Source organism: Lynx canadensis, chromosome B2, assembly GCF_007474595.2.
Source record: "Lynx canadensis isolate LIC74 chromosome B2, mLynCan4.pri.v2, whole genome shotgun sequence".
Lineage (NCBI taxonomy): Eukaryota > Metazoa > Chordata > Mammalia > Carnivora > Felidae > Lynx > Lynx canadensis.
The window spans coordinates 7,860,423-9,013,855 of NC_044307.1; the positions used below are offsets into that span (position 1 = coordinate 7,860,423).

At 42.3% G+C, this 1,153,433-nt stretch overlaps 2 protein-coding genes, 1 long non-coding RNA gene, 1 other non-coding gene and 2 pseudogenes across 9 annotated transcripts; 3 read left to right on the plus strand and 3 right to left on the minus strand.

The window, feature by feature from the left end:
• Positions 1 to 227,110: 227,110 nt before the first annotated feature.
• On the minus strand, positions 227,111 to 941,592 carry CDKAL1 (CDK5 regulatory subunit associated protein 1 like 1). Of its 5 annotated transcripts, none has more exons than XM_030314751.1 (16): positions 941,495 to 941,586; positions 940,646 to 940,689; positions 921,514 to 921,688; positions 920,015 to 920,127; positions 828,167 to 828,251; positions 763,626 to 763,722; positions 747,046 to 747,094; positions 712,643 to 712,763; positions 633,178 to 633,281; positions 538,638 to 538,804; positions 503,979 to 504,124; positions 442,435 to 442,615; positions 401,179 to 401,241; positions 314,587 to 314,670; positions 311,505 to 311,669; positions 227,111 to 227,387 (listed from the first exon to the last, which is right to left on the minus strand). In XM_030314751.1, exons 3-16 carry the CDS (start codon positions 921,681 to 921,683, stop codon positions 227,370 to 227,372), a joined length of 1,563 nt encoding a protein of 520 aa, XP_030170611.1. In that variant the 5' UTR covers positions 921,684 to 921,688; positions 940,646 to 940,689; positions 941,495 to 941,586; the 3' UTR covers positions 227,111 to 227,369. The 5 variants fall into 5 exon arrangements, with proteins under 5 accessions (XP_030170611.1, XP_030170610.1, XP_030170609.1 ...); XM_030314748.2 differs by lacking the exon at positions 227,111 to 227,387 and adding an exon at positions 277,804 to 279,091 and having other exon boundaries at positions 941,495 to 941,592; XM_030314752.1 differs by lacking the exon at positions 227,111 to 227,387 and adding an exon at positions 277,804 to 279,091 and having other exon boundaries at positions 941,472 to 941,521.
• On the plus strand, positions 663,730 to 663,836 carry LOC115515077. The gene has a single exon (XR_003969143.1). It is a non-coding gene; the product is annotated as a U6 spliceosomal RNA (small nuclear RNA).
• LOC115513533 lies at positions 741,564 to 742,591 on the plus strand (annotated as a pseudogene).
• LOC115513534 lies at positions 794,708 to 795,291 on the minus strand (annotated as a pseudogene).
• A 39,982-nt stretch (positions 941,593 to 981,574) lies between the features above and the next one.
• E2F3 (E2F transcription factor 3) lies at positions 981,575 to 1,057,843 on the minus strand. Of its 2 annotated transcripts, none has more exons than XM_030314754.1 (7): positions 1,057,595 to 1,057,843; positions 995,097 to 995,208; positions 993,174 to 993,375; positions 991,458 to 991,616; positions 988,351 to 988,465; positions 986,511 to 986,646; positions 981,575 to 985,240 (listed from the first exon to the last, which is right to left on the minus strand). In XM_030314754.1, exons 1-7 carry the CDS (start codon positions 1,057,610 to 1,057,612, stop codon positions 984,978 to 984,980), a joined length of 1,005 nt encoding a protein of 334 aa, XP_030170614.1. In that variant the 5' UTR covers positions 1,057,613 to 1,057,843; the 3' UTR covers positions 981,575 to 984,977. The 2 variants fall into 2 exon arrangements, with proteins under 2 accessions (XP_030170614.1, XP_030170613.1); XM_030314753.1 differs by having other exon boundaries at positions 993,174 to 993,393.
• Positions 1,057,844 to 1,113,250: 55,407 nt separating this feature from the next.
• On the plus strand, positions 1,113,251 to 1,115,725 carry LOC115515050. Its single transcript, XR_003969122.1, has 3 exons — positions 1,113,251 to 1,113,260; positions 1,114,287 to 1,114,289; positions 1,115,624 to 1,115,725. It is a non-coding gene; the product is annotated as an uncharacterized LOC115515050 (long non-coding RNA).
• Positions 1,115,726 to 1,153,433: the final 37,708 nt, after the last annotated feature.

Here is a 1,153,433-nt window from a genome sequence, read left to right on the forward strand (position 1 = left end):
GTTCTTTGTGACTGTGGATAGGACACTATGGTACTCAGAACCAAGAGAACTCACCCAGAAAACAAAACCTTTCTTTAATCCCGCAGTAATGCCCAAGGATACTTAAAGAGTTAAGAATATATGTTTGAGTAAAGGAAAATGAGATCCTGGAGAGAGAGTATAAGACAAAAGGAAGGTTTTCATGAGCTACTCAAGCAAGGTGATGCAGGGCAATAAACACTGGCTGTGAAAATATGGGGTGAGAGCCAGCTCTAGAACTTGCTGGAAGCCTGAGTTGGAACAAGGCATCTGAGTCCCCGGGAGTTGATCAGGACACGACCACTTTTGGTTTTTACAAATCTATACCCAGGGCCCACCACCTACCCAGAAGACACAATCTAGACCACCTAATCATGGAGACAAGACTGACACAGGTACAGTTATCACCTAGAGACAATTTTTGCAAAGTAAGATATTCATGGAAGAACAATCTATATGTGCACAGAAAATCAGCACGTTTGTTCACTTAAACTTGCACAATGTTATACGTCAAAAGTATCTCAACAAATCTGAAAAAAAACAAAGTGGAGGATGTCTGTAATGAGATGCTACAGTGTTCTATCTTTAGCTCTGTTCTGAGTAGGTTTCTTTTCCTGTCCCCAGATATTTAGATGGGACTGCAGATGGCACCTGTAGCAGGTAGAAGTTGTGTCTGCCGAATGTAACAGAATCCTGATGCCAGAGGCTTAACCCAATAGGGGTTCTTTCTGTCACACGACAGGGGCTCTGGTGACGCACAGTGAAGGGCAGGCTACTCTTCCTTCTCCATCGTTCTTAGCATCTGGCTTTCTTTCTCCTGGGGCTAGTCTCCTTAATAAACACACCCGGATGCCCACCCAGTGACTTCTGCTTTTACCTTACTGGCCAGAACTGTGTCACGTGACCAGCCCTAGCTGCAAGGGATGCTGGGAGACACACTGCTTTGGATGAACCAGATCAAGCGTCTGTCAGTAGGGAAGAAGGCAGATGTGGATGCTGGGTATGCAACAGCAGTGGCTGGCACAGGACTCAAGAGATTCACAGGTCACCCAGGCTGGAGAGGGCAGTGAATCCACGGAATGATGGAGCCACACCCCCCAGAAGGATCTTAGGAGAGTGGCTTGATAAAATGGATCTAACATGCACACTTCAATAGGGTTACCCCGAGTCTAAAAAAATCAACTGTATTATAGATAGAATGGGGGAAATGTTTCTTCATAATCCTATAAAAACATCTATGAATTTTCATTTACCACAAGAGCAGTAACAGCAGTCAAAATAACATCTTGTATTTCCCGGATGTTTACTATTGGTTATCTTCCCTTTAGTGCTCAGAGTAATTCTCTGAGGCAGACTTGTTGTTATTATTATTATTAATATCCCTATATTATTTTTCGAAAAATTGAGAAATATAAGTAACTTGACCAAAATCCTATAGCTAGTAAGTAGGTGGGCCAGGATTTGAACCTAATGCCAGAACCCTTATTATTTACTTCTATATTATATTATTTCCCAAGGAAAATTGACTTAGTTCTAAAAGGGCTAATTCAATATTTTTTTCTTTTTTATTATAGTATATATTTTATTTTATTTATTTTATTTTTATTTTTTTAAATATAACTTACTGTCAAGTTGGCTAACATACAATGTGTACGGTGTGCTCTTGGTTTTGGGGGCTAATTCAATATCTTTTAAAAGGATTTTTTTATTTTTAATTTTTTTTTTCAACGTTTATTCATTTTTGGGACAGAGAGAGACAGAGCATGAACGGGGGAGGGGCAGAGAGAGAGGGAGACACAGAATCGGAAACAGGCTCCAGGCTCTGAGCCATCAGCCCAGAGCCTGACGCGGGGCTCGAACTCCCGGACCGCGAGATCGTGACCTGGCTGAAGTCGGACGCCTAACCGACTGCGCCACCCAGGCGCCCCTTAAAAGGATTTTTTAAGTGATCTCTACACCCAACATGGGGCTCAAACTCACAACCCTGAGATCAAGAGTCACATGCTCCACCAACTGAGCCAGCCAGGCACCCCAAAGGCGAACTGGATCTTGGACGGCATTACTAGTATTATAATATCTATAACAGCCTCTGTCTCTGATCAGAACATATTTGTGGCATTACTCTTAATTCTGGAAGCCACGTTCTCCAGACAGACGAGATCAGCTAAATCCTTCCTGTACCCCTGCCACCTTTACATCAGTTTCAGAGGGTAAGAAAGATGCTCAAGGCCAACACCCCACCTTGCTCTTGGCCTTGTCCCATGTCTTTCTGGAGCTCCAACACCTGACTCTTCTGTGTCCCATACCTCCAACTGTCACTTTCTACCAGTTCCTTTTTCTTCAGCCAATAAATTTATTTTAAACGTTTCCATCCTAAATAAAGACCCCTCCAAAACCTCATTTGTAGAAATATGTACCTTTTTAACTATGGCTTTGAATGAGCCCTCGTTCACCACACTTCTTAAAAGAATATTTAACATAGGCTCTCTACCTCCTTCCTTCCCATTTATATGCCCTTTTCAATTTCCAACTATGTTGAACATCCTCAGCGATTTAAAAATCCAAGTCCGTCCTCAGCGGCAGCCATCTTTAGAAGTCAAACAAGCGGACAAACTGGATGCTTGTTGGAGGCTCATACTCAAGGGCTGCTCATTTTTCTGACATTCCTCTTTACATTTTTTTAAAACGTTTGTTCATTTTTGAGAGACAGAGAGAACAGAGCATGAGCAGGGGAGGGGCAGAGACAGAGAGAGGGAGACACAGAATCCGAAGCAGGCTCCAGGCTCTGAGCTTTCAGCACAGAGCCCGACACGGGGCTCGAACCCACGGACCGTGAGATCATGACCTGAGCCGAAGTCGGCCGCTCACCCGACTGAGCCACCCAGGCGCCCCCGGATGTGCCTCTTTAAGGCATTCATAAATCTTTTAAGTCCAGTTTTCACAAACGTGTTCTCCAACTAAATCAATAGGACTTTTAATTCACTACGAAATGGTGAACTCTGTAATGATTTTGTTGGTTTGCTGTTCATTTTCTCTTCGTGTCGTGCTTACCATAAGAAGGCTGACTACTTCTATTCTTTTATACTGAAATAATTTTGGTGCCTGTGACCGTAGTTAATTCATCGTGGAAATGAAGGCATATTGAGTGATAAAATAAATGAAAAATGGCTCTTCCGTTTTTAGTTATCAGCGGAATAAGCATCAGTGACAGGAAGGGTCTGGGAAAAGAAAATTGGTCATCCTCTTGCATCCACACCAGTACTGTCACTCCCCAGCACCAAAGCCTCTCGGGACAGAAGAGACCTGAGTCACTTTGGAAGTAGGTAATTTCACAAAGCCATGGAAAACCACAACAATTAACCACAAGTGTAATGTAACTATATTTCTAACTGCAGCACCTAGAGTTGATTAAGCACACTGGTGGTGTTGGGAAATTCCAATTCTTGCCAATTTTAGGCCACGTCTGTATCCAGTGGATTGTAGCAAACAATATCCCTCATGGAAAAACTCTAAAATTTCCTGGAAGTAGAAGTAAAACCGTACAACTGACCCTGGGAACAACACAGGGGCCAATGCCCAGCCCCCCAACCCATGCAGACAAAAATCTGTATAAAACTTTTGACTCGCCCCCAAAAACTTAACTACTAATAACCTACTGTTGATCAGAAGCCTTACTGATAACAGTTGGTTAATACATGTTTTGTACATTATGTGCGTTACATACTATAGTCTTACAATAAAGTAAGCTAGAGAAAAAAAATGTTATTTAAAAAAATCACAAGGGGGCTGCCTGGGTGGCTCAGTGGTTTGGGTTTCCGAGTTTGGCTCAGGTCATGATCTCATGGTTTGTGGGTTCAGGCCCCGTGTCGGGCTCTGTGCTAGCAGCTCAGAGCCTGGAGCCTGTTTCGGAGTCTGTGTTTCCCTCTCTTTCTCCCCCACTCATGCTCTGTCTCTCTCTCTCAAAAATAAATAAACATTAAACAAATTTAATTAAAAAAATATGGAAGAGAAAATACATTTATAATGTAAGACAATAAAAAAACTCCACATTTAAGTGAACCCATGCAGTTCAAACCCATGTTGTTTAAAGGTCAACTGTAATTGATTTGATCTCTTATTAAAATACAAAGAAATAATTTTCCTACCAGATACCTATTTGCCTCTTTGTAGTTTTTCAGTCCTGACCATTTGCAAAGCATGGTTAAAACAAGAAGTTGCCAAAGGCAGGAGGGAGGGAGAGGCAGGGTCTAGGAGCAGTAGGGGCGGAGGTGAGCGGTGGCATACAACTAGATCATTCCAGATCACGGGGGGGTCCCCAAATCACGATGGTTTGACTCACGAGTTTTTGGCTTCACAGTGGTACAAACGCAGTACCAAATCAGTAGAGACTGTACTTCTCCCAGGCTAGCGATACGTGGTCCGATACTGTCTTGTGATGCTCTGCAGCCGCAGGAAGTTTTACTCCTGCTCAGCCACACGCTCACGAGGGGCAACACCTGGTACACGCCACAGTCATTCTGTACACATCCAACTGCTCTGTGTCGGTAGGGTGTTCAACAAATTCCATGATATATTCAACGCTGTTATTTACCGGCTTTTCAAGTTGATCGTAAATGCAGTGTGTTTTGGAAGAATGCATATCGGTGCAAGTTTCCTGTGTGTTTATTAACGTGGGGGCTCTCGCTAGCTTCTGTAGGTGCTTGTGTGATGTTTTCCAAGTATCCCCAACTTCTGGTTCTACTTCACTCTAACAATAAGTCGGCCAGCACTTCCTTCCTTCTCCCTTTTTCCTCTCTCTTTCTCATCTTACCTCAGGAATGGAAACATGAATGTAAGTGCGTGATGTATGTGGTATGGGGGGAAATCTTTGAGCCAGGAGATAGAAGACATTGGGCAAATTATTACCTTCTCTCTCTCAAGACTATCACTTTTAAGCTGAGTAATGCTCACAAATGCATGATGCGTGTGAACGTGCTTTTTTAAAAGTTTGAAGTGCTCTTTAAAATCCAAAGACTAACCTAGGAGTGCCTGAGTGGCTCGGTTGGTTAAGCATCTGAGTCTTGATATCAGCTCAGGTCATGATCTCATGGTTCATGAGATCCAGTCCCACGCTAGGCTCTTGGCTAACAGCATGGAGCCTGCTTGGGATTCTCTCTCTCCCCTCTCTCACTGCCCCTCCCCTGCTCATGCTCTCTGTCTCTCTCAAAATAAAGAAATAAACTTAAAAAAAATCCAAAGACTAATCTAATAGTATTCTTCGGGGTGCCTGGGTAGCTCAGTTGGTTGAGGGTCCCACTTTGACTCAGGTCATGATCTTGTGGTTGGTTGGTTGGTTGGTTCAAGCCCCACGTTGGGCTCTGTGCTGACAGCTTGGAACCTGGAGCCTGCTTCTGATTCTGTGTCTTTCTCTCTCTCTCTGCCCCTCTCCAGTTCATGCTCTCTTTCTCTCTCTGAAAAATCAATAAATAAACTTAAAAAAATTAATAGTATTCTTAAACTTTTTGAGTAATTCTAGGGGCACCTGGGTAGCTCAGTCTGCTGAGCGTCTGACTTCAGTTCAGGTCATGATCTCATGGTTCATGAGTTCTAGCCCCACGTTGGGCACTCTGCTGTCAGCACAGAGCCTGCTTTGGTTCCTGTCTCCCTCTCTCTCTATCCCTCCCCAGCTCATGCTTTCTCTCTGTCTTAAAAAATAAATAAAAACATCAAAAGCATTTTTTTTGAGTAATTCTAGTACCAATCTTCCTCGACTTACATCCTGCTAAACCCATCATGACTTGAAAATATCCTGAGTCAAAAATGCAGTTAGTACACCTGACCTACTGACATCATAGTTCAGCCTTGCCTACCTTGAATGTGCTTAGAACACTTACGTTAGCCTACAGCTGGGCAAATCATCTAACACAAAGGCTATTTTATAATAAAGTACTGAATAGCTCATAAATTCACTTTATATAATATAGGGGAAAAATAAAGCTTTATACTGAGTTTCTAACCTACACTTACAGCCTATACTTTAGTATATTTCACCAAACAACATTCTTCAAAAGAGTTAAGGAAAAAGAATAACCTTAAGGTGTTCCACAGGTACAGAAACAGTTTAGGGGAACATTCTATTAAGCGTGTTTTCATGGAGGGATCAAATAGCATGCAATTATTTTGTAATTGCCTTTTAGCCCCTTGCTATGTAATTATTCATTTGGTTATATATGCTTTACAAATTAGCACCCCCAAAGATCTAAAAAAAATTACACAGAACATGGTGATTATCCTTAGAGTTACATTGTTTCTCAAAGGGTAACTGCCATTTAGTGTTCTAGGTCTGAGTTCACATCATGACCTCATGGTGATCATGTACTTACAGAGTAACTTGCCTGGATGTTGGGGCCTCAAAATATCGTGCACAGCTAGAGCAGGAAAAGTGGTTGGGAACAGGTGCAAATCCAAAATGGTGAGCGTTGTGTGTTCAGACAAGCTCCAGGCTGCCTAGGGTTCACAGTAAATAGTGTTGAATGCACGTGTGTGTGTGTGTGTGTGTGTGTGCGCGCACACTCGTGCACATGTACACATACACCTGCACGTTTCTTAGGTCTCCCAAAGGCCGACCAATTCACAGAGAAAAGCTTTTACCCAACCAAGAGTCATTCCCACTTAAAAACCCACACACATTTGTTGGATTTCTTAGAAGATCAAGGGAAGAGAAATATAAATGTCTCACTTCCTTTTCAAATTAAGAACAACAAAAGTAAAAACACCTTTCATTAAATATAAGAAGTGACAACACATAGCTTGGGAGGGAGAGCAAGAAAGATACGGGAGACTGCCTAAAATCACAGAAAATCCCGGAAAATCACAGAGCTGTGTGTTCAGTATGAAGGCTGTCCCGAATGCATAGGCATTATAAAATGATATGGTTTCTGGAGTGAACAGAGGAAGCCTCAGAGAGTCAATTTACTACCATACCGATGAGTTCAAGTATCTTCAAAGGAATGCTTTAACGAAAAGCTCATTTTGCTAATATTCTTATGGGACAGGGTCTCCCTGGTCACAAACTCTTAGATTGTAACCCTTCCCTCAGTGACTCCAAGACTAGTTTCTATTTTTCTCTTTCTCTTGGGCTCTTTCAAACCATTTAAAGACCGTCGTAGGAAGCCCATGTTTGAATATTAATGTGTAAGAGCACAAGATTTAAATTTGAACCCAGATTAGACAATGCGGGTTTGAATCCACAAGCCTGTATTTACCAGATGTGTGGTTTGAACACTACTCCTCTCTTTGTGCTTCCGCTTTCCCAGTTGTGACCTAACAGTTCCTACCTAATGGAGTCGGTATGAGAATACCTTCCTCACAGGGTTGTCGTAGGGATTAAGTAGGTTATTACATGTAAAGCCGTTGGCACTCTGGCCATAGTAAGCCCTATGCATGCGTTTATTTTTATACTTATTATTTTATTTATTTACTTTTATTATTGTGCTTATGATTGGGAAGATATCATGCGTACTTGGCACTTTGTAAACTCTCAATAAATGGTAATTATGTCTATTCTTTTTTTTTTGCAGTTCTGTTATTATACATTAGTATTTGGGTTAAAGCATCTTTTTCTTCAGGGACTGGGAGGCTGATGTCTCCTGGGCCATAGCCTGGCTATTTAGAGGGTTCCTGTTGTCCCCGCTGATGCCATTTTCTGGGAGTGGAACTTTAGCTCTGAAAATGAGCAAACCCAAAGTAGGTGGGCCAGGAGACCCACAACCCTTGAAAGGAGGCAGGGCAAGGAGAGTCAGGTGACCCGTCGTTTCTAATAGAACTTACTGCCTAGAAAACTCAGTCTAGAAGAATGGCATGACTTCATTTTGTATTCCCTTGGGATTTTGTTTGAACCTAGGGTACCATGGTGATAATCCTGTCCCCCTTTTGCTCTTTTTAAAAAAATTTTTTTCTTAACATTTATTCATTTTTGAGAGACAGAGACAGAGTTGAGTCGGGGAGGGGCAGAGAATGAGGGAGACACAAGACAGAATCCGAAGCAGGCTCCAGGCTCTGAGCTGTCAGCACAGAGCCCAATGCAGGGCTTGAATTCATGGCCCGCGAGATCATGACCTGAGCTGAAGTCAGACCCTTAAGCGACTGAGCCACCCAGGCGCCCCCCACCTATTTTTGCTCTTTTGTGGTTGGGGTGGGATGAGTGGAAGCAGGGTGGTTCTGCCCCACTGCTTCCAAGATTCTTCTCTACCTTCTCCTTGTAATGGTGGTCCCGTGTCCAAGAACACTGAATTCAGAGAAGCCCAAAAGATGGGACAGCTAACATGAGCATTCCTGTGCAGTTCCTGCGGGGCGCCTTCCATGAGCATTGCCCATGCCAACAAAAAGGGGGAGGGGACATCTCCTTGGCTTGTTGCCCTCTAGATAGGGCCGACTTGACATTCCAACACCTTGGCTCTGTGGACTAAGTCCTTCAGAGCCTGCAGGCAGAGCCTCTTCCCTTAAAGCTTGATCTTATTAGTGGAAGAATTCTTAGCTCTGAAAAATACACGTCTCGGCAGGTGTGCAAATTGGCCATGAGACTCGGCAAATGAAAACACACCCGTGAAGGGGGCTACATGACCGCAGGCCGAGAGGCCTGACTGCCTGTCTGTGTACAATCTGCAACTTGGTCTTTGCCCAAAGACCCCTAATACAGTGTATAGTCTTAATTCGTCTTCTCTAAAACCTCTAAAATCATGCTGAAACCATGTCCCCCAATAATCTCTCTGTTGAATCATGATGCTCTCTTGGATTACAGAATTTATGCAAAAAAGACACCGGTCCTTCGAATCTCTGGTTACCCACATGAGTCAGGAACCACAGGGTAACCCTCCATTCTCCCAAATCCCGAGTTGGTTGGACAGGGTTTTTGTTTTTTGCCTGTAATCTCTTAAACATAGCTTTACCCACCTCAGTGCAAATAATGTCAATCTGCCATGATGACCAACTGAATCAGAAAAAGGAGGGAGAGGTGAGAGAAGAGGAAAATAATCACAGTTAACAGCCACTGGGAGCTCAGTGTGCGCGAGTCTGCTAAGTAGCTCATGTGCACGGCTTCACGAATACACATAACCTGTGTGCACAGGCAGTTTATCTTTGTTTTACAGAAGAAATTGAATCCCAGACTGAACTTGGGGACTGAACTTACCCCAAGGTCACACAGAGAATCAGGGGTATAGGATTAAAGGCCCTCTGACCTGAGAGCTTTAGGCTTAACCATTATGCTTCATATTCTTAAGCACTTTGGATTCTGGAGTTGAAATGAAAGTACACATAAAACTTATGTAAATTGGCATGATTAAATATATTACAACATGTAAGGCAGCCCTCCAGAGGAAAAACAACAACCCAGATTTTAGTGTCTGCCCACTTTTGTGGTGTAAATATTCTCACTGCGGTTGATTCAAGCTGCCGATGGTTTGGTCCCCAGCTTTTACAATCCCTGCACACGGCTGACTAAATGTGTACAAGGAGGGGGTGCTGATGCAGGTGTAGGAGATTTGGGTCCTGGGATCTACTGCCTCTTTACTTACATGCTGCTGTAAGCGAGACTCCATCTTTCTGAGCTTCAATTTTCTCCCTCACTTGTAAAACAAAAAGATGAAAGAATAAATTGCCTCCACATATATATTTTTTACGCCTTAGGAAGGGTCTATCTAATGTGAGTTGGCGGTTTGGAAAGTATGGTGTGTTCTTTTAAATGTGAAAATGGGGAATGTGCTAGTCATTAGAAAGGTCACTTTTGAGAGGAAACACCATTTCAAGTTTAATGAAATTCAATAAATACAGTCATCTATTCTCCTTCCCACCCCTTTATCTTGTCTCGGCTCTTCCTGAACTTGTTTTCTTATTAGACAAAAGTCGGACCAGAGACAATCGGAGTCACTTTGTAATTTCACTTTGGAGGGATTTTGATTTTCCAAGGCAAGAGTTCTTAAGCTAGAATCTTTAATACAATTAGTTTCCTTGATAATCCTATTTATTGTATTGCATATGCGTGTAGAAGCATGGAGAAGTGATCCCAAGACTTCTAGAGAGTGGATGGCAGAAGAAAAAAAAGTGCACGTATCAGAGTGGAGATTTCCGGAGAGCTTAGGAACAGACTTTTTTCCTCGTCTAGGCTGGGGACGGCAGAGGGCTAGCCAAGGCAAGCAGGGTCACCACCTCACTGGCCTCATCGTGCCAAATGCAAAGCAAAATGAAATGTGTGCTTTCGATTTCTGAATACCTGAAACGAAGGGAGATTTAGTCATTAAACACATACAGGGCTTTGACTGACCACACACCCTTTCTAAAATTGCTATGTAGGTTTTAAGTCAGTATTTGTGGTTGGGAATTAGTGTTCTTTTAGTCCTTGGGAGCATGATAATCTGCAAGGAAAGCTTGCTGTTCTCATGGTGGAACCCTGGATGTCTCTGAGCTTTCTTCTCTAACCGGGAGACGTCTCTCGGCATTCTGTCTTTCCTTCTGCAAATACTGAAGAGGCACCCCTTGCCAGGCAGAGAGAAAGCACTGGGGCCATCAGGGTGACTGTGTCATGCCCCTGCCCTCGAAGAACTCTCAAGTCCACCGAGGAGGATACTAGGTCAACAAAAAGTCTCAACACAAGGCGGCCGGCACTGCAAGAGAGGAAGGAACAAGGCGCCGTGGGAGGGTGTGACTACCGCGTGTAACTAGACTGTCCCCATTACAGATATGTGGGTGTGTCATAACCATGTAGATTTTCTCTGTTAAAATCACTTCCTTTTTGGGGCGCCCAGGTGGCTCAGTCGGTTGGGCGTCCGACTTCGGCTCAGGTCATGATCTCACGGTCCGTGAGTTCGAGCCCCGCGTCGGGCTCTGTGCTGACGCCTCAGAGCCTGGAGCCTGTTTCAGATTCTGTGTCTCCCTCTCTCTCTCTGACCTTCCCCCATTCATGCTCTGTCTCTCTCTCTCTCTGTCTCAAAAACGAATAAACGTTAAAAAAAAAAATGAAAAAAAAAATCATTTCCTTTTTGGGCTTCCTGGGTGGCTCAGTCAGTTGAACACTGGACTTCAGCTCAGGTTATGATCTCATGGTCCGTGGGTTCGAGCCCCACCTCTGGCTCTGCACTGACAGATTCTCTCTCTCTCTCTGCCCCTCCTTTACTCTCTCTGTCTCTCTCCTTCTCTCTCTGCTCCTCCCCCCCCTCAAAAATAAATACATAAACTTAAAAAAATCATTTCCTTTTCATTGATTTGTACAGAATGTTAACAGTACAGAGAGGCAAACTGAAGCCCTCGTTTTTATCTTTTCATTCTTGCAGTCAACTATAATATGCACCGTATGAATTTACAAACAACAGATTCACACATTGCAAAACAGGAGTGCATTTCATCTTTAATCAGTAGTTCCCAATCTTGGGCACATGGTGGAATTAATCGCCTGGGACGCTTTCTAAAAACACCAACGCTTGAGTCTCTTTTCCTCAGTGGGCAAGGACCTGAGAGAAATCACGAGCAAAGGTGGGACGCCCTAGATGCCAGTGAGAGATGCTGCTGGCGTCTCTACCGCCTGCCCCAGGGCCCCACACGGACCACCCACACTCACAATGCGTGCTGGCTTGAGGAGATTCGAGGCTGAGCCTTACCTACGCCAAGGGGAGGTCAGCCCCACGGGCACAGATCTGCCCTATGGTGAAGGAGAAGACCTCCTTGCCCCTCGGAAATGAATTAGTGCTTGAAATGCCACAATTGATAGCCATAACTTTGCTGGAAGTTTTATTTTCCTCAAAATGATAAATGTCTCCGAAGAAGGACGCTAAACCTGATTGGTTATTTGTATCCTTTGGGGCTCATTACCTGGTAACAAATTCTGAAACAAGGGAGCAAAGGCCAACTTAAGAGGTTTGGATCCTCTAATGAGAGTCTGGGAAGGAAAGAGCTATGTTGGGCTCAGTGCAGGTAGCAGCCCTCAGCTGGGGCCACAGCTCCTCCCACCAGCCCACCGCCTCCAAGTAGAATCAGTCCTTCATTTAAGTACTTATAGTAATTCTGGTTTTGATACTCGTAGTATTCCTAATACAATAATTCTGTAATTACACGGATGATGTTTTTTTCATCTAGGTTTGGCCTTCTGTTTGTTTCCGGGGCGGGGGGGGGGGGGGTTCATGTCAACACAACCAGATAAGAAGGAGGCAGAAAAATAAAATTCCTAAGACACAAAGAGGGAAAAAAACAAAACAAAACCCTGCTGAATCCTGACCAAGTGCCTAGCATAGGCCCATGGAGCAATCCCCTGTATGCTATTCGCACCACAGGGACGCATCACTGTGGCTCAGAATGACAAGCACCTGTCCTCGGAGAGGCTGGCCCATGGATTGAAGCACTTAGCACATTCTGAGTGCTCTGTAAACGCGGAGGGTATGAGATGATCTTCAGAGGATGTCTCCTCAGAGGAAGGTGCTATGCAAATACTAGCATTGTTATTCTTCTAGCACAAATTTATAATTGACTTTCTGTTAAACATTGCAGCAAGTTAAATTAATTCAGGATGATTACAGTCATTAAACAAATGCCTGGTAATGACTGCTTTCTTCTCTCGGCATTCCTCAAACCACTGGGGTAATACCATATAAGGCTTTGGCTCCATTGTCAGATTAATTGCGATGCACAACCCGCGGTTCGTAACGGCGCATGCGCACTGCTTTCTAGCAACCGGACCGTGATTTAGGGTTACTGGCTGATCTCCTTCACCTCCGAGATTTTCCTATCGCTCTTGCCATTTGGTTAGGTACAATTTATGGGTTCACTACAGCATACAAGTGGCTTAAGGCAACTTCTACCTGTTTAAAAAAAAAAAAAAAGGAGAAGGAGAAGAAGAAGAAGTTGTGCTTTTAAAATCAAAACGCGGGGCAGGAATTCTCCCCCATTGACTCATCTGATGCTGGAGCCAACCAGCACGATAGGGGCAGTGACGATTTGCAGCCTCTTTGCGCCTCGGGACGGTCACGCCAAGAATCACCTGGCATCTCACAGCAAGCAGGACAGAAATGGTTAAGTCCCCAAGGCTGCGAGTAAAACACTGTGCCCGAGAGCAAAGCGACGGGAGGTGTCCCCTGGCAGGTGTGGACGCACAAAGGCGGCCCTCCTTCAGCCAGGCGGTGCATTCGAGGTCATCTGACCGGTGCCCCACCCTGGAGACTGGCCTGACTCCGCGGAGGCCCCTGCGTGATAACACCCTGCGAGTCAGCTGACGGCCGCGTCAGAGCCCCTGCCTCTTTGCACGCTCACGCCTGCCGGAGCCCGGCTCCCGCAGCCTCCTAGCCGCAGTGCAGCAAAGCCGAGGCCGCCAGCTAGGCACAGGGTGCCGTCCTGCTGCCACCACTCAGCATGCCTTACGCGAGGAGTATTTACCTTTGGCTTAGCCAGGAGCAGAGAAGCAGTCTGAATGTGCACGGGGGCTTCTAAGTTGGCAGCGTGAATCTGCAGCAGAGCGGGTACTGCCGGGAGCCTGGTGGCCAGACTGCCCCTCGTGGAGCGCGGCTGGGTCCCCGTCCCCTGCGGGCGCGGCCTGGGGGCGCGGCTCAGGCTCAGGCCGCGCTGCTAGACCCGCAGGAGTAAAGGCTAGGACAAAGGAGACGATGCTGGCCGAGGTCCGGCCGGCCGGGGCCCGTGCAAAAGGCTCGTCCACCCAACCGAAGCCAGGGGACAGTTGAGGCTGGTCACAGGGGCTGCCGCGGGTCCCCCCTCCTCAGTTAGAACACGGTGTCAAGGAGGAAACCAGAGTCACTGACCTAATTCAATCCCAGTCCTCTCTGGATGCGGGGACGGCTGCCGAATAGCAGTGACACAACCAGCCATCAGTGGAGAATTACTGTGAGTGCAGCCCGAGACAAGGACAGCCCGATTCCGGTCATCTGATGGCTTCTTCTTATTTTCCTAACTAAGCGTGCTCGCCAGAGCACACAGTTGCGTGCATGAGCCTGCCTTGCGTGCGGTCTGCGTCTGCTCTGGTTGGAAATCAGGGTGCCAGGCGAGCCCGCCTTCGTGCTGGCTCCTCTCTGCCGCTAGGAAGGGGCACGCAGACAACAAAGAAGGAAGCAGAAAGCATCACTTTATCTTCACTCGTGATGCTGGCGGGACATAACTTCTTCGCAGTGATGCCCTCCCGTGTGCCTGTGTGTGCGTGTGTGCGCGCGTGTTTGAATCCATCTAATCGAGGAGCCTCACAGATACCATCGTGGATGTGGCTTTTAATGATCTGGAGGAGAGAAAAAAAAAAAAAAAAAAAAAAAGGCAGCCCGTGGAGACGGCCGCACGTTTAGGTGATTGCCAATTCGAAATACTTTGGTTTGTGAAGCCCGGCCCTGAGGGACCAGCTCGGTAACTGAGAAAGAGATCGTAGATAAAGAAATAAAAATGACAAGCGTAATAATGCAGGCTCTGCGAGAAGGCTGTCAGAGCGTGAGTTCATGGATGGCAATTTCACCAGGCTGAGACTGAATAATTCATAGATTGAAATTACCCTGCTTTTCACCTTTCCATTTAAGCCGGCATGATCTGAATCTCTAATAAATGTTCGAGATAAAGTAAAACGCCAATTTGAATCTGAAGAGCTTTTAAAACCAGATGCGGCACCCCGAATCTTTCGGTATCTTTCACAATTATCCTGTGAGGACCGCACTTCATCACGAAGCGCCATTACCAGGGAAAATGACTGTGATTACAATAGCAACAATAGAAGGCCACCAAACGATCTCTCGTTTACCTAATTTGCTAAGACTGACTGTGTGCTGTGAATGCCCGTTGTGAGTCACCTTGCCTCACACCCGTGGATCTGCCTCGCGCCGGAACAGAAGCGAGGCGGTGCGTGGAATCAATACCCGAACTCTGAGAGCCTAGCAGAGGGCTCTCTCTTGGGTTGCAATGCGTCTTTGGTTTGTGTTTTTGCGTTCTTCCCCACCCCCCGGTGCTTACACTCCAAGTGGCTGTTTGGGAGAAGTGGTGAGCCTGTGGTGGACTGGGGGGTGATGCCTTGATGCCGGACGGCACAGACTTGTTCATTTACATACCCCCTTCACTTGAACGTACACCCGCATGCGTTTACTAGAAGGGAGGAAAGATTCTGTTTGGGGAGAGTGGCTTAAAAATGCAGCCCGGATGAAGGCTAGGTCTCTGTTTCTTCCTCGAAACCCCTGTCTGCTCTCAGGTGAGAGATCCCTTCAGGAAACTCTAGTCCTGGTGTGATGTGTTAAAAACCTCTCGGCTCGAAAAGGGGCTCCCGGGACACATCCACTAATCAGTCTGTGCAGCTTGTATTAAAAGCACGTATTTCCAACTGAGTGATTAAATGAAGCTTTCTTTGGCCGTGGCTGTGTCTGCTGGCCCTCCAGTGGAGTCTAACCTAAAGAGGGCTCTTTCTGACAGCCTGCACGGTCCTTGTCAGGGCAGCTGTGCCCCCGCGAGAAGGAGGCAGGGCTCAGAAAGCCTGGCCGGAGAACGGACGTTGTGCCGTCATTTAGGAGGCCCGGCGACCCCCAGAGTTTTGCTCTCAGGGGCATGAAGACAGTGTGTGCGTTCTTGCGCAGTCAAGTGATTTAAGTTTGATGAGCTAAGGCAGGGTTTCTGAGGGATGACGGTCCTCGGGGAGGAAGGCAGGTTTGAAACACAACCTGTCTAATATTGTTGAGTGCTCTGCTTGAGACCCTGAGCTCTGATACGCTTCTTAATCCATCATGGTGGCTTTGGCCCTTCCCATACACCCCCAAATACCTTTGTCAGAAGGAGGTAAGTCATATTTCTAATCATTAGTCTAACTGATTATGTTCTTCTCGTCTGGTTTCGGGGGGCATATGTTTTTTTTTATGCCGTACTTTCCACGTACTGTTATTCTCACCACCCTCAGGATAACTAACAACTTTTTTCCCTGTGTTTTTTCTCTAAATATAAATGAAAACATAGCATTTTAAAAGGTGATTTAAATATGGTGTCTCTTCCCTTTATGTAAATACGTTCCAGGTTCTAATGCTTTTCAAAGGAAAGGGGGAAACAGTTTTACTTAGGAAATAATGTTTTTTAAATCGTAAGCAACTCACTAGATATCAATCATGTTACCATATTGTTTTCTTTAGATAACTCACATTTCTAATACGGAACCCATTATTCTTATCTTTCAAGAAAGAGGCTGTTAGTGACAAAGGGCTTTTCACAAACCCGCACTGTCTCTGGGCCAGTGTTTTCTTTTTTATTAAAACAGAGTCTTGATGCTCTGTAAAGGGTTTTTCATTTCTGCACTTTAAAGCTCTTTAATAGTCAAAGTTTGAACAGGGTAATCATTCAACAAACTGGTTTATGTGTCTGATGTTTAAGTAATGCAGGTATACTAAAATGATCTAAGTATAATTGGAAATCAGACTGTTACCTTTTTGGGGCTCAGAAACATAATGAGTTTCACTTGATAAAAACAGCAAATTAGAAGCTCGTAGTTTTCTGATTTAACTATGTATCCTTTATATTCTTGGGAAATGAGGTGTTTCTTTCACTTTTTCAGGAGGCAGGTGCCTATCGTGCGTTAATGCTATCGTGTGTTAGTGCTTGATGATCTTGCAATTTACTGGTTTTGCCACAAGAAACAGGTAAAGAGCTGTACACAGCTAAAAATCTCGAACTCCAGTCTTTCCCTGAAATTGGATTTTCTTTTCAAACTCTGTTTAAGTAATTGAAATTGTATATACATCATTAAAACAAATGAGTTCACTAGATAACTTTTCATCTATTATTGACAATTCACTCATTGTCTATGGATGCATCTTACCTAGAATGCTCTGGACAAGCATCACATAGGTGAAAAAGACTACAAGGGTAAGTACAGTTGCAGGTGACTTGAAAAATAATCAACTCTGGAAGTATACCGTTAGGGCTTAACTTGGGTGAATCTCAGACAATCATGGCTCAACACTATTTTGTAGTGCTTTCTCTGGGTTTTTTTTTTTTTTTTTTAGGTGGGCATGAGAAAGACAAGTGAAAAGTTAACCCCTCCCCCCCTACTTCTAACTGCCCGTCACTATGGAGCATCAAGTGTAGTTACAAGGAGTGACTTGAGATTTAAACACCCAGAAGCACACTCGTAGAATCCAGCAAACTGTCTTGTGCTTTAAGACAGAATGGGTATCATAGATACAGAGAACACATCGGCAGTTACTAGAGGGGTGGGCAAGATGGGTGGTGATGGATGGCAACTAGACTTTTGGTGGCGATCACTTTGTAGTTCATACAGACGTCAAATTATAATGTCGTGTACCTGAAACTTACATACTGTTATGTACCATTTTTTTTATCTTAATAAAAAACCTAACTATATAAACTAAGTAAAAAAAGGATGTATAAATTTTACCACTTAATCATTGAAGTCTTTTCTGGACATTCGTGTATTTAATTTTATTTACTTATTTACTTTAACATTTATTTTTGAGAGAGAGACAGAGCATGAGCGGGGAGAGGGGCGGAGAGAGAGGGAGACACAGAATCCCGAGCAGGCTCCAGGCTCTGAGCCGTCAGCACAGAGCCCGACGTGGGGCCTGAACCCACAAACCGTGAAATCGTGTCCTGGGCTGAAGTCAGACGCTCAACCGACTGAGCCACCCAGACGCCCCTGTGTGCTATCTTTTTAAAGAGCCTCTTCTCTCCAGAAAGAATCTTTCCAACATTTCAGTATGCAAATTTGCAAACACACAGAAAAGCTGAAAATGTGTAAATACCCTTATACCAAGACTCTGTAAATAATACTTTTCTGTACTTGCTTGGCCACATACATATCCAACAATCCACCTCTTTGTCCATCCATCAATCCATCTTAGTGTTTTGACGCATTTCAGAGTAAGTTGCAGACGTAAATACACTTGGCCGCTAAGGATATACCTGCTGAAGTGTTTAACTAGAATTCAACATTTGTTTATAGAGCTTTCCTTTAAGTAAAATTTACATATGATGAAGAAAGATGGGCACCTGGCTGTCTCAGTTGGTGGAGTGTGTGACTCTTGATCTCGGGGTTGTAGTTTCGAGCCCCATATTGGGTGTGGAGAGGACTTAAAAATAAGATCTTTAAGGGGCGCCTGGGTGGCTCCGTCGGTTAAGCGCTGATTTCGCCTCAGGTCATGATCCCAGGGTTGTGGGATTGAGCCCAGCGCTCAGCGTGGAGCCTGCTTAGGATTCTCTCTCTCTCTCTCTCTCTCTCTCTCTCTCTCTCTCTCTCTCTCCCTCTGCCGCTCTCCCCTGCTTACGTGCTCTCTCTCTCAAAAACAAATAAAATCTTAAAAAAATTATATATGATGAAGCAAGAATTTGGAAGGACAGTGTACTGTTATTTCTTAAAAGGCAGTAACAGTTTCTTTAACATGATGCACGGTTTGATACAAACCCCAGTGACGCTGTGATTTAACTTGGAATGTACAAAGCCCGCATCTATGGTGGAAGGAAGCGGGCTCTTCCCAGTCCCCGTCTCCATCGCCAGGCCAACTTTCACCCACTGTGCCTGGGGAACACGGGTAACGCGGCATCACTATCAGGATGGAGGGGGTGTCGGGGCACTCATAATTAATTTCCAGGGTCGATTTCTGTTCTTGGAGCAGTTTTCCCTTCTCTCTCCTGCAGGTGAGCGGTGACCCATGCCCCTTGAACAATCACCACCTGCCCTTCCACATGGGCTCTTCTCTGCCTCTCCCTCTGCTCCCCTGTGTGTCCCACTCAGTTTCCTCCCTTCCATGTTCCCCCAACTCTTAACTTTTTTTTTCCCTCAGAACAAGGGAACAAATCTCATCATTTTGCAAGTGATTCTACGGCATCAGGGAAATTCTTACGGAAAGCAAAAATAGAGAGTTGAGGAATCACAAGAACTCTTCAAAGGATTAGTTTCTCTTGGTCTTAATAATAAAAATGAGTCAAGGATTGCCCTCTCAAGGCCTCTTCACGACTTCGCCTCTTGGATCCAGCCTTGTGGATGAGATTCAGCCGTTCTTCTCCTAACTGAGCCCTAGACCAAGCCTCTCTAAGATTTGCACTGGTAGGGTTGAAGGCTCCTGCTGTGCTTCCAAAGTCTGCCATGTTTTGTAGACCACAGCGTCCGGTCACTAGTTCTGGTCCATAGCATCTCCTTTCAGTAGTCACACAAGGTCTTCTGCCCTCGGCCCCGCCCCTTGGTGGGGGTCCGGTCACTAGTTCTGGTCCTTAGCATCTCCTTTCAGTCACACAAGGTCTTCTGCCCTCGGCCCCGCCCCTTGGTGGGGGTGCAGGGATTGTCAAAGCTTTTTTCCCCAGGCTTTGGTCCACCTCCCCATGTCAGTCACTTTCTAGGTGGCTTCTCCCTCAGGCCATCTTTCTTCATTGGGTTCAGCATGCTTAAAGCTTCCATTAGATATTAGAGATATTCAATAGTTCAGGCTGGGACTGTCTTTTTTTTAAATTTTTAATGTTTATTCATTTTTGAGAGAGAGAGGAGGAGGAGGAGAGAGAGAGGGAGAAACAGAATCGGAAGCAGGCTCCAGGCTCCGAGCTGTCAGCACAGAGCCAGACGCGGGGCTCGAACTCACCAACCGTGAGATCGTGACCTGAGCCGAAGTCAGAGGCTTCACTGACCGAGCCACCCAGGCGCCTCAAGGCTGGGTCTGTCTTTGGCTGGGATTCCACTGATGTGCCTGTTTTGTTAAAGTACTAATTCGTCCTAATGGACTGGTTAAGAGGCTCTATAGTACGACAAACCTGGATTGTAATCCGTGTTGTGACTCTACCAGCAACATGACTCCGGGCCAAGTTAAGGAAGTATTCTGAGCTTCACGTCCTCAAAAATTTGCTAAGTGTTTGGCGGTGCTTGGCAGCTACTTTGCATTCACCACATGTCAGTGTCATCATCATCAGCGCCATCATCATGTCAACAGAAGGCGCCATCATCCTAGAACTCAGCTGGCCCTCCTTCCACCAGGGCTATTTAATAGATCCCAGCAGGGACGTCCGGCTGGCTCTGTAGGTAGGGCATGTGACTCTGGATCTCACGGTTGTGAGTTCAAGCCCCACACTGGGTGTGGAGCCTAATTAAATAAATTAATTAAATAACTAACTAAATAATAATAAAGATTTTTTTAAACGCCCTAATTAAAAAAAGAAAATAGATACTAGCGGACTGCCTTCTCTTCTTGTGTCCAAATTTGCTCCTCTTGAGGGACCTCCTATTAAGGTTCTCTTTTTTTTTTTTAAGGTCTAAAAATGCCCCCAGCTTTTAGCTCAGTGTGATACAGAATCAACCAATAGAACTCACTGAAGGCTTAGCTGGAGGAAGATCAGAGGTAGCATCGTGGAAGATTAACTTTCTGCCACATCATCTCCTAATCCTTTCCATCCCACAAAACACAGCAGATGACTGAGGATATTCCAGAGAAATACAGCCTTTAGACGCAGCAGGAGGGGCCGCTGCCCCGGGCCCACACTTTTGAGAGCTGCACTCGGGGGGCCCAGATTTGCCCCTTTGTTGTCATTCCCTGTTACAGGCTTCCCCACAGGACAAGAAGTCAGTGCGTCAAGGGGACGTGTCCACCCAGAGCCTGTGTTTTACCTTGCGCCTACAGCACGCATCCTGGAGTCTGAATCCCCACCCAGACACATCCTGAATCCCCACCCAGACATTGCTGCGCCCCGGGGCCTGCGTGGCTGAGTGAACTGTGCTGCCGGCTCAGGCACTGGTAGGCCTCGGAGGTGAGCAGAGGAGGCCGGGGGAGCAGCTTCATGGGGGTCGGATACCCACAGGTGTGGCAGAAGCCTCTTCTAATGCCACAAAGAGCTGGGAGTGGGCAGAGGAGGGAGTCAGGCCAGAGCCGGCCAACCACATTCTGGGATGGACCCCAGAGCAGGGGAGGATCCCAAGGTCCGTTCTGGCCTTGGGTTTGTCAAGGTGAGAGAGCAGACTCTATTTTATTTAACAACACGTTGGCTTGATTTGTACCTTTTAAATATTTGGAGGCACGGTATAGAGGCCACCTGAACTCCTGCCCAGGCCCTGCAAATGCTGGGGCAGGCCAAAACCTGAGCTAGTTTTTGGAGGTCTCTGTTCTCCAAAAGCCTGACTGCTTGGTAGTTGTTGCACTGGTGGGCAAATAAATTTTTACTCGCAATGCCGAGGGAGGAAGGCTGTTACCCACTGAAGTCTGGCCAGCCCATTCTTCGGTTGAAGTTTTTAATCCAAAAAATTTTAAGTTAGTCAATTCCAGCAGTATGAAAGTTTCATTTTGTATTTGCATATGTTCTACCAAGTGAAATAGGTCTTTCTCTCTCCTGGCAAATCGAAGAGGTAAACAGTGCTGGTGGTGTTTTCATTTTGTTTTGTTTTGTTTTTCACCTGACCTAGTCCAAAAGCCAGCAGTCGGCTGAATTAGACATGCGACCACAAGGATTGCCATATGGAAGGACATGGACTGAAAGGGGCTATTTTACTGAGCCAGCTAAAGACGTGATCTCTGTTTCATTGCCCTGAAGTCAATATTCAGTACTGAATAGGTGACTTTAAAGATTTTTTTAAATGTTTTTTATTTGTTTTGAGAGACAGAGAGAGGGAAAGAGAGTGGGGGGGGGGGGTAGAGGGGGACAGAGAGAGGAAGAGAGAGAGAATCCTAAGCAGGCTTCTCACTGTCAGCACAGAGCCCGATGCAGGGCTTGAACTCATGAACCACGGGATCATGACCTGAGCCGAAACCAAGAGTTGGATGCTTAACTAACTGAGCCACCCAGGTGTGCCCCATATAGGTGACTTTAAAACAGAGAAGTTAAGAAATTACTATATGATAGGAGAAGAGTCATTATTTCAGAAAATAAAACCTGGCGTGAATATGATCATTTTCTGAATTGGATTTCTGTAAGAAATTTCAGGAGACAGAGAGGAAGAGACGTGAAGTCTGGGCAGGGAACGTGCCTGGGACCGAGCAGGGGTTTTACACACAGCACATGGCAGACGTTGTCATTTAGTTCGGCAAAGCACAGCACACGGGCTAACAGAGCCTGTGGCCAGACAGCGAGGGTTTGAATCCTGGTTTTTTTTTTTTTTTTTTTAACATTTGTTTATTTTGAGAGAGAGAGAGAGCAGGGTAGGGAAAGAGAGAGTTGGGGAGAGAGAATCCCAAGCAGGCTCTGTGCTGTCGGCACAGAGCCAGACTCGAGGCCTGATATCGTAAACCCGTGAGACCGGGACCTGAGCCAAAATCAAGAGTCAGAGGCTTAACGGACAGAGTCACCCAGGCGCCCCTGAATCCTGGTTTTGTAGCTTCCTATCCATGGGACCTTTGATGAGTTTCGAACCTTTCTTTGTTTCTCAGTTTCCTCATACACAAAGCAGGGATAACAGTGCTCTCCTTGTAGGGCAGGAGCGAGGATCAGCTCAGTTAATATTTGCAGAAACACTTAGGAGAGTGGCTGGCGTGTAGCAAGGGCTATAGAGGCATTTGTTGAGTAACATTAAAAACGCAAGATGAAGAAATGAAGGTCCAAAGAGATGACCGACTTATTTTTAATCACACAGTGAATAAAAGACCCACCATCCAACAGATACTCAAGCATCAGGCCTATTTCTGAAAGCTGCACATCGCCCAGGAGCTCATGTTGGCCAGACTCAAAACGATATTTGTGTCACTTACATTTCCAAAGGAGAAACTAAAAACAACCTAAAAAAATACTACAGTACAGCTATCCTGATAAAATTTGAAGTTTTGTCCTACCTCTTCTGTATTTTGCTTTTCACAGTGTCATTCCCTTTCCAAGTTAACCTCTTATGCCCAACCAAGAAGTCTGTCAAGATCGCTCACTGCCTCACTTGAGTTAACTACTCCAGAAAAAGGGCCAGTGCCATGCGTGTGTGCACACACACGCGCGCACACACACACACACACACACACACACACACCATTGTACCGTGCAGTGTCATTACAAACGTAATACAAATAGAGGCGACTGGGTGGCTCAGTTGGTTAAGCATCCAACTCGGGTCACGATCTCGTGGTTTCATGAGTTCAAGCCCCATGTTGGGCTCTGTGCTGGCAGCATGGAACCTGCTCGGGATCCCCTCTCTCTCTCAATCTCTCTCTCTCTCTCTCTCTCAGTCTGCCCCTCCCCCATTGGTGCTGCCTCTGTCTCTCCCAAAATAAATAAATAAACCTAAAGAAAAGTAATACAAGTAGATAAAAGGAATTGAAAAAATGCACAGAAGCGTAAAGAGGAAAATAAACCTCAACTATCATCCCACTCCTCTTGAGATCAGCACTGCTGTGTGTGTGTGGAAACAAAGTCTAAAGATTGGATTTAAATTGCATACTCTTCTCTGTAACCTTTTTTAAACAAGTCTATATAGAGTATTTTTCCAAATCACTGAAACAGTTTTTAAAAACAGAGCCCTTTAATCGCTGTGTATTATTCTAATATACAGTCCTTTCAGTGGGAATTTAAGTTTTTCCAGATTTTTACTAGTATGGATGTAATTGGATGACATTAAAGGTTTAATATGGTAGAATTCATGGGGACATAAAGTAGCCCTGTTTTCTCGGCTGTAGGTTCATTACAAAGCAACAGAGGTCCTCCCTTCTCTTCCCAAGGACCCACGGAGCGCTTTGAGTTGGGGCCATCTGGACTTTCCTTGGTCCCAGGAGCAAGTTAACAGGCCTCTGCTTTCAAAAGTATTTGCTCAAGAAGGAAAGTCAACTGAAGTCCAATAAACTAAGAGTCCTAGATAGAAAATGATTAAAGGTGTTTTTTTTGGTTGTTTTCTTTTTAAGTTTATTTTTGAGACAGAGAGAGACAGAGCATGAGCAGGGAAGGGGCAGAGAGAGGGGGAGACACAGAATCTGAAGCAGGCTCCAGGCTCCGAGCTGTCAGCACAGAGCCTGATGCAGGGTTTGAGCTCATGAACCATGAGATCGTGACCTGGGCCAAAGTTGGACACTTAGCCGACTGAGCCACCCAGGCGTCCCAAAGGTTTGTTGTTGTTGTTGTTGTTGTTTTAATTAATTAATTTATTTTTTAAATTAAATTCAAGTTAGTTACCATACAGAATATTCTTGACTTCAGGAGTAGAACCCAGTGATTCATCCCTTACCTATGACACCCAGTGCTCATCCAGAAAAGTGCCCTCCTTAGTGCTCATCACCCATCTAGCCCATCCCCTGCTACCCCCTCCAGCAAGGGGTTGAAGGTTTTGAATTCCTAGAGCCCAGAGGGATAGGGCCGGACTAGAAGCAGAAGGGTAGAATACTCTGCCACTGGGAACGAGGGGCAGATACCTCAGGAGGGAAGGAATCGTCAGGACGCTGGTGGTGGTAGAGGTAGCAGAGCTTTGGGTAGGGGTCTTGGGGAGACCGGGGACTCTTCTACATTTACTCCTGTGGCTGAGTTTGATCCAGAGGGCTGTGAGGTCCGTCCAAGCCTAGATAATAAAACTCACAGGAAATATACCTGTCTTAAATTCCAGCACTGCCTAAACCCAAGGTTTCTCCACAATCCCAAAGGACCAGAAAAATGATTGACTGAGCTTCCCACCAGCCAAACTAGACTTAATTTGTTTAGAGAGAGTATGTGGTACCCAGGCATCAGGTGTACTTCATGACCGGGGCTCCTGGTTGGCTCAGAGGCTGTGAGCTCAAGCCCCGCGTTGGGTGTAGAGCTAATTAAAACACAGAGTGCTAAGGTCTGTTCATGTCTGTTACTGAACTAACACTATTCTTATATGTGCAACTTAGTACGCCACATTATCTGCTTAGGATAAATTCCTACAAATGAAATTACCATAAAAAAAAAAAAAAACCAGACAGTTTGAAGTTTTTTTTGTATATACGGTGTCTTATTTATAAGTTTCTGTATTGCTGAGGTCCACTGATTCTGTTTATCCCACACAAAAGACTATTAAGGAAAGGAGGAAAAGCAAAATTAGCCAGGTTAATTGATCATTAAGTATAATCGACCATTAAGTATAAATTTCCATTTATAATCTCCCCGGTCCCAGAAGACTTCAATTACTGGGTTACTTTATTGAGAAGCCCAAGAGATAATCATTACGTATTTAAGCAAAACAACACACGTTGCCCTGGAGAGAAAGGGCTGTATATCAGTTATGCGGGCTGTCATGAAACGATCTAAAAGACTGGAAACAGACACTAGAATAACTAGAAGTAAATCTGAACCAACCCCCCCACCCCCACCCCAGCCCCCGGGAAATGCTTAAAATCTCAGTATCTTCTCAGTGGTCCTAGGACAAAACCCAATTCCCTGGTAGCCATTCGAGTCGTAGGATGTTGGCCAAGTTGCTTAACTTGTCTGAGCCTCACCTTCTCCTTCCACAATGAATGGGTAACAAGGACTGACCTCACGGAGGAGGCAGGAGCATTAAAGAGTCGATACCCGTGATGAGCGAGAAAGGCGCCCTGCTCGTCGTGAGCTCTATATGAATATGACCCTCATGAGCCCACAGCATGTCCCCCTCCCCTTGCTCCAGGGTCACCTCTCCCTCACACTGGGCCCCAGTGTGTGTCATCCTCTGACCTTTCCACCATGTCATTTCTCTTGCCTTGGTGCATGCTGCTTTTCCGCCTGGAAGGACCTCCACCCCTTCTGTTCCTAGCAAATCCTATCGTCCCTCCAGATTTAGCTCCTGGGCAACCCCTCCCCCTGCAAAACCCCTTCAGTGTGAGCTGGGCACCCTTCTTACGTTCAGTTATGAGATTTAGCAGAGTGTATTTTAACTGCCTGTTGCACTGTCGTATCCACCCTGGGGGTGAGCTCCCTTGAGCCCAGGGGGACACGCCATATTGATTGTCATATCCCCAGGGCCCAGCCCAGTGTGGCCCATCATAAACACTCAATCATGGTTGGCTAGATGACTACATTTGTCATAGGGTCACTGCGGGGGAAACGGGACTGCTCATGTTTATAAAGTGTGTTCAAACATTTCCGCAAACGTCTCATCTGATTTACATGGCACACACAGCAGAGATAACTCCCGCTTTTACTCATGTAGAAACTGAGGCCCAGGGTGCTGCCTGGTTCCTCCCGCCCCCTCCTGGCAGGCTGTTCTGGGCATTACACGCTCTGTCTCCCTGAAGCGGTCTCTAGAAGGCATTGCGTGTGCTTCTGCCTAAGGGCTGACATCTCCAAGAAGGCTAGAAAGGGCAGCATATGTCCCTGAGACAAAGCAGCTGGATGTGGATGTGGATGTGGAGTGGGCTGATGGAGCAAAGGAACGCAGAAGACTGAACAGTCTGGGGAGGTGCTTTGGGAAGGTGAAGGAAGGGGCTGGCTGACAGGCCCTGCCTCTGGGTTGGAGACGTGGACAGAGAGAACCTCTATCACTTCCACAGAAGGCTCTGGGCCAACAAAACCACGCAGGTCCTCTTTCCCCCATCAACTGCGTCTTTAGGCCTCCAGAACTTTCAACCTGCCTCCGTGACTCTTGCCCATGGCCACGTGGATGTGATTCAGGGTTTGCAAACCAAATGGAAATGGCTGCATGCCCTCTGTTCTCCAACTCCGAGGAACTTTCCACTCTGAGGCTGTGAGCAAGACCCCACCAGTTCTCTGTCTCTGCTAACCTATCCTACAGGCCTTGAGAAAATCGGTGGGGCAAGACAACCCACTCTTGACCTCAGCGGCATTTGTGTCTAAGAAGGAGGAATGCTCTTGAGAATCTCATTCCACAGATACCAGTAAGCAAGTGGCATGGTCTCATTACCCTCCTCGGAGCCTCCTAATTAAATGACATTTTATTAGAAGTTGTGTGACATTGAGCTGAAGTGCCATGTGCCCTGGTGTTTGGTCGCTTCTGGGTGTGAGCTAGGAGGGTGATCATTCTTTTTTTTTTTTTAATTTTTTTTAAATGTTTTATTTATTTTTGAGACAGAAAGAGACAGAGCATGAGCAGGGGAGGGGCAGAGACAGAGGGAGACACAGAATCCGAAGCAGGCTCCAGGCTCCGAGCTGTCAGCCCAGAGCCGGACGCGGGGCTCGAACTCCCGAACCGCAAGATCGTGACCTGAGCCGAAGTCGGACACCCAACCTCCTGAGCCACCCAGGTGCCCTAGGAGGGTGATCATTCTTGACACATCACTTTCCAATTTTCCAGATATTACCTCATTTGTTTCTCTCCACCCTGAAGTTGGAACACACCGAATTGAAAAACACAGAATGTTGTCGGGGTGGTGAGGAAGCGAATCAGAAGCTCAGGGGCTCCTGACAGCAGAGTCAGGGTTCTTTCCTCGCCCCTCTGAGGCTATTCCAACCAGGACCCACAGGACTCCCAATCCAAGGCTGGCCTGCCAGGAGTGGAAGTATCAACTGGCCGGCCTCAGAACCAAAGGCTCCTGAAATCGAATTTTGAAGACTGAGCAGTTTGGAAAGAAAAGGGGCGAGTGAACTACTTTTATACCAGGTTCAATAGAGGCAGGGACCCCTTTGCATTTCCATATCGTGAGCGTGAGCTCTTTTGCCACAGGAATTGTAAATGTTCATGAATTGTAGTCTAGAAAAAGATGCCATGCATTTACAATGATGGCCCGTTATAATAAGGCCAGTCAACAGCAGGAAGGCAGGAAGATACTGCTTCAAACTCACGGAGTGTGGAGTGGCTCAGACCTGGCTCTAAACCCAGCTTTGCTGTGCACTTGGCTGTATGACCTTGAGAAGTTGTTCATTCTCTTTGGGCCTTAGTTTCTTAAGTTTTACAAGGTAGATAATAACTACCTCGTAATATTGTGAGGGGTCATGACAGCATGTGTCTCTGACACTTAGAACACCAGCTCGTGAGTAGGTGCTCAGTACAAATCTGCTAAGCGGATGGGATGAATTTGACGTACCGTATGGTACACCTCATGTGGAGCCTGGTGCATGATGGAAACCAGAGCTTTCAGCTAGCAAAATCCGTGGAAGTCCCGGAAGCTAGTAAGTTTCCCTAAACTAAGGCGGCCATGTAATAAACATAAATGTGTATGAAAGAGATGATTTGTTTGATGACTGTGAAACCAAGCCCAATTCTCACTCTGGCCATTTGAAAGGCTAGAGGGGAAGAAAGTGTCTTTTTGACTGTCTTTAAACGCAGTTAAGAAAGGGGACTTTTCCCCAGTCTTCCTCATGCTTTTGGCTGACAAGCAGAGGCTAGCTGGAATCTTTGGTGGGTTTGTGAAGTTCAGACTGCTGGAACACCAAAATTGCACCATATTTGCAAATCTTGTGTAAGTTCACAATGGGGCATTGTCTTCTCCGCTCCGGGGCACGAAGGGATGTCTGGAAAAGGTTAGTCGTTGCCATCAGGGAACCGTGGAGCCAAGACTTCAGCGCAACGTGAAGCAGAAATAAACCGTGGGCTCTCGACACTTTTGCCAAATGATTTACAAATGTGTTTACTTACAAAGTAAGCATAGCACATAATCTTGTATAATATTATGTCTGGGGAAGTTTTGTGACTCTACTATAAAACTCGAGTCATTGCTTCACGTCTAATAGGATCTTAGACCAATTTTTAGTTTTATCTGAATGCATTTCAGTAAACTAAATAAATCTTGATGTTCTGATTTTTTACTTATACCTCATTTATCAAATTCTTTTATTTTTTCTTGGCATACCTGAAATCAGTTTTGATTAAGAGGAACAGCATTAGCCTTAGAGCCTCTAATAGCAAAGTGCCGGTGGAAATTTTCCAGTGAGGTAGATGCAGGAGGGGCGGGGGGGCGGGGGGGGGAACGCGGTTGATGAAGAGGGATGACCATCTTGTATTTTTGGGCATCTCACAATGAGAGGTAGGGAATGTGTAGCTTGGAAGAAGTGAATCAAACAATCATAGACCTAATGAAACAATCTGGTCCAGTCTCCAGGCTTTTGACAACCGAATGTCTAAATCTTCGAAGACAGAGAATCATGAATATTTCTCAACATGAAGATCTGAACATTGCTGTCTGCCTCAGTGACCTTTTAACCAGAGGGTTAAAAATGCTTTTCCTATGTCCAATTGAAACTTTTGTTTCCTAAATAATAAGTGGAAAATAATCGATCAGTCCTTTTGTGTCAGACAAATAGACTGATAGACCTGAAACCCATTTCTAATCACTTTTTCCCTTCTTGTCTCTATTATAAAAGCTGGGAACGTTACTACTCACTTTTCCAGCTTTCTTTGTAGACAGAAAGGATGATGTCAAAATGCAGGCTAGGGGTGCCTGGGCTCAGTGTATTAAACATCCAACTTTGGCTCAGGTCATGATGTCATGGGCTCTCTGCCTGCTTCAGATTCTCTGCACCCCCACCCCTCCCCCGCTCACACACACTCTCTCTCTCACACACAAATAAATTAACATTATAAAAAATGTAGGCTAATGCTCAGCAGAGTAATATCTTCTGAGGGTGGTGATGGAGTGAGGCACTGGATAAGCTTTTGTTTTCCTTTTTTCCTGTTTTATATGCATACATGATGCCGGGAGTTACAGCTGCCATCTTGGAATCATGAGGGAAAGGCCACGAGAATCACACAGATGCTGGCTCTTCATTTTTGAGCTATTGAATCACTGCCAGGAAACACCAACCTCCAAACTTCTAAGAAAATAAATCCATCCTTAAAACCACAATGAGATACCACCTCACACTTGTCAGAATGGCTAAAATTAAAAACACTAGGGGCGCCTGGGTGGCTCAGTCAGTTGGGCGTCCGACTTTGGCTCAGGTCATGATCTCACGGTCCGTGAGTTCGAGCCCCGCGTCGGGCTCTGTGCTGACAGCTCAGAGCCTGGAGCTTGCTTCCGATTCTGTGTCTCCCCCTCTCTCTGCCCCTCCCCTGCTCATGCTCTGTCTCTCTCTGTCTCAAAAATAAATAAAAACATTAAAAAAAATTTAAAAACACTAGAAACAACAGACGTTGGTGAGGATGTTGGTGAGGATGTGGAGAGGGTTCCCCTCTTACACTGTTGGTAGGAATGAACACTGGTGCAGTCACCCTAGAAAACAATACAGAGGTTCCTCAAAAAGTTAAGAATAGAACTACCTTATGACCCAGCAATTGCATTACTAGGCATTTACTCAAAGGATACAAAAATACTGATTTGAAGGGGCGCATGCACCATAAAGTTTATAGCAGCTTTATCAACAGTAGCCAAATTATGGAAAGAGCCCAAATATCCTTTGACCGATGAACGGATAAAGACGATGTGGGGTATGTACACACACACACACACACACACACACACACACACACACACGCACACACACACCAGAATATTACTTAGCCATCAAAAAGAATGAAATCTTGCCATTGGCAACAACATGGATGGAGCTAGAATGTATTATGCTAAGCAAAATAAGTCAGTCAGAGAAAGACAAATACCATATGATTTCACTCATAAGTGGAATGCAAGAAATAAAACAGATGAACATAGGGGAAGGGGAAAAAGAGAGGGGGAGGCAAACCATAAGAGACTCTTAACTACAGAGAACAAACTGAGGGTTGACGGAGGGAGGTGGGTGGAGGGCAGGGATTGAGGAGGGACTTGTCACAGCACTGGGTGTTATATGGAAAGTGATGAATCACTAAATTCTACTCCTGAAACCGTTATTATACCGTATGTTAACTAATTAGAATTTGTATAAAAGCTAAAAAAAATCTTTTAAGATAAATGAGTAGTATAAACCGTATATGTTTAATGAATGCAAGTTGTCTCAAGCTTTATAAAAGTTCATCTCTTTGTTCATGGCTCTGACGCAGGTTGGAATTTTCAGACAGGGCCAACTCTTACCCAGAGGGGAATCTGACACAACCTTTCATGCTCTGGAGGAGAAAAGCAAATGGAAGAGGTGAATCTGTAGAATGAATGACTAAATAAAAACTGTCCTTCCAAAAACAAAAGGTAAATCCATCCCTATTCCCTTAGGCCACCATGGTTGCAGTTTTCTATCATCTGCAGTTGACCTCAGTCCTGTCTGAAATGCGTCATTTAAAAGACTCCATGTGGCCAAAGAGACAGAAGTCCATTCCACTTCTCAAGACAGGCTCTGTTCTCTCACTGCACCCTTGAGAGTTCCTCTCTTCCCCAGTGAAATCAGGCTCCTGAAGGCATTGGCTCCTCAGTGGCTTTCCTCCACTGATCCTGGGTCTACTTTCCTCTCTGCGCCTCATCCCTAAATCTGTATCTTTAAAGGCACAGCCTTGTCAGTAGTCTTTCCTACAGCCTGAGCCCCATGTAACTTCCCAGCAAGACACTTAGCGGTGGCCACTGTCGCTGCCTACGCTTTCCCACGCAGTCTCCACTGTAGAAACATTGTCTCGGTAAATGCGTTTATACTTGCTAAACCACATGTCCTGGTGTGTGTGTGTGTGTGTGTGTGTGTGTGTGTGTGTGTGTGGTGGTGGTGAGACAGTAATAAAATTAGTTTCTCTTAGCTCAACATCAGTCTAAAGAACGAAGTCACTGCTGCTTTTGTTTTAGCTTCTTCACCAAACAAATTCTCCAGCTATAGTTCTGCTCCAAGTCTCTCTACTGAAAACACAAAGGAGGGGCAGGAGAAACACAATGAATGGGATGAATAAAGCATGTTTTTTGTTAATTAATTAATTAATTAATTTAGAGGTGGGGGAGGAGCAGAGAGAGAGAGGGAGGGACAGAATCCCAAGCAGGCTCCACACTGTCAGCCCAGAGCCCAATGTGGGGCTCGAACTCACGACTGTGAGATCATGACCTGAACTGATATCAAGAGTTGGATCCTTAACCGACTGAGCCACCCAGGCGCCCCTGAAGAAACTATGTGAAGTAGCCCATGTTCCTTAGAAAACACCATGTAGCAGAGTTTCCCATCATGCCAGTAACCAAGGAGCTTCTATAAATAAGAAGGAGTTTCTACAAAGCAGTGGTTCTAACTCCAGAAACTTCTTTATAATCTCAGCTCCATTAAATGCAAAATACTTCTTACAAGACGCAGTTTCTGTTTAAAATAAGAAAAATTTTAAAAATGAGAAAAATTATCCCTAGAAATCAAATAGTTACCAAATAAAATAAGATGGTTATAGATTATCTCTAAGGTTCCTTCTACCTTCAAATGTATTACTATAGTGAACTTTGTAGACTTTTGCTTGATAAAACCCTTCTCCCCAAATAATCAGGTGATAGTTTAGGGAACTAAGCAAAATCTGTTTCCTTCTCTTCCTGAGGAGGTCAGCTCCGAAGCCATTAGATGAAGCAGAGGTGAACAGAAGTTCACGGTGTGGGGAAGGAGCGGGACACGATGGCACAGAATGGGAAATCAGAGCCCAAGGAGGGTGAGCAGGGGGCATCCCCGTGGAGAGGTAGTCCAATGTGGAGGGCCAGGGGCCCCAGTGAGGGACACCGATAAAATAAATACATATATTAGGAACAATGGAAACCATGTATATTAATCTGGTTGGGCTGCCACAACAGAGTCCTATAGACTGAGTGGCTTAAACCACACAGCTATATTTTCTCACACTTCTGGAGACTGGAATTCTGAGATCAAGGTGCCAGCATAGTTGGGGTCTCTTTGCAGCTCACATACAGCCACCTTTTCGCTTCGCCCTCACACGGCAGACAACTCTGCTGTCTCTCCCTCTTCTTCTAAGGGCACCAAATCCATCACAAAGGTACCACTGTCATGACCTGTTCTAAATCTAACGACCTCCCAATGGCGCCATCTCCAAATACCATCACCTTGGGGGTTAGAGCTTCAACATATGAATGGGGGAGAGACACAACTCAGTCCCTAATACCATGCTTCTCACTGCCAGAGAAGGGAGGTACAAATGACAAATTCTAGAGAAAACTAGAGTAAACCTGTGGGGTTGGAAGTGCAAACATTGGTACGAGCCCATGGTTTTCTCCGTATAGACAGATACAGAAATACAGATGTAAGCGTATGTGTGGACATGAGTATGTGCACATATAGTCCCTACCTCTGTCCCCTGTGGGTGACGAGAAGCAGCGATGCCAGTTGAAATGAGTACATACAGGGTCCAGACCTTGGCCTCTCCACTACTCAGGACCAGAGCTCCTTGAAGAAGTGGCTAACTCCAGGGCTGGGGCAAGCGAAACCCAGTATTTTTGCACGAGACATTAAAGAGATGCTCCAAGAATGGTGGAGTCACGTAAAATAGCACAGAAGCTACTGGCCAAGTTAGAATAATTTGAACATTAAGAGAAATTTTAAAGGTGGATTTAACCCGTTAAATAAAATAGCAAACTAGGAATCCTTACATACGATTCACTTACAATTTGATGAGGGATGGAACATTTACATGGTTTCAAAATATCACCCAGGAAATCTTATTCATTAGAAAGTGGCGGGGGGGGGGGGGGGGCGGGGGGAAGCTGGGGAGGCAGGTGAAGAAGGCTGGCAAATGTTATCTTAAGCAGTTGGACCGAACGGTGCCTGGAAGGCGGCAGGATGAAATCGCACATCACCTAACAGGAGGCAGAGAGAACAGAGGGCCACTTCCGTTATTTCTGCCAAAGATGCATAATCTGAATCTAATCGTGGGAGACTAACCAATAATCCAAATCGAGGTGGGCTCCATAAAGTAACGGTCCGGGACACTTCAAAATATGTCAGGTTCATGAAAACCCAAGCAAGACTGAGGAACTGTTGCTGACAGAAGAAATGTGATTCTGGACTAGATCTTTGTGCTGGAAAATTGAGACATTGTTCAAACAATTGGAGGGGTGCCTGGCTGGCTCAGTCGGTAGAGCATGCCGCTCTTGATCTCGGGGTCGTGAGTTCGAGCCCCACGTTGGGGGTAGGGATTATTAAAAACAAAAACAAGGGGCGCCTGGGTGGCTCAGTTGGTTAAGCGTCCAACTTCGGCCCAGGTCACGATCTCACGGTTCGTGAGTTTGAGCCCCACGTTGGGCTCTGCACTGATAGTGCAGAGCCCAGAGCCTGCTTTGGATTCTATGTCTCCCTCTCTCTCTACCCCTGCCTTGCTTGTGCTCTGTCTCTCTCTGTCTCTCAAAGATAAATAAACATTAAAAAATAAATTAAACAAATAAACAAACAACAACTGGAGAATCTTGTATAGACCCCAAGGATTGGAGGGTGGTAGTGCATCAGTGTTAATTTCCTGACGTTGATGGAAGTGTCCATGATGGATGGTTGATCTATCCTATAGGAGGACGTTCATGATCTAGAGAAAAAAATCTACACTAAAGTATTTGGGTGATGGGGCATCAGGGCAGCACTTACCTTCAAGTGTCTCAGAAAGGAAGGTTTTATAAAAATTTATGTTTATTTACTTTGAGAGAGAGGGAGAGTGGGCAGGGGAAGGGTAGACAGAGAAGGAGAAAGAGAATCCCATCCATACAGGCTCTGTGTTGTCAGCACACAGCCTGGCACGGGGCTTGATCCCATGAACTGAGAGATTGTAACCTGAGCCGAAATTAAGAGTCAGATGCTTAATTGCCCGAGCCACCCAGGCACCCCCAGAAAGGAAGTTTTATACTGTAGCTGCAATTTTTCTGTAAATTTGTGATTGTTTTGGAATTAGAGAGAAATTTTAAAAAGGGTTTTAGGAGTCTAAAACCAAACCCAATAAATCTTTTTTTTTAAGTTTATTTATTTATTTTGAGTGAGAGAGAGTGAGGGAGAGGCAGAGAGAGAAGAAGAGAGAGAATCCCAAGCTGTCTCCACACTGTCAGCACAGAGCCTGACATGGGGCTCAATCCCACAAAGCATGAGATCATGACTAGAGCAGAAACCAAGAGCTGGACGCTCGACCAACTGAGCCACCTAGACACCCCCAAACCCAATAAATCTTAGGGCAAAATCACTAAGTGGCCATTATAAAAAAGCTGCCAGCCCAAACCCATGAATGCGCAAGAGGAAGAGTGGACCCGAATGTCAACTATGGATTTTGGGTGATTATGACAGGTCAGCACAGGTTCATCAGCTGTGACACAGGAACTACTGTGGGAGACGTTGATTAATTGGGGAGCCTATGCATGTGTGGGGGCAAGAAGGATACGGGAAATCTCTGTACTTTCTTCTCAGTTTTGCTGTGAAGCTAAAAGTACTCTAAAAAATAAAGTCTTTATTAAAAAAAAAAATCAGACCACAATCTTTTGGAGAGCCTGCACCAATACAAACTTAGCCTTATTACCAGATACAAATATATACTAAGCCTACTTGACAGGCTCTTACTAGACACCTATTTAATGCAAAGCTTAAATGTCATAAGGATTTTTGAAAAACTAGCCCAACGTGCACGCTGCCTGCAAGGAACTTACAAGCTGGTTACAAATGCATGCCCCTAACCACAATTCCATCCCGTGTGATTCTGGTGAATAAAGCATGTATTTAAACCTTTCCCTACACATGTGTTAACAACTAACTGCAGAAAGGAAAGGAAATTGAGCTAAGCGTCCAGAGCTGACTTAATAACACAAAAGCAAGCAGTCACCTTCATGGGCATTGTCGATTCTTAGAGCTGGGCTCTCGAGGCATTTGTGGACGTGTGGGCGCAGCTCACACCATTGGAGTGCCTACCACATAGGTATGGGTGTCTACTTGATAAAATCTCTCTGGTGACTTTTTTCTTTTATCTTCGCTGTGGAATGATGACACATACCCTGAGATTAGACTTGCCAAATAAGAACTGGTTATTTTTTGAAGCAATGGATGCTTCCTAACAGTCCAGTTGCTGGATGGGTGATTACACTTCAAGGACGAACATGCACTTCTTCAAGTAGCCTCTTGCTACATAGGCGACTTGCTCTGAAGCACATGTCCACTGCTCCTTCACTGGAGGTTTCCACTTGGAAAAGCCAAGTCCAGATGCCAGCATACCCCCAGCCAAAATTCTCCAAAAGCTGCCAATTTAAATTTCGTCCTTCACCAAAAGAATGGATTAGGAGCAGTAATAAAACAGGAAAACAAAAAGAAACCTAAGGATTTCAGCTTAAATATACAGGGAAGAGTTATTTTCCATTTTTGAATTTAGACCTCAGATAAACCTAGGCCACATGGTTAAGGCTGTACAACCAGATCTCGGGGGATAATCCTTCATGTGACTGGCTAAAGCAAGGGTTTCATCCATTTTGGTAAAACCACACTCATTTCTGTGTTTATTGGGTGATCTTTATCAGCGGTCACAGACTCTTTAACTTTATCTATTTGTTTAACAAATGTCTCTAATAGCTTCTTGCCTTCCGCACATCAAACTAGGCACTGAGATCCATGAATTAACAAGATGGTCACGGTTCCTGCCCTTCCAGAACCTCACCTTGACCTGTGGATAACCTAATGCCGGACTGACCGAAGGGCCATATGCAAATATGGGGAAATTTGGTATGTTTATCTGCCGGCAGGGGTACTCAGGAAACAAATTACCACAGGACATTGTGAAAACCTTTACTGGATATCACTGATGTTGTAAGACTGATAAACACTTAACCTTGGTTGGGTTACAACCACGTTTTCTAGAAAAATAGAGTAGACAACCTTTTTGTTGTTTTTGTTTAATCTACGTCCTACAGGAAAATCTTGCTTGGTTTTCATACATAATGATGACTCTGTGAGCCAATCAATGATCTGGTTTGCTTTTTCCGGAAGTTGGGATACGTCTGCCCCCTTCGGTCCACATTCTCCCATCAGGTTTAACGATGACATCCATCAGGTGCTTGGTCCAGAAATCTGGGGAGCTTGAGGTTAGTGACCAGTGGGAAACGGGGAAGCTCATTACCTGCTCAATACGATCAGGAGGGAACAGTCTAGATGAGCATCCTGGGAGGCAGCAAGGAAAGAACGTGGTCTTTGGCATCGCACTGGCCACTTTTACGTGATCCTAGGCAAGTCACCTGAGCTCTGTGATTCTCCATCCTTGGTCCTCCCATCCGAGGAAGGCAGGTGGTAGTAGCTATCAGTCGGTGCTGTCGTGAGAGTTCGAGTGAGCTCCTTCACGTGATGTGCTGCAGGCCTGTATGGCAAGGGCCTTCGCACGCACAGAGCTCCCCTGAGCTGACTCCTGTGTGTCCGCCCCACCTCGGGTGTATGCGTTCTCATCAGTTCCAATCTCTTACATGTGAACGCACTCAGTAACAGCTAATCAGGGGCTGCGTTCGTTAGAACAGTCTGGGTCATCCTGTGGTAACAAGCAACCCCTAAGTCTCAGTGGCTCTCAAAGACTCTCAAAAGGTTTTTGTTTTCTTTCCTTTGGTTTTCTTTCACGTAAACAGAGGCCACTGCAGGTCTAGAGGGAAACTATCCTCCTTCGGATGGCTCAGCGAGACACCTCCTTAGAGAGGTTTCACCTCCTACGGAGGCAGGAGGACCGTGTAAGTGAGCACTTGTGATTAGAATGCTTTGGATCAGATATGAAGCCACTGACACTCACTTTTCATTGGTAAAAACAAAACCCAGACTCAAGGGGCTAACACAATCCTCTGTGGTCCCAAAAAGAGAACCGTAAATACTGGTGGGCAGCAACGAGGGCACCAGTCGACCACCCTGGGCGATCAGGGCAGGGCGGGGGTGTGCCTGTTGTAGTCTCAAAGTTACTAGAAAAGTTATTTGAATTCTAAACTTCGTAAACTGCTGCAATTTCTTTTGTGGCCCTTCCAGTCGTTTCTGGAAACGATACTGTTTAAAAATAACAAGGCTGTTTCCCTTACTTATATGGCTCTTGACATGTTTTCTGTTCCCTGTTTTTCCATCTTTTCTACACTGTTGTGAGTCAGAGAAGTGGCAATAAATAGGACCAAGCATACAGTGAGTGCTTACAATTCATTTGCAGATTAACGCCATCCTCAAGAAACCATACTTGCAAAGGCAACGAGTTGACAGATTACGTTTCGTGTCCAAAGTCGCAAGGCAGGGAGGAAGCTGGAAAGAGACTTCCACGCTTACTGTCATTAGCCACAAGGGTACATTTATTACTTCCTTGAGAAAAGTTGGCCCCGGAACAGTTATTCCTGTTTGTTGGCAGTTTCCAAAGGTGATTACCGCTTTTAGCCTTGGACTATAGTCTTGCACAGAAGGCTAGGAGCAACAATGGTGCAAAGCAATGTCAGACACAACCAGAGATCCTGACTGCAGGTGACCTCCCAGTATCTGCCCGAAGAGTGAAAGCACACGTCTACAACTCATCTTTCATTATTTTTTTTAACGTTTATTTATTTTTGAGACAGAGAGAGACAGAGCATGAACGGGGGAGGGTCAGAGGGAGAGGGAGACACAGAATCTGAAACAGGCTCCAGGCTCTGAGCGGTCAGCACAGAGCCCGACGCGGGGCTCGAACTCACGGACCGCGAGCTCGTGACCTGAGCGGAAGTCGGACGCCTAACCGACTGAGCCACCCAGGCGCCCCTACAACTCATCTTTCAAAACTCAGCTCAGATGTCACCCCCCGCCCCGTAAAATCATGGCTAATCCCCAACCAGAATTAGTAATGTCTACAGCTCTTTATCCTTTGGGTGCTAGGTAGTCAAATTTGTATTAATATCGTTTCGAAAGTAACTGCATTTGCGTCTCGCTGAAAATCTGGTCTCATTCCGACCTTACTGCCTCATTGCCCCAGCACCTACCTGAGAGACTTCTCAACAAAAGAAGGACAAAGTAAGTCTTTCCTGAATTCAACAGAAGCCCTGCATTCACTTTAAAAACCCAGGCTGTAGTTCCTGCTTTACCCCTTGCTGTGTTTTCAAATTACAAATGACAACATCTATATGCAAAGGAGGAAGACGGGGACGGTCTGTGTTTTTGTATCCTCAGTCCGACACATGCCCAAGATAGACTGGGATTCCATTTTAGAGCCGAGGTCTCGGGTCCAATTTAATTTGATCCCCAAATGACCACACTGATTAATTGTGAGCGCCAGCCTTTCTTCGAAGTAAACCTTAATCCCTCGTAACGTGCCATGAAATTAGTGGGAGTTGGCTGTTTTAGGCATGAATAGCGTGGGTCTTGTTCCAACCTCCCCAGGCCTTATTTAGGCAAGGTGGGGATGGGGCCGGCCGCCCCGCCCCGGAGAGGAGCAGATGTCATGAGCACAGGGTCACATGGTGGAAAGGGGGCTGCAGTGGGCAGGCAGCTGGTGAGATCCCAGGTGTGTGTGAACTGGCACGGGTACAAAGACAGGAGAGCTGCAAACAGCTCAAAGTCCCTGGGCTGTGCAGCTGCTTGTTTGGCACTTGCTTCGGACCCACCTGTAGTGTTGACGGGTGGGCGCAACCCACTCCCAGGAGCGGGGAGACATGAAAGGTCTCCGGGGAGCTAGGGCGCCCCGCCCCTCCCAGGCCGAGGGGGCAGGAAGCAAGTTTCCCTACCGCCTGCTGGGGAAACAGCTCTCTCGCGCTTTGTAATCTCCCAACGCTCTGGCTTTTCTTTCTCAAAAGGCAGCCCTCGGAGGACTAAGATAAAGATATTTATTTTCTTTGCAATCCGGGGCTTAGTCCCAAATTCACCTACAAGGTAGGTGAAATACTCCCTGAGCTGGAGAGTAAGTCAACAGGCGGAGATACGCAGCAGGGGGAGAAAACAGTCTCAAGGCCGAGAGGCAAAAATAAGTGATGATCCCTTCTCTTGGGCTGCAGGGAGCTCATGTAAACAAACTCATCATGACAAGCCTCTCTGAATCTCTCTCTGTCCCACTGCTAATCGCTTCTGTGGTTTGTGCAGGACGGAATACGTTCTCGCTGCCGAGCTTAGGGCTTCAGACTGAGTTACTGTGAACTGCGGAATTTCTCTTGAGCTCCAAGGACAAAAGGGAGATGCTGGCCGCAGGATCTGAACTGCCGTTCACACCAGGTGAACTACCGCCCTCTCTCAAGTGCCTGGGCTCATAAAGGGTGGTGATCACCCTTCCCTCCCTAGGAAGGCTTGCCTCCTGACCAGTTGTGAAGCAGGGTAAGCTCATCTTGAAGTGCAAAATGCAAAACCTGCCCATCCGCCCGCTCACCACAGCAATCCCCCCACTTGTCGCACTGACGGAACATCAGCTGGGGAGCAGAGGGCCAATGGCCATCTGCAGTTACCACATACTCACGGTCAGACTCTGCAGCGTCTGGAGATGTCAGCAGAAGATGTCTGGGAGAGAGGTTTGTTTTCTCCATACAGGCTCAACCCACTCTGAATTTGCCCTTTTGCCTACCTGGAGTGCAGATGTGGCATCAAACATGAAAGCCATGTACTAACGATGCCAGGGCAGGGGGAGAGAAGGAGCCGGGTCCTCCGTGGCATCATTGCACCATAGTACCGGCCCTGGCTGCTTACCCCGGACTCTCTGTTACAAAGGCTGACCCTGTGGTTCCCAAACTCCAGCGGGCATCTGAATTACCTGGAGGGCTCATTAACGCACGGGGTTCTGGAACCTTCCTCCAGACTGATTCAGAAGGTCTGAGGTGAGGGCTCGAAACAGGTTCGTAGGTCATGCTGACTGCACTGGTTGGAGGCCGGGCTTGAGAGCCACTTGGACAACACAACCGCCCTCTGGTGAAGCCTCTGTTTTCATATATTCATAGCAGAATACAGTCCCAAATGATACGCTGACCTCTAACCCTTCAGTAGCTACGACAGCTCACCTAATCCTTCCCCTCCAGAGAGGGGTTGAAAACTCATTTAACCACAAGGCATAAAACCAACAAGGCTTACACTCTATTTGGGTTCTGATGAAAGAAGAATCATTCATTCAAAGAAAAGAATCTCTGCTTTCAACTTTGAGGCAGCAATGGAGCTGAAAGGGGGAGAAAACCTGGGAGCAGTAGAGCTCTCCTGGGACGTCTGAAATCATACCACAGAGACACCTTTATTACTCACCTATGGATGTGCTCAGGCATTCTTATTTCTAGAGGCCATTAACCTAAGGCAGTAGAGCATATTAGCGATAGGACCGGGGTTGAGCTTTTAAACTTCTCTAATCCTCAGTTTTCCTCTCTCAAGGTGTGTGTGGGGTAATACCTATCACCCAGGCTCCTTGTCAGGCATTAAGTGATGCTGGAGAATTAGAAGCAACCTGGTGTCCATGATCGGGAAGGATGGACAAGTGAGATGTGTGGGCGGAAATCACAGAATGTAACAGTCAGAAGGAACACGCTAGGTGCACACAGAGCCACGTGAATGGGCCTTAAAAACGCATTGCTTAACGAAAAAAAGACATACAGTGCAACTATCTTACGAATCAAAGACTTAAAAATAGGCACATACCAAATAATAGCCATTATGCATAATAGAAAACACAGATATATGTTAAATACATTAGTCTGGTTGTCTGTGAAGGGGAGAGAATGGGAGTAGTTTATGGATATAAAGAGGTTTTTTAACATTTATTTATTTTTGAGAGAGAGAGACAGAGCATGAGCAGGGGAGGGGCAGAGAGAGGGGGAGACACAGAATCCGAAGCAGGCTCCAGGTTCTGAGCCGTCAGCACAGAGCCCGATGTGGGGCTTGAACTCACAACCATGAGATCATGACCTGAGCCAAAGTCAGACGCTTAACCGACTGAGCCACCCAGGCGCCCCTATAAAGGGGTTTTTTGAAAAAAAAAAACAAAACAAAAAAAACAAAACAAAACATGAGTGTCCATCAGATGGACAAAAATCAAAGTGACCGACAATAACCACATTTTATTGAAAACATGGAGAAAATGGAGCTCTCAGATGCTCTTAATGGGTGTGTAAGTTGGTACAAGTCTCTGGTACAGCCTACGAGTCAGTCTTGACACCTATCTCCCAGTCTTCCGCAAAGCTGAATCCTTGGCACATGGCTGCTCAGATGAACCCTTCACTTCCCTGACTCCTTTAAAGTTAGGTGTGGCCACGTGAGTAAGTTCTGGTCAATGGTGTATGATTGGAAATGCCATATGAAATTTCTGGGGAGTGTCCTTAAATGAAGGGGTCTCCATAAATGATGGGTGATGAAAGAAGATGGCGGAGAAAGATGGGAACGATTTGCAATGTCTAAAGCCCACCCCTTGCCTGACCCAGCCCCAGACCGGGCAGTAAGTGATCCCGAACGTTTATGCTGTCCTCGAAGGAAGAGGGAAAGAGCCCTGGAATACGCAAAGTGTCTACAGTATGTAATGTACCCTAAGAGGGTGAAACTGCTGGAAGGGGTAGCCATAAATAAATTTAAAGTGGAGAGGTCTGAAGCTTTAGCACAGTGGTAAGAGAAGTTTCCAGACTTACTCTCCAAGCCTCTGCTTCTGCCTGGAGACACGTTAACAAAAACAGTGCCCCCTGTTTGTGCACTATTCAGCATAAGCATAAACAAATATCTTAAGAGTTCGTTTTTGGTGATTGGGCCATCCCTTGAAGAAAAAGATAACAGATTCAACTTGTTAATATTTCTCTTTTCTGGAAAAAGAAGATAATATGGCTCGAAGCTGCTTGTTTCAATAATAGTTTGTCTACCACTAAAAGCCATAGCCCCACATCTGTTCCTAATCAAAATCTATAATCAGCAATACCCATTGCCTTTCAAAACTTATTTTCTTCATCCCCAAACTATGCGCGGACCTGGCCAAAGCTTACTTCGGTTGTCACCAAGACATGATGGCATCGCATTTATTCCAGGATAAATAAATCAGCTGTGATTCCAAGTAGAACCAGGGTCAGCCAATTAGGCCGTTGCAAATCTGAGCCCTGACGACAAATTGACATTTTCACTTACTAAAATGCCGGAGTAGGCAGGGTTTTGTTTTTTGTTTTTTGGTTGTTGTTGCTTTTTAAGTTTATGGCATTCAAACCGTTGTGATACTTTGTTTCAGGTCACAAGGCTAAAAGACATTTGATAAGAAAAACACATTTTCTGGCAAAACAGATTCTCAGAGCAGCGACTTTAAAACACCCTTTCTACAAGAAACATTTTCTTTTTTTAAAGAGACATCTCTTTATACAAATGTTGCACTGGAAGTTGAGTCTGTGCGCACAGGGCTTGGGCGGGGGCTAGCCTGGGCCCTGCAGGCCCCCTGGGGGGGGGGGAGATTCAGAAGCTCTCTGCAGACCCGCTTGGATGGACGGTCTGGTGGCTGCGTGAGAACCAGCTGGGGTGTTGAGGAACAGCCTTTAGACGAGGATTGTTAGTATCCGGTTCTGGGTGAGCGTTGAGTGTCACTTTCCCCGGCAGTGACAAATCCTACATATTTTCTTCTTCCTCCGAGAACAGCTGATCGCCAATGTTTTTTCAGCTTTGATCCGTTTAAAGAACGAAGCACACATGGATTGGGAGCCTCGGCAAACTTCTGTTTGTCCTCAAGCCACGGCAAAGTAGGGCAAGTGTGGAGCACAATGACAGGAGCCGAGGCAGGCACAGCACAGGGAGACGCGGGCAGATGGAGCTGGGGTCCGGGGGCGGCCACACAGCCTCAGGGGCTCACTGCCGAGGACTTATGACTCCAGGGCCGCGGTCTCTCACGGTTCAGGGGTCGGCACCAAGCATCGACCACTTTGGACGGCAACATCTCCTAGTCCCCCTGCTTGTATCAATAGGCCTCTTTTGGTGACAAGCCAATCATTAAAAGACGCAGGGGAAAAAAAGCATATTTCTTTTGAAGGCTATGCATTATTTTGTGAAGATCCATATTTTTTTTTAATTTTTTTAACGTTTATTTATTTTTGAGACAGAGGGAGACAGAGCACGAGTGGGGGAGGGTCAGAGGGAGGGAGACACAGAATCCGAAACAGGCTTGAGGCTCTGAGCTGTCAGCACAGAGCCCGCACAGAGCCCGACGCGGGGCTCGAACTCACGGACCGCGAGATCATGACCTGAGCCGAAGTCGGCCGCTTAACCGACTGAGCCACCCAGGCGCCCCAAGATCCATATGTTTCAAACCCAAGGCCGGTAAGGTGTCACCATCTGGCCGAGGCTTTCTGTGGGTAAAGGGAGGGGGACCAAATGCACAGAAGGTATGTGGAAAAGGCATCATCTTGGATCTTAAAAGGAAAGGAAGACACTATAGGAAGATGACTTTAGGGTGATATTTTTTCTCTAACCAAGAAATTTTTTTTTTAAGCTTATTTGATTTACTTTGAGACAGAGAGTGCACGTGGGAGTGTGCGTGCGAGCGGGAGAAGGGCAGAGACAGGGAGACAGAGAATCCTAAGCAGGCTCCGCGCTGTCAGCGTGGAGCCCATTGTGGGGCTCGAACTCACGAACTGAGATCGCGACTTGAGCCAAAATCAAGAGTTGGATGCCCAACCGACTGAGTCAGCCAGGCGCCCCTATAACTGCTTTAATTCTAATTCCAGTGTAGGTAACATACAGTGTCCTACTAAATTGGTTTCAGGTGTGCAATATAGTGAATCAACAATTCTATACATTGCTCAGTCCCCATCCTGATAAGTGCGCTCTTAATCCCCTTCACCTATTTCACCCATCTGCCCACCCACCTCCCTTCTGGGAACCATCAGTTCTCTATAGTTAAGAGTCTGATTTTTTGGTTTCTTAAATTCCACATGTAAGTGAAATCATATGATATCTGTCTTTCTCTCATTTCACTTAGCATTATACTCTCTAGATCCATCCAGGTTGCCAATGGTGGCAGTAATTCATTCTTAAAAAGCAAGATGACCGATTTGAGGTGTCAAACACACACACACACACACACACACACACACACACACACACACACACAGAGGCAAGTGCCAGAGATTGTATAGTAACGCGCAGCACACAGGAGACCGGAAGGGTGGGTTCTCATTCTGGTCCCACTCCGTAGCAGCACCCCAGATGTAAGATGGTTCCAATACCACAAGTCCTGTCTTCTGCTCCCCAGGAACATTGGGAAGAACATAAAATGATTGTTAGGAACGTCTTTTGAAAAGAACAAATGCTGTTGAGATTAAAACTATTATAGCTATGGATGACCACTATAGTTTTTTTTTTTTTTTTTTTTAAACGAAACTTTTCTTTGAATTACTCATGAAGCAGCAGCACCATAATCCTCCCCCATCAAGACCGGGCTCTGTTCAACGAGACGATGGTAGGCATGGTGGCCCGTCAGAATCACCGCCATGTAGTAAACACAGGTTCTCAAACATCTTCAATCATCTGTGAAGCTTGAGTTTTCTGAGTTGATATAAAGAAAATGGTATTGAAAAAGAGTTCACCAAAGGACGTTGGTCACTTAGCCTTAGGATCCACTTTTTTTTTTAATATTTAATTTTCGGGAGTGTGCAAGTGGGGGAGGGGGAGACAGAGAGGGGGGCAGAGGATCCGAAGTGGGTTCTGCACTGATAGGCTAACAGCGGTGAGCCCAGTGTGGGGCTGGAACTCATGAACCACCACATCATGACCTGAGCCAAAGTCAGACGCTCAATGGACTTGAGCCACCCAGGTGCTACAGGATCTGCTTTTTAAAAACAAATTTTTGGGACTGAAAAAACTAAAGTATGACTCATGCAACTGTTTCTATTATTTCCCTGGTTGATGTGATGTATCACGTTCATTGATTTATGAATACTGATCAACCCTTGCATCCTGAATAAATTGCACTTGATTGTGGTGAATGATTTTTTTTTCAATGTATTGTTGAATTGGCTTGCAAATATTTTGTTGAGGGATTTTGCATCCATGTTCATCAGAGATCTTGGCCTGTAGTTTCCTCGTGGATTTTCTGTTTGGATGATCTGCCAATGATGTAGGTAGGGTGTTAAAGTCCCCTACTATTATTGTATTACTATGAGTTACTTCCTTTATTTTATTATTAGTTGCTTTCTGTATTTGGGTGCTCTCATGTTGGGTGCATTCCATGTGCATGATAAACGCTTTTCCATCCCTTCACTTTCAATCTTCAGGTGTCTTTAGGTCTGAAATTAGTCACTTGTAGGCAGCATATAGATGGTCTTGTTTCTTCATCCATTCCCTCACCCTACGTCTTTTGATTATAGTGTTTAGTCCATTTGCATTCAAAGTAACTATTGATAGGTATGTACTTTTTGCCGATTTGTTACTTGTTTTATGGTGTTTTTTTGTAGTTCTTCTCTGTTCTTTTCTTTCCTTGCTGTCTTATGATTAGCTGGCTTTCTTTGGTGATATGCTTGGATTCCTTTTTCTTTATTTTTTGCATATATATTAGTGGTTTTTGATTTGTGGTTGCCATTAGGTTTGTTCACACAGAAGTCTGTAAGAAGTTGCTGGTCACTTAAGTTTGAGCCCATTCTTTATTCCTCCCCCCACATCGCACTTTAGGTATATGGTGTCATACCTTTTATTTTGCGAATCCCTTCCTTGATTTTTATAGATACACTTAATTTTACTGTTTTTGTGCTTCCTACTTTTCCTACTCCTAAGAATATAGGAAATTATACGTGCAATGTTAAATGGGATGGTCAGGAAAGGTGTCACTTGAGAAGGTGGCATTTGAGTGCAGATGTAAAGGAGGTGTGAGTCGAGGTCTGCAAATATCTACAGAGGGGCATTCCAGGCAGAGGGCAGAGCCTGATGCAGGGGCATACCTGCCATGCCAGAGGGACAGCGAAGAGACCACTGAGGCTGGAATGGAGTAAGAAAGAGGGAGAAGGCATGAGGTGTAAGAGGGGACAAAGGCCAGAGCACCCAGAGACCTGAGACCATTTTAATCACTATGCATTTTACCAAGATGTGAAAGTGTGGAGCAGGGGACTGAAGGATGTAATTTGAGGAAGGCATTTTTTTGAGGAGGGAGAGAATTTGCACTTTATATCAGAACTCCTCTCTCCGTTGGAATGTTTCTTTTTTTTTTTTTTAATTGTTTTTAATGTTTATTTTTGACAGAGAGAGAGAGAGAGAGAGAGATCATGAGCGTGGGAGGGGCAGAGAGAGGGAGACAATATCTGAAGCAGACTCCAAGCTCTGAGCTGTCAGCACAGAGCCTGATGCAGGGCCTGAACTCACAGACTGTGAGATCATGACCTGAGCTGAAGTTGGACGCTCAACCGACTGAGCCACCCGGGCGCCCCAGAATGTTTCCAAGGAGAGGTTCATTAGGAAAAAGTCACGGTGCCGCAGTACCTTTGGAGGTTGGGAACTTGCATTTTTAGAGCCTTGGGCACTCATCCCAACTTCTCCCTGAGTAGTAAGCTACCTAAAATCAAAGTTCCCCAAGGATAGAGCAGTTTCCAAATTGTGTTAAATATGGAGGTCTGAACATGAGAGGAATCAAGCTGATCTAGTCAACAAAAGCCCAAGGAAAAGCAGTGGGGGCTTGAAGCCACCCAGGGACTCTGCCCTTTGACTCCCAAACATGAGCTGTGTAGAGTGTCCCCGTCCCCACGAGGGGATTCAGGCACTCGTTCCTGCTAAGCATGTGACCAATGGCCAGAAGCCCACAGCTGGCATCTGAGGAGATTATGACAAGAACAAGGAACAGGGCACTTGAGTGCACTCAGATCTGGCTCAGACTCTGAAGCTGCGACCAGCTGCCTATTTTCTTTAAAGTTGCGGTGATACTTCCGGACCTATGTTTTTGTTTTGTTTTGTTTTGTTTCATTTTTTAAAAATGTGGTAAAGTACACATAACACAGTATTTGCCATCTTCACCTGCCTTAAGTGTACAACTCAGTGTTATTAAATATATTCGTAATGCCATCCATCTCGTAACACTGAAAGTCTACACCCATTAGATGATAATTCTCCATCTTCCCTCCACCCAGTCCCGGGAAGCCACCATGTACTTTCTTTCTGAACCTACTTTAAATCACTAAATTTAGAAGAGGGAAAACCTCTTCTAAATCAATGGATTCATTCTCCAGGGTTCTAAGGTAGAGTTCTACAGGGCCCACACCTTGACCGAGGGCTGCTGGTTCCACTGCAGCAGAAAAGCAGGGAAGAGGTCCATAGGCATACCCCCAGTCTTCCCACTGTGCTTTTTCTCCAGGGAGACCGGCCAAGGCCCAGAAAACTGCAAAAGGGCCCTCTGGAGAGACCTTTGAACTCTTACTACAAAGTAAGAGCCCGTATTAAAATATGGGATATTTCTATTTCTTAGATTCCTTTTCACTGGAAAAACAAACTATCTGGGGAAAATTGTGGCCGATACAACAGCAAAGAAGATTGGACTGTTGGAATGCAACTGATGTCAACTACCAAGCAGGATGAAACTTGTCTTTATTGAGGGAAGAGTTTGAGGCAAAGAGGTCAGGTGTGCCTACGGGTTGAGATTTGCACACAGAATTTCCAGAGTGCTGGATTTTAGTCGGGAGAACAATGAAGAGGCTGGAGCTCATCGTGTGCAAAGCTCTCAGGTGAGGAGGGACTGGACAACTGAGACTCCACTAATAGGTGACAAAAATTATGTGGGCAATAATTTGACATTTTTAGCGTTAACGTGTCTGCTGAAATAGAATGCATAAATTAATACTCTTAGGAGATCTGCTTGGTGGAAAAACAGAATGGGGATCACAAACCCTATTAACTCCTATGTCTCAAGCCTCTAATGGAAGATTCCCGATGGGATGAGGAGGATGCTTCGAGTTCATAGAAACTTTGTAAAGCTCACAAGCATGTGTTTTATAAAGTCATGTAGCAGAGTCCCCCAACTGATTTTATAACTGAGATTTATGTCCTAACAAAACAAGATACACAGCAAATGAATGACTCTGCTGGCCTTTTCTGGAGAGCGGATGATAAGTTCTCTAAAGATATTGTTTACTTTGCCCAGTTATCTGTTTTTATTCTGTAAATTCTCCACAGTGCCCCAGGCCGGAACTCCAAATCTACTGTTTCCATCAAATCAATTTCCCCACAGAATGAAGAATGCTGTAAATACTATGCTTAAAATTCATTGTTATCTGTGAAGAACCCAACTCAACAGGAATCATTGAGATTAAGAGGGTCTATGCAGTGAAGGTGGATAGAATGTGTAGAAAAAAGAGATCTACACACTGATTATTTTCTAATAAAACTGTTCCTTCTATCAGAAAGTGGAGGGAATTAATATAAACAGACAGATTTGTTTAAACCCAATTTCACTACCATTCTGTAGGTTGCTTTAACCCTGTTCTGACATCACTTATTAAACAAATGATGGTATTTTCACAGATATGAAACCACTGAGCTAAAGTTATCCATTCCTACAGGATGGTCCTGCATTTAATTTTACTGTACAAAGGCTGAGAAAATTATATGACTATCGAACATGTTCACAGATTGTACGAGCTTGGAATTCCATCCAACAAAATGACTATTTGTCAGAAAGCGCACCAGAGTTTTTAAAACATGAAAACAGAAAACGAAAACAGTAACAGCAAGACTTTGTGGTATCGCTGATACGTGACAGGGCCTTTACATGTCCTTTATATTTCCAGTTCTTCCAACAACCCTACAAAGTACTATTAATATTCCCATGTTACAGACGGGAGACCTGAAACTCATAGAAATGATCCAAGTTTACATAAAGTCTCATCCATAGTTAAAGAAAGTGTAGAACCAAGGTTTAAGCTGTATCTAACTCCTAAGTCCCGTGTACTCTGTACCACGGTGCTGTGTCCCATATTACCATTAGTTGTCAACCAGAAATTCAAAGATGCTAGCTCTCATAAATAAAATGTCAAATCCATAATTAAAGGATGTAAGATTATTCCAAATGTATTTTTGTGTGCATGCCTCCCTAATCAACTTCCTTGACTGAATTCCAAATTAATGGACTTATTTTATTCTAACCCTAACCCTAACCCTAACCCTAACCCTAACCCTAACCCTAACTGCTTTCTCCCACAGACCAAATGCCTTCCTTGCCAGCATGGCTGTTTGGTTGCTTATCCAGGACAGTCCTGCACCCCCTGGCCTATAAAAATCTCCTCCAGTTGGAACCTTCTCCCTGATACCCCTGGTCTGAAGGGAGACCCCTCCCCCGCCTTCGCTCTCCCATAGCACCTAGCCCTTACTTCTATCAAGCTTCACTTCTCTGCGAATGACAGACTTTCGTCTAATCCTGTCCTCATCCTTCCTGCTCCCTTCACAGTGGCAGAACAGTGCTCTACAGAGTGGTGCTCAATCAACGTTGGCCGAGTAACTGAATCGATTTTTAATTAGCACGTGGAAGGGGTTAAGGAAGAAGGTCCTTTTCCTTAGCCAGGCTCCATTCAGTGATGATTTCAGTCATCAGAAAGACGTATAGAATACAGGTAATTACAAAAATTTTTTTTTTATGTTTTATTTTATATTTGAGAGAGTGAGAGATGGAGTGCAAGCGGAGGGAGGGGCAGAGAGAGAGGGAGACACAGAATCCGAAGCAGGCTCCAGCCTCCGAGCTGTCAGCACAGAGCCCGATGCAGGGTACAAACTCAGAAGCAGTAAGATCATCACCTGAGCCAAAGTCAGAGGCTTAAGTGACTGAGCCACCCAGGCACTCCTAGAAAAAAGGTAATCTTAAACAGCACATTTTCCAGTGAGGATATGCTTCTCCACACTTGAAATCTCTCACAAGACGCCAATAAGGAAGTGATTTTGAGGGAAGATAATCAGTGATCTCCAAAAGTTTTGATTGTGTACTCCTATCATGAAAAAGGTATTTTTTTTTTAAGTTTGCTTATGTATGTTGAGATGGAGAGAGCATGTGAGTAGGGGAGGAGAAGAGAGAGCGGGAGGGAGAGAGAATCCCTAGCAAGCTCCGCACTGTCAGCACAGAGCCTAACGCGGGGCTCAAACCCACAAACCACGATAATATGACCTGAGCCGAAATCAAGAGTTGGACACTTAATTGACTGAGCCACCCAGATGCCTCATGATAAAGGTATTTAAAAAAAAACTTAAAAAAATACATACCTTGTATTTTGTGTGTAAATATAACACAGAATTTTATTTTACCTCAATACACATATATTTATGTATTTATAAAACATGTATATATCCTACTGTGTTAATATAATATATAAGATATATACAGAAAATATAACTTTCAATGAATCAATGAAAAGAACATTTTAATATTTTCTTTTTGCACCCCAATAAATAGTCTGGCACGAGAAAAGACTAATCTTGGCTGAGCAGCTATATTTTCTGGTAGAAGAAAGGAAATCATGTTTTTCTTTTCCTAGGCTATTCCCCAACATTGGCCTCTTCCTCTCTTTATTCAGATTCTCTTACAAGACCACCAACATACTTCAAACATCAGTGAAATAAAACAGGAGGAAGGTTTAGGGCTCTGGATCCTCAGTCTGGAAATGTCACGATTTAATCTCAGAGATTTGCTGTGAAGTTGTAAGCATGACAGTGTGAAACCCAACAGATTACTCTTGAATTCCTTGTTTGTTTTCATTGTGACCAAACTCTCATAAAATTTATTTTTTTTTAGCTTCAAAACTCAAAGGATGTGTGGACACATGACTTAAATGGAGAAAAACATCATCAAAACAATATTAAGAACTAATTACTTTTATATTGTTTTCATTAAATAAAAACCCCTCATATTCAGATAATCACATAGTATAGTTTTTATCTCTTTTAAAGAAAAAAGTCAATAAATATTAAAAGGGTTTGGAAATGATACGTGCAGTGCCCACCACATTAAAACCATTTTAACTGTTTTTAAACACACACACACACACACACACACACACACACGCACACACACACACAGGAAAAAATATCAGATAGATATTCTCCAAAAAAATGAACAAGCTATATCCCAAAATGGTGAGAATAAGTTTAATTTTCTTTTCTCCTTTAGGCATTTCTGTGACTTTTCAAACACCCTTTAGTGGCCACGTATTTTTTTTGAAAGAGTATAAATATAACCAATTGTAAATAATTTACATAGATTTCTATATTTTAATAGAATGAGAATCCTATTCTTCGAATAGAACATTTTAACTCCTTTTGGAGTTACTAGCATTCGGAAGAAAAGTGCCTACTATTTCCATGTTTTAGAATTCATTTTGACTTCAGCACAATTTTTAATGTTACTTTGGTTTCACATAAGAAAGTTGCACTTTTAATAATCAAAACAGTATGGTACTGGCACAAAAATAGACACATAGATCAAGAATAGAATAGAGAGCCCAGAAATAAACCCACACTTTTATGGTCAATTAATCTATGACAAAGGAGGCAAGAACATACAATGGGGAAAACAACAGTCTCTTCAATAAATAGTGCTGGGAAAACTGGACAGCTACGTGCAAAAGAATGAAACTGGATGACTTTATTATGCCACATATAAAAATAAACTCAAAGTGAATTAAAGGCCTAAATGTGAGAGCTTGAAACCATACCCCCAAAAGAAAACTTAGGCAGTAATCTCTTGGACATTGGTCTTAGCAACATATTTGTGAATGTATCTCCTCAGGCTAAGGAAACAAAAGCAAAAATAAACTATTGGGACTACACCCAAAAAAGCTTCTGCACAGCAAAGGAAACCATCAACAAAATGAGAAGGCAACTTACTGAGTGGGAGAAGATAATCTGTAAATGACATATCTGATTAAGGGTTAGTATCCAAAATATATAAAGAACTTACACAACTCAATGCCAAAACAAAAACAAGAATAGCCAAACTGATCTGATCAAAAAAGGGCAGACAACCTAGATATTTTTCCATAGATGGCCAACAGTTACATAAAAAGATGTTCCACATTGTTAACCATTAGGGAAGTGCAAATAAAACCACAGTGTGATATCACCTCACACCTAATGCAATGGCTAGTACCAAAAAGATAAGGAATAACAAGTATTGGTGAGGATGTGGAGAAAAAGGAACCTCTTTCACTGTTGGTAGGAATATAAATGGGTGCAGTCACTGTGGAAAACAAGTATGGAGTTTCCTCAAAATATTAAACATAGAAATACCATGTGATCCAATAATCCCACTACCAGTTATTTACCCAAAGAAAACAAAATACTAATTTGAAAAGATATCTGCATCCCTGTGTTTATTGCAGCATTATTTACAATAGCCAAGATATGGAAGCCACCCAAGTGTCCATCAATAGATGAATGGGTAAAGCAGATGTGATACACACACACACACACACACACACACACACACACACACACAGTGGAATATTACTCTGCCATAAAAAGGATGAGATCTTGTCATTTGCAACCATATGGATGGACCTACAGGGTATAATGTTAAGTGAAATAAGTCAGAGAGATCAAGACAAATACCATATGATTTCACTTCTATGTGGAATCTAAAAACAAAACAAAGAAACAAAACAAACAGACTCTTAAAAAGAACAAACTGATGATTGCCAGAGGGGAGGTGGCGGGGGGTGGGGGATGGGGATGGGTGAAATAGATAAAGGGAATTAAGAGGTAGCAACTTCCAGTTATAAAATAAATAAGTCACAGAGATGAAATGCACAGCATAGGGAATATAGTCAATGGTATTGGAATAGCATATGGTGACTTATGTAGTTACACTTATGGTGAGCATAGCATAATGTATGGAGTTGTTGAATCATTATGTTGTATACCTTAAACCAATGTTACACTGTATGTCAACTACTCTTCAATAAAAAAAGGAAAATGGCACTATCCACAATAGCCAAAGTATGGAAAGAGCCCAAATGTCCGCTGATGGATGAATGGATAAAGAAGATGTGGTATACATATATATATATAATGGAGTATTACTGGGCAATCAAAAAGAATGAAATCTTGCCATTTGCAACTACATGGATGGAACTAGAGGATATTATGCTAAGCGAAATTAGTCAGAGAAAGACAAATATCATATGACTTCACTCATATGAGGACTTTAAGACACAGAACAGATGAACACAAGGGAAGGGAAGCAAAAAATGATATAAAAACAGGGAGGGGGACATAAGAAACTGTTAAATATGGAGAACAAACAGAGGGTTATTGAAGGGCTTGTGGGAGGGGGGGTGGGCTAAATGGGTAAGGGGCATTAAGGAATCTACCCATGAAATCATTGTTGCACTATATGCTAACTAACTTGGATGTAAATTAAAAAATAAAATAAAATAAGAAAAATGACATTTTAAATCAAATGCTTCATAACAGAGACCCAGTTATCCAGAATACAGATACGTTTTAGATTGAGGATACAGAGAGAGGCAGCGAATGGGTCCAAAGGAACTCGTAAATTAATGGAATCAAGGCAGAAAGGGAGGGTAAATTAGGAGGTAGGTCTGTCTGGAGAAGATTAAGATTATGGAGAGCCCGTGCAATCTAAACATGTGACAGTTCTTGTAAGGAAACCCATCATCATCTAAATAAATAATATGGAAAATAAATAAATAATATAGAATCCTAGTTTCTGCAATTATTTTCTGGCAGAGTCTCAATTTTGCTCAGGTGTTCACCTTTCCATGTGCCCAAGTGGGTCTAACCTATATATGATGGTCTCATTCCCCTTGTCATTGACTCTTTTAGTCAATCCCTGCCATTGAGATGTCAAGAATTCTGCTGGGGGCATTCTGGATAGATTCTTCCCTCCTTATCAAAGCTGAATAAGGGGCACCTGGGTGGCTTAGCTGGTTGAGCGTCCAACTCTTGACTTTGTCTCAGGTCATGATCCCAGGATTGTGGGATCGAGTCCCGCATTAGGCTCCGAGCTCTTCCCTCTGCCCCTCTCCCCCATTTGTGCTCTCTCTAAAATTAAAAAAAAAAAAAAAGTTAAAGCTGAATAAGAAATTTAAACCAACTATTGAAAGGCACAAGAGAACAACTAAGGCAGACAGAACTTGATTGGCCAGAATCCTGGAGAGAGAGGGAGAGAGATACTGAAAGAAGCCTCATGTTTGCCTCTATTTCCACCTAGTATGGGATGGAGAATAGAGATGGGCAAAAAAGTGGGCTGGGGATAGGGACAATTTTTCTGGGATGGAAAATGGCAGGGTTTGGCGTTCCCAAAGGGGATGGACAGATAGAGTTTGAAGTGTGGGGCCTAGAAAGATTGAAGGGCTCTGGCACCATTGAGACTGCAGAGGACTCTACCATGAGAGCAAGAGCAAACCATAAAAAGGTCAAGTCTGGGGCACCTGGGTGGCTCAGTCGGTTAAGCATCTGACTTCGGCTCAGGTCATGATCTCATAGCCCGTGGGTTTAAGCCCTGCATTGGGCTCTGTGCTGACAGCTCAGAGCCTGGAACCTGCTTCGGATTGTGTGTCTTCTTCTGTCTCTGTCCTTCCCCCCCACCTTTCACTCTGTCTCCCCCTCTCTCAAAAATAAATAAACATTAAAAAACCCATAAAATATGTGTTTATTGAGTACGTCATTAGTAAGGCTTCTGGTCTATAGTAGACTATTAGCAGTTAACTTTTTAGGGAGTCAAAAGTTATAGGCGGATTTCTGACTGTGTGGGGGGTTGTTGCCACTAACCCCCATGTTGTGCAAGGGTCAACTATATATCCAAGTGCAAAGCATGGTTGTGTTAGGGTAATAGGAGTGCAGAATTTTTTGGTTGTTTCTTTTCTCTGTATAGCAAGTAGAATTATATTAGTTGTATTAGTGGAAATTTTTCAAATTAAATTAATTAAAAATAATATGATTTGAATATATTGTGTATTCCTGGAAATATGAAACGAAGGGCCACAGAACTGAAACAAAGTTATGTGTATTCTGAACACTTCATATAAATCTCTATCAGCTGCCTAAATCCTATGCTATAAATTCACCTTTTATTAATTTCAGTGACACCCCATTTAGATAATCAGCTTAAATCTCTGGCATGTGGTCAGGAAACAGATAAAAGTAAAAAGTAAAGTTTCTTACAAGCAAAATGACTGTCAATGCCCCTATGCGTTATTCACAGGTACTTACTGAGAGCCAGGTAGGCTCATTATTGCCATAATTCGAACAAACTAGAATTTCTAGTCCAGGAAACGGAAAAGTGGATGGGGTTGCAGAAAGTGACATCTGCCAGCCTGACAGTAAAGTCCAGAGGTAGAAAAAACAACCCCAAAGCAGACCAAAATATATTGAAAACGATTTAATACTGGGTACCGAGCATAACTATATTCCAGCATTTTCTATGGCAGTTGGCTCTAATAATGACTAGAGCTCTCAATAGCAACACACTTACCCTACTTGGGAGGCTATCTAGTCAGAGAAGCATGTGGAATGCACATTTTGGAAAGGATTCCACTTAATATGGTTTCTTTTTAAAATATATTTTTGGTTGTTTTGCCTGAACACACACGTGTGCACTCTGCACGCACACACACGTATCCCTATAAGGAACTGCTCACTTTTCCTTAACAGGCAATAAATGAGGAGATCTACTCAAGCTTTTCTGGAGAAAAAAAAAAAAAAAAGGTGACAATTTATCAAAGCAACTCGCTCCTCAAATTTCCCTCATTTTGCTGTGTTACTAAATGAAGCACTAAGAAAACATTTTTCAATCTCAAGGCTTGTCTCCTGTTCCATACTCGCCTCCACCCACCCCTTCTTCCCTCTACCCTCCGTCCCCCCACTTGCTTATCGCAGCCTCGAGCTGCACCAGTGGGGGGGGGGGGTGGGAATTAACTCGGAGATATGTAAATGTCAGTTGCTATTAGAGCCAACGAGAAACTCTTCCGCCAGGGTCCCCGCAGCACTGCGGGCCCGGCCGTGGGAGCTGCGTTCCACCGGAGCTGGGCTGCCTGTGGCTCGAGACAGTCAGGGCTGTCTGGAAAGTTTTCAGGTTGTTTGCTTTCGTGGATTCGCTCCAAGTGAGGCACATGTTTTTCAAAAATGAATGCCAAAGATAACAAAAAAACGCAAAGGAGAGGAGAAAGGGAGGATTATCCCGAATATACGAGTGAACCAGGATAAGGCTTAGCAAACGACACAACGGTTCAAGGGCACTTGGCTCCCCACCACATTTAGAACGGCCCACAGAGACCGAGGTTAAAAACAATGTACATAATGACTTGAAAGACAGTTATTTGGGCCCCTGGATGTGTTTTACATCTTCTTCATATTGCTTGGGGCAGAGGTCACTGAATTATTCTGTTATTTAAGCTGTTTACAGCTATATTTGAGTGGTCTTTGTTGACAATTTTGCTTCCAAGTAATTTTCTAAAAACATCCTAATTACTGTTCCCTGTCATTAGCTACTGTAATTTGTTTTCAGGGCTGATGGTCAGCACTGTGACTGCATTTAGAACACCGAATGGGTTTGCATGATCATTCAGTGCGTGTCCCTGTTAAACCTATTGCTGTTTCTTCAAACCACTTCAGGTTTGTGGGTTTTTGTTTTTTAAGTATGCCATTTACATCTTTAAAGAAGAAAATGGAAGATGATTCTTTTTGTGTCATTATAATTTACTGTTTCCATAGGACTTTCATTTCTAAAGGCATTACAATCATTTATTAATTACCCAGCCCTGTGCCCTTAAGCTCTCAGCCATTTGGAGTCTCTCTGATTTCTAGATAAGCCACTGAGACTAGGGAAGGGCACTTGGCTGGGGAGAGGTTCCTCCCTTCCTGTTAGGATTCCCACCCTTTTTCCAGGCCACCCCACCCAAGGGGGATCTGCACAGGCTGGCTTCATTGCTGTATTTGAAGTTTCGTGTTTGATGTTCCCTGAATGTGTGTATAAAATACATACCAAAGGAACATATAGATTATTTTTGGGTTATTTGATGTTTCGGATTTTCCCTGTTACTATTCACTTCTGTTCATTCATTTACCCCTTCATGGAACCCTGTGTTGGGCTCCCCCTCTACGTCAGTCAGTGAACCGGGCTCTGAGGAGAGGAGAGCCACAGTCTCACCACGCAGTTAAGAATAGGGCTGAAGATACTGTTAGACGAGGTGCGTGATGGCATCTGATGAAGATGCCATGGGAGGGGGGAGTGTGCAAAAGAGACGGAGATAAATAACATTATTCCAGGGAGATAAACCAACATGGAAAATGGGAATTCAGGGAGCAACAGGTCACTTAGTTGCCCTACCTGGAGGGTTTACTGTGAAGACTAACGGTAAATGAGGCTGGGATCGTGGTTTAGAGGAAGATTTCGGATGGTGCTGAACTGCCTGCTGGGTGAACCTCTCCAGCCAACGCAAAGTCTCCCCAACCGGACTGTAAGTGATCACTAGTAGCCAGAAAGACAGAGAGAGCAAGGGGCATAATTGCATTCACTCTATGGCGGAAAAATTCACAGAGAGATTAATTAATTGTATGGCTGAAAGACCAGTAGGCAAACGACCAGGTGATCTAAAACAAGGCCAAGAAAATGGGCTTTAGGAAGGAAAACGGGTAATTATGCAACAGATTAATTATACTGAAGAATGTCGAAAGCGACCAGATTGTGGGAAGTTTTCTGATTTTACAGCAATAGAAAATCGTACCTGAAACCACACGGGCTTCACACACTCATGTATTCATTTATTTGTATCTGTGAATTTCCGATCTTATTTACTTACAGGGTCCTCTGTCTCTACTCCCTTCTGACTTTCTGTCTCCACCCTGTAGTCAATACCAGACTCATGCCAAGCTTCATTTCATGCCAACTTCCACAGGAAATCCAGTCGTATCAACAATCCTATGATTTCTGCAGTTTACAGATACATACGGGATGTTGGGGAGTGTGGGTCACATCACAAGCCTCTATCATGTCCCTCTCCTCAGCATCACCCTGCTTGTAAAGCCTCCCTCTGACTCACAAGGCTCCCTTTCATGACAAGTGACCCTCGCCTCCTACTCTCAGTCTGTGGACACTGAAGATCTGGCCCCGATCCACAACTGGATGTGCATAATGATCCAAAAATACAAAAATAAAGTAGTAGAAACTCCCATTTACTGGGCATTGACTATGGGCCAGGTCCTAAACTGAGAGCTTACCCGCATGACGTCATCTGACTGTCCAGCCCCATGGTGGGTATTATTAAGCCATGTCACAGATAAGGAAAAAGAAACACAGAGACCTTAAGGGATGTGCCCAAACGAATCCGAATGTTAAGAAGCAGATCAGTTGGCTGCCAAAGCATGGCATCTTAACAAAGTATCATTCGAGTTGTCTTCCAGACCCAATGCGAAAGACGTATTGTTCTAGGCATCCCCTGGATAAGAGCGAAAGAGACCACAGCACAATTTTAAACACAGGAACACAGAGGACTTCATCTGACTGCTTCTAGACGGCTTGTCTTTGAGACATTGAAAGCATTTGTTATTGTACTGAGTGTAGCAGGTGAGGCTGTCAGGGATCAGTGCCTTTACGGCAGCATGCGGTTCTCACATGGGTTTTCGCTAAATGCCACACCTCTGCTCCCCAATTATGGGTTGAATTTTGCACCCCTGAGATTCACATGTTGGAGTCGTAACACCCAGTACCTTAGAATGTGACCTTATTCGAAGACAGGGTCTTTCCAGAGGTAATCAAGTTAAAATGAGCTCATTAGGATGGGCCCTAACCCAGTATGACTGGTGTCCTTGCAAAAGGGGGAAACTTGGACCCAGGAACACTCAGAGAGGGAAAACCTAGGGAGGAGATTGCTATTGACGAGCTAAGAAGAGAGACCAGCTCCAGATTCTCCACCAGCCTTGGAAGGAACCGACCCCACTGACACTTTGATTTCGAACTTCCCAGCCTCCAGAACCATCAGACAATAAATTTCTGTTATTCGAGCCACCCGTTCTGTGATACTTTGTCACCGCAGCCCTAGCAAACGGAAATACCCCCCATTCCATACTGCCCCAGTTGGAATTCTCTCTCCTTTCCTCAGGTTCATCAACACCAAAAAGAACCAACAGAACTAAGTGTTCCAGGACTTAGAACCAACAGAACTAAGCTGCTACATTTTGAACAAGGTACCAGATAGTGAGCCTGTCCCAAAAGAGTTCCCTTTGATTTGATCCGCTCGACTGATTGAGTATATAAGAACAAACATTTGAATATTACTTCCTCTGGGTTAAAAAAAAAAAAAAAAAAAAAAAAAGGAGTTCTTTAGGGTCCGTAGCAACTTCAGGGTATTAGGCGCTGACCCTGATCATAGGGGGACTCTTCTGGAAGACAGCTGGGGAGTGCCAGTAGTATTCCAAACAGATCTTAAAACAAGTATATGCAGCTTCTTGTTTAAGATGTGTAAATAAACTGTCAGCCAAGTCAGCAGCCCCTTGTCTGTTCCTTTTTTTTTTTTTAAGTAATTTTCAAGACAAGCTCAAACATAACTCTCACAGTTGGTTACTAGAGGAGTTAATGGCTTTAAGCTCAAAAGGAATGACTTTTTTGAATTATCCATTTGACAAAACTCTCCCTAAGGCAACACTTTTACCCCCTGCCCGCTCCCCTAGTTGAAGTTAGCAACCATGTATTAATTAACTGAAGCCAATCTCAGGAAACACTAAACCTCTGTCTTTTCTGTTTAAGAATACAGAGTTTACATTAGAAAACAAGTAATTCTAAATTACCTGAGAGCTTCTTGTTATGTGAACGGAAAGGTTTCCTGGTAAATGTTTTCCACAAACCACCTGAATTAAGGGGCTCTCATTTCAGTAGGACTGATGCTCTAGGAAGGCAGTCAGTTGCCTACGTGAGATGATTAGAGAGTTAAAAAGAATGTGTTTCTCTCCAAAACATTTCCTCTGCTGGCTTGTTGCAAATGTCTGAATTTCACAACGAATACATCAACTTTAGAGTTCGTCATTGCTTTTGCTTCTGCATCAAAATGTACCCCTGAAAGAAGTAACTTCTGGTTCCTACCTGAACTCAGCCATGTGGCGGGGTCCAGCGGAGACAGGCCACGAGGGCCACACCAGGCCCTGGACACGAGGCATAGTTTCGCAGGAAGCACTGGGGCAACTGGTAGCAGAGGGTCACTCCCTTGGCAGTGTCTGAAGATAAGGTTGGCTTTCCAGAGCTTCTTCCTGTTGGGAGTCAAATACACGCAGTTGATGGTTTGGTGGTACTCTCTGGGTAAGAAGTCCACTGTTGCATGAACATGTAACTTTTTTTTTTTTTTTTTTAAGACATATAGACAGAGTAGGGGAGGGGCAGAGAGAGAGGGAGACACAGAATCTGAAGCAGGCTCCAGGCTCCGAGCCGTCAGCACAGAGCCCAATGCAGGGCTCGAACCCACGAACTGCGGGATCATGACCTAGGCCTAAGTTGGATGCTCAACCGACTGAGCCACTCAGGCACCCCATGAACAGGTAACATTTTAAGTTGCTTGCACATTAGTAAGAATTAGGCTTTTGTGTCTAATGTTCTATGTGATCAAAATGATGCCAGCTGGATAAGAGGACTGTTCCCCAGAGGAGGCCGGGGGAAGGAGGGAGTGTTGGGAGGGGGGAGGGGTGGAGACACCAAAGAAGGGTAACAGAAGAAACTAAAGACAAACATCTAGCCTCTAGAAATGTGAAAAAATAAACTGCTATTCTTTAAACCATCCAGGTTGTGGGACTTTGTTACAGCAGTCCTAGCGAACTGATGTATTTGCCTTGTTTTCAGTCTCTTTATTTGTGTGAAGTTCTATACAAGATTGGAAATGCCTTTTGCCAAATACTTTGCTTCTTTCTGGGGTGAGCTACAACAATACATTCATCTGGGGCGCCTGGGTGGCTCAGTCGGCTGAGTGTCGACTTCGGCTCAGGTCATGATCTCACAGTTCGTGGGTTCGAGCTCCAAGTTGGGCCATGTGCTGACAGCTCAGAGCCTGGAGCCTGCTTTGGATTCTGTGTCTCCTTCTCTCTCTGCCCCTCCCCCACTCACGCTCTCTCTCTCTCTCTCTCTCTCAAAAATAAATAAACATGAAAAAAAATTAAATTCAGCCCACATCCAACCCTCTTGGAACATTCAAGGTACATTAAAATCTATCTGCTAAGGCTTATTCATGATAAGACACTTATCAAGTCTGCTAGTGAAAAGATATACCCAGAGGAGATGATGGGATAGTTCTAAATGTAAGTAAAGTTCACAGAGCCAGTGATGACGATAACTAACAATCAATGCTTACTGTGCATCTGCACTTTAAATGCACAGACTCTGTTTCTCAGGACAATTCTAGAATTTGATTTTAATGCACACGAGTGAGGTAGTTACTGCCTATCCCCCTTTACATACGGGAAAGGTGAGGCATGGAGAAATGAGGGAACTTTCCTTAAGATCACACACCTTGTAACTGGAGAAGGGAGGTTGTTTTACAATACAGCAGCTGGACGCTGGAGCCTGAGCTTGTCATCACTCTGTTGTTCTAGCAAGACATTTAATTCTAGTGATAGAAAAACAAAATGAAGTTGGAACCCTACCACACGCCATATAAAAAGAGGTATTAAAGAACTAAATGTAAGAGTAAACTCTAAAACTCTGAGAAGAAAATATACATCTTTTGGACCTGGGATTAGGCAATGGTGGTTTCTTAGACATGATACCAAAGCATAAATGACAAAAGAACAAGTGAATAAATTGGACTTCATAAAAATTAAAAACCTTTGGGCTTCAAAGGACACTATCAAGAAAGTGAAGACACTCTAAAGAATAGGAGAAAATATTTGCAAATCACATATGATATAAGGGGCTAGTATCTAGAATATATATATATATATATTTTTAAATTTTTTTTAACGTTTATTCATTTTTGAGAGACACAGAGACAGCATGTGAATGGGGTAAGGGCAGAGAGAGAGGGAGACACAGAATCCGAAGCAGGATCCAGGCTCCGAGCTGTCAGCATAGAGCCTGATGTGGGTTCGAACCCATGAACTGTGAGATCATGACCTGGGCCGAAGCTGGACACTCAACCGACTGAGCCACCCAGGCGCCCCTAGAATATATTTAAAAAAAAAAAAAAACTCTTGAAACTCAACAATGAAAAGACAACACAATTTAAAAATGGGCAAAGGACCTGAACAGACATTTCTCCAAAGCAGATATACAACGGCCAACATGTGAGGTGCTCAATATCACCTCAATTTCATCAGGGAAATGCAAATCAAAATCACAGTGATATACCATCTCTTACCCACGGTGATGACTGTAATTAAAAACTACAATAGAAAGGAGAATAATGCGTGTCAGGGAGGATGTGGAAAAATTAGAGCCTCACACCTTACTGGTGGGAAAGTACAAAGGTATAGCTGCTGTACAAATCACAGTGCGACAACTCTTCAAAAACTGAACATAGTTTAAACCAACCAATTTCGTTCCTAGGTATATGCCCAAGAGAATTGGAAATGTACTTGCACACAAAAAGTTATACGTGAGTGTTTGTAGCAGTATTATAATAGAAAGTGAGGGGGACTGGGTGGCTCAGTCATTTGGGCATCCAACTCTTGGTTTCAGCTCAGGTCATGATCTCACAGTTTGTGGGATGGAGATCCGGGTAGGCAAATTCTGTGCTGACTGCGTGGATTCTGCTTGGGATCTCTATCTCTCCCTCTCTCTGCCCCTCCCCAACTCACTCTCTTTGTCTCTTTCAAAATGAATGAGTAAAAAAACGTAAAAAAAAAAAAAAAAAGATTCCCTCTCACCTTCTTCCCCATGCTCTCCCTCTCTCTCTCTCAAAACACGAAACCCACAAAAACCACTGAAGTGCACACTCTAAAGGGTGAATTTAATGGTATGTGAATTATATCCTTCTAAAAAATTTTTTAGGTCTCACAAATTTTAGCCACGATGTAAAGAAAATGATTTTAGGTGCTACTTGATTAAGAAGTGCCTTTTGTTCCTCGCCTTTGCTATAGGTAGCACATTAAAAATTTTTTTAAAGCTCTAGAGACGACTTTCAAAATGACTTAAAAAAAAAAGCTGTCACACATACGGATAATATGGTTAAATGGAAGTTCCGGGAGAAAGTTTCTAAGTTGTTTTCCAGAAAAGATAAATTTCTGCTGGCTTTGAACTAAAAGTTCCTCAAAATAATTGAGAACAAAAATGAACGAGGTTTAACAGATTATTTTTAAAAACTCAGCAAGTTCTAATAAGATTTATAGATATTAAATCATATAAAATTTTGGGTTTTCAACTTAAGATGGTTGTGTTGATTATTTGAGTGATGAGGACTAAGATACGACCACCTGATTTACCTTTCTGTTAACTGAATAATGGATGCAAACGGAAAATGCTGACTCTGTCTTCTTGGTCTTTATTGTAGTTAGGGAAAACTGGTCAAACCAATGGCCCACAGTTGCCCAGAATTCAACAACTCATGTTTCATACAACCCTACACGTTCACACACTTAGGCACAGACATTCAGTGCGGTACACTGAGAGGGCTGTGTGGTCCCACGTGGGCTTTCCTCTTCACTCTGCCACTGGGAATAGACGCCGGGCAAGCTTCTTCATCTCTTCCAACGTGATTTCCCTATTTGCAAAATGAGCAAAACCGTGTCTCCGGTGCAGGGGATTTGCTAACATTCAAAGAACGCACCGAAAGTGCCTGACACACTTTTTGTTACACGCTGCCTGCGTGGATGATGGCAGTGGCGTTGGTGTTGAACAGTGCGAGGATCCCTGAATGAGGTAAGTTCCTGCAGACCAACAGGCCCGGGCACAGGGCTACACATGAAGTAGATCCTAAATAAATCCGTGTGAGTTGATGAATTACTTCCTACTGGAAACCACACAAATCAAAAACATTTGTCTTCTGACTTGTTGCCTTTCCTCAAGTGACGTCCAACCCCCGGACTTCGGTAGATGCCCTCTCTGACTAGCAAACCCACCTTCCCATTCATGAATAGTGGCTAAGGTCAGGCTCCTCATGACATTATTTTCTTTTGATAATATTTTCCCCACCGAAGAAAGTTTACTCATTCTGTATTATGCCAAACCGCATCATCTGGGGGGACGAGCTACAACTCCAGTTGGAAAGACCTGATTGGGTTCCAGCCATTTGCTGGGGAAGTTGTAGTCCTTGTTTAAAATTATTATTTTAACTGGCCAAGTGCCTTTTGTTCTCAGATTAATAATCTCTGCATCGTGCCTGAAGCCTTGATGTTATTTTCACTTCTACACTAAATATCGCCCAATTAAAAAAAAAAAAAATAGCACAACTCTCAATTTCAGAAGTCAAAACTCCTGTTTTTCTAATTGCCTATTTCAGAGGTCTGAGCTTTTGAAAATAAATCTCATCACACTGGTTTTAGTTTTCTTTGGCTGGTCCATCCAGCCGGCTACTTTCACTGGCAAAAGGAAACAATATTTGGTTATTGTTCATTTATTTGTTTCAGGGAGACTTTGTCATGCCTCAGTTTTAACCATACATGTTAACACTGGTCCAGTAAGAAAAAAAAAGCAATGTTTTGGGGTTCAATTGGTCTCAGACTGCGGTGTTGAGATATTCTAGCACAGCGAGTTATGTACAACAGGGTACAGCCTACAAATGGTCTTGCCTGCAAATTGTAAATTACTACAAAATCTAAAAGCAAAAACATAAGCTGAAGTCAGAGTGGAAAATGGAAGTGTTGTTTCTTCAATAAGGTGTTTAAAGTTTTGAAACTATTGGGCTAATTCTCAAATGTTCCCTGTTAATTAACTGGGCTATTGAAAACCTGAGGTCACCCAGAACTTTACTTTTGCCTCCTCCAAGATAAAATTCAAGTTCATTCTCGGTAACAAGGGAAATAATTTACTGGTCTCCATGCCTCTGCCTCCCTCTCTCATGCTGTCACCTCCAGGCTCTGAAATAACTCAAACTCAGGAACACATTAATGCTCAACCCAAGGGCAAGTTCATTGAGAATTTGCAAAATTAGGCTCTGAAAATCTGAAGCTGACTGCAATTCCAGAGAGGTCTGTTTGGAAGAGACAGTCCAGTCGATCAGTCCAGGAGGCTGCCGTTAACGTGTCACCGTGGGGCCCGCTCTTGCCGGCCCCGTGTGCGCCCTGACCAGGGGTATCTGTGGGCGAGAATGGGAATTGCCCTCGGATGTTAACTCCTGTCCCCTGCTTCCTCTCAACTGTCTGTTATTGATTTATTGTCTGTATCTTTGTCTAAACCCTAAAGCTATTTATCTTTTCACCAGGGTAACAAGTTTTGTATGTATCTAATCTGCTCCATAAAATAGAACTTCTTATTTTTTCCCCTAAACTGGCTCCTTTAAGCTTCAAAAAGATTCCTGGATTCAGGGAGCAAGTTCTTACACAGATTTTCCCTACCTTTCATGATTTTATGGACTTTCGGCAGTGCCCCTCAGCTTTAGTCTTTTACTGCCAACACTTTCATCCCAGTGAGCATGCAGAAAGGGGTGGGACACATGGTAAACCCTGAGAAGAAGCGTAATGGGAGACACGAGGTGGGGGTGCTGGGGGAGAGACGAAGGCTTGAGCGATTGGCCACAGCACAAGTAAAGGCTTCTGGTCAATTACCAGTGGTAACTCGGAAGAAAGTTTCACGTGAGTTTATTTGTTGGCCTTTTCAAGTGGTAGGTCCTTGAAGGAAAGAGATACAGGTTGAGCCTATGGCCACACATGCCAAAAGGATTAAAAATAGTCTTGCTGATATAAAACCTTTCGAAGTCACATACAGTTAAACCACACTGACCGAAGAGGTCTCAGAGTGTATGACTCCATTTACACGAAATATTGAGAGTAGATAAAGCCCTAGAGATGGAAAGCAGATTAGTGGTTGCCAGGAGCTGGGGTTGAGCTGAAGTATGAGGGTGACTGTTTACTGGGTGTGGGGTTTCTTTCTGGGTTGATAAAATGCTTGGAAACTGGAAAGAGGTGGTGATTTCGCAACATTATGGATGTAAAAAATGCCCCTGAACTGCATGCAGACTTTAACGTAGTTAATTCCGTATCATGTGAATTTTAACTCACTAAATTATAATCCTGTCTTGTGTGTGTAAGTATGTGCGTGTGTATTCAATTTAACAAATATTTCAGTGTGCTGACCACTTTGCAAACACTACTGGAAACAGCTGTAGAGGGACATTCCACCCAGACTTAGAGGATCATGGGAGGTTTCCTCCAAAAGTAACATTTAAAGGGAATATAAAGCTGCCATTCGTTTCACAAATGTGTACTAAGCACCTGGGATCTATCAGTCATTGATACAGGCCCTGGGGATATAGGAGTGAACAAAACAAAGCCCTTTCCCTCATAAACCTTACATCCCTGCAGTGAGAGACAAAAGAAAGCAAGCAAATACAATCATATCCACGAAAACGCCTTGGAGAAAAATAATATAAGGAAGGCAGATGGAGAGTTGTGAGTGGAAAGTTCCAAGTGCTGCTCAACATTTGGGTCAAGGTCCCCCTCGCTGCCGAGCTGATGTCTGAGCAGAAACCCGAAGTTAGCGAGCCAGGCAGCCAGGCTGCTATCTGGGGAAATGGCAGTCTGAGCAGGGCAGAGCAAGTGCAAAGACCCGGATGCAGTAGAATTCTTGGTGGGCTCATGGAAAAACCAGGAGGGCAGTGGGTCTGGAACCCAGTGAGAGAGAGGAAGAGGACAGGGAATGCCACTGGGAGGATCAGTGTGGCCTTCTTGTCCATAGGACATTGGTTTGACTCTAAGATGGGAATACTTTGGGCAATTTTAAGCACAGCAGCAATTTTAAAAGAACTCCTCTCGCTGCTGTGCTGAGAATATCAATGCTAAAGGCACAAGTGAGGAAGCAGGAAGATGAGTTAAGAAGCTGTTGCCATTTAGGGGCACCTGCATGGCTCCTTCAGTGGAGCATGCAACTCTTGATCTCAGGGTTGTGAGTTCAAGCCCCATGTTAGGTGTAGAGATTATTCAAGGGTAAGACCTTTAAGAAAAAAAAAAAAAAAGAAAGAAAGAAAGAAAGAAAGAATAAGAAGCTATTGTATTTAACCGGGCAAGAGGCAAAGGGTCCCTTGGGCCAGATACAGACACACAGGCAGTAAGAAATGACTAGATTGGGGATAGATGTTCTTTGAAGTTGGAACCAATCATTTTTGCAGATAGATTAGATATACTTAGTGAGAGATGGGATGACACCAAGGTTCTCGGCCTAAACGAATGAGGAGGGAGGTAGCATTGACATCTGCTGAGATGCGTAAGGCCGCAGGAAGAACAGGTCTGCTGATTGGAAGCCAGGAATCAAGGTTCTGGACATGTGAGGTCTGAGATGCCTATGGGATATCTTAGTGGGTGATAGTGAATGAGAAGCAGGAGTTTATGTAGAAGTCTGGACTGGGAGACATTAGCAAGCAGACGGTATTTAAGCCGGGGAACTGAATGAGATCACCTCAGTAGCATGTTACCTGATGCTTAAAAGTAACTGAAAAACAGAGGACCCCAAGTCTTACACTAAGCAGATCATTTATGTGGGGGGGGAAGAAGAAGCAGTCATTACAAACCTTTTCACCAGACATCTCAAAAATGGCTCAGGAAAGAGAGTCCATGCACAGGTACAGACAGGAAAGGCAACGGCTTATCTCCAAAGACAGACAGGAGTTGATTTAAAAGGGAGAAGTCTGACAGTCATTGATCACAGCATGTTTGTTTTACTGCCCCCCCCCCCACTACAGGTTTCAGGGAAATTGGGCACCTCACAAGAATAGTATCTCAGCCCAAGAAAGCTGGAAGCACAAAATGGATTGCCTATGAATTTGTTCTCTTTCATTTCATTATTTTGAATAAACACTTGTATTTCTAGTAGGGCAGTTGAAGGAACTTCTCAGAATATTTAGCCCGAGGATTTTCAAGCAAGAAGATCATTTCTTTTTCACTCTTTACAACTAGCAGAATGGTATGGAATAGACCAACTTTTGCTATTGGAGGGACTGGTTGGTAGACAGGGCTCGGTCATCAGACAGACCTAGGTATCAATTTCCCCAAATGTTCATTCCCTCCTAGAAGACCCTTACAACAGAGATGCCCTCTAACATGCACCTGATGATCCCAGACACATTTGCAACACTATACTAATGCAGGTAGAAATTTTACTTCCTGTTCTCATCAAGTGTTCAAGTGAATGGTTCTTTATGTTTACCCTACAGGTTACTGTTGATTTGTCTGTCTTCCCAATTCTTTGGCTCTCACTCACCCCAGTTCCCCATTACTGACCCCGAACTCCCACAATTAATGGTAACCTTATTAAAGTTAGACTCTGCATTTCATAATCTATGATGGTAACACTTGGTTCACTTTGCTGACACACTTAACCTCACCAAAATTACTTGGGCAAAGAGCTCTGTAACAACCATTGGTTACAATTATTCCTTTCCTGGGGCAAAAAGTTTCCATTTCCGTTGAGACAAGATCCCTGTCTTCAGCACCAGATCTGTTTCCCAGGAAAGCTACCAAAAATTCTGACTCTTGTTGCCAGTTGTTGGGGAATACCAAGAACATGATCTGCTCTGACAGAGCCAACATACAAATAGAGGGATTCGGTAGCCTCTGCCCGGTATGATTTGAGGCTCCCTTGCAGAATTCTCTTCTGGACTACCTGAGCCCTGCTACCTGAGTCTCCACCACTAGTGAATCATGTCTTTGCATTAAGCATTGCCTTCTGGAAAACACTCTTCAAAGAGTTATCATATTTAAGTTAGCTGGTGGTCAAAGGGGTGGGAGGGGAGACAGCAAGGAGAGGAAAAAGGAAGAGAGCTGAAATAAAGGTGGTAACATAAAGCTTTGTGTGTTGAGAGTTTTATTCAGGACTGCATTGCAACATTAGTGCAAACAGAGTAGGTAATAATTATGACAGAATGATTCTAGCACAGCTCAAACCTACAGGCTTATGCCTAATGGGGTCTTATTCTTTATTTACAGGAAGCTTAGTAAATAGTGTAGATTTCACCTGATGTGTAGTTGGCCTACTGGTTCAGTATGAATTATAAGTTCCTTTAGGAGAGTGACTCTCAACTATGGGCAATTCTGCCCTGCTCTCCCAGGAGTTCTTGGCAATATCTGGAGATGTTTTTGGTTGTCACAGTTGGGGGAGAGGGTGCTACTGGCATTGACTGGGTAGAGCCCACGAACGCTGGTAAGCATCCTACAATGCACGGGGCAGCCTCTCCCAGAAAAGACCTGTCCAGCCCAGAGTGGCGATCATGCTGCAGTTGAGAGACCGTGCTTTAGGGTTATAGGCCAGCAGCCAGGGTTGTGGAAATGATAGAACTGTAGTGTAGTAGCTTCTAGTTATGTCTTGCAGAGGAACAGGAATCCACGGGTGTAAAAGCATGAATGCAAAGAGTGGCCCTGGAATGTTGTCCCTCTTCAGAAACCCCCTGTTACGTTCAGCCCCGTGACCTGCTATTGGGAGAGTTGTTTTGTGGACCTTATACTTGACTATCCATTGCCATTTCAGTAGCCAGAAGGCTACGAATCTTTACCAATTCATTTTAAGAGTTTTATGGGGGAAAATGTCCTAGAAATGAACCGCTCGGTTGACGTATCTTGAAGAGTGGCAAACACGCTTTCGTTCCCAGCTTCTAGCTGTTCCAGCCAAACCAATAGCACATAGGTGTCCCTCGATGCCATCTCCCCTGGCCCCTCCTGAGGGCAGTCACTGCCTCCTACCTTCCTGCCAACAGTGTATACTCTGAAGCCCTCCCCTGCTCTCCTTCTCCTCTATCCCACTCCATCCTTCCCAAAGAGCCACAGCAGCTAAGAACAGAGAAGGTCCCACCATCACCTACTTCCCTCTATTGACTGATGCACTTGAATGGCTACTCACCCTTAGGAAACGGATTACCTCACAGGATTTTATTTGTGGAATAAAAGGGTTTCTCCATTCCACCCTCCACTTTGGCAAAGCCACTCCAGACATTAAAGGTAACAGGGAGGGGCGCCTGGGTGGCTCAGATGGTTAAGGGTCCCAGCTTTGGCTCAGGTCATGATCTCACGGTTCGTGGGTTGGAGCCCCGCGTCGGGCCCTGTGCTGACAGCCGGGAGCCTGGAGCCTGCTTCGGATTCTGTGCCTCCCTCTCTCTCCGCCCCTCCCCTCCCTCAAATATAAATAAACATTAAAAAAAACCACACACACAAAACTTTACAAGTTGCAGGGAGACCTCGGGCGAGGGCAAACCCAATCTGGAAATTTCATGAAGCACAGGTAAGTCCGTGTTAGTCCCGAAAGCTTACCTGGGGAAGGGGAGAGGTGTTACGACTGGTTCGCGCCCAGGAGGGACCCGGCACGGTGAGCCTGCACCATTGGACACTCTCTGAATCAGGGAGGACCCGCCAACTTGGCCGACCTGGGAAGAAAAGAAATTTTCTTCAGCGTTTCCTGAACCCAACAGAACCATACTCTATTTTTAAAAATATGTATGTATGTATGTATGTATGTATGTATGTATGTATGTATTTATAAATTTACATCCAAGTTAGTTAGCATATAGGTTTTTAAAAAATTATTTATTTATTTATACATACACACATACATACATATATAAAAGAACCATGCTCTTAAACAGTGGCCTCTTCTGGTGACCCCCTGCCTTTCTCTGGTTTCTGTCGGTCGGCCAACCAATCCATCGATTGTTCCCCTTAGCGTGGAGGCTTCTAGATACCCATTTCATATCTTCTGGCACATAGCTGCTGGAACCGACATTCATACTGGAGGACTGCTATTCCTTTGGTGCCGCAGGAGCCCTGAGATAGCGCCACAGAGCCCGTCTTTAACCCTCCTGTATTCTGACTCTGATTGTGTGCTTTCTGATAATCTGTGTCCCTGGAATGCACCCTCGTGGCTAATGGAAGCATCATTTTCTGCAGTCACGATCCCTTTTCAGGAGACTCTGGTTTTAACCTGACTGGTATCTGCAGGATAAAAGAGAAATGTTGCTGAGTAGTGAAGAGAATATGTGCAGACCTCCAGCCAGAGGGAGAAGAGGAGAGGGGGAGGGAGGGAACCCAACTAATCTTCATTCTCCCAGCAGAGATATAGAGGCTGGGAAACATCTCTGTAACAACCAGCCATGGCTCGCTCCCTTTTACTCTCCTTTCCATAAAGCACTTAGAGAAGAGGGAAAAAAAAAAGAAAAATTCAGTCCGCCTATTTCCCCGAGGCTGTATTCTCTCAGCCAAGTTGTGACAAGCCACTGATTTCTACCCTATAAATTATTTAAAATTCCACCTTCACACTGGGATTGGAAAATCAATCTCCCTGATTAAAAAGTGACCAGCTTCACATTTCCAAATGTCTCTTTAATCTTTTAATTATGTCTGGTTACAGACAGCACGAGTCTCCAAGAAGCGGAGAGTGGCATTCTGTGCTAACTGAGCTCCAAAGATCTATACGCCCATCAGCCTTTCTACTTAACCATCTGGCATTGCTACCGTCAGGTGGGGCTGCTTTTAGAAATACTGCCAGGAGAGCAGAATCTTGATACACTCCTATTTCAGTATCACACGTAAAGTGTTGTTGTGTGTAATCTCTCAGCTAAATGAAATATTATGGGACTAGCCGGCGACTTTGCAGATATGAATGCCAGTTTAATAACAAGCATCGGGGCATATGGACGTTTGGGCACTGGCCTGAGAATTCAACCCAAACTCACCGTCATACATAGGGCTAGCCAAAGTAACCCAGGCAAGTGTATACGTTTGTAAATCGATGCTGCGCGCCAAGATTTCTGGGAGAAGAATTACAATCAATTCACCAACACAATTCTTCATGAAAAAAACCCAAAAAACAAAAAAGCCCTGCTTCTCTCTAGTAAGCCAGATGAAAAACAGTCTCCAGAAGACGTCGAAATGTAAGCAACAGATTACTGAGTGCAAAACGAGGAGGAAGGGATCCAGGTAAGACTTAAGAGTGATTCCTGGAGAAGTCGTTTATGGTGTGCACTGTTTAAAAACGCAGCGAAGTCTGCGATGATGTGGCCTGAGAAACCAAACCACTTTAAAACCCAAAACAAAGACATGTAGCCAGTTATTCTTAACTTTATACCCTGAGGACCATCAGCAGAGATCCCTGCTGGCCAATCAGCTCGCCCGAACACTGTTTTAAAATCTCCTTGCCATGGTATGAACCGCACTATAAATCTCACTGCCCCTTTCCCAAGTGTCCAGTGGAGAAAAAGCACCACACTGGGCATTTCAAGGTCTAGTCTAAACAGAGACCAGGTCAGAGGCTCCAGGGAGACACCTCAGAGCTGACACGGCAAATTCCAGTTCCCTCCCTTGTAAGTCTTCATGGCTGGGATGTCCGGGAATTATTAGAAAACACTGGTGAATCTGAACAATAATGATGTGCTCCATGGTCTTGCCATGGTGTGTGTATGGGAGTCTGGACAACTCTTGAACTTAAAAGACCTTATCTAGCGTTGTGCTTCAAGAGCCACACCTGACGTCTCTTAGAAGTAACGAAAACTTGTTATTTTCCAAGGCTATTCTGAAAGAGATGATTTAACTCCTGCCCTCTACAAAATTGCACAAAATTGCTCAAATCTCTGCACTAGATATCTCAAAAGTCTAAACTTGAGCTAATTTAGACACTTCAGTTGAGCTGATTGTGGTAATGTGATGGGTCTGATATTTTCCCTTACAAAATCAACTTTTACATGTTGTGTATTTATGCCCTTAAAATTTTATTTTAAATTCGTTTTGTCTTAAGTCCTATAATCTTCTCTGGAGAACACACTGGACCCATTCCTCCCTTTGGGATTGGAAGGATCATCAGCTCAAAGCACTGCCCTCCCGACTAGACCTTATTTAATTGTAAAGGCCAAAACAGTGACTCAAGATAAACCATCAAACATTCATTAGGCATCTACATTGGCCAAGTGATAGGGGGTAATTTGTATAAATACACATAGTGGTGCCTGGGTAGCTGTTCGTTGGGTGTCCGACTCTTGACTTTGGCTCAGGTCATGGTCCCAGGGTCGTGGGATCCGGTCCCACGTAGGGCTCCACAGAGCCTGCTTGAGATTCTCTCTCTCTCTCTGTCTCTCTCCCTCCCTCCCTCCCTCCCTCTGCCACTCTCCTCTGTTCATGCTCTTTCTCTAAAAACAAAACAGATATTTAAAAAATATACAGAGATATCAATTTGATATATATTTCGATCTACAGAGTTTAAAATGAAGAGAAGCATACTAAAAGTAACTAAATAAATACAAGATAGAATAAAAAAAATCCAGAAGACAGGAAAACCCATTTGGGCCAAAATAGAATACATTTCCTTTTAGGTTCATTGATTATGAATTTCCTAAGAGGTGCAAATAAATGAATGTGCCGATTGGCTGTCAGTTGCACAGACGTCATAATCCCAGTCCTGGGGGTCGATGGGATGTCCCCTGGGGGAAAAATGAAGGAAGGAGACCCGACGAGCAACCATACCAGAGAGTGCGAAGTGGGGCGCCTGGGCGCGCTGACAGTACAGGGCCTGCTTGGGATTCTCTCTCTCTCCCTCTCTTCCTCCCTCTCAAAATAAATAAATAAAGCTTAAAAGGGGGGAGGGGCAGAATAAGCTCAGAGAAATCTTCGGAAGAGAGTTGAATCCAAACAGGTGTTGCAGAGAGAGCGGTGCGGCAGAGAGGCTCGGGGGTCACTCACCATCAGATAAGAGCCCTCCGGCCGGGCGGTGGGTCTCTTCCGAGCAAGGTGCGCGCCCGCCAGCGAGGAAGGCACGGTCTCGGCACACGACAGGCCCTCCGCAGACCCCAGGGCAGGACGAGCCCGGCCAGGAGCGCGGTACGAAACCTCAGGGCCAACGCGCGCGGGACGCTGACTGCAGGAGCCGGGGCGTCTGCGACGGTCCCGGGCGTCTGCCGCCAGGGGGACGGGAGCCCAGGGCCAGCAGAGGCACGTGCTGCTCGGACCGCTCGCGGTGACGACGCCACTGAGGCTTGTTTCGTTTTGTGTACAAACAGCCCTGACGCACTGTCACCGCCCCAGCCACAAAGTGCCGGACGGTGGGTTAGCCAAACACGGCTCCCGCTCTCGTGAACGCAACGGTGGATGGACGATCTGGCCGGGGGCCACTCTCCAGCTCTGTGCAGGGAGAGCCACCACCATCACGTGCAACGCACAGAACTCCTCGCCTCACCCTCTCCTCTGCCTTTGAGTCTCAGCGCGGAGCCTCACGACCGAAGATTCTCCTATCCGGGAGGCTGCCGAGAGACATGATTGCCAAATGGCCTTTTAAACTAAGAAAGCGGAGACAATCTGCTGCTTCAGACACCTCTTTTATTTCAGGGTCACTTCTTTATATGCCCTACCGCGGGGTGCATAAGCCGGTTTGAATTTCCAGTGTCATTTGGGTGTTTAAAGATCGTGTTAGTTTTTCTTTTTTTTTTTCTTATTTATTTAAAAAATTTTTTAAATGTTTTTATTTATTTTTGAGACAGTGAGAGACAGAGCATGAGCAGGGGAGGGGCGGAGAGAGAGGGAGACACAGAATCTGAAGCGGGCTCCAGGCTCCGAGCTGTCAGCACAGAACCCGACTCGGGGCTCGAACTCACAGACTGTGAAATCGTGACCTGAGCTGAAGTCGGACGCTTAACCGACTGAGCCACCTGGGCACCCCCCGTGTGAATGTTTCTTAGCTCTGTTTGCAGCACCACAGAACTTGTAATCCAGGAGCTCAGAAAAGAATACTGGCTTATTAGTATCAGCAAATAGTTAAGAGCAGTCTAAAGGAAGAAACCTCAACCCGTGGAATCCAAACATCCTTTTATTTATTCCTTCATTGAATAAATATGCATTAAGTGTCAGCTGTGTGCCCCGCCTTGCACTAAGGGTGGGATTACACATAATAACAGCATATGTTCTCAGGGGCACCTGGGTGGCTCAGTCCGTTGAGTGTCCGACTTCAGCTTAGGTCATGATCTCACAGTTGGTGAGTTTGAGCCCTGTGTTGGGGCTCTGTGTGGACAGCTCAGAGCCTGGAGCCTGCTTCGGATTCTGTGTTTCCCTCTCTCTCTCTCTCAAAAATAAATAAACATTAAAAATATATGTGTGTGTGTGTGTGTGTGTGTGTGTGTGTGTGTGTGTGGAGAGAGAGAGAGGGAGGGAACAGCATATGTTTTCTACATTTGAAAGGATCACTGTCTGGTGGGAAAGGAAGAAAAAAATACTATCTATCATTCTGCACCTACTTCCATTAAGAACTGCCCTTGGCCCTTTATCTGTTTTTGCTTATTTAACAGAATAAATCTGTGAGGTATTATGATCTCAGTCTGATATAGTGGGAAATGTAGACGTAGCGAGATCAAGTAACTTGATGAATATCACACAGTTAATATGTGGAATTCAAACCCAGCTCCCCTGGCTTCAAAGTTCATGCTCTTTGCAATGCACCACTGGACCTCCTTGAAATGAGTAACACCTTCCACCTGCCCCCAAAGATTCTGCACATGTGTTTACAAACAATAACATGATTACTGCAATAAATAGAATCACATTCAAGGCTTACCTAGGTCTCTTCTCATGGAGGAACAGTTTTGAACCCAGACATGCTACTGTATCAGCTCTGAAGGGCAAAGCTTGGGGAGTCTCCTAAGAAGAAGACGCATTTAGAGCTTCTGTCTATCTCTGGTGACATTTCTGTAAGGTACAGGGCCCACTAAAATAGAGCATCTATCGGTTTCTCTATGTATCCATCTATAGCATCTAGCTATATATCTAAAATATAGCAGATAGCTATATGAACTGATTTCTAACCTTTCCACTAGCCAGAGTCTTGGATTCCCACATGAAGAGCATCAAGAGAATATTAACTAGGCATTTTTATCACTTTCGGGGGAATGGCGCTCCCAAATTGCTAAGCCAAGATGTATTACCTGGCCTTGTAGTTACCTGTTTTCTTGTTAGCCTCTCTCACTAGCAGTGAAGCCCTCCAGGGTAAGGACCTTTGTTCATTCCCCGTGGTATCTCCAGTTCATACGGCTATTTCACTACACTTCATAGGTGACCACTAAAATGTTTATTGAAAGAAGAAAGAAAACTGTAGCCTAGTGATTCACTGTTTTGTTGCTGTTGCTGTTTTTAAGTTTCTTTGCAAAAGTATGTACTAAGTCCTAAGAGAATGGTCAGCACAGAACTGGATAACACAAACCCTGGGCCTGGTCTTTTTAAAAATTATTTTATTTTAATGTTTGTTTATATTTGAGAGAGAGAGAGAGGCAGAGCGAGAGAGACAGAGACAGAATCTGAAGCAGGCTCCAGGCTCTGAGCTGACAGCATAGAACCCAATGCGGGGCTCAACCTTACGAGCCATGAGATCATGACCTGAGCCAAAGTCAAACACTTAACCGACGGAGCCACCTAGGTGCCCCACCCTGGGCCTGGTCTTACCTTGGTTAGCATATCCAACTTTAGCATATTATTATTTTTAAAGTTTATTTTATTTATTTTTGAAAGGGGGGGCAGAGAGAGAGGGAGGGGGGAAGAATCTCAAGTGGGCTTCGCGCTGCCAATGCAGAGCCCGATGTGGAGCTTGATCTCACAAACCTGTGAGATTATGACCTGAGCTGAAATCAAGAGTTGGACGCTTAACCCACTGAGCCACCCAGGTACCCCTAGAATATTATTAGTTTAATTTATAAGGGAAGACCCAGTCCTTGCAGGTATCAATACTAAAATAAATGATATGCTAATATGATTTACTTATCAGTATGTTAAGGTCCAAAATTCCTTTAAAAATAAGCTGTAGCTCAGAAGTAATCATCAATTAAATCACAAAGTTCATGTTCATTTTATATACTATTCATCTCCACTCCTTCCTGGAAACCCACTTAAATGTCAGTAAAAGAATGCAAGTGTATAAACCTACAAGAATGAACAGAACAAAGAGGACAACAGTGGGCAAGAATGTCAACAAATGCCAACCTTACGCAAGCTATTAGAGCAATGATAAGAGTTTAAGCAGAACACAGATGGTTGGAGTCTATGCCTCCCTTCGGGGCAACCCAATAAGAAATAAGCTAGTGATCCTTCAGAACTTGGAGGGCTCAGGAACTGGAGCCATAGGGACCACAGAGGATACTGGTATGAAGTCAGTGGTGGACTAAAAACCCACGTAGAGTGCGGTTAGCTCCTTAGGTCCGTTTGTCATCATCATCTCCAACCCTCAAAGACAGCTGACTTATTCTGAACCAGACAGGCTCTGGACCAGGGACCCAAGGCACAGAAGACATAGAAACAGGGGCTATTAGCAAAAGTCTGATCATCAAACTCTTTTAACCTCCTTTTTTCACCTACTACTCAGAAGGCCACAGCCAGGCTTATAATCCCTAGGAAGATGTTTGGAAGATCCTTTTGTGGAGAAGTTAAAGGGCGTTCAGGAAAAACCCTGTAGAATTCAGTGGTATTCTAGTAAAAATGTTGGCTCACTGCCCTATAATTCTATAGTGAATCCCTCAGTGAGCCTTACACATGCACACAGAACATTCAGTTGGCAAGGGACAGCCTCCAACATGAAAGACAGAGACAAAACAAGCAAACAGAAAACAAAGAAATCAGAGGGAAGATAGACAATACAGGGATTAGAAGAACACTTTCAATAAAATATGATGAATTTTCACAGAGAGGCTGAAAAACATATTTCATCCTTGCAACAGCAATCTTAGAACACGAAAGATTCCTTGGAAATTAAAAATATGAGCCATGGTATTTTAAAAAAATCTAGAAAGTTTGGGAGATGAAGTAGATAAAATCTTCCAGAAAATAAAACAAAAAAAATAACATGGGCATTAGGCGAGAAGAAAAAAGAAAACATGAGATTAATCCAAAAGTTTCAATAGTTGCCCAATATGAGTTCTATAAGAGAAACTGGGGTTGTGAGAAGGGAGAAGAGAACAAACTATTGAAGAAACAATACAAGAAAATTTCATAGACTGGAAGGATAGGGACATTTAAAGGCTATGACCACTTAATGCCCAACACAATAAGTAGGAAAAGACTCAACCAAAGCATATCATTTTGATATTTTAAGTTCAGAATGAGAATTATTTTTAACCTAGAATTAATTTCCAGCCAAATTACCAAAAAAATTGCAAGGGTAGAATAAAGACATTTTCAGGTAGGAAAGTTCTCAGTAAATTTACCTCACATGCACTCTTACTCAGGAAGGGTGTGCCACTCAAATGAGGGAACAAAGCAAGAAAGAGGAAAACACGAAAACCAGGAAGGAGAGCCTCTAATACAAGAAGGAGGTACAGAGAATCACTGAGATGATGACAGAGAGAAGTTCTGGGATAACAGTGATACTATGGCCCAAAAGAAACAGTGGTCCAGGTTGGAAAAAAAGAATAAAGGGGCCCCAGGAAGGAGGCCTTTAGATTCTCATAGATTATCTCTTCTATATTACTATGTGGAAAGTTTTGGGAAGACTGTTGGATGTTGTGGCAGAATTTAGGGACAGTTATATACAAAGTCAGGCTGATGAAAAACAAGGCAATTATTAACTCCAAGAAAAACAAAAAGGTGTACAAGAAAGGAAAGGTAATTATAGTGTAGTGTTAGCTCAGTAGAGAACATTATTTACATAGTTATAATAATATACACTCTGAATATTGATTTAACCAAAAAAGGAAACAAGAGGAAGCAGTGTTATGGGATAGCAGACTTAAATCCTCCCCAACTGTTATTTATTAAATAATGATCTAGTAGAACATATATATTACTTAGATATATGCAGGTAAATACCAGAAGAAACTGCTAAAATTAATTAAAAGTAGCTGCCTGCAGGGACTGGTGGTGAAAAGGTAGAACAGGAGAATTGCTGTGGGTTTTTTCCCTTTATGTAAAAAAGCTTTTTAGTAATATTTGGTTATTAAGATGTATATATTTATCTGGATAATTTTTAAAGACGACAAACTGCCATAACTCTGATTTTTAAAAAACGTGCATTTATTTTTGAGTGAGAGAGACAGTGCACAAGTGGGAGAGGTGCAGAGAGAGAGGGGGACAGAGAAACCAAAGCGGGCTCCATGCTGACAGCAGAGAACCCAATGTGGGGCTTGAACTCACGAACCGCGAAATCATGACTTGAGCTGCAGTTGGCCACTCAGCTGACTGAGCCACCGAGGTGCCCTCATAAGTCTGATTCAAATGAGGCTTACGGTCAACAAATTAGATCATATAATTTAAAGGATCATATAATTTAAACACAAACCTCAGAGAAATCAGACTATTTTCTAATGTAAAGAAGCCTAGGACATTTCAGAACCAATCTGAATGCATTTGCTCCTTCTTCTTCCATCTGTAGAAATCCTTAAAGTGTTAAAAAGTTGCACGAGTAGATACTCCCATATTTTCCCAAGATGTTTAAGAGATTAATTACGAAACCGTCACCACAATCTGGAGTGAATATTTGTGCACCATACCACTCGCTAACCAAGGCTGAGAAACCGACTGATGTTGGAAGAATTTGTACTGTCTTTTTATCTAAGTTCAGAGAAGGCACCGCGGATAGACGGGGTTGGAGCCAAATCTTCAAGCAAAATAGATGTGCAATGTGGCGACTAGGAGACAGTTTGTCCCTGATTTGAATAGAACAGCTTGGAAAGGAGTATGTAGGTCAAATTGAGAGTCAGAATGGCCCTGGGGGTTCTCAGAAACCTGCAAGGTTTGGTGAAATTAGACACTCAGAAGTCACAGAGAATGTAACCTGCTAATTCGTCCCCAAACTGGAATTTCTTCCTCACAGCAGAAATCCCTGGGAGACTAAAAAGGACTTTTCGCCTAAAGTGGCATCTCCGAGACCAGGCAATAGCTAGCCTCCTGACAACAACAATAACGTGTTAATGACTTTGATAAGGGAGGACGCATATCATTATCACCTCTTAATTACCTTTTGCGCAAGGGGAACGCAGCTGTAGAATACACAGATGGAGGAGGCCGGGGAGGAAGTTTCCCGTAAAGTGGTCCCTGCGATTCTCTGCCTCCATTTTGTATTATTCTGCCTCCATTAATTATCTTATTTTTGAAAAAGGTTACCATTAGTCAGGAAGCAAGGTACAGGTTGCGGGTGGTTCGGTTTTAATTACAAACATGGTGCTTACCTATAGGAAGATCATTTCCTCTGGGCTTAGTGTGTAGGTCCCCCGCTGATATCCCTCCCCATCTTCACATTCATGGGCAAACCAAGAACCAGGAGACACTTTGTAGGGCTGTGATTCCTTAAGAAGACAAGCTCCACTTTTTATGTGCCATGGCACCTTGCCCTACAGAAAGCCCTAGAGTAAATATTAGGTGAGAAAAATACATATGTCTACTGCAGGGATTAGGGAGGTTTCACTGTTTTCATTTGGATATTGCTTTGAGATCCCTATTAATACACTGTATTTGTATGGATACGTCTACAGCACTGCTGTTTGTTCCACAACACAGCAAACTTCCTAAGCAGGAAAAGGATCAAAACTTGCTTCCATGGGTCACACACATTTCCAGGTAAGAGGAGGAATGGCTTTGATTCTTTTTTTTTTTTTTTAATTTTTAATTTTATTTTATTCTAGAGGGAGAGAAGGAGCACGAGTCGGGGAGAGGGGTGGAGGGAGAGAGGGAGGGAAGGAGGGAGGGGGAGAGGGAGAGAGAGAAAGAGAGAGAGAGAGAGAGAGATGATCTTAAGCAGACTCCACATTGAGTGCAGAGCCCTATGTGGGGCTCCATCCCACGACCCTGGGATCATGACCTGAACCAAAATCAAGAGTCAGACACTCAACCGACCGAGCCACCCAAGTGCCCCTGATTTTTATTTAGCAAGCTTTTCAAACTCTTGCCCGTCCTTTATACATGTGGGATGTGAGTCCCCAAAACTTCAGTTCTGAGGTGTCTTGTTCCCCAAAACTCTGCTCAGTGGCCAGCCAGGGAGTAATTCTTGTGCAGTAAATCAATACTTCTCTCCACACAAAAGGCAGTCATCAACTTTACATTTCCTTTGCAACATGCTCTCTGGGAGTTGAAGGTTACCTGAAAGCAATTCCCATTATCACTCCAGAATTCCTCTGTCTTAATGTTATCTAGCCCTCAATGGAATTATTTTTCAGCTGTACAAAATTCCACCCCAATTCCCTGTTCATTTTTCACTGTTATCATCTATAATATTTAATGCTTCTGTGACAATTCATTTCAATTTATCTCTCTCAACAGGTTTGCAAAATCACTGCCCACAAGAAAGAAAGATAGGAGAGGGAAGAAAGAAAGAAGAAAGAAGAAGAAAGAAGAAAGAAAGAAAGAAGAGAAGAGAGAGAAAGAAGAAAAAAAAGAGAAAGAAAGAAAAAAAAAAAAAAGAAAGAAAGAAGACGAAACGAAACGAAAAAAGACCACAGGAGAGAAGATCATGCCGCAAACCATGATCGACAAAGAGCAAGAGAGGCTGTCTTTCTGTCTTTCTGTCTGTTCTTTCTTGCTTCATTCCTTCCGTCTCTTTCCCTTTTTTCTCGTTTCCCTTCGCTAATGCAAGAAGAGTCAAACCAAGAATTGGCCTGTAATATTTTCATTCTAAAGCTTGTCTTGCTCTGTTATTTTTACTTTTACAGATTTTATTCTACTTAACTGTTTCTGGCCTACAGGCAGAGGAGTTACAGAGGCTCTTTATATTCATGAACTCAGAGCAATCTAAATCTAAGATGATCCCTCAAATATGAAGTTATCATAAAACCACAAAGGAGCAGTGGGCTCATTTTGAGATGACCACAGATCCCATTCTTTGGACGGGATAAAATGAGATTAGAGAAAGTGCTGTCTAGATTAACAGTCATCCTGATTTTCCTATAGTGAGTCTGCGTTGCACGTCTAATTTTCAAAAGCTCAATGGGGCATCTGAATTTTGTGAAACGTAGTTCACCGGTTTAGACGTATTCCTCACACATAAGCGGAGGGAGAGCCCCTGCTCCAGCCTGCTACCCTCGTGGCCCTCTGGCTGCTGGGGTCAGGCGCGCCCCTTACGTCACCCCAGGTACACGGCAAAGAGGGGGGAATGAGACAGAAAGGAGAGAGAACGCTCCTTTCTCTTCCACCCCACCTGTGGCGGCCTCCCCAGCTTCACCAAACCCGCAGCCTCACTTCCCAAAAGCCCCTGATCCTTCTTTTTCTTGGTCCTAGAAATCAGTCCTCAGTGGTGCTCCGAGGCTGGGACTCTACTACAACAAACGGTAATTTTTACTATAGACAATGGTGTTTAGGAGTAACCTAACCTATTATCTCACGCATCTATCTCTGTCCCGGGTTGAAGTTGAAGTTGCAGGGCAAGAGCGTGGGGGGGGGGGGGGCGAAGCCCCGCGCTGCTTCTGTGTTTGCTCTCAGGGCGGCAACATAAGACAACCGGGGGGGGGGGGGGGGGGCGGGGCAGACAGGAGCCCCGGCTTCCAACAGGTGTGCAAGGGAACACCGCAAGTCCCATAATGGGCCAGTGGAGCGGGAGAGAAGGGGGTGCCTCAGAGCTCACGCGGCCCCAAGCAGGTGTGTGAGTGGGTGGGCGTGGGCGAGCAGAGACTGCAGACGGGTGGTGCTGGCCCCCAGCGCTCTTGGTCCTCCCACCGCCCCTTGTCCGCTTTCACGCGTCATCCTCCGGCCCCTCTCCTCAGCCCACCCACTGGAAACTACCAAAGCACATGTCTGGAGCTTTCCATGACGGCCTCTGTTCCGGGTGTCTGTTCTACTGACCCTACGAGCAATAACAGCAAAAGCCAGGGTGCTGGGCTCTGGCCTCAGACTGCCCAGTTGTGAACCTCAGCTTTGTCCTTATTTACTGGGTGGCCTTCCTTAACCTTCTGTCTCCGTTTCTCATCCGTAAATGGTCTAGAACAGCCCCCTGGGGTGCTGTGAGAATTAAAAGTGACATCGAATAAGAAGCCCTATCGAATAGTATCTCATTATTCTCTCCTAGTAAGAGTAAGCTCTCAGTAAATACTAAACTTACTCTACTCAGAACTGTCATTCGCCCATAAGTAGAAACCTTACATACACTCTCTCTAATCCTCCTCTAAGCCCAGGAGGGGGTAAAAGGTCTGAGAAATTCCAGAACTTGGTGACAAATCGTCATCTCCCAGACTGCCTCTCCTACCAGGGGAATGTCCAAAAACCTTCTGTCACACTGCTTATCTCCATTTCCAACTGACGAAATGTGGCTGCGGTACACAGAGCTCTCTTAACCTGCCCCCGTGTTCTCCATGCTCCTCCGGGAAGCCTCACTCCCAGCCACCATGGGAGAGGCTGCATGATCACTCATCCCCAGGTAGTTTGCATGGAGGGAACAGGGAAAGAGGGTACCCCCTCCTTCTGGAATGGTAGGGTAAGGGGAGCGCGGAGAAGCAGGTGAGAGGGGGTGGGTTGCCATGGTCCCAGTGGACAGATGTGGAGCTCTGCCGCTTTCTGAAAAAAATCCATTTACATCTGGTTAGATTTTATAACATTAACATTATGCTGTGCTAAACTTCAGGTACACAGTGGATATAACCAGCTTTCATGTGTAGCCCAAGGACAGAATCACTATGCAAAACTGTGTTTGAATTTGAAAAAGGTGTCCCAGAGTTCCAAAGAATATTCTTAGCAATGAGCTCTTAGGACATAACTGGTATAATGTGCAAACTCTCTGTATGAATTTAAGTCAACCTTAGTCATTTTCTTCTAAGAATTTGTAGCAAATCACCACAATTGGATCAATGAGAGTTAAACCTCAGTAACCATCTGTTTTGACCTCACAGGGCTGCAGAGCTGTGGCCTTCAGAGGGAGGGAGTTGCTCTCTGCAGTTTTAAGGGTCTCCTCAGCTTAATTCTTTCCACATTGTATCACTGGTTTGTCTTTTCCAAGAGACCTAGCCAGGTTGTAGTTACTTTTACATCTCCATAGCCTAACATGGTCCACCTTTCAGTAGGTGTCTGAGAATTCTGGTTAAATGAATACATTGATAAAAGTCATAGTTGAAGAGATATCAACTCTGCAAGCATGTGGAGGCTAGGGAAGGAAGGAAAGAGGGAGGGACCAGAGGATGAAGGAAAGGATGGAAAGAAGAAAGTAAGGATTAGGGGAAGGAAGGAAGGAAGGGAAGGAAGGAAAACTGGATGGAAGGATGGAAGGAAAGACGGAAGGGCTATGGAAATGGTTCTCTCTCTAACACAGCAGAGTTCATTTGCCCACCTATTAGCTGAATTTAAAAGTTCCAACTCTAAGATCTTAGGAATTATTGAACATCTATTAGTGGACTGAGCACTTGATGGCTACTGAGTGTCCATCCCACTGGGTGAGGAAAGGGAGAGTGAGGAGAGTTTAGCAAGTAGACATTAGTCACAAAAGTTATGCTAATTGGGGAATTAAAGTTAACTCATGACACAAAGGACGGTACATGCTAGCTCCTAATTAGGTTCTAAATGACTTGTTATGGGTGAAATTGTGAGGTCAGAGGGGAGGAATGGTAGTAGGTATTATAAGCTGGAGGAATCAGGGAAGATTTCTCGAAGATTTGACACTTGGGCCGTCCCACCTGGAAGGATCATGGGGAAGAGCAAGAATCTCAGTGAAGACCGAGGCTGAGATGACTCTGTTTGTGGATCATGGGGGCCAATTTGGCTCTGGAGAGAAATTGGCAGGGCGGGGCCAAATCAGCAATGGCCTTGGAAGTCAGCCTGAGGAATGTTAGCACAGGATGTGGTGGCAAATAGAAGCAGGCTGGGAGGTTTCTGAGCAAGACTCCTTCCCCATTATTTCTCTTCTCTTCCTCTTCCCAGTGGATGAGGTGACTTGAATTGGCCAGAGTCACCCCGTGGGTGGTGAATTTCCCAGAATGTGGCAGATTAAAGTGGTGGTGGCATCACCAGGCATCTCATTGTGGTTCCCAGATGGTGATAAATCTAGGCCAGGAAGCGCCACTATTTCCTCCCCAAGTTCTGTGACTTCACAGAAGTTGCAGGAAACAGGGTGGAGATGGGAATAGAGAGCTTTTCTCCACTGCCTCAGAGGGTGGTATTTTACAAGATGCATATGGAGCTGGCTTAGAGCTGAGATGGTTTCCACATGTATGCCACTGCTCATGACAGATAAGAAACTCATCAGAGAAGTATCCTCTCGGCAACACAACTCAACGTTGGGTGATACTACGTTCCATCTTTCTAGATCATCAAGATTTTGTATGGATAGAAAAGTTGTCTCTGAAGACAAATCCTAAACGTTACTCGATGGATTACATAATAATGGCTATCCAGGAAAATAAATTCACCACAAAAATTGAGCTATCATAACATCCTGATTATCTCAGAATAATAACTGTTTGAAGCCATTGTGATATTCATAAAGCATCTGAGCTTTCACAAAATGAAAATATGCCAGAAAGTAAATTCCCTTCAAAATTTATGCAAATTACTCGATTTGAATAAAATAAATGTTAATTAAGTTTACATATGCAGATTAATTCTAGCTAGCCATGTTTTCATACTTAGTTATTAACCACAGTTTTCTTTTTATGTCTCATTGAAATTAGTCTTATTATTTAGAAAATATTGATGAAAGAATGCTTTAAATTTCTGTGCGTTAAATGTGAAATATTATCCAAATAAGAAAAAAAGACATATTTGAAAATATACTATGAAACAATAAGAAATGACTTTATGGGATGAATTTTACATTAATTTGAGATTTTACTGGCGATCAGAGAAGCCATGTGTATTTGCGCCTATCTTTATTGTATATATTATATAGCTGTGGTCCTACTGGGTCTGTATCTCCATCAACTCAGTCTTAGGATGATTTCTTATGGGAACAATACAAGGGATCTTCTATCAGTGAATAAAGTAGCAAAAACATGTTTGGGGGTAAGTACTGAGAAGCAAATTTGATCTTTTGTTTTATATGCCAATGAATAACCATAGCGGTTTTCATCCATGTACCCCCTGCAGCCTAAATACATTTCAAATCACATTTGCAACCAACATAAAGGATCACTGCTTACAAAATCTATTTTGTAGGCAGAAAAAAACTCATCGCAAGAATAGACGAGGTGTTTGAAAAGGGATTGTTACTAGCAGATAAAATCAAATCTGGCTGTCTTCACTTCAAGCTCAAAGTACTTCTCATTGACCTCATGTACCACCTACCACTGGACAAGATCTTAGCCCAGAGAAAGGCTCACAGAAGGAAAACAAAGGATCTTAGGATAAGACTCCCTATCATATACCACCTCTTTTGATTCATACAGGAAATTAAACCACTGGTTCCCAAATATGGTTGATCATTAAAAATCGCCCATGAGGTTTAAAAACATGCAACGATCAGGGCCCACACTAGAGCTAGTGAAATATAACCTCTGGGGGTGGAGTCTTTTCAGACTTCTTTTTCCAGAAAAATAACATATGTTTACTAATCAACTGCCTGACACACTTCTGTATTGCTTTTTATTTCCTGTTTCTCATCATCCTCTTATTTTTATTTATTTATATATAAATAATAGATATATAATAATAAATATATATATATATATATAAATATAAATTATAAATATATAAATTTTCTACATTTTCTGGGCCCTTAGTCTTTTAAAAAGCTCCCTCCAAAGGATTTTGATAATCTTGCAGGTTTGGAAAGCAGCAACTACTACTAAAAGGTCTCAAGAACACTGTGTTTTAGAATGAAAAAAAGGGAAATAATTTGGGCTGCGGGTGTCTTAGTCATCATCTCAGCAGTGTTTATGGAGATGGTTGTCAGGGCAAGAAGGTTCGTGAATGAAACAACACAAAGGGAAATATATACAAAGAGGAGATCGTTCTTACCCCAGAAGAAACAGACCCAGCTACACTAGTTCAATATTCAAGTCTTACTCTGAGGCCTGTTTCCATTCTCTATAATGGTAGTCTTGAATGAAAAAACGCTCCCTACAGGGAAGAATGGCTATCAAAGAAGTTTCTTTTATCTTCTTTGCTGCACACAGTTCTATTAACCACTGTTATAATAGGATTCCTCTGAAAACCGAATACAACGGCAAAAAACAACAAAATCACAAACTTAATATTCCTCCCGAATGTTTGGTAGAGAACTTTAATTAATCTAGCATTGTGATACACGGGTAATTAGGATGTTTACCATTTCATATAATGTATTTAACAGTAAACACAGCCTGAATATAATTTTTTTGTGATAAAGCAAAGAGCATGGTGGATGGTTAGTCATGACTTTAGTTCTCATTGTGCCAATTCTTTAAGTGCAAATGCATGCACACAAAATTGGCATGAAGTGACTAAATGGGAATACGTGAGTCCTCTCTGCCTTTCCATCATGACAACATGTAAGAAGACACAGTCAATGGGGAGAAGGCATCATGCATGGGTGCACACATATTTGTCTAAGCCACTGGTGGCCTACACAACAGACATTTATTTCTCACAGTTCTGGAGGCTGACGTCCAAGATCAAGGCTTTTGTATGTCTGGTAGGAGCACTCCTTGTGTTTGCAAATAGCAGTCTTCTTGTTGTACCCTCACATGGCTGACAGAGCAAGCTCCAGTCCCTCCCTGGAAGGACACTAATCCCTTCATGGGGCCTTCATCCTCATGGCCTCGTTTAAACATAATTACCTCCAAACTCACTGGCTAATACCATTCCTCATGGGTTAGAGTTTCACCATATTAATTTTGTGCAGCTATTGAGATGATCCTAGAATTTTTATCCTTTGTTAATGCGGTGTATCATGTTGATAGATTTGCAGATGTTGAACCATCCTTGTATTCCTGGAATAAATCCGACTTAATCATGGTGTATTTGTTGAATACCATTTGTTCTGATGTATTTGTTGAATTTGGTTTGCTAAGATCTTGTTGAGGATTTTTACATATATGTTTCTAAGGGATATTGGCCTGTAATTTTCTCTTATTGTGGTATCCTTTTCTGGTTTGGGTATCAGTGTAATGCTGATTTCATAAAATGCATTTGGGAGCATTCCTACCTCTTCAGTTTTTTAGAAGAGTTTGAGAATGATAGGTATTAACCTTCTTTGAATTTTTGGTAGAATTCACTGATGACTTGGTCCTGTCTTGGTCCTGGACTAATGTTTTTTGGAAGAATATTGATTACAGATTCAGTCTCCTCACTAGCAATTGGTTTATTTAGTTTTTCTCTTTCTTCATTATTCTCTTTTGGAAAACTGTATGTTTCCAGGGATTTATCCATTTCTTCTACATTGTCCAATTTGTTGGCTTATAATTGTTCATAGGTCTTTTACAATCCTTTGCACTTCTGTGGTATCAGTTGTAATTTCTCCTCTTTAATTTCTGATTTTATTCAAGCCCTCTCTCTTTCTCTTTGTGAATCTGGCTAAAGATTTTCCCATTTTGTTTATCTTTTCAAAGAACTAGCTCTTAGGTTCACTTCCTTCTACTAACATGGGGCTTCATTTGTTCTTCTTTATCTAATTCTTTTAGGTATCAAGTTCATTTGAGATTTCTCTTGTTTCTTGAGGTAGGCCTGTATCACTATGAACTTCCCTCTTAGAATTGCTTTTGCTTCATCTCATAGACTCTGATATATTGTATTTCCATTTTCATTTGTCTCAAGGTTTTTGTTTTGTTTTTTTTTTCTTTTCTCCTTTGATTTCTTGATCTATTGATTGTTCAGCAGCATGCAGCTTAATCTCCACATATCCGTGATTTTTCCACTCTTCTTTTTATAATTGATTTCTAGTTCCATACCATTGTAGTCAGAAAAGATGCTTAATATGATTTCAGTATTCTTAAATTTATCAAGACTTGTTTTGTGGCCTAGCATGTGATCTATTCTAGAGAACATTCCATGTGCACTTAAGAAGAATGTATATTCTGCTGCTTTGGATGGGATGTTTTATATATATCTATTAAGTCCATCTGGTCTAATGTGTCATTTAAGACTGATGTTTCCTTATTGATTTTCTGTTTAGATGATCTATACATTAATGTGAGTAGGGTATTTAAGTTTCCTACTATTATTGTATTGCTGTCAATTTTTACCTTTAGGTCTGCTAAGATTTGCTTATATATGTTTTGATGATCCTATGTGGGATGCATAAGTATTTCCAAATGTAATATCTCTTGTTGGATTAACTCCTTTTTGTTACGTAATGCCCATCTTTGTCTTTTATTATAGCCTTTGCTTTAAAATTTAATGTTTTTTTTTAATTTATTTTTGAGAGATAGAGAGAGACAGAGCATGAGCGGGGGAGGGGCAGAGAGAGAGGGAGACATGGAATTGTGTCTGATGCAGGCTCCAAGCTCTGAGCTGTCAGCACAGAGCTTGATGTGGGGCTCAAACCAGTGAACTGCAAGATCATGATCTGAGCCAAAGTCAGATGTCTAACTGACTGAGCCACCTAGGCACTCCTACAGCTTTTGCTTTAAAGTGTATTTTGTCTGATATAAATTTAGCTACCCCAGCCATCTTTTGGTTTCCATTTGCATGAAACATCTTTTTCCATCCCTTTACTTTTAGCCTGTGTGTGTGTCCTTCCACCTCTTGTAAATAACATATAGATGAGGCTTGTCTTTTTTAGCTATTCAGCCACTCTATGCCTTTTGATTGGAGAATTTAGTCCTTTTACACTTAAACTCATCATTGATAATTATTTTAATAATTTAGCTTAATAATTAATTTAATAATTTAATAATAATAATTAAAATAATTATTGATAGTTACTTTATGGCTATTTTGTGGAGCTACTCTGTTCCTTTTTTCTTCTCTTGCTTTCTTCCCCTGTGGTTTGATGGCTTTCTGTACTGTTGTGCTTAGGTTCTTCTCTCATTATCATTTTTGTTTAGAGAGAGGGAGTACAAGTGGGAGAGAGGAAAAGAGGGAGAGAGAGAGAGAAAGAGAGAGAGAGAGAGAGAGAGAGAGAGAGAGAATCCTAAGCAGGTTCCATTCTCAGTATGGAGCCTGATGTGGGGCTCAATCCCATGACCCTGGAATCATGACCTGAGCTGATATCAAGAGTCAGACACTCAACTGACTGAATCACCCAGGCACCCCTTTCTCTTTATCTTGTTTTTGTTTTTTTTAAACATAGTTTGCACAGATCTTTTTTTTTTTTAATTTTTATTTATTTTTGAGAGATAGAGACAGAGAGAGACAGAGCATGAGCAGGGGAGGGGCAGAGAGAGAGAGGGAGACACAGAATCTGAAGCAGGCTCCATCCAGACTCTGAACTGTCAGCACAGAGCCCGACATGGGGCTCAAACTCATGAAATGTGAAATCATGACCTGAGCTGAAGTCTGCCACTTAACTGACTGAGCCACCCAGGTGCCCCTATCTTCTGTGCATCTATTATAGGTTATGAATTTGTGGTTACCATGAGGCTCACGTATATGTGTGTGTATATATGTGTGTGTGTGTGTGTGTGTGTGTGTGTGTGTGCGCGCGCGCCAATATACACACAGATCAGTCTATTTTAAGTTGATATCAAGTTAAATTTGAATGCATTTTAAAGCTCTGCATTTTTACCCTCCCCATCCCATGTTCTGTTTTTGATTTCACATTTTACATCTTTTTAAATTGTGTATCCTTCAGCTAATTACTATAGTTAACATTTTTACTACTTTGTCCTTTAAATTTCATAGTAACATTATAATTAACCTCCTTTCCTTTAAATATAGATATTTGCCTTTACCAATGAGATTTTTACTTTCATATTTTTTCTTATTACCAACCAGTGCCCTTTCTTTTCTGCTTAAAGAAGTTCTAACATTTCTTGTAAGGCTGGTTTAGTGATGATGAACTCTTTTTAGCTTTTGCCTGTCTGGAAAACTCTGTGTCTGCCCTTCAATTCTGAATGATAACTTTGAGGTAAAGTTCTCTTGGTTGGAAGTTTTTTTCCTTTCAGTACTTTAATTTATCATGCCACTCCCTTCTGGCCTGTAAAGTTTCTGCTGAAAAATCTAATGACAGTCTTACAGGGGTTCCCTTGTATGTAATAAGTTGTTTTTCTCTTGCTGCCTTTAAGGTTTTTTCTTTATCTTTGGACATTTTAATTGTAATATGTCTTGGTGTAGGTCTTTTTGGATTCATGTTATTTGGAACTCTCTAGGATTACTGAATCTGAATGTCTGTTTCCTTCTCCAGGTTAGGGAAGTTCTCAGCCATTATTTCTTCAAATGAGTTTTCTGCCCCATTCTCTCTCTCTTCTTCTTCTGGGACTTCTATAATGCAAATATTACCCTACTCGATGTTGTCCTGAAGGTCCTTTAAGGTATCTGAACTTTTTAATTTTTTTTTGTTGTTGTCCTTTTTATTGCTCTATTTGGGTGAATTCCACTTCCCTGTCTTCCAGATCATTGATTCTTTCTTCTGCTTCTTCTAGTCTGCTGTTGAACCCCTCTAGTGTATATTTCAGTTCAGTTATTGTAATCTTCAGCTCTGTGACTTATCTTTGGTACTTTAATATATTTTCTAACTCTTTGTTGAAGTTCTCTCTGTGTCCGTCCATTCTTTTCCCCAATTCAGTGAGCATCTTTATGACCATTACTTTGTATTCTATATCATGTAGATTAATTTATCTGTTTCATCGAGATTTTGGTTTTTGTTTGTTTGTTTTTAGAAAGAGAGCACCAGCAGTAGAGGGAGAGAGAGAATCTTGAGCAGGCTCCACACCTATTATGGAGCTTTATCTCATGATCCTGAGATCATGACCTGAGCCAAAAGCAGGAGTTGGACGCTTAGCTGACTGAGCAACCCAGACACTCCACATCCAAGGTATTTTTTTCCTGGGGTTTTATCTTATTCTTTCATTTGGCAGGTATTGCTTTGTTCCTTCATTTTGCTTGACTCTCTGTGTTTATTTGTATGTGTTAGGCAAAACGGCCATCTTTCCCAGTCCTGAAGGGTTGGCCCTGTATAGATGATGAACCTTATCATTTAACCTTGCCCAAATTCTTGATTGTCTCTCCAATCATCTGTCCAATTGTTCACATGTGTGGGGCCCAGAAACACAATCCTCCATGGCCACCAGACCCTCACAATCAGGAGGCATCCCCTGTGTGGGCTGCATATGCCTGCTGGCTCCGGGAAGGTGGCGTGCTTGCCCACTGGGAACCTGGGCAGCAGTTCAGTGGAGGGGAACTTACCCACTACCTCTGATGGGTCCACAAGCAGGTGCTAGTAAATTAGAGTGAGCACGCAAAAATGGCTCCCTCCAGCATGGACACTAGCAAGGTAAAGGGAAACTGTAACAATGGTGCCTGCCAACATGGGTCCTAGCAAAGTAGAGAGAGACTGTAAAAATAGTACCTGTCAGCTATCCAACCCTGAAGAGTTTCCCAACAGGCTTTTGCTCCTCTGGCAGATGCCAAATGAATCTCCTTCGCATATGGTCTGGGCTCTTTTCAAACTGCTGCTTTTGCACTGGGTCCTGGGACAAATGAGTCTGCATATGAGTTAAGAGTGGGCACATTATTTGCTATATCCCTGTGGTTCTCCTGGATATAATAAGTCCCATTGGTTTTCAAAGCCAGACTTGGGGGTTTGCCTCTCTAGTGCATGTCCCAAGGGTTGGGTGTGCTTGACGTGGGGCACGAAGAACTCTTCAAGGGGGAGTTCCATATTTGTAAGGCCCCTCTGTCGGTGGGTTGCTGCAGTAGGGGTTTGGGTTTTTGGTAAAAGTGCATCTCTGTCTTTTTTACTGGTCTCGATGTGGCCCTTTTATCCTTCATTGTGGAGTAGCCATTCAGCTAGTTCTCAGGTTCTTTCCAGAAGGAAATGTTCTATATGTGGCTGTAGATGTTTCATGTTCATGGGAAGAAGTGAGTTCAGGAGCTTCCTATGCTGCCATCTTGGAATTGCATCATCAACATAGGAATCTTGGAGGGACACAAACTCACAGTCCATAACAGCCATCTAGTCCTGTGCTGTCCTGTTGGTAGACAGCCATTAGCCACATGTGACAACTGAGCACTTGTCCAAGTTGAGGTGTGATGTGAGTACAAAATCCACACCAAATTTCACAGATTTGGTAAGAAAATAAAGAAAAACAACTATGGAAAAGATGTCATGAATAATTTTTACATTGTTACATATTAAAATAATATTTTGAATATATATGGTTAAATTAAAAATCATTACAATTCATTTTGCTAATTTCTTTTTACTTTTTTTAATGTTTATTTATTTTGAGAGAGAGACACAGAGAGTGAGAGCACACGAGTGGGGGAGGGGCACGCTCTTGCTCCCCCACACGAGTGGGGGAGGGGCACGAGTGGGGGAGGGTCTACCCTGGTGGTTCTCAAATGAGAGTGATTTTGGCAGGGCACCTGGGTGGCTCAGTTGGTTAAGTGTCTGACTCTTGATTTTGGCTCAGGTCATGGTCTCATGGTTTGTGGGCTCAAGTCCCATGTAGGGCTCAGTGTGGAGCCTGCTTGGGATTCTCTCTCTCCTTCTGCCCCTCCCCTGCGCATGTGCGCATGCTCTCTCTCTCTCAAAAGGAATAGGTGAACGTTAAAAAAAAATATTCACTTCAAAAAAATGCTGGCAATTTAAAAAAAAAATGGGAGTGATTTTGGCCCCCAAGGGACATTGGCAATGTCTGGAGGCATTTTTGTTTGTCACACTGGCATCACTGACATCTGCTTGGTAGAGGCCTGGGATGCTGCTGAACATCTTCTCACTCATAGGACGGCCTCCACTCCATTACAAAGAATTACCCATCCAAAATGTCTAGCACCATGGTTGACAAACCCTGATCTAAACAATCAATGAAACAAGTACAAAAGGAGCTTAAAGTGAACAAGTGACAAATCTATATCTATATGATGGCATATATATGATATAGTAATCTACAAGCAGTAAGCTGCCATTTGCAGTATAAAGGGCCTGAGGCCAGAAGCATCTTGACTACAGAGAACACATAGATGGTTCCCAGAGGGAAGGTTGTTGGGGGGGATGGGTGAAACAGGGGAAAGGGATGAGGAGTACACTTATCTGGGGGCGCCTGGGTGGCTCAGTGGGTTAAGTATCTGACTCTCGGTTTTGACTCAGGTTACGATCTCACAGCTTGTGAGTTCGAGTCCCGCATCAGGCTCTGCGCCGGCAGTGTGGAACCTGCCTGGGGTTCTGCCTCTCTCCCTCTCTCTCTTCCCCTCTGCCACTCATGCTGTCTCTCTCTCAAAATAAATAAATAAGATAAACTTAAAAAAAACAAAATGAAAATTTAAGTAAAACATACATACATACATACATACATACATACATAAATAAATAAATAAATAAATAAAAATAAAATAAGGGGGCTGAGGTCAATAGCATCCTGGTTGTCTTATGTCACCAGCATGCTAATGAGGGACGAATGAAAGGTGCTCTCAGGACCCATAATAGATGGTTGGAAGTTTACGGCATATACTTGCGGGTATGAATATTCCCAACAAATCTTCACAACAGATCTCATTAGGTCCCACGTTGAAGACCACGTTACTTATAATTCAGGCGAGTTGGAACCTTCTATAATACGGATTTCAGATTTCAAAATGAGCGAAGTCAGGTAAGTGGTTCATCCTGGTGGAGTTTATTCCTGCCTGAATGTGCCATGTGTTTTAGAGAGGTTAAGAAATGGGCTGAAATCAGTCCCAACCCTGTAATGTTCTGGATCTGCCTTTCTTCTGAACGTGTTCCTGATTTCAACTGGTTTACTTGCCATGCGTGTTTTCTTCCTCCGATGCAGTGACGAGTTCTGATTATTTCAGCCTTCTGCTTGTTTGGATTTTCAGCAAAGAGGTGTAACCAGACTTGGATATGATGCACGACATATTTGCAGCTGCAAGATCAAACGGGTTTGGGTCTGTGGCTAAATATCTGGATCCCCTGCTTCTCTGTTTCCATCTTTCCGCAAGAGAGAGGCCCAGTGCTGTCACTGCGGTTCTTCCCAAATAACTGCTGGAAAATAGGTTTCCTTCCTTAGTCCCCAGAGGTGTACACATACTCTGCTCCTTCCCCGTTCCACATGTCTCATCTGAAGGCTGTACTTAGATCCTCTAGATCGATAGGCCCTGCTCACCTTAACCTCTCCTCCTGGCAGCACAACTGTTGCCCTGAGATTTAGATGAGTAAGTTTTTCTCGTTCATACATTAGCATTAGGAATTAGGAATTTCTACTTCCAGACCACCTTGGGTCATTTCCTGGGCAGAAAGTGGTGTTTGCTTAAATTCACAATCTTCAGAAATTGGGCAAAAAGAAGGCTGCACTTGGAAGCAAGAGTAAATTGGTTAGTGATTAGGTGAAATAAAATTATCTTGTTATAGAAACCACTTAAGGAAGACTGGTATTGGTCTGTAAATCCTGTGCTGTGCCATTAAACCGCAAGAAGAAGAAAAAGGAAACCACATTACTTTACATAACTTTCGTACCTCATATAACCTCCCAGGCCCTCCCTCTTTAGCCAGCTTCATGATCTTGCCTTCAAAGTACAATAATTTTCTGGGGTAAACCATGTCTAGGGAAAGTTCCTACACTTTGGATAAAAATAAACATAACTAGTTTATATTCCAGGTGAGGTATGAAAATGTTGACTAGCAGGAAGAATCCCAGATTGAGTTGGAATGCGTCCCAAATGCTCCACTTCTCCTCCTGGGCACATGGCGGAATGGCATTTTCTCCCTCTTTCGAATACAGAGAGAGCCCTGTGAAGATGGCGAATGACATACGATGAACATCACTTCCGGTCAGCTTTGAGAGGAAGCGATCACGGCAGCACAGATCAGGACGGATCCCTGAGTGACTTGCACAACGAGGGTCCTCCCGAAGACTCAACGTTGGGTATGTAGCCTGAAATGTTAAGTCACAGAGGTTTGGGGGTTTCCGCTGCTACGACATTCCCTAGCCCATTCTGACTGGTAAACACATCGCGTGGTATTTAGTCTCTTGCTTTTACCTTCTGTGTATCTTTTCTAGGTATCGCTTAATTCTTCCCAACCTAACACAGGAGAGAGAATTTCATAAACACATGTGATAATAAGAATTGCAAAGAGAAAAATACACGTAAGGCAAGAGAGTAGTATCAGGGAAGAAGAGAGTGATTATCTGATGACAGCCATTTCTGCTGCCACAGTGCGTGTGTGTGTGTGTGTGTGCGTGCGCACGTGTGTGTGTGTGTGTGTGTGTGTGTGTGTGGAGTGTTTGGTTTTTACAGCACCGCTGCTCCGTGTTGAATAATGGTGATTTGCTCCACTTTTTAATCATGCCCATTCAACAGTGTTACCACAGAATAATCTTTTTTTTTTTTTTTAAACCACAGAATAATTTTTAATGACCAATTTTTCCAGGCCCCGATTTTGGCGGCGGCCAGCATTCCATTATTTTTGATGTTTGCGGTCCTTAGTTGCGTCCATTAGAATGGAGACTACCAGCTTGGAGAACACCTGCAGTGTCTGAGACCCTGCATCCAACTTTTCCATGTGCTGTTTTCAATTCTCCCGCTGTGTACTAACCACAAGTATGTGAGCACGAAGACTGAATACTAATCAAAAGGGAAAATGGGGCTGGTTGTGGGAATGTCTTAGCAGGAAATTCCTCTAGCCACCAGGGCATGTGTTAAACACATGACTATCGCTGGCAATGGCGAACGCTCTACACCAGCTGACTATCAATAACTTGGGAGTTCAGTTACTTTTCTGTTTCCACTTGGTTGGCAGTTTTATCCAAGTGAAATGCGTACATAATTTTCAGAACTCAAACCATTCTAAAAAGCCTCTGATGAAAACGCACAGTCCTCTGCTTGGCCCCTCCTGACATCCCTCGGACATCCACTTGAGAACCTACTCACTGTTTTGTCCCCGTGTTCCTAAATGACCTGCTTCCACTGTATGGCTTGATTTTCCAGACTTAGGTAGATGTAGTGATTCCCCGTTACAGAACACGAAAACTTAGTCTGTGCGTTAACGGCTTCCCGTAGACACACACGCACATACGCACAACATCAATTAGTCTTTACCGTGCAACCGAGCACTTCGAAACATACTGGCTTAAAGCACCCATGTATGTACTTACAATGCCGAGGATCAGCAGTTGAACCGGGCTGGGCTGGGCTGGGCTGGGCTGGGCAATCCTTCTGAACTTGGCTGAGCTCATTCATGCAGCTGTGGCCCGTCACTGGGCTGGCTGGGGGCCGGCCGGCGTGAGTGGCCTCAGCTGGGGTCGCTCTCCCGCACTCCACTGGGGCCTCTTATCCCCTGGCAGGCCGTGCCGGGCTCGCTCACACAGAGGACGGTCACAGCTCCCAGGCGCAGGTGCCCACGAAGCTTCTTGAGGCCCAGGCTCAGAACTGGTAGTCCCCACTGCATTCCGACAGAAGGCCAGCTGGGTTTGAGGGCAGGAAAAATAAACTCCACCTCTTGACGGAGATGCTGCCTCACGCTGTGAAGGACACAGGGAGAAGACAATTGCGGTCACTCTCACAATCTAGCGCGACAAATGGAATATACACACATCTGCGCCCCCACCACTGTTCTCTTTGCACAGCCATGAGCATATCAGGCATCATCAACTGGGATTAAACCGGTGTTCCCCCACCACTGTTCTCTTTGCACAGCCATGAGCGGATTAAACCGGTGTTCAGTATTTGCCCTATTGTCACGGTGGACATTTCACTAGATCTCATACCCAACTAGGATTACATTTTCTTTTACATGTACGGATTTCTGCTCTGATCCTCGGAGTAAATAATTGTCTTGTTTTGAGTTGTTTGCTCAGTCTTCCAAGGTGCTTACCACTAATTCAGCTCCAAGAAAACTCTCTTCAGTAAGTATGCATCTCCTAAGGGCAAGCGAAACAGATGAACTGTCGGATGCCTCTCCCTCCACCACCCCCTTGGAGTCATCCCTTCTGAGCTCTCTGTCCTTCTATGCCAATCTGGACTGGGTGTTCTCTGGGCCTGCAACACAGTAATCATTCCGACCTTCCCTTGGCTACTGTTTTATTTAGAATGCCCTGTTTCTTGGCTAAGAATGTCTTCTTTCTTGGAGGAACATCCCGTCTAGTAGATAACTGAAAAACAAGTGCATGGGAGGCAACTTTTTGAGACTTTGAATGGCTGAAGAAGCTCTCCTACTTGGATGGAAATTCCATGGGGAAACTACTTTCTTCAGAAATGTTCAGGTGCTTTTAAGCCTCTGGGATCTGATGCCCGATCCTTGGTCCCTCATCAGGTTTTCTTCTTGAGAAGTTTCCAGAGGAATCATCTGTATTACTGGACTTCTGAAAAAATACAATGATGTATCTCATTGGGGGTCTTCTGTTCCTGCTGTAGGCTTGTAGACGCTGGGTCCAATAAATTTTCCACCTTATTCTGGGACACCTGTTGGGTATCCTTTACAGAGACACTTATTTTCTTACTTTTCTCTTATTTTTAAAACTGTTTTATGGGGGCGCCTGGGTGGCGCAGTCGGTTAAGCGTCCGACTTCAGCCAGGTCACGATCTCGTGGTCCGTGAGTTCGAGCCCCGCGTCGGGCTCTGGGCTGATGGCTCGGAGCCTGGAGCCTGTTTCCGATTCTGTGTCTCCCTCTCTCTCTGCCCCTCCCCCGTTCATGCTCTGTCTCTCTCTGTCCCAAAAATAAAAATAAACGTTGAAAAAAAAAAAATATTTAAAAAAAAAAAAACTGTTTTATGAAGGCTTTTCTTTCTTTTCTTTTTTCCTTTTTCCTTGTTCTTTTTACTTAGCTGCTTGGTCAATAAGTTTGCCTTTATCTGAACAATCTTCCCAGAAAATTGTGGTTTGGCTGGCTCCTGAGCTCTGAGGAAGCGTGCCCGCTGAGGTTCATGATCTCTCTTCGGAGCCAGAGGTACTTTGGAAGACTTGTACCTCTTCTTTGGAACTTCTTTCTTAGGCTTCTTCTCATGGACTCTCCCGTCATAGGGATTTTCTCATACAGTAGTATGAGCTGTCTTGTGCACATCCTCCACCGTGTCTGGAGTCTATGCTGCTCTTTATGTAGCAACAGAATTGTTTCCTTAAGAATCTTTGTTCCCTTCTAATAGGGGACACATGTCATCTCCAATGACTGGACCCATGGTGTGCCTTCAACGTACTTCTGCACTGAATTCCCTGATTCCTGCTTTCTGAATCACAACCAGGGAATCCCGCAGTAATGTGAGGGCCTCCAAAACTATTTCCGGGAGCAGTTCTGGTGAGGCCTGCATTCCAGCAGCAGGTGAAAGTGCCAGGTTGACCATCAATGCTTTCCTCGTTGTTTTGCCTTTAATGTTAGATATTTCCGGGGCGCCTGGGTGGCGCAGTCGGTTAAGCGCCCGACCTCAGCCAGGTCACGATCTCGCGGTCCGGGAGTTCGAGCCCCGCGTCGGGCTCTGGGCTGATGGCTCGGAGCCTGGAGCCTGCTTCCGATTCTGTGTCTCCCTCTCTCTCTGCCCCTCCCCCGTTCATGCTCTGTCTCTCTCTGTCCCAAAAATAAATAAAATTTGAAAAAAAAAAATAATAATTTAATGTTAGATATTTCCTTCACATATCCATTATTCCTTGGATGTTCTAAAAAGCTAACGGCAGCCCAGAGAATATGGGTGGGATTTGCAACTGATGGAATTCACTGATCTGGTATTGGGAGCCCCCCCTTAGTATCTGCATTAGTTTTCTATTGCAGCGTAGGAAGCCCCCAGTGATTCGGCCCCTTAAAGCAACACATTTGGGGTGCCCGGGTGATGCAGGCGGTTAAATGTCCGACTCTTTTTTAATGTTTATTTATTTATTTATTTACTTTTGAGAGAGAGAAAGAGAGAGGATGAATGGGGAGGGGCAGAGAGAGAGGAGACACAGGATCCGAAGCAGGCTCCGTGCTGTCAGCGCAGAGTCTGGCTTGGGGCTCAAACTCATAAACCATGAGATCATGACCCGAGCCTGAGTCAGATGCTTAACCGACTGAGCCTCCCAGGTGCCCCTAAGCCTCCAACTCTTGATCTTGGCTCAGGTCGTGATCTCAGTTTGTGGGCTCAAGCCCCACATTGGGCTCTGCGCTGATCGCGTGGCATCTGCCTGGGATTCTCTCTCTCCTTCTCTGTCCCTCCCCTGCTTGCGCTCTCTTTCTCTCTCTCTCTCTCAAAATAAATAAACTTAAAAAAAATTTTTTTAAAGCCACCTATTGTAATTATCTTACAGTTCTGGAGGTCAGAAGTTTGACACGGTCTCGCTGGGCTAAAACTAGGAGGTGTCGGGAGGACTGCATTCCTTTCTGGAGCCTCTCGGGAAGAATCCTTTTCCCAGCTCTAGAAGCCATTCATATTCTTTGGGTTTGGGTCCCTTCCTCCATCTTCAAAGCCATCAACGGTGGGTCCATGCCTTTCACGTCACATCACTCTGACCCCTTCTGCCTCCCTCTTTTACTTTTAAGAACCTGGTGATTACGCTGGGTCCCCCTAGGTCACCCAGGACACCCCGTATGTCAAAGGCGGCTGATTAGCCACCTTAATTCTTCTTTGCCATGTAATTAACACACTCACTGACTTCGGGGACTAGGACGCGGACACTATTCTGCTCACCCTAGTTGCCACGGTATCTGTAGACACTTTCTCCTGGGAAGATTAGCTTATTCAAAAGGAAGCCTCCTTTCTCCTGCCAGTGCATGTGCCCGGCTGCCCGCAATCCAGGAGCAGGAGCACAGTGGTGCTGGTGATGCCAGTGTTTGGTCTGCACATGCCCCCTCGGTCTCCTTGGGGTGCCAGCTGTGCCCAGTGGTCCCCAGTCCAGGAGCTTCTTGCTCAACCTCTTTTGAGAATGAACCTCCTGTCTTACACGAGGTAGGGAAGGGACACTCTAGAGGATCTAGGTGGATCTACCCCTTAAACAGACTTTTCACCTCTCCTCCCGGTTCCAGTCCTGCCCGCGCCCCTTCCGAGGCGGCCAGTGCCATATTGCTGAGGCTCTCCAGACGTCTGCGGCCCCATCAATCCTGGAGTTCGACTTCACCCCTCCTGGCACTCGCCCTCCAGCTTTCGCTTGCCCTGGTCAGTCAGTCATTACATATCCTGCTCTCTGGCTTTCAAAATATCGCATTTCCTCTTTTGTTCACATAGTCCTTTATTGATGTTTGCCTTTTCTTTCTGTTACTGTCATCTTAGTGGGAGTTTGAGAGGGATTGGACGTATAGTCATTTTTTTTTTTTCCATCTGCCACGTTTAACTACAAGTCCCTATGGTTTGTTTTTTAGGAGCATTAAGTAATTGTGAAAGCAATTATATTCTTTGTGTTCTGCATCACAGTTTCTATTAGTTTTCATTAAACACTAGTGACAAGAGTTCAGAAATTTTTGTATTCCTTGTGAAGGAAAAAAAAAAAAAAGAAAAAAATGGAGTGAAGGTGGCAATTACCAAGTGGCGATCTCAAAATAGGAATGTCAAAACTGCCTTCTTCGCCTGGACCAGAATTGGTCCTCAATGGGGCATTTGTATGAATTTGCACGATGCCTTAAATGTACTCCAAGAATCGTGCAGGTGCAAACTCTCGTCCCCGAATCTGAGCACAGGCCCGTGCCTGTTGAGTTGGTGCTGAATAAATACCGGGTGTTTCTCTGAGGTGAAGCTCGAGAAGCAAGCTCATTGCTCATTCTCAGCGTCTAAAACGAAAAGTGAAAGCAGCTACATTCTAATCAATTTCAGTGAAGGTAACATATTGAATTCCCTGGGATGATCAAAGGGAACTTTGATATCTGATGTGCCCGTGATCCCACAGTAGTAGATCAGATAGATTATGCAGCCTCGACGTGGATTTGATCACCTCCTCGTTATCTTACATTAATTCCACAGTATCTCTCCTCTTCCCCGCAAAGCATGCCATTTCATTAATCGTTGCACTCTTGCCTGATGACTTCCGCCCCAGGAACGAAAAGCCCGGCCAAATACAATACTGACAGTGCAGGGGGATGGGGTGGGGACATCCCCCCAGCTGCAGGTAGAGTGGTGGGACAATTCAGTTTCTTTCTCTTGGCTCTATGGTTCTTTTCACAAGTACTTGCTGTTTCTTTCAGTGCCTGCCGTTTGTTCCATGTGAATAACTGTCCGAGGGGTTGGGAGCTAGTGCTGGGTGACCAGGGGCCTTCAGGCATCCAGTGGGTTGCTCAGACCAGTGGCCAACACAGCGACTTGGCAGGCTCCAGATGAGTCGTTGGCCTCTCTCAGGAGACTTCTCCCAGCCCTGGGTAATGTCTCCACTGTGTTGGGCTTTGTTGACGCCTAAAAGCAGCAGCTGTACCCTGCATCACGGCGACACAGAAACTTGGTTGTGTTAGCAAGGTCTACTTCTGCTCTGAAATGCTACTAATTAGCCATTAACACATGACATCTTCAAACACACACCTCAGTGCAAAGAACAGCCAGTTCAACCCATGCATAAAAAGCTGACAACAAAAGTGCAAAAGAATGAGTGGTTATGATACATTCTGTTCCTACAGGGTAAAAAAAAAAAAAAAAAATCATCAGTTGATAAATTGTATATAGTGGTACTTTGTTATGCCATATTTATGATTCCAACCATGGGGGCCTCATCTGGAATGCCTGGTGGCTGGGAAAACAGAAGGGGAGGAAAAAATATTTCTTTTTAATCTGTCCTGCAAAGACATGAAAGGAATGGAAGAGATACTTATTAAAACCTCAACCAGCTTTGTGACCTTGGGCACGATCTTCCTTCTCTCAAGACCTCAATTTTCCTCATTTACAAATGAGGGGATTGGATTATTTATATATTGAACTAAGAGGTTTCTTTCAGTGTTAAAAACCTGAGATTCTGAGACGGACCACTTTTCCTGAAGCGCTGGGGCAGAGAGCCTGGGAAGAAGCGTATCTCCCGTTCCATAGGATTTCTTGCAGCCGACTCCATTTCAAAACGACAAACGTTTTGAAAGCCAACCTTCTCTTTTGTGGGTGGTAGATGAGAGTTCGGTGTTTGGTTACCCGTGACCTTATGGCAAAGAGGAATGTTCCATTCCACTTCCCCCCCGGTTTTCCATGGCACGACCAATATTCCTGTTGGACAGGGAATTAGGGGCTGATAAAATGGTACTGACGAGAACTGGCTTAGGAGCCTCCAGGGGGGAGTTTAGAGCCTAATCCTGTTATTAATGAAGGAGGTGGGTGGTTTAGGGTAAATCACTTTCCTTTCTGGACCTCGGTTTCTCTACCGGAACATAATGCCCGTGTCTCTACACTGTTGGAAAGAGTTTCTGTGAGCAGAGTTCGCTCTGTGGAATAATGCCAGGCTGGAATTTTTTTGTTTTCTTCCTTCTTTTTTTAATTTTTTATTTATTTATTTATTTATTTATTTATTTATTTATTTATTTATTCAGTTTTTTTTTCTTTAAAACTCCTGGGAATAGCTTAAATAAGTAGAGGTATTATAATCAAAAACTTATTTTTTAAATTTATTTTAAGAGAGAGAGAGAGAGAGAAAGAAGCAGTGGGGGAAGGTCAGACAGAGAAGGAGACAAGATCCGAAATGGGCTCCACCCTGTTAGCACAGAGCCCGACAGCGGGGGGGGGGGGGGGGGGGGGGGGGGGGGGGGTGGTGTCGAACTCCCAAACCACAAGATCATCACCTGAGCTGAAGTCGGACGCTCAAACCACTGAGCCACCCAGGCGCCCCACTAAAAACTTATATTGGTATGTTAATTGCCATAAACAAAATTATTAGTTCTGTAGTTGAGGAATGAAGGGACCATGTGATCAAAATCTCCGTCTCCTATGTTTTGAAGTCTCTTCCCGATAGCCTAAAAGGCCAGTACACATTACATTCTGGCTTCCTGAGTACCTTCTGGTTTTCCTCTTGCTCACACTTCAGTTCTCTGGTACTCCCTGCCCTTCCAGAGTATTAGAACTGCACTGGGGGCACATTCTCTGCTCTCACCAGGGAGAAGGGAAGATGCCCTTTAGCCCACAATTTTTGATCTTCTTCCTCTCCCTTGTAATGATTTGTATATTATTATTATCTGGGCAGAGCATCAATTTGGGTCTTGCTCAAGGGTTCTTTGTAATTCTCTAGCCTCTGCTCTTTCCTATGACTATATTCAATTGGGATTAGGTTTGGCTGTGAATAATGAAGCCCTAAATCATGAAGACCTACACAACACGCAGAAGCCTTCCTTCTCTTTCATGTGTGAGAAGTCTGGAGGCAGGGGGCACGCGGCTGGCTCAATCGGTTAAGTGTCTGACTCTTGGCTTCATCTTAGCTCATGATCTGACGGTTTCGTGGGTTCAAGCCCCACATCGGGCTCGGCACGGACAGTATAGAGCCTGCTTGGGATTCTCTGCCTCCCTCTTTCTCTGCCCCTCCTGCATGTGTGCTGTCTCTGTCTCTCTCAAAATAAATAGATAAACTTAAAAAAAAATCTGGAGGTAGGTAGTCTGGAAGTGCATCTTCAGAAAGTCATCATAGACTCAGGCTCTTTGTATCTCGTTCCACGGTCATTTTTAGCATAGGGATTCCACCTCAGCATCTAAGATAGTTGCTTAAGCTTCACGCATTACCTTGGCATCCCCCTTGGCTGGAAGGAGAAAGGGTCCAAAAGGGCGAAACTTCTGACCTCAGAAGCCATTTGGGTTTACATCTCCTTGACCAGAACTTAGTCACATGGCCGTACCTAGACGCAAGGAAGCCTGGGAGATGTAATCTCCATTCCAGGCGGTCATGGAGGAGGCGGGCTCTGCCCTGTTCACATAGCCTGAAGAATTCTTTCACAATCAAATATTCGTGAGCTATTTCTCTAGAAAGGCTACAAGATTAAATAGGAAATTCTATCAGAAGGGACAATCCAAAGAGGAGATGAGATGGACAAAAGACAGCCTCACGCTGTATTAGACTGCATCAATAATGCCTTCACATGCCCACACAGAACATATTAACCTATCAGAGTGATGCCAGGTGGCTGGTGGTGGTGAGTTCACTAGAAAAGTTTTCATGGATAAATTTTATCCAAAATCAGAAAGATGGGAAAGATATAATTTGGAAGGACAATGAGGCAGACTACTTCAGAAATGAGCAGAGATGCTTTTTGGCAAAATGTTAGGTGGAAGGTGTTCTCCTGGGTGCCCCTCAATTCTAACCTCTACACATACTTTCCCTCCCTCTCAATATTGTTCCCCTCCCACGAGCATGTCCTCTCTCACACACACACACATGCACGCACACGCACAGACGCACACACACTAATGTTTCCACGAACCATAATTTGAGGAAAAACCAACTCTGCTAAACTAACTCTTACCTACCTACGTCATAAATTGCTACCCCATCCCAGGAGTCAGTATTGCTTCACTTCTGGCCGACAAATGCCTTAGAGACTATTTCATACAGAACCCTCGGAGGATGTAAAAAGAATACCTTTCTGCCCTCAAAGAGATCATACTCTCTGGTAGACAGAGAACCACGCACATACCTCCCAAGAAAAACACAGGGGATGACCTTTTTTCTTCGTAAAGTATTGTGAGGGTTTTAGGGAAGCAGAGTTCAATCCCAGCTGCAGAGAAGGATGGTGAGAAACGGGAAATACTTTGTAGGGACAATTAGATGGGATAGAAGGAGGACATGCCATGTCGAAAGAGCAGCCTGAGAAGGGCGTCGAGGTGGATGAAGCAAGGAGTCCACGTGATGGAACGAAAGGTAGCAGCGAGAGCATAATGAGATGCATTTGAGACCTTGTCTGGAAGGGACCTGAAAGCTTAACATTGAACGAAACAGGCAATACAAGAAAGTTAGATGAGAAAGGGCCCTGATCGAGACTATTCTATAAGAAATGTCATCTGGAGGCAGCATATGGGCTGGAGGTTGGAGAGACAGGATCCAGGCAGACAAACTTGGAGACAGAAGACTTGAACAAAGTTAGTGGAAATTAAGACAGAATGTGAATTTATCACTGATGGCGGGTGCCTAGGTGGCTCAGTCGGTTAAGCGTCCAACTCTTGGTTTCAGCTCAGGTCATGATCTCACAGTTTGTGAGTTTGAGCCCTGCATCAGGCTCTGCATTGGCAATGTGGAGAATGCTTGGGATTTCTCTCTCCCTCTCTCTGCCCCTCCCTGGCTTACTCTCTCTCCCTCTCAAATTATATATATACACACACACACACACACACACACACACACACACACACACACACATATATTTTTAAAAATGTATCACTGACGGTGAAATTTCAAATGAAAATTAGGTGGAATACTTGGGGAATGGAGCCTTTCTAGGTACTTCCCAGGTAACATTATGTTAGGCCCCACACTTCCCAATGGATGTGTGCCCCAGAACCGGAGCTCAGGGAGGCAGAGGGAGGGGAAGGCAGAGGAAACTTAGTAAACCAGAATGTAAGAAAATAGTACTGGAGACTTGCAGAGACAAGGGGGCTCTGGAGACCACCTATAACACAGCTCACATTTTTTTAACAGATTAAAAACTAATGTTTTGCGTCACTAATAGTGACGCCAAAAGAGATGTGGGACTTGCCCCCTGCCCCAGTATTAGGGTCTTTGCAGGGGAAGTAAATACTAACTATCCCAAATCCCCATAGGGAAAGTCATATGAGTGACAAACTGGGAGAAATATTGGCAATACATATCACAGAGAAATGGCTAATCTCTGTAAGAGAAGGCACCCAGATAACAGGAAGGAAGAGATTAATCACCCCAATAGAAAATGGGCGGGGAACCTGAAGATGCACTTTCTGCACAGAAACACTACCAATGGTCCCGAAGCACCTGGAAAGATGGTCAGCCTTACTCAAAATCAGAAAGATGCACATTAAAACCGCACTGACACCCCTTCTCACCTCCCAATCACAAAGTTGGACAACATGACTGTGAAGCTGTGGGGAGAAATGGACAATCCTGTTCTGCTGATGAGGCCACAATAGGAAACCGCTCGCCGCTCACAGGGAGGGTGGTACGCTGAGAGCCACCAGAATTACCGATGCGTTTATCCTTGACCCGGCAATCCTACTTGTGGGTCTTTGCTCTACAAGGAACCTGCATACGCATAACAGGGAGACACATGCGTGCACACAAAGGGTCATTAACTGCAGCACTACGTGTAACAGTAAAAAACCAAAAACAGGGGCGCCTGGGTGGCGCAGTCGGTTAAGCGTCCGACTTCAGCCAGGTCACGATCTCGCGGTCCGTGAGTTCGAGCCCCGCGTCAGGCTCTGGGCTGATGGCTCGGAGCCTGGAGCCTGTTTCCAATTCTGTGTCTCCCTCTCTCTCTGCCCCTCCCCTGTTCATGCTCTGTCTCTCTCTGTCCCAAAAATAAATAAACGTTGAAAAAAAAATTAAAAAAAAAAAAACACAAAAACAATTTAACTGCCAGCATAAGGAACTGGTTCCATAAACATAGCGGAATTCTATGCAGCTATAAAAAAAAGGAGAAAGGTTCTTTATGTCTCAACACAGAATAAGCTCCAGAGTATCTTGTCAGGGAGGAAAAAGCATGACATAGACCAAGTGCAAAGTATGTTATCTTTTGTGTTAGAAAGGAGGAAAACAAGATATATATTTAGGATATACATTTGCATTTGTCCTTGCAAAAAAAAAAATGTTGGAAAGATAAATAAGAAACTAATAAAAAAAAGTTTACCTCTAACGGAGATGTAATGGAATATATGAGAATGGGGATCAAAGCAAGACAGCCTAGTATAAGCCTTTTTATTTCATTTTAATTTTTGTAACCATGAAAACACATTAAAAATTAAAAATTGTTTTTTATTAAAAATGTCAACTGCGACAAATATTTAAATCTTTTTAATGTTACTTATTTTTTGAAAGAGACCGAGCGCAAGCAGGGGAGGGGCAGAGCAAGAGGGAGACACAGAATCCGAAGCAGGTTCCAGGCTCTGAGCTGTCAGCACAGAGCCCAATGCGGGGCTTTAACTCACAAACTGCTTATGAAAAATGAAAAGCAAGCACTATAGCGAGCCAGCTATGAAGAGGGCTGGACCAATAGGCTAGGCAGACCCGACCACGTGGGGGTTGTAGACCATGCTGAGAAAAGTTTTTCTATCCCAAGAGCAATGAGGGGTTTTTTTGTTTGTTTTTGTTTTGTTTTGTTTTTTTTAAGCAGGCAGGGAGGAGGAGGTCCAGGGAAGTTCGTACCTTGTTCAAGGGAATATCTGTAGTCACTTAAGATTTAGAGGAAAGGTATGGCATGGCCACTACATTTGTTCTTTATTTTTTTTTCTTTCATTTGTTCTTAGAACTGTCAAGTCCCACCCATCTCACAAACTCTCCTGTAAAATCACAGCCAAGGCTTGCTAACAACATTCCACGTATTTCAATTATGACCCATCAGTTGCTATTTGCTAAAAACATTACACAAATTGCACAAAGGATAAAGTTGTTATAGTCTAATTTACATTGGAACTTATCTCCGTTTCTAGGCAACATCATCGCACTGGATAACGATGGCTCCGACCCTCAGAATCTTTCACAATCTGGTAAGTGGAATGAACGAAGGAACCAATTTCTGTGTGTTCAGGCCAGTATCTCAAACTATTAGATCCAGCCTGGGAATAAAACCCATTTTTAATGCACCATTTGATAAGAACACTTAACCTCAGTATGTGTTGTAATTAGAGAGATAATTAGAACTTCAGTAGAACGTCTGAAGATGAGGAATCCATTTGAAATTCACCTAGAATGAAAATCGCATTATCTAACACCAATCCAAGTTATTTTTCCTTCCACCTTTACCTTGCCTCCCCCCACCCTCACTCCAAAGATTTTGCAGCCTAAGGAGTGCGAGAAGATAAGAATTTTATAGGTAGGGCATATTACAGACGGCTAATGGATTCCGTTGAAAACTGCTCTACAGTTACTTGAAAGGAAAAAAAAAAACACCTTAATTTTGAAAATGAGCTTCGGAGGGCGAGCATGAAGACGAACTGTGAGTCATGTGTGCAGACAGAAAAAAACTGCTCTTGCACGAATCCACTCATAAAATGTTAATATATGCATAAGAAAATTGTGTTCCTTAATCTCTGAAGAAACACTTATCACTAAGAACCCTTTAATTCCTTTCCTGTGCTTGATTTATTAGCTTATGAAATTATGTTAATAACCTTCATGTTAATGGTTTGGGGGCTCAAATGACCTGATTTTAATAATGAAGTAATTTATGCAATAAATGTAATCAGCATCTATGAATCTCACTTAACAGAACATATTGGTGATTAGCCAATGCTAAAACAAGTGACTGTCAGCATGGGGCAATGCATGTGCTTCTGTAGAGAAAATAGATCTCGCTGATGGGCGCAGAGGTGGGGGCGACTGGGGGCACGTGATCTGAGCTGCCGCTCTTGGCCGCAAAAGCTTTGCCAGAGACTGAATCTGAAATTAATTTACGAGCTGTAAAATGAGTCTGATACTTCAGAGTGAATCTACATGTGAGGTGTATCCATGACAAGGAAACCGTCTGTCTTTCTTGGAGCGAAGTGATTTCCTGGAAGGAAATTGGGCAGTACAGAAACGGGGGCTGAAGGAACAGACAGCTTCCGGAGGGGAGAGAGGAGCACCAGGCGGGGAGACACCCATCCGAGGAGGAGGTGGATGGAAGCCTAGGAAGAATGAAGGGTTTCCAATCCTTGCATCGTGAAATCCACATCCTAGGATAGCCCGGGTGCTAGTGTTACTCAACTTTGGCTTTTCAGAGTATCAGGCTGAGTTACCCTGCTCGCTTTGCTTTGTTTGTTTGTTTGTTTGTTTTTACTTGCTTTTCATTTCCTATAGGTCTAAAGCTTAGGAACAACTAATTGCCACTCTTATCTACTCATCTGAGTGAAGACACACTTTAATCTTGCTAGATGGATGAGACTTTCTCCTGTCTTCAGAGATCCCCAAGGAAATGAGTTTCCATTTCTTTTCCTTATTATTTAAACATTGAGTCAAGAATGCTGTCTCCTCCCTCCCAACCAAAACCTACTAAATCATCCTCTGACTTCCTATAAAGAAAGACAGGTGTGGTCCTTGCCCCTCCTACTGACTCTGCAAAACCCTAGCCCAGGTTGAGGAGAGCGGGTCCTTGCACAAAAGCTGTGTTTCCAGCAGGGACCAGATGCCACAGTGGAGTCCCCTGATCCTTGACCTCCACCTTTGACAATGATGTTCCACAAGACATCACTTTTAGAAGTCCAGAAACACTTCTGGAGTATGAGATAGAATGTTATGCCTCCCTCTAAGGAAGTTTTACATCAAACATCCTTTTGGCACAATGTTAAATGAAAAAAAAGCAAAATGTTAAAATAGTTAAACTCTAAGGTATGATCCAGTGAAAACATTAGCTTTGAAATCAGAGTCTGTGGATTCCTAACTTGGCTTCCGCCTCTGACTACTTGCAGAACTGGTTGAGGTCCTTGACTCTTTAAAAGAAATTTGTATGCGTTCCTGTTTTCCCTATATTTTAATGAATGGGCGTTAATTTAATGATAAAATCATGAAATGCGTACTTTTGGAAACTATAGACTGAACACACCTTGCAAAAATTGAAATCTTTAGAATTTCAATTCCTCACCCCCTGCGGTCCGTTGGCATGGTACCGGCCAGAGCAGAAGCCAGAGGCAACCTCGTGTCTCGCACGAAACAAAGTTCTACTCTTTATTGGGATTTACATAGAGTTGATCATAATCTTACTACACCGTAAAGCATGAAATAAAATGCCTTTGGGAGGCTTTGTGTGCAATCCGCCATAAGGGCTGCTCTGTGTAATCCCATAATTTAAAAAATGACAAGGGGTAATAATGGTTTGCACTCTGCGGCATCTAAAAGTCTCCAATCCCTTGGGGCGCCTGGGTGGCTCAGTCGGTTAAGCGTCCGACTTCCGCTCAGGTCACCATCTCATGGTCTGTGAGTCCGAGCCCCGCGTCGGGCTCCGTGCTGACAGCTAGGAGCCTGGAGCCTGTTTCAGATTCTGTGTCTCCCTCTCTCTCTGCCTCTCCCCCATTCATGCTCTGTCTCTCTCTGTCTCAAAATAAATAAACGTTAAAAAAAATTTTTTTTTAATAAATAAATAAATAAAAGTCTCAAATCCCTACATGCAGGCCGTCAAGCCTGGTGCTGTGTCGGTGCTGAAGGAACGGTCAACACCACTGTCTCATGAATCCCCACTGCTGGAAAGCATCTGCAAATGTTGTTGCATTTCATAAACAGAGATATCTGCGGGAAGGCCTTGTACCGGCCGTGCCCATATCTCTAGGTACATAATCTGGATTCTTAGCCCACCTTAAGAATCACCACACGGCCATATTTTCGTCTCCCACGATTCTCGGCAAACATGGGTTTAACCTGTGACCTCACAAGTAAATAACTTAAAAAAATTGCAACTGCACTGTCCCCTCCCAGCAGAGGTAACATCTGAAGTTATGTAAGCCATTTCTCCTCATGCAAGATTGCGAGGAGTTCTTATCACATAGCCAGAAACTATTGTAAAAAGAGAAAAAACCATACCTTTCCCTCATATCGATGTAGAAAGTAGAGATCTAAGCTAAGCTCTCCTTGGACCCTAAGTGACGGCATCCAAGATGCACAGCCGTTGCCATTCTTGTGGGATTCCATGGCTTTTAATATTTTTTTCCAAGCTCTTACTTCTGTGTTTAGGTGCCCTCCCCCCTCACCAGTTAGGGCTTTCAGAATCACCAGGGCATTTTCTTCCATTTTTGTGGCAAACGTGGTACCTTGCAAAGCGGGAAGGAGAAAGGGAGGGGTGTTAACAGTAGTTGGGTTGGAGGTGGCCATTCCCGGGCTTCTTCTTTTATCCCTTTACTGGGTCCCTGATTCTGCACAACGCTCCACTTTACTGGGGTTAGGGGAGGGGACGGCGAATCTCTTCCTCTTTGCTTCAACCTCCTCTCCAGTCTGCCCACCTGCACTCTCTACCCTTCAAGGAACACCGGCTAGGTCACAACCATGTGGACAGGCTGTGTAAATCATTCTTTGGGTGGCAGAAACAGATGCTACTTCTAACCCCGTGGTGCGGGGACATCCATCACGTCAAGAGACACAGTGCTTCCCTTTGCTCTGAGTGTGGCGACCAGCTCGTTCTTCTCCTCTCTGGGCAGCTTGCTCTTGGTACACAGGAGCCGCTCACACCTGACTTCGGGGTTCAAAACACGTTTCTTCCGCGCTCTTTGTTAAAGCATTTCTTTTTTATCACTCCCCGCTGCTGGGTAAATTAAACCAGCCATTATGTCGCAGAGAAGAAAATGAATGAAAAAAATAAAAACCAGTTCCTTAAATTTTATTTCCATTTTTTTTTCCTCGAAAGGAACATATCATACTTGATCCGTGTCGGACCAGGGAGATAACAGTCTCTTCTCAACGTGTGCTTTTCTTCCTCACCCTCCCCACACCTTACTGCAATCTTTTTCGCAGTGTGAAGACTGACTTGGTTTGTATTGAAACTCATTTTACGAAATGAATGGGTAACAGAGAGGAGGCTTCCTCCTGCTAACACAACTATTCCCCCGGTAAATGAATATATCTTCCCACCAATGGCCAGAAATAGATTATTTAAAAAACTCCGGTATCTTCATATAATGGGACCACCACAGTATTGTGGTTGTTGAGCGTGGATTCTGGAGGCAGAATAAGTCAGATATGGATCCTGCCTCTCTTGTTAAGAGGTGTGTGACCTCAGGCAGTGACCTAGCCTTGCTGGTCTCATCTTTAAAATGGGGATAATAAGAATAGCTCCACCTTTGATTGTAGGGAAGACTAATTGAATTTGTACATATAAAGCACCTAGAATGGTGTTTGGCATTGAGAACAAATGCTCAATTGCTGTTATCTGTTATTCACGGGATGTAAACAGTCCATGAAAAATCCCATTGATAAAAGGCCCTCCACCCACTGCAACTCCAGGAGGATTCTGGGAATCTCCAGGTAGGATCATGAATGAAGAAAATGTCTTGCATCTTATTTCTTCTCCAAGACGTTTTCCCCCTTTCTACTCAAAAATTCTTTTGACTCGGCATAGTCTTGTGCCGATAAAGATAACAGTTCAAGGAAGTATATCCTTTAAATATGATAACTAGCGTCAGCTAGATAAGCGTTGGACTCATAATGTTTAGAACTCTTAATAACTTGGGTTTAAGCCCTCTGAAATCGAAACAATCCAAGTGGTGGCTGTGTCAGCTTCTCGGCAGAAGCAAAAAATCATCAGAGGCCAGAGGAAGTTAAGACATTTGCCTTTCTCCTGCAAGGATTTCTCATCTTACGTATAAAATACAGATTACTGGTCAAAGCATCACGCTTTAGGGAAATTAAGATCTGGCTTGTGGAAGGAATGAAAAAGTATTCATCTGAGGAGTTCTGCAATGCTCCACGAGGGTAGGGGAAGGGCACTGCTTCTCTTACGTCCACCCCATCAAGATTACCCTCCAATCTGACATTTCTTAATCTGAGTTTATTTTCCAGGCCATTACGTTGAGTTCTCAATGTTTCACCCCCTTTAAAATTCTCAGTTAAAATAGCATATTGACACTAATCATTCCTTTTCCTTAGTTCCTTATTTTTTTTTCTTCTCTCCCACTATTTTTGTTGATTTCTTTCTTTAATGCTTTTTCCATCACTATTTTTGAGTAGACTCGGACATTTCTTTGCATCAACCCAAGCCGATCGAACTTAATAAATGAAGTTTGAGTTTCCCAAAGGAGACAAACAGAGAAACAGGCAGGCCTGTATCCTGGATTGTGGAAACCAAAGGAATAGCAACGTGGAAGCAGATATTGATCTTTACAGTATTTTTCCTGAAAAACCACAAACTAGGCTACCAACCAAGAAGATAATAGCACACATGCAAAGCAGATCTCCTAAGCACATCGTGCCACCAACTTCCCTTTCATTTGCCATCGGTGTCGTAGAGCTGAACCATGAAGATCTTTCTCTCACCAGTGAACATGCTCTTTCTGGTTATAAACAGAGAGAGCTTCTCTTGACCTCGTTTTTAGGCAAATCAGATCTCCCAGAATCCTGAAACCTCTAGGTGAACTGGGGTTTAAGTTCAGAAGAAAGAAAAATACGAAGAAGAAAAGGTAAATTCCAGGAATTTTGTGGCCCCATTATCTGAAACAGAAGTTCAGTTAGTTCAAGTGAATGTACTTAAGTCTTAATATCGCCACTTAATAGTTCCATGTCCGGGATCTCAAGTTGAGGGTGTATGCACATATTTGTTTAATTAGTATGTCTGGGTGCATGTAAAACTGGGGCCACTTATCCAAGAACAGACTTTTGGGGTTTTCTTTAAAAATGCTCTCAGCTCTCTCGCAAATTTCCCTCATTTGTATTGTCTGGTGTCAGGGGAGCCTTGACTATTTAACATCCACCTGCAGGTGACCGTTCCTAAAAGGCCATGTGAAAGCATTTCCATGGCTCTCCAAAACAGAAGAGATGCTTTCTTCTGCTATGTATCCTGGTGTTCGATCATCATTTTTTAGGCATTCAAAAGCTCCCTTTCCACATAGAACCCTTCCTAAGTATTGCTGTCATGTGTTAAGTCGTTTTGTGCTTGGGCTGATGAGATGCATATGAAGGATCTGGCTAGAAATATCTTTGCAAGGTTTTCCTCTGTTTTTGTTTTAAATCCAGAATGCATTTGCTTTTTCTGAAAAATAGAATTCTTTGGGTGGTTAGGTTTCTAGGTCAGTCCTCTGAAAATTTATTTAAACTTCAAGGCAGCTGAATTGGAGTGTTAAAGTCATTCCCAATTGTTTCTTTGGGAAAAACAATGAACTGGTCCTAATGAATTTTGAAAGCAGGCTGAGAACTCTGCTCTAAATACAGCTCCAGTCTCCAGAGTTGAATTTCCCTTACATCTCTCTCCTCCTTTTCCACTCAAGGATGAGTTTTCTCCTCCCTTTCCCATTTTAACTCTTTCCCAGGGAGTTAGAGTGGATTTCTCCTTCCCGCTCATGTCTCTTCACATAACAACAGGACCCTCGGAGGGTACTGCCTAGCGGCAGGAACAGTGAATCCAATTGTGAACAATGACAGCGGGGTCAAGAGACAATCTTCCCACAGCCCATTCCTAAAAAGGGAATATCTGATGTCAGTCATGTAGTCCTTAGGGACCATTGGTAATAAAGGACAGCAGTGGCAAAACTATGAAGACAGTAAAAAGATCAGTGGTTGTCAGAGGTTTGGGAGGGACGGATGAAAAGACAGAGCAGAGAGGATTTTTTGAGCCGTAAAAATACCCTGTATGATATCGTAATGGTGGATACATGTCATTAAACATTTGTCCAAATTCACAGGATGTACAACACCAAGAATGAACCCTAATGTAAACTATGGATTTTGGATGATCATAATGTGTCACGGAAGATTCATCAGTTGTAACAAATGTGCCACCCGGATGATGATTATGGGGAAGACTGTGCATGTGCGGGGGCAGGGGGTATACGGGAAATCTCTGCACCTTTTTCTCAACTTTGCAGTGAACCTTAAACTGCTTTGCAAAAAAAACATCATCTTAATTGTTTTAAGGAAAAGAAGGGGGAGAGGGAAGAAATACTGAAAGTGGAGCAGTTCTGGAAAAAAAAATATAGTCGCTCACATTGTAGAATAACTATAACCTTGCAGGGTAGATATGATTTCACCTCCATTTCACAAAGAAGGTGACTGAAATAATGAGAGGGTAAATGACTTAAACAAGGTCCCTTGGTTCACAAGCGACAGAGCTTAGGATTCTAAATTCTGTTCATGTCAACAGTATCAGCTCAGTCTTTAATGTACAATTGTCAACAAGTATACTTCAATAAAACATGCAATTGCCTTAAAAGCACGAGGTCAGAAATGCGGTACAAACTTCTTTTCACTGTTAATAATCAACTTGCCTTTGTACATTTAAGAAAAACAAAGTGACTGAAACAAGTGGTTTTGCTTTTTTTTTTTTTAAAGCATGCTCTATTTTAAAGATTATTCTTCTACTTTAGCAATTTGAATGTTAAGGTCCTGAAAATTTGAAAAGCATACCTAATATTATATAAAATAAAAGTTTATTATAGGAATCAAGGAAGGGCTGAGCATTAGGACTTTTATCAACACAATTTATTCTATTAATAACTTAGGGGGAAAATACAGGATTATACTATTACATGATAAGAGAAATTGATATAATTCAGTAGGCATTTTTGGTAAAATCTCTAGGTAAAATGAAAATGGAAGAAGATTCCTAAACAAGATAGAGTATTTATTGGAAAGTAACAAATAATGAATTATTAAAGAAATTCTTGTTAAAACCAGAAACAAGAAAGAGCTGCCCAATATTACTGCTATAGTTCAAAAAGTGTTTTGGAGGCAGCTAGAATTAATGGGAGCATGGCCAGAAAAAGGAGGGAGTTACACAGAACTGGGGACCAAGAAACCTGCATGGAGATTCCCCTCAGATCCTGGGCCAGGAGCTGAGAGGTGCATGGATTAGTCTTGACTCTGTGAATCCTGCTGGTGGGAGGCTGAGGGCTGAACAGAGATATCAGAGATCACACCGAGCTTGAAGATACTGGGACTGCGGCCCAATCAGAGTGGAGAATCCTCAATGAAAACAAAAGGCATTCATTAGATCGAGACCCTAGAAAGCCAAATCTTATGAGTAAAATCTATATCCTAGAGTCAGGGCCATACCCTAGAACACAGAATAAAAACAGCAATAGACCACCTTCAGAAAGCCTCAGCAAAGTCTGACTAGATCAAGATCGACTAATTATGTAACTACTACCAAAACAAAACTCAATAACCTTTAAAAGAAGACAACATAATCAGTTCTCCCTATGATGTATCATCTACAATGTCTAACATGCGATAAAAGATTACTAGACTTGCAAAGAAGTAAAATGGGAAAAAAAAATGGGAACAGATCCGAAAATGACTCCGATGTTAGGATTAGCGGATGAGGATTTAAAAACACCTATTATAATATGCTTAAGGATGTGATTTTGAACATGAATAAACGTGAAGAGATGAGGAATCACAGTAAAGATAAAATCTATAAAAAAGAGCCAATGGAAACACTAAGCTGAAAAATACAATGTCTAAAATAAAAGATTCCTGGGATAAGCTTAACAGCAGATTGGACACTACAGAAAAAAGTACCAATAACCTTGAAAAAAGCCCAACAGAAATTTTCCAAATTGATGAACACAGAAAAAGAAGATTGAAATAAAAATAAACAAAGCATCAGTGACCTGTAGGACAATATAAAGTGATCTAACAGAGTGTAACTGAAGATATAGAAGGAGAGGGGAAAGAATAGGAAACAAAAAATTAAGCAATAGTAGCTGAGAATTTTTGAAAACTGAATAAAACACATGGATCATCAAGAAAATCAAACCTAGGTATATCATAGTCAAAGAACTGAAAATCAAAGATAAAACTGTAAAGCAGAGAGAAAAGAAAGACACATTGTCTACTAGGGGACAGAGATAAAAATTATGTATGAGTATTCCTTCTGGAAAACGGTAAAGGTCAAAAAACAATGGAATGATATCTATAAAACACAGAGGAAACACTGGCAACCTAGAATTCTACAGCCAGTGAACATATCCTTTAATAAATGAGGTTTAAAAAAATTGCTAGAAAAAAGAAAGCTGAGAGAATTTATAACCAGCAGATCTTCACTCCAAGAAATGCTAAAGGAAGTTCTTCAGACTAAAGGGAAATGGTAACAGATGGAAACTTAGTTATACAGAGAGAAATCAACACTACCAGACATAGTAAATATGGTGGTAAATTAAGAAAAAAAAACCTGCCTTTTGAAATTTAAAAAATTTCTTTAAAAGAAAATTGACTCTTTATAATAACACTGGGTTGTGAATTTTATAATATATATAGAAGTAAAATATATGCCAATTTATAAAGGATGTAAGGGAAGTGTGTGGAATCATACCACTGTAAGATACTCACAGTTTACATGGTTTACATGGTACAATATTAATTTAAGTGGACTGTGACAAATTAAGAATGCATAATGTGAACCTAAGGGCAACAATTAAAAAAAAATACAAAGAAGTATACATTTTAGGTTATGTTAACAGATGATCAATAAATGTTGCTCTCACAATTGGAAATCCATATGTAAAAAAAAAAAAAAAGAGCTTCAAGCAATACCTCACACATATACACATATCCACGATACCTACACACATATCCACTCAAAGTGGATCATAGACATAAATATCAAAGCCCGAAATCTAAAACTGATAGAAGAAAAAAAGGAGAAAATATCTGTGACCTTGGGTAAGGCAAAGGATTCCTAGATAAGACACTAAAAGAGAGACTCATAAAAGAACAAGCTAATAAATTAGACGTAATCAGAAATAGAAATTTCTACCATATATAGGGAGAAAATGAAGAGTGCAAAAAGACTGGCTACATCCTGGGGGAAAGCACTTGCAAATGATGTATGTGATAAAAAGACCCGTGTCCAGAAAATACAAATTCAATTGAGAATTCAAAATCAAATATTCAAAATTCAATATGGATTTTAATAAGAAAACAACAACCCAATTTTTAAAAATGGTCAAAATTTGAATATTCCCATCACCAAAGAAGATATACAGACAGCAAATAAGCAGATTTTTTAAAATGCTCATCTTAGTCATTAAGGAAATGCAAATTAAAACCACAATGAGATGCCATCAAACATCTATTACAATGGCTAAAATTACAATGACCATATCAGTGTCAGTGGAAATGTAGAGCAAATGAAACATTCGTACCCTGCTGATGGCAATATAAAATGACATGACCTCTTGGGAAAACAGTCTGACAGTTTCATAAAATGTTAAATATACACCAGCCATAGGATCTAGCCATCCTGCTACCAGATATGAACCCAAGAGAAAAGAAAGCATGTGTCAACACAAAGCCTTGTGCACAAATATTCATAGAAGTTTTACTAGGAGTAGCCAAAATTTGAACATGATCCAAATGTCCATCAGTAGGTGAATGGATAAACAAATAGAATACTTCTCTGTGATAGAAAGGAATGAACTACTGACGTGCACCTGAAGCACGAACCAAAATTCATCATGCTGAGGAAAGAAGCTAGATTAAAAAGGGTATGTATGGTATGATTCCATTTGTATAAAAGTCTAAAAAAATCTAAATAATCTCCAGTGACAGAAAGTGGATAGGTAGTTACTGTGTGGGAATTTTTAAAAAGGTGGGGTGGGGGTGGGGAGGAGAAGAAATGGGGGAAAAGATTACAAAGAAGCATCAAGAAAACTTTTGAAAGTGATGGGTATGCTTATTATATTGGTTATGGTAATGGTTTTACTAGTGTATACATGTGACAAAAGTTATCAGATTGTATACTTTAAATGTGTGTAGTTTACCTGTTGTCAACTATGCTTTAATAAAGCTGTTTTTAAAAAATGCTAAAAGAAAAAATAAAATAGAATACTAATTATATGTGTGTGTATATGTATATATAAAATATATTTTAAGTGTATTTATTTTGAGAGAGAGACAGTGGGAGAAGGGCAGAGGGAAGGAGAGAGAGAATCCCAGGCAGTCTCTGTGCCCAGCCAGAGCCCAAGGTAGGGCTCAGTGTCACCACCATGAGATCATGACCTGAACCAAAATCAAGAGTCAGACACTCAACTGACTGAGCCACCTAGGCGCCCCAATACTAAAATATATTTTATTAACCCAAAAGAAAGCAGAAAGGAGAAATTAAAATTAAATATTTGTACTAATCAAAATATACCATTAATACAAAGGCAAATGATAGGAGGAAAAGATCTCTTTCTCTTTCGATAGATAGATAGATAGATGGTTTGAATCCAGAATATGTAAAATTTTGTATAAATCAATATTTTAAGAAAAGAAAGCTCATTTCAAATGGGCAAAAGTACTTAAATAGACACCAAGGTAGATTAAAATGGTCAAAAGACATGAAAAGGTGGTCAATATTCTTCATCAAATGCAAATACAAATTAAAACCACCATGAGATACTACTTCATTTCCACTGAAAAGTCTACGACCTCAAGTGTTGGCAAGAATGTGTTGTACTGGCACTCTCATACATTGCTGGGAATACAAAATGGTTCAAGTACTATGGAAAAATTTTGTCAGTATCTTATAAAGTTAACTATGTACCTCCCTATGACTCAGCAATTCCATTTTAAGTATTTAACTACAATCATCAACAACAAAACAAACCCCAAAAATGAAAAACAAAAAACCCCCACAAAAACAGATATCCACAGCTCCATTCCAAGATGGTAAGATAGGGAGTCGCCTGGGTGGCTCAGTTGGTTGAGCTTCTGACTCCGGCTCAGGTCATGATCCCCTGGTTTGTGAGTTTGAGCCCCACGTGGGCCCCTGTGCTGACAGCGCAGAGCCTGGAGCCTGATTCAGATTCTGGGCCTCCCTCTCTCTCTACCCTTCCCCCACTAGCACTCTGTCTCTGTCTCTCAAAAATGAATAAATGTTTAAAAAAAAAAAAAAAAAAGGAGAAGGCCAGGTAGGAAGACCCTGAACTCACCTCCTCCACAGAACACACCGAATTACACCTGTTAAGAGAACAATGCCTCCAGAAGAAGAACTGAGGAATGACTGAACAGCTTGTGAACAACCAAAGACAGAACAGCAAGAATGACAGAGACACAGTGACACGGGGAACCCCCACCTGTGACACTGTGAACTACAGTGCGGAACTGCAGCATTGAGGGACCAGGAACAGATCCCTCTGTCCTTGGGCACAGAAACAAAACAAAACCAAACAAACAAAACAACCCATGGCTTAAAAGTGCAACTAGCATATAAAAGAGACAACTCTAGAACTCTGCCAAGCAGAGCTGCAGGAAAGCTCTCCAGGTCAGAGGGACTGGAGAATTACACATTAATGCTCCCACCCCACCCCACCCTAAAAACCTTGATCTGGACGTTGTAATAGGCGAGACTGGTCTTCACAGTGAGCTTGTGACCTCAGCTAGCCCAGTGTCCACAAGCCCACACCAGCCCCAGTAGCACTGGGGCATGAGAAAAAAAAAAAAAAAAAAAAAAAAAAAAAAAAAAGCCAGGGCTTAAAAGGGCTGAGCAGCGGAGCTGCAGTAATGTTCTCTCCCCCTCACTTTAAAAGCCCAGAACAGAGCAGGGTATGGATGCCGTAACTAGTGGGTCTGGTCATCACAGTGAGCTTGTGACCTTCCCAAGACAAGGATCTGCAAGCCCACACTGGCCCCAGGGGTGCTGGGTCATAGAAAATAAGCTGTCTTTTTTAAATTATTATTAAAAAAGACTTAATTTTAAAAATTTTAATTAATTTTATTTTCTTTGTCTTGTTTTTATTTTTTGTTCTTTTTGGTTTTTCCTTTTATTTTTCTCTCATTTCTTTTTTCTCTTTTTTTTCTCTTTTTTACTTTTTTCTTTAATTTTTTAAATTATTATTCTTTCTTTATAAACAAGCAAGCAAACAAACAAAACACCCAAAACTGTGGTTTACAAGAGTAACTAGCATATACAGCCACAGCTCTAGCCAGTCAGCAAACATCACCATGCACACATTGTCTACAGAGGGGACACCATACACAGGACCATTCTGTTAAATTTAGGAGAAGTAGCCATTCTACCTAATCCAAGGAAAAAACACATAGTCAAGCAAAATGGGGAGAGAGGAATATGCACCAAAAGGAAGAATAAGAAAAAAAAAAAAACTCCGAAAACAAACTAACTGAAACAGAGATAAGCAACATGCTGGATAAAGAACTTAAAGTAATGACTGTAAGGATACTCACTGGACTGGTAAAAAGAGTGGGAGAACTCAGTGAGACCTTCAATAACGAGATAGAAGATAGGGGCGTCTGGGTAGCTCAGTCGGTAGAGCGACCAACTTCGGCTCAGGTCATGATCTCACAGCTCGTGGGTTCGAGCCCCGCGTCGGGCTCTGTGCTGACAGCTCGGAGCCTGGAGCCTGCTTCTGATTCTGTGTCTCCCTCTCTCTCTGCCCCTAACCCACTCACATTCTGTCTGTGTCTCTCTCAAAAATAAATAAACATTAAAAAAAAAAAAGAGATAGAAAATATTTAAAAGGACTAATCAGAGTTGAAGAAAACAATAACTGGAATAAAAAACATCCTAAAGGAATGAACAACTGATAAGATGATCCAGAACACATCAGCAATTTGGAAGACAGGGTAATGTACAGCACAGCACACAAGCTGAAGAGCAAAAAGAGAAAAGAATTTTTTTTTAATGAGGATAGATTAAGAGATCTTTTGGACAACATCAAGCAAAGAAATATTCACATTATAGGGGTCCCAGGAGACAAAGAAGAGAGAGAAAGGTGTAGAAAACTTATTTGAAGAAATAATGACTGAAAATTTCATCAGGGAAGGCAATTAGGGAAGTAGGGAAGGAAATAGACATCCAAGTCCAAGAAGCACACAGAATTCCAAACAAGATGAACACAAGGAGGTCCACACCACAGCACATAACAATTAAATGTCAAAGGTTAAAGATAAAGAGCATCCTGAAAGCAACAAGAGAGAAACAAAAAGCTACATAAAAGGGAAACCCCATTAGGCTATCAGGTGATTTTTCAGCAGAAATTTTGCAAGCCAGAAGGGTGAGGCATGAAATATTCAAAGTGTTCAAAAGAAAAACCTGCAACCAAGAATACTCCACCTGGCGAGATTATCGTTCAGGTTTAAAGGAGAGGTAAAGAATTTCCCAAACAAAAGATAAAGGAGTTTATCACCACTAAACCAGCCTTACAGGAAATGTTAAAGGAACTTCTTTAAGTGGAAAAGAAACGGCCAAAGTTAGACATAAGAAAACTATGAATGGGCATCTGGGTGGCTCAGGTGGTTAACTGTCTGATTCTTGACTTTGGCTCAGTCAGAATCTTACAGTTCATGTGATTGAGCACTATGCCAGGCTCTGTGCTGACAGCATGGAGCCTACTTGGGATTCTCTTTCTCCCCCTCTCTCTACCCCTTCCCTGCTTGCATGCACTCTTTCTCTCTCAAAATAAATAAACAAACATTAAAAAAAGAAAAATATGGGGCATCTGGGTAGCTCAGTCAGTTAAGTGTCCAACTCTTGATTTTGGTTCAGGTCATGATCTCACAGTTCGTGGGGTTGAGCCCCACACGGCTATACAATGACAGAGTGGAGCCTGCTTGGGATTCTCTCTCTCCATCTCTCTCTGCCTCTCCTCTGTGTGCTCTCTCTCTCTCTCTCTCTCTCTCTCAAAATAAATAAAAAACGTAAAAAAAATAAAACTATGATAAAAAGATGTAAAATATTAATACATATACATAAAATATGGAGAAGAAAGTAAAAAGGGAAGAGAAGGGGGAAAATAAAAAGAAAGAAGTTTTTTTCCCTTTTCTTGTCTAGAATGTGTTTGAACTTAAATGACCACAAAATTAATATAGACTTCTATTTATTTAGGATGTCATATGAACATCATGATAACCACAAACCCAAAACCTATGACAGATACACAAAAAATAAAGAGAAAGAAAGCCAACACTATAGAAACTTATCAATCACAAAGAAAGAGAAGAAGAGAAGAGGAGAAAGAGACATAGAAGAACTACAAAAACAACCAGAAAACAAATTTTTTAAATGGCAATTTTACCTATCAATAATTACATTAAATGTGAATGGCCTAAATGCTCCAATCAAAAAACACAGAGTGGCAAAAGTCATAAAACAATAAGACTCATCTGTATGTTGCCTGCAAGAGACTCACCTTGGACCTAAAGACATACAGACTGAAAGTATAGAAATTGAAAACATTCACTATGCCAATGGAAGTGACAAAAAAGCTAGGGTAGCAATGCTTATATCAGACACAATAGACTTTAAAACAAAGACTGTAACAAGAGACAAAGGAAGGCATCACATGATGGTAAAAAGATCAATCCAACAAGAGGATATAACAATTGTACATAAGTACATATGTAACACTGGAGCACTTAAATACATAAAGCAAATATTAATAGACAAAGAGAGAAATTGATAGTAATACAATAATAGTAGGGGAATTTAACACCCTACTTATATCAATGGCTAGATAATCCAGACATAAAATCAAAAAAGAAACAATGTCTTTGAATGATATATTGGAGCTGATGGACATAACAGATATATACAGAACATTCCATCCAAAACAACAGAATACAAATTCTTTTCAAGTACATATGGAACATATTCCAGAATAGATCAATATTAGGCCATAAAACAAACCTCAATAAATGTAAGAAGATGGGAATCATACCATGCATCTTTTCTGATGACAATGGCATGAAATGAGAAATAAATCACAAGAAAAACAAAACTGGAAAAAACAAACATGTGGAGAATAAGCAACATGATACTTAACAACCAAAGGGTCAACAAAGCAATCAGAGAAGCAATTTAAAAAAATACATGGAGACAAATGAAAATGAAATCACAATGGTCCAAAATCTTTGGGACACAGTGAAAGCAGTTCTAAGTAGGAAATATATGGTGATACAGGCCTACCTCAAGAAACAAGAAAGAGCTCAAATAAACAATCTAACCTTACACCTAAAGGAACCAGAAACAAAGAACACATAAAGCTCATGGTGATTAGATGAAAGAAAATAATAAAGACCAGAGCAGAAATAAATGACATAAAGAAAAAAAATCAATGAAACCAACAGCTGGTTCTTTGAAAAGATAAACAAAATTGAAAACCCTTAGCCACACTAACCAAGAAAAAAACAAAGAGCCCAAATAAAATCAGAAATGAGAGAGGAAAAGTAACAACTGATACCACAGAAATACAAATAATTATAAGAGAATACTACAAAAAAATATAAGCCAACAAACTGGAAAACCTTGAAGAAATGGATAAATACCTGGAAACATATAATCTTCCAAAACCAAACCAGGAAGAAATAGGAAATCTGGACAGACCAATTACAAGTAACAAAATTGAATCAGTAATCAAAAAACTACCAAAAAATAAAAGTCCAGGAGCAGGTTGATTCACAGGTGAATTCTACCAGACATTTAAAGAGTAGTAATACCTATTCTCCTTCAACTATTCCAAAAAATGGAAGAGGAAGGAAAGCTTCCAAATATATTCTACAAGGCCAGCGTCACCCTCATACCAAAACCAGACAAAGACACAACAAGAAAAAGAAAAGTACAGGGCAATATTCCTGATAAACATAAATGTAAAAATACTCAACAAAATATTAGCAAACCTCATACAACAATACATTAAAAAGATCATTCACCATGATCAGATGGGATTTATTCAGGGGATGTGAGGATGGTCCAATATTTGCAAGTCAATCAAGGTCATACACCACATCAACAAAACGGGATAAAATCATATGACCACCTCAACAGATGCAGAAAAAGCATTTGAAAAGATTCAACATCCATTCACGATTAAAACAGGGAACATATCTCACTATAAGAAAGGCCATATATGAAAAACCCAGAGCTAACATACCCAATGGTAAAAAAACTGAGAGCTTTCCTTCTAAGGTCAGGAACCAGACAAGGATGTCCACTCTCACCACTTTTATTCAACATAGTACTGGAAGTCCTAGCCACAGCAATCAGATAAGAAAAATAAATAAGAGGCATCCATATTGGTAAAGAAGAAGTTAAACTGTCACTATTTGCAGATGACATGATACTATACATAGAAAATCCTAATGACTCCACCAAAAAACCACTAGAAGTAATAAACAAATTCAGAAAAGTGGCAGAGTACAAAATTAATAACCAGAAATTTGCAGTGTTTCTATACACTAATAATGAAGTAGCAGAAAGAGAGAATTTAAGAAAACAACACCATTTACAATCGTGCCAAAAAAAAAAAAAAAAGGAAAAAGAAATACCTAGGAATAAGCTTAACCGAAGAGTTGAAAGATCTATATTCCCAAAATCATAAAACACTGATGAAAGAAATTGAAGATTACAAACAAATGGAAAGGTATTCTGTACTCATGAATTGTAAGAATTAATGCTATTAAAATTTCCATATTATCCAAAACAATCTACAGATTCAATGCAATCGCTATCAAAATAGCAAAAGCATTTTTCACAGAACTAGAACAAATAATACTAAAATGTGTATGTAACTACAGAAGTCCCCAAATAGCCAAAAAAATCCTGAGGAAGAAAAACAGAGGTGGAGTCGGATTTCAATATACACTACAAAGGAGTAGTAATCAAAACAGTATAGTACTGGCACAAAAGTAGACACATAGATCAACAGAACAGAATAGAGACCCCAGAAATAATCCCATACTTTTATGATCAATTAATCTATGACAAAGGAGGAAAGAATATACAATGGGAAAAAGACAGTCTTTTAAATAAATGGTGCTGGGAAAACTGGGTAGCTATATGTAAAGGAATGAAACTGGGCCACTTTCTAACACTATACACAAAAATAAGTTCAAAATAGATTAAAGATCCAATGTGAGATTTGAAACCATAAAACTCCTAGAAGAAAACATAAGCAGTAATTTCTTTGACCCTGGCCTTAGCAACATTTTTCTAGATATATCTTCTCAGGAAAGCAAAACAAAAGCGAAAGTAAACTATTGGAACTACACGAAAATAAAAAGCTTTCACAGTGAAGGAACCATCAACAAAACCAAAATGCAACCTATCAAATGGGAGTAGATAATTGCAAATAATATATCTGATAAGGGCTTAATATCCAAAATATATAAAAAACATCTACAACTCAACACCAAAAACCCCCAAATAATCCAATCAAAAATAGGCAGAGGATCTGAATAGGTATTTCTCCAAAGAAGATATACAGATGGCTAGCAGACAAATGAAAAGATGCTCAGTATCACTCATCATCAGGAAAATGCAAATCAAAACCACAACGAGATATCACCTTACACCAATTAGGATGGATAAAATCAAAATGATAAGAAATAACAAGTGTTGGTGAGGATGTGAAGAAAAAGGAACCCTCATGCACCATTGGTAGGAATGTAAATTGGTATAGTCACTGTGGAAAACAGTATGAACGTTCCTCAAAAAATTAAAAATAGAAATACCATGTGATACAATAATTCCACTGCTGGGTATTTACCCAAAGAAAATAAAAACACTAATTCAAAAAGATATATGCACCCTTATAATTATTGCAGCATTATTTGTAATAGCCAAGACATGGAAGAAACCTATGTATCCATAAGTAGACAAATGGATAAGGAAAATGGATATGGAAAGCGCACACACACACACACACACACACACACACACACACACACACACACACACGGAATATTACATGGCCGTAAAAAAGGTTGAGATTGTGCCATTTGAGACAACATGAGCCTCGAGGGTGTTATGCTAAGTGAAATAAGCCAGAATGAGAAAGACAGATACCATATGAGTCCACTCATAAGTGGAACTTAAAACAAAACAAGCAAGCCAATCAACAAACAGAAAACAGAATCGGACCTATGAATACAAAGAACAAACTGATGGTTGCCAGAGGGGAGGAGGCCAGGGGGATTGGGCAAAATGGGTGAAGGGGAGTGGTAGACACAGGCTTCTGGTTATGGAATGAATAAGTTATGGGAATAAAAGGCACAGCATAAGGAATACAGTCAATGATATTGTAACAGGGATGTGACAGGACAGATGGGAGTTACACTTGTGGTGAGCACAGCGCAACGTATGAGGTTGTCAGACCACTAAGGTGTACATCTGAAGGTAACCTAACATTGTGTGCCAACTATACTCAAATTAAAAAACAAACAAACAAACATGTCCACAAAAAGACTTTGCATGAGAATATTCATCCCAACTTTATTCATAATAATCTCCAACTGAAAGCAATTCTAAAGTCCACCAGGAGGAGAATGGGTAAAGCCATTGTGTCATATTCGTAAGTTGAATACTACTAAGCAACATAAAGACCACTGCTAATGTGCAACAACATGGATGAATCTTAAACCCGTTATGTTGTCAGACACAAATCAGTGCGCACCATACGAATTCATTTAAATGACACTTAAGAGCAGGCAAAAATAATTGTGATAGAACAGGATTTGCCTTTCGAAGGGCAATTTGACTGCAACATGGCACAAATGAACTTTATAGGGTGATGAAAATGAACATTTCTATTGCGATGTTGTTTACACAGGTGTATATATTTGTCAGAAGTCACTGGACTTGGGCGCTTGGGTGGGTCAGTCAGTTAAGTGTCTGACTCTTGATTTTAGCTCAGGTCACGGTCTCGCAGTTCATGGGATCAAGTCCCATGTCGGACCGTGCACTGAGAGTGCAGAGCCTGCTTGGAATTCTCTCTCGCTCTCTCAAAATAAATACATTGCAAAAAAAGAAATCACTGGATTTACACTTACTCATTGTACATTTTACTCTCCAAATGTTGCCTATATAAAAAATAAAACTTAAAAAATCTTAATAAATTACTGAATTCAGAGCTTGAGCAGAAATTTATCCTGAGTATCACAATGTGAATTGTGGTAAATATTGCAAATGTGGCAAAATGTTATCACGTCAGGAAGCTAGGTATATGGGGTGTCTAAAATCCATCTTCTTTGAATTTCTGCATGTATAACATATTTCAAATTAAATTGAAATGAATACAATATGATGTTTAAAATACCTCTCCAACCTTAGTTGTATGTTTACAGTGAGACTTGAGTCATGATGCCGTTGTTTTAAAAGACTCAAGAAAAGAGAACTTCAGGTTTCATGACCCATGATTTCTGCAAGTGAAAAGTCATTATTCTGTGGCCTCTTCCCAGTGTGGAATATAACCTTTGTCTCAACCCAAGATGGCAACTTCCTAATTTGTTAGGTTTATCATAGTATCCTAAATTTTATGAGCCAATGTTTTATCGGCTGGGTTGGTTAAGAGAGTTTTATCGGATGGGTTGGTAAAACAATTTCTGGCCTGTCTTTTTTTTGGCTGTCAATTTGCCCTTGGAATTTGGGTATCTGACTGTCTCATTCAATTGAAAAGCCAACACCAAGCCCTCTGGGTGATTTACTTTTCCGTTTTAAATGCAAAGAACTTGCCAAGCGAATTGATACTTTGTTTACAATGTCATTCCATTGTTATCATTAAATTTCACTCAATTGGACCTACCAGAGGGATCGGATCCTTAAGATTTCATTTTCTGTACATTTCTCACATGGAGGTGACATTTTAAAAAATCAGCTGCATAATTAGTGTTCTTACTCTATGACTACACCAATTAGTGTTTGCTGAGTTCTCAGAGGGTGGGTGGTAAATCAGTCTAGCAATATCTGATTTTTTCCCAACAAACTCTCATCGCTTTTTGTTAAACACAGACTCTATTCCATGCGGGAGATATGTATGATAGAGCCCCTATTCTCCAAGACTTTCCAGTTAGAAAAAGACACGTGGTTCACACAAATAACTATGATGTCTGAAGGAATGTACAAGTAAAGGGCTTTTGGATTCAAAGGACCAAGCACTTTCTGGCACCTGGGAGGACAGTGTGGGTTATCAGAAAAGACATTTTTACTAAGGCTTTTAAGAGCTAGGATCTCAGTAGCTGGGCAGATGGAGGGAGTTATGGGGGGCATTTATGGAGAAGCATAGGTGCGCCTGGCTAAGGATCCTGAGGTGTAAACATCCAGGTTGGAGTTAGGCTGGATCAGAAAATGAGAGTGGAAGGTTGTGCATGACGCTTTTAGCTGCAAGTAGTTGAAAAGCTGACTCTGATTTAAAATGAGAAGTTGTATCATCTCATCTCATCTCATCTATCACGTCATCGTATCAAATCATGTCACAGCATCTCCAGAGGCAGAGCAAACTCGAGACTTAGTCGCTTCGGCAGCCTGGGGATGCCTTAAGGACCCAGGTTCTTACCATCTCTCTGTTCCTCCATCCTTGGGGTTGGCTTATTTCCAGGAATCATAGCCAAACATGCAACACCCAAAGACAGACTCTGCCTCTACCCGAGACTCTCTAATGAGCAAGGAAGTTTTTCCAGAGGCTTCTAACACACTTCTGCTCACATCTCCTTGGCCAGAACTGAGTTACCAGCGCATCCCCGAAGTGAGCACTGGTGAGGGGATTCGGATTATTCTTAGATGAATCAGGGCCTTCCTCTCCCCCTGAGATATATCTCTCCCCCTGAGATATATCTCTAAGTGTGGGATAAATGGAGATCTGAGCAAAATAAAGGCTCTCTTAAGATAAAGGAAGGAGGAAAGGACGGAATTTGGATGGAAACCATTATATCCACTATGAGGACCAAGAGTTGTCACATGCATGCCCTCTGTGCACAGCCCGGGACTTGCTATACATTTTAGTTTAACCTGTGTGTGGATCTAGGTATCGAAGCGCTTTTGCAAGTACCAGGCTGAGATATCTGGACTTTATTCCACAGACATAAAATGACTTACAGGATTTTGAACAGGGAAGCGATATAGCCAGGCCATGGTATTTAGAGACTTAGAAGAAAGAATTTGTGAGAAATGGAGAGAACGCATATGTACCCAAAAGCGGTTCAGCTATTTGTCAAAAAATACGACGTCAGATTTTCACTAGCTTTCTTTAGCCTCCATCCCTAATAGCAATGCCCCCCAGCCCCCCGCATCCTTCCACGTGGCGTCTGGTCAGTTCAACTGTACATGTTCAGCTTTACCATCATAGGAAGAAAATCTGAGGGGCAAATGGGAGGGGACAGAATATAACCCATAAAGTTCCATGCTACTCTGACTGGCATCGTTTCCAAGCAAAACCAGTACCTTTCTCTGCCTCTGGCACAGATCCGAGTTCCGAGATTCTGCTTTTATCTACTTCGTGGGGTATTCAGTTACCCCGAGTTCAACTTCCACGACCCTCCAAAGTTTCTGAGCTCAGTTCTCCCAACAACTCCCTTCATTCCATCTCTCATCAACCCCCTTCTTCTACTCTTGCTATTAAGACTTCCCCAGGGATGGCCTGTGGTCCTACTACGTCAGGTCTCTCCCCTTCTTCTCATTTGGGGTTCTCCATATGCCATCTTGCCACTGAAGCCAGACGCACCACATCCTGGCTCCTGTGTGCACCAGAGGGAGTGAGGTTATTTACATAAATGTTTTGGTTTGTTTTTACTTCTGGGGCACCAGGGTGGCTCATTCCATTTAGGTGTCTGACTCTTTTTTTTTATATATATAATAATTTATTATATATTTTCTTAAACATTCATTTATTATTAAGAGACAGAGAGAGACAGGGTACGGGCATGGGAGGGGCAGAGAGAGGAGGAGACACAGAATCCGAAGCAGGCTCCAGGCTCCGAGCTGTCAGCACAGAGCCCGACGCGGGGCTCGAACTCACAAACTGCCAGATCGTGACCTGAGCCGAAGTCGGACGCTTAACAGACCGAGCCACCCAGGCGCCCCTAGGTGTCTGACTCTTAATTTCAGCTCAGGTCATGATCCCAGGGTCATGGGATTGAGCCCCCTTCTCTTTCTCTCCCTCTTTCTTGGTCCCTCTCCCCTTCCTCAAAATGAATAAATACCAAAAAATGTATTTTTACTTCTTAATCATATCTCTGAACTCATCTTTAGGAGTCAATATTTTTATCTTTTACCTCCAGACTTTAAAAGGGTCCAAAACAATAAAATTTAGAGGTTAGGTCACTAACAATGCTCAAATATAAAGAGACAGAAAAAGCCTTGAGAAATGAAGTCGGTAACTCATCTTTGAGGTGGGGAGTAACTATGTATGTTCAAATAACATTTCAAGTGCTTCTGACGTTGGTATCCCCGTTACATCCTAGAGACACGTAAGGGGAGTCCCTTCTCTTGGGTGCTTTCTTTTCTCCAATGGCTCCCGTCCTGGGCCAGTCTCCAGTGGGAACTCACCAGTGGTGTCTTCGCTTGGGAAGAAAGGAAGCAGAGAGTGAAGGCCAGTGTCAGGTCTAGTGGGAACCCTTGTACTCCTTTTCCATGTCCCCTAAGCAATGACATCAGTACTCGTGTTACTGTTAGTAGTATGAGGAAGTGCGTCTTGGTGTTTCCAAGGGACTAAGGGAGTCTCCAAGGGATACTGGGAATGAGTGATGGCCATGGAAGAGAAGCAGGACAGCTAGACCCAAGGCCAGTGAAACAGAAGCTTAACTAGGGAACTAGGAGCTTTTCCCTCCCATCAAGGTCTGACTTCAGGGTTTGCAAATGTAGAACAATCCCCAATTCTGCCTCCTCTCTAAGTCCTCATCAGCCTTTGGCCAGCCCACTGGCAACAGAAGGAGCGTGGGAGGGACTGTGTTTCCAAGAAGGATGGTCCCACTCAGTGCCACCGTCCTGGGGGCAATGCGTTCCTACCATCATCCCCTATTAGGGTTTTGAACTGATTCCCCCCAGTGGAAGACGTTACCTGGGCAAAGCAGGTTTACTGTGTGGCCGAGACTCGTGTGTACCTATGGTACACGTGGCCTAGAAATGGAAACCCAGAGAATCGAACCCATTGTCCCAAACCACACAGCACTTTAGTTCCAGACCCAGGACTTACAACCCAGTCTCCCAACGGCCAGACCCCTATTCCCTTGTAATCAGGCCCATTAGGAACCAACTGGGCCTTTACAGGGTGAATCTGAAGCCCTGAACACTTGTGCTTACATAATTTATATGAGAGGAAAAAGTAGGTAAGATTTCAAACGATCGACTCTGCTAACAGTATAAATAAGGGACATCTTGTACTGAGCTTTAAGCTTTCTTTGTTGGGCTTTTCCCTTAAATGCCTCTAGCACGTCTTCCTAGTATTGAACAAACATCCACTCTACCTAGGTCGTGGATTTTTGTCCATACCAACTGAAAATGTGCCGGCTTTTTTTTTTTTTTTTTTTTTAATCATCACTAACAGCTTTCTTAATTAACCTGCTGCTAGAGTCAACAGCACAGTTCACTGTGCTGTTTGCTCTCCAGCCACTCTAGAGTCAAGATGCTCTTTGAGAAGTACAGAACACTTGCCGGAGGCTGTTTTGATTTCCAGAAAGAAAGAAAGCAGGGGAGGGGGGGTATGGTGGGGGTGGAATCCTTATAACCACAGTGAATTTGACTTAATTGCTCAAACTTCCTTCTGATTGTTTTGCCCCGAGTAACAGCCCTTCCTTAACTAATAACTTTAATTATAGCAACCACTAGTTGCAAAACTGTACCTCCTTTCTTGACTTGCTCTGTTCCTGCAGACTTCTCATGACAAAACCAGGGATCGGCAAGTCACTTTCCTAGGTTTTCATTAGATGGGATGCAGGGTCCTGGAACCATACACACACCGCATGTTCCGTGCTCTGTGCATCAGTCTGTTGTGGCTGAAGTCGATCTGTGGGGTTCTGTCCTTGAGATTTGCCTGACAGGATGAGTATGAAGTGAAAACAGGATCCTGACTCTCAGAGAACTCATCTTCAGAGAATAACAAAGTTGAGGATATTGTGTACCATATATATATTTTTTAGTTTATTTATTTTGAGAGAGAGAGATAGCACAAGCAGGGGAGGGGCAGAGAGAGACAGGGGAAGAGACAGAGAGAATCCCAAGCAGGCTCTGCACTGTCAGCGCGGAGCCCGAGGCAGGGCTCGAACTCATGAACCAGGGGATCATGACTTGAGCTGAAACCGAGAGTCAGATGCTTAACCGACTGAGCCACCCAAGTGCCCCAGAGGACACGGTGATGATGTACTATCTTTAAGACGAATGTAGGTTTCCCCATAAAACCTAAGTCCCTCGTTTCATCCCAAAAGGTTTACTAGGATGCTGCAGTGATTGTAAAAAAAAAAAATAAAAAAAAAAATACGGCTGTTTAACTTGAAGTCACCAGAACACATCCAACACAAGCGTGCTCTCTGGCTCTGAACCCACAACATTTTCGTCTGATGAGGAAGGAAATAAACGTTTCCTGCACTTCAGACTATTCGGCCAGGGTTCTTGTTATGGGATGGTTATCGGGCAAAGCCACACTGGGTTCAGGAACAGCGAGACTGCTGAAATGATCTGTTTCAGCTGCATTACTGCCAGGTGAGGACGATCTCGTGTTTGATGACGACACATATTCAGCGGTTGATTGTGCAAGAAATGGCACTGTTTTTCCAGTTTGTTTTTGCCTCCTGATGCGTGAATCCGGCTTGCGTTCCCTGTGCCGCCCTGCGGAGCTGACCTTCCTCTTGAAAATCACTCAGCTATTCCCAGAGGCCTCCCCACTTGCTGGCGCAGCCCCGCCCACTCTCCTGTAATGCTGGGGAGGGGGGGGCATTCTCACCCCCCAGCCCGACCTCCACCCGCCAGGCGGTCGTGGTGGCCCTCACTTTCATATCCAAGTTGGGAGAAGCAGGAAGGGCGGTTCACCGCACGTGGCCACCATATGTGGAGGGGCTGAGGGCTGGGTGGGTGGTGGTGCGCTGGCCATCCCTTCTATCGTGATGATGGACACCGCCCCCCCCACACACACACCACAAGAATTTCCCACAGCCTCAGTTGAAAAGCTGGATCCCGGGAGATGATTTCCAACCAGCGACTGTATCTACTTAATGGGATGCTGACTGACAAAAGTTTCACAGAGTTCTTTCCCGGTCCCTCCTCCGGTGACTCCCTTTCTCTTACTGCTGTTTGTCATTTTATAGGGACATATAATATTAAATGGGAACCTGGTTAATCGGCATTGTTAACGTTTCTTCTTCAATGGAACTAGGTAGTTATTTAAAATTTGCAAGCCACTTCTCTATCCTAGAGATGGCAAGTCCCCCTGGGGGTCTCCTGGCTCTGAGAACAACTTTAATGCAAACGGGTAAGTCTGCACAATAGTCTCTGGTGGACTGAAGTAGACTGACCGAGGTCTGCCGTCGGGAAAACATGCCAAGGGCCACCAAAGGGGACTCACCATGATGGCAAAGGAAAGGTCTAGAAATGTACTCAAACTCTAGAGCCAGGGGGTGAGGGAGAGGTGGTTCTAGGGTAGGGGGGACAAGGTGGGTGTGTGGCGACACAGGGGTGCAGATGAGCAAATGCAAACCAAGAGCTGTGCGCCTTGACAGTGTGGCCATCGTCCTGCCTTAAAGACCCACTCAGCACAAAGATCTGGGCCAGCAATGGCTTCGTTACAGGACAAGATGGGGGCACTGAGCTGTGACTCTGCAGGTCTACAGTGAGGCAGCGACGGAGCAGAAGCAACCACAAGTGGGCTATGTAGCGGGCTGGTCATACGTGGCAGGTCTCTCTCCAAAAGGCGCTTATTACCAGAACGGAATGTAGACAGAGGCATTGGATATCCTGCCAAGCTCTGGAGACCCAAGTTAGACTTAATTTGAAAGATAAGAGAATGTGGCTTCACAGGTACCCAAGGTGGGACTCCGGTCATACAGGCTTATTTAGAACCGAACAAGGACCTCAGAGATCATTAGCTCTCGTTTTGCAGAGAAGAACTGATCAAGTGCAGATCCCTTTACCCCATCACCAAGCAAGTAATGGGTAGAATTTGGATAGGAGCCACATTGCTGACTGCCACCCAGGGTCTTTGCCATGGTCAAAACTTGTTAACTCTCCCTAGATGCAGTATGGTTTCTTTAAACCATCTGAGATTTAGGAGGGTGCAAACTTTAGCTCCTACTCTGGAATTTAGTGGCAAAGACTGGATTCTCCAGTTTCACACATTGGTATGTATGTTATTAGGTTTTAGTAGCCACTAGGAGGGCCTTACCACTTGATTGGTGAGATAACGACAGAGATGCACCTCTTAATTTTTACCCTAATCCTGGAGCTCTGGTCCTTTATTTTATTTTATGTATGTCTGTATGTCTGTATTTATAATTTTATTTGAATCCAAGTTAGTTAACATATAGTATAATAATGATTTCAGGAGTAGAATTTAGTGATTCGTCACTTACATATGACACCCAGGGCTCATCCCAACAAGTGCCCTCCTTAATGCTCATCACCCATTTACTCCATTCCCCCACCCACCTCCTCTCCCTCAGTTTGTTCTCTGTATTTAAGAGTCTCTTATAGTTTGTCTCCCTCTCTGTTTTTATCTTATTTTTCCTTCCCTTCCCCTATGTTCATCTGTTGTTTCTTAAATTCCACACGAGTGAAATCATATGATATTTGTCTTTCTCTGCCTGACTTATTTCACTTAGCATAATACACTCCAATTCCATCCACGTTGTTGCAAATGGCAGGATTTCATTCTTTTTGATTGCTGAGTAATAGTCCATCGTGTATATATACCACATCTTCTTTATCCATTCATCAGCAGATGGACATTTGTGCTCGTTCCATAATTTGACTATTGTTGATAGTGCTGCTATAAACATTGGGGTGCATGTGCTCCTTCGAATCAGCATTTTTGTAAACTTTGGATATATACCTAGTAGTGCAATTTCTGGTTGTAGTGTAGCTCTATTTTTAATTTTTTGAGGAACCTCTATACCGTTCTCCAGAGTGGCTACACCAGTTTGCATTCTTACCACCGGTACAAAAGCATTCCCCTTTCTCCACATCCTGGCCAACATCTGTTGTTTCCTGAGTTAATTTTAGCCATTCTCACAGGTGTGAGGTGGTATCTCATTGTAGTTTTGATTTGTATTTCCCTGATGATGAGTGATGTTGAGCATATTTTCATGTGTCTGTTACACATCTGGATGTCTTCTTCGGAAAAGTGTCTGTTCATGTGTTTTGCCCATTTCTTCACTGGATTATTTGTTCTTTTGGGTGTTGAGCTTGATAAGTTCCTTATAGATTTTGGATACTAACCCTTTACCCGATATGTCATTTACAAATATCTTCTCCCATTCCATAGGTTGCCTTTAAGTTTTCTTGATATTTATTTATTTTTTTAAAGATTTTATTTTTAAGTTATCTCTGCCCTCAACTTGGGGCTTAAACTCATCACGCTGACATCAAGAGTTGCATGCTCCACTGACTGACACAGCCAGGCGCCCCAGCTCTGGTGTTTTATGTGTGACCACCTAGATAACCAGCGTGGTTAAGGCCTAATGTGTATCTTCAGTGCCACCCAACCAGCCCCTTCTCCTCCAGATAAAATCCTATTGCTCATCCTGAGTTCTCTGTTTGGGGAAAAGCATCCACCAGCTTTCCCCTCAGCCATACAAAGTCCCATAGATTCCAGCTCCTGAGGAGTTATTCTACTTCCTCTTTTCCATTCCCAATGTTGCTGCAGTACTTAGTAGGATCTTACCACCTGCTATGTGGACTGCAGTAATTTCCTACCTGGTCCCCTGGGTTTTGATCCCATTCCAGATCTTTTACCTCACTGCCACCAATGCGATTTTTTCATAACCGTTAAGTCTGATCACGTTATTCTTTCAATGGCTCTGTAATCCATTCAGAAAAGCTCCAAACCCCTCTGTGTGTGCCAAGGTCCCCCCACGACCCACCTTCTACTTTATTTCATCTAGGCCTTCTTCCACCCAGTCCTCCAGCTTCCCCCTGTACCATGCTCCCAAGACCCTACGAGCTGGCTACTCCAAGCTCTCGGAGTTTCTCTGGCCAGCCACCTCTTTTTCATGGCCCCCATTCTCTCATTGTGAGTTCACCCTCACTGGGGAATGTCCCTCTACCTTTTCACCTGATGACCACTTACATGTTTGAAGACTCAATTCAGGTGCCACTATCCCCATGGAGATTTCTCTAACCTCTCAGTTCCTCAGGGTAAAGATGAACATTCCACCTTGTGTGCCCTGATGGAACCATATTTAGATTTCTATCCTGGCACCTCTAACACTGTAGACAATTATTTGTTTCATTTCTGTCTCTCCCCCAGGATGTTGGGGACCACTTGATGGTAAAGAGCATATCTTATTTATCTTTGATTTTCTAGGACCAAACACAGTTCCTGGCATATAGTAGGCATTTGATAGTGTTTTTAGGATGGAGAAAGGAAGGAAGGAGGGGAGGGAGGGAGAATTTATGTCACAATATTGTTCCATTTTTTATTTCCAGAAAAAAAGGCATGTGGTTAAACTTTGACCACTATTTCTATAAAACACTTAAGCTAATTACTCAAGGAAGTCCAGGAATTCAATTAGTAGTATTAGGAAAGCTAAATATTGGGGCATCGGGTGGCTCAGTCAGTTAAGCGTCCGAACCTTGATTTTGGCTCAGGTCATGATCTCACAGTCTGTGAGTTCGAGACCCGCATCTGGCTCTATGCTGAAAGTGTGGAGCCTGTGTGGGATTCTCTCTCCCTCCCTCCTTCTCTGCCCCTCCCCCACTCACTCACTCACTCACACACACACACTCTCTCTCTCTCTCTCTCAAAAATAAACATTAAAAAAGAAAAGACAAATATTATTCATTTTCATGTTGTACTATGTGGCTGTTGGTGAGATACCTCCATCTTAAGATTTAAAATTAATCTTAGTGACTATAGTGGACATTGGTCATGCTTTTCGCTGTCCAGATGCCCTTCCTATGTTTGGAGAATTGCCCCGTATGTCAGTCTTTGGGGGAAGGAGAACCCTTGACTGTCTACAACAGCTGCAGATGTGGGCTACCCACCTTGTCAGTATCCCTTGCAGACAGACTTATGGGTGCACAGGGCCCACTCATTACATACGCCCATAAGGAATTGGGAGCTGATGACAGTAAGGTTTAGAAACAAGAGGACAGTTCTTCTCTGGTGGCAGTGATGGCACCAGTAGCCTCAGAATTCAGCACCAGTGGTCACGTGGACCACAGTGACCAGGGGGCAGAAGGAGGGGGTCAGGAGCAGTGTCTCCACTGGAATACTCTGCATACAGACGTTAGCCAAGGGTCTGAGCTATCGTCTCCTGTTTCTGTCCAGTTCCCAAATCTGGTCCTCCAGCTGTTCTAGTGGTTCTCTACAGCAACTAATCTTTTCAATAAATTCCTTTTCTGCTTACAGTCTTTTTTGTTGCCACTAACAAACCCCAAAGATCCAGAACTCTTTGGTGAGTCACAAATGCTTCTGGCTTCCAGGATTTGGGTCTACAAGTGTGTATGATTTGTAGGAGTCTGGCTGATAAAATCTCTCATCCACAGGTGACTCAATGGTACATTCATTCCATGTTATTAGATTTTTCCAGGCAGACTTTTTTCCATAAAAGCTTTCTTGGGGAAGGTTTTCTTGCCCTAAATCACACCCCTTTGTGTTAGCACAGTGCCTGGCATATCTTAGGTACGTGACAAATGCCTGCTGAAGGAACTGTGGATGAATATTTCAAATCCAGGGGACTCATTTTACTATATCAAATTTGGTGATGTTAAGGTAAAACCTTACAAGAAGAAGCAACAAAGATGGTCTTTAAAGAACCTCTTCCCACATGTGATTTGATGATGAACCTACTCAAGAGTAATGCTTGCAGATATTCTAGAAGGAGTTCAATTCAACAAATGTTTTTGATCCTTACAGATCCTTTCCTGGAACTGTTCTAGGATGTTCCTGCTGAAACCCTCTCTTGATCTTAATCTTAAGAGATTAATCCCAAACTTGATCTCTGTGACCCTTAGTTTCCTCTTCAGAAAAACGGAGATGATAATCCTTCCTCGAAGGGTTGTTACGAAAAACAAAATGTTACCGGTGCTCATTTCTTTTGGTCTTTATTGTTCCTGTCTATATTCCCAGCATCCTCCCTTAAGTTCAGTCTAAAAACCCTCATGAGTACCTTCTCTGCTCCACCATCGACTAAGTTACCACGGATACGAAGTCGAGTAAAGGGATGTGCCTACTTTCAAGGAGTTTACAGTGTAGTCACGGAGATGGATGGGCAAAACAAACAAACAAACAAACAAACCTGTAAACATGGTGAGTGATGGCGGCCAACATGGGTATTGCTAACGAAGTACAGGAAGGGTAGCCGAGGGATGGAGAGACAGCAAATTCGAAAAGATTCCTGGAGATGTCCTCAAGGGGAGCCTCTAAGAGGGAAAGCTGAGGGAAAGAGAAAGGAATGGGCTTCCAAGAAAAATGAACTACCGGGGTAAAGGCAAACCTGGAAAACTGCATTTCAGAATTTGTGGAAGGTGAAGTTAAAGATGCATTTGGAAGGAAGCCTAGCCTGTAGAGGGAGGTGGATCAGATCACGGTGGCTAGGTATGTTAGAAAAGGGGCATGGGACTCTGGGTGATGGGGAGCCTCTAGAGGATTCTGAACAAGTAGGTATTTTCAAAAGTTCCGTCTGGCAATAGTACGGAGGATGAATACCGGAAGCCACAAGACTGAGAGAAGGGAGGTGCAGTAGGAAGTCATCATCCCCCGTCCAGGTGAATGACTGTGTCAGTCCAAACTGGGGAAATGGTGGAGGAGACAGGAAGGGAGGAAGGGAGAGAAACAAAGTTTAGAAGACGTTAAACATGTTATGAGAAGGCCTGTTAGTGTCCTCAGGGTTCACCTTTGTTCTGCTTCCTAAATATTATCATGGTGCAAAGGGGTTGAGCTGATGATGATAAATGGTCCCTTGGCCGCCACATTCCCCACCCCTCCATCTTCAAATAGGATGGCATTACCACTGACCAGACACTGTGCCCAGCACCAGGCTGCGACGGCATGATTCCAAACCACCTTTGATCTACATTCAAAGATCACACACATGATGGAAAGCCTTCCAATATTTTCCAGGTCAGGAAACATTTCTGACCTGGTGAAAATTATTCACCTTTCTGGAATCCCTTGTAAGGTATTTTACATTTTTCAGACAATCCTATTCAGAAGCTCCAAGGAATCTTTAACCAGGATTTCTTTTCATATTATTTTCACCGGACAGCCTACAGACATTTAAATGAAACAGGAAAAAAAGCAGCAAAGAGGATACGAAGGTAAACACATGATAACATTGACCAAAAATGTCGGGAATGGCTTCCCCATTCTGTCAAACAGAAACGAGGCCAGACGGCTATTTCATTGGGATTTACATTCTCCACCCCAAACAAATCTAATCTCATCCTGGTGTTCACAGGCTCGGCCAGCAGGAAAACAGTCTAAATGTGGAGTGCAGAGATGTAGATATTCTGGCTCTGTTCCCAGGAGGCCAGGTCAGGATGAGAATCAATATTTCAATAGCTTGGGATTAGGAAACACACACATCAAATCTTGTCCATTAAGGAAACGCTGAACCCACAGACATTCTGCATCTCTCATGGACTGATAGGGATGAACCGTTCGACTCATCTGTGGAAATGTACCCCGTTATTCTTGCACTTTATGTGGAGTAGTACAAGTTGTGGAAACGATTCTCAGAATGAGACCTAGGTTGCTTAACAGGACTGCCATAAATAAGATCTTAAAGCCCCTGATAAGCAGCTTTTCGGGGCAAAGGGAAGGCAGAGCAGGGCTCTAAATGCGGTTGTGTTATTTAGAAAATAAAGCGCACAGAATTCAAAAGAGGTAGCATTTGGCTTGGGTATGCAGCAGGCTTTGCTCAGATTTGACAGACCTCCCCTGGGGACCCCTTGCCCCCAAACATTTGGAAAATCCAGGCAACCAAAAGATAGTCCCAGCCAATTGGTATCTTTCCTGTTTGTATCAAAGGAAAAGCACTGAAACCACAGGATGATGAATATCAGTTCCCACACTGGGACGTGTGTCTGCAGGTACAACTGAGTGGGGGTGGGGTGGGGATTTCACATTTACCCCTTTTCCCCTCAAAAATAATGAATGAAAGCAACTGTAGTTAGAAAAGGGGTTTTCCTCCAGCGGAGATTATGTCTCTCGTGTCCTAGGCTGCGCTCACATTTCCCATAGCCACACAGGCTTTTTCTTAGGACATGCCTTGGTCTAACACTTCCAGGTGCCCATGAAAGAGAAGAAATGTGAGGGAAGGGGGGCGGGGGTGCGGGGTGTGGACCCGAGCAGAGTCTCAAAGATCTAATTTCGACTCTGACAAGCATCAGATCAAAGGAGTCTCTCCTTGGTTCTTTGATCTCTTGATAACCACATTTAGCACCCTCCCCGGGCTGTGCCTGAGGCAGGCAGCCCTCCCTTCAAACTCCCTCATCTTTTTCTCCTTTAAATAATTCAACTGCTAAACATTTTCAAAGGGGTGGAACTCAGCAAGCGCTTAAGATCCGACTCGTTTGCTAGATTTAGTAAAGCCTCTCGTTACCGTACCCACACCAGATTGGAAAATAAAAATAAGCACCACGGAATCCTAAAAAAAAGGATGCTTACCGCTTTCAATACCTTCTCTGACTTCCAGTGGTGCAGCAAGTGCACAGATATGGGCCATTGAACACAACTTCACCTCCAGAGATGCCTGGTGGTGCAGGAAGGGGGAGAGGTGGTCCCTGGTCCTTGTGCTGGTAGAGGCAAGGATCTGAGGTGCAGCCACCTCCACGAGAGCCCTCGCCCCTCCTTCCTTCCCTCCCCCATGTCCCCAAGGTGAAGAGATGGGCCTCCCCGCCTCGGGCCCCACATCATCCGGTGTCTTCCGGTGCTGAGTGTCCTTCCGAGGCGCACCCAGCATGTTCCACTCAGAAACAGCCTTTGTTAAAGCATCAGGCAGGGAGCAGAAACGCCAAGCCACCGAACTTGCTTCTGCCGTCGGATGATCCTAGGTTGCCAGATTTAGCAAATAAAAATACAAGACAGCCAGTTCAATCTGAATTTCGGATACATGACGAAAATACATATATATTTTACCATGAGTATGTCCTAAATGTTGCATGGGGCACATTAATAGCAACTAAAAAGAATATTCATCGTTTAGCCGAAATTCAAATTTAATTGAATGCACTGTATTTTATCTGGCCACCCTCTGTCACCAAAACTTGTGAGAACATCTCAGGGTAGCCTGGCTTCAGAGAACAACAAAGATTGATTTGTGAGTGTGGCCCCGGGGGAGTCCTTTTACCAGGGGGGTGGGAGAAAGGAAAGGGACTATCATTTGCTGAGCCCCCGTACACATTGTGTCCCATGTGATCCCCCCCCAACACCCCCACGGGATAGGGGCTACAACACCCTTTTCACTTGGATGGAACTAAAGCCCAGGAGAGTCAAGGAGTTTGTCAGCTTCCAAGTAGTGCAGGTAGGATTCTCCCCCAGGCATTCCTAACTTCGAGTCCAAGATCAGTTCCATTACCTGCCACTCTCTCCTTCTCTCTCCCCAACAAGGCACGACACATCCGGAGCCTAACATAAGCAGGCCCTTTTCATTCCAGATATATCTTTTCATGTTAATCCAAAGTTCTAGATCTTATCATCTAGAACTCTCTGTTTTGGCATTAGGAACTGAGGGGTGTGGGAAAGCTGCTGTAAGAGAGGTAAGGAGATCTGAATGGGGGTAGGGGATGAGGGCGTCTTAGGTACTTAGGCCAACTGAAGACAGTCACCAGCGATTTTCCTCCCACCAGTGAGCCTGTGTAAACTCATTAATCTGTCCCGAATTCAAGCTGGGACACCAGCATATTGTGGAATGCTGACTTTCTCACTCCCTAGGGCAGTAGTTCTCAAATTTAAGTGTGCTTCAGAATCACCTGGAGGGCTTGTAAAACAAATTGCTGGGTCCCGGCCACAGCCCCAGAGTTTCTGCCTTAGTAGGTCTCGGGTGAGGCCCAAGAATTTACAATTCTTCTTTTTTTTTTTTTTTAAGTTTAGTTTTATTTATTTTGAGAGAGAGAGAGAAAGAGAGAGAATCTCAAGCAGCCTCCACACTGTCAGCACAAGAGTCCAGTGTGGGACTCGAACTCACAGGACTGTGAGATCATGACCTGAGCCGAAATCAATAGTTGGACGCTCAACTGACTGAGTCACCCAGACGCCCCCAAGAATTTACATTTCTGACATTGCTTCTGGTCACCCTGATGCTGCTGGTCTGGGGACCCTACTCTGAAAACCACGGCTCTGGAACAAAAAAGGAGGCTTCCCTAAAAATAATACAGGTATGCACTTTTCCCAAAAGTTTGCGTTATGTCGCTTCGCTTTTACGAAAGACCTATTTTCACTCACTGAAAGAAATCCTAAGAGGATTTTCACTTTTACGCAAAAAGCGTAAATAGCATTCAGCGTGTGTTTTGCAGGGAGCCCCTTCTAGAAGAGGCAGAGTGCCCCGAGAAGTGAGAGAGACCTCACGGAGCCCCTTCCCCGAAAAATGTGCTCAGCATCAAGTCCCCAGGGCTCTGAACCGCGTCTGTGAGCATCTGTGTCTCATCTCGGTTTATTCTGTGCACCTGCTAGCAAGGTGTGTCCCAAGGTGTCAGAAAAGCCTAACAGGTAGAGGTCTGAGAATGCTCAGAAAAACTTTCTTGATAAATTAATGGTAATTGCTTCTTTGTTTTACACCACCTAGAGAAAGTTTCACAGGAACAGTCTACTTTCGGATCATGGGAGAAACCTGTACACGGTAATTGCTCTTATCCACGTACCCTATGGAAGTCAAGGCCATTTCTATACCTGTCATAGCCAGCACTTGAAAGTCTACCCCTTTAATGAAGTCTACCTGCATTCCTTCACTCAGTCGTCCCCACGGGTAGGACTTAGGCACCCACAACGTAACAGATATTATGTGGGAGCCCAGGACACACGGATGGGCTCTGCCCAGTTTCTGCAAGTGCACAGGAGACCAGCACGTAAACAAAATAACACCAGTGGAATGAGAGGTGTAATCATCAAAGCAGAGAAAGTCAGTCACAAAGGAAGAGACAAGTGGAAGGAAGGGTCCTCAGTGGACACAGCCCTTGGGCTGAGTTTGGAGCACTGAGTTTGGAAATGAAGGAAGACAACAGGAGGAGGGGCAGTCCATGCAGAGGGAAGAGCATCTGCAAAAGCACAGGGGTGGGAAACAACATAGGAAGTTCAAGAGCTGCAAGAAGTTTACCATGATTGATGTATATGGTCAACTTGGTGACGGGCGGAGAGTGGGTGCTGTGAGGGAGCCCAGCAGGTAGATCCTGATGAAAGGCTTGAGTTTCTTTTCTGTTAAGATGACTGACGATGAGGCACTACGTGGCTTTTAGGGGAGGGATGTCATTCAGACCTGCGCTTTGGAAAGGGGTCAGGGATGTGAAACTTGAAGCCTGTTTCAGTAGGACCCACTGGAGGTAGAGAGTGTGAATAAGGGTAAGGGCTCTCGGAGGAGGATAGAAAAGCAAAGACTGATGGTCTGAAAAGAAACTTCCATGCTCACTCTTGCTAGTCTCTGGTGCCAGAAGGATCCTGGGTAAATTTGGGGGAATAGATGCAAACATTTCTGTGTGGTTTTGTACTGCTATCTTAGTAAGTCTGTGCCTTCCACTCTGCATTTCTGTTCCAGCAATGACCACCCTTTATACAACATTTTTTAAAAATGTTTATTTCACGACTGGGGGAGGGGCAGAGAGAGGGTGACACAGAATCCCAAGCAGGTTCTAGGCTCCGAGCTGTCAGCACAGAGCCTGACGTGTGGCTCGAACCCACGGACTGTGAAATCATGACCTGAGCCGAAGTCTGATGTTTAACCAACTGAGCCACCCAGGTGCCCCAAACTTCTTTAAGTCAGTATTGATTGTTCAATTTTACTGTCCTTCCTATCACCATGTATTTATTCACCCCAAATTATTTAGTAGCTTACTGGCAAATAAAGGTACAGCTGAAATTCAGTATGAAACACAAAACAGTGGAGAGATCTCCAAAGACCTGTGAGACCACAGAGGAAAGAAAGTTGAACCTAAAAACCGTCAATTGTACAATTAATTTTCAAATCACTTTGCAATTAACTTGTGGACTTGAATAGAAAATATCAATTCATTCCCTAGATTGAAAATGACTTCCCAGCAGATTACGTATTTTTTTTTTCTTTATATGATGCCTAACAGAGCCCCTGTAGCGCTGGCACTTGATAAATCCAGTTGGTAATTGAGAAGAGTAATTAACCTGTTTTAGCCTATTAATTTCACCAGACTATCAAAATTCTAAAATAAATAGAACAGTTTTCATTATTCAACTTTCCCCAAATAATGAATATTTTATTCGATTTTTTTAAAAAAATGTGGTTTTACATGTAGTAATATCAAGAGTGTAATATCGAGTTATCACATATGGAAACCTGGCTTTGGGGTTGGGGAGATCTTGACTTTACAGAGGCCACTGGTGATCGACACAATCAGAGCTCACTCCTGAGGACACAGGAGGAAAATAAACACAAATGTTCAAAATATTTTTAATGTTTATTTACTTCTGACAGAGAGAGAGAGAGCAGGGGAGGGGCAGGGAGAGAGGGAGACACAGAATCTGAAGCAGGCTCCAGGTTCCGAGCTGTCAGCACAGAGCCCGACTCGGGGCTCGAACTCGCGAACCATGAGATGGTGACCTGAGCTGAAGTGGGACGCTCAACCGGCTGAGCCCCCTGAGAATGAGCAAGAGTCACAATTTCAGGAGATGAAAATCTCTTACAGAGATCACCCTCACTCGTATGTTGGGAAAGTGACCCGGCAGCCAGGGAATGACCAGTCATTGCAATCTCTTTAAATCATCTTAAGGCAATTTGATGCCAGAGGCTTAAGGTGGAGAGACTTTACACCAAAGTGCAAACCCTTCCCTGGGCTTTCTGCGGGCTGTGGGGTCAGCCGGATGTCCCGAGGATGGCAGCTTTCCTCTGGAGAGTCACCCGCTGCGGGGTCCATGTCTCTGTCTGCCTTTTGAGAGTTGCCAGCGGCTGTATCCACTGGGAGCCCAAGAAGGTAAAAGTCCTCCCCAAGCCCAGGACCTTGACCTCAAGGGGTGGGGGCGGAGGGAACCCATGCCTTTGCAGCCGCAGGAACTTCTGAGATAAAACCGAAAAAAAAAAAAAATTAACTGGGAAAAAAAATGAGAGAAAAGAAATTAAATGGGATGATTTATGATGTCTTCTCCTTCTGGCTTTTCCACGGAGGTCATGATGGCTCTTGTTGCTGATAAACGAGTTCAAGATTGGCCCTGAGAGTCTGTAGTGAAGTGAAGGCAGCTCCAGGGTGTATCACGGATCTGCCCGGAGGCCCCAGAGCCGCGGTGAGGACCCGGCAGACTCCCTAAGGTGCCCGGGCCCGTCAGTTCCTCGTCTCCTCCCCCCAGCAGCCTTGCCTGTGCCCCGGGTTGCTCGCATGTCTCTTGGTCACCTGGAGATCATGGGCATGTGTGTTTCCAGCAGGCATCTGTGAGGTTCAGTTTGGACGTCAAAGAAAGCACGTGGAGGGGCGCCTGGGTGGCTCAGTCACTTAGGTGTCCGACTCCTGGTTTTGGCTCAGGTCATGATCTCAGGGTCCGTGGGTTCGAGCCCCACATCGGGCTCTGTGCTGACGGTGTGGAGCCTGCTTGGGATTCCCTCTCTCCCTCTCTCTCTCTGCCCCTCCTCCACTTGCGCTGTCTCTGTGTCTCTCAAAATAGATAAGTAAACTTAAAAAAAAAAAGAAAGAAAGAAAGAAAGAAAGAAAGGCAGGCACTGGAGAATATTTTTAGAAACTAGTGCACCAGAAAGATTGTCAATTCTGGGAAAATTACAAAATAAATTGGGTTCATCATTGTTGCCATTCCTTTCTGCTTTTATTACCCCTGTTGGATGCTGGGGCCCTATTTCTACCTCGGGGCCTCCAACTGTCTGGCTGTTTTCCATCTGCACAGCAATCTGCACTTTGAACTCCTCAGAAAACCATTTTCTTGTGTGTTTTTAATTATTTTTTAAAATTAAGCTTATATATTTATTTTGGCACAGAGAGAGAGAATCCCAAGCAGGCTCCATGCTGTCAGCACAGAGCCCAATGTGGGGCTTAATCTTACAAGTCATGAGATCATGACCTGAGCAGAAACCAAGAGCCTGGCACTTAATCGCCTGAGCCACCCAGGTGCCCCAAACCCGTGTTCTTTTTTTTTTTTTTTAATTTTTTTTTTTTAACGTTTATTTATTTTTGAGACAGAGAGAGACAGAGCATGAACGGGGGAGGAGCAGAGAGAGAGGGAGACACAGAATCGGAAGCAGGCTCCAGGCTCTGAGCCTTCAGCCCAGAGCCCGACGTGGGGCTCGAACTCGCGGACCGCGAGATCATGACCTGAGCCGAAGTCGGACGCTCAACCGACTGAGCCACCCAGGCGCCCCCAAACCCGTGTTCTTAAAGCACACTGTCCATTGAAACTATCCTTCCTTTTCCTCACCCTGGGTCTATTTCTAGTCTGTGGACCTCTCCAGATTGCTTTCTCACAGCATAACTGATTTCAGGCAAAAAGCAAACTGACCAGTTATTTTTACTAAGGTGTGAACAGCAGCGGCCAGTGGACACAGTCACTCGCTCGCCGTGCTCGTCTTCCTTGGAGCCATCAGCCAGCTGACTCGCTTGTTTGCCCAGTCTCCTTTTTAGCCCGGCGTGACCGCGAGTTATGGAGACACAAGCCCCCGACCGGGGGTGGGGGGGTGTCTTTGAGAGGGTTCTCCTGACAGGAGGGGACAGACACGTCTGGTAATCTTCTGAAATCCTTCTACCTGCACGCAGCTACGTCAGCCGGAGGTGTGGAAGTGATGCTGCAGCCAGCAAGAGGGAAAGGCCGAGAGAATCGGGCCAAGGCGAGCGCTGGCCTGACTCCCCCATCTCCCTGTGTGGGATCCTGGATCCTTCCAGCATATGCTCTTGCTGAAGCACTCCATTCGCTGTGACCCCCGGCCCCAACCCTCTGCCCCTCAAACCCACCACTCAGGCTCTATCCCTTTGAACAGAACAGATTTTTAAACATCCGACACAGCACTGTGAACTGTAGACACAGTGTTGCACAGATCTCCGGAAGGTACTCCTCTTGTACGACTGAAATTTTGTGTCTTCTAGAACAGCAATGCCCCCGCCACCCCCCCCCCGCCGCCGGCCACCCCCGTCGTCCTGTTTCTAGGAGGCTGACTGCGTTAGATTCCTCGTGTAAGTGGGATCATGCAGTGGATGCTCGTGTGCGACCAGCTCATTTCACTTAGCACAGGTTCATCCATAGTGTCACATATGGCAGGATTTCCTTCCTTCCTTGAGGCTGGATGATATTCCGTTGGGTGCACCCATTTGACCTTTTAGCCACAGTTTTAACTTTCCCCCAGGCCCCGTCTGCAGCGAGGAACACACCTGTCCTTCCCCGAGGCTGAAGGAAGGTGGGAAGTACTGGAACTCAGTGACTTTCCCTGGCACTCCCAGCTCCCGAATCTTGAACAACCCTGCTTTCAAGAACACTCCGTGATCTCCGCCTCCCTGTTCTCCCGGTTCTTCCCCGCTGGTTATTACATAGTAACGGTTCCGGTTTTGGTCAGAAAGTCCCCGGTTCCTATCTCAGTTTTGCCAGGAGAACTGGGTAACGTGTGATTTCTTTCACCCTCCAATTCCTCCCTTGTAAAATGAAATCATGGCGCATTTCATCGCGGGTCATCATTACATAGAAACGACTTAACGTGTAAGCGTGTAATACGTGTTTAATGACCATGAGCCATGACTGGTAGGGCTCATACCAGTAGGCAGAAACACCTGTGCCACCCGGGGCCACCTGACTTGACAGCAGGGATGCATTCCCTGGGTCGAGCATCTCCTAGTCCCCCAAAATCCCTTAATTCTGGAGAGGGGAAAAGCGCATTGTCACGAAGACAGATTAAATTAGTTTTTAACTTTATTTTTAATGTTTATTTATTTTGAGAGAGAGAGAGACAGACAGACAGACTCCAAGCGGGTTCCAAGCTGTCAGCACAGAGCCTGTTGGGGGGCTCGAAACCACGAGCCCTGAGATCATGACCTGAGCCGAGATCAAGGGTTGGATGCTTAACCCACTGAGCCACCCAGCCGCCCCAGTTTAAATTTGTTTTTAAACGTTCGTGTCTTTGGTGGAAGAAGCTGGGATGGAATGAGAACCCGAGAGCTACAGCAAGAGAGAGGAGAGGAGGCCGGGAGTGTTGGGAGGGAGACAAAGGACATGCAGAGGGAAAGCAGAAGGAAGTGGGGCTGATATGCAGTATGTCCCCGAGACAGCCCTAATTACACTCTTTTCTTCTCTGTTGCTTTTTTTGCTTCCTTTGGTTTAAAAATAAAGTGTCCTGTTTTAGCTCTAATTACGCCTTTTAATTTTCATATTTATAAGATTAAAATTGCATAACCTGCCCGGGACAAACTGTGATCTGAGGCATTTGATATCCCTTAAAAAGGGAAGGGGGGAAGAAAAAGCCCCAGGCTCAACCCGATGAGGCAAAATGCTTCCGTACTAGGAGAACCTTCTTGACTTCAGTTTCTGGATTGTTCTCCCAGGCAAGGAAAACCATCTTAAAAAACAAACAAACTTGTATTCTCGGGCATTTCCCAGAAAAGACGCAGGTACGGTTTAGTAAGACGGGATTTGGTTTTGTTTTTGGAGCTTCGGCGGGGTGGTAAAAGGTCAGCGCTGTGTTGTAATCCTCTCTGGTGCCTCGCTCCCGTAATCCTAACCACAGCCCTCTGCAGCGTGGCAATTAGTAAAATGAAATTTCGTTTTCTAAACATCTTCTCCTCGGTGCCTTAAAAAGTTACTGCTGAGTTTTGAAATGCCCTGGAAAAACTCTGGTGGTCGAAATTCCAGAATAATTTCCTTAGGAGGAGGATGCTAAAACTATTTCCCCCTAAAATAAGTTAATAGGATGGAAAGATGGGGGCAAAACAGCGTGTCGAACATGACATGTTGAGAAGGGGTTAGGGGGCAAAGGAGGCAGTGATGTGTGGGGACGAAGAGGTTTTTTATTTTTATTTTATTTTATTTAAAACAATTTTCATGTTTGTTTATTTTTCAGAGAGAGAGCATGAGCAGAGGAAGGGCAGAGAGAGAGGGAGACACAGAATCCGAAGGAGGCTCCGGGCTCCGGGCTGTCAGCACAGAGCACGACGCGGGGCTGGAACTCGTGAACCGTGAGATCTTGACCTGAGCTGAAGTGGGAGCCTTAACTGACTGAGCCACCCAGGCGCCCCCGGAGGTTTTTAAAAATAAGGGCTGTTTTGCCTTCTGGCCTGCAAACAGGGCTGTTCGTGGGTAGGAAAGCCCACCTTCTCATGCCCTCGTCTGCTCAATGCACCACCATCCTGGGCCCTGGGCCTCCACACAGGGCTGCTCCCTGGAGTGAGGGCGTCCTCAGGTCAACCTGGAGCAGAGACAGCCCCCTACACACGTGAAGGTGTCGAACACACAAATCCCGCGGCAGCGAGCACCGTTAGAACAAGACACGTAAGGCGCCCCTCCTGACTTCAAACTGGATGACGGTGCTTCCTTCCGCGTTGGTACTTACAATTAGTTCTGACTCTTTCGTACTCGGTCACCACCTCATTCTTCATCATTGTGATGGGGAGCCACCTATACCCACTATGAACTAAAAGCCTCATTTGACCCCCAACCTGTTACCAGAGCTTTAGTGCAACAAAGTAAGATATAGGGGCTTGAACTTTATTGTTTTCCCCTTTATTTATTGACTTTTTTTTTATTTGAGAGAGAGAGAGAGAGGGCATAAATGGGGGAAAGGGGGAGAGAGGGAGATAGAGAGAGAGAGAGAGAGAGAGAGAGAGAGAGAGAGAATCTGGAGCAGGCTCCATGCTCATAGCATGGAGCCTGATGCAGGGCTTGATCCTATGACCCTGGGATCATGACTTGAGCAGAAATCAAGAGTCAGATGCTCAACTAACTAAGCCACCCAGGCACCCCTATTAACTTTTTAAAAAGTATGATTTTAAGTTTGTATTTATTTATTTTGAGAAAGAGAACGAGAGAGAGAGCAAGTGGGGGAAGGGTCAGAGAGAGAGAGGGAGACACAGAATCCGAAGGAGGCTCCAGGCTCTGAGCCGTCAGGACAGAGCCCCACGCGGGGCCTGAACTCACAAACCGCAAGATCGTGACCTGAGCCGAAGTCGGACACTCAATGTCCTAAGCCACTCAGGTGCCCCTGTTAACTTATTATAAGCAGTTTGGCAGCAAAATAGAAAAGAGGGTCAACAGCCTGTATTATCTATAAACCCTTTAATAAACTCCTAAGTTAAGAGACCAACTCTTTTGTTATGGCTTGAATTGTGTCCCCCCTGGTTCCTATGTTGATGTTCTAATGCACAGCTCCTCCGTATGGGACCTTATTTGGAAAGGGGATCATTGTAAAGATAATTGGTTAAGATATTGTACTGGAGGAGGGTAGGCCCTACTGCAGTATGACTGGTGTCCTTATAAAAGCAGGAATTTGGACACAGACACAGGCACACAGGAGAACGCCGTGTGAAGGTGAAGGTCGAGGCCAGGGTGCTGCTTCTCAAAGCCAAGCAACGCCAAAGATCACCAGCAATCACCAGAAGCTAAAGGAGAGGCCGGGGACAGGTTCTCACTCCCGGCCTCAGAAGGAGCCGGCCCTCCCCACACCTCGATCTTGCACTTCCAGCCTCTAGAACTGGAAGGCAGGAAATTTCTGCTGTGTGAGCCACCTGGTCTGTGGCCCTTTGGACCACAGCCCTAGAGAACTCAGCACGTCTTTGTATGGAAAAAAAAAAAGAAATCACAGGATTTATACACAGGGCCCTCTGATCATGAAGAGTGTGGGCACCCACGTCACTTCAGACAGCTTCCTGGAGGTCCCCTAGTCCGCCTTGTGTTTGCAGAGTGACGTGTGAGGTTCTCCTGGTCTCAACGGGAATGTTCACCATGATTAAGAGTGTCATTTCTCAGTCATTGGCCCCTGGGTCAGGTCATTAACAGGCTAATTTAGTTCCTGTACAGCTGAGGTCTGATGAAGACGAGAGGGATCCTAATCACCGTCTCCAGCGCCTCCTATAAAAACAGCTCACTGTATTCTTCCTGCTACTTTAACTTGCCCAACACGTGCCGTCCCCACTCCAAGACCAAGGAAAGACAGCTGACGGGGCCTTGACATCCACATTTCCTCTGCCACGCGACAGCGATTCTGCGTTAAACCCTTAACTATATGGAAGTCTATTACCGACCAGACCAGCTACTAAGGGCGCAGCAGGAGTCAGGAAAGGAGGCGGGAATCTTCCGAAGCACCGATTGATTTCGTTCGGTTTCATGAATGTAATTGCCAGCAGATCCCAAATGGGACCGTCCCTACGTTACCCAAAGCAGACCGATGTGGGAAGGCTTCCAGCCTCGGATCGCACCTCCTTGTGGCTTGGGGGCACCTGCCTATGCTGGGAAACACTGGCATCAACGGGAAAGCAACGCAGGTTGAATGACTATTATCAGGCAGATTTTTTTTTCTCCAAATGTTTTATTTATTATTTTTTTAATTTTATTTTTTTAAATTTACATCCAAATTAGATAGCATATAGAGAAACAATGACTTTAGGAGTAGATTCCTTAATGCCCCTTACCCATTTAGCCCACTCCCCCTCCCACAACCCCTCCAGCAACCCTCGGTTTGTTCTCCATATTTAAGAGTCTCTTCTGTTTTGTCCCCCTCCCTGTTTTTATATTATTTTTGTTTCCCTTCCCTTATCTGTTCATCTGTTTTGTCTCTTAAAGTCCTCATATGGGTGAAGTCATATGATTTTTGTCTTTCTCTAATTTCACTTAGCATAATACCCTCCAGTTTCATCCACCTAGTTGCAAATGGCAAGATTTCATTCTTTTTGATTGCCGAGTAATACTCCATTGTATATTTATACCACATCTTCTTTATCCATTCATCCATCAATGGACATTTGGGCTCTTTCCAAACTTTGGCTATTGTCGATAGTGCTGCTATAAACATGGGGGTGCATGTGTCTCTTCGATACAGCACACCTGTATCCCGTGGATAAATGCCTAGCAGTGCAATTGCTGGGTCGTAGGGTAGTTCTATTTTTAGTTTTTTTGAGGAACCTCCATACTGTTTTCCAGAGCGGCTGCACCAGTTTGTATTCCCACCACCAATGCAAAAGAGATCCTCTTTCTCCACATGCTCTCCAACACCTGTTGTTGCCTGAGTCATTAATGTTAGCCATTCTGACAGGTGTCAGGTGGTATCTCATTGTGGTTTTTGATTTGTATTTCCCTGATGATGAGTGATGCTGAGCATTTTTTCATGTGTTGGTTGCCCATCTGGATGTCTTCTTTGGAGAAGTGTCTATGCATGTCTTTTGCCCATTTCTTCACTGGATTATTTGTTTTTTTGGTGTTGAGTTTGATAAGTTCTTTATAGATTTTGGATTCTAACCCTTTGTCTGATACATCATTTGCAAATATCTTCTCCCATTCTGTCGGTTGCCTTTTAGTTTTGCTGATTGTTTCCTTCGCTGTGTAGAAGCTTTTTATTTTGATGAGGTCCCAGTAGTTCATTTTTGCTTTTCTTTCCCTTGCATCAGGCAGATTTTCTGAACTCACTTTTGCCAAAATAATCCATCCGGGTGGCTACTTACAAGTGAACCGATCACGCAAATACGTTTCTTCTTGGAAATACACAGTGAGATGGACTCGAGTTTCATCATCCTCTCCAGGCCGTTTCCTTATGTTTACATTTCCTCACATTACCTCACTTTGATCTTACTTTTTCCTCCCAAGCTCCCAAGCTGGAATTTCAACAAATTCGCACCCCCACCCCCCCCAGAAGCTGCTCCGTGCACAACCGGTCCTAATGATTTTTATAAACAGAAAGACAGAAGTCGGGTATAACATGAAGCAGGCAGAAAATTATGGTTTTCACTCTATGCCCCTGAAGGCAGCACCTTAAGTCCAATTTGCAAAGTTGCCAAAGAGAGCATTCGGTGCTAAAAAGGAGAGAAAGAATGACCCCAAATGGGATCCGATATGTGGTTCTTCCATGAGGGTTTTCCAATCGAGTCATTGCGAAAGGAGAGATTTCTGGGCAAGGTCGTTTTAAGCAGTCGTTTGCAAAAGAAAAGATGGAAGTGATTTGGCAATTAGATGCTGCGCAAGGGATCGAGTATTTGCCTCACATGGGCACGCAGAAGATACGCCTTCTGTAAACCTTCTGAGGGTCTTGCCTTCATTTCGCTTCCCCGTGACTGCTTTGGAGCCCTCTGCTCAAGAGCAGTGACCAGGAACGGGAAGCCAGTGCACTGGGTAACAGTGCTGGAGACAGAAGAGCTCAGCAGCTGCAAGCAGAGAGGCCTGGGTGTAGCTGGGGCTCTGCCGCCTTGCCCCCTGCCGATCCTCAGGAAATGACTTAACCGCACAGGGTTGTTGTGGAGGATTAAAGGAGCTAATGTGTCAAATGCAAGCGTCGATGGGGAGCAAGTACTCAGCAGTAGCTTTCATGCTGCTGTTCCAGGCCCTGTCGGCACGGCGGGAAATCCGGGCGGGAGCGTAGTGGGCTCTTTGGCCTGACCCCTCTCGGTCTGCCGCGCGGAGCACAAGTGTGACACAAGCACGAGTATCTGCATCTGTCCCCTGTTTGCGTACTTGCGTCTCAGACGGTCTATTCGATGTCCTAGCGGATTCATACATGCATGTCTCTTGAAGCTGCTGGGTCCCCCTCTGCCGGCCGCAGCTTCTCATGCACAGTCCCAAGTGCCATTCCCAGCCCTAGGGAATTCTCACCATCCTCTGCTTTCTTTCTCTCGAGCCCAGGCTGCCGGGCACTGTTGCAAAGAGCCAAGAGATGGATCATTCATTCATTCATTCAACAAGCATATACTGAGCTCCTTGTACGTGTGGAGGGCACTTTGTGGGGGTGGACAGGACAGCCACTGTGGTCTTCATGCTCCCCACACTCACAGCCTAGTGGGGACAGCAAGCAGACGCACAACCACATGCTCCGTGTCACGGAGTGACAAGTGCCATAAAGGAAACGGCCAGAGGCTGTGACTCGGGCTGACGAAGGCAGAGGGAGACCACTTCGCCAAGCAGCCTAAGAAGGATGAGTGGGGCTGTTCACAGGGAACAGCGTGTGCAAAATCCCCGGGGAGGGAATGCACCCGGCACACTGGGGGACCCGGGGAGGCCTGTGTGGCAGGGGTGAGGATATTGGGGTGAGGAGAGGGATACGTCAGGGTAGCGAGGTACACAGGGTTCAGGTCGCACCAGGCCCGCAGGTCCTGGGATGCTTAGAATTTTATCCTCAGAGAAACAGGGAAGCACAGGCAGATTTTAAGCAGACATTGGACATGACTAGAACGCTAACCTATGCATCATACAAACCACTGGCCACGCAGGGTTGGGAGTAAATTTCGCTCGACTTGAGGCACCGGGCAACGAGGAACATTTATGAGCGTCAGCCCATGTCCCGCGCAGAGCAGACAGGCTCCTTTGCCTGGGCTCGTGGCCCTTCTGGCTGAGGTGTCCTGTCTGCTTTTCAGGGAAAACCCACATCTTCTCCCAGGTGGCTCCTCGCTGGTGGTCAGTCGCCTTTCAGTTCCTCCCGGGCTCCTCAGCTCAGCCATGGAGGCCTGTGCTGACCCAGGGCTGCTCCCATCGCCACATACTCAGTCTTTCCGAGGCCCTCGCTGCCCCAGGAAAGACTGATTGCGAATAAATCTGGTTCCCAATGGGTCTCCTGGGCAGACTTCCCAAACCCTTGGTCACATTTTCAGTCCTACTGTTCCTCACCGCGGAGCGTCTGTGCCCCAGACCTCCCGGGGTACATGACCCTGCTGAAGGACGGATGCGAGGGCACGTGGCCCCCAGCCATCCTGAAGGTTATTCAGGTGAATGCTCTCCAGATCCAATGCTGCAGACATCTGCTCACCGACTTGCAAATGGAAAGGCTTTGAACCCTCTATCCCAGTAAACAGCCATCCCAGACTAGGAGCCTATATATACCGTACTTAAGAAGGCGAAGAGGGGCTCCTGGGGGGCTGAGTCAGTTAAGCATCCAACTCTCTCGGTTTCAGCTCAGGTCATGATCTCACAGTTTGTGAGTTCAAGCCCTCCATCAGGCTCTGTACTGGCAGTGCAGAGCCTGCTTGAAATTCTCTGTCTCCCCCCGCCTCTCTCAAAAGAAATAAACATTAAAAAAATAATAAAAAAGGCAAAAAGATTTTTCTACTCCCTGGCATTTGTTTCTACAGTAAAACCTTGGTTTGAGAGCATAATTCATTCCGGAAACATGTTCGTAATCCAAAGCACTTGTATATCAAAGTGCATTCCAAGAACCATCGGCTCAGTTGTGATCGGGTGACATTTGGCTTCACATACGACTCGTCGTGCAAGACATTGCTCGTTTATCAAGTTAAAATTTGTTAGAAATGTTTGCTCATCGTGCAGAACACTCACAGGACGAGTTACTCACAATCCAAGGTCTTACTGTATATTTTACATGTCTGCCTAGTACCTATGACGCTCAAGGGCTAACCTTAAGGAGAACGCGAAGGAGGTATTGTCACGGACCGTGCACGCATGTCCCCTGCCCTACTGCTGTGTACCTGCCCAGCACCCCTCTTCTTCTGGAGAAAGGATCGGACTCGGGCCACACACAGCTGGATGCAGAATGGCCCAGGCCGGAGTCCATGTGGCACCCCCATCAGGAAGCCCTTGGGTACTTATCAAGTTGCAAACTCGGCCTCACCCAGACCCACGGAATAAGGATATCAGGGACTGTGCTCGGAGGGCTGTTTCTTGCACTTAGCATGCACTTTTGTTCATGTGCTAACATATGTCAGGGATTTTTTAGTGGAAGGCGCTATGGGGGGTTGGGGATTCATGGCCAATTAGCATGGAGGGTGTGGGAGGCTGGAGATGTGTGGGGGGCATATTTTGAAAACCAGGGGTCTTATTAATAATGTTGAAGTCTCACTGCCTTTGGGTCACAGCACCTGAGTTTATTCATATATTCTGCTCTCGGTAGCTGGCACCTCAAATCTGTGCCAGTTTAGAAATTCTGAAAATAGTTCTGTCGCTGAGCTTTTGAAATGAGCTGTTGGCGTCACGAATGTGACACCCTTCTTTCAGGGGTTTTAACTTCTCCCCACATTCAGTTATAACAATTATATTCATGCACCGTTGGAGGAGCAAATGGCCAATTAAAACTATTCAGAGCTCTGCTCCCTCTCCTCTCCCTTATATGCACACAACCAATATATATCCCCTATCTGCACACAATTTCCTTATATAACACAGGGACGTTCAGCCACAAGAAGCCTTCACAACAGATTTGAGTGATTTTTAGAATCCAGCTAAAAGAGTTTGTGGAACAGCCCCATGCTGCATTTTTTTTCCAAAAATAATTCTCATGTGATACAAAAATACTCTTTACTAAGGAGCACTAATATTTTCCAGCCTTAAGTGAAAATTGTGTCTGTATGTACCTTAATTTTATTCATACAGACATGTGTATATGTATATTTAAAGTGTAAATATTAGGTACATAAAATATACACATGCATGTATATATGTATGTGTGTATATATGTGTGCATGTATACGTATATGTGTATATGTATGTGTGTCCGTGTATGTATGTGTATATATGTGAGTGTGCATATGCATGTGTGTATATGTGTACCTGTATGTATGTGTATATATGTCAGTGTGTGGGTGTGTACATGTGTGTATGTGTGTATACATATGTATGTGTATACATGTGTGCCTGTGTATATGCAGATATGTGTATATGTATGTGTGTGTATATGTGTACATGTATGTGTGTATATGTCTACATATATATATGTGTATATGTATGTGTGTGTCTATATATGTGTATATGTATGAGAGTAATATATATGTATGTATATATGTGTATATATATGTATGTGTGCATATATGTGTGTATGTATGTGTATATATTATATGTGTGTATACGTATGTGTGCATGTGTGTGTATGTGTGTATATGTATGTGTGTGTCTATATATGTGTATATGTATGAGAGTAATATATATGTATGTATATATGTGTATATATATGTATGTGTGCATATATGTGTGTATGTATGTGTATATATTATATGTGTGTATACGTATGTGTGCATGTGTGTGTATGTGTGTATATGTATGTGTGTATATGTGTGTGTCTGCGTATATACGTGTATATGTATGTATGCGTACATGAATGAAAGTGTATAATATATATGTATATGTGTGTATATGTATATGTGTATACATGTGTGTATATGTACGTGTGTGTATATTCATGTATGTATGTGTATGTGTACATGTATGAGTGTGTATATGTATGTGTGTGTATGTATGTGTGTGTATGTATGTGTATATATTATATGTGTGTATACGTATGTGTGCATGTGTGTATATGTATGTGTGTATATGTGTGTCTGCGTATATACGTGTATGTGTACGTATGCGTACATGTATGAGAGTGTATAATATATATGTATATGTGTGTATATGTATATGTGCATATATGTGTATATATGTATGTGCATATATGCATGCATGTATGTGTATGTGTGCATGTATGAGAGTGTGTATATGTATTGTGTATATGTATGTGTGTATATGTGTGTGTACGTGTGTGTGTGTGTATATATCTCTGAGGCTGTCTTTCAGTGCATGGGGTGTGAGAGAATCTTCTTAGCTGGGGCCCGTCTTTCCTGACTAACAGTTTTTTTAACAGATGAAGCCTGGTATAAATGACAGCTTTGATTGGTTGCATCCAGAAACCATGGGTGCTCATGAGAATGCATATTCCTGGGCCCTGAATCTCACTAACTACATCAGAATCTCGGGGGGTGAAGTGCAAGGGACTTTTTAATAAGCTTCCCAGGAGACGGTCACCGTCGTGATGTCCTATTCCAGAGCATAACTATCACCAACCTCTCCGTTGGAAGGTAGACGTGCTCTTGCCAGGCTGAGTTCATGAGAAAGTGCCTTTGTTTTCTAGTGGGGCTGGGTGGCAAGGTAGGGAGCCACTCTTTCCCTTTGGAAATACCTCACAGCGTATAACAGGTGCCCCAAATGGATGTGTGCATCATTGTTTCCCCTGCTTTTGATGGAGAAAAGAGGGGTCATGAAATGTTAGTAAGAGAATGGCTGGGCGGGGGGCCTCGCGCTAACAGCATTTAACCTATTGACCCTTATTTTATCAGCCAGCGAATGGTGATTTCTGCCCCATGTCCCAGAGCCCCTCGGACTTGGGATGGAAGGATGGTCCCATTGTGCTCTTCCGGGGGCTGGTTCTACTGTCCCTGTACCAGTAGCAGACTTTACCCTGAACCTTCGCTTTAGTTTGAATTCAAGTACCACAGACTTCTTTTTTTAATATTTATTTATTTTGGGGAGAGTGCAAGCGGGGGGAGGGCGGGGGGGGGGGGGACAGAGGATCTGAAGTGGGCTTTGTGCTGACAGCAGCAAGCCCGATGTTTGGCTCAACCTCACAAACCGCGAGATCACGACCTGAGTTGAAGTTGGACGCTCAACCGACTGAGCCACCCAGGCGCCCCAGTACCACAGACTTCTATTGCATCTTTTCTATTGGCTAAAGACATTTGGACCTCAGACTGACTGTAAATTCTTTCTAGAAATCAAACAACACTTTGCCAAGTAAGTGTAAGAGTATGACTTGATGGTGTCCACCACACCCTCTTCAGAAAAGGGAATACTTGCTTAATGGCACTTGCAATCACCCTCATTTTAATTAACCCTCCATGGCCTATGGAATTAAAGGCTTAGAAAAGCAGTATCACAATGTATCTGGCGACTGAAAACACCCTTCAGAATCGGGAAAGGACATGGGAAGACAGGGAAAAGGACTAAATAATTCAAGAAGTAGTTTTTCATATTACTGATATTAAGAGCTGTAGCAATTATTATAAAGTGTTAGGATTTGAATTTGGGACACTATACACTATAAAAAAAAAAACATTGAGTTTATTTTTTAATTTTTTTTACAGCCCAACTCCAGGCACCATCTAAAGCTACGTATTTCAAAATAATAATGCTGGGGCCAAGTTTTTAACAAAAGAAATTCTTTAAAACTATCATTTGGAGTAACAACCATGCATATTCCAAATAAAAATCTCATTTTGGTTTCCCTTCGTTGCAAGATTCTAGGCCTGGCTAGAGCTAAAGTTTTCCTTTCCTGAGTTGGTTGGAATTTCCATGAAGGTCAGGGTGGATCCCTGCAACAGAGGGTTAGACAGGTCAGTGATTTGGCAGTAGAATAAAGAGTTCGGGAGGGACCAAAAAGCAAGATCACAGAGAGCATTAAAGTACAGTCTTACTCCCCAAAATGGAAAACAGTTTAGCATACCATGCACATACATGATGCAGATGAACAGAAATGCTTAGAAACCAAGGAAAGGAGGAAAACTGTTTTCTTTCGCGGCTATTTTCCCTCCCAAAGATCTTGGAGTCTGCACAGACACGCCCAACACATCTGGCTTGTTCCCAAAACTCCAGACTCTAGTGCTGCTGTAAAAATAGCTGTGAGCTAGGAGGAATGAAGGGCAGCAAAGGTCTGTGTTTCTGAAAGGGACCTTTTTCGGCTTTGGCCTCAAAGGTTCTTACGGTGTACCAACTCATTTGTCCATGTGGATGAATGCAGTCACGACGAGAATCACATTTACAGGGCAAATAGTCACACGAAGTGAAAGTCTCCGAGAGTTGTTCACGCTTTGAGGGGAAAAGAGGGAGCGTCCTTCCAGATGTTGCTACGATAATGCTGAGTTGTTGCCATAAAAAGCTGCAGGAATGGCATTAGCTCACATGGAAGTAATGTTTTAACTAGCTGGGAGTGGCTCCTGGAGCTTGCCCCGATTCTGCCCAGATCTAATGCACCCTGGGTCATCGCAGAAACTGTCCTCGGGAACCGAGCTGGTAGAGATCGTCCGGCACAAATTCTGGCAGAAAGAGACACCACTGCCAGCCTGGGCAGGGGTGAAGATGACTCGGGGACCAGGAAGAGAACTCTTAGGACAGCTCTCAGTCACGAGAAATGCTCGGATGTCACCACAGAGATGTAACCGGGGAGCCCAGTTTCAGAGGACCCGGTGGAACCCAGTACCTCTGCGGCCAAGAAATCATCTTCTCCCTCCCGTAACCATTGGGTGAAATCTGCCACTGTTCAGTTATATATGTATTTGTATCCATTCTCTGTAATAAACAATCTGGGTGACATGAATTGATTTTACATGATTTTGGTGCTAATGAAATGTCGAGATTGTCAGCTCGAATTAAAATCTTTTTTATTTCAGGGTGAATAAATATGAAAGTGCTCTTTGGAATTAGACTTTGAGCTTGAGTCTAGAGCTCCTGAGGAAATTATGCGACACCCCTACCCGCCCCCCCCCCCCAATCCTAGTACTGTATTGTAACATAAAACAGTGTAAACATGCTCTCAGATGTGCCTCTGCCTTAACCACATGATGCTAAAGAGCTCACTCCTCACTCCCCACAGGGCCTGTCCGAGCATCCATCACTGAGCACCTTGTAGAACTCAGCCTTAGAGAGGCTCACTGTAAGGGACTTCTCTCCTCAGCTCGGCCACTGTGGGCACGACATTCTTGACGTGAATACTTTAGGCAGGATCTACCAGATCTGTCTTGCAATTAGGGGTATTAGCAGAGAAGGGTGTAGAGAACCATCCGGGCCTCAATCCCAAGTCAGCTGCTACTTGCAAGGAGGCAAGGCTGGCTCCCAGCTGTGGGTTGGGAAGCAGAGGAAATCTACAGATGACAGGAAGGGGTCGCCTTGGGAAGCAAGAAACCATCTGAAAAGCCAAATGGTGGAAGAGTGGGTAGAAGGAAGAGGAAAAAACTAGAAGAAAAGGGTAAGAATAGAAAACCACCTGAAGGACCCAGCCGGTTTGGAAGGTGGGAATCTGGGAGTGTTTCTTGCAGCCACTGGGATTCAAGGGAATGAGATTTTACAGAGAAATTGGAGAAACATGTGGCGAAGCTATTGAGGACATTAAGTCAGTTCAGAGGACCACAGAAATACCTGGATGGCCTTGAACTCAAGTCCTTACGAGGAAAACAGCAGATTTGGTTGAGAATGTTGAATAGGATGACTCTCTAATGAGAATTAGGCTCAGTTTACACTTGTCCTGCAAGATACAGGGTAGATACTGCATAGGACAGATGCACACGAAACAGTTATTCACTGCGGATCTGAAATTCACATTTAGCTAGGCATCCTGTATTTTTATTTGTGAAATCTGGCAACCCAGATTCAGTTTACAATGCATCCCTGTGATTACTTGTACAAAATCAACTACAAAGTGTACACAGTGGGGTTCACACATGCCTCCGATCCTGTTTCCTCTAAGGAACCAGGGGGCAGGAGGAGGGTAACCTTTAACATGATGCAGCTTCGGAAATAGTTCCCCATGATCTCCAGTCTTCATGCTACCGTGCACACCACATGTGGCTTGTGAACCACAAACCACACCAACTGCACTATGGCGGCCCCTTACTGTCCCCAGGCCCTTACCGCCAACTCTTCATCTCCCTGATGCATTTCCTCTAAGTACGGTTCTTCAGCACCAAGTCTATAAATCGTTATAAATTAACTTCTACAGAAGGCTTTGTTTGCCTTTGTTTGTAAGCCTCCAAAGGCTTAATAACTTACATTCCTCATTAACTTAGGAAAAGCGGCACAAAATGGCACAGCATCCGTTTTCTGTGCCATAGTCATTCTCTACATGGTACAGCTTCCCAATTGCTATACTTTCTTCTCTGTTTTTTCTTTCTCTCAGGTGCAGGAGAACAGGCCCCATAGAGCTTTTCTATACCTTCTAGAGGATTCAGGGTGCCGTGGGATCCTGTTTCCATTTTCCAGGCCCGTGGCTGACAATCTTACCCTCTGCCATGCTGCCAACTAATAGCTCTGTGGGGATGACCGAAACCCCTGTCTCCAGCTGTGGTCTCTCTCCTAAGTTCCAGACCTACATATTCAACTGCCCGCCCCACCTGGCACAAGGGTGCTTCATCAAAAGACCCAGAAAAACATCTTGGACCCATGGACTGCAGGCCATTCCTAAAAAGGCATGACAGGAGACGAAGCACCCTGTAATCACAGGAAGTGGTTTTACACTGGAAAGAAGACTGCTCTGCAGGTGGCCTTTTTCCAGGGGCCTTTGAAGGATAAAAGACCATGGACTCACGGACGGGAGCTCTACTTTGAAGAGTAGATGTGGGGCAAACAGCCCCATTTTCTGAGACGGAGGGGCCACGGAAGAGTCTCTGTGGTTCAAGGAAAGTGAGAGAAGCTCCCCAAGGCTTGATGGAGGAGTGAGGGACAAAGAGGGGCAGAGGAGAGGATGCCACATGGGACCGGGGCTGCGCCCAGCTGGAAAGGAGCTTCTCTTTCCTTCGTTTATATGAATGAGGTCAGGCGAGTTTGGGGTTTGTTTTGTTCTTTCCACAGTCTTATGCAGGCTAACATTTCACGGGTGGTAACTAGAAGTTCCATAGCACCCTCCTTAAGAATAAGAGTGGTAGCATTTCGCCAATAGTATGATATGCAGGGACTGGTGGTGAACCAGCTCTGTGGTTCCAATTAGCTCTGGCTTTGGGTGATATAGGTGACTCTCCTCTTTAAGGCAAAAGCATCTGAAAAGGCAGATGTGGTCAGTGCACCGGAATGTTCTCACAGCTTAAAACTTCAAATTAGATTATTGACTAGGTTAATTTTCTGTGGGATATTGGATTCGGTTTGCATTTCAAAATAAGAGTTCATTAAATTTGCAGTGCAGTTGAGTATCTCCCATTAAGAACCACATCTTGGACTGTCATTACAGGGAAATGTGTGTGTGTTGACTTGTCCTCAGTTCCAATGCTAAGTATGCAAATATAGGCGCTTGCTGTTGCTTTCACTAAATTCCACTAGGCAGCCTACACCCATATTTTATTTTAAATCCCCATTCCAGTTTCTTGAAAAATTAACATCACTCCTTACATGTAACTCAAAGCAAGGCTAGCCTTAGAAAACTGCTGTTAAATTTTATGGGTCCTTCACATAACGAACAAAGAGTAATTTAATGAATAAAGATGCTTGAAACAGTATCTCTGCCTAACTTAGCAAATATATGATTCAATACCTTTTGAGGACAACTTAACTTATAAGTCTATTTGAGAGTTGGGTTTTGTTTTTGTTTTAAATACCACCATCCTTCTGCAGGTTTTTAAAGCTATATTGCAGATTGATAATCCAGGGGTGGTGAGTCAGATCACAGAATCTGAGCTCAGGAAAACCATCACTTGAAATCATAAAGTCAAAAATATACTTAAGACCAAAGAAATAATCCTATGAAACACCAAGTCAGCTTTGCAGAACTGAAAATCTCTTCCAATTAGCTCTGGCTTCGGGTGATACAGGTGACTCTCTTCTTTAAGGCAAAAGAGTAGGTTCAAAGGAAAATGAAAATTTCAAAGGAAGAGCTCACAACTTGCAAACATTTTTTTTTTAACCTCTCACTTGCAAGAGACCAGGACTCCTGGAGGTTTTAACCAAAGCTGCTGAGATCTGGGAAGTTCTCACTTTTTTTTTTTTTTTTTCCTTTAACAGCCATACTGGAGACCCCATGCCTCAGGGTAATACAGGATAGACGCAAAGTGGCTAAGTCCTAATAAAAGTGTACAACTGTTCTACCTTACTTCTAAATTCTAGAAGCCATACGTTGTCCTTTCTGTTTTCTCAATAGTCAAATGAGGAATTTTAGACAACACACAGGAATCCCACGGTAGAGGCTAGGTTTTTTTTTTTTTTTTTTTTTCCGCCTCATGTGGAAAATTTGCCCCATAAGGCAGTACAATTTACTAAGGCAAAGTGTGAACTGTGGTCACACCATCTATCCACCTGTTCAAAGGGGCAAGGAGTTCTACGTCTGGTTACTGTCTCGTTGGAGACCCCTTACAAACACCACCTTCCAGCTTCCTCCCAGGTCTTAAGCTCAAGAAGTCATGAGGACAGCAAGAACCCTGAATACATGTTTTTACAGCCTTGGGGTTGTGATCCCAGATGCTCCCCATGACCACATATCCTCTTTGTTTAATGTATCACAGCCAGAAACTAAAGGAGGAACCAGAAAACCACATCCTGGTCACTAGAATCAAAAGTTCCACTAACATGCTTTCGACACGATTGGGTTTTTCTCTAGGAAAAGCCATATCCAAGAAGGCTTGCATAGGAAAATGCAAGTTTCAGAGGCCAAGTAGGCAGTAAGTTGGGAGAGAAGATAGTTACCAAAGGTTAAAACCCAGGCAGACTGGAGAGTCAGCACAAGGCCAACTCAATAGAAGTCAATACAACAAAAGTATAAGGTTAACCCTACAGAGAACCCAGATGTAGATTCAGGCGAGCATTGATTCTCAGCTCTGGCTAAACATTAGAATCAACAGGGCTATGTTTTACTCCAAATTAAATACCCAACCATTCCCCATACCAACTGAGTTCAAATTTGGAGCATGGGTATTTTTATGTTTAAAATAGGCAGAATAAAAAAAAATACTTTAAAATAGGTAGAATTGAAAAGCATTACGCTAAAGATTTCTTAAAAAGGCAAGCTGGGGCACATAGTGGTCTCATGTCATGGACAATGAGAGCTCAATCCTATGTAAGAACAAGAATAGATCATACCTGGCTGGAAACAGAGTGGGAGAAAGTAGATGAAAGTAGAACTTGATATAGATGCTCAAGCAACTGTAACTAACCTGGTTATAAAACATGTTGGGGCCAAGGAAAATAAAAGAAAGCCGGATCCTCAGTCTGTGGTCATCACGTGGCAATCACCTGGCTATTGTTCCCCAGGTCTACACACACAATTCCTTCAACGTCAAGTGGCTTGGCTGTTGGCTCCACTCCCTCAGTGCCAGGTTTGTCAGTAGGGATCATGGCACTCTAGTCTCCAGTTAAACCCCCACACTCCCAAGGTCCTGTCACCTCAGAGGCCCTGAATGTGCCTGAGCTCAATTATCTACCTCCAGAAGTACCTGCATTCCCCCATCATCCTTCCCAGTCTCCATGCATCCAACACAAGGATATTTCAGATCTGCTCCATACCTAGCAGGAAGGAAAGTTACCACATGTATAATTCTTCCAAAAATATCTTTGAGTGTTGTATTAAAATCTTGCCACCTTCTTTCTTGTCTGATTATGAATACCTTGAGAAGCACTAAGTCCTATCAAAGCCATCTTGCAGAAGGCAGTCATTGAGAAGAGATATATAATTTCCTGGTCAAGTTCAAAGACGGCATGACTTCCTCCTCGGGTGGCTCAGTCTACCCTCTAACAATAAACACAGTCAATCCCCAGGTGATTTCTCTGTTTCTACAATAATCTTCCAGGATTAACAGATTGTGGATACTTTCCCACATAACTGGAACCATCCTGACTTTTACCGTCTTACCTTCTGGGCATCATTTTAGATTAAAACGGTTTAGTAGTTGAAGTTCCTTTGTGTGATAATTCTGGGTTCTATTATTCAACCAGTATAGGAAACCACCATCTGTTTTTAGTGTTGATGTCAGCACTTCCTAGGTTAGGGGTAGAATATATCCGTCAGAGGGATCCTTCTGGCTGTATCGATATTCCCCAAATTGACCACTGCAGTTAAGAAAACCAGCACTAATAGAATTATTTTTCCCTTGACAATCATATTCCCTTTCATGCTTCTCTCTTGCTTTCATTCTCTTAAACCTTCAAGAGTTGTCCCTGTTACACCCTAAGACTCCCAGAACACGAAACTTAGCCTGCTCTCCCATTACTTTAATAAATTCACTTAAAGGGGGCACTTTATGATGGTTTTTTCTCTACAGATCTTACTGGAGATTTGTGGATTTGCAGGAAGTAGTCACCCTGCAGACCACCTGGCCTTTGACTATCTCATTTGCTCTGCCTTTATTCCTCTTCTCTATTGCACCTCACTGAAAAGATCTGATAAAGGGTTAATATCCAAAACCTATAAGGAACTTACAGACTCAACACCCAAAAAAAACCCAAATAACCCAGTTAAGAAATGGGCAGGAGACAGGAATAGACACCTTCCCAAAGAAGACATCCAGATGTCTAACAGACACATGAAAAGATGCTCAACATCACTCATCATCAGAGAAATACAAATCAAAACCACAATACCAGTCAGAGTGACTAAAATTAACAAAAGAAACAACAGGTGTTCGTGAGGATGCAGAGAAAGGGTAACCCTCTTGCCCTGTTGGTGGGAATGCAAATTGGCACAGCCACTCTTGAGAATAGTATGGAGGTTCCTCAAGAAACTAAAAACAGAACTGCTCTAAGATCCAGCAATTGCATTATTAGGTATTTACCCAAAGGATACAAAGATACAGATTTGAAGGGGTACCTGCACCCCAATGCTTATAGCAGCATTAGCAACAATAGCCAAACTATGGAGAGACCCCAAAAGTCCACTGACCAATGAACAGATAAAGAAGATGTGGTATATATATATATATATATATATATATATATATATATATATACACAATGGAATATTACCTAGCCATCAAAAAGAATGAGATCTTGTCATTTGCAATGATGTGGATGGAGCTAGAATGTATTAGGCTGAGTAAAATAAGTCAGTCAGAGAAAGACAAATACCATATGATTTCACTTATATGTGGAATTTAAGAAACAAACCAGATGAACATAGGGGAAGCAAGGGTTAGAAAAGAGAGGGAAATAAACCATAAGAGACTCTTAAAGATAGAGAACTGAGGATTGATGCAGGATGTGGTTGGGAAACGGGCTAGATGGGAGATGGGTATTAAGGAGGGCACCTGTTGGGATGGGCACCGGGCATTGTATGTAAGTGATGAATCACTGAATCCTTCTCCTGAAACAAGAATCTCATTGTATGTTAACTAAAACTTAAATTAAAAAAAAAAAGAGAGAGAAGAATAAGTCTTCTAAAAACAGTGCTCTCGAAGGAACCATAATGAAAATGTGGTATCTCCCTCTCATTGCTTTTAACAGAAAACTTTTACAAATCAACATTTGATGTGTTTGTTGGAAACAAAGCCTTTCAAATGAATTTTTTCTTCCTTTCCTTTCTTTCTTTCTCACCTTTCTAAAAAGTCATTTCTAATAACCCAAGGTCCAGAGCATCCCCAAATGCATACTTCATAAATTCATTAGTTCATGGTACCCATCAGGAACGCTATAGCTTTGGCTTTGGAAGTTGACTCTCCCCACAGTGGGAATGGTTTCCTGAGAACTTGTAAGTTTGTTTGTTTGTTTCTTCCCCCAACAGACTGTTTTTCACAGCAGTTCACAGCAACATTAAGCAAAGCACAGAGAGTTCTTACATATCCCCTGCCCCACATAGGCACAGCCTCTACCACTATCAACATCCCACACCAGAGGGGTACATTTCTTACAAGTGATGGATCCACACTGATACAGAATTGCTATGCAGAGTCCATAGTTGACATGAGGCTTGCTCTTGGTGAACGGAAGCATTTTTGGCAAAGGGTTTTATGATACCTGCTCTGTGAGTTGGGCTCCGCTAGGTTTTATGAACTAATGAACTTACGAACTGCTAGGTCTTATGAGCTAATCTTGTATCCCCCATCAGAGGCCAGACAACCTAAGGGCAGTGACCTTAACCCTAACTTCAGTCTAATTCCAACTGCCTTCAACATCCTGCATAGCTCTTGCTATGAACTGACCTTAAAGTTCTGGAACAGAAAAATGAACCGATCTTAAAGTTCTAGAACTGTCACAGGAATGACTTTATTAGACAAGCCCTCAGGGGCTGTTTCCATGACACCATTTGCGTGAGCTGTCAGGACAAGGGCGTCTGTGGCGCCCTATACGGTTAGGTTATACGGTGAGCCAGAAGAATCCACTGATACTCGGGCAGGGCCCGGTGCGGGCTGTTCAATTCACACCCGCAGTGTGACAGCATTAAGATGTGGGTAACAAGTTTTAAGTGTTGTTGAGAAAGAAGAGAGAGCCTGGTCCTTGCTTCTTCGGTTACATCTGGATCCTCAGCTTATTTCTAAAACAGTCTTCGTTCCGAAGCAAACGCATCTCAGTTAACGTGCCCTGATGCGTGCCTCTGAACCCGACCAGGCTCCGGCGGTCACTCTCTGAGGAGTCTCGAACACACCACAGCTAGTGCTGACTTTCCCACTGTGCGATTGGCAGAGGCCTTGGTTGTCAAATGATTCCGAAGACTGAACTCGTTTGAGAGGACGCTTTCTCAGGGAGCTCAAGGATAACAAACTGAGAATTCTGAGGACGGTTCAGCGTATTTGTAACCCCTAAACTTCCTGCTAACACACTAAGCGGGAAAATAATCGTAATTTTTTGGACACTGGAATCCAGGACAACAGGAGAGCAACTGCTACTTGTTTTAAGTTTGTGGAAAAGCAGCTTTTCTTTTTTCCGTCTTTTAAGTGACCGTCTTTTTCTTTTTTCCTGGTCTTTTAAGTGACCAGGAAAGAATGGAAATTAACCTTTCCAAGGGGCCTTTTCCACAGTGAATGAGGGTCATTTTAACATAATCAGGAGGAGCCCTTAGCTTTTGTTGCTTGCTCTCTTAAAAATAAAGCTTGATCACTCTTAAATACAGACAGCAAGCTGAGGGTTGCTGGAGGGGAGCTGGGTGGGGGGGGATGGGCTCGATGGGGATGGACATCAAGGAGGAGACTTTTTGGAATGAGCACTGGTTGTCTGTGTAAGAGATGAATCACTGGGTTCTAGTCCTGAAGCCAAGACGACACTGTATGTTAACTAACTTGAATTAAAATTAAAAAAAAAAGCAATTAATAAAAAAATAAAGTTTGGTCAAGCAACTTTGTAAAGTTGTAAAAATTATCATCTTTAGGGCGCCTGGGTGGTTCAGTGGGTTAAGCGTCTGACTTCGGCTCAGGTCACGATCCACAGTTTGTGAGTCTGAGCCCCGCATCAGGTTCTCTGCTGTCAGCACACAGTCTGCTTCGGATCCTCTGTCCCTCTGGCTCTCTGCCCCTCCCCCACTCATGCTCTCTTTCCTCTCTCTCTCTTTCAAAAATAAATAAATATTTAAAAGACTATTAAGAAAGTAAAAATGATCATCTTTGGAGGATAGAATAAAATGAGATAACATTTTCATCTTTTTTTTAAAAAAAATTGTTAGCATTTATTTATTTTTGAGACAGAGAAGGACAGAATGTGAGTGGAGAAGGAGCAGAGAGAGAGAGGGAGACACAGAATCCGAAGCAGGATCCAGGCTCCGAGCTGTCAGCACAGAGCCCGATGCGAGGCTTGAACTTATGAACCATGAGATCATGACCTGAGCCAAAGTCGGATGCTTAACCGACGGAGCCACCTAGAAGCCCCAGCTTCTTTTTTTTTTTTTTTTTTTGCTTCTCTGTAGCATCTTAATATCCCATAATAAATATGTGTTGCTTTTATCATTTTTAGACCTTGTTTGTAAATAAATACACATATATTGACAAATTCTAGGGGCGCCTGGGTGGCTGAGCCAGTTAAGCATCCGACTTCGGCTCAGGTCACGATCTCATGGCTTGTGGGTTCGAGCCCCGCGTCAGGCTCTATGCTGACAGCTCAGAGCCTGGAGCCTGCTTTGGATTCTGTGTCTCCCTCTCTCTCTGCCCCTCCCCCCTCTCAAAAACAAACAGACATTAAACAAAAGAAAAAGAAAAAAATCCTTTTAAGACGAATTAAAAGCTTTCTTGCGCATCGATAGGGACTAAAAATAGGGGTGAGAAGGTTGACTTATTTTAAGGATACAGCAAACTCTCTTAGATCAATTTGGCCACTCCCTACACACCTCCAGAGGCTGGAGGCAGCGGTGTGCAGGTAAATGTGTGCCAACCAGCCTTCCCACAGGAAAGAAAAAGCCCTGATTGGTGGCACTATTCATTTTCGTGGTGGACGTCAAGCTGCCGTGTGATGTCACGAAGGCAGAGGAGAAGCAAGGTGTGCACGCTGACCTCCTCTGAGCCCACGTTTCCTTGCCAGTGGGTACCAGGTAACAGAATCAGGGCCAACCTAGATGGCATTCCAAGAGTATAAGTGACCGGGCTTGCCGCATCCTTAATGCCTGTCTGTACGGGGACAGAGGTGCCAGGACACTGGTGCCAGCCGGCCCCGGGCATCTGGAACATCACTTGGCTTGACAATGACAAACGCGTTCTCGCATCTCCTGTGCCAGGTCGCAAAGCTGCTGCTGCTGGACACAGCCAAGAAGTGAAGCGTCGAAGGAGCTACATGTGGATGCGGGACAGAGGACAACAGACGGCCGGGAACCACCTCTGGGTGGGTGTTCTTGCCCAAAGTACATACTACCCACTCCATAGTAGAGACTGAACACCCACGTCTGTAGATCTCATGCTGTGCTTGTGGAATGAATACGCCCCTGGGGCTAAGGAAAGCTGGTGCCAGCCTGGCCCCGCAGCGATCCTTCCGTCCCACTTCTGATCTGCCTCTGTGAAGGAAGAGAAGCCAGGATGAAGGCCTTTGGGCAACTGGACCACTGGTGGCTCCATTGGCCATGCTGACCTAATGTCCTGGTCTCTAGATTTGCCTGCAGGACAAGTCTATTTGTTCAGTCCCATGGGCTTGGGTTAGCAGCCAGGCTTTGGGGGTTACTTGGGGGAGGGAGGTGGTAAAGACAGAAGATAGCCAAGCAGCCCACAGAACACTCAAGGCAGGACATCGGCATTGAGACACATGATGCTTCCGCGGGCTCATTTCATGGGATCTTGGCCAATGTCCACAGCCACTGGTCACGTGAGCTCGGGCAAGTCACCTAGTCTTTGGGGGCCCCTATTTCCTCGTCTGTAAAACAGGGAGATAGCGTGATCGAGTAGCTGATGAAAGAGAGCCCATATAATGCTGCCACAGACATTGCAGCCACTCAAATTTTGAATACTGTAATTAAGCTTGACTAAGTGACCTCAGGCGAAAAAAATCATCGTTATTAATCTTCACTAACTGACCTCAGGCGAAAAAATCATCGCTGATGTCATGTGACAAGAAACTCTGTCTTTTTTAGTTTATTTTGAGAGGGAGAGAGGGAGAGAGAAAATCCCAGGCAGCCTCCAGGCTGTCAGTGCAGAGACTGATGCAGGGCTCAATCCCACGAACCGTGAGATCATGACCTGAGCCGAAGTCAAGAGATGCTCAACCGACTGAGCCACCCAGACGCCCCAAGAAACTCTTTAAGGACACAAAATCGTGTCTTATATCCTCGTTGCCACCTTCCTCCTCCCTCATTCCCGTCATTTATTCTGAACCCAGTTTCTTGAATCAGTTTATCAATCTACCAATTAATGAACCCCCTTATTTTGTTTCTTCTTTTTTTGTTGTTTATTTGTTGTTGTTGTTTTGAGATTATATTGATTCCTGACTTGAGAACGATGGAGAGGGTCTGGGCAGGAAATGGGAGAAAACGCCCCGTTAGCACCTTTACACACTAACAAAATAAGAGCTAAAAATAGTTCATCGATTATTCAGGAACAGAAGATCGGGATTTGGCAATCTCAGCCTGTCATTTCTATTTCTGCTTGACTATCATGCCTCCTACTGTTTTAACCTAGTTTTTAAAAAATTTCTTTTGCGCTCCAGAAGCATCCTGCCTGTCACGAGTAGTTTTTTATTGCTGTGATATGTCATGCCAGGAGATTTGTTGCTGCTGAGAACATCTTTAGGGATAACATGATTTAATGATCAAGCCCCTGTAAGTAGATGTGTAAGCACTAACATATGCAGGAACACATCATCCGTAGACACTCTCGTGTTAACAAAGATTTTCCAGTTCCGAAAAACTGGCCCAAAACTCAGGACTTTGTGCTTTCCGTTCAAGTTCCCTCTGACGCCCTGATTACACACTCCGCAAAAAGTGTCAAGTGGGGTCTGGCGGGCAGGCCCATGACCGCAGCATCCTTCCGCCCTGTCAGCGCCGCCTGCTGAAGGCCTGGCTGACAAGGGGTGAGCCAGGGCACAGCGCCGAGGCGGCCGGCCAGGGAGGGGCAGGGGGAGCTCACGCCTTCCCTGCTCCCTCTGCCCTCTCCTCACAAGCCTGCAAGGCCAGCGAAGGCCTCGTGCCCGGCCCGAAGCCCCCCCCCCCCCCGGGGCCCCCTGTGCATCATCTTCTGGGGCTGTGCCTGCTGCACTTGTGTCCTTGCCTTGTAACCAGGCTTCCCTTAGGACCGCCCCCCGGGCAGGTGCCCCAGGGTCGGCGGGTCCCCGTCACCAGAGGGCGTCACCAGCATTCTACGCCCCCCCCCCCCGTTTTTCCCCAAGGCCCATATTAGTGTGTAAAGACCGAGAGGCAGATATTAGTCTAATTCCTATTTCATGGCGGAAAAGATGATGCTCGTACCAAATAAAAAAGGGAGGTGATTGCTCAGTGGGGGTATGTATTTAAAAGAATCTTTTTAATGTTTATTTATTTTGAGAGGGAGAGAGAGCGAGCTCATGCAGGCCAAGAGTGGGGGAGGGGCAGAGAGAGAAGAGAGAAGAGAGAAGAGAGAAGAGAGAGAGAGAGAGAGAGAGTCCCAAGCAGGCTCTGTGACATCGGTGCAGAGCCCGACGTGAGGCTCAAACTCCATGGCCTGAGCTGAAATCAAGAGTCAGATGCTTAACAGGCTGAGCCGCCCAGGCGCCCCTCGGTGGGGCTATGGAAACATTCGCTCAGGCAGAGGCAGGTGCCTATGGCTCTGATGGACACAGTTCTGGACAGTCGTGCAGAGCTGTTGCAGCCAGAGGGCATCAGTGCCGCCTGGAAGCATCGCAGACTCTCCACCCTCCACTCCTTAGCGGGAGGGGGAGAGCCCGAGGGCAGGAGGGATTCCCCTTCCACCCACAGCCACAACAGGATGCCCTGGTGGGGCAGATTCACGAATGCCCCGAGTATGGAGGGAAGCAGAGCCATGCATCCCTGCACAGACACAGAAAATCCTCTTTTCCCTCTTAAATAAAATGAGCTGGCCCGCTCCTGGAACGAGGAAGAGGGGGGAAGGTGGGATACTGAAGCAACAAGGAAGCTGTTCTGCAGAACAAAGTGCTGGGGGTTTGGGAGTGGAGGAGAGCCTTCAAAGCAGGTAGGAAGGGAGGGAGGAGCCCCTTACAGTCCCCACTGAGGTCTGACTTCCCTCTGGGTACTTAGGAACGGTCACCTTGGCCTCTCTTCCCTGTTCAAGCCCCCGCTCCTGCTGTCGTCTCGCCCCAGGTGTAGATGGGCCCACCTCTACTCAGACTGGGCTGTAGGTTGGGTTCGAACAGGCTCTGGGCTCCAGGGAGAAAATCTCCATCAGCTTCTTGTACTTCACTTACAGTCCCAAAACAGTATTATAAGCACATAGAGATAATAAACGTATCCAGATAAGCACATATAGATAACAAATGTATATACAATCAAAGCATATAAACCAATGTTTTATTTTAAAAAAGTCTACTTCTATTGACTTTTCTTTTCAAGGGCTTTATTTAGCTCAGTGCCTAAAGAAAAGAATGATATTGAAGACTGACACATACGTCTCTATTAAAGATGCCTTTGTTATGGGTTGAGCTGTGTTCCTAAAAAAGATGTGCTGATGTTCTAATGCCTGTACTTGTGAATGTGACCTTATTTGGAAGTAGGGTCTTTGTGGACGTGATTGAGTTAAGATGAGGTCATTGGGCTGGGCCCCCCTTTTTTTCTTTTAATGTTTATTTTTGAGAGACAGAAAGAGCATGAGCAGGGAAGGAGCAGAGAGAGGGGGAGACCCACAATGTGAAGCGGACTCCAGGCTCTGAGCTGTCAGCACAGAGCCTGACGTGGGGCTCGAACTCACGGACCATGAGATCATGACCTGAGCTGAAGTCGGACGCTTAACTGACTGAGCCACCCAGGCGCCCCTAGGCTGGGCCCTTAATCCAATATGACTGGTATGTTTCTGAGAGAGAGAAGGGTATGTGAAGACAGGGACAGAGCTGGGAGTAATGGAGCCACAGGCCAAGAATGCTTGGTGCTACCAGAAGCTACAAGAGGCAGGGGAGGATCCTGAAGGATTCAGAGGGAGCACAGACCTGCCGACATCTTGACTTCAGACTTCGGGCTGTAAGGAAACCAATTTCTGTCGTTTCACACATCCCACTCTGTGATACTTTGCTCTAGGCAGCAAAGGAGACAAACCCCTCCATCTTTCACGGGCCTAGAGGCCTTGTCCGAGTATCATGACCCTTTACCCTCTGTTCCCTGAGGATGAGTTCCTTCCCAAGACACCGGCTCCTTGGGTCAAATGCAAATGGACCTTGGCGGGCCCACCCCTGGCCTTCCAGATGCATCTGAGTCCTAGAATGAACACGGCTAACACTCTCCAGCTAGAACTTCTGCTTTTTTTCCTCTGAAACATGTCTTCCCCCTCGCCCCCCGCCCCCCGCCTAAATGTTGTAGACAGAAAGACCCCCCTCAAAACCTATCTTCATAATTTCTCATTTCCAACCGCGCTTACTGATGAACTACCGAATTCCAGCTACGACTTGGGATCAGTGGGGCAGGTTCAAGTGACGTAGACAGTCCCTGCCTTCGAGAAGCTAATGTTCTTCTTAGAGGGAAGAGAGTGTATATATTTATATGTTTTCAGTGGGCCCTAACTAATAGCATCTAATTCAATGTGAAATAAATACGGTGTAGACCTCAGGTTCTCAGAGTTCTGAGAACAGGCTCCATGAGGACGGGCTTGGCGAACAGGAGGGTAGCAATATGAGGACGGGGAGAAGAGGGGGAATACTGCGGGACAGGGATTCAGCCACCTGCCCCCAGCAAAAGACCAGAGAGTCATGAACAACAACATGCTCCCAAGATCGTAGAGGGTCTTGGAGCCTGAGCAGGGGGAGGTCCACTTGCCTTCAAATCACTAAGGGAAGTTGACTGGTCTGCAGGGTAAAACGGGCAGAACGATAATCAGCTAGGGTGCCCCCGAGTTATGATGATTTTTTTTTTTTTTTTTTTTTTTTTACCCTCTGTTTCTATGCGTTTCCAAAATCCTTAGGGACCGGCTGTAAGTAGTCACTCGTCAGAGCAATTCTCGAAAGATTAACAGAGCACTGAAATGTCACGGTGACTCTCCCAAACATTTCGTCCCTCCCTGCCATAAACAGAAGGGCAGCACGTGGTGGGGAGCAAGGCTAGGAATGCACGAGGTGTCTTAAGTGTGCTCTCGGAGACAGGCTCCACAAATAGCCCCGCAGGCGTTCGTCGGCCAAGAGCCGTGGATGCCAGATGCTGTTAGCAGCTCGAGACTGTGAAGACCAGAAACGGGCTGTAGCGATACGGCCACAATCTAGCTCCCGGTGGTAAGGCTCTTATCACACTTACTCACCCACCTACTGAGTGGAGAACATTCTTCCTCCCAGGAACGGCTCCCGGCTTTTAGCTCGGCTGTTGGCGTGCCTGGTCTGTGAACACCGGGCAGCTGAGTGGAGGGGGCCGAGCTCCAGAGAGTCGTTGAGATGGATTTTCGGAACGCTGGCCTCCCTGAGTGCTCCGGACCGTCGAAGAGTGGAGACCCAGCGGTCCCAAACACCAGCCGTCCACCACGGGGGCCAAAGGGTGAAATGTTTGCGAGTGTCACCCAGACGTTTCAGTGCTCTGTTAACCTTCTGGGAATTACTCTTGCAAGTGAATACCTGTCTCTGGTTCCTAAGGATTTTAGAAAACACGACGCCTCTCTCTGCCTGTTCCATAGGCCCAGGGCTGCGTCCTCTTCTGCCCTTCCTTCTCCTCGGGTGGAACTGGGCAGTCTTCCAGGATTTGCTGCAAGTGTCCAGACAGGTTCATCACCCAAGTTATTATCTGGAGAAAGTCTGTGTGTGGGTATTTTGCTACCTGCCTGCTAGGTCTGGAGACCTTCCCATTTGATGTACCTGGTGAGGCAGGCCAGGCCACCCGCACCCTGAGACAAGGATCCATGCCAGGGCCCCTGCCCAGGTTCCCAAATGAAGGAGAAACACATCTGGCCATCTCTCCTTCCGCAGACACAATGTGTCCTTGAACAGAAATTATTTCTCATTACAGAAAAGGGGTCGGCACACTTCTTCCGCGAAAGGGTCAAATAATAAACATTTCAGGCTTTGCGAGCCCCATGGTCTCTGTTTCAACTACTCAGTTCCCCACTGGAGTGCGACAGCAGACGCGGACGATGATAAACACGTTAAGTATGGCTGTGTGCCAATAAAACTTTATTTATAAAGGGCAGTGGGACAGAGTTAGTCCACGGGCCGTTCTCCTGTCACAAATGTACATACACATAACTCTTTTTGAACGGCCTACTGTAATGTTAGGTGAGCTCTTATGGATACCTTTATTTCTCCCTACACCGGAGGCAGGTAGGCCAGTGTCATATACATTCATTTTTTCTTTTTCAACTTTTTTTTTTTTTTTTTTTTTTTGGGACAGAGAGAGACAGAGCATGAACGGGGGAGGGGCAGAGAGAGAGGGAGACACAGAATCGGAATACATTCACTTTTTCTATAAGGCAGTTGAGGCTCCCTAATAACTTATCTGATGCCAACAGTTAGTAAGTCACAGAGTAGAAGATTCAGCCCCAGGCCTGTCGTTTCAGAGTCCCAACACGTCTTGAAGCACACCAGTATGTTCCAGAATGTGTCTCTCCCTACTAATACAGGTTATGTGAAAGAGGAATTCCGGAGTCAAATAAGTTTGGGAAACTCCACTTTAACGGAGGTTAAGGAGGCTTTTAGTGTTTATTATCAATTTCCAAGCGGGGATTACAACATGCTGAGTTTTCCAAACATAGTAGACGCCAGACCCCTTTTATTTTCCTGTCAAAGCAGCTCTTAGGACTCCATGCTTCTTGGATCAGCGTCTAGGAAATCCTTTACGAAGCATAAATGCAAGCTACAGAGAAGAAGACGTTAGAGAGAAGAAATGTCAGATGGGGAAGTGGGACAGGGTGAGGCCCCATGGCAGCCCGCTTCGGACAGACCTAGATTGTGATCAAACACGGGGGCAGCACAGAGATAACTGAACGAAACAGAACCCCCTGCACCCCGGACTCAAGCTCGGTGTAACCCAGGTAACCAGAAAAGTGAGGAGGGAAATGTAGTTGGCTTTTCCCACACCAGATGTGCCTCTGCTTTTTCTCCTCGCTGGGAGGGGTTACTAATCTGATTAGTCACCATCCAAGTTGATGACTGGGCCTCTTTTCCCTTGCCATCTCGTGAGTAGAGGGCACAGGACCCAGTCAAGATGCAGCATGGGATTTGGGTACAGGCCATAGTTTCTACAGAAATGCTCCTTTTTATGATGCCAGATGCCAGTTCCACTGAATACAATATTTCATTGAGCCAATCCTAGAAGTGAGTGTTCCCTGAGAAAGGTTTTGATGATGTTTTAAAGGCATTTTGACTAGAAACCCAGGAACGTCTGAACCCCGTCTGCAAACACCACATTGCCCTCCAGGATTCTGGAAGGAGTGATACTAACGGAACAATAAAGAGTAAGAATCCATATTAATGTTATTTTTTATTGCTATTAAAATTTTTTAATGTTTATTTTTCAGAGAGTGAGAGAGAGAGAGAGAGAGCGAGCATGAGCAGGGGAGGGGCAGAGAGAGAGGGAGACACAGAATCCAAAGCAGGCTCCAGACTCTGAGCGGTCAGCACAGGGCTCAAACTCATGAACCGCGAGATGATGACCTGAGCCGAAGTCCCATACCCAACTGACTGAGCCACCCAGGTGCCCCTCCAACTCTTTTAAAAATATTTATTTATTTTTGAGAGAGAGAGAGAGAGAGAGAGAGAGAGAGAGAGAGAACACAAGTGGGTCAGGGTCAGAGAGAGAGGGAGACACGGAATCTGAGGCAGGCTCCAGGTTCTAAGCTGTCAGCATAGAGCTGGATACAGGGCTCAAACTCACAAACTGTGAAATCATGCCTTGAGCTGAAGTGAGACGCTCAACAGACTGAGTCACCCAGGAGCCCCCGTATTTATGTTCTTAATAATGGCACCAGTGCTCCCAAATCCCCAGTGCTGACTTCCTCTGGTGAAACCAGGACTGGGGCCCACAGCCGAGGCTCACGGTCTAAGTGAGGGCTCTGCTCACCCTTTTCCATCAAATCCACTCAGATGTGTTTGTGAGGAGCTAGAGTTTAAAACATGGCAGGGCCTGCCCTCACAGGGATCCTGGCTCAGTTTACCAGTGATGCTGCATGTAGTAAAAGAAGATGGGCAAGAGAGGGATGGCTTGCGAACTTCAGACCAGGGACAAGGAGACACAGAAGAGGGGAATGTGGCTTTCAAGTCTCACTGGAGCTTGTTGGCCGCACTGCCTACTGCAAGGCAGAGAAGTTAATACTTGTCACCAGACGCCCTCTGTCTCTTCATCTCCGGTCACCTCACCAGGGAGTATTCTGGAATGCTGAGGACATCTCTCCCCTTCAGTCCTCAGGAGCACTATACAACAAGCAGTCGATGAGGGTCTATGACTGCATGAAGGCAGAGTCACTGCCTCTCAAAGAGCACGTGGGAGAAGCGTGCTGGGAGGGGAGGCCCCACTGGGATGAGGAGGTCCTCGACGGAACGCGGGCAAGACGGCAAAAATACCCGCCCCCTCCTTTTGTGAACGGGTGCTCCTCATGCTTGGGGGTGCCCGATAAGGGCTTGCAATCCCCAGAGACCACAGGGTCTCGTCGCAAGAAACATACAGAATACACATGACTTCTCTTCATGAGCAATGTGTGACCTCGCGCATCTATCTCAAAACCTCTCTGGAGCAAAGTGAAGTGTACCAAAGAAATAAATACATCTATGCCGTTCAGTATAACATTATAATATTACAATAAGGCACCTACTTCTAAACATTTTGCTGTGGGCAATCAACCAGTTTTGGCTACTACAGTGGCAAGGTGGTGTGTCCCCTCCCCCGCAGAAGAGATGTCCAGGTCCTAATCCCCAGAACCCGGGATGGCGATCTTATCTGGGTTATTTAGACAGGTGTAGGTGGAATCTAAGCGATCAGCAGGATGCGGGGAGCCCAGCATCCTCCTACACCGCCATCTTCCCCAGGTCCCCGCGATCTTATCTGAAAAGAGGGTCTTTGCAGACGGAAGTAAGTAGTGGATGTTGAGATGCAGAGATGGTTATGGGTTATCCAAGTGGGCCCTGAATCCAATGACAGTTGTCCTCAGGGAAGACACACAGACGAAAAGGTGATATGAAGACGGGGGCAGAGATGAGAGGGATCTGAGTGCAACCAAGGCAAGCCAGCCGTCCCAGGAACCAGAAGAGGCGAAGGACAGATTCTCCCCCAGAGCCTCAGGGGAACACAGCCTCACGGACACCTTGCATTTGGACCGGTAGCCTCCAGAACCATGAAAGAATGAATTTCTGTGGTTTTAAGTCTCCAGAGTGTGGTGATTTGTTATATAGCAGGAACAGGAAAGGAATAAAAGTACTCATTTTTTAAACGCATTTTGTGTCATTTCAAATGTGTGTGCGCGCGTCTGTGTGTGAGAGAGAGATTCACTCATATAGGGCTTCTGCAAGTCTATACCTCTCAGGATCAAGACCTCACAGGTGGCCCGTCACACAGACCCAGTCTCAGCCCCTCTCTCGGCTCTGGAACAGGCAAGAAGCATCCTCCTTGGCTGCAAAGTGCAGCACTGTTAGGTGGGAGAAAGATCTACAGGTGGAAAGGACGGGATCCTTCTCAGAGGGCCACCCGAAGGAGCTGGAGGTGGTCGCAAACGTTCACCAGGGACTCGACTTGTGTTTCAGAGAAAAAGTTAAGGTGACCCCACCACACTCAGATTCGCCTTCCCTCTCTGCTCAGAACAGCTGGGGACACCTCACTGACAGCTCCTTTCTGAGTCCTGAGATGGGGTTCCACTGAGCTGACTTATCTAGTGCAAACCTCCTCATCCCCTCGTCCCAGTCAATCCAGGGCGCTGTTACAATTGTGTCTCAGTTCACCACCTTGGAAGAAGTTGCTGTTTCACCCACAGTGGATTTTTGTCCCCCTTGAGAAACCACAGGGTGAGGGTAGAGCCTGGGTGAACCAAGGCAGACGGTTCAGTTGAGAAAATTATCTGGGTGCCCGACTTGCACAATTACATGGAAGGCTTTTTGTGTTTTAATCAATGAGGCCAAAAGGCATAGCAGATTTGAAAGAAATGAAATGACCAAAAGGCACCTCCCCCCGGGGTTTGAATAAGCCCATTTCAATTAAGTTTGTGACAGGAAGGCACTTGATTTTTTTCTAATAAACAGGTATCCAGCAAGAAGGCAGCTGTAAGCAAATTGTAGGAAGAAGCAATGGGCAGTGTTCTCAGCAGTCACTTTTTGACTTTTAGGGTCTGGTGCTGTATTTTTCCATTACCAAAAAAATAAAAAAATAAATAAAATAAATAAAGACTAGGCATAGAAAAAAAAGAAAAAAAAGGAAACTGGAAGTTACTGCCAAAACAGATCAGTTCCACCAAAAATGCACCAACGAGCACTCTTTTCCCTGCCCTGGAAATTATGTGGCTCTCTCCACCCTTCTAAATTACACTGTCCTGATATACTTTATTTTCCCACTAACTATACAGAGTGGAGATATTAGCTGATAACATGGCCTGTGCTACTTTTGGTAGAATGTGGGTTGTGTGTGTGTGTGTTTTTCTTTTTTTTTCCAAGAGCACAACCAAGTTCTGGATCACAAGGCCTTTAGACATTATGGCCAGTATTTTTTTTTTTTTTTTTTTTTCAAAACTGTGGTGCCTGACTCTTATAGCATACCACAGATGGGACCCAGAGGCTGCAGCAATAATCCATACAAAATTGTTTCAAAGAAATCACAGCTGAAGGAGGGGTGCATTAATACCGCATTTGGATTTTACCCAATATCAGTGTGTCCCTCTATTTGTGGCAGATGATATTCCATAAATCATAAATATTCCAGAGCCTTAGAGAAAAGAGTGACAGTGGCATCGGTTTCCAAGTTGAAAGCAACTACAGTGCTGATGTGAAAACAGCGGCCAACAGCCTCAGTGTTGGTCACGATTTGGGTTCAGGTCGGCCTGCAAAGAAACCCACCAACATGAGAACCCTGCCTGGTCCCGACACTTACTTCCCACAGAAATGAGAGTGTACGACTCCTTAATGGTAGTTTCAAATAAAGGCAATAATTTGTTTCCAGCTGGTACAATTGTTTAATAAAATGCCGGCTGAGTCTCCCCAAGTAATATTCTCCTCTCCTCAGCAACAATGAAAATTACCCCATCTTGGGGACCACTAACTCAATCCATACAAAATGTTCTCGACTTGAAGTACCATAAGATTTTCAATGACAGTCATTTGCCATATGGAGGAATGAGAAAAAAAAGGTTTCGGAGATACATGGTAAACTGGAGAAGGAAAAAAAATCTTAACAGAAGGCTGAAGCCATTTCGCTATTGTAATAATTATTCCGGTAATGTTTTAATCAAAGGAAGCAGCCTGTGTCCCTCCCCTCATCTATATTCAAGCCATCACACTTTGTAGGTGTTAATCTCCACGCCTTCAGGCTGTTACAAGGCAGCGGATATTGGCAGTCCCTGAACTGTAGAGGCCCCGTATGATAACAGTACCTGGCACTGCCCTTAATTATCTCAATTATGTTAATATGTGTTGTTTGTCAACAGCTAGAAAGCGGACGAGACCTTTAGGCTGTTGGGAGAGATAGGTTTGTAGATGTAGGTTTGGGCGAGAAGGTTTCCTTTCTGCTAGGATTTTTCTCAACTTTTTAAAAAAGGATTTTATATTTATGAGAGTAAAAGAAGAAACTAAAAGATCACTCATAATCTCAGCTAGCACGCATTTCCTTAAAGTCATTCGTCCAATGTGGTTTCAGTAGTTTTTATTTCTTCTTCCGCCTAAGTGACCGAAAACAATATAAATATATAACAAACATAAATGAATGGATGGATGAATGAATCAGTACAACAAATGTTATATACACAGAATATAGGGGATAACTGATTTGTTTTCTAAATAAATAAATTTTAGCAATTAAATTTAATGCGATAGCCCAGTAGCACATACTTTTGAATGCAACAGGGAAGCATTGTGGGCTCTCCGTATAAAAGCAAACGATGCTATTCAGTATTTAAAACCCTAAAACTAGCTGATCTTTTTTCAGAGCAGGATAGTGAAGCTTGTCCAATAAGCATCCTGGTCATTTTTCTAGTTTCCTGGCACAAACTACCATAGAACCCAGCCTAGTCTACCCACCCAGAAACCACAGAAGTGAATTTGCTTAATGGCAATTGAATTATTGTTAGTCACTGATGAAACACACACAGGGTATGTTCCCATATCAGCAAGGGAAGAGAGAAAGAAGTATGTGTTGGTTTTCTTTTCTTTTCTTTTTTATTTGAGAGAGAGAGAGAGAGAGAGAGAGAGAGCACGATAGAGCAGGGGAGAGGAGTGGGGGGGGGGGGGGAATTTTAAGCAGCCTCCATGCTTAGGAGGGGCTCAATCCTACCATCCCTGGGATCATGACCTGAGCCCAAACCAAGAGTCAGACGCTTAACCTGGGACTGAGCCACCCAGGTGCCCCAGAAAACCCAGTGAAATTCGAGTTTCAGATAAACAACGAATACGTTTTTAGAATAAGTATGCCCCAAATATCATGAACTCTGGCCATCCTAAACTGTTGCCGCAGGAACCACAGCAGTCCTCCAACTCAGTCTTCATCTTATGTATGAGAAAGAGGAGGCCCGAGAGCTAAGGCTGCTTGTCCCCTAAACAGCCGCAGGCCCAGGAGTGCCCAAAGGAGCCGACTGTCCACCTCCAGCAATCTTATGACTGTTCTTTTGTAAAAAAGGCATTGAATACACAGCACCCTCAATTTTTCTGACTGTCTGTTCACATAAACCCAGGAAACTACTGAGCTGTGATTAGTGGTTTTGCTGTTTTTATACCGAAGCCTTTGTGTGTTTGTGGCCAACAGAAACAGCAAGCGCTAAAAGGTTAATTAGTGACCGTCTACACCTACCCCTGCTGACCACAGGAGGCAAGAACAGGAGGGAGCTTTGTCTAAGATCAGTGATTTCACAGGATTTCCACCATGAGCTAACTTGAGACAATTTGGCCATCAAGCCAGAAAGGGGCACATTAGAGAGAAGGAAGAGAGGGGCAGACCAGGAATGGGCTTTTACGTCAGAGTGGAGAATCGGGGGCACCCGGGTGGCTCAGTCGGTTAAAGCGTCCGACTTGGGCTCAGATCATGATCTCACGATTTGTGGGATTGAGCCCCACGTCGGGCTCTGTGCTGACCGCTCAGAGCCTGGAACCTGCTTCGGATTCTGTGTGTCCCTCTCTCTCTGCCCCTTCTCCACTCGCACTCTGTGTCTCTCTCTCAAAAATAAGACAGAACAAAACGAAAAAGAACTGAGAATCCAAGTATATGTGTTTGGTCACAGTCCCACCCTTTTGACCTTCGTCCTTTGACCCCGATCTACGTGCCGACCCAAGGATGCCCTTGTCTCGTTCCCCTTGCACAGCTGGGGTACTTGTGGGTGCGCCCATCCCTCTGTGTGCCTCCATTTCTTCTCTAAGAAGGACCAGGGAGAGAGCGTTTGCACACAGATTTCTACCTCAAGGTCGAAGCATGCAACAAAAAGCTGCGTGGCACAGTTCGAGCTGGGTCTGAAAGAAGGCTGGAAGGCTCACCGTGCTTTAGGTGGATACAAGGGGATAGACGTGATACTCTAAGGCTTCCATTTCATGCATATAAACCAGTACTTTTTTTTTTCCTTTTCCTTTCAAATATTTTCACCTTGTGCTATGAGACACTTGGTACACACAGAGCATTATAAAAAGAACGCTAGGAGACAAGCTTTGTCTCTTCAGTTTTTCTCCCCACACTTCAGAGCTGGCCAAAACACTCTGGCTCTGTAATTGGCCAAGTCTCAACGCCTGCAAAGTGTTTTTGGAACTGATATTTATTGTACCCTCTTCTGCGACTTTCCTTTCACAGCTCACACGGCCCACCAAGGGACTTTCCCTTTCGCGTTCAGCAGTTAGCACCGAATCTCCCTGGCAAGGCTCTCGGTGACTGCACAATCTCACACCTGCCAGTGCTGGAAAGTTCTGGAAATAAGGGCTCTGTGCCAGACATTCCTTTGGAGCACTTCACCTCAGCCAGTTCCTCATTCTCCCGGCTGTTAGACAAGCAACCAACTTCTCGAACTTAGTTAAACTTTTTGCAGCGACAGTGCGCACGGAGCATATCCAAGATCCAAAGTGGACGCCAAGGTCCCCGGTTCTAACACTGGCTCTCACGCTGCCTTTCTTAATGCCTCCCTTTTTTATGTCATGCCTCACACTCTCCAGAGGGCCCTCGCATCTGTTCCTCCTTTGTTCTTGGTGACGGTTCTGTAGGATGGAATGGGCAGGTTCAGATCAAGGGGCACATTCGGAGGGTTCACCTCGCGCCAGGCTCTGTGCCGGGCATTTTCGCGTAGTCTAGCTCATGTGATTCTGCTCGCAGTCCTGCAAGGTGGGCAAAAGGAAGGTACCCCCCATGCAGAGGAAAAAACTTGAGCATCGGAGAATGGGATGCCCCAGGGCTGAAAGTTGACCCTTTTCTGCACTATATATCCTCTGCTTTAAATTCTGTGCCTCCGTTACAATCCTCTCCCTAATTACAGTGAGCCTAAGAAATGGCACCTGCTCAAGTGAATGGCATCTTACTTGCATAGATGTGCACTCACGTTAGACTTAAAAACAAAGACCACAACTTGTTACGCATGCCCATGCACGGCCTCTTTATTCCTGGACAAGGGAACTTTATTCCCTACCGGGCCCACTGGATGGATAATGCTTCTCGAAGTTAGAGGAACAGTGCTGGGTGCCTCTGCTCTGAGCTCTTGGAACCCCCTCAATCTTCTCTGCAGCATTTTATTAGTAATAAAACCGCTGATGTTAAAATTCTCTATGTTTAGTATTTTACCGGAGTAACACAATATGAGGCGTACGAGAAAAAAGCTAATCATCTACCCAATCCCATCTTCCCGCAGTAACCAGATTAAAACTGTGCTAGATATCTGTACACACATTTCCCCTTAATCAGATAAATACATAAGAGCTTATACTTATATTTGAGTTTGCTGGCTTTTCCCTGAAAGAGACTCATGCATTTTTCATTACTGTAAAACTCTTTGTGTCTTTCTTCTTCATGGCTTTTTGTTTTGTTTTGTTTTTTGGTTCATAATATATCACGGATATTCCTAAATCTAATTCTTCCCTAATTTCTTTATGCATACACACACACTCACACACACACAATACCACCTAATGGGGATATCGTACAAGAAATCATGATAGCACAAAAATTCCCATGTAGTGGCTATACTGTAACTCCCTTTTGATCTGTTTCTGGCTTTTGCCACTGTGAGCAAAGGTGCCATGAACACTGTCGAATGTGCAGGGAAGGGATAAAAGCCCAATTTTTTCCTCTTCCCACTTAGGTGACTGTGGCCTGCTCACAAAAGTGATGAAAGACAGATTCACAGGAAAAGAGTTCACTTCACGAGCACACAGGAGTTTGACAGGAAAAGAGGGAGAGGCACAGCAATGGTTAAGGCCCCAGAGTGTATATACTATTTTAACAAAGGGCGATGAAGTGTGGAAAAATGACCGAAGGTGAAGGGGTTTGGGTTTCCCAAACGGTAAGCTGTAGGCGGCTACGCATATGTGGAGACTAGTGGAAGACGGCGGTTGGGCTTGTTTATGTAGCATCAAGGAAACGCTGTCCCCAGTGACAAGGAGGGAGTATAAGGAGACCTCTACGAAGGGAATACGTACCCTGTTTTAGGAGAGAAAGGGAGGGCAGGGTTGCTTCCGTGACTCCTCAAACTCAAAATAATGCTTCTGTCACAGTGGCATATTTTGGGGATGGCATACTCTGATCTTGTTCAGACGTATGTTCTTAAACACAATTTCTATGGCATAAATCCGCCCCCCCCCCCACCGCCGACTGCCGACCGCAGTGTTGAGTTAAAAGTATATGTGCATTTTATATTTATAGATGTGGTCAGATTACTGCCCTGGAAGGCTGTAATAATTCACCTTTCACCCAGCAAATGTGAATCTGTAAGCACCCCAGTCTTCCACATCCTGGCTGGCTTTGGTGTTTGTTGGTTAGTTCGGGTCAACCTGATGGACGGAAAGTGGCACCTCCTTGTGATTTCAATTTGCATTTTGTTCCCTACCAGGGAAGACTGAACGTCTTTTCACATGTCTATTAACCATTTGAAGTTGCTTTCTCTGAGCTCCCTCTAATTGTTTAACCGGTTTCCCTCTCTCCCTGGGGTGTAAGCTCCACTACAGCGGGTCCCACGTATGTCTTGGTATTCTGATATTTCTTTCCGGCTCCTAAGAGAGTTGCTGGCAAATAGTAAGCACAAAATAAAGAGTCGCTTAATGAATTAGTGAATAATCCTTCTACCTAGCATTTCTTCTCATAGGAACTATATTAAAGAAATAATAATGGCTATATATAAGGCTAAAGTCATGAAAATATTCATTACAGGACTGTTTATAACTGGAAATAAAATAGGTAATGATATTTGATAGAGAAGGAAAGTAATAATAATGACTTTTATTTAGTGTAAACTCTTAGGTAAAAAGTTTTTTTATATAATTTATCCTGTTTAATCCTACTATAGTACATTTTAAAAAGCTACTGCAACACTGCATGCATAATAAAATCCTAATTGTTTAAAGAAATGCTTCTGCATGCATAAATAACTGGAAAGATACATGCTGTTGGCAGTAGTTTATTTGTGTGATTAAAAAACAACATATTATTTTTATTTTTGTTTTGCCTACACCTACTTTTACCTAAGTCTTCTCCACCTCCTGCAAGAAGAAAAAGCATGTAAGAAAAGCTAACCCTTAATGATATTCTAGTATGTAGTGCTTTCTTCTTGGTTTTTTTAATAAGGCGCTGTATGTATACAGACATATGCATAATATACATCATTATATGTAATAAAGTATATATAAGTATATACACACAAAATAATATATATCATATATAACAAAGTGTATATATATTCTAAATGTATCTGTATATTCATAGAGACCTCTCTTCAAACACCCATATATAAATATATACGTATATAAAGGCCAAATAAAGTGTTATAATAAAAAACTGAAGCTGATAAATACCCAATGAAATAGCTCATTGGCCATCTCATTTTTCCTAGGTAATATATGTCCCGGGGCTTGCTTCCCCATGAATGAGGTATATTTGTCTCCTCAGTCTTGTAGGGTCGGCTCGAAGGGCCATTAATCATCCTGTCTGGAGCTCAGAGAGAACCCTCTGGAAACAGGATCAGGCCCATCCAGCCTCAGCAGCAGTGATGGAGGTGCCCAGCCACTGCAACGGAACTGGGCACAGGCATGAACGTGATGATGAAGAAGGTCATTTCCTGCCTCACTGGCCTGCACTGCAGGTGAGGTCCCCACGCGCCCCACTCACACCCTCAAAGCAGATCTATTCCCTCATGTCAAACGAAAGCGAATGAGGTTTTCCTCCCGGTGGAAATCAAGACTGGGATCCAGACAGCAGAACTGAAATGAATAGTGAGCACTACAACATGGAAACCAAGAAGCAACTGTGTATGATTATACACAAGGAATCTTTCTCTTTAGAGGGAAAAACACCCCAAAACCAAACCTAAATAAATCAGAAAAAAAAAAGCCTACTCTAGTACTTTCAAGCCTTTCACCCAAAATTCCCTTTCTGGGGAGCAGTGACCTCAACGGAAACTGCTGTGAGCAAACCTCCCCATTCCCTGTCCCCAACCTCGGGCTGGTTGATTTCAGTTACCTCTAAGGACCTCGTGGGCATGAAGCAAAGCCCAGACCCTGTCCAGAGGCTCAAGGAAACCTGGGTGGAGACAGTGCAAAGGACGCAGGTCAATCCCCAAAGAATCCAAGTAAAAGCCGTAACCTAAGTATGGGAACTGATCAAACCATATCTTCCTTCATGGCCTCTAGGTCAGCGAGACTCCGCCCCCAACCGTCCTGCTGTGCATGTTTCTGACAGTTCAATGACAAGATACCCTGGCCTCTTCTGTGAACCACAGTCAGGTGTCAATGGAAATCAGCCAGGAGGGGGGGTATTCCCACATGTCCTTACTGATCCGCATAAACTAACTACAGCTCCCTTGACCCAGGTAGTTATTCCTAGAGAGGCAGGTCCTCAGCTGGACAAGGAGGGGCAGAGCCGAGCTGGTGTCAGGTGCCCATGAGCTCCGAATGGCTATCGTCTCTTCTCCTTTGTGGCTTAGCCCTTCTCTTCCTTATCCCGAGTGTGTTTATTTGCCCTTCTACACCTGACCTGACAGGGAGCCTCGCCTGTTCCTGACTCCCTGGGCACCGCGCTGCAGAGGCACGAAACCTCCCTCCTGGCCACAGAGGGAAAGTGCCAGAAGTCAGGGAGGGGCGGGAGAGGCAGGCACAGAAGCAGACAGCCCAGTCCCAGAGGATATTTGGGGAGGCGGGTGAACCAGCACACAGAACCCCCTTCAGTTGCTGCGGGAGAAAATAGAGAGATTCCGTCTGGAGCATCGTCGGCTCACGAAAGCCCACGATTCAGCTTCTCGGCAGGTCCGGGAGCCAGCTGGGTTCCCGCTGGAAGTCTCAGCTCTGCCAGAGAGGGAGCACTGAACCACGGAAATCTGCAATGACTATCTGCTGCGAACGAGGGCTCTTTTGGGGGATGTCGGAGAACTGGTTGTGAAAACATTCGCAGGTGGCAGGTGTCGGTCGAGGGGAGGCCTGGGTCCCCTCCCGGCTCTCCCACTGGCTGCGGGGTCCACACTGGGGCGTCCCCAGCCTCCCTGTGCTCCCTATGGAAGGACTAAAGGAGTAAATGGAGTTAAAATGCTGGAAATCCTGCCTGGCGCCACGTATTTTCCATTATTACCTATTTTTTAATACTTTAGGGCACAGAATGGATGAAGACTGATTAAAACACAAAAACACTTCCCTCCCATGTCCCCTGAACCTGAAGGTTTAACAAACTAGTTTCGGGGTTCAAGTGGGGCCTGCTACTTGAAGATGTCTAGGTACTAGAACTTTTCAAAGTGAGCTGAGAAAATGAGCAGAAGAGAAACAGGACTCCTCAAAGACGCAAAGAAGAGGGAACACGTAGATGTCAAAATGCACGACGGCCTCCTCGGCTCACCGCCCGTCCAACACACACAGTGGGGGTGAAGAGACGCGACCGTGGTCAGCTGACAGCCTTTCAAGTCCACCTGAGAGGCCGAATTCCTTCGTAGCAATTATCCCCATGGTGTTTTCTCTGCGTACAGAAAAAACTCCCGGAGCACTGAATTTTCAGATGCAGAAACCTCAGGGACTTCTCACGCGTTTCTCAAAGCTGCAGCTGGAGCGAAGCATCACCGTGAGGTGCGTGGGGACCAGTACATATCTGGGCTTGGGTTTTTTTCCCCATATGAAGACAGTTTTATCTTGTCCAAGTCTTCACTCGCCTGGCAGTCATAGACAGAGATTCAAGTTCGGATTCCTGGTTCCCGCTTTTCTTCCTAGAGCACGTGGCCCCCTGCCTTCTTTTGGACTCTTTGACTTCAGATGTTTAGCATTTCGGGGTGGGGTGGGGGGGCTTTGCCAAAAGTATTTTGTTCTCACGCAGAACACAAAAAATAGCTGCATTTCGAAAATGACCCAACTGTTAGGTTTCTGATTTTTGAATCCCTCCAACCGGTTTAAAAGAAAATGCTGCCATTTGAAATAATCGCCTGAATCTCCTGAGCAGCTTTACGTCATGATAGGCAATTAAACGGATCCCCGGCTTCGCCAAGGCCATCTGTGTGTGTGGGTAGCACGTAAGCAGCAGAGTGGAGCCAGAGGTAATAAGAGGAGGACACGTGCAGGTGTAAGCGAGGTCTCTTCCCCAAGAAGAGACCGCATCTCCAGGGAGCTCTGATAACATCCCCACGACTCTTGTCAGCATGATGTGTCCAGCACACTTTTGTTGAGACTCGAGGCCTTTTGTGACGGCAAGACCACGTGGGCTCGGAGCCCACCCTTGCTTTCTCACATTTAAGAAGTTAGAAGAAAACGGAGGTAGAGAACATTACTTCTAAGACATAAACTTTCTTTTCCACGATTATTTAGAGCAGAGCGGGTGCCTGAGAACACAGCCAGTGGGGGAGGGGGGAGGCTACCGTCATGGGATCACCCTGGTACCAAGGAGAACAAAGGGGTCATCGGGCCCCTGAGCATCGACATCTACTGGACCTGGTGACTTTGAGGCACAGAACGGATGGCCAAGAAGAGGAACCACAATGCACGTAGGCAGAAAAGAATGCTCCAGCCTCAAATACATACCCTGATCGAACACAGCTTTTGACTTGGAATCACTTCACTTACCAACCTGACAATTCCTTCTGACGGAATAAAAAAGGCTGGTGAGGAAATCGGGACAGACCTGCGCGAGGCTAGGCAACAGGCGAGCGAGGTCTGTAACTTTAGTGCGTGCGGTACCTGTGGTGACGCCCAGTGCCTTGCGAGAGCTGGGTGACAGACCTCCCTGGAGGCCCTCCGGTAGCAGACGTGAAGAGAGAAAGACGAGCGGTCATGGCAACCGAGGGCAAATCCACTGCTACTCTCTTGAGAGCAGCCAGGAAATGAGTTTCAGGAAAGGCAGTGGCTGAGGGTTACGGGCAAGGAATGTACATGAGGTTCAGACAAAACAGGCAGGAGGCGAATGGACGCGGATGAACCCAGGACGGGAGTTGAGAGCATCTAAACGAAACTCGAGGATCCTTCTAGACTTCACGAGTGGAAAGGCGGCATGCAAGGAGCTTGAGTCAGGTTGGGGGTGAGGGATGAAGACAGGACAAAAGATCCTAATCATGGACTCCAGAGCAGCGGACGGTGAGCTAACTCAGAGCAAGGTCAGGAGAGAATGCTGTGTTAATGTGGGGAGATGCCTCTCCAGAAAGGACCTGCTTTATACCCAAGCCAGTGGCTGTAAGAGGAAAACTCACCCTCAGATCTGTTTCTAAGCTGAGCGCCCGGAATCATATCCCGGTGGATAACTTACACTTCTGTATTCCCCATTCCATACTACACATTGCACTTTAGAGGGTTCCAAGATTATATCCGAAAGAGGAAAATCCTTTGGGTGCTGGCCCTAGAATCTACTAGAAGAAAATAGAGAGAATTTTTGCTAAATTTCAGGCATAAACAGAGATGAGAATCTGTCTCTTAGGAGTGATGGCATGGATGGTGTGGAAGAGAAGGTTTTCTCAGATTCTCAGAAGATGCTTTTAGATCCACGGAAGAGATGTTCCTGACAGCATCTCACAGCTTTACTTGGGAGAAATGTTAGCAATGTTTTCTGAAATTTGGAGAATTTTCAAATTCATATTCTGTAGCTTTTTTATATATGTGTATATAAAGCTATATTCTGTAGTGCTGGAATATTACTCGTCTACCTTGTAAAAAACGTTACACTTTGGCTGCATGAGGTGCCAGGCTGCAGCGGAGGCACCTTTGGGAGGTCCCAGGACAAGTTCCATTATTTATTAGCTACGCGACATTGGGGAAACATCGCTCCAACTCTCCAGCCTTCAGTTTTCCATCTGTAAGCGGAGGGTGACGATACTGTCTTATGGAAATCATCGGGAGGGATGTGGATCAAATCGGATGCAAGAAGGTGTTAAAAGGATTTAAGAACATAGTATGGAGCTTCAGCGGCATAGCAGATGAACCTGATGTCGCCTGGGACGACGGTTACGGAGAGACCCAAACGTTGGGTGAAACAGAACATTGAAAGATGTAGAGGAAAATAAGGGAAACTGCTGGGTGCCAGAGACAAAAGAAACCTAAGCCCTCGGGGGAGTACACACGAGCTGAGGAGAAGCAGCGCCCGGAGTCTCCACGGGATGGGTTTCCAGTGGCCACGAGGTAAGAGGTGGAGGCTTTGCCCGCAGAAGGTGATGGGGGGATAACGCCCTGGGTGAAGCGCCACCGCCGCCTTTCAAAGGGCTGTATTCATTTGCCCAAGCTGCCATCACCAAACACCACAGAGCGGGTGGCATATGGGAAACTGATTTTGTCATAGTTCTGGAGGCTGAAAGGCTGAGCTGCTGGCAGACTGGGAGTCTCCCGAGGCCTCTCTCTGGGGTCCTCACGGGGACTGTCCTCTGGGTGTGTGCGTCCCGGGTGTCTCTTCTTACAAAGGACACCACTCGCATTGCACCACGATGGCATTGAACCTTAACTGCCTCTTTAAAGCCTTCCCTCCAAACACAGTCCTATCCGGGGGCTCAATGTATGAATTCTGGGCGACACAACAGAATCCGTGACAAAAAAGCTCTACGTGTCAGGGAGGCAATAAGAAAGCTAGAGAAAACTTGCCATTTTATCAGGGCCCTTGGTGGGAAGGGGCACAGATCACCAGTAAGAAATAAAAGCCCAACCTTGCGGCAGGTACTGGTGTGGGCTTTGAACCCATCAACCCTACGCGTAAACTAAAGAAACTACTATAACGTGCTGGTCTAGGGGCACTGAAGTTTCTGGAACCCCACCCGAAACTTAAAAAACAAACAAACAAACAAACAAACAAACAAAAACAAACCCATCCCAGAACAACTAATTGGAACAAAAATTTTACAAGTCAGGCTATAACACGCATTTTTTTTTTTTTTTTAATCCTGCTGAAAAGTGAATTCATTGAAAATACGTACCCAGGGTGGCTGGCTAGCTCAGCTGGCAAAGCAGATGACTCTTGATCTTTATGTATGATCTACAAACACGCACCACACAAAGAAAGTACGAGACACCAAATTGCGTCAAGTACAATAGGCCCATCATTCTCACGGTGTGTTCCCTGGGCCAGCAGCACTCCGTCACCTCGGAACGTGGTAGATGTACGAATTCCTCGGGTCCCATCCAGACCGGCTGCATTCAAAACCCTGTGAGTGGGGCCCAGGGATCTGTATTTTCACAAGCCCTCCAGGGGATGCTGCTGGCTGATGAAGGGCGGCGAGCACCGACGCAGGGGGATGGGCACCCCGGTGGCTGCGGAAGGTGGCACTCCCAGACAGCAGCCCCGCCCGGTCCCCAGGAGCTGCCAGCCTAGACCGCCAGACGCGCCGTCACTCCCCCACCCCGCCCCGCCTCCCGTCAGCCTACGTTTCAAGCCCGGGTCACTCGCCTGCTTTCCGGGAGGGATTTGCCCCAGCTCACTCGACTCCCCTGTGCTCTCCTCAGGGCTTGGCGCAGAGCTGGTACTCAGCACATTTTTTTATTGAATGAAAGAAAAAATGAGAGCTGCAGATGGCACTGGGCTATGTGTTTTGTTTTTGTTTTAAATGTTTACTTATTTTGAGAGAGAGAGAGAGAGAGAGCACGGGGGAGGGGCAGAAAGAGAGGGGGAGGCAGAGAGAATCCCAACCAGGCTCCATGCTGTTAGCCCAGAGCCCGACGCGGGGCTTGAACCCACGAACGGTGAGATCATGACCTGAGCCGAAACCAAGAGTCGGACGCTTAACAGACTGAGCCACCCACGTGCCTGTTTTCTTTAAAAACAAAAACAAGAACAACAAAGACAACCACAAAAACCCCTTGAATCCAACATTTGGTATTTAAAATGGGGACGGTAGGCTGCCACCCCCAACATGGCCATGTGTAGAGAGACAGCGTATCAGTGGGGCGAAGAAAGCCGACTTGGCAGAAGGATCCTGAATTCACCCTCTTGGGCTGTCTAAACAAAGTACCATGGTTGGGGGGCTTAAATGACAGAAATGTGTTCTCTCACAGCCCTAGAGGCTGGAAGTCCAAGATCAAGGTGTCCGTAGGGCTGTTTCCTCCTGGGGAGGTGTCTCAGACTCCTCCCCCAGTCCCTGGTGCCTCGGGCATTTCTTGGCTTCCTGGAGGTATTCACCCTCTGTCTTCACATCGTCTTCCCTCTTTAGGTGTTTCTGTCTCTTCCCATGGCATTCTTTTCATGAGGGCACCAGTCACGGGGACTCCCCCTCCCCCGGATCGTGACAGTTAATTACACCTGAACTGGCCCTTTTCTCAAAGAAGGTTGCCTCGTGAGGAAATGAGCGTTAGAACTTCAACGTATGAATTTAGGGGGACAGAACTCAACCCACAACAGACACATTCAGCATACTATGTAAAATTTTAAATTACATAAAATTTTTAAAATACAAAACAATGCAGTGTATAATTTATGGGCATATAAATGCTTAGTGGAAGTATAAAAACATGTGTGGGAGAAAAAAAAAAACACCTGCAGCATGGTGCGTCCCTCCAGGGAGGGAGAAAAAGGAGTGAATGGGTACCTAGAGGGATCTGGAAAGGGGATTTGACTGTATTCTGCACCACTCAATTCTTTTATAATATGAACCAAAGACAGTTCAGTGTCAACATTTGCTAATGTCAATGGGGGGTATTATTTTATTCTCTGCGTTTTTTTTTTTTCACATCTGAAATATTTCCAAGTATTTGTTTGAGAAAGTAGATCAGGGAAGAAGCACTCCTTGCTGTGATGAACACGATGTTAAGACAGACTCACATGCAAGGCAATATCGACCCAGTGCAGGCGAAGACAACTTGAAGGGACAAACGGAAGGGCTTGGAACGAAGATCCGGGCCAGACTGCAGGAGGTGGAACGGGCCCCCCCGTCAGGCCGCGAGTCTCAGGACATGGAGGACCAGGCAGGTGCACACAGGGGAGCCCCAGGGGAGCCAGGTCCGGAGACGCTACCCAGACAGAGGAGCATCCGAGATTCAAACTTGCTGCAGGTGGTAACTCATGCTGGTGCAGGAACAGGAAGTGTAACCTGTGAAGCAGGGCTGGACTAGAAAGTTTACCACAGAATTCTAGAGCGAGAATTCCGCAATTTCCCAACTGAAGCTTGGAAAGCGAACGACCACAGTTTAGCACAGGCCCCCAAGCAACCGGGGTCTGGGGAGGGCGGGGTATTAGCCTTGACCCCTCTCTGCCTAACATGGAAGAGCTCATGTTCTCCAGGCTTGCAGCTGGGTGCTTTACAAGCACCATCTCGTTTAATCTTACCCCATGAAGGTGGTACTATTATTTCCTTGTTACAGACGAAGACGCTGAGGCCGGAAAAAGGGACACAGCTCGTCAGGGACGCAAGGCCAGTAGGTGGCAAAACAGGAATCCAATCCCGGGGTGGTCGGATCCAGAACCCGCAATCTCATTCCTGTGTTTCATTCCCATCAGAAATACCTGCCTGACTCTGTGGCTCGTGCTGGACGTACAGCACTGAGTTTAAGTCCGATGAGGTCTCTGTGTTCACGGCACTCGTGTTCTCGAAAGGAGCTGACCACCCCCGTCTTAAGTAGCATATGCAGGATGAGAGGCTTTTGGAGAACACGCCCCAGTAACCTTGGCCTGACATTTTTTCGTCAAGCGGGGGAGGAGGGGAGTTTGAGGGAGGAAGTGTAAGCAAGAGGTTGTACAGGCACGAGGTCCTGCTACGTGGAAAGGCCGGGATTTCTAAGAGATACTTCTAATCGCTTTTGATGTGACAGGACTCTAACGATGACCTTTGAGCTAAGAGGAAGAGAAGGAGGCCCATCCCGACGGGATGCCCACTGACAGGGAGGCCCTGGTCTGGCCGAGGTGCACAGTGACTATGATTCCAGCCCGGGGAGAAAAAAAAAAAAAAAGTCAATTCAAAAATTGCTTGTTCATGTCATGGTAAATCCTTAATGCTTTTAATGAAAATTCTGCTCCTTCATGAAATATTTTCTATTTTAAAGAAGAATAGCAAATTAATACAGCATTTCCAATAGCCTTTAAGTCAGGTTTAATTGGGGCAATTCCCTCCAGTGAATCGAAAGATGACATTTGTCTTCATTGCCTGGGTGGAATGTTAAACTGGAAGCAGGGATGAAATGTCAAGGTAAAATAATGCTGATAATTATTCTGAATGTTACATTCCCCTTGACCTTGGAATTTAAAGGGCCAAGATGAAGGCTTTTTGTCAAAAGTCAAGAAGTCATCTAGAGACGCTGCTGACATTTATGATTAATGTAATCTGGGATTATTAGGGGAGAAATGCAGAATATGATTAGCTTCTAGTATCTCGGTAATTCATTTTTATATCATTATAGAAACCGTATAGTATATGGACGTAAAAAGAGCTGACATGCTGTGGATAATCCTAATCTCTAGGAATTTAAAAGGGAAACCTCTAAAGATAAGTAAGACTTTTTAATTAAAGCAGCAGTGACCAAATAATTAAATTTATAGGTCTGTAGGAAAAGAGGGAAGAAAATGACCCCCATCTAAGGCAAGATAATGATTTCCTCTGCATAATACACATGTACACACAAAAGAAATCAAGCCCCTATCTGCTGGGGCCTGTCGCTTCAGAGAATTTTCTGGTTCATTTGCAGTGACAAGAGAAAGTGCAGCTCCGGGAAGGTTCCCCCGGCACTGTGCCCTGAGCTGGCAACTCAAGCGGCCCCTGAAAAATGAGACTCTGGGTTACAGCGAGGCACCTAATGGGAAAGAGGGCTCTCTGTGTTTGCTGAGGGAAAATGCAGCTCCCGTTTTAAACAAAGCTTTTGGTCCAAAGCGCGAGCTGGGAGAAGTGCAAAGGTGCGGAGGAAGCCCCACTTGGTGACCGGGGCTTTCCTGCCCCGCCGCCCAGCCCAATACATCTCAATTCTTCCTGTCCCCTCTTCTCGCTCAGCCTGAAGCAGGAATGCGGGGTGGGGTGGGGTGGACGGGATGGAGTCTTAGAAAGAAGAAAATAAATAAACAAGAAAGACTCACATATAAACTAAAAACAAAGCATGATGGGGAATAAAAAGGGCTTTTGAGAGAGAAGAACATAGTTCCATTCTGAAGTGAAAAGCTGGAAACCTGAAGCTGTATGCCACAGTCATGGAATCCTAGACTTCGAACATACGTCCAAACGGCGTATATGCACGTGAAGGGTAATACGTGATGTGCAAGGCGGTCATTTCCTCCGTGGTTCTTTCCCCTGCCAGGGACAGATGAGGGGTAGTGAGGTGAGGAAAGGCGAGGAGGTGATAGAGCCAGAGAAGGGCATGGAAGGGAGAGGGAGGAGAAGCCGGGGCACAACAGAGAGAGGCCCGCATGCAGGGGCTTTTGTTGCGTCCTAGGACCGCGGGGGCGCCGCGGACAGTTTGTGATCCGCTCTCTGGTAACCGGAAGCGGATTGCCTGGTTTCAAGTCTCGTCTCCAGGTGTGGCCAGCGGGGCCCCAGGCCCGGTAGGTTTCTATGGGGGTGCGCAGATCAATACGCCCCACGTGTGAAAGCTGCGGGGGCCAGAGCAAGGCTCGCTCTTCTGTGGGTCTGTGCCGTCCGCCTCACCCTGCGGGCACTTGGCATCCCCCTGATAAATAATATTTCAGGGGAAGTTAAGACAGCGCTGTTTGAAAAGGAATCACGTGAGCATTTCTTACGTTGTACTGGAGCTCCCTATGAAGACAAACGAATGGACTTGCAAGATCCCAATAAGGTTGAGAAAATGGTGATGGAAAATCCCACTGAATACGGGGGCGCCTGCGTGGCTCAGTCGGTTAAGGGTCCAACTCTTGGGTTTGGCTTGGGTCATACCTCACAGTTCGTGGGTTTGAGCCCCACATCGGGCTCTGTGCCAAGAGTGCAGGGCCTGCTTGGGATTCTCTCTCTCTCACTCTTTCTCTGCCCCTCCCCCCCCTTCTCTCGCTCTCAAAATAAACTTTTTAAAAAATTAAAAAAAAAAAAAAAAAGAAGAAAAGAAAATCCCGCTGAATCGATCTAGCCAACACGAGGACCTGAGAAACCTTTGAAGCATTTGAAACGAGACAATAATCACAGTGTATTCTACTCGGCCCAACCCCCTAGATGTTGCAGTCTTAAATATGCATGCTTTAAATGGACATCACCAGCACCTTCAAAAAAGCACAGTCATGGTCCAAGCTGAAAGAGGCAAGTGGGAAAAGCCTCCAAGTGCCACAATTCGCCGTGGCCAACAGGCAGATGGGGGCTGTAACGGTGACCACTAAAACCTCAGAAGTAGCTTCATTTCATTTCAACAAACCTTCTCTGTGGACCCCGTGCAGACACTGTTCCAGGACCTGAAACATGGCGGGGAGTAAGCCACGGTGCTCGCTGTGCTCGTGGTCTAATGGAGGAGACCGACAAGCAAACCGACCACGAACGGGTGGTACAGGCATCAACACGCAGTGCTAAGGGGTGTGGAGGAGCGACCCCCACCCACTATGTCCCACCACTGGGTGGGAGGAAGGGGGGATCGAGTTCCCCGAGGAGGTAACTCTTGAACTGAAGTTTCTAAGAAGGAATGGGAGTTGGCCAGGACGAGGAGGAGGGGATGTCTGAGTGGGTGTTGGGGCGGCTAGGCTGTGGGGGTGCCCCAGCGGCAACTCCCGCCACAGGGAGACGATGCACGAAGACCACTTCTCCGTAAATGGCACTGCTGTCCATCCAGTGGCTCAAGCTAAAACCCGTGGAGTCACCTTGATCCCTTTCTTTCCCTCACTGCCCGTATCTAACCACGGAGCCCTGTTGACTTTACTCCAAAATATGTCCCAAATCCATCTAGTTCTTTCTCCAGGCTGCTTCCTAGCAGAAGCCCTGTCCTTTCCCCTCTGGACTCTGCAATGGCTTCCTAACTTGTTATGAGCTGAATTGTGTCCTTGGCCCCCACTCCACCCCCTAATTCATATACGGAAACCCGAACCCTCAGTATATCAGAATGTAACTACATTTAGAGATGAAGCCTTAATTACCTAAGTTAAATGAGGCCATTCGGGGGCTCTAATCCAATGTGACTGGTGTCTTCACAAGAAGACATTAAGACACACGAAGAGATACCAGGGGTACAAACGTAGAGGAAAGACCACGTGAAGACTCAAGGAGAAGGTGGCCATCTGCAAGCCAAGGAGAAGCCTCAGGAGAAACCAGCCCTCTGACAACTCAGTCTTGACTTCCAGCCTCCAGGACTATGAGAAGTAACTTTCTGTTGTTTAAGCCACTCAGTCCGCTTATTTTGTTATAAACCGCCTGAGCAGACCAGCACACCTGTCTTCCTGCCTCCACTCAGGCCTTCTAAGATCCACTGTCGGGCAGCTAGACCATCCCACACCGCCACCTGGTTTAAAAATCTCCAGCGTCGGGGCGCCTGGGTGGCGCAGTTGGTTAAGCGTCCGACTTCAGCCAGGTCACGATCTCGCGGTCCGTGAGTTCGAGCCCCGCGTCGGGCTCTGGGCTGATGGCTCAGAGCCTGGAGCCTGTTTCCGATGCTGTGTCTCCCTCTCTCTCTGCCCCTCCCCCGTTCATGCTCTGTCTCTCTCTGTCCCAAAAAATAAATAAACGTTGAAAAAAAAAATTTAAAAAAAAAATAAACAAACATTAAAAAATTTTTCAATTGGATAAATTTTGTATACCAAGCAATTCGTTTTTAGATCTTTCCTTAAAAAAACAAAAACTGGGGCGCCTGGGTGGCGCAGTCGGTTAAGCGTCCGACTTCAGCCAGGTCACGATCTCGCGGTCCGCGAGTTCGAGCCCCGCGTCGGGCTCTGGGCTGATGGCTCAGAGCCTGGAGCCTGTTTCCGATTCTGTGTCTCCCTCTCTCTCTGCCCCTCCCCCGTTCATGCTCTGTCTCTCTCTGTCCCAAAAATAAATAAACGTTGAAAAAAAAAATAAATTAAAAAATAAATAAATAAAAATCTCCAGCGGCTTCCCCTACATTTAGAATAAAACACAAACTCCCTGTCCTGGTTCAAGAGGCGCTCCGGGTAAGCTGATGTCCTTCCAATTTCAGATTAAATGTCATTTCCTGGGGCGCCTGGGTGGCTCAGTTGTTAAGCATCCGACTTTGGCTCAGGTCACGATTTCGCGGTTTGTGAGTTCAAGCCCCGCGTCAGGCTCTGCAGAGCCTGGAGTCCGTTTCAGATTCTGCGCCTCCTTTTCTCTCTGACCCTGCCCCCTCACACTGTGTGTGTGTGTGTGTGTGTGTGTGTGTGTGTGTGTGTGTGAAAAATAAATAAACATTAAAAAAATTATTTTAAATGTCATTACCTCAGAGAGGCCTTCCCTGGTCCCTGGTATGTGTGCTTTCTTTTCTTCATAGCATCCATCACTATCTGGTAGTTTCTTGTTTATGCAGTAGTTTTATTTCTGTGCCTCCTACTGGAATGTAAGCTCGTCCCTCTCCCTCCGGAACTTTTATCTGTCACATCCTGTCTCTTGAGCTCAGAACACAGAAGACGCTCAAATATTGTTTGGATGAATGAACGAGAGCAGAGTGCATGACCTGTTAGAGAAATGCAGGTAGTTCAAGGACGGGGGAAAGGGAAGGGCCTGGAGAAGTAGACAGGAGCCAGGATGCCAGCAATATCATGGCTGAACAGAACTGATGCCCCCCTACTCACACCCAACACCTTCTGTACGTTCTGGTCAATGTCTCCTTAATTGCTATGGAATAATTATGTAGTCACAGACTGTTTTATAAAAGGGCTAAGGAGCCCCACGAAGAGGGACCCAAATCTTGTCCACAACTGGGGATCAACAGCCACTAACATGGTTGATGGATCCTGGGAATGGGTCAGGGCTGGAGCTGGCAGATGACACAGGAACAGACAGCCACTGACAGAAAATCACCAAGCCAAGAATGAACCTGGAGGAATGGGCTAAAGAAGGTGACTGATGGTGCGTGACAAAAGGTGGAGGTCAGGATGCAGGGTGAGGTTCACATTTGCAGCATCCCTACCTGTCCCAGAATATCTGTGTGCCATGGAGGGGAAGAGGGCTTTAAAGGAAAGCGGCAAATTTTTCTCACTAAGGACTGGCTCCTCTGCAGCGGTCCTTTCCTCTCAAAGAGATGGGCGCTTCCAGCGGGAGAAAGAGTGGGACCCAGAGATGGGAAACAAAGGGTATTTGTGGGGTAAAGTCGCTCAGCAATGGAGAGTCAAGGTGAGCCGTGACAGCCCTTCTCAGAGACCTGGAGATGTCAAAAGAGACAGGACTGACCAGCAGAGAATCACAGCTGGAAGGGAGGAAGGCGGAGTGGTGGCACTGGGTCCACGTGAAGCGTCTTCCTCCTGCCGGTGACTGGGAGAAAGAAATGGAACTCTGGGGACCCCACTGAAGACTCAAGTTTAGAAAGCCAACAGGTATGAGCTTTTAGACTTCAGGGAACCAATGAAAATGTCAAAGTGGGAATACACCAACTCGCCATTTTAAAAGATCACTCGATGCCAAACAGGATAGAGTGCAGGGAAGAGAAAGTCAGTGCTTCGGCTCCCCACAGATGGAGGGCTCTGACCCTCTCCAACTCTCCAAGAATCCTGAAAAACTCATCAGGGTGTCTAAATTTCAACTCAGTTTGACAACGTGACTTTTATAATTCCCAAGAATTACACGGTGATTAATTGCGAGACTAAAAGATTTCTCCTACTCAATGTCACTAGAAAACCCATCTCCGTAAAAAGAAAGCAGTGCTCTGATATCTACAGACACTGCAATTTGTTAAAAATTGGTCAATCACATAAGTAAAAACCTCAGTACTCAATTAGGGTATTCTGTTTTCAATTAAAAATTATATTTCCCAACCTGATAGACCATCTTGATCATCAAATTTGGCCCCGAAAGACCCCCATTTGTTTCCAAACGTCAAATCATCCCTCTTAGGGCAAAGATTTGTTGAAAAAAATCCTGAGACAAGTCTTGGCACTGTTTATTTTAAAAAGTCAGAATAGGTTTGAGCAACAGAAATGTTTGAGCAACATTGTTTTAATAAGCTTACGGGCTCAGAAAGTGCTGAGGTGACAGAGGTCACGGGGATGTAGTTTCTAGCATGTGTGTGTTTTAAAAATCAGACTTATGATTTTACATCATATATTTGTGTGCATTGGAGTGACAAGAGACAAGGCAGAGAATATATGTATATGTATTTCGTACATGAAAGCCATTGTCAAGATTCTAATGGAATCCTCCTAGAATCTCATTATTCTTGAAATGGGCCAAACAAAATGTATTTCTGGTGCATGCAAACCAGCTATATTATAATCAACCATTCTGTTCAGTTTCAGTTCTATAAAACAAAGGAAGTAATAGACTTTCTTTGGTTCAGTTTCTAAATTTCTGCTGCGTAAAAAAATGACACTAATTTGGATACACTAATACACATTTATGCAAGAGCCCATTAAATAGTCCCAGAGAAAGGCCAATTACTCTTGCTTCTGACAACACATCTTTTCCTGGCTAGCCCACACTGGCTCGAACCAATTCAGAGGACAAGATAACAGTTACAGTCTGCAGCACTAACTCTCCTCTTCTCCACTAAATATATTCTCCTACCAAGTTGCAAAAGGTCATTTTTAAAAATCTGCAGTGAAATTCATGAACTATTGGGGGTAGGTGATGAATATTCTGTAAGAAAATCTACCGTTGGAATTAAATGTATTTCATCAGCACAAGTACCAATTACCCAATTACACGAATACATTTTGAAACACTGTTGGCTGGCTATTCTACTTACTGCAGTATAAGGGTTGGTGCCAGAACCAACCTCAGATACGTTCAGCATTTGAAAAGTCAACCAAGAGACAAAGGGAATCAGAGATTTCTCTTTTCCAACTTTACTGAGATATAACTGACAGACAACACTGTGTTAGTTGAAGGTGTACAACGTGTTGATTTGATGTATATTACAAAATGATTACCACTAGGGCACGAGCTAACACCTCCGTCACGTCACGTAATTACCAATTCTCTTTTGCGCTGAGACATTTAAGATCTACTCTCTTAGCAACTTTCGGGTATGCAACTCAGTATTATTAACTATAATCACTATGCTGTATATTAGGTCCTCACAATTTATTCATCTTATAACCGGAAGTTTGTAGCTTTTGACCAACATCTCCTCAACCCCAACCACCAACCAAAACCAAAACCAAAACCAAAACCAAAACCAAGGCCAAAATCCTGGTAACCACCATTCTATTCTGTTCCTAGGAGTTCAGCTTTTTCTAGAGTCCATATATAAGTGAGATCACACAATATTTGCCTTTCTTGGCTGACTTATTTCACTTACATAATGTTCTCAAGCTCCATCCATGTTGTTGCAAATGGCAGGACTTCCTTCTTTCTCATGACTGAATAATTTTCGTGTGTGTGTGTGTGTGTGTGTGTGTGTGCATGTATCACGTGATCTTTATCCATTCCTCTGTTGAAATATACTTACGTTTCCCCCCATATCCTGGCCTTTGTGAATAATGCTGCAGTGAACACACAAGTACAGATATATCTTTGAGATCCTGTTTTCACTTCCTTTGGATGTATACTCAGAAGTGGAACTGTTGGATCATATGGTAGTTCTAGTCTTAACTTTTTAAAAAAAATTTTTTTTTTCAACGTTTATTTATTTTTTGGGACAGAGAGAGACAGAGCATGAACGGGGGAGGGGCAGAGAGAGAGAGAGACACAGAATCGGAAACAGGCTCCAGGCTCTGAGCCATCAGCCCAGAGCCCGACGCGGGGCTCGAACTCCCTGACCGCGAGATCGTGACCTGGCTGAAGTCGGACGCTTAACCGACTGCGCCACCCAGGCGCCCCTGAAAAACCTTCATACTGTTTGCCATAGTGGCTGAACTAGTTTACGTTCCCACCAAAAGTGCACAAGGGTGTATCTTCTTTGGTAAAATGACTACTTAAATCTGCCTATTTTTAAATTGGGTTTGTTATTTAGCTATGAGAGAGTTTTAAAATACATATTCCATATAAAATCTGTCAGATTTGCAAATATATGATTTGCAGTAAGATTACATATGATGTATATAACGTGTGTGTGTGTGTGTGTGTGTGTGTGTGTGTGTTGTGGACACAAGTCATCTATCAGATTTGCAAATATTTTCTCGGTCTGTGGCTTGTCTTATTTTCTTTTTTAAATCTTAGAGCATACGACCAGGGGAGAGAGAGACAGAGGAAGAGGGAGGAAGAGGGAGGGAGAGGGAGGGAGAGGGAGAAGGTGGGGGGGGAGGGAGAGAGAGAGAGAGAGAGGGAGGGAGAGAGAAAATCTTAAGCAGGCTCCACACTTAGCATGGAGCCTAGGGTGGGGCTCGATCCTACTGGGATCATGACCTCAGCCGAAATGAAGAGTCAGATGCTTAACCAACAGAGCCACCCAGGCACCTCATTGTCTTTTTATTCTCTTAATGGTATCTTTTAAAGGGTAAAGATTTTTAATTTTGGTGACGTCCAATTTATCCATTTTTTTTGGAAAAAAAATGGAAGGTGACTTTTTTATGGAAGGTAACTTGGGTATTTATCTAAGAAACCACTGGCTAAACCAAAGTCAAAAATACCTTTTCCTATTTTTTTTCTGTACTTTTTCCTATTTTTTCTGGAAGTTTTAGAGCTTTAAATCTTATATTTAAGTCTGTGGTCTATTTTAAGTTCATATTTGTGTGTGTATAAAGTTTAGGTGGAGGTTTCTTCTTTCCTACAGAAAAAAAAAATTGCTGAGGCACTTGGGCGGCTGTCAGTTGAGCATCTAACTTGATTTCAGCTCAGGTCATGATCTCATAGTTCATGGGATTGAGCCCTATGTCGGGCTCCACATGGACAGCATGGAGCCCACTTGGGGTTCTCTCTCTCTCCCTCTCTCTGTCCCTCCCCCATTCATGTATGTGTGCGCTCTCTCTCTCAAAATAAATAAATACAAACTTAAAAAAAAGATAAAAATTGCCAATTCCTTCTGCAACATTTGTTGAGAAGTCTGTCCTTTCTCCCACTGACCTGCCTTTGTACTCTTATCAAAATCAATAGATAAACTTAAGAGATTATTTCTGGAGGGGCTCCTGGGTGGCTCAGTCGGTTAAGCATCCAACTTCAGCTCAGGTCATGATATCATGGTTTGTGGGTTCAAGCCCCGTGTCAGGCTCTGTGCTGATAGCTCAGAGCCTGGAGCCTGCTTCAGATTCTGTGTCTCCCTCTCTGCCCCTCTCCCACTTGCACTCTGTCTCTCTCTTTCTCAGAAATAAACAAACATTAAAAAAAAAAAAGAGATTATTTCTGGATACTAAATTTTGTTCCATTGATCTATATGCTCTTCCCATGCCAAGAGTACAGTCTTAGTTGCTATACCTCTTTAGTGAGTTTCAAAATTGAGTAGTGTGTATCATCTAATTTTGTTCCTTTTCAAAATTGTTTTGGCTGTTCTAGACCCTTTGCATATTCACCTACATTTAGCCAATTCCTACCAAAAAACTCAAACACAAAAACAAAAACAAACCTGTTGAGATTTTCATATGGAGATTGTTGAATCTACAGATTAGGGTGGGCGGGGGGAGCAGACTCTCATCTTAACAATATTGATTGTTCCAATCCACGTTCATGGAATGTCTCTCCCTTTACTTAGGTCTTCCTACACTTCTCTCAGCAATTTTTTTTCAAGTTTTCAGCATAAAACATTTGCTCTTTTATATTTTTCCTAAATATTTTCTTCTTTTGTAAGCTACTACAAATGAAATAGTTTCCCAATTTCATTTTTGGATTGTTTGTTGCTAATACATAAAAAAAAAACCCAACTGATTTGTGTATAATGATCTTTTATCCTGGAAATTTGTTAAACACGCTTACTAATTTTGGTCGTGTTTTTGTAATTTCCTTAGTATTTTCTATAGAGAATCATACTCTCTATAAACAAAGCCTTATTTCTTCCTTTTCATTCTACATACCTTTAATTTCTTTTTCTTGCTTTATTTCATTAGCTAGAACCTCTATATGATGTTAAATGGAGTGATGAAAGAATTCAGTTTATTATGAAGTATTTTGTCAACTGTAGATTTTTCATATATGTCCTTTGCCAAGTTGATGAAGTTCCCTTTTATTCCTTGAGTTTTTATAATAAGTGGGTGATGAATTTTGATAAATGCTTTTTCTGCATTTAATGAGATTATCATTAACTAATCATATGAGGTTTTTTTGTGCTTTATTATATTAAATATGGTATGCTACATTGCTTGATTTTGGATGTTTAACCAACCTTGCATTTTGGGGATGAATCTCACTTGCTCATACTATTATCATCTTTGTTGTTGTTGTTGTTTGTTTGTTTGTTGACATTACTACACTCACTTTGCTAATTTTTTAAAAAGATTTTTGTATCTATGTTAGTGATGAATACTGACGTGTGGTTTTCTTTTCTTGTGATGTCTTTGTTTGGCTTTGATATCAGAGTAACACTGGATTCAAAGAATGAGTTTGGAAGTGTTCCTTTCTATTCTATATTGTGAAAGAATTTGTCTAGAATTGGTATCATTTCATCTTAAATAGTTAATGGAATTCACCAGTAAGCCATTTGACACTGGGATTTTATTTGTGGGAAGATTTTTGTTACTATTTCAGTCTCTTTACTTGTTATATATCTATTCAGATTTTCTACTTTTTTCTTAAGTTAATTTTGATAATTAATGCCTGTCTGAAAATTTGTCTATATTATCTAAGTTGTCTAATTTAGTGGCATGAAATTATTATATTCCATTTGTAATTTTTATTTCTGTAGGGTCTGTAATGTCCTTTCTTTCATTTCTGATTTTGATGATGTGAGCCTTCCCTCTTTTTCTCTTGGTCAGTCTGGCTAAAGGTTTATCAATTTTCTTCATCTCTTCAAAGAACCAACTTTGACTTTACTGATTTTTCTTTACTGTGTTTTTGCTTTCTATTTCATTGATTTCTACTCTATTTCCTTCATTTTCTTTTCTTTGGTTTTAATTTGGTCTTCTTTTGCTGGTTTACACTGGAAGCTTAGTTTATTGATTTGAGAACCTTTCTCTAACACAGAGAGAAGTTATTTAAACCTACAAATTTCTTTTAAGTACTACTCCAGCTGCATCCATAATTTTTGGTATGCTGTGTTCTCATTTTCACTCAGGTCAAATATTTCCTAGTTGCCTTTTTGATATCTTCTTAGATCCATGTATTATTTATAATTGTGTTAATTCCCAATAAGTTGCAGTATTCCTCAAATTCTTTCTGCTATAGATTTCTACTTTAAGTCTGTTATGGTTAAATGGTTATGGTTTTTAAAATTATTAAACTTGCCTTCTGATACAGCATATAGTCTATCCTGGAAAATATTCCTTTTGCATTTGAAAAGAATGTGTATTATGCTGTTGTTGGGTGGAGTTCTATAAATGCCATTTTACCCCAATTAAGGTCAAATTTGATAGTGTTGTTCAAGTCTTCAATGTCTTCGCTGATTCTCCGTTTAGCTATTCTATCAATTATTGAAGTGGGAGTATGAAAATCTCTAATTGTTGAATTTGACATTTCTTCTTTCCTTCCCTCAGTTTTTGGTTCATGGATGTGGGGCCACTGGTGTTAGATATATATACATTTATCAACTGTAGTATCATCTTCATGTATTGATGTTTTTATCATTTTATCATTATATTTTATCATTTACAATTATCTTATTCTTTTCTACATACTAGTAATTCTTTACTAAAGTCTATTTTGTCTGATACTGATATATTTACTCCAGCTCTCTTAATGGTTACTATTTGCATGGTATATCTTTTCCTACATTTTTACATTCAACCTATTTGTACCTTTCATTTGTTGCAAACAACATATTGTCGGACCTTGCTTGTTCATCCAATCTGGGAATCTCCGCCTTTTGACTTGGGTGTTTAGTCCACGTACCTTTAATAAAGTCATTGATTTGACTGGATTTACATTTGCCATTTTGCTATTTGTTTTCCAGGTCTCAGGTCCTTTTTTTATTTTGTTTTTCTTTTTACTTTTTTATTTTGTGCTAGTTAATTTTAAATTTTTTTTAAAAATTTCTATTTATTTTTGAGAGAGACACAGAACATGAGTGGGGGAGGGGCAAAGAGACAGAGGGAGACACAGAATCCAAAACAGGCTCAGGGTTCTGAGCTGTCAGCACAAAGCCCAACGCGGGGCCTGAACTCACGAACCTGAGATCATGATTTGAGCTTAAGTCGGATGCTTAACTGACTGAACCACCCAGGTACCCCTTAAATATCTATTTTCTAGTGTGCCATTTTGATTCCTTTTTTTTTTTTTTTTTAATTTTAACTCTCTTATTGGGCTATTTTCTTAGTGGCTGCTCTGGGGATCACAGTATGCATCTCAAATTAGAACAGTCTACTCCAAGTTGATTCTGACCAAATTCTAGTAAAATACAGAAATTTGACTTCACTATAGTTCCATTTCCACCTTCCTCCTTTGTTATTATTGCCACGCATATTTCATGTATGTATAACATAAACCCAGCAATACAGTGCTATAAGACACACTATGCAATTTTAAATGTCTTTTAAGGAACTTAAGAGAAAAATTATCAGTCTTTTATTTTTACCCATATATTTGCTATTTCTAACCCTCAGCTTTATTTTCTTCCCATATGTTCTCTACCTCAACCTTCTCTTCTACTTCCCACGAAGTGGCCCAGCCATAGGAAATATCGTAGGTTATCATAGGTGATAAACACAGAAAACATCCCGAAACTAAAGACTGTCCAGAAATAAAATTTCTGAGATAAATCACGAAGGGAAGAAACTTTTCCAAAAATGACTTAAGTACCATCGTCTCACGCAGCCTCTTAGAAGCAATCTTCCAGTGTGAAACAAAAGAGGATTTCAGCCTATGGCCTCACGTTTTTCTGTTTGGAAGGTAACTTACTACAAGTCATGAACCTCATCCTTGAGTCATTGCTGACTTCTTCTTTCCCACAGATATTTCTTGTAGTCTCATGTGTTGTACAGTTCTAAAATCCAGGTGTTTCCCTTTACGTCTCAATGAGCTGGTTCATTTCCTTGGTGTGATTCCTTGGAATGATCTTCCTCGGTATTTTTGAATGAGGAGGTTAGCAGGAGGATATCTTTCTGACCTGCAGCAACTAAACCCAGACTTAAATTTATATTGAACACCGTGCTAGGGGGAAAAATCCTTCTACGTGCAAACTGTTTCAACTGTAGGATAATTAGAACTCTTAGATGTCTAAGTTTGCATTCACCAAACAAGAGTAAAATAATTATTCTTGGACCTGTTAGAACTTGACCATATATTTCATTAAGATATAATTATGGTTTCAGAACATCGCTAAGGAAATATTCTAACATGCCATATCCGTTTCATTGTATGTATAAACCTATGTATGCAATTGCTTCATAAACATAAATACGTGTTTGCTTTATATTTATTTTTTGTTGCTCTTGCTGTCATGCTGGTGGTTTGGGTTCCTTAAAATACTGCCGATATAGCTTCTCACCATTTCCAAGTAGGAATAGAATGTTTGTAGGTAGGAGGTCACTGACAGTGGGGTCTGCTTAGTACAGTTGAAAGGAAAACAAATGAAAAAAGGAAAAAAAAAAAGAGAGAGAGAGAAAGAAAATAGAAGCTAAGAAATGCTGGTGAGAACTGGAAAGAAGTTATCGGTGTCTGAGTCCTTTGCTTGATCTAATTATTGCCTAGGAGAGCAAAACCTTGGAGCCTGAAGAGAAGGAAGAATAGAGAATGAGGTTCAGAGGAAAGTCTAAAGAAATTGTATGTTAGTCACCAACGTGCTTTAATTAAAAAAGGTAAAAAGGACATTCCTCTCCCTCTAAACAAAAGGCCCATTGAAATGGAAACTAATGACATCTTCAGGAAAACAGAAAGGGTTTGATGCGGAAAATAACTAACATCCTACACAGTAATATTTTGTGATTGGCAAACAGAAAGCAATAGTTCAAAATTTATCAAGCTTATCAGTTCCACCTAATTAAGGATAGAGCCAGAGGGTATCGTAAACAAAACCCTAATAACTCACTTTTCAGCTCTGGCCCCAGTGAAATCTAATATCCTTCTTGAAATGTGCTCAGTGGTCTCTGCTCATCTTGACCTTTGTCAAAAAGGCGACCACATGGAAACACTGCGCTCTGTGGAGGCTAAGGACAAAATTATTTGTAGATTACATTCTGGTCGTTTATGACCAGACTCTTGTCTCCAGCCAGAACACTGCCAGAGGATGCATGAAATTTGTATGTGGTTCCTTGAGAACCTGGAGGATAATGTAAGAATTTCCATTTCCATTATTGCCGCCATCTCCACTCCATTTGCTTCAAAATGAAGCCCAGCATTTCCCCAGAAACCACCCCTCTCAACTTAGATGCTGCACAGTGAAAGTTGTATGTTCATCAGGGTGCTTCAATGAGGGTCACGAAAGGTTCTCTGAAGCTTAAAATTATTCGGTGAATGCAAATCCAAAGACACTCAGGCTCCTTACTTTTCCTCTTCCACCCGTGTCCCAAATTCTCTTTTCTTCCGAAGTCACTTTGTATCCCCTTTCAGTCTTCTTTCGGCCAGAGAGAAGAGTGTTATGACTAGATGTTTGTGTCTACCCAGATTCGTATGTTGAAGTCCTAACCCCCAAAATGTGATGGCATTTGGAGATGGAGCCTTTGAGAGGTGATTCAGTTTGGTGGGATTATAAGGGTGGTGCCCTCATGATGGGAATAGTATTCTTAGAAGACAAGGAAGAGGCCACAGCCCCTTATTTCTCCATCATGTGAGAACACAGTGAGAAGGTGACCATTTGTAAGCCAGGAAGAGAATTCTCAGCACAACCCAACATGCTGGCACCCTGATTTCACTCTTGCAGACTCTAGAACTATGAGAAATAAATATCTGTTGTTTGAGCCACCCCATCTATGTATTTTATTGCGGCAACCCACACAGACTGAGAAAGGGAGATGTCCTTGAGAAGAGACGGTTGTCCTTAGACCACATCTCTGTGTCACACTGAGATAGGGGTGGCCATAGGAGCCAGCAGCCAAGGGGAACAGGGCAACATGAGTCAGGCAGGTAAGACATTTCTGGCAAGAGTGCTTGTGACTGGAGGGCCAGGTAGATAAATGAGTCAGACGCAGGAACCCCACTTCTCAAAGGCATCAAATGCAAGAGGGAGTAGGCAAATGCTGGATATACCGGGTGATAAGTCACTGCGTACTCTTTGGCCAAGAGTTCAGAGAAGCAGAGAGAGAACTAGAAAAGGCCTGAAGGGGATGCATCCTGGATCTGCCTCCCTACAGGGTGGTCAGGGTCCTATGCTCCATAGCTTTGATCTTCTGCAATGTCCTCCCATCATAAGTAGCCTAATAAGTGATCCCTGGGAGTGGGACTGGCCCCACGCGAGGTGGTCATAAGCTGGAATGATAAAGTCTAAGAACTCAGAGGTAGGAGAAATAAGAGAGATCAGTGAGCCATCCTGAATTATGCAGAGGCCAAGGAGTCCCCAAAAGACTAGATGATATTTTTTCTCCAAGGTTATATAACCTGAGGAGTTACAAAACTAGTTAAGTTACAAAACTTAATGCCCACTTCAGAGCTTTGCCCATTACCCCACGATGTCTTGTGTTACACAGTGTTTGAGACTATCACACAGCCTTTTGGCTTAGATCTCAGCATACTGTCCAGGCACAATCTTGTCTCAAAGAAATAATTCCTTAATGGAAAAGTACTTTGGGGCCAATAATGGAAGACCCAGAATGCAAACTTATGGTACTGGATTTTTCTAGAACTCAAGTGTCTTCATATGAAAATGTTAAAGGCTCCGGAAAATTATAAGTAAGGAGTGTATGTGTGTGCATGCACGCACTCACACATTTTCCTGGAAAGAGCTTTTATTTAAAAAAAAATTATCGGGGTGCCTGGGTGGCGCAGTCGGTTAAGCGTCCGACTTCAGCCAGGTCACGATCTCGCAGTCCGTGAGTTCGAGCCCCGCGTCAGGCTCTGGGCTGATGGCTCAGAGCCTGGAGCCTGTTTCCGATTCTGTGTCTCCCTCTCTCTCTGCCCCTCCCCCGTTCATGCTCTGTCTCTCTCTGTCCCCAAAAAAATAAATAAACATTGAAAAAAAATGTTTAAAAAAAAAAAATTATCATGCAGGTTAAGAACCAATGTTGTAGATAAAAGGGAGTTTAGCTGGAGAATGCCATGGCCCAGAATCTTTCCTCCTTCCTCAACTTCTAAAGAAGTTGAAATTCCATTTATAAAGTATTACTTTTAACAACCATCGTTACTTTCAAAGAACGTTAAGGGTTTGTTTTTTGTTTTTTTTTCTGTCTCTTATACCCTCTCAAAGAAATATATTATGTTACTGTTAGAAACCCCTTGTGAGCAAATACTTCCAGGAATGTAACTCCCATTCTTTCCAATTAGAGCCATGTTGTCAAGATGAGGAAACCCATTCACAGGTCTGAGAGTGCCAAGGAACTCGTTCTGTGCAGGCAGAGGAGAAAGGAGAGTTACCCCGTCTACCCCAGCCTTCACCCAGTGTTCTGGGAAACCATACTTCAGGGTCCGGTTTGCTACTGTGCCATTCTGCCCTTCCACCATGCGTGACAGGAGAGTTGCCCGTTCCCAGTCCATCTGCAGGGATCGCCCTCAGCAGCACTGAAAAGTAGGCAAAGTTTGCCTTCATTAGTCTCTGCAAACTTTCTGGCTTTGGGCTTCTAAAAATTGAACCTGACAGTTAAGCACTTTGTGGTTTTCAAATCATACTGCCTGTCTCGCCATAAAATCCTCCTTTTAACCAAGCCCCTTCTTCCTGTTTCATTGACATCTTCAGTGCCTCCTCTCTGTCGCTGCCTTCCTAAGATACAGATCCGCAACTGGGTCTGGGACATTTGCGCCTTTGGAAATTTCTATCAGTGTGCTACTTCTCCCAAAGCTTGCTAAAGTATAGAATTTATATCTAGATGTGGAACAAAAGGCTTTCTCGGGGAGTAATATTGTGAATAAACTATGTGGAGAGCTAGGGACATTTCCTGAGTGCCTACAAATCATGCCAGAGGGTCCTGCCTGTAGGAAAAAGCCGTCTTGCCCATATGCACCTGTAAGCTGGGGTACTGGGAATTTTCCCTTAACACAAAATGTTCAGAACGAAAGTGAAGAATCCTGGCTCCAAAACAGTTACACAGAAATCACCACAAAATCTCCTCAAATACGTATTAAAATTTTTTTTTAAATCTGTATTTTTGAGAGAGGGAGAGATGGTGTGAGCAGAGGACAGGCATAGAGAGAGGGAGACCCAGAATCCGAAGCAGGCTCCAGGCTCCGAGCTGTCAGCACAGAGCCCAACACGGGGCTCGAACCCATGAACCGTGAGATCATGACCTGAGCCAAAGTCAGATGCTTAACAAACTGAGCTGTCCAGGTGCCCCTCAAATATGTATTTTAAATCTGTTGACAATTTCTCTCTAAGTACTTGTGTGCATATATGATGAATCAATCTATTTAGCACTAAAAAAAAAAAAAAGGCTGAAGAAGAAATTCTCAGTTCTACATGCAAATGTTTATTTTTTAAAAAAATGCAGATGTTGCTTGGCTCACAGATCCGCCAGGCATGTAGAAGATCACTTGACACTAGGACTCCCACAAGGAACTCTGAGGGGCCAGGGATTGTGGGCTCATTTTTCATACAAGCCAGAGAATTGTTTTAAATCCCTTCCACACAATTTTATTTGCAGAAGTCCTGCTAATGCAAACCATACTGTCTTGAGTTCGGTAAATAGCAAACACAAAATGACTCAGCCTTTTTAAAGATATTATTCCTTCGCTAACTTTGAGAGAGGAACCAGAACACCATTTTGAACGCTGGAGAAGCCCAAAGCCAGCTTCCAGATCTTTCCCCACGGCCACTGGGGAACGCAAGCCTTCACCTTGATTGCCTTGGAAAAGGGGCAGCATTCTACCATTTTTAAATCTGATGTGGTCATTTCCAGTCTGCTCTGTCCTGGCCAGAAGCACATCGCCAAGTTCTCTGTTTTTCTAAAGGCTGAACAAGTATGGCTTACAAAAATTCATTCTGACAGGGAGTTTGAGGACTTCAAATCACATGGTATGCCTTGCTGTAGAATTCTAACATTGTAATCAAAACGGTCTGTTTTCGTGAAATCTAATTTTGACCAACTAGTTACAGGCAATGGGCATTATCAGACGGGAAATTCCATAATCCAAACAGACCAGTTATCCATCTTCTGCATTTCAGAAGAATCCTTGATGGGAGTTGAGTTTTTCCAGTTTTCTTCTATATCCATCGATCTGCTGTGTGACGTGCAACATCCCTCTCCCAGCTTCAAGTTCCATTATCTGGACAAGAGACTCAAAAATGCCTGCCCCTCCCACCAAGGAAGTAGGAAGAACATTCTAACATGATCCTGGGTGATTTGTGGCCCCCTTCTCATGAAAGTAATCCCTAGAACCACCCCAAAACACCAAAGATGAGGGAATTCTGGTTCTGAAACCAGAAGATATCTATAACTCACACAATAACAGATAAAGACAGAAAGAAAACAGAGGAGTGGTCAATATCACAGAAGAGGGAAAATTCAAACTTAAATGTTGGCAGGGATGGCCATGGTGAGAAATAAGCCATTCATTATCTCAGGAATCTGGCAAAGGTACTAGAGATAATCACTTTTCAGCATGAAGGAGGTACATATGCAATAGGAGATAAACACAGGGAAACTGTTTGGAGTTTTGCATGGAAAACAAGTTGCCCCTGGTCTCCTTCTCAACATTTATTGAGGGAAACTTCCAAAATAGAGAAAACTATAAATAAATACCCCTCCCCCCAAAAAACTCAGAGGAAATTAAAGTAATGCAGAAAGAAGAAAACTTCACGATACTACATGCATGAAATAATAAGATGCCATTTAATCATAATCATAATAATCAGCATTTAAGAGCTCCCAGAAGTTAAAAACATGAAAGCCAAACTTGCAAATTCAATGCAGACTTTCACAAAATGATAAAGATGGACAAGAGGACATAAAAGGCAAGAAAATTAAGGGTTAGATGAGAATGTCCAACATCCAAATGATAAAAGTCCCATTCAAGCTGAAAATGTGCATGAGTGAATATTTTTTAAATGACCTACATCAAGATGCATTATATTGCAGAACTCTAGAAACAAAGAACAGGTCCTAAATATTTCTAAAAAGGGAATCTACATTATACCCAAAGAGCAGGAGTCAGAGCAGCACTGGGCATTGTGTTAGTCTGCTCAGGCTGCCGTAACAAAATAGCCCTGACTGGGTAGTTTAAACAAAAGAGATTTATCCTGCCATAGTTCTGGAGGCTGAAAATCCAATATGGCGGTGGTAGCATGGTCAGGTTCCAGTGACAGCTCTCTTCCTGGTTTGTCAATGGACACCTTCTTGTTGTTGCCCTCACGTTCTTCTGTGCATGTAGAGAGAGAAGGAGGTCTCTCTCCTCCTCTTTTTATTAGGAGCCCACCCTTGTGACCTTCTTTAATCTTAATTACCTCCTAAAAGCCATATCTCCAAATATAGCCACATTAGGGGTTAGGGCTTCCACATATGAATTCAGTACACAGCAGGCATCTGAACATCAATATCAGAAGCTGGAAGATAGTGGACAATTGCCAGGGATGGGACAGGGAGGGGAATCACTAGGCAGGTAATTCCTCAAAAACAGCAACAGTGTTCAAAGGAGACTCTGCAGGTACAAAATATGACAGATGTCCACCAACAATTTACATGACATATTAAAGTTTCACACATGGCTTGAATTTTTTAAAAGTGGGAAAGAGAATGGAGAGGAAAGGAAGCATAAGGGCTAAAATACTATGGATCCCAAAAGGAACTCAGTAATATCTAAAATTGATTGATCAAATACAGTAAAACATTGGATTGCAAGTAACTTGTTCTGTGAATGTTCTGCAAGACGAGCAAACATTTCTAATAAATTTTAACTTGATAAATGGGCCGTATCTTGCAATACAAGTAGTAAATGGCGCTGAATGTCACTGAAGCAATCGTTCTCTCTCACTCGCTGCGAGATCGTGGGTGATCGAATCCCATGCTCGGATGCTGGGTCTCAGGCTGCGGTGTTTGGCAGAAATCAGTGATTTTTCAGAATGTTGGAAGGCACTCACAATAGGCACTAGTGTATTTTTTGTTACTTCCAAGCACCTGTGGACAGTCCTTTGCTTTTCCAGAAAGAGTGAGCTTAGGAACACTTTGCTTCATTCTAGGTCAGGCTGCCTACAGACAAAGACCCTTTCCTCTGCTGCCTTATTGCCAGTTACACTAAATACAGCATAGGACAAGAGTTTATTAATATTGTACAGGAGTCAACATCCATTAGTGACAGTGAAAGTCGTCCTACACAATAACCCTCTTCTCTCTTATCTTCCTGACACTAGCCACGAAGGTTTTCAAAGGTAAATACAGGTTACTTTATTTTTCTTTATATTTTGTATTTTATTTATGATTTTGTGTTATATTACAGTACGGGTATCGTTTTTTATATGAATATTTTAGGGTTGTGGAATGAATCATCTTAGTATTTATTCCTTATGGGGAAATTTGCTTTGATATACAAGTGCTTTGGATTACAAACATGTTTCTGGAACAAATAATGCTCACAAACCAAAGTTTTACTGTATAGCTTTATAGATTGTGACACAGATACTCTATGGTGACCTCATTGTGTGATGCCCTTGGATACCTCCTCCTCTTAAGAGAGGCTAGAAACTGACTTGATAAACAAAAGGGAGATTGTCCTTGGTGGGCCTGAATTAATCAGGTGAAAGTCTGTGAAGAGAGAGGCCGAAAGAAGTGAGAGGCCCAAGTGGCAGCAAACATTGGGTGGCCTTGAGGAGCTGAGGGGAGGCCATGGTGGACAGCCAGCAAGAAAATGAGGACCTCAATCCTACAACTTCGGCCAACAGGCATGTGAGCTTGGAAGAAGATTCTGAGCTCAAGTGTAACACGGCTCAGCTGACATCTTGGTTGTGGTGTCGTGAGACCCTGAGGAGAGCACACAGTAAGGCTGTGCTTGGACTCCTGACCTACGGAGATAATGAGCTAAGAAAAGTATATCATGTTAAGCCACTAAATCTGCAGCAACTTACTATGCAACAGTACTTAATACACAGTTGTAGGATTTAGAAATATGAAGAAATGTGCCAAAAGGCATTACCATAGTTACCTTCGATATGCTGAACCAAGAGGGGTGGGGTGAGGTGGCTGACTGGTGAACAGGGACTATTTCAACTGTTGTTGTTATAAGGTTTTTATTACTTGACCTTGAAAACCATATCCATGCATTACTTGGGGGAAAAACAAGACCCTAATTTTCACAGAAGCTAACGTGAGGGAAATTTGAAGATTATAGGACTCATTTTCAAATGAAACGGGACAATGTATGTAAAAGTGCTTAAAAAATTAAAAAGTACTGTACAAAGATAAGGACTTATAATTAAGTTTCAAGATCTCAGTTTGTCATTAACTGAATATTTGTGTTCCTCTAAAACATTCATATACTGAAACCCTAACCTGCAGTGGGGCTGTATTTGGAGACGGGGACTCTACAGAAGTAAATAAGTTCAAGTGTGGTCATAAGGGTGGGGCCCTGATCCAATAGGACTAGTGTCCTAATAAGAAGAAACACCAGACAGCTCCTTCCCTCTCTCTCTGAGTGTGTGCAAACCAAGAAAAGGCCATGCGTGGACACAGTGAGAAAGAGCCTGTCTGCAAGCCAAGAAGAGAGCTCTCTCCAGAATCTGAAATGGTCAGAACCTTGATCTTAAACTTCTAGCCTCCAGAACTATAAGAAAATAAATACCTCTTGTTCAAGCCACACAGTCTATGATATTGTGTTATGGCTCCCTGAGCAGACTAATACGCAGTCGAATATTCCAGCGTGTTTTGTAGATGAATATGACAATGTTTAAAGTTCATTCTAATTATTAAATTTAAGTAGTGCTTTTAAAATGGAAAATACCGTTTCATGGGTGGGAGCAAATAAAACAAGGGCTTCCTGAATGTAACACATGAGTTCAACTTGAAATTGCTATTGCTAAGTGACGACACATGTATCCAGAAAACAACAAAAATACGGAAAAGGACACAACAAAGCAATTATCTGATAAGGATGTGCACTAACGGTTTCACACAAGGATGCTTCCTGTGGTATCACGTGTCATAGTGAAAAACTGGAGACAAGCTAAATGACCAATAATTGTAACATTAGTTAGATAAATTATGTCACTGCCACCCGATGAAGTATAATGTGATCATTTTAAAATCAGTTCTACAGGAGTAATTAACACCTTAAGAAATCATGAACAATATAGTTCAGGGGGACGTGTTACAAAACAGTGTGAGCAATACAATTCGAGTTGGGAGTGTGTATATATTTGTGAATGATCCATGCCAAGATGCTAATAGTTATCACTAGGAGTAGAAGTAGTTTTATTTTCTCATTAGGGTTTTTCTACATGTTCTAAATATTCTGTAATACACATGCTTGCTTTTGTACTGTATATATATGCATATATTTTTTACTTGGAGACCCCATTATGATAATTTGCCTTTCATTAGTTCTCAGAGAATTTGACAAGTTGGTTCTTATATTTTAATGCAGCAGATAAACTCAAATTCAGTTCTGTCTAGCTGATTCTCTTCTAGTAGATGAGAAATGCCAGGGGGTTCCAAGTCTTGCTAATCACAAAAAGCAAAGGAAGTTGTGGTCACAAGCAATCAGCGGACAGTGTAGAGATCCATTCTGGGGCTTTGCAGCTGCTGATGCACTAGGTTGCCCACCATGTCCACCCTATGGCACATGGCTTCCGAGACTGGAAAGTGTGTTCAGAACATAGCAAATTCTTCTGGGGCAAACTTACTCTGTTCTTCTAGGGACAGAGGGTTTAGGCAATGCTTTCTGCCCAAGATTTAAATGGAGTTCCCAAAGGAGAAGTGGATAGGATACTCAGCTCTCTTAGCCTTCTTGCCTCCCTCATTCCTTCTCTTCAGTTCCTTCTCCTTACAGCAAAAAACTCACTTCACTCAAAGAGGGGGACACTTGACTCTTGAAGCAGTGGGTGAACCACCTCTCAGTGCAGGGCTGAGAACTGTGTAGGCAGAGCCCTCTTAAAGGAAGCAGATGTTCCCAGGAGTTGGTAAAACTGTGGAATTATAGTGGTAATAATTAATCTGTTGTAATTTTTCCCTCACCAGCATTTGCTGAAACTATTCCAATAAGCACAGATTTGACTCATTAATTCACCATTTTTTTTTAAAAGGAACCATTTCCATTAAGAAAGGAAAATGAATGGTGTTGACAATCATTGATAAGCCTGTAATTAACTGGAAGTGATGCTTCTTCCCTCTACAAACAAGGGAGGGAGATATACCATAATCAGGGATACTCTAAAATTTCTGAGCCACCCAGCGAATGAGGTCTTTGTCTCTAGACCTCCTCAGTCACCAGTATCCCACGCCACCTCCATTTGGGACTCTTTCTGCTCCACCTAGAATCCTACCATAGAACTGCCTGGCAGATAATTCTGGTGACCAAGATGTAGGTGATCAAGGTGGAGGCCTCTCATTTCAAGGGCCTCCAGGAGTCATCCAGACAATTCTGAAGATTAAGGTGGTCTTCCCTTCTCGCCGCTCCATTTCCTGCCTAACTCCCTCTCTTTCTCTCCCACCACCAACTGTCTCTTACGAAGCAGCAACCTTAACTCAACTTGTACAGGTCCATCCGGCCTCACACAGGGGAGGTAATACTGGGTTGAGCTTCAGAGAAGGGGATGTGGGCAAGTCCTTCAACCATCTCTGCACTAGCCGCTCCTTACCTCACAGCAGCACATACTACTTCAGTGATCCTCAGGTGGGGTTGGCGGAAAGAGTATGTCCCCTCTCAGGAGAAGGCATCAGAATAGAGACCAGATGTGTGGAAGGTGGCAAAGCATACTTCATTGATCTAATGTTTATTGACAAAAACTCCAAAAGCCAAGTTCAATGACACTGGTTTAGCTGGTGGGGATCCACAGAGGATAAAATAAGGAAGTATTACATGAGTTTGAAAAGAATGAGAAACACAGAAGCATTGCAACTCAAATTGAACCAAAGAAAATCTAATAAGAACTCCTGGGGAATAAAATCAGAACACTCAATGGGCAATCATTTAATCATTAATGTTGTATCTTTTTGCAAAACCTTCTGTGATACCGCTGGGTATAAGGTAAGGACTCCAGGTGACACCCTCACAGCTCTCCTAGTGCTTAACAATTCTTGACACATCCTCTCTCTAGACACTCAGCAGGGCTGAGTTCCTTTTTGGAAGACAGAAAAATAGATTGAGTGGCGTTATGGGTTGAATCGTGTCCTACCCAAAATATGTTGAAGTCCTAACCCTCTAGTATCTCAGAATATAAAAACTTTGAAAATAGAGTTGTTGTAAATGTAATTAGTTAGGTCAGGATAAAGTCCTACTGGGGTAGCATGGGCCCATAATCCTGTATGACTAGTGTCCTCGTAAGAAGAGAGGAAGAGACACAGACACACAGAGCGAGAAAGCCACGTGATATTAAAGGCAGAGGTTGAAATGATGCATCTATAGGCCAAGGAACGCTAGGGTCTACCAGAAGCCAAGGAAGAATCCTCCCCTAGAACCTGCAGACAGAGCATGGCCTTGTCAACTCCCTGATTCAGATGCCTAACCTCTAGAACCGTAAGAAAACACGTCTGTTGTTTCAACCCGCCCAGTTTGCGATACTTTGTTATGGCGGCCCAATACACTGGGTGACAGGCTATGGCAACTTTCCTCCAACAATCTGTTAGGAATGCAGTCGCTCCAGCATGCACTTGGTCTGGTTGAGGATGAGGAGGACTAATGGCAGTGGGTGGGCTTCCTGGGCGTGAAGTACAGATGAGGCAGGTGTTTCATTTTTACAAAGAAGAGTAGTGGGATCCTGTCGGTGGAGATGTTCAAACGTAGACGGACGCCCGTTCAGCAGAGATGTTGAAAAGGATTTAGTTTGGGGCACCTGGGTGGCGCAGTCGGTTAAGCGTCCGACTTCAGCCAGGTCACGATCTCGCGGTCCGTGAGTTCGAGCCCCGCGTCAGGCTCTGGGCTGATGGCTCGGAGCCTGGAGCCTGTTTCCGATTCTGTGTCTCCCTCTCTCTCTGCCCCTCCCCCGTTCATGCTCTGTCTCTCTCTGTCCCAAAAATAAATAAACGTTGAAAAAAAAAATTAAAAAAAAAAAGAAAAGGATTTAGTTTTCTATATGAGGATATGGACTCTAGAATTATCTTGAACTGTCTCGCCTCCATCCAGAAGGTCCCCCATGAGAGGTATGCAAAATCCACATGGAACCACGCTAAATCTTTTTTGGTCACGGCCCAGTCAAAAACAAAAATGTTTCTTATTGGGCGCCTGGGTGGTTCAGTCAGTTACGTGTCTGACTCTTGATTTAAGCTCAGATCATGATCTCACAATTCATGAGTTTGAGCCCTGTGTTGGGCTCCATCATGCGGAGTCAGCTTGGGATTCTCTCTCTCTCCCTCTCTCTCTGTCCCTCCCCTGCTCTCTCTCTTAAGATAAATAAATAAATAAACTTAAAAAAAAAAAAAAGAAAATGCTTTGCAGGTTGTACCAAAAAGCCTGGAATATTGCTTAGTTGTTTCTATCTTTTCCACCTAGAAAATATTCTAGGCCTCTTGACATAGACTTTTGCCGATGCTTTCAAATAAGTATCATGTGTTGAGCACTAACCATGTTCCAAATTCTAAGTTAGTTTCCTTTTACACTTAGAGTCATATTTAATCACGTGCATTTACTCCAAGATGTGCCACATACTAGCATGACTAAGGTAGCATAACACCCTTCTAGAAACACGAGGCAACTTTTCTCAAGAACCATCCTGCACAGGTAGATAACTCACGCTCAAGGTTCATGAATCACTTCAACTTTGACCCATCCAATGTTCACTTGCAGACATAAACCAGTGTAGGATCTTGTCCTAGTAACTGCAGAGGTGGGCCAGGGAGAAGTTCCAATACCAGAAATGGCAGACCACATCTGGGCTCTGCAGCAGTGGAGGATGCAGGACATTATTATTCAGCATCACTCATTTAGACTCATTGAGACCAAACAGATGCTGTGTGGTATACACAGTGATCTCGTTAAGGGTATGGGCCCTTTTTTTCTTTAAGTATAAGCAATTATTATCCATTTTCCTTGCAACCACTTAGCTTCTGTAGAGCATTTTAAGAATTTGTAATAAAATCAGGAGATAATATGACTTTTAATAACATTCATAGAAGGTATAAAGATCATCATGCAATGACTAACACCTATGTTCCCATGTCCCCAGTTTAAGAAGTTGGCCGTTTTCTTCTCCTCCGATGTAACTACACGAGTTTGAGAGCTATCTTGAAAGGGGCTCTGATGTAAGTCTCCAAATACACAAGGCTGAGCTGATTCACATGAGTGCAGACCTGTGCAAACTGCGGAGCTAAGTGTGACCCCATTCCTCTGGTCTGTGACACCTACCAACCCTCAGAAATTTCTAAACCTACCCCCTTCCAAACCAAGGTTTCTAATTACACACCAGAATAGCATCGTTGTCATGTGAGCATGGGTTAGAGATGCCTCTGCCCATGCAAAGCCAAACTCTTTACCTGTTCTACATTCCATCCCAGCCTCTGAGCTCAACGGTGCCAGGTGCAGCAGCAACACTGGGAGTCACAGTGAAACGCTGCAGTGACAGAAACCCCAACCCGTGGAGTGTCTTTGATAGGGGATGGCTGTTTGCATGCCTGAGGTAGAAATAATTCATGAGTATTGACAACACTCTAGCCAGAAAGGCAGAGGGAAAGTGCGTCCACATACACACATAACACAGGAGACAGCTCCTGGACCTCCTTCCCAGAACCTCCCAGAAAGCTCTCCACAACCAGTGGGCCCAACTCTTCCCCATCGTAACTCTAATCTGCCAATGCCAGAACCCATAAAAATATCCTCCAGCTTTCAGTGGATCAGTTTTCTCAGGATAATCACATCTTTCAAATACTTTCCTGCCTGTCAGCATTTTAAAGGATAAAGACGAACCATGAATCTTGCTTTCAGAAAAGAGTCCATTCCTGCGATCTGTTGGCTAAAACACATAGCCCCTTTCTGAAGCTTAATCTAAGCGATTACTACTAATACAGTAGTATTAATCTATTAATTGGTTGTAGATACTTAAAATTTTAGTTCATGTTGTTAATTAATGTGAAAACCATTTAACCCGTGTCCATCAACTGATGAATGGATAGCCCAAATGTAGTATATCCACCAATGGATAATAGACATAAAAGGGATAGAAATACTGATAGAAGCAGACACAAAAGTCACATATTATATGATCCCATTTATGTGAAATACACAAAATAGGCAAGTATCTATAGAGACAGCAGATTAGTGGTTACCAGCAGCGAGGTGGAGAGACGGCAGGGAGTGCTTATTTAATAGGTAAGGGGTTTCCTTTCGGGGTGATGAGAAGTTCTGAAACTAGACGGCGTTAATGGTTGCACAACATCACAAATGTAATGGCCACTAGATCGCATCCTTCAAGATAGCCACAATAGTCAATTTTATGTTCCACATATTTTATCACGATATTTAAAAAGGATTTAACCTCTGGGTTCCCATTTCCTCATTGATATTCTCAGATGTATTTTCTTTGGTACGTTATAGAAAACATAGAATACACTGCTTTGTGAAAATCGTTGCAGATAGAAACCCATAAGTAAGCGCAACTCAAGAATCACCACGCTGAGCACACACTCAGTGGCTGACACCGCCCAAGACACCAGGTCACTGGGACAAGATGGTAAAGGCACCCCCCACACATCGCGAACCCTACAACTTCCTTATTCTCTCTCAACCCCCATCCCGGGAGAACAACGGCTCCTACGATAAATGGCTGGTCACGATTCACAATCAGAACACTATTTAAAGGCGGTTGTGGTTGTTCCTAATGTATTCCAGGTACCTGATATGCTCAGAGCACAAGACAATTTTTTCACATGATTGAACTCCTTAGGGCCTGTCTTCTAGATCATTTTATTGGTTTAAAAAACACCATTGCTCAATCATTGCCAAGTGTGCCCATGTGCCCGGTGGGGAAAAGAAGGGAAATTTGGTTCACTGTGCTAAGATTTGCCTTTTAAATTTCAAACTACATCTTTTATTTCTTTCAGCAACATCAAACGTTAGCATGCCACTTGCCTCTCTTTTTGTAGGAATGAAGACTAGAAATCTTAATACGAAACATTCACTCAGTGGGCTGGTCCAGCAGAGTAATAGATCTTTGGAACTACAGGGACAAAACCCTGCCTGGGCTTCCTCAACTCACAATAAAGCGCCGTGGTTCTTTTATTGAACCAATAGCATTTAAGTCCCAAATATATCTATGCAGAAAATAATGGCAGCTCCTCAAACAGAAGACTGAAGGAACGATTGGGTACCAGCGCTGAAGGGCCCTGGTGCTAAAGGTGAAAATAACAGGTTGGATTAGAGAGAGCTGCTGAGACCGAAAGCAATCAATGACACCTCAGAAGTGCTTATCTGAGCTGGGATCTGTCCTATTTTACATGCAAAGCACGCTGCATTAGCAACCAGATGGTATCTTCCTTTTCCTGGTGGACTTCCTAGAATTCCCGGAAGATTCCTGCCTGAATTAGTTCACTTTCTCTGGCCAGCCTAATAAGATTTCAGCTAGCTGACAAGTCTGAAGTGCAAGGAAAAATGAATCCCAACAGATAAGCACAACTATTTATTGGGCTTATTAAGAAGAGAGGAGAAAGAAAAGAACAACGTGGGCATCAATATAGTTGATACCTTTGAGCCTCATTCCTTTTTTTAACCCCGGAGAACTCGTAAAATCCCAGGTCTGGGAGGGATACCAGAGGTCAACAATTCAACATGCTGGATTAGTTATCTACCGCCACCTAACAAATGACACCAAAACTTGGCTTGAAACGGCATCATTTATAATCTCACAGTTTCTAACCGTCAGGAATCTGGGTGCAGCTTACCTGGGTCTTCTGCCTCAGGGTTGCTGAAAAGCTGCAATCCGGGGGTGGGGACAGAGGTTGTGGTCATCTGAAGGCTGGACTGGGGAAAAATCTGCCTCCAAGTCCACTCTAGCGATTGTTGGCAGGAGTCAGTCCTCATGAACTGTTGGCCGGGGGCCTCCCTCTGTTCCTTCCAATGTGAGTCTCTCCACACAGCAGCTCACAATATGGCGGCTGACTTCATCCAACAAAGAAGAGCACAAGAGAGGGAATACAAACAACACAGAAGTCACCATCTTTTGCAAACTAGCATTTTTGGGAAAATAAGTAAAGTTATGCACCATAAGATGGCCGACAGGACTAACATAAGCTCTAGTCCCCAGCTTAGAGATTCCTCTTCCGGGTTCTTCTTTCTGCCCCACTTGCTGCATATACCAAATTACTACTAATGCAGAATGCAGAAGTAACAGATGATAAATTGTTCCCCATGCTTGTGCTCGGGACTCAGAGCTCTGCAGAAGGATCTCCTCTGAGCCCACTGGTGTGAAATAAAACCCCGATCCGCCAAGATCTCTGAGTGTCGTTTGGTGGTTCCCCTCCAGCAATCCAGCCTGGTTCCATAACAATATCAGACATGATATCCCATTACGTCCTCTATTTATTAGAGGCAAGTCATAAGGTTCAACCCACACTTAAAAGGGGGGATTCCACAAGGGCTGGAACACCAGGAGGCGGGGTCCCTGGGGGCCATCTAAGAGGCTGCCTGACATCTATGCCCGTTAAACCCTTTTATGTTCCCCACAGACTCCTCAGTGGCTTTTGCTTTAACTGCTTCTGCCATGGAGAGCTAACTCACAGCCATCTGAGAGCCCTAACTAGTTAAGGAGCTCTCCTGGTTAACCTACCTGCTACTGTTTGGATTCAGGAGATTCTGTTTACTACCCAGAAACTCTTCAGAGACCCTTGAATTTGAGAGATTTATAAGGGAAAGGTTTAGAAATGTGCACTCTGCTCGTGTGACAAGATCTGGGAGTTGCAATAGCGTAGTTATTGTAAGGGGAAGTTTTAACACACCATTTAGGGTAATCTCAAGCATCATAGATATTAGAGACCAGCTGAGTTAAGGGAAAGCCAAGAACCTTGACCTCCCCATGGCCAAGTTCCTCTTAATCAGCCCCATCCTGGGCTTTCCAAACCATTTTAGAGATGCATACAGTTTTGTCTGCTTGTCCTTAAAGCTTTTAGGGAACGTTTAAAACAACTCTGGACTGTGCTGTCCCTAGAGAGGGTCAAAGGCAGGGGGCCAAGGATGGTTGCCTGAGTTCTGAATCTGAATCCCAGAGCTATCTGTAAAAGGGGTGGGGGCCTCAAGACAGCTGTGGTGATAAGCTGGAAAGGCCTCCCAATGAATCAGGAAAGAAAAAAGCCAAAGAACCTGAGGATACAGTCACATCATAAGCCTCGGAGGTCTTGATTTCCTAAGAGACTGCATTGCATCTGGTCAGAAGGGGTTAGACAGGCATAGGTATGGACTGAAGACAGGCAGTAGGAAGGGCAAGAGGGGTCAGAGGCCTAGGGCCTGGTCGGCTCCTTTCTACCACATTTCAGTGGTCACATTCATCCTTTCTGGCAGAACGCCAATATGCCGCATTTAAAATAAGGAATACATGGGGTTCCTGGGTGGCTCAGTCAGTTGGGCATCCGACTCTTGATTTCGGCTCAGGTCATGATCTCATGGTATGTGAGTTCTTTGCTGACAGTGTGGAGCCTGCGTGGGATTCTCTCTCTCTTTCTCTCTCTCTCTCTGCCCCTTCCCTGCTCACTTGTGAGCCCAAGCTCTAAGTAGATAAAAACTTTAAAAAATAATAAAATAAAATAAAATAAAATAAAATAAAATAAAATAAATAAAATAAAATAAAATAAAATAAAATAAAATAAAATAAAATAAAATAAAATAAACCAAGGCACCCGTGTGGGAGCTGGGTGGGATGGGTGAGGGAGGGAAAAGTGAAGGGTAACTCATCATGAGTCTGTTCCTTGCTCCATCACCTCCATGTTGTCTCAAGTTCCGTGATGGCATCCTGAGGCCTAAACTGGGGGACGGTCACATTATTCATGGATTCAGAGTGTTTGTAGCCAAAATCTAACTGACCAACTTAAAAAAAAAAAAAATCACCTAATGAATTAGAAAGCAGAGACACCCGGACAGACATGGTTGCAAATGGAACGCTGTACCGAGGTGAAGGTAAAATGCCCCCGAGCCCATCTGCTGAAAAGGTTATTTCCAGTTAGTGCAACGATAAGATAGCTGGTTGAGGGTGCACTCATGTGCTGTCATGTTTTAGCTTCTCTCTTTGCCATTTACACTCTTCTCCAGCAGTGGACCATGACCGCTCCATGGGGCTGTCCTCAGCTTCCCAGATGATAGCACCCACCAACGGGAGTTAGATTTTTGTCTCTGGCTGAATCGTAAGGACAAGAGGCAAAAAGTGCAAGGGCTGTAACAGCTCTCTAACCCCAATGCTTCTCAAAATGCCCTGGAGCAAATTCAGCGTGCTCATTCAGCCTCCGATGCTGAGTCACTCAGATGAACTCAAATCCCAAACCGATGCAAGAAACACCTTTCCAGAGCTGATGAGAACGCACAGGGTGCACTTCTCCAAGATGTTCTATTGAGAACCTGTCAGCACTGGCCCTCTGGAGACACATGAATGATAGTGGGTGCAGGGATATAACGAACCAGAACCCAAACTTGCCCAATAAACCTAAATAAACACATAAGCTGCAGAATGAAGGCTTCCAGAAGCCTAAGAGCCTCTAGGCCAGTCAACTAGTGTCTCCAGTCAAAATGAGCAATCTACATCCATACTTTCCACCCTGTATTGCACGCGGGCCTGCAGTATAGGTCAAAAAAAAATCAAGAAAGGGGAATTATATGTTTCAAGATTTAATTTCAAGGAAAATGAAGGTGCCTTCTACCAGTCCAATTTACAACTGATCAATCTTCACTCATTACAATGTCAATGTTTCTTTTATGAACCTCAGACTCTGTGGTTTACAAGTAACTCAGCTAAGGATAATACAGCAGTTTATACTCTCAAAAGATAAATGCTTTAAAGAAAAATCCGTTACCACACTAGGAGAAGGGGGCCATGATGGTTTCTTCCCCAGTCTTTTTCTACTAGGAGAAAATGCATGGTGGGTTTCTCCAAATGTGGGCTGCATAAATCTCCCATGCAGTGTGTCTGCTGGCCTCTTGTGAGATTCAAGATTACAATGAGACCAACCCATGCTTCTGTTTCTGGCCTGACTTAATAACTTACTAATTATAATTGACTGAACACCAGGCTTCAACCCACACATGTCAAGACTCATTTCTATCACCATTTTGGAGCTATTGTATTCTACAGAGAAGCATACTGGTAAGAGACCAATGGGTCACCGGAACATGGCAGACCTGAGGTCGATATCACGATCCAGAATATGAAGCCAGATGGTCTGAGGGCCTGGGGATAGGAGTGGGGATCTGGGGTCACGCAGGCACCGCAGGATGCGGGAACGAGGTCACTGAGCCCTGGTCACTGGAATTGTATGCTCTTAGTGATAAGTGAGTGAGCACAATGCTCTGAAGGGGGATCGCATTAGGGGTTTTTTAAATAGGGGTGATTTCACACCCAGGCCCACTGCCCAAACCATCTGAATACTTTCATGTCTAGATGCCTCTGGTCTAATCCCCGTAATTGGAGTTCATTGCACTGGGGATAAAGGAAGGGGGTAGTGGCATGAGATAGTTTTCTAAAAATATGGATTTATCTCGGTTTAGGTATGATGACGGTGTAAAGGGGCAACACAGCCCACAGCAGTTTGACTAGCCCATCCTTAGCCTCTGTCATCACGAAATAGGATTGTCCTGAGAAATCGACACAGACAGAGGTTAAGTTCCTTTGACAAGTGTCTTCTTTAAAAGGTGGACTGCAAACAGAGCTCAGGACTCCGGACTCCTAACTCAATGCTCTTTCCAAGGATACCCATCGATCTTTCCATGCAAAGTGCCAGTAGGAAATATCTCTTTCCATGGCCTTCCAGCAACATATGTGAGTCTGTGCCAGTGAGAGGCATCTACGAAATGAGGCCCAAGAAACATTTATGGAGATTGTTGTTGGCCTCAAGAAGCTTGAGGGCTGACCCCTTAATCCAGCCCCTGCATGGAGATACATTCTCCACAGGATGCAATTTCTTCAGGGCTTTCTGGAACGGCCATGGGGTTAATCTCCCAACCATAGGAAACCTAGTTATTTACAAGTCCCAGTATCTCTTTCCCACCTCTTTCCCTTCTCCAGCTCACGTGGAAGAATGCTGGGCCCAGCCAACAACCTTTGCCTCAAATCTCATCAAGGTGGAAAAGCCAGCCTGTTAGCAGAGTCTGTCCCCACCCCCACACGTTTGCCAGGACAGATTTCTTCTCTCAACACTGTATTTATTACTGGGGCGTGAAACACAAATCTGCAGATGTCTTTTCCACTCGCCTGCTGTTAAGAGTCTACTCAATAATTTAGCTCTCTCTCCCTTAAGTACATTTGGTTTCTGTTGGCTGTTGCGTAAGACAGCGCGGGATGAATTCGGAGGTAGCCTGGATTCCTCCCACCCTCTCCTGCCTCCTCTGTGCTTGGCTCTTGCGAGCATCGGTTTGCAGCTGCAGGAACAGAATCTCCTTAACTCTTGGGCAGCCACGACCATCACGCTGCTCGTTCAGAGACATAGCGCTCTGCTGTCTCTCCGTTAGATTCTCACAGCAAATGGATAGTTACTTACAAAAACAAAAACCAAAAAACTATCACAAGAGGAGACCAGACGCTGGCAACGGATAAAACAAAAGGAGGCACCGAGCTCTTTAATTAAGGTTCACGGAGGCATGTGAATCCTAGCTTTTAGTTACCCTGCTGCGCCTCTGCCTGATTAGCCACAATGCATCTGCTCGGTTTCCTGGTATCCATCTGTACTGCTAGGGCGAAATGTATTCTGGTCACCCTGCTCCTCAATAAGATGGCTTAGAGGCATCAGCTGTAGACGGACTCACGGTTATGCGTGTCGACAGAGTGTTTCCTGCACTCCTTGTGGTGTTGACGTGTAAGATCACACCATCTTACATGTACCTGGGATTAACTCAAATCCACATAGCCAGCCCAAATGAAATGCCTACCCCCGGGAAACCCGGATGGTTTGGGGATGACTCACTTCTCCGCGGACGCACTGCAAGCTGGAAATACACCTCAATCGTATCCCCTTTCTTAAAGTCCACCTGTCTCTTCTTCAATGGCTCATGCCACAAAATTCCTCCTTGAGTAGATTAAAAAGACCGTGAGAATCGGGACCTTTCTACACGTTACAACGTAAGGAACTTTTCATTTCGATGTGGCACGAGTGTATTATCTGTATACGAGGATTCTTTCTCACTATGGTGAAGTGACCACCATTTGGAGTCATTGGGTAGAGCGTGCTATGTATAACTAGTTATGTCGGCCTGTGTAATTTTAGTTTCCCCAAAGAGCTTATTTACCTTCTTCATAAAAATGTGTAGGCACTGGGGCGTCTGGGTGGCTCAGCCGGTTAAGCGTGTGACTTTGGCTCAGGTCATGATCTCACGGTTCGTGAGTTCGAGCCCCACGCTGGGCTCTGTGCTGACAGCTCGGAGCCTGGAGCTTGCTTCGGATTCTGTGTCTCCCCCCTCTCTGCCCCTCCCATGCTCATGCTCTGTCTCTCAATAATAAACAAAAATGTTTAAAAAAATGTGTAAGCACTATGTAGATTCTAAAATTCTTTACTAATGTGGCATTCTGTGATCCAATAACATTGATCCCATAAACTCAGGTTCACAGAATTTGAAACAGCTGAGCTGACCTCATATACAAACTCAGACATCTGAGACTTAGAAATGTTTTCCTAAAACTGGTGAAATCCAAATAAAGTCTAGAGTTTAGTTAGAAGTAATGTATCAATAGTGGTTTTTTAGGTTTGACAAATGTATGATAGTTAACATAAGATGTTAACATTAGGAAGAGCTGGGTGAGGGGTACGGGAACTCTCTGTGTTACCTTTGCAAATTTTCTGTAAATCTAGAAATTATTCCAAAAGAAACCATTCGTTTAAAAACATTTAAAAAAAATATATATATATATGTGTATTTCCTCACTTGGGTATAAATAAAATCAACAGTTAGTTTAAACTGGGTATTACCAAAGTAATATCTTGCTACACCTCCATCAGAAAAGATGATGTGTGATAGGGGCAGCTGGGTGGCTCAGTCAGTTAAGAGTCCAAACCTTGATTTCAGCTCAGGTCATGATCTCACGGTTTGTGAGTTCAGGCTCTACGATGACAGTGGGGAACCTGCTTGGGATTCTTTCTCTCTCCCTCTCTGTCCCTCCCCTACTCATGCATGCAGGTTCTCTCTTCTCTCTCAAAATAAATAAACTAAAAAAAAAAAAAAAAGACAAGATAATAAAGAGATATGCGTTGAAATCTTGTCATAGCTACAAATCTGATGTCAGAACTCATTAGATCATTCAGTTACTCACTGAGCACTTCATTTCCTCCAGTGTGGTAGAAAGGACCTCAGCCTTTGAAGAATATCACATTCTTTTTTTCTTTTTAACGTTTATTTATTTTTGAGACAGAGAGAGACAGAGCATGAACGGGGGAGGGTCAGAGGGAGAGGGAGACACAGAATCGGAAGCAGGTTCCAGGCTCTGAGCCATCAGCACAGAGCCCGACGCGGGGCTCGAACTCACAGACCGCGAGATCGTGACCTGAGCCGAAGTCGGACGCTTAACCGACTGAGCCACCCAGGCGCCCCTCTTTTTTTCTTTTTAATGTTTTTTGAGACAGAGAGACAGAAAGAGCACATGCACACAGTGGGGAAGGGGCAGAGAGAGAGAGAGAGAGGGAGAGAGAGAGAATCCTAAGCAGGCTCCCCACTGCTGCTACAGAGTGTGATGCAGGGCTCCATCTCACCAACTGTGAGATCAGGACCAAAGCCAGAACCAAGCGTCGGACGCTTAACCAACTGAGCCACCCAGGTGCCTCAAACAATTTCACATTCTTTCGAGAATCTCAGACTGCATGTCTTGAACTATGACGATGGAACTGGTATAAAATGTGAGGAATAAGATAAGCTACAGGAGGGATTTCTCTTGTAAAGTGACCAAACCAGGAAACCTAAGTGGAAAGCTTTATAAATTCTGAGAGTTCATTTACTGGCGAGCATGGACTGAACATTGTTTCACCAGTGCACACTAGCTTTCCCACTACTTGTTCACACTAGCATCTCAATTAGGGTGACGCGTGGGCAGTCATCATTAGTCTAGCCCTTTCTTTTTTTAATCCCCACTTAAACACCTTATGGAACTCAAAAATGGTAGCTCCAAAGGGGACCTAAAAGGGGCCTGACCCATTCTCCTCCTGAGGCCCAGAGACAGTTTTCAAATTAAACGAGGACACACAGGCAGAAGTACTGTGAATAAACTGCAGCATAATTAGAAAGGATAATGACTATTGATGACCAGCCACTTGGCCAAGATCACCCGGCTACTTAGACCACGGAAGATTCTAAATGCCAAGGAGCCTGGCATGAGTCTCTGTAATATAATTATGGACTGTTCTGAATCCCACATGAGTAAGTGTTTAATAAATAATCAACCGATTGCAACGTGGACTCTAACCCCGAGCCAGTAGAGAAGTTCCCTTTCCTTCTCAGAAAGGGTGAAGCCCGAAGAGAGAGCATTTGTTTGCCACTGTGAAAAGGAAACAGAAAGAAGCCTACATTTATTCCTGGGGGAGAATAATGTAACTGTTATAAGCTGCTGTGTTACATCAATTTAAAAGTAATTTTTTCTAAATTAAGAGAAGATTGAGTGGGGAAAAGGCTTCCTTTTGGAAATTTAATTCCCAACGGAGTATTTATATGCTGATACTCTTTGAAAATATACAAGCCATAAGCTGCTTCATGTGCCAGCAACATCAAGCAGGACAGGAAAGAAGTCATTCTTCACACAGTCGTCTCCCTCTCACTCTTACCCTTCCCCTCCTTAGACAGCCCCCCCCCCAACTCTCCTTGATCTCACCAAAATCCATGCCAACTCCTTTAAAAACAGATAGGCATAAAATAATCAAGTTCCATGCTGAATATCAACAAAATCCATGGCAATGAATGGGAATGAAGGAGAACATTTCATTTCATATTTAAAAATGTTAAATTGGGTGCTTATAATTCCCCTGATTTAGCTTTTTTAATTAAAAAATTCAAGCTTTATTCAACATTTGCATATTCATGCCTCCATAATGTGCACTGATTGCATTAAAGGCAGAGAAAAAGCATGTAAGTGCAGCACAAATATAGTTACTCATCAAGTGCACCATCTATGTATGCATAGATAAATATTTCCAAACAAATTAACATATACCCCAGCACAGGTGCTCTGGCCTTACAACCCCCCTCCCACCCCCCAGCCTCCAGCTCCTTCAACCCTACTCTTCCTTCCATCAAGTTTCAAGAGCCAGAGCATCAGTTTAGAAATTTTATAATTTGGTGTTTTGTAGAATTAGCGAGTCCCTTTGCCAAAAGTCTCTGATCGGTGACTGTCTACTACTGGCAACAGTCAGGGGGAAAAAACATTCCACTGCACTCTTTATTAAACACCAAAAAAACATCTTCCAAAATTCAACAAAGGCTTCCAATAGTTTGTAGTTGCCGGCCATCGGGAGGGGCAGTTGTCATGTCTGAGACGTGGGTGTCGCAGACCAGGAGAGGGGCACCGTTAATGGCCCACCGAGAGCCAGGCTCCTCTAACTTCTTGCTCACAGAATCAGGACTGTTTGAAATGACAGTGTGCCCACCTCTTAGAAGGAGTCTGTGTTTCATCTAAGCCAGAGGTTGGCAAACTACCCCTGGGCCAAATCCAGCCCATCACCTGCTTGTGTAAATAAAAGAGTGATGGAACACAGACATACCCATTCACTTACTTATTGTCTATGGCTGTTTTCATACTCCAAGGATAGATGAGAGGAGCTGCAACAGAAAGCATATGGCCTGCAAAGCCTCAGATATTTACTACCTGGCCCTGTACAGAAAATATTTCCCAAGCCCTGGTCCAAGCCAACCCTGGCCAGTTTCTCAGCCTCCCTTTCAGCTAGGAAGATGTTGGATTGTATGCAGTAGGTGAGGAAGAAGTTGTTACCAGTGGCTACTTTGGGATAACCCCATAGATGATAGACACATTCACTGAAATAAGAATGTTGGAGGGGCATCAGATTTGGGGACTGCAGTGTAGAGAGGAAGACAGAACTTCAGGACATATGAATCTACAACTTGAGGTACTTTTGGGAAGTCAAGTAAACATGTCAAGTATACAAGTATAGAACTCAGAAAAGAGATCTAGCTATTTAATTCAACGGACACTTCTTGGGTCTTATCCCCCACAAACTGATATCTTCAATGAAACCCTCCTGACCACCTTTTTCTTCTTATGACTCCATCTTAACTTAGTTTCTACAGCACTAGCCCTTACTGGTTTCTCTCCCTACCTCTCTGACTGCTCCTTTTAGGTCCTTTGCCTACTCATATTTTGTCCTTCACTCCCTAAATATAGTTGGGAGTGATATACCTTTTCAGGGTTTATCATCACGTTTTTGCTTCCCTCATTCACATCGGCCTCATAACTTTCAAGCAAATGACTTCCAAGTTGACATTACTAGCCTAGACTTTTCTCTCCACCTTGACCCATTATTACCTGTTGTGTATCCCCCAAATGGGTGCCATGTTGGCAGCTCAGACTCTGTGTACCTAAAATGCTTTCTTATCTTCCCCCACATAGAGAAAAGACACTGGCCATACAGTTGGAATTCCTAGTGTTGAGTCCTGGCTGTGAGTCACCCTGACTGTGTGAGTGTTAGCAAATTTCTTCATTTCTGAGCCTCAATTTTGCCATTTCCACGGGCCTCAGAAAAGGTACAAAGTCCCATTCCTGGCTGTACATGAGAAGAAACTGATGACTTGGAATATATGGTGAGGAAACCTGGACAGACTTTGAGAGGATAATATTTGAGCTTGAGAAGTGGGGGAAACTTCAGGAATCCACATGTCCCCCTTTTATAGACCCGCCTGATCTAAATCTGAGTATACCCAGAGGGGGAGCATATTCTGGCTCCCAGCCCTCTGTTGGGAAGCAGAAGACTGGAACCTCATTCGACCTCTGCTCGGCTGGCTAGGGACTGCACGGAGCACTGTGGTTCTAGTTCACCTTATTCCCTAACTATTCCTGAAAGGGGGGCTTTCAAGTCAGCTCAAACTTGATCTCAGGTTTGCATCTACTTTTCTTAGGCTTTAATCTTCTTGATTTAGAAAATCACGACGACGATGAGGACGGCAAAAACTGACTGCAAATGAGCTTTACAAAGAGGCAGGCGTGTAGAGCGGGTTTACATCAAGCAAATCAGGGAACACAGGCTGCAAGGGGAATGACGTTCAGGGGTGCTCACGGAGGGGACAGCCCGAAAGGTGCACTCAGGCCCTTCCTCGCTGAGATGGGGCTCCTGCCGGTCCCGGATGCTCACCAAGGCATCCTTTCTGGTTTTCTACACCATATATCTACTTGGCGTTTGCTCAAGGATCAGCTCCGAGCCTTTGTGTTTCACCTGAGATGAATCCTTTTACCAAAGGACGCATCTTCTGACTTCATAAGCACTCAAAGGCCAGAGTCAGAATATTCATCATCTCCCTTGTAAAACCTTTTCGCGAGGGCTACCATTCCGGAGATCTACAACGTGGTCTGTGTATTCCTACTCCTCAAGAACATGGGAAAGCCAACTGGGTATTAGAAGAAAAAAGAAAAGAAACCACTTCCAAGCTGGTGTGGTTCCAGGAAACAGGAAGTGAAGAAGGGATCCCTCGTTGCTCTCTCCCAACTGTTGCCCCGGGACTCAGAGCTGCCCAGGAAGACTGAGTTAACACGGGAGCCAAACTCCCCTCCGAGCGTCTAGGGGCAGAGTTCTTTCTTTGTAGTGATGACTAGATCTAGCTGTGCCAGGGAGTGTGGGGCCGTAGGCCCGGCATTTGAACAGGAAGGGAGGCCAATCCTAAATGAAATCAAACTGTGAATAAAGGAGGATTAAAATAAAAATTGACAGCCCAGTTCACAGAGCTAGTGTGCAGCTCAGCTGCCGGAGAGTCTCTGCCATCATATGCCTTGGAGACGAGACATGAAAAATTGCCGACAGAGCTACTGGCTGAGGAGCTTGTGAGAAGCGCGTCTGCCCGCACGTTGTCGTGCCTGTGACGCTCGGAAGGTAAGAGGGGCTGGTGAGAATGTTGACAGGCCGAGAAGTTTCTTTGAAAACAGCCTAGAAAGCCTGCCAGGAGTGCGGGAAGCCCAACATTCTCATTCGAAAGCTCTGCTCCCCGTGCTTTATAACCGCAGTGATACTATTTTAAAATAACCATTTCAGAGAGGACGCTGGATTCGGAAGCAGGAACTCTGAACCCCAGCCCCGCCTCTGCCAACTCGATGTGTAACCTTGGCAAAATGCTTTTCCCTTCTCAGCGCCCATGTGGCGAAAAGTGTATTTTCAGCTTGGAAGGGAGAGAGAGCCTGGAGGCGGGAGACTGGGCAGAGGGGCGCGGGGAGGGACGAGACTTGGTTCCTGGGTTTCTGGGCTGAGGTTGGGAGACCCAGGGCCCAGAGAACAGAGAAGTGCAGAACAGGATATGGCCAACACTGCTCCAGGGAGGTTTTAGCCATTCACCTCCCATCACCAGTGAAATACGTCCATCGGCAGTGGGTTGAAGAGGGTCCAAGTCCTGAGCATCGGAACCTGTGAATGGGATCTTATTTGGAAGAGAGATTATTTTTGTAGATGTAATTAAGGATCTCAAGATGAGATCATCCTGGGTTTGGGGCGGGCCCTATATCCAACGACAAGTGTCCTTACAAGAGAAACGCAGAGGGAGGTTTGAGAGACTCGGACACAGGGGAAGCCATGTGAAGACAAGGCAGAGACTGGAATCTATATCCCCCAGTCAAAGGATATCTGGAGCCGCTGGAAGTTGGGAGAGGCAGGGAACGGTTCCCCTGTAGAGATTCAAGGGGTTACACGTTGACTCTGCCAACACGTCGACTTCTGGCCACCAGAACCGAGAGAGACTAAGCTGCTGTTGTTTTAAGCCACATGATTTGGAGTAATTTGTTAAAGCAGCTCTAACGCCGCCCTTGTGAATGGAATAGCCTAGCATCTCTAAAAATACTTCCTTACTCTAAGCCTTGGGGTCTCAAAGATGTTCATCTAAACCAGCTTCAAACCCCGACGTAAACACGGGCAGGGGGTTGGAATAGATCTCTCTAACGCCAGGCTACTCCCAGAAAGGAGAGAATTCACTGCTTTAATTCAACTCCGAGATGAACACCAAAGGGGCAGAGTGCTTCAAGTCGTCTGGTGATGTTGTCTGGAGGAGACACCCTTCCTACAGGCACCTGCTGAGAGATGAGGTAGGTTGACGCCACAGGAACGGCCAATGAGGAGCTGTCGGTGCTGGACGTTTCCAGCATGAGTGCTGCATTGTGAGGATGGGGTACGCAGTTAGCACCTGACGCGGGAGGCCTCCTTCCATGCCCGCAATACTCCTCAGCCTTCACATGGGTGTGCTGTTCATCCTCAGGCCTCATTCATCCCCTGACTCATTAATGGGGCATGTGCATTCTGAGCCCTGACAGTGGGTGGCCACCCCACACGTTCACCCAACTGCCCGGTGACCCATGACATGACTTACGAAAGGAACGGCAGATATGCGGCAGGAAGTAGAGGGGATGGGTGTGGCCCTGGAATAACTTGAAGCCAACTGGTTGACCAGCAACCCAAGGGGGGCGGGAGGGGGAGAGAGAGAGAGGGAGGGAAAGAGAGAGAGGGGGGTGGGGTGGGGGGAGAGAGAGGCAGACAGACAGACTGCAGTACAAATGTTGCAACAATGAATGTTCAATTGGTCAAGAAAACTGAAATGATTACTAATTTTAGAAACCCATAAGATTTTCATTACTGAATTCACTGCCTCTCTGAGCCAAGACCAAAGAACTTCCACACAGACCTTCTCATTCAGGTAGAATAACTTTTTTTTTTAAGCTCTTAGGAGAGAACTTTGAGAGGAATCAAATGCGCTTCACAGTTTATAGAAATGTAAGTGTTAAAACCACTTACGAGGGTGCGACAGAAATGCTCTAGGAGGCATTTTCCTTCACACAGAAATAAGTTATTAAGATTTTAAGTGCACATTTCGATTTTGATGGGTTAAATGTTTTATTTATTTGTGATTTTTCAAATTGTGGTAAAATACACATAATACAAAATTTACTATTGTAACCTTTTTAAAAAAAATTTTTAAATGTTTTTATTTTTATTTTTGAGAGAGAGAGACATACACACACAGCACAAGCAGGGGAGGGGCTGAGAGAAAGGGAGACACAGAATCAGGCTCTGAGCTGTCATCACAGAGCACGATGTGGGGCTCGAACTCATGAACCGCGAGATCATGACCTGAGCCGAAGTCAGACGCTTAACCGGCTGAGCCACCCAGGCGCCTCATCATAACCATTTTTTTTAAATTTTTTTAACATTTATTTATTTTTGAGACAGAGAGAGACAGAGCATGAACGGGGGAGGGGCAGAGAGAGAGGGAGACACAGAATCAGAAGCAGGCTCCAGGCTCCGAGCCATCAGCCCAGAGCCCGAGGCGGGGCTCGAACTCACGGACCGCGAGATCGTGACCTGAGCTGAAGTCGGACGCTTAACCGACTGAGCCACCCAGGCGCCCCTCATCATAACCATTTTTAAGTGTAAAGTTTAGTAGTGTTAGTATCTACACGATGCCGTGTAACCTGCCTCCAGAACTGAAACACCCTATCAAGCTCCCTATTCTTGCCTTCCTCAAACCCCTGGCAACCACCACTCCACCCTCTGTCTCAGTGAATTTGCAGTTGGTACTGCACAGGAGTGGAATCACACAGTATTGGTCTTTCTGTGGCTGGCTTACTTCACTTAGCACAACGTCTTCAAGGGCCATCCATGTTGTAGCATGTGCCAGAATTTCCTGCCTTTTGTAAAGCTGATTGTATTCCGCTGTATGGACGGACCACGTTTTGTTTATTCATTTATCCACTGATGGACACTTGGGTTCCTTCTCCCTGTGCACAAACTAATTAAACGCATAAGTCTTCTTTTGTGGCTAAAATTCTAGTGCTTTTCTTTGCATCCTTTCATATGTCATTTAGAACTACAAGACACAGTGTAATTGGTAGTTATGAATGACTTTGACGAGATTCCTGGAGGTGTGAACCAATCCTTCTCAAGTGGCTCCTCTTCTAGCCAGAATTTCACCCAAGGGGACTCCACTACACATTGATGAAACAATTTTTAGCACTTGTATTCTTGTTTGATCATGAAGAATGCATGTGGTCTCTGCCTCTTTGCCAAAGGGGCTTATTATTCACATACTTGAATTGAAATTTGACATCCATCTTCTACTGGCAGACATTCACTGGCAAATGCTTCAGTATCCTAAGACATTGTTCCCCGGACCTTCCAACCTCTCAGGTTCTAACGAATTATCAATTCTGCAAGAGGAAGGCTATATTCCTCATCCTTAAATTCCAGATGAAGATCTCTATTACCTCAGCCTAGCTTGAAATAGAGATTTGGGGTCCACATTTCCCACAAACATATCCTACAGGTCTGTGAGCATTATAATGCCACGTCACCTTAATTTTTAAAAAAAGATGGTCCTTGGGGTGCGTAGGTGGCTCAGTTGGTTAAGCAACCGACTTGACTTCGGCTCAGAGCACGATCTTGTGGTTCGTTGTGACTGGGCCCCACAGCTGGGCTCTGCGCTTATCGCGTGGAGCCTGCTTGGGAGTGTCTCTCTCCCCATCTCTCTGCCCTTCTCACACTCATGCACGCTCTCTCTCTCAAAATAAGTAAACATTAAAAAAAGACGGTCCTTCATTTCGGGTGAAAAGCTAAACCCATTTTTATGCCAGGCAGGGGGTCCCAGGCCAGGTAGCATCTCTGACCAACTACTTCACTGCAAAGACCAAGGAGAATGCAGCCGCCACCATGGGAATACAGGACCCAGTCCCTTCTCTGTCCTCTGTACCTACATCACTGTATTATAATTATTAAATGAGTTGACGTTTGTAAAGGAAGAGCATCTTGTACGTACTTGGTTCTCAGCAAGCTAGCTGGTTCTCGCATGCTAGCTTGCCTATCATTATTATTAGATTACTAGTCTGGACAGGATTAGAGCCATTCTTTCCTTTCTTCTCACTCTTTCTCCCTCCCCCGATTACCCAATGAGAACCCCCCAAAGATTTCACTAGTTTTCACCCCACAGGTATTGCTTTTCATTGACCCCAGCCCCCTGAGTTCCTCCTGGCTTCCTACCATCCTCCCCACCCATCCCCACCAGAATCAGTGAGGACCAGCAGCCCCCTCAAGCCTCTGCAGCTGCAGAAATGCAAGATACCAGCCCAGATCCCCGCGGCTGACCTCCACCACCGTGTGCGTGCTGGGGCTAACCCCTCCAACCCTGCACTTGCAACAGCCTCACTCCTATCACCAGCCTCCGCTGTCAGGCGTGCCCCCACGGACGTGCACACCAACAGCCAAAGCCCCTCCTTTGTGGGCTGCTTGTGGGCCCAGATTCAGCCCTGTCTCCTGTCACTGGCCTCCACCGCCGGCCTCAACTGAACTAGATCCCCTCCCCATCCAAGCCAACATTCGCGCACCCTTGACTCAACCTCTGTCCCTGGCCTCCACGGCCATGTGCGCGCCCATGGGGAGACCACGTAGCTGCAGGAGGAACTACTGACAGCCAGGGCCTCTGCCCGCCTGTGAGCCCAGTTCCAGCCTGTCTTGTGTCACAGGCCTGTACTGTACTTACCTGCAACTAGCCCCTCTGGCTCTGTACCTGCTTCTGGTTGACTCCCAACACTGGCCTCTACTGCTGTGCTCCCATGGCAAGAACCAGCAGCTATAGTAGCATATGCTGACAGTCAGGGCCACCCCCACAGCCAACACTGTGCCTGAAGATGGCCCCGGTTCTTGCTGTCCGCCCTGGTCCCTACCACTACGTTTGTGTCTGTATACCAGCCACACACGGGAACCCAGGGCTGCCCCCTACAGCCAGGTGTGTGCGCTGCTAGCTCTGGCCACAACTGCTGCCTGCCCTGACCCCTAGCTGATAGACCTGGACGTGCTGCTGGGGACCTAAACAGTCCTTGTAGCCTCTTTGGACCCTTCCCAGCACTCATCAAGGACAAAGCAGTTGTGACTGCTGTGGACCCCGGCGGCCCGACCTGACGAGGTACCACACCCCCTAGACCCAGAGCTGCCACACACATCCCCGCACTTGGTGCCTTGACCCCCCAGAATCTGTGTCATGGCACACGCCACCACAATGTCACCCACAGGAAAACATCTTTCTTTACTGAAGTCAGTCCGTAAAGTCTGCTAGAGGTGGCTGTTTCTTCAAATGTGCAGACACCTACTCAAGGCCCCAGAATCACGAAACAGCAGAGAAATATGACTTCGTCAAAGGAAACAGTGAACTGCCAATAACTGATCCCGAAGAAAAGGATACAGGGATTGCCCCAAAGAACTCAAAATAATTGTTCTAAAGATGCTCAGAGAGATATAAAAGAACACAGATAAACAATTTAATGAGATCAAGAAACAACACAAGAAAAAAAATGAGAAGTTAACACAGAAAACATAAAAAAGTCGAACAAATTTTGGAGCTGAAGAATTCAACGACTGAACTCAGTAGAGACCTTGAACAACGGACTGCCCCAAGCAGAAGAAAGAACCAGTGAGCTCAGAGACAGATCACTTGAAATTAGCTAGTCAGAGGAGCCAAGGAAAAACAAAAACAAAAACAAATGAACAGGAATGAAGAAAACCTATGGGAATTACTGGATACTATTAAGAGAAACAATCTATACGTCACTGGAGTTTCAAAATAAGAGACAGGGGTAGAAGGCTTATTTAAATAAATAATGGCTGAGAACTTCCCAAACCCAGCAGATTCAGACATCCAAGTTTGAGAAGTTCAAAGGGGACCTCAAAATTTCAATCTAAAATGATTTTCAGTAAGACACATTGTAACAAAACGGTCTAAAATCAAAGACAAAGAAAAAAATTAAAGCATCAGGAGAAAAATATTTCTCTGATACAAGGGAAACCCATAACACCATCAGCAGATTTCTCAGCAGAAATCTTTGCAAGCCAGGAGAGAATGGGATGACATACTTCAAGTGTTGAAGGAGAAAAACCTGCCAAACAAGAATGCTTTACTCAGAAAAGATGTCCTCCAGAAATGAAGGAGAGATAAGGACTTTCCCTAATAAAAGCTGAGGGAGTTCACTGCAGCGACCTGCCTTATAAGAAGTGCTGAAAGGAATTCTCAAGCTGAAACAAAAGGGCACTAGCTAGTAACCTGAAAACATATAAAAAATACAATACCAATAGACGATACACTGGTGCAGTTTACAGCCGGATTCAGAATACTCTAATACTATAATATGGGGGTGTGCTAACCATTTAACTCTAGTAAAAAGAGTAAGGAACAAAACTATTAAAAACAGCCATAGCTACACCAATCTCACAATGGATACACAATATAAAAAGATATAACTCATGACATCAAAACACATAAATGTGGGGGGAGGGGAAGTAAAAAGGTACTGTTTTAGTATGTGATCACAGTTAAGTTGTTATCAGTTTATTACTTTTTTTAAAGGCAATCTTGTTTTTAATTTATTTCAGATTTATTTTTTGAAGCTTTTAAAATTTATTTTGGATGAGACAGAGACAGCATCAGTGGGGGAGGGGCAGAGAGAGAGGGAGACAGAGAATCTCAAGCAGTCTCTGCACCATCAGCACAGAGCTTATGTGGGGCTTGAACCTACAAAACCATGAGATCACGACCTGGGCCAAAACCAAGAGTCAGACACTTAACTGACCGAGCCACCCAGGCACCCCAAGTTGTTATCAGTTTAAAATAGACTGTTCTCTATAAGATGTTTCAAGTAAGCTATGGGGTAACCACAACCTAGAGAACACAAAATAAAAAGAAGGCAGGGACACGTGGGTGGCTCAGTCAGTGAAGGGGCAGACTCTTGATTTCGACTCAGGTCATGATTTCACAGTCATGAGATTGAGCCCTGAGCTGGGCTCCGTGCTGAGCATCGATCCTGCTTAAGATGCTCTCTCCCTCTCTATTTGCCCTTCCCCCGCTTGCACTTTTTTTCTCTCTCTCGCTCTCAAAAAAAAAAAAAAAAAAGAAGGGAATCAAAGTATACCACTATCAGCTCACAAAGGAAGATGGAAAGTGAGGAAGAAAGAAATGAAGAAACTACAAAACAGCCAGAAAACAATTAATGAGAAGGCAACAGTTGGGTGGTAGATGGGGGGATGGGTGAAACAGGCGAAGGGGATTAAGAGTACACTTACCATGATGCACAGTGAGTACTGTACAGAATTGGTGAATCACTATTTTGTACACCTGAAACTAATACAATACTGTAGGTTAATGACCTTGGAATTAAAAACATAATTGTTTTTTAAATAAGAAGGCCAACAGTCAGTCCGTACCTAGCAATAATTATTTTAAATGTAAATGGATTAATGTCTCCAATCAAAAGGCACAGAGTGGCTGAATGTATAAAAAACAAAACCCAACTATATGCTGCCTACAAGAGATACACTTCAGCTTTAATGACACACACAGGCTAAAAATTAAGGGATGGAAAAAGATATCCTACAAAAATAGAAACTAAAGAAAGCAAGAACAACCATACTTATACCAGACAAATAGACTTAAGTCAAAGACTGTAACACAAGACAATGAAGGTCATTATATATTGACAATGGACTCAATTCATCAAGAAAATGTAACAACTAAATATATATGCACCCAACACTGAAGCACCTAAACATATTAATCAAAAACTAATAGGTCTGAATGGAGTAAAGGACAGCAATACAGTAATAATAGGAAATATCACCACACCACTTTCAACAATGAATAGCTTATCCAGACAGAAAATCAATAAGAAAATATTGGACTTGAACTGTACTTTAAACAAAAAGGACCTCTTAGATGTATATGGAATATTCCACCCAACAGCAAGCAGAATGTACTTATTTTCATGTGCACACAAAACATTCTCCAGAACAGATCATATGTAAGGTCATGAAACAAGTCTCAGCAAATTTCAAAAGACTGAAATCATACCAAGTATCTTTTCTAAGCACAATGATATGAAAGTAGAAATCACTAACAAGAGGAGAACTGCAAAACTCGCAAGTATGTGAAAATTAAGCAACACACACTGGAACAACAAGTAGGTCAAAGATAAAATCAAAAGGGAAATAAAAAAGTATCTTGAAACAAATGAAATGACAACACAACATACCCCAACTGACAGGATGCAGCAAAAGCAGTGCTAAAGGGGAAATTTCCAGTGATAATTGTGTGCCTACATTAAGCAAGGAGAAAGATCTCACATAAACAGCCTGACTTTATAGCTCAAGGGACTAGGAAAACAAGAATAAAACTAAGCCTAAAGTTAACAGAAGGAGGGAGATAACAAAGACCAGAGCAAAAATAAAAGAAACAGAATAGAAAATAATCAAAAAGATCCACAAAACTAAGAGTTCCTTTTTGAAAAGATCAATAAAATTGACAAACATTTGACTATGCTTACCAAGAAAAAAGAGAGAAGACCCTAATAAATGAAATTATAAATGCAAGAGGATACATTACAACTGATAGCATAGAAATACAAAGGATCATAAGAGACTGATATGAAAAATTATACACAGACAAATTGGGCAACTTAGAAGAAATGGATACGTTTTTGGAAATATGCAACCTACCAAGTCTGAATCCTGAGGAACTAGAAAATCTGAACAGATCAATAACAAGTTAGGAGATTGAATCAGCAATCAAAAACTTCCCCCCAAAAAGAAGCCCCAAACAAATGGCTTTATCAGTGAATCCAACCAAACATTTAAAGAAGAAATAACACCAATTCTTCTCAAACTCTTTCAGAGACATTGAAGAGGAGGGAACACTATCAAACTCAGCACTACAAGGTCAGCATTACTCTGATACTAACGTCAGAGAAGAAAACTGCAAGAAAGGAAAACTACAGCCAACATCCTTGATAAATATAGATGTAATAATCCTCAACAAATTACCAGCACACCAAATTCAACAGCGTATTTACAGGATCATATATCATGATCAAGTGTGATTTATCCCTTCTATGCAAGGATGGTTCAACACGTGAAAAGCAATCAATGGGCTACACCACATAATAGAATGAACGATAAAAATCATACGATCATCTCAAGAGATGCAGAAAAAAGCATTTGACAAAATTCAACATCCATTCTTGATAAAAACTCAGCAGATCGGATATAGAAGAAACGTACTGCAACATCATAAGGGCCTTATGTGACAAGCCCACAGGTAACATCATGCTCAATGGTGAAAGGCTGAAAGTTTTCTACTTAATATCAAGAACAAGACAAGGTTGCCACTCTCACCACTCCTATTCAACATAGTTCTGGAAGTCCTAGCCAGAGCAACCGGGCAAGAAAGAGAAACAGAAGGTATCCAAATTGGAGAGAAAGAAGTAAAATTGCCTTTGTGTGCTGATGACATGATCTTGAATATGAAAATCCTAAATGCTCCTGAAAAAAAAAAAAAAAAGAAAAACAAACAAAAACTGTTACAAGTAATAAATTCAGTAAAGTTGCAGGATACAAAATGAATGTACAAATATCAGTTGCATTTCTGTGCACCAACAGCAAACTATCTGATAAAGAAATAAATAAAGTAATTCCCTTTACAGTAGCATCAAAAACAATAAAATACTTAGGGATAAATTTAACTGAGGAAATGAGAGATCTGTACACTGAAAACTGTAACTTTTTATTTTTTAATGCTTATTTATTTATTTTGAGAGAGAGTGTAGGGCAAGGGCAGAGAGAGAGGGGAGAGAGAAAGAATCCCAAGCAGGCTTTGTGTTATCAGCACAGAGCCCAATGTGGGACTGAAACTCACGAACCATGAGATTATGACCTGAGCTGAAATCAAGAGTCAGATGCTTCACCGACTGAGCCACCCAGGTGCCCCTAAAAACTATAAGATATTGATAAAAGAAATTAGAGAAGACACAAATAAATGGAAACATATCCCATTGCTCATGAATCAGAAGAGTTGATATTGTCAAAATTTCCATACTACCAAAAACCATCTATAGATTCAATGCAACGCCTATCAAAATTCCAATGGTGTTCTTCAGTTCTTTACAGAAACAGAACAACCCTAAATTTGTATGGAACAAAAGACCCCAAATAGCCAAAGAAATCCTTAGAAAGAATAAAACTGGAGGCATCACACCCCCTTATTTCAAACTATATTACAAAGCTGTATTAATCAAAGAGTATGGTACTGACCTAAAAACAGACACGTAGATCAATGGAACAGAATGGAGAACACAAACCTATGTACATATGGTCAATTAATTTACAACAAAGGAGAAAGGAATGAACATCGAGGAAGGGACAGTCTCTTCAATATATGTTGGGAAACTTGAACAGCTGCATGCAAAAGAATGAAACTACCTTACACCATACATGAAAATGAATTAAAGTGGATTAAAGATCTGCACATAAGACCTGAAAAAATAAAACTCCTAGAAGAAAACATAAGTGGTAAGCTCTTTGTCCCTGGTATTTGTGATGATTCTTCTGAATCTGACACCAAAAGCAGAGGCAACAATAGCAAAAATAAACAAGTGGGACTATATCAAACTGAAAACCACTGGGGACATCTGGGTGGTTCAGATGGTTGAGCGTCCATCCCACTCTCGATTTTGGCTCAGGTCATGATCTCACGGTTTGTCAGATTGAGCCCCACGTTGGACTCTGTGCTGAGCATGAAGCCTGCTTAAGGTTCTCTGCCTCCCTCTCACTCTCGCCCTCCCCCCACTTACGTGAGCTCTCTCTCTCAGAAAATAAATTAAAAATTAAAAATAAATAAAGGGGCGCCTGGGTGGCGCAGTCGGTTAAGCGTCCGACTTCAGCCAGGTCACGATCTCGCGGTCCGTGAGTTCGAGCCCCGCGTCAGGCTCTGGCTGATGGCTCGGAGCCTGGAGCCTGTTTCCGATTCTGTGTCTCCCTCTCTCTCTGCCCCTCCCCTGTTCATGCTCTGTCTCTCTCTGTCCCAGGAATAAATAAAAACGTTGAAAAAAAAAATTAAAAAAAAAAAAATAAATAAAAATGAAAAGCTTCTGTACCGCAAAGACAAAACAAACAAACAAAACAAAACAAAAAACCTTCGACAAAGTGAAAAGGCAACGTACCAAATGGGAAATAATAGTTGAAAGTCACTGTGTCCTCCATCTGAAACCTGGTCCCACGTTAGCGACACGAGTTAGTTCCAGGAGAAATAAAGTGCTAATTTTTCTGTCTGTAGGCCCCTTGTCTCAGTAGTCTGTCCCCCTTCCTGTTATTCCTTCCTGCTAGCCCCTCCCACTAATTCTCATGAGTACCCTGGGCCGGATGAGATGGACCTTCCCTTATCTTTTATGTAAACAGCCTTTCAAGGTCGTGAAAGTAAGATGCTGACCAGCTCCTGAAGCTGGTTGCAGACCTTCAACTTAGCACAACCCACTCCCATTAACAATTCTTTCACACCAAGGTGACCTTAAATTTTCAACAGCCAGTGATGAACCCCAAAGGGGCTGTAACGTGAAGAGGTGTGCTTGTAAATCCAAGGTTTTTGTTCCACGACCGAAACCTGACATCTTCAGAAAATGACAAAGATCGTCTTCTTGAGAATCGTCACAGAACAAAGGTGGAGATGTGTGATGTTTTGGGGGAGTGTATTCAAACTAAGGCTGATGTGGAATCCCTCTCAGCCTCTGTCTTCTCATCTGGACAATAAGAGGGTTGGGATTATTGGTTTCTGGGTCCCTTCCAGAAGCTTCCAGTCCTTTCTATAATTCTGCTAACATTGGAGGGCCTGTGGCCAGGTTACATTTGGGAAATCCTTCACAAATTTGGATGAAGGGGGAACCGGCCCAGACACTTGTGGCTATTTTCAGACTTGACACAGGACCGACCCGTTCAACCCTCTGAGGGGTCCTGCTGCATCCTTCGGAAACATCTCTTCTGTCTGCCTCTAAGCAGGACTATCCTGCCATCAAGACACACATCAACCCTTTCTCGTGGGTGCTGCTCCGGAGCTAAGGGTCTGAAAGTCAGCCTCCCCCCGTCCAGTTCCCAAGGCCACACACAGCCCCAGTGTCTTCACCTTCCTGCACCAGCCTCTGCCACCCCCGGGACAGCTGCCCTCCACCCCAAGCACACCTGCTCAGCACATCTTTTGCAGAAATGATACACCCACTCCACCTCTCACCTCCACTTCTGCAGACGGGAAGGGAATCAACCCTACCACCAGGGAGACTACAGCGTGGGGTGAACGCCGGTGGGCCCCTCTTCCCACACCCTGGCTCACCTCTCCAAAAAAGAAGTGTGCATATCTGATCGGGCTACTGTGGCACCAGTGGGTGAGGTCATTTTGGTTCCAGAGTAGGAAGGAAGCTACCTCTCTGTCCCCCCTTTTCCCTCAAGTCCTCCCACAGATTGGTGAGGATGGCAGAGAGCCTGCCTTTCTTCCAGGTTGCGTGGTTCTCCCTCTCGTGCAGGGCCCTGGGCCTGGGGTCCAGAAGCAGCCTTGGGAGCCCAAAGTTCTCTCCTCCACTCTCCAGCGCACTGTGTTGTGCTCAGGGACTGGGCTCCATACGTGATTGTGACTTTCTGTGCTGGCTGAGCATCTCTGCTGCGGACCCGGCTCTCCAAGAGAGGGGGACCAGCCTCCAGCTTTGAGTCTTAGGGAGCGGGAAGTCCATTTGGGGTTGAGGTGTTAGGCTTTGGTTAAGGAAGTGGAGGAGGGCACAATGGCCACAGTTTTTCAGGAAAGGCATGCTTTGGGTGACGAAGCTGTGATCTCTGCTCCTCATTTGACCCGTCGTGTTTGTTCTTGATTAGCTGAACGCTGAAGTGGACAAGGGATGTGTGGTGGATGCTCCAAATTTCCAGCCACATCATGCGTTCACCGAGGACCTGCCAACGGCCAGTCAGCTTAGCCACACGTTTGGATTCATGCTTCTTCCTCAGTGCAAATGGCTTTCCGGGCCCATTTCCCATCAGCTGAAGACACCTGCCCACCTCTCAAGCATAGGCTTAAAATTGACCTTCTCCATGGAGCCTCCAGAAATAATTTCGAGTTACTACATACCACAGCTCTACTTAGAATTTCTCTATATTTGTAAATGCCGTGTAGTAGATTCATTTTAAACATGTCTAAATACCCTAGCTATCTCCCTCATAGTCACCATCTCTCTCCAGACCTATAATTAAACGTTGCATGTTTAGAAATGAAATTTTTTTCCAACGTCTCTCCCACCCTTTATAAACACTCTCACTACCTGAGTTATCTGACAGTTTTAGTTTTGCATAATTTTATTAACTTATGGAGCAAAACTACTACTAAACTCCTAAGACAGGCAGGCCTGAAGGAGACACAGATAAATGAAACACAGTCCCAGCCTTTGGAAACATGCATTTCCTGAGAATTCCACTGGCAGAGAAATTCCAGTAGGAAATATTGTCGTAGAAGTGTGAACAGAGTTGCTAAAACACAAGCTAGAGGAACTCGCTTTGTCTGAAAAAGAATCAGGAAGGCCTTTCGGGGATGCAGGGGTATGTGTGAGTAGGGTTTTGAAGGACGAACAGGAGTGCCTCACATAGATTAAAGGAAAATGTATTCTGAACAGAAGACATTGTATATGGAAAGGCACAGAACCATTAGTGGACCAAATACAAACCCAGAAAATAATGAAATGTCAGAAGCACCGGAATGAGTTTACATCAAAATGACTGGCAAAGGATTGTTAGTTTGGCAAGGTAGATTGGCAGCTTGTAGCAGAACTTCGTATGCTGAGCTAAGGTGTTTTAGACATCACGGGTTCAGCAACCGGCAACAAATAGTGATCATAGAATCACCTTTAGCGTTAGATTTTTTTAACAGAAATACACCGAGGATAAATTTCTGGTTTGAAAATTACCGTCAGGATATGCCCAATGCCCAGGAGAACGTTGGACACACAGAAGGCGCTAAATAAGTTCCTACTGAATACGAATTCAAAGAGAGTCAGGAGGGAGGAACCACGAAAAGAGGTGATGAGACCACATTTACAACTTTCCAAACCTCAGGTGCCATTGATCATTCCACTGAAAATAGGAGGCTCCCTGAGGACACAAACAGAAGTTATTTCCTTTCCCCAACGACTCTGTGCTTACAGGTGCTGCCCACGCCTCAGTCATCACTCTGAAAACTGCACACGTGCTAGCTGGTCACGGGTCTACGCGGGGTTCAGCACGTCTATTCTGGCCCCGCAGGCTCTCCCCACGTAGCTGAGGGACGGGGCAGAAGCCACGCTCAAGCATTCACTTCCTACCTAGAGAAGGCCTGTTACGATGCTCCCGTGTCACCGTGGCTGATGAAATGACTCTATCTAGGTGTGGAAGTGGAGGAGGAGTTAGCAGATGAAAATATTTTGAAACATTGGGCGGTTGAACGTTTCTTTAACCCTTCTCAGATTTCTCCTCCCTCCTCCTTCTCTTTTCACCCCTCCTCCTCATTCTTTGAAGAAAAGAAGGCAACTAATGAATCCCTTAGCATGAGACCTGGTTTCAAATCCCAGCTCTGTCACTTACTGGCTATACGACTTCAGTCAAAGTCAGTTTACCTCCTCCGAGCCTCAATTCTTTGTCTGTAAAATGGGCTGATGTAAGGATTACCTAAGACAATGTGCATAGAGGGCCAAGAACAGCACCTGTTACAAAACAAACAGGTGCTTAATACGTGGTACCTACTTTGATCACAAACTCACTCTGATATTCCAATCTCTAAAGCCTCTGGATGAATTCTAAGAAGGACCAAGGGTACAGAATGCGTCCGGGTGACAAGTGGGGGATTAGCCAGAAAATTCCCCTTCTTACATTTGGTTTCACTGGACTCTGAGCCAGATCTAGGTTGTCAACTTCAAAACTTCCTTTCACAGTAATTACCAGGGTCTCCAGTCTTCTCTCTTTCGTCTTTGCCGCAAAACTGACCGTTTCCCAAAGTGGCCTTAGCTTAGCCTACCCATGAGCAAGCTTCTGGGTCAAGGGCTGAGCTCTGGAAAAGCTTTTAAAAAGCATTTTCAAAATCACTAACAAGTCTCTGAAATGATACGTGCTGCCATAGGTGAAACCATCCAGCTCAAACAGAAATGAAGCCATAATATTAAATTATTAATTGCTATTAATTATAGATGAGTGGAAAAAAATAATCTCGTATTTGTTCTGACCTCTTCGTAACTCAAAGCAGGCAGATCATGAGCACAACACATTCTCTTTGCCCTTCCAGAATCAGCGGGATAGTATGAACACAGGCAAGGATGCACGGAAGACAAAATCCCCAGTAAGAGTGTGAACGACTCACAGGCCGGCCCCAGGAAGGAAACTGATTAAACCCAGAAGGGCTGCTCCCTCCTCCCACCCAAGCACCCTCCTCCCCTACTCCTCACAACCGAGAGGTGACATCTCACCCAGCTGTTGGGTGAGAAGAGACGGGAGATGTAAAAATGTCCAAGGAGGATGAAAATCCCTTACATCAGTTACTCGTGTTGTGCCGGCCTGTGAAGATGGAATTATTCCTTTTTCTTAATCACTGTCTCCGAACAGCTTCCACTCCTCTCCGTGGTCTGTCTACAGGCCCAAGAGATACGGACTCTACGGTTCTAGCTGTTAAGAACAGGCAAGGCAGCCCACAGTGGCTCTGTCCCAACCCCCCCTGTTCCCCTAAAAAGGAAGCTGCCCTCATGTAGTGGTTCCCAGTGCTGGCTGCACACTGGGAGCACCTGGGGAGCTTTGCAAACTCCCAGTGCCCGGGCGGCACGCCAGACCAATAACCTATTTTCTCAGGAGGCACATCAGGTATCGATAGTTCTTAAATCTTCTCAGCGGTTCGGAGTGCAGCCAAGGTCGAGGGCTAGGGGTTCTGATGTGAGGGGTCTGGCATGGGACCTGGCAGTGGCCACAGTGCCCCGGGAGATGCTCAGGGACACAGCTCTTCCCCAGGGGCAGCCCTGAGGAATGGGATCAAACAAGGACGACGGAGATGATGCAGATCGAGACAGAGACACATGAAGGAATACTGCAAAATGGGAAGAATTCTCCTGGGTGATCTGCGGGACTCACGGCGAGCACATTGCTGGCATCCACGGCCGGCTGCCTGTACGACCGCCACATTCCCTCCCTTTCTTTATTTAAAAAACAATATTTTTTAATGTTTTATTTATATTTGAGAGAGAGACAGAGCATGAGTGGGGAAGGGGCAGAGAGAGATGGAGATTGAATCTGAAGCAGGCTCCAGGCTTTAGCTGTGTCAGCACAGTGCCTCACGCAGGGCTGGAACTCACGAACCGTGAGATCGTGACCTGAGCTGAAGTCGGACGCTTAACCGACTGAGCCACCCAGGAGCCTCAATGCCCTTTCTTTACTAACAGAACACCCGTGCTGCTCTGGTGACAGTATGCTCAACTTAAAACCCTGCATTCCTCAGCTTCTCGAAACTATGAGCAGATGTGTGATGTATCTGTGACTAATGAGATTTAAGTGGAAGTCATAGAGGATTCTGGAAAGATCTTTACATATAATATATACATAATATATAATATACGAAATATGCATTTTATATGTATATTATATACACGAAATGTGTATTTATATCATATATATTTATAGATGATTATAATATATATCACATATATATATACTTTTCCAAAATATGTGTGTATTATATTCAAAACAAAGTGAACTATTGTTGAACTTTGAACACATATGCACTTTGAACGCATTTTGAACACTGAACATTTCTCTACCCGTCCCCACCCCCGCAATGGTACGTTTACGTGGGTTTCTTTTCCGCTGAAGGCTATTAGCTCCTGAGGATGAAACTAGGCCTCTTTTGCATCATATCCTCATGACTTAGCAGAGCTTAGCACATAACAGATGCCATCAAATGGAAGAAAGGAAGGAGAAATTATAGGTATGTCAGGAAGGGGGACAGGAACCCTTCCTTAGGGGGACATTTCAAGGCAGAACAGTTTTTAAACATTTCTTGTGCCGGCCACTAGGTGTGAAGTTGGCTTAAGACAGTCTTGTTATCCGGCCTGTGTAGGAAATGATTCATTACCTACGGCCCTTTGGAAACAGTAGTGTTACATTATGGAGTAATGGGAATTCCTCTCCACTGTAGGTTTCTTCTCTGAGCTTTATCAAGCCTCCTGTCAGCTAGCCAACCTGCACAGCAACCAGAGAGGAGCACACGGGACTCCGGGCCCCGGGCTGCTGCCCCGGGAGGTGAGAAGAACCCTGCATCAGTGGGGACTGGTTCTGCCCCCGTCTCCATGCAGAAACTTTACCTCCCCTGAAGAGACCACACAGGCAGCTTTACTGAGCACTTACTATACGCTGAGCTCTGTGCCAAGTGCGTGAGACACACTAGCGCCTTCTGCCTCTCACATGTGTCCTAAGAAGATTACATTCAACCATCCCCATGTGCAGAGGAAACAGGGTCTGAGAAGAGAGGCCCGCACCCTAGGTCAGGCTGGCAGCAAACAGCAGAGCTGGATTCAGGGTCAAAGGGCTCTCGGCCAGCAGAGCATAACCCTTGAGCAGCGAGTGCCACTGTCTCCCCCGCACCTAACCCGGCCCTGGACTCTTGAGGTGCTCCCGCAGTGTGACGGCTGTCGCCACTCCCGGCTCACGCGTCTCCGTAAAGAAAATGTGGACATCTTTCATTTTCGTGGTTTCAGTATTATAGTTCTGGGTCTCAACTCTGTGTAGTGAACGATTTCCAAATTTGATACCCTAAGATGATCAATTATGTTCAGTGAAAAGACTCCTGCAAAGTGCCTACTCTCGTGCGTGGGAAAATGAGAAGCTTATGTAGGTCTCTTCTTCCTTTTGATTAGTAATCGTGAGGACTGAGACACATTAAGATACTCTCTTCTACTCTTGCCATGTGTTACTCCAAATCCCAAAAGCAATTATTGAAATTAAACAGTGAACTGGAATCCGCCCCCCCCCCAAATTCCAATATTTTCCTTTCCCCTCTTTATCTCCAATCCTTTCCTTTTCTCTAATCCTTTCTGACAACAAGATGGCCAGCTGCAGTCCAGTGACAACGTGGGGAGAAGGGAGAGGCTCACAGTGGTGAGGGGACCGTCCTGGCGTGTCTTTTTGGATGACAGTGAGGCCTGGGTCTCGCTCTCCTGTGTTTCCTCAGGTGAATGGGCCAGTGAACTGACAGCCTCGTTTTCCCTTAATTAGTGTTTTGTGGCTCGTGACATCAGAAATGTGCTGATATTGAAGAGTCTTAGGAAGAAGTTAGTGACGAACGAAAGAAGTAAGTCCATTATTTTGAAAATGCCTGGAGGATTGTGAAGACCCCAGAACCCCAGATTCTTTTAGGAAGTAGGTAGAAGAAGTACTTCTCAAAAATTCATGGTTAGACAGTAATAGCAAATGCCAACCCGGGTCTTTTTCTATATGACTCTAAAATATAAATTCTGATGTCCAAGAAACTTACTTTAGAGAATCTGATTAATCTTAGAGCTTATCAAAATAAATTTTTCTGCCTAGACAAGTGAATCGCAATTCAAGCAATCTCCACTGGTAATTTGAAAGTTACCCTCAAAGATATTTTAAAGCTGTCATGAGCTCAAATACTGCATGCATTCATGGAAGAAGAAAAATAAGATTAGTGTTTGTTAAGTAAATCATTTGAGTGGGTAATTTGGGATGAGGCAATGAGTTAATAAATTAAGGAAGGAACAATAGTTGCTAGGCAATTAACACTATAGCTTTGTAATAACGATATGGTTTTTTTTTTTAAATTTTTTTTCAACGTTTATTTATTTTTTGGGGACACAGAGAGACAGAGCATGAACGGGGGAGGGGCAGAGAGAGAGGGAGACACAGAATCGGAAACAGGCTCCAGGCTCTGAGCCATCAGCCCAGAGCCTGACGCGGGGCTCGAACTCACGGACTGCGAGATCGTGACCTGGCTGAAGTCGGACGCCCAACCGACTGCGCCACCCAGGCGCCCCAATAACGAATATGGTTTTGTTAAGATACTCCAAATAATAAAATATGACCCTTGAGCAACACAGGTTTGAACTGCGCGGATCCACTCATACACGGATTTTTTTTTCAACATACACGGATTTTTTTTTCAATAGATACAGTACAACATTATAAATGTATTTTCTCTTCCCTATGATTTTCTTAGTAACATTTTCTTTTCTCTTACTTTACTATAAGAATACAATATCTAAGATAAATAACATACAAAATATGTATTAATCTACTACCTATGTTATCAGTAAGGCTTCTGGTCAACAGGAGTCTATTAGTGGTTAAGTCTTTGGGGACTTAAAAGTTATACCCAATTTTCAACTATGTGGGAGGTCGGTCCCCCTGACTCCTTCATTGTTCAAAGGTCAACAGAATATGTTACAATGCTAACTTTTCCACTATTGGGACATGGACATAAAGATGTAAAACTCCCCCAGACCACTGACGCTTACCATTGCTAGTTACGAACACTCAGACAAGAACACTGAATATATACCAACGTCCAAAATAAAGCATCCGTTGTCCACACTGATTAACATAATCCGCCTATTGATTACTATTTATTTTCATGGGGAATGAGAGTGAAAATTAGTTAGCAACTTTGGTCCGTCACATGTCGATTTAGCACCCTCTCCAGGGCCTTCTGACCGATCTGACACCAACACATGCAAAGATGACAGAAACAGACAAAATTATAATATTGGCACAGCACATGGGCGGCATGAAGCAGCCAGGTAAGCCCACGCTTCTATCCCAGGCCTACCCTACACCCTGCAAGGCGAGGAAATCAATGCTTTGGCAGGCCCGCGGGGGACCTGAGTTTAACCATTTTATTGGATAATGAACTTGTGGGTACCTTAACGTTGCCTCAGAGCAAGGAATGCTGGGTGCTTACTTCTGGTTCACCTAGGGAAGCATTATAGAAGCACGCTCCACTCTCACTCCATCAGTTATTTGCTAATTGTTAAAGTTGAGGTGGAAAAAAAAATGACTTTAAAATAGCCAGAGCATTTTCCTCGGTCATGAGACTACTGACTGGAATCATCTTTCTTGTATAAACCACATATATAAGCACCACCTTCAATTTCCAGCTTCTGTTTCTTTTATTTATTTTGAGAGGAGCACAAGGGAGGGGCAGAGAGAGAGAGAGAGAGGAGAGAGAGGGAAACAATCCCAAGAAGGCTCCACATTGTCAGCACATTCCCCACTGTCCAATGATGGGTTCCATCCCACCAACTGTGAGGCCATGACTGAGCTGAAATCAACACATGGATGCTCAACCGACTGAGTGACCCAGGCGCCCCCGTTTTTGTTTCTTTAAAGAGGAGTGAGAATTTTGGTCCCTGGTGGTAAAGAAATCTGGGTGGAAGGTCCTCCTGCCCTTGCACGTTTTTTTACACTATTACAGGTATCTTGCTCACCATTTCTGTCAATCACCGAGACATTCCGTCACTCACCTACATCACGGCTTTCCAAACCTTTCAACTTAGTCTCCAACAAAATCATGACTACACATCTCCTTCTTTTCCAACTCACATTTCACTTTCATAATATGCATATATTATGCATATAATTAATATATTAATTAATGCATATATGCATTAATAAATTACAGAGCTATAATAAGTAAAATGTCATTTTGGGAACAACCCATGTGCCTCTTGGGGGCAGAGGTCCCAGCATGCTACGCAGAAGCTCCCAGAGCTGTTTCATGGCGTACAGGGGCAGGAGAGCCAGTCAGGGGTGTCTACTAAGTCATGGCTTGCTACAAGAACTTCTACTGGACTTCCCAGTTTGGATATGTATTTTTTCCTTGACAGCGTTTATCGTTTGTGGGTGTCGTGTTCTACACATTTCCTTCTCTTGATTTTTACATTTTTTCACACAGTGTGCAGATGACAGAATGATTTGTCCTGTAACTGCTCAAAGGGTGCACATTCTGGAGAAAATTGTGGAGGGCTGAGAGAACACTGGCTGTTCGGCAGAGCATTTCCACATTTTCCAATATCTTTCCTTTGGGATTTGTTGTTTCGTCCTAGCATAAGAGACTTCTAATAGAATTGCTAAACAGGCTACAGGGACCACTGGGGGTCTTCTGTGAGTCTACTGCAATTGATCTGTGATACAGGGCTATTGTCTTCCTTTGGTCATTCTGATATAAATGTCTTCAGGCATTTATATATTAAATGTGTGCCATATTTAATAACAGACCTATTTAATAATAAGTTTCCTTAGCGACGAGAACCCACTTCCCTTGGTGCTGTTGGAGGTGTGAGGTGTGAGAGGAGGGCCGGTGGTGGGGGTCACACTCATATTGACTCAGTTTCCAGAACTCATGAATTATTCATGAACCCACTATGCCATTACTGCAGAAATAGAATGTTTACTTTGCGAGAGGATGTAAACACCACCACAAGGAAGAAATTAGTCCATTTCATAAACATTTAAAAAATTTTTTTTAAACACTCATTACTGAGAGACAGAAAGAGACAGAGCATGAGCGGGGGAGGGCAGAGAGAGGGGAAGACACAGAATCTGAAGCGGGCTCCAGGCTCCAAGCCGTCAGCACAGAGCCCGACGCGGGGCTTGAACCCGCGAGCATTGAGATCATGACCTGAGTCGAAGTCGGACGCCTAACCGACTGAGCCACCCAGGTGCCCCAGAAATTAGTCCATTTCAAATGGGGACATTCCATAAGATACTGAGCCTGGTTTCTTTCACAAGTCAGTGACATAGATAAAAAGGAAAGAGATCAACATCAACTTAAAGGACATTTCAGACATAAATGAATCAAATACGGTGAATCTTGTTTGGCTCCTGATTCAAGTAAGTCAGAAGTAACCCAGTATCTTAAGACTATGGGGGACATATAGACTATGTATTGGTTGATATTAAAGAATTAGTGTAAGTTTTATTGCGGTTATGTAAGAAGATATCCCTCCCTAGTTTTAGGAGTATACTTAAGTTTTGGGGGACACATTACATGATGTCTAGTATTTGTTTTAAAATTCTCTGACAAGGGGCGCCTGGGTGGCTCAGTCTGTTGAGCGACTGACTTCGGCTCAGGTCATGATCTCACGGTCCGTGAGTTCGAGCCCCGCGTCAGGCTCTGTGCTGACAGCTCAGAGCCTGGAGCCTGCTTCGGATTCTGCGTCCCCCTCTCTCTCTGCCCCTCCCCTGCTCGTGCTCTCTCCCTCTGTCTCTCAAAAAATAAATAAATGTTAAAAAAATTAAAAAAAAAATAAAATAAAATTCTCTGACAAAAATTTAAAAGTGAGGCAGCAGGTAGGGAAAATAGACCAAACAGGTATGGCCGCATGGCCGATGGTTACTGAAGACGGGTAATAGGTACATGAGATTTGTTGTACTCCAAACTTGCAAATATGTTTGGAGATTTTTATAGTAAATTGTTAAAAAGATCTAAGGAAACAGGAATGCATAATCCAACAGAGTGAGTTGCCAAAGATGGACTTCTAGGAAAACAGTTTGGTGGCTCCTCAAAAAGTTAAACATAGAATTACCATATGACCCAGTGATTCCGCTCTATGTACATACCCCGAAGCGCTGAAAACAGAGACTCAAGCAAATACATGTACAGGCACGTTCTTAGCAGCACTAGCCACAGTGGCCAAAAAAGAGACACAGCCCAAATATCCATCAGATGAGTGGAATACAGGGATAAATAAAATGTGGTACACACACACACACACACACACACACACACGAATATTATTCAGCCGTACAAGTTATGAAGTTCTGATACATGGTACAATCATTATTCCAGGTGAAATAAGCCAGACAAAAAAAGGAGAAATGTTGCATGGTTCCACCTCCATGAGGTGTGTAGAGTCATAGAGACCGAAGGTAGGACAGAGGTTCCCAGGGCTGGGGGAAGGGAGAAGGAAGAGATCATGCTTAAGGGGTACAGTTTCCGTGATGGAAAAGTTTTGGAAATAGAAGCGGTGGTTGTAGAGCATTGTGGATGCAGTAAACGCCACTGAAACGTTGACGTTAAAATGGTTAATGTTGTGTTATGTGACTTTCACCTCAATTTAAAAACGCAAGGTGGAATTCTAACCATCAGGAGGAAGGATTTTGAAGGGCAAAGTCAGGGTCCCTCGCACGACCTCCTGGAAACATCAGCGAGCGAACTGGAGCTCTACATTTAGCCATTTTCTCCGTGACCAACAGAAATGACGTGTGATCAAGGGAAAATGTAATAAATGACCCTTAGCATTTAGAGGATACTATATTTTATAAGCCTACACAACATTTTACTGAAATTAGCTTCTTTGATTCCTTACAGGGGAATTTTTCATGTGATTATATTAACTCAGGTCTAGAGTCCTTACTTAGGAAAAACTCCTGTTGGGGCCTAATTGAATTAAATCCCCAGAATCAGACTGAATTTTAATACATTATAGATCATCACTGACATCATCATTCTGGTTGACAATTAGATCTGTCAGATCGTGGAGTAGGGTGGCGATAACTGTCAGCATAAATGCCTTCCTTGACATAAATAAGCCTTCTCCGAAGTCTGGAGAGTAATTTGACACTAGGTTAGTAAAAAGAAAAAAACAAGTTGAAACATAAAAGGTGTCCTACCTCTCCACTTACTGAAACCACTGGCCCAAGACACCACCGGATGGTAAAGTGATCATTCCACACGTAAAAGATGAATCCAAGGACTACATTCCATTTCCTCCTTCATCTCAGCAACTTCTTTGTCTCTGTACGCCTTCCTGCGGACAACTTTATTAACCTTTCTTTTCCTTCCTAAAACTAATTTTTATTCAATGTCATAAGTACTTTCATCCCTTTCCATGATGCTCTCCTCCTGGATTCACTCTGGGGTCAGACCGTGGATGGTACAATGGAGAACGAGCAGATGGTACTTTCCGAGGGGTCGGCCTTGGTGGGAACCTGGGGCGCGTGAGCTGCCAGAACATTCCGAGAGGTGACAGCATGGGCAAGAGAGAGAGGCTGCAGGAGATATTCAAATTCCTCAGCATCTGAATCCGCTCCTGTCCCAGGAATACTGATGTGGCGTGCCTCAGGCTAGCCTTGGATTTCTGCCTGTTGCCGATCATTTCATTAGAGTGTTAAAAATGGAGTCTGAAACAGGTCTCCTCATTCCCGGGCTGGACATGTGCCGAGTAGGGAACACTTAGCAGAACTCTTTCATAAGAGGAGACCAGAAGCTGATGAACTCACACGGTGTCATTTAGTGGATGTAGACAAAAGCCCCGCTTCACGATTGTCCTCTCCCAAACCGGCCAGATAAAAAGTAACAAGACGAAAATGAACGAGAAGCTTCCATGTTTCTGTATCGCAGAGCTGGGCACTCACGAAGGAGGGAAGGACACCGGGCCCGGGGTGGAACCTCCACCGGCTGTGCCCCATCAAGGTCCTCAACCACCGAGAAATTCAGGGGTGAAATGGGTGCGGATGGATGACTACCAACTCTCATTCCTGGGGGTCACACATTTCTTCACCAGAAACAAAGAAAATGAGCTTCACCCTTGTGTTTTCACTTGTAAACTCATGTCAGGGTACAGAGAATGAAATGAAGAAAAACTCAGAGGGGTCGATGCACTTCTCTGTTGGGTGCTTCTCCATTTTCAAATGTGAGAGTGGCTACAGGAAACAGGACAAGTGGCCTAATAGACACGGACCGGGTCCCTAAGTATGGTGGGGGTGGGGGGGGGTGGGGCAGCTGGTGAGGAAGGCTTAACCTGGACGGCTGTGGCCTTAACACTTCTCCATCGTTTGTCTCCTCTTTTTTGTTTTGTTTTGTTTTGCTTTTTAACTGGCCACTGGAACCTCACTCCAGAGGCTTTGTCAAGCAATGCTAAGTAGATTTGGACACTTCTTATTTTTCATCGTTTTAAGTGGTAACCACGTTTGTATGGCTGGTGAAACGGTTTTCCACTTTTCTAAAATGCATTTATTTATTTAATTAGAGAGTGGGGGAGGGGCACAGAGAGAGGGAGCCAGAGAATCCCAAGCAGGCTCCACATTGTCATTGCAGAGCCTAACACTGGACTCGAACTCACGACCCATGAGATCAATAGTTGTTGCCTCTGGTAGAGTCGACTGTGCCAGCCAGGTGCCCCTAAAAACTTTCCTTTAAAATCGAACATAGGGGCGCCTGGGTGGCTTGGTCGGTTAAGCGTCTGACTTCGGCTCAGGTCATGATCTCACGGTCCGTGAGTTCGAGCCCGCGTCGGGCTCTGTGCCGACAGCTCAGAGCCTGGAGCCTGCTTTGGATTCTGTGTCTCCCTCTCTCTCTGCCCCTCCCTGTTCATGCTCTGTCTCTCTCTGTCTCAAAAATAAATAAACGTTAAAAATAAATAATAAATAATAAAATAGTATAAATAGATAAATAAGTAAACAGATAAATTTTAAGTTTGCAAAGTAATTGACTGGAGGCAAAGTACTGAATAAACAATTCTGCCAGGGGTACTAGGCTGGGACAAGCTCCTGAGGGTTCTAGATTGGACACAGCTTTTTGTTGCTGATGACAGCTAATGCTTTATTCAGCGTCCACTAAGGATAGGCCACTGTAAAGAGCTTTTTCACATCTGGCCCCTCACAACCCTGCGAGGTGGGTATCATGAGTGCCACTGAACAGAAGGGAGTTGTGTCCATGAGGTTAAACACCCTTGTGTCAGATCACATGGTAAGAGAAGCCAGGATCTGAACCCAGGTCCAATGGCCAAAGCGCTACCGAAAAAGTTCTAACTCTCAGGGCGCCCAGCTGGCTGGGTTGGTAGAGCATGTGACTCTTGATCTTGGGGTTGTGAGTTCAAACCCTATGTTGGGCTTACTTAAAAAACACTACTCCCTGGTTCCTCCTTGCACAGCGGGGGCTGTTCCCTCTGACCTCTGAGAAGACCTTCCAGGGAGCGGCCATAACGTGCACCTGCCCGGTGTCCTTCCCCCGGTTAGAGATCAGAACTTGTCCCCTCCTTCCTTCCCTTCTCATTTGAGCCGTACAGGGGCTGGGGCCCATTTCCATGACTTTCGCTTCCAGGCTGAGCACTGCTTCTTCTTCCCCGGAACCCTGAGCTTCGGCTCCAACCTGATGAAAACACCCCTCTTCCGCAATCTATAACCAGTTCTGCTGGGAGGGGGCCGTGCCCACCGACCTCAGTGCAGATTCAAACATATCAAAGATTCCAAGTTTTAAAGTTGTCGGACTTCCGTTTCCATGAGGAGGAACTCTATTTCCACTCGCACCCCGGCAGGAGATTAGCAGCCTGAAATCACTTTGACAGTGTGGGTGCCCTACTGCATATACCACGGGGAGTTTTAATTCCAGCCTGTGAAATTGTAATTGCTTCTCCAGGAGAAGCGAGGAATCCTGGGTAATGGCCACAGCCGAGCTCAATGTCAGAGTTGCCAGTCGCTGCCACATCAGATATTACTTGCTGTTATTCAAAAATCACTCCAGCTTTCCATATGGGAAGTCGAACTGGGGAGCGAAAGTAAATTAACAGCAACTGTCAGCTGTTCAGAACAGCACAGACAGCGGTGTTGACAGGGGTGGGTGACCTCCCATCAAAAAAGGTAACTTTTTCTCTTCTTTTGGTTACGATAAAGAGTTTCACAAACAAATTTCATTACTTAAGGTATGCAGCCAAATGATGTCATCGTGAAGCAAAAAATAATCTGGTCCAAACGGCACGGTAAGAGGAAAGCTGCCAATTTCTATTCACTCCTTCCTGGAAAGAATGGATGGGGCGGGGAGTGGCCCAAAAGAGTAATTCAAGTAATGAAGATAGCAAGTCCGTGTCAGGTTGATGTTCGCAATGGATTAAAATTACCTGCTATCAAAGTTAAACTGTCTGAGAAATTGCTTCCTGGCTATGTTTGGAATAAAGAAAATTTGGAGCCACCGCATCTGATTACAAGACATTGAGAGGCAGAGAAAATTATCTGCAAAGGGAAGGACTTGTTCTCTGCCACCTCTGAAGACGGGGGAGGTTCTGAAGTATCCTAAGTGGTTCTGAAATTAATTCTTTTGCTACTGACGGTCAGAGAGGAAAAAGAAGGGGCTGAACATAACTGTTTATAGGGAAAGAGACACAGTTTGTGGCATTGCTTTTTTTTCCTTTGTTTTTTAAAAATTTATTTATTTTGAAAGGGTGTGTGTGCATGTGCAAGCAGGGGAGTGGGAGAGAGAGGGAGAGAGAGGATCCCAAAGCAGGCTCTGAGCTGTCAGCACAGAGCTGGACAAGGGGCTCGAGCTCATGAACCGTGAGATCACGGCCTGAGCCGAAATCAAGAGCTGGACGCTTACAAACTGAACCACCCAGGCGCCCCGCTTTTCTGTTTAAGTCATGACAGAAAATTCACATGAAGGCCTCACTTGTCTTCATTTGATGATTTTTAGGGCAGATATCAAGTATTAGATTTCACTTTTCCAATCAGAGAAAACCTGCCCTTGGAAGGTCCTTCTCTTAAAGACGACCCCGCCCCAGTCACATCTCCACCCACCTCTCTGCCTGGCTAAATCAACTCCTTGGCAGCAATCTGCTTTCTACTCCTTGCTTGTCCCACCTGGCACCTGCCCGTGCCCTTTCAATGTACTTAGCATCCTTTGCCTCCATCTTTACGGGGCTCACCCTTCCTAGAGAAAGCCTTTGTGGACCTCCCCAGTCTGGGTTAGATGTCCCTCCTGGGCTCAGACAATTCCCTGTATTTCCTACCTCGAGTAGCTGGATTCCAACTGCCTCCGGGCTTCCCAAAGGTAGGGATGGTGTCTGTCCTGTTTGCTTCTTTCATCCCAGTGCTAAGCACAGTTGCTTGGCACACAGTTAAGTACTCGCCAACCACATGCCAAGTTGTCCTCCCCTTGAGAAGTCTCCATCCCACTTCTGGAAGGGATTCTTTTTCTCCCAGTGTCCTCACGTTGCCTTAAGTATCTCCTAAAGCTTAGCTACCTGTGTTCATGGTCTCAGCACGTCTGCCGGTGCCCTGCCCACCCCTTTCTGTGACACCAGCTAAGGTACACTGCAGGCCCACAGACTCTAGCCTGAGAGCGGGAAAGTGCACTGGTTAAGAACAGGACTCTAGAACCAGACTGCCTGGTTTATAACCCTGGCTCTGCCACCTGCCAGCTAGTGACCTTGATGGGTCACCGCTCTGTGCCTCAGTTTCCCCATCTAGAATAATCATTCCTTCTTCAGAGTGGCCATAAGGTGTTACATATGCTAACATATTTACAGTGCTTGGGAAGGGACCTGGCTCTATATAAATGGCAGCCATGATGATGAAGAGGTGAGGAAGGGGAGGCTGTTACTCGTAATATTATGGCTACAGACATCAAAAGTGCTTTTGGCCACTACTTCTATTTGCCTTGACTCTTGTGCCAACCGACCCTTGAACGAGATTTCTAAAACCAATAATGGCAAACTACAGTGACTTCAGCTTCTTCCCAAGTGGTCACCCGGGACCCATCTCCTTATTTCTGTTCCATTCCAGGTCCTCCTACCGTGTCCACTCCTGGATTTTTGCATTGGCTTCCTGTTCCTGTTCCAATAGTAGAACACAAAATCCAGCTACTATGGCTTAGACTCATCGTCTCATTGCCTCAGAGAGTGCTGCCTAGCTCCAGTCACAAAGGCCATAAATCTTAAACCCAACTACCAAGAGTTGAGAAATTTCCCTACTGGTAGAGGATGAGTTAGCATGTTTTCTCTCTTAAAGTCATGCACAATGAAAGGAGGCGCTTATGGTAACAGTCGTGGAGTGACATAGCCAGCCGCTGGAGCACTGGGTCGTTCCGGGACCTTGGGCTATAAGTGACTCTAGTGGATGGTCAATAACCTGTGTGCACTGAACAGTCACAGGCTGAGGCAGAAAATCCGGCCCAATCAAAGCTACCAAACCTGGTAGAGAGTAAACAGCGCCCCTGGGTCAGTCTTAGGAGGAAAAGGTGAAGGTCTGCACTGCTCCAGAGAAGAGAAGGCAGAGATTTCAGATCTGGTTCTGGAAATCAAGGATAATGATCCGTATGTTACAGAATACAACACAGTTGTAACAAGAAGTCTATAAACTCAGTATGATGAGTATGGATTCCTTCTTATAAATTCCACTCAAGCTTCTTTCTATGACTCAACTTTCCATAACCCCATTCCAGTGGAGAAACAAAAGTCAGTCTAGGTCAGTGCGCACACAGTGCCCCTAGACTCCCACCCCCAACCTCTTCCTGCTACCTTCTCTCTGGGACTGGGACTAAGAGCTCAGGGGATGGAGACAGGTGCAGGGGACACCTCTGACCCAAGCTGGCACTGGGCTGCAGAGATATTCTTAGCTGTGACGGGAGCCTTAAGACACGCACTCAGTGATGACACATTTCTGGACACAGGTAAGTCCAGAGTTCCACCCCAAAGCATCTCTTCACCAAACACATCACTTGGGATGCCAGTTTAGAAAAGTTCCAAACTAGAGAGATGGCCTCAGACAAAGTCACTTAACTCCTCCTAACCTCAGTGTCTCCATCTATAAAATAAGTGGGTCTTTTCAAACTCTATGCTTTCCATGAGCCCCTCTTGCCCTTATTCTAGGCTGATCTGTAGGGTTCTCCACGCTGGCAATTTCAGGCAAAACCAGGTCCTCAGTGAAACAGAGAGAAACACACTCATCCCCTTCTGTCAAGCACTGAGAAAGAGCAGCCTTTCCATGTAACCTACTTAAATCTCAACTCAAATTTCAAGTATTTCTGTACGAAAGTTTAAATTGTCTGCCACACTGGGGAGAAACAGAGGCTGTTTAAGATTGATTACCAGAAGGCAGCCAGCGGTGAGTTTCTAGGAGTTGACATTTGTGACTTTAGTGTTGGGTTGCCACAGGTTTTGCTTTTAATATTAATTGAAGTTACCACAGCTCCCCGGATAGACAGGCTGACTGCCACACAGCATGAGGAAAAGCTGGTGTTAAATTGCTTCCCCCCCCCCCCCAACTTGCCTTTTGATTTACGTGTCTAAAGGCATTAAAAATATTCTTCAACCTGAAATGCAGCATTTTTAGCTACTGAATTTTCTTGTAGCTTGTATAATTCTGATTGCCCGAGGCAATCTGGTTTGATGAGATTACATTTTTTTAGACTGCCATCTGACCAATTTCTGCCTTTTGTAAGACTGCTTTGGAACTTTTGACCTTTCTAACTTCAAACATCTTGGAGGGTGTTGTGTTAAGAGGGAAAGAGAGAAGAGGGAACTTAATTGGAGACTTTAGAATCTCGTTCTGAGCAGATGAGGTTAGAGATCTTACACACAGAAGGAATGTCTGAGAAGAAAAACTATTGGAGAGTCAGACACAAAAAAAGATATAAAAACAGGAAAGGTGGGAAGTGGTCAAGGACGACAGACACAACAGATGTTCCTTCGAAGGTTTGAAGATCATGCTCTTAAATGAGACAAAATCCAACCTATCCTGAATGTCTCTCCAGGTAAAAATTTAAAAGTAAATTTCAAAAGATCCTTTACTCCCACTGGATGGGACCCAGACTTTATAAGCTCTGTCTCTTGGTTCATTTTCCATTTGACTTCTGATTTCACTCTTGTAACAAAATGAGACAGGATATTGACTATTCACCACTGTTTCCTGGGAGAGAGACTAGGCTGTGGGTAGGTTTACTTACACCCAAAACAGGGAGCGGAGACCAAATTATAGTCCAGTTTTTCTGGTCTCATAGATGTGACACGTTTTAATATGGCAGTGGGCCAATAATCAGGAACTTAGCCTTTTCCTGTGAAGGTTGGAACTGAGGGTAGTGGGCCAGGACTTGGTGTCTGTGGGCAGCAGAAGCCCTTCTCTTATATCTCAAATGACACCAAGTAGGGCTGCAGAAGTCATACTGGCTAAAAACAAAAACACAAACAAACAAAACAAGACAAAAAGCCAGGAATATTTGTTCTCTAAGCATCACAGCCTGAGATGGTTATCACAGGTGGCTTTTGGGTTAAGTATTCACATAAATTTATCGAGAAGAGAGCATATGAATCCTTGACTCAACAGGAGTATTAACAGGATCTGAGATGCAGAAGATCAAAACCAGAAAGCTGGAGTCACTCACTTGAATCACAGCAGATATACAGGGAAGGTAGCAGGTGCTGGAGGATATATGGTCGCTGGGACCCCGGAAGCTATTCGACGTGAAAATGCCAAAGCAAAGATTAAGGTTCAAAGATGCTGCACTACAAAGAGAGGGGGCTGCCTCTTATTGAGGCATTTTCTTTGTTAAAATAACGATGGGCTCCCCACATCTGGTTATGCGGTATGTGTGAGAGCAACAGGCGTGAGACCAACTAACCCCTGGTATCAGCAATACCCGTGTCAGTGACAGCGGTGACAAGAACCACCACCCGCTGGCTAAGCTGAGGTCGGCTCTCAGTTCTCCTGGAAATGGACAAGTGTAGTGGCTTAGCAGCAGATGAAAAACTCAAGGTGAAGCCTTGCTTCGTGGTCCTGAAAAAGTGGTTATTCCATTGTGCATTTCTAAAAATGTCCGTATATGGTACCAGAAGAACCCACTGGTTGGAGCATCAACAGGAGAGCCAACTGTCCCCCACGCTGTCAACGCGTATCTTTCCAAACAGGCATCTCTTCAGAGCCTGCAATGCTTAGAAGTCTGTTTAGAAGCCTGGAGTGGCTCTTCCTTGACTATCGGCTAAAGTCTAGATTCCTTAGAACTGCATCAAAACTGGCATCAAAAAACTTCACAATGTGACCTGAGACTTAAAAAAAAATTTTTTTAATCTTTATTTTTGAGAGAGAGAGAAAGAGCACGAGTGGGGGAAGGGCAGAGAGAGGGAGACACAGAATCCGAAGCAGGCTCCAGGCTCCCAGCTGTCAGCACAGAGCCCGACGCGGGGCTCGAACGCACAAACTATGAGATCATGATCCGAGCCTAAGTCAGACGCTTAACTGACTGAGCCACCCAAGCACCCCAACCTGAGCTTATTTCTTAATATCTAGCTATACTCTTTCTCAAATTCACAGTGCACTTTTATACTGTAATTTGGCGAAATAAGTAAGCATAACAAAACATTGATCACTGAAACCATTTCTAAGTGCACAATTGAGTGGCATTAAATAAATCCACAGTGCTTGTGTATGTAAGCATCACCATTATCTTTTTACAAAATTGTTTCATCATACCCAACATAAACTCTGTACCCATTAAACAACAACTCCCTCGGGGCGCCTGGGTGGTGCAGTCGGTTAAGCGTCCGACTTCAGCCAGGTCACGATCTCGAGGTCCGTGAGTTCGAGCCCCGCGTCGGGCTCTGGGCTGATGGCTCAGAGCCTGGAGCCTGTTTCCGATTCTGTGTCTCCCTCTCTCTGCCCCTCCCCCGTTCGTGCTCTGTCTCTCTCTGTCCCAAAAATAAACGTTGAAAAAAAAAGAAAAAAATTCAAAAAAAAAAATTTTTCAAAAAAAAAAAAAAAACAAAAAAACAACAACTCCCTCTTTCCTCCTCCCCTCAGCTCCTGGCAACTTCTATTCTCCTTTCTGTATCTACGTACTTGTCTAGTCTAGGTAACTCCTAGAAGTGGTATCACACAGTATTTGTCCTTCTGTGTCTGGCTTATTTCACTAAGCATAAAGTTTTCAAGGATCATCCATGTTATAGCATGTTGTCGGGATTTCACTTCTTTTCAAGGTAACATTGCGTACTACGTTTTATTTATGCATTCATCTATCAATGAAAATTTGAGTTGTTTCTACCTTTTGACTACTGTGCATAATGCTGCTAAGAACACTGGTGTATAGGTATCCGTTAGAGTCCCTACGTTCTTTTGGACTATGTACGTAACTAGAACAGAACTGCCAGTCATATGGCAGTTCCAGGTTTCAATCCTGAAGAACTGCCAAGGTATTCTCCACAGTGGCTGACCCATTTTACATTGTCACCAGTAACATGCAAGCGTTCCAACTTCCCTACACCGTCAACATTTTTTTGATGGCAGCCGTCTCAACAGGTACGAAGTAATAACTCACTGTGATTTGGGTTTGCATTGTCCTAATGTCTTAGCATATTGAGCATCTTTTCCTGTGCTTCTTGGCCACGTGTGTATCTTCTTTGGAGAAATGTCTACTCAAGTCCTTTACACAACTTTTAATTGGGTTGTTTAATTTTGGGTTGTTGAGTAATATATATTCTGGCTATTAATCTCTTGTCAGAGATAGGATTTGCAAATATTTTCTCTCCCATTCTGTAGGCTTTGTGCTTTCTTGATAGCTTGATAGCTTTGTGCTTTCTTGTGCCCTTTGATGTACAAAGTTCTTAATTTTGACGAAGCCCCAAATTATTTTTGTTTCCTGTATTTTGGTATCACACGTATGAAATTATTACCAAATCTAAAGTCATGAAGAATTTCCCCAATGTTTTGTCTTCTAGAGGTTTTATAAATTTGGCTCTTAAGTTTATGTTGGTCGTTTAGCCCCTTTGAGTTAATTTTCATATATGGAGTAAGGTAAAAGTCCAACTTTATTGTTTTGTATGTGGATATACAGTTTTCCCAATACCATTTGTTGAAAAGACCGTCCTTTTTTACTGGTCTTGTCAAAAATCAATTGACCATATAAGTGAAAATTTTTTTCTGGGATTTCTATTCTATTCTATTGATCTGCATGTCTGTTCTTGTGCCAGGACCATACTGTTTTAATTATTGTAGCCATATTGTCAGTTTTGAAGTTATTAAGTATTTGTTAGTCTTTGAATTTTATTTTTCTTTTTCAAGATTGTTTTGGCAATTGCATTCCATATGAATTTGAGGGCTGGTTTTTCCATTTCTGCCAAAAAGGGGGGGGAGTTGTTTTGATAGCAATTACATTGAATCTGTAGCTTGCATTAGGTAGTGTTGATATTTTAACATTAAGTCTTCTAGATGTGAACATAGGATATCTTTACATTTATTTAGATATAAAAAAATTCCTTTCAGCAATGGTTTATAGTTTTCAGCATGCAAGTCTTTTAACTCCCTTGTTAGGTTTATTCTTCAGTATTTAATTCTTTAGATGTTATCGTAAATGGAATTGCTTTCTGACGTCTTTTTAAATGGCTCACTGCTGTGTATAGAAACACAACTGATTTGTGTGTGTTGATCTTACAATCTACAACTATGCTAAATTTATTAGGTCTAACAGCTTTCTTGTGAATTCTTCTGGATTCGGTATACATGGGATCATGTCATCTGCAAATACAGTTTTACCTCTTCCTTTCCAATTTGGATGACTTTTATTTATTTTTCTTGGCTAATAGCTCTCATTAGAACCTCTCGCACAATGTTTTATAGCAGCAGTGAAAAAAGGCACCCTTGTCTTGTTCCTGATCTTAGGGAGAAAACTTTTAGTCTTTCACCACTGAGTATGGTGTGGGCTGTGTGTTTTCATAAATATCCTTTATGTTGAGGAGTTTCCCCTCTACTCCTAGTTTTCTAAGAGGTTTTTGTCATGTAAGGGTGCTGGATTTTGTCAAATGCTTTTGCTGTGTCAGTTGAGATGATCAAATGCTTTTTCCCTTCATTTTATTAGTGTGATATGTAATGTTGATTGATTTTATGTTGAACCACCCTTGCATTCCTGGGATGAATCCCACTAGGTCATGGTAGATAATCCTTTTAATATGCCATTGAAATCAACTTGCAGATCTGCTCAGTATTTTTGCGAAGTATTTTTGCATTTATATTCATGAGGGCCATTGGCTTTCAATTTTCTTTTCTTTATTTGGCTCTACCGTCAGGGTAATGCTGGCCCCAAAGAATGAGTTAGAAAGTATTCCTTCCTTTTTCATTTTGTTAAAGTGGATGAGAAGTACTGGTGTTAATTATTCTTTTTACGTTTGGTAGAATTCACTTGTGAATCCATTTGCTCCTGGACTTTTTTTTTTTGTTCATGCTGTTCAGGGGAAAGTCTAGCGTTTAAGGGAAGAAAGTCCTGCTGCGAGGCATTTTCTTAAGAGGGCCGAGTTCCACAAAAGAATTTTCCCAGGGACACCTACCAATACACTTAGTTCAATCTAATCTTCACTCACCAGATGTTTAAATTACTTCTGGCTATTTCAAAACAGATCACACCTGCAAGAGTAAAGGCATCACGCAAATTCATCCTGCAAGGGCAGAGACTCACAAGATAGCACCAGGAACTACATTCAGGAGTGAGTGCCATCAGAGTCATTCTAAAGTGACTCTGAGGGAGATAACACAACTTAAAAAGTAAGCTGTGGTTTGGAAGTAGCCTCAATACTTATGCATACAGTATGTGGATGGTATGCTTTAGTTCACAAAGGTTGGACCTAAGTAAAACAAGTCTTAACTAAACAACATGCTTTATATTTATTTGAAATTCTCTTGCTCTGTTTAAAAAACCACATGTGTCTTATTCCCTTTTATGGAAATTGGGGGTAAAAACAAGTTAAAAGCTTGGATGTTGGACTCAGTCTGGAATAACATCTATAGTTACTGTTATTAAGTAGGCATATTAAAAGCAGATTACATAAACCTAGGTGTTAAAATTTGTAGTTCTTTAGGCTTTTCTGAATTCCAAGTTTTCTCTGACCTTGATCCAAGGTTGTATTTTTTACAATGTATATTGTATTTTAAAAATACAATGTAAAATGTATTTTTAAGTGTATATTTTAAATATATATGCATGCATATATATATGTATATTTACATAAATATTTTTTTTCTGGGCACTTGCCCATCAATATTCATAAGTGCATTCAGATGTCCATAAACCAAGAGGACTGCAAGAGGCCAAATGAAACTCTTTGCTTCAAACTCTACACAGTTGGGATGTTTTGGCTATGGAACCCCAGGAAACAGTACTGGTAGGAAATAATTGACAGAAAACTAATGAAGAATAATAGTGTCTGCATTTCCTTTTACCCCCAAGGCAGGGTGGGGGAGGGTATGACTTCTAGGTCTCCTATTAGTCTGCTTGCTCTTTTCATCTTTGGCCGCAGAAAATCTCCTTCTTGATCTCAGATCGGCCACCCAAATCTGTGCCCCACACCGTTCATTAATTTGATCTCCTCAAATACAGCTGCGATCCATTTTCTTTGAATTTTTCTTCCTTTGCTGCATTTGTTAGAATTAGAGCTTAAGTCCCTTGAGGCAAGAATCTTTTTATTCCATATATAATTCTTTTGGGTGGTCGTGAGTTAATATCAGAATTGAAAACCACCTAACCCTATTTAAAAAATTGGTTTGCATGCTTAAATGGCTAAAGCAATCATGAAAAGGGAAAAAAACTGTGTGTGCCAAGGACATACTACTTGATATACGTGATCCCATTTCAGCTTTCAATGACCCTGCGGTGGGATCATGTCCCTATTTTACATGAGCTTCAGAAAGTGACCTGGCTGCAACTTAACCAGAACTTTTGCTGATGTCAAAAACCTCACGTTCTTTCCCTAAACTATCTGCCTCCAATTTGTACTGAGGTCTGAAACTAGTTGGTTCAGATCCTTGACTCCTTTATGGTTTCTTAACTCAAATTTTATAGTTTCAACACCATAAATGCTAGCTCGATGGAAAGGCAAGTGCAAATTCATCAAACACGTGCTATTAATAAATTAAAAAACTAAAAAAAAATATTTTGACAAATAGTTAGGACCCCAGATTAAATATAAATTTGGCATGGATCCCAAAAATGTTGCCCCATAGAGCTGAGGTTTTCAAGCTTTCTTTTCTTTTTTTTCTTTTCTTAACATTTATTTTTGAGACAGAGAGAGAGAGAGACAGAGCATGAGCAGTGGAGGGGGGAGAGGGAGGAGACGCAGAATCTGAAGCAGACTCCAGGCTCCGAGCTGTCAGTACAGAGAGGACACAGGGTTCGAACCCGCGATCCGTGAGATCATGACCTGAGCCGAAGTTGGACACAACAGAATGAGGCACCAAGGTGCCCCGGTTCTCAAGCTTTCTTGACTCGTGGCACCCTAGACCAAAAGAAACAGCTAACCATTCTCTTTACTAAGTAGGTAGGTACTAACAACTTAGTACATACTTGTGTCTTACTATCTTACAAAATCTGTGTGAAAAAAAATACAAGTATATTGAAATACATAGTTCTTTTATTCCAAACTTACCATAATTACTTATTAACGGAAGCTGTACATCTATGGGGCACTGCACAACTTCTCAAACCTTGAAACAAAATCATCTACAGTTCTTGTTCCACATTTTCACTTGATACTTGCTTTTTGTCACAGCAACTGCCTAAAATCCAGCCTTAAACATGGCACCTTCAAAAAGCGTGCACCCCAATGTTGAAACTGAACCATTTTGAGCGAGTAGTTTGCGCAGTATCTGACAGATGTCGGTGTTTCCCTCAAAAATTTAAAATATCCTGGGGTGCCTCAGGGGCCAGGCAAATCTTAAGAATATCTTTTTCCCTCTCTTTTTTCCTCTCTCTCTCTTTTCCTCCCCTCCCCTCCCTCCCTCTTTCCCTTCCTTTGCTTTCTTCTGTTTGTTTTATACTGATAAAACCTCTTAAAGCTTCATTTGTAACTCCAACCCTCTCTTTATGACTAAAAATTTCAACCTGGCTTGAAGTCAGCAGAAAAGCATGTTTTGACTGAAAGACATATGGGAATCTGATGTTTAGACACATTTTCCCAGAAACAGAGCAAAGTTTTCACCAAAGAATATTTTACATGATCCTAATGACTACCTTACACTTGATGAACCAAGGAAGATGGAATGAAAGAGGGAGAGGGAGTGGAAGGAAGGGAAAAAAAACTTGATCAATAAATCTTTATGTAAACACGTGATGGTGGGAGGTGGGGTCTCTGGGAGCTGAATGGGTCCCGAGGGTGGAGTCCTCACAAATGGGAGACTTGGAGAGCTCTCACCCCTTCTGCCGTGGGAGGTGCACAAGCAGACGATGAAGCAGGAAGTGAGCCCTCACGAAATACTAAATCTCCCCAGGGCCCTGATCTTGGACTTCCTAGTCTACATAATCAGGAGAAATAGATTTCTGCTGGTGAAAAGCTGCGCAGTCTACGGTGGTGTTAACGGCAGCCTGAATGAACCGAGACGGATCCCTTCAGAGTTTCCTTTTCGGCAGGAGGGATGACATTAAAAAATCCAAAAAAGACTTTGGTCCTAAAAGCAAACATGAAAAGAAAATAGGCACAACAGGAGCTATGCTTACAAACTGCAAGTCGACTGTCCTATCGTGGCTGACTTTTTTTTGAAGTTTCTTTCTTTCTTTGGAGAGAGAGAGAACAAACAGGGGAGGGGCACAGAGAGAGGTAGAGAGACTCCCAAGCAGGCCGCACACCGTCAGCGCGGAGTCTGATGAAGGTTCGAACTCAAGAAGCGTGAGCCTTAGTTGGCCACCCAGAGGCCCCGTGGCTGACTTTTTGTTTGAATCGGGACAGTCTATGTTATGCTATGCTGACAACTCCCAGTCTCAGTGGCTTAAGCCAACAAAAGTTCCTTTCTTGTTCTACACCTGTCTAGCACGTCTACACCTGCTCTTGCACTCCCTCGGGGACCTCATCGTGACACGTGTGCCTGTAATCACCCTCGTGGCGGGAAGAGTGCATGGCCACTCAACACGTCCGCCTCAAAGACACGACCCTTCCGCTCCCACTGCCTTGGCCACGGCCAACGCCGGTCATGAGGCCAGGCTGAACTCCAGGCCGATGGGAGACGCACGGCAGCCGTATGGGCTGGGAGGAGAGGACGTGGAAAGGTGAGAGCTTTCCTGCCGTCCAAACCTGCTCCTGCAGCACCCCCCCCCCCCCCCACCGCCGGGCTCGTCCTGCCCACAGGAGAACGGTCTCGTCAGCGACCACCACACCGCTTCTCCCTCCCTCCCTCCAGCAGGACGTCATGGAAAAACCGCAAGCTGGATTTTCAGACCACAGCCACCCCGCTGGCCAACTGGTCACCAGGACGGTAAACGAGATCACGTGCGGTCTGGTCCCCACTGCAGGGCTTTTTATGCTTTCTGAAAACCGAGAGGAATGAGGTTGCATCCCGACTGGGGGGAAGGAAACAGTGGAAGTGGGGAGGGGGGCACCCTGTGTGGCTGAAACAATTCTTGAGAATCCCCGCCGCGGCTGGTGGGGCGCTGGGGCTGTTACAGGACGGCCGTCATGCTTTCACGGAAAGGACAACTGAAGGAAGGAGAGTGGAGGCAAGAAAAAGCATACAGCAGGAGGGGGGAGTAGGAGGGCAAGAGTGGGGAAAGGGTGGGGGGGGGGGGGGACAGGAGCACCGTTCTGGTCTCCAGTGACAGGCGCAAAGTTCTTCTTAAGCCCCGTACCGCGTGACTCCAGGCTGTCGCACAGGGTGAGCCCAAATGCATGCTCCGCTGGGGACCCTGGGAGGGACACGGGCAGGTCCTCCGCATTTGAAACCGGACTTCCTCTTAGAAGCACATGCTGGGTTTGGAGAAATGTACTGACACCGGTTTTGTTTTCCAAACTCACCAACTGATGACATAATTAAATTTTATTTGGATGCCTCGGAAGACATAAAAGGCTGAAACATTTTGACATAAAAAGAAGAGCTGAACAGGGTATGAGTTTAAAGATGAAGCGTCCTATGGTAACCAGAGGGCACCCGATTTCCCTGTGACTCCATACCGTCCAAGTAACATTTAAATTCTGACGTTCGTAAGATTGTTTAATAAGTCAACTCCTTTCACGTAAGTGAAATAAGTCACTGTATTTAGTAAAGGCCAGTGATGTCAGGTAGAAATAAATATTTGATGTCACCGATCAGAAACGTCAGAAAAGGGGCACAGCTGGTTTTAGACAAATCGTTTTTGAAAGTTTGCGGGTGCTGAAGACGTGGGGGGATTCCTTGCACTTGTCAAAAACGTCTCTGAGAGCCCTGGAACTGGCGACTCTCCCTGCGCCTTCCAAAAGAATTCTTGCTTCCAAATGCAGGTTTGTCTATAAACTTTTCAGGAACACATCTGCTGTGAAAAATAAGATGTTCGTAGCACCGGGACTCCAACAAAGCAGAGAGAGAAAGATACATTTTTAAAGGTTTAATGAAGTTCAAAATTCTTCCCACACAAGGAAAAGAGGACTGTGTAATTAGGTTCTGACTTGAAGACAAGAGGTTGAAAGAAAATGCAACCGCTTGCATTTCTTGCCGCAAATAAACCAAAAGGAGCTTAATTTAAAGGATATGCCATGGCAACAGTTAGTAGGTTTTAGGTCAAATAACCAATGGCCCAACTCCACGAGAGACACAATCAGCCTCATTAAAAAGTGTGGCTGGAGCAGAGGCAGGGAGACCAGGATAAATGACGGCTCTTGGAGTACTGATGTGATTGCTGTTCTGTTCATTGAAGATTTTAAATTAGAAACTTATTCTTCTTCTCCAATGTTTCATTTAGTTGTGTTTTCATTAGAGATTTTGACAAAAAAAGGCGAGAAGAAGAGCCAACAGAGCCAGGCCCACGGACACCCTCAGTGCACGGTCTCGACGGAGATTTTGCAAGCGGAGGGCCATCCTGGAGCTCGCGAAGTCTCGCCCGACGGCAGAAGTGTGGGATACTGAACTCGGGTGATTCCCAAGCCTATTTCTGAATTCCTAGGAAGACGGAAACATAGAGGGGGGAAAAAAAAGATTTAAAAGATGCAAACAAGCCCTACTGTGATGTCAATCAAATAATGAGTCCCTATACAAGGAGCTTTTTTGTCTTTATTGAGATGCAACCGACACAGAACATTGTTATCGTTCAGGTGTACAACCTCATCGTGTTTTGTATGTTCCAAAATGGCTACCACAAGAAGTCTAGTTAACATCGACTACCACGCATAGTTACAATTTTATTCTTGTGACAACTTTTAGGATTTACTCTCTTAGCAACTTTCAAATATCCAACTCAGTATTGTTAACTACAGTCACCACGCTGCACAGTATGTCCCCAGGGCTCATTCACACTATAACTGGAGGTTTGCGCCTTTTAACCACCTTCGGGCATTTGCCCATCCCCACCCCAATCCATCTGTTCTCTGTAATTATGAGCTTGTTTTGCTTTTTTAAAGATTCCACATGTAACTGAGCCCATACAGCATTTGTCCTTGTCTGACTTATTTCACTTACCAGATTGCCCTAGAGGTTCATCCATGCTGTTGCAAATGGTAACATTTCCCTCTTTTTATGGCTGAATAATAGTTACATACATATATACATCATCCCACATCTTCTTCATCCATTTATCCACCGATGGACACATAGGCTGTTTCCATACCTTCGTTACTATAAATAAGGCTACAGTGAACACAGGGGGGTTAGTGTTTTCATTTTCTTCAGATAAACACACAGAAGAGGAACTGCTGCTGGATCATATGGCAGTTCTGTTTTTCATTTTTTGAGGACCCTCCAGACTGTTTTCCACAGTGGCTGCACCAGTTTGCATTCCTACCAACAGTGCCCTTTTCTTCACATCCTCGCCAATGCTTGTTATTTCTTGTCTTTTTGATATAACAACCGTTCTAACAGGTATGCGGTGTCACTGTGGTTTTCATTTGCGTTTCCCTGATGATTAGTGATGTTTAAGTGCCTCTCATGTACCTGTCGGCCATCTGTATGTCTTCTGTGGAAAAATATCTACTCAGATCCTCTGCCCCTTTTGTAATCAGATTGGTTTTTTTGCTAGTGACTTGTAGTTCTTTATATATCTTGGTTATTATTCCCTTATCACATATCAGATAGATGATTTGTAAATATTTTCTCCATTTAGTAGGTTGCCTTTTTGTTTTGTTGATGGTTTGCTTTGCTGTGCAGAAGCTTTTTAGCTTGATGTAAGAAGCAGCTATCACTTAGTTACTCCTTCAACAGAGACACATTCAGACATGCACCATGGGCCAGATGGCCTCAAGTTAGGTATGGGGAAATCACATTTCCTTTCCTGGAAGCGTCAGACCAAATTGATGATTTTCCAGATTATACACAACATATACGAGACAGAGTGTGAGTTTATGGAGAATCAAGGCAGAATTCATGAAGCATAACGTTTATGTAGAGTGGAATCATAGGAAAAACGTTAACTTTTAGGGATGCGACCACATCCACTCGGCAAAGAAGGACAGAGGACAAACTGTGGAAGCCATTTGATTCCACAAACGTATCCCTCAGGGTGGAGATTTCCAGCCGGGGCCCTGCTGCAGGAGGGCTGCCCCAAGCCTGAAGAGGGGTCTGAAGGGGTCTCGGCGGCCAGAGGGACGGGCCCTCCACATGCGGCTCCCTCCGTTACTCCGCTGGGCAGTGTAGCCACTACCACTTTCTCTGTGCGCCAGGCATGGACAAGGTCGGAAAGTCCTGCTTGGAAGGAGCACGAAGAGTGAGGAGTCACCACCACACTGCTTTTTAGGTGGTCTCTGTTCCCTGATGCTTCTTCCTGGGGGTGCAGAGGAGTGGGGGAGGCACCTGGCTGCTCTCAAGATGGCTCTGGTTTTGTAAAGTGTAATTTTAATTCTATTATATAAGATTTCGCCTTGTGTACAGGCTTTAGAATCGGTGCCTCCCCTTCTGAAACGTGAAACAACATTTTGAGGGAGGGGGTGGGGGCAGGGGAGGAGGGGAAGGATGTGGGGAAGAAGAGCATGGGGGGAGGAACAAGGTAGGGGGAGGAGGGGCGACCCAGAGGCAGGACAGCATAAGGCATGTCCGTGGAAGAACGCGTGGAGAAATACACAAGCACACATTATTCTGCTTATTCTTTCCTCCCAAGCTCCCCAAGAACCCCCTGGTGACACCTTCGTCCTCTGCGTGGGAAGTGCGGGCTGCAGCTGGGCCAGCAGAGGCACTGGAACCGCAAGTTCCGGAAAGGAACAGAGGCAGGAATGGGCAGGGTCTGTGGAAGGGAGGGGAGAGAACGAGAGGAGAGGGTCCAGTGACAAGCTGAGGTGGGGGTGACGGACACCTTCGTTAGGATGCTGGCAGGAGGCATGGATAGGATGGACGGTGGACTTTGGGTGGAGAACCAACAGGACCTGTGTTCAGATGAGTTAATGAGAGGTGCCAAGACTAGGAATGGGGAAATAAAAAATCACCTTTACAATCCAGCCTCCACTGCCTAATACTTCCATGTGACGGATGTGCAACAATTCTTGCTTTGACTGTAGGAGGCCAATTGCAAAGTCACCGAAACTGTTAGCCACAAGGATAAATCTCTTGACCCAATGGCAGTCGAATCGCTATTTACTTCGGCGCCCCATAGGTACCTGGGCTGATGCCCTGCGTGGTCCGTCCCTCAACAAGGGACGTGCACCCCAAAAGATGGAGCTCTCCTCCCCCGAGGCAGTGGGGGCGGCGGCCAGAGCACAGAGGTGCACCCAAACCTGCCTGCACCCCAGAAGACCATCCTCTTGTGCATCCGGCTTTCTGTGTGATGTGCTAGGGTTAAGAACCTGTGGACAAACTTTTATTTTGACTAAAAGTAGTCTTGGGGCGCCTGGGTGGCTCAGTCAGTTGAGTGTCTGACTTCAACTGGGTCATGATCTCACAATTCGTGGGTTCGAGCCCCGCATCAGGCTCTGTGCTGACAGCTTGGAGCCTGGAGGTTGCTTCAGATTCTGTGTCTCCCCCTCTGTCTTGCCCCTACACCACTCACACTCTGTCTCAAAAACTAAACATTAAAAATTAAAAAAGTAAAGTAATAAAACTGAAATTAAATAAAAAAAAATAAAAGTCATCTATCTCAAGGACAGCACTCATATGGATGCACTACAATGACATCAACAATGGGACTTCTTCCAACGAAGGGAGGCTGTCTAACTCACCTCTGGCCTCTTGAAACTGCACAACTACAGGTATAGAGCAGGGACTCAGTAAATGTTTAGCAGTGAATCAGTGAATGAATGAATGAATGAATGAATGGGGGGTGTGTAATCCAGATGAGATCCAACCGGTCAGAAAGATGCCTTTCCGTGTCCCTGGTAACCGACGTGGCCTATGATGTGTTCAGGGAACTAATCTACACGAATCCTAAAACCTCGCCTCTAGACATTAAATCAACGCTTCTTCAGTTTGGGTTTAGAAGACCATAACTAAGACTACAGACCGTTCCCCCAGAGAAATGTGGAGGTCCCCGTGCACACCTGCACGCAGCCCCCCGTCACGCTTCACGCTGTATGACCTCAGGAGGATCACAGACACCCTCACCCAGGAGTAGATCTGGATAACACAGAGACGGAAGCTTTCTTTTTAAGAAAAAAATATGAATACAAAATTAAGTACAGGGCCCTGGAAGGGGGCCCTCAAAGAGAGGCTCTGAAACGAAACCTCTCCCAGCTTCTAGAAATATCCACCTCTGTTCCACCCCAGGCTCTGAATGCTGGACCTTGGTGCTGCACCTGCCATTCAAGGAGCTGTCACTTGGTGATCGCTGCTGCCAGCTGGGGCAGGGGTCAGGCTGACCTGGGCAGGGCGAGGTGCGTCTTAAAGCCTTACGCATTTAGTTGAGCTTAACACATTCTGCTTTACAAAGCTGCAGTGCAGGTAACGTGCCTGTGCTCTCAGCCTGAAAAAAACCCCTCGGCTTCTGACAGTTTCACGACATTTCTTCTTCTAACTCATTTGCCACAAAATTGCTCAAAATATGAAAGTTACTTATTAAACGACCATAGTGGGTCAGCTGTAGTTGTAGTCAACATAGCCATTTTTCCCCCTGGGTATTACTCAACCCCCTCCCCCCAACACCTCCATCACATACCAAACACACCAGAATATAAAGTGCTCTGGTGACAGGCCGCCCTCCTGTTCCTAGTGGCCACGTCTGCACCACAGAATCGCACACGAGCTCCAGGAAGCCCACCTCACCTGCCAGTCTCCCTCAGATCAAAACACAGCAGGAGAAGGAAGATTTAGTCTGTCTACCGCACTGTGCGTCTTTTATTGTCTTCACCTTTTACCGATTCAAGACCTTGATTAAAAGAGTCCGATGATGTATTTTTAAATATAAGGTTGAAAACAAAAAAGGTTTCTCAGAAGACAGTAATCAGCAGGCAGCGAGCTCTGCGTATTTCAGCTGTCACTATTGCTGTGGCACCGAAAGAAAAGAAACTTGAAAATACAGGAAACAGAAGGACTTTCTCATCAAGTCCAAGATGCTCAAACACAGCAGACCTCTACACAGTGAGAAGGAGCATTCACGAGTAGGAAAACACGGCATTCCTAGCACGCAGTTAAAATAAAAAGTGCTTATAGGTGAGGTGACGATCAATACCCAATCGTGAGGTAAAAGTTTACGTGTGTGCGCGTGCACGACTGCACGCAGAGAACAATGCGTGTAAGTGACTTAGAGAAAAAGTTAGTATGGTCATTAGTTCTGGAAAGTAGACAGAAGGCTCCAACCCTCCCTAAACTTCTTTTAAAAAAAACATTTTTTTAATGTTTATTTATTATTATTTTTTTTTTTTGAGAGACAGAGCACAAGCAGGAGAAGGGAAAGGAAGCACGACAGAGAGGGAAGACACAGAATCCAAAGCAGGCTTCAGGCTCCGAGCTGTCAGCACAGAGCCTGATGTGGGGCTCGAACTCACAAACCATGAGATCATGACCTGAGATGAAGTCAGATGCTTAACCGACTGAGCCACCCAGGCGCCCCATTCCTCCCTAAACTTCTTTAACATTACTGCCAAAAGTCAGTGGGGCTCCTGGGTGGCTCAGTTGGTTGAGTGTCTCACTCTTCATTTTGGCTCAGGTCACGATCTCAGGGTTGTTAACTTGAGTCCCACGTCGGGCTCCGTACTGAGTGTGGAGCCTACTTAAGATTCTCTCTCTCTCCCCCTTCCTCTCCCCCCCTCTCCCTCTCTCTCTCTCCCCCTCCCTTCCTCTGCCCCCTCCCCACCTTGCTCACTCTCCAAAAAAAATAAAAAGAACTAAATCTTTAAAACAACATTATTACCAAAGCTTATTAATTCTTGAAGTTCAAGACACACTTCTAACTATAACGCACCCAATATGAGAAATTTTACTGCATATTAAAACTAAACAAACACCAACTCTCAAACTTACACTTTTTAAGAAATAAAACTCCACTTACAAATGCCTTTTTTGAAACAGAAATTTGAAAGGAGGTAGGATGTGACCTTTGTTCAATAAAGATCCTTATATTTATCCAGTTATAACAAACTAAGGACAACTCTGAGAAAGTGTTAACTTGGATTAACATGGGCTCTTTCCCCCCCTTGTAAATCTCACTGCTTCCTTGATTAATTTCTAAACATGTTGCTAATTCTTTTTTTTTTTTTTTTAGTTTTTATTTATTTTTTGGGGGGGGGGGCAGGGCAGAAAGAGAGAGAATCCCAAGCAGGCTCTGAGCTGTCAGCACAGAGCCTGATGTGGGGCCCGAACCCACGAACTGCAAGATCATGACCTGAGCCAAAATCAAGAATCAGATGCTTCGCCGACTGAGCCACCCAGGCGCTCCTATACTTGCTAATTCTTAACGTATCCTACTAGTTTTCAAAAGTCTAGTTTGTTAAATCCTATTAATGTAAGAAATCTGTGAATGTAGAACCAAGTACATATTCTGAAAACGAAGCCAAACAAAAAGAACGTTGATGTTCAGGAGCTTTACAGATCAGATCAACCGGGTGGAGATAAACGAAGGCTTTAGAGACAAAACTCAGTCTAGTCAGATGGTGACAACAGTCCATCCTGAATTATCCCCTTCTTGGGCGGTTACCCAGGCATTGCTAGGGAAGGGAGAGACCCCCACACACGGTCACACTGCACGCACCAATGTCAAATGACACCAGTTCTGGGGACAGGAAGTACGCTGGTCCCAGACTCTAATCCCATCTCTACTGGAGGATTTGGGGACAAATGATTCATCCTCTCTGTTTCCACATAAAATCACCTAAAAAAACGGAGGTACTATTAGTATTTTCACATCACGGGGTTGTTACGGGGATCGAATGAGATTTGTATATTCAGTTTTTGAGCACATAAAACTCAAGATTAACAATATTCCGTGGTAGTTTGCGGTTCTAAATACCAAGCTGCCTCAAGATGTTCTCTTTGTAAAATGATAAGGTCACTATGTTATCTATTTCTCAAATACGATTAATTGATTTATGCTACTTTTGTCCCTTACGCATCATCAGGGGACACACGGTGTGTAACGAAGGAGCATGGGTTTCGAATTCTGACAGGGCAGAAACCGAATCCAAATTCAGACACTTAGCAGCTGTGAGACCTTGGGCAAGCAGTGGAAACTCTCTAAGCCTTGCTACCTCTCCTATGAGGCAAAGGTATCTCAGTATCTACCTTTAGGTGATGTGGAAAGGGGGGAAAATACCACACCCAGCGCCCTGGTGGATGCCTGGGATACAGAAGGTCTGGAGAAAGGGCTATTTTACCCCAGCCCAGCAGTGGGACTTGGGACGTGGGGAAGGCCAGAGCCTCCCCAGCACTGAGAAAGTACCAAGTGAGACGGACACGTGCGGCCCTGAGTACCATCCTCAAGCACTCACCCACAAGAGAGGGACTGTGCCTCGCTTGCTCCGGCATCTTTTCCCCTCTGGGCTCTTACTCTGTGGAATGAGCCTTCTGGAACGGCTCTTAACTAAAACCATCTCATACATGAAAAGAAACTCGAATTCCACAATTTATGACACGGGATTCAGCCATAAGATGTGCCAGGGGCCCATTTTTACATCTGCTTTCTCCTTTGATATTTAGTTTTGTCGTAAACTTTTTTTTCAAAGAATCTAAAAACGAGGAAAAAAAAGTCACTGTCGATCCCACAGAGGTACATATAACCTTCTTGCCCTTGCTCTGTGCCCAGCCTGAACCAGCCAGCTCCCCCCCACCCACGGTCTTCCCCCTGCCTCCTTATTGTTCTCCCAGGGCCCTGTCAGACAGGACCTCCTGTAGGAAAAGCTCTCTCAACCATCGCCCCACTCCAGAGGACAGAGGACTCAGGTCCTTCCCTCTGTGGGGCTGGGTATCCTGCTGGCTGGCCCTCACCATGGCACCCGTCAGTGGCACCTCTCTACTCCTGCGTGATCCTGTGTATACTCCTTGAAAGGGGCCTCTCCAATTGCGCCCTGGCCCAGCATGGAGGGGGGGCAGTGCTAGCTGAAGGAGTATTTGCATTTCTACCTCTTCCTCAGTGCTGGGGATTCACATTTTATACGGGTGCAGACAGTCTTCCATACAAAGTGCCATGTGCCTGTTCTTGTATTTATAAGATTCTTGGGTAAATGGAACAGGGGGTCAAACATTATCTATACACACATAAATATAAAATAGTAGCAATGGGGAAAAACTTACCAGTGGAGAAGGAGTGTGGTATATTAGCTTTCTATTGCTACTTGAATAAATTACCGCAAACCTCAGGTTTAAAAAGTTTTTTAAGTTTATTTGAGACAGAGACAGAGACAGCAAGCTGGGGAGGGGTAGAGACAGAGGGAGAGAGAGAATCTTAAGCAGGCTCCATGCTTAGCTCAGAACCTGACATGGGGCTCGAACCCACAAACCTTGAGATCATGGCCTGAGCCGAAATCAAGAGTTGGACACTCAACCGACTGAGCCACCCAGGTGCCCCCAAACCTCAGGTGTTTTTTTTTTTTTAATGTTTTTATTTATTTTTGAGAGAGAAAGACAGCGCGAGCAGGGGAGGGCAGGGAGAGTGGGAGCCACGGAATCTGAAGCAGGCTCCAGGCCCTGAGCTGTCAGCACAGAGCCTGGTGCAGGGCTCAAACTCACGAACGGCGAGATCATGACCTGAGCCGAAATCGGATGCTTAACTGACTGAGCCCCCCAGGCACCACAGGTTTTAGTAACATTCATTCTCTTGCAATTCTGGAGGTCAGCGATTCTAAAATCAAGATGTCAGCAGAGCTGCGTTGTTCTGGCGGTTCTGGGGGGTTGACGGGGAGGGGCGCTGGTTTCCTTGCTCTCTACCTAGCTTGTAGAGGCGGCCTGTATCCGTTGACTTGTGGCCTCTTCCCTCCATTTCCAAAGCCAGTAGTATCGGCTTTTCGATGAGGATCCTTGTGATCTACATTGGGCCATGGGGATAATCCAGGATAATTTCTCCATCACCACCTTTAATTGAATCCCATACCTGAAGTCCCTTTTGCCATGTCAGGCAACATTCACAGGCTGCTGGGATCAGGACGTGGGTTGTTGTGTGTGCGCGTGTGTGTACATTATTGTGCTCACCACTCCTGGCACGTGTGAATCCCCATTTTCTCATCCCACCAGGTGAGCTCAGTGCAGGCAGTGCCGAATGGCTGCACGAGAGAGTGCAGTCCACGTTTACAGGGAAGAGGGGTGCAGGGCACCTCCCTTCATGGCTGGCTGGCCGTGAAGCTTCCTGGAGGAGGAAGAGGGGGGCTCCAGGACTCAGCCTCTGCTGAGGTCTTTTCCTTCTGCCAACACAGACCTGTGAAGCCACCACGTTGGTCCTACTCGTGGCTCTTACAGCTGAAAGAGAGAAGGACCTGAAGGACGTAGTTGATTAATGTTCTCTGAAAAGACACTTGTGTTCCTTTGCATTCTATATTATATTTTTATACAGATGCAAACATCCTGTCCTTTTCTTGGGAGCTGAGTGGGCTTGGCCTTCCAATGGAAAGTCGTGCTGTTCTGAGGCCTCTCCTGCATTTCCTCCTCTTTATCAAAAATATTTATAAATTAATACATATGACCACAGAACCAGAAGCATGAGGATCCAGGAGGTCAGGGGGATGACAGCCTCTACATAGAAACATAAGTAGAAGGAGAAACGTTTATGCATTGGTCACCATGTGGCCGGCAGGACTGTGAGTATTCCGTATGCATTCTTTTCTTCCTCCCCAATTCCCAGTGAAGCTGTTCACAGGACTTCATCCCGGCTTGCCCAATTTACACAGAGCAGGTATACCGGCGAAGCAGAGGAGAGGCCTGGCTTCGGTCATGGTGAATTTAGCATTGGTCGTAATGCAGCGCAGGTGCCCTTATAATGCGATGGGAAGAAAAACCAAGCGCTCCACAGAAAATGACGGTCTGGGTCAAGACTCCAACCCGGCAGACTTCATCCATTTTGCTTACTACTGCATCTCATGGAGATACTGGTGACATTTTGTGTCTCTACAGATGGCCATTCCAGGAAAGCCAGCCTCCCGTCTCATAGAGGCGTTTCATGCTACCTGTCTTACAGTTCTGAACCACATGCTGAGATTCTTCAAGTGTGACCTGTAGATGGCACCTTGCTGAATTTTCTCTGAACGCGCGCACACACACACACACACACGCACGCACACATACACGCACACACACACACACACACACACACACACACACACTTGATCTGCTCACATTAGGACGTGCTGCAAAATGTGTTTTAATGAGGAACAGTTGGTCTGGTTCTGCTCAAATAAAAGACACCCCTGTAAGAGACTTGCCACCTGTCTTCCCATCTTGCAGCGCAGCGTCGAAGGGAGTTCTTCTGTCCCTGACACCTGCAGGTATTGCCAGGGTGCCCTCCACGTGCCAGCTCCCTTCCTCCGACTGACAGACACCCTCCCCTCCGAGCCCCGTGTCATCACCAGATACGAGGACATACAGTGGATGACGGGTGCCAAGCTACCTCTCTCCACTGCTCCTCCACACAATGCCTCAAACTGGGAGCATCTTGATACCCTATCGTTCTGAGTCCCCGATTATCTCCGAACCAAAGGTCTTTGTATTCTCTAGTTCCTGAAGTCTGTAAAGAATATTATATGCATACTCCATCAGTACACTGGCCTGTAGCTGGATCCACAAATTAAACCTGGGATCAATTACACCTGTTCATTTATTTGGGGGAGACTATTTACATTTTTAACACTTCTGTCACAGAGTTACATGATGAGAGCACAGTACTGTCAGCCTTCCTGTAGCACTTTTGGGCACGGGCAATTCTGAATCAGATATTATTCTTACATGACTTTCCCCACACCCCCTCACCTCAAATGTGTCATTGCTATCAGGTCATTAAAATCGCAAAGGGAAAATCGTAAACCAGAACATGCCCACACACACACACAAAATCACTACAATCTTGTTTTCGTGACAGCAGAGTAAATATGAGGCTTTGCGAATAGGGCCAAAGATACATTATTAAACTATGTACTGTATGACCAAATGCATTTCAGACTATATTCTGAATAATGTTGCCTTGACGTTCAGCAAAGGGAGAGCTCTGATGAGCCTCTGCTTGGTCTGGGTGACTCCCCTCTTTCAGGGTGTCCAAACCCTGGCTTGAACTGAGGCAAATGAAAGAAAGGGATGATCATACCAAAAATCAAAGCACAGCAGCCACCCATCACTTATTATTTTCTGTGAGATCGTAATTCATCCGACTCGAGAGATACGAAAACAACTCTTAAGCTCTGAACTTCTTTTAATGGATTCAAAATATTATGTGTAAATTTTCTCATGGCTCAAAGGCACTGTGAGTGCTCCAAGTGGAAGTTAACAGGGATGAAGGAAAAAATGTTTGATGGCTCATAACTCAAGATAAATTAGAGCTTAGAAGCACCTTCTTGTTTTTTTCCAACTGAGCCTGAACATACGGCCTATGCAGAAAATCTATCGAAACCAAAGATGTGATCAATGCAAGCAAATCGCGTTAAAATATACATGATGCGGTGCAATATACTGTAGAAAAGAACCTCAAAATCTGATTCTGTAAAGATTACTTTAAGTACAAAATCATCTTCATATCTGAAAGTTCTCTCTATCATGATTGTCTTTTAATTCCAAAATACAAACTTAAGGAAGCACCTCTTAAAAATTTTTTTTAATACTTTCAAGAGAGAGACAGAGTGTGAGCGGGCAAGGGGAAGGGGCGGGGGGGGGGGGGAGAGGGAGACACAGAATCCAAAGCAGGCTCCAGGCTCTGAGCTGTGAGCACAGAGCCCAACACTGAGTGCGAACCCATGAACAGCAAGACCGTGACCTGAGCTGAAGTCGGGTGCTTAACCGGCTGAGCCACCCAGGCACCCCAGGAAGCACCTCTTAATGTAAGTATCTCCAATGTAAACTGTTGCCCCGGTCCCTGAAAATAAGGAATGCATACAGGTGGCTGCCCAGACTTTGTTATTCCTTCTCAGCCCTACGGTTGTGGGGTTCTAGCTGAATTCTGTCATCTTCTTTAAAGTTCCCAACCTTTCACTTAGCACCCAGTTTCCATTTGAATACCTTACACTTGCCTAATTCTGGCTTGTTACACTTCCCGAAATCAGTGGGTGAAGTGAGGGCAGAAGAATCTGATCTAGAGAAACACAGTATAAAAGCCTTGGCCAACAGTGGTGTTTGTCATTTGTTTACATATAACCTCTTTAGTTCTACAAAAACCAAGAGGTTGCAAGCTTTGCCAAAAGGTATGTTATCTGAGGTCTGGCATCTTAGCGGGAGAGACACTTACAGTTTTACTTCTTATTCATCGTGAGAAGATTTTCTTACTCACCACACTTAAAAACCAAGCTATTTATTTACAATGTCACGATTTGGCAATTACTCTAGAACATATATGTAGGTCTCTCTTTTGTTAACTAAGTATCAGCCACAGATGTATACAGAAGTACACACACACACACACACACACACACACACGGGGGTGGAAAAAAAGAGGGAACCAAGAGGCGCCCTTAGAATCATGAAGTCAGTAATCACAATGTTCATGACGATGGTGGAAGTCTGAACCCCTCCATTCTGAAATACTGGCTAGAAATCAGAATCCACGCAAACTCAGGCTGCCCCACAGGTGTATCAAAGCTGAAGACAGGACAGGTGAATTGGACCCAGATGCTTTACTGATAAAAAAAAAAAAAAGATCAGAAAGACTTCCTTATGTTTTTATTTATTTTTTGAAGGAGAGAGAGAGAGAGAGAGACAGCATGGGTGGGGGGAAGCAGAGAGAGAGAGGGAGACACCAAATTCGAAGTGGGCTCCAGGCTCTAAGCTGAGAGCACAGAGCCCAATGCAGGGCTGGACCTCACAAACCACGAGATCATGACCTGAGCCGAAGTCGGACGCTCAACTGACTGAGCCACCCAGGTGCCCCCAATCATCTCTTAAGCTACAACACAAACCAACCCTCCTTCCACGGAGTGTACTCTGGAAGCCGTGAACGAGGGTGTTGACAAACGGAACAATCAGGTGTAGGAAAGTTAATCTTTAAGCAAGCAATTCAACTCAAAATAATTACTCCTAAGGATTTCTTCCCACTAGGTAACCGTGAGAGTGTGTTGACAGATATTTGTGTTTAAAATGACAAAGAAGTCGTGTGTGATGCTAACTGTTCTCACCATGCAACCCTCCCCTGTTCTAAGAAGCACCTTCTGTGATACTGGGAATATGGTTTGGGCATCAGTGAGTTCCATGAACTGCAAGAAAGGAATAAAGTCGATGGCAGGCGCTTTGTTCTGTCTCAAAGAATCTCGTAAACGATGAGCTAACACGTAAAACGTTTCCTAGAGATCACCATGATGGTGATTCAGCTTGGAAGATGCAGATAAACTAGTTAAGAAAAATTACATGGTATGTATTTAAACTCAGCCATCTGAACAAAGTTCACATCTCCATTTTCCTCTCACTTCCAAAGTTCCAAAATCCATTCCAAGGCATTCTCATTTCCCCTTTCTATTTTGAATATGGAAAGTTATCAAAAAGTTAAAAAAACAGCCCTACCAAATTTCACTTAACAGCGAAGAGGGGCGCCTGGGTGGCGCAGTCGGTTAAGCGTCCGACTTCAGCCAGGTCACGATCTCACGGTCCGTGAGTTCGAGCCCCGCGTCGGGCTCTGGGCTGATGGCTCGGAGCCTGGAGCCTGTTTCCGATTCTGTGTCTCTCTCTCTCTCTGCCCCTCCCCCGTTCATGCTCTGTCTCTCTCTGTCCCAAAAATAAATAAACGTTGAAAAAAAAAAACTTAAAAAAAAAAGATAACAGCAAAGATTAATAGGAAGAGACTTCATTATTTATATCACTATACAAGTGTGGCGGGCAACCTCCAAGATGGCTCCCAGTGATCTTCGCCTCGGGGCGTTCACATCCTTGTGTAACTCTTCCCTTTCCCCTTGACTCTGAGCTGAATCTGACTTGCTTCTAATTAACGGCACTTGACATAAATGATGGGCTTCCACTTCTGAAGTTAGATTACAAAAACCTGTGGCCTCCATGTTTTTCACTCTCTGCTGGCTTGCTCTGAGGAAAGCCGGCTGCTATGTTGTGAGCCGCCCTACGCTGAAGCCCGCGTGAGAAGACACTGAAGGAGACCTCTGACCAACAGCCACCAAGGACCAAGATCTCAGTCTCACAACCCATGGGAAACGGAATCGCCACCACCGCACGAATGAACTTAGAGGCAGGTATTCCCTCAGCTGACCTTCCAGTTAAGGCTACCCTCCTGGTCAACCCCCAACGGCAGCCTCATCATAGGCAATGAGTCAGAGGCACCTAGTTGAGCTGTGCCCAGATTTCTAACCCACAGAAGCTCTGAGACGATAAATGTTTGTTTTATGTGCTAATTTTTGAGGTAATTTGTCACACGGCAATAGACAACTAACATAACAAGATGCCCGGTGGAGGGCTAGAAACTGATTCACATGTGTGTTGAGACGTGATTTTTATAACAGAGGCATTTCAGACCACTAGGAAAGATGGACTTTCAATACAATTTTCTGGAACAACTGATTATACACACAGAAAATAATGAAATTTGACCCCTACCTACCATCCTTAAAAATCAATTCCAGGTAGATTATTTACCTGGGAAAGGCAAAACTAGAAACATGTAGGTAATATGGGCAGAAAACCTTTCTAACCCCCAAGGCAGGGAAATAGTTCTTAGATCACAAAAATACATGAAATTCTAAAGGCACAACGGAGAGGTTAAAAGACAAGCCACAAACTAAGAAAAGACACGTGCTTCACAGATAGCTCACTTTTAGACTTTTATAATATAAAGAAATCCTAAAAATCAGTAAGGTATTAATTCAACAGAAGAAAATGGACAACAGACTTACACAGACTCCTTATTGAAGAGGAAATCTAAATAAATAAAGGAATCCAACAAATGTATACAAATATGCCAGCCTCATTTGTAATTAGAGAAATCCCCTCCCCCGTTCATGCTCTGTCTCTCTCTGTCCCAAAAATAAATAAACGTTGAAAAAAAAAAAATTAAAAAAAAAAAAACAAGTTAAAAACAATGAGACACTGATTCACAGACACTAGATTGTCAAAGGTAAAAAGCCTGTCAGTATCAAATGTGGGTGAGGATGTGGAGACCCCAGAGCCCCGCGACATGCCGCTGGTGATGACGTACACGAACAAGGCTACTTCGGGACACAGCAGTGTGTTATCAGGAAAAGAGGAAGCAACACACAGCTGACAATCCACCGACTCAGCTCCAAGGTGCGGTTGCTCAGACCAGGGCAACCACTGCATGTACCTGCCAAACTCCAGTCTCCGTCCTGGCTTCCACGTTATGTTAGGAGCTCTAGCAGGGTTTGGGCTACAGACGGGGGAGGAGAAAACGTTGGTCTAAGTAGAAAAAGCAGCCCCAGGAGGTGGGGCTCAGAGCTGTGGGGCCAGGACTTCCTGAGAACGTGAGCTAAGTGTCTCCCTCACAACCTCCTCCTTTTCTCTGATGGGCCCCAGCAACAACCTACCTCTCCCCTGAGCGTTTCTCCTGTTCCACCTCTCCACTGCGAAGGTGTTTCCCGCACCTCTTAAAAAATTCCTGGCCCATGTGGAAAACAGAGGAGACGTAAACAGCCTCTCAGTAGCCAGTACACATCTTCTCACTTTTTGCTTGGATTCCACAGGATAAAGTCAGTCCCTGTATTCGTTTCCTGTCACTGCCGTAACACATAACTGAAAACGAATGGCTAAAACGACACAAATTTATCATCTTACAGTTCTGGAGCTCAGGAATCCAACGTGGGTCTCATATGCTGTCCAACTTCCAGGGGCACTAGGGGAGAGTCCACTTCCTTGCCTTTTCCAGCCTGCATTCCTTGGCTCATGCCCTCTGCCTGCCCCTATCCCCCCAACACCTTCAAAGGCAGCTTTCTTGATGATCTGACCTCTGATTCTCCTGCGGCCCTTCTACTTGTAGGGACTCCCAGGATTATACTGGGCCCACCTGGATAATGCAGGATAATCTCTTATCTGAAGGCCGGCTGATTAGCAAATTTAATTCCATCTGCAACCTTACTCCTCCTGGGCATGTGACCTAACACATTCACAGAGAGGTCAGGACTTGGACGGCTCTGGGAGACAGTTATTCATTCTGCCTACCCCATGCTCCAAGGTTGACGATGTTGCGTTGTTGGGTACGTACACTTCAGAGGACGCCATCCAAACTCTCGAGTCCTTTAGGTTTCCTTAATAGAAGACCACGGGAAGACCTTTAACTTCTACTAACTTCTACTATCCTGGAGGCTCTGTGTGAAAAATGAGGGTTGTTTTGCTCTGTGTCGTTACTAGTCCCCATCCTTCCAATACCAGAACCGAAAAACAAGACACTGAGTTGGAGAACTAGAAGAAGTTGATCTCGAGTCAAAGCAGGATGTGATTTCTGGTGGGGCTACAGAAAGAGGATGAGAAGGTAAGCAGCACCCAGGCCAGGACCTCACAGGGCGTGGCAGACTGAATACATGAACGGCCCCGACTCTCCACACTCCCCGTGTCTGCGCCTTCTGCCACATCACTTCACAGTGCTCTCCCTGGTCTTGTCCATGTGACTTACTTTGGCCAGTGGGATGTTATCAAACATGATGCATGCCCCGGCTTGAGAAGTACTTTTGTATTTCTGCTTTCCGTTCTTCTTCTCTGCCTTTACCATGAGAAGACGCCAGGCTAGCCTGATAAAGGAGGAGCCATGCAGAATAGAGCTGATTCACTCAAGGAGTCCCAGATGAAGCCATCTTTACCCGTCGGGTCCAGAAGCCCCGAGCTGCTTAGGCACCTTACAGCTCACTGCAGATGTCTGAGCAAGCCCAGATGACGTGAGCCTAGTGGCTCTAAGGTTGTGTCATGAGGCATTTATAGTGGCAATAGTTCACTGATATATAAGATGACCAGGTATTTGGTCTTGCAATCCTTTTTAGTAAGGATGTCTATGTCTATCTCCAACACAAACACATTCATGCATTCACTCAATAGACGTCTCCTAGGCATTTGCTATGCCGTGCCATGCACTGTTCTAGACATTAAATACAAAGACATGAATGAAGCAAAATATCTCAGCACTTACGGATGGAGTTTCCATTTTAGTACCTGGAGACAAAGAACCACAAATATTTTGTGTGTCTGCTGGTGAGATTTCCATGGGAAAATGGAGTAAGAATGGTGGGGGGTAGCTATTTTATAGAGAGCTAATCAGGAAGGACTCACTTATAAGGCAGTATTCAGCAGACGCTTGATGAAGGAGAGGACGGTTGGGTCACATAGGCATCTAAGAGAAGTGTTTTCCAGGCAGAGGGCCCAGCAAGTGCAAAGGTCCTCCTAAGGTAGTAGAGCTGATGTGTCCACATTCAAGAGCTGATGTGTTCAGCATGTAGACCCAGTGTGGCTGGCCCAGAACATTCAAGGGTGAGAAAGGTCAATGATGGCGTCAGAGAGCCAATGGTGGGGCCGAGACACTAGGACTTGACACTTTTGTTTCCACTGTGAGCATGAGGAAACTCAACATTAAATTTTTTTTTTTCTGGTAAGATAATAATGTAAAATTCATTATTGTAATCATTTTCAAGTGCACAAGTCAGTGGCATTAATTATACTTGTCACATTGTACATCCATCACCACTATCTCCAAAACTTTCCCATCCCTCCAGAGACTCTGTAATCAATAAGAAATAACTCCCCAAATAAGTCAGTCAGAGAAAGACAGACACTGTATGTTTTCACTCATATGTGGATCTTGAGAAACTTAACAGAAGACCATGGGGGAGGGGAAGGGGAAAAAATAGTTACAAAGAGAGAGGGAGGGAGGCAAACCGTAAGAAACTCTTAAATACAGAGAACGAACTGAAGGTTGATGGGGGGTGGGGAGAGGGGAAAGTGGGTGATGGGCATTGAGGAGGGCACTTGTTGGGATGAGCACTGGGTATTGTATGGAAACCAATTTGACAATAAATTATATTTTAAAAAAAAGACAAGAAATAACCTCCATTTCTACCTCTTGCCCCTGATAACCTCTAATCTACTTTCCGCCTCCATAAATTTGCCTATTCTAGATCTTTCATATAAGTGGAATCATATAACATTTCTCCTATTGTGCCTGGCTTTTTCACTTAGCATAGTTTTCAAGGTTTGTTCATTCACACGGTGGTATCGAAAATTCGTTTCTTTTTATGGATGATTAAATTTCCATTATATGTATGTATCGCATTTTGTTTATCCATTCATTTGCTGATGGACACTGGGGTTCTTTCCACCTTTTGATTATTGTGGATAATGCTGCTATGAATATTGGTGTACAAGCATTGGCTTGAATGTCTGCTTTCCATTTTGGGGTACATATGCTAGGTCATATGGAATCCTTGATAGTTTTAAGCATAAGGGAGACACGATCTAGTTTATTAGAGGGTAGAAACAGGGAGACCAATTAGGCAGATTGTGTTTATTTTCAGATAAAATAGTACAACACAGAAGAGGAAATTCCCTCCTACAAGAATATCTAGAAGAAAACGATCTATGGCAAATAACACTATCCTGGACCATAGATGTTCTGTAATTGCTCAGAGGAACTGACCTCATCTGACGGGATAAGAGAAAAGAATAGCCACTCAATGTCAATGAAAAAGGGAAACTTAAATCATCATCATGAAGTATTTTAGGCAACCGGACTTCACAAATGCTGTCGCTGGTGATATATGTGTCTGAAGAGACCAACGACCAAGTCTTCTTCTCATGGTACATACGTGATTTGGGCAAAACATAACCCATGCCCATGGAGCATCTTGATTAACTAGGCCCAGATAAATCTTCACGGACTGTCACCAGGCCCCCAATTTCACACCGCATATCCATCAGTCACTTCCTATGTGCTGGGTGGTGCTCAGTGCTTTCCACATTATCTCATCTGTCAAAATCACCCTACCAAGTAGACTCCGTTACCCCCAATTTATAAAAGAGGAAACACACCTAGGGAGGAGTAAGTGACCAGCCAAGGATCATGCAGTTAATAAGGAACAGAGCCAAGAGTCCAAATCCACACTGTATGACTCCAAAGCTCATGTGCATAGATACTCGATCTTTCAAAATGGATGTCTGCAAGAAAGAAGCCCGGGAGCCAGGAGCTTCTGGAAGGAAAGTGTTGATCATGATAAATTACATTTGCGATGATTCTTTGCTTTTGTGGTCCTTCAGATTTCTCTGTTGAGTGGTGGCAAATCTCAAGGGCACCGCATCCTATTTTTATTGGTGGACTTCCTACCAGATAAGCGTTGACCTGACATATGGCTCGAATGTTTACATTTACCAGTGATTTTATAGAATTGCATTGAGGAGACACAGGGGCAGAAATCTGTTTCTACAAAACCCTTTAAATTTACAACACCTCAAACTACATTAGAAAACAGAGATCTCCATGGCTCTATCATTTGAGGCACATCTCACAGTCAATATTCAGTAGTATGATGAGAGAAACAGGCTGTCAGTTTCATCATTAGAAAGTAAATGGGAAGAAAACTGAAATCTGTGGTGAGCAGCATGCCCGGCTCTAAAGTACTCATCCCTACACTTTCCATGGAAGGAACTTAAATTTGCAAGATGGTTATCAGTTTAAAAGGGGGCTTTTGCAATCTGTTTATCGAGATGTCAGATGACTTCAAAGATCAGGCTGTGGGGCATGAGTAGAATTTTTTTAGCCACTGAACTACACTGGCTTAGTTGAGGTATCCTAAGTTGAAGTAACGGATTCTCAACTTCCCTGTCTTTGGTCGAGAAACTATCCATTCCAGCTTGCATGTCACTGAAAGCCAAGTTCATTCAACAAATACGTACTGAGCACCAGCTACGTGCCAGGCGCTGTGCTAGGGCCTGGGGCTGGTGGGTACACAGGACACACGGGGTGGCGTTTTTCCTCACATGGGTGACTTTTTTTTTTTAATTTTTTTTTTCAACGTTTATTTATTTTTGGGACAGAGAGAGACAGAGCATGAACGGGGGAGGGGCAGAGAGAGAGGGAGACACAGAATCGGAAACAGGCTCCAGGCTCCGAGCCATCAGCCCAGAGCCCGACGCGGGGCTCGAACTCACGGACCGCGAGATCGTGACCTGGCTGAAGTCGGACGCTTAACCGACTGCGCCACCCAGGCGCCCCACATGGGTGACTTTTACTGTTATGCTCACGCTTAAAAACTTTCCAACAGGTCATGGTAGAAACTTCTAGTATTCACCCATATCTTCTCCTTATTTACTCATAAGTGTGTATTTCTCAAACATTTATTTTTTTTTTTTTTTAAGAGAGAAAGCATGCATGAGCGAGTGTGAGCAGGGGAGGGGCGGAGGGAGAGAGAGAGAATCCTAAGCACGTTCTGCACGGGGGCTCCGTCCCAGAATGCTGGGATCATGACGAGGCAAAATCAAGAACTGGACGCTCAGCTGACTGACTGGGCCACCCAGGTGTCCCTCCCAAACTCTTGAAGTAGGTGGGGCCATGTGGGTATTCTGGTCAGTAGATGTGAACAGAAACGCCATGTGGGATTCCTGTGCTGAGGCAGGAAAAAGCTGGGCTCTCGCAGCCATCCTCTGCTTGCAGGCAACCTGCGTGCGTCCCAGGACTGTGTGCTACAGACGATCCCTGATTGCGAACTGCCCCCTAAAAGGTACTAGATGTGTTGCAGGGTATGCAGGAAGGAGAACTTTGCTAGGTTAAGCCTGAGATCTCCGAGTTCATGTGTTACGGAAGCAAAGCCTAACCTCTCATGGGCTGGTTCCGTGGGCTGTATGTCTCACGTATTAGGGATGAGTTCTATTCGACTTCAAACCCAGAGGTCTTACGCTTCACAGCGAATGTCACTTTCTGCAGCCTCCCAACTGCCCACAGCAGCTCACAGATGCCCAAACGAGGCCAGATTTGTTCCTGCGCCTTGTCACCTGACCGGTGTTCCTGTCACATGGAGAAAAACGTCCATCTTCACTTGCCTGATGAGGTCCTCTCCGCCCCCCAAGTCCAGTTCCAATCCCACCACGTCCGCGAAACCCTCTGAAGTCCAAATTGTTTGAACAGCCTCCCCGCACAGCCAGGCCTCCACACGGAGCGTTCTGCCGTAGTCATGCAGATTCCAAGGAACCTCTCCATCCTCCTCCGTCCCTAGGCTGCAGGCTTGGCAGGCTCCACGCTCAGGTGCCACGTGGCGAGACGCTGCGTGTGAGGTAAGCTTCACGGGGAAGCAGGCGGGGCCTGGGTCCGCCCGCCTTCGGGTGCAGGGTCGGGCAGAGGGAACGCTTCTCACCGGCAGCTTCCATGTGGCTCTCGGTGTCATTTCTGTCTTTCCAGCAGAACCTACTCGCCAGCCCTTCCAAGAGCCCTGGGAACTGTGCCCCTCTGCAGACCCCTTCCTGTTTAAACTAGAGGAACACTCTTCTGTTGTCTACAAAGAACGTGACCCCCACCTCCCCTGATACCTCCAACCTTCAGAGGCTTCCTATCTTCCAATTTTTCATTTAGCACTTGATAGATTACACACTTTGTTGAATATGCACGTATCTTCCCTTCCCAGCTAGACTTTCTCCTCCTTGAGGGCAAGAGACCACATCTCAGACTTCTGCACCCCAAGCAGGGCTTACTTACACAGTACTGGGTCTACTTTAGAAATTGACAGGACGATCACATAATTCATCATCCAAACCAGGACATTTTGGGGAGTGGAAAAAGGGGACCGTTATTAATCACATCAGGACAACAGGCATAAACCAAGATGGTCCCAGACAAACTGAGACACATGGTCATGCCTGGCACTGATAAGGGCCGACCAAGGAAAACGGGAAAGACATCTGAAGGGAGTGTAACGTAGTCAAAGTGAGAGCATGAGAGAGCAGTTCGGGATACCTGAGTTCCAATCATCACAGGAGCTAAAACCCTCCTGGAGTCTCCCTCCCTCCCTGTCAGCAGGGACAGGAGGTGGGGCTTACGTGACCTTTCATGTTTGGGTGTGGCTGAAATACCCCTTTGGTTTTCATAAGAAAGCTTTTTCCATTTGACGCTTTTATGATGAAGAATACCTTTTGTTCTAGATGAATTCACTGGGGACCTGGTAAAAATCATCCATAAAACTTTAACCCTGAGAGCAATGACATTGCACAGGCAGCCAGTACACCTACACGGGACCCTCTCCCTCACCCCAACCCTGGCCTACAAGGGGTCACACCAGAAGAGCAGCATTACCAGAACCCCCCGACTGGAACCCTCCTCGCCAGGGCCCCATTTGTTATTTCCCTGTCCGATATCTAGTCCGATCCTAGATGATATTACGGTCAGTTGATGTTGAAACACACCGTGAGAAGCCAGGCATCACCGGCATGTTGTTAGGTGTGACCAGTCTCCTCTCGGGGGTACTAACCTTTCCTCTTGTCCTCAGCCCTTCCTTGCTCTGAGCGTCTGCCCAGATGCCTCCGACCTCAAGCTCGCCGTGCCTTCCCCTCCCTTCCACGGTGTGGACGGTGGGTCGGGAGGGCGGGCCAGTGCCTGCCCCTGTGGTGGCTCTTGGTCACTGTGCACGGCAGCGTCCACGTGTGCTGGCCCCTGTGCCCTGGCCCGGGCTAGAAATACTACTGAGGTAATACGGGGAAAAAGCCTTGCCATCACGCACGTGGTAGAGGATCACCAAACGGGAGGAACTATTGTTATGAAGGCACAGCGGGCTCCCTGACGCATGCAGTTGCCCTCACCGAGCCCGGGTTCGAGCCTCAGGAGGAGCCACTCCACAGCAGCAACCTCGCGAGGCAAGTGGAATGCAAGCCAACTGCTGAGCCTCCTGTCTGAAGGTGGCACTCAAACAGGCCCACGGAAGGGACCGCAGACCTACCGAACATGCCCTGAACGGACGTAACCACACCGGCTCAGCTGGAATGTACTTCACACAGCTCAGCAGCATGGGATAAAATCTGCGTCTCTAGACTGAGACCCAAAAACGTCCAGACGGGTCTGCAAAAGAAACTAGTTCGACACACTATGAAAGAAATGGACTGAATGTCCAACCTACTAGGGTTTTCATTGCGTGTGATGCCAATTTAACATATGGGCAGTTGAAGAATTCAATCTTATATAAAGTTTAAAAAGAAGGAAAAAAGAAAAAAAAAAAAGAAACCAGAAAAACTGCTTGGGGTTGGGGCCAACATCTGAGGGGTGGAAGGGAAAATAGGAAGGGACACATCCTCATTCGCGTCTAACACGGTTAGCTGATCTGTTTGAAATTAGACCCACTTTCAACTGTTTTAACTTAATTATTAAGCCATTTCTTAACCTCATGAATGCAGTTTGCATGTGCTTTCAGATCTGGCCCTGAACTAATAGACCCTTTCACTTCAGTGGTTTTGGAAATGAATGTTAGATGGAGAGGAAAGCACTGTAAGAGTGCTTTTGTAAGGGTCAGAGCTCTGAAAATATAGCGTAGTTTGTACATAAAACTCAGGACACCTGAATATCCTGCTGGCCCGTTGTCGGGCACCGAAGGCCAACCACGCCACCCTTCTGCTTCCGTTCCGTGGGCAGTCGGCTGTGTTGGTGCTGAGCTATCTAACTGCTCAAGTGAATCCATCATTGGGATCAAAGTCCCAACAGATAAGAAACAGGTGGCAGCCAGGCACCCCGGGGGCAGCCTTCCCATCACTTGTGAGAAACAGAAGGGTAGGTTGTGCTCTCTGTTCTAGAATATTCTCCTTTATTTTTTTATTTATTTTTCGTAAAATCTATTGTCAAATTGGTTTCCATACAACGCCCAGTGCTCATCCCAACAGGTGCCCTCCTCAATGCCCACTTTCCCCTCTCTCTCACCCCCCATCAACCCTCAGTTTGTTCTCAGTATTTAAGAGTCTCTTATGGTTTGCCTCCTTCCCTCTCTGCAACTTGAAGAGGCATAAGAGAAAGAAATGTCTGTCAGGAGGAACAGCCAATGCTACACGATTTGCTGTTGAATCTCCTGTTGAGTTGTTATTCTTATTAGGTGCAGAAGCCTCCGAATTTGTCCATTTCTATCCGTCATTTTGCAGGAAATCCACAGCTCAGGATTACAACTTTGCGGTGACAGAAGGTCGTGCAATGTTTTACCTTCATTGATTGCTTTATTGCTCGGCATGTGTCACAAATTAATAATGATAATACGAAGAGTAGCCAACCTTTACTGACCGTTAAAAACCATTTCTATGTAAATCCTATGACAGGTACTATCATCATCCCCGCTTACAGAGGAGACGGCGGAGGTGGGGAGAGGCAGAAATAATATGCCCAAGGCCGTATTTCTTGTACATGGTAAAACAAGGATTCAACCCCAGGTAATCAGAATCCAGAATCAATATTCTTTTTTTTTTTTATAAAATTTTTTAACATTTATTTAAAGAGAGACACAGAGCGCGAGCAGGGGAGGGGCAGAGAGAGAGGAAGACACAGAATCCAAAGCAGGCTCCAGGCTCCGAACTGTCAGCACAGGAGCTGGACGCGGGGCTCAAACCCACGAACTGCGAGATCATGACCCGACCAGGGAAGTCAGATGCTTAATGAACTGAGCCACCCAGGCACCCCCATAATCAATGTCCTTAACTGCTGTACAATAATGTAGAATGGAAGTAAAGTACAGTAAAAAAAAATTCAGAGCAGGAAATCACTGAGTTTAAAACTACACTTAATCCCTTAATCAAATTTAATATACCTACTATGCACCAGGCACTCTGTCCACAGTATCTAAGTTAATGCTCTGTGAACCATTACTTCCCTTTTACGGATGAAGAAAAGGTGATTCAAGGAAAGCTCTACCAGACAGAGGCACATGTAAACCCAGACTGAGCCCAAACACGACAGACTCCAAATCTCAAGCTCTTTTCACAAAGCCACCCTACCTCTTCTTTCTTTAAGGCCAACCCTTTGCTACCAGGAATAACCAGAAAGAGAAAAACTTTGAAATAAAACCACTAACTTAGAAGTTAGAAATGCAGAGAAGTTTCTTCTTTTCTCCTTTCTCCCAGGCACAATGGCTCTGACTTCATAAGTGTCCAGTCTTAGTATGTAGGATTCAGGGCGCCTGGGGTGGCTCAGTCGGTTAACTTCCGACTTCAACTCAGGTCCTGATCTCACAGTTTTTGAGTTCGAGGCCCCGCTATGGCTCTGTGCTGACAAGCTCAGAGCCTGGAGACTACTTCAGATTCTGTGTCTCCTCCTCTGTCGTAATCCACGCCCCTCCCCTGCTCATGCTCCGTCTCTCCAAAAATAAATAAACATTAAAAAATTTTTTTAAAAAAAAAGTTAGACTCAAGTGATTTGTTAGAAAGAACACCAGAAGTGAACCAGTTACCCTTGTCAGCGGTGGGTAGGTGTTGGTATTCTCCTGTCTTCCTAACAAGACTTATAACTTGAATACCAGCTTTCACAGAGACACAGGGAAGATGGTTTAACGCTGACCATTGTTCGTCCTAGTCTGGATCCAGGTGTGAGCCTGCACTGGAAGTATGAAACTACCTGCCCCACAATGATCAAGTGAGACTCACACTCCAAAGGGAGGTGGTACGAGCCTGGGCTAAAGACCCAGGCCTGTACCTCATGCACATCATAATGGCCACGACCCAAAAAACCCAGAAAATAACCAGTGTTGGTGAGGAACGTGGAGAAGGCAGAAACCCTTGTGCACTGTTAGTAGGAATGCAAAATGGTGCAGCTGTTGTGGAAAATACTAAAAATAGGATGACCATATGATACAGTAGTTCTGCTTCTGGGTATATACTCAAAAGGTCTCAAAGAAGTATTCGGATAACCATATTCACACCCACGTTATTATTCACAACAGCCAAAATGTGGAAGCAACCCCAGTGTTCGCTAACAGAATAGGTAGATAAACAACATGTGGTAGCAGACATATAATGGACTATTGTTCAGCCTTCGAAAGGAAGGAAATTCTGAGACCTGGTTCACAGTGGATGAACCTTGAGGACACTATGCTAAGTAAAACAAGCCAGTCAGAAAATGACAAGTATAGTATGATTCCTCCTGTATAAGGTATGGCACCCAGAGTAGTCACTTTATTGAGACAGGAAACAGAACGGTGGTGGCTAAGGGCTGGGGCTAGGGTGAATGAGGAGTTGCTTAATGGGAATGGAGTTTCAGTTTTACTGGAAAAAAAAGTTACGGAGATTCGTGGCACATCGATGTGAATATACAGTACTTAACCCTTCTGAACTGTACACTTGAGATGGTTAGATGGCAAGACTGATCACATGTATATCTTACAACAATTCAAAAACAAGAACCGCAGGCTTGCACGTTGGTAAGAACTGCACATAAGTCCTGGCGTGCCTCTCCCACCTTCTGAATTTGTGACTTCAGTTATTTATGGAGTTACTGATGCTCAGATGTCCTGATCTGTGGAATAGGAATCACCACAGTACCTTCCTCACAGGGTTATGAGGTGAGTGCAGGTAAGATATTTGGCCTAGGACTTGGTCCCATAATAACACTCCACGAAGTGCTGGTTTTGAGTCACAGCAGTAGGCACGGAATATTTAGCCAATGGCAGAAATGAGTATTAGGAGAGGAAAAATCCCTTGTTGCCCTCTGAAGATGTCACATGAGGTGGCATTTGTTGCCTTGTGGGATCTAATGGGGCCCAGGGCTGGCCTCACAACCTTTGAAAGGCTCAGAAACTGTCCTGCACCTACAGAAAAGACCACATGGACAGGACAAAGGAGAACCAGTATATAAAACTAGAATGCCAATTTATTAACAGCACACTTAAGAGGACTGAATATCCTATTTTCTTCCTGTAGGCAGATCTGTATAGGAAGGCACATTATCATCAGAAATTGCCTGGTGAAATGTGACTCCACAACGGGAAGTAAATGAAATCAAATTATAATGGTACCAGGCTAAGGGAATAGGATGGTGTTCATTTCCAAATAGGGATGGTCCTTCGGCGGTTTTGAACTCCATCGGCCAAAGCATCCTCTCTTCTGGATGCACTCTCCTGCCAGTGTTGGGCTTCTGGACTTTGTTGTGCTCGCACGGCTGACCATTCCTAACCTCTGACTGGCCTACTGTTTCTCTGGCTACCTTGAGGCTTTGGGGTAATTCCGCCTATCTTTTTCTTTGACCAAAAGATGTTGGGTTCATTTGGATATTATTTAACTTAGGTACTAGAGCAGTATAAAGTCTCATGTATTCTGTTAGAAGCCTAGAAAAATCATTAAAAACATTCATTGAATTTTTATACACTGCTAAGGCAGGTAACTGTCAAGATACACTGTCAAGTGAAAAACAGAGAAAGTGTCTACAATTTAAGAAGGAGGTGACAAAAAATATGTGCATGTATTTGTTTCTAATCTTTAAAACCAAAAAACCATGGGAAGAACAAACTGAAAACTGAAACAAACAAATTCCTTAAATAGGTAAGAGAAGAAACAGATGGAGAAGACAGAAGTGAACTTCTCAGAACATACTTCTGTAGATTTGATTTGTAAAGTACTTACATAATTTTAAAACAAAATTAAGATTTTAAAATTCCAAAAAAAATGAAAGCAAAGTGGAACAAATGCTCCCCAAAGGAGTATCCATTTGTTTGGGAAAGCTGTACAGAGAGGAACGATTTCGGCTGACTTAAAACCTCTATTGGCCAGGTGCCTGGGTGGCTCGTCAGTTACACAGCTGACTTCGGCTCAGGTCATATCTCACAGCTCGTGAGTTTGAGCCCTACGTTGGCTCTGTGCTGACAGCTCAGAGCCTGGAGCCTGCTGTGGATTCTGTCTCCCTTCTCTCTGCCCCTCCCCACTTATGCTCTGTCTCTCTCTCTCTCTCTCATCTCTCTCTCTCTCTCTCTCAAAAATAATAAACAAAAACAATTTTAAAACGACTATTGGCATGGACATCCCAAGGGATATACCCATAACAAAACAGCTGCAAAACTAGGACCACCACCACCCGCCACCACAACTAAAACTCCGTATTCGGTAATCATGGTGTTGGTGGCAGCATTGGTACACTTATTATTAGAACAGTTATATGATATCACAGGATAAAGCAATGAGTACTTACGTTGGGGTTATTGGGACCTGGAATTGTCAGTGTGGAAGAAAGAAGTTACAGATGTTTAAGGTGGGTGATGGGTATGTGAGATTATTATACTGTTCTCTCTACGTTTGTGTATGCTTGAAATTTTCTCTAATAAAAATTTTCCTTAAGAGAGTTAAAGCAAAACAACTCATTGATCCTAATCTTCAGTGATGGCTCTCAAATAATTTTTCGTATTATCACATGGTCATGAATGTGGTACAGTGACAGTGGGCCATGTTTACCCTCGGGTTTCTTTCAGGTGAAATGACTGAACAGCAAAGCAACTTTCTACGGAAACTTCAACGGTATAAAAAGATCATCACATTGAACAGGACATGCTACTACAAATTTAGCTTCCATGAGGGAGTGTGGCAAAAATACCATGCTCTTCACGTCTTAAAACGGTGCTTCGCTCAAGGTTCCTATGCCTCCGGCCCCCTTTCACTAAACACCTCCCTCCTACACACATGCGACATGCGCATACTCCGTCATCATGTTACAACCCACTCCTGAGGAATTATCAATACGTAGATGAGATAGTCTTCTCCATCCATGGAGATGCTGTTCCACTCTCCTGTCTGAAGTTGGAAGTGTGAAAATTTGGTACGATTACATTAAAATATTAAAACTGCTGTTATAAATGGCAAACACTCCTTCCCACTTGAGAGTTATTTTCTTAGGAGAGTGGTTTTCAAACTTCAGCATGCATCAGTATCACGCAGAGCTTATTAAGAAAACAGGTTACTGGGTCTTGCTCTCAGAGTTTCCAATCCAGGTCTGGGTTGAAGCTTGAGAGTTTGCCTTCTTAACAAGTTCCCAGATTTGCGGATGCTGCAAATTTGGGGACCACACTTGAGAATTATTATCCGAGAACATCTCTGAAAGCATATGTGTCCCCTGCTTCCTCCTAAGAACAAAGCCCCCTAATACTTTCCATAAAAAAGTTCATGATCTCCCATTTCTTTGATTTATATTTATCCCTTTGAACTCCATGACGTCTTCCACTGTTTTAATTATTATATAACCTTTTTATCTGAAATTATCCTTCAAATGATACTTACTCAGAAATGTTCTCTATTAGGCTACAGGTGGCAGTTTGCCCCCATGTTCCCCAAATAACAATCAGACTAATTTTGGCTCCTTCCTATCCCCTTTTTCTAATCTTCTCTTCCTCCAACCAAACTGAAAAGAAGACAGGAATAATCATAAAAAGATGTTACCATACGCTGTTTCCACTAGCATAAAATTTCTTAGAGGACAGCAACCTTTTGCCTTTATTATTGCTTTCCTTTTCCACCATGCTGTGAGCATTTACCTATTATTATCTGAAAGTAACAAGGCCTGATTTCTATTAATATTTATAGAATTCAAAGCCCTGCCACAGGGTAGGCATTCATTCAATCCATTTTTGTCAAGTAGAATATTTCAATCACAGAATCTCAGAGACAACCGAGGTTCGGCGAACATTAAGTGATAATACAGAAGGTTACAAAAGCCTGTTACCGCAAACACCAGAAGGCTATAATCTGGATCTCACGATGCCCACCCAGTCTGTGTTTCTTCCCCCAGTCTGTGTACCTGTCACCAGTTTTATCAAAAGACGTCAACAGGGCCTAAAATGAGACAAAACAACTCTAAAGTAGCATAGGGCTAAGTACTTACAGGATTATCAAATTCTCAATTAGGGTAATGCATTTACTATGGACAATAACTTTTTAACACAGTGTTTTGCTTTAAATGCTCTGACCTTTCCGGATTTCTTTACAAAGTGTATGGCAGGGGGCATCCTTCCAGAAAAACTCAGGAAAGCCTACACAATGCAGAAACCCATTCGGATGGGATTGGGCCTCTGGATCTGAACAGATGATCCTAATACATAGAGACGCACCCCCCACGCTGACCTCCGTAAATGTGTCCTGCATGAGAAGGGCTGGAACAATGAACAAAACCACGACTATTAGTACCAGGTCATCTTCAGAGTTTTGCTCTTTCTAGACGCAACTAGATTTCAGGGAAATGGGAAACAACCATTTGGTAGCTGTGTGCTATGTTCCAGGAACAGGATCAGGTGGTTTACAGGCACTCCAGAACGTATTCCTTCCAACGGCCCTATGAGATAGACATTATGATTCCCACGCATTATGATTCCAAATTAAGCTTGGGAGTTGCATGGCTCGGGTAAACTGGCAAGTCCAGATGCAAAGTCAGGTCCGTCTGACCCCAAGGCCATGCTTCATCCACGCAGGTGAGCTGATGTTTTCATTCGAGAGTTCCAGCACCTTTACGAGTGCTCACAGAGCTCCAAGTGCCCGAAGCATGGTTTTCACCTCTAACAACTACTTCTAAATTCTACAAAAATGTAGGTTGTTCTCTTCCTGCCTAATGTATTTTGGTTTCTACCATCAGCAACAACATTTCTAACATCAGGACAAATTCATTAAGAAGGCTTTCTGGACCCCGAGCCTGGCGTATCTTTAAAAGCTGACAAATAATGAAGTGTAAAGCTATGCTCATTAATGTCCAGGAAGTCGCACACGGTAACGAAAGACTTGCCTGATTTCCTCTCGACGCAAGCATCCGAACTGATAATCCCAAACCCTTTGGTTTCATGCATACTCTAAGACTCCTCCTCGAAAGCCAGGAGGGCCAGCACATCCTAGCAAGGATCTCGGACAGCCCAGAGTGGAGGGAGGCTGGCGGTGGGAACAGATGTCAACACATTTTCTGGGCTGGAGGCAGGGAGGAAGGCAGAGGGGAAAAGGCTGCTCCCCCACCCCCCGGAATTTAAATGGGGCTGCCCTTTTAGCAAGAAACAGTATAGTTAAGGAACTAACAGAAGGGCACTGCTTTTCTTGGTTTACGATAATGTTTCCGAACACTGTCCTTTTCCACGGACACACGTTGATGGGATTACATCCGGCAGGGTCTCTGAGATAATAGTTTGCCCCCTACTGCCACGTGCTGTGAAGTCCTTTGCATTGTGGCAATTTATTTTCTTTTAATTTTTATTTATTTTTATTTTATCATCCAGAGAGAGAGAGAGAGAACGTGAGTGGGGGAGGGGGGCAGAGAGAGACAGAGACAGAGACAGAGAGAGAATCCCAAGCAGACTCTGTGCTCGGCGCACAGCCTGACGTGGGGCTCCATCCTATGACTCTGGGATCGTGACCTGAGCCAAAATCAGGAGTGGGATGCTCAACCGACTGAGCCACCCAGGTGCCCCTCACTGTGGCAATTTTAAAGTCAACCTTGTAATACACGCTCTGTAGAAAAGCAAACAACAACCACCACAGACCAACTTCCTTTAAAAATTTCTGAAGTATTGGGGCACCTGGGTGGCTCAGTCAGTTAAGCATCCGACTTCGGCTCAGGTCGTGCATGATTGGTGAGTTCGAGCCCCGCGTGGGGCTCTGTGCTGACAGCTCAGAGCCTAGAGCCCAGAGCCTGGAGCCTGCTTCGGATTCTGTGTCTTCCTCTCTCTCTCTGCCCCTCCCCCACTCACTCTCTGTCTCTCTCTCAACAATAAACAAACATCAAATTTTTTTTTTTTTTTTTTAATTTCTAAAGTATTAGCTAACACATCAAAAGCCGACTCTCTAGCAGTAAAATTTAAATTCTGGATTATACTGTTCCTTCCGGGTCATCCATCCCAAACCCCAAGGATTTTTTTTTTTCTTTTTTTTAACAACAGCAAACATTCATGGTTATGCTTATCCAGTATTAGAGTTCACTCCCTGTTGAGGACGACACACAGTTGGCGGGGCTGTGACAGAGGCTGGTGTGCGTCATTCCATTATCGGTCAGATGGCTGTGCATAGACACTTGTCAGGCTCGTGAGAGGTGTCACTCATGTTTGGACACCAGAGTCCATCACCACGTTAAGTGAGAACGGAGATAAGAGGGCCCTCTTTGTCACTACTCTCAAAGTCTAATTAACATGCCGTTGTGACTTATTTTCAGGGGAAAGATAATACGCGTACTTAAACAATTGTGGAATTGTACGGTCAGATAAATATCACTTCTCCCTTTTTCCGCATGTGAAGTCATGGCTGCGTATTTTTTCTGGAGTGCTTAACAATTGTGTTGGAGAAAGGACATCAAATGATGCTTGGAAATGTGACACACATTTTCATTTCACACTCCATCAGCTTTTACAACTGTAGCTCAATGAAATGTAAGAGAGAGGTTGGCAAACAGCCATATTTACACCAAGGTATAAAACAGGGGTCAGGTTACTTTCTTATAGAAAGAAAAAAAATTGTTTAATTTTCACTCCACGTGACCAAAGCAGATATTCAACGGACGCCCTACAGAAAGGTCCCTAACCGCACACACCGGATGGACACAGTTTGGTGCCTGTTTAACTGCGGCTTTCGACTGTGCGATAAACAGCTTTGTAAAGCATGAAAATGTCCCTTTCCTCACCCCCTTCCACTCAGGATCTGCTGACACCGAAATATACCAGTCAGATGGTCCTCAGCGTTCCATCTTCCACCTGAAAATACTGCCTCCTGCCCTCCGCTCTGGCCCGGAAGCAGAAACAGCTATTCGTCTCCAGGCAGAGGGGCAGAGCTAGAGGCATCGGCAAAAATGCATCTTCCTAATTCAGATTTCATTCTGTCAGAAAGGATTAAAGCCTCATGCATGCATAAAAAGGGAACTCCAAACGATAACGGAAACGTGGGCTGGAGTCACGGTGCTTCTACAGCTGCTGTTTTGCCAGCAGGGTAGAGAGGAAAGCGTCTTTTTACTCACCTCTGGCAAACCCGAGACTTCTCCCTTCGCTAATGGTTTGCTGATGGATGGCGTGTATACTCTGGCGTCTGATACCGGCTGCCCTTTCATAAAATGTTTTCCTGATTCATAAATGTCCACTTCGATCATCTTCCCCATGAATGTGGGGTCCTTTGGCACTAAAACCTTGAAAAAAAGTTCAGAAGGCTTAATTTTTTTTTTTTTTAAGTGAACATCAAATCTTAGAACCACTTCAGATCTATAGAATCACTGCCCAGAAGGCAGAGGGTGTCTGTACAGCTCGCCCCCAGTTTTCCTAGCGTGAGTGTCTTATCACTAGTAAGACATATAATTAGCAAGCCAATACTGATGTGCCACTGTTAACTGAAGCCCACACTGTATCATTCAGATTTTGTCCCCTAAGCTCCTTTATTTCCCGCTCTGAGATCCTGTCCCAAGTAGGCTCCATCTTGCAGCTGCTCAAGGACCTGGAGATCGCGGGCGAGGAAGGCATTTCTGGAAGGAGCTTCCTGCCGGGCGGCAGACAATGCTCTCTCTTTGCGGGACGCCTGCTGTCCTGAGGCATGTGGTAGGCAGGCCCGGGGAAATCCCCCAGCAATCAGCCAGTCACTTTTGGACAGGCCTTTGATATTCTGCTCTGGGCCGTCCCGGGCAATGAAGGGAACGGAGACAACACTGATGAAAGCCTTATACTTTTACTACCTGCCAAGGCAGCTGTCAGAAGAATGGCTTGAGTAGACGCTTCAAATCAAAGGCCTGCGCGTTTCTGTGGATGTGAGCGTGTGCGAGCGCGTGGGCGTGTGCTCTGGTTGGGGGCGGGGGAGGCAGGGCAAGAACGTGTACGAGCGGCCTTCTTAACATCCCAAACGCCGGTGTTTGTGGCTGGATGACTCCTGGAACTAAGGGTTCCTGTTCCCTGCCTTCCCTCTGTTATCAAATGTATCCGGGTTCCACCTCCATCCAGGATCCCCTGCTCGAGTGGACGGGAAACTGTCAGCCGGCCGGTCGAAGGTGTCTGATGGAGAGTACTTGTTTACCTCGAGCAGATGCCTCGCTCCTTTGGGGACCTGTCGCTGGTTTGCACGCAGTGTGTTTCCCTCACGCTTCTATTTCAGAGCCACGGCTGCGTGCCAGTCTTTTTAAGGTGGGATCCAAAATAAATAGCCTAAATTCTAATCCAGCAATCCTTTGATATCTAGATACGCTCTCCCCTGCTGGAACGCATCTCACTCGGAAAAAGAATGCCTGTGAAATCTTTGATACGCTTCCTTGTGGACACCAGCAAGTCACAGAGGCGCTGGCGGTCCCCAACCAATTTCTCTGGGATCTCGGTCTTTCCGGGTTTGATTCTTTCATGACCACTGAGCATGCGGCTTCATCCGAGGGTAGGAGAAAGGTCACCTGGGTGGTGAATGACTCACGGCAAGCCCAGGAACTACAAGGCTTCAGTATCAGAATATGAAAGCCCTTTTACATCGGTTTTCATAAAACAAGGAAATCTCTGGAGTAAACCGTCTCTGAGAGATGTGGTGCTATTCCGGGGGAAAAATAACTCTCCTTGATCTGCTGCCTTGATCTGAATGAAGGGCTCAGTGTTTTTTTTTTTTTTTCCCCCTCCAGTTTTAATAATTGGAAAAAGCCCGACTGCTTTAAATTGGAGGAAACAGCTAATGAGGCATGCCATTGCCTTTAAAATGAAGGGGAAAAAAGTTCCCCGCTGAGGCAAAAAACCCAGATGGCAGAGAAAAGAGAGGAAGAGGCGACCAAAAAATACAATCGAGTTCCTCCCCGGGGCTGAGCAGGTTGGCTCTGAATAGGAAAACGGCTCTCTGGAGGCAACTAATGAGATGGAAAAACGGGGAAGGAGTGCGGGGGACACCTCCTTGCTGTAGTTTCTGCCGGGCCTGGGACAGAACAGGACAGGCTTCCCGTGGGCCTTGACAGGAGCCTCCCAAGTGTCCAGGGGCTGCGGGGCCCCGGGTGGGGTTATTCCATGTGGAGCATGGGTGCGGTGGGGGAGGGGAGTAGGGGGAGGCCGGGGAGGGGGGCGCTCCAGCTCCTGCCGCTCTGCTTTGCACCACAGGCAGCCGGCCTCCCCGGCCTCCCTCTCCCTGACTTGCCCACAGCGGCCTTGAGGGGCTTCCCGAGCTCTGATTTCAGCCATGAGCCACAGAAAAGAAAATTCACTCTTCATCTGATGAGAAAGGAAGAAAAAAAAGCAGGAAAACCCATTTGATATTAAGACAAGTGAATACAATCCAGGAGGGACCCTCGAAATCCCTAGGCCCGTGGGACAGTATCCCATGTAGGAGCAGAGACACCATGTCTTTTTGGGCCCTTCCCAGGACCACCGGGGGAAGCAGAGTCCCAAGTGCTGAAACAGGAACCTGGCTGGCTCCGGGGGCGGCAAGGCAGGCCAGCTCATGGGGGGGGGGGGGGGCAGCCTGTGAGTGGGGGGCCCTTCGAGCTGGCCCTCGAAGACGACTCTCAAAGTGAAGCTGTTTTGATCCCCATACTGGTCTCCAGAGTCAGTCACACTGTTTGAATTGAAACCACGGAACGGACTCTTTTCCCTTTGCCCAGCATTCTTATCAAGGTGGAAATTTAAAAAAAAAAAAAAAAAAAAAATACTAAAACTAAACACAACTCAAAAAACAACCAGGCGACCGACCCCCTGAGTGAGCGCTGGGACAGTGAGAGGAAATCCCGGCCCTTCCAGGCTGATGTCGCCCGTGCAGACATCCTTCCTGTTCTCTGGGCAGGACTCTCCCCTGTGCCCTGCCAGGCTGCAGAATTCTGGCAGGGGGAGCTGCCTCCTGAGCTCCCACAGCCTACAGCTGGTCCGGTCTAAGAGTAAGGAGGACTAAAACACAGCTACTCCTTTGTGGAGGCTGTTTTGGAGACTGAGCCACCGAGACAGCCCCCGTTAGTCTAGCTAGCTGGAGGCTGTGCAACAGCCTTGCGGTGACAAGATTCTACCACCTTCCATCCCTTTGAAGTTCCTTTTGCTTGAAGTGGTTTACTTCACAACCTTCTCACTTTGGAGAAAGCGTTGAGAACTGAACGCAGAAGTGTCTCTCACCTGCTCATAGAATCGATTGTGTGCGACATAGAACTTGGAATCGAAAGATTCTTCTGTCACTAACACTTGTTGTCTTTCACCAATCTGTGGAGCCAAGGGGAGAAAAAAAGGAATGGTAAAGACAGAAACCTGAGAATCCCAAAGAAAACTGCCCGCCCAAAGAGTTCTGGATCAGTAGGCAGTGTCCTCTCGGACTGAAAGCAGACTCCGGATTGCTACTCACTGAACAGCTAATACAGGAAGCACTGATTCACCTTTCCTGAAAGACATTATTATCTATGCGCTAATACAAAATGAGCATAGCATGCAATCCTATGTTCTTGCCTAAGAAACAAAACTCAGCTTCCTCTTTCCACCTAAGAGGAAGTTAATTAAGGCGTCTAAGACACACAAAAGTCTTACGAGTATCACTTTGTTTCTTGACGCAAAGTTGCAAAACAAGCCAGGACAAGCTGCTTCTAATCCAAATTCATGAAAATATTTTCGCAACGGCAGAGTAGTAATAAACATTAATTTGAGTTATGACGGATGTCACACTGAAGAAAATGCCTCAAAAAACTAGTCATTAAATCCTTGCATCTAAACATGTCACGCATTGCATATGATTCTGAAATTACCGATTAAATTCGTATAGCTATTTACTGATTATATACATTTTTCTCTCTCCTAAGAAACTGTTTCTTCTTTGTTGAAGCCATGACCTTACGCTCATCGGTTTGTTTGTTTTTTAAGAAAGACAGAAAAAATATGGGACTGTTAATTCTCTACAGGATCAATCTACATTTATGATCTAAGTGTGTATCTTTAATAACCAAGAAGTTAAATCAACCAAAACATCAGTTAAAGAAATGTGACTAGTCTACAAACTTCCACCATTTCCAAGTTTATTCCACTGCTAAATGCAACATTTAAAGTATCAATTCTTTTTTTTTTTTCATAAGGTTGTCAAAACGTCTGATGTAGCAAACTAGCTGGATTGAATGACTGTGCCCCAAATTATTTTTGCCTTTTGCTACTTGATAAAGACAACCCTCCATTATTAAAGCACATGGACAAGAAGATTTTTAAAAAGCAGTCCCTATTCTCAGATATAGGGACTTGTCACCATGTTCAGGCAGTTAGCATTTAGGAAACATAAACACAGCTGCACTCAACAGACCACCTAATAATTAGAAACAAAACAAAACACCAAACACCCCTCGCCGTCATACAATGCCAATGCCTAAACACACTGCAATTTACTATCTTTTTACCACCTCATTCAAAATGTAGCCCCCTGAGCCAAAGGTCGTAAGGTCTTGAGGATGATCCTTATCAAAGACTTATTTCACTCCCTGAAAACGAATACGAAGTTGCTGCAACATTAATCTCTTTTAAAAATCAACTCACAACAAAAGAAAGTCTCCCCAACTGCAGCGTTGAATGGGAATGGCTCTGTTTATTTAAAAAGACTGATGGATACTGGGTTTCACTGAAGTATATTCTTCTGGAAGAAAACGTAGAATGTTTACACACAGTTCACAGTGTGAGTTGCTTATAACTTAAGATAAGTATCTGTCAATGGTTCTTAAGGAAATCTGCAATTACACTTGATCTCACGTTAAGTTTTTGGGAAATTAACAACAATATGAGACTGCAGCGTCACTGAAAACGTAGGCTGCTTCTTTCCTCTTGTTTGTATGAATGTGGACGGCTGTAGTCATCATCTCTGGGCTGTTCTATTTTACCTGGAGGTACTAACAATGATAGCAATACATACACAGAGCTTGAAAGGCTTGCTATGTTTGTACAGTAGAGGGAAAGGCTTTCGATCATCCATCAGAGAACTCTTTGTAGGTGAGTATTTAACTATCATTTGCCAAAAGGATGCAGGAAAACAGCTACGTGCAGTGATTTACGGCGGCAAACATCTCCGCCTTGTGTCCCCCCCGGCCACAGATTCTGTCTCACTGGTGAGGCTCCTAAAGTTCCTCAGAAGACACTTAGCAAAAAATGAGCCTAAGAAACTAGAACTTTTATCAAAAGCTGCTGCAATCTATCCCAACCCCCTGAAAAAACCAACAAAAACAATAATAAATGCTCTCATACATAAAGAAGATATACAGAATACAGATACACAGAATGAAGGTGCAATGAAGTGAGTATCAAATATAACCTTTAAGAGAAGCAACTATTTGAAGGAACCTTAAAAACACCAATGACGCCAAGGAAGGAGGGAAGTTCAGGCGGGACGCCCTCGAAGAGGCAATTTTGCCTTGGTGACAATAAGGGAACTTATGGACCAAGGGTTTGCTTATAAGGCTCAAATCTTTTTCTAAATGAGCTACCTCGCCCTCTACTTTCCAACTGTTTTCTCCCCAACCTCATAGGATAACCCAGCATGGTTAAGGACCCACATATAACAAACAAGATTTAGGGTAATTGTCCTGATTTGCCTTAAGAATGTCTCTGCCAACCAGCAAGGTTGTCCCGGTCTGGGGCAGAAGTTGGGGGGTGGGGGTGGGGGGGAAGGGCAGGGAAGCAGGGAATCTGGAGAAAAAGGGCAAAGCTACAGATATCCTTAGGCCACGAGGACAGCCACGGCCCAGCTATGTAATGTGCTAAAGGCAGAGAGAATCCACTGGAAGGGATCCATGTGTTTTACCGACGGAGAATGATGGAGAATACACCGTGTCTCATCCGAAATTCTGCGACGTCTACGTTCACCTGACGTTCTGACATTCTCCTCTGGCTACCTCACCATCACTGACAGGAATGCAAGGTTACGGCACTGGCTTAAGACAAGTCTTCTGCAGAAGAACTTAACACAAAGATGGCTTGTGCTATTCAAGAAGCGATCAAACTCCCCAGAATATGTAAGAGGTTAAAGTAAATGTTTGCACAGAGATCGTGACCAGTAGCGCAAATTAAGATGCCAGTGGAACTGTGAGCCCGAAGCATGGTTCCGAGGCAGCTTCCAGATGGGGGGAACATTCAAGGACAGGAGGGAAGGGGGCACTTGGAAGTGTGGGGAGAAGCAGGGGTGCAGAGTTCTAGCAGAACTTAGGAGAGAGCATCTCAGGGAGGGTTATTCAAAAACACTAGCTGCCACAGGTTTGACAGGATCACATGTAGATGCTGGGGCGGGGGGGGGGGGAGACACGGGGTCTGAGCAGATTATTTTTTTAAGATAAAAGAGATGTGACGTTTTGGGTTTTCACATTCCTTGCCACAAAAGGGAGGGGTGGGTGAAACTGGCTGCAGGTGGGTAGAGGAGAGTCAGGCTGATGAGGAAGTGGGTCATAACATGTAAAGGACCTTTCAGTTCCAAAGTTCTAGGTCACTCTTCATGGTAGATCGGCAGGCTAGGGCCTGGTGAGCCCGAGAGCTTTCCGATGGAGGAAACACGAACTCTACACCCAGGCTTGCTTTCCTTAAAGTAAATATACGCTTATGGCCCTCTGCAAATTTACAGCTACTTTCTTGCTGCACTTAAAGTAATGTGATCTCTAATGCACACCAAAGAAATAGTTACAAAGTCTCTCAAAAAGCTGTCTAGTGACATGAGTCTAAAGAAGCCGGTCAAAATCTTCCCAGCAAAGCCCTTGTTTTATAATCCTAACAAAGACAACGCTTCTGCCTCGGATTTTCTTTATAGGTATATAATCTATACAGTTGATTAACTAAAATGTGCATTTAATTTCTTCAACATTTTTTTAAAATTATTTTTTAAAGCTTATTTCTTTTGAGAGAGAGACACAGAGAGAGAGAGAGAGTGAGCACATGGGCAGGGGAGGGACAGAGAGAGGAAAGAGACAGAGACTCCCAAGCAGGCTCACATTCTCAGCGCAGAGGCTGACAGGGGTGGGGCCCGATCTTATGAACTGTGAGATCATGACCTGAGCCGAGATCAAGAGTTGGACACTCAACTGACTGAGCCACCCAGGTGCCCCTAATTTCTTCAACATTTGAGAATTTAGGAACTTGGCTGGGAAGTTAAGGATTCTATGGGAAACTCAGATTCCTTTTACCAAGTCTGACCTTGAAGACATTCGTACAAGGGGCTGTCGTCAGTCCTGGCACCTGCTCTCGCAAGTGGGCCCATTTTGTCTTGTATTCATCAAATGTCCGCATAGAAAGCTGTTTCCTAGGGTGTGCAGAACTTGGTCCATTGTAACCTAACTTTGGAACGATGTTTTCTGAAAAGTGAATTGTAATAAGAGTCTCGTAAAACCATTCTTCTTCCATTTCACAGACCGTATCACCAAAGCGAGGGATGGGTATAGAACAAGGACTCACAAGACCCTGCATTCCTGGCGATCTCCCAGAGCCGATGTGAAGGAACGCGCGAGAGGCACAATTCTCCAGGCCTTGTTGAAAGGCCGGTAGAAAGGTTCTCTGAGTTATTTGTTTATTTATTTACCCACAGAGGCAGAGGTTCCCTAAATAGACCAGGAAGGTAAGAACCGGACGCAGGTCTGACAATCTCAGATTCCACAGAAAGAGCCGGCAAGATGCGGTGATTTGGTCAGTGGCTCGGACAGAGAGCAGAAAAGGAAGTCTTGGAACCGGAAGGCCATGCTACCTGGTGCCTCCTACTTAAGTGCTAGCTGGACAAAGGGGACGACGTCAAAGATCTCATTCTGCTGTGCGTGACTTGCCCCTGGGTAGAGAAACATCTGTGACAAACAAAAAGCAGGGTTTTAAAATTCAATTTTTGGGTAGAATTTTTAGTACGTTACATCATCAGCTAGCTGTGTTATTTGTGTCACATCTATGTTTAAACTTTCCTAAGTGCCTGAAGTTGTGAGAAACATCAGTTCTAACCATATGCCCAGATGACACACGTGAAACACGTGCTTGCATTGAAGAGCAGTGGTTTCCAACAGAATTTGGTTGCTGAGTGAATGCTCATTCAAGTCTGCTCTATTTCTCCATTCGTCCTTGGAAAGTTCCTACGGGGCTTTAAATCCTCCAGGATTTAGAGAGAGACACTGAACAGAATCACTTGAAGGCAGGCAAGCAACACAACATTAAACAAAGACATTAGACTATGTGGACTTTTCCCTGCAACTCAGGAAGAAGTGTTACTTATGAAGGACTCCCTGCACTTGAAGAAGTAAAAGGTTTCTTTGAAACTCCTGTATATGACTTTAAGTGTAAACTATATGTAAAGTTTATTTCTTTTTATTAGTCCCCCACCCCCACCCCTCATTTCTATCTCACTTTATACAGAAAACCTGAGAGAAGATTTGGAAAAGAAATTCCAATTCTAGTCTCTAACCTAACTGGAGGGTCAGGTTAGAGAGACCTCAATATTTCAGTGTAACTGCTCAGGGTCCAAAAGCATTCACAAAGAACAAATATATATTTGAGGACCACTGTAAAGAAGCACTTCTTTCCTGAAACAGTTAATAGGAAGGTAAAGAAATTATTTTGTTTCCTCTGAAAAGTTTCCAGAAATTAATTTTTCTGTCCAGTTGCCTTAGGGGGAAAAAGGAGATTAGAACACATCTATCAAAAGCTCTCGTAATTATTTATATACCATTCCTAATGAACCTGAATATTATCTCTGTTTATCCTATGAAATAGTCCAACATTCCATTTCTGCAGGTAAGCTGTTGGGGGTTTTTTGTTGTTTTTCTTTGTTTTCTTGTTTTTTATAGATAACGAAATACAGTTTTTCTACCTGACTGGCTTCTGAATGCATGACTCTGGAAAATGTCAAATGTCTTTCTTTAGCTCCAGTCAAATTAGTTCCCCCCCCCCCCCCCCCCCCCCACCCCAAGCTGCCTGGAACATGTTAAACACAAGGCTGTGACCCTAAACTCTGAAATAATATTTCTAGTGTCTGTGCAAAAGCCTGCCCTCACATACACCTTTAGACTAATTACTGCAGTGTAATGTTGCCAGCGAACCACTGTAATTACACTTGGAGAAAAGTGTGGTCTTGTTCTCTCCTAGCTAATGAAAATGATAACCTTTCCAGTTTGATTCATCATTCACAACAGGCAGAGCATGTGATGCCGGGTCTCCAGGGTATACGGTAATTTTCCTGACTGTTTATGCACACTCCTGTTTTCTGGCCGTGCAGAAGCTGGAATGAAAGAACCAGGCACACTAATGGTAAAAACAGTCGACAGTAATAATAGCAATAACATTAAAATTTAATATCATCCTTACTCAACAGTTCCATTCTCTAATGAAAGGGCCGCGACACAGGAATGTGTGTCAAAAATGATGATAGCACAGAAAACAAGTAATGAGACTCCAAGTCCATCATACTCAAAATCCTTGCCATCAGTTTATTGGTCTACTTACAGATTCCTGAGAGACGCTGGACGGTTTATTCTCAAAGGGGCTGACTTATATCGGGCTCTTAGACACTGACAGAAATACATGCTATTAGAGTTTTTCAAAGCAGTATCTGCTAGGTGAAAAACCATATATTGTTTAGCTCTACTTACTAGTAGGAAAAAATACATTCAATAGGGAAAAAAACTGTTCCCTTGGGGTAGAATATCCATACCTTTAAGTATTTCATCTATGCATATCCATTAATTACCCTGAGTATCTTTGTGATGTTATCGTTCCTTCTTCACGTTTCAGAAGAAACAGGAAGAAAACGGCAAAAAACAATTTTTGGCTCTTTGCAAAAAGCAGTGATGCAATATAAAGAGATCAGACCCAAGGTGGTTCTCTTGAATCAAATCAGACTGTGACATTTCTTCTTTTTTTTTTTTTTATTTTTTTTTATTTTTTTAATTTTTTTTTTTTTCTTTTCAACGTTTATTTATTTTGGGACAGAGAGAGACAGAGCATGAACGGGGGAGGGGCAGAGAGAGAGGGAGACACAGAATTGGAAACAGGCTCCAGGCTCTGAGCCATCAGCCCAGAGCCCGACGCGGGGCTCGAACTCACGGACCGCAAGATCGTGACCTGGCTGAAGTCGGACGCTTAACCGACTGCGCCACCCAGGCGCCCCTGTGACATTTCTTCTAACAACAGCCCTGTGCCCTGTCTTCTTCAGTCCCTGGCTGGGTTTTTTTCCAGCCATGTGCCCACTCTACCATGAGAAAAGACAATCTAAGGGAGTCTCTTCCCAGTGAGAGATAAAATCCCATTCTTAGTAACAGAGCTATTGTCACCTGCTGGCTGAGAGCCAACAGTCATAGTACAGTAACTGTGCTTTATTGATCTGGTTAAAATAATTCTCTACAGCAAATAGTTACATGATAAATGCCAATCAGATCCCTTTCCAGCATTAGAAATGCAGACCTGTGTGCTAACTGAACTTCCAACTCAAAAAACAACCAAGTTTTAACTACCTGCCTGTACATTTTTGGCATTCTAGAACATTCTAAGGTGTTACCTATAATGCTTTTGTGGAATTAAAAAAAAAACAAAAACAAAAAAAACTGTGTTAAAAACATAGAACATGAGATCCACTCTCTTAACAAACCTGAATGAGTTTCCCTTTCTCGTTGCAGACCCGGAACAAAGTATGTTAGATCTATTTTTCCTGCACCAGGTAAGCTCGACAATGCCCAGGCAATATAGGAAAGTGCTCAACATTTAAAACTTATCTCAAGTCCCAAGGCCAGATGTTGCCAATAATATCTATCCATGAGATCTTATTAATGGGATGACTAAATGAGACCACTATGAGATATTCTGTGGAACCCTTTTTTATTTAATAGTCCAATTCTAAGGCTGGACAATTATCTCCATCCCATTCGCTTCCACCTTCCTGATCTTTTCACACTGGTCTCTCCCAGTCATTCCTCAGCACATCCGGGTCAATCTTCTTTGATGAGCTTCTCTTAAAGGCACAGAAATGGTCACACTTACCAGCTCAGAACTAATTAACAGACCACCTTTCCTGGAGGAAAGCATCTTTAGGATTTTTGTTTCACTGATAACACAATAAATTAGCCAGATGACACAGATAAAGAAAGAGAGGCCACTGCGTTTTAGAGATCTAGCGTTTATGTAATTCTAGTGATGTGCAGGGATTCCCTGCCACTCGCCCTCACCTCTTTCCTCCGGAACCTCATTCCGGAAGTACTGCGTGAAGACTGCTGAGAGCCAGGTAACTTCATTCTCTTAAACAGGACTGCAGTGTAAGACTCAGAAGAATTCAAAGAAAGCTCCGGACATTTGGAGGAAAAACGGTACGGGCCTGGTCTGCAGGACACCTTGTAGTTTTCTCCGGGGTGAAAGGCTTCTTTTCAAACACTACGTTATAGGCAAGGATGGATAAGTTCTAGTACACCCAGACTCTAAATGTGGATTTTTGAAATCATCAATTTTAGAGCTGGCATGGGTGGAAGAATTAATAGATCATTTAGTTCAAATACATCATTTTATAGATGAGGAAACTAGGGCTCATTAGAGATCAAGTGACATGGCCAGAGTCATACAGCCCGTAATACGCATCCATCACATGAAAAATGGATTTTATACTGACAATTGTTTTTAGGCAAGTGAGTTACTGAATAACTCTAAACCCGCACCACCCAGCACAGTGGCCACGAGCCCTTAAAATGTGGCAAATCCCAACTGAGAGGTGTTGTAAAATACACACAGCAGATTTCAAAAATTTAACATGAATAAAAGAATGTAAACTATTTCATGAATTTGGTATGGATTACATGCATATATTTTTGACAGATTGAGTCAAATCGAATACATTCTTAAAATTTACCTGTTTTCTTTCTTTTTTTAGTGTAGCTACCAGAAAATTTAGAACACGATCTGCGGTTCACAGGACATTTTTATTGGACATGGCTGCTCTAGACCATTATTATGTAATTTTTAAGGATTTAACAGAAATCCATTTCACTGGTGATTTAAAAAAATTTTTTTAACTCACCAGAACATTCTTAATTTTGGTAATCATATAGATGCAACAATTTAATTTTAGGAAAGAACGCACACATATCTATAAGTTATAAAGGTGGGAATTGTGAACTGGGAAATTCCTCTTTTTGATCTTTATTCTTGCTTCCGTTTTTCTGGTCCATCACAGGCTCCCCCATAGCTAAGGCATGACCAACTTGCTTGCTTGTTTGTTTTGTTTTGTTTTGTTTTGTTTTGTTTTGTTTTTTGTTATTTGGGAGATCCAGGCAACCAAGGGGAGGCCATCTAAATTTCCCATTTCGTGTGGCTGCGAAAGCAGCCCTATAAAAACAAAACAAAACAATGGTGTTTCCACTAAAAAGGCAGAGATCGAGCATTCTCAAATTCATTTCTAAAAAAGCCAAATAATGAATGTCCGAAATACATACCACCTTTGGTAAGATAAACCTTTCCTTACCGACCCTGTTACCGAAGAACTCTGCATAGACGTGAGTAATAAATAACACATGCACTATATCCCACCATCTTTCCCCCATTTGCCAGCCAGGATTGAGGCTGAGGAAGCAGAAAGGATTAAGCAGAAATCAAAGGCAGCCAAGCGCTAATGGTGTCTAATTAGCATAACAAAAGACACTGCCACAATCTTTCAGCAGCGGGCAATACCTCTCATTAAAGAAGACTGAATAACAATTATTCTCTCCCGCTCCCCCCATACCTCTTGGCTTAGCTCCGGGAGACCCTGAGAGCTCAGTTCCAGAGCCTCTGCTTTATGGGCCAGGCATTCAGGCTGCAGGGGAAAGAGCCTACTTGTATTACTGTGCACCTGCATCTCTGATTTATTCTGATTTCCTCTCCTGCCGTGAAAGTGCAGCTTCTTCAAGCACATACAAGTCCTGCTAGGCAGTTTATAGGTATAGAATACTGAGGAATGGCAATGATAACAAAACAACAACAGCAAAAAAATGAATGCTAGTTCCCCCCTAAAATGTCTTTATTTAAAGAAAATTGATCTATCTGTCTCTCTTCGTCTATTCTGTTTTTCCCCTTTAATGTTACTTCACTGTCTCAGAGGTGATGAAGGTAAACGGAAATTTTACCAAAGTTTATTGCAACCAGTCATTAGCTGTGGGCATGCGCACACGCCTGCACGTGCACGTCGTGGAACTTAAGTGGGAGCAGTCTGATTCAAAACGACCCTCTGTCCCTATTTCCTCTCGGTGATACACGACGATGAAAGTGTATATAAAATTCAACCCTAAAAAACTGTGGTTGCAGGTGGACACGGTAGTTTTTGTATAGCAGGCGGGGGGTAGTTTTTATATGAAATTTAAAGCAGGAATAAAGATTCTATTTAAATCAAGAATAAAAAGAAAATCCTCTTCCACAGTGATCACTAAGGAAGATGAGAGCTTCAAGTAATCCCATGTACTCTTTCTATCAATCTACTTTGGAGGAAGGGCTGAGTGGGGAGGAAAGAGAAAAGGGCACAGTCATTTAATCCAAACGATTGCCAATTCTGAGCTTTATTTCTTGGTCAGTAACACCTTTCAAAATGGAATCTAGTTATGAGGGTTGCTTTGATTTCTTTTCTAATGGCCTCTCCTGCCAAACACAATATTATATAGTCTACTTAAACCCCAGTGTTGCCATGTCTGTGAGTGGCTCTAGGAAAAGCCGTTTATCACGTATGCAGACAGGAACCTCGCAATGGTTACCAAAGACTAAACAGCAGAAACCAAAGCCAACTCACCGAGTAGCTGAGAGAATCCTACTGAACCTAGTTAGTAGGTCTGGATGTTTCAGACTGCCACCAAGTTACCATATTGCAGGAATTGAGAGACCCTGAATTGTGGAACCATTAACAACAGTACAGACTGCTGACCTGGGGGGAAGGCACTTTAATGCTATACTGCACGTGGCGGTGAGCAGTTAAAATAAACCTTGGGATATCACTTAAATACGAAAAGGCCGTCCTCTGCATGGTGAACCACACGGCAATCAAAAGCCGGTTTCCATCATCCTTCCTATAGGTAGGGTGGATTTTTAAAAATCCTCTCTCCCACTGAATTTCTCCTGTTTCATAGATCACCTTGTATTTTTTGTTTTTACTTCTTTGCCTATTTCCACCTTAAAATGTTGCCTAAAAGGGCATGCAAATATGATGACGCATTATCGCGAATTCTACGCCGCTTCGTATTTTAAAGGACAACAGGTTTGTATTTTAATCGCCAGTGACTAGATTTCTCCTAACAGCCACAGTCTTGATCTACCGCCTTATGTCTTACCAAAGGTTTCTGGGTATACTCGTACAATCTTCTTCCCTTTTTTTTAATTAAAATTTTTTTAAATTAATTATTTTGAAGAGGGGGTGAGTGGGGGAGGGGCAGAGGGAATCCCTAGCAGGTTCTGTGCTCCCAGCGCAGAGCCCAATGCGGGGCCCAAACTCATGAACAGTGAGATCATGACCTAAGCAGAAACCAAGAGTTGGACGCTTAAGCGACTGAGCCACCCAGGCGCCCCTCCAGTCTCCCTCCCTTCCAAGACAGACCCCAGCCAAAAGGATGAGAGCTCAAGAAGAACTAATCAGAGAGTCAAGAGGCCTTCAGTTCTACCTCTGCTCCTAACTAGCTGTTTGACTCTGAGCGAGTCATTTCCCTCTGGGGCCTCAGTTTCCTCTTCTAAAAATAAAACAGGGAGGGGGCGCCTGGGTGGCGCAGTCGGTTAAGCGTCCGACTTCAGCCAGGTCACGATCTCGCGGTCCGTGAGTTCGAGCCCCGCGTCAGGCTCTGGGCTGATGGCTCAGAGCCTGGAGCCTGTTTCCGATTCTGTGTCTCCCTCTCTCTCTGCCCCTCCCCCGTTCATGCTCTGTCTCTCTCTGTCCCAAAAATAAATAAAAAAAGTTGAAAAAAAAATTAAAAAAAAAAAACAAAAAAACAGGGAGATTTGAAATCAGTAACGGGTAAGGCCATTCCTTGTGTTTCTAAATTAGGAGTTCCATGGAGAAGGCTGGACCGCCAGCCAGGTGTCCCGCAGTGAGTGACTCGGGCAGCAGGGTTCTGCTGGGACCGGGGTCTGGGACAGGTGGCACGCCCCAGCCTGACAGCAGGGACTGGTCTCAACACCCCCGGCTCCTTCCTCTCTCTTCCAGAGCTGACGCACGGTCTGGGCTTCGTGTTTGCCAAGGCACGAGGACCAGTGCAGAATGACTGGGAGTAACAATTCGGGGATCAGGTTGACCCACGTGAAAGAAACAATGAAAACAACTTGGCTGGAGTCTGGAATTTTTTGATTAGTAACCTAGTTTTGGGGAGTCAGTATGTATGTGGAGAGGTTTGATTACTATTAGTAATACAGCTGACAGTGGCCCTGTTACCGCTAGGAGCAAATTCTGGAATTTCCTGCTTCAGTCTACTACAAGAAGATGGCCCTGTGAGCTGAGACACATCCCTCAGTTCCCCATCTAGAGCCCCTACTGGAGATGCTGATTCAAGCAGCTGGGAGACTTCCAATTTTACGTACAGAACCGTCTTGTGACGCTATCCGATTACTGCTTCAGAGCAAAATAACTTTGAGAAAGCAACACTTCAGATACATGACTATTTAGTCTAGACTGATGCTAAACTGGCTAACGAAGCCAAGTCTGCGGGAGGAGTTAGAATCCCAGCCCCCAGGAGCCCAGGTCAGCAGTCCTGCTGGGCCGACCCCAGCCCTCTGGAACAGTCCTGCCTGGGAAGCAGAGATAAAGAACTCTTATGCTCCCTTTTCAAAGCCATGACTCAAAGGATTTCAGAGAAGGAAGACAAAGCATATTTAACGGGGAGAGAGGAGGAAAACTGTCCAATATTGATAAATCTACAACTCATTTGTTCAGGAACTATTGGAAAGATGAATTATGCTGAAAAAGATCCTCAGCAGCTTCTTGTCATTTCTAAAACATGATCCTATGCCTGCCTGAAAGAGTTAAGGCTGTATAAATATTTATCATTCTTCTTTCAAAAGGATAAGAAAAAATTCCTTTTGCATACATGAATTTCAGATTGCTGAGCAAACATTAGGATATGGTCAGGGGCCCATCATCTTAATGAGGATATGGTAATGATAATGTGTTGGAGATATATATATATATATATATATCTCATATATAGAGAGAGAGAGCTTGCTTATATATGATCCAAAAAACCCTAGAGATTTTGATTTTATACTTAGGCATGCACAGACCCGAGAATAGTTAATGCTCTCAGAAGCATATGGACGGGATGACAGGAATACCATCAAGGGCTTACTTTGGGACCAGGGTGAAAGATTCATTAAAAGTGATAAATACGATATGCCTTTCTTAATGTTTTGCAATTGCATATTCAATATAGCAGGCCAGTGACTACGCATTTTAACTGTCTTTATTTTTAAGAGAGCTGCCAGATTTTAATTACAGATTAAACAGTTATTTGCAAATGAGTACCTCTTCATTAACATATCAGAATCATAATAATAAACAATTCTCTGCTACAAAACAGCACCCTGAACGGCGTGAAGTTTAAGAACAGTACATACATATGGCATTACAGCAGGGCAAAACAGCCTACTCACCTTGAGCAAGCTGACACCTTAAAAAATGTTAAGGGAAATAAATGACCTTGATGAAAGCTCACAAGATTCTGTATTTTATGAGACTGGAGATTTTGTTTCCTTTATTTGTGGCTATACCCCTGGTGCCCAGCTCCATGCCTGGATCCTAGCAGGTTCTCAATAAATATTCGTTGAATGAATGAATGAAAGAGCCAGCATTTTTAAGGAGTATATGTTATATTTTTGTAGTTATACTGTCATGTGTTAATACTTTTAATAACATTGCTACACTGAAATCAAATCATCTGTGAGGTTACCCTCAAAGGATTTAATTCAGAAATTTATTTGAAGGGCTGGAGAAGAAACGCAGTTTTCAGTTACCACCTCTGTAACAAACAGCAGCTGTGAGAATCTTATTTCACATAGTTCCTCACTTATTTTTATTAAAAAGACTTAATTTTTTTAGAGCAGTTTTACAGAGCAAAACAGAGGGAAAGGCACAGAGGTTTCCCACACATCTCCCTGCCCCTAAGCGCACACAGCCTCCCCAACCCATGTGTCAATTCACTGACTGTAACAAGTGCACCACTCCTGTGAGGCATGTTGACAAGATTCCCTTATTTTTCATTTCGCAGGTATCCTCTTGTTGTTTCCAACTCGTAAGTGCAGAAACAGAGAAGTTAAGTAACTTGCTCAAGGCTACTCTGCAGGACAGAGCTCCCAGCTCTCAGGCCCAGTGTTTTCTGAGTTGCACAATGTCGTACCCTCTCTTTACTACTTTTTCGGTGTCTGCAACCAAACACCAAAAAAAGAAAAAAATCTTAAAAAGAAAAACAGAGGTACTGTAGTAAGCAGGCAACACAGGGGTGCCTGGATGGCTCAGTGGGTTATGCTTCTGACTCTTGATTTTGGCTCAGGTCACGATCTCACAGTTTGTGGGATTGAGCCCCATGTCGGGCTCTGCGCTGACAGGGTGGAGCCTGCTTGGGATTCTCTCTCCCTCTCTGCCCCTCCCCTGCTTACTCGCTTTCTCTCAAAATAAATAAACTTGAAAAAAAAAAAGTGAGCACACAACACAGTAAAGCAGAAAAAGACGGGAGATGGAAAAGTAATTTTTGCCATCCTTCACTCATCAATAAAGATGGAACACAATGAAAATATTTTCTCAAAACAGTCCCCGAGAGTTGCCTGCTCTGTTTTAGGCTACAAGGTCAAATACAGAGCTTCTAGTGCCAAAGTGCAGGCTAAGAAAACTGCCTTTAAGATTGACGTCAGCCAGATGAAGGGACGCTGGGAGCCTGGCTGGCTCAGTCGGTAGAACGTGAGACTCTTGATCTCCGGGTTGTGCGTTCCAGGGTTCTGAGCCACACGCCGGGTGCAGACTGCCTAACGAGAAAATCTTTTTAAAAAAGTAAAAGATGAAGGCGGACTTTCACCAGAGATGAGAGGTGTGAGGAACAAGAGAGGCCGGTGTGGGAGCTCCTGGTAGAGCAGGTCATACACAGAAGAACCACAAAAGGTTGTTCAGAAGATGCACTTGTTGCCTTTGTTTGTTTGTTTTTTTAGGGGACATACGAGATGAGGAAAAATTAGTTAACACAAATCAGTAGCCCCATGGATCATTCATGCCTAGGCAAAAAAGCACGTGGGTAGAAGTTTTAAAATTCAAAATGTTAATCCAGTTTTCTTAACAGTTATTGCAGATAGGCTGAGGGATTCTAAAAACCCTTGGAGCTGTAAATTGTGGATTTTACCAAGCCCAGTGGTGTATAACTAGTGATATATTCTTTGGAATCACAAGGACTGGCAAATGATACAAAACTTAAAGGTCTCAGATTTACTGTTTCAAATAATGGTGGTGGGAGGTAGGTAGGTAGGAAGGATTCGTGATACAGTTTAAACTATCAGATGAGGACAATCTAATTCTATCACTTACTTCTACTAACCAACATGAGCACAGGTATCATCCCTACTTCCGTTATGGGAAGGAAATGGTTTCCTTTATTTCTTCACCAAACACCCCCACTCTACAGATCACAAAACTAAGGCCCACTGATGTGTTCTTAGTTGAAGTCAGAGTTTATAATGGTGACGCTGAATAATTTTTTTTTTTTTTGGAATGTTCTAAAATTCTAAGTGATAGCAATCTATTACTTGGAGTACACATAAACAGAATTATACAGCAAATAAAAATGTTGTATGAAGGTGAAAGTTAATAGCTTAAAATATTCAGTCATAAAATTTTATTCCTAATTAAAAAAAATATGAAGAGGTATTATAAATAAATGATTAGTTTCAAATTCTTCAGCTTGCCAGAAAGCTAGCAGGCAAAAAAAAGAAAAAAAAAAAAAAAAAAAGGATTTAATGCTAATGATTCATTGCCCTCCCCCCAACCAGCATTTCCTAGAAAACACCAGGACTGCCCCCTGAGGAAGTACTTGCTTGCCTCTAACTAGGCAACCTCACTTTCAGTACCTGACTTCGTGGAGCCTTAGTCCTGAGGTTAAATAAGGCCCAGCCTGATAAATGAAGGAAACATCTCATTATTAAGAAGCAAACCCATGATAATGAATTGTTGATTCAGGGCAATTAGTTTTATAAGCCTATTTCGGGTAACGTTTCTGTTCTGTTCCCATTCTCCCTCATCCCGCTCCCCCCCCCTACCTCCCCACCAACCAATGTAGGCACTCTGAACCCTCTCCTCTCTTGGAAAATTCCACACTTTCTTTGAGCAGGTATCTTCCCTTTCCTCACCCTGAAAAGAGGTGGGGGAAGACACAGTGTCCTGCTAACAGCAGAGGAATCACTTCCCTTCCAATGAGCCTATCATGTGCCATGTCCTAGTTTAAAAGAGAACAGGGATCCTGGCAAATAAGAGTGTTTGAACTTGTAAAACTAACTGTGGCAGGGGCGCCTGGGGGTGCTCGGCTGAGCGGCTGAGTCTTGATTTAGCGTCAGGTCTCATGACCTCACAGTTCGTGTCTGGTTCTGCACTGACAGTGTGGAGCCTGCTTGAGATTCTCTCTCTCTCTCTGCCCCTCCCTCACTCTTGTACGCGAGCGCACTCTCACTCTCTCAAAATAAATAAAATTGTTTTAAAAGCTAAAAACATGGCTTCCTCTTTGTGTTCTGAGCTCAGAATTACACAGGGCACACATCACATTAACAGCACGTCCGTGTTTCGTCCACGGACGTATCAGTGGAAATACACGTACGGAGACCAGATGTGCGGGCTTTGGGAAATGATGCTGTTACGAAGATCCTGAAACATACAGCCACTGTGGTGTAGTTCAGAGCGATGGTAAGAAATTTAATTTCACAGCTGTTTCCTTTTCCCTCTCATCTATCTCCCCCTTTCCCCAGCATACTGCCCCTGCCTTGGATACTACAGGACTGTCCCTCCAATCCTCACTGCTCATCTTCTCCGCTGCCCAACACGGGTCGCTACTTTCTTTCTTAAGTTGTATTTTCTGATGTAGCTGACTGACCCCGAGTATCAAGGGGCGAGAAAACAGGTTGGGTTCAAGTGAGTTCTGACTTTTGTTTGGACAAGTTATTCACTTTCGCCATCTATAAAATGCGGGGAGCTCATATCTAACTATCTTTGAGTTAGAAAGCACATGAAAATATCAGTGAAAATACAACAGAATACATTTTAAAATTTCACTTCTACAGATTTATTCAACATTTCGGGGTAGGTTGCTAGGCTTTGAGAACACTTCTTATCAAAAGTAAACTATTACTCTATGTGTTTGCTTTCATTATCTTTTTGGGAAATCATCAAATAGGATCAGTAAGTGATGATGCTTCAATTTCCTTACAGAACAAATGTTTGAGTAGATTCGGCAGTCATGTTTGAGATAATGTATCTCTTTGCTACTTAAAAAAAAAAAAAAAAAAGATCAGATGAAAACCTTTAATAATACCTAGCCAGGCTAAAGATCATATCACACTCTTTAAATCAAGCCTTTAGTTTTGTAAATCAAGTGCTCTGGTTTTATTCAAAACACTTACTTTCCTCATGTATCCTTTTTGGCAGTTAATGAAAAGAGGGTAGAAAAAAAAATCACATCAAGTTTCCAAACAGAATTAGGTGGTTCAATCAAATTTATGAAAAATTTGTAATCATTACAGACTAGGAGTAGACCGTCCTTGTATTTTATAACAGGCTCTCTAGAAAACGAAGTGCGTGGGGGCTGGGGGTGATGTTCAATGTATCAAAATAATAATTATCATGATATATAAAAACTAAATATCACAAAAATGGAAATAAGCCAGTGTATTAATGTGGAGGGGGGGAAAACCTTCTAAAATAAAAGGTTAGAGGCCTAACTTTAAAAACAATGCAGTATTTTCTAGATTTTCATTCTGTTCAAGCCTGCCTAAATTAACTGAGAATACCCAAAAGTCTAAAAAAGCATATTTCAGTACGATTTTAATTTAAGAAGGAGAAGCCTTGCTTATGTAAATAATTCAAATGAACAGCAGAGCTGGGGATTTTAAAATCATAATTCTTCTCTAATAGTCAAGGGATGGTGAGGATTGCTTTTCTCAAACGAACTTCATCCTGTGGAGACATGTGCAGACTACAGGGCAGAGAGATCCTTTGCTTCAGCTGTCCTGTGCGTCTTAGGATGTCACATTCTAGGGGGCACCTGGGTGGCTCAGTCATTTAAGTGCTTAGGTCATCGTCTCACGGTTCATGGGTTCGAGCCCTGCGTCGGGCTCTGTGCTGACAGCTGGGAGCCTGGAGCCTGCTTCAGATTCTGTGTCTCCCTCTCCCTCTGCCCCTGTTCCCACTCATGCTCTGTCTCTGTCTCTCAAAAATGGATAAATGTTAAAAAATTTCGAAAAAGATGTCACACTCTAGCACATGTGTGTCATCATTTGTTCATGTATGGGTGGCTAGCTATACACAAGAAATCCAAGTGGTGCTTTGACTCCTATATGTAGACCATAATTCACAAAAAACTCCCAGACAGCTCAAACACTTCACCGCTGCGGAGATGAGCTTCATATCCATTCAGCACACCCCCCTGCCTGACTTGCGCATCTTCTAGACGACAGCCTTTTCACTTCCTCGTGTTTTGCTGTGCGGCCTTTCAACAGCCACACTAATCAGCATGAACACTCATAAACAATCTGTGGTTTGCAACTGGCTGATGTATAGAAAACGGTTATTTTCTTTCAGAAGTATACTCACACGAAAAACCAAAACCAAATCTTTTAAAGCTTTAATGCTTCCCTTATCGTAGTCTTAAATAAAACAGATGTCTATTCTGGGGTGCCTGGGTGGCTCAGTCGGTTAAGTGCCTGACTCCTGATTTCAGCTCAGGTCATGATCTCACGATTTGTGAGATGGAACCCCAAATCAGGCTCTGTGCCAACAGCACAGAGCCTGCTTGGGATTCTCTCTCTCTGTCTCTTTCTCTCTCTCTCCCCCTCTGCCCCTCCCCTGCTTGCTCTCTCAGAAATAAATAAACATTAAAAAAAAAAAAAGGTCTATTCCATCCCAAGATGTATGCTAGGAAAGAATCTTCATTTTTTTTCCTTAACAAATACAAGCACTTTACAGATATTAGCCAGTTCAATGCTCCAGACAACCTCACGGGGCAGGAACTTCCTCTTGACGCGTCTGAGACCCAGAGGCACCAAGTCCCTTGCTGGCAGTCTCCCAGCTGAAAAGTGATAGGCACAGCCCACGTTCAGACCTGGAGGTCTGGCTCCAGAGTCTGAGTTCGTAACTACCATATAATGCTACCTCTTCAATTTTAAAGTCAGGTTACAGTGTTAGAAGGATTTTACCAATGCTTAATTAATCTCGGGGAGCCGATAACTACCATGGAGCCTGCTCTGGAGTTAAAATGATCTTTCTTATTTGCTGAACCAGTATAGAATATTCACGACTTTTGGAGATGAGAGTCAAATCACAACGTTAAAGTCACCAAGGGATCAAAGAGACTATGCAGCTAAGAGGGTGGCTTGCATGCTCCTGTATTTATTAGTAATTTTAAACAGATCTGTTGGGTTTTTTTTTTAATGGATAATCAGTGCACAATAAAAGACACACATAAACCACGCAGCTTCTGGAAATGAAAATGACAGACTAAATCTCTGTAGGTGAAAGTGGAAGCTAAGGACACACCAAGCCTAAGAGTCACTGCAGGTGAGCACTGAATTTGTCCCTGAGCTTCCTGACCATCAAAACCAAGAGACTGGCACGGGTCCCTAGGGGAGCTCCACTGTTTGCAAACAGGGAGATGGTGGTCTCATTTGGAAAGCAAACTTCATAAAACCAATAGGTTTATACTTCTGTTGTTTTTTTTTGAAAGTAGGCTTCATGCCCAGCACCAAGCCCAATGCAGGGATCAAGACCTGAGCCGAGATCAAGAGTCGGAAACTTAACCAACTGAGCCACACAGGCGCTCCTAGATTCATACTTTTAATCTACTAGTAGATGGTCAAGAAATCTGTCTTATCATCCTTGCCTAGGAAAGTAATTTGCGCTCAACAAATGCACATTAACATGGAAGACAAGAGTGGACTGCCACATAAGAATGTTCTTGGCGTTTCATTCAGCTCTGCCATATCACGGGGCCACCCTCACTGTGTGTCTGAATTCCCAGCCTTGTCATGGGAACCTGGCCCCTATCTGACAGTGCTCTGATCCATTCCCCATAATCCACCTAGAGAGATATGCCTGGTCACGTCACATCTCCACTTAAAACCCTACAATGGCTCCCCACTTTTCTCGGGGGAAAGTTACCACATAAAGCCCTACTTACGGCTGTTGTTGTTTTTTTTAAATTAGCGCACAGGAGGCCATATGACGAAGATGTCATAATTCATTTAACTACTTTCCTATTAATACACATTTAGCTTGTTTCTCATTTTTGGCTATTACAACAACAACGCTTGCTTCTTTGGACGCATTTGTGTTTCTCTAGAAGTGGGATTACTAGGTTGAAGGAAGAATATTTAAACTTACGATTTTCACATAGGCTTTCTTTCCCACCCCCAGTAACACTGTCTATTACCAATTAAAAGAAAAAAGACGACGCTGCTAGCATAAAAGGTGAATATTTTTATTACAATTTTCACTTTCCTAATTGCCAGTGAGATAAAATGAACACCTTTCATATGTATTATTGAACTCTTTGTCCATTTTTCTGTTGAGCTGTAATTACTGAATTACAATTATTGCAATTATTTTTTTTTCCTAGTTTGTTGCTTATCTTTTAACTCTTACATTTTTTCTTGAAGTTCGGTATAGTTGACACACAGTACATTGGTTTCTGGTGTACAACACAGTGATTTGACAATTACACACATTATGACATGCTCACCACAGTAAGTGTAGTTACCATCTGTCTCTACCACTGATCTTTTATCATGTCATTCATTATACAGAAGCATTTGCTGCTTTTGTAGGTAAAATTTATCCAGAAACCCTGCTGGGTCTTTGATGAAGATTATACAGACTCTATAGAATAACATGGAGAGAGTTGACATTACCGTTATTTTATTTGTATTTTATTTTTTAATGTTTATTTATTTTTGATAGAAAGAGAGAGAGAGAGTGAGCACGAGTGGGGGAGGGGCAGAGAGAAAGGGAGACACAATCCGAAGCGGGCTCCAGGCTCCGAGCTGTCAGCACAGAGCCCGACGCGGGGCTCGAACCCACGAACCGTGAGATCGTGACCTGAGCCAAAGTCAGACGCTCAATCAACTGAGCCACCCAGGTGCCCCTACATTACCATTATTTTAAATTGCCCCATCCAGGAATGTGTTATGTTTCATAATTTAAATGTATTTTATACTTTTAAAACAATTCTATGAAATTTGAATAAAATATGTTTTATATTCTTTGAAACAATCAGTTTTGATCATGAAGATCTTGTAGGTTTTTTGTTGGGTTTACCTATAGGTATATGTATTTGCTAAATTTCTTTTGTGAATGAATCTTTTTCTATTATGTTTTTCTACCTATGTATCTATCTATATTTTTATTAAAACGTGTACTTAAGTGTCTCTCAGGCAGGCAAACAAATATATCATGTATTAAAGAACGCCAAGTTAGGCTTTGTGCTGATGGTGTGGGGCCTGCTTGGGATTCTCTCTCTCTCTCTCTCTCTCTCTCTCTCTCTCTCTCTCTCCTTCCCTCCCTCCCTCCTCTGCTCATGCTCTCACTCTCAAAATGAATAAATAAACGTCAAAAAAATAATAATCAGGGAGTGATGGTGGAAGACAGCCAAGGTAGAAATGTTTTTGAATTTTTGATTAGTAAAGCATTATACGAATGAGGAAAGAAGGGAAACCAGAGTTATGAGAAACTAATTCATTTTTAAATTCAACTTTTCATTTTAGAGAGAGAGAGAGAGAGAGAGAGCACATGGGGGTGGCGGGGGGGAGAGAGGAAGAGAGGGTGGGAGGTAAAGAGGGAGAGAGGGAGAGAGGGTGGGAGGTAAAGAGGGAGAGAGGGAGAGAGGGAGGGAGAAAGGGAGGGAGAGGGAGGGAGAGGGAGGGGGGAGAGAGAGAGAGAGAGAGAGAGAGAGAGAGAGAGAGAGAGAGGGAGAGAGAGACAGAGAGAGAGAGAGAGAGAGAGAGAGAGAATCCCAAGCAGGCTCCACACTCAGCACAGAGCCCAATGTGGGGCTTGATCCCACAACCCTGGGATCATGACCTGAGCCGAAATCAAGAGTTGGACGCTCAACCAACTAAGCCACCCTGGCGCCTTGAGAAACTAATTTATAGTTTCGATTTTACAAATTCCAGTAAATGACAGTGTCTACTTTTTAGAGAAAACAATCTCTCAGAAAATCACCCGAGGGTGTTTCAGGATCTCGCCTCTTACGTAAGTCACCTGTGTATTTTGTAGAATCTTTAAAAAGAAGTGGTTCCACAGCTTTCCTTAACCACCAGGTTGGTACTTTTTCTGTCAAATTCTTCATTTGGCCTTATCAGGGAGCCCCAAACCCAAGCTTCCCATGAAGCTCCCCATGAATAGCTGAAGCACTTCTGATTCAACCCAATTTTATGCTGCACTGTAAACCCTGCACAGTGGCCCCCCCTCCCCGAGCCGGGGCTTCAGTTACCGGTGGTCAACCCTGGCTCGGAAGCAGATAATCCTCCTTCTAACAGGAAGTCAGAAGGTCAGCAGGAGCCTAGTGAGACATCACAGAGCCTACGCCCTTCACCTCACTGCGTCCCATCATGCTGGTCTTTCATTATCACAAGAAGAGTGAATACAGTAGAATAAGATATTTTGAGAGAGATCGCATTTCCATTACTTTTGTTACATATAGGGTTACGACCGTTCTATTTTATTATGAGTTATTGTCCTTAATCTCTTCCAGTGCCTGATTTGTAAATTAAACTTTATCACAGGTGTGGGTATATAGGAAAAAACTTGGTTATATGGTACTATCTGTGGTTTCAGGCATCCACTGGGGGTCCTGGAATGTACCCCCTGCAGATATGAGGGGGGAACTACTATAGTTGTTGTTTTTGGTTTAAGAATGTATAATGAACCCAATTTAGTGTCACTCAGCTTCAACCATGAACTCATGACAAGTCTTGTTTCATGTATTACCCGTTACCTCCTCAGATTTCTTTACTGTTTGATGTCTTTAACCCCCCTCCCTTGCAAACTGACTTGTCTTCTGTATCTAGGAGCCTGCGTAGTTTTTGGTTTTTTGTTTTTTAAGATTCCACCTATAAGAGAGAGAGCATATGGTAACTGTCTTTCTCGGACTTATTCTGCTTTGCATAATGCTCTTGAGCTCCATCCATGTTGCTGCAAATGTCAAGATTTCATTCTTTTTTATGGCTGCATAAAATCCCATTGTGTCTGCCTGTATATATGTGTACACACACACACACACACACACACACATACACACTCAAACCTCTTCTTTATCTGTTCGTTCATTGATAGACATCTAGGTTGTTTCCGTATCTTGGCTACTGTAAATACTGCTGCAATGAATATGGGGTGCAGACTACTTTCTGAGTTAGTATTCTCATTTTCTTCACATGAATACCTAGAAATGGAATCGCTGGATCATAGGGTAGTTCTATTTTCAATTCCTGAGGAACCTCCATACTATTTTCCATAGTGGCTGAACTAGTTTACATTCTCACTAAAGTACAAAGGGGCTCCCTTTTCTCTACGTCCTTGCCATCACTTGTTACTTTTTGTCCTTTTGATAATAACCATTTGAACAGGTAAGAGGTAATACCTCATATGGTTTTGAGTGCATTTCCTTGATGATTAGTAATGTTAATTATCTTTTCATGTATCTGTTGGCCATTTGTATGTCTTCTTTGGAAAAATATCTATTCAGATATTCTTCCCACTTTTGAATTGAATGGTCTTTTTGCAGTTGAGTTGTAGGAGTTCATTATATATTTTGGATATTAGCCCATTATCACATATATGATTTGCAAGCATTTTCTTCCATTCAAGAGGTTGTTTTTCATTTTGTTGATGGCTTCCTTCGTTGTGCAGAAGCTTTTAAAGTTGGAGATATTCATGCTTATTTATTTTTGCTTCAGTTGCTTTTGTTTTTGGTGTCAGATTTAAAAAATTGTCACCAAGATCTATGTCAAGGAGCTTCCCACCTATATTTCCTTGTAGGAGTTTTATGGTTTCAGGTCTTATACTCAAGTTTTTAATCCCCTTTAATTTTTGTGTAAAGATACTGATACAGTTTCCTTCTTTTGCATGTGGCCATTCAGTTTTCCCAGCACCATTTATTGAACAGACTGTCTTTCCCCCTTGCATAATCTTGCTTCATTTGTCATAAGTTATGTGACCATATATGTGTGGGTTTACTTCCGAGTTCCCTAGTCTGTTCCATGACCTGTATGTCCTTTTCAATTGTTCTTTTCGGTTACTTTTAGTTTTGATGGGATCTCATACTTGGCTTATCCTCAATTATCTTATTAGTTTTTCAGTAAATCCCACTGTATTTCCTGTAATTGTTTGTATACTTGTATGTATTTTCTATAGACTAAAATTTTCATGGCAGTAGAAACTATTTCTGCCCTTTCACGCTACTGTGTTCCCACTACTTAGCACAGCTCTTGGCACACTGTGGGAGATCGATAAATATTTGCTAAAATGAATAGAATTTAATATGTAAATTCAGGTTTCTCTTCTCATATACAGGTGTCAACACATGTTCATTTCTCCCTATAACAGTCAAACTTCTTGAAGGAATTAACTTAGGATTCTACTATCCAAAAAATTAATAATATTTTTAAAATTATTTTTAATGTTTTTATTTATTTTTGACAGAGAGGGAGAGACAGAGCATGAGTGGGGGAGGGGCAGAGAGAGAGGGAGACACAGAATCAGAAGCAGGCTCCAGGCTCTGAGCTGTCAGCACAGAGCCCAACACGGGGCTAGAACTCAGGAGCTGTGAGATCATGACCTGAGCCAAAGTCAGACACTCAACCAACTGAGCCAGGTACCCCAAAAGCTTCATAATTAATTACCCCATGAAAATAACACAAATTAAAATGAAATACACTTTTCTAAATAATCACTGAATATAGGAGGAAAGAAAAACTCCAAATAAGTCAACTTGAGAATAAAAATGATCAAAATACTACCTATTAGATAGAAGACTAAGACTCAGAAGATTTTTTTTAAGACTCAGAAGATTAAAACAAGTAACAAATATTCCACTTTAGCAATGAGAAAAATAAGAACAATGATCATCCCAAGAATAGTCATACCCCACGAAACACAGAAGAAAGGAATTCAATTAAAAAGAGGAATAAAAAACACAAAAATACGGACAATTAACCATGCCGGCATATTTGTGTATGTATAAGTGTGTGTATGAATGGGAGGATCTCAGAAAAACAAAACAAAACACTATACAACAACAAGTCAAATAAAGCAGACAAAACTTTAGCAAAACCAATCATGGGGGAAAAAAGATGAAAGACAAAATGGGGAACAAAAAGGGCATGCTAATAATCAAGAGAATATTGCATACAACTCTATGCTAAAAAATGTGAAAAAGAAAACTGATGTAATGTGTAGTTATTATAGAGATGTATTACAAAAATTGATGCAAAAAGAAAAAAGCACAAAAGAAAACCAATATACATACAAGCAATCTAAAAGGTTATAAAGCAATTTCTTCTTCAAAGACTCCAGGCAAACGGGTTCCTGGCTGGCTCAGTAGGTGGACCACATAACTCTTGATCTCAGGGTTATGAGTTTGAGCCCCACAGTGGGTATAGAGATTACTTAAATTTTTTTTTCCAAAGACTCCAGGCAAGAACATTTTTTAGCAGTGAACTCCTTTACACTTTTAAGAAACTGATAACCTAATGCTATAGGAAACAAATCCAAAGCATAGAAAAAATATGGCCGTGGGCATGCAAGCTGGTGCAGCCACTCTGGAAAACAGTATGTTGGTTCCTCAAAAAACTAAAAACAGAACTACCCTACGACCCAGCAATTGCACTACTAGGCATTTATCCACAGGAAACAGGTGTGCTGTTTCGAAGGGACACATGCACTCCCATGTTTAAAGCAGCACTATCAACAATAGCCAAAGTATGGAAAGAGCCCAAATGTCCATCGATGGATGAATGGATAAAGAAGATGTGATGTATATATACAATGGAGTATCACTCGGCAATCAAAAAGAATGAAATCTTGCCATTTGCAAGTATGTGGATGGAACTGGAGGGTATTATGCTAAGTGAAATTAGTCAGTCAGAGAAAGACAAAAATCATATGACTTCACTCATATGAGGACTTTAAGAGACAAAACAGATGAACATAAGGGAAGGGAAACAAAAATAATATAAAAACAGGGAGGGGGACAAAACAGAAGAGACTCATAAATATGGAGAACAAACTGAGGGTTACCGGAGGGGTTGTGGGAGGGGAGATGGGCTAAATGGGTAAGGGGCACTAAGGAATCTCCTCTTGAAATCATTGTTGCACTCTATGCTAATTTGGATGTAAATTTTAAAAAAGAAAAAAATTTTTTAAAAAAGCAAAAAAAAGAAAAAATATGGCCGACTACTCCATTAGATTTTAGGAAGCCACCATCACCATGACTGGAAACAACTGAAAAAAGTAACATGAAGAAAGAATAATAAAAACAAGGGTTAAGACCTAAGATAGTGTATATCATGGCTAAAAAGGACAAGTCCTGGATTTTGAATTCCAGGTTTACCATTTTGAGTGAGTTACTTTCCTCTGTGATGCCCCAGGTAGATGGTTAAATGAAATAATCCATCTAAAATACTTAGTCTCATATAACAATATTTTAAGGGGAGATGGTCCAGGGTCCCTTAAAATATGCAAAAAAAAGTTGCACTTCGTCAGTAGATTCATTTTTCTGAGAGGGAGGTTCACGGTTTTGATGAGATTCTTAAATGAATCATCCCCTCCGCCCCAAATTAAGACTCACTTACACAAATCTTACTTCTGAGTATAGATGCAGAACAAAAAATCGGATACAACATAAGCAAACTAAATACAACAGCACATTAAAAGAATCATTCACCAATACCAAGAAAAAAAAATCTTTGAAACTGAAGGCTACTCTGGGATGAGGGTGTACATAGGGCAGTTTTTCTAGAAATCAATTTGGTAGCATCTATCACAAACCCTTTAATGTGATAATATCTGTACTCTTCAACCTAATGATTGTGCTTCCAGGAATATATCTAAATAAACTGGCCATTCAGTGAGAAAGAATGAAATCCTGCCATTTCTAACAACATGGATGGAACTGGAAGGTATTATGCTAAGTGAAATAAGTCAGTCAGAGAAAGACAAATAATTATATGTTTTCACTCATATATGGAATTTGAGAAACTTAACAGGAAACCATGTGGGAAGGGAAGGGGAAAATAGTTTTAAACAGAGAGGGAGAGAGGCAAACCATAAGAGACTATTAAATATACAGAACAAACTGAGGGTTGATGCAGGCAGGGGCGAGGAAGAGGGGAAAATGGGTGATGGGCATTGAGGAGGGCACTTGTCGGGATGAGCACTGGGTGTTGTATGTTAGTGACGAATCATGAGAATCTACTCCCGAAGCCAAGAACACACTGTATACACTGTATGTTAGCTAAGTTGACAATAAATTATATTTAAAAATAAAAATAAATAAATAAAATGGCCATTGAGACAAAAAATGTGTCTATACAGATGTGTCTTATGGGGTAATTTATAATAATAAAACATTAGAAACAATCTGTCCAACAATAGAGGAATAGTTAACAAACAGATGCATCCATTCAATGGTGTAGTCTGTAGCCATTTACAAAAGGTTTTTGAGAACTTAACACAAAACAATGCTCAAAATATGGTTTTTAAAAATAAGTTACGCTGCCAGCATTATAAAATAAAATAAATGAATAGAGTCTAAAGAAAGGAAATATACCAAAAATGTCAGAATGGTTAACTCTGGGTGATGAGATTATGGGTGATTAATATTTTTTTCTTTCTTTCTTAAAAAAAATTCCAGATATTCTATAATAAGCATGTTATTTTTTAAATTTATTTATTTACTTAAGTAATCTCTACACCCAACGCGGGGCTTGAACTCACAACCCTGAGATCAAGAGTCGTATGCTTCACCACCTGAACCAGCCAGGTGCCCTTATAATAAACATTTTAAAAACAATGATGCAGGGGCACCTGAGTGGCTCAGTTGGTTGAACATCTGACTCTTGATTTTAGCTCAGGTCATGATCCCAGGGTGGTGGGATCAAGCGCCGTGTCGGGCTCTATGCTAAGCACGGAGCCTGCTTGGGATTCCTTCTCTCTCTCTGTCCCTCCCTGCTTGTGCACTCCCTCTAAAAATAAAAATAAAAACAATTATATGAGAGTTATTTTAGTAGGTGCCTGGCTGGATCAGTTGGTGAAGCATAAGACTCTTGATCTCAGGGTCATGAGTTCAAGCCCTCATTGGATGTAGAGATTACTTAAAAAAAATAAAATTGAAAACAACCTATTTTAAAATATCTTACTAATAAAAGTGTATAATCAAATGGATCATCAGAACTACTGTTCCCCATGTCATAATTTTTGCTTATAATACTATTTCAGCTTTCCATTTATTAAGATAATTTAAGAATATTGATAATTAATGACGTGATGAGTCTCTTACATAGCCGAAGAGTGTCGGCTAAAAGCAATGTGATCTCTCTGGTAAGTCAGGGTTCTATCTTTCTCAGCTTCTGTAAATGGTGTGAGGTTTTCCCTACTTACATATGAAAATACCACCGAAAGATGTTCATGGCATGAGTAATGTTTTAGAAACCATGTCATGATTTTTGCTCTTTACTTTATAAAGAAGAAAGGAAACCTGGAAACAAAGTCACTGAGTAGGTAATAGGAAATAAGAGGACAAATAAAACTACCCTTGTCACCTTCCCTCCTAACTCCAGTATTACATAATATTCGACGTTCTTCTAGTTAATCAGACCATCTTTTCTAACATAAAATATGGTCCCGGTGATCACCTTGATGGCATGCTTGAGGCATGTTATCAGAGCTGCAGATAGCATGCACTGAACTTCACCTGTATGCCCCAGAGATCATTAGTTGTCCTTGCTATTACTATGCTTCTCTCCCTGGTAGGTATGAATTCATCTACATTCATCAAACATTTGATGGCTTTTCTATCATTTTCTTCTTCATCCTGTCAGAAAACTGACAAATCCACCGAGGGTTCCTCTAGTCGGTAAATATCACTTTTTAAATTATACAGGTTTTCAGTGGGGACACAGGTGCATAGCGTTTATAATATCTGCTCATCCCTGTTCTTGTCATGGGGTGGACTTTGTAAAATATTCTAATTGTGTATATATTTTTAATGTCCAACTTGTAGACCATCTTTTAAAACATTGTCTTTAACGTTATTTATTTTTGAGAGAGAGAAAGACAGTGTGAGCAGGGGAGGGGCAGAGAGAGAGGGAGACACAGAATCCGAAGGCTCCAGCCTCCAAGCTGTCAGCACAGAGCCCGAAGTGGGGCTCGAACTCACGAACTGCGAGACTGTGACTGGAGCCGAAGGTGGGTGCTTAACCGACTGAGCCACCCAGGAGCCCCCAACTTACAGACCATCTTATTTCGCTTCTTCCAGCATTCCTTTCATCTGGTGAAAATTAAGAATTTCTCACAAGTCTTCAGTGAGCTGGAGTGACCTGTCTCACAACTTAAGAGGTCTATCTACATTGAGTTGGCTGTCTTGGGCAGAAAATAATACACTTTACATATTTATGTTTTGCTGAAGGAGAATATTTATAAAGAGGAAGAAAGGAGAAAAAGAGAGGGATAAACAAAGAGATGGGTATAAGAAGCAAGAGGGAGATAAAGAAAACTACTGAAGCACCATTGGTTCGGAGGTAAATGTGTTACCAGAAAACTGCTAAAAACCTGCTTTTTACCTGGGCTCTGCATACTTCAGGAATTGTTTTTATAGTTTTTTGGGACACCTACGTGGCTCAGCTGGCTGAGTGTCTGACTTCAGCTCAGGTCACGATCTTGCATCTGTGGGGGTGCCCCGCGGTTGGGCTTTGTGCTGACAGCTGGGAGCTTGGAGCCTGCTTCAGATTCTGTATGTGTGTGTGTGTCTCTCTGCCCCAGCCCACCGTCATGCTCTTTCTGTCTCTAAAAATAAATCAGTAAAAATTAAAAAAAAAAGAAATTGTTTTTATAGTTTGTTTAAACTACCGCGATTTTCACAGTATCCCTTTAGCCTGCAGGAACAGATGGTATGCATTTTATTTTGAAATTACCCCGATCACCTTTTCCTAGTTGTAGTGTATCATCTTCTGATTTGTGAGACAACAGCTCCGAGTCCCAGGAAAGGTACAATTACACAAAAAAATTTTCCTCGTGTACAGCTATGTCAGCTAAGTACTAAAGGTTCTTCCCAATAGTGACTCAAAAGTAATCTCTCTGTAGCTTCCGTACGTTCCTTGTGGAGCATCTGCTCACATGAGTTGGCTTTCCAGGCTGGTTGACGTCTTAGGACCCCGATAACGGTCCCATCTTGCTTGGATCGCCAGTGCCCTTGGAGCTCCATGCCCTGGAGCCGTGAGGACCAGCCATGAGTCCAGGCAAGTGCAAGAGCCTCCATATTCTCTTCCCTGACCTTCCTTTGACACCGTGAGGATACCCACTCTTGGGTGACCACTGCAAAGCTTGCAAACTGTCGAAGTGACCGAAATTCCAAGCATGTCATAAACGGGTGACCAGTCGACAGCGTCTTGTCTAACATACTCTTCATAGCCAGTGTTGTACATCAGGATCGTCATCGATCCCACTGTATTTAATTTAATAAAATTCATTTAACATGAGGCTTCAGAAGCCTTACTCAAGGAGACTTGAGGACCTGCAAGCTGATGTCAGAATATCTGTCTGAGCATCCAAGGCCTTCTTTCATGTCATTCTACAGATGGCTTTGGAAGCCCTCGAAACCGCTGTGTGCTGATAATGGACTCTAGACACACATACCCAAGAAGGTAACTAGATTACGAGCAGCTCCGCACAATTGGCAGAGCTTTACTGTTGGACAGGAGGAAGCCTGAGAAGGGGTAGGCGAGATTGCAGGCTGCATTTGGGATGCCCTCTATGTAGCCTGAGAATGCAGTTGACCGCAAGGGAGCAAAATGATTAGTGATGTGAATGCAAAAGCAGAAAATGAAATCAAGTCGATTAGTGTGTTCTTTGGGAAGGTGCCGCACAACTTGTGACACCCGTGAACTCAGCCTTCCACTCCTGGTGAGAACCGGGTCCACGCAGGTTACATCCAGGCGCTTGAGCTGTTTCATCAGTGTTGTCGGGAAGGGCACTGGCGATCCAAGCAAGATGGGACCGTTATCGGGGTCCTAAGACGTCAACCAGCCTGGAAAGCCAACTCATGTGAGCAGATGCTCCACAAGGAACGTACGGAAGCTACAGAGAGATTACTTTTGAGTCACTATCGGGAAGAACCTTTAGTACTTAGCTGACATAGCTGTACACGAGGAAAATTTTTTTGTGTAATTGTACCTTTCCTGGTCCTTTTGCTGGTCCTCATGGCTCCTATAAATTAGTTGCTGTCATTGTTTCTACGATAATTTAGTATTTTTCGATATTTACTAAATAGTCCTTCCACAGTTCACATGAATAGGTGACAGTTACTTTCAGTGGCACTTTCATGAGAAGTAATTAAGTCAATCAGCTGGCGCTTTTGACAGTACATTTGGCAGAAATATTTTGGAAAAGCAACTCGAAAACTGACATTCCACAGCATTATGACTCAAACTCCTTCTCACCTGGCTCAAATATTCCACTAAGACTAAACACAAAGTCATAAAAATGAGAGGATAAACAAAAGCTTAAAATAGCCCATAGTAGACACACAGCTGGAAAAACCAGGGTCGCTACTCGCTTTTCTGATTTCACATAGCCCTCACCTTCATGATCGCATCTCTTCCCCACAACAATGAGGTATTATTACCTCCAAGACACGGAGAAGAAAGCTGAGGCCCCTGGAGGGTGAGGGACACACTCAGAGTCCCCTAGCTGTTGAGCATCGTCCCTTACAACACACCAGCACTGACGCAGAAAAAAAGGAGATGTTCAGGGGCACCTGGCTGGCTCAGTCAGTTGAGTGTCTGACTCTTGATTTCAGCTCAGGTCATGATCTCATGGTTCGTGGGACTGAGCCCCACGTCAGGTTCCTTGTTGGTAGTGTGGAGTCTGCTTGGGATTCTCTCTCTCTCCCTGTCTCTCTGCCCCTTTCCCTGGCTTGGATGCATGCACATGCTCTCTCTCTCTAAAAGTAAATAAATAAACTTAAAAAAAAAAAGATGTTTAGGAGCAACAGGTGAGGCATATAGAGTGGAGTAACATGTATTCAGTGGCTTCTGCTTCTTCTGAGTTATTATTCCTCTATTTAAAAAATCCATATTCCAAATAATTCACAGTAGGTTTGAAATTTTCCCTATTTATCGATACAAATTTTCCACCATGCTATCTTTGGTGAATCTATTCAAAGCTAAGCCCTATTCCATCTACTGTGTTTTGCATAGTGAAGATTCATCTTTATTTTTCTCACGTCCGATTAGTAAAAACATCATCCTGGACCAGCGTTTTATAGTGCAACAGTTAGGAACGCTGGGACAGATGATTCTGGGTCTGTAATTCAGACAGAGGTAGAGGCATGAAGCTGGGGGCAGGGAGCCCAGGTAATAATGACAAAGACAGCTTCATTTTATGACCACAAAGCTGAAGATAAGATTTGCTCTGGGGCTCAACTGCATCTACCTTCTTCTGACTTTCACCCAGCAAACGTCTGTGGTTTAGGAGAATGTGGGCTCACTGGTGAGAGGAAGAGAGGGGAATAGGGTGGAACAGAAGCACGAGGAAAGAGGGAACGGCAGTGACTTGAAATCCAGACACCAGAGGTACTCACTCTATCCCCAGACCATGGAGGGTTCTCTCTGTGCCCCACGCTGGCGTTTGTGCTGTGTTACTGGGAACACGAGAGGCTAGGACCCAGCTCAGCGCAGGAAATGCTGTCTGCGAAGGCGATTAAACAGACCCCGGGAAGATGGCCAATGAGACCAGAGCCTAGAATGCACCACTTCATCTTCAGTTGTCTCAAGACAAGTGACCTGTTCACAAGGCAGGACTGAGTAAGGAGAGGGAAGGAGGCCAAAAGGACCATTTGCAGCTTCAGACAGCAGGCATGGATTTAAGGCCAAATTCTGCGTGTGCGTGTGTGTGTGTGTTGTCTTGTCTTGTCTTGTGTAGTACCATTCTGTGTGCGAGGTAGACGTGCCCTGATGGCTTACAACAGACGGGCTCAGGGTGACACCAGTACATGAGACATCAAGACAGTCTTATTCCAGGTCCTTGAGAGTCAACGAGAGGCAGGGAAGCTACAGATAGGATGCTAAACCTGACTGAGCCACGTCGGGTTGGTTTTTATTTTCAACATTTGGGCAAATTCTCTACTGCGCAGATTTCATCTAACTTCAGTCCTGGGGCCAAGGCCGGCAAAGCTGTGGAACGGGTCTTGCATCTCGGAGCCCCCTTTTGAGTCAAAGGCACAGCTTTCAGTTCTAGGGTCTGTTAAATTTTAAAATGTTGCTTCTGTTGAAGAAACGCTCACTTTCATGATCCCAACGAGATGAACTCTTACAGGGAATTAGAGGAGCCAATATGGAGAAAAGATGGGAGGTGTGTCCAATCTGTCATCCTGACCACTGGGAAGTGATTCTGGATGTTCTCTAGACTCTAGAACCGTAAATTAAGGTTCATAATCAGGGATTATTTTTAAGGTAAAAATTTGAGAAAATTTCGTGGGGTCAGTATAGTTCAATACCTCAGACATAAGAATTTCAGTACCAAACAACTTAATATTCAGGAAAAAAAAATTCTCAAGAATCAAAGGTACTGTACTTACTAATACATCTTAGACAGGATTTGAAAAACAAAGGCTGAAACAGAAAGGACACTGTGTTTAACCTGAAGACAGCTATTCAGCATCATAAACCATTCCTGGATTCACCCTGCTGAGTCCTGGAACTGTCTGAGTGTGTTTCTTGAGTCAGTAATCAAATTGAAAACCTTTCTAAGATTTAAATTGGTCTGGCAAATTAGTCACTCACATTTTTGGTGTTTGAAACCAATGTGACCTTTCCTATCAAGGCATTATCTCAATCTCAAACCTCTGCTTCCTGTAATTAACATTGTTTTAAGAAAATATCAGCAGAAATTGACTTGTGGGAGCTGTGTCTGTATTACTTATTAAAAGCCTCACAATAGGCACAATAGACATTTGAACTGAAATGCTGAATTAATGAAAACAGCACTTTGTACTTTCCATTTGAACACATCTTTCCTTAGCACCATAGCTTAACTTCTTTCGAAATGTAGCTTTTAGCAGAAAATGACAATTATGAGCCCTTTGAGATTTAAAATCTGAAACTCAAATGATCAAGCCTTAATAAAAGCCTAATAAATTCCTTTATGTGTTATATTATGTCTGCTTAATTACTCCAAGCCCATAAAGAAAGCAATGCAGAAGCAGAGTTTATATGTTAGCTTTACAGAAGAGTGGTTTTTGAGACTCTTTCCTCTAAATTTAATTTCTATGTATACATTTAAAAACATATATTCAGAAACATTTACAAATCTAAAACACAGATCGCTCCTATAAATATATTAAGTGGATAAGTTCTCTTGGAAGGCAAAAAGTGATTAAAGCCACCAAAAAGTTCTTTATCTCAAAACAGTATATTCTCAGTTCAGTGGGCATCTCTTTATTATTGCTAACAGTTTATCTCTTACGCTGATAGGAGAGAGAGCCACAATTTGCTTGTTGGAACTACCATTTCAATACTGTCTTTCTACAGAACATAAATAATCTTTTAATGAAGCAGGAAGTCACTGTTACTTGGAAAATGGTCTTTGCTTATCTGCTGCTGTTTAGGAAAATATTGCAAGCAAGATTATTTTTATTCTGATAATGTCAATCTTCTCCAGTATCTCTGGAGGGGGGAAAATGTAGCCTTGTCAAGTACCTAAGGAAGATGACCCATATAATATAAGGTTTCCACAATGTCTTTAACTCAGAAGGACAGGGTAATTACTCCCTGCTGACACATGTACAAGGCTGGATGTCTCTAGGTCATCCTCCCTATATACCTTGACCCTACCTTGACCGCTCCCACCCCGCCCCCACAAGACAACAAAATGGGCTTCCTGCACTAAAACTGACTCTCATTTTTCCTTAATTTGCATTTTCTAAATTTCCAGTAGCTATTTCCTTGAATTAGCCTCTGTGTAAGTAAAAATATACATGTGTCCAAAAAATGGTAGCGAATATAAAATTGTTCTTCCCCTCCAAAAGCAAAAGATGGAATGAAGACAAAAAGGTAGGAGAGCTCACCCACCATCTGAAAGCCAAAAGGTTCCTAGTAGTTGTTACTGAAGCTTTTGCACCTATGTATATTTAGTTGAACGTGGGTCTGCAAAAATATGTGCAGGCCATGAATATGCTACGTCCTGTGCAAATAAGCAGAGTGCTTCCTCAGAGAACTGTCACAATTGGACAAAAGCAAACAGTAATCCCAAATCACAAGAACAAATCCTACACCTGCGGGGTCACAGTGGGTTTGTTTGTTTGTTTGTTTGTTTTAACATCTCTTGTTCTGGAAATACACTAATATGAAAATAGTCAGGACTCACTGCAAAGATCTTTTTCTTAAGAGTAGCTAGGAAGTCAGTAATCTCCGTGTCTTGTGTATATGTAAACATATCCTCAGACCCAATCCATGGTCAGTGGAACTAGAGGGAAATTTTTGAATCTCAAACTCTGCCTGGAGCAGGGGATCTACACTGAAGACACAAAACAAATACACCAGGAGGCAGGATCTCAGCAGAGTGGTCATTAAGTGGATTAGGCATCATTGTGTAGAGTGGCTATCTGTGAGAAACGTGTAAACCAGGGCAACTGAGGACATGTTCTCATAAAACAGAATATATTACAGATACGGTTATCTGCCTTGGTCTAAAAGACTTCACCGAGTACGCACCACATGCCAGGCGCTGGGCTGGGCTTTGGGGAGATCTCAGTGAGCAAAACCAGATTCGGTCCTTGTCCTTTGGGAGCTTACTATGATCTTGCAAGGGTCATGGCTATGATCAAATCATCATACACGTAGGTAACTGATGGCTGTTCAGAGCAGCGTCACCTGCTGCTATTCGAGTGTATACGGCAGTGATCTGGGTTAGTCAGACAAGCCTGGGAGAGGTTGCCTGAGGAAGCCCTGGGGGTGAGAACTGGCAAGGTGACCAGGTACTAATGGGGTGAAAGACGAGAAGAGCATTTTGGGCAGGGAAACCGCATGGAAAGGCCCCGTGGTGGGAAGGAACAGCACTGCTTGAGGGAAGCAGAAGAAGGCAAGGTGTGCCCGGGGCAGAGACGGCCAGGGGGAGCCAGGGGAGAGATTCAGCCTCACACATACACAAAGGGTTTGGCCTTTTTCCTAAAGGGAATGGAGAGCCGTTGAGGAGTTTTAAGGAGAAAGGTGATATAATCAGGTTCGTTGGCCTAAAAGACCATGCTGGTTTCCCTTAGGTGAATAGACCTGAGAGGGAACTAGAATGAACTCAGAGGGACCAGTTAGAAAATGACTCCTAGAGTCCACACAAGAGAAGGGGGTTGCCCAGGCCAGAGACGGTTTTAAGTAGAAACAGGCAAATGCTTCCTGGCCTGTAATCAGTGTGGTACAGCTCACTGGCAGATTTTCCTTTCTCTGGATAAGAGATGTGGTGCTGTATCTTCGAAATGAAAGCATCTTTTGGCACAATGAAACTTTATCCTGGAAAGACAGATCACATGCAGCTACACACAGGACTACAATTATATAAAGCTAAAAATACTTAATTAGGTACACCAATGTTTCTAATTGAAAAAAAATCAAGGTTAGAGGCTGACGATCTAAAAAGTTAAATGGGAAATCCCTGTGGCATGTTTAGTTATTCTGGACTGTTTTAAAGGATACAATATTTCTATTTACCTAAATTAAACCGCTTAGATTCTAGACGGCATTATTTGTAGTTAGCGATGAAATTCACACTACGTTTCCAGACTTAAACTGTCAATACTTCTATGAATACCGCCATACACGATTTGCTTGTGACTGCTCAAGCCTCAGCAGAAGGAAAATGGAAATACATGAGGAACTGACACATATCCATAAAATGGAGCACATGCTGGGTGCGCCAGAAAGGGAAACAGAGGAGCATAGACTCATCCCGAGCTTTAGCAAACAGGTTAACCAGTGCCTGTAGTCACTGGGCTTGCACTCTCATGATGATCATGAGGGCCCCCGCCCCCACCTCCAGCAAAGCAAGCACAGCACGTCGGATCCCTGCAGATGCAGAAAGCTGAAGGCAACAAAGAAAAGCTTGGACTTTCTGTCCCTGGAATGGGACAGGACGAAATGGACCACAATAAACAACAGTTTGAGCAGGATAATTTGATGCACTGGGTCCTTAAGCTTCTCCAGATGCTGAACCCTGCTTGGGACGTGAGATCCAAGAAGAGCATTTGCCTCCTGAATAAAGTAGGGCTGGGTGAAACCCAAGAAATGAAACCTCCTTGTATACATAGAAACTGGCTCATTAACATGCATATCCTCAGGTAGCTACACCAACCCACGTATATAATATATGCAATAGTCATACATGTTACAAACCTGTGCAGAACACCAGACTTACACATACGTACACAACAGCGCTCGACCATTGGCCTAATAAATGACAGCAGAGCCAGAAAGAAACTCAAATGCTCACGAGGACTCTTAATGTGGAAATAGCAGCATACCGGCATCAGGCTCACTTAACATCATATCGCTCCACAACGATTACAAATAAAATGCCTCCGAATAACATTTCTTTTCCAAATAAACAAGCACATGCAGACACAGATTTTCGACTGTGAAGATTTAATTCACAACAGAAGGATGTTGCTTATGGAGTGAGAAGTGAAATCACAGTCCCCCTGGGCACATCCAGGTGTCTCCCAGTTTTCCATAACAAGGCTGAGTGATGTGCTTGCATTTTCAAAGACTGTTTTGTTTCAATATGGCCAGTTTAGGTGACTGGTAGATGTCATAATGAAATAGGACTACCGCCAAACTACTGATTTTGGTCAGGATGACTGAGAACCAACAAAACAGCGTGCTTTTACTGGTGAATATTTTGACTTGGTTTTACTTCTACGTAACTAAAGTAAAAAAAAAAAAAATTATAAAAGCAAAAACGAAACATCAACACAAGCATATGGTTTTGCAATTATACACCACGCTTGTGTAATCAAGGACGATGAGAAAAGACAATCTTAAGAACAATAGGTAACACTTACTGGCTGTCTGTTGTCTTATTGTGAAAGGTACTGAGTTGGTGACTTCACATACATTTATCTTGTTTAAAACCCTGCAAGGGGACTGTTATTCGCCTCATTTTAACACTTCCGTCTCAGAGCATCAAAGCAAATGTGTCCAGTGTCTTAGAGCTTTTAAGTTACAGAGTAGGGCTCAAACTCCTGTGTGCTGAATTCTGCCAACCTCAAAAGCCCATCCTTCTTCCCACTCCACCTACCGTCTCTAAAAATATCATCACAGAAACAAAGAACAGAGTGCAGAAAAAGAAATCAATAAACACATACTAAGAGCCCAAGGAATGCATGGCTAAAACGTGCTTCAATCCTATGCTAGAAACCTACCCAGGCAGACGGTAGAGGCTTCCACTTGGCAAAGCTTACGAGCCATTCAGGGCTCTTTTTTCCTGTCTACCTCAGATGGCCGGATACAGTGGCAGGCATACCAATCTTGCTCCTCAGGGTCAAGTGATCTCTCTGTACCTTTCCAGCTGGTTACATTCGATCACTCCCACCGCACAAATTCTTCAGTGGCTGCCACTCTAGCCGACCCGTCTCTATCTTCCCTTCCCTACATTCCTTCCTCGTGGGCTTGTCCCGCCATTCCACAAATGGTGCTGGAAAACCTCCCTTTCTCCCTCTCTTCTTTACAAAAGCACTCAGTGTTTTTGACGTTTAAGAAAATACAGAAGGGCGCACACAGAAATAAAATCAGGAATTATGCCACTTACAGATAACTACTGTTAACATCATTGTGTATATTTTACCAATCTCACTTTTTTATAAGTAAATGTATAATCATTACTATTTTTATAAAATTGATACCATGTATATATGTTATCTTGTAATACTTTTTCAATGTTTGACATTATCAATAAACATTTCCTCCAACATTCAATATTCTTCTTCAACACAATTTTCAGGGACTGCATGACATTACATTATATGAATGCAGGATATGTGACTCATCACCTATCACTGGATATTTAGGTTGTTATAAAATTTTATCATAAACAGTGCTGTAATGAACATCCTCATATACTTATATTTACTCAGATCAGCGGGTTTTTTTCTTTATAACATATGCCTCTGTACATTTGGAAGGCTTTGATATGGTCAGTTTGCCCTTCTCACAGATTGTATGTACTAAGTACTAATACATGGGAAACAGGTATCTTGAACGTAACGAGTCGCTACTTGCAAAGTGACTTAGAAGAAAATTAACTAAGCCATTCAACAAAATGCATTAACCTTCTAAATGTCCTTTTTAAAAAATGTTTATTTATTTATTTTTGAGAGAGAGAGAGAGAGAGAGAGAGAGAGAGAGAGAGAGAGAGAGAGAGTGAGCGCACTCTACCAGTGCAGAGCCTAATGCAGGGCTCAAACTCACATGCTGAGATCATGACCTGAGCCAAAATCGAGAGTCAGATGCTGAATGACTGAGCCACCCAGGCACCCCCAAACCTTCTAAATGTTCTAAAGACTAGGGACACAGCAAGTGGACCCAATCCTTGGTCTTATACAGCTTTCATTATATCAAGACATAAAATGAAGGAAGGAATAACAGTAAACCATAAAAAGTGCAGAAACGGGAGGTCATGGGAATGGAGAATGGCTAGATGGGCAAGGCAGGTGGCGGTGGAATGGAGTCTTGGGACTGACGGGATGTCCTGGGCAGGGTCAGGCTTCTCAGCAGCTCCTCAAACCAAGTTCCTCACCCTTCCTGCTGCCACAACTTTTCCCTTCTCCTCCCTACGCTTTCTATTTTTTATTTCTAGCTTGAAATGAGGTGAAACAAAATATTTTATTTCAAAAGTCCCCTCTCAACTATAAAAGAAAATGCTACATTAAGTGCAATAGCTTCTTGGGACGCCTGAGTGGCTCAGTCGGTTGAGCGCCTGACTTCGACTCAGGTCATGATCTCACGGTTCGTGAGTTTGAGCCCTGCATCGGGCTCTGTGCTGACAACTCAGAGCCTGGAGCCCACTTCAGAATCTGTGCCTTCCTCTGTCTGCCCCTCCGCAGCTTGCACTCTGTCTCTCGCATTGTCTCAAAAATAAATAAACATTAAAAAAAAATTAAATACAACAGCTTCTTAACCCCCTACCCCCACATATATACACACTGGTTAAAAGCAGAATAATTCTGGAGAAAAAAGTAGGTAAAATAAAGCAATTACTTGGCAAAAAGTATTTTTCTAGAACATTATGCAGATGTGAATTACGGTTTTTTTCAGAACTAAGTTTCTAGATGTATCATCATCAATACAGCAAACACTCCTCATGAATGTAAATGGCTACCGAAATTGGTCAGCAGTAAAAGGCATAAAGGTTTTAAAAGAAAGCAATCAGAACACACAGTAATTATATTCTCAAAATAACTTCACGATCCCTGCATTTTAATATTTTACATTTAGCAACCACTGAAGCTAACAGCTTCTACAAAGTATGCTACTTTTCCATTTCATGTAGATAAGAGTCAAACAATTAGAAAAATTATGTCTAATGAGTCTGCTTTAGAAACAGAGCATACTTCTTCTCTCAAGGAACAAATGTATAAAGATTGGAAAACACATCTAGACTTGGATAACATTTTGGTCTTTTAAAATACATAATACTGGTACAAGGTAATAAATCCCGCACCACTTATTTGTTTGAGGTATAAGACACTTTGCATTTAAGGGAGAAATGGAGGGGTCAGAGGGAAGGGATACTGAATCGATTTTGATTCCTTAGAGCGGTTTTACATGTGTTCCCTTCTTTGTAATTAAATTTTAAGCATACACATAAAGAGCAAACCCAAGCCTTCCATCATATGTGTTCGGCAAGAGTATGGGTGATATATGCAGCATTTATCCAGTGATTATGGAAAGCGTTTTTCTGACTCTTTACATTAGTTTATTTCATCAAGATGACCCAGTGGGAAAATGTACTTGTATTATTTCCATTTTATGGTTGAGGAAACGTAGGCACAGAAAAATTACATATCTTTTCCAAGGGTATTTGGCTAGTAAAAGGCAGAGCTGGGGATTAAAGGCAGACGTGAGTATGCATGAAATCCAGATGGCATCTGGGGTCCCACTGCCCCCTTAGTTCTAGGCTCCAACCTCCCACATTTTGTCTTATGGACAAAAGCTCAGTGCCCTTCTCCAAATGACTTCAAACATCAAGGGGTAAGGGACTTGTGTTCTCAAGGTCACGTCTAGCTCCCAACTTCTGGTCTCTTGACTTAGTTTCGTGGGTAAGTGCACACAGGGAAAAAATGCAAACCGCCTAAAATTGGATATTAGTTATTCTCCCACTACTTCTCTCCCTTTTACCACCTTCTCTTATTTATACCGAGAGAAAAATTCTATTTTTCTACTGCAGAGCACTTAGTTCTACCTTCTAGGGTCTTGTTTCCTTCTAACTCACAGCCTCAGGTTCTTACTTTGTCCATGAAACTGTTTATCAGGACGGTTTCCTAAACAATGCTATTTCCTTGCCTAAGAGGAATTCTGTTGCCAGCTGAGAGAATGATACCCTTCCCCCTCACTATGTGCACACAAATATGGAAGTGAGACATCCTATATTATGATTATTATAAAATATTGCTACTGATGATTACGTAGCTGCCATAACAGAACAAATCTGGCATATGTTCACTGACTTATCACAATAGAGACAGAAGCAATCCGAGTTCAAATGACATCAGGTTAATTCATTAAAGTCTTAACTAAATCCATACGGGAGCAATTATTTTTCTTTGTATTTGAGAATCCATCGTTAGAAATGACAATGCTGAACGATAAAAAGAAATCACATGCCTCCATCCTGTCAATGAGGTTGTCAATATACTTACCAAGTGTTAAAAAGTCATGTCAAAACACTGGTAGCAAAAACGGGCTAGGAATATAATTGGGGGCATATACAAATTACTAAATCACATGGATTTAATTCATATGAAGATGAATTTCCAAAACATCACCTACTTCTGAACCGACTTCTGAATTATTCACGTGGCTTTATATACTACAGGGGATTAAAAAGAGTAGGAGAAAGGATTTAAAAATAAATTTCAGAAAATGAAACGAAGCTTCACGAATTGCTCATATCATTAAGACTCAACAAAAATATTTCTTGAGCACTGACGCAAGGCCACCGAGGTTGACTCGTGTCTGATGCCCCCGGGAGCTGAGTGATGTACAGCCCAAGGGACTGCACACCACACGAGGTGGCCCTGTGTGTCGGGCACTCTGTTGGGCAACGACCATGAAAAATGAAGAGTAATTCAGTCTTTCAGAAACAGTCTTTGCCTTCAAAACGGTGGCACAGTAATTGAAGAAAAATTGCATTAAGCATTACGGATATGTATAAAACATACTTCATAATTTTGAGCAGGAAATAAGTACAAGTTCAAAATGAGAGGGGTTGCTGGCAGGGGCTCTCGGCCACAGCATCACTACGTGCTCCTCGAGATCAAGCCCTGCCATTAGGAGTCACCGCGTCACTTGAACTCACTCAGGCAACGTTTGCTGGATGCGTGTTTTCAGAGGTGATACGTAGCACGGGTTACGTGTTGAGTAAGCAGCTGTCAGCTGTCGAAGAGGAAGGACCTGTCTTACTGGACACACCCCCCCCCCCCCATCACCTCGCTCAAGACCTGCTACCTACCGAGCGCTCCATTCATGTTCAGCAATTTAATGGGAATTCGAGAAGGCAGCAGGTTCAACCGGAGACTATTACTATGCTCACCTGCAGGCAGAAAGTTAGGAGTCCCTCCCCCCCCCCAAAAAAAAGGAGACAAAAGCTTTGTCAAGGAAGAGAGGAAGCTCTTCTGAGGTAGAGAAGATCATGAATGAAGCACTACAAATGCATGCAAGGGGGGGGGGGGGGAAGAACTTAAAAAAAAAAAAAAAACAACCGAAAACAAATAAAAAAGGTCACAGATGTCTTCATCTTCTCACTTAACGAAGGGGACAATACCCTCAGGAAGGGCATGGGTAACTGCCGGCAGACTATTACCATTACTCCCCTGGGGTGCGTAAGATCCGAGCCTTGAGAATGGCAAAGGCTGAGAATCATCATCGCGTGGGTTTGGGGTGGGGGTGGGGGGGCATGCTAGGGAGAGCTAGAAAGCTTAAACAAAAAAAAAAAAAAAAGATACGAACCATATTTCTCACAGCAATGCTGTAACTGTTCAATAGTTTTATCAAGGACTGTGCTAGGCACCGTGGGGAATTCAGAGAAACCAAAGATATGGCGCTTGTCCCTCAAAAGTTAAATAACAACCCCGAGAAATTTCCTGGTTGGATGTGAAGAGATGCCAAAAGAGGTGAAAGAGATGAGGGCAAAACGTTCTGTAACAAGAACTATATTCACGGCGTGTTATTTCTTTCCACCTTAAATGCTATTAATGCTCCCCTCTACTGTTTTTTTAGTGTTTATTTTGCGGCTTAGAGTCAATAAAGTCATTTTCTGGCCTTCACGTTGGAATAGTTACTTTAGTAGGTATTGGGGGTTCTTCTTCTGTTTGTGAAAAAAACTGTGTCTCTTCAAGGGTCACTGAACAAAACAGGTCACAGAGCTCTGGCTGAGCACAGGGTCATTTCTTAGGTGGGCAGCATGGATGATTTTCAGAACGACCGTGCAAACACAAGCCTGCTTCCCGGAGCTCTGTGCACAAACAGCAACTGTTACGGCTGTCCATCCGCACAGGGGCTGGGTCTGAGGGGGTTAAACCACGAGTCAAGTTATTGTCGCTTCTCTTCTGATTTAGCACAGCTTTTCTCTAATTCTCCAGAGCTAGGCGGCTGACAGCATGGATTTTTATTGAAGAAATGCTATGACATTTGTTCTAAATGTCACATTTCTCCCCCACAAACTAAAAATAGCGTCACCATACCCCTACCCCTAATAAAATTGTTGGCTTGGAAATGACATTGATAAGCAAAATGAGGCATATAACCTTTTCTCCCCTTTTCTATAAATGTTTTATTTATTCCTGAGTAACATTTGGTATCTTTTGTGGGCTGAGATCAAAGGGACAAATCAGTAAATTTCACTGCTCAAGTCGTCTTTACAGTCCGGGATTGTCATTTTTTAAGGCATGTTCCAGGCACGCACTGCTGTGAGGAGTGATCTAGTGACTGACAGAAAATATCTGTAGAAATAATGTGTGCTCTCATAGTAATGTGACATTTTATGAGCAGTTTGACTGTTTTCATTACTCGGGGTTCAGTGTGGTGAAGAGTGAGTTCGAAAGAAAGCCAGCAGCGGAATACGGAGGGCCTGTCAGGACGAAGTTGATAGGACGACCTTGAGATTGGGCTGCTGGACCTCATAAGACTTTGTGGCAATTATCTGAAAGCATTTTAAATATTAAGTTGACTTGAATGCTTAATCTGATCAATTCCAAGGTCACCGGTCCTACGGATAAGAGCGCTCGGCTGACTGATGCCAGAGAGCCAGGTTTCAAGCAAACTTGGCGGAGGCGTGCGCCAGACCTGCCCTCACCGCCCTGACCGGGTTTTGTTTTCGAGGTGAAGACTTACGGCTTTCGTTACGGTGCACTGGCTAGCCCAACTATTCTCTTTGGTGGTGGAGTTGTGTAGAGAAGAAGGCACTGCTGGAAAACGCGGCCCTGAACCAAAGGCCGAGAGAGCAAGCTTGCACAGGTGCTCTCGGGGCATCATCAGGAGTTCTGGTCTTTAGCGCGACAAGTAAGGACACCATGGACCCTGCATACAAATACCAAACACCCATTTCTTTCTTGCTGCTGGAAGGGTGTGCCGTTCGGTAAATGGGCGGTTATGCCGCAAGTCTTTGCATCCTTGCTACTCATTTGAACTGGGGGGTTCAGACACGTATCTATGCGCTATTTCAGTGATGCACCATTTGATTTTTTAATTTTTTGTTTAGTGTTTATTTTTGAGAGAAAGAGACACAGCGTGGGGGGGGGGGGCAGAGAGAGAGAGAGAGGGAGACACAGAATCCGAACGGGCTCCAGGCCCCGAGCTGTCAGCACAGAGCCGGACGCGGGGCTCAAACCCGCGAGCCCCAAGATCTTGACCTGAGCCGAAGTCAGACGCTCAACCGACTGAGCCCCCAAGGCGCCCCTTAGCGACGCACAATTCGGAATTTCCAAAGGACTTCAGGATTGGTAGATGCGATGGACCCACTTAAAGAGTGAATGTAGCCAGCTTCCCAGGGTTTACTTCCTTCCTGTCACGTATACAGTCACCTTCAGAAAGGCCTGAAGGTCCACTCTAAATTTTCAATTACTTTTATTAGCATTTCCCTTCATGGCCCCTGGGTGAAGGCAGTCTCTTCCTCAGGTTCATTCACAAACACTTCCTTCTTGTCTGCCTTTCCCTCCCCCTCCAAAACAAAACATTTATTAACCGAAGCTTCCAACTGTGACAGAAATTACAGTCATGTTAATGGTACAGATGGTGTAAAAAATGCAATCTAAAAACATGATTAAAAAACTCAGGAGCTAGGTACCCCAAGTTCATCTCGGATATGGCTGACCAGACATCTATGAGGGAGGAAATACACGTTTTTGGTTAATTAATTTGCTTTTATCCATCCCTGTAATTAGAACATGCTTTTCCCCTACTTAATCCTAAAACAGTCATTAGATTTAATAAACCTTTCTCGATTGCCACAAATGAGAAAATGAATTAGTTTAAAAGTATTAACCTGGTATTAGCGGTATGATTGTAACATTATGTGAATAAAAATGTTTTTCTTTAATTATTTAAGATTAAATAATATCATAGCTTGTGGCAAAAGAGTACACGGGGTTTTCTTTTTTCTTTCTTCCTTATGTTGTTCATAAGGTACTGAAAACATTAATGTTGCCTCCACAGATTACGTTCCACCGAATGGAAGTGATTACTAATCATTCTTTCCAAAAATCAACCCATAATTAGCTTTTCCTCAAGTTAAAGTGAAGACAGAATCCCACGTGACCACAGGAAGAGAGTGTGGTCATCGTGGCCCTAACTGAAAAACTGAAAAGCTTGGTTTACATAACTTTCAAGGCTCCTGTAAACTGACAGTGGAAAGAGATGCCAGCTAGGCTTTATTATTCTTATTGTCCTGACCTCTAAGCCTCTGTGCTGTGGCCTGATCTCTCAGGGCCTCCCGAGTGTCCTCCTGCCCCCAGAGCTCCCCATCACGCTCTATTGGCCAATCTGGTAGGAGTTAAGTTATACATGTGGTAGTGCTACTTTTCACATGATGAAAGGGTAAAAGCCTTTCTAAAAGGTGAAAAGCAGGGGCGCCTGGGTGGCGCAGTCGGTTAAGCGTCCGACTTCAGCCAGGTCACGATCTCGCGGTCCGTGAGTTCGAGCCCCGCGTCGGGCTCTGGGCTGATGGCTCGGAGCCTGGAGCCTGTTTCCGATTCTGTGTCTCCCTCTCTCTCTGCCCCTCCCCCGTTCATGCTCTGTCTCTCTCTGTCCCCAAAATAAATAAAAACGTTGGAAAAAAAAAATTAAAAAAAAAAAAAGGTGAAAAGCAGGGGCACCTGGGTGGCTCAGTCGGTTGAGCATCTGACTCTTGGTTTCGGCTCACGTCAAGGTCTCACGGTTTGTGGGTTCGAGCCCTGTGTCAGGTTCTGCGTTAACAGCACGGAGCCTGCTTGGGATTCTCTCTCTCTGTCCTTCCCTCACTTGCACATGTTCTCTCGCTCTCTCCCTCAAAATAAAAAAAAATAGAATAAAAGTGAAAAACAATACACTATAAAGTTGAGGACCCAAGCTTTCCAGACTTTGTTCATCAAATGAGGAGTGGATAAGCAAGAGGACACACACACATACACACAATGGAATATTACTCAGCCATAAAAAAACAATGAAATCTCTTGCAACAACATGGATGGAGCTAGAGAGTATAATGCTAAGCAAAATAAGTCTGTCAGAGAAAGACAAATACCATGGTCTCACTCATATGTGGAATTTAAGAATCAAAACAGATGAACGTATGGGAACGTGGGGGAGAAGAGAGGTAAACAAACCGTAAGAGACTTTTTTTTTTTAATGTTTATTTATTTTTGAGAGAGAAGTAGCTCAAGCAGGGGAGGGGCAGACAGAGAGGGGGAGACAGGATCCGAAGCGGCTCCACACTGTAGCACAGGGCCCGATGTGGGGCTCAAACTCATAAACCACGAGATCATAACCTGACGTGAAGTCAGACACTTGACAGACACCCCATAAGACACTCTTAACTAGAGAGAACAAACTGAGGGTTGATGGAAGGAGGTGGGTGGGGGATGGGCTAGACGGGGGATGGGCATTAAGGAAGGCACCTGTTGAGATGAGCGCTGGGTGTCGTATGTAAGTGATGAACCACTAGGTTCTGCACCTGAAACTGATATCACACTGTTTGTTAGCTAACTGGAATTTAAATAACAACTTGAAAAAAGAAAAAAAAGGAAAGTTAGAAGTCAAACACAATCATTGTAAGTTAGGGGGCTGTCTATAGATCTTTATTCTGCACTTTGATCCATAGCAACATATTTATAGTCAGCTGTCATGCGGCTAATTAGAGCATGAGAATAAATGTGAAATAGCTGTTAAGGTGGAAAAAAGAAGCATCTCAACAAAATGACTTCATGCATGAAAAATAACCCACGTTGGTCCACACCTGGATCATGTGATACACTCATAAGCAAAAAACCATTGGTTGGATGGCAGGCTGTGGAGCACTGACACTTCCCCCAATCGACTCTCTGCCTGTGCCTGCTCAAGGCGCCTTTGGTCGCGGCACCCACAGTGGTTATTGCTTACGGGCCGTGGGCAACTCTGGGCTCCCACAAATGTAGACGTGGACCTGGGTCATCAGATGGGAAAGGGCAGGTGAGGACAATGGCAGAGACTTGAGGGAACCCTGGACAGGACGGCAAGTTTGACACTATCCTAGAGCGAGACTATCCTCCCAGGAATACACGAGAGGCTCTACAAGTGCTTCTACATATTCTCCTCCTCACTCCAAAACTCGGAAGGTTAAGAGCGAAGGCAACGAGCTCCAGGTGGGTCTTGCCATATTGATTTGGAGCTGGGCCTTCCTTGGAATTGGTAGGACAGGTTAGAAAGGTTAGGGGTCAGAGATCAAAATGGTTTTGTTTTGTTTTTTTCCCCTCCTGGGCTAAGGAACATAAACAATATTGTGGGTAATTTTTATGGAAGGATGGTACTCCACGCAGCTGTTGGTCGGTCACGTCAGCCCTGTTATTATTCTAATTTCAGAGTAGGTAAAAACCCAAGACCCAGAAGGTGCATGTTGGAGCTCTGGCAAATGCCTGGTCCCTGACTCCCAAAGCAATATTTGGTGATAAATTTTCTCTTACGAGGCAACCGCCTATGACACGTGGTGCAGACCCACTAAGCAGAAAGATGCAAGTCTGGACCCGAGCAGTTGAGAAGTGCAGAATCTTGAAGCCAGTTTTCACATGCATTTATTCTAATGAAACGTGTTACATTTGAGGCCTCCATAACTCTTAGAAGATACCGCTGTGTGGCCTAGTGTCATTGGTACGGAACCACAGGGTCAGCCACAAATCAGCCGCGTGATTTTGGAGAGACAGTTTCTCTCAGCTGTGGTTGCCTCACAGGAAAGCGAAATGGTTAGATAAGACGAGCGCCAGGATTCCTTCTAACACTAAAATTACTTGATTTCATTCTATTCCCTAATACCACAGATTGCAAAGTCTGATTTGCTATTCTTTGTTGAGATTAACTTTGAATGCTCCCTAAAAAGAAGCTAGGAATTAAGTTAAGAATAAACTGCTCCTTTATAAATGAGGTGGAATAAAAGAGATGAGGGTCAAGTTGGATGCTTGACCTAAGGGTTAATAGAGAATTCCAGTTTTCTGGGATGTCGCTAACACAGTTTCACGGGAGAAAAAAATACATATACACATCCTTTCTAATAATAATGTTACAAAGCTCTGGGGATTTTTTTTTTTTCTCCTTTCTTTTTAAGAGGTACTACAGAGGAGATATTTATTCTGAATGTGAAAAGATCAGTTCGGTAAATGAAGGCATTTACAGTATTACTTTAATTTAAAAAATTTATAGACTTTCTGCTCTTCATCGTTAAGAACAAACATGAAAGTCTGCACACTTTTAACAGCCAGGACATTGTTCTGAGGAGGAAAAGGTAACTGCTTGGCATGAGGGGCTGCGTGTCCTCTGTGCGTGCAGATAAGCTCCCCGCCTTGGGCCTGCAGACCTCATAGAAACACGCGGAGGACAGTAAACCCTTTTGGTTCCAGGCTGCAGGTAACCTAAGGGGACATGACCTCCTAGTGCTCCAGGCCTAGCAACACAACGAATATTTTGGACACCCGATGAAGCAGAGGCCACGTGGTGCAAATCTCTGTTTTAAAGCAAATACGAACACTTAAAACAGGACGTCTTAGAAAATATGGGAAGTGACGGCATTCCGCTGCTCTCCCCCTCCACCTCAGCCCCAGCCTGCGTCGTCTCATTTCTTTCACTTTTATTTTTTAGTTTCGTTTTATTTTTTTAAGTTTACTTATTTATTTTGTCAGAGAGAGAGAGAGATGCAGGAGGGGCAGAAAGAGAGAAGGAGAGAGAATCCCAAGCAGGTTCCACACCATCAGCGCAGAGCCTGTTGGGGGGCTCAAACTCACGACCTGAGCCGAAACCAAGAGTCGGACGCAACCAAACTGAGCCACTCAGGCGCCCCTCATTTCCTTCACTTTTAAATGTTTATTTTTGAGAGAGAGCAAGCAAAAAGGGGAGGATCGGGGGGCGGGGGGCAGAGGATCCCAAGCAGGCTCCGTGCTGACAGCACAGAGCCTGATGCAGGGATTGAACCCCTAAACCGTGAGATCATGACCTGAGCTGAAGTCGGACGCTTAACCGCCAGAGTCACCCAGGCGCCCCTCCTTCACCTTTCAGAACAGGTGAATCAGTCTGAACTGCCCTCAGAATCCGTTGCCAGCGTGTGACTCTGAGCCCCCGCTCATAGGACAGTCCTTGCCACATGGAAGTCGTTTCAGAAACAGTTGTTACTGAACACACGGGGCCTCACTCTAGTGGAGGAAAAGCACCTAATGCTTGAGGAAGCTCTACGTCATCTGACCATGACTGTGGGGTCAATAGGACAACCATTTTCGCACATCAGAGAACTGAGGACCAACTGGTTCAAGAGAATATGGCACGATAGTGAGAAGATTTTTTATGTACAATGCTTTGTGTAAAGTACTATAAATCAAAGTAATTAATAGGATTCTGGCCCAGCTCCAGAAATTAGGGTGAAATTAAAAACTTCGTACAGAATGATATATATATATATATACGTACACACACACATTTTTTTTTTTTTTTTTGAACATAATGTGCCTGCTAAAATTCTGGTGTTTTACACTTTCGAACTCCCTCCTCAGTTGGCTGTAAATAAGGAAGCGCTCCTCCTCTCTCCCAGAATACGAGGCGATTCGGACGGTGAGATGCACTGTTCTACAACCTGCCTTGTTCCAGGCAGGCTGCCACTGGGCGTTCAACCGAGAGCAGCCAGCTACACAATCACCCTCCTGACTAGAGTCCCTGGAGACACAGGTCTGGAGAATTATGGCATTAAGAACCAGTGTCTGACACAATCAATAGTCTTCCGGGTTGACTTAATGGGGAAAGAAAACAGTATTAAACAATTATACTGCACATGAGCATTCTACGTCAGGGTGCACAGTGGATCATTTTTATGGTTTAATAAAAATGTATTTGCTTTTGTTTATTACAAATACATCAAGAAACTGAGACAACTCGCAAAGAATGGCAGTTGGCCGGCAAGACAGCAGCTAAAAAGTAAAAGCCCAATAAATTAAAAGAATAAAATAAAATGTCGATTTCTTTTTTTTTTCTTTTTTTCTTTTTTTCAACGTTTATTTATTTTGGGGACAGAGAGAGACAGAGCATGAACGGGGGAGGGGCAGAGAGAGAGGGAGACACAGAATCGGAAACAGGCTCCAGGCTCCGAGCCGTCAGCCCAGAGCCCGACGCGGGGCTCGAACTCACGGACCGCGAGATCGTGACCTGGCTGAAGTCGGACGCTTAACCGACTGCGCCACCCAGGCGCCCCAATAAAATGTCGATTTCTAATTTAAATAACATCAAGCCAACTTTGCTGAGAACAAAACAAAAAACTCACGTGTGAAGTTGTCATCCTCATGATTTTTCCTCGACAAAAAAATGATCAGAAGAGCTTTTCTAATGAAAAATATTTAAGGCTTATGTGGTTCTACCCTGCCTTCATGAGACGCATTTATCATGACAGACACACTTGCTTGGATGAGACAACACTGGCTTTTTTCTTAAGATTTTATTTTTAAGTAATCTCCACCTCCAATGTGGGACTAGAACTCACAACGCCAACATCAAGGGTTGCGGGCTCCTCTGAGCCAGCCAGGCGCCCCCGTGATATGACACTTAACCAGAAAAAAAAAAAAATAATAAGCCCGCAAAATAGGGACACAAACTTTTAGAAATTTATCGCTGTGTGCGTTTTTAACTTTCGAAATCACGGTACGCTGACCTATGTGTACTTCTGGTCGCTTTTATTTTTGATCTTCTGGCGAAACCGTGTTTTTGCCTTCAAGAGATGAAATACAATGAAATGACATATGAACTTACAGCCTGGGTTCACCATCCGAGAAGAAGGATTAGGCCGAATCAGCAAACTGATGAGGTCCTTTACATTTTGAGCCTGACGGAATGATTATCTAGCTACATGTGGCAGAGATCATGCATTCTTCTCCGTAACAAGGCAAATTAGGTATTTATGCTTCTATTCCAAACAAAGCGGACGTGCTGTCTGGCAGGGATTTTTTCTACCCTAGTTAGAACTCTAGTCAGTAAAGCTTATGAGTTGGCTCATTGGCACTTCAGCCCTGCTGCGCATAAACAATCTTGATGAGGGCCATCCTGTGTCTTATTTAATAGTCAATAAGTGCACCACTGCCATTATCGTGTCGAACTTCTCGTAATAATTTTGTGAAAATAACGTTTCTGGCTTGGGTTTGCACACAAACTAGTTCATATTTATTCTTCAAGACCACGGTTACTACAGTTTGTGCTTCCCTTTTCTCCTAACACGTTCTATTTGTATTATTTGTGTTCTTGCCTAAGCTTCTGGCTCCAATTCTCAACACAGCTGCTCTCCTCTGAGTCTTTGTAACGCGCTCGCGGAGCTCCTCACATCCTCGGCACGTCGGCCACTGCCGCCCAGAATCTGCTCAGCTGCGGCCAATGCCACGAAGGCGCACAGTCTAGGAACCCAGCCGGCCTCGCCTGGTTCTGGAGCCCATCACTGCTGGAGTGGCAGTACACCGATGGCCGCTGGCTCACTAGGAGGCAGGTGCTAGAATTAGCTGTGCTACCACAAACCCTGCTGGATGAAGTGGACACTGGGCACCCCAACTCTGTGGAGCTCTCCTGACACTTCTCACAGGCAGGCTCGACCCACGCAAGTCGGCTTCTCTGGGTTTTCTGCTTGGTAGTGCAGCTCTGGTCTGGGGCTACAGTCTTGCCCAGAACTCGAGACAGTCAGCGGGGACCCTCACCCTCACCACTTGTGTGTGTGTGTGTGTGTGTGTCTGTCTGTCTGTCTCTCTCTCTCTCAAGTTAGCCCTTCCTGTGCCAGGAGCAGAGGAAAGAAAGGAAAGGATCAGCAGTTAAGTTCCTGCTTCCCTCAGCACCCAGTCTGGAACCTGGTGGGAAACCAGGTCAGGGCTATCCTCCACCACTGACACTCAAAAAGCTGGGGTGAAGACCAGCTTTCAAAAAGAACGTTCCCGCCTTTTGTTCTTCTTTTCTTTTCTGACAAATATTTCAGGTGCATCAGCAACCAGCTCACTTCTAACGTACGATAAAAATCAGTGACTAGAAAAGTAACGTTAAAAAGACTTTTCATTAAAGATTGAAGAGACACAAAATTATTCTGTCAGATTCCAAGACCTTAATCCCACTTCTGCAGTTGTCTCCCTTGGGACAGGCAGGGTCTGGGGACCGTGCTCAGAACCGCACTGGCCAGGGCCACCCACTGTCCTGTCCCACCCGTGGTCTTAGAGCTACCGAGGGGATTGAGCCCGAGCCAGCCCCACCACTGGGATAATCTCCCATCCTTTCCCCTTACTCTTGCCTACCCCTGCACAACTCCCCTCCATCCACGGTGTCAGTGTTGCCAATATCCCAGCATGCCTCGTGCCGAGGCCCTTCCTAGCTATGAAAAGCGCACGACTGATATTTGCCAAATGAACTCATTCTTGTCTGAAAACGTCACCGATTCATTCATTCAAAAAAATTTTGATTAAGTGCTCAGTATGTGTCAGGGACTGGATGAGCTCCTAGGACATCCAATTTGTTCTTAAACAGTTTTTAGTCTGGTGGGAAAGACGGAAAGTAAACAGACAACCACAATTCATTGGGACAAATGTCACGGCAGAGGGAAGTGCAATTGCTTTGAAGACACATAAAAGTGCCTCTTATCCCAGTCTGGGTTTGAAACCAGCAAAAGCTTCTTGGAGGAGGTGGTGCCTAAGCGGAGTCCTGAGAGATTAGAAGATGTTCACTAGAAGAGAAAGTGGGATAAAAGCAGAAGAAACAAAATCTACAAAGATAAAGAAATAGAGCTGGGTACGGTCCAGAAGTAGCTCAGTAAAGCTTAAATATACAGTACAAGGGGTAGTGGTGAATAGGAGGTCTGAATATTAGGAGGGGCAGAAGCAGTCTGGTGGTTCCTTTTTTAAAAATTTGTTTTAAAGATTATTTATTTTGAGAGAGACAAGAGAGCACATGAGCAGGGGCAGGGCAGAGAGAGAGGGAGAGAAAGAGAGAATCTAAGGCAGGTTTCACACTGTCAGCACAGAGCCTGATGCAGGGATCGAACTCACAAACTGTGAGATTGTGACCTGAGCCGAAACCAAGAGTTGTACGCTTAACCGACTGAGCCACCCAGGCACCCCACGAATCCAACGGTTCTTGGTGAGGTGTATTAGTGGTATTGTGAGCACAACAATTTTTTGCTTGTGAAGGACTGTGCCACATTCGAGAGATTTAACGTCCCGGGTCCCTGCCCACGAAATTCCAGTATACTGTGATGGTGACATCAACCCCGGTTAAGAACCTTGGGTAGATGGATGATTTCATCAAAAGCAGACAAGTCTCTTAGGAGGAGGCAGAGGTACCAATTTGCCTGAAATCAAGTGTTCTCCTAAAGGTATTCCAAGGAAAACCACGTCAGCCATGTCCAAGGTATTTCCAAAGAAAATCACATCAGACGTCTGTAAGTAACTTTACTATCAATTCAATTCCACTCAGCAAGTGTTTATTTAAAACCCACGAAATGTCAACTACTAGACTAGTTTCCTTTCAGGGAATTTGAAAATGTAAGATTGAGTCTGTACCCATGAGAAAGTTAGCCTGGTTGTTAAGACATAATTAGGCAAACACGTGAGGCGGTATACAATCCAGTGTTTGACGGTGGATTATCCATAGGTTTCATGGGAATACCAAGCAACTGAGTGGATTCCTCTCTATTCTGACATCTTGATCTTTCCTGCATCTTGACCCACATCCTCTATCGGCAGAGTACAACACGGAAAGACAGAGAAAGTCAGCAGGGAGGTGAGATCCCTGACGACTGCCTGTGAGTCTTCCCAGTGTTCCCCTTATTAGGGATTCTGGAGAAAGCACTATTCTAATTTACTTGGGAAAAACAAAAATATTCTTGCCTATATAATATATATTGTAATAATTAATAAGATTTTCATTGTGTTTCATATGCTTTCCGTAAGTGGAGATTTTAAGGAAAGGCACAATAACACTGATTTTGCACTGAAGGCAGCAATTATTCTTCTCTACTTTTTCCGGCTCTGTTACGTCTTTCGTAGGAGATACTGACAGTCAGAAATACCTACATCTAGTAGCTGTGCTCTAACTGCCGTCCTCTGCTCCATTCCCAATGCCCTTCCTTGACAACACTATGCATTTTACTGGACTACCTGGTCACAAAATGTAATGGGCTTCTGCCCAAAGGGAACAGTTTCCAGTGATTTGTGGATCTTTATGGGGATCACAGGTCATCGAAAGTAATGTCTTAAGGGGGAAAAAGCCAATTCAAAGTTACAATTTTGGGGGACACTAGAATTGACAAGTTCCCAAAAGCAGGTTCGAAAATAAGAAAATTCATTAATATGTGAGAATCAACAATTAGTAGTTAATACTTGGGCTTAAATTCTTCTTTCTTGTCTTAAAATGAAAAGAGCTGGGGAGATTCTCATACTGACCCTTCTCAATAATTTATATCTCGTAATGGAAGTGTTTATCACATTCTTTCCTGAAAGCGGTCTTGACCGTGGATGACTGGAGACAGCAAGAGGTTGTCGAGGCCACAGCAATGAAAAGGTCATGCAAAGGGTAAAGGAGACACCAACTGCTGGAAGAGGCAAACTTTACTTCACAATTTTCTCCAGGGTTGGATCTGACTTTGAATTTATGTATAAAAATGGGCTTGCCTGAGCTAATGCATGATGTGTGTATGTTTTCATTAGAATGTATTTTTCTCAACTGCCATGGAATGACGTGAGAAATAAAACATGAAAATATTTAATAATTCAGTATTTCTAAGTGTCTAGACTACCGAGCATATTAAATAGTAATTGTTCAGAAGGAAGGGAAAGGAAATGGGTAAGAGACTTTATGAGTATTTACTTACAATGAATCAGTTGTTCGCAGAGGTTTATTTCTCACAAAAAGGAGATACTATTTCCCCTTTTTTTTCCAGATGACATATGTGAGGGTCAGACAGATTAGGAAATGTGCCCAAAGTTTTGCGGCTGGTAAACGAGGCAATGCACATTCCACGCCAGGTTCACTTGAACTGCTCTTTCTGATACACACCATGCTACCTAGATGTTTTAGCAAATTTGGATTACGAAGTGTTAGAAAATAAAATGACGTTCATTACAGAATGGGCATTGCAAAAGCTCTGGGTTGTGGCTGCCTGTGGTTGAAATGACAAAATGAATGGTCTCCCACAAACTCACATGAACGCTTGCGTGCCCAACTCCCCCCCCCCCCGGGTAGTGCCGGTTACTATGGCTAAGCGACTGAATGTATTTGGAGGAACTGTTTTCTTTTGCCTAACAAAATGCAGGTAAGCATAAACTACCCAGGTCTTTCGGGGTGGAGGGCTACAAGCGTCATTTGAAACAAAAACATGACCCTGGTAAACTGCTCTGCTAATGTTCAAGGGAGGAAGGGGAAAATGAATAAAACAGCAAGAATACAACTGGAATCAGAAACAGGAAGAAGGAAGGACAAAATGCTGGGTACCAGGCACATGTTATCTGTTACCTAGAGAACTTTTCTAGAAATGCTTATGAACAATAAGCGGGGAATGGAAAACTGAGCAGCCATGATGTTAAGGCTTCCCGCTCCTGGGAAAAATATGGACATCGCGGCCTGTAAGTCACTGGATCCTGACAGGCAGCTTCCCCCCCCATCCAACATTTAGTTACATTAACCATTTGAGAGACGCTCCTTTCATTATACCATGTTTCTGCCATCTGAAAATAATGAGCTCAAGCAGCAATCATGCTGTCATTTTACCCCATGAATAGGTTCTCTTAATGAAGAATTATTGCTTTAGAAAAGAAAACCAATTCACATTTTGTATGTTTTATTTAAAAAAATCCCAAATCATAAAAATAAAGACTCTTTCAAAAGATAAGTATCTCATATACTTAGAAGAATATCTCATATATTTATCATTCCAAGGCGTTTTCATGCCGTAACTACCTTTTGAATATAGTAACGGGCTGTGGAAAAGGAAAGAAGGGGTAGTTCCTTTCTTTACAGGACAAACCCACCTTTGGCAGTGAAGGTCGAGTGCAGACTAAATAACTGAAATAACTCACAGCTAGTAGTACACAGGTTGATCACCTATCAACTGAACTACTAAACTATCAACTATCAACTAGCTACTAAAAATAGTTTTGGCAGGAACACCGTCTTCAGCTTGCAACCGTGCAACTGCGGCATACCAGGTGAACTAGGAGACCAGGGATTCTGAAAAGCAAATGTTCTCTCCCCATAATAAGTTGGAGGAGTCTTGGTGACCTTTTGTTCACATTAATGCTGACAAACTCTGCATAGTGCATGACTGTCCCACCCTCCAGCGCCTTCCAGTGGTTTCCTGCTTGTATTCCAATCAGTGCATTCAACGGTTGTAGATATGGGACAGGACGCGTTAGCGTGAAAGGGTGGGGTGGTGAGGCCATAGCTATGGTAGACATCAGTCTGGACTATCAATAACCTTGGAGGCCTTTGGGAAAAGTAGCAGGCAAATCATTTATCTGCTTATTAACAATCATTTATTGCAGTAGAGATAGCTAGGAAGTAACTCCTCAGGATTATCTTTATGATTTGAAATAGAGTCAAAACAGTGCAGTGTTGTTAAGGACAAAGCACTGGACAGCTATTTGAACAGGTATGTGCTCAGTTTCTGGGTTATAGTTTAAGTCAGACATGAAACCCAAGAAGGTAAGTTGGGGCCATATGTCCTTGGTGAATTGGTACACAAACCTCCAAATGTATGTTTTAGGGAGGGAAACATGGGCATCTCTAGGCCTTAGGGGAATGAGGAATAAATTTATCTGAATCAAATAATTAATTAGTCTTGGTTCCCATAACCATTTTCAGGCGTGATGATAGCACTGACTTCCTCCTGCTTTCAAAGTTTCAAATGATCTTCAGTTAAACTTTTATAACGCGGTTCCTCTAAAAGATCTCTATGCGTAATTAATAATAGTGGCATCAGCGGCATTATGTAGGACTGTTAGAAGTAAAACCAGCTCTTTGCTTCTCTTCTGCCCAACACACAGTAGGTTGACACGTGGGAGCGCACAATACCTTGTGCTCTGGGTTCCCAGGTGCCCTGCATACAGTAACTGAACGATCACATGAACAGAAGTTCTGTCAAATTTCATACAATGACTACTGAGTCCCATTGACAATGCTGGGAACAGGGCAAGACTTACACTGTTTGCAGACACAAAAATCTGCTCTCTGATGCTAGGTGCAGTGTTTAGGGGATACCTGATTTCACCTCAAGTCAAAGGGAACACAAAATACAGTCTAGAACAGAAGTTATTTTTGCTGGATTTGGAGAACCATACGTGTCTGGTTATCCTTCAGACAAGCTGGAAACATTAAAAAGTGCTTAAAATTCAATAATAATGTAAGTGTTCATATATTCGTGACACAAGAGTATAGATTCATTAAAATGCTACAGATTTTAAAATGACATGTTTTGGGGCGCCTGGGTGGCGCAGCCGGTTAAGCGTCCGACTTCAGCCAGGTCACGATCTTGCGGTCCGGGAGTTCGAGCCCCGCGTCAGGCTCTGGGCTGATGGCTCAGAGCCTGGAGCCTGTTTCCGATTCTGTGTCTCCCTCTCTCTCTGCCCCTCCCCCGTTCATGCTCTGTCTCTCTCTGTCCGAAAAATAAATAAACGTTGAAAAAAAAAAATTAAAAAAAAAAATGACATGTTTTTGTATTTATGCATTTGAAAGAGGTATATTTATCGTTCTGGGGGTTCAGTGCACTTTGAATCCAAGTCTAATGACAACCTGCAGAAGAAGGGAGAGGTTGTCTAGTTTGCTAACTTGTCCATCTGTTCGTGCCCTCCCTCCTGCGTGGCCCCCGTTCTCCGACGAGGAAGTAGAGCCATGGCCTTTGAAAGCTGTCGTTCGGGCACTGCGTCCCCGAACTAATAAAATGTTCTGGTTTAAAAGTCCCCCCTCCCAGCCCCATTTCAGTCCTGTCCCAGCTTCAGAATGAATGTCCTTAATTTTAAGGAAGCACAGTCCAATAGTTCACACGTTGCCCAAAGAAGGAAATTAAATTATGCTGTATTTCTCTAGCATATGGTCCTGTACAGGGGAAAAGATAGTGTTCGGCCCCTGCCGTAAACTCTAGGGGGAATTTATACAAGAAGAGGATCTTAAGCAGCAGGAAACACATGTATTCATCATTTTACTGCTTCTCCAATTTACTGTGACAGAAAGAGAATGGATCCCAGCGCAAAGTCTCATGAACAGAACAGAAGAAATTCAGGAAAGTTCAATCAATGACAGTACCTAGATTTTTATAGCATTTAAAAGTGTATAACGCATGTGGCCATCTTTTTTGACCCTTAATGATGGAGGAGGGATGATCTCCATGTTTAAGATAAGGAATCAGGTCTGAGGTTATTAAAGATAGGACTTTTTTTTTAGATAAAAAGCTCACCAAGGCTATTATATCTTAGAAGGAGGGTTAATCTGGAGACAGGCCAGGCAGTTTGGACCCATTTTCAACATCACCCAACTAATCACATGGTGGAGGGAAGGCCTGAACCCCTGCCTTCTCATAGCAAAATCGCTACTTTTTACAGATGCCAGAACTAAATCAGTGTTCTCATGGTCAGAAGCCCTGTTTATTATAGACTTTCTGTTCTCTAGTTTGTCAATTCTCGGTAGTGAATGTATTTTTTTTTAAAGCCAATGAACAGGGTGAATTAAGCAATAATGGGATCTAAATTATTGGGTGAAACACCTAAAAATACCTTAAAAATAAGAAATGAATGGATGGAATATTTAATTTTACTCATTTTACTCCTAAAATGATTTTTTGCCCAGCTTTATATATGTTCTCTTAATATCTTAAACTGTTAAGGTGTCAGCCTGGACCCATGTGTTACATTTTATGGAGTGACTATTGGTACCGCTCATGGTGCTTACGTGACTAATTAAACCTCACTGAAATGATGTTTCAAACAGAAGCTGTAATTTACTTATTTCTCAGCAAAAACTACGATCATCTGCCTTGCGTCCCATGCATTATTCCATGATTGATTACAGTTACAGTGTAGACTGTATTTTGCATTCGGCAACACGCAAGCATTAATCGTCGCTCATTCCTCAATAGTATAATTCATTAAAATACATATTTTGAATCTGGGGCACATACAAGAAGATGTAACCACAGAGGAATAGAGTGCTGTTATGACAAAACATAATTAATAAAACATAGAATGTGTTTTACGAAGTTATGGTTTTAATTTGCTACCTTAAGAAATATGCTCTAGCAATTTTGCACAAGGTAACTTCCCATGAGAATTACCCTCCCCTTACCCTCCCTCTTCTAGGTACTGAAAGGATTATGATTAATGCACACTAAATCTCTCTTAACTGGAGAAGGTCCTAGCAAATTTCTAAAACCAAATTGAAGCTACTTGTAAGTATGATGGTCCTAAATCTGGAGTAAACTTTGTTTGACTTGTGAATTCCTATCCTGTCTGTCCTGGTCGGTCTGTCTCCTCTCCTCTCCTCTCCTCTCCTCTCCTCTCCTCTCCTCTCCTCTCCTCTCCTTTCTGGATGTTATTACACAGCAGGGGACACACTGTGTCAAAAGTGGACCCAGCCGGAGGCAGCACAAAAGAGCAGGGTCACATACACCCCCAGCGACCTCAGCAAACAGATGACCTACATTTGATGCAAGCAGTTCACATGAGAAAAAGTAAATCTGTGCTCCTTGCATTGAACCTGTATTTTAAGAGGCAATTAGGTATATACAAAGTAAATATGTGTAAGATAAGTATTACAGACATACGTCACTCTAAATTCATACAAGACATCAGCGAAATTATATATGTTCATGTAAATGTGCACATGGTCCTCCGTCTCTTAATTCCTCAATCTTCATAAACAAATGTACTAGTGGGAGGTTAGTACAAGTAAAAACAGCATTAATGGGTCGCATATTAATATTTATGTTTTACTATATAAAGACCTTGCATACATTATGACTCTGTTTTGCAAGCTGAATGAATAACTAACGTTACATTATGTATGGGTACATATTAAACAGACATGTCTACACTTTCTTAGTTCAGGATATGATTAATGCAGCCTATCAGAAGCCAGATGGTGCAGAACCAGAACCATCAATCAAAATGAAAAGACCACTGCGTGCTATCCACAATGAGGTTCTCACAAATGGAGATTCTGTTCACAGACCCTAACTGGTAATAGGCAGAAAACGCCAAGAACATAGCTACACTGTCCCACTGGGATAAAAAGTCGTAGCTCAGGCTTGGCTAGATAAAAAATCTGGCACAGGAACATTCATTGCTGGAGCCCTGAGCAGCGGAGCCGGGAAAGCCTGAGCAAACCAGACAGCCTGTCCTTAAAATTAAAAAAAAAAAAAAAAAAAAAAAAAAAAATTAGAAGCTTCTAAATTATTTTAATAATGTTTGAACTGATGACAGTATCTGTCAAACAGTACCCATTTCCCATATGATTTAGCATGGGACAATGCCACGTAGTCACAAAGCAGCTGCCACGGTCTGCCTGACAACGTGAGCTGCCGTCCTGTTTCTCCTGCACAGGCTTTATTACAAATAACCCCAAATGCTTTAGTGTTACTTTGCAGCCTTTCTCCACGGAATCTAGGGGAAACAATTTTAATCTGTTATGTTTAATACTAATGACTATTTTTGGGGAAGTTGTAGGGAGAAGGGTGGTCCAAGATGTTTCCTGTTCCTTTAATAGCTTTACATAAAAATAACTAGAGAAACACAAAGTGCTTTGTCTTTGTAAATGGATCACGTGTACTTAGAAAATGTTAAATAATCCCCATGTGCCGTGGGACCTAAGAAAAAAAATTAAAACAAATATATAGGTTCTAATTGCTACTAGTCACTGAAATACCATTTAGAATTCTGATTTTGTGGAGTTTTGGGAGATAAACAGATATGCAGGAAAGGAGAAAATTCCAGGAAACACAAACTTCTTCCAGAAGAGTTATGTAGCCAAAATGAGATAAATAATACATTAAACCCACAAATATAAAAGGCTAATGGAAGTGAAAGTATTTGGAAAAATCTAAAGATATTTCTGCTTTACTATAAAAATTATATTACAGCCCGTATAACTTGACATGTGACATAATTTGGAAAGAGAACAGCCTACTTTTTACTCTTGTAGCAATAATGAAAACAGGAGTGACTATGCATATTAACATAAATAAGACCTTAAGTGAAATGGTTGAGTTTGAGATTTTAAAACTTATGGCATTTTTTCCCCCTTTCCATTATCATGTCTTAAAATAGGACCGGCATGCTAACTTACGTAAAATTTTGTTATCATCCTTTCTCTAAAAATATGAGCATTTTCCACATTGTTATAAATTCTGTATTCTGTATAGATAATATTTATTGGCTGGGTGTCATTACACTGCACATATACACTATGACTGACTCATATAATCGACTTCCTTAAAGGTAGACGTTAATTTAAGTTTCTGCTCTCTCTCCCTTATTATTAATAATAATACAGTGGACATTATTGTGAAAGGTGGCATTTGTGTCTTAAGATTATTTCCTTAGAAGAGATTCTCAGAAGCTGACTTGCTGAGCTAAGTGAAAATGTAAAGGCTTTTTCTTAAATTTATGTTCTCATCCAGTACTGAGTAGCCTAAATTTAAAAATCTTTGGTAATTTTGGGGTGCCGGGGTGGCTCAATGAGTTGAGTGTCCGACTACCGCTCAGGTCACGATCTCGCGGTTCACAAGTTTGAGCCCCGCGTCGGGCTGTGTGCTGACAGCTTGGAGCCTGGAACCTGCTTCGGATTCTGTGTCTCCCTCTCTCTTCGCCCCTCCCCACTCGCACGCTGTCTCTCTGTCTCTCTCTCTCAAAAATAAATAAAAACATTAAAAAAAAGTCCTTAGTAATTTTATAGATATAAACGATGTTTCACTGTAAATTAAATTTGTAATATTTTAATAACCAGCTAGGTTAAGACGTTTTCTGTAGTTAACAACTACTTCCTTCTTAAAATCTTAATGATGTCTTAGAAAAGTATCATTTTTATCTACTCGTAAAAAAGAATCACAAAGTAGTCCTCCTTCGAATACTGACTTTGTTTAATTACTTGGAAGTAATGAAATGTGCTCCTTTAAAATATTTAAAAATATTTTTCCTTAATTCAGACCTTGCATACATTATGACTCTGATTTGCAAGCTGAATGAATAACTGACGTTACATTCATTTAGGGGTACGTATGAAACAGACATGTTTGTGCCTTCTTGGTTCAGGATGTGATTAAAGGAGTTTCTGGTCTCCCCTGACTCTAGTTCAAATCAGTGAAAATTTAACATAAATAACTCAATGCTTTGAACTGAGCAATAGCATTTTAGAGTAACCTTTGAGATTTTATGGTCTTCGTTTCCAGTGTTGCAAACCCTAAAAAGACAGCTCCTTGCAGCACCTCCCTCCCATGAAATATGTATCTGGTTTACTTCTACCGAAACCTGAACACTGAGGAGGCCAGCATCAAGTTCCTTTGGCCTCGCTCATGTTGACTTTCTGAAATACATATAATAACATGGACCTCACCAAAGTCATGAAGAGGCATGGTATGAGCGAAAAGTAATTGTGATCAAAACATATACAAACACACCATTAAATGGTTCAACAAGAAAGTCAAAATTAAACTGATACAGAAACCATGCATCTTTCTAGAACTAGACGTTATTGAGCGAACACCCAAAAGACATCATCTATCGTGAAGAATGGTATTTCCAAAATTCAGTGATTGATTTTTAAAGATTATATTTTATTTTATATTTTTATTTACTTAAATCCATGTTAGTTAATATATAGTGTAATAATGGTTTTAGGAGAATTTAGTGATTCATCACTTACATATAACACCCAGTGCTCATCTCAACAAGTGCCCTCCTTAATACCTATCACCCATCTAGCCCATCCTCACCCCCCAACACCCTTCCAGCAGCCCTCAGTTTGTTTTCTGTATTTAAGAGTCTCTTATGGTTTGCCTCCCTCTCTGTTTTTATCTTATTTTTCCTTCCCTTCCCCTATGGTCATTTGTTTCTTAAATTCCACATATGAGTGAAATCATATGATATTTGTCTTTCTCTGACTGACTTACTCTGTCTAACATAATACACTCTAGTTCCATCCACATTGTTGCAAATGGCAAGATTTTATTTTTAAGTAATCTCTGTGACTCACTTGAACTCACAACCCGAGATCCAAGTTTCATGCTCTACCAATTGAGCCAGCCAGGCGCCCCAGTGATGTTTATATTCAAAACAGATAATACACTTAAAAAACAATTATCAGAGCCAACCAGATTTTGAAAAAAATCCAGAGTCATCCAAATTTCCTCTGGCCCAGTCGCAGCCAGTTTAAAGGAAAGTAATATTTACTTCGTTCCACATTATAGAAAATTGTAATATAAAAAATCAACAATTCAGAAGCACAGACACACAATATTGGCATTATACTGAAGGCTCATTTGTGACTGCTTATTGAACTCTGGCGTACCATAAGCCCTGGCTACCCTGTATTGTCAAACAGTCTTTGGGAACACTTTCTTACGTTCCAGTGTGGCAGCTCGTGCAGAGGGAAAAATCGCGGCTAAGAGACTCACAGGACCGTGACAGAACAATCACATACGGTTCTCCCTGGCAGGTCTTCTCATCCTGGCATTGGTGACTTCTGCCCTACCTTCCTCTCGCCACCCTGGTTTTCCAACCCTAGCCGCTGTAATTCCTCGGGCGCTGGGTGTGGGATATGTGCCAGGGAGTAAAGGAATGACCACTAGCCTGGCCCATTCTGTGGCCTTCCGCCAGCAGAAGAGCGAAACAGGCAGGCTGCAGTTGCTTTCTTTGATACAAATCCACAACGGGTCCACATACCCCGAGAGTGGTCGTTGTCTTCTACTAAACCCCTCAAACTTCTGCGGTCTGTATACCTGGCCTCTGATAAAAACCAAGTAACCTGGAAAGTCACATGGAGCTGAGCCAGTCGAGTTTAAATCAACCTCGGGGGCTTAAAATGCTAAGCCCAGTTTGCCAACAGATGGGATGCACCGGAGTTTTGAGTCGCAGAGTAACCGGAAGTAAAAGGTGTTTTTACTCTGTAGGATGCAAATACTGAAAATCCACAATAGCCACAAACACACACAAACAACAATGATCAGAAAACCAAAAAACAGCTTGTGGTGAAGTGGAAGGCCTGGGAGACGGGGAGGGAGCAAATCTGATTTTAAGGTACAGTTTTCTCATTAGCCACCTGCCTGCGCAACTTAGCTCCCGTGGGCCTCGGTTTCCATATTGAAATGGAAAAGAGCGAAAAAGGAAGGGGCTGTATTAAGCTGACCTTACAATCCCTTCCGGTGCTAACATTCAATGAGTCTTATTTTTTTTTAACGTTTTTTATTTTGAGGGGCACCTGGGTGGCTAAGTCGGGTGAATGTCCGACTTGAGCCCAGGTCATGATCTAGCAGTTTGTGAGTTCGAGCCCTGCGTTGGGCTCTCTTCTGTCAAACTGTCAGTGCGGAGCCCATTTTGGGTCCTCAGTTCCCCTCTCTCTCTCTGTCCCTTCCCCACTCACACTCTCCCCCAAATAAATAAATATTAAAAAAAAAATGTTTATTTTTAAGAGAGTGTGAGAGCAAGCATGAGAGAGTGAGTGGGGGAGGAGCGGGGGGGGGGGCGGAGACCATCTTAAGAGGGCTCTGTGCTGACAGCAGAGAGCCTGATGCGGGACCCAACTCACCGACAGTGAGATCATGATCTGGGCCGAAGTCAGATGCTTAACCGACTGAGCCACCCAGGTGCCCCTCAATGATTCTACATACAGACTCTATTACTTTGACTATTTAAGGGACAAACATAAAAATCCATCTATTACCAATATATTGGCATATGTAAGGTAATGTGATTTGGGGTCATATCTAGAGTTATCAGTTATCAGATATTATTCTATCTTTTCTCCCTGTCTTTTTTGGGGGGGGGGGGTGCTGCAGGACAAGCCTGTTGATGTAAGGAAAGGCTGGGTCGTGTCAATCAGGCTGTAGTACTGATGAGTCGACGCACATCTAAGCAGATTGGAAGGTGCAGGTTACTGTCAGGGCAAGTGTGAATCAGGAGGTCCACTCTGGGTTCACACGTGTGAGTTAGCTTTTTGACCCTGTTAGGATATCTTGAACTGCCTCAGTGCTATTCTAAAATTTTAAAGTTAAAACACACATACACACACACAGGCGCCTGGGTGGCTCAGCTGGTTAAGCATCCGACTCTTGGTCTCAGGTCATGAGCTCACAGTTTTGTGAGTTCAAGCCCTGAGATGGGCTCTGGAGCATGGAGCTTGCCTGGGATTCTCTCTCATTGGTATTTTCTTTCTTTCTCTCTCTCTCCTCTCTCCTCTCTCCACCCCTCCTCTACAGACTTGTGCTGTCTCTGTCTCTCTCAAAATAAGTAAGTCAACTTAAACACACACACAAATTTAATCGGCTCACAGAGAGAACCAGAACAATATTTTCATTTTTCTCCTTTAGATTTCCAGCTGGTTAGATTCTTATCCAGTTGAAGGACCCTGGTGATACTTTCTAGTATCTAATCACATATGTGCTTTAACCACAATAAAGTTACTTCACTGCTAATACTCTTTTATACATATCTAATTATAACACTAAGTGTTTACTGATGGAGTTTGTAAAGACAACTGTAACAGCTAACATTTATTAAGCACTTACTACATGCAGAGCACTGTTCCCATCTCTTTAACATATATTCCTTTTTTAAATTCCTTCTATGGGGGTAGGCGCTATTTTTCTCAATCTCCATTTTAGAGATCAGCTCAGAGAAGTGAAGCAAATTGCCCACGTTGCACAGCTACAAAATGGCAGATTAAAACCCTGGGTAGAATGCTTCTCTATTGAAAACTGTCCAAAATAGTTTCAAAGCTTACTGAGTTCTGTAAGTTGTATGGTACAATGGCCCGTTATACTGTTCAATGCCCCTTAACAGCAAGATGGATGGGATACATTCTATTTAGAAATCTGCCTTAAGAAAAGGTTGTCACTCCTCTTGAATGATAATACATTCCGTGATTACAAAACAAAAGCTGTGCACTTGGCTGTTTACCTATTTGCCTTTGCTCCCCAGAAGACTTGGCTTTTATCCTCCACTGTAGCAATGACTCAGATTTTGTGGGTGAACAACACGGTTCTTCTTATTTTGTACGAGGACATATTATTAGGGACTTTTTACATACATTAGGGACTTTTGTCTGAGGCCTCAGACAAAAACAAAAATAAAAACAAAACAGGTTTTAAGTAACAGAGGCAAGGCGTTAGCAATACAGAATTACATTTTCGTTATAATGACATTTTCTTTGACCAGGTAAACTCGACCTGATGGGGCAGTGAAACAGTCAATAACAATTAACTGGGCCTTTTTATTGTCTGCTTTAACATACATTATCTCATGTGATACAGTAACTGTCAGAGAAGACAGGTATGACTTCTATCTGCACCTAGCAGGTAACGAAACTAGTGTCAGAGAAAATAGCTTCTCCAAAGTCAAGTGACAAAACGTCAACTTGAAGTCAGTTCTTCAGACTCTATTTACCATACTTCTGGTATTCAGTGCAATGAGTCTTATTATTTGTAAATATATATATATGTATATATTAAATTCACAAATCCTGTGACAGTGATTTCTTACATTATTTATAAAAATATACTGCTTAAAAAGCAGAACATAGAACTATTTTGTTGCATTCACTTCACCAGAGGTTCAAAATGGTCCAATATGACCCAGCAATTTCACTATACATGTGTGTGTGACACTTCAAATTCAAAGCACATTGCTCAAACGTTGCTGAAATCCTTATAGACAATATTATGATAATTCGTATTATTGTAAAGACTTGTCGCCTTTTTTTTTTAATATTTATTTTTGAGAGAGAGAGAGAGAGAGAGAAAGAGAGAGGCAGAGTGTGAGCGGGAGGGGCAGAGAGAGAGAGAGGGAGACACAGAATCTGAAGCAAGCTCCAGGCTCTGAACTGTCAGCACAGAGCCGGACGCGGGGCTCGAGCCCATGAACTAAGAGATCATGACCCAAGCCGAGGTAGGACGCTTAACCTACTGAGCCAACCAGGCACCCCGGTTGATTTTTCTGTAGTCATTCTTTATTCCTTGGGAAACTCACCCTCCACACACCCCTGCCCCCGCTTCCTCCCTCCCCGGGTAGCAGATGTGGCTTACGTGGGTCAATTGCACCCCCTGCTCCTGGGGTGAGAATCCTGGCTGGCTTAAGTCGATCTAACTCCGATTTCAGTAAAGTGCACACAACCCAAATCAATCGGGGTCGATGGGACTTCGCTGCATCTTCCAGGACAGGGTCTGTTCTCCCCTCTACACTTGGTAGCATGAGGAACCATGAGAGGGGCTAGAGTAGTCACTCTAACTCCAAGGAAGCGAGCCTGAGAATAGCTGATATATCAAAGACTGCCAAGTAACAGAACAAAGATTGCTAGTGGGGACTGCCTTTGAGCTCTGAATCAAGCCTTGTTTAATGCAAAATCTATCTTGACATATTTAAAAAGTTTTTTTTATTTAAAAAAATTTTTTTAATGTTTATTTATTTTTGAGACAGAGACAGAGCATGAGCAGGGGAGGGGCAGAGAGAGAGGGAGACACAGAATCTGAAGCAGGCTCCAGGCTCTGAGCTGTCAGCACAGAGCCCGATGCGGGGCTTGAACCCACGAACTGTGAGATCGTGACCCAAGCCGAGGTAGGACGCTTAACCGACTGAGCCACCCAGCCACCCCTATTTAAAAAGTTTTTAATTTAAATTCTAGTTAGTTAACATACAGTGCAATATTGGTTTCAGGAGTAGAATTCAGGGATTCATCACTTACATACAACACCCAGGCTCAAGTGCCCTCCTGAAACCCATCTAGCCCATTCCCCACCCTATCTTGATTTCAATTAAGGAATCCACTAAACTATGAATTGTCTCTTTGTTGAAGCCAGCATGAGTTGGGTCATTCATACCACAATCCTAAATAAAATATCCAGTAAGTTAGTGAGGATCCTTAACGATAGGTCACATTATCAGATTAAGTACAATATGGGTAAAACTAGAAATTCAAAATGGTAGATTCTGTTTGAGCTGTATAAACGGAAGACCAATTCACAGGGGGCAGAGAGTGTGTGTGTATTCGTGTGTGTGTGCACACACATACACAGTACAGGTTGGGGCGAGGTACAAAAGTAGTAAATGTTTAGGGTAAGCGCCAGGAAAAATGGGAAGAGGGGCTGTGTGCAGATGCAGAAAAGGACTACCGTTGAGGCCTCAGCTGAGGTGGCAATGCATAACTTTACCATGATGCCAACAAGCATCATCTCACTCGGAGCATCTGGAAGCAATGTCACACACACACACACACAAGTTGTGCAGGCTTGTGCGATCCAGGCATTGGTAGATTATAAAGCACCCCAGGTGATCCTACTGTGCCACGAGGCTTGTGGACCTCTGGGACAGAAGGGCATACTCCATCATGAGACGCTTGCACACTCTTCGGACAGCTGCAGAAGAAAGCACGCCCTGCTTGCCAACCATCCCCTTGAATTTTATATAAATGGAACATTACTGGTAGAAAAGAAAAGACGTGTTTTAATTATGACAGATGGAAATCCAGCGGAAGCCACTGCTTGTTCACACAAGCTTTTTAATTTACCACGTGTGCACGGCAGCCTGAAGATGCTTGAGAAACACACATTCAGGGGTACCTGTGTAAGGTGCAATCAGACCTCGGAAAAATATCACCTTCGTTCTTTAAACGAATGTTTACTGAACATCTACTGTGTGTTGGCCACTGTGCTAATCCCTCAGGGTGACATCCCCGACTGACACAGTACCGGTCCTCAAAACGCCCACAGTCACCCAGGGGAGGCAGAAGGACAATGAGGTTGGGGGAGCACATTAAAGGGACACCTCACCCTGGAGCAGGTGGGCAGCAGAGGAAGACAGGAGTCTTCCTACCAGAGGGCGTTCTGAAGGGGAGAGATGAGATGAGGAAGGAAGTACCAGTAGCTTATAATTTGGTAGGGCTGGAGCTCAAGGGAAAAGGGAAGGAGCTGCCGGCCATAAAGGGCCTTACACTGGGGGCTTTCATTCTGTAAGTGACCAAGGGCTGTGAAAGTACTTTGCATGGGGGATTAACACAACGTGCACTGCATCTTGCAAGTACTCCCAGCAAAGCGGTGGGAGAACGGACTGGGGTTTGGGAGGACAGTGAGGATGGAAACAGAGAAGTCCGCCCAGACAGAGGAAGAGATCCAGCAGCAAAAGGCCAGAGGCCTGCCCCGGGGCAGCTGCAGCGAAGACGCTGAGGTCCCATCTAGATGAATCACACACATAGATCTGGAAAAATACGACCAACCAAAAGTAGTGGGTGAAGGGAGAGGGAGAAGCTGGAAGGATGTGTTCATATGCATCAAGGTCGTAAAGAGAAGAGGACCAGTCCCGCACAGTCCCACGCTGTGGAGGCACCACCCAAAAGGCAACGCCCCGGAGGGAGTCCGCTGCCTGGACATCTGGGACGCAGGGGCGGGGCCGCAGGTGCTCAAGAAACAGAACCCTGGTGTGAGCAGCAATCCAGAAAAGCTGGGAGGGGCAGGCTGGGAAGGGGTGAGGAACCCTGGTAGAGATCATACACTCACATGCACGTATAGCGTTAGGAACTTCTTACCCGGATACTATGAAATTATAAAGTCAGGTAAGCATTTTGCAATCCTCAAGGGAAGCTTGAAACGCACATCTGTTACATACTCAAAATTTGTTACTATGAATACTTCGTTTGAATAAGACTTTCCATCCATGAGTTGAAACCATTCGTCTTTATTTAAAAATGAGTACATGTGCGTGTCGGGACTAAAGGGAAAACTGGTCAATGTTTGTTGAAGCCTATCAAGTACCAAAAGGGAACGCTGAATCACTGATCAGGCCTCCAGAGTGTCGCTGATAGACAGACCTGGGGTGTTAGCAGCTGCGGACCTGCTGGGGCACAGAGTGAATGATATCCTGCTGCCCTAAGCCTCCCTGAAGATTGTGACAGTATTTGGTCGAGATATTAAGTTTGCCTCAGTTTCGGTGAGCAAACTTTCAGGTTCTGGCCTTCTCTTCTTCAAGTAGGTGAGAGAGGAGGGACTGTGAAGTCAGACGCGCTCATCAGCAGACGGACGGGTCTGTGATATGTGTGGGCTTTCTAGGACAAGAGCAAGAGTGCTTCTGTTCCTTCCACGGGGGCCCGGGAGCAGGGACGCGCTACACCAAGTTAGCGCATACACTGAATTTTCCACAAGACTCTTGCCTCGGACGCTATCGACTCAATTTACGGTAAAAACGCCCACATTTAATTTCTGACTACACTTGAAACCATTTAAAGAATTTTAAGGCCAGTAATAAGGTGGGAAAATACTATCACCCAGCAAACATGGGCTATTTGTGGAGAATGAGGTTATCCCAGCTAATCTTGATATTAGCCAGAGATTTTATTTTAGCCATGGCATGCACATCTATCTGCATATGTTTATATACCTAATATACATATATGTACACACAAATATTGATAAAAACACATTTCAAAGTCTGTATTTCACATTTCCCTTTTTAAAAATTTCAATTATTATTATTTTATTAAGGCCCCAATGTGGGGCCCGAACCCTGACCCTGAGATCAAGACCCGAGCTGAGATCAAGAGTTGGACACTCAACCGAGCCACCCAGGCACCCCCACATCTCCCTTTTGAAAGTGACTAAATCAATATTACATTTTAAATTCTGGAAGGGTTAAAACAGACCTATGCTGCATGAAAATATTCTAATTCCGGTAACCAAGTTAAATAAAGCTAAGTCTATCAGATTAATCCGTCTGGAATGAGAAAATATTAAAATTCAAAAAAGCAGGGGCACCTGGGTGGCTCAGCTGATTAAACATCTGACTGGCTCACGTCACGATTTCATGGTTTATGGGTTTGTGCCCTGCGTTGGGCTCTGTGCTGACAGCTCAGAGCCTGGAGCCTGCTTCAGATTCTGTGTCTCCTTCTCTCTCTGCCCTGACCCAGCTGCCATTCTATCTTTCCCTCTCAAAAAATAAATAAATGTTAACATTTTTTTCAAAAAAGCACAGTGTAAAGGATATCTACTTTATGTCATAATGAAGACCTCGGGATCCCGAGGTTCACATCTTTATAGCCTGGAGGAAGAAAAGGCTTTGCACAGGACTCATGCTCAATTGAAGAAAATATGGTATTTTGGGGGCTCCTGGGTGGCTCAGTAAGTTAAGCATCTGACTCTTGATTTTGGCTCAGGTCATGATCTCAGGGTTTGTGAGTTTGAGCCCCACATTGGGCTCTGCACTGGCAGCGCAGGGCCTGCTTGGGATTCTGTCTTTCCCTCTTTCTCTGCCTGTACCTCTCTCTCTCTCTCTCTCTCTCTCTCTCTCTGTCTCATTAAACAAACAAACAAAAAAAAATACGGTACTTTCAAAATAACAGGTCTAACTTCTTTACTCTTTCTGTAGTGGATATACTGTAAATCGGTTGTAAAAACATTATATTGTATTCTTTTTAAGTTTCTTTATTTTTTGAGAAAGAGAAAGAGAGTGCACGCATGCGCACGTGAGTGTGGGAGGGGCAGAGAGAGGGAGAAAGAGAGAATCCCAAGCAAGTTCTATGTTGTCAGGACAGGGCCGGTACCGTGGGGCTTGATCTCAGGAACCAAGAGACCATGACCTAAGCAGAAATCTAGAGCGGGATGTTTAACCAGCTGAACCACCCAGGTGCCCCAGTATATTGTATTTCTAAATGCAAACTCTAAAATGTAGGACTTACACAAATCTCAGATTTTTATTAGGAACCTATACAGATTACATGAAGTACACTTTGACTGGTGTTTAGAAAAAAAAAAAAAACAATACCAACAATATCCTCAATTTAGATTCCTTTCTATTCAAGGTTTTTGGTTTTATAAATAAAGGTTGGTGCTTTACACCAAGCTCCATGCGGCTCAGGGTTTTGTTTTGTTTTTTGATGAAATCACATGTCTGTGATAAGGTCTGGAGGTGTGAGCGAGTATGGGGGTAGGTAGAAGGAAGTAAAAGACCACAGAACCCTGAGATCAACAGCCACGGCACCTGCTACTCAGGAAAAATTAAGATTTCTACGTATACTTCTGCAGGAGTTTTGGAGGAGGAAACAGGTTAATTTCTTCAATCAACAAATATTTACAGAGTGCCTCCCCTGTACCAAGCATTGTTTTAGGTATTGAAGAAAAAGATTTAGATAAAACGGATAAAATCCTTCTTACATTCTAGTGACTTTAAGTTTGCATCAACAACAATAATGACAAGAGGACCAGTTATTGAGAATGCCCACTTATTAGGCACTTACTGTGTACTGGGTACTCTTCTAGAAGCCTTCCATTTCACCCTTACGACAGTCCTATAAAGCAGGTACGGGCAAATTTCACTAATTTCAAACTGCACATTTCTTTACATTTTAGCATCTCTCAGTTTGAGAAGTGTCTTCTAATCAATGGTGTCTCAACATTATAATGGGTGACGCCTCTTTCTTTTCTGAGTGTTCTATAAATTAATGGCAAGTCTTAAAATTAATAGTTTTACAGTTTTATGCTCATTTCACACACGAAAGAGGTAAAAAAAACTTAAGTATCTTGGCAAGGTCCTACTGCTGGTAGGTATAGGAGTTAGAATTTAAAAGTTTTGAATGTAGGGGCACCTGGGTGGCTCAGTCGGTTGAGTGACCGATTTCGGCTCAGGTCATGAGCTCGTGGCTTGTGAGTTCGAGCCCCACATTGGGCTCTGTGCTGACAGCTTGTCAGCACAGAGCCTGCTTCAGATCCTCTGTCCCCCACTGTCTGCCTCTCCCCCTTTTGCACTCTCCCAAAAATAAATTAATTAAAAATAAATAAAGTTTTGAGTGTAGAAATATGCAAAATCAAAAACCAAATTATTCTTTTTTTTGTGACTATTTCTGACAACTAAGTGGCTACACTCAAAAGAGAAATACAAATGAAAACTATAGTAAGATACCACTTTTTCCCTAAGAGGAACAGATTTTAAATGTTAGCTGACATAGTATACAGGGGAGGGTGTGAGGAAACACTGTTTTACGTTGTTGATGGAAATGTAGTCTGGAACATCTTGTTTAGTGGGTATCTTGCAATTCCTACCATGATTTAAAATGTACACACCTAGGTATGATACAGCCATTCTATTTCTAGCAATTTATCAGCCAGTTAATATTTATACATACATGAAGTGACATGTTTGTGAGATTATACACTGCAGCACTGCCTGTAAGATCAAAAGATCAGAAGCCACCCAAAGATCCATCAGTAAGAGTCTAGTTAAATGTGGTCAACATCTGGTATAGAATAGATACATTTATTTTTTTTGAAAAAGGAACAAGGCAGCTTTTTATGTACTGATTGAAATTATCTCCAAGATAGGTTATCAAGTGCAAAAAGAAACATAAGAATTTGTAGTACGTTAACATTTGAATTTAAAAAAACATGTATCTACACAAAAACACACAGGTAAGCATGTGCTTATATGTGCAAAAGTAACTCTAGAAATATACATATAAAACCAGAAACAGTGGTTGCTTCTGGAGAGGGGAACAGGGGTCTGTAAGGGTTAGGAGGAAGGCTTTCTTTGAATACAGTATTGAGCATTTTATTATCAATTTTATAATTAAAAACCAAGAAGAAACTTAGTACATTCTCCCACAGCTGTGGCCATTACTACTCGGAACGTTCCAATTATGTAGTGACATGGACAAAGCGTCAAACTGGGAGTTTAGAGACTGGGTTTTAACCCTGCATTTTCTGTGGGTCGATAAGTAAGTGCTTTGCATAGTTATGGTATGCAGATCAAAAGAAAAGTAAAATACACATACTTCATGTATGCAAAACATTAAGTTCTAGCCCATAATTCAGGGCCTTTTCCTGGAGAGGCGAAAAAAACCCAACAAGACATGATCCCTGTCCTATGATAGTCACAGCATAGTAGAGTGGAAGGTTTGTGTCAATGGTAAATACGTAACAGGGCAAAGTAATTAAGTGCAGTATTTGTGACCATGTCTCTCTACTGCCCTGTTGGATAAGAAGCATCTTACCCCCATTACTGTGCCTGTCCCCTAGGGAAAAACTCCCATTTACTGAATGGAACTGGATTCTAAGAGCACGGCAAATCAAATAATCAAAGCATACGTGCATCAGAGTGCAAGCATGAGGACGATTTCCTGTGTGCATCAGAAAAGATGCAAAGAAGGTGAAATTAAACTGGGTTTGGAAGGATGAATCCTACAGGACAAAGGAGCCTCTTCCTTACCTATAGAGGTAGAGGTGGGATGGGGCGTGGCAGGATTACAAGAGCCATAAAGGCTTGCCCAGCCCTATGGTTTAGGGAGACATGAAGAGATGCCAGACCCCCGTGCTGAGTTGTCACATTACTATCGTCAATGGCAGGAAAGTACCAAAACGCACCATGTTGAAGATCCCAAGAATTATACCCCAAGCAGAAACATAATGGAGTGCAAAAGGCAAGAATATCTAACACATTGTGTGGAGAAGTGAAAAAGTGGACTGGTAAGAAAACAGAAGCACAAAGAATTGGACAGAGGAAGATAATCAGCTTGCACAAGAGACACTGCACAAACCAGGAGAACATCAGAATGCCTCAGGCAGGCATAGTGCTGAGGGGAAAGGCACTTTAAAACCTTAAATATACCAACTGAAACTTTTAAACTAAATCTGAAGAAGAAAGTGTTGATAAGAAATGAAAAGTCAAGAGTAAAGTCAAACAAGCCGCTTTAAAATCATCCCCCTTTACAGGTGCCTGGGTGGCTCAGTGGGTTAAGTGTCCAGACTCTTGATTTTGACTCAGGCCATGATCTCACAAGTCATGGGTTTGAGCCCCGCGTACAGCCCTGTGTTGATGGCACAGAGCCTGCCTGGGATTCTCTCTCTCTCCCTCTCTCTCTGGCCCTCCTCTGCGTGTGTGTGTGTGTGTGTGTGTGCATGCACACACACACACACACACACACACACACTGTCTCTCTTCAAAAAAATAAACATTAAAAATTAAAAAAGCATCCCTCTTTAAAAGAAAAACATCCTAAAGTGAATTGGAGAGATCTGTTCTATGCACAGTAGCTAGATTATTATACCTTACAGTAATTAAACGTGGAATATTCTCCTTACCCATGTATGTTCCACATATCAATGGAGGTAAATTAAAAAGAATTTGGGTTTTTTAAATTCCTTTATTTTTATTTGACACATGTGCATTTAAAATACCTCCGGAATTCTGAAAGGCACCCAGAGGTAGTGTTGAATAGTGGAAAATATTAACAATCATTAGGAGAAGCTGGTTATCTTATTTTTTTTCCCAGATGCTAACATTCTAGTCTTCCAACTTCAAGATAAGAGTGTTAATGTATACACTGAAAAAGCACTGCAAATCCTAACTGTAATCCTGTCTCCTTAATCTTGCACAAAAACCCCTGAGAGGATGAATTATTGGCCTGTGGAAACACTTGCATTTCACTATTCTTTGGCAACAAAATTCTGGAAATTGTGCAAGTCAGAATCTGTATTGCAGGTTGGTAATCATAGGAGAGGCACACACACTGGGGCCTTTCAGCCACTGAAATAATGTGCTGAGGAAGACACAGGCCAGGCCTGGGGAGCTCATTCCAAAAACGGTATCAACCCACAGCCCACCAATCACAGGACTCCCGACAGTCTTAAAACTTGAGCAGTAGAGCTAAAGAAAAAAAAAAAAAAAAAAAAGGCAGTAACAGCTTCCTCATTTCTCTAGTGAATGCCTACACTGGTTGCTGTGAACATCACTAGCATTAATGTTTCTCGGTACATTTCAATAAAAATAACTTCAGCTACAAAGAAGTCATTAATTAGATTTTATGATGAAATGTATTGCTGAGAGGGGTGCCTGGGTGGCTCAATCAGCTAAGCATCTGACTTCGGCTCAGGTCACGATCTCACGGTTAATGGGTTTGAGCCCCATGTCAGGCTCTGTGCTGACAGCTCGGAGCCTGGAGCCTGCTTCCGATTCTCTGTCTCCTTCTCTCTCTGCTCCCCGCCCCCCCCACCCTGCCCCACCCTGCTCATGTTCTGTCCCTCTCTCAAAAACAAATAAAACATTAAATAATTTTTTTTAAATGTATTGCTGAGAAACAAAGTGTGCTTTTCAGGGTGGGGGGCAAAAGGTATGGGCACTTTTTAATTTAACTTCTGTTTGTGTCTTCCACACTATTTTCCAGATTTCCCAGGTTAAAACGTTGTTACAAGATTTTAGAGAACTAAGGTCAAATGAGTAAGTTGTTTTATCTTCTTTTTTTATTTAAATTCCAGTGAGCTAACGTACAGTGTGATATTATTTTCAGGAGTACAAGAGACTGATCAACACTTCCATACATCACCCGGTGCTTGTCACAACAAGTGCCCTTCTTAATCCCCATCATCTATTTCCCCCATCCTCCCCCCGCCCCCCCCCCCGCCCACCTCTCCTCTGGCATGTTTTATCTTCTGGGTTTTTTAAAATTTTTTATTTATTTTGAGAGAGAGCTAGAGAGCACAAGTGGGGGAGGAGCGGAGAGAAGGAGAAACAAAATCCCAAGCAGGCTCTGCACCATCAGCCCAGAGCCTGACGTGGGGCTCGAATTCACAAACCGTGAGATCGTGACTTGAGCCAAGATCAGATGTCAGGTAGTTAACCAAATGCACCACCCAGGTGCCCCTGGTGAGTTGTATCTTCTTAATTAAAATGGTAAATGTTGGCAAAAGTCTATCTCACATAGGTGTCAGCCTCTGAGAGTAGACCAGGCATGTGACACAACAAGGATGGGATGAGGAACAGGAGTAAACATTTCCCCACGCCCGTCACACACACGCAGCGGAGGTTTTAAAATAATTCTTTTAAATTCCATTCCATTTTGGGTTTTCTTTTCTTTCCACCTTTCTATCTCAATTTGCCAAAGCGAAATGTGTCATATACCTGCAACCTGGGTTGCCAGATAAAAATAGGATATCTAGCTGCATATAAATTTCAGGTAAATGAATACATTTTTAATAAAAATACATCCCACATATTGCCTGAGACACATCTGTATTAGAAAAAAGTACTCCCGGTTTATCTGAAACTCAAATTTAACTGGGGGTCCTGTATTTTCATTTGCTACTTCTGGTAGCCCCAATGTATCAAGTGAATAGCGTGCCGTCCTGGTGGGGGTGGGAAAGGTTGGTAGGTGACAGTGCACAGCAGCGACGAGACACAGAACATGGTCGGGGCAGGGTACAAACACTGATGACAGAGGACAAGAGAGGGTGACCAGTGGAGCTGTGGGAGGCAAGGGTAGTACCGTACCCCAGCCCTTGGGACAACATGATTCCTGGCCCTGCCTTGTCCTCCTCTCTTCCTGATGGTAGTAAATATCGTGGAGGCAGGATACAACCAATGGCAGTACAAACTTTTAGGTTTTTAGGAGGTATTTTTACGTTTGACAAATAAGTTGAAAACACAGTAACCACCATCCACACAGATCCACTATGTAGATCTTCTTTTGATTATTTTTTATTAATACTTTTATACTGAATGTTGGCAAAGGATTTCATTATGAACTTTGCTCTTCGCCAGTTACTAACATTTCTGAGCGTGTTTGGGTGGAGAGGTGGAGGGGTTTCCATTTTCTGCCCATGACTCCACCTGCCCGTGGAAGGAAGTCACAAATGCCAGCTGATGTCTTGATAAATGGAACAGGACAGTGTTCTACCTGCTTCTAAGCTGCCTTGCTGCCGTCTTCCTATTTCTATGAGTCAGGGTTTCAGTTGATTTTCTCCTCCACCTTTCTCAAGTGATTTAGAATCTGACTTGCCCTGTTTCTCTGGCATGGACACCTGCCGTACTGGTCCTGAAGAGTTCCAAAGCCTTTGGCCAGAACCCCTGTGAGGCCTATCTGCCCAGCCCCCACGCCCATAGGGAGGAGTCAGGCAAGAAAGCAAGTTGGACAGGGCTCTATGAGAAACGGAGTGCAGGCATCGCCTGATCCGCTAAGTCTCTGATGTCCAGCTTTATTCAAGATGACTTTGCCCCAGGCTGATGGTACCTGAATCAGGTGTGTGGGAGGTTGGGGGAGTGGGGAGAGAGTGAAGGTGAAGGTGGTGGTTTTTAGGACAGGCTTGGCTGCTTTACAAGGAGGTCACTGGTCTCCCCCTACTTCTGTCTTCTGTCTCTCTTATTCCTTCTTACACATCTATTTCTACACAGAGTTTACCTATTTATTTTGAGAAAGAGAGAGTGCAAGCAGGGGAGGGGCAGAGAGAGAGGGAGAGAGAGAATCCCAAGCATGCTCTGCACTGTCAGCGCAAAGCCCAATGTAGGGCTCGATCTCATGAACGGCGAAATCATGACCTGAGCCGAAATTGAGAGTTGGACACTTAACTGATTGAGCCACCCAGGCAGTCCCAGAGTTGACCTTTAAATTTAGACTGGGAACAGAGGAGAGAGGCAGTTAAGAAGGCCCAGTTTGACCTTGAGCTTGAGCCGTCAATCTACCTTTTATCAGAGCATCTTACACTGTGGCTTTTCAGCTACTTGTGGTGCAGGGGTGATGGGCCTGGGCCCTGGAGCTAGACTATTCTGTAACTTACTAGCTACGTGACCTTGAGCAATCACTTAATCTCTCCATGTCTCAGTTTCGCCAACTGTAAAACAGGATAATCAGAAGGTATGGGAGTAAGTGAGTTATGTGTGTGTAAAGCTATGAGGAGAGTGCCAGTTACAGGGTGTGCTCTAAATAGTTGAGTAGTAATCATAATCATAGTCATAACAACACCACCAACCAAATAGGTCCACTGAGATTCCATTCTCTTTGTCAAACTTCAGGGTGACTGGCAAATCAGAATTCGGACATCCATCGGGTGATGGCTGTATCATTTTAGCAACATTAAAATCTCGGCCATTTACATACGCTTCCATACTACCCATCCCTGCCGAGTAACAACGTAAACTAACATGTTAAAAAAAACTGTTTAACTTTTAGATCTAATGTCACTTTAAGAGGAAAAGAGAGAAACACAAAGGTACAGTGGTAAAGGTAGGCTCGAGGAAACATGATGAGTTACTCGGCTTGAATCACACGCTGAGGAGGGTTAAAAACCAGGAAAATGCTTCTGGGTCAGGTTGGCACAGATCAGGAAGCAACGGGGTAGCCAGGGATGTTGACTGTTGAAGTAAAAGAACCAGCTGAACTCTGCGTGCGTCTCTGGTAACAATTACACGATCACCTTGAGAGGAGAGACATTTTAACAAACGGAAGCACAGATTTTGTACCAAGAGAGCTCTTTAGTTACGTCCATTATTTTGAGGCTGAGTTCGTCATTTGGCTTCGGACTGGAGTTTCTGGAGCCGAGGAAAATGGTTTTCCTATTTACCGACGTGCTCGCTTCCCTGGGCTTCAAGGCCAGAACATGAGCACGGTTTTAAGTGCGGCACGTGTAACCACAATAAGGCAACGCGATCAATTAGACGTGTATCCCATTGTTCCTGATATTTAGCAACATCCCTAAAATTACTTTTAAAACATTTTTTAGTCTTTGCCAAAGATGGGGAAGAGAGTTAAGTGCACAAATGGCTTTGGACAATCTGCTGCGGAGAACTGTTTTAAGCATGGCATAAACATGCCAAATCAATAACTTGTTTCTTTATCCGCATGTGCCATGAAAATCTGGCTATCATAGAGTGCCGTATCCATTAAAAACTGAATATGCTATTTCCAGACAGCAGATAGCTCAAAGCTCAACAGGGCCAGCAGGCAATGATCCAAATTCACATCTCCCTCTCTAGAAGAACCACTCAAAGCACTCTGTTGCTACGTTATGGTACTGAAAGCACAGGGGATGATGAAGCCGTGCCAATACTGTAGCTGCCTCGGGACCGAGTCAAATGGCCACCATTCTTCAGACATAAAGAGCTGGGGAAAGTGACTTTTGTGACCTTCAATCACTAGACAAATCTGATGAATGGAGAAATGTAAATCAACACAGCATTTCTAAAGTGAAACTGTCCCTTTTGCTTCAGGTAGGTTATGTGCATTTACAAAAACTTGACGTCACAGAGACTAACAGTCTCTTAGGGAAGAAGGAAAGGATCGCGGTTTAACCCAAGACTTCCCCCCACCCCCCCACCCAAGACTTTGAAGATAAATGTCTGCTGTATGCTTCTGTCCACATGAAGCCACGGACAACATTTCACACTTTTTATTAAACACTATTTCACGGTACAGGAGTCGACATGAGTTCCCAGATGTCTTTGCATTAATAGCAGTTCCTAAGGCAGTCTCAGGAAGTGGGGGTTGTGAAAATAGGTGACAGTACTTTTTTGTATATTTGATATTGTCCTCAAAGAGGCATTGTACTGATATATTACTTACAATTATTCCATTGAAGTCACGCCTCGCGTAATCGTTAAGATAAAAATACCTTACCCTTTAGTATTTTTACAGGATCTAATTATATAAATAAGTGATGGGGGGGTGGAATATGGATTCTACCCTCATTTTTCCTGCTCACAACACATTTGTTTGGTCCTTTAACCCAACTACCAACACACGTTTAACCCCTCTTTTCCTATTTCTCTGTTGTTAAGCCTCTTTCTATAGTAATACTTCATTTGCCCAACCTTTAGAAACCAGCTTTCCTAAGAGTTTTCAAGATAAATAATATTTACCCTTAAAATGTCACTGTTTCTAAAAATAGACTACACACATCTCTACTATTTTAAAACATCTTAAAACATCTGCTTCTTGATGTACTTTAGGCCTGATCGTTTTACTCTGGGACAACTAAAATGTGCAGGGATCTTTGGGTGTCTGGGTCCAAATTAAGTGGTCTTGGGCAGCTGCACTTCTTAGAGTTCCTTTGTTAATGACCTAGCGTCTTTATGGCCTTGTCCTGGCCTTCATTTTTACTATGCCGCCACGTTTTAGTGGAGCTCTGACTTCTTGAAGCAATAACCACCCCCTTTGTAACTGCTGCTAGGGCTGACGGTGATTTGGGAAACCAGACATCTATATTTGCTGGAAACAGTCTTTTTAAAAGTGGACTGTGTGTGGATGGGGGGCAGGGGGACTTGAAGAAGTAATGAGGTGAGGAGAGAGAACTAAACATGGATTTTGACAGTCCTGACTGGCAGACTTTGCAGATTCTGAGCTGGGTTTTACAGAGCAGAGGAGCCTGCACAAAAGGCCTCTGGCTGAAGCAAGCACTAATGTTTGTTTTCTATCTACTCATACGCTAACTCATCAAGCGTATTCATACAAAGCCGTTTTGGGGGCACATATGAATTTGTTTATAGTTTAACTGATATACATCTGTGTCTGTAGAAATAACACTAGTCACTAAAAAAGAAAGAAAGAAAAAACAAAAGCTTATTCCACCAACATGGCTTTATAATAATGTTTCTTCTCATGTGTGCCTATTCATTCATGTTTATAAGTGTAGATAATTATTAAAATAATTATAGTCACTAAAAGCACATGAGATGCCCACTTCGTAAAATACACAAACTGTAATAGTGGTAATCTGTTAAAGACTCACTTTTAATGGTGGAATGCATATTAATTTATGCAGATTAACTATGTTTAGAAACTTACTCAACTATGCAGATGTTAAAAACCACTACAGACTTAAACAGAATTTTGTACTTTTTCTTTCCACGCATTTTCGTATTTTTTGATAGCTTTTTACATTAGCACTTTATAAACATCTGTGTTTAGGTAATAAACTTAGACATTCCCCCTGAACACATAAATCTGATAAAATCTAACAAGAAAAAAGGAAGGAAATACAGAGAGAGAGAGAGAGAGAGATCTTTTATATGCATGGCAATACTTTTTTCAGGCCAAAGACAGAAAGCACATGGTACTACGCAGTTTTAATGAAAAGTGTTCTGATTATAGCCTACTCTACTTACCCATAACTTATCCAAAGAAAAAATTCAACTTCAGTGACCTGGAAGGCCTCCGGACTTGTAACCTTTCCTGGTAGGTAGTATGAGGTGTTTTCAGAAATTACAAGCTATGTTTATTACGTGTTTATTAAAATAACAGTGGACAGCATCCGATGCACAAAATGCAATCAGATTACCTGCCACTTTGGACTGTCTTTACCAATGTCCCCTTTTATTAGGACAGATGAATGGGATTTAGCTTTGGTTAAGCCTTTTTATATGTCTGCATTAGAAGAACTAAAAACAATTTCTAAAAATGGATATGGAACCAGAGATAATAGTCCAAAATGAAATTCTTCCAGTCTCCAGAAAAATTTGTCTTAAGAGTATAAAATTAAATGAGGTATTTTCCTTAAGACTCATTCTGAGTGTACATTTTGCTCTAAGTTTTGTTAGTTTCTGCAACAGCATTTAAGAGAAAACCAACTGACCATTTACAACCTGAACAATGGCTTCAGAGTATGATTAAGAAATGCACCTGGCCTCACTCAAACAACACATTTGTTTAACCCGGTGACTTTCCGGTGTCTGGGGTCAGGCAGGAGCAATCTGGGTTGGGTCGAAGAGGGCGGGGGGCGGGGAGGAGAGAAGAGCAAATGTAACTGACTCACTGAGAACAGAACAGTTGTACTAACTACCCTTTGTAATTACAACTGTTTTAACAGTTTCTAGCGGGCAAGGCTATCATTTTGGTGACCCGCTATAATTTGGGATGTAGCCCCAGGAAGTCATGCCAACTTTAGAACATGAGCTGCACTGCTGAGTTTACTCAGCATGATGAACCCAATGAAACGCCGAGTGTTCCTACTTTGGCATAAATGTACATCAAGGGAAAAATTAACAATAAAAGGAATCTAGCTAGAGAGGAAAGGAATACCACAAAATTCACTCCCAGGAAAATTTCAAACATGTAGAAAGAAAATATATACAGAATAGCATGATGAACCCCCATAAACTCATCATTCAGTTTCAATAACCATCAACACGTGGCCAATCTTATTGTACCCTCCCTACCCACCCCCTGCCTTGCCTTTTTTTTTTTAAAGTAAATCGCAAACAGCCTATATTTTATTTTATACGAGCTTTCATTTACAATGCATGTATGTATTTAACCCAAAGATCACTACAGAAATCTCACCAAACAGGAGGTGTTTAAGCCAACTTTAACCACATCTTACAAAATGTTCTAGCTAAAACCTATCTGCTTAGAAAGCTAATTTGTTTGAATATAACTGGGTAATTAAAATGACAAAGTAACTGGAAAGGCAACCCCCTTGTATTTTATTTGTGGGGGAAAAAAGGTACATTCTAAGACTGAGAAAGCAGTGTCTGTTACTCAGTCCCTGTGATGCTAGTCTTTGTAAACACCCATCAACAGGAGACCAGGTTAAAAGTGACCGGGGTAGACTTGCCCTGGATGGAGCCCAGAGAAAAGGGAGGCGGCAAGTAAGGGGCAGGAGCCGCCTGGAAACTTCCCCCTTTTCCGTCACTACACATGCAGAATACAGCAGGATGCCAACAGGCCAAACCTTTGGAACTTCAAAAATCACTCATCAAGCAGTCTAGCTCCTTACAATAATTTATTACCGATCTGAAAGCAAAGATCAAAAGGAACACTCCATCTAGCATTTATATATTCAATTCCTCATTGCCCAGTGACTAATTTGTAGAGGAATGAAGTCTTCACAAGGGAAGCCAAAATAATCTGAGGTGACTTTGATACAATGCCACAAAGGATATGAAGAGGAAGCCGGTAGAGGCTGCAAATGGCGAAGTTCCATTAAGAGCTCTAATAAAAGAATAATGGAATTTCCCTTCACTGTGAATTAAAAAATGTTAGAAGTGGGCAAAATTCAGACAAGTCAGGCAAAACCTTGGATTTGTCACAGCCTTTTATTGTTCTTAAATGTTAACTTTACCCACTGCTGCATTTATGTTAAATGGCTTCATCTTAAAGAAAAAAAAAATGCAACTTTCCCATCAGGAATCTCGTTCCCTTTGCTGGTGTATTACTTATCAGCCTGCACCTTCTCTCCCCTTTGTCAGGCACTCCCAGCTCTCTCCATGTCTTTCAAACAAATTGCCACATTCTGCCAAGCGACTGGTTTAACTTAAAAAATGTAATTTGAAATGATATAATTTTTAGTACCGTATATGGCCATGGTCACATGAAGCAGAAACACCTCGTTCACAAACTGTTGGTGCTTAAAGTCAACTGGTCACTATAGAAACACCAGAAGCTACTGAAAATCTTTCAACTTCCATGAACAACTGGCACAATTTTTTCCTCCTGAATCCAGACGTCTCCCGTATTCTCAACTGAGGAAAATAGTTTTCACACTGCTTATTTTGGCTAGTTAAAAAATCCCCACCACATGTCTCCTTGTAAATTCATAGATAAGGATTTAAGTTTATATTAGCATTTCAACTGTGCAAATTTTTTGTTCGCTTCTGAAATCACCTCGAATTAACAGATTTACTGGAACCTTACATGAAATAGAAGTTGTGCACAAGTCTCGGAAATCTTGTAATATATTTCCCTGTGATGATGTGGTGTGGAGCATTTTCTTCACAAACAGTTAAATGTGTGTGTGTGTGTGTGTGTGTTTTAAAGAGCCCTTATCTTTTACCATTATATGGTGAAATGCTTATAAGTAAAAAGATATTCGGGAATTCTTCAAATATGGGGAGCGCAGAACATGGGATATAAATGAAGCAAGACTGGCCATGAGTCTATAAAGCTGGGGCACAAACACGGAGGAGTCGTGACGCTGTTTGGTCTTCTAGAAGGCAAAACTTTTGGCAGGGGGTTTTTCAGATATTATGCGATATACTGCTCATTGTTGGGGGTTTTATTTAGAAAGAAATAACTTTCTACCAGGAGCAATGGAAAACCAACAGTCAGCAGTTCCTATTTCAACGATCTTTACCAATTCAAAAGTCAAGTGCATCACTTTAGTGTTTGGAAGGGGAAAAAAAAAACCCCAACCAAATAAATAATACCCCCAGATCTGTCTTTCCATCGACTTTGAGATTTCAGTGACAATATGCAACTGCATTTTAATGTGAATAAAATAGAATGACATTAGTTTGGAAATAAAGATTTTCTGATTTCTTTAGAAGAGATAAAGAGTTGACAAATTAAAATGGAAATGTAAACATAACCGGAAAATGTACTTCAGAATCGCTATGTACTAGTGAGACTTCTGCTCTATGTTCAGAAAGACATCTATCCAATACACGAATAACATGCTTCTCTTACCTTGTGATCATACGGATTGTAAGAATGGAATACCCGAGAGAGATCTTTTGTTCTTTGCTTTTTCTGTGGAAGAAAACACAAACATCTGAGTGGACAGGTGGCAAAAATATATACAGGCATATGTATCTATATGCAGACTTACCTATCTCCGTCTTTCTACCCATCTACCTGCATTAACATATTGTTTAGAGATTCTTCCTTGCGCAAACCGAGGGGCCACAGTGCCAACCTGGGGCACAGGGATGCAATTAAAAACGAAAGCCACTTGATGGTTATGTGGGTGGTTGTCACAGACCAGGCAGGCAACCTTTCCTAGAGGTTTCCTGGTTGAAACACGAATCATCCTCAAAAAAAACCTCTATTTTTAAACACACAACTCAGAGAGTAAAATGAAGTAAAAAACTGAAGCGAAAGAAAACTCAAACACATTTGAGGGTGTGCAATTTCACTGTAATACCAAGTGCTGTCACTCTGAACTAGGCACTGCTAGGCATCCTTTTAAACAAAATACCTTCATCTGGCTTCCTAGTCACAGCTTGGGTCTGTGTGCTTGAGCCTCTAGCTGTATGCTGGAGGCCACCTTTGTCCTGTCACTGCTGTATGGTCCAAGTGCCTTGCCCGGTGTCTCATGCACAGTAAGCCCTCAACGCGTATTTGCGACATTAATGAATAAATGAATACGCCTGAGTTAGACGGGCATTTAACTGTAAGCATCTATAATGATGACACAAGCCTCATATATCGTTATGAAAAGACAACCTCTTTTACCTTCTAATGATATGTTTTTCTCAAGCTGAACCCACTACTTGAGAACCGTCTCCACCTCCTGCTCCCCCAGCGTCTGTGACCCTGGAGAGAGGGTGGGGTTCTCTATTATCGTTGACTGTAAAAGGCAGATTGTTTTCTCACACACTGCGACCTGTCCACCCACCATAACGACTACAGATAATTTTGTGTATGGTTCTAGATCTTCTGTGCATATATTTTTATCGACAACTATTACTTTCCAAAGAAAGGGGATCTGGGACTGCCGGGCGGCTCAGTCGGTTAAGCGTCCGACTTCGGCTCAGGTCATGATCTGGCGGTCCGTGAGTTTGAGCCCCGTGTCGGGCTCTGTGCTGACAGCTTGGAGCCTGGAGTCTGCTTCAGATTCTTTGTCTCCTTCTCTCTCTGCTCCTCCCCCTCTCATGCTGTCAGTCTCTCTCTCTCAAAAATAAACATTAAAAAAACTAAAAAAAAAAAAAGGAGACCATTCTGTACACACTACCCTAAAATCTACTCTTTGCACTTCACAGTTTGTCCCTGCCAAACTTAAAAGAGTTGTGTAACCAGATCTGCAACCCCTTAAACGGGGTACTGAAATCCAAAAACTTCTGAAAGCTGAACTCTTTTCTGTAACTCATTTTAGTTCTTTAATAAAATGATCACCTTTGCACAAACATCTTTGCCAGCTTGACAGTGTGCCATTTTTTTAAAAAAGATAAAGTACAGAAGAACAGATACAGAGTCAAATAGCATGCCACGCTGGTTACCCTGATGGATGAGGCAAAACGCTGCCCCAACTTGCCGTCTCACCAAGAGTGAACGAGAAGGGATTGAAGTGAAAGTTGGAAATTCTTTTTTTTAAGTTTATTTATTTATTTTGGGGGAGGGAGAGAGAGAGAATAGGAGCCAGGGAGGAGCAGAGTGAGGGAGAGAGAATCCCAAGCAGGCTCCACACGCTGTCAGCACAGAGCCCGACTTCAGGCTTGATCCCAAGACCCTGGGATCACGGGTCAAAATCAAGAGTCAGGCACTTTTAACTGACTGAACCAGCTCGGTACCTCAAAAATTACTTCTCAATTTACAGAGCAGATAAAACATCTTTAAGACAGATACCGACCATGTCCTCAGATGCCAATTATAGAATTTATTTCTTTGGGGCGCCAAGGTGGCTCAGTCCATTAAGCATCCCACTTCAGCTCTGGTCATGATCTCATGGCTCATGGGGTAGAGCCCCACATTGGACTCTGTGCTGACAGCTCGGAGCCTGGATCCTGCTTCGGATTCTGTGTCTCCCTCTCACTCTCTGCCTCACCCCTGCTCACGCTCTGTCTCTCTCTCTCTCAAAAATAAGTAAACATTAAAATAAAAAATCTATAATTTTTTTCTTATGTTTATTTAGTGTTCGCCATAGCTAGCCCCCTGCCGCATCTTACATTTCTGGCACAAGCATGGCCGGTCTGTCCTTGATGCAGCCCACACCCTGCTTCGGACTCCCCTCTGCTGTTGTTAATCGGACTACCAGGTTCCTGGCTGCTTCGGTCTTCACTTGTGAATGAATCCTTGCCTGGTATCCATGTTTTCTTGGGAAGTACTTCCCGATATCCTCCAACTCCAGGGTCTGCGTGAGCACGTCTGTCACACCTTCCTATGCCAGTGACGTAAGCAGACCTTCTGGCCTGGGTCGTACGTGACCTTCTGCAGCCACTTGGCTAAGGAGTTGAATCTGCTATTAACCAGGATCTTGCATTAGAGTCATTTGTACACACTCATTGCACTCCTATAGACCAGCTTTCCTATTTCCGCACTGTCTTTGGGGACACAATCCCACTTGCCAGTCCTTCAAGTCACTCGGCTTTGTTTCTACGTTCTGACACCTGCAAAAAGTCATCCCTCCCTGCCGCCAGCCCAAACCTTCACTCCTCCGTTCCCCTCGTAAGAGGGCCTCCGACCACTAAACTCTAAAGTAATTCAACACTCCTTTTCCATGGAGAGCAAGGATGAGCCTCTAACTGATTGGAAATAGTCCCTTGGCTCTAGAAGAGCCCTAAAATCTGTATTGTACAGGGCAAGCTTGCCCACCAAGGTTTTCCTTAGCTTCTCATTTTCTCTGTCCTTTCCATGTACCCACTCAGTTGTGTAACAGTTCTTGGCTTCGGCTTCAATCAGAAGAAAAATGACGGATACTAACATTTCCTTTGGTACAAGATTCACTATAAAACGCGGAGGGACATTTTTTTCAGAAAGGAAACGATGCTAGGAAAGATAAAATATGGAGCGTATCAGTATTCAATTTAGGAGGTGTCCAAAAGACTGTTCAGTCCTCAAATGGCTGAGCTATGACTAGCTTGGGTTGGCCGGTGGAAATGGAATATTCAGAGGTTGTTTTGTGTGACCTTTTCATGTGGTTTTGGTTTTATATCTCTATTTTGACAGCTAAAATCTATACATGCCTTTACCTCAAATTATTCTGGGAAGGAAGTGGGGTATAAATGACAAGTAAATAACAATTCGGATTAGCACACAAAGCAGCCAGTGAGGAAAAATGCTTTTCTTTCTGACAACAAATTCATTATATACAAATACAGTGAAGTCTTGGCTATGAGTACTGAAAGTTATATGTATTGGTTCAGTTAACTGAAAACTACCACTACTTTTCCTATGAGGTCAGGATCATATAGCCCAGTGGTGTACGTTCTGGGATCCAGGACAGGGGCTGATAAATGATGGCCCATGGGCCAACCCAGTCCACCACCTGCTTTTGTAAGCAAAACTTTACCAAGACGCAGCCAGATGCTTCTGTTTACGTATCATCTATGACCGTTTTCACGCTGCGAGAGCAGAGTTGAGTGGTTACAGCAGAGATCACATGGCCCATAAATCCTCAAGTATTTACTATCTGGCCCTTTACAGAAACAGTTAGTCACCCCAGATCTTGAATCTCTGCCTTGGACCACGTCTACTTGTAGCGATAGTTCCCGGACCCTGAACCTTGCTCCTTCCACTCGATGAAGACAGTTCAAGGACCAATCGTAACCTACACCCTGACACGTCAGGATGAATATACCAGTCCAAACAACCATGAGCTGTCTGGCTCTCAGGATTTTACTTGTGAACAGTCTATGTGCAGACACAATATTCCAAGTTGGCTCGTTGAGCGTGCGGAAATAGATATGGGGCTTTTAGAGCCTTCTGCGTCCACACTGTAACGCCTCGTTACAGGAACTCTGAGATCTTTTGCTAAATTCTAGCCACATGGAAGATCTTACACGCAAGTGGCTAACGCGCGGCCGTGCTTGGTAGCAAGCTGGTTTCTCACAGGCAGACAATGCTAAGGGTACTAGGCTACAGGACTTGTTGAGCCTTGCTATCAGCGCTTTTAACTGAAACTGAAGGCTGAGCCAAAAATGGAATAATTAGATACTTTCCTATTGCATCATCGTGTGGGTCTAACCTACCTCCCACTTTTTAGCCTGTTAAAACAAACAACGCAGTCATGCAAGCACCTGCTAATTCTCCGGGTGTGTAAAAAGTAAACATGTCAAACAAGGTGTGTGATGTGCTTAGAACGAGGGTGCCCAACAACTCTGTCAACTGTACGAGGCACCTTCCCGTCACCTGCATCCCGAATCCTGCGGTCCAGGCTGCAGAGACGAGAGGGAGATGACAAGCGACTGTGTGCTGAGCCTTGCAGGCTGCGTAGGTAGCTGGGTTTAAGGCAGTCTGAAACCGTGGTAAAGCTTGTAGATTTCTGAGAACCCCAACCTGTAGGTATTTCCTAAACTGCTTTGTATTTCACTCTCTAAGAACAGAGAACACAGATGACTCCTTTCATGTCCAAGTTTAAACTCCTTTTCGGACACCACCACCAAGCTAAAAGCCCCAATGGAGCATTTTTTTTTTAACAGTTCAGGTTTCCAGACAGTGTCATCATTTCCATTTTCATCAAGGGGACACAGGAGTTAGATCTGAAAGAAGCACCACATATGATGAGAATCTGGACTTGGAAGGTTGAGGTTATGGAACCAATCAAACTGTACCAATATCCTCCAGTTTAACTTCTCCTGGGCTCCCCGCATGAAGTCCGTGTTTTCTGTGCTCAGTGTCTACTTGTAGATACTATGATATAAATGTCTCAGTAAACCTAGTGGTAAGAAGCCGAAAGAGCAGGTTTGAGCTTCAATGTAGTAACTTCCTGTTTCCCTCTTCTGCACGTAAGGAGCTTGGAAAGTCACCACTCTGGCCTCACGGCAAGTAACAAGCTTGAACAGACTGAAAAACCAACAACTCTTTTTGGATGCATAAGGGAGGGAATAACAGAAGAAAGTGTTGCCCCCAGAACTGGGAGGGACCAGGAAGCCGACACGGGGGGGTGGGGCTTCCTGCAGTGTGAGGCTGCCATAGGAACCAGCACTGTAGGAAAACCGGAAGGGTAACTGACGGATTGCGGGAGGCTCAGGGCAGATGACCATTAGGAGCTTGGGGGCGATCCAGTCATGGGACGGGAGCAGGTGGTCCACGACACGGAGAGATTTACCTCCAGGAGCTCAACCAGGTTCCCACGGTAAATATGGGAGAAAAATCTCCTGTGGTTTCTGGCATGGGGAGGGGACAAAGCAGAATTGTGAAACCAGCCAGAACACTCCGTTCTTAATAAGGCCTGCCCTCAGGGGAAACCAGTTAACCAGACTCTGACCTGCTTGGGTATTACCAGAGTCTAGCTAACCTGAGAAGGGAAATACCCAACCTCAGTCCACTTAGCCATCCTGTTCCACCCACAGAAGGAGGGAAACACTAAGAAAATGTTTGCAGTCCAGGAGCACAGAGTCACTAAAAGACTGAGCTCTAATTACAGGACTCTGGAATGCTTTCCCTGTCCTCACACCTCAACACCAGGTAACTCAAGGCCTATTTTCAGCAGTTCCTTTTGCTCAGCACATCACATCTGGCTATCGAGAAAAATTACAAGACATACCAAGTGACAAAAAAACTCAATCTGAAGACGGACCAAGCTTGAGGACCAGACATGGCAGTGTGCTGGATTTATCAGACTGGGAATTTAAAATATGTGGAGGGCTCTAATGGCTAAAGTAGACAGTATGCAAGAACAGATGAAAAATGCAAACAGAGAGATGGAAATCTAAGAATGAGCCTCATCCCCCCCCACCCCAAATGCTAAATATAAACACTAACAGAAATGGAGAATGCCTCTGACAGGCTCATCAGTAGACTGGACATGGATGAAGAAGGAATCTCTGAGCTCGAGGCATATCAACAGAATTCTCAAAAACCAAAATGAAAAAAGAACAGACTGAAGTGGGGCGGGGGGGAGAGAGAATATCCATGGGTGCCTGAGTGGCTGAGTCAGTTAAGCATCCAACTCTTAGTCTCAGCTCATGATCTCTTGGTTCATACAGCAAGGAGCCTGCTCGGGATTCTCTCTCTCTCTCTGCCCCTCTCTGGTTCATATTTTCTCTTTCTCTCTCAAAATAAATAAATAAACTTCAAAAAAAAATTGAATATAAGGACTGTGGGGGCAGCTACAAAAAGTGTAACATATGGGGGCATCAGAAGGGGAAGAAAGAGAGAAAGGAACACATATATTTGAAACAATAATGCCTGAGAATTTCCCCAAATTAATGTCAGACACCAAACCACAGATCTAGGAAGTTCAGACAACACAAGAAGGACAATGACAAGAAAACCTATTCTTTTACATATTCTTATTCTAATTTATTCTTGAGAGACAGGGACAGAGCACAAGCAGGGGAGGGGCAGAGAGAGAGGGAGACACAGAATCCGAAGCAGGCTCCAGGCTCTGAGCTGTCAGCACAGAGCCCGATGTGGGGCTTGATCTCATGGACCGTGAGATCATGACCTGAGCCGAAGTTGGATGCTTAACCGACTGAGCCACCCAGGCGCCCCTATTATAATTTTCAAATTATAGTAAATCAAAAACAAATTCCTGAAAGAGGCCAAGGGTGGGAGGAGAATTTCTTATCTATAGAGGAACAAAGATAAGAACTGTATCTGACATCTTAGAAACCATGCAGGCAAGAAGAGAAAGAAATATTCAAAGTGCTGAGAAGAAAAACCCATCAACTTAGAATTCTGTACCCTGCGAAATTATCCCTCAAAGATGAATAAATAAAAACCTCCTCAGACAAACAACAACTGAGAATTTGTTGCCAGTAGACCTCATTTGCAAGAAACATTAAAAGCAGTTCTTTAGAGAGAAGGAAAATGATAGAGAACAGAAATCTGGATCTGAAGGAAGGGCACTGAATATGTGGGGGGAAAAAGTGCAGGTAAAAGAAATTTTATTCTCCTTATTCTTAACTGATCTAACAGATAACAGTTTATTCGAAACAGTAACAGCAACAATGTACTTGGTTCTGCATGGATCTGTGCATGTGAACTGAATGACAATGACACAAGGCATGACAGGAAGAAATAAAGATGACTGTGTTATTATTATAAGGTACTCACACTCCCCTACAGTAGTATCATATGACATGGAATTGGATTTTTTTTTTTTTTTTTTTTTTGCTTGGATTGTTTGGAACGATGTATTGCCAACTCTATGGCAAACCACTAACACAGGTTCAAAACAAAGTATAACTGATATGGTAAGAAAGGAGAGTTTAAAGCCACTTATTTTTTCTTGTCCCCTTGTTGGCAGAGAGCCTGAGAAGTAGTTAAGCCCTGGCAAGGAGAAACAGAAGAGAAGTAGCCAAGACAACTCATCAGGCCCTGCCTGACCTTTGTGTCCTACAGGCTCACAAGGCAATGACAATGGCAGGGTCTGGGAGTGTTAGGTCCTAAACAAATTCCCAAAGAGACTGGAGTCAAAATTCTATGTAATAAAAGCCAGGGGACAAGGACTGGTCAGTTAGTGCCTGCCGGGGACACGCATTCGGTAGGGAAGTCAGAGAACCACATCCTGAGGCAAAAGGGCCAAAAAACCAGCCAAGATGTGCAAGATTAAAAACAAATGACTGAGGCTCAAAGGGGTTCTTGGTAAAACTTGCAAGAACTAGGAGAATTAAGTGAGGACAGGGCTTAGCAAGGATACCCAGGACATGAAAGTCAGGGATAAGAATGGAAGCAGCTCGGAAATGTTAAGAGGTAAGTGAAGGTGCTAACAACCACAACTGTGGTCTGACGATAAGGTAGGTCTCCTGTCTGCCTTGGGACCTTCTACTACACTTCCTGCCAGGGGCAGGCTCCAGGCTCCAGTCGTCAGGACGCAGGCAGTGCCAGGCTTATTAAACTCAGTCTGCAACGTGCCAGCATTTGGTTGAAGAGGGAAACGATTATAGCTTACTGGAGAGTTCAGGTTTTGATAAAGAACTAAAGGAACGGAGTCTATAGATAGATTATGCCATTTATGATTTGTAAGAAAGTAGGCTGGATGTAAGTGCACGGGGAAAAGAAAGGAAAGGAGGTGGTGCTGTGGAATCAGAGAGATGGCTAGAGGACTAGAGCACACAATGTTGCAAAGGGGACAATCACATCTAGGTCTCAGAAGGGGCTTCCTAATGGTGTGAGAGGTGGAGCACGGGTGCCAGGCTAGAGGCTGAAGGTGGCACGACAGGACGTGGCAATGGTTCAGAGGAAAGGACAGCACCCCATCCCAGGTTCGGCTAGGTGGGGCGACGAGGTGGGATGGATGGAGGAAGAGGGAGGGCGCAGGCCTTACAGCTCTTGGTGACTGGTTAGGGAAGGAGCGCAAGAGAGGGAAGGACGTGGATGCCTCTAAGATTTCAGGTTCAGATAACGACAGGAAGGGAAGCGCTCCCTGCACTGACATGAGGAATCCAGGCAAAAAGTAAGTTTTTGGGGGGTAAGGGGTGGAGGGTGGCAGGTGGGGTGGGGAATTCAGATTGAACAGAATGTGTTTGAGCGGCTGGCCGTGATACATTTGGGAGATAATGGGGGAGTGAGACATAAGGGTTTGGTGCCAGCAGAGAGTTGGGGGCCATGGATCTGGGAGTCATGAGCCTACAGGTGTAAGTCAATAAAGCAGAAGAGGGGATGTGATGACACGGGGAGCATACAGAATAAAGGAGGCAAGAAGTTGAGAGGAGAAGACGGAAGTTAACATCTCAGCAAATCAGCTCTCTGACCTTGGGCGAGGAATCCGCTCTGGACGTCGTGACATGAGGGGCCAGTGGTTCTCAGTGGTTCTCAACCCTGGCTGCAGGTTGGAACCAGTGAGGAACCTTAAAAATATACCAGGGCTCTGGTCTAGATCCCCAGTGGCACTGAGCTAACTGGCACGATGGGATCAATTTGAAAGCTCTCGGGTTTTCCAGCGTGCGGTCAAAGTTGAGGACCACCAGCCGATATGCTCCCTGAGGTCTCTCCTCGCTGTCAGCCTCTGTCTTCTACGTGGGTTCCCCGCTGGCCTTCAGCTTTTGGCATTCTGGGTTCTGAATTCAAACAGCATTTTCTTTCTTAATGTCGATATTCCGTCAGCAGCTTTGCTTTACTTCCCAACCTCTTCCTTGACTCAAGAATGAACTCTCTTCAGGAATTCCTCAGGGGCACATCGAGGCTTTGGCTGCAGGGAATAGGCTACTGCTATATATCTAGTTCCCTTGGTGAGTGCTTCTGAAAAATTAATGGGAGGCTAATTTAATAAACCTGAAACTTTATTTTGTTATCAATGTATAAAACATCAGAAGCTTAATTAAAAGCACTTGACGTTATCAGCACTCAATCACAATCTCACTCTTTATATTGGACATATTTGGATGGAGTCCCTAGGATAATAATCACTCAAGATCACTAAGAAGAAAGAACAGGTCCCTGGAATCTAAAATAACGAATTCAAAATTAGTTTAAAAAAAAAAAAAAAAACATTAGTGATGTGAAATAGGTCTGGTGATCAAAGACACCCAAAACACTCAGGAAAACAAACTCTTCAGAATCTCATCTGCTTTTCCTTCATAAGGCACGTATGTAATAGTTTTGTGTTCTGTGATAAATGGCTACAGTAAGGAGGGTGGGGAAAGTAAAGAAAAATAGGCTGCTCAAAGCCTACATACATTTTTCACCTCCTACTTTCTACTACGATCTGGAAGGTAACAGAGATGACCCAACTTTGTCTATGCTCTTGAATTTCCTTCTCTGCTTCTGGTTATAGCAAATTCAAGGAGACTTTCAGGTTCTTTAGAGTCTGGAGTCCCCACAGTGGAGGGCACGGCGTAGGCATGTCTCAGAAGACACTGAGAGGAAACAGCAGACTTCAAAGAGTGGGAGTTAGGAAATAGGGAAGCCAGTGAGTTCACCCATTGTTAATGGTATTCAAAAAAAGCCAACCGGCCAAATGTGGAGACGTACCACTGATTTTGAAGCACAGCAGGTATCAGAGGGAACGCTTTTTTTTTTCTTTTTGGCTTTGTGGTTTGTCAAATAACCTCGGTGGAATTGTGGCTGCGATAACCAGTCTCTCATTTTCACAGTGGGCGTGGTAAAGGAGCTCCTTAACTAGGCAACACATGCTGGAGCAAAGTCTAAAAAGGGAATTCTGCATTAATTCAGCTGATAAAATATCAGTGGCCATATCTTCTTATATCAAGCTCACCTTATTTTCTAAAGAGAACATTTGTTCGCAAGGAAAGGTCATTCTTTGGCGACAAAGGCGTGCCTGGCACAGGAGAAGGGGAAGGAGACTGAACTGTTCTGCGATGGTAGGAGTAGGTGTTGCCAAAATGTGTAGCCATTTCAAGCAGTTAGAAGAGAAACAGCCTTGCGACATAAATAAAACGCCTATAAAATTAAAAAGAAGTCAAAGGGTCCTAAATACTACATACCACACAATGGTTCATTCAAGGTTCCTTTGTATGGGAACTTCTGGCGCTCAAAAGTAGCACCCAAGAGTATGAGCTGCTATAAATATCAATTCAATATCACTTATCTTCAGTCTGACCTTCTAACGACCACAAAAGAGAGTTAACTTTACTTCTTATCTGGATTACTGTAGTAATATTTTCTTTCCTGGACTCTCCGGGTCCAGTTTTCGTCCTCCAGATCAAGAACTGGCAGAAAATGGTCTGCAGGCCAAATGTGGCCTGGCCAAATTTGGTCTGGCCACCAAGTTTTGTATAGTCTGTAATTTGTTTTTACAATTTTAAGTGGCTGAAGTAAAAAAACAAAAACAAAAACAAAAAAAAAAACACCAAAAACCAAAGGACAAGAATATTGGTGACATGTGAAAATCATACATAGTTCAAACTCCCATCAAGTTTTACTGGAACACAGCCACGCTCATTGGTTCTCGCATTGTTTGTGGTTGATTTTGCGCTCGGTGGGGGGGGAGAAGCGTTACAACAGAAACCGTGTGACCTGTAAGCCAAAAACATCTATTATCTGGCCCTTTACAGAAAGAGTTTGCCAATCCCTGCTCCAAACCGTTCGTGCGCAACCCCGGCTGCACCGACCATGTCTGGACCCCCTCGCCACGGATTCCGATGTAACGACCTGGGGTACAGCCCAGGATTTGGAATTTCAGCAAACATTTGCAGGTGATGCTAATGTGAAGCCACGGTCTGGAGCCACTGCTTAACCCACCTCTGAATAGAGGCCAGAGTTCACTTCCGAATGCACGGTCATCTGAGGTCACTCTCCCCTTTAACAACTTTCAAGGACGCCCAGCTGCTCAGAGAATCAAGCACCAAGTACCGCATGAGGGCTCTGCCTCAGGTTCCCAGCTAACACCAAAGACAACGTCTCGTTCCTGATGGACCTGCATTTTATCAAGCCCACATCTTTCTTGCCCACGCTGTTCTCTTTGCCCTGGAACGCCTACCCTACTATCTCCATGCACTACATTCATCCTGAAGAGCCCCGTTCAAAGATTATTTCTGTGCCGGATCCCCACCTCCACCCACCAGACAGAATTTTTTTTCTTTCAATTTTTTTAAATCTTTATTTATTTTTGAGAGAGAGAGACAGAGAGAGAGAGAGAGAGGGCACATGAGCAGATGAGGAACAGAGAGAGAGGGAGACACAGAATCCAAAGCTGGCTCTAGGCTCTGAGCTGTCTGTCAGCACAGAGCCTGACGCGGGGCTCGAAACCATGAACCATGAGGTCGTGACCTGAGCCGAAGTCAGACACTTAACCGACTGAGCCACCCAGGCGCCCCCAGAAAGAATCTTTTTAACTATGTGCTCCCACAGACCTTTGGCACTTACTGTGCGTCAGCATCTCCTGGAGAGCAGAAACTGCGTGTTGGTCATCGGGGAGGCCCTTTTCCATCCACCAGACTTTATTAAATTGCGTGCACATGGGAGTCACTCAGCAAACACTGCCATCCCCTTAGTCCCTCGTATTTGGGTCTGAGCTTCATTGAGCCGTCTAGTCCCTCAAACCCAACACTCAGGTCACCGATTCCCTGCAGGATCTCAATTCATGACACAACACCTCAACTTCTGTCACCTCTGTCTGCCCACCCTTTGGCCTCCGCTTTCCCCGACCTCCACTGATGCGGTCGCTCGCTTGTGTCCTGAGTGATCCGGAGACTGTGTGTGGATGGAGGCCTCCCAGTACTCCCTGCTCATTGCTCTGCGAGGAGCCAGTCTGCAGCTCTTCCTGTTCCTCGTAAGAGCCACCCACAAGCTCTCCCTGTCTCTGTTCTCACCCTCTACATCTAAAATACATTCTCCCAGGGGCACCTGGGGGGGCTCAGTTGGTTACGCATCCGACTTCGGCTCAGGTCACGATCTCGCAGTCTGTGAGTTCGAGCCCCGTGTCGGGCTCTGTGCTGACGGCTCAGAGCCTGGAGCCTGCTTCGGATTCTGTGTCTCCTTCTCTGTCCGTGCTCCTCACCAGCTCACACTCTGTCTCTCTCTCTCTCAAAAGTAAATAAACGTTAAAAATTTAAAAAAATAAAAAATACATTCTCCCACCTCTAAAACTTAGTTACCAATTGAATGACACATTCATTCATTTGACACATTTACTGTGTGTCCCTCACGTTGCAGGGACCATACTCAGCCCTGGTGAGACAGAAAGCAAGCCAGAGGAGGCCCCTGGATTTGAGAAACTAGAGGGGAGAAACAGTGAGTGTGCTTAACTGGGAACCAAGCACACAGTAAATACATATGTTTGCTGAGCGAATGAAAAAGAAATACAGGGTGTTCATATTTGGTACTAACACTGCTCACACCAAGTGGCTGTGCCAATAAATGACCTGTTTGTGATTCTTCCATAGATTATTAAAGGCAAGTTTATTTTATGTTGGAATTATTTTCGTAACTATAAATGTAGTTCAAGATGATAATTGTAAAAACTCCAGAATTTGAAACTTGTTTCCCAAGGGACTCTGCTTTCTTAACCCTTTCTCTGACAAGTTATACACAGGATTGGGGAACGACAGCATCCAGTATCTTTTGCTGGTTAGAAAAACATTAGGGAAGGACAACATCAACAGTTATATGTCATGGAATACCCTTACTTTAAAAATAAATCAGTAAATATAACAATCGATAACATTTCAGAATATACTGATCAGTAGTCAGATAAGTGACGTATATTAGACACTAGGTTTGTAACATACCCAAACACCTTATAACACAAGAATAAATATCATCCCCCCACCAAATTCCTCCTCCCTCTGGTTACTTTGAATCTAAGTAGTTTGACAAAGCAAAGACCACAGCTTTTAATCTAATTCCTGTAAAATCTTCTTTCACACAACTTTGGTATTTAGACTAATTCATAGTTTTACTGGGATACAGACCGACTCATAGGTCTAGTGATTACTCCTGCGTGAAGAGGTTTCACCGTTATTTTTATTTTTTTTTAAGTAGGTTCCACACTCCAACCTGGGGCTCAAACTCACCGCCCTGAGATCAAGGGTCTCATGCTCTGCTCCACACACAGGCCAGCCAGGTGCTCCTCACTGTGGTTGTTAGAATTTAAAACATTCCTTTAACATACGACAAGATAACTTCCCTCACAGTGGTATTTTAGAAGCATCAGCAGTTACAGTGTTAAAACTCTGGGAGCCCCTCCTGCTATCATGATCCAGCGAAGAGTGTGGGCCACAGGTCTGCTTCTATGTCCTACAATGTTTTTGTCTCCAGCTTTACTGTGTTATAAATTATTTGAAATTAGGGAGAGGCTGGGGACAAATGGCTTAACTTTTTTCTACCTGCTTAATAATAATGTCTGGTACCTATAAATTATTTTAGTAGGGACAAAGTATACAATTAAGCAAACAGCAACAACAGGAAGTCGTATCAGAGACGGAATGGTGCAAGAGTACTATTCTGTAGGTGGCTATGACACAGGCAAGGTGAAGCCGTCTGTATTTCTCTGTTGTCATCACATCTCTCTCTTCCTCTTATTTGTGGAGAGATGGTAACGTGCCTTTACTGACTCGAACATTCCACGAGAATGCTTTTGGAAGCCCAATGTCGTGAAATACAGAGTTGGGCAGTCTGGATCTGCGCGAACTCTATTAACACTCAGAGCCTCACCCCAGCTTCCAGAGGCTAATCCACATAGCACCCAGGGGGGAACATGATGAAAAAAGAACGGAGAAAACTAAATTTCTCTGACCTACAGATAAGCTGCTGTATAGTTCTAAAAACTGATCAAAACCAATGCACCTCCTTCATGACCCTGCATAACCCCTGGTGTCACCCCATTTGAAGAGAAGCTTGAAAACGGTTCTATGTCAGTTATTGCTGCATCTCCAGAGAAACCCACGACTCGTTTTTATTATGATTCCACGACTGGGACCTGGAAGGTCAGACGTGACAATGTAGGGTTGATAACTCTCCTACTTTCTACATCTAATTTAGCACCTACTGTAAAAAGTCATTTCTATCAGCCATGCACCATCACTGAGATCTCTCCCTGCCCCATCACACCAATAAGGAGAGTCTAAAATTCATTTCAGGGGTGGCTGGGCTTTTTGACCTATCTTCTCCTCACATACGATGTCAAAAATAGACGGATTTTTGTTCCATATATTGAACACACACATTTTCTTTTTTATCTTTGGCCTTTATGATCAGAGAGTCTTTATTTGATAACCACAAGACAATTTAATATACAGTTCAATCTTCTCCCTTCTCTCGTCCTCATGACACTTCAGACTTCAGTGGATTCCTTTTCATACTGTACAGCAAGGTTCCTGCACAGGCAGCTAGTCGGGGACAATCTCTGAGGCTGGCTCCGTCCTCACCAGAAAGAAGGCACAGGTACGTATGTGAGTGGGTGGGAGCAGGGGGCAGGGGTGACGGCTGAGGGCCTATGAAACTAGAGCGAGGGCAAGGCAGGAGGAACATGAAAAACGAGGCTTCCCTTGAGCCCAGTCCAACACCTCAAAGAACCCCAGTTATTTATAATCCGTGTTATATAAGTTTTCGTAGAAATGAACCCATATTCACACAAATAGGAAAAAATGCCCGGACGGTTGGTTCCAAATAACCGTCCTGACCATTTAAGGCCTGAGGAAACAGGCCAAACGGGGTACTCTGACCAGGCTGACCACCACAGACTGCACGGCAGCTGAAGCATCGCTGTCCCATCTGCCAAACTCCCTCTCCACCCCCAGGGGCCAGGTCTGCCACAGAGATCGCCTGCAGGCGAAGCGCGGGCCTGTCCGCTCGGCCTCAGGATGCTGCCTCCCGGTTAGCGCCCGGCTCTCCTCCCTGCCTCTTTCCTTCCCTTCCCTCTTCAGAGAGGAAAGGACCCCACCATCCACTTACTGCGCATATCCTGTTCCTTCTGCTTTTCCACTGGGAGGGGACAAAAGGACAAAAGGCCTCCAGATCTAACATCCCTGCAAGTTTAGGATTCGAAATGGCAAGAGTACCTTGGAAAAAGCTCAATCAACTGCCTGACTGTGATGATTTTAAAAGAGTTATGCTTAAATGAACTTTAATCAATCTCAGAGTCTAAACATTTTTTTTTTGACATTTATATAGTGGTTTCTATTTTCAAAGTGCTCGCAACTATGTTTTAATGATAAGCACTCGTTCACTCAAATATTTACTGAATATCTGCTCCGTGAGTTTTTATCAGCAATCAGCCCCCTTCCTTCAAGCAGTGACTCCATCTACTGGCTTTCTCGGTTCCCCAAGAGCCAAGAAGCATAAACTTCTTTTTTTATTTCACAGCAACGTCGGAAGGTCTTTATCAACCTATTAATTGTAGGAAAACGCTCTGTGCTCCTTTTACTTCTTTCTCCTTTAATTACAGCATCTTCTTAGCTCTTTATACTCCTGCGTACCTCCAACACATTTCCAGGTTGGAGACTATGCTTTGGTGTTTGTCTTGGGAATTCTCCATGTGTTTGTTGCTGTGTTTAGTAACTCTGCTAATCCTAACCCCCTGAAGAGGAAATTGGTCAGTTTTTTTCATATAACTGGTTTTGCAACACATATTGAATCTAAAAGGGTCAACCCGCACAACAGTCTCCCAGCTTCCCTTTCCACTTTCTGCTTCCTTAGAAGTAACTCCCCTTTGACTCTCTGAGTTTATTCTTTTGGTATATTCTTTTGTCACCATATTGCTAAATAACATGTCTTCATGGTGACTCTAATTTTTTGTAATGTTTTTAATTATTTTTGAGAGAGACAGAGACAGAGAGACAGAGCACAAGTGGGGGAGGGGCAGAGAAAGAGACACACACACAGAACCTGAAGCAGGCTTCAGGCTCTGAGCCATCAGCACAGAGCCCGATGTGGGACTCAAACTCATGAACTGTGAGATCATGACCTGAGCCAAAGTCAGACGCTTAACTGACTGAACTACCCAGGCGCCCCTAAACTTTTTAGCACTAGATACCATCGACTGGTTTCCCAGTATGGCAGGTGAGTTTCTAGTCCCTGCCCTGCCTGCTCACCTCCTCTGCCCAATACAGCAACACCACCACACATCCCGGTCGGAATTCAGCTGTGTCGTAACTATGATTATATGTCCTTTCCTGTATATTTTATTTTCCTTGGAATTAAAAAAAAAAAACAAAACACCTCATTTACTATTTGCTTAATTGTCTGTGTGTTTATCACCAATTCAACCTCAAATTCTCCTCCACTGACCCAAATCAGTTTCAAGAAGCTAATTCCCACCAAATACGTATCCTTTTCATTTTCTTGAAGAAGGTTCTCCCAGAGCTTTCAAGCCTGCTCTGAGGGAGTCTGGTTGGTCTAAAGTACTGACGAATGGCTCTCCCTTGCACCGCCATTCTGCAGACTCTGTTCACCCCTCTGTGTTGTTTCGTTTCCTTATCTTAGATCTTCTCTCTTAGTGTATTCTCTTGTTTTGATGATGCCCACACAGGCAATAAGTCTCCGGCTCAATCGGTTGAGCGTCCGACTCTTGATCTTGGCTCAGGTCATGATATCACGGTTTGTGGGCTCGAGCCCTGCGTTGGGTTCTGTGCTGAGTGTGGAGTGCTTGGGATTCTCTCTCCCTCTCTCTCTCTCTGCCCTCTGGCGTGTGCGTGCGTGCACTCTGTCTCTCTCAAAATAAATAAACTTAAAAAGAAAGCTTCCTGAGCAGGAACATGCTGAATGATGCTTTGGTTGGATATTAAATTCTAAGACAGAAAGCATTTTAGTTTTTTCAGAATTGAGAGGGCATCACCCACTTGTCACTTGAAGCCATTCTGACTGTTGATCCTTCAAATGTGGCCACACATGCTCTCTTGTCTTGATGTACAGTTTATTTCTCATCCATAATGCTGGGTCCGGTGTAACTGCTTGCATCTGGCATGGCATGTCCTTCAGACACAGGAAATGCCCTTGAATCATTTCCCTGTCAGTCTCTCCCTTCTCTGTTCAGTCTTTCTGGAATTCCTGCTATTTGAATGTTGGGCTCTCTTGGAATTGGTCCTTTCATCTCCCTTTTTTGTCTATTTTCTATGTAATTTCTTCTTTTTTTGTTTCCTGGAGATTTCCTCTATCTTCCAACTTCACTGAATTTTTAAATTTTGCTACTAAGTTTTTAATTTCTAAGTATTGCTTTTGTTCTCTAAATCATTCTTTTTATGGTATCCTGATATTGTGTTATGAATATACCTTTTCTCATTTCTCTGAGAATATCAAAGATATATACATTTTTTTAAGTTTTCTTCTCCCTGAATAGTCCTGTTTCTCCACCACCCCGATCCCCCCTCTTTTGTTGGTTTTGGCCCAGTCCTTCTTGTTATTTGGTGGTTTTCCTCAGAAAGGAAAGGATTCTGGAAATCCTTGATTGCCTATTCAAGTTTAAGGGTAAGGGATTGTTACGGACTGAACTCTGTCTCCCCCAAAATTCATATGTAGAAGCCTTAACTCCCAATGTGACAAATAAGGTCTTTAAGGAGGTAATTAAGGGGAGGGGCTGGTTGGCTCAGTCAGTAGAGCATATGACTCTTGATCTCAGCATTGTGAGTTCAAGGCCCACATTGGCCATGAAGCCTACTCTAACAACAACAACAACAACAAAAGTAATTATGGGTAATGAATTTGTAAGGGTGGGACTGGAAAAGGAAGAGAGATCAGAGACCCTTCTCTCTCACTGTGCACTCAGGAGAGGAAAGGCCATGATAGGACACAGTGGAAAGGAGGTCATCTACAAGCCAGGAAGGGAGGTCTCACCAGAAACCAACCCTGTCATCATTGTGATCTTGGATTTTCAGACTCCAGAAGTGTAAGATAAAATTTTCTGTTGTTTAAGCCACCACAAGTCTGTGGTATTTTGTTACGGCTGCCCCAGGAGACCAATGTAGAGACTAAAACTGTTGGAAAGTTCTGAGCCTACCTATGGCTGTGCTTACCAATATGGGCCTTACTATAGAGTGACCTGGCTGGACTAATTCTGGAAACTCTGATGCCAGCATCTTTTCAGTGTTGGATTGGCTGGGTTTCCCAAGAAACTCTTCTAAACCCTTGCTGGGAAGGTAAAGGCAGGCATGAACACCAGGGCCCTAGCTGCATGAAGAAACAAAGAGAGCAAGAGGTATCTGTATCTATGTGGACCAAATCCCCCTTGCCCTCAACCATGCCCAGCAGCTTCCGGTCCAGGGACTTTCTTATATATTCCTGTGATAGTTGATTTTATGTGTCAGTTTGACTAGGCCATGGGGTACCCAGACACCTGGCCAAATATCCTGGGTGTTTCTGGATGAGATTAACATTGGAGCTGGTAGACTGAATAGGGCAGACTGTACTCCCCAGTGTGAGAGAGCTTCATCTCATCAGCTGAAGACTGAGTCTGGGGCAAGTCCTCCTGACAGACTGACTGAGCTGGGGCACAGGTCTCTTCTGACCTTTGGACTTGAACTGTACCACTGGCTCTTTTTGGGTCTAGAGCCATCAGCTTTAGGACCATAACTTACATCACTGGCTGTGCTGGTTGTCAGGCCTTTGGATGTGGACCAGAACCATATGATGGCTCTCCCAGTCTCCAGCTTGCTGACAAATCTTGGGACTTCTCAGCGCCCCTCCCTCCCTCCCTGCCTCTTTCTCTCTCTCTATACGCATGAGGGTATGTACACGTGCACATCCTACTGGCCCTCTTTCTCTCAAGATCTCTTGTACGTTTCCCTTCAGAACAAGCTTCCAGTCTTCTGTCAGGGAGTGAGGGGCTATCGCCTGGAAGCCCAAGTTGGGGAGGAAATGGAGACATCTAACCTCTTCTTACCCTTTTCCTTATTTTAGTCCTCTCCCTTCTTGCCTTGTTCTCCTTCCAGAGGTGCCAGCTGATTCTTGGGCCATTCAAGGATGCTTCTTGGTTTGGGTTTTGGCTCACCTGCACTGTTGGTGTTTAGGATACTCTAGGGAGGTGAGCTCGCTGTCAACCATCCATCTATTTTCTTGCCACCACAGCTTTGTTGCTGCTATTTCCTCTCCTGTTTTCTTTAGCCTTGCAGGTTAATAATCGTGTAATAAAAACCTCTGCACTGTAGTTTTATATAGTAGGATTTGGAAGAGAACGAAATTTGATCTATCTAGATCTTTCTGTTCAAACCTGAGGCCGAACTTATTCTCTGACCAACTGTTAGTACTCTTAAAAAAAAAAAAATCTCTTAATTCACTTAGCTCACATGTTACACATCTGGAATTTTAGAAGTTTATCTTTCAAAACAATCACTTTGAAGAATAAAGTTAAGTGATAATCTAACGTTAGAACCCCCAGTATAAGAGTGAAGAATTCTGGGATAAAACTAGAAGTTATTTTTACGCATTCTGTTTGTGCATGTTTAAGAGATACACACACACACATGCACACACACACACAGCATCCCTTTGTTCTGGAGGCTGTTTAAGAGTAACCCTTAAGATCAGTCTCTATCAGCAAAAGGCACTGTGAAAGTAGCATTTACAACTCTTTTTCGTTTGTTTTCCCCAAACACAACAGATTCTGTGTTTTCTGAAGACTGTGCTCAAGGACAGAAGGGACCAAGTGTTCTAGCTACGAAAAGCAATCGAAGGTGTCAAAGTTGGGCTTACCCCTTTGGCCAAGCTGGCACTTAGAGTTTGGCTTAACCTACAGCCTTGATGTACATGCCACCCTTCGTAGGACAGAGATCAGACCAAAGGTCAGCAAAATGTCTGGCAGTGTCGGCACACAGTAGTCACTCAATAAACGTTAGCTCCTCTTATCAACGTGTGTGCTTTGTATGTTCTCACGAACATAACTCCGGAACAGTTCAATAGTATCACTTGTATTCATTATCTTATCACAAGCTAACACTTAACAGGTGTCTATTCGGCTATAGTTACAAAGATGGAACCCTTGTAAACTTTCTCCATAAGTGACCAGATGTGTGTCTCCGTAAAGTCAAAGAATGATGATGGCGTTCATGCTGTAGAGCAGCATCTGAAAACATCAATAAGCTGATGATTTCTAACCACTGCTTCGGTTCATATGGAAATTTCCATTTCAATTGCTTGTATCTATACATTTTCAAAAATTCAAAAGCAAAAAAAAAAAAAAACAAAAACAAAAACCAAAAAACGAAAAACCAAAACCCTCCAGTATCTTCAAACCTTACAGAATTAGCATTACATTTACGGCCTGTGCTGCTCCCCAGATTTTACTCTGGCTTATAAAGTCTGACCTGCCCTGACCCTTGTTCGTCTTGCCTTACTGCATTTCCTAAGAGATTTCAGCCATACTGCCTTCCCTTTTGTTTCTCCATGCTCATCCGTTCTGAAGGTCTTTGTGTGAAAGCCAAGGTTGGCTCCTCATCCTTATCAAAATTCAGACATCGCCTCTGCAGAGAGGTCTTTGCTGATCAACACAAAGGATCCACCCAGTCATTAGTTAGTATATTAATCTATTAACGTGCAACATACTCTCCGGCATTTTGCTGATGTTTGTTTGTTTGCTGTTTCCCTCGCTAGCTAGAATGTAAGCTCCATGAGAAGAGAGCCCTTACCCAAGCTGCCCATCACCACAGTGTCAGGCACCTAGGAGCACTCACTAGGTATCTGCTGAATGAATAGGAAGAAAAAAGAAAGATCACAAAGACAGTCCTCATGATGACATAAGGTTGGCAAAAAACTCCAACTTTAATCCCACACTTAAAAAATACGGGAGGGCGCCTGAGGGCTGCAGTCAGTTAAGCCTCTGACTTCAGCTCAGGTCATGATCTCACGGTTTGTGAGTTTGAGCCCTGCATTGGGCTCTGTGCTGACAGCTCAGAGCCTGGAGCCTGCTTCGGATTCTCTGTCTCGCTCTCTCCCTCTGCCCCTCCCCTGCTTCTTCTCTGTCCGTCTCTCTCAAAAATAAACATTAAAAAAAAAAAATTTGTTTAATATGGGAGACAATTAAGTTTCAAAGTCCTGAGGTACAGTTTCTTTGGTCCCTTATATCAGGCTTGGAGGGTCTCTGACATGGGCCCTACCAAGGAATACTGGGCCTGAAAACACAGTGTTTTACGGTAATGAAATTTTATTCCTTCTAGTAACCAGAAAGTAAAAGTTCATTTAAAAATTTTATTTTTGGTTAATTTTTTAAGCTGTTAATTATCCAGGCCAAGATTAAAATACAACTAAACACTGATGATTTGAACAATTAAACAGGTGCTAAAAAAAAAAAAAAAGGCGATAGGCCCCAAACAGAGTGACTTATGCTAAGCCCCACATCACCAAACGAAGATGTAGAGTTCCGGCCGTCCCAGAAACGTACTTTTAAACCAGTCAGTCGGGAATTGCCAGTGCCTCATTAGACTCCAGCCATCTCCTGAGGGGAGGTAAGCCTGGAACCACCTGCATTCTTGTCCAGTATAACTCCCGTGTTCCCGCTTCCTTCTGCCTTTCATTCTGGACGGCTCCTCAGAGCTGCCTTCTATCTGCTGGATGGGATGCTGCCACATTGACGAGGTGTTGACTAAAAGCTGTCGATTAAGAGCTGTAAATTCTACCCAGGTGAAATCTGTTTTTTAAACACAGGTTTTTTTGTATGTGTGTACAGATATACACACACAAACAGCCTGTTCTTGTTTTCTTTCTTTTTTTTTTTCTAATTCCTTCTTTCCTTTTTTTTTTTTCCTAATTAGTTGTTGCTGCTGAATAGGTCTCTCTTCTCTCTCTTAAGTAATCTCTACACCCAATGTGGGGCTCAAACTCATGACCCCGAGGCTCAAGAGCTGTATGCTCTACTTACTGATCCAGCCAGGTGCCCTTTTATTTGTTTTCTTAAACTGAAGACATTAAATCCATATAATTGGTTCTTAACCTTTTGTGGAATAAGGATCTCTTTCAAGAACCTGATGAAAACCAACTGAGTCCCTCCCCTGGGGTGGGGGGACTATGTACAGACTCTTACATTGTTCTACACAATTTAGTTGGTTTCCAGATCCTCTGAAGCCTGTGGATGTAGTAACTCAGATCAAGAAACTCCCGCTCGGTTTTTAATTCCCTTTAGAATCTCCTTAAGGCGTAGGAATTTTAGAACATTCAACTTACTACCTACTGGCGTCATCGAGAATGCCAGTGTATCTTTTTTGTTTTATGTCTTAAAAATCAAGAAAAGTAAATGCTACACTTTTAATTCTCCAAAACACAAAATACTACAAAGCTTCATGGTGCTGATTTAGTATCCACAGATGACCGTGTAGAAGGGATCACTTAACACTCCTTTATATCATATTGATTTTCAAGACTCTTAGTAACATGGTTTCACTTCGAAGACAAATACCATGTTGTACAGCCAAGTATTAATAAAATAAATTAGTGAAATATAAACACAGTTCCGAACTTTTAAACAAGTGGTGGCCTACAGCTTTTTCACTTGGCTGTTTGGGGCTGGGGTGCATTTTTTCTATTATAAATGATGGTTATATTCTGGGAGAACTTCCACAACCCCCCAAACCCTAAACAGTAATAGCAACAACAGAACATCCAAACAATGATTTCACCTGCAGATCACTATATTTCAGTGCCGCTTACAAACTGCTCCCTTGAATTCTCTTGCACCTTCGGGCCAGATGAAACTAATCTCACAGTGCTCTGTGTTTCATTCTGTCCCAGATTTCCACGAGCTCAGATTCTGAAAGTACTGTCTTTGTCTCTGATCTGTTTTTCTCTGTTACGTTTATATGAAGCATACTCACTGTGTGTTGTTCTCACAAATGAACCTATTTCTGGAAGTTAGTGTCTTTATCCGGCCTTATCAGCAATGATGTGGTCAGCCTGCACTTAACCTTTCATTCAACAAACATTCACTGTAGGTGTTGGCCATCTATGAGAAATGTCCTATGGTGGCTGTCCCACGGTGGACAGGACATAAACTGAGGCAGGAATAAGCTCATCAGGTGATACAAATCACCATGCACATGGTTCCTACAGGCCATGGATGGTTATATCTGGGTATTTCAAAAATATATTAACATTTTCGGGTAAATCTGTGCTGTTGTTGCTGTTGTTTTTCTGGGAAGAGTGCATATGTATGTGTGTATACTAAATATCACATGTAATCAAATTCTCAAAACCTGTGAAGAACCATTGATCTAGAATTAGGGACAGGTGAAGGTTTCTTACAAATTACTTATTTTGGTGACCATGGAAGTCAATGATCTTTAAACACTTGACGTTTTCAGAGGACCGGCTGAGACCTACATGGGAAGGAGCAGAAAACAGTGACACAGGCAGTGATACCCATCCTAGGCTCTCTCTTCAGAAGGCAGCTATACAAGCACATCTTTGGGAGTCTGAAGCTTCATTTCAGGTGGCTTCTCAAAGTTCTAGTTACAACCCACAGAGAGTCTACTCCCCTAGGAGAGTTTCAGTAGAAAACTGTTTCCCCCACTCATTCTATTTCCAGTGATGTCTGACATCACTTGCTCAGGGTTTGATAGAGTACCAGGCGCATAGTTGGCCCATAATTTCATGCAGTTTATACTATTTTGTTTTGTTAGGCCTTTATGCTGAAAAGGAAGAGTCCACAAGACCTATGGAAGGAGAAGCAGACAGACGTGGTCAAATTAGAGAACGCCATACTAATTAATTAATAAGCAAGAGACTCGGTAGGCCACAGAGCTTTAGGAAACCATCCTATTCAATGCTTGGTACATAAATGTTTTGTTTCCTGAAAAATATGTATATTTTAAAATGACACCTAGACCTAATGAAATAAAGGGTTGAAGATGAGGGACTATGGTGGCTTTTAACTTTTGTAAATTTCCTGAACGTTTTCATTCTGGTTTTCACTTGTTTCCAACAGAGACTACCAAAAAAGTCAAAGTATAAAAGGAATGTGGGCCCAGCAAGGGAGAACTTAAGCCCTGGATCTTACTTGAAGGTGGTCTTGGGGTGAAAGAAAACATGGCAATTAGTGGGGCGGCAAAGGGGGCAGGTGAGGGATGAAACTCAATGCCACAACCTGACCCTCAATGCTTACAGATACACCTCGTACAGCCAGAGCAATACTGCTGTCTGCCTGTGGCCCCTGTCATTCACTCACTGTGGCCTTACCATGGACGAGGCATTGGGTCGAGAATATTCCCTCACCAAGACTCAGAGAACACAGAGTCCTACACCTTTCAAGTTGCCATCCTGGTTAAGGCACTTTGCCTTTAAATGAGGAAGATTTTGGCTCTAAAATTCTGTCTTTAAAATAGAAATCAAGGATTCTGTATTTTAATTAAGTCTCTCAAAGCTTTATTTTTGGCACTGTATTTTCTTTCTTCCTGGCCACTGTAATTTATTATCGAGAAAATTGTTGGGAAGCAGAGTATAGAGCCAGAACGTTTGGTTTAAAAATCCCAACTCCAGCGGAGTCAGGGTAGGTCAGGCGGTTAGGTGTCCAACTTCGGCTGAGGTCATAATCTCACAGTCGGGAGATTTGACCTCTGTGCCAAGCTCTGTCCTGACCGGTCAGAGCCCGGAGCCTGCTTGGGATTCTGTGTCTTCCTCTCTCTCTCTCTCTGCCCCTCCCCCACTCATGTTCTCGCTCTCTCCCTCTCTCTCTCTTAAAAATAAACGTTAAAAAAAAAAATTAAGAATCCCAACTCCACTACTAGCTGTGTGACTTTGAACAAGATACATATGCTCTCTGTGCCTCAGTTTCCTCAAATGTAAAAAGGGATAACAGCAGTCATCACCTAGGGTTATTGTGAAGATTAGACACATCAATGTATGTAAAGCACCAGGCATGTCAGGTACACAGTGAGCATCACACGAGGTACACGCCAGCTTCTCCCTTCAAAGTCTCTCTTGTTCATTCCATCTGCCTATTCTTGTATTCACCGTGAACCTCTTTGATCTCATGGCAACACTATTTCCTCACCATCTCCATTCCTGCCTGAGGCCTTCCGCCATTTTGATGCATCCTACATATGGCTTCTAATCCGTTTCCTCCAGCACTACTGAAATCGTGCTGCAACTGCGCCATTCATTCTTCTACTCAAACGTGGTGGGTGTTGCCTACGGAGTACGGGTGATGTACTTCTACAGCTCAGCTTGAGATCTTTCTCTAGGAGCGGTCTCAAGGGCTAACCAGGTTGTGTGTGTGATTACAGAGTCAAAATTCCCTTGACTGGCCCCAAACCACTTCCCAAAAGGATCCTTCCCATTATTCACTGCAAACCTTGCATTTTAGAAGGACGAAACTTCTCATCATTTTCTAGAAACATCTTGTACTGCACTCCTAATGTGTTTTGTACAATGAGAAGCTCAGCTTAAATATCCCCCTTTTTTCTTGACAGTGACTTCAATCATCCCACTCATCAGGCCCTGCATTTTAACAGCCCTTTGTATCACTTTTACAGCAGTGGAGACACGTTGCCTTGTATAGTCTCCCTTTATGTCATCCTTCGCCTCCTTTCTGGATCACACGCTGCTTGAGAGTGAGGAACGCTCAGAAGTCACCCTGATATGTGGTGCCGTGCCCAGTCCAGTCCCTTGCATACAGAAGTGTATTTGATATTATGTCATCATTTCATAGTAGGTATATTTGATACTAGGTATATTACTTAATGCTATCCTAACTGCTGTTTTAATGGTAATTTTTAATAAGATACCAGTAGTCCTGATGGCCAAAGTGATCAAGAAACTTCAACTACTCCCCAAAGCCACATTTTGGGGCATTACCATCCATATGACTTTGTGGTCACTGCACGGCGGTGAGAAGTATCAGCAGAGAGCCACCGTGTCACCTCCCATCTGCCCCTGCTATCAGAAGGTAAAAGCAAATTAAATGTTTTCACAGTGCTTTTTATGTTCTTCACTGGGATAAGATTTCAGGTACCTGACAAATTATTCATTTGGATAACCTTTTAAAAACTTTAGAGAACACACTGATTGTCATTTTAATGGCATCTGACTGATTCTGGGTTAAGTTGGTAAGAAGAATGAAGAGGGCTGTTCTCTGGGGGCTTTGGGGCTCCTGGGGCCCCCTGTGAAGACTTACTATCAAGTTAGTTGGGAAGAGATCCATCCATTACTACTTGACATTAACTGCCTATGGCCCTAGTAATATCAATCACATGCTTTTGTCCTTGATTACAGAACCAACTGGAATTTACCTGTAGAATTCTTCCTTCACATTTTTATATTTGACTGTCATAACAAAACAAGTTCAAAACACCCAGAAAGTGGTTGCAGAGATTCTCTGTGATTTCATTGACAACTGAGGTTGAGAGGAAAGGCTATAAAGGGATGTAGCATACAAGGAAAGTGTTTCTGATTCCAACAGAATTTATTTTTTAAATTTTTCTTAGAGAAAGTGAAAACAGGGGAAAGGGACAAGGGAGAGAGAGAATCTTAGGCAGGTCCCGTGCTCAGCACAGAGCCCAACACGGGGCTCAATCCCACGACCCTGGGATCATGACCTGAGCCAAAATCAAGAGTCAGACACTCAAGTGATTGAGCCATTGCAGTGCCTCTGATTCCAACAGAATGTCTCTGACATTCAGTGATATCCAGACAGAGCTGATGAGTTAGTATCATAGCATTTCAGGAGTAGCGTTTCACTCAGGGCCAGGAATTCCCCGTAAAAATTAAAGATATTTCACTCACAATTTTTTCTAGCTCCTCTTGACCCACACAAGTTTTCCATTTCTGAGGATGAAAACCGTACATGTGCCACCTGCTGTGTAAACACACTAGGCACTGCAACGAAATAAATTTCTGCCTTTCCTAGTCTACGTTCTCCTGTCACTGCACACTCCTTCTGAAGTACCTGGTGTAAACAGAGAATAGTCTAAGAATTAAAAACTGTTAGAAATAATTCAAAGATTTAAAATGAATTAAAACTAAGATAAAGGGGCGCCTGGGTGGCTCAGTCAGTTAAGCATCTGACTTTGGCTCAGGTCATGATTTCACAGTTCATGGGTTCGAGCCCCACATCGGGCTCTGAGCTGATGGCTCAGAGCTTGGAGCCTGGAGCCTGCTTCGGATTCTGTGTCCCCCTCTCTCTGCCCTTCCCCTGCTCGTGCTCTGTGTCTCTCTCAAAAATAAATAAACATTAAAAAAAATTTAAAACACACACACACACACAAACTTAGGAATGAGAAGTCTTTTAGACTAGGTAACGGTGGAGGTCCACCCACTAAAAAATGGAAAGTGTGAACCACGCCACCTAAGATTTCTGAGTTTTCAAGGCCTCTTTTTTCTTTCTTTTATGATGCTGTTAAATATTGGGGGTTAAAATTCTTATGCAAAAAATCGATAACTATATGGTGGAGAAACCAGACATCATCTGAATCCAGTGATCAAAATTAGTACCACCAATAAGGACGAAAGAACACCATGTGCCTCCAGATGTGATATACTGAGAACAGAACATCATGTATTTAGGTGAAGAGGGCAAAACACAGAACAGGAACCTACTCATGAGGAAAATGAAACCCACAATGAGAGGCAGTCTATAAAGCACCAAGCCAGTATTCTTTAAAAATGTCAATATATCATGAAAGGTAAAGAAAAGCTGAGTTAGTGTCTAGGTTAAAGGAGACTAAAGAGATGTGGCAACGAAGTCAAGACCTGATCCCGCACTGTGTCCTAGATCGGAAAACAGTGACTCCAAAGAACGCTGCTGGGACTCTTGACAAACTATAATCAACACTGTAGGTTAAAGTATTGTATCCACGTTGAACTCCCTGATTAAGGTTAACAACACTAATGATTATGTAAGATCCTCCTTCTTAGGAAACCCTCACTAACTATTAAGCAGTAATCTACTCTGAAATTGTTCAGGGGATAAATATCAGCCCGTCTGTCTGTATGTCTGTCTAGCCAACTCTCCAGAGAAAGCAAATTTAGCAAAGTGTTGAAGCTTGGCGAAGGCCCCGCTATGTTGGAGATGCGCTATTCTTACAACTTCTCTGTAAGTTTGAAAATCATTTTAAGAAGTTGACAATTTTTCTAGGACCTATAAATAAAAACTCACTGCTATAATAGAAAAATAAAACTGTGGAAACCAGTACTTTTTTCGTCAAAATGTTCTAAAATTATTTTGAATTTCTGGGGTAAATATTTATTTTATGGTTCATAAGAGCATGGAGCAGAGTCAGAAAGAAGAACCCACATCTCGGGCACTGTCACTTCAATGTTATGAAATCTTGTGCAAACCTGCTTTCCTTTGAGCCTCGGGGGGCTCATCTGCAAAGTAGAAAAATAATACCTAAAAGTATTGTTGGAAGAATAACCTGAGACAAAGTGCATGAAAAGCATAGACTATGTTTCTTTTCCCTGCCTGTATAACTTCTCATTTTATAGACCATTTCTATACAGGTACGTTATTGGGTGTAGCAAACAGAAAGAATCAGGGCATTCATCTTAGATTATAAGATATCAGGACATAGTTAGTACAGTATATTTTATCCATTTGAATGCTTATCTGCTCATATTTGATACTTTACTCCTTAATTGTGATATAAACATGGTTCCAAGAGGCAGGAGTTAGAAAAGCATGTTATGTTAAATTACCAAATATATAGTGTTGACCTACATATGCATTTAATATTAGCTCCATTACTTAGAACTACACTTATAGGTCCCTTTGAAGGTTATAAATATGAAGTTGTTAATGAACCATATTATCACTGAAAAATAATAAGATAAAAAAATAAGATAGGTCATTATAAGATTCTTTATCTGTAGAAGTTACTCCAAAGAGTCTACTCACTTCTAAAGTTGTTAATAAAAAGTGAATTCAAATTGAATATTACAATTTTAATAAATCAAGTTCATATAAAAGGCATAAAAGAATTATGTAGATCCGTGCAATTTTTTCTGAAACTTACATAAAACAAGGTATGTAATCACCATCGAAAAAATGTTAGACTAAAATATAATAAAGATGACTTTCCAAAGGATAGAGTTTATATTCTCTTTATTTAATAAAAATTCACTCTGTCCATCTCAACTGTAATACCTACCACCATTCAGCATCTGAGAGAAAAATTTACAACGACGTATCTTCCTACTGTTTTGTCATAATTATAAATTCAGAAGAGAAACAAGATAAAAATAAATGCCAAAAGGAAAACAAAACATTAAACAATCATAAGAAACAAGATGAGGGTATTTTTTCTCAAAAAAAAAAATTTTTTTTTTTTTTTTGTTTGAGACAGAGAGAGAGAGTACATGCGCAGGGAAGAGGTGGGGAGAGAGAGAGAATCCCAAGCAGGCTCCACACTCAGTACAGAGCCCAACGCAGGGCTCGATCCCACAACCTGGGATCATAACCTGAGCCAAAATCAAGAGTCGGATGCTCAACTGAACTAAACCACCCAGGCGTCCCAGAAGTTGTTTTTTGTTTGTTTGTTTGTTTGTTTGTTTAATGATTTTCTAGAAGCTGACTACAAAAGCACAAAAAACTGTTACCATCGAACTCAAGGCTCTCAAATCATATCTGACTCTTCGTTGCCCTAAAGTTGACTTATTTTACAAAACCTGAAATACCAAGACAAACCATGGTTCCAAAATATACTCATCACTGATTTTTTTCTTACAACGGCTTGTAATTAACAGAAGGGACATATAAAAGGACTTTAGACATCAACAAAAACATGTGTCTTTCTTGTCTTATCTTTACCATCTTGACCAAAAAACAATTCCATAGAAACATGGCTCCATCCTGGAGTTACAGTCTACACATGTCTAGTACACGTCTTGTCCTGTGGGTCTCACCACACAAAACTGATATGCATGATAATGAAATTCAGTTCATCAACGTCAATCAGGACTAAATGAAAAGTCAGGCAGTGCTCTGTGGCAGGCAAGAGGTCAGATTCAGAGGGCAGAAAGTTAAGGGGAGCAGCAAGGGTACACAGAGAGAAGGTTGTGGTTTTCTGAAAGAATGAATGAGTCAGGCTGACAGGAATCAGGAGCATGATTATTCTTCAAAAGTCACTTATGGCAGAGAACACTAATAAAGATCTCACCGGTGATACCTCTTTCCTGAGGTGTTTGTTTCACTGGGTCCCTTGGACAGCTTCCCGGATGGCGAGTTCCTGCATAAGTCCGCTGTATCATTCCATGTCCATGTATCTTTTTTATACCCCCAAGAATAGTTTCTTCTGAGAAACAGCACTTACTTTCCTTCATGAGATCTTGACAAAACATTCTGCTTTTATTCACTCCAAATTAATCACCTTTGGTAAATTCTCTAACACTTCAATTTCAAGATGGTAGACAACCAAAGGGCTTCCTAGTATTGGCAAGCCCACGGTATTAGTGGCAGTGGCAGATTTCCCTCCACACAACTGAGGCTAAACAACTCTTGTCATTTTCACATCCTTCAAAGCTCCAAACATTATCACCAGTTTCCTTTACTCTTTTAGTGTGAAAGTGGGATAAGAGGAAAAGGAAAAGCACTCAGTTTTAAAAGGATTTAAAAAAGAATGATCCAATCAGAGCTCCAGTTTCTCAAATGCTCCCAAATCCAGAGTTTTCCACAGTTCACAACGCGCACACACACACACACACACACACACACACACACACACACACTGGCGATAAGCTTATCTTATGGAACTTAGAACAAAAACACAGAAGATGATAAAGAGGCTACACGGGAAAAGCCAGTCCTGTAACTGCCACGTAGACAGAGTTTGGGAGGAGATAAAATCATGTTGGGGGGAGGGATGGGAAACAGACAAGGGTAGGGGTCTGGCGGGGTCTGGCATTTCTCCTTCTGAGTACAAGAGGCCTAGGCCTGGTCTAGGGAGCAATCTCATGACCATTAAGAAACAGAACACCAACAGCACCAACAGGAACAAAGGCAGAAACGAGATGTAACGCCCTAAATTCGCGGCATGTTCAAGGGTCCTTGAAAAATGTTCTGGCCTACCAATATTTGTCCGTGAGCCTGGAATCAATCAAAGGCCAACTAAGTGACCTTCTGTACAGCAAATGAATATTCTCCACTGGACACAGAATAACTATGCTGACATGGAGCTAAGTCTAATGCTTGCAGTTATTAGGTCCAAAAGAAAAATACTGATTGAAGGTCTCAGTAATAAGTCCTTGAGATTTCTTAAACTCACCTATAAGTCTCTAAACCTGCCTTGTACAGTTTCCTAACTGGGCTTCCTGGCACGGCACACAGAATGAGCTTTCAAAAACAAACACGTGATAACTGCTATTCAGGGGCTCCCTAGTGCCCACAGGACAGTCTGAGGCCACCCAGCACGGCTGACAAGGCCTTGTTTGTCCAGGGCTTGCCTGTGGCTCCTGGCTCATTCATGGAGCTCATACACTTGCAGACCCCACCAAACCCTACCAAAGACTGCAACGTGCCTTACTGTCCTAAATATCATGCATTTTGAGCACTTTAGGCTCATTAAATGTCCCGTGTTTTCTGTATTCCCAGGTCTCTCCACGTGCTGCTCCCTCCAGGGAGCCTGACACAGAGGAAATGAACATGGTGCATGCTGGGATCTCCAGCAGCCGGGTGTTGTGGGCGCATGAAGAATACTAGAAGGAAGTGCATGACCTCAGGGTAGAGAGAGAAAGGCAGGACCTTCTCTCTCCGTGTGAGCTTGGGCAAGTTAACTCATCACTCTGAGCTTGAGTTTCCTCATGTGTAAAATGACCGTAATAACTTGTGAGAATGAAATCAGATAATACACGCGAAGGGCTCAGAACAATGTCAGACATACACTGATGGCTAAATGGATGTTAATTCTTACTGTTATTTTGTTAGGACGTTATTACGATTAGGCCTATAGATTACTGTGCCTGGTGGGTAGCATCGGGGTAAGTTTTCACAGATCTAGGAGCAAACAGCTGTCATCTAGTCGCACAGCACACTCTGGGTAGCATAAAGGCTGAAAGCAATCAATTTCCCTGTCTCAAAGAGCTAGACGATGCCCTCAGTTCAAACAACCCCATTGTTGGCATATTCATTCCCCATTGTGACAGTAACAAGTTATCAAACTTAGTGGCTTAACGCAACACAAATTTATTATCTTACAGTTCTGGAAGTGACACGTCTCAGGGGTCTTATGGGCTAAAACCAAGATGTTAGCAGAGCTGTGTTCCTTCTGGAAGATCTAAGGGAGGATCTGTTCCTTGTCTTCTTCAGCTTCTAGAGACCGCCTGCGTTCCTAACTCATGGCCCCATTCTTGATCTTCAAAGCACATTGCTCTGATCCTCTGCGCGTGTCCTCCACTCTCCTCCCTCTAACTTTAACCCTCACGCCTCCCTCTCACAAGAACCCTTGTGAAGACAGAGCCCACCCACACCACCTGCAACAATGTGCCAGTTCAAGCGCATTAACTTAATCACATGCGCGAGGGCCTTTGTACTACATACAGTAACACATCCACGGGTTTGGGGATCAGGATGTGGGTATCTTCGGGGGCCCATTATTCTCTCTAGCATAGCTGGTCCCACTGCTGCCATTTGGAGCCCCCATAAACAACTAATTTAATTATTGTGTTTTAGTAGTCCTCATCAGTCAATTAACTGAGCATACAGACAGAAAGTTCTCAGATTCATAACAAAGTAAAAGATGGAAGGATTGGGAAATGCAGATTACATACCAATGATCTACAAAAAGAAAGCACCTAGATTTTTAAAGTATAGTTTTAAAATATAGTTTAAAATATAGTTTATGGTTTTATAACCATATGGGAGAGAATCAAAGATTATGAAGAACTTCAAGGGGTCTTAGAGACCATTTAGTTCAATTTTCTATTTGTGAAATGAATGCCATCTGTATAAAAGCTCACACAAGGTAGAAGGTTTCCCAGCTTCCTCTCTGGGTATAGATCACCTATATAGTAACCTGCTGTTACTACAGTCTTCATGATGTACCATTAAGTGATCTGAAATCCATAGAACAAAACTAGGGTTAGGCTAAAAACTCTATCCAAAATGGAAGTCAAAAGAGAAATGATATCCAGAAAAGTAGAATTTAAAAGATTAAATGTATGTGGTGGGATCAAATACAATTAATTGCAGAAGAATCTGAAGAGTCCTTGTAAAAAAAAAAAAAAAAAAAAAAAAAAAAAAACAAAAACAATAAAAGAAGTAAAAAGGAAAAGGGCCTTGAGAAAAGGAGAGTCTCCCCATGTGTGTTTAGGAATCAGTTTAGAATAAAGAGTACTAGACAATCTAGAGTACAAAGACTCCTAAAAATATTTTTACCTTTCCCCCAAAGAAAAAAGCTTAATTTGAAAATAGGAGACTGTGGGGGCACCTGGGTGGCTCAGTCGGTTAAGCGTCCAACTTTGGCTCAGGTCATGATCTCGTAGTTCGTTAGAGTCCCGCTTCGGGCTCTGTGCTGACAGCTCAGAGACTGAAGCCTGCTTCAGATTCTGTGTCTCCCTCTCTTTGTCCCTTCCCCGCTCGTGCACTCTCTCCCTCTCACGTTCCCTCTTTCTCAAAAATAAATTAACATTCAAAAAAAGAAGAAAGAAAATACGAGACTCTGTAAGTAATGTAATCATGTTATGAAGTAAGGTCTAAGTGCCAGGAAGTAAAAGTGTCTTTCCATGAAGACAACTTGATGCACTCCAACAAAAAATTGTAGAAATATTTAGAAAAAGTGACAAAGCTGTATTCTATATTTCTGTTTTGCTTTTTAAAATAAAGTATGTTCTGGGGGGACCTGGGTGGCTCAGTCGGTTAAGCAGCCACCTTCGGCTCAGGTCATGATCTCACGGTTCATGCGTTCCAGCCCCACGTCGGGTTCTGTGCTGACAGCTCAGAGCCTGGAGCCCACTTGAGATTCTGTGTCTCCCTCTTTCTCTGACTCTCCCCCACTTGCACTCTGTGTTTCTCTTTCTCAAAAATAAACATTTAAAAATTAAAAAAAATAATAAAAGTATGTTCTGCACTCTTACGCAGCTAGAATTTGGGAGAGCCATTACGTGTCACTGAATAAGCTCTGTATATGACTGAAGAACAATTCCTCATCCAACATTTGTTCCAAGTGGCCACCCTGCCTTGGTTTGAATACCTCCAGCAAAAATTCAGTCCCTGACAGGGAAACCTATTATGAACAGTTTCAGCAAAGCTGTCTCTGTCTGTCCCAAGGTGGCCTTCTATGTCTCTCAGGCACACGTACCCACACTCCTCAGGGCTGAGTCAAGAAGAGTACCATGGCCTCATTATCCTCAGGGTAAATATTCTAGAAACTGCAGCTAAGGGAGTTAATGATTCTTTTATGCTGACATGTATCTAAAGACATGATCTTACTCTCTGGTTCCAAGAAGTGAGACAGTCAAGCAGGTGGATTTAATGTCACAATTTAATACTTCAAACCAATACGAACATTCCAACAGCCACTCTTGTCACCTCAAGATTGTTCTTCAAGTCATAGGCCTCTTAAAGATTTCATCCCAACATCATTATTTTTTATCAAAATTTTCTTAAAAAGAAAAAAGTCTGGAATTGAAAGATAAGGATCCAAAGACTTTTAAAACTTAAGTGACCTTTTCTAGGCAGACTAAGAATCTCAGTGACAATTTGAAAACACTATTAGAGTTACTTAAGATTAATGAAGACTAATGAAGGAAGACTCAATCGAAAAGAAAATAAAAACATGCAAATTTGACCTTTCATCTAAAAGTCTAAGGTCGCTCTCATTTAGCTTAGGTGATCTTACTATTAAATCTCTTATACATTAATCATCTTGCAAAAGCTAAGAGAAAAATAAATTTTACTTTATCTTGTTCATGAAAATACACTGCCTAATTTATTTCCATTATAAATTTAAGTGAGTTATACTCTTTTTTCAGCAGGCAATAAAAGACTGGAGAACTGCCCCCCACCAACCTATGCAAATACAAAACTCAATCGGGCTTTATCCACTTGGTGATTTAAATGATTAAGAAATACATATAATTTGGGGCGCCTGGGTGGCGCAGTCGGTTAAGCGTCCGACTTCAGCCAGGTCACGATCTCGCGGTCCGTGAGTTCGAGCCCCGCGTCGGGCTCTGGGCTGATGGCTCAGAGCCTGGAGCCTGTTTCCGATTCTGTGTCTCCCTCTCTCTCTGCCCCTCCCCCGTTCATGCTCTGTCTCTCTCTGTCCCAAAAATAAAATAAACGTTGAAAAAAAAAATTTAAAAAAAAATTAAAAGAAATACATATAATTTAGTTAATTATTAAGAGCTCTACTATAAAACATTAAAAACTGCATATATTTACATTAATACTAGTATTCATTTAAAGGAGTATTCACATAAAAGTAGGAGAAATGATGTATCCATGTAGAAAGGTACCCCTCTGATGTTGGGATGCTAAGACTGGGGGAGGCTGTGCACGTGTGGGCAGGGAGTATACGGGAACTCTATGTCCTTCCCTCGCAACTGTGCTGTGAACCTGAAACTGCTGTACCATGTAAAGAAAAAAAAAAAGGTTCTGCTAAACCAGGACCAGGTTATTAAAATCTAAAAATGTAAGGAAGATGTTAAGGGGCTATGTTTAAAAGGTAAAAGACAGCGGAAAAGAAAAAGCACCTGAAAGCTGATCTTATGTAATGAGTTTTGCTTCTGGCTGAGGCAAACTAGCTTCTATCAGACCAGCAATCTTGCCAAAAACAATTGGAAAAAGTGAGTAAAAGGTATAATATGTCCCGTTTCAACATCAAAAACTATCAAGGTAGTGAGAACCTGAGGGACCAAGATCCCCAAGAGGAGAGAAGCCCATAAGCTCCATACTTGGAGCCACTTTCTGCAGATCAATTATATTTCTCAGATCAATCAAAATAACCAAGCTTTACCATAGAGCCTGGCAGATGCAAGTTAATTCTACCCAGAAGACGATACTTCACTGACTAGTATCTCTAGGTTCATTTTGTTTGGGTTTTTTTTACACAAATGATGGTCACCATTTAATAAAAATGATCAGGCACATGGAAAAAAAAAAAAAGACAAATGATCAAAATCAAGAAGAAAAAAAAGACAACAGAAAGAACCAACATTAGAACCAGATATTGGAGAATTCAGAATGAGCTTTAAGATAACGGAGTTAAAAAATGTTAAAAAAATACAAAGGAAAATAAGACGAATTTCACTAGAATACTAAAATCCATGAAGAAAAAAATCAAATTGTTCTTTTTGTTTTGAGAGAGAGCATGCGTGCACGTGTGTGCATGTGCACAAGCTGGGGAGGGACAGAGAGAGAGAATCCCAAGCAGGCTCTGCACTGCCAGTACAGAGCCTGATGTGGGGCTCAAACCCACGAACTGTGAGATCATGACCTGAGCCGAAATCAAGAGTCAGACACTTAATGGACTAAGTCACTCAGGTGTCCCTCAAATTATTCTTTAGAAGAAAAAACAAATTAACTAAAATTAGAAATTCCATAGATGGGTTTGAGAGCTGACTAAAAACAGATGAAGAGAGGCTTAGTGAACTAGAACAGCACTTCACGCACGCTAATGCGCACACGAATCATTTGGAGATGCGGACTAGGATTGCCGAGGTCTGGGGTGGCCTCTGGGACTCTGCATTTCTCCAGGCACCACACCGTGACAATGGCCCAGCGACTGCTGCAAATATCAAGAAACTAAAAAAAAAAAAAAAACAGGTGAGGAGAAAAAAATCTAGAAATACAAAGAGAATGAAGAAAGAAAAATATTAAAAAGGATAGCTTAGACAATGGGGAAAGTGATGAAAATGGCTAACATATATAAATGAAATCTCCAAAGACAGGATGAGAGAATGGAGTCCAAGAAATACCTGAAGAGAGAATGGATGACATTTTCCAAAGCTGATCAAAGAGATCAGAGTGAGTGAGATCACAGTGAGATTTAGAGTGTGCACCCTGGCAGGGGAGGGGAGTGAAGGAGTTTGTGGGGCCATCTTGGAATTCTACTTACCACATTAGGCAATTCTATCAAACATCTAAGGAAGAAATAGTATAAATTCTATACAAACTCTTCCAGAAAAATGTAGATAAAGAAATACTTTCCGACTCATTATATGAGGCCGACATCACTCTCATACCAAAGTGAAGAAGATATCACTGAAAACTACAGGTCAAAATCCTCCATGAACAAATATGCAAAAATTCTTCACAAAATTTTAGCAAATTTACAATTACGTATCAAAAGTAATACATTATGACCAAATGAAGTTTCTCCCAGGAAAGCAAGGTTGATTTACACATTTGAAAGCATTCAGTATAGTTCACAATATTAGCAGACTTAAAACAAACTATATAATTATTTCCATAGATGAAGATAAAGTGATTAAGTTCAATTTCATTCATGATTCAAACAAGTGCAAGCGTGCACTTGTGTGTTCACACACACAAACTCTGGGTAAATTGGGAGTAGAAAGGAACTTCTGTAATCCCCAAATTATAGTCAACTTTTATACCGAATGGAGAAATTCGGAAGACTTTTCCTTTGAGTTTGGGAAGAAAAGAAAATGGCCAATTCTACTCAACAGCATACTATGAAGTCCCAGCCGGTGCAGTAAGACAAGAAGTAAAAGTTATGAGGATTGGAAAGGAAGAAACAAAACTGCGATTATCAGCCGATGACAGAATTATACACATAGAAAACTCTGAAGAAAAATCTACAGAAAAATTATTAGGATTACTAAGTCAATTTAGCAAAGTTGACCGGTGAAAGAGAAGTATGTTACATATATATTTTTTTTTAATTTTTTTTTAACGTTTATTTATTTTTGAGACAGAGAGAGACAGAGCGTGAACAGGGGAGGGTCAGAGAGAGAGGGAGACACAGAATCTGAAACAGGCTCCAGGCTCTGAGCTGTCAGCACAGAGCCCGACATGGGGCCTGAACCCACAGACCGTGAGATCATGACCTGAGCCGAAGTCGGCCACTTAACTGACTGAGCCACCCAGGCGCCCCAAAATAAGTATGTTAAAATCAACTATATTTTTAGATAGCAGGAACAATTAAAAAAATGAAAAACAGTCACTTTAATAGTATCAAGGGGGGAGGCCTCAGTCGGTTAAGTGTCCAACTTCAGCTGAGGTCATCATCACGTGGTTCATGGGTTCAGGCCCTGCATAGGGCTGGGTGCTGACAGCTCACAGCCTGGAACCTACTTCAGAGTCTGTTTCTCAGTCTCTCTCTGCCCCTCCCCACCCCTTGCGCGCTGTCTCTCTCTCTCTCAAAAATAAACAAACATTAAAAAAAATTTTTTTTGAAGTTTACGTAGACGAGTCAAACAAAAGTCAAAGACAAGAATGCTCACACCTGTTCTCAGTTGCGATACTAACAGTGGAATGTTGAAAATACCCAATTCTCTCTTCACGTTAGGGTGGCTAAGCGAGCACGCAGTGGAACACTACAGAAATGAAAATAGACGAGCAAGAGCTACCTGCAAAAACAGACTAGTCTCAGCAACATAATCTTGTTTAAAAAAAATGAAAATTGGGGGCTTGAGGGAGGTGCGCACGGCAGAGTGGGCACCCAGGGACAGTTCAGGCCTCACTATTTTAGGACAGATCAGAGAGACTGTAACAATTCCTAAAATAAATACCAACGATCTCAATAAGCAACAGGTTCAACTCCTGACAGAGATGTAGAGATTTTTCAGATGTGAAATTTGAGATAGCTGTATTAGCCTCCCAAACTGTATAATAATAAACAATGAAGAAAAAGATGAAAAATTATTTAACGAAGCTAAATGTGTTATAATTTACTAGAAAATCCATTTTTAAAATGATTTTATTTTTTTATATAATCTTCTCTTTGTAAATTTTTTTTTAATGTTTATTTTTGAGACAGAGCATGAACAGGGGAGGGGTAGAGAAAGAGAGAGAGGGAGAGACACAGAATCTGAAGTAGGCTTCAGGCTCTGAGCTGTGAGCACAGAGCCTGATGTGGGGCTCGAACCCTCCAATTGTGAGATCATGACCTAAGCTGAAGTCGGACGCTTAACCAACTGAGCCACCCAGCCGCCTAGGTTTTTATGTAATCTTGACACCCAAAGTGGGGCTTGAATTCACTGCCATGAGATCAAGAGTCACAAGCTCTACCGACTGAGCTAGCCGGGCACCCTGAAGAATCCACTTCTTGTTAATGCTGAGCAGTTAACTTAAAACTTCAGGCAAGACTGTGTGGCAAGTATTAATTTTACTGAAAAACAGAAACAATCAAAAGTATTCCCCGCATTAAAAAAAAAAAAAAAAAAAGCCAAACATTCAAACACTGATGAATTCTTCCCTTTACATCAAGTACAGAACAGGTCAAACCTAATGTATGGTGTTAAAACGAGGGATAGCGGTTTCTGTCGGGGAAAGGGAGAGGGTGGCAGGGAGGGCATGACCGGAACCTCTGAGGTGCTGGCAATTTTCTGCTTCTGGATCTGCCCAGGGTGCATGGAAGTATCCACTTTAGAGAAATGTACAGCTATACACACGTCTTCAAGCATGTTACAGCTCAGAAAACTTCCTTCTTATTAATTAAAGAGGTAAAGTTTGAAAAAGAATGGATTAAGCTATAAGGACAAGAGATGAGGGGATGGAGGGAGTAGAGAACTACAAAAAAATAAAAGGGAATATTTAGGGTGCTGATGGAAGTGTCCTACACCTGGACTGCGGTAGTAGTTAAATTAATGTATGCATGTGTCAGAATTCAAAGAACTGTAGACCAAAAAAGGTGAATTTTGTCTTATGCAATAAAGTCTATTATAACTTAGATATAAAAATAATGGATTAATTCAACTTACTTTTACAGTTGTGAAAGTCGATTGTGGTGAGAAATCTGCTTTTCTCTTTGATTAAGTTAGAAATAAAATTATATGGTCTACCTGGAAAATGTTTTCCTACCTTTGTATACACAGAAATTTGTGAAATAAAAAGGTAGAAAATTTTGAGAAAACAAGGAATGATAGTCACTTCAGTTTTACTGGGGAAAATAGACTTTAAAATATATTAAAAATATATACCTGTATATACAAATATGTTTTTTCAACCAAATGTTCAAATAAGAACTCTGTATGTTTTATGTTTGATATTTACATATGGCATGATGGAAAAAATAACAAGTTCTGGGTTATTCCTTTTAGTATTTCATGTAAGTTTTGAGGAAAATTAATGGGAAGGCACAATTTTGTATTAGTTATTTCAAACAAAACAGAAAATTTTCAGTTAAAAACATATGACTTCCTCTTCAAGCTTATTAACATTTTCCCATTTCAGCCAATAAATCTAGAAACTAACTTACTTTGAGAACATTAATTTCTGAGGCATTCTGGAAAACAGTTTGCCATTACTGGGTCTCAAACTTTAAAAAAAAATTTTTAATGTTTTTTTATTTTTGAGAGAGAGAGACAGAAACAGAGAGAGTGAGCGAGCAGGGGAGAGGCAAATAGAGAGGCAGACAACAGAATCCAAAGCAGGCTCCAGGCTCTGAGCTGTCAGCACAGAACGCTACACGGGGATCGAACCCACAAACTGCAAGATCATGACCTGAGCTGAAGTCAGATGCTTAAGCAACAGAGCCACCCAGACACCGCCCCTCCCTTCCCCACCTCCCTGTATTTTTTAACTTCAAGGTTATACCATGAGCCAGTTGGGTTAAGATAGACAGCGGGGCTGCATTTTTACAGCCGCTGGCTAAATCTAGCACCTTCCTTGCCAGAGAAGTCTCTTACCACTTGTGCTGGAATTTGTGCCATTTTTGCAGCAGGAGTTCCTGGTCTTGGGTAGAACTGGTTAATAAAGAGGCTTGGGAATTTGTACTCTTCAACGAGTTTCACTGTTTCTTGAAAATCTTGGTCTGTTTCTCCAGGAAAACCACAGATAATATCTGTGGCAAGAGTTATTCCAGGAACTCTAGAAAATAACAAGACAAGAATGGAAAAAAACTCAATGCTATCCATTATTATTCTATTTCTCTGACAGTTTCTTTTCTAAATTTTTATTTTTTAAGTAGGGCCCGAACTAACACGGGGCCTGAACTAACAACCCTGAGATCAAGACCTGAGCTAAGATCAAGGGTTCGACACTTATCTGACTGTGCCACCCAGGCGACCCTCTCCGATCTTTTAAATGCCTATGTTTTGAACCTAAATTTTATTTTTAGGAAAGGGACATTTAAGCAAATAGTTTCAGAGAGTCCTAAATATTAAAAGTTTATGGACAACAGGGGCCCCTGTCCTCCTCAAGAGCCATTCCTTTTTAATTCTTCTGAATGTTTCTTTGTTCTTTTTTCTGTATTTTAAAATAGATGCTGATTCTGCTATTTCTAGATTTTTGATTTTCAGGCAATACTTATTAGCTTCTCCACTGAGGCAGCCCTTTAAACTACTCTATCCCATCCCTCTCAGTAATATCACTGCACAGTTTTTAGTTAAATTAGTCGTATTTCCAGGAGCCTAACTGCAAAGTTACTGCTCACAGACAACTGGTATACACTACCATCATGTTTTCTTTTGCCACCTTTAATTTTTCCCAGAGTTAAAAACTTTAAAAAAAAAATGTTTTTTTTTTTGCTTCCTATTCTAGGTACCTGTGTCCATGTTTTCCACAAGCTCAGATCGATCAAAAACCAATATTATTTTCGAAACACTCAAGGTACTGTATAGAATTCACTTATTCAATTTCCCCCCCTGGAAATGCCACTCCTACTTTCTCTGGTATGTGTTGTTTTCATAACGAACCAGTTGTCATCCTTGAAAGTTGCTCTTTGGTTTTCTTCCCCCCCCCCCCCTTTTACCTGATCCTATATTCATAATTCTTGATTAATTCTGCTGGAGCATTCTTTCAGAAGCTTCATCAAAAAGAATGCCAGAGAAATTCTGTTATTGTCTTACCATAATCTGAACATGTCTTAATCTACACAATTGACTGGTAGTGTGGCTGTTCACAGCCCTCCAAAATGAAAAATATTAGCCATCAGAATTTTCTACTGTTTCTTTTTTTAACCTGGAAAGGTTGCTGATGAGATGTCCTGATTCACTCTGATGTAAACCTCTTTAACTTCTTTATATATGCCCTACACTCTTTTTGAAAACTTTTAGGATATTAATTTTTTCTCAATGTTTTTAAATTTCATGATAATAGACCTTGGATTAGGCATGAAATCTTTGTAAAGGGCACAATCGGGACACTCATGGTCTTTAGGTCTAGCAAATTTTCTTATATTATCACTTAATATATGATTAATGATTATCACTTAATCATTTGTTCTAGAGATGCAACATCTTTTCTCTTCTTCCTAAAGGTATCAGTTAAAGGTTTTCATAAGTTTTCCTCTGATCACTGCAATGTTCTCCATTTCCTCCAAGTTCTTGTATATTGCTCCCTCTCATTCATGGCTGAGACTCGCCATCAAGAAAGAGTGACTCTGCCCTTTCATGTTAAGAATAAATTATCAAAAGCTTCTCATCAGAGATTGACTGGATAACAAGCTGCCTTTGTTTTTGATGAGCCCAAATGTTAACATCTTGAATGTCCTTTCTCTGTGGTGGAGTCTATCCCAGAGTGTGCTACAATATTCAACTGTGTGTTACCAGTATAACAATACCAAAATACCGTGGACAGTATTCAAAGCTCCAATATTACTCTCGATCCATACAAAACGGGAAAAACAGCCTCAAACATTACAAACCAAAAGACACCTAACTATATCAATTTCTCTATTCCCTACATGTAGTTCTATATGAATGAATAAAACAGTTTATCCCATTTAAATATACTAGATATTTGGGGGCATAAGAGAGAACAAAGGATATAACCATGAGGAAAGGGAAATACAAATGGCATCATAAAAACATTGGCTTTCCATATCTTGTTTGGATAATACTTTAATTCCTGTGTGGAAGAAGAATGGCATTGATTTTTAAAAATATTTCTTTCTTGAGTTCTACTTGGTCTCATCCAGCTATTAATCTGGCTGACCCTGAATTAGTGAGGTAAGTTCCAAAGGCTAGAACTTTTCTCTGTGTTGCTAAACAGAAAAAGAGATAATGTGCACAGAGAAAAATGAAACAGAGCATATTTGAAAAGCAATTTTTTTGATTTTTATGGTGACATAAAAACATTCTTCTTCAGAGGTGATTATCAAAATTACATTTGAAAATCATAAAAAACATGTTTTGACAGTAAGCTGTAGATAAAAAGACCATTTTCTAGACTTACTAAAAGCATGTTGAATAGAAAAAGTATGTCAACAAGTTTAATTAGCAAATGTTTACACTTGACTTATAACTACTGAACAAAAGAAATCCACAACTAAAACTGTAAGTAATAGATCACAGCAGAAATGACAGAGAAGAGTCTATCTCCCTTAGGAAATAAATTAAAAAAAAAACTCTTAGAAACTGCCTGTGAAATACTGTAGAAACCAAGACAATTGGTTATTGTCGTAGGCTGTGAACTGGAATGAATTTGGCACTCGATTATGGGGTATTCCCAAAGGAAAGTACCTTACTGATTCCCCCTCCCCCAATCCTCTTTGACCCCGGAGAGCGGAGCTCAGTATTATGCAACACCTGCTTACTTTGGCATTAAGGCCCACAGTGAAGGAGAAAAGAGAAACCTTTCCAGGAGTCCTCTTAAATGTTAAAAAAGGGGATGTCCAATGTGTGAATATATTTGAAAATCTACACAGAAAGTTGATAACAAAGGAGAGGACAGGCCAACTATGAGTTTGTAAAAGACCTATGTTAGTATATAAAAGTAAAAACAGTTTATTTGGTTTCTAAGGATATAAGAATATAAACTGATTGCCTATAAAATGTTTCCAAAGTAAAGACTACACTTTAATGTTAGGTGAGGCTCATCTATACGTTAATTTTATACATGCAAATAAAGCTTCTTAAAAATAATTTGGCTCTTTAGGTGAACCAACTTAAAACAAAAACCCTCATATTTATACTGTTAATTTGCCTAGTAAATAATTCTCTTCAGTTCATAAGAAAATCAAGGAAGTCTGAAGTGAACTAATTTCTAAATTAATTAAGTGGCTATGAGGAAATTTAAGAAGTGTAAAATAGAACATTAATCCAAATATTTAATATGCTAATTACCAGCGAATGCTGTTTTTGAAAAGCAATGAATTTTCAAAATACTAAAATTTTTAAAAATGATCATTTCCACATATGTATTGAAAGCTGTAAGCCTAATGAATATAATTACTAGGTATTCTATGTTTTTAAAATTTAAAAGACCTTCTATATTTATGTTTTCATAGCAGTATGAGAAAATAATTCTGAAAGAAAGATGAAAATGTTCTCTTAGCTTAATTAACAGGTACATTTTGACCCACTATTTTTTTCTGGCGTATACAAGCTTTTTACCGGCACAATGGGTTCATTAAATAGCTTGGGAATAGAATTAATGAGAAAGATTCTAATTACGCATCGGCAGTGGCAGAAGTGGTTCTATGATCAGTTCTGCAAATCTATCAATCAGGAGGGTATCAGGAGAGCATGACCTCTTCGCTGGCCAGAGGCTAGGATTTAAGAGAGTCCCAAATATTTTAAGACTTAATTATTTACCCTGAGTAAAAGTAAACACATACTTACACACCCCATAGTGTATTTTAAATACCACTTAAAATGTTGTACTTTAATCATCTCAAGACTTTCACTTGCAATTTGGTGTTCTACTGGCAAAAAATGGAAAAAGGATGAGCTTCAAATTTCATATGTGGAAAAATTAAGACTAATGCACACATTCTATTTATTTCAAAAGAAAGAAATAAAAATAACCAAAAAAAGAACCAGATCTATTAAAATTATTATGCATAAACAAACATGTAACTAAAAGAAATATTTTTTAAAGTTGATTTATTTATTTTGACAGAGTGAGTGTGAGTGGGGGAGGCAAGCCCCACGCTATCAGCACAGAGCCTGAAGTGGGGCTTGACCTCACGAATCATTAGATCATGACCTGAGCCCAAATCAAGAGTCAGACACTTAACCGACTGAGCCACCCCGGCACCCCAAGAAACAGTTTTTAGTTCTGAATAAAAGTAAAAACACATCTAAATATATGGGATGCAGCTTCAAGAAGTACTTAGAAATTCATGGCTTGAAATGTCTGTGTCACAAAGAGGTAAACACAATAGTCTAAGCTTCCACGTCAAGAAGCTAAAAAAGAGGAGCAAATCAAACCCAAAGTAGGATTAAAAAGTAAATTATTAAATAATGGTTTAAAAAAAACAGTGAAATAGAAAATAGAGAAAAAATCAATAAAAGTTAAGGTATATGTTTGAAACAAAACAGTAAAATTACTGAACTATTAGCACGACTGACAGGAAAAAGGAAAACAAATGACAGCTTCAGGTATGAGGGAGGAGAAAGCACCACAGATGCTACCAACATTAAAAAGAAAAAGACACTCAAGGTATATTATGAACAATTTTGTGCAGAGACGTTAAAAACTTAAGCTGAAATGAGCAAATTCTTAAAAAAAAGACATAAATTATTAAAACTGACTCAAGAAGAAACAGAAAATCAAAATAGCCTTTTATGTATTAGAAAAATTGTATTTGAAATTAAAAATCTTGCCACCAAAAGAAAACAATATGAAACAACCCAGGCCCAGAAGGCTTCACAGGTGAATTATATGAAACATTTAAGAAAGAATAAAACCAATTCTATAGAAACTACTTTAAAGATAGATGAAAAAGGAACTCATTTTATAAGTCCAGCAGCAGCCGATATAAAAACCAGAGAAAGAGATTAGAAATAAATTCTAGACCAATATATTTTATGAAAACAGAGACACTTAACAAAATATTAGCAAAATGGGCACAGAAACATATAAAAAGGATTGTTTGTCATGATCAAGTTGTTTTTATTTTTTTTAAGTTTATTTATTTATTTTGAGAGAGGGCAGACATAAAGTTGGGTGCTCAACCAACTGAGCCCCCCAGGTGCCCCAATCATGATCAAGTTTTAATTCCAAGAATGCAAATTTGACATACAAATTTTGATTAATGCAGTAAGCCTATTAAAAGAATAAAGGGTAAAACCCACATGGTGATCTCAGTAAATGCAGAAAACTAAGTTGACAAATCCAACACCCATTCATGATAAAAACTCTCCATAAACAAGGAATAGAGAAAAACTATCTCAACCTGTTAAGGGGTCTACAGCAATTATCATTGAAAAAAAATTTTTTTTTGATGTTTATTTATTTTTGACAGAGAGAGAGGGAGACACAGAATCCGAAGCAGGCTCCAGGCTCTGAGCTGTCAGCACAGAGTCTGATGCGGGACTCGAACCCATGAACCACGAGATCATGATCTGAGCCAAAATTGGGTGCTCAACCAACTAAGCGACCCAGGTGCCCCTACAGCAATTACCAATTTTAATTTTTAAAAAAATTTTAATGTTTATTCTATTTTTGAAAGAGACAGAGCATGAGAGGCGGAGGGGCAGAGAGAGAAGGAGACACAGAATCCCAAGCGGCTCCAGGCTCTGAGCTGTCAGCACAGAGCCCGATGCGGGGCTTGAACCCATAAACCACAAGATCATGACCTGAGTAGAAGTCAGATGCTTAACCGACTGAACTACTCAGGTGCCCCTCATTTTTAGTGGTAAAAGACTGAGTGCATTTCCACTCAGATTAGTAAAAAGGCAAGGATTTCTGTTCTCACTTCTATAATTCAATATATTATGGAGGTTGTAGTCAGTGCAAGAAAGGTAAGAAAAAGAAAAGCATATAGGTTTTTGCAGATGACATGACCTTGTATGTGGAAACTCTAAGGAATCTAATGAACCTACTAGAATAAGCCAGTTTAGCAGAGCTAAAGATGAACATATAAAAATCACCTGTACACTTTATATTAGTAAGGAACAGTCAGAAAATGAAATCAAGGTCGGGGAACCTGGGTGGCTCAGTCGATTAAGTGTCTGACTCTTGATTTGGGCTTAGGTAATGATATCATAGTTCGTGAGATCGAGCCCCACGTCCAGCTCTACACTGACAGTGTGGGGCCTGCTTGGGATTTTCTCTCTCTCCCTCTGTGCCTCTCTCTCACTTGCTCTCTCTTGCTCTCTCTCTCTCTCTCTCTCTCAAAAATAAATAAATAAATAAACATAAAAAGAAAAAAAAGAAACCAAGGACACAATTCCATTCACAATAGCATAAATAATACTTAAGAATAAATTTGGGAAGTCTAAGACCTACACTCTAGAAACAGAACTTAAAGAGATTTTCTTAAAATTTACTGAAATTAAAGAATATCTAAATAAATAGAAAATATATAATTTTCATGGATTGGAATATTTTACGGTTAAGATTGCATGTCTCTTCAAACTGATACACATATTCAATGCAACTGCTACCAAAATGTCAGCACATTTTTCTGAAGAAATTGAAAAGCTGATTCTAAAATTTATATGGAAATGCAAAGGACTTAGAGTAGCCAGAGAAAAAACGGACAAAGTTGGTGGAATGGATGAACCTGACTTAAAGACTTACTATAAACCTACAGTAATCACAGCAGTGTGGTATTAGTATAAAGACACAGCAATGGAACACGGACAGCCCCAAAATACACCCATACATTTATACATTTATGGTTAATTACTTTTCAACAAATATACTTTTATGGTTAATTAATTTTCAACAAAACCGCCAAAGCAATTCAATGAGGTCAAGAGACAGTGTTTTCAATAAACGATGCTAGAGCAAATGGATACCATACGCAAAGTAAACAAACAAAAAGAACTTACTGGACCCTTACCTTATGGTATGCACAGAAAGTCCTTTAATACTAAATCTAAATGTAAGAACTGGAATTACTAAATTTCCCGAAGAAAATATGGGAAGAAATCTTTGTGTCCTCGATAGAGTTCAGCGAAGACTTCTTAGCTAGAACGCTAACACCAAAAGCACAATAAAAGAAAAAAAAATTGGGTAAACTGGACTTACTGGAAAAACGCCATAAAGAAAACAAAAAGACAAGCCAGAGACAGGAAGAAATTATTTGCAAATCATGTATGTGATGAAAATATTTGTATTCAAAATATATGAAGAACTCATATGAGTCACTAATAAAAAGACAAACAACATAACTGTACAATGGGCAAAGGATTTTAACCAACACTTCACTGAAGAAAACAGATGAATAGCTAATAAGTGCATAAAAAGCTGCCTCAACATCATTAGTTGGCAGAGTAACGCAAGTTAAAACCGTGTTAAGATCCCACACCCACTCAGTAGGAGAAGGCTGTATTAAACAAAAAAACACTAAAAAAATAACAGACATTGATGTACATCTAGAGAAACAGAAACACTTATCCGTTGTAGGTGGGAATTCAAATCTTTGCAGTCACTTTGGAAAACAGTGTGGCAGTTTCCTAAAAAGTGAAACACTTACTGCCACTAACAAAGTTTCTATCCTAGCAATCTACCCAAGAGAAATCAAAACGTGTGTCCACACAAAGACTTTAATGTGGATTTTTACAGTGACATTCCTCATTATGGCCCCAAACTGGAAATAGTCCAAATGTCTATCAACTGGTAAATGGATAAACAAAATGAACAATGAAAATTTACCTACAAAGAAAAGAGAACCAATTACTGATACGTGCACCACACAGATGGACCTTGAAAAACATTCTGAAGTAAAAGAAGGAAGACACAAAAGATTACTTATTGTTTAATTCCATTTATATGAAATTTCTATAAGATGCAAAATTAGACAGACAGAAAACAGATCAGTCGTTGCTTGGATCTCAGGGGGGGAGCAGGGATTGACTCCAAGTAGGCATTAAGAAACTTGTTCTACTAAGTAAAGCATTCTAAAACTGCACTGTGATGATAGCTGCACAAATTCTTAATTTACTAAGAATTTCAAACTATAACTTACATTAGGTGCAAACTGCATGGTATCTAAATTATACCCATAATAAACCTGTTAAAAGTGGGGTGGGGTGGGGAGGAAGCCTTTCTGAAGACAGAAAGGTAGCAGGAAGCCTCCATTAGGTACTCTCTTCCAAAGAGTCCTAACAACTGAACTTTCGACAGGATGTAGCCAAAGAATTAAACATGGCCAAATAGGAGGGAAGGGCAGAGATAAAAAAGGTAAGGTCAAGGTCGAAAGGAAATTATGTTCTGAGCAGGACAGCAAGAAGGACTGTGTCCCAGCTACCAACAGACAACAACAAGGTATCGTTCTGTTCATCCTAAAAAAGGAAATTTAAGGAGAAACAGTATGACATTTTCAAGTAAATTTGAGAAAACTGTCAGCAGCTTTAAAATTACTTTCACACTTCTATGAAAAACAATTTTTTTAAGTTTATTTATTTTGAGGTGGGGGGGCAGGGGAGGGGCAGAGAGAGAGGGAGACAGAGAATCCCAAGCAGGCTCAGCACTGCCAGTGCGGAGCCCGACACGGGGCTTGAACCCACAAACTGTGAGATCATGACATGAGCCAAAATCAAGAGTGGGACACTTAACAGATTTGACCGAGCCACCCAGGCGCTCCTGAACAACAAATCTTAAAGGACATGAGCTGAGAAAGAAAAAGCGCCTATACATCAGGATAAGGGTTAAAAAGCCGTAAGTCACTAAGACAAAGACAGACAGGCGTGCCTCTGGATGACCCTCATCTTCATATGGGTATCTGGGAGAAAAATATCCCCTTGCGTATATAACTAAGAGGCTCTTTCACTAACGAGTTGCATGCTCTACAGCAAACTACTTAGGCTTAGTAGGCTTTGGTTTCCTTTTCTCTAAAACTGGGAGAGTAAGAGTACTCCTAGATAAGATTAAGGAGTTAGTACATGTACTAATTGCTACGGACAGTGCCAGCCACAGACTGCCTGTTATGTTTTAGCTATCATTATCGTAACCCTGTCAAAGAAATGACAACAACTACCATCTATTGGATGATACTAAGTGCCAGGCAATGTGTTAGCAACTTAGGTAAATTCTAGTTTTTTTTAAATTTTTTTTTTTCAACGTTTATTTATTTTTGGGACAGAGAGAGACAGAGCATGAACGGGGGAGGGGCAGAGAGAGAGGGAGACACAGAATCGGAAACAGGCTCCAGGCTCCGAGCCATCAGCCCAGAGCCCGACGCGGGGCTCGAACTCACGGACCGCGATATCGTGACCTGGCTGAAGTCGGACGCTTAACCGACTGCGCCACCCAGGCGCCCCGGTAACTTCTAGTTTAACCTCTGGGAGACACAGGGAAAGTACCCTTAGGGAAATAAGATTGAGTGGTAAATTGCCCAGAGTTGCAGAATCACTAAATGATACAGCAGTCTTCTCTCCACCCGCGTTACTGAGGTGCTCACTGAACTGATGTACTAGAAGCAGTGGCTGATCATGAGTTTATGTTAAAAATATTCAGTAATAATATTTGCAAAGCAATTTACTACAGCAAGTAAAACTTGCCTCTATCTGCAGAATTGTGTTTTAAAGAGGGTAATTGTGGTCTCCAAAGGTTAAATGATTTACCGAAGGTCACCAAGCTATTGCTGGAAGAATCATAATTCAAACCCAAACCTTTCCACCTGGTTGGTGCTCTTTCCACAAATGTACCTCAATGAATACGGAGGCATTTAAAACCTAAATGGCTATGTGCTAAATTTATTCTTCATAAGGTATTTTCTTGTTTTTATCATTATCATCACTCATCAAGAAGCAGGTAGATATAATTATTCCTATCTCCAGATGGCTGAGAGAGAGGAAGCAGCAACAGTATCGGTAGAAAGAAATGAGATTTTAAATCTGGATTTGGGTCCCTGGTTTCTAGTCACGTTTTCACAAGTGTTGTTACTGTTCTGAGCCTCAGGTCCTTCTCTTCTACAAAACGGGGATGAGAGCACATCCCTTCCTGGGCTGTTGAGAGATCAAGTGATGTGATGAATATAAAGCATTTATAATAGCAGCTGGCACACAGATGCTTAATAGATGTCAACTTGCTTCTGTGTCCCTTAAGGAATGAACAGAAGTGAGGAACAACAACACTCTACCAAATACCTTGAACCTGGACTCCTCCACCTTTCAGTACACCAATGGCCCATAATTGCTGCTCGCATTTCTTTTGTACTTTGTGCCGTAGATCGGTACTAGCAGAAAATGATCTAAGGAGTAACTGAGGAGTGTAAGAGACAAATAGAGTTTGCATGACACGATCAGGTTGATATTCTTTATCACAGAAAAAAAAAATTAGAAGACCTTAACATTTGGTGAATTGATTTATGTGTAAAGTATAAAAAAAAAAAATGCTCTAGATGTGAATAATATTCTGGCTGTGGTGCAGCTTGACAAAATTCCTAAAATATCTAATGAAGGAATTATACTACTGCTTAGCTTGTTTCTGGAATTTTAATTATGTTGAAAGTGCACAAATGAAAAACTAGTTAATACTAGTTGAGAATTTATGGGGCGCCTGGGTGGCGCAGTCGGTTAAGCGTCCGACTTCAGCCAGGTCACGATCTCGCGGTCCGTGAGTTCGAGCCCCGCGTCGGGCTCTGGGCTGATGGCTCAGAGCCTGGAGCCTGTTTCCGATTCTGTGTCTCCCTCTCTCTCTGCCCCTCCCCCGTTCATGCTCTGTCTCTCTCTGTCCCAAAAAATAAATAAATGTTGAAAAAAAAAAATTTAAACCTGCTAAATATAAATAAATAAAAACAGCTCAGAAATTACTTAGAAAGTAAATGGCTTCATGAGCAGTTCTGTAGATAATCTTCTCATTTGGTGAAGTCTCCTCAAATGAATAAATATCTGTCTATCTGTGCATCCGTTTGTCCGTCCACCTGTCCATCCATCCATCGATCCATCCATCCATCCGTTTCTCTCTTTTGTGTTCACTGATTAAGTACCTAGAATCACTCTTCTGATGTTAAACTCATGAGAGGTTGGTGGGTGTCTGCAGTATGCATTTCAGACAGACATGCTGATCATGAGTAAGAGGTCAAGAAACAAAAAGTCAAAGAAGTGCCAATGCCAATATAGCCCTTTCTTTATGCCATTCTAAAATTTCTCTCAGAGTCTGTGGATTCCTGAAAATTGCACGCAAATTTTTATGTGTATATTTCAGGGAGAAGTGACTACAGTTTTCTTCTGATTCTAAAAGTCTTCTGTGACCCAAATAAGGTTAGGAGATACTTCTATGAATGCTTTTGGATCAGCCAAGAAATTATTAGGGGGAAAAAAAAAAACACAAGCAACTTTTGACCTAATGACACAGTGTATGTAAGAGACATTTATTTTTTTTCCTAAGAGAAAAGGTTCATCTGACTACAATGAGTGAAATCATCATCTCTGCAGTAGTAGATTTAGTATAATCTGGAAGCTGAGTTACATATTGCTGTTTCATTTGTTTTGTTTGAAAATTAAAAATAGTCAGTTACTGCCAATTTCATAAAGTTTAACCTAATATAAAATCAGCGATATAGTCAGTTATTATATTATTTTGGAGATGATGAAAACTGGTGTTACTCTTACTAACATCTCAGCCTCACACTCATCTACTTTTAATCGTATTACTGGGGCCAGAAGTCCAAAAAAGTACATTTGATTCCTTTGGCAGTTGGCCTCCTGTTAGGTCTTGAGAAAGAAGGTGTGACAGGAGATCAGAAGCAGGGAGAAACTTCGGTGCCTCTCAAAGTGGTCACTTCCTGCTGGTGAGGTGGCAACCCCTGGGGTCGGTGCTCCCAGGACCCAGTAACACAAACTCTGCCCTTCTGCTCCCCCAGCCCTCCTGGCAGCAACTGCTTTCAGTAATTATTATCCTCTGGTTATCTCATCTCCCCACCTTTACTTTTCCAGCCTTCTAACTTCTATGTCATAAATTCCTTGTACTAAATATCTTCTGATAGGTACACCTTGCATAGTTTTTCTTTCTAACTGGGCCGAGATCGAAACAATCAAACTCACCAGTGTCCTATTCTATGACCTTAATGAAGTTACATTTACACAAACCACATTGTGTTTGGGTACAGTAATAGATGGAATAAGTGGTAAAAGATAGGGCTAGTAAAGCCTCAACTCTGTTTGCACACTGAATACAAAGAATATAGATGTATTCCTATAAATGAGTATGTATGTTCTTCAAAGCAGAACACATAAAATTTGTGAATGTTATAGAGAAGTTTACATCTAATTTGGTTGAAGAGACAGTTTTCAAATATTAGCCAAAATCTGCTGGTAATTCACATACTAATTATAAGTGATATTTAAAATCCAAGATAGCCTTTTAAAGCCTCTTTTTGAGAAAAAAATGTAGTAGCAATTAGGTTTTTTTTTTAAATTATTACCTCTCTTCAAAATCAATAAAACTACTTAAAAATTTTTTAATGTTTATTTTTAGGGGGGGGGGAGCAGAGAGAGATAGACACACACACAGAATCTGAAGCTGGCTCCAGGCCCCCAGCTGTCAGCATAAAGCCCAAAACGGGGCTCGAACTCATGAACCGTAAGATCATGACCTGAGCCAAAGTCAGACGCTCAACCGACTGAGCCACCCAGGTATCCCAATAAAACTACGTTTAGTATGCTAAATAAAAATCCAGATGGCTTATTTAGTTTAAATTTGGTACAATTTTAGTTTTTGGAATAAAAAAGGTAGTTAACAAAAAAAAGGCGCAAAAAAGGGAGGGGCGCCAAGCAGACGCAGAGGACATCAAAGAATTTAGTGTCATCCACTATGTTCCTAAACCCAGGATAAATCATGAATATACAGTTTGGCTTCAAGCAAAAAACCAAATGAATCACTACTGTTAACTAAAAATTAAGTAAATACTGTGTTAAGTAAGTTTTTTATCCCATAACGTTACGCCTGCATTCCACAGCAAATATTTTGGAATAAGCACAAAGCCTTACATAAGACCAAAGATATTGCTTTAAAAAGTGTAAGTAAGCATACTGAGTAATATTGTTATAATATTTAAAAGGAACCATATTAAATCTCAAAGAGTTTTTACACATCTGTTATTAAAATCATTTTATGATATTGCTGGTTGAAGTGAAGGTATTTACTATCTACAGTACTGTTAACACAATTCTTATATGAGTTTTTCTGTTTCTATGGTAACATGAATTATAAGGTTCAATGAAGCCAGATTCAGTAATGTGTATTTTTCTGTTATTCAAGGTGAAAAGGAAATGAAACATTTCCAACATTCATAAACTGCAGCAAATGTCTGAATTCCATTTAGAGATAAGATGATAATTACTAAAGTAATTAGAATTCTTCCTGGATGGAATTATTTTGCACACAGTGGAAATTTAGATTTGGGAATGAAAGCAGGGGCCAGAGTATATTCAGCATCAGTAATTAATTACAACCAAAACCAATATGGTCTTCTGATACCTTGGAACAGACTATACCTTCTTCTGTCTGCTTCTGACTACAATGTGAAAGAAAACTGGTTCCCCCACCCCCATCCCTTAAGTCAGAAAGATAACGTGGGTGAAATCATTTTATTCAAGAGAAAATCCAATTACAGAAATAATCAACTTTTCCTTCCTGCTTTATTTTTTTCATATTTGAAAGGGCATTCACATTAGCAGAACCAATTAAATGAATATCAGGACAGGGCAAAAACTATAAAGTTAAACAAGTTTCTTAAATCTTTTAAAATTACAGTTTGAAAAAAAAACCCCCACTTATTGAAATTTTAGAGAGTCAAACCCAGATCACAGCATTCTTTAATAGGAAAGCACAATTGGAAGGCAGCTAGCCATCAGGTCTCAGGGAGAATAATTTATAAAATTATATGGTCCTAATGCAGTTGGCTCTAATATTCGGCCCATCATAAGTAAGAAATCAGGCAAATTTTTGCTTTTAATGGAAGTGTTGTCATCATCAAGAAATGGCACTCAGAGATACCACATTTCAAGACTTACGCCATCCTAAAATGCAATTCGTGTAGCAGCATAATAAATAATACTGAAAAAAATACATACACACAGAGAGGGCAAGCATGCAACAGAAGCCACCAAATCAGAACACAGTAGAATGTTATTCACAACGATATCCTTTATTCCGTATTACTTGAACTCGCATTTTGTTTGGTTTTCAATTCAGGTTACCCTAAATATCATATATCAAGGGAATGGCAAACTATGGCTCAAGGGCCAAATTCAGCCATCACCTGTTTGGTAAATAAAGTTTTATTGGAACACAGCCACACCCACTCATTTACATGCGGTCTAAGGCTGCTTTGGCTACAAAAGCAGAACTGAGTAACTGTGACAGTTGCCACTGAGATGGTATGACTCACAAAGCCAAAAATATTTATTATCTGTAGAGACTCTAGCCAACCAAGCCCACGACTCTGATGTTTGCTCTAAGTACTCCCGGGGACACTCCAGGGTGAGTATAAGAGGACAGTGGGCATATGACACTCTCCAATATACAGCCCCAATCAACCTTTTCCACGGTCGCTAAATATGCACTGACACAACTCAAATCAGAGTACTCTCTCTCTGCGCAATCGTCCCCTGAAGCCTACCTCTCTGATGAAGTCTTTCCTGATTTTCTCTCTGCGTCTCAGTTCAGTCACACAATTAAGGTCACACCTCAGACCTCTGGTGGCCCTGTTATGATCTGCCCAGTACCTTTCACATGTATCCCTGTCTTACGCCTCCAAGTGAACCATTAGCATCTGCAGGTCAAGGGTGGGGTCGTATTCATATCCCTACACTCAGCAGTAATGGGACAGCACACACAGTTCAGCACACAGAGCTGCTCAGTGGCTTAAAAGGTGACGGGGAAGGGAGAATGGGGCAAAAAAGACAGGGGGATGAATGAATGAAGTCAGTAAGGCAACAGGCTTTCCTCATACCTATTAGTGATTAATTCCCGTTTTATCTCATATCCATCATAGTATTTTACTTTAAAGTCCTAAAGGTGAACTTCTAGCCTTGACCCATCTGGCAGGGGGAGAGAAGAGGCAATGCAGGGGGCTTTGGAAGTGGCAGCCTCTCACTGGGGTCCAGGCCACTGGTACCAGGATCCTGGCCATTGGTACTGACCTGTCCTGCTTACAAGGAAGGACATCTTTCTCAAATGAGTACTAAGGAAAAAAAAAAAAGTATTAGCTAATAGTTGTTTCCCCTTCAATATTTCTATTTATAGAAATAACTAAAATACTAACAGGGGATCGATGTTCATTTTAAATGACCTGGAAAAACAAATCAATAAATGACCTAAGTTTATTTGCAGCCCTCTGTTTAAAGTTGCAGAGAAAGGGGTTCACACTGGAATCCCGGAAGCTGAAGGTGGATGCGAAACGGAAAAGGAGGCTTCATTCTAATTCTGCCTCACAGTTGTTCTCTTCTATTTTTGAAGGTGATAAATCCCATCATTCAAACATCATTTACTGACGAAATGATATGCTCTTGGCAAAGTTCTGGACAGTCTAGATCTGTGAGGGCTGCTGGGGCAAAAGGTGGCCACGGGTCCCTTCTGTATGAAACACACATGAAATGTGCCTGGTCAGTGGGCGCTGCACCTTCTACCTAGAGGGCTCATCACCTTCCACGACACTGCCTATTGGGTCCCCATTTGGCCCAAATCTCCACCCTCCAGAAGGGCCTGGCTGGTCGTCGGCACAGCCACACGGTATCACCTAAGACACATTCCAGCAATCCTGAGAACACTCTGAGGCTCTTCCCAATTGTGTGTAACCCGGCTCAGCGCGGGCCCCAACAGCCCTCTGGGGGGCAGCCTGCCTCTTACGACACCTGGGTCACCAGTGGTGGCATACTGGGCATCGCTGTGACACAGGTGGTAGCTGATCCGCAACCAAGAAGCACTTCAAACCCCAAGAACAAAGCCGCTACATTAGGGGACATCAGGACACTACAGCAACCCCCAAAGTCGTCGTTTAGGGGAAAAAACATTCATGAACTACTCGTACGTGAACTCCGGGTCAGGTTGACACGTACTGTGGCATTTGTGACACCCGCCTCTCTGACACTTACTGAGCACTTTGTGCCAGTGCTTGGCGTGATACTGACTCATTTCACCCTCAAAGCAGTTCACAAGGTACGTAGTACATTCCCATTTTATAGACGTGGCAACGGAGCACAGAGAGATTAAGTAAACTGCCCAAGGTCACACAGCAGTCAGTAGCAGAGTCTGTGATCTTAAACGACAAACTGCCTCCACTCGTGTTGGGCAGAGAATATGAACAGTGCCAGATACACTTATTCCAAAAGGCCTCCCTTCTCAGAAACGGCAAATATCAGGTATCCTCACACAGCAACTTCTCTGAGGCTCTCATCTAGAAGCATGAGTGCCATCAGATGACCTCACCACTGCTAAGCAGCAAAAACACCCACTTAGCATCATCTTCCTGTTCGGTCCTCAGTTATCCAATTATTACTCTCATGTTAAAACAACACTCATGCACTTATCCTTTCAGCCAGTGAAAAGAAATGTAGAAAAAAATATCCTTACCAAATATCCTATCTGTGCCAGTAGCCAACAAAAAGATTCACGACAGCTCAGATTTTATCACACACATTTTCAGTGGTGCCAAAATGAGAGGAAGAGATAGGACCCCCAGGAGACTAGAAACATTAATAGACATAACTAGCCTTTGGCTCAGACAGGCAGCGAGAAAACAAGAAATCCTGTTAATTTTTAACACTTCGCATCATGTCCCAAGCCACGCAAGGTCTAGAAAGCGGTCCTGATTACATCATTTTTGGCAAAAGAATCAGAGGAATATTCAGCTTATGCTCGACACCAGGTCCTGAACGGTTCGGAGCCTGACACAGAAGCCAAAGCATCTCTGTCTTTCCTGTAATTCAGATGCAGGTAATGGCTGCAAAGACCCACGAAGGGTCACACGCTGACACTCCTTTTCTAGACTACTTCACGGACATCCAAACAACCCTGTGAGAAGGAACGAGTGATAGGTTTCCCATGCAGAGGTTTAGAGAGGGGAAGTCTTGGCAAGGGAGGAATCGGGCTTCCAACCCTAACAGCTGCCTCTCCAACCTGCTAACCTGAATAATTCTCGGGAAGGACAGCCCATGCCAAAGATTTGGGTGCTGTGATGTCAGAGAGCAGTAAAGGAGAAAAGTTCCGTCTGTGACCACCAATGCTGGCAGCAAGCGTGACACGGCCTAGGCAAGGTCTACTGGGCGGTTTAAAGACGATCTGATTCAATGCAGCGAACACGCATCGAGTACCTCCAACGAAGGGGCCAGGAAAACAGAAGCATAGGTTGTGCGCTGGGGCTTGTGCGTCATTCCCAGCCACCGGCTGAGGTAGACGGTGATGTGATCACAGTGTCAGGTTCAATACCACGGAAGGGAGAAGGGTGGGGTAAGCAGGGGCGGTGGAATAAATGGCATTATGAGCCACAAAGGAGATGAAATTAGGGCTCAGGTGGGGTGCGGGGCAGGAGCAACAAGGAAAAAATGTAGAGATTTGAGGACATGACCGGGTACACAGGGCCCCAGACGGCCACTTCCTAACGCAGAGTCTGCTGACGTTCACTGGAACAGAGTGTGACGTCATCGGAATTCATATTCCACCTCAGTCTATGTACGGAGCTCCAATTACAGCACACAGTTTCCCTCGGCAAACAGTTCTCACAGAACCAATCCTGATCAGAAGAGTAAATGGAGAGACCCCAGGTGGCAAGAGACAACCGATGGCTCTCTCATCACAGCTAAGTGTCTAAGACAGGGCCGCACAGTCAGGAACAACAGGCCTCCCGCACAAAGCCGTGTCGCCCTCAAGGCAAAGTCACGTGCTCCAGGCAGGCTTGAACAAGAACTGTCTTCGGTCGCATGATGACACTTGCATGAAATGTGAACACAAACACGCCGACTGCAATAGAACATCACAAAGAAATGACACGGAGAGCGAAACGTGAAGGCACGTCCTGGCACCAAGGTAGGGATGGTGAACAGAACCGTTTCCGGAGGGCGACAAATGCTGAGAACGTTCAGACAGGACATGCTCTTTGCTGAGGCCAATATGCTTTATGAAAGGAAGGAAGGGCAGTCTTGGAGGTATTTCTACGAGTACTGCCTAGGATATACCTCTGAGGACAGGAAAATAGAAGAAAGAGCCACTATTACACATATTTGGGGAAGGTGAAAGAACCTTAAATGTTTTTTGTTTTTTTTTAACATTGGCAGAGGAGTCACTTGGGGTTGTGATGGCTCCTCAAGGAAAATTCAACACAATCGACAGCATCAATTAAATCGACAATGCATCCAATCAACATTCAATATCATCAATATCACAGGAGGAGGACCTCCCATGTCCTGGCCCCGTGCCACAGGACGGCAAGGTGCCATCCCCGCCTTTGAAGCTCTCAGTCAGAGACACGTCAGGGGTCCACCAGGAAGCAGCAGTAGCAGCAGCGGTAACATCAGTAGCTACGGAAAACATCCCCGTTGCATTTTGCACCAGGCACTGCTCTAAGTGCTCCTCATACGCTGACTCAACTAATCCCCCAGTGCTCCTGTAAGGTAGGTACTCACATCATGGCTGTTTTACAGAAAGGAAACTGAAGCTCAGTAGGGCTGAGTGACCGGCCCCAGGACCTAAAGTCAGTAAGCGGCAGGACCGTGACGTGGATCGCAGGCATTGTGGTGGCCACTTCTGAGCTCTGACCTCAGGGCCACACCACCTCCTCATAAATAACTACAAGCGGAGGCGCGGTGGTCACGCGCTACGAGAGCGGGGCAAAGAAGAGCTACAGTAACACGATGCGGAGAGGACAGAGACGCCGGAAGCCTTCGCGAAAGGGGCTCAGAGGACACAGGCGGATGGTAGAGGGCACCAGTGTCCAGCAGGACTAGAATGCAAGTGACATATGTAGCTGCAAATTTCCTAGCAGTCGTATGACAAAAGGAAAGAGGTGAAACTAAAAATACATGACCCAAAAACGCATGAACTATTGCCATTTCAACGTGCAATCAATAGAAACATTAACGAGATATGTTACACTCTTTTTTTTCATATGAAGTCTTTGAAAGCCGCTATGTATATCACACAGCACATGGTGGTTTGGACTTTCTACATTCCGCGTGCTCAGCAAACACGTATGGCTCCTACACTGAACAGCACAGATAGAGAAAAGGTGCCTGAATACTCTCAACAGAAGGAGAAGCAAGAGCAAAGGCATTCAGGCAAAAAAAAAAAAAAAGAAGGAACCAACACCACAGGACAGGGCACGCATGACAAGGAGTACCGGAACTTCAGCTAAAGAGGAGGATAGGAACAACATACACAAGCCTGGCGAAAAGGAACTATCAGAGGCTTCTGGGAGGAGCAATGCTTGAAAGCTGTGCCTCCGTGAGATGATTCTAGCAGCACCCTAAGGAAGACTCGGAAGACACAGAGATGACAGGGCACAAGATAATGATGGCTTTCGCTAGGACAGCGAGACTGGGGATGGTGAGGGGAAGGAGCGTGGCAAACTGTATAATCATCAAAAGTGTGACTGATTAGGTGGCTGACTTGGGTGGAGGCATGTGTTGGTGAAAAGCGGTAGAGCTGGTAATAAAGGAAGTCAGTAGGATTCTAGATGTGAAGCCTGGAAGAGAAAGGATGGAGAACAGGCCATTAATTCAGACACCTACTGATGGAGTATCGAGCGTCACCAGAAAAGCATTCGTTGTGTAAGTGATGGACCCTAAGTACAGTGAGGGTGGGGGCCAGGTTGTAGCAAGTTTTTATCTCCCCAGGGTTTCACGCATAGTGAGGTTCTCAAAATGTGTTCATTAGTAGAGGAGCAGGGATGGGGTGAATGGTGGGAATGGGGGTAGAGTAGGGTGGGTAGGAAGTAAGCTTAAGGTTAAAAAATAAGTAAGATGACCAAATTATAAGAAATGTTGGGGAGGAAACCACAGTAGACTTAAGATGGATTAAAACTCGAGCACTTTGACTAAATTTTCCCTGGTAGTTAAAAACATAAAAGGGATAAAAATAGTGTGAAACAAACAAACAAACAAATACAACAAAACAAAAGGAAGAAAACCACTTTCACCAAAAGGCAAACGAAATTCTAGGTGACCATTCCCTTATTTAAAGTTAACGCTGTTAGGGGCGCCTGGGTGGCTCAGTCGGTTGGGCGTCCGACTTCGACTCAGGCCATGATCTCGCGGTCCGTGAGTTCCAGCCCCGCGTCGGGCTCTGGGCTGATGGCTCAGAGCCTGGAGCCTGTTTCAGATTCTGTATCTCCCTCTCTCTGACCCTCCCCCGTTCATGCTCTGTCTCTCTCTGTCTCAAAAATAAATAAACATTAAAAAAAAAAATAAAGTTAACGCTGTTATCCATGTAATTGTATTAAAACCGATTTCACTGATGAACATGAAATAAGGAAATGTGTCTTTGTACATTGACTATGATAATAAATATTACACATCTGTATGCTACTAACCATAAAAATTACAACCCAGAGATACAGTAAACAGCAGGACTCTACTAATCAAAAATTGTAAATGCTACAAAAATCCTTAACAGATTATGCAACAGGAAGCCAAACATTACAGGCAAGGATTATATGTTGTGCTAGTGCAAAAAACCTGAAATACCAAGAAAAGTATGATTTTCAGGGTTACAGTGAAAAATCTAAGATAGAAAGGTAATTTGATGCACGAACTGTATTTTATTAAATTGGAAATGCAGTTTAAGGGAGTTACATGATTTTTAAGCCTGAGTTTTTATTCAAGCCTTCTGTTTCGATTACTTTTTACAAATTTAAATCTGCTGATGGCGTGCATATTTCCAATAAATACAACAGCATGAGGTTCCATACTAGCAGGACACCTGCTCACATCTTTTATTCATGTACGTGTTCCCGGTGCAAAGCAATTATATTATTTCAAATATTTTAAAATGTTTTCTATTACTGACTAACATACCTGCAGGTCCCTTCACAAATCATCGCTCTCCTTTTGCACTCGCTCTGTCTAAATCTCTGAGAAAAAGACTTATTTGTGGTGGTGTCTGCAGAAATCGGTAATAGCTCACAAGTCATGTCGGTCTGGCTTCTTTGCCTCTGACTGTGGATGTGAGAATATAGCTTCTATCAAATGCAAGAAAAAAGCATGCATATATAGATTTTGTTTCTTATCCTTGATCCAGCTCTTTGGAAATGGTTCCTCGTGTTATAAATTCAGGAGAAAGAAATAAGTGCTAAAAGCCTGTTATTACCACTCTCAAAACCGTGCAATAGTCACTGGTCTCCCATCAAGGGTTCGTCGGTACAAGGGCAACTGCAATCTTGTCAGCTTCCTATCTGCAGGTGTGGGCATAAAGGTGCATGGGGGTGCAGCGCGTGGAAGAGTGGAAGGGGGGCGAGGAATTAGGGAAAGAGCGGTACATGTTTTTGTCATATTTTTCTATATTTGTTGAAAGGACAACCATTTAAGTACAGCTCATAACTGAAAATAGTAAATCTGAACGGCAGTGAATATTAGTTTTAGGTCAACTTACCATAGATATATCATGTCATTCTTAGTACAAGGATTTGTGGGGGGGGGGGGGGGGGGAGGTAAGCTTTGAAGATGAGTAAAGAAATTTTATTTTAGGCATTGAAATAATGACCCCAGTATATAAAAATAACTTCTAATAAATCTGAACTATGCACTGACATATTCCTAAGAGCGAATGAAGATTTTTAGTGAGGCTATTCAATCTTTTAAAATCCATTATCTATATGACTTATAAAGTATTAATTGTAGTTAGTATCTAATTGTTAATGCCTATTATTTACTCTCTCTCTTTCTCATTGAGTCTTCTCAATGATGGTGGCTATGCAACAAAAAGATATTTTTAATCTCAATTTGACTGAGAGACACTCATCTGAAAGAAAACAGTCTCACACAAAGAATGATCACATAGGGGCACAGGACGTCAGACCATTATTGTTTTATGACTAAAAAATGAGTGACTTAAGACAAAAAGCTCAACATCCTTAAACTTCATTTCTATTCATTCTCTAATAAATACCATCTGTTGTGTACTTTAGGGATATAATACCCGTCAAAAACTCCATCGTATTATGAGAACCGGCACCAAGTTGATCTGAAATGCATATTTGAACAGATGTGTTTAAATTACATCTCCGTCTATCCACATGCATAAATTCAGAGCAAGCGTGTGTTGATTTAAAATGCATAAAAAAAGGGATTTGGAGATGCATCAAAAGTGAACAGCATCTCAATGGATCAAGGCTCACATTACGAAAGGTCATTACTAAAAATAAAGTTTGCATTTATTAAGGGTTTTGAACCAGGGGGCTGTTCATGGGAACTGATTTAATGTTTGCTGCACAAAATCAGCCACTGAAACTAATTTTTTACAACTCCTCCATGTAAAACATTAAAACTGTCATGCATGGACAGAAAAAAATGCAAAAGCGGACGTCACAACGGAGAAAGTTCTATGGAACGTCTATTGACTGACATTGGTTCGTATGGTTCAGTCCTCCATGTTTCAACCACACTTTGAATTTCTCTAAGAAAAAACATCTGAGTGATTTCTGCAGGCATAACACTGCTCTGATCCCATTTCTTACAGAAATGCTTTCAAAAATTGCAATTAATTGAATCCTTTTCGAATTATGACGTCCATCAATGCTTAGCAAGAAATGAAACACAGAGAAACACAAGTAATGAAGGTACAGATCTCAGTCTCTGTATTGTACCAGGTACAAATATGTTGACGTTGTAAGTCAGGTTAACACACAAATATGTTCTATTCTTCTACCTTGACAGATAAACTTTCATAATCACCTGGACAGCCGTGGCCAATTTCAGAATCTTGGCTTTTCAGAAACTATCGATACAAAGAGTAACACCCATTCTCCACAAGGTGAACAGCAGAAAGAGAAGAAAACTAATTGCTGAGGGAAATTCCTAGTGAAGTGATATCACCAACAACCATCAAATTGATGGATATTATTTTACACAGCTGCTTCTACAGACTTGGCTCTCACCAAGGAAGTTGAATGTGAGAATAAGTCTGCAACACACATTTGTGAATACTCATTCTTAGGTAGTATTATTACCTAAACCAGTGCTAGATAAATACACTAGAGAATTAATAGTTTCTTTACCCACTGATTAGGAAAGTAAAAACTACATACAAAACCAGCAGAAGAAAAACACTTTATACACTGGCCATCTTTGAAACAAACCTTTCAAGGTACTATAATATATGAGGGCAGCTGAAGAAAAAAAGGAACGACTGTTTCAGAAAGGAACTGCAGACCTGTACAAAAAGCACCTCTGAAAAGCAAAAGGAAATCAGCTTTTTCAGAGTACATCTCGTCTCTTAAAGGTGGAGACTAACAGTTCTTCTCACTGATAGACTCAGAAAATTCTCTGCAGCCTGAATTAATTCACCAAGGGATAGGAATGAAAGTAAGCGTGGCCAGTAAGAAGTGCAGTGATATCACCGTGAAAAAATTTTTTCTTTTTATTAAACTCCTAAATATCTTCTAGGTTTATACTTTGTGCTAATTATTCTGTTGTTCCTCACCCGCTCCCAGCCCCCAGCAGCGCCCTGCCCTCTCTGCCCCGCTGTGCCCCTCAGAAGCTGACCCCTACAGAGTGCATCCTGCAGGCTCCAAGTCTCACACAGTCTGGCCCCACCGAACTCCAGGCCCTTCCTTGGAGCCCCAACTCTCTATCTAGCCTGTACTCATGACACACACAACACTCTCCCCACTCCTCCTCCAAGTCCGTCCGGCACAGCTAACCCCTGCTCGCAATTTAGGCCTCTACTTAAAGAGCACTTCCTCCAGGAAACATGTCCTGGACTTGTGCTGTTATTTCAGTGCCTTTCCCGAGCTCCCCAACACTGCTGTTGCCCGATATTCTATTGTAATTGCTGCTTGTTTCTGTTTTCTCCACTGGGACTACGAAGTTCCTTGAGGACAGTGACTGTGTCCAGCTGGCATGCTACATGCCCAGGGTCCAGCTCAGTGCTTGACATAAAGTAGGTGCTTAATAAATATTAATGAGTCAGTGAACGACTCATTAGTGCCCCTCTTAAGGAAGGAAAAGTTAAATCCCATACGTAAGTTTTATTGAGACCTGATTGTCAACTTCTTGGTTGAAGTAGGTGGAATCAAATATGTGACACATTTAACAAAATATTGAAAGACAAACTACATAATAATCTCCCAAAGCAAGTGGTGAAGTGAGACAGAATCACCAGAGAACAAACAAACCCCAGAATCACTTGGAGACTGTTACACTAGAATGTGAACTTTCCAATACAAGAAATGCTATCTGCTGTGGCTATTAAAATGAAAATGAATTAAACGTAAGATCAAATTTAAAATTCAGTTCCTCATCTACTCTAGCCACCTTTCAGGTGTTCAATAACCACATCCAGCAACTTTCTATCACCTTCACCAGCACGGATACAGAACATCTCCATCACTGCAGAAAGTTTCACTGAGCCATTCTAGAAAGTTGAGATCTTGTAATTAACAGTACTAAAAAAAAATAATAACTATATAATTGGATCTTTTCTTCATTTTATAAAATGGGAATGATACCTACTGATTATGTTGCGAAGAGGATCAAATGAGACATTTAAAAAGACTTAGCTCAGGGGCACCTGGGTGGCTCAGTCAGTTAAGCATCTGACTCTTGTTTTCGGCTCAGGTCATGATCTCAGAGTTTGTGAGCTCAAGCCCTACACTGGGCTCTGTGCTGGCGGTACGGAGACTGCTTGGGATTCTCTTTCTTCCTCTCTCTCTCTGCTCCTCCCATGCTCATACGCATTTGCACGCACGCTCTCTCTCTCTCTCTCTCTCTCTCAAAATAAATAAACCTGAAAAAAAGGTCAAATACATAACAGGTGACCAGACAGGCTCCTACCTTTGTTCAAAGTACGCCATTGTACCACCTGTTTCTCAGTTGTGCTAAAAACACTGGCTTTCAGACTGTTTTGCAAGAAAGGCTAAGGGGACAGGGCCTGAGCAGCACCTCAGACCTATGGGGTGTCAGGCCTCCTGAGTCTTCAACCGAAGCCACTTCAGATTTAACTGTTAAAGACTGGGTTTCCATTTGAGATTATGATTTTTTTTCAATAAAGGACTACGAGGTCAAGCAAACAAACTAAATAGAAGTCCAACAACAACAACAAAAACAAGTAACTGATGTCCTGCAAGACTCATCTCCAGCCTTTATGATCGGCAGCCAAGTAAAGCCCGTCATGATCCAACTCCTCTGGTCTCACCTGTCACTACAATGTTCTAACCACACTGCGTTGAGGGTATCGGGACCAAACCCGACGGTCAATTAGAAAACAAAGCAAATGCTTTTGGGCACTGATCCGTGGCTCTGATGAATCAAGAGATATTACCAATACTGCTATTTTCATTTGTGGAGCCAATGCCACAACTGAAGTGGCCCAAAATTAGCCTCTACAGAATAGTCTGCATGGAGCAACCATGGGCAGGGACACTTTCAAAGACTGCGAGACAACACTAACTCATTACAACTTGAAGTGGTATCTGCCACGATGCGTTGCAACTGATGCCGGCTGAAACTATGTGCGAAACACACACACACACACACACACACACACACACACACACACACCAACAAGCTTCCGAAAATGAAAGCCTGTGACGTTATTTATGCAGGTGCTTTGCAGAAATATTTCAATCTTCCATGAGACGGAGCTGGTAGTGTCCACAGTGAACTTCATTCACTCCTGGGCACTTAACTTTCATGAGTTGCACACATTTTTGTCAGAAACAGAAGCAGAGTATTTTGACTTGCTCTACTTACTTCTAAGGCTTCACAGTGGCCAAGTTATATTGTGAATTTTTTGAGATCAGGGTAGATCATTAAAATTTTTCTTTATGAGAAGAACCACCTTCAACTACTATTATCAAACACTGAATGGTCTTGAAAATTAGCTTTTGAAATATTTTTGGTAGATTTCTTAATGAATCCAACCTAGTATTACATGGCAAATAATGTTTTCACGCAAAACCTATACTTCAGTCAGGTCATTTTTCACAATTAGGTTGTTTAATTCACAAGCAATGTGAAGGCCTGTTACACATTTACCATTATGTCAAAACTTAAAAGCGTTAAGTGTGGTCTCCATTCCCACACAAATATGCAGATTTATTTTCTGAGCTCAAACTACAGCATTTTTCAGGTCTCAGTATGACTGCGAAGGAAACGTCTATATTTAAAAGCTCATTTAGCTCTGTAATTGAGGAGTTTCAACCAAACCTTCAGTTGGAAGTGACTGATCTGATAAAAAGCAAATATCAAGTAAAGGATCTAATACAATTCTATAAATCCTTTGCGAGTGACAAAAACGTTCAGCTCAAGCCATGATAAACTGACATCGTGAATTGTTATCAATATTTGGCATTGCGTATCTGGGTGATGAAAGGACATTTTCAAAAAAATACGTAAATCTCATTATACATCAGCACTGACAAATGAACATTAGCAACTGGTTTTGATGACAGGGAACATTAAATCACGAACCCCAAATAGTGAAAGGTTATCCAAATAAAGTAGGTCTTTTTACCAGTCGGTCTATATGTTCTTTATGTATTTATGTACTTACATGCTTATGTACTTATGTACTTATGTACTTATCTATCTATCTATCTATCTATCTATCTATCTATCTATCTCTACTTACTTACAAGGAATGTGAGAGGGGGAGGGGGCAGAGGCAGAGGGAGAGAGAATCTTAAGCAGGCTCCACACTCAGCACAGAGCCCAACATGGGGGCTTGATCCCACCACCCTGAGATCATGACCTGAGCCAAAATCAAGAGTCGCTCGATCAACTGAGACACCCAGGTGCCCCAGTTCTGTATTTTAAATATTGCACTACATTATATTTTTATCAATAAAAATTTTGCAAAAATTTGTTTTCCTTATAGACAGAGGGTAGACATTTTATCCTTCATTTTGTTTCTTGGTCTACAAAGTCTAACTATTATGTGGTTCTTTACCAATAAAGCTTGCTGACCCCTAGATTAGATGCTTCTTTAATGACTCTGATAGTTTAAAATACAGATAAAAGTAAAGTTTTCCTGTCAAATGTGAGTTATGCTCAAAATGAAACCTATGGCTGCTGCATTTTTTTTTTTTAATAGTCAAGAAATGCATCCGAGCACAGATGCTTCCAGGAGGACAGTAGGCAAGATATGCCTTGTCTCACGGATTGCCCGTGCTTTACCCCGAAAAATTCCGTAAAGAAAATCTCAGTGGATTTTAAACAAGCCCAATCTCCAATCATGGGCCTCAGAATTCTGCCTATTGAGAACTCTTGAGGCAATATTTAATGTTAACTAAATAGGAAATGTTCCTGTGATTATATGTTCCTGTGATTGCCTAAAATTGATGTTGATGGAGAGAAAGATGCTGAAACAAAATCCATATTGAATCTCAAGCACAAACATCAAATGCACAAACAACAACAGAAGATTTCAATACAAAAAGTTAATATGCTATTTCGATTTTGTTCTATTTCATTAAGATGAGTGCCAGTAAAACACATTATGTATTTACATGTGATGCAGAGACGATCCACCATATTGCAAAAATTATAGATGAAAAGATTTAGAAAGCAATTGAGTGTACAGTTCACAAATAAAATTCTTAAAATGAAATTTTGTGCCCTTGGGCCTTTTGTGTAGATAGGGAGAATGTCATTCATGAATTGCTCATATTTGATTTCTTCAGGTTAATCAAGTTGAACCAAAATTGCTTATTCTAAAAATAACAACAGAAGTAATTTCCTAAGATTAGATTGGCCACGTTTGCTTGGATGAACGAACAGTTGTACGAAACTGATCCTATGTTCACACGGACAAGTCTTTCATGTGAACTTATAGGCAGTCTGTCGTGGCCTGATAACAAAACAGATGTTTTCCTCAGTGATTTCACTAGCTTTATTAGGTACCGAACAGCCTTGGGATCAAGCTACATGTGTTCTTTACCAAACTGTATTCGTCTCTGTAAAACAAAGCCCATCAGACTAGCTCATCTATGAACTGCTTTAATTGACCACTTATTTGAAATCAAGCAGGTGTGATTCCAGACATTTATGTTTATTTTATGTGTATATATATATATACATATATATATGTATATATATATATATATTTATTTATTGAAAAGACTTAAGGGATATAAAAATCTCTAGAGATAAAACAATGATGGCTCAAAGGTAAAGCTGGGGAACTTATAATTATGAGTAAGAGTTACAAAGCCAACAAGGAGTTACAGAAGATAACACTGGCTCCTTAACGCAGAAGATGGAGACCATCTGGCAGCATCAGAATTTTGTCTTCACTCACATTTTTCCCTGTAGTTTGGTTTAATTTTCTGTATTTTCCTCCCAGATGCTGAGGAACACACTTGCCGTTTCCTTTATAATTGTGCTCCAGATTTCATTCTTCTAGAATTTCTGATGGGCTTTCTTGTCCTTTATACTTGCCTCTTTCTCTAGCATGGCCATACTTTTCCTGATACCGGGGCTCACCTCTACTAAGGAACAATTCAACTCAGCTTGTCTTGCCTAACTCCTCCCTCCCCTTTCCCTAACTGGTTCCAAATATTTTCCCTTCTTCCTTCCCCTCCAGGCTTCTGGAAGAACAGTCTATCACTGCTGCCGCTGCTGCTTCTTCCCTATTAACTTCCTGGTAAATCCTCTATAAGCTGGCTTCTACCCCAACCCAGTGAATGAAATGATCTCATCACTGGCAAATCCATGAATGCTATTTTCTGTCCTAATTCCACTTGACCTACTTACTGTATTTGACACTATTAATCATCCTTTCTTTCATCGTTCATTTGACAACTGATGTGATGGGGTGAGCTTAAGGTCTATGGGTTGTCAGTGTGTAAACAGCATTAGGATGATAGAAAGAAGCAGCTAAGAAAGATGGGACTTGCGGAAACCTAAATGGTATGGATAGTGTGTCTACACTCATCCTCCAAACACAGACACTGTTGAGGGAAAGTGGGGTGCTATTAATAAATACACTAGGATGGCAGGCCTAAACCAGGATGATCCTGGGCAAATAAAGAAAAAGGTGACCACAGGTACTGGAGGAAGAACGGCTAGCGGACCCCACACCTTCAGGAAACCTTGGTCATTACACTATTTTCCAAATACTCTTCAAAAGCCGTGCAAATAGTGCACTGAAAGGCATTAGACCTTGGTATAAAACCACAGGAGATAAAGGTTCTGTTTGATCTCTACAGCACAGAGTGGACTCAGTTATGGAAGTAATCCCTTTCACTGGGTTTCACCCGCCTCCAATCCCGACTTCTACTCTCATGCTGTTTTCCACCTTATCTCCTAGCCAAGCCCAGCCCTCAAAGCCCAAAACAAAGCCTGAGCTAGAGCATGGTAGGCAGAATTCTAAGATGCTCTCCAAATTCCCCAGCCCTAGTGTGTGGATAGCTTCTCCTGGTCGTTCCACCAAACACTAAACTAGGTTTGGCTGCGAAAAGATCTTGCAGATACAACTAAGGTCTCAATCAGTTGACCTTCAAATAAGGAGATTATCCTGATGGACCTGACCTCATCAGACACCTTTTAACAGAAGCAGAGAGATCTTTTGCCATTGCTGATGAAAGAAGTCAGAGAAAAGGGCTCTGGCTGGCCTGGAAGATAGCAAGCATCCACACTACGAACCACCCGGGGGGAACTGTGAGTGGCCTCTGAGAGCCGAGAATAGGACCTAGACAACTAGCAGGAATATAGGGAGCTCAGTCATACAATTGCAAGGAAATAAAATCCATCAATAGCCATTAAGGTTGGAACAGGACCCTGAGCCGCAAACAAGAACACAGCCAACATCTGGACTTCAGCCTGGTGTGAGCCTGAGCAGGGGACCCAGTCCTACTGTACCAGACTTGAGGTCTACAGAAACTGTGAGAAAATAAGTTTGGGTTGTTTTAAGTCTTTATGTCTATGGTAATTTGTCACATGGTAACAGAAAATGAACACACAGAGAATGGAATGAGGGACGCACTAGACATCTACCAGGCCCCTCTGTCAGCTTCAAAGCAAAGAGAATGTGCCAGAAGAAAAATGAAATCAACTCTTCCCCCAGTTAGGAACACCCTAGAGAAGGAAGAACTGAGTGGCCAGAGTAAGACTCACTTCTCAGTGTATCCCCTTTGTACTTAAATTTTTTTTCATGTTCCCTATTGCGAAATAAATGAAATTAAAAATCATCGCAACGTAGCAGCAGATGATTCAGGGAGAAGAATCAAAAGAAGGAATCCAAAGGCAAACTGATATTTCAACCTGCCTACAACCATGGAGTTCCAGCAATCAACCCACAGATCAACCCACTTAGGCTACAGGAGGCCCGATTACAAAGAGAATCTCCAAGGAGACAGGGCTTCTCCAGAACAATCCATCCCTCTGACTCCCAGCACTCTGTCCTGTTACTTTCCTCTTATCTCCTTCCCTCTTGTTCATTCAGAGAGTGATCAACATCACAAAAAAAAAGAAAAAGGGAAAGGAGTTTGTGACAAGGAGCTAGACACTGGACATAGGGAGCAAGAAGAGATTATGTTCAGTGTCAACACATCCTAAGCCGTAGGAACTCTGAAAGCGGAAGTGCGATGAAGAGCAAGAACAGAACCGAAAAGCAATGAGGCTGGCGTGGTGAAGGGAATGCGGCTTCTGTGGTAAGCTGAGCTTGAAGCGTCGGTGGGACGTCCAGGTTAAAAGTCTAGGGGTGCCTCGGGGGCTCAGTCGGTGAGGCGTTCGACTCCTGATTCTGGCTCAGGTCCTGATCTCATGGTTCGTGAGACTGAGCCCTGCATCGGGTGTGTGGTGGCGGGGCAAAGCCTGCTTGGGATTCTCTCTGCCCCTTCCCCACTCGCGCGCTTTCTCTCTCTCCCCAAAATAAATTAACGTTTTTTAAATATTTTTTAAAAAGATAAAAAGGCTAGCAGGTACTTGGTACCGAGCTGTGTGGCCTGAATCCTCTTCAAGCCTCTATGTTTTAGCCTACAAATTGAGAGGAACAGCTGACTAGCCGTATGTGGGGACAGTGAAATGAGATTAACGTCTCCCCAGTCCCGCGACGCTGCCCAGCACTGAGCCAACTCCCAGTGGACATGGGGGAGGTGAGTCAGAATCAGAAAAGACACCTACGAGGAAGTTCACTCAGTAGTGCAGACCAGATATTTTGCGGACACGCCCGTGGGTTTCTACCTCCACCACAGGGACTCTGCTCTGCCCTCCCACCCTGCTTCTCTCTGGGTCCACCCGCTGCTTTCCTGGATTCCCCACCTCACCCTCAGTTCCTGTGTGCAGCCCACTTGTATTTCTACCTCTCTGGCCTAACTCAGCACCCTGGGCCTGGCGATCTCCACCTCAGACTGGTGGGCCAAAGCCTTCGGCTGACTCTGCCCAGGCTCCTCCCCCACCGATTCTGTTTTCCAGAACACGGGCGACACGCAACTTCCTCTCACCTCTCTGTTAGGGTTCCCTTCAGTCCGGCGGAAGACACAAGCGGCACATCCTTGGGCAGGAAGGATGTGGAAAATGGCCAGCATGTCACTGCATGCTGAGCAGGGCAGGGACGGGGGGTGGAGGTGGTGGCTGGGAGGCCTCGTGCTGCTGCGGAGCCAGCGAAAGCCGGGGTGTTATACTTGAAATGGAGGGAAAAGATGGGCGATGGCTAGTGTGAATATGGAGGAACAGTTTGAAAAAGAAAACAGACACGTGGACGGCAAGGAGGGCTCAACAGGGAATAAATGATAGGATCCTTTAGTAAGTTTAGGCCAGGCTTCTAGAGGCAGAGTTAGCAACGGAGCTGGGGAGAGAGGGGGCTAGCAGTGGGGCCAGCACTGGGGGGGGGGGGCGGCGGACAGGACTAGAAGCAAAGGAATGCAAAGCTATTTTCACAAGACCTCAAATCCCAGAAAATTTGAGAATTGGGAGAAATAAGCGATGGGCATTCATGACATGGGTGAAGAACAAGAAAGAGAGAACAGGAGAGGGCTGAAACCCACTGGTGAGTTACAGTACACCTGCCGACTGCCAGCCATCACTGGAAGGGGACAAAATAATGCATAAGGTCGTGCCCAACAACACAGAAAGAAGTGTCCAGAAATGAAACCATTGTCTCTGACAGCATCTTAATTATGACTGCATATATGTCTGGTTTCACACACGGGCAGGCTGCACTTTTCTCCAAAATAAATTCCTGGAGAATGCATCATAAAAGTCTGCCTTTTTTTTTTTTTTCTTCATAAGAACAATAAAAACATGGGTTGTTGCCCTCCCGGTTGTGACTCGGCATTAATTAGAGGTAAGACCAGGAATAAATCATAACAGCAGAGACACAATAATAAACATGTATAACCATTTAAAACAGTAAACATGTTCCAAGTAATTACAATGAAGGATTTTAGAGCAAAAGTGACTGCTAGAGTTTGTGTTGTCTACTCCTTTCATTCAAAAGATGAGATTCCAATTAAAACTCGCACAACAAACTTATTTCTTGATGCCCAATCACAGAAATGCTTGCACAGCCTATTTCAAAAGAATCTCCCAAAGTGATACACTGTACAGGACATTCTGAATATATATAAGGACACCCAATTTACTTACGGTGAATCTACAGAACAGAAAAATACCACCGTACTGGATCGCAGTTTTGCATTATCTCACATTAAAATATTAGCTACAAATAGATACAGAGAATTTTAACTTGCTTCTGTGCTCTCTGCTGCAAAAAAAGGAAAAGGAATTCTTAGCCAAATTTTTACATGATAGAAATTGAAAACAACCCAAATGTTTAACAACGAGGAATAACTAAGCAAAGAAGGGAATGTAAACTTAATGAAATGTTTTACACAAGCTCTGAAAAAATGATAAATACAAGGACAACACAGAATCACAGAAATGTGTATTCAAAATAATGATGAAAGGAAAATGAATAGAAATTAATAGGTAGGTGCTTGGCGGCAAATTCAGAGAAAAATATAGTTGAAAATTAACCTTCATTGTATATATGTATTTTTTCTATAGAGTTGTTCTATGTCCATAATATAAACCAACAAGAAGCAAGCAGACAAATGAGCAAGCTGCTAAGGAAGTCTGGAATGAAGCTTGCTTTCTTCTTGATGAATTTCTTTGCAGCTAGAAAGAGAGGCAGGGGTTTATAAAATCATTTCACTATTTACTTCAAAGAGGATGATTAGAGCACTTCAATATTCAAAGAATGCCCTAAAAACTTTAGTTTCCAGACCCTAGAGAAAATAATAGGTTCAATTCCTTTTGTTCATCTTCATTACATTGCTCATTACCTTCCCATCCTCCAAATAACCAAACAAACCCATGTCTCTATGTCTCCAAATGGGAAAAGAAGTTGGGCGTTGGTGGGAGGATTCCCTGAAAGTTTTAGAGGAAGAAGAGGAAGAATTTTCATCCACCTTTACATTTCTCTAAAACATACTTAAATTTATAATAAAACAAGTAAAGCCAAATCAAAACAAAATAACACAAGCAGCCAAGTATGACTTTAAGAAAAGCTGAACTGAAAATACATAGAAAAGCATATAGAGAAGAATACGCCTAATCAGAAAAAGTGTGTCTATTAATTACAGTGATAAAAGATACTATCTCAGCCCAGCTTTATAATCCAAAAAGCAAAGAAGACTTTTGGGGAGGGGAAAGAGTGGGGTGACTAATTGTACAACTGACAATTAACCAGAACCAATTTTAAAAGGATTTCTTTCACGTCAACTTTGTAAGGGTTGAAGTTCTATCAGACAAGGGGACTGTGAAAGCCTGTTGATCTGTCTTTAAGAGGCAACAAAATACATCTTTATTCCATGTATTGTCCAGATAATACAACGCTAACTTTTCTGCAATCCGTTATTTATCGAAAACACAGCTGGGAGTAACGGCAGAGACTGGCACAGGGAGTGGGGTCCTTCTATCCATCTGCGAGGTCTAAATTTATTCTTGCATGAAGCCACATAGTGGGAGGACTTTGTACTTGGGCTTTTTCTGAACTGTGACCGGCATCCTTTTACCCCAGTGAAAAGAGCTTCCCCGGGCCACTGACGAGGACAGGACACATGATGAGAAGGGTCTCAGGCAGAATTTTTGCAGTACTCTCAATATTAGGAGTCAGCTATGTTCCTGAGCACAGACTTTTCAACCTTATACGCTTTGTGTAAATTGTTTGATAATATTTCTGTCTTTGCGCTGGCTTCTAAAAAGCCTGTTGACAAATACTCAGTGCAAGTCACATAAGCTTATGTGACTAGATGAGATGTATTATTGATAATAACTTCACCATTGGCATTGTCTTATTTTCTCGTCATCTCTATATTAATTTTCTCCTTTCTCTTGATTTCCTCAAATGCGTTTTAAAAAATCCTGCGTTTCACACATTTCTCTATAAACCACTCAACTCCCATGTGCAGGTATAAATAAATGAATTGTGTTAGCATGTTAAAATCACACAGACTCCTGTCACATATCAAACTGTTCCATACATTGTCCCAGGAAAAGAAAACTACTTCTGATGTTTAAACTTTTCAATGACTCATCCTCTCAAATTAATCCTCATCTCATACTAGTCAAGTAAAACCCAGCAAGTATTAACGTAAGAAAAAATGTCTTACTATTTTCTTGGTAAAAATATGACTGCCAAGTTACTGTTTACATACATATTAATATAAAAGGAAACACCACAGACTAAAATTCATAAGACCTTCTTCAAGTGAGGACAGTTTCCCTCATGTAAGGACACCATGCCAACCACAGAAAACCAATTTTTAAGTTTCCTTTCCCACGTCACACCGTGTGAGGAACTAACGTACCGCTGTTACCGGGAATCCCACGGAAGGAAACGATGGAAGAGCCATGATGGATGTGTTCTCACTTCGCCACGGAAAAGCTAAATGGATATGATCGATGGTAAATAAAAATATATTGTACCATTCTGCTGATTGTTTCTATTCTCGCGAAAAATCTTCACTCTGTTCTAAGATGAATGAAAACTAAACTGGAAGGTAAAATGGGAACCAGGGAAACGTTTAGCAGACATTCTCTCGATGGCAAAGTTCTAGGCCTCAGAAAACGGAAGCATCTGTAACTGAGAGGCAAATCATTGAAATGATTTGAAGACTTTCCCAAGTTATAACAGGGAAGAGACAAGGGTATGAAGCTTCATAAGGGTATGAAGCTTGATAAGGGTATGAAAGAAAAAAATCAACTTGACTTATATATTTAAAAGGCTTGAGCTTTCTGGCTTTCCATGCCCAGAACTAATTTACAGCAAGAATAAAAAGGGCATCCATGTCTGAACTCAGCCCCTCAAGGTCTCCTGAGACTCAGAGCCAGGCAGTAACAGGAGGGTGTGAGGTGATAGCCATCCCCCGCCCCCTGCCGTATTACCCTATGAGATCCACTTCCTCATAGCACTTCGCCATTAAATTAAGGTATTCTTTGGTTGGACCTACTGAAACAAACTCAGAGTAAACACATTTTATTTATTTTTTTATTTTTTATTTTTTAATTATTTTTTTTTTCCAACGTTTATTTATTTTTGGGACAGAGAGAGACAGAGCATGAACGGGGGAGGGGCAATGAGAGAGGGAGACACAGAATCGGAAACAGGCTCCAGGCTCCGAGCCATCAGCCCAGAGCCTGACGCGGGGCTCGAACTCACAGACCGCGAGATCGTGACCTGGCTGAAGTCGGACGCTTAACCGACTGCGCCACCCAGGCGCCCCTGGAGTAAACACATTTTAACTGGTACCCAAGGGGTAACACATTTTGATTTTTGTGTGTGTCTAAATTTTAAATTGTTCCTACATATTTTCAAAGGCTAAGGGCAGAAAAAATTGAATTATGTATTGAGAAACTTTTACCTTCAAACTTAAAAACAAACAACTCACATTAAACAAACTGCTAATACTTGGCCCACATTTCTCCTCAGGCTTTCAACCTTAGATCACTCTTTCAACCACGATCTCACCTGGATGATCTAATCAAAAGGTGAGAATGCGGTGTAACTCCTGCCCTGCTCTAGCCTCAAATATATTGGGCGGCTGTGGGTTCCCGTGAAAACCACGAAATGCTACAGAGCTAAATACCGCCAAGAGAAGTCAGGAATGAATGGAAGGGACACGGGACGCTGGTGATCGCTGAGGCACGTAGCTGGCCTCTCGGGGCTGTGCAGGAGTGGTGGGAAGAAGCTAATGTCTGAGCACAGCACACGTCAGAAAGAGCCTCAGAGCCAGGCTGTGGAGGCTGTTGTGAGCAGGAGGGGGAAGGTGGCCAGAGGGGTCCTTCCCTCCCTCTTCACGCACCAAAGAAGTCTGGTTTACTGGTAGTGGTTTACCGTTGAGCCAGCTGACCCAAACTGGGGTCAACCCTAACCATGAGTCAAGCTCTCCTGACAACTTAAGTCAACGGTTTGGGTGCCACTTGCCCGAGGTCCCGCCAACATCTATTGTTTAGAATGAACTGCAACTGATTACATCTCCCAGGACTCTGGGCCGCAGCCAGGCCAGAAGAGTCTTCAACATAATAACGCTCACAACTACCTCTGGCACTAGGCATGTACCTGTGGAACGACGCCAGACAACATTTTTATGTTTTTATTCTTAAACCTACTAAGGAGATAACGTTTCACACTCTCCGAAGATTAGGATAGGAGATTAGTTCTGATTTTCAGGGCGACAAAATTTCATACCTGGGGACCAAGAATAGGGGAGGCGATGCTGGAATCAGAACCATTCTATGTACTGGTAGCTTTCCCAAGATGTGTCGGTAGGTCCATTACAAAAACATACAACTTCTGCTCAGGGGCGACAGGTCCCGAAATCTCTTTCTGAACAAAATATATTGCACGGTGGCCCTTCAGAGTCCCTAACCTGTTCTCTGTCATTCTTTCTTTTCCTTTAAGGCATCAAAGACCCCAACCAAATGCTCCTTTTATTTAGGAAAGAAGTTTAAGGGTATTATCACCCAAAGACACTTCAAGAGAAAGGACTTCATATAGGATTGAGCACCAGTGACAAGAACTGTGAGGAATTGCAGGAAAGCAAAGGTTTATAAGGAAGAGGAAAGACTAAAATAAAACATTTGGAAGCAAACAGATTGGCAGTGTTGGGGGCTGAATTCGGGTGTGGAGTGAATAAAGGAAGAAAAGTCTAGAAATGGTGATGATAACTCTGGTCCTGAAAAAAAAAAAATGTCTAATTTCAACCCTGATGACCCCGACTGATAGCATCACTCTTAGATGGACCCGGATTAACATGTAACTGTTCTCCCAATATTTTGGATGAGTTCTGCCAACTGAACTATACTTTTAACCTACGGAGACATTTTATAAAAATCTGCAGAAAGGAAATAAAACAGAAAACTATTTTCAGTGTGTTTTTCTTCCACCAAACTGATTTTCTAGGTATCTAAGATTATAAGCCGTGTGCACTGGCTTCTAGCTAACATGTATTAACTTACTTTTTTAAGTATTGCTTAATGACTGTGTTCTGTGTTGTAGGTATGTTTTTGCTGTCATTGTTATTATTGGAAGAAAAAAGAGCAGCAATCATTTAATGTAATGAGTACCAAGCACCACCCTGTCTACCTTAATTCACATTATCTCATTTAAATCTCCCACCAGCCTTGAAGAGAGAGGCATTATTATCCTCATTCTACAGATAAGAAAACCAAGGTCAGAGAGGTTAAGTAACCCAGTCAACATCACAAAGCTAGAGAGAATTTCCTCCCAGTTTATCTGACTTTACACCTGTGCTCTCAATTACTGGGTTAAATTAAAGTCTCGATAGATTATCTGTGCTCTGACTTTGATTACTCCCACACAAAAGTTCTTGCTTCGAGGAAAATTATGACAGTACCTCACTTAGTATCTCCACCAAAGTGGCTGAGTTCACAAAATCCTTAAGCTGGTGCATTCTCCTCCCCCTCCCCTGCCTCCTCCTCCTCTTCCTCTTCCTCCTCCTCCCCCTCCCTCTCCCCCTCCTTTTAAACACCACAGTACCCATGAATTTGCTAGACTTTCTTTCTGTCAAAAATTGCAGAAATTAGTTGAAGATGTGGGGTTATCTTCAATCCAACCAACTTACATAATTCTGTCTGACATTTTGAAAGGAGCAACTCATATATTTATGTCTGACATTTTGAGAAAATGACTCTTTCATGGCAGCCGGATGGTGCCAAGGAAAATCAGAGACCAACATTGTCATTAAATACATGCGGGGGAAAAATTCACTTTTCTGGGCTTTGGCTGAAAATGAGGGCAGGCAGGACTATGATTTTTTAAGCTGTCTTCTAGTGCCACATGTGCATTATTGTTTTAATTAAACTCTCATCCTTTAACTTTTTTCTCACATCTCATCCCTTAATTTCTTTTCCTTTTCTTCCTTGCTTCCCTCCTTCCTAGCTTTCCTTCTTCCTTCCTTCCTTCCTTCCTTCCTTCCTTCCTTCCTTCCTCCCTCCCTCCCTCCCTCCCTCCCTCCCTCCCAGGAAAGAGTGAAAGAAGAAAGGAGATACTTACTTACTTACTTTGGAGATAAACTATTGGCTAAAGAAGGAAAAAAAATGAGATAATGGCTACTGTATAAATACAATGTTTTGAAAAAAAGGTAAAAATTAAGCTAGAAGCAACTTTTTACGATTCTTTCCTCCATGCAGGTTGAAACAAGTAAATTAAATAGCCATATTGTTATTTAGCATCTCCTAGTGGCCTGCTGGCATATGAACCATTTATAAAACAGGCATTCACAGCTTATATTCTGCTTCCTGTTGTATGGGTAATGACTGCTATATTCAATTAATTGAGTAAGAAAAAAATGTTTTAAAGATCCCCATAATGTGCACTGCACAAGACAGCAGTCATTCATTCCCAACAGCAGAGCCACAGGCCGTGTCCCACTGAGTGACTTCTAATGCTCCTGGCTGAGGTATTATTTAAATTTCCTGTATCTAATCACAGTCTCAATCACTGATATTTATGCTGCCTGGCCTCCACTATGTTTTCTAATGCAGAACAAAACTCCTTTACGAACCCTGTTCGTATACACAGCACCGGACGGGACAGCAGAAAGAATGCCAAGTGGGATCTAAACATGGGGGGAAATGTAATATTTTCACGGTGCTATAACAAACAGGCACCTGTAGAAATAGTTTCTCATAAAACGGAGAGAGGAGAGAAAAGGAATAACTCAATGATAGTGACAACAGGAACCAATTAGTTAAAAAAAAAATGACTAACAAACAAGGCCTTATGACAGATGATAAAACAGAGCCAGGTACAACCTCCCTTTCGCCAGAAGTAGATGCAGCTAGTTTATCTGTGGATATGATTTCATGTAAATAACCTACAATGGACTACAGAACAGAGTTCACTTCCTACCTTCACAAAGAAAAATAATAATGAGTAATAAAAAGTAATGCCTGAAAACAAAATGTAGGCTCTTAAATGTTTGCTTGACCTAAGAGGTAATCTTTACCCACCCAAAGCATCCAATGTCATAATATTTGCAAAAAGGTAGCCAATCCTTCTATTTATATTTAAATATCACTTCCATTACTTAGAAGCTTATTCCATACTTAATAAACATGCAGAATTCCATTTTTATAAGAATACACTCTATTAAGACAACATAAAAATGAATAGACATGAGCACCATTGCAACATACACATATTTATACTGTAATGACCAACTCTGGTTTTAGCACTTTGTTTTGGAGAATTAGCACCAAATGAGTTCATTTGGAATCATCTTTTCTTTATTTTTGTCGGCAGCCCTTTAGCAAAAAACACTAATCTGAAACCCTATCTTAAAACACGTAGTGTGGACCAAACAGAGGCTGTCCGCATATGCTTGACTAAATTACTTGATTTATTTCTCTTGGCTGATATTACTTCTGGAAAAATAATCTTGGGTTCTGTGTTTAGTTGTCTAAATACAAGTTCTATTAATCCACAGATCTGGTAAGCAGTGAATATTCCGGCAATTTATTGGAAGAAGGTGTAAATTCACTCTGCCCTTTCTGCTGGTGCACCAAATCCTGGCAGTGGCTTACCCAAGGGAGATTGTGCAGAGAAAGCAGAGACTCCTGTTTGACCCCTGCTGGCAATCAATTTATGACCTTAAGCATAGAGCTTGATAGCCCTTGCAATTCTATATTAGCTTTTGTAACTCTTGGTATTATTCTTATTCATATAAATGTCAAATTCCTATGGTAACCTGACCCAAAGTGTTCATAACCTCAGTTTACACCCTTTAAAACATCTCAGAAGCGGAGAGATTACATTAAATGTTATATATTTTAAATTAAACACCCAAGAAAAGGAATTAAAAAGAACAGTTTCTGCTCCTAAACACAGGATATACCATGCTGTGTGAAAGCTGATAATTTAAGAAATATGGGTAGCATGGGAGAACGTGGTCTTCCAATAATAACGAAATAAGCACTGTCTTTCACTGAAGGGTAAGCAGTGAAGAATTAGACAAACCGGGGCTAGGGAGGCAACCGACTTTCTAAGACTATCTTCTGTGGCGTACAATGATTTTGTCTTCAAATATGGCGCGTGCAGGTGTGGGGCTGCTAGTTATAGGCTGTAATAGTGGGCTGGCTACCTACAAAATAGCCAAACCAGGAAGGCAATCATTTCCGCCCATTCCCAAGTCCTGCTCTATCTAGGTGCCGATGCCTTCTAGGGAGCGGAGAGATGTGGCTGTGCTGGGTAATGGGACCTGTGGCTCCCTTGACCTAACCTAGGACTATATTCTTCCCAGACCAGCAAAACCTCTTCTGTCCTTCCTGTGGTCTTTTCTGCTGTAAGATTCTAGGAGACTCTCCACACCCTATGAGCTAGTCCTGTGATGACCACAACAGAAATCATCCAACAAAGATGTAAGGGGTTTATGTATTAGGCACCGTATTAGGTGCTGAGGGTACATACACATGAAAAGCCTCATGAAGTTATGTAGGGGAGGGGGAGTCTCTAGTGGGGAGACCCATGCACAGAGAACGTGCTAAGCACCATCATGGAGATTAACTACAAGGAGATTATACATGTAGTATAGATTGCAAAATTCCTGACAGTATAAATCAGGGGTCGGTGGTGTAATTGCCTTTGTTATTCTTTCTTTTTTATTTTTTTAAAGATTATTTATTGAGAGAGAGAGAGGGCATGAGCAGGGGAGGGGCAGAGAGAGAGAGAGAGAGAGAGAGAGGGAGGGAGAGAGAGAGAGAGAATCCCAGGCAGGTTTCTCACTGTCCACACAGAGCCCTATGTGGGGCTCAGACTCATAAACCATGAGATCATGACCTGACCCAAAACCAAGGGTCGGACACTTGACTGACTGAGCCACCCAGGTGCGACTGTTATTCTTTCTTATACTAGAAGTAATGGGGGAGCTATGGGAGAATTTTTGTAAAAAAAAAAATATATATATATATATGTGTGTGTGTGTGTGTGTGTGTGTGTGTGTGTGTGTGTGTATGTATGTATGTATGTATATATATGGTTTGTATTTTAGAAAGAACACTTCTGGCAATGAAGTGAAGTGTGGACTGTAGGGTGTGAGCCTGGAGTTAGGGAAGGGATTCCAGAGGCAGCACAATCTCCCTGAGAACTTCCTCAGGGGTCCCGGGTGGCCCAGTCAATTAAGCATCCCACTCCTGAATTCCACCCAGGTCATGATCTCATGGTTCGTGGGACTGAGCCCCGTGGCGGACTCTGTGCTGACAGTGTGGAGCCTGCTTGGGATTCTGTCTCCCTCTCTCTCTGCCCCTCCTCTGCTTGCTCTCTATCTCGCTCTCAAAATAAATACTAAACTAAAAAACATCAACAAAAACAAAAGACCTTCCTCAACGTGGCAGTGACAGAGGGGGTGAGGAGGCAGACACAAGTCCTCATGCAGATAGAATTCATGGGACCTGGTGGCAGACTAGATTGGGTGGAGGAAAGTGAGAGGAAGCCCAGAAAACAAAAAAACTCCCCAAAACAAAGCTTCCGATTTGGGTGGATGGATAGTGGGGCCTTTTCCTACCGTAAAGAGCGGGACAGAAAGAGGAAGTATGAAAGGTGGAGCCTGAATGCTTGAGGACACCCAAGTGGAAAGTTCTCATTCAGAAGCCAGTTAGGTAAGACAGACAGATGGATATGAAGGGGGGAAAAGGGGGCCGGAGAGCTGGAGGGAGGTGGGGGGAGGGACTGACTGAAACTGAAAGCCAGTCGAGGAGGAAGGGGGGGTTGGCCAACATAAGAGAGAAGAAAACTAAAGAAGGAAGGCTGCCTGCTGGAATTCCTACACTTAGGAATTTGACAAGAGTGAGTAGCAAGCAGGTCAGCGGATCAAGGAGCAGAAGGAGGGTGGGGAAGGTGGAGGCAGACATCAGGGGAGATGGTTCTGCAGAGAAAGTGGGCCATGGGGACAATAAAGTACAGAGGTAGCAGAGGTAAATGCAGGCTGGGGGGGGCGGTGGTGCGGGTAGGGCTCTAGAGAACATAAATAACTGAAAAGTAGGAAAGAATAAAACTCATCCAGAGAAAGTTAAGGAAAAAAAAAGAGGAACAAAATCACAGAACTTTTGAGTTAGGATGGAATTTAAAATCGTTTAGCTAATCCTTTTTATTTTACAGATGAGGAAACTGAGGAAATGCTAACTCATATTCTGCCATGACAATCAGAAGCAGCAGTAAAAAGAAATCTTTGCTAATTAGGGTTGCTGATACACATTTTAAAAATTGTCTCTCATGAGTGGCAATAAAAATAATATCTGAACAAAGGGCTAATAAATGACCATGCTGTATTATTCTCTTTAGGGTTAAGGAGTATTCAAAAAAAATTTTAAATACTTATTCAATCTAAGTTCTCCTTTATAAAGATAACTGGCAAATATGAAAAGGTCTTGAAAAAATTTAACAGATTTACATAGGCAATTAAAGGTTCCAATATGGGGGTGCCTGGCTGGTTCAGTAGGTAGAACATGTGAGTCATGATCTCCAGGTTGTGAGTTCAAGCCCCACGTTGAGTGTGGAAACTACTCAAAAATAACAAATAAAAAAAAATCTTTAAAAAAATGTTCCAGGGGCGCCTGGGTGGCTCAGTCGGTTTAAGCATCCAACTTTGGCCCAGGTCATGATCTCCCAGTTTGTGAGTTCAAGCCCCACATTGGGCTCTGTGTATACAGCTCAGAACCTGCAGCCTGCTTCAGATTCTGTGTCTCCCTCTCTCTGTCCCTCTCCTGCTCATGCTCTGTCTCTCTCTCAAAAATAAACATTAAAAAAAAAGTTCCTAATTTCTATATTTTCTAGAATCAAGATGAAGCTTTGAATTCCAGACCTACCACACGTATACCTTCTCTGATTTTTAGTTTCTCAACCTTAGACATGAAAATAGCACCTTGCACTTTGCAGGGTTATTGTGAGAGCTAAATAAAATTATGAATTGAAAAGAACCTAAAGCACCATAAACGGCACTCTACTTAGAGCGGTGCTTTCTTCAATGATTTCTGATTAAGAAACAATTCCCTCCAATTCATTATGGACAGATACATTTTAAAAACACAACTACTGAAATGAATTACTTGAAAACATATCGTAAATTTGATGTCTCACGAATGCTGAATTACTTTAAAAGTTTCTAAGTGCTCACTTTTGATTTCAGTAATAACCTTGTACGTCGGGGACCAAAAGTTTGCAGAGGGGCACTGGTCTACAAGCCACTGCTGGAGCAGTACTTACAGCTCAGTGTGTGTCACAGGACAGCACAGCAGCTAAACGGCACCAGCTGGAAGGCTAGGTGACCTGGACTCAAATTCTCTACCACCTGCTACCTACCCACACTCACCCCAGACTGTGTGTCAGCGTCCTCATCTGTAAAATGTGGATGTCAGTAGCATGCCTCTCTGGGCTACTGTAGGAATTAGAGGAGTTTCTGCAAACCAACCAATCTGAACAGTGACCGGAACATTTTTTTTCTTTAATTTTATTATTATTTTTTTTTACTTTTACATCTAAATTAGTTAGCGTATAGTGCAACAATGATTTCTGGAGTAGATTCCTTAGTGCCCCTTACCCATTTAGCCCATCCCCCCCTCCCACAACCCCTCCTGTAACTCTCTGTTTGTTCTCCATATTTGTGCATCTCTTATGTTTTGTCCCCCTCGCTTTTATATTATTTTTGTTTCCCTTCCCTTATGTTCATCTGTTTTGTTTTGTAAAGTCCTCATATGAGTGAAGTCATGTGATTTCTGTCTTTCTCTAATATCACTTAGCATAATACCCTCCAGTTCCATCCACCTAGTTGCAAATGGCAAGATTTCATTCTTTTTGATTGCTGAGTAAGACTCCATTGTGTGTGTGTGTGTGTGTGTGTGTGTGTGTGTGTGTGTGTGTGTGTATACATATATATATACACACACACACACCACATCTTCTTTATCCATTCATCCATCGATGGACATTTGGGCTCTTTCCATACTTTGGCTATTGTTGATAGTGCTATAAACATGGGGTGCATGTGCCCCTTCAAAACAGCACACCTGTATCCCATGGATAAATGCCTAGTAGTGCAATTGCTGGGTCATAGGGTAGTTCTATTTTTATTTTTTTGAGGAACCTCCATACTGTTTTCCAGAATGGCTGCACCAGCTTGCATTCCCACCAACAATGCAAAAGAGATCCTCTTTCTCTGCATCCTCAACAACATCTGTTGTTGCCTGAGTTGTTATTAATGTTGGCCATTCTGACAGGTGTCAGGTGGTATCTCATTGTGGTTTTGATTTGTATTTCCCTGATGATGAGTAATGTTGAGCATTTTTTCATGAGTCGGTTGGCCATCTGGATGTCTTCCTTGGAGAAGTGTCTACTCCTGTCTTTAGCCATTTCTTCACTGTATTGTTTTTTGGGTGTTGAGTTTGATAAGCTCTTTACAGATTTTGGATACTAACCCTTTATCTGATATGTCATTTGCAAATATCTTCTTCCATTCTGTCGGTTGCCTTTTAGTTTTGCTGACTGTTTCCTTCACTGTGCAGAAGCTTTTTATTTTGATGAGGTCCCAGTAGTTCATTTTTGCTTTTGTTTCCCTGGCCTCCAGAGACGTGTTGAGTAAGCAGTTGCTGCGGCCAAGATCAAAGAGGTTTTTGCCTCCTTTCTCCTCGGGGATTTTGATGGCTTCCTGTCTTATGTTTAGGTCTTTCATCCATTTTGAGTTTATTTTTGTGTACGGTGAAACAAAGTGGTCCAGGTTCATTCTTCTGCATGTCGCTGTCCAGTTTTCCCAGCACCACTTGCTGAAGAGACTGTCTTTATTCTATTGGATATTCTTTCCTGCTTTGTCAAAGATTAGTTAGCCATATGTTTGTGGGTCCATCTTTGGGTTCTCTATTCTGTTCCATTGATCTGAGTGTGTTTTTGTGCCAGGACCATACTGTCTTGATGATTACAGCTGTGTAGTGTAGCTTGAAGTCTAGGATTGTGATGCCTCCTGCTTTGGTTTTCTTTTTCAAGATTGCTTTGGCTATTCGGGGTCTTTTGTGGTTCCATACAAATTTTAGGATTATTTGTTCTAGCTCTGTGAAGAATGCTGGTGTTATTTTGATAGGGATTGCATTGAATATGTAGATTGCTTTGGGTAGTATTGATATTTTAACAATATTGTTCTTCCTATCCAGGAGCATGGAATATTTTTCCATTTTTTTGTGTCTTCTTCAATTTCTTTCATCAGCTTTCTATAGTTTTCAGTGTATAGATTTTTCACCTCTTTGGTGAGATTTATCCCTAGGTATTTTATGGGTTTTGGTGCAACTGTAAATGGGATCGATTCCTTGATTTCTCTTTCTGTCGCTTCATTGTTGGTGTATAGGAATGCAACCGATTTCTGTGCGTTGATTTTATATCCTGCAACATTGCTGAATTCATGAATCAATGCTAGCAGTTTTTTGGTGGGATCTTGTGGGTTTTCCATACAGAGTATCATGTCACCTGCGAAGAATGAAAGTCTGACCTTCTCCTGGCCGATTTGGATGCGTTTTATTTCTTTGTGTTGTCTGATTGCAGAGGCGAAGACTCCCAATACTATGTTGAATAACAGTTGTGAGAGTGGACATGCCTGTCTTGTTCCTGACCTTAGGGGGAAAGCTCTCAGTTTTTCCCCATTGAGGATGATATTAGCATTGGGTTGTTCATTTGTGGCTTTTATGATCTTGAGGTATGATACTTCTTTCCCTACTTTCTTGATGGTTTTTACCAAGAAAGGATGCTGTATTTTCTCAAATGCTTTCTCTGGATCTATTGAGAGGATCACGTGGTTCTTGCCCTTTCTCTTATTTATGTGATGAATCACACTGCTTTGTGGGTATTGAACTAGCCCTGCATCCCAGGTATAAATCCCACTTGGTCGTGGTGTGTAATTTTTTTAATGTATTGTTGGATCTGGTTGGCTAATACCTTGTTGAGGATTTTTGCATCCATGTTCATCACAGAAATGGTCAATAGTTCTCCTTTTTAGTGGGGTCTCTGTCTGGTTTTGGAATCAAGGTAATGCTGGCTTCATAGAAAGAGTTTGGAAGTTTTCTCAAAACATTTTAATGTATACATTTTTAATATTTATTCATTTCTGAAAGAGGGAGAGAGAGACCGAGCGCAAGTGGGGGAGCGGCAGAGAGAGAGGGAGACACAGAATCCGAAGCAAGCTCCAGGCTCTGAGCTGTCAGCACAGAGCCCAACATGGGACTCGAACTCACAAACTGTAAGGTCATGACCCAAGACAAAGTCAGATGCTTAACGACGGAGGCACCCAGGCGCCCTGTGACTGGAACATTCTAAACGCTGAACAAGTATTAGTAATTAATATAAATATTATTTGAAAAAAGTTAGCACTAATACACATACACACACATGCACACACACAATCATGACTCTCAGGGTAAATATTTTTACGCTAGGGCTGTTAATTTGCATATTTTTGTTGTTTTCTCTTTATTTGGAAAAAATGGGGATTTATTTTAGCCAACAAAAATGGAAAATATTATGTCTTTTATCGTTTTAAAACTCACTGAAATTTAATCAATAGTTGTTTTGGGTTTGCTTTGTTTTTTTTTTTTTTCAGCTCTCCGTGTACCAGGAGACTTAAAGTTCTCAAGAGGTTTCTATTAAACTTAGTTTTTTTTTTAAATCATTTTAAGTAAAATTCAGGGAATTATACTATAAAAGTTTTTAAGATGTAATCTATTTTCTAAGTAGAAAAACTCTTTAAAATTTAATTATATCATGATTCTTGAAAGCACAACTTATTTAAAATGGAGAAAAAAGAATACAACCCATTAGAACAGTTGATCAGAGTTAGAACAAACTGGACAATGACATTTTTTTTCCAGAAAAAAAAAAAAACTCAGAAGAATAATGTGTTTTCCAATCATACAATTAAAAAGACTGAATCGTAATAAATTAGGAGAAAGCATATGAAAAAGAGTCATTATTGCACAGTTCAATTAAAACAGTATTTTCCAAAAAAAAAAAAAAAAAGCTTAATGTTTGATCTTATCAACATGGCTAGACTAAAACCAATTTTCTCTAAATAATACAGGAAGAAAAATCTGTTCATTTTAAAGCCTATTAATGAGAAACCATTGATTTCATTGATCAGAATAGATTAATTTATCAGGAGAAAATTCCTGTAAGAATCTCAGACACTTAAAATAAATAAAAGCAAAGACACATCATGCCATGGACCCCACACAAATCAGAGCAAATATCGGGTGGGAAATAAGTTTGCACAGACAAATACAAGAAAAATGTTCATTTTCTTCTATTTCTTGTAACATGAAAGTGCTCAGTAATTCTGGCAATGCCACGTCCACCATTCTGGGCATCTAGACCTGGGGAGGGTCACAGGAGAAATACACGTAAGACTTTGCACGTATTTCGTGATCTACTGTGACGGAGGCAGTTAAGTGGTGGGAGATGCCCCACATGGTACAGAAACACAAGAAATGCTCTCCACGAGGCTGAGGCCATTGCCACGTGCATACTAAAAGGACATTGAGGACAAGAAAAAACTGTGGTGAAATGGACTCCTGTTTGGTATTAGAAAGAAAACAAAATAAAACAAAACCAAAACCCTGGAAGTAACATTTCTTTTAAAAAAAAAAAAAAATTTTTAACGTTTTATTTATTTTTGAGACAGAGAGAGACAGAGCATGAACAGGGGAGGGTCAGAGAGAGGGAGACACAGAATCTGAAACAGGCTCCAGGCTCTGAGCTGTCAGCACAGAGCTCGACGCGGGGCTCGAACTCACGGACCGCGAGATCATGACCTGAGCCGAAGTCGGCCGCTTAACCGACTGAGCCACCCAGGCGCCCCAGGCATTTCTTTAAGTCTTTCATAAAATGGTATTTTCTGATAATCACTGAGAACAACTGATAATATGTCCGAATATGGTTTAGCTTAGAAGGCTGTGTCAGTAGATACAAATCTAAAAAACTGAAGTCAAAACTGAAATCACTATCACCACCACCAACAATAAAAACTAAAGACCATCAACCGGCTCATGTGCAAAACCAGGTATGATACCCAAGAGAAAAAAATTCGGTGCTTAGAATTAGAACTACAAATTGAATTCTTCTTTAGGGGAAGTTCTCAAACTGGAACACGAGAATGTTTTTAAAAGTACATGTAGGGGCGCCTGGGTGGCTCAGTCGATTAGGCCTCCCCGACTCTTGGTTTCGGCTCAGATCATGATCTCATGATTCATGAGTTCGAGCCCTGTGAGCTGAGAGCGTGGAGCCTCTCCCTTGCTCTCTGCCCCTCCCCCACTCATGCTCTATCTCTCTCTCAAATAAATAAATAAAATTTTTTTTAAAAGTACATGCAGGGGCAGAGATTGTCGGTGTCCCCTCCATTTCCATTCCCTTCATCTCCCACAGAAGCAGATTTTTATTTTTTAAAGTTTTTTTTTTTTTTTTTTTTTTTTTTTTAACATTTATTTATTTTTGAGACAGAGAGAGAGCATGAACAGGGGAGGGTCAGAGAAAGAGGGAGACACAGAATCTGAAACAGGCTCCAGGCTCTGAGCTGTCAGCACAGAACCCGACGCGGGGCTCGAACCCACAGACCATGAGATCATGACCTGAGCCGAAGTCGGACGCTTAACCGACTGAGCCACCCAGGCGCCCCATAGAAGCAGATTTTTAACTAGATACACGGACGTCTGGAAGAAACACTATTACTTCCCAGTTTCCCTCGCACCTCGAGATGGCCATCTTCTACTCTAAGAGACATAAGTGGTAGTGTCACATACAGCTCCAAGATGAGCTTTAAAGATAGGGAAGGAGAGAGAGATACACCTTTCTCTTTCTCCTTTTTACTAGCTAGTAGGCAGATTAGTGGATGGATTTTAAGCAGCCACCATGGACCACGACACAGAACTCGTGGATAGCTGAGCACCAAGACAGAATCCTGGGTCCTTGCTACGTCTCACCAGCACCAGATGACTGACCACCTACTAAATATATTTTTTCCTATGTGATGGAGTGATATACACCTCCCTTATCTGAGGTATTATTTTTTGTTTTTGGTCATTCACAGCCCAGACAAAATCTACCTAAAGTTGAATTCTACAAGTAACAGTACCTAGAAGGATGGCATTAGTTTAGCTGTGCAGCAGGTAGGAAGTACTCTTACTGCAGACTGGAAAGCTAATTAATGTTATATGTTGGCAAAATACTTGGTCAAAGAGTCAACTGCTGAACCTCAGTAGACAGAACAATAGTTGCTCAGTCTACAGCAGCAGAAGTGCTAACAAATTTCAGAATGTGAAGTATCAGCCTGCTCCTTCTTTTTGCCCTTAGCAACAAAGAACTCAGACTAGGAGTGACCAACTGTAAACTGAGATTGAAGAAAAATCTCCCTTGAATTATATCCCTCCGTGATTTTGAGGTCTGCAAGTTTGCAAAAGCCAAGCAAACCAATTATAGGAACTGGCTACAATGCCATCCCTACCTAAGACAGATTATGTGCCGCGCCATATACTTGCCCAGTTTCCTGGAAGCAGTGGGATTATGAGTGTCTCAGATGGCCTCCGGGGAGTCATCACTAAATTCAGAGTTGGGGGAGGAGGGCATAGGATAGAGGCCAATCAATAAAATATAGAGTCTTCAGGTTCAATGCTATGTCCAGACATGCTTTTGACTCCACTTGTTTATTGAACTGACAAGAAATAAACAGATCAGAAGCATACTAAAATTTTAAGGGAAAAGGGTTGCAAAAGATGTACCATGACGGTCTGCAGAGTACGTATCTGTGCAACTTCCAGGTCTGAAATCAGCAACAGAAGGAAGCAGGCATGAAGTATTAGAATCCAGCCAGAACAGCATTCCCTCTAATGCCCAACCCAGATATGGCCTTGCAGACCGGAGCAATACAGGACAATCAGCTAGAAGGTCCATCCCTTCCCAGAGGGATGTCACGGTTCCTCAGATGAGGTAACAAAGAATGTCCTTCAGTGCTAGGGCAGAATGTTGTCACGATTCTACAAAGCAGGATTCAGTAATTTCCATTGAATAATAGCTGATAGGTGCTTCCCATTCCCCCAATATTAAATGGGACTTTCAAAAATTTATGATTTTATTTCTACTCCATTTTAAATGGGGACTTTGGGGACTTTGCAGCTGCATTTGGACCTTCTGAAAAGGACAGCATCGACCATAAGCCATGGATACACAAAAGGACAGGGTAACTGGATGGGGCTAGGGTGGGTCAACTCTGTACATAGCAATGAGTGGCCAAAAGATGAGACTGTGGGAGAATACTAATTGTTCTCCACTATCTCATCTGCCCTTATTTCAGCAGACCCCCACGTTTTCAGATGGGTGCAAGGCCACTCAAATTAAACTACATTGCTTAGCCTTTCTTTCTGCTAAGTGCAGACATGTGACTAGGTTCTGACTATTTAGATAAAATCACAGTGACATGTGTAACTATGGGAAAGTGTTTAAAAGGGGAGAACACATTTCCTCTTTTGCCCCTCATCTGCCTACAGACTGGAATGTAAATTTGATCGCTGGCGCTTAAGTAGCCATCTTGGACCATGAGATGAAAGCTATATCCTGTATCCCTGACATGCTGGAACTTTTACGCAGCTCTACTGCCTAGCTCTGGACCTCATTTGACTGAAAAACTTCCACTTTCTTTATGCCATCACTTTCTTCTGTCACTTTCAGACAACTGAACTATAACTTTTATACATACAAATATACACATGTACACGTGTGTAATCTAGGTAAACCCTTTCTCTGTAGATTTTATATCATCAACAAAATCAAACCAGTAAAGTATCCTTGTCTAAAGAAAGGAGATTGGTTTTCTGTAAGACCTGTAATTCAGTGTTTCCTTCTTGTCCATGGAAAGCCTATAATCAACACTTAAGCTCTGCCCCCCTATACTAGAGTTAATACTGGGGTTTTACTATACTTACCAAATACAGTGGCTCTAAGTATGTGTATAATATTAACCATGATTTAAGAATGTCAGTCCCTAGGGGTGCCTGGGTGGCTCAACTGGTTAAGCATCCGGCTTCGGCTCAGGTCATGATTTCATGGTTCGTGGATTCAAGCCCCATGTTGGGCTCTGTGCTGACAGCTCAGAGCCTGGAGCCTGCTTCGGATTTTGCGTCTCCTTCTCTTTCTGCCCCTCCCCTGCTTGTGCTCTGTCTGTAAATCTCTCTCAAAAGTAAACAAACATTAAAAAAAAAAGAACGTCTTGGGGCGCCTGGGTGGCGCAGTCGGTTAAGCGTCCGACTTCAGCCAGGTCACGATCTCGCGGTCCGTGAGTTCGAGCCCCGCGTCGGGCTCTGGGCTGATGGCTTGGAGCCTGGAGCCTGTTTCCGATTCTGTGTCTCCCTCTCTCTCTGCCCCTCCCCCGTTCATGCTCTGTCTCTCTCTGTCCCAAAAATAAATAAACATTGAAAAAAAAAAAATTAAAAAAAAAAAAAAAAAAAAAAGAACGTCTAGAAGTTTCTAGAAGACAGTCATCGGGTTTTACCAAGCTCTTAATTTCTACACCCAACAAGTGTCTGACACACAGTCTGTATCCAGAAAATATTAGTTGAATAAATGCAAGTCTTTGGCTCCTTTGAAATTAACATCAATTCACAATTGACTTTTTGGTCCTGTTTCCAGAATTTAAATTGGTCAGATCCTAATAGTCTGAAATTCAATCCTTAAAAACAATGATGGGTTACATCACTCTCTCTTTTTCCCATTGTTTGCTGCTGACTTAGTGATGGCACTTTCAGATAATCCTGCCAAGTCTAGTACAACATTCCAAATTACACGCACTGCATGTGCTATGCTCCTCTGATTTCTTCCTGGGTTTTGATAAGAACATAAGGTCTTAGATAATAATGAGGGTTCAGGAAACGTCCATCAGAGAACGATGATAAGGACGAGGATGGGAAGTCAGAGTAACCAGAGTAACGGATCCCCCTGTGCCAGCAGCAAGTGATGAAATGATCAGTGTTAGGAACAGAGACTGCTCACGGGCAGGGGTTCGAGCTGGACACTGAATACATTTGGTTCTAGGAAGGAAGGGTAAATAGGACACAGAAATTAGGCCTCACAAAGTTTCTGCCACACAGCAGATTACGTAGGACGATAGCTCTGTGACACCTCGCCATTAGTACAGCATTTTATTTGACTTGTACACACACTTGATGAACACACTCTGCAGTTCATAGTTAGAGATGTTGTGACAGATAAACCGGTCATCATCTCCTTGTACTTCTTCTTCCCTGTGCTCACAATCAAACACAGCTTGTCATCCGTTTATGCAGAGGCTCTCCACCTGCTTGGGGAGTGAGAGCAAAAGGGAGGGGATACTGACTAGAGAAAGGTGTGGCAAAGTTTTGGAAGAAGGTATGTGTAATCCGAAATTTTCTGTCTAACAATACAGTGCAATCCTCAATTAGAAAATTATGATCATCCCTAATGTTTCTAAAAATGACCCCATCTGGAAAGGCAAGATGCCACAGCAGCAATGACAAGCACGCGGAGGTTCGCAGGCTGGAGCGTGAACCTGACCTCTGGCAGGTCGCTGTGTGCCTCAATTTCCTCACCTGTCAAACGGGGGTAATAATGTTTTCCCATCTGGTATGAGCCATTGTGAAAATTAAATGAGTCAATCCACATAAAGTACTGAGGTACTTAGCACGTTGCCTCCGACATATTATACACTGAATACCTATCGCCTTATAATTATTGTTAGCTATAAGCCAGCAGGAGTTCATAGAACAGAGAATCTTTAAGAATACAGAGTTTTCTGTTCTACCAAAGGGAATGGATCAGTTTCTCTGCAAAGAACAGGAGATTTTCTTGTTTATGAAAAGAGAACTTTAATTAAAATAGAATGAGAGGTAGTACTCTAAGCCTTAACCTCTCTGGTTCCAGAGTACACACCATGCATTCAGCCAATATGTATTATCCCCGCCTCTTGCTCCTGTGGCCCTGGATGCTGTGCACACAGCGTAGCAAAATGGGGGTCACGGGGTCAAGGAGGACAAACTGAGCACCGTGCTCAGAACTGGGCATGCAGTCAACAGAGGACCACAGAGACACTACTACATCTCAACAGCTCTTGAGCACTTACGGTATTGGGGAAAGAAAATAATCTAAGAAGTATTTATTTTTTCCTCCAGAGCACCTAGCTCAGCACCCGCTTCCAAGAGGCAACTCTAGCTGGCATTTGACCCTTGCCATTTTCACTTTCCTAAAACTGCTACGTCCCTTGGCTTCCATGGTGCCATTTCCTCCTTCGTCTTCCCCTACTTGGGCCTGACCCTGCCTTTTCACCCTCATCACAGGATCCCTTCACCTTTTCTATCACCCAAATGCCGGTCTTCCCGAATCCCCTGTTCTTAGCCTTCCATTTTCTTTCTGCTGAATGATCTCGTCACCCACAGCTTCATCTGCCACTCAAAAGCTAATTACTCACAAACATGTATCTCTACATCCTCATCTCCTTCCTGGGCTCTTAGCCCACCTTTTGTATAGTCTACAGGGGCTCTCCCTTGGGTTTTCTTTTCTTTCTTTTTTTTTTTCTTAAACATTTATTTTGAGTGAGAGAAGGAGAGAGTGCACGTGTGAGCAGGGGAGGGGCAGAGAAAGGGAGACAGAGAGAGAGAATCCCAGGCAGGCTCCATGCTGTCAGCGAAGAGCCTGACGTGGGGCTCAATCCCATGAACCATGAGATCATGACCTGAGCCAAAATCAAGAGTTGGACGCTTAAATGACTGAGCCACCCAGTTCTCATCTCCCCTGGATTTTCTATACAGGTACTGCAAATTCAGTATGTCCCAAACCAAACTCATTTTTTCTATCCAAATTCTTCCTTCCTCTCATTTTCCCTCTTCTATTAGATTTCGGGATAAAACACCATCCTTGACACTCATGCATACCTTTCTCACCTTCCCTTAGAAGCACTGTAAATTTTACTTCATTATTATTTGACGAGTCCACCTTACCGTCTCCCATCGCTAGAGCACTGTGCCTTAGATTAGCACAACAGTACGGCACAATGATTGAGCTGCTCAGGCATCACAGGATCTGAGTTTTCACTGAGTTTCTATCACTGATTAGTGATTGCCTGACCATGGGAAAATTACTTAACATCCTTGGGACTTAAGGATTAAATAAGCGAACATATGTCACTGCCCTAGAGCAGTGCTTGGCACAAAAGTACAACTTAAAAATATTAGCCACTGGCTTTATTATTATCACCGTATTAAGTATTACTATTGGTATTGATATTGTTGCATTTATTACAGAGCTGAGAACAAAACTGATAAATAAAAAAAAAATGAGTGATTGGATCAATATTATTGTTAGGAAGATTGCTGTGCAGCAGAAACTGAAGACCTACTCTATTATGCATTAAATCACTGTGGGTTCTCACCAAGTCTTTTCAGCCAGTCTGAACTCTGATGCTCACTTTAAAAAGTGCAGATTAGGGGCGCCTGGGTGGCTCAGTCTGTTAAGTGTCTGACTCTTGATTTCAGCTCAGGTCATGATCTCAAGGTCTGTGAGATCAAGGCCCTTGTCGGACGCTGTGCTGACAGCACGGGGCCTGCTTGGGATTCTCTCTCTCTCTGCCCCTCCCCTGCTTGTATGCTCTCTCTCTCAAGATAATTAAACAAACATTAAAAAAAAATTAAGTGGAGACTAAAAATACCTATCTTACATACTTCTGTGACTACATCATGACATAACATGTGAGCCCCGTGGAATATGAAAAGCACTCTATCAATGAAAGGAAAAATGCTTACTATCAGTACATGTTATCATACTATGCGACTCGACCCTTACGTTTACAACAATACACTGAGGTAGAGAGAATGTACGAAGGATTAAGGGAAAGAAGCTTCTCTTCTCTGTGTTATTTCTGAAAGGAATAACACGATTGCATTGTAATGGAACGATAGAAGGTAGAAAGAGGTTAGGAATGATGAGATTTCTCTCCTGACCAGGCTAGACAGAAAATGTAAAGCACCAATAGAAGATGTAATTACTTTCAAACCAATGAATCACGTGTAGAGTAGTCCTACAATAATGCGGTATTTAGCACATGATGTCAGTATCTTCCAAATGTAAATATAATACCATGTCAAAAAAAGAAAAAGTGTTTTCTTGCTACATAACTGTTCCAATAATACTTATTCATTCTTTTGAAAAAATGTAAAAGTAGCAAGGGAGGGAGAGGAAGACAATAGAATGTCACTATTTCAAAAAGAGGTCCGACAAGAGATAAAATAGCGAACAAGGTCTCACGGACACCCAAGATAACAACCTAGTTAAAGATGTTAGAAATGATGGAATAAAGTCAGAAAACAACTTTGAGGGAAGTATTTTGCCTAAATTATTTGGGAGGCGGTTATTCAGTGAATAGAAACACATCTGGGAATCTGGGAATGCATGTGGAAGAAAACTTAATTACCTAGTCCTTGCCGAATCTTTTTTTTTTTTTTTCCCCCGCAATTTCTTTTCCTCTATTCTGACAGATATTGCTGCTCAGGTGTCCAAGCCACTAGGAATAAAGCTAGATATGAAAACCAGAATAAAATACAAATTTAGCACAACGTTCTTTCATCAGACTGTGTTCCAGTATGGACACATGGATGATTGGGAGTAACGAAAGAAAGAAATGGGACTCAAGACATTAATGAGTTAGCATCATTTTGTTTTTGGTTTTTTTTCCCCCTTCAGACAGACTGGAAAAGTAGGTCACAGGATAGGCTGGGCAGTGTGAGATAACTCTGTGACTCACTTACAGAAATCAACCTGCCAAAGTGATCCCGGCTTTGTGCCCTCGTTGCCCCTTTACTGCCTGAGTCCACAGCAGAGAGATGGGAGGACAGAGCTTTCTCTGCAAGGCTGTACCTCCCCTCTGGTGAGTCCTCCCTGCTGAAAGGTTCCCTTTTACCCCGAGTGCTCATTGGTTACTGGCTATGGCATTTCACTGGGCAATCTCTGGGTAGAGTCAACTCAGGGGTGCGAATGGACATCACGATGCTAAAGGGTTAATATTCTACAAGCAACATGACAAATTGGCCCAGAATTACACAGCACATTGACAAATGATTACAGCAAATTCTGAGAATGGATAATATTGTGTCATTTTTAGTCAACATAAAGACGCTACAGGAAGGTACAACTTAAGATCTATGCAACTAGCAGGTGAAAACATAACTGGTCGTTAATTCATTCAAAATGCATCTACGGGGTAAGGGAGATGGACCCAGTCTCCCAGGTTTAAGGTCTGGTTAACATAAACCAAAAGGCCCTTGGACCTCCAAACAAATAATCTGTGGAAACAAAGGGATCTTTTAATATATAAACTCTTTCATGTCTTAAAATGTATCTATCAACAGGACATTCCTTCATCTTCTTTCACACTTTAATGTGTGAATTTGAGGACTCAGAGATTCTTTTCCTCACCACGAGAACATATGCCTGAGAGAAGAATTCTATGTGTTGTCATTTTGTGAATATATGTGAATATACGGTTTTATGTTGGGGAAGTGACTGGGTTTACTGCTCAAAGGAGGGGGGCCCAATTAAAGTCCGTGTCCAAGGTCCCAACGCCCTAGGAACCCTAAGTATATCACCTTCAACATACCAAAGTGAAAAACCCTCTCATTAGGAAGTTAACTCTTTCAAAATAACATGAAAAAATACAATTTTATACTTTTTGAAAAAATTCCAGCAGTATCTTAAAAAGGTAACAGAAAAACCAGTTCAGTGCCAATTAATAAAAGGAATAAAACTCATGAGGTACTTACTGAAAATCATAAAGACACCAATCTTTCTGAAACCAGAATGGCACCTTGGTGGTATAGTTTGCTTCCGTATCCCTCCAAATCCCATTACACATTTCAAGGAATCATCTTACCCATTCATATAAAAACATCAACTTAATTTTCCAACTGGATTAATAAATCTGAATAGAATAATTTAAGTCATATGATCGTCTGCTCACGACCAGCTGTTTTAAATTAGTATATTAAGCAATTTAGACACTTTTCTTTGCAAAGGTTGCGTGATTTAATAAATTCCCATATGCCTCAGCACGTGCCAGCACCACCAGGTTATCTCCAATCCAGCTGCTGTTAGGAGAACAGTTGCCAACTTTCAAACAACTGCAGAGAATAATGAATCAACTTCAAGCTGGCTCACAAGTAAACTTCTACTGCTCCCAGCTATCACATGGGCCGGTTTCAATGGTAAAGAAAATTAATTAAAGAGATTTCACCTCCCTGTGTTTCAGAAACAGGGAGTCATAAATATCACTGAATTAGTAGTTTAAAAGCCCCCGTAGCTTCAGGTAGACTTAAACAGTTTGGACTTCTGTCTTAAATGCTATAGGTTGTTTTAAAAATTGGATTTTTTGGGGCACCTGGGTGGCTCAGTCGGTTAAGCAGCCGACTTCGGCTCAGGTCATGATCTCGCAGTCCATGAGTTCGAGCCCCGCGTTGGGCTCTGTGCTGACAGCTCTGAGCCTGGAGCCTGTTTCAGATTCTGTGTCTCCCTCTCTCTGACCCTCCCCTGTTCATGCTCTGTCTCTCCCTGTCTCAAAAATAAATAAACGTTAAAAAAAATAAAAATAATAAAATAAAAAATTTTTAAAAATTGGATTTTTTGACGAGACAGATTAGGATGTGCTCTGTTCCTTATTCGTAACATGAATTTATGAGAAGATTCATATTCATGGAGAAAAAAAATCAAGATTCTCATCTATTAAAGGCTCACTAGGAAAAAAAAGGGCTTCAAAAGCTTCAGAGGAAAGAAGACATTAATACAGGAGCTTAAAAAGCAGCTGCAAGAGGAAAGCGCCAAACAAGTCATTTTAAGTCACAGTCATTTTATGAATGCACAAAATGGCAAAATGACAGTGTGAGGTCCTCCTTCTAAAAAAGACAATATTTTATTGAATTCTGATTAAACACCGGACAAAGCAATTTGTGCCGGATCAGTTATCCAGACCAGCAGTGCTACAGAAATCCCTGAGACTTTGGTGTTTCCAATAAGCCCTCCTCTACTTGGCATAAAGCCATCTAGTTTTTATAGGGAAAAATAAGCAAAACATCACAGAAGGATCCCCTTACTTCATTTATTTCTAAATATTTGTTACAGTTGAAAAGTACTCTCTAGATGGGTGGACCTTCCCGAAAGGACAGGAAACACGTTTTCACTAAGGAGCACAGGTGGACCCCACTGTCCGTGCAGGAGAGAGTGCTATATGCTTCTTCACAAGCAAAAGGGCAGAATGGACAAAATACACAATTTTATGGTTCTGATGAACTGTGTAAAACCATGCAAGGATCACGTGATTAGTCGTGGGGATTTGATTTCTTCTTTTTTTCTGAAGAGTACCTGTAACTTTTCTCAGTCATCTGCTCTCTGCATCAGGGCACCATACTGTCTGCCTTCTACATTTTTCCAATACATCTCGTAAGTTAAAATCTAAGTATGAAACTGTACACCGAGGTTGCTTCTGCCCTCGCTGTACATATACAACACAGAGTTTTAATAAAAAACGTTTCAGAGATGTTATCTAGACCCATACTCTACCATTTCAGTGATTCACACAACTTGAAATTGACATTGTGGATGGATGGGTGTGGGATGGGGGCGTCTTCTCCAGGCATCTCCAATATCCTCTCCAGGGATCTCTGATATTTCCAGCAATGGAAACGCTAGAGATCCTCAGGCAGAGTACTTCGTTCTGGGATCTTTCCGACAGCAGGGTAGTTCTAGAAAAGCTACAAAGATGCCTCAGGCTAATTCAGAATCCAAAAAAAGGACAATGAGTTTAACCCATGAATAAAGGCAAGAGCCTATTCTCTAACACTTTGATGTGATCATCTTTTCACCTCTCTATACCTCATGGATGCTGTTGAAACTGTTCAAGATGCAACAGATTTAAGAGGGCCACCTTTGGAACAACATAAAAGGCTAGCACTTGTTGTGAAATTGTTGCCCAGTTAGGCAGCTACAGTAATTCCCCAAACAACTGAGTCAGCACTCACCCAAGTGGAGGAGAAAGAGAAGTGTTGATTCCTTAACCTCACCGAATCACATTAATGCAACAAACTATTTGGAAAGTGTTCAGTCTATTCTGCACAACAGGATGCATGTCTCCACTTGGCAAAATCTTGTGCAACAGGTATGAATCGTACACATTATTTGCCACTGCCCTAGTAATAAGCAAGAGGCAAGAAATTTCACAGGTGCAACAATTTATCTGCAATTTTGCAAACATTCCATTCACCAGTGCCAACGTGCCCAAAAGGACTCTCTCACGGAGGCAAGTTTACCTACAATAAGCTAGAATGAACGCAAAGGAGAGATACAGGGGAACTTAACAGACACCTAACATAAAAGTTCTCACACTTCAGCCTTGACCTCCATTCTGTTCAAGAGCAGAAAGTTACTATGGATGGTACAGATCTGTCATTATTCTGCTTTCTACTTTGAAGGCTGTATATATTTAACCATTACAATTACGAAATCCTAGAATAAACATGCCTTCTATTCACTGATTTGAATATTCGAACAATTAGCTGTGTTTGTTTGAATGCACACAAGTGTCTTTATTTCTAGTGGTTAGGATAATCAAGAAATGCCTAGAGGTGGAAAAAAAAATTAGAAAGACATAAGGGAAAGATGAGGGAGGAAGGAGAAAGTAAATAGAACAAGAAAAAAGATTTAAAAAGATTTCTATGTAGTCAGGATAAGTCACTAATTGAAGGTGGAAAAAATAACTGCTCACAGTTTGTATAAAGTAATCACACCCATGTAGCACTTCGACATGGTACAAAGGTATATAATTATAAACAAGAAGATGGAAACAAAAAGTTGTATCTTAATTAAGAGAAACAACAGAGGAAAAAAATATGGAAAAAAATTATGGAAAGTAGGAAGACGCATGCCACAGATACGCCCGGATAAATGACATATCGCCACGGGGGAGAGCAGTGCCCCAGACTTGAGAAGGTTTTGTATGACCTTGGCCAGCCCTGCTATTTCCTGCCTTGTATAATCACAGAAGGCAGTCAACGTTTGGTGATGATGAGAAGTAGGGTTTTGAAGAATATAATTATGGGCTGCAAGTGTTTTCTGTGGAAACAAAATGATCATTCATGTCTAAGATTGTGTAAATATGCCTTAATTTTGGTCAACAGCAATTTCAACTTTAAAAACACAGAATCCCAAAACCACCTTATACATCACAATTCTCCAAGTGATCTTCAGGGATAAGCGGGTAAAAGCAAGAACGTTCCAGATACTCTTCAAAAAATGCTACTTGGGAGAAAATTATCTACTCCGCGGTGACATGAGTTGGCCGATCTCCACATCGGGCCCAGCTCACAACCTCAAAAAGCCACATTAAAGGAGATTTAAGCAAAGCCAATGCAGTTTTCATCTACGAGGTCAGGTAGAAAAATGATTGCAATGCGTGCTACCTTGGACAGACTGTGGCAATCTCACACAAATTAATGGTATTTTGTGAACAGATGGGAGGTGGATATAAGAAGAAACCACATCAAGGGTCCCTAAGGAAACTTAAAGGCTCGGAAAGCTTCAAAACTCTCGCCTTCCCTCTGGTACCTTTAATTGTGGCTACAATAAGTGCATTTTTGCCACATGCTTTCGAAAGAAAAAAAGAAATGGTTATTTTCTTAAGTACTAACAGACTTACTTCTCTTTCAGAAAATCCACCACTCTTTTGAAGTCGGCCACGCAGTATTCCCTTCTCATTTCCGTGAGTACAGAGTCAGAGGCAGACTGGACCGGTATGTGCAGAAAAGCATAGACTCTGGGATGATTAAGGATTTTTGCCATTTCCTTTAAAAAAAAAAAAAAATGGAAGGAGAAAACATTAATCATTTTAAGGAATCAGGTAATGGTTCCCTTCGGATCAACACTCACAAGGGCAATCAAATCAACAAAGCTGAAAACAGACCAATCACCCAGGCTCTTCAAGCGAGTGTCGACTGGCAATACTCTCTGATGACATTTGGAAATTTAATGTTACTTTCAGAGGATTCCACGCAAGCGTGTCTTCCTCATGTTTATCGTCTCTGTTAGGTGACAAAACAAAGGTAAACTCATGGATGCCTAAAGAGGAAGATTTTTGAGTCTTTCAAAATAAACACTCCCTTGCCTCAAACAAGTTTTATTATTCTGCCTTGCTACATTAGCAGGAAAAACACCAAGAGTTAAACAGTTGAGGCTCTACAATCCTGTGGGCTTGGATAAAATCTCCAAATTTAAGGCCAGTCAACACTTTTTTTTTTTTTTTAATACCGAAAGAGAAGAAGGAATATGTAACTCACCTGTTTCTTTTTCAGCTAGTTAATGAACACGTATTTTCTGAGTATCTACTATGCAAAAGACACAGCATCACGCAATGAAGCTAACCAGTTGACCGGCTGATAGCTAGATGTAGAGCGTGTAAGAAGGGAGGAACAGGAAGATGATCCAATTTTGCAAAGGTAGAGCAAAATGGAGCAAAGCAAATTAGGAAGCGCAGAGAGTGTCTTAAAATTCCTCAGAGGATACAAAGGTGGGCAGGGAAAAGAGTGATACAAGGCAAGTGGCGTGAACGTGACCATTTATGAAAGCAGTAAGAACACGAGACGGATTCAGTCCTTCTCCAACTGCCCCCTGCCACTGGAGCCTGGCGGAAGGGGGAGAAGAGGAGAAGAGGAAAAGAGAAGAGGGCGCAGGGGGAGAGGGCGGGTACAAAGAGACCAAGAAGTAAAAATGTTGAGAAAGGAGCTGCTCCTTGATAACCTGCATGCAACCAGTGATTTTTAGCTTTCGAAATACTGCATTTTCCTATGTGCTATTTCATTTCGTCCTTACAACAGTATTTTGAGGATCTATGGAGTCTGAGAGCCAGCTAACTCTGTAGAGTCACCTCCTAGCTCTTTAGGGGTCAGTCATGCATATGTATTAACCATGCCCTGCGTGTCTCCACTTTCTTTCCACCAACTGTGAACATCAGGGCTTTTAGGAATGTGCAAGAAAAGAGCAATGGACTCGGATCGGTCACCTTCTTTTTTTTTTTTTTTTTTTTCAACGTTTATTTATTTTTGGGACAGAGAGACAGAGCATGAACGGGGGAGGGGCAGAGAGAGAGGGAGACACAGAATCAGAAACAGGCTCCAGGCTCTGAGCCATCAGCCCAGAGCGCGACGCGGGGCTCGAACTCACGGACCGCGAGATCGTGACCTGGCTGAAGTCGGACGCTTAGCCGACTGCGCCACCCAGGCGCCCCTCGGTCACCTTCTTAATAGCAGCCTAGTCGTTTAAAAAAATCATTTTGGACCAAGAAATTCAAATAGCCAAATAACAGGACTCCTTGGAATGTTTTATCCATACTTTCTCTACTAGAAATTAATAGGTATACACACCTTGTCTTCTATCTACCTGGAAAGACAGATAGATACGTGTCCATAGAGACATATACATTAGAGCTGGAGTTGAAGACTTTCTTATTCAACAGAAAAACGAACGCCTAACATATTATCTGTTCACAAAACTGTCATGTTTCTTGGCTGGGTACTCAGCCAGCAGGCTCTTCAGCACGAGCGGCACAGGAGGCCACGTCAGGCGACGCTAATCATCACACACCCTGCCGCATCCAGGCTGGCCTTCTGCCATGCTTCTCTGCTGGCCGGGTCTTTTGCAGCTGAACATCAAGATCCACAGCGTAACAAAAGTGTGTGTTTACTAAAGGGGCAGGACCCTGCGTTGGCCAACCTTCGACATACCTACTGTGATAAAAAGTGACACTTTAACAAGGAGCATAATGCAGGGAATGAAATTTCACTCTCCTTCTCTGTGCCTCGGTTTTCTTATCTGTAAGACAGAGAGAGTGGCCGACCCACCTTCCAGGGATACTGGGAAAATAAAATAATTCAGTACGTGTTTACATGTAAGCCCTCAACAGACCAATTTATCTAATACTCTTCTTTCTTCCTTGAATAGTTTCTAAAGTTCCTGGTAACACATTTTCATCCAGATTAATGGGAACCTGGGAACAGCTTTTCAATGAGCTGGTCCCTGTAACTAGTAAGTGAAGGAGGTTTAACTTGTGCTGATGTGCATACAATAAATTAGAAAGCGGTTCCCAGCGAGCATGACCTTGGGCCAGAAAGGGGAGTGCAGTTTCTCTTGGAAACCCTCAGGGTGGCCTGCTACAAGCAGGACCCTGCTCCGGGTGACCTACCGGCCTGTCGCAGTATGACAACTTACAAATTGAAACGTTAATAGCAAACAAGGAGGATGAACGGGGTGGGTTTTTCCCGTGGGCTCTCAAAATAAGATGGCCCACTAGTAATTACCCTCAGCTTCACGCTACAGGCCCGGCAATGTTTTAGAATGGTAGGCGCCAGAACACAAAATAAAAATAAACTTGCCCCTTAATTAAAGTCTGTATTTCTCCCACTGAAAGAATTAGGACTTCACAGATTCATGTACCCCGAAGAGACAGAGTAGATATTTTCTGTTCTGGTTTTAGGTCTATTCCTTTTCCCAAGAACTCTGCATGTTGGTGAAGGACCTTTCGGTTTCTTCACCTTTCAAAATTCTTCCCTTATTTCTAAGGTTCAGCTTATTGTTACAGGTTCTCTGGAGCCAGAGATTACTTCCTCCTCTCTGACGCCTCAGCAACTGCTCCTGCTGTTACCCAAGTGCTTTCTTGGTCCCACCTTGCACCAAGGTCATCGATCTCCAAGAGGGAGGCTCTCTGAGAGGAGGAAATAACTATCTTGCCCTTCTCCTTGGATCCCCACAACGGCTACTGCTAGGTATACAACCAAACATATAAATATAGATATGGGTTAAAACCACATGAACATACATAGAAAGAGATTTAAATTTTTTTAAATGTTTATTCATTTGAGGGAGACAGAGGCACACGTCGGGGAGGTGCAGACAGAGAGGGAGACACAGAATCCGAAGCAGGCTCCAGGCTGTGAGCTGTCACCACAGAGCCCGACGCGGGGCTCGAACTCATCAACCGTGAGATCGTGACCTGAGCCGAAGTTGGACACTTACCCGACTAAGCCACCCAGGCGCCCCCATAGAAAGAGATTTAAAATGTGTGTGCTGTTTGATAGGAAGACAAATGTTCAAATAGTAATGGTTGGACTCAAGCAGGTAAACAAACATATGATTGGCCAGCCTTAATTTCTGGAAGTGAAAAATTCTATGTTAATATATAAGTAAATATAAAGTAAAAATGAGGCATTTCATAGGTAGCACCCCCCCCCCATTGGGTTATATATCTAAAAATCAGTTGCAGCTTTAGGTTGGAATCACAATGCGTTTTCTTAGGCAAGTAGTTTATAAATGCAATTAATTTATAAGTTAATTATAAATGTGGGGCCCAGTTTAACCAAAGGAATAAGTGGGGGGGGCACTTAGTTCAAAATGTGGCTAACAAAAAAATGGCAGCCATGAGCAAACCCTGCGTTCTGAGCTGGCTGTGAGTCCGAGTAGGTGGGCAAGTATGCGAGTTGGTTATGTGGGCACACGAGGGGGGTGTGTATGAGGAGCTGTGGTAGCAACTAGTATGGAAACAGTATCTCTTTTTTTTTTTTTTTTTCCAACGTTTATTTATTTTTGGGACAGAGAGAGACAGAGCATGAACGGGGGAGGGGCAGAGAGAGAGGGAGACACAGAATCGGAAACAGGCTCCAGGCTCTGAGCCATCAGCCCAGAGCCTGACGCGGGGCTCGAACTCACGGACCGCGAGATCGTGACCTGGCTGAAGTCGGACGCCCAACCGACTGCGCCACCCAGGCGCCCTATGTATCTCTTTTAATATAAGGTCACTTACACTTTAAGGGCTAATGTATCAAGGCTGCTTAACATCTAGATGGTGACTACTTTAGAAGCAGGGATTACAGAATGGTTAACCAAATCAATGAAACAGTATTTCCACCCAGTGCTTTTCTTTGGAGCTCTCCTTTCACAAGCTGGTAATCGTCTCAATGTTTGTTAGTTTTTTTATGAAATTAAAAAGCAAAGAAAACGTAATGACTTGACGAAAACAGACCATTTTTAAAAGCAATCCTATAATGGGTACATCTTTAAAAGAAATGTGTCATTTCTGTTGCTCTGCAGTCATCAAATGAATCATCATATTCTGTCTGGTTTTAAATATGTGCGCTACCAGTTTAACAAAGTCACTCAGCGTGTGAGTGCACAAAATGTACTAATACTTGTATTCAGATGTCTGTGCATTCATTTTGATGGTTACCAGTCATAAAGTCTGCTCAGGTTGTAGCTTTGTTAGAAAGCATATGCATATTTAAAAAGCTAATCTTGACAGTGCTACATTGTTTTCAACTAACCTAAGACATATGAGGAAGCAAAAAGCAAAAAGATACTTCAAAAAAAGATAAATTAAACCATTCCTTTAAGCATTGCAAACAAAGCTTATATGAGATATCATTCACATGCAATACAATTGACCTATAAAAAAAGGTGTGCAATTAAGTGTTTTTTAGTATATTCACAGGACGGTGCAGCCATCTAAAATCTAATTTTAGAATTGGTTCATTCCCCCTAAAACGAATCCCAAATCTTCCCATTTTCCCCTTTCCACAACCCCCTCCCCCTAGTCGGAAACAACCAGCAGTCTACTCTCTGGCTTTACAAATTGCCTACTCTGGACAATTCATATAAATAGAACCATCAGTCTTTTGGAAATGGCTTCTCTCACTTATAATGTTCTCAAGGGTCATTCATGTTGAAGTACATAGGCTTTTTTTTTTCAATTAAATAAAATATAGGGATGTAGAATTTATTAAATATGCCATTTCATACAAAAGTACCTCAAACGTTCTGAATATTTATTAGCTTGAAAGCTAGTAAAGCAAGTTTCATCCATACTTATGGACTTCTGCAACACAATCTAATGGCATAAATCTGACAGAGATTAGCTGTTACATATAAAATCTTTTTAGGAAAAACTACAACAGATGCAAAAGATGGAGAGGGAATGTTACAAAATTCTTTAAAAAAACTTCCCTTGGGGCGCCTGGGTGGCGCAGTCGGTTAAGCGTCCGACTTCAGCCAGGTCACGATCTCGCGGTCCGTGAGTTCGAGCCCCGCGTCAGGCTCTGGGCTGATGGCTCGGAGCCTGGAGCCTGTTTCCGATTCTGTGTTTCCCTCTCTCTCTGCCCCTCCCCCGTTCATGCTCTGTCTCTCTCTGTCCCAAAAATAAATAAACGTTGAAAAAAAAATTAAAAAAAAAAAAAAAAAACTTCCCTTAAAAAAGAGAAGAACTGGGGGTGGGGAGTATAACTGATCATTTTTTGGTTCCTATTTTTTTGTTGTTGTTTCATTGTGGCAAAATATATGTAACATAGAATTTCCCACTTTGACTACTTTTGAATGTATGATTCCATGACATTAACATGCTTTCATGATGTTATATTCAGCCATCACCACTATCCATCTCTAGACCTTTTTTATCATCCCAAACTGAAAACTCTGTACCCAAAAACATCACTCCCCATGCCTCCCTCCCCCGCCCTTGGTAGTCGCCATTTAGTTTCTGTCTATGAACCTGACTGTTCTGCTAAGCACCTCATATAAGTGAAATCATTACAGTATCTGTCCCTTTTGTCTGGCTTATTCCACTTGGCGTAACATCTTCTACGCTCACCCTGCTGTAGCAATACTTTGCTATTCTAAGTATCTCTTCCAAGGAGCTGGGTGCTCCACTGTCAATGCCAGAGCACACTGTACAGGCTCCTATCAGCCCTTATTTCCCTGTCCTGTAATTCTGCCATACATGCTCACACCCCAAGGATGTATCTTATTTATTCCCTGCATCTCCCCATATCCTCGCTAATGCCTGGCCCTTAAATACTTAAGTTATAGTTGAATGAACGAATGATTCGATGAGCCAATTAATTAGTCAACATGAATTATTTTAGAGGAAGCCCTGCAAAGACCTCTAGGTAAAGGTCAAAACAGCAATGCCTGTGTTCTAGGAGATCCTATTTCCGGAGTCACCTTCAATACTCCCAAAGTCATGTAAGTCAAGATAAAATAAGACCGGAGTCATATGTCATCCATTACTTCATTAATGACACCGTAACAGCCACTAAGTGAATTACCAGCACCTACATTTACTCTCAGCAATCTAAAAATAAATTATCATTTAATAGCAGCAGTAAGACAACTGAGGGAGCATAAGAAGAGAACATTTCCAATCCGCATGTCCCAAGTGAGGAGGATTAGATATTGTGAACAGATTCTAATTCACATTTGATCTATAACTTAATTATAACAGGAAATTCACTTCCAAACTGCAAAGAGTTAACATTTTCAGCATTTGCATTAATATAAGTTGAGCCCTCTGTTCTAATTAGCCTTCACAGAAATGTTAAAAGGACTTCAATGCTCCTTTACCATTACAAGGGTCATCGTCAATAATCAGACTTTACATTACAAAGATAAAAATGTATATGAATACTACTGTCAGAATGCTAAGAGTTGTAATCACACACACATTTGTCTTCAACTGATGTTGCCATTGTTCTATTTCATAATTATTATTCCGCTCTGCCGTCACCAAGACATCAAGGGAGTTTTTATATCCTGTGGTAGTGATGGTTTCATGAATCTGTATGTATGTGAAAATTCATGAAAACTTGAACATACATGACTAAGTCAATTTTACTGTGCAAAATTTAAGATAAAACGGCAAAGAGGAAAACTCACAGTAAAATTTGTTGTGTTTTAAACACCATATAACATGAACAGGTAATAGCCTAAAAAAACAAACGAACAATATACATATAGTTGCCTTGTTTTCTATTAAAACAAAACAACACTGAGTCTTCTAAACACTAAAAGAACAAATCAATACTTGATCGGTTTAATGGGGAAAGTGCAGTCTGATTACACCGAGCACTCAGCAAAGGCTGTCCTATCGGCTTCTCTCAAACCTGACACAAATAATTAAGGACTGCGACCGAGAGGCAGAGGTTGAAGATATATTTCTCATTTCTTTATGGTCTCATCATTCAAAGGCTAACTTCAGGTAACTTCTGTTTCAAGTGTTAGGTGGCATACTAAGAAGAATGTTCTTGTGGTTTAATCGCTCCAGTCACAATTGCTTGGTATGGACTTGCTCACAGCAAGTGTTTAGTCAACATGAAACTAACTTTCTGGGACTGGGGATGCAGAGAAGGACAGCAAACTCCTAGGCATCTTACAAACGTGCACACACAAAACTGCGTCCTCTGCAGATGAGCACAGGGCAGGGGGGTGGGGTGGGGTGGGGGGGGCCCTACGTGCATCTCCTCTGACCCCTCATCTCCTGAAGTGGCTTCCCTCCCTATGGGGATGTTACCATCTCTGCCTAAACTCAGGAGTAGCCACATGACTTGAACGGCCAATGAGATGTGGGCAGAAATGACAGGTATGACTTCTGGACAGAAGGGTTTCTCCATCTCTAATTTTCCCCTTCTTCTACGATCGAAGTTCGAACGTAGAGACAGCTCAAACAGAGCTTCAGTCAGTCCCTGACAGGCATTTAGCATGAGCAAGGAAATACGTTTTTGTCATTATAAGACAGTGTCATTTTTTGAGATCATTTGTCATACAGCATAACCTCATGCATCCCACTGCCACACTGTCATTTTATGGATGAAGGAAAGAACATTTGGAGACATTTAAAATAATATGTTCAGGGGCGCTTGGGTGGCTCAGTCGGTTAAGTGTCTGACTTTGGCTCAGGTCATGATCTCACAGTTCGTGGGTTCAAGCCCCAGGTCAGGCTCTGTGCTGACAGCTGGGAGCCTGGAGCCTGCTTCGGATTCTGTGTCTCCCTCTCTCTCTACCCCTCCCCTGCTCATGCTCTGTCTCTCTCTGTCTCTCTCTCAGAAATAAATAAACGTTAAAAAAACTTTTTTTAAATAAAAAATAAAGTTTATTTATTTATTTTGAGGAAGGGAGGGAGAGAGGGAGAGGGAGAGAGAGAGAGAGAGGGAGGGAGAGAAGGCGCACACAGGCAGAAGAGGGACAGAGAGAATCCTAAGCAGGTTCCACGCTGTTAGTGCGGAACTGGACGGCAGGGCTCAATCCCACAAACCGTGAGATCATGACCTGAGCTGAAATCAAGAGTTCAACGCTTTACAGACTGAGCCACCCAGGCACCCCTGCAAAGTCCTTTTCCTTAAGCAATTTTCAATAAATATTGGGATGGAACTATAAATCAGTTACAAAGAGAGAAGAGGGGAGGAAGAAATTAACTCGTTACATGGGCAACAGAAGATTTCATTCCAAATGGAGTTCAATCTTCAAGGATAAAAATTTTCCAGGCAAACCGCAAGTGGTAACACATAACCTATCCCACTGTCTTGAGACACAAAGCTGTATATTTTGTACAATAATCTACCAACCTATTATATAAATTGCGCTTTTTTTTTTTTTTTTTTGCCTAATAATATCGATTATATCTTTTAAAGTACATTTAAGAAAAATAAGAAATGCACTTGGGGACCACTTAAGGTTTCCATACCTATTTACCCTTTTATCAAGTTTACCAATTGTAACATTCTTTCTTGAAATCATGTTAAAGAGGGAATTGTTCACTTGAGACATTTGGTTTATAGATCTTATGAAGCTGTACTCGTTACACACCTTTGGAAAAAAGATGCATAAAGTAATTAGCATACATAAAATAATTTTAAAAACCCACTTTTTAAAAAAAAAATAAACACTAAAAAATATTTTCCTGTATTATCAAAGTAATATGTATTCATTTTTGAGATTTTTGGAAAACAGAAAAATAGAATGGGAAAAACTAATAGTTACAACAATCACTGTTAAAAAAGAGAAACATTACTCTTATTATCATCTTAAAACAATCAAATTATAAAATTATATCCGATATTACCCAGGGGGGTTTAGAAGAAGTGAAATGACTTTCAAAGACCAAAATATTAAGCTAATAATATTCCTTAACAAAACATCATTCCTGTGAGCTCAATTTTTTCCAAAATGAAAGAAAACCTTTCTTCTAGGCAGGGTCCAAATCACCCAGGCACTTAACACTCCAGGGGCTCATAAAGCTGCCACATTAGCATAACAGGAGAGAAATCTGAATATGGGAACAACAAACAAAGGAGAATCAGAGATAACAATCAGCAAAACACCTTAGCATCATTCCGGAAGAAGTTACTACCCTTAGAACAATGTTGTCCAGGGAGCTACAATGAGAGAGTGAACAAAATAAATAAGACAAGAAAGAAATTTCTTTGTTGAAGAAGAACATAAAAATGGGAATGAAAGTAAAAGATGAGGAGAGGGACAGACGGGCAGTCCTTTCCCCACTCCCAAAGGGACTGTAACGCGAGGGAGCTCTTCAAAGATCTTCAAGACCTTTGATCTTAAAAGCATGCACCATCGGCAGTCATTTATTTAGAATGATTATCAGGGGCACCAAAAAACGTTCTCAGCCCTCTGCAATCACAATGCCATGAGTGGTGCAGCAGCAGTAGTTAATAGTAACAATAATAATAATAATAATAATAATAATAATTATAGTAATAATAATAGTGATGGTGATGTGAAAAATATAGCAGTTAGCATCCTCATGTACTAGAGGCTGTGCTAAGTCACATACCTCAAATGTAAACTTCTGAACAAATTAGGAATTAGTTTTACTGCATCTAAGACAGAGAAGTTAACGACCTTGCCCAAGGGACACTGGCAGAACGGGATTGGAAACACTGGCACCCTGCCCCTGGAACCAGAATATGCCACCAGAATTACACCTCTTTGGTATAGGAGACGTTTCGAGTTGAAGGCAATGGAGAAGCAGCAGACCCAGCAAAAGCGCTAAAAAACAGGGCCTTTGTTTTCCTTTTGTAAAGGCAATTTCTATTTACAAAGGAAATTTTCATTTTTAAAGACGGAAATTTGGAAAAAAGAAAAAGATACAAATATGGACACTCTGGACCAGGAAGAGGAGGAACATTTAACGATTCTCACGGGAGACAAAAAGTAAAACTTGGATCTGCACTGCAAACCTTCCTAAGGAATCCTTGTTTACTTTTCCTGGCCACCTTCTTTTAACTGGTCTCCCTCACACAAAAGCCCCAAATCCCTTTTGTTTCAGCACAGGATGGTATACAGACTCAAGTTCCAAACACAGGGTTGGTGATTGTCAGGTGCTTCCGCAAGCACACATGAGGATGCATTTGTTGATTGCCTTCTGTTTTACTCTCACTAATCTGTCTTCGGCCACTCCCAGAGAGAGAACCCCTCCCAGAGAGACGAGGATGGGTGGAGGAAAAGATTTTTCCCCTCCCCTACGCACTGCTCCATCAAATGTGCCTCACAAAAGCATCGTTCCTGCAGACCAATGTGTGCTTCTCCCTAAACCTAAAATTATTCTTGAGGAACAGCACAAACTAACTCACATGAAGGTGTTAACAATAATTTCTGGGGGTGGGGCTGGACAGAAGCCTTGAAGAGGGATCTCTCTAAAACAAGACTTAAATCTCTCTCTCTCTCTCTCTCTCTCTCTCTCTCTCTATATATATATATATATATATCAAAGTGGATTTAAATTTTAAGTTGCCTATTTTTCCTTATATCAGATTTATTAGAAATGTATGGATCTTTTCAAATGTGTCAAAATGCATAAATTAAATAGCTCCTATCACATTACTTGAAATTAGATGATAATAAATGGGATCTTTGCAGTCTTTTGCTACTGAGCAGTATGAAATCTAAATTCAAACTGATAAGTGGGTATATAATTTTTATAGGGCAACAAAGCAGGGCTCCTCCTGGTTCCTCCTGGTTCCACTTTAATTGTTTTCACTTGGTAAAACTGGATTCACACATCAGTTCTTTAATTGGAGCTGAACTGAAAGCATTTGCAGTGACGGCGGGGTGGGCTGGCTTGTTGAAGAACACCCCGTCAGAATATTCTGATATTCTAACCTGCTGCTTTTCTAAGCATCGTGGCTCCAACGTTACAGCACCAGACAGACTGTCTAGAACATAAAGATCAGGAAAAGCTTCTCTTTCATGAAGCAAATACACCTTTTAAGACTTGAGCTAATTTTTTACTGGTTTGTTTTGTTTTTAATTTTTTCAGTGTTTATTTACTTTGGAGTGGGGGTGGGGTGGAGGCGCAGAGAGAGAGAGGGAGACGAGGATCCAAAGCCACTTGTGCTGACAGCAGTGAGCCCGACGTGGGGCTCGAACTCACGAACTGTGAGATCAGGGCCTGAGCCGAAGATGGGAGGCTTAACCAACTGAGCCACTCAGACATCCCAAAGTTTTGTTATTTTTTAATCAAATGGAAGTTAAAATTCAGTGAAATTGAAATCAGATTTCTTTAAATTAGAGACGAAAATGAAGATTTTTATCAAAATCTTCTGTCAAAGCCTGTGCCTCTACAAATATGCAAAAAATAGGCTGCACCTTTAAGTTTCTGCCTCATGAGAATAGAATTTGATACAGAAGTGTTTTCAGATCTTAAATTTTGCCATTTTTATCGGACGAAATTACTTGAAAAAAATGACAATCAGGCTTTGTACTTCATCTTTCCAATGATCAAACAGGTCTTGAATGTATATTATCAACCCATTATGTCGACCCACCTTCAGAACTGGAGTAACACGGATCTAGGTAACAATGGTTCAGGAGATACTAAGGCACCAGATTACATGCTAAGAATTTTCTTCTGTCTTAGGTGAGAAAAATGATTTCCAAATCAAGTACTCTGCCTTCTCCTTAATATTTCAAAATTAGCTAGAGATCGAGAATATAGAAGACAGAAAGGAAAAGAAAGAACTATGTCAAAGGTAAGTCTAACAACATGCGGAATATGCTGGAGTGACCCAGGATGGAAGGTAAAGGTCTACCTAATGTTAAATCATTTCTCTGTTCCCATCCTCACAGGAGTCTAATCTCTCCATAGAACCACCCAAAGGGCACAGTTCAGAGGACATCTAGGAAGAACCGGGAATTACTCTGAAAGGTATCAAGAAGAGGAGTACACATTCCAGATGAAGAAATGTATCCCAAGCATCCCATGAGCAAAATTAACACTCTGGAATGTCTTCTGAGTGAAATGAAGGAAGGAAAATTCAATACTTTAGAGGTTTAAGGATTACACATTAAAACTACTCATTAAAAGCTAAAAACAAATGGGATTCTCCCATCCGGGTGTTTAATTTTATTTTTTCCTTAATAGACTTTTGAGTGACATTCCACAATTGCTGGCTATATAAATGAAGTTTATTAATTTTTTTTTATTATTTTTTTAACGTTTATTTATTGAAAGAGAGAGAGAGACAGAGCACAAACAGGGGAGGGGCAGAGAGAGAGGGAGACAGAATCCGAAGCAGGCTCCAGGCTCCGCGCTGTCGGCACAGAGCCCGACGCGGGGCTCGAACTCACGAACCAAACCGTGAGATCATGACTGGAGCTGAAGTCAGATGCTTAACCGCTTAACCAACTGAGCCACCCAGGCTCCCCTAAATGAAGTTTGAAAACGAACTTTATATAGATGAATGGATAAAGGAATGTGGTATATACTGTTGCATACACACACACACACACACACACACACACACACACACAGAGTAACATATCCAGCCATTAAATAAAAAAAGAGTAACATATCCAGCCATTAAATAAAAAAAAAAAGAAATCCTGCCACTTCCAACGGTCTGAATGGACCTTGAAGGCATTATGCTAAGTGAAATAAGCCAGATCTTAAAAGTTCTCATCACAAGGAAAAAAAAAAATTTAAGCATGTGTGGTGAGGATTGTTAACTAGATTTATTGGGGTTATTTCACAATATATACAAATATCGAATCGTTATGTTGAATGCATGAAACTAGTATGTTACATGTCAATTATATCTCAATTTTAAAAATGACTGTGGTAATTGGATTGTGGTGGTTGGACAACTACACAAATTTACTAAAAATTATCGTCAAACTGCATACTTTATTTTTTTATTTTTTTTTAAACTGCATACTTTAAAACATAAGAGTATAACATTCAAGCTTAAAATGCAGAAATTTAGGTATAAAGTATCTAAAGTTGATGTTTGCTTAGAGGCGTATACCAGGTCACTGAAAAAGCCAAAATAAGAACTGTGTATACCAAAATAGAGTTTGCTGCACTTAAATACATTGCCCCCTGGTAAAATCAGCTGCTAATAAAAGCTAAATAAAAGATGCCAACTATTTTTTATATATGATGTGGTGGGTGAATGTGGTAGGGGCATGGGGCTGAGAATGGAGTCTGTGGTAATTGCCTAAGTAAAGGTACAGGGTTCTAAGGACTCAACATAAATTATTAACCCTCTGTGTACACTGGGAAAGACGGGCGGGGGAGGGGTTGATAAAGTATGGATGGATTTTTAGTAAACAGGGTAGCTTGGAGGTGGAGGGGGCTGCATTTCAGACTGCGGGTGACATGTGAACAAGGGTGAAAAGTCTAGAGCACGTTCTAGGCAAAGCAGTAGGTCTGCTCAAAGTGGAAGTGTGTTACTTGAAAACTGATACATGTTAGAGGGAGAGAGGAAAGTCACCACTAGAAAAGGAGACCGGGAAGGAGCCTGAGTCCTGGAGGGCTAGAGGGCCAGACCAGGGTGTGGGATTTTGTTTTGCAGACAAGTGAGTGGTATTGAAACTTTTGCTTGGTATTTATTACCCCAAAATGATTCTCTGAAAACCACGAGCCACCTGATACATTTTTTATTGACACTGAAATCTTTCCCGAGGAGTTTAAATAGTTGCAGAAGATGTACTCTCTGGCATATTTCAAATATGGGACTGTGAAACACAACTGTTACATCACACTCTGAAACGTATTCAATGAGATATAAAAAACAGGAAAATTGGCATCCTTTTTTTTTTCCCCTCCACTTTGAATTTCCTTTCTAATTCTGCCACAGCATTTTATCTAATAATTTTTAAGCTTTAAAAGTCTTCTATTGATAGATTCTAACCATCCTTCTCTGTATCAAAATTTGTGTATATGTTAAAATAAAAACATTGTGACCACAAGGCTCTAAGCATTTTTAAAGAACATTTTTAAATCGAATTGTCGTTAAGTTACTCCTAGTACACAATTCATCAAAACAGTATAAATATTTATTTAGCATAAATGTAAAAATTTATTATGATGGCAATCTTTGATGAAATGGATGGTGAGGGAAGCAGGCATGGGAACTCTTTATGCCTTGCTTTGAAAAAGGCAGTTTCAGAAGTCCTTTGGTGGCCTGAGGGTGTTGGATAAAGGTGAGAGGGAGGTGTGACAGGAGACCCAGCGTGAAACCTTCACTACAGACAAGTCAGTTTTAGGAAAGGGTACAAATGAAAAATGAAGATCTGGAAATAGATTCGTTTTTAAGTGACCCTTGCCTGCTAGTTGGTTTTTATCCAGAAATACTGTCCAGCCATTGGAAGATGCACACTTAATACTGTGGTTTGTAAGAAAAAAGTGTGACCTCAACAGTGCAGTTACGTGTAGGAGGTAGATACGGCAAAGCGTCCGAGACTTCTAAGGGTTGACTAATGTAAGAAACACACAGCAACTACTCGGATATAGTGGACGAAGGTGGGAAACTCACCGATTTTGAAACTCCGTAACCAAGCAGGAAAAGGTTGTAATTCTTTGGCAAGGAAATACTGAGCTCATTTTTAAAAATTGAGACATAATTGACATATAACATTATATTACTTTCAGGTGTACATCATGATTTGATATTTATGTATATTGTGAAATAATCGCCACAATAAATCTATTTAACATGCCTCATCAGACGTAATTACCAAGTTTTTTTTCTTATGGTGAGAACTTTCAAGATCTACTCTCTCAGCAACTTTCTCATACAATGCAGTTCTCATAAATACATTCCATGCTGTACATTACATTTTCATGTCTTGTTTAGTCATAACTGAAAGTTTGTGCTTTTTTTTAAGTTTATTTATTTATATTGAAAGAGAGAGAGGGACAGAGAGTGAGACGGAGAACGAGTAGGGGAGGGGCAGAGAGAAGAGAGAATTCCAAGCAGGTTCCATGGTGTCAGCACAGAGCCTGACTCAGGGCTTGAAGTTATGAACCATGAGATCATGACCTGAGCCTGAGCTGAGATCAAGAGTCTGAGGCTTAACCGACTGAGCCATCCAGGCGCCCCTGAAAGGTTATATTTTTGGCCACCTTCACCCTTTCACCAACTCCTTCAACCCTCATTCCCACTCCCCTCTGGCAATCACCGATCTGTTCTATCCATGAGCTCGTTTTTTTGTTGTTGTTGTTTTATTTTTTAATATCACGTGTATGTGAGATCATACAGTATTTGTCTTTCTCTGTTGGACTTATTTCACTTAGTGTAATGTCCTCAACATCTACCCAGAGTATTGCTAGTGGCAGGATTTTCTTCTTATAGCTGAATAATATTTTACTGTATCTACATACACTACATTTTCTTTATCCATTCATCCCTCCAAGGATATCTTACTTTTTACACAGGAGAGATTTTAATGAACAGTTAACCAAAAAATATTTGTCATCGTTTCAAATATAAAGGACTAACTATAACTATTTCTAAATTCTAGGTGCCTAAAGCTGTTTCTTAAGATAATCAAGATACAAGGCGTTCACATGACAGGTCAAATCCGTTGAAAGGCAGAGGACACTGCTCAAGTGCTATGGTAGTGTTCAATCATACCTCACTTTTGCTGTCCAAAGTAAGATTTTTTTTAAACAAATGAAAACTCCACATTCCAGAAAAAAAAAAAATCCACATTCACTATTTTGCACATTTTACTATTCATGTCTCTAAATCAACAACCAATAATAAAATGATTAAATTCATTTCTTTTAACTGAACTTTAAAATGTGCAACACGATAAATTCCCACAGTCCACTCCAAAAGAAATGCACCATATTGCATCAGTCAGTAATGAAACAGTTAACTTGTAGCCCAAAGAGAATATGAAAACCGGGTGGTTTCAAATGCAGCTCAACTTGAGAGTCATCTGTGTGCCTAATGTAACATTTATTTCCTGCTTCTATTTTCACAAAGTATTTTGTATTACTAGATATAATTATATATTCTACAGAATGAAAAAGTACAATACGAGGCCTCCTTCAGTCCCATCTGGATATAATAAAGGAATCGAATTTTGAAATGGCAGGACTGTGAAGGGAAATCTCAACCTTTAATCATAACAGAAACAGCTGATTGTCCTTTTTCCTACACTGTGCCACCTACTAATAACTGTTAAGAAAAACACCAGCCACATGTGAGACTCTGAATCAGCGTAGGATCTGAAGAGCCACAGACTGGCTGAATCTGTTTCAAGCTGACTTTACAAAACCCAGTCCAAAGTTGAACCTTTGCAACATTATATGTGGAATGTCCTTTAGGATTCTGATTACGTAGTAGCTGAGTAGCCACATCTGTGATACATTACAAAACCAAAGCAGCTGCCAGTAAAGCTTTTAGTATTTCGAGAACATACACTTTGGGTTTAGTAAACCCTATACTGTCTCCCCAGTCTAAAATTTTACTCCCTTCCATGTCTTTGAGTTTGTAACTACTTTCTCTTCCTTGAGTTAGTACAGATTAATTTATTAGATTATTAATCTATTAATTAGGCATGTAAAAAAGTAATAAATAACTTTAAGGGACTTATTAAAAAGTCATAGAATGAGAAAACTAAGAGATCAAACTGCTTGCTCTCCTACACTACCATTTCCAGGCAAAGATAAAGATTTAACAGATGTTGTAGGATTTGTGGAAGGTCACACCGTTCATCAGGGCTAGAATAAGGGTTAGAACCAACGCCTTCAGGTTTTCAGAACAGTGAGTGCCTTCTTAAATACAACTCTTACAAGTTAAAATTTATGATAGGTTTCCTAATAATTTTTTTTTTTTTTACAGACTTAACCAAATTACACCAAAATGCATTCTAACAGTGTGGCTTATTGAATCTGCCATCGTATAAATATATTTAATATAAATAAAAACTCTGTATTCCAATTTTTTTCATTCTCTTGAATAGGCATTGCATCAACCACACACTGGAAAAAGCCAGCAACTCACAACCAATCCCAAACAATTCCGCATGTAGGGGAGGATTAAATACTGGGTCATTTGTTGAAGGGTCTTTATTATGTCCCATTCAAAATCTATGTAAGAGAAAAGTGGCAAGACTCATACATGGCTGGCAATTTTTTTAAAGCCAAACACATGTTAGCCAGCAATTCCACTCCTCAAGTGTAAACCCAAGAGAAATGAGCATATATGTCCACCAAAAGGCACAAATGATAACATTCGTGTAAGCTTTACCCATAATAGCTGAAATCCAGAAATCATCCTGATATTCAACAGGAGAATGGCGGGGGAAAATATGTGGTGTATCGACATGACAACGGAGAAAAACAAACTCCCCACACACATGGCAACACGAATGCGTCTCCCAGACATGCTGTTGGGCAAAGGACAAGATGGCGGCAACACAGAGGAGCCCCAGCGAATACTGGCATACCTCGGTCTCTGCTTACAGTGACTCATCACCTGTCCTCCCACTGTGGCCCCTGGAGGGCCTCACACTGCCCTCACAAGTCCCACTCCGCTCCCTCCACAGACAGCTTTCTCCTTCCCCAGGAGGGCTCCAGAATTCAATTCGCTCCGTCAATCACAAGGTTTCTGAGGAGAAAATACTTACAAGGTGGGAACACCTGATCCAAAAGCCACCTTCATTCAGGAAAATGAAAAATAAGTTCTGTACTTTCAGATCTGATGCATTGTTTTAAAGATAAAATGCCAAAATTCCTAGAAGATAACAATAATAATACCACCTCATAACTGCTGAGCACTTCCTGTGTTGGGTACTGTCCTAAGCATTCTACGTTCATTAAGACTCCACTGCTCCAGCGAGGTTCCTGTATCCCAGGCTAAAACAAAATATTACATTTATATAGTATCCCACAAAGCACTGTTGGTACATTGTCTAATAGTCTTTGTACAGGGTGACTGCTATTATGCCCCTGTTGATAAGTGAAAGCATCAAAACCTGGAGAAATGTAAAAAGTTTCAAATCAGCACCGCATCTGGGACCATGTCCAAGAATGGCCCCGACACCTGCCGATCAGCAACACTCGGGACTGCCTCTGAGTTCTAAAATCAGGAATGCCTGCTTGAGCCAAGAGAACAGAGGCCCATAAGATACACCACACCGAGGTCCCCGTATTAATTCACGGGCAACACACGCTGGAAGCAGGAGATGTACCTGAAACTGAGGAAACGAACAGAAGTGAAGGTGGGCTAGGCCGGTGGTAAGAGAAAGGGGAACAGAACTAGGTTTATGTTTATCGTGTTTTCTTTTGACAACTGCTTTGCTGAAATAGCAAGGACTTTGAGAAGAAGAGAAATACTAAAGAAACTTCGGGGCTTCCACGGTACACCTGACAGTAAACCAAAGAGGGGCCGATGCCTCGAGAGACAGAGGCTCACTAAGGGCACAGAGTGCGCCCCAAGCCTGGTGTGGTTGGCAGTGAGTGCTAAAGGGAATGTGTCTGAAGCCCCACGGTGCCGGCCACCAAAACGGTCCCTGGTGCTTCTCCAGGGCCACAGGTGCGGGGACAAGTGGAGTCCATCTGCAGGGTGATCATCTCTTGAGCAACAGAGAGATGTTCGGGATAAGGCTTTCTGTCAACTTCACTTTCACACTGTGTTATTTGCGACATGAAAAGCACTTACGAGTGCGGAGGGCCATGCGATCCAAAAGAATGTTTCTTTCCCTCAGGTTTTGGGTGGAGGGTGCAAGTCAAGGTAACTGAGTCCCCACATTTGTTACAGAAGCAGGAAGTCTTTGTGTTCCAGGCCTCATGGACAAAGGCTTCCACACATATGACGCAAACTTCGAACCAGGCGTTGAGATGATCAGTCCACACCAGATAATGAAATGGCACTTTCTAAATGCCATTTTTGTTCTTCTAAGTTTTAGCTTACATCAAGTAAAATGACGCTGAAGAGATCTTAGAAGTCTCAGAATTAGAAACCAGATGGAAACTTTAAATCTGTCTCGTTTAGTGCAATCCCCTCAAAGTGGTGTTCCCTTTTCAGAAAGACTCGAGACTCGACAAAAGGGCCGCATTAATGACAACACGGATCCAGGTGCAGGTTTTTCTACTCGTGTGAGCACTTCAATACAATCACAACCCGTTCAAGTTGGAAGAATAATAAATAAAAACATCACAAAGATACTTGAACAAAAATGTCGGGAACACAACCGAGGCATTTTAAAATCTGTGTGTACTGTGACCGTAAAACAATGCGCTGCACATTTTTAAATGACTCATTAATTCCTGGGGTTAACTACCTCTGGATTACCTGTATTTTCTGGTGGCTGACTGCAAATTCCAGAGTTTATAGCTATTAGTTGCCAGTTGCGTATCTTTTTAGTTTAGTAAATCTGCATCAACAGCAAACATCTTCTTGTCGATTAACAAACGCCTAATCAATTGATATGCAAAGCTTTCTGCAAGACTACACAGATGATGGAACATGACAGTGTTGTGAAGGGGCATCATTATCAAGAAAACAAAGCATTTTTATGGATCAAGACCAAGTGCAACTTCAACAACGTACAAGATCGTGATTGCGGAAGTTGAATTATCTATTAGAATAGAAATAACAAAATATTATTTGATATGATTTCTAATAAAAGAATCAATTAAGAAGGGAGAGAGAGAGAAGCAACCAACCATCACAGTCAAGTTCAGCCTATGTATGCCACATTACCTTCTATGTGGTGCCCAGAGCTACGAGTGTCTAATGAGGTATACATTTTATCTCTGTGCTTTCCGTGAGGGTGATGTTTGTTACAGGCCACTGAGAGACTCAATTAATAGTGATCTTTGGCTGTCAATAACTTACTAATGACATGAGCTCCTCCTCAAAAGCGTTAGGAGGGCAGATGGCACCGTAAGTGATTGACGGCACCTTTGACACGGAACACAAAAATTAAGCAAGAAAATGGACTAACCCAACGCACTAATGGCCTGCCAGATATACAGGCAGTGCATTTCAAGGCATAAATAATATTTATGGACATCAGAAGGAATGGCAGAGTAAAGACCTCTGAAAATCCTCTCCTCCATGAAAGCAATGAAGATAGGGACAAAATGGTCAAAAATCACTTTTTTCAGAATTCTAGAAATTAACTGAAGGCTTGTAGCAATCTGGGTAGCCTTTGTTCAAGAAAAATGGAGGACTCTTGGTAAGAATAGAGAACTATGAGGCATTTTAAACCCGCCCTTTTCTTATCTCCCACTCCCCAGCCCTGAAGTAGCCTTAAAAACCAACAGCCTTTAATCATGGTGAAAAGCAGCAGCCGGGCGGCCACTGGAAGGGACAAAAGACAGTTAGAGCTCCTTCAAAGCCTTGTTTCAAGAAAACTGTCATTATCTGATCTGTCTAGTGGTTCTATGGAAGACTCTACTCACTCAGCTTGCTTATTTAACCTGACCTGGCACTCACCCAGTGAAAAATAGCCTTTTTCCCAGGGGCATTTGTCAAAAATAATCAGCTGCAATTGTTTAACATCAGGGCTGCCTGGGGCTGTGAATAAGCTAGGGCAAACAATAAATAAACCAAAAAGCTTAACAGGAAAAGCCAGGGAATGTGATGTCCAGAGGGGGCGTTGGAAAATCCTAACATATTATGGGGATTCTAGAAGGCCATATGCGTGCATAGGACTATGTGTATGTCCAGGTTGTGCATGTGCTCAGTGAAGACCTAAGAAGCCCTTCAGCTCTCACCTCTACCTAAACCTCAAGTTTTGCACAAACAGCAAATAAAGGTTAAGAGAGAGATGTAAGCACCCTGGCTGAGCTGACAGGACATGCGACAACATTCTCCCATGTTGAAGACAGAGACTGATGGGTTCTAGGCACTTAACAAAATTTCTAACCATCAGCTGATGGATAACCTAATCGGGTAGAGACTTCCACCGTTCACACATGACAAAAAGTACAGACTTTACTGAATTAAGAAAAGTCACTCAACAAACAACAACAAACCGTGGGGAAAGAGGAGTATGTGATTTCCAGAGCTTCCACACTATATTTAAATGTTTGTTTAAATGTCTAGCTTTCAACAGAAAATTATAAAATATGCAAAACAACACAGGGGAGAAAGCAGCCAATAGAAACTGTCCTGGCAAAAGCCCAGTTGTACTTACTGGCCGACTTCATTTATTTTTTAACTTTTTAATGTTTGTTTATTTCTGAGGGACAGAGAGAGGCAGAGCATGAGCGGGGGAGTGGCAGAGAGAAAGAGGGAGACACAGAATTAAAAGCAGGCCCCAGGATCTGAGTTGTCAGCACAGAACCCGATGCAGGGCTCAAACTCACAAACCACGAGATCATGACCTGAGCTGAAGTCTGACACTCAACTGACTGAGTCACCTGGGTCCCCCCTTACTGGATGACATTAAATCATCATTTTAAATATATTCAAAGAAGTAAAAAACAAAACAAAGAAAGAACTGAAAGAAAGCTTGAGAATAATGTCTCACCAAATAAAAAATATCAACATTGAGATAGAAATTAAAAAAGAGGCAGATAGAAATTCTGGTAAGAAAAGTACAAGAATGGAAATAAATTCACTAGAGGGGCTCAGCAGGAGATCTGAGCAGGCAGAAGAAGAAATCAGCAAACCTGAAGACAGGTCAGTTGAGATTACCTGGTCTCAAGAAGAGAAAAATGAAAATAAATATAAAAATAAAAATCAACAGTGCCTCAGGAGTCTGTGGATACCATTAAGCATACCAACATACACATAATGCGAATTCCAGAAGGAGACAGGAGGAAATAGGCAGAAAGAATATCTGAAGAAATAATAGCACAAAGTCTCACAACTTTGAAGAAAAACTACACATTCTAGAAGGCTTAAGTAGGACAAACTCAAAGAAATCTATCCGTAGGCACTGCACAATCAACCTGTTGAAAGACAAGGAGAGAATCCTGAGAGCGCCAAGAGAGAAGCAGCTCACCATGTATCAGCAATGCTTTAAATAAGATTAACGGCTGATTTCTAATCAGAAATGACAGAGGCCAGAAGGCAGTGGGAGGACATAAAAGTGTGGCTGAAAGGAAAAGACCATTAGTCAGGAATTCTAGATCCATAGAAGTCATCCTCCAAAAAAAGAAGAAAAAATTAAGACATTCCCAGATAAACAAAAACTGAGACAATACGTCGCTAGCAGACCCATATGAAAAATACTAAACAAAGTTCAGGCTGGAACGAAAAGACACTAGACAGAAACCACATTCCATATAAAAAAATACAGAGCACAGGGAACAAAAACTATAAAGGTAAATATAAAAGACAGTATAACGTGGTTTTCATTTGCAACTCTTGCTTTTATCTTGCACAAAGCACTAATTAGAAGTGTGCTGATGAACATACCTTGTACAAAGATATAATCTGTATGATAACAATAGCACAGAAGGGGAGAAGGAACAGGTATACATAAAAGTGAAGTTTTTTATATACTAGTATAAAGTTGGGATTAAGTCAAATAGATTGTTATAAATTAAGATACTAACTGTAATCTGAAGGCATCCACTAAGAAAATACACACACACACACACACACACACACACATACACACACAGATTTATATAAATCAAACAAGGGCATTAAAACGGCACACTACAGAATGTCTGTTCACCACAAAAGAAGGCTGTTGTGGATCGCACCATGTCTCAAAAAAGATATATTGGAGTCATTACCCCTAGTACCTGTGAATATGATCTTAGTTGGAAACAGGGTTTTTGTGGATGTAATCAAGTTTAAATGAGGTCACAATTAAGGTAGGCCCTAATTCGATGACTGGTGTCCCTCTAAGAGGAAATTCGGACACAAGGAGAAGACCATGCAAAGAATGACATAGAAACTGCAGTGATGCGTCTACCAGCCAAGGAATGCCCAACTCTGCCAGCAACCACCACAGGAGAAAGAAAGAAAACAGATTTCCAATTCAGAGCCTCCAGAAGGGAACTAAGCCTGCCACCACTTTGACTTTGGACCTTTGGCCTCCAAAACCGTGAGGGAAAAAAATATGTTATTTCAAGCAGCCTCATTTGTGGTAATTTGTTCCATCAACCTTAAGAAACTAACACATGGGCAGTAATAGAAGAACAGAGGAACAGAAAGCAAGAATTTGTTAAGAGAGAAAAAAAAGGAAGGCTGAAAATATAGTAATAAATTAATTAAAAGATTAACGTTTTAAGTTTCAGTTGATCAGAATGTAGGCTGATACTGCACATGGCACTGTATATTAAGAGTTGCTATAAAGTTTGCTTTTTACATTTATTTTATTTATTTATATTTTTAATAGATTTTTTTTATTGGGGGGGGGGAGAGAGAGAGAGAGAGAGGGAGGAAGGAAGGGAGGGAGGAGGGAGACAGAACCCCAAGCAGGCTCCAAGCTGATGTGGGGCTCAATCCCAGGGCCCTGGGATCATGACCCAAGCTGAAATCAAGAGTCAGATGGTCGCTTAACTGACTAAGCCACCCACATGCCCCTAGATATATTTTAACATGTAGTTAGGAGAGTTATTTCTTTGTTGCCATATATTAGAGACAGACTTATTCAACAGTATTTTCTGTAATCAAACATTGCTTTACACGTGGCAAACTTTCCAGGGATTTTTAAAAACGCACAAAAATACATACCATAAAAAGAGACAGAATAGGTTTTTCCCTTTAAATAGATGAACATTTAATTCAAAATTACTTTCAACATTACAGTTTGATTTTCTCCGTCCCACGTGCAATACCTGTAATCCTGAAAATGGTTCATCACACGTGGACTATTGATGCCCATTTAAATCCACCTGAGAGTTTTGCTATGTAACACACAGATAAAGTAGTGCTTAATAGTAATAGTAACTTTAAAACCCTTACATTTCCAAATTAGGGCACAATCATTATTTACTGTTAAATGACATTACAGAATTGGAGACTTCAACTGGAAAGCTTAACATTTTCACGCCAATTATTGTGGTACGCAAAGGAAGACGTGGGGAAAAAGAACAGATGCATTCTGGACCGGGAAGCAGCACACAATTTAGTAAACTAGAAATAAATAGCAGCAAACTAAGAAACTGCACTTTGCTTTCTGAAAAATATGCAGAATGTCACTCTACTATTCTATGAACCATTAACTTCATTACCAACCTTTCTGTTCTACACCATGAATCATCTGAAAATTCCATTACCCACCTGATATAAAATATGAGGATTTCATTTTACTAAGTGCTGAATTAGCAAGTGCCTAAGGTAGCCTTTCATAGGCTATCAGAGCAAAGAAATCAATAGAGAAATATCCTGGAATCAAAACGAAAGTGTAAAGGAATGTCCACTGATTGCCTTATGTGTTTAGCTGTTCTCGGTGCTTATAAAGGAAAGTCAAAGGCAGCTTTTCTCAACGGTTTCAGCATAAGTGACTTCCTAAATTAATGAGGAAGATAAAGCCCACAGATGGTGTATTGTGCAGTTTGAACTATACTAATTTTGATAGGTGACATGGAAGCCTTCTCAGCTACTCCTGTGAAATTAAGGATTCAGGGGAATGGCAATGTGAAATGCCTTTTAAGATGCAAATTAAACCACATACATATCTAATGTCCTCCTTTATAAACTGAAATGTACACAGGAATACTAAAAAGAGCGAATGGGAGTATTTGTATCCCACAACTGAAATATGTAAATCTCCAGGCTTCTTAGGTATTCTAGAATATTCTAGAAGTATTCTGGAAAGTATTTAGTATATATAATTTCCACTGTATATAATTTTCAATATATACAATATATAACATATTACATATTATATATATCTAACATATCAGATATATATCTAATTATATAATTTCTAATATGTACATTCATAAATGTATGTTTATGTACGTACATAGGTATGTTTTAAACTATTTTGCTTTATTAAAAGATATATATACATAGAGACATGGTTCCATATATTTGACAATGGCATCAGTTTCATTATAAAGCATTTGCTGGGGACTTTTCACTTACCATCTTTTTTTTCTTATATGTTTATTTATTTTTGAAAGAGAGAGAGAAGCAAGCAGGGGAGAGGCAGAGAGAGAGGGAGGCAGAATCCCAAGCAGGCTCCACACTGTCAGCCCAATGTGGGGCTTGAACACACAAAATGAGATCATGACCTGAGCAGAAACCAAGAGTTGGATGCTTAACCAACCGAGCCACCCAGACACCCGTTCACTTATTGTCATGACACGTGTTTTACGTTTACGTACTTCTCTCAGGAAAATGATCATCTCTTTTGGGAATAAATATGCACATGTCATTGGATTTCATGAGCAATCTTCACAATTTTAGGCCAATGGAAAGGGGAAAAATGAGATAAGAGAATGAGAAATATGGATGGCTTTTACTACACAGTCGATTAAAGCATCTTATGGTAACCAAAAATGATCTGATGATATACATTTCCACAGTGGGTCCAGACTCTCACCTCTGCTATCTGGTAATTCAGAAGGTAGAAATGAGAACCACAGTGAAGTCCACAGTGTAGGCCTCTATACATTATTGATGGCCACATAAATAGAATTTTTAAACAATGCATTTTCCATTGTGCTTCCCAGGAAGACAGAGGTAGCCAATACTTTCAACACGAGGAACATTCATTCATCCACAAAATAGTTCATTTTCCCCTGAAAACCTGGGACAATAAGCATAAATAAAATTCCTGATGAAACCTTTGGAGTCTGTTTGCTATGAGGGCAGCAACAAAGAGTCGTCTGTTGAGATCACGTCTATCTATTTACAAGTTCATTTCTTTTCTGGGTCCTTGGGTCTGCATGTAATTGTGAGGCTTAATCACCCAGACGGAATATTATAGACTGAGACTGTAGTAAGAAGCAATAAACTATGGAAATTTTTCTGAGGGGCTGCTGGGTTCAAGAAAAGCTTAGGCTTCTTACACAGGCCTGGAGCTACGAGGCTGAAACCTGGCGCGGGAACAAATGAGGATCGCAGGAACGAACAGGCTGGGACACAGGTGTGGGCAGAGATGGAAGTGTCTGAAGCCCAACTGAAACTCTGCCGATGTGCAGACCCAGCATGTCCCGGAGGCTACAGAACTGGAAGTAGGGAGGGGCCCGCCATCACGGTTATGCAGAGCAGCAAGTTAATTTCATCTTCTATCACAAGTGGTCAAGTCCTTCGGCAAAGGGAGCTGGGGCCTGCCCTCCATCCTTATCTTCCCCTGCAGAGGGGCTCTCTGAATTAGGCTCCAGGGGAAGCCAGATCGACTTTTTATTCTGGATATGAATCCCTTTAGTATTTTTAATGCAGTTTCCCCACCCCCCACCCCCAGATTTTCAGACAGAAACAAACTTTGGCTTCCAGTTTCAGAGGTGTCACTGACCTCTTGAAATTCGCAAAAGCCAGGTTAGGAATGAAGTAAAGTGCCGATGATTATAACTGGCCAGAAAACGGGTGTCAACAGTCAGATCAAACTGCACACTGACGTCCCAAAGCTAACTGTGGATGGCAGAAATAGATTTCTCCTTTCCATTTCCTTGCTCAAAACAAATCATCTAGCCTGTCCTTCCATTTGTCAAAGGGGGGAAATATCTTGATACAACTGCACAAAGTCTATTTGCATATTTTTCTATTATGTTGAAAAGCATAAGCCTTAAGGAAAAATAACTTTAATGGTCCCCATGTGAATTACTGACTTCAGTTTGGAAATTCTGCTCTGCTTTGATGAAACAGAAATACATCAAGTACTGAGCTTGCTACATTATTTTGAAACTAGGAGGCATTTTTAAAAAGTCTGCCAGGCCAAACATGTTAATTAATGTTCATAAATTACTATGTGGCATATTTACTGTCTTTTACCAGATAAATTAATTCTGATAAATATACAATTAGGTTAGACTAATAAGATCATTGAAGTAGAAGTAAATATACAAAAATCAAGGGTAGCAGAAAACAGATTTGTTAGTGATTACAAGACTTCTCAACCAAACACGGATGCAACATTTTAAATATCACTTATTTATGATATATCTTACATAATATAACATTGTAATTAAATAACATAAATACACCAAATGTAAATCTTTTAAAAATCTACACATTGTAACTGAAGAATAATAAAAGGTAGGATAGTATCCTGTGAATGTAACTGTATTTTTAGCGATGTTTTACAGAATAATATAAATGGAAGAATAAGTAGCTTGATGTGTTCATACTTTGAACGTAGGAAAGTCCTTAATAACAAGCATCTGCACTCCAGAGTCATCAACTTACCCTCTCTGGACCAGGCTGTAAGTGATGTACTAAAAGTCTGATACAATTTTAAGACATACAGGAATCTTTTTTTTTTTTTTTCAACGTTTTTTATTTATTTTTGGGACAGAGAGAGACAGAGCATGAACGGGGGAGGGGCAGAGAGAGAGGGAGACACAGAATCGGAAACAGGCTCCAGGCTCCGAGCCATCAGCCCAGAGCCTGACGCGGGGCTCGAACTCACGGACCGCGAGATCGTGACCTGGCTGAAGTCGGACGCTTAACCGACTGCACCACCCAGGCGCCCCAAGACATACAGGAATCTTAAGGTTATTTTAAATTATTGGGGCGCCTGGGTGGCTCAGTCGGTTAAGCGTCCGACTTCAGCTCAGGTCACGATCTCGCGGTCCGCGAGTTCGAGCCCCGCGTCGGGCTCTGGGCTGATGGCTCAGAGCCTGGAGCCTGCTTCTGATTCTGTGTCTCCCTCTCTCTCTGCCCCTCCCCCGTTCATGCTCTGTCTCTCTCTGTCTCAAAAATAAATAAACATTAAAAAAAAAATTAAAAAAAAATAAATAAATTATTCCTAACCCAGGGAGAACCAGAATAGCTTAGATAAATAAAATCCATAGATTCCTTACCAGTCAACAGCTTTCACATCTTTTCCTTAGCAGCCAACCCATATAATGAAAAACAAGACAAATTGCCTGATTTTAATTTCTCTTCCTTGACCATCCACTGCGGACTTCTCTGATGGAGATTAGAAAAAATGAGTGAAAGGGAAGACGCAGGAAGGAGAAGAAGCTAAGAGGTAGATAGTCTACAAACTCAGTAATCATACAGTGAGCTCATCTGCTCCAGGTAGTTCTAAAGAGCTTACCTAACATTCTGATCTCTTAGCAGGGCAAAGAAATAAAATGCACCCGAGATGGATTCTCCCTCACCATCTAGTACCCCCTCACAGAAAAGTGACATTACGTTAAGTGAGGCACACAGGTAACAACCATCCACAAAGTCTTCTAAAACTAGATGCTCTGCACGGATATGAAGATACTTCAACAGACGTGAGACGTGCAGTCAAGGAACGTGTGGAGGCACCACACCATTCAGCACACGTTCATTGGGTGCATGTTATCACAGGCACTGAAGAGCAAACACGTGAACAAGGCAGCCTCTCCCCAAAAAGGACAACAGTTTTGTTGGATTTGCATGTAAATAAGTCATCATCATCGGAGAGCACCATGCTGTGTGCCCTCAGAGATGCGTTGGACAGAGTCCGACAAAGCAGGGAAGGAATCTGGGAAGCATTTGGAAAGACTCTGTGAAAGATGCAGTGTGGTAGAAAGCATTTTAGAATCAGACAAGATAAGAAACCAGTTCAGCTGCTAACTACTTATAGAATTTGACCAATAATTAAACTTTTTAAGACTTGGCTTTTAAATCGATAAACTGAGGCCAATAATAAGCTATATAGGTAGCTTATTTTAGGAAGGTAAAGAGATAATGTGTATAAGGCAATCAGCGTGGTTTCTTGAAAATAACGAGCACTTGATGAATTGCACTGATGTTATTATTATGCAGTCTTGAAAAAAAGCACCAGCTATTTCTGGTGTCTGATTAGTGGTAGCCATTGTATCACCGCCATTGAGCTCATTGTGCCCTGTTGGGTTCACGTGTATTATGTTGTCTGAATTATAATACCTTAGCTGTGGGTTCCCGACAACCAGGAAGGCAACACTAAGATAGGCTGTTTCAAGAGGGGTCAAATTCACAAGCCACACTGCTTTCTGGAAGGTCAGAGTTCATTCAAGAAGAATATGCCCGGGTTATGACCTTAGCAATATCAATCAGCAAGAAAACACATAGGGAAAATATCTCTTATTTGCCATGATAGGGGCAATATACTAGCCAGCACATGCAGTAGCAAATAGTAGCACATCTGATTACCTCATTTTTTAAAATTTTACTCTAGAGAAAGAGAGAGCATGAGCAAGAAGGAGAGAGGGGCAGAGGGGGAGGGAGAGAGGGAGACAGGGAGGGGGAGAGGGAGGGGGGAGAGAGAGAGAGGGAGAGAGGCAGGGGGGGACAGATCGAGAGAGAGAGAGAGAGAGAGAGAGAGAGAGAGAGAGAGAGAGAGAGAGAGAGATGATCCTAAGCGGGCTCCATGCTCAGCAAGGAGCCCGACAAGGGGCTGGATTCATGACCTGAGCTGAAATCAAGAGTTGGACACTCAACCGAGACACCCAGGAGACCCGGATTAACTCATTATTACCAACTGTCATCACATGGTAAGAATGGAATGAGAAAAAGTAAAAATTTCAGGAGTATGAAAAACCCACAGTATACAGGAGGCATCACAGGGTACTAAGGGGTCAAGACAATGGGGAAGCCCTGGAAGAAGGCATCTTAAGGATGCTGTATGTCAAGCTGCACAGTGTATCTTTATCCTGTGGGTAATGGACAGGCACTGCAGACTTTAAGACCAGGTGAGATAGATTTCAATCCATTTTTTAATCTATTGTTTTGACCTCATATCTATATTTAGTAAGTAATACATAAGCTTATAATTATGTTTCTTCAATCAGGGTATTTTTCCAAGATACATATGTATATGTATATATGTTTGAGGTATCTCTTTGCTATATCGTTGTTTAAAATTAATCTCATATTATTTTTTTATGGCAGCAATAAGCTAAAATTAGGGCTTATAGATGTTCCAAACAACACATCACTACTTGCCTGCCTGTTAAGGATTAAGAATTCTCCTTCCCTTCCTTTTATTCACCCACATTTATTCAACATCTATTATATAAAGGGTTACACATGATACTAAACTTCTTTTAAAGTAGGCTCCACATCCAAAGTGGGGCTTGAACTCATGACCCCAAGACCAAGAGTCGAATGCTCTACTGACTGAGCCAGGGGCATCCCTAGACTCTTGATCAAACCTTAGAAGTGGACCCTATGCTAACTCTAATATGCATCTTCTGTTCCTATGGAGACTAAATAAGAAGTAATATCAACAGATCTATTTTTCCACACCACACTTTCAAAAGATTATTCTTTAAATGTTCATTTATTTATTTAATTTATTTAAAACAATTTTTTTTTAACGTTTATTTTTGAGAGAGTGAGAGAGAGAGAAAGAAAGCGAGCAGGGGAGGGACAGAGAGAGAGGGAGACAGAGAATCCAAAGCGGGGTCTAGGCTCTGAGCTGTCAGCACAGAGCGTGACATGGGGCTTGATCTCATGAATGGTGAGATCATGACCTAAGCTGAAGCAGGATGCTTAACCAACTGAGCCACCCGGGTACCGCTAATGTTTATTTATTTTTAAGAGAGAGAGCGCGCGCAAGCAGGGAGGGACAAAGAGAGAGGGGGACAGAAGATCCCAAGTGCGCTCTACGCTGACAGCAGAGAGTCTATGCGGGGCTCAAACCCATGAACCATGAGGTCATGACCTGAGCCAAAGTTGGATGCTCAACTGACTTAACCACACAGGCGGCCCCACACCATACTGTTAAATAATGATGGAAACTTTGATATTTTCCCTTAAGTGATTTCCTCTTTAAATAAATAAATAGTCTAAATAAATAAATTGTTTAAACCAACAAGCAACAAGCAAGCAAGCAAGCAAGCTGGTAAAAAGGGTTTTAAGAAAGATCGCCCAAGAGTCAGGAGAATATGAAGTAAACGGAACAATGGGGAAAGAAAACAGCCCAGCGAAGTGCTCTACAGTTGAAGTCTGAAGCAGGAAGCATCTTCCAGAAACATAAGAAGGCGTGGTCCTACAAATACAATTCTCAAGGAAATGTTACTGTCAGGGCAGTAAGGCATCTGAGTAGTTATTTCAAGAGTGGGTTTCTTTTATCCGCACAGTTTTAAGTGACATCATTGTCTGTCATTCACTGGTGTTATTTTTTGTTTCCATCTTTTGTCTTGTTTTCTCTTTGTTTTCTTATTTGGAGAACTGTCTTTAGGTAAGTTCTGTGATTTCAGCAGAGCACCCCAGGCTTACCGTGAGGAAAATGGGGACATACAATGTATTGGCCCGCAGGGGCTGAGGCTCACCAAGTTGGCCTCCTCTTCTAGAGGTCCTAGTTCACCCTGCGAAGCCTGAGAAGCCTCCGCAGCTCAGTTATCTTGCCTGTTACATAATAGACGATGTGTTTGGAGAATACTGCAAGCTCCAGGCTCTCCCACTCAAGGAGATGAGAAGAACCACCAAAGCCAAGGTGAAAAGACCCTGTCAAAGTGTCAAAGGAAGACTTTGAAAGCTCTTATTTTCAGATGGCATGGGTCTTTGATTCTTGCACACCTCTGTTTCATTTGCTCTATTTTCCTTTGGATTGCTCTCTCCCTTGGTGTGCTCCAATATGACTGGGTTACTCCCAGCTTATCATGTTCACGGGAGGGAGTGCCTCTCATTGGGATAAACTTTCACCCTTGAAGTTCATTTACTTTGCCATCTTCTGTGGCCTCTTCTGACCAGAATGTTAAGACTTGAAAGTTCAAGGCTACAGAGTGGGCTCTATCATTTATTTTATGAAGAAGGATATTCCTTTATTCATTCTTTATTTGCTTGCTTATTGAACCACCACTGGACAGGGTACATCCAGGCATGGATATGACAAAGTCCTTGCCTCGTGAAGATGACAATATAGGAGGGAAGGCCAACACTATAGGTCACTTAAAGCAAGAATTTTATTTTATTTTATTTTATTTTATTTTATTTTATTTTATTTTATTTTATTTTATTTTATTTTTAATGCTTTTAAAAAAATGTTTTAATGTTTGTTTATTTTTGAGGGAGAGAGAGAGAGGGAGACAGAGTATGAGTGGGGGAGGGGCAGAGAGAGACAGAGACAAAATCCACAGCAGGTTCCAGGCTCCGAGCTGTCAGCACAGAGCTTGACGTGAGGCTCCAACTCATTAGCTGTGAGATCATGACCTGAGCCGAAGTTGTACGCTTAACCAACTGAGCCACCCAGGCGCCCCATTTTTGTTTCTGGTTTTGTTTTTTTGAGGGGGCTGGAAGCAGCAGAGAGAGAGGGAGACACAGAATCCGAAGCAGGCTCCAGGCTCTGAGCTGCCAGCACTGAGCCTGACACGGGGCTTGAACTCACCAACTATGAGATCATGACCTGAGCCAAAGTCAGATGCTTAACCAACTGTGCCACCCAGGCACCCATGACAAGAATTTTAAAAAGGAAACACCATGACAATCAGAACCTGTTATCACTCCAACTATAATCTATGAACTAAACATCTGGTGTTTTCCCCAGTAAAGTGTAAAGCTATGTTCATGGCACCTCCTGTTGATTTTTAGACACTGCCCTGGAGCATCTACCTGGAGATCAACTACAGCACTACTTTAGATATCGAGCACTAGGATTTGCCATAAATGTACCGTTCCTTTCTGCAACCTTGAAATTAATTAAAGTACTGAATTTATTCCAAGAGGTACTTTATTTAGTCATCTCGGAGCCAATACATGATATCCCCCCTCATGCATGAACTTCCCTGATTGTAGCTACTATGGTTCCCTTAATTCTTGATGAGACTCTCCTTAATGCACACATCTAGCGTATCGCTTGGTGTATACCTCACATTTACTGCAAACCTCACACTTATTGCTACAGCTGTTACCTGTTTGATTTTTATAGAGAGCCACTTGCTTTTTTTCAAGTGTTGAGTCAAAGGGTTACGTATAAATTGACATGCCTGCAATTTATCTTTAAGTAGCAAATCTTAACTGTCCCACACTGTCCAAAGTACCAAAGTTAACCTATAAATCATATACCTTTACTAGAAAGATATGGCTAGAAATATGTGAATAACAAAATTGAAATTGCTAAATTTCTTCATTAAATATTTATAATTAACAATCAGACTGCTACCAAATCTGTTTTCAGAATTTCTAAAACACATTCTCGGTATTAGGGAGGCTCTTTAAGCACAACTTCAACAAGTATAGGCTTCGAATCAAATCAACAGAAAACAATCTTTTGAATCACTGAATATTCATTGGGATTTATGCATCAAATTTCAGCAGCCATACTTGCTTTTAGATTTTTGGAATGTTATTTTTCTGTACAAACTAACTGCAAAGAACACAACCGATAAAAATATAAGTGACTTGTTTCTATACTTTGCACATGATTTTCCTACAGCAGTTATTAGATTTCTTATCCATAACTCTGGGTCCGATATAATTATTTTATTTCTCAAACAGCCGTCATGGATCCTAGCATGTACTTTTTCATTTAAATGATTGTTTGCCTGTCCGTGTTTCTTGCTCATATTTACCGTGGCGTTTGTCATTGAGATACGACCTAGCAGTACATATGCCCATTTTTCCAGCTTAACGGTAAGCTCCTTGAGGGTGAGCACCTGACCCGGGGAAGGGATACAAGTGAACCCAGGTGTCCCCCATGACCCCAACCCCTTATTTTTCCACAGTGACCACAAAAGAATCAAGGGAAAGAACACCAAACTCTGTCGCTCTTTGTTTCTATTCCATCCCTTCACTATCTCCAGACAAAGGGAGGAGATTTAAAACATCCTCAGACTTCCAGCCCAGTCGCCTTCCTGATGTGCCTAACAGCAGCTCGGATAACGTGTTTCGACAGGTTGTGGCATTAATGCAACGTATTAGCACCCCAGAACCAGGCCGGGGTACCGAGTGGGGGAACCGAGGCAAATTTATGCGATGGAAGACTGAAGAGCTGCAAAGAAGAAACAAAGAACTTTGACAAGATGGCAAGTGCTGGAGAAGCCGAGCAAAAACGGGGTGTGCAGACTGACAAAGAAGAGGACTTGAAATTCTCAACTCATTCTTAGTAATGTGGGACTACAAAAAAAAAAAAAACAAACAAAAAACGTGCAAGAGGTTTTCAATGTAACCCATGTGATGATGCTGATGCCGCCACATTGTCTGGACTGGTTCGTGTCTGTGTCAGCATGGAAATGGGTGCTTCTCCTTACCTCCAGATGCTCTAAAATATAGGGGGGATTCGTCATGCCAAGCCTCAGCATTGCTCCCCGAGGGATCACTTCGACCAGTTTCCACAGCAGTGCGGGGAGATTGGTGCCAATGTCTCTGCCATAAGCCCCCGTGTCTTCACTGGTCAACCATATCTCACAGACGCCCTCTGTGAATCAAAGGAGATAATTAACAAATCTGTTTCCTTCATCATACAGCTGCTCACTCTTTTTAATGCAGTATTACTCAACACCATTATGCAGGCAGTCTGGGTATTCAACTGCAGAGAAAAAGCAGCTTACCCCGTGGTGGCACTGGGTTATTAAGTTCATTTTCTGAACACCAGAGAGTTACAACAAGGCTGTAAATTATCAGTGCGTCCTATGGAGTGATTAACATTCACAGCCAATCAGTTCAACCGCGCTTCCTCCAAAGCACTTTGATCAGGACGAGAGCTACAATCCCATCACAATGGACACCTATTTTATGGAGCACCGTAAGCCTTGGAACTGAAACAGTCACTCTACAGAATGGGCACTAGCAGGACTGAACTCACTAATCAGTCTGTGACCAGCCCAAAGAAAAACGTCAAGTGTGGTTCAGGTTTAACTCACATATTATTAATTATGAGATAATCCATTTCTCCTGCAGTAACTATTCTGATTTGTTTTCTTTATTCAATTAAGAATGGAGTGCACTGCATTGCTGCGTTCAAAGAAGTTGGTTGCTGTATAAACTAAGTATTTGGGTCGAAAAACCTGTTTACTGACAGCTGGCATCCTATTTTCCATCAATCAGACTTGAGGAGAATGTGGACAATGTATATATGTTTTGTTGTCATCGTTACTATAAAGAATCCCGACTTCAAATATTATGGCCTGCAGTAACATCCTCCCCCAAATCAAAAAGAAATACATCTGGATAACCTAGTATTATTTAAAATGAATAAAACAGAGTTAGCAGGAGCCACCCAGGTTTTCAGAACCTTTCTGAAAGCATATTCGATTAAAGGATTAGCCTATTTTAAAAGGCCAAGCGATTCTCACAAAGCTAAGACCAACAGTCAAATAGCCCTGTGAAATTTGCTCATGCTAAAGTGATTTGTTGCTTCAGAACATACCTCAGCACATACACAAGGCCCAGAAATACTACAGCCTGACCCGAAAATATAAATGTCTAGAAAGAGCCTTCAAATTATCACTTAAATTGTCTCTAGCTGATGGAAGAGAAGAATTTCAAAAATACATTTAAATACTCCGAGCCAAGAGCAACAAAAAATAAGACACACGGCTTTTAGGTAAATGTGAACTTACAAACTTACAGGAAAGAGTAAAGATCTTCCCTCTCTTTAATGCGTTCCACAGAAATGGACAGATAGACATGAAGTTGAGATCTCCAATAACTATTCTTTCCTTAAGGTAAGAGATAGATTTACTTTGTAAAAACAAAACAAAACAAAACAAAACGCTAGCCAAACCATATAAAAACATGTTCACTTTTCTCTATTTGTCTATCTTTCTGAGACAGGCACATCCTCATTCACACCCACACAACACAGAAAATACAAGAAAAGAAATAAAATTGTACTTTCCTGAAATTAAAGAATCAATAACTTAGCATAGAGAACAGGAGGTATCAAAAACAAAAAACAAACAAAAAAAAACCCACCAAAAACCAAAAAGCCCAACTCTATTTTAAAAGTTGGAGATGTTTTCAGTATTTGCAAATCAGTAGTGCTAGGAATATATGGGTTTTCTTTACTTAAACATAAATGTGCAGTTCCAGAAATCAATAAACATTTGCTTAGTTTTAATCATTTAATAAAAGGTTTTCTCTTCAAAAGAAACATTCTGCCGTGTTCACAGGCTACCTTTGTGTAGTCTGACAGTTGTATAAATATTCTCTGCACATGGGAGTCAATTTTCCCTTTTATTTTTAAAAGAATGAGGGGTTGCAATTAGTGGAATCATCTTTATTTTAATATCACATATGCCATCAGCCACTGGACTCCTACAACCTTTTTTTTTTTTGCTTGTTTGTTTTTAATCTTATCACAAAATCCACTCCAGGGAAAGACATGGCTAAGTAACAACATAAACGGATTTTAAAACACTCTGAAAGAGGTTATAAAAACAGGACATTATCCATGATTTTCCAGTTACTGGCACTTGAGCAACACAATATGAATATTTTAAAATGAACAGAATAATTTTAATTTATAATTTTTCCATCCAAATGGCTCCGTGTTACGCCTTATGTAGAGAGAGCGAGTTCCTGGAACAGTGCCTTGCTGTTGCTAGATGAATATAGAAGGGGGAAAATCACTATGAATAGGAATGGAAATAACATCCATGCAGAAAACAGCAGCCAGCTCTTAAAGCCGCATAGGTGGGGACCAATAGCCCCCTGGTGGGCTGAAACTTCAAATTAAATCACATAAAGAGGAAGCAGCTGTAACACTAAATCAGCAACAACAGGAATAATGGTCTTGATGTCTCCAAGATCAAGGCTGCTAAAATGCTCTCTGTAACAGCAACCTGGTTCAACACACAATGAGAGAACATGTGCAAAACGGGAGATGCCTGGACTTTGGGAGGGCTGGGCCTTGCCAGTTCGATCCAGACATTTGTCAAAGATGATTCTGCTCTTAATCGAAGTGAGAAAGTCCGATTTCACAAGGTTACATTTCAAGAATTCTAATGAGTTCTGATCCTTCAAGATGTGAGGATTCAGAAAGTCATTTCCCACTAAAGGTGAAGCAGGATCCCCGGCCTGACATCCTTGTCTCTGGGCAGTCATGTGGACTGCTCCCTGTGCAAGCGGTTCCTGCCAGGCCAGCTTGCACAGGAATTCACGAGGGAGAATGAAGGCTGCAGTCTGCGATCACTAATGGATACGGGGACACATGCACGCTTCTGTCTGCACACTTAATTGGCTACACTTATGGACAGCAGGGCTCGCCTAAACAGCTTCATTCCGTAAGGACTTCAGTTACGAGCTATACTCCTTTCCACGTTCATTTCTTTATTGGTCTATCAAACATTTATTAGGCCCTTACCCACTATGTGCCCAGCATCCATTCAGGCTCAGGGCAGATAAGGGTTCATCATCAAACTTCTGTGATCTAACGCTGGCTATTATCCAGGAGCTGGCAAGGGGACATGAACAGACACCCTGGGAACTTCACATACGTGCCTATCGGTGGGGGTGGAGGCAGAGGGGGTGGGGCGCCAAAGAACACAGCCTCAGAAACCAGAATGAGAGGCATACTGGGCTGGCTCCAAGTGAGGATGATGTCAGCCCCAATGAGATAGGCCCAGTCTGCACTGCAGCAGGGACTTTGATGAATACATGTCAGAAACACAAACATGTGAAAATAAAAAAGAGACGCAAGCAGGAAGAACGGAGATAAGAAAAGTAAAGGCCCAGTAAAAACTCCCAGGCCTGTAAAAATAAATACACACAAAAAAAGAAAGTGGTAGGTGGAAAAGTGGGAGACAGAAATTAGCTTTTTATAAGCATCGAGGAGAAATTTTACTTTTTCCTAAAACTGTTCATCTATCTCGATTTTTGTTTGTTTTCCTTAAATTATTCCTTCTGCCTTTTCTAATGAACGTTAGGTTCTTCAGATCATCCACCATCCTTTTGTGGTTGTTACTTCTGGGGAAAAAAGAGCAAATACTAGGAAGAAATGAAATGCGTCTCACCAGGGAAAATCCTTTAAGAAGTCTAGTTATTAGAATCCATTATCATTCTACCCAAGTAACTCCTGATGAGTCTATAGTTGAAACACATAGGATTGTTGTTGTTTCTCCCCCCTCGAATGGAGAGCCACCACCACAGCGGAATTTTGATCTCTGCGCCACAGTAATCTGAGATGGCAGAGGACCGAAAATGGAGAAGACATAAGAGGTTAACAGTAAAAGAAAGATAATACGCTCAATAAAAGAGTCTCACAACAAAGAAAACCCTTTTAGAAAAATCAAACTTTGCCAAAACTCAATTTCAAAACATTATGACTCATTATAACTGGTCCAGTGTATAAGCTCCATTGTAAGAAATGAAAATATGGGTGAAGACTGACTTCATCTGATCGGAGAAGCGATTTTTGTTCTCCAGTGGCTCCTATCTTATGGTCGGCGAAAATCTCTACCATACAAATAAATCTCATTTATTCCACTGGGAGGAGAGTCTCCAAAAGTAAGGACTACAGAAACAGGAAAACTGTAAACAGTGATTAACAGGGTCGAAAGTTAAATAAAAAAGCAAAAACAAGTCACCTCAAAGTCTGCTCCGTGTTTCTTCCTCAGAAACGCGTGCTCTCTCCCCTTCTGTCCTGTTCCCTACATTACGAGCTTGGCCTTTTCCCTCCTTTCAATTCCTCCCCTACTTCATCTCCATCTTCAAAGGCTAACGTGGACAATGAATTAAACATACATTATGTTGTATTTATTTCATATGTACTCAATTCTCTGCTCTTAACTGCTGATGCTCTCTTTTAAGGGTGACAGGGCATATTAATTAGATTGTTATGGGTTCTTTCTTCTTAAAGCAAATCTTAGAAAATTCAGAAATAAATAGGACCCTCTGTTTAAGCATTTGAAGGGTCATGGAAATGTCCTCAAAGGTGATGTTTTGAAATAAAAATATACATAGGCAGCCTCATACCTAGTTAACCTATTCATTTCATAGCCAATTAGACACTATAATTTGTTTGGTCCCTTCGATGCTCAAGGGCTTTGGGTTTCCTTTTCAGTAAGAAAATACATAAATAAAAATGAAAAACAAGATTATTAAAGACAACACCATAACATGTCTATCTTTTATATAACAATGATGTATCACCATTAAAGACCCAATGAATAGGCCACCATAAAAAACAGGTATTAATTACCTAATTCTTCAACTATATCACTGTGTATACTACTTTTGCAAACTTAAAAAGTTACCAGTGACACGAAGGTGTTTTCTGCTACTTTTTTATTTTGAACAACGTTACATTTACGGAAAAGTTTTAAGAGTAGTAGTACATCGAGTTAGTACATCTACTACCTGCACCTCCTTCACTCAGACTCAGGAACATTTTGCCACATTGGTGAGCTCCCCACCCTTCCCGCTCTCCTCATGGACAAACCCCATGGTTTTTGTTTTCTCCCTGAGAACTAGGTGCAGACACTGTGACACTTTACATCTAAATATGTCACCATGTATCTTCTAAGACCAAGAACATTCTCCTTCATAATCACGACACAATCACACTGCTCTTGGCCAACCGAACGCTGGACAGCTCCCACTGTAACAGAACTGAGTCACCTGTATTTCTTTGTGCGAGCCCTGCAGCTCAGGCCTCTGTGCTTCAGCACATGCTGTTCCCTCTGTCTAAAATGTCTTCCAGTCTTCTTTGCATAATGAATACAGTCTTACGGGAAATTTTCTTGATCACCCAGACTAATTTAGAAGCTCCTCTCCTGTGCTCCCAAGCATCTGGTGCAAAATTTTGTATCACGATGCATTATAAGGACTGATTTGTTTGTTTCCTTGAGAGGATATAGGCATCTCCAGGAAGAGGTGCAAAAATCTTACTAATACACAGATGCCTAGAACCTACTAGAGTGCATGGCACATAGGAAGCACTCAATAAATTTTGGTTCCATATACATACATAAACATATATATATATATATATATATATATATATGAATATTCATGTATATACACACATAGACCTCATGCAAAGGAGTATACTAGGTTCTGTATCAAGCATTAAGGAAATGCCAGATTAAATTTTCTTTGGACAATACAGAAATGCAGCTTGAATGTGGTGAAGTTCGTTGCACGGTCTCTTAACTTCACCTAAGATTAGTAGTCTTGATTAAAGAGCCCTATTATCAGGGCGCCTGGATGGCTCACTGGGTTAAGCTTCCGACTCTTGATTTAGGCTCAGGTCGTGATCTCACGGTTCATGGGATGGAGCCCCGTGTCTGGCTCTGCACTGACCATGCAGAGCCTGCTTGGGAATCTCGCTAACCCTCTCGTTCCGCCCTCCCCCACTCACGCACACATGCACAAGAGCTCTCTTTCTCTCTCTCAAAATAAATAAACTTTTTTTTTAAAAGTTCCCTATAATCCTATCATGATAGCTAGACAGCACTGCAAGTAAATACAAACTATTTTTTTACTTAGATGTGAGACTTCCCACATAGGTAAGTTCAGATAGATCAGTTATCCATGAAACAATTAAACTTTAAAATTATCTTTTTTATTGCTTTAATAACAAGAGCTAACAGAGTATTTCCAGAGCATCATGACCTCTGTGATTACAGTGCTACACAGAAAAGAAGTTGTCAACACAAATTGATAATGTTGTCACTACACAAAAACACCTGTTTTCTTTCTTTTGAAAGGTCACAATCAGAGAGAACCCTGTTTATTTTCATACTTCTGTAAGAATCTGGAAATAATGGAAAGCTAAAAACAAACTGAACACCACAAAAGGATGACACGCTTTCTGAAAACAAGGCATCTGACTCCCCAGGCTCCAAAACTGGCAATAAGCCTCATAGAGGCAGATTAAGTTTATCCTGTTAATACCACAATGTTATGTTCCATATATGGGCTTTTCTAATACCCCTGGAGGGAATACAGACCACGGTGTCTATGGATGGGCCCTCTGATATTCTAGCAGGATATGCGGGGAGATATTATATTGCCTCTAAAAAAAAAAAAATCACAACAGGCTCAACTCCCAACAGTACAAACATTACAGACACGGAAGGAAGTGGGAAGAAGAGAAAAAGAGAATAACTAGATGCCTACAACACAATATCTTGTTCTCAGAAAACATTAATATCAGGTGATCGGGGCGGTGGATAGAAATTTACCTAGACTCCAAGACTAAGTTAACGAATTACAGAATAGTTTAGAGCATAAAGGAAACTAGAAGCAAAGCATTTTGCGTTTTTTGGGTCAGTGAACTCAATTACAGAATGAAAGGCAAACAGAACTTAAATTGTAAAAGGGCAGAATTTTTATGACTAATGTTTTAGGGTCCTAAAGGTCCTTCTCAGAAGGACCAAATCTACAAATAGGACCTGAATTTCTGTAGTTACAATAAGGGAAATTTGACTTTGAAGACACAACTCATGAATTAATAATTTCAAGTACTTAAACAGCATATATAGGTTTCTATGTTCCAGCACATTCTTATATTCAGTTTGAAGGTGCATCAGGTGTGTATCTAGGTCTTATACAAGTAAAACACCATTCACTCATTCATTCATTCATTCATTCTTGTAGCAAGTATTTGTTGAGTAGTATTATGTGCCAGACACTCTTCTAGATCTTAAGACAAGGTCTCTGACCTCACGACATATATTCAAGTGAGATACCACAAACTAAAAGATAAATAATACATTGTCAAGTACAAGTAAGTGCTACAAGGTGTTTGAAAGCAGGATAAAGAATGAATGATAAAGGGGCGCCTGGGTGGCGCAGTCGGTTAAGCGTCCGACTTCAGCCAGGTCACGATCTCGCGGTCCGTGAGTTCGAGCCCCGCGTCAGGCTCTGGGCTGATGGCTCAGAGCCTGGAGCCTGCTTCTGATTCTGTGTCTCCCTCTCTCTCTGCCCCTCCCCCGTTCATGCTCTGTCTCTCTCTGTCCCAAAAATAAATAAAAAAAATTAAAAAAAAAAAAAAAAGAATGAATGATAGACTGGTTGGGACAGGACATTACTACTTTTGACAAGGAACAGCTGAGGAAGACTCGAGAGGACATGCAACCTGAATGAACGAAGGTAGTTAAGTACGCCACGTGCATCAGCTTTCTGGAGGAAGGGCATTTGAAGCAGAGAGAATATAAGATCCAGCCTCGGCATGTTTATAGTTCCCAAGGAACCACAAAGAGGTCAGTGTGGTTGGGGTGACGTGGTGGCACAGTGAGGTGTTCGTGGTGAAAAAGAATTATAAGATGGGAGCCAGTGGTGACATAAGTTCTTGCAAGAGGTTCAAGCTCACAGAGCAGAGCTAAGGAGGCAAAAATTACATGTTGATAACCTATTCACTGTCATACGCAATGAATATGCAATATGTATATTATACTTGCTAGTGAGAGCTCTCAATAACTCTGTGTTTTAAGATATTCTCATGTTTAAGCGCATGAATATTCAGTGCCATTTCAGCATTCTCAAATCTCTATATTTGGTATATAAGAAGAAATAAGAAAAGGAATAACAGATAATGTCAATGTCCAGTCTGTCTAAAAGAAATTCCTTTCTTTCACTTTTTTTTTTTTTGGAGGGAGAATTACAATTGACCAAAATGCATGAAATCAGACTCACAAATTTAAATAGAAACAAGTAAAAGGAATCTGAGACCATAACACACCTTTTCTTTTTAGTTGGTAGCACCTGGATGGAAAGGAAGTGGTGTCAGTATCCTATCTCTTCTCCTGTTTCTTCTCCCTTCAACAGAGTTGAAGTATCACGAAGGAGCCCTCATTCTGCATCACTTACACTAATGTCCAACAAACCAACATGTGCCACAAACTCAGACAGTCTTCAGAGTTTGAATCATTGCTACAATTTCAGAAGGAAGGACAAACAAGAATAAGTAAGATAAAATCCTCTCTTACGAGGCAGGAAAAGGAAAGGAAGAATTCATTTCTCCTTAATTAAAGAAAAAAATAGGCTCACCCTCAAGAATCTACTAACCACACACCAAGTAACTATAATGATAAATAGCATAATTCAGATCAGTTTGGCTCTTTTCAGCTACTATAATTGGCAACTGGGTTAGTTAAAATATTCTTGTAAGTGTTTTAAGTGTGCCCTTTCCAGGTCTGATGTCATCGAGATCGGGTATTTTTTTTTTTTTTCTGGTGAAGAGAAAGTGAAAAAGGGTGGGTGGGGAGGTGGGGGTGGTGAGCACCATTTCTACGTAATGAAAGAGTAAGGGGCAATTCTATGACAGAAAAGTATTTAAAAGTTTGAAAGTTTTGTGGAGAAGCTGGTAGTTGTGCCTTAAGGAGAAAAGAATAATCAGAGTAGGAAGAGCTGATACACACCCCATATAGCAAAGATGTAATGATCAGCTACCTCTTCGATTTAAAATTTCGAAAAAGAAAGCACTATAAACACTTGTAGGTGCTATTAATAAAGCATGATTTTAATATTTATTACAATAAAATAACATGTACACCAATAACCACCTCTATAAGTTGACCAAGCTATGGTAATCAAAATTATATCTACCAATAGGTGTTTCAGTGGATGAATGTATAATATCCAGTATAAATTGTGGACCTGGTCGTACTGACAACAACACAAAATTTAATGAAAAGGAAATACAGGGGCGCCTGGGTGGCTCTCTTGGTTAAGCGACCAACTTCGGCTCAGGTCATGATCTCATGGTTAGTGAGTTAGAGCCCTGCGTTGGGCTCTGTGCTGACAGCTCCGAGCCAGGAGTCTGCTTCTGATTCTGTGTCTCCTTCTCTCTCTCTGCCCTTCCCCCACTCATGCTCTTTCTCTCAAAAGTAAATAAATATATATTTTTTTTTAATTTTTAAAAAGAAAATACAGTGAAGCCTTCCATGTCTACACATGAAGGGTTAACTTCCCCCACTCATGCTCTTTCTCTCAAAAGTAAATAAATATATATATTTTTTTAATTTTTAAAAAGAAAATACAGTGAAGCCTTCCATGTCTACACATGAAGGGTTAACTGTTAAAGGAACTGCCTCAGTGCTATAAAGAACCAGAAAACCTGACCAAATGTATGGAACAACAATCATCAGACAAGTAATTACAGGCAGTTCATGACTGCGATTTTTGAGAGAAGCAAACAAGGTGAGTCCTGTGATTACCCATCTTACTTCCTGGAGGCATTTTCTAGGCCACAGCGCAGAAAGGGAGAAAGTGAAAAGAGCCCAGTGATCTTGCTGAGTGGAGAAGAGAGAGCTTGAAGCTCAGAAAACTATAGTACAGGTTAAATATTATGGAGGAGAGAGTTGCACAGACACGGATGGAGCTCCAAAGATCAGCAGAGAACTCCCCTCAAGCTTCTGGCTGAGTACTACCTGGGTATGCAGGAGAGGAAACTAAACCCCAAGAAAGCTGTAAGCCAAACAAGTCCTAGAAGTCATGTAGGACCAAGAATGATTTGTGTTCCTAGAAGCCAAGGAGGATTTTAGAACACATGAATGATTGGACAGAGTCCTTAGGAGGCTATTTGCTTTCATGGTTGAGAAAAATTTGCATTAAACCAGAAGCTGCTCTAGACCTAAACCAGCAGACCTTAAAAGAAAGCCTCAAAAGATCAAAGTAATTTCAAATAACTTAACTCTATGAAAGAACAAGTCCAAACTCTTTAAAGGAAAACAATAAAATCCAGTGTTCAACAACATGAAATTCAAAACGCCTACCATCCAAACGAAAACCATCAGGCATGCAGACAGGAAGGAAAATACTATGTTTATAACCAGGAGAAACAACAATCAATAGGAACAGAGTCGGGGCGCCTGGGTGGCGCAGTCGGTTGAGCGTCCGACTTCAGCCAGGTCACAATCTCGCGATCCGTGAGTTCGAGCCCCGCGTCAGGCTCTGGGCTGATGGCTCAGAGCCTGGAGCCTGTTTCCGATTCTGTGTCTCCCTCTCTCTCTGCCCCTCCCCCGTTCATGCTCTGTCTCTCTCTGTCCCAAAAATAAATAAACGTTGAAAAAAAAAATTAAAAAAAAAAAAATAGGAACAGAGTCATAAAAGACAGAGATGATGAAATCTGCAGACAAGGACATTAAAACAGCTATTGTAAATGTGGTCCATGTGCTCATAAATTGTGAATATGAGAAAATAAACTAAAGATATTAGAAAAACACCCTACTGAAACTTCTAAAGATGAAGTTGAAGACCTAGTGACATGAAATATTCAAAATGAAGCAAAGAGAGAAAGAGCTGAGGATGAGAATGAACAGAGCAGAATACTACCAAGCCAAATAACACACGCATAATTAAATTCCCTGAAATAATGACTGAATTATTTCCAAATTTGAAGGTTGGTTGTGGTATGTTAAACGTGTATATTTGAATGCTTGAGCAACTTACAAGCAATCAATCAGAGGTATAGCTTACAAGGCATTCGTGGAGAGAAAACGGAATCATAATACTCAATCCAGAAGAAGACAGGAAAAGAAGGAAGAGAAAGGGATGGGGATGATAATGAACTATTGATGGGATTATCGGGAAGATACACAAAGGAGGGAGGCTTCAATATTCTCTTCAATTATTTATTTAAATAAAGATCTGAATTGAACATAAAATATTAAAATTTGATACATCTAGTAATTTTTTTTTTAACTGTGTTAGTTTCTAACTGTGGTAAGTTTTATACATTCTGGAAATGTTTTATAATTTAAAATGTGAATGACAAATAATAGTCCCTGAGATTAAATAAATATTAGTAAAGTCCATCTTTTTCTGTTTTGTAAAACACTTGAAAGAAGCTAAATCAACCAATGAAGTCAGTGTGTCTTAATTTAAGTGGTTTTATAAGCATAATCAAGTGCAATGACCTTTATTAAATTCTGCTATGTGAGGCTAATCTAGACAGCTAATGTTCAGTATTTAAAAAACTCTCCTCTAGCCTAAGGGGAAAATGTGACTGCCATTTAAAAATACTACCTCACAGGGGGTAAAAAAATGATAATTTCTTGCCATCAGTAATTCCACTTTTCAAAGAAAGATAAAATACAGTTGTTTGGTGACACTGGTGAAAACAGCAAACCAACAGCTAGCTCCCTTGACCTCATCCTTTTCCTGCCCCAATTATTCCAACTCAGGGCTCTCCAATTTGTACCCAGAAATGATGTAAGACTTTAATTATGCTATACTGGAGAGTAGATTAAGGTCACTTTTCTCCTTTGTCATGGTCTATCAACTGGCCACTCACTGAAAACAGATTCCATCACATCTTTTTTTGTTTGGGGTACTATGCCTAACACAATGCATATTAGCGTAATTAATCAATGTATTTGAATAACAAACACAAAAGATAACTGTAAAAATCACAATTGTCTAGTTAGAAAATGCAAGACTTTATCCACTTTGTTTTACAAAGACTCTGAAGATCAGAAAGATTAAGAGGACTTGCCCAAAGTTATACAATAACCAGTAGGAGAGCACGGATAAGAATTAATCTCTTAACTTCCAAGGAAGGAACTCGAACATAATACTTTTTATGCCAATTCAGTGACTCAAAGACAACACCTATACAACTTTGACTATAATTATGGCAACATGACAAGTACCAACTAAAATCTCAAAGAAAGAAGGCTTTAGCAGCATTACAAATAAGAAATGACTGAAGAAAACCAAAACAATGCATAAATAACAGATGAGATGCACTAAGAGTCTAAGCCTGCACTATCCAATATGATAGCCAACAGCCATACATGGCTCTTGAACACTTCAGATATAATTAGTCCAGACTGACATGCGCTGTAAGTGTACAAATTCTGAAAACTCAGCATGAAAAAAGACAGTAAATACGAATAATTTTTATATTGATTATAAGTTGAAATGATTGCATTGGATACACTGGGTTACTTAAAATGTCTTCTGAAATAAATTTAACCTGTATCTCTTTACTTTTCTCAACATGGCTACTAGAAAGTTTTAAATCATATACATGGCACACATTATATTTTGATTGGACAGCACTGTTATATAGACTATTAGAACAGTCTACAATGAAGAACTAAAAGAATATGAACTTTATTAATAAATTTTACTTTCTCAAAAATATTATACTTTCTCCTAAATGACCAAGAAAAACTAAAAATTCTTCAGTTAAATAACCTAATAGATAGAATGCTATACCTTATATATTTTATACTTCATTACTTATGCTTGTTTTTACTTACTTGATTGTGTTGCTGTGTTTAATGAAAACTGAAAAATAGTAAAGCTCATAAATAAAAAATACCATAAAGAAATCTCAATTATATAATAATTTTGTGTATTATGTTGAAGTCATCGACTTGCACGTTTTATACAGTTCACAATATTCAAAATTTACCAAGATTATTAGTCTATTTACAACTATACTTCAAAGCTCCTTGAACCCTTAACTTTCACCACTAAAATATATGTATTAGGTATGTAGTAATATATATGTTAGTATAATGTGGTTTTTACTGAAAATAATATTCCCAAGTGTTATACACTCAAAGATCTACAAATTGCCTCCAATTGTAAACCAATATTTATCTCCTAACTTTAAAATGAGGAAACAAAGAAAATGGGTAAGATATGTGATTCGTCTATTGTTAACCAGCACATGAGTTGAATAGGAAACTTTTAAAAAGCTCCTAATTTCCAAGTCTGATTTACATAACTTTTCTTCTCTGAGAAAAAATGAAATATCATCACCAAAGGACTCACATTAATTTAATAAAAACTAACATTACGATCCCCTGGTAGTTCTCCATGAAACCATTACAAGGAAACTATCCACCTTTCCCTCCATTCCTGCAACCACATATTACCGTGGTATTTTCTAACTATGGAGAAATGATTTAAAAGGAAAAGAGTACTTGTGGTAATTACACTGGCCCAAACTCAGCCCATTACAGCAAGATTATTATTATTCTTTTAAGTATACTGGTTATGTTTTTTAAATGCTTTAATTTACCCATACTAAGTCTGGCAATCTCTTCCAGGAAACACCATTTGGATACTTCCAACCTGAGTTCACTGAAATAAATATTCTACGAAACCTTCATGAAAAAATTATTTATCCTATAATCGGAAATTCCCTCATTCTTTCGTGTTATTTCACGTGACTTCAGCTGGTTATGGAAGAAAGGGAGGTCCCAGAGAGGGTCTCCTCATAGTTTGTTTCAAGGAGGTCTACCAGCATCCACCAGAGAAAATTGCTCAGGGAATGCAGCAGGAGGTTGGAACAGGCAAAATCAAAAACGGAGAGAAGTATCTCTTTCTAACTTACTATATAAGTTATTTCTAATTAATGCTTATTCTATACTGTCTCTCCACCTCCCCTCCAACTGGGATGAAAGCTAAATAAAACTGAGATTTTCATATGTTTTGTTCACTGACGTACCTCCTGCAGCAGAATGGTGTCTGAGACACTGCCCAATGGCCAATGTGGTACAACTTGAGCAATGATATAAATAATGATAGTAAAGGAATTTGAAGCAAAGAATAAAATAAATATCCATGAGCCCATACTTACATAAATAAATAAATGAAACAGCAGACATCTTCCTGATATATAATTGCAATTACTAAACGTAGGAGGAAAGATAGAAAAATCACCTTTTGGCGAACACCACAGTAATAACTGTTGGAGGTAAGAATCATCAATGCATGTTCAAGATGGTAGGTAAGAACGGAAGAGAAACAAGGTAATTGCGTAGTCTGGAAGTTTATCCCCGTTAGATGCTTACTGAGAAAAATAATAACTTCACAGGGGAGAAACTTGGCAGACACCATCTTAACTGAGTGATAAAAAGTAAAACCATCTGTAATGAGACATCTCAACATCATGTACCTCAAGGACCTGAAAACTGCCCAACATCACTTCAGAGGTATTCTTGCCAAAAATACATAATCTGAATTTAATCACGCAAAAGCATCACACAAACGCAAATTGAGAGAGGTTCTGTAAGATAAATGGCCAGCACATAACCTTCAAAAATGTTCCGAAAGATGAAGAAGGACAAGGAAATGTTCCAGATTGGAGTTTAAGAGACTGGGGAGACATGATAACCATATGTCAGTTGGCTGGATGCTAGACCAGAAAAGGGATTTTAGTGGGACAATGGGTAACATTTGAATAGTGTCTGCAGATTACAGAGTAGTACTATATCAGTGTTAGTTTTCTGGTATTGATCATTGTAGGAGGTTCATGTAAGATATTAACATTTGGGCAAGGAGGATGAAGGGTACTCTGTACTACTTTCACAACATTACTGTGAGTCTGTATTTCAAAGTAAGAGTTAATAAGGAGGAACATCGAAGCAGGGTATTGGTTACCAGGGGAAGAGATTGCGTATGTAAAACCTTAGCTTACCAACTTTACTGCAGACTCCTCAGGTAAAGTTTAAGTAGGTCAAGCCCAAGCCAGTCTTTGTCAAATCCAAATCAAGAGTCTATTTCCCTCAGCACTGAGTAAAGCTTCTTCATTTAAAGTAGCTAATGTCAGAATGCTTTTTTGTTTTTTTATTAAAAAAAAATTTTTTAACATTTATTCACTTTTGAAAGGCAGAGAGAGACAGAGCACGAGTGGGGGAGGGGCAGAGAGAGAGGGAGACAAAGAACCTGAAACAGGATCCAGGCTCCGAGCTGTCAGCACAGAGCCAGATGCGGGGCTCAAACTCACAGACCACGAGATCACGACCTGAGCCGAAGTCAGACACTCGACCGACTGAGCCACCCAGGCGCCCCTCAGAATGCTTTTTTAAAACGATCACTGTATTTAAAAATCCATCAAATAAACACTTTCTTCTTCAAATAAAAAGTTTCACACACTACATTAAAAAAAGGTATAAACTGTATTTGCAATTAGAAAAGACCACCTTCTGAGAAGGTCGTGGGGCTGCCATGCCAGTACTTACTAAGTACTTACATGCCAGTACTTACATGCCAGCACTTACTAAGCACTCCCCACACATAGACAAAACCGATGCCACAGCTATGGAAGGCAATTAGAGGAATAAATGTAAAGAAAAATTGTAAGTTAAATATTTACAAAATAGGCAAGTATAACCATAAGGAAGTGGTCGGGACGATTTGAAAATGGTAATGTCAGCACACAGTGGCAAAGAATATTCTGCACTTTTTTGAGGTATTAAACTTAGATGTAACAAAGATAAAATATGTTACATTTATATTTATTGTTATACATATGCACTAATACAAAAAAGAAACGATGGGATGAGATACAGTGTCTAAAGGAATCAACACACATTTATATCTGAAAAAGAATCAAATTGCTGGCAGGCTGCCAACACGCTGTTCCACGTAAGGGGTCAGGAAGCAGGTCTCGTGTGCGGTTTGAAGAGTCCAGTTCCTCACACCATGAAGGACAGCCTTAGCGGCTGGAGGGAAAATATGCCAAGAAAGAGGGGGAAAAGTTTCTGGGTCCCTATCAAATATATTACAATTTAGCCTTAGAAAACTGTATTTCTCAGAATAGTTATCACTGAGAGAAGACCAAAATTAAAGAATATTCCTTACAAATTACAGGGCTATTAAAAGTCATTAGCAATAATAAAAAAAGACGTTACACAGTTAATCTAATAACAAGTATATACAGGGGCGCCTGGGTGGCTCAGTTGGTTAAGCGCCCGATGACTGATTTCAGCTCAGGTCATGATCCCATGGTTTGTGGGACAGAGCCCTGCTGGGGATTCTGTCTCCCTCTCTCTCTGCTCTCCCCTGTGTGCACTCTCTCTCTCTCAAAATAAACATTTTTTTAAGTATGTATAAAAAGTGAATTAAATGTTTTTTTTTAATTGCAATAACTTTATAATATGCCTTAAAGGTCTATCCAAGTAGAGAATGCGAAAAGGAAGTTCACAAATGAAAATAATCTGCAGAAAATGATCTTGGATTCCCTCTTGGTCAACATGTTACACACAGTAATTCCACAAATATTAACCGAGTAACATGTGCCGGGCACTCTGCCTTGAACACAAAGATGAATACGACACATAAACCCAAACTAAGAGAGGTTCTAGAAGATAAATGGCCAGTACTTACCCTTCAAAAAGATCAATGTTACTTGATTAATTAGCCTTGCATCCAAAAAGCATACTGTCTAGTGTCATGTAACAACAGAGGCAACTTACATTAAAAAAAAAACAAACAAAAACAAAAAAAGAAAACAAGCTTGGGGCGCCTGGGGGCTCAGTTGGTTAAGCGTCAGACTTCGGCTCAGGTCATGATCTCGCGGTCTGTGGGTTTGACCCACATTGGGCTCTGTGCTGACAGCTCAGAGCCTGGAGTCTGCTTCTGATTCTGTGTCTCCCTCTCTCTCTCTGCTCCTCCCCCACTCATGCTCTGTCTCTGTGTCTCTCTCAGAAATAAACAAACATTAAAAACAAAGCAAAACAAGCTTTGACTGGGTGTCTATATCTGTAATTCTGCTCCCACCAAGAGATGAAATGCCCTCCAGGCCCAATTCCAGAAATGTCCTGTCATACCTGCTCTCATGTGCCAAGCAGTTATAGCCATATCTTGCCACACTGCTCTCTGATATACACACTCTCCCACCCCAAAAGCTAGCTGGCTAGCTATTTATTTATTTATTTATTTATTTATTTAACCAGAGTTACTTGAAATATTCTATTTTAAATCTACTTTTGATCCTTGGTCTTTTCAAACTACTGTGATTAGTACCATAGTCCATATAATGCTCTGAACATTACTGGCATTCAGTAAATAACACACCAGCCTTACTATTAAAGAAAAATAATAAAAATGGAACAATGAACCTAGATTGTAGAAATCGTTATTGACCACAGAATTGCTATGACACTAAAAGCTATTCTACTATAAAAGGCCCTCAAATTATAAAATATGCAAATTACCTTTATGCAAGAGATGTACCAAATATTCTAAGACTCAGAGTGCTTAAAAATATTCACCCAACTGGGATGATTTCAGATTAAAGAAAATAAGGACTGTGTAATTATATACACTTACCTTGACAAATAGAAAGCAATCTGTGATTAGAACATAGCAATTAGTTACAAAATGCTTCACATGGATTTAATTACCCATCAGTCTACATGTAGCTTAATTACTTTTATCTCATTGCATCAGTAAAAGATTTCTGCCTGAGGCAACTGCCAGTCATATATTTATAAGGCTTCTAGACTTTACAGTGAATACATTATAACATTCAGGCGAATGTGCTAAAGTTACAGTTACAGAGGCATTCTTAATTTTGAACCAGTTTTAGCTCATAAATATCTCATCACTTTCTGCGAGTCGACAACCATCAAGCATTGGTTCACACTGACAGTGTCACCTTTTGGCTAAATAACATTGTTGACATAAACATCACCTCTGTTTATTCTAATCCTGTAAGATTCAGAAGGAAAGACCAAACAATTATCTTACTGCCCCAAGGCAAATGGCACTATATTCTCTTGGGTAGACACTTAAATTCAGAAAGGAGATGACCCTCCTTCAGGATAGATGAAGAAAGTCCTTTCATTCAGTGCTACTCTGCTGATTTTATGTTGGAAAGATGGTGGTTTCATGGGATGGATTTTTTGTGACCTAAAGTGGGAAGTATGGTCTTCTATTTGTCTCTCCTTAGGAAGACGTATATAGTTTTGAATTCGGCCAACCAAGGTTTGATTCCTAGTTCCTCTGACTCAAGTTGACCTGGGGATAAATAATAATCAGTTCACATAATTTCCCATAACTATTAAATTCAATAATAATTTAAATTCAGTCACACAAAAGAATATCTCGTAGAGGGTCTGGCTCATAGGAAGTGAATAATGCAAGTTAACACTGTTGGCTCGGTTCCCCCAAGAGGAGCTTGTGAAGAGTATAAGAATTCGTCAGAAGAAGGAGTCTCTTTGGAACTAGATAGAAACACTCTCCCATCATTTTTAGGGGAACATTTTTTTTTTTACTTTTTTTTTTTAACGTTTATTTATTTTTGGGACAGAGAGAGACACAGCATGAACGGGGGAGGGGCAGAGAGAGAGGGAGACACAGAATCTGAAGCAGGCTCCAGGCTCTGAGCCATCAGCCCAGAGCCTGACGCGGGGCTCGAACTCACGGACCGCGAGATCGTGACCTGAGCTGAAGTCGGACGCTTAACCGACTGAGCCACCCAGGCGCCCCTTTAGGGGAACATTTTTAGTGTTGGTTGGGAAATCAGATTCTCTAAGAAGTGAGAGTTGTCAAGACTGGCACTTGGAGTGAGGGGGATCTAGCCTCAGCCTACTTACAGCCATTGAAGAAACTCCCTTTTCTTAAGAGTAGAAGGTCTTTGGGCCAGACGGCATATTGTTGCCTCAATTCACAGAGATCTATGGAAGCTTTCTTTAGGGACTACAAGGTATCAGGAATCCCTCTGTAATTTCCTTTTTTTTTTGACCTGCAGTTAGAATTTCTTCTGCTTAAGTACAAATAGAATCAACAAGAAATTAGGTCTCAAGTGCTAATGTGTTAAGAATCACCCAAAGCATGTTAAAAAATCAAGGGAGAAGGGTGGGCAAGATTCTAATGAAGTAGGTCTGAGATGTCTGAGACCATGTACCTTGGTGGTCCTGATAACCACACTTAGAGAAATGCTAGGGTAGGGCTCTGAGAGTATACAGAACAACTTACATACATTTAGTTACAAAATCCTAAAAGAGATTTTGAAAAAGATTTCACACCTTTACAAGACTTTTAAAGCTCCCTCCTTGAATTAACACTCACACTACGATCTCATATTTCTTGATTATTAATCCCCAAGAGGAATACGGGCTCCAGAGCCAAATGGTCTGTATGTCACCGTGCTGTACAGAAAGAAACACGGAGCTGGGAGAGGGAGGTATGGGACACGATGGCAGAGATCTTGCGGCTATGTGTGGGTTACTGCGGCACAAAGAACTCAACATTGGAGGTGCATAGTGAATGCATGCAGATAATCTACACTACAAAATCCACCCCCTGAAGATTTTGTGAACTTGTGCTCCTTTATCTGTGAACTTCAAAGCAAGCTGAACACGGCAGTTGTGCAAAAAACATCTGGAGGTCCTTTCAGGTGATGGAACGTGTTGTGTTCAAGTAGGTGCCTCTCAGCTCTTCTCGCAGTGGCTACCGCAGGTGGTAAGTACTGAACTAGTATTTGCTAAGGGAAGGCAAGCGATGATGGGCAAGAAAGGAGGGAAATACTTCAAACATGAACTTTCTAGGCAAGAGCAAATTTCAAAACAAAAATGTTCCCCTATTCCTGTGGGTAGGAAATCGTTTCCTAGCAAGTGTTCTAAAGAAGATCGGATGCCACTGAGAAAAATACAACCCCCACCTTTAAAAAAAAAAAAAGAACTTAATCGCACTCAACCCTCTTTAGGCAGCTGGCCCAAAGAGTTCTCACCCACCAACGGTAGAACAGCTTTGTTTGGAGACAGCCTGAACCAGGACCACCAGCCGGTGGCCACGAGATCGTTAATATCTCCCATGCCTTGTCCATAAAATGGGCGTAGGGACTTGGGATTGTTACAATTCAACAACAGCAGATTTTCCAGGAAAATTTTCCAGGTTGCACAGGACCTGAGACCTGGGGCGAGGCCAATGATCATATACAGTTTCTCCTCTAGGCTGAAGTGACTCCAAACTGAGTTGTAACTAGAAAACATTACATTGATCTTAATGAATGTATATCCCTGCTTATCAGGATAGCACAGAGGATCATGTTAGAGTAAGCTCTAGAGTCAAGCTGTATAAGAACTCTGGCTCTACCGTTTACTCGCTAGGTAACCTTGGGTAAGTTAACTACATGTCTCTGAGCTTAGATTTCCTCAGCTCTGAGATGGAAGAAAATTATACTCACACCTCACAGGGTTGAGGTCAAGGTTACATGAGATAACCCACACAAAACAATTCCCATTCACCAGGCGCAGAGTAAACAACAATGCTGGCAACTGTTATTATTATGTGAGATACTAAAGTAACAATGAGGGGATGTGGACCCATTCCAGGTCTTGACATGGGTTTTGTGTGCTGGACCAGGGGCCATTGCCTTTGGAAATTGGAAATGACAATATGTTTACTAAGGCATTTGAGTTACTCTGGAATTTCCATTTGGAGAAGAAAACTACTTCCCTGTCAGTAAAGTTACAATAAAAAGGATAATTGTGGCATAGCCTGTTCAGACCTATATGCAGAAATTGCCCCATTTGCAAATGGGAACTACCCAAGCACAGAAACAGAGCTTGATACAGGGCTTTAAAAACAATAAAGTTAATTAAAAGAAAAAAAATACTTTTTATAGAGTTCAAAAACAAGTTAATTTTTCTCAAATTCACATTGATAGTGTTAACAGTCAAGGAGTTAAAAAAGCAATGAAATAAATGCTTAAAACCACTTCAACTGACTCCTCCTAAATAGCTTTCATTAGTTTGGTTTGAGTCTACTTTTTAACTCATTAAGTGTTTTTAAAATTAGATTTGTTGTTTTAATGCGGCTTTTCTCGGCACTTTTTGTCAAAAGAAAAGTCCAGAAATCACTTACACTTTTGACTCAGAAGGTCCAAATCGACTTGATACAGAAATTTTCTTCTAAACCAACTTTATGAAAATGAGTCAAAATTAAAAGGAAATAGAAACACAGTTTCAGAGTAGTTAGACAAGTACTAAACTCATACACCAGGAGCTGACACCCTAAAAAAAAAAAAATGTGTCAAATCTGAGCCTTGGCTCCTTGTATTCTGGAGTTCTGAGGAGCAGACGTGGACACGAGTTGGTGCCTAGATGATGTGACACAAGGAGCCTTCAACAGCCTGAATACACCTGCCACTGACCTCTGAGGTGGACAGGGGCACATCTTCAGGGCTGGTGTCCACAGGCAAAAAGTAAAAATAAAAACAATAAATCAGCCCATGCCATGCCTGCTATAAAAATATGGTTTCACTCTTATGTGGATCCTGAGAAACTTAACAGGAACCCATGGGGGAGGGGAAGGAAAAAAAAAAAAAAAGAGGTTAGAGTGGGAGAGAGCCAAAGCATAAGAGACTGTTAAAAACTGAGAACAGGGGCGCCTGGGTGGCGCAGTCGGTTAAGCGTCCGACTTCAGCCAGGTCACGATCTCGCGGTCCGTGAGTTCGAGCCCCGCGTCAGGCTCTGGGCTGATGGCTCAGAGCCTGGAGCCTGTTTCGGATTCTGTGTCTCCCTCTCTCTCTGCCCCTCCCCCGTTCATGCTCTGTCTCTCTCTGTCCCAAAAATAAATAAACGTTGAAAAAAAAAAATTTAAAAAAAAAACTGAGAAGAAACTGAGGGTTGATGGGGGGTGGGAGGGAGGGGAGGGTGGGTGATGGGTATTGAGGAGGGCACCTTTTGGGATGAGCACTGGGTGTTGTATGGAAACCAATTTGTCAATAAATTTCATAAAAAAAAAAAAACTCTTTAAAAAAAAAATAAGCAAACAAAAACAAAAACAAAAAATACCCCCACAGAACCCCTACTTTGATGATTACAGAAATAAAAGAATAAGCCAAATAAAAGGCCAAAAAAAAAAAAAAAAAACCCCACTGCCACTAATACAAAATACAAAAAGATTCTTAAAAAATTAAGTAGCATCTGGGTGGCTCAGCCAGTTAAGCAGCTGCCTCTTGATCTCCGCTCAGGTCATGATCTCATGGTTCACGAGATCGAGCCCTGTGTGGGGCTCTGTGCTGACAGCCTGGAGCCCACATAGGACTCTCTCTCTACCTCTCTCTCTGTGCCTCCCCCAGCTGCCCATTTTGTGGGCTCTCTTTCTCAAAATAAATAAATAAACTTAAAAAATAGATTAAACCAGATTAAGAGTAAAAGGAACCATCCAATCTGCCATCATTCCCTCCTCATGAATAACCACCCTTGTTAGAAAATCACTGCCTTCTTGACTAGATCTTACTTTTCCTACTTCTGCTCTTGCTGGGGACCATCTCTGCTCCTCTGGGTTCTTCCTTCCATTTCCCCTACATCGTACTGCACTGGAGACTATTATTCTTCCCTGAAGGCCAGCCTTTATTGCCAGAAGAACGGGGTGCTTTTATGTACCCCGTCCCCAAAGAAAACCCAGCAAAGTGGTTGCACACATTTGGGCCACCTGCCGTTACTTTCTGCTCACGAAAGTTATCCCATTAAGTTTAGACCTTAAGTCAACATTCTCTCAAAGTCTACTGGGAACCCTCCAAGTTGTCTGGGACTACCAGGATTTATTCGAACAAATGCACAAGGAGGAGATGCTACATTTCGACCGCATCAGGTTAAAACGAGGCAGTGGGAGGCATCACTTTCACTTCTAAGATGGAGTGAATACTTGCTGGCTTCTACAAATACTATTCCCAAGCTAAGATGGAACTCGAGACAATATGCCCTAGTTACCGGGAATCCCGGACACTAGTTCATATGTATTTTGGGTTGACTAAATTTTCATATGGAAACGGTTCATAATTCTTCTTTCAATTCTAGGTTCAAAACATCTAAATTCTAAAAGAATATTGGAAACCTCGGAGACTGTCTACAGTAGGAGGAAGGATTTTAACGGCAGTCCCTCCAATATTGCCTCACTTTAAATGTCATGTGATTTTGCTGGCTCTCGGGTTCTTCATCTGGAAAATAAGGAGATTAGATCAGGCTATTTAGCTCAACTTTTCTGCATTAGAGATTCCCTGTGACACTGATGGAAGTTAAGGATCTCCTTCTAAATGCAAGCCACATACAACATATTTCTTGATATATCAGGGGTTTCACAGAATCTTAGAAGCACATCTGTGGAAAAATTCCTGAACTACATTTTCAAATGTGATGCTATAGTCAGTGTGTATAACGAACCACTTTTGAAACTAAAGATGCATAATTTTTACTACTGGAAAATCAGTTTCTTCACTTCCCCACTTAACTGTTGAACAATTACCTGAAAAACAGAGAAGTTTAAAGGGACTCTGAAATTATCAGGCTGCTCAAGGCAGCCGCACAGACCCATACATTTCATAAAATTGTAAAATAATCACTCTATCAGCCAAGGATGGTCACTATTGATTAGTAAGTAACTTAAGTACTCTAAGAGCCATAATTTCTCTGGCTTGAGGCTTTCAAAGCTCTTCCCAAACATGAATGAAATGGATGCTTAAAGCAACTGTCTCTGACAAATCAAGAAACAGACTCTTAACTGCAGAGAAGGAACTGATGACTGCCAAGGTGTGTGTGTGTGTGTGTGTGTGTGTGTGTGTGTGTGTGTGTGGTGGTGGGGGAACAGGTGACGAGGATTAGGGGTGCCCATGTCTTGATGAGCACAGGGCCAGTTGCATGAAAGTGCTGAATCACTATACTGTATACCCGAAACTAATATAATACTGTATGTTAACATTACTGGAATTAAAATTAAAAACTTAAAAAATATGCTGGAAAAGCAGGAAAAAAAGTAACCATCTCTGAAATAGAACTTTCAGAGATACTCATTTCCCTTTTACATCAAGTGTTCAATGAGAAAAACAGAATATGACTGGTTAGGAAGGAAGCATCTTAACTACCAACAGTCAAATGATACAAATGAAGATTAATAAATAATCTTCCAAGATTTTAATAAGCATTCGCAGATTCAATTTTTATATTCAGGAAAAGAGAGTAGCTATTAAAGAGAGTAGCTTTTCCGATGACTACCAAAGAAGGTCATGTAAGTAAAGATGTACAGTTCTTCTAAAGTTTAATGAGAAGACACTACTCTGAGGGGAAAAAAAATCACTACTGTTCACGGATTCAGGCTTATTACTTACCAAGGCAAACAACAAACAGGAAAGCAAAAAAGCACATCCCTCCTTCAGGACACCTACGATACGACTCCCAATGTAATTGTCAAGTTCCAGAATACTAGAGTCTAGGACCTATCTTCCTGCCCAGCGCAGGTCAAAACTTTGATTTTTCCCTTTATTTTTGCTACTGTGGCTACAAATCGATGAGAAGGTAATATTAATGCAAAAGTGGTGTACTCCTATTGAATTATTAATAGGCAATACAACTGTGAACGTTTTTGCTCACCATTCTCCAGTGCCCTTGCAAACAGTTTTAAAATGGGAGGTGCTGAAGCATGAAGACGGGTTGCGGCCACTGCTTTTTGAAATCTCAGTGCTGGGAATTGGTGGAATTCTTGCCTCCTTGGGTTATTATCAGACATTGTGAACTTTCTTTGAAAGCAGACTCTAAATTCACAAGGGGGTCCCTTTCCTTCAATCAAGGAAATGTTTAAAATGACCCCCATCTGCCATTTTAATGTATTCTTCTCAAAGACTGCCATAAATATTTAATACAAGAGAGGCACTGTTTAAACACAATGAATAGCTTATGAAATTAAAGTTGGCTGACGGATTACATTGTGTACATAATAAACGGTAAATAATGACAAGGAAAATATGAGCAGCATTGCTAACCCTCTCTTGCTTCTCCTGACATTTCTTAAGGAATATTCAAGATACTTAGATGTGAAGGTCAGCTTAATTGACATCAAAGGGTGACTAAGTCTATAGAGTCATTCTATTTTTGACTCTCTATATAACATCTTGGTACATTACCTCCTCAAAGAGTGCCTTTTGGGTTTTCCATTTCTCAGAAGTTTCACTTAGCCTGCCAACTACTTTCATGAACGTCCCAGAAGCAGGAGGAAAACCTTGTATCTAGTCCCTGGTTTAGTCCAATCTTGTACTCAAACAGGAATCAGCACCTAACACTAGCCTAGGTTACAGGAGACACGCAGTACAGATTTATTGCTGAGTCCACACCGAAGTTCCCTCTCATCTACGGTTTCGCTTTCTGTATTTGCGGGTGCCCGCAGTCAACCGCGGTCTGGAAGCAGATGGCTCTTTTTCTGACACGCCGTCAGAGTCGCTAGTACCCTAAGGCTACATCACAGTGCCTACGCCGTCCACCTCCCTCTGTCCCGTCGCACAGGCATGTGATCTTCTCACATCATCACAAGCAAAAGAGTGTATGAGAGTACAATCAGGCATTTTGGGAGAGAGATACCTCATTCGCGTAACTTTTATTACAGCATACTGTTAAAACTGTCCTACTTTAGTACTGTTGTTGATCTCTTGCTATGTCTAATACATAAAGTAAACTTTATCATAGGAAAAACAGGGTACACCTAGGGTTTGGTACTTTCCACAGTTTCAGGCAGCCACTGAAGACCTTGGAATGTACCCCCCATGGAAACTACTATACCATTATTATCAGATGCAATTATATATTGCATTCAAAATTCCTAAGAAAAGACGCTCCTTTTCTTTCTGCTACTTTCACAACAACCAACCTGCATATTTTCTGCTCTCGTTAATATCCACTTGTTCTTACAGAGATGCGGAACAGTTGGTACCTCTCCTCATCTCTAGATTCTTCTGTTTCAGTCAAACAATTTCAATTTCTTTTAATTTTTCTGAGAGGTGCTGCCCAGATGTTTTCCCCTGAAGGGTTAGTGCCAAGCTTCAATTCTCTACGTAAACAACTCTATATGGTTCAGCATACTATGTATCTATTGATATTTCTGACAAAACCACCCACAGTTAATTTAGAATCTTTTATGCTCTTGATGTTTATCCCATATTGATGTCATGCATCAGCATCCTTTGTATACTTTCCATTCCATTTATTAAATAAAAATGCATTATTGTTCCAAGCTAATGATATTACCTGTAGAAAACAATCCTCGGGCGATTAAAGGAGCTCTGTAGGGTATCTTTCAACATGTGTGAACTCAATTTCCTAAAATTCTTACAGTAAAAACATACTGGAAACTGTTAAGACTTTCATTTATCTCTAGGTAGCTAATGTTAATTTCTTTCCCATTTTTATAGAGGCCATCACTCGAACATAAAAGCGAGAAACAAAACTGATTGGCGGTATTCTTTAAAGGATCATTGTACTTACTAACCAAGAGCAATGGCTTGGTGTTTTGACAAGTGGTTGGGGCAGGTTCTAGTATTTTCCCAATTCTTACATTATAAGATTTATAGATATGTTTACTTAAAAGATGATTACTGTATAGAATGAAACCTTAGACATCAACATTATAAAATGCCTTTTTGTTACATATCAATTATATAACAATAAATCTGGAAAAACCTAAGTACATTATAAAACGTACTTTTAAGGGGGAAAAATACAAAATATTTCCAAATAATTATGAAATCCCCATGGTTATGACGTACATCCTCATTTGGATGTAAAATTATCCTCATTTAAGTATAAGTATATATAAGTATATAAGTACAAAAGTATATAAAGTATATAAGTATATATATATAAGTATATATATATATACTATATATATAAAAGTATATAAGTACATATAAGTATGTATATACTTTTATATATATAAATGTATATAAGTATGAAAGTATAAAAGTATATAAGTATAAAAATCAATGCACCCTAAAATTTATTAAACAAGATGTTATAATTTTTTGCTGTCGTGACATTGTATCTGATAGTAAGTACATTTCTGGACATCACTAATATAGTACTGATAATGTAACCTAGAGTGTTAACTATTTAACATAACAAGTAAGTATGTTGACCAATTTTCTTTATTAGAATTTTGAACATGTTAAATACTTAAGAGTTTCTAGGAACATGCTTTCCCCACCAAATACCTTTCAAAATCACTTTTTCTTTTTTTTTAATAACTTCTAATCTGCCTTAACAAAACATTTTTAAGTTAAATACTACTCTACCCAATACTCTTCATGCCTAGTGCTCAACTTAAGACATACGCCTTAAACATAAGTTAGGGTATTCATTCATTTTACTAGATAAACTCAAAATAATATACAGATGCGGGGGCGCCTGGGTGGCTCAGTTGGTTAAGCAGCCAACTCCTGATTGCGGCATTCTCTCTCTCCCTCTCTCTCTCTCGCTCTCTGCCCCTCCCCCACTTGTGCATGCACTCTCTCTCAAAAAAAAATATTTAAAAAATGATATACAGATGCAGTTTAAACTACAAACCAGCTGGTAAATGCTGGAAATTTCCTTGCATTATTTCGACTAACTGAAACAACCCATTTTTGTAATGAACAAAAGCTGCCTACAGGAGAGTTATCGCTTTAATAAAGTGAAGCTCCGAGATCCAACCCCTACTTCTCTCTTCTCAGTCCAGTGTTAAGTCAAATCTGATCCACAGACTGCTGTTCTGGGAGATAAAGCACGCAACTGTTTGACTCAAACACGGAAATCCACATGGAAACTGAGCCGTCCTCAGTTTACCCAAGCCATTCTGTCTCTGCAGCAGCTCACCTCTGCCGTTAGCCACAGACTAGTGTGCACATGTGCACACACGCTCCTGGATATATAAAGACTCAAAACCTTCAGATGCTGTCCCCTCTTGATGGCTCCTGTATTTCTCAGGCGAGATCACTGTTTTAAGTTCCTCCCTCGCTCCCACACCAACTTCCCAGCCCTCGGGGATCCTGAAAGAGGGTGAAGTAAGAAAAACTCCAAAACTGGGATTTCTTTGTAGCCTAAAATATAAAAAAAGTTTTTACGGTGCTTCCTTTTGTGTCTGCATTTTGAATATGTGATTAATTATGGCAACTACAGCAGACCCTTTGAATGTTCTTGGGGCAGTGATTTACTCAAACACAAAGTCCTTTCCTCAAATAGCACCAGAGGATTTGCCTAAGTTGGATAGGATTCTTCTCTCTGGCACCGCCTCAGAATGTCTGCCTTTGTCACTACAAAACCAGTTTGAATTTTTTTCAAATATCCTGTTATGCTTTATTCAAAAATATTCTGTGCTTTAATGTACACAGCTCTGGAAAAATCTATCTGAGGCAATTCGTTCACAGCTACAGCACACAAATATATTATTAGGGCCTCTGGTTGCAAATCGGGCCCAGCATCTCTCAATATGAAAGGAAAAGTTGACAATTTTTGACTTATTCCTGCTGCCTGAAACAGGACAATCGTAGAGCTATCTGCAATTATGGAGAAACTGGTCAAAGGGGGTTTAAATTCTCCACAGAGCATTCTCTTACTCATTTGCTGTTTTGGCCAAGTGTGAAGAATGGAAACCAGAGAAAGTAAAACTCAAATCTATGAAAAATTACTTCACCAAGAGGGAGTGAAATGAAGTGATTCTCAGTAGTCATTGCCAGCTGCTACAAGTTAAACAGCCTGTGAAATCAAGCCACAGAGTGGTCCAGGGGTTAAGAACAATTCTCTGAGGATGGGCCATGGGGCCATTCTGCTTAGACTCCATCAGGTTCAGGATAAGTAACAATTAATGATTCCTAAGAAGCACACCTCAGGCTCCTTTGGTTTCACTTAAAATTACTCTGAAACATCACCTTAAAATAGACCTGGAGAGCACAGTCACGTAACCTCCCCAAGCTCTCTTTTCTTCACGAGATACGGGTAAACTATTTGCTGGGTGTTGAATGGCTTAAAAATCAATTATGTAAAGCATCTAACACAATGACTGGAGTCAGCACTAAATAAGTGGAAGCTATTATTAAGATTATCTTTTTATTTTTGAAAAAGAAATCGTGAGAAAGAAACTTGCAGTTCTACACGAGAGGGGCGTTAACTAAGACAGCCATCTGAATCTCAAGAAAAATGGGCAAGTAGCAGTTTGGACTCTATTATTAAAGTAACACTGCCTCCTGATTGCCACACTCCTAAATCACTGAGTCAGTAATTCTTTACGTAAAGGGTAAGTAAAATTCTCAATATGAGAATAAATCTGCTAAACTAAGAGTATCTGAATAACAATTTCATAGGTACGTAGTTTCTGGAAGAACATTTTCATTGTAAGTGCCTTCTTGGGGGACGCTGCTCACCAACTATTAGAAAATTAGTATCATTGTTTTAATAGTAACCAAATGGAATTGTGGATGGGAGTACATAATCCTAATAACAATAATTTTGATTTAGTCACTCCTGTATATAGTTGACAACCTGATTCTCTGAAACTTTTTAAGACTTACAATCTTAGAAATAGGACAAAGGGAACTCAGAATCAAAAAATGATACTGAAACCTAAAATTTTCTAAAACCATCTAATAATTACATATACTTTAACTTGTCAATTTGGCATGAGTCTAAGTAATTCTAATCACTTCAATGACTTTGATCCCTTACCCTCAGCCCATTGTAGGGTCAGCCTTTATCTCGAACTAAATCTCCACTCCGCAGTTATGGGCCTACATTTCTAGGGCTAGTCGAAAAACCACTATCATTCACTCAAGTTTTGGAGCGTAGGTCTTGCCCTCTGCTCTGACCGGTCACTGAAACACAGCCAGACCAAATTTCGTCTGGGAGCCCCAACGAGATGCTCCATGGTGCCAGGTGAGAACGGAGAGCCTTCAGCTTCTTAGTTGTAAGCAACAGCAGCTGATTCTGAGTAATCACACAGAACACGAGTTTATTAAAAGGATATTAAGAATGAGGCTCAGGGCTCAGGTCATGATCTCGCGGTTCGTGAGATTAAGCCCCGCGTCGGGCTCTGTGCTGACAGCTCGGAGAGAGCCTGGAGCCTGCTTCGGATTCTGTGTCTCCCTCTCTCTGCCCCTCCCCCACTCACACTGCGTCTCTCTCTGTCTCTCAAAAATGAATAATCGTGAAAAAAGATTTAAAAAAGAACGAGGCTCAACATTAAGCTTCTAGGAACAATGCATGACACAAAGCGAAGAGGCCTACTGCGAAAGCAGTCCCTGTTTCTGCTGCCCCAAGAACGACAGCCTGGGAGCCCTGGCACCTGTGAGGGAAGGCCGCCACGCTGCTACTCCCACTGACACGAAAGGGGCCACGGTTGGGACACGCCATCCTCAAGCGGCTCACTCTGGAGCTCGGCGCTACTGGAACCTAGGTCACATTTCTGGCTCTCCGGCAAAGGAGGGTAGTTTTCTGAGCTCTGTCTCGAGGAGGTGGTTTTCCCAAGGTTGGGAACATGCTAGATTATGGCAAGACCATTCAACAGGTGCTGGGCAGCCAGAAAATACAACGAATGCCAACCGTACAGGGTCATTAATTGCTAAAACCACATAAACACCCACATAAAGAAAACGAATAGTCTTTATCCCTTCATCCGGGAAAAGAGACATTTGTTTTAAAGCAAATAACAAAACCGTAAACATTGCAGACAAATATGGTTTGGCTACAGCAGTGTCTCTAATCATGATTCAAGTCCACCATGAGTAACGAACACGAAAACTTTGCAGGGTTCCTAACTGCCCAGTGCCGACATTTCCTGTTATCCTTAACCTACGCAAGTCGTACAGGCAAAAAAGAAGCTTTAGACCCTGCGATGACTTCGGTCACATGTTGGCTAATTCTGTCACCCTCATTCCTCCCTTTCCTTTCCCCTTTAGCAACTCAAGGATTACTGACAATTTTGTTTTTGCCGAGTTCCCACAGAAAACCACTGCCATCGTTAAGCATTTGTGTAAGTAAAAGCACTTCTGTAATATGAACACTTTGCTCTGACTCAGAAAGTGCAGAATTCCAGGATCTGATATACACAATATTGCTACTGGCCGATACGAGAGTGTAAGAACGTTCATGAAAACTAAGCACCGGCATTCCTGCTTACCTCAGCCATCACATATGGATAAACACAATGAGGATGAGCTGATCACTGCTTCTTAATGCTCCATAACACAGCGTGACTCTATGTGGCCTTCCTTACGTAAACCGCAGGTAGGCACAGGAATATGAGTAAGTAACAAGACCAAGAAGTGGGAGTAAGAGAATTATCACTTCCGATCTTAAGTCCAAAAACAAGCAATATGCATTCCTATGCCTTAAAAATGATTAGGACACACAAAACATTTCACAGTGCCTTATATCTAGGTAAAATTATAATTTAAGCACATTTTATTCTTCTTTGTGCTTTTGTAGGTGTGTCCGTGCGTGCAAGAATGAGCCTGTTAGGGAAGAAAACGGGTAGGTGTGTTTCTGGAGTACAGTCCCCCAAATGTAACTTGTAATTATATCTTCCCCTCCCCAAATTAATTCAGTCAAGATTAGGACTCTCATTTCCTTTTAAAAATAACACTTTTGCAAGCATGTATCCCAGAGAAAGTTTTCAATCAGGTAAAAGCTTCTGATATTTGAAAGGCATAATCAACCCCTTTTAAAATACGTGTGAGCAGGGAGAAAGCAAACTCTCTCATCGTTCCTTTTCAATGCCATATTAAAACTACCGGTTAATGCAATAAGAAAAGGAATTCAAAGGCATATAGATTAGTAAAGAAAAAATAAAACTACCTTTGTTCACAGACGACATGATCGTCTATGTAGGAAATTCAACAGTATCAACGACAAAAGAAAAACCTTCCTGAAACTAATATATGATCATAGCTATGCTACGGGACACAAGGTCAGATTTTAAAAAACAAAACAAAACAAAACAAAACAAAACCATCAATGAACAAGTACACTTTGGAAATAAAAATGTGTATGACTAACCAGCAAATCACCCACAAACTGTTTCCAAAGTTTATATGCAGAAACACAACATAAAGAGTAGCCAACATGGTACTGAAATTTTGAGGCAAAAGATAAAGAAGACCAGCATAATACTGAAGAAGAACAACAGTGCGGGAGGGTTTCAAGACCTCCTAAAGCTGCAGGAGTCAAGTTAGTGCAGTATGAGTAACAGAACAGATAAAAAGAGCAATAAAAAAAAAAAAAAATACAGAGCCCTAGGCCTACATTAATTAGCCAACTAATGTTTGACAAAGGAACAAAGGCAATACAATGGAGAAAAGATGGTCTTTTCAACAAATGGGGCTGATGTCCACTGGATGTCCACCTGCAAAAAAATGAATCTAGACACAGTCGTTACATTCTCTCCAAAACTTAAAACAGATCACAGACCTAAATGTAAAATGCAAAACTATACAACTCCAAAGAGATAAAAAGGAGAAAACCTAGATGACCTAGCATATGTCAATGTCTTTTTATTTTTTGATGTTTATTTTGAGAGAGAGAGAGAGAGCAAGGGAGGGGCACAGAGAGAGGGGGAGAGAGAATCCCAAGTAGGCTCTGCACTGTCATCACAGAGACCCATGTGGGTCTTGAGCTCACCAACCACGAGATCAAGACCTGAGCTGAAATCAAAAGTCGGATGTTCAACTGAGCCACCCAGGAGCCCCTGGCAATGACTTTTTAGATACAACATTCAAGAAATCACTGATAGTTGGATGTCATTAAAACTAAAAACTTCTGCTCTGTGAAAGACACTGTCAAGACAATAAGAAGGCATAGATTGGGAGAAAATATTTGCAAAAGGCATATCTGAAAAAGGACTATGATCCACAAGATACGAAGAACTCAACATTTGACAATAAGAAAATAACCCAAGTGGAAAATGGGCCAAATACCTTATCAAATACTTCACCAAAGCAGACAGATGGGAAACAAGCACATGAAAAGATGTGTCACATACTATATCATCAGGGAAATGCAAATTAAAATAAATGAGATACCACTGCACGCCTATTAGTGTGGCAAAAATCTGGAACACAGACAACACCAAATGCTGGTGACAGTGTGGGGCAACAGCAACTCTCATACACTGCTGGTAGGACTGAAAAATAGTACAGCCACTTTGGAAGTATGTTTGGCAGTTTCTCATGTGACTAAATATACAATTACCAGCAGTTGTGCTCCTTGGCATATACCAAAGAAGTTGTTCGTGTCCACACACAAACCTGCACACGTTTCCTTAAGTTTTATTAATAAATGCCCAAACCAGAAAGCAACCAAGAGGTCCTTCAGTAGGTGAATGGATAAATAAACTGTGGTACATCCACACCACGGAATGTTATTTAGCCCAAAACAGAAATAAGCTATCAAGTCATGAAAAGACATGTGGGAAACTTAAAAGCATATTACTAAGTGAAAGAAGCCAACCCTAAAAGGCTGCATACTACGTGATTCCAACCAGGTGACATTCTGCAAAAGGCAAAACTCTGCAGAGGCCAAAAGGATAAGTGGTTGCCAAGGGTAGGGGGAAATGGGGGAAGGGATGAATCGGAAGAGCAAAGAGGATTTCTAGAACAGTGAAAATACTCCTATGATACCAAAATGATGGATACATATCAGGATACATTTGTTCAAATCCACGAATGTACACCATCAGTGAACAACAATGTAAACTATCGATATGGGTGATAATGACGTGTCAATGCAGGCTCATCAGTTGTAACAAATGTACCACTCTGGTGGGCATGTTGATACTGGGGGAGGTTGTGCATGTGTGGGGATAGTTCTAACGTCCTCTCAATTTTCTTGTAAACCTGAAACGTCTCCTAAGAAGAAATGAAGACTTTTAAAAAGATGGAAAAAGATATATAAACACTAATCAAATGAAAGCTGGAGTGGGTATAAAAATATCAGAAAAAGTAGATTTCAGAAAAAGTATATTACTAGAGATTGTGATACAGAAAAAGCCCACCCCCCATCCATGATCAAAACTCAGCAAACTAGGAATGGAAGTAAACTGTCTTAACCTGACTTACAGGGCTTACTTTTGGAATGACTCACGAAACAACTGCAGTGTACGTGATATTTAATGAGAGAAGCTGAATAATTTTCCACCTAAGAGACTATGAATAAGTCAAGGATATTTGATCCACTTCTACTTAACATTCTACTGGTAGCCCTACCTGGTACTGTAAGGCAGGAAAAAGAAACAAAATGAGAGAGGGAAGAAAAAGCATGTACGTGCAGACAGTACGACGGTTGTTAGGGGCTGAACTGTGCCCGCCTCCCCCACTCCTCCATACACATGTTGAAGTCCTGACCCCAGCACCTCGGAATGTGACTATCTGGACACAGGGCATTTGAAAAGGCGACTGAGTCACTGTGAGGTCTTGAGGGTTCGACCGAATCCAACCTGACTGGTGTCCTTACAACAGGAAATCTAGACGAACAGGTGCCAAGGGTGAACACACACAGAAGAAAATGCCATCTGCAAGCCAAGGAGGAAGGATCTTGAACCTGTAGCTTCAGAACTGTTGACGAATAAGTATGTGCTGTTGAAGTCACAAAAATATTAAGTTAAAATTCTAAAACATGTGGTAAAAATGTAACTCTGAACAATTACACAGCAAATATACGCAGTACTATAAACGTTTACTTCCTGATCAGTTCAATGAACGTAAACCGAAGCCTGCTGCTTCTAAGACATTTGACTGTATTGTTTGTCCCATTGTATGAATTATTACCAGAAGCCCTCCCTTCAAAAAATTATGTTACCGTGTGTAAACCTACCTTAGGACGAAAGTATATAGAACGTATATTTTTAAAAAGACACAAACAGACTAATGCTCTTAGAAGACTTCAGTGATACCCTTCTATAGAAGCACAGCATCACAGCTTCACGTTTTCCATTAATCAGACCTAAAAGACAAATGTCCTTCTAAATTCCGCTTGATTTGGACCTTGTGAAAAATCCCAGGGAAGCGCCCTATTTCGTCCTTTGGAGATAAGGTGTCAAATGCCTGAAGCACATGATTTTCTACAACAATCCCTACTTTCTGCATCTGATGGTTCCCTACAAAAAAACCCTTTCCCTAGCCTTTCTCCTCACTGCCTTTCACCACCCACCGTGTTCACCACAACTTCAGGCTTTTACTCCATGTTCCCTCTGCCTCTCTGCCCACCTATCTGCCATTTTCAGTGACTAACATCTAAAGATCTTTCAGTCCTTCTTTCTTCCTTTTAAACAACTTGTAAATTTTGAAACAGTTTATGATTCACACAGAAGTTACAAAACTAGAAGAGTCCCCTTGAGCCCTTCACCCGAATTCCCTGAACGATACCATCTTACACAACATCAACGATCACAACTAGGAAAACTGATGTTATTACAATCCTACTAACTCAACTATACGGCCTTATTTGGATTTCACCAGTTGTCAATGAACTTACTGTGGGTTGGTTTGTTTGTTTGCTTGTTTTTTGGTGGGGGAGGGTTCTATAAGTTTTACTGCATGTACAGATTCATGTAGCCACCAAAATAGCACACAGAACTGCCTCATCAAAAAACTCCCTCATGCTTTCCCTTTATAATCATGACTCCTCCCATGCTTAACTCTTGGCCACCCTGTTCTCCATTTCTGTAATTCTGTCATAGACTCTCGTAGTATGTAATCATTTGATTTGTTTTTTAACTCAATGCTCAATAATGCTCGAGACCATTTCATATGTCAATACTTTGTTCCTTTTTATTTCTGAGCAGTAATCCATTGTATGCATACACCTCACTTTGCGAACCCATTCACTTACGGAAAGACGTTTTGGTCATTTCCAGTTTGGAGTTATTACAAAGAGAGTTGCTATGAACCTTACTTTACAGGTTTTTGTGTAAACTTAAATCTTCATTTCTCTAAGCTAAATACCCAGGAGTGAGACTACAGGGTCATATGTTACCTGTGGTGTTTAGGTGTCAATTTCCCTAGCCTACAGTACACAGTTGTTTGGTCAAGCACGAGTCTAGACGTTGCTGTGAAGGTATTTTTTAGATGTGGTTAACATTTAAATCTGTAGACTTTGAGTAAAGCAGGTTATCCTTCATAACGTGGGTGAGTCTCTTCTAATCAGTTGAAAGCCCTGAGACAAAAGCCTAAGGCTCCCAGGAGAGGAAGAAATTCTGCATTCGGACTGCCTTCAGACTCAAGACTGCAACACTGACTCCTGCTGGAATTTCCAGATTGCCCTGCAGATTTCTGACTTGCCAGTGTCCATAATCATGTGAGGCAATTCCTTAGAATCAATCAACCAACCAACCAATCAATCTGCATATGTGTGTACGCATGTGTATACACATGTGTGTGTGCGCGTGTAACTAGTTCCACTTCCTGGGACAACTCTGATATAGTTCCCTAAGACTGGGAAGTAGGAAAGGCTGTCTGTCCTCATCACTTCCTTTTAATCTTTTCCCCATAGTTAATAATCTGTGATTTTCAAAATAGAAATCAACTTGTAATAAATGAGTATATTTATCAGGTATCTGCATATTGGCTAGCCTAGGATTAAGAATTTAATGGAGATTTGGTAAATATGATGGGAGAACAACTTACTGTAAAGTCCATTAGTATTTCAGCAACCTGTAAGAAGGGATAAAACAGACTATCCTATCTCCAATTTTACTCACTGTGGTAAACTAAGTAAAAAACATGTTCAGGCATATTATGTGAGTTTGGAGGTGAGCAATACCTTAGATACGCAAACGATAGGCAAATTTCGTCAGAGTAGTACATGAGCTTTGAGAAAATCTACCCATTAAGGAGGTAAGGAAACACTACTAAAGACTTTTTAGGGGGCTCCATGAAACTACAGAAAAGCTTATACGTTCTACGCAGTAGAAGCAGAGTATTTTTAGAACCTGCTTTAAACAGTAGTGTTTTAGAAAATGATGCCAGACTAGATAGGTAATGTTAATATCTAGGGGCGCCTGAGGGGCTCAGTGGGTTGAGCGTCTGACTTCCACTTGGGTCATGATCTCGCAGTTCGTGGGTTCAAGCCCCGCATCGGGCTCTGTGCCGACAGCTTGGAGCCTGGAGCCTGCTTCGGATTCTGTGTCTCCCTCTCTCTCTGCCCCTCCCCTGCTCATGCTCTCTCTCTCTCTCGCTCTCTCTCTCTCTCTCTCTCTGTCAACAATAAATAAACATTAAAAAAATTTAATATCTCTGACAAGAAGACAGTCATTAACAGTGTCTGTTAAGTTCTAGGCACTAAGAATATAGCAATAAAGAAAATATTCACCCCAAATGCTCAAGGAATCTATACTAGGCTGGGCTGGGGCAATGGGAGAAAATGAACAAACATATAATAAAGATATTGTGATAAATTCTTATGAAGAAAAGTAACAAGATAAGAAATGAAAAGATGGAAGCATGGGTGGTGGTAGGTGTTACTTTGGAGACGATGGTCACGGAAGATGCTCCTACAAGGTGACGTTTAGGTGAAACCCAGGAGTCACCCCCCACGAGAGAAGATGGACAGAGAGTCTTCAGAAACCTACTAGTAAGGTTGATCCTCTGTTCCCCTATTCGACCACTTGAGTCTCCAGCTTATTTCCTGCTTACTGGGCTATCCAGGTTTCAGAAGGTGCCTCTGACTTAATTCTTGAACACCTGCCTCATTCAGCTCTCTCTGAAAGACAACAGGATCCCCACTGCTCGTGTATCTAGACTCCTGCATGTCTGACCTCGTTTAGGAACTGAAGGCCTGACCAACAGACCACTTCCCCAGTAAAACTACTCATCTGTTGGAACTAGGGGACCAACTTCACCCCAAGAGAAGCTTGACCCTTTCCATAAGGACTCAGTCCAAAAAAGCCTGCTGCTTCCCCACCCAGGCCAGGAAAGTCAAATAGGTTTAAATGAACTCCACTTTACATGAAGGAAAAAGAAATAAGCACTAGTGAATAGAAGGTGGGGGGCTAGGGGGAGAAGAACACTGGAAATTTTATGAATTTGAATAAAATAATAAAAAAAGGGCCTAACTGCCTCCTGGTAAAAACCAACAGCAGAAACAGGAGCTTCTTCATTCGCTTCCAGAACAAGATGGCAGTGGATCATGGGGACATCAATCACCATGTGGTAGAAAAACACAAGAACTATCAGACTATTGGGTGGTCCTCCTCAAAGGAAAGTTGTCAGATCCATCAGACTTTGATCTCTCATTCACAGAAATAGCCTGGAGAAACTTCTCCACCCTGTAAAAATAATAAATCTCAGAAGCCACACACTCTGCAGGCCAGAAATCACCTCTGGTGAGAAATCTCCTTTTCCAATGTAGTAAGCAAACATTAACTGTTAAAATGCGGGATTAGAAACACTACAGTGAAAACCCAAAGGAATACAAGTCTGCACCACAAATGTCAGGGGTCGGAAAAGATATAGGAAGTGGAGGAAGAGGGAGGCAGAACCTATTACTCCACACATCAGAAAGACTGTCTTGCCAGCAATCCTTCAGGGAAACGGGCAAGCACTAATAAAAATATAAAACCCAGAGATTACATTTGACTATGTCTATTTTGGTTCAAGGGTAAAACACAGAGAGCATAAACAAAAATGTCTGTAATAACATGAAAACCTTACTTGTATCAAATTCTTTCAATTCTTGATAAAACTTATAAACTAAAGACATTCTGGGTGACCCTGTATTCATAAAAGATGACTGATTCACATGCACACAAGTGAAATTAGCATGTACACCAAAATATATAATTCTAGGGCAAAAACAAAGTCCAACACAATAGCCTCCTTTCTCTCATCTAGTTTTTTGTCGAGTTATATCACCAGCTACCATCTCTTGTCTGATAGTAAAGAACAGTGCTTGGAACCAGATGACTTGGGCTTGATTTTCACTTCCACCCCTTGGTAGATACTATTTGATTGTGCCAAGACAATTTCTCCTATGAAGCTTCAGTTTTCATTCGTCAAATGGAGGTGATCAATAGGACCTAAGTCACTGGTTGTCTTGATGATCAAATTAGATAATACACACGGAGCATCTGGCAGATGATAGTCACCCTGCATAGATTATCATTAAGAATATTTATACACATATACAGTCCGTATTTATATGTTCCGCATATTCTATATTCCTATGTTCATACATGTTGGTAAATGTTCACCTCTTAATCAAGGACCTGCTGTGTCGGCTGGGGTAAGTCATTTAATCACCCTGAGCTTCTGCTTTTATATCTGTAAAACAGAGATTATGCAATTTGTCTAGCCTACATTCTACAGATTGTCCACACGAAGAACAGAGTTCAACAGCCCAGTTTCTGTATGGCTATGTTTATTAGTTTTCCAGAGTTAACAGAACAAAGTAGCACCTGGCATGAACAAAAGAAAGTTCTGTTCTCTAAGACCAAGATGTTGGGACGGTTGGTTCCTTCCAAGATCTGTGAGCAAAAACATGAGACCACTTCTCCTCAGCCCTGGTGGGTCGCTGGCAATCTTTGGGGTTCCATGGCTTGCAGAAGCATCACCCCGATAGCTGCCTCCATCTTTACGTGGCATTCTTGCCTCATGTCTGTCAACAAAAATTCCCCTTTTTATAAGGACAGAAGTCCTATTGTATTAAGGCCCATTACTTCTGTGAAGACAGCATCACCAAATCTGTCAGACTCTGAGGGACTGGGGCTCAGGACTTCAACATATGAACCTCCGGGGGAAACAACCTAACCCGTTACACCACGCTTCATCAAAAGAGCTTGGAAATCAGGAGACACATAAAGAGTTCGAGGCGGCACCTACATTTTAGTCCAAGAGAATTCTAATTTATAGACACCTGTGCCAGTTCAAATGGTAGTTTCTGTAACACAAATCTATTTTCCCCATAGGGAGGACTGCCAGAGAGAACATCCAGTTAAGTGTGAGTTTCAGGCAACAATGAATAACTTCAGCATAAATATGTCCCATGATCCTCTGGTGTTTTCACTTACTAAAGCTGGCTCCCTACCCACTGTTGGGTTGCTGGCGCACGGCCGCACTGAGCTGGGCTCTCAAGGTCAGGCAGCACTGCCTAGCCTTTCCTGACAAGAAGGACCCGTGGTACCTGTTATACACACAGAGTCCCAGGCTCCATCCCAGGCCCACAGAATCAGACCCTCCATGAAGAGAGTCTGGGAGGCTACAGGTTTAACCCGCAGCCAAGCCGAGTCTTACCAAAGACATTTGGGAAACACTGGATGTGAGGAGGACAAAGGACTGTGGATGAGCTGTTAGAAGAGCTACAAGGAAGAATGATAAAACAGAAACAAAATCTAGAAATAAAGAGCTGAGAATAATAAACATTTTTCTCATTTAGAACATGAGGATGTAGTTAATAGGAGTAGGTAACCGCAAGTAATTAATGCTTACCTCCCGGGGAGCTGGGAGTGGGTATGATAATGGTATTAGTCAGACTGTTTTCTTCTGGGCGTTTCCTGCCAGGTATAAGCCTGCTAAACCCAGAGCGCCAGGGACCAAGTCCTCCACTTGGAGGAAACGAGGAGCTGCTGGTCTGCCTGCCTGGGACCCTGCCTTTGGCTCTGCCTGAGACCTGCCCAGGACTGTGTGCCCACTGCCTCCCGGGCACAAGGAGATCATCTTTCTCCCTAAAGTGGGGAATCTGCGGGCAGAACTCTACCTAGTTTGTGGGTGGTCTGGGTGCAGCTCAAAGTACTGAACCATGTTTCAAACACGGAGGAAAAATATAACAAGCATAAACCAGGGCAAATGCCACATTAAAATAAAATCTGTGTTTTAAGTTGATTTAATGAAGCACCTAAAGCATTTAAATATATCTCACTGACAGCACAGGAAATAATAGCTTAGATATGACTACAGGCCTTTTTAAGAAAAGTGTCATTCGTTTACAAAACTTAATTGTAGTGAGTAAGATTTCTTTCATTCTAAAAGCTGCTGAACTGTGATACATTCTCTGGTCAATCTGACCCGTTTTTGGTCCCTTCATCAATTCTGATTACCTAATCCCAATCTGTTCCTGTATTAGATATTTGGGGATGATTTCTGAGCTCTGTGTAATTTGAACTCTGTCCCATGGACGCTTAAATTCAACAAGAGCATTGTGTATATATCACATCATATACACAAATCACACACGAGATACAGACACGCACATTTTCATCACGCTACAGCTAACTGTAGCTTTTGGACTTTCACTTACAGCATCTGACTTATTATTTCATGTACTTTTATGGGAAAAGGATGCAGTAACAAGGGGGGAAACAACCAGAAAGTTTGAAAATTTATTAACACAGATCCAGCATCTAATACCCATTCAGATATACTGTAGCGAGACATCCAAGGGTATAATTTCTGTGAGAAAAGTGAGTAATATTCTTAGGAGTGCAGCACTATCACTGAAAATATAAGTGAAGACTCCTCGTAGAAAAATACCCGAGACCGAAGAGTATTTAAATTTTAATAAAAATATTCTGTCACGTTACAATTGCACTGAGACAGACTTCAGTGGAATCAGACTTAATGTGTAAAGCAGGGAATCTAATTCATTAGAAGATTGTTGCTCAGAATAAAAATGTTTGTTATATAAGTTAACTTCTTGCTAATTGGAGGAAACCTTTTTTTCCTGAAGGACATGGGAATATCTGAAGATGGTACAATGCTGCTTAGTGTTCACACACATTCCTTCTTTTCATCTTCATAAATAACGAATGTAAGGACGGGAAAATTAAATATTTATATCAAGTCACATAGCTGGTTCATGACACAGCCAGTATGAAAATCTACATATACTGATGTCTAGTCGAGCGTGCTTTTTCATTTGCTTACCAATGAAGATTCAAGAAGGGATCCATTGTAATCATTCAGTTAAATTTGTATTTATAATTCCTATGTATCTTATGACACTTTTAATCGATACTAAATATTTTCAAGTAATTATACTTAGACTCATCCAAATCTAATAAATACAGACAGTATTCAATTCTTATTTAGTTGATCTTACATAACCCAGTCTGTCGTTTGCCTTCTAGTGAAAAATACATTAGCCTTTCTCTTGGCTCCATTCAACAATTCCAGTACATGAAGTGCTAACTTTTAGGAGCCCCTGCTGTTCAGATTCTGTATGTGATGGTTTGTTCTGTGTCCAAGGGCCCCGCTAGAATCCTCAGATGGCTCTCCTCAGGGTGGGTCTGAGTTAAAGCCCAGGGAGGAAAGCATAGGAGATCTGGAAGCAGGAGAGAAGCACTACACTACACTCTAAACGAAGGTCGTCCTGATCGGAAGCGGGGACAGAAGAGGCAGAGACACCGGCCAGTTCCAGCTCACCCTCAGTCTCCCCCAAGCTGCTTCCAGCGACTCTGGACGAGCGGACCCTGTTGACCAACAGCAGCCCGAGGCCCACCACCGAATGTGTGCTCGCAAACCCGCAGAGGCCCAGCTCCCCAGAGCCTCGAAGACCTTCCCCTTCACCGTCCACCGTGCTTGGCGTCTGACTCACTGCGCCTCGGACCCCCGCCTGGACCCCCACCACCAACACCCCCCCCAGCTCCCGCCACCCCACCCGGTGGAAGCCCCGATTCCTGTAATGAATCCCTTATCCCATAACACACAGTGGTCATGGTTCTCTGACTGACCCCTTGACTGATACACATACCTACGAGACCACCATTGTGAGAGGATTAGCCTAGGATTTCTGCCCCCCCATTACTATTTTTGTCTTCATAGTCACTTCTAAGTATACATTTCCTAAGCCTAAAAGGATTTATGTTTTCATGACAAAATAAAGCAAGCCAAACTCAGCACTGTGATATGAATACACAGGGGCTTTAAAGTTTCATGTCTTCCTTGCGGGGGGTGGTGGTTATAAGCACTTTCAAACAAACCATTTTCTGTTCGGAAGCAGCACCTTTGTTCCCAGAATTTTCTCTTCTCAGCTGCTGGTGCAAGTATATGGAAAATACAATCATGATTGAGCGATCAAACTAAAACATATAGGAGCAGGAAATCATCTCATCTCTTCCAATAAATCTATGAGGGCACTATAAAAGCAGCACAGCTAAAAGAGGGAACATCAAGCCCAATCTCTGAAGACTTCTACGACGACGCACAGTACTAATGCTCAATTATAAAATCTCAAAGGAACTTGGGCTGAGTAAAGTAATGAGTGTGCATTTAACAATTCCAGCAGCACTTTATTCGAGAACACATCTCCAAATAATGATGCCTTGCAAGATTAAAGGAGATAGTGTTTCAAAGACTAATATCCTTAGAAAACCTTTGAAATAAAAATTAAGATATTCAGCATTAATGGGTGTGTGTCTCGAATCTGTCCATTTTTCTCCATCTTCATTGCTAAGGCACTAGGTCTAACAACCACATGATTTCGTCAATAAGCCTCTAACCTGGTCCCTCCACTCAACCTCTGGACCCCAGCAAAATGTTCTCCACACTGCCAGTCCTCATCTTTTAGAAATGCAAATCAGATGATGTCATTCCACTGCCTCAAGCCTTTTGATAAAAATTCCCATTGTTCTTAGGATAAAGGTCAAAATCCTTAATCTGTAATCATTTATAAAGGTAAAACTAATCCAGAGTGTTACAGGTAAGGCCAGTGGTCACTCTGGGTGGGTGACTGAGGCAGAAGAAACTGGTTTCTGAGCTGCCAGAAATGCTCAGTTTCTTAATCTCGGTGCTGGTTCTGTGTTTCACGTTTCTTGCTTTCAGACTGTGAAAATCAGGAAACTAGACCCTCAGGATTGGTGCATTTTTGTGGCACACATGTTCCACGAGTAAAAGTATTAGAACAAAAATCCCAGGGAGGGGAAGACTGCAAATAAAGGTAACAGTCACCAATAAAAACCCCACCTTCCTATCTGTACAACACTACAAGTGCTACTTAACATGCGTAGCTCTGAGAAAGCAGTCGGTTCACACACTCGTCCGCCCTCCTTCCCTCAGACCCACCCACGCCGAGCAGGCACTAGTGAGCCGGTCATCTCTGCATTTCAAAGGCAACCTCAATGTTCATATTTTAATCCATGAGCCCAAATGGACATTCCCTCGCCAGGAATATGAAGGGGGACACACACAGCCCACCGATTTTCAGTAGGCGCCTGCAACCGACACTACTGTAAATTACACAAACCCTTCAGGATAATGACTTTTCATTTAATTTTAATATTTAACTTCCTGGAAAAAAACCCACTACAACCAATGATAAAATATTCTATCCCATGTGCGTGAGTGATTTCCTTAAGGAATGTTGTCCGTTTTCTTCCATTTTACAGCATGTGACTCAAGCAGAGACACAACAGCGAGATTACGAAAAAGAGAGTTTCTGTTTTCCTCTTTTACCAAGAAATCCATTAGCAAAAACAAGGGGATTCCATGAGGAGGAAGTTGGAAATGACTCTACCCTACAGGTGTTATTGAAAAGTGACAGTTCTGACAAGGGAGCAGATGTTTAGAGGGAAAGCTCTTTGAATAAGCATACAGTTAATGACACTCAGCCTCATCATTAAATTTAACAGCAGCCTTTTTCACTCAAGCACCCTATATATGATGTGCCACCAGCAAGATCTGCTCACGGTGCTGGTGCTTTAATTTGCATACGGCATCAGAGCGTGCAAGATTTAAAGTGAAAACACGGGAGGCCATGTCACAGGGCTGATTAGGGGAGAAGCCTTGAGCTCCTCACAATTTACTAAAGAAGCGAGATCAGCACGGGAGTGTGTTACTTCAGCACTCGGGAGACTCTCTTTTAAATACAAGGTATAAAAAAACTGTTGTCATGGCACCATTTTACCTACGTGTCTTGGAAAACTGCTTCGGTGTGATTCTAGGTACGTGTTTACTTCCCACCTTCCATGAGTACTGGGCCAAACACTCGCTGTCTGAGCAGCATGCCACATTCGATGTGGGTATAAACTGAAGGGGGAGGGGGCCGCTTACGCTTAAGCTTCTGTGAATGAAAGTTACTGCAGGTAACATTTAAGGACTAGAATACTGAGAAGGTCAAGTCTAACTTACACTGTTCCCGGGGCACCTGGGTGGCTCAGTCGGTTAAGCGTCCGACTTCGGCTCAGGTCATGATCTCACGGTTTGTGAGTTCGAGCCCCGAGTCGGGCTCTGTGCTGACAGCTCAGAGCCTGGAGCCTGCTTCGGATTCTGTGTCTCCCTCTCTCCCTGCCCCTTCCCCACTCATGCTCGCTCTCACTCTCTCTCTCTCTCTTTCAAAAAGAAATAAACATTAAAAAATCTATCAGTGCTTAAAGCTAACACAGCATGGTCATAAGAGGTAAAATGTCACGTTGGCCACATCTCCCAAGCCTTTGCTTCAGTTTCCTTATCAATGAAATGTTGACATTGTTAACAACCTCGAAGGGTTATTGGGAGAATACAACTGAAATTAATGCAATGTAAAAGACTCATGGAACAACAGGTACCCGCAGTCACTGTATCCCTCGTAAATGGTTTTGAAAAGCAGCATCATTCTGTTGACAAGATTCACCGTAACAGGGGCTGGATGCCCCCTGCCCTGAAAAGAACATGCCGTGAGGAGGGTGAAGTGTGATGTGGCGGCCAGAGAACTGGAAGAGGAAGGGATCCAGGAGGCCATGTCTCGCTTGCATCGGATGCACTGGTTACGGAACGTGCCTCTCTTGCTCTCAATTTCTATACAAATAAAATGTGGAGTTGAGTAAGATCGTCTCCAAAGTACTCGTTGGCACTAGTATTTTCTATAAGGGGAATTCTGGGAGCCACATCTAATCTCACTCAGCATAAGTCACTCTAAACCAACATCTATTAGGAGGAAATTGTTTAATAAAGAGTTTCATCATAGGATTATTCTAAATACAGAGTCTTATGTTTATGAGAATAAGAAAATATGTATGTATGATTGATTTTACAAAACATTATTTTATTCAACCATTTTCATGATGATATCATTCAAACACTGTTTAGTTTATCACTGCTCTCAGTAAGTATTCCTAATCCTACTGAATCCATAGTACTAAGGAAGAGACATTGGGTTTCCATGCATTAGATTGCAAATGCCAAGGAAAACAGCCACTGATCAAGAGTAGGCCACTTTTGAACACTCACAGCATTTGTATAAATTTGAGTTCGCTCCTAAGCAGAACCTAGGAAACCCTAACTAGGAGGCCGCTCTCAGAATGACAGTCATACCTAAGTCAATCTGCTGTAGTCATTTTTGTCCAGTCTGCCTAAAAACTGCATTCGGAATATGCCAACTAGAAAGGAACAACAGGAGAGGCAGGAAAAAAGAGAGACAGAGACAGAGATATGGGCAGAGAGAATGCACCTGGAAAGACCAATACAGAGAAAGACAAGCAGGACAGGAAGACATATACGAATCAACAAGAGAAAATGACAGAGACACGCAGAAGCGAACGAAACAAAGCTCAGACTATGTGAAACAGTAAAAGGAGCCCAAGGCCCCCGCTGCAGAACACAGGTGTCACACGCTAAAACGTATCCAAGAGGAGCTGGGCTAGTCTTTCCCATCTGGAAGTAAATGAGGAAAAATGTGTTGATTAACAAGGCTGTACCCTAAAGAGCGGCTGCATTTTCATGGAATTCTCTATAGATTCGGAAACTTAATTTCATCAATCCAGCGGACCTTGACTGAGTCATATGATCCAATCTTCAACAGATTGATGTATTAGTTATGAAACCATTTAACTGAAAAATGAATAAATAAACCACAAAACAGTAACAGCCACCAACATAGCCTCCCACTGTGTAGCCTCAAAACCACCAAGTGCTTTAACTAAGTATTTTTAATTATTTTATAATGGGTGGGGGTGGTTGATTCATGTTAATCATAGGGGAAAAAACTATGGACACTCACCATTAAAAAATTCCATACACTATAAAATGAAAATAACTAAATCACACTATTGAGAGATAACCACTTAGATATTTCAATCCAGTCTTTTTTTTTTTTTTTTTTATGCATAGAGACACCATTTCTTTCCCTAAACAACTGGGATAAGATTGTCCCTCACTATAAAAGTTGACTTATCATCTGATTATAAAAGATTTGGTATGGAGGAGACACAAAATTAAAAGTTATTTTTTGGAACACTTTCCTAACAGATATTTGTTTTCCTATAATGTGGATATCTGCTGTTTGAGGTACCTGCCTGTATCTGGCACCAGATTCCCAAGGTCAAAGAGGCGATGACATGTGGCCTCATTCTCAGTCTGGTTTGGGGCAAGGTGGACAGCCGCCCCTTGGATCAATTCCCCCTAAGCCTGCGTCTTCCCACCCCATGAGGACTCTTCATTTCAACTGGAGGTCAGGAAACACAGTGCCCTTCTTGTAGGGCCCTTTCTGACTCACCTCATTTGTGAACAAATCTCCACAGTTGAATCATCTTTTTTTTTTTTTTTTTAATGTTTATTCATTTTGAGAGAGAGAGAGAGATTTAGAGTGCAAGCAGGGGAGGGGCAGGGAGAGAGAGAGAATCTCAAGCAGGTTTCATGCCCGAAGAGGGGCTCAGACTCATGAACCGCGAGATCATGACCTGAGCCCATATCAAGAGTTGGATGCTTAACCGACTAAGTCACCCAGGTCCCCCACAGTCGACTCGTCTTTAATTAAAGGGTATACAGACTATATACACTGGGGTCTTCTTGGAAACCAAGGCTCAAGCCAACAATATAAAGTAACCTACATTGTTTCCCCCTCTTTTCTCCAGACTCTGGGAGACTGAAAATACTGTACCCGCCTTCATCCTTGCTCACCCTTTATATCTCGGTTAGTTTTGGTCTAAGAAGGTCGTCTTTTCCATAAAGAGAATCATGTCTCCCGTGAAAAGCTGGGTGTCTGACACTTTAAATTAATCGTCCGGGACCATTTCAGATCAATGTAATTAGTGTAGGAATCCTGAAAACAATAGAACTTAAAAATTAGTTTCTGAATTATTAGATACATTTAGCCAAGACAGCCCCACTTCTCAGCACTCTACCTGGCAGGTCACATCACATACTCATCCATTAAACGTCAGTTTCAAACAGAATTTTTTTTTTTTTAATTCACTTCTACCAACAGAAGTTCCAAGTCTAAAGTCCTTTTTATTTTCCTTTGGAGGTAGCAGGTCTGAGTAAAAAATAATTTCTGAGACCAGCCTCTGAGTTCAGGAATATTTGAACCTGATTGAGTTGCACATAATATAGACTCCCAAGGCCACAGCTCTCTGAGAAGACAGGTTTATTCTGAGAAAGTTAGAGAATTATCATCCTGGTGATTCCTCCCTCCCCCACACTCTGTACCCAACTTGGTAACATCTAGTAGTCTCAATCTCCAACAGGGGTACAGGAGCCTAACTTAAATTGGGCTGTTAAGTGAAAAATAAAAGAACCATGTTAATCTGATAAGTTCACAAATCAAACCAACTACTTGTCAGCCACAAAACCCAATCCATGGCTTTCGTTACTGACTTACGGTATTCTCGACTCTTTATTTTATTTAGCAGTGGAAAACACTCACCTAAGCAATTGTAAAAATATGCATTTTATACCAAATGGACATAATGTAAATATTTTACTTACTAATTGTTTTTGCCGAGACCGTGTTATCTATTCTCCCACATCCCATTCTTAAATTTCATAAAATGACTACAAAAAAAAAGTTACTTCTAAATCTCAATCTCTTAATTTTCATCTTTCAGTGCTCCCCCTCACTCACTGCCCAGAATGCTGATTTTCCTGCGATACTGGAGTCCACACTTTAAGCGGCAGCCTCTCAGAAGCTGGATTGAAAGAGGGAAATAAGACTTTTAACTTCCTCAAAGGAGCCACTGGGTCAAGAAAGTAGAGGAACACGACACACATATTTCCACAAGGCAATCATGCACCCGAATGTGTATGTGGGCGCTGTAGTGCTTGCGTGAGGGTAGGTTATTAGGGAAAGCCACTCCCTTTCTTTCCAGGAATGATTACAAACAGTGGCAATTAAAGCTAAAGTGACAGACCCCCCCCCCCCCACAACTGCCCACATTAGACATTACTAGAAAATTCTGAAGTATCCTACAGGAAATGATCAACATAGTGATGCTACGTACTGAACGAATGCATCACTGTCTGTCTAGTCACCTATGTATGTATGTATCATCTTTATTTTTAATTTTTTTAATGTTTATTTCAGAGAGAGGGAGAGACAGAACATGAGTGGGGTAGGGGTAGAGAGAGGGAGACACAGATTCTGAAGCAGGCTCCAGGCTCTGAGCTATCAGCACAGAGCCCAATGTGGGGCTTGAACCCATGAACCGTGAGATCATGACCTGAGCTGAAGTCAGACGCTTAACCAACTGAGCCACCCAGGTGCCCCACCCCCCACTTAAAAAAAAATTTTTTTTTTAATGTTTATTTATTACAGAGAGACAGACAGACAGACCGTGAGCAGGGGGAGGGGGAGAGAGAGAGGGAGACACAGAATCCGGAGAAGGCTCCAGGCCCTGAGATGTCAGCATATGTATGTATCATCTTACACGCATAAATACACATCCTTCTGATAGACATTTTGTAATTCTAAATTCTAAAAGCAGATAGCTGAGTAAGAATGTGGGAAAACGGAAATACTTATGCATGGCTGGAAGGACTGTATAAGATGATTTAGGTAATATCCAGCAAAGTTGAAAATAAACATATTCATTAACCCAAAATTTCACTTAGAGATAATATATCCTGAAGTAACTCGCACATGTGTGTGCAAGGCAGTAAGTGTAGCTACCACGTTCACTGCAATTCCACTGTGTGTCACAGGAAATAACCCACACGTCCATCACCGGATGAATGAACGAAGTGTCCATGTATTTAATGGAACACTACAGCTATTACAATGATACAAGGACCAACATGGATAGTTCTAGAACACAAAACGTTGACTAGGAGGAAAAAAGTTAGGAAAATATTTGAGTATGAAACTATTTTCTAATGTTATAAACTTACAAAACACACACATACAGACACGAAAGATAAACACCCAATTCTTGACAGCAGTTACTTCTGGCAGAGAAACAGGAGAATAAACCCTGACAGGAGATGACAGGGACTTTCATCTAGAGAACGTGACGATACTAACATTTGATCATTCTCTGTGGAAGATTCACCAGTACTGCTCTATTGCATTATGTATTTTATGTGTTATTTTTGTCAAAACTAAAATTAGGAAGTACACAACTTGGTGTAAAAATAAAAAGCATGGTCATCTCTGTAAATCAATGGTTTACCTCTATAAATGTGGGGTCAGTTACTACATGTGTTACACTCAAATATGAAATAAAATACCTTCTTCAAACTTTCCTAAATGAAAAATCTCTGACTCAAAGGCAGAGTAACCTTTACAAAGAAGGTCATCATGCAAAATTCTATAAAAAACAGTTTAAATTTAAGACTTTTTAAAAACTTAAGGCATTAGTGTTTTTTCCCATGTAACTACTTGAAGAATTCTGTATGGCATGTTTGAAAGCATGAAAGAAAGCGTGAGAGAAAGAAAGAAAGAAAGAAAGAAAGAAAGAAAGAAAGAAAGAAAGAAAGAAAGAAAGGGAAAAGAAAGAGGCAAAAAATGTATAAAATGCAAAATCAGAGATTAATTCTCCCAATTTTTTTTGTTGTTTGTTTTTTATTTAGTGTGTGTGTGTGTGTGTGTGTGTGTGTGTGTGAGAGAGAGAGAGAGAGAGAGAGAGAGAGAGAGAGAGAGAGAACAGGGGAAGGGCAGAGGGAGAGGGAGGAAGAGAATCCCAAGCAGGCTCCACGCTCAGCACAGAGCCCAACACAGGGACTGATCTCAAGACTGTGAGATCACGACCTGAGTCAGTATCAAGAGTTATTAGGTGCTTAACCGTCTGAGCCACCCAGGTGCCCCTAATTCTCCCAATTTCTTTTTTTTTTTAATTTTTTAATGTTTATTCATTTTTTCAGAGAGAGAGAGAGAGAAAGAGAATGATGAGGGGAGGGGTAGAGAAAGAGAGAGACACAGAATCCAAAGCAGGCTCCAGGCTCCAAGCTGTCAGCACAGAGCCCTATGCGGGGCTCGAACTCACAAACTGGGAGATCATGACCTGAGCCAATGTCAGACGTGTAACCAACTGAGCCATCCAGGTGCCCCTCTAAATTTCTAATGCTAGCAATTTTATCACTGTTGATTTAGGAAGACCACCTGAATGGTATGGTAAGAACAAAAGAATTTTTGTTGAAAATCCATACTGACTTACAAAATAATACTTTACTGAAAAAGTTAGGCTGATTTTTGTTAAAGAATCAAATAGTTGAGGTCAATAATACCCTGATCTGCAAATTTCTCATCAAATTGACTCCAAAATAGCATTTTCAATACTTAGTAGACAGCCAATAAGCAAATGAACTACCAATATCCTTGACAACAGTTGAATTCTCCCCTTGATTAAAATGTACTCAGTACACAATCACATGTCAAGGAGTTTGAAACATGTTCCTTTCATATTTACATTTCATTTCTGATCACATCACTTGAATGCTTTGACAAAGACTGTATTTGTTAGCAAGAAATTACATTCATTTCTGCTCTAGTAAGAAATGTTCAAAGTTCTATACCCAATCTTTTTGCTCACATGCTACTATACCATTCCCCCTCCTCCTCCTCTTCCTCACGGTCAACGTCATCAGTTCTGTAGCACTTGGCCTGTCGCTGAGCCCTCTCCATACATTTTTTAATTTGATTCCCACAACAGCTCCGTGAAGTTAGTTCAGTCATTATCCTCACTTTGCAGACAAGCAACTGAGAAGAGAGACGTTAAATAACTCATCCAAAGTCATACAGATTCAGCAAATAGGACAACAGTGATTCACCTGACTGCAGAAGTCAAGTACTTGGAACCATTACAGCATCTACATACTACCAAAGAGAAAACCATGGAAACAATAAAGATGAATGCAGCTACGTACATGGCACAAAATTAGGCGATTTGGCAGGTCTGCTTTAAAGGGGACATTATTCTTCCCCCAGGGTCGGGCCCTCCCCACTCTAATAATCCAGCCTCAACATTACCTATATCCTTTCCTCTCGATCGTAATTATTGAAAAACAATTGCTACAAGCATGAGATCGAAATTGAATATGCCAAGAGCCACTGAGTTACCAGTGTCGAGGCAGGTGCATTGAACCCTATGGTTCTCTTGCTCTGAGAGGCAAGCCAAAGGCCGGCAAACGCCTCACTGGCAGCAACCTGAATGCTTCGTGATTATCTTACGGACTCCAGTCAGAATACCAAAGAATTTAGTACCTGATTAAGATGTCCTAACGTGCTCCTTTTGTGATGCCAAGTCCCAAATATCAGCTATTAAAACTGAGGCCGCACAAAGAGCTGCATATTTGGGATCATTCCAGACCCACCCACAGGGTAATGCTAGTCTGCTTTCAACAGCTGCTTCTCCTCACCTGAGGTGAGGCAGGTGCAGGACAAAAGAAGCAAAGGACTGCACACCTGCTACCTCACATTCAACTCCGGTGAATCAGTACGGCTGACCTCTGTGAGCCTGTCGCCAAGAGCAGATGTTTAGTGGAACACCTGGAGAGTCTCATCCACTTGACTTTGCCTCAGCTGAATTTCACTCAAAGTGCCCAAAATGATGAGACTCTATTAACACAGATGCTTAAGGCAACTGCTTCCTGAAAGTCTGGTTTGTCTAGAAAGACCCTGTCAGAAAATATGGGGACAAATCTTAGGCCAAGGGAGACATGGCTAGTTCGTACAGGGGAAATAACATCTTAGATCAATTTTCAAGTAAGAACTGCTTTACTGATTGGTTCTGGAGGTTTGTGGAGATGAAGAAGGGTTTATAAGCACATATGGTAACTTTTTACCTTAAAACTTTCAAATATATACACAAGTAGACAGTATAGTATAATGAATTGTCATGTACTCATCAACCAGCTTCAACAAACTATAACGCAGGGCCACCTGTCCACAGCCCCTCTCCCACACCCCACATCTAACCCTGCCACGGATTTGTTTTTATGTTTACTTATTTATTTTTGAGAGAGACAGAGGGAGAGGGAATGCCAAGCAGGCTCTGAACCGTCAGCAAAGAACCCAATGTGGAGACTGAACCCATGAACCGTGAGATCACGATGTGAGCTGAAGGCAAGATTCAGACGCTTAACTGACTGAGCCACCAGGGGCCCCCGCAATTTTCTTTTAACTCTTGTCATCTGTGAGGTTACCCATCCATCTCTTTTTCTTCCTACCATCTCTCCCCCCACCCCCTTCCCCCGGACCCACCCACCACTTCTTTATGAAGAAACTGTCTTTGATTTTGTCAAGTTTCACACATCTGGACTTGACTCAGTGCATCCCTGAAGGGGAGTTTAGCATGTCCCCGTGTCTTCTGCATTACTTCATCAAACTTGAGTTCAACTTTTGGGTAAGGTTTCCTCACAGGTGGTGATGTGGGAACAATTCTTTTTAACAGAGGTACACAAGAAACATAGGTCACAAAAATGCTAACGAAGAGGAAAGACACAAAGCAACAGAAATTCGAAGGATATAGTAAGTGAAAGTAGAAAAAGGGAAAGTAGGAAAAACCTCTCTGGGGGGTAAGAATAAATTTTAAAAAGGAAAACAGACAACCACCTACAAGGAGGTGAGCCCCTAACCACTCGGGAAATAAGCAGGATGGGCAGCGAAGGAGTGGAGGATAGGATGCCTGACCCCACGCGGCCTCGCCTTCCCTGTTCCGCACAGCACGGAAGCGTTACTGACGTGCCGAGAACAGGCCGCACCAGGCCCGTGGTCCTGCTAACAAGTGATCCCATCAGAGCTCAAGCCGAAGCCTTCCAACCCCTCTGCAGCTCAAGATCGCAAGTGCTAGACAGCAGGTAAGCAGGTAAGTCGAGGAAAGACTGAGGCACGGGACCACCACCGCACCTCATTATGATAGCAAACTCCTTCCCGCCCTTAACCCATATTGGAGCCAAGCAAATTACCAGGAAAGACAGGGGCTCTGGAGCCAGAATCTCTGGGTTTCAAGCCTGACCCTGTCACTGTCTTTCTTTGTGACTGAGGGCAAATCATTCTTCTTCTCTGAAACGGTTTCCTTACCTGTAACATGAGATAACAGCAGCTCCCACTTTTGTGAGCAATGAACAGGGGAATTAATACAAACAGAATTGACAAGAGTGACCGGAACAGTCACTGATATTCAATAACATCGCATATTATTTTTAATTTTTTATTAATTTTTGAAATGGTTATTTATGGGGGGGGGGGGGCAGAGATAGAAGGAGACACAGAATCCCAAGCAGGCTTCAGACTCTGAGTTGTCGGCACAGGGCCTGACGTGGGCCTCGAGCCCACGAACTGTGGGATCATGAACCGAGCCAAAGTGAGAAACTTGACTGAGCCACCGAGGCCCTCCTCGTACACTGCTTTTATTATTGTCATACTGAATTAAGCGACTGCTGGTCACCACTAAGGCTTACAAGAGTACTTCTTGTCTAACACCTTTACCAACAACTGAAAGCAACGTTTCCCAATTTGATACGATTTACTTGAAGCACTTGTCAAAAGGACAAATTACATGATCTCCAACCCTCCCCACTGAGGCAGAAATCTCCAGGAGGAGCATGTAGGAAATAAACTTTGAACCGACACTGCAGGTAATTCTTATTTTGAGCAATGTAAAAGAAACACTGGAGAGCTCAGGGAAGAAAAATTTGGATGTCACCAGAAGGTTATGAATACAACTATATTTTCTGTCAGACTGCTTTCAAAGTTGCAATGGACATTAATAGAAAACCGTGATTTTTCTAATTCCTGAAAATATATCAGATTATCTACTGCACACTACTTCGTCCATATATATTGCTGAGCATTATTATTTTTTTAAAACAATTGCTTCCAGGGCGCCTGGGTGGCTCAGTCTGTTAAGCATCTGATCAAGTCATGATCTCACGGTTCATGAATTCGAGCCCTAAGTCAGGCTCTCTGCTCTCAGCGCAGAGCCCGTTTCGAATCCTCTGTGTCCCTCTCTCCCTGCCCCTCCTGTGATCTCTCTCTGTGTCAAAAATAAATAAACATCTAAGAATAAACAAACAACTGCTCACAATGTTCAAATCTGGGCACCAACAATTTTGTCATTAGAGAGGAAGTTCTGGAGAAAGGAAAGCTTCCATAAACACCATTTCTGCATCTTGCTTAGACTCTACAAATTGATAATTAAGCAATAAGAAACATCAAGCAAGATGTAGCTTCAAGTGCTAGTTATTCACATACACAGTGAGTACATTGTACAACATCAGGCTGTAACTGCCCAAGGCCAGTGGTGACAATGCCATGACACATGTCACTGTTGTATGCCACTGCGTGACTATCGTCGAAGCTTATAATTTTTTTCTTTGTATCATTAACCAGTTTCTTTATTTGATGCAAATTTTACATAAAATGAAGGCACAGATTTTAATGGAGTTTCGGCAAACAGAACCCAAAACTCAGGATACAGACCATTAGCACTCCTCTGAAAAGTAAACCTATTACCTATCGATCTCCACTACTCCCTCTCCCTCCGCATCCCTGAGGCAACAAACATACTGAATACTTCTCCATCATAGATTAGTCTTGCCTGTTCTAGAGTTTCACAGAGATGGAATCACACCCAGTGTATTTTGTGTGTGATGCTTCTCTCACTTAACATGTTTTCTGAGATAAATCCTGGTTATTCTTATTCATTCCTTTTAATTGCTAAATAATATTCCCTTGTGTGAGCAAATGACACTTTGTCTATCCGTTCTTCTGTGGAGGGACACACGCACCACTTCCTATTTCTCTGGCTATTATGGATCGAATGGCTGTAAACATTCTTAAGTCTTTTGTGGCCGTTTGTTTTCATTTCTCTTCAGTCAAATGGGAAGAAACGCTGGATCATCAGGACAAGCAGACATTCTACTTTTATAAGAAACCGTCAGACTTCTTTCTAACTGGTTGGGAACCCCAATTCCCACTATGAAAATTCCAGTTTCTCCACATCCTTTCCAACGTTTAGTGTTGTCAATCCTTTAAATCCTGGCAATTGTACTGATTATACAGCAGTATCTTCTTGTCATTAGAATTTGACGACTCATGATACCGAACACTTTTTAAAGGACTTACTGGTCATTTGTAGGTCTTCTTTTGTGAAATACCTGTTTAAATCTGTGGCCTATTTTATTTTATTATTTTTTAATTAATTTTTGTTTTTAATGTTTATTGATTTTTGAAAGAGAGAGCACAAGCGGGGGAGGGGCGGACAGAGAGGGAGACACAGAATCCGAAGAAGGCTCCAGGCTCTGAGCTGCCAGTACAGAGCCCGATGTGGGGCTCGAAGCCACGAACTGCAGCTCGAAGCCATGAACCGCGAGATCATGACCTGAGCCGAAGTTGGACTGAGCCACCTAGGCGCCCCTGGCCTATTTCCAAATTTACTTGTCTTGATATCATTGGATGCCAATCCTTTGTCAAATAAATGTACTGTAAATATTTTCTCCTAATCTATGGCTTGACTATTCATTTTAAGTGTTTTTAATTCTTATTTTACACTTCAGTGACATTTATTACATTTATTACATTCACACCATTGTGCAATTATTGCCACTGTGTATCCAAAGCAAAAACTCCTTATTTCCCCTCGCCCTCAGCCCCTGGTAACTTCTAACCTACTTACTGCCTTAATGAGTATGTCTACCGTAGACACTAAATATAAGTGGGATCATACAATATTTGTCCTTTTGAATTTAGCTCATTTCACACAGCATAATGCTTTCAGGGTTCATGCTGTACTCTCTATCAGAACTTCATTCCTTTTTATGGCTGAATAATATTAAGTTGTAGGTATACCCTACACTTTCTTTGCCCATTCATATGCTGATGGACATTTAGGGTGTTTCCACCTTTTGGCTATTGTGAATAATGCTACGGTGAACATGGAAACAAGTACCTGAGTACCTGTTTCCAATTCCTTTAGGTATAGACCCAGAATTAAAACTGCTACATCATGTGGGAATTCTACATTTAACTTACTAAGGAAGACCCACATTTTACATTCCCACTAGCAATGTCTGAGTGTTAGAAGTTCTCAATGTTCTCACCAACACTGGTTATTTTCCATTCTTTTTTAAAACTACTGATCTTGGGGCGCCTGGGTGGCTCAGTGGGTTAAACCTCTGACTTTGGCTCAGGTCATGATCTCGCGGTCCATGAGTTTGAGCCCTGAGTCGGATTCTGTGTATGTTTCAGATTCTGTGTCTGTTTCAGATTCTGTGTCTCCCTCTCTCTCTGACCCTCCCCTGTTCATGCTCTGTCTCTCTCTGTCTCAAAAATAAATAAACATTAAAAAAAATAAAAATAAAAATAAAACTACCGATCTTAGCAGATGTGAGATGATATCTCAATGTGGTTTTAATTTGCATTTTTCTAATGACCAATGTTTTAAGCAGCTTTTCATGGGTTTACCTTCTTCAAAAAAAAAAAAAAAATGCCTATCCAAGTCTTTTGCCCATTTTCTAACTAGGTCAACTTTCTGTTGCTGAACTGTAGGAGCTCTTCATATATTCTGGATATTAAACTCATCAAATTTATGATTTGAAAATATTTTCTCCCAGTCTTTTCAGTTTCTTGATAACGTACTTTGATGCATGAAAGTTTTAAATTTTGCTGAAGTCCAACTTCCAACTTATCCATATTTTCTTTTGCTGCTTGTATTTTGGTGACATATCTAAGTCTCCACTGATAAATCCAAGGTCAAGGAGATTTATCTTTATGTTTTCTGCTAAGAGCGTTATTGTTTTAACTCATGTTATATATACCATGAGGCAAGGGTCGAACTTCATTCTTTCCATGTGAAAATCAGTTGTCCCAGTACCATTTGGTGAAGAGACTATTCTTTCCTCATTGAATGGACTTGGTACCCTTGTTAAAAATTAGTTGGCCACAGGGGCGCCTGGGTGGCTCAGTCAGTTAAGCATCCAACTTCGGATCAGGCCATGATCTCACGCTTGTGAGTCCGAGCCCTGCATCAGGCTCTGTGCTGACAGCTCAGAGTCTGGAGCCTGCTTCAGATTCTGCGTCTCCCACTCTCTGCCCCTCCTCTGCTCATGCTCTGTCTCTCTCTCTCTCTTTCTCTATCAAAAATAAATGAACATTAAAAATTTTTTTAAAAAATTAGTTGGCCATAAAATATGAGTTTATTTCTGGAATGCCAATTATATTCCATTGATCTATATATCCATACCTATGGAGATACACACTGTTTTGATCACCGTGATTCTATAGCAGCTTTCAAAATTGGGAAGTGTTAGTCTCCCAACTCTATTCTTTTTAAAGACTGCTTCAGCTGTTTGAGTTTAGGGGGTTTTGTTTGTTTTTGCCATTCCACATGAACTTGAGAATCAGCTTTTCCATTTATGGAAAAGTAACTGTTAGAATACCAATAGGGAGTGTTCTGAATCTGTAGACTGCTATGATAAAATTTATGGATAAACTGGCTATAAACATTCTTAAGTCTTTTGTGGCCATTTGTAATAAGGAATAAGATGTAATACTGACATCTTAATATTAAGTCTTACTATACATGAACACAAATATCCCCCATCATTTAGGTCTTCTTCAGTTTCAGTATTAAGTTTTCAGTGTATAATTCCTTCACTTCCCTGATTAAATTTTTTCCCAAAAGTTTTGTTCTTTTAGATGCTATTGTAAATAAAATTCCTTTCTCAGTTTCTTTTTTGGATTATTCACTGCTAGCTCATAGAAAACAACTGGTTCTTGTGTGTTGCCCTTGTCACCTACAACTGGTTTTTAGTGGTCCAGGTTCACTGTTTTGCATCGAGCTGCTGTCCAGATTTCCCAGCACCATTTGTTGAGGAGACTATCTTTTTCCTACTGTATACTCCTGTTGCCTTTGTGATAAATTAACTGACCATGTATGCGTGGGTTTATTACTGGGCTCTCTACTCTGTTTCACTGATCTCTGCCAATTTTTGTGCCAGTACCATAATGCTTTCATTACTACAGCTTTATAGTACATCTTGAAGTCTGGAATTGTGACACCTCCAGCCTTGTTTTTCTTTCTCAAGATCGCTTTGGCTATTCAGGGTCTTTTGAGGATCCATACAAATTTTGGTATGATTTGTTCTAGTTCTGTGAAAAATGTTGATGGTAGTTTGATAGGGATTGCACTAAATTCGTAGATTGCCTTGGGTAGTAGGAACATTTTAACAATACGGGTCCTTCCGATCCATGAGCATGGGATATCTTTCCTTTTGCTTGGGTCATGCTCAGTTTCTTTCATTGATGTTTTATAGTTTTCAGAGTATAGGTCTTTCACCTCCTTGGTTATGTTTATTCCTATACCTAGGTGTATTACACTGATCAATTTTCTATGTTTAACTTTGGTTAAATGAGGGTTTAACCATCCCTGTATTCCTGGGATAAGTCCCACTTGGTGATGGTGTATAATCCTTTCAATATACTATGGAATTTGATCTCCTAGTATTTTTGCTGAGGATTTTTGCCTCTATATTCCTAAAATTGGTGTGTAATTTCTTTTCTTCTAATGTCTTTATCTGGCTTTGATATCAGGATAATGCTAGCCTCAGAGAATGAGTTAGGAAAAGTTATTTCCTCTACTCTTTTTAAAAAAAGTTTAAGAAGGATTGGTGTCAATTTTTCTGTAAATGTTTGGCAGAATTCATGGGGTGCCTGTGTGGCTCAGTCGGTTAAGTGTCCAACTCCTGATTTCAGCTCAGGTAAGACTGAGCCCCATGTCGGGCTCTGCACGGACGGCATGGAGCCTGCTTGGGATTCTCTGCCCCCTTCCCTCAGTCATGTTCTCTCCCTCTTAAAATAAATAAATTTTTAAAAAATTCTGGTATAATTCACCAGTGAAGCCATTGGTCTTAGACTTTTCTTCACAGGGTGTAATTGATTTTTCAGTAAAATCCTTCTAAGGATTTCTTCCCATCGTATTATACACATTTTCAAATATACAGTAAAAGTTGAAATAATTTTACAATGAACCGCATATAACCACCACCTAGATTCTGCGATAAACATTTCACTACACTTATTTGCCACGTAACCGTCCATCTCATTTTTCATGCATTTCAAAGTAAGATGCAGACATCAGTACACTTCACTCCAAATATTTCAGTAAGTTTGTTATCAACTTCAGCTGGCTCTAGCTAGCTACATGTGGCTATTTATTTTTAAATTAGTTATAGTTAAGTAAATAAGCTGATTAATTAATTAAATAAAAGCATTCAGTTCTTCAGCTGCATTAGCCACGCTTCAATGTTCAACAGCCACATGTGGCTAGTGGCTACAAAAACACTGGAGGAATATGTCATCATATTCGCAGATTCTGCCTACATTCAAGGGGAGGGAATTACATAAAGCATGTAGAACAGAGGGTGAAAATCTTGGGGACCACATTTCAACTCTGCCTGCCACATGTGAGAAAGGGACAGATGCCTGGAATTGGGTCAGACTTGTCTTGACTCCAATCCAACAAATGGAAAAATACGTTCATAGGAATGTGAGAAGAGGCACATGCCTGTATCTCCAATTCATTTCCTCACTGCTCCATTTCCCGTCCAGCCACCTACTGACCGTTGGGTTTTGTCGTTTCCTACAACATGGATTTGGGAAGGTTCTTTTGGAGGAGTCATAGGTGAAGCCCTATGCCAATCTGTGCCAGAACTCATGTAATATTTGAACTATCTCATTCTGTCCATACCTCACAAATGATTGTAGATTTTTCCCTCCAAAGAATGAGCCAAAAGAACACACAGCATATAAAACTTTCATCAGCAAAAGAGAAAAATCAGAGTGTAACACAAGAGACTAATTCTCACAATATGGAATCTAAATTCAGAAATTTTTCTTTCAGTTCTGAAACTTCTTCCTAATAACAACACAGAAACGGGCACTAACTCTAGAAATCAGAGGAAGCCATTATGAAAAGAAAATACAGCACAATAAATAGAGACTACGTGAAAATTGAAAACCGGTAAAGAAAAGCAGAAACTACCTTGGAACTGTTCTCACAAAGATCTGCATGCAAATGTCTATAATGACTTTATTCATAATTACCAAAATCTGGAGACAATCCAAGGCCCTTCATCCACCTGGCGATCAGATAAACAAACTGTGGTACATTCATACTGTGGAATACTCTTTGGCAATAAAAAGGAATGAGAAGGCAACAGTAATGGATGAATCTCAAATACATTATGACAAGAGAAAGAAGTCAGACTCTTCAGTCAGGGCTACATACTGCATGATTCCACTCACAGGACATTCTGGAAAAGGCAAAAGTAAAGGAAAAGAACAGAAAACAAACTTGTGGTTCCCAGGGCCTGCAGTGAGAAGAGGGTCTGACGACAAAGTGACAAGGAGAACATTTCTGCAGAAGGTACAACAGTTTGGGACCTTGGCTGAAGTGGAAGTTACAATTTCCAAAAGGAGTGACTTCTACAGTGCATACATTTTTTTTTAAAAAGTTCATTTTAGAGGCAGAAACAGGAGATTTGAGATTACATAAACATGAATTGAGGACAGACTTAAGAAATAAAACCGTAACAACAAAACCAGAAAAGTAACAGCAACGCGCTAGCAGATAGGAAAAACATTTCATGGAGAGCCATTTTACAAGTGGATATCAAAATGAAGAACAGAAATGATATGGTTGTTTACCTAGAACGCCCAAACGAATCAGCTAAAAAGCTATAGGATTAATAATTAATAAGAAAGTTCAATCAAGTGTCTACATAAATACAGCAAAATCAATAGCCTGCCCATCTACATGTGATAAAATTAGAAAATAGAACAGAAAAGGAGAGTCCATTCACAAGAAGAGTATGCTAACAGTAAAGTCTTCGTAAGGAATTTACAGGATACAGAATCAAAAATGAAGGTTTATAAATTTACATGCCAAATATACAGAATATATGCTTATAAGTGAAGAAGGAAATCACATGCCAATGGAGAAAAGGTCTTTTTTCAGGTTTCTTGTAGTCCCGGGTCAGCAGCATTATCAACTTGGAACTTGAAAGAAATGCAAATACTCAAGCTTTAGGCCATAGCTCTGGGGATGGGGCCCAGCGATCTGTGTTTTTAACCAGTCCTTCTGGTGATCATGATGTCCCTTAAAGTTTGAGAACCAAGATGCTGATGTTGTTGGATTAGGATCACACTTGGATGGGGGAGCACTGGTCTATTTAATGAATAATCAACTTTCAAATATGTTTTCAGACCCACATTACATATGAATTCAGGAGCTTAATGTATACACTGCATTAGTTATAGGCCACAGAGAAATGTATATATAACAGAAAGATCTGTATTATTATGATATATTATGCCATCTTGGTTTTATAGTGAAATATTGTAAAAACTAGAAGAATTTAGTTTCTCTGATAGGGTTAAAAAAACATATGTAGAACTGCTTAGTATTACCTCACATTCCTACTCTAAGTATTCTAGAGCCCTTGGCAAGCTTCTTCACGTTGATGTAGAAATGAATTACTTATAGAAACGCCAATATAATAAAATATGCCTGACTGCTTCTTTGGGTGATGTGTAAAACACAAAATTTATTTCTAAATACATATACATACATACGTATGGATTTGTGTATATATACATACATATGTATATATTTTACATATAAAATAACCCAACTACTAAAGTCACAACCTCTGAAAAAACGTAAACTACTATCTTGGCACACAAAACAATGTCTTCTGACAGGAGGATAATGGTGAGAACATGGCAGACAATCCCACTCATTAACACCCCGAGAGGCCCGAAGCTGAGGAAGAGGCAGGCAGATTTAAAATTCGGTGAAACAAAATATTTTTTGCATGTTTTTTATTTTTTTATGTTTATTTATTTTGAGAAAGAGAGGAGAGAGTGCACACACGAGCAGGGGAGAAGCAGAGAGAGAGAGGGAGAGAGAGAGAGAATCCCAAGCAGACTCCGCACTGTGAATGCCTCACGCAGGGCTGGAACTCAGGAACCGTGAGATCACGACCTGAGCGGAAATCAAAAGTTGGATGCTTAATCGACTGAGCCACCCAGGCACCCTTTCAGTGAAACAAAATATTAAGAAAGGTCGGAAACAGAAAAAAGATAATCAGTATCAAATTTTCATAGTGAATTAAAAAACAAACAGTCAGGGTAAACCTTTTAGAGGTAAACCTTGACTGTGCGGAAAAGGCTCTCCATAAACTCTTGGTCGTCCTCTTGGTTTTGGTAGACTGGATTCTCTTATCAAACACTACTCCGGGGTGCGGGCAGCAAAGAGCAGGGATCACTGAACAGCATAGGAACCAGAAGTTCAGGGAATCCGGGATGACTTTTACAACCAGAGAGGGAAGTAAAGTCAGAGGCGGTCAGAGGTGGAAAGTCTCAGAAATCCAGGAGGACAGGAAGGAAGTGCTGATGGAGAATGAAGTTTAAACTTCCAAACACTCAGTAGAGACCACAGTAAATCTGCCCCCACGACACACATTTCTGCTTCCCACGTGACTCTCTGAATCTCAGGTTCTGCATCTATCAGAATAGGAATAAATGTTTACCCAAACAAGTTGTTCTGAAGGTTAAAGGTCCTAAAAACTGCTAAAGTGCCTTATATGTAACAGACAGGAAATATTATTTATTGAGTTTTTTAAAATCATATATGAGCAGTTTTAAACCCAAGAGGTGTATTATTCTGCTCCTCCTGACCATGGAGCACCAATACTCTAAAATACTCAGTCGGAGACTTGTACTCCACCTTCCTCCTACTACCAATCGTTTGCTGCTTTTAGGGAGCCTGGCTTCATCAGCGGTGCTAGCGGCTCTCTGGCTCCTCAGAAATGGGAAGAGAGTCCACTTGAACATGAATCTTAAAACCATGCAGGTACTTCCCTATCCCCTCAGTGGTGAAACCATCACTGATGGGAGAGATTTGTTTAAAAATAAATCAATACATAGGGTTGTTACAGTTGGCTTTAAAGACTTATTGATTTAACGGTGAAGGAGTCCAAAGACCACAGTGTAAAAGCTGTTGCGCACAGGAACAGAGGCAGGGTGGGTCAGCACAGAGAGGGCTGCTGTCTGCTGTCTCTCAAGTCTGAGCCCCCACTGCATTCCACTAGCGAAACTTAACTCAATCTAAATGAATGAGATACGATATGGGATACCAACAACACCATCTAATGGTCTAGTAGCAGTGACAAGACATAACACTACTAACTGTAAGGCAAAGTGGAATTGGGTCAGATAGGGAGACATTTCTAGCAGGAGAAATCACTGCAAGAGATCCAAACCCAATGTGGCAATTTTGAGCTTGGCCTGAAAAAAATGAAGGAAACCAGGGCAACAAAGATCCATCATCTTGGTAGAAAAGCCTGACACACACATGGGAAAAGTACACGTAGGTGAGTGGGACAGGAGCAGCAGGAAGTGACGTGGTTAGGACGAAGGCTGGAAATTGGGACCACAAGTGGCCTAAATCTCCAGGCTGAGAAGCTAGGATTATAACCATACAGAAGCAAACACACAACTTCAAATAGTCCAGGCTGAGTCAAAACAACGTAAGAGTCAGCTTCTAAGAGAAGGATGCCTCAATTAAGAGTGACCCTAACGCACACACTGAAAATGAGAACTGAGCCATGAGTCATGGGTGGATGAGTAACACTAAGAAATGCACACAGAACCAATTTAGGGTCACAAACAGGTTCTCTGAGTTCACACTGATCTACAGTTAAGGAAGCAGAGTCAGGGCCAGCTGGAGTGATACATGGTGAGTCTCTAGCAAATCAATGACACAGGTCTTGGCCCTAGGGGAGTGAGCTCAGGCTGGCCCGGGTAATGGCCAGATAGGTACATCTTGGTCCCGGGTCAGCCTGTGACGACACCTGACAATTCTGTGATGGGGGAAGCAGGACAGCGATGTTAGACCATGAGAGGTCTGAAAACTCCCAGGATACTTTCACCATAATTGACTAAAAATTCCTTAAGTTTGGTCGGGTCTTAAGATTGCAAAGGTTTGTATGTGACACACACAGGCTGTCAGAATCAAAAACCTCTATGCTCATTTAACACCTGAGGCATTTTCCTAGCCCTGAGTCATAACTGTTGCCACAAATACAGTTTTGGTAAAGCTTTCCGTATTTTGTGCCACTGCCTGCAGGGAAGCTTCCCTGACCACACAAGTTCTCCCTGTCACAGCATGGACCACATCACAATGCGAGGCTTGCTTGTTCTGAATTGACAACAGTCCGCATCAACTCCCTTCCAACCCCATCGTTATGGCAGCTCCATGAGGCCAGAGTCATGCTCTCACCACTATGTCGTCCAACACCTACGACACGCTATACACAAAATCAACGTGTTGATTGAATACACGTATTGATTTAGCTGGCTTTGGCTAGAATGTAAATTTTTAACATCCGGAAGTCTAATTTGTAAGAAGAAGATTGACAATAAAGAGGTATGAGGGACGGACACACACACACATACACACATACACCTTCCAGATCTCTTTCTTACTACCTATAGAATCAGAATATATTGAGTTTACATGACACTGACAATGGAAGGATACTAAAATGTTTCAGTTCTGAAACAAAACTCTTTCCCTAAAACTCTGTCCTTTTGATAAGTCTACACCAAGGGAAAAAAATTGGAATAAAAGCATATTAAAAAGAAAAGTATTTTCCTATCTGTGAAATGAACATATTATCGTTTGGACACAGTGTGTAAGCCTTCACATCTATTTCTCAGTTACTACTCAAGGTATCACAGATCTTATCATCGTATGGGAAATCAATAGATCACCTGCTTAAGCCTTATTCCCTCAGCAATGTATAGTGACCAAAAATGGGCCACTCGTGTTTTGTTTTGTTTGGTTTTTGCCCCTCCCTTCATGTACGTATTTTCAGGGCTATAAGAACAGTATCAGACTGAGGTCGTTCTCCATGGAGTATGCATTGTCTTAACCATTCTAGCAGTAGGTATTATCCCTCTGTCACAGATGAGGAAAACTCACACATATGAGGAAAACTAAGCAATCCGTTGGAGAAGATCACACACCTAACAAGTGAGAGAGCCTGAATTCCTGTCTAGGTATGTCTGACTTCAAAGTTCAAATTCCTTCCAGGAAGTCATTATCTCCTCTATGCTCAAAAATGAAAAAGCCTTAGAAATGAAACACAGGAAGAAAACATAGTAAGGAACTTAATCTAGAGTATAAAAATCTCCCAGCAATGTACAAATATTACTACAGAGCCAAAAAATATGTCTGCTAGCTAAGAGACCATTGCCAGTTTTTTCCTTCGAGGATGACCCCACGCCCAACAGCAGTGGCATCCTCAATGTTCCGACATCTTAGCAGCAAACCCTCCTCATTTGTGCCGTCAACATCTGTACGCAAAATACATCCTTATTTCCTGCCCTCAGTGGAAGAATCCGTACTACTTAAACCTGCAAAGCCTGTTCTAACCACCAGTGCAGCCCTGTCAGTGGAAACCGTAGGCTCGTACATTTATCAGCAGCTACCCACCAGTGTGTTTAGATCCTGAGTCAGCTTCAAAAACCCCAGCAGCAGCTGGTAAAAATGGAATGCTAATTCATTACAGATGGCAAAACACTGCCTGCATTTTAATTTATTTACATTTTCAGAAATTTTGAATCTGCAGTTAGATTGCCAAATTATTTTAACATGTAAGTTTAGCCTTTTCAATTCAGTCTGTGCTCAATAAAAATTAATGTTTATATGTTAAACATTCTTTCAACGAGCCCAATTAGTCCTATATTCCCACAGTTTATATTTTAAAAGCTATTTAAGCTGGTAAGCCTTTTTTTTTTTAAATTTCTTACTATACAAGCCACACACAGAGAAGGACAAAATTAGGCCAAATCAAATCAAAAATTTTCAAATATAACTATTATATATAAGGATAATTTTCAGTACCTTTGCATTTTCCACAATTGCTATGTTTAGTAATGTGAAACTAATAAATTAATAAATTGTAAGATTATTGAATAGATTTATAAAACCTGTTGTATTTTTTCATTAGTTAGGGTAACAGAGACAGAAAACACATTATGACTTGATTTTTAAAAGCCAAGTCAACAGAGAAAGGAAATAACCCAAATAAAATGCTTATAGCACTGCTGCCCCCTCCTGGAAACAGTCTTCCCACCCCCCCCCCCCCAACTCACAAACAATAGTGAAGATGAAATGTTTTAAATGTAAATACTGAAACCTATTCTAAGACCTTCTATTATTTTTTTCTCTTATCAATTTCAAAGGTCTACAAAGACATATAATTATCGAGTGATGTACAACCATTCTCCTCAAATCCCCATGGCTTCCTGGGCGATGACCTTGCTAGCTACTCATTAAGGGAGCTAGAGAACCATTCATTCTGAATGTCTTTAAACTTCCTCCCATCACTTCCAAATTTCTGGGGTTTTGTTTGGTTTTTTTTTGTTTGTTTTTTTTTTTACTTGAACTCTCCTTTCCTCTTTTTTGTGTGAGAGTAGGAAGCGTCCCTGCCCCTGGGCTCATCTAACCTTACAGTCCGTCCCTTCCCACCTCGTCTGAAACCACTCTCCCATCATACGAGAACCATCTCTCCGGGGAAATTAAAATCTACTTCCTGGTCATCTAGAAACACGCATACGTAGCCCCTAAAGTGAAAGTATTATTCCCATCACAGGATTTCTTCATTTACCACACCATATCTGTTCTGTTCTTCTCTCCATGGTTGGGGGCACCAAAGGGTAGCTTCTCTAGGGCTTTGGCAATCTCCCCCTGACACCACTCCAAACCCCAATTATTTCCTTCTGCATCTTGGGCCCAATGCCCTTCAAGGCAGTACAAATAAACATAACTCCCAGGGAAATCAGTGTGTTTGTTTTAAAACCACAGCTCCCCCACCTGGGACGGCCACCCTTAAGGGCTTTCTACATAGATTTCTGGACCGGCCACTCCTCCCTAACCTCCAAACCCCAGTCACCTCCCTCTAGCTACTCCTGTCACCACAATCCAGCTTCCTCTGCAATCACTCACCAACGGCCTCTTGGAAGTTAAGAGACTCCTGGTCACTTACATTTTTTAAGGCTCAAACAATATTAAAAATTACACAAGGTCAAAACGGTGTTACAAGAATTGTAACATGAAACAAAGCAATGCCTTTTAAAACATGTACGGAAATAAATACAATGACTAAGGGCCTTGGTATATGGAGTGGGGGAGGGGGGCTGGACCAACAGCCCTCCTGTGCCTACCTCCGACCAGCCCTGCTCTAAGGTGCTGATTCTTGGCACCCACTGGGAGTAACACAGAGGTCAAGATCATGGGCTGCACAGTAACAATTTCCGGGCTACATAAATATGGGCAAGTTATTTATCATCTCTTTGATTCCGTTTTCTCATTTCTGAAATAGAAAAATTAGAGTATGTACTTCATAGAGTTCTTAGGAGACTGCGGTTATAACCATAATGGACATACAACCATAACTGGCATATATATTTCAGTTCTCGTTCTCTCTCCCTCTGATACACATCTCAGTCACTATTATCATTACCACTGCCACCATCACCTTGGTGCTTACAGAAGCAGACTTCTAGGCCCTGCCCTCATCCTAGATACCTGTGATAAAGAGTTCCCACATCTACATTTTTGATAGGCTTCCCAAGTCATTGATATGTACACTGAAGTCTGGAAATGATGACTCGGATGAAATTGTTCAAGATGACCCATGAGTTCCTAATTGTCACATCGATGATACTTTCTTAATCCTACTCAGCCCCGACGGAACAGCTGGCACCTTTTCAGCTGTCTGCTCCAATGTCTGACTCCCAAATTTTCATGTAAACTTGAACTTTTAATTTTTATTTCTAAGTGATCTCTACACCCAACGTGGGGCTTGAACTTACACCCCAAGATTAGGAGTTGCATGCTTTACTGAGCCAGCAGGTACCCGAAACTTAAACTTTTTAAGACAGACTCAGATGAGAATTAGGAATGGACAGCCATAAATTTCTACAAAGACTTCCAACGCTACACTAAGCCCAAGCCTAACAGTTTCCTTTCTTCTAAAGCAAGCTGCCCCTGTTTGGATCTCAGTTTCCATCACTGAGACGACCTTTTCCAGGCATTCAGGTTACAAGTCTCAGTCACTGGTGACTATGTGTGTGCTTTCTCATCCTCGAATTTTTCAAAACACATACTCTAAAATATCCTTGATTTCTTTCCAGTAATTAAAAAATGAGGGTAAAGCTCCTTAGCAGTGGACATAAGGCTTCCACAATTCAGCCTTTATAGAATTCAGCACATCCTGCCATGCACCCAGTGATCCCCGCAGCTTGGTGCTCCTGGCTAACACATACACACCCACCTCTTTCAGTATTTGCTCGTGTTATTTCTCCAGCCACAATGGGGGTGCCCCTGCCACACTGCCATCTGCCCAATCCTACCACATCCTTTGTTTTGGGGGTTTTTGTTTTTGGATTTTTAAGAGAGTGCACACGTGTGCGTGCAAGCAGAGAGGCAGAGGGGCAGGAGTGGGGGGGGTGAGAGAGAGAGAGAGGGAGGGAGGGAGGGAGGGAAGGAGGGAAGAGGAGAGGGAGAGAGAGAGAGGGAGAGGTAGAGAATGAATATGAATCTGAAGCAGGCTCCATGCTCTGCACAGAGCCAGACACAGGGCTTGATCCTACAACCCTGGGATCATGACCTGAGCCAGAACCAAGAGTCAGATGCTCAAATGACTGAGTCACTCAGGTACCCCGAATCCTACACGTCCTTTGAAACTCAGCTTAAAGGTACTTCTCCTCTATAAACCAGCACCATTCTCTGCACTCTGATGATTCTTACTGTTATTTTTACGTAGTTCTGAGGACAATTTTGATAAACAAAGCTGTAGTAATGAATTAGCCTTTAAAATCAACACTTTAATTTAGACATACACTGCATCTCAGGTCACTTTATTCACGAATTCCAAACCAGGGCACCTGGGTGGCTCAGTCGGTTAAGTGTCCGACTTTGGCTCAGGTCACGATCTCATGGTTTGTGGGTTCAAGCCCCATGTCGGGCTCTGTGCTGACAGCTCAGAGCCTGGAGCCTGCTTGGGATTCTGTATCTCCCTCTCTGGCCTCCCACGTTCACATTCTCTCTCTCTCTCTCTCTCTCTCAAAAATAAAACTATTTAAAAAACATTTAAAAAAATAATTCCAAACCTATCATGTTCTTAGGCATTCTTCACTCACAGGTCAAGGGACAGATCCACTGTAAACTAACGGAATGTTACAGACCCGTGACCCAACAGAGAGACTTAAGAGGAAATGATATTTCATACAAAATTGATATTCTAACTGAAGTAAAACAGTAAGTATATTTTCAATCATAATTAAGTAACAAGGAACTACTTTGTATAAAACTTTAAGACATAGCTAATCTTACAGGAGGGGATCAACAGAGGTAGAATTGAAGGGCCCACCAACCAGGGGTCTTGGCCAACGGCCAATACAACACAAACCTGCTGGTTTGTGCATTTATTAGCTTCTGTCCTTGTTGTGTATATCTTTGCCTTCATTAAGAAGGCGAGTTGAAAGTTATCTCTACTCCACCAGGAGTTTCTTATCTTGGCTCCAGAAAACTGAACGTATTCTTGGACAGACAGGAGGGTAAGGGGAAGAATGTCAGAATCTGGATGGGAAACACACACACATCAGTTTTCACTAATCTCTTGCCAAAATTTAGCATTTCTACAATTATGAATGTATGCAAGAAGTTATAGGAATCTTCAGCACCTATGATTTTGTCCATAAGAAATTATAGTTTCACATCACATTAGTTACTCCAGATATTTTGAAACTGTTTGAAATATCACCATGAAATGTTGACAATTATTAGAACACACAGCTGCGTCTTATTTAATGTATTGATCAACACATATATTATCGTATCACAAAACTGTGCTTTCTGTATACTGATAATGCTATTTCAGGGTAGTCTGTTTTCTTATAATCCTGTGTATCTTTTTATGCATTTAAAAATGTCATCATGAGAAGCACTACATAGGTATTTCTCCTAATTCATCAGTGCCCTTCGCTTGGCATCTCATGTCTAGTAACTATGTTGGCACCGTGTAGGTGTATGCCCGTCCTTGCCTTCGAGGAACAGGCAGTACTGGAGAATACAGGGTAATGACCTCCTCCTGTGTTTTCCTGTGTAATAGTTTCTGTCAACTAAATATTAAAGCATAGATGTTTAATCATGGTTGTCGATAAAAATAACCCTAACAGCAGCGACCATCTGCTGAGTGCCCACACGCAGACCCTGTGATAGGAAGACATTATCATGAATTCTTACAATCTATGCAAGGCAGAGCATTAGCATTTTCAGGTTACAGAGGAGAAGGCTGAGACTCGGAAAGGTTAAATTGCTTGCTCAAAGTCACACACCTGGCTCGTGGCCAAGCCGGGACTCGAACAGTGTGACCTCACCGCCTAGGCCTTTACTGAGCTCACAGCCTGGGAAATAGGTAATCTCACTAATGTCTGTTGAATGCGTGAGGAAAAGAAAAGAGATCCTGGTATTTTAATGCTCCAAGCACGAACGAGTCACCTCCAGGAGAGGAATCAAGCGCTGCTGGCATACTTCCTGTCCATCACCACACTATGCAACAGATCATAATCAAGTGACCCTCTCGAGAAAGAAGTCCGGAGTTTTCACAACCTTCTGCCACTCACTGGCTGCCCTAAGTGAACTGACATTGACAGAAAGGAGGGGACAGCGAGAACCACCTTAGGAATCTTTTAGGAACCTTCCTCGAGGGAAACGTGAGGAGAAACTACTCGGGCTTCCTGACGCGCTAAACTGCTTCTGACTCCTTCCCATCACGGAGGTGGACGTGTGTGGACGCCAGGCTGCCAGACGGCAGCACAGCCGCGGACAGAAAAGCCCTTCGGGCCTCTGGGCCACCATTCTGACGCTCCCGGGACATCCCTGGGGGCGTTCGCGTCGGTTGTGGAAGAAGCTAATGTGTTTTTTTCCCCTCTCAATTTCCATTTTAGGAAAATGCGTGGAAATAAAATGACAAGATGCACGGGGATTCTCTCGGTGGAAATTTTTAGTAGGGGTATTTTTACTGTTTATACAAAGCTCTTAAAGAACCACTCAGACTGCACAAATACTATTTTGTGTTTATGAAAAAGATTGTGAAATCACTAATCTGATGGCAACTAAATGCAACCACAGGCTCCAGAAGATGGCCCAAATTATTCTGACACGCTGTATTCCGCTATAAAATACGGAGCATAAAAAAGGTGGCCGTCAGATGTCACCTTACTGTTACTATTTGCGTTATACAAATAATATACTATAGATTCCATTAAAAATTTCCATGATCTTAATATTGGTATTAATAAAGAAAGCAGCCATCTGTGAACTATAAACATCCCGATAGGCACCTTAACTACATTATTCTTAACATTATGTGAAAATATTCACAAAAATCAATTTAGCAGGCTTAAAGCATTTTACTTTCCTCCAAAATATACAACTTTGAATATCATTTTCTTATTCTTTTCTCTAGAAACTACCGTAACAGTCTTTGGTGCACGGCTCAGGGACGTTACGTATATTCATGATTTCTTGTTCTTGAGCTTGACTGAAAAATAAGTTTTTGTTATATTCGAGGCAAAAACGAAATCGGCCTAGAGACATAAAACATACATTTTTTTTTTTAAACAACCACAGAAAATGCACTTTTGTCACTGTTTACTCTTTTGGGTATGTATCGCGCTGTTATTTACAAATTGTCTTGGAGGACAGGGTGCGTTTGGCTTTTCAAACTATTTTACTTAAAATAACAACATAAGTGGTGAAACATTTAGAATGAGATGGTCATGTGGACATTACTAAGCCAGCCAGTTTTACTAAAAAAAAAAAAAAAAAAATCAACTGAATGGTTTGTTTTAATATATTTCACACAGCTGAGACTGTGAGTTACATCATATCAATACCACCGTTGAAAGCAACTCCCCACCAAAATGAGATGAGCTACTGAACAGATGAAGTGCCGTTCAAAGTCAATGTAGCCCAGACTTAGGGGACAGAAGAATTAATGAGAAAATGAGAATCTACCAGATGGTGCCGCAGGAGTCCTCGCTGCACACCCGCCACCTCAAGCAGCTTCTATACATGCAAAGCCCCAGGGCCCCACCTGGTGGCAGCGTAATTACCCTAAATGTGCACTTATGTTTCATTACACCTTGGCCATTACTATGTGCACTGATTACAAGTATCAATCCCTTTCATTTTCACACACCTCTGCAGTTCCATAGCATTCAACTGTGAAAACTCAGCACTCTAGGAGCTTCTAACACGCAGCCCATGCTGATAAAACCACAGAGGGTAAATTATTTGTCACTCTGCAGGGTGCCAATTCAGTTTGATAAGGATGACATCATCCCCATTTTACCAATAACAATGGCACTAACAAGAACGTGTAATCAACAAACCTCAGTCCTCTGCTAGCCCTGGCAGGTGCAACTCTTTTTATGCTAAAAATAAGCCAACATTAGCTTCCAGCTCAAAACTATTTCTTTTATCACAATGCTAAGCACAAGTTGGCTTCCATAAGGCTCTGCAGCTGCCGCTGCGGCCGCCGCTTCTGCAGATGCCTGCATTAATTGTATCAAGGACAGACTGAAGTAAGTGCTTATTCAGCACAATGGCTATTGGGGAGCAGCTGGAAGCACAAGACAAACTGTCTTGAAGAGAATGTCCCAACCCAGTGTGTAAATTACAATGATGAACTACAAAGGGAGTCTAAGTTTAAGGGTCTAATATAACTGTACAACAGCAAGAAAACTTAGCGTTATCAATGGAGCCCGAACCAAACCATTTTCCAAATAAGAAACAGACCCTTTCAGGGCTCGCTAAAGCCACTTTTGGAACGGGGGGGTGATATTCAGTGCCCTTTCAACACAGCAGAAATAGAAAGTCATCATTAAAAATATCAACAGTGCTGATGCGGCTCTTCCGGTAAGGATAAATCATAATGTAATTCCCCCCGTGTGTGTGTGTGTGTGTGTGTGTGTGTGTGTGTGTGTGTGTGTGTGTATTTCGAAGAATTAAACAGAAATATAAGAACAACATTGTTTGCTACACAGAAGCCACAAGTGGCATACAAGACTAAATTGGCTAGCTTTCTTCCTCATCCCTTACTTACTCCTTACTCATTCATGCCCCTTCTATATATCAGTCTTATGTTTTTTTAGTCATTTCCCTTCCACTTTCTAACCTCTCCATTAGTGGGCAGAAATGAATTAATGGTGATTAAAGCATATTCCATGTGATAGGTAATTACGGAGTGCTCAATCTTGCCCATTTGCGTGGGGACAGAGGAAATGGATCAACGAAGACACTGCTGAGGCCTAGTGTGCCCCTGGACAGGAATGGGATGTGAGGTGGGAGCAACGGGCTAGGGCCCAACCCTCAGGTCCCAAGACTCTGCTGACCTTCACCTCGGTCTCCCTGACAATACGCATCCTCCCTAGAAAGGGCTCCAGACGGCCACACATCTGCTGAAACTAGCCTGAAACAGTGGGTGTACTAACACATCAGTCCACACAATCGGCCTGACTTCTAGTTGACATCATGACCGAATTGCTTAATATTTGCACCACTGACGTCCCTCTTTACACAGAACACACTTAAACTGATGAACATGCTTTCTGAACTTTCATGGAATGACCCACACTCCTGGTAAAGAATCCCACTGTTGCAAACAACGGGATTAGAAACAACCTCAAATCAAAGTAACTAAGGATTTTTAAACTTTTCAAACATTCAATGATTAATATAGTAGATCCTTACCATCCACAAATCTCCAAATTCACAAAGGTTGTACGTTATTAACTGGCTTTCCTTCCAGTGACATTCGGACACAAAGATTTAGTAATTTACAACTAAAAAACCCACAAGAGGCTCACTCTACACTACCCTGAGATATGAGTTCTAAGTGCTGACTACACTCACTGAGCAGACAAATGACTTGATCTCCACTCCAGTCTCAGAATACAGCTATTCAAATACAAATTCAAGCCTCAGAAATTTCAAATTGCTTCTTTCCACAGATTTTCAAGTTATCAAGAAACAGTTAACACAAATGGTAAGTCTTGAATGCTAAAGGTCCACTATACAAGTCACCAATACGTGGCAAATACAGTTTGCTTTAATTTTAGTTAAAGTGAGAAAAAAAAAAAAAAAAGACTGTTTCCATGAAGAAGCTAGGATGGCCTGATACCAACCCTGCAGGCAATAGTGACTGTGCCTGTAATCAGCTTTGGGAGCCAACACCTCACTGCCTCGGTAATAATTTCCATTTTTATGTAGCATTTCCTAGCACACTTGCCATGATGCTAAAATGTTATTACTATCATATTCAAACCATTATATCATCTGCAATCCCATAAAATAACAATTAACAGTATGTCTTCATTCAAATGATATATAGATGAATTTTCAAGTTTCTAACCAATTTAATCACAACAGACACAACTCTAATGATTCCATTCACTTACCCATGACCTACAATCTATATAATACTATCTGTATGAATATTCCATGATTAGAAGAGACAAATTTAAAAGAGTAAGAAAAAAATTCTGGTGTCAACCACAAAGCAAGAGAGCTTGCCCAACAGAGTCTTTGGTTTTTGTTGTTGTTGTTGTTGTTTTTTTCCTGAAACGGTGTTTTTTTTTCTTTGAGTGTATTTGATATTTGACAGATATATTAGCTCTCAAGCATCATTTATCATGTTTATTTTTAATAGGTTTCCCTTAGAACAGCTGCCTAAGATGCTAATCTTTTCTTTTTCCTTGAGCCTTTTGTAAATATTTGAAATAGCTATTCATTAACAGTTGCACATTTATTCAGTCCTGTTGTATGCTTGTGAACTGGAATTAGCTTTTATTTTATTTTTTCTATCTGATGGCCAGACTAGAGAAACCCTGCTGTTTGGGTTCAATCTGTCAAGGTTCAAATTATCCTCCAACTGAGAGCTAATCAAGGGCGTCTGACCTGGTTTGCAAATAAACTAGGAACAAAAGTGGGTTTATTTTTTCTTTCTTTGAGCACGGGTTCTCAGAAAGTAAAGCAAAACAAGAGTCGGTCACAAATGCAATTTGCTTAAAATTAAAACCAGGCACAACTGGCAACGGAAGAACTGGATTTACTCAGCATTTCTGAGGTACCCGGTCTGGCTATAAATCCATTTTTTTAAATCCACATTTAAAAAAAAAAAAATAGGAATTGGCTTGCAAATACATTTCAAATTCGCATTCACAGCACACCCAATGACGGTCTGTGGCATGAAGGGAACACAGATTTTAGGCAATCAAGCTACTCTGATGGGTACACTGGAGCTTCAAGTGTCTCCACGGATCCCAAGCCTCAGGTTCAAAGGTACACGGAGCAGAATTGATCTTTCTGTACCATTAACATCATTACTAGACTCATGTATATTTCTGAAATACAAAATGCAGCATTTTCTTTTTTTTTTTTTTTAATTATTATGTTTTTAATCAGGTAAACTCTACCCCCAACACGGGGCTCTAACTCATGACTCCGAGATCAAGAACCACGCGCTCCACCAACTGAGCCAGCCAGGTGTCCCATAATGTTCTTTTAAACATTTTTAATCTCCAAACTTGAAAAGAAGAAGTATTTTTACAAATTAAGCAGAGTTAGTTTTAAATGTACCTTACTGAACTACTTAATGAATGTACTTAAATACAGTCTTATTTACTAACAAACATTCAAACCCTTTCTCTTAGTATCTTAAGGTTCCCAGAGCCCAAAATTATTGCTTGGATCTGACTTTCCGCATTCTGTTGTTCTTAACAGGTATCTAATCTTTTTGAAACAGTAACGGCCAATGAAACTGAAGACCTGCAAACTGTGTCGGTACCACCATCCAAGAACGTGATGACTGCAATACCACTAAGGGCTTCCTTCAAAATGATCACAACTGATGAAATGACCCCAGTTATCATAATAAACTAAACTGCACTATAGCAAGCAATGCATTTGCAATATCAAGTATCTGAGTACAACATTCTCCCTGAGGGGCAGCATGCTATCATGCGAAGTGCACTGGCCCATCAATCAGAAAGTTGCCATTTTAGTACTCTTGCTCAGATGTGTACTGTTACCTCTCTGTGCTTCAGTAAAACAGGGACAAGAGCACCAGCACCTATAATTCACCAGGTGAAAGTAACAAGGAAAGGCCAGATGTAAAAGCACAAAGAAAATTATTTGATGCCCATTTCGTAGACAATTTTATGAATACAGGGGCCCACAAAACGGCATAACATCTGAATTATATTTAGAATCACACTTGCATTCCCTGAAAAAAAAATCACTGTCACAAGAATGAAAATAAAACTGGGAATAAAACCACTGATGTGCAAAGAGTCCATTTTATGTTCTGGTGGTAGAATAGAATAAATATTTTGCAGCACACAAAATGAATTTCTATTTACATGGTGATAGCCATTTTGCTTCCTGGAGTCCATGTTTAAGAATGAAAAGCAATATGGCGGCTGAATACGTGATTAGATGTCAACAATTAGCTGACACCCAACTTGAAAACTCATCTTGTCTTACCTAAAATACATTGTTCCGAGTTTCTACTTAGTTTTCCTTTTACTTAAATTATTCTGAACAAGACATTCATCTTTAAGTAGCACCTTACAATTCAGCAAGTTGTGTTTTAGTAAAGAAAAACACATATTTGTTTTTTAACTTGTTATCAAGCCATACTTACAAATTACCTTCTAACATCCACTACAGAATATGTGAAATGTATACAGCATTTCATCATCACAAATCCTCCACTTAATAGGTACTTGACAAACGTCTGTTAAATAAATAATAACAAAAACAATTAAGATTAAATTGCACACTAACCTTGGCTAATGTGCTGGGGAAAAATCTCAACCAATCTCTTATATTTACTCAAAGTAAGCTACTTTAAATGTCATTATTGTAAGCCAAGAAATATACAGTAAAATGCAAAACATTAATCAATCGGAGCAAAAACATTACAAAATTTCCAAATTCATGGGTGGTATAATTTTCATTTAATTGCAATATTTATGAATTTACAAAGAGCACCTATTACTTGAGAACTTAGCTACAGAAATCATATTGCTTGGAAACATTTGAATGCTAGGCTAATATACTTAAAGACATTATTTTTAAAATCGGTTCAATTTATTCTCTACCTAACAGTGCCAAGTTTCTCCCACCCCACCATCCTCCCTTTCTTTTTACTAAAACTAATTACACAGTACATTATATCTTCAAGTCAGTACAACTGTAAATGAAGGTCAGTCTGTTACATGGAAATTATTTCAAGTCTGAAAAATAAAGCCTAGATATAACCAGAGTAAGCACAGATGTAAAAAGACATGAATTTGCTCGTATACAATATGCAGCGACCCAAGTTTTTCAAAGAAAACCTTTCAAAGATAATACCTTTTCGTTCCAGTTTTCTTCCACATTTCCTATGTAAGGCATTCGTTTTATCTTAAATGTTCTCTAGTTTGCCATTATTTGCTAATATAATATAGTGTGGGTATACATTAATACTCACCAAAAAAAAAAAAAAAAAAAAGTCGTTTTAACTGCCCAATCCGCATTATCCTCTGTAAATTACCTCACATCTGTGAACAATCCATCTTTCTCCCTCATTACCAATCACGGGCACTGGCTGACTGTTTCTTCAAACTCCAGGATCCATAGGCGGACACTTGCAGGGTTCTGTGAGCATTCACTGCTCGCGCTTGGTAAGGCAAAACATGAAGTTTCCAGTCTGCACTTACAAGAATCGTAGGGCATGCGTGCATGCATGCAAACCACATTAATCAAACATTAATTGTGATGTAAAGATAAGCGAGATTCATGCAGTCGCTATTTCAGAGGAGGTGAGGTAGAGGGTAAAAGATGGAAACAAACCACTTTAAGTAAACCTCGTAGACACCATCGTGGATGTCTGAAGAAAAGGTTCTGTGATTGAAGAACAAATTATATGGTACATAATGCTGAGAGCCGGTGGCTGGAGAGGAGACTGAAGAGGATTGTGAGGGTCAGGAATACCCTGTCATCCTACAGGCCCTTTTTACTTGCTGTGTTCCAAGCACCTGCAACACCAGCATCACCTGGGAGCTTAAAATACGGTCTCAGGCCCCACCCAAGACCTTCAGACACAAAACCTGCAGGTTAACGAAATGCACAAGTGACTCGCATGCACTTCAAGATGGGAGAAGCACATGTAGGGTCCAGTGTCGCTTCTGAAAAGCAGCCCAAGTACAGGCATGTGATGCAGGCAGGTGTATGAACACACACACATAGAATACAATCAGAAAGAAAAAACTAAAATGGCAAGACAGCTTTCTTAGGTATCGATTTATTTTCTCCTCCTCTGCCTCCTTCTTGCCCGCTTATTATATCATCAAGAACAATATGGTATTAGTGACCATTTATTAAGTATTCTCAAAGTATCAGACTTACCATTACAGTCTCTTGGTTAATATTCATGCTGATTATCTAATAAGTATGCTTTTCCCCTACTTATCAGATCAGAAAACTGAGTCTGCGAGAGAATAAACCAAACAGCTTCCTCAAGGCCACAGAACTAACAAACTACACAAACAGCAGTTAACCTATTCTGTTCTTAACCAAAATGCCACAGACTCTTGTGATTATCTGAATCATTGGTCTTATCGTCCAGTGATATAACGGCTAACATATTAGACGGTACATTATAAACTATGAGGCTGATTTTTAGTTCTCTCTATGCTTAACAGTTCCCAGCATAAACCAGATATAGGGGGCTAATCTTAAAAGGTGTTGTAAATATAATAAAGGTATTATGAAATTTTTATATTAAAATACATTCTTAAAAATATCTACCACAACGTACTTATGCCTGTACAACACACTGCATTATAAAAGTTAGTGGCTTAAGGGGCACCTGGGTGGCTCAGGCGGTTAAGCATCCAACTTCAGCTCAGGTCATGATCTCATGGCTCGTGAGTTTAAGCCCTGCGTCAGGCTCTGTGCTGAGCTCAGAGCCTGGAGCCTACTTTGGATTCTGTCTCTCTCTCCGCCCCTCCCCTTCTCACCTCTGTCTCTATCTCTCTCAAAAATAAACAGTAAAAAAAAAAAAAATTTTTTTAAGTTAGTGGCTTAAAATAATAATTTATTATTACAATTCTGCAATCTGGGCTAGGCTTAGCTTTTGATCAATGTAGTAGCTGAAACCTTCAACATGGCTTCTTCATTCGCATGTCTGAGTCTCAGCTGGGAAGCTAGAAGATGGCTATCCATCTCTCTGTCCATACGATACTGCCAGTTGAGTAGTCGGACCTCCTAACAAGGTGGCTCAGGGCTCCAAGCAACTTTCCACAAAAACAAGCCCCAGCGTACAGGACAAAGTCTACTTGCATTATGCTTTCCTGGTTCCATTGGCCAAAGCCAGTCAACGGTGGCCAAGCTGACAGCCAACGTGGGAAGGTGTCTATCTACACGAAGTATGAATATTAAAGGTGTGATTCAGTGGGGGCCCCCCCCCCGAGTAACAGTCTACTAGAACGTTTCAATAGTTTATCCACACGGTATTAGGGAGAAGAAAATACAAACTGTTAAACACTTCAAATAGGTTTTTGTGACAAAAGTGGGCTCTGTCCACTGTACATGCAGTCTTTAAACCCCGAGTCAAGTCCAACAACACACTGCAAGTGGCAAGTCATACGACCCTTTCTAATTAACTACTTTGGACTTTCTCCCATTTACACTCCATGTGCTTGGGTTTGTTTTTCTCTCCGCTTTTCTGGTTTCATACTCTGGCTTTGATCTCCAACTCCCATCTTTTTGTTTTGATGACTTTACGGGCAACCCTTCTGAGTTTGAACATTGTGTTCCATATTTCTGGGCTGTGATAGTTCTGCATATCTGGTACACATGTGCCCACACACACAAATCTTTTATCAGACACGATTCATGAAATACTGCTACTGTCTCTACTCCTACCGTTGAATCCTGTCACTTCACACCCGCCTGGGAGGGTATTTAGAAAAAGCAAATGTGTTTTTCCTAATAAGATGACAACACACCCATATATACAGTTTATGCCGTTTATACTTTGCTCTAAAAAGAAAATAGCAGGGGTGCCTGGGTGGCTCAGTCGGTTAAGCATCCGACTCTTGATTGCAGCTCAGGACATGATCTCATGGTTCGTGAGTTTGAGCTAGGCATCAGGCTACAAGCTGACAGTGTAGAGTCTGCTTGGGATTCTCTCTCCCCCTCTCTTCCTCTCTCTCTCTCTCTCTCTCTCTGGCCCTCCTCCACTCACATGCTCACGCTCTCTCTCTCTCTCTCTCTCTCTCTCTCAAAAATAAATAAAAAAAATTTTAAAGGAAGAAATAGCATGCCTCACTAAGAAAAATGTTTTTAAATAGTTGTAAATAGAATTCTATTAATGTATAATTTTTATTCATGCATCCATTCAACAAGTATTTACTATGTGCCTACGATAGGTCATACGTTATGCCAAACTCTGAGTCCAGGGATGAATAGAACAGGCAACCTCACTACTTTCTCAGAAAAAACTATAAGTAAAGAAATGTATAGGGGCGCCTGGGTGGCGCAGTCGGTTAAGCATCCGACTTCAGCCAGGTCACGATCTCACAGTCCATGAGTTCGAGCCCCGCGTCGGGCTCTGGGCTGATGGCTCAGAGCCTGGAGCCTGTTTCCGATTCTGTGTCTCCCTCTCTCTCTGCCCCTCCCCCGTTCATGCTCTGTCTCTCTCTGTCCCAAAAATAAATAAACGTTGAAAAAAAAAATTTTTTTTTAAATAAAAAAAAAAAAAGAAATGTATAAACAATTGGGTATGAAGTGGAAAAGTTAAGTGCTTTGGAGGAAACGTGCGATATGATGGAGATGAAGAAGTAAGAGATTCCCTTAAACAGGGCTGGCAAAGAAGGACCCCATGAAGAGGTCACACTGAAGCTGATACTTTAACATGAAAGAGACAGCCGGGCAAGATCACAGGTAAACCCTTTCAAAGAGGAAGAGTGAGCGCTGTGTTAAGGAACTAAGGAAGGAGAGTTGGGTGACAGCACATTAGAGAGACAGCAGGATAAGAGGAGTGTGGAGTGGAGAATGCAGCCAGCTCCCATGGGGCCTTCTGGGCTTTGATCCCAAATTCAATCGGATTTCCTCCCAAATGCAAACTACCCTCCGCGGACCCAAGTCTCTCCTCTTTGAAGAAGCTACCACTTAGTCTTCTGGCCGGCAACCTTCCTTTCCCTAAACTTCTCCTACTCACGTGTCTTTTCTGCCCCCATATTCTCTGAATTGTCTTTCAAAGAAGATGTTCTTAATGCTGTTCCACGGAACAGAAGAAGCCGAGTACAGTGGTTAAGAGAACTGCAGGAGTGAGCGGGAGCCTTAGGAGGTCCCCTGTCCTCCTTGTGCTCATCTGAAAGTGAAGGGTGAAAGATCACTGCAGAGGTTTCCTCCCTAGCCTGTTCTTCTTTGATTTGTTCAGAGAATTGCAGTTTCAACCACAGAGCTGGGCAGGAAACAGAATAGGTTAAGCCACACAGCTTTCAGATTTCTCCTAAAGAAGTCCTCATTACACATAGTTTATTATTTGTGGAAAGTAAATCTTCAGGATATCAGGCTGTTCTATGGTCAAACACAACCCACCAATTCCAAAGTTAGGTACAAATAAGTTTCAGTTTAACAACTGTTCCAAATAGTCACATTTCTGTTTCCCATATCTTAGACAGGAAATAAAAAGTGACTCTATTTCAAATATGTGTGATTTTATTTTCTACACTGAAAAACTCTGATAATTTAAAATATGCAATTCCTTAAAAATGAAGTTGAGGTCTAGGTTTTGTTTTTGGAGTCTAAAGGGGTATGTACTTACAGAAAATATTAAGAGCAGAAAAAATTCTAATACGTTCTTTGTCTCTCCAATGAAAGTAACATATTGGTTTAATTTCTCCTTTTTCTGTACTCAATTATTTTTGCTTGCTTGTTAAAAATAGTTGTGATTGTAAAGGACATCTACAGCATGTTTTTTTAACATGATTATGAAACAACACTTTCCAGGTTACTGCAACACTAACACTCACATCTGTGTAATACTCCATCATGCAAGTATATAAAAATTAAGCGCTTTCCAAACTAGAGAAATTGCAACTACCATACAGATTTAGCATTTCTTAAATTTATTCTTCTCAGATAAAGAAAAAGAAAGGCACATCTTATCTCAAGGAAATAAAGATAATTTACAAACTACACAAATGCACATACTCTTCGTGTACCTGTAAAAACAAATTAGCTAATTACTTCAGTCATGTTGATACATAGTAGATACACATATATTTGTTTTCTAAAATGAGAGTTAAATGCCCTTTTGTTCTTCTAATTATGACAGTGTGATACTCTGCTTTGAAAGGCTCAACTCAAACTACACCCAAAAAGCAATATTTGAAGAATGAAAAATCAACACAAACTTATACATCAAAAAGAACTAGACCACAAACAAAATCTAGGTGGTGAATCCCAAACCCATGAAGCTTTTAAAATAAAGATTCCCCAGCTTTGGCCTAGCTCACAGAATCTGAATCTTTTGAAGTGGCACCTAGGAATCTGCATTTTTAAGCTCCACACAATAATCTGATGAAAGGCCAGGCGTGGGAAGAATGGAACGGCTCCACACCCGGCATCTATTATGTGGGGAAAAACAGCGCAGATTTTTATTTATCTCCTCACATAAATGTAGGTTTCGTCTCCACTTCCATTGAGTATTTTGATTCAATGACTCGGCATAGTTATTTAATCAAGAAAGTTTTCTAGATAGAAGTTTCTAGAAGTGGTCCTTACCACATGCGCCTGAGTCATCTTGAACGATTCATTTGAAAACGCAAATCCCTAGGCCAAGGGCAGACCTACTGAATTGGGAATCTGGCCACCTGTCTGAATTTAAATGTATACCCCAGAGGTCCAGGGTTATCCGCAGAGACTGTAAAGTTGGAGATCTGCTTCTATACATGATTACTATCATACCAGCATTCACCCTCCTAACTAAAACTGAACAAATCAGAAAGCTCTATGTAGAGTGTATGGTCATCTTATTCATTCACCTTTCCCTTATTCACTCAATTCATTCTTCCACCAGATCGTGCCCATTCTTCCCCAATTATATTTTCACGGGTTAAGCCCCATTACCCCCAGGTTCTCATCCTTCTTTTGTTGACAGAACCAGAAAAGATGACTAAGGGGCTTATTTTTTAAAGACGGCGATCTAAATCAAACTTTTCTTTCTTACATTACAAATACCAAGAGATGTGCTGGAACTCCCCAAGAGAAATAAATATTACTGAGAGCAACAAATAAAAAGAAGTTCAGAAATTTATAACCTCTGCAGAACAGCCAAGGTCCCACTAACAAATATTTTTTTTTTCATGCAGAAAATTATGCTTGCCATACCTGACGTTGTGCAAGTATGTTTACTGCAATTTAATATCCACACAAGCAGGAGAAGAAATTTAATAATTTTTCAGCTGGAATGAATTGACAGCCAGTGTCAGAAGACTGCAGACTCCGGAGAATCAATAAAAGCTACTGGCATCACAAAGTAGTACTTTTGCCCAGAAAACATCTCACAAAGGTCAGGTTTACAAACCACCAGGTAGCAGTATCACTTTTCACATCTTTCCAAGGCTATTAAAATTCCATTAAACAACCTTCCAAAACTAACTTGCAGCCTTTCAAGTTCACCAAAACGATCCCAGAGACAGATCAGCCTCAGTTCAAACGGGGAAAGCAAACCTTTGGTTAACTTTTGTCCCCCGTCACCAAACATCTTTTGCAGAATTCTGTTTAGTAAAAGAATAATAATGATAATAATGATAATAATAATAATAAACCCTCAATGCAAATATATAGTTATTTATAACGAAAATGTGCGCCTAAGTGGAAATACTCAGTGAAATGGTAGGTACCCGTTAACTATCAGGAAATAAGTTCCAAAAGTAAATTATTTCTCTGTGGCAAATACTGGAAATTCACCCCCACTAAATAGCTGCCGTTACAAAACTAAGCCTGTGTTGTAAGGACACAGTACTCAACTGTGCCTGAAGAGCTGCTGAAACTAAGCAGGATCTCCTGCTCACTGTAAAATTTAGTTTTTCCAGGCTACGTTTTCATTGTTGGTTCCAAGTCACATACGGAATTTCATCAGGCGTCATCAATTCAAGGATCAGACATTCATTCTGCATTTACTGAGCACCTACTAAACCGCTACGCGCTGCCACACGTGCCCGACCCCGCGCTCTCTGGGCTCAGTCTTCCGGCCTCGACCTCAGATGGAAGGAGAGGGGAAAGGTGTTAATGACGAGAAGGAGTCTGTCTCTGAGCAGAGGCGCAGGGCAAGAGTCCTCATCAGGTGCTTTAGTTTTCCTCCAAACGACATCGACTTCATCAGCTGCCTATCTGATCTCAACAACAGAAGGATGTGCACTCAAGCCAAACGGGGTACGGGCCCCTAGGGACCATGACCGAGAGCAAAGAACTCGGCTGCCCCACTCAGACCAAATCTCTGGCTGGAACAGCTACGTTTAACCTGCGAGATGGGCCGTGTGTTCCTCTAAATCCGTGGTCTCCACATTTTGAAAAGTCACGTTCTCCAATCGGAAAATTTAGGACTGCACCACCACAGGTGCAGATCATCAGCCACACTCATGCACTTTTGCACTGCTGGTCTCTTCTGTACAATATGAAATGCAGGCAAAAGACAAAGCCAAAGGGTGAGAACATACAAGTCAACACTAATTTTCGTATCTTCTTCCGGCACTGCAATGCACCATCTTGCAGGACAACCGAGCGTACACAAACCCCTAAGCGGTTAGCCTCTCCTGTGGGACTCCTTTGTGGTGCACGGAGTCCCGAGCTTCGGGACTCACAAGTGGGACCAAGTCACCACAGAGTCACAGCTACTGGGGATGTATTGTCTCAGCCTCCCCAGAAAGCCTTTCAGAGTGTTAGGCTTTCCAGGGCTCAGCTCTACGTTTTAACAAGGAATGTCAAACTATGCAACTGTAAGAAACCAGTATGCGCATCTGAGTGTTAAGGGGACACTGTGGAGATGCACTACACCTCTCAGTCGGCTCCACACAGACTCCCAGGGGAAAATCTCCAAATCCAAGGCCAAGCTGTCGTTCTTTTCCTTATGGACAATAAGATCTCAAGAAGTTCAGAGTCTCAACTGCATCTGTGACCACGGCCCAGCTCCAATGTTACGACTCCACATCCACACTCGACTTTTTTCTCAGGTTTTCCCAGGGTCTCGTTATTTTACATACATTTCTACACTCGTGTATTTGCAAGTTGTTTCGCAGAACACAATGGAGCAATAAAATAAAACTCACCAATAACACTGGGGGGCTGATCACACTCTAGATTTCCTGAGGAGGGATATAAAAAGGCATTCCTGGAAGCTGCCAGTTTCCTGTACTTTGCACAGGATCGTACTTTGTATGTACTTTGTACTTTGTACTTGCATACTTTGTACGATGCACCCTCAAGTATGAAAATTCAGCGAGTTATGAGCAAATGCCGTTCTGTTGAACAGCCTCAAAGCGCATCCTTGTTTCCCAGCAAAATAAGCTGTTTGCTCAGTTATCAGCAAACCTTATCCAGGGGCCTCCTGGCAGAAGTCATCAAAGGCTGATGATAATAACGTATTGTTACACCCGTTTTTCTAAACCATGTGCCCACCAGCTAAAACATGAACTGTCTCTGACAAATGCTGGTAAATACTTGTTGGATGAATGGAAAAACAACAGCTATATAGTTCTAACAGTGACTTCAGTCCAAGTGTCACTGCTCGTTTTCTCCCCTTCACGGACCTCTAGCATCACATGAACCTCAAGATTCAGAATGGCAAGTAGATTCGATTTTGGATACTGAGTGTATTCCAACGGCGGTGGCTGACAAGAGCCCTGTGCCGAGAAGGATTCTGAGGAGAAACGCTGGTTGGTCAGGGAAAGGGGCCCAGGGTCAGGGAAGGCGGGCAGGTAACGCAAGTGTGGTCGATCTGCGGACACAGCCCCAGACAGACGACGGGAGTTTTCAAAATCCAAAGGTGCTTATTTATGTTAAAAGGCTCGGTGATTTTTGTTATCTGAAGACCTGCTCCCTGGTCTGCGTACTTTAATTTTCATCAGCCCAACCTGCCACCCTGTCCTTCTAAACTAGGAGGAGCGCGATCGGGCGCCTGGGTGGTTCAGTTGGTTAAGCGCCCGACTTCGGCTCAGGTCATGATCTCACAGCTTGTGAGTTGGAGCCCCGCGTCAGGCTCTGTGCTGACAGCTCAGAGCCTGGAGCCCCTTCAGATTCTGTGTCTTTCCCTCTCTCTCTCTGTCCCTCCCCTGCTCACACTCTGTCTCTCTCTGTCTCTCAAAAATAAATAAACATTAAAAAAAATTTTTTTAAATATAAACTAGGAGGAGCCCCTACAAGACAAGAACCTTGCCTTTTTTTTTTTCTTTCCATCTTTTTAGTCTCTAATACAGCACAGTATATACTCAGTAAATGCCAGCTGACCCTTTTGTGATACCCTGGGGATAACAAAACCCAATGCACCCTTTAAACTTAAATAAGCACCTTAGGATTCTGACACCACTCCAGGATGTCAGCAAATGCACAACGCTTGGGCCGTCCTTCCAACCTCCCAAACTCAGCTCATTCCTTACTAACTGGCCAGGGTTTCCTCTTCAAGATCCCTCTCAACAGAGGTGGAAAGGGTCAGTTCATTTTACAGTTTCCACCAAACACTGCCTAAACTCATGGTTCTCAATCCTAGTTCTCAGCTCCGGGTATACATCAGAGGGACCTGTACCTTAGAAAATGCAGGGCCACCCGTCCACAGGAAGTGTGGTGCACTTGCCAGCAAGGGGACACAGACAGAAGTTTGGTTTTGGTTTTATAACTGCCGAGTGACTAAAACGAGCAGCCAGACGGAGAACACTGATTGACCTGAGAGCAACCTCTGGCCCTAAAGACCACATCCTCCTCTCATAGGGATTTACGGCAAATATTAGCATATCGGAAACAACAGGAAGTTCTGCCATAGAGAGTTGTTCTCTCATTTGTTTAAGTTAGCTTTCCCCAAAGCTGACCAATGAATCCTCTCACCCATAATTCCAATCACAAATACAGCTTTAATGGAACACAGCCACACCCATTCATTTATGTATTGTCTGTGGTTGCTTTCATGCTACAAGGGCGGAAATGAACTTGCAACAGAGACCTTAGGGTTCACAAAGCCTAAAGAACTTACCACCCGGCCCTTTTAGGAAAACATCTGCCACGCCTGGATTGGCATATTGAGGAACACAGGCATCTCCCATTGTTCTCAAGTTTACATTTAGGCCACTTTGCTTGTATGAAAGACTCATGTTGCTACCTGTTTTCCGCTAACTCAAAGGAATCCAAAGAGGGTTTTTGTTTTTATGAAAAAAGGCGAAAAGTGAAAACAGCATCAGCATGTGCTGAAGGAGGAGGCAGAGCGCAGCCTGGGCAGCGAGGGTGGCCCCTCGGAGCTCCTCCCCTGGGGACCACGCTCAGCATCTCAGCACCACGCGGCCACAGCTCTGAACCGTGTCTGGGAGCCTCTGTGCTTTAGCTCCATTTATTTTGTGGACCTACTGGCAAGATGTGTCCTAAGGTATCAGAAAAACCTAAGAGAGGTTATCTTTGGGGTCTGGGAAATACTCAAAGTTTTTTCCATACAAATGAATGGTAACTGCTCCTTTGCTCTACGCCCCTTGGGCTTTCAAAATATTTCACAGGGATGCTCTACTTTCGGAAAGCGGGGAAAACCTGTACACCAGACTATTCAGCTGGATTCTAAATGTTCTGAGGAAAGACTCTGAGGTTAGGGCTCATTAAACAGGGCCTCACCTCTGCTTCAACCATGATACCTTGGCTCTTACTTTTCAAATTTCATTTGAAGAAAGGATTCCCTTTATTGCGAAAAAAAGGTTTGAACCCCGCTGACTTAGAAACTCAGAGATCTGAAGAGGCAGAGGCCAGGTAAATTACACCCTGCTTTGCCATGGACAGCCTTAACTAGCTTTCTTCAAAATCAAAGTGATTAACCTCGCTTATTTAGATCAGATATCGGACAAATACCTGTTTAGGCATCGGGTCCCCTTACCAAGTTACATGTATTATGTACGTGGCATGTAGGTGTCTCGTTAAAATTTCTTTGAAAAGTTACCATTTGGGGCGCCTGGGTGGCGCAGTCGGTTAAGCGTCCGACTTCAGCCAGGTCACGATCTCGCGGTCCGGGAGTTCGAGCCCCGCGTCAGGCTCTGGGCTGATGGCTCAGAGCCTGGAGCCTGTTTCCTATTCTGTGTCTCCCTCTCTCTCTGCCCCTCCCCCGTTCATGCTCTGTCTCTCTCTGTCCCAAAAATAAATAAACGTTGAAAAAAAAATATTTAAAAAAAAAAAAAAAAGAAAAGTTACCATTTAATATTATACTTTGGGTTTCTTAAAGAAGCAACAGGAGAAAACACCATGTAGAGGCTATACCTGGCATTTCTATATATTACCAGCTAAAGGATTTTTATTACATTATTCAATGTCTTTTAGGAAAGGAACATAATTCTTAGTGTCTACAGCCTCAAACATGTATATGTTTCATTATAAACTATATACTTCCTTTTTCACACTCATGTCAAAGTACATAAATCATATTTCCTTATTCTTCTGGAGAGCCAGGATTCACCAGTTGGTAGAATTACCTTCCCTTTGTGTAAACACAACACATTTTATACAGCTTTTATTTTCAGGGTCCGTTGCATGCTCCATCATTTAATGTAAGCTGCCTAAAATCCTCCAAATGGATAACATTCAAATTAACATTATTAATCCTATGGAAGAAAGAAATTTCTCTCTTTGAACATGGCACAAATGAAAAGATAAAGGAATAAAAGAGACACTCATAACTGCCACATAAATTAACAGGATGCAATTACTGATCTCTTTTTTGATCTCTGATCAAAATCAATATATAGTAGTCATTGCTAAAGGTGATGAGATAAATGTGGCTTGATATACACTGTAACTCAACAATCTAAGTTCATCCTTCCGAAAATCAAATATTGCTCATATCCTTTCCTACACAAAAGGTCAGGAAGTAATGTTTTCCAGTTGCATTTCATAATTAATCCTACACGCAGCAGACAGTATCTCTGCAAGTCTCCAATAAAACAGAACTCATTTTTTAAAAATTTCAACAGGAATATTAAAATCACTGAGCACCAAGAAATTTTCTCCCTGCTTTGAATATTTCATCTCAATTTATTTACCTTTCCATAACGGGTTTAGGCCACTTTCTTGCGAGGGTTTTTTAAATTTATGAGGAAGAAAAAAACAGTACCGACACACAAATGAGATCTAGAAAAGCACGCGATAGCTATAAAAATAGCTCATCCATCATCTCCACATTTTGATTCCAGAGACGGCAGTGAAAGGTGTTGTTTCCACACCACTCACCCGGCACACTTAAAAAGGTTTGCGCCATCACTTACACAACTGAAACTGATTGATTACCTGCTAGAGAAAAATCAATACGAATATCCTAGAAAACACTAGCTTGTAAATTCATTCTGGCCCCAACAAAGTCCTGGTCATAGCTTGACATGTTTTTCTAGATATCTAAAATGCAACCATGTCAAACCTCAGTCCCCCCAAACTGTGATGCCTAGGAATTTTTAAAACCTAAATCTCAGCACAGATGAGGAGGTGAGGGGGAAGGTGTCCCAAGTCTGTTAGAACAATGAGATTAAGAAGCTGCCGTTACCTGATAAATCTTCTTTTCAGAACTGGCCACAAAAATGATAAACATGTTGAGAAGGTGAAAATATCAAGGGGACCAGGATGAGAGAAAAAGAAAAACAAAAACAAACAAACAAACAAAAAACATACAAAGCTAGGAAACCAACTAAATATAAACTAAATAATATATATGTATTTTTTTGATAAAAGGTAAAGTTTCTATTTTAAAATATAAGTAATTCTGATTTTAATGCTATCCATTCAAAATTTAACGAGCTCTCTTTCTCGTTTTTTGGCAGCCGAAATGTATAGTCAGTATAATTTTAGCTCTTTGGGAAACCACTGTACATTCAGAATGATTTCATGATTATTTCAGAACCTCTTCTGAATGCTCCCTTGCCGTTGGGTCAACCCTTAGTCTCTTCATTCATTAGACTACTAAGAAATAAACTTTTAAGAAATAAATTTTTATGAATATAAAATATTTCATAAATATGCTATTCAGAAAGAAATTGTGCTGTGCTGATTCTATCATCTGACAGGCAACCTGGGTTCTATCCCCATTCTACAATTTGTTCAGAGTTTTTATAAATCACTCTATATTTCTCATACACAGTCATCAAAAAATTTAAGAAAAAGAAAGGACATGTACTTTTCCTTTAACTTCCACTGACTTTCCTCGTACTAAAATTTATTAACAGCATACTTAAGAGTTTTCATCTTAAAGTAGCTTTTCAAAGAACTGTACTGTTTATTATTAATTACAGGACCACTGAATAATGGTGTAGTGAAGAATTTCAGGGGTTCCAGCTCAAAAAATATTCCTAACACCTGGATTACTAAAGAACTAAATATGCAAGAGTCCCAGAGATAAGAGGTTTTTCTTCTATTATATTTACCTTCATAATTATGCTTTACAATTCTAAAGCTCAAACACAGAAATTCTGTCAGATCAGTAAAATCCCAATGTCTTCTGCAGAAAGAAAGATAATGAACTAACTCAGTGTGTTTAAAATGTAAGTTAGCAACGGATAGTTCCTGGAGTGGAAAAAGATTGTAAGGCCATCCTCAGCATGAATCTGCCTTTCTCAAATTAAGAGAACGAGAGGTAACTGTCACACTAAGTAGTTTCTATTTATAGAGACGTTTTTCATAAAACATATTTTAACAGCAAAAGAAAACCTGTCATTTGACTCTAGCCATTAATGTCTGTTATAGATGTTCCAATATTCTCACTCAAAATTAGACTTCTTGGATTCACTTTAAATTCCTTCAGTTTAAGTAACATGTCTGCTTCATAAAAAGAACACAGGCAATTACTTCATAGAAGCTATATGGAATTCTAACTACCAGCAGCGCTAAGTGTCACAGTAATGAGAAAACCGTGGCTTGGAGGGGCCAAGTACCTTCCTCAGACCATAGCAGCTGGTAAGCAGCAGAACACTGTTTCCAGTTCCAACTCTCCTATGGCAAAGCACATCAAATAGCTAATGACTCAAAGTTTTCCTAACCACACTGGCTTGCCTAGGAAGTTATGATCTCAATATTCTAGTAAGAGTACCATACGTCAACCAAATGAGTTCACCAGTCCAGAAAGTAGCATTCCGTTTCGACTCTACTATACGGGTAGAAGACAATAGAAAAAGGTTACATTGCCAACATTCCACGGTCAGGAACCAAAAGGCACATACGCAGACACACACACATACTCATGTGGATGAAAGCAATACTAAGTAAATCTCTTCTAATACTTGGTCTATAAATAAACACTAAGTCACTGCTGACCTCTGATATATACTTTGAAACATTCACCATAACTGGCCAACCCACTTGGATGTGACGATGGTCAGTGACGACTCAAGTCTGCAGCAGTCACACAACCGTACTTGTATTGCTCAGGGGGCATTTCTAAAGATGTGTCAGAGAGCTGAGCTGGGTATCTTTAGCAAAATTCTATAGTTTATAAAAACTAGGATTATTCCTTTCTGGTTTTTACCTCAAGTCAAATGTAATACATAAATGTGTCCATGCTGAGTCACGAAGCAATCACGTCAAAATGTCAGTATAGGTTATAGGTGGGGGATAGATACAAGGGAGCCAAGGGAATACATTCACTTTCTAGATGGTGACTGAACAGTTTCACGTTTGTAAAATAAATTGTCAGAGTAAAATGAGAAGATTTTTTCCAGTTATATTTAGTTGCAGTTAGAAATGCATAATGTTGGAAAAGTCCTTTGAAAGAACTAAATCATACTCCTACCAATTTGCAGTGTTTGGTGGACAGACCATAGAGTTTTAATATCCCCATTATCTGACAGATATGGGGAAAAATAAACACCAACTCAGAATACCAGCAAAGGCATCATTTTTCAAGTAGATTAAGTTCCTGTGCAAATTTATGCCCTTTCTGAAAAAGCCTTAACATAGTCGTGTTGTACAGAAGACAATCACTCAGACTCTTCTTCAGATAAGATAATTACCTGGCTCTGAAACAGAATATTGGTAAGAGTCGATGTGTTGCCTTTTATTTCTTGTTCAATACAAGTTGAATGTGAATGAAGGAAAAAAAAATTGTCAGATGTTAATCAGTCAAGGGTACTTTTCTATTACAAAGAGCATTCCAAATTCATGTTGACAAAGGCTTTACATAGATTAAATAAAAAAACGCTCACTTTATTTAAAGTACTATTTAAATAAAGAACTCATACTATGACTTTGAGGGTGTACTAAAAGCAGCATTTGACTTACGTGTTAAAAGGGAAAGTACATCGCCAATAACTATTAACCCACAAGATTATGAGACAATAGATTATATCACGCTGGGCGTAAAGAAACACCAATGTTATACACACATACTATAAACAAAGACAAAAGAGGGAGTTTATGGTTTAATAAGCAGTTATGTATCAACACAGCCGTGACTCATGTTAAAGATAAGTCTTATTATATGCTGAGAGATACCTAAACAATCACATTTTCCAGCAACTGATGATTCAGAAGTAGCTGGCCACCCACACAAAGAATTATTCTCATTAGGACTCTCTACCAGTGCCACTCTGCACTGGTCCAACAGTCCTGCAGATAAAGAGGGCTAACTTTATTAGTTGATAGTAGAATCTACCTTTTCCAACACTCCTGGAAACACTTACTCTATTTTCTAAATGGTCCAAAAATTACCAAAGAAAGAGGTAGAAATCTTGAAAAGTATTTCACCTCAGTCCACAAAAGTCTTAACACACTTCAGATGGTCAATCATTTTTTTTTTTGTCTTTTCTATTAAGTGAAAATGGGTGATAAAGTTCAAGATACATCATACGGAGACAGAAGAGTGGTCAAAGAGCACATAATTCTAGAAACTCTTACCTTGAAAAGACTGTTTGGCTCTATCGACTAGTTCATCAATTGGGTAACTCGCCAAATTCCCTCTGGCATGTTTAGTTTTGCAGTAGGTACAAGCATTGAGACACCTGTTCAAATGATAGCAATAAATGAAGCTCCAATTTTTAAAGTCAGTACATACTTAGCATGGGAAAAAAAACACCCAAAACATACACCAAAATGGTAGCTTAGTGACATGTGCCACTTTATATGAGAAATATTTAAAAAGCCAATGTCCACCATACTTCATACTTATTTTATTTCCACCAGGCAAAGAAATTTCAATTTGCAGTTCTTTTAAGTTTCAACTACTCAAAAATGGTTGTACAAATCACATAGTATTATCTTCAAATGAACATATCCATGAGGAACAAAGTTTACAAATACTTACAATGATTAATGAAAAGAAACTCAAGATTTTTTTAAACCACTGACATTGCTTGGCCATCATAAAAATAAAAATGTAGTATTGCTTATGTATACTGTATTATTTATAAATGATAATGCATATTCATGTAACTAATGCTATAAGAATAAAGAGGCAACATAGCATTCTCACAAAAAAATACACCATAGCCTTAGAAATTTTAAGACAGTATTTTTCACTCCTGAAGTCAGAAAAAAATTAATATTAAAACAAGTCCAATGAATACTCCCTACGATTATATTAGAGAAAGTAAACAAGGCGAATAACACTATTAGTTTTGGAAAAAAAAAAAAAATCCCAATATTCTGTAGACATGATAGGGAATTATCTTTGAAAAACTAAAATGTTGGCTCTACTCTCATAATTTTTTAATGTAATTTAAATAAATTTTGTTATTATAAAAGAAACAGCGGGACACCTGGGTGGCTCAGTCAGTTAAGCGTCCGACTTCAGCTCGGGTCATGATCTCACAGTCTGTGAGTTCAAGACCCGCATCGATGGAGCCTGGAGGCTGCTTCAAATTCTGTGTCTCCCTCTCTCTCTGTCCCTCCCCTGCTCATGCTCTGTCTCTGTCTCAAAAATAAATAAAAACATTTAAAAAATTAAAAAAAAATAAAAGAAACAGCTACAACATAATAAAACAGTCCTACACCAAAAAGGCTTAACACCACCAAACAAAACCAAACGAAAAAAAAAACATCTTCATTGATTCAACTGTTACAATGAGTAGCATGGTTTAAAACACCATCATCACATAAATGCTTTAAAATTTCAAAATGAGGAAAACTGAACTTTTAATAATTGAACCTGACCAATGTGTAATTTTGTTAATATTTGACTATAAATATATATGGAATCACTGTACTCAGAGGCCAAATATGTAATGCTTAATTTTTGGTAATTTTTGCATGGCACTTTTTTTTTTATTGTTTTCTTATTTTTGAGAGAGAGTATATGGGGAGTGGGGAGAGCAGAGAGAGAGAGAGGGAGACAAGGGATCTGAAGCAGGCTGTGAGCTGACAGCACAGAGCCTAATACGGGGGCTCAAACTCAAGAACCATGAGATTATGACCTGAACCAAAGTCAGATGCCCAACCGACTGAGCCACCCACGCGCCCCTGCATGGCACTCTTAAGTAACACATACACTTGAAATGATTTTTACTGTTTATCCAATTATATAATCTTAAAAAACTAACCCTCTTTTCTTCTTAAGCCATTTTTTTTGTTTTGTTTTGTTTTGTTTTGTTTTTAGATAAAACACAGATCGGGGCGCCTGGGTGGCGCAGTCGGTTAAGCCTCCGACTTCAGCCAGGTCACGATCTCGCGGTCCGTGAGTTCGAGCCCCGCGTCTGGCTCTGGGCTGATGGCTCGGAGCCTGGAGCCTGTTTCCGATTCTGTGTCTCCCTCTCTCTCTGCCCCTCGCCCGTTCATGCTCTGTCTCTCTCTGTCCCAAAAATAAATAAACGTTGAAAAAAAAAAAAAAAAACACAGATCATGGCCTCTTTCTTATTAGCACAAATTCTAGTCTCCCAATTGCTATCGGTCTTCTCTTTTCAATTCCCATCTGTTCCATGAGAAGGGAAAAGAGAAAATTATTGTTGGCCTCTCCCTAGGAAAGTAACTCACTTTTAAAAAAAAAATTTTTTTTTAATGTTTATTTACTTTTGAGAAAGAGAGACAGGGACAGAGACAGAGTGTGAGCCAGGGAGGGACAGAGAGAGAGGGAGACACAGAATCAGAAGCAGGTTCCCAAGCTCTGAACTGTCAGGACAGAGTCCAATGCCAGGCACGAAATTGTGAACCGCCAGATCATGACTTGGGCTGAAGTCGGACGCTTAACTGACTGAGCCACCCAGGTGCCCCAAGACTAACTCACTTTTGTTTAGCCTTGATTAAGCATCAGATACTTTTCTAGATGTTTTATACACATTATCTCATTCATCATTCTAGAGTTGAATGTTACTATCTCCATCTTACAGATGAAGAATCTACTTCAAAACTGTCTGACAATACAGTTAATACCACAGAAATACAAGTCTTAAGATACTATGAACAACTACAGGCCAAAAATTGGCCAATCTTAGAAGAAACACACAAATTCCCAGAAATATACAACCCACAAAAGTTAAATCATGAGGAAACAGAAAATCTGAATAGATCAATAATAAGTAAAGAGATCATATCATATCCTACCATCAAAAGGCACGGGAACACATGGTTTCACTGTTGCATTTTATCAAATACCTAAAAAAAATGAATACCAAATTCTTTTCAAACTCTTCTAAAAAGCAGAAGAGGAGCGAACACTCTCAAACTCATTTTACAAAGTTGGTATTATCCTGATATCAAAGCCAGATAAGGACACTTTAAGAAAAGAAAACTATAGGTCAATATCCCTCATGAATACAGGATGCAAAAAATCTCAACAGAATACTAGCAAACTAAATTCAATATACTACAAGGATCATACACCATCATCAAGTAGAATTCATCCCGTGGAAACAATGATGATTCAACAGACACAGATGAATAAATGTGATACAACACATTAATAGAATTAAGGATAAAAATTATATGTTTATCTCAATAGATGCAGAAAAACTATCTGACAAAAGTCAACATCCATTCATAATAAGAACTCTCAACAAACTGGGTGTAGAATACTGTACTACAACACAATAAAGACCATATGTGAAAAGTCCACAGCTAACATCATACTCAATGGTGAAAGTTCAAAGTTTTTTCTCTAAGGTCAAAAACAAGACAAAGCTATCCACTCTAAATAGGAATGGTACTCCCATCAACACAGTGATTTAAGTCCTACCAGAGTAATTAGGCAAGAAAAAGAAATAAAAGGCATCTTAATTGGAGAGGAAGAGTACAATTACATTTGTAGACGACATGATCTTATACACATAAAAAAAATCCCAAAAACTCCACCAAGAAAAGTGTTAGATCTAATCAATGAATTCAGTAAAGTTAGAGAATACCAAATCAACATACAAAAAAGGCTAGCATTTCTATACACTAGCAAAAGTTTATCTGAAAAAGAAATAAAGAAAATATCATTTATGACAACACCAAAAACAATAAAATATTTAGAAATAAATTTAACCAAAGAGGTAAAAAAACCCTATACGCTGAAAACAATAAGATACTGATGGAAAAAACTGAAGAAGATACAAATAATTGGAAACATATCCTATGCCGATGGATGGGAAGATTTAATATTGTTGAAATGTCCATACTACGCAAAAGCATCTATAGACGCCACATAATCCCTATCAAGATCCAATGGCATTTTTTAAGGAAAAAGAAAACAATCCTACAATTTGTGTGGAACTACAAAAGACTCTTAATAGCCAACACAATCCCGAGAAAGAAGAATACTGTTGGAAGCATCACATTTACTGATTTCACACAAGATTACAATGGCACAGTGATCAAGAGAGCCTGGTATTGGCATAAAAACAGGCAAACAGACTAATGGAAATGAATGAAGAGCCCAGAAGTAAGCCTATGCGTATACACTCAACTAGTACTTGACTCACTGAATACTCAATGGAGAAAAGGTTAGTCTACTCAATAAATGTTGCCAGGAAAACTGGATGCTCCCACACAGAAGAATGAAACAAGACCACGGTCTTATACCACTCACAAGGATTAATTTGAAATGGACTGAAGCCTTAAGTGTAAGACTGTAGAAAACCATAAAAGTTCTAGAAGAAAACACAGGAAGAAACTTCCTTGACATGGGTCTTGGCAATTACTTTTTAGATGTGATACTTACGCACAGCAACAAAATCAAAAACAAACAAGTGGGACTACATCAAACTAAAAAGCTTCTGCACAGCAAAAGAAATAATCAACAAAATGAAAAGGCAACCTACAAGATGGGAGAAAATATTTTCAAACCACATATCTAATTCCTAATAAGTCATTTAAATATTTGATTATCATTCCATAATAAGAGATCCATAATATCTGATGGGGGCTTTATACCCAAAATACATAAGGAACTCAACAGTGAAAACAAATAATCCAATTCAAAATGGCCAAAGAAGATATTCAAATGGCCAATAGGTACCTCAAAAGGTGCTCAACAGCACTGATTGTTAAGAAAACGTAAATCAAAGCCACAATGAGATATCACCTCACACCTTTTGGAAAGGCTATTATCAAAAAGACAAGAAATAACAAGTGTTGGCAAGGACGTAGACAAAAGAAAGGAAATATTTGGCTACTGTGGGTGGCCAGTGCTGGTCCAGCCACTATAAAAAAATAGTACGGAGGTTCCTCAAAAAATTAAAACCACGTGATCCAACAATTGCACTTCTGAGTATATGTCCAAAAGAAAGGGAGTCACTATCTCAAAGAGGTATCTGCATGCTCATTTTCACTGCATTATTTACTAGAGCCAAGACATGGAAACAACTTAAGTTTCTCCGACAGATAACCCAATGAATAAAAAATATGGTGTGTGTGTGTGTGTGTGTGTGTGTGTATGTATACATATATATATATATATGTATACATACACACACACATGCACAATGGAACATTATTCGGCCATAAAAAAGAAGGAAATCTTGCCATTTGCAACAACATGGATGAACACTGACAGCATTATGCTACGTGAAGTAAGTCAGACAGAAACACAAATAGTGTATGACCTCACTTATAGGTGGAACCCAAAAACAAACTCCTAGCAACACAGAAGAGACTGGTGGTTGCCAGAAATGGGGAGTGTGGGTGGGAAACGGGTGAAGGTAATGTGAAGGTATAAGCCTCTAGTTCTAAGATACTTAAGTTCCACAGGTGTAATGGTGATTATAATTGCCACTATTGTATCATATATTTGAAAATTTCTGAGAGCTAGATCTTAAAAGCTCTTATCACAAGAAAAAAGAATTACGTGAAGTGAAATAGGTTAACTAAAGGGACTGTAGTAAGCATTTCATATATATACATATATCAAATCATTACATTGCCTAATTTGAGCTTAAATGTTATATGTCACTATGTCTCAGTAAAACTGAGTGCGGGTAGGGGGGAAGTCTGGTTAAGTAGCTTGCTCAAGACATGTTATAGCTGAGATTCAAATCTAGGCCTGCCGAATGTCTTTTTTCTTTCTTTTTAAATTTTGTTAATGTTTGTTTATTTTTGAGAGACAGAGAGAGACAGAACATGAGCAGGGGAGGGGCTGAGAGAGAGGGAGACCCAGAATCCAAAGCAGGCTCCAGGCTCTGAACTGTCACAGAGAACCTGATGTGGGGCTTGAATCCGTGAACCTGGAGATCATGACCTAAGCCAAAGTCGGACGCTTAACTGACCGAGCCACCCAGGCGCCTCAAGGCCTGCTGAATTTCGAACTTCATGCTGTTTCCATACCAATCTGATTCCCTAGAATAAATATGTGTCAAACATCCTAGCTATGTATGGATGCAAGTAATAAAACCATCAACCAGCTGACGTGGCGTACAAGTAATGTGGCCAGTCCTTATGGTCCTGTACATGAAGTTATTTCTCTAAAACATGTGTGTCTCTCTTTTATCCTTTGGAAACCTAAGGCTAAGCTGCTTTTTCATCCACAAGCCCACACCAGTTATCTCCTCTCTGTTTACAAATTTTGCTTTTCATCCTCCTACTGGCTCAGGGGCAAAATGTGTCAACTCATGTGATTTGCCACATCTTTTTATATTCTACTGCTCAGGTCCTCTCTGCCTTTCTCTTCAAGTGGCACCAAGCCATGCTCAGGCCCTACCGTTCCATCCCCGGTTACAGCCCCCGATGACGCACGTTCATCTGGGTCAGTCAGCGCTCTTGCCGGGGGGTCTGCTCTCTGGACCTCCTGATACTACTTCAAGTCTCCTGACCTGACCCCTTTCCCTTATTTCTATCACCAATGGAGAGCTCCATAAATGAAACTGAGAAACTTTTTTTTTTAAATGTTTGCTTTTGAGAGAGAGAGAGAGAGAGAGAGCAAGAGCGAGCGAGCGGGGGAAGGGCAGAGAGAGTGGGAGACGCAGAATCCGAAGCAGGCTCCAGGCTCCGAGCTGTCAGCACAGAGCCTGACTCGGGGCTCAAACCCATGCACCACGAGATCACGACCTGAGCTGAAGTCAGAGGCGTAACCAACTGAGCCTCCTAGGCGCCCCTGAAGTGGCTAATCTTAATAAAAGCCACTACTATTTCTGACTTGGGCTGTATCTTAATTTTTTTTTTTTCCAACGTTTTTTGTTTTTTTTTTTTTTTTAATTTATTTTTGGGACAGAGAGAGACAGAGCATGAATGGGGGAGGGGCAGAGAGAGAGGGAGACACAGAATCGGAAACAGGCTCCAGGCTCTGAGCCATCAGCCCAGAGCCCGACGCGGGGCTCGAACTCACGGACCGTGAGATCGTGACCTGGCTGAAGTCGGACGCTTAACCGACTGCGCCACCCAGGCGCCCCTGGGCTGTATCTTAAAAGTAACTCTCGCGAGGGACACTCTCCTGAAGGAGAAGGAAGACAGAAAAGAAGGAAAGGGAAATGCGCATTTGAAACATTTATAACATAAATGAATTAACACATGTAAAGGACTTAGTGTCTGTACCTAGTAAGTGAACACTAAGTGCCAGCCACTGGTTGTCTAATGTGACTGCTCGAAACAATTCTGTGAGGAAATAATTATGCATTATCATGTTCCAGGTGTACCTAACTTTATGGACCAGATGTGCTGCTGAGAGGTTGGCTTAAATCAACTGCGGAAACCAAGTCATATTTTCCTACTGGCTCACTTCAGAAAGGTGGAAATGTAACCCCCATGGAAAACTCACTCATGAAAATTCACTAAAACATTTTAATAAAACCAGGTGATATTCGGAAACATTTATAATAATCAAAATAAGCCAGTAAGTATAAATGTCACATTAAGAATTCAAAATATTCTTCACTAAACTGCTCCCCCGGGGTTAATTAGGATTGTTGATGTGATATGTGTTTGAAGTTCTAAACTCAATATTGTATAAGATAGGTTCATCTTTATCTGCAGTTATCAAAACAATGCTCTGTATTATTTTGATAAAGTGAAAATTTCAATAAAGCATATTTCTCCAAGAACGTTATAATAGCACGATCTCAAGCATTAAATCTACTATGCCTTACAGTTAAAAAGGGAGATTTGTCATAACACACAGGAAAAACACGCACAACAAAAAAATCCAAAAAGAAAGAATGACCTTTTGACGCTCTTTGGGTTAAAAACAATTCTATCACCAGGAATTATAATGACCAGTCATTTCGACATGACAAAGCTCCGACAAAATAAAGGGATTCATCATTAGAAACCTTTGGTAGATAGTTTCAGTTACCTGTAAACAATTAAATAATTGTCTAAAGGTAAGAACGCCAACCAATTTCTTCAACTGTCAGAAAACAAAAGATCTTTGAAGGCTGACTGGTGCAAGCCAAAACCAGAAAGAAATGGCCGTGGCCGTCCGAGGAAGATGGAAAATCCTGGAGAGACCACAACTGTCATGACAGAATAACACAGCTGGGTCACCACACCTACTGATCTGTGCACAGGTGGTCATCTGGCCACAGGCCAGGAAGGAACGAAAACACCTCAAAAGCACAGACACACTGGGCATTCAATTCAGCAGAACTCTTAACTCCTCAAAAGCATCTGTGGCAGAAAATTTTTAAAGTATGGAAACCGAAGAGATGAAATAACAAGTTTCACAAATTAAAATATTTCAAAGGGCTCAAATGTATAACAAAATGTCAAATTTGATACCTAAACCACACAAAGCAAGTGAAAACTAAAAATTTTACTGTATTCACTTTTTTCTTTTAAAGAGCATCTTTAAATATCACAAGTTCTGAAATAATTTAAAAATCAAAGTTACACTTTTAAAAACCCATACTGATATCTGTTTTTGTGGGGGAAGAATAAAAGCCCATGTGACTCAGAATTCTGTTTCTCTCTGCTCTATTGGGTCAAAAATAAATTTAAGTATGCTAAAATTATTGTAGACTCAGACATTACCACTTCAAACCAGCATATTCTGTTTCACTCACAGAACCTTATTACTTTTAATCAATTGACAAAGTACAATATTCTTCAAAGCTTCAATTGTACAAAATAATAAGCCCTTTACAGAGCTACACCTTACAAAAATCATACTGGGGGCCAGCCACATCCTTCCATATTCAAGTACCATGAAGCAAAGAAAAAAACCAAAAACTCAGGAAATGTTAAATATTGGGAGCCCTCATCTTGGTTTTAAAAATATTTCCAGAAGTATGACAAACTTTTTGATCCTTTAAAACAAATGTAAGAGATACTCCTCTATCAGCAGGATCTGATTAGATCTTCAAATGATAATATGATCCCTGTTTGCCAAGATCAAAATCCCGAACAAAGGAAAAATAACGTACTTAGAAACTAACAAAATATAGTCACAAAATCTTAAATTCTTTAAGCTTCCTACGGCCAGGAACTCTCCAACCTAAAATGAATCTCTCCACCAGGATTACCGATTCTACCTTCTCCCCCCAGATCCAAAAGCTTACTCTAATAATTACTGTCTCTTTCAACTGTTCCCTTTCTGAAGGTGCTTTTAGTTCTGAAAAAGCGGGGTGAGGGGGCGGGGGGGGGGCAGGTGGCAGCAGTCCAACTTTCTCCTACTGATACCGAATTCAAAAACACTTTCAGCTACGTTTTCTCTTACTCCACTTCCGTTAACCACTATGTCACATCCTTTGCTTCAAAAAGTTGTTCCAACATATTTAAACGATACTCTTATTTCTCCATCACTTTACCTGAAAGAATTACCCTTATCACCATCAGCCATTGACCTGTGTAAAAATCATCACAGCCTTTAAAATCACTTGGGGGAGGTTGGTGCTAATAACAGTAAAAGATGGTTTCTGAATGCTGGACACTCAAGCATGCATTTTACACTGTTTCGCTTATCCTCCCAGAAGTCTTGCTATTAGTATTACTATCCCTAACTTTCAGAGAGGAAACTGAGGCTGAAAAAGATCAAGAACCTTACGGGAGGTTACCCAGATTCGATGAAAGATGAACCTATCTCACCTGAAACTCCTTTGTCACCGATGGTACCTTACTTCTCTTAAGATGCAACTTACTCTGCGTAAGAAAACATGATGATGGATGGAGAGGATTCTAGGAAGATGCTGGATTGGGAAGCTCCAGGAACCCGTCTCCTCACCTTGATAAGAACCTGCACTGGCACAATCTGCGTCATGTAACAATTTCAGGACTCTGGTATCTGAGAAAGGCCCACAACTTTGGACGGCAACTTGAGGATAAGGTCAGCCGGTAGCACAGTAGCAGCTCCCACCCTACCCATGCCTTACCCAGAGCCAGGTCGCACACAGCATGTGGGTGCGGGGGAGGACCCTGCCCTCAAGCTATCAGGATTCTTGCTCCCATCGCTGCTTCCTATCACGGGGGCACAAGACACTGCTGCACCTCCCCACACCTTTCAAAGTCCCCGCCTCTCCAGCTGAACAGCAGTGACTGCTGGAAGATGTAAAGACTCCGTGTCCCTACTTCTCCCTTCATTTTTCACTTTTTCCCCTATGGGGAAGCAGATATTAAAGATTAGGACACTCAGAAACAACTCCGTGTATGTGCAAATTAGAAAGTGACCACATACGACCAGAAAAGAACTGAGAAGATCTTAGGTTCCCACCTTAGGCTGATTCTCAGCACAAACAGAGCCTACAACAATTAAAAAATAAATAATAACAAATGAACAACAAACCTGTGAAGGGGGAGAATCTGATTTCCATTTGAATTACCAGATTCAAACGTTAGGTGCTGAAAAAAAATCACAAGGCATACGAAGAAAGAGGAAAAATATATATAAACCAACAGAAACTGTCCCTAAAAGAGATCTATGGCGGATATACTACACAAAGACTTTAAAACAACTGTCTCGGGGCGCCTGGGTGGCTCAGTCGGTTTAAGTGTCCGACTTTGGCTCAAGTCATGGTCTTGCAGTTCATGAGCTCGAGCCCCGCATCAGGCTCTCTACTGACAGCTGGAGACTGAGTTCGGATTCTGTGTCTCCCTCTCTCTCTGTCCCTCCCCTGCTTACACTCTGTCTCTCTCTCTCAAGAATAAACAAATATTGAAGGAAAAAAAAAAGGAAAAAAAAATTTTAAAATAATAAACAAAGTTAACTGTCTTAAAGGTACCTGGGCAGCTCAGTTGGGTAAGCATCTGACTCTAGATTTTGGCTCAGGTCATCTCACCGTTGTGAGATAGAGCCCCGCATCGGGCTCCATGCTGAGCATGGAGATTGCTTGGGATTCTCTCCTTCTCCCTGCCCTTCCCCGCTCACACATACGCACTTTCTCTCAAAATAAATAAATGAACATTTTTTTAAAAAGCTGTTTTAATAAATAATAAAAATATGTAAAAATCAAGAAAACAATGGATGGGGGCCACCTGGGTGGCTCAGTCAGTTGGGCGTCCGACATCGGCTCAGGTCATGATCTCATGGTCCATGGGTTCAAGCCCCACATCTGGCTCAGTGTTGACAGTTCAGAGCCTGGAGGCTGTTTCGGATTCTGTGTCTCCCTCTCTCTGTCCCTCCCCCATGTGCACTCTCTCCGTCTCTCTCAAAAATAAACATTAAAAAAAACTTTTTTAATTAAAAAAAAAAAATGGATAAAAAAATAGTAATGTCAATAAAAAAACACAAAATAAAAAAAAAGCCTGGAGCTTAAAAGTACAGTTAAGAAAAATGAGAAATTCACTAGAGGGATTCAGCATCAACAACCAAATGACGTGGGGCTGGAGTTGTGAAGGAGTTTTTGTATGTTACTGATGTTAAGCTGGTATCTATTCAAGTTAGTGTTATAATCTTAGGATGTTGAATGCAATCTCCATGGTAACCATAATGAAAACAGATATAAAATATAAATAAAAGGAAATGAGGAAGTTACTTAAAATTTTCACTATAAAAAATCAACTAAAGACAAAGGAAAACAGTAATGCAAGAAATTAGGGGCAAAAGCTGCATAAGGCATGTAGAAAACAGCACAAAGACAGAAGTCAGTCCCTCCTTATCGGTAATTAACTTAAATGCAAATGGATTAAATTCTCCAATCAAAAGATGGAGGTTGGCCGAATTAATAAAAACACATGAACCAACTATATGCTGGCTACAAGAGACTTACTTTAGATCCAAAGAAACAAATAGTTTGAAAGTAAAAGGATGGAACAAAATATTCCAGGCAATTACAGAGAGCAGGGGTTGCTATACTAATATCAGATACAAGGGGCATTAAATAAAAACAGTTATAAAAGACAAAGAAGCACATGATAAGCTGATAAAAGATTCAATACATCAAGAAGATAAAACAAGTATTATAAACATTTATACCCCAGTGACACACCATCAAAATATGAAGCAAAAATAGACAGAATTGAAACAAGACACAGTTGTACAAAAGTAGTTGGAGACTTTAATACTGCACTCTCCATAAAAGCCATCAAACAGCACACTCTATCAGCAGCAACAGAATACACGTGGTACATGCTCCAGGACAGACCATATGTGAGGCCACAAATTAAGTCTCCATAGATTTTAAAGTATTTTCTTTGAACACAAAGAATGAAATCAGAAATCAACAACAAAACTGGAAAATTCACAGAACTGTGGAAGTTAAACGATACACTTTTAAACAACCAATGGAAAAGGAGAACATAGTGATGAAGGAAAACAAAATACCAAAACTTACAGGAGGCACAGAAAGCAACGCTAAGGAGAGAATTTAGAGCTATAAACACGTACAAAAAAAATAAAGATCTCATGTCAACACCCAACTTTAGAACTTAGGAAAAGAAAAAAAGAAGAAGAAACTAAAACCAAGGCTAGCAGAAGGAAATCATAAAGATGAGTGATGACATAAACGAAATAGAGAATGGAAAAAACACCAGAGAAAATCAACAAAAAAAGCCTGGTTCTATGAAAAGATCCACAAAACTGACAAACCTTTAGCTAGATGGACTAAGAAAAAAGACTTCAATTACTAAAATCAGAAATGAAAGTGGGACATTACTACCAATTCTAGCTCTTTTTTAGCTTTTTTATTATTATTATTTTTTTAAGAGTTTATTTACTTGAGAGAGATAAAGATGTGAGCAGTGGAAGGGCAGAGAGAGGGAGGCACAGAATCCGAAGTAGGCTCCAGGCTCTGAGCTGTCAGCAGAGCGCTGACGCAGGGCTCGAACCCACAGACTGTGAGATCATGACCTGAGCCGAAGTGGGACACTTAATGGACTGAGCCATCCAGGAACCCCAATTACTACCAATTCAAAAGAAATATATAGGATTATAAGAGAATATTATGAACAAGTGTGTATCAACCAACTGGATAGCCGGTTGAAATGGACAAATTCCTGAAAACACAAAACCTACCAAGAACAAGTCATGAAGCGATAGGGAGTCTAAATAGGTATGTGAGTACCAAAAACGTGAATCAGTAATCAAAAATCTCCTAACAAAAAAAGCCTGAAACCTGATGGCTTCACTGATGAATTCTACCGAACATTTAAAGAATACCAATCCTTGTGATGCCTGGGTGGCTCAGTCAGTTAAGCACAGGACTCTTGATATGGGCTCAGGTCACGATCTCGTGATCGTGAGATAGAGCTTCAAGTTGGGCTCTGTACTGACAGCACAGAGCCTTCTAGGGATATTCTCTCCCTCTGTCTCCCTCTCTCCCTCTCTCCCTCTCTCTCTCTCTCTCTCTGCCCCTCCCTTCTCACACGTGCATGCATGTGCTCACTCTCTCTCTCTGTCTCTCTCTCAAAATAAATGAGTCATTAAATAAACTTAAAAAAAGAGAAAGAAAGAATACCAAACCCTTCTCAAGCTTTTCCAAAAAACTGAAGAGAAGGGAATGCACCCTAACTTATTCTATAATGGCAGCATTATGATTTAGACAATGACACCACAAGAAAAGAAAATTACAGACCAGTATCTCTTACGAACATTGATGCAAAAAGTCCTCAACAAAATACTAGCTACAGAATTCATTAGCACATTAAAAGAATTATACATTAAAACCAAGTGGGATTTATTACTGGAATGTAATAAGGATAGTTCAATATACAAAAATCAACCCATATAATATGCCACATCAACAGAATTAAGGAGAAACAACAACACATGATTGTCTCAAATGATGCAGAAAAAGCACGTGACAAAATTTAACACCGTTTTGTGCTAAAAACAATCAACAAACTAGGAACAGAAGAAAACTTCCTTGCATGATAAAAGCCGTAAGTGGAAAAACTCACAGTGAGCATCACAGTCCAGGTAAACTGAAATCTTGTCCTTTCCAGTTAGGAACAAGCCAAGGATATCCACTTTTACCACTTCTATTCTACATTGTTCTGGAAGTTCTAGCCCGAGCAAGCGAAAGAAACAAAAGGCACCCAAATTGGAAAGGAAGAAGTAAAATTAGCTGTTTACAGATGATATGATTTTCTAAGTAGAAAATCCTGAAAATCGCCCCCCCCCACACACAAAACTTAGAACAAATTAATTCAGCAAAGTGTCAGGATACGGAATCAATATACAAAAAAGTTATATTTCATGAACAATGAAAAATCTGAAAAGCAAATTACAAAAATAATTCCATTTACAACCATATCAGAAAAAGTAAAATATTGGGGCACCTTGGTGGCTCAGTCGGTTGAGCGTACAACTTCAGCTCAGGTCATGATCTCGCTGTCCATGAGTTCGAGCCCCACGTCGGGCTCTGTGCTGACAGCTCAGAGCCTGGAGCCTCTTTCAGATTCTGTGTCTCCCTCTCTCTCTGCCCCTCCCGACTCATGCTCTCTCTCTCTCTCTCAAAAATAAATAAACATTAAAAAAAAAAAAAGAAAAAGTAAAACATTTAGGAATTAACCGAGGTGAAAGACTTAAACAAAAAAAATACAAAACACTGCTGAAAGAAACTGAAAAAGACATAACAGAAATACACTACATGGTCACAGATTGGATGATTGTTGTTAAAACGTCAATACTACCCAAAGTGATATATAGAGTCAATGCAATCCTTATCAAAATCCCAATGAGGTTTTTTGCACAAATAAAAAAAAAAATCCTAAATTTCAAACGGAATCTCAAGGGACCCCAAACAGCCAAAACAAACTTGAAAAAGAATAAAACTAAAGAGTTCACACTACTGATTTCACAACTGAGTTCAGAGCTATAGTTATCAAAACAGTATGGTGTTGGTGTAACACAGACATACAGACCAATGGAATAAAATAGAGAATCCAGAAATAAACCCACACATAAACAGTCAAATGATTTTTCTCAAGTGTGCCTAGGCCATTCAATGAGATACAGACTATTGTTTCAACAAATCGTGCTAGGAAAACTGTATATACACATGAGAAATAATGAACTTGGGCCCTTTCCTAACACCATATAAAAAATTTAACTCAATATTGGATCAAAAGGTGCTAAATGTGAGACCAAAAACAATAAAACTTTTAGAAGAAAACGTACAACAGAAGCTTCATGACCTTGGATTTGGCAATGATTTCCTGGATATGACACCAAAGGCACAGGAAACAAAAGAAAACACAGATAAATTGGGACTGTAAGAAAAGGTAAAAAATTTTTTTTTTCTCCAAAAGACACTTACTATCAACAGAGTAAAAACACAACCCACAGAATCAGAAAAAAGTAACTGCGAATCATATATTTGGTAAGAGATGGGTAGAATATACAGAGAAATTCTAAAACTCAACAAAACCAACAACCCAATTCAAAAATGGGCAGAGAACTGCAACACTTCTCCAAAGATAGACAAGTGTCCAATAAGCACATGAAAAGATACCCAACATGACTAATCATGAGAGAAATGAAAATCAAAACTACAATAAAATACCATGTCACACCCATTACAACGGTGACAATCCATTAGGAAGGCCACTACTAATAGTAAATGTTGGCAAATACACAGAGAAACTGGGGCCCTGTGTACAGTTGCTGGGAATGGAAAATGGCGCAGCCACCGTGGAAAATAATATGGCAGTTCCTCAAAAAATTAAAAAAGAATTCCCCGGCATTTCTACTTTTAGGTATATAACCCAAAGAACTGAAAGCAGGTCTCAGAGATATTTATACACCCATATTCATAGCAGCAACATTACCTACAATAGCTAAATTTGGGATCAACCCAAGTGTCCATGGAAAAATGGACAGATAAGGAAAACACACTGGAATATTATTCTCCCATAGAAAGAAAGAAAATTTTTGCAATATGCTACACTACTGATGAATTCTGACGACATTATATACTAAATGAAATAAGCCAGTCACAAAAAGACAAATGATGTATGGAGTCCACTAATATGGCTGCCAGAGGTTGTGGGAAGGGAAGAATGTGGAGTTAGTGTTTAAGGGGTACAGAGTTTCAGTTTTACAAGATGGAAAGTGTTATGGGGATGGATGTGGGGATGGATGCACAAAAATGTCAATGCATTTAATTCCAGTCACCTGTACACTTAAAAGCTACTTAAGATGGTGAAATTTACATTATGTGTATTTTACCACAACATAAAAAAGGAAGAAAAACATATACATGATTATGTGGTTTAGAATTTACTTAAGGAACAGGTATATACTTTACTCATTTTACTGAATGTCGTAACATCTCACACAGTGCGTTGTATACAATTAGAGTGTCGATACTCAAAGCTATTGTGATTTCATAATAAACCAGACCAGCTGTCAAGCCAATACCTGGTTACAGAGCCAAAAGCAGGGCTAAGCAAAAAGGTGAGCTGGCATTTACAACTGGATCTTCCGGGAAAGAAATCCAGCACAATACACAATGAGGCAGGGAAAGGGAAGTCAGGAATGGAGAAGTCCCAAGGAGATAATATGGATCCCGCCAAGCCAAAGGATCAGCCAGCTCATTCGTCTTCAAGGTCAGGCAGCTGGGAACAGGAAACGGAACCTCCAGGCCTAAGCACTCTAGGCCCAGGGACCACACACAGGATATAAACACAATACAATGTGTACACCACGCCAAATATTACTAGCCAGTAAAAGAAATCAAAGAGCCAGAATATTCATCAAACCATCCATTTTCAATGCACCTGTCTATACATTTTCCATCTGCAGTTCCCAGACCCTGAGGTGTCAAATTTTAAATGCACACACTTGGGAACAGCATGGAAGTTTTTTGTGTGTCTCACGTCCATGAAATATAGCCAGACCAACACTAAACCATCCTGCACACCTAAAAAAATGATTAGAGGATTAACACAACAATCTGCACAACCTGAACCACACAATTCAGCATGTACACGGTGCAAAGAGGTGAACTTGGGGACAGAGAAGCCACGGAGGGCAGAGAGGTGCTTTTGCGGGCAGAGAGAGAACAGAGACGGGGGAGGGGAGAGATATGGGAAAAGCACCCCTCCCCAAAAGCAGCTGGAGAGAAAGTGGAAAATTGGAAACAGCCACAGGCACTAAAATAAAAAGGGAGAAAGGAGGGGGTTTCAATTCCATTAAGACTGTAAACAAGGGGAGCGTAGAGTCTGCAACTCCAGAGCTTGATACCTGGTGGTGCTCTGGTGGGAAGGGCAAATCCCCAGGAACAGAGAGGGATCCGAACGTTCTCGGGGCACACGGGGAAAAGCAGTTCCACTGCTGGAAGGACATTTGGTAGAGACTGTTGAGGCCACCTGGCCCCAGCAGATCCCAGAAAAATGGCCACATTCGCTGGTGCTGGAACAAGGTCGTGAAGGATGAAGCCTGGTGCCAGATGTGTGTTGTGATTTTCCACAATCCCTGAAAAGCTGCTGCTACACTGTCTCACAAACTTTTTCTGGGGTGGGCTGGCACCTGGCCACAGTCTCGGGGCACCGGCAGCAGCAGGGTCCTGCAAGCGTTCCTGGGTGCAGCCGACATTCGACCATTGCTCAGTGAGACCCTCCTGCAGAGGGGCGGAACGGGTCAAAGCCGCAGTCCCCCAGAAGTAAGGGGCCAGGGAAAAAAGCCGCATCTGAGACAAAACTTGGGAGAGAAGTACTGCCTGGGGCCTGGTCACAGACAGTGAAAAAGCGGAGAGTGGAGGAAAGCTGAAGACAAAGGTCGGGTGCACAATTGTTGATGGGAAGAACAGAGTTCCAATACTAGAGACTGGGTAGCTGGGTGGCGCCATTTTCACCGCTCCCGCGCATGTGCATACGCACCTACAAGCGCCACAACAATCCATCCCAGTAGGCTAGCAGTGCCATCTAGTGGAGAACAGAACTGTTACACTGAGCCCTGCCCAACTGGGCGAGAGGACCCCCATTAGATTGAACAAAAACCAACCATCAACAAGGCATATCATAGTCAAATTCACAAAATACTCAGGCAAGGAGAGAATCATGAAAGCAGCAAGGGAAAAAAGGTCCCTAAAATACAAGGGAAGACAGATCAGGTTTGTAGCAGACCTACCCACAGAAACTTGGCAGGCCAGAAAGGAGTGGCAGGATATATTCAATGTGCTGAATCAGAAAAATATGCAGCCAAGAATTCTTTATCCAGCAAGGCTGTCATTCAAAATAGAAAGAGAGATAAAAAGTTTCCCAGACAAACAAAAATTAAAGGAGTGTGTGACCACTAAACCAGTCCTGCAAGAAATTTTAAGGGGGACTCTCTGAAGGGAGAAAAGATGAAAATATATATATAAATACCAAAAGCAACAAAGATTAGAAAGCACCAGAGAACACCCCAGAAACTCCAACTCTACAAGCATCATAACGGCAATAAACTCATATCTTTCAGTACTCATGTTAAATGTCAATGGACTCAATGCTCCAATCAAAACACACAGGGTAACAGAATGGATATGAAAACAAGATCCATCTATATGCTGTTTATAAGAGACCCACTTTAGACCTAAAGACACCTTCAGATTGAAAATAAGGGGATGCAGAACCATCTATCATGCTAATGGTCAACAAAACAAAGCCGGAGTAGCCATACTTATATCAGACAATCTAGACTTTAAAATAAAGACCGTATCAAGAGATTCAGAAGGGCATTCTATCATAATTAAGGGGTCTATCCATCAAGAAGACCTAACAATTGTAAACATTTATGCACCAGATGTGGCAGCACCCAAATATATAAATCAGTTAATCACAAACATAAAGAAACTCATCGATAGTAATACCATAATAGCAGGATACTTCAACACCCCACTCACAGCAATGGACAGATCATCTAATCAAAAAATCAACAAGGAAACAATGGCTTTGAATGACACACTGGACCAGATGGACTTAACAGATATATTCAGAACATTTCATCCAGAATATACATTCTTCGCCAGTGCACATGGAACATTCTTCAGAATAGATCACATACTGGGACACAAATCAGCCCTAAGTAAGCACAAAAAGATTGAGATCATACCATGCATATTTTCAGACCACAACACTATGAAACTCGAAATCAACCACAAGAAAAAGTTTGGATAGGTAACAAGTACTTGGAGACTGAAGAACATCCTACTATAAAGAATGAATGGGCTAACCCAGCAGTTAAAGAAGAAATTATAAAGTGTATGGAACTCAATGAAAATGATAGCACCACAACCCAAAACCTCTGGGACACAGCAAAGGCAGTCATAAGAGTAAATTAGATAGCAATCCAGGCCTTCCTAAAGAAGGAAGAACGATCTCAGATACACAACCTAACCTTACACCTTAAGGAACTGGAAAAATAATGGCAAATGAAACCCAAAACCAGCAGAAGACAGGAAATAAAAGATTACAGAAGAAATCAATGCTATCGAAACCAAAAAAAAAAAAAAAAAATAGAACAGATCAATGAAACCAGAAGCTGGTTCTTTGAAAGAATTAACAAAATTGATAACCCACCAGCCAGTTTGATCAAAAAGAAAAAGCAAAGGACCCAGATAAATAAAATCAAGAATCAAAGAGGAGAGATCACAACCAACACAGCAGAAATAAAAACAACAATAGAATATTAGGAGCAATTATACACCAATAAAATGGGCAATCTGGAAGAAATGGAAAAATTCATAGAAACATACACACTACCAAAACAAATAGGAAGAAACAGAAAATCTGAACAGACCCAAAAACAATAAAGAAATCAAATTAGTAATCAAAAATCTCCCAAAAAACAAGAGTCCAGAGCCAAGATGGCTTTCCAGGGGAATTCTACCAAACATTTAAGGAAGAGTTAACACCTATTCTCTTGAAGGTGTTCTAGAAAATAGAAATGGAAGGAAAACCTCTAAACTCTTTCTATGAAGCCAGCATTACCTTGATTCCAAAACCAGACAGAGACCCCATTAAAAAGGAGAAAAATAGACCAATTTCCCTGATGAACATGGATGCAAAAATCCTCAACAAGATATTAGCCAACTGGACCCAACAATACATTAAAAAGATTATTCACCACGACCAAGTGGGATTTATACCTGGGATTCAGGGCTGGTTCAATATCTGCAAAACAATTAACGTGATTCATCACATCAATAAAAGAAAGGACAAGAACCATATGATCCTCTCAATAGATGCAGAGAAAGCATGTGACAAAATACAGCATCCTTTCTTGATAAAAACCCTCAAGAAAGTAGGGACAGAAGGAGCATACCTCGAGATCATAAAAGCCATATATGAATGACCCTATGCTAATATCATCCTCAATGGGGAAAAACTGAGAGCTTTCCCCCTAAGGTCAGGAACACGACAGGGATGTCCATTCCTGCCACTGTTATTCAACACAATATTGAAGTCTTAGCCTCTGCAGTCAGACAACACAAAGAAATAAAAGGCATCCAAATCGGCCAGGAAGAGGTCAAACTTTCACTCTTTGCAGATGACACGATACTCTATATGGAAAACCCAAAAGATTCCACCAAAAAACTGCTAGTACTGATTCATGAATTCAGCAAAATTTCAGGATATAAAATCAACACACAGAAATCAGAGAAATCAAGAAATCGATCCCATTTACAGTTGCACAAAAAAAACATAAAATACCTAGGAATAAATCTCACCAAAGAGGTGAAAAATCTATACACTGAAAACTAAAGAAAGCTGATGAAAGAAACTGAAGAAGACACAAAAAAATGGAAAAAGATTCCATGCTCCTGGATAGGAAGAACAAATATTGTTAAAATGTCAATACTACCCAAAGCAATCTACATATTCAGTGCAATCCCTATCAAAATAATAGCAGCATTCTTCACAGAGCTAGAACAAATAATCCTAAAATTTGTATGGAACCAGAAAAGACCCCAAATAGCCAAAGCGATCTTGAAAAAGAAAACCAAAGCAGGAGGCATCACAATCGCAGACTTCAAGCTATACTACAAAGCTGTAATCATCAAGACAGTATGGTACTGGCACAAGAACAGACACTCAGATCAATGGAACAGAATAGAGAACCCAAAGATGGACCCACAAACGTATGGCCAACTAATCTAATTCAAGAATGAACCTGGATCACTTGCTTTCACCATACACAAAAATAAACTCAAAATGGATGAAAGACCTAAACATAAGACAGGAAGCCATCAAAATCCTCAAGGAGAAAGCAGGCAAAAACCTCTTTGACCTTGGCAGCAGCACCTGCTTACTCAACATGTCTCTGGAGGCAAGGGAAACAAAAGCGAAAATGAACTACTGGGACCTCATCACAATAAAAAGCTTCTGCACAGCGAAGCAAGCAATCAGCAAAACTAAAAGGCAATCAACAGAATGGGAGAAGATATTTGCAAACGACATATCAGATAAAGGGTTAGTATCCAAATCTGTAAAGAACTTATCAAACTCAACACCCAAAAAACAAATAAACCAGTAAAGAAATGGGCAGAAGACATGAATAGACACCTCTCCAAAGAAGACATCCAGATGGTCAAACGACATGTGAAAAAATGCTCAACATCACTCATCATCAGGGAAATACAAATCAAAACCACAATGAGATATTACCTCACACCTATAAGAACGGGTAACATTAACAACTCAGGCAACAACAGATGTTGTTGAGGATGGGGAGAAAGAGGATCTCTTTTGCATTGTTGGTGGGAATGCAAGCTGGTGCAGCCACTCTGGAAAAGAGTATGGAGACAAGACATTAAAAAAAAAAAAATTAAACCACTCTGTACTGTAATTATTTTAATTAAAAGTAGTCTATCTTGACACTAACATAGTAGGAGTGTCATGATGAAGGATCACACATTTACCTTCAGGAAAAGTTCACTAGATTTTCCTCCTATCTCTCATTTCTCCAGCAACCAGTAAAAATCCAAGCTGGTCTACAAAAAACACTGCTGCAGATCATTCTATGTCATCTATCTAAGTTTCCTTACATTTCTATAATAATCTTTACAACTGAAGACGTACAGATAAAAAATAGCAAGGAAAAAAAAAGGCTTCACTGAATATTATCCTGAGTCAGATGACACACCAACTGATACATATAGAAATATAGTAACAGTAATAATTCCAGTTGGATTTTCAGTATGTTCTATTTGTAGCTAGTGGTTCACTCCCTGGGAGACAAAGTCCCACACCCCTACTAGCAACAACTGTTTTCTTAATGAGTTTACCAAAATAGCATGGTGGAAGATGATGACATTCTGTCAACCATAAAGCACACAGTTTCCCAAAATGTTTCCTCTATCCCACCTACAATGCTATTTTTAGTTTTATACAACAATGAAACCAGTACAAAAGATTAATGCTGAGCTAGTATCTGCACCATTCAAAGACAGCACCAAAGATACTTACAGTCACCAAATTATACTTGTTAGCAAAGCAAAAATAGCTGGCTGACCATTAAAGGTCTTCCAGGCTGACCTGGAAGACAGGTACAACGTGACTCTACTACAGACATGAATTAACTTATGAATAGCCAAACTAAAAACAAAATAGGGCCCCTGAAGGCAATTATGTATCTCCTACCATAGTAGACTTTATTTACCCACTGTGTGTATTAATCCTGAATAGCCATATGTGATCACATCAAGGCATGTGTATTTGTAAATAACAAATATATATGACTTATTCTTTCAGGGCACCTGAGTGGCTCAGTCGGCTAAGCATTCTAATCTAGATTTGGGCTCTGGTCTTGATCTCTTGGTCATGAGTTCAAGCCCTGCATCGGGCTCTGAACTTGACAGCATGGAGCCTGCTTGGGATTCTCCCTCCCCTCCTCCCTCCCCCCCCTTCTCTCTCTCTGTCTCTCTCCTTCTCTCTCTCTCTCTCTCCCCCTTCCTCTCTCGCATGCACACTCTCTCTCCCAAAATAACGAAGTAAACTTAAATATATATATATAGCCAAGTGGATGTATAAAAAGCACAAACATACAAGCAAGCATGTGTGAGTGCACAGGCGCATGCACACACACACACAGTTTCCCCATTTCCACCATTAAATGTTCTCAACATCTTGGAGGGTGTTTTTTTCGTTGGTTGTTTTTGGTTTTTAGTTTGGGTTTTTGACTTTTCGGTACAAATACCCGGCCTCCTTACCAAACATACTGAATCAGAACATGCAAGCACGGAACCAAGGAATCTGTACGTGTAAAAAGTAGCATGATTATCGTATAACAAAGCTGAAGGCAAATTTACATAATGATATCAGAAACAACATTTTATTTACTTCCTGTGGCTTAACAGTTAACATTTAACTGCTATTAAACTAAGGAACGCTAAAGCCTCACTTCCAAATAATTTTTTATTACGTTTATTATTCTTAAGTTTATTTATTTAGAGCACGAGCAGGGGAGGGGTTGAGACAGAGGATCCCAAGCAGGCTCCATGCTGTCAGCGTGGAGCCCAACCTGGGGCTCAGGTCCACGAACTGTGAAATCATGACCTGAGCCAAAGTCGAGAATCGGATGGTTAACCAACTCAGCCACCCAGGCACACTGTTCACTTCCAAATATTCTGAAGGACAATATATGGGAAGTGATCTGTAGCCAAGACTTACCTCGGGGTTAACCTCCTGAAGGCTTCGCAATGAATGTATCAACAACAACCACAACAAGCCCTGAATAACAGACCTCAGAATATATTAAAAAATAAAGGAATATCAGCAAGGAGAGTTTATTGTTTTTGCTTCCTCAGTGGCTCTGGAGGCTGACGTCTGCCAGGGTGAAATCTCACAGGAAACACTAGCTGAAGTTAATTCTATAACTTATAACAGGTACCACATTTTGGCGCCTAGGAGAAGAGGTATTGTTCTAACATGGGTCAAAACATCCTGGGATAAGAAAAAAAAATCTTTTATTTCCACTGTGTTGAAACTAGAAAGCTAAAGTCAGATAATTGTCTAATCTGTGTGGGAAAATAACTTAAAATTGTTTGGGTCAAATAATGGTGTAATTATGTAATGAAGAGAGAGGAGGTGTTTTAAGCCAAAATGGAAAAGTAATGCCTAAGCATTTATGCAATTACCCACCAATTTCAACAAATTCTCCAAATTTGAATATTTCAATTCTAGTTAGCACTAAATTAAGTAAAATTCAATTGTCCATCTCTAGCTTTTAGAGGGTATAAACTAAGGCAGGATCACAACAAAAATCAGTTACTGGAGACAAAATGAGGGAACTAGCAGGTCCTAAAAGGACAGCTAACTGTCCCACCCAAACCTCCGTGGGAGGAAAGCGTCTCCCACTCAGGCCTCTTGCACAATATTTTGGTGCAATTCTCCTTCATACATATTACACCGTATTTCCTTGAAAGACTGTAGGATTCCCTCTCAATTCAGTGACAGCTCCTTTTTTTCTTTATTGGGGCAAGAGGAGGGAGAGATAAAAGCTACCACTATTAAGTATAGAATTTAATCCTTTTTAAAGAACTATTATGCTGTTTCTCAGAAACATTAGGACACAAAAGGGATTTTACACCTCAGATGGAGGGAATAACGTAAATGTAAGAACTGGAACAGGGACAGTAAAGAATAATAGTTTCAAGATGAATAATATACCAGTTGAGAACTTTCTTCCCAAGAGGCGGGTCATAACCCTAAGGAAGCTGCCCTCCGAAGGAGGCCAAAGTAAGTCGTAGGACACCTCTGTCTCCCCAGTAAACCTCGATATACAGGCAAACACCAAGGTATGGAATGTTTCCTTTTTTAAAAAAGAATCAACCGATGCAATACGTACAACGGTTTATCCAAATATTATAGATCAAGCCAGGTGCCTGAATGCCCACAGCTCCCAAACGGTATGAAACAAGTTAACAGGAAAGCTGTTTATTGGCGTTTCCCAGAGTAGATCCCTTGCCTACCCTTAAATGGTTTTTCTTCCTGTTTTTCAGTAGATTGCATAGGATAATTCTTCCTTATATTCCCAAATACCTCCTATCCTATTTTACTTTTTCCCCCTAGATTAAATCAGGAAAACAGGTTCATTTTAAGATTTTTTTTTAGAGAAAGACATTCTAATTTGGCTTAATAATACCACTTCTAGGGAGGCTTACTGATTGCGGATAGGAGTGAAAATTGCTTTAACTCTTGTGAAGACAAACCTGCTAACAAGTGTTAAAAGCCTTACTGTATTTTCCCCAAAAACTCTATTTCCATTCTGACAAACATTCATGTTTAAATGCTCAATTTGTATACACCGTATTAAAAAAAAAAAAAATCTTTCCGAGTATGGAGTCCTAAAAATAAAACACTCTTGCTGGCATAGTAATAAATAGTAAGCCAATAGTTACACAATGCTTACTGCGTGGAAGGCACTATTTTAAGCACTTTACATATATTAGAGCCCTTTTAATCAACCTCATGAGGTCTGCGTTGTTACTGCCCTTCTTTTACAGATAAAGAAATTGAGACAGAATGTGACTAAGTAATTTATTAAAGGCTAATGAGAGGTGAGACTAGGATTTGAAACAAAGACGCCCCCGACCATGCTGCTTCAAGATAGACTCAAACTGCCAGGCTAACGCACAGTGCTTCCGCTGGTATCTCCTGATATCCATGACCAAAGGTGAATCCTAAGTCATCTAGATTTCATCACTACAAAAGAAAGATATCAGTAAAAGCAACTAAAACATCTATGACACACGGTCAATTCTCAAAGAAATTCTATTGACATTTTTGGATCCTTTCATTGCTGGAAAAACTCAACCACTTTCTTTTTCCCTTATTTGTAAAAAAAAAAAAAAAAAAAAAAAAGTCACTTGTCAGCTACAAAAATGTTAACATGAAACAGCCATAAACCCTGCGCAGTCACTAGTCACCAGATGCACACTCCAGCGGAGTATTTACGCCAGGAATAAGATTATCTCTTTCTTGTCTCATTCAACTTGCCACAGGATAGCTGTAGTGTAAAGGTGAGTTTCTAGATATGATTACCTCTTGATGCTTTTATTTTTTTCCAAGTTTATTTATTTATTTTGAGAGAGAGAGAGGAGAGAGAGCATGTGTGTGCAAGCAGGGGAGAGGCAGAGAGAGGGAGAGAGAATCCCAAGCAGGCGTCCCATTGTCAGTGCAGAATCCAACTCAGGGCTCAGTGCCATGAACCATCATATCATGACCTGAGCTGAAATCCAGACGCTTAACTGACTGAGCAACCCAGGCGCCCCGGCCTTTGTTTGTTTGTTTTTTTTTTGTTTTTTGTGGGGTTTTTTTGAGAAAATATTTTTATAATATACCAATCTATTACATTTGTGGTTACAGAATAACTGAAACTCAGAAAATCAAACAGCCTTTGTCACACATCATCAGCCTGATTTGCTTCAAGACGTATCTTTTCCCATTGCCATTTCTTGAAGACAGCTTCAAATTAATGACACAGTTACCCAACTAACTCACTACCAAAAAATGCAGGTATAGCGTATCTGTGGGACATATACTCTTTCTCCTTGCATCTATATAGAAGGAAAAGGAGGCCAAATCGAAGCTCCTGAAGGATCTTTTCAATGCTCAGGAGGAGGGATCTTGTGAGGAGGAATGGTGTTAACTCACATAACACACTCTCACCTCATTTTTGATGTGCACAGACTCCTTGGGAGGTATCCCTGAGACAGGTGGTAGGGGCTCTGGTTTTCAGAGAAGAAGCCACAAGTTGGAAGAATTTACAGGACGCAGACTAATTAAGGGCCAGGAAGAGTGTAGGCACCCACCTCTTTTTTACTTACAGTAACAAAGATTCGAGGGGTTGTTTTGGTTTGTTTTATTTTGGAGGGAGAGACTGTTTGCTTCATCTGCATTATTGTAATGGAGAAATGTATTAGTAATCTGACTAGCTTTACTGAGATAAAACTGACATACAGTACACTGCACATATTTACAAGATGCACTTTGCAGCACCGGGTGGCTCAGTTGGTTGAGCTTCCGACTTGGGCTCAGGTCATGATCTCACGGATCCGGAGTTTGAGCCCTGCATTGGGTTCATTGCTGTCAGCACAGAGTCCGCTTTGGAGCCCCTGTCTCCCTCTCTCTCTGCCCCTCCCCTGCACGCACACGTGCTCTCTCTCCCTGAAAAATAAAATGTACACCTTGATGACAGTTGATAAACGAATGTATCTGTGAAATTATCAACCCCGAAGGTTTCTTGTATCCGTTCGGTTTTTTTCCATCCAGTCTGTCACCTCTCCAGCCCAGGAGCCAGAACCCCATCTTTCTCTCACCATTAGTATTCATGATAAACTAGTTTTGTAGCATTTTATATAAATAGACTCATAAGGTGTACACTCCTTTATGTCTGACCGCTTTCATCCATACTGTAGAGTGTATCAACAGTGCATTGTTCTTTATTGCTGAGTTCTATTCCATGGATTCCATGTTTTGCCAGCTTGACCCCATGAGGCCATGGGTCACAAGCGGGAGATGGAAAGGCTAGACAGGAGAGAAAGGACTTGCTTTTCCTTATCTGCTTCCCATCTGTTGGTGGCACCAGTTTCTAACTCTGATAGAGTTTAACATCAGCACTCTTAACCGAAGAGCCAATACCTTAAATCTCACGATCTGCTCCAAGTATTTATTATGGCTGCTTCAAGAAAAAGAAACGTAAATGGTACAAAAATTAAGACGGAAGAAATGTGTTGCCTGCTTCCTGTAGCCTAGATAAAGATAAGCTTAGGCTGAAAGCAAGGAGGGGAGAAACAGATCTTTGATATGAGAGGCCCTCTCCACCTCTATAACCCAAAAAAGCTCAAAGTTCAGTAATGTGGACTCCAGTACGGTTCAGACACAAACCAACCAACCAACCAACCAACCAACCAACCAACCAACCAACCAAAAAGCCATGCTAGTGGAAACAGAGCTAAAGCTTGCGAAAACAGAGGCTGTGAAGTTAGAAATTTCCCAGGAGAGCGGAATGGAGCCTGGAAGACACCTGACCTACCCCACAAGGGTCCTTTCCCAAGCACCTCCCTCTAACAGGCATACCCGTGCCTAACAAAGATGACAATACACTTCCTTGTGAAAGTGCAATTAAGGTGCAGCACAAAGACAGGGAACAAGCAGAGGCCAAGACAGGGCAGGAGCAGGCTCTGACAGGCTCAGAGGCAATGACCAGGCAGGGTCTCTGCTACTATGATTACTGCAAATGGAACTGACCATAAACCAACTAGTAGCCCACTTAGTCTTAAGGGAGTTGATTTGCCAAAGAAACCACAAAAAAAACGCTAAACGTCTAAGTCAATGGCTCTTAAACTAGAAAGCGCACTTGATGCTTTGGGAGGTAGTGTTGAAGGACATACCACTGGAGCCCCTGTTCTGAGTCATTAGGTCTGGGGTGACAGCCCATAATTTGCTATGTGGCTGGTCCCGACCACACTGAGAACCACAGATTTGAGGCAACCTGAGGTCCCTCCCTCCCAATTCCCCACAAGAGGTGAGAGAGTTAGTGCAGCTGCAGTTTCCAATGGTCGTTCAGTCCTTCTCAAAGGCCACCCCTGAGAGGCCATGGGAGACCAGGGAAAAGGAGACACTCTCAGAGATAAAAATCACTAAGAAATTAACCTTCTCCCAGTACAGGGGCACTCAACTCTCCTGGACTAGGAAAGAGTGATCACTGATCCTTGTGTGTACTTTTCCAGTATCCTCCTTTAAACATGGGAACGTCTACTGCAATCTCCCTGGTCTGGCTTGAGCACCATGGATAGACATGTTATTCTTTAGCCATAGGGGGCAAGACCATGAGATGCTCCCTCAGATTTGAGAAAGAAGACAATACATCACTAAAGATCCTGCTGTTGGAACTAGATGAGACCTGGAAAAGTCCTTTTTTGGGGAGGCAGTGAGAGCGTTTCATCTAAGGGCAAATTTTCATTAAGAACACGCGTAAGAGGAAAAATGTATACGGCTATTTGGGAGTGGAAAGGGTGAACGACAGGACACGCTGGTATACCCCGCCCTGGACTTGGTCCCATTCCACGTCCTAAAAGAATACTGGTTTTGTTCAAGAATGGACCCCTCCCTCCTGTCATCCTCCTTTCGCAGGTCAAGATGAACTCACTGTGTCTTCAATTCTAGAGTATTCTAGGGCATGATTAATCAAAGGGAAGTAATTCCTTTCCTCCTCTCATAAACGGTTAGCCCAGGAACTCAGACCTAAGCCAATTGGTGCACGGCTTTCTCAAGGAACCAAGAATTAGTTCATACTTGTACAAGGATAAAATTCAATGAAATGCACTGAGAGTTTGGGGGAAATAGTCTCTTAAAATATTACCCCTTCCTTTTACAGATTATGAACTAAAGACCATTTGACCCTAAGGCTAAAGCCAAAGGAAGATAGAGTCAAAGAAATCACAAAAAAATGCAGACAACACCACTGGATTAAGGTGTATCTCCTAACTTTGAGTTCTACAAGTCACTATATCTCATTATCATTAGGATTTCTACGATCTACAGTCAAAATGTATGGATCCACATAACGAATAGGGCCACCGAACCCATTAAGAGCTTCCAAGAACCAATTAAATAGTGTTTGTTGCCATGACAATTTGTACCTTCCTTAATTTGAATAATTTTCTATGCATTTGCATTCTCTCCAGGTGCCAACTGTGAGAAATGCCTTGTGCTGGGAGATTTTGAGGTTCACAAGATGGACAGTCCTTTCCTTCAAACTAGAAGAGAATTCTAGGGTTAGGACATTATAGAAACTCTATGAGACTGTTGGAGGAATTTCCTGGGTTTCTGAAGTTTGAGTGCTGCTAAGTAAGACTCCAGAATCATACACACACACCACACCCCCTCAAAAAGTACATCCTTCTAGTTCAAGCCTAACATTTTACAAACAAGAAATGGAGGGGCACCTGGGTGGCTCAGTCAGCTAAGCGTCCAACTCTTGATCTCAGCTCAGGTCATGATCTCCCGGTTTGTGGGATCAAACCCCGCATCGGACTCTGTGATGACAGTGCAGAGCCTGTTTTGGATTCTTTCTCCCTCCCCCTCTCTCTGGCCCCTCCCCTGCTTGCTCTCTCTTTTAAAACAAACTTTAAAAATTTTTTTAATTAAAAAAAAAAAAATGAGTAAGAAATGGAGACCGAATGATTCAGCTAATTGACTTGAAGAAGCAAAAACCAGGTTTTCTAAAATGTAATCTAATACTTCAGTACTGGTTGTTCTCAACCTCTTCTCCTGCCCAAAGACAGTGCTGAGATTTGCCCCAGTCATACCCACAAAGTGATCATGAATGAAAGGAGATGAGAGAAGAGGTGGGGTGTCAGAGCATCACTCCATTTGGGAGGGGCAACTTCTTTTATTGCAGTCTTACTATGTTAGAGTTATATGCAATTTTCTTTGGTTTGTTTTGGATTTTTTAATGTTTATTTATTTATTTTGAAAGGGGGGAGGGGCAGAGAGAGAGAGAGAAAGAGAGAGAGAGAGAGAGAGAATGATTGACTGATTGAAAGAGACAGAATCCCAAGCAGGCTCTGCATTGTCAGAGCAGAGCCCGATGTGGGGGCCCAAACTCACGAACTATGAGACCATGACCTGAGCCAAAGTCAAGAGTCAGATACTTAACCGACTGAGCCATCCAGTTGCCCCAGTTTTGGATTTTTAAATTTGGTCCCAAAATACAGGACTCTAAAATTCATTTTTAAAAAAAAAATCCTTGCACTCACTTCAGTAGCACATATACTAAAATTGGAACGATACAGAGAAGATTAACATGTCCCCTGCCCACAGATGACACACAAATTTGTGAAGTGTTCCATATTTTAAAAAGGAGGGAAGGAGGGAAGGAGGGAAGGAGGGAGGGAAGGAGGGAAGGAAGGAAGGAAGGAAGGAAGGAAGGAAGGAAGGAAGGAAGGAAGGAAGGAAGGAAGAAAACTCCTTTATGACACAAATCCTCTGCCTTAAGAAATAAAATAGAATGAAGAGAATCTTGAATAGTAGCTCATATTATCGTGCTCAACTTCATATAATTTTAAAGTGTTATGGGGATCTAGGACAAAACATAATATTGGACTTCTGTCACTGGGTTTATTTTATTTATTTGAAGGAAGTGAAAATGAGTCATATTTCTACAATATTTTTGCTAGTCATCATTCTAAAGTTAGATGAAAAAAATTCAAGTTATGATAATGTCGTTGATTGATAATAATCCATTTTAAAATAGACCAGAAACCTATTTTAAACATCTATTTACATAAAGAAATCCATTATCATATTCACACTGAAAATAGTCTCTCCAAGTACTGAAAGGCACACAGTAGAGTCTGTTGGCCTACAAGCCAAATCTCTTCTGTACAGATAAGACACCAAAATTATTAATGCCAATCTGCTACCATACTCAGTTCAGAATTGAAGGCTACTTTTTGTGTTTTGACATCTCGATCTTCTGAGCCTGAGAACGAAGACTGTTTATCAAGACGCTTGAACACAAGACTCTACCTAATGATGGCTACCTATTTGGTGTTAACACATGTAACTAAACTTGAAGGATAACTCCTTGCATTTCATCAACCCACAGAAGTTTCAGTGGAATGAGAAAACAAGTGGATAGACCTAATATAACTAATATCTATACTACACTACTCATTGTATTAAGTATGCAGGAATTGAAGTGAATCTGTTAAAGACCAAATACAAAGATTACACTCTTGAGTTTTTGATGAAATCTTATGACTGACTCTTGTATACACACACACACACCCCACAAGATTCTACAGACAGTGGGAGTATAAAATGGTGTGGCTACCATAGACAACGGTATGCCAGTTCCTCAAAATATTAAACACAGGATTACTATGTAATCCAACAATTCCAATTCCAATATACACATAAAAGAAATGAAAGCAGGGACATAAACAGATATTTGCACACTAATGTTTATGGCAGTATTATTCACAATAGCCAAAGGTAGAACAACCCAATTGCCCATCAACGGGAGAACACATAAATAGAATGTGGTACACAGATACAAAGGACTGTTACTCAGCCTTAAAAAACGAAATCCTGGGGGCGCCTGGGTGGCTCAGTCGGTTGAGTGTCCGACTTCAGCTCAGATCATGATCTCACAGTCCGTGAGTTCGAGCCCCACGTCGGGCTCTGTGCTGACAGCTCAGAATGTGGAGCCTGCTTCAGGTTCTGTGTCTCCCTCTCTCTCTGCCCTTCCCTCTCTTATATTCTCTCTCTCTCTCTCTCTCTCTGTCTCAGAAATAAACATTTAAAAAAAGTGAAATTCTGATAAAACATGATAAACCAGAAGGACACATGTTATATGATTCCACTTACATAAGGTGCTTAGAATAGTCAAGTTCATAAAGACAGACAGGTGAATAGTGGTTGCCACAGCAGGGGGGTCTGGGGGTTATTGTTTAATGGATACACTGTTTCAGGATGGCACCATAAAAAAGTTCTAGAGGTGGATGGAGGTGACCCCTGCACAAAAATAGGAATGTACTTAATGCCACTGAATGTGACACTTAAAAATAGTTAAAACGGTATATTTTATGTTATGTATATTTTGCTACAATAAAAACCAAAACCAAAACAAAAGAGTAAAACACTGGCTAATGACAACAAGGCATCATAAAAGCTTCAAAAAAAAAAAAAAAGCAAAGTTCTATAAATAATTTCAAGAGTTCACAGGAGCACTTAAAGATCAAAAATGAATCCCAAACTCCTGCTAAAGTTCAACATAAATAGAATGAAACAGGCACCATAGTACTTTTTATAGATCTCAGCTTTCTGTGATCCCTGTAATGCGTGCCAACAAAGTCCCATGCCTAAAATATAATAAAAGCATTAAAACAGCAGTTTTTCTCCTCCTCTCAAGTTGTCTTTCCCACACTGAAACAGAGCAACAGCAGTTCCACACTGGTTGTTTGTATTTCATCACTGTTTTCAGACAGAACAAGAGATCTGCTGCCTACACACCATTCCTCTGCATCAACACCCATTTTCTTATGCAATTTTAAGTTCTGTTGGCAGGTTAAAGACATTTTTTTCCAACCACAAACAAAAACTTCTTTTGATACTCTATGTGAATGTTCAAGGAAATGTTCCCAATTAAAAAAAAAAAAAAAAGACTATTTAAAACAATAATATGGAAGTATGTCCACAGTCAAAAAAAAAACTTAAGTTCTAGATATAAGGCATATAAAGACGACATAGCTACTTTGTTGAAAATCACCTGTCTTTATTTTTTCAATCAGGAACTTAGGAAATGTTAAAAGAACACAATGCTGAAAAAAAAAAACAAGGCAGAACCACATCACTGAGTCTCCCATTCAACTCCATGGACAGACTTTTTTTTTTTTTTTTAAGTTTGTTTTTGTTTTAAAACATTGCTTTGCAACAAACCCTATAATGGAGTGTTTCAATCCAACTGTTCTTTCTTAAGAGTTATAGATAAAAAGTAGCTTTCTACTGGAAATTTTTAGTTTTAAAAACACTTAAATCTTAGTACATACTTTTAATATATGGTAAATACATGTCTGTTGTTATTAACAGACCTTAGTAAAACTAGACAATCAAAAAGGTGACCAATGATAGCTAAGACTTCTATGTACCTGTAGGCAATGCCAGGCACTGTTCACATATACACTTTATATATATTAATTAAATTAACCCTGAAAACAACCTTGTGAAGTAGGTGCTACTATTATTCCCTATTTTACAAAGACATAACAAAGGCATGGAGAGACCCAGTTGTTTGACAAATATCTCAAACATCACAGAACCACTTAAATGGTAGAGATAATACATAAATCCCAGACAGTCCGGCTCTGCCATCCATTCTAACTGTCACACATAGTACCTGTCATAATACGCTGAGAAAATAAAGATCATTTTGATAACGCTGAGCAAGTTATTCAATAATGTAATATAAAACATTTCAGTCTCTTTTTGATCATAGTATTGTTTGCTTTCCTAACAAAACACTAACAACTGCATTAGAGAGTGTCATTCACGGGATTAAACACACTAGTAAAATCTAGATTTTTGGTGCTATCCATGACCAAGAAGGAAGGAAGTCACAGAGACTGAGGCCTACATCTTCATTTTTAATCTTTTTCTAAGTTTACGATCAACGTGCAAGCACAAAAACAAAGTTAGTGCCAACAGGGTTGGTAGTTCCCTCGGTCAAGAAATGATTATATCGACGATAAAGTGTAGATGACTAACCGAACTTTTATAAATGGACACACAGTTGGAATTTTTAATAAATTAGCTTCTAGATGATGAAGTGTAGGTAAGTTGTCCAAAACAATTAGAGGTTTGGAGGAAGGACTTGGTTCATGATACGTATGACTCACATGTGTCTCACGGCAAAACAAAAACCACCAGACATTTATCTCTTAAAAACAAAAGACACTGAGTCTGGCACCAGCCTGCCAAGCAAGAAATACCATGTGCAAGTCAGACACTCGTGTGCCGTTTAAAAATAAAAAAGAGAGATAGGCATGTGATGAGTGATGACTCCTAAGCCTGACCTTCTCTGAAATACACAATTCCATTTATAACTTCCCCCAAACATCAAAACACCTGAAAATAGCAAGTTTCACAAAAGAAGCAAGAGAGAAAAACAAAAAGGAAGTTTTATAAGTCAGAGGACAAAATATCTTACAGGAATAGCTCTTTGTCACATTGACCGGATTCATTCAGCAGGTTCCCCTCCTCCCTGTATTTTTATTTACACGAACTCAAGGAGGCCAACGTCTCCCTCCTCAAGCTGACTAGGTTGAGTCCACTGGTCTAGGGGATCGGCTTCCATTTGGAAAAATTCTTGCTCAAAACTCTGGTTTCTACATCGAAGGAGAAAGACTGCAGGTAAGACTGAAGGATGCTACATCTATTTGCATATGGATTCTGTTGGAAGAGGACATTATCTAATTACATGTATCGAGAACACCTCTTCCAGGACCAAATTCAGGTTGATCTCTGGGTAGAAAACAAAGTCATCTCCCCAAAACGTAATGTGATGTGATGTACTAATCTTCCAAAAATGATCTAAACAAAACAGAACGGAGAGGAGATACAAAGCCAACAAAGAAATCTCAGAGACTGCAGAGGAACAGGCGGGCTGTCTGTAGCCTGCCTGCCCATATGTGCCATTTGGCAATAGTTTCATTAAGTCACAACTAATAATCAACTTGGGTTATCAATAAACTGGGACCATCCAAAAATTCATTAATTAGCCTTGAATTGTCAGCAACAGTTTTTCAAGTATTTACAGCAAATACAGCCTGTAAATACAGCCTGTTACTAAGGGATATGCGTTCATGTCACAGGTACTGCCAGCAAGAATCAAGCCATACTTTAAAAGTCCATGAGAGCTGTCATAAAGGCATAGGGTATGACACAAAGTAGTATCACTTCCAACTGAAGTACCAAAACCAGAAAAACAAACGTAAAACCCCATCAAAGGTGTCTCAGCACGGACTCTCTATTTCTGTATGCATCTGGTCTCAGACTAGTAACAGGTCCTTCGCCAAGCAGCAGCGAGTGACAGTTCTACATCTGCCTACCTACCTTGTCACCTACAGCCCCTGAGAACCCCGCCATCTCATCAGAACCCAGCTTGAAAACCTCTGCCTACTAAGTCAAATTCAAACCTGGCATCCTGCCTTTTAGGGGACATGGTCAGCACACACTTACTGAGCATGTAAAAGGGATATGGAGAAGACAAAGAGGTTAAGCTGCAACAGCGAAACAGAAAATGTTCCAGAAGAGGAGAATGGCAAGGAACAAAGGTGAAGGAAGAAGACAAACCACAGGAGGGGCTGCCGGGAAGGTAAAGAAAAGAGGATTAAAGGTGGAAGAAGGAATCAACAATTTCAGATTTGATCAAGAGGTCAAGATTTGACCTGTGCTGTCTCCGCCCTAGTCAGAAGAACAGCTGGTAGGAGACAGAAATAGAAAAATAAGTTCAGTGGGAATTCCTAATTAGTTACAACTTATCTCCTAGAAGAGCTAAAATCCTTGCTTCTTTTTACTAATTATCAAACACCCATAGCATTTTAACACTCAATAGTTTTTTGTGGGTTTTTTTAGCTTTTTAAAAAAGATCTTATTTTTAAGAAATCTCACCCTGAACATGGGGCTCAAAGTTACAGCCCTGGGATCAAGACTCGCATGCTCTACTGAGCCAGCCAGGCGCCGAACAGCAAAGAGTTTTGTTAAATAGAGATAAGCACACTATATCAAGCATTCCCAATGGGTGGCTCCAGTTATTTGTATGGTCCTCTTGCTAACGGTCTGTACAGTGGCCCCCAAAATCCCTGCCTCCCAGTATTCATGCCCTTGTAATCCTTTCCCCTTAAGGGTAAGCTGGATCTCTAACTTGCTTCTAACCAATAATATGGCAAAGATGTTAGGATGTCACTTGTGTTAATAACACCTGTCTTACAAGGAAACTCTCTCCTTTGATAACTCTGAAGAAGGAAGCTGCCATGTTGTAAACCAGTATTTGGAGGGGGCCACATGGCAAGGAACTGAGGGTGGCCTCCAACTGCCAGCCAGCAAGAAATTGAGGCCTTCAATCCAACAGCCTGTAAGGAACCAAATGCTCTCAACAACTATGAGAATTCAGGAGGGGGCCCTTCCCCGGTCAAGCCTTCTGAGAGAACTCAGCCCTCATAGACACAACTATGATCACAGCCTTTCAGATGACTCTAAACGAGGCCCTGACTCCTGCCTTTCTGACGTGGTGAGGTAATAACCAAATGCTGTTTTTAGTGGCTATGTTTGCAGGGATATGTTATACGGCAATAACTAATGCAGGGCCTTTAGAAGTGTCAAGCCATCTATTTACATGATCAATGAGGGTCAGAAGAACATGGTGTTTCTGACAGAGAATCAAGAGGCTTCACACACCTGCACCCACACTACAAACTATATAACTTACGCGTTAGCAAAAGCAGTAGACCCACACACAGGCCTCCCTGAGGCTCATGCCATGCACCTTCCATCTAGGGCCTCCGCCTCTATCTGACACGCTCTTCCCCAGACACCCGCGTGGCTCACTCTCCATCTTCATAGTTCAGATCAAAGAGCACGACCTCACAGGCTGCCCCCAAAACTCCTCTGTCCAAAACAGCCCCCTTCTGTAACCTCTACGTCTCCACAGCCTGCTTTAGTTTCCCCATTACACTCACCACTCTCCTACGATTGTCATGGTATCTTCCGTTTACCCGTTTGTCTGTTTCTTTCACTAGAAACGAAACTCCATGAAGACAAGGATTTTGTCCCCAGTGCGACATCCCTCACACCTCAGTGTCTGGCACACAGTAGGCTGTCAGTGCACATTCTGGAATGGAGGCACGAATGCAGGGCTGCTGTGTCGAGCTTTCCCAAGCTCACAGTGAAAGGGCGACCACGCCACCAAGCCAGAACTTGAGTTTAAGACGGTTGGAGACTGGGGCCCACACTCCTCATCAGTAGCCTCCTAAGGCGTGTCCTCGTGGGACTAGAAAGACAGAAGTCAATAATAAATGTACGCATTATAGACGGGGCCAAGTCACCTTAGCAGCTGGCTGTCCTTGTGGTTGGGGACATCAGTCTGGTATTTTACTATCGTCGTGACTTTAAGCAAATAAATCCCTTATTCGTTCTTTGCCTCTTCTTTAAATTCAGGATAACTGGAGTCCCAATGTCACAATGCTGCTAGCAAGAATAAACAAGTTAATACCTGTAACTTACTTAGAAAAGCCTTGGAACTGCATAGGTACTCATTATTTATTTTATTGTAGAATAAATTTATACCCCATTCACCCATTTCTCCCACTCCTCTCCCTCTGGCAATGACCAATCTGTTCTGTGCATTTATGAGCTTTTGTTGTTGTTGTTCAAGATTCTACATATAAGAGAGATCATACACTATGGTCTCTCTCTCTGTCTTAGTTCACTTAGCATGATGCCCTCGAGGTCCATCCACGTCTTCATAAATGGCAAGACTTCATCCTTTTGAATGCCTGAGTAATATTTCATGATAGATCTCTACCACAATTTCTTTATCCATTCATCACAAACACTCAGGTTATTTCCATATCTTGCCTTCTTCAGATAAACACCCAGAGTTAAAGTGCTGCATCATAGTGCCATTTTTAATCTACTCAGGAACCTCCATTCTATTTCCCTTAGTGGCTGCACCTAGTTACGGTCCCACCAACAGTGGGCAAAGGTCCCTCATCCTCTATCACCATCACCACCTCCACTGCCACCATCACCATCGCCACTAAGAGCAGCACGGCTTCCAGGCCCAAAAACCGAACTTCAACCAGACTGAATGTACTGAAGTGACCGCCGCCAGCGAAAGGAGGTGTGATCAGAGTCAGAAGCCTACACCCTCTTCTGCCAGCACCACTGCAACCCCGGCTTGTGAGGAGCCATGAGAGAGGACAGTGTTGTCCACATGGCTTCAGGCCTGTGACATGCTCCTGGGGAGCACCGAGAGAAAGCAAGCACAAACAAAAGGAATCCACTGGCCCCCACCAAAGGCTACAAGCTAGACTGGGCCCTGTGCAGTGGTGTCCCCCAGGTAGAGAAGGCCTCTTCCAGGTGGGGTGATTAGGGGTACTCGGCCGCTTCCATCCCGTGCCAGGCATCACCGAAAGGTGCAGGCGACGCCTCTACCCGAAGAAGGGGCCCATAAGACACCTTCTTAAATACTGAACAAAGAAGGCGAACTAAAATTTTTCGACATCGTAGCTACTACCTTCCTGTTTCCATAATAGAAATCCATTTGTAAAGCAGAACATGAAGGAAAATGCTCACATGCGTGTAAAACATCTTCACACTTTGTATTTTCAAATATAGAAGAGTCTCATTTGTTTAGTGATCAAAATGTTCACTATGGCCTAAGATGAATGTTATGTCATGGTTTTTACACCACTTCGTGCCTGCCTACCTGGTCACCTTAGCATGGCATCTAGCTAGGTGGGTGTTTTCTGTCAACTAAAGGCATGAAGCAAAGCTTAGGCATCAGTTTGACCACTAGGAATACAGGAGACAGAGTGAGTCCTAAATTAATAAAACCAAAAGTAAATTCGCTAATGTCAATTGATGCACTGCCACTTCTGCAAAAAATTTAAAAATCATTATATTCACAGAGACTCAGAGTCTGAAGAAACCTACAAGGCACACCTATCAGACACTCGAGAAATGCACTCGAATTCTACTGCCTACCCAATTAAAAGAGATGCCTGCCCGTAGCCTTCCACAACCTTCACAGTACGGCCCAACAGGCCATCTGCCACCTCCTCCAAACTACCCATTCACATAGGTAAGAGATACGTACCCCAAACATCTTAGGCACACAAAACATGGCAAAACCAGACAGCACACCTATAAATCAAATGTTGCCACGATGTACGCCAGCTACACACAAGGGGGAAAATGGAAAACACCATTTGAAAACCACCATCAGAAACCATTCTGAATAACAAGAGTAAGTAACTCATTCAACCAAATGGCTCTTTTCATATAAAGCATAAATCAACCAAGCCTGTGAATCATTCACGAACTGAAAAAAACAAATACACCTATGTCAGTTACTAACAGATAATGAAGAGTTTTTTTAAAACATTCTATAAAACCAAAATCTTAAACATATGCAATAATCAAAATATGTCACAAGAGGGTGGACAAAAGAGCTCTCTCACTACTCCCTATCATACTGCATCATTTCGCTGTGATTTCACAGCAACAGCACACTTGCACATTTATATATATGTGTGTATATATATATATATATAATATTTACATATGTATGTAATATATATAATATACAATATTTACATATATACATTATACATAATATACATACATAATATATACATAATATTATATTCTATATATTATATTATATATTAATTACATAAATTATATATTGATTATATTATACATTATATAACATTATAATTATATGTTATATAATATATATTACATATTATATATATTATATTTGTCATAGGTATAGATTATATATAAATATATATTATATATAACATATGTATTATATATTATACATGTTATGTTAAACACATATGTTACATATATATTATACATATGTAACATGTTATATGTAATATTTATATATAATATATATTCTATACACACACAAACACACACACACACACACACACACGCACACTGGTATAGCATAACATATTTTTAAGAATTTTACTATGAATTCTTCGATGTTTACTTAAGTTTCCCACAGCTGTTCCAATAAAGCCTACCCTTTCATTCTGAATGAAACCTTACAAAGCTGATGCCCTGAATGGGGAATTAGGTACTCGCTCTTACTTGCAGTGCTCATAAGATAGATCTATAATTGTATTTAAGTAATTGATTTCGCCTATAGGAGACAGAAAAGTAGCATTAGCTCAATTTTAATGAAGAGAACCTTACCACTCTTCTTAAATATAAAACACTCAGGCAAAAAAAAGATAATTGGTTGGTACTGGATTGCTATTTGTAATACTGACCATCTGATAATGTAAAAAAATTTTTTTTGAGTTTATCGCTCCATCGTATGTGAGTAATGACGGAGGCACAAATGTAAGACACACGACATTACTATCATTAGAACAGTTTACAGGATTCAATTCAGAAACACTCCTCAGGTGAAGAAATTGTCAGCTGCAGTTAACAACTGTTAACTCTAGTTGATACATGTTATCAGAAACTATCATCCGACCCTTGATTGTGACAGCACATGTGGTCCCACAGGACCAAACAAAAGATTGTGAAAGATTCTGAAATAAGCCATCATTGTAGAAATGAGTCACTTGTTTGAGGAGAGCATGTTTGGGAAAAACTGACACCACAACAGCAACAATAACGTAAATGGCCCTCAGTAAAGAGGATTTATGGGGATGGGGAGTAGGGCAGCAAGGCTCAGAAAAGAGTAAAAGACCTTTCTTCAGGAACAGGAAGTGACATTGAGAGGCAGGCACTTCAGGTTACAATCATGTTCATCTAATCTTCCATTATTTTCATAAAGCATTCCATAACACAAAGCAATTTTTTCACAAAAGCTCTATGGTTAAGACCCTTGATGTTGTAAAGCATAAAAACCCTTAACAGTCTTAATAATAATAATAAATAATAAATCTGTGCTTTCTTGGGTCACAAGCTGATTAGAAAAAAGGGTGTGTTGGGGGCGCCTGGGTGCCACCATCAGTTAAGAGTCCAACACTTGATTTCAGCTCAGGTCATGATTTCATGGCTCATGGGTTCGAGCCCCACATTAGACTCTGCACTGGCAGTGCAAAGCCTGCTTGGGATTCTCTCTCTCCCTCTCGCCCTCACCCCCCCTCTCAAAATAAATAAATAAATAAACTCAAAAAATTAAAAAAAGAAAAAGGGTGGGTCTGTGTCCTTGCTGGAGATGAAGGGGAACTTTATATCAGTATTACCCTTCAGACAACAATGACGAGTCAATTCTTCTTAGGTAGACCCCTATTATTTGATCCAATAACATAAGACAAATTAAGTAGCATTAAATAAAACTACTTTAAGAAGGAGCGTGACATCTACCTTCCCTGACCCTCTGACAAATAGAGAACTTTTCTAGACCTATAATTACTACAAATAGCTCATGGAGGACTTGAGAATTTAAATTATTAAAAGGAAAAAACTAATTAAGAAAAATTCCACTTCGACTCTTAAAAATAGGTTGTCTTATACAAGGCTCCACAGAGGATGTTTATACATGTCTTTACAATGGAGTCTGTAAGTACACATGTTAATAAAAAGAAATAGAGCTGTATGCAAAACTGTGGACACTAAGGCCTAAATTCTAGTTCCAGGCCTATCAATGTTTCTGGTATTTAAAGCCGGTATAATACTTACATTTCAGACAGTTTGGCGGACTCAACAAAAATAACATATAAGGCACCACACAGTGCATCACACATAGTATCTTCAAAGACTGTTGAGTCCTTGCCCACCCCCTGCTCCCCACTATCCCATATTTAGACCAATTAAAATGCAAAGTGTTAAAAAGCCATGGCCATAAGTACTTCTTAATTCATCATCACAAGGAACAGCCATCGACTAGATATACAGGGACAGTAGCAGGGATGGCAGAAAGACACTTGTTAAAGAAGCATGGAACAGGACTAGAGAGTGTCACAAGCAATGTGAGGACCAGGGTGGATGTCATGAAAAGGTTCCTGAATGGTTTGCTGATCAAACTGACCACCACCACCAATAAAACGTTCACGCCACCATTTTTTAAAAATTGTTTTTTAGTGTTCTGATGATACAGTTTTATTAACGCCACCTGCTTTTTTATGATTCTTAATTTGGGTTGTAAAAATATCACTGTCATTCTATTCACTTATTTATGATGCAATTAAATAATTCTGAAGAACGGTCTGAGAAAGAGCGTCCTCATCTAAAATTAACTGAGAAGTTAGCTCTAAAGAAATGTAATAAGCTCTGCTTCTCTCTTCAATGATGACGCTTTGTTAGGTAATGATGGTAATCTGTGTTTATGGCTCAACCACAAGGCTAGCTGGCCGCTAGCACTTCGGGAGTGCTGACACACTCTAGCGATGCTCTTCTCTCGCTCAGCAGCAGACCCTAAAATTCCTGGAGAGAAATGAAAGTACAAAGAAGGCCTCGAACTAATCAGAAGGGAACATAACAATACTGTACTGTGTACCCCCAAAATCCATGTCTATTCAAATTCTGTGAAGGTTCTTATTGCAAAACAGGATCTTTGCAGGTATAATCAAGTTAAGATGAGGTCAGACAGATGGGGATGGGCCCTCATCTAGGGACTAGTGGCCTTTTTAAGAACAGGGAAATCTGGACATAGACACAGAGGAAAGAAGGCCATGTTAAGATGAATGCAGAGGTTAGAGTTACGTTCAGAAGGAGTATGGCCCTGTCCACAGCCTTGATTTTGGATTCCTGGCCTCTGGAACTATGAGAAAATAAATTTCTGTTATTTTTAGCCACCCAGTGTGTGGCCACTTGTTATAGGAGCCCTAAGAAACTAATACAAGTATGTGTGTAGAAAACTGATCTCGATTGTGTTAAATTAACAAGCCATAATATGCATAGCAACATATGAAATGTCAGCAAATTGTTAACAATGCCTATCTCTGCGTGGTGGAGTCACTGATTTTCATCCTATTATTTGTGCTTCATCCAAATTTTCTAAGCCTTTTTTCTATAAACATTTTTACTTTTAAAATAAGAATAAAAGCCAATACAGAGGCCTATAAAAAACTACACTAATCATGTACCAAGGCATAAAGAGAAAAACAAAATTAGAAAGGACACAGAAGAAGTAACCACCAAAACAGAGAACAATTTTAAAAATAAGAGACTACTTTGCACAAAATTATGTCAATGATTTTGAAAATCTAGATGAAATGGGTAATTTTCTAGAAAAATACAAGTTAGCAAAACTGACCCCAGAAAAGACAGGAAGACAAAAAAATCCATTACTAGAACAGACAGAGAATCTAAAGCACCCTCTCCTCTACTGAACCTTCAGGAAATCAAATGCTACAAGTTCTATATAAACTATTCCTAAAAACAGAGAAACAAGATAATTATCTGATATTTTTCTTACTAAACAAACATGACAATAATTCCAAAAGCTCACAAAGAATCCAAAAAAGAAAGCTATAACCATTTTCAGGAATATCAATGCAAAAAAAATGCTAAATAAAACACTAGCAAAAAGACTTTTTGTTTCTGGACAAGATGGAGTGACAGGAAATCGTATGTATAATGCAGGCTACAGAAAAAAATAAAATGCAGGACGACAACTGAATCAAGAAGGGGGAATGTAACAGTATCCCGCTTACGAGGTTCTTAAATCTGAAGTGATAGAACTTGGAAGTAAATTGTAGTAACTCAAATATAAATATCATAAACTATAGTGTAACTAGCAAGAAAATGGGACCAAAATAAAGAGAAAGAATAATGAAAATTCACATTTCACACAAAAGAAGGCAGGAGACCAGGAAAAAAGAAACCAAAACACGTGGCATGAATAGAAAACAGCAAAATGGGACAATAAATCCAACACACCAATAACCACATTACATTTAAACCACTTAAACACTACCAATAAAAAAGATGAAGTCAACATTTCCCTGATATAAAAGCTAAATTTCAAGAAAACTACAGACTAAAATTACTCACGAACACAGGGTTAAAAATTCTCTGCAAAATTTTAGCACACTGAATCCAAAAATTCATTAGAATACACCATAACCACGTGGGATTTATACCAGTAAAGCAAAGGTGGTTTAGCATTTAAAAATCTATTGATATAATTCAACATGTTAAGTTCAGAAGACTAAAAAAGAATAAATATGCATAAATGCAGAAAAGGCATTTGACAAAACTAAACACCCATGTGTGATTAATATACTTAGCAAGTCAGAAATGGAATCAAACTTCCTCAACCACATAAAACCCACAATTAACACTATCCTAAATGGTGAAAGACTGATACTTTCCACCTGAGATCAGGAATAATGCTAGCATCCTTATCCTTCTATTCCAGATTAGGCTGGAAGTCCTGGCCAATGCAATAAACCAAGAAAAAAAAATCTAAAGGCACAGAGACCAAAAACAAGTAAAACCATCTTGTTTGCCAACAAAAGAATTATCTATATAAAAAATTCTAAGATATCCACAAAAAACTACTAGACCTACTAAGTAAGTTTAACAAGATGACAGGATGCATACAAAAATCAAAGTTTTTTATAACAGTAATGAGCATTTGGGAGTTGAAATTTTTTCAAATACCATTTATAATACTATCCCCCCACTAAAATACTTAAAGGAAAATTTAACAAAAGACATACAACATCTGTTAATCAAACTACAAAACACGATCAGCATTAAAGATCTAGTTAAACAGAAAAATATACCATGCTCATAGATTAGAAAACTCAATATTTAAAGATGTCAGTGCTCCCAAAATCATCTATACACTTACTACAATTTGATTCGGGCTTTTTTTTTTTTAATTAAAAGCTGAAAAGATTATTTTAAAACGTATCAAAATACAAATGAACTATGACAGCATAACAAAGTTTGCAAAAGAAGAAAGAAGCTGGAAGACAAGCTATGCGATTTCAGCAACGCCAATCAACACAGTGTGGAACTGACACTAAGGTAGACGCATATATCGGCGACACAAAATAGGTAATCCAGCAAGAGACACACACATACACTGTCAACTGATTACTGACAAAGATTCCAAGACAAAGGGAAAGGACTCTTTGCAACAAATGGTGCCAGAACAATTGTACATCCAAAAGAATGAACCTCAACCCTTACCGCACACAACATTCAAAAATGAATCAAAAATGCGCGCAGAGGAGACCTAAATGTAAGAATGAATGAATTAATTAAATTACAGGATTTCTAGGGGAAAAGAGAAAACGTTAGCAGCCTCAAATTGGATAAAGATTTCTTAACTAGAACACAAAAAGGTATAAATTATATTCTAAAGTATGATAAAGTAGGTTTCATCATAATTTAAAACAGTTGCTTTTCAAAACACAAGGTTAAGAAAATAAAAAGACAAGACATATAATGGATGAAAAATATTTGCAAAATATATGTCCGATAAAGAAACAGCCCCTAACTTTATATATATATATATATATATATATATATACACACACACACACACACACACACACACACACATACATACATACACACACACACACAAAGAGCTCAAGAGTAAGCCAAACAAGCTAATAGGAAAGCACAAAATATTTCAGTAGGCACCTGACCTAAAGATACATGCATATTCAGCATCATCAGTCGCGAGAGAAAAAAACAATGAAAAGCACACTGAGATGTAATTATATCCCCAGTACCATGGCTCAAAGGGACTGATTACATCACGTGTTGGCAACAATACAGAACTGGGCCCGCAGCAAAGGCTAGTGGAAATATAAAATGGTACCATCCATGCAAACCATTCCACTCCTAGGCATTTACCCAAGAAGAAATGAAAGCAACTGGAGCCCTCATAAATGAGATCAGTCTCAAAATTTTGAGGCCCCGGAGAAAAACTTTGGCCCCTCAAACATGTGAGGATAGAGAGAGAAGCCAATGGCCACAAATCAGGAGGAATGCCCTCACGAGTACGTGACCATGTTGGCTGGTGCCCTGACCTTGGCCTTTCCAGTCTTGTGAGCTGCGGGCAATAAATTTCTGTTGTGTATAAACTGGCCAGCCTGTGCTATTTTGTTACAGCAGCCCAAGTGAACTAAAATAGCACAGATTACCAGAAGTAAGATGACTAGACGTGAGCTTTCTGATATGAAGCAACAAGTAGGACACACTACCTGCTATGAAGCATTCTTGCCAAAATTCTGAACTCTGATCAAGTCCTAGATCCAATTTCCACTTTGCAGCAGAAACTCAGGATAAAGAAATATATTAAATAACACTGTGAGGATGCAATCAGAAGACTCTGGAATATGAGAAGCTCTAGGACAAGTGAAATGATCTCCTAAAATCAATAGGAGGAGGAGGAGGAGGAGGAGGAGGAGGAGGAGGAGGAGGAAGAGGAGGAGGAGGAGGAGGAGGAAGGAAGGAAGGAAGGAAGGAAGGAAGGAAGGAAGGAAGGAAGAAAGAGAGAGAGACAGAGAAAGAAAGAGACAGAGAGATGGGGCGCCTCGGTGGCGCAGTCGGTTAAGCGTCCGACTTCAGCCAGGTCACGATCTCACGGTCCGTGAGTTCGAGCCCCGCGTCGGGCTCTGGGCTGATGGCTCAGAGCCTGGAGCCTGTTTCTGATTCTGTGTCTCCCTCTCTCTCTGCCCCTCCCCCGTTCATGCTCTGTCTCTCTCTGTCCCAAAAATAAATAAACGTTGAAAAAAAAAATTTAAAAAAAAAAAAGAGACAGAGAGAAATAGAAAAACCAAACAACAGATGAAAAAATACTTAAGGGACCATGTGAATATAAAGTTAGCACTGGCCTGGGCTGATGCAGACTTCCCTGGGAATGACCTCAGTGTCCCTCTTCTCACACTTGTATCCTTCAAAACATCAGAGGTAAGATAAACCCAGCAGGTGTCTGCTTCACCTGCTGTAGAGAACTGTCACTGGATTGAGGAAGTTGTGAAGGGGTACATAGGCCTTGGTCCCACTTAATAGAATGGTCTAAAACTTCAGTGAAGGGGCGCCTGGGCGGCTCAGTCGGTTGAGCATCCGACTTCAGCTCAGGTCACGATCTGGCAGTTTCCAAGTTCAAGCCCCGCGTTGGGCTCTGTGCTGACAGCTCGGGGCCTGGAGCCTGCTTCGGATGCTGTGTCTCCCTCTCTCTCTCTCTGACCCTCCCCTGCTCGTGCGCTCTCTCTTTCTCTCAAAAATAAACACTAAAAGAAATTAAAAATTTAGTGACAAATCAAGGCTGGCTCTTCACTGTGTCAAGGTGGTGTCTTTGCACATCGTGACTCTGGCCCGTGGCAGTTAGAAGGCTCATTCCAGAGAAGAGCTAACAGCACCTGTACGTTAGGGCAGGCAGGCTAGGCTTCCTGATGAGACAGAGATGCTGGAACCACTACATCTTCTGCCCTGGGTCCTTCGGTGCATTGAAATGAAAGAGGTATTTAACGTCATTTTCGTCTCTGGAGTCTGATGGCCAACCTGGGACACATAACCAACAATGCGGTAGTGTAGACATACCAACCGAAAGGAATACGTGGCTCCCCTCCGGGTCCTGATTCAAAAGAGCTGACTGTAAAGGTGGTGGGGGCGGGGGGGGGGGGCGGGCAGGATGAAAAAGAGCATCAGCTCTGTTTTGTCAGTTTTCAGACTGACAGCATTTGCTGATAACGAGAAAATCTATTAATTTTAGTTTAGGTATGACAGTGGTATTTGGGTTGGTTTCTCGTTTTCCCTTTTCCTCCCCCTCCATAGAGAGAAGAAAAAAGAATAAGATTTTTTTCTCTAGAAATAGATGACTAAGGTATTTACCAATTAAATAATACAATCTCTGGAATTTGGCTCAAAATAATCCAGTTGTGCTGAGTCAGGAAAGGGGTAGGGGAAGGTGCATGACAGATAAAATAATATGTATTTCCAAAGTTGATAATTATTGCAGCCTGGTGAACATTTGAGGGTTCCTTATGCTAGCCTCTCTCTTCTGTTTGAAGTTCTCCATAATTAAAAAAATAAAGGAAATGTGAAACGCTAAAAGGTAGAAAAACAGGATACAAAATAAAGAATGTGTCCACTCATAAGTTTACATACATCTTTAAACTGACTGGATGCTTCCTTCCCTATATTAAGTTTTATTCATGTTATAAAACTGGAATATGAAACATGGTGTACATTCCTGAGTAATTTCCATTCATAAGACCACAAAATTAAAAATATCTTTCTCCAGGGAGTTACATATCTTAAAAGAGAAAAAAAATCAGCTAAGAATACAATAAAAAGGATGAGCCCAATCAATCCCCAATTTCTGTCACTCCATACACTCTTCAAGAACTAGAGCAATTCATCTCCAAGTGTTGCTTCCTTTCTAAATGTATTTATTCCTCAACTGTTAACCCTCCAATTTGCTCATTTAATTGAGTTCAAACGAACAAATATTTACTGAGCATTCACTAGAATGAGGCACTCTGATGAGAACAAGCAAGAACGGAAAGAAGTATGTTGCCTCCTCAGGCCAATGTTCCCATCCCCCACATACGGCAGACACAAAGTCATTACTAATACAGTAAAATACCGACACGTTAAATCCCCAGCTCAGAGCTGGCTAACAAAGAGATATACCTATTTGTCATGTTGGATATCCAAATCTGGTTTCAGAAAAAGGCAAAAAAAAAACAGGTAAAAATTATTAGTGATATGAAATGAAACATCTTTCTCTCTCATATTAGTTTAAGCTAAAAAGGCCTAGCCTCCTGATACTAACTAGTAACTTGAAAGGCACAATGTATTAAGGAGAGCGTACGTGTGTGTGTCTGTGTGTGTGCGTGTGCGCGTGTGTGCGTGCGTGTGTGTAAGGACAGCCCTATGAGTGATGGTTAGGACTGGGAGCCCCAGCTGCAGCTGAATCGTCTTAATTAGGAAATACTGACCTTAGAAGTCTGGTACAGTAAGTTGTTTTGGAAAGAGCCCTCAGGCAAAAAGATCACAGATTTTGTTATGCTTTCCACTGTAAACAAGTTTTTGCTTTCCCCCTGATAAAAACACTGTGGTTTCTGCAAGCAACACTGATGCAGCCAAAATGCATGTATGCTTTTGCTTTCAAAAAGGACCTTGTGGACTGTACTTCAAGTACCATAGCTCAGAATTAAAGTTACACACAGTGAAAGAGAACGTTATCATGTAGTCAAGAAGAGAATGTGAAACATTCCCCTTAGTATGAAATCAAAGTTACTTAGTGACCAGTCTGTATTTACGAACTCCACGAAAAATGAGTCTTGCTTCCTAACAGAAAACACAGGAGAAAAACGGATTCATTTTCTGAAGGAACACAGACTACATTAGAAACCACACCCAAGGTTTCTATTACCATCTTCTCCTGATGACAGCACATCTCGCCCCAGTTTCTCTCCTGAAACTCAGACCCCGGTTTTCAACTGGCTGCTGGAAATACCCACAGGCATCTCACACACAGTTCTCCTTGGAACTCCCTGTCTGCAGGGACAGTACCACAATGTCCCAGCCAGAAACCGTGGGCATCATCTCTCGCTGTTTCCATCACCACCACCACCCCTTTCCACATTCAATCAACTAACAAAGGTGTAGCAAACTTTTTTTGTAAAGGCACAGAAAGTAAACATTTTTCCAGGCCAGCCCTTCCAAGCCAAAAGGCAATATCAAAGTTGTTATGTATGTACTTTTACAATGAAAGACAACGAATCTCCTGAAGCTTTTGACAAAATTCAAAAGGTATTAATAACAGATACAATTTTCTTATAATTCGGACTTCCTAAGAAGCAGAATGTAATTCTTTCCTTGTGACAGAAAATATTTTGCTTAATTTGGGTTCAAAGTTAATGGCCCCCATTATCAGAGTTGGTTACAAATATTCATCTGTTAATACTGATACATGAAGAGATGAAGAGATGTTACTTATTTCATCTTTGAAAACGTCTTTTCACACAGATGGGTAAAGGCAAAAATACTGATAGCATGCGAATTTAATTGAGCAAATTCATCACTTGGAAGGCATCCACACAGTTCTACTCTTGATGTTTGTCTTTGATCACATCGATACAATGCAGATTCATCACTTCCAATGAAGGCTGGGGGGGGGGGGAGTCCCATTCTGCACACTTAAATAGATGTTCAAGTATAGAAGTTTCCTCAACTCTGGCATTGAGGTCCAAAACACACTGCTAGAATTAACTGCAGTCTGAGCTCAGAAAATGGATCTGCTACCAATCTGGGGAGGAATGGAGAGCACATTCTTGGTGTGAGTTTGGACAGCACGTGAAGCGTGGAGAGTAGCCCAACATTACTTGCGATGCAAACATTAGTTGCTATCAAAATGACTCTCCTACAGTAGGAGTTTCACACAGAAGTCCCTTTAGCACTTTTCTTTTTTAAGGAGGCTCCACACCCACCTTGGGGTCTGAACTCACGACCCTGAGATCAAGAGTCACATGCTCTACCGACTGAGCCAACCAGATGCCCACAACTTTTCATTTTAATTTCATTAAAAAATATCATCAAATCTTTAGCAGAAACTAATTCAAAGCCTCTTAGTGTTCAGTAAGAGCAGGTGAGAGTGGCTCTTCTCATTCAGTAAAATTTCAATTCCAGGGGCGCCTGGGTGGCTCTGTTGGTTGAGTCCATCCGACTCTGGCTCTGGTCATGATCTCACAATTAGTGAGTTCGAGCCCCGCGTCTGGCTCTGTGCTGACAGCTCAAAGCCTGGAGCCTGCTTCGGATTCTGTGTCTCCCTCTCTCTCTGCCCCTCCCCAGCTCACACTCTGTCTGTCTGCCTCTCTCTCTCTCTCTCTCTCTCTCTCTCTCTCAAAAATAAATAAAAACAGGGGCGCCTGGGTGGCGCAGTCGGTTGAGCGTCCGACTTCAGCCAGGTCACGATCTCGCGGTCCGTGAGTTCGAGCCCCACGTCGGGCTCTGGGCTGATGGCTGGGAGCCTGGAGCCTGTTTCTGATTCTGTGTCTCCCTCTCTCTCTGTCCCTCCCCCATTCATGCTCTGTCTCTCTCTGTCCCAAAAATAAATGAAAAACTTTGAAAAAAAAAATTAAAAAAAAAAAAAATAAATAAATAAATAAAAACATTTAAAAAAATTTTTTTAATTTCAATTCCAGCCCCAACCTCAAAAAAAAATCACGGTACAACTTTGCCACTGCTAAGTCACCAACTGCTATGCAGTAGGGCAAGTCCAGATTTCTAGCTTTAATCTCTGACAAAAAGTCACAGAAGAAAAGCTCAATTTGTAAGAAAAAAAAAGGAAGAAAGAAATTCACCACTGAACTGGCTCGACATGCAACACACTCAGGTATTTTCCTCAAAGTGTGTGCTGGTAAAAAGTAAGCAGCTATACGTTTTGAACACCCTGTATTTTCCCAGTCTGTGAATCTAAGGTTTCTCCTGTGCACATATTTTCACCATCATCAGCTGCAACACATCTTGGCGGGTTCCACTTCAGCTTGTACCGAATCCGTCGGGTTTTTTTCTCATTTCCTTGTAAACATTCCCACCTGTAATCGTTCCACACAGGCCATGCCGAGAAGCTAATCCTTCCACCACCTCTGATTCCTCGCTGGCTCTTCTAATCGACAACTGAATGATCCTGGACACATTTACTGACTAATCCAGAGCCAAAGAAAACCACTTGAAATCATTTCTCCAGTTTTTGAACTAACTACTGATACAGCTCCTCGTGTTCTCCACTCACTGGGCAACCGCCCTCACCTAGTGTATACTAAACAAGTTTATTCTCACTGGACACGCTTCTCCAGCTGCTACAAACACGCTAAATTACGTCAGTATTGACAAGGAGTTCTTGCTTGGCTCACAGAAGTGCCGATCAGAGACAATTTAGTTTGTAGCCTCTTCCTCATTTGTGACTTTTGTAAAGCAATTCTGCTATACACAGATCTTCCATTTGGAATTGTCTAATATTTCTACCTGCTGCTTTTCTGGGAACTGGGAATACTATGATGAGTGCTGAGTCTGATAATGGCAAGGCAGACTGTATTCTTTTAGCACAGAGCGTCACTGCGGAAAATAAAACCAGTGCTTTGCCATCTAATTGGACAACAATGTCATTCACACTCCGCTGTGCCTTAAAAGTGAGGCATTCAAAGCACACTTTTGTCTTCTTTTGTTTGGGAATGATGGTAATAAAAAATAAAGTAAAAACTGTAAAAAGCACTCTAGGTCTACTCAAAACACTGCTGAATTAGTTATAACTGCAGTCTGTCACGTGCTGAGCATTGTACCTTCCGTTCTCTTCCTGACGGCCCCTTGTTTTCGGGGGAGCCGAGACCACCCACCCACTGGGCAGCTGACCGGGCAGAAGGACTCACAGGATTCCGGAGACTTGCACTCAGGGCTACGGTTTCGCTCGCCAGTGAGCAGGAGAGAAGGACGCAGCAGGTGAAGCCTGGAGGAATCGTGTGCGGCTTCTCACGGCCGTCCTCCCGGGAGGGGCCGCACGGAGCGCCCTCCTCTCTCTGGCAGAGGAATCTAGGAACTCGCACGGGCAGTGCGGCAGCCTCCGGCAGCCTGCTCCAGACGCAGCCTGCAGAATTTGCACTCTGGGCTGGTCACGGAGGCACAGTGACTAGGTCACAACCACAGTTTAATCAACTTACGCAGAAGTCGACAGCCACGTTTACGGATGCCACAAAAGGGTCAGTCCCAGTCTCCATGCCCCGAGCCCCAGCTAGGCCCTTCTACAACCCAAGACTTTCTGCATCAACTCTTTTCTGCACGGCACCACGTGTATTCTCTGGCATAACTGCTCACCTCGGCCACCACGGTGCAAAACGCAGTCACAGCCAACAACAACAACAACAACGCAAATCATGTGATTATGGCTGTTTCCAAATAAAACTTTATTTAGTGCTCACTTTGGCAACACACACACCAACAAAACATTATTTATGTTGGTTGAAATTTGAATTTCATGTAACTTTCATGTGTCATGAAATATTATGATTTCCCCCCTCCCCCAAATTTTTTAAAAATGCGAAAGCCAGTCTTAGATCACAGGCTGTACCAAAAAAGCCAGTGGCTGATTTGGCCTGCAAGCTGCAGCTGTCTAATGCCTGAACTGACCAATCACCTAAATTCTTAGGCCCATTTCCTCTTGCCCCCGAGTTCATACTATGTATTTCTTTCCTGAACTGTGACAACTCACAACACTTCTTCACCCAGCAGTGCATTCTTCCGCCTAGCACTGTAGCTGATACATAGTACGCATTCAGGATGGTCGTAATGGGGTTGTTGCGGTTCCTAAACTTTTAAAGGTATTTTTTTATTGAAAGGGGCGCCTGGGTGGCTCGCAGTCAGTTAAGCTTCCGACTTCGGCTCAGGTCATGATCTGGAAGTTCGAGGGTTCAAGCCCCGAGTTGGGCTGTGTGCTGACAGCCCAGAGCCTGGAACCTGCTTCAGATTCTGTGTCTTCCTCTCTCTCTCTCTGACCCTCCCATGCTCACTCACTCTCTCTCTCTCTCAAAAATAAATAAACATTAAAGAAAATTTTAAAGGTATTTTCCAAGTATGTGGTCATTATAAAATGGTTCTATTCAAAGATGTAACAGAATACAATAAACATAAACAGAACAGAATAAAAATATGATCTTAGGAAATCATTTCATAAAGGATCTAAGTGTCACATTTTATGTGCCCCCCCCAAAAACAGGTCTGAAAAACTGAAATTAGTTCATCTTTTCCCAATACCCTCCTGCCTCTGAGGATAATTTATCCTTCTAAGTGCTTCCACCTATGTTCTTGATCCCATATGCACCAGGAACTTACTCTACACTGAAGACCCTTGCTTCTCATTCGGTTTCTCTTTCTCCAACAGTTATTTATCCTGAATATAAAACTTCTCCTATCTTCCTCATGACAGTTTTTCAGGAAGAAATTTTTTCTTCTTTCTAATTATTCATTTGGTTGCTGTTTATGATATAGGATGTACAGGATGTTGTGTACAAAACACGAACATGTTTTCAGTATTTTAAAATAAAATGAAGAAAATTATTTGCTAACGATAACTCGTTCATACTATTTAAGGACAGCAAGTACTACAGCAGTAAGAAAATACCTTTAAAGAAAATACCTTACTAAAAGTATGTTGTGTAATAGCACACTTAAAAGTCCATAACACAGTTAAGAATGACGCCACAAAACTAGCTAAAATAACCTATCATTTCCTTCAGTCCATGGAGACAGAGAGTGAGAGAGAAAAATTTACAGCTTTTTAAAAAAAAGTTTACAGCCGCCTGGGTGGCTCAGTCGGTTAAGCGACTGACTTCGGCTCAGGTCATGATCTCGCGGTCCGTGAGTTCGAGCCCGGCGTCGGGCTCTGTGCTGACAGCTCAAAGCCTGGAGCCTGCTTCAGATTCTGTAACTCCCTCTCTCTCTGTCCCTTCCCTGCTCATGCTCTGTCGCTCTTTCTCTCTCAAAAATAAATAAAAGTTAAAAAAATGTTTATTTTTGAAAGAGAGAGCACACACATGCAAGCGGGGGAGGCAGAGACAGGGAGTCAGAGGATCACAAGTTCTGTGCTGACAGCAGAGAGTCTGACACGGGGCTTGAACTCATGAACCTCGAGATCACGACCTGAGCCGAAGCCAAATGCTTAACCAACTGAGCCACCCAGGTACCCCTATAGCTTTTTTCTTGACACAGTGAATACAGAATATTTAGCAACACTTTCCTATAAAGCAAGGGGGTTACTATATTTGTATTCTGAATATTATGTGAATAATATCTAAGCACAGTTTTTAATAGATGGGGTTACACAGGTGTATGTATGTTAAAACTTAGGAAATGCGCTTGTAAGATGTGTGTATCCCATTGTTTCTAAATTTTATGTAAAAACTAGAAACAAATACTGACCTCCAGTTAATGACATGTCTGATGAAGCACTTAGAAGTGTTCTAATGTCTGCAATTTAATTTGAAATGTGTTGAAAAAGGATGAAGTGATGGATGGTCAGAAATGGAGAGAAGAGTAAATATCAAGGATCACAAAATGTTAATGACGCGGCGCCTGGGTGGCTCAGGCAGTTAAGAGGCTGGCTCTTGATTTCGGCTCAGGTCATGATCTTGGGGTTCATGGGTTTGAGCCCCGTGTTGGGCTCCACGCTCACAGAATGGAACCTGCTTGGGATTCTCTCTCTCTCTCCCTCTCCCTCGGCCCCTCCCACTCATGGCTCACAAACTCTCTCAAAATAAATAAAATCTAAAAAACAAAACAAAAAATGTTAATGACAGACTCTTCGTGGTGTTCACTATAAAATTCGTGCAACATTGCTATTTGACGTTTTCATAATAAAATTTTGGGACAATGTAAACCAGGCTGCTGAGGCGGCATCTGCAGATCCTCGTAAGGAAGCCTAAAGGCCCATCTTGCAGGACATGGCGCATATTCCCCTTGCTGCGTCAAACACAGATCTGGACACCCAGAGATAACAGCGGGGCAGTGCCCCTAATGATGACCCACTTCAACCGTTTTTTTAAAAAACTCCCTGTGAGTCTGAATTAACTTGCAAGAGTTAATACCTACAGAGGGTCACTCCACCAGGGGTGACGGTAGTGTGTCCACTAAACTGAAGCCCAGCCAAGCCCCTGATGCTTCCGGGGAATGCACGGAGAAGGGGGTGGTATTAGCCGAGGGAGACTGAGCCTTCCTGTCACAGGCACAGGACAAGCAGAGGCCTGGGGGGGGGGGGGGGGGGACTCTCTACTGCACCTTTTGTATTCCTGTGTCTGGTGGTGAAAACTGACAGGAAACCGCGAGGATCTTTCACAGGCAAGCCTACCCAATGAACCAAACCTTCAGAAGTGAAAAGTATGGATCATCTGTGGGCTTAAAACTCTGGCCAGAGGAAATAGGGACTAGGTGGAAGAGGAAGGACATCATAAATATCACCTTCTAGGTCAGTTTTTAATATGTGTCCCTGAATCTCTAAGGATATAGAGTCAGAGATTTCAAGGATTCTGTGAACCCCATGAAACTATTCATCCATCCATGTATGTATGTATGTATGTATGTATGTATTATCTATCTACCTATCTATCTATGAAAGAGAGCACACACACACTCTATCTATCTATCTATCTATCTATCTATCTATCTATCTATCTACCTATGAAAGAGAGCACACGCACATGCAGGAGAAGGAGAGACAGAATCTTCAGCAGGTTCCATGGCCAGTGTAGAGCCCAATGTGGGGCTTGATCTCACGAACATGACATCATGACCTGAGCCAAAATCAAGAGTCAGATACTTAACCAACTGAGCCACCCACACGCTCCAAACTATACAAAAGCATTTAAACAGGTATGTGCCTGTGTCCTTCTCTTTTCTCTGATGAAAAGAAAATCACCGACCAAAATGTGATCAAAGATGTAGGTTTATTATGTAATAAGCTATTTATAAGGATGACACTAGTAACTCCCTGTTGATAAACCAGTCAGGCTGAAATGCCTGAAACAGTAATTTTCCACATTGTACCTTCCATTCCCTTACTTATATACCATGTGACAAACATTACAGAGCACAAACTAGTTTATGAAAGTTATCTGTGAAGTCAGTTAATGTGTGAAGTTAGATGATTCACAAAAGAAAACCACAGGTATCAGCCCTAAGTGCCTATCATGTGCCAATAACTGCCAAGAGGCTTGGCTACACAAACTTCCATAGAACATGTATGAACACACATGCATGTACACACACACACACACACACACACACACACACACACACACACACACACACACACACACACACACACACACACACACACAGGGCCAAAACAAGGAAGCCAAATGAAGGTATTCTCTGGTAGCCTCTTCCTAGCAAAATGGGATCTAGCTTATACTCTCTCCTCACTTTCTTCCCTTTTTTTCTCCCTTCTGATTTTTCTTTCCTTTATATTTTCAGGAAGATACTAAGGTGGCAGGGGAACACAGAAAATTTTTTAGGGGAAAAAGGGAGAAAAGAGTGGTATCATTAAAACATGTTTAAATTTCTATCAGTTATCAAAAGGATTAAAGAAACCAGTCATAGCAGTTTGAGAAGTGTTTCACAGATTTAAGAAAATAACACTGCAATAAAGACAAAGTTTCTTTGTGTACCCATGTGATCCCTCCCTTTTGCCCTCCAGGACCCTCCTGCCTTAGGTAACCACTGACCTGCTTTCTTTAAATATAGACTCGTCTACATTTTCTCTAATTTTATGTAGATGGTATATTGCCATGTGTAATGGTTTTGTCTGAGTTCTTTTGCAGTTATCCTGAGTTTCATCCAGGCTTTTTAGGTGTCAAAAGCTAATTCCTTTATTTTGCTGGGTAGTACTCTTTTGTATGCCTGTGTCACAATTTGTCCTTTCACCTGGTGGCGGACAGTGAGATGACTCTGGTTTCTGGTTATTACAAATAAAGCTTCTGTGATCATTTGATTTAAAAAAAAAAAAATGCAGCTGCGACAGTCTGGTATGTACATGCTAGTCCCACAGTGTCAGCACGGCTGAATGCTCCTAGAGGCTGTAAGGGATCCATGCGACTGGGTTTCCACCATTTTGTGTTTTCATAGCCTCTGCAAAAAGGAGATTTGCAATTCTTCCAAAATATGTTTAAGATGATCACATGGTGAACATGAGAACCTGATTTTACAGTATCTGTTCAAACAAAAAAATTCAAATTTAAACAAGTGATTATAAACTTCTGCTTTTTCTAAAATAGTGTTTATGGGGGCGCCTGAGTGGCTTAGTCAGTTTAGCATCTGGCTTCAGCTCAGGTCATGATCTCTTGGTTCGTGAGTTCAAGCCCCGCGTCGGGCTCTGTGCTGACAGCTCGGGGCCTGGAGCCGGCGTTGGATTCTGTGTCTCCCTTTCGCTCTGCCCTAACCCACTTGCATCCTTTCTCCGTTGCTCTCAAAAATAAACAAACATTTTAAAAAAAATAAAAATAAAACAAAGTGGTATTTATGTATGTATGTATTTATATATGTATGTATGTAATCGCTACCCCCACCATGGGGCTCGAACTCGCAACCCTGAGATCCAGAGTCCCATGCTCTTCCCAATGAGCCAGACTGGCACCCCAACTTTTGCAGTTTTATAGGCACCAGTTCCAAAGCAGTAACAACTTCTTCCTTTATGCAGAAGTGGCAAGGTTGGTGTGCACGTGTGCACAGAGGCAACGGAGACACATAGACATCGGCTTGGTCGTAAGCCAAACCGTCTCCTCTGTGACTGACATCTCTGTCCTGACCAAATTCCATCCGTTCCATTCTCACCTCCAGCAGCAAACGAGACAGTACTTCTGCAAGTTGTCTTCTGACCCACAAATGGTGACTGGCAGGAGCCGCCAGAATGAAAGAGAGTCTTCTTTAATGGGAAATGACAGCAGGCAATTAAAAAGTTTTATTTAATAAATCAAATCATGACAAAAAGCTGCCATTTCACTGTCCTATTATTCATCTCCTATTACCTTGAGGTGACAATATTCCATTCACTGCCGAGGACAAATTCAGTAAGGCTTCATTTAAACTCAGAGGCTGCTCCAAAACTATGTTCTTCTCAAATATACAGTCCCAGACCCACCTCCCTCTTTGTCCAGACGACTTTGCTTCCTACTTAGATGCAAGTTTACACCTTTTTTTTTTTTTTTTCCAAAAACTTCAATCTCCCTCCCTTGGTTCTCCACTTAAACATTTAACATTTTTTTTCTTTGTAGGATCCATTAATTTTTAAAATAACTGCCACATGGTAATTTCTACAATGAATTTCTTGCAGGGTATACGGTTTAGTTCTGTGAATTATAGCACACATATAGAATAGATGTATGCAAGCACCATGGTAATAAGGATACAAGAACCTCGTCACCCCAACACATTTCTTCCCGCTCTCCCTTTACATCCCCTCTCTCATTCTCCCTCCACCTCTAAGCACTGGAATCATTGGTCTCTTCTCCATCATTATCATTTTCTCTTTTCTCGAATGTCATATAAATAAATTATACAGTACATAACCTTTTTGAACTAAGTTTCTTCACTTGGCATCACGCTTTGGAGATTCATCCAGGATGCTAGGGTAGCAATCATTCATTCGTGTTCTTATTGCTCACTACCAACTGAATGGATATAACAGCTTATTTATCCAGTCACCCCCTGAAGGACGTATGAACTGTTTTTGGTTTGGGATGATTTGGAGAGCAGCTGCTAGAAACACTCGTGTACACGTTTTCCTATGAAATGAAGTCTTCTCCTCTCTCAGACCCACAAGTGGGATTAATGGTCAGATGGTAAGCTGATGTTACACTCTTTACAAAGTGGCTGTATCATTTTACCCCACCATGTAAGAGTTCCAGATGCTCCAAAACTCTGCCAACACCTGGGACTGTATTTCATAATCTTACCTAGTCTAATATGTGACTAGTGGCAGAGTAACGATGCTGAAAAACTTTATATGTGCTTCTTTGCCACTGGAATATCATCTTTAGCTCAGTGTCTGTTCAAGCCTCTTGTCCGTTTTTTTAACTGGGTTTTTGGTTTTCATACTGAATATGAATACGGAGTTTTGAGAGTTATTCTGGATATTATCCTATGGTTGGGTATGTAAATAGTTGGTCCCAGTGTTCAGCCTGCTCTTTATTCTCTGGATAGCATCATTCACAGAGCAAAATATGTTCATTTTAGTGAAGTCCATCCTTTTTCCTTTTACAGATCATGCTTCAGATACCATGTCAAAGAGCTCTTTGCCTAACACCAGATCACAAAGATACTCTCCTATGTTTTCTCCTACGACTTTTGGAATTTAAAATTTTACTTTTGGATCATTGATTCCAAGGTGAATTATCATATATGTGAGGTTTAGGTCAAAGTTCTTCTTTTTCCATATGGATAACTACCACTCCAGCAAAAGCTGATGTTTTCCCCTTGGACAGACTTGGTGCCTTTGTCAAAAGTCAACTGGCCATTTTGTGGAGGTCTATTTCTGCACTTGCTGTTCTGTTTCCAATGACTTCTGGGCCTATCCCTTCACATTCTCTTGACTGTTGTTGCTTTAGAATGGGTTATAAACTAGGGTGGTGTGATTTCTCCAATTTTATTCTTTCTCTAAACTATTTTAGATAGCTCTAATTCACTAGTCTTTCCATATAAAATTTAGGATCAGCTTGGCCATAACTAAAAAAAAAATCCAACCATAATTTATATTGAAATTAAATCTAGAGATGAATATGGGAAGAATTGATAACCTGCACTACGTTGAGTCTTCCAATTCATAAACATCATGTTTATATTTTTTTAGATCTTCTTTGATTTCTCCCACTGCGTATTTTTCATCATACAAATCCTAATACAATTTGTAGTGATTTTTCTTGGAGCTCGGATGTGAAATTTTTTTTTTTTTAAATTTCAGTTTCCAATAGTACATTGCTAGTTCATAGAAATACAATTGTTTTTTGTGGGCTTGAGGTTGCATTCTTGCCAAACTCCCTCATAAGTTCCAGTTTCATTGTAGATTCCATGGGATTTTCTATGTAGATAATCATGTCATCTGTGAACGGGTTTGGTTTTATTTCTTCTTTTATTTTCATAGAACTGTGCCCTACCACATCTAACATGGACTCCTCTGGAAGTAAGAACTCAGATGGTTGCCAGTCTTAGATGCCATGCCTAAAACAGGGCTGACTCTCAAGGGTCAGTGGTGGTGGCCGAGTCAGTGTTAACCATACTCTGATCTACTCGTCCCAGTCTCCTTCCTTTGCCTTTGGAACTTGTGTGGCCATGGTGCTAGCATGTCTCACATACAAACCCAACAAGTGATGGCAAGTTTGGTGTTCAAGTAGTGTATGCCTGACATGAGAACAATAGAGCAATGTCAGAATTCTCTTATACACTTATTCCTTGCATTTCTCTTTAAAGAATAAGCCAAGTCAACTGTAACTTATGCAACATAATGCAAACTTAGCAACAACCTATAGTAAAAAGTAAGTCTATGCAACGTAAGGAAATGTGGGTAAAATACACAACGGACATCAAAATGAGGTCAATCAGTGACAACGCTGCCTAGGAAAGTAAGCTTGAAGAAGGGTATTAAGAAGTCCGATAAAGCGAATAAATCAGGCTTTCTCAATTAGCACTCCAAGATAATTAGATACCACAAAAAATAATCTAGGTGATTATTTTCTAATCTCCCAAGGATGATAAACAGATATTTACCAATCTAGAAGCCTAGGAAAGAAGTGAATTCATTTTATACAGTAAATGCCATAGAACATTCAGGTGTTAAGTTCAGACTTCATTCTCTCAAAGAACACAGCCTGAGAAAGACTGAAATACATACTGAGGAAACAAACAGCAAGAGAAAATTCTGAATGAAAACATACCTAGCATTTGGAAACTGAGTATGAAAAACTTTTTTGTTGAAAGCTTCCATATACCAGTCACTGTTAGGTGCTAGGGACACAAACACACAAGCCTTTAGGGAAAAAAGGAAAGTAAAGAGTAGAACCAGAAATACAGGCAGGAAAGGCAAATTATGTGTGAACAGAAGAGGAACACAAGGAGATTCAAAGTCTAGAGTTTTGTGAAGGTTCTCACACATCAAAAGAAAAGCCTTAAGTCACAATAGACTCTTTATCCCATTTAATTCAAGGCACTGAATACAAACATAAGTTCGCTGTGTCCCACTGTTCCTTCACCAAAAGCTTGAATGGCCCAAGTGATACCATTTTCTGCTGTTTTGACCCATATATACTTCAACACAAGCTAACATACGGTATCACTGTTATGATGTGTCCAGACCACAAAAGTTTCTAATCCTTCCACCAAGCTCTAAAATCCTGAAGGGGAAGATGTATCACCTGTCAGAGTAGCGTCCTTCTGTCTGTCACAAACCAGTTCTCCTACAAGCGAGTGCAATATGCAGGGCCACCGAACTCTGGGCTGTTAGGCCCAGTGGGCCTCAGTTTCATCATCTATGAAAAGAAAAATTTTAATCTCTAAAATCCTTTCCGGCTCCAAGAGTCTCTGAATATATGAAACTGCCAAAAGGGTTTTTAATTAATCCAAGAATAGATTTGTATTAAGAAGGTGTGTGGGCAGTTGGTATTTGGCCACAGGGCTACAAATAATAAAGGAACTTATTAAATAGTTTTGCAAAGTCTATCTCTAATTAAAAGGGTTTCTCCCCCCCATCTTTTGTAAGAAAGGCCTCAGACCATTCTCATTAGTCGGCAAGAGATCTCAGGCAGCACAACTCATTCACGAAGAGCTTAAACCAACCTGCTGCCCACGACGCAAAGTGTTATGTTACTCTAGTAATCTAGACATTCGTCAAAGAAATGTTACAAAGGACAAATCCACCTATTTGCAGTAGATTTATTTAAATCAACCAGTTGTGGGGCACCTGGGTGGCTCAGTCAGTTGAGCCTGTCCAACTCTTGATCTCGGTTCAGGTCATGATCTCCCGGTCTGTGAGAACGAATCCCCGGTCAGGCTCTGCGCTGACAGCGTGGAGCCTGCTTGGGCTTCGATCTCTCTCTCTCTCTCTCTCTCTCTCTCTCTCTCTTTCTCTCTCTGCCCTTCCCCCTCTCTCTAAATAAATTTTTTAAACTTTAAGATAAATAAATAAATTCAAAGAGTTCTTTCACACCTACTACACCAAGATGAGGAGGTTTGTAATAAAACGTCACAATTACATAAAAGTCAAAGATGTGGGTTCCAGGCATTATTTCATCCATTCGTTCACTCACTCACTCACTCACTCAAATGTTTGAGTGGTCCACTAACCTGACTACCCAAAATGCCTACGTTGTTTTAGAAAGAAGGAATAAACATACATGGGGTTTAAAAAAAATAAATAAATAAAGAGAACGTAGTCTAATTAATGAGGATGATAATAACAGCAATCACTTATAATTACTGATTTGCCAGATGCTATCCTAAGCAATGCACAGATATACTCAATCCTCACGACAAGCCTATGAAACAGATATTGTTATTATTATTAATATTCCCAGAGAGATGAAAACTGTTGCATAAAAAAACGTATGCAGGGTTACACAATAAGCAGTGGAGCCAGGGTTCAGACCCAAGCAGTTTCGCACCAGAATCACGCTCCTCACACGAGGCCAAATGGCCTCTCACACTGAGTACATGAGGCTGCACTTTTTAGCTACTTTTATGCTAAGATGGTAGCACATTATTTAATCTCTTCAACCTCAGTTTCCATAAAACGGGGACAATTTTTACAGTGGAATAAAGTAGGCATCTTCTTCATTGTCAGCACTGTAAATGGCAATGTTATAGGAAGCAATTTGAGGGGCGCCTGGCTGGCTCGGTCAGCAGACTCTTGATCTCTGGGTCATGAGTTCAAGCCCCAAGGTGGAGCCTACTTTTAAAAAAAAAAAAAATGTCTGTAGAAAGGAATCTGAGTTTATATTCCAAGACCCATGAAACGGTTCTTAACTCCGACATAATTCCACTTCTGTTAACTCATCCAAATGAAATATATTTGAAAATCTATGCTTTTTAGTATAGAGTTGACCTTTGAACAACACATAGGGGTAGGGGTACCAACCTCTTGCATAGTCAAAAATCCACATAAAACTTCTGACTCCCCCAAAACTGAACCACTGTTAACTGGGAGCCTTATCTTACCTACTGTTGACCAGGAGCCTTACCAGGAAAATAAGCTGTTGCTTAACACATACTTTGTAGCTTATGTGTATTATATATTGTGTTCTTCCAATACATTAAGGTAGAGAAAAAAAATATTAAGAAAATCGTAAAGAAGAGAAAATACATTTACAGAGCTGTATGTGTATTTAATTTAAAAAATCCACATACAAGTGGACGTGTGCAGTTCAAACCTGCCTTGTTCAAGGGTCTGCTGTAGAATATGTTACATATGCTAACGGTAATTGCAGTTAAAACCATCAGAAAAGAAAATAAAAAGACGAGGGTAAATTTATGAAGAACTGTATTCTGAAAGGAATAGATACTCTTGTCTAGCTTTACTAAAGTTACTTTTTGGCTGTTATCAGTATATCTAAATTCGGGAAAAAAGACTCTTCCAATGATCACTCTAAAAACACACACTGGGGCGCCTGGGTGGTTCAGTCGGTTAAGCGTCAGACTCCAGCTCAGGTCATGATCTCACGGTTCATGGGTTAGAGCCCCACATCGGGCTCTGTGCTGACAGCTCAGAGCCTGGAGCCTGGAGCCTGCTTCGGATTCTGTGTCTCCCTCTCTCTCTCTCTGTGACTGCCTCTCTCTCTCTCTCTCTCTCTCTCTCTCTCTCTCAACAATAAATATTAAAAGAAAAGAAATTTTAAACACACACACACACACACACACACACACACACACACACACGACTAATCATTCTATAGCAGATGTAAACAAGAAAACAGCACAGTGGTGGTATGGCCCCTTGTGGATAGACAGAATACACAAAGATGGAAGAATAGTGGACTAAGTAACGATTTAAAGAGGATAAAGAGACTGCAAGTTAAGTCAGGAAACACAGATATGGCAGCATCACTCAACTGAAGTCGTCCAGAAACCACTGAGAGATGAGTAAAGCAACACTGGGTTAAGGACGGGAACTAAGAAATGAAGCATAGTGATGCTGCTTCTACAAAGCACTGTGGAGTATCATCTGGAAAACCTCCTGTCGTGATCACTGCGCAATTTTAAATTATGGCGTGAAAGAAGAAGGCAACTTAAAAATCAAACACAAAGTAAACCTGGAAACACCCACGTTATGCCCTCTTCCATCATTCACCTAGGATAACCTACTACTAGAATTTAAAGGTAAGGGACTCATATCCTGCCACCGAGGACCCTCTACTAGGCATCACTGCACACGACTGAACCTCGCAGCAGCAGCACCGAGAGCCCTCCGTCCCAAGGAATCTGAAACAGACAGACGTCTTGTTTCCATTTATCAGTTCAACACGTCAACATCAGTGCTGCTATTGACACAGCATCTTTATTTTTATTGCTTTGCTTCTTACGTTGCATATAATTGGAAATTAAGTTAGGAAAATAAACAAATAAACCTAAGAGTAGAAACAAGAATGAGAAAGAGATTAAGGTAAAACAGAAAGGGGTCTTAACAGTTTCACTCTTTGGAAGTAAAATCAGAGCGTTGAGTTTAACAGAGTAATCAGAACATCAACATTCGAAGGGTCATGCGTTGCCCAAACTCCAGAGTGAGGACAGCAGGTGACCACGGTGATTGAATTCTCAAAGGTAATCAATTACCAAAGAGGGTCCCACCAGCTCTCACATCCCCCATGCTGAACATGAAATTGGACAAGACCATTTTCAGTCACCATATATTATACAAGTCCTATTTTATACAATCTCTGTATTTGTGGTCATTTCTAGGTACACAACCCTAAGCCACACACGTAATAAAAAAGAACTGACCGTTATTATACTCCATGAAAACCAAAACAGAATTATTTACCAGTTAACTAAACCTGACTGGGACTCTCAGGGGCAGGGATGAAATAAGCAAGCCTCGTTTCTGTCACTGCACTAAGAGTATCTGATACATACGGATATCCTGAAAATATTTGTTGCATAAATGAGTGAATGAGTACAATGAAGACATGAACAAACCAATAAATAAAGCAGACCACCAACCTTTTTATCTTCCAGTCACAAGGTGCTACAGGTCCTAAATAAAAAAGTCCATCGTTGGGGCGCCTGGGTGGCTCAGTCGGTTGGGCATCCGACTTCAGCTCAGGTCACGATCTCGCGGTCCGCGAGTTCGAGCCCCGCGTCGGGCTCTGGGCTGATGGCTCAGAGCCTGGAGCCTGCTTCCGATTCTGTGTCTCCCTCTCTCTCTGCCCCACCCCCGTTCATGCTCTCTCTCTGTCTCAAAAATAAATAAAACGTTAAAAAAAAAAAAAAGTCCATCGTTACGTACCACTGCCATAAATTTGTACAGGCACGTGGGCAGGCAGAGAACATCAGAAATGGGGAAAGGAATTGGGGGAGGAAGAGAACAGACTAAAAATCCCATTTCAGGCAGTTTACGTTTTCCTCAAGAACAGTAATGGAACAATACATAAAATGTCCTTTACAAGGTAAAAAGATCTTCCTAAACCCACATTACCTCTCACTATTAATAGCCATTTCAAGGAGAACCTAAAAAGAACCATAAAATATACATTACAATTCACAAAGCCACATACGTTGTTTGGAAACAGAAAGCAGGACTTTAAAAAATGACCTTGCCTTAAATCCAGGTTCCTTCGTCAATTTACAGAAAAAGAGACATTCCTCAGAGACTGCTTCATCAGATAAAGTAAATGAGGTCGTAACTACATGCACTATTGCCTTTTTAAAAAGCTAAACAAAACATTCTGCTTTGTCAGGGTTAGAAAAAATAAGACAACCAGGGCTACCATGCTGAGATGTAGCAAAAAGAATTTTTTCAAGTCATTTCTGAAATAAATACGATATGTACTATTTTCGTGTTGAAAAAAACTGAAAAGACTTTATCCCCAATCATGTGTGTATCCAATTATCCTTAATTAAAGTTGCACTTGACAAGTTTTGGAGGCTTTTCCCCTTCCTGATAAGGGTTGGAAAATGAGTTTTCCTGAAGCAACAGGAAAACTGACAGATGGTAGCTCTTTGGACACAGCCAATCATCCACTCCCAAAGTGCCCTTCCCAGGGCCACTCACTTTCATGCACCCTACTTAACTACTGGTGAAGGGAGGGAAGGGGAAGGGGAAGGGGAAGGGGAAGGGGAAGGGGAAGGGGAAGGGGAAGGGGAAGGAAGGGGAGAAGAAAAGACAGGCAATCCAGTAGTCCTCTAACTCTAAATCTGTATGATTTAACAGTCCCAAATGGTAACCATCAAAACAAGGAATTCAAATCTCATTCCAATGGATGAACTTAATGCACCTTAAGAGGCACCTGACAAGTGCACAACCAGACTCTTCTGAACCTCCAGCTGGCAGCCCGTTCTCTTGAAAACTCTAGGGCCCACAGTCACACAGCAAATGATGAAATGATGAAGCCAAGGTCTGAACCTAAGCAATCTCAAGCCACCTCTTTCACCCCTCTTCTCCTAGACCCTCATCTGAAACACCACCACTTACCAATTCATCATTCCCTGTGCAGGGCACAGCCTGTGTGCATTCCCTATGTGAGACAACTCAAAACCACTGTCTAGATGATTCCCCACCTGCTTAGATGGCCTTATGAACCCACCTAGGAGATAAATTTCGACATTCAGACTAAATACCCACTTTCTTTGGAAGCCCTACCTAATCCATCCAAACAATCCGTTGGTGGTCCTCAATTAACTTTGTCTACACCCCTTCTGTCCTACTCACAATGTTATTATTGTTCTATGCTTGTTTCGCTCTCCTGTGGGATTCTCAACGGCAGACGCCAATACCAAATGAACACATCTATCTATCCTCAGCACTTAACAGGTGTTCAACCACATATCTTGAGTAAATAAATGTCCAGTTGAGGGCTCTTTGGTTTTAATGAACAAGCATAAGATACTTCCACACATGAAATTTAAAAAAAAAAAAGAAACTTTATAAAACTGTGAAAGCATCTATAACTATTTAAAATTAATGTACATCCTCTCACCACAGACTCTACGAACTAACCTGAACAAAGCGTGGACCACTCTACTCAATCAACTGCAATCTAAGGTTCCCTTAATGCTGGGCCTAAATTTGAGTTTCTTTAAATTTTCAGTTTTTTATTCTCCCTTCCTCAAGTTAAATAGCTTTGTTGAATCAGAAAAGCGGTAAGCAAAATACACTTTTTAGTCAGGGGAATGGTACATGCTAGAATTTGAAAGGATTTTTTAAAACCAACCATTTCTTTATATATCATTACTAAAAAAGTTATATATTCATTTCAAAGTTTATATAAAATAATGATTACATAAAGAAGAATTTACAAAATTGGAGGTGAAATCCCCATTCTAATACTGCCTAAAATTTTTAACTGGGCCACTTGTTTAAAGGCATTTATTAACCAGCATTTAAAAGTTCTCCTTAGTGATAATTACTTCGCGGGTATGAACCAACAGTGCCATCCACTGTTCTTATGAATGATCTTTCCCAAATACAGTTTTATAATCCACTAAAAATAAGATCACTTTAAAATTTCATTTCTATGTATTTAAGTGGAAATAAAGTATTTGGTGATTTCATTGAAAATATCAAAAAAGCTGCAAATTTCAGGACAGCTAGTTTTTGGACAAAAGTAAAAATGTAACAAGTTCAAAATTGCCATAAATACTTCAATTTCACACATTTAATTGTTTGAGTAAGTTTTACTTCATTCATAGTCCAAATTATCATTTTCTCTTTTTCTACAAAACAATCATCTATTGCAAGAGAGAAGTAATTAGAATTATACTCCAGCCAGAAAAAAATTTTCTGCATTTAAGTAACACTGCTGTCACTAAAATACTAAAATATTTATGAAGTGAATTTATGCAAGACACAAGCTACAGGGGAAAAGAAGATTAATTTTTTTTTTTTTAACATGGGGTTTGAACTCACGACCCTGAGATCAAGACCTGAGCTGAGACCAAGAGTCAGATGTTTACCGGACTGAGCCACCCAGGCGCCCTAACTTTTTTTTAAAGTTTGTCATTCACTTAACACTGAACGAGTGAAGTAGGAGATTGACGAGCTGATGATGAATTGAACAAGCTCCGAACTTTAAATCCTAGTACCAGAAACTATCTTGCATAAATAGTACAAAGGAAGAAGAGAAAAGAAGAGGAGAAGGAGTCATGGAGAATGTTGGTAGAGTGGAGGATAAAACAACATCCAAATTCTAGGGAAAACACTTATTAAAGTACCCATACTAAGTCAGGTGACACATGTAGTAGGCAGCACTTGTCCACATGAGAAAAGAAATCAATTCTAAGAGGTCTCTAATGTACCTGAGCCACAAAGCCAGAAAATAACTTTCTATGCCTCCAGACCCAAGTGCAGCGCTCTCTCCAACGTGCCACAGACCCCGGTGCCTTCTCCAGAATAAGTCGGAGTCACATTCCAGGTTCCTGATCAAGACATAGGTTCCTGGCCTCCCTAAGTTTACAGAAGAAGAGGAAAATAACAGCTCTCTGCTCATCGTGGGGACATGCTAAAAGAACGGTTACAATCTCTAGCTTCAAGTTCCGTGGAAACCATACGTTAGGACTACAATAGTTTGCTTTTGAAAGAATTTAACATAGAGAGCATTATATAAAATGTGTGAGTCATTTTAAGCTACAACTCTAAGAAAAGTCTCTCTTTTCTAGTTATTTAATCAGAAAGACTACCTTCCAGAGATTACGGGAATGTTTTAGCTTTTTATCTTCCGAGGACAGAAGAGGCTTTGCAACTTAGCATAATAAATGACAGAAATAAATCTGCATTTGTAAAAGTAGTGCTTAACTACTATAGTAAGCACAAGTGGTTAGCTACTAGCATAAAAGACAGCAGAAACAGCATCTAATTAGCGACATCAGTGGCACTCAAGATAAGTGGACTGGCTAAATATTCTCCACAACAGGGTGAAGGATCCTGCAACATAATGGCTGAGACCAGTGTTTCTCAAACTACAGTGACAGACGAGGATTTTGATTGCCAACCTCTTATAAACCGCTAGTTTTATGAAATACAATGAAAATGAATTCCAAGACATTGCAGCAATGTTAAACGGCTTTCAAAGTTTCTAAAATGATTGCTCTCAATTTCTACACTTGTCGCAGACCAGCTATCAGTAGTTGGTGACCCAGCACTGGTCCATGAATCACACTTTGTAGCCCTGGCTTTGAACATTAAGGAGACTGTTCTGGCCTGGCCCCTACTCAGCCGGCGCTCGGACACTGGTAGCGGATTCTGGTGGATGGAAGCTGGCCATGCTATCTCATTGGGCTCCAGCGAACCTTTCACGCAAGGTGTGATTTAATCACCCAAAAGGAGAGAGAGATAGGACTTCACAAAGCTTACAAGAACAGCTGGACTGTGCCAGCTTGCTTAATAAGTTCTTATTACAGGTTTTGGACTGGGACTTGCTTTCATTATAATCTGACAGCTGGGTTATAAGGAACAACTAATCCCTATTGGTAGCGACTGCTGTCGATCAAAAAACCCCTAAGAGTTAGTTGTACAGAACAAAATTGGCTTAGGCTGATTCGCAGCATCAGTGCGGATATATAAAAAGCCAATACTGACCCACAATTTTTATGCTAGAGAATGACTATATATAGTCTGCCAAATCCTTTCTGGAAAGTGTTGTATCTTGGGATTCTGCCTCTTGGAAGAGAGAGGTGTTAGGACCTTCTAACAGCTGTCTCTGAGGAGGGCACCGAAGCTGAAGGAGCTTTCTCAAGACAGCACCATCAGAAGGCGGCCATGATTTATATAATCAGGACATTTGAACAATAGTCTAGCATAAACTACAAAAATAACAGCTTATTCTTCACATGATGCTGAGATATAAGAACTCAACAAATCGTTAAAATATGCAGTCATTTCGCAGAGATGATAAGATTTCCCAAATTTTATTCTCCCACAATATTAAAAAGATTCACCCTAGTATGAGTGTGAAACCACAGATATTCAAACTGCTAACAGGATCTCCTTGGAACCTTAATTAAAAACTTTTTAGAGCACTTCTAATTAAATACCTCTAAAAATGTTTTTTTTGTTTTTTTGGTTTTTTTTTTACGCAATGTAATTTTCTGAAAGCTGTAACTTAAGGGTCACATAAAAAGATAATACTTGCTGCTTCTGTTTTCCACCAAGTACTCATGATGGCAGTTGATGTCCAAGGCCATGGAAACTTTTTAACTGTGTTGCTGCCACAGCATCTCACAGAAAGGCAGTAAGAAAATGTCTGAGTAACCCACAGCTCAAATTCAGAGGTCTAAGGAGTCCCTGCTGTGTTCCCTTAGCCCCTAGAAAGACAGTCATGCTGAGATCTAAAAGCATTCCCCAGAATATAGAATAGAAAGAGATCCAAATCTTCCCCAGAGAGGAGCTGCAATTAATACCGTGTTTAGAGCTCCATGTTTTGGATTAGTCCATTCAATGTTAGTTACCTGTTGACTTGGGAAATGTTTACCTTTGTATGTATCATAGCACCTAACACAATACCTGGTAATGTGGTAAGCTCAGCATAGTTCTATTTTCAGACGTACTATGATTATGTCTAGTTAATACTATTTCATGTTTTAATCATTAGAACCAGAAAAAGAACTGTTACTGTGATTATATTTCTCTAAAAATAATTTCACTTATATACAATAAATTATCATTGTTTCATTCATTCATTCATTCATTCATTCATTCATTCATTCAAACATTGAGCACACCTATGAATCCAGCACTGGAATAGACATGATAAAATCTGGACATTAGAGAAAGAAAGTGAAAACATACAAGTTAGCTTTTTTCACAAAGATATGATGTTATAGGTGGGAAAAAGTAACAGATACTTTAAAAAATGATAATAAATTCAAGTACATAATCTCAAAGAAAATTAGACCCCCCCCCTTAAAGGTTCACATATACCATCATTTTATGTCTGACAGATGGCAAGTAATAAGAAAAATGAGATAAATCTTAAAAGAGAAAGTATCAGTAAAATATTACAGGGTCAGACAGTATTTTCTCAGATGTGTTTAGCCCAGGGGAGGATTATCCCTTCAAACTAGGGATAATCTGATAGTAGTACCTAAACGATGATACAACTTCTATCACAACTGCTACCCAGCATCCAACTCTTGGCTTTGGAAGAACACGGTTGCCAAGAAATTGTCAAAACTGATGACTTTGAAGCAGGTGACAGGGAAGGCAAAAATGAGGCACAGATTTTCTTTATGGCCCAATTCCCAATTTTTACCTTTCGTCTTTACACTACCTAGGTTCCATCTCCATGCTCAGTAGTAGGGAAAAAATAAGGCAATCACACAAATGAGGTCCTCTAACAAAAACGGAGCCTTCCAACCTCAGCTCACTTCTTTGTTTATACACACGTAGACTCCGTATGATAGGGACTACAGCGCGGGAGTGATCCTTTTGTTAAATCTACATAAATATCCTCATATGCCCACATAGAACTACATGAATCTCCATATATTGTTATTTCAGAACTATGACTCCATTCCACCATTTAATGAGAAAAATCAAACACTCTGGCATGAATCTTCAAATTTTTATCTTTACCTAAGATACTGGCTTATTTCTGGCTGGAGATTTCATTAGAATCTATCATGAGATGTAACTTGTGGTTTGTAGAAAATACACAGTGTAGGCGAACAACTGACACCAACACCAAGGAGAGGAAGGGAGGGACGAAGGGCACTGACAAGTCCTGGGGACGGGGCTGGAATTGCAATCGAGAACTGGCTGTATCCCAAGTCAGGGCCATCACAGGATTGTGGTGCAGTAACTAAAACGTACTGGGACAGAACACTGACACACTGCTGTCTAGTTCACTTGCTAGCATGAAAGAACTGAAACACTGTCCGTACGTGAAACTGGCCAAGATCCGGGACGTCTGGGTGGTTCAGTGGGTTAAGCATCAGACTCTGGATTTCTTCTCAGGTCATGATTGCCATGGTTTCTGAGTTCAAGGCCCACATCAGGCACTGAGCTGACAGTGTGGAGCCTGCCTGAGATTCTCTGTCTTCCTTGCTTTCTGTGCTCCTCCCCCACTCGTTCTCTGTCTCTCCCTCAAAAATGAATGAATAAACAAATACATAAACCAGTCAAGACCTTTAAGAAAAAGAACTAAGTTCTACACTCTGACTTACTCACATCCTTCACTGCTATATCCAGGGAGGCACAGAAGTGTCCTACCCCCTTGCCAAGGCTTACCTTCCCATCCGTACACACGATCCTGCTGAACCAGCTTCTCCCGCCAATTTATTTCTCCTCCTTACCCCTCTGCCTCTAAACAGGCTCAGACAGAAGAATCTTTCTATTCTCCTTCATAGTTAAACTCCTCAAAAGAGTAATCTTCCTGGATCAAAACTAATTCTGAATCTGGTTTCTAATTTTCCTACTCCCCTGAAACAGCTTCCTGTCCCAACATTTTTTCTCTGGAAGGGGCCTGAAGCAATTGATAGTACGACACACCATGTTCATAAACCTTCGTCTCTGCCTACTTCTAGTTCATAGAGGACTCCTCCCATTTCCCGTACACACGCAGCGACCACTCACCTTCAGTGACCTCACTCACTCATGCCTCTCCAACTAAGGCGTCTTTTGGGGCTTTGTATTGCCATCTCCAACCATGGTTGGCAAAGCCCAAATCGACAGCTACAAACAACTCCAGTGGAGTATGCCAAAGCCCATCTTCTTCTTCTTCTTCTTTTTTTTTTGTTTATTTGAGAGAGAGAGAGAGAGAGAAAGAGAGAGAGCAGAGGGGCAGAGAGAGGAGAGAGAAACCCAAGCAGGTTCTGCACTGTCAGAGCGGAACCCAATGTGGGGCTTGAACTCACGAACTGTGAGATCGTGACCTGAGCCGAAATCAAGAGTCGGACACTTAACTGACTAGGCCAGCCAGGAGCCCCAACCAAAGCCCATCTTTTTAACCATGACACGTTTCTGCTATCCATGCTTTTCCTCAAACTACCACTCAGGCCCTCACTCCTTGCTGGCTGGGCTGCTGTAACGGCCTCAGAAGAAGTCTCCCTGGACCCGTCTTCCAACACCAACCCACATTATCAGCTGGTACCAGAATCATCTTCCTGATGCCCAGCTATGATTACTTCTCACCGCTGCTCTAGACTTCAGTGACTCTCCTTTACCAACTGAATTAAGTGTAATTTCTCACCCTGGGGCAACTCGTTTTTTCACACAGACTATGATTTAATCCCATGTTTCCTTACATACACTGGAAACACCAGACTGCCTGGAGAAAACTGTCTTCTTCACCAACAACTTACATGGTCCACTCAGATGGCTTTGTTCATTCTTTTCTCTCCCTACAATTTTCTCATCATATCTATCCTAGTCCCTGGAACTTTGCATGCCAAATGGGAACTAAGGTTGCAGCTGATGTTAAGGTTGCTAATCAGGCGACATTAAATTAGAGAGTGTCGCCTGGATTATCCAGGTGGTTACTGTGTAATCATTTAAAAGTGGGACCGAGGGGCGCCTGGGTGGCGCAGTCGGTTAAGCGTCCGACTTCAGCCAGGTCACGATCTCGCGCTCCGTGAGTTCGAGCCCCGCGTCAGGCTCTGGGCTGATGGCTCGGAGCCTGGAGCCTGTTTCCGATTCTGTGTCTCCCTCTCTCTCTGCCCCTCCCCCGTTCATGCTCTGTCTCTCTCTGTCCCCAAAAATAAATAAAAAACGTTGAAAAAAAAAAAAAGTGGGACCGAGAGTCAGGGTGGGAGGAAATGAGACGAGGGAAAAAAGACAGAAAGAAACGCAATGTTGCAGGCTCTGAAGAAGGAAGAAGGGGACCATAAGCAAATAAAATGGGTGGTTTTTAGATGCCGAAAAAAGGAAGTAAATGGATTCTCTCCAGTAGCCTACAGAACACAGTCCAACCAACACCTTGATTTTAGCATAAAAAAGATCTGTGTTAGACTTCTGACTTCCAGAACTATAAAATAATACATGTGTGTAGTTTTAAGCCAGCCAGTTCGTGGTAATTTGAAACTGAATACACCTCCATATGTAATTTCACACTCTACCTGTCTGTCTTCCAGGGCCCATTTCAAAAGTCTCTGTAATGCAAAGATTGTTCTGCTCCCAAACGATCCCTCTCTGCCAACTACACTGGATAGGATTCCTTGCTTCTCTTAACCCACAAAAGTATCTGATGGATTTAATAGGTAAGTCTTGGTCTTAACCACCAGCTACATGACAACTGAAGTTCCTTAACTTCTCTGCACTTTAGTTTGTTCATCTATTAAAAAAAAAAAATCTCATAAGGCTGTTTTGAGCATTAAATATAGGAAAGAATATACATTTCATAGCACTGTGCTTGGCATACATGAAGCACTCAATATGCATTAGCAATCATCGTTAACTTCATTCTCACCTGTTTTTCGGAATCACATCCACATAGCTATCTCATCACCATATTTGACAGACATGTGCCATTCACGTTTCCCCTGCGGGGAGTCTCTACCACCCAAGAGACCGTCTGGAAATAAGAGCTTTTAAGACAGGCGGCAGTGAAGCTGAAACAGCTCAGCTCAGAAAACTAGAAGAGCACCGGAAACCGCACAATGAATCATGTGGACCAACATTTATATACTCAACATAACAAATATAATGAAAAAGGAGTAAGCAAACACTGGAGAGAGGGTTTAGGAGAGAAGATAAAACATTATTGAAGAAATAAAAGGCATTCTCGGGGCGCCTGGGTGGCTTAGTCAGTTGAGCATCCGACTCTTGATTTCAGCTCAGGTCATGATCTCACAGTTGGTGAGTTCGAGCCTCACATCGGACTCTGTGCTGATGGCATGGAGCCTACTTGGGATTCTCTCTCTCTCTCTCTGCCCCCGGCCCCATTCACACTGTCTCACTCTCTCTCTCAAAATAAATAAACTTTAAAAAATTAAAAAAAAAAAATAAATAAAAGGCATTCTCAAATAAATAATCTTCTCTCAGATCACCCAGAATCTGGCAAGACCTGAAAATGTTAACTTCTTCATTGGTTAAGCAATTAATGTACTCCTCATACTTCTATAGAAATGTAAGAAATCAGAACAACTCTGTAGACTCTAATTAGTAACCTCAACAATTTACTAACATACAATAAAATGTGTTGCAAATGTGAGCTTTTTCCCAAATGAAAAACTGATATAAAATTTAATATGTCCTTATTTAATTTGAAAGCAATAAAAAACTCTGTCAAGATTTTGATGAGAAGGATCATTTTCTCTTGTAAGAAATAATTATCGGAAGAATGCTTTTAAAACATTTAAATGTAAGCTAAAAAAAAAAATCAAAACAAAACAAAACAAAAAGCAATGAGCTCCACCAGAGGTCAGAAATAAAATCCAAGCTAAGATGTTAAGAGTGATACTGTGCCAAATGCTCACGGGATGCTCTCACCGGAGAGCAGATGATAAGGCCACACCTGATTCGGGAAAGTGACTAGTAGTCAAGGAAGGTTAGAAATCCTTCTCTCAACTGGAGACAGATTGACTGACTTCTCCTAACATGGGGGCGTATGTGCTAATTTACTTACTAAGGGTGAGTTCTATACTGCAATCGGGGATAGGAAGTGACACAGTGACAGCCAATATCCAGGGAGCTGGATTAAAAAGTTTACAAGGTAGCCTCATTTTAAGAAATAATAAATCCAAGAAAAGGGAAACTCCAAATATGTGAAAAATTTTAACATAATGCCACTTAAAATGGCTACCTAGGGGCACCCGGGGGGCTTAGTCAGTTAAGCATCCGACTTCAGCTCAGGTCATGATCTCACAGTTCATGGCTCCAAGTCCCATGTCGGGCTCTATGCTGACAATTCAGAGCCTGGAGCCTGTTTCAGATTCCGTGCCTCCCTCTCTCACACGCTCGGTCTCTCTCAAAAATCAGTAAAAACATTAAAAATAATAATAAAATAAAATAAAATAAAATAAAATAAAATAAAATAAAATAAAATAATAATAAAATAAAATAAAGCAAACTTCCTAAAATTTCTTACAGCAGTGAAAACTAGTGATGGCCTTAAAACATGTATTCACAAATATTTATTGAGTACTCACTTTGTACTAGACACCGAACTCAGAGATAATAATGTAACGATAACTGAAATGCTTTCAGAGCCCAGGAAGCTTACAATTTACTGGGAAATATAAACTATCCGGTGTGAAGGTGCCATAACCATGAGACAAGGGAACGTGGTAAACGCACCATGGAAAGAGGGATGTATTCAGCTCAGTCATGGAAAGAGGAAGAAGAAGCCACCCCTGCCCCCAAAAAAAGCACGTAACTGCATAGGGAAGGATTGCCAACCAGATGAGCGGGGGAAAGATAAGACGTGCCAGGCACACCTGATGACATGCACAGGGGCCTGCAGCCGAGACAGAGGAGAACCCTGAGTTTGCGTGTCGAGTAGTCCAGTGTCACTGAACACAGGAGGGTGAAGCAGGGAATGACAAAATGAAAAAGTACAGAGAAACTAGAAAAACAAAGCATCTTCGAAAACAAACAGCTAGAAGCAACACTCAGTAGGTCGTCTAGAGCTGCAAAGTCACCCCGAAGAGACCAAATGGATCTAAATATGAGAGCATTTCAAAGACCCTAAACCATCAACACACTTAAAGAAATTTGTCTTGGCAAAGAGGTGTTGATCAATTCTCTACCGAAAAAAGAGAGAGATTCTCGGGAACACTTGACTTTGCCCTTCTAAAAGGCATTGTTCGGGAGAAAGCACGCTTAGCAAACTCCAAGTATTACTGTCCAACTGGCAAGGCCATCTGTACTGTGAAGAGAATTTAGCATAAACCCATTAAACTTTCAAATTATAAAAATCAATGATTCATTCATTCAGCAAGTAAATATTTATTAAATCCCTGCTGTGTACAGTTTTCTGTATACTAAGGCTACAGTGGTAGATAAGAGTCGAAATTCCCCACTATCTTGGACCTCATTACACACCGATGAGGGGAGACAATTAAAATATAAACGAACTCCTATATGTTTCAATAGTGAGAAGTGTTATAGAAGAAAATAAGGCAAATATGGAGGACAGGGAATGTAGGGATATGGGAGTTTTATGCAGGAAATCGGGAATAAAAAGAAAAACCTGCAATATCTGAAGGAAGGAGAATAATTGAGACAGAGGGAGTAGCAAACAGCCTTATGTTTATAATTTGGCTCAGGCTCAAAAGAGAGAATAGATTAGATACTCTAGTCAATGCGATAACTACATTTCTCACTGTTCCACTCTGATTTAATCACTCTATGAGCTCGATGAGTACAGGTTTCTGAATCTTCCACCCCAAAGGCCAGATGCTGGTCCAGGACAAACTCACCAAGTCAAATGAAACTGACCCCATGGGGCCTTTTAGGAGAAACCAAATGACTTCTTCAACCTTCCCTGATCTTTGGCAGCGGCGGGAAGGGTTAACCAGAAGGTGGTAAAACTAGAGGAAAGATGACCAACAACATTAGCTGTAACTGTGCGGGAGGAAGAGAAGGCAACTGCTAAGAGAGACGTAGAAAATGATGGAGAAGCAAGAGACAAGTTCGCCTGCTCTCCACAGGAAACAGCATGAAGGAAGCAAAGGACAAGGAAAACCATTCTAGAAAGGAAGGAAGAAAGCTGAAATCAAAGAGGAGCAGGACAGCTTGCCTTTGTGGGAGGAAGTTTTATGAATGGAGGAGGGAATTGGCCTCATCAGACTTTCAGACTACACTAACATTGACTGCAAATTCAGTAAATGCAAATAAAACCAAGTACGAATGGGCTCACCAAGAGTTACAGTAAGGGAGAAGAACTTCAGACAAAGATGTGGAAATTAAGAGTGCTTAATATTCAGTTATCATGCTCATTTTCAGTTTAAAGCTCAAAAGGGCAACATTTTCAAACATGTATTTCAGAGAATTAATAATCAAACCATGATTAGTATCTTGGGTATTATTTACTTATAACCCTATTGAAAAAAAAACAAAGATGACTGGGTATGTTAACCATTCCAACAACAAAACACTCTTTTAAAAAACAATTTTTTTAATGTTTATATATTTTTTGAGAGAGAGAGACAGAGAGACAGAGAGAGAGAGAGCAAGCACGAGCGGGAAGGAGCAGAAAGAGAAGGAAACACAGAATCCAAAGCAGGCTCCTGGCTCTGAGTTGTCAGCACAGATTCTCCCCTTCAGATTCTCCAATTACTGTTTTTCCAGGTTTACTTTGTCCTTTGCCGATTACATACATAATGTTTTTTATGACTTTTTATAACTTTAACATCCTGTAAGATTCACCCATTGCAAGTATATAACTCGATGAGCTGTGCTGACAGCACAGAGCCTGAGGCGGGGCCGGAACCCATGAACCGCGTGATCATGACCTGAGCCAAGTGGGACGCTTAACTGAGCCACACGGCACCCCCAAAACACTCTTTTAAAAAATATTTTAACCCGGGTGCATGGCTAGAAAACGAAATCCATGTCTATTACCAAAAAGAAGTCAGAATAATATTAATCAAAAACCTAAACTCTTCCTGAAATATAAGTGTAATTTATACCCTGGGAACATCTTTTAGCAGGAACTATATTCATGTGGTTTAGAGATTTTTGATTTTTCTTTCCCATGAAAACGTTCAATTGCTTTACTCTGTTCACATGTCCGGTAGGAAAAAAACCTGAATTTGTGGATGGAGTATACTGAATATTTTATGAGCAAGTTTGAGAGACACTTACCCAGTATTGATGGAAATGATTTCTATCAGTGGATTCTTCCTGATCTTTGGCAAATCCAATGGCGCTCCACCCAACCGCTTTCCGTTATTCTTTTTCTGACCCAGTAGTCTCACAGAATGACCTTCAAACAAAGCATATAAACACACATCAGCACGGGTCACAGAACTTCACTTTCATTTACTGCTCTCAATAAATGTATTAATTTACCTTCTTCCTCTATGAAACAAATACCAAAAAAAAAACCAACAGAAGATATGATCATTGTCCTAAGAAATAATGCCAAAGAGAAAAACAGCTGTGTGCATACCCTGCCATCAAAAGTGCTTTGCCTACAATATCTGCACCTTTTTCTACTGCACAGATGACAGAACCAAAAATACCCTCAGGATGGCATTCCGCAAGGTAGGCACGCCCTCAAGCGTCAACCACACGTGTGGATGAAGCAGGGAGGGCTCACGGAGCACTGTGCCTGCCAGCCAACTGTACCGCTGGGGGATTAAAAAAAATGCAAAAGCAGATTATCTGCTGAGAGCAAACAGCAAATCCAAGAAATAAAGAATTAAAAAGCTGAGATAAAATGACACTTTAGGGTTGCTTTTTTTAAAAACAAACACAAGGTTTTAAACTGGTTTTTTTAATATAACAAAAGACAATCAGACTATTTCTAAGAGTCATAAAAATTTTTGTAACTTGGAAAGTCTGAATTGCAGTTGAGAAAATATGGAACAGTACAAAGAATTCCCATCCCCTTCAGATTCTCCAATTACTGTTCTCCATGTTTACTTTGTCCTTTGCCTATTACACAGAGTATTTTCTGTAACTTTTTATAACTTTAACATCCTATAAGATTCACCCATGACGAGTCTACAACTCAATGACTTTAAAGAAACACACACAACTGCACCGTCTTCACAAAACCCTGTTTTAGAACATTTCCATCACCCCCCAAATTGTCCCAAGCTTAGTTGTACTCCACCCTTGCTCCCATTCCAAAATATATCACATTTTGTTAATCTGTTGACCAGCTGGTAGATGTTTGAACTGTTTCCAGTTAATACCTATTAAAATAATGCTTCTAGGAACATTCACGTCCAAGTCTTTATGTGGACATATGTTTTTACTGCTCTTGGATAGATTCCTAGGAATGGAATTGCTGGGTCATGTGGTCAATTTATACTTACCTTTGTATGAAACAACGGTTTTCCAAAGTGGGGTACCATTTTATATCCTACCAGCAACGTATGAGGGTTTGAGTTTCCCCACATTGTCACCAAGACCTCACATTGTAACTTTTTTGACAATAGCCATCCTAGGGGGAAGTAATTTATTATTGTGGTTCAAATGAATTATGTATTTCCATAATGATTAATGACGTTGAGCACCTTTTCATGTGTTTATTAGCCAAATGTATGTCTTGTTTGGTAAATGTAATAATTTTTATGTGTCAACTTGACTGGGCCACAGAATGCCATTTAGCCAAACATTATTTTGGGTTTCCACAATGGTCTTTCTGGGAAAGATTGACACTTGAATCAGTAGACTGAGTAAAGCAGATTAACACTGGTAGGCCTTATCCAACCAATCAAAGGCCTGAATAGAACAAGAAAGCTAAGAGGGAACAGCTCCTGACTGACTGTTGAGCTGGGTCCTTGTTCTTTCCCAGCCTTGGGATTCTGGCTAAAACACAGGCTCTTCTTGGGTCTTGTTTCTGCCCAAGTGCAGACTGACACTAACACCACCAGGTCTGAGTCTCAGACCTCTGGACTTGGACTGGAACCACACAAATGCTCTTGGGTCTTTATCTTGCCAACTACATATCTTTGGAATTCTCAATCTCCATCATGTCTCCATAATGGTATGAGCCAATTCTTTTTAATACATTTCTTTTGAACACATACTCACGTGCACACGTGCATACACACACACACACACACACACACACACACACACACACAACTACTACTGGCTGTTTCTTTGGAGAACGTTTGCTGATATAAATGTCTACTCTAGAAGTCTGCCGATATTTTAATTGGAGTAACTACCTTATTATTGTGTTATAAGATTTCTTTATTCTGCTTACAAACCCTCTTCAGACGTGATTTTTAAATATTTTACTCAGTCTGTAGCTTATAGCTTCACTTTTGTGATATTATGTTTTAAAAAGTAAATGTTTTTCAAGACGCCTGAGTGGCTCAGTCGGTTAAGCATCCAACTTCGGCTCAGGTCATGATCTCACGGTTCATGGGTTTGAGCCCCACATCAGGCTCTGTGCTGACAGCTCAGAGCCTGGAGCCTGCTACAGATTCTGTGTCTCCCTCTTTCTTCCCCTCCCCTGCTCACATTCTGTCTCTGTCTCTCTCAAAAATAAATAAACATTAAAAAAAAAAAGTAAATGTTCTTCAATTTAACGAAGTGCACTTTATCAATTTTTTTCTTTTATAGCTGATATTCTTACCATCGTATGGAAGAACTCTTTGCCTAGCCCTAGCACATAGAGTTCTCTTATATTTTCCTTTCAAAGTCGTACTATTCTAGCTCTTATCTTTAAGTCTAGGATCCACTTTTTTACTTTTTGTGTGTAGTAAGGGTCTCCGTTCATTTTTTCATATGGATTCAATTGTCCAAGTGCCATTTCTTTTCCATCTTCCTTCTCTGTCCTATTGCTGTCACACATATTAACACACAGCTGCATAAATCCCAAAACAGTGCTGTAATTAGTTTCATACAACTATACAGTTTTAAAAAGAGGAAAAATATAGACTTACAAAGGACTTTATATTTACCCACCATATTTAACCATTTCTAGCACTCGTTTCCTCCTAAGAATTCAACGTAGCATTTGATACTACTTCCTTTCTGCCTGAAGAACTTTCTTTATTATTTCTTGTAAAGGAAACCCACTAGCAACAGATTCTTTGCTTACTTGGGCAAGTCTTTATTTTGCTTAATTTGTGAAAGATACCTCTGCTGGATACAGAATTATCAGTTGACAGCTTTTTCGTTGAGCAGTGAATACAGCTAATCCTTGAACAATGCAGACTTGAGCAGAATCAAGCCCCACACAGTTGAAAATCCATGTATAACTTTTGGCTCCCCCCCCAAAACTTAACTATTAACAGCTTACACTGTTCACTGGAATCTTTGCTGATAACATACAGAGTTGATCAACAAGTGTTTTACATGCTATATGTATTATGTACTTCTTACAATAAAGCAAGCTTCAGAAAATGTTAAGAAAAGCATGAGGAAGATACATTTACAGTACTGTATTGTAAAAACTCCACATCAAAGTGGACCACACAGTTCAAAACCATGTCATTCGGGGGTCAACGGCATAGCACTCCACACCTTTGACCTCTGTTGCTTCTGAGAAGTCAGTTGTCAATCTTAATGTTGTTCTTCTGTATATAATGTGTCACTTCTGCCTTACACTTTCAAGATTTTTCTCTCTTTTGCAACAGTTTGACTATGATGTATGTAAGTGTGGATCACTGTGATTTTCCTACATGCGGTTCATGTATCTTTTTGGCTCTATAAAGTAATTTTTTTATCAAGTTTGGGAAGTTTTCATGTAATGCTTTAAAAAAAAAATTGGGAGCATTTTTTCTGTATCTTCTTCTGTGGCTCCATGACATACTTGTTGGTGTGCCAGATGTTGTCTCATAGGTCTTCGAGTTCCTGGTGATTTTTCTCGTTATTCAGAGTGGATCATTTCTATTGATCTATCCTCAAATTTACTAATTGCTCTTCTTTTGCCATCTCTAACCTGCAAATGAGCCTCTTGAATGAACATCTCATTTCAGTTATTGTACTTTTTAACTACAGATTTCCCATTGGTTCTTTTTATCATTTCTGTTTGTGATTCTACATTCAAGTCAATGTCATCATCCTTTCCTTAAAGGTTTTTTTTTTTTTTTTACATTTTTATTTATTTTTGAGAGCGACAGAGACAGTGTGAATGGGGGTGGGGCAGAAAGAGAAAGGGGGAGACACAGGATCCAAAATAGGATCCAGGCTCCGAGCCGTCAGCACAGAGCCCAACATGGGGCTCAAACCCATAAACTGTGAGATCGTGACCTGAGCCGAAGTCGGATGCCCAGCAACTGAGTCACCCAGACACTCCTCCTTAAAGGCTTTTAACACGGTTTCGCTTAGTAGTTGGGAGTCTTTGTCAAATCCAACATTTTTGGTCAAAGATAATGTGTACTTTTTTTCCCCCCTGAATATGGTTATACTTAGTTTCTTTGCATGAATCATAATACTTTGTTGAATACAGAACATTTTAGATTATATACTGACATTCTCCATTCGGGTTCCCCCCACCAGGGATTGGTTTTTTTGTTTGTTTTTGTTGTTTTAGCTTACTTGGACTAAATCTATTAAGTCTATCTCTTCTACAAGGAAGGGCTACTGATGTCACTTCTTAGCTCTCCACCACCCCCCACCACCAAGCCTGACTTCCTCCGGGTCAACCCTGTATCTGCATACCTTTTTATTAAGGAAAGACTGGTTACACATTCGTTCAAACCCTATAAACCATTAAGATTTCTATCTGCTGATGGAACTGCGTATGAGCCACTGAGGTTATTCAGAGTCAGGGACATTTCCAAGTGCGCTTCCCCCGGCCTTTTCTTCCTCCTGTGCTTTCTGAGGTTCTCTGCCACCTTCTCAGGACACGCATGCAGGCTCCAGCAGGCAGATGCGTGTGGGTGGCGGGGCCCACTCCTGTCTCTGCTGTGCAAGTGCACAACTAACCGTCTCTGGGGACTTAGCAAGCCTCCAATCACTTCCACAAGTCCCCATTAAATCCCTGGGCTCGTCCACCTGTCCACACAGAACAGTCCCACAGTTTCGGGCAGGTATAGTCACACACGCTCCCTTGTCGCTTGCCATCAAAATCTCCACTTTAACTGACAGTTCTTCAAATCCACTGAGCTGTCCTGGAAGCAGCAGCAAAGCCCCTGGTTTTCAGAGCCCGTTCTGCCTTGAACAACCTTGCTAGAAGAGCTGAGGAAGGAAAATGGGAGTAGCCCCAGGCACAAATACCATGGACTCACACTGTTCTTACCCAACGTTCAGTTGTTTTCGTGAAGAAACACTTCTCAGTTTGCTGAAAACTTTTAGGCAATTTCCAGAGTGCTGGGATTGTTTTTTTGACTGTCCATCTTCACTGTTGCTTGTGAGATCTGTTGACCTCCCCGTGCAATCATGCCATAAGCAAATCAAAGCCAACTTTTTCAAAGCAATCATTTAAAATAACTTCAAATACATAATTAGTACAGGCATAAGATTCTAAGGCAATTATATACATGTTCCATCACCCTTCGTTTCAGAAAAATACATTGCTTCAACGTCTCTTGTAGAGACAGCTTTTCATGACCAGAAGTAATAAAACCATCAGTCACAGCCTTTTTGCACTAATCACTTTAATAAGAAACATTAAGTCCTTCATTCATTCTGAAAATTCTTGCTGTGCTGTAAAAACATAGCTAGAGTCAAGCAAGCATTTGGCATGCCAGATTTCAGATTTTCAAGATAAGTTCAACTCTTCAATCAAAAGTCCAGTTAATGAAGAGGTGTGCAAGAGTGGAGTGCTAACATAATAGTTCGCTGAGAGATGCCACAAGTTCAATAATGACTAGGCAAGGGCATGCTATCTTCATACTAGCACGAGACAAATTCCATTACATCCTGCTGAGATTTCAGTAATACGCAGCCTGCGCTAATAACATTTGATAAATTATTCATCTTCACTATCTACATGCAAATAAAGGAACATATCTCTGCCTGATTACATAATGAGTTATTTTCCAATCCAATGATTCATTAAAGAGCGAGAGAACTAACAATAGCCTGGTTTTTTTTTTTTTAATTGAAAAATATAGTACACTGAAGACAAAGTAGGAAATAATATAAAAGTCCCTCATTATACCCAGCCAAAGATGAAAAAAAGAAAATTTAACCACAGAACAATTTTTTTTTTAATGGACTGGAGGAATAAAACTTTTACTTGTTATAAACCAGCTCTTTTAAGAATCCTTTTGCAAACAGAGCTGCTGTTTCAGATTATTTCCTTGAATCCACAGACCACAGAATAAAAACATACACTGCAAATCATTACCTGTTCTATGTGTGGTTATCAATACTATAACCATCTAAAATAAACTGAAATTTGACAGGCTAAAGAATAAACTGGAGGGGATGTCTTTGGGAAGAAAAGAAGAAGAGACCAGGGGTCTGGAACAGGGAAACAGGCTCAGGGAATAAAGATATGAAAGGTAAAAAAGGAAAATTTGGGAAAATTTGTGTTGGAAATGAACACACCACACTTATGAAGGGACCATGGAGCAAGGAGCCCAATTACACACTCAACACACACTGCTCCTTTGTGTGATCCCTTCTGGCCACTGATGCCTCACACCACGATGGGAAAAGAAGAGCCATTCAAGGAATACTGGTTTATTTTGTGACTACTGTGAATTTCAGCACCCTCTGTGGCTAGACAGGAGAGAAAGGGGTAGGAGGAAATCAGGACAACAGAGTCCGAAAGAAAAATGGGAGTGTGAAAATACCAGTTTTGACATTATTTCAATCACATGTCTATTCTGAAATTATAAGAGGAACTAACAGGAACGGATCGGTAGAATAATCCTCAGTGTGACCAGATCTACAGATGACAACAGGAGGCCACTGAGGAGTCAGTGATAATGATGTGAAGTGATTAAAACAGAGATAAGCAATTTTAATCTGAGGATAAGAACAAAAACCAAACTGCCTTAACATGTAGAATGGGACACACTCAAAGTCACAATCTCTGAGATCTTTTATCTTTTCCATTTTATATGTAAATTTACATTTCATCTCCTATAAATAATGGTCAAATGTGTCTCAGTGAGTTTATTAACCATCTTTAATAAACATCTCCTTACGTTGTTACAAATGTCACATAAAATTCAGCCCTGTTAAAACCAAATTTAATTTCAAGCCTGAGGCTTTCAGCAGTTATTTTTAAACCAGCTATAAAACCTTGATTCTGTGCTGGTTTTTACATTCGATCGAATCCACTAAACCATTTTATTGGCTAAAATTACACGTTATCAAATTTTGAACCAAAAGCTAATTTTTAAATTTAATCCACTACCGAATGCATATTTGTAAATTCATAATACTGAGAAAATCTATGTGGGAGAAAAACAGTCATGTACAGTAATTGCTCTATTAGCTCAATCAATATTCAGTGCTGTTTACGGATCTTCAAGAGCAAAACGTCTTTTCCAAATCCCACAGTGCCAAATGTTGAAAACATTATTAAAATCAAGGGGAAACATTCTACCCGTGGATACTAGAAAGACAGCCTGTCAACATGTCAGAATGGCAATTATAATGGTCATTTACAAATAGAAAAGGATGAGCCTCTGGATTATAAGCACATCTTTTAACGGAGTGACAGACAACAGGACTGCCTACCAAATGCATATTTACTAATTAAATTACATTTCTGCTCACAAACCAATCTTCTCTCCTTTGGTTCTCACACAGCTCAAGTGGGTGTCACAAATTAGCTTTGGAATATCATGACACATCACAGAAGCACCCGTGATCTGGCAATGTGGACTCCGATCGTGTATTTCCCCCTCTTTAACTTCTCTTGTTCTTCTAAAGGCTCCGTAACCAGCCAGAGTTTCCTTCCATACTTTATTCACCCCATCTAATTGCAAAGGCCCTCGTTTCCTTCATGTGTGACCGCCCACCTTCCACCACCACCAGAGAGGTCTCGTGCCAAACTGCTCTCACTTCACACAAATTCAGTCCTATTAACTACCCACTCGACAGACCTGTCTGAACCCCAAGCTCTGGGTCAGACTGCTGGAAAATGTCCCGGTGAAGCAACCCACCAAGATGCAAGGGGCAGAGGCTAGGAGAAGACTGGCAGAAAATTCCAGCAAAAAGAAAAGAGAATAAATGTAGTGCAGACACCAATTCTCACTTACGGAAATGTAGTCACATCCATTTGAGTATTATTTAAGACTATTACAAAGGAACGCTCAATTTAATCTGTTCTTCTACAAAACGTTTGGAGTTCTTAGTTGACATTCCCTGCACAGGCACTTTTAACTGCTTAATCACGAAGAAAAACAAAAATGTGGCCAGAAATGTGACTCTGCTCAATTCAACGTCATTCCTCATAGGCAGGCACCACTCCAACAAGAAAGAACCGTTGGACAGTCACACTCAAGTGTGGCCTTCCCTTGAAATGATTTCATTTTAAAAGAAGAAAGCGAAGTAAAACTAGGAAGTTTGACTAAGTGGAAGGAGCAGCTTTGTACCACACCTAAGCTGGAAAACTTTACACAACAGGCCAGAACGGGCTCAAACACCCAAAATCATCCCAATTCAAGCATAAATTTTAGCTTTTAAGATTTTGAATAGGTATGAAAACTTTAAACGTTAACTAGAACAATGACACCTAGAAAAAGATATCAAAATAAGGAAAGGACAGTAAGACTCAACTGTCCTAAGAGGAAGAATTCGAAGCGTGAATCAGAACAGGGGTGGAGAGGGCCTACGGAGGCGCACAGTTACCAGCGTGTATTCCAGAGCTGGACAAGGCGTAAAGAAGCCTGCATCTTACCCGACACGAAGGTGAGTCGGAGAGGAAGCTAAGATAAGGTCATAATACAAAGTGCAAATCCCTAGAAGTCTGAGGATTATTTAACACCTTGGTGCACAAAAAGAGTTCCTTCCTACACTGTAATTACAACAATGTAAACTTTATGTATGATCTAGAACTATGTAAGACAGAAAGATGAAAGCATTTGCTGCAATGGAACATTTTTTAAGACAGTTTTTTCTTCCATTTTCCCAGCATTACTGGCACAACTGATGATGACAATTAGTTTAAGGTCATCACATTAAACAAAAGACACACAAAACAAATAATCCACATAAGCAAAATGTCTTCTTACCCTAATGGAAACACCTTCTGGGGGCAAATTCCCATAAGCACTTAATTTTATGTTTTAATTAAATCCTTTACAAGCGGATGTACTTTTTATGACAGTGGGAGATTTGCGTAGTGCCGATTCATTTTTCCAAATGTAAATCAAGTGTACATCAAAACACTCAAGAGTAGAAGGCGGTCCCATGTCAGTGACTCCACATTAGTAGAACCCTTAAATGAACTCCTTAGGTCACTGACTGTCTTGCTATCCTAGGCTCTTCTGAACTATAATTTGCTAAATAGCTCCAAGGCTTTAGTATTTACAGCAATAAAAGCTACGAATGCTTCAGTTTCAGCATGTAAACATCCATGGTAGCACATACAGAACTTAATCACTGCTCACGCTCAAACCTACATTTGGAAAATCACTGCACCAGGCGACGAAAGCAGAAATCGCAGACCTTACAATACACAGCATTCAGGCTGCTAGGAAATGAGAATGGTAAAATACAGACATAAGGAACTTGTAAGCCACAAGCCCCTTATGAACTTTTGAACGCTGTAGTGCAAAGTCCCACTTTGAATCACCAATGAAAGTTTCAAGTTTTCGCCTGTTATTATTCAACTCAAGCCCCCACAGAGTGTGACAGAAGAGAGACCGGAAGCAGTGTAAGTTGGACAGTTGTCCCATCTATGGATCTTGAAGCACACTTTGTCTGCATTTCACCTCTCATCATGAGTTGAACATACCTACTTGCACTGTGGCTGTCTGAAGGCAATCTAAATGGGAGAAGGTAGGAAACGGCACCAGGGGCTTACTTGCTGGCTTTACATTTGACACACTCTTAGTCCTCAGCCCCTTGTGACAGGCGTTAGCATTGCCTTTCTATAAAATGACGACAATGTATTAAGCACAAAAGTATAAGAAAAACAAAGAAGATGTGCATTTTGTATCATGATACCTTAATGTGTCTTCACAACAGAAACAAAAGCTCCATGTTACAGATGAGCTTTAAAATAATGTATGAGGGTATGAGGGGCGCCTGGGTGGCTCAGTTGGTTAAGCGTCTGACTTCAGCTCAGGCCATGATCTCATGGTTTTTGAGTGTAAGCCTGGCATTGGGCTCTCTGCTGTCAGCGCAGAGCCCACTACAGATCCCCTCTCTTCCTCTCTCTTCCTCTCTCTGCCCCTCCTCTGCTCGTATGTGCGCTCTCTCTTTCTCTCTCAAAACTAACTTAAAAAAGGGTTGCCTGGATGGCTCAGTCAGTTGAGCATCTACTTCAGCCTCAGGTCATGATCTCACAGTCCATGAGTTCAAGCCCCATGTGAGGCTCTGTACTGACAGGTTCAGAGCCTGGAGCCTGCTTTGGATTCTGTGTCTCCCTTCTCTCTGCCCCTTCCCTGTTCAGGCTCTGTTTCTGTCTCTCAAAACTAAATACATAAAAAAAATTTTAAGATGTATGAAATATTATTTATCAATATTACATGCTTCCAAAATATGCATAAAGATTTCCAATATCTACCTTTCCCCATGCAAAAACAAAACCCTATTCTGTCCTGAGTCACCACAACTGACTTCTGTCCTAAAGCGATGTAAGGTTCCGAGGAAACAGACTGGAAAACAAGTACCTGGAATGAAGTGTCAGAAAAGGTCTGACAGGTGTTTCTAGCAACAGTGGGACACCACAAAAGAGGGTCCACTTTCCAAGAGAGATGAGGAAAGGCTTCGAAGAGAGATGGCCAGGTGTGGGGGTGCTGGGCAAGCGTCATACAACTCAAATACAACAATTATGCGTACTTCACGGTACACTTGGACATAACACTACCAACACAGCAAGACGACTTTTTTTGCTAGAATTCCTGCTTGGTGCTCATTTTCCACTTCTTAAAACCAATCAAGTTAAGAGCCTATCGCTAAAACCAGATTTCACTGAAAAGATTTATTAAGACTTGGCATGAAGGAGCCCCACTGTGAAAAACCACACCTTCAAAAATGAAAATATTTCTAAGTGTGGTTTATGAAGTAGAAGTTATATGGGCTTGAGACACATTTTTAGTTCCAATTCAGAGTGATCAAACGTTAGTTTTAAAACTTAATTTTAGGAAATTACAATTAATGTTCATTATGAAGTACTAAAGACTGAAAGTTAACTACATCGAAATCCTTCTGCTTACAGCTTCATTATTTATCTAGGCTAAATACAAAATTGAGATAGAAATCACAGCCCATATCCTTAAAAAACATGGAAGGATTTTCCTGACCTAACCATTTTAAAATGAAAACTATATAAAGTGTATCTCAAAAAAAAAAAAAAATCTTCGAAAATTACCCCTAATAACACACCCAAGAGAATTTTCCCTGTAAAAACTTGTCATTAGCTTTTATGGGGTAGATCAACTTTTTATTGGCTTCTTACAGTTAAGGTATACTTCCATTCTCTCATTTCCTAAATTAAGCACCTTAAAGCAAGGTAAGACTCAAATATTCTATTCAGACGGCTTTTTTTTTTTTTTTCCTTTTAAACAAAACAAAAAAAGCCCTCCTTACAAAAAAAACCCTTTGGCACAAATGGGATAGCTTGTAAAGTGAGGGAGGAGAGGAGGAAACTGATCACAGAGGAGCCAAGAAACGGGAAGGTACAAAATGTGTTAAGGCAACATTAAGAAAGGGAACCAGAATGGGTGAGCAGTGACATTCGACAATAGGCGCAAGGAAAGGAAGTAATACACACGCACCTCACTTTCTCACTTCCCTCTATTCAACGTAAGCAGCTTAACAGGAAGTAAAGAACAGGAGACTGGAGGATGAGGGTTCGCATTATAACACACTGCTGCCTGGCTGTGTGATCCAGAGTACAGATGAATTCACGCACACGGAAAGGGTAAGCTACAAAGAGCGAGGGAGAAGTTCATTACGGTTGCTACTGTAATTAATGCAAATTGTAATCCTATCAAGATCTATGGCCCTAATGACGTTTTCCAAAAGCAAAAGCAAAGGAGATTTTCCAAACTTTCACACACTTAAAGTCAGATCCCATTTATTTTTAAGCTCTGGAGGGCTAGGAAATAGGTCACCAATAATTGCAGGGATAATGATAATCAAATTTGCGACTGATTTTTTAAATATACAAATTAAAGTGAGTCAGGTCATTCCTCTTAAAATCGCTCACTCACATCCTGATACCATTTCTTGAATATGAGGGGAGAGGAAGAAAGTGTAAGCAGTCGTGCCAGGAACTGCACAGGATCCTGGGTAAATATCAGCATATATGCCTAGAGAACGGTGTTGTTTTCCCAACCCAGGACACCTGAGTGACAGGATCCTTGCCAGGCTGCAACAGGGCAATGAATCTAGGTGAAGGGCCATATGGCAGAACCTCCAACCCTCAGCCTCCCCAAGTTCTGAGAAACCAGTCTGCCAGCTCCCTCTCTCAGCAAACTGTTCCTCTCTCAGCTACCATTCCCCTCTCAGCAAACAATTCCCCTCTCGGCAAACACCCTTGAGAATCCCTGCTCCAGGTAATGTTTTCACCTTACGTGAAATTCTCTCAAGTTACTTTTTCTCCAGCAATCCTAGTCGTCAAGACTAAAGCAGCCTGTCTCAAAGTCCCGAAAACAAACATGCCCCAGGGTAGAAATGAAAGTTGCTTCAAAGAAGCATAAAACTGGGGCGCCTGGGTGGCGCAGGTCGGTTAAGCATCCGACTTCAGCCAGGTCACGATCTCGCGGTCCGTGAGTTCGAGCCCCGCGTCGGGCTCTGGGCTGATGCTCGGAGCCTGGAGCCTGTTTCCGATTCTGTGTCTCCCTCTCTCTCTGCCCCTCCCCCGTTCATGCTCTGTCTCTCTCTGTCCCAAAAATAAATAAACGTTGAAAAAAAAAATTTAAAACAAAAAAACAAAACAAAAAACAAAACAAAAACAACAAAAAAAAAAAGAAGCATAAAACTCCTAAAGCAACACCAGAAGTACACTTGTCCATCACCACCCAGGATGCCATTACAACTGAATGAGGTAAAGGCAAATGAGTCAGAGAATTGTGCTTTATGAATTCCAGACCCTCTTCACTCCAAAATACAGAGACTGATAAAAGCAAAATGCATGGTAGGTCCACTGCAAACATTTCAACCTCATTTTTTTAAGTAGGGAGGCATAGGGAAAGAAAAAGTAGAATCTGGCAGAAGGATATGTGGATGCGAGAAAAAGCTTTTCACATTCTAAAAACTTTGGCTAGAGATCACTGTCCAAAATGTCAGTAGCTCATCCTAACAACAGACTCTGAGAGTCGGTGTTATATTACAGACTCAAACACCTCCAGAGTTTCAGAGTGGAAGGGACTTTCCACGTCTTACCATTAACAACTCAAGCAACAGAACCAATAAGGTTGTGTGCATTGCTAAACAGGACACTGTTAACAGGAGAACGAGATATTTCAACACAGCTCATCACATGCTCAATCCAGGATTCTTACCCCTTACGACGGCCAACTGCAGCAGGACGTCAAGGAATGGTGCACTTGAACATTGGGAGTTACAGATCTCATGTGTCAGAAGCCCCATCTCATAAAAACATTTCAATTACTACAACCTTATTGTTCAATACAAGGTAAGGTTTGTTATAAGCCAGTAGTACTGATAAACTTCTTCTTAAAAATCCATGCATAGTTCACATTCCACTGGAGATTCTGCACATGAGTTTTCCCCCACCCAACTGATAATTACAGGAAACTGATATTTATTCTCTCAGTCTCAGAATTGCTATGTATATGTACATGCTTTGTAGAGTGTTACAGATGAACTTTTAAAACTGTGTATCTCCAAACATTATATGCAAAATGTTAAAGTCGAGAAGCAGCTTTCTCTGTGCCAGTGATCACCGATATTGGGTTTTCCAGGGAAAGGTCGACGCCATTACCTAACAAATGACATCTTACAACTGTCTGATTAAATCAATGTTCCTGTCAAACAAAATTTTTAAGAGAAAGAGAAAATCAGATTTAAATTTTTTGTGTGCTCACATCTGACTTATAAACTTGCCAGTGCTTTCATTTGACTATATATACATATATTATACATACATATATACGTAGATTACACATACATATGTATATATAATATATATATTATATATATATATTTGTTTTAATACATTCCTCAAGGGTGATCATGATTTTTACATATATTTTATTTGGATATTGAAGTTCTAATACCCTCTAACATGACCTGGCTTCTACTTTACATTTCTACTGGTTTCCACTTTATATCTCCGTTTTTATGGAAGCCAGCCATAAAGTACTAATGGAGAATTACCAATACAGCTTACTATTGTGTTAAGAAAACAGAAAAATAACACAATTAACCTATCTACAACTTCACCCTCTTCTATTTGAAAAATGTAATGGAGCTGCTAATATTATTTACGTTTATAGTCTCAACGATTCTCCCTACATTTACCAAAACTGCACATTCTTTAAATAAGATTAAAATGTTTCCGGATGAATATAAAGAGCATATGCTATGCATGCAGGGTATAAAGTGGTGTGCTCCATGCTGATCCTCTTAAAAGTTAATCATATTAAGAAACATCATATGAAGAAAATTTTTTACCTCAAGTTTTTTAAAAACTGTATTAATTTGCCATGTTTCTATGAGAGCTTCAAAAGAAGAGTAATTCATCTCCTTGGCATATTTTGCTAAATAATCCTATTACAGTAAATAGAAATCAGAACCTTGGGATTCAGAAATTGGGTATACCTGAGAACACCAAATACTTGAAACAAAAATGATTAATATTCAAACAGAAAAATCAGGATGTTCAAACTTAAAACCTGTTGTGCATGAATGGTGTCACCAAATCTAGACTACAACACTATATACACTTTTAGAGACTTCAACAATATTTGTGGTGTGACCTTCCTGCAATCTGCTAAGACACTACAAAGATTTGCAAGAGTGGGAATGTGATGTCACCAAGATGGCGACATCAGCTGCTCCTGACTTGACTGCCTCTCACGAGAACAACTAACAATCATTCGAGAGCAAGAAATCATTGAGATGATTCTAGAATATGGGGCTGAAGTACCCCAATGCACATCAAAGACCAAGCCAGACTGCATTAAGAGGTAAGAGACTGACTTACATTGACTGCACTGTCCCTCCCTCACTCAGCACAGCACCAAGAGGAGAGGTTCCCCAAGCTTCTCGTATCTCCAGTGGTTAAAGAGAACCCCGAGGGGTCAACCAACCTCCCTCGTATCGTGGGTCATTTGTGGGAGCCCCTACTCTGGTCTCACATCACAGGGATTGCTGAACAACCTGTGGGGCCCAGTCCCAGGGAATCTTGACTGTGACAGAGAAGGGGGGCCAGGGGTTTACAACGACCAGGAATTTGGCAGCCCGAATCCATACCCTCAATGCCCACGCAGCAATTCCACAAAGCAGCTCTGCTCACCTACCGAACCAACTCCGCAGCACACTGTGCCAAGGGGACCACGTGCACGCAGGTCCACCTAATTCCCAACCTCAAATGAGGGATTCTACGAACCGAGATCCAGTTTGCCCGTGACCAGGCAAGGTACTGACTTGGAATGGAGAGTGCCTCCCAGTCCCACCTGAACAGACGGGCTGGTGACAAGACCTGGAAGCCATGAGGCCAGTAGCCCTGAGCCAAGAGAAGGGCAGGAAGACCCCAGAGGTTGTGGGGCAGAGCCAGTCTCTGCGCAGCCAGGAACTTGAGAGTCAGCTTGAATTGAGGCAAAAAACAAAGAGCTTTCCCGGTTTTAGAGCTGCTTCTCCCACTGTGCCTGGGCAGGGAACCTAATTCACAGCCTTTCTCATTGCTGAATATAGCTTCAGCCTGTCCAACCACGGAAACTACCCAGGCCACACGGAAGCTGCATGGCCCCTTCAAAAGTCCTGTGAAAAATGACAGTCGCACACAGAATACAGCACAGAGGGCTCTGCCCACCTGCAGAGCAAAATCGGTGGGCTTACCTGCCCAACAAATTCACTGTCCACTCGGGCCTGATTCGGGCCCCCAAGCAATGAGCTATATATGTCCTAGGCCCTTCTCTGCCCTCTGCCGGAGCAGTGAAGCTAATTCATAGCCACATCTATAACCTAGTAAGCCTTACCAGAGACTTGAGGCAACAACAGAGCCCCTCCTACAGATGCCTCATTTGGGTAGACAACCAAGCCAAGTCCTATCCGCGTGTTCTCAGCCCCCCATCTCCATCCTCAGAGTTGTCTCACCCAAAAATCGATCAGAATAGCGGGCCTCACAACTGCCCAAAGACATTATCAGCAAACACACCCACACACCCAAACTCAGCTGACTGGGGACGAACTCTCTCTGCCAAAGGAAACGTGTCAACTATGGAAGCAAAGGCCTGCTGCTCAAATGTACAGACAGCAATGTAAGAAACCAAGGATCAAAATATCAGGTTATTACGACACCCCCAAAGAAAACTAATAAAGATCTAATAACTGACCCTAAAGAAATGGACATTTATGAACTGTCAGACAAAAATTTGCAAATAAGCCTCATAAGGAAGTTAACTGTAAGAAAACAGAAAAATGAAATTAGGAAAATAATGCACGAACAAAATGAGAATTCCTACAAGGAAACAGCACCCGTTAAGAAAAAGCAAACACAGGGCACTTGGCTGGCTCAGTCAGTTGACAGTCTGACTCCTGATTTCAGCTCATAGTTCGTGGAATCAAGCCCCTGCGTTATCAACGCAGAGCCTGCTTGGAATTCTCTTTCCCTGTCTGCCTCTCACCCGCTCACACACATTCTGTCTCTCTCCCTCTCCCTCTCAAAATAAATAAACATTTAAAAAAATGAAACAGTGTTTATATATGTGCACTAATTTCCTTAGTCACTAAAAAAAGGGGGAGGGTGGAAGTAAAACAAACATAAATCCCAGAGTTGAAAAATACAATAACTGAAGAATTCAAGAGAGAGAGTTTCAAAAGTAGCCTTGACCATGCAGAAGAAAAAATCAGAGACCTAGGACATTGGAAATAATCCAAGGAGCAAAAAGGAAAAAAGGATAAAAAGCAATGAAGAAAGCCTATGCACATATAGGACACAGTGAAAAGAAACAATGTTTCCATTATGGAAATTCCAGAAGGAAAAGGAAAACAGAAAGGGACAAAACATAAATTTAAAGCAAAAATTGCTGAAAACTTCCCAAACCTAGGGAGAGAAATGGACATCCAGATGAGGTCCAAAAGACGCCAAGTAAGCTGAACCATTATTATTAAATTATTTTTAAAAATCAGGGGTGCCTGGGTTGCTCAGTTGGTTAAGTGTCCAACTCTTGATTTTGGCTCAGGTCACAACCTCAAGATTTAGGAGATAGAGCCTCATGTCCCAATCTGAGCTGACCGTGCAGAGCCTGCTAGGAATGCTCTCTGCCCCTCCCCCACTCATGGGAGCACATGCCCACTTGCTATCTCAAAAAAAATAAATAAATACATACATACATACTTAAAAAATCAAAGACAAAAAAAGAATTTAAGAGCAGCTAAGAGAAAAGAGAGAAGTTACATATAAGGGAACTCCCATAATATTCTCAAAGGAAACTTTTTAGGCCAGGAGAGATTGAGAGACCATACTGAAAATGTTGAAAGAAAACTGCTTTCAACTAAGAATTCTGTACCTGGCAAAGCCATCCATCAGAAAAGAACAAGGAATAAAGACTTTCCTACACAAACAAAAAATGAGACAGTTCATTACCATCAGACCCGCATTAGACAAAATGCTATAGGGAATTCTTTCAGTGGGAGTAAGAGAACACTAATTAACATAAAAACACAAAAAGATAGATAAATCACACTAATAACAGACAGTAAATGTAGGTCATAGTTAGACTCTGCAATATGGTAACAGTGATGCAATACTTCACTTAAAACTCTAAATGTTAAAAAAACAAGAGGAATGTAACCATAAGTTTATGGTAACTATGAGTACAACAACTTCTTCTTAGGCACACAACACACCATGTAAATTCTAACAGCAATAACCTAAAATGTGATAGGGAAAAGAAATAAAAGTGTCAAGTATACAAATTTTATTGAAGATAAGTCATTATCAGTTAAAATGGAGTGTTAAAAGTTTTCAATATTTTATGTAAGCTTCATGGTAACCACAAGGAAAACTGTGTAGTAATAACACAAGAAACCAAGATATAGAAGCCAAAGCATCCTGACACAAAAAGATGTCAAAACACACAAAAACAGAGTAAGAAACAAAAGAACAGTAGGCCTCCAAAGCAACAGGAAACAATTAACAAAATGGAAACAGTATATCCTTGCCTATCAATAATTATTTTATTTCCTTTCTTTTTTTTAATAGTTTGAGAGAGCACGTGCATGAACCTGAGTGGGCAGAGGAAGCGGGAGAGACAGAATCTTAAGCAGGCTCCATGCCCAGTGTAAAGCTTGACACGGGGCTCGATCCCATGACCATGAAATCATGACTTGAGTCAAAATCAAGAGTCAGATACTCAACCACTAAGCCCCCCCCAGATGTCCCCAAAATAATTATTTTAAATGTAAAAGGATTAAATTCTCCATTCAAAAGACACAGAATGTCTGAATGGACAAAAACAAACAACAGATCCAAAAATATGCTGCCTATAAGAGACTTCACTTTAGCCTTAAAAAAAATAAAAGTATCCATTCTTGTATCAGACAAAATGGACTTAAATTAACAATGGTAGAGACCAAACATACCATTATTAAATGACAAAGGGGTCATACATCAAAAATGTAGAATTATAAAGATTTATATGCCTAACAGAGTACCCAAATATATAAAGCAAAAAGTTTTATATATTTTATATATCAGAGAGCTAATGTGAGAAATAAAAATAATACAGTAATAGTTGGGGGCTTTTAATAACCTGCTCTCAACAAAAGATAGACAAGCCAGACAGAGTATCAATAAGGAAACAGCAAGTTTGAACAACACTATAAGCAAACAGACCTAACATATATGCATAACGTTCTACGCAACAACAGCAGAGTACACGTTCTTCTCAAGTGCACGTGGAACACTTAAGAGAAGAAACCATGTTAGGTCACAAAACGAGTCTCAGCAAATTCAAGAAGACTGAAATCACACCAAGTATCTTCTCTGACCACAATGGTATGAAACTAGAAATTAACAAGGGGACAATTGGAAAGTCACGAACACATGGAAATTAAACAACACTCACCTGAACCAATGAATCATGATAAAAATTGAGAAAATAAAAAAGCTTCATGAGATAAACTAAAGTGGAAATAAAACATATTGGAACTTGTGGGATGCAGCAAAAGCAATTCTATTCTAAAATCAAAGTTTATCGCAATAAAAACCTACATTAAGAAACAAAAAACATCCCAAATAAACAACCTAACTCTAAACCTTAAACAACTAGAAAAAGCCCAAACTTAACATTAGAAGAAATAACAATTCGATCAGAAATAATTAAAAATGAGAAGAGAAAAACAAAAGATTAACCATACTAAAAGTTGGTTTTCTGAAAAGATAAACAAACTTGACAAACACATAGCTAGACTAACCAGAGGAAGGAAAAAAAAAAAAAAAAAAGGACCCACATCAACAAAATTATACATGAAAAAGGAGACATTACAACTGATATTTCAGAAGGCACCTGGGTGGCTCAGTTGGTTAAGTGCATGACTTCGGCTCGGGTCATGATCCCACAGTTTGTGGGGTCAAGTCCCACATCGGGCTCTGTGCTGACAGCTCAGAGTCTGGAACCTGCTTCAGATTCTGTGTCTCTCTCTCTCTCTCTCTCTCTGCCCCTCCCCCACTTGAGTTCTGTCTCTCTCAAAAAATAAACACTTAAAAAAAATTACAACTGATATCTCAGAAATTCAAAGGATCCCAAGAGGTTACTATTAACAATTAAATGCCAACAAACCTGACAACCTATAAGAAATGGAAACGTTCTCAGAAACATGCAACTTACCAAGACTGAATCAGGAAGAAAGAAAAATTTTAAATAGCCTAATTACTAGTGAGGAGATTGAATCACTAATCAAAAATCTCCCATCAGACAAAATTCCAGAAGCAGATGCCTTTACTGGTGAATTTTACCAAACATTTAAAGAATATTAAAATAAATCCTTCTTATACTCTTCCAAAAACTGAGGAGGAGGAAATACTTCCAAACTCATTTTATAAAACCAACATTATCCTGGGGCGCCTGGGTGGCTCAGTCGGTTAAGCGTCCGACTTCGGCTCAGGTCATGATCTCACGGTCCGTGAGTTCGAGCCCCGCGTCGGGGTCTGTGCTGACAGCTCAGAGCCTGGAGCCTGTTTCAGATTCTGTGTTTCCCTCTCTCTGTGACCCTCCCCCGTTCATGCTCTGTCTCTCTCTGTCTCAAAAATAATAAACGTTAAAAAAAAAAATAAAAAAAAAAAAATTAAAAAAAAAAAAAAAAAAAAAAAAAAACAACATTATCCTGATACCAAACCAGAAAAAGATACTACTAGGAAAAAAAAAATCTATAGGCCAATATCCCTGATGAACGCATGCAAGAAATTTCAATGAAACTCTAGACAACCAATTCAGCAGCACATTGAAAGGATTATTCACCATGATCAAATGAGATCTCTAGTGTGCAAGGATGGCTCAACATCAGCAAATTAACCACTGTGATAAATCACATTAATAAAATACAATAAAAGAATCACATAATCCTATGAATAGATGTAGAAAAAGCATTAGGCAAAATTCAACATCATTTCATGATTAAAAACTCTTAATTAGGCACATATCTCTCTTAATTAGGCACATAATCTCTTAATTAGGAAAATATCTCAATACAATTAAGGTCATATATGACAAGCCCACAATCAATATCATACTCAATGGTGAAAGGAGGAAAGCTTTTCCTGTAAGAACAAGAACATGACAAGAGTGCCCACTCTTACCACTACTATTCAGTATACTACTAGAAGACCTACATAGTGCAATCAAAGTAGAAAAAGAAATAAAACATATATGAGTTGAAAAACAAGAAGTAAAATTATGTCTATTTTCAGATGACATACTTTTATATATAGAAATCCTATAGACTCAACCAAAAAAAATGTCAGATCTAATCAATGAATTCAGTAAAATTGTTAGATACAAAGTTAACATGCAAAAATCAGTAACACTTTTTGTACACTAAGAACAAAATTTCTCTAAAGAAATTTTAAAAATTGACCCCATATACAACAGCATCACAAACAATAAAGTACTTAGAAATAATTTTAACTAAGGAGGAAAAGATCTCTACAATGGAGGCACACTCAGTCAGTTAAGCGTCCAACTTCAGCTGGGGTCATGATCCCATGGTTTGTGCACTTGAACCTGGCATTGGGCTCCACGCTGACAGTGTGGAGCCTGCTTGGGATTCTCTCACGCTTTCTCTTTCTCTCTCAAAAATAAATAAACTTAAAAAAAAATACCTCTACAATGAAATTGTAAACTCTGATGAAATAAGGTGAAGAAGACATATATAAATGGAAAGGTATCCCATGTTCATGGATTAGAAGAATCAATGTTGTTAAAATGTCAATACTAACAAAACCCATCCATCAATTCAGTGCACTCCCCGTAAGATTACAGAGGCATTTTTTCTTATAGAAGTAGGAAACACACTTCTAAAATCTATATGGAACTAGAAAAGATCCCAAATAGCCAAAGAAATCCTGAGAAAGAGTAACAAAGCAGGAAGTATCCTACTTCGTGATCTCAAACTATACTACACAGTTATATAGTCATCAAAACAGTATGGTACTGAAAGTCCAGAAATAAACCCATGCCTATAGAGCCAAGTAATATTTGACAAGGGAGCTAACAATACTCAATGGAAAAAAGGCAATCTATTCAATGAATGGTGCTGGGATCACTAGATATTTACGCATAAAACGATGAAACTGGACCCACATCTTACATCACACAAAAATTAACTCAAAACGGATTAAAGACCTGAAATTAAAAAACTCCTAGAAGAAAAAATAGGAACAAATCTCCTTGACATGGGTCTTAGTAATGATTTTTGGATATGACACTTAAAGCACAAGCAACAAAATCAAAAATCAGCAAGTGGGACTACATTAAACTAAAAATCCCGCAGAGCAAAAGAAACCATCGAAAGAAAAGAAAGAAAGAAAGAAAGAAAGAAAGAAAGAAAGAAAGAAAGAAAGAAAGAAAGAAAGAGGAAGAAAGAAAGAAAGAAAGAGGAAGAAAGAAAGGGAAGAAAGGAGGGTAGATGGAAGGAAGGAAGGAAGGAAGGAAGGAAGGAAGGAAGGAAGGAAAGATGGACGAAGGAAGGAAGGAAACCTACAGAATGGGAAAAAAATATTTGCAAACCATCTTATCTGTTGAGGGGTTAATATCCAAAACACATAAAGAACTCATATAACTAAATAGTAAACACACACACACACACACACACACACACACACAAAACAGAACAAACAAAAAAAAACAAATAACCCAATGAAAAAGTGGTCAGAGGGCATAAAGAGACATTTCTCCAAAGGAGATATACAAAAGGCCAACAGGTACATGAAAAGATGTTCAACATCACTAGTAAATAGGGAAAAGCAAATTAAAGCCACAATGATATATCATCCCACACCTGTTAGAATGACCATCATCAAAAACACAAGAGATAGGAGCACCTGAGTGATTCAGTTGACTAAGCGTCTGACTTTGGCTCAGGTCATGGTCTCACAGTTCATGAGTTCAAGCCCCATGTCAGGCTCTGTGCTGACCGGCTCAGAGCCTGGGACCTACCTCAGATTCTGTGTCTCCCTCTCTCTCTACCCCTCCCCACTCATGCTCTGTCTCTCTCTCTCAAAAAATGAATAAGCATTCACACACACACACACACACACACACACACACACACACACACACACACACACACACAAACAGATAAATGATAGCATGCCTGTAGAGATAAGAGAACCTTTGTGTACTGCGGGTAGGACTGTAAACTGATACAGCCACTATGGGAAACATTTATGGAGAATCCTCAAACAATTAAAAATAGAACTACCATATGATACAGCAATTCCATTTTCAAGAATATATCCAAAGGTAATTAAAACACTAACTCATAAAGATATCTTGCACCCCATATTTAAAGCAATATTACTTATGACAGCTACAATATAGAAACAACCTAAGTATCCATCAATGGATGAATGTATACAGAAGTTGTGCTTTAGATTCACAATGGAATATTATTCAGCCACAAAAAAGAGTAAAGAAATCCTACCATGTGCAGTAACACGTGTGGACCTTGCAAGCATTCTGCTGAACTAATAAAGACAAATACTGTGCGATCTCACTTATGTGGGGGGCATGGAGAAGGGAAGGAAGAGGAAATGAAAACCAAACTAATAGTAGAAGAGATCAGATCTGTGGTTACTATGGGTAAGGGGGCTGGTGAAGGAGAGAAGAGGGGGAATTGCGGGAAAGCAGTCAAAGGTACAAACTTGCAGTTAGAAGATAAATAGGTACTAGGGATGTAAAGTGCAGCACGGTGACTGTGGCTAACACTGCTGTATGGCATACAGGAAAGCTGTTAGGAGAGTTAATCCTAAGAGTTTCATCACAAAGCAAAAAATCTTCCCCTTTGTTCTTTTCTTCCTTCTTTCCTTTTGATGGTATCTATATGAGAAGGTGCAGGTTAGCTGAACTCAGTGTGGTATTCATTTCATAATATATAGGAATCAAACCATCATGCTGTACATCTTAAATTTATACAGTGATGTACGTCAATTATCTCTCCATAAAACTGGAAGGGTGGGGGGGGAGGGAAACATCAGAGAGATTAATGCCTCGAAAACAGAATGAAAAGGGGGCAGAGTTGAAGGAGGGAAGAGGAGTGAAACTGCAGGTGAACCAGCTCATACTGACCCCTAGAGGCCACTGTACAGGTTTGGCTTTTACTCTGAGTGAGGTAAGGTAGTGTGGGGGGGGGACACCACGGAAGTAAAGGAGGGACATGGTCCCACCTGTGTTTAAAAAAAAAAAAAAACACAAAATTGCAAGAGTTAATGTGTAAGTCCAATTTCCACAGTAGGCAACTCCTTGTTAATATTTAAACAAGGAAGGATGGGGCTACTTTCGCAGACAGATCAGTGGGACCACTAATAGGAGGGTTGGGTCATGGGAAGCCTGAGAGGTTCAAGCTCAAAGTAATTTCCTTTCTTGTTTTGAACAATTAAATCCACTGAACCATTTTAACAGTGTTATTATGTGAAAACTCCGGTAAGACTGTCAAACTAACAAACTATTCAACCCCATGTACCTCCCATGTAGCCCTACCACCAGAATGAAGAAACAAAAGTTAATGAAATACCCAAGACTTCATAAAAATTAATTCTGTTAATAAAGAAAGGTGGGTTCAAACCATAAGAAAATGAGTCTTTGAACAGAAAAGGAAATATACATGAACACACTAAAGCAGTGTAATTGAAGACAAACCAAAAACATATAAAACAATTCTGAAGGTATCATAAAATAGCAGAATCCACCTGGGGCAGGGGGGCACAGGAAAGCATTTATTTTAGTTTTAAAAGCTTTAACGGCAGAAAAATATTAGACAAAATGAAAGTTATTTAACTAGATTTTCATTTTTTTCAAAACGGTCAACATGACCATTTATAATGTTTAAAGAAGATCCTTATCAGCATCTATTGGATACTTTGCAGCTAGGGCTGCTCAACTATGTATGTGTGGCTGGAAATAGAACTGACAATTTAGCTAATGAAGTTAGAAAAATACAGACAAGATACAACATGGTGGTTTCTCTAATAGATGGTCCTTTCCAGTCATTATTCCAAACCAGCCATTACAAAATAAAGTGACATGAGAAACCAACTTAAAGTCTCGTGGTAGAACTTTGTTGTTGGAGACCATAAGGAATTGTTCCCGATTCATCTTTTGAAAACTATTATGATTTGGAAAAGGCTAAGAAAGATACAATGGATAAAAAAATATCCATTCTAGAAATAATGGATATGGAAGGATAGAGAACAAATAAGTTAAAATCCTATTGCTAATCTCGGGGACCAAAAGAGGGGGAGAGAGGAAAAAACATAAACTGACTCATTTAAGAAGGTAGCAAAATACAATGATTGCGAAACTATAACCACTTATTAACAAGGTACATAAACTTAAACAGGCTCATTGGAAAAAAAAAAAAAACTAAATAAACAACAGCAATAATTTCCTGACTTCTTTAGTTATTACGAGATAGAAGTTATCACTTAATTATACCAGTGAGACTGAGAAGTATTTCCAATATATAAAACCAATGTGCAACATTTTCCACCACATTCCAACTATATAACTGTGTCAGCGATTACACACACTGAGAGGATGCACAGAAGTGTCCCTTTTGAAAGCATACTTTGAAAATGAATAAAATGATTTTACTGGAAACCCCTGAAAAAAGTAGATGTGCTTTTATGGTCCAACCAACACCATGCCAGATGGACCATGTTACGTATCCAAGCTCAATTCACTTACTCATTAAGTTTGGAAAACATCCTCAAGTAAATCTCCACGGGACTTTTGGGAGGTTACTCAGTTATTAACACTGATAAAAACCATGCTTGATATAATAGTGTTGCCTTCCAGTCTCAATTCATGACAAGTTTATACTTTGAATTAGTATCAAATGCAAAGTACAAAATCTGACACACTGAAGAGCAATGCATTGAATAGGGAGGAGCTATTTGGCGAAGTACCCTGGGAATTTAGGTCAGTCTAATCCAAGGTTGCATCAATTACTGAGAAGTTAAGGGAAACGGAAAATCAATTAAACTTGCAGATTGTGCCATATTGGGAAAGTCTTGAATTACCAACAATGGAGGCATTTGGAATTAGACTGAATGAAATACCAGCAAACGTATTATTAACAACGGAGGCCTCTCATATTAGAGGGGAAGAAAGATGACTTAATACTAAAAACATTTTTCTAACTTCAATAGGCAATGTTTATTTGCAATCATTTGTCTTACGTTATCCAGTAGACTACCTTTACAAAGAGAAGAATTTAAAGGATTCTTTATTTGTTTGGAGGACTTAATGAACACATATCAGAAGAAATACAGATTTATATTCCCTTCACAGATTTCATACAAAAAAAATTTTTTTTAACGACCATGTAAACCAAGACTAAGGTACATGAATATTTTAAAATAAATAAATAAATATAAATACTTTAAACACTGTACTTCTTCTCTCAGAATCAGTTATATGCCTTGTTGAATTACCGAGATGATCTGGAAAAAATCCTAAATTCATTATATAAACGGATGGAATTTTCAGGCCACTATTAAAATAGTGAAGATTCATTCAGAATAACTTGAAATTTTCCATTTCGTTCCAACCAAGACAGATATAAATGGAATATGCTTTATATGGTTTTATGTTAATTACAATAGTTAAATGCTTTTGGGCATCAATGTAGCTTATTAATTCATTTTTTAAAACATTACTTGGTATAACATAAGCAGTAAGAAGAATGCCAACAAGCTGTGGCAGAGGCTGTATGTCCAAACTCCCTTCAAGGAAGACATATGAAGAGAGCCCAACAGGAATCAAATGTGGAAACAAGACAGTTATGGCACAATCCTCTTGTCAGGCAGTATTCCATCTGGCCTTTCTGGGCAAAGACTTGCTTCTCCATGGAGCATTTATCAATCAGGGTCCCAGCAAAGCAGATGGTACACTGCATAATTGAAGAGGTTTTAATAAAGGGACTATTTACTAAGGTTTGGCAAGGTTAGGAAAACCAACAAGAGACAATGCAATACTCTCAGGCTTGCAACAATGGGGTGCTGTTTCCACCCCTGGGCCTGAAAAAGCAAAGGAAGGGAACAACTACAAGAACCTGGAGAAACAGATGAAGAGAGTGGGCCACCTGGCAGGATCTGTGGCCGCAGTTGAGGGAAGCACAAAACCAGCATAAGCAGAGAAGAAGAGAGTGAGGAAGTGTTAACAAATACTCCCATCTCACACGCTAGTCAAGCCTCCAACCTCCAGCTGGAAAAATCCAATTAGATGCCAAACAGTAAGGAACCTACTGATGCAATACATATACAGGTCGGCCTCTCTGGGCACACGTCAAGGTACAGAATGGGCCTGTAAGGGTAAACGGAAGTTATCCACTCGTGCAGGACCCCAAGACAAACATAGAACAAGCTACAAATAATATACCAGGAACATCAAACAGCACATTTTGGCTGGAGCAGGTGTATATATGGAATCAATGGAAGAAAAAGTGAAAATGACAGGGTAGAATAAAAGATAATTAAGATCACACTAAGAAGTCACAGTTTGAAGGTACACATGCAGGAAGGTAAAATAATCCCAGGATAGTGGCAGCAAGTGTATACAGTCAGATTGGAAGAAGAGTCACTTCTAGCAGTTAGATGATTCCAGCAGCCTCGGTATTAACGAAGTAGTAAGAAATAGTAACAAAATTTGATCCCGTAGTATGTCCTGGGTATCTGAAAAATCATATCCATTTAATCCTCTCTATTTTGAACTAAGAAACCTGAGCCTCAGAAAACTAACCTGCTGAGAGGCACCTGGGTGGCTCAGTCGGTTGACCCTCTGACTTCGGCTCATGTCATGATCTCGCGGTTCATGAGTCCCAGCCCCACATCGGGCTCTCTGCTGTCAGCCTGTCAGCACAGAGCCCGCTTCAGATCCTCTGTCTCCCTCTGTCTGCCAATCCCCCACCTGCGTTCTCCCAAAAATAAATATTTTTGAAAAAAGAAAGTAACCTGCTGAAAGTCAACCCAGAACTAATTAGCTATTACAAATGCCACAATATTTCACCAACTTGTGCTTTCTAAATGAAATATTGGCAACAGAAAGTGAAAAACAGAAGTTCATTGACAGGTCCAGAGCTCCATCAACCAGGAGATCTCAGATGAGTCACCTGACCCCTTCCCTAGCTTACCTTCCTTATCTGCAACTAAGAGCACCTACCAAAATTATTTCTTCCATCTCTAAAGTTTTCCTGTTGCAATACTAATACTTAATTCATCAGCCTTGCCACCCTCAAGTCAATCTGCCAATGAACATCCCCATCAACTTCACCTTCAACTCATCCCTGGCTGTGAACTCTCAAATTAAATCTGATTTCAGTCTCCCCAACAAATGCACTCAAGCAAAAACTCTTCAGTGAGAGGCCATCTCCAGTCAACTCGACCTACAGGTGATAGGCCTTCTGTGATACTGTGATATAACAGAAAGTATATATTTGCTTTCATCCTCAGTTCCTAGTACAGAGCCCCTACAACTCTTATAATTCCCTGAGTGATAAGGGTGAGAGGAGCATTTATGGTTATTCTTAATAAGCCCTTTTCAACCATATCTGGATTCATGCTAATGAGGTAACTCTTAAGAGGATGGGGGCTGGTTGTCAAAGGAACCAACAATGTAATTAAAAGGTTGGAACTTTCATCCCCAACCCCACACTTTGGGAGTTCAAGCAGCACTGGCCAATGATTTCATCAATCATGCCTAGGTAATGTAGACTCCACAGAAACCCTCCACGTTGGTGAATGTACTGAGGTGCTGGGAGGGTGGCATACCCAGAGAGGGCATGGAAGCTCCACTTCCATTAGCACATAGCTTGCCATGTGCATTTCTTCCATGTGGATGTTCCTGAGTTGTATCCTTTACAATAAACCAGTAATAATAAGTAAAAGGTTTTCCTGAATTCTATAAGCAAGTCATCAAACCTAAGTAGGGGGTCATGGGAACCAAATTTACAGTTGGTCAGAAGTATAGGTGACAATTCTTACAATGGACATCTAGAGTGGTGGGTAGTCTAATGAAACTGAGCCCTTAACCTATGAGGTCTACACTAACTCCAGACAGTTCATGTCAAAACTGCTCAGTACAGCCCTTTTGATTCCCTGAGCAACACCATGGTGGTTGGGAAAAACAAGTACATTATGAAAGGGGGCAAAAAGGGAGGCAAGAAGAAAGTGGCTAATCCATTTTCTAAGAAAGAATGGTAGGATGTAAAAGCACCAACTATGTTCAATAGAAGAAATATTGGAGGGGGCACCTGGGTGGCTCAGTCAGTTAAGCATCCACTTTGGCTCAGGTCATGATCTCACAGTTCATGGATCTGAGCTCTGCTTCAGGCTCTGTGCTGACAGCTTGGAGCCTGGAGCCTGCTTGGGATTCTCTCTCTCCCTCTCTCTCTGCCCCTCCCCTGCTTGCGCTCTGTCTCTCTCTCTCTCTCTCTCTCTCTCAAAAATGAACGAACATTAAAAAAAAATTTTTTTAAGAAATATTGGAAAAAACACTAATCACAAGAACTCAAGGAATCGAAATTGCTTCTGATGGCCTCCAAGACAGTGTTTGAGAAGTGAGCCTTGCTGATCTGCAGAACAATGAAGTTACATTTAGAAAATTCAAGCTAATTATTGAGGATGTTCAGCGCAAAAACTTCCTGTCTAAGTTCCATGGCATGGATCTTACCACTGACAAATGGTGCTCCATGGTCAAAAATGGCAGATCATGACTGAAGCTCACATTGATGCCATTGACTAGGAATGGTCATTTGCTTCATCTATTTTGTGTTGATTTTACTTAAAAATGCAACAATCATATTCAGAAGACCTCTTATGCTAAGCACCAATAGGTCTGCCAAATTCCAAAAAAGATGATGGAAGTCATGACCCAAGAGGTACAGACAAATGACTTGAAAAGAGTGGTCGATAAATAGACTCCAAATGGCATCAGAAAAGGCTTGTCAGTCTATTTACCCACTCCATGATGTCTCTGTCAGAAAAGTAAAAATGCTGAAAAAGCATTGGGAAGTATGAACTGGTAAAACTGATTAAGCTTCATGGTGAAGGTTCTGGAAAAGCTCCTGGAGATGACACCAGTGCTAAAGTTGAACAAGCTGATGGAATGTGAGCCCCTGGTCCAAGAATCTTGTTTAAAACTCTGACATTTAGTGCTCGCTTCGGCAGCACGTATACTAAAATTAAAACTCTGACATTTAATGGTGACAAATAAAAAAAATGATTTGTGATATTTAAATAACAAAAATTGTTTTGTGTAGAAAACCTACATATTCAGTGCCCCAAGTATTGTCATTATAGAAAAACGTACTTTATCTTTAGCTTCTATGATTTCCTATAGAAATTATACCCCTGCAAGCCATTTGACCACATTCAGAGCACAATATTACTGGAGTTTTTTTATTAACTTTATTTTTCAGATCAGTTTTAGGTTCCCAGCAAAATCGAGCAGAACAGAGTTCCTATATACCACCCCACCACCAAGCTGTCCCCGGTTATCAACATCCTCCACCAGAATGGTACATTTGTTACATCAATGAACCTATGATGACACATCATTATAACTCAAAGACCATATTACAGTTCACTCATGGTACTAAACATTCTACGGGTTTGGAAAAATGTGTAACACCATGTATCCACCACTATAGTATCATACAGAACAGTATCACTGCCCTAAAACATTCCTTTGTAGCCTGCCTATTCATTTCTCTCCCCTCTTCCCCAACACTGGCAACACTGATCTTTTTACTATCTCTTTATTTTTTTCCTTTTGCAGAAGCCACAGAGTTGGAATCATCCAATGTGGAGCCATTTCTGATTGGCTTCTTTCACTCAGTAATGAGATTGAAGTTTCCTCTATACCATTTCATAACTTGATTGCTCATTTCATTTCAGCACTGGTTACCATCCCATTGCCTCTATGCACCACAGTTTATCCTTTCACGGAAGGACATCTTGGTTGCTTGCACTTTCGGCAATTATGGTTAATAAAGCAGCTATAAACATCTGTGTGCAGGTTTTTGTGCAGACACAAACTTTCAAGTCCTCTGGGTATATGCCAAAGAGCATGGTTGCTGCATCATATGCTAAAAGTACGTTAGTCTTGTAAGAAACTGCCAAACTGGTTTCCCAAATGGCTGCACCATTGCACACTCCTACCGGCAATGAAAGAGAGTTCCTGTTATTCCGCACTCTCACCAGCATTTGGGGTTGTCAGTGGTCCAGATTTTAGCCATACAAGTAAATGTGTTGTGGTATCTCCTTGTTTCACTCGCATTTCCTTAATGACACATGAGGTGGATCATCTTTCATGTGCTTATTTTCCATCCATGTATCTTCTTTGGTGAAGTGTCTGATGAGGTATTTAGTCCATTTTTTTAACTGGGTACTTTATTTTCTTACTCTTGAGCTTTAAAAGTTCTTTATGTATTTTAGATAATATTCCTTCATCAGATTTATCTTTTGCAAAGATTTTCTCCCAGTATCTGACTTGTCTGCTTACTCTCTTGACAGTCTTCTCTTGCAGAGGAGAAATTCTTAATTTTAATGGAGTCCAGCTTGTCAGTTCTTTCTTTCACAGATCAAGCCTTTGGTGTTGCATCTACAAAAGCCATCCACACCCCAGGTCACGTACATTTTCTTCTGTGCTATCTTTATCGCCATTAATTAAAATACGTGTGTGTGTGTGTGTGTGTGTGTGTGTGTGCATATATACATATATATACGTATACATATGTATGTGTACGTATATGGAGTAGCAGTATGCAGCTGGTACTTAAGACAGAGGATGAGTAAGGCGATTAAACCCTCAAGCACCCTGAGGCACTGCTTTCAGAAGCTCAATCAAAGAACCGCTAACACAGTGAGTCTCCAGCGGGAGAGGTCAGGGAAGTCAGGGTACAGTCACGTGGATGCAGGATCACACTTAGGAGCACAGGCAAGGGAGGAGGCCAGCCTGGATACAAATCCCAACTCTGCGCTCACCAGCCGTGTGCCTCTGGATCTGAACTTCCTCAACCAAGAAATGGGGAGAATATTTATAGCCACTTCACCTCACAGGGCTGTTGTGAAGATGAAAGGCGTAGTCATATGATGCGCTTAGCGCCTGTCCCACGGAGCCTGTCCCTCCCAGCCTGTCCCCCTGACCTGCACAATACACACCAGCACTTCTGTTTCTGCAATCTTCAAAACGGGACGTGGGCACGCGGTTTGCTTTTTAATCATGATGTTTCATTTTATTTTGAAAGTTCAAAGAAGATTCAGGGAGACTCTGATTCTCCTATTCTCTGGTTCTCTAATAAATCGATGAGTCAAAATAAATGAGCAACAGCATGTGGAAGGTAGCAGACACAAGCCAGCTGGAAAACTATGGGGTTAAAATCTCAACTTGGTGAAAGCGGTGTGTTCTTTTTTTAAACACACAATCCCCACTTGTAATAAAACAATTAAAATTTTAAGTGAAAAAGCTCAATTCATTTAATATTTCAATATTATATTATTGGTTTTTATTTGTACTAATCTAAAAGGGGAAAATAGACTATGAGTATTTAAAAATTAAACCATATAAGTGAGGATAATTTATTTCTCAGTGACTTCAAAAGGAATCTGGTTCAAAAAACAGTGACTAACAAAATAAAGCATGATTCTATTTTCTAGTGTAACTACAAAAATTATACACAAGAGAGTATCAAAATTGAATACTACTTTTTTTTTTTTAAATATTTTTTTCAACGTTTATTTTATTTTTTGGGGGACAGAGAGAGACAGAGCATGAACGGGGGAGGGGCAGAGAGAGAGGGAGACACAGAATCGGAAACAGGCTCCAGGCTCCGAGCCATCAGCCCAGAGCCTGATGCGGGGCTCGAACTCACGGACCGCGAGATCGTGACCTGGCTGAAGTCGGACGCTTAACCGACTGCGCCACCCAGGCACCCCAAAATTGAATACTACTTTTAAAAGTACTTTCTTTTTTTAAGTTTTTTAAATTTATTTTGAGAGAGACAGAGACCACACGAGTGAGGGAGGGACAGACAGAGAGGGAGAAGGAGCAGGTTCCAAACCACCAGCACAGAGCCTGATGTAGAGCTCGAACCCACGAAGCTGTAAAATCATGACCTGAACAGAAACCAAGAGCTGGACGCTGAACCAACCAGGCCACCCAGGGCCCTTAAAAGTCCTTTTTTTTTTTCTTTTTTTTAATGTTTGCTTATTTTTGAGAGAGGGAGAGACAGAGCATGAGTTGGGGAGGTGCAGAGACAGGGAGACACAGAATCTAAAGTCGGCTCCAGGCTCTGAGCTGTCAGCACAGAGCCCGACCCGGGGCTGGAACCCACCAACTGTGAGATCATGACCTGAGCCAAAGTCAGACGTTCAACCGACTGAGCCACCCAGGCACCCCAAAAGTACTTTTAAAAATCATTAACTACAACCAATTAGGTGATATAAAAACCTGCAAATAACATCAACTATATCTAAATAAAATGGCAAAAAAATACACATAAATCATTTCCTTATCTTAAAATTAGTTAAATTATCTCTTCCTGATCTGAAACTCAAAATTCATTTTGCTGAAAAATAAAAAATGAGATTAAAACACGATTATGACCTGACTCATTTATAAGCCAATCAGATATATGCCTCCTGCATTAGATTGGTCAATGGACGAAGTAGTCAAGGACAAAATGTTACAACTTTATATCTAAATAAATGTTAACTAAGTGATATTTTTATAATATAGTTCAAACAATACAGTAGCTTCCCTTTCTTACCAGCCAGAGGATATGGTCCAAGACCCCCAGTGGATGCCTGACACTATATATCTATATATATCTATATAGAGATATATATCTCCATATATCCATATATATGTGTGTGTGTGTATATATATACATATATATATATATATACATATATATATACATATATATACATATATATGTACCAAACCCTAGATGTATTGTTTTTTCCTGCACATGCAGAGCTCTGATGAAGTTGAATTTATAAATTAGCCCCAGTAAGGGATTAACAACAATAACTAATAATAAAATAGAAAAATTACAACCACAGACTGTAATAAAAGTTATGTGAACATGGTCTCTCTCAAAGTATCTTACTTTCAGGGCACCTGGGTGGCTCAGTTGGTTGAGCATCCGACTTTAGCTCAGGTCACGATCTCACAGTTCACAAGTTTGAGCCCCGCATAGGGCTCTGTGCTGACAGCTCGGAGCCTGGAGCCAGCTTCGGATTCTGTGTCTCCCTTTCTCTCTCTGTCCCTGCCCTACTCATGCTCTCTCTCTCTCTGTCTCTCAAAAACAAACAAACAAAGAAACAAAACATTTGAAAATTAAAAAAAAAAAAATGTCTTCCTATCCCATATTCGCCCTTCTTATGATGGTAAGATGAGCCGCGAGGTGAACGAGGCAGGCATGTGATGAGGGGTCAGGCTGCCACTGACCTTCTGATGGCAGTCAGGAGGAGGACCATCTGCTTCCGGACATGAGCTGACTGTGGCTAACCATATCCAGAAAGCAAAACTGCAGACAAAGGGGGACTACTGTATACATCTGCTTATCCCACTCGCAACAATTACCTTTAATGGTTTCCTCCACAACCTCTACCACTCGATCTATCTGTTGAACCTGAAAAGAAAACAAATGGTTAGATAAGCTATTTACATGAGACAAGAAACATTAATTAGTGTTGACCCTTCTGCCTGAGTCAATGAAACACATTTTTCTATGCCCACGAACTCAGGTTTCCTTTAATTCATGCATTTGGAGATATTATTAAAAAAATTGTGTATTAATGTTTTATGTTACAGTGAAGTATGAAATTACTACTCTCCTGTCCTCCCATGATAATTGAAGAAATAATAATACATTTAAATGAACCTCCTGGCGTTCTGTTAGCATAGCCTATCAACATCAACTCAACAGATCCAGGGACATAAACTGAAGTTTAATTAAAACATGTCTCTTCACACACACATTCTCTTCTTTTCATTCTTCAAGAAAAATGGCACAAAATGACAACCTACGCAAAAGGACATGCTGGTAGTGAGATCTACCCCCTATTCTATGCTTTATTACTCTAACACTGAAACACCTCTTAATGAATGTCTACCATGTGCTAGGCGCTGTGCTCGGGTCAAAGGAATACAAAGTCAAAGAGTGCATCTCAGAGAACCAAAGGGGACTCTAAGAGTGGCTAGGGTGTAGAAGGAAAATGGAAAAAAGCAAAGACTGTACTTACTGCAAGAAGCTAAGGGAAGGGAGAAAGTCAAAAAGGAAAAAATCATAAGTTGATATTACTTACACCTTGCACAATCCTCAAGCTACAGCTTTATAACAGAATACATGCTCATCAAAAAAATTCAAACAAATCAGAAATGTAAAAAGGAAATAAAGTAACCTGTAACATCCTACACCCTCCATTTCTGCTCCTAAGATAATATCATTCATAATAGTTCAATAAGTAGATACCAAGACATTTGTCAGTACAGAATATTTACATATAGCTTTGTTTTGTACTTTTTTCCTTATAAATTTTGAGATAAATAGGTACACAGATAGATGAGAGTGAAAATAACAATCCTGCCTCTATACATTATCAATACATAAGGTCTACTTCATTTATGTTACTAGCTGCCTAGTATCTCATGTAGAGATCTATCATAATGCATTCATTCATTCCCCAACTGATGGACCCTTACGTTATTTCTTTCACTATTATACAAAGATGCTGCAATGAACTCAAATGAGATAAGAACCTTCTAAAAAGACTTTAATAAAAGTGAAATGGCAACCCTCTTTTGAATATTCCATTGGCCTCAATGTCTTACAGGAAATAAGGAAAGACTTGCGAGAACACACCTGAACTTGATTCTGCTTCTGACCACTCAGCCCAGCATAGTGGTAGAAGTAGAAATAATTATTGAGAAATTGCCAAAGGCAAAGTAAATCTTTGTTGGATCTTTAGTCCCAAACAAACCTGCCTTGCTGGAACCACCAGGTTCTGGTTTTATGAAGAGAATTCATGTGGCTTCCTTACAGAATGTGATCAAAGTCAAAATATCAGAGTTCAAAGAAGAGGAAAGCAGCCAGTAGGGTCAAATGGTACGAAGATAGTGAGTTAACATAAAGACTGGAATGCGTACGCCTGATTTAACAATGAGGGAATCGATGAACTTAGGGGAAGCAGTGAGCTCAGCAGTAATGAATCATAACTAAAAAAACAGTGACAGCAAATAGAGACTACTCTACAGACAGATGGGTAGAAAGAAGAGGAGACACAAGCTAGTCAAATTTCCCAGTGAATGTGGGTGAATGAACAAGGTATCAGATGAGGATACAAGAGAGAGAATAAAAGTAATGCAAGATGAGATGATCCAATGGTGGAATTAAAACACAGAAGCTTTCCTACGCAGGTGGAGACCTAATCGCTCAAAGGGACCACTGCACCCAGCCCGGAAGCACATGGACTGAGAAAGAGAGTCAGAATAACCTGTAGAAGAAGCAGTTAAAACATTAAAAAGTTGAGGGTAAGATAAAACTGTAATATTCTTAAAAGAAAACATAGCCATAAACGTAGGTGAACCTTAGGTTGGACGCTAATGTCTTAGACGTTATACCAAAACCATGAATGACAAAAGAAAAAAGATAAAACAAAATTATAACCTCTTGGTACATTAAAGGACACCATCAAGAAAGTAACAAGACAACACAGAAAATGGGAGAACATTTTTGCAAATCATAAACACGATAGGATTTAGATTTGTATCTAAAATATATAAGGAGCTCCTGCAACTCAATAACGAAAAAAAACCAAATACTTAAAGGAGTAAATTTAATGTTATATATACTTTATAATAATGAGATACTACTCCATACCCACTAGGACGGCCATAATCAAAAGGGCAGACAATAACAAGTGTAGGCGAAGATACAGAGAAATTGGAACATTTCTACATTTCTACATTGCTAGTGGGAATGTGGTAAAAGGGTGCAGCCGTTTTGGAAAATAGGCAGAGCCTCAAATAGTTAAACAGAGTTGCAACAGGATTCCAGTCCTTAGTATACACCCAAGAGAAATGAAGATACATGCCTACACAAAAACTAGTACACAAATGTTCAAAGCAGCATTATTCCTAATAAGCAAAAGGTGGAACCAACTCAAGTTTCATCAGCTGATGAAGACATCAACAAAAGGGTAAACATCCATACAATGAAATATCATTAAACCGTAAAGGGGAACGTAACAGACAGTAGTCCCCACTTTACCAGGAGTTTCACCTTCCACGGTTTCATTTACCTGCAATCCAGAAGCAGATGACCTTCCCTGTGACATATCATCAGAAAGCCAGCAGCAGCCTAATCCTACGTCACGGTGCACATGTCATTCCCGTCACGTACGCATGTTATCATCTCACATCATCACAATGAGAAGGATGAGTACAGTACATTAAGATAGTGTGAGAAAGAGATCACATTCACGCATGAGATTACGTAATACATTACATCACATTATGCTTTTATTATAGCATATGACTATACCTGTTCTGTTTTAGTAATAGTAATTGTTGCTCATCTTTTACTGTCCCTAATTTATAAACTATGCTTTAGCATAAGTATGTATGTATAGGGGGGAAAAAAAACACTGTATATATAGGGCTCAGGGCAATCCACAGTTTCTGTATGCACTGGGGGTCTTGGAATACATCCCCCCCCCCATGGATAAAGAGGGGAATACTATATGCTACAACATTATGCCAATCCAAAGCCAGACCAAATTAGTCAAATACTGTACGACTCCATGTATATGAACTGGCCAGAATAGGACAATCTTCAGAGACAAAGTAGATCACTGAGTGCCTGTGAACGGCAGTAAAAGAAATGAGAGAAGCTGCCAGGGAGGGCTGGGTTTCTTTTTGGAGTGCTGAAAATATTCTAAAATTGACTCTGGTGGATTGTGGCGTACTTCTGAATGTATTAAAAATCATTAAATTATACATGCTTCATGACAGCACTGTATGCTGTGTCCATTATATCTCAAAAAGGCTGTTATTACAATAATAATAATAATAATAATAATAATACAGGCTGATGGCGGTCAAACGTTCTAATACCAAGGTCACGAACCTCAAGGAAAAACTGAGGATATATATTCCCAATTAAAGGAGGCTTAAAGAAACCTGAGAATTGAATGCAACTTCAAATACGGGGCTTTTTCTTTTCCTATCGAGGACATTACTGGGACAACCGGCAAGAGCTGAATACGGTCTTCACATAAGCCTACAGTGTACCAATGTTAATTTCCTGATTTTTATAATTATACTCTAAGAGTGTACGAAAATATTCTCATTTTTTAAATATACGGGTATTCAGAAGTAAAGAGGCATCACGTCTACATCTTACTCTCAAAGAATCAGAAAGAAATGTATATATACATTTTTTTAAAAAAGATAATTATAAGCAAATTTATTAAAAGATTAACATTTGCAGAATCTGGGTAAAGGGTATATGGTAATTCCTTTTGTTTGCAATTTTCCTGTCAGTGTGAAACTATGTCAAAATAAAAGTTTAAAATATATGTGTGTGCGTATGTATATGTTGAACAAATAAAGAGAATTTTTGTTTATGCTGATAGTCGCACAGAATTTGCTCGAATGTATGTACACAGCTGAAAATATATTATCTGATTTTTATGTTTTATTTTATACTGAGAGAGAGAGAGAGAGAGAGAGAGAGAGAGAATGAAAGCGCGCCGGGGTGGGGCAGAGAGATGGAGACGGAATGTGAAGCAGGCTCCAGGCTCTGAGCTGTCAGCACAGAGCAGGACGCAGGGCTCGAACTCACAAGGAGCAAGATCATGAGCTGAGCCGAAGTCGGATGCTTAACCGACTGAACCACCCAGGCACCCCTATTGTCTCATCTTTTCAAAGAAGGACTTAATTCCATTTGCTTTATGGCAGAAAAATCAATGATCCCTACACATAATTTAATCACTAGGTGCGTGGAGGGCCTCTAGAACTTGAAAAAGCGTCTACCAAACATTAAGAAAATAAAAACAGCACTTGATTACAAACACGCAGGGAGAAAGTTCAGTGAGCGATTTAAAGAAAATACTGTGTTGCTTCCATTTCTAGTGAGGTGGATATTGGAGGAAGCGGTGGGACAAAAAGAAAGAAGGGGAAGCAGAGAAGGAAGGGAGAGAAGAGACGGGGGTTGGGGGGAAGCAGTAAATGGGAGAGGGGAGTTAGAAGGCCGAAAAACAAAAACAAAAACCACCAACACGTGGGAGGCAGGGAGAGAAGAAAAAACAATTACAAGAGAACAAACTCAAGATCCACGTAGGGTAATGAAGAATATATTGAATTCATTCTGGAGAGAAAAGGAAAGCTGTTCTTAATTAATACTATAAATTGTAGCCCTGAATACACAAGAGCTTAGTTTCTGGCATATAATTCAAATAAAATAAATAAAACAGTATCTCGTGTCCTTCAGGCACTTAGTTATAAATATACAGGGAAAAAAAAGGCATGCAGTATGTTCTATTACTGACTCCATATGTTGTCGACAATGAAGAAAGGAGTTAGTGAACAAACAATTCATAAATAACATTAACGAGTCACTCTGCTGCAGAACTTTTAAAAGAAATCCATCAAAATATTTTATTCAGCTATTACGAACTACTCCAAATTTATAACTAAACACACACGGAAGAAACAAACTTACACAAAGTCACCTAAAGCAAATCAAAGTGCTCTTCGTTTAGAGCGGTGCCGTCCGACAGACCTCTCTACACCGATGGAAGCGTTTCGATGTTGTGCCACCCAACGTGGCAGCCAACGGCCCCCTGTAGTCACTGCGTACTTGAAGTGTGGCTACTGGGACCGACAAGCTTTCAACGTGAATTAACTCCAACAGTCAGATGCAGCTATTGGCAGGTCACACCAGAAAGTGCGGGTTTAGAGTGTGGCTCGGCCAGCCACCCAACCTGCGGCAATTCGCGACACACCTCAGACACAGTTCTGCCAACCAGGCTTAAAAAAAGTCCCGTCAGGGAGCAGGCTGATACCGTCTGGAGGTCAGCGGCTCTTGCCCTAGCGGCTTTTGCCCGAACAACGAGCCACAAGGTACGTTAATGACTAGTAATGGCACAGTGACAGCTAACATTTCTTGAGCAATTACCACGTCCCAGGCTCTGGGCTAACACGTCACATGCTCTATCACGTTTAATCCTCAGACATTCCTAGGCAGGAGGTACTACTGTTATTTCGGAGGCTAAAGGAACCAAGGCACAAGGGTACCCGGCGAAAGTCTGGCCAGGTGTTTTTGGCAGATCTCATCCGGGCGTGGCACACGGGACGTGGGTGGTACGTTTCATGACTGTTCCTTTTCCTATGCACGTGGAGGCCATCACTAAAGGATCACAGAATGCCACCCGACTGAACTTGGACTTTCAAGAGACCCCGATAACAACTATTCCCCCAACCTCTGCCCACAAATCACCACTGGCGTGCATGCACTCACTTCACAAGTATCTATTAAGCACCAGCTAAACACAAAGCACTGTCTAGCAACTGGGGACACGATGGTGGAAAATACAAAGTCCCTGCATCATGGGCCTTACACTCTAATGGGGAGGGGGAGGGGGGCAAAACACGTTCAACAACTGAAAATGTTCATTTCTTGTCATGACAGATACCACGAAGAAAATAAAATCTGGAAGTGGCAGGAGGTAGAGAGGGCAATTCTGCCACGGTGGTCCAGTAAACATCTCAACAGGCAGCACTAACCCTGGGACCTGAACCATATGACAGGAGCATCAACGTGAACCTCCAGGGCAGAGACAGAAATGGCGGTGAGTGAGGGGCAGAGCGACAGGGGAGGCGGTCAGATAGTTGGGTGGGGGAGGCCCGGTGAAACGCTGCACCAAATGCTATGCTGTTCAGATCCCACTCTGCTTGCACAAGGACGTCACTGTGGGGTCAAGAGAACCCCTTCAACAGCAGCACTGAGGCTAATTCTATTGAAAATGTACTCTCTATTACTTTGGTATGAGTGCTTTTATACTTGCACGGATCTGGCTGGGGCTTTACTATTTCTAGACTTCATCCCGAGGCACCTCAAATCCTTTCAGAAAAAAGGTGAATACGTTATAGGTACATATTCACACAGATCCAAAGGAATTCTCTCATTGTCTCCTTTAATTGATTGTATATAAATAAACTAGGACAACCTGTCCTGTCATTACCATTCTAATTAGAAATACCAATACCAGACCAAAACTTCAAAACCACCTATACACCCTATCAACCTTTAAAAAAAAAGGAAAAGGAAAAAAAATAAATAAATAAAAAAATAAAAAAAAGGAAAAGGAAAAGGAAAAGAAAAAAAGAAAAAGAAAAAGAAAAAAAGAAAAAGAAAAAAAGCCTTTCTTTCTCTGTTAAGAACTATACTATAAAAAACTTCTCACTTTTACCATAAGGGGAGTCTGATTCAATAATCAGCATCTGATAGGTTAAAGGTCAATATGGACTTCTCTCTTGAAAACAAAAACAAAAACAAAAACAAAAACAAAAACAAAAACAAAAGGCATTTTTCTCCCAAAAGTTTTCTCCAAGTTGTGAAGGAAAAGTCCCTACCTCTATCCATGGTTTTGCAAGACAGCTCAATGTCCAAACCTCTGAAATGTGGAGAAGTCCATAGTAGTCACTAAACCAACCCTACTAGAAAGATCACTGAATTCACAAGCCTGTGAACAAATTTGCTAATGAGATACACCAAAGAATGCTGGATACTACGTGTGGTTTAACTTTTTCAACAAAACCTTCTCATTTTCCGGCATAGTTTTATCTTCTTGCATCTCTTCATTGAGAAAAATTTCTCCCCGATGGCAGAAATAGTCCTTTCATCAGAAGTTGATATGGCAGCACATTCCACACATCACTAAAAGCGTATTTTCCACCTGAATGGTACCAGTGAGTGACTAACACTCAGTAAGACATAAAAATTACTAACAGACAGATAAGGCCAGGCTAGATGGATGCCAAGCAAAATCAGTATCGTACCAGAAACTTCTTCCTCTTAAATCCAATGAAAATACCCCTAAAACTTTCTTTGGTGGAAAAAAACAACTCTTTCTGCAATTATGACAAAACTCAACGTGCTAAAAACACAACTGTATAGAGACACGTTATTTTGGACAATACTACCAAAGTATTGAAGTAAAAAATTACTTTTAAGGTGACACTGAAGTTAAAAAGAGGGCAATAATAGAACCAAAACACAAATACACATTAGAGATGTAAAACATCAGATAATAAATAATGGTATACATGTCATCGGCAGGATACTGGCCTCTCAAAGATGTCTACCTCCTAAGCCCCAGAACCTATGAATGTTACCTTCCTTGGAAAATGGACTTTGCAGATGTGATGAGATTAAGGATTTTGACATGGTGAGATTAACCTGGATCACCTAATATGGGCCCAATCTCCTCACAGGAGTCCTTCAAAGGTGAGAGACTTCCCCTTCTGGGATAGAGAGAAAGGCAATGATAAAAAGGTAAGAGAGAGAAGTCACTACTGGCTTGAACCACGGAAGAATGGGCCACCAGTCACAAGTCCTTGCAAAAGGCAAGGAAAATGAGTCTCCTGCAGGGCCTCCAGAAAACAATGCAGCCATATCAACACCCTGATTTTAGTCCAGTAAAATCCACGTCCAACTTCCAATCTCCAGGACTATAAAATAGTAAGCACACGTCGTGTTAAGCATTTTTGTGGTCATTTGTCATGTGGCATACAAAACTAAGGCACTAATTAAGAGGCCAATATGAAAGCATAAAACGGGACAAGAAAAATTTAAAGATAAATGCTGCAGGAAAAAGAGAACAATACAGAAAAAAATTGAGTTAGATGCATACCTTGTATTTAACATTCACTAGATGCTATACTAATAAGCACTGAAAGTAATGTAAAATACCTAAAAATCTAAAATAATAATAAACAAAGTCCCTGGCCCTAAGGAGGGTCCATGAGAGTAAACTGCAAATAAACTAAAAAGTTGAATAAATCCTTTTCTTACTTTAAAAGAAGGGGTTTAAAAGAGACAGAAATACATACTTTATCAGACCTATTCTGAGATCCTGGGAATATACATTTTAAGTTTCAAACCTCATTATGCACTCATCACTACTCCCATCCAAATTTTCAAGTTTCTACTATATCAAAACTTTTAAAGGCAATGAAAAGTGATAAAAAGACAAATCTTTCCCCCATGTTAAGAGACACTGATTTCCCACTGTTCAGTTGTAGAAATCCTTTATATATTCTAGATACAAACTGTTTAAGAGATCATGTATTTGCAGATATTTTCTTCCAGTCTGTGGCCTGCCTTTTCATTTCCTTAACATCTTCTGAGAAGCAAGAGTACTTACTTTTGATAAAGTCCAATGTATCAATTTCTTTTCTTTCAGTCCTAAGAAACAGTTGTGTCCGTGTCCGTGTGTGTGCACATGTGAGTATGCGTGTGCATACCCAGGCATCCTAAGAAAGTTTCCTAGCTCAAGGTCACCAAAAAAGAGGGGCAGGTGGTAAAAGGTTTCAACACTTTACCAAAGATACAGCGATGGCAAATAATCACATGAAAATATGCTGAACATCATCACTCAACAGAGAGAAGCAAATTAAAAAAAACCACAATTAGCTACCACAGCTCACCCAGTACAACTGCTAAGATTGTAAGCCGGCAATGCCAACTTTTGGTCAGGATGCGAAGCAAGTCAACTGCTGCTACAGAACGAAAGGGTACAGCAGTTTTGGAAAATACTCTGGTAGTTTCTGGAAAGGCTGAGCAGATGTATACCATATGACTAGGCAATACCATTCTGGGTATTTACCCGAGAGGGTGCAAACAGTGCCACACGCAGATCCGTGCATGAATGCTCACAGAAGCTTTATTTAATAGCCCAGAACTGTAAACAACACAAATTGCCTCCACTGGTGAGCAGATAAACTGTCCACCCATAAAGTGAAAAAATCCTACATAACAAACACTAACGGACTAGTAATAATCACAGCAACAGGGATGAATGCCGAAGGCATTACACGAAATGAAAAAAGCAAGAAACAAAGTAACATGTAATTCCATTTCTAGGACGTTCTGAAAATGGCAAAACTGTAAGACAAATCAGAACCACGGTTGCCAAGGACCGTGGGTATGTGTGTTAGGTTGCGGGGTGGGGGGTTGACTACAAGAGGACACAGGGAACTTTCTGGTGCAATGGAAATGTTGTTTCTTAACTGTGATCGTGCTTACACAACAGAGTACGTTTGTCACACTTCATCAAAGATAAATTTCACTATATGTTAATTATGCCTCAATGAATCTGTCTTAAAGCAAGAAAAAGGACCAGTATAAATAACATACAAGAAGATAATGAACAAATAGCCAGTACAGGGCATAGAGAAACAACCACTCGATTATACCGCTTCGTTATAGTAAGTGTCACTTCTTCCAGGCTGTGCTACTGCTCAGTCTTTCCCCCGGTCCTACTGGGTCTCACTTGAGCACTTCGTGCAATGCAAACCCGTTCTCTCCACCTTCACAGGGCCCTCTTTATTCCTCATCTGCATTCCTCCAAACTACACCTCTTAAACTACCCTCTCTGAATTACACTTCCTGCTAGTCCCCTGCCTTCCAGGCACCGGTAAGCCCACATGCTCTTCTTTAGATGTGTTGTGGCTTCTGCTAAAAGCCTTTTCTCCTCTCTCCATCCAATCACTACTCTTGGCTTTGAGGCCCAAGTGTAGGACGACTCCATCCAACGTGTGTCCCCACAGGGGACTTTATCACCTCTGCATATTCATCATGATTATTTGTGCCCCTCTTCAGATTTCACGGGTTTCAGGGGAAAGACATTTTATTCAGCTCTGTATCTCTAGCAAAGAGTTCTTGTTCCAGGCACAGCGTATGTTGCTCGATGTTGACTCTATTAGTTAAGTGAATTAAAAAAAAAAAAAAAATTAAAGAAATAATAATAATAAAGCTAATACAGACAGAGCATTTACCAAGTGCCAGGCACCGTGCTCACCACATTACACGTATTAACTGGTTTAACCCTGACAAAACTCAGAGTTAGGTTCTATTATTACCTCCTGTCTACAGGGGAGGAAACTGAGGCACAGAGAGGTGAAATGACTTGTACAAAGCCACATAGCTAATAAGTAAGTGGTGCATCAGGGATATGAATCTGTGCAATCTAGCTCCTGAATCCACGCTCTTAACTACTAATATGTGCTACTTTCTTAAAATATGTGAACGACGCGGGGCGCCTGGGTGGCGCAGTCGGTTAAGCGTCCGACTTCAGCCAGGTCACGATCTCACGGTCCATGAGTTCGAGCCCCGCGTCAGGCTCTGGGCTGATGGCTCGGAGCCTGGAGCCTGTTTCCGATTCTGTGTCCCCCTCTCTCTCTGCCCCTCCCCCGTTCATGCTCTGTCTCTCTCTGTCCCAAAAATAAATAAAAAACGTTGAAAAAAAAATTTAAAAAAAAAAAAATATGTGAACGACGCAAGAATATACACACATACAGGAAAAACTACAAGAGGCCACAAAAGAAATGAAAACAAAGGCACAAACACGAGTGGCCTTTTAAATTTACATGTCATTCTGGTATGATACTGCCTTTTCAATAATTAAAGTTAAAAAAAAAAGCAATATAACAAGATGAAATACATCTTTGAAGCAGAGACAAACCAGAAGGACACAATTTCTCACGCTTTGCCCTCGATATCAATGCCACTATTACCGTGACACTTTGCTCCACTCCATGAATTCATTTACCTTTTGCAATAAGATATAGGACAGAAATATTCTCAGATAGAGTCTCTTTCAAATGCTGCTGTATTTATACACGTAATTTTCAAAATTAAAGTGTCCACATTGGAAATATTCATCGTGCTGTTTGACTTTTCAGTATTAGGGCAGGCTGACTGAAAAGATGTTTAAGCCACTGCAAATCAACCTGGTTAATAGTCCCTGAGATAAGTGGACACCTGTGCTGAACAACATTTTTGTTCAGCTATCCAAAGAAAAGTGTGCACCTGCCTGTGGGGCTCACAGCTGGCAAATCAGGAAGTTTTGTCATTTACAAATTTTCAACATCAAGTTATAGATCCTGCTATGAACTGCATGTTTCCAAATGTGATAATCTAAAATGCACATTTTATTTAGGATTTCTAGAGATAGTATACAACTACAAAGATAAGCCTAATGAATCAACACCACATTCAGATGCAGTCCTTGTTTATTAATTAGCACAGAAAATCAACACAAAATGTACAGTTCTGTAAACATGCTCCCTCCTAAAATTTTCAAAACCAACCCTCCTAATAAACGTCACGCCTATAAATAATAACTGCAATAATGGAGAGATAACACTGCCTGAAGAAGAACTCAAGCAAATATTGTTTCATGTACCTATTCTTAACACAACTTCTAACTAACGGACACAAAGTATATTTCTCAAAGTACACCTGAGCCTTACCAAGAGGTTCCCGACTAATCAATCTCCCTATGGTCTTAGGAACCCATCCCACCACATTCTCTTGGGGAAGAGACATTCTAGGCTCACACCAGTTATCCAAGAACTGAAACGTAGGCTCCAAGAGGGAAGTGATCTTTGATAATCGTACATGCGGCGGCATACCTGTTCCAGGTGCTGCCACATAATAGGCTCTCAGTAAGTACCTGCTGGAGAAAAATGATGGGGCGGCCCCTGGGATTTGAAAATCCTGGAATCCTGAAGTCTGCTCTTCTTTTTTTTTTTCTTTTTTTTTTTTTTACCAGATTTTAACAGAGCACAGTCTACTTTCTGGTTGACTAATCTAAAAGAAACTTTCCTGACAATACATGAGCTGAAGAGAAGGAAAGGAGCATTCAGTAGGTATCACAAGAGGGGCACTACATTAAAACTCATTCCAAGGTGGATGGGCTAACCATAACTATTCCCCCCCCAGGGGACAGAAAATTTTTCACTGTCAGGTAAAATGTTATTAAAAAGATCCTGATTCCATACTGGTTACCTGCAAATACATATATTCTAGATATAAAATATACATTTCATTTAATCATGCTATGAAACAAGTTTTGGTTACAAAAAAAAAGACTTTTTTATCTAAGACATGTATGTTTTCAAATCTGTTCTCTCTCCTCTCCCAATGTAAAAAAATTAGACATTTTTGTGCTCCAGAATGAGATCAGTTTAGAAGTTACTTCCACTGAAATCCATTCGTATGGACCCAGAGGTTGGTAGGTTTTGATATATTCTGTTATCTTCTCTTCATTCACCACCACACAAATAATATTAATTACAACTAGATCGCTTCAGGAGACAGTAGGAGAGATGACAATAAAACACTCAGGGGTCAAACAACTGATAACTAAGTGCCCTGACTACATTGCTATCTCTGATAATGAAAACAAATTAAATGCACCATTTCTAAGGGGTGATACGGATGGAAATTCACACGTTACAACAGTAGTAATATCCTTTTTAAATATTACATATCTTCCTAACTGCTTACTCCACGAGTACTTGCAAACACGAGGATAACGTGCCCTTTTAATTCAGGTGTACAGTAAGTAGCTTGCTCACCCACTGATCCCCACCTAAAGGCAGCTTTTTATTTCAATCACTTGGTCGAAAGAATCAACACGTCCTCCCTGTATTGCGCAGTGACACAGACAAATCCTAGCAGACGACAAAAACACCTACTGCAGTTACAAGGCTTCTTTCTTCCCCTTCTATTAAAGCCCTTCCATCACAGATATTCTGTAAGGGGAATTTTGTTAAAGAATATCAGTTTTCGTTCGGTCTGTAAATCAACTGAGCAATACAATCCCAAACACCCTCAAAAACTAGTTTCCTATTGAGTCAATGAACTTAAACATCTTCATATTTTTTTTATACTTCAGAATTTTTTCCTTTGTATAAATCAATTAATTCATTTCTTTATTTCAGGGAAACTCACTCTGTCTCAGAAGGTTTCTATTTTTGTAGCAATTCTAACAATTATCTTCAGAAACAGGTCTTTTCAAACACCAGTTATAGATGATTTTGGTTTCCTACTCCAGATTTTTTAAAGTTTAGGTTCTATGGGCAAGGTTTTTTTTTTTAATTTAATTTTAATTTTTTTTCCAATATATGAAATTTATTGTCAAATTGGTTTCCATACAACACCCAGTGCTCATCCCAAAAGGTGCCCTCCTCAATACCTATCACCCACCCTCCCCTCCCCCCCCCCCCCCCCTCAACCCTCAGTTTATGGACAAGGTTTTCTTTTTTTTTTTTTTTTTTTTAATTTTTTTTTTTTTCCAACGTTTATTTATTTTGGGGACAGAGAGAGACAGAGCATGAACGGGGGAGGGGCAGAGAGAGAGGGAGACACAGAATCGGAAACAGGCTCCAGGCTCCGAGCCGTCAGCCCAGAGCCCGACGCGGGGCTCGAACTCATGGACCGCGAGATCGTGACCTGGCTGAAGTCGGACGCTTAACCGACTGCGCCACCCAGGCGCCCCTGGACAAGGTTTTCATATACAGTCAGTTACGATACATGTTATATACATGCTGCCACTTAACAACTGCTCTAAAAATGATGTTTACAAAGAGTAGTCGAATCTCATAGTTTCATTGGAACACTAACTACTGAAGACACAATTAACTTACAACTCAAACAGTGTCACCAATAGTGTGAATCCACTTTCGGAAACTTCTCACAATATACTGACTTGCAATTAAAATAAAAAGCCCTTTGTGGACATCGATATATGATGTATGCTTCCTAAAAACTAGAAAACCCTTATATCCAACAAGAATAGTTAAGTAAATGATGGCATATCCTTCAATAGAGTGCTAATGCAAGATTTAAAGTGGTTTAGTACATGTAATACCTAAGAGAGCACAAGATTTAAAATGGTTTAAAAGCTCATGGAGACATAAGGATAAAAATGGTTTGGAGATTACAGTAAGTCAAAGGTGCACGAGTCTAAAGGTGGGGTGCCTGGCTGGCTCAGTCGGTAGAGCATGCAATTTTTGATCTCGGGGTCATGAGTTCAAGTCCCACGTTGGGCATAGAGCTTACATTAAAAAGAAACAGACGAGGGACACAATGAGGGAAAAAAAGTGAAGGGGATAAGCAAAGTTATACTTACTGTGTTTCAGGGATGGAATTATGAATATTCCTTGTATTCCCTTTTTAAAACACGTGACCTTATTTCTCCATTCTCATAAAGGAGCAAAATAAGGAAGTCTTAAGAACTTCTGAGGTAATTAAACGCGATTAGGAAACAGAACGCAAAAGATACTGGACTAAACGGGGAAGAGGGAGACGTTAGTCGCCAAAGCCATGAGACGATATCACCCCTGAGATAATCTTCCCCGTTGCTGGCACCGGGCATCCTCCCTTAGAATCCCCCCTACCTCCTAACATATTCTGAGCCCATCACTGCACACAGCGGAGTTCAGGAAAATGGTACCAAACTGTACACAGAGAAGAGGCTTTGTCATACTAAAGAAATTATGCTATTCCGATAACTGAATTCCTTGAGGTGAAATCTAAGAGGAATCCTATGTTTTTGCCACGTTCCATCTCTGAATCCGAATTCTAACGAGTTTCCTATTTCCCTAACACAGCAGGACTATGTTTATGGAGAAAGTTAGTCTGACCTGAAAACATAACTTGGGAGTCCATATTCATTTCATCCTTTAAACCAGGAGAAATCATAAAGTAAACAGACAAATGGTGAAAACAAACTAAACTTCTCAAACATTCAGGTTCTGTTTAACACGAGAATGTTTGCTCACAGATTATTAAATTTGCTAGTGGGGCAAGGACTCGACAGCAGAAAACAAGTTCATTACACTGAGAACACACTATAACAAGTCGTCGATAACGGGGCGCCTGGCTGGCTCAGCTGGCGGAGCGTGCGGCTCTTAATCTCGGGGTTATAAGCTCGAGCCCCACACTGGTATGGAGATTACTTAAAAAAATAAAATCTTAAAAGAAAACAAAACTTGTCAGTAGTATATAAAATAAATAAAAATCCAATAAACCTCATTCCAGGTGCCAATTATTCGTGTGATTTTTTTATGCGCATACTGAATTTTTATATTTCTTTAAAAAATCAACAAAGCCTACTTTAAAAGAAGATTGCTGAGCAGGCTGAGTACAGCCCTTGGAGGGTGGTGAGGAGGACGAAGTACCACCATGTGGTCACAAATACCGACTGAAGGCCAGCTACCTCTGGGCCTTTTGTGAACCGTGATGGCCACAAAGAATGAGAGAGGGAACAGACAGGAAGTGTCCTGACTTCACAATGCTAAGTGCCCCACAGGGAAGAAGGCATGCCAATGACCAAAATACAGTAGGAAGATTCTTTCCTTCAGCCGGTCACCAAGCACTTATTGAGTGCCTACTGTATGTCAGGCACCATGGGAAAGGCTGGAGTAACATGGTTAGAGTTTTAAAAAAGACTGAAAAGCTGTCCTGTAAAGTTAATGATGTAAGTAGAAAGGTGGCCTTAATCAAAAAATTCTCAGAGTCAAGGTAAAATCACAACTCTGTGGAATGCTGCGATGAGAGAGCAGATGACAGGTAACCACACAGTGAGCTGCGACCCAGGAACTGAGGCACAGGATTGCGGAAGGCCGCGCAGGGGTCAGAGGAGGCTGAACGGAACGAATCATGTTGCAGTCATGATGTGAGAGGGACCAGAAGTGGGGCGTTCCAGAAAAAGGCATCCGTGTGCTGGAGGGATGACACATGGGTCCGTGGGATGGGAAAAGTACAATGATACGTACACCATGGCAAAACGCAGCACGGGACAGGCAGACAAAGGCCAGGGGTTAGTAATGGACCTAAATCCCATACTATGGCTTCGTAATGTTTGGTGTTTTCAACAAGAAAATCTGGAACATTCTTTTGTGCTAAGGTGAAAAAGTTACACAGACATGACAAAATTTCAGCGGCAACAGGGGAAGTGTGTTGACAGGTAGTCGGAAGCATAACAGAGCTTGTCAATAACACAGAAAGAGCAAATCAAATGTGGGCCTATCACGTGTTTCAACAACCTAGGATTTTCTGTCCTCCCCGTCAGGTACAAGCTTACCCCGATGATACTCAGTCCTTTAAGGTAGTCCTGCCGAGGCTGGGCTTGAGGAACACATCCAGCTAGCACAATTTTCTTGTTCTCCTCTTGAGCTTTTCTAGAAAGATGAAGAGAAAAACAGTGTCGTTCTTTTGCTCACAAGTATACCCTTGGAAACTGATGTAAGTGCATATAAGTTCTCCAAACCATAAGAAGCCATTCTACCAAGAAGCTGGATTTTCTTACAACCGCTGCAAGAAAACACTGTAAGACTTCTCAACTGTGCATCCATTGATCACACCATTAAAGGACACAACAGCACTCCAACCTGATAATGTCTTTCGTTACCGTCCCAATACAAAACCAAAAAATGTACTTCCACAGAATTCTCAAGGATATAAAGCACTCTTACAAACCACACTTTCTAGGGGCCCCTGGGCGGCGTGGTCAGTTGAGCTTCTGACTCTTAATCTCGGTTCAGGTCATGATCTCACGGTCCGTGAGTCTGAACCTCACATTGGGCTCTGGGCTGTTTAGGATTCTGTCTCTCCTCTCTGCCCCTCCCCCGTTTGTTCTCCCTCCCTCCCTCTCTCTAAAAATTAACAAACTTAAAAAAACACACTTTCTAGATAGACAAGTTAGCCATTCAAATAAGTTATTTTAATTACTAATGAAAATGTACCTAAAACTCATTCTATAACTTCTCAGTCTTTTGATCAGTATAAAAATAAAATATGCTTTTAAAAAAATCAAACAAAAGTTAAAGAAATTGAAGGTATAATACCCTTTCTATCCTGGGAATTCATATATCTCCCAGTTTTGTTCCCTGGAGACATGCATAAGCTTAAGTGCTTATGCTAACTTATGCTAACAACATATGTACATATACATGTGGATGGACAGATAGACATCTTTGAGTATTTGAGAAAGTGTTCCACGATTATGGAAACATAAATGTGAAATCTATGCTAATTATTTCCCTAGAATAAATTCCAGAGAGTAGAAATGCCGATTCAAAGGCATACATTTCCAGTTATGAAGCATTTCTTTACTTAGAAGAAGGTTGGGATATATTTTATGCATCTGTGTTACTCATTTATCTCACATGCGTGTATACAGCAAACACTGACTATGTGCTAGACAACAGTGGAAAACAGTGGTGAACCCAGCAGAGCAGATATCTTTTCCTAGAAACTATGCATGTCCTTTGCCCAATTAAAATTACATTTTCAAGTCTTTAATTCTTTTTCAAGTGTGTGGGTTTTGGAATATAGTGATGCTTTGTTCCTTTTTTTTTTTTTTTTCCCCTTTTTGCCACATGCTTGGGTACTACGCTTTATACACCAAACTGTCTTCCTGGCCGCCCCCTGGCAATCTCTGTTTCTAAAACCATTTGAGGAAGTTAAGAGTATCAGCAGCCCAGTTTCAGGAACACACCACTGTGAAGTGAAAAGTCTCTACACCTGGCACATTGTTTTGTTTTTCTCAACTTTTTCCAGAGAACAAACTCAGAACAGGAGGCCCCCCCAAGAACCCTGGGATTAACAGAACCAGCTATCTGGAATTGACAGCCGCATCAAAACCTTCCGGGAGGAATGCAGGGAATGACTGAATGAACGGATAAGCAGAGTGTAAAAGACTACTCTAACATCATCTGTAAGGGTTTCACTTCAATAACTTATTAGAGTGCTTTGGTATAATTTTTCCTCTTGGAATCCTGGGGGTGGGGCTGGGGGGAACGTGTTGACGGAATCAAAAAAAATCTGAGTTTGGTAGATTGCTTACCACACCCAAGAGAATTCCTGCCTGGCTCTGCCTGCTGCTTCCACTTGTGTTTATCAGCACCATACACATCACCGCACACAAACAGTTTTCTTGCAGTAAATGTGAAATACCTTATCAGACGAAAAAAATCTTTCCATTTACATTAACAGTCTACATGAGGAAGTGACGTCTGGTTTCCTCCAGAATTCCCTCTAACACCCAGAATCACTGCAAACATCCAAGGGAGTCTGTGAGGTCACCAATAATTACATTCAATTTAGAAGGCCTGCCTCCTATAATGTGACTCAAGTACTTAATTATTAAGCACGCCTAAGACATGACGTCGAGAGTTTAAGGGAACACACGCACTTTGCACCCAACAAGCTTCTGGTTTATAACGGATGAGACGTAAAAGGACATCAACAACACAGCATCAAATAAAATGCCACTGGTGAAGAAAGAGGCACACGCCATACATATATGTATCAGGGAGGGAAAAGGAATATGCAGACAGAAACAGACAGTAAAGACTTCCAAACAAACTTGAGGGGGGTTTTAGGGCAGACGGTAGGAGGAGAAGGTGGAAAATGGAGACAGAGAGCCCAAGGCGGTTGTTCCCGCATGGACGAAGACAAGACCGTCAGAGGAAAGTGTTACACTACAGAACTCCTGTATGAGGGAGACTGGCAAAGCTTATATTATGGAAGGAACCTTAAGAGAGAGGCTGGGGAGTTTCTACTGAAGTTAGTGGGAATGGGGAAGTGTTCTGGTAGCAGAGCGGACAAAGAGTGGCACCAAATCTTAGGAACATCACGCTGATGGCAAGACATAAAATGAAACATAAGGGGAGAAGGAGCCAAGAGGGTGGGGAAATTTATTTAATACTCTAGGCTAAAGGATGTGAGGACCTGAATGCAGGTGAAAGATCTGAAAAAAGAAAGATTAAAGGAAAGGAGATGGGTTTTCCTCTTAAATATATTTGGGGAAAACCCAAGGAGGAATCCAAAGTGATGCCAAGGTTTTGAGTCTAAGAGGGATCAGCAAACATCTTATATAAAGAGCTAGAGAGTAAATACCCTAGCCTTCGCTACTCACAGGTCTCTGTCGGAAGGGTCTCAACTCTGCCACCTTAATGTAAAAGCAATCATATATAACATCACGTGTGTGTGTGTGTGTGTGTCTGTTCCAATAAAGCTTCATTTACAAAAATAGGAAGCAGGTCAGATTTGGCCCAAAGAAGCAGCTGGCTGAGGACTGGAACAGAAAGCAACAAATTCACACAGGACACACTTAATCGGAGGTTCCACGAATGCCTATCAGGTTTCCAGAGATTCAAGTCAGCCAGCTGGGAATGAAGTTAATGTGACGGTTGGTAACCCTGGATAGAATAGTCCCGAAAGGTGTGGAGACAATCTGGTTGAGTACAAAACTTTAAGGCTCTTTAGAGCTATAGAAACATTTCCACAGGATAAAAATACTAGTGTGGAAAACAAAACGGAGGTAACATCACCACCAACACCTATACTTTAACAACAATAATCATGAGGATCAGCACTTACACGGCATTCCCACGGCACTTCATCGGGTTAACCATTATGCAGTTAGCTCCGTAACATTTGAAAACCGTACAGCCAATATGTACAACAATACAGGGAAAATGTTCCAGTGACATTACAAACACTAAACCAGGTCATAAAACAGTCCAAGGCTGATTTTCAGGGAGTAAGCACAACACCAGAAAATTAAGAGGAAAAGGTCAAAACAGAGATGAAACAAGTGATTTATTTAGAATATTACTTCATGCTTTTATTGAATTTGGACTAAATGCTAGGGTAGACCAGAATTAGAATCAAAGCAAAATCACAGCCCCGTTATGGAATGTTAATGCCTCATTTTATATGTGACCAAATAAAGCAGCAAAAGGCGTGAACACAATTTCTCTGAGTCCTCTTGTTCTAACATTCCCTTCTTACATCTTGTTCTTTTTGTTTAGTGAGCTTTGTTCCGGTTAATAAAAGCCAATAGAACAATTTCTTTAGAAAGTACTCAGCACAGACACATTTTTAAAACCTTTTATCCTTCAAAATATGAACGTTGGTAACAATAATACCTTAAGAAAGTTTAAGGTAGCATGAATTTCCATGTTTTCATTTTAGATAGCCTTGAAATGTTAATTAAAATAAAAATTACATGTAAAACTAATTCACTATAATCATCCTTATTTTCCTGAAACACACTTCTAAAATTAGAGACATATCCTTGACTACAGCACTAGAGTGATGCAGAAAACATAAAGAAACCTTTCCCTCTTTTCTGTCAACTACTAAATACAAGAGATGATTTGTTCAGAACCTTAAAATTCACAGAAATCGTAAAAAATAAAGATCACATAGTATCATTTGCTTTATTTCGCAAATGAGAAAACTGAGAGTCAAGAAGATGCAGTAACTGAAGCCCAGTGTTCACACGTTGAGTTGGTGCTGGAGCTCAGATGGGCACCCAAGATCCCCTGTTCCTTGCACACCAGATCTCAGAACAGAAATCCAACTTGGGTTTCGATCGTGTAATAAAAATTAGAGCAAACATTTCTTGATTAAAACCACACAGAAATTTATGGGGATTATAATGTATCGAATGTCCTCAAAGTAGAAACAGTATTCGACAGTTCCTGTTTTTCTGTTTTTTGTGAACGATCTCATAGCAGAGTAATACACTCAAGAAATAAAATCAAGAAAAACACAGTTCTGCACAAGAAGCAGGCAGGGAGGAAATGCTGCTTCTCTCTCCGTGTTCTTTTTTCCTACTACGCCCATCTTCCCTTCGATGTGATGCTTAATCGATATAATACTCCTAATAATGACTCGGTCTTCAACCAAAGTTCTCTTTCATGAAAAAGTATTTCTTAGATATATATCTGATCTTTTACATTTCTTTTTTTTTTTCACTTTTTTTAAATGTTTATTTATGTTTGACAGAAGAGAGAGGGAGGGATGGAAACACAGAATCTGCAGCACAGAGCCCGACATGGGGCTCGAACCCGTGAGATCATGACCTGAGACAAATCGGATGCTTAACCGACTGAGCTACCCAGGTGCCCCATGATCTTTCACCTTTCTAAATGCACATGGATATACTCATAAAAACTTCCACATAACAGCACTAAAAAGAGAGTCAAACCAATCTGTTTCTGTACAAAGCAAGCACAGTCTTCAGTCTCTGCATGTTGAGTATTCTCTGCAAATATTTAAGGGAACACCTATTTGAAGTATTTATAGTTAGACATGTAGCCATGTGAAACATAAAAATATCTCAGCAAATAAGGATCTGTGTGCATGATATACTTCAACAACCATGATGCCTCTTGTAAATTTTGGAACAAGCAGTCGAGGAAGGAGGAGAGGTGTGCTTTGTCCTGGCACACGCTTTACAAAGATCACTCTGAGTGCTGTGCTGAGAGTAAACCATGAGGGGACAGAGGTGGAAGGAGACAGGGCAGACATGTTCCTGGAGGTAGCAGCGGAGGTTGTGAAAAGTGGGTGGAACCTGGGCACTCTTCCGGGTACAGGTAGAGGATTTTGCTGACGGACTGAATTCAAGAGAACAAGATGTACTAAGAATAATTCTACAATTTTTGGAAAAACAACTGGGAGAATGGACTTGCTGTTGACTGACTTACCGTTATCCTGCCCAAGAGTCCTGATGCTGAATTTCTGAATCAGAGAGAAAAACCTGTGGCTTTAGTGCTTTGGATACAACTTTTAAGCCACTAGCTTTAGAAACCAGATAGTAGGGGTGCTTAATTGTCTTACAGAATTGGGGCTTCAGTTTTCGAGCAATGGAAATGTATGTCATGTCAAGCTGGCTTTCCAGGTGACATAACTAGGTTTAGTTAAAATAACATTGAGTCTCGCGATCATGAGACAAAACCCCAGTTACTCTGGACTTGAATGTCTGCAGGTATCTATCCCCAGTTACATATTTGAATACACATTTGGATGGTTATTTTCAAGATGGATAAACCCCATCAAGTCTGCCTTTTTAATCACTGAACACTTGTCTTTTCCCGTTAATTAGCTCCCACTTATTCACCCAAATTTGCCTTCTTTCACCTCCTGAAGCCTTATCCCCTACACTGGCCTACATCCCAAACCATGTATGGTCAAAAAAATAGGTAACCATTCTAAAGGAAATGTTTCTAAAATATTTGTATGGCACGCCTGCATTTCCTATTGGTGCAAAATATGGTGACTCCAACTGTACCCGCAGTTGACTGCCTTCAGCACTGCAGACAGAGAATTTCACATCTGTAAGAGACACCCCAAACTTTCTAGCCCTGTGATTTCATTTTATAAAAGAGAAAACAGAGGCTCAGAAAGATGAAATAGCTTGCCCAAGGTAAAGACAGAACTGACAGTCATCCATCACTGCCCTTTGCTTCAACATAATGATGTCGGTAGCCAAGGGTTACCAAGATCTTAAGGCCGTGCGGCCCAGTGATAAATAATCTCGGGAAGCCACACAGATGGATTCTTCTCTTCCTTTTGTGTTGGCTCTTACCTCTCAACATGTCATTTCTAGCTTGTCTACTCAATTCACCCACCGCCACTTCTGTTACACAATGGATCTATGAAACCTCTGGAATAAATGATGACCATCAACAGCCTCACTTGATATATATATATGATGTTCACAAATTCATTAATGAAATGTGTGTGCAGTATATGCTTAGAGGCTCATCAGATATCAAGTGGCCACCAAAACTTTTAATCGAAGAACTCACCAGCATAAAAAAGAGGGAGATAACCCAGATACATAAATACATACAGTTGTACATAAATCATACACATGTAGTACTATACTAACATGTTGTATATGTTATTAAAAAATACCTTAATACTAGGAGTTTTGATGAATTACTTCAAAAGAATATTAGTGTTCTGAGTTCAAACAGGAAGAAGTTAATGCAGGCTCAAATAAAGGTTAAGTAAGCCTCCTAAAATCTGGTACAATGCTACCAGTCACCCAGAACTTTGTTTAGTCATTGAAGAGGGCCAGAATATGCCACCGCAAAATGCAGCACTTTGACAAGAAGATTATTTTGAGCAAAAAGCAATTAAGAAACAGCAGGCTCAGGGGGCACCGGGATGGTGCAGTCAGTTAAGCATATGTCTCTTGATTTGGGCTCAGGTCATGATCTCAGGGTTCAAGTCCCACATCGGGCTCTGTGCTGATGGTGCAGAGCCTCCTTGGGATTCTGTCTCTCCTCCTCTCTGCCCCTCCCCCACTGATGCACACTCTCACTCTCTCTCTCTCTCTCTCTCTCTAAAAATATACAAACTTAAAAAAGAAAAAAGGAAAAAGAAAGAGCAGGCTCAGGAAAAGAGCCCAACCCCCCCACAATTAGGTTAAATGCAGAACATAAATCTCCATGTGTGAAGGCATCACCCTCTCCAGTATCAGGAAGAGAACTACTCCAGAGACAACTCAAACCATCTCATATCTGCATAACCAACCCTACTAAACAACCCTCATTTCCCACGTATTTCTAATCACCTTACCATAAATTCCCTCTCTCCAAGGAACCCCAAGCCCTTTCTCCTTCATCTCAGCTCCTCTCTACTCTTACCCCTTTGTTAAGATGGCATACAATCTCCAAATTGCAACCTCCTCCTTAGGTCACGTGTCCCCATGAACTACCCCTGCATACCTAAATTTGGTTTTTTTCCCCCTGTTAAGCCATCTTTTATCAGATTGATCCCCAAGCCCCAGTGGATGAACCTAAGAAAGTACACACAAAGGTTGTTTCTTTTTTCCTCCCCTACATTACAAAGTTTAAGGTTCAATGATATTTGTACCTTGTAACTTCGAGATCCAAGAAAAAGTAAGAGGAGTGAAGCTCAGAAAATCTGACCACTATATACATTATACTTCACCACCTTTAAAACTGCATTTAAGACTTACACAGCAGTTACCATTCAAATCAATCATTTCCTTCTTGTTAAGCTAATTAAAGTAAGCAAGACACTCCTTCCTTAAAAGGACCAACACAAAAAGTAACCTAAAGTTACAACAGATGTAGTCCTATTACGGAGAATTCATTTCATAAAATGAAAAGCAAATCTGTAGTTAGTTCACCTCCCCGAAGATCAATATCCTGACACTCTTCCTAGCAAACACTTTAGATGGTAATACCCTTGGACAGAGGAAAGAAACAAAAGAAAGAAGAAAATGGAAAAAGAAAGCAAGCAATCTCAAGAGTCTATCAGTATATCAGAAGACCTTTAAAAACTGACAGTGAAAAGAGATCAGCTGTTACATTTATTCAATTCACTGTCCAATTTGCACATCTCATTGTACTTTAATTATCACATTTACCAAGAAAAACAAAAATTAAATTACAACAGAAATCTAGGTTATATTTTGAGGAAGGAATAGGGAAGTATACAGTTCTGATTCAACTAAAAATTGAACTAAAGGAACCAAAGTTCAGAAGGAAAATGCACACATGGGCTTATTTCTAGTCCATCCTGAATACAATTTGAGCTGGGGTACCTTTAGATCCCAACCTGGTTTCTGGGGGAGATCCACTGGATTTTGGAATTGGCTACACAGTCTGAATGAAAAAATATCAGAAACTTATAAAAAGTTCCTAAACAAGATTTCCAAGCCTTTCGTGCCTTTTTCAAAGTCACTTATCCAAAGAGGCATTAGTTAATGTAAAAGCTGATCCTCTGGGGGGGTAACAGGAAAGCACTTTGTTATTTAAAATAAAACAACAAGGGGCGCCTGGGTGGCTCAGTCGGTTAAGTGTCCCACCTCGGGTCAGGTCATGATCTCACAGCTCATGAGTTCGAACCCCGCATGGGGCCCCGTGCTGACAGCTCAGAGCCTGGAGCCTGCTTCAGATTCTGTGTCTCCCGCTCTCTCTGTCCCTAACCCACTAGCATTCTGTCTCTGTCTCTCTCAAAAATAAATAAATGTTAAAAAATTTTTTGTCTCTATTTAAATAATACAATAAAAGTGGCTAACCAAGAGACACTCATGCCCAGGTAAAAGTAAGAGTTTGTCTCCTTGACTAATCCATACAGTAATGGAATATGGAATCCCCATCTACAGAACAGAGCAAGAGAAGAGAAACTTTCTTCAAACCTGCCTTAACTGGGCTTCAGCAAGCTTTAACTCCTGCATAATCAAGAGGTTTCACCGGAGGACAAGAGGTAGAGAATATTATCAGGGCACCATAAACAACTCATTTTTAACATATTCTAATGTGAACTAGCTAATTCAGAAAAATCACTGTCCTAATTATGTACTTGTTCATACAACAAATGATTTGTAACATTCAGCACTGACTTCTAGAACCGTAATTCCTGCAAAAGGACATGTCTCCCCCTACGAAACTATGAGCTCCTCGAGGGCAATGCCTAGATTTGATTCACTTTACACACCTTCGAATACATTTTCAAAAAACTTCTTGGCGGGGAGGCGCCTGGCTGGCTCAGTCGCTCTGGGCAGCTCAGAGCCTGCTTGGGATTCTCTCTCTGCCCTCCCCTCTGCCCCCTCTCTCCCTCCCTCAAAACTAAATAAATAAACTTAAAAACAAACCCCTTCTTGCAATTCAGTAAATTCTGAAAGAACACCTAAGACCAGGAAATAATACTAGGATGAGTCATTAACTAAAGTTGTGATTAACAGCCATGTTTATGTCTCTTAAAATTTAATAAAACTACCATTAAACAGGAATCTTTTTCATCGTCAGAAACAGATGGATCCAATCAGATGAACTACATGTGATCAGTGCCAACACCACTTATTTCCACGTGAATTTTATAGTAAATCCTATCACGATTTTCACTCTCACAGATCAAATAAACAATTCATAAGAATTACTATCACACTCTTAAGAATTATTTTCTTACTGATTATAAGCAGCACAACTTTCCCCTCAACTCTCTACTTTGTCCCTTCCCTCACTCCTTCGTAAAAAATACAATTCTATTTACATCTTCACAAAAGTAATACAGCTATTGCTTATGATTAATCTGACCTCAGATAAGAAAGGTATTTATAACAAATGCAACTACTTTATAACTTCACGAGGGAAAAAAATTCTTTGACAAGAGCACCTAACATAGTTGGGCCCGGACGAATCCTGGGAGCGACAGGGCTCACTTCTAGTTCCAGCAAGCCTAAACCTCAGCGAAACAGACACGGCCCCCCCATTCTATGTGAAACACCCAAATACCAACAACTGGTGGGCGGGCGTGGGCGGTGGGGGGTGGGAGAAAGTGCCACCACGCTTCCACTTCTGCAGTGCCAGCCAAAGGACAAATGTGACCACACTCACGCTGCCATCACGCTAATATCACTCACACCAACATCAACTGAAACGATCGAGTGAAATAACCCAGCAGACAGCACTCGCCATTTAGCAACTTGACGTGAACACATGAACCATACTGTAATACACAAGAAAATAGGTTTTCTTCATTCCCACCACCGTCTACTGTGAAGACACGAAAGTTTCAGCAGTCATACAAAAAGGGACCAAGTATTCCCTCCGAGAGGCACGTAAGAGAAGAGGAATGTGCTCATGGCGCCTCGGAAGCTGTGTTCAGTGTCACCAGGAGGACCGAAAAGCTGTGTGCGCACAGGAAGAAGCTACACAGGACTGCCACAATTAAGACGTTTTTATATAATCAACGAATAGTTACTGAACGACCTCAATGTAGCAAGTGCAAAATATTCCAGATGCAAAATTATACATGCTAAGGAAGAAGAGAGAAGATTTGGTTTGCTTTAACTACATAATCCCATCAATTATCCATTTCACTTCACCTTACAAACAAAACAGGTCGTTCTTAGGAGGCTTTTTTTTTTTTTTTTTTAATTTTTTTTTTTCAACGTTTATTTATTTTTGGGACAGAGAGAGACAGAGCATGAACGGGGGAGGGGCAGAGAGAGAGGGAGACACAGAATCGGAAACAGGCTCCAGGCTCGAGCCATCAGCCCAGAGCCTGACGCGGGGCTCAAACTCACGGACCGCGAGATCGTGACCTGGCTGAAGTCGGACGCTTAACCGACTGCGCCACCCAGGCGCCCCAGGAGGCTTTTTTTAATTACAAAGGTTAGAGGCAATGTTTGTGGCTAATTTTGAAGTTCCATTTCCCTCCAGAAATTTTTCTCTGAATTCTACTGAAATCAGTCAATTTCTCCTTTAAGTAACTCCACAGTTTACCAATGCACAGAAGTGAATATATATATATATATATATATATACACTCCAAAAATACATACAAGGTTTTTTAAAATGGGCAAGATTGAACTTTATCATCTAAACAAAAAACCTGGGTGATAAAGCCATCTAAGAAGTGATTATTACAAAAGTCAAGGCAGCGCTTGGTCACTTGTGGACGCAGGGAGAAAGCTGCAGCCGTGGCGGGAAGCATCGAAGGGTTTCCAGTGTGGCTAAGCAACCGGGTGGTAGCTACAGGGATGTCTGACTTAGAATAATTCACTAACCTGTACACTTCTCTGTGGTTTCTAAACTTCTTACCGTATTTTATAATGAAGGAGTTAAACAGAAGACAAGTATCTAATACAAAAAAAAAAAAAAAATACTGTAGCGCTAAATAACCAGAAATTTCCCAGTCCACAAAAAGGGGAAGAAAAGTACAACTGTGGTAGCTGTCTCTAAAGTCTTGTGAACCTTCCTATATATCTCAGAAGCCACATGAAAGTGGTTTTAACCCACGGTGTATAAACAGGATGTCACGGTTAGCTGAAGACTACAGTTGGTCTGCAGACACATCCTCCGGCCATCCCTGTCACAGGTCACTAGAACGACAGGGAAAAGACCCAGTCATTCAGAATTGCTCGTGAGGGTTCAAAGACAGGCCCCCAAGAGGACTTGTGCCTCTGCTGTACGTGGCGGCGGCTGGCCACCGCGCGGGCCGGAGCGTTGAAAGCGCGGAGGGCGCCCAGGACCCAGGTCTGTCTGCAGGGCCGCCCTGCACGCGCACGCTTGCACCCCTTCTTCCTGAGAACACAAGCGGGGCTTTGAGAGGCAGGCCGCTTCAAGGAGTCAAAACCCCAAACTGACGCTCCAGAGACCTCGACTCGCGGCCCGGCTTGTGCCATAACTGACAGGAAGACAAATCTTCCTCTCTGAGCCTTAATTTTCTCACCCAGACAGGAAAATGGTTAAAACAACACGAACCCTGAGGCCGATTCTAGCACTAAGAGTCTGTGACTATGGCAGGAACTATCTGTCCCCAAAAGTAGTACTTCCCACCAAAATTCCACAAGGGTAATACCAAATACATCAGTAGAAAAGTTTTCCTTTCCAATATTTACATTTTTATTAGAAAAAAGTAAATTTCTTTGAAAACTCCCCACCAAAAAGCTGCAATCTATGTGCAATTTTTTTTACACCCAGCTGATAGGAGAAGAAACTTCAGTAGATTTGAAAATTAGCAAATACAAATGTAAGGGAAAAAATCATTTTCTGATTTTAAATTCTAGGTGTTTCATAGATCCACTTGTAAAATGGTGATAAAAGGGAAAGTTGTGGGTTTTGGCCATGTTAGAATAATAAACTATTAAAAAACAAGCAATACCATTCTTCCACCTCCAGTTTATAGGTTCAAATTTCAACCCCCACACATCAAGATCCTGAATACCCAAGTCACTATACTAAGTCTCTAATGGCGGCGGGTGGGAGAGACAAAGTCTCAGTAAGACAAAAGATGGGAGCCTAAGGGGTGGTCCTGTGCAGCTCACTGCCCATGTTTCTAGAAATTATTCTGCTTTAGATTTTTCCAGAGCAACTTCCACAGGCATCATGTGCTGCCTCATCAACCCTCAAGAAGAATCTAAGTGTTAAGGGAGAGAGTCTCACATTACAAACTAGGAAAATGAGGTTCAGAGAAGTGAGCTGGAAAACAGAATACAAGAATAAGAAGACGAATTGGGGCGCCTGGGTGGCTCAGTCAGTGAAGCGTCCACTCTGATTTCAGCTCAGGTCATGATCTCACGGTTCATGAGTTTGGGGCCCTGCATCCAACTCCACACTGACAGTGTGGAGCCTGCTTGGGATCCTCTACTTTCTCTCTCAGCTCCTCCCACATGAGCGCGCGCGCGCGCTCTCTCTCTCTCTCTCTCTCTCAAAATAAATAAATAAACTTAAAGGAAAAGAATAAGAGACGAATTCACATTGGTCTCCACTATTTAAAGCAAAAGAAACACTTGGTGTGCTCACAGAAATCAGAACGCCTGTGGGAGAGTTCTACCTTCTGAAGGAGAAGGATGACTACTTCACTTTTTTTTTTTTAATTTTTTAAATGTTTTGTTTATTTTTGGGACAGAGAGAGAGAGAGAGAGAGAGCATGAGCAGGGGAAGGGCAGAGAGAAAGTGAGACACAGAATCCAAAGCAGGTTCCAGGCTCTGAGCGAGTCAGAACAGAGCCAGACGGGGGGCTCGAACCCACGAACCGTGAGATCATGACCTGAGCCGAAGTCAGACGTTTCAACCGACTGAGCCACCCAGGCACCCCGACTACTTCACTTTAAACCTGAAGCAAAAAAGTATCTCCACTCAGGTCTTCATGAGAGTGGTACGCCATTAGATTTTCACAAGCCGGGATACTCACTCGGTCACGGATGAGTACACAACTGCTCTCAAGTCCTGGAAGTGACGAGACGCAACATGACAGGTGAGTGAGCTCACCTGAGACCATCCTCTCTACTGTGTCGGTGTGAAAATGAGAGAAATTTGGGTTCAGCTCCTAATTCAGGGCTTCCTCCACAATATTCATAACAACTTCCATGCTGCTTAGTAAAAACATTTACTAAGAATTCTTCGCCAAATGAAAATAATCCATTACCATAACTCCAAGTAAATCAGAAACCTTTTAGTAAGTTAAGGTAACAGATGCACATTACCTTATATATTGACTTTTTTTTTTTTTTTTTTCAGTAAGCTTCACTATGCTCCTACTTATCTTTTTCCAGGTATTTCTGGTCAACGAGATTTCATTTTACTTAAATAATTTAAACATATCAATTGTTATCAGTGCCAACCCACTTAAGGGGGAGTCATAGTTCCAATTTCTACTTTCTACTTTACAAAACCTACTTTCTACTTTACAAAAACAATGTGGCACATTTAATAAACTTGGGAAGACAGAACAAAAACTGTCACGTTTTTAAATGTAAATGCTGTAATTTCCCTAATGAAGTGATTATGATGATAATGTTGACTTTACCCAGCATCCTCTTGGTTAGGAACCTAATTACTCTGGGAAGTCTTATCTTGGAGTTCAGGAAATCAACAGTCTTTAAAAACGTATTTATAAAGGTTAATTCACATGGGATTTTCGTGAGCAGCGCAGTTGGAACCAACATCTATTTCACTTGAGATGATTATTAGTCCAAGCCAAATGCACTTCCGTCTCCCTGCCCGTGTTCAGGGAGAGCAGTCCAAAGTCAGTTCGGACCAATGATGCACGAAGAAGTCTTGCTCAGGTCTTCAATGAAGAAAAGCCAGCCTTCTTCCAACTAGATACGAACAAGGAAAATAAAGACTCCCCTGCCACTCCTGTCCTCATAATCACAGAAAGCACAAGCTTTAAGGATGAGCAAAGGTAGCAAAAGGGAGAGTAAAAAGAACCAAGGAAACTGGGTCTCTTATGACAACACCAAGTTAAAGCAACCCACTCTGAAGCCTTCTTGGACTTGTGAGAATAAGCCACTTCTTTATTGCTTATGTGAGTTTCAGCTGAGATTTTCTATTACTTTCCAACAAAAAGGATCTTAACTAATAAAAGTAGTCAAATCAAGTCTAGGGACTACAAGTGCTAGAAAGGAAAGAGACTATACACCTGCATTATTACAGGAAGAATCACTCCAAAGTAAATCTCCCTCATTAAATGGTTCAAGTGCCAGCCAAAGTTCAAGACAGTTTCTATAAAGCAAAGGAACTCCATGACTCTTCCTAAATAATATTTGATTTGGTAAACTATCGGAAAGCTATGGCATTTCTATTCTTAATTTTTTTTATTTTAAGAACAGTCTCCCCTCCCCCTTCCCAACAACGTGGGGCTTGGCCCCAGGATCACGAGTCACATGCTCAACTGACTGAACCAGCCAGGTGTCCCTTTCTTTCACTGTTTTGTTTTTATTTTTTTAATCTATTCTTTTTATTAAAACAGTTATTGGGCACCCAGCATCCCTCCAGGCTCTGGGGATATAGCTGTAAACAAAACAGCACGCCTGCCCTTGAAGCTTCTCCTGCCACAGAGAATGAAAAGATAATTAACAAGTAAATAACCATCTTCCTCGTGAATTCAGTTCTACTGTATAAAAATCATGAGGCACCCACGCAAGTTCTGTCATGACCAGTATCTGAATACTAGGAACAATTAGGGTAGAGATAAAGAAGACTTTGTGAACTCTTTTACTCAGGTGAAAAGGCAAGGCTTGAGAACAAGAAGAAAAAAAAACAGAAAGATCAAGAGAAAGAAATCAGACCAGAGTGGTAGACAGCAATAGGGAAAGATACAAAAGGAACAAGCCTATGAAACCCTCAGGACACACGTGCACACACAAAGGATAAAGAAATGGAGGTCTAAATAGCGTGTTTCAACTCTTTCATATTAGAAACAGGGAGACCAGGACAAATGGGATGTTTAAACCAACCAATTCACATGGTCGAGAACCCAAGATCTTCTAACAGCTCTCTTAAAAACACCTACCGTGGACCAGAAGAAAACACCAAAGTTCCCAGCCCTGCATCACAGAGTCCCTCTAAACCACAACTGACTTCCAAAACCCCCCAACACTGCAACCCACATTTCAGGGTTCAGTTAAATCCAATCTATCTCACGAGATGGGCAGATGGGCAACAAACACCATTTTTATTACCTCATCTAAAAAAGGAGAGAATTCCTATGCCTTATATGTAATGCATTAGGGCTCATGAAGAGAGAGAACATTGCTGAAAGTGTCCAAAGTGATAAACACAAGAGTAAAGCTGAGCATGAAAAAGCATCCGAAATCTCCATCTTTCCACACTATGAAAATCTCTACATACTATCAGACAACTAAATGGATTGACTGCCCTATTTTCTCAGAAGAAATTTAAGGAATTGCTAGGTAGCCAATGAATCATTTCACAACTTCAAGTAATAAGAAAAAGTAAATAAGTTACTGGGACAAGTCATAATAAGCACTTGACCAAATGGCTCCCTCTACTAGTATGCAGTTTAAATTACTTTAGATAGAACAGGCAACTACAATTTTAAGTGCTTGCCCATCCTTTTAAGATGCTATGTATTACAGTGATTTAAGAGTTCACATCATAGGTCAACAGACAATATCACACTATAGGGAAGCCTGAGACTGAACCCGAATATCAGGAAACCAGAGAAGAGTCTTATGCAAAAGCGGTTTTAAAATGTACATTTTTAAAGATACTTGGCAGAAGTTTTAATTTTTTAAAATGTAAACATTTATTCAATTTGAAAATATTGATTTGAGTACCTTCTCTGTCTCAAGGACCATATCAGCCACAATTAATGCAATTTAAATATAAGAATTATCCTTAAATACATATGGAATATTTGGTTATTCCTGATCACAGAGGACAGTAAAAAAATGACCAAGCCTTATAAACAGAGTGACCATATGTCCTTGTCTTCACCTTTTATCCCAGCATAAATATTAGTGGCTGTCACTCTCAAAAGTGTCCCAAGGTTAGTCACTGAATTACAGAGTAACTCCACCACAGTGGGTAAGCAGACAGGTGCTATATGGTAGCTAGTTACCATAATGCCAAATGGTACTGGATTTTTTTTTTTTTTATGTTGTAGATAAGAATAGGCTACCCCTAGATAAATGTAAAGACTCTGATGTTATATCAACATGTTAAAAGCATTCTGTGATTGCTGAATAATAGCTTTAAAAGGGATTTGTTTTCTTAATTCAAAAACCCAGCAGTCAAATATCCCATCGTCCTGCGCTACCAGATTAATGGCTTGCAACTAACCCAGGCAGATCTCAACAGCCACGTGACCAACCGAAGACCCAAAACACTGGGGCCACCGGCCAGACTGCCCCAAGAACAAAGGCCCAGCAGGTGGCCATCCAAGGCTCCAAATTAAATCATGCTGCACAGAACATTATCTCCATCATTGTATAATGCTGTTTTTGTGTAATGTTACTCCTCACACCCAATTTTCAAAATTAAGACAAAATTGTTTTTAATGACAGGCAAGCCACAATAGGAAATAACAATGATCCGAATAACATTGTTCGAGACTCAGTGAAAGAGGCCCTTCCCAAGTCACAGAAGCTATCACCATACCCTCCCTATCCTCACCCCCAATATTTGTACAATGAAGCAGTGCTAGAACTGGAACAGATCCCCAGGCCTAGTTAAACACCAGGTGGTATATACCAGGGTAAATTGTTGTGTGTGTGTTTTTTTTTAAGTAACAGATGGCTCAAACTTTTCATCTTTATGACATGCAGCACAGGACTTAATGCAAGTGAAACTGTCTTCCAAGTACTTTACACAAGTAATACAATTACTCATGTGACTCATCGCTTCACATCATAGAGAGAACAGCAGGTAAGACAGACGCTGTACTCCTGGATTATTTATTACTTGTATAACACAGATCAATAATATACACAAACACAGACAGACACATATATATTTATACTTAGTTATTTGAGGGTATTCCATTCCCTCTGTTGTAAAATGAGGGGGCTGAATTAAATACTTTGGTCTGAGTATATAAAGGTAAAATGTTACAAATCTGAAATAAAGCCAGGAGTAAGGAGAAAAGTGTGCCTAGTTTCACTAAAATTTGTCTTGTAGGACACTTTTCACAGAATTTGAAGAGTGAGAAGTAGGCTGAAGCTGGTTGGGTCAACCTAAAGGGCATCTGAAAACTACCTCAAAATTCACCAGAAAGGGGCTGGGGGAAGCATAACGTAATAAAGCAAAAGAAGTTAGACTGAGTGATTTATTTTTCCTTCCCTTCCCCTCCACCACACAGCATTCCAGCCAAGGTTCTGCCCCAACAGCTTCGCCTCCCCACACCAGGCACAGCTAGTGAGGGGGTGGGCATCCCTTGATAAAGCATCCGAATTAGGCAAAGGGATCTTCACAGGACATGCCATAGGGCTGGAAGCAGAGAGGGCCCACCTATCCCAGCCCACTGTGTCCAGCCTTCACCATCAACCACCATCTGAGAAAATGGGGAACAAATGGGTGGTCAGGGACACGGCCCTCCCCATTATCTCATTCTTCTTGTGGCTGGTAATCATGGGCGTGGAGACCCATGGGTAAGACTCGCTGCCCTGGAAAGAGCTGGTTACATGTTTGAGGATGTCAGTAAGGGCCTCACCGCCTCACCTGTAAACCCAACTCATAAAGCAACTCCTCTATGAACACAGACTACCTTACCCACCACATGGGTAAACAGCAAACAGAAAAGTCTGTTTAATCCTAAACAGACTCAAGAGGGAGTATGCTGCCGAACCATGTACACCAAGAGAAGGAAAATCTGTAGCTTTTTACTGGAAATTAGGTCTGCTCAAAACTAGTACCAGAGTCCTGTGAAAATGCATGAAACAGATAGATATTCCTAATACATTCTGGGTTTGCCTGAAAATCAAACTACCATATACATTATTACTCTTCAGGAAAAATGAGTCCTTAATTCCAGCAAGTCTTTGCAAAAGAACTTTTTTAACCCAACCTGTTGACATGTGGGTGCCTGCCTTCCCCGTAGAAATACCTCTCCCAACACTACACATTTGTCTTGTCTTTGTATGGCATTTCAATAATCATTACAACTGCTGAGTTTCAAAAACCTGCACTCTTTCAAATACAGTAGCTTTAAAATACTTGTGAATGATGATGTTCTTTATAAGACATATATTTTGTGAATAAGCCTAATGATCGTATTATGCCAGAAAAAAGTTTCATCTATTGATACCTACCTGCATTAAAGTTGAAAGAATCACCATAAAAATGTGCTCGGTGATATTAAAATAAATTAAAGCACCTTAAATATTGTCATTTGTAAAATGAAAAAAAAAAAAAACAAGTCAATTATTTTTAAATATCTACTTTTGCTAAAGCATATTACACAAGCCCTAAGTTAATTAGTTCACACTTGAGGTCAGCTACCTAGCACGCCTCACAATTATAAATACCATGATCAGTGTTTCTACAATTTCAGGAACTTGACCATTTTGTAAAACACTTCCAGGAAAAAATTAACACTCGGAATAGAGCTGACTTTTAAATTTACAACTATTAATTATCTTCCTACTTCCACTTTCTCCTTAACCCTGGTGCAATGAAAAATTATTGCAGGCTGTGCACATTTTAATTGAATGTGAATTGTTATTCTCGTTTGAGTCAGGCTTTCTGACCCATTTATTCAAGCCTCACACTCTTTGTTACAAATTCACTGGATGGCCACCCTGTAATGGGTATTGGCACTCCATAAATTCAACAATTTACACAGGCCTCAGGGCACTGGACTGGACCGTGTAGAATTCCATTTTGAAAGAGTAAATCACAAAGAGATTCACAGAAGTGAGATTTAATTTGAGGAACAATGAGCAAATTAACTCTATTATTTCCTGACTTCTGGTCTAGGGACATCTTCCACAGACCCTTATTTTCTCCTTTTAAACTGTTGTCATATAGATTTATAAAGGATTTAGCGTGGTCCCGTGGAACTTCACCTCTGATATATATTCAGAGCTATGCACTGAGTAGAAAACAAAACATCTCCGAGCATCTTCCCTCTGGCTCCTTCAACACCAACCACAATGACTTCTCTTTACTGTTCCTTAAACAACCAAGCATACACCTATCCCAGTGCTTGTTCACTGCTATTGCCTCTGCCTGGAATGTTCTTCTCTCAAACGTGCCCGTTGCTCATTACCTTATTTCATTCAGGTGCCTGCTGAAACATCACCTTGTGAAAGAACTCTTTCTTGACCACCCCAACCAAAATAACATCCCCAAGACCTTTCTTTCATTTCCTTCATAGCATTTGTTACCCAACTTCTACGGTACCCCTTTTATCCAACTACAACAGAAGCTACATAAAAGACAAAAATTTGCTTTCCTAATGCTTATATCCTCAGGACTTAAAAGAGCCCTTGGTACAGCTCAAGAAATACTTGAGTTGATGAATGTTTATCTGTTCCCCCCCTCCACCCTGCCCACGGAAGCTCAGAAGTATCTTTAGGGTTTTTTTCCTGCACAACAGCAATGGGAAGTGCTTATTTAGTGTTTTATTTTACTCAGTGCTGAAATCCTAGTGCCTACAACAGTGTTCATTCTTGACACACTCAATAATCATGGTGAACAAATCCCACAATACAGGCCTGCTATTTTTAAATGTTCTCAAAATTGAAAACAACACTAAAGACGTAAGTTTATTAATGTCTGATGTGAATATTAGATGAACGTTCACAATTCCCCTAATAACTAAAACTTTCAAAGTTTCAATTAACACCATAACAGACCATATGTCCACATCTGCGCATTAAATATACTCCTGAAAATATTACGTGTGAAGCTAATTAAGTAACACCATGCTTTCATACTTACTGCCATTCTACTCTTCCCTCCAAAAAAAAGCTGTGGCCCAACTTACCCAAATTTTTATTTTACTAATTTTTGCTAATATTATATCGCGTTTTGACTAATTGTCTTACTTCAAGTCTTCCCATCAGCTATTATAATCTTCCCCAGAAACAGCTGCTGTAAATGACATCATAAAATCATAGCCCCACTGAGGTCCTTGGCATAAAATTTTCATTTCATTCAAACAGAACAATAACTCTATACAAAACATTTGCAAAATCACCACAAAGCCATATTAATTTTGAAAATCAATCACACATCTAATTCCCTTTGTTTTCAACAAAAATAACTTACGCCATATAAAAGGGCTATTTTTCTTCTTTTTTGAACATAACCTTCTACATAAAAATCATCACATTTTTTTCTCCTGTAAAGTGCAAGATAATAAATATTTTAGATTTTGCAAGCCATACAGTATCAGTCACAACTTCTCCTTTTAACACGAAAACAGCCACAGACGGTATATAAACTAATGGTTGCAACTGTGTCTGTCCCATAAAACTTTATTTACAAGAACAGGCAGCAAGCTAGATCTGTCTCCAGTCCACCGTTTCTCAACTCCTAGTCTATGGCACTCCTTCTGTACTAACTTCAATCAACAAAACTCCGACCGACACGGCGTATGAGCCCACTATGCACCAAGTCGACCTGCAGTGGGGGTGGTTTTCCCCCCATATGTTGTAGAAGTGGATTCGTAGAGAAATGAAACTCAACTCTTCCCCAGGTTTCCTCTCTCCTTCTAATCAGACAAAGAAAAACCACAGAGCTAAAACACCAAACAGTACAGGAGTATGAAGAGAAGGAAAAAGAGACCCATTTCTTCTCTCCTTTCTAGATCAGTTTTAATCTCTGGGATCCTTCCACTCCTTCTTGTCCACTTTGTAAAGGGTACCACGGTGCTGCTCTCACTTAAGTCACCCACCATGGCGTTCTACTAGGATCTGCCCTAACTCTCAGGATGCCCAGAACTTTAAAACCGTCTATGTTCCTGGGCACCTGGGTGGCTCAGCCGGTTAAATGTTTGACTCTTGACTGTGGCTCAGGTTGTGATCTCAGTGTCATGGGATCCAGCCCCACAGTGGGCTCTGTGCTGGCAGCACGGAGCCAGCTTGGGATTCTCTCTCATGCTTGCTCGAAGTAAATAAGCATTTATTTTTTTAAAGTTCCTAGTAGTTCAATTCTTATAACAGTGAAGAGGAAAACAATGCAAGCATGACGGGGAGTAACAGAATGAGCACGGGGCGAACAGAGCACGAGACAAACCAGCCCGTTAGTTGGATCAACGTTCCAGAAATCGCTCATGTTGTCCTTCCTCTTCATGTGTGTCCACTTTTAAGCCTGCACCTCTTCTAGTACAAGGGCCGTCAGCTCACCGTGTGCAGGCAGGTAACAGAAGCGAGCAAACAGCAGGAAGGAAAGGACCAGGGCAATCCAAAGGACGGGAAAGGGGCACCTGGTACTCGCCTCCCCCACCCACAGGAATGCACGCCCGGGACTGTGCATCGTCAGTGCTTCCAGGAAAGCCAGAAAGACAGATTCCTAAATGAGAAACGGTCAAAATTTTAAAACACTGTACAAGCAAGAAAACTCATCTATGGGTCACACTGAGCCCACAAATCACCGTCTTTTTATTTCTGCTCTAGCAAAAGCCTGTGCTTTCCAAACTGCTGCTTTCCAGGGTGAAAACACGGGGTGTGGAGGCGAAGACTGCTGGCCATGAGCGGGACGCTTTACGGGTCAGCAACAAAGCTGGTGTTTTTAAGGTGCCTGGCTGCCTAACGGAACCCGATGGTGATAAATCTCATTATAGATTTGCTTTACTCTCTATGAAGACCTAAAAAAATACAACTCAGACATAACTCTTTACAAAAGTCAGATATACTCACATGACTAAAAAAAAAACTGTTTTAGGGGCGCCTGGGTGGCTCAGTCGGTTGAGAGTCCAACTTCAGCTCATGATCTTGTGGTTCGTGGGTTTGAGCCCCACATCAGGCTCTGTGCTGACAGGCTGACAGAGCCCGCTTCAGAGCCTGTTCCCCTCTCTCTGCCTCTCCCCCAATTGAGTTATCCCCCAAATAAATATTTAAAACAAAATTTAATGTTTTAGAAACAGGTAACATAAAAAGTAAAAAAAAAAAAAAAAAAAAAGGCCAGCAGACCACCCTCCTCACATGTAAGTGCCGTGTACCACTGGGTGTTGAGTGATTTATTTCAGTCGATGTGTAAATCAATTTTAGAATTCATCTATACAAGTTCCATCTGGTCCCGAAGTCATACAAAAGGTAGCTCAATGGCAAGTTTTCTTTCTCAATATTCTGCATCTATGCCTCCCTTTGCAGCTGGTATCTAGTCTGAATCAGTAGAAACGTTTTGTGGCAGAAGGTGGATTTCATACTATAAAACAAATCTGAGCTTGCCATGAAATTTAGGCGCCTTAACTCAGGTCAGACCTGTCACAGGTCAGGCCTGCCAGCTGCTGTGCTGCCCAGGCCTGTAATTACAGTTCTGCACCTGTCAAAATCTTCAAACAATGACTTTCCTTGTCTCTCAGGGTTTACAGACAGTTAAATGTACTGTTTCAAAACTGAACACTCAAGGCATACATGCTCAAAAGGGGGCACTATCTTTTTTTCTTAGCTTTTTTTTTTTTAACAGAAGTAAAAGAGAAATGAGGTGGAAAACATAAATCAGGTTTTGATGGTTAATAAATAAAATAAAGCAGTTATTCTCAATCTTCACGAATACAGGAATTACCCATGAGTTGTTAAAACACACACACACACACACACACACACACACACACAACCAAACACTTAATCCAAAAAGCCAGACCTCCAAAATCAGAATTTAGAAATGGGAAGGATGACTACATCTTTAACATGTGATCTGGAAAACGCATTTCTAAAAATACTGAGTACAATAATACAACAATACACTGAACCATAACCATCATAATAAAAGATTGATCACTAGGACTACTGTTGAATATACAATATGGGGGGGGGGGGGAGGACTATTTCTTAAATGATTCCGTAGAGGAAGGAAATCAAAAGAAGGAAAGGGAAACAATGTTGCAAAAGTGTTTCTTTGGCCTATCCTCACCAACCACTCTACCAGAGGTAAATGGTTCTGACCACAACGGATTCTGCAAAATTCTGCAACCGAGAGAGACTGAGGGCTCTGGCTGGCAGAGAGCTTTTCTCCTAAGTTATGCAACTCTATCCAGAAGGTGCATATTTCTTTAAGAAACCAGCAGCACTGGGTAAACAGGGTGCATCTGGTGAACACATGTCCACGTGCAGGTAAACACATGATTTCAGTAATTACTTCCAACACCATCTGTCAAGCAGGTAGTTCAAAACCTACTCAACAAGAAAGGCAGTTTGAAGTAATTTTTAAGCAAGTACACTTTTCATCTGCCTAATAAAAGTAAAGATCAAAATACAAACCTAGAAACCTGTCTCCTCTCTCCTGAATTTACCCAGGGCAGAGGCAGGCAGGTTCATTCTTGTAACTAAAAAAAGATGATAATCCTACACTGGTTAAGAAATGCATGAATCTGATTAATTATCCTCAAAAGAAGTTTTCTGATGATTAAAAATGGCAGTAATTTATTCATCAGTAATCAATAACCAACAACTCTCTGTAATACATTAAAGTGTATCACCTGTCTGCAAAGCAGCCTCACCATTAATTAAGGGATAAACTACTCCAGTGACAAATGCTTTGAAATGTTTCTCAATAACATTAAGAAGGCTTGAAAAACATAAACCCAAAAGCAAAAGAACACAGGGAAGGGAAAAACACAGTAGCAGAGGAAAAGAAAAAAAAAAATCCAATTAAGGATTTTTCTCACTTCAAAAACTGGTCGAGAGACTTCTAAACATTATTGCCTTAATGTGTATCTATAAACCACTGGCCTTTTCATTTGTCTGATTTACATCAGTCAAGCATTTATATAAAGTAAATATTACCAGCTCACAAACATCCAAAGTGACACATGACAAGAATACCAAGGGCTGAATTTCCCCAGATAAATTTAAATTTTTCTTTTCGATTTAGTTCCCTCATTTGTCTTTACCACAAAAACTGACCGATTTAAATCCCACCTTCTTGCTCTCCCCATCTCTCCATGCTGAGATGGAAACGTGAGAAATAAAATTGCTTACTATGTACCTCTGATACAGTATAATGAGAATGGTACTTTACCTCGTCCCAGAAACCTATGACTCTCCTCTAAATATGAGGAAAACATCCGACAAACCCAAACTGAAGGGCAGTCGACAGAAGAGCTGACATTCCAACAAAACTGTCCTCCTCCAAACTGTCAAAAAACGAGGGTGGTGTGAGAAACCACAGCAGACCAGTGGATACTGGGAACGCGAGAGAATTACGTGCAGTGTAGGACCCGAGACGAAATCCTGCAGAACAAGGACACGAGGGGAAACTAACGAAATCTGAATCAAGGATGGTGTTTGGTTAACAGTAATGAACCAATGTGAACTTCTCACTTGTCACAAAGGTGCTTCACTGACACAACAGGTGCCACCAGGGGAAACTGGGTGAAGCGTATGCATGAACTCTGTCTCTGCCACCTCTCTGTAAAGCTCAAATTATTCAAAAATATAAAGACTGTCTACAATGTATTCAGTGGGGATTCCGAACGTTCACTCGTTCCACCAAAATTCGCCCATCAGTCGCTATATGCAACCACACACAATGCGATGCCCGGGGACCCCACCATGAGACAGGGTCAGCGGGACAACACGAAAGTGAGACTCAACTCCACGACTAACAGGAAAATGGTTCAAAACAGGTGGGTGTGAAACACGGTGCCTCACTGCTACAGAGAATATAAATCATTATCCATTACAATGTCTGTTCCTTTAAAATACGTGAGCATCGGGACGCCAGGGTGGCTCAGTCAGTTAAGCGTCGACTCTTGCTATCGGCTCAGGTCACGATCTCGCGGTTCGTGAGTTTGAGCCCGTCTGCTGCTGTCAGAGCACAGCCTGTTTAGGATTCTCTATCTCTCCCCTTCTCTCTCTGCCCTCCCCTTGCTTGTGCTCGCTCTCTCAAAAATAAATGAAATCTAAAAAAGAGAATAAAATGCACTGCTTCAAAAAATAAATGAAATAAAACACTTGAGCATAAAATAGGGGATGATCGTATAGTTCAAACTTCAAGTCTACGGGCATTCAGTTGCCCAACTCAAGAATACAAAGACCAGGGCAATCTAACCAGAATCCTAATTCCAGAAATAGCTGCTATGAATACTTCTGTTATCAATATCTCAAGTAACAGCTTGTTTGCTAATTAGTATACTAAATATCAGAAATGAGGGGTTTTTTTAATTGTTTTTTATTTATTTTTGAGACAGAGAGAGACAGAGCATGAGCAGGGGAGGGGCGGAGAGAGAGAGGGAAAGACACAGAATCTGAAGGGGCTCCAGGCTCTGAGCGGTCAGCACAGAGCCCGACACGGGGCTCGAACCCAACTAACCGTGAGATCACGACCTGAGCTGAAGTCGGACACTTAAATGAGTTTTTATTGGTAAAAACTGTAGCTTGTTGTCTGGCAGGATTCTTGCTAAAACGATTTTCGGTTACTGAAAACAACAGTATTCAAGAAATGAAGACTGACTAGAATATTCAGAGACATTACATACTTTTTTTGTTTGTTTTATTTTGGAGAAGGAAAGTGAGCAGAGAGGGGGCAGAGAGAGAAAGAGAGACAGGATTCGAAGTGGGCTCTGTGTTGTCAGCAGAGAGCCCGATGCAGGGCTCAAACCCTCGAACCATGAGATCCTGACGTGAGCCGAAGTCAGATGCTTAACCGACTGAGTCACCCCGACACTACACACTTCTGAATGAACACAGCCTAAGAAGCCTTCACCCTTAGAGACGGCTCCCAAAACGTAATCTTTTAAAAGTCCTGTTGCCCAGTCATGAGTTTAGGGGGATTCTCTGTTACCTAATGTTGAATATAAAGGTAACAGAATTCTACTTGTAAAACGTCACTGTGTCTGCCTAGACAAACCTTTCATACAAAGTGGTGGTCAAGGCACCTAAAAGCACAGAGATTTGAATGTTCATCAAGCTTATGTAGCAAGCTGTATTAATTTGTCTGAGCTAGATTCACTGGCGAATGATTAATAGATATCTTTGTGTGAAAAGAATATGGTGAGTTTTGCAGAGAGGTACCTCCCCCACCTTGAACTTGTTTGGCAAAAACTACGTGTTGTGAATGACAAAGCTGACTTATGTCAATTCACCACAGCCCTTCTAGAAAGAGTTTCAACGGGCGTCTGGGTGCCTCAGTCGGTTAAGCCTCGACTCTTGATTTCAGCTCAGGTCATGATCTCACAGTTGTGGGAGCCCATCTCGGGCTCTGCACTGACAGCACAGAGCCTGCTTGGGATTCTCTCTCTCTCTCTCTCTCTCTCTCTCTCTCTCTCTCTCTCTGCCCCACCCCCTCTCTCTCAAAATAAATAAATAAACATTAGAAGAAGGAAGAAGAAGAAGAGTTTCAAACTTGATATCCATGTACGGCCTTCCAAAAATGTAACTGAAACTGTATGAAAACTTCACATGTTTGTGAATGTGCCTCTTTCCAGTAGGAGGAGAATGTCCTTGGGTTTTGTAAGATTATTAAGATAATCTGTGACTCAAAACTCATTAAAACCATAGCCCTGAGAAAACAACAGTCAACCAACTACTGCTTTTTCCGATTAAAATCAGTTTTCCTTTGAGTTACACAATTTGTATTTTCCCCGAAAAAGCAGCCTTCTAGTTTCATCTTAAATACCACATGCAATTTTATCTGGTTTGGAAACGTAACTATTAGGAAATACAATCTGCTTGACACTTCAAACATCTCACCCAAAACAGACACCAAAACTTTCTTCGGGAAGCCATTATTTTCAAACAACGATGCACGGTGCATTTCTTTGATGACAAACCGTTCTACCTAAAGATTGAATGATGTGTCCATCTCAGTGGGGTTTGGTTTTGCTTTGTTTTGTTTTGTTTTTTTAAACAAAGTCAGTCATTCCAGCCATGTCTTCCAGGACCTTCACACGAGTGTTTGTACTCTATCACCTAGTTTGCAGTTCATCCAGCCCTGGAAGAGAGTGACCAATTTCCCTCCTTTTGTGCCTCTTTGGTGCATATTTCTTCATCCTGAGTGAACTGGTACAAGGAAATAACGTTCTAGACAGTCACCGGAAATGCTGCCAAAGCTTAGATTTATCACCTCAGTAGTCCAACTTCTGATACAGCAATACACAGCAATTCTTTTTAATCCTCACGAGCAAACATGGAACATGTTGTCATTTATTACAAATGAACACTATGAATGGGTGCTCACATCATACACAACATTCCTCAACACATACTGTTTGAGTCCGGGCCTAACTGGGAAAAGCTGGAAAGAAAACGAGCGGCAGACAGGATCATGGATTACTTATAAGAAGGTAATAAGAGGTTTACACTACTGATTCAAATGCCATATAATTTCTTATTTCATGATAATATCTTTCAACTTAATAGATCTTACATTAGAAATCATTTTAGAGCTATCTAGTCAAAATTTAAATAATGCTAAAATATTTAAAACACTTAAAAAAAATAAAAACTCTGTATTTTTCCCTTAATCCAAGCATGAAATGAAGGACAGAGATAAAAAGAGAGTTCAAAGTAAAAATGTCTGTGTACTAGCTTTAGAGACAACCAAAGGAAGAGGTCCTTGGTGTTGAGCTAACTCCTAATTTTTTGTTTTCTCAAGAATGGATTTTGTTTCCTTCAGTAATTTCAGATGCTGTTAGCTGTCTGATTTTTTTTTTCATTTTTATTTATTTTTAAGAGAGAGAGAGAGCGAGAGACAGGGGCACCTGGGTGGCTCAGTCGGTTAAGCATCTGACTTCGGCTCAGGTCATGATCTCATAGTTCGAGAGTTCAGGCCCTACGTCAGGCTCTGTGCTGACAGCTCAGAGCCCGAAGTCTGCTTTGGATTCTGTATCTCCTCTGTCTCTGCTCTTCCCCTCCTCACATGCTGTCTCTCTCTCAAAAATAAATAAATATTTTTTTTTTAAATAAGAAAAAAAGAGAGAGAGAGAAAGAGAGCGAGCGGGGGTGGAACAGAGAGAGAGGGAGACAGAATCCGAAGCAGGCTCCAGGCTCTGAGCTGTCAGCACAGAGCCTGACGCAGGACTCAAACCGATGAGCCTTGAGATCATGACCTGAGCTAAGTCGGATGCTTAACCAACCGAGCCCCCCCAGGCGCCCCTAGCTGCCTGATTTCTTAAAGAATTCCCAGTCTACCCTTAAGAACTCTCAGAGCCTTGCCTTGGGGCATAGGTAACAGCCCAGTAACCTGAAACCCTCCCCGTTTTTGTAAGCACAATACTGTTGTCACAAGAGATAAACAACTATGGGGAAGAATGCTATGTCACTTTCAGAGGACTCCTCGGCATCAATCTTCATTAAAAGGAGGAAGGCCCATCATTTGTGGGGTCTCCCCAGGTCTTTCTGTCTGGCGCCTGGCTGGCTGGTCAATGAGGAGTGCCTTCAGGGCCACAGCTGCAAGAAGAAATACAAACTCAACTGGCAAGTTAAGCCATGAATTTGAGAAATGCGGCATGACTGTTTCAGATCTATTTCTAAAATATCAATGAACCCACTTATCTGAGGTATGTGGAACTGTCAAATTCATACAACAGAAAATAGAAAATAGGGATTACTGGGAGGAGGGGGGAATCAGGAGTCATTGTCCAATGGGTAGAGTTCCAGTTCGGGATGATGAGAAGGTTCCAGACGTGGGTAGTGGTGATGCAACGTGAATGTACTGAATGTACATTTAAAAATGGTTACATTGGTCGATCGTACGTCAATAAAGTATCACCGGAAACCAGGAAGGCTTGCGCACGGCATCTTGCAGAGCGCGTGGCAATCCAGGGTACACATGTGCACGGCCAGAGAACAAACAGGTGAACAAACAAATGGTGGAAGCAGCAGCAGGATCGACGGTCAGGAAACCAGACGGAGCACCTGAACTAGCGGATTCGAAGACAGAGAAGCCCCCTCTGGTGTAGAAACACCATGTTCTTCGACTGTCACCTGACAGCTGAGCTCAGCTCCAAAAGAAAACCGTGTGTAGTCACGAACACATGGACGGACTGATCGTTGCAGGAGTCCCGGAGGATGGTTTAGAGAGGGAGCCCTTCGCCCAGGTGTTAAAGGGCCACTGGACGGGCGGCTAGATGTCGTAGATACCTTCTAAGAAACAAGTCTAGGTATTCCTATCAGTATCAAATTGTGTCTAGAAGCATAAGAACATCCAGTTCTGAAGGCGGGGGACAACTTGATGTTTGCCCAGACACTGTCCTTAAAAACACACACCATGTATCTCCATCTTTCAAAATTACTGGTCAGGAAAGAAGCAGCTCTCCACTAAGCTGGGACTTAAAAACGTTTCCTACTTTTTTCACCAGAGGTGAGAAGCGCTGAAAAAGGCCTTCATTCTGGTTTTTCTGTATTTCAGCACAAGGATTCAGGACACATTTCATTACCTCCAAGAGCTGTTTGGAGCAAGGGCGAAGGGACAGCTCCAGCCACGGCGTCAACATGAGTACGGCCCGTTACCTCTGCCCAGCTGATGCTCAGCAACAAATTAATATAAACATGGACAATATGCACAAGATGTGGGAGTGAAGCTTCTCTGCACAACTCAGAGAATGGCATCCTGATGCACAGGTGGAGATGCCCACTCCTCTCCTCTATGCACCTGAAGGGGCTCTCCCTGCATCCAGAGCTCTCAAAACCGGGGCTCCTAGGAAAGCAGCTGTGGGTTCTCAAACAAGACTCGCGCCCAGCAGGACTATTTCCAAGTCAATTAAACAAGGCACTTTTCTGATGTAAGCACCTCCAAATTCAAGTTTAACTAGGTCTTATGCAAAGCTTTTAGTGTTGGACTTCAAGCATCCTCATCAAATGGATGAGACGTGACAAGAGGAGGCGATACTACTTCTGTGGCCTTGACCTTTCAGGAAGTCATGGGAAAGAGGTGCATGTCGTGCTAGGAGCACATCGACAAGAGATGCATTGACGAAGAAGCAGTAAGTACAGAACATTTGCTCCTGGAAGAAACACCTCTATCTGGAAAGATGATTTGGTCATTTGTCCAGTTCTTCACTCCGTGTTTCTGGGAGAGAGGAAATCGGTGGTTCTTCTTTCTCTTGATAAAACACACACAAAGATTAAATAGCTGAGAGTTCTGTTACTTGTTTCTGTTTTTTTAAAAAAAAAAAGCCCTGGGGCACCTGGGTGGCTCAGTCGGTTGAGCCTCGGACTTCAGCTCAGGTCATGATTACACACACGGTTCATGGGTTCAAGCCCCGCATTGGGCTCTGTGCTGACAGCTCAGAGCTTGGAGCCTGCTTCAGATTCTGTCTCTCTCTCTCTCTCTCTCTCTCTCTCTCTCTCTCTCTCTCTGCCCCTCCCCTGTTTGTGCTCTGTCTCTGTCTCAAAAACAAACATTAAAAAAAAAATTTTTTTTTAAAAAGCCGCAATCAATACAGCTTTCACTGCATGTCTAAAGTATCACAAAGTCTGAAATTGATCCAGCATCTTGCTATTTTTGTAGCCGGACGGCTTAGATCTTACTCATCAGCCTGCTGAACTCCTTTTTCAGAAACATAGATGCCATCCACAAATTTTCTGGTATCCTTGTGTTGAACTGTTGTGGCTTGCTGAAACAAAGCAGCTGAGTTTGAAACCACCTCAATGTCACTGACTTCAAGAATTAATTCATCTTTCTGGGCTTGAGATACTGAAGAAGCAACACCTTGGCCTCATCTGAACCCCAGAGATGCATTTTTTTCACCTGAGAAATTCCAGATTTCACAGGAGAAACCATTCTCCTGAAGAACCACGTTGACGGGGAAGTGAGCATCCACAACCTCATCCTGTAACAGAAGCCCAGAGTAAGGCCCTTGACCACGTTCTGTACATGACTACAGGTAGAAACGAATCGGCTACTGTTCACACTATTTCCCACCACTGGTCAACTCAGAGCCCCTCCTTTTTCTTTCCAGGGAGACTGAGCTCTACACTGATGTGACTGAAGTCCCCCCGCAGGGTTCCCCTGGGGCCTGTCACAACAACAGTGCAGCCCTTCAGAGTGATGCTGACAGTCTCCTTGCTGAGACTGGTGTTCATTCTCACGGTAGATGTGGCAAAGAGCTAGAAGAGAGTTCTACGCGTTCAGTCTCAGGGATTTCAGTGACCTGATCTGAGTAACAAGAATTACCTTATCTCAAGTGGATAAATTATCGGGGATGGTCAGCATTTCAGACTAACCAGAAAAGGCATAAGTAGTTGCACACTTAAAATATTTGTCAAGGAAGTGACAAGAGAGGACGCCAAGTGAGAGGCTGTCTGGGAATCTGAAGGGCCACAGCCTCCGATGCCCACGGAGATCTGATCCCTTGCTCTGCGGAAAGTTCTGGCTTTGTTGTAACTTAACACCGCTGGCAGCTCCCACTTTCTCTTCATTGTGACCCTTCAAAATACTGGTTTTCCAGATTTATTCAGATTTCACTAAAGAACGACTCATGTTCTGGCCTGCTAAAAACACCACTACTTTTTGAAGCTTCAAAAAATAATTTGTCCTAATGGGGGGGGAGGGGGGGCGGGGCGGAATGCAACAACGATCATCACCATCAAGTCTCAGAGCTGATACTCCCAGTCAGTGAGCTTTCCAAAGTGGTTTTCACCATAGGCTTCAGGATTTTCAAACCATAAGAATCGTGAGGTCTCAGAGTTCCAAAAAATAACTCACCCCTCTGTGACTCAGATGGGAATTCTGCAGAATGCCAAATCAAAAGCCCAGAACGGTTTTGGACATTACAGATAAGCTATTAAAAGAAGTAAAGAAAGGGGTCCTAAGTGGCTCAGTCAGTTGGGTGGTCGACTCTTGATTTCAGCTCAGGTCATGATCCCAGAGTCGTGAGACTGAGCCCCGCATCGGGCTCTGCACTGGCATGGAGCCTGCTTAAGATTCTCCCCCCCCCCCCCCCCTCCCTTCCTCCCCCCCTCTCTCTCTCTTCTCTCTCTCTCTCTCTCTCTCTCTCTCTCTCTCTACTCCTTTACCCTGCTCACGTAAAATACAACTTGCAAATAAATAAAGAAGGTGAAGAAAACCAGACACAAATTATACTTATTTATTAGTTGCAGACAGAATTCACAAGATCTCCTGATGTTTGGGACTCCAAACAGAAAACTGCCTAAAACAGATAATAGAACTCCAAGAGAACTCTGAGCTTAAATAACAGACTGATGCTATGTGGCTAGCCACTCCTGAAGTCCTCAGTCATTTTGACATTTTTAAATTCAGAGTAAAACCCTGGCCAAGAAACAGCGTGAACCGTCCTCAAATTCATGCCGCTGTATGTACTCTATTAAGTCTGACTTAGAGAAAAAAAAAAGAAAACAACAAAAACTCCTAATAGGGAGAGAGTAATCCTCTGTACCTGTCCCAGGGTCCTAGTACTGACAGTAAGCAAAACCAGTGTTCTTATCCATGGACTCCTGGGTATGACACCCCATCTTGGAGACCGCTACGAGGGAAGAGAAGAAACGGAAGACTGAGGCACATAATCAGCCACCTGGACACTGACTCGGAGCCCACGCTCCACCGTGTCAGCATCCAAATACCCCCTCTAACTCAGGATGGCTGCGTCCAGCCCCTTCTAGAGCTAGGATGCCACCTCCCTCTGAATGCAGATGCAGGCCAGAGAGGAGGCCGGGAGACAAAACGGCGAGCGCTGAGGCCAGGGGCTAAGAGTGCTGGTGAGGAAGGTCGCGAAGACTGCAGATCACATCAAGTGTGCAAGTCTGTTCCGCCAGCTCTGACTTTCACTTAGACTGGGACTCCCGCTCCCCTTGCCTCGGACCATTATGCGGAGTCAGCTGGATTATCAATCACCTTCTCCAGCAGCGCCCGGCAGAAGGCAGGCTGGCCCCACCACGCCATCTGCACGCGCATCTGCGCTCCGCAGCGCGGCCTGCTCACGATCTGCCGGCCCAGAGGGCACCACTAGGAACGCCTATTTCCTGCAGGAACTTGTCCAAGGATTCGGGAAGAGCTGCAGAGAGCCCGCGACAAGAGACAGCGCAACAAACACTAGCTTACAAATGGGAACCACAAAACCTCTTGGGGTGGTTATCAAGCATCTTACTCACCCGTAGTTCCTAAAGAATTCGAGTCATTACTGTCTATTCCCTTGGAGAAGTAAATAGTTCATTTTATTTCAAAAACATATTTGATCTTGACTTCTTTTTTTAATAAGCTGATAAAAGTACTAAAGGAGACAATGGTGGGCACGTTGTAATATCATTAAATGAATTCACATCAGATCTGCATAACCTTTTCTCAAGATTTGAAGGTAAAACTTATTCTTGATTACTGTTTTCATGAGCACGGTAAAGAAGTCCTGACTTTAAAAGTCCTCTTACACTTGATTATCAACATACAAGAAGCTCACACGAGTACACTTGAAAAACATCGTCTATAATAAACATGAGGTAAATGGTAACAAACCCAAGTAAATATAAACATGTTAATTACACTGATAATCAAAGAAATACATATTACAACAAGGAGCTATCATCCCAATTCCCATTAAATTAGCAAAGACAAAATCTGTAATTCCAAAAACACAGAAGGGAAAAGCATCTCCCCCCTCACTCTGATACACAACTGGTAGGAGGCTGATTGATACATTTTGTCTAGAGAATAATGAGACAAAATGCATCCTGAATTCTTAAAAAGCTCACGCACTGACCCTAAGTTCCACCTTTGGGAATCTGATCTACTTTCAAAATATATAATAACCAGAGATGAACACAGAGACATATAACTAAACATGTTGTTTATTTGATGGTTATAACATATTTATTGTTGTAAGTGACAAACTAGATAAAATCTAAGTCCCTGGCCAAAAAAAAAATGTACATACATTACAGATCTGTAAGATGAAACATTATGTAGCCATTTAAAACTAGTATTGTACCATGTAACACACTCAACTGTTTTTTTTTTCAAGTAGGATACAAAAATACTAAAAACAGTTTCATCTGTGTAAAAGAGAAACCAATACAAAAAAAAAAAAAAAAAGATTGGGAAGTCATATGCCAACACGTTAACCATAGTAACTTCCACATAAGGAGTTTAGGTGACTTTTAAACTGTATTTTGCAAATGTTCTACAATCTGCAAGGTACTATTTTATAACTGGGAAGAAAAACGGTTTAAAAAGTCTACGGATTGGAGCACCTGTGTGGTTCGGTAGGTTAAGCGACCAACTCTTGATTTCAGCTCAGGTCATGATCTCATGGTCATGAGATCGAGCCCCATGTGGGGCTCTGTGCTGACAGTTTGGAGCCTGCTTGGGATTCTCTCTCTCCATCTCTCTCTGCCCCTCCCCCTACTTGCTCTCTGTCTCAAAAATAAAAAAATAAATATATTTTTTAAAGTCTATGGATCAACCAACAATATTTCAAAAAATCAGCTACTATTTAACACTAAGACTAGCTTTATAAAACATAAGCCTTATACAATAAAAACAGTATTTCTTATCATTCAATTTTGAATGATTCCTGGATAAAGTATCTATGACTTGGAAAATCAACGTCACAACATAAACCTTTAACAGACAACAATCAATGACTCGGAAAACACCATTTATCCCCAGGTGGAATTATACAACAGTCATAAAATGGACATTATGGGTTTTTTTCCTCTGCGATAGTCTTTCCCTAAAAATAACTGTGAGAGCTGGAAGAACCATTTTATTAATTCCAACTTTGAAGAGGACAAGACACTACCCATAAGAAACTTTCTGCTAACAGATGCATCTCTAAGTACAGATAAAACCAGGAATTTGTTAAATGCTGGACTGTGTGACACTCTAATGGAGCTAGGCCAACCAGAATGAAAATAAACATTAGGAACGTACCAAATTTTTTTAAAGTGAGAGAGAGAAACATATAAAAACTTGTTTAAATTTTAACATCTTCTTTACATTTAAGGGTCTTTAAAGTGGGACAGACCCATGTTTAAAAAAAAAAAAAAAACCCAACTCCATCACTTCCTAGCCATGTAAACCTGGGGGAAAGATACTTAACCCCTCTAAACACACCTGCTTCTCAAGTTTAAAATAAAATAAGGTTAAATAAGACAGAGTATGCAGACATGCCTTGCCCATTACTCAGTAAAGGGGAGCTATATTTTCCTTCAGAAACAACATTCACTAGGCAGAAGCAAGCAGTAAAGAGTGTAACAGAGGATTTAAATCCATTCAGGGAGCATTCAAGAGGCTATGCCACACACCAGGTATACAGAAATAAGCAAGAGCTGGCAGTTTTCAGGAAGAGAAAAATACAAGCCAACTAAAAATTAGAATACACTCTAAAAGGATAATACAGCTATGGTAAATATAGGCTGCTTTATTTAAGGTTATTTATTTTGAGACAGAGACAGTGCACAGGAGAGGGACAGAGGGAGGGGGAGACACGGAATCCGAAGCAGGCTCCGGGCTCTGAGCTGTCAGCACAGAGCCCCACGCGGGGCTCAAACTCATGAACCGTGAGATCATGACCCGAGACAAAACCAAGAGTAGGACACTTAACCCACTGAGCCACCCAGGCGCCATTTACATATAGGCTTCTTTAAAGAAGTACAAGTTAGGAAATGAAACTGGGGCTGGAAGTTTAAGGAAGACTCTAAGAGAGAAGTGCTATTAGATCTAGATGATTAAAAAAAAAAAAAAAAATCAATGTTATCCAGTCAGAGAAGGAATGGAACATCAGGCAGGTACAAATGGAACTGTGCAGCCGGAACCAGAGTTTCCTGAGGGATGTGGCCTGCAGTATCACAGAAAGGAGGCGGGGTCGATGCTGTCCCCTGAGCCACCCCAGACCTTCCACGCACCCACCGCAGGCTCCTGCAGGGAAGGAAAAAGGAAGGAGCAAAGGAACCCAGAGAGGAGTTCTCCCACAGCTCCCACCTTTCAACTTCTCTCTAGCCCCCTCTATTGACAAAGCTAATACTGCAGCGGCTAACAAGGGAGAACTCTCACAGGGTCAGGTTCTGGTCCCGTCAAGGTCGCATCTGGGGCAGAGAAACATTTAACTGTAACAGGCATACCGTCTTTCCCATCAAGTAAATGACAGTATTTTTTTAATGCCTGGCCTCTAACACAATGTCGGCCACAGAGGAGGAATTCAACAAATTTGCAAAGCATAATAAAATGGAAAGAGCACAAAATTTAGATGCAGGCAGATACTGATTCGAGCCTGCCCAGTGACAGAGTTGGGGGGGGGGGGTGGGAAGCGAGGAAGACACACAAATAAGCACCCTGGATTTCCTAAAGGTCAGCTGCTACCTAGAAACAGTTCAGACTCCAGATCACACTTAGAGGAGTTATTTTAACAACTTTCTGTAACGTTCCTTACAGGGATTCGTCTACCCAGAGAGGCCATCTTTTCAGAGAACTGTACGTGCAATTATGACAACACGAAAAAAACTGAGCTGAGGTGGGCCACCAGAAAAGAGGCTTGAACTAAACATCTCCAACCAATGTGATGCAACAAACTGAAACCATGCACCTTCCTAACCTGTTTTTTCCGTTTCGCACAAAATGCTGATTGTTCATTTAAGGTATTAAGCAGTACCATCAGTATTAAAAACTGTTCTTTTCTTTAAAATCACATCCCAATGTTGTCTGGTAACAAAACAAGCTATCTCTTTGCAGACGGGCCAACAAGAAACACAGGTTTAAATGCTGCCCTGTTATAAACAGCCTCACCTTGCTGAACAGAATCATTGTTAAATTACATTTTTCAATGCTTTTGAAGGCATGAGATTTGATCCAAAAGTGTTCTGTTGGGCCAGATTTCTATATAAAGCTACTTGCAGGAAGTAAAGATTTTCTTTCAATCAGAATAAAGAGAATTACCGATGCAGACAGTGACAGACAACATTCAGTCTTCATAAAGTCTTGCTTATTAAAAGAATAATTCCAGACAACTGACAACCTGTCCTAGTTTTAACCATCTTTAAAAAAAGACTAGTCTTCTAGAACAGTTGTGGTTTAAGCAAGGAGTGTAAAGAATCAAACACTGCAAACAGTGGTTTACTGGCATGAAATTCACCCTCGCTTTTTCTTCATTTGGCAAGTATTTGTAAGAAAACTAACTTCAAATATAATGTCATATTGTTTTCAGCAATCTCTGTGCCCAACGTGGGGCTCGAATTCATGACCCCGAGATCAAGAGTCCCATGCTTTACCGACTCAGGCAGCCAGGCACCCCTAATGTCATATTTTTTTAAAAAAACACCAATGCTTGGGAGACTAGAACTATTCCAAAATAAAAAGGTTTTAAAATTCAACAGAATTGATAATATTATTATATTCTAAAAGATGTTCCTCCAATACATTTCAACAGCAATACTCACTCATCTTTCAGCAACGATGCAATTTAATTACACCTCAGTCTCCCTATAAGCCATTTAACACAGAATAGAACTCTATTTAAAGATCTCCTCTCAAGAGGCTTATTTTCAGCTGAGGACGGGGTTTATGGCCCCAGTGCCTCTCATAGTGTCCAATGCGTAAGAAATGAGTGGCAACATTTGCTCAAAAACTGGCTAAAAGGATCTCCCCACATAGTAGTCTATTCTACAAGGTGGCGTAGACCACAGACAAGGATGCCACTCAGTCTCATTTGACTTCATATCCACAAGTTACTAAGTGGAAAATAATCCATTTACTCTATCCACCACCTTGGATCACAATGAACCTTTGGTCAACTAGTTCCAAACAGAACAAAACACTACCCACATATAATTTCTATTCCTAGTAATAAGCTAGGTCTTGCCTGATAGAGAGCTGGAAACGGAATGGTGGTTACTAGTAAGAATAGAATTTTTAGTGTTTTTCTGCTATGTATGGAATATTCTTCTCTTAATAAGACTATGAATAAATACTGCAGAACTCATCTGAGTTAGACTTATGCCTTCAAAGAGCCCTCCCGACCAGCCTACCCCAAAATGATCCCATCTAAATATAAAGATCCATTCTAAAACTCTAATAAAAATCTAACAGGGAGTATTGAAGAAATGCAGCAAAACAGTCAAGAAAATGAAAATCATATAAAGAAAGAAGGAAAAAAATTTCAGAGAGAAGTGGTAGAACTAGAAAGCAGGAAAGAAGGAATAACATTCCTAAAACTGGAGTCTGAGCAAAAGAGGAAAAAAAAAAAAAAAAGAGGGGGGAATAGAACCAATAAATAAACTATAATCCAAGAAAAATTTGCAGAAATAAAAGAAGATCTGAATCTACAGACTGAAAGTGTCAATGCACCTGGAACAATCACTCCCAAACACAGAAAACTCTTAGGCTTCAAAGATAAGGAAAATCTCAAAAAACAAACAAACAAACAAAAAAGATAAAATAATGAACAGAGGCAAACAAATTTAACTGGCATCAGAGTTGTCTAAAGCAAAATACAATGCAAGGCAACAACAGAACAGCACTGTTTTTAGAAATTCAATGAAAGAAAGTATGAATAATGGATTTTATACCCAACCAAGCTGTCCTTCAAGTATGAGTGCCTTTTAAAAACAGTTTTAAACATATAAGAATCACTATCCCTTCTTGAGTAATCTACCAGAGGTTGGGCTTAATCCACCCAACAAATGACTAGGGAAATTTCAGCAAAAAGAGTGAGAAGGCCATCCGTACACATAACAGTAGATTAAAGGTTAGAATAAAGGTGGAGATGTTAAGCTCTGAAAGTTGGAAGATTAATGTGCAAATGTTAGAGGCAGTGATAAAACAAACAAAGCAAAAAAAAAAAAGTGAAGAAATGGGAAAGGAGGTGAGAAAGTAAAATAAGTTCATTGGTTGTCAAAAGTCAGAAGTTAAAGGGTACCATTAAACTAACATGACAAAGGGTAAATGACTAAATATATAATAGAGCAATACAGCCATTTAAAAGGTACAAAGACAGGGGCGCCTGGGTGGCGCAGTCGGCTAAGCGTCCGACTTCAGCCAGGTCACGATCTCGCGGTCCGTGAGTTCGAGCCCCGCGTCGGGCTCTGGGCTGATGGCTCAGAGCCTGAGGCCTGCTTCCGATTCTGTGTCTCCCTCTCTCTCTGCCCCTCCCCCATTCATGCTCTGTCTCTCTCTGTCCCAAAAATAAATAAACGTTGAAAAAAAAAAATTTAAAAGGTATAAAGACAAAGGTAACCACCGAATAATACAAGTGTTCCTAAATAACAGGTTATTAATTAAAATATATGTATACATCTCATAGGGAAACACAGCAAATATCAAGTAACATATACTTAAAAATTATCACCACAGACTTGAGACCAAATTTACCAGTAGTATCAACAAAGCAACAAGATATCAATGCTACATACAAGAGACATATCTTAAGCATAGTTCAGAATGGCTAAAATTAAAGGGATATAAATGGTGTAACAGGAAAAAGAGAGCAAAGTAGAACTCAAGCCAAAAGGATTAAATATGAAAAGAGCACTTTAATTCTAAAACCACAATTGACAACGAGATTTTAACACTTACAAATATCCATGCGCCAAACAATGCTGTAACTACGCTCATGAAACTAAACACAAATTGCAAGGGTGAAAGGATTTCAATCTAAAATGGAGCCAGATGAGGGGCACCTGAGTCGGTTAAGTGTCCGACTCTTCGGTTTCGGCTCAGGTCATGATCTCACAGTTCATGAGATCGAGTCCCACATCGGGCTCCACGCTAACAGCACTGAGCCTGCTTGGGATCCTCTCTCCCTCTCTCTGACGCTCCCCTGATCTCACTTGCATGCACACTCTCCCTCCCTCCCTCTCTCTCAAAATAAATAAGTAAACAAAAAAATAAAATAAAAATGGCACCAGATGATGTGAAATGGAGAATGTCACTAAAGAACCCTCAGAAAAAGGGAGCTGAGAGACGTTTCCAGTAAACGCTTGATTTACAGAAAACACAGATTCATCTCCTGTCCAATGAATAGCCTCCAAGAATCTCTCCCGATCCTCAAACCAATGAACATACTGCTTGGACTGTGGCCTGACTTCCTCCTCTCTGCACTCCTTGCCTATAAATACAGCCCACCCCAAACACTGAGAGAACCTGCCTACAGCTCGCTGCAGCATACATTTGCCAACCTGTAATCCCTCTGCTATTCCCAGACAACTTTAATTTCTGGTAATTTGAGCTTGCCTCACTTTGCCTCTTAATTTAGGCTGACGTTAGAAGAATGTACAGAGAATGTGAGACTTTAATACACTCTCCACATAAGAAAAATCAAGCACATACACATGCACAAACAAATGTAGCTGAAGGCTTATATACAATTAGTAAGGTACACCCTATAGATCTACATTGAATGCTATGCCTATTTATAGAGAATCACACCTTCTCGAGCATTCATTGAACATTCACATAAACCAATGACATAATAAATCACAAAGAAAGTATCGTAGCAGTAAGCTCTTTAAAGTAGAAAAATTCAAACAATACTGAGTATAATGCAATAAATCTCAAAATTGTTTTTTAAATCTTCCTCTGAACAACTCTTGGGTGAAAAGGGAAATACAGTTTGAAATTAGAGAATTAGTGATCTTGAGTACATGATGCATCAGAATCTCTGGAATACATTTAAGCAGTGAGAAGAAAATTTGTACTGAACAGTTATCAGTAAAAATGAAACAATAAAAGAGTTAAATACCTAGCTCAAAAACAAGAGAACAAAGTAAACAAAAAGAAAAAATGCAAATATACCAAATAAAAAATGAAAAGGAAAAATATCATAAAAACCAAAAAACTGTTTTAAAATTACAGAGCTCACTTTTGCAGATTTCTATGCAAATAAACTTGAAAGGCAAGATGATATGGATACATTTTTACAGGACCACATATTACCAAAAAAAAAAAAAAAAAAAAATTCACCTATTAGAGAAGAAGCTTTTTAAACAGACCAATTCCCAGGGATGCCAGGGTGGCTCAGTCAGTTGAGCATCCAACTTCGGCTCAGGTCGTGATCTCCCAGTTTGTGAGTTCAAGCCCCACATCAGGTTTGGATCCTCTGTCCCCCTCTCTCTCTGCCCCACCCCTGTTTGTGCTCTCTCCCAAAAATTAAAAAAAAAAAAAATTAAAAAAATAATAAGTAGACCAATTTCCATAGAATTATACAGAAATTTATTTAGAAGCCATCCCACAAAAATCAAAAGATCCAGATGAATTCACAGGGCTTTTTCTCACTTCTTACCAAGTCTTTAAAGACAGATACTTCGGGTAATCTATAAAGTATTCCAAAGTACTGAAAATGAAGAAAAATGTTCTAATTCTTTTTATGAAAAACAAAGTAACAGATAACCAAACCAGATAAAGACAGTTCAAAAATATAAAATACAGACCACTACAGTCATGGATATCACTGCTAATATTTTTAGTATTTTTAGTATTTTTGCACAGTAAATTCAATGCAACAATACAAAATAAACACACCATGTGGAATTCACTCTGGAAATGCAAGGTTATTTCAGTATTAGGAGACCCAGTAATAATATGTACAAGACATGAATACATCTAAGAGGAATAAAATCTATTTTGAAACAACTTTCAATGAAACTCACCATCCATTCTCAATAAAACTCTAAGAAAATGCAAATTTGTGAATAGTTTCTTAACATGACCAAATACATAAAATCCAAAAGCCAGTATTTTTAGTTAAATGGAGACACAGTAGAGTCATTTCAGTAAGACAGAGAACAAGGTAAGATTATCCACAACATCCAAAACTGCTCAACACTGTACTACAGGCATCTGCCAATGTAATTAAGAGAAATAAAAGATAAAAATTGGTTTAAAAAAAAAAAGAAGGAAGGAAGAAAACTATTTGCAGATGAAATGACAGTGCACCTAGAAAATCCTTTCAAAAATTGATGAGAAAAATTAACAATAAAAAAAATCGGTTAAAATATAAAAATAAATATAAAAAATATAAAGTAACAATAGCCTTTGCAGACAGTCACAAACAATAACCAATGTGGGGAAAAACAATAGAATCTTCATCAGACATAGAGAAAGCATCTAAGAGAGCAATAAAAACCATAAAATTCTCAGGAATAAACTTATTAACAAGACATATCCAAAACCTATATTGGGGAAAAGGTTAAAACACTCCTAAAAGAAACAGATGTAGAACTGAATCAATGTACCATATCTTATTCTTGGATAGGATGAATCAATATCACAAAATGTCAGTTCTCCGGGCACCTGGGGGTCTCAGTCAGTTAAGCGTCCGACTTCAGTTCAGGTCATGATCTCACAGTTTGTGAGTTCGAGCCCCGCATCAGGCTCAGAGCCTGGAGCCTGCTTTGGATTCTGCATCTCCCTCCCTCTGTACCTCCCCCCGCTTGCTTTCTGTCTCTCAGTCTCTCTCAAAAATAAAATACACATTAAAAAAAATTTTTTTTAATGTCAGTTCACCCCAAGGTAATTTATGATTAACTTTTATTTACTAGTAAAAGTACCAACTACTTGTGTCATGGAATTAGAAAGCTGATAGTAAGGTTCATTTGAAAACCTAACATACAAGAACACCAAGGTAAAAAAAAAAAAAAAAAACATGAAAAATAAAAAAACACAAGGAGAGATTAATTCTACCAGATATCAACTCATAAATAAACTTCCATAGAAAAAAGAGCAGACAGAACACAAGTAAACAAACAGACCAGCAGAATAAAACAGGAAGCCCAAGTCAGACCTACATAAATCTGGAAATGTAATATATGATAAATGGGGCATCTCAAAATATCTCAGTATGGGGGCACCTGGGTTGCTCAGTCGGTTGAGCTTCCGACTTTGGCTCAGGATTATGATCTCGCAGTTCATGGGTTCGAGCCCCATGTTGGGCTCTGTGCTGACAGCTCAGAGTCTGAAGCCTGCTTCAGATTCTGCATCTCCCTCTCTTTCCCTGCCCCTCTCCTACTCACACTCTGTCCCTCTCTCTCTCTCTCTCAAAAATAAATAAACATTGGCACAAGAAAAGACACTCAGATCAATGGAACAGAATAGAGAACCCAGAAATGGACCCACAAACGTATGGCCAACTAATCTTTGACAAAGCAGGAAAGAATATCCAATGGAATAAAGACAGTCTCTTCAGCAAGTGGTGCTGGGGAAACTGGACAGCAACATGCAGAAGAATGAACCTGGACCACTTTCTTACACCATTCACAAAAATAACCTCAAAGTGGATGAAAGACCTCAATGTAAGACAGGAAACCATCAAAATCCTCAAGGAGAAGGCATGCAAAAACCTCTTTGATCTTGGCCACAACAACTTGTTACTCAACAAGTCTCCGGAGGCAAGGGAAGCAAAAGCAAAAATGAACTACTGGGACCTCATCACAATAAAAAGCTTCTGCACAGCGAGGGAAACAATCAGCAAAAGTAAAAGGCAATAGACAGAATGGGAGGAGATATTCGAAAAGGACATTATCAGATAAAGGGTTAGGATCCAAAATCTATAAAGAGCTTATCAAACTCAACACCAAAAAACAAATAATCCAGTGAAGAAATGGGCAAAAGACATGAATAGACACTTCTCCAAGGAAGACATCCAGATGGCCAACCAGCACATGAAAAAATGCTCAGCATCACTCATCATCAGGGAAATACAAATCAAAACCACAATGAGATATCATCTTACACCTGTCAGAATGGCCAACATTAACAACTCAGGCAACACAGATGTTGTTGAGGATGGGGAGAAAGAGGATCTCTTTTGCATTGTTGGTGGAATGCAAGCTGGTGCAGCCACTCTGGAAAACAGTATGGAGGTTCCTCAAAAAACTAAAAATAGAACTACCCTACAACCCAGCAATTACACTACTAGGCATTTATCCACGGGATACAGGTGTGCTATTTCGAAGGGACACATGCACCCTCATGTTTATAGCAGCACTATCAACAATAGCCAAAGTATGGAAAGAGCCCAGATGTCCATCGGTGGATGAATGGATAAAGAAGATGTGGTGTATATATACATATATATATATATATATACACACACATATGTACACACACACATATGTATATGTGTATAAATATACATATGTGTGTGTATATATATATGTGGATATATATATACATATATATACACATACACACATACATACATACACACACACACAATGGAGTATTACTCAGCAATCAAAAAGAATGAAATCTTGCCATTTGCAACTATGTGGATGGAACTGGAGGCTATTATGCTAAGTGAAATTAGTCAGCGAAAGACAAAAATCATATGACCTCACTCATATGAGGACTTTAAGAGACAAAACAGATGAATATAAGGGAAGGGAAACAAATAAAGTATAAAACAGGGAGGGGGACAAAACAGAAGAGACTCTTAAATGTGGAGAACAAACTGAGGTTACCAGAGGGGACAAAACAGAAGAGACTCTTAAATATGGAGAACAAACTGAGGGTTACCAGAGGGGTTGGGGGGGGGGGGGGTGGGCTAAATGGGAAGGGACACTAAGGAATCTACTCCTGAAATCGTTGCACTATATGCTAACTAATTTGGATGCAAATTTTAAAAAATTAAAAAAAATTAAAAAATTAATAAAATAAATAAACATTAAAAAAACACTTCGATAAAGATAAAATGCTAATAAAGAGTGCTGGGACAATTAAGTAGCCATCTGGACAGGATGAAAGTAGACCAGCACCCCACACCACACATAAGCATGCACCCCAAATGGATCAGGGATGCAAATGTAAAAGAATGAAACCATACAAGGACTAGAAGAAACCATAAGCGAGCCTCTCTTTACTCTCAGTGTACAGAAAGTCTATGACTTCACTAGGAGTCAAAATCCAGGAGAAAGTGGAAAAAGACATTGTATAAATTTAATGATGGAAGTTATTTTATATGTCACTAAAACACCATAAGCAGAGTCAAAAGATAACTGGAAAACTGTTTGAATATGTCTGTGCTATGTATCATAGACAAATATCCATGATACATAAAAAAAAACCCTCCTAAACGCTGAGACAACTGATAAGAAATAAGAAAAAGATGTGAACAACTAACAAAGATATAAAAATGGCCAAACATATAAAAAGAATTAGAGAAGGAGAGAGATGAAATGACAATCTGAGAACCCATCCTCCCTGCTGAATGGTAGAATTAACAAAGCATGACCAACAACAATGCTCTGTTTGAGGGGCCGTGGAAATGCCCAAGTTTCACATAGACTCGATTCAGAATGCAAATCAGCACCACCCTTTTGGTGACACCTCTATATGCACTCACCTTTAAGCCAGCCATTTCCACCCTAGAAATGGATCCTGATGATACACTAATGACAACATAAAAATCCACATGCAAAACCCAACTACGCACAGCACTACTTGGAAGTGCGAAATACTGAGACGCCCTCAATGTGCACACACAGGACACACTTGAATAAACCATGACAGGGTCACTAAGTGAGTACTTAGTGCAGCCATACCAAAGAGCAAGGAATATCTCCACCACCTGATGTACAGTTCCTAGGCTCTATTACAGAATAAGAGAGTATCTAGAGTATGCTATCAGTTAAGGAAAAAACAAAAAGAACTTTTTAAAAAGTACATGGATTCTGCATACAGAATTCGGTGTAATTTATTTTGTGGGATTATGGCCCACAGAATAAGTGACCATGAGGCCATACTGAAATAAATAATTCAACAAATAAGTAGGGAGAAAAAAAAAAAAAAACAGTTCTCCCGAGTAAAATTCCCAATTAATAAATACAAAAGGCATGACAGAAAACTCACAACGTGACTGGTGCTTGTATGTGGAAAAAGGAAGAGTAAGCCAGATGTTACTGTGAGACCGGGGGATGGGGGTGAAAAGAACAGAGTCATGTGGATGGTGAAAAGGGCGACAGGGCACTGATCCTTCTCTCAGCAAATGACTTAGTATATAGTTCTGCCTTTGAAATCATGCTAATGTTTCACTACCCACAAAAACAAAATACAAAAAAAAATAAAAATCAAACCAGACAGGAAGTGGGCAGAATCCACAATGGAATATGAGTGGCTTCAAATTAACTTAATTGAATCACAAATTAGTAACACAACCACACTGAATCTAACTTTGGAAAGCATCATTTTGACTACATACTATAATACTAAAGACAAAAAAGGGCTCAAACATTATATGCTAGTAAGCAAAATGTCTTTTTCACAGGAGGATGGGTTAGGAATTCCAAAACTGTGCTACCCGTTTCATAGGACTGAACAAGTAACATGTACACCATGAGAAAATGAGAGGTGGTTTCTCCCTGCTACAGAATGGAGTTGCATATAAGAGGCGGGAAGGCTAGAAATAAATCCCCTGCAGGTGAAGTAGAATCAAAGAGATTGGTATGACCTCATGCTCTTTAACAGATACAGATAAACACAAATAAACAGAAAGAGATGTTTGTACACCTATATACATCTCCTAACTCTGTCCACTAACACCGCCTAGAAGTGATGGCATCTCAGTAACAAAGAGCATACCCAGTGCTCAAATTAGGTGTCTTTAAACCATTCACCAATGAAAGGAACCTAGACTCCTTGGAGAAATGGCTCAATCCAGGGACTGAAGCAAGGAGAGGACAAGATAAGCCTAGACTAGCTCATGTACAGAAAGGAGCTTCCACTGGCCAATCCCTAAAACTCTGAGTAATAAAATATAATGACATGAGAGATTATGCCCCACAGAATAAATAACCTTGACCCTAAAATGAAATGAAATAAATAAATAAATAGGAGTCCGCTCTCTTCCTCACAGCAAGATTCCAATTAACTAATGTAGACGGCGTGATGGGAAGAGAAAAATCACCACCTGATAATACTATAGTATTAACTATTGCAGGCAGAATAATCAGTGGCTAACATTAATGGTGAAAGCATGATAGAGTATCACCAAGCAAAAACGTCACCAAATATAACTTCACAGTAGAGAAGGGCAAAAGTTACCGCCTTAATGAAGTAAGTTTAACCCCTAGTTACTGGATGTTAGAGTTAACTCAACAGAGATGCAGGCAATGTGCAGAACCCCCTTGGTGTGACCCTCGAGGATGCGGATCTATCACTCCTGTAGGCTTGATAAGATGCACGGCTGAGGCTCATCATCAGGAAACACCAGAAAAGCTCAAATTAGGCAACATTCTACAACATAAATGACCAGGAGTCTCCAGAAGTGCCAATGTCATGAGGACAACAGACTGAGAAGTTGTCCCCCTAACAGAAAGAGAGCTGATTGTACCTACTAAAAGCAGTGTGAGACCCAAAGTGGGACCCTAAACTAGGAGGAAAAAAAGACAAAATGTGATTAGATCTGTACAAGGGTTAATCATATCGGATCAGAATTTTTTTTCCTGGTTTGATAACTGCATCCTGGTAATGTAAGACATCTGAACATTATAGAAGTGGAGGGAAAGATCTACGGGAAAGCTTTGCGCTATTTTTGCAACTTTTCAGTAAGTATGATATCATTTTGAGATGCAAGTTACAAAAATTTTGATACTCTAGAAGTCCCAGCCAAAACATGTTCAGGGACAATACTTTTAACAGCCAATTATTAGAAAAAAAAAAAAAAACTAAATGCCCATCAATAAGTGGTTAAATAAAATTCCCTTGTACATAAAATAGAACCAATAGAATCCATGAATAAGTACGAGCACAAAGTATTCTATAAATCCATAAATGAAAGGATAAGGAAGCTTTCTATCTACCTGCAAGGAATTATTCCAGGATATACCTTTGAAGGAAGGGAGGAAAGTACAGAGAGAGGACGGAGAGTGGAAAGGCAGGGGAAAGTGGAGGTCTAAGAGCTGCTGTAACACTTTTGCTGCCATAACCAACGATGCAATGAATGATTAAATCCCTGTCCCTGCAGACAAGTGTTTTCACATCTGTAGGGGAGGGCCACAAAACACAGAACTGCTAAGTCAAGAAGACTGCAGTAATTCAAATATATTTGAATGTACCAGCAATGTATCAGAGTAAACATCTCCACACAATCTTAGGAGCACAGGATCTCCTAGGTGGGGTGGGGTGGGGAGGGATCCAATTACTCAGCAAATATAGTCTCTCATTTTTTTTCATTTTTTTTTAATGTTTATTTATTTTTGAGAGAGAGAGAGAGAGAGAGAGAGTCAGAGCACGAGAGAGGGAGGGGCAGACAATGAGGGAGACACAGAATCGGAAGCAGGCTCCAGGCTCGAGCTGTCAGCACAGAGCCCAACATTGGGCGTGAACCCACAACCATGAGATCATGACCTGAGCCGAATTGGGACGCTTAACCAACTGAGCCACCCAGGTGCCCCTATAGTATCTCATTTTAACTCGCAGTTCTCTGACCACCAGGAAGGATGAAACTCTTTGATGTTTACCTGCATGTCCTTTCCATAAACTGCTTGCTCATACTTTTGGAAACTATTCAATTAAGTGGTTTCATTCAAGGAGACCTGTGGCATTACTGATGTCACATCACATGTGTGTGTGTGTATATACATATATGATTTTATACATGATTTTTTTATATATTTATATAAATACAAATCATGTATACAGATATAAAATTATATTTTTTTAACCTCTGTCGGTTTTCTTTTTCTAGATATTGATTTCGGTGTTTCCCAGGCTACACAGAAATTTAAATCATTAGGCCATGAAACCAATCAAATCTTTGTGATTATGACACTGGAGACTGCAAGGGCCACTCAGTGGGCAGAAGTCACAGGTGCCTGGTTCCTTCTCATTAAGAACAGGTCTGTCCAGCACGAAAAAGTCCACACGTCCTGCATGAGCTTTAAATGTCCTACTGAACATTCATGTAGGTAAAAACATATTCACAATATCTACATTCTAACTCTATTTCACATATAAACACAATGCATTTTTTTAAGCAGATTCAGGAATCCAACTTTTATGAAAATGGAGGGAAGGAAAAAAATCACATTTTGCTGCACTGAGAATTTTACAAGAGTCGTCATCTGGTCTAGAAAGGCCCATCACTAGGATTAGGCCATTCTTGGCATTTAAGCCATTAAGGCCACACAGATGTCACGCCACATTCACTACCCTCACATTCAGTGTAATTCTATATACATTCATCTCTTACATTTCCTGGTGCCTCTATGCCTGAACATTTCCATTTTGAACGTATCTATTACCTTACCAATTGTTGGTTTCTCCCCTTACATTGTATTCAGAGCACTGTCATTTGTTATTGTGTGTGTACGTAAATATATTATTTGTGAATATCACTTCAGAATAATAAGGGTACAGTGCAACGTACTTGTTATACGAAAGATCTCAGAGCCTGAAAAGGTTCAGAAATACTGCTCTAGGATTACAGGAGAGGAAAGACTCCCCTAATTCCAGGCCTGTGACCCTCCTCTCCTTCACCCTAGCAATACAGATAAGGCTCCCCCTCTAATGTCCATTATGCAGTGAACCTTGTTCCTAAAACTTGGTGTCTCAGCCACGTCAGTGTTCTCCTCAGACCTCACGTTCTCAGGCTCAAATGCTTAACTGAAGCTACGTAGGCAACAGGACAATGAGAGGAAAAGAAATATATACTCAGAGTGCCATGTGCCCAGGATATGCTCAATGGAATACCCATCAGTTCTATTTTCATATTTTTTAATTACCATTTTAAAAATCACTTGATCAAGTATACCAAAACCTTTGTATTTAGGTAAAGTGGTAAAAACGTCAAAACAGTAATTAATCTATGCTTCAACCACGGATGACCAAAAAAAAAAAGTATGAAATACGTTGACTCGAAACATTTTCTCATTCAAAGAAAAAACAAGTCTTTCTCTGGTAACTATCTACAATATTGACATGTGTTTAAGGAAAGCATCAAATTAAACTTTTTACTTTTGCTGTAAACTTTTCTTATCTGACCCCTCATATAAGAGAATAGAAATTTACGAGCTAGAAAACACGTCACAGCCTGGCACAAAGGACGAGCTGTTGATTCTAAAACATTCTGTGAAAGAGATCTTTGACATACACATTAATTTGTAGTTTCCCAGAGCAGTTTCTATCATGTGATTCTGTCAGTTTCTTTCTCGATGTATCTACTGAGGAGACAAGCACGCGCGTGTGCACGCACACAACACGCACGCACGCACGCACGCACACATTCAGCAAAGAAGAAAAACACTGAAGAAGAGGCCATTAAGACGTAACTGTGTCTGGGCAGTTCACAACAATGGTCAGCAGTGCATCTGTGCAGGGACACAAAAAGGCACTGTTGCACAATGTTGGGTGCATTCCATGAGAAGAATTTGATACCCTTAACTTTCCTCTAATATCCAATGGCACCAAACTACAGAAAATCTATAGCAAGTTTTACTGGACTCGTCCCACTGGGTAGATGTTCAGTGGTTACTTCTAATTCTCCATTTTTTTCATGTTAGGTGTAAAACACTGAATTTCCATTTTACTGAAAAGCAGCATTGTTCTCAGCTGAAACAAACTTTTTAGAATTATATAAAACAACATTTTCTAATATTTAATTATAGAATGAATTTGTCTCAACCTGGCTTCCAATTGGTTAAAACCTTCCGTGATATTCCATTTTTCGGACCCTACTTTGTCTTCCCTAGTTTTGTTTTCTACTAAATTCTTTAAAATCTCTAGTTTCTAAAAAGGTTTAGAATATTATATCTTAAACCTGAGTCTCTGGACACAACGAGATACTGTCCTTATAGATTCACTTCAAACTATGCTAACTGTACATCTTAAGAGCAGAAGGTATTCTGAAAATCCCACTACTCTTATTCATTATCATCATTATCATTCTTCTTAGTGTGTGCAAACATCTAAGCCATGAGCTCTTTCCTGTATATTTTGTGTTACATCCTCAGAAACAGGTCCGGGTAAGCAAAAAGAGGAAAAGTTCTCAAATGGGCAACTATGCTGCTTCTTAAATGTTCTTAATAAAGAAAAAAGGAGAAAGAAGGGTCATTTGTCCATATTGAGACCATAATCTAATACAGGGATCCAGACAAATAAGAAACAAATACGTATTTTGCCCCAAAGATACACTACAGCAGTGACATCAACGTTAGGCCCCCAGATAAACTACTCCCTTTCTCCCTACCAACAGAACCCCAATTCTGTTGGGAACAACAATGGACCAGTCTGAAATAAATAAAATATATTTCCTGCTTCCCTTATGAATAGAGAAGTCATCTGATACAGTTCCAGCCATTGGGATAAAGCACACAGTTTGAGTGGGACTTCCTCCAAAGCCCCTTTAAAGGAGGGACAAAGTCAAGTGGCACTGTCCGCCCATTCGGTACTTCCTCCTTTTTTAGAAAACAATCTAATGGCTGCAGAGGAGCATTGACATTCCACCACAATGGAAGATCTCTAAGACTGCCAGGACCTGGCACTTCCATGCTCGAATTGGTAAACCAAGCCAGCAACTTCCTAACTGTGGACTTTGTATTATAGAAGAAAACTAAATCTCCCATCTTATGTAAGCCTCTATTTTTTTTAGTTTTCTAGGACATACAGCCAAACTTAATTTCTAAGTAAGGCAAACCTAATAGAAAACAGAGATACAGAAAAGTTCTATGAAAAGCTACAGGGGAACACTCTCGTTCTGACAGAGGCAGGGGGTGGTGGGGGTCAGGAGGATAAACCTAGAGAGAAAGCAAAACGTATGGTTTGGTTCATTCATTTGTCAACCGTCATGGTCAACCACAGGTAGTAGGTGTCAGGATGCAGATAAACACATAGTGGCTACCCCTAAGGAACTTTGAAACGGAGTACAGGCACATCAGAGATGGGTAATACAGGATTATTCATTATGGGACAGCCACACACCGCCATGCCGGACTATGTCTACAAGCACTGTGTCTAATAACCCACAGAGCTGCTATCCAGCTATCAAAGCCTGTATTCAAAAGTGCCTTAAGGACTGGCCTCAGCCCTTGAGCTATAAAACAGTAAGAGAAATAAACATAGGGCACTTTGGAATAGGATTTGCCTCCACAGATAAGGCTAGTAGCTAAAAGCACAGTTTCATTTTACCTACGGATCCTGTTTCCCCTTCGCAACCACTCTCTCCAATTTTCCATGACTGCAGACAATCATGCCTTAATATAGTCTAAAATCGAGGTAACCCTTCAAAGTGGCCCGGAGCACACCTAAACCTGAGTGCAACCATAAGCAAAGGACAGCAACAGTTAACACGTGATGTTTTAATATCCTGTTTATAGGTTTAAAGGTCCTATGTTTTTTTAGTTCATTTATTCTCAGTTGTTAAACAATACCACTGAGTGCCTAAAATTTAAGAAAGATTATGTTTCTTACGTTTAGAGCACAGAATAAGGAGAGAAAAAAATACACAAGAGCCCTTTTCTCTGTTGTATAAACACACACACCAAGAATAAGTAGAATGTCTTTGAAACCAAAACAATAGGAAATCACTCTTGGCTGAAAGCACGGGCCCAGATCATGTTGATTTCTTCTTTAATCCTGCTAAAGCAAGTTTCTGCATGCTTTCTGGGGCCTCCACCTACAGAGCTGTTAGGACAACAGCCAACACATATATTTAATTACGTAAGTATTCAACGCTATCAGCCAGCTGTTGCCAGTACATAATACACTGACCTCTTTCACTTACTCTCTTGCTTAAAATGGCAAAAACAAAGCAACTGTTGATGTAACAGTGATCATGAAATATGCAAAATACTATTCTCCAAAAAGATTGTAGATAACTACAAAAACTCAGTTTTGCATTTTAAAATGACCTACTACATCTAAACTGCTTTTTCTGTTCCTGATTTGCAAAATAATGACTAATCTTTCAACTGTGAGTTTATTCCCTCATTTTGCCTTATTCAAGTCTACCAGAAGAAGTTCAACCCTAAAATACACGTTCTCCTTTATTTCCAATCAAGTTTCTCACTGGGATATACCACGTAATAATATCCCTGAACTCCCATTCATCTCCATGTTTTTCCTTGGTTAGGGGACAAGTAACATAAACCTTGTAACGAGGAACTGGTCAAAATCTTTAGGAATCAACAGAGAGTTCTCCATTTATGTTTCCAGAAAGCATGTTCCTCCAACACCATTATTAACCCAGACTCGCTGATGGGGAAAACCAAATATAAAGTCCTTGCAACAACAGAAAATAGACTAAACAGAACCATGACTTAGGACTTGAATAACACAAATCCACACGTGGTACGATGATAAGGCCTAACCCCTAAAAACAACGTATCCACAAAAATGTGGTCTGTACCAGTATCCCCGTGCACATACATCTTACTATTTGACCTCTCTCATAACGTCCTTTCTCAAGTCAACCTTACCAACGTTTCAGCTTCCTCCCCTGCAACAGCCGTGTGGATTTGTGTTATGTTTTTTTAATTCGGTGGTATATCTGTTTCCTGCTCATTTGGTGAAACTGAACAATTTGATACTCAAAAGCAAAATATATGCCATGGTATTAATATAGCTATATAATTTATATATTTAACCAGAGTAAATACATTAACAATGACTTGCTGATGCACAGACAGCATGATGCTAACCTCTTTTCCCCAAAAAGAAAGAATCAGTTCGACCTAACTGTACAAATATGTATCGAGTAATTACAATTGTGTGTCAAACTCTAGACCAAACATTACCAGGTTTTTATCTACACCTTTCTTTCCTACCCTCTGACTCAAGATGAGATGCTTCAATTGAGCCAATGGTCAAGGTCCTGAAGTTGGCCCAGCTTAGTTTGGCAAGAAGAACAAAGTCCTGTCATTCACAGGTGGACTTCTGCCAGCTTGACCAAGTGACTACTCCAAGAATTCCTATCCTATGATCCAGCAATTGCTCTACTAGGTATTTACTCAAAGCCTACAAAAATTGATTTGAAGGGACACATGCACCCGGATGTTTATAGCAATATTATAAACAATAGCCAAATTATGGAAAGAGCCCAAATGTCCACTGACTGATGAATGGCCATAAAAAAATGAATCTGGCCATCTGCAATGACATGGATGGAGCGAGAGTGCATTATGCTAAGAGAAGTAAGTCAGAGAAAGACAAATACCATATGATTTCACTCATATATGGAATTTAAGAAACAAAGTAAGTGAACATCGGGGTGAAAAAGGGAGAGGGAGAGAGGCAAACCATTAAACATACTCTCAACTACAGAGAACAAACTGAGGGCTGCTGGAGGGGTACTGGGTGGGAGGATGGCTTAAATGGGTGATGGGCATTAAGGAAGACACTTGTGATGAGCACTGGGTGTTGTATGTAAGTGGTAAATCACTAAATTCTACTCGTGAACCAATATTACACTGTATGTTAATTGTAATTTAAACAAAACCTTGAAATTTAAAACAAAAGAATTCTTACCCCCTTTCCTACTCCTCTCTCTCTGGAAAGACACCGTGCAGCAACAGTGACCAATACAAGTTTCCTACCTCACTTATGACATGGGGCAGGTTTCTTCCTAGTTTACAAGGAAAGCATAAAAAGAAAACAGCATGATTTCTTAAAAAGAAGGTCCATTAACAGGATATTCGAAAATTAGAATTTTTGTCCCCTTTTTGCAAATATACAGACTTGTCTCCAACAAGAGATTCACAAGGGCCTTGGGGGACCATTCTTAGAAGAGTTGACAAGCAGTCTATTAATGGTTTCTGTGTCCCAAGAAAAGGAAGATCATTACACAGTAGAGTCAGCGGGTCAGAAACTCCATAAAAAAAGAATTTTCCTGAGGTCAATAACCTGACCTCAAGACTCACAATCTAGTAGAATGTCAAACATGTAAACAAATAATAAAATGTAATATTCAACAATAGATGTTTGTACGGGATAAAGAAGTAGCAGAGAATAGAGGGTGATTAACTCGGTGGACCTTGGAGGTAAGGGGGGCAGTTAGAAGGGAGATGACCTTCCAGATGATACTGCCTTTGATAGGAGTTCCAAATGAAGAACAGGTTGCCAGGCAGGATTACAGGAGTGTGTGGATGTGTGAGTGTGTGCGTGCAAGTGCACGCACATGCACACGTGCATGCATTTGGGAGAAAGGGGGAGCATTTTCAAGGGAAAGGGAAGAAAACGTGCAAACACATGATGTGTTTAAAAAATCATATAATGTACGGGAAAAGTAGAAGTCTAAGGAGCCACAAGAAAACAAGCTAGAGAGGGAGGCAAGAAAGATTTTTTTTTAAAGACCTTATTACACTAAGAAATTTTACCTTCATCCTATAGCTGGGATGGAACCACTACGGGGTGTGAAGGAAAGGAGAACATGGACTGGCCCAGAAAAGTAGCTGAAAACAAGTTAAAATTTTCCTGTGAAATTATGAGCAAGAGATACTGAGGACGGTAACTACAACATTAACAACAGGAATGGAGGCAGAGGTTACATTCAAAAGATATGTGTCCAGTTCGCGGCAATCTGACGACTCCTGAAGAGAACACAGTGGTTCACTGCCGGTTCCAAGAGGAACACTTATTACCACATAAGGAATAAAAATACTAATAAAGCGAGCAAAAGTAAAGAGAGAAGATGGGGCACCTGGGTGACTCAGTTGGTTAAGCGTCCCACTTCCGCTCAGTTTTGCGAGTTCAAGCCCCGCATCGGGCTCTGTGCTGACAGCTCAGAGCCTGAAGCCTGCTTTGGATTCTGGGTCTCCCTCTCTCTCTGCCCCTCCCCCACTCACACTGTCACTGTCTGTCTCTGTCTCTATCTCTCTCTCTCTCTCTCTCTCTCTCTCTCAAAAATAAATAAATGTTAAAATTTTTTTTTAAAAAAGGAGAAAGAGAGGGGGGGTTGGAGAAAGGAAAAGATATTCTAGAAGGAAAAGAATCAAAGAAAACTCACAGACTATCTGGAAGATGACCGTGCAAGCAAATAAGACAGACAGCATGAGCGCAAACACCAGCGTGGGGGAGCGGGGGGAAGGTGAGGTACATAACATGGGTTTCCACATGATGACTGGAGGGGTCAATGAGTCATGTCAACAGAGAAGTCCAGGAAGCAGTCAGATATGCACGTCTGGATCCTGGAAGGGGAGAGGAGAGTCAGAAACAGAAATGTGAGAGTCATCGGCACACGGACGGTATCAGAACAAGTGAAGGAAATGAGAAAATGGGAGGAGGAAATGTCAGCTCATACTAAGCACGGCACTGTTCAGGGACAAAAACCTCACGAGGCCATAGCTGATCCAGGACACACGAAGTCAAACAGTCCACTATTTTTGAACTAACATTCCATATGGAGGGAAACGTGCTGGTGAGCAAGGAAAACTGAAGCAATGAGACTGTGCCTGGTAAAATTATACTCAGGCAGCTGCCACTGACAGTTTAAGGACATAAAACTGACAATGAACTGAAACCACCGCATACAACTAGAAAAGCCAAAATTGAAACACCAAAGTTAAAAAAAAAATAGACAATGTACAGTATTAAAAATTAAGTTTATGCTTATTTATTATTATTTTTGAGAGAAAGAGCACGCAAGCCGGGGAGGGAGAGGGGGAGAGAAATCCCAAGCAGGCTCCGTGCTGCCAGCACAGAGCCTGATGCGGGCCTTGAACTCACAAACTGTGAGATCATGACCTAAGCTGAAACCAAGAGTCAGATGCTTAACGACTGAGCCACCCCGGCGCTCCAAAAATTAAGTTTCACAGAACAACTTCTGTAAGGCCAAACTAAAACCTACTGTTAATTTTCTCTTCCAAAAGATAACCTGATTACTAGTGAATCTAGGTTAACAACACAATCAGTCAAGCTCTTTATTCTCTTATAAACTGGATAATTACTAACTGAAAGGCCAAGCATTTCTCTGTTCTTAATAGGTTAGCTTTTTTAAAACATTGTACAAATTCACGTTCAAACAATACTATGCTGCGTCCCCAACTTTATGAAGAAGAACTCCAAGTTAAATCTACATAGAGCAAAAAAATGACTTCATAATAGGAATGACCATCCAATAACTTCTGTGTTCTATCAACAGAATGCTACATAAGGAGCTGTCCTGTAGACAAAAAGATGTTATACAAAGTAAGTAGCCGCTGTCTCAACCGTTTTCTTCTCTGTTCATTCCTTCTTAGATTTCCAATTGTTCTCTCAAGTAATTTCACTCAGACATCTAAACCTTCCCTTCCACATTACCATTTATTTCTATAGCAAAGGTGGTTCAAAGAACCAGTGACTCTGGTCTATCCACTATCAGCAGGGCTAAAACCACACTGCCCGTTTGGGTTAATCATGCACCAGGTCAAAAAGAGGTTGACAGCCCATATGATCAAAGCAAGCTGGCTATTCTTTCTGTCATTTATATAGAACACACAAGATGTGTTTATTTTCACCAGCCTCTGAATGACCTCCTTTAGGTGGCATAGAAAAGATCCCACATTTCTATAAAGCATTAACCAAAGGAGTTTTCTTATTTGATACTCTCATTAAGAGCAAATTTTATTTTTTTGAAACTTTTGATCTTTTTCAAGAGCCCCTCAAGTTAAAGGCCATATTGTCTAAATCAAACTGGTGTAATGAATAAACAAGGACAGGGCAACTAGCAAATGCTCAAGAGGAAAGTGCACACATCCAATATGCTGCTATCACAAAACATGGGGCTCATTAGTGATTTTTTTCAAAACCAGCAAAGGCAACAGCATTTAAGATTTCAAAGTTCAGAAAGCAGCCTCCCCCCCCAAAATCACTCGACTTCATTTTTGCTACTTAAAACTCCCACTCGCTTATCAATCTGAATACCAGTAACACAAACACTGTAAAACCTTAATAATTAGATCAACTAGAAGAGAGCCAGTATAAAGTACTGAGCAGCACAGCCTACAGATTAATATAGACATGCACTTTTGTATCAGGTACATTAACTAGATTAACGAATTAAAGATCAAATGCTATATTATCAGCACTAGCTTATAAAATGAAGACTTTCAAATAATTTTAAGCCACATTCTCTCTGACCAACATTAAATAACACTGCCTACAATACTGTGTATACTGTGAAGTTTGACCATCACCACCAGGGGGAAAAAAAAAAATCAGTCTACCACTGTCTCATTAGGATTTCACAATTCATGGATTTTAATCAATGAGATCAATGATTCATGAATCTTAATATTAATGGTATTAATGACATAAAAGACAGTAGATAAATCCCTTAGAGTTATCTCTCTTTACTCCTGCCTCGGTGACTGAAGAGACATAAATATGAGGTGATGAGTAATTAAAGACAAACAATTATTAAATACCAAAAATACAATGGGAGAGAAACAAAAGCAGAAGATCAGAAATGATCACAATCAGGAATGAGTGGCAAAGTGAAGCAATCGTTATTCGTACAAGATCTAGATTTAAAAAAAATAGGTCTCAGCTCATCTTTGTAAATCTTTGAATTTGAGCAGAAGGGATTAAGTGAAGCAGAACAGGAAGAAGGAAAAACCTACTGGACTCTCCTGAATTTAAATGTCGTCACACTATCATCAAAAAAAAAAGAAAAGAAAGGAAGAAGAAAAAAAGAAAATGAATTCAAGAGAGACACTGAAAGGGAAAGGACGAAGCCAGGAGACTGGAGGAGAGTGTAGACTGAGGGCGCAACAGAGTGCATAAAGGAGAGTGTAGACGACTCAAGGTGCAACACAGTGCGTAAAGGAGAGCGTAGATGACTCAAGGTGCAACAGAGTGCGTAAAGGAGAGTGTAGACGACTCAAGGTGTAACAGAGTGCATAAAGGAGAGTGTAGACGACTCAAGGTGTAACGGTGCACAGAGTGTAGATGACTCAAGGTGTACCAGAGTGCGTAGAGTGTAGATGATTCAAGATGTAACAGAGTGCATAAAGGAGAATGTAGACAACTCAAGGTGTACCCGAGTGCATAAAGGAGAGTGTAGACGACTCAAGGTGTAAGAGTGAGTAAAGGAGAGTGTAGACGACTCAAGGTGTAACAGTGCACAGAGTGTAGATGACTCAAGGTGTACCAGAGTGCGTAAAGGAGAGTGTAGACGACTCAAGATGTAACAGAGTGCATAAAGGAGAGTGTCGACGACTCAAGGTGTACCAGAGAGCGTAAAGTATTCATCTCCCATCCTCTGTTAAGAGATAGTGACGACAAGGGAGGAAGCAGCAAAGTAAAGCATGAGGCTTGACACAAGCAGGACATCACTGAGAGTCTCTCCATGTATAAAAATGTCACTTGAATTTGGCATTTCCTCAGCATTGTTATTGTGTCTTTTACCGGATTATATTTATTCTGGAAACAAATCAAATACTGGCATAGGCTTTATGTTAACAAGAACTGGTTGTGATTACCAAAAGCCTTTAAAGCCATTAAAAGAAAAAAAACACTACTTAATCACCTCCAATACTGTTTTTACGTTTTTCTTTCAGTTGAGCAGAAGAGTGCACTAAAGGAGTGGGCTTGCTGCCACCAGTGTTTAAAGACGGTTTTCTCCTGGGATGACTTCATTTAATCATCCCAACACCGCATCGTTCCTGGGAACCACATTCACAACACAGCCATGTATACGACAAAACCCACTGACACACGTTATATCTGAGTCTACAAACAGTCTAGGAGCACAGCCATTAGCTACATTACAAAACAGAATCACAGAAACCAAATCCTCTGGGTTCTGTACGGAGGGGGTATCCACAGCATGAAAATACCCTTACATCTTATTTACCTTTTCCTAGAAGGAAAGAGTAGATAACCTGGGGACATGACCGACTTCTCATAAAATGAAAAGCATACTTTGAAAACGAGCAGCATCTGGCAATCATCATCTTCGGCTTGCTCCCCACCGTGACTCCACTCCCTCGCGCCACCCTGCATCTCCACCACCCTCCTCTGTTCCCCACCGCAGTGCAAGTGGCCCCCCACCCCCCGCTCCTCCTGTAGTTTCTGAGTTGAGTATACCATCACATTCAGCTATCACTTCTATGCAAAAAGTATAAACTCTGTCTCTTAGTGTTGGTCCCTCTGATGACTGCCTGAGTCCTACAAACGCTTCCCTGACCGCTCTATCTGGGGGCCACAGTAAGAAAATGACTGAACACAGTGACTCCAGTCAGACTGCCTAGGTTACAATCCCAACTGCACCATTTGGGAACTGAACGGCCTTACAGAACTTCCTCTGGAAAACAGATGCTGCCTCATCTGGAAAAGCGGAATAAAGCTGTAAGCCACAACTCAGTGACAGACTGCAAAAATTAAGCTAGGTGATATCCCACTGAGGCAAAGCATTCCAAACAGTGCCCAGCACACAGAAGGCACTCAATAAAGATCAAATAGGATCATCACTTTATTAGAGTATTTATAGCTGTGACTTCAAATACAGCCTGTTCCAAACCAAAACATGTCTTCCCTCCAACTGAACTCCCCGTCTGGCATTCCCCATTATACTCTAGCCAGTGGTCTTAGAGTCATACTCATCAATGTTGAAAGGATAAAGAATTCTTCTTTAAGTCAACTCCTTCCTTCCTTACCCGAGCGCCTCCATGTGAGATGAGGTCATCGGCTCCTAAACTATTGCAACTCTTGCCCTCCATGGACTCCTGAGCTGTACTTGTCCTTACGCCCAACCATCCTTCCCACTGCTGCAAGAATTAATCCTGAGAGACCAAGGGAGCAAACATGGCTAGAAAAATAGTTCTTTTAAAATACCTTGTACAGTAGTATAAAAATAAATACTGTACAGATACAAGGAGAAATAACATGTTTTTTTATATAATAATAAATGATATTGGAATAATGTGGTTGTCCCTACACTGTTAAGGGGAAAGATCTAAAACAAGTACAGGTACTATATGAAGAAATTATACATTCCCGGAGAGTCAAAGAAGGCCCAGATACCTTATTCGTGGACTGGAAAACTCAAAATGTAGAGATGCCAATTCTCCTCTCAAAGTCACCATGAGATTCAATCTTATCACAATCAGAACCTCAACAGTATTTCTTCCTTGTTGAACCTAGAATCTGATACTAAATTTATGTGGAAGGACAAAGGGCAAAGAAAGCCAAGATATTCTTGGTAGATATCAAATATCTAGACTTAATATAAGGCTGTATCAATCACTGTGTGGAACAGCACCAAAAGAAAGAAAGAGATCAATGGAACCACACAGAGATCCCAGGGACAGACCCAAACATCTATGGACACTCAACATCAGAGTGAGTAATACATACACAAAAGGAAAAGAATGGATTTTTTTTAAAAAACAGTAAATGATATTGAAAAAATTCACTTTCTACATGGGGGGAAAAAAGGACACTGGACCCCCTTCCTGGTACCATACAACAAAAATTAACAACAGATGGATTATAAACTTAAAGTATAAGAGGAGACATTTAGAAGACAAGATTACAGAATACCTTAACTCTGAGGTAAAGAAAAGCCTCGTAAATAGTAAGAGCACAGACCCAAAGGAAAAAAAAATTTTAATCCAAAATTTTTCTTCATCATTACCATTAAAGGAAGTGGGGGAAAAAAAGCTACAATTGATGTCTGCTGCCTATACAACATGTAAAGATTAGTATAGAGAATACATATAATATATTCCCACAAACAGTAAAAAAAGAACAGGAAAAAATATTTAAAAAGCCATTTCACAAAAAAAGATAGACCCAAATGGCCAATAAACATATAAAAAGATGCTCAACATCATTAGTAATCAAGGAAATGCAAATTAAAACCACAGTGAGCCATCACCTCTCCCACGAGACCGGCAAACACCTAGAAGCCTGACTATATGGAGAACTGGCAAGAACGTAGCGCACACCCGTTACTGCAGGCAGTGAACGCTGGTACATCCATTCAGGAAGAAGAGTCTGACATTACTGACATCTGAATACACATTCACCTGTGACCCAGTGAGTCAACTCCTATGTCCGTATCCTAAATAACGCTTGCCCGTGTGCCCCAGAAAAGTTCACAATGTTCAGAGCAACAGTGTTCATAAAAGCAAAACACTGGGAAAACTCAGTACTCGATCAATAAAGATGAACAAACGGTGACAAATCCATCCAGTGAAACATAAGAAGGACCAGTTATTTTATATCCATCAAATGGATAAATCTAAAATCCTATTGCTGAGGAAAAAGAAGCAATCTCTAACATCAGTAAGTCCAACAAATGGAGTTCAAAACAGGACAAAGCTAAACCACACGTTGTTTGGGGCGATACTCTACCTAAATGTAGATTTACTAATAAAAGTGAGGGAACAACTCACAAAAGTCAAGGTAAAGATTACTTCTTAGGGATAGGATACAAAAAAGGGACACGTGGTAGTTTCTAAAGTCTTGGCAATGTTGTAATTCTTACACTGAGTGGTTGCTATATAGGTGCTATGTTTATTATTATGTAAACTGTACATGTTTCATATATGTCTGATATATTTCATTTGATGTGTTTGACAGAAAAACCCATGGGGGCTGAGTAAGAACGGGATGTGGAGAGGTGGAGCATGTAAGAAGTCTGGCTGGAGGGGCGCCTGGGTGGCGCAGTCGGTTAAGCGTCCGACTTCAGCCAGGTCACGATCTTGCGGTCCGTGAGTTCGAGCCCCGCGTCAGGCTCTGGGCTGGGCTGATGGCTCAGAGCCTGGAGCCTGTTTCCGATTCTGTGTCTCCCTCTCTCTCTGCCCCTCCCCCGTTCATGCTCTGTCTCTCTCTGTCCCAAAAATAAATAAACGTTGAGAAGTCTGGCTGGAAAGACAAGAAGGAAAGCAGCAGCACAGCTACAAGGGGCCCCGGGACCGATGAGACCCGAGCAGGGATAGCTACAAGGGGCCCCCGGGACCGATGAGACCCGGGCAGGGGCAGCTACAAGGGGGCCCCTGGACTGATGAGTCCTGGGCAGGGATAGCTACAAGGGGGCCCCGGGACCAATGAGACCCGGGCAGGGACAGCTACAAGGGGGCCCCGGGACCGATGAGACCCGGGCAGGGACAGCTACAAGGGGCCCCCGGGACCGATGAGACCAGAGCAGGGACAGCTATAAGGGAGCCCCGGACCGATGAGACCCGGGCAGGGACAGCTACAAGGGGGCCCCGGGACTGATGAGTCCTGGGCAGGGATAGCTACAAGGGGGCCCTGGGACTAATCAGACCTGAGGCTTCAGTACCCATGGAAAGGCACCAGTGAGATGAAGAGACGTTGAAAACATAGGAAAAGGAGGACATAATTTATAAACCAAGGTTTCCAAGAAGGTGAACAGGAGAAGATATAGAGCACATATGCAAAAGGATACTTCTTTCACTTGAACGTGAAGGAACAAAAGAAAGAAGGACTTAGATGCCCTTCTCCTCCACTGAACTTCACTCCCCTCAAGGCCAGGCATCGTTAGTATCGAGAACAATGTTAATGGGCAGGAAAGAAAAAAGAGGGAAAGACTGTTTTGAGTTGATCCAACAAGTGTAGACTGGGTTCCCTGAGAAGAAGACGTCATTACTACTCAACGAATATTCAAATCACCCATGGGAAAAGTCCACATTAAAGTTATATTCTTTATCACGTAAAGTCAAAACAGTATAATCTTAAAACTCCAATTCATACTTTTTTTTGATACATACTAAATTTCATATATATGTATACATTTACATACATGTGTATATATGTATATATGAATTATATTATAAATATACTATATATATGTATGTATAAAATTAGGGAACTTTTTATTTTTTTAAGTTTATTTTGAGAGAGTGAGCGAGTGCGCACAAGCAGGGGGGGCAGAGAGAGAGGAAGAAAGAAAATCCCCAGCAGGCTCCACGTTGTCAGTACAGATCCTGATGCGGGGCTCGAACCCACGAATCAGGAGAGATCAGGACCTGAGCCGAAATCAAGAGTCAGACGTTTAACTGACTGAGGTACCCAGGCACCCCTATTATTAGGGAATTTTTTAGAAGTTGATTTCCTGAAGTTCTTACTTCACTTATTTAAAAACAGGGAAAAAACAACTTCCACTTACTTTATGGAGTTTCTAAAGTGGTCTTCAGCTGGGTTTTTTACAGTACAACTATTCAGGAGCCATAGATCTGCGTCTGATGCATTTTCTATTAAAAAACAGATATAAAAAAGAAATTTCAGTATCGCATTTAACCATTCACAATCACTCAAGCGCTTACCCCGACAGCACGGTGACAGACACAGTGGACAGTCAGGTACATTGTCAACGGCATCACGCTCCCTAACTGCTCTACAGACTATGGAAATATTCGTGAGAAATACAAAAATTTAGAACCTGTGCTGTACCTTTTCAGTGAAAGTATAAATAAGCATTTTTTTCCCTTACTTAAAAACTTCCAAACACGTGAGTGGAATATGCAGTTAACTGCCCCTTTTTGGACCGTGTCAATATTTTCCAGGCGGAGATATTATCATACACTGAATATTCTGCAGCTTGAGATGCTGTTTAAACTATAATTTGTCTTCCCTGAAAAAGTTAATCATTTACGTCAAAGTGAGCCTTTCACGCCTCTCACCAGTTTGATCCAATATTGTTATGTATGTGGTCCCCCCCATCCTGGGTAGGGTCATGTCCCAACACCCCCAGGGGATGCCTGAAACCAGACACTACTGAACCCTATAGATGCTATGGTTTCTCCTGTGCATACATATCTGTGATAAGGTTTCATTTATACATCAGGCACAGTAAGAGAATCACTAACTGATAATAAAATCGAACAATTATACTCGTATGGTGCAACAAAAGTTATGTGAACGGGTCTCTCTCTGTAAAAGTATCTCACCGTATTGCACTCACCCTTCCCCTAGTGACGAAGTGAGACGGCAAAACGTCCACATGAGGAGATGAAGGAGGTGGACACACAGGCACTGGGACGTAGCGTTAGGCTACTACTTGACCTTCTAGCAATATGCCACAAGGAGCACCACCTGCTGCTGGACTGTGACTGACCACGGGTCACCGAAACAGCCGATGAGGGCTGGGGTTGTGGAGGGGGACTCCCTACGATGACAAACTCACTGGCAGTGCAACCGAGAATCCAAACCCATCAACTTACGAAGCGAGTTTGTAAATGCCTACGGTGTTTGATGCTATTGCAGCTACCCTGTTGTCTAACAGGACGTACACACCGAAACAGGACTCCCACAACGAAAAGAAATCCGAAATCGAAGACTGTAGCACCCACAACGTATACGACTGGAATACCAGAAGCTAAGGTGTAATGACATGAAGAACCACGAGGACAAGCCGATGTCAGTGTGCACATTCTCCACCCAGGAAGGGAACCTCAAGTGACAGCATTCTGTCAAAGGGATGGCGAGCACATCAAAGCTTCTGGCAAATTGGCAAAGACTTTTTTTTCCCCAAATATTTTATTATAAAAAAGATGAAATATTTTTATAGACACCAGACCAAAAAATTCTTGAATCGATTAAAGACAAGGTGCCTCTACCTGTTTATCAGCTGAAGGCTACGATCCCTCCTTCCCTGTCTCACTCCTTCCATCCGTATCCCCCTCCCACACCTCATGGTCTATTTTCCCTCCCAACAGCCAGAGTGACCTTTTACTTAAAAAATCTGGTTATGTCACTTCCCTGTTCAAAGTCAGAAATGATGAGTATTTACCTACCTGCCCTTGTCCCCTCCTAATTATTCTCCACAATGCCGCTTGAAAGACCTCCCTCTAATACCAATCGTCTGATGACTTCCAGTGGTGATCAAGGCCTTTCCAGATCTAGCTACCTCCCCAACTTCAGTATGAATTTCTCCCTACATTCATCTTTCCCTCCAGCCACAGCAAACCGGTTGTAATTGCTAAAGCCTGCACTACCTAGCGGGCTACAATATCTTTGCTTCACTCGTCTGCCTACCTGGCTACCTCCTACTCATCTTTCAGGTGCAGCCTGAGGTCCGCAGATGCGTCTTCTCTGCACCCCATGGTAGACTGCGCCAAGACTATTCCCGCACTTCACATTCCGTATGGAAAGAATTCATCCCCACAGCCTGTCTTCATTGCTACATAAGACATACTGAAGACAGCATTTTTATCTGCTGCCCTCTGAATGTCCGGGGCCTAATACAGCGATGGGCACAGAACGAACATTCAAACACCCATGCAACACTGAACAATGTGCCAGGAGGCTCAAGAGAAGAAGGAAGACCCTAGCGCGGAACCACATGCACATGGCACTTCCGCCTTTCTGCTAAAGCTCTGAAGGCAAGACTCATGTTCGTGAATAAGCTTCAGCAATTTGTTTAACAAACACTTAGGGCTGAGACCTGATCTTATTCACAGTTATACCCCCAACACTTATTACAACACCTGGTCCATGGGAGATACCCATTAAGTATGTACTGGGGGAATGGTGAATTTTAAAGATAATCCTAAACTCCGAGCAATGTATTACACAGATAAGTAAAGGTCATGGGTGTCTGTTAGCTAATGACAAAATAAATAAATAAATAAAGGCTAGGCATTTATCTAAAATCAACAAACACCTAAAGACAGAACTATCTGCACCAGATGCCAGCTTTTGTATCATGGCACATTCTTCTACTCAGTCACCTTAAAGCCATCTCTCACCCTACATACTGCAACAAAAGCCATCTCAAGAAGAACTCCAGCAATAAATAAGGCAAATTATTCCACTACGTCTGCAATGTGGCAGAATGTACGGACTCTCAGAATAAGGTGACTGTTACGCTCAGTGATCTAACTGCAATGAACAGGAACCTGATGAATATACCAAAATGCCTACAAAATTGCGCAACTTTTTAACCACCCCTCAAAAGACAATGTCCCTTCTCCAATGAACACAAGAGTCTCTTATCCAGTTATTTCTGAACTCAGTTTTGTGTTAGTACATCTTACTTAATATTGTCAAAACACACTATTTACAAGCACAAATCAGTCAGTACACAACAATAACACAATGAGGATTTACTATGTGCCAGGCTCCATTCTAGGAACAGAAGATATGGCTGTGAAAAGAGTTTCTACCCTCAAGGAGTTTAAGTCTTGAGAAGGAAGTCTGATTTAAAAAAAAAAAAAAAAAAAAAAAAAAGACAGAAAACAAGGTAATTTCAGGTACTGGCCAGTGATATTAAGAGAATAAGAGTATGGGGCGCCTGGGTGGCGCAGCCAGTTAAGCGTCCGACTTCAGCCAGGTCACGATCTCACGGTCCATGAGTTCGAGCCCCGCGTCAGGCTCTGGGCTGATGGCTCAGAGCCTGGAGCCTGTTTCCGATTCTGTGTCTCCCTCTCTCTCTGCCCCTCCCCCGTTCATGCTCTGTCTCTCTCTGTCCCAAAAATAAATAAATGTTGAAAAAAATTAAAAAAAAAAAAAAGAGAATAAGAGTAATAGACAAAGAATAATTAGGGGGCTGCTGGCCAAAATAGGTCTCAGAGACCTCAACTCAAATCTGAGTTGAGACTTAAGTGACAAAAGAAACCTAGCATGCAAAGACCAGAAGAAAGAGCATTTCAAGAAGAAAACACCGCAAGTATAAAATAAAGGCCACGAGACAAGATTGAACTTGTCACGTTCCAGTACCAGAGAGAACAGTGTGACTGGACACAGTGAAAGTCGGGACAGAAAGGTCAGAGAGGCAGGCAGAAACCAATCGTTACTTAACACAGCATTGTAAACGTAACGGGAAGTCACCACTGGGTTTCAAACAGTTCATCTCTACTTCAGAAAGCCCATTCCAGAAGTGCTGTGAAGACTACAAACAGGGAAAAAAGTCAAGTCCAGAAACCCAGCTGGAAGCTGACACACTGGTCTAAGACTAAGTGAAAAGGACGGCATAAGCTGGACTGGGATTACAGCGACGGCAAAAGCAAGAAGTAAACGGAGGAGGGCTATTTCGGAGGTAGAATCAAAAGAATTCATGGGTAGACGAGACAGGAATAGCGCAAGAAGGAATCAAGTAGGATTCCTCAGCACATGGAAGGAACTTGGACCTGATCGTCAGTTGTTTGTGGTGCCATCTACTGAGTTGGGGAAAGGCTGGAAAAAAGAGATTTGGGGACTAAAAGAATCAATAGGGGTTTTAGGGGGCCGTGCTTTGTTTGAAATCCTTATTAAATCTCCAACTAGAAATACTGAGCAGCTATTGGTATAAAAGAAACCGAAACTCGCGGGAGTCTTTCAGCCTGGACAAATAGCAGAATCAAAACCCTACAGAACATGTCAGAATTTACAGGAATGGGCGAGATTACAGGAGAAAAAGAGAAAGGAGAGAGAAAGAAGTAGAGGGCAGAACACCGGGTCATTCAAGGTCTGGAGAAGAAGGTGAGAGGGACAAGGACATTGAAAAGGCACAGCATGCAAGATAAGAGGATAAAAGACAGAAAACATGGTGTGACAGAAATCCAAAGAAAAAAACTATCTGAAAAAGGGGTAATCAATTATGTTAAATGCTAAGAGTTAAAGAAAGGTTTCTGAATCTCTGTCTCTCTGTGCCAACCCACAATCATTCAAAGATCCCCCCCCCCTTTTTTCAACTAACACAGAAAAACTCACTACAAAAGGGGAGTGATTTGCCCATAAAGAATGCAGATTCCACATGATTTGCCCCCTTATAAACACATTTTCTGGGTTCTAAGATGCCCAGAAACAACTGTCAGAAACACCATCAACTGTGTAACAGCTCTTCAAGAGGGGCAGAAGACTGTAGTCATGTTCTTGTCAATTTGAAGATACATGCCAACTTCAAACATCAACACTAGCAGGGTAGGAGTGAATGGCATCAGAAACAGAAATCAACCAGATGAGCGCTGTCCACCTTCTAGAAGAATCAAGAAATGCCAGAAGAACTGCCTTTCCAGGAACCCATCTCCCAAAATAAAGTCAACGTTCAAACATGGCACCGCTAGTGGATGACTTGGTTATTAGATTAAATGTCTGCAAAGAGACAGTTAACGCCTTACAGTCTTGCCTCCATCGGAGCATTTTAGTCACCAACACCTCCAGTGTCGGAGGAGCAGCAGCTAGAGAAGACCACTTGGGGAAAGAAGGACTAGGTAGATGGGCTAGAATGAACCCAGGAAGGGAAAGGCAGTAAGAAGGCAGCCAGCTTGGAGGCACAGGCTTGGAGAGGATCCAAGAAAGATTGCCACTTGAGATGTGGCCTCCGGTGCAGGCGACGCCTGACGTGCAGCTGAAAATCATCTACACAGAAGTCAAATGTTGCCAACGCCAGAGCCGGGACACCAGGACTGGTCTGGAAGGGAACCAGCTTCAGACTAGCCAGATGGGACCTAGCTGTCAAGATCTGATTATCTGCAGTCTCTCATTCTGAAAACAGGGCTGCAATGAAAGCACTGTGCCTGTATCATTTTGTATGCTTCCCAGATCACCCTCGGAATCAAGCCCCAAAAAGTGGCATTGCTGTCAAGGGATAAACTTTTATGTCGTTCCATTACATACTTAGAAATTCCTATCCATAAAGGGTGCACCACCTTGCATTTCCATGAGCGATGCGTGAGACTGCCCGTTGACCCACATCAACCCCCACACGGCGTGCTATCAAACGTCTGTACTTATGCCAATCTGGTGGGAAGCTGGGTCCCAGGGAGGTGTCAGTATGTATTTCTCTTGTTATGAAGGAGCTCAGCATCTTTTCATATATTTAAGGGCTGTTTGCAATTTTTTTTAATGTTTTCCATTTGTTCATGTCTTTTTGCCCATTCCCCCCCACTCAGGCTAAACATTTTTATCTTGTTTTAATTACTAATATACACAAATACACACAAGGAATATTAATTCTCTGTCGATGATATATTCCAGTATTCTTTCCCACTTTGTCACTTTACTTTCTTACAGACCGTCTTCATGTAGTTTTATTTCTAAGATAACAAATTCATCAACCTCTCCTCTTATTACTTCTAGATTTTGAGTCATAATTAACAAGATTCCTCTATTCCCAGATTACTAAGGAGTTTGCCAATGTCCTCTCCTAATACACATATGGTTTTACGTGCAGATCTTTGATCTGTTAGGAATTTATCTTGATATGCACTGATCTCACTAAATTTTTTTAATGCAAAATGAAGTAAGATCTTATATTCTCATTTCAAATTGGAAACTATTAAAACCTACGACACTACCTACTGCTAGCAAAGCAAATGGGACACCGACGCCTCGCTTTGCCGACGGCAGTCTACACGGATGAAACTCTCTGGAATGCAATGTAGAACTGCTCTCAAAAATTTAAATGTGCATCAGGGTTTCTCTGACACACGCTTCTGGGCTACTTGCAGCACACACGTGTGTATTTATACCCACACATATATGCACACGTACACCTATACACACATACACAGAGAGAGACAAGTAATCAATTTTACAAATCTCAGTAAGCATTACTGACAAAGCAAAAAACCTAGAAAGCCTACATATCCATTATAAGGAAACTGTGAAAATAAATGAGACTACTGCTAAAACCACTCAGCTTAAAAAGCAAGATAAAGCTATAAATGCTATTTTATAATTATCTTTGTTAAGTCATCAGGTGAAAGAAAAGGAAGGTGCAGAGGGCAGGTCTTGTATTTGTTTTTTAAAAAGGGAAATTCCAGGGGCACCTGGGTGGCTCAGTCAGTTAAGCGTCTGACTTCGGCTCAGATCATGATCTCACAGTTCATGGGTTTGAGCCCCGCATTGGGCTCTGTGCTGACAGGTCAGAGCCTGGAGCCTGCTTTGGATTCTGTGTCTCCCTCTCTCTCTGCACCTCCTCTGCTCGCTCGCTCTCTCTCTCTCTCTCTCTCTCTCTCAAAAATAAACATTAAAAAAAAATTTTTTTTTAACGGTAATTCCAGGGACACCTGGATGGCTCAGACAACTGAATATCTGACTTCGGCTCAGGTCATGATCTCACGGTTCATGGGTTCGAGCCCCACGTTGGGCTCTGTGCTGACAGCTCAGAGCCTGGAGCCTGCTTTGGATTCAGTGTCTCCTTCTCTCTCTACTCCTCCCCCGCTCACACTCCGTCTGTCTCTCTCTCTCTCTCTCTCTGAAAAATACGTGAAAAAAAATTTTTAAGGCAAATTCCATTCTAAGTAAAGAGCATTTCTGAAAACACATACATGAAACTGAGGTGTTTGTCCTTGGGAGTGAGGTGTTCATACGCTCCTTTTATAGTCTTTCTCTCTTTCTGTTTTTATGGTCCTTACTTGTATAACTGTATAGAGTTTAATCCTGAGACAGGAAACATTAATATTTAATTTATATCCATCTGTATTACTTTCAATTTTTTAAGTATCTATTGCTTTTTTCATTTAAGAAAATGAATCAAAACCCTTTTAGAAAAAATTTTAAGTTTTCCTTTTCCAGAGAGCTTAGAATCAGTAGCGGTTCTTTCATTTTAAGGTGAGAATATAAAAACTATTTTCCTGCTAGAGACCCATCATGAAAACAGTGACCCATATAACATTGTCTGAGGGACTTCTCTCCTCACGGACTAAAAGCTTTTGTACTTACTGAACCAAGGAATGACGTCATTGACACACCACCTACGCTGAGTGTGAGGAGAGAGAAACAAACTACTATTTGTTTTAATCAAAAGCATTACTCTCCCAAACTATTTCTTTATATATGCTAGATAAATTACTTTTAAGCCTAAAGTAATAAAAATCTGAGTAGCAGTACTGCTAATAACTAGCATTACTGAGTATACATTATGCATCGAGTGGTATGAGCCAAGCATATCATCTCATTTTTTTTCCCGACTTAATCCTCCCAGTTTGAGGTGGGTTCACTTTACTCTAATTTAGAGAGAGAATCTAAGACTTAGAAAGGAAAAGTAACTTGCCTATAATCACACAGCAAGGGGGGGTGGGGGGCAGGATTAGAAATCCAGACAAACTGACTCCAGAGACTATAAACTCAAGGAAATTAGAATGCCTCATTAGTGGCTTTTTGCCTCTTGATCAAAAATAATACAGACAATATCTAAAAACAAAACAAAGAAGTATTGCATGGCTGTAAGACTGCCTCACGGTATTTCTAAGAAGACTAATAATCAGGCTTCAAAAGGAACCGCTTGGCTATTTCCAAAATTTCCAAGATCCTGAAACGTGTCAGCTCTTGGCCTTCTGTAATCCGTAGGAGACGATGCAAATAAAGAGAATTAATAAATGAGTGCAGGATCCTGAGTCCAAGGCACAGCTGACTCTCACAGCCACCCCGGCTTCCTCTCACCCTGCAGGCTTCCGCACAATGGCGGCATCACAGAAGAGATGGGCACGGGTCAAGTCAGCACCACTCGAACAAAACATTTATCTTCTGCTACTGTTCCATTTGAAAGTCCACCAGAGCAGCTGCATAGGACAAGGGAGAGGGCTCTAGTCATAGATTAAGTAGGGCAGGTTAAGATGATACAAATAAAAACTCACTAAAAACAAAACAAAGAGGGGGAAAAAAGTTGACTGCCTTAACCCCAAAGCCTTCTGGGGGAGTTTCTTTACTATGGAACTCTGGAAGGCAAGTCCAAAAACAGTTTAAATGTCCATTACACTTAACCATACCCAGGGAGTTTTATTTAGCGATACGAATCACTGGGTGCCTACCACACAGTCAGAGAATATGCTTTAGGAGGAGAATTTAAAAGCACCGTTGAGGTGCATGTTTATAAGTAATTTCTTAAAAACAATAAAAGGCAAAATGAGAGTTCTGGTCAACGGATTCATTTTTTCTTCTCTGTTCCATTCACTGTTCTCCGTAGGGGCTGTGTAAACAGAATGGAGTAACCATGTTTTCAAAATCGGTTTTACAAAAGCAATGGAAATGATCTGTGAGAAAGTATTCTGCCCTCAGCCAGCTAGGGTGGGAGGAGTAGGGGGGGATGGGAAGAATAAGCAGGGCGGGGGGGGGGGGAGAAGAAGAGAGAGAGGGAGAGCAGAAATGAAAGAAAGAGACGGAGCGTCTCCAGTCAGTTCCCAGTCTGAAACACTCAGAGCAAGAAGTGACCCTCCCCTGTAGAGTATCGGGGACTCTTCAGTGTGTTTCTGAGCGAAGCAGAACATAGGAGCTCCTACAGGGAAGCACTTATCCTTAGAGATTGCTCGTATAATAAGTTTGTTCTTTTAAAACGAGTCCTGCTGAGTGCTTCACAGAAATAAGATGAAGCCAAGGGTCAGCTTGAACTCTGTTTAGTGTATGAAAGGAAAAGAAGGTTTTTTTTAAATGAGAAATAAAAGCTGGCAAAATTCTACCAATAACTACTGAAAATTAATTACACTAGCTAAGGGGCTGGTCATAATCAAAATCAGAGTGCAGGACGGACCCTTTTGCCTTACTGTGTAGGAGAGAACATTGCGAATATTCCCCATCATCTTTCCAAATTAAATTGCCCTGTTGATCCTGACACATAATTGGCTCAGAAGTCACTGCATCTAAGGAATCCCTAACAGGGCATTGATTTCTGTATGTTCAGTAGGTTCATAAAGTAAGGGCCGATGTACGAACCAAACGGACCCGGGCGGACACTTCACGATCCGGCCGCCACCCCTCCGTCCGGAACCACGGCGCGTCGGCGTACCCTGCAGGCTCTTGCTCCCGCCACTCTGAGCTTTTGGGCCCACAGGCCTCACGAGTAAAACTCAAAAATTCAGAAGAATAAACTCCAATAGAAAAAAAAAAAGGGAGGGGGCAAAGAATACGAACTTAAGAGTTCACACAAAAAGGAACACCTATGGGTCTTCACCGTACAAAAAAGATGTTCAATCCCAACTTGATTTTTTTTTTAACGTTTAATTATTTTTGAGACAGAGAGAGACAGAGCATGAACGAGGGAGGGTCAGAGAGAGGGAGACACAGAATCCGAAACAGGCTCCAGGCTCTGAGCTATCAGCCCAGAGCCTGACGCGGGGCTTGAACTCACGGACCGCGAGATCATGACCTGAGCCGAAGTCGGCCGCTTAACTGACTGAGCCACCCAGGCGCCCCAATCCCATCTTGAAATAAATGAAAATTAAAACCGCATGAAGAAAAGCCAAGCGCGCCGTGCTTCACTTACTGGAGTGTCAAAACCCTGATAACACACTGTGCTGCCACTGCCATGGAGAAGCCGGCACTCTCGGGCAGTGCCAGTGGGAGCGTAAACCACCACAGCATCTACGGACACGATTCGGGCCACATCCACTCGAGGGGCAGAGGCGTATCCTCTGACCCAGAAGTCCTGCGTCTACGGAGTTAGCCTACTTACAAGCATATTTATGCACGTGCAAGGTCATTCACTGCAGCGTTATTTGCAACAGTACAAGGTGGCTGGTTAAAGGCGTTCCAAGTACATTCGGAAGGGAGGCTGCTATAAGGCTGCTCACGAAAGAGGCAGAATGACTGGCCTCTAAATCCTACAACGGAAAGACCACCAGGACACATTCCCCCAAGAAGAAGATGTTAAAATATGCACACGGTATGCTACTACTGGGGCCGTGGGGTAAAATCTAGACTCCGTGATCACAAGTGCCTGCATCTGCCTCAAAGCGTCGGGACGGGTGCCAGAAATAAATGGCAACGGCTGGAACTGGATGGAGGGAGCAGAAATGGGGTTTACAGGAGACAAGGGAAAAGGAAGACTTCCTTGCATATTCAAAAACTAAGCATTTGAAACTAAAAAAAAAAAAAAGCAATTATAAAAACCGTAGCTTGTCTGAATCTTGCTATCTTCCCATTTCTTCAGGTCCCTTCCCAAACATCTCACAAGAACTCCTTTGCACCAACCAGACGCCACAACGCTGCAGCAGCATGACACAGCCGCCCGACACCCCCTTCCTGTCGGTGTCAACAGCACGACACTCCCGTTCCTCTTACCCCCCGACCCCCCTATCCCTCCCCCTCTGCCCTCCATGAGTAGACCTCCTGACGTCCTAGAGTTTGTTCTCTTCTCATCTGTTCACTCCATGAGCCCGACCCGTCCTCCATGGTCTAAAATACTACCACTATGCTGAGCAACACACCCGAATTTATACTTCAGATCAGACATCTGTCTGAGCCCACTATCCAGTTCACCCATAACATCTCCAGTGGAACGCATCACAGAAATATTAAACTTGACAAAAAACCATTTCTGAAACTGGACTCAATTTTCACCCTTGTATTCATCAGGTTCATTCTAGTGAGGAAACCACTCCAGACATTTTAGAAAAACATAGAAATGTGGTTCCATGGGCGATGGAAAAGCCAAGACACCAAACAGGAAACGGGGAGCAACAGGACGTGAGTAACAGCAAGAAACCATCAGCAGCCTAAAGGCTGGAGGGACCCATCAGAAGAGGTGGGGTTGTAAGAGCCCAGAAGCTGCCATCATTCGGCAGGGGCTACACCTCAGGCTGGAGCTGTCCGACGGGAGCTAGGGCTGCCGGAGGGAGTTGCTGTCTGGTAGGAGCTGAGCCACAGGAATGAAACTGCCTGGTCCCCTGGGACACAACCTGGAGCAAAAAGAGAGGAAGGAAAATACCCTACCTTCTCCCCATTCCAATCCTCCAGCCTTCCCTCGGTGCCTCTCAGTGGCCAGTCCTACCCACAAAAGCCGAAAGGTAAAGAAGACTGCGAAATGCAGTCCCACACAATACAGACGGGGACAGAGGACAGTCAGCAGATCGTAGCTGAGAGCCCAACAGCAAGCGACTAAATGTTACCTCTTCCAGTCCTTCCCATCTCTGTGAAGGGCCCATCTCCCCAAATGCTAAAACCAGGAACCGGACAGTCACCTTTAACCATTCCTTTTCCATCGCCATCCCCTGCAGCACATCCAACCCCTCCCGGAGGATTTCACCTCCAAACTGATGGGAATGTCTGTTTCTGTTTTCTGCCCATTGCCATCACCCCGTACGCATCAGGATGCTCCCCAGACCCCCGGAACAGTCTCCTGCCTCCCTATGGCTGCAATTAGGCACCTCAGAAAACTCTCAAGGAACCAAAGGAAAGCAAGAGCTTCTGCTTTGACAGTCATGGGTAATCTGTACACCTGGATCACGGAAAACTGGGTTAATCAGATACATACTACTGGCAGCTAGTGGAAACCACATTTTGGTAAGGGAGAAAATAAGTCACTATTGATCATTTACTACACACAAAAAAACAGAGTTATTAAAAAATGCAATTGTATCTTTTTTTTAAGAACTCAGCAATATACAATTCCACTTTATTGTGGAACAATGTTTCACACTTAAACAGACCCAAAAAATAAACAGCAGCTGGGAGGGAGGGAAGGTAGTTAGGTGGGAAGGAAGGTGGGAAGGTGGGAAGGATGGAAGGGAGGGAGGAAGGGAGAGGAAGGGAAGTAAGGAAGGAAGGCCTTCCGTCCGGACGGAAGGCAGATCGCCTGCCTTCTCTTTACTTCCTTTCCTTCTTTTCCTTCATTTCCTTCCTTTCTTCTCTTGCCTCCTTCCTCCTACCTTCCTTCCTTCCTTCCTTCTTCCTTCCTTGCCCTTCCTTCCTTTCCGTCTCCTTCCCTGAAAGGAAGGAACTTTTTACCTTTGGCCTTTTAACCACCTCATAAAACCACTACTTACAGTACAGCTAAATACATACACAAAGCTACAGATGCGGGAATAAGTCGTTGTTTTTTACCAGTTTCTTCTCTCCTTTGACAGCATAATGAACACGTCACAGCACAAGTCAAGTCAGAAGTGGGCCAGAAGGCTCTAAGCTGGTTCGATCTTCTGAGGTCATTAAAAAATGGCCGGCCCCTCACAAGAGGAACGAAAATATAAAATGTAAATCAAAACGCAAATTTCCTTTTTTAAAGTACTTTTAAGGAAAAGAGCAGGGCCGTGGGAGCATGGGTTCTTTTTTCCCTCCCCTGCGGCAAAGCCAGGCCGTAGACCTGGCTGCAGGCAGGAGGCCGGTGTCACGTTCGACAGGCACTGTCCCCGGCAGGCTCTCTACTCACACGTGACCACGTTCAGATTCTGGGACAAGAAGTGGAGGTCACAGCGGTCTTTTCTGTCCCCCTGTCTAGTCCTCCTCATCAGTCTTTGCTTTCTTGGTGTTGACAATCGTCCTCCTCATCGTCTTCTGCCGGAACCACCTCCATCCTCCTGCTGCCCTCACGCCCCTCCCCTTCTTGGCCCACCTCTCCGGCGGCCTCCTGCTCTCCATCCTCCTCATTAGCATTCCCACTAGCAGCTACGCACCTTCCACTCTCCACCCTCTTCCTTCTCGTTCTGTAAGTCCTGGGTGGTGCTCTCAGCACCGTGTTCACGACCCCGTCTGATGTGGTGGGGCACGCCGGTGACCCGATGCAGCGGATGAAAAAGAAAGCCGGAGTTTGGGGACTGTGGTGACACAGGGCTGCCTGAGTCCACGCTGGAGGGGCAGAGGCCACCAGCAGGGAGCCAGGGCCAGAACGGTGCCAGGATGGCTTTCCAGGGCAGATGGTCCATCGTAACCTTATGTTCAAGTATTCTAGGGGAACTTTCCTTCCTCATTCAAGTACCTCTACAGCAATATGCTGAAAAGAGTTCTATCTAGCCAAGGAGCAAATCATAACTGAAAAAACCACTCACTACCAAAATTGCAAAGCATCTGGTTTTCATTCAGAATGATATACAAACTCTCAATAGTTTAGCACAGATCAGTGGAGTCATCTGCTACGAATGACCAATTTCCAGGACAAATTCTAGAGGAAAGAAGTATCTCCTTGAAGTGAAGTTTAGATTGTACCCTGAGTATCATCTCTAATACAAGAGCTACCTCTGGGTTTTAACTTTGCAAACTTACTGGATCAAAACGATGACCAATTTGGTAATCCAAAGAAAAATACCCAGAGGAAACTGCCAACGCAGGAAAGATCCACACCGAACATAAAGCTACGGACGAGACCTAGGTTTGCTAGACTCCAAAGTGCAAAGAAGAACATCAGAGATCGCTGAATGAAATAATGAAACAATGTGCTGAGTCAAGTACTTTAAGGCCAGTGTCCATTCTGATCTGTCAATGTCCATGCCACAAAAACGTTAGATATTTTGAATGCGACCCCTGGAGAGAAACAAAACAAGCTGGCTGTATGTCTACCTAGCAGGCATCCAGTAATTGTTCAACTGATGGACAGATATTCATAAATAATATCCCCAAAATAGCCATTTCAAGATTTCTAAAATTACAGATAAGTTTTACCAATTTCAGGCAAAAAATAAGTAGTAACAAAAAGAAGAAACAACACTGCCTTAGAGAACTATTTGGGAAAGAAGAAAGTATTAAAAACCTTGCTCATCTGTCACAGCAGCTTGTGATAAGGAGTGAAATATTTAGTTATCTGATGCTAATATACATAGGTAAGAAAATTATCTTAAACAACTAAAATAATTTAACTTGAATTTGATTTGTGGTATATATTAATGTTACCACCTGTTAAAATTAATATCTTCTAACTCCAAATCTACTTTTCCGATTTAAATTTCATTTAGTGTAGGTAATTTCAAATTTATTTTGATTGATTCATTTTCTAGTGACAAAATCAAAAATAATGTATTCCAGTCTCAATTTTGCTTCAAAAAACTAGAGACAATATAAAGAACTATCGCAATTCAATGATAAAAGGACAAATAATCGAATTATAAATGGGCACAAGATGTAAATGTACATTTCTCCAAAGATAAACAAGTAACCATGAAAAGAAGGTCAACATCATTAGCCATGAAGGAAATGCAAATCAGAATTACAGTGAGATATCACTTCACATCTACTAGGATAGCTATAATAAAAATATTTAAAAAATAATACCGGGGCACCCAACTCTAGATTTCACCTCAGGTCATCATGACACGGTTTGTGAGTTCAAGCCCCACATCAGGCTCCACTTACAGTGCAGAGCCTGCTTGGGATTCTCTCTCCCTCTCTCTCTGCCCCTCCCCCGACTGGGCAGGCTCTCTCTCTCAAAATAAATAAATAAGTTTTTTTTTTTTTTAATGTTTATTTATTTTTGAGACAGAGAGAGAGCATGAGCAGGGGAGGGTCAGAGAGAGAGGGAGACACAGAATCTGAAACAGGCTCCAGGCTCTGAGCTGTCAGCACACAGCCCGACGCGGGGCTTGAACTCACAGACCACGAGATCACGACCTGAGCTGGAGTCGGTCGCTTAACCGACTGAGCCACCCAGGCGCCCCTAAATAAGCTTTTTTAAAAAATGGTAAATTCTGACAAAGTTTATTTAAAAAAATAAATTAAATTAAAAATAAAAGCACCCAGAAAAACCCACTAGAGACGAGCTTGAGCCACAGCATCACAGTTCTCATTTCTGAGCCCTCTGCCTCAATGTCTCTTCCACAGTCTACCCCCAGCAAGCTCGTACTCAACTTTCACAACTCCGTCACATGTCACCTCCCCTAAGAGGCCCTCCTTACCCTCTTCAGAAAGAGTAAGGCATTGCTTCCTCTGTGCCCAGACTAGCTATGGCACATCCTAGCTAAGATTCATACATACGTCTCCCCCAGGATAAGACCCTCAATGGACTAGCCATTCTAAATCCCCAGAGGCAAACTTACGACTTAGGACTTAGAAGAGAATATGCTCTCACTGTGGGTGGGTAGGTGGGTAGATGGGCAGATGGGCGGATGGATGGATGGATGGATGGATGGGAGGAAGGGAGGGAGGGAGGGAGGGAGGGAGGAAGGAAAAGCAAAAATCAAGGACACAGAAAGCCCTGTTAATGAGCAAGCATCAATACCAAATGAGAGGCAACAGACTAGTTCATGTCAGCAATCAAAAGTTAACACTAGAAAAATACTTTCAGGAGACATTGCTGTCAAGCTCTGACAGAGAATCCAGTATTCTCCCGGGGGAGCTTATTGTTCTAAAAGGAACAAAGACCACACAATCTTACGGGATGCTATATACCCATTAAAAAATTACACTTACAAAAATAGCATGGAAAATGTTTACTTTCACGTAATAGGTACTATGCTATTTACGCATATAGTAATAACTATGGGAAGAGTAAAAGAAAAAAAAAACTCTATGCATTAAAAATAGATTAGAAGGAAATGTACCAAAATGTTAACAGCAGCTATTTAGATAATGGAAGTCTGTCCCAGAGATCAGGTCTTCCTGGATTCCAGAGGCTTTCGCACAACCTTGGGCCTGAGAAGGCAGATCTTCTTCCTCAAGCCTGATCTCTACCATCTGGAGGTTCTTATGGGGCTCTAGAGCCATGTTCTCTATCATCTGACTAGCTCATCTGAGGACTGGCTCCTCGGAGAATTGGTTCAGACCCAGAAAGTCTTCATCCAATTACTCAGCAGCGGCCCAGGCTTGGACCTGACAAGCTAAGGTTCTAATGCTGGCCTTGAAGGAGGTTGTTTCAAAGGATCAGGGATTAGGTAATAAGGGCCAAAGGTAGACTGTTAATTAATTATGGGAAAACAAAGTCTCGATTAGGAAAGAGATTTTTGTAAAAATAAAACAGCTAGTAGCTGCCTAGACATGGGAAATGACAGGGGGAAGAATTCAAGATTTCTGACCTAGACAGGGGACAGAAATAGTGACCCCCGTAGCACAGATGCAGGTCAGAGAAGGAGGGTGTAGCTCGGGCATGAGACATGTTCACTTGAAGACGCCTATCCGGAGATACACGCCACGCACAGCTGTGCCACAAGCGACTGTAAGTGCACGAACGAACTCCTGGAAGGTCAACGATGATGATGTCACCAAGGATGACAGACAGCAGGCAATGGGGTGAGGAAGACGGGTGCACGGCAGGGGTGAAAACCATCAAGAAGACGGAAATATGTCACACGGGCACAGTGAGTGGGCAGGACTTCAAAAGAGGTGTGTTTGCCTGATTGAGTAATGGCGACAGAACAATGGACCGAAAGCGGCAGCACAGAACAAACACTATGCTGACCTCCGCTCCGCCTTATGAATCAGAGGGAATTTGCCTAGAAGTTACAAGTGCAATTAAAATGCTTGACTTAATTTCCTACAGATTTCAATTTGACTAGGCAATAAATTAGAACTAAATAACCACATTTGCATAGCATTTTACCACTTGCAAAGCATTTTTAAACACATTATCTCATCTGAGCTCCCCAACAGTCGCATGAGGTAAGTTATTTATGATCTCCATCTTAGGGATGAGGAAACAGACATACAAAAATGTCGTGACTTGCAGAAAGGCGTCATAAGCGGGAAACCAGGAGGTAGGGCCAGGGTGGATCTTTGGCTCTAAAGGCTGGGCTGAAACACTCTGAACGTGCACTACCGACTTCCCGTCTGAGGACAGGTGCTCTGATGTGGGCTGCCTCCACTCCCGTGCACAAGGATGATTTCCTTCATGATGCCTAAAACAACTAAACTCTGCACACGCATTTCTATTCATGCATTATACTCACCAAGTTTTCCCTAAGAAAAATGAATTTTACACTGAGAATGTTACAAATGATCGCCACTCCTTGTGAAAAGAGCTACAAAGTAGAAAGGAGGGGTGAGAAAGCAAACAGGGCTGATTAAGAATATAACTACGAAGAGGGACACCTGGGTGGCTCAGTCGGTTAAAGCATCCGACTTCGGCTCAGGTCTCACAGTTCGTGGGTTCGAGCCCCACATGGGGCTCTGTGCTGACAGCTCAGAGCCTGGAGCCTGTTTCGGATTCTGTGTCTCCCTGTCTCTCTGCCCCTCCCCTGCTTGCTCACACACACAGGCTCTCTCTCTGTCTCAAAAATAAACATTAAAAAAATTTAAGGGGCGCCTGGGTGGCTCAGTCAGTTAAGCGTCCGACTTCTACGCAGGTCATGATCTCGCGGTCCGTAAGTTCGAGCCCCGTGTCAGGCTCTGTGCTGACAGCTCAGAGCCTGGAGCCTGTTTCAGATTCTGTGTCTCCCTCTCTCTCTGACCCTCCCGTTCACGCTCTCTGTCTCAAAAATAAACGTTAAAAAAAATTTTTTTAAAGAAAAAAAAATTTTTTAAAACAACTAAAAGAATAGAACTACCAAGAGAACAGCTCCCCTTACCCTCCCTACCCTTCTCTACAACCAATTCACCACAAAGCCATTAGGTGGGGCTGAACCAGGCAGGCAGTGGTACTAGGGGAAGGTGAGGGGTGGTCTAAGGAGGAATACCAGAGCCCCTCCACAGGGAAGAGGGTGTCAGGGCACAAGCAGGATGAGGAAGGCGTGGGGCATCAGTGCCCAAGAAATGAAGAGGGTGGGGATGGTGAGAAAGGACAGTGGTCTGACATGAGGTGTCACAGTCCGAGCAGAGGGCGAGCTTCAGCGAGGCAGGCAGCCCAGCCCAGGGCCTCAGAGCCTGAGAACAGTGAGACAGGCAGGTCCACAGGGGATGGCCCCACCTGGGCTGTCGGGGCTACCCTACAATGAGATGGGCATGTGTGCCAAAGGGCAGCCTGGCATGGGGTGTCAAACCCAAAGGAAGTGACGAGGGCATACACATGGGGCAGTGCCTGTTGTCAGAGCATAGACAGGGTGAGGGCTGTGGGTACACGTGCAGGAGGATGGCCCCGGGCAGCTGTAGAGGAGCGTGCCCAGAATGTGCCGGAATCCAGAAGGGGAAAGCAGGCATCCCTGTAAAAACGCAGCGAGGTACAAGAGTATAAGAGTCCCGGGGAGGTCAAAGGTCTCAAGACGAACAGGGAATTTACATACTCCTAAAACACCATCTCACAAAATACACAGTAAGGGTGAAAAGTAACTTCACAGCATAGAAACTCACTAGGCATCACCTTAACATATTGATCAAAGTTAATTAACATCAACGATAACGGGACAAATCAAAGTCAAGTGCCACAGGGCAGAATGCACAGAGAGGAAGACAGCATCGCTTCCAGAAGATATTCCTGACAAAGATGCAAAACTTGAACCTGCTCATGAGAAACACCAGACAAACACAAATCAAGGGACAATCACTCAAATCACTGGCAACACTCCTCAAAAACGTCAAAGATGAAAAGACAAGGAAAGAGACAAAAACTGGTCCAAATTAAAGGAGTCTTACAGAGACATGACAACTCAATGCCAAACATAATCACACAGTGGGTCCCCTTGCTGTAAGGGGCACTCAAGTGAACGACATGAACGAGGTCTGACAATGAGGTGGCAGCGACGCCCCAAGTGTTGGTTCCCCTTTTTCATGGTCATGTTCTGGTTTCGTAAAAGAATAACTCTGCAGAAAACAGACACTAAAGAATTTGGGGGTGGGGCACCTGGGTGGCTCAGTCAGCTGGGTATCTCTGACTCTTGATCTCAGCTCAGGTCACGATCTCATGGTTTGTAGGTTCAAGCCCCGCGTCGGGCTCTGTGCTGACGGTGTGAAGCCTGGTTGGGATTCTGTCTCTCCTTCCCTCTGTCCCTCCCCAGCTTGTGCACTCTCTCTCTCAAAATAAATAAGTAAACATTAAAAAAAAAATTTAAAAAAAAAAAAAAAAGAATCTGGGGGTGATGAGGCAGTGACTGAACAGCTTCTTCGCAAATGGTTTTGAAAACGAGATTTTCAGTAATGCTCTTTCTGCACCTCTACTGTAAACATCGTTTTTTCTTTTTTTTTTTCTTTTGTTTTTTTGTTTGTTTTGTTTTACTTTTGAAACAAGGTGATCGGATAGGCAGGCTGCTTGGCAATGTAAGAATATATAGCTGCCACACACACACAAAAATTGCAAAAGAATGGAAAGCACTACAAAATAAGGAATAGGACTCTCTATCCAATGGAGGTATTTTTCCCTTGATAGGAAACAATGTCAGTGGCAGGACCAATAAAGACATTGACAACGTGTGGTTTTTTAGTGCTGAAGGGAATATTTATTTTAAAAGTCAAAGAGAAACAAAGAATATTCACATATAATGATTTTTATAAATCTTTCCCTGTAAGTGAGAAATAAGCTGATTCAGAGCCAGTAATATTTGATGCCTATAGTACTATATATATTAGATAACATTCAGGCTTTAACATTTTACTATTCAGATGCTACCCTATTTCCAATTAAAAAAGAAAAACCCAGTTTCCTTCATAATATTTTTAAATATCCATAACACATTCAACACCTATTCAATGCTAAAAACACTCATCAAGTAGGGGAAAATGGTATTTTCCTCAAACACAAAAAAGGACATCTACCAAAAATCCTATAGCCAACATCATACCTAACAGTGAAAGACTTAATTCTTGGCCCCTAAGATCAGGGACCATGCAAAGACGTCTAATCTCACCTCATATTCAATGTAATACAAGAAGGTATAAACAGCATGGTAAAGCAAGAAAAGGAAACAAAATGCATACCAATAAGAAAGAAAGAAAGAAAGAAAGAAAGAAAGAAAGAAAGAAAGAAAGAAAGAAAGAAAGAAAGAAAGAAAGAAGGAAAGGAAGGAAGGAAGGAAGGAAGGAAGGAAACTGTCTCTTTCCTGCAGATAATATGATTATCTATGTAGAAAATCCCAAGGTAGTTGCAAAAAAAAAACCCCAGAATAAGTGAATTCTGCACAGTTGCAGGCTAGATCAACAAACAAAAGTCAACCACATCTGTATATACTCACAACCAACCAGTGAAATCAAAATCAAAAAAGCAATACCACTTACAATGGCTCCAAAGGAAATGAGACACTTTGGTATAAATCTAAGAAAATATGTGCTGGATCTGTAGGCTGAAAATTACAAAATTTTGTTGACAGAACGGACAGAAGACCTTCACTGGAGAGACTCACCATGTTCTTGGATTGAAGACTCAACAGAGTATAGATGTGAATTCTCCCCAAACTGCTCTGTAAGTTTTAACACAATTCCTACCAAAATTCCAGGAAGGTTTCTGGCACACACAGGCAAACTTATTCCGAAATCTATATGGAATGGAAAACTCCCTAAAATAGCTAAAAGGAAAAATCAGGTGGAAGGAACTGGTCTACCCGATTTCAAGACTTCTTATAGACCTATGGTAGTCAACAAATCGTGACTAGGGGGAGATCCTTCCAGGGAATGTAAACAACAGACTGGCCAACTAGGAATTTAATCTACTGCCATTAACAGGAAACCTTCAAAATTCACATCCTCCCCTGTATCCTGTGCTTGTATACCAGATGCCAGTTGTTTCTAATTCTCCCGTTTTCTAAGTGGGAGGATTCTTCACAGTTATCCTGTTCCTTTATCCGCAGTACTTTACTGGATATACCAGGAGCACAGGTTTTCTCGATTAGCTTTAGGGTCACCAGAGAACGAGCTATGACCAAACCTAATGCAGAAAGCTGTGCATCAAGCAGACACCGTGGACTCAGAGGGAGATGCAGGCGTGGATAAGAACAGGTACCGACTGCCTTGGAAAGCTGGTGACTGTAACTCCCTAAAATGTTTTCACAAGAAAAAGGATCTGTTTGGATTTTGACTAGCCAGAGTGGTCGCTTTTGTAGGTATTGTTCGTTAGCGAACCCAACCCCTATCTCCAAACTCCTTCTCCCTTCCCCCATCTCTACTAAGAGGCTGGAGGAGCTAAATCTCCTTTTCACAGCCTTTCTTCTAGTGAGGGGTGGCCATGTGAAACAGCTGGTCCTTAACACCTAAGGGGACGTTGGCTGGCCTGCAAGGCTTCAAGAAAGGCTTTCGGCTTCCCGGAAAAATGAAGTGATGTTCTAAGGCTTCTGGTCTCCTTAAATGTAAAATGAAGAGAGATGCCCCTTCACGGTGCCTCAAACAGAAAGGCAATGACCCCAGCACCTCGCAGCCACGAAGGAAAGGCCAAGAAAATAACCAAACAACAGCCCTGACACTGTTGAGCTGCTAAACCAATGTCAACAGACACCGACCTCCAAATTTCTTTTTTCATGAGAAAAATAAACCCTCATGAGTTTAAGCCTCTGTTACATAAAATAAAATGCATCCCTAGAAAATACTAATTCAAAAGGATACATGCACCCCTATGTTTACTGCAGCATTATGTACAAACAGCCCAACAATAGAAGCCGCCCAAGTGTCACCAATAGATGAACGGATAAAGATGGCGGGGGAGGGGGGGTTGGACCTACAGGGTGTTAGGCTAAGTGAAATAAGTCAGAAAGAGAAAGACAATATTACATGATTTCACTTATATGTGGAATTCAAAAAACCAAAGAGTTAACTATGTATGTGTGTACATATCTGTGTGTGTGTGTGTGTGTGTGTATACATACATTTATATACACACACCTAGAGGGTATTATGCTAAGTGAAATAAGTCAGAAACAGAAAGACAAACACACTGCATGATTTCATTCATAGGTGGAATCTGAAAAACAAAACAAACAAAAAGCAGAAACAGACCTATAAATATTCAGAACAAACTGATGGTTGCTGGAGGGAAAGAGAGTGAGAGGGTAGGGAAAATGGGTGAAGGAAAACAGAAGGTTCAGGCTTCCAATCATGGAATGAGTAAGTCACAGGAATAAAAGGTACAGCAAAGATACATACCACAGGTCAATGATCTTGTAGTGGTGTTACATGGTGACAGATGGTAGCTACACTTGTGGTGAGCACAGCATAAGGGAGAGAGAAGTCAAGTCACTATGCTGAACACCTGAAACTAACGTAACAACGTGTGCCAATTACACTTCAACAATAAAAAGCATCCCAGGGACGCCTGGATGGCCCACTTGGTTAAGCATCCGACCTCAGCTCAGGTCATGATCTCACAGCTTGTGAGTTTGAGCCCCGCATCAGGCTCTGTGCTGACAGCTCAGAGCCTGGAGCCTGCTTCAGGTTCTGTGTCTGTCTGTCTGTCTGTCTCTCTCTCTCTCTGCCCCTGCCCATTCGTGCTCCGTCTCTCTCTTTCTCTCTCTGCCCCTGTCCCATTCGTGCTCTGTCTCTCTCTCTCTCTCAAAAAAAAAAAATATTTTTTATAATCCATAAATAAATACTATCCCTAACTAATATAGGGTATGTTATTTCATAATAGATTTTTAAAATAGAAAAAGTGATTTACTATTACATGAATATTAATATTTCTAATACTGTTGCACCTAATATTTCTGGAGCCTCTCAGAGTACTTTCATATTGAGTATCAATTTGATAGTATCTGTTATAATGCTCCCGTGTATTATTTCACTTAACCTCTCAAGACCTCAGTTCCTTTCTCTCATTCGACATGTATTTTAAAGTGTCTACTATGCATCATGCCATCCAGCTGAATTTCTAGCAAGAAACTTATTTGCCAAATGCAACTGACGGGAAGTGCTGTCTCCTAACAACAGGTAAGAGGCAATGAAGTTCAATTTAGTATATAATGGCAGGGGGTTGGAGGGGAGGGGGAGAAGTAATGCAGTAAAGAGGAGAAGTAATGCAGTAAAGAGGCTTCTGAATGAGCCCATGCTAACTCAGTGAGTTGAAGAAGGGTGGGGGGTATAGAGTAATAACAGTGGATTTAAAAGTTAAATAATTACAAAATAAAAGAAGTACGGGAAATAAAGCATACTCAAACCACATCCTCAAGCCCCCCAACCAAAAGAAGGACAGCAAAGAAAACATCAATCCTAAATCTGACTTTAATGGTTGGGGGTAGGGGAACACAATTAAGGCAGGTCTCAGAGATAGGGCTACTGTTTTAAGGATAAACCAAGAAGAAAGGCTGATAAGCTTAAATTGGTCAAAGGCGTATAGAGTCTCCCAATTACAATTTTATAGAATCCGACTTAATTTTAACGTTAACAGTCCACATCTCCTTCTAAGAAGGTATTTCAAAATCTTCATTACAGCAAAATCTGTTTTTGCTGAGCTTTACCCAGAAGCAATTCATTGACTCTAAAGACCTTACTTCTACCTAACCCCATAGGGAAAATAGATCTAAATATTACAAATCACTTAAGAGGGTTAAAATACACAGAACACGTGTGAACCAAATATGTCTAAAAGCTTATTAAACTGTACCTTATAGCAACATATTGAGTTTTTATATACTACCTATACAACTGGAACTCAGAAAGCCCTAGTTTTTAGGAATTTGTCATAAGCCACAAAGACATTCAAAACTTTTCAATTGATTTAGTGAATTTCACATATTTCCCCGGTGAGGACTGTGGAAAGGAAACGTACTAGCCTAATGCACATACCCCTGGAATTCTTGTCCAAGTAACCAACGCAAAAAAGGTAAGACACATGCATCCACACTGAACACTTTAACTTCATTTACCAGTAAATTTTCCTCTCACAGCCATTTGTATATTTGATAGATAAGAGAACCCAGGTAAGTAATTTAAGAGTTTCACAATATATTCAAGTTTGCTGAAATAGCACAGAATATGTAACTATCTCTAGATTACAATTACACAAAAAAAGGTCCTAGTCTCATCTATGGTTTACTCTTACCAAAAGTTTATACCTTCTTCAAGTGAAACAGAATCATTTTTCCTAGGATTTAACGATCTGTACTATCTTTATCCAGAATCCTTCTGTTGTATCTTTTTGCAACCAGAGCAAAAACAAATACTGTCTTTTTGTATTAAGTATGTTAAGTATTCTGAGAAGTCATGTCACTACTCAGAAAACAGAGGAAGAGAGGAAGTGAAAATATCTTATAAACCATAATTACAGATCTATGCCAAAAAGCATAGAAGCGTAAAGACAAAATTCGGCTTTAACAAAATCATAATTATAAAGAATGAGAGTTTTTATTCTCTACCTACCCTACTCTAATACCATTTGTTGATGTGAATATAATAAATTCAATTAAACAAACCAAAAATTGGCTTCCATATACTCTGAAGAAACGTGGTGCTATAGAGAATGAAATACAAAAGCTTATGTAAAAAATTTTAGTACTAAGTAATCTTACAATTTGAAATACTTCTCAAATTTGTGTGTCTCACTCTCCTCCCCAGTACTTCCTTCACTGGTGGAAATGGATGTTTTTAAATTAATTCTAGCCCTCGGATCTAATCTGTGAGATCGCAGCCCAGTTTCAGGAGTCTGTGGGAGTCTCAGGGTGGCAGCAAGGTGGTGAAGGGAAGCAGGGATCCAACCCCATCAAAGGCAGGTCTTCTGAACTGTATACACAGGATGGAGAGGCAAGTAACTGGACACCCTGGTATGTGCCCAGCCAGCCTCTGGGTCAGAAGATAACGAGCTGCATCTGCAGGAAGGAGGAAGAGTCTGGGCAAAAACCAGCGAAAACCTGTGGAGTTTTTCTAATGAGTTCTCTGATGGGGAGTAAAGGGCTGTGTGGGGTGGCAGGAGTGCCCCCGTGGACCTCAGCTCTACACACGCCTGCAGAATGGTCTCTGCCGAGAGCGGACCACCAGCTCATCTCAGCGGTCACCCCTGAAGTGGTACCAGATACCTACTCGTAAACTGGAAACAGACCCCTTGAATGAGGTACAAAGATCTCGTCTCAAGAAAAGAATTCCACAATAAGCAGCGTGTAAAAGGTTCTCCAGTTGCCCAAAAAAAGCACAATAAGCCAATATTCCCTAAATATACATACATAATCGTAACTACCACGTATTAAGCATGTTCCTTTGTGCCAGCCTGCAAGAACTTTTTATGCATAAATTCATTCAATCCTTACAATTCCATGAGACAGCTTATCCCCACCTTACAGATAAGGAACCGGAGTTTACATAACTTGACCAAGGTCACACATTACCAAATGGTAAAACAGGAATTTGGCTTTAGCAATCTAGCTCCAGATGCTGCAACCTTCTTCTTTCAAGTTTTTATTTAAATTCCAGGTCGTCAATATACAGCATAATATTAGTTCAGGTGTAGACCTTAGTGATTCATCACCCACACAGAACACCCAGTGCTCCTCCCAAGTACCTCCTGAATACCCACCACCTATTTAGGCCATCCCTCCGCCTACCTCCCTTCCAGGAACCCTCAGTTTGCTATAGTCAAAAGTCTATTTCCTGGTTTGCCTCTTTTTCTTTTTTTTTAACCCCCTACATTCATCTGTCTTCTTAAATTCCACAGACAAGTGAGATCATACAGTACCTGTCTTTCTCTGACTCATTTCGCGTACAATACTCTCTAGTTCCTTCCACATCACTGCCAATGACACGACCTCACTTTTTTTTTATGGCTGAGTAATATTCCTTTGTGTGTGGGGGGGGGGGGTGTACACATCTTCTTTATCCATTCATCAGTCAGTGGACATTTGGGCTCTTTGCATAATTCGGCTATTATTGATAATGCTCCTATAAGCAACAGGGTACATGTATCCCTTCAAATCAGTATTTTTGTATCCTCTGGGTAAATGCTTAGAACAATTGCTGGATTATAGGGGAGTTCTATTTTTAAGTTTTTGAGAAACTACCACACTGTTTTCCAGAGTGCACCAGTTTGCATTCCCACCAGTGTAAAAGGATTGCCCTTTTCTCCGCATCCTCGCTAACGCTTGTTGTCTCCTGTGTTGTTAAGTTTCACCATGCTGACTGGTGTGAGGTGATATCTCATTGTGGTTTGATTTGTATTTCCCTGATAATGAGTGATGTTGAACATCTTTTCACGTGTCTGTTGGCCCTCTGTCTTCTTTGGAGAAATATCTGTTCATGTCTTCTGCCCATTTTTTAACTGGATTATTTGTTTTTTGCATGTTCAGTTTTTTTTAAGTTCTTTATATATGTTGGATAGTAACCCCTTATCAGATACAGTGAACACAGACAGTAACCTCTTTGACATCAGCCATAGCAACCTCTTACTAGATAGATATGCCTCCTGAGACAAGGGGAACAAAAGCAAAAATAAACTATTGGGATCTCATCAAGATAAAAAGATTGCACACAGTGAAGGAAACCATCAACAAAACTAAAAGGCAACTTTCATAATAGCAGAAGATATTTGCAAACAAACTCTACTACCTTCATCACCACTGCTGTCAAATATATTTAAAAGCACATCAAAACATTTCAGTAATAAAATAAGGGTCTGTTACATAGTACTATTTTTCTTTATGCTAGTCACCATGGCTAAGAAACCAACAAAACCCACCCATTAAAAAACTAACCTCCCCCTTGATTTTACTTTGTGAAACATAAATAGCAAGCATCTCGCACGGAATGAAAAATTTTTGATGTGGTACACTACTTCTTCTATGAACTACAGCAACAGATTTTCTTTCAACAAGATTTGAACACAACATAGCAATTTCCCTTTCCCCCTGCGTCTGGTAAAGTGAATTGTAAAGGATCCCATTTTAAAACTATTAATACACTGAATAATGTTAAGGGCATAAAGTAAGTCTAAGCTGGCAAGCTATGTTATATGATATCCCATTCCCCATATTCCAAATGGATCACAGCATAAACTTACTAGTTTATGTAGTCAGCTTATGTATTGATTATCTTACAAAGTCAGCTTGTGTATTGATTATCTTAAGATTTTTCAGAAATTATTAAATAAGGGTATAGATTTCACTATAACTTTAAACTCTGTTACTAAAAAGTGAATGGGCTTTCTGCAAGGAAAACATGACTACAACAGTTTATATACCATGGAAATATACAGGTTTATATTTCATTGCCTCACTACCTACCCCCTCCAAAAAAAAACCTTTTAATATACTTTTCTTCCCCCAAAATTCCATACAAAACCAATATAACTGGTCCCCTCAAATATCCTTAAGCACAAAAACATTTTATTGAAAAAAGCCTAGCAAGTCCAAGTGTTTCCTGATTTCATAATAGTAAAAAAAACTACACATATGTATCAGTATATCAGTTTCTTTTTTTTTTTAACTTTTTTTTAACGTTTATTTATTTTTGAGACACAGAGAGACAGAGCATGAACGGGGGAGGGTCAGAGAGAGGGAGACACAGAATCTGAAACAGGCTCCAGGCTCTGAGCTGTCAGCACAGAGCCCGACGCGGGGCTCGAACTCACGGACCACGAGATCATGACCTGAGCTGAAGTCGGCTGCTTAACCGACTGAGCCACCCAGGCGCCCCTCAGTATATCAGTTTCTAATGCAAACGGTAACTAAAAGTTTCTTTATAAAATGAAAGTTGTACTAGATAAAAGCTAAGATAACGATTCTATATTACAATTGTGCTTAAATGTAAATAGTAAACTTGAGGAGGCAGTAAGGGAGAGTAGACATGAATTCTGGGGGCAAAACGTGTTGACCAAAGTGAAAGAATAATACAGAAGCACAAACCTGTTTTTCAAACCGCAATGAACTAAAACAAAAGAAATAAAATTAGCAAAGAAAAACACAAGTGTTCTAATGTGGGAAGAGGCCAGACTTAATCTATAAACTTTTGAAAAATGTCACCTGGAAGCACGGTAAACAAATGCAAAGGAAAACAAAATATTTCGATAGTCAACCCAATCCTGTTCTTCACTCCCTTTGCCCAGAATAGCCATCCAAAATCCAAAAGCAATACTATGAGGAGGAAAAGGAAAATAAGAAAATCTGCAAACATCTCATTGATAGAACCCGATTTTTATTTTAGAAAAATACAATTTCAAACATGAGTAAGACCTTAGGAAATACAGTATCCATGAACATTTGGTGGCAGGGTTGGGGAGGGGGGTGTGGGGGAAGACTTCGTATTCAGAAATGTAGCCTCAAATCTTCACTCCATCACATACTAGCAATGGGACAGTAGTCAGGCACTTAACCTCTGGAACTTCACATTCCTCACCTATGATATGGGGATAGTATCTGTGGATTTGTCACCAAGACTAAACATAATCTACATAAAGTTGCTATAGGTCAGAACTAGCACACTGTAGAAGCTTAACAATTGGTACAAACACTTAAATTCTTTAAAAAAATTCTTCAAGGGAGGGGGGTGCCTGGGTGGTTCGGTCAGTTACACGTCCAACTCTTGGTTTTGGCTCAGGTCATGATCTCACAGCTCCGTGAGTTCGAGCCCTACATCTGGCTCTGCACTCATGGTGCACGGCCTGCTTGGGATTCTCTCTCTCCCAAAATAAACTTAAAAAAAAAAAATTCGGGGCGCCTGGGTGGCGCAGTCGGTTAAGCGTCTGACTTCAGCCAGGTCACGATCTCGCGGTCTGTGAGTTCGAGCCCCGCGTCGGGCTCTGGGCTGATGGCTCGGAGCCTGGAGCCTGTTTCCGATTCTGTGTCTCCCTCTCTCTCTGCCCCTCCCCCGTTCATGCTCTGTCTCTCTCTGTCCCAAAAATAAATAAAAACGTTGAAAAAAAAAATTTAAAAAAAAAAATTCTTCAAGAGGGGAGACTGGCTCACTCAGTTGGTACGGCCTGTGACTCTTGATCTCTAGGTTATAGGTTCAAGCCCCATGTTGGATGCAGAGATTACTTAAAAATAAAATATTTTAGAAGTAAATAATTTTCTTTAAGAATGTGGACAAATAGGGGCACCTGGGTGGCTCAGTCGATTAAGCATCCAACTCTTGATCTCAGCTTAGGTCTTGATCCCAGGGTTGTGAGTTCAAGCCCAGCATTGGGTTGGAGAGTGGGCATGAAGCCTACTTTAAAAAAATAGATAAATAAAAATAAAAATAAAACAAAAAAAACAATCTGGAAAAATAATTATTTTCAACAGTTCTAAATTTATAAAAGAATTAAATTTATAAAAACACAAGGTCTTTTAGCTATCTAGTTAAATACATACTGCCTGGTTAATACTGTTCCAGATTTTATCATCTCCCTACAATGGATTGAGGGGGTTTTTGTTTCTCAAATATAAACTATGGTTTTTTACATATGGGAAATAAGATTTTCAGCCCAACTTGGTTTTACCTATTTAGCCAGCACATATGAACTAACAATAAGGTTGAAAACCTACCGGAATAATAATGAGAAGTGCTAACATGAGAAAACTGAGTAAACTTGCCACGGATAATTTGCTTATTTTGAACACAAGGAGAAAAGATGACTCTTTAACAGTTTATTCAAGTCAAAGAAGAGAAATATGACTGGCTTTCTAGTAAATCACCCATTAAAAGATTTCAAGTCAGTTGAACACACAGAATTTAAGGAGATACTTATTTTTTAAGCCAGTTTATGGTATTTTTTTTAAGTTTTTATTTCAATTCCAGTAAACATACAGTGTTATATTAGTTTCAGGTGTACAATATAGTGATTCAACACGTCCACACATCACCCAGTGCTCATCACGTGTACTCCTTACTCCCCATTACCTACTTCACCCATCCCCCACCAACCTTCCTCCTGGTAACCATCAGTTTGTTCTCTATACTTAAGAGTCTGTTTCGTGGTTTGCCTCTCTTTTTCCCCTTTGCTCTCTTATCTTGTTTCTTAAATTCCACATATGAATGAAATCACATGGTATTTGTCTTTCTCTGACTTACTTCACTTAGCATAATACTCTCTAGCTCCATCCATGTTATTGCCAACGGCAAGATTTCATTCTTTTTGATTGCCAAGTAATACTCCATTGTAAAAGTATGTGTATGAAATATTCCACTAAATATGTATGTGTGCGTGCGCGCGCACACACACACACACACACACACACACAAACACACCTGATCTTTATCCATTGTATCAATCAATGGACACTTGGGCTGTTTCCATAATTTGGCTACTATACATAATGCTGCTATAAACACTGGGGGACAGGTATCCCTTCAAATCAGTATTTTTGTATCCTTTAGGTAAATATCTCCTAGTGCAATTGCTGAATCACAGTACAGTTCTACTTTTAACTTTTTGAGGATCCTCCATACTGTTTTCCAGAGTGACTGCACCACTTTGCATTCTCACCACCAGTGTAAGATGACGGTTCCCCTTTCTCCGCATCCTTGCCAACATCTGTTGTTTCTTGTGCTATTGATTTTAGCCATTCTGACAGGTGTGAGGTGGTGTATCATTGCGGTTGTGATTTGTATTTCCCTGATGATGAGTGAACGTTGAGCATCTTTTCATGTGTCTGATGCCCATCTGGATGTCTTCCGCGGAATAATGTCCATTCATGTATTCTGCCCATTTTTAATTGGACTATTTGTTGTTTGTTACTGACTTTTATAAGTTCTTTATACATTTTAGATACTAGCCCTTCATCAGATGTCATTTGCAAAAAGCTTCTCCAATTCAGTAGGTTGCCTTTTAGTTTTCTTGATTGTTTCCTTCTCTGTGCAAAGCTTTTTATCTTGATGAGGTCCCAATAGTTTATTTTTGCTTTTGTTTCCCTTGCCTCAGGAGACACATCTAGAAAGAAGTTGCTAACTTATGGCAAGTTAGGGGGATATTTAAAAGCTAAAGCAGGATATGGAAACTTTATTGCAATTCATTCAAATGAGTAGATAGTAAAAATCAAGGAAATAAAAAACCACCTCCCCAGCTCATTTTTTGGAACAGCAGGACTCAGGAAGACCTAACCAGTCAAATATCAACAGGACTCACTAGACAGTAACAGAATGTAACAGGCACATGAACACACTAAAACAGGAGAAAATCAGGGACCTGTGGAATTGTTCAAAAAATGAGAAATTTCCAGTCAAATGTGTTTTATAAATTCTGCAAATGGTAACTAAAATCTGTATTAGTTTTCTATCACTGCAAGGTGTATCCCGGTGAATACCAAGGTTATTTAATTAAAATAATTTCTCATTTTCAAAAGAGTTTAATAGATGTACAAAAATTTGAACCATATTTTAAGCTGTCTTTGGAGAACAAATCTGAGGATATAATAGAATTATCAAGAACAAGCCCTATGAGGTTAGCTCAGCTTTAAAATGATCAAGCTGAAAGGAAATATACTATACGTGCAATCTAATTAATAAATATAAACTACACAGAAATGTATAGTTGTGTAAAATGTTTGTGCCCACTTGGCACCGCGGAAGTGTATTTTCTCACATGAAACTGACAATGGGAAATTGAGCACTAATTGGAATGGTACAATTCTACAGACAGGACATATGCCCTACGTCCTGATTCTCAAGAATACAGTCATGAATTTAATCAGGACATTAATTTCTAGCATGAAGCCTTCTATTACACACTAAAAAAATAGATTAGGCGATACCTGAACTGCCTATCATTCTTCTGCCTCCATCTATACATTTGGCTCTGTGTAACCACTGTTTGCAATTTTATGATTCCTGAAGCCTCCATCAAGACTCCTCGTTATGTGACCCACTAGTGAAGTCAACTGGACACCTCTACACAAATAAAACCTTGCAATACCCAGGTTACACAGAGACAAGTGCAGGAGGAAAGCTTTATGAGGACACAATGCTAAAACAGCTAAAAGAATATTATGGCATCACCCCTCTGAAGCAACTGATTACTAATTAATAAGAATGCAGCAACACCGAATGTCAGCCCCAAAAAGCTTTTTCTCTTGAATTTGGAATAAAAAGTCAAATATTTAATTTATCTTTTAAAATGTCCTTAATGTTAGAGCTGCATACAGAAGTGATATAAGGGTCAAATGACATGGTATCTGGGATTGCTTTAAAACTCCTCAGCAGGGGCGCCTGGGTGGCTCAGTTTGTTAACCATCCAACTTCAGCTCAGATCATGATCTCATGGGTCGTGAGTTCAAGTCCTGCATCGGGCTCTGTGCTGACAGCTCGGAACCTGGAGCCTGCTTCAGATTCTGTGTCTCCCTCTCTCTCTGCCCCTCCCCGGCTCATGCTGTGTGTGTGTCTCTCTCTCAAAAATGAATAAAAACATTAAAAAAAAAAATTCCTCAGCAAAAACAGAGTAAGAGAAGGGAATAAATCTTAATTATTCAATCTGTTGATAGTTACATGGAGCTCACTCACCTATTCCCTATTCCTGTGTGCCTCTTTGAGCTTTTTATAATAAACATAACTTTTAAATATGAAAAGAGAATATAGGAACTTATTGTGTGGTAAAGGTGGCATTTCAAATCAAAGGAAAAAGGTAAATGACTCAATAAATGGTATCAGAAGAACTGGTTAGTCATTGAGAAGGGAGGGGAAGAGTTGGGTCCACAAATCACACATAAAGCGAAATAAATTGACGATAGCTCAACAATTTAAATATAAAAAAATGAAACCAGTAAAGTAACAGCAGAAATAATCAGAGAAGTATGACCATCACCTTGAAGTAAAAACCAAACATTCATAAAGTCAACTGTATAAAAAATAATTGCTTTCCTCATGGCCAAAGCAACCATAAATGACAAATACAACCAAGAGAGACAAATCAGGAAATCCTATCACAAAGGGCTACTTTCCCAAAGAGACAGTGTCTCAAATTAGTAAGCATCATGCAACAGAAAAATAACAAATGGATATGGATGGGTCACAGAAAAAGAAATAAAGATAGCTCTTATGAGAAATGCAAATTAAAAGACACTGAGAGGGGCGCCTGGGTGGCGCAGTCGGTTAAGCGTCTGACTTCAGCCAGGTCACGATCTCGCGGTCCGTGAGTTCGAGCCCCGCCTCGGGCTCTGGGCTGATGGCTCAGAGCCTGGAGCCTGTTTCCGATTCTGTGTCTCCCTCTCTCTCTGCCCCTCCCCCGTTCATGCTCTGTCTCTCTCTGTCCCAAAAATAAATAAACGCTGAAAAAAAAAATTTTTTTTAAGTAAATAAAAGACACTGAGATACCACTTTTCATTCATCAGACTAGCAAAGATTTAAAAAAAAAAAAAAGTCTGATAATATTTGATGTTGGCAAGGCTCTAGGGAAACTAACAAGCTCAGACACTGGTAATGGAAGTATAAGTTAATACAATCTCTACAGAAAAGATTTGGCAACATCTGTCAAAATTACTAATTTATACACCTTTTAAACCAGTGATCACATTTCCGGTATTTATTCTTGTTATACCTATACATGTGTAAAGTGGTGCGCACACACACAGAGATGTGGGTACCCCTGCAGCACAGACGTGGGCAGCAGCCAAAGACAAGAACAGAAACAACATCCATGTCCAGAATGAAAGGTCTGGCTAAATAAATCATCTTACATCCATACCCTACTGCTTTTAAAAAAAAGAATAAGGAAATTTCTAATGAAATGGTATTAAATGATCACTAAATCACACATATGTGTGCATGCATGTGATTGTATATATACCTTTATTCTTATAAATCCATATCCTTCTTCATAGAAAGACAAATTGTAATACTGGGTTTCTCCAGAAGATCTGGTAGCTGGGTCAGATGGATGGGGTCTTACTACTGTTTACCCTTTGGTTCCTTTAGAAGTGTGTACCACGTGAATAAATTATCCGTTCAAAAATTTTTCAATATTCTTAGTTTGATCCAAAAGAACAACAGTAACTGTAAACATAAGTCTTGGTTACATACACCATCAATTTTAAACTGAAATACATAACAGATGTGCTGGGTCCTGAGTCATAGAAAAAGCCCTCCCTATCGAAAATATACTAACGAAAGAATTAGCCTCCTGCAAATATTATCACTTTAAAATAATCTTTCATCTCTAATTTGCACTCCTTGAGGACATTAGGATCCCTTCTACATCTTAAGAGCTAGCAACTCTATCCATCATATTTAATAGTCCAGATTACCAAGACACAATAGTTTGCCAGCAATTTTTCTCTGCACTGAAGTAAGAAGATGAAATCATCACAACTGAAAGAAAATTATTCTGGGGTGGGTTGGTGTGAACTAATGCACTTTCTCTGCCAGAAAGGAGACAACAAAAGTAAAAGGCAGTTAAGTAGTCAAAAGATGGCAATCTATAGCAGAGAAATGTAGGGAAATTCCAGAGAGGCATAAAAGATGAGCCCAGAAAGTTACTGATGATAAAATAAAAAGATGGTCACCTTAGTATATACAATTAATATTATGTAAATGTATATATAAAAAAGCAAGATTAATAATCTGCATGAAAGCATGAAGTGCTGAGTACATATTTCTTTAAGTACAGTTAATGCACATATTGATCTTTAAATATGCACTAAAATTAACCACTACTATGTATATTTTAATGCACCATTATCAAGGACATTCCAGGAAGTTAGGCAAAAAGACAAACAGAAAATATGAGAGAAAAGTTAAAAGACATAGAGGACTACCATATGGTACCATATTACCATTATTAGGGTACCACACTACTATATGGTACCATATAGGCTACCATATATAACAGGATACCAGAGAGGGAGAGGGGGAGGGGGAGGGAGAGGGAGAGGGGGAGGGAGAGGGGGAGAGGGAGAGGGAGAACATAAAAAGTATGGAAATATAGAACAAAATAAAAAAGTTTCCTAGAAGTCAGGCATGAACCTTCTCAATGAAAATCCACAGATTGCTAAACATGGTAACTGAAAAATCATCCACACCTGGAAATACCCTTCTGCTACTTCAAACTGAGGCTAAAGTTAAGATCCTACCCGTTTTTCTAAAAAGGAAAAAAAAAAAAAAAAAGATACTACAGAGAAAGAGAAGAACAGATTGCCATCAGACTCCATAGCTATTAGACTGAATTCTAAAAGAAAAGCCTCAAAGATCTGAGGGACAATGATTTCAACCTAGGAAGTTATACCCATTCCAACAAAGAGGAAACATTTTCAGTCATGCATGAGCAGAGAATTTACTACCAGAGACCTTTTCTGACACAATTATTCAAGACAGATTCTAAGTCAAAGTTGAATTTTGTTGACATATTTCCCTTTGGTATCTTGTTAATTTTTGTTTTCATCGTGTGGATAAGATTTACTCACAGAACAGAGAAATAGAAAAAGAAGGCGAGAGAGAGGGAAGGAAAACTCTGAGTATCAAGTTATTGGTCCTATAATGAGTTCTGGGCAGGAAGGGTGGGTAAAGAGGACAACCACACATAATTTCCAAGTCAAAACTATTTTTCCAAAATAAGTGTTTTAAGAGCTCAGGCAGAGATAGCAAAAAATGACAGCAGACACACCTACTAATACACACACACACACACACACAGATACACACACATACAGAGGCTGTGAAGAACTACCCACACCCCAGCAAGGCCAGTAATTATGCTGCACTCCTATACATGCAATGCAAAACATCACTGCACAACACACACAAGGCCAAGGACATGAAAAAGAACCAATTATAAATGTCTAATAATTTTGGTTTATGTTATTAGTACAAAATCGTCCCAAATCCAAAAGCCTGTGAAAAATCATTCTTGTAAAGCTGTGTGCCTCACTGCAAAAATACCTTTTCCAAGTCTCATTATGCTAGCTGCAGTAACAAACCACAAACACCAGTAGTTTGATAGCATTAAAGACAAGCACATTGTGCAAATCTTTTCGAATAACTTAATTATGTGTTATTTATTCTTTATAAAACATTACCCTTGGTAAGAGTAGAGAAAGGCGCTAAACAAGCATTATCATGTTCTTTCCAGATCTGGTTTCCCAAGGTAGCGCTAGTTCCAACTGTTTGACTAAACCAGTTGTAAAGTACTTGACTGCAGGCAACTTCAGGCACGTTCTCACTTACTCCATGCTCGCAAACTAAAAAATAATTGGCTTCCTCTCTCTACTGGTATCAGTCATAGTTTTAACAGATGGTGCCATTAAATGAGGAAAGTATAGTGCTGAATACAACTAATGACTAACCATATGTCAGCAACAAAACAGTGTTCTTGTCAAGGATGGAACACACTGGATTTTGTTGACTTGTTTATTTTGGGGAGATGAAAACATAGTACGATGCAGTTGTACACACTGATACTAACTTGGAACCAGGAACAAACCTGAAAAGTGCTAAAAAAGCAGGAACAGACCTTCAAATTCTTAAATGGTTTTTCAACCTCCTAAAACATACGGGGTACACCAGAGAAAGCAAACGTACACAATATGCCGATTTCAATCTCACCATTAATGAACGTTATTTTTATTAGTCTAAGAACTTTCTCAACTTTGGCCACAGGCTTTTGACACTGCTAGAAGTCATGATCACTTACATGGCAGGCTTTGAACTTCTCTCTTCCTTTCTCTCAGGACACTTCTATCTGTCCAAACGGTACCTTAGAATCTACTATGCGTATGCTGGTTTACAACCGGAACAACAGAACACGCCTAGATCTGAAGCACCAGGAGCCATCCAGGAAGAGCTGCCTCCGCACACCGTTACTGAACACTCTTCTTAATGCAACGGACTGAACCAAACAGCAAGACACCAGCACACACACCCAGATACTGAATGTGTTCTCTGGGTCCTCTAACCACTCTCACTCCAAGAAAAAAGGGCCAAACACCTGTAGCCACCACCCCTCTCCTAAGAGCCTTACTTTTATAGTGTTATTTAAACCATGCTTGGAGATCAGATGATTTTACCAGAGAAAGAGGTACTCTGAATCTTTCTTCTTGAATACTAACATTATGGTTCCAAGTGCCATCCAATGATAAAAACCTACAACAGCCTATGGATCATTTAACAAGAAAGCATAATTAACTGATTAAAATATGCATTTAAAATTATGTAACAATACTACGGGCGCCTGGATGGCTCAATCAGTTTAAACATCCGACTTTGGCTCAGGTCACGATCTCACGGTTCATGAGTTTGAAACCCACATCGGGCTCTGCACTGACAGCTCAGAGCCTAGAGCCTGGAGCCTGCTTCCGATTCTGTGTGTGTCTCTCTCTCTGCCCCTCCCCCTCTCGCACTCTGTCTCTCTCTCTGTCTCTCTCAAAAATAAACATTAAATTGTTTTTAAAAAAGATAAATAAAAATACGTAACAATTTTATTTAGAAACACGGCCATTTCAACAATATGTACAGGCATTTCAACAAACATGATGTTAGAGCAATCGGGAAAATGCAAAACCAAGGTGAGACAGGCCAGTCAGTCTCTACTTCCCCGTTACTTCCCTGTAACAGTCTATTTCCCTGTTCCTTCGAAACAGAAACTGATAACCTACGAACTACTTTCAGTTCAGTTTCTGCTCTTTAACTCAAGGAAAGAAATAACCTAAGAAAAGTTCAGAAAAAGCAACTACAAAGACACAACCCAGGCACTGATGAGTGATCGAGTAGATGCTTAGCAGCCAGTATCCCAGGCATGGTCCCTATCTACTTCCTTAGCACTGACCCTAAGCAAACTATCCAAAGCCTATAAACCTCCAAGCTTTCATCTTTAAACTAGATTAACACCACACACCTCACAGAATTGGTCAGGAGGACAAGAGAGGATAATACACGTGAAGCACGGGCACAGCGTAAGGCAAACAGAAGCCAAATAAACGAAACCTCACTTCATAAAACTCATACAAACAACTTTCAAAACCTCAGTGTGAGACACACAGTTTTAGTTTTGCCCAGAATTCAAACAGATTCTGTGAAAAGTTGCATGAAAGTTTACTTTCTTTCCCATTGCACATCCAACTTTGCTGTAGCATTTTTGGATCAACTCCTTCACCCTGATAAATTTTCCAACATACAGTAAGCAGACCTCAAATCAATAAATGACAAACACAGAAATATATCCTTATGACAAGACTTTGGCATATTGTGCTTCAAAAGCTTCTCTTTTCATTCTTTGCTTTTCTCAATCTGCATTTATTTACAAACGATTCTTTGGTGCTCAGATAAACTACTCCCAGACTTCTCTATTACCTTCTTGAAATTCTACACATTCAGCTTCTCCGTGTACACAAACCCGCAGAGGCAATCAGGTCAATCTTACCTGCTTTGTCTCTTCTCTGTTCTACAACTTACAAGGAAGAAGTCTGAAGAGACACAAATCTTCAATAAAAAACGAAATATTGTGTCATAAGGTGGTTATAAATTACTAAAAACAGGCTCCCATTATGCTGAAATGAAAGCTTCTCTTTTAACTTTCTAAATAATCAACATGGTTTTGTTTAATCTTAGCTCACCGTTACACGAGTAGGTTGTCTAAAACATGATCCTAAAAGCTCCCATCTGAAACCACCAAAAAAATGTGCCAATATATAAAACAACAGTTTTTAAGACAGAGAACATCACACAGTGAAGGACAATAACTCCTGAAAGGGGGATACAACTCAGGTGGGCCCTACAACTGCCCCAGCTTACTGCCTTGAAAGAGTTTCCAGTCCCCATTGCAGCTGACCGAGACAGTCCAGAGAACTCCACAATGAGAAGACAAGAGTGAAGAGTTCACAGTTTGCAGGACAGAGTACTGGAGACAAGTGAGCTACACAGCAAGGCAATTCTAGAGACCTCCAGCGGGTACTCTTGAAATACTCAGCTGAGTCTTGGGGCGCCTGGGTGGCTCAGTCGGTTAAGACCCCAACTCTGATTTTGGTTCAGGTCATGATCTCGTAGTTTCATGACTTCAAGCCCCACATCAGCCAGCACAGAGCCTGCTACGGATTCTCTCTGTCTGCTCCTCCTCTCGCACTGTCTCTGTATCTCTCAAAATAAATAAATAAGCTGTAAAAAAAAATTTTTTTTTTAAATACTCACCTGAGTCTTGATCAGTGCATACTTGTGATTAAGCTACCAAAGTTAGGGGAAGAATGACATCAAAAGAATGGAGAGGACAGTGCCCAGCGCTCACTCAGGGCTGGAAATACGTAATGTCTGTTCTCTCCAGTCAGACAGGAAAACACAATTCATGGAATGCTGGGTAGGGTACCAAAGGGTAATGCCTCAGTAGCAGCCCTGGCCTGACAGAACCCATGGCTCTGCTCATGCTCAGAATGATCAATTCCAGAGACCCCCCCAGCAGGTGCTCTTGAAATGCTGCTTCTAAGGAATTTAACTGGGTCCCAGAACAAAGATCAAGAATATTCACAGGAACAGAAACCTATTCAGCATCCAACAAGGCAATATTTACAATGTCAAACACCCGCTCAGAAATTATCAGGCACGTAAAAAAAACAAGGAAAATAAAATCCCACAACGCAGAGAAAAATCAGTAAATCAAAATGGACCCAGAATTAACAGAGACGTTTGAATTAGAACATAAATACATTAACAAATTATTATAACTAAATTACATATGCTCAGAAAATTAAGCACAGACCTGCAAGATTTAAAAAAAAAAAAAAAAAAAAAAAAAGACCCAAACTGATACACTAGAGTTTAAACTGAATCAGCTGCAGTGGGTTCTTCACCTGGCAAAATGACCCTAACCTTTACTCTTGAAAGATCTGGGTCATTAATCATTCCACTCTTTCTGAGCTGCTGTAGTTTTCCATTAACCTTTACTACTGGGAACGGAAGTACTCAAAAGTACTCCAGAAAACCTCCTGAATTCCAGATTGTGTCTCCTTGACTCCACTGTGCAATAACCCAATTTCCCCTTGGTGATCAGGATCAATCACTCCACAGAGTAAATCAGCCTTTTTTTTTTTGTCTGTTTGTTCAGTGACATAAGGACCCCAAAAGAGCCAAGGGGCAGTCTCATCTCCTAGTTCAATGCAGCCACTGTTGTGTCCCCCCTAGTGGAAACACTCTCCCCTTGAGGACGAAGATCTCCAAACCAGCAGAACCCAGTGTTCTCAGGACAAGGCAGCAAAATTTTGCAAGTGGGTTATTAAGTAGAATAGTGAGAAAAAACACTCACTTCTAACCCTTGATTCCCAGAACCATGAATTCTGACTATGAGAGAGACAGCATCATATAATTCAAAGCATATCCTGTGCCCTGTAAAACAGGACCCCATTCTTTCGTGATTTTGTCTCTCAACTGGTGCTGTAACAAAGTACTGAGTAAGCTGTTCCACCTTTCAATCAGGCCAGCCACTTTCACATAATGGGGTACATGGCAAGACCGATAAATTCCAAGGACGTAAGCCCATTCTACACTTTCCTTATTGTGGAAGTCAGTCCCCGAGTAGAAGCAATGCAATACAGAATGCCAGGACAGTGGATAAAGTACTCTGTGAAGGCACAGAAGGCAGTACTAGCAGAAGCATTATAGGTACAGGTAAAGAAAGCCAAATTCATATGCAGAATATGTGCCTATCCCGGTGAGGCTACATCCTCTCCCTCTCTCTGATGGAAGAGGTCCAATGCAGTCAACAACCCGCAGATGGCTGGCTGGTTCCCTTGCAAACGGGGCTGTATCAGGGACTCCACGTTAGACTCTCTACTGGCAGATAGGCACTCGGCAACAGCATTAGCCAGGTCAACCTTGCTAAGGGAAAGTCCATATTATTGAACCATGAACTCTCCAGCCCTGCCAATGCAGCCACTTTCTCATGAACCCATTGAGTAAGCCCTCATGTGACTACAGAAAGAGACTGACACCCACCTCATTAGCAAGAGTCTCCACCGCAGTAGATACCCTTTGACGGGCATTCACAGGGGACACAATCTTCACAGTCTATGGACATTCACAGTGGTCCATCCACACACCTCTTTCCCAGACTTCCTTGTCACCAATCTTCAGATCCTTTTCCTTCCAAGTCCCTGACCATCCAGACAAAACATGAGCCACTGCCCGTTAATCAACATGGATCTTTATCTCTAGTCATCTCCTGCTCAAAATATAGGAGGCAAAAAAGCACACTGCTCAAAGTTCTGCCCACAAGCTGGATTTCGCTTCATCACCATCACTCGTGGCCAGTCCTGAGTGGGGCTTTAGCGCTGCAGTATCTGCTTTCGACCGATACCAGCAGGTCATACAGACTCATTTGTAAACCAGCCTCAAGTTTTCTTCTTCTTTGCCCAACTGGTCATAAGCAACTCCCAGGAGGCCACAGGCACGGTCTGAAGGAAACAATGAAGCAGAAGTTGGCCTCAAAGGTTTCTGAACCACCTGCTCATATAACCTAACTATATGTTCCAGGGCCAGCCAAGTTTGGCCTCCTACGTACTCTCTCCACGTGGTACCAGAGTGAGGCTGTTCATTCCCACTCTATGGCAAAATGGGTCAGACAACACCCAATTAATGAGGGGAAGCTCAGGCCACATGGTCACCGGATAGCTCACAACTGCGTATTCAGTCTCAAACGAGGCCCAACACAAGCCACGAGCTGTTTCTCAAAAGAAAAATCATTATCTGCAGAAAAGGACATAGATTTGCCCCAAATTCCTTGAGAACTGCACTGTGACTCTCTTATCGGTACATGCCACAGACAAATAATAGGGAGAAGACCAAAAAGGTGAGGGGGGCGGGGAATCATAGAATACCACCTTTGCTCACAATATCCTCCGTGTTCCCAAACACAGTGGGGAACAGATGGATGCCACTCCCTAAATCTACACCCCTCTGAGATTTAATCACTATGATAGGGCTATAGTCCCAAATAATAAAGGAGCCCCGGAGAAAAGATTACCAGTGACTTTTTCTTCCTTGCCTTGAGGAACTGGATGTCACCATTTCCTTCAGATTAGAAAAGAACACAATAAATATGGTTAAAGGGGATTAGAGGCCAAGATGAGTAAGAAGAATTAAGTGCCTCACTGTTCTAAATCCAGCCCAGGTAACTGATATCCCAGGGTAATGACAGAAGAAGCAGGGACAGCTGCTGGACCTATCAGTAATCTCTGAGGAATCCCAGAGAAAGACTATGGAAACTATGGAAACACAAGAGGGAGGCATGCATTCCAGTTTTCCAAGCTAAGGTAAACTGGGTAACTTATCCTTTGGCCACCCATCCTCAAAGGACTACAATTATATGTTAAAGATGGCTCAAAACCACTACAGAAAGAAATCACTAGCCAGTGGGGAGAAGCCTGAAATCCTGAGGACCAAATAATGGCAAAGCTAACTTTAATTCTTTCTTTCTAAGAGCTGGTAGACCTTCCAGAATGAACTCTACCACATGAAGAAGTCTGCCCCTCTAGAGTGAAATCCAATTAGCTAACTCGCCACATCGTAACTCAAAAGAAAATCTTTTTTAAAAAGAATTACAATCCAGGGGTCCCAGGGTGTTAGAGTTAAAAAGGGCTTTGGATGTGTTCGAAGGCCCTGCCTTATATGCTAAATGACACACAGGAGGAAGCAGAATGGGATAGGAGACTTCAAATCTGTGCTCCCACACTCAGTAGGTATGTATTTTTAGCACGTTACTTCACCTAAGACTTCGCTTGTGCATCCCCGAAATAGTAAACAATGCTCCCCACCGCATAGATGGCTTCTGAGAATCACACGTCAGGTGCATGTAAACCTCTTGGCACAGGGCGTCTTCTACAGCAAGCCCTGAGTGTCACATTAGACACTACTGTTAACTGGAGGTCAGCAGCCTCGGTCTGCAGCAAAACTGTGAAAGAAATTTTTGCATCAGGTCTTCCCACCTCCTGTCTCAATCATACCTAACCATCTGGTAACCCAGCAAAAATTCTGTATGAGCTATAAACCGGGAAGGAGAAGAGTGAAGAACAAGGTGCCAGGCCGAGCAAGTAAGATCTGGATTCCAGGCCGCCACTAATGAGTTCAGTAACTTGGCAAAGGTGAAGGTGCCCCATTCTATGTGGCCCTCGGTTTTCGTAGCTACAAGATGCAGTCGAGGGAAGCGCCATCAAGAGTGTTTCCCCTCCAATACAATTCGACAGGGCGATGCATGGAAAATTTTTAAGGTTTGCGTTATTAGTATACCAGTACTTGGCCCTCCCAGATTTTTGCTTGTATCATCATCTTCACCCCGATCCACGACCAGCTCACCACCAGAGAAGCAGCTCTGAGAACACAGACCCTTATTCTCCAAGGACACACAGAAATCAACTCTCAGTTTAATTTTTTTTCCTTCCGCTCATTCAACGCAAAACTTTAGTCACCACCTACCATTCTGCCTCCAAAAAAATCTCTTGTTAAAACTTCATGAAAACTTATTATCCTCAGGGCACCTCGGTGGCTCAGTCGGTTAAGCGTCCAGCTCAGGTCCCCATCTCATGGTTCGTGGGACCAAGCCCCGCGTCAGGCTCTGCACGCACAGCCCAGCGCCTTCATGGGATGCTCTCTCTTCCTCTCTCTCTGCCCCTGCCCCATACACACGCTCTCTCCCCCAAAATAAACAAAACACCTTATCATCAAGAAACAAAAAACCTTATTATCATCAAACATTATTTTACCTAAAAGCAAAAACAAGCATCATTATGATCTTTATGGACTCCCCCGACAGTGCTGCTCCAAGTGGGTTAATCTACATTAACTCAAATTTAAACAAGCTGCCACCACTTGCATTTAATTACATGTTCCTGCTCTTTCTCAGAGGTACTGAGACTTTTGGAATTATGTACAAAGCATTTATCAGTAACACTGATTTTTTTCAGTAATCTAACCAAAGTGTTGGCCACAGGGAGAACAATGCAGAGAGAAACCTGAAAATTTAGCAATGCCATCCAAGGGAAATTGCCAGTTCCCTCAAGGGATCCGGGATCAATCAGACTAAGGACGTGACTATTTATTTTTCAGCACACCACAGAATCTGGGAACGAAAAAACATGCCAGATTTCACAGAGGAATGCCTTACTTTATATAACACACATCCTAATCTAACATTGTACCTAAAGTGAATCTTACAAATCTAATACTTTAAATGCACTAAGGGTGCTCGCTAGCCAGACACAATTTATAAGTACCGTTTAAAAATATATACTCTCAATCCAGGTTTTTTTGTACAACATTAGACTTGCTTAAGGCAATCAAAACTTTATTAGTAAAATTAAATATCTTGAGTATTAATTACTATCTTACTAAAATCTCATTTTAAAAGGCATAGACTACTCTTATAAAAGAAAATTTTTATTTTTTAATTGTTTTTTAATGTTTATTTAGTTTTGAGAGAGAGGGAGACACAGAATCCAAAGCAGGCTCCAGACTCTGAGCTGTCAGCACAGAGCCCGACACAGGGCTCGAACTCACAGACCATGAGATCATGACCTGAGCTGAAGTCAGACACTCAACTGACTGAGCCACCCAGGTGCCCCAAAAGAAAAATCTTAATAGAAATTAGTATCTTTTTTTCATTTTTTTTACGTTTATTTATTTATTTTAAGAGAGAGAGAGACAGTGCGAACAGGGGAGGGGTGGAGAGAGAGGGAGAGAGAGGATCCCAAGCAGGCTCTGCACCATCAGCATGGAGCCCGATGCAGGGCTCAAACTCACGAACTGTGAGATCATGACCTGAGCTGAAAGCAAGCCAGGCGCTTAACTGAATGAGCCACCCAGATGCCCCTAGAAATTAATATTATTTAAGGACTGATGTTTGTTCAGTCACCAGCTTGAAAGTGGTATCAGCCTGAGGTCCTAACAAAGAAGAATGACTTCAATGAAATTGACAGAATCAAACTGTTCAGATACAGAGGACTAATCAAAGGCCTAACACCCTTACCGATATAATTACAGGAAGTTTAACCATAGATGGAGAAAGGTGAAATAAGAGGTGTGATTTTCCTCTGCTTTTGCAAATCTGAGGCAATCAGTGTTCTAAGAAGTAATCAGCCTTTTTGTAAATGGCCAGGAACTTCACCTGAAAAGGAGGTTTGTACCCACTCACTGTCCCCAGTAAACCATTATACATGCATTCACCCACACAGTATTTAATAAGAAGAATCACCTTCTGCAAACAAGTTAAAAAGAAAAAGAAAAGGAAAGACCAAATAACTGGGAAGTTACGAGTTAAAGCCAGAAAAGAAAGCCTACAATAAAGCAAGAACCAACATAAAATGAGTAAAACTACTGTAATTTTTTTCAAAATCATAAAACAAGTCACAAGCTACACACAAGATCCTCCTGAATGCCGTGCCTACCAAGAATGAGATTCATACAGAGAGAATGTGATCCCGCACAGCTGCTAGGATGCGAAATATGCTACCCATCATCTCCAGTACAGAAAGGCAAACTGTCAGGCATGTTTCTGACGTTCTGACATGATAGCACAGTTAATTTCTAGAGAAGATTATCAGTATACCAAATGCGCTTAGATTAATTTTTCACCATGACACTGGAGGCTTGCACACAGGGAGTTAACATTTGCTCACTTTACCTTAAGCTATCAAGACCAATTTTATGCAAATTTTCATCAACTGTAAATGGAGTTAGGTTTAATAATCATAGGTGTCGATCCAATATGCAAATTAGATTTAAATACCTAAAACAGAGTTATCCTGAGAACGCCGCCTGTCGCAGAAGCTTTGTACCTGCTACACACTATCATCTTTCCTATCCACGGCATTTGAACTCTTAACAATACACAAAGCTAAATGACCCAAGTCATTATGCAAATTTTACCAAAAACTCCTTTGAGAAACACAAATAAAAAGTACAGGTGGTAATATTTGTATAAAGCACCCAGTGTTTGCATGAGTGAGTAAGTTTGCATAGGATGGGTCAAACAGAAACAGTTCCAGAAAGGGTAGGTCTTCTCCAGGAACTTTCTCTTCTGAAGACGAAGCAAACAGGTACACTCCACCTGAAGTAACAGGGAAGGGGAGGGATACATAACTGAAGGAACTGATTTCCAGGTACAAAAATACTGTGACTTTGTTCTTTTCAAGTTCTTATCTAAGGTCTAACATTTACTACCTGTGACCTTATTTATTATTCCTGGACTTCTACTTTTTAAAATGTAACAAAGGAGAGAAAATAAAGATACAGATTTGCATTTGTTTGCATTTTTAGAAACCATGGCCTGATACACAAGAAACGAGTGTTTTTACCTGGAGAGGATCTAAGAATTGAGCAAAGAAGGTACTCAGACAGAATCAAAACTTTTGCCTGTAAATCTTTTTATATTTTAGGTACTTTAAACCATGTGAGGCTATAAACCACTCTCAAGATCAAATTAATAAAAATGTAAATAAAATAATGTGACAATAAGCCACCACAGCAGAAAATACTTTTTTACTGAACTGCAGAAGCTGAAGACAGAATTTTATCTTTCCAACAGGCTGCAATTAAATTGAGGCAAACTAAAAAGCACTGGATATATTTTATAATTATAGTTTTACAATAACAACAACAAAAAAAACCTCAGTAAGTTCTTTTGTTATATACAAACCCCGAGAGAACAGGAGTAGAAAGGCCACTGTTTGAGTATATAAAAAATAAATGTCCCTGTTCATCTTCCTGAGGCTGAAATTGTATAGCATATAGTAAGTCTATTTTAATTACCTTTATCCTCAATGCTAAAAGCTAATTAATTATTAAGAGTTGATAAAATTGGCTATTTGAAATGTTTAATTTGACTCTAGTTTCATATGTATATTTTAATGAACACAATAGACATTTCTCAGTAGGCTGTCCTTTATGAATTTAAAACATGTGTCTATGCTCATGACAGGAGGTCACGTCATTAATGACTTGCTTTAGCAAGTTGGGTCAGACATGTAGCACATGCCACACTTAATGTAAAAGTTCAAATGTATTTTCTCTTCAAAAATGGCTTTAACCTATTTTTCTGTCATCACTATACAGCCTTCAAAATCATTATTAGGCTCAGTTAGGCTGAGGTTTCAGTTTAGGAACAATTTTGCCTTTTGGCAAAAAGACAATCAGTATGTGACCTCAGCAACAGCAAACTTTATTACAAAGCTGGCCCACAGCACAGCCTTCCCCGGATTCCAAATTATGCCGATGCTTTTGGTAACTATGACCATTACAAACATAAGAATTGAAGGAAATTCAACTTCATCTTCCCGACGATGCCTCTGAAGCTCTGTGAACCCATCCATGCCTGCGCAGCTCTCGGGAGCCCCGCGCGGACACTCTCCAGCAGAGGCCTGCAATTCCTACACGGGCACTACAGCGTGTGGACCGTGACCCCACCACCATAACCACTCGCAACAGATACTAAGGGGCAGACAGAAAGGGGACAGGAGACGGAGGAGGAAGAAAACGTTGGCTCAGCACTCACATCCTGTTTTAACACTCAGTGGTGGAACCTTAATAGTCCCCACCATGTTTCTCTCATGGCCTGCAATTAAGAGACATCTATTTCTCTCAGGTCTAAAGCCCTAGAATCCCAAAAGAGTTCCTCCTCCTAGAAACTCTCTAGATACCCACTTAGTAAGGCACAGTTAAATATTACAAGGAAAGAGGAAAACAGTTCTCAGGCAGGGGTTTCAAGGGGGAAAAATATAAAAACTATAAGTATTATGAGTAAAGTTATGGCACCCCTACTGTGCCCATAGCAGGTCATTAACATACCCCATCTCTAATCCTCATGATGACCTTATTAGGTACATTACACAATCTGCATTTTCAGGATGAAAAATCGGACTCCAAGCAAAGCAATCCGGGAGAGTCGCATAACTATTAAATGGCAAAGCAAGCATTCAAACACAGACTTATCTGCCAATACGAACAAACCAACACTAACGAAATCATGGCGGCAGCTGTCTGGTACCATTATATCGTTTCTTCCCAATATCCTTCAAGACACTTCTATCTTAAATAATTTAAATTCATTTCTTATTCATAAGAATATTCTTATTCTTACTCATAACAGCCATACAGAATAGGTATCATTATCTACTTTACAGACGAGAAAACTGGGTACAGAGAGGTTAAACAACCTACTCAAGGTCACACAGCAAGTAATGAAATGGTTCTTGGTTCTTGCACTTTATGCAGTCTGGTACCACCACACACACTCTTACCTGCTTTCCCATAACACGTCTCTAATGCTTAATATAAAGCAATGCAATTCTACGGTCAACAAATAACTCTGTGAAACTTAAAAATATAAATGTGGACTTTATTCTTAATATTTCATTGAAATAAGAGAAAAACTACCCAATATAATAATTCAGAAAGTATTTTTCATGTTATATTATTGTCCTGAAATTCAATCCCACCAATGTCAATTAGGAGGCCCTGCTCTCCTGAAAAACTGGGAGGCAGGTAATGAATAATTTTCTAATCAAACAACGAGTATTACAGGATCCTAGAATGTTCCACGAGAATACCCACCAAAGGAAACTTGAGAAACAATAATTATTAATTACAGAATTAAAGAAACAAAAACTCTACTCACAAAGTTAAGCCTTTCAATCTCATTGGCTTTCACTAAGAGTTTCGATTACATCTAAAATCAAATGGGAGGCAATCTGAAACTATTTCTATTTAGCATGAATGTGTGAGTATGTGTGTGTGTGTGTGTGTGTGTGTGTAATATTAAGTATAAAGGAGAAAACAGCAAACCCACCACTGAAGTAAAAGCCCAATGTAAATACACAAGATGCTGTGATACATGTAATTTAATGGCTCTGACTAATGCTATCTAGCCTGAACATTCGTAATATGTGAATCTGATAACAAAAGGCAAAGCAAATTTCTCAACATAGCAGAATGGATATTCAGGAAGACAAAAAGACCACCAATAATTTCACAAAGGACAACCTGAATGAAATAAGTAACAAGATAACCCTCTTTCTGTAGTGATATTTTTAATATTATTGCCTGAACCAAGACTTTGATTCATGTAAAACCACAAAATAAAAGTCCACATTCTAAGACTTGCAATTTTTCATTTCAAAACTTAAATATATAATCCTTTAAAACAAAAATGGGTAGTAGCTAAACTATACTCAGGACATCTTAATTTTAGCTTTGTACTCTAGTCAAGGAACGTAACAGGTCATTCATTCTTAGAACTATTATACCTACAAGAAGCAGCAATAAAATGTAAAATGGATGAAAATATTTTAAAAGGAGATCTCTTTCCATCCCAAACAACTATCTTAAGTAGAAAAGCAGAGCTTGAAAACAATAAACAAAACTCTAAGTGTAATTTTACTAATGTTGCCTCTGAATTTTTGAATGACTGCCAAAAAGACCTAAGCAAAAGGGGGAAAATATTTTTAATAAAAAAAAAAACCCACCTCTGAGCCACTGAAAGTAGAAACGCTAGAGGGAAAAACTGAAATAGAAAGAAAACTTCAAAGAGATTCTGTAATCGAAGATGCCTTATTCTTGACTGCCTCATCTTGGAGATTAAAGAAGATTTTTAAAGCTGTTCCATGGACATAGAGATCAAACATTTATAAACGTTTATAATTTTACAAGTTCTAAATTCAAAGGTGGGCTCAAAGAAGGAAGAGTAACACAGGTGGCAAGGAGGAAAGACGAATTTTCTCGGGTGAGGGAGGGATGTGGAAGGTGGCTTTGAAGAACATACTCCGTGGGTTGAAGAAAAGAAAGAGTAATTTTGTAAAGCTCATGTATCACCCACAACACCTAAATGAACAACAACCCATAACGAAAAGGGAACTAAGGCACAGTGTCAAGTTCATTTCTACTAGAATTTAACAGCATAAGCTCATCAAGTATTCATACAGTGTCTCTTCGGGAGCAGTACAAAATTATCATACATACCTGGTTAGCACTTCTCTTTCCAAATGAAAATCTCAACAATTCAGATTTGTAATTTTTGAAAATTTACCGACAATTAATGACATTTTATGGTCTCAGCTTTCTGCAGAAATGAAATAATGAAAAAAAGGAGGGAGGTGGGAGGGAAAAAATTTGATCCCTCTCAACAAAAACCTGGAGCAAATCAAGTACTAGGAGGAAAGGTCATTGCGGGGCTGATGGAAGCAAACACCCATTTCCACTGATACATTTTTTACCTAGCAATCTCCTCATTACTGAATAGTTAAACATACCATTTACAACGCTAAAGGAAGTAGAGCTGCACGTGAACTTTTTACCACTTTATTTCCCATCAGCAGACACTATACGTTATCATATCCGGTACTCAGAGTTCCCTGAAGGAAGCGAGGGCAACTCGTTCACTTATTATTCTTCGTATCAACAGGGCCCACATAGTGCCGACCACACGGCAGAATTCATGTTCTAAACATCAGCATCATTTAAAACGGGGTACAACTAAAAACAAGGTAAGTCACGTAACTGTAATCTCTCTACTAACATGAGACACATTTCTATTCAAGGCCTAGTCAAGGCCTAATTCGAACTTCATCGCCTCTCTGTAGTTTGCCCAAATCCTGAAGGTGATGGGGTTACTGTTTCCTCTGTAACTACAAGAAGTCTTCATCCACACACCAAAGTGTTTCACCTTGACTCTAACCACTATCCATTACTAAACACTGACCGAGTGCCTACTGCAGGCTGGCAGTGGCTCTAGGCTCCGGGGCGACAACAGCATCGCCGTGTGGGGCTCCTGTTCTCCTGCAGCTGACGGTCTCGTGGGGAAGAAACAGATGAGGAACGTCAGCTGGTGCCCAACACTCAAAGGAAGTAAAGAAGGCCGAAGACAGAAAGTGAGGGAAGGTGCTATTTTACACAGGGTGGTCAGGGAGGAGCTCTCTGGTAAGGTAACAGGGGCGCACAGACCCAAGATGAGGGAACCTGGAGGAAGAACATTCCAAGCAGAGGGAACAGCAAGTATTCACACATGCTTGAGGATGTTCAAAGAACAAAAAGACGATTAGGGGAACAGTGGTAGCAGGAAATGGAGTCAGAGAAGTGTGAGGGCTTCAGGTTGCCTAATACCTCTCAAGTCATGATAAAAACTGGCTTTCACTCTTGTAGCTATTTATATTTAAATTAATTAAAATTAAGTAAAATTTGGGAGCGCCTGGGTGGCTCAGTTGGTTAAGCATCCAGTTTCGGCTCAGGTCATGATCTCATGGTTCGTGGGTTTGAGCCCCGCATCGGGCTTCGTGCTGATGGCTCAGAGCCTGGAGCCTGCTTCGGACTCTGTCTCCCTCGCTCTCTGCCCCTCCCCCACCCACACTCTGTGTCTCTCTCTCTCTCTCCCTCTCCCAACTATAAATAAACATTTAAAAAAATTTGTATTACTTAAATAAAAATTTAAATTCAGTTGCCCCCTTGCACTAACTGGATTTCAAGTGCTTAACAGCCATATAGGGCCACAGCTACCATATTAGTACAAAACAGAACATGGCCATCATTGCAGAAAATTCCATTGGCTAGCACTGTGAATGAAATCTGAGAAGAGGGAAATAATCTGGTTAGGTATTCAAAGAATTTAAGTGGAAAACAGATACAGGGGTGGGGAGCAGAAAGATAAATCAGGCAACTATTATAATCTAGGCAAGAAGATGATGCTGAATTAGACCAAGGTGGTGCCCATTAAATGCAGGTGATAAAAATGACAGGACCCAAGATATGTCTTAAAGGTAGAGCCAGCAGATTGCTGACAGATTCTATGTGAGACATGGAAACAGGAGTAGTTAGTCTTGATTCCAAATTCTGCCCCAAGCTAGAGACAGATTCCTTCTACTGAGATAGGAAGCCTACAGAGGAGCAGATCTGAGGGGGAGATTAGCACTTTTAGACATGTTGAGTAGACATGCCTATTAAAAATTCAAATTCAGTTACTGGGACCTTATGAAGATAAAAAGCTTCTGCACAGCAAAGGAAACAACCAACAAAACTAAAAGGCAACCAACGGAATGGGAAAAGATCTTTGCAAATGACATATCGGACAAAGGGCTAGTATCTAAAATCTATAAAGAGCTCACCAAACTCCACACCCGAAAAACAAATAACCCAGTGAAGAAATGGGCAGAAAACATGAATAGACACTTCTCTAAAGAAGACATCCAGATGGCCAACAGGCACATGAAAAGATGTTCAGCGTCGCTCCTTATCAGGGAAATACAAATCAAAACCACACTCAGGTATCACCTCACGCCAGTCAGAGTGGCCAAAATGAACAAATCAGGAGACTATAGATGCTGGAGAGGATGTGGAGAAACGGGAACCCTCTTGCACTGTTGGTGGGAATGCAAATTGGTGCAGCCGCTCTGGAAAGCAGTGTGGAGGTTCCTCAGAAAATTAAAAATAGACCTACCCTATGACCCAGCAATAGCACTGCTAGGAATTTACCCAAGGGATACAGGAGTACTGATGCATAGGGGCACTTGTACCCCAATGTTCATAGCAGCACTCTCAACAATAGCCAAAATATGGAAAGAGCCTAAATGTCCATCAACTGATGAATGGATAAAGAAATTGTGGTATATATACACAATGGAATACTATGTGGCAATGAGAAAAAATGAAATATGGCCTTTTGTAGCAACGTGGATGGAACTGGAGAGTGTGATGCTAAGTGAAATAAGCCATACAGAGAAAGACAGATACCATATGGTTTCACTCTTATGTGGATCCTGAGAAACTTAACAGGAACCCATGGGGGAGGGGAAGGAAAAAAAAAAAAAAAAAGAGGTTAGAGTGGGAGAGAGCCAAAGCATAAGAGACTCTTAAAGACTGAGAACAAACTGAGGGTTGATGGGGGGTGGGAGGGAGGGGAGGGTGGGTGATGGGTATTGAGGAGGGCACCTTTTGGGATGAGCACTGGGTGTTGTATGGAAACCAATTTGTCAATAAATTTCATATATATAAAAAAAAAAAATTCAAATTCAGATGATACGTAGGCAGAGAGTCCAGGGTTCAAAGGAGAGATTGGATTTGGAAAATGTATATTTGGGAACTGTGTGCATACAGAGTACTTCAAAGCTGTGGAGCTCTGCAAAATCCCAAATGAGTGAGTCCAGGCAGAGAAGTAAAACAAAGTGCCTTGGGGGCTCCAACATTTAGATACCCTAATCCTTGCTGGAGGAACCAGCAAGGATGACTGAAGGAGCAGCCAGGGAAATGGTAAAAGAGCTAATAACCAAGAGGGGCTGGTATCCAGAAAGCCTGGTAAAAACGTATTTCAAGGAGGAAAGAGTGATCAGCTATGTCAAATGTTGACAGATAAAGACTGTAAGACAAGGACTCAGAAGTGACCACTGCACTTGGCCATACAGAAGTCACTGATGAACTTGGCAAGAGCAATTTTAGTAAAGGTGCCTGATGGGAGTAAATTAGAGACAGAAGGGGAAGCGGCAGGTATAAACAACTGCTTAGGAGTTTTGCTACAAAAAAGGAAGAAAAAAAATGTAAAAGTTGGAGTGGAATATGGTGTGAAAGAAGATCATTTTAAGATAGGATGGGGCGCCTGGGTGGTTCGGTCAACTAAGCATACAACTCTTAATTTCAGCTCAGGTCATGATCTCACAGTTCATGAGTTTGAGCCCTGCATCGGGCTCTGCGCTGACAGTGTGGAGCCTCCTCGGGATTCTCTCTCCCTCTCTCTCTGCACCTCCCCTGCTCCCGTGCTCTAAGAAATAAACTGAAAAAAAAAAAAAAGGATATATCACAGCATGATTGATGATAGGAATCCCGCAGTAGAGGGGAGATAATCCACAGAGAAAGGAGAAAACTTCAGAACAATATCCTGGAGCAGTGAGGGGGGATCAGTGGACAAGTGACAGAGCTGGCCTCAGGAGCACGGACCACTCATCGGGTGCCGTGGAGGGACCACAGTGTGGCTCATGAAGCAAATCCATGCAGGCAGGTAGACTGAGTACCGGGCATACAAAGGTATTCTCTTCCAGTGGTTCTAAGTAGCTGTGAGCTTCACTGGACTGATGGCTTTTCAGAAGAACGGGCTGCATTTTGGTCATCTGTGGACTTCTAGCACTAGCACTGGCACACATTAAATCATTCAAGAGTTCCACTGAGCAAATACATTCAAACTGCCTAACTACCCAGGGGGCGGAGCTTCCGCCCTGACATGTGCAGGGAGGGCTTACTAGGTCCATTCTGTACACCTCACAGAAGAAAAGGCATCGCGGTTCCCACCAACCACAGCCCACCCGTCCCCACTCTTCACCCAGCTTCTCTTGGATAGGGTGGGAAGCATGTTTCTGTGTCCGGCCCACGTGGGCAGAAAGTGCTTCCTGCCCATTGGATTAAAGTCCCCAAATGGCAACTATCCACCTTGATTTTGACTGACCCCCTCAGACACTATTTACTCAGAACAGACCAACTAGTTATACTCTTAGCATATAATTGACTTCCTTTTCCTTTAAGCAGTCGATAATGGAGCACCTTCCCCACACGGATCAAACCCAATTCCTTTGTAGTATTTCCCTCCTAGCCTCCCAGACTTACAGATACTACAGGTCCCTATGTACAAAAGCCTGTAGAAATTGTAAGGATTTTTAAAATAAGAATGAGATTAGAAACTAAATATACAAAATGTAATTCAATTTCCTGAGCCCCTTGCTAAGAGTAAGGATACTGAAAACAAATCAAATGTGAAATATGAGTACTAACATTAAAAAAAAAAAGAACACTGCCAACATTACTGATACTCATTAAAGGGGCAAAGTCATATCCTCTAATCCAGAATACATCTGGGCTGTTTCCTACACTTACTTTCCTAGCTTAAAGTAGTATTTTTAATAAAATACACTTAGGCTTATTAAATCTGTTAAAATTTGACCAAGATTAAAAAAAAAAAAAATCCTTAGCCTCTCAACAATTTTTTGAATAGCTAAAATTATTTCAAAAAGAACCATTCTCCCAATAGACACGGGGAAACTAATGGGGAAGAGAGCTTTTTCTAACAAAAGTGTCTGATTAGATAAGATAATGCAACACATCTATTATATCTATTGTGACAATACCATTCACACCACTACAGCTAACACTCTTAGCATTTCCATTATAAAAACCTGTTTTTCAACTCTGCCACCTGCCAGCCATTAAAAAAAAAAAAAAAAAATGCTCTTCCATAGCATTCAAGTGTTGATCCTGGAAACATTTCTACCACCACTCCTACTAAATGTTTTTGTTCTTTAGATTACCATGCAAATATTTTTAAGAGGGTATTTTATCTTTCAACAGTACACAGGTCTGATATCAAATATTAAAGTTTAATCTGCAAGCAAGAATCACTGAAACATTCATTCCAGAAACACATCAATCTGTACTGGAGGTCAATGTGGTAGACTCTTAGCCATCGGGACATCACTCTCACCTCTAAATAAGAGTTACAGATATTTATGACACTGAAGACATCAATAGTGATAAATATTCTTCATTTGACTAAAGTGGGGGGAAATTCTAACAAGAAAATATGAAACAGAGAAATGTAAAAATGAAGAAACAGGTAAAAAGAGCTAAATTCACAGCAAGGAAAAGCAGTATGCAATGGTCACAGGATCCCAAGGGAAAAAATGGGCTAAACTACCACCTACCTATACTCCCTGAGACAGATTTGCTGGCTACTAAGCAAATGCTCAAATGTAATGTACAGTTTATTTTTCCCCCAAAAAATTATCCCTCAGAAAACACGGAACTGTTTCATATTTCCAATCAAGTCTATGCAAAATCTTCCTTATTACCAGGAGCCTTACTCTCTCCATTCCCTCATTTTGGATAACAGACCATCACTTGGAGAAGATACTACCCTGAGCAACAGGGTCTCTGAAGCCTAGAGAAGTCACTGGAACCAGTAAAAACAGCTGCAGTGAGATTTAACCCTGATTTAACTCCTAGGGATGTAACTTCACACTGGCAAGTATTGCATTTCACAGTAACAAGCCTTTCAAAGATTAATTTTTTTAAAAGCATTATAATAAATGGGTACACTGTAGAGATCAACATATACGCTTCTACAGGAGTAAAGACAAAACCAACTGTTCTTTAATTATGAGAACAGTTTTCTCCCAGGCGAAAATTTCCAGAGACCACATCACAGATGGATTCAAAATATGCTGAATTCCAAACACATCAAATGGAAGTGAAGTCTAGAAAACTGCGTCAGACAAGTCAAAAAGTGATTCTAGAGAGGAAAAGCTGGAAAAGCAACAACTTTAAAATGATTTCATAGGATGCAATTTTAACTATGCGTACATAAATTCACAAAATATAAGCATATTTGACAATTTCATTTGACAATTTCATCTTCATTCCGAAGTTTATACATTGCAGTTAATCAAACATGTTTCTCTTCTCACTAGGAAAACAGGGTCATTGTCTAGTGGGATCATCCATGTTTTGCCCCATGTGGTGATTAAAAAAATAAAAATAAGTACCAAATCTTTTCATTTTTAAAATTATTTCCTTCAGCCCATAGCACCGTATCCCCGCTATGTTCAATAGTTAAACAACATGTTAAAATTTACTTCACATACGTGAAAAGGTCTCTGTAAAACATCTTGTGAATGAAACAGTATTTTGTGGGTCAGATACGTGAAGAAAACACTTCCTCTGCAAAAAGTAATTATGAATTTGCTGTTTATTTTTGAAAATATACTTCTCTGTTTTTAACGACGGGTGGAGGTGGGGACTGGGCTTTCCGAACCGAGGGTCTGGAAGACAGCCCTGTTGTGTTTTTCCAAAAGGATTTAGCATTCATTTTTGAAAACCATGCTTAATCCTTAGCATGAAGTTAATATATGTAAGCACTCAGAAAAATGCCCAGATATTACCAGGAACTGCTAAGCCAAAAACTATCGTGTTAAAGGCTGTAACATTATTTACGGACTTGTATGTTACTGCAAAAGGCAAAACCTGCAATTTCACAGTATTTATTATAAATCATAGATATGTAAAATAATACCGAAACTGGAGATCATACTTTAACGATTACCACAGGCACTCTGTATTGGCTGTAAATCTCCTACTGTTCAATTCTGTAGCCTGCTAAAGCATCCATCATTAATGATGCTGTCATATTACTTTGATCTCTTTAATACCTACATTTCACAAGGAACAGCATTTTAAAAAAAATAAAGGTTAATGAGAGCTGCGATAAATTAAGATTTTCACACAGTACAGAATATTTTTTTTCAAATATTTACCTAACCTCTAACAACAGCAATTGTATTTGGTTTGCACAAACCGTTAGCTTAACACCCTTCAAGAGTCTTAAAAGGATGACTGCTTTATAAGAATGAAGAACAGGGGCACCTGGGTGGCTCTGTCAGTTAAGCGTCCAACACTTCATTTCAGCTCAGGTCATATTCTTATAGTTAGTGAGATCGAGCCCCATGCCCAGCTCTGCACTGACAGTGCAGAGCCTGCTTGGGATTTTCTCTCTCTCTCTCCCTCTCTCTCTCCCCAGTGTGTCCCTTCCCAATGTGTATGCATGCGCTCTCCCTCAAAATAAGTAAACTCTAAAAAAAGAAAAAGAAAAAGAATGAAGAACAGAGCTGCATCTCTGTGTCCCCCACAGCATCTAACTCAGTGTCTTTTACATGGTAAGTATACACTCAACAGGCCCCATGAAAACGGCTCCTTATGAAATTCAAAGAATTGTAAGGCTTCTTACTAAACCAAACACAGACAACGTATCTTAGGAACTAGAATATGGGAATAACACTCCTTTACCAAAGAACTATGTATTTAAAGCAACCTTTACCAAGCATAAGAGACTCTTAAAAACTGAGAACAAACTGAGGGTTGATGGGGGGTGGAAGGGAGCGGAGGGTGGGTGATGGGTATTGAGAAGGGCACCTGTTGGGATGAGTACTGGGTGTTGTATGGAAACCAATTTGACAATAAATTTCATATATTGGAAAAAAAATAAAATAAAATAAAGCAACCTTTACCAATGAGAGGATAATATGGTATCTTTGCTAAAATACAAATATATGATAACCCATTTTTTCAAATTACAGAAAAGCACAGTAAAAATGGAAGTCTAACTTAAAAGACAAGTGTTGGGGGCACCTCAGTGGTTAAGCATCAGACTCTTGATTTCAGCTCAGGCCATGACCTCACAGCAGACCTAACCACTCCCCTCCAATCCCCGCCCCTGCCGGGGCTGACAGCACAGAGCCTGCTCAGGAATCTCTCTCCCTCTCTGTCTGCCCCTCCCCTGCTCACACATGCACTCCTACTCTCTCCCTCTCTCTCAAAAATAAATAAACTTAAAAAACAATAAGTGTGTGACAATAACCCCATTCAAGATTTTTTTCACAACAGCCACTGCCCCAAGTTAGTGGGAGGCAAAGTGATCTAATGTATCGAGGGTTGAGTGAGGCTCTGGAGGCTGAGCTGTAAAAACATCTCAGCCTCTCCCGGAAATTTTAATAATGTATTTTAAGATTAAAAAAAAAAAAAAATTGGGGTGGCTCAGTCGGTTAAGTATCCAACTTCAGCTCAGGTCATGATCTCATGGTCTGAGAGTTTGACCCCTGCGTCAAGCTCTGTGCTGACAGCTCAGAGCCTGGAACCTGCTTCAGATTCTGTGTCTCCTTCTCTCTCTGCCCCTCCCCTGCTTGCGTGCGCTTTCTCTCTCTCTTTCTCCCCCTCTCTCAAAACCAAACATTAAAAAAATTTTATAATAAAATGTAAAGAAATAAAGTAAAAGGTAGAAAAAGTGTCAGTGAAACCAACCTCACCGTGAGTTGAGGGGAGACACACAAGGGTTATGACACAGCAATAAAAGAATACATCCCAGAATGTTTAACCCATAGCTAAGAAAGGTGACTGCCATTAACAGCCTTTGTTACTGCCTGGGGAGGGGAGTCGATAATATAAAGGAACTTCAGCTTTAAAGACCAAACAGAAGTCAAGGGTAACCTCTCCATAAAGGACAAAAGAACAAAGTAACAGGGAAGGCCCAAGTCCAGGGAGGAGGCCTCGCAGGCCTGCACGGACACGGACAGCAACACCAGTGCCCTCCTGACACGGTAACGGACATGTTGAGACCTTCCCAAATTCCTGAGCATCCCAGGTGAAACCGACACGCAGGAACCTCTGCTAGACTCGCTCACTAGCCAAATGACTAGTATTTATGCTCCAGTCTTCTGACAGCTGATTTCTGCATACATTATTTTTATTCATTCTCGTAACCCCACCGCTGTATTAAACTGATACTCTCCTAACAAACTACTAAATGTCACGGACTTTCTGGGTGCTCAAAAATAACTGAAACCCCAAATGCTAACTTCACAAATGTCAAGGACCTAGAGCAGGTGTGTTCCATCTGAGCACAAGGACCCCTCACATGGTGATACAATACTTCCGACTGCCAATGACGAACACAACACATACTACGTTCCTTGCAATAAATCTGGTGAGTCCCCCACCCCCAGGGTCTACAGACAACTCACAGAGAGGCATCGATCCGCTATACGCACTGGCCTCAAATAAGCACAATGTTGGCTCCAAGATTAGTTTTGTTGAGGCTTAAAGTGCTCACTCTATTACTGTGCAGATTCCAAATATGAATAGTTCCTTCCTAAATATCCTCCCCAGCACAAAACAACAAAAAACTATGCAATTTCAAGACCTATTTCTTGAATCCTACAAGTCATAAAAGTAAGCTTCAGTCACTACACTGCATCTGTTTAGACATTATCAATCCCGACCAGCCCTGCTGACACACGCCCCTCCCCCGACCCTTCCTCCCCCCCACCCCCCTCCCGTTCCCCCTGCAGCATCATCACCAGGATCAAGAAGAAGTAAGGAATGTGGGCAGGTACAGGGTGGGGGGTGTGGCACCCAAGGTGGTGGGGAAAGCCCTCAAATCGGCCTGCCTGGATGACCATCTCAGCTCCACTCTTCCCGCCTACGTGACTGTGGCCCGGCGCTGTATTCTCTAAGTGCTTCAGTGGCCTCCTGTGCAGAACGGGGATTCTAAAGAAAAAAATCTGTACTTTGCAGAGTTATGAGAATTAGCATATGTGAAGCAGTTATTAGGAGAGTCTCTGGAACACAGTAGGTATTACGTAAGCAAGTAAAACAAATCTACACACAAAAAGTCAAGGCTGGACAGAATTCTGAACACAAACAAGGGCACTGCATTGTTATAAGCATCTCTGAAAATGTCAACATAACTAACCCTACGTACAAAGGCTGTTTCTTTGCAGCCAATGGAAGGGGAATTTGAAGTGAACTACCACAGTGCTTTTCCTACCCAATGTCTCCTCTCCAATGCCCTTCCACTTTCAGCTCATCAATCCCTGCCATAAACAGTGGTTAGTCCTGAGGAAAACAATCAGAATTTCACAGCACTGGACAGCTTCATTTGGCAAACATCAAGTCCTTCATCAGATCTCAAGACTTTCACCAAATACGTCTGCCGCAAAGAACTCAGTAAACAGATCACTGCAGAACAAGACTAAGATAATGCAGGTCAAACACTTGGCATAGGGGCTGTTGTTCCATAAATGTGAGCTGTTGTCATGAACTCAATTAATAAAACTGAAAAAGCACTCCTCCATTTCTCACCTTTAAGGTAAAAGTAAATTTGTATTTGGTTGCTGATGCATATACACTTGTGTTGTTAGAAGAAAATGAAACTTATACGTGCAACAGCACGGATGAATCTCAAAACCACCTCGAGTGAAAGCAGCTAGAAACAAAAGGGGACATACACACCATGTGATGCCGATTACAGGACTTCCACAAATAAGAGGGGGCAGAATTGGAAAGTAGCTGCTGGCAGAGGGAAAACGGAAGGGAAGATTGATTGGAAAGCAGCACAACGAAATTTTCTGGAGCTGATGGAAATATTCTCTATCTTCTTTGGGGGTGAGGCGTTCATGGATGCATATAATGGGGGAAAAATTCATTGAACTGAACACTTAGAACCTGTATATTTTATTGGATGTAAATCATGCCCGAATTTTTTAAAACTTTAAAAAAACGAATACATCTATATATACTCTTGGTAATTTCAAGTAGGAACGTTATACACGGGTGATTCAGGACAGGGAAGATTAGAGTAACTGCCTGAGAAATATGGAGTCAAAGACTTACAAGTTATGGTCCAGGGAGGACAAGTATACATATTTATTCTTTTTATTAAAACTACACCTAAGAATAAAACCTGTTCCCTCTCTGCCCCTTTAACATCCATCTCACCATCTCCCACGGTCTCAATTCTCATCACTGGCCTGTCCTCCACTCATCTCGGAGTCAGTCTGTAGACCCTGCTTACACCACGACACTAACAAAGTTAACAAAAAGAAAGACTATGAATGCTCAATCAAAACAGCAATGTTTTTATTAAAGAGACCAGCAGCTGTGTGAGCAGGGACTTGTAAATGCGTCTGTTCTACAGGATTTTATGTTTAATTCAATTTGTTCAAATGAGCGCAGCAAGGGCCTATAACTATGGGCCAGACAAGGAAATCATTTTGCTCAACAGAATCCTACGCTGAAATGGTGATCGCTAGAAAAGAACTGTACCTATTCATTCATTCATTCACTCACTCGTTCACTTGCTCACTCATTCACTCACTCATTCACTCACTCACTCAATCACTCACTCATTCATTCACTCACTCATTCACTCATTCATTCACTCACTCGCTCACTCACTCTCACTCATTCACTCATTCTCACGCACTCATTCACTCATTCACTCACTCATTCATTCATTCATGCCACAAGCACTTAATGAGCACCTACTCCATCCCAGCCATGTGCACAGTGCTGGGAACACAGAGTTGAAGCCCAGCCTGGTCGAGGTGGCAGACATCTCAACAGATGGCTGTCACACACTGGCAGGTTCAAGAATACACACGGGCCTGGGGTGGTACTGTGAAAGCGGAAGAGAGCAAGATTTCCTCTGCGAGCCAAAGCTTTCCTGGAGTGAGGAGGCAGAAAGGGAGAAGGACAAGTATCTCCCACCTATCCTCCGCTCAATACAGAAGGCAGCTTCAGCTGTATCCATACTGCTTTATTTCTGAATCTGGGTAGGGAGTGTAGAGCTGTTCCTTATCATATTCTCTTAATCCCTTTCTCTATCAAATAATTCATACTAAAACACTTGAATGCAGTCCATCACACAGTGTCTACAGCCTCTGAGAACCTTCCGCACCACCAGCTACTTCTCCCACAACAGATAGCTCAGAACTGCCACACGTTAGCTCGTCAGAAGTGAAGATAAATGGGAAGAGATGGGCTTAGGAGTTCTGTTGTGATGGCTAAGGATGAGGCCTGGGCAGGCACAAGGGGATGGGCCCAAGGTACCAAACCATACTGTGAAATAAAAAGAGATACTAAATGATTATGGAGAACATATTCCAACTTCATTGTTAACACACACAGGAAAAAAAAATTAGAATACGGCTCTGCCACAGAAAAATACAGTTTATCACCAATAACTAACTGCATGCATTCTGATCACTATTCTCTCAACAAACACTTACTGAACATGTGCTCCATGCCACATACAGACAGGGACAAGAAAATGCCTGCGTCCGAACTTCCAACAGCCAAAGGGGAGGAGTAAGTCAGATGAGCCCACTCCTCTCTGCAGAACTGAGAGGCTCTTCAAGGACCAAGCAGGTGCACAGCAGGGAGCACAGCAGGGAGCACAGGCAAACAGCAAGCACCAAGCCTTGCAAAGTGTACCATCTTCGCATGCCAACAATCCATGGAAAGTTTGCAACATGCACACGGGGCAAGAAAATGTATTCTGGGAAATTTTTTAATTATTAAAAACTAATTTTATTATACTCCATAATACTTGCTCTTAAAGAGGATGAAACTTTCAGGAATTATGATCAATTGCTCTCCTATAAAAAAACAAGTTCAGTCTGACACTTGAACAGTGCAGAGACTGAGGGCACAGATCCCCCTTAAGGGGGATCACCCCTGCACAGTTGAAAATCCACACCTAACTTTTGACTTCTCAAAAGCGTAACTACTAACAGCCTACTTCAGGAGCCTCACCAATAACACACAGTTAATTAACACATATTTGCTGATATACTGTATTCTTACTATAAAGTAAGCTAGAATAAAGAAAGGATTATTAAGAAAATCATAAAGAAGAGAAAATACACTTACTGTGCTGTACTATATGTATCAGAAAACATCTGAGTAGGGGCACCTGGGTGTCTCAGTTGGTTAAGCGTCTGACAGGCTCAGGTCATGATCTCACGGTTCGTGGGTTCGAGCCCCACGTCAGGCTCCGTGCTGACAGCTCAGAGCCTGAAGCCTGCCTCAGATTCTGTCTCCCTCTCTCTCTGCCCCTCCCCCACTCATTTTCTCTTTCTCTCTCCCTCCTTCCTTCTCTCTCTCTCAAAATGAGTAAGACATTAAAAAAGTTTTTTAAAAAGAAAAGAAAAGAAAGACATTGGGAGAACCAGAGGCACCTGGGTGGCTCAGTTGGTCAAGCGTCCAGCTTCCACTCAGGTCACGATCTCATGGTTCGTGAGTTCGAGCCTCGCACTGGGCTCTGTGCTGACAGCTCAGAGCCCGGAGCCTGCTTCAGATTCTGTCTCCCCCTCTCTCTCTGCCCATCCCCCACTCATGCTCTGTCTCTCTCAAAAATAAACAAACATAAACAAAAACAAAAATCTGGGTATATGTGGACCTGCCCAGTTCAAATCCGCGATGTTCAAAGACTGCAATCCCATCATTTCACTAGCATCTCCTAATAGGAAAAAAAAAAAATTCTGGAACTCATTTAAAGTTCAAGGTGCCGCTACTGTGCCAAAATAACACTGCCATAAGCCAAAATGACTGATGGGAATGTGTTAAGGCCTTCAAGCAAAGGTGGACGTCTCACGATGGAAGTAATTGTGTAATATGTTCATATGTACCACACAGCTCAGTTACTTATTATTCTTTCACTAATGCTAAATGACCACTCTTCAGATCAATTTTTTGAGATCTCTATTTTCCACCTTAAAAAAAACTGTTTAATATAAACTATATTTTAATATAAGACAAATTATATACACACACACGTATATATATAGCTAAGTGATCTTAAGGTACTTTTGAAATTAACTTATTTTAATTGATTTTCTTCTCCTTTCTGCAATCCTGCTATAATCGAATATGCTACACGAACAACAGTGCTGCTTACACACTTCTTGCACTTGAGAGTTGAAAGGTAAGGGACAAGACAGATTTGTGATGTTTTGATAGAGTGCGTTGCCATGGAAATGACTGGCTTGTTCCTTATGAAGCACCGTGACCTCATTGCAAATGAAAAAGGAAAAGGATGACTTCTGAGGATTCAACTGAGAAAAAAATTAATAGCTAGAAAAAAGAATTCAAAAACTAAAGAGACAATCTGGAAAATACTGCAATGTCAAGTGCTATACTGATATATTTTCAAATAACTTCTAAAGGCTCGACCTCCAAACCAGGAACCCTATAATCAAAAAAAAAAGGGGGGGTATAATATTAATGTGAAGATAAACCATTGGACCTGTGGTTTCTAAATAAATATATGAAAGTGTCAATCCTGACAGACTATGAGCAAAATCCTATGACTTTCTGAGGTTACACTGTAAAATTAAATCCACATCAGACTTTTTCCTTCCTAAAAGCAGCCTGCTTTCCGATCAATCTCTCTCGCTCTCTTTTTTTTTTTTTTTTTCTGGTGCCCCTGTTTATACAGCTTATCCCTTATCACACTGACAAGACTGGGAACCACAGCAGATGGTCCCCCCAGACATAATTCTAACAGGTTTTTTGTGCAAACAAAAGATAAAGAAGGCTACAGCAATGATTTACTGATATCTAAAGTTGAAAACTGACAAAACATAAACTGCTTTTTTCTTACTGTTTGAACTGTTTATCCTTTAAACTACCAAGACAGATGTGGCTAAAATTAAATATGATTTCAAAACTATAAAATCAAATAGCCAGTTTTAACAGCCATTAAGTTTTGTCTTTGAGTTACCAAAATGTCCTAACTCACATGGTTTTTAAACACTGCCCACCATTCCCTTTGTACCAGCAAAAGGAGGAAATATTTGTAAATTTCTGTCTTTATAAATCCTACTTAGTTGCTACGTTGTGAAATAAACTGCTCATCTGGATTTTTCTTAAGCAAGGAAAATGCATTTGAATTAAAAACTCTAAAATATTTTCCCCAAGAATAACGAACTAAAGACTGGATTAACTGACCCAAATCCAGAACCTCAGTTGTAGGGCTAAGAAGTATTCCATTTTAAAAATCTTCCATCAATTGAATACAACGCAAAACCAAATGGAAAATGTCCCCCAAATTACTCATCCTTCAAGATTAAAGAATGTTTACACACCATAAAACAGAAGCTCCCTCGCGACAACCTAATTGCAAAGAGCACTGTTTTTATGGTATACCTGAAGATCCAGCAAGAGTCCCAAACGATAATATATAATGAAACTGACAAGCATCTGAAATAAACTACCCAGACATCAAGCAAAAATATACCAGACAGACCCACAGGGCTCTTTTAATGTAGGTCATGATTGTCAGACCATAGCGAAAACATGGTGACCCTTGATAAAAATTAACCTTGATTATATGTAATCATGCACATATTTTGCTCTCAGTAACCAGCCCTCTGAACTAAGTCCATAAAGCTACAAGAAGCGGAGCTTCACAGTCTGCTGTGCACTACTTTTCACCAAAGAAAATGTCTGCCTCGTCATATTTCTATCAGTGGAGGTACAGGCATTGCTTCCGTCGAAATAGCCCAACACCTCTGAGGACTCCATAGCAACTCTCCCTTCCCAAGAGGTCTTACTACTTCAGCAAAATGCACGTATTTTACAGTGTGTTTGTACAGATGTACAGACGTCTCCATAAAAACCTACATGTGTACACATTCCAGCTAAACTCCTTGATCTTTCTAGAGGTGCAATATGGCTGGGTTTTGTGGAAGAATTATAAAAGTAAGCAAATTAAAATCAGATCACAAATAAAAGATTCAATCACGCAATCTCTTATATATTCTCTTGTTGTAGAAACCACTCACAAAGTCTCTGACTGGGGGTGGGGAGGTGGTGTTAAAATGCTGATTTTCTAATTAATCCACGCTCACATAAGCTTCTATGAAATTTTCCATGAGGACAAAAAGTCCCCATACAGAACAAAAATGTGTATGTTCATATGACACAGACAATTTATCCATGGCCAGTTAATACAGGTGGTGATAACATAGCACTAATCAAGCCTGCATTGTCAATTTTAAAGCATGAGCCAGCGAGTTATGTTGCCTTCCACAGCCACAAAGCAGATGTTTAATTTTGCCAGGCGGTCATCACACATGAGAACTGAAAACGGGACCAAGTGAGAGACTATGCTCAAATCAGTGTAAATCCATTACTCCTGGCAGAGCGGTGGGTCAAAAAGTTCACCTCCGTAGGGCACACATCATTCAGTGGAAACAATGGGTGTTCTCTGCACAACGTTTCCAAATCCGATCTCAATCCACTGTACCAGGGGTAAAGCACCGATTTTTCTGTTAGGGACGGCCAAGATTCAGGAAACTGTAAACGTATTAAACATAGTCTTACAGCTTTTATCTGATGGTCTATATGCTACACCAAATGCTCTATTTCCGGACAGAAAATAAATTCTATCATAGAAGGAATCTAATTTTGATTTTCTACAGCAGAAGTATGGCACTGAAGATAACTCTAAGACAAACTGTAAAGCGTCATGCTGATGATATAATTTAAGTGCAGCGTATTTTCTTTAAACACGTATTAGGTTCACTTTCATCTGCCATCTTTTTGGAGAATGGAAAACTCCCCAGTTGAAATATGCTCGCTAATAGGTAGATTAAACTGTAATCTTTGGAATTAAACTGTAAAAAGTGTTATGAAAACCAGCTTGCTACATACATGGCGACGACCGCATGGCATTCTCATTATGGTCGCCATACACACACTCCCGATACGTGAATAACCAACATTGACAGGCAAAGGAAAATAGTAACAGCGCTGAAATCCACAATGGAAATCTGCAGTCTGAAAAAGTAGATCTAACATGTTTTAAGAGGCAAACAGGAAATGTGTAACAATGAGTGTTGTGCCACGTGGTCCGTAAAATCCTGAACTTACTAAATGTCATCATATTAGTAGGAGACTCTGGCTAAAAGCTAATTTAATACTTAAATGTTAATATAATTTCCCCATTACTACATCTGCCATGAATGTTTTTTCCACCAATAAGAGCAAGTTAGAAAACGGTACGTAAGGAAAGAAAAATCCTCCAGCAGTACCCTTGTTACAGAGATAGCCACAGATGCACACTATTTCCAGGCCTAGCTTATTAAAAATTAGTACTACACTTTCAAAAACTTGTGATTTCTTGAGCAGAGATAAAATAAGGAATTAGCTTAATAAAAATTATCTAAAAATAATATAACTGAAATTAGGCTACTGTCTTACCAGGCATGAATATATAAAAAGAGTGCCATTTTATTTAAAACATGCACAGACTAAATCCTAAAATAATTAATTTCTTTAGCCACCCCAAGACGAAGGATTCACGAAAATAGCACCGGGTAAATCTTGTTACAAATACTGCAATGTGGACCCATACATATGATAAATAAAGTATAAGAAAGCACTCAGCATTTCTGTGTAAACTGCTTCTGAAGGATTATTATGGAATGCACACACTGGCTGAACTTAAAGTGTTCGGGTTTTGAACATTAATTTACTTTGACTATGTGCATGTCAGAATGAAAGATTGCTGTCTGGATGCGGACGTGCCGTATTAATATTGAACGCGGGCCTTCACTCCAGGTCAGCAGTCACTCCAACTCTACTTCAGCAAGTGGTCAAAGTAATGAACTCATTAAAATGTATGTGTTACAAGGTTATCTCCCCAAAACAGCTCTCAAATAGAGGGAGCCTTGAAACTTAAGCATTAGATATGCCAGAACCAACCTCTAATTGTCGCCAAGTCTGGAGAAAATTGAACTTACTCTTGCTACCTAATAACCAATAAATTTACTTGCTTTCATCAGTATCTTGGGAGAAGTCAGAGTTTTAAATTATACACCGCTAACCTGGCTGCCTCCAACAGAGTTGAATGCTCTTGAACCAACCTACACACACTGGAGGATCGTTTTAAGCCCTGAAGCCCAAGACGGACTTGTCTTCATTTTGGATGCCTCGCCGTATTTCTCAATGAAGTAAAATGTTACTCCTTCCATTTTTATTAACTCCATTCAAATTATTTTCCACTTTGGTGAGACAATAAATTTCAATTCTCCAGACTAAAGGCTGACATACCAAACAGGTTTTTGCCCCAGATTAAAAAAAAAAAAATTATATCTGACCTTCAACATATACAACAGCATGAGTAACTAACCCCCCACCACCACCCCCCACCACCAAAAGCTCAAATACTTTTTAATTGTTTTTCGGCATCAGGGATAAATCTTCTGTGTTTGTACCTGGTACAGTGTAGTGGGATCGTTCTCCAGCTCAGACCTTCATTTCTCTCCCTCCCAAGTCACCCAATTATTTCCACTAGCAGATAATTCTTCATTTTAATAACATTTTTAACATACATAAGCTATGCTTTGTGCAAGTGTGTTTTTCCTCCCAAAAACGCTGATTCACTTTGTTCATAAAAGCAGACGGGGCCCCCAAATTTGTAATTAATCATTTCACATTGCTTCATTTCCTCATTATCCACCCAATTACCAGATAAGGGCAGAACAGGGAGAAGGCCAGGTCAACAAAGACAGGAGAAGTAGGAGTATTTTCACGGGGAGGAGACCATATCTGTCTTTTTCACTGCTGAATACACAGCACCACAGGCACCTGGTGAAGATCTACTGAAAAAATGAATCTATGAAGAACAGCAAAGACTAGAGTTGAGCTCGCTCACTTTATAAAACAGAAGTAAACTGAGGCTCAGAAATATTACATGGCTTGGCTAAGATCACTAGGCAAGATGGTCAACCTCCCAGTGGCTAACTCAACAGATAGCACTCTAACACCAACTTCTTTCTTATTCATTCTCCCACCTATAGTACTTATTCTTTGAGATCAACACAACCCACTTTCTAGAGATTTACATAGGTTCCCCCTTATGGAAACAGAGATGGGACGCAATCCCTTCCCAATCAGGGGGCTATTTTTTTAAAATTCCCATAGCAGAAGAATCTATTTGGAGGGAATTTTAAGATCTCAGAGAAGGACAGAATAGGGAGACCAAAAGGAGAAAAAGAATCCATGGAAGCCCCAATCAAAAAAGTTTTTAATTTACTGCAGTAAAGATATCACACCAAAAGAAAGGACTGTTAAGTGACATTTTACTCTCGGTTCATAATGAATACTGCATTTTTAAGGCTGCTAACCATCCTCTGCTTTTGAGAGAATTCAGGATCTCCCTGAATTCAGAGAATTCAGGATCTTCTACAGTTTAATTCAAATGTGAGAAAATTTTCTTTTGACTTGTAACAGATAAAATACATTCTAAGATGCTTTCATTTTATCTATAGTCCAACCGATTCTGTTCTTACTGGAATATATTTCTGTTTCTGGGGCCCCACAAAGTCCCAGGAACACTCCAACACAGATCTCAACTTCCTCCTGGCTCTCAGACACAAGATGGCAAATACCAGGACCCAGAAATGTCTTCCCTGCTGAAAGGTTAAAACCTCTACCATAGGACCTATCAGCCATTTTTCTTCCTTTTGAATTCCCAACCCTCAACTTCCTCTTTTCCAAATTATCTCAAAAGGGGGTGATTTAAATATACCTAAGGGAAAAAAATCTAATGGCCTTGAAAGATTAAATAAACATCAACTTAATGCAATCTACTGGAACTTCACACAAAGGGAAATTGTAATGGGAGTGGAGGAAGAACCTTCAAATTTGGTAGCTAGTTTCATATTCAGATAACGAATTTCTCCATCCTCTATAATACCTTAGGTTTAAAACAGCATAGCACCAGAATTAAGCATTCGAGTGGCTGGCAGTCAATGCTAATTAGTATGACATGCTGAGACTTATCAGATGGCCCATGACCTATACCCACAATGAAATCTAACTCCAAATGTTCTTGACCAAAGTGAAAAAGCATTTCTTTGGCAGGTGGCGGAAGGAATGATGAGTCAGGAAGAAATACTCAACACTGGCCAGATGCCTTAAGGTATCACCAGTAAGAACAGGAAAATGAAAAGAACCAATTGAAGAAACTAACAAAGAACAATGTGCCCATTTTATTTAGGCACTTTAAGCAAGAAATGTATACTTACAGTCCCCATGAATCACAACATTTGTAAAGCACAAATAAGGCCGTTAACTGCAGTCAGGCTCATTAAAAAGTCCCCAAAACTTACAAAAGAACTACTTGAACTAGAAAAATGCGACATTTAATTCTTTCAGGTGGTAAGAAATGATCAGTGATTTACACCTAATAGTAAAAAGAAGGGCAACACAAATGAGAAACCACTCTGTACATAATCATTCAGTACATTTTACTTGTTTCTCATGAGTGAGGCAAATATACATATGAATTCATTCAGCAAACATGGCGTGCTTATTATAGGCCAAATATAATAGGAGGTCATATGAATAGAAAAGTTGTACTCAAGTCCAGTCTAATAGGACAGAGTGAGAGAGAGTTGTGAACAAGTAATTCCAACAGAATCTAGTAAGTGCTATAAGCAGAGATAAAGACCATCTCGGTCATAAGACTGCATTAAGGAAGAGCTTGACTGGGAGAGGGGAGGGGATGGAGGGGCAGAGTTAGAAGTGTTCAAAAAAGATTCACGGGGCACCTGGGTGGCTCGGTCAGTTAAGTGCCCAACTTCAGCTCAGGTCATGATCTTGCAGTTTGTGAGGTGGAGCCCCGCATCGGGCTCTGTGCTGACAGCTCAGAGCCTGGCACTTGCTTCGGATTCTGTGTCCCCCTCTCTCTCTGCTCCTCCCCCACTCACACTTTGTCTCTCTCTCTCTCTCTCTCAAAAATAAATAAACATTAAAAAAAAATTTTTTTGGGGCGCCTGGGTGGCGCAGTCGGTTAAGCGTCCGACTTCAGCCAGGTCACGATCTCGCGGTCCGTGAGTTCGAGCCCCGCATCAGGCTCTGGGCTGACTGCTCAGAGCCTGGAGCCTGTTTCCGATTCTGTGTCTCCCTCTCTCTCTGCCCCTCCCCCGTTCATGCTCTGTCTCTCTCTGTCCCAAAAATAAATAAACGTTGAAAAAAAAAAAAAATTTAAAAAAAAAAAAATTTTTTTAAAGATTCACACCTGACATTTCTTAACATAGTACTTTACCAATTCCAAAGTATGTGAAAAAACACGACCCATCCCTCATACTTCTGGAAACAGTCAAAATGTCAAAATGAGAAGTAAAAAAATAAAATAAAAAATAAATTCACTGAAAAAAAAAAAAGGTAAGTAAGTTCCCTAATAATGTCACCTTTGAAGCAAGACTTCAAATCTTCCAACTGCTAATCCCTTTTCCTTCTATGAAATCACTCCACTCTGTCTTGCTGGTTCCCCGAAGAAGCCAACTATCATATGTTACCTCAATATCCTATTTTGCCTCATTTCCTAATTAACACTTTAGCATCAGAAAGGTGTACAAGAGAGACACACAAAACCAAGTGGGTTAAAATGAATTAAGCGCATATTTAAACTGAAGTTCCAGTTTGTTTCAGAGATCCAAATTTAAAACATTTCTATATAAAAATGAATGTTCTTTAATACTTAATAATACCAATCCTTATCAACCATTTATTAATTTTCTCAACAGCCCCTGAACCCATTTTACAGATTAGGAATCACAGGCTCAGAGAGGTTTGAGAACTATGTATTCAGTTATGCCACGCATGCTAATTTAAAAATTACCCCAGGTTTTTCAGACATTTGAATTGATCAGTGTTTTTCAGATCAAAGTGAGACCCAAAAATAGTGAGACCCAATTTCAAGGAAAAGATAAAGGACCATTACACTTGCGGATCAAGGGCTAAATATAAGTAAAAAAAACCCTCTTAGGATAAGTACTTTCTCTAGAAAGGATAAAAATAATTTATCAAGAGTTTCTGGGAAAAAGGATAATAAATAAATTAATTAAATTTAAGTCATAAATATTTTTATTTTCCTTCTTTGAAATTTTTATTTTGAAATTTCTTTAAAGTATTTTAATTCTCCCATATGTTTTAGGTCTTGATCATCCTTACCCCTTTTTCTACCACAAGGTCTTGAAATTCTCAACCACATAATAGTAGTTTCCTACCACGGGGATTTTTAGACACATAACCCTCAAAGTGTACAGAACAGAACAGAAAAGGAGCTGTAATAAAATGGTTTACTTCTTTAAAACTGCTTATGACATCTATTTCTCTTGTAATATTTTCTCATTGACATTTTTTTTAATTTTGTTTTAAATCAAAAGGTTACTAATAAGGCCTTGCTTAATAATACCAACGACCCTACTCTCCTAATTAAAAGCTGACAGTATTTGGAGTACTTACTACTCTCAGTGAATATTCAGATGTGACAGTCTTTTTAAAATTATATCTATTTTATAATTTCCTCCCTTACTAAGGCATGCTTCAAGAAAATTATTCTGAGATGCATTTTCTTGTTCTTTTCCAGTCCTTGACACAGACTGGTGAGGGGTACCATGGACTAACAAGCATATTCAACCAACACAGATTACTGAAATTAAAAAGCTGGAACATATTAACATATCTAGGCCACACAGAAGTGTCATAAGGTAAGATCATCAGCATAAATTAGCACATTATTATAAGGCATCTACAGGAACCAGATAAACTGTGCAGGATACATCTTTTTTCATAACAAATATATAATGCTATTTGATTTGATTTATTTTAATCACAACTATTATTTGCAGGAAAAGTACTGGTTGTAAAACATCACATTTTACTATGTCAGCTTCCCTGAGAAGCAAATCTGAAATTATGGTGAGAGCCTGGGTGCGGTGGGGTCGGGGAAGGGGGCAGGGTGGAGAAGGGGAATTCTGTGTAAAGCATTTGGGGGACACTTAGCTGTCTTTCTCCATTTTGCATTTTTGTAGAAATAGAGGGTTTATTTGTTGTTGTTGTTGTTGCTGTTGTTGTTGTTCACGAATTGTTTTATTGAGGGTTTTTTTTAGAAGTCATTCTGAGTACATTTTTCTAACTTCCTTATAAAAATCTGAAAACACAAAGTCATTTTCAAAAATAAACCTTTGTCATTTACCAAATCCACAGAATTTTATATCTACACACACACACACACACACACACACACACACACACGCAGAAAAGGGGAAAGAGTAGATCAGTTTCTCGCTATTTTAAATAATGAAAACACGGTGTTCTAATCTCTACAATAATAGTATCCTAAGAGTATGGGGTCTGAAGTATTAAAGTGTCATAGTACATTCATTCTATTTTTCATACTATTCATAGCTCACACAACAGTTGTCAAATACTGGAAGAAAATATCTAAATAATAGTCTTTAGCTACTGGAACAGTTGTTGAATAATCAAATCCTCCTTTAATTATGCATTTTTAAACAAATCGGACAAATCACATATGTATCATATTACTAACATCAACAAAGGCAGCAACAAGAGTGAACATTTAAATACAAGCACATACACTCTCATGAACATAAAACAAACCTCTGCCATGTGTGTCCTCACTTCCCCTAAACGACACACACTGAGTAACTGAAACAGTCACATCAGAGTTATAAGATTTTTTTTAATGGAAAAAGAGGCAAACTCTATATTTCTAAGGCCTGTACCTTAAAAAGTGGTATTTAAGGAAAATTAACAAAAATTGAAATGTACAACCCATGTTAACTTGAAACATGTTCTAGTTTTAAATGAAGGAAACCATGGAAGCACACCCCCAATTGCCTTTGATTTAACCCTGCCCCCAAACAAGAGTCAAACCTTTTCTAATATTGGTAACAGAAGTGTGTTGTGCGTTTCCACTTCCAGTAAAAATTATTGACAAATTCTGTTTATGCTGCAAACCAAGGACAGATAGCTCTGACTGGACATAAAAATAACCTCCTCGTATTCTCTTGCTCGGGTCGTACACTGTGTTGGTCGTACATTATGCTCCATGAATGAACAATCAGGAGGTTTTCACCTAACTGCATGGGAAGTGTATGAACCACATCCTGCTGCATATAAATCCTCACTTCAAATCACATTCCTATTATCTAATTTTTGCATTTCTCACCTGAGAAGCTATTCACAGAACCTACTAGATTCCCCTTTCATCACATTACTGCCAGCAGGAAATTCAAGCAATGACAGATTTTGCTAAATTTTCAAAGGTACTTTTAACATAAAATAACATTCCAGAATGGATAAACCTACGTGGTGTGACCTGAAAGCCACACAAATCATTTATTTATGGCTGTTATGTTTTAATCACTGGATTGTTTTTAGAGGCTTAAAAAAATTAATGGTTCCTGCTATACAAAAGCAACTGTGTTTTCCATGAAACATTAGCTGTCACATTAATACAAGGTTTTATTAATTATACTGGATTATACAGGAGTTTATATCTACAAACTGACTGCTAAATATCTGAATTTCCAAGCCATTTCAAAGTAAAAATGAAACCTGGTCCTAGTAAACCCTGCGTGAATTAAAGATCCATTTACAAAACAGAAAATTAAATGTAAAAAATATAACCTCAATTTAATACATTTCCAGATAAAACATCCAACACATGTTCTCATCAAAAAGCAAATTAAAAATATTAAGACATAGGTAAACAGTGCCACCTTTTGGTATATCTAGGAATCGAGCTTCTAAATTGTACAAAAACATCTTTAATGCAACACAGATGAAAGAGTATAGCAAGGAATTCAAAGCCCATCAGTTTACAGTTTAATAACATTAAAGCCTAATAAATAAACATATTATTTGTCTTTTAAATCATAAATATTTTCAAGAACTAAAACATTACCTCATGTTTACATGTTTTCATTTCAATTTCATGAGGTTTGTGGTACATCACTCCATTAAAAAGAAAACAAAAAAGAAAAAACAAAAAAGACCTGATGAGGCTCAGAAAGTTTTAATGACTGATCCAAACATCCCTCAGTTAAGAATGGTTGAGCCATCACCGGCTCGAAATTGCTGGTTTTTATATTCCCACATGAATTCCTAAAACATATAATAAGTCAAATCCTAGAATTATCCTGTGTCACAATTAATGCACGCATTTCTACGCTGTGTAAAATTTTGCAAAACAGTTCTTGTTTTTACAATGTTTCCTGTATACATTTGGAAATCTAGGTTTAAATTCCTACATGAAGAACACACAAACATTGACCACACTCCCGCTGCAGCTCACACACCACAAACACGACAACCAACAATTCTTCACCTAACACAGTATCCTTCCGGTCTCTATGCTACTAGATAAACCTTCACTCAAAACTGCAAAGCCCCGTTTCCCCCCTCCCTGCCCCAGGAAAGAAAGCCTTTGTTTATGGCTTGTGCTTGATTTGCAACTCACCTAAATCACAAGATTAAAAGCTACTGCAAAAGAGATGGAAATGAAAAGCTTCGAATACTCTCCCTAAAGAGTCTTTGCCTTAATTTGACCTCCTATTTAGAGGTTTGTATACCATTTTCAATGTCTTCTGTTTTCACATCTTTCAACGGGTTCCTGTGTGGTGTTGTTGGACTATAACGTATGTATTCTAGAACACCACCACCAGTCCCTTCCTTTATTTTTCTAAGGTAGCTAACTCGGCTCTCACATGAAAAGCAGAAAATATTCCCAATGATTTTTTGTCTCTGATTCGTGTGTTACCATGAATTTTCCTCAAAATTCACTCAAGGAGCTCTTTACAGAGATTTCAAAATCACAGTTAATAGGATTCCATCTTAAATTACAGCAACTCAATTAAAAAGACAGCGACAAGACAACGGCTAATAAGATGGCGGCTAAAATGGTTGCCAGAAACACCTGAAAAGAGTCACAGCAGAGGATGAAACATGACCCCATGACCCAGCGCAAGTCAGACCGTAGCGCACAAATGCAGTCCGTGGATCAACCTCACCCCTTACTCACAACATATTCAAGTGTAAGACGTGCAAGTTGGTAAACTGAGCTACTTCTAAAAATGACTCACAGGGAAGGATTAAGTCAAAACATGCTAAGAGTAAGCTTTTTAGAAGGATTTCCCTTCACCCCACAGCGCCTTCTGCCATATTACAAGGGCTAAATGCTCACCCTCAGGGGTAAACAACATTCTGCATCTTCTCTAGAGACTCTTAATTTCTTTCCTCTATTTCTGAATGGGTGAAAAAAGCCCATTTTGAAGGCCCTTAGTTTTATTTCTCTCTGCTTTAGTTCCGGGTAAAAAGGGGGAAAAGGAGAAAGTACCCTTCTCACTGCCGTCCTCATACTCTGCACCCTTACCAACTGTCACAAGGAACTCAACATTTGAATACAAGTAGCACTCCAAGGTCACTGGTGTCTCTCTACAAGTCTCTGGGTATACACACAAATATTTGGAAATAAAGAGAACCAAATTTTAGATTTGAGGGAACATCAACATTTTTTTTTTAATGTTTATTTTTGAGAGGGAGAGAGACAGAGTGTGAGCAAGGGAGGGGCAGAGATAGAGAGAGAGGGAGACAGAATGCAAAGCAGCTCCAGGCTCCGAGCTGTCAGCCCAGAGCCCGAGGCGGGGCCTGAATTCACAAACTGCAAGATCATGACCTGCGAAGGCGAAGACGCTCAACCGACTGAGCCACCCAGGCGCCCCGGGAACATCAGCATTTCTAACACTGAATCCAATCCCATTACATTGAAGGCAATTACTGCTTGCAGTTTCATAAGGATGGATTAAATTAGATTTCTGATTCGATATAATTTGTAGTGTCCATGTCAGGAAAAGTGATAGTATGAGGATCTTACCCAAGACCTGCCAAGACTATGCAGACTGGAGTTGACAGACACCGAAATAGGATTGTACTGAAAACTCAAGGGATTTTCTCTCTCTTTCTCTCTCTCTCTCTCTTGCTCACTCACACACACACACAATTTATTTAACCTTTAGAATATACTTTAAAGTTTTATTCTGCTATAAAGATAAGTCTAATAAACTTACTTCGAGATAGCCAAAATATCATTTTTATTTGTTCACTAATTCACTTAAAAGAACACCTGAATTCCTATTTTGTGCCAGGTCCTGTGCTTAATGGTAATAATGATAATCCACTGAACACTTTGCACATGCTAACATTTAATCTTTGGGGGGAAAACTACTGTTGTCTTCATTAAGTACAGACAGATACTGAAGTACAGAGACACTGTCTTTTGTCCAAAGTCATACAGCTAATCCATGGCCATAGCCGGGTCTTACAGTCTAGCCAATGATAATAGGGGCTACTGTCTGCTCCTAAAAATTAAGTGACAGTTGTCTCTGAGATGTCAAAGGTAAAGATGGCTAAGATAGGAGGAACTCACTCACTATGGGAGACACATGGGAAACAGACAAATTACCCTAAGAAGGAACTAACAGAGGGACTTCTCTCTGCCTCTAAGCCAGGGGAACATACCAGCAGCAGTGCAAGCAGACTTAGGGTAAATACAAGCATCAGGATCGAAATGATCAAGTTTAGTTGATCTAATATGCAGAGTCACGACTGTTATACACACGCACACAAACACACAAACAGGCCCTTAAGTCACCCATATATATCACCTGCATGAATCTATGTACAAAAATTCTTACCAACGCTTAAATTTGACAAGCACCAGGCTACAATAGAGGAAGGACCAGAAGGAAGTCTGCAGATTGCCCAGACATTCGAATCACTTCCGCTGAAATTAACCATCAAACACATGTGGGTCAAGTGGGAACGGTGGGAAATTTTAAAGGGCTGTAGTTTACTGCCTTCTCATTTCACATTAAGCCTCATTAACCTTAAATATGTTAACAGATTTGAGGATTAATTTGAGGATTAATGGGCTACTCAAGATGCATCTTACGCAAAGATTCGTTTTGAGAAAGTACGCAAGCGACGTAATGGCAGAGGTAACAAATGTTTGTCCTCAGAGGCAAAAACTCCCACCTTAGTAGGCTCCCGTGGGCGAGAGGGCAACCACCACATTCTAGGACAAGCACAGTCAGGGCAAGAGAGCTATGAAGATGTCAAGCAATGAGTCGGTGAATGAGTCATTTCACATCTGGTCTCCAGCATACATGTTGCAAGCAGATTGCACAGGATCCGTGCTGCCTCCGAGAAGGTCAACTTGTCCAATTCTTATATAAACACTACTACACGCTTTTAAAAGTAGTAAATCAGAAAAAATAAGGTGTTAACAAATTTAATAACTTCTAATAATTTTATAAGAGGACTATTTGTAACATGAAAATCACTTTTCATATGTATTATAGGGGCAGTGATCATGTAATATAATACTGCCATCTATTGTCCAAGAGCTAAAAATACATCACATCTTTAATCCAAACTCACTAAATTTTTAAAGGCCCAGAAGAGCCCACACTATTTTACACACTCAAGTGTCAACATCTCAAAAAAAGGTTCTTCCCAAAAGTCAAGAACAGTAACACAAAAAACAGATTTTTAAGTGTAGCTTCCCTGGTAATTTATCATTTACCCTTGAGAAAGAAAGATGGAAAGAAAGGCAAGGACAGAAGGAGGGAGGGAGGGACAGAGAAAGAGAGAGAGAAAGAAAGAGAAAACTAAAACTTAGCCAGACTATTTCTGAATACACTATCCAAAAAAAGTTTTACAAAATCTCAAAAGGTAATTTGAATCAGTGAACAACAATTAAGCAAGTATGAAATTTCTGAAAATCTCTAGCCTATGTTGATTTTTCTCTCCTAAAAAAGTCTAAAATATTAAAAGTAGGAAAAAAAATTTTTAATACCAGAACAACAGCAATTCTAAAGACTAGTCTTCTTAAAACAATTCAGCACTCCATAGTAGTTTGTTCACAAAAAAACAACTACACATCAAGTATTAGTAACACCTACATGTTACAAGAAGTAACATATAGACAAGAGTCTATATAGACAAGAAGTCTAAGTAACTTGGAAAGGTCAGGCCAAAAGTGGAACAGAATGTTGGGGCGCCTGGGTGGCTCAGTCGGTCGAGCGTCTGACTTCGGCTCAAGTCATGATCTCGTGGTCCGTGAGTTCGAGCCCCGCGTCAGGCTCTGTGCTGACAGCTTGGAGCCTGGAGCCTGCTTCAGATTCTGTGTCTCCCTCTCTCTCTGCCCCTTCCCTGCTCATGCTCTGTCTCTCTCTGTCTCAAAAATAAATAAAAACTTAAAAAAAAAATTTTAAGTTTCAGGGACTTGAGCAGAGAATGCTATTCAGTTCTTAGAATATAAAGCATAATATAATTCCCTACATAATGAAATTTAATGTAATTAGTCGTCCTGGACTCATTTTAAAATGAAGACCACCTCTTTACAAGACCCTCTGGGTAAAATGAGTAAATAGTACGGGTAAATAAAATCTAAGTATTACTACATTAAATTTGTTTAAAATTTTAAAAAAAGTTATAGGACACACATTGATCACAATATGCCACGTAAGCTAAACAGTATCTTCACCACAATGCTTTCGTTAAGAGGTACACACACTGGGCTCCATTTTCAGGGGACATAACCTTCTAGAGGGGACAAGTTGTACATAACATTCAGCAATCAATTATACGTATCAATGGCCCTCACAGTGAAGCATTTTTAAGACTAAATTACATATGAATGGTTTTTCCGTTCCATCTGTCCACATCCTTCCAAATGATGGAGTCTCTTCGTCAATATGCACGTACAACAAACACGCACCCTGCACGGGCTAATTCTCTTACACTCTTAATTCTCTTCAAATCAGTTCTCAGCTACTCCCACTTTCAAAATCCTGTTTTAACTCCTTTGGCTTGCTCTTCCTCTTCCCCAACTTGGATCAGTGCGTCTTTTACTTTGTTGGCATTCCCAGTCCACTGTCTAACAAAAGGGAAATGTGTGAAGGGCAGATCTTTAGTCCGTTCCTTCTGAGATCAGAAGACAATTTTTCCTAGCTCAAGCCAGCCATTCCAGAACACCAAGCACAGGATTCCAAAATTTCACCCTCCTAGAACACGAGGTCAGGTCAAAAAGAGGCTGTCTAGTTCGGACATTTACGGTTCCAATCAACAGCCCACTGTTCATGATACATAATAGGCTGTGCCTGGAGGTCTCATTTCACACTCAGCTCTCTCCAAACTCCTTTCTCGTGTCAAATCCTAACACTGCGAGTTGCTCGGTTTTGTTGTCTCCTACCCTGGAAAGCTGAACTTTTTGGAGATTCGGTAGAAAGAATACAGCTCTGCGTTCCAATAACAACAGTCATCCATTCCAGAATAGGGGACGTCTCCTTTATTTTTTTTTTGAAGTCACATCCTGACTTAGACCCTGTGCTGTCAGATCCCTCATACCAAGTCAGCCATTAGAATTCTCAACTTTCTATGTGAATATTGGCAAAAATAACCAAAAAATATTAAGACTTATTAAGAATATTAATATTAAGAATATCCCTAGTGGTTCATGCAAATAACCTAATATATGAATATGTCCATAGTAACCAGACAGGGAAAGTAAAACTGCAAATTACTGGCAAGGTGAGGAAGTTCTTTTAAATAATTACCTTAAGCCTATAGTTTTCCAGCATACGGGATACATATAAAAAGTTAAAGCTTATAAAATTAGCCTGAAATGCCCACATGAGAAGGAAAGTTAACAGATTAACAGATATAGTTCCGATTTTAACGTGCAAAAGACCCCTTTTCCTCTTTAAAAAAAAAAAAAAAAGAAAGAAAAACCTATGTTTAACATTGAGCTTTAGAATAACGCTAAGATTCAACTATATCCATAAGCTGATGGTAACTCTTGTATTTACTACAGTCTGCAAATCATCAGAACAGAATTTATTTTCACTGTAATTTCCAGACAGACTTCAGAATCTTCGGATAAAAGGCATCACCTTTGGCTACAGGATAAAGAATTCCTCCAAGGAAACTCTAGGTAACACTTAGAAAAATGTCCTATTCAGCACATAACTTAATACCTCATTGTAAATACTCGTTACCAGTATGTGTAATTTAAGTCAGAAACCTAAATGTCAGGATATTTTTAAGTAATTCTTTAAAAGCCTGGTAAACAAAGTCTTTGTTCTCTTTTTATCTTCAGGTACTATCTATATAAAATTAGCAACAGACATGAACATGTTTTATGAGCTATAACACACTGTACACATATAAACAGCAGTGGTGATGGTTAAGGAATAAGAAGGCTACCTTAAAGAGGTATATGTGGGGGCGCCCGGGGGGCTCAGTCTGTTAAGCGTCTGACTTCGGCTCAGGTCATGATCTCACGGCTTGTGGGTTCAAGCCCTGTGTCAGGCTCTACGCTGACAGCTCAGAGCCTGGAGATGCCTCAGATTCTGTGTCTCCCTCTCTCTCTGCCCTTCCTCTGCTCACGCTGGCTCTCTCTTTCTCTCTCTCTCAAAAAATAAATATTTTTTAAAAATTTTTTAATAAAAAAATAAAGAGGCAAGAGTTGTACACTAAGAAAGCTGATGAGTTTTCAATGAATTCCACTAGAGATTCTAGAACAGAAACATCGAGTGTTTTATTTAGTGGTTGTGGAGAGGGGCAAATGGGTGAAGGGGAGAGGAGATACAGGCTTCATTAAGGACTGAGTGGGTCACAGGAAGGAAAGGCACAGCATAGGGAACGCAGTCAATGGTCTTGTAACAGCGTTGTATGGTGACAGGTGGGAGCCACGCTGGTGTTGAGAACAGCGGGACACAGGGAGCCATCGAATCACTAAGCTGTACAGCTGACATTAACGCAACATGCGTGCCAACTAAAACTTTAAAAAATCTTTCTGGAAACGGAGCACCAGTATTTGCCCTATTACTGTGACGATTAAATGAAGGAACAGAGAGAAGGCCCTTGGCCTGGGCCCAGCACATGGTAAAGCCCGAATGCACATAGGTAATTACTGCTGTGGATCAAAACAGAAAAGCAAAAAGATGATGATGTCATATTTATGTTCCCCCTGGGGGGTGACTTCACACTGATGATAAAGGAGGTGGACCCGGGCCACGTGGCTCTCAGCTCCCAGTGCCATCTTTAACTAAAGTAACAGCTTACTTCCACTGCACTGAAATTAAGAAACTGAGCATACTCCTGCAGTATGGATTCCAGCGGTACGTATCCCCCCTTTCTCTCGCCTCTAGAAAGAGAAAAAGGAAGAAAGACAGACAGACAGACAACCAGCCTTCTAACAGTATTGCACTTAAAAGAGTCCTAAAAGTCATGCAGGAGAAATATTAAAATGCTGGGCAGCAAAAAATAAAAAATAAAAAACACCCAGTAAAACCTAGCTAATAATAGGTTTCCACACTGACCTGCCTTTAAAGTATTAAGTTTGAGAGACTACACAGTATAACAAGGAGCAGAGGCTGTGCTGACAGCAGCCATGTCTCAAGGTCCACTCTAGCATACATCAGTTGGGTGAAGGTGTATAGATCACGTCTCCCTTCTCCCAGCCTCAATCTCCTGGTCTTAAAATATGCAGTCACCTCCCACCAAAGTTATTTCATCTGATGCTTGCAATGACTTCTGTGAAATGCCTAACACACAGTATGCTTTCAACCAATTCAACTCCCTTGCCTGGAAATGTGTACAAAAACCCTGATTTCACATAGGTACATAATATTTTGTGCTAATTCTTTTTTTTTTTTTTTTTTTTTTTTTGAGAGAGAGAGAGTGACAGAGCACAAGCGAGGGAGAGGCAGAGAGATAGAGAAAGAGAGACACAGAATCCAAAGCAGGCTCCAGGCTCTGCACTGTCAGCACAAAAAACCCGACACGAAGCTCAAACTCACAAACCGTGAGATAATGACCTGAGCCGAACTCAGATGCTTAACCCACTGAGCCACCCAGGTGCCCCTAAGTCTAAGAGAAGTAAAATATAAACTTGTCATTCAGTTTCATCTCGACGAAGGTGGAGGTCTACTGCTTTTTCAGAATCCCACACAATTAGTCTACTTATCTTAATATCTTTTATTATTATATATATAAGCTCAAGATATTAATATGAAATGTCATGGTAACCAGTTTTTGGTTTTTTGTTTTTTTTTTTTTACATTTTACTTATTTTTGATAGACAGAGACAGAGCACAAGTGGGGGAGGGGCAGAAACAGACGGAGACACAGAATCCGAAGCAGGCTCCAGGCTCCAAGCTGTCAGCACAGAGCCCAACGCGGGGCTCGAACCCACAAACTGCGAGATCATGACCTGAGCCAGTCAGACGCTCAACCAACTGAGCCACCCAGGCACCCCAATTCTTAAAACAGATAAAAAACAGGCAAAGAAACTTTATGTGCATTCATACTTCAATTATGTACAAATGTGATTTCCAAAAACTCCAAGCACAAACACAAAAATCAAGCTTTAATGCCCTTAAAATTCTACTGACCCTCAAGTGTGGTCCTTGAATGTATTCTTGACACAAACATCTGCATAGATGAATCTAACATATCCCATTAATCTCTCTGAAAATTTAAAGCTATTTCTTTTGTTTTGTTTTGTTTTTGTTTTTTGAGAGAGCATAAGCCAGGAAGGGGTAGAGAGAGGGGGACTGAGGATCCAAAGCAGGCTCTGTGCTGATAGCAGCGAGCCCAATGTGGAGCTCGAACCCACAAACCACGAGATCGTGACCTGAGCCGAAGTTGGATGCTCAACCGACTGAGCCACCCAGACGCTCCTAAAAAGCTATTTCAAGTTAAACGGCCAGGTCCAGGAAATATGCTTATACTTCAGACATTCAATTCTAATATTATCTCCTATGCCATATAAACTACTACTTATTTCCACAAGGAGATTCATTTTCTTAATTCAAACCTAAAATGTTACATTCTGATGGATGCAAAAATCCTCAACAAAATATTAGCAAAATGAATCCACTAATATATTTTTAAAAAATCATACACCACAATCAAGTAGAATTTGTTCCTGGGTTACAAAGGTAGTTCAATATTCAGAAAACAATCGACAATCAACATGATATGTCACATCAATAAAAGGAAGTATAAAAATCATGTGATCATTTCAATAGATGCAGAAAAAGCATTCGACAAAGTGCGACATCCATTCATGATAAAAACCCTCTCTCAGGGAGGTCTAGAAAGAACATACGTCAATATAATAAAGTCCATATATGACAAACCCACAGCCAACATCATACTCAATGTTGAAAAACTGAGAGCTTTTCCCCTGAGATCAGGAACAAAACAAGAATGTGCTCGCTGAGCACTCTTCACTCAACATAGTACTGGAAGTCCTAGCCACAGCACTCCGACAACACAAAGAAATAAAAAGCATGCAAATTGGTAAGGAAGAAGTAAAACTCTATTTGCAGAGGACATGATACTCTATAGAGAAAACCCAGAAGATTCCACCAAAAAACTACCAGAACTGATGAATGAATTCAATGAAGTCACAGGATACAAAGCCAACGTAGAGAACTCTGTTGCATTTCTACACACTAATAATGAAGCAGCAGACAGTCAAAGTTTAAAAAATCCCACTTCAACTGCATCAAAAACAATAATGTATGTACAAGTAAACTTAACCAAAGAGGCAAAAAAAAAAAAAACCTGTACTCTGAAAACTATAAAACACGGATGAAAAAAATTCAAGACAACGTAAAGAAATGGAAAGACATTCCATGCTCATGGGTTGGAGAAACAAATGTTAAAATGTCCAGGGGCACCTGGGTGGCGCAGTCGGTTAAGCGTCCGACTTCAGCCAGGTCACGATCTCGCGGTCCATGAGTTTGAGCCCCGCGTCAGGCTCTGGGCTGACGGCTCAGAGCCTGGAGCCTGTTTCGGATTCTGTGTCTCCCTCTCTCTCTGCCCCTCCCCCGTTCATGCTCTGTCTCTCTCTGTCCCAAAAATAAATAAACGTTGAAAAAAAAAAAATTTTTAAAAAATGTTAAAATGTCCAAACCAATCTACAGATTTGGCTACAGCCAAAGCAATCTACAGATTTAATGCAATCCCTATCAAAATACCAGTAGCATTTTTCACAGAACTAGAATCAATCCTATAATTTGTGTGTTACCACAAAAGACCCCCAAAAGCCAAAGAGACCTTGGAAAATAAATATGGAACTGGAGGTATTACAATTCCAGGTTTCAAGTTATATGACAAAGCAGTAGTAATTAAAACAGCAGAATACTGGCATAAATATACACAAATAAACCAATGGAACAGAACAGAAAACCCAGAAATTAAACCCACAATTATATGGTCAACTAATCTTCAACAAAAGAAGAATAAATATCCAGTGGGAAAAACACAGTCTCATTAACAAATGGTGCTGGGAAAACTGGACAGCAGCACACGGAAGAATGAAGCTGGACCACTTTCTTTCACCATCCACAAAAGTAAACTCAAAACAGATGAAAGACCTAGATGTGATACCTGAAACCATAAAAATCCTTGAAGGGAGTACAGGCAGTAATTTCTTTGACATCAGCCATAGCACCATTTTTCTAGATAGATGTCCTGAAGCAAGGCAAATAAAAGCAAAAAATAAACAAGGGACTACATCAAAATAAAAAACCTTTTCCATAGCAAATGAAACAATCAGCAAACTGAAAGGCAGCCTACAGAATGGAATAAGATATTTGCAAATGATATTTCCAATAAAAGGTTAGTATCCAAAATATATAAAGAACTGATAGAACTCAATACCCAAAAAACAACTAATCCAATTAAAAAATGGGCAGAAGACATGATTAGACATTACTCCAAAGATAACATACAGACTGTCAAGAGATACATGAAAAGATGCTCAACATCACTTATCATCAGGGAAATGCACCTCAAAATGACATAAGCTATCACCTCACACCCATCACAATGGCTAAAATCAAAAACACAAGAAACAACCAGTGTTGGCGAGGATGGAAAGAAAAAGGAACCTTCCTGCACCGTTGGTTGGCATGCAAACTGGTGCAGCCACTCTGGAAAAGAATGTGGAGGTTCCTCAAAAACTTAAAAACAGAACTACCCTATGATCCAATAATCACACTCCTGGGTATGTACCCAGCAAATATGCAAACACTAATTCAAAGGGATACATGTACCCCTACATTTATTGGAGCATTATTGACGCAAGCCAAACTATGGAAGCAGCCCAAGTGTCCATCAAATGATGAATGGATAAAGAAGAGGTGGTGCATACCTACAGTGGAGTATTATTCAGCCATACAAAAGAACGAAATCTTGCCATTTACAGCAACATGGACAGAGCCAGAGAGCATAATGCTAAGCGAAATAAATCAGAAAAAGACACCATACGATCTTACTCATATGCGGAATTCAAGAAACAAAACAGAAGAGCGAAGAAAAAAAGGAAGAAAGAGACAAACCACGAAACAGACGCAACTATAAAGAACAAACTGATGGTCACCAGAAGGGAAGTGGGTGGCAGGATAGGTGAAATAGGTGATGAGGATGAAAGAGTACACTTAGCCTGATAAAAAATAAATAAATGTTATTCCGACCTGACATTATCACAAAGCATTTCTAAAATATAAACTGTAAAAGCTCTTTTAATAAAGCAGGTCCTATATCCCTGTGTTATGAAAAAATACATTAACAGCTTGACCACTTACTAAAACAGCTTCTAAGATGTAACACATGATATGAAGGCTTTTCCTTTGCCAAAAAACAATAAATTTCTCACCTGCTGGAATCCATGTATACTTCATTTTTTCATGTCTTCATACGTCCTAGCACCACAGCCTCTAACACACATCATGTTCAGACAATACTTGCTGAATGAATAAATGGTATACAAATATACAAAGGAACTATCAAGAACTGTAAAACCTAATTTAAAAATCATTTCTCTGGAGTACCAGGGTGGCTCAGTTGGTTAAGTGTCCAACACTTGACTTTGGCTCAGGTCGTGATCTCACTGTCACGAGATTGAGCCCTGTGTCTGGCTCCACACTGGGCATAGAGCCTCCTTAAGAGTCTCTCTCCCACTCCCACATTCATACACACACGACGCACATGCACTGTTCTCAAAAAAGTGAAATGAAATAAAAATGATTTCTCTGAAACTGGGGGCACCCAAGCTAAACGCTCTATTCTGAACTATATAGGCTTATCACAAATATTCCGTACATATAACTCACATTATTCTCATCTGTCTATGAACTAAAACTTCAGTCGAGGGCCTTGCAATGGACTTTTTTTCCACTAAACCAAAAAGCACATGCTACTTTCATTCACAGTAAGCACAGCTACTAAGTAAACAACGTCTCTCTCCAGCATCTCTCTCTCCCTCCAATGTAGCTCTATCTAAAATATCTCTAATACAGCTCTACCTAAATGAGAGCTGTCCCTAAAGTCATCACCTTGGGAGACCATGCCTTTATTCTACTACTGGAATTCATAAGCAACTGGTTATGAAATCTTTGATGAAATTATAGTTGTGAGAGTCTGAAGCGATCCAAAAAGCATACATATCGCTGCTATAAACATTTTTGAAAACTCTTCTATAACAGTTTTCAGAATCAATTAAGATAAAAAATGCCTTACTTTTAACTAAAACAGCATGGCTCAGCATCATATCACATACTTTATTTATTACTTAGTGGCTTCAAATGACCTGTGACCATTCTAACCTTAAATGCACTCTGAAGATAATGAAGATCTGCCACGAATGAGGACACTGAAAATACTTTCCCAACATCTCCAAAGAAATAATCCAAGAACATTAACCAAAGGCAGCCTTACTGGGGGAAAAAAGTTCAGTCTACAGAAACTGCTTACTTGAAGAAACAACACTCGTGGAATGTATGCATTCAAATCATATTTCTTTTAAAAGCCATGGTGTCTACAGGGACAGTTTCACCGTTTTCCATGACGCTAACTGTATACATGCATCCATGTACCCATGATGCAACCAACTGTTCTGAATTTTAGGGAATGACATCAATTCTCCTCAGTAGGCTTCATTCTTTGAAATGAAAAACCAGCAGGCACTATTTTGCAAGTTATGAACCACCTTTTCTCTCAAAATAAAAAGGGTCTGAAAGAAGCAATGAACAAGAGTTAACTGCTCTGAGTAAGCCTCTTTGAGATTTTACTATAGAATAATTATATTCCTGGATTCACACAGTTAAAAGCAATTTCAAGTATATACCCACATAATCTCTTTTGTCTCCAAATAGTAAAATATCTACTACCGGTAACTGAGAGCTAATTTCGAATTTATTGTATACTGTTTTCAGTAATCTCGGTGTTCATTTTACATAATCTATATCTTATGCCTATTTTGCATCAATTATACAGTTAAAAAACATTTTAGGTCTATATTTGATTAATAAAACATTTTAAATTATTTAGCAATAATAATTTATATAAACTCCCACTATTCCACAATAATGAAAGACAACAGCTAGCACAAACAATCCACCCATCATTCATCTCATATATTTAATATAAGTATAAAATCTGTAGAGATTTCTTTTTAAAAAAAAATTTTTTTTAATGTTCATTCATTTTTGAGAGAGACAGAGCATGAGAGAGGGAGGGGCAGAGAGAGGGAAACACAGAATCTGAAGCAGGCTCCAGGCTCTGAGCTGTCAGCACAGAGCCTGACATGGGGCTCGAACTCACCAAATGCGAGATCATGACCTGAGCCGAAGTCAGACACTTAACTGACTGAGCCACCCAGGCGCCCCAGAGATTTCCTTTCTAAATGTTTTACAGCAGCTACTATCGTTCATACTTTCTGGGCCTACAGCACCTGACCAGTGAGAAAAGAGACTCTATAGTCCACTACAGGCAAGCCAGACTAGAATTAAACACAGACTATAAATTTCTAAAGTGGGGACAATCAACAGGACATAAAGTTAGTACAAATACATACAAGTAATGAAACTATATAAAAGTAGTACACCACATTAATAAGAGAAACAAATTTCAATTTATTCTCCCTTTTTACTATTTCCCAAATAAGAAGTTAAAATTGGGGGCACCTCGGTGGCTCAGTGGGTTGAGCATCCAACTCTCGATTTCAGCTCAAGGTCCTGGGATCGAGCCCCATGTCAGGCCCCATGCTGAGCATAGAGCCTGCTTAAGATTTTCTCTCTCCCTCAAAAGAAAAAAAGAAAAAAAAAAGATTTTCTCTCTCCCTCTACCCCTTTTCCCTCTCACATGCACTCTCTCTTTAAAGCAAAAAATTAAAAATTAAAAACAGGCTAAAGCTGGATATACATAACAAAACTTGGTATTCTTGTGTAAATGCATCAGGACTATTTTACTTTTTATCACTTAGAACAGTACTGTAATAAGAGCAAATACAAAATTCTAATGGACTAAAATTAAAATTACAATGTGTTAGATATTTAACACTACCTAGGAGAAGTCAAGCTCATTTTTTTTAATGTTTTAGGAAATTATCTTACAGACTATTGTCTTTTTTTTTTTTTAATTTTTTTTTTCAACGTTTATTTATTTTTGGGACAGAGAGAGACAGAGCATGAACGGGGGAGGGGCAGAGAGAGAGGGAGACACAGAATCGGAAACAGGCTCCAGGCTCTGAGCCATCAGCACAGAGCCCGACGCGGGGCTCGAACTCACGGACCGCGAGATCGTGACCTGGCTGAAGTCGGACGCTTAACCGACTGCGCCACCCAGGCGCCCCCAGACTATTGTCTTAATATTCTGCACCATCAGAATGTATCAAGGCAAACCCATGCTAACTTACACTAAAATTTACTAACGAATCCAGAAGGATAATCCTTTTATTTTTTTGAGAAATCATTCTAAAAACACATTTTGAGTACTTTTATCTAAAGAACAAAATTATTAAAGCTGATTCTGCGGTCTAAAGGACAAGTTATCAAAAACTCAGAGTTAAGACATTAGGATCATTGAGTTGCTGAAGGAAACACCACTAGGAAAGAAGTTTCCAATCTTCCCATATCCTCACAGGCCATCTTGAGGCTAAGACTTTGCCAATCACACAGGCATAGGCAACAGTGGTCAAGAGCAGTGTTCTGTGGTGAGAAGAGACTTCACTGTCCGTGTGATTTAAGGTAGGATACAACCTCTCCATTCTCGTCTGTATAGTCAAGTCAGGATGCCAATACTTCCACATCTCCCAAAGGCTAAGCAAGGTGACATACATAAGGCACCAGGCCAGTGCCTGTCACAAAATATCAAATCATGGCCCCATTCAATATACATGCTGACAGACACAGTAATGTAGACACGACATGTGCCGGTTTCCACATATACATACTTCCTAGCTCCGTCCACTGACAGCTCCTAGACACATGGACACTTCACAGTGGCAATGAGCTCACCTACTGCCCACAAAGCTCGTCTGGCTCAAAACACCATTCTTTTACCGAAAGGGATCAGGACTCCCTGGAAAAATGGTTGCTTCCAAGGCTGGGGAAGGGAAAATATGAGACGAGCACATCTTGTGGCGGCAGACAATAGAAAGAACGGGGGCTTGTTGAGAAAACACAGGAGCCATCTTGACAAGGTCCTACGGCCAAACTGGAACAGACGAGCGGCAAAATAACAACAGTATTGGACTACAACCCACAGGAACGACAAACAAGCATGTAAATCCATGCCAATATATGTAAATAAAACGAGGGAGAAAGGGTCGTCCTTACAGGAGAATTCCAATTAATAAGCGTAAGAAAGGAAGAAACAGTGAATCACCATTTAACAAACAGTAATGACTGCTGCAGACACGATCCATGGACACAAATTTTCAGACACTGAAACTAGCAGAGAAATGTTGAGGGGAAACAGGAGATCTATTAATTACAATGAAAAAAACGGTAACTTGACTGTGGAGAAGTCTAGCAGACGTGGCCCTCTGGTTATAAGACATATCAACTCATTATCGACTCCCGGATATGATGCACTGAGAACTCAATGTGCTCTTCTTGCCAAGAATGCATACATAACCGGATTCTGATCAGGAGAAGACACCCAACAAACCCAAGTTGAGGGACATTCTACACAACAACCAATAACTTTTAATCAGCTTTCCTCAGCAGTCCATAGACATAAAAGACAAGGAACAAGAGAGGAACTACCAACTGGCGGAGACTAAGGAGCCATTACAAATAAATGTAAAGTGAGATGCTAGACTGGATCCTGGAACAGAAGAACGTCAGTGGGGAAACCGGCAGAAATCAAACAAGATGTGCAGCTTAGGCAACAGTACTGCACTAATGTTAACCTCCTAGTTTATTAATTCTAGCTTAATTATGTAAGATGTCAGTACTAGAGGAAACTGGGTAAAGGACATATGCAAACTGTCATATTACTACTTTTCTGTAAGTCTAAATTTATTTCAAAGTAGTTTTTTTAAAGTATTTGTATAATAATGTATCTATAGTTATCTAGACAACATATAAGAGTTATCATTTTGTTTTGCCTTAAAATCATTAAGTCATGCTAAAATATACTTTAACTGCTGAAGCTAAAATATATATCTCTAAAGAATTCAGCCCTGAAAAACCTAACCAATAAAATACACTACAGATCCCATTACCTGTAATTTCATATCCATAAGCAGCTAGTTGTCCAGCCATATATTCTCCATCCGAATTATTATGAGAACAACCCCATGTTCGCATCCAAATTTTCTGTATGCCTGGAATAGTGCTATTAAACAATAAAAAAAAAAAAAAAAAAAAGTAAGTCTCATTTAGGAATTTTTTTTAGAACAAAATCACTCGATTTCTGGGCATATTATGCAAAAATACGCTCACGGCAACCCATGCGCAATCTATTCATGAAACGTACCAACTTAATCCATAATCAACTGTTACACCAAAAGTCTAAAATCAAAGAAAAATAACCACAGAAACCTAAGTTATGACTCTCTCCATATAAATATTTCCCTTTTCTCTGCATTTTAAATTCAGTACTAAAGTACTATCACTAAGTTAAACTCCTAAAGAGGTAAATACAAATAACAATAGCAAACAAAATGGTTCTAGCAAGAGAAGCAAATAAAGAAAAACTAAGGACATCACCCATTCACTGACTCCTATATAACAATTACAATCTTTATAACTTACAGATACAAATAACTGCATCAAAACAGAAAAACCATCACCCTACAGCATAATTAAAAGTACTCCATATGTAAAAATAGTTATAAAAATGTAATATTTTTAGAAAGGGAAAAATAGTCGTTCAACTCAGACTGCACTAATAATTTAAATTTAAATAGAAGTTACCTTAAAGACATATTCAGAGCAAATTCAATAAACTTCAGTCATTAAAATATGAGAAGTTTAAATTCACAGACTTTAAAAAGTGTTACAAATAAAACCATCGAATGCATTAAAACTTTCAACAATTTACTATCTGAACAAATATAAGCATGTTAAAATTATACAACTGCATAATCCTTTCTGGCTAGGCTGTATTACAATTTCACAGAACTACAACAGACCTAATATGATAAATGACACAATAATTTTTTTGTGCCAATGCCTTTAGCTGATCCAGAAGTATTTGTAAATTTGCTAAGAAAAATCAAATACCCAAACCACCACTGTCTCATAAGAATTTCAAAATGCAGTAAAATGCCTCATTTGGAAGTAACACAAAATTACATACCAACTACAGAGATACCAAAGAGATCCTGGGGTGGCGGACACAGATATGGGGCAGGGGCAGCATTTCCTATATTTATGCCAAATACTGTCCTTGACCCAGTCTTCAAGAAACATGCCATCTGACATCTTTTTTTTTTTTAACCAATTACTTTGCTAAATTTAAAACCAAATAAAATATCTCCTCTCCAAAAGATTTTTAGAAACAGCACCTATACATATATATATATATATATACACACACATATATATATGTATGTATATATATATATATATATATACACATATGCATATATACACATACACACACACACACACACACACACACACACACACACACACACTGATATATACCAGTATGTATCAGTAGCACCAGTTTCTTCCTTGGTAGGATACTGAATATAATCTCAAAACAAGAGCTTACCTATTGCTCGGTGGGCTGTTTTCATCTTGCAAATATTTTTGGGTGTTTCGCTTTCGCACCTTTGGAACAACATGCTTCCGTGAAAAATGCCTATCTTGTGGCTTTAAATCTTCCTGTGACACAATATCTTCTATGTCGTCCAGGAGAGAATCACAGGAGGCAGAAGGCATCTTCTCTATTACATAAAAAAGTTATGAACGACAGAGGCATATGAGTCCCTCACAAATCTATTTCACATGTATCATCTACGAAATATTCTTGCTGATCTTGAATCTAATAGAGAGTTCAGATTTAATTTCAAGTTTACAGAAAATGCAAAAGATAAAAAAATACAAGAAAACAATGAGACAAATCCTACTGATAATGGGACATCCCAAGGTTCAACTGGAAATATTTCTTCAACAAATCAGTCTCACAGAGAAAAAAAACCGAAGAGAGACTATTCACAGTGAATGCGTTAGAAGCATAACAACTACATGCAATTCATGCTCTTGACTCTATGTCACTTTGTCCAACCAGCTGTAAGATATTTTGGGGACAAATACGGACGTCAGAATATGAAGTGGGTGTTAGATAATATTAGGATATTAATGTAAATCATTAGATACAAAGTACTGATATAAAGTATTGTCCTCATGTTTAAAAATCTTATTTCTGACATCGTAAACATGATTTTACTTCTTATTTATTATTTTTAAAAAATCTTTTTATGGAGCACCTGCATGGCTCAGTCAGTCAAGCGTCTGGGATCTCAGCTCAGGTCATGATCTCACAGTTCAATTCATGGGATCGAGCCCCATGTCAGATTCCCTGCTGACAGTGTGGAGCCTGCTTGGAATTTTCTCTCCCCCTCTCTCTCCACCCCTCCCGACTCACACATGCTCGCTCTTTCTCTCTCAAAACAAAGTTTTTTAAAAATCTTTTTAGAGATTAATATTGAATATGTGGACGTTAAATATGTCTATAATTTACTTTAAAACAATAAAAATAGGTTAAGACATACAGGAAAACCTTACATGTCTTAAACCTGAGACACATATATTGGTGTTCATTATCCTATTCTACTTTCCTGAATGTTCAAAATTTTTATCATTAAGACAAGAAAACGAGGACACAGCTTTCAGGAAGATAGAACAGATGTCCTCTTCCTTATCCATCCTACTAAGTACAATGAAAACTATGGGCATTATACATAAAATAAGCATCAGAAGACTCTGAGAGGTAGAGAGAAGGCTGACTGACCGGGGACCCTGGAACCCAAGGAACAACACAATGGTGAGTTACTTGGGGTTTCTTTCGCCTCCTCTATCCCAGACTTGGAGCTGAAGAAGCCAGCAACCCAGAATTGCTAACAGATACAGACAACAAAAGCGCCCCCAAAAAAAACCTGTTCTCTTTTCAAAGAACCAGAAAAGGGACAGTCTAGCAAGACAAAACTTTTAGACAACATTCTACCCCATAAAACAAAACAAAGCCCCACAAAACACAAAACTACAGTCCCACCTCCTAACTTCTACTTTCATGAGGCTGTAACGAGGCACCCCACCCCACCCCACCGGGGCAGAACCAGAGGAGGCCATGTAGGAACCCTGGACTTGCCAACCAGCCGACCAAACAGTAAGGAACCCCCACCCCACCACAGTCAGTCAAGACCAAACTGATGTACAAGTTTATAGTTATATTCCTATCACAATCCAAGCAAGATGTTTTGTAGACATAGATAAGATTGTTGTAAAATTTATGTGGAATCGTTTAAAAAAAAAAAAGTAACATCTGAAACAATTGTGAAAAAAGAAGAGTGGGAGGAATTGAGCCACCCGATTTGAAGACTTATTATACAGCTAGAATAATCAAGACTGTGCGGTGTTGGTGGGTGAGCAGAAGTATGAATCAACAGAACAGAACAGAGAACCGGAAAGAGACCCACACAAATATGCTCAAGCGACTTTTCACAAAAGTACAAAAGCAATTCAGTAAAAGAAAGATAACCTTTCCATTAGTGCTGGAGCAATGGGACATTTACAGACAAAAACTGAACCCCAATCTAAGTTTCACACCTTATACAAAAATTAACGCAAAATGTATCATGAACTTAAATGTAAAACGTAAAACTATAAACTTTTAGGAAAAACTGTAAGAGAAAATCTTCTAGACCTAGAGCTAGGTGAGGAATTCTTGGGCCGGATACCAAAAGCATGATCCATAAAAAGAAAAATTAATCAATCCAGACACCATCAAAACTTCAAACCTTTGCTCTGCAAAAGACCCGTTTAAGAGAGGACAAAAAGTCAAGCTACAGGGGCGCCTGGGTGGCTCAGCCAGTTAAGTGTCTGACTTTGGCTCAGGTCCTGATCTTATGGTTCATGAGTTCGAGTCCCACATCAGGCTTATAAACCCCTCCCCCACCCATTCTCTCTCTCTCTCTCTCTCTCTCTCTCTCTCTCTCTCTTTCTCTCTCTCTCTCACTCCTTCCCTCTCCCTCTCTCTCTGTGAAAATAAACAAACATCAAAAAAAATGTTAAAGAAAAAGTCAAGCTACAGAGTGGGAGAAAATTTTTGCAAACCACCACTTATCTGACAAAGGACTGGTATCTAGAATTCAAAACACAGTTTTAAAAAATCCAATTGGAAAATGGATGAAAGACAAAGACATTTCACCAGAGAGGATAGAAAGGAGGCAAGTAGCACACAGCATTACTAAGCCGCCAGAGAAACAAACTCCAACCACAATAAGGTATCACTACACACCTATCAGAATGGTTAAAATAAAAAAAAAACAGTGACAGCACTAAACCCTGACAAGGATGCAGAGAAACTGGACCACTCCTACAATCCTAGGGGGAATATAAAACGGCACGGCCACTCTGGAAAACAGCTCAGCATCTTCTTAAAAAACCAACCATGGAACTCCCATGTTACTTCTGAGGGTTTATCCGAGAGAAATAAAGACTTACATTTCCACAAAAATCTAAACCCAAATGCTTACAGCAACTGCTTTGTCCAAACGTGCAGACACCCACATGCCCTAAACCGCAGTACGGCTGCACCAGGGAATACTACTCAGCGATTAAAAAAAAAAAAAAAAAAAGGAAAAGTGCCACTGATACATACAACAGGCAGGACGAATCTCCAGGGAATCATGCCACCATGAATACAGCTGCTCCCGAAAGCTTACGGGCTCTATGGTTACATGTTTATAACATCCTTGAGCCTGAAATAACAAAATTACAGAAATGGGGAACACAACAGAGGTCACCAGGGATTGAGGAGAGGATGGGGCAGGAGAGAAGGGAAGGCCACTGGCCACGGTCAACAGGAGAGGTCCTTGGGGAGATGGAAAGGTCCTCCGTCCTGACCAGATCAACGTCCGTATCCCGGGTGTGACACTCACAGTTTTGTAAGACGTTACCACTGGGGAAACCTGGACCAGCCATACAGCATATCCACACAACTTTTACTGCTGTAAGGAAATCTGTAACTATGTTAAAATACAATGATTAAGGGGGGAGAAAATCACCTGGGAAGAAAAAGGAATGTACACTCGAGTACATTTACTGACAGTGCGGCTGCTACTTCTACCACGTCCAGGCATGAAACAAGTGCTTCACGGGTCACCTCACTGACCACTCACAACTCGTGCTTCTGGTGGTGTTACCGCCCTCCCTTTAGACAGCCAGGAAGCACACGGAAGCTCGCTCACCCCAAGATCAACAACAATCCCAGGCCAACGAGCCCCAGCCCGTGGCCTGAGCAGCCCTCTGCTGTGGACTTCACGTAGCGACGACCACGGTGCCTCACCCGGGTCGCCCAAACCAGTGTCAGGATCCCGATACTCTCTGCTGCTCTCAGGCCCCTCCAAAGAATCTCCCCTCTCCCACCTGCCAGATCCCCATCTCTCCACGCACAGCTTTCAATTAATAGACCAGATTTCCAGGCAGGATCTTTTTGTGCCCTTGACTGCAGTGAGGTCTTTACAACTGGGACGAATTATACCCAGTGAGTCCAACCCCCATTCAAAGCTCAGCCAATTTTACATTGTTAGTCATAACAAAAGATCAGAAATAATCTAACCTGATAAAGACCAGCTGAGCTACAGTTAACAAGGATAGGACATGGTCAAGGTGAGGCTGTCAATCACAGGCCTCCTCCTTCCCTAGACACAGGAATGGGGCCCGTGACCCAAGCCTGCAGGGTAACCCATCTTCCTGGCCACCATAACCGGTTCAGGTTTGGACATGACAAGCCCAGACCATGAGGATCATCAGGAGGACTTGTGTGCCAGAGCCAACAGAAGAGGTGGCTTCCCTTCCCACTGAAGTGGCCAAGGGGGGAGGACGTCAGCCTGCGGATGCCAGGGGCCATGCTGCCTGCCACAGGGCAGAAATGACCTAGGGAATGAAGCCTAACATGAGCTGGAGACACAAAGAGCCACACTGACATTATCTGCGCGCCTGGTTCAAACCCCTGCTCGGCCCGTCATGTGAGCCGGTCAGTTTTCCTTTGTGGCTTAAATGAGTTTAAACTGGGTTTTCCGCTCTTGCAAACAAGAGCCCTGCCCAACTCAGCAAACTAGATAAGGAAAAATGAACCAGGTTAGTCTTTCTGAAATGGGTTCTATTTATTTGAAAGACCATCTATCAGTGAAAAAATCGTTCTGTGGTCAAAAAAATTCAGGAAATTCTGCTTCCTTACAGACTGCCAGTACGCATTAGGGCAAAGACTGAAAAACTGCAGTGAAGAAACTAAAACTCATTTATCTTGGGAATTTTCTGAAAATTAGTTTCTCATAGATCTCCTCTTCATGAGGCTAAAGATGGTGCCAAAAACAGAAGGCCTGAGTGAAGGAGGCCCTCAGATCCTCTCCCCCACTCTGCACACATGGAAAACTTCCTTCTTTTACAGGGAGATGGTCCATGGACTCTGCCCAGCAATGTTACTATGAATGAACAGCCCACCCTCCCAAGAACAGCCCTTCCACTCTGACTTCCTCAAGCACAGAAGCCCAGCAGTGGCCGCTCTTCCGGCATCGTCACCGTCTCTCTACTCAATCATTACTGCCTAGATACAAACATGCTGCTATTTCTCCCACTGAAAAAACAAAAACCTTATCTTGAACCCACCTCCTCCATGTACTATCTCACTCACATTTCTCTCCCTTAAAGTAACACTGCTTGTCTCTTGGCAATGATGTGGACGGAGCCAGAAAGTATTATACTAAGTGAAGTAAGTCAGCCCGAGAAAAGATAAATACCGTGTGATTTCACTCATCAGTGGAATTTAAGAAACAAAGCAAAAGGAAAGAAAAGAGATGAAGAGGCAAACCAAGAAATGGGTTCTTAATGCTAGGGAACACACTGATGGTTCCCGGAGGGCAGGCGGGTGGGGGACGGGTGAAACAGGAGATGGGGAATAAGGAGAGCACATGTGCTGAGCACAGGGTGTCGTGGAAGTGTTGAATCACTCACTGTACACCTGAAACTAATCTTATACTGTATGTTAACTATCCTGGAATTAAAACAAAAACTTAACCAAAAAAAGAGGGGCACCTAGGTGGCTCAGTCAGTTAAGTGTCCCACTTAGGCTCAGGTCACGACCTTACTGCTCGGGAGTTCGAGCCCCTCGTTGGGCTCTGTGCTGACAGCTCGGAGCCTGGAGGCCGCTTCAGATTCCGTCTCAGTCTCTCTGCCCCTCCCCTGCTCGTGCTCGCTCGCTCTCTCTCTCTCTCTCTCTCAAATATAAAACGTTAAAAAATTTTAAAAACTCAACAAAAAAAAGAAAGAAAAAGTCCTGCAAGTTCCAATTCAAGAGGATGACGTAGGAAGACTCTGAAACTCACCTCCTCCACAGAACACACCAAATTACGCCTATTAATAGAACAATTCCTCCTGAAGAACTGAGGGCTGACTGAGCAGCTACACAACAACCAAAGACAGAACAGCTAGAGATGGAGATACGGTGACAAAGGGAATGCCCACCCCGACACCGTGCACTGCAGTGGGGAAGGACAGTACTGAGAAACCAGGAGATCCTTCTGTCCTTGGGCCCAGGAAAAAAACCCCACAGTTTAACAGAGCAACTAGCATATAAGAGAGGCAACACCAGACCTCCGCCAAGCAGCAGAAGAACTGCAGGAAAGCGCCAGGACAGAGGGACTGGAGGACGGAGAACGACACATTAATGCTCCCACCCCACCTAAAAAGCCTAGACTGGAACAGGGTCAGGCACCACGACAGGCAGGTCCAATTCTCCCAACAGACTGTGCCTTCTGCCAGCCCAGGGTCTGCGAGCCCACACCAGCCCTAGAAGAAAAGCCGCGGTTTGAAAGGGTGGACCAAGTGTGGGAATGCTCTCTCCCTCTCCACGTCAAAACACCAGACTGTAGAAGGGTCTGGCTGCCCTCAGAGGCAGATTCCAACACGGAAACTGGAGGGTCTGGATGGCGTAACTGGTGGGAGCGGTCATCACAGGGACTTTGTGACCTCAGCAAGCCCAGGACCCACAAGTCCACAGCAGCCGTCCTAGGTTACTGGGGCAAAGAAAACAAGCTACAGTTCTGTGTTTTATGTGTGTTTTAATTTTTACTGGGTTTTTTTTAACTTTTTAAAATTTGTCTTGTTTTATTATGTTTTTCTTTTTGGTTTTGTCCTTGTTCTCTTTTTTCTTTTCTCCTTTTATTATTTTTTCTTCTTTAAATTCTTTTTTCTTTAATCTTTCTTTTAAAAGCCATGGTTTTGGGGCACCTGGGTGGCTCAGTCGGTTAAGCATCTGACTTCGGCTCAGGTCTCGATCCTGCAGTTCGTGGGTTCGAGCCCCAGGTCGGGCTCCGTGCTGACAGCTCAGAGCCTGGAGCCTGCTTCGGATTCTGGGTCTCCCCCTCTCTCTCTGCCCTTCCTCTGCCTGTGTCCTCTCTCTCTCTCTCTCAAAAATAATCAAACATTTAAAAATTTTAAAAAAAAAAGCCATGGTTTAAAATTTTTAAGTTTATTAACTTATTTGGGGGAGAAAGAGAGAGAGACAGAGAGAGCAAGCATGCATACGAGTCGGGGAAGGACAGCAAGAGGGGGAGAGAGAATTCCAAGCAGGCTCCACACTGTCAGCACAGAGCCCAATGCAGGGCTCGAACTCACAAACCGTGAGACCATGACCTGCACCAAGAACAAGAGTCAGATGCTCAACCGACTGCACCACCCAGGTGTCCCTAAAAAGCCAGTTTAAAGGAGTGAAAGAGTACGGCTAAAGTTAAAAGAGTAACTAAGCACATATGGACACAGCTCCAGCCAGCACAAGTCAGCAAGCATACCCAGTCTGCATAGGGTCTCCATACACAAGACCAGTCTTTCAACTTTTGGAGAAATAACCATTTTGCCTAATCCATAGAAACAAACACAAAAAGTTAAGCAAAATGGAGAAACAGAAGAATATGTTCTAAAAGAATAAAAGAAAAGAAAAAGCCTCAGTAAAAGAATTAAATGCAACAGATTTAAGCAGTATGCCTGATAATGAATTTAAAGCAATGATTGTAAAGGTCCTCAGTGGGCTGGAGAAAAGACTGGAAGAGCTCAGTCAGACCTTCAAGAAAGAGATAGAAAATATTAAAAAGAACCAATCCGACATAAAGAATACAACAACCCTAATAAAAACCACACTAGAAGGAATCAACAGTATTTTAGAGGATGCAGAAGAACATATCAGCAATCTCAAAGGGTAATGGAGGGCACACAAGCTGAACAGCAATGAGAATACAATTTTTATAAAATGAAAAGTTTAAGAGATCTTTGGATAACATCAAGCAAACAGACATTCACATTACAGGGGTCTCAGAAGAAAGAGAAAGGTTCTGAAAACTTATTCGAAGAAGTAAAAACTGAAAACTTCCCTAATCTAAAGAGGGAAATAGACATCCGGGTCCAAAAAGCAGAGTTCCAAACAAGAAGAACCCGAGGAGGTCCACAACATAGCACATAATAATTAAAATGTCAAAGGTTAAAAAAGAGAGAATCCTGGGGCGCCTGGGTGGCGCAGTCGGTTAAGCGTCCGACTTCAGCCAGGTCACGATCTTGCGGTCCGTGAGTTCGAGCCCCGCGTCAGGCTCTGGGCTGATGGCTCAGAGCCTGGAGCCTGTTTCCGATTCTGTGTGTGTCTCTCTCTCTCTGCCCCTCCCCCGTTCATGCTCTGTCTCTCTCTGTCCCAAAAAATAAATAAACATTGGAAAAAAAAAAAAAAAGAGAGAATCCTAAAAGCAGCAAGAGAGAAACAAAAAGTTCCCTAAAAGGGAAACCCCATAAGGCTATCAGCTGATTGTTCAGCAGAAATTCTGCAGGCCAGAAGAGCAAGGCGTGATATATTCAAAGCACTGAAAGGAAAAAACCCACAACCAAGAATACTCTACCTAACAAGATTATCATTCAGATTTAAAGGAAAGAAACAGTTTTCCTGACAAACAAAAGTTAAAGGAGTTTATCACCACTAAACCGTGCCTCACAAAGAACGTAAAAGGGACTTGTTTAAGTGGAAAAGAAATGGCCAATTAGACATAAGAAAAAGATGCAAAATATGACAACATATACAGAAAATGTGCAGAAGGGAGTAAAAAGAGAAGGTGAAAAAGAAAAAGGAAAATGATTTTCCGTTTCTGTTTTTTTCTAGAATGTGTTTGAACTTAAATGACCATCAAATTATTTTTGAGACAGAGAGAGACAGAGCATGAAAGGGGGAGGGGCAGAGAGAGGAGGAGACACAGAATCGGAAGCAGGCTCCAGGCTCTGAGCCATCAGCCCAGAGCCCGACACGGGGCTCGAACTCACGGACTGCGAGATCGTGACCTGAGCTGAAGTCGGACGCTTAACCGACTGCGCCACCCAGGCGCCCCTAATGACCATCAAATTAATATGAACTGCTCTTTACTTAGCATGCTATATATGAATGAACTTCATGGTAACCACAAACTCAACCTATGATAGGTACACAAGAAATAAAGAGAGAGAAGGCCAAACAAAATCTCGAGGAAACAGAGCAAAAGAAAGGAATAAAGAACTACAAAACAGCCAGAAAACGGAATTTTTAAATAGCAATACACACCTATCAATAATTACTTTAAATGTAAATGGCCTAAATGCTCCAATCAAGACACAGAGAATGTTTAAAAAAAAGAAAAACAGGGGCACCTGGGTGGCTCAGTCACTTAAGCGGCCGACTTCGACTCAGATCATGATCTCGCGGTCCGGTCCGTGAGTTCGGGCCCCGCGTCGGGCTCTGTCCTGACAGCTCAGAGCCTGGAGCCTGTTTCAGATTCTGTGTCTCCCTCTCTCTGACCCTCCCCCATTCATGCTTTGTCTCTCTCTGTCTCAAAAATAAATAAACGTTAAAAAATTAAAATTAAAAAATAAAAAAATAAAAAAACAAAAAAAACAAGACCCACTGTACATCACCTACAAGAGACTCACCTTAGATCTAAAGACACACACAGACTACAAGCAAAGGAGTGCTAAAACATTCACCATGCACATGGAAGCAAAAGAAGAAGAAAAAAAAAAAAAAAAAAAAAGCCAGGGTACTAATACTCCTACCAGACAAAATAGGCTTCTTTAAAGCAAACACTGTTAAAGAGACAAAAAAGGGCACTGGCATTACATACATAATGATAAAAGGATCAATCCAGCAAGAGAATATAACAATTGTAAGTATCTATGCACCCAACACTGGAGCACATAAATAGGTAAAACAAATAGTAACAGACATAAGGAGAGAAATTAACAGTAATACAACAATAGAGGACTTTAACACCTCACTTACATCAATGGATTGATCATCCAGACAGAAAATCAGTAAGGAAAGAATGTATTTGAATGATACACTGGAGCAGATGGATATAACATACACAGAATATTCCATCCAAAATAACAGAATACACATTCTTTTCAAGTGTACATGGAATATTCTCCAGGATAGTAGGTCATAAACACAAGCCTCAGTAAATTTAAAAAGACTGAAATCATACCATGCATCTTTTCCAACTATAATGGTATAAAACTAGAAACAAATTACAAGAAAAAAACTGGAAAAAACACAAACACATGAAGACTAAACAACATGCCACTAAACAACCAATGGGTCAAGAAATCAAAGAAAAAATTTTAAACATACATGGAGACAAATGAAAACGAAAACACAACAGTCCAAAATCTATGGGACACACAGGAAGTAGTCCTTAAAGAGAAATATATAGCCATATAGGCCTACCTCAAGAAACAAAAAACTCAATCTAACTTTATGCCTAAAGGAACTAAAAAAAGAACAAAGCCCAAAATGAGTAGAAGAAAGGATATAATAAAGATCAGAGCAGAAATAAATGATGTGGAGACTAAAATAACAATAGGAAAAAAAATCAATGAAACCAAGAGCTGGTTCTTGAAAAGATAAAATTGAAAAACTTTTAACCAGACTTATCAAGAAAAAAAGGTGAAAGGACTCAAATAAATGAGAAACAAGAGAGAAGTGACAACTCATATCACAATACAAAGGGTTATAAGAGAATACTATGAAAATTATATGGCACCAAATTGAACAACCTAGAAGAAATAAACTCCTAGAAACATACATCTTCCAAAACTGTACCAAGAAAAAATAGAAAATCTGAATAAACTAGGGAGCCTGGGTGGCTCAGTCAGTTGAGTATCCAACTCTTGATTTTGGTTCAGGTCATGATCCCAGAGTCATGGGATCAAGCCCTGTGTTGGGCTCCACGCAGAGCATGAAGCCTGCCTAAGATTCTCTGTCTCTCTCTCCTTCTACCTCTCCCTCACTAACATCCTCTCTCTCTCTCTCTCTCTCTCTCTCTCTCTCTCTCAAATAAAAAAAAAAGATAATTTAAAAAAGAAAGGAATAGACCGATTACAAGTAATGAAATTAAATTGGTAACCAAAAAACTACCAAAAAATAAAAATACAAGACCAGTGAATTCTATCAGACATTTAAAGAACAATTAATACCGATGCTCCTCCAATTATTCCAAAATATAGAAGAGGAAGGAAAGCTTCCAAATACATTCTATGAGGCCAGCATTACCCTGATACCAAAACCAAACACACCACAGAAAGAGAAAACTACAGGCCAATATTCCTGATGAACAGAGATGCAAAAATCCTCAACAAAATATTAGCAAGCCTCATACAACAATACATTAAAAAGATCATTCACCTTGATCAGATGGGACTTATTCCTAGGACGCCAGGATGATTCAATATTCACAAACCAATTCACATCATGAACCATATCAACAAAACAAAGAATAAAAATCATATGATCACCACAATAGATACAGAAAAAGTATCTGATAAGATTCAACATACATTCATGATAAAAAACTCTCAACAAAATGGAATTGGAGGGAACATACCTAAACATAAGAAAGACCATATATGAAAAACCCACAGCTAACACCATCCTCAATGGTGAAAAACTGTGAGCTTTCCCTCTAAGGTCAGAAACTAGACAAGGACATCCACTCTCACCACTTCTCTCAACATAGTCCTAGAAGTCCCAGCCACAGGAATCACACTAGAAAATGACACAAGGGGCATCTATATTGGTAAAGAAGAAGTTAAGCTTGTCACTACTCACAGATGACATGATACTATACACAGAAAATCCTAAAGACTCCACCAAAAAACTACTAGAAGTACTAAACGAATTCAGTATAGTGGCAAGACACAAAGTGAATACCAGAAATCAGTAGCATTTCTTTACACTAAAATCATAGAAGAGAAAAAAGAGAAAGACCTGTATACAAAGGGTTCTCACACTGAAAACTGTGAGACACTAATGAGAGAAACTGAAAATGACATAAACAAATGGAGAGATATTCCATACTCATGGACTGGAAGAATTAATATTGTCAAAATATCCATATTACCCAAAGAAATTTAATAAAGATTCAATGCAATCTCTATTAAAATGCCAAAAGCATTTTCTGCAAAACCATAACAAATAACAATGAAATCTGTATGGAACCAAAGAAGACTCCAAATAGCCAAAGCAATCCTGAGAAAGAAGAACAAAACTGGAGTTATCACAATTCCAGATTTTAAGAGGTACTACAAAGCTGTAATAATTAAACAGTATGGTACTGGCCCAAAAACAGACACATAGATCAACACAACAGGACAGAGATGCCAGAAATAAACCCACATTTATATGGTCAACTAATCTATGACAAAGGAGGCAGGAATATACAATGGGGAAAAGACAGTCTTTTCAACAAATGGTGCTGGGAAACTGGACAGCTACACATAAAATAAAGAAACTAGACCACTTTTTTACACCATACATAAAAATAAACTCAATATGGATTAAAGAACTCAATGTGAGACCTGTAACCATAAAAATCCTAGAAGCCAACACAGGCAGCTATTTCTCTAACATCAGCCAAAGCAACATTCTTCTAGATACATCTCCAAAGGCAAGGGAAACAAAAGCAAAACCAAACCACTGGAACTATGTCAAATGAAATGTTTTTGCACAACAAAGGAAACTGTCAACAAAACAGAAAGACAACCTACTGAAGGGGGAAGATGTCTGCAAATGATATATCCGATACGGGGTTAACACAAATATACAAAAAACTACAATTCAACACCAAAAAGAAAAAAAAATAATCCAATTAAAAATGGACAGAAAACCTGAACAGGCATTTTTCCAAAGATATAAAGACGGCCAACAGACACATGAAACAATGCTCAATATCACTAATCATCAGGGAAATGCAAACCAAAATCACAAAGAGATATCACCTCACACCTGTTAGAATGGCTAAACTCAAAAAGACAAGCATTAACAAGTGTGGGCAAGGATGTGAAGAAAAAGGAACCCTCATGTGCTGTTGGTGGGAATGTAAATTGGTGCAGACACCATGGAAAACAGTATGGAGGTTCCTGAAAAAATTAAAAATAGATGATCTAATAATTCCACTATCAGGTATTTAGCCAGGGAAAACGAAAACACTAATTCGAAAAGATATGTGCAGCCCTATGTTCACTGCAGCATTATGAACAACGGCCAAGACATGGAAGCCATCTATGTGTGCATCAGTAGGCTAACGGACAAGGAAAATGCAGTATACACACACGATGGAATATTACACAGCTATAAAAAGGATGACACTGTGCCGTTTGAGACAACATGGATGGACCTAGCAGGTATCACACTAAGTGAAATAAGTCAGCCTGAGAAAGACAAACGCCATATGATTCTACTCATAAATTCCATCTAAAAAATAAACAAACAAACAAAAAGCAGAATCAGAACTATAAACACAGAGAACAAGCTGATGGTTGCCAGCGGGGAAGGTGGTAGGGGACTGGGCAAGATGGGAGAAGGGCAAATTGGGAGATCAGGCCTCCGGTTATGGAATAAGTCATGGGAGAAAAGCAAAAGCGTAAGGAATACAGTCAATGACACCATAATAGCCAAGTAACGGGAAAGACGGTAGCTACACTTGTGGTGAACATAGCATAATGTATAAACCTGTCAAATCACTAAGTTGTATACCTAAAACTAATGTAACATTGTGGGTCAACTATACTCAAAAAATATAAAATAAAATAAAAATACCTTGCAAGAGCTGTCGACACGTATAGTTTCTGATCTCTGCCCCCACCCCCCCCCCCCGCTCCATTATCTCATGAACCAGGCTTTCACCCCCACCTTTCCACCAAAATTGCCTGTCGTGATGTCAGTGACTTCCAACGATACATACAATCATAGATATTCAATCATCTTATAGGACCCTCTCTGCAGCACTTGGCATACTGACCATTCTCTCCTTACGGTACTTTCTTCACTGACTTCCGGGACCCCACTGTGGGATCTTCTCCTACCACGTCAGCCACACCCCAAGTCTCCTTTGCTGGCTCCTCCTCCTCTCTCCCACTTCCCAACGTCGAAATGCCCCCATGAATCTGGGGACCACCCCATCCGATTTCATCTAGTTCCATGACCTTGAAATACCAACTGCAGATGCTTCTATAACCACCCCCAGACCTCCCCTGAACTTCAGACTCAAATGTCCAGCTGCCTGCTCAATTCCACACCCCTGCCTGAATGTCGAACAGTTGTTTCAAACCTAAATCAAAACCAGAACTCTTGACTCTCCCCACCCAACCGCACACACAACCACCACATCACACCCCGCCACCTCACACACCACCACCACCATCATCTCACACACATCACCGTCATCACCACCACCACCATCACACCAGACCCTCTCAAAACTCTCCCCATCTCGTTTAAAGGCAATCCCAACCTTGTACCTGCTCCAGGCAAAAATCGTGGTGTCATCCCTGACTCCTTCCTTCACCCTACATCCAATGCACCAACAAAATCCTGCTGGCTCTATTTTAAAATATATTTTCTGGGGCGCCTGGGTGGCTCAGTCGGTTGAGCTGCCGACTTCGGCTCAGGTCATGAACTCGCAGTTCGTGAGTTTGAGCCCCGCGTCGGGCTCTGTGCTGACAGCTCAGAGCCTGGAGCCTGCTTCAGATTCTGTGTCTCCCTCTCTCTAACCCTTCCCGCTCATGTTCTGTCTCTGTCTCTCAAAAATTAATAAACATCAAAAAAAAAATTTTTAACTAATAAAATATATTTTCAGAATCTATTTCTAACTGTACCCATTGCCACATTCTTGGTCCAAACCAACATCCGCTCTTGCGTGGATTATTGCCATAGTTAGTCTCCCTGCTACTATCCTTAATTCGCAAAGGACATTTTCAGCCCAGGAGCCAGGGATCCTTTAAAACCTAACTTCATCTCAAGCTTCAGATCAAAACCTGCCAATGGTATTCCCTCTGAGAGTAAAAAAAAAAAACAAAATCAGTGCAAAGACCTGCAAGGACCTACATAATCGGCCTCCTGTCACCTCTCTGACTCTATCTCCTACCATCCCCTCTTCTCCTTGCATGACACATGGGCTCCTTGCTAGCTCACAGCCACCAGGTACACTCACCCCAGGGTCTCAGTGTTGCCTGGATGCCTCAGGGCTTTGCTCAGAGACCACCAGTGAAATCTTCCCGGGCAACTCCCACCTCACCACATATACACACACTTGCTACTCCCCTTCCCTGCCCTGTTCCTCGACCACAGCATCTCATACCTGCTTCGATGTTTTCATTACTTGGTTAACATCTACGTCTTTCTACTAGAAGATGTACTCCACAAAGGTAAAAGTTTCTGTGTGCTCTGTCCACTGTGTTATCCCCTCTGGTGCCTCAAACTACATCTAGCACATTGCAGGTTCTCAATAATTTTTTTTTTTTTTTTTTTTTTTTACTGTAGATGACCCAGTCTAACAAGAGACGGCCCGTGGCTACCCGCTCTGTCCTGACTATACTAAACCTTTTCCATATTCTCTGAGTATGCCAAACTAGTTTCTGACTCCAAGGGCTCCACACTTGCTTTTTTTTCTGCCTGGAATATCATCCCCCAAATAGCTGTATGGCTTGCTGTCCACTTCTCTATTCAAATGACACCTCCTGGGAGAGGCCCTTCCTAACCACCACATCGAAGACAACCACACAGAGACCAAGCATCCACACACACTCACACTGACCTCCAACCTGACACTGTAACTGCAGAACAGAACTCCATCTCTCTCACCACAGTGTCACCTCCATCAGGAAAAAAGGCATTACCTCGTTTTCACCACTGTCTCTGTGACACCTACAACAATGCCCAGCACAGAGCAGGCAAACAGTATCTGTTGACCAAATGAATGAATAAATAAGATGCATAAGGTAAATTTAGCTCATCTTTCTTATACTGGATTGGAATCTAAAGCAAACACCTAATAACCCTCAGAGTTTCTTCTACCACTGTTAGTCTATGAAATAAAGAGGCTAAATGAGAAAGGCTAAGACAGGTACTGCCTTCAAATGTTACTAAAGAACTAGTGAAGGACTGTGAATTAAAGGACACATTAAAAGCCATACTTTTTTAATTACACTTTTTACACCCCATATAGCCCTGTGTATTGATTCAAGGAAGGGAAAGGAATGGAGAAAGAAAGAGGAGAGGAGACATACAACATCATGCAGTACAGGGAGTAGGAAACATTGCTAAGCCTCTCATCTTATAGAACTGAAATCCAAAGAAGCAAAAAGATGTGCACACCAACCGAGTTACATTTAGAACCCAGGCCTCAATGCCAAGCCCCCCCAACTATAGTTCTGCCTCATTGGCAAAGCCCAAACAATGCAAGAGTCTAATGTGATGCGAAGAAATAAACATATTCCGGGAAAAAAAAGGGGCGGGGGCAAAGGAAAAACAGGCCTTCAAGAAATGCAAATAGCCAATAAGCACTGGAAATAATGCTCAAGCACACTAATAGTGAGTGTTTAAACAATAAATTATTTTTTTGTCTACCCCACCGATAAAAAAAAAAAGACGGACAAAACCCTATTGTTGGCCGAAAGCACGGTAAAGCTGGTTTATTCTTTCCGAAGTCTTCCTAGCAATACATATCAAACTTTAAACCATATATACCCTTTTCTAAAATGTTTATTTTGAGAGAGAGCACACACGCACTTGCGCATGAATAAGGGAGTGGAGAGAAAAAGAAGAGAATCCCAAGCAGGCTCCATGCTGTCAGCGCAGAGCCCAACATGGGGCTCCAGCTCCCAAACCATGAGATCATGACCGGAGCCAAAATCAAGAGTGAGCCACCCAGGCTCCCCAAGACATATACAGTATATCCTGTGATCCACCAATTCCATTTCTAGAAATTCAATTTAGAGAAACAAAGGAGAACAAATATAAAGCAGAGGATCGTAAATCTGACTGCATAAGGACTTGAACCATCTCATAACTATTTGTAAAGCTTTTCCTTCCAACAAACTGGTAGAACCGTTAGCCCTCAGAAATTTGTAAATGAGTAAGAAGGAAATGAAAGTCTGAGACTAAAAAGAAACAAGACAACATTGAAAGGAAACAACAGATCATACAGTTTTTTTCTCAAAAGGCTGAGGAATTCAAGTTTGATGAAGGGAATATAAATCGTCAGTGAAAAGGGAGATACTGAAAATGTCAGGAAAAATATATAAAGCAATATCCTATAGTAGTGTTATTTGCATTTGAGATTTATTAGGAGAGTTTTTATAGTACCAAATACCCAGGTCCCATTCTGAATTATAATCTCCAAGGAGTGGAATATAAGGACATAAACTTAAAGCTTGCCCAGATGATTCCACTACATATCCCTGATTGAGAACCATCATTCTCCCAGACAGAGATTCTCAACCTTTTTTTTTTTTTTTTTTTTAGCATTTATTTATTGAGAGACAGAAAGAGAGAGAGGTCAAACAGGGAAGAGCAGAGAGAGGGGAAGACACAGATTCTGAAGCTTGAGTGCTCATTGCATTCACCTGAGGAGCTTTTGAAAACTATCAGCAACTGAGCCCCAGGGCAACTCAATCAATCAAGGGGAACAGGGGCACCTAGCAAGCTGAGTAGGTAAAGCATGCAGCTCTTGGCCTCTCAGTCTTGAATTCAAGCCCCAAGCTAGGAGTAGAGATTACTTTAAAAAAAAAAAAAAAAATGGGGGAACAGAGCCTGGAGATTGATACTATTTTTTAAACCTTCTAGTAATTCTTACATGTGTAACCACATTGTGAACCAAAGTCCTACACCAGTAGTTTTCATAGTTCGTGGTTCCCAGATCAGCATGATTAGCACCACTGGGAAACTCGGGAGAGATGAAAATTCCCGGGCCCCACGCCAGACCTACTGAATCAGATACTCTGAGTAAAGCCCAGCAATCTATAACAAGCCTCCAGGTGATCTTGATGTGCACTAAAGTTTGAAAATCTTTATCCTAGAGTTACTCTTTCATAAAAATCATCGAGGGGCGCCTGGGTGGCGCAGTCGGTTAAGCGTCCGACTTCAGCCAGGTCACGATCTCGCGGTCCGTGAGTTCGAGCCCCGCGTCAGGCTCTGGGCTGACAGCTCGGAGCCTGGAGCCTGTTTCCGATTCTGTGTCTCCCTCTCTCTCTGCCCTCCCCCGTTCATGCTCTGTCTCTCTCTGTCCCAAAAATAAATAAACGTTGAAAAAAAAAATCATCGAGAATGTTCATCAAAAATATACTACCTCATCAGCTGATTTCAACCAGGGTGCCAAAAAAAAAATTCAATAGGGGGAAAGAACAATCCACATGCAATGAAAGAAGCTGAAGCCCTTCCTCACATTACATACAAAACTTAACTGAAAACGGACCACAGACCTAAATTTAAAGGCGAACACAATAAAACTCTTAGAAGAAAATATAGATGTAAATCTGCGTGATGTTAGATTAAGCATTATTCCTTCCTTAGTTATGACACCAAGAGCACAAGCAACAAAAAAAACTGGACTTCAGCAAAATTAAAAATGTATATGCTTGAAAGAACACCAGCAAGAAAGTGAAAAGAAAACTCATACAACAGGAGAAAGTATTTAGAAATTACACGTCTGATAAACATCTAGTACCAGAATACAGTGAGTACACAAGTCAACAATAAAAAGACAAACAACCCAATGTAAAATATGACAAGAGATGAGTACACAGGTCTCCAAAGGTATACAAATGGCCAATAAGCCCACGAGAAGATGTCAATATCATTACCTATAAGGGAAATGCAAATCAAAACCACAATGAGATACCACTTCATACACACCAGGATGGCTAAAATAAAGAATAACAACAACAGCACTGACAAAGATGAATATATATTAGATCATCCAGAAAGAGAAAAAAATACAGGGCCAAGCCTTGAGGAACTCCAAATTTAACTGCCAAAAAGAAGACAACCAGCCTATCATAGAGACTAAGAAGCAGCAACCAGAAAAGGAGAAAATCAGTAGGGGATAGAAGGCAAAGGAAGACAGCATGTCAAAGAGGCCAAAAAGGTCAGTGCTGCTGAATGTACAAAAAAGGCTGAAATTAATGAAAATGTCTCTTAGATTTACTGATCTGGCATGATATGGAGACGATGGCATTTCCAGATAATGATGGTGACAGCATTACTGAGACGCTAGACTGCCTTGGTGAACATCCCAATGTGGAACACTTTATTCAAGCATAAGAGGTTTGAAATAAATAAGTACCTTGATTATCTGCAATCAGTCTCAAATCCTCTGGAAAGAGAAGTCTGGAAAATAAAAACTCATTAGAAAAAGCGAGCTCCCAACAAGTTCACAAAACCACATAAGGGCTCTTTAAAACTACTTAAAAGGGATTAGACTTCATAAAAGAGAGCTTTCTACAGCCAAGTTAATGATGTTCCACACTACTTCCAACTCCTTACTGACTGGGTCAGTGTGTTTACATCCACCGAATTTGCCACGATGGTGACCCAGCGTCTGGCCACGGTAATAAACACTGCCCAGCACTACAACACGTCTGCGTGATTCAATTAATACCAGCTACAAAATAGGGATTAGGCAGTGAGGGACGTATCCAGATCACCTTCCACCAGAAAAACACGTGGCGTCCCGAGATTCAGAGAGAGGTTTTATGAGTATAAAAGGGAACAAGAGTGAAAAATCAAGCCACTGGCTCTTCCGGCCAACTTCTGTTTCAATTCTTGAGGTACAGCTCTGTGAAAGCTACCGAACTGCGAACGCCTCGTCCCCATCCATCACACAAATTCAGCGCAAGTGGGAAAACGAATGAAATTAGATTTGACAATAAGGGACGAGTTCCTTTAAATATTCCTCGCAGCCCTGCAGCACGCAACGCCAACCACTCTGTCCTCACTTCTGGCAGCGCTCCCCGCCTCCCAATTCCCTGACCCCAGCGGGCAAGTCTCGTTTCAACTACGAAACAAGCCAGCAAACGGCCCGAGAAAGGCCGAAACGGGGGAAACCAGGCTCCGCCATTAAAGGAGCTCTAGCCACACTCCGCCCCACACTGATCCCCCGCCACCCTTACCCAGAGGTCAGGGAATAACACACCAGTCCAAAGTGAGAGGATCCACACGCCGTTCTGCGGATACGGGAAACGCTTTAGATGGAGCTCGCCATGACACTTACGTCCCGCCACGTTTATTTGCGCATGCTCCAAGACGGTGGCCGGGAGAGGGCAAACTGCCTCATCGCTGAAAGCGCGAGTTCAGGTCTAACTTGCTTGGGTAAAGATTACAGTTAGAATTTTTTTGGTTGCAAAAGCGAAATTAGACGCCAGAATCTCAGGTTCTTAGAATCGCTTAACAGCTATCTTCTGCTGAGCTCTTACTATGTGTCAGGCACCATATTAAGCTCTTAACATTTATTATTATTATTATTAATTATTATTATTATTATTACTTTACAAAAGGGGAAACAGGGAGTGTAAGTACTTGCCTAAAGTTACTCTGCTAGTAGTGGCAATCCTCTGTGCTGAATTCAATTCTGAAAGAACCTGCTATTTTCATTTCATTTTACTTGCTTCCTCAACCTTTTGTGAAATGAGGTCATACTGGAGAGGAGAGTAGAATAGGGCAAAGAACAGTTTGATTAAACAATATAGATCATTTAACACCAAGAAAGAAGGGGTTTTTTTTATCCATTAGAAGACAGTGTAGCGCCAAATATTAAGGCAGTTTAGCAGAGAAAGAGAACTTTCGTGGAGTATACTGATTCTGACCTAGTTCCCTTGTAAGTGTTAACTCACGTTATTATGTTTTACCCAGGACACTGTGCTTGACCTTGTTTACCAGAAGAGCATCTCCTCTTTCAAAAATGAAGACAATTCGCCATGAGCAAGAAGTCAGAAATCATGAGCTTTGTTTCTAGTGTGATTCCTTCTAATTACAATACCACCCTCTGCTCACCATTTCCATGAAAAAAATCCAAACTGTGACCTAGAGTCCTCTGCAGTCCTTACCCGGCTGAATTAGAATTGCATGTTTATGTTGTCGCATCTCTTTTACTGTAATCCCACTGCCTAGCACATAATCTTGCACTTAATGGCGTCTCCATCAGTATACCTTGAATGAATGAATGGATGGATGAATGACTCCACCCCTTTCCCCCCAAGATCTAGTTGAGTTCAGGTAAAGAGACTTTATTGAGTGCACACCACATGATCTCAAGCACTGTGCTGGTTGCAGAACTAGAAAGGAAAAAAGAGACAAGCCGCTACCACTATTTCAGGCTGCTGAATACAGTTTCGGTGGAGAAGAGCAATGGCTGAGGAAGATGAATGCACGCGGACCAGTGGAGCCCAAGGGGGAGGTTCTTCTTTTTGCATGAGGGGGTCTAGACTCCCCACAACAGAAGTGACAGAAGTGGAGGAGGGTAGGCCAGGCCAAGGAGATAGTAAGAGCACATGCATGGAGGCCTGAAACTGTAAACTCTTATATAAGCAAAAAGAGTTAAAGTGAGTGATGAAGGTACAGAAGGGTTGATAGAGAAAATGCAGGGACCAGAAGTTGAGCCTTGTTTGCCAAAATAAAGATATTAGACCTTATCCTGGATGTATTAGGTAGCACCAAAGTGTCTGAGCAGATTATTCTTTCTGGAGGATGGGTTTGAGGACAACACTTCAGACATGAATAAATATTGAAAACCTGAACGGACTCGTTGGCTGCGAGGAATGGGGAAATGGGAATGGGGGGTGCTTTTAACATCAATCACTTGAAGAGCCGGTGACCAAACCTCTAGGAATTTATCTGACAGAAATGCTCACAGTTACACAAAATGACGCATGTGCCAGATGATTCTTTGAAATGTTGCTTGTAATAACAAAATACAGAAACCCTCTCTGGCTTCCCAGTGGGGATTTGTTAAATACATTTATGGTATCTATACAGCTCTTTAAAAAGAACAAGTTTGCCTTATGCTCTCTCGCTCTCTCACACACACACACACACAAAATAAATAAATAAAACTTTTTTTAAAATTTTAAAAAAAGAACAAGGTTGCTTTTAATGTACTACCCAAGACATTGTTAAGCGGAAAAAGAAAGTTTCAACAGTGTTGACAGTGTCTGAGTATAGTTATTGCAATATATACGTATATAAATTTGTATGTTGACTATAGGAAGATTTACTTTTCCTGTATTCCTTTTTGTAACTTTTATCTTTGTACCATGGACATGTACTACTTATTCAAAAAAATAAAGACACATTTGATGAATAAAATTAAAACGGCACTTGAAAATTTATAAGTTACTGGTCTGTTATTTTGTAGTATTAAACTTTGATTTTCCTTTATATTAATACTTAAATTAAAAAAAATTTTTGGTGAGATGTACGTAACATACAATTGACCATGTCATCCATTTTTAAATGTGCAGTTCGGTAGCATCGAGTACATTCACAGTTTTGGGCAACCATACCCCATCCATCGCCAGAACATTTTCATCCTCCCAAACTAATCTGTACTCATTAAACAACTTCCCTTTCCCTCTCCCAGCTGGCCGCTGGCAACCATAGTCCTACTTTCTGAGTGTATAAATCTGACTACTCTAGGTACCTCATATAAGTGGAATCATACATTTGTCCTTTTGTATCTAGCTTATTTCATTTAGCATAATGTCTTCAAACATGTCAATATAGTAGCATGCGTCAGAATTGACTTCCTTTTTAAGTCTGAATAATATTCCATCATATGTATATATCACATTGTGTTTATAAAGTTTAAATCTCTCTGCTTTGAGTCTCAAATTAGACTATCAACTTCATAAGAATAGACACTTGTTACTGGCTTTTCAGCCCATAATGCAATATTAAATGTTTTGTAAATGTTTGGTGGTGGGGCACCTGGGTGGCTTGGTCGGCTAAGTATCAGACTCTTGATCTCAGCTCAGGTCTTGACCTCAGGTTTGTGAGTTCAAACCCCACGTTGGGCTCCATGCTGGGTATGAAGCCCAGTTAATTAAAAAAAAAAAAAAAAAAAAAAAGTTTGGTGGTAGACAAGCCAATTTGTGTGCACAAAGACACTAAAAATGCAAGTGAATCTATAAAATAATAGTAAAGGCTCACAATTTTTGAGAACTTAGAAGTGTGTGTCAGTAACCACATTAAGCCCTCACTGAATTATCAGATTCATCACAATAACTCTATAGGTAATCCTATAAATTAGTAGTACCATTACTATTCTTTTATTATGCTCTGTTTACAGAGAAGAAAACTGAAGCTTAAGTAGTCCTATTTTGGTCTTTTTTTAACAACTTTATATGAACACTTTAGAAGAAAGAAACTATAGGCTGTCATTAAAAATGCAAAAATTCACATAGAGGAAAACAGTGAAGAGGAAAAACAAAAGGCAGAGCCTGTGACTCTTGATCTTGGAGCTATGGGTTCCAGCCCCACATTGGGTGTAGAGCTTGCTTAAAAATAAAATCTTAGAGGGGTGCCCAGGTGGGTGCCCAGGTGCTCAGTTGGTTGAGCATCCAACTTTGGCTCAGGTCATGATCTCACAGTTTGAGAGTTCGAGCCCTGCATCGAGCTCTGTGCTGACAGCTTAGAGCCTGGAGCCTGCTTCAAATTCTATGGCTCCCTCTCTCTCTGCTCCTCCCCAGCTCATCCTCTGCCTCTCTCTCCTTCAAAAATAAATAAAAATGTTTAAAAAAAATTTTTTTAAACTGCTGTGGTCTTTGAACTAATGCTGAATTTTCTCCATGGCTTCTAACCACCAGAGGTCAGAGTGCTATACTTCCAACAGTGGCCATGTGTATTCTGTCAGGTTATACAAATAGGTTTGGCTCAACTCTATAATTAATTTTATCTTTTGATTCTTCCACCCTTTGTATAAGTGGTGTGGGGGCTGTGCCTATGGGCCAGGCCAGAGCAGTGGAGCCACAGGGCGGGTGACCCACGCTAGGCAGGGGCGAATTTCTTGCTCTCAGTCAGCCCCCAGAACCCGCAGTTGGAGCTTTGGAAACTACCAGGTGGAGATCACCTGCCTGGGGCTCAAGCTGTTTCAGGCGAAAGTAGATCTGAAGGTTGAAGGGAGAAATCAGGGAATTCTGAGGATGACCGTGAGCCTCCCTAAATCCAGCTTACCTGAAGCTATGTTTACTTCCGGGCTGTTGAATTTTGTGAATGAGTAAATGCCCCCTTTTTATTTCTTAAGCTAACTTGAGTGGGTTTCTTTGACTTGCAACTGAAAGAGTACTCCTAAACTTCTTAGCTTTACGTAGTGTCTTGATTTTTTTTTAAGTTTATGTATTTATTTTGAGAGAGACAGAGAGAGCGAGTAGGGGAGGGGTAGAGAGAGAGGGAGAGAGAGAATTCCAAGCAGACTCTGCACTGTCAACACAGAGCCCAATGCAGGATGGAACTCACAAACCATGAGTTCATGACCCGAGCTGAAACCAAGAGTCAGATGCTTAACCGACTCAGCCACCCAGGTGCTCCCATAGTGTCTCGATTTAAAAAACAGTAATTTGGGGTGCCTGGGTGGCACAGTCAGTTAAGCGTCCGACTTCAGCCAGGTCACAATCTCACGGTCCGTGAGTTCGAGCCCCGCATCAGGCTCTGGGCTGATGGCTCAGAGCCTGGAGCCTGTTTCCAATTCTGTGTCTCCCTCTCTCTCTGCCCCTTCCCCGTTCATGCTCTGTCTCTCTCTGTCCCAAAAATAAATAATAAACGTTGAAAAAAAAAATTTAAAAAACAGTAATTTATATCTTTTGTCTAACTCCCTGATTACTTATAAATAGCTGCCGGAAAGAAGCATATGTTTTTTCTGTTTTTCAATAATACATATATATACTGTATACAGAGTAACAATGATTGTTCTTTTGTTATTATTTTTAAGGTTTATTTATTTTTGAGAGAAAGAGAGAGAGAGAGCATGAGTGGGGGAGGGACAGAGAGAGAGGGAGACACAGAATCTGAAGCAGGCTGCAGGCTCTGAGCTTAACTGACTGAGCCACCCAGGCGACCCTAACAATGACTGTTCTGAATGCTCAGAGAAAAAAAAAAAAAAAGACCACAACCTGCCCTCTTAAGAGTTTATATGCTAGCTGGTACTGATAGATGATACACAATAAAAATGACCTAAGTAAAAATTTTGTATGTGCTCAAAGTTGATAAAAAATGGCCCCAAATTTGTAGCAAATTAGGGATAACTGAGAGGGAAGTCTGGCATTTTTTTAAGATGGTGGTCAGAGTAGGCCCATTGAGAAAAAGATGTTTAAGCAAAGGCTTGAAAAAGACGAGGAGGTTAGCCAAGGAATGGGGGGGGGGTGGATGAGTGGGGGGAGCATTCAGGGAAAAGGGGCCCTGCCAGTGGAAAGGGAGCTCACCTGACATGTTCAAGAGATGGCAGGCAGATCAGAGTGGTTTGAATGGAGTGAGTGTGTAAATGCATGAATAGTAAGAAAGGAGGTCAGAGAGTGAATGAAATCACGTGAAATAACTTCAACACTTTTTAAAGTTGCAAAAAATAGTACAATGAATTTATGCATAACCTTCACCCAGCTGCCCCAGATGTTAACATTTATATAGCCAAAGTACAATCATCGACACCAAGAAATTCACATTGACTCTGGGTAGTATGAACTGTCCCAATCCGGGACAGTTTCTCATTCTTTCTTTGTCTTTTGTGCCCTTGACACTTTTGAAGAATACTGATCAGTTATTTTGTAAAATGCCCCTCAATTTGTGTTTGTCTGCTGTTCCCTCATGATTAAATTCAGGTATGAAGTATTAGAAGTACCACCACAGAAGTGATGTCGTGGCCCTCTCCGCCCGTCACATCAAAGAGGCACCTGATGTTGAAATGTCTCATTACCCATGATGTACTTTGAACACTTGATCTCTCCAGTGGAAAGTTACTATCTTTCCCTTTGTTATTAGTAAGTGCCTGTGTGAAGACACTTTGAGATTGTATAAGTGTCTTGTTTCTCAGCATGTATTCATCCACTAATTTTAGTATGCCTTAATGATTCCTGTAAGCAAAAATTAATACTATGGTGTTTGCCAAATGATAATTTTCCGTTGCCATCATTCCTTCTACTTTTATTATTAGATGAGCTGTTCCTTCCCATCATTTATTTATCTGTCCAATTATTTATTCATATTACTATGAACTCATAGATATCTATTTTATTCTATGGTTTATAACCCATTACTACCATTATTTTGTTGCTTCAATTATCCCAGATGTGGCCATTGGTCTTTGGGATGGCTTGTGTTCTTTTGACAAGTCTCCTGTGTTTGTTTGTTTGTTTGTTTGCACCTTCTTATTTTTTGGAACCACAAGATTTTCCAGGCTCATCCTGCTCTTTCTCTGCCCCTTGAAATCAGCCAAGTCTTCAAGGAGTCATGGTTCCTTTTAGTAAGAAGTAATATTCACAACCCAATATGAATACTAGGTGTGCTCATTAATAGTGAGTGTCATTGCCTTAGGAGCTCAGTTTTCATCTTCTTAAACTCCAGATGCCTATTAGACATCCAACTGGACTGTTAATTCGGCAGTTCACGGATGATTCTGAAGTTTAGGGGAGAAGTTTGGGCTGAAGACGTTAACTTGCGAGTCATTGGCAGATAGCTGGCATATAAAGCCAAAAGACTAGATGAGATTAGCTATAGAAGGAATGTAAATAACGAAGAGAACCAAAGACTGAGGGCTGGTGCACTCCAATGTCAAGATGAGGGAAGGGGTGCCTGGCTGGTTCAGTCAGTAGGTACAGCATGCAACTCTTGATCTTGGGGTCATGAGTTTGAGCCCCACGTTGGATGTAGAGATTATGTAAAAAAAAAAAAATAAAACATTTAAAATTTTTAAAAATAAAAATAAATAAAAGGTAAGGGAGAAGAATAACCAGCAAAGTAGGAAGAAAATGGTATCCCAGAAGCCAAATGATGAAGGTGCATCACAGGGAAAGGAGTGATCAACAGTGTCAGATGATGCTGATAGGTCAAGTAAGATGAGTGAAAATTAATCATTGGATTGAGCAACTTGGAAGGACAATTCTGGTGGAATGGTGTGGGTAGAAGGTAAATGTCATGGATTTAAGGGTGAAGGAGGGAACAGAACTGTAGACAGCATGTATGGACAACTCAGCAGATTTGCTGCAAAGGGCAGCAGAAATATTGGACTGTAGCAGCGGAGAAAGTGGGTTGATAAAGAATGACTTTATATAACACTGTGTGTTAAGTATACTGGAATAAAGATAACATTTTTAAAAAATAAAGAGGGACTGTTACTGGAAGATAGGAGAAATAAGATTGTTCTATGCTAATTAAGAACAATCCCATGGAGATGGAGAAATTGATGCTATAGTACAAAGAGGTAGAAATTATTGAAATGATATTCCTGGGGAAAGACCGCGACTATTTTCTAAGCATCATATCATAGGACCTGAAATATAAATATTTGGAGAATAAATAAAGGTTGTTCACCTAGTTTAAAAAATCAGATACAGGCGCACCTGGGTGACTCAGTCAGTTAAACATCCAACTAGTGATTTCGGCTCAGGTCATGATCTCACAGTCATGAGATCGAACACCCTATCGGGCTCTGCGGTAGGTGTGGAACCTGCCTGGGATTCTCTCTCTCCCTCTACCCCTCTGCACCTCCCCCCAACATTTTAAATACATTTCAAATGCATCTGACTAATGTTATTTTAAAACTCAAACTTAAGAAAATGTGACTTAAAAGAAAAAAAGCTTTCTAAAGCTTTCATTAGCAGTGACCATCAAAAGTCAACAAGGGGTGCGCTCAGTTGGAAGACATGCAACTCTTGATCTCAGAGGCCTGAGTTTGAGCCCCACATTGGGGGCAGAGATTATTTAAAAATACATAAATAAATAAACTTAAAAAAAAAAAAAGAATCAACTAAAATAGGGGAGCCTGGCTGGCTCAGTCAGAAAAACATTATCTCTTGGTCTCAGGGTTGTGACTTTGAGCCCCACACTGGGTGTAGAGATTAAATAAATAAATAAATAAATAAAACTTTTTAAAAAGTCTTTTAAAATATTATGCTAAAAATCTATTTCACTGGCAAGTATCAGAACGTGGTCACTTCCAGGAAGATGTGGAAAGAGAAAATCCTTTTTTTCTTCTTTAACCATAGGACATTTGTGACTTTTGTTAAAAAAAAAAAATGCATTCATTAATGCTCTCTTTTAGCCACATCTCTCACTGGCTTCTTTCCAAATATTTTCTTACTAGTGATAAATCTATCGGGAAAATTCAGAGATTTGCAATTCCCCCGAGAACAAATCTCTCTGAGAGTGAATGGTAGAAATAACAAAGGCCACGGAGTGCTTTGCTATTCAGAAACTCTGCCAGAGAGCAGAACAGAGCCTGATTTTATGAGAATTTTACTCTCTGAGGCTGCAAGAGAAACCAAGTTTAAGTTGAAATACCCAAGAGGGGAGGAAGAAGAGGGGTATTCAATTTTGTTTTACTCAGTTTTTAGATTATTTGGTAATCCTAAATTTCTCAAAGACCCCCTTTGGCGTTGTTGTTCATTCAAGGAGAATAAGTGAGAGAGAAAAAGAAAACTTAACCCTGGACAAAATAAAGGAAACAATATTTTTTGTCTTACTTTTTGTTGTGTTCTTATATTTACCCTCTATGATTTCTCAATAAATGATTTGTAAGGAGGCAGAAAAAATGTTTAGTAAAAAGGCACTCAGCGAATAATTACAATATTTATTTTCAAAGCAGATTTAATTACTTTATGCATAAATACAGGCAGAATTCATATCCTAAATGAATTTGCTCAAAGCAAAACTACACTCCTTGAAGTTTTGTTTTTATATAACTATGATGTATTATTATACAAAAGAAACATATGTTTACTTTTATTTTTTTAAGTTTATTTAAAAGATGTTTTATAAGTTGATTTGATTGTTGATTACCTTAACTAATGGGGGGAAACAATGCAGTAGTTAATCCAAAATAATCAAGTCTTTTATATTTGACTTTCTTTTTCAAAAATTTCAATAAAATTCATATTTAGCCATGAACGCGGAAAATTTGAACATTCTAATTTTTTTTTTTAACTTCAAATAAAGCAGTGAAAACATACTGAGTAAAACCTTATTTAGCTCATAGGCTGGCCCTGCACAAATTACACTTGTAATAAGTAGATGGTAATTAACCACCAAGAAGTTTCTCAGCTTCCTTATCTATCATTTGGCAACTATGGCAGATAGTCATTGTTTTTCCTTAGCCGGAAGAACCTACTCTAATTCCCTGTGGTTCTAATTCCATGACTACTTCAGCCTCTACTAGTGGGCAAGTAAGACCAGTTCAATCAGAACCTTATATTCCTCTGACCATAGTACTGGGTTTCATGCATACATAAAACTCTGGCCAGGCTCAGCAGCATATCCTACCCTTCCTGGCCATAGGCTCATGGATGAGCACATGGTCACCCACTAGGAGTCACCAACTGCCATTTTTACAAAATATGACCATGCACTTCTGGCCCTCGTTGATGGATCTAGAGTAGACTTCTGTCCCAAATTGAGCCAATCAGAGCTCTTTCCCCATGATTTTGAAATTGAGACTAAGAAAGCCCCGTATCAGTTTTGACATCTCTTCAACAGAAGAACTGTATATTAGGGGGCTTCCATGTGACTATGGGAGAACAGAAAACCTTCTAGAAGAAAGAAGCAATCAGGAAGAGAGAAGCAGAGATGAAAAATGAAAACAGAAGTCCTGATTTCAGTCCTCTCAAAGCCAGGCTACCTTCTTGACCTTTGATTCTCTGAAGGTACAAATTTGAATCTTCATGCTAGTTTCTTTCTTTGAAGCTAGTCCCGGTTGGTTTCTCCTTGTCAATCAAGAATCTTTAATAATTCTGCAGTCTCTGAAGGTAAGTAGCAGGGAAGGTAGATGAATATGTTGACCCAGGGCTGGGAATTTGTGGGACAGATAGAGTAGAGGGAAAGGAAACTAAAGGTACCAATGAAAGTAAAGTTGAAGTGACTGAAAAGGAGGGTCAAGTGGGATCTGAGAAGAAAGAGAATCCAAAGTGGCCAGACCCAACTAGAAGAAGGGGAAAGACTGGGGAGCTGGAGGGCAGGGTTAAATGAGTTTGCTGCTTTGTGGGAGTCAGGAATTGAGAGAAACGATGTGGTCTGACACTGAGCTACCAAAGGTAGAAGGGTCCCAAATTGTAACAAGGTCCAGGATGAGGCTGTTGAAAGGAAGGAAGAGTTGGAGTAGAGGTTCAGGAACTCTGGCAGTAAGAAATGGAATGTACAATTTGCCTAGGAGACTGGCAGTAGTTAGATAGAGGGGAACGTGAACCAAGTGGCAAAGCCCTGGTGTATATGTGTTTGTTAGAAATACAGGCAATTGACAGGATGAAAATTATATTGGAGATTTTAATTCTCCTGTGTCAATAATGAGAGACGGAGTGGATGAAGCATTGTGCAAAGGTCCTGACATCTTCAAATATAGAATTAATTGATATTTGGAATCAATTAAATGAAGTAGACCTTTATTTATTTATAGTACATACAAAATGCTCTCTAGGCCATCACTTGTGATAAAAACAGAAATTAATAATGCAAATATAAAACAAAAAATTTAATTACATGAAAAAATTTAAGTTTTCCTAAATAATAGAGTTATTAAGGAGAAAATTAAGAACACACTAAAAGTCTATTTTAAAATAATATTAAAAGGACTTCAATACCTACTCGCAATGTTATTATGTAATTCATTGAAAATAACAATAACAAAGTACTTCTCAAAAGCTTTGAAATGCAGAAAAACTCTTCTCAGAAGAAAAATTCATGCTTTTAAAGTATTTTATTACTAATAGACAACTCAATAAACATTCAATTTAAGATCTTAGAAAATTTGTAAACGCTGAGTGAAATAAAACTAAAACACATGTAAGTAAATTAGAATCTGAAAATGCACTTGACAAATACAATCAAAAGCTGATTTTTAAAAGAAATTACTGTAATGAACAGATGACAGATATAACACAGTAAAGAGAAAAAACAATAACTAGAAACAAGAAGGCATCTATGGCAAACAAATCAAAAGGAAGATAAAATTGTAAGGGGAAATGATTAATACTGCAACAGAATTTATATAGAAATCAGGAAATGTTCACCAAATTCGGTTTTACAAAAACCAGAAAAAACTGAAAAACAATCCAGTGTTCTTTAACCAGTAAATAGTTACTGCATGATACATACATACAATGGAATATTATTCAGCAAGCAAAATGAATGAATCCCTAAAGCAAACAACAATATGGGTGAATCTGAAATACATTATGCTATGTGAAAAAAGTCAGACCTCAACAGCTACATACCATATAATTCCATCTGTATCACATTCTGGAAAAGGCAAAACTACAGGGACAGAAAACAGATCATCGATTGACAGGAACTGGGGGAAGGAAAGGGTTGATTACAGACGTACAAGAAGGGGCACCTGGCTGATTCAGTCGGTGGCGCCTGTGACTCTTGATCTTGGGGCTATGGGTTTCAGCCCCACACTGGGTATAGACATTACTTAAAAATAAAATCTTAAAAAAAAGAAAGAAAGGCAAAGGTAAATGTTTTAAAGTGTTGAAAATGTTCTGTATCTTGATAGTGGTGGTGGTTCCATGGTTCCATGCTTTTGTCAAATCTCTTAGAACTGTACGTGAAAAATGGTGAATTTTACTGTATGCATATTTAACGTCAATAACCTGGCTCTTACGTTTTTTAATGGAGAAAATAGTAAAGAATATGCTAAAAAAAAAACAGGTAAAAAGTGCTTTTATAAGAAAATAACACCTAGCAATAAAAATGTAAATGATGTGTCAAAGGGGTAAAAGCAGAAATCCAGATCAAAAGAAAACATTAGAGGGGCACCTGTGTGGCTTAGTCGGTAGAGCGGCCAATTTCAGCTCGGGTCATGACCTCAGGGTTTGTGAGTTTGAGCCCCGCATCGGGCTCTCTGCTGTCAGCACAGAGCCTGCCTGGGATCCTCTGTCCCCCTCTCACTATCCCTCCCCCGCTTGTGCTCTCTCAAAAATAAATAAAAACAAAACAAAAACGCAAACAAAAAAACAAAAAGAAAAAATTAAAGAAATTAGACATGGACATAAATATAGGTAATAGTTTATTACTAACTCTTCCTTTTCCTCTTTCCTTCCCTTCTTTTCCTTTCTCTTCCCTTCATTGCCCTGCCCTTCCTGAACAACTTGGTGAAAAAGTCATTAGACCAAGAGCATAAGGTGGTGGGGCCACTCTAGAAAAGAGTTTGGCCATTTCTTAAAATATTAAACATGCCCTTACCGTATGACCCATCAATCCCATTCCTGGACCTTCATCCCAGAGAAATGAAACCTGTGTTCATACAAAAACAACACACTCAACCATTCACAATAGCTTTATTTGTAATACCCCACACTGGAAATAAACAACGTTACCTTCCATAAGTGAATGGTTAAACTATAGCACATCCATACTATGGATACTAGTCGGCAGTGGTGACCCAGTGTAGGATGTCAGAGTCAGAGTTGGGTAAAAAGGATATCCACATAGTCCAGCACCAGTACCAGCCTGGTGCAAAGTATCAGAGCCCAGGCATGGTAAGAACAGCATCTGCTAAGGTGGGGATGATGTCATATTTCAACTGGGGTGAGTAGGGCATGTATGACAGGGGAGGAGACATGGGGGTCACAATGAAAGATTGGCTACAAACAGGAGGATTAAGCCTATAAGTTAATATATGGATCATAACAGGAGCCAAGTTTTTTTGTTTGTTTGTTTTGGGTTTTTTCGTTTTACTATCAAATAAGAGAATTATATACAGGAAATTAAGGGATGCCTGGCTGGCTGTTGGTAGAGCATGTGATTCTTGATCTCAGGGTCTTGTGTTTGAGCCCCATGCTGGGTTTAGAGATGACTTAAACAGGAAAATAAGAATGAACCCTGTGGTATGGGACTTGAATTGGAGATTTCAGTATATAAACATGTTTTTAATATACGATAGTGTATATAAAAGTAAATACAAATGTGTATATACAATGCATGTACATATACCAACTTTTCTTAAATAAAACATGTTCAAATCTTAGCAGGGATCATGCCTCAGGTAAAAATGGATTTAGAGCCTTAAATAATTCCAGCCAGCATCCATCTCTCTCAACCTCTTGACTCTATCATTCTTCTTGACTTGTTTTTCATTCTCAGACTCTAGTGTCAAGATGGCTGTCATTAGCTTCAAGGACAATTTCCAGATTCAAGTCCAAAAGAAAATAAATATTTACTTTTCACCCAACAACCTCCTCCCACCCCCCAAAAAAAGGTCTCACTGCCTATCATTGGCTCAGGCTGGGTCTGCTGCGGCTCCTATTATCTCTATGGCACAGAAGAAGGCAATGCATTGATTGGCTAAGGCTGACCATGTCCACCCCTGGAGGCAAGAGTGGATAAGTGCTCTCTAGCATCTGGGCTCCTGGTGTAGCACAGAATGGTTTCATTGAGGAAAATTGGGATACTTTTCTAGAAGAATGTTGAATGGGTTCTGAGTAGCAAAACGGATTTTCACTATTTAATTCATTTCTTTTAGCAGCTCAACATTCCCACACACCTTCTTCCCATACATATGCTTTAAAGCATGCCCACACTTCCATACTGGAATACCATATGCAACCAAAACACTAGCACTCCATCCTTAAAATAAGACAACTCAAACTCTGTCTGGTTGCTCCGTGGAAAAACTTGCCCAAGTTCTCTGGGTGACCTCGTAAAATCCAGCCAAGCCCGACTTAAACGATAAAAATAACACAGGCACGCAGAAACATACCCAATAGTGGTAATGAGAGAACCCGAGACTCTGTTGGCCACGGAAGCGCAACCATAAGGTCTGCTCTCACCAAAGAACGTGCCGCTCAGCTGTGAAGAGTGCAGCTGGCCAACAGCCTCATGAGCTGCACCTTAGGAACCACCTTGTTTCTCGGCCGAGGCCATGTTCTTCCTGGGCAACCCTCCCGGGCGATGATTAAGCATGAGGGGTTTATTTCCATGCAATGCAGACCACCGTAAGTGCGCTCTCCAGCCATCCGTTGCACTGAGACTGTATGATCTGCATTGCCGACTGAAGGCTTTGCCTACTCACTCCAACTTTCTCCCCCTTTATCCTTCACGGACATTACTCCTGAGAAATCTCTTTTTTAGAGTAGCATAAACCCCCTAATAAATTTTTGCATTTCTTTAAAAAAAATTTTTTAATGTTTATTTTTGAGAGACAGAGAGACAGACAGACAGCATAAGTGGGGGAGGAGCAGAGAGAAAAGGAGACACAGAATCCAAAGCAGGCTCCAGGATCCGAGCTGTCAGCACAGAGCCCAATGCGGGGCTAGAACTCACAAGCCGTGAGATCATGATCTGAGCCGAATTTGGATGTTTACGCGACCGAGCTGCCCAGGCGCCCCAAACTTTTTTCATTTCTACCTTCATCAGCATCTGCTTTCCAATAGACTAGAGCCGACATAACCCTGTTCCCAGTATCAAAGAATCAGGGGAACAGAATCAAGAATAAAAGCGGAGTAGTGATCTGTCCATCTTCTTTCTTTTTGTTACCCAGCCCCCATCAACCCTTCTCTGGAACAAAGAAGAATGGCAACGTAAGTATATAGTTGTCTCACAATCCATAGCGTGCGTCATACACCGCTAGACAGGAATGGCAAGGTTCCCAATCTTGGAAGCGAAGGAATTGGCCAAAACAGCCCCGTCTCCTCCAAGGCCACATTTGAAGTGGACACTGGGGAGGGGTTCCATCCTGAGGTTGCACCTCTTCAGTTACTAATGGTGTGACCAGAGACTTAGAGGGGAGATAATCACTATTCTCTTTGCCAGACTTGGAGTTTAGTTAGCGCTTGCTTCCGGGCACTTCTCTGAGCTAATAACCAAAGCCAGACAACGAGCTGAGTCTAGAACTGGACCTCTGGGCTTCTGTTTCTCAGCAGCAGGGGCTCCAGTGCTCTGTTCTTTTACAACCCTTAGCTTAATGGCTTCATCTCTACATCTGTCTTGAGAAATTCAAAATGTTCTTGGGCAGGTAGGTGAGGCTAATCTGCTCCAGGCCTGTGTTCCTGCCACATTTTTGTAATTGGTAATTGCCCACATCGTCAGGCAGAAGTACATTAAGACAGCTGGTTGGATGAGACCTGTGGGATCAGGGGTGTTTTAAAAATACTGATTCTCACTCTTAGATATCAGATGAGCCGCTTTCAACCTAAGCCCTCCTTTATGGAGCACCAGAAGATCGGCCATGAGAAACAGCCAACACACTCTAAAATTCTTACACTGTTGCACTGTATCTTTTAGCATTCCGTCCTGTGGCAATAAATAGTCCTAGTCCCAAGATAAAATACATCAGGGGCGCCTGGGTGGCTCAGTAGATTGAGTGTCCAACTCTTTTTTTTTTTTTTAATTTTCTTAAATGTTTACTTATTTTTGAGAGAGATTGAGAGCACAAGAGGGGGAGAGACAGAGCAAGAGCTAGACACAATCCAAAGCAGGCTGCAGGCTCTGAGCTGTCAGCACAGAGCCCAACACAGGGCTCGAACTCACAAACCACGAGATCATCACCTGAGCCAAGGTCGGACACTTAACCGACTGAGCCACCCAGGTGCCCTGAGCATCCAACTCTTGATTTTGGCTTAGGTCATGATTCTAGGGTCGTGGGATCAAATCCCACGTGGACAATGCATAAGATTCCCTCTGTCTCAGGGAACCTAGAATCCCTGTTTGGGATTCTCTCTCTCCCTCTCTGCCTGCCCCTCCCCCACGCACTCTCTCTCTTAAAATAAATAAATAAATAAACATTAAAAAAAAAAAAAAAAGATTCTCTCTCTCTCTGCCCCTCTTCCTGCTTGTGTGTTCTCTCTGTCTAAACAAACAAACAAACAAACAACATCCTAGTCATCTGACCAGCTGTCCCCTACCTTATATTAAGGGTTAGAAGAGTCACCACCTTTGCAGTCTAGAAAAGACGGGTCTTCACTCTTACTGGAACTATCTTAATGTAGATAATTCTATAGTTGAGTGTCTTTTACACTCCCATTTTGGTATGAATTGTGTCATCATTTACGACTTCTTTGTAGTTGCGAATAACAAAAACCACAACCCCAATTGGCTTAAACAAAGATAAGGTATTGGCTTATGGTACTGAAAGGTCTTAATTAAGATCTCGCTTCAAAAGGCTGGGTTGGGAGGAAAGTTAAACAAAAATGCCATCAGGAAATACCATTCTAAATGTCTTGTCTTGAGAAAGCTGGGCTTGTTCTGATTCCAGGAGGTAACAAGATGACTGTAGAATCATCTTCCCAGTTCAATTCAGTCAAAAAATTTGTTAAGGTGTGCTTTCAACAATCTCAGCAAAAGTCTCATTTCTTTTTTATTATCTTGATTGGGTTACATAACTGTCCCTGAACACATTCACTCTGGCCAGGAGAATGTAATATTCTAATTAGCCAGACTGAGCCTCAAGAATTCTATTTTTTTAAATAACAGCTTTATTGAAATATAATTCATATACCATAAAATTCACCCCAAATGAACCCTTTGGAAGTAAGACACAGAATAAATACCACCTAGAGCATCTGGACTGAAAATTGGGGAGGAAAGATATCCCCAAACAAAATAGACACTGGGGCACCAAGCTCAGGTCTTCACATCAGGGTTGTGAGTTCAAGGCCCACATTGGGCTCCATGCTAAGCATAAAGCCTACTGAAAAAAAAAAAAAAGAATTGTTATTAAAATAAGGGTAAATGGATTCTAGCCACCAAAAACTGAGTTTAGGTAGTGCGAACTTATTTTCAAAGGATCCAACCTGGCATAGTAAAGCTTGGTATAGTCAACATTGATCTCCTGGGTTGTCCCCCACATGAAGCACCCCGTAAGACTTGACCTAAAGCAGCTTACTCAATTCTTTTCTATAAATGTTGAAGAAGCCCCAGGTCCTAGGTGTATATCTACAACTCTACCTGGCTCTGTGTTTTGTGCATTGTTGACACATGCTAAAAACATGTTTCATGAATTTCCTTATTTAAAACTCACTTTGGAAGCACCTGGCCGGCTCAGGGGTGGAGCATGTAATTCTTGATCTCCGGTTTGTGAGTTTGAGCCCCACGTTGGGTACAGAGATTGCTTAAAAAATAAAATCTTAAAAAAAAAAAAAAACCTCACGTTGTTTATTGAAGTTATAGCATTAATTCTGTAACTCTCCAGCAACATCCTGGGAAGGCTGTGTGGTTAACAGAGAAACAACTGTATCCAGTGCTCCCCAGTCAGATCTCTAGGACACAGCCTGGGTTCACAGGTGCATATAACATAAGGTAAGGATTCAGAGCACAGACACGGACTCAGACAACGCTAGCTTCAAATCCTAGTATACTGCTTCCTAGTTCAATGAATTTGGACAAGTCACTTAAAATCCCTCCACTTCAAGTTCCTCATTGGAAAATTAGGTAATAATATCCCCAATGACAGTTACAAAGATGATAAAGGAGATGATGTATGTATAAGGAGAAACAGGAAATAACATTCTCTTAAATTACTCTGGGATCTAGTATATGAGTTTTTTTTTTTGCTTATTTTTATTATTTTTTAGAGAGAGAGAGCATTCAAACAGGGGAGAGGGGGAGAGAGAGAGAGAGAGAGAGAGAGAGAGAGAGAGAAGCTTAAGCCCAACACAGGGCTCGATCCTACGACCCTAGGATCATGACCTGAGCTGAAATCAAGAGTTGGACACTCAACCGACTGAGCCACCTAGGTGCCCCTCTAGCACATGAGTTTAGAAGAAATACTTTGATAGGTTTCTTTGTCCCAAGACCCTAAGAGTCACACTCTATTATCAAAATATACTGCCTTCTAGGAAGGGTGAATCCTGCTAATGGAAGACCTTTTGCTTTTTTTGACGGTTAGGAGCTGAAAGATGGGGTAAATCTGAGGAAGAATCAAAGAATTGAAGAGGTCGGTGCTGAAGGGGTGTTAGGTAGGATGTGCTGAGCTGTGCCTATTGGCTTCCTAGGGCTGATTGTTGGTATCTCTTCCAGCTCTGTGTTTGGGCTATGAAATTAACCATGGTGAGAATATTTATACCACAGCACTTGGCAACTCTACAAATGAGCCCTTCCCACCTTCCAAAGACCTAGTTAGTAAGCACTTACGGCACAACCGTGGAGGAAAGATCTCTGTCAGAGCAGCAAAGAACGTTCTTTGGAACAGGGATATCTAAGGGAGATTGTTTTTCAGACTGTCTACTTCTTGTTCTTCCCTTGACATCTTTAGTCAAGTCCCCTTTACTCACTATTGTTTTTATGCAAGTGGATTCTTGAAGGACAAAAGGACTAGGGCACAACTGCTATCTAAGAACTGACAAATGGTGGCAATAATTGTCTTGATTATTCGTGACAACCATAACAAATGGTGCCTTTTCTTCCCCCAAGAGAGTGCTAATGTAACTGCCTTCCTCAGGTAGAACAGATTTCTTTTCTCCTGCTTCATGGCAGAACATAGCTCAGGGACCCCAAGGATGAGAGGCCATTGCTCCCATGGAGTCCCGTGTAAGCAGGGGCGTTCTCTCTGAGGTAATCACAAGTAAGTGCAGTCCAGAATGGGAAGCCAAGGGAGAGAAAGAGTGGGAGGAAACAAGGGAAAGCATTCCAGGCAGAGACGCCTGTAACTTCAAACGCTCTGAGGTGGGAATATGTGTAAGAAAGACTGGGATGAATGAATGGACAGACAGTGGCCTGGGCAGAGGTTTCCAAGTAGACCGAGATCAGCTATGCTGGGCCTTCTATACCGTGAACCATCAAGGGAGGTTTATTATCCTCAGGGAAGTTGTTGTGGATGACCGTGTCACATTTCCTGATGCTCAACATTGACTAAAGCTTGGTTGACAGGTACAATATTAATAAAGGGTTGCCTTAAGGGTATGGAGCGCACGCTTGTCTCTAAAAATCTATCCATGGCTTAAATCGGAGTTGCTGAGTCAGTCTGCAGTGCTGAAAGGTGCTGGGATTGAATGCCACAAGGTCAAGTTGAGAGACACGTGGCAGCTGGTATCCAAGATGACCCCAGTGATGCTCACCTTTCTACATTCTTCTCCTACACGGAATCTGGTCGATGGGTATAACCCACAAACGTGGAGGAAATGACAGTGTGGGATTCCTGAGGCTAAGACATCAAAGATGTGGTAACTTTCATCTCTTTCTTTCTCGGATCATTCGCTCTGGGGAAGGCAGCAGCCACGTCATTAGGGCACTCAAGCAGCCCTATGAAGGGGTCCACGTGGGAAGGAACTGAGGCCTCCTGCCAATCATGGCACCAGTGTTCCAAGCCAGAGAGTGCAACATCTTGGTGTTGATCCTTTAGTCCCGGTCAAGCCTTCAGATGACTTCTCAGATGACTTCTGCCCTGGCTGACATCTCTCTCTCTCTCTCTCTCTCTCTCTCTCTCTCTCCCCCCTGTGGGGACGAATGGTGGGAGGCCCTGGCTGACATCTTGATTACAACCACATGAGACATCCCAAGCCAGAACCACCTAACTGAGCTACTCCCACATTCTTGATCCACAGAAATGGTGTGATAAACGTTCATTGTTGGTTTCAACCAATACATTTTGGTATTTTGTTAGGCAGCAGTAAATCAAAGCAGGCACTATGAGGAACAATCCTGGTAAGTTATTTGCTACGCTGACAATAACACTGTTTATCAAGGGTACTGCCTGTGAGTTTTAGTTAACCTGGCTACACCTCAGATTTTTTTTTTCCTGTCAAAAGACACTAATAGTATGCATTTTTCAAAATGCTCAGAGCATTAATGGGAACAATAGGTGTAGTTAGTTTAAAGAATGAAATGGTTGGGGCACTCGGGTGGCTCAGCTCGTTAAGCATCCGACTCTTGATTTCAGCTCAGGTCATGATCTCACGGTTCATGCGTTCAAGCCCCACATAGGGCTCTGTGTTGATAGCATGGAGCCTGCTTCAGATCCTCTGTCTCCCTCTTTCTGCCTCTCTCTCTCTCTCTCTTTCAAAAATAAAAGAATGCTAAAAATATTTTTTTAATAAAGAATGAAATGGAATCATAAGTAGCATAAAGTAGAAATTCAGTAAGTGTCATCCATCATTATTTGCTGTTATTGTTATGACTATTATTTTTACATTTTAATAGAGAGAGAAGGACAGAGCTCAAGTAGGGGAGGGGCAGAGAGAGGAGACACAGAATCCAAAGCAGGCTCCAGGCTCTGAGTTGTCAGCACAGAGCCCAACGCGGATGCCGGGCTCGAACTCACTAACCCTGAGATCATGACCTGAGCGGAAGTCTGACACTTAACCAACTGAGCCACCCACCCAGGCGCCCCTGGAGTCAGTCCTTCTATTTGTCCCACTTGGTGTCTCTTTCGCAGTGTTGATTTTTCTTAGGTGTTTGGTGGTTCTTGCTTTGTTTTATTTTTTCTTTCTTGTTAATATTTGCTGTTACATGAAACCGCTTACCTCCATGCCCAAATGAGGCTCTCTGGTCACACCTATCAGTGCGTTCAAGTTTTGATCATAGAAAACTGATGCTGGCGATTGTAGGTGAGGGTTGAATAACGTGACAAGGTGAAGTGTGGGGGCATTCACACTCTGAGAGCTGGACATAAAAGGCTCTGCACAAAAATACGTGGTTAAAGAACACATATGTGCCTTTTCCACTCATGCTAGGCACTCAGTTCTGGAACAGTGAGATGTGCATCCCTAAACATACACTCTCATGCTAACACTACTCAAACCCCAGAGAAACGCTTTCCTCGGCTCACGTCTGTGACCTTGAAAGAAAAGGAGACAATCCTGTCCAAATGCCACAAAGGTTTGTGAGTTGTGCCCTATCGATTTGAGAAGTAGGTATTGTTTTAGCAGGGAGGATTTGAGAGGCAGAATCATTGAAGGAAGAGAAAATACAAATTAATTATCATGACAAATCCTTCCTCTCAAGATGAATGCAATAGTTTCTTACATAATGAAGAATTATTCTCCAAGAAGGCTGAGCATCCATTTTCTTGCTTGCCTTTGTGGATCTGGAGGTTCTCCTGACTTAGCTCGATATTTGAAACAATTGTACATGACAGCTGAATAAAATTTTGTGATATTGAATAATTCATATTACTTTTAAATTTGTACACTAACAGACGATAATAGACATGTAGCACAATGCTGACTCTTACTTTTAGCAAATAGATGGACAGTAAAAACTAGCTGTTAGTGTTTTCATTTAAAAATTAACAATATTGAGGGGCGCCTGGGTGGCGCAGTCGGTTGGGCGTCCGACTTCAGCCAGGTCACGATCTCGCGGTCCGGGAGTTCGAGCCCCGCGTCGGGCTCTGGGCTGATGGCTCAGAGCCTGGAGCCTGTTTCCGATTCTGTGTCTCCCTCTCTCTCTGCCCCTCCCCCGTTCATGCTCTGTCTCTCTCTGTCCCAAAAATAAATAAACGTTGAAAAAAAAAATTAAAAAAAAAATTAACAATATTGAAATAAAATTTTAAACACTTATTTTGAGAGAGACAGAGAGAGAGCAAGACAGGGACAGAGAGAGGGAGAGAGAGAGAGAATCCCAAACAGGCTCCACACTGACAGTGTGGAGCTCAACTCAGGACTTGAACTCATTAACTGTGAAGTCATGACCGGAGCCGAAATCAAGAGTCAGAAACTTAACTGTATGAGCCACTCAGGCATGCCAAAAATAGCATTTTGAAAACATGTATGAAAAATAATTTTGATGTTTACTTAAATTTACACATTTTGATAAAAGCAATATAAATTGTGTACATTTTTTTTAATTAAAAAAAAGTTTACTTATTTATTTTGAGAGAGAGAGAGAGAGTGCACGCTGTCAGTGTAGAGCCCAACTAGGGGCTCGGACTCAGGAACCGTGAGATCATGACCTGGGCCAAAATCAAGAGTTGAACGCTCAACCAACTGAGCCACCAGCCACCCCTAAATTTTGTACATTTTAAATATTACATTTTATTTTTAATTCTTCAGGTAATTACTTTCAATAAAAGACAAATTATGTAAAAATCTTGATTGTAACAATGTGGCTAGTGATTTCATTAAAATGGTCAAGGAAAAGAAATGTTATGGAATAAATATATATTAATGTACCAATTCTGGAATTTTTTTCCTCACACATCAACAGAATACCCAGACAAGTGCAATACTAATTAAAGTCAGACATTGTCGATATTTTGCAAAACCATGGCTCTGGATACTTGAAAAAAAATTTTTTTTTAAGTTTATTTATTTTTGAGAGAGTGAGCGAGCGAGCAGGGGAGGGGCATAGAGAGAGGGAGATACAGAATCCGAAGCAGGCTCCAGGCTCTGAGATGTCAGCACAGAGCCCAACACAGGGCTCGAACCCATGAACCGCAAGATCATGACCTGAGCCAAAGTCTGACGCTCAACCGACTGAGCCACCCAGGCGCCCCTGGATACTTTAAAATATTTTGTTATGCAGGAGTATTTGTCAAGCTAGAAAGCTTTTATACACACACACACACACACACACACACACATATATACGCGTATATATATATATATATATATACACACACATATATATATACACACACATATATGTGTGTGTGTGTATATATATATATGTCCGTATATATATCCGTATATATGTGTGTATATATAGACACGTGTATATGTGTGTGTGTGTGTGTGTGTGTGTGTGTATATATATATACACACATATCTATACACACACACACACGTGTACATACAGAAGTACAGAGAGAGAGAGAAAGAGAGAGAGAGTGCACACTTGCTTTGTGGTTATAGAGGCAGCTTCCCCTTACCTGGGACCCTCTACCTATCTCCTGAAACACAATTCTCTTTATATAGAGTAGTGCTCATGACTTTGGTTTGGAATCCCCACCCCCACCTCCAGCCCCACCATAGTCTCGGCCAATGTCTGGAGTCACCAATGGCTCCTTCTTTGCTTTCTGATCCAAATATATATGGCAATTCTAATTCTGACCCTTCCTGGCCATTGTTAGCAAAAAACATCCTCAGGACTTTATTCTGGAAGCAAACAATTGGCTAGTACTTGGGGCAGTGAGGGAAATCCAACCATTCCTCCCATTCCAGGTCAGGTCTCTCAATCTTTGTCATAATGATGCATCCAGGCTCTTCCCTTTTCTCCTATTTATTGACCATGAAGTTGGGGTTTCCTTAGGAAAATCTGTTCTTACCCTTGAGATATTACTGACATAACTTTCTTCTGTCTATGTGTGTTGGCTACAGTTTCTCTACGTGATTTCTTTGCTAATCTGATGCTATTGGTGTTTTATTTTCCAGGAATTCTTCACCTCTTTTATCTGCTGCCCACAGCCCTTCTAGATTTTTAGTGTCATGACTTACTGCTTTTAACATATCTTTCCTGACATTCCAACAGGCCTATGCACAGGAAGGGAAATCGTTGTTTGTGTTTAGCATGGCATCTTAATCCCAATATGTTTACTGACATTTTTTCATCTCATTGCCTGGAGCTTGTCAGCTTTAGCAATACAAAGATGGTGAATTTTCCTACACGCACACTGCTGTGTCATGCTTCCACACCTTTGGCCTTGTGGTTTTCTCTTTCTCATTCAAAAACTCTTACCACCTTTCTTTATCTGAACTGTTACTTATCGTTCAAAACTCAACCCAAAGCACTCTTTTCTCCAACGAACCAACTAACTGACTAAAAGCAACAGTACTTCTGAGACACCTCACTTTGGGTGAAGCTTCCCCTTTCTCTGACATCTGTATGCGCTCTACCTCTGAGGTCGCCAGATAAAATACTTGAGGAACACTTCTCCGAAAAAATGGTTCATTGTTTATCTGAAATTCAGATTTAAACCAGTCATCCTGGCTTGTTTCTTTGTTGTTGTTGTTATTTCTTGTTTTTTAAATGTTTATTTATTTATTTTGAGAGTGAGGGAGAAAGAGAGTGGGGGAGAGGCAGAGAGAGAAGGGAGAGAGAGAATCCCAAGCAGCCTCCATGCTGACAGAGGTCACAAACTACGGGATCATGATCTGAGCCTAAATCAAGAGTCAGACCAACTGCTTAACCAACTGAGCCACCCAGGTGCCCCTAGGCATCCTGTTCTTGATTTTCTTCTCCAAGTCGGACAACATTAAATATTTCCTCACTTGTTACACTGTATGGGATTTATCTGCTTTCATGTGTACCTCTCCTTTGGTATTAGAGGTTTCTTACAGAAAGGGACCATGTCATTTTTTGGTGGGGAGTTAGTGGGGTGGGGATGTGGCATTCAAAGCCTTTTTTTTTTTATCTCCGTATCCTTAGTGGCCGACACATTGTGTGACACATTAGGTCATATTCGTTAGGCTCTTAAGGTGGCAAGTAGTAGGAACAAGCAAACTCAAGTCAAATTAAGCAATGGAGAATTTATTATAAAGAGAATTCCTGGGCAGCTGGCTTCTGGAAGCACGTGGAACTCGTTGATCTCTCTCTCTTATCCCTGCTTCCCTCAACCTGGAATTTCCTCTTCCCTAATTGCTGTGACTTTCTCTGCTACTCGGTGCATGGGGAGGATGCCCTCCAGAATGGTTACATCTCCTCCATTTAGGAGACAGACAATAATTTCTCTTAACCTCCATTCCAATTCCTGGGGAAGAGACTGTGTTCAATCAGCTTAGTCTAGGAAGTGAGGATCGTGTAATAAAAGAGGGCCCACTTGTGACCCTATAGTTTGTTAGGGAGCTTTGACAGTTGGAGGATGGACAGACACTGAAAAGTTTCTACTACCTAATGCTGCATTAGTCAGAGTTCTCCAGAACACAAAACCAAAAGAATGTGTATATCCATGTATACACAGACCAGTCTTTTGCTCTCTTCAAACCTTGAACTGATTGGACGAAGCCCACCTACATGGCAGAAGGCAATCTGCTTTTAGTCAACGTCCACACATTTAGATGTTAATCTCATCCACAAACATCCTCGCAGAAACATCCAGAATATGATCCGACCACTTATCCAGGCACCATGGCCCAGCCAAGCTAACACAGAAAATTAATGGCACGTTATAGATGCTCAATAAAAATTTGCTTATTAACTAATAAGCAAATAGTAATTTGCTGATTGAATCGGTTTTGGAAATTGAATCATTTTTTGAAAAAAAAAAAAAAGAATGTGCCAATTGAATAAATGTTGATGTTTACTACATTTAAACAGAGTTCTTTCTATGAAGATTCTCAGAGAAATGGTGATTTCAGGATCTTAGAACCAAGGAATAGCTAGGGCTTCTCATGAGTCCTGGCTTGTTTTATCCACTAAATCCTGACTCATGTAACTGATCATAATTCTCTCTTCGTGTTGGATCTAAACATGTTGGAATTGAATTAGTGTTTCTTTTTTACCAAATAGTGCCCTGGGTGCATCATGCACACTAATCTCATTGCTATCTACATGTTATCTTTAAGACAACTTTCATTCCTTTCTTTCTTTTTTTTTTTAAATTTTTTTTTCAACGTTTATTTATTTTTGGGACAGAGAGAGACAGACAGAGCATGAACGGGGGAGGGGCAGAGAGAGAGGGAGACACAGAATCAGAAACAGGCTCCAGGCTCTGAGCCATCAGCCCAGAGCCTGACGCGGGGCTCGAACTCCCGGACCGCAAGATCGTGACCTGGCTGAAGTCGGATGCTTAACCGACTGCGCCACCCAGGCGCCCCTGTTTTTTCTTTTTTTTAATAATCTCTGTGCCCAACTGTGACTCAAGCTCATGACCCTGAGATCAAGAGAGAGCCACATGCTCTACCCACTGGGCCAGACAAGTGCCTCTTTTTTCATTTCTTAATTGCCTCATCAATTTTTTTTTCATTTGTTTTGTAACTTAACTACAGTCCACATGCTGTACGTTACATCCCTAGAACTTATTTACTTTATAACTGGAATTTGTACCTTTTGACCACGTTCCCCCATTTCGCCTGCCTCCCCACCCCCCTCCCTGGCAACCACCACTCTGCTCTCTGTGTGTCCTTCTCTATTTGACTTATTTCATTTAGCATAATGCCCTCAAATGCCATCCTTGCTGTTGCAAATGGCAGAACTTCCTTCTTTCTTATGGCTGAATGTAGATCACATTTTCTTTATCCATGCATCCCTCAATGGACTCTGGTATTTCCATGTCTTGACTATTATGAATAATGCTACAGTGAGCATGGGAGGCATATATATTTTTAAGATAGTTATTTCATTTCCTTCAGATAAATACCCAGAAGCAGAATTGCTGGATCATATGGTAGTTCTATTTTTAATTGTTTGAGGAACCTCCATACTGTTTCCTATAGCAGCTGCACCAATTTACATTCCCACCATCAGTGCCTAAGGGTTCCCCTCACTAATTTGTTTTCCAGCGTATTTTATTTAACAGCACTGTATGGAAAGACTATGAATTAGTAAGGAAAGGAAGCAAACGCTTGAAATATTCTTGATCTACTTTTCACAGAATAAAGATCAACATCTTTCAGTTTGAATGATTGTGAAAGGAGCAGTTGATATATTTTTAAGAATCATCATATGATCTGATCCCCACGTCCCTTCCATTCTGGCATTCCTGTTTATCGTTTTAGGAGAAACTCAGCACATATCAATCTCTTACCATTCAAAGCCTAATGTGAGTCAAGTGCTCGATGCTGCGATATATTGTTAAAATACCTCTAGGCATTTTAAACTGCTCTTTTTCTACCATCTTAAAATGTATACTGTTTTCCTCAGATCTCTAAAAACATTGACTTCTAGAAGAGGCCCTTTGTCTAGTGGTGGTAGAGAGGGAAAGTGAGCCAAAGTAAGAAAGAGTCACTCAGAGCCAAAACAGAGCCAGGAGAAGGGTCTTGGTAATGATATCTGAATCTTTGCAATAAACACGACGGCATTAGAATTTTCCCAAATCGTCTGGAAAGTCTCCTTAATTATGCCACTGTATAATTATGTTTGGGAGGTTACACTGAAACTACTCTATTTTTGATCACTGAAGCAACAGAAACTTTATTATAATGCTTAACTCTGGAGGTGCCTGGGTGGCTCAGTCAGTTAAGCGTCTGACTCTTAATTTCGGCTCAGGTCATGATCTCATGACCGAATATTTGTGGGGGCACCTGGGTGGCTCAATAGGTTAGGCATCCGACTCTTGGTTTGGGCTCAGGTCATGATCTCCCGGTTCGTGGGTTCGAGCCCCACGTGGGGCTCTGCACTGACAGTGTGGAGCCTGCTTAGGATTCTGTCTCCCTCTGTCTCTGCCCCTCCCCTGCTTGTTCTCTATCTCGGTCTCAAAAAAAAAAAAACAAAAAACGAAAACAACAACAACAAAACAAAAAAACTTATCCCTGAGAGTGGAGGCTTTCCACATTATGCTCATTGGGCCTCCTGCAAGGAAGCGGCCCTAGGTGTGGCAGCTTTAAGTGATAGGAAGAGGCCAGAGGATGGTCTCCATTTCCTTTGCTTTTATGTCACTCCCTTGCCCTGGTAAGGAAAATAATCATCCTAAACTAAGAGAAGCTTTCATAAATGATGTAGAATTCCATTAGAAGGTTGGTACTATTTCAGTGATGCCAAATAATTGCCAAAAGAAATAGGAGAGAAAAAAATTGGTCATTTTCCCATGAAGAGTATCTTTGTAATTTTAAGAGGCTAAATAATCAAAAGATGAAAAAGTATCTATGAGGTATATTTATCTTTCCCCAAAGTACAATAAATAGGGTAAAAAGGAGCAGAGTCCAAAGGAAGGTTTTAAACTGAGTTGGGTGCCTGTTTCCACAAATATATATATTTTTAAATTTATTTGTTGATTTTGAGAGAGAGAGAAAGCGTACATGTACATGCAAGGGGGAGGGGCAGAGAGAGAGAGGGCAAGAGAGAATCTCTAGACGGCGCCGAGCTATCAGCGCAGAGCCCCATGTGGGGCTCGAACCCACGCGAGATCACGACCCGAGCTAAAACCGAGAGTCGGACGCTTAACTGATCGAGCCACCCAGGCGCCCCCACAAATATTTAATACAATATTGCTTCGTCTCTGTTCTTCCATGAGGTGCATGCTGCGATAGCCAGATCGGGAAGAGTAAGGTCCGCGATGCCAAATACTAGCGCTGGGTGGTCGGAGGGGATTTGGGCTTAGCGGACGCGCGGTGAAGGGCAGGTGCATCCAAGCCGAGATCGCACAGGCTGTGATAGCCTGAGACACAGTGGGCCTCAGAGAGCGAAGGACTAAGAGAAAAGCAAAGATGATAGGAAATGAGCCAGGGAATATGGAAGCGAGACAGAGGCAAGAAGGAGCAAAGCAGCAACACGGCTCCGAACGGTCTTCCTCGCTCCAGGTCTCCCCTCCCCGCCGGTATTTTCACGAAATGAACTACGGAAGCTGCAGGGCACATAGCACAGGAGCAGCGGAGACCCCTGCTCTCATCAGCCTGTCTCCCGTTGGCACCTACCTAGGAGCAAGTCGTGCCCGGGGCCTTTGAGATGTGACTGGACACAGCTGGACGAGGGGCCTGGAGGAAAAGCAGTTTTTATCAAGGGCGGTTCCTGGCACTCTGTCTGCACACATCAGCACTTCAAAGAAGAGCTAAGCAAAGCACTCTGTGGCCTTGGTGCGGCAAAATGACCTTTTTCTCTCTCCTTGCTTCTCTTTGGAATTTTTTGTTTTCTGATTTGTTTCTTGGCTTAAAAAAAATAATGAATTGGAAAGCTTTGCCTTTCTCTTTATGCTACCCAATTCTCGAGTTTTATCTCTCAGTCCGAGGCCTTTCCTGCAGTGCACAGCAAGAAAAAAAAAAAAAAAAAAAAAAGATGACCTCAACCTGCGGTGCGTTATTCCTCTATAATTAATTAGCAATATGATAGGCGCCGAAAAGATCACATTTGGTACTCTGAAGACCAGTTTGCCATCAAAGAGCCTGTTAAACCGTTACCTGTCTCCTTCTTGGGCATTTTGGGGCCCAACCTTAAGAAAAAAATTTTAGGGGTTACCCGGGTGGCTCAGTCGCTTGAGCATCTGGCTCTTGATTTTGGCTCAGGTCATGATCTCAGGGTTCGTGAGCCCCACGTTGGGCTCTGTGCTGACAGTGTAGAGCCTGCTTGGGATTCTCTCTCTCCCTCTCACTCCCTGTCCTGGGTTGTGCTCCCTAAACAAATGAATGAATGAATGAATGAATAAGTAAACATTTAAAAATTTTTAAAAAAGAAAGAAAAAATTTAAATTGTGTGGTAATAGATAGTAGCATGAAAGTTTTGATGAGTAACAGTAAAACAAGACCCGTCAACTCACCACCTAAGTATGAGGCACCAATACGGTTGCATCAAACTGTGTTCAACTTATCAGAATTGTTTTCGTGGATTGTGCTTTTGGTGTCGCATGTCAAAAATCATTACCAAACACAGGATGACCTAGATTGTCTTCTATGTCATCTTCATGTTGTTTATAGATTTGTATTTTCCATTCAGGCCTGTGCTCTTTTCTTCTCTTTTCTTTTCTCTATAAAGTTTTTTGGTTTCGGTTTCATTGATTTCAGCTCTAATTTTTATGATTTCTTTTCTTCTGCTTACTTTGTATTTAATTTGCTCTTCTTTTTCTAGTTTACGAAGGTAGAAGTTTAGATTATTTACTCTAGATCTTTCTTCTTTTCTAATATATGCATACAATGCTATAAATTACCCTCTAAGCACTGCTTTTGCTGTAACCCCCAATTTTTGGTAAATTACATTTTTACTTGTGATTATTACAAAGCATTTAACAATTTCTCTTGAAATTTCTTTGATCCATGTGTTATTGAGAAGTCTGTTGTTTAATCTCTACGTATTTGAGGGTTTGCTACCTCTCTGTTCTTGATTTCTACTTTAATTTCACTGTTGTCTGAGAACATACTTTGTTTGATTTCTGTTCTTTTAAATTTCTTAAGATATGTTTTGTGGTCCAGAAAGTAGTCTACCTTGGTGAATGTTCCATGTAAGCTTGCTGTTGGATGAGATTTTCTGGAGGTTTTCACTAGATCTAGCTTACTAATGGTTCATTTGAGTTCAGCTGTGTCTGAATGATTTTCTGCCTGGTCAGTTAGTGATACAGGGGTACTGGATTCCCCAACTACAATAGTGGGTTTGTCTATTTCTCCTTGCAGTTCTTTTTTTTTTTTTTAATGTTTATTTATTTTTGAAGGAGAGAGAGACAGAGCATGAGCAGGGGAGGGCAGACACAGAATCTGAAGCAGGCTCCAGGCTCTGAGATGTCAGCACAGACCCCGACACGGGGCTTGAACTCACGAGCCATAAGATCATGACCTGAGCCGAAGATGGATCTCAACTGACTGAGCCACCCAGGCGCCCCTTCTCCTTGCATTTCTATCAGTTTTTACATCACATATTTTGACACTCTGCTGGTAGGCACATACACAGGGAGGGCTGTTACACTTCTTGGAGTACTAACCTCTTTATCATTATGTAATGCCCTTCTTTATCCCTGATAACTTTCCTTGCTGATAACTTTCCATTCTGTCTGAAATTAATGTAGCTACTCTTGCTTTGTTTTGATCAGTGTTAGCCTGGTATATCTTTCTCTGCCTCTTTACTTTTAATCTATCTGTCTTTATATTTAAAGAGGATTTCTTATAGATAACACATGGTCTTGTTTTTTTAATCTGCTCTGAGAGTCTCTTTTAATTGGTGTATTTAATTTTTTTTTTTTTTAATGTTTAGTTTTGAGAGAGAGAGAGAGAGAACACACAAGCGGGAGAGGGGCAGAGAGAGAGGGAGACACAGAATCAGAAACAGGCTCCAGGCTCTGAGCTGTCAGCACAGAGCCCAACTTGGGACTCGAACCCAATACGTCACAAGCTGTGAGATCATGACCTGAGCCAAAGTCGGATGCTTAACTGACTGAGCCAACCAGACTCCCCTTAATTGGTGTATTTAAACCATTGACACTAAAAGTGATTATGGATAGTAGTTGAAACAATATCTACTATATTTGAAGAAAATATATCTACCATATTTGTTACTGTTGTCTATTTGCTGCCCTCATTATTTTTTCTTTTGTCCTCCACTTTTTTCTCTTCTCTCATTTTAATTGAACATTTTGCATGATTCTATGTCTTTCTCCTCTATTAGAATATCAATTGTACTTCTCTATAAAAAAATTTTAGGGGCGCCTGGGTGACTCAGTCAGTTAAGCATCAGACTCTTAGTTTCTGCTCATGTCATGATCTTGCGACTGTTGGGGCAGGAAGACTAGAAGTCGTTGGAATTGGATGTGTCCTTTTCCCCACATCATTTAGGCTCTGACCAAATCCATGTGGGTTAATATCTGGCAAAATCGTTTTCCTCGAGGGCCTTTGTTTAGGAGAACAAAACACTGTGGGCATATTTCAAAATAGCTAGTTTCCCCCTCCCCCTGCTAGAAGCATGAAGGAAACACTCTTAGATCTTCCCTCTGAGGACCTGGTGGAGGTCCTGAAGGAAAAACTGGTGTACATGTGAGGGCTCCTCCTGAGACAGGGTCCTCGGGGGATTTTATCCTCAATGTTCAGACCCCAACAGTTAGTCAATTGCTTTCTAGACATGTTGCCTTTCACACAACATGGGGCACCTGGGTGGCTCAGTCGGTTAAGCGACCGATGTCTGCTCAGGTCATGATCTCACGGTTCATGGGTTTGAGCCCCGCATCGGGCTCTGTGCTGACAGCTCAGAGCCTGGAGCCTGCTTCGGATTCTGTGTCTCCCTCTCTCTATGCCCCTCCCCTGCTCATGCTCTGTCTCTGTCTCTCAAAAATAAATAAACATTTTTAAAAATTTAGACTTTCAGGGGCGCCTGGGTGGCGCAGTCGGTTAAGCGTCCGACTTCAGCCAGGTCACGATCTCGCGGTCCGTGAGTTCGAGCCCCACATCGGGCTCTGGGCTGATGGCTCAGAGCCTGGAGCCTGTTTCCGATTCTGTGTCTCCCTCTCTCTCTGCCCCTCCCCCGTTCATGCTCTGTCTCTCTCTGTCCCAAAAATAAATAAACGTTGAAAAAAAAATTAAAAAAAAAAATTTAGACTTTCATACTACTTGCTGGTTCTAGGGGCCAGTTCTGTTCCAGACATGCTCTCATTTTCCATATATACAGTTTTCAGGGGAGGGGTTTGTCCTGGATCTCAATTCTCTGACGAATCCAAGGAGAGTTGTTGATTTTCACATTGTTCAGCTTTTTTCTTGCTGCGAGGACAGGAGAGACAACTTCCACGCTATCCATGTTGGACCAGAAACCACCCACCACCTTTTTTTTTGTACAACTGTGAGCTAAAAACAATGTTTGCTTTATTTATGTATTTTTAAATATTATTATTATTTTTTGAAGTGAACATAACCTCAAGAGTTTAGTGTCTTCAAAGTAAAACAAAATAGGAAGCCTAGATCCGCATCACCTGGCCCTTTCTCTTCTTATCGCCTCCTAGTCCAAAATGCTTGCATTTCTTAATAGCCAGCATTCTCTTAGATCTGCGGTCGGGCTCAACACACAATTTTTGCATTTTTTAAGTGGCTAAAAAAAAAAGAAATGGCTGAAAAAAATCAAAAGAGAATAGTATTTGTGACTAGTAAAAATTACACGAATATCAAGCTTTAGAAGCAATCATTATGTTTTGTTGGAATATACACATGTTCATTTATTTACATGCTGTTTAGGGGTGTTTTCATGCTGCACAGACAAGTTGAGTAGTTTTGACAGAGACCTTAAGATCCACAAGGCCAAAAACATGTATTACCTGGCTCTTTACAGAAAAAAATAATCCAATCCCTCCTATCTTTTAATATATATACACTTTTATATATATATATATATATATATATACACATATATATTTATCTATATATAATAATATAGATCTATATATATAGATTAATATATATATATTAAATCTCATTTTGTCTCTGTGCTACATTCTTGGTAATTGTGTCAGATTTACTTTCCAGTTTGTAATGACCTCCTCAGCTTGATCATCTCTTATTGTTTACTCATGTTTTTGATATCTTTTATTTCTTTAAGCATTTCATGTATATTCATTTTATATTCGGTACCTTTGAGGTCTAAATCTGATCATTGCTGCTTCTGCTACTGATGCTGGTTAGTTTCCTTATGTATTCAATGATCTTTGACTGTGAGCTCATGGTGGGAGCATCAAGTCTGTGGTCCTACGTGAAACACCCGTCCAGAGAGGATTTTGCTCTGCTGAAAGCCAGGGAGATGACTATCGCCTGAAGCATTAGAGCCTTCTTCCAATTTCTCTGGCTTAATCTGACAGTCTGAGGTTCAATACTTCATTCTTTCTCTGTTGGTCCAAGACTTCTTGCCCTCATTTGCAGCACCAATATTGTCAATTAAAGCGCTGTCTGTCTTTAGGCACACCTGTCGTCCCCTGTGCGTGTTCTTCAATCTTTCTTTTCTGCTCAGTTTTCTTTTTTATTCCTCTGGCCATTGGGAATTTCCCGTAATCTCAGCAAAACAACAACATAATTTTTTTTTTTTCTATGCAATCTTGATGTTTTCTAACAGGAGGGTTTCCTGGCTATCTAGTCTGCCATATTGCCAGGGCAGAAGTCCTACCCAGTTCTTTGTTCTGCCCTTATGACTAATTTTTGCCCCCACTTGCTGGTTTATTTCCTCCCCAGGACCAGGTAATAGGATTATTTCCACACTGTCTACTTTCTCCTTTCCTTTGGTACAGCCCTGTGCCTGCCCTTGTCTTCAGCACTCATTTTATCCCCTTAACAGATACCCAATTGCAAAGTCAACAAAGATGGTCTTCTCTTTGACCAAAGGCACACCCATTCTTTGGTTTCTTGCCAAGGACAGAATTCAGCTGTGGCTCTTTCCAAGCATCTTGGGTGTCCTGCTTCCTTCCATTTCTGAATACACACAACCTCCATTCTCAGTCCTAATCCCCTTAAACATGATCTCTTTGCTGGCATGGTTTAATTTCCATTTACTAATGTCATTATTTCAGGTCACTCCTGTGGAACAACAGTATTCTTTCTTGCTCTTTGGGGCTCCAGAGTGTGGCTTACAGCTAAATGCTTTTCTTCCTCGCTTTCCATCACTGCCCGTATACTGTTCCGACATTTTTAGCTTGATAAGTGACTTCTGGAGTTGTTGGCATCAGTTACAAATGGCTTTAGACGAACAGACAAGGCATATGAAAATGCTTTGTAAACTACAAAGCCCTGTACAGTGCTGAGGACTATGCAGGGATGGAATACATAGCATAATTCAGGCTTCAGCTGAGGCAAATGCCCCTGACTTTGCTTATGGGGAAAAAGCCATCTGAAAGCCTTCTGAAGCTGAAAAGCGGTCTGCACAGGAAGAGATGACTGAGTCTTTCAAGGGGGAAATGGAACCTCCTATGTAGAAGCGGCCGCCTCTGAAACGTGGTGTGGAAGAGTAGAAGAGATTACGCTGCTAGTGGACAATCTGGATGGGGAACTTCTAGAAGCTATGTTAATTCAACATGATGAATTAACCATGACAGCTGGGCTCCAGTTCCAGGGCCAAAACTAGAAGAGGCAGATTTCCATTGTGCGTGTCTGAGAACTGAGAAACCTTATGGATACAGCAGAGAGACTGTTGGATTAGGATTCTGGAGACTTTTTTTTTTTTTCTTTGATGATGAAAAAAGAATTGATCGCTAAACCGTCACATGATGAAAGCAGCTCCTTGCTATGGGGTGGCCTTCCAGCTCAAATTCTGTGATTTTATCATCACCAGTTGACGCGGCTTTGTCTGACTTGAAAAACACGGGCTTGATTAGTGGTTTGCTTTGTGTCTCTTAACTCCCTGGGTTCTAATACCCATGTTTCCGCGTTGCCGGCTCGTATGCAGGCAATCCCTGAAGGGGGTGTAGGAAAGAGGAGACACCGCCACGGTCTCCCCGAGAATTAGTTCCAACCAGACAGTTACGCGGTATATACCCAAGTCCTGAAACCTCCCAAAGGAAGCACTGTTGGAGTTTCTAGTGTTTGTTCCTGAGCCACACTCCTGGTAATGCGGGACTTTGATCCCCCTGTTTTCCACAGCCCTTCGCAGACACTGCAACATAAGGCACTCCAGAACTTTTCGACAGTACTCTTCACAGACACGAAAAGCATAATTGTAATTTTTAGTGTTGTAGACATTTCAGAATAGTTTCATAAATCGCTCTGTCTTTCAGCCATCCCATCCTGGACTTAAAGGCACAATGAAAAGCCTTCTTTGTGCATTCTCTAGGTCATCCCAACTGGCAGCTACACATGCTACTTCTTTTAACTCCTCACGGACTCCTGGCGGACGCATTCTCAATAGCCAGCGCACGAGTTCTCACTAAAGGTCTCAGTGCACGACCTACCGTTTAAACTTGTTTTCCTTCATGATATCAGGGTTGCAGTCCAGGTCTATGTGGCGGCTCCCCAGTTCCTGAGATCCTAGAAAATGAATCCATTGGTTTATTCACGTTTGAGTCATGCTTACCTGGGCAATCTTCTACAACCCCTCTTGCACCTACATGCACGGGCCCGGGCCCGGGACTGGGGATTGGCTCCACACTACCCAGGTCAGAATCTTGTTTGATAAAGCTATTGGGTAGGGAGCTGCGGCCTCCCTCCATTTCTGTGTCTGCCTCTAATCATCTGCTGTTCCCAGTCTTTCAAATATGGCTTCAGAAAGAAAAATTGCTTGGGGCGCCTGGGTGGCTCACGAGCATCTGACTTCAGCTCAGGTCATGATCTCACGGTCTGTGAGTTCGAGCCCCACATGGGGCTCTGTGCTGACAGCTCGGGGCCTGGAACCTGCTTCGGATTCTGTGTCTCCCTCTCTGCCCCTCCCCCATTCACGCTCCATCTCTCTTTCAAAAATAAACATTAAAAAAGTTTTGAAAAAAAAAAAAGAAAAATTGCTTACTTAAGATCTGGCCCCCAGTGTTTACTTCCAGCTAAAACATGTTTCTTCCCCAACCAGACTCTAAGCTTCCTCTTGCGGATAGGAACTATGCCTTTTTCTATTTGGACTCCAGAAACTACAACAGCGCCTGGCATCCTTCGTGACTAAATGAATCAATGAATGATTTCATGGACACACCGTGTGAGGGAATGCAATGAGCTTTTCTGTTATTTTTTTATCTCTTAATATTGCCGAGACTGGCTTCTAAATTCTCTTGAGGACACTTCATTTCTAAAACAATATTCAGACAAGGTTTTGAATTATATTTACACATCCCAGCCCTATACTCACCATTTTATTTTATTCTATTCTATTCTTTTATTATTTTATGTCAGAGAGAGAGAGAGAGAGAGCGCGCGCACAAGTGGGGGAGAGGGGCAGAAAGAGGGAGAGAGAGAATCTTAAGCAGGCTCCACATTCAGCACAGAGCCTGACACGGGGCTGGATCGCCCCACCCCACGATCATGACCTGAGCTGAAATCAAGGGTTGGACGCTCAACCAACTAACTGAGCCACCCAGGTGTCCCTATATTCACCTTTTAAAAGGACATAGCCCTGGGCGCCTGGGTGGCTCAGTCGGTTGAGTGTCCGACTTCAGCTCAGGTCACGATCTCGTGGTCTGTGAGTTCGAGCCCCGCATCGGGTTCTGTGCTGACAGCTCAGAGCCTGGAGCCTGTTTTGGATTCTGGGTCTCCCTCTCTCTCTGCCCTTCCCCTGTTCATGCTCTGTCTCTCTCTCTCTCTCTGTCAAAAATAAATAAACATTAAAATAAAATAATTTAAAAAAAAAAGGATGTAGCCCTACACAATTGATTTAGTTGTATCTTGTCTACATTTTTTCAACTGCTTTTATATACAGGCAATTCTTCTTTTATTCCCTAGATCCTCTACTCCTGCCTTCAACAGTTCACCTGGAGGAAGGACTGTATCTTTGTATCATTTTGTTCAGCTTTTACCACTGGCTTGAGTACAGAGTAGCTGCTGACCAAATGTGGAGGTGCCTGGGTAGGGTAGCAGCTATGGTGGATGACAGGTCAGACAACCAAATTGGGAAAATGGGACTCAAGAACTAAAGAAGATGAAATGCAAAAATGTGGGGGGGAAAAAGGAGTCCAGTACAAGGCACAAAATGAGGAAAAAGAGGACAGACAGCACAGATGAAAAGCTCACCACAACACTGCCTTGTCTTTGGGCTCTTCGTGCTTGTTTTGTTTGTATCATTTTTATTTCTTTAGATTAAAAAAAAATTTTAATGTTTTATTTATTTTTGACAGAGAGAGAGAGAGAGCATGAGCGAAGGAGGGGCAGAGAGAGAGAGAGGAAGACACAGAATCCGAAGCAGGCTCCAGGCTCTGGGCTGTCAGCACAGAGCCGGACACAGGGCTCGAACTCACAGACCTCGAGATCATGACCTGAGCCAAAGTCAGTCGCCCAACTGACTGAGCCACCTAGGCGCCCCTATTTCTTTAGATATTTTAAATGTTTATTTTTGAGGGAGAGAGAGAGCACGAAAGCAGGGAAGGGGCAGAGAGCAGGGGTGGGGGTGCGGTGGGGGTGAGGGGTGGGTCAGAGGACCCTGGGTGGGGTCTGAACCAAGAGCAGAGAGCCTGATGTGGGGGCTCGAACTCAAACCGTGAGATCATGACCTGAGCTCAAGTTGGATGCTTGAGCCCCCAGGCGCCCCTGTGACATTTTTAAACCCCAGACTCATCTGCAAAATAGGAATAACTCACTCATATATGGCTTAGGTGCTTACTATATGTCAGTCACTCTTCTAGGAACTGGGGGCACAGCAGAGAACAACATGAAGTTCCTCTCCTCACTGAGCTTACATTCTAGAAGTGGAGAAACAACAGATACATACTTTAGCTAGTGATGTATGCTTTGAGAAAACATAGAGCACTCAGAGAAAGCACTTAAAATAGTATCTGGCATTCCAATAGCCAAAAGGTAGAAACAACCCAAATGTCCATTAACTGATGAATGGATAAACAAAATGTGGCATATCCACACGACGGAACATTACTCAAGCATAAAAGGAAAGTAATGACAAGGGCTTGAACACGGAGGAACCTTGAGGACATTGTGCTAAGTGAAAAAAAGGCAGACCCGAAAGGTCATTTATTGTAGGATTCCATTTATAGGAAATATCCAGAACAGGCCAACGCGTGCAGACAGAAAGCAGATGAGAGGTTGCCGGGGGTTGGGAGTAGGGCTATGGGGTTTGGTAACGGGTATGGGGTTTCCTTTTGGGATGTTGAAAATGTTCTGGAACTCACTGCACAAGACTGTAAATGTACAAATGTCACCAATGTTAAATTTTGTGTTATGTGTATTTTACCACATAAAAAAAAATTGTACCTGGCATAATGTAAGTACTCAATAAAACTTACATGTTATTCTTTATAGCAAAATGAACACAAATCTCCCAAATAGAAAATTACCTAGGTGATTATGCTAAGTGAAATTAGTCAGAGAAAGACAAATCATATGACTTCACTCATATGTGGAATTTAAGATACAAAACAGATGAACATCGGGGAAAGAAAGCAAAAATAATACAAAACCAGGGAGGGGGACAAAACAGAAGAGCCTCTTAAACACAGAGAATGCACTGAGGGTTGCTAGAGGGGTGGGGGGATGGGCTAAATGGGTAAGGTGCATTAAGGACACTTGTTGGGATGAGCCCTGGATGTTGTATGTAGGGGATGAATCACTGGAATCTACTCCTGAAATCATTATTGCAGTCATCATTTGCACACTTGTGACTTTTAGCTTTTTCACGTGTGAGCATTAACAGCAGCAACTCAGTGGTACCAGAAAACCTGCGGACTTAACTTGGATGTCGATTTAAAAATAAATACATAAACAAACAAACAAACAAATAAAAATTTAAAAATAAATTTATTTTTATTTTTTTATTTTATTTTTTTTTTCAACGTTTATTTATTTTTGGGACAGAGAGAGACAGAGCATGAACGGGGGAGGGGCAGAGAGAGAGGGAGACACAGAATCGGAAACAGGCTCCAGGCTCTGAGCCATCAGCCCAGAGCCCGACGCGGGGCTCGAACTCACGGACCGTGAGATCGTGACCTGGCTGAAGTCGGACGCTTAACTGACTGCGCCACCCAGGCGCCCCTAAAAATAAATTGAAAAAATTACCTAGGTAAACAAAATTATTAAATACACTTTTAACCACTGGAATGCTATGCAGGCTTTGAAGAGCGTGAACGTGGTGTGTAAGTACAAACTTGGAAAGACGGCTGAATTTACAGCGAGGACACAACAGGAGCTGCAGATGAGGGAACGTGGTAGGATTTATGTTAAAATACACATGCACGTGCACACCCATGTATATCTGCCTGGGAAGCAACCGGAGGGATATGCATCAGAAAATTGAGAATTGTGGTTTCCTCTAGGGTGAATAGGTTGGGGGAAGGGGCAGGAATGGTTTTGTTTTTGAACTTTATACCCTTGCATATTGATTGACTGATTGCGCGTGTATATGTACAAGACACAACAGTTTGGGAGTTTAGATGATAAGCTGAGCATGAAGGGTATGAGATGGGGCGCCTGGGTGTTTCAGTCAGTTAAGCGTCCGACTTCGGCTCAGGTCATGATCTCGCCGTTTGTGGGTCCAAGCCCCACGGCGGGCTCTGTGCTGACAGCTCAGAGCCCGGAGCCTGCTTCGGATTCTGGGTCTCCCTCTCTCTCTCAAAAATAAGTATTAAAAAATAATAATAATAAGGTGGCCATCCAAAATTCCTAACCTGCTCCTAGGCAGTATTACAAGAGATACAGAATCTTGGACAAGGGAGGTAATTATCCATCTTGAGAATTAAAATCTTTTGGCTTCATACTTGTTATGACGAATAAAACTGGACTTGTCCCATAGTGTAAAAATCCTTCGATATCTGAAAGTGGTTTTTGCAGGTGGCCAGAGGGACAGCATGTTCTAAGTGCTAAGCACACTACAGGTGCTCGAAAAGGATGTCCCGTGTTCCCCAAGTCCCAAATAAAGGGTAAGGCATGTGACGTTCTTCAGCTTCTGGGCAACCTTTCCCCTTGTTAAAGTGCATCCCAAAAAATGAAGTTAACATAGGAACATGAGATGGTATTAAGAAAAGCCATTTACAAGTCTGAACTCTTAAAAAAAAAAATCATTTTATTGATCCTTTACCATACAAAATTTATTCAAATTACACCCATTTGAAGTGGTAAGATCACAGCTAGAGAACAGGTTTACCCTGTAACAAATCTATTTACAAAATCCGTCATAAAAGCTTTTTTTTTTTTTACATTATATTACATATTTTCTGTTTTAAACTAGCATACAACACGAAGCTAAACCGATTAGTAGTTTGCCTACTCCCAATTGTGGGAGAGATACTTCCTTTCGACAAAATCACGTACCCCGTAGGAAAAGAAATTCCCACAATCGGACTTGCCATACCACTGCAAAGCCATCTTCCTTCAGACCCTTCCTCTCACACACAGGCTGTCATGCACTCCTCGAGTTCTTACTCTCTTTTTCCTGAAAGATAAAGCTTTAAATACTGCAGTTTTATTTACAGATCTACACCGAAAACAACGAAAACGGAAACAGAAACCACGACGAAAAACGAAAACGCAATATGACACTCTTAAAAAATTACAAACCAGCTAGAAAATACTCTGGCAGTGTTTACAAATTAATTGCTATTTTTTTTTGTACAAAATTGCTAGATAATGAAAATGTGAGTAGACTACATATCAACTTAAATAAAACGACCGCTATGCACAGATCTGTACATATGAACACACACCTAACACTGTTTGACAGCTCATGTGTTGCCCTTTATACACTTTATTTTGTAAGGCTCACGCAGTCATAATTTGCACACTTGTAACTTTCAGCCATTTCATGTGTGAGCGTTAATAGCAGCAACTCAATGGTACCAGAAAACCTGCAGACTCAGTACTTAAAGTAACACAAATACCGTAGTACTAACCCGCTGGGTACGCCAGATACTACGTCAGAAAGAAAAGGACTAATGCAAATGGAACACAGCACGGACATCTAATTAAGGTACACCAGTTAAGCCCACTAACTGGGGGGAAAAAAAAAATCTTACGCGTGAAGGAACTCTTTAAGACTTATTAGTATTCCTTTCTCTTTTAAAAACAATAAATACGGCATCATTACATCACGCAAAGGCTTCGCGAGAAAGTCAACAGAACACACAGCAACCTAGCCAGGTGAGCTCAGTCTTTAGACTTTGGAAAAAAATCAGCTTTGTGCAGCTGGCAAAGAGAATGAGACAAAGCTGGGAGCAGAGGCAGCTAACCAGATGAGATAAATATGGGAAATGGGGGAAAGCTTGGCATAATCGGTTTCCCATACAGGAAAACACCCCACAGTGCATTTCCAGTAGGCACTTGACACAAAGCTCCCCCTCCCTCCCCCACCCCAAGGCTTCATCACGGACCACACCGCTATTTGTACCAAATCCAGTGTGTGTGAGGGAGGAGGCTGGGGACGGAGGCCGAGGAAGAAAAAACGAGGATAATCTGCACCTTTGTTTGCCTTCCCAAACATACACCCACGCATACCCACACAAAGAGTTTAAAGTGCTGGTGTCATTTGTTTTGACCCCACCACCACTTTGCATATTGTGGAAATCTACCTAGAGTAAACTGGCTGGGGCTTTCGTGGTTTTTTGTTTTGTTTTGTTTTGTCTTGTTTTGTGTTTTTCCCAAGGGATGGTCTCGATTCACTTCAACACAGGAATCGAGTGCTACTGCGTCAGGCACAGAGCATTTCAATTTAACCGTTTGTTTCATCTTGAGGGTTTTGTTTTCTGTTTGTTTCTTACGTGACTCCCTCATTCCTGCAGTCTTCAGTATCCAAGGAATGGATCTGAGGTACCAGGCCACCTGCCCGGGGGGGGGGGGGGGGGGGGGGGGGGGGGGGGGGGAGAAGGCTCACTCCCGGGGCCCACGGGAAAGCCATTCTTGGACGTACCTGGGAGGATGTGCGGCTGACACGAAGCCTCCAGCAACTGGGGGACACCATCCCTGAAGAGTAAAGTGGGAGGCGCCCCGGCATTCTATCGCTTCTTTTCCCACCTCCCGGCTTCCCTTGGTTCAACTTTTCAACTTTACTCCTTCATGGAGGAAGGGGGCCGGGCTCTGGCCAGGACGACTGCAGCCCCCCTGGGCAGTGGGGGGGGGGGTGCCCCGGTCTCGCCAGCGTTAAGTGAATGCCCACAGAATGCCACTCACACGGCGGGGATGTCTTTGTCCCCGGAGGCCTCTCCATCTGACCCCATCCTGAGAAGTGGTCTCCCTGAGTGCAGTGTAAGAGAGCCCTTGCCCCACTCTCGGGGCCCGGGGAGGGGGGGAAGGAGGGAAGCCCGAGGACGGAGGGATCCACACCTGCGGCTCCCTGGGACTTGCTCTGTCATCTGACCTGGTTCTCCTCTCGCATGGGCCACCGGTGTCCGAGAGCCCCAGGACCCCCTCGCTCCCAGGAAGGGAAGCAAGAAGGGGTTGGTGCTTCTTGCCAAAGCTGTTACACCTGCAGTCCCACGCGTCTAGATGCTCTGATCAGTAGAGGTTCTCTACCTCTGCTTAAATCATTCCAATGAGCAAAAAACCGTTTCAAAGTAAACAATTAAATTGAAATGGTGATGGGTGCCACAGGAATGCTTCAATGGCGGCTAAAAAAAAAATTTTTTTTTTAAAAGCCTAAAACAATCCACAAAGAACTTCTAAGTGAGCATTTGCTACAAATCAACTTTAAACTGACAAATACGTTGGGGGCGGGGGACTGGGAGTGGTTAACGGAGTCAGGAAAATCCACAACAGCTTCGAGTGGCAGAACGCTATGGTTCCTCTGTATCTGCAACAGATAGTAGAAAACAGAGTTCTTCATCCGAAAGGCTGTGCGGGTTCTCTCGACCTCCTGGCGGGACACGCGGTCCATAGCTTACACTGAATTATGACAGTAATTTAAATATTCCTAAGAAGAGCTGAAGAAATCCATTTCATACTTTTTGCATGACTTCAAGTTTACAGTTCCTGCCGTTCCGTTCCATATTAGCAGACCCCAAAGACATGCATTCTGCGGAGAAGGCACGGCTTGAAATGCTATTAAGGAAGATTGCTGTTTTCGAGTGGGCCAGGTGGCCAGACCCCATTCGACAGCCCATCCATCAGGGACAGCAAGCCAATCCGGGAAGGGGGTGGGGGAAGAAAAATACGGGTGAGAGACACCTGATTGCACATTTTCTCACTTGCTGACTCATCCAGGAGATTTTGGAGCCTGGGGCAAAGCAGGGCTTTCCCAAGGGCGCCTGCGACTGTGCGTTTAGACAAATAAACGAAAAAAAAATTTTTTTTGTTTAAATTCATTAAAATGTCAGCTTTGTTCTGAAGTTTGTAGTTTACTTCATGATACTATCTCGGAGGAAGAAGGCAGGAAGGGACAACACTGCATGACAGATGTTCTGGTTCCATAATAAAAAAATATTGGTTTATAAGGGGAGTTCACACAATGCATAATCAACTACACATAAAATCTTCCACCAGTGGGAGCTTTTCCAAATCGTAAGCATCGAAGAGATCGCTGATGCCTTCTTCCTCCCCAAGGCTTAGGAGATAGTCTTCTTGGAGCAGGGGGGGCAGTAAGTTCACAAATGGTCCTTCCAGGTTGGAAGGAATTTGGTCCTCAGTCTGCTGTAAGAGGTTGGCTGGGGAGGCCAAAGGAGAAAGGTTCGCCATAGAAATTGAACAATCGCTATGTCCTGAGTTGGTTGAAGCCAAGTCTGAAAGGGGGAAAAAGAAATGGGGGACACAGAAAAATAAATTAGGAGCAAATCGAGTCGACTTTTTAGAAGAATATGCACGTCACGGTTATAAGAGCATGCACCCTCTGCTAAGGTTGATCAGAACGACACTGCGGTCCAGACCATCTCGTGCTAACTGTTCACAGCGACGGGCTGCCTTTCTCTGCTCTGGTCTAACTCATTCATCTTTTGAAACGTCCACTGTTAGCAAACGAGACTACAAGTCATTTCAAAGATTACAGGCCAACAAGTTCCAACACTTTGTTCTGCTATCAGTTAGTCACTATTTATTTATTGAGAGGGAGAGATCTTGAGTGGGTGAGAGGGGCAGAGGGAGAGAGACAGAATCTTAAGCAGGCTCCACACGCATCACAGCATGAAGCCCGATGCAGGGCTTGATCCCACGACCCTGGGACCATGACCTGAACCAAAATCAAGAGTCATCGGATGCTCAACGGACTCAGCCACCCAGGTGCCCCCAGTTAGTCACTATTTAAAGGAAAAACAAAACAAAATATCAATAGTGAAACACTGGCTTCCTAGTAGGGCTCACTGATTTTAACTTAACCTTTTTTCAACTAACTTTTTAAAGATACCTCTAAAAACACATGTAATAAGACATATCCTCTTTGAAGGGGGGGGGGGTCTTTCGTTTTATCACCTGAGGTGCTGTGTTTTTTGTTTTTTGCTCAGTATTAGATCAGAACCTATTCACGTAAATCACTCCTATTCTTGCTGCTATACTGGGAAACGGTAGGAAGAAAAATTAAATACACGTCCCCCAGTCTGAAACTGAAAAGAGGGGAGAACTTAGACTCCCCCCGGGGTTATTCCTCCCATGTCTTGTCCCCATCACACTGGGGTCGGGGAGGGAGGGTGGAAATTCAGTTACAACTTTTGTCGACAAAAGGCTTTTCTCTCCAAACTTGTTGCCTTTCAGTGTCGCTGATGATTCACCCCAACAGCTCACAGCTTCACTCCGCACTTGAGTTGGTTTTCTAAAACACTAAGCAAATGGTTTCTGCTGATTGCAAAAGCCTGAGGGACTCCATCCGAGGGTGGAGGAGTCATTTGCTCAAGATCATTATTTTATTCTGTAACCAGTCCCAATGCCTTAAAAAAAATTACCTTAATAATGTTTAATAACAAAAGTTTTCATTTCTTGCCTAGACGTGTGGTTCTGACACCGGGTCCTTCCAATCACCTTCATTTTTAACATAGTTTCCAAATGAAAAAGCTGGATTTTTACCTTTGGAAGGGGGTTTCGGGATATTCCCATTGTGGTCTTGGTTGTTTGTTTTCATTGGACTGTGTGTTTCTGTCTCTTCTGGACACAAATATACCTCAATGGGCCCTTGGGTACTTGCCAAATGTATTTGTAGGCTCTATAAACAGAAGAAGTGAGAAAAGTCCAAACTGAAAAATGAAAGCTACAGTAATTATCATCTAAAAATGGAAAGTAAGGGTAATTTTCATTCTTTATTTTGCTTCTTCACTGGTAGCCCACTCCGATCAAAAGCAGGGGCCAGCAAACTGCAGCCCGAAGGCCAAATCCAGCCCATCAACTGGCTTTGTAAATAAAGTTTTATTGGCATAGAATCATGCCCATTCCCACGGTTTATGGATTGCCTCTGGGTTTTTGTTTTTTTTTTTTCCCCTCATACTATCATAAAGGCAGAGTTGTGCAGTTGAGTTGTCCCAACAGAGACTTATGGCTCACAAGTCCAAAAATATTTACTGTCTGGTCCTTTAACTTTTTTTTTTTAACGTTTACTCACTTTTGAGAAACAGAGACAGAGCACGAGTGCAGAAGGGGCGGGGGCGGGGGTACACAGGCTCCAGGCTCTGAGCTGTCAGCACAAAGCCCAATGTGGGGCTTGAACTCACGAACTGTGAGATCATGACCTGAGCTGAAGTCGGACGCCCTATTGCCTGATCCTTTGAAGAAAAAGTTTGCTGACCCCTGCCCTAGAGGAGGTGAACTGTGTTCTTTAAATATATTGCTTCTATGCAAACGATTAAAAGGTCTTTTAAATATTCCATAGACAGTATTTCCATGTTGTTTTTCCTATATGGCAGGGCTTTTTCTTTTTTTTAACGTTTATTTATTTTTGAGACAGAGAGAGACAGAGCATGAACGGGGCAGGGTCAGAGAGAGGGAGACACAGAATCTGAAACAGGCTCCAGGCTCTGAGCGGTCAGCACAGAGCCCGACGCGGGGCTCGAACTCACGGACCGCGAGATCATGACCTGAGCTGAAGTCGGACGCTTAACCGACTGAGACACCAGGTGCCCCTGGCAGGGCTTTTTCATGTGAACTTTAATAACCACTGGATGAATAGCATTCTTACGTGATAGGAGCAGAGTTTAATAAGAGAATACGGCACACTAACATCTAAAATTCTTCGTCATCTGGGTCACAGAGCTATTAATATCATTTAAGGTGAGAACTGTACCCTAGATGGGAGCTTGCAAATTTCATTCTCTTATTTTCTATGCATTTCCTTTTTGCTACATTTCTTTATCTTATAGTTACAGTCCCGGCCTATATTAGTGAAGATTATCTGAAACCAATCAGAAAAACATGCTCCCTACTTTCTTCTAATATTCTAGTCTATCAATTCAGCCACAGCCTTATGTGATTTCTTAAAAGTAAACATGTTATAAAAGATAAATTCTGAAAATGTGCTAAGATATGTTGGGGGGGGTTACTTTTTTTTTTTTTTTTAATTGGGGAGATACATTAAAGCATTAATGCCTCTACTCCTGGTGGGTCCAGGGCAATCAACATAAAATTCCCCAACGGTTCAAATCAGTCAGAACCACCAGATAATAGAGAAACAAAAAGTACAAGAGGGACAGGGACCCATACACCAAGTTCAATGCTGCTATGTGAAATTTGATTTCTGGGGGACTCCATGCATAATGAACTGTTGAAATGTTTTTTAAAGTTCGGGTTAAGTAAAATAGATGGGAAAGAAGTATCCAGTTTTTCAGAGGATACAGCCTTTGTCCACGACTCCATGATTCCTTAACTTCAAGCATTCCAGAAAGATCTCTGCAGATGAACAAAGATGTTATCTCCTTACCTCTATTGGGTCAGGCACTTCAAGTCTTGTTTCTGGAGGGGCTTTGACAACTATAACAGTTTGGTCTTTAAGGCCACTAATTTTTCGAATATCTTGATATGTAACGTAAGCTAACGTAGGGAGTGTTAAGGAAATCTTCCAGTGAATTGCCTCAGATGTAACCATTTAAAAGACAAAAGAACAGATGCAAGGAAAAATTTTATAAAGTATTTTATGACTTGGAAGAATATATCAGCGTCTCCGTCTAGATCTTTAAATATATGGGATCTCCCGTGAATCTTCTGGTTGATATTCTACACAAGACAAATACACAGCTTTTTCCTGCCCATTTCTAAAAAGCCCATGGCTACTTAAATATTAAACCCAGAAACGGAATAGTTAAACTACCCAAAGAAAACCAAAACCCAATTTGTTCAGGGATTTCCTAGCCAGGTTCCTCTGGAGCACAGACATTCCATACACTTCAGTGAAAAGTGTTCTGTCACTCAAACTGAGTGATGGCAGTTCCCAATTTACGGGGGGGAAAAAAGAAGTAAGTTCTAATACCCATATATTTTCTGAAACTCCGGTAACTTCTATCTGCTGCTTGACTATTAGCAAATGTCAGCAGCCACCCAAATGAATGAGTGAGTAGCAAACATCTTTTGGCGGAAGAATTCAGAAGACTGCTCAGACAGACAGCCCGTATTCTTAAGGGCACCCGGGCTGTGGGTGATTATACACTGCCCATTGATAAGACTGTCATTATTTCTCTGTTACAAAAATCATCCTTTGTAGGATATTATTAACTGTCAATATTTCAGTGTTCACAAGGAGGAGAAAAGCAGCTTCCCAAGGCTCTGCTACTGAACAAACTTGAGAAACACTGCCGTTAGAAGACAGAGCAAACAGTATTTCAGTACCCTTGCTAATGACTTCTACTCACTGAACAATTCTTTTGAGTGCCCTGGCAGGCAAACCTGAGAGGATATCATGAAAGAATATGGTACTTACTACATGATAAAAGTATTCACGCGAGCTTGCCTAGAGAGACACGTTCTTACTCGGCAGTAAAAGAACTCACGTAGCTCTCTTCTATAAGGCACACGGAGTGACATAATTAATGTACAATGTCTTCTAGCCTGTTGCATTTTTTATGTTAGCCCACAAAAAATGCCTAGGATAAAACAGCAAATCACAACTCAATGAAGGCCTTTCTGCAGGTAATGTAATACAGCACATAGAGTCAATGATCTGACATGTTTAATACAGAAATAGGGTTTAGAGAGCCAGGAGGAAATGTCTCTTAGAACAGTGGACTTTTATTAGAAATTGAAGGAAGCTAAGGAACGTACTTTGCAGAGTAAAGCACATTCACTTCATATCTGTATATCGTTTTAGGGGCATCTTCACAGACTATCTTCTTTAAGTCTGAACGGTTCAGACAACGGCTAATTCGGTGCTGAGCTTGATGGGACAAGCTCACGTGGGAGTCCAGGTCTTAGGTCCCCATTTATTTCATCAAGGAAGCAAACTGACTGTTGTGAATTTTTACCGAGAACGCTGGGGGAACTGACAGCCAGGTACCTATTCCACAGCCCACTGTCAAAAAAAGCTGTGTGACAAGAACTTATTAAAAACTCATCTACAATTACTCAACATGCTGCAGGAAGGAAAGTTTCAACACATTTGTGAACAAGCTGTACCACATTCGGAACTGAGTGGCGAATTGAAATAAATTGTGCAAACGCATTTTCTAATCTTACAAATTTAAAAGTACTTCCGCTGTGGCTCCCTCCTGAATTTGCTTTTTTGGGTTAGCAGCTCCCCGCAAGGAAGCCTTCAGTTTCCGGAACAATGGCCCCAGAGAAAGCTAATGTAGGGGACCATGCCGTAAGCTACACATTGCAGAGAACTGTCAATCACGGACAACCACCCCGTCTCTTCCTCCACGGGGCTCCCGACTAAACAATGAAGGAAGCAGCCCCACTAGAGTTATTCTGCGTTCTTTCCTGATAAACGCACTCTGGCCACCACCGGGGGTTCAAATCATCACACCTCTTCTCCATGTCACTAATCATCAGCTGACAACATGAATCTTTCGGTCAACAGAAAGCGAACAATCACAGTAGCAAAATACTGCCTGAATTGGAAAATATATGTCCCCACACCCTCCAAGGGGAAGCTTATCAGCCATAAAGGGTAATGTGGAATGATCACAAGTGGGGAACGCAGATTAGAGATGGGGGGTCTTAAAACATTGGCTTTGTCTTCTTCTAGAAACTGAGAATACTGCAAAATCTTCTTGTCAACATAATGAAGTAATCTTTCTCCCTTCTTGCTGGAAGGGGGGATGATGAACAGTAAGTTTTCCCATGATGGCCAACAGATTGTCAGCCAGTTGACAAGAACTGGCTTTAAAAAATTTTACTTCCAGAGACTAATGTCTGTAGATGAATGGATAAATTGAGATGTCGCAGGCCTTGGGGCCGGGGGTGGGGGCGGTGCAGGTGGGGTGGGGGTACTTCTGAAATCCTGGTGCTATGAATCAGCATTAACGCATGGGAAGTTATAGTGTGGTTTTTCTCTACTCTCTTTATTCCTTCAGCTGTAGCCCAGACAGATTCAACAAATTCCGATCGCTCCAATATCTGATGAAAAGAAAATAGAATGTGAGAACCCCAACATGACAGCTAACGCCCACCAGAAATCTGGGGAGCCAAAGATGAATCTGCTGGGTGTTGTCATTAATATTAACACCGACACCTTACATGTCTTATAATAGTGCTGCCTTACGCTATGAGTGTGTCCATATGTCCCAACCACACATAAATAACATGCTTAAAAAAACAAAAAAACCCCCAAAACCACAGTCACCACCCAGCTATCAAAATAGATAGGAGAAGATACTGTCCAGTGACTATCTTTCCATAAATACTGAGTTCTAAAACCAAGATAAGTGGATTTACACACACACACACACACACACACACACGCACGCACACACATATACATGGACTTGGGTGAAACCAGAGTAAAATTCTACCTGTGCCTAACAGTCAGCCTGTCAAGTCTCGATGTAATCTAGAAGGCGCTAACCCCCAAGGAACAGGTGACACAAAGGATATCTTTGATTCTCTGAATCCTCGGTTAGCAGTTTGAGGTCCAGGGTGCAGGTTTGGATCAGCTCATCTAATTTCTTCTCCTCCTGGCTGAGCTCGGTCACTTCCTTCGACAGGCCTTGACACTGGGCCAGCATGCCCCCGTCCTCAGACAGACTGCAGCCCCTGGAAACCGAAACACAGACTCATCATGGCTGCTGGGGGGGACCAGAGGTGGGGGTGGAAGGGAGGGAAGGGAGAAATGGTCTTTTGAGTAAATGTCTCCTCTTTTTTTTTAATTTTTAAAAATGTTTATTTAGTTTTGAGAGAAAGAGAGAGTGAGAGAGAGAGAGAGAGAGAGAGAGAGAGAGAGGAGCAGAGGCAGGGAGACACAGAATCCAAACCAGGCTCCAGCTCTGAGCTGTCAGTGCAGAGCCCAACGCAGGGTTCAAACTCATAATCCGTGAGATCATGACCTGAGCTGAAGTTGGACGCTTAACTGACTGAGCCACCCAGGCGGCCCTAAATGTCTCCTCTTGACACAGGTCACGCTGCTTGTTAGCCAATTGTTAAAATCAGAGCATTTATACACCTATTTTTTTTTTTTTCTCCACACCGTCCTTCACCTCTCACACCATAGAAACTAAGTGGGGAAAAAAAAAAACAACAACAAAACACAACAACCCAAAATCCAACACTGCTATTTTCAGGTTTCTTTTCTCCAGAGGAGGCCTGTTTCTTCAGAAGGCTCCAATTCAAAGGGCGAAAAGAGGGCCTCCTCCCTGCCACATGCCTCCTGGGGGGAAAGAGAAAGAGAGGGAGAAGAAGGATGGAGAGACATAGCGAGAAAAATTTGAAAGAAAAGATGAGGAGTGGTTCAAAATTCAACAAAATATCATCCGAAAAGTACAAAAGACCTAGGCAGTTTCTGAGGGCCTTATACCAACCACCGACAAGGAAAAGGAGGTTAAGGGAACGGATCTGTGTGCTCTATGGGAGAACAAAGGCCACTACCCAACAGGCCAAAATGGGTCACCGAGTCGTCACAAAATTCCAAAAAAGTACAAAAAGTTACCCGCTCATCTTATCGTGTCTGAGGTACTATTTTTCCAAAGCTACTCTCTAAGAGGTTGGTTCCTCCCCACAACGCTTTCAAAGTTCCTTCTAAAATAGAGGCTCTTCAGGCGTCCCGTCTAATAATTCACGAGCGGCATGATCATACATGTAATCACACGTGTGGGTGGCAAGTGTTAACATCCCTGCTTTCCAGAAGGAACCGAGGCAACTAAGTCTTGCCTCAGTTTACTCAGAAAGTGAGGTGGCCTGCTGGTCGAGCCACGGCTAAGGATAATGTGGCAATGGTGTATACACACGGATGTGTTAACACACAGCGGTCGTTCACTTCCAAACGCCTGTTAGAGACGAGCCAACGACACGCGTGAGCAGCCTTTAGATTTGCCACGGGAGCACACATGTGGGCATCGCCACAGCAGATGAACGGCATCTTACTTGACATCTGCAGGCCCCCCCCAACCCCCCCCCCCCACTGAATCCCAGGATCCCCTGGCTTGAGGCTAATCAAGCTTTTCGTCTCTGAAAGTATCTAAAGAGAAGGGCTCTGTGCAAAGAGGCTCTGAACTTCTGACAAAGGACCTGCTTGAGGGGCGGGGAGAAGGGGACCTCGGAAATGGAGTGTGGGCATGGACGTGAGACCTGGGACCGGGGCCCGTGGCTCGTACTCACATCCACTGCACGTTGTTTTTCGACTTCTTCTTAATGAGGTGGATGCCTTCCAGCACGTTGGTGATGTCATAGATCCTTCTCTTTTGCACTTTCAGTACCTCCGCTGCCTTGTTCAAATCCAAGACCCCGTCAGGGGACTGGCTCAGTAGCTGAATGAACTTCTTGGTGAGCAGACCAAGGGATGTGTCATACCGTGTTTTTTCTGAGGGAGATTTTGGAGCTTAAAGAAAAACAAAAGCCGAGCGGGTGGGGGTGGGGGGACAGGGAAGGGGGAGAGGTAAAGAAATGAAGGGTTTCTTTGCAGGTAGGCAAGCCCTCTTTCCCGCTGCAGCCCAAGTATTAGTGTTGAAGCAAAGCTGTTGCTGTCGTGTTTTGGTAAGTTACAGAAAGCTATGAAATTGCTTTATTAGAAAAGGAAGGGGGCGCCCGGGTGGCTCAGTCGGTTGAGCATCCGACTTGGGATCAGGTCATGATCTCGTGGTTCACAAGTTTGAGCCCCGCATCGGGCTCCAGGCTGACAGCTCAGAGCCTGGAGCCTGCTTCGGATTCTGTGTCTCCCTCTCTCTCTGCCCTTCTCTGTTTTACACTCTGACTCTGTCTCTCTCTCTCAAAAATAAATAAACATTAAAAAAAAGAAAAAGAAAAAGAAAAGGAAGGGACAGGACAAGTTCTTGTTTGATTATAAAGCGTTTTACTGTGAATTTCTTGGGAGTTTCTACTTTGGCTTCCCCTACTCTCTGGGTCTAATGAAGAATCCCACACATAGTAGGTGTTCAACAATATCTGTTGAATTAATGAAAAAGCGTGATAGCCTCAGGGGAGCAGCACATGGGGAGCCTAACCTGATGGGGCCAGGCTGAAAAGTCTCCCCAGCGTTTCATGACGGGCTCAGACAGACTCAATTTAACTGGCTTTGCAGACTCCTCTGTGTGTGTGTGTGTGTGTGTGTGTGTGTGTGTGTGTGTGTGTGACATGATGGGCTCAGACAGACTCAATTTAACTGGCTTTGCAGACTCCTCTGTGTGTGTGTGTGTGTGTGTGTGTGTGTGTGTGTGTGTGTGTGTGACATGATGGGCTCAGACAGACTCAATTTAACTGGCTTTGCAGACTCCTCTGTGTGTGTGTGTGTGTGTGTGTGTGACTTATTCACCACTTTTTCAAATAATGCTTCAAGTGGATGAAGAATACTGAAACTGCCTTTCAGTGGAATCGCCCCATCCCTCTTGAATGCAATGTCCTTATTCAATATCGTGTTTACTCTCTCACAGGTGCCCAGGTCAAGGCTTTCGCTGAGCATTACACACCGTTTGTGGACTGCCTCATTCATAAACTCCATGAGAGGAGCGAACAAAGTCTAATTTAGCATCTATGGTAAATGCCAAAGACATAAAGGACTGTTTAGCTGTTTTCAACCTACTTTTTTCTCCCAGAAAAAGCAATCGATGGAAAGGAAAACTAGCTGCAGTGTATTAGTGTCGGTCAATTCTTACACTGCCTTCCGCTGAGTTAGAGAGATTCAGGCTGGCGCAGATATCCCCGACCCTGGCGCGGTTTGTCTAGCCCCAGTTAAGCCTGCTCTCCAAAGTCATGTCTGTTAAGGAAAGTTAAAACTAAATTTGATTATAGAATGGTATAGAATTTAAATTTGCATAGAATACAAAGAACTTGTATTCCAAGTGGAAAAGTGAAACCACACACATTCAAAGAGGCCCCCCCCCCCCAATCAGTATTCAGGTCCCGAAGTGACTCGAAACCCTTTGCGGGGCATCTGCAGACACTGTATTTAATTTTCTGGATAGGAACAGAGAGATGAAAAAGGACACAGCATGCCAGCATTATTCACACCTTGGCATCCTCTCGGCCACAAGCTTTGAAAGGTGGGAAGCCCACACCAAGGAGAATATGAGATGAGAGCATCCTTACTTTTTGGACTATCTGGACTTCGAAGTGCAGCTCTTCCTTTGCCCTTAGGGGTTTTTAAGCCATCGGAGAGGTACTGATGACCGCTTTCTCCCAGCTCCAGCCTTCGCTTGGCCTGCAATGTGAAAGCACAAGCGTGGGTCACTGGGCACGTGGGCAATCACAAGGAGCGGGGCCGTCTGTGACCTGTCCCTGCCAAGGGCTGCGGGCACCTGCCGGCTCCAGGCCTCTGCTCTGCCGCACGCGGGGCCCTGGCCCGCCCCACACCAGGTTCTGGCTCCGGGGGCCGGGCTATCACGTCAACTCTCTTCACCTGCAACGGATTACCCATCAGGTGGAGGACATAGCCAGTGGTCCTTTAGGATTAGGATCAGGAGCCACCTTGTTCGTTCGTTCGCTCGCTCGCTCGCTCATTCATCCATTCATTCATTCAACATACGTGCCAGGCGTGGGGCAAGACACTAAGACGACAGCAGGCATCGCGGAACATAAACTCACTTTTCCCCTTGCAAAACTTTGCCGACGACCTCATCTCTAATCTGGGCAGGACCCCCTTCCTTGTGCTCCCGCAAACACTCTGTTTATTTGTATCCTCCACTTATTGCAAAGAAGGGTTATTTTACTTCTCTGTGTCTCATTTCCTTTAAGGCAGGGACCGTTTCCCACTTATCTTTGTATACCTAGTGCTTGGCACAGAGCCTGGGTTTCTGTAGGTGTTCAATCACTCTCTCTCTCTCTCTATTTATATTCAATGCGAGAGTGATTGAACAGTAACACAACTAGTCACAGACTACAAATGGTCACTCACCAGAATAACAAATACTGCAAATGCCCCTGGTATTACCGTCTCCAATTCTGTCATCACACCTGACGCGTGGAGGTCTTCAAGTTTTTAATTTGATCTAATTTCACTACAAAAATATCCACCTAGTGTCTACGGACTGGGCACTGGGCTTAGGGCACGCAGGTGAAAGCAAGATAGGTTAAGAGTCCCTGCCTCCCTAGCGCGTAGAGTCTGAGAGGAGACAGATCACTGAAGTAAGTAATTATTGTGTGCCAACGTCTGGGTGTGACAGGTGTCCAGACAGGAATGGTACCGACTGGACACCCCACAGGGCCATGTGTCTCTAGGCTCATTTCTGGGGCAGATCCTCCTAATGGGGAGATGCACAAGTTCACAGAACTCCTCAGGACATAGAAACAGAAGTAAGAGCTTCGCCGGCTTCTCTGTAGAAAGTGATCAGTTCATCTCGTTCTGGTCGCTACAGTGGCCACAGCCGCGTGTGGCTCATCTGAATCAACATGTGCTCTAGGTGTCAAATGCACACTGGATTCTGAAAACGTGCCACCCCCCAAAAGGGCAAAATCCATCACCAACTGTTTTTATATAGATTACACGCCAAAATGATATTTTGGCTTTCCAAAATATTATTAAATCAGACAGTATTAAAATGATTATTTCACCTGTTTTGTTTCATATATATTTTTACTATGTGGCTTGCATTTGTGGCACATATTAGCTTTCCTTTTTTAAATTAAATGTTTGTTTTTAACTAATTGAGTAATAAAATAAAAATAATTGAAAAATGCTATTTTTTAAACTTTAATGTTTATTTATTTTTGAGAGAGAGACAGAGCGCAAGTAGGGGAGGGGCAGAGAGAGAGGGAGACACAGAATCCAAAGCAGTTTCTAGGCTCCAAGCTGTCAGCTCAGAGCCTGACGCGGGGCTCGAACCCACGAGCCTTGGGATCATGACCCGAGCGGAAGTCGGATGCTTAACCGACTGAGCCACCTGGGCGCCCCACGTGTTATCTTTCTGTTGGGCAACGCTGGGCTGAAGTTCACTCTCAAGGCCTAGGAACGACGTTCAGAAAATTTCTTAACTTCATCTTCCCCTCGCAAATATTCTGTCAAATCCTCGTGTGGGCCTGTTGTTTTGGTTGGCCTGGCAAACACTCTCTTCGTTAGGTAAAAGCCTCTGACTGTCTTTGGGGAGCACCCCCCTCCCCGTGCCAGCACAGGCACATCTGTGCACACAGGTGACCTGGGCCTGCCTGATCTTTGTGTTCCATCCTCCCCTCCCCCACAGTGACTGGGCCGGATGGCACATGACCAAACCTGGGTGAACAAAGGCCAACTCAGGAATTTTTCTGGAACCGCTGGCAAGAAGGGGTTGTGCCTTCCCAGTAAGGTTGACAGTAGCCAGAAACTACCCGACAACAGAGGCTCTAGAGGGGAAGGTGGAGTGAAGACACGGAGAGAATGGGGTCTAAGGCCATCACTCAAAACTCTGAATCAAGTCATATGCTGGGGACAACAGCTGGTCTTTCCCCAGACTTCTCAGTGGCATTAGCCAATCAAAGCCTCAGTGAAGAGCGGCAGGGTGGGTGGGTCACTTCTTGCGGCCTGCAGGACGTTACCACTGATAGAGGCAAGCTCCATTTGAGGCTCACCTAGAAGTAGAGAGGGGAACAGCTTTGCTACGGAGGCTTTTTCTCGCCACAGAAAGCCATCCAAGAGGCACACCGCTGTATTCTTTCCATGTTAAGGTCCCCAGCAGGGAGTCAAATGGGAGACCCAGAACTCTTGGGCTCCTAAGTCTGTAAACTCTTCCTGAACACTCACAATAAAGAATTGCTCACTGGCCAGGGGCCTGGGGGCATATTAGTTTTCCCTCCCCCATCCAGGCTACTGTTCCAAATTGCTTTGAGGCGAAGACCCATGGAAAGCAGTAAGCTTGTAGGCTGGGGAAATTCCCAGAGATCTGTTGCTAAGAAACGGAGATCTAACTTCAAGGACCAGGACTAGGCTGGTTGTGTGACTTTGGAGAGTTGAACCAATCTAAATACTTGATGGAAAATCTACTAAATCTTAAGGGCACTTCTACTGCCAGAGAATCCCTAAGTCCTAGAATCCTCACGATCTATGAGATCTCAGCCTCTAAGGGGATAGATCACCAAGCCTATACATCTACGCCAAAAAGAAATGAGCTGAGGAAGAAGGGCAGCCCCAGCAAATCCTCCTGGAGGGTAGAAATCGGGGGCGGTCATATCGGCTACACGAGCTATTCCTGCGGAGTAGACGAGACAGGCTTTGAGAGGTGATCACTGCGTCATTTTCCTTTTCCAGATGGACGTTTCTGCCAGGCTATCCTGTTAGCATTCCTCCGCGCTGTAGTGGAAGGGGCTGAACTGGATGTGAGATGAACACACAGTAGTCCTTAGGACTTATAGGTCGCAGGCCTGAGGACGGGCACACTAACTGGAATCTCTCTGGGGAAAGAGCTGGCTGAACATTTGATACATCATATGGAGCAGCATTACCTTAACAAATTTAGGCGCACGTGCTTGGTAAAAACAAACACACAAACAAACAAACAACTACATGGGGGGTTTCAAACAGTACGGGCGGTCTCTGCTCACTCCAGGACAGATGGAAATCTCTCTCCCATCAGCTCAACTTTTGTTTCTTTTGAGTGTGACCATCTCCCTGAACCGTCGAGTTCTTCTGTTTATAAAGAGATCTTCATATCACATGGCCCCTATCAGTAAAGCAACTCATCTATCTGGTGCTCAGCGGAAGGCCCAGCCATCTGGTCCTAAGTAGGGATAAAGGCTGGACGGGAGAGAGGTTACGTAGATCGCCCACGTGGCATCTTTCTGAGGTATTGCCAAGTGTGGCTTTTATTATAAATGAAGTAGGTGCTAATTTTAGAACGTCAACCCAAACTAAGATGTTGTAATGTTAAATTTCTGAAAAAAAAATTTAAAAAAATTATATATATATTAGTAATAACTGTCAGGCAGCCAAGCAGTGGGCTGGGGCGGGGGGGGGGGGACATCCATAGTTTCTGCCCATCTGGCATCTGTGGACCCTATTTTTGCCTTCGGGGAAGAAACTTCTCCACAATTCTTAGTTCAGGTGGTTTCTTTGTCTCTAAGCCTGATGAGCAAAAACCCTGACACTGCTCAACATCTTAGGCTGGCCCTTCCCATCGAGGGTTCAAAGGTGAGTGTTGTAACCCGGGCCCACCCATCAGCGTATTCCAGTATCCCTTGGCTAATGGGCCTATGATCAAAGCAGGAGAATCGGCCAGTGTGGGACTTTTGTTAGAAACGATGGGGAAAGTACTGGGTTCTTTTCACTGGGAGTTATTAGTAGGAAGTCAGCCTGGGGCTACCTGGGAACTGAGCCAACATGGAAGTAAAGAGCTGGAGAGACTGAGTCCCAATGCCTTCAAGTGAGGTGCTAGAAATAGCCATGACCAAAGGCAGGTCTACCCAAGACTTCCATTTTGTATGAACTAACAGATTCCCTTTTTTCGTAGAAGAAAACTGACTTCGGTGACCATTATTTGCAGCCTGGAGTCCCGATAGATCTAGCATGCTAGCATTAGCTAGAACTCAAGGGACATTTGAGTGCTCATAATGTATCATGCACCATGGTAATTACTTTTCACTTGATTATGTTATCTCCTTTTCACAACGTCCCTGCAAGGTAGTTGTTATTATTATTTCCCATTCTACGGGAGAAAACGGAGGTTTAGAATGCTCAAATAACTTTTCCAAGATCCCGCAGTCAGTAAATATGCCTACTCCAAACCCATGCTTATAACCACTTTAAGGATTGTGAAAAACTGCCACATGAAAATATTTGAAAAGTTATATTAAACTGATGCCATTTAACTTTATGATAAATTTAGAGCTTTATTTATTCATTTATTTGAGAGAGAGAGAGACAGCACGCAAGATCATGAGTGGGGTCTGGACAGATCTATCTATCTATCTATCTATCTATCTATCTATCTATCTATCGAGAGAGAACCCCAAGTCAAGAGTTGGACAGTCGGGGTGCCTGAGTGGCTCAGTTGGTTGGGTGACCGACTTCAGCTCAGGTCATGATCTCACTGTTTGTGGGTTCGAGCCCTGCGTCAGGCTGTGTGCTGACAGCTCAGAGCCTGGAGCCTGCTTCGGATTCTGTGTCTCCCTCTCTCTCTCTGCCCCTCCCCTGCTCGCACTTTGTCTCTCAAAAATAAATAGTTAAAAAAAATTACAAAAACAACAAGAGTTGGACAATTGATTGTGCCACCCAGGCACCCCAAGTTATTTTATTCATGACTTTAAAAAAACTTTCCTTTACACAATAAAAGGAATATGGAAATTCAAACAGCACAAATGTGTCTATGAGGAAAGCAACTCTTTCTCCCACTCCTGATCCCATCCCCTTCCTCAAAGGCAAGACTATTAAGTTCCTTTGATCTCCTTTTAGACAATCTATGTGAATATAAGTATGTATACAGAGACCATTGCACTTTACAAAAAACTGTACACCAATGATGCATTTATTAACACAGGATGACCTTATTTTTCATAGCTACATAATGCCGGATTCATTAATATGCCACAACTTGTTAACCAAATACCTGCTAATGGATAGTCAGCACTCTTCTACTGTAAGCATTCATGATGGCACTGTGGGGTGGGTATCACTATGCCCACCTTGCACTGAGGCAGAGAAGGTAAGGGTTTACCTTAGTGAGTCATAGATACCAGGATTTGAGCCCACGACCTCCCTGGACTGATGGAAATGGCCCTCCTGTTGCCATAGCAACTTCTGGGCTACCGCGGCCTGACTGCCATCACAACGCACGTGTATGCTCCAGGCTTCCTCCCTGGACCATGAGCTCAGCTCTCAAGTAGCCTTGCACACGGCATGCACTCAGACAAATTCACTTATTTATTTTGAATGAACCAAGGAATAAATTCCCAAAGTCTCTTGGCAGGTAAGGCACAAAGCTCTGACATCACAAACCTGTAAGGTTTGTATGTATGTACGTGGAATGTACATATATATACACACACACATATGTGTGCATGCATACGCATACATATGCTGGAGACTAATCGCTACATATTTGGGAAGATTTTCAAGAAACATATGGGGGAAAAATTAAAGTTGCAGAAGGACACATCTGAAGATTTTATAAGGGTAAAAAAACTATAAAATATAGACTTCGCTCTAAAATTTTCCATGTATCCATAGAGGAAGACCCACATCAAATGTTAATGGAGGTTATCTCTGAGAAGTAAAATTAAATATGGGGTAATGACTTCATGTTTATAGTCTGTAAGATTTATTTGACAAAGCAATGTGTCTTTTTTTTTTAATTTTTTAATGTTTGAGAGAGAGAGAGAGAGAGAGAGAGAGAGAGTGAGCAGGGGAGGGGCAGACAGAGAGGGAGACACAGAATCTGAACAGGCTCCAGGCTCCGAGCTGTCAGCACAGAGTCCAATGTGGGGCTCGAACTCACGAACCTTGAGACCATGACTTGAGCCGAAGTTGGACGCTCAACCGAGCCACCCAGGCGCCCTGAAGGCAATGTGTCTTTATACATACTAAAGTTATACCTAGCAATTCTATTCTTTGGAGTATATTCTGAGAACATTAATGTTGTTTCTAGGATTTGTCTATTTAAAACAGCACAGCTGTTTTCTTGAATATTTATATTTTTCCACCTATGTCCAACATAAATGCCCAATCAGAAGAAAAGTTCAGTAAGTTATTGTACATTTATATAATGGAAGGTTGTGCAACTAATGATATGCATCTATATATGTAAGTTTAAAAGAAAAGTAGGTGTGAATGTAAAATGTTATTTTTGTAGGGAAATTATACACATAGGAAGAAACGATATCTAAGGCTATACACTAAATCGTTTAAGAGTATTAATCTTTGGGTGGTAGGATTACAGTGATTTTATTTTCTTCTTTCTAAATCATTTAAAAGTGATCATGGGTTCCTTGCATAACAAGACAAAAATTTCCATTGGAGGTTAAACAAAAGAAGGCTGCTGGTTTGGTTTTTAGACTGTTAAAAATCTTCTGTACCATTCAGTAGGCATGGGTATGAGTTCAAAGCAGAAATGGGCCATACCAACAGAAGGGCATCCCCCCTCACGGCAGGGAGGGAAGTGGTGTTCTTATCTACCATTTGGCTGAGCCACAGGAAAAGAATTAAATCAAGAAAAAGGCACGGCCTGCTGTCGTTCACAAACTGAACCCTAAAATAAACTCCCTTTACCCCCGTTAATAAGAGACCTGGGCAAAGGAAAGAACCAGACCCATGATACGTTTTGTTTCATGGCCAAAGACGAGGCAGGACATTTCAAGCAGAGGACGAAGAGAAGTAAATATGGAGGCTAAAAAGATATGAGGGCCAGGTTAAGCTCCTTAGCGGAATGATCCAATGGAGAGAATCTCTAGTTTGACACCAGACCACAGATGAATCACACTTGGGTTCTGGCCATCCTTAGGTCAGTAGGTTAGGGCAGGAGGATTTCAAGAAAGGAATTCCCAGTTTCCAGCTGTGACTACATACTAACACAATCTTGGCTAACCATTTTAAAATCCATTAAATATTTATTAAGTGCCTGCTGTGTACCCAGCCCTGCACAGGCAGGTGATTATAAAGGCAACATGGTGGTCCCTGCTATAAGAGAGGCTCCAGGCAAATAATGGGAAATGCATGAAGAATGCCACAATGAGCCCATGGCTGGGGGAAGGAAGGCAGGAAGGGGGGCTGGATGGAGAAGATGGTGGAGGTCTGGAGAGGGTGGAAAGAGCTGGCGGTGTTTGAGCCACATCCTGGAAGGCAAGGGGCTCTGTCCTGCAGAGAAAGGTCTGGGTGTCAGATCTCCAGAAGGCTGTCCAGGCATAAGCAGAAGCACAGGGACTTGGGAGGGGCTGAACCAGAACTCTGGTTCAGAGGTGCTGGTGAGTAGGGAGGGGCTTGGGTGCAGAGGGTGAAGAAGGGGCCACATCACAGTCCCTTCCGTGCCATGTGGTTATAAACCACACTCAGTGTCCCCTTTTCCTTGAGATGAAGTTACCCAGGATGAAGAGCTCTAAGGTCCTCCCCGGCTTTCCTCAGCCAGGTCAAGTTCAGAATTGACAGGAGCAGCGTCTCTATGAGCTATTAGGTGAGAAAGCCTAATTAGAAAGCGAATTGTCTCCCAGGAACTGGGGAACTGAACAGAAACGCAGACGGAGTCGTGTGGAAACAAGAAGAGTGCATTTTATCTTGGTGAAGATTTCCCCTTAAATCCCACATCCCAGCCACCACCAGTGGAGAGTAGTCTCTCTTCTCTCAGACGTGCTCCTTCCCATGCCTCCCTGCCCCAGCTAAATTTCCCCATCACTGGGTACCTAGAATGCCCCCAAACTTGGCCATTCTTTTTTTTTTTTATTATTTTTAAACTACAGATCTAGGATATCTTCACTATAATTTGTGTTTGCAGACTGGTCTGGGAATCTAAGCACATACATACGAATGTTTCTAAAGGGCAGAACTTCTGGAATCAAAGCCATTTACTGATGAACTGGTGATTGCTTCCCTTTCTACAGACATTTGTTTTGTTTTTACGAATAATTTGAGGGACGCCTGGGTGGTTCAGTCGGTTAAGCGTCTGACTCTTGATCTCCAATCAGGTCATGATCTCATGGTTTCATGAGTTCGAGCCCCACACCAGGGTCTGTGCTGACAGTGTGGAGCCTGCTAGGGATTCTCTCTCTCCCTCTCTCTGCCCTTCTCCCAGTCACACTGTCACTCTCTCAAAATAAATAAACATTAAAAGAAAAAAAAAAAAAAGAAGAATTTGAGACAGGGCGCCTGGCTGGCTCAGTTGGTAGAGCATGCGACTTTTGATCTCAGGGTCATGAGTGCAAGCCCCAAGTTGGGCAAGGAGCCTACTTAGAAAACAAAACAAAACAAAACAGGATACTTTAAGACAATTTAAAAAGAAATTAATGCACATGATTTTTAAAAACCCACTAGTTCAGGCAGCTTATAATGGCTACCTCCCCATGGGAATCAATTTTATTCTTTCTCCTGGTGGTCACCTCTGCATCTGTAAGGAATAAGCTTGCACAGCTGTTTCTGGATGAAAATGTCCAGCCCCCAGTGGTGACTATCATCCAACTGAAGATTACCTCACCTTTTCATATCCGTCACATCTTTTTCTCCATTGTATTACCCATTCTATCAAGTCCCCACTATTTCTCCTGCCTGAAACACTTGTTACCTCCTGCTGTCTAGACCCTAGACAGACAGTTCTGTGCGCCTGTTGCAAAGCTGTCATTCTGTGATTTTCCACTCACTGTACAGTGTGGAAGCCTGAAGGGGACATCTGTCCCTTTATTTGACTGCCCAGCCTCTGAACCTTCCCACCCAGGCTTAGGAAACTCCCCACTTGATCAGTCTATGTAGGAGGCATAGCTGCCCTTCTATCATGGAAGTAGAGGACTCCCTGTGCTCTTGCCCAGCTTCCCCAGAGCTTGGACCAGTCCTGCTACCTCAGCGGGAGAACAGACACACACAGCCACTCCGGACCCAGAACCCGGAGGGGCTCTGGGAAAGCGGCGGGCTGGCTGGCGATGGCTGCTGGAGCCCGGGAGAAATCACTAGATTTGTGATTCCACTGGATTCGTTCTGTGGATTGACATTTTGGCTGTGGCTCTGTCTGCTGGTCCTTGCTGGTTCCTGCCTGTCCTCCGAGCCTGGTTCTCTAATCCTCAATATCCTTCCATAAATTCCTTCGCTGCTTAAGTCAGCTGGGGTTGCCTTCTGTTGCCTGCGACAGAGTCAGTTTCCTGAGCCCAATGCCAGTTGACTGCTTTCCTGGGACACATCCGAAGAGTAGTATGGAAGGGAACGTTTGAGTCCCTGTATATCTGAAATGTGTATTTCATCCTCACACTCGATAGGCTGGGTAAGCAAAGAATTTCAGGCTGAACATGGGTTGCCCTCAGCACTCAGAGGCCACTGTTCTAGTGCTTTTTATATCCAGTGTTGACGGTGAGAGACCTGTGGCCACTGATCCTCATTCCCTTGGAACTACTGGGTTTCTAACCTCTCTGAGAGACGCCTGGCCTGTCTTCCATTTATCGTAAAATTTCGTAACATCTGTTCAGGTGTGCAACTTTTCTCACTCACTGTGTGAGGGACTCCTGGGCTCCTAGAAGCTACCGGCTTGGCCTTGAGCTAGAAGAAATATTTATGTTGTAAATCATCCCCTCTCGTTTTCTCTCATTTTCTGGGAATTCCTATTCCTCTTAGAGGAATCCTCTAAAGCTCCTATTTTCTGTCATCCTTACATCAAATCTAACTTCCATTCACTACGTTTTGTTTTGTTTTGTTTTAGTTTGGGCAACTAGATTTTTCATTTCCAAGAGTATTTGTTTTGCTTTTGCTCTCTGATCAATCCCTTTTTATAGCATCTTGTTCTTTATAACTAGGAGCGCCTCTCCTTCACCACTAATTGCTTCTTTTGAAGTTTTCTTTTGTTTCCTGTTTATTTTCTCCATTGTCCTCTTTTCCTACTTAAAGGAAGTCCTTCATGGGAACATCCTTTTTGCCTCTGCTTTGTGACTCCTGAGGCTCTCCAAGGCAGACCCACGCTCTCTCCGCCATAGCTTCCTGTTCTACTTTACTGACCGCTACTCCTCAATCCTTTCCCTGCTTTCCAGGAATCTGCCCAATGATCTGGTCTGCTAAAAGCCCCACTCTCATTGTGAATAATGAAAAACAACAACGACAAACTGTTTACTATTATTTTCGTAGGGTTTCAAGGGAAAGGAGAAAACTATGTTTGACGACCTGCCTTTCTTTATATATATATATATATATATATATATATATATATATATATACTTTTTTTTTAATGTTTATTTATTTTTGAGAGACAGAGACGGAATTTGAGCAGGGGAGGGGCAGAGAGTGAGGGAGACACAGAATCTGAAGCAGGCTCCAGGCTCCCAGCTATCAGCACAGAGCCCGATGTGGGACTCAAGCCCACGAACTGTGAGATCATGACCTGAGCCACAGTCGGTCCTTAACCAACTGAGTCACTCAGGCGCCCCGACAATCTGCCTTTCTGAACCAGATGTGTCTGTGTATTTAATTCTCATTCATCAGCACATGATACCGACTACTCACTATATGTAAGGCATGGTGCCAGGCACTTCCATCACAAAGGCACTGGTTTCTTTTGCATTAGGAGCCCTAATACCCTTCCTACCCAAGTCTCTACCCCAATAATTGAATACTGATCTTAAAAAGCAAAAAACCCTAAAAACCTTTTACAGATTAATTCTGTATCTATACCAAATTAAGAGTAAATGAATAAGAAGCCCAAGAGGAGGGCCTGGTTAATAAATGACACAGATTTAATGTCATGCAAATGAAATAAGAGGAAATAAGCAAGATTTTTAATAATAAAAAATGTTGGGATGCCCTTTTCTATAATAACCATTGTGGTCTCTCAAATGGAGAGGGCAAAAGGTTTTGAATCCCCCACACAATGCTCAAGCTTAATTATTCCCTTTCAGGTCTACACTCTACATGGAGTACTATTCAGTTTATCTTGATGTTCCTTTTCAACTCCTCATTTTTGGTCTTAGGATTTTACCTCACTTCAGTACCAAAGGAATACACCAGGAGTTGACGTTTTCTGCAAAAGGCCAGGTAGTAAATATTTTAGACCTCGTCGGACACGGCCCTGTTTGAGTTCTTTAACACTTCTGTGGCAGGAAAGCAGCCATCATGCGTAAATAAATGGGTTTTGCTGTATTCCAATAAAACTTATTTACAGAATAAGCCGGGGGCCAGATCTGGCCCATGGGTCACAGTGTGTGGACTCATGCAATAAACCATTATCCTCCTACAATTTATGTTTTTATTAAAGGATACTTACATTGCTCACACCAAATACTGAGATTTTATGAAATAAGCCAATCATGTTTTTGGATAATGGAATTCTGTCTCTGTCCTGCTTGGTGTTATACATAAGGACTAAAAAGAGGTACTAAAAATACAAGCAAATTTGAGCTGTCCATTTGAATAGCTGAACCTCATCCCATCCATAGAAAACAATGACAATTAAACACACAAAGATACTCCTTTTTACGTCCTCAACGATTTATAGCTAAAGAGATAACTTATAGGTTTAATGAAGAGCTGCAAACAAATTCTTACTATGGGTTTGACACAACAGTTTTAGATAATATTAATTTAATTTCTTCATGACTTGTACCAAAAAAAAATCTCTCAGCAAACTTTCTCCCGTTGAGTTCTTGTAGAAACATCAGAGTAACTATTCTGAATCCCAACCAGTGAGTTCACAGAGAATGACTTCAGAATGTAGTTGGTAAAATGGCTTGCAGCACAATGCAAGCATCTTAAATCTCAGGAAAACAGCATGTGTTTAATGACTACCATGGCTCTAAAGGACAGGACACTTGGTCCTGGGTGGACATAGTTTCACAAACTGTCCCCATACAGGAGCATGATAAATGGACTCCAAGAAGTAAGAGCACTTTTGAAAGATTTATGAACCTAAGAACTAAATGAAGAACTTCCTCTTAACGTAGTGAAGTGTTACTTTAAGTATTGCAAAGAACAGAAAGCAGACATCTGGTAGCCTTGTGTCATGTCAGGAATATCCAATACTTGTACAACTGACTCGAAGATCAAAGGGTGCTACTTTCCCATTCACTCAACTTTCATTTAGTGGTCAAGTTAAATTCCTGTATATGAGAGTTGGGAGTTTTTGGGTCGTAACAAAGTAAGGAGGAACCTGGGTGGAGGCCAAAAATTCCTTGAGTTGAGGAGATGAAGCGGAGAGTCCACGGAGGTCAAAGTAGCTTAAACTTGGACAGAGCACTGAAAGGAGAGAACTGGTCAGAGACAGAATCTTGGAAGTCTTCAGAAGGTCCCTCTTGAGAATTTGGCAGAATACAGTGTATGGATGTGAGGAAACTACCCAAGGCCAGGAAAAACAAATGCCTGAAAGAAATAAAAAATAAAGAGTGCCTAGCGCTCCCATAGGGCCTAGAACTAGAAAATTGTAAGCACACTGTTCTTTCAATTGTTTCTAGCAGACAAACTAGAAAAAAAATAAAAACCAAAACAAAAAGCAGCCTTTATAATTCAGAGGCACAGGTAGAGTATTCAGAAGGCTGTTGCTATATTGGTGAGGCAAAAGTAGCCCTAGAATAAATGCTGCTCTGGTCCCCTCCTACAAAGCAAGAGCTGAAAGATCAAACTCTTCCTAAGAAACTTAACTGCCTCTCAGAACAAAACTGAAGAATATTTACAGAAATACAAAAGTGTCCAGCACCCAATAATGACTATCATCCAACCGAAGATTACCTGGCTTCCAAGAAAGCATGAACATATGACCATAATGACATTAGGAGAAAAATCAATCAATCAAAACTGACCTAAAACCAACACAAATGGTAGAACCAGCTGATAAGACATAAAAAAAGTTAATGTGACTGCATTCCACATGTTAAAAAAGCTAAGTGGAGGGATCAGTGATTTAAACTGATAGATTCAACAAGTTCAATGAATCCCAAACACAAGAAAACCTGGAGAAAACTGTAATAAGGCACATCACAATTGAATTGCTCAAAATCACTGATAGAAAAATCTCCAAAGCTAGTGGGGGTGGGTGGAGGAATACGTGGCAGAGAAATAAAACTGAGATTCCTCATTTTTAATAATACAGCCAGAAGACAGTACAGCAGCATCTTTTTAAAACTGAAAGAAAGTAAATTATCAAGCTAGAATTTCATACCCAGCAAAAATAGCTTTCAAAATCCAAAGGCAAATAGACTTTTCCCACAATATAAAAGCTAAAGGAATTTTTTTTTAACCAGTGGACTCACAATAGAAGAAATATTAAAGGAAGACCTTCAAACAAAAGGAAATGATGCCAGCTGGAAATATGGATCTACACAAATGAATTAAGTGTATCAAAAATGGTAACTACATGGCAAATATGTGACTTCTTCCCCCCTTATATTTAAATCTCTGTAAAAGACAAATGACTAAACAAAAATAGTAAACTATATTGTGGAATTTATAACATAGGTATAAGTAAAATGCAGAATACTAGCATATTCTAGCATACTAGCGAGAAGGGAAGAAATGGAACTGTATTATCATAAGGTAAGTGGTATAATCTTAAGCATACCTAAAGAATGAGTAGGGGTAAGTGCAGAGAGCCAAGAACAGCCAAGACAACTTTGAAGAGAAGAACAAGGTCGACAGACTTGCCCTACCAGATATCCAGACTTGTATGCTAAAACTACAGTAATGAGTGAAATGTGTACTGGCAAAGGGATAGGCAAATAGACCAAGAGAACAGAACAGGAAACCCAGAAACAATTCCACATGTACCTGGAAATGTCATGTATTACAAATGGAGCACTGCAGGTTGCTGGAAAGGATGACTGTTTTTTGTTTGTTTTATGTTTTTGGTTTTTTATTGAAGTCCAGTTGGCACACATCACAACATTAGTTTCCAGTGTACAACACAGCGATTCAGCAACCCCATTCATTCTGCTATGCTCACCACAAGTGTAGCTACCAAAGAATGACTATTTCACAAATGGTGCCAGGACAATTGTTTATCTGAGAAGAAAAATAAATAAAAGTGGATCCCTACCTCAAACCACACACAAAATTCAACTTCAGATCTAAATGAAGGGACCAAACTTTACAGTGATGAGAAGAAACAAAGGAAATATTTGGCTTTGATTTTTTCTTAAACAAGAAAGAGACACACAAATAATACATGTGAAAAACTGCATTAAAATTGACTCTGGTCATCAGAAGACCACAATAAAGTCAAGCCACAGGTTATGAGAAGATATGTGTGATGCACACAGCCTCCTAAGAATTATTATCCAAAAAAGATACCGGATTAGAAACTGGTAGGAAAAAGGAATATAACCCGAGCAAAATAGAAGATAAGAAGAGGCAATTCCCAAAAGAGGGCACTAAATGGTCAAAATAGTAACAGATATAATCGGGGAAATGTAAATTTAAAATAAATAATCTTTTCACACTCATCAGATTGGCAAAAAATTGCAAAGTCTGAAAATACCAGGTGTTGCAAATATGCAAAACTGTTGTATCTTGCTAGTGCACAGGGGGGCTGGGGCTGTAAACCCCCTGGAAAAAAGTTTTATCTGTACTTAGTGAAAACCATCAACCCCTCAGCATGCACCACAAACTCCTGCACATATGCACAAGGAAGCATAAACAAGAATTGTACCAGGCTATAGTTATTGGCATCGATGAATCACACAAATTCTGAGCAAAACAAAACAAAACAAACAAAAACAAAAAACACCACAGAATGAACATGGTGTCCTTACATAAAGTTTTAAAACAGTTAAGACCTTATTAAATAGCGTTAGGGTACTACATATATAATATGAGTATACACACACAAGCCATATGCAGAAAAGTATGTGAGAAACAGGAAATACAGAGAAAAAAGAGAAAAAGCAATTGGGGAGGAAACAAAAATCTTCAACTGCATTTACTGATGTCACCACACGATGCTATTCTTTCTATCCTTTGTATCTGAAATGTTTCACATAGTTGATTTTAAAAAACAAGTAGGAATCAGCTGGCAAGACAGAATTATGGGTATGTGACCAAGCACCTGGGGGGTAATCTGGCAATATTATTAACATTTTAAACACGTAAACACCTTTTGACCCACAACCGTACTTCAGGAAATCAATTCATCCTAGAGAAATACTAAAAACATGCAGAGAGAGATACATATGAGGACGTTTGTTATAGCATTATATTTAACGGGGGGGGGGGCTTAAAACAACAACAACAACAACAACAACAACAACAACAACAGCAACATCCCTAAATGTCTATTGTCCATTAACAGGGGGATGGTTAGGTAAACCATTCTATATTATATACACCGACACTGCAGAACATTATGAGGCCACAGTATTCTACAGTGAGGTCCACCTTTGGCTTTATCTAGTAAGAAAAAAAAAAAAAAAAGGCAAGTCAGAACTGTATTTGCAGTATGGTCTCCAAAGACAGCCACTGTTGACAGATACATAGAGAAGGTCTTGAGGGAAATCTTTCGGTGAAGAGGAAGATAAGGCAGGGCCCTCTACTGATGGAAGGTGTGCCAGAATACGGTGTCTCTGTAATTAATTTTAAATTCGTGAAAACAGAATACAAACAAAACAAACACATGTTAAGAACACAATAAGAGCCTAGGCACCAAAGAAATTATGAGAAATCAGAGGAACCGGAAGTTAAAGGTAGGAAGAGTGGGGCCAGCTAGGCCAGAAGTTCTTAGATGGTGGGCTCCTGGGGGCTAGGGTGCAGGGGGCCTCCATGGAGAATGGCAAAGGACAAAGGTCAATGAAAGAATGAATGGATGCCAGGAAGGAAGGAAGGAAGGAAGGAAGGAAGGAAGCCTTCAGACTTTAGAATTATTGGCTGTTTCTATAGTATCAATTCTCTACACATTCCCTGTAGTTTGGTAACTCCCAAAGATCTAGAAAGGAAAACTAAAATTTATCCAGTGCTTACTGTGTACTTTCATATACAGTTGACCTCTGAACAAAATGGTTGGGGCACTGACCTGTTATACAGTCAAAAATTGCGTATTAACTTCTGACTCCCCCAAAACTTTACCTACCAATAGCCTACTGTTGACCAGAAGCCTTAATGATGGCGTAAACAGTTGATCAGCACGTATTTTGTATATCATGTGTATTATGTACTATACTGTGACAATAAAGTAAGCTATAGAACAGAAAATGTTATTAAGAAAATCATAAAGAAGAGAAAGTGCATTTAACAGTGCCATACTATATTGAAAAAAACCCACATAAGAGTTGACCTGCACAGGGTCAACTGTAGATTATTTTAATTACAGAAAAGTGGGTCCTCTAACAAACCTTTAACTTGTTAAGATGATAACATCTTTGTACTAAAAAAAAAAAAAATCAATGTATAGGTGAAGGATATTAAAAGGTACAAACTTCCAGTTACAAAATAAATTTAAGTCCTGAGGATGAAAAGTTTTAATGAAAAAAAAATTAATGTAAACATAGTGACATCAATCCTCAGATACACTGACTATTCAGAAGCATATTTCACATAGCGTCTTGGTAACTGGAGGACTGAGAACAGTCTCTTCATCTACTGGTGTGAGTGATACTTGGTTTTCATAGCTGGTGTCACTGGGGTCAGTGAGTCCCCACCAATAATCCCAGCGAGTTCACTGCTCTCACTGGGGCTCTTCCTTGTGGGATCACTGAAGAACAAAACAACTGTGGAAAATCTGACTTAGAACCCCAATTCATGTGACCCTCAACAAGGTAAATAAAGGATTAAGCAGCTCTGGAGGTGGGAGGATCACCCCCAAACACCCAGACTGGGGCAGATGATGGACCCTCCATTATCTCCATTGTTTTTCTCCCAATTAACTTCCAGAGAAGCATCCTAGAGCCCTGTTTCCAGGAAACAGAGTATTAAAAAAGCAGTAGCTACACATAGAAGCAAATTTTGCCCCTTTGTCATGGAGGGTTTTACCAACAGGCCTATGACCCTGAGGTTGAGAAATCTCCCAGAGTTTGAAGGATAGAATGGAGTCCCAGGAAGGTGAATACGGTTACACTGATAAGATACGTGTTGGCCCTAAGATGAGACTTCAACTGTCCTAAAACTGAGGAGTAGAAATTTACCTCCAAAAGGGACCACCCATGAGCTTTCTCAAGTGGAGGAAACAGAATGGGTCCAGGAGGAGGGTTCGGAGAGGAGCCAGACCAGGCCAGGTAGGTAGGCAGGGGGGCTCACGGGCTGTGTTGGCTTCAGTGAGTCCCGCTCTAGTCGGGCCCGCTTCTGCTTGTTCTAGGATTTAAAGATCCCTCAACGTAGAGAACACACAGATGGATCCTCTTGATCTTTCTTTAAGTTTTTTTAAATTTTATTTTTTTCACATTTATTTCTTTTTGAGAGAGAGAGTGCACATGAGTGGGGGAAGGGCAGAGAGAGGGAGACAGAGGATCTGAAGCGGACTCCGTGCTGAGCGCAGAGCCCCATGCGGGGCTCGAGCTCACAAACGAGCCGTGAGATCATAACCTGAGCCGAAATCAAGAGTCGGCTACTTAACGGACTGGGACACCCAGGTGCTGCGACATCCTCTTGACATAAGGGCAAAGCAAGACCACCATCAAAACAGAAGCTACCACTCTTTGAAAGGAGTCAAATTCCTCCACTTACATCCTGCGATTTTATGAGCCCCCAGGTTCTGATACAGAAATCGGGTGTTAACTCCCTGTTGGGCTAACCTGGGCAAGCATTCTGATACAGATCATGACTCAGGAGCCTCTGACTTACCCACGGAAGGTTCAGGACAAGGTCTTGGCTTGTCTCTTTTTTTTCATGTTTATTTTTGAAAGACAGAGCATGAGTGGAGGAGGGGCAGAGAGAGAGGGAGACACAGAATCCCAAGCAGGCTCCAGGCTCTGAGCTGTCAGCACAGAGCCCAACATGGGGCTCGAACCCACAAACTGTGAGATCACGACCTGAGCCGAAGTCGGACGCTCAACCTACTGAACCACCCAGGCACCCCGGCTATTCTCTACTTTATAATGAGCCACTACCTTTGAGGCAAAGAAGAAAAATCAGACTAGAAAGACCTACGGCAGAGATTGTTACTGAATGTGTATGAAACCGTGTTCATTTTCCAAATGCGTGTAAGAAGATCCTAAGAATACACTAGGAATAAACGCTATGAAAAATGTAGGACGGAGTAGTGGTGATACAATAGCTCTGAAGATATACAAACTTTGGGATATTGAATTCAATGAACAAGTAGACAAAGGAAAATGTTCTTTAAACGAGTTTTGAAAAAAAAGGCTGGTCTAGTGCGATATAAGAAAGGGATGTTGATAATGCTAACCTTTAATAATAAAACCAAGAACAAACGATAAAGTTTATCAAGGACCGGACTCCATCCAGCAGCTCCACGATTACAGGAAAAGCAACAATTTGTCTGAATAGGGTCTTAAGCTCACATGGAGCTCATGAGCTCTCTCGGGGGACACGAATGAGTGGTGCATACAGACAGGTGGCCACTCCAAAGCCTGCGTCCTTTTTTCACAAGCGCGTTTTTTCCTAGCCATTTACCTTTTCCAACTCTAGCCTATCTACCTTAGAATGGTTCTAGGCATCAGATGTTACCTCAACAGATACTTGTTAATAGGGCGACTAAACAGAGACATAAGGATCTCAAAAAGTACTCCACTTGAACCTGACGATTGGGAGAACAATTCCTCCCTAATCTGTACTTATTTCCAGATGTAGGCAAGGGATGGAGGTTTACGAAGGAGAGACTGTCTTCATCTCTGAAGCCACTATATACGTAGGATTCTCCCGCTGGGCAGAAAGTGAGTTCATAAACCTGTGGGCAAAGTGAGTTCATAAACCTGAAATGCATTGCTTTCTTGATGAATAACCCTGAGCAAACTCAAAGGACGCCACGTGAGGGCTCACCTGAGAATCCATCTAGAGATTCCCATGGCCAGTGTTAATTTAACTATTTTGCAGTTGATCATCACCAATGCAAAACAAGTACCTACTTAGTAAAAAAAAAAAACAAAAACAAAAAAACCCACAAATACTTATCTGTGGGATAAATAAAACTTCAAGATCTCTACAGATCATCTGAAGCTTACATATCTGAGAACATTAGCTTTGTAAACTAAAACTAACCAATCCAAAGAAAAAGCCCCGATAGTTTTATTAAACATGATTAATGAATCTTGTAAGTACGTTGGCACTTCACTCAACTAATGGACTGACAGACTTTTACAAAACTGATTTCTATTCGTACTCATACACTGATTGTATGGCTTACTAAAATGCATGCATGTGTAGACAGTCACTTCATAAAAATCAGGGAGCATGAGAGACAGGACTCTTAGAATCAAGTTCCAACTTAGGAGAATGTTTTTTATGATGATACTCTCAGAGCGGTTTACAAAAGTGAACAAAATAAACTCTAGGGACAGATACATTAAAATGAGTGTTATTTCCACCCTGTTAGTATATAGTTCTTTTAGTCAGTTTGCAAACTAGAACTTAAAAACACTTTTTTAAACTGGCAGGCTGTAGAGTAATGGCAAGAAACTTTGGTCAAGACACAGAGCCTCCCTGGGTCTGTTTCCTCACATGTACAAAGTGAATGGAAGACCAGAAGAATCCCTGAGAGTCTCTGAAGCCTCACCCACCAATAAGTTCACCTCTTTTGTTCATTTGTGTGTACCAGCTTTGAGCAAGATGCCCCAGCGTGTAGTGACCAGCACCTGGAAAGTGTTAAGTTCACCAGACATATTTGACTTGATTTACAGTTACCAACACAAGGTAAGGGAAATATACTTCCAAACACCATCGTGGGGGCGCCTGGGTGGCTCAGTCAGTTAAGCATCTGACTCGGCTCAGGTCATGATCTCGCAGCTTGTGAGTTCAAGCCCCGCGCTGGGCTGTCTGCTGTTAGCACAGAGCCTGCTTCAGATCCTCTGTCTCTCTTTCTCTGTCCCTTCCCCACTCACGTGCTCTCTCTCTCTCTCTCAAAAATAAACATTCAAAAAAAAAAATTAAAAAAAAAAAAACCACCGTAGGATCCTAAGCAAAAATTTAATATCCAGAGTCTCTTGATTTGTGACTTTGTAGCCAAACACAAAGCTCCCTCCCCAGCTCCTACAACTGTTCAACTTGAGGTGTGGCTAAGGCACGTGCTTCCCCACCAGATCCTTCGGATCCTTCGTGAGCTCTTCCCTTGGGCTCCTAAGGGTTTGGTTCTAGAGCTGACTGGAGTCGTAAAAGGGATGAGAGAATTTCTTTCTGTCCCCACCCTATTACCACATGGTTTATGACCAAATGGCACCCTGGTCCAAAGCGTTTGGGACACCCTTGCCCCAGGGCCACCACGAAAGAACACTTACTTTATTACGAGCTGTGCCCTGTCTTCAGGGAAAGCAGGATGCTTAGAAAGTTTTGTACTCCACCCTTATCTCCCTTTTTAGCCGACTATGGCTCCCTTCAAGGAAACTTGTGCAGCAGGGGGTCAGTTAATAAAATCCTGGGGCTTCTAGGAGGCAGAGTTAACCCCTGCTGTGGACAAAACACTATCTGATGGCAGAAAGGTGGGAAAAGGTCTAAAAAGGACGGTGGCTTAGATAGCAGATGCTTCTGGGGGTCAAAAATTTCCAAAGGGGGTTCGAATCAACCTGCTAAATGCATCAAAGCAGAGCCACTGGGAAAGCCCGATGCTGACCCGGACCCCCTGTCACTTTGCCAGCTGCTAACAAAATCAGCAGGTGTATTACAATGAAATACAGAGGATGCAGAGAGAAATGGGTTCTTTGGAAGATGAGAAAGTCACCCAAAGAGGAGGTGATTTAAGTTGCAAGCAAGCTGCAATTTCAACTACAGATTTCTCGTTCTGATTGCCTTTGTCATTTTGGGGACCACCTTCTTGCCTGTGGTATCTGCTCCTGGTTACAGTCCTTGTCACAAGTCCTGCTTTTCAAACTGGGAACGGACTAGGAAATTTTCAGAAGTCTGATGCCTGGGTCCCCACCCTTGAGATACTGATTTAGGTGGATGGGTATGGTCTGTGTGGCAGGGTTCTTAAACGCTACCCAGCTGATTCTAAAGTCCAGCGGGTGTCAGAATCACAGCTGTAAGCTGAACCCTTCGGCCCAAAAGACGCTGCTGTTTATGGGAAGTTCGCCTTAACCTGCCAAATATAAATAAGCACAATTACGGTGTGGCCGACAGTCATCAGGGGTAAATATGTATTCTGTTCTGATATCAAATTATTTTTAAAGGCAGAGGGGCAAAGGACGAGAGGGAACAATGAGGTTTTTGTAGAGGTAAGACAAGTCTTCAATGCTCCAAGCCTTCTTAGCATATTATAGAAACCAGTTTTGCTGGTTTTTTATTATAGGACAAAGGGAATCACTGACCCAATCGCAGAATTTTGGATGTCAGATGTTCGAGCCCAAAGTATTCCTGAGATATCTTTGGGACTTCTGGAAAAACCCAGGGGAGCTTTCTACTCAAAGAACACCACCGTCAAAGGACAGACGTTGTTTGGGGCGAGTCTTTACATGTTTCTGTAGCAAGAAGATAAGGCCCAAACCCTATCCACCTAGAAGGCAGAACTACAGGGTTGTAATTTTCCATTAAGAGACTAAATATAACTTGTAAGGCCATGGCTCTCAAATTTGGGCAAGCTCAGAGTCCCCTGGAGGGCTCCTTACACAGGGTCTCTGATCTGAGGGTGGAGGATGGGGATTCGCCTCTCTGATGAGCTCCCAGGCGACGCAGAGGCTGCTGGCCTGGGAACCACACGGAGAACCCCCGTTTTCAAGGGCTCGCAAATGGCGTGATTCTTGAGTGGCATTAAGAAATGTTTCCGCCCTGCTTCAGGCTTTGTGACCAAGAGACAAATTACCTTGAGAAAATGAGGCCCTGTCTTAGGATCTCGAGATGCCAGGAGGCAAAATGTTATCATTCTCCTAAAGAGCAAGTTCCTCCTAGGAGGAGTTCGGTTAACTTTATTCATTCAGTCATAAGTAAACGTCACTCTCGGAGGAGAAAGTGGAAGGGCTGCCTTAAACGAGAAGGCCCCAAACATTCTTTCCAGAAAATAATTCACCCATGGTTTGTTTCACAAGGGAATACTGGCTATTTTTCACTTATAAAATGTTTATAATGTGGCATTTAAGGGGAGGCAAAGGTGGGCTTTATAATTAAGTGGTTGGGGCCACTGAGTTATATCTGGAAAAAGAATAAAGTCGAAGCCTGCTTTACAAAACACAGGCTCAATCTCAAATGGAGCCACTCTTTAAATGTAAAAAAAATACACATAGAAGTTCTGCAAAAAACATACACGCAAGTTGGACTTCTCTATGTGTGTGCGGGAGGGGAGTAGTGGAGAATACTTTCTTCTTTCCTTTTATTTTTTTGAGGTTTATTTATTTATTTTGAGAGAGAGCACGTGAGGGACAGAGAGGGAGGATCCCAAACAGGCTCTGCACCGTCAGCACGGAGCCTGACGCAGAGCCTGATGTGGGGCGTGAATCTATGAATGGGGAGTGCTTTCTAAGAGACTCAAAGTCTGAAAGCCATAAAAGAAAAAAGTGGAAAAAACCTTGCTACATGAAAGTTAATGTCTGTATGGGGTACACAAAACCTCAAAGACTAAGAAAATGACAAACTGAGAACAGCCTTTGGAGATCATATCATAGACTCAGAACTAATTAACCTCCCTATTATATAAAGAGCCCTACAAACCAATAAGAAAAAGGTCAACAAACCAATAGAAGAATAAGTACAAGAACATACAGTTTGCAAAAAAACAAAACAAACGCGCTTTAAAGAGGAGATGCCCAAACTCACACTTTAAAAAAAAAAAAAAAAAGGCACATTCAAACCATATCGATATTTTATTTTGCATATCAGATTGGCAAAAAACCAAATGGGTGATGACCTCCTCCGTTGGTGAGGCTCTCGCAGCGGTGGTAGGAGTGCAAAAGGACACAGCCCTAAGGAAGGCAATCAACACCACTACAAATTGACATGCACACATCCTCTGGCCAAAATTCCACTCCATCCTGCAGTTAACTACAGAAACACCTGCACCTGTACGAACTGATACGCGTGTCACTTTGTTGGTAACAGGTGAACGCTGAAAGAATCCAAGAGTCTGTTCATGGGAGATTGATTTAATAACCATGGCACATCCATACAACAGAATATAAAAAATAACAGGCAGTTCCGTATGTTCTGGAAACTCATTAAAGTGTATCATTAAATGTAAAAACGAGGTGGAGAATAATCTACAGCTATCTTTTCTAAGAAAAGACAAAAAATAAAAAATACATAATTTTTTGAATTTGCATGAACAGTGGAAGAATTCACAACAAGCTATGGGAAACGATGACCTATAAAGGTACTGGAGGACAGTGCTGGGGGGTGGGGGGTGGGAATAGGCTTGAGAGCAAGATTTTCAAGCGTACCTTCTTATAAAAGTTCCTTTATAATAGGTATTGAAATCAACTTGTCAACTATATCATAAATGAGAAACTTCGGTGTACGTGAACTTTTTTTTTCTCTGCATGTTTGCAGCACAATTCAAAGCCACTGCGGGCACACACACACACACACACACACAGTAGTTAGTAAATACCAGTCAAGTGATAGGGCTTGGCCAAACTTATTGACCTCCAGGAGGCCAGACACTGGATGGCAAAGTCCACTCTACATGCAAGGGCTTTTCAGAACAGCATCTACTACAGCAGGCCTCTGGAGATCAAAGAAGCCAGGCTTTTAGTCTTACTGGATCATTCAATTTCTATAAATACCCTCTTCCAATTAAGCCAATGAATTTACATTTCTTTGGAGCCCATGCTTTTAAGTGAAGCTCAGATGTTAGCCCCAGAATGCTTTTCACTTTGTGGCACTTTCCTCCCCCCACCTCTGTTTTAATAAATAAGCAATCAACATCAGCGCCTGATTGTGGACTTCAGGAATACACAATTCCCCAGATCAGACAAGAAATACAATCCACCCTTCCCCCACGTCTCAAGCCTGCGTCTTATCTAACCCAAAGATGAGGCAACACCTTTAGATACTGTACAAAGTACACCACATGGGGCACACAAATTAGTCATAGTAATAACTGAGGGTTTTCGGTACCTCCATGTTTTCCAGAAGAGATGTCAGCTTTTACATAGTTCCTAAAACATCATACTTTTAAAGTCATTCCCTATGTTTAGACTGTTATAGAAAATTTGCAAAAATGTAACATAAACCTTATATAAATGTGACAGTTTTTTTACATTTATTTTTAATTTTTTAATTATTTTTTAATGTTTATTTATTTCTGAGAGAGAGAGACAGAGCGTGAGCAGAGGAGGGGACAGAGAGGTGGGACGCAGAATCCGGAGCAGGCTCCAGGCTCTGAGCTGTCAGCACAGAGCTTGACTCGGGGCTTGAAGCCACGGACCGCGAGATCATGACCTGAGCCGATGTCCGATGCTCAACCGACGGAGCCACCCAGGCGCCCCACAAAAAATGCTTTTAAATAAAGACACACACACTTTAACTTACTCTGGGCACATGCCAAGGCTCCAGAGTTCTCAGTTCTATGACTGTCTGCCACAGATCAACAGAAGAAAACCGGTGCGCTGACCTCCCCTGTACCGACGCCTCTCGATGCCCGGGATTTCCAGAAGGACATCTGTCAGTGGGCCGGGAACATGCCAGTCTGCACTAGCTCCCTGGAGAGCCGATTATCATTCCTCTGGACGTGTTTCCAAGCCACGGTGTGTTTCTCGTGCACGGACAGCACTCATGACACAACCCAACTGAAAAAAGCCCACCACGCAAACTAGCTTTGCACATCCTCTGCTCTGTTTAGCTAGAGTTACCACCTGGGATCCACCTGGAAAAAGGTAACGAGGAGGGACGAGTGAAAAACTTTTCCCATCAACCCTCAGGAATGACCCTGGAGTAAAATCCTAGCTAGCATATCACCGGGAAGTCGAGTGGAAAAGACCCAGAGACAGAGGATCCAGAAGCACCAGTCCTCCAGTCCTCGACCTAACTCACTGTGTGACCCTGGGCAAGTCACGTCCCCTCTCCGGGCCTCCACCTGCTCAGCCCCGAGAGGCGGCGGTGGTACCCGAGGTCTCGCAAAGGTCTCTTCGGGCGGTGCAGAGACCGGAGCTCGAGGGGCCTTGCTTCGGACAGCAGCCTCTGTCACTTGAAAACCCAGTGTAGTGGCAAGCATAAATTATGTCGATGACTGTGGGTTCTCCTGTGGGTGACTGCTGACAGCGAATGGATGTGCTGTAACCCAACGCGTGCACAAAGTGACTTCGCAGCCTAATCCTTTAGATTCCCGGCTCCTGATTATACAGCAGTCTTGGCACAAGATGACATAATATAAAAAATAAATTCTCTATTTCCTCCTATCCCCCCTATCCTTGGAGACCGGATCAGTGCAAATCACTCACGCTCTGGGGAAGGAAAAAAAAAATCCCAGGAGATGGCTATGGGTCTCAATCCGGTGCATTGGTGAACTGCCTCCAGGCCCTGTTTGAGTTCAGAGGCCCAAACACACAGAGCGGTAGCTTGGGGTTATGATTACATTTCTGTGCTGAGGGTTGGCGGTGGGTTGTCAGATACAAAGCAAAATGGCAAGACTTATTGGCTCTGCCTGTGTGTGTGTGTGTGTGTGTGTGTGTGTGTGTGTGTGTCACATACACACACAATAATGCAGTACTGCTTAGCTCATTTGTCCGTTGGGCAAGAAACAAGAGAGGCGGTGCCCTTCCCCCACGTCTGTCAAAAGCTGCAGGACACCAGGCACTGCCTGGTCGTATTCCCCTTCAAAGTGACATTAAACAGGATCACGGGGAGGTTCCTCTCTCCTCTATGCTCTGTGGACCAACCTATTTTGCCCGACAAGAAGACGCAAGCTAATCCATTAATCTAACTTATTACACTGCCTCCTCATATTACCCAAGAAAGACAATTTAAAAGACTGTCATCTTCTGGGTCCGAGGTGGCTGCATTTCTTTATAAAGGTGCAGCAGAACAGTGACATTATAGGAAACGGCTTTTTTGTTATTAATCAGATTTATCTGTTTGACAACTTCTAACTTCTCAGTTTCCCTCTAACTGCCTGTGTTGTCTATCCAGGCAAAAATAATACAGAGGGTGGGTGACCCATCCCATTTTTCATTTCCTGGTCCAGAAACAGGGGTCAGCAAAGACCCTGTCAGAATGCTTCCGACCTTCGGTGCTGCCTGGGCTGTGACACAAGAGCCATCTAGGCCTGTCAAGCAGGTGCTGCGCGAGCCCTCAGCTGTAAGCCCTTAGCCTGTTGGCAAAACGACCGCTGTTAGTATGTGCCGGGCCTCTGTTCAGAGTCAGATTTGCCCTGCCGGGCAGTGTTATTTCTTCCCCCCCAAACTTCGAAGTCACAGATGAGAAAACTGAACGTCTGCTAGAGAGCGGCAGAGTGGAGACCCAAGCCTGTCTTTCTAATACCCGATTTGTCTCCGAGAGGGATGTGAAAATAACGTCCTTGGCTCTTGCAGAAGTTACCGACTGCAAGTTGTACCACGGTTTTATAAACCAATGCAGAGAGACCAACGGTAAGATGCGTGTGGGCATAAAAGAAATGTAGGTCTTGGGGCGCCTGGGTGGCGCAGTCGGTTGGGCGTCCGACTTCAGCCAGGTCACGATCTCGAGGTCCGTGAGTTCGAGCCCCGCGTCAGGCTCTGGGCTGATGGCTCAGAGCCTGGAGCCTGCTTCCGATTCTGTGTCTCCCTCTCTCTCTGCCCCTCCCCCGTTCATGCTCTGTCTCTCTCTGTCCCCCCCAAAAAAATAAACGTTGAAAAAAAATTAAAAAAAAAAAGAAATGTAGGTCTCAGCAAATGGAGGAAACGCTCCGATTCCTACACAAAAAGAATACCTCCCTGTGATCTGCGGCCCACTCCCCACCCCGACTGGGGCTCAGTGTGACTCCTGCCCTTGGGGACCTGGCCTCAGAACAAAAGCCCAGCGGTCCTAATGCCAAGGGTCCACAGCCCAGTCCCACATGCCCTCCATCCACCCCCGGGATGGAGGGGGGGGACTTCCTGCAAACTTTGGATGGACTCTGCGACATTTCCCAAGACTTAACAATAAAGTCTTGGGGCGCCTGGGCTGCTCAGTTGGTTAAGTGACCGACTTCGGCTCAGATCATGATTTCGCGTTTCGTGAGTTCAAGCCCCGCGTCGGGCTCTGTGCTGATGGTGTGGAGCCTGGAGCCTGCTTCGGATTCTGTGTCTCCCTCTCTCTCTCTGCCCCTCCCCACCGCCCCGGCACCACTCAGGCTTGCGCTCTCTCTCAAAATAAATACACATTAAAAAATTATAGTAAAGTCTTGAATGGCTAAGGAAATGCGTTTTCTGTTTTGTTGTTGTTGTTCTTGTTTGTTTGACGTAACCTTTCTTTTCCCAGGACCTTGCTTCCAGGTGGGGATGTGGGGTCAGCCGCCCGCACGCTGCCCTCCTGCTCTGGGGTCTGGACACCCCTGCGGCAGGGAACTGACATACAACAGAAGCCAGAGGAACAGGTCCACAATGTGACTTCAGGTGGAGGTGGACAGCCCACTGGGGATCCCGCAAGATGCTACGTGCTCTCCTTCCGTGAAGGAACTAAGAAACGGACAAGCCTTTCGTCTGTTCGAGGTGTCAGCTGTGAAGCTCTACTGAAAAAATGGGGTGTCTCAAGGATTCGAATGAATGTACTTCACAAAGACTGAGCTTGTTGCAAATCATGAGTGCACCTAGGTGCACCTGGGCAGCTCCGTTGGTTGACCATCGGACTCTTGATCTCGGCTCAGGTCATGATCTCACGGTTCGTGGGATTGAGCCCCGCATCAGGCTCTGTGCCGACAGTGTGGAGCCTGCTTGGGATTCTCTCTCCCTCCCTCTCCCCACCCCTCCCCTACTTGTGCTCTCTCTCTCTCTCTCAAAATAAATACATAAACATTAATAAAAAACTCTCCTTGCTTAAATGCGCCATATCAAATCATAAACGTGTGGGGTGGACCTCAGAGTGCAGGAGACACCACCGAGACCCTAATACGCAATTTCTACCTCTAAAAAAGCTTACCAAATCTAGCCGGGAAGAGCGTTCTATCATTCTGAAAGCTAAGCAATGATAAAATAGTGAGAGGAAATTGAAGTAAAATAAATAAAAGAATTAACCCTCAACTTGATGGGAGACACGGAATATCGGTGTATGCACTTAACTGTCACCTAATTCCCGTTGGCAATAAAGCTACCGGAATCCCCACAGGCAGACGCAGTACCTGAAGCACTACAGTTTTCAGGGAATGTGGTCAACAGCCACGCTGGGGATTTCAGATGGACAAAGTGGACACTCTGGGAATTGCTGATGGTCTGGGGAAGCTTTGAGCTAGGGTGCCGGGCATCTGTGTACATATCCAACACGGTAAGTCTATGAAGAGAAAAAGAACGAGGTCCAGAGAAGAGCCTGTCTGTGCAGAGACATCCCGGAGAGGAGAGCAGACATCTCTGCACGTGGGGAGCTCCCACTTCGGGCAGCTCCAATGCTGTCCCGTCTACACTGCCCCTCCCACACTGCACCCCAGTGGGGCTTCTCGCCTTGTTGACACACGGGTTCCCTTACCTGTCAAAAGAAGGTAATGGTGTCCGTGAGCCACCTGCTTCACACAAATGTTTCGGAGGTTAAGTAAAAGAGTAGATTTGCAATTTCTATAAAAATGATGAATCGAGAAGCCTAACTTTTAGTAACTAAAAGCTTTATCTACAGTGGTCAGTGAAAGGAATCGTGTCTGGGTATAAATACACATGTACACAAACACACATACAATTGAAGGCGCTGCAGCATTTCAAGTAATTCTAAACTCCGCTTCATTGATTGTTACTACGTGATGATAAGAAGGCATAAAAGGCTGAATGTTACAGAAACTCAAATAACTCTGAACTTTAAGAACTAAAACAGGACAGAAGTTTCCAAGATAATTGGTAAAAGAATGTCTGACATGTGAGGAGCCTTTCCTGTGGTAAGCAGCACAAGATAAATTTTTCATTTAGATGAACCGGCAGCTATTAAGAAGCCGGTTACCAGAATAATGAAAAGACTCCCGGGCAGACTGTTTCTGGAGGAGGCGGGGTGAACGCACTTCAGAATGCCGGCTCCCTTTACAGGCACGAACAAACAGCACCACTCGGACCCCACAGCCACGGGAAGCCTTCCTGCACCTCCTAAACAGGCTGCCATATTCAACCAGTAAAGGGCAAAGCAAAAATGCCCCTCTCCCCGACCAAAGCCAACCCACCAGAGAGCAAAAACAGTCATTCACGCGAGAGAATGAGGCCTGGTGAGCAAATCAGGGTTGGGGGACCTTCAGAGGGGCTCAATCTCCCTCTTGCATACTGCCGGTGGGAACGTAAAATGGCACAGCCACTGTGGAAAAGCTGGGTGGTCCCTCAAAAAGTGAGACACAGACATACCATACGATCCAACAATCTCACTCCTGTGTCTATGCTCAAAGGAATTGAAAGCAGGGACTCCAACAGATACTTCTATGCCAATGTGCATAGCCGCTTTCTTCACGGTAACCCAATGGTGGAAACAACCCATGGAGAGATGGATGGAATATTATTCAGCTGATAAAAACGAATGAAATTCTGGGGTGCCTGGGTGGCTCAGTAGGCTAAGCGCCCAACTCTTGGTTTTGGCTTGGGTCATGATCTCACGGTTTGTGGGTTTGAGCCTTGTTTTGGGCTCTGCACTGGCAGTGTGGAGCCCGCTTGGGATTCTCTCTCTCTCTCTCTCTCTCTCTCTCTCTCTCTCTCTGCCCTTCCCCTGCATGCATGAGTGCTCTCTCTCTCTCTCTCTTTCTCTCTCAGTAAATAAACTTAAACAAGCAAACAAAGGAATGAAATTCTGACACCTGCTATAACAGGGATTAACCTTGAAGATACTCTAAGTGAAATAAGACAGACACGAAAAGGACAGATACTCTGACTCCCTTTACGGGAAGCACATAGAGTAATCACATTCATAGAGACAGTGAGTAGAACAGGGCTTGCCAGGGGCTGGGAAGAGAGGGGAGTGCAGAGTTATTGTTTAATGAGTGTAGAGTGTCTGTTAGGGACGGTGAATAAAATCTAGAAATGGATACTGGCAATGGTTGCACCACATTATAAATGTACTTAATGTCACCAAAGTGTATATCTAAAAGTGATTAGTTTTATATGTATTTTACCACAATAAAACAAAGCAAGGATTCTCAAAGGGTGCCCTCACCCCTGCAGGTCCCCTCCCTTGCCTGTCTACATTGGATTGCAGGGTCTTCCCACGCCTGCCTCTCTGATCACCCTTCCTTCTCCTTGGCCACGGAAATTACTCCTGGCAGAAGGAGGCTCCAATAAATCTGGAAACCAGACTTAAAGCAGGAGGTTTATGATCCTTGGTCCTGTATTCATTCCACTGGTAGCTCCAGGATGTGACCTCCCCTTCCAAAGGAAAAGAAATCATGCTTATGAGTTTTCACATAGACTGTAACTACCAACACTTAAGACCATTTTGAATTTTTTTTTTAATTTTAATTTTACAGAGAGAGAACATGCAAGGGGGGAGAGGAGCTGAGAGAGAGAGAGAGAGAGAGAGAGAGAGAAAGAATCTTAAGTTGGCTCCACACTCAGTGCAGAACCTGATGTGGGGCTCGATCCCATGACCCTGGGATCATTACCTAGGCCTAAATCAAGAGTTGGATGCTCAAATGACTGAGCCACCAGGCACCCCAAGATCATTGTGGAAAGAAAACTCCAGTTTCTCTAGTAGGTTCCAGAAAGCAGAGCAAATCCTAAGTAGGAAAAGTGGGCTTTTTCTACTGGTCTCATTGACTCCCTACCAACGAGCCAGGGAGACTGAAAAGGGGCCAAGACTCCCAAGTGCCTGTGAGTGAATCATTCACTCTCCCCAACTCAGGTGCCACATTTTCTCCTCTCCTCTTTGGACCGAGGGATATGCTTTGCTAGTTATAAATGCCTTGATCAGAAGTAGGCAGGGGCCAAGGTAAAAATTTACAGCGCCCATTTGTTTCCATTGAGTAATTCTGGAAAAAAGTTCAATGTCAGATAATGTTGACACTATTAACCTAAGTTATTGTGACTTTTCTAGAAAACCGATTTAAATAATTATGATTTCTTTGGCAGTAATATGCCTGTCACAACATATGCATTGGGTTAAGTACTCACGGAATCAAGACTACAGTGAAAACAATTCCCTCAAACAAAAGAGGAGTTCAAACTACGATGAAGTCCATAGGGTATTAACATGGGGTAAATCCGTGGTATGTAGTAATGGGGGTTCAAGGAAGTTCGGGGAAGGGACCGGGAGATGCGGAGATAATGGGGTATGCACAGCACCTTGGCTAGGCTGAGGGGCCAGTGCCTTTTCCGCTGGAATGTAGAATCCAAGCCCACACATCCAGAAAGAAAAGTATCAGTGCTGGTCATAAGCTTAAGCATTACCATTATGTATGCTTAAGTAAGACAACGGTTTGTGAGGTCAATGAAATGCGGATTCTCTTGTTTCTTTTTCTTCCTTTTCCTTTCTTAAAAGGTTGTAGAAGGACACGTCACTGCATTTGTAATCAGTTATGAGTATATGGAAGGAACTGCAGTTATTAAAATCAGATCCAACAGAGAAATGAGCAAATACACTAAGACGTGAAATAAAGACACAAACAAAAAGGAACATGTGAGTAATAAGCCTGTTCCTCCTCCCCAAAGGACAGCTTGCTTTGTCAACCCATGCTAAAGGGTGGTCTCTACATTCTAGAACTCAGATCAAAATCTGAGCAATTTTGCATTCTGTTCCACATTGACAGAGCAGTTCTTTGCTGCTACTTATTTATAATTTAATTCCCCCGATGGTTCTAAAAACGAGGGAAGAAATATTTCCAAACAAAAATCATTATTTATACAGCTGGAGTTTCCATTTAGTTAGGAAAATTAGTAGAAGAAAAATGTTTGGTCAGAATTTGAGATAAGTTTTGAATGTTTCACAGAACCCCGTACCACCAACTTCCAAATCTCTTTTGTTATATCTAAGTCTTTCCCCAAGTCAACAAGGGAGCTCCCCCCCACCCTCCAAATCAACTAAATTAACGGGTCCTGATCTGGGCAGCTCCAGATGGGGTGGAGTATTTTTGAATCAGCAGCAAAAATAGCTCAATTAAAATACCATCCTAATATGTCGTTCGTTTTTGTTTGAAAATGGAAACCAGCAACTTGCTCGCATGACTAAGTAGAAGACAATTATTCAGGCCGGGGTCTACAGAGCAGAGGGCAGAGGAGACAGCTGGCAATTATCGGGCTAACTTAACCAGATAATCCATGCCTAAAAATTCACTCTGGGGCCCAAATTGCCCAGACTGGCTATATTCGCAGAAGAACTAAAGAGCGTGATTACCAAATCTCCTTCCAATCTGTGCTGCTAAGGCTGTGCCCAGGTGAGGAGAATCACGAACTGTACCCAACCCTCCATTTTCCCCCAGTGAAGAGCACGGTTGGATTTTCACAATGTTAAATGTGAACACATCCCGAAGCATCTTATGTTCTTGTAGGACGCAGTTATCATATCCTGAGTAGAGTGTCGAAAATTTCCAATAGGCCCAAACTGACAAAGGATACTGGGGGGAATGCCTTAAATTCATACACCCCGAGACAAGGCTCGCATGCGGAGAGATGCTGTAACGTTTCGTGTGAAGAAATTCTAGAGGGAAAAAAGCACTCAGGGTAAAAATAGGGAAAGAATCTGCAAGATTATGCAGATTCGAGTTAGCCAAAATTTGAAAGTGTGCCTTTTAGCTTATCACCAAAGTGTGAGACTAACACTCTCACGCTTACATAGCACTTTGTGCTTTTTTACCAGGCCCTCCGCCACTACTCCTCACAACCGTGTGAGGTTAGTCGGGTGAATGGTGTCATTCCCATTGTATGGATTAAGAAAACAGGGCCCTCGAATTTGCTGAGGCAGAGCTAATGTCAAAGCTGAAACTTAAACCCAAGCCTTCTGGGTCCAAGTTGAGTGCCCTTTGCATCACGCCGTGCTAAAGGCTCAAGTTAACTTAACGCAAATAAAAAAGATCAGATTACCCAGTCAAATCTGTGGTATTCGACATCACGGACAGACTTAGAGTCAACACATGCCATTAAATAAATCTTATACCCAGGCACAGGTTGAGGATATGGATTGTGCAGGAAAGTAGTGTGACAAAGGCTGCTTTCCACGAGTTCCATCTGACCCTGGGCGAGAGGGATTGCTTCTAGACTCAGTTTCCTAATCAGTAAAGACTGAGCAGAGAACCCCTAAATCCCTTCAACATCAGGCTGATTAGAAAACTGAGTGGCCTCAGTTTTTTCTGTTCACACCTACTCAGAGTTTGGTGTTAACTCTCTTTCCTCCTCCTGGATATTAGAAACTCTTCCAAGTCAATGGCTCTCCACCCTCCCTAACTACAGGAACAGGGTAGGCTAAAATGCACTTTACCAACTTTTGCCCAATAGAAGAGGTAAGCAATAGAGAACAGTTTTAGAATTATTCAATGTTGTCTGGAGGTGACTGTGTTAGTTGCATTTCCAAACTTGATTCGCATCAATTTTTAGACTCTTCACACGGATCAAGGGTAGTGGAAGCTGGAATAAGAATGATCTTCCCTAGAGACAAACACTACTCCTTTGAAATGGATGCCATTTCAAATGCTGATAAATTCTATCCAAAATCACCAATCACCTGTAATTGGCAATGACACGTTTTACTTTCCACACAAGCTAGGTCCAACCAAGAGACTTCTATTTCTCAGTAGTACACCCCATGCGGGAATACTGACCTCTGATGTTTTAAAAGGTATGAAAGGCTTTCCCACTCCCTAAATGGACTTAACTGTCACACTTTCATACATATCTGTGTTTGAACTTTACTCGAATTCAAGGGCTTAAATTATGGGCCACGTGTTTCCTTCACTTTCCTGCTTTCTTACTTCTGGTACTTTCTCGTTTGTTTAAGAGGGGCGGGGAAAAGCGGCTACCACCGCGGGAAAGCATCTAATGTACAGAGAAAGAGGAAGATCTAGACTCTTCATTTTACCATAATAGGAAAAACCCAAACACTCCTTATTTATGAAGACAATCCTCTGATACACAATCTGAGTTTGACAAAGTTATCTTTGGGGAGGCGGAGAGGAAAAGGAGACTAAGGAAAGACCTCTAATAGTAATAGCCATTATTATTATTATTATTGCTCTCAAAAACCAAAAGGAGCCCATTTTTCTTACTTCTTATATCCCTTTATAATTCTGGTCTTCAGCAATTCAACGAATTTTAGTAATATTCATTGCTCCCTCTCTCTCTCTCTCTCTTTTTTTCTTTTTTTTTTTTTTTTTTTTTTTAACAAACTGGCTTGGTAAACTTCTACTTTTATGACACTCCGGTGGGCTGGTCTCACTATCAAATCAAAGGCCAAGCAACACTCAACTTACCACATACTTGGGGCTCACTGTTAATTTTACACACAAGTTATAACCAACCCAGCTCTCAAGTTCTTCCTCTGTAAAATGGATACACCACTGACCGACTTCAAAGTGGGAAGAACAAATAAAAACGACCATGAAATACCCTGAAATGGTCCATCACCACCTCGCTCATCCAAGGCCACACCCCTCTGCACACCCGTGCTGTGCAGGGCATCCACGGCAGGGGGCCAACTGTTGTGGCTCGGGCGCCTTATTCTTGGGCGCCATTTCTTGTACTCACCCCTCCATTGCCTGTGCCTGGAACTGGTCACTGTCTAGACTCCCCCTCCCCCTCTTCATCTGCCCCGCTCTGATTCTATGCCTGTACCTTTGCTGATCTGGAAGGGCAGAAAGAAGCCACTGGCTCTGCTCAGTGCTGCCCGTGGTGTAATCACCAGTGTTCACATCAAGCGTTGGAGAGCTTGCGGCAGTAAATGGGGCAGGTGGGCAGGCAAGGGATATTCAGCTCCCAGACCCCCTTCTGGTCTTAAACGAAACAAAGAAGGGAAGCTCCAAGGTACAAGAGCTAAACTTAATAAAGGCATTCTGGAAGAAACCAGTGTTTCTCTACAGACTTTGTAGAGAAAGAGCAAGCAATGTGCTTGGGGTGATGCTGACAAGTCCACTGAGGCATTTAGATGCTTTCAGTGGGTTAACGATGTAAGCGGCACAGGAGAAGTGAGACAGGTGCATTACTTGTAAATTTTCTTCCGACACCTTGACGTCACAGTATAAACTGCATCTAATTATGCCACAAATCACAGTGTCCTCAAGTTCAGAGATTCTTAGATCCTAGTGACCATTCCATGCCCTAGTTAGATGAATCACAGACAGAGGGAACCAGTCGGAGGTTTCCTGGCTCCTTTGTGCCAAGCTCACCAGAAGTCAAGCCTCCTGATCGCCCCCACGAGAGTGCTCCTTTCTTTTTAAAAATTTTTTTTTAATGTTTATTCATTTTTGAGAGAGAGAGAGACAGAGCATGAACACGGGAGGGGCAGAGAAAGGGAGACACAGAATCCGAAGCAGGCTCCAGGCTCCGAGCTGTGAGCACAGAGCCTGATGCAGGGCTCGAACTCACAAACTGTGAGATCATGACCCGGACCGAAGTCCGGACGCTCAACTGACCGAGCCACCCAGGTGTCCCAAGAGCGCTTCTTTCTTTATACCACAACAGGGACGTGCTCCCGGGTATTTTCCTTTCATAAATTCTTGCAGTGAATTTAGGCTGTTTTTAATTAAGATCCTAACCAAAAGATCGTTTGGAAACCTCTGTCCCTCCCACAAGGCAGGACGGGCTTGTTTTGACCAGCTGTCCTGAGATCTTGTGCTCAATCTTCAAGGCTTGTAACAGCCTCTTACAGTCCTGACCAGGCGAGTGCCTCTGGCAACCAGGAAGAATCTTTCACAGAAAGTCCATCCCAAAATTTACAAAAGACGGGGGGGTGGTGGGGGGAGCGGGTGGAGAAAAGAAGGAGAAAGAGATTCAAAAGCAATCAATAGGCCCAGAGAAGGGACGGGATCATTGTTGACAGGAATCTTCACTAATATAATATAAGCCAAGGTGAGAGGACCTCTATTTTTACACAATTCCACCAGGGCTCTTAACCTTTTTTTGTGTCTGTGCCACGGACTAGGCCTTCTGGTGAAACTACAGATAGATACCTTCTCAGACTCATGTTTTTATGCACCTAAAACAAAACACATAGGATTACAAAGGAAACACTTTGTACTGAAACATGGCTATTCAAAACATTAAAAAGAAATTTATAATACAGTCATCTTTGTACTTTTTTTAATGCATTAAATAAAAAGATTCAGTGGCAGGTATAAAAAAACCACTGTAATTAAAAAAATTGTTTTTAGTTGAAAAAAAAAATTTAAAAAAAAATTGTTTTTAATGTTTATTTAATTTTGAGAGAGAGAGAGAGAGACAGAGGGACAGAGAGTGAGCGGGGGAGGGCAGAGAGAGAGGAAGACACAGAATCCGAAGTAGGCTCCAGGGAATGTGGATTCATAGTGGAAGGAAATGCTAACTTCCAGTTAGAAGGGAATAATAATAAATAAGTATGATCTAGAATCCAATCAGGACCCAGGTTAAGAACCACACACTGGACAGGCGCGCCTGGGTAGCTCAGTCAGTTAAGTGTCCGACTTCAGCTCAGGTCATGATCTCATAAGTTTGAGGCCCGCGCCGGGCTCTGTGCTGACAGCTCAGAGGCTGAAGCCTGCTTTGGATTCTGTGTCTCCCCCTCTCTTTGCCTCTCCCCCCTCTTGCGCTGTCTCTCTCCCAAAAATAAACATTAAAAAAAAAATTGATTGAAAAAGAACCATGCACTGGACAAAGATCCCCGTAAGGTCCTACTCATCCATGACCCCTGAGATCTGATGAGCTCGAGGCACAGCACAAAACAGGCACTCAGTAAATGTTTGAGCCGGTTCAATAGATAAGTCTGACTTATCTACTGGGTGACCTTCCAAACTCGAAATCTCAGCCGGTCCACCGATGGCCGGCCTACTTCAACCTCTTCATTCCTTTAGCAAATATTCACAGAGCGCCTAGTGAGCTCTGCACCATTGGAGCTCTGCACAGGCAGCACCATTCTAGGCACTGGGCGGACACAAGATGCTAACTTCAGATGGTGATAAGTGTTAGGAAAACAAAACATGAAAACAGGATGAAGGGGACTGGATGGTGGCAAGGGCCCTTCGGAAGTGTCAGCGGGGTCTGTGAGGACAAGGAAGGAGCCAGGGTCGCAGGGGGAGACACGGGGCCATTCCAGGAGGAAGAACCTTCTCGGCACAGGCCTTTCCTACCTCCTGACTCATTTTACTCCGAAGTGCTCCTCTCCTCCCGGGTCCCCATGTCCCCTCCTACACAATGCCGCCCAGTCCATCCTCCTTAAGCACTTCTGTGCAATGGGCCCCTGGCTCAAACATACAAAAAGTTCCCTATTCCTCATCACACCTGACCATACCACACCGGGTTCACTACTCCCTCCCCCTCCCACACACAAACCCTCTGGCCTCTTTCCAGACCCTGGAAGAGGCTGTGTTCCTTTCTTACGGACCCTTCCCTTCTTCCTTCCATCTCTCGCATTTTCTCATACCCCAGGCCAGAGCGTTCTCTCCATCACAGGGTTTCAGGGTGGATGTTCCATAAATCACCGAATTCAACCATACCTCTAATAATCTGACCATTTTAGTGACAGGACACTGAACTCCCTTTGAACTTCCAAGTTCATGGTCTGCATCCTACAGCTGGTCTTAAAACAGACTTTTGGCCTCTGCTGATGTATGTCTAACAGTCTTGTCTTCCTATTCAGCCTGCAAGCTCCTTTAGGCTAGCGACACCCTTGCCTCGCCGTCGCCTTCTCCAGAAACGTGTGGGGCGGAAGTGGAGACACAGGCTGCTAGGTAAATTTAAAGACAGCCGACTAACGTCATTATCCCCCTCCAAGTTCACAGATCCACCTCTCCAAAGCCCTCCGGGAGACAAGACACACAGGTTTTGTGAAAACAGCTACAAACTGGAGACCTATGACAGGGTAGCCTGTATCCTAGATTGAGTTTTTCTTCTTCCACGGGTGTTAGGGGCTGAATTTGTTCCCACCTCAAAATGCGCATGTGGAAGCCCTTAAGCCCAATACCTCACAATGTGACTCGTTAGAGACAGGCTCTTCGGAGAGGAGACCGTGTTGAAATGAGGCTGTTCGTGTGGGCTCTAGTCCATAGAAACTGGTGTCCTTGCAAGAGGAGATCTGGACACACAGGGAGACACCAGGGGCGCACACGCACAGGGGACCGTGTGAAGAGGCAGCAAGAGAGCGGCCATCTGCAAGCCAAGGACAGCGGCCTTGGAAGAAACCAACCCTTGTTGGCCTTGGTTAAACCCAACCTTGATCGTGCACTTCCTGGCCTCCAAAAACTATGAAAATAAATGTGCTGTTTAAGCCACCCATTCAGCGGCATTCTGTTATGGCTGCCCCAGCAAACTAATAGGACAGGTGTCTCAAATTAGATACTTCCCAAAAGCAGAGACCCAGACATGGACTTGGGTGCAGGTAGTTTATTTGAATTTTTTTTTTCAACGTTTATTTATATTTTTGGGACAGAGAGAGACAGAGCATGAACGGGGGAGGCGCAGAGAGAGAGGGAGATACAGAATCGGAAGCAGGCTCCAGGCTCTGAGCCATCAGCCCAGAGCCCGACGCGGGGCTCGAACTCACGGACCGCGAGATCGTGACCTGGCTGAAGTCGGACGCTTAACCGACTGCGCCACCCAGGCGCCCCACAGGTAGTTTATTTGGAAGCGATCCCGGGAAGCAGGAGTTGGGGAGCAGAGAGCAGGAGGCAGGTGCATGATTTAAGGGCGTGTGAACCAGGTCATGGCTATGGATCACAGGGGCTCGATTCTGCTGTGGCCTGCAGAATGCCCCCCCCCCCCCGGAATTGTTCTAGAAGGCAGGGACATTCATCCACTGGCTTCCTTCCATTCCCAAAGGGCACAGGGTCGCCTCCAGGGATGGTAACTCCCTCAACTCGTAGGTTAGCGTGTGTGCACGGTGGTATGAGAGAGGCTCCTTGGGAGGAAGCAAAAAGTGATACTACACTCACCTGAAGCAAGATATCAGAGTGGGGAGGAGAATCTGACACTGGCCAATGCCATCACAGGGGACTGCGAAGAGAGGCAGGCCACAGCGATGTCATGTGGGACCAGGGGGGATGTACAGCTACTTGACCTCAGCTGACACGGGCTGGTTCTTCCTCCAGAAGGCAAGAACGTGGATAAGGCAGCTGGAGGCAGCAAGAGTCTGTGATAGAGCCATTCTGAGGCCACATATGTGAAGATGGGCATCCGTGACAGCCACTTTCCTCCCAGAAGGTAAACATGGACGTCACCAGAGAACGGTGAGGGACACTCACTGGGGCACGCTCACTGTCAGCAGACTCTTGCAAAAATTTTTAAAAAGTTTATTTATTTTGAGAGAGAGACAGAGAGACAGAGAGAGAGAGAGGAAGGAGCAGAGAGAAAGAGAGAGAGAGAACCCCAAGGAGGCTCCACAGTGTCAGTGCAAAGCCTGATGCGGGGCTCGATCCCACAAACCCCAAGATCATCACCTGAGTCGATACCAAGAGTTGGATGCTTAACCGGACCGAGCCACCCAGGCGCCCAAATTCTGTATTTTTAATGAGAACTTGGGTTGGGCTTTTTTTGTTTGTTTGTTTTGCTATTTTCCAAAGCTAATCTAATTCTTTTACAATCAGCCTGTTCCCATTATTGTAACTGGCCTCTGGGCTCTAAGATGAACCTACCAATGATGGAAACAGAGTGAGTTTAGATACTCTACACTCTCACTTAAGTTTCAGGTAAGGCCCGGAAACCAAGCCATAAAAAGGATTCTCTCTCCCGTCCAGTTTTCGCCTCCGGAATCGAGTTTTTTAGGTCAAATACAGGGCACTTCTGTACATCAGGTAAGAGATTTCTAACTCGTATTCGAGCCACCTTCAGAGACCAAGGAATGTGACTGCAGAACAAAGTTTCTAAATTACCCTCAGAAATTTCTCTCTTTCCTTTTGGCAAACAGTCGCCTGAGATTTATTATTGAACACTTTTGTAAAGTCCAACATCCAAGATAAAGTTATGCAGGGAGATGCCAGACATGAGTGGTATTTCCTGGTATTTTCCAGTCCTCTGAGCCCTATCTTTAGGGTTGCCAGATTTAGCAAATAAAAATGCAGAACACTCAGCTGAATTGTCGTTTCAGACAAACAACAAATAATTTTCATCATAAGTATATCTCAAATGATGCACGGGACATACTTACACTAAAAGCCTCTGTCGTTTATCTGAATTTGAAATTGAACTCGGCATCCTATGTTTTATGTGGCAGTCCTGCCCCTCTTAATATTCCAGAATGGAAAATTAGCAAAATTAGAATTTAAAAGTAGAATTTCTATTTAAAATATGAACTTCCTGTTTTAACTCTGATAAACTACGGCAGACCATTCAAAGCATGACTAGTCAGAACAAGCCGCTATTCTAACAGACAGGATTCTTTTAGAAGTGATGGCTCATGCGAACAACTAGGGTAGCTCAATATGGAAGAAATAAAAGTTCAAAAACAAATGATTCAAGTTCCCCTAGAAATCAGGGGCTTAAGAACAAAAACTCATGTATTATTTGTATGAAAAAGAGCAATTTAAAAAAGTAAGAACACTTTTATTTGTATAGCCTGCCACTGTTTACTTAGTGCTCACAAAAATTAAATGTATCAACGGCACTGGGGATGGGGAGGGGGGACACGCGCAAAAAGCTGTTGAGATTTCTGACTGGATCTGGAAGCTTCCTATACCTCAAGCTTTATGAAAGAACTAAACAATTTCCTCTCCAGTTTCCTCCTCCCCTTACGGTTTGAGAAAATGGTCCTGGAATTTTTAGGACTTTGCAATAATGGGAGGACAGCATCACCTGAGAGCATGGCTTCTAAACTTCAGCACGATGGACATTTTGGGCCCAGTAACTCTTGGTTGTGGGGGGGAGGGCGGGGAAAGGGGCGCTTTCCTGTTTGCTTAATTGCGTTCCCTGGCCTCTACCTGCTAGAGGCCAGGAGCATTTCCCTCCTTCCCTCTCTTCAGTTATAACAACCAAAAATGGGAGCAGAATTGTCCCCCATTGAGATCCCCTGGCCAAAGAGAACCTTTAGTGTCTCGGCTTTTTCTTTTCCTTGGCAATTGTACAGTCCTGAGTTCCAGCAATTTTTTAAAATACCAGTGCTGGGCTTAGAATAATGAAAGAGAGAGGGAGGGCGAGACAGGAAGAGAGAGAGAGAGAGAACTCCCAACAAAATCTGCACCGAAGCCATGCTGATCAAAATGGTCCTGAATATATGTAGAGTATAATTAAAAATAAATAGGTCTATCTATCATCTCTGTATACAGATAGTTGTTGTAGGCTAATACGAAGGAGATTTAGACCAGAGACCGGTCTTTAACCTGTCTCTCCAACTTGCTCCCCATACAGAGTAAGAGCTAACCCTTCTGATCACTTTCTGTGATCCACACATGCATTCCCATTCAGTCCCTCCATCTCAAGCCCAGGAGGTAGGTCGTTCATTGCCCCACGTTGGGGATGAGAGAACGGAGAGGTCCTGAAAAGTGAAATAACTTGCCCACGTTCCCAAAGCTCATGAGATTTTCAACCTAAGTAACTCCAAAGTCCAACCCCTTAACCACCTCTCTCAGCTTGGAGGGAAAAAGAAAGTCACTAAATGCCTCTGACCTTCATTCTGTTTCCTCACCTGGAAATGACATTTCTTAGTATTTCTCAGAACTGTTGCAAGAACCTGAAGGCGGTTTACTGGGCTGTGGGAGGGAAAGGACCAAAGTCCTGGCCACGGGTGAGCCATGATATTCAGCGACTTCTGGGCGAGTGTAACATTCACCTAAGGCTCACTGCGTTGGAGCGGGGGCCCAACTCAAAGGCCAGGAGAACCACGCCCTGAGTCTGAGACCTACTCACACTTGAAAATGAACTGGTGCCGCTCACTTTGAAACAGCACTATCAAGAACGTCGGTGTAAATAGTAAACATCATAATTAACCCTTAGGACTTTGAAAAGTGGAGAAGTCAGAGACATCAAGTCTGGCAGGGGAGGGGTGTGGCGAGTGGTGGGAGGGAGGTGACTGGCACTCTGGGGCTCCCTCCTTGCACAAGCTCTGAGTCACCTCCAGGGTGCTCCAAATGCACGGTGGCAGATGCGTCGCCACCTGGAGCGGCGAAGCCTCCCCGAGGCCCCCAAAGACGTAGGGGCCACGGTGCTGGGTGCCTGTGGCTTAGTGGACAAAATCACCGAAGGTCTGAGTGCAAGGAGGCTATGAAGATCACTTGCATTTTGACAGATAGGGATCTGGAGCCTAGAGGCCAAAGAACTGACCTTGTCTAGCCAGGCTGTGACCTCTGTCTGACCACACAGCAAACCTGCCGCGGCCCAGGCCCTGGCTAAACCCTCCCTCCTGCACAGCCCCCCTGTTCCGGGTGAAGTATTCACCGCGCACTCTGGCCCTCACCTCCAGCACAGAGTCACGTTTGTCACCTGCCTGTTTTGCCGTGTACTTTCTGGACCAAATTATGCTTTGGAAACTTCTAAGAGAAAAAGGAGCAAATACAAAGTGTTTCGGTAACTCAGTCCATGAAGCCGAAATGAAACGTTTAATCTTTGGGTAACAAAGTCTCATCAGGGTAAGAAGTGGCTGTCGGAGCAAACCTAGGGAGGTTCTGGATTCCTTTTCTGTAAGAAACGTAATTAGTTTGCAGTTTGGGTCACTATGGCCCGGGGAGGGTGAACATCTCTCTAATTTATCACTGATGCAGAAACAGCCAATGCCGCACCTTATACAGAACTTTTAATTCTAAATCACTTCCAGACACCTGTTACCCCGTTCTCCCCCAACATCACAGCAGAGAAGGCACAGTCGGGTGGTCTGGGGGCCAGAAGACCACAGACTATTCCAAGAGAAAAATGTCCCACCCACCGTTTCATGAAGCCACATTTAGATTCTGGGTCTAGTTTCAACAGATATCAGCACAGCGGAGGTACAGTTACAGTGGACATATCATTTGTCAAGAATGGAAAAACCCAGGATGCCGGGGTCACGTTGTATTGAGGGGGGTGGGTGGGAAGGAAGAAGTGAAAATACATTTTAAAGGAAATGTGGACAGAAACTGTTACCTGAGTGGGCAGAGTTGAAGCTTTGGCCCTGGGAGGGACAGAGAAACCAGGTCAGCCGAGGTGAAGCCACGGACAGGACACCATAGTTCCCAGCATGGTGGTCACCACCAGCGCTGCCCGGGCAGGCCCACCTGTGGCCACAGTCCCAGGGTGACACTGGGTGGTGATCAGAGAGAGACACTGGCACAGGGAGGTCTGGGAAGGAGCACCAGCCATAACTGCAGATATAAGAAACAAGGCCGGGCGGCCTGTGCTATATAAATAATAAAGTGATTATACATTTACCTCTCAATCTGGAAGGAAACCTTGCCAGCTTTCACAAAATTAAGACTGTAGTTTATGCAGTGCAAGAGGAGACTTCTCTGATGAGGTGCCTTCTGTTTTTTAACATGAGGTCGGGCAATGCGGGCTGATTAAACAAATAAATGAACGATGAGGCACAATGACACATTTTTTAGGAAGGCCCGTAAGATTTAGTGGCGATTTTCCCACCCTTACCACCCGTGATTGCTGAAGGAAAGGTAAATGAAGTGATTTGGGATATGAAAACAAACTTGACCTACCAATTGCCAATTTAATTACGTGTACATGAGAAATTCACTAAGCATCTCATCATTTATATTCTGGAGTAGTATTTCAGTGCAGCTAGTCTGTTAGATGTCTTAAATTATAATTTCAAATGGACTCATTGTCACAGGCCTCTGGGTCCATTTTACACACGGAATCAATAGACTCCTACTAATAAATAGGATTACTTTTCTGAGGCTCCCGGTGGGCGCTCAGCTGGACGGGTGTTTGGGAGGCCGTTTCGAAGTTCTCCAAAGAAAATTACCTTCCTGATGTTCGCCCTCAAGAACAGGAGGCATCCGAGAGAAATCGAATCAAGGGGCAACTTCCCTGCAAAGGGAAGGCTTAGCCTGGCAGGTAGACGGATTCAGACACAGTTTTAAATGCTCCTCTCCAGCCACGGGCTTCCAGACCCACCAAGACCTTTGTTCCTCCGCCAGAGAGCTAACACGTGTGCTGTGTTCGCACGTGTTCTACACAGCTAGAAGCTCCCAGTGTTGTAACTATGGCCTTTCCCGCCAGAACGCCCCAGAAGGTCCAGGGCTGCACTCCACACCGGTCCTGGTGCTGCTCCCAGAGCTGAGGGACGGCTAAACTTCTGGCCTAAGAAGCATCTGCTGAACCATTTCTTTCCCCTCTCCTTTGTATTCTACTCTGTGGTCCCACCTTGACCCACGCCCTAAATGGGAACAGATACCCTTAGCAAGGCTGAAATGTTCAACCCTTGCTGCCCCAAGATGTGAGTCCTCAGGAGAGCTCTTGTCAGTCCTTCCGTTTCACACAGTACCCGCTCTATAAATGCCACTGACCACCCGGCGGACATGGAGACACCTGACAACCCATCCCAGACAAAGGCCCTGGAAACACCTTGGGTGGGGGGTGGGGGGGGGAAACACCCTGCCTGGCTACCATCACGGTTAAAAAGGAGGCTGGGAATCACTTGGTCCGGACTCCTGCGTCTCTCACTGACCGTCTGGAAGTGTAGCCTGGGACAAACTGTGTGAGCACTGAACCTCACTTTTCTCATGCTGTGTCCAATGACACAATATATGTGAGACGCTCACTGCCACTTCTGGTGTACAAAACCATCCAATAGGCGGACGGTACGTTTATTGCCCTAAATTCACAGTGGGTGGGGAGACAGAGCCCCAGACTGCAAAACTGCAAGAAAGTACAATGTTGAAAATTAATTTTAATGGAAGAAAAAAAAACACACCACAAGTATGAGAGGAGAGGGGGCAGGATCTTCCCTACATACAGCAAAACATACTATAAAGCTACCGTATTTAAAGCAGTGTGCTATTTTCTTAGGAAGGAAACAAAGGTATCAGTGGAACGGAGTAGAAGGTCCAAAATGAAACCAACACAGATCCACGTGCATGTACACACACACACACACACACACACACACACACACACACTCTTTCATATGACTAAAGTGGCATTTCTTTTTTTCTCTCTTTTTTTTTAATAAGTAATCTCTACTACCAGTGTAGGGCTTGAGCTCACGACTAGATCAAGAGTCTCATGCTGTACCGACTGAGCCAGCCAGGTGCCCCAAGAGTGGCATTTCAAAATCATGAGAGTCTTGAGAATGGCTGAGCCATTCAACAGAGTGCCCTAGTATAACTGGCTATGCATCTAGGAAAAATATAAAGTTAGATCTGTAACACACACACACACACACACACACACACACCTTTCCAAGGAGACTAAAAAAGATCAAAATAATAAAATCATTAAATCAGGAGAAGAAAATACAGAGTATTGTTATTTTTTTTAATGTTTATTCATTGTTGAGAAAGAGAGAGAAACAGAGCACGAGCAGGGAAGGGGCAGAGAGAGAGAGGGAGACACAGGATCCGAAGCAGGCTCCAGGCCCCAAGCTGTCAGCACAGAGCCCAACGTGGGGCTTGAACTCTCAAGCCGTGAGATCATGACCTGAGCTGAAGTCAGATGCTTAGGCTCCCCAAAATACAGAGCATTGTTATAATTTAGGGATTAGGAAAGACCCTCCCAAAACAAGCCACCAACTTCAGAAACTATTAAGATTGTAGTTTTATATATTAAAAAATGGGGGCGCCTGGGTGGCTCAGTCGGTTAAGTGTCTGCATCTTGGTTTTGGCTCAGGTCATGATCTCCTGGTCCTGAGACAGAGCCCCAAGTGGGGCTCTTTGCTGACTGGGTGGAGCCTGCTTGGGATCCTCTCTCCCTCTTTGCCCCTCCCCCACTCACAGTGTCTCAGTCTCTCTCAAAATAAACTTAAAAAAAAAAAAGAGCAAAACTTTGGTAGAGAGACATATTTCATAGATAAAATTAATAGAAAAATGACAGAGGGGGAAAAAGTATTTACTATGCACACACATGCATGCACACACCAGAGAAAGTCCAATATCTGAAACTCATTAAAAGTACCAATAATTCAATAGGAAAGTTATAAATAGCCTTGTAAACAAAAACGGTAGAGGATTCAAAGAGGCAATTCACAGAGATACAAATCGGGTCAGAGATGTTTACATTTATGTGTGTAAAATGAGGACAGTGATCGTACCAAATTCAGAGGGATGTTGAAGTTTAAAATCAGTAAATTCCATGCGAAGTGCTTGAAACAATCCTGGCACATAAATACACTGAATAAATATTAGTCAGTAGCAGTAACAGTAGCAGCAGTGATGGTAGGAACAAGGATCAAGAAAAACACAAACTAAAAATCAGAGATCATCATCTAGCATCACTAGCAAAGCCATAAAAGGACGTATGTTATCCAATACTGGAAAGAGTACAGGAAACCAGGCATCCGCTCTGCCCTGGCAGTGGGGACATGGGGACAGGACTGGCTCGGCCTGTCTGGAGGGCGATCTGGCCTCATCTACCTGCATTTTCCTCCCTGTGCCCTGTGACAGGCATTCAATATATAGAAATGTCACCTATGGAAAGACGCAGGTGTACAAAAACATGTATAAGGACAGTTAAAATTAGAAATAACCGAAACCACAATGGCATGGGGAGAGCTAACTATAGGAGAGCTAACTATATTCTGACAAATCCATATAATGGGCAGAGTGCAGCCACGACAGAATGAAGACCAGGGTGGAAATGCGTCCAATGGCTTGCTAAGCACAAACTGCAAGCCACAATTTGCACCTTCACATAAAACATGTATTTGCAAATTAACAAAAAAGGGAAAGTCCAAGCTGTTATTGTGGTTACGTCTAGGAAGGGAAGCAGGACTAGGTGGGAGGACCAAGTATTTTAAACTTTACTCCACTGACGGTCTTTGATTTCTTTAAATAAGCAAGCATGTACTAAAAACAAGTATTTTCTTAACAACAACAAAAACGGTAGGGGCGCCTGGGTGGCTCAGGTGGTTAAGCATCTGATTCTTGCTTTTGGCTCAGCTCATGATCTCACGGTTCATGGGTTCAAGCCCCGAGTCAGGCTCTGTGCTGACAGCTCGGAGCCTGGCGTTTGCTTTGGATTCTGTGTCTCCCTCTCTCTCGGCCTCTCCCCTGCTCACACTCTTTCTCAAAAATAAACAAACATCAAAAAGAAAATTTTTTTTGAATAAAAAAAAAAGGCAACGAAGTCACTGTTTCTTAACAGTCCTCAGTGGGCACCTGAGTAGATGACAGTGTCCACGGTGCCCCTTCAACAGCCAGCAGAAGCCCCACCTCTGCAGGTATGCTCCAGAGAGGAGCTATTACAGCTGGACACTAACAGAATCGTTCAACTTGAACCTGGCTCCACTCATAACCTGCCGATCTGATTGGGAATGGAAGGCAACAGCAGTATCTGTAACCCTGAGTTACACTTCTTGGGGTGTATTAAGAAGTTTGCATGCTGGTTTGGCAGTCTTCAGAACCCTTACACAACACAAAGAAGTCCCCCAGAGCAACAGATCCGGGTTCCTAATCACACCAAGTTGGGGCCAACATGTATTCCTATGGAGATCTCTTCTCTTAGGTGTACAAATAGAAGGGCACGTAAAAAGGGCAGCCAATGGGCTGACCATTTCAACACCATTAGTCCTGTATTAACAGCAAAAGGTGAAGCAAGACCCAAAAGAGCTCTTCACGTGGCCACTTGTTATGGTCAAATGGGACAATGTGTGTCGAGATCCATTTAAAAAAATATTTATAAAATTCAACTACGGTACACAGACGGCATGGCTCTTTTCTAACTTCTTTTACTCCGTAAGGCAAGACGGGAGGACCACACCCAGAGCTAGTTTGGGGAAGGATGGCAGTAGCTGAGTCATGCTAGACCTTCAGAGGTGGCGGGCGTTTTAAGGGCCACACCTTGGCCACACTTGTGACACAGAGCAGCAAACGTCAGACGGAAGTCATGGGCTTAGAAAGGCTGACCCTCACACTCTTCAGCAAAGCAGGAAGCAAGAAATGAGTACCGCCTGCCTCATTTTCTCGACCTCTGTAATATCATCAACCGCAAATGGCCAACTTAACTGTCACTGTCACCAGAAGTTGTTTTGGCTGAAGGTGGACGGAAAGGGGGTGGAGTTGCCCACCAGATAGCTAGAGAGACGCTTTTAGAAGAACCACCAAGACGAACCTGGGCCATAATAAAGCCACGTAATCTTCCACATGCATTTCAGGACACAGCCCTTCCATCACAAGAAACTATCGTTCCGTCCCAAACACTCCTTTTAACATGGTAGTGGTTAATTAGGTTGCTTAGGAGCAGACCAGGGTTTGGGCTGGTGCAGAAGTGAAAAATTTCTGCCATTCTGATTAGGGTCTTTTTTTTTTTTTTTTCATTCCTCTTCACGGAAAAAAAGAATCAGGTTAACACCTTTTTTTCCCCCTAGTTTCTAAGTGTAATTACACTTGTAAATAAAAGTCATAACTAATCAGAATTTCTGATTCCGTGATTTTGATTATAATTTATACGATGGTTCTTCATACTCATTCAAACTGTGGGTAGTCACGAGCTTTTCGCACAAAGAAGCGTGGTATCTGTTTAAGGCCTTTATTGGGGCTAGGGGACAGGAACCGCATGGACAGTGACCGAGTGGCTGGCCACTCTGTGCCCAGCTCCAGGCTGGACGCTTTCCCGTGGTCTCTCATTTCATCTGCTACTCACAATATCTTTAAATACCCAAATTACCAGACATGTGAGGAGACTGACCATTTCACTTCCAGATAAGTCTTGTACATCTGGCTGGCAATTTGGTTATAAAGATTTTTAATGGTGCCAGATAAGAGGACCGTAAGAGAGAAGGAATTAAAAGGAGGGAAATATTTGTCAGGCAAACATGTCAACAGTCTCTGGAGAAAAGGGAGGGAAGCAGTTTCCCTGTTTGCTGGATGATGAAAAGCCCAAAGAAGGCTAAGAATTTCTGTTACCGAGTTCTGGGCTTTGGCGTGCAGGATCCTCCCGGAGTCCTCTGGTTTCAGGGAGGGACGCCAGGCCCAGGAAGGGATCAAGGGGTTCTGCCAGCTGTGAACTGTCTTGATACACCCAAGACTATCGCTTATAAGCTCTGTTACTAGAATTGCACTTCTAGAAGCAACACTGCAGCACAGCTAAGGCCTTAGCTTTCCCCCAGCCCTTTTACGCTGAGAGGGATCTTTTCTCAAACAGTGCCTCTCAAACTTGGTGCACCAGAATGACCTGGGGGTAGGGGCTGTTTAACCTACTACTGCTGCTACCTTCCCCTCCCCACACCCCCCCCCCCCCGAGTTTCTGACTCTTTGGGTCTTGGGTGTGACTGGAAATCCTGCATTTCTAACATGCTCCCCAGTGCTGCTGCTGGTCTGGGACCACATACTGAAGAACCACTATTTTAAGAGACCAGACCAGAACCCATCAAAGATAAGACAAGGCTGCATTTTTTTATGTGGCAAAATCTTTATCAACTGCGACCTGAGCCACACAAAGGCAGGGAATTTTGTCTGTTGCTGGGTGCCCGGCGTCTGGAACGGGGGCTGGCACATACCTGGTGTGCTGTACGTATCTACTAGGGACGTCAACTGAATCCGTAGGCTCCGTGGTAGAAACTGGCCCACGTGGGTGGGAGTGGGCAAGAGAGAGTGGTTGCATTCACACCAGGCTGCTAACAGTTTTTTTTTTCTTTTTCATGGTCACAACAGAATACATTTTTAAGTATTTCACAACCAGATCTTCGGGAGGGGAAAAATAAAAGCCTTAATTTGTTGCATGTGCCATTTTCCTTGGTGTAAATTCTTCCACCAAGGTCGATTACAAGTTACCATCCTGGCATCACTGATTGCAGACTTAGGGAGAGAGGAGCACAGGTGGTTCTTGTGAGCAGGTGGAAGGTCTCCACACACCCCCGGGTGCAGCTAAATGTTGGGAGTCCACACCAGGGCTGCCCAGCTGCCCTCCTCATGGCATATTCAGGTCTTTCTGGTCCTGCAGCCTAACACTTCTTTATTTTACAAATGACTTTTTTTAAACGTTTATTTTTGAGAGACAGCGTGAGCAAGAGAGGGCCAGAGAGAGAGGGAGACACAGAATCTGAAGCAGGCTCCAGGCTCTGAGATGTCAGTACAGTGCCCGACGCGGGGCTCGAACTCACAGACCGTGAGATCACGACCTGAGCTGGTTGGATGCTTAACCATCTGAGTCACCCAGGCACCCTGTCAACACTTCTTTAGAATCCAAGGTAAATGACCCACATATTCCTTCCGAAGCATCTAATTCTGAACATTCAAAACTCAGATTTTCCATGTTTTAGTACGCAGGTGTGAATGGAAGTCTGAACTACAGTATTAATTCTGCATCCATTTTCTTTAGGTTAGTAGAAAGGAACAAATTGTGGCACTTCAAAAGGAGGTAGAACTGATTTATTTCTGTTATCTGCTTCTGTGTGTACCACAGTTAATATCGTCACTTGCAAACGATAATAAACATGGTGCAAAAAAATTTTTTTCCCTTAATTTATAAATTCAATCTACTCTTCAACAATATATAAATTTCCCGGTTGACTGGTGTATTTCAAAATGTTTGGAATGCACAATTACTACATATGATGAATAATGTTTATTATGCATTTCTTCTCTTACCGAGTATTTCGTACCAAGTAATGCTTCTCAGTTGAATTTGATTCATTTCTGCTAGTTTCTTAATAATACGCTAACAGATGTTTCTTCAATCTCCACAGACGATTGCCATTATTTTTCTAAAAATTTTCACCTTTTTAATTTGTTTTTTGATACATACATTTAAGATTATTTTCTCCTGCGCATTTGTTGTTATTTTTCTTTTTAACGGAAGTGTCGTTGACACGTATGATGTTAGTTTCAGGTGTACAACACAGTGATTCAACAATTATACACCTTACGAAATGCTCACCACAGTGAGTGAGGTGACCATCTGTCACCATATGAAGTGACTACAATATTATTGACTACATTCCCGGTGACTGACTTGTCTTATAACTGGAAACTTGTACCTCTTAACCCACTTCACCTTATTTGCTAAGAGCTGATGTGCGCTGGAAGGCAAGCTCTACTTAACAACGAAGGTACCACTCGCGACAGTCAGATAGGCAACGACAGCAAACACTTCAGGGTTTAGCGCGTTTAGCACTTCACACACATTATGGCATTCAACCTTCCCAGGGACTGAGGTAGGAACCCCAGTTCCGGTGAGGGAAACGGGGGTGGGGGGGAGGGCAGTGGTGTGCCCAAATCATCAAAGTACGACATGGTCCCGCTGGGATCAACAACCATGCCGAGAAGGAGGTCCTGAGCGGGTCTGTCTTAATCACCCAGGTAAGTAAATGATAAATGCCAACACTTCCTAGGCCTTCCCTGAACTGCAGACTTTGATCCTTTCTTCTCCAAGTGACAGGGAAGCTTCGAGTGGCCGATTCACAGCATGCCCAACCATAAACCAGACAGAGCTTCACCAGGCTGTGCACAGCACGTTTTCTCTGTATCATCGACCAAGAGGGAGAGCACAGCTCCGGGGTTCCCCCGGGGGTTAGGCATGCCAAAATTAAAGTCCAGCTACGAGAAACCATGTGCTTTGAAAATCTCTACTGTTATTTCAAAATGTTAATGTACACTTTATATAGAAGACGCATCTCCGTGATTCCCCGTTTCTGCTCTTTCTTCAAGGTCTGGTACACTTAGTCCACAACGGGGGTGGGGGTCAATTCTGCCCCCAGGAGACATGTGGCAATGTCCAGAGGCAACCTTGATAGTCTTTTTTTTTTTTTTTTAATCTTTATTTTTGAGAGAGAGAGTATGAGCAGGGAGGAACAGAATAAGAGAGGGAGTCTTTCCTCCAGAGGAGTACTCCAAGACTGATTTTTAAAGGCTCATGTGCGAGAGCCTAAGAAAATTCAAGTTTTGTTGTTGTTGCTTTGGTTTTTGTAACCAGCAAAATCAGAGAGCCTAGGAAATCACGGTCCAAAGAGCCATCCTAGTTCAAGATGGAATTATGTGACCTTTCTTTATGCACAGTACTCTCACTCTCTAGCTGGCTCTGGGCTCTGACAGGTTGCAAACCGTTGGCTTTCTCGAAGCAGCCAGAAGCCAGGCCCGGACCTGGTAAAGCATGTAATAAATAACATCTGATGGCTCGTCTCTGCGAGCCCTGGCAGTATCGATCCCCCAAATCAACCTGATGGATCTGTCTCGTTTTCATATTGCACTGCGAGAAGTGAAAACAACACAAAGGTTTTTGTGGCACCACATTAATTTTTTTTTTTTTTTTTTTGAAGTTAGGGACACCAGTTCTTGGCTCGCCATCGTTCATCAAGCCTTGCACTATGACCTCTCTGCCAAAGCCACGTTTCCAGTGCGCGGCCCTAGCCTCTCGGAAGGCTGGACGGCCTCCGGCGTCACTCACAACCAACTCCCACCAAATAACCGTCTCCCCGAGGCCGCGCTCCGCCGCAGCCGTCCCGGCAGCCCCAGGACTGAAACCCGCGGACAGTCTGAAGTCTCCCTTCTCTTCTCAGCCCGTCCCTCACTTCCGTGCTGCCTTTCCACACGCTCACCGCTGCTGTCCCGCTTCCCGGCTCGTTCAACCTACGGCGCCCAGAGCCTAGAGGGTGTGACCCGGTTCCCTTCCCGGGGAGATTTCTTGGCTTTCTGTCCTCTCGGTAACCTGCTCCCTGCAGGCCTCGGTGCGGCATTAGCCCCCACTCGGCGCTCCCGACCGAGGTCCTCCGGCCTCCGGAGCCCCCTCACGCTTCGCCCGCTTTGCGCCGTGGGTGACCGACCCACCTTCAGGGACATAGGGACGCCGGAAGGGGGCGGGCGTCGGGTACCAGCGCACCTGCCCCGCTGCCCCGGGGCCTCCGGGCTAGTCCCTCCGACCGAGGCACGAGTGGAGGCCAGCCTCACGCCAGCGCGCGGATTCTGCGCCCGGCTCCAGCTCGGAGAACCGTGCTTCCCGACCTACGGCGGTGTTTGCCCAACGTCCCGGGAGATCAGATCTCGGTATTTCTCTCACTGAAGAGGGTAGAGGCAGCGCGTGGAATGAGTGCCACGGGCCATTCTTATTATCAGGGAAGCTCGGGGAAACACTGGGTTCTTTCTTTCTGCCGGGTGTCTTGAGTCTCTACTGTAGGAGGAGTACAGCGTCAGAGACCACGGAGGAGAACATCCAGGAATGAGCGGAGACTTTGTAGCCAGGTTTAGGTGGCCCCACTCATCAGGGGGGCCCTGAGCCAGCCCCCTAACCCCTGGCTGTCGAGTCCTTCCCACGTCAACAAGCATGATGATAATGCCCACTTCACAGGTTGTTATGCGGATAGTGGGCTAATGTGCGTGAAGCACTCAATTTGGTGCCCTCCATACACGCGGGCACTCGATAAACATTAGCTATTATTATCCCATAGACCAGAGACTGCTGAGTGGTAGCCCTTAAGCCAAATCTGTCCTAGAGACCTATTTTGTTTGGCTTGCACATTTTCCTTTTTAATCGAGCCAACATTTTAAAACTGGTAGATTTCTGGCATTTTAAGGTTGAAGGACGGGCAGCAGGCAGGGCCTGCCTTACCCTCTGGCAGACCTCGCCCAGGGCTGGGTCCCACGGCCCCCTCTTGATAGGGCGTTTCTTCTTTGTTCAAGCAAAGCCCGCACATCACGATCCCCACCCCACTACCCCGCAGGGAACTCCCTGCCTGACCCTCGTACCAAGGCCAATCTCTATTCTCCACCAACTCTACCAACATATCCAACGTTAGGTTCTATTTTCCTTCAGTCCAAACGGTCTGTCTGTGACCTGTCTTCTACTCCCTACCTCTGCCTTGGGATGGTTCCCTAGCCCTGAACAATCTCCTCAATCTTCTGTCTGCACCTAGCACCGGGGCTCCACCTGAGAATGCACATGAGAACGATCTGGGACACACACCCATGTGGGGATCCCACCCCCACAGGTTCTAATTAATCTGGGCGGAGCCCGAGTTTGGGTTTTTCTGGGGAAATGCCCAGATGATTCAGGTGTGTACCCTCGTGTGCCCCGAGCCTGCTGACCACGGGAGCCAGGCCTCCCCGCTCTCACGGCCGGCGGGCTCGTCCTCTTCTGCACCGCACAACCGAGGACTAGAAGAGTCTTGTTTTCGCTCCTGACTCCTGTTTAGTCTTGCTTGCGAATCACCTTGTGTTTAAAGCCTGTCTCCCCACACAGGCTGTAAACTCGCGAGTGGGCGGGTCACACCTCACACTTCGCTTGCATCCCCAACCAGACCCGGGGGCCGGCACACTGCAGGTGTCTAACGAACGCGCGCCTCTCAAGTATCTGAGTCTCCGGGGTCGAAGGCACCGCGGGGACGTACATGATGAAAACACCACTGACCGACCGAGACCGACTTCTGGGAGCTCGCAGGTTTGGAGGAGGGAGTCAAGGGCACCGACGATGGGGCTACAGGGAGGTGCACTTGATGGGCCGGTGAGGAGGGCGGCAAGAGAGGCCAGGCGGAGTGGGAGGAGAAAGAGCCCACGAGCAAGTGAATGCACCAGAGGGACACCTGCAGCCTCTCACGTGCCAGGTCAGACCCGAGCTGGGAGGAAGGGAAGGCAGGACGGGAAAGGCGAGGTTTCACCGTGCCTCGAACGAGGTGGTAATTAATTTAGTACGTCACGGGAGCAGCCAGCGAAGGCCGCGATTCTGGCATCCTTCTAGAAGCCAGGCAGAGGGAGAGGGGAGGGATGAGGGGGAAGAAGAGACCTAACACAAAAATCGAGGGTCGAGAGGAAGCTGAGAAGGGGAAACGGAGGCCCAGAGGCCGGTTCCCTGACTCTGGAGAGCAACACGGCCCTCCCCTCCTACCCGCTACACTGGGGCCTCGCGCCGCCCAGGCACCCCGATTTCTGCCGTTCAATCTTAAGCCGTGGTTTACTGTGCAAAAGTGAAATCATGTTAACAGTACAACTTTATTAACACATTTAATCACAGAAATAAAGATTTTAGTCACGATGCTGTTACTACTGCTAGTTCTATTGTAATAAGGAGCTTATTTTTCTGTTCCTTCTCCCAAGTCAGTGCACAGCTTATAAAGAGCCACAGATCCGAACAGCTACGTCAGGAGAAAGCAGCCCCGTGCCTCACCCCTCCTGCCCATCGCCGCCATCTGTGGAGGTGGAATTGGGTTTATTTTTTTTTTCCTTTTAAATTTTCTCCACTATATAACAAGGATCTCCTTTCCTCCAATTTTTTTTTTTAATTTTTTTTTTCAACGTTTATTTATTTTTGGGACAGAGAGAGACAGAGCATGAACGGGGGAGGGGCAGAGAGAGAGGGAGACACAGAATCGGAAACAGGCTCCAGGCTCTGAGCCATCAGCCCAGAGCCCGACTCGGGGCTCGAACTCACGGACCGCGAGATCGTGACCTGGCTGAAGTCGGACGCTTAACCGACTGCGCCACCCAGGCGCCCCTGGAATTGGGTTTAAACGAACACAGGCTGGTGGTCCATCTTCCAACCCCAGGAGGTAGGTGCTACGATCTTCCCATTTTACAGGTGAGGACATTAAGACACAGAGCAGGTGGTAAGCCCCAGGCCACACAGCCGGCAGGTGGAACCACAGTTAGAACTCAGGCACTCTGGCTCCAGACTCCATCGTCCGACCCTTCACTTTTCATCTTTTAGGTGAGGGTGAGGTCTTGTACGCACGGGCCCCCCTCTCTCCCAAGGCCTGCCAGACCCAGAAGGGCTCAAAAGGGATGGTGTTTGGGGCCGTGGGGCTACAGCTCTGGTTTTCTATCTCTAGAGCCTTGGAGTAGAAATGGCAGAGGGCAGAGGAGGGGTGAGCCCAAAAGGCTAGGAGTTCACTCCGGTGTCGGGAGCCACAGCATTTGGGGTCATGAAAACCAGAGCGTGGAGAAGCCCTTCTCAGCAAGTTCGGGCAGGAGCATGCCGGAGGAGCCAAAAGGATCTCCAGGGGAGCCAGGCAGGAGGAGCTGGCCCGGAGGACCAAGGGCATTCAGCTTCGTGCTCCCTGAAAGACGGGCTCCATTTACCAAAACATTCTTCTGGGAAAAGGAGTCTCACTGATGACAACTGCCAGCATCGTGCTGCCTCCTGCTCGCTGGCTGGGAGACCATCTCTATCCACGGCCCCTCTCTGTTTTGGGGATTACAGACGGGCCACAGATCGAGCCCCTAACGAGTGGAGGAACCACAGCCACCTCAGATTATGTTTCACTTTTAGGCTTCAGGGCTTGGAGGGATTCTATTTTTAAGCTTTCTCGGTTCCACGCGTAAAAGAAGACATTTTAATGAAATTAGTTCTGGGTTTTAGGGGACGGTGGCTTCCTCTGCCAAGAATTAACGGGCCAGTCACTTTGTTAAACCAGAAGTCTTGCTGCAGGAAGGGCATCTAATCCAGCGTCACCGGCCAAGTACCTGGGGACCTGTGAAAGCCACTCCAAGCCACTGAGGGGGCGGATGGCCCAGGACAGAACTTCCAGTACCAGAGCTCCATGGTGTGCCCCTGTCCTGAACAAAGTTTCAGAAATCCTTTTAGGTTCTATTCTCTGTAAAGTCCATCTTTCACCTTTTAAGTGCCAGAAAACGTCACGTACACAGAGAACAAACTTGTAAATAACAAAACGTTAAAAATATTATGTTTTATATAAGCCAGTCACCCCTTCCATTAAAAAAAAAAATTAAAAAAAAAATTCCCTTTCATTTAACATCTAAAATAGCTTTGCTTATCCTGAATCTTTGAGAATGGGTTGTTACTCCAAGACCCACTGTTCAAAAGACACTTCCATGGGTGCCCATTAAAAAAAAAATGTCACCACTCCTAAAAGGGAGTTTTCTACACATCCCAATTTCCCCATCTAGAGCACATGAGACGCGGTTAACTTTCTCTTGGTGAATGAGGCTTCCTCTAAGAATTCAAAGTCTCCAGTTTCAGTCCTGGCTTTGCCATTAGCTAGCTTGTGACCTTGGGAAAGTAACTGAACTCCGCTGGGGCTTAATTTCTTCACCTGCAAAACGAAGCAGATTGGGTCAGACAGCTCTCAGCGTTATGACTCACACCAAGACCTCAGGAGTTGTCAGTTGTTGCCTATGCTAACCTAAAGCATTATTCTTAGAGACTGTCAAGTTATAAGAATATTGCCTAGACCCTACAGATAGCCCCAGACAGCTGGGCCACAGCAACAGAAAGCGGACTGAAGTAGAGTATAGTTGACCCTTGAACGCAGGTTTGAACTACCCGGGTCCACTTGTATGAGGGATTTTTTTTTGGTTTTTCTTTTCTTCTTCTTCTTTTTTTTTTTTACAGTACTCTTAAGTGTATTTTCTCTTCCTTGTGATTTTCTTAATAACATTTTCCGTTCTCTGGCTTACTTTATTGTAACACTGTGAACAATATGTATGCAAAAGATGTGTTAACTGTGTTATTTCTGGTCAACAGTAGGCCACTGGTAGTTAAGTTTTTGGGGAGTCAAGAGCTCTACTCAGATTTTTTACTCTGTGTGTGTGTGTGTAAGCTGTTCAAGGGTCAACTTTTCTTTTCTTTTTGTCCTCTCCTTGTTCCATCAGCTGTCAATTCTCCCATCACCCTCCAGCTGACATAAACCCCTGCCTTAGTTTACAAATCTAAGTAGTAGCTTCTTGCTTTGCTCAGGTTCCCCAGCAAAGCACAGCGCACGGGCCTCATGATAAAATCTGGCAACCAATGGGCGTTATCTCTTCTTGTTCAAAGCGGTCTTGTAGATGACTGTGACCGCCATGGCCCCAAGACTGCCCCCCGTTAGGGCTTGGGGAAGACTGAGAATGCAATCTCGTAACCTGTACATTCTTCTAGTTCTAAAAACACACTGCTTTGTGGTGGGAGGGGCGAGGGAAGTGTTTGAAGCAAAAGTGACAACAGAAAATAAACCAATTTCCTTCTTATTGGAGCAAACCTTTGTGCACTATCCCTCTGTATTCCCCCCCCCCCCCACACACACACACACGAGCTTCCCGTCCCCATCTCTGCTGTTGCTTTTCCAAGCCCTTCTGTTGTGTAACTTTTCTTGGTGTTAAGATACATTTTCCAAGTCACTCTTTGAAGCCAACGAGAGGATCAGAGTAGGAGGAAGGAGATACCGTTAGTGGTTTCCTATATTTACTGCTTTCCCAGTTATTGTCCCTTCCTGGTCCCATGAAAAATGATTAGTAGAAAAAAAGGCTTCTTAGCAGTTGTAACTATGGTCCCTACAACACAATTTTTAAGCTGAGAACACGCATGAAAATATGCATTAAACCGCATACTTCCTACCTCAAAGAATTCAGGAAAAGTTCCTTTTTAAAAACTGAATGGAAACAGAGAATCTGATTAAGAACCGAAATCTACTTCTGTGCTGTGCACGCTTTGGGGGTGATTTCGCGGGCACCGACACGGGACTGGATATCATGAGCACGAGCCAGTATTGGTTTTCACTCCTCCCGGTTTCAAAACGTTGGTGGGAAAATAGGTGGTTCAAAAAGGAATGGGAGCTGGTTGGCCCGGCCAAGTGGAAGACGAGGAAATCCCATGAAATCAGAAAACCAGCCAGAAAATGAACGCAGACTGTCTGAAGCTTTGCCGAATGGATCCCAGTACTGTGGAAAGGGGTTAAAGGGGTGGGTGGTAGATCTCTAGGGAGGCAATAAAGACAGAAGAGTTAAAAGGAAACTACTGCATCAGACCTCTGAAAAACAAGAATAAAAGCAACTTTCCCCTCACAGCCTCTAAATCTGCAGGTGCTGCTTTTTATTCAGGTCTAAGCTCTGAGTATTATTTTCTGTTTTCAAGGCAGCTTTACACAGAGCAGCATTAATCTCCGAATCTACTCTTCCAAGGTGACGACTTATAGAAAAACAACAACAACGACAAAAAATCCTTCCCTGTTTGCAAGCTTGGGTTCCTTAGCTCACAGGGCCACAGTTGAGGGTGCTTTGTCTCAGAGGATGATTAGAGTGGTGCCCTTGGTACTGATTATAGTGGAGCTATTTGCACTGCCCGCGTCTGGGCACCGCATTATATTAAAACTTCCATTTTGGGGTATGTAGCGACTAAAAATTCTCTCCTAGTTTAAACTTGGCATCAATCATGTATCTCAGCAGAAGCAAGATTATTGAGTATAGAACCACAGGAACCCAGCGTTTTTCTTTTATACTTGCACAGGAAAAAAACCAGTCCCGGCTATATACATGGTCTATGGTTCCTCCATTCTTACACAGAAATTTCAAGCATGTGGGTTCTTTCCCAAAGTGTAATCAGCAGGCTGCTGTGACTGGATTAAATTAAATCAGATGTGAAAGGCCACTGTCTCTTGCATTAATATATCCCAAATTTTCTAGGCCTTGGATGAAATCATTTCATCCACGAGGGAGAAAATGATGAAGTCCTTTCTGCTCCAGAAAATAGCTCCTCTGTGGTTCTCTACAGTTCTTCCATTTCCAACAGTTCACCATCTGAACACGAATTTATCTAGAGCGTGCCTCTGACCTGGTGACGACGGACAGCTCAGTCCTACAAACGCCACCAAACACAGACTGCACCCAAAAGTTAGCAGGTCCGTGGCGTCATGGGAGGAGCGGAGCCCAGGCAAAAAAAAGTGGGGATGAGTTGATCTAAATTTATCACAACCCAAGGCACAAGATCATGCTCAGGCAGTTCAACACCTTCTCTATATATTCCTGTCCTACTGACATGCCCCCGTTTTACCCATTGCTGGGACAGCCATGTGTTGTGGATTTAAAAACCCAGACTAATTGGGTATAAGGAATGACATATCCCTTTAGAAAACTCGTAACCATTTTACTCATACATGTAAACAAAGGAGGGCTGTACACGAGGTCCCATACGATTGCTCTGAGTTATAAAAGAAGTGACATTTCTGGATCGTAGTTTTATTGGGCATCTATACTATTCACCAGGCACTGTGCTAAGTGTTTTACACGGATTCTCATATTTAACCCTTCAAAAAAACCTTAACGGCAATATTGCTGTTGTTCCTATTTTACAAAAGAGGAAAACTGTTTTGAGAAATTAAGTTATTTGCCTAAGAGCACGAAACCTGTAAATGATAAGAGACGACTTGGCCAGTAAGGTAGTACTCCTATTTTCTTCCCCAAAAGGTGAGGTTCTGCTCCCGTTAAGTTCTTAGATGTTCTTGAGAACTAGAACCAGCTGGGTCTGCAACTCTGGCCTCCCGAACAGAATTCTCAACCTCTTCTTGGACACAAAGTGTTTAAATCACTCAGCCATCCCCATGCTGTCATTCCCGGTTCAGGGAAAGAAGATCAACAAAATTTCAAGACTGGAATCACAGTCTAATACAATTTTGATAAGAAGAAAATCACACTTTGCGTTCAATGCTCATGACTTTGGAATAATAATCTCACGGCAAAAAAGATAAAGTTTTGAAAGAACTTGGAAGCCAGTGAGGGTAATTTTTACACTTTAAATACAATGAAGTACAGGGAAGTTTGGCTAGACAAGTTTTGGAGGCTCCAAGAGCAGGCTAAGAGTCAAAAAAAAAAAACCAAAAACAAAACACCAGCAATCTGGTGGTCTCATAACTTCCCATTGTCAAAAGTACTCTCCCATAAGTCTGAATCCAATGCAAGAATTATGTCAATAGCTGGTTGTTTCCGGTTAAGTTTATGATATAGTAACACGACTGTGTAAGGGGCCAATATGCTTTAAATATATCCAAACATGTTTAGGTCAGGTCAAGTAACAGTATTTAACGCCAAAAGCATGGAATATTCTTGTGACTGAGATCCAGCATACTGGATACAGTGTGTCTAAGTAGGTACTGAACTCTATCTCCCCCCTGCTGGCAGACCCTTGTCACTAAAAACCAGGAGCTTCTTTGAGACTATCACACATCCTCAGCAAGTATCTGTGGGGCTGGAAAGCAGGGGAGAAACTGGAAAGAGTATGGGAATAAGAAATTTTCGTTATTCCAAGACCCGTCTCATTTCCCCAAGTGCTGCCTATGTGCTGACTTTCTTAAAGACCCCTGCAAAATCTTGATTCTCCAAAAAACAAACCCATTTGGAACTGACACAAGGTGAGGTCAACGACTGGTATTTATCAACCATTTATCTGACTCTCGTTGGTTGCCAGCCTCGTGGGGGCCAAGCCTCACCACGAGGGTGAAGACAGGAGCCATGGAGGAAGGGAATGAAGGAGAAAAAGGAGAAAGGGGAGAGACCTCCGGGCCACACTTCTTTCGAGTACCAACAAAAAGAGAAGCCGCATACTGACCTAAATCATCTCTCAAAGGCGCTTTATAAATTACAGGGACAAAGGGAGGGGGTGGCGGGTGGCCTGGGAATCCTACAGACACCCTACCCTCTGACCCGCCCCCCTCCCCCTCCAGCACAAGGGAAGAAGACAGAAAACAGAGCTCAACTCGGCCATTGGCGAGAAGCACCCCCCCCCCCTCCGGTTTTCAATCGCCCATCCATCGGCCCCCTAGAAAAAGATACATGTAAACACCATACCCACCCCCCGGGGCGGACACTCCCGGCCCGAGGTTCCTAGAACCGGAGGCCGGGGCATTTACTTACTTAGATTTTTCTTGCTTACTCATTTCCCTCAAGCACCCAACCCCCCGTTCCCACTCCAAAACCCCGCTCAACCGCCTACCCCCACGGCTCCAGCCCCTAACAGAATCCGGTGCCCCCCGCGGCGGCGGCAGCCCCCGAGCCGTCCCGGTCACTAACCTGCTGCTGTAAGGGCATTTCCGAAACCAGCCTGGCTCCGGGGGAGGTGGGGGGGCCGGCTGGAGAGGGGGCCCGGAGGGCCGAGCAGACCGGCGGCGCCGGGCGAGGGCGGGCGCCCGTGGTGGGGGGGGGGGGGGGTTAGGGAGAGCAGAGGGAGGGTGGCCGCGCCGGGGGCGGGTGCGAGGGCGCCGGGACCGTCCCAGGCCAGGGAGCCGGCGAGCAGGAGGAAGTGGGTGCCCCCCTCTCCCCCTCCAGCGCCCCCTCCCGCCGCCGCCTCCTCCCCAGTCACAGGCGCGTCCTCCGCGCACGTGTGCGAAACGTCACCGGCGGGTCCCGGGGAGAGGGACAGACCCAGCCGGCGGGACGGGAACACGGCTGCCCCCGCCCTCCGTCGCCGGGGGGCGGGGAGGGGGACAGGGCGGGGAAGGAAGGGGCAAGGGGAGAGGCGGGTCAAGGGCAGGCCCGGGGCCCGGCGAGGAAGGCCCGGGCGCTCGGGCCACGCGGGCGCCGCCGCTGCCACCGCCAGGATGCGCCCAGGCCGGGTCGCCTGCCCGCGGGTCCCTCGCCCCCAGACAGCCCACGCCCCAGCTCGCACCCGGCTTCCAGCCCCACCTCCCCCGCCGCCCCTCTCCGCCTCCCCCACCCCTTTGTTGCCGGGAGTTCCAGATCCCAAAATGTGTCAAGCGCAGCCTGGCAGAGCCCCTGCGCCCCGAGCACGCCTCAGGGACCCCCGGCCGCCAGCGGGCCTCTGAGGCCGGCGGAGGGGGTGGGGCGATCACCCCAACTGTCCCCCCGCTTTCCAGCCCCCAGAGTCCCCCACTCCCCAGTTCACTACTCCCTCCCCCCCCCACCCCCTTCTCCATCCGGGGCGTGACCCCTTCCTACGCCCGAGAAAGAGGAAGCTTCGAGTTGGAGGGGAGGGGAGGGTGGGGGTAGGGAAAAGTGCAGGAAAAGAAGGGGGGACCGCGAAAAGTTTCGGAGTGTTTGACGTGGTCCGCGCCAAGGCGATCCCCGCTGCCCCGCGCGCCTGGCGGAGCCCCCCGACCTCCGGGCGCAGGGGGGCAGTGCACGAGGCTAACAATAAAGCCCCGTTGGAGGGGCGGCCGCCGAGGCCCGCGACGCTCGGCCCTGCGCCGTCCCGGGGCGGCCCGCAGCGCGCCCACCACCCCGCGCGGTGCGAGCCCACCTCCCGCCCGGGCTGGGGACGGTGGGAACCGGAGGGCATTACCGGAGGGCCGCCGCCGCCGCCGCCGCCGCGTCCCAGCGCTGGTGGCTGCTGCAGCAGCCCGGCTCTGCTGGAGGGTCCGTGCGGCGTGGTGTAGAGGAGGCTGCCGGCCGTCTGCTCCGCGCCGGGGGCACTGGGGAGGAGGGGGCCGGCGGCGACGGCGCCGCTTTGGAGGGAAGAGGAACAGGAGGTGGTGGAAGTGTTCGTGGTGAGGATCTGGATGTACGCGCCCGGGGCGGCAGCGGCGGCGGCGGCGGGGAAGCCGGGGCTGGCTAGCAGTGCCCTTTTGTCCATGGAGGCTGCTGCGGCGGCGGCGACGACAGCCGCCCCCTCCCCACCCCCGGCGGTCACCAGGTACTGCTCCAGGGCGGGCTGGATCCCCTTTCTCATCTCTCGCTCCTGCTCTTTTTATTGCTATGGTATATTAATGTATTGTTTTCAATTTCTTTTATTATTTGCAGTCGGAGTTTCCAAGTCTCTCCTCCTTCTCTCCTCCCCGCCCGGCGCTTCCGAGCCCCTTCTGTCTCGTTTCTTTTTATTTTTCCGCACCGCACGGGCACCGGGGGCCAAAAATAATCGGGGCTCTGGAGAGAGGAGGGTCCCGGCCGCACGGATATCGGGCCCCGAGGGGGGATGGAGGCGTCGGGGGCGGCCGATGCAACGGATTGCGAGGCGGCGGCGGCAGCCCGGGTGCTGCGGCCGGCAGCTGAAAAATGGCTCCAGGAAGCTGCTGCTGACAATGAATGAAGGGATACGGTTTACGCGCCAAGGTCCTCCCGCGAAACTCAGATTTCCCGCCGGCTTTTCAAACCATATTTGCATATCCCCGCCCTTCAACCCGCCGAGGACCGTTCCCACAGCCCATTGGGCCTCTAGCTCCTTACTTAAGTCCCAATCGTGGCGCAGGGCCGCGGCTGGCCGGTTTCCATTGGCTGTCTTGCATCACGGTTACCGGGGCGACAGGGGCCTCATTTGCATAGACCTCCTTGATTGGCTAAGGGAGAGCAGGGTCTTTGGGAGGTGGGGCCAAAGCCTTTCCTTCTCTCCCACGGAAAGCCACGCCTTGTCCAAGCTCCGCCCGGTCCCCGCCCGCACGCCGGGCGGGGGCTGCTGACCTGGGCAGGCGCTCAGCGCCCCGCAGACTCAGTGTCAATCCGGTCTGGAGCGCAAGTTTCGCTTTTAGAAATTGTCAAGGTGACCAAGGGGACACTTGCGGGAATTCTCTTTCCTTTGGCCAGTCAGTGTAATAGATGAGCAAAAGCTGGAGATTCTCCCAAATATGTTCCAAAGGCAAGTTGGACCACGCGGACGATGCCTGGCAGGTGGGAACTGAGCCCTTTAAATCGTGGGTTTCTCTTTTCCTGAAATCCAACCAATGCCGCCGCGAGAGCTGATCCCGAGGCCCAGCCTGATAGACAGAAGCATGTGGGCAGACAGGGATCGCGGGGGCAGAAGGTTCGACTGACGTGACTGCGGGCACCAGTTTAGTTAGCATTCCAGATGATTCCTGGTAGCTTCATTATTAGCCGGGACTGGGTTTAAGTAAAAATTAAACTCTGAAATGTTTTGAGCGAAAGCTTACCACGAGTATGGGTTTTGAGTCCGGCAGACACCCCCCTTCCCTTCCCCGCCCCCCACTGGCCCAGAAGCACCCAGGGCAGTTAATCAAGGCTAACCTGGGACTGATCTGCAGGTTTCTAATCCGCCAAGCAGTAATCCGAAGAAGTACACGCTTCCCACGATGACGTCTTGCTCCCAGCAAACGCTGCACGCCCAGGCACCACCAAGCGCTTTACAATCTCGGTTTCCTACCAAGTTCTCTGACTAAAAGCAAACGCAACGACACAGACCTATTCGGAAACATTTTAAAAGATTTTTCTTTTTCTTCTCTTTCTTTTTTTTTTTTTTTTTTTTTTTTTTTTTTTTTTTTTTTTTTTTTAGTAAACTAGAATTTGTCACCAGAAGTCTATTAAGTTACTGTCAAACGGACTTCTGTACTGATGCCACCTATTCGTTGGTCTTAAAATTGAAGACTGCTTCTGTGAGACAGGTGCTTCTGTGAGACAGGACAGGAAAAGGAACGCCTGCAGGATTGTGGGGAAAGGTGTACCCGTCAGTTAGTCATCGTTTACCATTCCAGTCGCTGAGGATTGTACAAAATAGCTGCTAAGCTGGCGTTCAGGGGGTGATGAGGGTCGGGATCCTTAAAGCCCATATGCAAAACTTTATTATTGTTATTAATAATACGAATTTACAGAAACTCACATACTCAGTCTTAGGAAAGGCCTGACTAGATCTGTCAGTCCAGGCTAGGACTTTCTTAAAACTTTCAGTCCTGTTACCTAGGTTGAAACAGAATGAGCTAAAAAGTACTGTTAAAGCTTGCCCCCGGCTCAGGTGCGCAAGGAGGCAAGCTAGTGGAGGACACGGCCTAGTACTCAAACATTCGTGGATGCTCTTTCATAAAACTTCATAAAACCTTTAGGGCAGATTAGGTGGTACTCGAAGGGCATCAGTTCCTGGTTGGATGAGAGGCGTAGTGTTACCAGCAGCTTCCTCGACCTTGTTCCATCATTGTAGCTTTCCACTGTGGGTCCCTGCTGAGGAAACCAGTGCTGTAACTACTCAGATAATACCACCTGTAAAACATCACTGGTGGCACGCATTCGGTGGTGGGAAAGAGGGGACCCGCAGTTCTAAGATTAGAGACAAGCCCCGGATTTGGAACTGAGCGCCAAAGTCCCTGCTAGAGCTCCCCACGGGTGGTCACGTCAAGATGAATACGGCCCGATCACAAAGGAGCAAACGTTCCCAATCCAGAGCCACACCTGTGATTCTCATTTAGAAAGCTTTGCAATACTTATTCTACATTAGCCAAGTTATATTTTTTAATGCAGCGCATTTGGTAGAAAACAAACGTTTTGACATGGTAACATGTGGTGAACCCCAGGATGAAGTGGTAGAGAGAAGGGTCCGAAGAGAGAAGAGAAGGTGTTGGAAAACGAGATGCGAAAATTTGAGGTAGGTCTATTGATTTGTGGAGAGGCAGCATGTTTTCATAGAAGGATAATGGGCTTTGGAGCCAGAGTGATGTGGGGTTAAATTACAGCTCTGCCACTTACTGGTTCTATAACTTTAATCTTTAAAAGCCTGTTTTCTCCTATGGTAAGTGGGAACCCCTATTGCAGGACCCATATTACAAGGTCGCGATGAAAAGAGGCGATAATAAATGTGAAGTGCCAGGCATATACCAGGTGCTCAGTAAGTGGTAGCTATTTATGCTTCTACTTAATGGTGCGGTTTGCAGTTCTGTGTCGTCCATTCTGACTCCCAGCCTCCAATCTTCCTGTTGTCCCTGGACGTCCACATGCTGCGGCAGCGTGGCTTTGTCCCAAAGTGGGAGCACAGTCGTGTCCTGATTAGTAGGGATTATAGCATCCTGACTCAGAAGTTCCGGGTAATAAAATAAAGTGAGCTCCGCCGCTCATCCCACTACCCACTTCATCTGTTAGTGGCTAACTTCTGGCTGGTTCCGAAGTCTGAGCCTTCCTGACCTTCCGTTGAAGGTTAGTCGCATCCAGCACGAGAGCCAGACAGCTCTCGCCTTCCTCTTGCTCTGACGGTCGCCCCAAACAGCTGGTTGTTGCAGAGTTGGCCTGGGTAGCTGGTTGAATGGTGGCCCCTCAAAACAAAACCAAAACCAAAAACACGTGTTTATCCTAATCTCTGGAACCCGTATTGTGAGCTTATTTGGAAAAAGGGATCTTTACAGATGTAATTGAGTCAAGAATCTCAAGGTAAGAGCGTTCCGAATGATGTGGGTGAGCCCTAAATCCAATGACCTGTATCCTTACAAGAGACGCCCAGAGGAAAGGTGCGGAAGGGAGGAGAGGCTTTGTGAAGATGGAAGCAGGGGTTGGAATGAAAGTCAAGAAATGCCGCCCGCCACCAGCAGCTGGAAGAGGCAAGGGGTAGCATCTCCCACAGAGCCCCTGGAGGGAGCAGCCCCCCGCGCCCAACATGTAGATTGTGGACTGCTGGCCTCTAGACCTGGGATAGAATACGTTTCTATTGTTTTGAGCTACCCAGCTTGGTAATTTATTATGGCAGCCCTGGGGAACTAATGCAGTCTGTTAGCCTGCCTACCTGAGTCTCAAACCTCTTAGCTGCTACTCACGTTGTTTTGTGGCGCCACTAAGATAACCATTCCTTGCTGGACACCAGTGACACTAAGTGTCAGCCTGGGCTGTAACCCCCGTTGAAGATCTTTCAAAGTATGACTTGTTCCAGACTTAACCTAAGGAGTTTATAAAAATGCAGATTCCTGAGCTCTACCCAAACCTAAGGAGTCAGAGTCCTTTGAGGCAGAGCCCAAGAATCTTATTTAACAAGACCCTCCAGGTAGTCTCTTCAAGCCCTAGAGATGGAGAACCAGAGTCAGCTGTATGACTTTGGACTTCTTTCCATTATTTCCTTTTCTAGCTACAGCTGGAGTTGCCATTCTTGTGTCTAAACGCCTTGTTGGGTGTTTGTTATTTTGGTGGCCCTTCTCATCCTGCCAGTTAACATAACGAGCACTGAATTCCTATTCATTCACGCGTACGTGCGCGAGCACACACACACACACACACACACACGCTCGTACTTTATATATAAAGTTTGATGTTACAATCTTTTCTAAAAGTCTTCGTTTTCTTTTTTATTTAAAAATTCTTTGGGGCGCCTGGGTGGCTCAGTCGGTTAAGCATCCGACTTCAGCTCAGGTCATGATCTCACAGTCCGTGAGTTCGAGGCCCGTGTAGGGCTCTGTGCTGACAGCTCTGAGCCTGGACCCTGTTTCAGATTCTGTGTCTCCCTCTCTCTCTCTGACCCTCCCCCGTTCATGCTTTGTCTCTGTCTCAAAAGTAAATAAACATTGAAAAAAATTTTTTTTAATTTTAATGTTTATTTTTGAGAGAGAGAGAGAAAGCACGAGTGGGGGAAGGGCAGAGAGAGAGGGAGACAGAGAATCTGAAGCAGGCTCCAGCCTCCACACTGACAGCAGAGAGCCCAATGCGGGGCTCGAACTCATGAACTATGAGATCATGACCTGAGCCGGTTAGACGCTTAACTGACTGAGCCACCCGGGTGTTCCAAAAGTCTTCATTTTCAATTTCAAAATACAATTTTGCCAACATCCATAAGATCGATATATATAATATCCAGGAAAACAGTACTATTAAACAGTTTTGTGGCAATTTACTATTAAGTCTTCAGATAAAAAAATTGTAGGTTCAGGAGATTAAAGAAACTGATCGTAAGCCCAGAAAATCTTTGGAACATCTAACATTTAAAATTGTGCCTCTTTGGGGTGCCTGGGTGGCTCGTTTGGTTAAGCGTCCAACTTCACCTTGGGTCATGATCTTGTGGCTGGTGGGTTTGAGCCCCACGCTAGGCTCTGTGCTGATGGCTCAGAGCCTGCAGCCTGCTTTGGATTCTGTCTCCCTCTCTCTCTCTCTGCTCCTCTCCCCCTCACACTCTCTCTCAGAAATAAACATTAAAAAAAAATTAAAAAGAAAAAAAATAAATGAAATTGTGCCTCTAATTCCAGTTCAAGCAAGTCTGGTTACCACATTGGATTTAGAGTGTATGGCTTTAAATTTTAGGGTCTGGAGAAGATTAGTTTAAGAATTTAAGGTTCTTGTAGTGCAATTCAGGTAGTTGCCCATAGAGAAATAAGCTTCTCTGTTTTTATCTTCCTGGTTAGGAAGAGGAACGTGTCCTTAAGCCATTACCACATCAAACACTAATAACAAAATTTCTAGGTGCTTATCCTAGAAAATTGACCATTATAGTTATTATAGATTGTGGCTTAGATACCTGTGTAGTTTCTTGTCTTCAGCTCTTTGTGCAGGAAGGTACTGTTTGGACAGAATTTTTGCATTTTTAAATAAATCTAGGGTGAACTTCAGGCACAGATCATGGTTGTCAATCCCATCTACTGAATCTGTATCTCTGATTGGAGTCCAGGGATGTGCCTTATAAACAGGACCATTGTGATGCAGGTGGTCCCCTGAACGCACTTGGAGAAAGCCACACGGGCTTCCATCCATGACCTAGCAATCTCTGCCCTATAAACTGGCTTCTTAGGCAACTGTGGCATAGAAAATTCCCTTGTAGGTAGTGTCTTTTGAGTAGCTAATGTTACCATTGTTAACATAAGCATTTATTTAGACTGCACTGTGATTGCAAATTGCCTCTTACAAAAGCTCTTCCTGGTCACTTAACAAGTAATGCTATGGAGACAAATTAGATGAGTGGAAAAGAAAGGTATGATCTCAAAGGTGTGTGTGTTTCCTTGCCTTTTCAATACAGATTTTTATTGAAACAAAAAGTACAGACACAGAAACCAGACAACACAAATGTGTGGATTAATGAGTTACTATCAGGGGAACACCCTTGTAACCACCACCCAGGTCAAGAACTGGAACTTGATCTGAAGTCCCATTCGTGTCACAGCCCCTTGCCTCCCACCAAAAGTAACCATTAGCTTGATGTTTTTAGTCTTCACTTCCCTGTTTTTTTTTTCAAAGTTTTGTCACCCAAATATGCATCTTTAGGAACTGTAGTTTCATCTTGTCCATTTAAAAAAATGTTGATATGTTTTTAAAGTCTCTTTTGTTATTATTGTTTAATGGTTATTTATTTATTTTTGAGAGAGACTGTGCGAGTGGAGGAGGGGCAGAGAAAGAGAGAGAGAGAGAGAGAGAGAGAGAGAGAGAGAGAGAGAAGCCCAAGCAGGTCCCACACTGTCAGCACAGAGCCTGACACGGGGCTTGCACTCACGAAACTGTGAGATCATGACCTGAGCTGAAACCAAGAGACAGACGCTTAGCTAACTGAGCCATCCAGGCACCCCTAAGTTTCTTTTAATCTATGGTTCGTCTTCTATCCTTTTATTTTCCTTACAGTTTATCTTGAAGCATGTAGTGAGTTGAATGGGGGCCCCTCCCTATGTCCACTGGAACCTTCGAGTTAGACCTCTGACCTTGTTTAGAAAAACGGCCTTCACAGAATAATTACAGTAAAGATCTCGAGATGAGATGGCCTTGGGTTAGGATGAGCCCTAAATCCAATGTCCGTTATTTTACAAGAGGAGAGGAGAAATGGAAGCAGGAGGCAGAGAATGAAGTGACGGGCCCACAAACAAGGCACACCAAGGGTTGCCTGCAGTCACCAGAAGCTAGGAGAGGGACATGAAGCAGATTCTGCCTCAGGAACTTTCAGAAGGAAACAGCCCTGCTGACATCTTGATTTTAGCTTTCTGGGCTCCAGGACTAGGAGAGAATAGATTCCTGTTGTTTTTTTTTTTTTTTTCTTTTTTTCCACGTTTTTATTTTATTTTTGGGACAGAGAGAGACAGAGCATGAACGGGGGAGGGGCAGAGAGGGAGGGGCAGAGAGAGAGGGAGACACAGAATCGGAAACAGGCTCCAGGCTCCGAGCCATCAGCCCAGAGCCCGACGCGGGGCTCGAACTCACGGACCGCGAGATCGTGACCTGGCTGAAGTCGGACGCTTAACCGACTGCGCCACCCAGGCGCCCCTGATTCCTGTTGTTTTAAGACACCTAGCGTGTGGTCATTTGTTGTACAGCAGCTCCAGGAACTCTTTCAAAGAGTTTGGGCCGTTAGACGTCAGGACCTGAATTTGGCAAATGCACACTCCTGGTGCCGTTAACCGTGTTCCTCTGTCTCCTGCATTTCCTGCAGATTTGCAGCTGGATCCGCAGTACCGGCCAGACTCAGGTTTGATTCCTCTGGCAAACCCGAGGCACACGATGTCATTTTGTCCCTTGTTCTGTGATCTTGGCGATCATCCGCGCTCCTTATTTTCTTTTACTCCCGCGATATTTGTCCTCAATGCTTTTCTGTAGGTGAAAATCGCTTTCTCCATCTTGAAGAATGAGAAGGGTTCGGATACGCTTGTCCCTCTTCACAGAGCTCGTCTTCAATGGTTGTCGTGACGATGGCGGCTCACTTCCCGAGATTTCCTCCATCCCTAGCCTAGAGCTTCCCTTTCCTTCTTCTGCCTTGTCCCTGTCCTGGTCGGTTTTGATCTGATCCCAGCACCCCCAGCTCGGGGTCTCCTATCTTCAGAGGGGAGCCCTGAGGGTCAGCCCTGAGAGGGGGAGGCCAGCCGGCTCCGGTCCCTCCGGACCTTCCTACCAACGTTCTTGCTCTCAGCTGCTCCTGGGGGGTAGCAGCCATTCCCATGTCACCCCGCCCGCAGCCCTGTGAAGGTCTCCTGGCTCTTTGGGGGCTTCTCCTGGTTTGGGGCCTCAGGCACTACTCTGTTCTCTCCTTCTCTCTCAGACGCAGGTGCTGGTGCCACGCAGCTCCTAACGGCTGTTGGTGGTTTGTTCCCAAATTTTGTCATCGACATCGCTCGTGGGTTTCTGGTTTTCCTATCTAGGTGTCCTTTCTGTTTTCATGCGAGGGTAAAGAGAGATTGAAGAGTAATGCTGCTGCATCACCATCTTCAGGTTTACCTTTCCTTTTTTTCTAGGGTTTAATTTTAATTTTGCTGGGTTAACACGTAGCGTTATAGGAGTTTCAGGCGTACAATACGGTAACGCAACCATCCCCATCACCTACCTTGCCCATCCCCCCCCATCCCCTCCCTTCTGGTAACCGTCAGTTTGTTCTGTATCGTTAACAGTCTGTTTCTTGTTTGTCTCTCGCTTTCACTTTTTTGCACTTTCGCTCCTTTGTTTCTTCAATTCCACGTATGAGTGAAATCACGTGGTATTTGTCTTTCTTTCACTGATTTATTTTGCTTAGCATAATACTGTCTAGTTCCATCCGTGTTGTTGCAAAAGGCAAGATTTCATTTTTTATGGCTGACTAATATTCCATTGTGTGTAATAACACCCCTTCTTTATCCGTTCATCTACTGATGGACACTTGGACTGCTTCTATAGTTTGGCTGTTGTAAATAATACTGTGGTAAACATAAAAGTGTATGTGTCCCTTTGTTGTTTTTTTTTTTTTTTAATGTTTATTTTTGAGACAGGGAGAGACACAGCATGAGCAGGAAAGGGGCAGAGACAGAGGGAGACACAGAATGTGAAGCAGGCTCCAGGCTCTGAGCTGTCAGCACAGAGCCTGACATGGGGCTCGAACTCACGAACTGTGAGATCGTGACCTGAGCCGAAGGCGGATGCTTAACCGACTGAGCCACCCAGGCGCCCTTGTATGTGTCCCTTTGAATTAGGTGGGGTTTTTTTGTATTCTCTGGGTAAACACCCTTACTTCCCCCCCCCCCTTTTTTTATTATTGTTACGTGAGGAAAAAGAGAGAGAGAGAGCAAGCAGGGGAGAGGGGCAGAGGGAGAGAGAGAATCTTGGGCTCCATGCTCAGCGTAGGGCCCGACACAGGGATTGATCCCATGATCCTGGGATTGTGACCTGAGCCAAAATCAAGAGTTGGACGCTCAACTGACTGAGCCACCCGGGCGCCCTGTGCCCCCCTCTTACCTTTCCTTTTAATGAAATTTATTTTGAGTCCACCACATTGGATTGTCATGAAAACAATGCCATGCAAGCACACATTTCTGTAAGCGTTAAGGGTAAGGAAAGTTATGAGCTGTTTTCTTTCCAGGTTATCAGCTAGAACTTGAAAACATGAGCTGAGAGGGAGAAGTGGAGTCAAGATACTTAATTTTACTTAGGCAGTGACTCCCGTGAGATCTAGAACAGGAGGAAGCAGAGGAACACAAGCTGCCTCTCCATACGTGGTAGTCTGGTTGTACCTCTTTCTTGTGGGGCTTTAGATAGGGAATGTTGTTTGTAGCACATCACAAATGGGTGCGTGGGTAGAAAATTGCTTTTTCTTTTCCGCCTTGGTTTCCTGGACAGCATTCCCTCTGGTTTCCCATTCAACCCTCCTGACTTTGTGGGACTCTTCGATGGTTTCATTTTCTTACTTATTCTCTTAAAAATCTCTTTTCAGCTTTCTCCTCCTCCTGTTCTATACATTCTCCCTGAATGATACTTTTAAAATAATTATTATAGTAAAATAGATATAACACAGTGTTTATTATTTTAACCACTTGTAAGTGGACAATTCAGTGGCATCAAACACATACGATGTTGTGTCACCATTGTGACTATATATACCCGAAAGTCTTTAATTATCCCCAACAGAAACTCTGTACCCATTAAATAATCATCCCCATCCCCCCCCTCCTTCCCTCAGTCCCTGGTAGTCACCATGCTACTTTTGGTCTTTGCGAATTTGACTAATCTAGGTACCACGTACAAGTAGTATATGCAGTGTTTGTCCTGTGTCTTGTTTATTTCCCTTCACATGTTTCGAAGTCCATCCGTGTTGTAAGAGATATCAAAGTTTTGTTCCTTTTCATGGATGAATGATATTCCATTGAATGTATATACCACATTTTGTTCATCCGTTCGTCTATTGATGGATTCCGGGGTTACTTCTACCTCTTAGATATGGTAAATAATGTTGCTATGATGTTAGCCTACACATATCTGTTCAAGTCCATGATTTCAGTTCTTTGGGGTACATAACCAGTAGTGGAATTTCTAGGTACTAGGGCTGTTCTATGGTTAACTTTTTGAGGAACTTCCTGGACAGTCTTGACTTTAACTGTAATTTCAACACAGTCTAGATGGTGTTGTTCAATAGAACCTTCTGCAATAATGGGAATGTTCTATAATTCTGTACTGTCAGATACAGTAGCCATTAGCTACATGTGGCTAATGATTGTAGGAAATGTAGCTTAGTATGATTAATAAATTGAATTTTTAACCAAAGAGGTGAAAAGTCTATATACTGAAAACTATAGAAAGCTTATGAAAGAAATTGAAGAAGACACAAAAAGAGGAAAAATATTCCATGCTCCTGGATAGGAAGAACAAATATTGTTAAAATGTGAATACTACCCAAAGCAATATACATATTCATTGCAATCCCTATCAAAATAACACCAGCATTCCTCACAGAGCTAGAGCAAACAATCCTAAAATTTGTATGGAACCATAAAAGACGCCGAATAGCCAAGCAATCTTGAAAAAGAAAACCAAAGCAGGAGGCATCACAATCCCGGACTTCAAGCTGTATTACAAAGCTGTAATCATCAAGACAGTATGGTACTGGCATAAAAACAGACACTTAGATCAATGGAACAGAATAGAGATCCCAGAAATGGACCCACAAACATTTGACCAACTATCTTTGACAAAGCAGGAAAGAATATCCAATGGAATAAAGACAGTCTCTTCAGCAAGTGGTGCTGGGAAAACTGGACAGCAACATGCAGAAGAATGAACCTGGACCACTTTCTTACACCAGACACAAAAATAAACTCAAAATGGATGAAAGACCTAAATGTAAGACAGGAAGCCATCAAAATACTGGAGGAGAAAGCAGGCAAAAAACTCTTTGACCTTGGCTGCTGCAACCTCTTACTCAACATGTCTCCGGAGGCAAGGGAAACAAAAGCAAAAATGAACTACTGGGACCTCATCAAAATAAAAAGCTTCTGCACAGTGAAGGAAACAGTCAGCAAAACTAAAAGGCAACCAATGTAATAGGAGAAGATATTTGCAAATGACATATCAGATAAAGGGTTAGTATCCAAAATCTACAAAGAGCTTATCAAACTCAACACCCGGAAAACAAATAATCCAGTGAAGAAATGGGCAAAAGACATGAATAGACACTTCTCCAAGGAAGACATCCAGATGGCCAACCGGCACATGAAAAAATGCTTAGCATTACTCAGCATCACATAAATACAAATCAAAACCACAATGAGATACCACCTGACACCTGTCAGAATGACTAACATTAACAACTCAGGCAACAGCAGATGTTGAGGATTCAGAGAAAGAGGATCTCTTTTGCATTGTTGGTGGGAATGCAAACTGGTGCAGCCACTCTGGAAAATAGTATGGAGGTTCCTCAAAAAATTAAAAATAGAACTACCCTATGACCCCAGAATTGCACTACTAGACATTTATCCAAGGGATACAGGTGTGCTGTTTTGAAGGGGCATATGCACCCCCATGTTTGTAGCAGCACTATCAACAATAGCCAAAGTATGGAAAGAGCCCAAATGTCCATCGATGGATGAATGGATAAAGAAGATGTAGTGTATATATACAATGGAGTATCACTCGGCAATCAAAAAGAATGAAATCTTGCCATTTGCAACTACGTGGATGGAACTGGAGGGTATTATGCTAAGTGAAATTAGCCAGAGAAAGACAAAAATCATATGACTTCACTCATATGAGGACTTTAAGACACAGAACAGATGAACATAAGGGAAGGGAAGCAAAAATAATATAAAAACGGAGGAGGACAAAACATAAGAGACTCTTAAGTATGGAGAACAAACAGAGGGTTACTGGAGGGAGTGGGGCGGGGGATGGGCTAAACAGGAAAGGGGCATTAAGGAATCTACTCCTGAAATCATTGTTGCACTATATGCTAACTAGCATGTAAATTTAGAAAATATATTAAGTTGAATTTTTAAGATTGATCTATTTTTTGCAGCACAGTGCTATTAACCATAGTCACCATGCCGTAGATTACATCCCCATGGCTTATTTATTTTATACCTGGAAATGTTTACCTTCTGACCCCCTTCATCCATTTAGTAAATTTAAATTCAAATTTAAATAGGCACATGTGGGGACGCCAGGGTGGCTCAGTCAGTTAAGCATCCGACTTGTGCTCTGGTCATGATCTCATGGTTCGTGAGTTCAAGCCCCGCGTCAGGCTCTGGGCTGACGGCTTGCTCAGAGCCTGGAGCCTGCTTCAGATTCTGGGTCTCCCTGTCTCTCTGCCCGCCCCTGCTTGCACTCTGTCTCTCTCTGTCTCTCAAAAATAAATAAATGTTAAAAAAAAAAAAAAGGCACATGTGGGCTAGTGAACCAGATGACATATACTTAGAGGCTGTGACTTTTTCTAATTCTGTATTTCCGACTTGGCCATTTTTCCTGAGTTTCAAGTATGAAACTTCCCCTGTGTTTTCACGAACATATCCTTGATTTGCGTGTCTTTATTTCTTTTGTGAACTGTTGCTGCAGAATCTGAATTTATTTCGTAATGTGAAATTGGCATCAAACTCCAGCCAGGTCTGCTGCCAAAATGATCTTGTCTACTTTCTCTCAGACACTTTAATTGGATCTAGACTATCTACTGGGCAATGAGATCTAAGTGAAGTTGCTAAAACGTCAATCTGACAAACTTTGTCTTTTTGAGACTCCCCATGACCTGAGGAGTTAAGACTGAATTCCTGATCTTAGCCTACAGTTTCTCAGGTTCTCTCTCCCGTCTCACTTCCCATCGTTTTCCAACAGGCAACAAGACTCCAGCCATACCAAACTGCCTGAAGTTCCTCAGATGGTCTCTCCCACTTCCATTACTGCTACAGCTGTTACTCTGCTTGAAAATGCCCATCACTGTCTGTCAAAATTCTACAGTTACTCATCTTTTAAGGCTCAGCTCAGGGAACACCTCCTCCGTGTAGATTCCTCAGATCACATCCCCCGCCCCCTGCAATATTTTTCATTCATCCGGAGAGTGTTTACTGAGCATGTACTTTGTGTCAGACTCCAATTTAGAAACTGCGGCTGTAAGTGAGAAGCAGATAAACTTAGAGGTTGTCTTCATCAAGCTTAAGACAGAGACTCGCAAGTAGGGAATAATAATAATGACATAGTGATAGCTATATTTAATAATCATACATAATAAGTGCCGTGATGTGAGGCAATACCTGAGGCTCTTAAAGCACTGCAGAAGGACCCCTCACCTGGGCTTAGCGAGAATTTAGGGAAGGCTTCCTGGAGGAGGAAATAGAGGAATGAATAGGAATTGCTCAGGTAATATAGCATGGGAGCAGGGAACATGAATGCATGGCCTCTTGAAAAAAATGAAAGTGGTTCAGCAGGGGATTGTGGAGTACCTTATAAACCAGTATGGAGACATTTGGAATTTATCCTAAAGGCAACGAGAAGTCATTGAGACAATGTATGACGTGATAAGATCTGGTCTAAGAAGGACTCCTGGCCACAGAATGAGGAATGTGTTGGAGGGGCCGGGACTATGGCAATAATCTAGGTCAGCGCACCATGTTCCAGGTCAAATCTGGCTCATGGTCTGTTTTTATACACCCTGTGATCTAAGAATGATTTTTATCCTTTTTACACTTTTGAATGGTTGAAGAAACATCCAAAGAAGAGTGTCTCCCACGAACCATGAAAAAGAAATCAAATTCAAAGCTTCGTTTTTGTTAATAAAGTTTTATGAGAGCATAGTCAAGCCCATTGGTTTACATATCGTCTATGGCTGCTTTCGGGCTACAAGGGCAGAGTTGAGTCATTGCAACACAGTTGAACCCATGAAGCTGAACATATGTATCTGGCCCTTCACAGGATAAGTTGGCCAACCTCTGATCTGAGTAAGATATCATAGTGAATTAGACCAGGCTACCCAGGCAGATGTAGATGTCTCCTCTTTTCCACAGCATGTGAATTATGATGGTAATCTATTGCTTTCTTATTGTTTTTTTTTTCTCTTCCATGAAACTGTGGACGTCTTCAGAGCAGATATTTTTCTTTAGTCAACCTTGTCTCTCGGTACTTAGCACGCTGTACTTGCTCAGTAAATGTCTGCTGGATAAATGATGTATGTGGGTTTATATGTGTGTGACACTCACGTATAGATATACAGAAAGCATCTGCTGTTTTACCTGCTGCCAGGAACCTTGTGATTTAGTTGAAGCTGAGCCCCTTTACCCCCACTCGAGGGGTGGCACTGTGACTCAGGCCTGTCCAGGAAGCCTTTTTTAGTTAAGTCTTTGCTTTTAATACTTGGAAACTCATAGGGCCATCTTTCCCTTCATTTAGTATTGCCTAAAGTTGACCTTGCTTTCATCCTGCCCCAAACTGGAGGGATATCCATGATGAAAAGTGAAAGTTTATCCCCCTAGGTACTCACTAGTCCTGTTCTTGTACGGTACATGTTCTTGTATGTGGGCAGGTGGATTAGAGCATCCTGGTGCTTTTGGGAATGCCCTTGGGTGGAGAAGAAGCCCTCAGAGAAACAAACAGGAAAAGTAAAAGAACAGCAAATGTAAAAGGTGGAAGGCAAGAGGAAGAAAAGAAAGAGGTAGAGTGTGGAACCACAGCAGTGTGATGGACAGTTGCCTGAAATGCCACTAATTTGCACAAACGGAATCTAAGATGAGTGGCAGGCACTTTGGATGGAATGTTAAAGATTTTAAGACATTGGATATGATTTATCAAATGTAAAAACATCTGAATTTGTGAGTACTTCATAGATTATAAAGCCTTATGCTTTTACATTAAAATATTTTAACTTTACAAGTAATATATGGGTACATACTTTGTTTAAGAAATTTTAAAATATATGTATTTACAATACACAGCTAGACTAGGTGCTTTTGCCCTCTGTAATACATTGGCGTCTTTAATCTTCTGAAAAACCTAGGTATTTTTACCCTCTCTAACACAGAGGATTACAGAGATATAATGTCAAGCATAGTCTCATACGTGCTAGATGGCAAAGCTGAGTTTCTGACTCAGATGTTCACACTCTTGATTCAAGGATCCTTCTGCAACCCATGCCACTCTAAAGGGGAGCCCAGTGGCCTATCCACACAGCTCTGAAGGTGGACCACTTTCAAAGAAGCCAGTTTCCCCAGAAAACAATACCGGGTTTCCAAGTCATTCTCAAACAAAATTACAGATTCCAAGTGTTGTGGGTTAAATTGTGTCCCCCTAAAAAAGAAACATCAAAATTCTAATCCCTACCACATCAGAATGTGACTCCATTTGAAAATAGGGTCATTGCAGGGGCGCCTGGGTGGCGCAGTCGGTTAAGCGTCCGACTTCAGCCAGGTCACGATCTCGCGGTCCGTGAGTTCGAGCCCCGCGTCAGGCTCTGGGCTGATGGCTCGGAGCCTGGAGCCTGTTTCCGATTCTGTGTCTCCCTCTCTCTCTGCCCCTCCCCCGTTCATGCTCTGTCTCTCTCTGTCCCAAAAATAAATAAACGTTGAAAAAAAAATTAAAAAAAAAAAAAAAGAAAATAGGGTCATTGCAGATATAATTAATTAAGTTAAATGAGGTCATACAGGAGTAGAGTGGGCCCTTAATTCAATATGACTGGTGGTCATATAAGAAGATGGTCATATGAAAACACAGAGACTCAGGGAAAATGTCATCTGACGATGAAAGCAGAGATTGGACTATGTAGCTACAAGCCAAGAAATGCCAAAGATTGCCAAGAAACTACCAGAAGCTAGAAGAGATAAGGAAGGATTTCCCTACTGTTTTAAGAAAGACCACGGTCCCAACAATACCTTGATCCCAGAACTTTAGCGTCTGTGAGACAATAAATTTCTGTTTCTGTAGCCATGAAGATACAGCAGTCCCAGGACACCAATATACCAGGTAAAATCTACATACCAGATGTATATGCCTTTGCTAACAACTTCTTCATAAAAAAATGATCATAGGCTTTTGGCCAGGATGACATTTTCTGTTTATATCTTAAGTTGCTCAAAACAAAACAGAAGCTTTTCTGAAATGCCAGAAATACTACGATTTTTATCTTTTGGTTACTCAATGAGGATTTAAGAGGTCAAAGAAAAACAATATGTCCTTGGTTTAAGAGCAAATAGTCAATATTTAATCCCTGAAGTTATATCCCTCAAGATTCTATTATAAATTTTTTTTAACTCTGAAGTTATTTTGTTGGAAACATACAGAGAAATAGTTACACATTATTGTTGTATGAGAACCTTTCCAACTTAAACTCTGGTAGAAAATTTATAAAACATGAATGCTGCTTGAAGCATTTTTTTCCCTCCTTTCAGAAGAAACCTGCAAGAAGGTGGCTGAATTTTTTTCATTGAGCTAGTTTTGTGCTGGGGATGACCTATATGTAATAGTATGAGGTGAAGGTCCTTCTAATTTTAATATATCTCCTATCCTTACTACCCTAACCTAAAATTCCTCCCCTTAGAGTCATTTCTTAGGGCTAGAGAACAAAGGAGGGGAGATTGTCTTTAGAGACTGTAATAATTCAGACACCTGAGAAAGACAAAAGATGAGTGTTTAAATTCTCTGTGACTCTTGTCCCATTGGCTGGTTTGCATGGAATCATTTACTTGATCTGCTAAAATTTACCAGCAATGTCAAAGAATCTGGATTGGAGAGGCTAAATTTGGTGGTAAAGAAAGCACAATAATAAGAGCTTGGAATGTTGTTGGGGAAACCAGTAGACTTGTTATGTGGACAATGTCCTTATGTGGATAATGTCCTTAGACGGACAGCATTCTTACCTGGACCACATTCTTACTTGGACAGTGGTCCTCCTCTCTATAGGAAGGTCATCTTCTCCCTTGGGCTAGCCAGCTTTAGGAGTGATGCTCTGGAACAAGTAGGAATAAAGGTCCATCCACCAAGGAGCAAGTAGAACCACCCTATAGATGAGTGGAGGTGGGGGTGGGTACAAATACTACCTTCATATCCTGGTAAGGAGGGAGGATGCACAGTGGGGCCTTGAGTAACAGTGTTCTGGGAGCAGGAAGATGGGAGTCAGTGCTAATGAGAAAGCCCAGCTGAGAGGGAGCAGGGAAAACAAAGGTGAAAAGGACAGAGGACGGCCTTCCCTTTTATTGATTTTATCTAGAGCTAACCACTTTCATCCTGCCCAAAGCTGGTGAGATATCCACCAGGAGCAGTGAAGAGTTTATCCCCTCTAGGAACCCACTAGTTCTGTTCTTGCAACACACACACACACACACACACACACACACACACTAATGTCGAACTATTCACTATGCGGCAGTCATCATTTTGGCTTTGGGCTACAAGAGGAGATAATTTGCCCTTCACCTTTAAAATCCTTCCTTCTTTTTTCAGATGACTGCAGGGAGAGGGTAGGTCTCTGTTATAATTTCAGAGTTGCCCCTCACAGGAAGCTCGATATGCTTCTTGGGAATGAGGACATTGTTTTATACATTCAGGAATGTCTCCGTAAATATTTGTCGATTGATTGATTACGTCCACATCGCCCATCAAATCATATCTACTTAAGGTATGTACATATAAACATCCTGCTCTGAGACATATTTCTGACCTGTCATATCGAATATAAAACAGAAGGAAATAAAGCCAGGGAACAAGCACATGTTATGCAGACGTACTTGCTTTATGCACTGCCTGGTTCAGAACCAATGGCAGAGATATGCAGGGACTAATATACTTCAGATGAGCAGACGTTAAAATCTGTGTTTGCAAATAAATAGAAATGACTTTCTGGAGGGAAGAAAGGGTGGTGGAAAGGGGGTGGAGTAAGAAAGAATGTGTAGAATTATGAGAAGAACATCTGGTTCAGTTAAAGAATAAAACCTAGAAAAACACAACCTGCGGGCCTGGGTATTCAGTTTATGTTGATGATAGCTTCAGAAGAACTGGGACTTTGTCCTTTTCTTTATAATGAGAAATATATATTTGGTCTTCGTCCCCATTTCTGGTGCAGAGCTCCTATTCAGTCTCACCCCCTGACCTTGGGGTGGGGAGAAGGATTGGAGGTAGAATCAGTCACCAATGGCCAATGATTTCATCGGTTATGACTAAGTAGTGAAGCATTCATAGAAAACCAAAGAGCTTCCGGGTTGGTGAGCCCATGGAGATGTGATGTGGGGAGAATTCTGGGTCTGGAGATGGCATGCACGCTCTGTGCCCTTTCCCCACACCTTCCCCTAAGTATCTCTTCTGTTTGGCTGTTCCTGAGTTACACCCTTTTATAATAAACCAGTATTCTAGTAAGTAAAATGTTTCCTTGAGTTTGTCAGGTACTCTAACAAATTAATGAGACCCGAGGAGGGTGTCATTGGAACTTCCAATGTATATATAAGCTGGTTGGTCAGAAGCACAGGTAACAAGCTGGGCTCGCCATGGGCATCTGAAGTAGGGACGGGGTGGGGGCTGGACTCCTTTCCCCCCACGTTGGAAATGGGTGTAGACTGTTATGAGACCCTAGGGCCACAACGGGCGTGCAATAAATATTTGTTGAATGGACGAAAGAAACTCTGGAAATAATTTCCTGCTTCTGAGGAAACACATCAGACCTATGGTTTTTTAAATCAAAGGGTTTTTTTTGTTTTGCTTTGTTTTGTTTTGCTTTAGAAGTTGAATTCTCTGTTCAAGCAACATCTTGCTGAACATAAATAATGGCAGAGCCACCCTTGAATCAAGTTCAAATGGGAAGCCCAGCGATGTCTTCCAATCACCTCTACCAGTCTACCGTCTCCATTCCAGAGGCTTTAATTCACTAGACCTGGGCAGAGGCAGATCTGGGTGTTTTGGGGGAAGCTTCCTAGGCAATCCTGATGCAGACACAGGTTTGGAAAGCGCAGTTCCAGGACTCCCTTGGGCACTAGACTGCATGCTTCACACGAACAGGGAGTCTACACACCCCCTATCCCTCACAACTGGAGGGCCACGTTCACCTTAGGCACCAACACTATTTTCCGTGCTTCTGCTATTGCAGCCGCTTGTCTGCAGCCCTCCAGGTTCCCCTCAGAGATGATTCTGGACTCCAAAGACTGTTAGACTCACACTATTTAGTCTAGCATTCTCAGAAAATTTGGAGATAGGGCAGAAAAGAATTGTTTTTCTTCCCTTCATCTGAGACAGAGATTTCCCCCTTTGAAATGTCTCTTTCTGACATTTGTTTTCACAGCATCCCAGTGGGTGGGGACAGACGAGCATTTCCCCCCTTCCCCTTATTTTATAGATGGGGAAACCGAGAACTAGAAAAACGTATTTGTTTACTCCTTGCCAAAAAGGCAACTCAAGGCAGAGCTGGGACTGGCTTCCACGGACGTATTGACAGTGATGGTCTCTCCTTAAGCAACAAAAAGGAAGATCTTTTCTCCCGAGAGTACATCAGAACAAGCCCTAATATAAATGTCTTCTACTCCGCAGATAACTGGGAATGTATGATTATGGTACAATCTCATGATTTTGTTCAGCGACAAACACAATCTTAGATCTTATTTCAGAGATGATAAACTTTACAATCAGATAATGTTATTTTATACGCTTTGGGTCCCTCAGCCCCTTTCAAAATACTACTTAGACTTTTCCTATCAGCAGTATTTGTGCACTGCATTTCCCATTTATTTTCATCAAGCCTGTTCTCTCAAAGATTCTAATAAGCTTCCTTTGTAACTGAATTCCTCTATTTCCTCTCCAGTACCTATCAAAGAACAGCCCTCCTCTGAAAGGCACAACATTTAATGCATTAGCCTCCACTCTGAGTCTCAGACTCTTCCAGATAACCTTGAAAGGGCATCAGTTCTATGGCGTTCTCTAATGAATATCATGAGGACGTGCACGTTCTGACCCAAACCACGAGAGGAGCTCCTCTGGAAGTTATCCCAGATTTGGGTCTGCAGGATCATAAGAATGAGTTTATTTATGGACAATGATTATGTGAAATCTTCTGTAAAAATACAGAAAATTCTAATCATTGCCTTACTCTCGAGTGTCTCTCCTCAATCTGAGCATAATTTCTTTCAGTTTTGATCGGGATGTGTGATGCATACCTAATGGGTTCCCCACTGCCATCTGGCACACTGTGCAAGTTCACAGCTCACACTACGGCTGCAGCAACACCACAAGCCAAATTTAAAGTAAAAGTGGGCTACGGGACAGTTGGATCTGTAAGAATGAATTCTCTTTTAGCTCCAGAAATTCCTTTTGGCGGGGCAACCATCTTTAATAGTTTGTAAATTTCCCTAGCCTTCAGAGAGGACCTTTTTTACCTGCACTGACGACGGTAAATCTGAGTTTCCAAATTGTTTTGTTACCAAAGAAGAGTTTGCTTATTTGTGGAGTTTCAAAGCTTTCTTCAGTTTGAATCACTCATTCATCACTAGTTGTTACAAAACAATTTAATTCTATTAGGAGGATCGTTCTGAGGACTTTCTAACTTTTACCTTGAGAAGATGCTCATGTATATTAACCAATATTCAAAATTGTATCTATGAATAATAATTATAGGAAAACACCTTCATTGACTTGCTTGAAAGTGTTGTTACTGTAAGTCATTCTTCACCTCAAGATGGGTCACTACGGTGCTTCTAAGTAACACGGGAGGAGCAGATGAGGACATCGAAGACACTGGCGATCGCAATTACTTCCAGGGTAATTTATGCTCTTTATGACGCTTGCATGAAATAAGTTTTCCCTTAAGAAATACTTACTTCCATATCCTTTTCATGTTCCCGGGTCAGAACTTATCTTCGCCTTACACTCACTTATGTAAGTCCATAATATATTAGTTGTGATTGTAACTCAAGCAAGCCAACTTGAATTTGCTTAGACTCCAAGGAAGAGTTGAATAACTATTTCATTGATTCTAAAATTTGCATTACAATTTTTAAAAATATCTCTGAAATAAGATGAGTCTAACACTTGATAGCACATTATGGTTTGATTGCAAGTGTATTTACATAAAATACATGCGAACAAGGTGGTGCATCTCTTAACCGATGGTGTCTTAAACTTGGTCAGATATGGGAAGTCACAAGAAGGCCGTAATGCAGTTGAGTCTCAGGAAGCACTTGAACCAGAAGCTCAAACCCTCCTGGAACTCTCTGTCTGACCATCTTTCCTCATTTGGGTTGGCTTCATTTCTTTCAGTGCAGACTGGCTTCCTCCTCTACATGCAAGAGACAGGTCTGCCAACGGCACTTCAGTTACATATCTTCTGGGTTCCACAAATTGAGTCACAAATTCAAAGCTACCTGTCAAGGCACTTATTGTCTTAGTTTGGGTCAGGTGCCCATCCCTAGATCAGTCCCAAATGTAGTTGTGAAAGACTCCTAAGGAGAATGCATGAATCAGAAAGGTCCTATAGTAGCCGTGCAGACAGGAGGGATGGTGGAGAGTGCACAGAAGTCGGTTCTGGGGGTGGGGGGGAGGATGAATGCCACTAACAGCCACCATTGTTACATCTATATTAATAGGCGATCGATGATCTTCTTTTGAGGATGTTAAATCTTCACTGGTCCACTTTCGCTCTTTGTCCTCTTCCCATCTGGAGCCACTCATGGCCTTGCCCTCATGTTCAGGACAAATTGCAAAAGTGAAAATACAGGAAAAATAAAGATATTTATAGATCACCCCCCCACCCCTTATTCACAGAGGACAAAACTTCATTGAATGCTTAGGGAGAAAAAAGTACGTGTGCTCGTAGCAGGATCTGCCGTTTGTGTAGGACTCCAAACCCTTCTGGATTATACCTCAGAAGCTAGCAAGCTAACAATCCATTCCCAGGCTCCTCTGCAAGTAGCGTCCATGAGAGACTCGGAAGGTGGGGTGAACAAGATGAGGCGGCAGCCCACGGGGAGCTAGGGTCCCACAGTGGAGATTGATTTTTCAGGACTTGCCAACACACCTGCGTCATGCCCCTTGCTCCAGGCAGCAGAAAAGAGGTTTCCTGGCATCAGACAGGCGCCTAGTGTGGTTGGGTATCTCTCGCAGTGGCGTTGTTCCTGGCCGTGTGGCCGCCAAACTTGGTTCTGGCCTTCTTGGAAATTCTGTAAGCCCAGATAGCAAACGATAAATCCATTTCTGTTGAAATAAGCTAGCGTGGATTCTGCTGTCTGCTGCTCAGATCCCTCTCTGATACTCTCGCGCTGTCAGCAAGAACATTAGAACTTTTTGTTTAGTCACAAAAATAGTAAAAATTGGGTCTACTAGAGGAGTAACCACATGGAATCAACTCTCTAATCTTTTATCCTTTACGTCCACGTTTGAGCTCATCCCGTATGTTCACCCACATTATCTCATAAGAGATGGACAGAGTGCATAATCCCCTATTATCACTGAGGATGTGGGAAAACAGATACCCTTCCTGAGAGAGGCACATGGTTAAGGACATATGCTCTGGAGTCCGGTCCACTAATCCATGGCTTCGGTCAAGTTGCTTGACTTCTCTATGCTTCCATTTCTAACTAAAATGTGAAATGATGACAAAAAATACCTATCTTAAAGGGCTGTTTTAAAGAATAACCTAAGCAACCCATGCAGAATATTTGGGAAGTTGCCTTGGGTAACGTAAACTCTCAGTCAACATTTGCTGTCATATCATTTAACTTTGCTGAGTATAAATTGGTATATCCTTACTGGAGGACAGTTTGGCAATATCTATCAAAAAATCTATGTACTTGGCTCAGCAGTTGTACTTTGTATCTAACCTACAGAAATACTTTCCAGAATGTTTTTCAGTGGGGAAATAGTTAAATAGATTGCCTCATATCGTAGAGTACTGTGCAGCCAATTAAAAAGCATAATGGAAGTCTGTACCTTCTACATGGAAAGATCACTCCTAGATTGCCCATTTATTCAACAAATATTTATTGGGGACTTACTTTGCCCAAACTGGTCCAGGTGCTGAAAGTTAAAACTATTAAGTCATGGAATAGTCTACATAGTATGACCAATGGGTGTTGAACAATAATCTGCACCTGTGTACAAATGTCTACTGGGCTGTGGTCACCTCTGCCAGGCGGTAAAGGGGTCTCGAGCTGGCTGTCTTCAGGCCACCCGGTGTGGATGCAGAGGATTGCTTTACCACATCAACACTTCTTATGTATCCTGGCTCCATCTTGGGGGTCCATAAATGACCCGAACCTTTGGAAAGAGCAAGGTTCTAAGGCATGAACAGCCACCATATCCGCTGGACAGTTGATGGCTGTCCAACTGGCTGCTGTTTATAGACAGTCCCTGCCGGAGGACAACCCGAAGAGCGACTAAAGTGTTCCTTGGCTCTGCTTACTCAAATGGCCCTCTGCAGACTTTGCCTTGGTCCCCGGTGGCTCTGCTGCTCACTAGGGAGGAGGGTGGACTCTCCTCTTGTATGAGGCGTTGCTTCTTGTCCTGCCCTCATCTTGACTCACACAGACCCTCTGTCATGTCACGTCCCTTCCGTTACTCCACTTCCTAGCTATCTCTGGTGGCGAAGAAGTTGGCTTCCTCATGCGTTCGATTTCCAGGCTGCTGTTTATGCTGCAGATATGCCAGGGCTTTGATTTTGATACATAGCATCAAGAATTGGGATTCCCAAGCATACTTTTAGTACAGGTCTTTGGAATTCACAGCTTGGGCCAATTGCCATCTTGATTCCTGTAATGCCCCTGCCTCATAGTCTTGCTTTAATGGTGTGTGTATGTCGGGAGTATGACTAAAAAAGTGAAAAAAAAAATTGAAAAAAAAAAAACCATCAGAAATATCAACAACGAGTACTGAGGACAGAACCACACTGATTAATATACCAAACTGTTATTCTACACGCTAGTGGGATTTACTTCTGAAGAACAGGGGGGTTGATAGCAAGGCAAAAGCAGACTATTTTCACTCTGAAAGTTTCTTTTGGTTTCTTTGGATTATTTATAAAGTATTTTAATGCTATCTTTTGTAATGAAAACTATGGTGAAACACAACAGTTTCCAAAGAGGCCGTAGTGTTTGAATCTCGGGCGTGGTGTCGGCGTGTGTGTCCTGGGCTTCTCACCCCTTTGACATTGTCATCTGCTGACTGTAATTACACCCTAATCTAGGCTGCCCTTCTTCACCTGGCTGTCTTTCAGGACGCCTCTCAGAGCTCACCTCCTCAGGAAGTCTTTCTGGATTTCTTTCACATTGTCCCCTCCAGACTGGGTTGGGTAACCCTTCCTGTGTCTGTCTGCGCTCTCCACAGACTATAATGCTTCCCAGGTGGCCTTAAAGACCTGGTTATGTGTTCATCTTCCTCTCTCTGCAAGGATAGACATCGTGTCTCAATCATTCCTAGGACTCCAGATCCTACCACAATGCCTGACACGTGGGAAGTCTCAGTACAATGCGTGGGAAGTCTCAGTACAATGCTTATTTGAATTCCATTCGTGCATCCAAGTCAGAGAATTATTGCCCTGACATAAATATGTGAAGATGCAAAAAAAAAAAAAAAAAAAAACCCCAAAAACAAACAAAAAAACCCCTAACGTCAACTCCACTTTCCTTGTTAATTGACGGTTCTTTTTTCTTTTTAAGAGTTTATTTATTTATTTTGATAGACAGAGAGCGAGAGCATGAACAGGGAAGGGCAGAGAGAGAGGGAGAGAGAGAGAATCCCAAGCAGGCTCCGTGCTGTCTGCACAGAGCCCTCGGGGCTCAATCTCACGGCCTCTTGAGATCATGACCTGAGCAGAGATCAAGAGTCGGATAGTTAACTGACGGAGCCACCCAGGCGCCCCCCTGACAATTCTTTTTGTATCTTCCATATCTTATCTTTCACATCAATTGTTTCTTCTTCACATTCCAAAGGCAAACTTCCGTTTTAGATTCACCAGGAAGATTCAGACCCTATTCTCTTTTCTCTAGTCCTGATCAATTATGTATGAGTCAGTCTGATGAGACTCTTCCCTACCTGTGCTTTTGGAAGCACCTCCTTCTCTCTCCCCGTGAGCCTAGGTTCAGCTAATTACCACCACATTCTGTTATCTCAGACATAGCTGGGCCTGACTTTGGCACACTGCCAAGATGACACATTCATGCATTTAACCATTATTGGGCACCTTCTGTATGCCAAGCGCTGTGCTGGATGTGAGGCTCCAGAGACACATAAGAATCTGTCCTCGTAGCAGTTAGGACCCCAGCAGAAGATAGACGGAGCTTCAGATTGGGTCATTTGAGGAGAACGTAGTCAGAGTTTAGGGAAACCACATGGGATAGCGTAGACCCCTGAGGCTGGTGATAGTGGGAATGAGTATCCTGAGCCCTGACATGGGTGAGGCTGGGAGGTATGGCTGCTGGAACATGGGAGAACAAGAAGGACCAGCAAGCTATGTAGAGATGCTTCCTGACGTTGTGGTCTTCAGTCAAGGGCTGAAGTCAGTCCTGAAGCCATTAGTCAGCTGATGGCAATCTAGCAAGGAGGGAGCTGGGGAATCAATACCTTGACCTCACTCTCCTTACCCTACGGTGCCCTTTTCCAATCACTCGGAAGCCAGTCGGGGAGGAAGCCACTTGGTGAAGTGTATATGCCAGCCTCCTGGAGTCGAGCGGGAAGGAGAAAGGTAGAGTGGACCCAGATGGGCAAATAAAAGGTATCCTGTCAGTCTTCAAGGAGATCAGTAGCTAACAGAAATAAAAACAGGTGCTTCTGATACAGTATGGGATGTGATGGGGTAGCTGCCTAGCATACGCTGGTGTGATTACTATATGCCAGGCCCTATTCTGAGTATTTTACCTGCGTGATTTAAAAAACCCTACAGTGTACAAGGTACTGGGGCGGGGAAACTAGTCTGGAAGGATCAGATAAGTTTTTTGGGGGAAAGCAAGGTGGAGATGAGTCCTAAAGTTTGGGTTTGAGATAGTTGGGCGAGGCTGGGTTTAGGGACGGGGCAAGAGCAGAGATACAGAGAAATAAAATAGTGTGATTGGAACCTCATGAAGTTCATTGTTGAGTTTGGGGAAGTCGGCGCTAAGGCCGTATTGAAGAGGAAGGCGGAGGTTGGATGATGGAGGGCCCATATAAATTGTATCTAATGGATGATGGGCAGCAAATAGGCCTTTTTTTCACTGAGATATAATTGACCTATAACATATTAGTTTCAGGTGTAAAACATAAGTGATTGCCACGTAAGCCTCGTTAACATCGGTCACCGTACGTAGTTACGCTTTTTTTCTTGTGATGTAACTTTTATGATCTACTCTCTCAGCACCTTTCAAAAGTGCAACGCGGTAACTATGGTCACCACACTGTACTACATCCTCATGACTTATTTACGTTATAATTGGAAGTTTCTACCTTTTCACCTGCTTCACCATTTTGCCTCCACCCCCCCCCACCCCCGCCCCTGCTTTCTGTTCTCTGTATCACTGTGCTTGTGCTTTGGTTTTGTTCTTGTTTTTTTTGGATTCCACATGTGAGATCAATGGTCTTTATCTATCTCTGATGCTGCACTTAACATAACGCCCTCTAGATCCATCCATGTTGTCACAAATGGCAAGATTTCCTTCTCTTTCATGGCTAAGTAATACTCCATCGTGTGTACGTACCACATCTTCTTTACCCATTTCTCCATCGCTGGGCACTTAGGGTCCCATAGTGTCCCTGGATGATGGGCAGCAGTTGTACAGTTTTATTTTATTTTATTTTTTTTCAACGTTTATTTATTTTTGGGACAGAGAGAGACAGAGCATGAACGGGGGAGGGGCAGAGAGAGAGGGAGACACAGAATCGGAAACAGGCTCCAGGCTCTGAGCCATCAGCCCAGAGCCCGACGCGGGGCTCGAACTCACGGACCGCGAGATCGTGACCTGGCTGAAGTCGGACGCTTAACCGACTGCGCCACCCAGGCGCCCCAGTACAGTTTTAAACAAGATAGTGAAATGGTGAGTTTGGCAATCGGGTGTACCTCCATCTTCTGCCCCCTAAACACGTGCACACCCAACATGCTTATAGACCCATCATGTTTCTAAATAGTAGTAGTTCTTACTGACTTGCTCTAAATTAAATCTAAACACTCAAGACTGCCTCAGGGATGGCCCCAGAGGCTCCCAGGACGGGAGATCGTTTCTTGCACCAAGCCTACATGCTTTGGGGAGGGAGTTCTACCTGTGCCCATATAGCTTGCAGCCACTACCCTCCCTATGAGGGCACTTGGACTCCCCACCTTTTTATCTTCATACTTAACACCTTTACATGAACCAGCAGGTGGGTGTGCCATGGATAAGGCAATAATATTAATAATACGTAATAATAATAAACAATACATATTTATACGTCGTAAGTCATTGGTGGTAGGACCATAATCAACTTCTACCCTTCCTCTTCTTACAAGTTTTCTGTACATGCTTCCATTAAAAATTTAGAAAAGGATCAAGAAGCAAATAAGATAGAGACCTAATTAGGAAGAAGAATGTCACATTTGGGCCAAATGCTTTTGCTGCCCTGCATGCTGTAGATGGTTCATGTTTCCCTCCAGTTCCTGAGCTGAACGTCCTGTCTTTGCCTTTCTTTCCGGAGTTTGATACAACTTAGGCACTTTCTTGGAACTATCAAAAAAAAAAAAAAAATCCATCATCCTTCACATGTGTGAATTATTTAAGGGTAGCCAGCTCTAGAACACAAGACACTGAGTCCAGATAGAAAGCTTCTAAATCACTGGTTTGTAGACCAGATGGCTCTCTGGAAGCAATATTTGGGCTTATTATTGAGCTTATGGTTAATTGGTGGAATATTACACTCCCCACAGTAAACTAGTGATTACAAGACGGATCCCCCCTTCAGGAATTCATTACAATAAATGGCCTATTCTGCCTTCTGTTAATTGAATCTCCAGTCCATGATGCATCATGCTACTGTGCTCTAATAGAATGACATCTAATGACATCCATGCTTATGTAACTTCTGGTTGAGTGCTTTATGCTCCAGCCATGCTTATTTGTGAGTCATAATTGTATCTGTGTTAAAACACTGCTGCAAGCTGTGTGTGCCCGTGTGGGTGTTTTATGTATGGGTGTAGTCTACGGCCTAGGAAGCCAAACCTGTTGGTGAAGGGATTTTCACTTACCTAAGAGACAGAGCTGAACACTTAATAGAAATCAGGTTCATTTCAACTGGTTATTTACATGTCAAGTAAGGTTAGCGCAAAAAAAAAAACGTAACCACGTGGCAGGCCCCTTGCTCCTTCCCAGCTCCTCTGGGAGTGAAGAGGAAAATCAAAGAATTCTTCTTCCAGGCAGGGCAGCCTGTGGTTAGTTCTACCTGGTAAACAAAATGGGCTTCTCCAGATCTAGAGGAAGAGTAAAACTTTTTTTTTCTTCCTTTGAGTAAACGATGCTGAGTAGTACGATAGATAAGAGGACAGAATCTGGATCCCAACCATCTGGCTAGCTGTGTGCCTTTGGGCGAAGTTTCCCTAGCTGTAAAATGGGGTGATAATAGTGTCTATCTCACAGGGTTGCTCTAAGGATTAAACGATTTAATACATTAAAAGAACCTGGTACCTATTTACAGTGGCACTCAAATAGCTGCCTTCTCTCGGAAGGGTTCAGCCAGGTTCCTAAGGCTGGAGCTTGAACCACACAAAGGAATGTGGTCTCAGCCTTCCTGAGCTGAGCCTTAAGAGGACGTCTCACATGGGTATCCTATCACTTGCTCTTTTCTTTCTATCCCTGTTGTCTGCGGTCTTCTCTTGTGGATCGCTGGGCAGTTCCGTCTTGTCCTTGAGACTTTGGTAAGGGAGATTCTTTCTTTTCCTGGAGTGAAGCGTTCATGCAGGCTGTGGTGTGTGTCTTTTATCAGATTCTGTTGTTTTCCACCCCCAGCCCCGCAGGCACCGGTGCCTCCTTGCCAGGGCTGATTCTTTTCATCTTGCTCAAGTTCGGGCAGCTCCGTCAAACCCCCTATTTGCTCTGATGGAGTGTGGGTGACTTCGTGACTGCCTTCCCACCTTATCTGAGACCAGTTTGTTTTCCCCAAAGTGCTATAATTGGCAGGCTGGGTGTTTCCTGTTTTTCTGCGCCCTGTGGGCATGGTAGGGGGGCTCAGCTGCGGCTGTGGGCCCTCTTCATCAGAAACCCCGAGCTCTGTGCGGGTTGCTATTTCAGAGAGTTCATTCCACCTGCTGGACTCCATTTCCACAGGCCTGGGATCCCTTCTGCAATTCAGAAGGCGGCCCTTGAAGCTTTCCCGTCCGTGGCTTTCCAGTGGAATGTCTCACCCAATTTCTCCCCAGCAGCGAGGTTCTTTCCCTGCAATCAGAAAAGATAAAGATAACCACACAGACCGGCTCTTTGCAGATTTGAGTGTTGATGCCAGTGCTTAGCATTTCGTGACCCCTGCGAGAAGGAGCTGGGGGGGAGGTCAGCAAGCCTCCCAAGATGCCGGCCTGCTTGGCTCCCATGTCTTGTGTCCTTCCTGGACCACCTTTTTGAGGTGTATAGTATCGGAACGTGCTTCTTTCCTCATTTGGCTGCTGCTCGTGAATTTCTGTTATTTTTTTCGATGATTTCCTGAGGAATGATCTCTGAGGCAGCTTCATGCTCCATGGTAATCCAGAAGTTGTATTTTTCCCTTTTAATATGAACAAGACCTACTCCATATGCAGTAGGAACCTTGACCTTGTTAGGCTATGCCACATTTGTCTCTTTTTTGGCCTGGCTTTTTCTTTCCGGGGCTCTACACGTAAACCAGCAACCCGTCTGGTCTGAGCCATCTGGTCAAATGGCAGCATGTATTATCTCCAGCTTTCAAATCTCTCCCCGGTAACCGGGGTAATGGTGGAGCAGAGAATCATTTTTATGCCATACGAACTGACTGGCTCTAATCAGTCACAGAAGTTAGTCTCTGTCAAGAGCAGTGATGAGAGTCTGCTTTGGAGAAGCACTGCTCGGGTTCCACTTCTGTCTCTACCCCTTTGTAGCTAGCTGTGCAGACTGGAGCAAGTCATTTAATTTCCTGTGCCTCTGTTTCCTCATCTGTAAGATGGGGTGATGATAATTCCTCTTACCTGTTAGAGTTTCTGTGAAGCTTCAATGAGTGATTATAGGTGATGGGTTTTAAAAATTTTTTTTTTCAACGTTTATTTATTTTTGGGACAGAGAGAGACAGAGCATGAACGGGCGAGGGGCAGAGAGAGAGGGAGACACAGAATCGGAAACAGGCTCCAGGCTCCGAGCCATCAGCCCAGAGCCTGACGCGGGGCTCGAACTCCCGGACCGCGAGATCGTGACCTGGCTGAAGTCGGAGGCTTAACCGACTGCACCACCCAGGCGCCCCTAGGTGATGGGTTTTAAAACAGCGCCCAACTCCGGCGCCTGGCTGGCTCAGTGGGTAGAGCACGTGGCTCTTGATCTCAGGGTCATTGAGTTTGAGCCCCGTGTTCGGCATGGAGATTATTTTTTTTTTTTTCAACGTTTATTTATTTTTTGGGACAGAGAGAGACAGAGCATGAACGGGCGAGGGGCAGAGAGAGAGGGAGACACAGAAGGGGCAGAGAGAGAGGGAGACACAGAATCGGAAACAGGCTCCAGGCTCTGAGCCATCAGCCCAGAGCCCGACGCGGGGCTCGAACTCACGGACCGCGAGATCGTGACCTGGCTGAAGTCGGACGCTTAACCGACTGCGCCACCCAGGCGCCCCCGGCATGGAGATTATTTAAAGAAATAAATAAACTTAAAAAAAAGGAAATTCAACGAAATGGTGCCTCGCTCATGGTAACTCTTTGGTATATGCCGTAGCTCTGATCTTTTCTGCTCTGTCGTTGATTGTCTCACTGAGCTATTTCCAGCAATGGTCTTCAGTGACCAAGGGAGCAAATATACTTTAATTGAGGAAGAGTGAAGTAGACATATAACCGCTCTGCTGGTAGAGATAGGAGTGGGAAGGGCACTGAAGCTGTGTGATGGGCACATGGGCGTTTGGTTTGTATACCGTTTTCTCACTATTGTGCATATTCGTTTTCCATAGTAAAAATTTAAAAACAAACAAGAGGGGCGCCTGGGTGGCTCTCTTGGTTACGTGTTGACTTTGGCTCAGGTCATGATTTCACGGTTTGTGGGTTCGAGCCCTGCGTCGGGCTCTGTGCTGACAGCTCGGGGCCCGGAGTCTGTTTCGGATTCTGTGTCTCCCTCTCTCTCTGCCTCTCGCCCACTCACACTCTGCGTCTCTCTCTCTCAAAAACGAATAAGCATTTCAAAAATTAAAAGACAAAACAAGAGGTGAACGGTCAGTGTGGATAATGTGCGGTGAGCTGGGAGCTCTCGTAAGATCTGGGTGGGAGGCCACGGTGTGCCAAGAGGCCCGGAAAACAGTCTGACAGGATAGATCAAGAACCCTGAAAATGTTTGTTCTAGTTACTATTGCTGCATGAAAAGTTACCCAGAAACTTGGCTTAAAACACCATTTTATTATTAAAACAAAACGGGGCTCCTGGGTGGCTCAGTCGGTTCAGCAGCCGACTTCGGCTCAGGTCATGATCTCGTCGTTCGTGAGTTCAAGCCCCGCGTCGGGCTCTGTGCTGACAGCTCAGAGCCTGGAGCCTCTTCAGATTCTGTGACTCCTTCTCTCTGCCCTCCCTGGCTTACACTCTGTCTCTCTCTCTCTCTCTTTCTCTCTCTCTCAAAAATAAACATTAAAAAAAAAAAAAAGCCCACACCATTTTATTAAGCTCACAGATTCTGTGCATCAGGAATCAAACGGTAGCGATGGATAGTCTGTTTTGTGACCTGTGCGGCCTCAGCGGGTAATGCTTGAAAGCTGGGCAGCTGGAATTTTCTGAAGGTGTGTTCAGTCCCAAGTCTGGTGCCTGGACTGGTCTTAGGACTGTCTCCGGGGGTGCCTTTCTGGGCCTCCATGTGGGTTGGCCTCCTCTCGGCTTGGTGGCCTTGTGGTCGTCCGGTTGCCTCTGTGGTGGCTCAGGGCTCCAAATGCGAGTGCTCTGGCCATTGAAGTTCAGAGGTCACACAGCATCAGTTCTGCTCAGTCTGTTGGTTCATGTTGTCACAAGTCTGTTCAGATCCGAGGAGAAGGGAAATGGACCCCAGCACTCCATGGGAAGAGTGCCAGAGAGTCTGGGGATCATGAGTCAGAACTGCCTCAGTGTTTATGTCTATGACCCAGATTTTACCTCCGAGGAATTTATCTTAATGAAATCACTCGAAATGTGAACAAAGTTTTGTGTGCAAATATATATATATATATATATATATATATATATATATTTCAGTATAATTTACAATAATGAAATATTAGCAATAAACTTTTTAAGAAATGTTTATTATTTAAAAAAATTTTTTAAATGTTTATTCATTTTTGAGAGAGAGAAACAGAGCATGAGTGAGAGAGGGGGAGAGAGAGAGAGGGAGACACAGAATCCAAAGCAGGCTCCAGGCTCTGAGCTGTCAGCACAGAGCCCAACGTGGGGCTCAAACCCATGAACCTTAAGATCATGACCTGAGCTAAAGTCAGATGCTTAACCAACTGAGCCACCCAGGCGCCCCTAAATGTTTATTTTTGAGAGAGACAGAGACAGAGTGCAAGCAGGGGAGGGGCAGAGAGAGAGGGAGAGACGATCCAAAGCAGGCTCCAGGCTCGGAGCTGAGCTGTCAGCACAGAGCCCGACGCAGGGCTTGAAACCCACGAGCCATGAGATCATGACCTGAGTCGAAGTTGGATGCTTAACTGACTGAGCCACCCAGGCGCCCCTAGAAATAAACTTAATGACTCACAATAGGAAAAAGAATAAACAAATGTTGGTGAACCACAAAGATCATGTGACAGTGCCAGTATTTTTAGTACAGGGTAAGTGTCCATATTTAAATTTAAAGTGATAAACGTAGGATTCATTTTGTATATAACATTTAATCGAAAATGTTTTAAAAAGTCTAAGTTGCTAAAAATTGCATAGACAAAGACAAGAGCTAAACGTATTAAATATTAATGGTAACTATCTCCCAGCAGTGAGATTATGAGCCCTTAAAATTTTTTCTTTGTCATTTTCTGCTTTTCCAAAAATTTCTGCAATTTGCATGTATTGCTTTTGTAATTACAAAAAAAAAATCTGATTTATTGGATGCAATAAAAAAAATTGTGACTCTTAACCAATTTGCTTGTTATATTAAACTGAGAAAATACTTGCTGACTTGATGAAAACTTGCATTTATATCACCAAACGTACACCCTCTGGGCTCCAACAGGGGGATGGACTAAAGAGTAGCGGACTGGCAGCTTTTTTCTGAATCCAGTTTAGCCCCGTCCATGCCGCTTCCCTCACCCTGTCCCCTCCATTTTTAGGACTGAGAGAACTTGTCTGTGGAAGAGAGTGTGTGTGGCACAGGACATTTGCACCTTCCCTGTCTGTTCAGTGAGCAGAAGACAGCACCAGGAAAGCTAAACCCCAGCCCCCAAACCCCAGCTAAGAGTTTCCTCTGCAATGAACTTCGGTTCTTCGGTCGGCCTTTCTAGCTTTTTTCCTAGAACACATCCACCTCCGCTACTCCATGGGCAGAGATCCTTCCATGCCCAGATCCTCATATGCTTTTCCCTGGGCCTCAAGGAGTCCTCTGCTCTGCCGACCACTGGCTCAGCTCACCTTTCCAAGGGCTGCCGACCATTGCCCCTGGAGTCCTGTCATCTCTCCCTTGTCACTCCCTCCACGTCTGCTGCACCTTTACCAGTGAGATGATGAGATTGGTTATAAGCGAGCGTTTGTCTCTGGCCTCATCCGAGGGCCTTCCTGGAGGCTGTCTGCCTGAAATCTGTAGCTCCCAGTAGCACCGACTTGGCTGTCTTTGCTCCCATCTCGGCCTCCACCTAAGTCAGATGACTGTACACTTGGTTCCAGCTGTCCCCAACTTGTCCTTGGCTCAAGTGAGCCTCCGATGATACCCTGTGCCATCTTTCTTCCCCCCAGGCTACAGCCCCTTGGGACCCATCAATAAAAGTAACCGAATGATATACCTGAGTCCCACCATGCAATGTGGCTCCAGATACAGTTTCCTATAAACCTAAAAAAAATTTTTTTAATATTTATTTGTTTTTGAGAGAGAGAGAGAGAGAGAGAGCGGGCAAGTGTGCGCACAAGTCGGGGAGCGTCCGAGAGAGAGGGACACAGAATCCAAAGCAGGCTCCAGGCTCTGAGCTGTCAGCACAGAGCCCGACGCGGGGCTCGAACCCATGAACCGTGAGGTCATGACCTGAGCCGACCTCAGATGCCCAACCAACTGAGCCACCCAGGTGCCCCTACAGTTTCCCATAATCTATATAATCTATTACTTGTTTAAAAAGATCTCATGGGGCACCTGGGTGGCTTAGTGGGTTGAGTGTCTGACTCTTGATTTCCACTCAGGTCATGACCTCCCCGTTCATGAGATGGGGCCCTGACTCAGGATTCTCTCTCTCTGCCCCTCCCCCGTGCTGGTTCTTTCTCTCTTTCAAGAATAAACAAATAAACATTTAAAAAAATAAAAAGATCTCAAACATTTAATCAGTTACTACATTCACTAGGCAACACTTGAAATAAACTGGCTCAAAGGTATATATTATTACCAGTATTATTTTCGTAACAGTCTCCTGGTCTGACTCACTGATAATAGTGCTCTCATATTAATATTAAATTCCTTAGGATAGTTTTAAAAACAGTTTAAGCAATCAAAACTACTCCTATTTTGTTTTAGATTACCTAGAATTAATACCATTGGGCTTTTTAACATAGCACAAAATCGTCTTCCGTGGGAGTTACCAGCACCAGCTGTCGACGTCTTTACTTTCTGTTTTGTTTGATGTTCTATGAACAGAGGATTAGAGGGAGAGACGAAATATAGTTTAGGATAGAAAGGGAAATGGTTTATGATGCAAACTCAGACTAATATGGTTAAAGCATTTGATCCTCTTAAAGGATTTGCAAATCGGGAAAGATTTTATTCTCCGTTCCAGCCCAATTTTGACTACTAGATTGTTTATAAACTCAAAGAAGCCAAGGGTCATCTTTGCTACTTGCCACTCACAAATATCCAAGCTCTTCTGGAGACATGGTAAGGGCGCATAGTAGGATCGCTGCCTTGGTGATAGTTTGGCCGTGAGACTTGCATTGGCCAATGAGTTGTGAGCAGAAGTGAGAAGATGTATCACTTCTGGGTGAAGCGTTGGGAAATGGGGTGTGCTTTGTGGTATTCTGTTCCACTGCTGGGTTGAAATCGGGCTTTTGTCACCCTGCGTCCCAAGTGCGTGGATAAGCAGAGTGTCCCCAACCTGCACCAGACATGTAGCAGGATAGAGAAATACACTTAAGAAGCCACTGAGATTTCAGCGTTGTTTGTTACTGGAGCATAACTTAATCTGTAAGTTAAATAGGTAGGTAACTAGCTAATGGATAGGTATGTATGTAGATAGACAGATACACCGATGGTGAGATAAAAAATCAGATATCCTGGTAGTAGTTGTTCATGGGTAGGACACGAAGTCTAGGAATCATGACTTCAAAATTCCTACTCTAACACTGATTAACTAGTTTACTGGTCACTATCTTTGGTTACAATTCATTTGAACCTCCTTTCTCTGAATTAAAAGTTATATTTCAATCTTGTCACTATTTATATAGAGTTTTCACCAGGTTTTTTTTTTTTTAATGTTTATTTACTTTTGAGAGAGAAAGAGAGAGAGAGCATGAGCAGGGGAGGAGCAGGGAGAGAGAGAATCTGAAGCAGGCTCCAGGCTCCACACTGTCAACACAAAGCCCGACACGGAGCTCGAACTGATGAACTGTGAGATCATGACCTGAGCTAAAGTCAGACGCTCAATTGACTGAGCCACCCAGGTGCTCCCACAAGGTATTTTAAGTAGGATAAAAAGGCAAATTGCAGGGTAGGGTACACAGTATGGCTGTTTTTGCAAGGAAAACATTCTATATGATTAGCTAAATGTCTGGAAGGCTATACACCAGAATATGAATTGTAATGGGAATACATTTCTACTTAAAATTTTTTCTACATAAAAAATATAAGTACATGCCATAAACATGTATTATTTTTGTACTAATCAGTGTCCATCCCTTTGGGTAACTTCCCTGCCTTCAGTCCATGTGATTTTGGACGTCCTGGGAACTAAGACCTGCTCCCTTCCTACTGGCCCTTCCCCAGCCCACCCAGGGTAAAAGTGGATATATATCATCCGAACTTGGCCAGTCAGATACTCTCCTGGCATCTGAATCTCCACACAGGTACACAGGATGGTTTGTGGAGTTGTATCATCTGTTGGCAAGGTTTAAAAAAAGAGTCTTTGGAACTTTGGTTTCTGCATTTCTTTTTTTTTTTTTTTTTCTTTTTGATGTTTGTTTATTTTTGAGAGACAGGGTGTGAGTGGGGGAAGGCACAGAGGATCTGAAGTGGGCTCCATGCTGCCAGCAGCGAGCCGGGCGTGGGCTCCAACTCATGAACCGTAAGATCACGATCTGAGCCAAAGTCGTACGCTCAACTGACCAAGCCACCCAGGCTTCTCAGCTCCTGTCTTTCTTGAGGTTTTAGGAGTTACTTTGCTTTTAGGGGTATGCAGTTTCTTCTGTTCATTTTGTCTTTGGTTTAAGTTAGCCTGAATTGATTCGGGGGTTTGCAACAAAATTATTATTATTTTTTTTTTTTTAATTTTTTTTTTCAACGTTTATTTATTTTTGGGACAGAGAGAGACAGAGCATGAACGGGGGAGGGGCAGAGAGAGAGGGAGACACAGAATCGGAAACAGGCTCCAGGCTCCGAGCCATCAGCCCAGACAGAGCCCGACGCGGGGCTCGAACTCACGGACCGTGAGATCGTGACCTGGCTGAAGTCGGACGCTTAACCGACTGCGCCACCCAGGCGCCCCACAAAATTATTTTTTACTAACGCAACACGTATTGCTTGTTTAGTTTACAGGATTAATGAGAGAAAACATAGCGAATTTGTTTTTGTCCTCTTGCCCACGAAGAGTTAAGTCATGGAAACTTTTTTGGCTTTTCATTCTTGCTTCTTTCAAGCTGGTTGTGATTATTACCAAGCTTCTTTTAAGAATGAACAGGACATTTATAATCAGCTAGTGCTGGGTGGAGGTGTGTGCATGTTTGTGTGGACACACTTGGTGTTGTGTGATAAGTGGAACTTAAGCTGATATACACGCGGACTCAGACACACTGGGAGTGGGTGAGTCAAGGTGGTACAGGCTTGGGTGTGTGATGGTGAGAAAGGCGGGTCAATATCCTTGCATTCTGGCTAGCCGCCCACCATTTCATCCACACCTCCTAGTTCTACATGAACATGTTATTTCTGGCTCCTTTCATGTCCCCAAGCAATGGGCCTCCCTCCCTAGCATTTTGGCCTGATGCTCTCCAGTACTTTTAATATAAAAGCTATTCCAGGCATAGTGCTGCCTCTCATTCCCCGTTCAATGAATATTTGTTGAGAAATTGCCATGTGTCAAGAGATGTGCCAGTTGCTGGGGATCCAAAGCAAGCAGGGCAAGATTTGTCTTTAAGAAGACTACAGGTTCAGAAGGACCATGGGAAACAGACCCCTTTAGGGAGCCACCCAAGGTAACTCTGGAAGTACACTCCCCACCCCCACTTCCATGGGAGCAGGAGTCCAGTGGTCATTAGTGCCACTCCCCAGTATTTCTGGTTCTCTGCCTTTAGAGCACATGGTAGAATTGTACTTCCCTCCCCCTTGCAGTCAAAAGCAGCCATGTGACTTGCTTTGGCCCATAAGAGATGAGCAGAAGTAACATATGTCACACCTGAGAAAGTCTTTATGAACCAGTGCATGAATTTCTACGTTAGTGACCGGCCGTGTTCCAGATTGTATACATTGTACACAGGCTACATTCTGGTAGCCCGGGTCCCATGATAAGGGTGATTTGGAACACAGTTCCCCACACTGATCCAAGATAGACAGGAATGTAAACATGAAAAAAACTTTGTTGTTTTAAGCCAGTGAAATTTGGGACTGTTTGTTACCTCAGCATGCATAATCTGACAGATACAGCGAACCTCTCCCAGATCCAGCAAGAGTTTTTGTGGCCCCGAAACAGGTTATCTAGACTGAGTTGGGACTGGGGTTCCTGGGTGAGCTGTAACACCAAATGAACAAAGGTAACAGTGAACTCAGTTTAACTAGAATTCCCAGAAGGAACAATCCTTTCAAGTTGAGTAATTCCCCCCCAATTCCCCCTTAGCTTCAAAGGGGCCGCCTCCCTGTGCCATGAAAGTCTTTGAAATAATAAAACCCAAGGGCAGACCTACTTGGCAACAGTAGGTCCATACCTGGTGGAAAAAAAAAGGAAAAAAAAGGACCACCCCTGAGAACCAGGATTGGAATTGTCTGCAACAAAACAGACCTGGAAGATGGGGGCAAGCTGGCGTGCCCTACTGAGAGTCTATAATCTTGAAATCTGGGCTTCCCTCTTCGCTCTGCATTTAGGATAAGTTGCTGAAGCCACTTTTGAGATGTATTTCAACAGGAAAAAATGGCGCAGACATCACCAGGAATTAAGAAAATGCAAAATAAAACAGCACAACGATCATTTTCTTCAGTTATTAATTTGGTGAGGTATTTTAAAATGTCCTGTGTTGGCAAGGGTGATATAAATTGCTATGGTCTTTCTGCAGACCGATAAGGTAGCATATATCAAAACCCTTAAAAATATGTATGCTCATTAATGCCTTCATCCATGGTAATAAAATTTTTAGCTGGGCTACTCAGAATAAAGATTATATTCCCAGCTTTCCCCACAGCTAAGAATGAGCATGTGATTAAGTTCTGGCTAGTGGGTTGAGAGCAGAGGTGATGTGGTGACCTCCAGATTGAGCTTCAAAAGGACAGATGTAAGGTCTCTTGCTTCCCCGTCCACCCCCTTTTTTTGTCCTGCTGTCCGGAATACAGATCATATGGACAAGAGCACTATCTAGGGAAGACAAAGCCACAAGATAGAAAGAACTTGGGTCCTTGACATCATAGAGCAAAATCACCATACCAGCTCTGACTTTATCCCAGATAAAAATACATGTATGTTAATTAAGTCACAGCATGTGACACATGTGGCCCGAAATATCCTAACTAATGCATCAGAATCCCTACTTTTAGAGACTTATCCTCAGTCAGTAATTGAGGATATATGTAAAGATTTAAGCAACAGTGAAATTTATCACAGACCTTATGTGAAAGTTGCATATAAACTACTAGCGGCTCAGTTAAAGAAATTATAGCTTATTTATACCATGGAATACCAGGAAGCTGTTCAAAATTATTACATTTTAGAATATTGCTGATGTAGAAAACCATGCATTTTTTTGGACTGCACATGTAAGGCAAGAAAATGATTACCGGTGTCTACAATCTCAGCCTTTCCCTCTCGTCACCTGCAAAGAATTCTAACCGTGTCCTCTAGGTCTCTTTCCCTTCTCCCTCATTCTCTGTGGAAGGACCTGCCTTGCCAGACAAAGCTTCTTGGGCTTCTGCGATGAGAGCTGAGAGGGAAAGAAAAGGGGGAGAAAGTCGGGAGGCATGGTGGTTGGGGCTGGGAGGATATTTTGTGCAGGGTTTTGAGAAAGGAGAGGTGAGCCGTTGCCTGTGGGATGGTGGGTGGAAAGGACAACGGGATTTGGAAAAGTCTGCCTGGGGCCATATGCCTCTTCAAGGTATTTGGGCTGAAATTATGTCAGGCTGCTGTGATATGCAGGCACTGAACCATGGGGCCTCTCAGTCGTGGACACAGAAATAGGTCCTGAAGATACACAGATATATATCAAATACCCAAGTGTGTGTGTGTGTGTGTGTGTGTGTGTGTGTGTGTGTGTGTGTTTTACCAGCTTTTCCTCTGGGTGGATAAAATTCCATTTTCTGCTTTCTGCTTTCCTGCTAAGTACTTCTCCATTTGTAATTAAAAACAAATGCTTAGATTTGTTTTTTTTTTTAATGGTTACTGAGCCCTGCTAATAAAAGTGGAAACATAAATTCGTCCTGGCCTTTTCTCTCAGCACAGGAGAGGTAAGGGGAGAGGAGGTAAGCTCCCGCCTTCACCGGCCCCGTCTGTCAGCAGCACCCACCTCTGCCTGCCAAAAGGGACTGTGTGCCTCCCCCCAACCAGTCCCCAAGCCAGTTAGGGTCCGGCCAGGCGGTGTGTGTCCCCAGCTCCCCAACCACCCAGTGGTGGAGGATGAGGGCACTTGGGAGTAGTCCGCTGCTTTATTTCTGGGGTGACGGGGCCACGGACACCTTCACGGGCACCCATTGCAGGCCCTCTCGCTACGTCCCCGAACCCTGACTGTAACCAACAGAACCCCTGCTCCCATTCCTGGTTTTTAAGAAATTGCCTGGGTTTTGTGGTAGGCCCGCCACTCAGCTGATTGGAAGCCCGGTCGCCATGACTGTATCTATAAAGGGAGAGAACTCTGCCTCCGGAATTCTCGACCTATAGATGTGGCACATACCTGATGGCTCGAAAATGACAGCTTCACAGAACATTCTGTTGTCCCTTTGGCCCCACTTCATGGAGTATCTGTGAGGAGCAGTGGCTGAAGTCCCAGGTTCTGACAGTCTCGGTGTAGACAGGAAAGAGAGAATGGGGTTTTGGTAATCCACAGCAGTGAGAGTTGATCGAATCACTTGCTTGACTCTTTTTAGCTATCCATGACCCCAGGGAGACATCCTGAAGTGCTCTGGGCGGCTAGAGAGAGAAAATATAAAGAGTAGGGCGGGAACACCTGTGCGCTATTGGTGGGAATGCAAATTGCTACAGCCACTGTGGGAAACAGTATGGAAGTTCCTCAAAAAGTTCAAAATAGGAAGATCATAGGCAGTACTGGGTATTTACCCAAAGAAAATAGAAGCACTAATTCAAAAGGATACCTGCACTCCTGTGTTTGCAGCAGCATTATTTGCGTTAGCTAGGGTGTGAAAGCGGCCCAAGTGTCCGTCGATAGAATATTACTCAGCCATAAAAATGAATGAGACCTGGCCATTTATGACAACATGGATGGACCTAGAGGGTACTACACTAAGTGAAATATAAGTCAGGCAGAGAAAGACAAGTACCTTACAGGTGCACTTACATGTGTAATCTAAAAAACAAAACAAACGAATAAACAGACGACAGAATCAGGCCATTAAATACAGAGAACAAACTGACGGTTGCCAGAGCCATCTGGAGGCTACCTACTGGAGGTTGCCTACCTACTGGAGGTAGGTGGGGGGATGGGCAAAATGGGTGAAGGGGAGTGGGAGATACAGGCTTCCGGCTGTGGAATGAATAAGTGATGGGAATAAAAGATACAGCGTAGGGAATATAGTCAATGACGTTGTAACAGCATTGTATGGTGCCAGATGGGAGCTACCCTTGTGGCAAGCATGGCATGATGTCTAGAATTGTTGAATCACTGTATTATACACCTGCAATTAATGTAACATTACATGTCAACTACACTCAGGTTGAAGATAGAGTGTGGCAACGAAGGTCATGCCATCTGCAGAGGATCCCCTTTAACTGGCTGCAGTGTTTAGAGACTTCACACCAAGCCTTTGCTCCATGAAGTGTGTCCCCAAGATTGACCCGGAGCTTATTCTACAGGTACAGTTGTAGTTCCGGGGTAGACGGGAGAATGAACGAGAGGATTCATAATTGCTGCGGAAGGAATACTTCAGCGGGTCATATGGGAGGTATTAGTCCGCCGTGGGCCACTAAACCGCCGGGTCATCTGGGTGACAGGTGGTATAGTTCTTGAGGAATTGCTTCCCAGGTCTGCTAGCACATTTAACCGTGTTGGTGCAGGTGCTGGGCGGAGGGCCCCTGGACCTGAATGGCAGGGTTTTAATAAGGATCTGTAGGAGTCTCTGGGGATTCCACGGGGCTGGAAAATTCCCCACCTGGAAAAGACCACTGACTTGATAGCCGTCTGAGGATGTGTCCATGTTGCATAAAAACAGGATATTCTGCCCTTAAAGATCCATGGGTAATAAAAGTCCGAGTTGTTTCTTAGCACTGCATGTGAGTGGGTAATGGGAACAGAAAACTTTTTTTTTATTTAAAAGAAAAAAAATTTTAGACGTTTATTTATTATTGAGAGACAGTGAGAGATAGAGCATGAGCATGGGAGGGGCAGAGAGAGGGGGAGACACAGAATCGGAAGTAAGCTCCAGGCTCCGAGCTGTCAGCACGGAGCCCGACGCGGAGCTCCAACCCACAAACTGCGAGACCGTGACCTGAGCGGAAGTCGGACGCTCAACCGACTGAGCCACCCAGGCGCCCCGGGAACAGAAAACTTTCTTAGGCAGGATCGTCTATGTATTTGCAGGAATCAGTGCAAAATGAAAACAAGTCCCCTTGTTCAAAATGTATTAAGACTTTCAACACAGAAACTGTAGAGCATTAAGTCAAACATGGAGACCTTCTAAGCATGAGGCCCTTGTGAATCTATAGGTTGCACACCCGTGAAGCCAGCTCTGTTTTAAAAATTCCCAAGAGAGTCTTTGAGATTAGCTGAAGACAGGGCGAGAGCAGGGTTGAACTGTAACAATCATTGCTGACATTATTCTCTTAACTTCTTTTTAAAAGAATTTTTTAATGTTTATTTTTGAGAGAGAGCGAGCGAGCGCATGAGCGGGGGAGGGGCAGAGAGAGAGGGAGACACAGAATCGGAAGCAGGCTCCAGGCTCTGAGCTGTCAGCACAGAACCTGACGTGGGGCTCGAACTCACAAGCCGTGAGATCATGGCCTGAGCCGAAGTCAGACGCTTACCTGACTGAGCCACCCAGGTGCCCCTGTTTCCTGCTTTTAATCTCTATGGCTTTACTAGGTATTTCCTTATGGACTATAAAATTTGCCCATAGGCTCCCCCTAGCCACCAATTCATTTCCCTCGTTTCCTTCACAGCCAAACTTCTCAGGAGACCAGGCTACAATTGCTATGTCTACTTTTATTCTGATTAGACAGACATCCACATTTTTAAATCAAATTTTAATCCCCCACGAACCCACCAGATCTTACCAGCAGGGATCACATGTATAAGTTAGGGGTGCTTCTAACTACAAGTAACAGAGAATCTGGCATTCGGTGTCCTAGACCCACAAGGGTGTGTTAACTTTTCTCACGTTCTAGGAGGTCTGGAGATAGACAGTTGCAGGTGTTGGTTTAACAGATCAACAACGTCACGCTCAACATCATGCTTTTATCACATGGTTGTAAGATTTCCCCTACTCCCACCCTGCTCAGCTCCTAGAATTAAGGCTGGAAGAAAGGAGAAAGAGGAATGCTAGATGGGGAAAGATTGTCCTACTCCACAATGTCTGAAGTCTCAGCTGGGAACACTTGAAGTCTCGATTCAGTCATGGACTGTCACTGAGAGATGTCCTGCCTCCTGTGTCTCGTGGTTGGTGCTGTTGGCTGGGACCTCCATGGTGCTGTCATCCAGAACATGTAGACACAGTCTCTCCGTGAGGTCTCTTGGCAGAGGCTAGCTTGGGCTTCCACACGGCATGGCTGCTGGCTTCCAGAAGCACGTATACCAAAAGAATAGGTGGAAACGCATAGCATTTTCATGATCTACCCTCGTATGTCACAGTGCCATTCCCACTGCACCCTGTTGGCTAAGACTAAAAATAAACTCATTCCAGGGTCAAGGGTGGAGGACGTTGATTCTGTCTCTTAATGGGAGGCGTTTTACAGTCGTGTTATTAAGAAGAGCACACTGGGTGGGAGATATTGTGGCCGTCTTTGAAAAATACAATCTACCACGAACCCTTTTATTAAGAAAGCAACACTTTCGCAGAAACCACCTGGCAAAGGTGCAGTTTATCTCTTTGAACCCATCTTGGTCACATGTGCGCTTAGTTGGTAGGGAGGGTGAGAAAGAGAGCATTTGACTTTCAAGTCTATTTAGTGGAAGCTGGTGTGGGGAGGGGAAGGCACGACTGTTAGGTAGGCAGTCAGCAAGGTCTGTCACACTCCCGCCCACGCCAGATTCAACTACTCCCTCCTCTCTGCTCTTTGTTCTCTGTACAGGCTTCTATATGGCACCTATAAAATTTTTACTGCATTCATTCATTTGTTTCTTTCGGCTATGTTCCAAGCCCTTTATATGCAGGGACTGTGAATTATCTGTCTTAGCATCTCCAAGGTCTATTGCTATGCCGGGCACAGGGGAACATTTAATAAAACCCTTCTTGAAGAAATGACAGGTTAGGTTCTAGAATTTCCTGAGTAGAATAACTTACGGACTGAGATGTTTGGGGTCCAAGACCATGAGTTGTTTTAACGGAAAGACACAAAGAAGTCCACCCTCAGTAGCAACAATAGCTAAATTGCCTGGTGGCTTCCAGACAGCAAAGGAAGGACCCAGAGGTCCAGAAGATACTTTTGACTAATAATCATCCTGACTGCCTTGTTTCATGTAAAGTGGTTTTCCCAACATCATTCTATTTGTTACTCATAACCACTTTGAAGATTCAGAAGGGCAGATTTGCCATTTTGCAGAAGTATCTCAGATTTAGGGTAAGTGACTTGTTCAGGCTAATATGTGGAGGAAAGCATGGTAATTTCTTTTTAAATTAACCACACATACAGTTGAAGTCTGGAAGTCTGTGTGATGCAATCAAAGCACTTACTGCCTACTTGGATTGGATTTGGCTCTAATTGCGGGTGCAGCTTCTGAAAATAACCATGAAGTTTAAAATTATAAGTTTACATACACACATCGAATATATATAATATTATATACATATAGGCATTAAGATATGCACACACAGATACACACGTAGAAATATATATCAAACCAGGTGCCATTTACCTGGAAGTTATTTGACAGGATTATGTAAAACGGTATTCTAGAAACATGGCTATGATTTTCCTTAAACATAATTTTCTCTCCAAAGTGAGGGTAGATTGATGTCTGTTTGAAAAGGTGATTTCATCCAGTTCTTGAACGCCTGGCTTATAGCCGCGGCCATGGTGCAGGTATGTAAGAACAATAGTCTGTCTCCTGAAGAAGGAGCTGGGCAGATCTGTAAAAGGTGTTAGCTCAGCATCGCACAGTCTTTGCTAAGGTGCTGGGGGAGCCACACACGGGAATGCTGAACCATAGCAGTCAGACCGGACATCAAGGAATCAGGATGTGCAACAGGGATTCTGTAAGTAAAGGAAGGAAGGCTACCCAGGGTCCTCCTAAAGACGTTCCTGCATTTCCCTAGGAGATAACCCCCGCTGGGGTGATGAATGTGTACGTTCAGACGAGGGATCCAGAAGCGGAGGAATGACGCTTTCCAGAAGGACGTGTCAGGGTTAATTATGAAGGAAGTAACTAAGGTACAGAAGACCAGGTGAGTCAGTATTCCTTATGGCCTGTTTTAAGAACAAGTGTTTGCCAATCTGTAGATAGAGGCAATACTATTTCAAACAAATAGTTTGGATCTTTACCATCTCAACCCAATAATTAATGGTAAATGTCGTGATGGCTCTCCACATTTCTTCTACAGTATTTATCTTAGTTTTCCTGTGCAAGAGTATCTGTATATAAACGCTAACTGCTCCAGGACTGGGGACGACAGGGACTCTGTCTTATTTATCTCTGTGTCTAGCAGAGACTCAGCACATGGCTTTGTACTTAGTAGCTTAGTAAATGTTGTTTGAATCGAATAGTTCTGTGTAGAGGCTGCAAAGGCAGATAATAGAGAGCAGGTCCTTGACTTAATTAGGTTCAATCAATATGTCATAAAATTCCCAGGGTAATTCAATTACAGGTCCAGGCTATGAAGGTAAGAGCAGCGTCTAAAAAACAGCCCGGATTATTATCTATCTCTTGGCATTCAGAAGAACTTGACCCCCATATCCTGATGCTGGCAGGAAGTGAAACAAAGATCCTGCTGGAAATTTAAGGGGCAGCCTTCTACAATCATACTTGAGATGCATTTTTTTTAAAAGTTTATTTATTTTTGAGAGAGAGAGAGAGAGAGAGAGCAGGGGAGGGGCATAGAGAGAGGAGGAGAGAGGATCCCAAGCAGGCTCAGTGCTGTCAGCTCAGAGCCCGATGCCGGGCTTGAACTCATGAACCGTGAGATCATGACCTGAGCCGAAATCAGGAGGTGGACATTTAACTGACTGAGCCACCCAGGTGCCCCGAAATGCATTCTGAAGCACGCTCCACGCTTTTAGCAGCTTTTTAAGAGTAGCGATATCCAACAAAAAAGTATATTCCTTGTAGACCAGATCTTTGATATGGCATAAAATATAATTACCAGTACCCAGAAGTCAGACACGTCACACGCAGAATACCTTTATGTCCCTGACTGATGCCTATTATAATGCTGCGTGACAACCGTGATAAGGGTGAGTGAACCTTGAACTGACTGGCAAATGAAAAATTACTTTTCATTTTGTGAAAGCCCTGGATGGATGGCAATGTCTCAGACTCCTGTCTTCTTCCTTATTTGATCATCATGATCTCTGACACCTGAATGTTAGGCCAAAGATTAAAGTTGTGCTTTACCAGGGGCGCCTGGCTGGCTCGGTCCGTAGAGCACGTGACTCTTGATCTTGGGGTTGTGAGTTTGAGCCCCACGCTGGGTGCAGAGATCGCTTCAAGATAAAATCTTAAAAACCGTGTTTTGACTGTCCTTCCCTAGCACTGCCTCCTATTATCGTGGCATTCAACCGATGGCAGATCGGACGGCCACCCGCTTCGGTTGTACTATTTCTCAAAGCTTCAACTCTCACCTCTGAAAGCGGCCTGCATCCTCCAAGCTTGTCCTCCCCAGCCTGCACCTCTTCTCTGAGTCCAATTCCATTCATTAATTCCTTTAAAATGGATTTATTTAGCATCTACTGGTGTGTGTTTGGTGCTGGAGATACAGTAAGGCATGATCTCCTCCCTTCACGAGCTCACAGACTGTGAGGGGGGTGGAAGAGTAACACCGGAGTTGGGGAAGGGACTTTCCACAGGAGACGACCTTCCTATGGTCATTTGCACCTGCCGGAGGCCCAACGTTTTGAATAAATAATTAATAATTTTCTCTCCAAAACGTACGTTGCTTCCTAATTTCCCCCATCCTGCTGTATAGCACTACTATCCAGTTCCCCAGCGATTTAAGTGTAAAACCTGGTGTTTCTGTTTTCTTCAACCCCCTGGAGCCATTCGCCATGGGGTCTTGTTGGCTCCCACCTCTCATTTGAGGTCCCCAGAGCCTTGGGGACAATCATGCCCAGAGACTTTGGCCGTTACCTCTTCACCATAATTCCCGGCACCTGGCATTGTCAAAGTTAAACAAAAAACAAAGCAAGCTCACTGGCTCCAGCCACCCACTCGTCCACACCCCATCACCTCACTTGCGGGTTACTGAACTAGCCTCCCAGCTAGCCCGGGCCTGCCGAGACGGTCGCCCTGGAGATGTTCCTGGCGACTGGCTGGCTTGATCATGTGGCTTTAGGATGAAGGGGGCAGGAAGAAGAAAACAGCTCCACAGACCTGTGAAGTCGTCTGCCATCAATGTGCGTGGGTATAGCAGCAAGAGGCGTAGGCGGACAGGGGTCCGTAGCGATTCACCAGAAATAACCAACCGGGAAGCGGTGAGGGCCTGAGGGACAAGAGGCCCAGGTGAGGAGAGCAAGGCAGACGTACTAATTTCCCGTGGCTGTTGTAGCAAATTGCCATAAACGTGAGAGTTTAAAGCAACTAAAGTTTATTTTGTCACAGTTCCGGAGACCCGGAAGTCGGAGATCAGCGTCACCGGGTCAGGTGTCAGCTGGGCCCCTGTCTCTCCAGAGGCTGTAGGGGTGAATCTTGCCTCCTCTGGCTTCTGGAGGCTGCTGCACCTTGGCTGGGAGCTGTATCGCTCCCGTCTCCGGCTCCACGGTCACACCGCCTTCCCCTTTTCTGTGTGTGTGTTTTCACCCTCTGCTTCTGTCTCATAAGGATACGTGTGGTTGCATTTAGGACCCATCCCGATTGTCCAGGATAATGTCCCCATGTCAAGATCCTTAATTTCATACGCGTGCAGAGATCTTCTTTTTTGCCACCTACGGTAACAGCCACACGTGCTGGAGATTAGGGCGCGGGTGTCTTTTGGGGGGGTGCGGGCTTTATTCAGCCTACTGCAGTAATCAACAAAGCAATTTTAAAATCATGACTCTGGCTTATAAATCTGACCTCGTGGTTGTTTTAGGAGTAGAGCTGGGTTTTGGCTACGCAGATGAGGCACGGGGTATTTCTTTCCAGGGAAACAGCATGGGCAAAGGCCCGGGGGCAGGTGTGAGGATGTAGGGAAGAGAATGGAGACAAGGCCGATTGGACTGGAAATGTCCCCCATATTTTGTCATAGTGGGCACTCAGACTGGCGACGTAATCAAAGAGGGATGAGATAACAAGAGCTGGAGCAGCTGGGGGCTGCTTCTGATAGAGGGAGAAACCTGCTGTTCGAGGACCGGTCTGCTCTCTCCTTGTAAAGGCCACTCCATTCCTAACTGCGAAGCCTCACGCAGAAGCTTCACTTAACGGTCTAGGTGCCTAAATGCCATCTCTGGACGCCACCTCAGACATTGCCCTCCACGTGTTACTAACATGTTGGGCCTCAGAAAAAACCGTGAGTAAGATCTAATCCCCACCACAGCCCGCCAGGTCGTGTAGGATTTGGCCTCTGGATGCCTCTTCAAGATCACTTCTTATCCTTTTTCTCATTACCCACCCACCGGCCCCCTTTCCTTGAAGATGTCAAGCTCAGTGCTGCTTCAGGATCTTTGGATGTGCTGGGGTGTTTTTGTTTTTTGTTTTGTTTTTTGTTGTTTGTTGTTGGTGTTTCCAAATGGTCTTCCCAACATGGGCAGGGCTGATCCTACCTCATCCTTCTAATCCTGCCCTCAACGTCATTGTTTTCCAGAAGATCCTCTCTGGCCACCCTATTTAAAGTAGGTCCTCCATCATTGGGCCAGCTAGCTTCCTCGAAGCACCCGTTACCATTTGCAATGACACGTATTTACTCTCGCACTTATTTAGTGGCTGTCTCGTAATCTTCTAATCTTCTTGAAGGAAAACCATTTCTCTGATTTCACGTACTCAACAAGTATTTGTTGAGCACTCGCAATGTGTCGGGGGCCGTACCGGGTGCTGGGAGACAGCAATGAATGAAAAGGTGCCATCGTTATCGTCAGAGAGCTCCCGTTCCTGGGGGAGGCATGTGATAAATGGGCAAGTGAATATACAACGTACCAGGTGGTGATGAGCACTACAGAGAAAAAAGTGAGCAGGATGAGGGTATATAACAGTCTGGTGCAGAGCATTGCTTTTTCTTGTATGTATGTATGTATGTATGTATGTATTTATTTATTTATTTATTTTAAATGTTTTATTTATTTTTGAGACAAAGAGAGACAGAGCCATGAGCAGGGGAGGGGCAGAGAGAGAGGGAGACACAGAATCCGAAGCAGGCTCCAGGCTCCGAGCTGTTGCGGGGCTCGAACTCATAAACCACGAGATCTTGACCTGAGCCAAAGTCGGATGCTGAACCGACTGAGCCACCCAGGCACCCCTAATTTATTTTTGGATATAGTTTGTCTCTTTATTTATGTATTTATGTATTTATGTATTTATTTATTTATTTATTTATTATTTTTTTAAATATAATTTACTGTCAAATTGGCTAACATACAGCGTGTAAATTATGCTCTTGGTTTTTGGGCTAATGGTTCATCAGTTCCATACAACACCCAGTGCTCATCCCAATAGAGTGTTGCTTTTAACGAGGTGGTCAGGGAAGGCTTCCTGGAGAAGGTGACATCTGAGCAGAAACCTGAGGAGAGTAAGGGAGCAAGCCAGACAGATGTCTGGGAGAAGAGTTTTCTGACAAGAGCAAATTCAAAGCCTCAGAAATGGGAGCCGTTTGGCCCAGGTGCTTAAGGAAAGCCGTGGCCGCACTGGAGACAGCAGGGCAGAACGTGGTTGGCCTGGCAGATGCAATAAATTCTTGGAGAGAGATGGAAGTTGTTGAAGGGCTCTGAGCACTGGAACCATCTGCTACAGCTTACATGTTTCAAGGGTTGCCCTGGCTTCTGACTTGAGAATAGACAGCCTGGAAAGGCAAGGAGAACAGAAGGGGGGGGGGGCATGAGGAAACTGGTGCAAGAATCCCGCATATATGAAGACAGTGGCTCGACCCAAGGGGTAGGCCTGAGATGAGGAGGATGGTCAGAACGTGGGCATATTTTGAGGTACAGCTGATAGGGTTCGATGCCACACTAGGAGTGGAATGTGAGAGGAAGTGGAGTCGAGGACGATTCCAATGTTCTTGTAACCTGAACAACTGGAAGGATGCATTCTCTCCCTATTCCGAGTTGGAGAAGATTTTGGAGGAGAAACCAGAATTTAGCTTTGGGTATGTGATACTGGGGATGCCCATGAGACATCCAAGCGGAAACGTTGAAGAGAGAGACAGATACGGCAGTCTGGGGTCCAAGTGAGAGGTTAGGACCAGGCCAAGTCACGAAGAGGGGCTGTTGTCAGTGCACAGATTATATTTATAGCCATTGGAACAGAGCGAGAACGTGGGGACTTGGTGACAATTAAAAAGACAAGGCCTGCAGACTGAGGGGATGCCAATATTCAGAGATCAGGGCCGCTAGGAGCTAGTTAAGAGGATGAAGGACTGGACAGTAAAAAGGGGAAGAAATAAGATAAAGTCATGTGTAGGGGCCACGTGAAGCAAGTTTTTCCCAGAAGGAAGGAGCCAGGGGCTCATCGAATGTGGCAGACAGAGCCAGATGTCGGTTCTGTTAGCTCTTCTCTTCAGTGCTGGGCGTGTAGATGTCATACAAATACGCACTGAGTGACTACAGAGAGAGGTGCAGCTGTGTCCTTACTAAGGGACGAACTTTCTACTGTCAGAGGTAGAGCCCTAACAGGTGTTTTGGTCTAGAGGAGAGGATCTCAACACGGAGTTCAGAGCTCACTAAGACAGAAAAGCTCAAGAAGCTTTCACAGAGACCCCATCCCTCCATGGTGCCGGCTGGGGAAGAACACAGGGAGTTAAGAGTTTCTGGCTCTCGACAAAGGGAGGAACCATAAGGTGGCGACGGGGGTGGGGAAGGACGAGGAGAGCTTCTCTACTGCCGAAGTGAGGATACGTGTCTGGGAAGAAGAGAGACGAGAGTTCCCTAACAGATCCCATGAGGGATGAAGGGAATGTTCTATTATCTTCGCCTAAAGCCATCACCCTCCCTCTCAGCACAGAAGCTGACTCCTCTGTGATCAGCCAGAGGTCGGGTCCCCAGCCAGTTGACAAACCACAGTGGGGGTGGCCGGACCTTCAGGAGCTGGGACTCTTTGAACAAATGGACCCATCAATTTGCTTAAAACAGCACCGTCCAATAGGAATATACTGTGAGCCACATACGGAATTGAAAATGCTTAGTGGTCATATTACGAAGTAAAAAAGATTAAATGGAATGAATTTTATTTTTATTTTTATTTTTTAAAATTTATTATTATGTTTTAAAGTCCGGCAAGGGAGAAGAAGCATTCTCTTTGAAGGACACTTTTAAAAATTTATTGAATGTTTTTATTTATTCGTTTTGAGAAAGAGAGAGAGAGAGAGAGAGAGAGAGAGAGAGAGAGAGCACAAGCTGGGAGGAACAGGGAGAAAGGGAGAGAGAGAATCCCAAGCAGCCCCTGCACTACCAGCACAGAGCCCGAGGCGGGGCTCGAACTCACGACCCGTGAGGCCATGATCTGAGCTGAAATCAAGAGTCAGATGCTTAACCGACTAAGCCACCCAGGTGCCCCAGTGGGAATTACTTTTAATAATCTGTTCTATTTAACCCAACATATCCCAAGTCTTATCATTCTGACATGTAACCAACGCCCAAAATATCAAAGAGACATTTTACGTTCTTTTTCCCTTTTGTCATGAGCCCTTCAAATCAAACCAATGGCACGTCTCAGTTCAGACCAGCCACAGTTTAAGGGCTCGGGAGCCCCAGTCAGCTAGGGGCCGCCATACATCCCACAGCGCTGGTCAAACACTTTGCAAGCCAGTCACACACATACCTTTCCAATGTACTATTGGTGCCTAAGTTCAAAGTTCAAAGCTGCATTAGCCAGCCTTATGTCCAACGCGTGCAGGTACTAGCTTCTTCTGGGGAAGTCTGGAGACCGAAGGAAGAAGGTCCCAGGGCTTTGGGCCCCAGGAAGAGGAAATTGTGCATGCAGTGTCCTTCTTCCTACCCTTCTAGACTATCTTCCCTAGATGCCTGTAGTCCCCATGCTTCCTGCTTAGAATCCTCGGTTCCACGGAAAGAACTGGTTGTATAAACTAGCTCCCGTGAAACCCCGATGTCAGCAGAAAGAAGAAAACAAACACTGTGTAAGCTCCCACCTTTTCCTGGTTCATTCCCAAAGCTTCATAGTCCTAAAAATGCTCCCTCTCCTTCCCTCATGCCGGCTGCCACAGATGCCCCATGTCTGGGGAAGGCCAGTGCCCACGTGAGTCTCTGGGGGAGTTGCAGGCTCTCAGCAGGTGGAGGCCTGCGTATATGAATTATGAGTGACCCAATGGGCTCCAAGTCCTGCAATGCTTAGTTTATTTTTATTTCTCTTTTATTTTTGAGAGAGAGAGACAGAGAGAGAGACAGACAGACAGAATCCAAAGCAGGCTCCAGGCTCTGAGCTGTCAGCACAGAGCCCGATGTGGGGCTCGAACTCACGAACTGCAGGATCATGACCTGAGCCAAAGTCGGACGCCCAACTGACTGAGCCACACAGGCGCCCCCTGAAATGCTTACATTTTCAAGAGTTATGCCTGGGGAGAAGGATATTCAATTCAAAGAAATAAACATGTAATGGTGGAATTTTAGGTACCATTGATCCTGCATTCAGGAGAGGGGATATTTTTTGGATGACAGCATCCAGGGGTTCTCAGCGTAGTGAGCTGCTTGGTTGCCTAATCCCACGTCCCTTTCTTCTTTCTGCAAGGATTGTTTGGACCCCGCTTGTAGGCTCAGTGTTTCTTGAGCTGGAAATTGAGGCCAGTAAGTCAACACCTCATGGTTGGTCCTTCTCTGAACCCGAACTCTTGTTTTTTTTTAAAGTTTATTTATTATTTTGAGAGAGAGAGAGAGAGCACAAGAACGAGCAGGGGAGGGACAGAAAGAGAGGGAGAGAGAGCAGGCCAACCAGGCTCTGCACAGTCTTTGCAGAGCCTGATGCAGGGCTCCAAGTCAAGAACTGTGAGATCATGACCTGAGCTGAAATCGAGTCAGACCCTCCCCCAACTCTCAGACATCCAGGTGCCCCTGAACTCCTGTTTTTAGAAATCGAGTCCTCGCTTCTTCCATAGGACCAAGCCCATTCCTCTTTCCTGCCTTTCTCAACACCATCCAGCTCTTAAACCTGCAGGCCGAGCAGCACCCATTCCCTTTGGTAATCCGGGCCAGCCTGGCAGCGTATTAAATTTCTATTTGCCTTCCTCCCTATAGGTGTGGTTTGGATTGAGTCTTAATGGTAGTAATAGTTCTGTTTATGGAGCATCTGTAATGGTGGTAGGCACCGGGAGAGCGTGGTGCTTCATACACATTACGTCATTAATCTTCACGACTGTGCTAAGTGCGTGTTGTCATCCCCATCTTAACGATGAGGCAACCACAACTCAGAGATCTTAATTAACTAGCTGACGATCTCATGGCCAGCAAGTGGTGGGATCAAGATTAAAACCCCCATGAGTCTGAGTCCAGAGTATACATCAGATTCCGCCACCACACATTCTTGCCGTGCTGGCCGATATTTGGTAGGGCTTGGGTAGGTCCAGCATGCTCAAGCTTCCCTTCTTGCCTCGCGTGCGTGTGCCTTGTCTGCTTCTGTCCTCGACCCTGACTTTTACTCCGGGGACTGAAGTTCACTGTGACCCCAGTCTACTTCACTGAGGCCCTTACATCCTGCCCCAAGAGCTTGCCTACCTCCTGTCCCCCAAGGCCGCATCTGTTCCTTCCAGCTGCTACGTGCAGTCTTGTGACCCATGAAGCCCCCGGCTTGACTGCATTCATGATCTCTGCCTGGAGATGGTTGTTGCCTGAGCCATCAGCTCCTTTTTAAATGGCTCCAGCACACGTACGTCGGTGCACGTTGGGACTGCTCCAGGTAACGCTACCGTAGGGACTTGCACCGTGGCATGAAATTGCTACGAGAGATGTGCTGTGTGCCCGACTTGCCACTTTTCACGTCTTTTTCGTATAATTTCGTGACCTCCCATGGGGCTATTTATTTATCTAACATATTTATTTTTTAAATTTACACCCAAGTTAGTCAGCATAGAGTGCGGTAATGATTTCAGGAGTAGATTCCAGCGATTCATCCCCTACATATAACACCCAGGGCTCATCCCATCAAGTGTCCTCCGTAATGCCCCTTGCCCATTTAGCCCATCCCTCCACCCACAACCCCCCTGGCAACCCTCAGTTCATTCTCCATATTTAAGAGTCTCTTAGGTTTTGTCCGCCTCCCTGTTTTATATTATTTTTGCTTCCCTTTCCTTCTGTTCATTTGTTTTGTGGCTTAAATTCCACATATGAGTGAAATCACTCCCATCGGGCTCTCTAACTCAAGACCTATTCTCAGTCAAACTCCTGTTTTGTGACCCTGTTTTGGATTCACTCTCTAAGATGTCACACGATTCCCAGTCTCTGCCTTCAACTTCACCTACCGTAACCACGGCTGGGGACGACATCCATGCCCCGGTGATCTACCATAATTTGTGGGATTTGCCCCCGTGTTTTTCCCTGGCTTCTGCCTATCAGAGGAGGTGGCGATCAGCCTCCTCCTGGCAGATCTGAACACTGTAACCAACCCATGTCAGACCCTAGTTTGTGGTTCGGACAGCCGGTTCTTCTCCTTGGGGCCATGCCCAAAACCACATTAATCCCTCTTGCTTGGTTATTGCCAGTTTTCGGCTCATTCTTCCAGTGCTCACCCACCATTGAGATTCTAGCATGCCCAGTAGCCAAATCAGCCCAAATTATAGCGTCCACTTTCCCCCGACGTTCAGAGAGTCCCCGCCTACACTGCTGTGCCCTGTTCTTGCCCCAAGACCCCCTTTCTCTAGAGCTACAGACTGCATGGGCTTGCCAGGACCCAACGCCTGGCTTTCCCTACCACGCTGCCCTCACTGCTGTCAGTCCGTCCACACGTGGACCTCGCTAACACCAACTGCCTGCTTGGATTGCTGCCGAATGCCCCCCACCCCCTCGGAGCACCGCCAGCTGGCCAGACACCCAGCCAGGCCCAGCCCCTGCCTCCCTGACGCTCCCTGCCTCGTCACCCCTGTTGCCCCGATCGTGTGTTCCACGCACCAGTCTGTCTTCTGTCTGGTCCTGGCCGGTCCTCACCTGGCCTCTCTCCCCGGCTCTGATATTTAAAATCCAGTTGCTATGAAGGGACCGACTGCCTGCAGCACGGGGCACAGCTCCACACACGGGCTTCTAGAGACTTCCAGAGGCTTCATATGTGTACATCATCTCCTGAATTAGGTTTGGAGTTCCTTTAGGTTAATAAGTGTGTTTTATGCCGACCTAATTTAATGTCTATTGAGTTCTTATTGTGTCCTTAGCCCTGTGCTGGGTCCTAGGGTGGGGGTGAGTGGGCGGGGTAAGCACAGAACAGAACCATGAATCAACAAGTGGCCTTATACCTGGAATAAGCCTTTGAAAAGACATTTGTCCTTGAAGTTTGTGTCTGATATCGGCTCCGGATGGTAGAGCTTGTTGCTGATCTTGACCTTGTATCCAAGTTCACTGCTTCCCTGATGTATGTTCAATACCTTGTGCATATCTTGGATTTAAACCCTTGGTACATGTGTCTCAGTCGCTTCATGCGTGAGGCTGAGAACATGTATATGGAAGAGAAATCCACTGGTTTGAGAATCTGCAAGACCATCAGGTTCTGATCCATTCGGGGTATTAACGCATCAGAGCTATTTCAGGATTTCTCTAGAGACTGGCCAAGAGTCCTAAACCAGTTGTCTTGCTGGTCTGACGGGGCTGGGAAGTTCCGAGCCTTAGGACCCACTTTCCTTTCTTACTCAATGTTTTCCTTCTAGAACACTGTGGGTTGTTAGTTGCCTTGAGTTGGAACACGGTTTGCATTTACAACGGCAAGTTTATTCATCCTTTTAATCGATGCATGGTTTGTTTGTTTTTTTTTTTTTTTTTTGTACGTAGTTCTCAATTCTTTAAGAGATGACAACAAATTTTGGTTTTCTACTGTCGTGTGAGAACATTAGGCCTCAGCAAAGCGTCACTGGGTAAGGAACATAAAGTGCTTCTGTAAAAACAAAACAGAAAAAACAAAGAAAGAAAGGAGGGAAGGAAGCAAGGAAGGAAGGAAGGACGGAAGGAAAGTGCCTTATATGTAAAGAGGTCATATGACTGATCATCCAAATTGGGAGACTTTGAGAGTGGAAGGGTCCTAAAAATAATTTAACTGGTCTACGGCCAGTGTAAAGCAGGAGCCTCGGGAGAACCTGGGAATTACGTCACACTTCTCATATATGGCCTAGCTTGGCCTTTGCAGGCTCAGCGCGCTGAGCGGGCTCGTATGCAAGTTCGGGCTGGTGGCCGTGCTGGCTCCAGAACCTCCATCTCCTGACTCCCAGCCCTCATTGTTTCTCTTGTCTTTCATCTGAATCTCTGCCCTGTAGGAATTTGTAATCTAGTAACTAATGTTCAAGAGTCAGGAAAAAAAAAAAAAAAAAAAAGACAATGAATGTATGTCAGTGAACTACCAAGTACATGGGACAGACAAGGACTTTACCAGAGTCCCTCCGCTTAGATCTGGTTTCCGCCTTGGCTTCTGCTGGGTTTTTGTCCTCGGTAGAGTTATGGCCACGAAAAGCATGAAATCTTTTGGTAAACAATACGTAGAATGGACAGTCAGAGAAGGGAAAGATCTTCTTCTGTTGGTTGGCTTTTAGAGGCCTCGGTAATTGAGTCAGGCCTTAAAAGATGGGTGTAATTTAGATCCTTCTAATGCATTTCCAACCACATCCAACTCAATACCGTGATCAGAGTTGTTGTTTAACATATACTAGTTGACTTGTTTTGCCCTCATGTACACCCAAATACATTTTGGATACATTTGTGTCCATACCCCTGTGGCTCAGCTGTCTGAGGCCACAGTGCTATCAAATGACACATAACAAGCGTCAGCGCTAGGGCACCTGGGTGGCTCGGTCGGTTAAGTGCCCAACTCAATTTCAGCTCAGGTCATGATTTCATGCGTTTGTGAGTTTGAGCCCCGCATCTGGCTCCCTACGGACAGTGAGGAGCCTGCTTGGGATTCTGTCTCTCTCTCTCTCTCTCTCTCTCTCTCTCTCTGCTCCTCCTCCGCTCGTTCTCTCTCAAAATAAATAAATGAACCTAAAAAAAATATGCTTCAATGCTAGTTCAGTTTTTAGAGGTGTGTGTGTGTGTGTGTGTGTGTGCGCGCGCACGTGTGCAGTTTAACCCTGGAGCTTCAGATTAGATCACTTGCAAAAATAGTTAAGTTGAATTCCATCCCACCTACAAAGAGTTTCCATTTAAAAAAAGGTGACCAGTGCAGTTCTCTAATCTTCAAAGATACACCACCACCTTTCTGTGACCCCGGAGGGTGTAGAAGGCAGTCTGTCTCCCTCCTCTTTGCGAAGATAGGAAATCAATTCTCTCATTTCTTACAGAAGCATAAAGATCTACCACATGCAGACTAGAGAACCAGACTGTCTGTACTCATTCAAATTAGAAACGGACACTTGCTACTTAGTGCCTGATATATACCAATGTACATGAACAGAGCACTTTGCAGAGGTCCCATTGTCACCGATCATCGGCGACAAATCGCCTTGAATACTCACACACGGGCCATTAATAACCTTATGTATTTATTTATTTATAAAGTTTATTTATTTATTTTGAGGTAGGGAGGAGCAGAGAAAGTGGAAGGGAAGGGGAGAGAGAGAGAGAGAGAGAGAGAGAGAGAGGTTCCCAAGCAGGGTCCTCACTTGTCAGCACAGAGCCCAATGCAGGCTGAAACGAAATCAAGAGACACTCAACCAACTAGCCACCAGGTGCCCCCCTTTTTTTTTATTTTTAAGTATTCTTTACAGCCAACATGGGGTTTGAACTCACAACCCACAGATCAAGAGTTGCATGGTCTGCTGACTGAGCCAGCCAGGCGCCCCAGCCTTATTTGTTTCTAAACATACCTTCAAATAGTTGCTATTCGTTGAATATAAGCACTTGCCGTACCTCATCTTGTTTCAGCTTGGACGCCAGGAAGTGGTTATCATCAGCACCGCTTCCTAGGTGAGGAGACGGGCGCAGGAAACCAAGTGACTTTCTTAAGGGAGCAGAGCTAAGTTCTGAATCCACGTGTTTATGAAGCACCCTCGCTTTCTCCTAGGCAACATGCTGTACTTTCTTATCAAAGGTTTAATCAAATATTGATTCTTTATTCTCAGAACTTGATTTTCATGAAACATTTTTGACTAGGGAGACAGCACCGAGAAGACTCTACATCCTAGAAGGCGATTAATGCTAGAGAAATTTTCCAGGGGCACCTGGGCGGCTCCATTGGTTAAGCATCCAACTCTTGATTTTGGCTTGGGTCATGATCTCACTGTTCATGAGTTTGTGCCCCTGCACTGACAGTGCAGGATTCTTGGGATTCTCTCTCTCCCTCTCCCTCGGCCCATCCCCTCTGCTCGCTCGCTCTGTCCCTCAAAAATAAATACATAAACTTAAAAAAAAAAGAGAAATGCTTCCCCTCTCGGAAGTTGTGATATGTTTAAGAACAAATGGTATGATCAAGAAAGAATTCGTGGTATTTAGTGCAAGCCGTAGGCATCATTGTGAACATTTCACTCATTGCCTGTCAAAAGCGTATCTAAAACCCCAAGATTCAACTCTTCTCTTGCCTCACCGTGACAGAGTACTGCAAAGACGTTTCACTATAACCCCTAAGGGAAGTTACACTCCTGGGAAATTAATAGCTATTTAACACTGGCTGAAAACAAAATTTCTCAAAGTTAGGCTTACATCGAGGTAGGGTAGGTACAGTGCTGAATCGCATCAAACCTGTGCTCCGGGCACCCATAAACCTTTGTGTTTTGATTTCGCAACATTTTGTGCTACACTTACCCACTTAACTGCATTTCAATGTATGTCACAAGAATTTTGGCTCACGTCTTTTAGCTCGTAATATAAATGCACTCATGAGCTTCAGAAACACAAACAGGAAACCGATTGATACTGAGAGACAACGAAGGATCAGGAAAACAGAATTCTGGTGTCAGGAAGAGAATTGACATCCGGGAAGGAAACAACAGGAGTTCAAGGAAGACACAAAGAACGACAGTGTGTAGAATAAAGGTTAATAACCAAGCTGGGTGAGTCTTAGCTTCTCTAAGTATGAATAGGCGAAATTCTGGACTGACTGAGAATTAAAAGTGGACTTCATTTCCAGCACTTTCTCTGATGTATGTGACTTTGAGAAACCCGATTATTCTGTACCTCAATTTCTTTATCTGTGAAATGGAGTCATTGACCGCCTACTCTAACTCCCCTTGTGGTTATAAAGATGACAGAGATAAGGGTTACAAAATGCTCTGATGAAACGCACTGTACAGACATGGAATACATCTGTTATTAGAAGCTACGCCATATTTCACCTCCAGTGGCCTCTGACTAAAGTGTGCTGAAGTCACATTCTAAGATCATCAGGCACTCTTCAAATTTCCCTATCTTAGGTAATTACTTCCCCCACTGTCTTCTTCAGGTTCTTATTTGTAATGCATAAGAAATCAAAAGTTTATTAGTTATTCCAAGGTTCGTGCATGTTGCCTGAACTGGAATACATGTCTACCTTTAGTGTCTTCAATTTCAAGTTTATTTAAAAGGGTACGGGTGGTGAAAATAGGAAATTGGATATTTTATCTTGCAGAGCACACTTTTTATGATAAAGATCAATCATTGTTATATACAATGTAAAGGGTTTTTTATTTATTTTTTTAATGTTTATTTATTTTTGAGACAGAGAGAGACAGAGCATGAACGGGGGAGGGTCAGAGACAGAGGGAGATACAGAATCCGAAGCAGGCTCCAGGCTCTCTCCGAGCTGTCAGCACAGAGCCTGACGCGGGGCTTGAACTCACGGACCGCGAGATCATGACCTGAGCCGAAGTCGGACGCTTAACCGACTGAGCCACCCAGGCACCCCATATACAATGTAAAGGGTTTTTTAAAGATTACTTGTTTATTTTGAGAGAGAGAGAGGGAGACAGTGAGTGGGGGAGGGGCAGAGAGAGGGAGGGAGAGAATCCCAAGTGGGCTCTGTGCTGTGAATACAGAGCCCAATGGGGGCTTGATCTTACGAACTGTGAGATCATGACCTGAACTGAAATCAACAGTTGGACCCTCTTGAGACTGAGCCACCCAGGTGCCCCATGATGTAAAAATTTCAATGAGTGCATTGATTAGGAAGGTAGGAAACATTAATTATTGTAGGAAAACACAGAGGATTACTAGCATCCTGTTACGCTAACTTGGCATATGAGTTTTATAATATAAGGAGATTGATTCAGCTGCAAGTTTTGGGGGCAGTAGTGGAACCCTGCCTGCAAAACCACAGCAGCCTAGAAATAAGTGTCTTCTCACAGACGCTCTACAGGGCGTAGCTACTGACTTCCTGTTTCCAGGGCATGATATTTTCTGGTCAATTAGTAAAGTACTCTAAGATGAAACTTTCTCAGTGCAGCTGTAACTATTGAAACACAAACTGCTGCCATCTTGAAAAATCACTGGTCCTACTCTCGGGATATCAGCCGGATAAACTATGGAAAAGAGGCCGTGAACTGCTTGGATAAAGGATGGAGTGGGGCATCTAGAAGATAAAATTCCAGGTCTGGCATTTTTTTTTTTTTTTTACTTCCTGTCCTCCATCCTGGGCAGTGCACCCATCCCCATTAGTGACTCACTCAGGACAGCTCAGGTCCAGTTGAGTTGTGTGGACCAGGCATGGAGGCAATGGGCTTTGCCTTGTAAAGAGCTCTACCTCGGTGGAAAGAGGGTAGACTGGTCAGGATTGGAAAATAGAAGGTGTGTTGTGGAGATAGGGGAAATTATCAGGGATCATGTGCATCTTACTGGGCTTGAGTCAGACCTCAGAGGAGAGGAGCCAAGGGGAAAGAAATCCAAGATGGGCATCACTCACCAATACCACCGGGTGCCGGAGGCAGGGCACTGCTCCAAGCCCATGTCTGCCCCAGGCAGCACCCGCTCCTTCAACAATACATTGAGTAAAGACTTCTGAGCTCCTCTTGTGCCAAGTGCCGTGTTAGGCAGTGAGGATCCTGTGTTATTCTGGCCACTTACTATCCAATCCACTTTTTCTTCTGGTAATAACCTTATGAATTTCTTTCAGGGAGCCATTCCCTGCTCAGGCCACATGGTTTAGAGAGTCTCTACCCCCAGCTCTGGGCACAGAGCAGGTACCTCAGGGCTGGCCAATCACCACACTGAGTCCCCGTGGCTAGTGATTGGTTCAGAGATGGCTGAGTCACTCAGGTTCCTCCAATCAGAAAAAACCCAGAACTTAAGAGGGAAGCGCTGGGAAGACATCTTTCTCCTGGGATTTCTAGCAGTAAGAATGAAGTCAGCTGGAATTGCCAGGACCCACCGCAGAGCACCCAACCTACATCGTGGGAGGCAGCGCTAAGATGGAGAAAAATGGAATTCTGAAGATATCATTAGAGCCTCTGGATCCGGGCCAAATCAGTTTGGCACTAACCCTGAACTTTCCCATGTTATGAGCCAATGGTTTCCTTTTTCTTTAACTCCTCCTTGGCTTAAGCCAGTTTGGATTAGTTTTTATGTCCTTTGCCACCAACACTGAAAGAATTTTGACACAGGGCCATAAATGAAAAGACATCACGCCTGATACTGAGGCTGCACACCTATGGTTAGTGCAAATTTGGAGACACATTCCCAGCGTGGGGGGTACAGCAGAGGGAGCAGCTGATTCTGCCTGGGGAGGATGTTCCCGCACCCTGGGGAGGGGAACAGTTGGTGACTAGCCTACACTCCTACTGACCATAAGACATTCATTCTCTCTTCCTGCATGCCTCAAGCTAATTAGTTCTAGGAGGGTCCAGTGGTCTGGAAAGAATTTCTGGCGACTCCTTTTTTCTCCACTTTCCCTTAGTCTGTGCATTTCCCTTAAGGGAAATGGTGGAGATTGCTGAAGATCCTATGGTCAAGTCAAAGGCTGGGCTGTTGAAAATGACAAGAGAAAATATTTTTCTTTCTTTAGGGAAGCGGTAATTGGCATTAACCCCCCCCCCCCCCCCACGGCAAGAATAGGTCATGTAAATGACGACCGCTAACAATAAAGCATGACTTGCTGAGCTGTCAAACATTTCTTATGGCTGGATATAATCTTGGACATACTACTGAAAACCAGTGAATTCCTGGATCCATCCAGCCGTTGTGCCCTCCTGCAAGCTGGACAGTCTACTGCAGCCTTCGGCAACAGTTCCTGCGGAACGACTTCTGTAGCTGTGTTTTGGATTTGCAAGATTTGCTTGATAAGGACTGGCGATGTTCTCTAGGACACGACGTCTGTCTTTGCGAGGCTGGCGTGGAGGAGGCAGAACGGTGAAGCGGAGAGAATGTGACCTTGGAGTCAGACGGATCTATTTTGATTTCTTACCACACCCAATCAAGATCATTAACTTCTGTGAACGTTCATCACAGTCTTAAAGGAAGATAATAGTAGCTCACTTTGTGTGGTTCCTGTAAAGAGTGGATGGGACCTTGCACAACTGCTTGCCCCATTCCACATTCATGACGAAATAAATGGTTAGAATCATTATGTGTATTGTTTGAATCCTGTCTCTAAAAGCCAAGATTTTTAAAGTTTTTTTTTAATTTAACTTTTTAAATTTTGTTAAGAAAAGTTTATGTATTTATTTTGAGAAAGACAGCGTGAGTGGGGGGACAGAGAGAGAGGGAGAGAGAGAGAGGATCCCAAGCAAGCTCTGGGCTGATTGCGCAGAGCCCAACGCAGGGCTCGATCCCACAAACTGTGAGGTCATGACCTGTGCCGAAACCAAGAGTCAGATGCTCAACCGACTGAGCCACCAAGGCGCCCCTAGAAACCCAGGTTTTGTAAATTTCCAACCACACCTCTACTTTTCCTTCTTCAAGTTCAGTGGGCCCCAACGTACCCTTTTCCATTCCCCAAGTACGAGGGCTATTTTCCCCAGAGTGAATGCTTCCCCGTGACCTCTATGGTAACCGGGAAACTGATGGGCCACGTGTCCAGCTGGGATCCCAGCAGGGAGGGCAGACTATAGCATGATGGCTGGCTTGGGAGAGACCCACTGTCCCACTTTCCCTGGCTGACGTCAGGTAACAGATTTCTTCTCTGCTTCTCTTCTTTCACCTGCACCTGCTCTCAGCTGATTCTGTGGCACAGCTCAGCTTCCTCACAGAGGCCCGACTAGAGTGCATACTCCTTGAGGACAGAGACATGATCTTTCATTCACTGCCCACTCTCAATGCCTAGACGGTTCCATGGCGTGAGGTAGATGCACCATGAATCTTCAGGAAGCGCTGTGTGAGCAAATGAATCCGGAACCCTCACTGGCTTCCCTTTCTCAGTGTCTCCCCCAGGGCTCTGTCTGGATTTGGAAACATGTGTAAGGGCTGATTGGAATCCCTTTGCCAGATTCTAGGGCTATCCTTCACTTTCTTAGCTTGGCAACCCACCTATGCGTCTGGAGATCTTCAACTGGCTCTGAAGGTGGAGAGAGATACTTTGGTGGCTCAAAAGAGATTAGACTGGGCACATGAAAAGGCCAAGGTGACTTTTCAGTACCCCTTTCCCTAGAGCTACAGCCCTCAAAACATTTAATTTCTGGCTGGATATTCTGTTCCATTATATTTATATTATTAAGGAACTGCTTTAAACTCGTAGGAGCTGGGACCCCCGCAAACAATATTTTAAGTGAGACAATTTTGTTTGTCTTTCCCAGAATAAGAAGGCTGGAGGCGGGTGGTCAAGGGCTGAGATAGCTCCACAACGGCATCGATATCTGGCATCCTCCTGGCTTTCTTCTCTGCTATCCTTAGCATGTGGCTTCCCCCTTCACAAGAGCCTGCGGGTGCTAAAAAGATCACGTGTAAGTCGGAGGATGGACAGAGGACGGAGGAGTACTTGCCAGCCGAGGAGACGCCTTGAAAGAGCTTTCCCGAAAACCCTGGGCCAAGCTTTCCATTTCATGTCCTTGGCCATTCGTTCTGCAAGGGAACGTGGCGATAATAGAAGATATGTTTTTAAAGCATGACGTATTTACACTTCCCAAATATAGGAGTTGGTGAAGAAGACAATGAATACTGGCTAGGCAATTAGCAGTCTCTGACCAATTATTGTATCAAACCAAGTAAAAGAAGATCACGGACTTCATCCCGTAGATTTGTGGAGACATTCTTGGGAGGATGAAAAATGGGGCTCGAGGAGGCCGTGCGTAGGGAACAAGTCCCAGAGCCACCCTGCAGGACTGGCCTGCTTAGCTGGCTGCTACTTTGAGACCCCCAGACCGCTCTGTCTCTGCACCAATTAGGATGCTCCGGGTCTCGGCATAACCAAATGTCTCCACCGCTGTGCTTGCCAGAAAAAAAATCCCTCTCCCTGGGTAGGCTCCTTCTGTGACTTCTTTCCTCCTGGCAAGTTTGGCAAAGTGAGAATGCCCGGATTACTGTCCCGTGAGGGAGTCTCACTTCCTATAAAAATCCTTCCTGTAAGGAGGTTAGAACAAATGTTGAGTAAATCAGTGGGCAATATTTGCCCCGATAGTTTAAGCTGGTCGTATAATACACAAATTTGCCATGTTCAGTGACTGTGTGTGTGTCTTCTCCTTTAGGAACTTGCTCATTTACTTATTTACTTGATCAGCATTATTCAGGGCATGCTTTGTGTCAGCCTTGCACTAGGTGCCCTGCAGAAAACACGAAGTTAAGCTTTAGGCTGGGGGTGACAAGAGGGCCAATAGGGAAGCGGGTTGTGGCGAGCTGGTGGGTGCTGGCAATGCCTTGTCATTGCCAGTTGTTTGTTTCTGGGAAGAACTGCAGTTTTCACACCTTCCCACATGTCAAAAGCCAGAATTTAAGCTTTCATGTGAATTCTTCACGTTCTTTTTTTTTTTTTAATTTTTTAAAGTTTGTTTATTTGGAGAGACAGCAAGTGTGAGTCGGGGGAGGGGAAGAGAGAGAGGGAAAGAGAGAATCCCAAGCAGGCTTCATGCACTGTCAGCATGGAGCCCGATGTGGGGCTTGATCTCACGAACCACGAGATCACGATCTAAGCTGAAATCAGGAGTCCACCGCTTGACCGACTGAGCCACTCAGGGGCCCCAGGACTCTTCACATTCTTAAAATCAATTATTTAAAAAAATTTTTTTAATGTTTGCTTATATTTGAGAGGGAGGGGGAGAGAGAGAGTGACAGAGTATAAGTGGGGGAGGGGCAAAGGGGGGGGGAGGGAGAAAGAATCTGAAGCAGGCTCCAGGCTCCAAGCTGTCAGCACAGAGCCCGACGTGGGGCTTGAACTCATGAGCTGTGAGATCATGACCTGAGCCGACCTCAACCGACTCAGCCACCCGGGAGCCCCAAAATCAATGACTTTTTTAAACACTAACTAAACATTAGAATAACCCAGAAATCTTAACATAAAGCACTCTAGCCTAATCATTAGAAAAACATCAAACAAATCCCAAGTGAGGAGCATTTTACAAATACCTGACCAGTACTCCTCAGGACTGGCAAGATTACCAAGACCGAGGTAAGTCTGAGCAACCACGATGACCAAGGGGAGCCTAAGGAGACATGACAACTAAATGTGACATGGTAACCTGGATGAGGTCCTGGGACAGAAAACAATCACTAGAAAAAAAAACGAGGGAAGTCTGAATAACGCATGGCATTCGATAGTAATACTGGATTAATACGGTTCATTAATTGTAACAATCATACCCCAGTAAAGTAAGACGATAAGAGGGAAAACGGGCTGTGTGGTGTAAGAGGATACTTAGTACTATCTGCAATAATTCTGTGACTCTCAAACGGTTCTAGAATTAAAGGCATTTTAAGCATAGATTCTGATGTCTCAGACCCTTCCCAGGCCAATTAAAGCAGAATCGCTAAGAGGGTAGGACTCAGGCAGTGACGTTTTTGGAAAGTGTTCCCAGGAGATTGTGACGTGCAGTTGGGGTTGAGAATCGGCGCTTTGCATTTGGCAACCGACTCCTATATTTTAAAAACACTGTAATGGTAAAACAAAACATCTGTGGGGCCATATGCAGCCTGTCACCACCAGTTTGGGAATTCTGCTGTACACTTTCAAGAAAATTATAGTGCAGTTAGGGAGAAACACATATAATCAAATGCAGAAGTCATGGCTGAAGTGTGGATAGCATATGAGTCTCGGAGAAGCAGTGGGTCCAGGTGGGAGAGGAAACAGCGGTGGCTGTCAGCGTGACTGAGAGAGAATCTGTGAGATACCCCCCGACTCCTTTCCCCCGTTGCTCACCTATTTTCTCTGCCTGTACCTTGTCTGCTATTGTCCCAGGGGAGTGGCGTGGGGGAAGCACATCCAATCCAGTGATTGATGATTGATCAGACTTGCTTCTCCAAGAGTGGTCGTCCATCGGCTAGCCTGGCTGGCGTTACTCGGGAGTTTGTTAGAAATGCTGACTCTCGGGCCCTGTTCCAGAACCATTGAATTGGAATGTGCATTTTAATAGCATCCCCAGGTGATTTATAGTCACACCAACTTTTGAGAAGCACTGGTGTAGACAACTCCTGTAAGTCAGGAAGGGGAATTAGAAACGCATTCCGGCACTAAGAGAAGGCACTGAGGAGAGGAGGAGGACAAAAGTTTAGCGGTGAGTGTTGGACTCTTGTCTTCAGAGCTGGCAAAGGGTGTTGGAATAGCCAGGCAGTATTGTGGCAACCGCGAATATTGGGGCAGATTCCTTGTTTCTTTGGGGGCAGTTCATCACACCGTCACGTCCAATATGGCGCAAGAACAATAGAAGAGCATTGGCAGAGGATGGGTCTAAATTTATGAGGGTGACACAGTGACCAGGGGCCTGCAAACTGCACATGGCACCGAGGACACCCAGACGCTTCCCATGCCTCAGAGAAAGGCTGTTAAAAGGGCCCCAAATCCAAGGAACTGATAAGGTCCCCTGGGCTGAGAATGAGGCGGCTTCAGAACATGGGGACAATGCCAGAGGTCAAGGATTTCTGCAGCTGGTATCCTCGTAGCATCCAAAAAACCAAATGGGACAAGCCATATCTCAGCAGCTACCAGTTCAGTACATTCAGAAGCCTACCGAGGCGAGTGACGTCTCAGCACATGTAGGGAGGAGACGGAGGTATGTCACCTCCCATATTTCCTTGCATGCAGGTGCCATCTTGGCAAGTGCTGGGGGTTGTATGAATTCCTCTGAAAGGAAAGAAATCGTCTGATGAGGAGCTGGAACCTTCCATATCTTCCTGAAAGCATTGGCTTTATTTATTTTTTATTTTTTTTAATGTTTATTTATATTTGAGAGTGAGAAAGACAGAGCGCGGCATGGGGGGGGCAGGGCAGAGAGAGAGGGAGACACAGAATCCGAAGCGGGCTCGATGCGGGGCCCGAACTTAAACTGTGAGATCATGACCTGAGCTGAAGTTGGATGCTTAACCGACTGAGCCACCCAGGTGCCCCATGAAGGCATTGGTTTGAAACCTAAAGAGACTGCATTACCTTTCATTGGCAAGTTGGGTGCTTCCACTCTACTGCTCCTGTCATTAGCAGCAATAATGGAATACAGAGAAGATAAACATAGGATTTTTACATATCTGAGCTGAAGCGCATGCGTTTCCTGCTATATCAGGAAGGGCTTGTAGGGAAATTTAAATTAAAGTTAACGGATGAGGAGTGTCTCCCAGGAGGGTCGGGGAGGGCATTCTAGGCAAAGGGGCGCAGGGTTGTCCACAGCGTGATAGACTCGAACCGAAAATCATCCCGATGGTTAGAGAATGCAGTGTGTGCAAGGGAAGAAAGACACTGGTAGGTAGGGTGAGATCTTGGTCTTTGGTTGCTATGCTGTTTGGATTTTATTTTTTTTATTTTTATTTTTTAAAAAATTTTTAACGTTTTTATTTATTTTTGAAGGAGAGACAGAGACAGAGCATCAGCGGGGGAGGAACAGAGAGAGAGGGGGACACAGAATCCGAAGCAGGCTCCAGGTTCTGAGCTGTCAGCACAGAGCCCGACGCGGGGCTCGAACCCATGAACTGTGAGATCATGACCTGAGCCGAAGTCAGATGCTTAACTGACTGAGCCACCCAGGTGCCCCTGGATTTTATTTTTATGGGCAATTGTGGAGAGGGAGGAGTAGATTCAAGTTTCAGAATCAGTACCCTGGCACCACTGAGGAAAATGAGTTGGAGGAGGAGGGCACTGGAGGCAGAGACCAGTTAGGAGGCTTCTACGTGGGGGCAGAGCTGGAATAAAGTAAAGAAAGAAGTCTTAGTTTTCTCTGTTGGGTTACTGTGGGGTGGTGTGGTCATTCTTGGAGAGAGGGGCTTGCAAGAGAAAGGAGGTGACCCTCATAGCATTGACCAGCCTCTGCTTGACCATCTCCCTACTGTGGAGCATTCAGGCTGTTGGGAATATCTTGTTATTACAGTGCTCTTATGGGGGCGCCTGGGTGGCTCAGTCGGTTAAGCATCTGGCTTCCATGATCTCACGGTTTGTGGGTTCGAGCCCTGTTTCGGGCTCTGTGCTGACAGCATGGAGCCTGCCTGGGATTCTGTGTCTCCCTCTCTCTCTGCCCCTCCCCTGCTCACGCTCTGTCTCTCTCTGTCTCTCAAAAATAAATAAACATGAAAAAAATTTAAAGTGCTGTCACGAACATTCGTAAATAAATTATTATTTTTAAAATTTGGGGGGTTGAGGGAAATGAGGCCATATTTCCAAGTCATGACTATTTTGTCAACATGCAAAACAATTTCATAATGCTTTTAAATGTTGTCAGATTGCTTTCTGGAAAGACATGCCAGTGTATAGCTTACCAGCCGTTGTTAGTATACCTTTCTGCATATCGTTCTGATGTATCGGATTTTTATTTATAGATCAATTTTAGCTAATTTAAAAGGTGGATCCTAGAGTTACTTGAATTTTGATTTCCATAATGAATGGTAAGCCTGTGAATTTTGTATGTATTGTTTTGCTAGATTTTTTCAGATTTTTTCATTTGTTCATCTCTTTGGGTACCTTATCTTTGATTGCAAATAGTGAGTACCAACCCTCCATATCTATCAAACTCTCATGGGTTAAGTTTTTTGTTTTTTTTGTGTTTTTGTTTTTGAGAGCGAGCGAGAGCGAGAGAAAGAGATAGCATGAGAGTGCACGTGGTGGGGAGGGGCAGAGAGAAAGAGAGAATCTTAAGCAGGTTCTATGTTTCGAATGGAGCCCAATGTGGGGCTCAATCCACAACCCTGGGACCATGACCTGAGCTCAAATCAAGAGTTGGATGTTCAACCAACTGAGCTGCCCAGGCACCCCAGGTTAATTTTTTAGAATAGGCTTTATTACATTGTACACCAGAGGTCGTCATTCACATAATTTTTGTATTGATATCTAGTTGTGCCAATAATATTCATTAAATAATGACTCCCTTCCTGTTTTGTGTTCTTTTCGGTCATCATTATTTTCTGGTTTTTAGAGCAAACTTCTGCTACATCTACTCCATTCCTTGTTTTTTTTAAGGTATGTCACTAATTCATGACAATTTGATTAATATGTGCGGATCTTCACCATAACCTGCTTCTTCATGAGACTCATACTTATTTCATAAAAAGTAATATATTATTTTTTCCTTTTTCTATATTTGCATCTCTTTGATTTTATTTAAAATAACAGTTGGGGCGCCTGGGTGGCTCAGTCGGTTAAGCGTCCGACCCTTGATTTCAGCTCAGGTCATGGTCTCACCGCTAGTGAGTTTGAGCCCTACATCGGGCTCTGTCCTGTCAGTGCAGAGCCTGCTTAGGACTCTCTCTCTCCCTCTCTCTCTGCCCCTCCCGTGCTCCCTCTCTCTCTCAAAGTAAGTAAATAAACTTAAAATAAAACAAAATAAAACAGTGATGGACAGCTTGTCTAGTACAGTATAAAGTAAGATTCATGACAAAGGGAAATTTGGCATATTCCTATTTTTAAGCTGAATGTTTCTAATGTTCTGCATTAGGTGTGATAGTTACCATCAACTTTAAATATGCAATCTGTCAAATTAAGAAACATTCCCTTTAACTGAGAAAATATTTTATTTTATTTTATGGTATCTTTTAAGTTGTATGTATTTATTTTGAGAGAGGCAGAGACAGCATGAGCTGGGGGAGGGTAGAGAAAGAGGGAGAGAGAGAATCCCAAGCAGGCTCCCCACTGTTAGCACAGAGCTCGCCTCAGGGCTCCAACTCATGAAACCACTAGATCATGACCTGAGCTGAAACTGGGAGTCAGACGCTTAACCGACTGAGCCACCCAGGCGCCCCAAGACAATATTTTACATTTAATCAGATTTGTATCTATTTATACTGTTATGTGATCCTTATTCTTTGCTCTTAATACAATGAATCACCTCGATAGTGTTCTATGGGTCATGTTAACCTTGCAGTCGTGTCAATAAACCTTGTTCATTGGTGACAATGTGTCTTTAGATGCTGGGAATGACCTCATTTCTTTCTTCCTTCCTACCTTCACTTCCTCCCTTGTCGCCTCCCTTCCACTCTTCCCCTCCATTTCTTTCCTCTTTTCTCCCTTTCTTCCTTTGCACCTATGCTGATAATTATAATTTTCTTCTTTGATATTGGCCTTCGGCTAGGGAAACAAATCCATGTTGAACTTATGAAATCAGTTCAGAGATGTATTGCCTTTTCTGGTTTTTTGAAACAACACGTGATAGAATTAATTGTTGGTTGAAAGACTGGCAAAGCCAGGTGACTTTTCTCCTCCTTTGTTTTCATTATGTTGTAACAGCTTTTCCTATTTTTTTTCTAGATAGTTCTGGTGGCCTTTTTCCCCTCAACCATAATAAGTCTAGTATAATAAATCATCTCCTCTCACTAATTTTTCACCCAAAGGTGGAATAACAGAAAATTGGTGCCTGTAGACCTCTTCTTTTTTAAAAAAATTTTGAGCTGTCAGCACAGGGCCCGAGGCGGGGCTCGAACTCACAAACCAGTTCATGACCTGAGCCGAAGTCGGACGCTCAACCGACTGAGCCACCCAGGCGTCCCCCGTAGACCTCTTCTTAAAGAGGTTCTGGGGAAACCTTTTGAGATGTTCTCCAGGAGCCTGTGCCAATGGGATTGAAAGCCTACATTCTTGCTAGTTCTCTTTGCTTATATATTTTATATTTTTAGAAAACTCGTCCATTTCATTTTGGCTATCAAGTATTTTAACATATAGTTGAAAAGAATATTCTTCCATTTCAGTGAAATAAAAAAAACTTTGGCTCATATTGTAATTGCTTTTTTCTCACGCTGAATATTGCTAGTGTGGGTTTTCCTCTTATTTCGATGATTAATACTTCTCAAAAATTGTCAGCAAACCTCCTATTATTGATTTTACAGCTCCTTTTCTGCCTTATTGATGCTTAGTTTATTAGTTCTCCATTTCTTTAGTTTCTCTTCATGATTTTTTTCTTTTTAAAAAGCAGATAATTTAGAAAATTAATAAAATAAGAAAAATTACGGCTCAGTCCCAGAAACCAAAGACAACTATGATTATTTTGATGCAGTTACTTGTGTATTTTTTACATAATTGTCAGCTGTATGTACAACTTTATATATTGTTGATCATGTGTGTGTATTATACAGTGAGAATATATTGTTTAAAATACATTGGAGGGACACCTGGGTGGCTCAGTCGGTTAAGCATCCGACTCTTGATTTCGGCTCAGGTCATGATCTTGTGGTTCTTGGGTTCAGCCCTGCATCAGGCTCTGTGCTGACAGTGCGGAGCCTGCTTGGGATTCTCTGTCTGTCTCTCTGTCCCTCTTCTGCTCGTGCCCATGCTCGCCCTCAAGAATAAACAAGTAAACATTAAAAAATAAAATATATATATTGGAATTATGTAGTAGATTTCATCTGACGTAGGTTATTATTTAAGAGATTAGTTTAAAACTTGAATCAATTCGGGATGCCTGGGTGGCTCAGTCGGTTGAGTATCCGACTTTGGCCCAGGTCATGATCTCGCGGTCAGTGAGTTCAAGCCCCGCGTTGGGCTCTGTGCTGACAGCTCAGAGCCTGGAGCCTGCTTCGGATTCTGTGTCTCCCTCTCTATCTGCACTTCCCCTGCTTGTACTCTGTCCTTCTCTGTCTCTCTCTTAAAAGTAAATGAACATTAAAATTTTTATAAATAAAAAAAATAAAATTTGAATCAATTCTTCTATTGCCTTTATTTCAAATTGCACTCCTTTTTATTTTGGGAATGTAGCATGTAAAAATATCTTCCTTTTTTTTAAGTAATCTCTACACCCAGCTTGGGTCTCGGACTCATGATCCTGAAATCAAGAGCTGCACATTCTTCCAACTGGGCCAGCCAGGCACCCCTCTTTTTTTCCTCACGTAATGAAATTTTTTGTGCCTTCTTTGACTGATATTTCTGATGACCCCTTACACTGGAAAAAATGTATTAACTTCTTCTATGGTTCCACATGTGTGATAATTCCACCTAATTTATTATACTCATCAACTCCATACTTTCTTCATTAAATCCAGGTCCTACTAATTTGTCATGCAGAACATTGACATTTCAAAGTACAATTCTAATTTCTGCCTGTTTTTTCCTTGCGTGGTGTTCTGGTGTTCTAAGGCTTTTGTTGCGAATGACACCTTTTATTATCATATAATGACTTTATTCGTTTCACTTTGAAATCGGACAGTGAGATAGCCACTCTTACTTACAATCAAACAGGCAAACCATGTCAACCCCTTCTGTGGTACTGCCCCAAGCATGTTCCTTGGCAGAGGTATGGGTTTCCTGGGGCCGCCATTACAAAGTCCCAAAGGCTGCATGCCTTGAACAAGAGAAATGTATTATCTCACAGTTTTGGAAGCTTAAGTCCAGGATCAGAGTGTCGGTGGGGTTTTCTTCTGAGGACTGTAGGGAGAATCTGTTCCATGCCTCTCTCCCTGGCTTGTAGATGTCTGTCTTCTCCCCGTGTCTCTTCAGATTGTCTTCCTTCTGTGTGTGCATCTGGGTTCAACTTTCTCCTCTTTATAAGGACACCAGTCAGATTGGATTAGGACTCATCCTAACCTTCATTTTAACTTGTTACCTCTGTAAAGATCCTGTCTCCGAATAAGGTGCCATTCTGAGGTCCTGGGTGTTGGGACTCACAACATATGAATTTAACAAGTTAAACATTCAGTTTATGATGTTTTGGGGAGGATACTCAGTTCCGTGTGTTCAATTCAACAAATCTTTAACTCCGTATTCATTGAGTCCAATAACTCAGGTAGTTTTACTCCTTTTTTTTTGTATCTCCTTGTAAAATGTATTTTTGTTTTTTGCTATTCTTTTTTGCTTTCATTCATAGGGTTTTATTTTTTTAATTTTTTTAATGTTTATTTATTTTTGAGACAGAGAGAGACAGAGCAGGAACGGGGGAGGGTCAGAGAGAGAGGGAGACACAGAATCTGAAGCCGGCTCCAGGCTCTGAGCTGTCAGCACAGAGCCCGACGCGGGGCTTGAACCCACAAACCACGAGATTATGACCTGAGCCAAAATCAGACGCCTAACCGACTGAGCCACCCAGGCGCCCCCGTTCATAGGGTTTTAAAAAGTGTGCTTTGAACTCTGTATCTTCTTGAGGTGATGATGATGGTGATGATGATCTTATCTAATCTGGTTACTTTTCTAACATTTTTAGACATTAATTATTTAACATGATGTTTACTTCTGTAAGTTTCTCGTACAAACGGGTGAGCTTTCTTTCCTGGGGGTGATAAGAAGTCAGAAAATTTTCTGTGAAGGTGCCATCTTTCAGCTGTGTGTGTGTGTGTGTGTGTGTGTGTGTGTGTGTGTGTGTGTGTGTTTTCCCTTACATCCATCAGGCTTCTGGGTAAGATTTTATTTGAAGAAAGCCATCGGTTCTCTGTCTACATTCTCTTTTCCAGGCCTGGTGCACCCATCCCCCAGCGCCTGCGAACCTAGGCTGCTTCTGACCCACAGCTGCCCTCGTGTCCGCAGAATTGCCCTCAGCATGGGGCTGCCTGGAGCCACTCAGCAGCCCTCAGCCAAAGGCCAACTGATCGGATACAAAAGGCTGGCCCCTTGCCTAGCCGGTGCTGGACTCTGAAGTGTAGATTGGCCCCTGGGCTCCCTGGGGATGAGGCTGAAGCCAGAGTCCAGCTGCGACCACGACTTATTCAGTGTTCGCACCCTGCCTTATCTTGCTTCCCCCACTCCTCTGCCCCAGGACCACTTCCTCCACAAACCATTCGCACAAGAATCTCCGTCTCAGGTTCCATTTCTAGACCAAAGGATTCCTTAGACAAGGGTTCCACAACTCAACACCATGTAACAATCATGGATCTAATTCCGTTATGTGGTGGTATATCTACCCGGGTAAGTGGGACCCCTGGTGGCTCTAAGGAAAGAAGTTAGAATTCATCTTTCAGTGCTTCTCTCTCTTGCCATCTTCTGAGAAAGATCCCCCTGGAGATGGACTTTGATCAGCTGCTACAAGAGGAATACCAACCATCATTTTGGAGAACCTCTGGTCCAGGGGACATAATCCAACTTAAGCGGATGCCTTAAGACTGATGTTAAATTGCTAAATGTCTTTGCTAGGGAGGATTACGATATTAATCCTTCTTGTTTCTTATGCTCCTTTTTTAAAAACTTTATATGCTTCATCTGATGGGAATTGGAGACCAAGCAGGCAGGCGTCAAGCTCAGGAGTAAAGGCAACAAGGAAGGGAGACAAATGGGTGAGCGGAGTATGGTGGGAGGTGGGCAGCTGAGAAGTGGGAGGCTCTCATGGGTCTCCTTGGGCATCGTGGGTCCCTCAAACTCAACATGTACGAAATGGAAATATTGTGTCCCTGAATCATGCTACTCCTCTTCCCTACTTTGGTAGATGATGTGACCATCTACCCACTTCTCTTGTCAGCTGGTACTCTGCCTCTTTGTCTCCAGAAGCCAACCTAACATTACTTTGCCATCTGTACCTTCTAAATACTTCTCAGGTGTATTCACTTTTCTCCACCCCCTCTGCTACTAATCCTGTCCACACCACTGTCATGTCATACTTGGGCTGTGCGACACGTTCCTAACTAACATGGACTATCCACTACCCACAGTGTAGCCACAGTGCCTTCTGAAACACAAATCTGTTTGTGCCGTTCTCCTACTTAAATCCATTCATCTATCAATGGACACTTGGGCCACCTCCATGGTTTGGCTATTGTAAATAATGCTTCTATAAACATCAGGGTGTGGGGCGCCTGGGTAGCTCAGTCAGTTGAGTGTCCGATTTTTGGCTCAGGTCATGTCTTGTGGTTCACGAGTTCAAGCCTTGCGTTGAGCTCTGTGCTGACAGCTCAGAGCCTGGAGCCTGCTTCAGACTCTGTGTCTCCCTCTCTCTCTGCCCCTCCTCTGCTCATGCTCTGTCTCTCTAACTCTCTCAAGAATAAATAATAAACATTAAAAAATTTTTTTAAACATCAGGATGCATGTCTCCCTTTGAATCAGGATTTCTGTATTCTGTGGGAAATACCTACTAGTGCAATTGCTGAATCGTAGGGTAGTTCTATTTTTGACTTTTTAAGGAAAGTCCATACTGTTTTCCAGAGTGGCTGCACCAGCTTGCATTGCCACCAACAGTGCAAGAGGGTTTCTTTTTCCTGCATCCTCGCCACCACCTGTTGTTTCTTGTGTTTTTCATTTTAGCCATTTTGACAGGTATGAGGTGATACCTCATTGTGGTTTGATTTGTATTTCTCTCTTGATGAGTGACGTTGAGCATCTTTTATGTGTCTGTTGGCCATCTGGATGTCTTCTTTGGGACAATGTCTATTCATGTCTTCTGCCCATGTTTAAATCGGATTATTCATTTTTTGGGTGTTGAGTTGTATCAGTTCTTTATATATTTAGGATACTAGCCCTTTATTGGATATGCCATTTGCAAATATCTTCTCCTATTTTCTAGGTTGCCTTTCAGTTTCGTTGACTGTTTCCTCCGCTGTGTACAAACTTTTTATTTTGATGTAGTCCCAATACTTTATTTTTGTTTTTGTTTCCCATGTTTCAGGAGACCTATTTGGTAAGACATTGCTACAGTTGACGTCAAAGGAGTTACTGCCTGTGTTCTCTTCTAAGATTTTTATGGTTTCACGTCCCACATTTAGGTCTTTAATCCATTTTGAGATTATTTTTGTGTATGTTGTAAGTTTCATTCTTTTGCATGTTGCTGTCCAGTTTTCCCAACACCCTTTGTTGAAAAGACTGTCTTTTTCCCATTCGACATTCTTCCCTGCTTTGTCAAAGATTAATTGACCATATAAATGTGGGTTCATTTCTGGGTTTTCTATTCTGTTCCATTGATCTGTGAGTCTATTTCTGTGTCAGTACCATACTGTTTTGGTTACTACACCCTTGTAATACAACTTGAAGGCTGGAATTGTGATGCCTCCAGCTTTGCTTTGCTTTTTCAAGATTGCTTTGGCTATTCAGGGTCTTTTGTGGTTTCATACAAATTTTAGGATTGTTCTAGCTCTGTGAAAAATGCTATCGGTATGTTGATAGTGATTGCATTAGATGTGTAGATTGCTTTGGGTATTATAGACATTTTAATAATGTCTATAATGTCTATATTTTTCTTACAATCCATGAGCATGGAATGTATTTCCGTTTGTGTAATTTTCAATTTCTTTCATCAGTGTTTTCTAGTTTTCAGAGTACAGAGGTCTTTACCTCTTTGGTTAGGCTTATTCCTAGTTATCATTTTTGGTGCAATTGTAAACGGTTTCATTTACATTATTGCTGCTTCATTATTGGTATAGAAATGCAACAGATTTCCGTACATTGCTTTTGTATCCTGCAACCGTACTGAACTTGTGTATCAGTTCTCGCACTTTTTGGTAGTCTTTCAGGTTTCTACAGAGAGTATCATGTCATCAGCAAATAGCGGAAGTTTGACTTCTTCCTTTCTAATATGGATGCCTTTTATTTCTTTTCTTTTATTTCTTTTCCTTTATTTCTTTTCTTGTCTGATTGCTGTGGCTAGGACTTCTAGTACCATGTTAAATAACAGTGGTGAAAGTGGACAACCCTAACTTGTTCCTGATTACAGAGGAAAAGCTCAGTTTTTCCCCATTGAGGATGATACTAGCTGTGGCTTTTCCATATATGGGCTTTGTTATGTTGAGGTATGTTCCTTCTAAATCTACATTACTGAGGGTTTTTATCATGAATGCATGTTGCACTTTGTCAAATGCTTTTTCTGTATCTATTGAAATGATCTATGGTTCTTATCCTTTCTTTTATTAATGCAACACACCATGTTGATTGATTTGTAAATATTGAACCACCCTTGCAAACCAGGAATAAATCCCAGTTGATTGCGGTGAATGATTTTTGATTTTTTTTTTTTTCCAAGTATTGTTGGATTCAGTTTGCTAGTATTTTGTTGAGGATTTTTGCTTCTATGTTCATCAGGGATATTGGTCTGTAGTTCCCTTTTTGTTATGGTGTCTTTATCTGGTTTTGGTATCAGGGTAATGCTGGCCTCATAGAATGAATTTGGAAGTTTTCCTTCTCCTATTATTTTGGAATAGTTTGAGAAGAAGAGTTATTAACTCCTTTAAATGTTTGGTAGAATTCACCTATGAAGCCATCTGGTCCTGGACTTTTTTCTTTTTTCTTTTTTTTTAATGTCTATTTTTGAGAGAGAGAGAGAGAGAGAAAGAGAGAGAAGAGGGGCAGAGAGAAAGGGAGACACAGAAACTGAAGCAGGCTCCAGGCTTCATGCTGTCAGTACAGAGCCCAACGCCGGGCTTGAGCTCATGAACCATGAGATCATGACCTGAGCGGAAGTCAGACACTTAACTGGCTGAGCCACCCAGGTTGCCCCCTCCCCGCCCCGCCTTTTTAGAGTTTTTTGATTACTGATTCAATTTCATTGCTGGTTATCGGTCTGTTCAAGTTTTGTATTTCTTCCTGTTTCAGTTTTGGAAGTTTACGTGTTTCTAGGAATTTACCTATTCTTCTAGATTGTACAATTTGTTGGCATATAGTTTTCCATAATATTCTCTTATAATTGCTGGTATTCCTGTGGTGTTTGTTATTTCTCCTCTCTCATTTGTGATTTTATTTATTTGGGTCCTTTCTCTTTTCTTTTTGATAAGTCTGGTTAGAGGTTTATCAATATTATTAATTTTTTCAAAGGACCAGCTCCTGGTTTCATTGATCTGTTCTATTGGTTGTGTTTTTTGTTTTGTTTTGTTTTAACATCTATATCATTTATTTCTGCTCTAATCTTTATTATTTCCTTCCTCTGCTGGCTTTAGGCCTTGTTTGGTGTTCTTTTTCTGACTCCTTTAGGTGTACGTTAGCTTGTCTATTTGAGATTTCTCTTGCTTCTTGAGGTGAGCCTGTATCTATGTACCCCCCTCTTAGGACTGTTTTTGCTATATCCTAAAGGTTTTAGACTTTTGTGTTTTCGTTTTCATTTGTTTCCGTGTATTTTTCTCCCCCCTCCCTTTTTGAAGTAGGCTCCAGGCCCAATGTGGGTTCTGAACTCTCAACTCCAAGATCAAGAGCAACATGCTCTAATGACTGAGCCAGCCAGGTGCCCCTTTTTAATTTCTCTTTTTATTTTCTGGTTGACCCATTCATTGTGTTACGTAACCTCCATGTATTTGTAGTCTTTCCAGACTTTTTCTTGTGGTTGATTCCTAGTTTCATAGTATTGTGGTCAGAAAAGGTGCATGGGATAACTTCAATCTTCTTGTATTTGTTGAGGCCTGTTTTGTGGCCTATTATGTGATCTCTTCTGGAGAATGGAGAACATTCTGGAGAATGTTCCACGTGCACTTGAAAAGAATGTGTATTCTGCTCTTTTAGGGTGAAATTTTCTGAATATATCTGTTAAGTACATCTGATCCAGTGTACCATTCAAGGCCAAGGTTTCCTTTCTGATTTTCTATTTATAACATCTGTCCATTGATGTAAGTAGGGTATTAAAGTGCCCTATTATTGTTGTATAATTATCTATTAGTTTCTTTATGTTTGTTCTCAATTGTTTTATAGATTTGGATGCTCCCATGTTGGTGGCATAATATTTACAACTGTCATATCTTTTTGTTGTGTTGTATTTTATTTTTTTATATAATATTTATTTTATTATATAGTTCCCTTCTTTTTTTCTTTTTATGGTCTTTGTTTTAAAGTACAGCTACTCTGACTTTCTTTTGACATCCATGTGCATGATAAATGCTTCTCCATCTCCTTACTTTGAATCTGCAGGTGTCTTTAGGGGTAAACTGAGTCTCTTATAGGCAACATATAGAAGGACCTTGGTTTTCTACCCATTCTGACACCCTGTGTCTTTTGATTGGAGTGTTTACTCCATTTACATTCACAGTAATTATTGATAGATACGTATTTATTACCATTTTATTACTTGTATTTTGGTTGTTTCTAGAGATATTCTCCAATCCTTTCTTGTCTTTCTTTCATGCTTTGTTGATTTTCTTTAGTGGTATATTTGGATTCTTTCTCTTTGTTCTTTGCATGTTTATTAGTGGTTTTTGGTTTGTGGTTATTATCAGCTGTGTGTAAAACCTCTTCTGCATGTGGCAGTCTGTGTTAAGTTGATGGTTGTTTAAATCTGAACCCATTCTAGGCCCTGTCCTGTGCTCCCGGAGCCTGGATATTCTCCTTCACCCCCATCTTCACACATCATTGTTTGCCGTCCTTCTTCTTCACAAGACTTCAAGAGCTGGGAAGTCAGGAACCATGTCTCTCCTTTTTTCTACCATATCCCCAGTTCAAAGGCTGCAGTGAATACACACTGAACTTTTGTGCCAATCAGAAAAAGGCCCCTCTCCAGGCAATAGGTTTTTCTCTCTTGTTTTAGTGGGAGCCACGTGCCAGAATATTAGAGCTTGGGCTAGATTCGGCCTTCCTTTACCCCACTTGGTCAGGTATTTTTGTGCAAAGCAAAGACCACACAACCATACACAGTGGCCTTGAAAAGAAGCATCAACCAAGTGCTTTGTGGGACATAAGAAAAGAAGATACCCACAAGTAGCCTTGGGTTAGTCACCGAGTTATGTGTAAAAGGATTGCTTATCATTCCTTTTATAATGGAATGCATAGCAGAAAAGCCTGGAAAATCCTTCAGAACAGGTGAAAGAGATTTCAAAGCAAGAAAGAGAGGTATGAACAATTCACATATCTAATAGGGCTGTCACAGCATTGTGTTATAGTATAGTTGGCAATATGTTTTTTCTTAGTAAGTTGTGCACAAAATAATGGTGCATCTTACAATCTATGGCATCCTAGATATGATAATATATGAACATCAGTTAGGGATTATATTCAGGTGCACGTAAAAGAGACTGAACTCCACTGGCATAACCAAATATAGTTTATTTTCCTCGTGCGCTGAGAAGCATGGAGGCAGGCAGTCCTGGGATGGTCTGTCAGCTCTATAATGTCATCAGTCATGGTTCCCAGTAAGTACCCAGGTTCTGCCTCTTTTCCTTCTACTCCCAGCATATGGCTTTCTCATGATTCCCTCAAGGCTCACAAGGGATTGGTGACTAGCCGTGTCTGGCACACAGTGGTTTCCATTATGGTCTTGTCTATTTAGTGGTTTGTTTTTTTTTACTATTAGGTTGGATCTCAGTCTTTATTTTAGCTTTGCCCTTTATTTTTTATTCTTATCAATTGCTGTATTATTTAGCTGTGATTTTTGTTTTCTCTGTGGACCATCAATGTTCCATTAATTCTATTCTTTACCAATTCATGGAGCTGTTTTGTTGTGTCAGCATTTACTTATGAGCCTCACTCTTCTTTGTCTCTCGTAGCCTCGTTAGTATCAGATGATTTCTCCTCATCTTGGAATCTTTGGGGAGTATCGCCGGTCCCACCATTGTGCATAATTTGTCTTCTGTGATTTTGCCTTCCCCTTCAGTTTTGTCATTCTTCTTATTTGATTTTTGTTGTTAAAACATTTAGATTTGAGGGGCGCCTGGGTGGCTCAGTCAGTTGAGCATCCGACTTCGGCTCAGGTCATGATCTCACAGCTCGTGAGTTTGAGCCCTGCGTCGGGCTCTGTGCTGACAGCTCGGAGCCTGGGGCCTGCTTCGGATTCTGTGTTCCCCTCTCTCTCTGTCCCTAACCCACTCACATTCTGTCTCTGTCTCTCTCAAAAAATAAATAAACATTAAAAAAATTTTTTTTAATTTAGATTTGCTTGTGGTTTTGCAAGTTTGTCTTTTTTGTTTTTGTTATTGCCATATTTTTCTCTTTACCCCAGAAATTGTGCATGTGTGTTTTTAATTTTTTAACGTTTTATTCATTTTTGAGAAACAGAGACGGAGCATGAGTGGGGAGGGGAATAGACAGAGGGGAGACACAGAATCCGAAGCAGGCAGCAGGCTCCAGGCTCCGAGCTGCCAGCACAGAGCCTGACGTGGGGCTCGAACTCACAGACTGCGAGATCATGACCTGACCTGAAGTCAGCTGCTGAACCGACTGAGCCACCCAGGCAACCCTGTGTGTATGTGTTTTAAGGATTTTGTCAGAAGAAATGACCTGCACTATTGCTTATCGAATTCATAGGGATATCTAATGTGGAGTAATTGTATAAAAACACACTGATGTTGCGGGAAAGATCGGAATCTTCAATATTTTCCTTCAGCTCTCATCTAGTATCAATTACCTTCATTTAAAAAGATTATGTTTCTGAGGCACCTGGCTAGCTCACTCAGTAAAGCATGCGACTCTTGATCTCAAAGTTGTGAGTTCAAGCCCCACGTTGGATGTAGAGTACTTTTATTTTTGAAAAAAAATTTTAAAGTGTGTTTATTTATTTTGAGGGAGAGAGAGGGAGCATGAACAGGGGAGGGGCAGAGAGAGAGGGAGCGAGAGTGAATCTCAAGCAAGCTCTGCACTGTCAGCGGGGCTCGAACCCACGAACCATAGGATCGTGACCTGAGCCAAAGTCGAACACTCAACCGACGGAGCCACCCAGGTGCTCTGAGGTTACTCAAAAAGAGATTTTTTTTTTTTTTTTACGAAGTTTGTGTTCCTTATTAGAATGTTATCATTTATCATCAGGAACTGACAAATTAGGGCTTATGGACCAATCTTGCTCATTATTTGTTTTTGTGAGCTAAATTTTAGGGCAACAGGGCTATACCCATTCATTTAAACATTTTGTGCCACAAAGGCAAAGTATTTGTGACAAAGACCATACGGTCCTCAGAGTCGAAAATATTTACTATCTTGCTTTTTTAAAAAAGGTTTGCTGACCCCTGTACAGAGTCTAATTTAATCCTACAGCAGTCATATAAGGTATGTAGCAGAGCATCACTTAAGCTAAGAGAGGTTATGCAATCTGCTCAAAGTCACGTAGCTGGTAAATAACAGTGCCGGGCTCTGGTCCCAAGTCAGGGACCCTACTATTTAGGCTAGCCTCTTTTACGTACACAGAGCCATTTTCATCTCACAAACATCCACTTGTTCTTCTTTTTCCACACGAGAAAACGTTCGCAGAGCTGGTGGACAACCAAGGCAGGATTTGAACCCACATCAGTCGACAGCCCCACTGGTCTGCTCTTTCTACCAGACAACACTGCCTCTAAATATTATATTGTTAGATATTTTGTATTACTTTTCAAACGTTCTGTGAGCAGCAATGATTTGATCCTAGCTTTAAAAAAATGTGTCACGAAATCAATACCGGGTCCAGTTCCCTCCAGAAGTGAAAGGAAAACTGTTGGCAGGGGAGTGATATTTTTTGACTGATCCATTTTTGTCCTTTCTGATCCCTAAAGCATTTGGAGACATCATTTACCTAACAAAGTAGTCACTGCAGGAACGTGGTAAGCCTGAGAGAATTTGCCGTGTTCTAGCACTGCCTTCCCCCTATTTTTTTCCCTCTGGATTAGCAGGCAATAAATGCAAAATTACTCCTTGTAGGGAGTCACTATGCGATCCCATTAGTTTGATTGGAAGCCTACAGTTTAAAAAAAGAAACTGGATCAGATTCTCCCTCCATATTTCTTTTGACCTTTGAACACGTAACACTAAAAGGTAATCATCATTTTATGATGTTCAAAGATTCGCATTTTATCAAAGTACAGACAGGATGCATGAGACAAGTAGGTCCCCACATCCCAACTGTGCGGCATTGGGTTGTAATTCCATATGGCTTTGTGGGAAGGAATTGGCAGCCTGATGGAAGTTAGTAGAACTAGAGAGACAGCATCGGCAACAGAATGGGAAAAGAGGCTGTGATAAAGACAGAGAAAGAAACAGAGATCCCCCTTGCAGATTTCCAAGTGAGTCTTACAGGCACAAGCAAGTGATGTGACACAGACATAGTGACATGGCTATGGGGCCAGTCCTCGCTGGCACCCCTGATGTGTGAGGTTATCACTGTGCTTGTTCCACACCTGGAAGAGCAGAGTCCTCCTCTGAAGTCTCACCAGGAAAACACAGGGGGAGAGAAGGGCACACAGCAAGACTGAAGGGCCACCACCTGATAGAAGGGCCTCTAAAATGCAGCCTTCCATCCATGACAGAGCAGGCCTGGTAATGCATTTTGTTCCCCCACTGGTTCGTTTTTATCCCATAGGATCGAACAGCATGGACCCGATTTGCATCACAGACAAGAGTGCATTTGCCCATTCTTTGTTGGGTTTCTTCTAAGAAGCAGCAGTTTTAGGCTTGGAGTCCATTGTACAGAGAGCAAGGAAGGAATAGAAAAACACCTCCTGGGACAAGGGGTTCCCTTCTAATTATATTTCTGCAAGCCTTCTGTTTACTTCCCAGGCTGCCCTTAATCAAGCCCCAGGACACTAACAAGCCACAGGTGAAATTCACACCAGGCAGTCTGTGGGGGGTTGGAAATTGACACCAGTAATTCCCAACGGGCTATTTTTGCAAAGGTGTAAAGTTTATTTTCTTAAATTACTTGGAATACACTTCCCATGATTTTAGAGGCTCCTTTAAAGGACCCAAAAGGCAGAAGGTATGGGAGGTGATTGTGATTATAAGGACTTTTTGAGATTAGTTATGACCCCGGTCTGAAGTACTCAGAACATTGCTGTTGTCATTGTCATGCTTTTTTTTTCCTTCCGAAGCCACTGCAACAGGGCAGAGGCACAACAGATTGCTTACTCTGCCAGCCTCCAAGAACCACTGAAAAAAAAGTAATTTGCAGAATTGGTGGGGGAGTCGAGTGAGGCATGCAGTGAGAAAAGAACCAGGTGTTCCTTATTTCATTTGTATTAGGCCAAAGAGACAAAGAAATTCATTCATGAAACAAAAATACAGACTAGGTCATAGTAGAGAAAATCCATGCTCTGAGAGACCAGCTGGATGACCTTGAGCGACCACTGGAGAGAACCATTGATCTGAAGGAAAGTGACCCAACAGGCTGCTTTTCTGGCTTGTTTTGACAAAAAGTATTCCCACGTGTGGTTATGGTGGTATGGCACAGGTCAACCGGTTTAACTAGCTTCTCTGATTTCTACCAAGAGCACATGGACACCATTTTCTTTCTTTCTTTCTTTCTTTCTTTCTTTCTTTCTTTCTTTCTTTCTTTCTTTCTTTCTTTCTTTCTTTCTTTCTTCCTTCCTTCCTGCTGACGTATTCAGTCCTTCCTTACCTTCAGTCATTACTGCATTCCTTCATATCTCTCTCTCTACTCGCTCTCTTTCTTTTCTTTATTTCTTTCTCTCTGTCATTTCTGCTAATCTCTCCAGCCCCCCTCCCTTCCTTCCTTCTTTTCTTTTTTAAATATTTATATATTTTTGAGACAATGCGAGAGACAGAGTGCAAGCAGGGGAGGGGCAGACAGAGGGAGACAGAATCTGAAGCAGACTCCAGGCTCCGAGCTGTCAGCCCAGAGACTGACGCGGGGCTCGAACTCACAAATCATGAGATCATGACCTGAGCCGAAGTCGGACGCTTAACCGACTGAGCCACCCAGGCGCCCCAGACACCATTTTCTGACTTGTGTGATCAACAAACAGAGATGATTTGATTTAAGAAATAGCAGATAGTAGAAAGAGGACAAACAAAACATGTACAGATTAGATTCTTGTTATTTTCAAGTGTTGGAGTAATCAAAACGTCTCAGAAGAGCGAGAACGCAGGGGTTCCCTAACGGAGGCGAGCTGGGTCTAAGCTTGCTTGGGGCTGGGGTTGCCACGTACCGCCTCTTCCAGCAGCCCATCACTGGTGCCCCAAATAATATCACCGGGTTTGTTCCTTTGGGTTCGGCTTGGTTATTAAAGGACCAGTGCGTGGACTTTATAAAACCTTAAGTCTAGCCTAGCTTATTCGTGAGGTGTCCCGTTCCCCAATGTGGGAGATGACTGGGGAACGCATGCCTATAGACCTTCCAGAGGGTGGTTCTGGGCAAGGCGGAGCGTCACCAGGTGGCAGCTGGGAGAAGAGGAAGCTCTGGGGGTGGTAAGGGATGTTCTCACAGGGACGGAGAGTCAGAGAAAGCCAGCCTCACCCATTTCACAGTGTTTCCTGGGCTCGTGGTCAATTTGAGAAGGATGACAAAATATTGTTCAGACATCTGCCCCGGTTTCCTGCAAAGTTGGAGAACTGAGGAGATGCCCCCGGATTTCAAAGGCCCTCTATCAACGTAATTTGTAAGACTGGGAGGAAAACCGCAGATGATCTGAGAGGCAACCCGTCGTCGGCAAGATCTCGACTTCTGAATTGACTCACGTTGTCCATCAGGGAGCTTTGGCCTCGGCGTGGCAGCACAGACTGCACCGTGATCTTTGCAGAGTGATGGATGCAGGGGGAGCCAGCGGATGGTTTACAGGGATGTGGCCAAGGCACTAATAGCAACAGAGCCCAGCGCTTGCAACTGCTTAGTCAGCTGAGGCCTTCACATACCGCACAGACGAGGAAATGGGCTGTTACAGGGTCGTGTGAGGACAGGAGTGGAGCCTGAGTCCTGGTTGGACGAAGCAGGTTTCCCCTAATCTCCTCAGCACTTAGTCACGGGGGGTGCAGCCCTATGGAGCTTCACAAAATTCTCTACGAGAGTCTCTCATGCTTTGTATGATTTCATGCTCCTAGGATGTTTTCTGCCATCTTTTGGTGATATTCAGAGCTCACCGAATTAGAAAAGTTTTCATGTGTATGGAAGTTGTCTTTGTATACCAACGTTCTAGGATTTTTTTTCCTTTTATTTTTGATGTCATTCTTTTCTTTTTTTTTTTTAATTCCAGTATCGTTAACATGCAGTGTTACATTAGTTTCAGGGGTACAATATAGTGATTCAAAATGCGATACACAGCTCCGTGCTCATCGTGATAAGTGTACTCTTAATCCCCTTCCTCTACCCGCTTCCCTTCTGGGAACCATTGGTTTGTTTTCTATGGTTATGAGTCAGCTTTTTTGTTGGTCTCTTTGTTCTTTTGTTTTGTTTCTTAAATTCCATATATGAGTGAAATCATGTGGTATTTATCTTTCTCTGACTGGCTTATTTCATTTAGCACTATGCCCTTTAGATCGATCTATGCTGTTGCAAATGGCAAGATCCCTTTCTTTTTTATGGCTGAGTAATATTCCACCACCTTCCCACACCCCCCCACCCCCCCCACCACATCTTCTTTATCCATTCATCTGTTGATGGACACTTGGGATGCTTCCATAATTTGGCTATTATACATAGTGCTGTGATAATAGGGGTACATGTATCCCTTTGAATTAATATTTTCATATTTTTTGGATAAATATCTAGTAGTGCAATTAGTGGCTCATAGGGTAGTTCTATTTTGAACTTTTGGAGTAACCTCCCTACTGTTTTCCACAGTGGCTGCATCAGTTTGCATTCCTACCAACAGTGCACGAGGGTTCCTTTTTCTCCGAGTTCTCACCACCACCTGTTGTTTCTTGTGTTTTTGATTTTAGCCATTCCAACTGGCGTAGGGAGAGATCTCACTGTAGTTTTGATTTGTGTATCCCTGATGACGAGTGATGTTGAGCATCTTTTCATGTGTCGGTTGGCCATCTGGATGCCTTCTTTGGAGAACTATCTATTCATGTCTTCCGCCCATTTTTAAATTGGATTATTTCATTTCTGAGTGTTGAGTTTATCAGTTCTTTAAGATATGTTTTGGATACTAACCCTTTATTGGATATGCCATTTGTAAATATCTTCTCCCATTCTCTAGGTTGCCTTTCAGTTTTGTTGACTATTCTCTTCCCTGTGCACAAGTTTTTATTTTGATGTAGTTCCAATAGTTTCTTTTCGCTTTTGTTTCCCTTGCCTCAGGAGACATCTAGAAAGAAGTTGCTGTAGCCAGTGTCAAAAAACTTACTGCCTATGCTCTCTTCTAGGATTTTTATGGTTTCAGGTCTCACATTTAGGTCTTTAATCAATTTTGAGTTTATTTTTGTATATATTGTAAGAAAGTGGTCCAGTTTCATTCTTTTGCATGGAGCTGTCCAGTTTTCCCAACCCGATTTGTTGAAGAGACTTTTTCTCATTGCATATTCTTTCTTGCTTTGTCAAAGATTAATTGACCATATAATTGTGGGTTTATTTCTGGCTCTACTATTCTATTCCATTGATCTATGTGTCTATTTTTGTACCAGTACCATGGCGTTTTGATTACTACAGCTATATCTTGATATCTGGGATTGTGATACCTTCAGCTTTGCTCTCCTTTTTCAAGATTGCTTTGGCTATTTGGGGTCTTTAGTGGTTCCATACAAATTTTAAGATTATTTTTTCTAGCTCTGTGAAGAATTCTATTCGTATTTTGATAGAGATTGCATAAAATGTATAGATGGCTTTGGGTGGTATGGACATTTTAACAATATTTACTCTTCCAATCTGTGAGCATCGAATATCTTTCCATTTGTTTGTGTCACTTCATTTCTTTTTAAAAAAATTTTTTTAATGTTTATTTATTTTTGAGAGAGAGAAACACACACACACAGAGTGCGAGCAAGGGAGGGGCAGAGAGAGAGGCAGACACAGAATCCGAAGCAGGCTCCAGGCTCCGAGCTGTCAGCACAGAGCCCGACGCGGGGCTCGAACTCACGAACCGTGAGATTATCACCTGAGCTGAAGTCGGACACTTAACCGACTGAACCACCCAGGTGCCCCTCATCTTCAATTTCTTTAATCAGTGTTTTACAGCTTTCAGAGTACAGGTCTTTCACTTCCTCGGTTAAGTTTCTTTCTAAGTATTTTATTGTTTTTGGTTCAATTTTAAGTGAGCTTGTTTTCTTAATTTCCCTTTCTGCTAATTCGTTATTAGAGTGTAGAAATGCAACAGATTTCTGTACATTAATTTTGTATCCTGTGACTTTACTAAATTCATTTATCAGTTCTAGTAGTTTTTTGGTGGAGGAATTAGGGTTTTCTATGTATAGTATCATGTCATCTGCAAATACTGAAAATTGTACTTCTTCCTTACCAATTTGGATGCCTTTTGTTTCTCTTTCTTGTCTGATTTCTGTGGCTAGGACTTCCAAAACTATGTTGAACAAAAGTGGTGAAAGTGGACATCCTTGTCTTACTCCTGACCTTAGGGGAGAAACTCTCAGTTTTTCCCCATTGTGTATGATGTTAGCTGTGGGCTTTTCATTGTGGGCTTTATTATGTTGAGGTATGTTTCCTCTAAACGTACTTTGTTGAAGGTCTTTATCATGAGTGTATTAGTTTTTTTTTTTTTTTCTCATAGATTGTGGCTATAAAACTGAACTGATTAAGAAAAAACTTATATAAGTAGTTCCCAGTTGGGAGAGGAGGTGCTGAGGATTATTTTATATATATAAAAAAACACAGCCCCACCCATAAATATTATATATATAAAATATGTATATAAAAACATATAAAACTGGAGGCTTCACAAATATCATATCTTTACACAATATATAAATTATAATATAACTGGGCCCCACCCACAAATATTCTGATCTGTCCCATCCCGTCCCCCAATCCTTTTAAGTTGAGTTATTTCATTGGTATTTTGGCTACGATTGCACTTAGATGTGGGAAACAGAAAATACATCTACAGTGGCTTAAACAGAAAAAGAATGATTTTGTCACGCAATAAGTAATGTGGAGCTGGTGGGTTTGGTTCAGCAGTTAGACACGACAGGGTCTACCCAGGGTGGTGCCCTTGGCCTCTTCCTTCATAAACGCAAGGCAATGGCTATAGTGTGCCATCTTGCCCCTCGGCGGGAAAGGAGACGGGGAACTGGGGCATGCCAGCTTTCCAGCAGCTGCCTGGGAAGGCTTCTGCTTCTGCCTCTTGGGTCTGAACTGGGTCAGTCGGATGTCTCCAGCTGCAAGGAAGGATGTATAGCCAGAGGGGACAAGGAGAAGACGTTGGGAAGGGTTGGGGTACCCATTCCACGAATCTGCCACAGTTAGTTGCTAGAATGGCGAGAAAAACAACCAGCTTTGGCTGGTTGACTATCACCATTGATGTGATACCTTCTTCTGCCTCTAATGTAAGATTTGCATTGTTCGGATTGGCTGCTAAATTTTGGTCCTTGGGGACACCATCTAATAATGCTTTTCCATGAAATAAGAAACTCATTCAAGGGGAGTCTGTGGGTGCATCAAAGCCTGGACCTTATATCTAGAGGCGCAAATGGCTATACTTTTTCGGGATGTGAATTCTTGAGATCAAATCTTTATTCTCAAGCAGTTCTACCACATGTTTAACTGGGAGGTAAACTGTGCTGAACTGTGAAAAAGAGAAAACTCAGTGTCTGTCAATAGCTTCGCTGGGTGGAGTAGGGTGTGCCTGGGGGCTATCCAGATAGCTTTGTTCTTTTCAGTGCAGACATGATGAGCAGGGTTTTTTGCGCATTTTATTTGTTTATATTTTTATGCCAGTGTAATTGACATACAATGTTGTATTAGCTTCAGGTGTACAATACAGCGATTGAACACTTCTAGACATTACCCAGTGCTCATCCTGATAAGGGTTCTCTTAATCCCCTTCACCTGTGTCACCATCCCCCCCCCTTCCCCGTATGTTCTCTGCCGTGAAGGGTTTGGTGTTTCGTCTCTTTTTCTCTTTCTTCGTTTGTTTTGTTTCTTACATTCCACATATGCGTGAAATCACATGGCGTTTGTGTTCCCGTGATGAGGGATTCTGAAGGAGTCCTTCCAAGGATAGACCAAAACAGAAATCGAAACAGTTGTGCATAATTACGAACTACTGACGCAGCAGAGGCGGAGATCCAGTCTACTTCTGACTCTGCCACCGTCCAACTGTGTGACCTTAGGCAAGTCAGTAGTGTCTGTGGGGTTTTATTTCCACATACGGGAAACGAAGACGCTGGATTCGGCGATCTTTGTTTTAAATATGAAGGAACATGAGGTTCCCCTGAAGGCTGAACGTTAATTGACTAATCAGATGGAGTACAGAATATACGGCTTATGGTTTGGATATCATCGATTAAAATTGAGCCAGTTTGCACAAAATTTTACTTAAGAAGTGCTGAAATGACATTTCTAGCTTAGATCTCTCTGCTGAACGTACGTAGCTGACCCCCGAACGTCTCTTAGGGGATAATCCGCTGCAGGAATTTCTTTATTTTATTTGCTCTTATTTAAAAATTTTGTTTATTTATTTAGAGAGGGACAGAGACGGCATGAATTGGGGAAGAACAGAGAGAGAGAGAGAGAGAGAGAGAGAGAATTCCAGGCAGGCTCCACACTCTTAGTTCTGAACCTGACAGAGGGCTTGAACTCACAAAACTGTGAGATCATGACCCGAACAGAATCCAAGAATAGGATGCTTAGCTGGCTGAGCCACCCGGGCACTGCCTCCGTGGTTGAGAATGGTACCTACTTCTCATGCAGACCTGCTCCTCCTGAGTTTTCTAGCTCAGTGAATGAACTCTCCATTCAGCCTCTTGATTCTCTCTTCTGCGTATCTGTGTCCCTAAACCTCTCTCTGCCCCCACTGCCACCATCCTGGCCAACTTGACCTCTCACGTGATTGCCACAGCAGTCACCCAGCTGGTTTGTCCTAGCCTTGCGAGCCATTCACATGATCTTCCTCCAACGCAAATGTAATTATTCTTTCGCTCGGCAAATATTTATTGAATGTTTCCTACAGGACTGTCCCCGTTCCAGTCCCTGGGGATTCGGTAGTGTACAAAATAAAGTCTTCGCCTTTGTGGAACTTACATGACAGAAGAGGCAGTCTGTAAGTAAATGGACAAATGGATATATCACTAAAGCGATGGATGGGGTGAGTGCTGTAAAGAAAATCATGAGAGGAATGTTTTTAGATAGGGTGGTCAAGGAAGATACTTGCAGGGTGATAATGGGTGGGAACGAAGTGAAAAAGCAAACTAGGTGATTGTCAGGGGAAAGAATGTTCCAGAGTGAGAAAGCCCTGGGAGGAGGGGGGAGGGGCTTGCTTGGTGAATTCAAAGAGCAGTAAGGAAGACAGTGGAGTGTCAGTGGAGAGAAACAGGGGCAGAGTGGACATGAGGCCCCGGCGGTGACAAGGGACCAAATTACTAGAGACCTGACTGGCCACTGAAAAATTTCTGGGGGGGGGGGGGAGCGGTGGGGGGGGGAAGGGAGGGAACATGGTGCCCACACTGAGGTTTCTTTTTTTTTTTTTTTTAACGTTTATTTATTTTTGAGACAGAGAGAGAGAGAGCATGAACAGGGGAGGGGCAGAGAGAGCGGGAGACACAGAATCGGAAGCAGGCTCCAGGCTCTAAGCCATCAGCCCAGAGCCCGACACGGGGCTCGAACTCACGGACCGCGAGATGGTGACCTGAGCTGAAGTCGGACGCTTAACCGACTGAGCCACCCAGGCACCCCCACACTGAGGTTTCAAAATAACCTTTGCTGTGTAGAAAATTAACCGTAAAGGATCAAGAATGGTCACAGCGAGATCAGTTAGTAAGCTTTTGCTAGCTTTGGAGGATTTGTTTCATTTTTCTTATTGTGGTAGAATACACATAATCTAAAATTTACTATTTTAACCACTTCTAAGTGTCCAGGTCAGTGGCCTTATACACTGTCACACTGCTGTGCCGCCATCAATCCATTCTGTCTCTGGCACATTTGCATCTTCTCAAGCTGAAACTCATTAAATACTCATGAGTCCCCGTTGAACACTGACCCTCCATTCCCTCCTCCCCAGCATTCAACTTTCTGTCTTTGTGAATCTGACCGTGCTGGGTCCCTAATAGAAGGAGAATTGATTGGATAACATCTGTCTTCTTGTCTCTGACGCGGTCGCTTAGCAGTAATGTCTTCAAGGTTCCTCCGTGTAGTGGCACGTCTCACACCTGCCCTCCTTTTTAAGGCTGAGTAATATTCCACTGCACGCCTATAGCGTTTGTTCATCCGTCCGTCCGTTGGTGGACACGCGTGAATGGTGCTGCTGTGAACGTGGGTGGACGAAGATCTCTTCAAGCTGCTGCTTTTGATTCTTTTGGGTCGGCGCCCAGAGGTGGAGTTGCAGGCTCATGGGGTAATTTCTGTGGGTCTCTTTCAATGGCGGAGGACGGGAACCTCCACCTCTCCTTAACGTTTCTCAGCGATCTTCTACCGCCACCAGGACCAAGTCCGAAGTCGGGTGAACGTGGCTCAAACATCCCACACGGTGTAGTCCTCGCCCAACTCTCAAAGTCCCCACATCCACCTTCTGACTTCTAGCGAACTTCTTTGAAGCCCTGCAACAGGCCGCGTGGTTTCCTCTTCTGAGAACTGACCTCCGACCCCAGCTGACTTGTACTTATTGTTAGTTCCCCCTGAGGACTTACACTCCTCAGCCCACCAAGTTCAGGTTAGGTTTCTAACGCCTCCATCCTGTGTGCTCCCCCAGGACCTTGCCTTGCCTACCGTATGCGTGGCCATCCTTAAGCGCTGTCCCACCTCACTCTTGCCCTTGACACGGTAGATGCTGTGTCTGACACGGACCTACTACCTACCTCCCAGTGGAAAGAGTATTTATTGAATAAATGAACAAAGGTGGACATACAATAAAATTATAATCTGTCCTTTCCTTGAGACACAGTGCTTTGAAACATGAGTTACAAACGAAAACACCCCCAGAGGCCACATAACACAACTTCGTGATGCTGAGTGTGGGAGCTTAATAGACAGAGTGGGGGGTGTGGCTTTCCAGAGCTCCTCTTGTACAGTTCTGGGCAGTAGGATCACTGCATGACTATTTTTTTTTTTAATGTTTATTTATTTTTGAGACAGAGAGAGACAGAGCATGAACGGGGGAGGGGCAGAGAGAGAGGGAGACACAGAATCGGAAGCAGGCTCCAGGCTCTGAGCCATTAGCCCAGAGCCCGATGTGGGGCTCGAACTCACGGACCGCGAGATCGTGACCTGAGCCGAAGTCGGACGCCCAACCGACTGAGCCGCCCAGGCGCCCTACTGCATGACTATTTAAATCAAAACTTGTTAAATGAAATAAAATTTAAAGTCAGATCCTTCATCAAACTAGCCACATTTCATGAACGCAGTAGGTAGCCACATGTGACTATTGGCTACCATACTGCACAAGGCAGATATAGAACATTTTCATCATTGTAGAAAGTTCTCTTCAATGGTGCTGTTCTAAGGAGTGTATGTCCCACCGAAGTCATTCAGGTTTAAAATTTTGACCACCGTGCTGGCTGAGCAGAATACTTCGGCACCCCAGTTTCGAT

Coding starts and splice junctions, on each gene's coding strand:
- CDKAL1 (XM_030314750.1), bottom strand. CDS start 921,683: ATGCCTTCTGCCTCCTGTGATTCTCTCCTGGACGACATAGAAGATATT. Junction 920,128..921,513: donor AACAGCCCACCGAGCAATAG/GTAAGCTCTTGT, acceptor ATTGTTTAATAG/CACTATTCCAGGCATACAGA. Junction 763,723..828,166: donor CACTTTAGAAACTCCATAAA/GTAAGTGGAAGT, acceptor TCATCTTTCTAG/AAAAGCTCAAGAGGAGAACA.
- E2F3 (XM_030314753.1), bottom strand. Junction 993,394..995,096: donor AAGTCCAGATAGTCCAAAAA/GTAAGGATGCTC, acceptor TTTTTCTTTAAG/CTCCAAAATCTCCCTCAGAA. Junction 985,241..986,510: donor CCCGAAACCCCCTTCCAAAG/GTAAAAATCCAG, acceptor TCCCCCTTTCAG/ACTTGGCTTCAACCAACTCA.